Raw genomic sequence first — 1,153,433 nt, forward strand, 5'->3', positions numbered from 1 at the left:
GGGCTCAGCATTTGGCCCCTCCTTCCCTCCTTCATTCCACAGATGCCATGCACAAAAGTCCAGAAATGTGGGCCTCACGCTGGCCACCAACACCCAAAAGTAGGAGTTCCCATCCCTTTGTGGGGAGTCTCCAGAGTCCACCACACTTCCTCTGACGGGGCCAAGCCTTCACTATATTAAAAAACCACCCACTATTGATTAGGGTAGTAGCTCAAAAGTAAAGCCAACCTGGTGCTAGGTGCTTCACACACACGATCTCATTTAATCCTCACAGCAACCTTCTGGAGTAGGGAACACTACTTAGTATACCCATTTCACTGATGAGAAAATGGAGGTTCCAAGATGCTGTGCTATGAGCCAGGGACACAGAGCTAATAAGTACTCAGGTCTGTCTGACTAGAGCCCTCGGGCTCTTACATTAACCAGTACTTGTCTTTCTCTCTCTCTCTTTAAATTAAAGCTGGTCCTGGAATAGTGTCCTATTGGTCAAAGTCATTTTGTTACATTGATACTGTAGGAACTTAACCCTTGTTTATATCAATTAGCCTACTGGCAAAATTGGTTTCCTTATACATTGTTTCACATAAAGTCCTAGGACTGACTATACTCTGCAACTCCTGGACCTGAAATATTATAGGTGCTGATGAGTGCTTATCTCTGTTGATGCTTGCTTCATAATTTTTTTGGCTGAGAAGCAAAAGTTCTGGAATCAGTCTGTCTGGGTCCCAAAGCCACCCTATTTTTTAGCCCTTTGACCTTGAGTAACTTGCTCAGCTGAAGTCCCAGGCTGAGGTCTGTAAAGCAGCATGATACAGACCCAGTTGGCCTTGTTGAAAGAGCTGAAGGAGCAGAGAAATCGAGCTGAAAGCCATCACCTCAGGGCCCCTGGCAACAAGCGTACCCCGCTAAAATAGGAACCAATGCAGTGTTTTCTGTTCCACACACAAGGCCAGGTCCTTCCCCTTCCTGAAAATTGTGCATGGTTGCTCTGGCCGGTGTGGCTCATTGGCTGGGCAATGTCCCACAAAGTGAAAGTCCCCGGTTCGATTCCTGGTCAGGGTGCCCACAAGAGGCAACCGATCGATGTTTCTCTCCCTCTCTTTGCCCCCTCCCTTTCCCTTTCTCTACAAATAAAGAAATAAAATCTTTTTTAAAAAACTCTGCGTGGTTGTTAGGGACAGACCTCTTAATCACCAATTGTGTTTTTGTCTTGTTTTGCAACCAGGCCTTCTCACTGGCTGGCTCACGGGTAAAAGGAAAACACTTTCTACACTTAGATCCAACTTGCTCTTCAGCCCAGGTGCCCAAGCCCTGGCATTTTCCAAACGGCTCCTTCCTTTGGACTTTTAGACCTGGGCTGGGGAGCAGGAAAGAGAGACCAGAGCAGGAATTGGCTTCTGAAAGCCTTGGTCTGTTGTCTAGCCTTCTTCCCTCTATCCCTCGCCCCACCCCCCAACAAAAGAATGCCAGGTTATCTTTGCAGACGCCGCAGGGAGGGTGAGGTAATAAAACAGATGACTGCCCGCCCCTTGAGATGGCGGTGAATCATCCCCAGGCATTCTTCAAGACTGAGGACTAACGTGAAAGGGATTAAAGGTAAAACCGGCTGGGCCACAGGAGAGTGAACCGGACCTTATTCCACAGGTGACTGAGCCCCAGGAATCCGGACGGAGGCAAAGAAGCCCAACCTCTCCAGCCTTCCTCCCTGGGCCATGTCTGGCTGCGGGGACACAGCAGAAGTGACCACCGGCCAACCCTTTCTTCATTTGCTTTTACACCCAGGTGGCCCACAGGGAACACCTATGCCTGGGAAAGGTCATCTTGGTTTTTTAAAAAAGACGCCCACTGAAATCCTTTGGCCCATGGCAAGAGCGAAGAGGAAAGCCAGCTTCCACATGTGCATTTGGGGAATTTTGGAGGATCGGGGTAACATATTTCACAAAGGTGTTGAGGAGGAGAAATGAAGCTTAAAAAAAAAAGGAACAATATGTCAGTGGTAGTTTCCTGTGAGCTTCTGTTTTCTTCAAGGAAGTGGACCCCATGGAAACTTCGGCTGGGAATTTTCTTGATTCCATGGCTGTCCCTCCCACACACCCTGGACAACACACGCAGTTGCAGTTACGTTGCTATAACCATGCCCGTCACCTCCCCCTTTCTTTAGTCACGCATTCGTTGACATTCATAATTAAGCCCATGGGCTGTTTTTTCCAACGATGGGAAAACATGTCCTCAGCCAGGGAAAATGAGGGTGGAAGAAACTTTGGCAATAAAGATGGTTCCTTATTACCCCTAGGTCCTCTGCGCTTAATACAGTGCTCAAAAATAAATCGAAATAAGTCTAGCATTGCCTACTTATTTTACAGCCAGGGAGGTGGGGTTTCTACGACTCACGACGCATTGCTCTGGCTGTTAGTGGTCCCATTTTACAGATGCGTAAACTGACACTCAGAGAACTGACTCTCCCGTGGTCACAGCATACCTAACAGAGCCAAGGTTCCAACTCAGCTCCCAGGGGGGTTTATTTGCGGATCCCCAGCAGTGTGGGCTCCACCATGCCAACGAAGAAGGGACTTCAGGGCGCTAACCGTCTGGTTGGTAGGGGCTGGGGGAGCAGCAGTGAGCCTAGGCTTGAACTCCTTTCATTTGCACGGCATGTTTCTCTGGAGTGGCTGGAGGTGGGAAGGCGCAGGACGGGGCCTTTGTTGTGCTTACAGGGAGAGGGCAAGGGTTGAAGTGGGGGTTCTGAATCCTGAGGCAACAGTGGGTCATCCTGGTTTTTGACCTCCCCTGGTGCAGCCACAAGACTCACCTGGAGGTTCGCTATCAGGGGGTTCCATAGGCTGGGCTGTCTCCATGGGAGGAGGGGCAATTTTCTCTCTGGGCTGCCTGCCTCCCTGCCTCCCCTTCTTCCTTGCCGGTTCATTCATTCAAAGAACTGGATTTGTCCCGGACCCGAGAGAGAAATCCAGTCGATTGAGCGAGGGCTGGCAGGGACAGTTTCGACGCTCCCATCCAAGAGTCCTCTGGGTCCTGAGGGCTGGAAGCACCGTGCCTTTCACCAGCAAGGAAGTGAATGAGGAGGAGATGAAATCTCAGTTTCCAGAGCGGGGGTGGGAGAGGAGAAAGACAGTGTGAGCAGGGGGAGAGTTCCTGCCAAGCCGCCTCCACTCCAGCCCGGCCCGAGGAGCAGCCCTGGTGGGAACGGGGGTGGATGCGGTTACCAGCGGGCTGGCTGAAAGGAGCCTCTCCCGGGTATTTATAGAGCTTTCTAAAGCTTGCATCGCCATGGTACCCAGGCACTTCAATTCAGCTCTAGCCCAACTGCTTAGAAACCGGTGGAATGAAATGCTCTTTACCTGTCCACGGCCCTGGTTTGATGCCTCATGCTAAGAATCTCCTGCGAGAATTTTACCAGGTACTGCAGGGAAGGTTGGGGCTTAGGCCCGGATAACGTGCCTCGGCAGAGTGGGGCTGGGTGGAGCAGGGGGAAGTTTACGGGTAGAAGGAAAACTCCGCGTGTGAAACTGGGCTCGGCCTCTTGGTCGGTGTATGACTCTGGATATGAGGCTGCACCTCGCTGAGCCTCAGCCTGCTCCCCTGTCAAATGGAGCAACGATACCCGCGTCTCTGTCCACTCGACACAACTACACGAGATGATATAAACAAAGGGCTAGCGCGGCCCCTGACACAGTTCTTTTAGAAGTGAGCCCCTTCCCTTCTCAGCTCTTTAGTTGTTTATTCAACAAGACTCTGTTTCCCGGTCTGGTGTGGCTCAGTTGGTTGGGCATCGTCCCGCAAGGAGAGAGGTCGCCAGTTCGATTCCTGGTCAGGGCACACGCCTGGGGTGTGGGTTTGGTCCCCCATCGGGGCTTGTGCAAGAGACAGCCTTTCGATGTTTCTCTCACATCGATGTTTGTCTCCCTCTCTTTCTCCCTCCTTTCTTCTCTCTCTAAAAGTAAATTTAAAAAATGTAAAGAGAGAGTGAGAGCAAGTCGCCTCTTCCCCTCATGCTGAGCGCATGTGTGTGGTTTGCACGGGTTCGAGTCTCCTCACCCCAGGGCCTTCACGCAGGCTGCCTGTCCTGTTAAGAACACTCCCCGCTGCCGTCAGCTTGTGCATGCTCCTTCTTCAGCTTGCACCTTAGGTGTGACTTCTTCCCTCGCCGTCCAAGGCCTGGTTACGTGTTCCTCCATCCACTCGATCCTGTTACAATCTGGCCTCATTCTGTTATTTAATTTCTGTTTTCTCTCCCAACGAGACTGTAAACGCCACGAGGACAAGGTAGCTTTACTTTCTCCACATCGCTGGTGCCTACAACAGGCCCAGCGCAGGGTGACACCGGCGTGTATTAGAGGACAGGGCCAGAGGCTCCCTGACACCACCCTTAACCGTTTCCTCCCGGTAGGAGCAGATGGCGGTGATCTGTTGGAACAATTAGGAGCCCATGTGCCCCTCTCTGAAACGATTTGCCCATCTGTGGTGGGGAATGAGGGTTATGCAGCGTCCAAGTGTCCTGTATGGGAAGATTTTCCTTTTTAGAGTCTCAAGTGTCTTTCTCAAGGTCCTTTTTTATTTAAAAAAAAAATATATATATATATATATATACTTTTATTGATTTTAGAGAGAAAGGAAGAAGAAGAAGAAGAGGAAGAAGAAGGAGGAGGAGGAGAGAAACATCGATTTGTTGTTCCACGTATTTATGCATTCATTGGATGATTCTTGTACGCACCCTCACTGGGGATCAGACCTACGACCTGGGCATATCGGGATGATGCTCTAACCGACTGAGCTCCTCGGCCAGTGCTTTCTTCTCAAAGCCTTCATATGAGAACTCTATGTCTTCCTTTACAGAGCCAAATGCAGTGTGTGGTCTAGTGAATATACCCTGGATTACTTACAGAAGAAAAGCTACAAAGAGCGTTCCTGGGACAATTGGGCAAAGGTGACTAGGGCACGCGTTATAGGCTGTATCGTCACATCCGTGTTAAGCATCTTGCGAGTGACAGTGATGTTATGGTCACCTCGGAGATCAGCTCTGTGTCGGGAGAGACGAGCCGATGCATTTCAGGGGGAAGGGTCAGATATCTACAACTTCCTTTCAGATGGTTCAGTAACCATTTGTGCATTTCAGAGGCAGGGAGGGAGGGAACACAAATGTGGCATAACTGTGATCAACTGTACATGATAATAAAAAAGGGACTGTATATTATATTTCATCAACACTTATCCTCTCATTTAGCACGGTGTCTGTCATGGAACACATCTCGGTAAATGGTGGCTGAACTTCAGCAACTACCAGGTTGCCCGAAGCGGAGAACTGGATTGTTTGTGATGACCTATTGACTTCCTGTCTCTGATACTGGGCTTGGAGCAGCTCTATAACCAAGGAGCCCAGTAAACAGCTGTCTCTCCCTGGCCTGAGCTCCAAATATATTTCTTACAGCTTAGCATTTATAGACTGAAAGTATAGAAAACAAATGCACAAAAAGGAAAAAAGGGCTTTGACGTGACCTTGGGCCACACTTTCTGGCCTGACCCAGGATGGAGACATTCTCGGGGTCCTTTTCGAACTGCGCCCGGGGAGTCCCCGCCAGAGTGGAGCTGCGGGTGGCATGCCGTCCCTCTGAAGGAGCGAAGCTGTCTGGGAGGCTGTGGACTTGCGCCTGCTGGGGATGAACAGGGACTCGCAGGGACTTGCGGGCAAGCGGAATCCCTTCCCTGGCCTCAGCCTCCTGGTGTCTGAGGTGGCCACTTCCTGCCTCCAGGACTGATTTTGGGCTCAAAAATGTAAGCCATCCTGTGGATCCAGACCCAGACTTACCTGACGTTCAAACCCAGGCTGCAGAGTGGCTGGTACAACAGAGCTTCCCCCTAGAAATAGAGAAGGTTCCAACCACACACGAGGTCTTGCCTCTGAGTGCTTGGCAAAGTTCTAGATTCATCTAAGTGGAGATTGGTACTCTGAGGGTACCACACCAGCAAACCCTCCTCTCCGGAGCCCCCCCAACACACACACACACACACACACACACACACACACACACACACACAGGCTCATGCTCAGCTCCAGAGCTAAGAGAAGCTGATTCTCAGAAGAGAAACTAATGTTCACTCAGCAAGTTAACAAGTAACATGGTCGCCCCCAGCGGGGGCAAGGTTCACAGGTGCGCCTCTGGGAGAGCTAAACTGGGCCGGGGAATCCTCGGGGCAGGTGGGAGGCAAATTCCGCCTCCGCTCGCAGCTGGAGCTGCCGCGTGGACACAGCCCGCCGCCGGGGCTGCGCAGCAGAGCCAGGGGGTGGGAAGCCTTCCATCTGGACGGCTTCCCTGGGGAAGCGTGCACGGGGCTCCCGTCATTAATGGAGTGTGGGAGCCAGAAACATGGCAAACAGCAAGCCCAGCAAGGCCTGGAGGGATGCACGGATGTGCTTTGCGGACTCCAGAGGGTTAGACCCAGGGCTGGGGCGCGGGCAGGAGGCCTGACTCCTCGGCTTCCTCTCTTGCAGTCAACGTGAGCTAAGCCCTCACTGTCTCCCAGGAGCTCCCGGCTCCGGGACCTGGAATGCAGCCCTGTTTGGAATGGCATGTGTTTTGTCCTGGAGGTAGGGAGGGTGTGTGTTTTTGCACGCTCAGACCTCTGTGTGGCCAACAGAGCAGGTGGCTCTTGCCACACAAGCCCTGTGTGTTGCTATATCCAACAAGCAGGTGACATTCTTTTGTTTCCCTCCCCTTGCTCTGCCCTTCAGCAGGCCTGGAATACAAACATCAGCATGCGAACGCGCGCGTGCGCACACACACACACTCACTCCATCACACTTCTCCCCCTAGCCGCCCCCCGCCCCGCGCCCCACATCCATGGCTGCAAACTGCCCCCTGCAAACACACCGGGCTGCCCCTCTCCCTAGGACGTAGGGGCGCGGGTGCTCTGCAGGTCCCTGTGTCTCCCCAGCCCCACCCTAGAGAACCACACCGTGTTGGGGGGGTGGTTTTAGGCTCCGGGGCAGTGGGCTCTGCACCCTCCTCTCCGGCCTCCTCTGCTCCCCTGTGCACTTTCCTTCTTTTCCGGGAGCTGGGCAGGCAGCGTCGCAGGCTGAGCTCCCTAACAGGACTCTGGGTGTTCCTTACAGAGTGTGTCAGGGACGCCACCCGTGGGGAGGGAAGGAGGCAGGGGGGACGCTGGACCTCCCCACCAGCTCTGGAGCCGGGACAACTTCTGGTGTTGCTCACCAAGGCAAGCAGCCAGGCCCCCATGCCCGGGTGTCTATGGACCGGCGACTGGGGGTGGGCTCCCCGGGGGGCAGTGTGACCTGGCAGCAGGGCACCTCCGCTGCCTCCAGGGTCAGCGGTTGGTGAGGTGTCCGCAGGTAGCATGCCCGGTGGGGGCGGGGGGCACGGGGCCATCTGCAGCGACTGCCGGGGGCTGTCCACATGCTGGGCAGACACCCCGGGATCTGGGAGAATGTAGGAAATACTCTCTGGCGGCCTCTACCACGGTTTTTAAAAAGTATTATGAATGGTGCCAGGCTTGAGTTCTTAGCTCTCGGGTGTCATACTGCCCCTCTCCTTGAAGTGAGCAGAGAAAGCTGCTGAACCATGGGTATCCTCCGCTCCTCCTGGTGGCTCTCTGGCATTTTTACTCTCTTTCGTGTCCCCCACCCCACCCCAGACCTGCCCCAGCCTCTTGGATATTTGCCCATTTCCTCGGTGAAGACAGTCCCGCCATGGCTGATAGAGAGCTACGAGTGTGGAGTCACTGAACGCAGGTTCGGGAAGAGTCTTGTGAGCAGGTTCTAGTTTGTTCCAGAGTGCCAGCCCCAGGGGACATCAGGGAGGGCCTGGGGTGAGCCTGCGTCATCGGTAACCATTGGTAACAGAGGGCCGGTGTGACCTCTAGCAGAATGGCAGGACAGGAGAGAGGAAATGAAGCATCATCCTGTCATTTCAGGCCGGAGCATCGTCCCCCAAGCCCATGGGGAAGGCCCTCGGGAGGTCCCCAGAGGCCTCACCCCTTGTCACTTTCTCCTATGGATTGCTCTGACACTTGTCACAGTCACCGTCACACACTGTGGGCTGCCTCTTGACAGACAGAGCCCGCAGCCGCTTTGTCTTGGTGTCTCTGCCCCCGGGAGATCTGGGGGGCACAGGGAGGGTCTGGGAGGTGGGGGGGGCAGTGCTCGGACAGCCAATTCTCTCCCCTGCACTTGGCTCCTGAGCGCAGCCCCAGGGAGCACTAAGATGGGCGGGAGGGACAGGAGGAGATTCGGTTCTGTTCTGCTCAGGCCCAGGGACGCTGGGGCCCTACCCAGGGCTGTGGGTCTGGCCGAGGCGCCAGGCGCTCACCTCCTACCTCCATGAACCTCATAACGGAGGACCCAGGTGAGGACCCCAGCAAAGCACTCCCGCTTCACCGCTGGCAGGGCGACCCCTGGGCGGAGGGTCCCTCAGGGGGCGGCAGGCAATGCCCCTTCTGCAGCCCGGCCCCGGGGCCTGCTGCACGGACTGGGTGTTGGTCATAGCAGCTGTGAGGTGGCACAGCTGCACCCCTCGCTGGGGAGGGGCCGAGGCTGCAGAGTGCCAGTGAAGGCCCGGGCTTGGTCAGACAGGGGAGCGGTTGGGATTTAAAGCTGAGTTTTTGTTTGTTTGTTTGTTTTTTACTCCAAAGACCAAAGGCTGTAACTCAAAAATGAAAATGAAGAAGATGCAAATAAATACAAGCATAGACTGTGTTCAAGGACTGGAAGAGTGAACATCATTAAGATGTCCATACTACCCAAAGCAATCTATAAATTCAGCGCAATTCCTATTAAAATACCAATGCCATATTCCACAGATCCAGAACAAATATTGCAAAATGTATATGGAACCATACAAGACCCCAAATAGCCTCAGCAATTTTGAGAAAGAAGCATCAAGTGGGAGGGATCACAATCCCTGATATCAAACTATACTACAAGGACACTGTAATCAAAACAGTCTGGTACTGACGTAAGAACAGACACATAGATCAATGGAACAGAATAGAGAGCTATAATAGAAATAATCGAAATAAACCCATGTCTCTGTAGTCAATTCATATTTGACAAAGGAGGCATGGGCATATATCATGGAGCAAAGACAGTCTTTTCAATAAATGGTGTTGGGAGAACAGCTACAACAAATGAACAGCAAAAAGTGAAAGTAGGCCACCAAGTTACACCATACACAAGAATAAACTCAAAATATATATGACTTTAATTTCCTAGAGGAAATTAAATCCTAGAGGAAATCCTAGAGGAAAACATAGGCAGGAAAATTTCAGATCTCTCACCTGGCAATATTTTTGCCAATCTGTCTCCGAGGGCAGGGGAAACAAAGGAAAAAAAAAATAAACAAATGGGACTACATCAATTTAAAAAGCTGCACAGCTAAAGAAACCATCATTGAAATGAAAAGGGACCCCACTGAATGGGAGAACATATTTGCCAGTGATACAACAGAGAAAATGTATTAAGAACTTATACAACTCAATACCAGGAAGACAAACAATTCAATTAAAAAATGGGCAAAGAAACTGAATAGAGACTTCTCTAAGGAGGACATAGAGATGGCCCGAGACATATGAAAAGCACTCAACAGAGAGATGCAAATTAAAACCATGACGAGATATCACCTCACACCTGTCAGAATGGCTATCATCAATAAATCAACAAACAAGTGCTGGCAAGGATACAGAAGAAAGGGAACCCCAGTGCACTGTTTGTGGGAACGCAGACGGGTGCAGCCACTGTGGAAAACAGTATGGAATGCCCTCAAAAAGTTAAAAATGGAACTGCCTTTTGACCCAGCAATTCTACTGCTGGGAATACACCCTAAGAATCTGCAAACACCAATTCAAGAGAACCTATGCACCCCTATGTTCACAGCAGTGCAATTTACAATGGCCAAGTGCTGCAAACAGCCTAAGTGCCCATCAGCAGGTGAGTGGATCGAAAGGTTGGTACATTTACCCAATGGAATACTATGCAGCAGTGAAAAGGACAGAACTCTTACCTTTTGTGATAGCATGGATGGGACTGGGGACTATTATGCTACGTGAAATAAGCCAGTCGGTGAAAGAAAAATACTATATGATCTCACTTATAAGTGGAATCTAATGAACAAAACAAACTCATGAGCAAAACAGAACCAGAGACATGGAAACATGGAGTAGACTGAAAGCTGCCAGAGCGGGGAGGTGGGGACTGGTTGAAAGAAGGGGAAGGGCCTAGTCAAGGAGCATGTATGAATGACCCGTGGACATGGAAAGCAGTGTGGGAATGGACTGTTGGGGGGAGGGATGGGCTGAGGGGAGGGGGGCCAAGGGGGGAAAATTCAGGCATGTGTAATAGCATAAACAATAAAAGATTTAAATTAAAAATATGTTCCACTATTGTTGAACAGCAGCTTACCATTTAACAGTGCATTTTACAAAGTGCCGTGCACTGCCAAGCATTTTGCATATATTCCTTAGTCTTTTCAAATAATCCTATGAAGAAGATATTTTTATTCCTATTTTACAAGGGAAAAAAAGCGGGGCTCAGGAAGGTGAAGGGTATGTGGAAATCGACCATGGGAGTGAGGTGGAGCTGGGTTGAGAATCCAGTCTGGCCGTCCCAAGGCGGCTCTTTTGTTGGAATCTTGCCTCCCAGAACCAGTTCCAGGGGTCTCTTTCAGGAGCCCCTGCCCTGGGTCCTGGGCTCTTGCTTCTTAGTCCATCTCCCTGACTAACACGTTCCCTGCACCAGCCTGGGGAGCCCAGGCCATGACCAAGCAGATTTCATGGGAAAGGCTGCCACCTTGTGGCCAAGTTGCAAACCTACCATTTACCAGGAGGACGCGATGTCATGCGAGGAGGGCTCCGGGGTGGGCTTCGGGACACAGGTGAAGTCAGTGCCTGGGAAGAGACCCCCATCAGGAGCTAGCTTTTGAAGGGCTGCCTCACAGCCAGAGTTCCAGTTCTGAGCGTGGGAGGGAGGGTTCGGGCTCCCCACGTGCCTCAGAACAGAAGGCAGGGCTTGGGTGTGGACATTGTGGGTCAGAAGTTTCTTGGAGAGCCCTCTCTGGGGCCCAAGGGAGGAGCCCGGAGGGTAAGCCCCCACCGGCCTTCCCCCAGGCCTCCCCGCGGGCGCGGTGGGGGCGAAGCAGCGCCGGGGCTATGCGGTGTCTCCTGGGGAGCGGCCCCCAGACCCTGCCTTCGGTACAGACACTGTCCCCAGCTCCGAGGGACTGAGGCACAGAAGCTCCATCTCACTCACCCAATTGGCCCCCGTGTGAGGGCCTCCGTGTGGGCTCTGGGCTGTCACCTTCGGGCTTGGCAGTCTCCAGCCTCCGCTCTTCCTGCCCCCTTCTCTCTCCATTTTGCTGATGCACGGGTTTGCCAGTCAGATTGCTCCCCGGTTATAGGAACCCCCACTTTAGGCTCCTCGTGGCCTGCAGGGGAGTGTCCCGCTTCCGCGCCTGATTTCCATCCCTGCCTCCTGCTCTCCCCCAAGGCCCAGCTCAGGCCACGTGGCTCCTGGGGGCTGCAGTCCAGGGCGCCTCTGGCCTGGCTGCCCATTCGGATCCCCTTGGGGATCTGTGAACCCGCCGGCACCCCGGCTGCTCCCGAGGACATTCTGACCTAATTGGCCTGGGACCTGGAGGTCGTGGGGCGTTTAGGAAGCACCCCAGGTGATTCTCGTATGTAACCAGGGACCTAACGCACAGCCACTGCGCTGACCTTCTCCCCCGATGACCTGATGACCTGTGTATGTCTTCTCCCTCCAGCTGCACCTGCCCCCGCCCAGCCCGGAGGGCCCTGCCCCCCATTCCACAGGCACCCTCCTACCCCGGGGTCCCTAGCTGCTGTGCTCAGGAGGAGACCGCGGGTCCCCTTTTCTGGACTTCGCATTTCCGTGCCAGCCGAGAGCCCGCTGCGTACCCCGATGGACTGGCCAGTGAGTGTGTCTCATCCTTTAGACTGGGAGGTTTTCGACCGTGTTTTATTTCCCTGTGTCTTGCCCACATCCGACAGTGCCTGAGACAAAACTGTGCTTGGGGACAGTGCAGGTTGACGAGTGCCCCGAAGAGGGTCCTGTGCAGATAGCCAGCCTTTATGGTGCCGAGACCCTCAGCCCTCCAAAGCGCCCCCTTCTGGGGAGCTCTTGGGTCCATGAGCAACGGTATCACACGGAGGGTGTCTGTTTGCATTCCCAGGGCCGCTGGGGGTGGGTGGCAGCGTGGAACGAGGTTTCGGGGCAGGTCCTCCTCCACCCTACTCACATGCACCAGAATGTCTCCCCCGTGACAAACGGGTCGTGCCTCGATTTCTACTTTTAGAAAATCTGTGCTTGGAGCAAAGATTTAACAGTAATAAAATCTGGCATTCACAGAGGACTTACCATGTATCGGTGATACAGGCAATTTCTTGTTTAATCATCACAGCAGCCCTGTTCTCATCAGTTGAGACTGCTTGGGCGCACCGGTACCCAGCCTCCTCCTCGGCCTAGACTCCTCGTCTACGTTTCCTCGTCTCTTTGGTGGTGGTGGGGTCTACGCAATCCCCGCGGAATGGGACTGGGGGTGACGTGTCCCATTTCCGGGTGTGGCCCATGAGAAATAATTACACGTGATCTTGGATCTCTTTTTCTGTCCACCAGCTGAATGGAGAGGACATCAAAAGTCCCGAGGGCTCAGGCAAAAGCCAAGGCCTCTGGGGACCGAGAAGAAGGCAGAGTCACAGACGGAAGGAGCCGGGACCTTGCGTGACTGAGTGCAGGGGAGCCTGTCCCATCGCTGACCCACAATGGACTACCTCTGAGTGAGAGTTCAATTTTTTTTATTTTTTATTTTATTTTTTTTATTTTTTTTAATTAATTTATTTACTTTTTAAATACATTTGTCTCTGCCTTCCCCCCCTTCTTTCCCTTGCCCCCTCCCCAATTTTTTTTCTAATTTGTTAACTTATGGTTGGTTTATTTCACAAAGAAGCTAATGATATTGGGTTGGCCAAAACATGTTACGTTTTTTCCATAAAATAAAAGACACATTTTTTCTTTTCACCAATAACTTTATGGATTTGGAAATTTTGAGTATGTTGTCCGTCTCCCGCTATTGGCTTCTAGTGGGTAGAGGCCAGGGGTGCTGCTAAACATCTTCCAATGCATAAGACAGCCCCACAGCAAAGAATTATTTGGCCAAAATGTCAGTAGGAATAGAAACTTCACAAACCATTTTTGACACATTCGATCAGTCACAGCACCTTCTCCATACCCGGCACAAATCTTTTTTCTTTCTTTCTTTTGCATTTCAGTTGCATTTTTACCTTTCTTGAAATAATAAAGTATGATATGCCAAAAATGTTGCATATCTTCTTCCATCTTCAGTATGAAGATGGCTGCACAACCATTCCCCAATTTGGATGTTGAAAAAAAATAGAAAGGCACGCTGTTATGACAAGTGTCACAATACAATCTAACAAAATTTTTTCAAAGGAAGTTAAAGACAACTAAGCACTGCTAGAGCCATGGTACAGAAAAAAGGTAAGGGACTTCTTGGCCAACCCAATGCTTACCCTATGGAATACATTGTATCCTTCCCAGCTTCCTGTTCAGTGAGTGTCCAGTTAGGACGTGTTCCCAGGTGGGCTGACTTCAGAGGGCACAGTCTTGTCCCCTGTGCTGTCTGCCCTCCAGAATTCTGTGTCACTGCGCAAATGCTTCTGGAAGCGGTCGAACATTTAGCCTTGGTTGTTCTAGGACTGGCCTGAGATAAAGGCCGGCCAGGACTTTTGACCCACACCTGTCGCCTTGTCCCATGTTATGGTTTGGTGTGTGAGTGTGTGTGTTGTGAGGGGCCAGGCTGGCCTGGGTGTGGCCGTAATGTGACAGAACACTCACGGGGAATTCACAGATGGTTGGCATAACAGAGAGTTTCGGGTTCCGGTGAAATCCTGGTGACGAGTGATTCTGTGTGCCTTGCCATGTGTCCAGCCCTACGGGTCTTCCTGCCTGAGCTCTGATCTCTGCCGGCTCTCTGCTGCCTTCCTGCTTGGGATAAAGTCTTTGTCTTGCCTGGCCCCATGGGCTGCATCTCCCCCAGGGAGACACAGCATGGTGGTCTGTCCCTCTTGCAGCTTCTACCAAACCAGGATTCGAGCTGGAGGCTGTACTGTGGGTGCACATCCAAGTCGTCCGGACACCTGTTGGATTGTACAAGGCAGCAGCAGTAGGACTTGGGCCGCGGAAGGGGCCTCCTCTTCTTTTCCTGAAGGGAAATTGCCCCAACTGCCCCTGAGCTTGGGGAAACAGGGTCTGCATGTGCTTTTGAGCCGAGTGTTCTCGGGAGCACTTTCAGTCCCTGGTTGGTTTTACCAAATCATAGCCTGGGCTGCTGGTGACGCCGGCAGGGCCCAGGAGCCCCACACCTGGGGCAATCAGACTCTCCCTTCTCCCTCTTTCCTTCCACCCGGGGAACACCGGCCGGGCTAGGCGACTGGGAGGCCGCTGTGATTTAGAGACTCGAAGGGTCTCAGGCTTCCTGGAGAAGTTTTGAAGCCTCCTGAGTTGGGCTTGAATCCGATTCCACCACCTACCAGCGGGGGATGGCTGGCCTCCGTCCCCTCACCTGCGACATGAATGCTGCTCCGAGCGTCCTTGCCATGTGTCCACTAAATTTACCTCCATGTCTTCCTCTGTAGTCTGGAGTATGTACCTGCACCCCAGGGCAACGGCCGGCGGCCTCTTCCTTCACCTCACACAGGCGACCACGTCAGCTGCCTGCCCGTCCTCACTGCAACCAGAGCGCTGGTTTGTGAAGTTAGAATGACCTCCCTTGTGTGCTTAGTTGTAGAATTGCAGTCCTTAATCCTTGCATCGTCTGAACGTTGCCCACCTCTTCTGTGTTCTGGCCTGACCGAACGTCTCGCCACAGGCCCTTTGCACATGCTGCCCCCGGGCCTGCCACGCATTTCCCCCTCCTCACCTGGTTAACTCCCGCTTGCCTTTCAGACCTCAGCACTTCTCGGGACGTTCTCTGTCCAGGTGGCATCTGCCCCAGTTCCGTGCACCCACAGCTTTATAGATCTATCCTTTTGGGCGCTCACACCCTGGTTGTTCTCACTTCCTAGTGTTTATGTCTACTCACCTCTTTTATCCCCAGAGCTTAGCACAGACCCGGCATATGGCGAGCTCTCTGTATAATGCTGTCGGATGAATAAAAGGCGAGGATTCAGGGAGAGTATCGGGTGCGGGGCACTTAGCACTGTCCTTGGCATGTAGTGAACATCTATAAATACTAACTATTAATGATAACATTATTATTTTACCTGTAGCATTGGTGCAAAAAAATTCACCTCAATCATAATGCTCTTCTTACTTAGGTAGTCCTAAGGGTGCATGTTTTGGGGTAAATTGGCCTCGTCTGGAAGAAAATACAAACACACAGACTCACGCACAGAGCCATACATACTCAAGCACATCTCTCAACGTGGCAAGAGTGTTTGCCGTCAATTTCCTGCCAGCCCCTCCCAGCACGAGAGGGGGGCAGCAGGGAGAAGCCCGACTGTTCTGGGACGCTGTCCCAGGGACCCATCCACGCAGGGGTGGGCCTGAGGGTCCTCCCTGCCCACGGGCCGCAGGTCCAGACTCTCTTTACCTGTTCCGTGCAGAGAGGGGGCTGCAGGTGTCGGCAGAGATCAGTACGGAACCGAGAGCAGGTTGGGGCACTGAGATACCTCTAGCAATTGTTCCTCCAAATCTTTAAAATACCAACTCACCCCCTTTTTTCCCCAGCAACTTCTGCCACGTCCTCGCCTCAAAGCATTTCCACAGAAGACCAGTGTCCACAGGAGTTTTAGAGACTTTATTTATGTATAAACCATTTAAACACTTTGCCATAAATTATCTTTGCCTGTCCCTAGTCTTTGCTTAGCAGCAAATTAAAATTAATATAAAAACTCGATGAACAATTCATACATGTATATTACAAAAAAGTTCCTGTACCAAAGTTCTTATTAGACATTTTTTTGTTGTTTTTTTCAAAACTTTTTTTTTTGTTGTTTTTTGTGGGTTTTCTTTTTTTAATTTTTTTTTTTTAATTTTCTCTCCTCGTGGTGACTGTCATGTGATTGTCTCAGTTTCTGGACCAAACAAACACACTAATAATTTTAAATCTGAAACAGTGATTGTGCCTTGAGGCTCATGTATGTACAGGGTGATCTGAAGTGGTGCCCATTAGCAAAAGAGTGTCACGATGCCACATCTCTACTGCCACCGATACCCACGAACTACGGAATCTAAACAGACTACACCCTGTAACTGCGTATTACTGTCCACAATGGAATCTTCAAAGACAAAAGAGTATGAAATTTATCTGTAGTGAGTATAGCCACCATTTTGAATTAAGTTTTACACTCTGAGCTCAAATAAATTAGCTCAGGCCACACTAAGTTGGGACCAGAGCGTTAAGTGCTGAACGGTATTTTTTTTTTTTCACTTTGATGTTTGATATGAATTTCCTTTTTTTTTTTCCCCTCGTATTTTTATTTTTCTTTAAAAAGTATTTCCAGTGCTCACTCTTTCACTTGTATGCCCCCCCTCCCCAGTCGCTACACACAAATCACCCCCAAAGTCGTGTTTTAAATGCACCTGTAGTGAAACGAAAACGTCTGGAGTATTTGTCTAACAAGCAGTCTGAATGGGTTTCTCAGCCGGTCTGGTGACGCTGGTCCCCAGGGATGTCCGCGCCGCTCACGTGTGAATTAGTGAGGTAATAGAATATGAGGCCTTCTCGCCTTCATTTCTTTGTTTTTCGGTCGTGTGTTTGTTTTGCTTTACTATTTTTCTGTGTGTGTGTGTTTTCTCTTTTGTTCCTTTTGGACATTTTGCGTCTCTCTTTTTTCTGTTTAAGACCCAGAACAAGTGGGTCATATTTTAGGGGAACTTGGAGCATTTTTGTGTGTTCGTTCGTTCGTTCATCTGTTTCTTTTATTTTCCTCAGAAGTTTCGGCTGGGCTTTATCTACTTCGGGATGTGGGACGTCTCTCTCGGACAGTAGCATTGGAACTCAAAAAATGTGAGCTTGCTTGCCACTGGTCCCCGAAGCAGCCCGGCCTCAGTGCCCCTGTTAGGTCTTCGTCTCCTTAGGAGAGGAGAGAACAGTTACTCCCGCCGAGCCATCCAGACGAGGAATGGCAGCCGATGATTTTGTTACCTCTTTCCCATCTCATTCTGTCTTAAAAACTGGATGTTGCTGCTACAGTCTGCAAGCTCTGGGTATTGCTCTACAGGAAGCACGTAATAGCCCTCGTAACCTTGCACACGCCCTGTGCTCAGGAGCTGCTGCTTCTCGCCCTCAGTCCACAGGCGGCTCCCCTCTCGCCCGTCCCTGGCTTTCTGCTGCTCCTTGGCCCAGGCGCTGCCCAGGGCCCTCTGCCTGGCCTGGTCCAGGACGCGGGCCTTCTCTTCGTCCAGCGTGTCGGGGGTGAGGCCGTAGCGGATGCTGAGCAGCAGCGTGTTGTACTGGAATTCAATGTTGGTGAACCTTCGAGTCCTGCCGTTGACCAGCAGCGTGGGCTGCGACACGGTCACGTTCACCCCGCTCTCCAGCACCTTGCGGCCGATGGTGGTGCCCAGCGTGACCAGGTCGCCGTCGGCCGAGCCGATCTTCACAAAGTAGTGGGTGTCTTTGCCCTCGATGCTGTAGTGCATTTTGTCCAGGTAGTAGGCGTTGTTCAGCACGGAAGCCACCTTGCGGCTGTCCTCGCTGGCGATGCTGGACACGCCGGTGGTCACCCGCCCTTCTTTGATGGCAAACATGATGCCTTTGCCGATGATGGGCGTGGTGGTGGCAAACCAGTGGCCCGCCTTCTCTCGGATGCTGGCGTGGAGCTTTTTAGTAATGACTTGCCCTTCGAGGGCCATGAAGGCCTGATTGTGCCTCTCTGTCGTCTGCTGGACACCTGTAATGAGCTGTGGGCATAAGAACACACAGACAGCTGAGACGCTGGGCGGGGCGGCCGCTTGCGTCGGCCGGGAAGCTCATTACCAAAGCGTCCGAGAGGGAAAAGCCTGGGCTCCCCTGTGAGATGAGGCTTGTGTCTGCAGGGACTTGAGCTAACATAGGCCTCCCTTTAAAACTAGGACAGGCCGGCGCTTTCCCGGGCTCTGATTGCGTGGCCTGTCGCTTAAAACTGTGCCGCTCACTCAAAAGACGGGATGGACGTCTTTTGACGTCCATCCGGGTGGTCACCTGGGTGGCCCCTGCGTCCTGGCCCACCCACTTACCATGCCTCTCCCAGGAGAAAGAGAGGCACTCTGCCCCCTGGTGGTTTGACAGCTGTCTTACACAATACAGACCCAGGAATTTCCAGACCTGAAGGGCAAGGTGGGTCTTCGAGGAGCTGTGAACCAGCTGCTGTGTCCCAGATTTCTTTGAGGCCAATACCCTGGGTATTTATTAACTCTCTTGGGTTAAGAGCTTGCTACTCAAAGTATGGTTAGGAGCAGCGGGGCCCCGGGGGCCTGCCCTGGTAGGGCAGCAGGATCTCACAGCTCCCTCTGGGCCTATGGAGTCAGAAGCCGCATCCTAACAGGACACTCTGGGTGGCTTGTGTGCACGTTCACATCCGAGGTGCTCCAGGCCTGGACGGGCTGGCCTCAGGGGCCAGAGGGAGCGTCCCTGGGCTCGGAGCCATTTGCTTTGGATTGGAGCCCTGGTTCTGCAGGGGGAGGAAGGCACCATTATCGCCTTGGCCTTGAGCTCTGCACTCACAAATGACAACTTGTCTCAATTGGTGGATGGGGGACAGGCTGGGATAATGGAGGAGGCTGTGTTTGGGAGGTAATGGCACTTAGATAAATGAGAGGAATGATGGCTATTCATCCACTGAGTGGTCTCCGAGGGGCAGAACTGAGAGAGCGCTGTTCTCAATTACCCAGTAGCTCCTCCTCGTCTCTCGAGTTACACAGTTTGGACAATTATCCCCAGCGCTGAGGCCTTTCAGACGTTCACAGCGTTGAGCACTGGTTCTGTGGCGGGATTGTCTGAACTATGACGCCCACCCCGCCTGTCCTGTTGCGGCAGAGCTCCGAGCTGCACCCAAACGGAAAATGACCCCCCTTCGGTCATCATGGAGAGCCCCCAGCACTGATTACGTTCGGCAAACTCAGTCTGTATACATTTGGGCCGTAAAATCCTGATGTTTTATGTGGGGCATAAAAATGGTCTTGAATGGGACAGAAACGGCAAACCACCATTTTATGATGTCCCATAAAAGCCGAAAAGGTTATGATATTATAGGCGGTGCAGATGGTACGTTGCCGCTAGATTTCTCTGTGCTGTTGGTAATCCAGGAGTGACTCAAGGGTATATACTGAACAGATAATGATACCACAATTAAGGTCATAATCGAGGTTCGGAAGAAACATGTGCTGCGCCAGGCAGGGGGACAGCACTGGCTTCCCCGGGAACTCACCGCGCTTCATGCACCTTTTATACCCAGCTCCAGTGTTTCCCCCTCTGCCCACATGCCCTCGGCCCCCATGTGGCTCTGTTTGCTGAAGGGCACGGTGGCCATCATTGCACCCTCGGAGGGCCCCCTGCTTACCTGTCCACTCTCACTGGCTTGACTCTCTGACAGCTCGTAGGGAGGAGGCACAAAGTACATTTTGGCCCTTGGGAAGCCAGGAATTATGTTGCTAAGCTGAAATCCAAACATCACGAGCCAGCTTTTCACATCTATGGAGGAAACAAAAACACAGATTTCTGAAATCATCATGGGTGGAAAGCAATAGAGGATTTTGGAGAGAGAACAAAATAAAATGGATGGTTGGGTGCGAGTCCAACAGGAGAGGGAGGCAGAAGCTTGGGAAGGCCTCCCGGTCCAGACCCAGAGCTTCTTGACATGGGTTCTAGGAAGCGGCTGTCCTTCCAACCTCGGTCAGTTCCTAACCGCCCCCCACCCCGGCCCCAAGTGCACACTCATCTCGGGGAGGAGCGCACTTCCCGAGGCCTATCTTCTGGCTCTCTCACCTCTTTCAAGTCTTCTTGGGTGTTGCCTCTCCCATAGGACCAACCCCAACGGCCGTGGTTAGCGCTTGTCCCGCCCCCGCAATCCCCAGTCTCCTCGCTCCGCTCAGCCCCTCCCCCCATCCCATAACCACATTCTGATGTGCTGTAGCACTGGGATGTGGGTTATACCTATGGGTCACATCAGAGGGTAAGCTCCACAAGGGCAGGGCGTTAACAAATCTATTTTAGGTCACACATGTCCCCCAGGCCCTACGACAATGTCTGGCACAAAATAGGTGCTCAGAAAGTGTCCCTGGAATGGATGAATGGATGAATGGATGGACAAACGCCGCCGAACACAGGTGGCAAAGCCTTTCCGGGCTGGCGTAAGGGTGACAGAGGAGCTGTCAATACTTGCCGAGAACATGCTTCCGGAAGGACTGAGTAAAGGCCTAACGGCCGACCTCCTGCCCTGGGGCGGTCGTGCGGGAGTTAATGTTGACTTTGCTACTAAACACACAGGCAAGTAAGAACCCTCTAAGGAGCGGGGGAGGTTGCAGATCTGGGATCCACGGTGTATTCATTGGCCTTGGGCGCAGACTGGTCCTTTGAACAACTTGGCAACTACCCACATTAGCACTAGCCCATTTAAGGGTTCTTTAACAACACAGGTTTGAAATTGTGTGAAAAAGTGCGTTAGCATCCAGCAGAGAGAAGCCTGGTGTTAATCCAGCAACAATCACATACTGGCAAAGCAGCTCTTTTGTGCAAGGTAGGTGCTGGGGGCTGCAGAGCGTGGCTTTCCCAACTTTGGATATTCATGTTCATGGGGTACCATTGCTTTGCCATATCCAGGTAGCACCTGCGCTGGTATTGATTATATTTCCTGGTTTCTGAAAAATAAATTTGCTTTTTCCACTTAAGTCAGTACATTCTTAAAAAGAAACTTTGTCCCTACTGTAAGTGGGAAAGCAGACTTGCGTGGTGCGAACAGAAAATAACTGTAAAATTAAAACAACGAAAACAAAGCAATGCAATGAAACGGAGCATGATTTTGTTGCCAGCTGCCGAAGGGGTCTTGGGGTCCGCTCTCTCCGTAAAAGGGGAGATGAGGAGTGGTAATGAGGCGGTAAATACATACCAGTGTCCAGTGGAGAGTGTTTCCTCCTCGACTGATTTGGGAGAATAAAAAGAGGACTGAAGAGAGACTAACGTCTGCATGTGTGTTTCCATGTTCTCTAACCCCTCCTCTGCGTACCAGCACCACGTGAAATTGCCCCACCTTCCACCGTAGACGCAGCTATGTAGGGAGTTCCCAGAAGGGCCAGAGAGGTCTTCGGCCTCAGGAGACTCTGCGGCCCTGGCCCTTTCCCGCCCAGCAGGTGTCCTTCCCTGGCACTCAGGAGGGAATTCCTCCTTCCTGCCTCTGAGGCCAGGAAACTTAATAGCCACTCCCCTGAACAATTATCGCTGATCTGCCTTTCCAGTTTCTAACGTGGCTTGGCTTCTGAGTCTAACGCTACTGGAAGATGTTGGTTCAGGCTCCCCCTCCCTTCTGCAGGAGGCCCCATGAGCCCCCCTCACCTTGGGAAGTCACTGGTCTCATCCGGGGACAGGCTCCCTAACGATCTGCTGAGAGGGAGTCCTGGAGGTAGGGCTGGGGACGCGGCCCCTCCTAAGAGCTCATTCCTCCCTTCTTCTCAGATTCCCCAGGGCGTGGCCAACTGGAATGTTCTCTCTCCTAAAACACTGTCCGCCCAGCAGCTTGGGTGTTAAGTGTAGATAGGAGAAGGGGGTCAGGGAACGAGGGGGCTGTGCCTTCCTGCTGACATAGGAAAACGAACCCCCACAAAATCCGACTTTATGCCCACGTGTGCCTGCTCAGGGCAAGGGGTGGGGAGCAAATACAGGTCACTGTGGGTGACATCTAGGAGGTTCGCTCGATTTGGAAGTTGAGGTTTCAGGTTTGCCAAAGCTGAGCCACACAGGGCGGAGTCTGGATCTGTATCAGGGAGGCCCCGGAGACCCCTCCCCACGTCCCCCGGAAATTATGCAAAGGAGGCGCCCCTGCTCTTCACCTACAAAATTCCCCGTCCAAGCCCACTGCTGCGCAAGCATAACAAACGCATTCTGACCACTTATTAGTCTTTGTGCTGCGCTGGGGGCTTTAGGAACCACAGTTCATTTACTCTACACAATCCCACAGGTGAGGGCTATCATTATCACCATTTTGCCGATGAAGGAACTGAGGCTCAGAAGGGTTAAGGCATCCGTTCACGGCACCCAGCACGAGACGGGCAAGGCCAGAGCTGGGGATGGGCCTGAACGCTACAATCGAAGCAAAGAGCCCGGCTTTGTCTAGGATGGAGGGCCTCCCCTGACACTAACACCGAGCGGGGGATGGTCTGTCCCCCAGTCTGTCTGTTCACAAGTCACCTTATTGCAGGTGTATCAATCATCAATATAGCACCTTAAAAAATAACTGTTAGAAAGGCTGCCGCTTTGCAGCCCGAGAGGGAAAGAAATCCATCTTGCTCTCCGTCACCCCTTCCTGGCGGCTCCCCCTCTGCGCCCGCCCAGGTGTCTTGGGGCCCCTGACAGGAGCTGGCAGCATTCTGGGAGGGGACCACATCTCCTCTGGCCTCAGGGACAGCTGCTTGCACTCACAGAGCTGTTTCCAAAGACCAGAGATTCTCTTGAGCATCAGAGAGAAGGTTCTGTTCCTTACGTTCCTCTGACTACGGCTTAATTACTTCTGCTTAATTTGTGAAAGACAAGTTCAGCCACTTTGCTCCTCTCCTAAGCGGCGAAAGAGGACTCATTTCGGTGGGGTTCTCAAGTGGCCCAAGGGCGCATGGTGGAGAACGCGTTGGTGCTCTCTGCTGAGTCCCCTCTCCAGGGCTCATCGTGTCCGGACCAGCGGCAGGCGCGGGCCGCTGCCTGGCCCTCCTGCCTCCCCCCAGGACCCCTCAGTCCAGCTTGGACTGTAGACAGCAGCCCCGGTCACGTGGCTTCTCTGACAACCACCTTTTATGTCAGATTCTTCCTAATGGTTTCTGGATTCAATTTTGTTGGACTTAGCTCAACTTGATTTAATTCCCATGGATTGACTCTCTATGAAACACCGGAAGGGGGAAAGCCTTTTTGCCGCTCAGAAAACTCTCCGGCCGTTGCCGGTGGGCGAGGCGCTGGGCACGAGGATGTGGGGGGGCGGGGTGGGGGCGGCGGCCGGTGCTGGACCCCGCGGGAGGAGCGGTTGGTTCTGGAGCCCCGGGGGGTGGCAGAAGCGGAGGAGGCAACCGTGTCGCCAGTGGCCCGCCTCCCTGCCCTTCCGCGGGCCGGCCACGGCGGCCAGGGACCCCTGCGCCCTCGGCCCGAGTTGTTGGGTGGGCAAGCTGCTGCTGGCAGCCCAAGTCCTGGGCCCTGTCGTCCGGTTCAGCGTCCGGAATGGTGACGGGTCCATCAACAGGAATGACCCCAGGGGGCCTGCTTCGTTGGCCAGACAGCTGTTACAAGACCCCGGGGGAGCTTCGGCGCTGCGCTGGGGACGGGGAGGCTGTGGAGTTCGATGTCAGGGAAGGAGGAGGATGCAGGAGCTGCTAATGAAACTGCGCCCCCGGCGGCGGTGGTGGGGCATTGCCAGTGAAAGGCAGCCGCGACGTCCCCAGGGACAGGCTTTACTGACTCTCCCTGCCCCCGACGATTCGCGCCCCCAGCCCCGCCGCCCAGTGTGGCAGAGGCTCCAGCAGATGGGACAGAACTAGGCAGCGAAGACGAGTGAGCTGAAGCCCTTGGACAGATGGCCAGCCTACGGCGCCCACTGCCGACGCACGTCGCTTCGGGGGAGGCCCACAGCAGCACTGGAGGGGGCCAACAGCAGGGAGAGGAGCGGGTCCCCTGTCAGATTCCCGCCCAGACACCGAACGCCCTTCCGCACCGGGCCTGCCCAGCAGCCAGCCTACCGCAGAAGCCCAGCCGTGACAGATGGAGCCCAGCCAAGGCCCCAGTGATGGTTCCCGGCCTGAGCCCCCGCACCTGCGACTACCCCTACTTGCAGAGGTGACAGAAGCCCCCTGGACCCAGGCAGCCCGCAGTCCGGGAGACCTCAGCCCCCATCGACAGTGGGGACAACCCCTACCCCAGCCACCATACTGCAGCGATTCCAGCTCAAAGGACACCCAGAGCGACCGTCTGGTATCTGCCAGTTTTTCCAAAACAACCAGCGCCCTACCCAGCACCTCCCTACCTCCTTCCCTGTAATTCCTAACATCAAAATACTGGCTCTCCCCCATTTTCCGTGAGACTCAAGGAGGGCCAAAGCTTAGTTTCTTCTCTCTCCCCTACCAAGGGCTGAAGGAAGGGATTCATCCTTTGTGTCCAGAGGTACTGACGCCCTCCCCTAAACTAGGCTGAGAAGGAACCAGCCAGCGTACCTCCCTGTTGTGGGTATTCTTTCCCACAACAATTTATTTTTTTGTTCCCCTCTACCCCTCCCTCTGAAGCCATTTTAGGAGCTGTCAGGTGTCATCTCAGACTCCACTAAGAACAAAAACAGGTGGGGAAAAAAAAAACAAACACCAAACCTATAATTTTTTTTTTTTCCTTTTTAGGAGAACCAGGAAACTAGCCTAAGGGTCAGTGAGGTTGATTGTACTCGGGGAATGATTTTGTTTAGGCCTCCACAGCTGTAGGCGTCTGTTCAGCTTACTTTCAGAGCTTTTAAAAAGTAGCCCCTGGCCGATGCATCCCTAAGGTCTGCGGGGGGGGGGGGGAGGGGCCCAGCAGGGCTTTGGAAAGCACACTCTGGGTGGTGGGAGGTTCTTCTCCTATGGCCAAGATAGGCCTGGCCTGCCTCCCGCTCATGCTGTTTCCTCTGTTGGGAACACTGTTCCGCCCCCCCGCCCCCGCCACACATACACACAGACACACACACACGCCCCACACACACTTCAGGAACGTCTCTCCTCAAATGCTATCTTTTTAGAAGGCCTCTGTGAACACCCTAGGATAACTCTGACTATCGCTCTTTGTCTAACCCCTTGGCCTATTTTATTTATCTTCATAGCACTTACCGTTGTCTGAAATTACACCCATGTGTGTGTCTTCCTATAAGGCACTTTAATTTGAAACTGCAGTGAACTGGGGGACAAAAGTCGGGCTAAGCCACAGGGATGAGAGGAAGCCAGGCAGCGTAGCATGGAGTGGCTCCTGTACAGGAGGCGTGGTGGGGGAGAATGGGAGGGGACCGGCTTGGCCGCAGCTCCTAGGCTCACAGGTGCCAGCTGCTTCAGTTGGGGGATGCTAGGCTTAGCCTCAAAGGGTCTGGAACTTGTCAGTGAGGCAGAGCATGGCCCCACGTCTATCTTTCAGGTTGCCTATTTCTCTCTGTAGCACGGGACATTGAGGTTAGCACTGTGCTGCAGGGAGCTGCTGCTTCCTTTCCTCTCTTGGGGATGGATAAGTGACTCCTTGTTGCCTGAGGATAGGGGTCCCTAGGCTTGATGCCTCTCTGACTCATGGCCAAGAGCTGTCAGTTTTCTGGAACTTGGGATAGGGCCTTGGGCTTGGGGTCCCTATGTTGTTCCTGTACAATGCATGGCAGGTGAGATGGCGCTGGCTTCTTTGCTGGAAGATGGTCTTTGGAGCTCCATCCACCCATCCATCCATCCATTCACACAGGCATGCATCCATCCTGATCGCCTTATTTCCCTTGAGAACAGGGGCTTTATCTTGCTCTCCATTGCATCTCTAGTTCTAAGTATGTGTTAGGATGGATGAAAGTGGATGGATAGGGACTCTCATTTCACCAATTGCTCACTTATCATGAGGAAGTAGACCATCTGTCCTCTTTGATCTCTGTTTCCATACTCTCTCAAAGCTTCCTATGCCCTTCTGACTTTTGTTTATAGTTTTTCTTCAGCCTTGAGCCCATTTCTGCCAACCAAGGTCAGCTGCGTCAGGCCCAGCTTGACCCTTGGGGCCCTTCTGTAGTGCACTGATGTTTTCAAATCTTCATTCATTTACACACACACACACACACACACACACACACCCCTTTGAAAGAAGGGTGCTTGTCTTGTTCACCATTGTGTCCCCTAGCTGGGTGCCACTCTATAAATGCTTGTTGAATAAATAACAGGCACCAACAAGGTGGTGCAGACAATTCTGCTTTGTGTTATTAGTGGTTATTTGCTTGCGTCTCCTGCCATCCTGGGGGTGAGGTGGGGACCTGGGTCTTTGTCATCTTGGTACCTATGCTGTCTCATTGCTTCACTAGTAATGATGTTAGTAACACGAGCAGATACCCTTTTGTGAACATCCACTGTCAAAGGCCAGTAGACTTTGCCTATCTCAACTCACCTACAAGGCCACTCTATGGAATTGTTTTATTCATGTCCTTTCACAGAGGAGGCAACTACAGCTCAGAGGAATTGGCCCACTAGCCCATGCTCCACTGGCTTATAAACTGAGAAAGAGAATTTGACCCAAGTACTTCTGACACAAGAGTCCTATTCTTTTCCCCTTCATAAGGCTGTTTTCCTTTGTTGGGATAGGAAGGGCTCTTATAAACTGAATGGACTTGAAAAAGGGCAGGACATCTCCAAACAGACTTGGTGTCTGCTCTGCACTGCTGTCACTTGACTCTTCTAGACACTGTACTGCCCACGGTTCATAGCTCTCCAGGATGTAAGACCTTCTTTCTAAAGTTCCCGACAGTGTACCAGGACAACCACCCCAAATGGGAGCCACTGCCCAGCTAAGGCAGCAAAGCCCTCACCTGTCACATAGTTCTTCAAATCCAGCTCATTGCTGAGAGGATTGTTGCTCTTGAACATGTACAGGTTAAAGGGCGCTGGTTCCTTGCCCACGTTTTTCCACATCGTGTAGTCTGGAGAGGTCCATCGTCCTGCCAGCACATCATAGTCACGTTGAGTGAAGTGGACCAGCTTGGTCAGGGGATCGTAGAGCCCCCCGTGGAAGCCAATGACCATCTGGAAGTCAGGGTTGGAGTCATAATAAATCTCCCCATAGGCCGTGTACTGCAACTGTTTGATCATGAGGCCATTGATGCTGAACACAGCCAAGGGAGTCCCTGTGTTATCCGAGGCAACGTAGTACTCCTCCCCGCTGCTGCTCTCCATGGCAAAGAGGTGACCTTGGAGGTCATAGTAGAGCGAGGTTATCTCTGAGTTGGAGTGATTGTAGACGTGGGTGATGCGAGTCGGGTTGTGGAGGTCAGAGTAGAAATACTGCAGATGGTGGCCCAGGTTGGTCTTGTAGGAAGCCCGCCGCCCCACGCCGTCATAGCGGTACTGGACGCTCCACCCGCTGGCCTTGTTGTAGGCTCTCGTTAGGAGGCCCTTGGAGTTGTACTCGAAGATGTCCGCCCCTCGCTGGCACAGATAGCCATCATCGTCAATTTTGTACTGCACGTCGCCAAGTCTGGTTATCCGATCCCGGAGGTCGTAGCGCAAAGGCATAAGGCGCACGCTATTGCCCGGGTTCAGCAAGTGAAGGTTCCCATTGAGGTCATAGCTATAGCGCCAGGTGGGGCGGTCATTGACGGCCACACTCTGGAGCTGCCCATCCCCATCGTAGTCATAGGTGTACTTTGTGGTGTTGGCGTAGGGTCCCAGTTTTAGTTCCCTCTTAATCACTCTTCCCATGCTGTCGTACTGCACCGTCATCCAGTACATGAGGGACCTGAACATCTCGTACTGGACCTCCTTGATCCGCCCGTGGGTGTCAAAGTGTTTGCTGAGGGTCATCACAGCAGTGGTAATGATCTGGTTGATATCATAATAGATAACTCCAAACTTGCCAAAGTGCTCCACCTTGCCAGAAATCTCGTCATAGCGGTAGAGGTCAACAGGAAGCGGAGTTTCACTTATGACAGGCTTAATGCTTGCGATCCGGAAGCTGTTGTCATGATAGGTGTAGTCAAACCTGGCGTTGACCATGCCTTCCTCAGAAAACCTGTAGATCTGCTTGTCCACAAGCGGGCCAATCTTCCGGTACCGGATGGTGCAGGAGAAACCCCCGCTTTGGAGGTTGACCATCTTCAAAACACCAGTGGTCTCGTCGTACCCGAATGTGACGGCAGTACTATCGTAGACAATCTCTGATAACTTGGAGAGTTTCCCATACTTGTAGAATACCTGGCGCCCGGTGCCCAAAAAGGATGTCTTCAGAATGCGGCCATCATCAGTGTAGTCAAAGATGACCGAGGCGTTGCTTTCAGGCGGGTTGTAAATGTTGCGGATGTAGCCAATGGAGGTGTGCGTGGACATGCTGTGCCGGGCAACGCTGGGCATGGTGACGGCATGCAGACGGTTGGAGGCGTCGTACTCAAATATGTACTGACGCTGACTCTGAAGCAGGAGGACCATGGACTGCAGGAAGGAAAGGGGAAGGGAACCCATGAGTTGGCTTTTTAGGACCAGTCACTCAAACTGACAATTTATTCCATGTCCCCAAAAGTCCGTTCAAAAGGGATGAAGGGCCCTGGCTGGTGTGGCTGAGTGGATTGAGCATTGGCCTGACAACCAAAGGGCCACTGGTTTGATTCCCTGTCTAGGGCACATGCCTGAGTTGTGGACCAGGTCCCCAGAAGGGGACGCACAAGAGGCAACCACAGATTGATGTTTCTCTCCCTCTCTTCTCCCTCCCTTTGCCACTCTAAAAAGAAATAAAATCTTAAAAAAAAAAAAAAAAAAGGCAAGACGGATGGGGAGGTTTAGACCAGAGATTATGAGTAGGTTGATTTCATCGGGCATGCCAACACTGATGGATCCAGTGGCTGCCTGGAGCAGGGCTTCTCAAACTTTAATGTGCATGTGAAATACCCAGGGATCTTGTTAAAAGGCAGATTCTGATTCATTAGTTATGGGAGGGGGCGGGGCTTGAGACTCTGCTTTTGTAACAAGCTCCCAGGTGATGCCAATGTTGCTTGGACCATACTTTGAGTAGTGAGGGCTTAGAGGGCTGAGGTGAGCGGCATCGGTGGAGTTTTCCTACAGGCTCAATAACAAAGAACCCTGAAACTGTTTAGAAGTGGCTGCCACTGACCCAGCAGGGGACAGGTGTGACACACATACTATGTGTCTGCCACTCCTGATTAAATCTAAAGAGAAAGCACACGCTCCCTTTAGAAGCCACTGAAAAGATTAAAAAGCCCAGAATCATTGATTCTTTGGGAAAAGGATGGCCTCAAACTTGAGGTAATCGGGAGATTCCCGCCTCCTCTGGTCAGCCATCTCAGTGTTTTATGGCACAATGAGAGCAACAGTTCTGGGGACCACAGGGACAGTAGCCCCTCTCTCGCAGGGGAGGAAACAGCTCTGCCTGCAGTGACCACGAGTCCGGAGGCGAGAATGCGGGGGAGGGGGGGCGGGAATGGACCTGCGTCAGCGGTGAGGCCAAGGGAGAGGCCCGGGCCGAGCAAGGCCTCACCGAATGACAGGGTGACCAGGGCGACCTTCTAAAATCTTGACTTGTGCCTGGAAGGGACCTGTTTTTACCGCTGATCCAACCTGACCTTTTCCTGACGGAGACCCGAACCTGGCACTTCCTGACACAGAATTACATGGAGGGGATTGTTGGCTGGTTCAGCACCAGGCCAAGTGGGAGGGCGTTGCTCTGTGTGCTGGAGTTTTAGGCACAGTTCCCTGCTCTGAGGGCTTAATGTCAGGCCAGGCAGAAATGAATCGGTGCATTTCTGATTTAGAAGTAATGTTTAGCTGTGCCGCCAGTGATTCTGTCGGCTTCAACAGCACTTATTATTATTTTTGGGATAAAATAAGACAGTCTGTCCTTTTTGCCATTCTTGAGTGTCTAGATTTTTTTTTTTTCCTTTTAGTGGTGATAGTGCTGAGCTACGAATAACATTTCATTCAGATTGCTTTTCTCCCAGTGAAGGTGGTAGAGGGAGGGGAGCCTTTGTGGAGTCAAAGTAAAGATGTTCAGGTGTCTTATGGCAAAGTGTATCAGGTCAGCTTAAAAAGAGCAGTGTTAGTAGGAGAAAGCCTGGCCATCCAAGAGCGGCACGTCACCCACCTTGTCAAGATAGGAGTAGCTCCACACTTTCCCGTCGGCAAACATGCGGGACACAATACGGCCTTGCTTGTCGATGTCCGTCCTCTCGCTCATGGCCCCGCGCTGCAGGCCGGCCAAGCGCCCGTTGAAGAAGTAGGAGACGTTAACGGCCGCCAACCCGCTGCTGGGGAGCCAGAGGAAGGGGCGGCCCACCTGGTCGTAAATGATCCTCAGAGTGAACTTGCGGTGATCATCATAGATCTTTTCCGTTCGAATATTCCGGTCATAGTCAATGGACAAGAGATTCCTTCCATGGACCTAGAAGAACACAAAGGGCCTCATTTAAAAAGATATCACTTGAGCATGTAGGTTCAGGTCTCTACGGAGGGCATAGTGGGCGTGGCCAGGGCTCAATGTGTGTCGGAGGAAGAAATAACCCTGAAGTTCTTTAGAGCACTACTCTCTAAACTCTTTTACATCATTGTACACACAGCAAATGGTAATATTGGAGGGGCTGCTACAATACAGACATGAGGCTGCTTGAGGCCGGCGATGACTGGTCTGGGTGTGGCCGCCGTGAGCTGTTAGAGAGGTTGTGCTCTGCACAGTTACAAGGGGCGCCACCCCGCTGTAGAGAGTGTGAATGGCGAACATTGTGCAGTGCGTGGCCGCCTCGGGAGTGAGAGGATTTGTAAACTTGCACACTTATAACCCTTTTTGGCTATATCATCAGCTGAGTAGCTAATAGTCCATAACAGCAGGTGCCAGGATTTCTTCTGAAGCCTTAAGTAAAGGTATCTAGAAAGGTAGGAAGAAGATCTTTGAAATCCATATTTTATGGCGACCTGAGAAACTGCAGGCCCATTCTTATGTGAACTCCTTTATTTCTAAGGAGAGAAAAATCTTGTCACTGTCGAGGATGCAGGCCTCAGTGGGGAGACCTCAGCAAGGCTGGGGGAGTCCAACGACAGGAAGGACTGATTTACTGAGATTTGAAAGGAGTGGCGGAACACATCCAGACATGAGTTAATGCTCATTCAGAGCTCGATCTGATCCGACAGAGAAGAAAGCCTGTCCCAGAAGGCAGAGTCGGGAGACTAGACTCTGCTTAGGGGTAAAGGAGATGACTCTTGAGATTTAGCTAGGCCTGAGTGGGTGGCTGGAAGTGGATAAAACAAGGCCGTCAGACTCTTTCACCATAATTGACTGCAAATCCAAATGTCTCTGGGGTGACCACTGAAGGCAACGGAAGATATAAATAGGCAGGAGGAAGAGACTGAGAGCTGTCTTGTCCCTCCTCACCTTATCCTAATGACTCAAGAGCACTTAATGATAATAATGATGATGGTGATGACAATGGGTAATAATAACTTTATCATGAGCTGAGGGCTAGTATATTCAGGCATTGCGTTAGGCAACTTGTATCTATTGTCTGAGTTGACGCTCACATAGACCACTTCACAAATGAGGAAATAAAATATAAATAATATCTTAAAAAAAGGAAGAAGTAGGCATCCTTTCGTTTTTCTTGCTTTCCTTCTCTTTGGGGGTGGAATGTGGATGTGATCGCTGGAACTCTAGCATTCACATTGGGAATATGGGGGCACTTTGAGGATGGGAACCTCAAGGATGATGGCTCCCCTTGTGATATACTAATCATATACTAATATAGTTAGGGTGCTGAACTTGCAGTACTGAATAGTGTACGAGCACCGAGGAGGGGTCCCCAACATCTGATGGCCAACATTTGGGTTTGTTGCTACTACATGCAGCTGATGAGGCCTCTGAGCCCTTGTCTGAGTGCACCAACCACAAGGAAGTAATAGGGGCCAACAGGAGCCACTGGTCATTGAAAGTGGGATTTTTATTCCCAAATTCACTATGTCCCTGGGAATTGGATTTTGTTGTAGCACTGGTTGAAATTAACGTTTTATTTTCTTGTTTGATTAATGTATAACCGGCATACATTAATATATAAGTTCAAGGTGCACAGCATCATGATTTGACTTACACACATCATGAAACGATTACTGCAGTAAGTTTGATTAACATCCATCACTTCATATAGAAAAAAGAAAAACATTTTTCTCCTTGTAATGAGAATTCTTAGGATTCACTCTTAACAGCTTTCTAATATATCATGCAGTAGTGTTCGCTATGGTCATTAAGTTGTATATTATGCTCCTAGTACTTAGTTATTTTAGGACTGGAAATTTCTACCTTCAGATCACCTTCCTCCAGTTCTCCCCACTGTGTCCGGCAACCACAAATAACCTGATCTCTTTTTCTATGACTTAGCCTTTTTTTTTTTTTAAAGGTTCTACATATAAGTGAAATCATACAGCATTTGTCTTCCTCTAACTTATTTTACTTAGCATAATGCCTTCCAAAACCGTTCATGTTGTTGCAAATGGCAGTTTCATTTTATATGGCTGAATAATATTCCACTGGGTGTGTATGCATGCAGGTATGTATATATCTAGCTTACATCTTTATCCACTCGTCCATTGATGGACACTTAGGTTGTTTCCATGTCTTGGCTATTGTAAATAATTCTGCTCTGTGTATGGGATGTAGATACCTCTTGGGCGTAGTGTTTTCATTTCCTTTGACTATATTCTCAGAAGTGGAATTGCTGGATTATAGGGCAGTTCTGTTTTTAATTTTTCGAGGAACCTCCATCCTGTTTTCCACGGTGGCTGCACTGACTTACGTCCCCACCAACAGTGCATGGAGCCGCCTTTTCTCTGTCTCCTCCCGGGCACTTGTCTTTTATCTTATTAACAATGGCCATTCTGGCAGGCACGGAGGTGGCTTCTCATTGTGGTTTTGATTTGCATTTCCCTGATGTCTAGTGATGTTGAACATCTTCTCATGTGCCTGTTGGCTGTTCGTGTATCTTCTTTGGAAAATGTCTGTTCAGGTCCTTTGCCCATTTTTAAATTGGAGTATTTGTGGCTGCCCTCTGGCCAGTGAGGTTGGGGAGCCACACTCAGAGGGGGGCAGGGTAGGCCACCACTGCCGTGAGGCTGTCCCACCAACTTGGTTCTGCAGCCGCGCAGAGCCGCTGGTGGGGACTGCGACTGAGGCTTTGTGGATGGGAATGGCGTCCGCCAGGATCTGAGTGCGGGTTGTTGGAAGCCCCTCTTTCCTTCTTCATCACAATCCGATTCCCCTGCAGTCTCTGTGGGGTGAGACCAGAACAGAGCTCTCACGAAGCGACCCCCAGCGTCAGGGCCGCTGGTTGTGGCCTGTGGCCTCTCTTTTCCCACTGAGGTGCCGCAGGCTCGGGGCGACCTGTCTGCGACGTGCCGTGCCTGCTCGGGGAGGCGGGGCCTGCGGTCAGCCCGGAGCTGCTCTGCGCTCCCTTCTAACTCGCCGGCTGCCTTGGGCTCCGCGGAGCAGGCAGATGCCTCCGCGTCCTCCGTGTCCCGGGCTGCTCTCAGCGGCGCCTCATCTATGGACAGTTGGTGACTGATCCTCTTGGGGGCGGGGAGCGAAGTCAGGAACCCCCTATGTCGTCATCTTGGTGATGTTGTTCCAAGTCAGCTTTTGAAGTGTGCAATTTTTATAAAAATGCCCAATCCTTCTAGTAATTAAATATGATAAATTCACTGGAAACTGAGCCAAGCAGTTCAGGCCGGTTGAGTGATTTGGTTGGAATGGAGTATCTTTAATTCTGAGGGTTCCATTGGTGAGGAGGAGGTACCGCAGCTGTGGGGTGGGAGATGCGGGAGGGGAGGGTTTTGCGGGCCTGTTCAACCCTTTGTGGGCAGCTGCCTCCTCCCCCCCCCCCCCCCCAGTTTAGAGTGTACAGAAGCTTTAATTTAGCCATACTGTTCTCTTATTCTGAATTAAATTACCCATCTAACAATATTTAAATTAACCTTGAGGCTTCCTGGAGAACATAAAAGTTATTTTGAATTATTTTCACTGCCAGGATCAGCACAATTCCCTTCCCAGCTGGCTCGGTAGGTATTCAGCAATTGAGAAACCAATTTTTAAATTAATACAATTTTGTGTTCGTAAGGAAACCATTATTTTTAATTATCGAGCATTTTTCCTCAGCCTGGCTTCCCCAGTTAATAAAACTCAGCTATTTAGCATCGTTTTTATTTTTGCGGAGGGCAGACTTTGGGAAGCAGTTTCCCCTGTGGAGCCTCCCCCCAGAATATTTTGATCTCAGCAAGCACCCGCCTGTCACAAGGAGGCTCATAAAGAACCCCGAGAAAAGGAACCGCTGTCATGATAACGGCCCTGCTGGGGCCATCACAGTGACGTTAACTGAGCTCAGGGGCAGTAACAGCGAGGAAGTGAACGCTGGGCAGGGTCCCCTCCAGGAAGGGGCGCTGGAGCTCAGCAGGAGGGCTTTCAGTTAGACTTAAGGAAGAACCGCTCGCCTGTCCCGCTTTGAGCATGGGAAACCGAGAAACGACTAGTGAGGAGGAGCATGGGATTCTCCATGTCTGGCGATGTTTAAGAGCAGAAATCCTGTCTTAGAGAATTTCGTTCTTCACCTGCCGAGAGGGAAAGCCTGGCTTAGGGGGCGCACTGCCGACCCCTTTCTAGGTCAGTCCTCTGGGGCTGAGAAGGCAGCTCTCCCCAGCTCCCCCTCACAAGGCTCCATGCTACCCTGGGCTTGGGGCTTGCGCCAACAGGACAACGTGCTACGCTTAAATAATGTGTGGTTAGAAGGGCAAGCCTCTGCAAACGCATTAAATAATACATTCCCCAAGCAAACATTGTTGGATGGCTTCCTATTTTGGATGGTGGCAAGGTACAAAGGTGAGAAGACCTGAATTTGAGGTGCAGTTTTGACACTAATTAGCTTTGTCATCGCAAAGCAGCACCTTGGCCCTTCCTGCCTCTGTTTCCTTATCTGAAGTCCGCCTGTGAGCTTCTGGTAGGGAGGGACTTTGTCTTTTTTTTTTTTTTTTTTTTTAAGATTATTGATTTATTTATTAGAGAAAGGGAGCGAGAAAGAGAGGGAAAGAAACATCAATGTGTGGTTGCCTCTCACACGCCCCCTACTGGGGACTTAGCCCACAACCCAGGCCTGTGCCCTGACTGGGAATCAAACCGTTGACCCTTTGGTTCGCAGGCTGGTGCTCAATCCACTGAGCCACACCAGCCAGGGCTACCTTAATTTTCTTAATTGCCCTCTTATTTTGGACAGTGCTTGGGGCTTAATCAACATTTTACAAGAAGGGGCTTGAATTATGTTGAGTTCAAGAATCCTGGCAAGGTTCTAACATGGCAAACCGAGAACAGGAAATGTGACCAGGACCCCTGTGTTCTTCAAATATCTGAAGGGCTTCATTCCAAGAGCAGTTAGAGTGACTCTGGAAGGACCCCCCTACCAAGACCTACAATTACCAGAGGTCTGAGGGAGCAGGTTTTCATGATGTCACTGTAAAATCCCATTCATTCATTCATTCATTCATTCAATATTTACTGAGCACCTACTGTGTGCTTGTAATTGTGATCAACACTGAAGATAGAGCAAGACAGTTCTGCCCCCTCACCCTCCTAGAGCTTCCCAGTTCAGGAGGATAAAGACACCTGAACCAACAATGAAAACCATTACTGTGTAATGAGAATAAACATGCGGAAGACATAATGGGACCAGAGTGGGGACACTTAGGCAGATCTGAGCTGACAAGGACAGTTTCCCCAAGGCCATGTCACCTCAGTGGGGGCTTGAAGTGTAAGACTTCCCAGGTGAGGCTGGGAGAAGAGTGAGACATTCCAGGGGGAGAGGTGAGCAAGTGGGAGCTTGGGAGGTAAGCAAGGGCCCTGGACAGGCAGAGAGCTCTGTTCTAGATGCTGTGGGAATATTCTATGGAGGTGGGTGGGCCACTGGCAGGGATATGGCCGAGAAGAGTGGCATCTGCTATGGAGGCTCAGCCCGGATGTCCAGAACAAGCTCAGGCTTGTCACCCTTCAACTTGAACTTCTGGAAGCCAAGTGCGTCACGTGTCTCCTAGCGTCTAAGAAGGCAGGCATTGTAGGCAGTCCAGCCTGCGGATGAATGCTCCTGTGCATTCGCTGGACGGTCTCTCTGGGGAGGACTTCTGTACCAGGGCCGGTAAGGCTCCGCCCTCTTGATCTCACGCCCAGCTGGTCTGCCCCAGCCACACTGCCTCTCCTTCTGCTCAGGTCACCAGCAGCAGTCTCTCATGTCTCAGGGCCTTTGCACATGCTGGTACCCCGGAGGCTTTCCTCCCATCCCATTCCTGCGGTTCAGTGCTCAGCCCAGATGTTGTTTTCTTAGAGTGGTCTTAACTTAAATCAGTTATTTTCTGCTATCCTCACCTGATACACTTTTTTTTATAGCACCCATCACAGTTTCTTTGATTAAGCTCCATGAAGGCCCTCCCACTTTTCTGTCACACCCTACAAAACAGCAAGTCATCCACAAGTAACGCTTGCTTGGGGGATGCACTGTTTACCTTACCTGGGGAATCCATTAAGTTTGCCCTTCTAATGATGTGTTGTTTAAGCTACTATTAGATTTATTACAAGTTGTTCTTTCCGCACAAGCACACAATTTAGAGTCTTGTCTGTTTTGTTCACCAACACGCACTCAGTAGCGCCAGGAACAAAATAGGTATTTGAAAAGTCAGACAATAGCTGGAGCAGAAGGAGCGCTCCGTGGCGGGAAGGCGCTGATGAAATTCAGGCTTTCACGAGGACAGTGCGTGTTAACAGACCTACTTGAGCGGGCTCCGTGCAGAAGTGAGTTCATGTGCGCGCGTTCCCATGCACAATGCATGTCTGCCTCACACCTCACTCCTCTGTCACTGTCATTTGCCACAAGAGGAAAAGTATCACCAGCCAACGTGTAATTGCAATGTCATATTAATTACACGGAAACCAAAACAAAATTACTGACTCCCACTTCTTTTTGGAATACTAGTAACACTAATACCAATATCACATGGAAGATTACCTTGGAAGCAATTTTTCTTTTGTTCTGCCACCCACGCATGTAGCTGTTTCTTGCTTTTGCAATCTTTATGTAAATCATAAGCAGGAGGAGCTATCCTGGAGGGTGGTTACATGCTTTCCTTGCTGGAGAGAATCATACACTAAGTCAAAGAGCAGAAGTTTTAAATCTTAATAGAGGGGGCCAGTTTCCGTTCTGTCTTCCAAAAGACTCAACAAAAAAAGCCTCACTGGGGCGAAGGGGAGGCATGAATGCATTTACGGGTCCTCAGGGCCAGCATTCCGCCTTACGATTGGCTTTGGAGGATGGAGAATGTATCTGCCGTGTATGTGCGTGCACATGCACGATTTAACCTATGTTCTTTCCCTCCCTTCTTTGGTTATAGCACCTCCTTTCTCTAAGGTTTCTCCTGGCTAGGCAGTTACACTGAGATGTCCTTCATAAGATCCATGTGACCTAGGCCTGGCCCAATCATAGATCCCCATTTTACTAAGCAGTAATTGGCCCAGGGGTGGGAACTCCATCTGTGCCAGGCCAATCACAGTTCCTTTGTGGGATTTTTTTTTCTTTAGTAGATGCTGGGGGAGATCCTTTCCTCTTTTCTCTGGGTTCACTAAGCTGGGCTGAGTTCAGCCTGGAGTCAGCTTGGACCAAATCTGCCTGATGCCCCTATGGGAAGAGGTCACCATTCTAACGTAGGAGAAAATTAGGCCAACTGTCCAGAGAAACACGGCTGGGAGATGGAAGGGGGCTGTGAGAAAGGGAGGGAAGGAGAGAGGAAGAGGGACAGATAGACATGGACAGACAGACAGACAGACACACACACACACACACACACACACACGTGCGCGCACGCGCACGACTAATGACGTCATTTGAGCTTGTGGAATCACTGAGCTGGCCCGTCGCTTGTGGGGGCCGTCAGGTAAGACAGCCTATGCCCTTTTCTATGAAGCTAGTTTGGATGTGCCTCCTGTCTTTGGCAGTGGAAAGATTCCTGGCAGGCGTAGGGGCAGCATGTTTGTGACACGCTGGGTTGTGACAAGTAGGGCTGGCTATCACTAGTAATGCTGCAATAAATACAGGGGTGCATGTATCTTTTCAAATTAGTGCTTTTGTTTTCCTCAGATAAATGCCCAGAGTGGAACTGCTTTTTCATATGGCAGCTCTTATTTTTTAATTTTCTGAGGAATCGCCATACTGTGTTCCACAGTGGCTACACCAATTTACAATCCCACTAATAGTGCACAAGACTTCCCTTTTCTCCACATTCTCTCCAGCACTTGTTGTTTGCTGATTTATTGATGATGGCCATTCTGACAGGTGTGAGGTGGTATCTCATTGCGGTTTTGATGTGCATTTCCCTGATGATTAGTGATGTTAAGCATCTTTACATGTGTCTATGGGCTATCTGTATATCCTCTTGGGAGAAATATCTGTTCAGGTTCTCTGCCCATTTTTTAATTGGAATGTGTGTGTGTGTGTGTGTGTGTGTGTGTGTATTAAGTTCTATGAATTGTTTAAATATTTTAGAGATTAACCTTTTATCAGATATATCATTTGCAAATATCTTCTCCCAGTCAGTAGGTTGTCTTTTTGTTTCATTGGTGGTTTCCTTCACTGTGAAAAACTTTTTAATGTTCCATTTGTTTATTTTTTTCTTTTGCTTCTCTTGCTTGAGGCGATGTAGCCAAAAGGATATTGCTAAGACCAATGTCAAAGGGTTTCCTGCCTATTCTCTTCTAGGAGTTTTATGATTTCAGGCTTACATGTAAGTCTTTGATCCATTTTGAGTTTATTTATTTTTTTAAGGATTTTATTTTTAGAGGGGAAAGTGAAGGAGAAAGAGAGGGAGAGAAACATCAATGTGTGGTAGCATCTTGTACACCCCCTACCGGGACCAGGCCTGTAACCCAGGCCTGTGCCCTGACTGGGAATCAAACTGGCGTCCCTTTGGTTCGCAGGCCAGCACTCAATCCACTGAGCCACAACAGCCAAGGCTTGAATGTATTTTTGTATCTGGTGTAAGAAAGCGGTCTGATTTCATTTTCTTGCATGTGTCTGTCCTGTTTTGCCAGCACTACTTATTGAAGAGGCTGTCTTTACCCCACTGTATATTCTTGTCTCCTTTGTCTTATATTAATTGACCATCTAAGCAAGGATTTATTTAGGGGCTCTGAGAGGTCATTCTAATGCTACACATCCTAACACATCACTCTGCTAATGAACCCTGGACCAGCTCCCCACTGTCCTCAGGCTAAATGCCAGCCCAGCAAAATATTCCTATGAGTGGCCCCAGCCAGCTCGCTCTTTTCTGTTTTTTTTTTTTTTTAATTTTATCTGCACCCAGTATAGCACATTCCCTTCTCTCTGGCCGTGCTGCGTTACAGTTTTCTGAAATGCCATTCCCTTTTCTGATCTCTTTGCTGTGTCACAGGCAGCCCTCTGTCATCTGGTCACGCTTCCTTAGCTCTCTGCCTTGCCAACTCCTAATGCTCTTCAGAACTGAGTCCAACTCTTCGGGGAAGCTCTTTCCGCCCTCTTGTCCAACCTCAGCCCTGGCTGGGGTGGCTGGGCCCCAGCTCATTCAGCCTCCTTCAACTGTCCGAGCCCCTCTCCGCTGCCACAGCAGCCTTAGAGGTCATGTGCTTAAAAGGGCAGGATCACAAGGCAGAGAAATTACAGTGAGTCATCACTAAGGGGCGCTGCCTGGCTCGTCTGGGTGGCGACGTGCTGAATCTCAGATTTTGGGGCTTGTTACCTGGCCACAGCCTAGCCTCTCCTAGAGGACACATGCAGTGTCCCTGTCCTGGTGATAGTAGCCTCTGTTATAGCTTACGCCACTCTCTTTACATGGCGTTCTCCCCTAGGCCGTCCGCTTCTTGGTGGCAATGTTTCCGTTTTCTTTCTCTTCTCTAGTCTACTCACGCCATTGTCCTTGACATAGCTGGCACTTAGTAAACACCTGTCCTAAAAATTTGAAACATGGTTTTCCTTTTCAGCCTCAATACAGAAGAGACTGAAACCTAGAACAAAACGAAACTAGACACACCTCAGAAAACAATAATAATATATAATGTTCTCCTCAGAGTCCATTCTGTAAACATCTTTTGAATGAAGGAAAGATTCCAGGGCCCCACGTGACGGTGGCGTCAAAGTGGAGTGAAAAGGAAGGTCAGGAGCCAAGGTAAGGAGAGAAGGGCCTGCATTGTCGTGGGCCAGCGGATCCCTTTGGCTGAGTGGCTGCACACTTCCCTGCCCTGAGCCCAGGAAGCATTCGACGAAAGGGACACTCTTCACCCACGTCCCACCCCACCTTCCCTTTCCACGCGCTCCCCTGCCATTTCCGGGAGCTGCTTTTATTTCATTCACGAAACAATTTATGAATTGCATTACGATAAATGAGATGCAAATAAATTCCAGGCTTTCTCCCTCATTTTCAAATTACATTTTCAGTCCACTCGACCTGTTATAATCTCATAGTGATTTTCATTTAAGAGAGTTAAATGGATATGTGATTATTGTTACAGGAACTAACACTAGACAATTAAGTGTTGAGGTGTTGATAGATAAAACTGTGCTCTGATTTGCATAAACATGATGCCAGCAAATCTAACCCTGGCAGAAATGCAGTTATAAGACTTGCGTGCCTAACTTCTGCTAATTACCACAAGTCCCATTATTAAGATTTTTAATATTCAGAGTTGGGATTATAGCCATTTTATTTTAGGGCCACATTTTATATTTACTTTGAAAACTTAGTCAAAATGCATCACTGATTTATGAGGGAAGAGGCGCGATTACTACTTATAATCAACTTCTATATTGCAGAGTATCAGAAATCAATCATACAGCCTTGAAATCCAGTTATTAAGGGTTTAGCTACTAATCTCATTTCATTTTTGTCTTTAGGAAGATACGGCATGCAGCTTGCAACTCTGCAGGTACCAGCAAAGGATGACAAACAGGAGCCAGCTGATAACCTAATGTGGAGAATTAAACTCCAACTAGACAAAGGCAGAATCTTAACACGGAATGGCTTGGCTCTGCAGGGAGCTCACCTGGGCTGGCTGGATTTCAATCCAATAACCCGGCAAAACTTATGACCCAAGTTCTCTTGATGGTAAGTAAGCCTTCTCCTCTTAGGGGTTCCAAAGCATTTGCTAAACCCCGCCATGCTCCACTGTTTACTGCCTTCCTAGTGCTCACCTCAATCTGCAATTATTTCAGTTATTAGTTCACCTGCTATCTTGGCCCAAGTAAGCTGCAGGAGGGTTGGTGTGCCATGTATCATCGGTGCATAGCACAGTGCCTGGCTCCTAGTAGGTGTTCAGTAAACATGTGCCGAATTAGGTGGAGCCTGGGCTTCTAGGATGGTGCCCTGGGGGTAAGAAACAGTCCCGAGTGTCGGATAAATGACCAGAGCAGGACCCAGATTATGCGGCTGCCAGTGGATCTGAACAGGCAGCTGTGTGGCCTGGTGGTTAGGGACGCTGGTCGGGGAACCACACAGAAAGACAGAACTGGGGCTGAACCCTGGCTTTGCCATGTTCTACCCACAGGTTGGGTGATCGGTCCTCCACTCAGTTCTCACTTAACACATCGAATGATCCTGCATCTGGATAGTCTATCAGACTGTCTGCTCCTGGAGGGTCAGGGACACGTTATCAATGGTTTTTCCTCCAGTGTGTAGCCAATTACCCAGCATGCAGGAGGCACTGGTACCAACTCATCTGCTGACCTGGCCAAGCTGGCAGTGGAGGGAGCAGATGGCAAGTGTGCAAAGAAGACAGCAGCCACCTCTAGCTGCAGCATATGGTCGATCGACCCTCTTTCAGTCCTCGAGAATGGAGAACGTTTTGCCTAAGGTATCAGCTTCAGATGTATGTGCGACTCCTACCTTCTGAGGGAACGACTTGTCTTTTCCAGAACAGAAAAGAGGACTAGAGGCTTGGAACCTGGGAAATTTCCTCGGCTCCTGAGGAAAAAGTGTCTCCCCTACTGCTTTGTGGTGACAAGTTGGGTAGAACCACTTACCCGGAGCTTCCTCCCAAAGATGGTGACTTTGCCTTTAATCTGTTCCTTTCTTAGGCGCCACTCAATGGAGTTTAGGCCATTCTCCATGGGCAGGGAGATGTTGCAGCGCCCAATGGTGGGGGTGATGGTGCCCGCTAGGACATGCGGCTCACTGTGGAAGCTGACACCCATCCCGTTGGCGTACATCACCCTCAGGGTACCGTTATTACAGAGCTGGTAGCTGTTCCGCACTTGATCTGGAGAAATGTAAGTTGGGGTGGGGACAGGGAAAGAAATTATCCACTCAGTCATCAGAGAACAGAACCCCTATTTTTACAGGTTTCCATGGTATTTGCAGTTGTCAGTTTAAGGCTGCTTTCAATTAGCGCACACACAATGTTAAGGTGAGCAGGGGAGATGCTACTGATCCGTGGAGAGAAAAACATTATTAATATGTGGTACTCCAGAAATAATTATGCTGTGATATTTTTCTTTTACTCACTGAGGACTATTAACAGTACATTTAAAGATGTCTGTTGCCTACACAATTTGTGTCAATCAAACCCCCGATCTTTAACATACACTTTAGCTTAAATGGATAAAAATAAACAAAAAAAACCCCTACTTAAATGTATATATATGTACATTTTCCCTTTTGCCTACCATCTAACCTGAGGTTGATGGTTTAGCCACAGGTCAGAGCTACTGCAAATCAAGTCTAGGGTTCTTAAAAAAAAAAAAAAAAAGAAGAAGAGATAAATTAACCGTCCTGCCCCTTGTGACTTGGCTGCTGACTGCACCATGATGCTACCGCAGCTCAGGAGACCTCCAAAGGGACCCAACTGGCATGACGTAGACGGCCCGTGGGTGCCGATTTGTGCTTATCTGCCTAAATGGGATCTACTACACTCATCAACCAGACTTCTGACCTTTTCCTTTATCAAAAAGTTCCAGGAAGGAAATGGGAGCCAGAGACTCCTTTTACAGATAAGTTGCTTCCTGATTATTTGGCCGAAGGCGTCCAGCTGGGCTGGCCCCGGGGACGCTGGCTTTTGGGGTAGAGAGAAGTGTGGACCTGTCACTCTGGCGACTAGAGCCATCACGTGGAAGATGGAATCTACATCATTAATCATTTGGCAGAGCAGAAACAGAGCCATTGAAACAGACTCTGCTGAAGAATAATAGTCCAGAAATGTCACCATTTATCTACTGAGAGGACACTTTTATCCTCTGACAATGGGCTGACCCACTGACATTATATCTTAATTAAAGGAAAAAATTAATGTGCACAATTCCTTTTCTTGCTGGCCTCTGTGCTTGTCCTGGACTGCATGTCATGTCCAATGGCAACAGTAACCATGGGGTGGTCAGAAACCGTTGAGATCCCAGGCTTGACAAGAGCGTATGAAAGAGCTCTGATCGCAGGACAACCAACTCAACAAACAAATGCCTGGGAGGGAGAATCAGAATGCTCCCATCCCCCCCCCAAAAAAAGTGGGCCCCAGAGAATAAAGGGCCTTTGTGAAGGTAACCGCGTGCACTGGGGCGGTGGGGAATGGTGGAGAGCTAGGAGGTGGGGAGAGAGCACGTGGGGAGGACACTGACTGATGTTTCCAGATAAACCTGTGGCCATTGCCAAACGTCTAGATGGCCTGGCATAGACGACATTCTCCTGAATCTGATTAGGTTATTTTCTACAAGGCCGAGCTCTTGTAGAGTTCGTTTGCTGCAACTCTTTCACTAAAACAGCAAGCTGAGGGGCGCTTTAGGTCTCTGGAAGTCCAGCAAGGCTTGGTGACTTGCACCTCTGGGGGTGAGTTCAAGGGTGGGGCGGCGGTGGGTGGGGGGCTTACCTTGTACCACTGTGTAGGAGGCTTCCACTGAAGACAGGTTGGTGATGACAGTGACGTCGTCATCGCGGTTGGAGTTCTCAATGTCGATGGTGATGGATTTCTCCATTTCCCGGTGCAGACTGGTCACCACCCCCGTGGGGCGTGTCACGTTGGTCAGGCGGCCCTCATGGTCATAGCTGGAGGGCAGACACACTGGTTGAAACACAGTTATTGGGGCTGGAGTCTTTCCCAACACTCAGAACCACGCAATGGACAGGTTCATGGGGCCAGAGGCAGAGATTGGAAGGTGGCGTGACCAGGTGGTACATCAGTCGGAGGCCCCTTGTCACAACCCTCAAAACCTCAACCTGCTCTGAGGCATGGTGGTGACACTTTCTACTATCCACTGATATACCTGACTCAACGCAGTGAAAACCTCTTACCTCCGGCAGGCGGTACTTAATTGTGCTTTCTCAGGTTAGTGGGAACACCTGCTTCTGAGCATCTCTTGCTCTTTAGGTGTCCCACAAAGCCACCAAATGAACCTTCCTAAAAAAAATGATCAGTTTCCTTATGTCACTTCTCTGCTGAACTAACTATACTCTTTTCCCATTGGTTTCTCAATCAAATCAAAGCCTAGCATTTGAGACCATCCTTGCCCTTGGTCTTCCACACTCATACAGCCTCGTCCCACTTGTCACTCAGTCCTCTCGGTTGTCACCCTGGGCCCAATGCCACCTCCATGCCTTGGCTCAAACATAGCGAGCCTGGCTGCCTATAACCTTTTCTCCGGTCCTATGGCCCCAAACCAACCACGGCTCAGCCTTTTCAGACAGTTTTCCCAGTGACTCACTTGACCTCAGTTGTCTTTAGCGCCCAAGCCTAGGTACACGAATGTTATCAATCTCTGCTACCAGAAAGTTACCTGAAATGGAACACCGCCCCCCCCCCCCCTTTACGTATGTGTCATCTTTAAGTGCAGAGTTCTTTTTCCACTTCTGTTAGCAGGAGCTTTGCTCTTCCATTGGTGGGGGGAGGGCAGGGCATTTCCCTACTCCGGAAGATCCACTGCATTCAGAAAGCCTGGGCCCTCCTTAAGCCCCAGGAAAGGGAAGAAAACTCTTTTCAAGGTCTAAATGTAGAAGCCTTTGTTTGATGTCACCCACATTAGATTTGTTACTGGAAGAGGGATGGGGAAGAAGATGGGACGCAGATCATTTTGCTTCGAGGGTTAAAAAGAAGGAAAAACTACCAGCCTCCAGGTGTTACTCCCTCTGGACTGGAGTCAGGGACAATGTTAGCAGGTTGGAGTGATGGAGACGGTGGGCAGACCTTGGAGGAGGATTCTTGTGCACAGAACCACTGTGGCCTAGCGGGCTTAATCACTAGGGCCTAGGACTACAAAAGCAAGTATGGAGGGTGCTTGGTCAGTGTTTCTGGAATAAAGGAATGCAGAGCTGGCTCTCAACTTTCAGTGGTGGGAGAAATTTTGCTTCTGGGTGAACTAGGAAGAACCAAGCTCTGTGGATGTTTGAAGGCTGAGACCAAGTGGGATTTTTTTCCAGGGAATGAAAAGAGAGTTCAACACCCACAAATCAATCAATATGATATATCACATTAACAAAAGGGAGGATACAAATCACGATCATCTCAATAGACTCAGAAAAGCATTAGACAAAATTCAACATCCATTTACGATAAAAATGCAACAAAGTAGGTATAGAGAAAATGTGCCTCGGCATAATAAAGGCCACCTATTACAGGCCCATAGTTAGCATCATGCTCCATAGTAGAAAGCCGAAAGCTTTTCTTCTAAGATCAGGGAACAAGACAAAGATGCCACTTTAGTCAGCATAATATTGGAAGTCCCAGGCAGAGAAAGTAGGCATGAAAAGAAATAAAAGCATCCGAATTGGAAAGAAAGACGTTAAACTGTCACTATTTGCATATGACATGATATGGATGGAAAACCCTAAAGACTTCACCAAAACACCGTTAAAGCTAATAAACAAATTCCATTCAGTTGCAGGAAACAAAATCAACATATAAAAATCTGTTGCATTTCTATACAGCAATAACAAACTAGCAGGGAGAAAAAAAGTTAAAAAACAATCATATTTTCAATTGCATCAAAAAGAACAAAAATATCCAGAAACAAATTTAACCAAGGAAGTAAAAGACTTGTTGCTGAAAACTGTAAGATGTTGATGAAAAAATTTGAAGATACAAATACATGGAAAGATATTCTGTACTCGTGGAGTGAAAGAACTAATGTTTTAAAAATGTCTGTACTACCCAAAGCAACTGACTCAATTACCACTCAATTGACTCATACTACTTAATGCAATCCCTATCAAAATTCCATTTTTTTTTAATCCTCACCCAAGGACACGCTCATTGATTTTAGAGAGAGGGGAAGGGAGGGAGAGAAATAGGGAGAGAAACATTGATCAATTGCCTCTTGTACACACCCGGACCAGGGACTGAATCCTCGACCTAGGCTTGGGTGCTTGACAAGAATCAAACCTGTGATCTTTCAGTGTATAGGATGATGCTCCAACCACTGAACCATACTGGCAAGGGCAAAATTCCAGTTTTTTTCCTATCGAACAATCAACAAGTGGGACTACATCAAACTAAAAAACTTCCACACAGCAAAACCCTACCAATAAATTAAAAAGATATCCACTGAATGGGGAAAATATTTGCAAGTCATATATCTGATAAGGTTTTAATATCCAAAACATATAAAGAACTTACACAACTCAATGGCAAAAACCAGATTATCTGATTAAAATGAATAGGCATTTTTCACAGAAATATAACAAACAATTGTAAAATTTGTTATGGACCCACAAGAGACTCGGAATAGCCAGAGCAAACTTGAGAAAGAACAAAGCTGGAGGCATTATATATCCTGATTTCAAACTATATTATAAAGTTACAGTAATCAAACAGTGTGATATTGACATAAAAGCAGCCATATAATGAATGGAACAAAATAGAGAGCTCAGAAATAAAGCCATACATATACGATCAATTAATTAATGACAAAGCAGCCAAGACTATACTATTGACAGCCTTGTCAATAAATGGTGTTAACTGGACAGCCACATGCAAAAAAAAAAAAAAAAGAAAAAGAAAAAAAAGGAAAAAGAAACTTGTCCACTATTATATACTGCTCACAAAAATTAAATGATTAAGGACTTGAAAGTCAGATCTGAAACCATAAACTACCTAGAGGAAAAGATAAGTGGTAAGTCCTTGGAGTTGGTCTTTTTGGTACTGTTTTTGGATTTGACACCAAAAGCTAAGACAACAAAGGAAAAAATCAACAAGTGGGACTATATCAAACTAATAAACTGCACAGCAAAGTAAACTATCAACACAATGAGAAGATACCTACTGAATGAAAGCAAATGTTTGCAAATCATATATCTCACAAGGTGTTTATAACTAAAATATATACAATATATTTTTGTATACAACTCAATCTCAATAGCCAAAAAAACCTCCAGCCACCCCAAAAGACCCAAAACCAAACAAACCCAAACTCTCTGATTAAAGAATGCGAAGAATATCTGAATAAATATTTTTCCAAAGACAACATACAGATGGCCAACAGATACATAAAAAGGTGCTCAGTATCACTAATCATTAGGGAAAGGCAAATCAAAACAGCGAGCTATCACCCCGCATCTGTTAGAATGGCAATTATCAAAAGGAAAATTGTGGCGAGGATGCGGAGGAATCCTGTGCACTCGTTTTGGAAATGTAAATTGACATGTAAACTGGTGCAGCCATTATGGAAGACAGTATAGAGGTTCCTCCAAAAATTAAAAAGAACTACGTATGAGCCTGCAATTCTACTTCTGGTATTTATTTGGGGGGGGGGGGGAAAGAAAAGAAAACGCTGACTTGAGAAGATATAAGTACCACATGTTCATTCCAGCATTATTTGCAATAGCCAAGTTATGGCACCAACCTGAGTCCACTGATGTATGAATGGATGTAGACAATGCGGTGTATATAATGCAATGAAATAGTATTCAGCCATAAACAGAATAAAATCTTGTGAGAACATGGATGGATTTTGAGAGCATTATGCAAAGTGACATAGGTCAGGCAAAGAAAGACACAAAAGACCCCTAAACAAGCTCGTAGATACAGAGATCAGATTGGTGTTGGCCAGAGGCAGGGATGAGGGCTGGTGGGTGGGGGTAACAGGTGAAGGGGGTCAAATGGGGAAAACTTCCAGTTATAAAATAAATCAGTCATGGGATGGAATGTACAGCACAGAGACCATAGGTAACAATACTGTATTGCAAATCTGAAAGTTACTAGGAGGTTAGATCTTGAAAATTCTCATTATAAGAAAAAAATTATAATTGTATGGTGATAGATGTTAACTAGACTTACTGTCGCTATTGTTTTGCAATATATATAAATGCCGAATCATTATATTGTACACCTACAACTAATATAACCCCATATGTCAAATTTCCCTCAATGAAAATTAAAATACCAGTTCTAAGTGTCTGGGTAGGGCGTGCCCAGTGAAGGACGCAGTAACTGACACGGGCCCCAACTCTTGCACAGGAGGGACTGTGCGAGGTGCTAGTTCTGTGGGAGTTAGGCCAGGGCTGAATGCCAATCCCCTTGTGTTATCTGGACACTTACGATGCGCAGGCTGCCTTGCTCCTTATGACGGGTAGCAACAGGAGGTTCTGCTTTCAGGGTACAGAGGATTGGGGTTAAGACCAGGATTTCAGACGCAACAGGGTGAAATGCACATTCTCTTTAACTTTCAAAGAAGAGTCAGTTGCCTGCAGCTGTGATTACCTCCTGCATGCAGCGAGAATCTGCACATTCAGGTCTTTTGGCAAAGGCGCCTACACATAATTGCGAGTTGCTTTGTATTCTTGTAAAGGCCACCCAATGGAACCAGTTCAGCCTTGGTCTGTGTGGCGCTGGAGGCTGCCTTGGACTCACTTATTCGGCAAGTATTCACTGTGTACCTACTATGTGCTTGGCACTGTTCAAGGCAATGGGGACATTGCTAAGAACAAAACGGATGAAAATCCCTGCCCTCATGAGTGTATAAGCTGGATAGAAGGCAAACATGAACTAAAAGTTAAAATATGGAGTATGTTAGGTGGTGAGTTTTAAAATAAAGGAGGGAGGGAGGCAGTGAAGGAAGGAAGGGAGGTGGAGGGAAGGAGGGAGGGGGCGGGGGGGAGAGAGAGAGAGAGAGAGAGAGAGAGAGAGAGAGAGAGAGAGAGAGAGAAGCTGGTTGTAATTTTAAGTCCAGATACCAGCCATTCTTCTTCCCCAGCCTGAGAAATTAGCAGATGCAATGGGACCTCCCATGCCTGCTCCACTCTCTGAGTCAGGCCTCGTTCAGACTGGCCTTCTGGGAGTGATGTGGTTTCTTCCCCAGCCTGGCGAGCCACCAGATGATCACATAGATGATCTCTGAAATGCGTTGGGCCTTTAGAAGAGGAAGACCTAGGAGGTGTCTGGGTCACCGTACAGCTGTAACCTAACTTGTGAGAGAGCTAAAGATGGCACTCAGATGGTGCCTTCAGGGACAGAGTAATTGGACCGTGAAGTTGGATCAAGTTTCTGTGCCCTGAAGGCTGTTAGATGCTTCAGGAGTCTCGGGAAAGATAGCTTTGCCCACTGAAAAGAAGACAGAGCCAGGGAGAGCAACTCTGCAATACAGTAAATTTCCAGCAGGTGGCAACAGCTTCCTGTCCATTCTCCTAAACCCATTGTCAATACAATCAGCAAGTGAACCTTCGGGGATTCAGGAGCGATCAGCAATGTTTCTCTCTTGTCCTCTTTTCCCCCTGTGACAAACCCCTCCCTAACTTACTAAATTCCTGGCTAGCAGCAACACCTAGATAGAAAGCAAGCAAGGACTCCAAATAGGCAGAGGTTAACTAGATCCTTCACCGTCCAGCAGAGCCAGATACTCGAAAATTCCATCCCTGTCTCAGCCAGCAACTGGCAGAACGATGCCTTAGCAAGTTCCTCCAACCAGCATCCCACTGGTTAATACCTGCAGCAGCCGGCTGGCCGTTTGACCAAGAGCTGCCTGCAGCAGCGAGGGGAAACAGCTTTCTGGCAGAACAAACGGCGGGACTATTAAGTATGAGATAATTGTTAGGGGAAATATGACCAGCTCTCGCATCTTTTAATATACCTAGCACTTTATCTGTATTGATCTGCTTCTGCTGAAGAGGAAATTCAGAGTTTATCTACCTGTCTGTGCAATCAAGTGGGTTGCTGGGCCTATTGGCAAATTACAGGGGCCCCACCAGGATCTTGCTTTTTAGGTTCTAATTTCCGTTCACAGGGCAAACATGAATAATCAGCAGGGTTAATCAACACTTGATCTCCCGGGGGGGTGCTGTGCCGTGTCCCATATCTGACACCGGCACGGCAAGCAGCCAATAGGAATTCCCAACTCTTTAGGGAGACCGTTCCATATCAGAGACCCAATCGCGCAAATTGTTTAGGTGTCAGGGAGAGCAGACACGAATGTCTCGGGGCCATAAGCAGACATTAAGGTTAGGAAGACAACATGATTAAGCAGTTCCAAAAGCTACATGGTGGCCATTTTTAATGCAAGCGAGGGTAGGACAAGTGCTCTCAGGAAATGCGTTAAAGATCGACTTACTCATAGAACGTCGTCCACCCGGTTTCATCGCTCTTGGTGGCAAGGAGGCCAGTGTTCCCATCGTAGGTCATGAGGCCCAGCTCCAGGTTCTGCGTGGACACGACTTTGAGACCTCCGCTGGCGCCCACCGTGAGGGTGATGATCTGGTTGTCGGGCATGAGCAGGTGACGAGCTACGCCATTGCTGTCCCGACGGACCTTCAGTGAATTTCCACTGTTGTCAATCAATTCAGTGACATCGTTGTCCGCACTGTATGTGAAATTGTACAGGTACTCCCCCGTGACCAGGCTCACAGTGTACTGGTGGATGCCGTCGGCGTTGAAGACGTACAACTCCTGTTCCCCGGGGGATGCAGCCTCGTACTGGTTGAAAGCATTAAGGACAGGCTTGTTCTTGCTGACCGCCCTGATCCGAATGTTCCCAAGGTCTGCGATGTAGATGGTGCCATCGGGAGCTACGGCTAAGGAGGATGGGGCATTCAAGATGGCATCCGTCGCGTAGGCATCATCTCCTGAGTAGCAGTTGCAATTGACGTCGTTTTTGCAGTCACAGTCTGAGGCTGCTCCAGCTAAGAGGCAGATCTCCCCATTGGTTGTTACCTGGCGTAGACGGTTAATCTTCTTCTCATCCGTCTCCGTGATGTAGAGGACACCGGTGTGAGAAATGGCGATGGCACTGGCCGACTCCAGAGCAGAGTGGATGGCTAGTTTGCTGAGCGAGTAGTCGATGCCCGGGACCTGGCAGTGCATGGGGCGCCCTGCAATGATGCTCACCTGGTGGTTCTCAGTGATGCGAAGGATGACGTTGTTTTCTAGGACATAGAGGGAGTTGTCCATGGGGTTGACAGCCAGGTCTGTTGGCCATTCCAGGCGAACCTGTGGGTGACAGAGCATCTGATTAAAGAATAGCTTCTAACATGCCCGATGTTTCACTGTGTAGGACACGTACAGGGTTTCATGCAGCTGGGGAAAAGGACTCTCTTACTAACATGCTGTATGGAGACGTGCCCCTCATCAAACCACTTGCCCACTGCCCATGCTGACTGTGTGCCATGGAGAAGGAGAGACTACGGAACCAACATTTCCTGCTGTATCTCCTGCTGTAGCCATCAGCTGTGGCTACAGTAGGTCACCAGCTCTCCCATGACGCTCTTCTCAGCCCCAGGCGAGTGGACCAGGGTCAGAGTCATCATATATAGCTGTATGGGTCGTCCACCGCACGACGGGCTAATGTGCCATTTCCCTCTCACCAAGGCACGGGCCTGAGGAGGCTCTGTTCATTGTAAGAAGACCCCTGTATCTCATCCACAGAAAGAAGCCATACAGTTCGGAACGTGGCCCTGACTCAATGGCAGCGCATGCCCGGGCTGGCCAGCAGATTACAACTCGAGTGTTTGCTTGAAAGAATGAACTGGGCAAGGACACACTCCTTCTCTGCAGAATTTGAAATGAAAACCTCAGTTGAGAGTTGTCAGCGTGCTGTAGAATTTAAGCCGAACTTAATGAGGTTGACTGAGGGTTGAAAGGGTCCTTATAGGAAGGGTAAACATACAGTCCAGCTTGTTTGGAATCCATATAGTCAAGTCCTGTTTCTCATGCTGTACAATGGAGCGAGCCTGTGTTCTCTGCTACTGTAAGAGCCCAAACTAAAGGAATATCACTTGGGGGAATATTGCAGAGGGCTCTGCTCCAGTTATTGCCACACAAAATAAAGGTTTATATACTAAGGATGCAATCATTTCAGATTAACAGGGAAGTTCCGATCGACATAAAACATTGTACAGCACCTTCTCAAACCTGCAATAATGATGGAGAAGAGAGGTAATTACACAGAGACTCCTACCCTGTAATCGGCCACAGCTGGAGAGTGCCACCAGCTCCAGTTTTCTGAGCAGGATCTCCTCTTCTCCCTCACATTCCTACCTGACATTCCCCAGTCCATCCTGCCATGGAGTTCATCTCAAGCCTTCAGCAAACCCACTTGTGATCTCTATCTTTAGCTCCCCCTTCCCACTCCACTCAAACAGGTTGCTGGTGAGAACTTCAGGGCAGGAACCAGGTGTGGCTTAATGACAAGAAATGAGAGAGAGAGAGAGAGAAAGAGAGAGTCAGTCCTACCTGGGCCACGTCCATGCTGGAGTCACAGCTCAGTGGCCTGACGGCAGTGAGGTCATTGGAGCCCAGCAGGGTGGAGATGATTCCATTCTGGTCAACCTTCCGAATCATGGTGGCATCGACAAAGTACATGAGGCCGTTCTTGTCTACGGCAATACCTGAGCAAGACAAACAGTGGGAGCGGGTCTTTTGACAAGAAGCAGGGCTTATGGCGGTGGGGATGCCTTCCTGGGCATCATCTTCTCGGACCTTACTGAGTGGATTATCACCCTCAGAGCAGCAGTTCTCAGGCTTCTAAGGTGACACCCTTTCTCACGAGCACCCTTTCTCATGAGCTGAGATCTGCATAATTACTGGGTGCTAGCTGTATTACCACCCAACTGAAGGACAAACCTTGGGCTGCAAATTAATGAATGGGGAAATAGTTTTGCACCTGCTCTTTTTATTAAAAAAGATTTTATTTGTTTTTAGAGAGATGGGAAGGGAGGGAGAAAGAGAGAAACATTGATGTGATTGAGATACATCGATCGGTTGCCTCTCACATGCCCCCAACTGGGGACTTGGCCCGCAACCCAGGCCTGTGCCCTGGCCAGGAATCAAACTGGTGACCTTTTGGTTCACAGGCTGGCGCTCAGTCCACTGAGCCATAGGAGGCAGGGCTGTGTCTCTCGTTTTTAGGGAAGAAGTTATTTCCCAAGTTCATTGCTTGATAAATTATGGGTCGTAATAACTTGACTACCCTTCACAACTGATTGCAACAATGAGGTTGAGAAATAATGATTCTTGCAGTCACATACTCCCAGTGCAGAATGTCTTCCAGGAAGCATTCCCAGTTAAGCCTTGACTCCACTTAGCTAGCACATCAATGCCCTGGGGGAACACAGGTCCTAGCACTCCCCTGGTAAGGTGTAGACAGAAGCTCCTATTTCTTTTCCATCTTCCTTCCAATGCCCAAGCCCAAGACTCCTTACTGGCTGCTTTCATGGTCCCTAAAAATTCTAACAAGAATTGGACCTTCAAATGATTGGTCCTTTTACCTTAACTATCTCTATGCCTTTTCAAATAGAGATCCATTGGTTCCAAGAACCTCTCCCACCAGTCCCAGGCCCATGGAAATTATACCCATTCTTATTGGGCATTTACTAAATGTCTGGCACTGTGCTTTAGACCTATGCACACTACTGTCTAACGTGGACATCTGGGAGTGGTTGGAGGCCACCATCTGGCTCTGTCCCATCGCCAGCCCACACAGCTGGCCCTCTGGCTCCTGGAGCCAACATTTCCTTCTGACTCTGTGACTGGCTGCGGCCAGAAATCTCCAGGAGCAATCCATCCCACTTTCTGTGTATAGCATATGTGGGCGATGAAAGTTGACGTCAAATAAATAAATAAGTTTTTTTTATAAAACACCCCCACACCAAAGCCATCTATCGGCATTGGATCATTTGGGGGAAAGCTGTGTTTCGGAATGCCTGGGCTCAGTTGGCTTCCAATGAGAAGGAGAAAGCCCCGCTCCCGGCCAGCTCTCTCTGGGGCTGGGCTTTCTCCCTTTGCAGGCTTTACCTCGAGGGCTCATGAGCGTCGCATCCACAGCCTTCCCTCCGTCCCCGCAGCGGGCTTCATCAAAGGGCAGGCACTGCTCGCCAGTCCCTGCCATGACTTCTGAGTTCCCTGCCAGGTCTTTAGCTCCGCTCAGAGACTTGACTCGGTAGATTCGCCGACTGTTGGTGTCAGACACGTAGAGAGAGCCAGACACGGGGTCTACGGCCAAGTAGTACTTGTGTGCTGGGTTGTTGCTTTAGTAGAAGAACAGAGAGAAATGGGAAGGGGGTTATGCAGCAGGCCGACCGGATCAAAGTGATGACAAAAATCCTAGCAAGACGCTAACCCTCTTTAATGCCTTTCCACTTTAGTGAACTGGAAAGATCCTACCAGAATAACTCAGTGTTCTCACATATCATGTATTTTTAGCTACTTCTAATTGGACTTAAACTCTTTATGGGATCAGAGGATTCATAGGTAGTATACCATTGCTTCATGTAGCCAGTGTGCAAGACCCCACTCCGGTCCTGCTTCTGTGTTTGCATTCTGCATGTCGGCCTTCTTTACTCCCCTCGTGGGTTACATATTCTCTAGGAGATGGAGGGGCACTGCCATGGGACAACGTTCTCTTTCTAATCTGTTTCCTCAGTGCTTCCATACTTCTAGATTATTAACCCTGGGGCCCCCTGGGGTTTTCCTGACTTTGTCGTGGGAGGCTCCCCAGGGCCATCCCCAGTCCTCAGCCTCAGCTCTTCTCCGTTCCTCAGTGTAGAGTTGAGTAAAGTGGGCCTTTCATGTGAAGAAATACGATGTCTTGCTGATATCAGGTCCAGAATCTCAATTATTGGCATTAGATACAGTTTTTAAATCTCGGGTAATAGTGAGGTCACAGCATGGCCATCTTGGAGGGCCAAGATGGACCAGGGCCCTCCTCCACGGCAGGAGAGAAATACCTCAGGGTGCGAAATGTATTAGGAAGGCGCTAAGCCTCAGAGACCTGTGCCTCTTTCTGTGCCATGTGTCCATGTGTCCTGTGTGTTACTCACCAGGACAGAGTAAGATTGGTAGACCTGGCTCAGGAGTAAGACACAGAAAACTCTAAACTCAGCTCTGACCCAGCTGGCAACCTTAGGTATGTGTTCTGGCTCTGTTGGGTTCTAGATTCCTTGGGATAAAGAAATCGAATCAGACCATTTTTGCATGTCCCTTTCGGCTCAAACCCTACAGTTTCTTCCCTTTGCATTGTCTGCCTCTGGTTGGAGGAAGAGACCAGAGTGGGAGCTCATGCTCTTCACACACAGATTATTAAAATCGCTGCCTCTAGGATGCACGCAATGAGCGCTTCTCTGCCCTAGTGTGGTAGGTAGATTTTGGTGCCTTGTGCCTAAAATGAACACAGGCTTTTCTTTTTTAATTGTAGTTTGGAATTATGGGAAGAGAGGAGCTGGGAGAGGTGAAGGGTAGGTGAGGGCGTGATGGTGTTGGATGCATTTGTCCTGTAGACATTAGTGGGTAAATTACTAATTAAAACACCACCATTTGGGTTCTTCCCCGATTTAAAGAAGAAAAGAACTAGGAAGCTATTTTTGGGAACAATTTGTGAATCGAGACCATCTTTAATTCCAGCTTCTCCTCAGGTTGCTATTAAGACACATAATTGAACTAGAAGTCAAGGTCTTTCTAAAATTCCAGCCTAGATAACTAGTTTGAAAGAGAAGTCTCTCTGGATTCCTTATCTTTCTTTTCCTTCTTTCTGCTTCTTATTTTGGCACTAAGCTTTCAGCGAATATCTACATACACAAAACAAATTAGGGCAGAAAGGGAAAAAGTCATGCCATTTCAAAGTAGACACTGTACTTTGTTACTGAATGAACAGTAGCTGGCATGATCGGCAGAAGAATCAGGGCATTGCACATCTGTGCCTACCTATGAGCAAGATAATTAATTCTGGACTTTCTAGAGAGTCTGACCCCAGGAGGCTTTTCAGAATCTCCGGCAGAGAGCAGATAGTTGAGGGTGTGGGGTGAGTTCGTGCTGGGCTCCCATTCTTCCCCATGGCCTCTTCCTTATTCCAACCAAGGTTCTCGTAGAGAGGCTCAGAGAGCTGGGCAGCCGCGCCTCCACTTCTGTGGTGAAGGGCAAATGGGGTGAGTCTGAAGGGGGCTGTCCCTCCAGGGCATTGCTACTTCCTTTCTTTTTAATTGGACCCAACTGGGGTGCCTACAACCAGCCAGTCTGGCGGTACCTGAGAAGAAGGAGGCAAAGGACTCCTCTGAGGCATGACTTTCCCACTGACTCGGATGATCTTGTACAGCTCAACGCCACCCTTTGTCTAATTTTGAGCTAACATCCTGAAGCCCCTTCCATGTTTCATTTCAAGGCATGAGGAGAGGCATTCCTTGGGGTATTAAAATATAGTGCTTGTTTTTTTCTCTTCTTCCAAGTAAAAGTAAGGCCACTTTTTTCCCAGAGAGCCCATGTTACATCCATTTCAGTGCACCCTGGGGCAACCTAGAGTTGTCCTAGCTTTGTAAGGGAAGGCTCCCCAGGGCCCGGGGCACATGCATATGTGTTATACACTGTGCGTGTGAATGGTACCACTATGGTTTTAAATGATAACCTTGGAGCAATTGAATGACAAAGACTATTTAGACAAAAAGTATTTGGTCTACACCCTTCATACTAAAGAGTGATTGAACTCCATGAAAATCCCCATTGCATCTGACTTTTGGATTCATTCTGACCAGCAGACTGGCAATTAACTTGCCTTTTTTTTTTTTTAAATGACCACATATCCAGGGGAAAAATTATTAATGAGTTGACAATGAGTTTTTGACCAGTTTCCAGTTCATTAAAGCTTTTGTGAACCCAGTCCAGAATTTACAGAAGCCAGAAGTTTGCCTCAACTGTTAGCCCAATTACAGACCACACTGAGCAGTTGGGATAAAAGTTCGCTGAGGGTTCATTATCTTGCTTTTGCATCTCCCGGAAATTCTAATTACTGTCAGCTTATTTGGTTGCTTTTTGACTGCATTTCATAATTGCTAAAGCTTATCATATCCACAACACACAATCAGCACATAAAAAAGTTACTATATTTGCTACATAAAAATACACAACATTACACAAGAAGCATGAAACAAAAAGCAAACACAAGGAAGCAAACGAACCATATCAAATTATACGGGAAAGAGTTTTCGTCTTACCTATGTTTAAACTCTTTATTTCTTTATAGAAAGAAAACAGAAGGAAAAAGAACAAACAGTTAGCTGAAGAACTGATGATAAAGCAAACATCGTATTTTCGTTTCTTATATGAAGGGGCCCCTTCTTTCCCCGTCCAGCTGACAGCGTCTGGCTCCGTTTCCTGGGAAGCACCCTTGACTTGGGATGTCTCCTGGCCATTGGCAAATCTAGACAAAAATGCTTGAATTCTTGGACCAGGAATGCAGCTAGCACACAGGTGGTAACAGGTGCAACAGGTCTCCTGGCTAATGAAGGGATGGCAGGGAGGTTACCTGTTGAATGCCAGCACTTACTGGTGGTGGCGGCTGCTGGGAGGATGGAGTAGAAGGATTCTAAAGCCGAATTCAAGTGCAGCTGTACAGGGCACTGTGACTCATTTGTAACATCTGCCCTGGGTTTGCGGGGAGAGCCTGGTGCCACCTGTGCCACCTACTCGCCATCGGTGCGTTACAGGGTAGAGTCAGTAGCACCCAGGAGAGAGCCCCTGCCCACACCCAATTGTAGTTTGGCAAACACTCTGTTAATCCCCGAGACTCTCAACCATTTCCTATGCCTGCTCTATGCCACCTCCCCTCTCGCCATCCACGTGTGTGCAGGACCCTGAACGTGCATTCTTTTTAAATAAAATGCACGGGCAATAACATCCTATTGTCATTGGAGCCAAAGACCACTCCTCTTGGAAAAGAGTAGTAAAAGTTTTGCTCTCTTTTTCTCTTAAGAACAAATGTACATGGCCATTTTGACAGGAAAGTGGCTGCAAAGTTAACCACATAGGAGAGTTACGCTCGGCCCCGAAGTAAAGACGACTGCTCCCCATTCCTGAGGCTTCTAGGCCAAGGAGGAGGGAGCCCTGACCCATCCCCTGCTTCTGGCTGAGGGAGGAGACTTCAGGGAAAGAACAAAGAGGGTTTAATGCCCTGATTCCTGCTTAGGTGCAGCTCAGGCCTCTGCTGGGGGCCAATCATTAGTGGTGGGTTTGCACAGGGATTACATTTTTATATTTTATTCCAACATGTTAGTTTTTGCAAAAAAAAAAAAAAGTTAATTAAATGATGCTGATAACTCCTGAGCTCTGACTGACACGGTGCAATTTAAGATTCATTCTGCAAAGCCTGGTGTGTCAGGGTGGCAGCTGGGAATTCGCGTGTCTATTTTATATTGCTTAATGAAAGTGAAATGTTATCTGCTACCAGTGGTAGTCATATTTGGCTCTTAATTATTGCAATATCTATCCCACTTTTTTTTAAGTCAAGATTTTGTAAAAAGGCTGGATGGAATTTGGGTCTGCAGACCTGACCTACTTCTTGCCTAAGAACATCTGCTTTAAGTTGATTAATATAATATCTACGTTGGGAGAAGAAGAGCAGGGGTGGGGGACCAAGGCTGAGAGTGCGGAGTCTGAGCGATCACAGGGACATAAGCTTTGGAGGAAGGCTGAGGTCGCTGCCATTGCAGCCCTGGGCCATTAGCAGGGAGGGTGCTTAGCAGGCAGCAAACCAAAATAACATCATCGTTGAGTCAGTCTTTGAAGGCAAGCCCAGGTGCCCTGCTTACATGGGAAGGGCCTCGGTTGTGTGTCCATGGCCTTAATAACGCTAACCCTTTAGGCATACGTGTGAGGAAAAAGTGGTGTCTCAGATTCAAGAGTTGAGATGGATCAACTCTGTACACCATGGAGTCTCAATGGCTCCTCTGCAAAGCCTTCAGGGCCCCTCCAAGCACTATCAGCGTGCCTTGCAGAGCACTCATTAGGCTGTCTTGTGATTTACATGTGTGTGCTTGTCTTTGTTGTAAACACAAGTAAGGAAATGTGGACATGACTTGACTTCCATACTGCTGATTTTCAGTAGTGAGCCCCGGAGAGGGGAAGACGGGGCAAATGGGCCCTTGAAGGATGAAAGGCAGGAGAGGGTCCGGGCAGACCTCGCCTTGGACTGGTTCCAGTCCCTCAGGTTTCACTCAGAATCACAGAGGCTGCAATTGGCTGTTGTCTCTTTCTAGTCCAACTCCTTTTGTGCCACAGAAGAGGGTGGAGTTGGAATGGCCACTTTTTTTTCGTATTTGTTTTGATTTTAACTAAACAAAAGTGAGTTGGGGTCCACTTAGTTTAGGTTCGGGGGGAAGTGTTTGTGGGACTCTTAGATACCCCTTGCACCGTCTTGTTACATTATTGCTGGACATTCCGGGTAGGAATGACTTTCAGGAGTGGTCCTGCCCTACTGTGCTGGTTCACCTTGCTGTGTTACGGAAAGTGCAGTGCCCTATGTAGAAGTCGTATGTCACTATTACCAGGACATCTGTGACAAACTGGTTAATGAGTGTTGGCTCAAAAAATATGGAGATTATTCACTGCACAAGAAAACCTGAAATGCCCAGAAATACTATGAAAGAAGCTGGAGGAAGTTTTCCCAACATTTACAATTCTAACCATTTTTATCACAGCACCAATGACCAACTATGAACACAAGAGAAAAATTTCAAATTCATCAATAACCTGAAGCAAATTTTGACTGGCTATACCAAAGGAAAAACTGAATCTCTATTCTATTTATAGGTAGTGGCATTACAAAACTATTGTCATATTAAGAGAAGATCAAAGAGGAGGCAGCCAAAAAGGTACAGGAAAACAAGCATCATGGAAGAGGAATAGTTGTTAACTAATAAAAAAAATGTAGGACATTTGTCTGGATTTTGTGACATTGTCAGCTTTTCAAAATTTGCCGTTGTTTTGGTTTCTTTTCTCATCCTAAATAATTTCAGTTTCATTCTGAAACTGCATACGATTCAGGCCCCTTGAAACCTAGATCTGTCTTTGGTAAAAGAGCTTTGGAAGCAGTGCCAAGAGCTGTCCAGCATTTTACAGGGCTATTGTTGTTACTCCGGGTGCTGTGTTATATTTGGTTTCCTGGCCTCCATGTCTATCCTCCGGCTAGTTAGGGGAGGTGTTTGCTCTCTAACTAGAACCGTAGTTCTAACATTCTATGTTGGCATCCAGCAAGGCCTGTCCAGGTTGAAACTCTCGGGCAAAGCTTATCTTTGCCTGGCAGAGCTTAATCCCAATTTCTGCTTCCCCTACCCTCCTTCCGCGGGTCCCACTTTCTTATGTCTGGTCCACTCCAGCGCTAGCGCGCCTGGGCTGGGCGGCTCCCTCCCCTGAAGGGCTTCCCCCGAGCAACGATGCCGCAGACCCGCCCCAACAGCACCATCAGAATCTCAGTACATGGAAGTTTTCAGTTGGAAAAGAAATATTAAATATCATAACTTTATATTTGGAAAATAAAGTTGGCATTTCAAACATTAGGTAAAGTGTGAGATTCTTGAGTTTACTAAAGGGGTCCCATTAAGAAAAGGCAGAGAGACTCTGTCCCATCTCTTACCAGTTACTGCCTTATATTGGGGTCCAGTTCCTAAGAGAGTCTCAAATTGGGGAGGATGGAAAGATTCTTCTAGGTAGAAATTCACCCTAGGTTGTTGAGGACTAACACGTTTATTCTTCTCCACGGGACTTACGTTTTCCGAGGGTCCCCCGGGGAGGGCAATGGTTATAAGGAGGGAAATGGGCTAAGGAAGGTGATGCCAGGCTTTTGGGGGGAAATGAGTGCCGAAAGGGTCTTCAATGCTGGTGGCACTGGACCATACAGGTGACAACCCTTTTGCCTAAGAAGGCTTTTTCTAGCATTAGAAGTTTTTCAAGTGTGCAGAGCTCGGTGCCTGCACGTTTTGGGTGGGCCAAGGAAGGGAGAAGAACAGGGAGGGGATGATGGGAGCGTCTAAATGAAATTCTTCTGAGAGGCCCTGGGTTGGGTAAGTGAGATAGGGATGGGCACCCACTCCCGAAATGGAAGCATTCAGCTGCCAACTCACAATGGAGGAAAGACATAAGCAAGACAGGCCTCTTCCTCCCCCCTCCCTCCTCCCTCCTTTGGCTGGTTACTGTTTTGAAGAGCGCGGATTGACAGCCCTTTGTTTTCAGGTATGTAGTGGGAGGAAAGGAAGAATCAAACCGGTGTTCTTATAAAAGCTTAACTTCTAATAGTCTCTGGATACCTGGCTGATGAAAGCAAGAACAAGTCCAAAGGCAGTTAAAAAGGAAAAAAGAATCCTCCCCCTCCACCACACACACATAGCTGTGGAGGGAAATTGGTAGTTCCAGGCCCTCCAGCTGGGTCAAGGCCACCACGTGGGTGTGGCATGGCTCTCTCTGAGTGTCACTGCTACTGTTGATATGGTGGCCTCTACAACTTGAGAGTCATGGAACCAGGGGCAAATTCCAGCAAGGAGGACCCTGGTCCATGTCTCCTTTAGCTCAAGCAACATGTCTTGAGCTGGTGGTGCGGATTGGATCCTGTGGAAAGACTTACACAGAAAAACACTAAAAAACAAGGCAGTCACGACTGTCAACTTTTGGGGAAACTGAGAGTGAAGCGACCTAGACGAGGGTTCCTTTTGCTAAGGAGGTCAGGCGTCAAAGAAGGGGCCTTCCAGTTGAGCCTGAGAGATGGTCATGATGATGTAGGTGAGGTAGAGAAGGCATTCCAAGTAGATGGAGTGCACGATTCGAGGTTTGGAGGTAGGAATGCAGCTGGCCAGGGCTGACTCAGCTCCGAGCAGGAAAAGCCATGACCCGGGGGATGGAAAGGGTTCCAGGGTCCGATTAAAAGGTGGACCCTCAGGGAAAAGCACAATGCTGCCTTCACCCCCTTCCTGCCTCCTCCCACGCCTCTCCACTGTCCGCAGGATGCCTGAGAAGATGACGACTCTCCTGGGCCAGAAAAAGAAAAACAATCCTTGGGAAGGGGACCTACTTGGGGCGGGGGGGCTCTAGGAAATGGGGTTTTTCTGGGAGTCAGTTTGGCAGCTTGGGGATTATCTAGCCTCTTCCATTTTGCCTCCTTCTTCCTGTCTTTCATTTTTTGGTTATTACACCCTCCTACTCACGTGGCCTCCCCTTTGTCTTTCTGTGATGGTTGCTCTTGGCTCTTTTAGAACGCAGCTTGAACCATCTTTATTTGCCTGGTTGCACATCTCACCCTCAAATGGATGCTCTTGGAGGCTGGGTTTCATCCCCATCCGGACCCTCCGATCCCAGCACAGGGATGGCTCACCATCATGCTCAGTAAATGTCCCCTGGTCCCTGAGGTTGCAACCTTCTTGGGGTGGAGCTGCGGTTCCTCCTTTGTTTTTACCTCCCCCAGGGCCTGGCACAGCCTCAGCTCCCAAGAATATCCAGCAGCACTTGCTGGGGGTCAGATCACTGATCTCTCTCGCAGAAGGGGCCTCGCTGAGGTCCCGCACCTGGTAGCTGGGGCTGCTCCAGAAGGGACCACCACCCCCTCAGTTGCTCAGGTCAAAATCCTAGGCAGCGTCACCCTTGATTCTTCTCTGTCTGTCCTCACTTCTTAACCGAATCAATCAACAATTCCTATCAGATATATCTCAGAAACATGCCTCCCTCAGAACACTCCCCTATCTCCATTGCTACAACACTAGTCCCCATCGCTGCCACCCAGCTCCCGGGAAATGGCCACAGCCTCCAGTCTTGCACCCCGACAGTCCCTTCTGCAACACAGCGCCAGAATCATCTTTAAAAAACTGCCAATCGGATCACGTCAACTCCACCCCACTTCCTACTTCAACCGCCAATGCCTATCCTTTGCAACAAGAATACGATTCACACTCGTCAGCTTCATCAGTACCCTACCTACCTCTCGGCCCTCCTCGGAGACACTCTCCCCTGAGCTCACTCCCCTCCTGCCGTATTGGACTTCTATCAACCACTTAAATAAACCAGGTTAGCTGCCGCTAACCGGGCTTTTGCACAACTTCTCTCTGCCTGGAATAGTTTTCCCCAGATCTTCCCATGGTTGACTCCGTCATTCAGGTCCCGCCTCAAACGTCACTTGGTGTGAGGGGTTTTTCTACCACTTTATCCTATGTAGCCTCCTCACCCCTCCTGTTAGAGTTTCCTTCAAGTATTTAATGCTACTCGAGATTATTTTTTATTTGTTCACATGATTAGGAGTTCCTTATGAGACCACAAACACAACTACTAGGACCTTGTTCTCACTCCCCGGCCCCAAGCCAGAGTCCCTGGAACAGTACATATTCACCAAGTATTTGTTGAATACATTTTCTCCCTTATTTATAGATTTCATCTTCTTCTCTCTACTTACAGATCCCTCTCTAGATTTGATGGCCTGGAATCAACTTTCCTGGGACAAGAATTTCCAAGAAACTTTGTCCAGCACAGAGGAGACTGAACTTCAGACTTACTACCAAGCAGCAAATCTCCCAATGGTGGGCAGAAGTCACCCAGCATGGCCTGTTCTCAGTAGTTCTACATCACACCCTAGCGAAAGCGCCAAGAGCCAGAGAATTTACAGAGTGCTAGCACATAGAAGTACTCAATATAAAGGTGTGAATTAGTAAATCAATATTAGTGGGTTCCAAACTTTGACATGCTTCAGAATCCTCTACAGAGCTTGTCAAGGACCATGGATGCCTGGCCTTTCTCTAGACATACTGAGCCAGTACCTCTGGGGACAGGTTCCAGGAACCCGTATTTTTAAAGAAGCGCCACTTGAGAAACCACAGACATGGACCAACAACGTCAGGTAATGTTCTTTCCCAGTTTGGCATGTATTAGATTCACATCTGGAGGCTTTCTAACACACAGCCACCCGGGGCCCACCCCAAGCATTATGTCGGAAATCGCTTACCCTTGTGTGTCGGTCAGGCGGTGACAACAGTATCAGATACGTATGTGGTGTTTCATAGCCACACAAAGCATCTCCCCAAACCCTAATTCCATTCTGGCCCCCAGTTTCAAACCTCAGCCCATCACAGGGAAGCTGTATTCTCTGGAGACGCCTGGACATGACCGCCCTTTACCCGGCGATGGCGTGCGGCAGCGGGCGCAATAGCGCTGCAGACAGTTGTCCGTGTGGCTGCTTACCGTAACTCCAGGATGCTGGTCACGTTTCGAGAGGGGTAGATGCGGCGGATGTAATTGAAGTCACCAACGAAGAGGCTCCCATCGATTCCAACAGCCAGAGCCACGGGGGCCAGCAGCTTGTTGCCCTCGGCGAGGCCGTTGCAGCTGGGGCAGGAGATGCTGCGGCGGCGGCCGTTGCCCATGATGCTGGTGATGATGGCAGGTTGCTGGGTCAGGAACTGGTTCTCCCCGGTGCCCTTGTGCAGGATGCCTGCGGGGCAGCAAATGGGGGTGGTCACTGTAGCCCTATAGGCAGAGGCGTCTTTCTAAAAATTTTTAAAAAATTATTTATTGATTTTTAGAGAGAGAGCAATTTGTTGTTCCACCCCTTAATGCGTTCGTTGGTGGATTCTTGTGCGTGCCCTGACCGGGGACTGAATCCACAACCTTGGTGTATCAGGATGATGTTGTAACCACGTGAGCTACCCCACCAGGGTGGGAGACCCTGAGGGTGAGGGTAAGTGACATGGAGAAGAGAAATTGTAGGAAACGTCAATGTTGGGGCGCTCCCTGATTTCCTCCCGATGCTGGGAGAGCTGTAACGGGATGTGCAAACCCCGAGGCTAGGCACTGGGTAGGATAACATTTGAGGAGATAATGGAAGGAGGACTGTGAGGACACAAAGGCGGGCAGTCTGGGAAAGCCAGCCCAAAGTTCTTTGACGTTTAAAAAGGTAAGGTGGGGAAACCTATGAGTATTGGGGCATTTTGATGAGGGAAGGGGAGAGGCTATTGATTGAATGTCAAGGCTGGAGAGAAGGTTCCAGAAGAGACACTAGACTGTATCTGAGACGTGAAACGAGCTCACATACCGCTTTTAACGTTGAGGATGTGATGTTTGTCCAGGGACCAGCCACCGAGGTTGGACGGCTCCAGCTCAAACCCCTGAAGGAGGGCTGTCCTTTTCTCCCACAGGATGAGACTGGGGCAGGTCTCGTATTCAAACCCCACAGACACTGAAAGATGAGAGGAGAGAGGGGGTGAGGCAGGGTGGGAGACCAGACAGGTGACCTGAGGACTCCGGGAGCTCCTGGAGCCAGGAGACACGCGTGCGCCGCCATACCGATTCCGTTCCCAAGTCCCCCTCAAGGAGGTGGGCTGATGGCTTTCCTCCTCGTAACCCCACACGATATTAAATTCCATTTCAGGCTGAACTCAACCTTGAAACTTTACACAGTAGCACTGTGTAGGGATGGAGAGACCTTTCCAGAGAACAGCCGGCTTTCAAAGGTGACCCCAGTGACGTGGAGGCACGAGGGGAATCATCTAAAAACCAATACGATGCTCCTTCAGAGATGGACAGGAGACTGTTCTCTCAGCCTTCTGTTCGTGGCATGGTGTTTATTAGAGTTTGTGTTACTTATTTTCACTCACTGGGTGAAAGGCCTAGAGAAGCTTCGTGGCTCATTTATGAGGAGGAGGCTGTGCAGGCAACAGCTCATGTAAGTTAGGAGCACTTTGTTCACTCTGGATTCCAGAGAGTGCTGGGCGGCGTAGGCGCGGGACACAGGATGCAATTCCACGGCAAGTCAGTGGGGCACAGAATCTAGAAACTGTAAAAATCTGGTGTTTGCCCCACGGACAAACAGGAGAGAGAAGCAGGGGAGGAAGGACTTAGTCCCAACCCTGCTCCGGCTCACACCTGCTCGTGGCTTCATTTTCCCATGGGTAAAACAGAGTGAGTGAGTGAAACCTTAATTTCTTGGAGAGGTGAGGTATGGACAGATGAGACAGGACACTGAGAGCCCATACATTTTAATTGGAATGCTGCTTTAGAAATATGAGGCATTGTTATTATTGCTGTCCCTACTGCATTAAATTCTTAACTATGTGTGTCACATTTGGGGATTCTTTGCAGCTCCTTTTAAATCCTGAAATATGGAAGTGTCGATATGAATGGAAGATATGTTTTATCTTTTTTAGAAAAACCATGTATTTCCTAGCTTGTCCTCTGAAAATGCCAAGAAACAATGACTGACCCAGTAGCAAAGAGCATCGCTAGAGCCTGGCTTGTGGTCTTGAAATATTATTTCTCATTAAAAGGAATCAAGGCTCCTTGAAGAAATGGCCAGAGCAAGAAGTGAACAAGATGAGACCAGGCCATTTTATCATACCAGATAGAAAGCAAGGAGTAAAAATCTACCGGGCGCATACTGAAAGAATCAGGGAGTCAGCCTGAAGAGGCTTCCACTGACCAAAGATGGCACAATTTTACTGTTAGTAAGGATGATAACTTCAATGGGTTGAAACATAGTAGAGACATTTCACTCTGTGAGTTCAAAATGGTGTTTAAAAAAGCATGAATTTGCCACCCTTAGAATATGTTAACCCCCTCCCCTGACTTATTCTATTGAAAACTAGTAAATAGAGGGAAAGAATCAAGCATATATCCTTTCTTTCTTATTTAAAGTGATCTCAAATAACCAATCAATTAAAGAGAAAGTATCCTTATAAAAAAATCCTAGCTAATAAAGAAGCAATGATAGAATTAAAATATCATTTTGCAATTCCTAATGACCTAATGGATCCAGGCAAGTGAGCATCAATGGCTGCTAAAATCACTGAGGGACATACCAGCTGACATTAGGTGTCTCCTGGTGGAGAAGAGAGCACCATCCAGCAAGTTGTCCTGCTTAAAATAATCAAAGAATAAAATGCCTAGGAATAAATTTAAACAAGGAGGTGAAAGACCTATACACTGAAAACTATAAGACATTGATGGGGACAAGGAATTGAAGATGACACAAATAAATGGAAAGATATCCCATGTCCATGGATTGAAAGAACTAATATTGTTAAAATGTCCATACTGCCCCAAAGCAATCAACAGATTCAATGCAATCCCTATCAAAACATCAAAGGCATTTTTTTTTTCCCACAGAAAGAGAAAAAACAATCCTAAAACTTGTATGGAACCATGAAAGACTATGAATAGCCAAAGGAATCTTGAGAAAGAAGAACAATGCTAGAGGCCTCATGCGCCCTGATTTCAAACTCTATTACAAAGTTATAGTAATCAAAACAGTAGAGTATTGGCATAAAACCCAACACATAGATCAATGCGACAAAATAGACAGCTCAGAAACAAATCCATGCATATATGGTCAATTAATTAATGACAAAGCAGCCAAGACTATACAATGGTATAGGACAATCTCTTTTATAAATGATGTTGGGAACACTGAACAGTTATATGCAAAAGAAAGAAACTGGACAACTTTGTTACACTGTTACATAGAAAAATTAACTCAAGATGGACTAAATACTTCAATGTAAACCTGAAGTCATAAAACTCCTAGAGCAAACCATTGGTGGTAAGCTCCATGACATTGATTTTGGCAATGATTTTTTGGGAGGGGGTTGGCCAAAAGCAAAGGCAACAAAAGGAAAAGAAATCAACAAGTAGAACTACATCTAACTAAAAAGCCATTGCCCAGTAAAGAAAACCATTAACACAACAAAAAGGCAACCTACTGAATGGGAGAGAATATTTACAACTATATATGATAAGGGGTTAATATTAAAAAATATATAAAGAACTCATACAACTCAATAGCAAAAAACAAAACAAAACAAAAAACCCAAAAACACCCCCCAAAACATCCAATTAAAAAATGGTCTGAGGATCTGACATTTTCCCAAAGAAAATATATAAAAGGCAGCAGGAACATGAAAAGGTGCTCCATATCACCAATCATCAGGAACGTGCACATCGAAACCATAATGAACTATCACTTCACACCTGTTAAAATCACTATTCTCAAAAAGATAGGAAATAAGTTTTGTACCACCATTTGCGACATTGGATGGATCTTGAGAATATCATCTGGGTGATGTAAGTCATTCAGAAAAAGCTGAGAACCATACAACTTTACCCATATGAGGGATATAAAATGGAAGCCCATGGATGCAGACAACAGCACAGTGGTTACCAGAGGGAAGGAGGTGAAGGGGTAATGGGGCCAAACACGTGGTGACAGCAGATGATCTGACTTTGGCTGGGGACACAGAATGCAATATACAGACCATGCGTCATACAGATCTACATTCGAAACCTATTTCATCTTATTAATGTTGCTCTAGTAAATTTAATAATAACTAAAATAGAAATAACAGGCTTTGGAGAGGATGTAGAGAAGAGGGAACCCTTGTGCTGTTGCTGGGAATGTAAATTGGTATAGCCATTATGAAAACCAGTATGGTGTTTCTTCAAAAAACTAAAAATAGAACTACCATATGACCCAGCAACTGTACTTTTGGGTCTCTACCCAAAGAAAGCAAAAACACTAACTGAAGAAGATTTATACACCTCCATAGTCATTGCAGCCTTGTAAGAGCCAAGGTATGGAAACAACCTAAGTGTAAATTGATGGATGAATGAATGAAGAAGATAGGGCACATATATACAATGGACTAGTATTCAGCCATAAAAGCACGTAATATTACCACCTGCAACGACATGGATGGACCTTCAGGGCATTATGTGAATTGAAACGACAGACACAAAAATAAATACCGTATGATCTCACTTATATGTGGAATCTTAACAAACAAAACAAAACAAAACAAAACCCAAGATAATAGAAACAGAGAATAGATTGGTGGTTGCCAGAGGTGGGGGTTGGGGGTGGACAAAAATGGGTGAAGAGCTTCAAAAGGTATAAACTTCCAGTTGCAAAATAAGTCAGCTCTGAGATTGTAATGCACAGCAGGATCACTATAGTTAACAACACTGTATTGCATACTTGAAACTAGCGAAGAGAGTACTTCTTAAAAGTTCTCATCACACAAAATGATTTTGTAACTACCTTGTATGGTGACGGATATTTTGTCTAGACTTCCTGTGTTGACCATTTCACAATATGTACAGACATCACATTATTATGCTGTACACTGAGACTCAGATAATGTTGTATGTCAATTTTACATCAATTTAAAAAGGTTTGAGTAGGTGAAAAAGTCCGAATCAAAATCAAACCCGAACCTGAGGAAGCAACCCCCAGGCCCAGCTGTAACTTCCAGGAGGATCAGTGCAGAGAAGCCCAGCTCCAGGTGTCCAGTCAGAGGCAACCCAGGCTGCATGGGACTCTGCAGGCGAGGGCCGCAGTTTCTCCCACACAGTTTCTCCATAACCCATAAACAAGAGCTAGAGATCAAAGGGGAAACCGTAGACGAAACAATTTTATGAGAAATTAACCCATTGCAAAAGGTGGCTCTCATTGGGCTTCTGATTCAAACAAAGCACTAATATTTTATGATAGCTATAAGAGGAATGCATGATTGAACAGTGATGGACAATCTGATGACATGAAGAAATTACTGGTTTTTTTCGTAAAACAACGGTATTGTTGCTATGCTTGTAAAATGATTTTTGGAGATACAGACTGCAATAGTGTGGATGAGGTGATGCACTATCCGAGACTTGCTTCAGAAAAGTAGGGGAGGCAGGGGAGCAATGAAGGTGTGGAATAAACAAGATTCCTCATGAGGTGATAATGGTAGAAGTTGGAGTTATGGGGAGCATTATAATATTCAGCCTCCTTGTTGATGCTGGCTATCATTTTGGTAATGGCTTAAGCTTGATATAATATTTTTTTGATCAGCCACTGTTTGTATTAAATGCGCTAGTTATGCCAACAACTTACTCCTATCTTTGTTATGTTATTAACTCCACCTGCTGAGGAAGCGGACCTCCAAGGCTGCATCCTGAGCATGTCTAACCTGCTAGGTCCCTGACTAGAGGTACATCACCTGCCCTGTTCCTCCTTTCCCGTCTGAACACGGGCATCGTGAGAGTGCTTACTTGATAGGGTTAGTGAGAGGTCACCCAAGACAAAGGATGTCTCACGATGCTCTGAACAAAGGGTGTGTCTGATAGACACTGGCTGCCTTAAGGTAGAAACATCTGAGTTTGCTGGTTTCTTCTTTTGGTAACTTACTACGGTTCTTACACATCACAAGCCTGTTAGTAAAAAACCAAACCAAAAACAACACCACAGGACTCTGGATTTCAATGAACCCAGACGACTTTCTACAAGGAGGAAGCTCTACTGGGTAGGTTGATGTTAATCCACAGCTCCCAGCGCTTCAGAGTCTGATAACCGTAGGACCCTTCTCCTCTCTTAGGGTGGTCGTTCCTAAGTAGGGGATCAGAGGGTCATGTGATTCCCTCAAAGACAAAGCCTGAAGCACAGCGTGTGGTTTTTGGCTCCCCCAGCTCCAGCTTCTGATTCTCACGGTGCAACCTGTGCCATTTGCAAGTGCTCTCCCTGAAATGTGATCACCTCTCTGCCCTATCTCGAAGGTCCTCCCTCACTGGCCTTCTTTTTGTCCTCCAAAACACACACCTCACTCTCCTCTGTTTTTCTGCCTGGAAAAGATTATTCTTTTCCTGATTTTCACATGGCTCCTTCTTGTCATTCAAGTCTGCTTACACGTTGCCCCCCTGAGGAGCCTTCCATGAACACCTTTCATAAAAGGCCGCCCCAGCATCTATCGCTTCCTTTTATTTTCCTATTAGTATTTATTACTTGATATACTTGCTGTTTTCCTGTTCAGTCTGTGTTTATCTTGAACTCCCTCCTGAACAGAAGGCCCATGGAAGAGGACTCTTGTTTCTCTTATTGACCACTACATTTCTAGCTATTGGGTTGGCCAAAAAGTTTGTTTAGTTTTTTTCCATAAAACAAAGGATACACTTTTCATTTTCACCAATAACTATTATTGATTTGGATATTTTGAGCATGTTGGCCATCTCCCGCTGTTGGCTTCTAGTGGGTAGAGGCCAGAGGTGCTGCTAAACATCATTCAATGCATAAGACAGCCCCACAGCAAAGAATTATTTGGCCACAATGTCAACAGTACCAAGAAACTTCACAAACCACTTTCGACACATTCAATCAGTCACAGCACCTTCTCCATACATGGCACAAATCATTTTTTTGCGTTTCAGTTGCGTTTTTATCGTTCTTGAAATAATAAGGCAAAATACACTGAAAATGTTGCATATTTTCTTCCATCTTCAACCTTAAAAGGGCTGCACAAAAAGTCATCAATTTTGATAAGGTTTTTAAAAAAAAAATGCACACTGATATGACAGCTGTCACAATACAATCTAAAACAATTGTTTTGAATGAAGTTAAAGACAACTAAGTACTACGAGAGCCATTGCACGGAAAAAGAAAAACCAAACTATCTTTTTGGCCAACCCAATGCTTGGATAGTACTTGCCGCCTTTTAGGAACTCCATAAATGTCGGTCGAATTGATGAGTGATTAAATACAAGAATCAGTAGGGGTTTGAAGCCAAAACATACCGACCGCGTCAGAGAGTCCATACACCCTTTGCCCGTATGCATCTGTCTTGTCCCAGATGAAGGTGTAGGCCAAGTTGGAAGAGGCCTGGAAGGACTTCTGGAAGAGGTGGCCCTCCACAGCGACCATCAGGTGAACCTTGATGAGGTTCAGGGGCACCGTGGACTGGGTCATGGTGATCTTCAGCAGTGACTTGTAGCCCGCGGTCCTGGAGCTCAGGTAGCGAAGCTTCACGTTGGAGCCAGGGAGCTCGATTTCTTCGTGGAGAACCTGGAGATTCACGGCACTCACATTGTCATGGACACCCCGTGGCCGCCCTCCCCGCAGCCTCACGCCCTGTGTGGGGTGTAAGACCTCTTCCCAAAGCTGAGGCAAACCAAACCAAAACCAAACCAAAACCAAAGCCAAAACCAAACTGTATCCTACTCCATGGAGTGAAGGGGCTGAGGTTATGATTTTTGGATTAATAATTATTCTTGGTCACTGTTGTGTTTCTTTTTAAAAACCACATGGTTGGCAAAAGATGTAAATAAGAACAGCAGGCTTTATTGCTAGCTGCACGCAAGGAGGCCACAAGAGGCTGTAATTATATGAACCTGCAACTTCCAGTGACAATTGGTATAAAGCAACAGGGAGGCAAGAATGCAATCTGCCCTCTGTTGCAGCACCGATGTAGATCATTAAAGCGCCTCTTATCAAGTATCTCTGTGACTAACGGGAATAAAGAGCAATTTGCAGGTGGGTTGCACATATGTATGTTGTTTTTATCTTATTAAAAGCGCTGGTGATGGCCACAGGCTTGAACGGCTATCTGGAAACAGTGAAAATGTCCAGGAGAGAATCGGTTTTCTCTTCAGCGACTACACATTCTATTTGTCCTGCTTCTTGTTTCTCCCTCTAATACTGGTTTCTGGGCCGCCCAGGGAGAAAGGGGGTGGGAGGCGGTAGGCCAGCCAGGTTTGGTCCAGGCAGTACTGAGGGTCCCACCCTGGTTCCTGCCATTCCTACCTGGGTCTCAGGCACAATGGGATTCTGCCCAGGGGCAGCGCTGAAGAAGGTGGACAGCGGGGAGGAGATGATGATTGGATCTGGCCGGACAAAGCCACTGAGATCACAGCTGGGGATGGAGTTCTCCTCCGTCTTCATCACCAGGGTGTCCATGGCATAAAAGCTATTCCACGGCAGCCACACGGTGCGCTCCTGGCTCATGAATGGGGCTCGCTCAAAGTGCAGGGTCAAGGAGGCGCCCCCATTGGCGATCAGGTCAAACCTGGAGAGGAGAGGAGTGGGCTCCCTGAGAGGGTGAACTCACCTCAGACAAGGCAGGTACTCTCTCTGACCTCCGCACCTGAGGGCGGGGCAGGGGGCAGAGCACGCAGGAGAAGCAGCGGGGCTGGCTGGCACCCGAGCTCTTCCACTTCGCGCGCGTGCGTGCGTGCGTGTGTGTGTGTGTCCTAGTTACTGACCTTCTCTGAGCCCAACTTTCTCCATCTGTGAAGTGGGAATAATTATAGCGACTTCACAGAGCGGCTGAGAGAATGAAATATAATGAGAGCAGAGCAGGGGTTAGCAAACTAGGCCCATGAGCTAAATCTGGCCTCTCACCTGGTTTCCTATAACAAGTTTCATTGGCATACAGCCACGCCCATTCATTTACTTATCTTCTCGAGATGTTTTTGTGCTCTGGGGCAGAGCTGAATAGTTCTAACAGAATTTGTATGTCATGCAAAGCCTGAAGTATTTACTATCTGGCTCTTTGCAGAAAATGTTTCCTTGTGCCTGATATACAGCATTTAGTTTCGTGCTACGCTAGCAAGTAGTGGAGTTATAATGATACGACGCTAGAACGCAGAGAGGGGCCCATTAAAGCGCTCTTCTCATCCACCTGTGCTGTTTGTTTTTTATTTGTTTCATAGCACCTTAATTTTCTGAGATACAGTTGACATGTATCATTATATATTGGTTTCAGGGGTAGAATGTGATTTGATATTGGTACATTTTGTGAAATAGTCACCACAGTAAGTCTAGTTATTGTCCCCACACGCAATTACAAAAGTTTTTTCTTGTGATGAACATTTTAAAGATTTCTTAGCAATGTCTTTTTAGGAACGATTCTCTTAGCAACTTTAAACTATACAATACAGTATTATTAACTATTATTGTCACCATTCTATACATTCCATCCTCGGAATGTTTTTATTTTATAACTGAAAGTTTGTACCTTTTGACCCCCTTCACCTATTTTGCTGTGTTTCTGATATTTTTGACAATTATTCTTAAACTATATTCCTGTTTGTTCCTCAAGAGCTGGACAGAGGTGTGTTACTAGTGAAGTAAAATAAACGTAGTTCTTTCCCAATTAACAGAAAAGAAGGCGGTAAATGGAGAGGAGTTTCAGGTTCAAGCTTTTCTCCTCCACCAGGGTCTCAGCACTTTGAGGCCAGGGCTGCTACGTTGTTCATTTCAGAATCCCCAGCAGCTAAGAGAGTGCCTGACTCACAGTCAAAACTCAATGAAAATGTACGGACCCATGGGCTTTACCCAATTTTGCTAACACTCTTGGTGTTTTTTTAGACGTGGAATAAATGAATGCAGTGCACATGAATATTGAGGTAAACAACAGAGTATGCACTGCATAAAAATTTATTTATTACATTAATTTGTGTATATACAGAGATGGGAAAAAGGAGGTTAATAATAATAAAGAATACAACAATTAATAGCTAAATAATAATAAACGAATAAACCCTGTGTTTCACATACTCACAACTGTAAACCTACCTTTGCCTACCCATGTATTTATTTTTGGGCGTGCATGCTGCTGGGGACAGTTTTGTAGAGGACGCAGAGAGATGCAAATGTCTTGAAGGGAAGCTGTTCCTAGTCACACCTAGTTGGTATGCTTGACTCCAATCATTTGTGTTAGTGGCGCACACCCACTGCTGTATGACACACCCACTGCTGTATGACACAACCTGGTCCTTCCAGGCTCTGCAGCCTGAATAAGCCACGGAGCCGCTGATCCAGAGCTCGGATAGGTGGTCTGGGAAGTGGATTTGGGCCCTAACTAGTTAGGAAGCAGCTGAGAGGAATGCGGCAGCGCAAGGGGGAGACAGACAGCAGGCCAAGGACTCCGAAGGGTCCTCTTGCGTTGTCACAGGACTTGGCAAGGCAAGGCAAGGGCACTGGATTCTAAGAATGAACAAGGGACCAAGGAACTCCGCGGAGCACACAGTCCTTGCGCTTTCAAATAATTAGATGTGGCCGCAGGCATGTGTGAGTGAGAGATCAGAAAGTCAGCGACTATTGAGAAGTTGATGCGAATCATCAGATGTCGTCCTTGGGTTTCACAGGTGGCAGGAGGAGGACAGGGCTACTGTGGGCTGCTGACTTTTGAAACTACCTGCAAGGCTGTCTTAGCACATTAAAGAATAAGACCAGGCTCGCCATCAGAGAAAGGCAAGACTCACAGTTTTTATCTACATGACACATCTATGATTTTCCTGACTCAGTTTTATAGAAAAAGTGTTGCATCCAATTTATAGCAACAGTCTTTTCTTCCATTTGGAATAGAATGTAATAGCGTGTGTGTGTATTTTTAATCTCAGGGTGGGTATGTTTTCCCCTTCCCATAGATTTCTTTTATTCCTATCTTTCTCTTTAAATTGCAACTCCATGCCCAATGGATTAAGAAAACGACAGGGCTTTCATCTTGGTGGGGGCTGCATGGGGTGCGAGTTTCTAATCAGAAGATAATAGGGAAAGGTTGTCTCCTTCACACAGCAGGGTGGTGGCTAAATGCATTTAATTAGATTTCTCTGATTACATCCTACCTCCTCAAAACAGGAGCAAAAACAACGCAACTCCTAAAGCCACAGATGAAAGCAGAAGGGGTTCACCACAGGACACTATGTCATGTGGATCCCTGTCACCCTGCACTGCCTTTGATTTAAAATAGGACTGAGTTTCCAAGTAGAGTTGCTTTCCCTTCTTCTTCCTAGAATCCAGCCCCACCCCACACCCAACACACACACACACACACACACACACACACACACACACACGAACATTTACCTGACATGGGAGAAGGAGGAGGTTGACCATTGGCAGCCCTGAATAGCTTGGCTATTCTATTTATTTTTATTTTTGATACCACACCAAGAAGCAAAAGAATAGCTCTGGGGGGATCGTCACCGGAGGTCTGGCCGGGGGGCACGCCAGGCGCCGCGGCGGCCCCGTGGTTCCAGGCCAACAGCACTGCTAGTCTCCTTGCCTGCACCCCGAGCCCTGAGTGGGCAGAGCCCCACAAGCTACTTACGTGCCATCTTGGCGGGTGATGGTGTAGCCGTATTTTGGGTACTTTACAAAAGACACATTCACACCAACCAGGGGAGTGCCATCCGTAGTTACCACTTGGCCGCGGATGAGAGAAACCAAGCTGAGAGGAAAAGAAACACATGTTTGAGCCACACATAGGAGAACAAAGAGGCAGGGGGTTGAGTTCTCTTCCCTTCCCCATTGCCGCCGCCTCCCTCCAACCCCACGCACCCAGTTCTCGTCTGGTCCCTAAGGCAAGGAGGAGGCTTTCAACTTTAACTTCGGGCTCACTCAATCACACCTCACAGAGAAGAGTGGGTAAGAGCTGTCTCAACGCTTGCTTTCCCTGACAAGCAGAAGGAGTGACACGTTGGGACAAATCCCAACAACTAGAGTAACAGTCTAGTTTTGGGGAAATCCAGGGGGAGCATCTCCACTCATTCGGCTGGGCAATGGGGTCCCCTGCACATAGGATCTCCCCTCGCGTGACTTTGGCGCAGCCCGAGCTTCAGGCTGCCCTCCTCACGCACGTGCCTTGGCTGGCACAGAGAGAATTTATTATGGCTGGGACAGAGTTTCTCCAGCTGGCTGCTTCTGTCCTTTCTTGTCTTTGGAGGAAGGCAGTGCCCCTTTCTGTGGGCTGGGATGTCCTTTAAGAGCAAAATTCTTCACAATCCATAACCGCCTGAGGAAAACAGAATATGGGAGATACTTGCCCCCAACCGCCAGAACTGTCTTGGGTTCTGGATTCCACATAGCTACAGATTTGCCTCTCATATCAACTTCCTGCTATCCAGACAGCAGGGGAGGTGGCTGAAATGCCACTCAACTTTTTTCCGCTGTCAGAGAATGCATCCTTCTCTCCAGATGACAGTAACTGGAGCTTTCCCCAGAATGCCCGTATCTGACCAGCTACTTCTGGGACCAGAGCCATAGAGACGCCACAGTATTCTATTCAGAATCCATGGAGGGAGAATGCATATGCCTCCTCTCACCTTGACTGCGTGGAGAAATGGGCTCCCGAGAAGCTTCGCTTCTGCATTGAGCCCCCAGCCTACCAGGTAGGTCTGCAGCTGCATCGTTGGCCTTCAAGCCCCCGGTCAATCAGACTGAGGCAGAGGTTTTCCAGGTTCCTGGACACACTCCCAGTTTCTGGACTAGGTAATCAAGCTGACCCATTCTTTGCCAGGATCTTGTCCAAATGTGCTCAATTTTTGGAATGCATTTAATTCGGCAATCCCGGGTGACCCCCAAATTGGAAGGAGGCTTTCTCCAAGCACCTCTCTTTTTATTAGCAATACCCCCAACTCTTCAACTCCAACTCCTGGATGATCTCAGGGGGGTTCAGACTGTTCCACTGGCAGCTCTAATTGTCTGCTCCTGGCTGCCTAACAAATGAATCCCATTTTTAGCCAGTTCCAACCACAATGCTAGAGTCTTTTGAATGTGGAAAACTAATTTATGCAAATAATTCCTTTGTTCAATTTCTTTCCCTTATCTTAGACTAAGGTTTCTCTCAGGTCTTCTCAGACACAATTTTAAAATCAATGATGTGTGTTGATGACCACAAGGTACAAAGTGCTGGTGCTGAGAAAACAGAATTAGGAGTCCCCCCTCCTTTTTTTTAATATAACGGTTAGTTCTTTTACATCGTCCTTGTAGCATGAGACTTTGCAGAGAGTGATAGGAAGAAAAGGGGCTGGGTTGCCTATGATTTCTACCCCCTATTTTTCTAATTCTCCATTGCTCCTGGCTTCCTATCATTTCTAGGCAGTCGATTTGCAGAAAGGCTTCAGTTAAGACATGCTATCAATACATTCCCATTTATGATTACTGATGTGTAACAATTATCACATTATCTAGATAGCGAGATCTGCTGTACAAATGATAGTGGTGGAGTCAAGGCATTTTAGTTATTTTTGTATGCCATTATCTAGGGAAATGCCTTCTGAGACGTCTTGGAGTAATTTTTGTTACTCTAGTTTTGTTCTTCATTCTTTGTCAGACAATAACGTGGTGAAATTCACATGCTTGGTAAACTTCAACCTGTGTCTTGAAGTAATGTTTCGTGTTTCTGAATTGTACATCCATGCTGACGTGTTGAAGCGTGGGCTCCTTTGGGTGGGGAGCTTTCTTGAAAGCAGGTTTCTTTTGCCCAGATTCTGGGGCTGGCCCACCAAGTATTCTGGAGTTCCTGCCTGCTCTCCCGCATCTTGGCTCCAGGTGTCCTTTGGAAGGGGTGACTTTTGGTGAGGAAGGTAAGATAAATTTGTATGGAACAGGTGAAGAAAGAGTATGAAAAGGAGACTATCAGGAAATGACTAGGTTTAGGGTAGAAATAATGGTATGTTAACAGGAAGCTGATTGAAGCAGAGCACAGGTCTTCCCAAGGTGCATTTACAACATAAGCAAATGAGACGCAAACTGCACCGAAATGCTTATGGCCTCGTGCGAGGACCAACTGGGCCCATAGGAAGACCAGGAGCACTCTGTCCTGCTCTCACGGGAAGGGAACCAGAGCCCTCAGCAGCCTGCAAGGACAGAGCGTACCCACCTGCTGTTGAAGGGGTTGTCCCCAGGGATGATGTGGGTGCTGTCTTTGCCTGCCAAGAGCTTGATGCGGTCGTAGAAGGACTTCACTGCGGGCGAGTCCGTCTGGCCCTGCTGAATGATGTCCAGGGGGTCCCGAGACCCCCGGCAGAGCAGGCTGTTCTGACAGGCCGACTGCAGGCAGCAGTCCGGGTCCAGGCAGTCCACCAGGCCATCTGGAAGGGCAGAAGAAGAGCTGGGGTCAGTGGACTTGTGGCGCAAAGCCGCTCAGAGGTGTTACCGCTCTGTCCGGAGCACCCGCAACCCTTCCTGGAGGCCTGACTCGGCAGGTTCCACACACTCCAAAATGAAGCTCAGTGAGTTCGCCTAGTTGCTTCTGGGCTACCTTACCACATACCTGCTGGACTCTCTCACTTAGACACCCACCCCTCCCTCTCCTTCCTGGGCTCAATCCTGTTTGCTCATCCACCACTTAACAAATGTTGGAGGACCATCCATGTTCTGGAAATAAAACAGGGAACAAAGAACAAAGAAGGACAGTGTCTTGTCCTTAAGGAGCTGACGATATAGTAGGGAAACAGATATAACTCAGACTTTAAGACCCAACCCAGGTGTGGCCTCCTCCTCAAGGAAGCCTTCCAGATGATGGCCCTGGCCAGGTTAGGTATTCCCATTCTGGGTATCCCTGAATCAGAGAGTCTCAAGAATGGTTCCGCGTCAGACTTCTGTGAGAGTCAAGGGCCTGCCCCAGGCCTCCCCAGTGACAGCCTCCAGGAGCAGGTCCCACAACCTGCCTTTTAAACAGGATTCTCAGGTGACTCTGATACACAATATATTTAGAAACAGCTGTTGATGCCGACTTCCTTGGGCTAGGATTAATTATCTCTGTATACTTATCTTCCTGCCTGGAATACGAACTCTTTGAAGAGAAGAACAGTGTCTTATTTCTCTATTCATGCCTGGCTTAGTGCCAACCACAGAATGGTACTCACGCCATGTTTGTTGAATGAGTACATGACTGTTTCCCATTCCCCACTCTGTCTGGTAATGCCTGAGGATGGGGGATATTTAGGGCAGTGGATGCTCCTTGGAATTCCCAATTAGAGCGGATTGGTTGGCCAACCACTCTTCTGGGAATTGGCTGAACCCAGTGGAGGAGCTTGGAGAATGACTTGCTTGCACCTCCTGGATCTGATAACCAGGCAATTTCGGGCCATGATTAGCATCTTAGAAACACACACTCACACCCTGGGCTGTGACTTGACAAACATTTGTCCTGGAACACTGAATCAGAGGCCTGGCTGTGTGTTTTAAATTTACTGCAGTGCAATTTTTTGGCACTACCCTTCTCGTTTGGTTCCGCTAACAAAATCGAAATATGTAATTTCACCCGAGTGCCACTATAATTTAGCAATTAATGTACAATGACTTTAATGCATTACTTTCTTTTTAACAAACAAACAAACAAACAAACAAACAAACAAATTAGGAGGTTGTGTGTTTTGCCCGGCTTTAGATGACCAAAACTAGCCTCTCATTTTCCACGTGGGCAAATGTTGCTGGTGTGCCTCACGATGCAAATAAGATTTACAAAATTTCCTAGAAATGCAGGTGCAGGAGGGTGAGCACACACACGCGCTTTAAATTTAGAGACTTCCAGAGTTGAGGCTCCGAATGCCTCAGCTCGATGTGCTGGCTGAACTGGGTGCTGTCCAGAGCCCCGAAAATCTCACACCCACAAACCCGACTGCAGCACTGGATCGGCAGCGGCAGGATGATGCCGGGCCCTATTTCAGATCCACTGGTCAGCGGACCCCAAAGCCCTCAGCAGAATCAGAAAAGGAAAAGAAAGCCTGGTGTTCTGCCTTTAACACTGCCCTCCACGGACCACCTTCACGAGACAGAAGCGATCTACCACGGAATGCCGGCTTTGGGTTTAAAAATATCCCGCTGAGACATGTTGGCAGTGCTTCATTCGGCAGCTGCAGAAACATCTCAGGTGGGAAGAAACGCACCGGTATTAGAACTTCAGATTTCTTGAGGGTCGCTGGCCTCTTCCCATTAGGAGTTCCATCCATCTCTGGTGGCCTTTCCCTCCTGAAGCGGGGAAAGCGCCCCCCTCCCACCCCCAGCCCATTTACTCACCCACTCCACACAACCAGCTTGAGGACCGCGGCGGGCTCAGATAATAACGTAAGGCAGTTTTCCTATTAAGCACTGAACATTCTCCTCCCCCCGCCCCCTCTAGTCTGCCACGCGGTCTGGCCTTGTGAGCAGTTCAAAAGTGTGGACTGCAAATCCCCCCACTGTTTTGTCAATTTGTATTCTGGACTTTTTATTCAAGGGCCTGCCTGGCAGGAGATGTCCTACAAACACATCAGCAACAGCAAATGGCAAATGCTAAAAAAAGAGAGAGAAACAACACATAAAGGGTTGCCTCCTATGTATTTACGCCTGCCTGCTCCAGAGATGGCGTGTTCGGGGTTCTATCCGTTATTAGGCGTGAGCATAGGCGATGCTGGAAAGACCTCATCCTGTTGCATGATTATGGGCTGCCGCCGCCCAACACTTTCAAGACGACACTGTGAACTTTAAATTGGCACTCCAATCTCCCAGTGGCCTGTCAGTCATGAGAATCGCATCCTTATGCCAGCAAGCCCCTCGCATGGCGTCTGACACGGCAATCTTCCGTAAATTACCCTGTCACTGACAATCGCGCAGTTATCTCGCAAACAATCAAGCAGGCAATCAAACTGTTCGGAATTGCCAGTTCAGGACCCGCGAGGCTGCCAAAGTCTCCATTCAACAGGAGCGCGAAAGCGGCACAGCACTGCTATGACACTGGATGATTTTTCTTTCTTTCTTTATATACCTACTTAGGTGTTTGTCTGGGTGGCTTCCTCTATGGCGAGGGTGGCAACAGAGGTTTGCAGAGCCCTCAAAAGGGGCCTGATTCTGACTCAGAAGTTGTGGGAAAGTGACCCAGGCCCTCCTGGCCGGCCCCCAGCAGAGTCCTGGGTCTGTGTAACAGGTCCTCGTTTACTTCGCCCTGCGTGATGTGGCTGTGGGGAATTATCTAGGTGCTTCCTGTCTGAACGCGTGCTAAATCACAGCTCTGGCTGCATGCCACATGTAGACGCCACGTGCTAATTGCAATGGCCATTTCAGAGAAATACGGGTGTGGAGGAACTTTCTGGGAACAGTGGAGAAGGCATTCTTTTTATTGCTTTTGATCAAGAAAATCAGAATCTTCCACAAGAGTTCTGGCACATGAAGCAGAAATCAGGTTTGTGTTAAACTGAATCCTTCGAATTAGAATTCCCAAGATAAAAAGGAAAAAAAAATCTACACGGCATCTGAGGTAAGAGCCTGGCCTGTGGAATCTGATGTATTTGGGTCTGAAGCTCAACCCTCTCTGGTCTCTGGTTGTGTGAGCTTAGGGTTATGTGATGGGGAAATAAATGAATTGATATATGTGTAAATGAATTGATGTATGTGTATATAATATCAGTCTGGCCAGTAGCATATGTTCAATGAACTGGAGGTATTACTATAACCAGAAACTCTCTGAGATCTCCCACTTTCCAATTTTTAAAAACTGGACATAAAATAAATAAAATTAATATCTCCTTGTTAGAGTCATTTACTGGTATGTTGATTCTTGGCCAGATGGCTATGTTTCCAGGTAGTGATAAGTTAATAATAATTGACAGTAATAATCAGTGCTGTACATTGAACAGGATTTATACTCTTGATTTAAATCCTCATGGCGACCTTACAAAGCAGAACATTATCACCCTGAATCTGCAGACTGCGGACCAGGTTATCTGGGTTTGAATCTCAGATCACCTGACCTTGGATAATAAATTATTCTGTGCCTCAGTTTCCTTATGTATTCAGTTGGTCAAAAAGTCTGTTATGTTTTTTTCCATACAATGGCTGCTGTAGCGCATAGTTGCCTTTAACTTCATTTGAAACAATTTTGTTAGACTGTATTGAGACAGCTGTGATATCAGTGAACATTTAAAAAAGTAACTTATCAAAGTTGGTACATTTTTGTGCAACCATTTTAATATTGAAGAAAATATGCAATATTTTTGGCCCATTATGTTTTAGTATTTCAAGAAAGGATAAAAAAAACCCCAGCTGAAATGCAAAAAAAAAAAAAAAAAAAAAAAAAAATTTGGGCCATGTGTGGAGTAGGTACTGTGACCGATTGAACGTGTAAAAAGTGGTTTGCGCAGTTTCTTGGTACTACTGATATTTTGGCCAAATAATTCTTTGCTGTGGGGCTGTCTTATGCATTGGAAGATGTTTAGCAGCAGCCTGGCCCTCACCCACTAGAAGCCAATAGCAGGAGATGACCAACATACTCAAAAATATCCAAATCAATCAAGTTCTTGGTGAAAGTGAAAAATGTGTCTTTTACTTTATGAAAAAACCATACAGACTTTTTGGCCAAAGCAATACAACATGAAGAAGATGATGGTGTTATAAAACACTGTTGGGAGGGTTAAAGTAGTTACTACATATACAGTAGAAGGAAGGGTACCTGTCACAGGAGTACACAGTCAGTTGTGTATTATCTCTGTTATCACAATATTAACCAACCCACAGAGCAGAAAACTGAGACTCGAAGCTGAGTGAGTTATCCAAGTGGCTTAGAAGCAGCTTTGGGTAAAAAGTAGGAAAAAACAACCAATGTGATCACTACCCTTTGTCTTCTTTATCAACAGGAGGCGATGTTTGCTTCCCAAAGAGTCGGAAGACGAGACAGTGGCCACCCGTCAATCATTTGTGGTGGGCGGCCATGAGATTTTAATCACTTTTGAAGACCTGTCTACTCCTACAGCTGGGAAGGGATTTGGCTGCTTGAAATGAGCATCTGAAGAGGAATCAACATGAGAAATGAGACGGCTGGGAATTCATTTCCTGCCATGCAGGCTGCTGAGGACCACACTATTTACCTGGATGCTTCAGGGGTTTTCTGTTGGCACAAGGTGGCGCCGACCTTCTGGGATGGCTACAGGTAGTGTGTCAGCTGTTTGTTTTCAGCCCCTGCCTCCTTTGCTCTGCTAGAATTTTAAAGGTGGACCAAAGTCGTCACGAGATTCAACCTCAAAGCTTAAATGAACGCTTACTAGTAAAGTTACGCTCAGGGGACAGGAGACCACCAGTAAATGGAGAGGCTGCAGAAAAGCCACAGCGAATATCTGGCGGCTTCCGAGTTGGCAGAAACATGTGCATCGTTCCTGTCTGGGAAGGCTGCCTGAGTCCTTACATCATTCTTGTGTAGGGAAGGAAGGGCACTAGGAATGAGAGGATGTTTATGTCATTTATTTCCTTCTTTGATCTTTGTGAACTGTGCGGCTTATGGAGAATCTTGATGGAAGGATTTGGTTCAATTTTTCCTGCCTTTTGTTCCCCGTAGCTTGGTATGCAAGTCACTCCCTCTTCAACCTGCATGAACTCTCTGGCTTTCTTGGGTATTAAAGGCTTCAGAGAAACATCTAAATTTACTTTTCTCAGTTTCACTTTGTGACAAGGTGGCACAAATCGATGCCAACAATTCACTTCAGGTGCCATAGATGGCTCTGCTAGGGTCTGCAAGCAGCACCAGCTGGGAGCTGGCCAGCAGCTCAGGCTTAGAAATGAGCCCTGCTATTTCCAGATCATGGTTTGATGAGAGGCACTGTCAACCATCAAATCTACCCTTCCTACTCATTGTGCAAGGCGGCCATCGAGTGGACTGGTTAAAATGTGGGCTTTAAAGAGTACATACTGCTCCATTTATAGGATGTTCAAGACCAGGCAAAGTTAATCAATAATGGTAGAAAGTTATAAATTGTAGCTACCTTTATGGGGTGGTATTGGATGGGAAACAACATGGAGGGACTTTGTGGGTGGTAGGAATATTCTAAATCTTCATCTTATTCACCTGACTATACAGGTAAATCTTTATGAGGGGGGATTACCCCCCCCCCCCCAAACCTCCTGGAATTATCTTCTGGAGGGCAGGCCGCTTGTAGTACAGGTTTCCTCCACTAGGTGAGTGTGCTAGGAACCCATCAGTAGCAGTGTACCCGCTGGCGCTGTTGTGAGAGGTTGCATTTGGCTTCAGTGAATTGTTTTTGAAGACTCTTTCAATGTGTTTGCCCATTTCAGGACGGGTGATTGACGAGTGCACCTGCCCACACTGCGCCGAGTGTTCAGCATTTGTCGACCAAAAACAGCATGACCCTCATGCCCCATCTTCCCTAGTCAACTGATCTTGCCCTGAGTGACTTTTTCTTTTGTTTCCCCAGATGAAAACAGGTCTTCAACAGGAAATGTTTTGCTGATATAGAAGAGGTGAAACAAAAAAAATGGCAGAAGCACTAAAAGGCATAAAGATCGATGAGTTCAAAAACTGTTTTGAGCAGTAAAAAAAAGTCTCACTAGGTGTATCACATCAAATGGAGCATACTTTGAAGATGACTGAAGTTTAAACAAGTAAGAATACATACACAACTTTTTATAAATAAATTCCTGTATTTTGGGGTCCCTCCTCATATATAAAAATTTACCAAGGTGTGTACTGAAGATTATGCACTTTATGTATGTGCCAAAAGACTGACTTTAGGCAAGACAGCAACCTCTTTGCACTGCGTCTTCCTCATTTACAAAGTGGTCATGATGACGATGGTGGTGGCGATGATGGGGGTTATAGTCCCTCACAGGAGCCCTGGGAGGATTAACTAAATATTCCATATAATGTGCCTCTGAATGGTTTCTATGTCTTTCCTTCTTTTTGAGCCTTTTGGCATCATAATTGGTTTAGCACACAGAGCGAAATACTTGCCAAGTTTTCATTTCTCCCCAAAAGATACAGGGAACCCAGGCGATGTACCCAGTAAGTCCTAGGGCCAGGTTTGGGATCAGTTAATGATGGGGAGGCACTGGACGATTCGCGAAGTGGTGGAGAGAAGGGAGGAGGCAATAAGCTGGGGCAGGAAGGATGAAACCTGGTGCTGTTTGCTCTTTGTGATGGAAATGAAGAAGGGGCAGGGGGTGCTGCGGGCACTCTTCACTCTGCCTGGCAAAGGGCAGAGGCTCCCGAAAGTTAGCCAGAGACATAAGGGGGCTTTTGGGTAGAACGAAATATGGCAACTGTAGGATTCATTTTGCCTTGGGAATTATTTTATTTTATGGTGAGCTCTTGAAAGACCATGCCTCACGTGTGTAGGGCCACTGACTAATGTTGCTTTGCCAGGCCCCTCCCTTTAGAAACAATTTGAGTTGCCCAAATCAGTGTATAAGTATCATTTTGGCAGTCTGATCTCACAAGATCTGTGCAAAAGAATGACTCCTCCAGCCAGCAGGAGCAATCGCCTCGCTCATCTGTCCTCTAGAATTGAGAGTGGGCATAGGGCCTTTAGTTATCTCATAGATGGAATCCCTAAACATCTCAGGGCATCTGGTCAACCCCACATGCATGGTGGTGGGGGTGAGGGATGGCAGAGGGTCAGAGAACACCCTGAAAGGGGACCAGGGTTCTTGTGGGTCTTACTTTAGGCTGAAGTGCTCCTCTCAGACAGCACTGCTGACCCTGACCCGTCCCTGACATTGGAGAAGCACTTAGGAAATTTCAAGGAGGCACAGCAAAGCTCAGGCCCACTTGTTCAGGGTAGCACTGGGCTCTTGGCCCAGTTAGACGAATAACAAAAGAATATGAGTCAGAATGGTCTGGTTTTAAAATCTGTTCTATCATTCATTAGCTATGCAACCTTGGCAAGTGACTGACCTCCTGTGACTCCTGTAGTTTTCCCAGCTACAGAATGGACTTAATTGAACCTACTTCACCAACGATCACAGGGATGCTAAAGATGGTGCATGTGAAATAAGATGATGAAGCTATTGCACTAATACAGAGGAAGAGCTCAATAAATGGAGGTGATTCTTAATAATATTTCCTGCTCACTGCCAGGGAAGGGCACTGTTCCATTTGCATTTTACCCAATGCCTGCTGACGAGTTGGAAGTGAGGGATAATTGAAAGTATTCTGGCTTGATGTAACTAAGAAGTGAAAGGAATGTGCAAGGCTGACTTGATTTAACTTGGCAATATGAGATTAGTTCTTCATTGCCTCTGTTGGGTCTCCTGCATTGCCAACTTTTTAAAGCAATAGATTGGCTGACAGGGTGCTCATTTGGAAGGTTTCACCTGCCATTAATACGCTGGCTGCCTGATGGACCGTTGTTCTGCAGGCGGACCCCCCCGCCCCCTGCTGCCCACAGAGCAACCACCATTTTTAAATATCACAAGCAGTAAAATTGTATTTGTGTTCTTTCAGGAAGGCCTGTTGGAAGTTTTCCTCTTGCTTCTTGCCAACTCTTTTTGTCAGCTTATGAATTCCAAGGCCAGAGATCCTTGCCCCAAAGCACCTTCTGGCTTTTCTGATGACTTAGCCATGGAAGATCAATCATGTCCTACCAGAGATCTGGCAGACTGGAGGCCCCACTGAGAGCTGCTTTGCTGGCTTTCCTACTTTTTGGGATGGATGTGGGAAAGAAAGCGAAGACTGCTTAGGCAAACCCAGCCACTGTTACAAGAGGCAGGGTAAAGATCTAGGTAAGACCTCCCTTTAATTTGACTCTAGAAGCTATTGGGGCATCTGGTCAACTCCATCCACATGCATGGGGAAGAAACTATATGACAAGGTGTTTGCAGAGTGTGTCCAGTTTTGTTTTTGAATGACTTCTCCCCCCCTCCCCCAAAATGAAGAGCAAATCACAAACAAACACCATCAGCAAAAATCTTTTAAAATGATGCTTTTCAAATTCTAACCAGCACCTGAGTCTCTGGGGACTTTGTTAAAACATAGGTTCTAATTCTGTGGTCCCAGGGTGGAGCTTGAGAGCCTGAATTTCTTCCAAGCTCCCAGGTGATGACGACCCTGCTGTTCTGAGTGCTATTTTTCCACAAGTCAGGCATTAACCTGCTATTGGTCAAAATGTGCTTCCGGACCTCATGTGCTGGAATCAACTCAGGGTGCTAAAGTGCTGATTCCTGCTGTCACAAAGACCTACTGAGTTCCCCGGAGTAGGAACTGGGGATCTGCATTTTCAAGAAGACTCTCAGATCATTCTTGTGCTCAACAGAGCTTGGGACCCCTCTGTCTGATTTCTTTAAAATACTCCTCAAATATCCATGGTAGTATATCTGACCTTGGTGGACTAAAGCAGCTTTTCCAAACCATGTCTCCTGGTGAGGGGGGGGATAGATCTTAATAGGGACTCCCAGAAACATAGAAGTGGACGTGAGACAGGAGGACCTGTAGTCAAATACAATTTGGGAGCTGTTGGCGAAGCAAAGTTATCCTGGTTTCTCTGCAGCACGGCTTCTCAGAGCCTTTGGTGTGTGTGTATGTATTCTGAATCTAATGTTGCAATGGGGAGCATGCAGCATTTCTGGACCATGGACCCCTTTTAGCTTAGGGCCTCTCCTTCCAACAGTCTAGTGCAGCACAGGCTGGAAAGCACTTCATGAAAGCAGAGCGCTCTAGGTTTGAGGGCTCTATCCTTGAAAGGACCAGCCAAACCGTTATCTACTCCCTAGTTACAAGCAGCAGCCCCATGCTTGAGTGAGTGACCTTTCTCTTAAATGCAGGCTTTTGGGTAATCAGGCCCAGTGTAAACCACATCATCATCATGAGCACATCAGCTCAGAGACCTTGTCCTTCGGCTCCCACTACTTCCCCAAGCCAATGCATCTCAGCAGAGGGACCCTGTAGTAGGTGACGGCATCCTGGGGGTCAGCAGGATGATGAAGCATTGATGGCAACCATGTCTAATGAGAGCTAATGGTTGGCACATATGCAAAGCTTACTCGGTGCCAGGCCCCATGCTAAGTGCTTTGCATGCCTCTGCTCATTAATTCGCCACAGAGTTCCAGACATCGTTAGCACCTTTGTTTACAGATGAAAAATGGGACATTTAGAAAGAGATTAAATAACTCGCCTAAGACCACACAGCTTCTACATGGTGGAGCTGGGTCTTGCACTCTGAAGCCAAGTTCTACATGAATCTGCCATGTCTGTCACTGTTAAATGTTCTGAATGGCCAACACACAGGAGCCATCGTGCCTGAAACAACGACATGCTTAGTGCCTGAGCTAAGCTCTTTTATCCAAGGCAGTACTATGCCAAACAGGAGGGGAACAGTTTAAATACATGTTGAAGGGCACCTTTAGTTGGCCCTCTGCTCCAGTCCTAACTTCACCCAGCTCAGACGTCTGACTTAGGTGGGTCACCGCAGGGCTGTACCTCTGTGATCCTGCAGCCGGTGCCTGTACCCTTACCGGGCCATCATCTGGTAGTGCACACGCGAACCCTTTCAGATGGGTTCCATGGTTTCCATTTTGCAGATGAAGAAACTGAGGCCCAGAGAGGTTAAGGGCCTTCCCTACAGTCACACAGCTAGTAAATGATGGAGGAGTGCTTCATCCCCAGGCTGTCTACCTCCGAAGCCTCCATGCTTGGCTTCTGCCCTCAGTTCTTCATGGGAAGCTGCAAATCATCAGAGCCATATAAAGGTGCCCTGTCAGTGTTGGACAATATTGAGGGACAAATGCTTAGGCACCAGAAAACAGCTTCACTTTCAGGTGGTGGTTCTCTTTGTCTGTCTTTCGTCTCTCCCCCCACTCCTATCTTTCTGCCACCCAGACAGAGCCTCTAGGAATAATGATTTCTCCCGCGCTGCCTTTCCCACCTTGGGCATTCCCTGACAGGCCTCTTTGGCACTGGCTTACCCTTGTTAGCCTAGGGCCATGTTTTCTGTACCTGGGGGATTTCTGTCTTGGCCGCTGCTGTCTCCCCCTTTTCTGTTACAAAAACTGGTGACAACAGAGAGCAGGGGCCTCTGATCTCAGCCACAGATTTTCCCAAATGCTTGCCCTCTGCCCGCAGTGTCTGGCCTCTGGCAGCCCTGGTCTACTCCCCCCGCCCCCAACCCCCATCAACCTCCATCTCAAAGAGCCCACTGACAGGCCAGACAGAAGCCAGCGTGGCCAGTGAAGTCCAGCCTGGCAGGCGGTGGCAGCCTGGTGGGGTGCCAGACAGTGACCTGCTGGGCCCTTCAGAAAGAAAAGAGACTGTCACTACCTTGAGCAACAAGCCAGAACAGATATGTTCTGCCTGAGGAGAGACCCTGTCTCTTGGGGCGGCAGGGGCAGTCGAGGGGAGAGGTGGGAGGCTGGCCCCAGCGCCCAGAGAATCAGCAGGAGGCTCGCCACCTCTCTTCCTGCTGCATAAGGGGGTACCCCGACTGCCTGCTGGGGGAAGGCCCAGGCCCAGACCCAGCTCTCGCGCCAGCCTCCTGCCCATGCAGCAGGCGCTGTGCTTAGCACTCCCTGGAGATTTGCTCATTTAATCTTCACACGTGGGTAGTAGGCGCCAGTATTGTACTGCCAGCTATGATCCCAGGATCTGGAGGTCTGCAGCTCATGAGCTGTGTGGCCTTCGGCTAGCTATTGTACCCAAGCCTCTGTTTCCTCATCAGCAAAATGGCAATAATCATACCAGCTTAATAGGGCTGTTACTAAAGATTAAAGAAAGCTTATGCAGAAGCATCTAGCATATGGGAACGATCTGCTTACTCTGGCTTTACAGATGGAGACACAAAGTCCTAGAGAGGTTAAGTTATGTGACAAGGTCTGGCGGTGCTAGCGAGTGGCAGGGACTGGCCCTGGACTTGCTGATCTTCCCCACTACTCCATGCCTCGCCAAGCAAGCCACGGTTTGGGAGCTCGGGGTTCGCTGAGCAGTAACCCTCAGTGGCCCTGCCTAGCCTCTTGTCTTGGAGGATGGTCGTGAAGCCTGCATGCGTACAGCCATGAGCCCGCAGGAAATGGTCCCACAGGGTGAGCTATGTGGACAGCGGAGGAGAAGGGTGGCGTAACTGGGTGTTCGCGTCTTACTGAAAAGAAGTCATGTATCTGGTGTTCGGACTTCCTCTGCATGTATAACGTTAATGGTATATAGTGACTTGGGTGTCATTGTCTGCATGCGTGCATTTAAAAAAATTTAAAATGAAATTTATTCATCCTCAAGTAATCTATTGAATAAAAGACAACTGCTTCCTATTCCAGATACTTCTCGTTAGAGCTTTCATTCATTCAATCCATCTACTAATGAGTTGACCAAGAACAGAGAGGGGCCTTGTGGCTATGGAGCTGGACAGTAGAAGGGAAATAGGCGGTTAAAAAATAAATGTATAAAAGACTTCGAGAGAGTGATAGCGTTTTGAAAGAAAGTAAACCCGGGCAGAGGGATGGAGGAGATTTGCCGCATTAGATGGGGGAGCCAGGGGCAGCATCTCTGAAGAAGTGATGTTTAGGTAGAAACCTAAATGAAATGAGGGAACACGTCACGGAACCATCTGGAGGAAGAGCATTCTGGGCGGAGGGAACAGCAGGGGAAAGCACCCAGAGGGAGAGTGTATTGCATGAGTTATGGGAACAGTAAGATGGTGGCTGCAGGGCTGGGCGAGGGAGAGGAATGCGGTGAAGAAATAAGATCAGAGTGGAAGCAGGGACCCTTTTACGCAGAGCATAGGAGACCATTTGGCAACCTGGATGCCATTCTGTGGGAGGAGAGATGCTCTGGGAAGGTTTGAACGGGGGCGCGGCATGATCTGACGTTCAAAAGGATCCCTCCGGCTGCCCTGTGTGCAGTAGAAGCTGGGGGCTCACACTGCAGCCCAGCAAAGCTGGTGGAGATGGAAAGACATGAAGAAACCATGTCCTGCATGGTTAGGAATAGAGAAAGGAGGGGCCAGACAGGGGTGCACTTGCAGATCTTTGCAGCAACGTGCATAGACAGAGGCCCCACATGAAAGACCCCAGGAACGACGGCTCAGGCGATAGTGGGAAAGGGATGGCTTTGGCGTGGCACGTCAGAGCACCAGGCTTGGGGGGATGCGTCCTAGGTGGGCTGGGATGCTCTCCCTGGACCTGCTCCCCCATGCCAGGTGCTCTGTGAGTGAGCACCGCAGAGATAGGAGCAGGAGACGTTTGTTCCCGTGACTGCAGGGTCCCTTTTCATCATCTTTCTTCTCCAAAGATTCCCCCTTTTCCTTCCGGACTCTCTGGACTTCCCTTTGGATTCCCTGGCAAACCGCACACACGACTCCATTCAGAAAACCAGTCTGGGAGGAGAATGAGTAGGACATTCACACAGAATTAGGAGGATGGAGCTTCCAACCCAGGGCGTCCCTGCTGACCTGGGGCAAGCTCCTCGCTGGCTCCTCGTTTCTGTGTGACGACTCTGAAATGGAATCCTTTACTGTCAAAGGTCAGTGACAAATTCAAAGATTTCTGCAAGCCCGTGCAGGCCGCACAGAATGTGTTAGTGAGCCACCCAGCTTGGGGGCCACTGGGTTGTGATCTGAGGGAAAACTGCACTCAGCCCTGACTGGTGTGGCTCAGTGGGTTGGGCATTGCCCCACGTGCCTGGGTCGTGGGCCAGGTGTCCAGCCGGGGGTGTGTGAGAGCAACTGATCGATATTCCTCTCCCTCTCTGTGTCCCTCCCTTCCTCTCACTCTAAAAATAGATAAATAAAATCTTTAAAAAAATAAAATAAAACTTTAGCCAAGAGAGGGAAATGACATGCCGTTGTTGGTTTATTAAAAACCAACAAAAGCTGCATTCAAGCCAGAGCCAGTGGGTGTGGGGTTGAAGGGGTAGAGTAGAGCAGGGATAGAGGGGGGATTTCTCATTCTGGACTATTAAGAGGAGATGATGTTAATTGGATATGATGAGCTTCTGATTGGGGGCAGTGTGTTTATAGAGTCTCTGAGTCACATTATAGTGGGAGATACTAATACTTAGAGCTGTCATTTAAATCGAGTGGCATTAAGGCACTTGCTACAAGCGTTCTAGTCAAACCCCACAACCGGCCTCTGAGGCTGGTGTTCCTGTCCCCAGTTTGCTGATGAGGGGACAGGGACTGGGTGTGTTAGGTTCTTTGTTCAAGGAAGCAAAGCGAGGGAGAACCAGGGCCAGAATTTATACAAGCTGCCCTGAGCCCAAAGCCCGAGGAGCCCAGCAGGAAGGACACAGCAGTCTTAAGGAGCAGTGGGAGAAACTGAGTATCACCAAGAACAAGAGCCCAGGGACAGCCACCCACCCCCGCAGCTGCTCTTCCACAGCTGCCCTTTGCTCCTGCAGCCCTGGAAAGAGAAGGGTGGGTTGCGGGAAGTTGGAGCCCTGAGCCCCCCTCCACAGCCTCGTCTCTGTAGCAGGGGCTTCAGTGAGCCCAGCGATGTTCTCAAGGTCCACAGGTCAATCCGACTGCTGCTGCCTCAGGACGCAGAGCTTATGGCCTGTCTGCCCCCCTCAGGCAGCCCACATTTGGAGAAATCCCTTGAGCTCCCTTTGAAATGGCGTGTATGGTGCCAAATCAGCGGTTCGCACAGTGTCAGCATCATCTGGGCACTTGTTAGAAATGCACATTCTCGGGCCCCACACCAGAGCCACCGGCATCAGAACCTCGGGGAGTGGGGTCCCACGTGCTGTGCATTACGCCTTCCCAGTGGTTCTGGTGTCCACGGACCTGTGCGAACCATGTGTGTTGCATCATCTAAGCCTCATGGCATCCTATTCTGAGCCCCACTTTACAGAGGATGAAACTGAGGCTCAGAGAGAGAGTGAGTGAGAGCGAGTGACCTGCTTATCAGTGGAGGAGACTGGCCATGAACCTGGAGCTCCCTGACTCCAAAGCCTCTCTCCCACACTGCCAGGCTGTCTCCCCACCCATGGTGAGAGAATGCCCTCGCGCATTGGAGGAAACACAAAGGAAGACTACTCTTTCCTTCCTGCTGTGAGCATGCGTGTTAAGGACTAACTCAAGCAGATACACCAGTCTTCTGTCTGAGGGAAGAGGTGTGGGTGCAATTTTAGAGCCCAAGATGCTATCGGAGAAGGGCAACGCAAATCCCTGGGGCAAACTGCATCCTGCCCAGCATGGCAGTGTGGCCTGTCTGCCTACACCTGCTTCCGCAGCCTCAGCCTCCTCCACACTGCACGCAGTGTAATGGCATCCACCTCATCCGAGGTCTCCAAATACGCACTGCTGTCTCTTGCCTCCGCCTTTTTTTTTTTTTTTTTTTTTTTTGCCCACAGTGCCCTTCTTTCTTTTCCTTCTCTAATGTCTCTGTGCCTTTCAAAACTCCACCTCGACCTTCCTGGGAGCCTGACACCCATCCTCTGGGCTGCCACAGTCTTTGCCTTACTTCTTCCACGGACCTGTAGAGCGTGGCGTGTCACGGCTGGTTTCACCCACCACCAGACCCCGGAGTCTTTGTGGGCACAGTCTGAATCCCATTCATTCATCAGAATAGAGGCGAGGCTGCAGATTAGCTAGATGCACAAATGACCTGGGAAGGGTTATGTCCAAGAGTGTGGCTGGTTTGGGCCATCCTCGCTGTCACTGACAAGAGGTCTGAGCAGGGCTGGGACTAGGGTGAGGTGACCGAGGCTCATCGGGCGCGCTCTCTCTCGGGGTACAGGTACCTCAACGCACCGTCGTCTAGGTCCCGGGTCAGAGACAGACCTCGGGTCACACCAGGAATGCCCGGCACCCATCGATGGGAAGGTGACCGGGTCCCCTGGGGACCATGGCCTGGAGAAAAGTGGATGGGATTCAGAGCCAGGAAACCAGGCCCAGCCCAGATCTGCCCTGAGCTGCTATTTGGCCTTGAAGAAGTCACTTTCCCTCTCTGGGCTGGGTAGTTGCTGGGGACTCCACATTTTGGCCTTTCTGCATCTGACGCTCAGACTTCATGGTCCCATACGTGGGAAGAGGTAGTGTCCCTCAGTGCATGTGGCCACTGAGCTCCCAAAAATGGGGCCGGGAAGATCAATGTCGATATATCTTGAGGACTGGAAAAAGGAGGGAGATCCCTGGGAAAAGTCTGGACTCTGTTGTGAGTGGGGAGAGAGGCAAGCACAGGGCACCGAGCTTTAGAGGATACCCGGTGGTTTTCTTTGGATTCGCATTTGGCCACACCGTGCTGGCCCCTCTCCAATCCCCCAGAGCTCTTGGCTGAGAAGACGGAAAGTCCAAGGAAAGAGCAGGGGCCTTGGGCAGCTGCTCCCGCTGTGCTGCGGAGAACGCCTGGCCATTTAAAGTCCAACTGCTCCTGCAAGCCCCCGGCATTCCGGCGCATAAGCACTTTGTGGCAAAAACTCATCCCCCAGAACTGAGGGAAAACGCTAACGCCAATGCTATTTTACAGAATGCTGCAGAATCCGTGTTTCCGAGGGGCTGATGGTGTTGAGCACTCTGGTTGGCCTTGCTCTGAACCTGGGCTCGACTCCTGGGTGCTGCGAAGTACCACCAAGGGGGCTCTTGACCTGGGTTCTGACTGCTGGCATGGCTATGTTTTAGCTGTGGGACCTGGATAAGCCAGTTCAACCCTCTGGACCTTAGTTTCTGCTCATGTGTAAAGGATGAAAGAGGCTCTTAGGGCTCCTGTGGGCTGTTGTCGTGATTTATCTGAGCAACGTGGGTAGAGTCTCTCTGCACAGGCCTGGCCCCTAATAAGTGCTCCATGTGCACCAGGCCTTTGACCCCACGCACTTTGACCTCAAGCAGAGGACATTCCCTGTTCTAGGACCATCCAAACCCCTCCTAAGTGTTCCTGGAAGACGTTAGTGACTGCCTCTGATTTCTCAACCTTGGCGTTCCTAAGATTTTGGGCTGGATCATTCTTTGTTGTAGGGGCAGCCCTGTGCATGTAAGGTGTTTAGCAGCCCCCCTGGGCCTCTGCTGACGAGATGCCAGTAGCATCTCCTCCAGACCTTTCTATAGTGACTCATAAAATATCTCCAGTCATTGTTGATGTTGCCTGGAGATCAAAATTGCCCTTGGTAGAGAACCCCTGAGCTCAGGGGAGGATTGTGGGATCAACAGAATTAATCATGGCACCAGGGACCCTGAACCTTGATTCAGGTGCTGGGCACAGAAACCAAGAGGGCACTTGTCGCCATCTAGGTCGTTTCTCTGGCCAAGGTGAAACACAATCCTGGTGTAAACGTCACCTCTTGGTCACCAGCTAAGTCTGTGTGTTGATCCTTTAATTCCCCACAATAAGTCCACAGTGATTTACGTTATTAATACTTTTTGCAGATCATGCATTTTAATCATAATTTTATGATGAATAGTTGATTTGTCATTGAATCAGGAAAAAAATATAATCTCTTAAGAGACACTTAATAACCATTTAAATTACTAAAGACTTGATTAGAAAAATACTGAAGTTGCTATGTTAGGTAAACTCATAAAATTTAAACACTTTTTACTTTTTTAAAAACAAATTCCATGGTCAAATAAATTTACTGGGAAAGTCATATCCTTGAGGTGATCTTTCCCGAGGTCTCTTTGTAATAATGCTGATTCCGAACGTGTTTGAACGTTCTTCAGACCCAGCTCCCAAATTCTGTTAGCATTTTAGAAGGAATGAGAAGTTGGCTTTGATGTCAACACACAGCATATCCTAGTGATGAGCTGAGAGGCCTGTTTTGAAAATTACCTTCTTGAGCCTCTGTATCCTTATCTGTGCAATGGAAAGCCTGTGGTATGACAGACTCCCAGAACTTGTGTCTGGTGTGAAGAAACAGACAACATACAAGAAAGACAGAGGGCCTCCGCCAGGAGTGTGACGTTGCTGTGACAGGAGAGAGACAGAGATGGAATTAAGGGGCCAAGACAGGCCTCTTTGGGGAGTGGGTGTTTGAGCTCAGAACTGAGAATGATCAGAAGGAGCCATACAAAATGCCAAGGTCAAAGCATTTATGGCTTTAGGATAAGCTTAACACGGGCAGGAGCAGGAAGCGGGCCAGACTGATGAGCAGGGCTTCTGTCGAGGGCAGTGGGGACAGGTGAGAGAGAAGGCAGAGGATGCGCCCCCTCTAGGCCGAGGGGAAACACTTGATTTTGACTCTCACTACACGGGAAACCCTTTGAGGGCATGGCATGATCTGATTTACGATTGAAAACTCTCCCTCTGGCTGCCGTGGGGAGGAAGAGAGGGCGCGGGTGGAGCACAGCAGAGAGACCCACCGGCCTCCTGGTCCCATTATCCAGGTGCGTAGTAAGCTCAGCACAGTGCTTGGTCAAAATTCTTACTGGTTATAGTTTTCATATGCAAAGAAAAATGGATTCTATCTTCTCAAACCTCCATAGAATAAAAGAAAACTGGACTTCAGCCCTTAGTTTCCTAAACAGAAGGTTCCCCAGTCAAATACATCCAGAAAGTCAAAGATCTCCTTTCAACTGAAAGATCCAGAAAACTTTCCATGCCCTATTACCATGTGGTCCACTAGGATTTCAGGTGGGGCTCATTCTGCTTCCCTCTCAAAGAAGAGAGACCAGTGCCTGGCCAGCTGGTAGTGGCCTCAAGGCCAAGTTCTCTTCCGAAGCATTAGATAAATTGCTTTCCTCTCTGGGAGCTAATCGGGGACTCTGTTTTTGACTCCAGCTACATTTGCCACAAGGTCTTTGGACTGCAAGGGGAATCTTCAATCCAACCCAATTAATAGAGCAATGTTGCTCTTTTAAGCTGTCCTCCACCCAACCAATTCATCAACATGATTTGCACATATTAGTCAAGGCATTTACAATGGGTCCACCAAGCTTTATCTCTCATTGGAGGAAGAAACGAGATTATTTGGACCCGAGAACCATAACTCTTTCAGAGTCCCTGAAGTCCCGAGCTTGGCTCTGCTCAATGCACAGACAAGGTGAGTTATTAATTAACCATTGAGATGAATGCCGGAATAGCATCCCTGAATCATGTCAGACCAATTTGGATGGTTATGGAATGGGGTGGGGGAGAAGGGAGGAGGCAGTGGGCGAGGGGAGGGTTTTGTCTGTTCCAAGGGCTTTGGACAGACTCCAGTGTTATTTCTCCTCGTTTAGACCTGGCTGGAGCGCCCGGAGCTCAGGCCAGCATCCACATCGCTGAACCCAAGGCAGCTTCCTTTGGAGCAAAACAAGGAGGTAAGCCTCGCAGATGGAGGTGGGCTGGGAAATGCTGTGCTGGAGAGCAGTCTGAGTGGAGTCCTTAATTTAGGGAGAGAAATGTAGAAGCTTCTGGTGCACAGAAGCGTCCTCACCAGGGATTCCTGATCACATAGATCTGTGGTTTTGAGGGCCCTCCAGGGAGACAGGCTGAAGACTCTGGGCTCAACATCATGATGGGCTTTCTCTCATGTCTTGCGGCCAACACGCCTCTCCATGACACTCGCTTCTTTACCCTCCTGCTGAACTAAGGGGTTTCACTCCCACCACGTCTCACACGCAGGATTCTAGTAATAGCAATAACATGTTTACACATCTTATCTTTTCAGATGGACGTGAGCTCTTTGCGGACACATGTCCTATTTGTCTTAGTACTTCCAAAGGCCTATTTCCAATGTCTAACATTTAGTAAACTCTCAACAAATGTTTGCTAACCCATGAATGAAGAGCTACTGCATGGATGGATGAATGGATGGATGGATGAATGGATGCATAGATGGATGGATGGATTCCCACCTAATGACAGAGAGTTAAAGGCTTTTTAAGTATGGAGACAAACATCAGTCACCTCTCCAATAGGAACACCGAGCACTTTTAAAATATACTAGAGTTAATTATTCAGGAAGTAAACATGAAAATAGATTCATAGATTTTTCAATTACTCACTTCCACTTGAAATAAAATTCCTCTCTTCTCACTTCACTCCTGTGTTGTGGAAACTCGAGGGGTAGGCATTTGGGGCTAGACCTATGATACTGGGCTGGGTTGGCCCATTCAGGGGAAACCAATGTTTTTCTGTTTTGTTTTGCTTTTTTTATCCTCACCTGAGGACACGCTTATTGATTTTTTAAAAAATATTTTATTTATGTAGTTTTGGAGAGGGGAAGGGAGGGAGAAAGAGAGGAAGAGAAACATTTATGTGGGAGAGAAACATTGATCGGTTGCCTCTCGCATGGCCCCAACCAGGGACTTGGCCTGCAACCCAGGCACGTGCCCTGACCAGGAATCGAACCTGCAGCCTTTCAGTTTACAGGATGATGTTCCAACCAAGTGAGCCACACCACTGTTTAAACAAGTTTTTCTCAAAACCTGGTCTGCAGACCCACTTGCATTAGAATTCTCTGAGGTGCTTGGTCAATGTGCAGATCCCTGGATCCCATTCTGACTAATAAGTTAGAACCTGAGAGGTGAGGGCCTGGAAATCGAAATGTGAAATGAGCTCCTCAGTGTGGCTATGCAACACTGAAGTCTGATGAGTGCTAGTTGGAAAGAACCTCAGTGGTTCCTCAGAACCACTGCGGGAAAGCTATTTGTTGGGCCCCCTCTATGTGGAGTCAGCGTTTGTTCTAGAAAATAACATGAATACTGTTAAAGCTAGCAGCAGCCAACATGCGACAGCATCCTGTGAGCCAGGCACCTTCTACAGGGTACTGAGCGCAATTTCTCACTGGGACGTCACACCCATCCAACGGAGGTGGCATCGTCAAGCCTATTTTACAGACAAGAAAACGGAGTCTGTGAGGGATGAAGAGACTTGCAGAAGTGGGACACAAAGATGGACTCCTGGTCGCAGGCTCTTAGCCATATGACATGGCAGTGCCAGAGATTGAGAAACCGAGGAAGTCACGGGAGAAGGAGGAAAGGTCTAACTTCAACGCTGTGTGGCAGCGAGACACGGGGGAACAAAGGCAGCTCCTAGTGTGGTAAGGAGGGATGGATGCAATGGTGACTTGTGGACAAGCTCAGCTTAGGAAGGGCTCTCTCCATGCACTTTGACCTCCAGGCCTCTACCCACAGACTGGCAAGGGCATCTGAGAGGATTTCATGGGAGCATCAGACAGACGCCTAGGCCGGCTGGAGAAAACAGCAACTGGGCTCTGTGCAGAGAGAGAGCCGGGGCTCCTGACTCCAAGTTCAGGGTGATAAAGGGGTGTAGGGAAGGAGTAAGGACTGTCTTTCCAGGCCAGACGGTCTAACAACACCTCCCCACCTCACAGCTCCCGCTTTTAGAGGAAATCTGCACCCTTTCTGCCGCCCATGGCCGTGATGAACTAAATCTCACACCTCTGTCTTGGTGGTGATAATTAAATATTATTCGCCTGTCACTTGACGCACATGTTGTGTGTGTTTTCAGACTTTAATGAGCTGGTATTTGTCTTCTGTAAGCAAAAATATTTCTTTGAGTTTCTTCTTTTTCAAATTGGGGTGAGCAGTTCACGTGAAGATCTCTCACTATTAAAAAAGACAGTCTGCTTGCTGGTCTGTCTGAACTGTTTCTCCTTCTTTTTTTTAGGGGCCATGGCAGGTAAATCTTGTCCCTTCCGAAGCAGCCACAGCTTCCTGAGGTTAAGTTAGAGGGCACGTGGCTGCGGCTGTTGAGAGACTTTGGGAGTGACGGGAGAAAGAAGGCAGGGAGGTGACATAAATTGGGACGTAAACTCTGTGGGATATTCCAAGGTAGCTTTTTCCAACGGGACCCCTCATCTTAGCACCTCAGACTACGGAAAATATGTGAATGAAAACTTCCTCGAGTTGTCCTAGGAAAGGACCTAGCTAGCACCGTTCTAGATGCATATGGAAGAAATTAATTCATCCCATGTAGCGGACATCTTACGACAGTGGGTCTCAGAAAGAACTTGCATGGGCATCGCTTGGAAATATACTAGGCATTCCAATTCTTGCATCCTATCCCAGGTCTATGGAATAAGAAACTTTGGGGGAAGGGGTTTAGCAATCTGTGTTTAATTGAACTCTCTAGGTGGCTTTGTTGTCAGCTCAAGTTTCAGAACTACTGGGACTCAATTCTCTCTTGGAGGAACCCAGGTTGACAAAGGCCATGCTGGGCCTCAAGATCTAGATTTGTATTTGTACCTATATCTGTATCTGTCCCTTCAAACAGATTTTTAAAAAAAAAAAATAAATGTAGAGTATGTTTAGACGGAGAAATGATGGGTCTGTCCCAGCTTACTTTGGAGGAGAGCTTTACTGTTTTCCATGTTCATGAGGTTTATAAGACTCACGTTCCTTGCAGCCGCCTGGTGCTGCTCTGACCCAACGCCAGGTTTGAAACACCTGCAGCGCCCTTCCTGAGAACCCAAAGCAGGACAGAGCCCGGGGCAGAACTCCCGCCCCCACCCCGAACAAACCAACGGAACACGTGACGTAATTAGTGTGCTGCAGGATTGGATCTGGAGTAGATGAGGAGTAACTTTAATATTTATCAATAAACAGCAAAGTGCTTAGCACACCTCCTAGGGAAGTAATTAGCCATAAAAAGGATACTCTGCACAGAGGAATCTCCTCCAAAAAAAGAACCCAGTTAATTGTGAATTGCTTATGCCAGGTGAGAGAGAATCCGTGTCTACATCTCACCTGACATGAGCAACTCTGAATTAACTGGGAGTTTCTTTTAATAAACATGGTGCAGTCTTTTTTTTTTTTTTTCTTTCCTGGTGGTTAATTACTTCCTTGGGAGGTTCACTTTAATAGTTCCCATAACAAGGCCATTATTGTCTTTAGCATAATCACTGCCTCATTTGCTTTTGCGCCCTGCCTTTCTGACGCTCTGCCTCTGCCCGCCAGGAGGGACCCTGCCCTGTGCCCGCTGGGTGGTCTGGGAGCACCCGCTGCACCCCCTCATGCTGTACCGCTGCTTTGGGAATCGGTTTTCTCCCGGTGGGAGCCTGGATCTCCCTCCTGCAAGGGCAGCATTCCAGCTATTTGCTAGGCCCTCAGCTGCTGACTCCCTGTAACAGGGAAGGGAGCCAGGACAGCGTTTCTTTCTGGATGAGGAAAGAGCTGATCGATTAGCAAGTGTTGTGCTCAGGGAAACCACCAGGGACCGGCGCGGATGCAGTGAACCTTACCAGGAAAGGCAGGGCCATTTTGACTCTCACCCTTGAAAAAGAATGAATGTAAGTGCCTTCTGTGTTGGCTGTGTGGCCGGAAGGTGAATGAATGAATGGGAGCTCTGTGAGCTGCACCAGGCCTCTAAGTCTTTTCTGATTGGTGCCCTCCTATCCATGCATGTGTGCATTGTTTGTTTCTAAGTTACATGCATGGACAACGGCAATAGCACACTATGGAAACCGCACAGTGTCTATTCAGAGGACGAGGGTATGTAAAAATAGAACGTCTCATACTTCTAGCCATCTACCACGTGGATGGGCTGCGCCCCACGCTGGATGCCCCTGAGGCTGACCCCGGGGCCCTGAGGGCGGGGCTGACACCCCCAGTGCACAGCGATCAGCGCGTAGCAGGAGTAGACACACTTTTGTTAAATCACATAATCGACGCATGGGTCCTCTTACACCCTGAAACAATTTCGGTGGGTGTGGATCCCACCCCTGTACTAATGCTTGGGGAACGTGGCATGGTATTCTTAGGAAATCAGGCGGCCCAGATGCTTCCACAGTCGCATTTACTGCCAGAATCTTAGCGCTGCATCAGGGAATAACAGGAAAATTCAGCCCAGAGGTTCAATAAAACAGAGGCCGGCACACTTTCCCTGTCAGTGGTCAGAGGGAAAAATATCCCAGGCTTCGTTGGCCATGTGGGCTCAGTCCAGCTGTTGAATGCTGCCTTCCAGGATGAAAGGAGCCATGTAGCATTCATGTATCATAAAATTTTATTCTTTAGATTCCCCCATCCCAACCATTAAATATGTAAAAACCCTTTTTAGCCACAGGCCCGTACAAAGGCAGGCCGTGGGCCAGGTTTGGCCTGCAGGCCGAAGTTTGCCAACCACTGGTGAGGACACTGATTCCGGACTCAGAGCTGGGTTTGGTCCCAATTTTACTCTTGGTGACTGAGTTATCTTCCAAAAGATACTTAACCGCTCTCTAGACCTTGGTTTCCTCATCTGCAAAGTAACATCCTCAACTGCCGTATAAAGGGATGCACTCACTGCTCAATGGCATCTCAACACAGTGGGAGGCACATATGGTTACTCCCAGCCCCGAAGGGTCTGGCAGGAGCAGCCACCCAAACGCAGAGCCAGGGCCCAGCCCCCTTTCTGTGCGACGTGCACTTGAGAATCCAAAGCTGCATCAAACCCCGGTGCCTCCAGCCCACGTCTCCGGGAGCCCCCGTTGGGCCCAAGGACGCTGCTTTTGCCTCAAAGGAAATGTTACGACAACATTTGACAATAGAATAGGGGAGATCTTTCAGAAAAAACGACTCATGACGGCCGTCTATATGCAAGGCTCTGTTCTTGAGGGGCTGGGAATTAGAAGACGCTTGCTCACCTCCCTCATTATCCTTGTTGTCAGCGCAGGAGGTTTCCATGGCAACGTTGCATCCGGGCCCTCTCCAGCCGGTCTGGCAGACACACTGCCAGCTGTTCTGACCCAGTGTGCATCTCCCATTGCCGTTGCACAGATCGGGGCAGCCATCTGGTTGGAGAAATGGAGAGGATGAGAAGGAGGGACGCGTGGCCGCGCTGGGGCAGCAGGGGAGCCATGCGCAGGGGGGCGAGGCCACAGGCCGCCGCTGGGCCGGCCTCAGAGTGGGGCCTGTGCCTGCCCTGGAGAGTCGCGGACACGGGCAATGCATGCAGTTGCAAGACGCAACGGGGTCCCAGATGCAGGGGCTCCCCAGTGACACGGAACTGTGTGTTAGGGGTCTGAGGCAACCTTCCCAATGTGGGGAACATTCCAGAAAACTAAACTAGCTCAGAGCCTACAACAGGACTAGCGAGGCTGTTATTTCTAGCCACTGGCTTAGGACTGGTGCTGCCTCAAAAAGATACCAAAAAAATGTATCTTTTTCTTTCTTTCTTTCTTTCTTTTTTTTTTTTAAAGAAGTATCTTCTGCAGAAGAGAGGATTCCCTGTCAACCCAGGATGGAGCCATAGTGCCCTCCATCTTTGAGGATTTCAAAGATGAATTTATATATGATTACCACGGTTTCTTATGGCCAAGAACACGATGCTTCTGCTGGGCTATTTTCATTTTTTGGTAATATTTAGTTTTAAGAGGCACTTTAAAATGTTGGCTGCTTATCACTCAACCTATTTATGGCATGATTTAAAAATGCTGCCGGATCTGAAGGCTGTGGAGGAGGAGGGGCCGAGGGCCGTGAGTCGGAAAGAGACAGAGGCTCTCGCTGTGCCTGGGGGAAGGCAGTGGGGTCCCACTCATTCCTACTCGGTGGTTTTCTTTTCTTATGGGGGCTGTGTGTGAGATCAGCAGCCTCCCCCAGCAATTTGCAACCTTCCTCAGCTCAGGGCACACGTAAACTAATTACTAATATTCTGTGGCACACCAAAAACTAGATTTTTTTGCTGATCTGACAAAAAATAGGCATAATTTTGATTCACTCACACTGGACGGCAATGATTGTGTTGGCTGTTGTCATTTTTTATGTTTGACATTCTAAGGGAAAAAGAGGTCAGTGTCCCTGACTAAATATTCAGGTAGTGCATGTTTTAAAAATTCTGGCGACACACCAGTTGAAAATCACCGGCCTACCTAATTCCCTAATCACTTCGGCACCCAGAACAAGCGCCGCTGCCGCTCTCCTGACCTGAGCCTCCGTGGACAGAGCCTGAGTGAGAAGAGAAGAAGGGTGGGGGGCACTAGACAGAGAAGGGAAGTCTCCCCTGCAGAGCCACCTCAGCCCTTTATAGGATGGAAAGAGACACGCAGAATTGGTAGGATGTGGCCACTCCCGCAGAACTTACTTGCTGGCAAGAACACATATATATATATTATATATATACATATATATATATATATATACACATATACACACACACACACACACGCACACACACATACACATATATATATTTAATTTTTCTTTCTTTTAGCAGCTTTATTGAGGCATAATATTTACATACCATAAAGTTTACCTGCTTTAAGTGTACAATGCAATGACTTGTAGTAAATTTGCAGAGTCGTGCAATCGAGGTATATTTCCTTATTTCATTTATATACCCCAAATGACTATTAATTTCACTGTCGCTGGAAAATGGCTTTCCTGAATCTCTCTCTCTGTCTTTCTAATTCTAGCTCTCTACAGGCTGCCATCACTGTCTCCATCTCGCCCTCTCTCTCTTTCTAAAATCTCTTTTTAAACCACAAAGTGCAGGGTGCAATGGGCCATGAGCAGAGGGTTGAAGAGCTTTCTAATGATGGTGGTAATTGATTTGAAGACTTTCTGGCCCAAAGCTTCGGAATCAGAAGCATTCCAGAGGCCTTCCCTTGGCATTTTGTTTGCTCTCCCTTCAGCACCCTACGTGAGAATGCCAATAAACCGAAAGTGTGCACTGGGCAGTGGTGGGAATTTAAAGGACTCCTCCTAAGATGAAAGGTCTGGAGGCTCTCAAGTTAAGTGGAAATTGACTTCTTTAAAGAAGTTTCACTTGCCCGGGCTTCTTCCCTCCCATCCCGTCCCAATGTAGCCTGGGTCAGGTCTGGAAGGAGCTGGGTGAGGAACAGAGAGCTCCGTGTGGGGATGTCCCTGTGAGAGAAACAAGGTCTCAGGGAGTCTTGTCTCTTGCGGCACCACCTGCACGAAACCCAGGATGCAGACAAAGCACCTGTGTTTGCATGACCCTCACAAAGCCCAGAGTCATGCTGCTATTCCTTTCCATACCAAGGAGGAGGCTGTGGCCCTGCCTGGCAAAACCAGTGGCAAACTTCCGTTCACACTGTGACAGTGCTGGGAGGGAGAGCCACCCCCAGTTTCAGAGAGACGACAGACAAACGTTCCTGCAGGAGCAAAATGGAGCTCCTCAGGAAAAGCCCACGGGACATTTCACAGGTTCTCGAGGAAAAGAGAATATTCCCAACCTCCAGCCACCTCCAGCTTTACAATTTCACCCGTCGAGTTCTGGGGGGTGGATCACAGAGAATACACTAAATGACAGACCTACCTACATTTGCTCAGCATGCCATCTATTCTATGTGCTTTGTTATTGAGCTACTTTGAGGTCTCATGCCCTAAGTCTCGAGAGAAGCCTTATTGTGTAGGAAACCCACGTCCACTACATAACATTTAAATTTGCAAAGAACACTAGCATGCCAGTCAGAGAGAGGCACTCAAAATATGTAGGCTCCCAGATTGAATGAGGCTTTTCTCTCCTTTCTCTTTTTCTCTTGATTTTTTTCCTTCCCGACCAACTGAAGTGAGATAAACAGACCACAGTAGCGGGTTTTCTCCACATCATATGAGGAAGATGAAAACATGAACAGTGGGAAGCTGGCAAATCTCTGAGAAGTTTCGGGGCAGCTGGGAATTAATGGACAGGACTTTGCTTTTAGCTTGAAGAGGAAGAAAGCAGCCTTGGTAGGTGCCTGGCGTTGCTAGGCAACGCCAAGCTACCCCCAGCACAAGTTCATTGTGCTGGTGGCCTTCCGAGGAGGAGGTGATGCGTTGTGTTTTTAAAGTGCAAAGGCAGCTTCTGCTTAAGGAAAAACAAAACGAAGGAAGTAATTAGTCTGGAGGGCAAATGGGTGTCAGGTGGCGGCTTTTCTCCGGAGAGGATCCTGCAACTGGAGTTGGATTGGGCTTATGGGCTGGTACTTGGGGATCCAAGAGGGCTACTGTACGGAGATATGTGGATTTCAGGCCAGCACTGCTCACTGTCTTGAGTGCCTCTCTCTGAGACCATCATACAGAACGCCTCAGGGCACAGGTGCTCAGTTCTTTGCGCAGCTCTCAGTGCTGAGCGAAGTCTCTCTGGAGACTTCGGGTTCTCTCAGGACCCTAGATCAGTCATTCTCCACTGAGGCAACTTGGTCTCCTGCCCCTGCCACCCCACCGGAAAGGGGAACCTCTAGGGGGCCTTTGGCAATGTCTGGAGCTATTTTTGGTTATCGCAGTTTGGGGAGGATGCTGATGCTCAGGAGAGTTTCTCTAACAAAGAGCAATGCAGTCCTGGAGGTCACGTGCTGAGGCTGGGAAGCCCTGGCCTGGACCAAATGCTCCTGGAGGCCTGAGGCTTCATTGTTCGCTGTTAGGTCCAGGGCCGGGCCTCATGTCAGGCACTCAGCAGGGGCTTGATGAATGGAGAGCACCCAGTAGTGCTAGATTATTTCAGCCTGGCCCTTACCTACAGACTCTCCTGAGAGTCCTGAGACCGTAGTGTGGCCTTCTTCTCAAAGTCAAAGTCTGCCTCTCAGGGAGAGCTTTCGAGTGCATTGGTGGTGGCTTGGGCGGGTTCAGCCACATTTCCGATGCCCTTGGCAGAGTGGAAACGGAGCTGTTTCCAACCCTTTCTACACACAAGTTTCCAACCATTAGGAAAGAAAACCCATTGGCACAGTGGCCAGGTAGGCAGGCTGTTCCCCTTAACAAAAATTAGAGTTACTGCAGAAATTTGGGATTTAAAAAAACAAAGAAATCCAAACACACCCTTACATTCAGATGGCTCCTGAATTTTCAACTCCAGGCCCGGACTCCCAACTTGCATCTCAACACCTGCATCTGTGCACTCAAACTCAACAGAATTCAACCTCTTTGCCTTCCTCCCCCCACACTCTGATCCCTTGATCAATGAAGGACAACTCCATGTACTTCCCTGTCCAAGACTGAAGCTTTGGAGTCATTCTTGGTTACCGCCCCTCCTCCTACCGCCCCTCTCATCTCATGCATCTAGTCAACAACCAAGTCCAGAGTCATTTTCTTCTTAGCTATAAGAAGTCCTGCCTGTCCTTCCTCCTAAACGGCTCTGGAACCTGCCCTCCACCCCCGCCCCTATGCCACCACATTAACCCAAGCCATCCTCATCACTGCTCTGGGCTCTTGCCAAACCTCCTACTTCGTCTGCCTGCCTCCAGTCTTGCCCCATGACCCATTTCTCTTACTTCTTGACATGGCTGAAAACAGTCCACAGCTTTCTGCTGACCCCAGGGTGACGTCGGAAGTCCTCTGCCTGCCTTACAGATCTTATATGACCCGGTTCTCACCGTGTCAGCCTATCTCAATATCAGCTTAGGCTTTGGTCCAATGGAGGCCATTGGGCCTTTCCTTCCTTCCTTGTCTGCCTAACTTCAATCCATCCTTCAGATTCCCACTCAGAATTCACCTCCAGGAAGTCTTTCCAAAGTTCCCAAATCTGGGCAAGTCATACTTGTTATGGCACCTTTACCCTGATCTACTGGATTGTATCACAATGGTCGGGCGCCTCCTTGATCTACTTGCTAGCCCGCGTAGCTGCCCTTCCTTAAGACATTTTACTGTTAGCTGCTGGAAAACCGTTGTAATAAATGTTCACATCACCATTAACTACAATTGGAATGGTGCCCCTAGAACCGCGCACTGTGCTACTGAACGGCTGCCCTGGGCACCCCTGTTAGGATGTTGTCCCGTCGGGGCAAGGACCCTGTCTGTCTTGTTTACTCTTGGATGGCTGGTACTCAATAACTATCGTGTGGATGGATGAATGAATGAGTGACTTCTGACTGAAATCAGCATCTCCAATGGATCTGGCAGAGTGGGAATGGAATAGTTTCCCAGACTCTTCTACATACAAAATTTCAAACACTGCCTCCCCCTATCCCTGCTCCCTCAACATAGTTACTAGGTAGGCAGGCTTTTACCCTAACAAAAATTAGGCGTGAGCAAAATAATGTCTACAGCACAGTAATAAGGGGAGCACAAATGCACTTGAAGAAAGCTATAATTACCATAAAAGGCTTTTCTAAAAAAGCATCAAGAAATGTTCCGCCATGTGCAGCAATTTAAAGGTAGAAATAAGTGGCTAATGTTGTACGAGGGGTATGGAAAGAGTAGCAGCATTTTAACATTCAACATCAAGCACACCTTCGAAAAGCGGAGACGCCAACACCCTACCCATATGGAAAAGCAAGTGAAAACAGGCGGCGTGTAAATGAAGATAGATGAGGAGGAAAGCTAGAGGAGCCAGCTGCTCCTGCTTCGTTCCCCAAGCCACAGGGACAGCCACTGCCTCTTGGATTAGACCCCCATGGAAAGCCTTTTCTGGGTCAAGGGAAGACTTTAACCTTGTGTGGGGTCAGAGGGATTTCTGGGATTGAAACCTAGATCTGTTCCTTGCTTTCTGTGTGACCTTGAGCTGGTCGACTCACCCCTTACTCCTGTTTGTAAAATTGTACATCTTGCTAATTCATCTTATTTATTGTCCCTCCCAACAGAATCCGACCCGCACTAAGGCTGGAATTTTTGTTTCTTTTGCTCATTGAGAAGTCCTCGGTGTCTAGAAAAATAGTTGTCACTAGCAGACAATAGATGTTTGTTGAGTAAGTAATTTAGCAGGGATGATGAAATATACTTCATCAGATGCTAGAAGGGTTAAATGAAATGACAAAGGCAAAAGTTTTAGCATGGAGCTTGGAACATTGCTAATGGTTAATAGATAGTAGCACTTGTTTGTGTTGATGTGATTGTTGCTATTACAGATGTTATAATGCGTGGTAGGCTTTTTCTTCCATGCATAGTTTGAACACAGGCCATTTCCCTTTGTCTCACCTCCAGATTAGGGAAAGAACAAGAGCCTACCCTATTTCAAACATAAAAAAAAATGGAGGTTTCTTGGGTGTCCTTAGTGTGTGATTACATCACATCCTGGGAACTCCTCACTCCCACTACCAAGGTAGAATAAATGGCGGCCTTTTCTCTTGGGCAGAATTGTACTTTTGCATGTTAATTAGGGAACTCCCTCTCCCTCAGCTGTTTTCTGAGAGCTGTGCGTTGCTGGAACCGAGGAGTGGCAGCACACGCTGGAAATATGTAACAGACTCTGCCACTGCATTCAGAGCTCTTTCGAGTTGAAAACAGCTCAGGTGTTGGGGACCGGGGATCATCAGGGGTTCAGTGGCCATTTATAGGAAGCAGCAGTGGCAAATGCTCGGAAAATTAATCTGGTGCTTCGAGTCACTCTGGGGAAAACTCCAACTAATTTAAGAAGACTGGCCGCCAAAGAGCCATTCTGGCCCCTGGGAAACGGCAAGGCCGCTTCTCTCGCTCCCCTACGCAGGGCCTCTGTTTCTGGCCACACGTTCGCACGGACACTCAGCCATGAACTTGAGCTTGAACAGCTGTCCCCGCTTTGGTAGAAAAGACACCGAAAATCCAGAGGCAGATGTGTCTGTCTGTTCCAACAACGCCTGACGTCTTTAAGGGATGGCATAGAAGCGGGTGTGAGGGAGGCTGGGCAGGCCAGCGAGCCTTTCCACGGTCTCCTGCTTGGCCTTCTGCTCAGCAAGCAGGAATCCTGCGCTGCCGCCCCAGCAGCAGCAGAAACGGCAGGGCCTCCGCAGGTGATACAAATTTGGACCCAGCTGTCTACTCTGCACATTTCCTGCGTGCACCTGGATTCTCACTGATCAGCAGCATTTCTGTCTGCCTGGGAGAAGGAAGGCGGCTGGCTTAGCCTTGGCCTCAGAAAAAAAAATCAACTTAAAAAAATAATAAAAGCAACCCTTCCACATTTGAGGAAAAGGGGGAAAGAAGGACATGCCTTAATATTTTACTGTTTTGATGTTTCAAGCTCTTATTAATACTTTTTTTTTTTTTTTTTTTTTTTGAGTAGAAGATCATGAAGGAGGAAACAGAGTTGAGGCAATAGTCACGGACACTAGCTCGTCTGGGAAGGAAAGCCCACGACAATTCCTCCGGGAAATCAGACCGAGTCATGATCACCCTGTAGCGCTGGGTCCGCCACAAACCGGGGCGGGAGCCTGCCTCTCCCCGCCCGGAACATCCCCTCTTTATTCCACACAGTGGACTAGTGATGGGAGAATATCACCGCAGGCCTAAAGCACACGCACGGCGTCTATGCTCACCCCTCCTGAGAACACACCAGGGGTTCCACCTGCTTCCTCATTATTTATTTATTACAATTTTTAACACAGATTTTATTAAAAAAATATGCCTCTTGTATGAACCCCAACCAGGGACCCGCCTGTTACCCAGGCATGTCCCCTGACCAGGAACTGAACCAACGACCTTTCGCTTTGTGGGACAACACCCGACCCACTGAGCTACCCTGGGCAGGGCCCTACCCCCCCACCTTCAGATCAGAGCAGCGCTCCTCAAAGTGTCAGCCTGGGTTTAGCTTCAGCAACATCACCTGGGAACTTGCCACAAATGCACATTCGTGGGCTCCATTTCAGATGCACTGAGTCAGCACTCCCAGGCGTGGGGCCTGGAGACCTGCATTTCAACAAGCCATGGCTGGGAAGGGATTTGGGTGTCAGCTCCCTGTGAGAACCACGGCTTTAGGATTAGGTCCTAAATTTTTTTCCAGAAAGATTTTATCTATTTTTAGAGAGAAGGGAAGGGAGGGAGAAAGAGAGGGAGAGAAACATCAATGTGTGGTTGCCTCTCGTACACCCCTAATGGGGGACCTGGCCTGCAACTCAGGCATATGGCCTGACTGGGAATCAAACCCACGACCCTTTGGTTCATAGGCCAGTGCTCAGTCCACTGAGCCACACCAGCCACAGTCCTGAATTTTTAAAGTATCCTCAAAGACCCTGCATTATCTGGCCTTGTCCAGTTCTCCCCTTCTCAGCTCATGTCACTTTCAGGCTCTGCGCTCCGACCTTCAGCCTCCCTGCCCTCCGACCTTCAGCCTCCCTGCCCTGCTGTGTGCTAGAACATTGCCAGCATCTGGTTTGGTTTTTTGCCCCCTTCCTCCTCACCTCTGCTCCATGCACTCCTGTTGGCTGAAGCCAGGTGCCCTGGGCTCAGCCAGCACTCGCTCAGGGAAGGCTCCCCGACCACCGGCTGACGCTCCCTGCCCACCGTGTGGCTCCATGGCGCCCTCTGCGCCTGCTGCAGCACTTGCCAAAACTCTAGTCTTTTGTTTAAAGCCATGGCCTTCAACTTGGCCGCACAGTAGATTCACCTGGGAGCCTTGAACAATCCCGGTGCTAGGCTGCACCCTAATTAAATTGAAATCTCTGAGGATGAGACCCAAGCTTCAGTATCTATTTTTTTCCCAGAGGATTCCTATGTGAAGCTGAGGTTGCGAACCAGCGGTTTAGCGTCTATCTTCCCAGGGCTCCTAAGCCCCCCGTGGGCAGAAACTCCGACTCTGCTGTATGTGGCTGCTTTCCCAGTGCCCACCCTGGGCTTGGCGTTAGAGACGTTTGTTGAATGAACATATAAATAAACTGCGTGGCGTTTCTGCTGCTTCTCTGTGCCCTTGATTTGGCAGCCAGGGGAATGAAAAAGTTTCCTGTTGGCCACTCCCCAAGTTCCTGGCTGGATGACATGCCCCCAAGCAAAGGAACAGCTGGTTGTGGCACAGGGTCCAAAACCAAGCTGATGACAACACTGGGGACGAGAGCTGGAGTACATCTGTGCCTTTCAACCTGTAAGAAGCTGATACCTTCTGACTGAAAGAGACAGAATTGAGGGCCCAGCAAGATAGGAGAACAGTGCGCTGGTGGTTTAAGAGGGTGACAAGTGTTACACAAAGGCACGGGTGACTATAATAAGAAAGCCCAATGGTTTAATTTGGTTTTTGGAGGATAATCAAGTTGTACCTGGTGCTGCTATTCCCACAGCTGTCCAACAAATAATGAATGTGGTACCTACCGGGTATGGAAATAGGGACAAAGGCACGGCTTTGATTTCTTATTTGTTATTTTTAACCATCCAATTTCTACACCCATTGAGCATCCTTATAGCCACAGGAGGGTCATAAGAATACAAATAACACCTAGGAGGCCTGTGGGCACGGACTCGTTACTTACCGCAGGGCTGACAGCTCTCTTCTACCTAGCGTGAAATCAGGCCAACGATAAATTGCCGTATATTTTTTGTTGTTGCTCTTTGAAGCACAACTTTAGGAAATGTAAGGAAATCACTAAAATGTTTGTTTCTTATAGATGTTTTTAAAAAAAGGGCAAAGAATCTGCCCCAGGACTGTAATTATGGATTTGAGGAAGCTTTTACTATAATGACAACAATAACAGCAAAGCCTCCTGTAGACATTTCTCTGTGCCTGCCACTCTTTGACGAGCCTTTCCTGCATTAGCTCATTTAATCATCACAAACGACTCTATAATGTAGTTCCTAGAATTATTCTCATTTTACAGGAGAGGAAATGGAGGCACAGGGAAGTTAAGTAATTCGGCCAAAGTTGCAGAGGCAGTTAGTGGTCAAGCCAGGATTGGACCCCAGGCGCATGGGCTCCACAGTCTCTGCTCTGCACCAGGGTGACCAACAGTCCTCGCTGGCCTCTCACTGAAAGGCCCGAGTCCCAGAAAGCCCCTGCATCCCAGGCCACCTGGGATAATCTCATCACTGAGGCCATGAGTGAGGACGGGGCTTTTTTCACTGGTGGCCACAGTGGGGCATAGTGGGAATAGAGGCAAGTGTGCCCAAGGAAATGGGAGAGGACGCAGACCTTTTTACTGGGTGCCACTTGGAGTATGCTGGTCTCTCGAACTGATTCAGCTACCTCCTCAGACCACAGTACGAGGTCAGCCCCACAACCACATGGTGGCATTTAGGAAGCTGCCTGGGTTTCAATCTTGGCTCCGCTGGCTGCATGATCTTGGGCAAAAAATTATTTTGCTTATTATTGCTTATGCCTCAGTTTCTTCATCTGTAACTCCAAGGCAATAAAAGTCCCTGGTTGTTGGGGTTTCAAAGAGAGAACACATGTTACATGCTAAGCATGAGTGTAAATATATGTAAATGCACATACTACACATGATGTGTGGAATATGTGTAAATGTACGCAGTATATGTTCCAGAATGGACAGCTGTTGTTGTTCTTAAAGGTGACCTGAAATGGTAGCAGAAGGTCGGTGTGGCTTGGGGAAGCCACTGGTTTGCACATGCGCTGGCCATAAGGAGGGACTGTATGCTATTATTTAAAACAGGATCACTGTAGTCAGTATAGTTATTGTTACTGTATGTCAAATTCTGGGGTAGGACCGTGAGTTAATTCTTTCATTCACTCAGGAAATATTTACTGAGTATCGACCAAATGCTAGGTGCTTTCTAGACATAGGGTCCCCAGTCAGTGGAGTAAAGACCCCAGGAAGATGACCTCCAAAGACCAAAGTGGAAAGGAGACAGATGAAGTAATTTCCTGAGAATTACATGAGTGAGATGAGCACCTAATGGAGGTGACACATTACCTACAGAATTTCCCTTCAAGTGCAAGAGGTACGTGACGTGAGGCTGTGAGGGTCCCCAGGGCTTAGAAGCCTCAACCAGGCCCAGAGAAGTAGGATAATGGAAAGCGGCCCTCCACCTGGAGTGTGGGGAGGGGCTGCAGAGCCAGAGCGGGGCCAGGTCAGTTCCGGAGTGAGTGCGTTCTGCTCGACTGAGGAAAAGAGATGTCCCCTGCCTTTGTCGAGGAGGTGTCATGGACTTGGCACGTCACATCCTTGTTAATTCACTGAGCCCTTTCAAGGACCATATGAAGTATGAATTATGATGTCAACTGTGGTTGTAAAATCTGAAGCTCAGAGAGGTTAATTAACTTGCCCAGGATCATAATCACTGAAAATGGCAGCCTGAGGGTTTGAACCCAGGCCTGGCCAACTCTGAGCCCACCCACTCTGCTCCCCTCCAGCCAGGTAGGATTCTACAGGGAGGGGTGGCCTCAGAACGCCATACTCCTCACTTTGACTCCTTGCTCTCCAAGCAATCTTCTGATTTTGACCTCATTTCCCATATAGAGCTCCTTTCAGGGAGAGACTACACTGAGAAGGGGGAGTGGGATTTCTTCATTGTGGATTAATGAATGGGTGAGTGTGGGTTCAAGGGAGGCAGTCGGTCTTGAACTTGACCCACTCTGTTAACACAACCAAGATGGAGTTTCTGAAGGTGAGAACCAGACAGTGCCCTGTGATGACCTGCCAGGGGAAGCCACCTCCCCATGTCCTGCCTGAATGGTTTGGTGGTCCCCAGTCAAGAGTGCTGTCCTCAGTCTCCTTGTCCTTGATGAGCCTGGTGTGTGGAAATCAAGGGAGAAAGGACTACTAAGAGAAAACTACTAATCCAAGAGCAAACACTTACTGAGTTATTATATGCTGAATTCTGGGGTAGGACCGTGAGGTGATTCTTTCATTCATTCAGGAAATATTTACTGAGTATCGACCAAATGCTAGGTGCTTTCTAGACACAGGGTCTTACATTCTATTGGGAGAGATCCACAATAAAAAAAAAATAAGTTAATATAGTATGTCAGATGGCGATAATTGCTATAGGGAAAGGAAACAGGGAGGGGGGCTGGGATGGAGCGATGGTGTGGGGGTGCTGTTGTGCGTGGGGTGGTGAGGGAAGTGCTTGCTGACAAGGTGGCCTTTGAGTGGAAAACCTAAAGGAGGGGAGGACGCGAGTCACGCCAATATCTGGGGGACAGCAGTCCAAGCAGAGGACACTGCAGGTACAAAGGCCCTGGGGCAAAGCACCCTTGGGGTGGGGGAGGGAGGGCAGGTTGCTAGCGTGGCTGGAGTGGCGGGTGCAGGGAGGACAGGAGCACAGCGTGATGGGGTAGGGCCAGACCATGCGGGGCCTCGTGGTCCACTGGAAGGTTGTGGGCTTTATTCTAAATGAAGTAAGAACACTGGGGGGTTTTGAGCAGAGCAGTGGCCTGATCTGACTTGAATTTTTAGGGGTGCCTTTGTGCTGGGAGAACAGAAGGGGAGGTTGGCCAGGAGGAAGCCCATGGACAATCTTAGTGAGCCGTGGTGGTGGCTTGGGCATCGTCCCATGCCCTGCTACAATGACTGTGTGGCCCGGCTAATTCCATATGTGTGTAGGGTTCCCTACATGCCCCCTAAATGAAAGACTTTAGGGACACAAATGCAGAGGATGAAATACACTGTCCGTAAAATAGCACTCAGGGAGATGCAAACAAACTGAACTCCTTAGCTGGGGATCGGCAAACAAATGAGGTTGAAGAGGTTGGGTTTTGTGGTGATTCTGCCTGCCTCTCCGAGTTGCTTTACTATTGAAAACAACATCTGGAGGTGAAGGAAACGGTGGCATGGGAGGGGGAGAGCTGGGAACTGCGGGTCCCCCAGGCTCTGTCTTTGATAATGCCCAACAGCTCTAGCAAGCAAACATCCTAACTTTCCAGACTTCAGACTTTCCAGACTTTCTACCAGACTTCAGACCATTCAGTTGCATTCATTCCACCAGCTTCATCCAGTTCTAGGCAATAGGGCCTCCTGAACCACCCAAACTCCCTCCCAGGTAATTACACCTGGACTTTTCATCCCTTTGCATGCTATTTATTCCTATTGGTTGACTTGAACCACCTGAATCGTGGCACTCAACACACTCAAAAACAACCCCTCTCCATCCATCCATCCATCCATCCATCCAACTATCCATCTTCCCTCTATCATCTATCCATTATCTAGCTTTCTATCCATCTGTTTATTTACCTACCTACCTACCTATATTTATTAATCTATCAAGCCTTCCTTACCAACCAATCTCTCCAAATTATCTGTTTTTTTTAAAAAAAATATTGTATTTATTTATTTTTAGAGAGAAGGGAAGGGAGGGAGAAGGAGAGAAATATTGATTGGTTACCTGTCACACCCCCTCAGTTGGGGACCTGGCCCACAATCCAGGCATGTGCCCTGACTGAGAATTGAACCAGGGACCTTTCAGTTTGCAGGAAAACACCCAATCCACAGAGTCACACCAGTCAGCGTACGTCTCTGAAGATCTGTTCTCAAAACACTATGTGTCCAATGACCTCATACAGTAACCATATTTTATCTTGTTTTATGTTACTTCCTGCCTGGTATAGAAACAACAAAAGCAGTTCAATCTGTCTTCTGCTTTTTCACCCTCTTTTCTTTCCTCTGGCTGGCATGGCATCTCCCACCCCTTACACACGAATCCAGCGCCTTCTATCATTCACCCCTTCCCGACCTTGTGACCTAGATCACCCTGAGCCATCAAGAACTTACATTGTTCTTTGAAACGCTATTTGCATATAGAGTTCTAGTCCTTTTCTTCACAACTTTTTGCTGATCAAGGACTTGGGGGAGGCCACTGGTCATTAAAGGGTCTTCATCTACAAATTTAGCAAGTCTTGGTCAGCAGGTGCATTTATATGTGGCGCAGCAGGAGAAGAAGGAAACTTGTTTTCTGAGCGAGTACAGAAGGGGAGTCAGAATCCCCACAGTCTGGCCTGTGCTATGTTAGGTGCTATTCTTCCGTTTTGCATAATGAGTTTGCCCTTAGCAAGGTGAGAGCTTCCTCTTCGAAGTCTCTCATTGACAGAGAAACAAAAACCGCTCCTTTCAAATAAGTTTTAAACATGCAAAACAGCAGTATGTTTCTGCTAAGTCACATTTTAGCTAAATGGATAATTAAATGCTGATTGGGGACTGCTTCTCAGCTGCTAACCTGCAGAGTTCCCCCCCAACCCCGAACAACAGCAGAGCAATCCCCAGGAGGCAGAAAGCATGACTGATTTTTCCAATAAAGCTACAAAAATCGATAATCCTTGTAGACGGAATGCTCACCTCTCTAACCGTCTCTGAGTTTCGTCTCCCTCTGCTATTCCTCCCAAACCAACCTCTGTCTTCACCAGGGCGCCTGTTATGGATTCCAGACCACCAGAATCCAGCCTGAGTTCTGCCCCAGTTCTGCTGAATGTGCCTTTTAGAGAGGCCCCGCAATGCATCTTGATTTAGAGATGATTGGGTTTTATGTGGCTCTGGAAAATGTTGTTTAGCTTTTCCGGAGCTCCAATAAGTTCTGATGTATGGCCGTGCATGCCTGCATGATTAACGGCACAGGCAAGGATGTGGAGCCTTCAGAGGTCACCCCCCATATACTGAATAATACAGCACGAATCCAAAAAATACCCTTGGATAAGAACCCTGGCTCTCCACAAAGGCAATGGCATCGCCTGCTGTCCTTGACATTGCCCGAGACTTGTGGCTTCTCACTGACTATGCTAAGGAGAGTCAACTTCTCATAACAGACATTTCTGAGATAAAATGGGAATCATTTTGTTACTTAGGCTATTTCTCTGTAAAGTATCATAGGTACTAAGGTAAGAAAGAAGGCTTGGTAAACCAGAAGGCTTTTACGCTAGACTCTGACAGGTCCCCCAAGTTCAGGGTAGCCAGGCCGCGGCGTGAAGCAAATTAAGCATCCATGCAAAATATGCTACAATGTGCAATGCTGAGGTTGAAAATTTAAATGCACCAAAAGTCAAGAGATTCGAAATGATGGTTCCCACAGCAACTATAACTCAGTTCTCTGGTGAATATAAAATTAAGTCTATTGCAAAACATGCTGTTCAATTTACGCCTTAATATAGTCACGGCAGAGTTACAGTGGCTGTGAGAATGCTAACTCTGAATTGTTTTGAATAATTAATTTAATGAAAAGTTGGTGGATATGTGAACCCTTGATAGAAAGTCAGCTTAAATTTAGGGAAGCTGGCCAGCGATGTCTGTGCTGAAGAGCAGTGAGTCATTTTCGGAATCTGAGATGACTTAGTGCGTTTTTTGGCCTCCGCGAGGAGCGAGGGGAGGCGCAGGGAAAGCAGGGAACTCCAACGGGGATTGTCCTCCGGCTCCGAAAAAGACCGCTCCTGCAGGTGGTGCCTTTACTACCAGGTGAGGCTGCCTCTGTGGTGCCCGTGCACCTCGATTTCATTGCTGGCCCCCCAAGCAATCCTTCCGCTGCAGCTACCTGGGGTCAAAGCAGGTGAACGGAACAGTGTAATGGTTACACCTGGTCTCTGTCAAGTCAACCTGGATTTAGAACTCGCCTCCCCCGTCCCTGACGGCAAAGGCTTCCACCGACTGCTTAACTGCTCTGAGCCAGGTTTCTCACCTGGGCAATGGCGGCGGCAATCATTTTTACCTCACAAGATTGATATGAGGATTAGATGAGAGAAGGGATGTTAAGAATGTAGCGTGGGGGCTGGCAAATTTCAGGGTCGGAACTTGGTTAGCTGTTTTCATCTGGAAAGGGAATTCAGTCAATTGGTAAATTCAAAAACACATAAAAAGTTCAATTATTTGGCCTTTCTCATTACTTCAGTCCAGACTGATGTGGTATAAGCTTGGGCCCGAAGGCCAGGGGGAATAAAGACAGAAATATGAGTTGCAAACATGTCCTAAACAATAATGTATCTTTAGTAAAGACACTTGAGGCCACTTCTGCTGAAGTTCTAGAAATGTACCAACCTATCATTTCTTCTGCCAGATGAATATTTTTCAGCTTTCTTTGGGTCATTATCTTCTTCCCCAGGGACCTTTCAGACCTTTCTCTCCTGATGCCTCTCCCAATCATGAAATTTTAATGTCACTGATATATTCTTTATCTGTTTATTTATTGAATATGTGTGTGTGTGTTTTACACATAAAATATAAGAATTTTTTTCACCTTCTCAAAGAACCATTTTTCACTTCCTGGGAGGTGATACTGTCCCCATTTCGAATGTCAGCCTTAAGCCAGCACATGCCTTTTTGAAGCCCTCATCCTCCAAAGCTCAGGAGAAACCCTTTGGTTACTTTATTATTCCCTTTTCCTTCTTTGAATCCAGCTCTCGAGTTCTAAAAAGATGGACCATTTTGGCAGCTAAGAAACAGTGTTGTTGACGCTAACTCACGACAGCTTCTCCACTCTCTACGCTCCCAGCTACAACATGGCTGCTGCTTTTCCGTCTCTTAAATATCCTGACAGGGTCATGCCCAGGGAATTGCAAGCTGGCCAGCCCTTAGTGAGCCGTACCCCATGCTCCAAGGCAGGGGATAATTTAGGTTTTTTGGAGAGTATGTCTTGCTACTGGGTGCCACAGGAATCGACTCTTCTAGAGACCATCTTCCTTGGGAGGCACCATAAGGGTGTCAAGAGAAAGAGTGAAGTCACAGCCTGGGAGGAAAACAAATGAAAAGGAAACCCCCCTCAGCGACTCGCATTTCTAGCCTCTAAAGCCATTCCCAGCTGGGCTTTAACTGCTGTCTTTATGTATCGGTCTCAAGCTGTTTCCAGGCCTCCACCTCCTTCCCCTCAAAAGTCTTGGCTTGCGGCTTTTTTATTTTGCTGTGATCGGTATCAGTAACATTTTAATGTCTTCTGAAAGACATGATTTTATAACACGGGCAATCACTTGCTTTCACTGCTCAGAAATATTTTAAAGTTGCATTTTCTAGTGTAACCCAATCTTACTGGTGATGGAAGCAGGAATTTAAATGTCAAGGTAAAGCCGGCTCAGTGTGCTCAGATTGGTGAGGCACAGCTTCAAAGTGGCCTGCTGGTCCCGCCAGATACATAGCTCAACCTGGAATTCCACTTCAGCTTCTTCTGAAGCCTGAGCAGGGCAGAGGGTGGAAACCCCAGCAGCTGAACTCCCTGCTGACCAGGGCGCCTACCCACGGGAACCTCCCTGAGTTTCACTATTTCCCTATAGGTGTCAATTTCACCCAAAGGCCAGTTCTGCTGGGTGGGCCTAAATCTGCTGGCAGGCCTATTGTGTGGGGTCACCTGGGGTGGCATTCCATTCATGGTATAGCAGGACACTGGGGGCCTCACCGGACTAAGGATACAGGCGGCTTCCCCGACGCATTTGAATTCTAGAACGTCATCCTGAGGCTGTTAGAACAAAGGTGTCCTCAACGTGGCAACCCTTTAACTCCCAAGAATACGTGTTTGTGTGTGTGAATAAGAAATACCAATGTGATTTGTTGGCTTGATACCTTGAGAGGCGTGATGAAGGAAGCTGAAGAGAAACCTTGTCTGACCTTTGAAAGCTTCTATTCTGAACAGCTGAGCAGAAAGCAAAGTCAGTTTCTCCCAACGCAGCACAAAAGCCATCTCTTTATATACCTAAGTATATAAAGGGATAGCTCTTGAAATCTCCATATGTTAAAAATATTCAGTATTGATTTTGTCCTGCTGGGATGAGGTAAAACAGCACGATTGATTCTGGCCGCTCAATCCGCTGCACCTCTGACCAGATCGAGCGATTTCTGATGTTTTTCTATGGGATCTTTCAAGTTTTCATCCCTGGAAAAGGCAGTTTCCTTTGACCCTAGAGTTCCCCGATTTGTGGACCCTGATGGGAAGCTGGTGGGGAGGACAGCCTTCGCAGGTCCGAGGCCAGCGAGTCCATTACCTCCCCAACGCACGCCTTTGGATTGGCCAGCCGCTCCTCTGGCCTGCGTGTGCCTCCGGAGCGCACTCGAGGCATGCTCGTACGGGGACAGAGGGAGAGCTGCGGGACACTGTCATGCCGGGCACTGTCCCCAGGGATCAGAGCCTGGTCTGAGGTCATCCGGGAGGAAGAACAAGGCAATCGAGAAAATGCAAGACACGCGTGCTCTGCTCCCCCGGGAAACAGATCAACAGGTTACCCTCCTCTCCTGGAATCTTCTCTCTGTGTCAAGCTTGAAAGCCCAAGGAAATCCCCCCGAGGAGGGCAGGCCAGACAGTGATATGTCCCTCAAGTGAGGGGCCGGGGTCGGGCAGGGGGATTTTGTAGCAAAGCCCTTGCACCCAGAGCGGGAAAAATGATGTCAGAGGCGGAACGCTGACCACTACTGGTCGGTGTGACTTTCTCGGCTGCTCTGCCCAACGCGGCTCAGAGAAGACCCTGTTCCTGGCCCTGCTCAGCACTGCTCTGGCCCTCCCCCCTGCTTTCCCAGCTCTTCCTGTTAACCCCTGTGCCAAAGAGCGGGCACGTATGCCAGCTCCGCAAGGAAGCGAAGCTGAAATTCTACCAGTCTAAGGCAGAGGAAGGGCACAGGGGCCTTTAGCAGCATGGACTACTAGGCACATGTCCAGAATCCAAAAGACACCTATTTGGAATTTCTAGGGGTTGATCGTTTGCAAAAGCAGCATTTCAGAGCATGGCGTGAGACCGATGACCAATGCAGAGATGTGATGTGAAGGGTGTGGATGTACCATGCTGGGCCTGCCAAGAAGTCAGGTGGGTGCACACACATGCATGCACACACAGACGGGCACACACTCACACGCACGACAAGAATTAGTCACTGGCTCACTTGGCCTGTACATATTGCTGAGCTCTGGGGCTTTGCTGTCACCTGGAGCAGATGGAAGGAAGAGAAGCCAAAGAGGGCAGCGGAGCGGGTGGTGATGGGAAGTCCTGCCCATGCTTCCTGGAGGCTGTTTGCCAAATATGTAGGCCATGGGTTTAGACCCATGAGCCAACCTAGCTGTATCGTGTAACATACTTTCTGTCGCTGCTCATTGTGCATCTGGGGGCAGCTGCTACCTGCCTGCTTCACAGGGTTACTGTGAGGTGGAGTGAGGCAACACAAAGTCTTTTGAGCTCCTTGGAGAAACTTCACTGTATAAGTACAAAGCATCACTGTGGTACCATGGTAATGAGACTCCCACTGGCTTAAACCAGTCACCAGGAGAGTTGGGCCATCAAAGAAAAGAAGCCAAAGCTGGCCCAGTCTCAGTCCAGGCACGTGATGTTCCCTAATTCAGCACTAACCCTGCAGTGGAGGCAGGGGTCAGCGGCCACGGATGGGTGCTCCCCTTGGCTCCCCCTCTGGCTTGCCTGTCCCATGCAGTATTCTCACAAAGTTCAAATTGCTTGCTAGCATTGGAAGATTGGGAGATGGTACCTACCAATCCCGATTTCTGGCTGCTGTTGAGAAATGGAAAATCTGGTGAGACTAGGCAACGTGGCAACACTCCGCTGGATGTGGGTCGTGTCTGCCCTTCCAGGGGGGCTCTACCTTCCAGTTTGTGACCCTCTCTACCGTCTTACATCCTGTAGTGCACTCGCGTTGTTCCTGCCTCATTAGCACGGGGGTATCTGAGTCTACGACCCCTCCTGCCCTTCCGCCCCTTCTCGTCGTCAGTAAGGATGCCGAACTGATAGCACCCTCATTACCCGAATATAGGCCAGCAGCCTTAACAGAGGAAAGGCCTGCCCAGCCTCCTCCTGCCACGAGGAACAAGAGGAAAATTCGCTTCCTGCCACTTCCTCCCCTGGCCAGTAATTCCACCCTTAAACCTCAAGGTTTTCTCACTGAGAGATGCCTGAGCAGTAATCCAGCTAAATTAAATTATAAGCATTTGAAGCCAGGTTTTCATAATAAATAAAAATATAGCTATAGCTAAGAGAAGACGAGACTTAATTAATGGGTGTTATTTAACAAGAACAAGTAGCGCCATACATGGAGGATTAAAAGATAAATAAGGATAAGAAGGAAAATAAAAATTTAATGAGTTGCCATCTTCATTTGATTTAACTAAATTTCTTGTGTTGTTGAAAATATTAACAGTTATGAGGGAGTCATTTGTGTGTAGCCACACAGTTTGATACCTGACTGCTTTCTTTTATTTAATTACATTGCGTTACAAATGAACTTAAACTACCATTGAAGTTTAAGGCTTCCTTCCTTACACTGATTGCTTTGGGGAAGCTGTGAGCAAGGAAGAAAGTTGAGAAATCCACCAAAAGTTATTGGCAGAAACACCAGGAAGGGGGTCTTAAGTTAGAAAACAGCAACGTCTCATGAGGGCTAACCAGTGGGGGACGAAAGTCCCTCAGACTGTCACCTGCCCCTCTGCAAGCCTCGTTTCTCTGGCTCCTGCTGCCGAGGGGCTCACCCAGAGGAAGCACGTGCTGCACCCAGCACCCAGTAGGCGCTCCACCAACACTCCCTGGATGAATGAATATAGCTGCCATTGCTCAGCCGAAAGCAGACAGAGAAGGTATGGGCGCTGACAGGCATGCAAGGACAAACGTGTGGCATTCTTGTTTTTGTTTCTAATACCCATATTGTTGCAACAGGCAGGCGGACCCTCGCTGGGCCATTTCTACATCCCTCCCTGCTTTTCTCTCGTCCCCCGTGCTCTCCTTTACTTTGGTCCCATAATCCACCTGTCCCAACAAGTTCCTCCCGAAAGGGTGAATGAGACAGGAGGGGCCCAGGCACCCAGGTTAGCATGTGAGGGTTAGCATCCTGCCCTTCTTTCTGAGGTTTTGGGCCCCCTTCCCTCTATGGTTGTATGCCCCCTCTAATGCCTCCCTAAAGACCCACTCCGGGAAGACACCTTGGGGAAACTACGGTAAAGGCATGAAGGTGTGGCATTAACGATTTTTAAGTGAACATTTACGGAATATCACTGCTGTGTTAAGTGAAGTCCTCACAACAGTTGCACAGAGGTATTACTGTCCCCAATTTACAGATGGAAAAAAATCAGATAATGAAGATACATAACTTGCCAAAGGTCACCCCACTTGCAGTGGAGAGAGGCTGGATTTGAACCCAGGCTTGTGAGATTCCAGAGTTCATGCACTGAATTCCTTTGCTGTACCTTTCCCCACGCCAGCCCTACCCTCCTACCGCACAAAAATGACAATAGCAAAGTATCGACAATGAGTGTCAATAGTTAGCAGAGAGGAAGATGTTACATTCTGCAAACACTGTGTGGGAGATTTTGAGAGCGTGGAGTGGGTGTTGATGTGAATTGTGTTTCAAGCTGTTTAATTCTGGGTAGATGGTTTTCTGCACCAGGCAACTCTATGATATGATAACATTTCCTGTATCAGACCCCCGGAGAGCAGGTCTGTAAGTGAATGGATACAGATCTTTCTTGGCCCCATTAAATGGAAATAAGAAGTTAAATCAGTTCACATTCAAAGTACGGTGAGAAATTGATAGCAACATGCTTAAGGGACCCACCTTGACTGGCCCGCATTTCCTGGATTAACAGGCCGGAGCTGGTTTCTCTTACTGCCTCCAGTATCTCCAGTCGCTCTCCCTATCATGGGAATTGCAATGATCAATGACATTTGGGCTTCCTGGGCTCACACACACATAACGTAAAGAAACAATCTCTCTGCCTGCTGCCAGGGCGCTCTCTGCAAAGCACAGGACAACTAGGAGCTTTGAGTTTCCTGTCCTCGGAGAGAGTGCGGGTGGGACACAGCCACATGACCTGTGCCTGCCAGCCTGCTAACTTGCTGGAATAAAGTCAGGTACCAACGTTCCCTCTCGGCTTCTGAGGCGGTTATTTTATAATCATTGGGGCCCCCACCCCGCGACTATATTTCTAGCCAACTAGCCAGGGCTGCCTGGCCGTTCCTCTTGAAGTTAAATCGTCATCTAAAAAATAAAGCAGAAATGCAATTCACACTTTTCCGAGCCCATGACTCTGCTTACAGCTTTAGACAGATGACCCTTCTGGGCCAAGTTCTAACCAACTTCATTGCTAATTTGACCAGGTGCTGCTGCAGCTACACTTGAAATGTGTGGCCCAGGAGTCTCATCAATTTTAATTTTTTATGAACAGCCGTGATGTGGGGCTTTCTGTCTCTGGAATGCTAGTTAACCCTTCCTTTCTCTGAGGTCTGGCAGGCTGGAGTTTTTGTGATGTATGGTTCGGTCTGCGTGGTGCCAGGTGATGAGAGCAATTGGCCCCAAGGAGCCGAGCCAGGAACGGCCGGAGACCCAGCGTCTAGAGGACGTGGGAGCAGTTCTACCTCCATTCCTCCCGTGCACCGTTGTGGTAAGGGTGGGAGGTCACAGGGTCTCTTATGGGCAGTTGAGCCGGTGGGAATTGGAAGGAACCCCTAACGTAAATGAGGAGGGACGAGGAGGCTTTCACAAAGAGCTGGTGGAGAAGAGGACAGGGGTCCTAAGGGAGTCCAAACTGGGGTTCAGAGACTGGCTGTGTGGGGAGAACAGTGAGCATCCTCCTCCAGCCCTGCGTGTATGCACGGCGTCTGAAGGTGAGGGGAGGGGAGGAGGTGCAAAGGACCCCGTGGGGCCTGTCCTGCGGCCCAGACCTGGGACAAGCCCTGGGAGTGTATGAGGGGAGCTATAGACCGAGAACAAAAGGCTGTTTTCTCCAACACGGGACCAGCTGCTAAAGCGCCCTTGTGTGGGGGAATGTGGCATTCTCTCCTCCACTGTGTACATACGGCAGGCCTTCAGCAGAGGGGGGGCGAGGGTGTTGGCTACCACACGCCTGGCATGGACCCTGAAGTGAATTCTGTAGGCGGCACGCTTTCTGAGGACACCAAGCTTGAGGCATCTGCATAGGCTAAATATGAGCATATAAGGCACCACTGGAAACTTCTAGAAATATTTGGGAGCAGGGAGTGAGCTTTGCAGTTGAGCTGTGGCTCATGTCACCTACTGGCCTCCTTCTGACTAATTTCCCTGATCACATGGAAAAGTATATACAGGGTCCAGCATAAGTAACACCTGCTTGAGTGTGGTTGGTAGGGTAATAATGTGGGTATAACAATTTTTAGTTTTAATTTGACCATTTCACCTAAACTGTCACATGGTGTGTTTGAGTGTGATACTGTTATGTTACAGAATTACATGTTTATGATTTTGTAATAAAAGATTTTGTAGCCCTGGCTGGTGTGGCTCAGTGGATGGAGCGCTGGCCTGCGAACCAAAGAGTCGCTGGTTCGATTCCCAGTCAGGGCACATGCCTGGGTGGCGGGCCAGGACCCCAGTAGGGGGTGCTTGAGAGGCAACCACACATTGATGTTTCTCTTCCTCTCTTTCTCTCTCCCTTCTCCCTCTCTAAAAATAAATAAATAACTAAATAAAAGAGTTACAAGCTCTAATTCTATTAAAAAAAGATTTTGAAATAAAAAGGGGGTGTTATTTGTGCCAGACCCTGTATACCTCTGCTGAATTAACCACTTCATTTGACACTTGTTGACCAAGGGGAGTCAAGCACATCTTCAGTGATCTGGGACCAGAAAGAGAGTAATGCCACCACAAACCATGGAATGAGGTCGCCTGTGGAGAGCTCCGTGGCAAAAGCTGCCACAAAGGGCTCAGCAGGCTCCTCAAGGAGCTTAATAATAATCATAAAGCCCACTGGCTGGTAGCTTTTAATTACTTTGCAGATGTTGCTTCTACCATTGAGGACCAAAAAGGGCTCCCCCTTAGTGATTACGATGAAAATATGTTTTTAAAAACAAACACTTTATTTAAAACTAGGGATATTTTTTTAATTAGAAGAAAGATTAACTCAATGCATTTTCTCTTGTAATTTAATCCATTCTAATTATCCTGAGAATGTCGATGATGAAATACTTAGCTTTCTCCTAGCTGCTATTTGGTGAGGTTTCCTTCTTCCCCATGGAGGGGAAGCTTAGAGACGGTCAACGGTTTGGTGAACTGCTGTGGGTCTGATGCTGCTGCTGCACAGAAATACGTGGCCAAAGGAACGAGAGGAGAGCAACAAACCCCGACTTTGACCGGTGGGTTCTCACAGTGAGGACACCCTATTTTCCAAAGACCATCAAAGCAAGCCTCTTAAAAAGAGCCTGTGAAATAGGGTGCTATAAAATACATGGCTTGGTCTGAGATTGAACGCCGTTAGGCAGGCAACTTGGGAGGAAAGGCAAAATCTGTTTCTTAACATGAACATCTGGGATTCTCTGTGTGGCTCCTGATAACCCAGGAGATGAGCCAAGGAATTGCGAAGACTCCCCAGATGTTACCCACGGGTCTTGCTCCAAGGAGTCAGCAATTGCAGTATGGGGGAATGAGGGTAATTGTGAGGTTTAGTGGGCTGAACAGGGACAATCAACGAGAGTTGGGTCTCCAAAGAGCATGTGTGCTGCTAAGCAGAGTCTCTTGGGTTATTCCTTGTGCACAGCACCACTGCAAATGTAATTTTGGCACCCGGATCCCTGAGGAATGAGGTGGGGGGAGAAAAGGAGAGAGCAGGACCAGGTGTTCGAAGAGACCCCGGCCTGGCAGCATCCTCAAAAGTGAGAGACGCCAGGTTCCTTCTCAAAGGAGAACAGTATCCTTTTTACTTCTCAAGAACACATCTGTGGTCCTTACTTTGTGAAACACTGGCTTAAAAAATTTGAAATTTTATCCTATTCAATAATAACAGAATTCTCAGACTACTAGGTCCAAAAAAAAGTTTTAAAAACTGTACTTTTCATAAATATCAGCCCCCAGAATTCAAAACAAGCCTTCAGAGGCCTCTTGGCTCCCCCAGAGCATGTCCAAGAGGACTATTTAGAGAAATTTTGGTTGAAAGTAGAAAACTCTGATTTCATAATAAGCCTCTATTAACATAAGGATATTCAGCTATTTGATTTGATGTACAATTGGGGTGCTTGGTAAAATAAGCAGGTTTGATTCCAGGTGAGGGAGGCAGATTATGTTTCCCCGTAAGAACTTGTGTAGGAAATGAAAAATGGGCAAGTATTATTTTTGACATGCTGCAGACTGCCTGATGGATCAGAAGCAGCTACAGGAGAGGGAGCTAAAGGTAGCAGAACTGTCTTCATGAGAAGTTTCCTTTGATCGCCCTCCCTTGCCCTTTCATTTCTATAGTGGTACTAGACAATGACGGCGATGATGCGGGTGATGAGGATCATGATGCTGATGATGATACGAGCTCACATTTATTTGGCTCTTACTGTATGCGAGGCTCTGTGCCAAGGACTCGACATATACCCCATGAGCCAGGTACTTTTAGCATTCCCATTTTACAGACAAAGACACTGAGGCACACAGACATTAGGAAACCAGCTAGGATTTGATCTCTAGAAGACTGACACAGAAGCCTCTGTCTAAAGCACATCGTTATCACGCTGGTATCGTCCTGAGCCCAGGAGAAGTGGACACAGACTGATCAACTCCTGCTTTAACACCATCTCCTTCTATTAAGTCCACAACACCTTACCAGCTGAGCCTGCACTCAGCCGAATCTACCCCTTTAGTGTAAAGTGCATGTGATAGGGTCTGGCTAGAAACTCTCCCTGCCCCTCTCAGAAGAAAGGCTGGCGCGTGCTAGAACAGCCTGGCCATGATTTAGCAATAAAATTCTGGACATGGAACATGTTAGAGATCATCTCATCCACGTGTGTTCTAACTTCGGTCAGTTGCGTATTGCATCTATAATATTTGCAATATCCGTATTTTTACTTACTTAATATTTTTCTTTACATTTACTCAGGCCTAACATCACTCCCTACTTGTGCCACACCCCCAGCAGCACCCCCAGTATAATCATACTCACACATGAGTGTGAGGAACCAGTTACAGCTTTTCTTAATATTTATTTTTAAAAGCCCTACATCAGTATTCAGTCACATATACTGGTACATTCACAAAAAGCATCTCATGTTTGTAGACCACACTCAGGAAGACAATTATGTTTCCAACCCCCTCATGGGCCCCAGAGGCCAGGAAGGTCTGGTCACTTCCCCAAGGGCAGCCAGAATGTTTGTGGCAGAGTGAAGCCTAGAACACAGGTATCCTCCTCCTCCATGAACCTATTCTTCATGACACCACAATGACCAAAGAGCAAGTGATGAGAAAATGCCCACTGAGCGTGTCTGAGGGAGCTCAGGTCTCTAGGGCCTGCTGGGCTTTCCTTTCCCTGACATGTCAAGTGTTGAGTGCATGTTGTGGGATCTAGAGCCATGGACTTGGAAGTGATGGCTTGCTGTACCCACTAGGACAATGCATCCCATCTTTTCAACAGCTCTTACTTTTACAGGTGTTCCTTTCTTTTGAGTCTGGAGTCTTCCTCACGCTAACTCTGTCCCATGGATTTTATGTTTTTAGTTCTTTGTCGTGGCAAAGTCAGTAACATCTCCTATCAAGCTTTCTACTCTTCGGCTCTGTCACTGGGGGCTCCAAGGTAGTGGGTGCATCCACGGGATCCTCTGAAACATTCAGGGGGTGGTACAACGAATGCGCCAAGTCATTGTCATCCCACAGGACTCAGCCACTGGATCTTCCTTCCCTATGTTCTTTTATGGGAGCTCATTGCATGTGGAGGTGTTACAAAATCACACAGGAAACATTACAGAAATGTTCCCATTTAGACTCCAGGATGGCTGAGCCCTAAAGTTGGGGCAAGTTTTGTGTCTATCTAGTTAGCCTATGTTCCAGTTGATGCTGAACGTCCCTTTTCCACATCCACGCCAAGAAAGTAAATACTTTCAGTGATGAGAATCTTACTACTTGAGAGGCAGGGTTCCCCCCCCCGCCCCTTTCACTGCCTTTTACTTTTTTGCAGTAAGGTGAAAATGTGTTCCTGTAACTTCTACCTCTTGGTCCTGTTCTGGGTTGCGTAGGGCACCTGTACAGACCGCCTGACCCAGATTCAAAGAGAACTTCTGGGTACATGACGATCATCAACCTTCCATATGAAGGCTTCCATTTGGCCAAACTGTAGGGGGTGGTAAGCAACAGTGGAACATCTTTTGTACTTTGCTAAGAGTTTGTCCATAATTTTTAACATGAAAGTCCCTCCCGTTAGGTTTTCACTTCACAGAAGAGAAAGCTCCTGGGACAGGCTCCCAGTAAGAAGAGCGCCAAAGGAAGGGGTCTAATGAACCAATCGGAGAGTTAGCTGCATCCCTGGATCGAGTGGTAAGGACGGCTCCACAGTGGCTAATTTCATCTCCACTTGATCTCACTGTAGAGTCGTGAAAGCTCAAACATTCAAGGATAATCGCTACAAGAAAAAAGTTTCTGTAGCATGGAATGAAGGGGGAATGAGAGGCAGGAGCAGCTGCATTCATTCTGAAGTAGGTTAATTTTGACAGCTGCCTTCTTCCCAGCGTCCCCTGTGGTTCTGAAGCTCTCTCCCTCTCGGACTGTGACCTGTCTACTTTTGATGACAATCACTTAATCAGCATGTCAAGTTGTCGCACGGCTGGTTTTACCTTGGGTAAAGATTCGTTTTCCTTATTAACATCACAAGAACATATTCCTTTCCCCCGGCCAATTAAAGGGGAAAAATAGAAGGGCCCCAGTGTGTCAGAGGAAAAAGAAAACTTTTCTGACTTGTGGCACATGGGCAGGTCACCCAGCCCCGCATGGTCCTAGGAACAGAGTCCTCCTGATTCTGAGAAACAACTGGAGGTCACGACCACACAGATGAAATAAGTTGGAACAACCATGACAGATGTTGCTCCCCACCCAGAAGTCCAACAGTTCACACAGGGTCAGTGCCTGGTGTTGGCGGACTTATTCAAAGGATGTGTTAGGTTGTATTATTCAGAATGGATGTCTGGAGAGTCCACAGGAAGGAGATAATAGCAACAATCCTCAATTAGCATTTAGCTTCCCTCCTGGCATTTGCCGGCAACGTGAATGGTAGCTTCTCCCTGTAATTGCCCAGCTATTCTGCTCACAAAACACACTAACATCTACTCTATTTCCTTATAATATAAGAGACACTTATCTGAGTTTACTATAGTTGGTAGTGATTTTTCACCTGTTCTGTGGTTCCTTTATGCCCTGGTGTTATAGCCTTGGATGGCCTTCTGAAGTTAATCAGGGCTGGTGGTGGTGGTGGCAGATTATAGGAAAAAACAACCCTATTGAGAATCATGTTTAAAGAACAAAACTATTCTAACCAACAATGTGCCTTCTGATTTATTCATGAGAAAATGCAGCCCATCCAAATAATGCTGATACAATATATTACAAAGCTATACATGAATCGTGCTTGATTTGGATTCAGAGCGTATTTCTTATCTATGCAATTCTGTAAATTTTAGCCATACCTTGTACTTAACTTGTTAGAAAGAGGTACTATAAGAATCATGGCTTGGTAGAATCCAGGCTACCAATAAGTTAACCCTAATAGTCAACCTTGAAATGGTATACCTTATATTTACATTTTTAGCCATATATACTAAATTTTCAAATATAAAATATATAATTTGGCTGAAAAGGCCAAAAGTGCATTTGGGTACTCTCCCAAATTCCAGAAGTGCATCCTGGTGACTCTTCCCAATTGTTTTAGAAGTCTGTGTTTTATCCTCACCCCTCACCGCACCCCCTCCCCCACGTCTGTCATCTTGTTTCCTTCAGCAAAATAAATGTGATCCACAAGTGCTGATATGAATTATTCAGTTGACTATTTGCGATGACCCTACTCAAACTGCCTCCCATGACCTTCTGAAAACAGGCCACAGACAACCCAAGAACCCCAACACTAGCCGCCAACGCTCGGCCTTACCCCAAATCCCATAATACGTTGTTTGCGGACTAGGTGCCATTTCATTCTTATTTATTTTCTATTTTCAAAATACAGCATTTGAGGCTCTGCTTGGAAAGGATCAAAGAGCCTCTCTTGCCTGTCTGACTGTCAGTATCCCTGAGGAGGAGGCTGACTCTGGGCTTGTAAATTGTGGCATTTACTTAAAATGAATTGACAGGAGTGTCTGCTCAAAATAAAAGATGAAGTCTCCATGAAACAGCTCTGGAGCCAGAGGTGGAGAAGCAAGCTATTATGCACGTACGGACATCTCTAGATTCTGCATTGCAAACCTCACCAACACATGTCTGTTGCTTTCTTTCTTTTTTTTTTTTAAGCAAACCTCAGGAAACATAACGATGGGGAGACAGCATCTATCCTACCAATGAAACCAGGGGGCTCTAATTTCTCACAAGAAAAGACATTGGTGATAAAGATCTTTATAAGTCACGCAGCACAAAGTCATGAGAGAGTGTTGTTCTGAACAGGAGACTTGCCCGGATCACTGCTCTCCTTATTTTGGGAGCTTGACTTGGCAGATAGATGTGCATCTTCTCTGTGTCTCCCAAGAACTCGTAACTTAGTGCACAGAGATATGAAACTTGAACCAGACACTTCAAGTAGCAGAAACACCTCCGATTCATCTCACCCAAAGGGCTCGCTAGAGGGAAACACGTCCTCTGTTCTCCTGCTGGCTATTTTCTCATCCTTTTCTACTGAGACTCAAGTTGTTGTCTTCCCATCTCATTCCCAAAGGCCCCAGAAACACTTTAGCTCAACTGTAGTTTTCTCTCCATTCCACGTGATGATGCGCAAAGTGTCTCCCTTCCTCTTGGCCCCTAACGCCATTCGAGGTCCAGCTGGGCCCTTCTCCTAATGCCAATGCTGACCCATTTTCTCCCTTTTCTCCATCAAGAATTGTGCAACTCTCTAACTCGGGGCTGGCCATTTTTTTCCCCCTGTAAATGGCCAGACCACAATGGCTTTGTGGACCATGAGGTCTCCCGATTATTCAACGCCCTGACACGAAGTGGAAGCCTATGGTACATCGGCAGATGGGTGTGGCTCTCTGCTAATGATGATTATTTATGGACACTGACATCTGAAGTCTATACAATTGTCAAATGCAAGGAGATATTTAAAATTTTTTTCCACCTCTTAATAAATGCAAAAACTATTCTTAGCTCCTAAGCCACAGAACAACAGGCAGCAGGCCAGATTTGGCCCCGGAGCCCGAGGTTTTCCAAACTCCACTCTGATCCATCTGGGCTGCCCTCCTGTGAGCTATTCCCAGGCTAGGGATGGGCGGTAGGGAGGAGACAGCCAGCAGGCATCGCTGCGGGGCACTAAGCCCTCAGCAGATGTGGGAAGGGGAGAGCCAAGGGGACGTGGAGCTGGATTGCGTGGAGAGAGGGCAAGCAGCATTTTCTACTTAAAGGTTATTGGCAGGCAAGAGCTCTTTTGTGGGGTGAGACTGGAGGCAATGGAGGTGTGGGGAAGGGGGAAGTGCTTAAATCACAGTGGGCATGCAAAAACACATCAAGAGAAACGTCCCTGCCAGTGGCAGCTATTAGTGAGAATTTTAAACTGTCTTGGTAGTGGGCTGTGTGCATCCCTCCCTTGAAATTCTTCTGAATTCTCCCCCAGACTCTGCAGGGAACTGGAGATGAAAGTGGCTGCAGGGGGAGCAGGATCTGGAGCATCATTGAGAGATTGCAAAAACAATTCACTGCCAACCGGCTGTCCCGGCAGGGTCCCAGTGCTACGGTTGCGGCCCGGATTGGCATGCTGCCCCTTGGATGTCCAATTAGATGGAACCGGGGGGAGTCTAGTGCAGAGTGCACTTTATCTCTGCATAAGCGCCCAAATGAACAGCATGGGAAACTGAGTCTGATCTCCCGAGTCCGTCCTGGGTAAGCTCCTCCGCGCCCTCCCTCTCCCGTCTCCCATTCCGGGTGGCTGGTCTGTGACTAGCGTTTTGGGGCTAGGACAGAGGGGAGGGCCCCCAACTTGACGGCTAGCCGGGGGCACGTCAGTGGTTTGCAGGCATCTCTGAGTGTTTCATGCAAGCACGTGAATTAGCCAGCTTGGCATGAAATGAATCCCAGACCTGCCTTAGTTAAACAGCAAATCTGAGAACCGGAGGTAAAGTGGAGGTCATCTCAACTCTCTGAGAGATGTGGCTTCCATCGCCTCAATTAAAGGGAAAATTGGGACATTCAATCCAGTATTGTCTCATCCCAAACCACAATAATGACAATATACAAACAAACAACAGCAAAAAAAAACCTGAACAAACTTGGGAGCTATTGCTTTTCAACAAAGAAAGGGCCCTTTAAAAAACATTCTCAGTCAAGAAGCTTATAGAGCCGTGGCTGCGTGAGAATGAAATGGGACCAGAGGAGGGGACATCCGATGACGGTGGCGGAGATGGGGAGGGCCAGGAGCCCACACAGGAAGCCTTGTCTTGCGACCGCAAGAGGATGCTCAAACCTATTACAGTGGTACTTGGCTTTGCAGGAAACCTGGGGGTCCTGCCGGCATCCAGCCTTGTCTAAAATAAGTGAGTTTCACTGTTGCCAGCAAGCAGGGACCCAGTGACCCAGCGAGCAGGGAGGACCCTGAAAAAGGGGCGACCTGCAGACCACAGCCCTTCGGGAGCTTGAGTCCTCCAGGCTCTGACCATTTCCCATGCATGTACATTTCTCCCTCCCTAAGATCAGTAATTTGGACGGATTTTCTTATTCGGTCCCTTCCCTCCCAATCTGGAATTCTGGAAAGAAGGGAAAGACTTTTCCAATGGGGGACCTTGCTTTTCCCTTCGTCATCCCCTGGGAGGTTGGAGAGGCAGCAAGAATGTTGGAGGGCACATGTGTCCCTGAAGGAACAGCCAGTTGCAATGCACGACCATCACTATCGATCTACGATTTATGAAAATAAAGCAATATGTGCCTGTTTCGGTGCCTGCCGTTTGCCTACCAATGGTGCAGTGTTCACCATTCCAGCCCTCTCGGCATTCACATTTGCCATCTTTACAGGTCCCGTGCTCAATGCAGCGGGGGTGGCACACGCGCTGGTCGCAAGCTGCGCCTGTCCAGCCCTCTTCACAGCGGCAGACTCCCCCGATGCAGACGCCGTGAGTGCCACAGTCTACTGAGCACACTTCTGGAAGAAAAACAATGATTACAGCTCAATACCGCAGCTGGCGAAACCCTCCGCTGGAGGCCAGGCCTCGCACGCGGCCCGGGTCCCGAGGGTGGGCCCCAAGGCCCAGCACTATGTCATCTTGGGAGCCCTCTCTCCCCACAGGCTGGGGACTAATTCACTGCTACGTCTTTTCTGGAGCTGGGGTTCTTTGGACCCGTAGCATCACTGTCACCTGGGAACTTGTCAGAAATGCCAATTCTTGTGCCTCGGCTGGAGCTCTGGAGCCAGCAACTCTGGGAGCGGGGCTCAGAAGTTTGTTGTGACAAGTCGTCCAGGTGGCTTTGATGTGCACTGGAGTGCGAGGAGCGCTGTTTTAGAGACTGAGGCCGCCATGGCGGCGGCAGCTCAGACAGGGGCTACCCTGTCTGGCAAAGTCCCCTGGGAGGTGCCCCGGTGAAAAGACACCTGTGAAGCCTAACTCCCCAGCCAGCTGGGGTGTCCCCTGCCCTTTGAGAGACTGGACTGGCCAAAGGCCAGCTGGGGACCCCACAGCTCCAACCCCATGATGGCGACAGACCAGCACCCTGGTGGCAATGATGACCGCTGGGACTGTGCTGTATTTACACAGCCTCTTTCTCAAAGGAGCTCAAAGTCTTTTGTGGCTGGGGAGGAGACAGACAGACAGATATGCACTCTCTGGCGTTCCAGACCTCTCACGCGAGGACAAGCACATGCCGGACATTCATCCTTACGACAGACCACTGAGCATGGCTCTCCAGGCCTGGGGTGGGGGCGACCAGAGCAGGAGGGAGGGCCAGTGACTCAGTCAAAGTCACACAGCACATCATGAGCACAGTGGGGCCCTGGTCTAGGGCTCACCTCCCCCCAGTTCTCTGCAGATTTCAGCCTGGACCACCAGCCTCAGAGTTGAAGCCAGAGTCAAGTGGCTTCCAGAACAGCCCATTTTAATTGACTCTTCTTTTTTTTCCTTTTTGCACTGACATACTCATTTCTTTCCCACTGTAGGCAAAGCCTCACCTATAGTCCCTTCCTGAGGGCCGTGGCAATCTGACAGCTGTCCCGCTGCCCAGAGGAAGGGTGGAATGACGGTCCCCTGCTTGATAGGCACCTGTCAGCGCGAGAGGAACCGTTCTCGGCAAGGCCGGGGCTGCCTTGAACTGCTGAACCATTCCCTGCTGAGGTCGCTTGGGAAGTAAGCCACACGCTCTTAATTTTAGGAAAATAAAGTGTACAGCACAACTTCATTATTTGCCTGTCACTGGAGGACTGCGGGGCTTTGTAACAGGTTCACACGCACCTCGAGGGAGCCCCTTTTCTGTTTTATGGGATGTTTCATTCAGCTTGCCTGGGCCTGAATTGTTCTGTTTTATTTTCTGGTGCCTTTGGGGAGCACACATGGGAAAATCCGTAATGCAAATGGAAGCGTCCCTCCCAGGCCCCTCATCCATTTGCAGCGACGGCCCCCATGGGGCACGAGAACCTATGCAGGGGTCTGCTGTTTCTCAAGGACCACAGGCTTCCTGATGGAGGACAAGAGAGTGAGGAGTCCAGAGTCCAACGGACCACAGGCCCTATGTCCCCAGCTGAGGGTGAAGAGTAGGTGCCAATGCACCGAGGCTCGCGGAGGACACAGGGCACGAGTGTTGGGGAAAGTGAGAAGGAAACCTCTCGGCTTACCCACGGAGCAGTCGGGACCCATCCAGTTGGGGTCGCAGCTGCAGAGGCCCGTGTCGGGGAGGTAAGTGCCGTGCCCGCTGCACTGGTCCGGGCACTGGACCCTCGCCAGCTCACAGTTCAGACCGCCCCAGCCAGGGCTGCAAAGGCATTCTCCATTTACACAGACCCCGTGGCTGGAGCAGGTGGGATCCAGGCAATCAACTGAAAAAGACGAAGAGGAAAATAGGGTCACGCATGGGGGACGGCCCACCAGATGCCAGAAAATAGCTGAATGGACCGGAGAGGTCCACCACATCCTATCCCTTCGCCAGCAGATGCAGCAGCCAGATAAGACTGACGTGGTCCCCTTCAAGAATTCAAGGCTTGTTATTTGTCAAAACACCAAATCTCAAACTTGAAGAGAATGTAAGAGAAAAAAGGGAATTTCTCAAGCAGAAACGGGAGGTGTCAGATAGAGAAGTTTGCCATTCAACCTTCAGAACCTTGCATTTGTAAACACCAGTGCCTTAACTGAACCACATCAGAGCTTCTCAGCATGGACCATGGATGCTGGTGCTCTGTGTCTGTGTGGTATCGTCCAGCCTGATTACCCCTCATTATCGGAGAGAAAAGTAGGGAGGCTCATTCTAACTTCACTCATTCTTAACTTTAGGAGGTCACAAAAAACTGAAAAGAAAACCAAGAAAATTCAGAAATGATTGACTTTCTTAATTGCTTCACTTAGGCTAAGCCTAAAATGAGGTTTCATTGTCTGAGTACACGCCTACAGAAGGAGTTAGTACAGTAAATGTGTAGAAGAGGGGAGGTTGGGTGTGGAAATAATCCAGTGGGGGTAACCTTCCTACAGAGAATCACGAGGGGACTGGAGGGGTGAATCTCTGTGGCTGGGCACCGACCTTCCATGGACAGTCAATTGGGCTACTTAATGGTCAGGTTCTGGGCGCTGTTGCTCTTGCCAATTTCACGGTCTGATTATTTGCCCATATCAATGATCAGAGTAGATATCTAGGCAGTGGGCAACTTGAAGATTGTTATTCTGAAATCAACTCAAAGTGAGAAGAATGAGCCACAAGGCCAGTTCTGGAGGTCAGGACTTCTTGCATGAGAATGTGACCCTACACTTTAGATATCCATCCAGCCAAGGGTGGATTAACAGGGCTTTTTATAGAACCAGCTTTGTTATACTCCTAGGAGTCTGGAGAAGAGAGCTCTGCACACCATAAAGTTTGAATGGCAAATGGTGGCCCGATGTTACCTTGTAGATGAGAAAAATGGGGAGGTCTCATCATTTTATTGGACTAAGATGTTCATTGCCTCTATTTTAACAGTTTAGAAATCAGCCCCGTTGGCCTAGATAAAAGTATTTGCTTCTGCCATCACCTGGGGGCACGGCCAGCCTGAGACCTCTTCCAGTTTTTCTCTCGATGTGTTTTGGACCGCACGGAGAGTGTAGTGCACTCCCTCCTGTGTGTGTGTGCCATCGTGTGGTTCTCAGAGCAGGTTTTCATTTAGCTCCCTGTCCAAGGCCAAGATTAAAACCTGCGAGATTTTTGGCCTGTAAATAGTTCATCATGGCATTGAGGTGGTCATGCCTTGGGGTCTCAGCTTTTTGTAGGACAGTGTTCTTTTTCTTATTCCCTTTCTTATGGTATATACTATAATGGTACTTTTTACAACTGATACATTGGCTATGACTATGACATTATTTAGATTATCCATGCTACAAACGAACTCATCCTGGGGGACATCAGGCTCAAGGAATTTGGATTGATTAAAATCATAATATTCCATGAAGTTTCCACAGAGCACACCTCCCTTAAGGCAAAAACAAGAATTGTCAGTGTTAAGAGATGTTTCTCAGGATTCCATTACGATATCTTCAGGAAGATAGTATGAAAATAAGTTCAAAACGATTTGAGCCATGGGGAAATAGAAGCTACCATTTTTTTTTAAAAAGTCAGGTATATATTCTCAGAAAGGTGAATTTGAGAGATTTATTATTAGTTGAAATTGTTATGATAATAGTACTTGCTCTGGTTATAGTCACTTTAATGTTGACTTCATTGTCTTGGTCCTGATGATATGAAGCCTTTCTGATACTTTGAATGTGCTCCATTCAGGATGGGAGAGCACATCTCTATGTAAATGAGTGAAAGATTCAACCTGGTAGGAGTCGTTTACAAAGAAGCTGTGTAATGTCTTTGATGTCTCATGCCTACCACATGTTAAGGGAATATAGTAGGTGTTCAATGCACAATTACTGTGAGAATGAATGACAGACACTGCTATAAGAATTTGTCATTAATGGGACACATTTCCAGTGTGAAGGACTGACAAGAAAAATGGTGTTGATGACTTCTTGCTTTGGGGAAGAATGATGTGCATTTTGGGATCTGCAAAATATGAACTAATTCATTCAGAGTCAATCTTTTCCATGTCCTTCTAATAAAAGAAAATCCCTGACTTCTGGTTTTTATTCTGTCCCCATTTCTAACACAGCAGAATCTAAATATACACAAAAATATCTCATGTGTTATGTGCTTCTGAAATTACCCTTCATTTATAATTACCCATTTAAAAGGTTTGGTGAGGTGTCAACAGCTAGGTGCTGTCAAAAGACTCAAAAACTATATTATAATCTTTTTCTTAAAAGGATGAAATCAAAAGTAATATACCCCCCAAAATATAAACTGGCATTTTTCTTCCAGATAAATGATCTCATTCTTCTTTATTCTGAATTACAGCATGAAGGAAGGAGGAAAATCCACTGCGATTTATTAGCCCAGGACTGGGATGTCACTGAAAGAACCATTTATTTTATCTAGAAATAGGAGCTGCCTCTTTCCCTGGCCAGTGATACAGTCAATATGCCTTTGTGTGATACAATTACAGCAGCCAATGGAATAAGTTCAGACTATAAGGGGAGCAGTTTCACTGTGAATTTTAAATTTGGTTCCAATTTCATGAGATGGTCTTATGGCCCCGTCCTTAGAGTCTTTAGCAGGCAGGAGGGACGATGACATTGGACGAGGCTTTATAAATAGAAACAGTGTTATATTTAAAAGGGGGACAGTGGCCTTTACCAGGTAAGTACCATGTGCCTTTCGACACCAGCCCCCCGGCAGCTGAGATCATTAGAACTCATTTAGTCTCAGGCCCTCGAAAGGTTTGACAAAAAACGGGTTGTGAATGCAATTTCCATCCCTAAGGATAAAAAAGGAGGTCAAGGAGTTTTACAAACAACAGGTACTATAAACCCCTGAAGAACCGTGAATTACATTTATGAAGTTAAATGTCACTGAAAAATGACTCAGCCGTGAAGCTGACATGAAAACATGGCCGACTTAAACGAATGTGTCAATTCCTCTCCCGTCACCTCCCCATCCCCCGGACACTGTAGAATGGAGCCTCACAAATGCGTCCTTTCATTTTCTCGAGCAAATTTGTTAATAGCAAAACAATGTTTATGCAGCAAAAATGGAGGATGGCAACTATTGATTTCATTGCCACGGCCATTTTCAGGTAAATTGTTTGAACGTTATGACTATGATGAATATCAGAAATAAAAAAAAGCCAAGTGGAAGAAAAAGTGCTGATCCAGACTTTCTGATTCCATTTCCTATTTTGAAAACGGCAGATGAATCACTGGGTTCATTCTTTTTGGGGAGCAGAAATCAATAGATGGGATTTCATCCTTTCATAATGATCTGCGTGGCTTCCTTGTTTTGTTGGATGGTTAATTCATTCTGAACATTTAAGTAAGACTTTTGGGAGAGTGGAAAAGCTGAGAAACCACTTGAAATTCCACCCATACAGATAGACACAGTCTTTACTGGAGGGAAAAAATTCTAAGATGGGCGTTGTCCTTGCTCTAGCACTTTCCTCTCGCCCAACGATGTATGCAAAAGGTCGTTTTAACCTTTCTTGTCACGTGATTGGCCTCTGCCCTGTTTTCGGTGAGGGAGGCTTTGCCTCCTGCAATCCATTTATCTTTAAGAACTTTAACCTTTCAAGCAGGGTTATTAAATCAGTACTTCCTCCATCCCAACTCCCAATTTGGTTTTATGATGCAGACAGAGGGAGTCTACCTTTCATAATAGAGGAAAAAATATCTATAGAGTTGAACAAGTGGAGATCGGGGGGTCAGACTTCTGGGTCCCATTAAGGGCATTATCACTGACATATTAGAAAATCTTAGAGGAACAATGTCATGGAACGTGACTCTGTAGTGATAGATCTAAAAACGATAAAAGAGGAGATTTCACACAAAGGGAGCTTTTGTGTGTGTCTCTTAGGATAAGTCACCGTCATTACTTTGTGGTGAGGGTTATTTCATATGGAACCCCAGAGATTCATACATTAATGGGGTGGGACCATGGATTCACTTGCACCTGAGAACTTCATAGCACCTGAGGTCCCTCCTCACTGCCTTGGCAATCAGAAGCTGAGCAAGGACACGGCCATAGGGGGTCCAATAGGCTCTTTTCTGTGGGGACATCCTGGCTGGTCACCTCAAGCTGTTTCATATGAAGTAGGCAGTGGGTTCACTTTGGGGGAGCTGACACTTCTTTTTCCACTGGGAACATGGGAGGGGAAAAGGTTCTTTGAGATGCTTCACCAGGTGATGGACTTAGAGAACATGCACCTGGCTGGAAGACAACCACTGAACCAACCGAAAGGTGGAAGAGCAGGTAAGGGGCTGAGAGGACCTAGGTTCTTTCCTTCCCGGCCACTGCGGTTGCTTCTTTCTACGGGAGAAGCAACAGAGGACAACTGGGGATCATCTTCTGGAAGGGCACACCCAGGGCAGGAAGGCTGAAGGCAGCGAGGCTGCATTCCCTGGCCTCCCAGGTACCATAGGTGCTCCCAATGCCTGGGTACCCAAGAACTCTTCTGAAAGAACTAACCAGAACACTTTGGAGCTGGCTTCTGAGAGGTGCCCTTTTCCCTGATCTCCGCCTGGGCCTGGTCTCTGGTTGGGCTGTGTCAGACCGGAGTCAGTGTGTGACCCCCCGATTTTCATCCACGTGTGCTACAGGCCCCTTCGGTGCGCGCTAGTGGGCCCTTCAGGGTCGGTAGCTCCCAGTGCCTGCAGCAGACCCACCCACCCGCTCTCCTGAACTCTGCAATCGCAGGCAACCAGGATGACATCCCCTACAGGGTGTCTCTAAGTGACTTAGACACCTATGATCTTTCAAGCCTGTCTGCTTTCTAGGCGTATTCATTTTTGCAGAAATATTTACGCAGACATGAATGGGTCTTAGGTTACCAGGGATGGATGGTAAAACAACAACAAAACAAAAAACAAAATACCCCAGCTTTGGGGAAGTGTGGGAGGGGGAATCAAGGATTCTTGTTTCTTCTTTTCTGGAGAGCTTTAGTAAGTCCCTTTTCAGAGGACTTGAAATAAAAGAAAAGAGGAAGGAAAACAGAGGTAGGGGAAGGAAGGAAGGAAGGAAGGAAGGAAGAGAAGCAGGAAGGGGAGGAGGAAGAACAGAGGGAAAGGCAAGACAGAAAGACAAAGTCGAGGAAGCAATTTAGAGGGGAAAAGAAAGGAGAAAGAGAAAAGGAACTAATTACCATAAACAGAAATAAAACATTCCTTCCAGAACCATCCCACAAGCCTTCTGTTTTCTACAACTTAAGAAGTTCAGCAAACTATGCTGTACACCTGAAACTAATACAAGATAATATTGAGTGTAAACTGTAATTGAAAAATAAAATGGGAAGTTCTTTAAATAAAAAGTCCATCAAGCCACGGGGTTTGACGTTTTTTGGGCAAAATGTTGACGTTTCCCTGGCAGGGTACAGAGCCTGGAACTGGGCTTGGGAGCCAAGGTCCCGGCCTGCACACACGCCCCACCCCTGCCCGCGGGGCTTACCTTCCTCACAGTGCTCGCCTTTGTAGCCCGCAGAGCAGACGCAGTTCCCGTCAATGCAGGAGCCATGGCCCCCGCAGGAAGGATCGATGCACTGATTCATGGGCACGTCGCACTCGGCGCCTTTCCAGCCGCTGTAGCACTGGCATGTCCCTTTAGAGTATTGTCCGTTTCCACTGCACAGGACAGGGCAGGCAGCTGCAAAACCAGAGACACAGCCCCGGGTCAGGGGGACAGAACGTGGAGGGCCAGGTCAGCCTCAAAAGGCAGAGCCCGCCTGGCGTTTCAGCTGAGCTTGCGATGCTCCTCGTCAGGATTCTGGCCATGGGGGTGCAGAGCCATCGTCAGATCATCGGTAACCATCGTCACCACCACAATGAAGATGCTGCTGATAACAGCAGTCACTACCCTTATTATGTGGCCAGGCTGGGCACAGCATGCGTTAGCGTGATGTGCAATTTATCACTTAATCATCACAGTTGTTCTACGAGGTGGAGGCGAGAATCATGGTCCTATTGGACAGGTGAAGCTCGGAGTTAGGTGGCCAGAGTCACAGAGCTCACAAGGCCGGGGGGTGGGGGGTGTGGTGGGAAGCCAGGGTGGCCTGACTTTAAGTTGTGCCCTTAACTAGGCCATGTGGACTCGGGCACTGCTGTTGTTGGTTGGGGGGATCAGAGCCCACTGGGCTGATTATTTTACCCTCAGATTAGTTGACTCCTACTCCTAATAAGTTTATGGTCACTAAAAAGGAAGGGAGATGGGCCACAGCTGTGACACAATCTCTCTACACCTCTGTTTCTTGTCTAGGCCATGAAAAAATTGCATCTAGCTCAAAGTGTCACATGTGTAATCAAGTGTAAGGACTACATGTGCCTGGCCTATTAAAACAACAGGCTGGAGACATGACGTCTGGAGACGTTCATGTTTCAGCTGGGACCTTCTGGCATCTGGCAATAGGAAGGAGGCTGAAAATAAGTAGGGGTTGTTTGGTATGAGATTACCAACAGTTTTCGCCAGTTTGGCTGCGGTTGTGCCAATTCTGCCATTTTAGAGATCATCAAGAGTGGGATTTTAGTGGTTGCCTTCACTTCCTACCTCCAGATCAATTGTTTTTTAATTTATTGATTTGAGAGAGAGAGAAAGAGAGAGAGAAAGAGAAAGGAACATCAATTTTTTTGTTGTTCTACTTATTCATTATTTCATTGGCTGAGTTTTGTATGTGTCCTGACTGGGGATTGAACCCACAATCTTGGTGTATTGGGATGATGCTCTAACCAACTGAGCTACCTACCCATCCAGGGCCCAGATCAGTTTTTAAAGGGCCTCAATTTTCAACCTGGCTTCTAATGTGAGCCTAAAATGAGGACATGGCTCCAGGCTATGAAACTGAGACCTTCAAAAATGAACAGCAGAGATGTTTCACTGAGTCCTGGTTTACCCGGGATTTGGAACGTACAGGTTCCAAGAGTTCTACACGTAAGCACATGGGTACAACCTGAATAGTCTCCTCATCCCATGAAGCAATTATACATTGAATCAGATCACTCTCTAGTCAATGGCCCCACCCCATCTTATCAACCCCCTCTTATTGTCATGTTTCTATTTAGGTTTTCTAGTAATTAACTTTCCTTCCGTGAGTGTCTAATTCCTCAACAGTATCGTGAACTACTTGAGGACATGACCAGGTTTACCATTGTTGATTTCCTCCTGGTGCTGCATTCATTAATGTTGACTTGATTAAGGAAATATTGCTCCTATGTTCTGATAATCAGGGATTTGCAAGTGGCAAGGTTATGGGCAAGCCCTGAACGGCCACTAATAAAACATGTGGGCAGACCAAGGTCTGGAGTGGACCCCTTTCCTTTTTCTGGTGAAGTGCATGTTTTACCTAATGGTAAACTAACTAAATCAAAATATCTTAACAGTTGACATGTAACTGAAGGGCTATTTCTCCCCAAAATGCTTTATCAAATGATAGTTGTGAAAACTCTTGGGGGTCCACACATAGCTCCCAGTAGAATTCTTATCCTTATGAATCTACCAGAAGAGAATGACTTCCAAGGTCAGAATATCAAAGCCATTTATTGACTTTAGATGAACTCTGTCTAAGTGCAGGGAGCATGCTTTCCATTTCGAGGGCTCTGAAGCAGACGTCTGGAGAGTAGCTACCCATGCTGATGTCTACGAGAAGACAGAGCTCTGAACCCTGGGTGCCCAAGGTTCAAATTAGGGGCTGAGCAAACATGAACAAGTGGGGGAAATTAGGGGCTTTCTCAACATTTGGAGAGGGCTTTGAAGACCAAGTAAATTTGTCTGTGTCAGTTTCTCAGGAGACTCATGTGAAGCTCTAGGTCAGGATGGCCTAGGTCAGGTGTGTGCACATGAGTTTCTTGTCTCCCTTCCTGCACCTCTGCAGAGACCATCGATTGATCATGGCACCTGTGTCCCTGACTGAGAGAGGGGCTCAAAACCTTAGAGGCCGTGCCCTGGCTGAGTGACTTGCTAGCAGGTGGGCTTGGCATTCAAGAGAAAACTCACTTGCCATTTCTGATCTAGGTAACACCGAAGATCTCTCCTGGTAGAAGGTTAGAATAAGCATCCTTTCTTACCTACTTTTACCCACACACACCAAAATAGAAAAGCAGTGAGAAGTGTGTCTACACATGTCTAGTGAAATGAAAGTCCAAGGGCTGTTTCCCATCCGAGGGTAATACATTGGATCGGCTGTCATGGGTGGCAGAAGGGTTATATCAAATTACCACCACTGGCCTCTCATTGCACATCTTCCCTCCCAAGAGGCGGAAGAGGATAGAAAGTAAGGAGCAAATAATTGTTGTCTTTGTTAATTGATAAAATACAGCTAGGATTGTTTTCTTTAATCATATTAAAATGGTTTCTCTTCTGCATACACTCCAAGTGGTGAAAAAAATAGGATTGTCGAGAAGGTAAGAATGGATTTTATTTAAAACCAGATGCCTGGGAAATCAAATTTAAAACGTGACCTATTTAAATTACTCAGGGAAAAACAAAAGGGAGATCAGAAAGTTATCCGCATTCTAAATGCATTTTTCCTCCAATATGTTTGCTGCATGCTCACCAGGAGTGTGGTGAAAATGCCAAACACTGTGATGATCTCTGGAAAGTGGGGCACTCGATGGCTCTGCTGATGGCACATTAAAAAACAGAAGGCCGGTTAAAGAGGAGCGAAGCTCTCTAGTAATCCATTTGCCTTCAAGGCAGAGAGTGCAAATGCCTGATGAGCGCCCTGCAGTGGTTGCCCAGCTGGCCTGCATGGACTCATTCTCAGACATAACTCAACCCAGAGTGTTACAGTCTGGAAGGCTCAGCCTAGACCTCATTGAAGACGCGGGGTGTGAATCAGTCTTCATATTTTTACTATTATTAAGTCTATATGATTTTATAAAATATCAGGTTACAGGACAAACAATTCTGACTTCACACCTTAGCCAGTAATAATGTGAAATAAAAATGGGAAGAGCAGGGATTTGGGAGCCAGAAACAACTGGATACAAAACCTAGCTCATCCTTACCAGCTGTGGGACTTGGGCAAGATTACTGCACTACTCTGAGACCCAAGCTTCCCTTCAAAAAATCATCTCTCAGAGTTGGTGACCTAGTAAGTGGGATCATGTGTTCAAGGACTCAAAACAGCAGCTAACACTAGGTTTGCAAGGAATGGATGTGCTCTCATGAATTCAAACTCAATCTCCAAACTGACTTCAAGGGTTAATAACATTAAAAATATCGTTGTCCTCAAATGTGCACATGTGCGCGCGTGCGCACGTGCACACACACACACACACACACACACACACACATGTATACATATACCCTGTTCCCCCCGCCCCCCTGGCCACTGAAGAGCATTAGGTGATCGTAATGGAGACATTTCCCCCCCGCCCACTGTCTTCTCTGGCTGTGGGCGATAGGTGGTTCTGGAGTCACATGCAGAGTGTTTTACATCCCCTCTCTCTCCTCTTCCGAAGGCTTACAGGACCAGAACATTGTGCATTCAAGCTTCTACTTAAAATTAATTAAAATGTTTGCACAAAGTGACTATTCCTGTTTTACTAAATCTAGTAAATGGAGGCTCTAAGACTCCTGCAGAAGAAAAATAAATTACCGTTGTCACTAACGACTGACAAGTTAACAGGCTGATGACAAAAAAAAAAAAAAAAAAAGAGACACAATTTAGATTCAACTAAATGGGGTAAAGCCCATTTTAATGATCAAGCCAGAGGTTTTTTTTCTTCCACCAAAGTTCTCGGTAAGGGATGAGATGAATTATTGGTGTTATTTACGTGGTGGGAAGTTAACAGGACAAGCCATGCGTATCTGCTGTTTTAAGCAAGACAAGTCCTATCTACCAGGAGGTTGCAGTAGGGAGAACACCTGAAGGAATGGCAGAGATGGTTGAAGGGGCTTCATCATACAGGTGGGGTGGGGATGCCTGCCTCTTGACAGGTCATTTGTGGGCTGGGTGAAATGAAGAGAGGGAATTTTAAATAACGTATCTTTTAAAAATGATTTGAAATCTGATGAGAAACCCCTTTGGAAAATAGACTGGAGAATTCGAACCTAGTACTCCAGGTAAGTTGTCAAAATAGCAGCGTTAACAATCTGTTGCTTTGCATCCCGTTTAGTTAATAAATATTAGTGAATAACCTAATAGGTGTTAGTATTGGATTGGCCAAAAAGTCCATTATGTTTTTTCTGTAAAATAGAAGACAGATTTTTTTCATTTTCACCGATAACTTTATTGATTTGGATATTTTGAGTATGTTGGCTATCTCTCGCTATTGGCTTCTAGTGGTAGAGGCCAGGGGTGCTGCTAAACATCTTCCAATGCATAAAACAGCCCCATAGCAAAGAATTATTTGGCCAAAATGTCAACAGTACCAAAAAACTTTGCAAAAACACTTCTGACACATTCGATCAGTCACAGCACCATCTCCATACACTGCACAAATCTTTCTTTTGCATTTCAGTTGCATTTTTACCTTTTTTGAAATAATAAAGCATCATACGCTGAAAATATTGCATATCTTCTTCCATCTTCAATATTAAAATGGCTGCACAAAAAATTCACCAATTTTGATTTTTTAAAAATGCATGCTGATATGACAGCTGTCATAATATAATCTAACAAAATTGTTTCAAATGATGTTAAAGACAATTAAGCACTTACTAGAGCTGTCATACAGGAAAAAAAAAATAACGGACTTTTTGGCCAACACAATAGCTGGGGTAGGTGGTAGGAAAAAATGATGGAGAAATGAAGATGCCTTGATTCTCCTGAAGCGATCGAGAATGCAATGTTTGGGCCATGAAGGTGATGGAAATTAAATTCAGTGTCCTTGAGACCAAAACTGGCGTGCCATTGTCTGTCTAGAGTGGACTTCACTTGGTGCTGAGCAAACACAGTGTTAATGAAGTGAGTTTCACTTCTTGGTAGGTCCCTGCCCATTGGCAACCCATTTGGCAGACACTAAAGTTTGACCTCTACTGCACGTTGTACTAAAAAATAAATTCCATACACATTAAAAATACCCTACAAAACTATTAGAAAAAAAATATTGAAGACTAATCTTATTTTCTTGGGAAGGGGGATATGCAAGGAACATATAAATTCTAGAAACCAAGAAGGAAAAGAAGATCAGCTCTGATTACATGGAATTTAGATCTTCTATACAATGAAGAACATTCTGCACAAAATTGAGGGATGAACAACACTGAGAAGAAATGTTTTTGAATGCATTTTATAGAATAAAGCTTGATATGTGAAATACACAGAATACTTACTAATCAATAAAGAGAGACAAATGAATGGAAACCTGGGTAGAGGACCTACAAATATAAATATAAAAAGCCAATAAAAGTATGGAAAGATACTCAGTTTCATTAGGAATTAAGTATAGATAAAAATAATAATGAAAGAGAATCCTTGGCTTTTCAGATTGGAGGGAAAAACACAACCCATCTGAAAGACAGAGAAACGCCATGCTGCCCTGGCTGAAGGACACGCACTCTGTCAAACACAGCTGGTAGGGGCACAATTTGCCACCATCTGGATAGCCCCCTGGCTCACTGTGCCCAAGCGACAAGCCTGTTGACCTCAACATCTCAGTTTTCCCTCCCTGTTAAATGGGCAGAGCAACAAAGGACTTCTTGTGTAGGCAGAGTGAAGAAGTTGGGAAGCAGAACCAAGGAATGCTGATAAAAATACGACTGCAGCCGTGGCTGGTGTGGCTCAGAGGATGGAGCACTGGCCTGTGAACCACAGGGTCACCGGTCCAATCCCCAGTCAGGGGACACGCCTGGGTTGTAGGCCAGGGAGCCAGGTCCCTAGGTGGAAGCATGTGAGAGGCAAACGCTCAATGTATCTCCCACACACTGATGTTTCTCTCCCTTTCTTTCTCCCTCCTTCCCCCTCACTCTAAAAATCTCAGAAAAATAAAAATATGAACGCAAAGATCACCAGCCATTCTGATCACCATGGTTGCCTCCAACCAGAACAGGCTCCCCCTCGCCCCCCACTTTCCTACCTAGGACACTCAGACACTCCAGCAGGACCCCTGTGAAGAGAGGAGGCCAAAGGGCACTCCTGACAGACAGGGCAGAGTCCCTGGCTCAGCGGGCCAAAGTTCAGGTGTGCCCGCTTCCTCACTCCCATTCTGTCAAACGGCACTTTAATAAGCAAGAGAGCGATTCAGGGAAGAATTTCCAGAAGGACAAAAAACTCATCAGGTGTGTCAGATCTCTGACATTCAGGAGCCGTGTGGGGAAAGAAGCACATGCTGACTTAGGCATGAAAGTATAGATGCTTTAATTAATCCGGGGTGAATTTAATTGCTTTAGTTAAGTGGAAATCGGGTTAAAAATGATGCAGAGCATGCTGGGGTGTGTTAAAAACATGACATATGAGTTGGATGAATCGATAAATTAAAAGTGCACAGATGTTTTAATTAAACCCAGGGAAGTTAACGAAGATCGCAAGAGACTTTTAAGCCTATGATTAATTCAAGTCATTTAAAATACCTGTAGAGATATGGGGATGTCTCCATTTTGAGAGTTATAAAAGTTCTCAATCGATAAGTGCTTATGCTGTTTTTAAAAAAGTCTTGAGTTTTTTTGTGCACGTGACTGAACAGCATTAATTACATAATGAATATTTAAATTCTTCAGAGTATACAGTAAGCTTTTTTTGCAGCTCCAGTCCAGACTGAAGTAGCTTTTCATTCTTATCGCGATTCAAACATTGAGGTGAGTTTGCAAATCATCGGTGTCCACAAGCGCAGACGCTTTCTGAACACATTCGCTGCCGTTACACCAAATTTCCCTTTGCTTTTTACCCGCTGTGTGACTCAACACACTTGACGCTCAGCCTTGATTTCTTTATCTTTCCGATGGGATGAGAGTCCCGGGGCACCAACCCCATAGTGTTTTCATGAGGATGAAATGAGATCATGTCTGTATGGCACTACCCAGAGTTCCTGGCACGCAGTAAGAAATCTATAGATAAGAGTCTATAGGAAAGATTTTTTTTAATCAGCATTGCGATTAGGAGAAAATTGTTCCAACTCATCACGTTATAAAGAGACAAGAGCGCCCTCTTTCGCGTCGACCACTGGTTTACTTCCTGATGCAGAGGTTTCTCTTTGGCGCCCAGTTCTGTGTGCCTCCCGCCTACAGCAACCTGCCCTGGGTGACGTACTCGGCTTTCGAAGGCTGCTCTGCAACTTGCCTAGTAGTTTAAAAAGGAAAATATAGCTTCTATTCACAGAAGCGATTTAACTTGGGGGAAGGCTGTCTGATTTATGTCCTGAGAAGTGATTTCTGCTTGGTAATGCAAGAAACATGAGAAACACTGTGAGCAGCCAGGTGCCAGAGGTTGCAGGCCTGGACCCCCGTGAGGGCAGCAAACAAAAGGCCCTGTGACATTGGGAGGGGGTATGGGGGATGGGGAAGGTGGGGCAAGTCTCCTCCGCCTGCTCCACCGGTTAGAGGCAGGGGGAATGAAAGCTAAAAGTGAGGCTGCCGCTCCCGTGCCTGTCCTCCCTGGGTCATCTTAGCAGAGTTCAAGGGCAGCGTCATTGAGACTCAGCCTTGAATGTGCACACGAGTCCTCTGGGATTGTATTAGAGTGTGGATTTGGCTCCAGAAGGTCTGGCGTGGGGCCTGAGGGTTTGGATATTTAACAAGCTCCCCAGGCTGATGCTAGGACCCCACCACCACTGAATGAGGAACTCCGGGGGAGCCCAGCAAGCTGTGTGACTGATGAGGGTTGTTCTACATCCGTAAGCGGTCACGTGCCTTCACTCCTCTGAGCCTCAGCCTCCTTAGCAGGGAAATGGGGACAATCCCGATGTACCAGTATGTTGTCAAGGTGAACTAGGATCATTCATGAAAAACTCTATGCACAGTGCTTGGCATGTACTTCGTCCTCAGTATGGGGCACGTGACTGTGCCACATGTGGCTGCTGAGTCACTTTCTGCAAAGCGTGTACCAAGTGCAGCTGCTTCAAGCCTCTTGCCCTGGGCCCTGCTGCCAAGAGCATCCTGCAGGTTTTCTCAGGTCCGGGCTGGGAGGAAGGACAGGTGGATGTAGCCTCCCACTGCAGTGGACTGTGGAGCAGCTCCTGTGGGCAGCGGCTGTGGCGCTGGCCGTCACATGGGCGGGGCTTGTGGGGGAGGAGGGTGGCAGAAGGAGACAGTGTTGAAGGATGGAGGGTCTGAAGGAGCAATTAGGGTGTATCCCTCGGTGTCTTTCACTGAGAGAGGTGAGGCCAGCTGGAAGGGGGCGTGGCTTCTGGGCTCTGGAGTGGTGGGAGGACCCCTCCCTCATCCCTGTCCTGAGGGCACAGGTCCCCTAAGGGGATTGACTGATGAGATGGGAAAGCGAGCTCTAGGCAGAGCTGGCCCCAGGAGCCAGACACTGAGCTGTCTGTGGGGGCTCTCAGAGCGGTCCCTGCCCTCCACTCAGGGGTCATCCTGCCAAGTCTCTCCTGTGTGGCTGTTAGGGCCACAGACTTCAGCGTCAGCCAGACACAGCCTCAAAATCTAGCCTTGCAATGTGACCCTTAGGCAAGCAGCTTACTTGCCCAAGAGAAAAAAGTTTCTCTTTTTCCTGTAAAATAGGGATAAGAAGACTCCGTTGGAAAAGATTCATACTAGCTAATATTTGCAGAGCGTTTAATACACTCCAGGCACAGCTCTACACACTTCACATGTGTTTACGTTTTAGTCCTCACAGCAATGCAACAGGTAGTAGAGCTGTTGTCCCCGCTTTGGGGATGAGGAAACGGAGGCTCAGAGAAGTTCACTCATTTTCTGGAGTGCGTACAGTTAGCTAGAGGAGTGAGGATTCTACCGCTACAGCTTTCGCTCAGTGTCACTCGGTGCTGCTGCGATAGTGCAGGTGAACTGCAGAATGAATGGCGTTTCTTTTCTGCAGGGGTGCCCGGCCTGTGGCCCACGGGATGAATGCGGCCCGACACAAAATCATAAAGTCACTTAAAACCTTTTTTTTTGCTCATCAGTTTTCGTTAGTGTTTGGTATTTAATGTGTGGCCCAAGACAACTCTTCCTCTTCCAGTGTGGCCCAGAGATGCCAAAAGGTTGGACACCCCTGCAACTCTTTTTTTTCATTTTTCTTTCCCCGTCTCTCTCTCATTTACTCCCTTTGTTTAAATCTGTGCCTCAGAACTGATGGATTTATCACTGATTCATCTGACAAAGGAGAACCTTGTGCTCCAGCACTCCCTTTTGTTTTTGTGTATTTTACGATGATGTTTTCATTTCTATGATTCTTTTCTCCTAAGTTCAAGTCAGCAGGCACTTAGAGAGCACATACTACATCCTGGAACCAGACTAGATGCAGGGAGGCACAAAGAGGATGCTAGAAGCGTGTGGGCCAGCAGGAGAATCCAACGTAACCGCCCAGCTAGCAGACGGCATAGCCAAGACATTGTCAAGCCCTGTGTGACGGCAGGGTCCTATCTTTGGTGCTTCAGGGAGGTGTGACCTGGGAGTTTGGCCTTCAAGGATGAGCAGCCGTTCGGTAGGAAAGCTTGGGATGGGCGAGAACATTCCAACCAAGAAGGCAACGTGAGCAAAGAGGAGGGCGCAGAGCCATCGTGCTGTATGGAGGACACACATCTGGAACCTATGGTGTATGGGCCTTAGTGGGAGATGAAAGTGCAAAAATAGCTTAGGTCAAGGAAGAGCTTGACTCTTATTCTGAGAAATATGTTCTTTATTCTCAGAATGTGGCCCCTGACCACCTGCACCAGAGTCCCCTGCGGGGCTTAATAAAATCGCACATGCCTGAGCCACACACTAGTCCTATGGATTCGTAACTGACTGGCATGTGGGGAGAGCCTGGGAAATACGCATTTGTAAGAATTTCCTCGGATAAATGTCTTTAAACCAAAGTTTGACAACCACGGTGGGAAACAACTGGGAGCCCTGGAAGGCGCTGGAAGGGAACAGCGGCAGGTTCCCGAGAGCCGCAAGAATGCTGGAGCCGGGAGCAGGGGGATGGTGGCCGAGGGATAGGCTGTGCAGACAGCGAACGTCTGAGGTCCCTGAGGCAGGAGGTGGGAGACACGCGAGGGGGGAAGTGACGCAATATCCCTGGTGGCTGGGAGGAGAGTGCTCCGAGCAGCAGGCTCTGAGGTCAGACTGACTTTGTTTCAAATGCTGGTTCTCCCACTTTCCACCTGTTAAACCCTTGTTTCCTCTCCAGGGAAGGCTGTTGTGGGCTCAAACCTGAATCCTCATATGCAACCACTACAACAACTGCCTGCAGAGCATATCTTCCTTATGCCTCACATCTTTCGAGGTTTACCTCATGGGCAGTCTGGCATTAAGAGTCCTGGCCAGGATGCCTGGTTTGAACCTTAGCAAGACCACTTACTAGCTGAGGGATCTTGAGCAAGTCGCTTAACCTCTCTGTGCTTCATTTTCCTCATCTATGAAAGGGGATAATTGTCCTTCATAAAATAGGGCTATGGGTGATTAACTAAGATGAGCATGCAGTTGGTTAGGGCAGTGTTCGGCACGCAGCAAGAACTCGATAGATGTCCGCAGTGATGAGGGTGCTTATACTTTGACTTTAGAGTTGGGACCCTAAGTAAGACCGGGTAGTGGGTACATTGGACAGTTTAAAGGAGAAAAATGGCAAGATGTCCAGCTCCACAGAAGCTCGGTAGGAGCTGAAAGCAACCCCTAGAGAGAAAGAGAGAAGACTTTATGTTCCTGAGGTTGCAGCATTTCTGGGCCCCTCCCCGACAGCTGTTCAGCTACAGGAGTTGTCATTTCTAATTGTTAACGCAGCCCCTAACACGTACGGCTCTGGCGGGTCAAGTTCCTGCAGCCGGTTGGGGTCTTGAGCTCAGAACTAAATAAGCCATCAGAGGAGCCAGTGTTAAAACAGAGTCATCAGAAGCCCTGGGGCTCTGGGGAAAGGCAAGCCTGCTTTACATACAACCCAAGGAAGAGCGGAAGTCAACGCAAGACCTTCAAATGCTAGTAAATAAAAGAAAAAGGAATTGTAATTAAAAGGCATTTACCCCAAAACAAATAGCATTAAAGTAATGAGAAAGCCATGCAAGGGGAATAGTAATAATCAGAAACTGTAGTCGAAACAATAACATGAATAATAGGCATAATTATAGCAGGACAGGAGAGGTACCTGATGGAAAACGGTACAAATTACCAGGGAAGAAATGCCATTTTCCCTTCAGCTCGGAATCTGAACAGACTGCTGACTGCATTGCACAACCAATGCAAGTCTACACTGAAAGACACGAGTCGGTGTAGTTCCTTTACTAGACGCTTTCTCCATGGAATTTTCTGCGCGTTCCCTGATGCTCATTGAATATTTTCATAGATCTGTACTTCAGGGCTCTACAAAATTCCTCATCTTCTGCTTTATAATGCCACAGTATTTTGGACTGAACTTGCATTCCCCGGGTGCTTATCACAGGCATCCACTGGGCTGGAGGTTCTCATGGACGGGGCCCTGGCACGTCTGCACATGAGGGTGTCTCTGGCACTCAGTGCAGCACTGAGGCTCACAGCAGGCACACGTTAAGCATTTGTTGGATGCACAAATAACTTCTGCCCCCTCCCTGACTTGGAACAATGTGTTAGAACCCTTATGCATTTTTTCGGTGTGAGGGTCAGGTCCACTTCTGGCTTCTGAGCCCCTCAGGAGCCCCGGCTCGGCGGGGGCTGCAGAAGAAAGGCTTTGCAAATGCATGCTGTCGGATTCCTCCGTTCACTGTTAGAATGTCTGCAGGAGCCTGGTGCAGAATGGCAGGTTTAGAAGGAGACCAGGAGCTGCTGTCCACACTGCACATCGAAGGGCATGGGAGGCGCAGCCTGAGGCCAAGGCCATAAAGCTGTATTTCTGTCACTAGGACACATACTGTGTCACTGGGATGTGATGGGAATCTCACTTGTTAACATGGCAAATTCTCCCCCTGGCAGGAGGGTGTGAGTCTGCTGCTGCCTGTAGCAGAAACTGGCAGAGCTCAGGGCAGCCTGGGAACAGCTGTCAGCGAAGGAACAAAGGTGAAGGCGAATTTGTGATGAGGGAGGACCTCGGGCTCGGCCCTCCTAAGGGCTTTTATCAAGAAGGAAAAGAAATGATCATCGGCCACAGTCAGGAGATGGCCCGCACCCTCCTCCTGGGCTGTGGGAGGGTGGGGACCAGCTGTCTTTCCTCCCTGCACCTGCTGGCATGCTCACCTCGTCCTGCCTGCTCCAGGTTACTTCCTGTTAACACTCAGGAGCTTCTTGGGCTCCAAAGTTGTTTGAGAGGGGCGATGTGTGATAGCCACTGGTAATTGTGCAGGACCAATGGCATAGGGCCTCCCAGTGTCTCTGCCTTATGTGTAAGGGGGAGGGGAGGGGGCGGATGCAGGGAAGGTGCATACGTGCACACACACTCAGGCACAACCACATTCTACCTTTTTTATTATTAAAAAGTATAAGTGCATCTTTTCTTTTTTGCTAATTTTAGGTTTATTTATTTATTTATTTTTAGAGAAGGGGAAGAGAGGGGGAAAGAGGAGAGAAACATCAATGTGTGGTTGCCTCTCATGTGCCCCCTACCAGGGACCTGGCCCACAACACAGGCACGTGCCCTGACTGGGAATCAAGCCAGTGACCCTCTGGTTCACAGGCTGGTACTCAATCCACTGAGTCACACCAGCCAGGGCTATAAGTGCATCTTTGATATGTTTCACTGAGGAGCGCGTGACATCTTGCTAAAAATGCAAGACCTCAGTCAAGTCAAGAGAAACCATCAGATAAATCCACACTGAGGGACATACTACAAAGTACTGACAGTACTCTTCAACACGGTCAAGGTCTGGGAAGTCACAAGAGACGAGGACAAGACTGAGGACCGTCACAGAGTGGAGGGGACTCAGGAGACAAGACAACTAAGTGCAGCGTAGGGTCTGGATCAGAATAAAAGAGCAAAATTAGAAAAAAAAAAAGCCTGTAAATTAGTCAATGGAATCGCACTGAGGTTAGTTTTCTGGTTTCAGTAATTGAACAATGATAGTTGAAACGTTGACGTTAAAGGCGAACACTACGTGGGGACTCTATGCACTATCTTTGTAATTTGTCAGCAAGTCTAAAATCACTTCAATATAAAAAGCTGTAAACATTGGGAAGGTTGGTTAAAATATTATTTCTTTTATGTTGATATGGAGACAGATAAGAGTCTGTATTAAGTACTCTATACAATCGCTGGTACATATTTAGTACTTAATAACTATTAATTGTTATTTAGAAATAATCTCAAGTGGAGGCTTAACATACCACAAGTAAGCCTGGCACTAATCATTGCATTTACCCACTTGAAGCTGGCACAGTTAAGTCTAGGGGTCTATTTTTACTGGGTTCTCACACTATCATATGGATATAGTTAGAGGATTCTGTTACTTTTCAAGAGCCAGTAACAGGAGATGAGATGTTCAAGGCCTGCGTCTCTGCAGGTGCCAGGCTAGCTTCCCTGTGTGCGGACCCTTGATGGAAAATAAGCGTGTGTGAAGCGAACGTGGCTTGAGGTCTCTTGATAGTGAAAACATTACTCTCTTGGTGGGGTTATAGGGGGTGTTAACATTTCCTATTTATTGCATCATTCCAGTTTTCCTTCTTTAATTTTTGATTTTGACATTGTTCCTTTTAAGATAAATTTAGCTATGCCAATATGATGAGCTGACTTACAGAAATATGTTAAGTAAATAATACTACTGTAGGCCCAGGAATTTGGCAAAAATGACAAAGGTGGTACATGAAAGAGCATAGTTTGGGAAAGAAGGGCTTAGAATAAGAAGAAAGTATTGATGAAGTAGCTTAAACTGTGTCCATTTCAGAAATACAAAAGAAGAAACAGCTTTGGGCCAAAGAGGTAGAAGCTTCCTCCGAACACCATTAAGCCACCTTTGCCAAGAATAAAGGGGGAGACAAGGAGAAAGCAATTTTATTCTTTAAATGCTTCAATTTCGTCAACTGTATGCATCAACAGCTAAATTAAAATGTACCAGTTCAAAGGCCGATTTCGGGAACAGCTCCTGGGCGTGCAGGAGTAACTACTCTTAACAGCCACTCAATATTTGTCTCGCAAAGATCAATTATACACCATGGCTAATGCACACTTGGAGTGTGCGCCCAGCCACAGCACAGGTGGTGAATGCAAAACACACCGAGAGTCCTTTTAAGCAGCTAAATGCACACCCCATTACAGATCCATAATGCAGAGTGGCCGCTCGTCTGCAAATGGATTTAGAGCGAAGAGTTCTTAAATGGCCGGGGTACTTAGGGCTGAAAGGCCAGTAACTGGATGTGCAGCCGGAACACACATGGTTTTTAGGATTAACAATGCATCGATGTGTGTCAGTGTTAATATACATTTACAGCTCACAGCCCGTGCAGCTGAGTGTTCAGCCCACTTGCAGGCGCAGAGAAAAGGACTGCTCTGCCCTCCCTCTCATCAATGCCTTCACTCCTAGGAAAATTAGACGATGCAGGAACAGCCATGCAAATGATATTGAGGTTTCCTCTCCTTTAAAGCCTTTGCCAGGAAAAGCACTCAGCATGGCAACGCGTCGTGCCATCCACCTTCCTCCATCAGGGCCCCTCGGGCACGTCGACTTGGCGATGTGTCCCCAGGCCATCGGGCAGAGCATGCTAAGGCACAGATCAGCCAAGAGAACTGTCTGGGGGCTTCATGTTCTCATTTCTTTTTGTAACTGACAAGTTAACCCCACCTTTCACATTATTGTGTGTCATTTAGGAATGAGTCTTATGCACAGGCAACCAAATTTAGAACTTCAAGTACAGAAAAGTCCCATTCACTTATCAGCCCGCCCTCAGAAGGAAGGGAATTTCAAGTCCTTGAAATATAGTGACTATACGGAGTACGATTTTCCCCAGCGACAGTGGTGAGCAAGGGAGAAAGGCGTGAGACCATTTAGCGTGGCTGGGGCAGCTGCATCAATAACGGCCTCTCTCTCAGAAACTCAAGGAAAGGTGGTCTTTACATGACAAGCCCATACAACAATGAAAAGGTTATGTAAATACATAAATAACTACGATATGCATAAATAAAAAATGATACAAAATAAATCCTTTGAGGGCTCACACTGTGTTCTGCCGAGGGCTTTGGGGGTGTTATACCACATTCACCACAAACTTAGGAAAGAACTCCCCACTTTTCCAGAGGAGGAAATCATGATTCGGAACTGTTCAATCACTTGCTCGAGGTCACAAGAGATACTCAATGGCAGAGCTGGGACAGGAACCCAGGAATGCCTGACTGAGCCAGGCCTCGGAATCGCTCCACCACTGTGTTTCAGACTGGGATATGACCTATTGGTGGGTGGGGAGTCATTGTAGTTAGTCTTAAGCAGTAGCTTTCAAAGAATGAAATAGGGTAGGATAGAAAAGAAACAGAGTAAAGATAAGTGTTGCTCGGTGAAAGTTTCTTGCAATTTTTTTAGGTGTATTTATCAAGCATATGCATGCATGCATGCGCTGAGTCTAAAAAGTGTGAGCAGCTCTATTCTCCACTAGACTTGGGTCTGACAGAGCCACTTGAAGGTCACGTTCAAGGTCTCTTGTAAGCTAGGTATGCAGCCCCTGAGTCCCCTGTTCTTAAGAGTCATTTTCTTATATTACCTTTTCCCCAAGAATCCCAGGGCCCCAGCCGTTCTGTGCAAAGCAGTGTAGATAAATTAATAATACAATGTAAAACTGATTCCACCAAGATAAATAGCGCTTCCTGGATTAAGAGCATAGCTGGCCAGAATGAATGAAATTTACTAACCCTGAGATGCTTAATCTTCCATTACGTAGAAGTTAATGATTATAAGAATGGAGTGATGGTAATTCACTTCTGCTTTTACAGGAAATCCAACCATCTCATTTTTAGCAAATCTTTCTTCTCAGCACACCTTGGTGCCAAGGATAACTGTCCTGCTCCTATAGGTATATTGGCCAATTGTCATATATCAAAGCCTACTCTTTGCCAAAGGCATAGGCCTTCTAGCATGTGTGGGCTTACAAGATGCCCCAGTGAGATTTGCTGGGGAGGCCGCTTGGGTGTCCCTGCTCTCATCCCCTCTGAGAAGCCTACGTTCGGTTTTCCAACCACAGCAGGGAAGTGGAGGCACATACCTTTAGCACAGTCTGCTCCTAGAAACCCCGGGAAGCAGTGGCACAGCCCGGACACACATTCGCCATTCCCGTGGCAGTTGCGTGGACAGTCCTGCACTGAATCTGAAAAAGAGGGAAATTTAGCAGTTACCTCTTCCTCTGCCTGCTGCTGAAGCAGTTTAATAACCAGCTGTCCACCGCTGTAAAGGCTGGTTGCAGCACCCTCAGGCCTCCAGTGGGGAGGGGCGTGAGTGAGTGAAGGAGGAGACTATGGGGCAGTGGGGGGCAGGGCAACTTGCATGGGAGTAACCACTGCTGTCCGCCTGGTTAACCCAGGAAGGGAGGCAGGGCTAGTTTTGCTGCGGCTTTTGCCTTTTCAAGAGAGGCCACCCAGCTGGATATAAAACCTGAAATTACCCACGTTGGAATGCTGACAAGTTTTAAACATTGTGAGCCCACCCCGCCGATGACAATTGGCCAATCTGAGAGCTGGACGGACAGTGGGGCCTCGGCTGGTGGCCTCAGGAATAGACAGTGAGTCTCCAAATGACAGTGGTTGTTCCTGATCTCGGGTTTGCAGAGTAAAAACACTCCCCGCTGTAAGGGATGGTGACAAGAGAAAAACCCACCTATGTGAGACTGGCCAGTTGAGGCGTGATGGTGGGGACCGTTAAGAAGTGGGTTTTAGGTTATCCCAAAGTCCTTTCAATGCCTAGCTTTGGCGGATCTTATTTTTCATGAAAATCAATCAGCTCACTTTTGTTCTAACCTGCCCGGCTGACCGGTCTCATGATTGATATTTCTATCTGTACTCTCAGGCAGCATCTCTGAAGGGGTCATTTGGGAACTTTTTCATGTTGGTTTAGATCTGTACAGGAACATACATATTCTAAAACGATCACTATCCCTATTTTACCGTAAATTAAAATAAACACATTTGGATTTTTAGGTTCTAAATTACTAAGAGGACACAAAACATACAGGCCACCACGCCCCAAATTTGACACGACACAGCCTTTGGGGCGTTGGGGACATTGATCTGGTGACGTGGCATGAAAGATTCCACAGTCTCATTGTTCCTAATGGAGTCACCGAGAATGGCAATGGAGGTTTTTCCTTTAAACTGAATTGTCCGTTCGTGGCCCCTCTGGACTGAGAAGCCAAACCATGCCGTGGGGTTTTCTACAGTGTTTCATTCCTCAGCTCTTGCAGGACACACAGATAACTTGGATTTTGGTCTGAGACCAATAGGAAGAAACGGAACACTTAAATGGAGGGACGGCCTCCCCCGGCTTGGATCCGAAGAAGTCACTCCGACGGTGGGGTCGGCATCGGGTCTCACAGAGTGTCTGCATCCGGGGAGGAGTTGGTGGGAACTGACGTCCCTGAGGCCACAGGCCCCTTTTCCGGAACCGACAGCCTCCGAGATAAAGCAGGGCAGGCCCAGGGAGCTCTTTGCCACGCCAGTCGCAGCCAAAGGAGCGAGGTCTTTGCACTGGCTCTCGCTGGGCTGCAAGGCCTGCCTTGCCCTCTACCCGAGGCATTTGTCCTCCGGTCTCAGTCAAGAAAGCATTTAGCTCCTGAGCGTCTTCTTTCCTCACCCTCCCAGGATCTGGGTTTTGTTCCCATCGGTGTTCCTGTAATTCCTATCATTGCTTTTTTTCTTAAGAAGATTTTAAAGATTTTTATTTTATTTTTAGGCAGAGGGGAAGGGATCGAGGAAGACGGGGCGGGGGGCGGGGCATGTCATTGTGGGGTTGCCTCTTGAGCGCCCCCTACTGGGGACCTGGCCCGCAACCCAGGCATGTGCTCTGACTGGGAATCAAACTGGTGACCCTTTGATTTGCAGGCTGGCACCAATCCACTGAGCCACACCAGCCAGGGCATAATTGCCTTTTTACGTGCCCAAGCTCCCTGAGGCAGATACCAGATCAGAATTGCTCACTCAGGTATTCTCCTTGCTTGGTACACAGTGGGTCCTCGGTAAACAGCTATTGAAATGGGCATGTGTGTGCACGTATATGCATGTATACATAGAAGGTAGAAGAATCCAAAATAAACGAAAATGGTAATAAAGAGGATTTTTCATTTAATTTTCCCAAGGTCTTCTATTTGAAGCATTTCTAGTTTTCGAGGGAAAAAATAATTATGGGGTGTGGCTCACATATAAAAGGAGCTCACCCTCTTCAGTCCCCTTTTTCCAATACCGAGTTAGATACCGTCGAGATCTGTCAGTTCTCCTTTTTGTCGACCTGGTGCAAGTGTTCTGAGGAAGCAGCGGCAGGCAATGGGAGGAAGCCCAGGACGTGAGATTTTTGCACACGTGGAGGTTGGCCTCCCCTAAATCCACACTGCGCCTCCAGGGCGATTCTCTGTTGTCCCCTGAGATGAGACTCATTTCTGAAAGCAGGCTGCTTCTCTCCAAAACACATCCCAGGACTTCCCTGAGTCAAAGGTATATTTAGTGTGATCGCTGGTTGATACCCATCTAACATTTTTCCTTCTGTTTTCTATCACAGAGGCTTTTGGCGCTCGCTGGAGAACACTCTCATAATAGATACGTGCGGGAGAACCTCTGAACCACATAAAACACTGTTCTTTTCCCTGTTTTTTGGGCCAATCACTATCATTGCTCTATCAAGATGTCTACCCAACTATTAGGCCGATTACCTTTGACTTTCTCTCTGAGCTACAGTCCAGACGGGAGGATTCCTTTGGGGAGAATTGCTCTTCCAGCCCGGACAGGCAGGTGGATACGGGCAGTGGGCTGGGGCAAGGGCATCTCAATACTGCAACGTTGGGTCTCTGTGGATAAGGGAGTTGGGGACAGGGGCCATCATTATTTAATCTGGCCCCCAGGAAACTTTCTCTTCAGGGGGAAAGGGATTTGTTTGGCTGGAGTTCAAAGCCAGCCAGTGGTTAAGAGCCCAGGCCCTGCAGAGTTTGAATCTTGACTCCACCGCTTGCGTAAGACCTCCAGTGAGCTGGTTAACTTCTCTTGATCTTGGCTTCGTCAACTGGAAAACAGAATATTGGCAGGACTTGGTGTATGGCTACCTCACAGGCCGATGGAGCTGGTCCCCGCAGAGGGCCCCATCCAGGCCTGGTGTGCAGTTGGTGCTCTGCAAGTGTGTAGCTGCTGTTGTTTCTGTTATTAACCGTGCCACTGAGTCCTTGTAGACGCCAACCAGCCAGCTGCGGTGTATGGTCTGTGCTGTTACGTGTGAGTTCAGACACAAGGTGACAAAAAGGATATCATTTCTTACCATGTTCTTAAGCTAAAGATTGCTTTTTTTTAAAAAAAACCCTTAGCATCTCAAACTAGTTTGGCATGTTGTCAGGGTTTTCCTTTTTGAGCTGGTTTTCTTTCTTTCTTTTTCTTTTTTTTCTCTTTTTTTGCATTTCCCCCCATGGCTACCAAACCTGACCCTGGAAATCTTTGCTGACTGTGGACGACTTTCCCAGTGACTTGGGTTATACAAAGTTTATGACGTTACTCTAGGGTATGGGGTGGCATAGTTTTTCTTCAAAGGGATAGATAATAAATATTTGGGCTTGTGGGGTAAACTGGCTCCATTGCAACTCTCATAGAAAGTATATAAACAGATGAGCTCCAATAAAATTTTATTTATAAAAACAGGCAGTGGGCCAGATTCACCCTGGGGGCTCTGGCGTGCCAACCTTGCTTCGGAGCATTTGGCTGCCCTGGCAGGGCCAGTCTGTCCTCGGCAGAGGGAATAAGAATGGATTTCCATCCTAGCTGGTTTCGCGTCACTCTGAGGCTGTGGCCCCTGATGAAGAAGCCACCTGATTTTCAGATTGGCTTATACAGATCTTACAAAAATGAGGGATGCCCTCAGAAAAATCATGAGGCCAACAGAGAAGTTCTTCAAATGCAGTCAATAGAAACACAGCTGCATAAGACATACTACCACTCATCAGCTCTCATTTAGGGACAACCAGCTCCACCCTAGGCATGTTCCGTACGTGACGTCACATCATCTGCCCTTCAGGGACTCGCTCCCTAGCTTTCCACAGGTGAACCTGAGGCTGAGGAGGCAAGGAGCTTTTCTAGGGAGGATGTGGGAAAGACAAGCTGGGGCTTCATCCTGGATTGACCAGGCCTTTCCTCATGAAACCACCTCATCTAGGCTTCTCCAGCGACTCTTGAGATTCACAAGCAGACACTGTTGGGACGACATGATGCTGTAGAAAGGCAACGGGCAAAGGCCAGAAGCCCACGCCGTTTTCACCATTTTTACACCCCGAGACCTTGAGGGACTCAGTTGTCTGAACTTCAGTTTATTCCTCTGTGAAAGGGGTCTGCAATCTGTTCTGATTCAGCAACGTTCTACCCGGGACCAGTTCTTACCATTAGTAAGAAGATGAAAACCCAATGACACAATAAATTTCATGAAAACATCTATCGTTTATTTCATTGTTAAAATTCTTAGGGTTTGCTTTAGAAAACTTCAAGAAATCTTCTCTAACTAATGGCCCTCTTAGGGGTTTGTATGTAAGAAGAAAATTTGGATAAAAATCTTAGCTTTTTCTTTGATCGCTAATAAAAACCCCCAAAGTGACAACTGCTTAATTAAAGCATTTTGATATTTACCTACTTGGGAATAAAGTTATGAGTTTTTTTCTTATGTCTATATCTTTTTTTATGATTTATTTAAAGCTTTTTAAAAGCTTTTTATTTTGAGCTTTCCTTGATTTTTAAGAGAAATTGAGCTGATGTGAATAGTCAATATTCATAATTTCTACTACATGTTTTGAGATTTATATGTTTTATCTTATTTAATCCTCACAAAAGCCCTGTGAAGGGGGCTCTAGTTAGTTCTGTTTTGGCCTGAGGAAACTGAGGCTTCCGAAGTCCAGTGATTGGCCTGCGTCGTGTGGCTGGGACCTGGGCCAGGCGGTCCGACCCAAGGTCTTCACCACACCTGAATCCTTGGGACTCACGGTGAATTTCACAATTTAAGCAGTATTCATATTTTAATCAGGGCTCATTCTACGTGGGCGGCACTATGTGAGGCCTGAATCACAGATTCTGCTTTCGTCTTCCACATAGTAGGAACCACTTGGGAAGAAAATATGCCTTCTAGAGAGATGCCCAGAATGTTTCCCTCCTTCCGTTGGTGGCTTATCACCTCAGAGACCCCTTACCTACCTAAGACGACAGTGTTGAAGGAAACCATCTCTTTGTCTTTGCCATCATTGTAGAAGGCCAGGTGCCACAGGCCTGCATCCAGGTACTGTACAAACACGGCCTCGTTTTGCACCAAGGTCTGTATGCTCCGGCGTTCCCTGGGCGACTCGACCACACTCCACTTCTCTTTCCCGTCCAGGCGCTCCATGAAGTCATACTAGAAAAGGAAGAGAGCGACGTGTGTGAAGCTTGGTGCGGGCCTGGTCCCACGACCTGCCCCTTCCCCTCCAACCCCATTCGTTACCTGAGGAATGCTTCTCAGGGCATTTTACTATGAGGTCATCCCGTAAAACGAGAGTCACAAATGTCATATTAATAATAATAACAGTTGCCATTTATTAGGCTTATAATTACTACTAATAGTTTCACTAATAGAGGTCACAATTTCTTTTTCACAGTTACGCAATCCAAAAAGCTTTAAAACCCAAGGTTTTGATTTCTTCTTCATTGCCATCTTCTTCCTCCACCCCTCCCCACCCTCCACCTCTTTCTCCATCTGCAAAACTCTGAAAATAATAGTTCCGAAATTATAGACTAGGATAATTCTTAGAACAGTGCCCGGCACAGAACAAATACAAAATACATGTTGGATTGTATCATCATCATCATTATCATCATCTCATTCGATTCTTGCATACACCCTATAAGATAGATGTTATTTGTATTTTCTTTTACGGACAATAAAACTGAGGTTCAGAGAAGTCATGCAACTTATTAAAAGACCCACGGCAGCTAGGCAGCCAAGCAAGAATTTGGACCTAGATCTGTTCAGGTGCAGTGTCCATGCACTCAGAGTGCCTGGCTTCAGCAACACGAGCAATTAAACACCGAACTCTCGGTGGGAGCCAGGTTCAGAACTGGAAGTCATCACCGAGGGATGGAGGGGTCAGCAAAGGCCCCTGGGATGGGGGGATGGGGAGGGCAAGTATGACTCAAGCGAGTCCTGTTGCAGAAAACAGTGAAACCCTGTGGTGGGTAAATGGGAGCCATGGAAGACCCTTGAGCAGTGACTGATAAAATAAAAGGAATGTTTTGAGGCATTCGTTTGTAGTCAGGGTATGAGATGTTCTAGAGGGAGAATGAAACGAAGCAGGAAGACAAGTTAGGAAGGAATCGCAGGAGCCCAAGCGTGAGGTGACATGGGTCTTGATTAGGACAGTGAATGGTAGGAGGGGACAACTTTGGAGGCACATTTCTAAGGAAGAGAGGACAGCGCTTGGCCATGGGCTGGACGGACAGGATGAAGAAAAAGGCAAAGAGAACACCAGTGTTTCTTTGCTGTTGACAAGAAAATCGATAAGATCCAGGGAGAAATGGACTAATCTTGTGAACTCTTTCAAAATCACTGCAACAGAAAAGTCATTTGCACTGTGACTTTCAGCAGACATTCAAAGTGTAGATCTTCAGCAGATAAAAACCACAGCAGATGGAGCCGTGGGATTAAGCTCCATCTCACCACTTCCCCTCCATAAAAGGGGTTTTGTGGGTTACAGACATCAACTCTAACCCCTTTCACAAACTTCACAGAATGAAACTCCAGGAATCTGCTAATGTGACTTCCCCATCATCAGAACGGCCAGTTTTTCCCATCTGCAATGTGATAATTGAAAATAAAAGAGCCTATAATCTTAAGCACAGAGGCGTTGCCATCAGACAGACCTGGGTTTGAATTCTGACCCTGCCAGCTGCTTCTGTTTGAAGTTGGGCAGGTCTACGACTCCTACCTTCTCCCTGGTTTGCTCACGAGGGAGCGTAACACCTTTCTGGGCTGCTATAAGGATGACATGAGATAATGCTTAGGGCAGTACCCAGAAGATAATAACCATTTAATTAAGAACCTCATGATGATGAGTCACTTCCTTGCAAATCATAATAATCGTAGAAGAGAAGCTCATGACTTTAGTTTTTACATCGGGGGGTGGGGGCGGCTGGAGACAGTCTCTGCTTAGAAAGTGGCACTTTCCCCCATTTATCAGGAAACGAGTGTTTATATTTTGCTTCCCTCCAGCCCATATCCCATGGGTCACAGCTGTCTTTATGGGACAAAATAAATGATTTGAAGTGATATGACAAAGTGATGCTGCTTTCGGAGGCCTTTGTAACCAAAACATTTGTTCCTTAGCAACCTCGTAAATGTCCAATGACCAAGACCATGTCTACAAATTGCTGTCAGTCAGAGAAATGAGTGTAGCTTCCTTGGTGCCAAGGTGAGAAGAATATACTTCATTTGGGGCCCTGGATATCACCCCCATGAGGAAAAGTCCAGGGAAGGTGATTACTCGTGTGGGTCATTGCTCACTATTAATTTGGGCATCAGTCATCTCTGGCTGGACTGGCCAACCGGCCAAGGGGCACAGAGATGGTTCAGGGCTCATGGCGGTGCTCTCTGTCCAACCAATCCAATTACTCTGGGAAGAGGCATTTGTCAGAGGACAGAGAGGACATTTATTTTGGCTGGCACCTTAGAGTCCTGCCACAGAATCATGGAGGGCGGTTCTCACTGAAGGAAGAGCCCGTGAGCTGGGGGCTCTCACACGCAGCTCCGGGGCACGTGGGTTGATGATACAGTGCTGGATGCGTCTCCAGCTGTGTCCTTGTGCAGTGCTTAATTTTTTCCGAAGCACTTATCACCCTCTGAAATGATGTCATTTGTTTTTATGTCAATTGTCGTCTACTCAGAAGCACGTGACTTCCAGGCGGACGGGGGCCGTGTCTGTGTGGTGCCGTGGTGAGGAGCGGGGGCTTCGGAGCCAGGCTGCCCGGGTTGGAGTCCAAGCTCTGCCAATTACTCCTGGGACACCTGGACGGGCCCCTTAAATTCTTTGCGCTTCAGTCTCCTTACTTTTAAAGTGGGGATAATCATAGCGTCTGCATGAAACCGCTGCTGTAAGGATTAAAGGAGTCGAATCACATAAAGGGTTCACACCACTAAGTACTTTGTAAATGGTAAATCAACGTGCCTTGAGGGTTCCTGCCATCATGCTCCTATTTCACTGCGGTATCTAATTGATCTCGAGCAGAGTCTGATCCATAAATATTTGTTAAATATCAATCAAATACAATACTGAATTTGTAAATGAATCCCACAGAAAAGAAACAGAGTTGGAATGTATTCAAGGTTCTGTCTCTCATAATAATGACTTGTTTTCTAATTTTCTCCTGTATCATGGGCTTTCTTGAATGGGAGAGAAAGGGTGGAGTCACAGTCAGCAAGCCGGGATCACGCACCACCCAGTGCAGAACATGCCTATGGCGGGAGAGCGTGGCCCAAGGTATTTGTTCACTCACAAATGTCATCAAGAGTTGAGAGATGACTTGATAAGGCCATTAGGACATCGCTTTCCCAGTTCTCAGGGGGATGATGGACAATGCAGTCTTTCTTCCCTTGGACTCTCTTGGCTTTTTCCCTTGCCTTCCTTCCCTTCCTCCTTTGACACTGTTCCTTAGCAACCACTGTGGTAGTGATGGCTGGTCATTGTCCATACCAGGTCTCGCCTCTTTCCAGCCTCCTTGCCGCCAGAAGGGAGCATGAGATGGTGCTCAGCTTAATGGAACACAAGCTGGGGGATGCACTGCATTTGTAGACTGTGCCATTAGCATCCTGCGCAAACTCCCGTGGGATACTCTTACAGCCCAAGATGTTGGGGCCCCAAGACAGGAGTGGCCTGGACCCTAGAATGAACAGTTTGAGGAGAGCCTGAAACTGCAACATGAGCAAGCAATGAACACTTACTAAATGAAGCCACGGAAATGTTGAGGCTTATCTGGTATTTCAGCATAGCCTTCCCAGATACCGACCTCATGCTGTTCTTCTTTCCCAGTTCACTCCCCAAGATTGTAGTACGTTCCAGCATCTTGCCCATGTCTTACAAGGTGGAAGAGAATCCCCCGGGAAAGAAGGGCAGTGTTTTCCATTGGTCAAGTTTCAACCTATCACATGTGGGGCGTCTATTTAGCCCAGTTTGCTCAGGAGTGTCCTGCTTACTATACCTCTTGTCTTTCCTTTTAGTCAGGAAGTGCTCTAGTTTGGAATCTATAGTTACTCTACTCATAGGTTAACCTGTACCAAGCAGCACCACGGAGCATCATTCACGATGCTGTAGCTTGGGGAAGGGCGAGGGGCGCAAGCCCAGTGAGAAGCTGGTCTGCATGGAGGCCATCTGGTCCAGGAGGGCCTCAGCTCACGAGGACTCCTCGATGGCAGCCTGGCCCGCTTGCTCGGCAGTCTGGCTGACACTCAGAGGAGGCTATTTTCCAAAAGCTCAGGCCCTGGCCAGAGTTTCTTCTTTATGCCCCAGCACTAGGGATTGACAGCTCAGGCTTAGTACCGGGGACATCTGTCTCTTCTGTTCCAGAAGCCCATCATGCTCAATCCTGGATAGGGGATGCTCGGGGGACCGTGCTGTGCTTGGTTGACTAAGAAGGTTGCTCCACAGCACATTGTAATAGATGTGCAGAAGCCCTGGAAGAGATTAGGAGGCACGTGATCAAATCCCAGCAGGGGGATGTATGTGTGCAGGGGCTGGCTGCGGGAGGGTGTCTGTCTCCCGAGGCGGCTTGTCTCTCTTGACTTGGCAACAGAGCCACCCAGAGGGTGATTGCACAGTAACCCAAAATAAACACCCCCCTTCCCCACAAAATTTTCTCTTTTTCCTTGGCCTTTGAAAAAGAACCCATGTTGGCGTGCAATGTGAGGGCTGTGCCTCTGAGTCATCAGTCATACCCAAAAGTGGCATGAAAATGCAACTTTTATGAGCACTCGAGAGACAGAGATATAAACCACAGCAAATATTTGACTGATCCAATTATAAATCTGCCCCACTTCTTGGCAGAGACTGAGGAGAGATGGTAATGAAGATGACTTCGTGGGTTTCCAGAGGAGCTGGAGGAGAGAGCAGAGAAGCCTGGGCTGTTGAGCAGGGCCTGTCACCTTCCCAGACGGAAAAGTGCCCACAGGCAGGGAGTGTGCAGCAGAGATGCTTCTGGAAGCGATTCTGATACACACCTGCCAAAGAGGGCAAGGTTAAAGACAAACTCATTGCCCTTCAGGAAGATGTTATTCCTGGATTCAGGACCCTGGGAGAGGGGGAAAAAATAACTTTACTGCTCTTTGGAGCACCTGCTGGTTAAGGGTCGATGTGGACAAGAAAAGCGATAAATGCTGATGTTTCCTACAGATGTCAGATATGGGTTCTACCTTGGAGGGCAGCGCATGCACAGCTGTTGGAGGTTTGCAGGAAAGCAGTGCGTGTGAGCCAGAGATGCTTGAAGCCACATAGCCACGGTGTAGCATCCGTTGACATCGGGCAGCGGGGGGTCTCTTACGGGGGGGGACCTGTGCATCTCTTTCTGCCTCCAGCCAGGCCCATGGCAAAGCGCGCCCAACTGATTCCTCATCAAAGCTCAGCGCAAATTGTTGCTTCTCCTTCAAAGAGGCTTGAGTGTTAAGGGAAGTGTGTAAGGATGACAGAGGCAGGGACGTGGTGCGGGGGTCGGTGGCTTCTATTAGCCAGGCCCCGCCTGTCTTTTTCTGGATTCCGAACTCGGTTCTACCTACGGGGCCACTTAACTGGATGCCGACAGGTGTAGCTGTAGGCGCTGCGGGGGCCACTGGTCTCCGGGCCGTGAGGACGAGCCCCTAAGCTTCCCAACGGGAAAAAGTACCTGTATTTGTATTTCGTCACAACTCACTCTGTCAGGCTTCACAGATAAGGATCAAGCAGACGGAAGACAGAGATGGAGGACCCAAACACGGTTCCTTGAAATAAGGAGCAAAGGAGAAGACATCTACACGGTGGGATTCCCGATGATTTGGTCACATGTCCTCTTGTAGCAGTGGAAGAGGTAATCACCAAAAATAAGAAACCGTTATTTATTTATTTTTTCGGGGCACTTGCTATGTGCCAGGCATAACGGCAAGTGCTGACATGTGTTATCTCACGTCCTCCTCCCGGGAACGCTGTTCTTACCCCATTTCTCTGGAGAGAGCAGGGGTGGTTAGAGATGTTAGTTACCATAGCCGGAGCCATTGACCACGGTAGGCGGTCAAGTGAGGACTTGAACTTGGATTTGCATGCGTCTTAACAACTGTGCGAGGCTTCCTCAAGTTTTCCAAGAACCTGTCTGTAGCCGCCGGTGTATCGGGCGGCTAGCCTGCTTCGTACGTGTCCTCAGATGCCTCTGAGCGGAGGAGGGGGAGAAAAGAAGGGCTCAGAAGTGCCAGTGTCAGACTTGAGCAGAGGCAAGTGGGGCACCAGGGGACAGGGAGACATCCCAGTGAAGGAGACAAAAAAGGTGCTAGAAAAGGTCTGGATGGCTTTGCTGGGTGTTGGCCATGCCTGGTCTGAAAGCTGCCTTTCTCAATCTCCAAATTCCTCTTTGAGTTTCAGTCACACTGCTCTTCCCTCTCTTCCTGGAACGTGCAAAGCCCACCCCAGCCCCGGGGCCTTTGCACAAGCTATTCCCCTGCCTGGCCCATTCTTCCTCCTGCTCCTCTTACAGCTGCCCACTTCTTGTCAACCCTGACCTGCCTAAACATCACGGCCTCAGAAAAGACACCCCTGACCACCCATTCTAAAACGCCTCTATCACGTCTGTTTTCCATCCTCAGGAAAAACTCATCACTCTCTGAAAAAAAACAAAAACAAAAAACAACTCCTACATGTCTCCTAATTTATAGTCCACATCCCTCCTCTTGGATACAGACTTCTTATGAGTGGGAGGCTTGTCTGTTTTACTCAACCCGGTATCCACACTGTCTACAGCGGTTCCTGGCACAGAGTGGGCACTCAGTCAACAGTGCGACTAAATGAATGAAAAACATTTAGGCCCAAAGGAGGTAACACCTGGAGAGAAGCCTCTGCCAGCACAGAGGAGTTTTGGTGACACAACTACTGAGAGGACATAACCTGTTTAGGAAACATGTTTAGGAGATTTTAGTAAGTGCTGTGTGTGCGGTTTTCCTGTGTTTTTATTGGCTAACTGCTCCGATGACACAAGGAGGTTAACAGTAACAGCAGGGCGCTGTCTCAAGCGGTCCGCACGTCCTAGCTTCTTTAATGCTTGCCACAGCCCTGCTGCATACGAATCATCACCCCCGCTTTGCACACGAGGAGACTGAGGCAGGAAGAGGTTATGCAACTTGCGCAAGCATTGGTAAGTGGCGGAGCTGGCCCCAGCAGCCAGCGCCAGAGAGCACGGCCTGAGTCCACTGTATCACAGGCTACTCAACACGCTGAAGGCACAGGCAGGCCCGCGCGCGGTTGGCCGGCCTTGCTCATCGGCGGGGAGATCCAGGCTGTGTTCTCCTGTCCCTGGGAAGGAGAAAGCACCCTATGGGTCCAGGGTGGGAGGGCCTTTGATGACAAAATGGGGTTCCTGGTTTAGCTGGCAGAGGTTCTAGCAGGAGAAGGGGGACTCTAAACAGAACCAATTTGTTTCAATTTTTGGATCCCATTTCTTTGGTCAGAAGGTCTCTTTCTTCTTGTGAGGCTGTGCCAGGGATACAAAGACTGGGTGGGGCGCCTGCGATTCAGGGGGTGCCCTGCCCGGGTGTAAGGAGATGGATCAATTTCACTAATCTCACTGGGGAAAAAGCAGACCTTCAGCAAAATTCTCACTTAGATGACAAAGAAAGAAACCAAGGAACTTGGGTGTGGGTGGGACTTGCCTCGAGGAGACAAAGGAAGTATTTGCTTTGTTACTGGAAACAGAAGGGAGCCAGAGAAAAATAAAGAGGGGAGGGCAGGGGACAGCAGGATGTTGGGGAACACGCAGGCCACGTAGTGACCCCCTCTGGGACTCTCTCCCCACACTCCCAAACACAGAGAAGGGGGAAGAAAAGAAAACACTAAGGGCAATTGTGAAGATGCTCAATGTGGCCCGATTGCTCACGGAAACCAGCAAAGACAGGAAGCACCGTCCCTGGGCGTCATGGGGCGGGGCAGGGGGAGGGCATGGGGAATAAGCTGCAGGAACACGGAAGTCACGGGTGGGATTGCAGACACAAGCCCGGCCTTGGCGGGGCAGGGACCCCGGCTACCGTCTGGCTTCCCCTGGGAGGCTTACCAGTCTCTAGACTGGGGCTCACAGAACAGAAAGATACCTGAAGCGCAGCTTGCAAGCCCGTGTCTTGCCCCGTACGGAGCAGGAATGTAAAACTATTGGGCCATTCAACACATATGGAGCACCTGCTATGTGCCTGGCGCTGCTCTGAGCACTGGGGACGCAGCAGTAAATCAAATGACAAGGCTCCTGTCCTCCCGGGGTTGACATCACCCTGGAGAAGTAGAAAGTCAGGGAGTGATGTGGGCTACGAATAAAATGGAAAGCTAACCTGAGACGACCCCCGTGGCCATCGATAAGGGACTGGATAAAGACACTGTTGTCCAGGAGACAAGTGGAAACCTCTGCCATGAAGGGAATGAGATCAACACACACGATTCCATCGTGAATCTCACCGGTACTGTGCAGGATCAAAGAGGCTGGACACGGGAGGGCACAGGGTCCCCTGTCCATGGAACCCTGGGCAGGACCCCTGTATTCTGGTGGCAGAGAGCAGATTGGGGGTTGCCTGGGGTGGGGGGAGGCTGGCGTGGGGCACAGTGGAGCTTTTGGGAGTGGCAGTACTCTATATCATGACGTGGGGTGCTTGCTCTCACGGGTAGTTTCCCAATTTTAGGAATTGAACTGTATGCTTCAAGTGTGTGCGTTGGGCGGTTTGTAAATTACATCTAAATTAAATTAAGTTTAAGACAAATGAAGTAGAGTACAGAGATGAAGTGTAAAGGAATATCTAGTTCTAGATTTCTTGGTCAGGAGAGGGCTCACCACGGGCCTGGTGTTTGGATAGAAGTCTGACAGAGTAAGGGAACCATGTAAATATCTGGGGAAGGAACACTCTGGAAGGAGGAAACAGCCAGTGCAAAAGCTCCGGGACAGAATGAGCTTGGCATGACTGGGGGCCCAATGTGGTAGCATCCAGGGAGTTGGGGGGAGACCGGCTGGTGGGTCAGCCTCCAGAGGGACCCCGCAGGCCACTGTGACTGCAGGTCCAGCAGTTGTGTACTGCGCACCAACTGTGGACACGCACGGCGGAGAGCCCTGGAGACGCAGCCAGGAACCCAACCATCTTCACTCTCATGGAGCTGACCTTCCAGAACAACCTCAGATTCCCCTGGAGTGGGATGGGAGGCCGGGGAGGGCTTGCGGGGCCAAATGCTCCCAGAAAGGGTTATGAAAGGTGAGACCAGAGCCTGTTCTGCAATGAAGGGGGCCGTGTGCCTGGTCTATTCACTGAGCCTGGGTCCTGGGAGGGCCCCGTGGGCTTGGCAGTGGCTTTGCTGGTTTGCTGATTGAAAATCAGCAGATTACAGATTCTGCCAAGTCTCCCCGCCACAGCCACCCCAATGTATCAAGGCTAAAATTGTGGTTTTAAAATTTCAAAGGAGTATGTTTTGAATGCCTCTGGTATGGGGTTGGGGGAGGAGTGATGTAGGGGGAATGGAAAAGGAATAAAAAAGGATGAAAGGATCCTTCGTGGAGGATAAGCTGGCACCGTCATCTTGACTGTGGGGTGCGTCCCAGTACCCTTCCTTCTCAGAGCGGCTCACAGTGGGATTTCCCCAAGAAACAGGAATAAATGTTAAGTTGTGAGGCCAGGCCAGGGCCAGGCAGGGACAATGCATTCCACGGTAGGTGACGCTTCCTGAAATTCTTGAAGTGGCCTCAGCACCTGGGCCCCCTAGCCACACAAGGGCAGGGCCAGATCGGCCTTGTCCACTGCTACTGCCCCTTGACAAATGGCACATAGTAGGTGTTCAGTAATGGTTGGCAGCATCCAATGTTATAAACCGTCTTTACAGAAAGAGGTACATTTCTGAAGACGGGGTCTCCTTGGCGGAGGTGGGAGGGAATGTCAAACCCTCCCATGCGACATTTTTGAGAACAGGGAGAAACAGTTGAAAACCTTAAGTCCTGATTTTCAAGACTTTCTCTCAGTCCGTAAAAGCACATGTTCCCCGTTACAACAGTAACTCATAGCTTTGTAGGGTTTGGCCACTTTTTTCCTTTTCATTTAACATGTGTTCCTAGCTGGGGCTCTGCACACGGCTGTAAATCTGCAACCACTGGATGCAGGGTCACAGCCGCTGGAGCTCAGAGGGGCTGCCCTCCTTGGTCACTCCTGACCTTGTAAGCACCGGTTCTGAACGTCAAAGCTATGTCCTCGTTGATGAGCGATAGCTAAAGAGAAGCCCGGTTTCTAAAAGAGGACAGTCATTATGTGAAGCTTTGGCACAGCCCACACAGCGAGAGGGACCGTCACTGTCCTCCGCGTGGAAAGATCTGTCCCTCTCTGTCCTTTCTCTTTGTCTGTAACAGCCCTCCCAAAAGTCAGCGTGGGTCACACCTGCCTCGGGAAGCTGTCCTACAATCCCATGCCCATTAGATCTGGTGACCTATTTTTGTGCTCTGAACCCTCCTGAACTCAACCCGTTGGTAACAATATAGCGAATATTTGAGGAGTTAATTGTGCACTGGCCAGGAACAATCTCTGCAGATGATACCTGGCTTTGGCGCCAAGAACCGTCCAACAGCACAGCTCTAACAGCACAGCTCTAGCAGGATGCACGCTGTCCACCCCTCTGCTGTCCCACGGAGAGCTGTGCGTGGGCTGGACACAGCTGGATGCACTGTGCAATGTGTCCTGGGAGACGCCCCCAGTCCCCTGCCACCTCACATACTTATAAAAGGATTGAGAGGAGACAGGAATCACTTGACTGAATTGGAAGTCCCCGATCTTTGCAATCTGGATTAAAGTCTTCAGGAAGGCCAGTTAAAACTCAGTCTTCCTCCCGGCGCTGACTTCAGCCAGAGGCCTTGCCATTCTCCCGGCGGAGACTGCGGGTTGCTAGGTTACCTGTGAGTGAGCTGTAAGGGCCGTGAGCCAGTCAGATTGATTGACTGATCTCCATAGGGCGCTTTCTATTTGCTACGCATTATCTCATTTATTCTCACAACAACCTGATGAGCTATAGTCCTCATTTTACGCATGGGAAACTGAATGCAGAGAGACTCATCACAAATACCTGCTACTACATGGCAGAGATAAGATTCAAACTCGGACCAGGCTTATTCTAGAGTGAGTTCTTATCTGCCTCCCAGTACCGCATCTCGCAGCCCAACGATGATGCTGCCATCGTTACTTAACTCATCGGATCCCCGTCGCCTGAAAGGCAGGGCCGATGCCTTTCATCTCCGCATCCCCAGATGTTCAGTGAACATTGGCGGGGTGCAGAATGGACTGATTTTATATTTCGTCCTCCCACAAGGCCATGCCCTCATCATGCTGGCTTTTGATCCAACCCAGGAGAAGGGTAGAAGATATCGCTCTGAAGAGCGAGTGAGCCACAGTGTAAGGGTCAAGTTCAAAGACATTGATGAACATCTCAAGGCTATTCCAAGATGCACCAAAGCTCTAACATGAGGCCAGGGGAATGGAGGTTTTTACCTCTCAGTGCCTTGCTGCTGGGGTTTCTTTTTAACTGCATATTCCCATCTAACTGTCTTTAGCCAATTGTTTATCAAAAAGGTCACGTTTGGCTCCTTGCCCTCCCAAGATCAATAGGAGGGTCTTATTGTGGGCTGGTTGTGAACATAAATCAAATATATCACCAAGGAGAGGGAGCAAACTGGGAATGTGTCCAGTCAATGAATGATTTTCCAAGTACTACAGAGGGACAGATCCCAGGCGGTGGTTGGCTTCTCTCAAAGCCTGGCCTGAACCTTTCACCTGACAGCTGAGCGACCCTGGGCAAGTTGTTTCTATTCCTGAGTCTTCTCTCTTTGTCCCAAGATGAGGCTAATGCACGTACTCGCCTCTGACGGTCACCCCTGTAAGTCCGATCGTGCTCAGAGCAAGCACTCAATCCCTGTTAGCTATTCTTATGGTTACTATTACTGTTATAAAAGCTTGACACATTGTAAATCCTTTGAACAATTCCACTCTTAAGAATTCATCATAAGGAAATTATTTAAAAATACATGAATATATACCGGCGAGGATGTTTACTGTAAATTGATTATAGTGTTGAAAAAAAGTTGGTTAAAAAAAGTTAATCTATACAAGAAAGGTTTTTTTTTTTGTTTTTTTTTTTTTTTTTTTTTTTAGGCATTTAAACTTAGTTCATGGAAGAATACTCAGATTTAGATAGATGTGCCTACCTTTTATTAAACAAAGAATCAGGGTGAAAACAGTACACATGGCATGATCCTATATTTGTAAAAATGATTACAATACATGAATGGAAATGTAAATGTTTTCTATTTTTCATATCATCATCATATATTGCTTTTATAATGAAAGAAACACAAATAAAATTCACCTTTAAAAAGCAATTGAAATTTGTTTTGTTTTGTTTCTTTGGCAGCTTATGGGGTTTGCATTATGGACGCTTTGAAAAAACAAGCTAATAATTGCTTATGCTATTTCTATAAGCCAGTATGCTTCTGAGCGCTCTGTCAAGATTTCCTCATTTATGTCTCATGACGATGCTGTGAATGTATACCAGCATTATCCCCACTCTACAGCTGAGGTAACTGAGGCACAGACAAACTGAGTGACTTATCCAAGGTTACCCCGTTTGGAGGTAATGGAGCTTGAAATTCAAGCCCAGACAGTCTGAACTGGTCCAAACTTTCATGCCCACGCTCATCTGTGTTGGAACAGCTGTATGGGCACTGTGTTCCACACAATGTTTTTTTAAACTTTACCTTTAGTTGTATATTTCTATATTTTAAAAATATATTTAAGTCTCCACACTGACTTGGCATATACAGTAAGATCCAGTTATCTGAGGATATTTGGAATTAATAAAAGGCCACTTAAATGGAATGTTTTTAACAAATGAGAAAATGATTGATTAGGACTTTATCTTGAAAAATAAAACTAATTATGAGAGTTTTTTTTAAAAAAAATCTCATATTTAGGAACATTTAGGTTATATCTACAACTCTGCTCTAGTTATTAGAACAAACACTGAGTTTTCGTACATATACAAAAATGTGACACCAAACATTTCATTGCCTCTCCCTCCATCGACTGCAGAAACACATCCTGTTTTCAGAGATGTCAGAAGACCAGCCCTACCCGCATCTTCGAATCGATGAACTGCTCGAGAACAGTGCGGCACCGCTCCAGTTGGGCGGGCACAATGCAATGAGAAGGGCCGTGTCTGTAAACACAGCGGGTGTCTTCCTCAGGCTTCCCGGGACCTCTCTTTACAGAATGATCCTCTCCCGTTTGGAAGTGCCCCCTGTCACCTTGGCTCCTTCCCTCTGCCGTGGTATTAACGGAGCTTTCTCAGCCAGGCCCACGTGTGCCCAGGTCCCCTGGCCCCTTTAATGCGGACCTCCGGGGTCCCTGTCACTGCCTTAACCTAATTCCTGTTTGGGGCTTGGGCGCCCATTTTACTTTGTCAACTTGCCATTGATTGTGTTTACATGGTATGCAGGATGCTCCAGGCAATACCACCCGCAGAGAGGAGACAAAGGACGCATCCGACTGCTCTGTCCAGGGTATGTCCAGCTTTGTGATCCTACACTCTGTCTCAGTTCTTTCATGTGTAAAATGGGGCTACCTACCTCCTACGGTTGTTGTGAGCATAAAATAAGATTACTTGCCCAGCTGGTGTGGCTCAGTGGACTGAGCGCTGGCCTGTGAACCAAAGTGTTGCTGGTTCGATTCCCAGTCAGGGCACGTGTCTGGGTTGCAGGCCAGGTCCCCAGTAGGGGGTGCACAAGAGGCAACCGCTCATTGATATTTCTCTCCCTCTCTTTTTCCCCTCCTTTACCTCTCTCTAAAAGTAAATAAAATATTTAAAAAAAAAAATAAGGTTGTTCATGTGAAACAGCCTTGAGGGCACATTGCAGCCCTCAAGTCATAACTATTATAATCATGACTAGTGTTAAATGTGGAGGGACCTCTGAGTGGAGAACATTTATTATGAGTGATCAGATGATTAACTTTTGGCTTAGGACAACTGTTCATGCCTTCAAAACATCCTTACTAAAAGGGGCTGCAATTAACATTTAAAAGCCATTCGTTTGTAAGATCTTGGAATACACCTTCTCTTAACATCTCTAAGTGTAGATTTGAACTTCCTTAACTCCATTGTTTATTAGGAAGCTTAAAGGTCTGCAATGGGATTTCTCTGAATGCACGCTGGTGTGTACTTGCTCAGATAAAGTTGTATACGCAACTGCCCTGCTGAATCCTGTTCAGCCAAGTGCCAGGCAGAGCGGGAGCAGGGCTGTGTGTTCCTGCCAGCATGCTAGACCAGGAATGCAATGTCAAATGAACATGTAACATGTCCCATGATAATTAAAAAAAAAAATAAAGACAGTTTCAAAGCTTAGGTTTGGGGTGAAACTTTTCTACTGGTGCATCTAAGGCAAGGGATGTGAGTGGTTGTTAGATACCTCAAGTGATCTAACCTTAAGTTACTTCCTATCCCCCTCTTTCAAGCCTGTGGATAAATTTAATTGAAGAGTAGCCAGAGCCTGTGAGAAAAACGATGAAAGAAAATACTGTTGCTATTTGCAACTACTTGTGTACATTCATTGTGATTTTTCTCAAAACTGTGCACACAAAACAAAGTCCATAAATGAAATGAATATAAAGACCACAGCATCATCTATAGTCTCTCGGCGCTTGTTTTACTCAAAACAGACTCCAGGTTTTCACAGATTCACTTTCCGTAAAGAGACAGCGATGACTAAAATGAAGAAAAGTACGAAGAAAATGGTGGCAAACACCCATGTTTCAACCGCTCAAACGAATAAACCTTAACATTTTATCACATTTATTCCTAGTCTTTGTGAGCACATGCCGTGGATATGGGAGGAGCTTGCCTTCCCTTTAATGTTCTGTTATGGATAAAACGAATTCTTTTTAAACCTAATCCTCAGTCCTGTTCTCCTCACCTATTCCTAGAAGAGACCACCCTGGGGGTTTAGGGTCTCTCTCCATATATAATATACACACGCATAATAAACATACGTATACAAAGATTAGCACTGTAATAATAAATATGGATTTGGACTATATACTTTATGCTAATACAACCGTCACTTAATCCGCTTATATACAGGGTTCTGTGTAATATTTCATTGGAAGATGAAGGTCTTTGTCCAGAAAGTTTGCAAACCGCTGGACTGTGGCACCTCTGAGACCCCACTCAGTGACTGGGCGCGCCCCCTCTAGTCAGTCCTGTTCTCTCAGTTTCTGTCTTTCTCCCCAAGTTCCATGTACTCAAGCATTACCCTCCTGGAAAAACACGCCCAGTGTCCTTCACGCACCCTGTCAGAGCGGTTCTCTTGTACCTCCCAAGCCTCCCCTGAGGTTTCTCCTTAGCTCCGCTTGGTGGCCGCCCAGGAGGGCGCCCATCCATGGGAGTGGCGGCTTCGGCTCCTGGGAGGGTGCCACCAGGCAATCACAAGGGGTCTCTTAAGAAAGACCTTTCCAAAAGCACTTTTAATCCAACACAGAAAACAAACAAACACCCCCCCACCCCGCCCCAAAACAAGACTCTTGGTTTCACAAAATCTTTGTCCACACTGCAAGCTCTTTTGGAAAGGAAGAGTCTGAAAAACATGCCTGTAAAAGTAGGCCTCCCTTCAAAGTGAGATGACATTGCTGTGCAAGGGGGTGTACAAAGGGGTATGCAAGCTGGCAGTCAAGCCCCGGTAGTTCCTACCCGGGAAGCGCACAGACCGCAGCTTCACGGGAACGGTGCAGCCCAGCAACAGACCATCTGACTGGTTAACAGGCACCAGAGATGGTGGCATAGAGACAGGACCAGGGGGCCTGGAACACTCAGGCGACTCAGTGTCCCAGGAACCCAGTTAGCGCTACCTCTGATTGACGCTGTGTGCAGTTTACTTACTCGGGCGAGGTGGGGAGAAGGAAAAAGAGAGCTCATTTTCAGATAAGGCTCCAAACGGGAAAGGGATAAACCAGGCTGGCAAAGGCTAACACCACTAGTCTCCATCTATAAATTTACTTAAAAAAAAGTCATTTAGGGGAATTCTGCTGATGAAGACAAACAGGAATGTTTGCTCAGCTCATTTTATCTTGGTCCACACATGCCTGATCCACCCTATTTGCATTTATTTGGAATGATCTTGGGGCAATTTGCAGTCTCTTAAAATAGTTCCCGTCTGTCTTTCACTGTATGGCTAGTTTTGCTTCCCATCCTACAGACGCATCTGTGAGTGTAAACACCCCAGCGTAAAGCGCTAGGGTCGACAAGCGTGGGTGTCCGTGTTAGCATGTGCAATCCCTAGTACTTCCCTCCGATCAAACCCCTGGAGCTGTAAGCCCATCCCATGCTTCCAAGTTGCCTCTGGAAGTCACCGGGCTCCTGGCTCCGTCAGTCTGAGAGATGAAATAGGCATTTTTAATATTTGCTAAACAGGATTGTGGAGAAGGTGAGGTCTCGGCAGGGCTCCCAAGCGGTAACAGCATCTTGTCGTCTCAGGTTAATCATGTACCTAATTTGCCAATTATTGACTTGTTCTCACAAAGGATTTCACTTGGCCTGACCTATCAGCAGCAATCAGTGACGAACTGTCAAACAAACCCGCTCCCTGCCTTAACCACCCAAGATCCTGACTCGCAGCCACTGCCTCTGAGGTTTCCTCCGGGGCCTCACACAGTAGCCAGGTCGGGTTATTATTCCTTTTTAAAGTCTGATCTGTTTCCTCTCTAGACCGGGGGCTGAGCAAAGCTGACACTGTTTGTAGGATTTCCAATACCTGGCAAGATGCACTAGGCCTCTTTACACACACTGCTCCCCTAAGAGTTCAAGCTGGAAGGTGTATGACTGGCTTAGATCAACTCTTTACTTTTTTGGTCTAGGTCTTAAAAAACGCAATGCAAGGTATCAAAATGCTGCAGCTAAGAGACAATATAATATCTGCCTTTCAAACTGACAAAGATTAAACAATGATAACATCCTGTTTATGCAAAGGATCAAGTAAATAAAATGGGAACTTACGCACTGCTGGTGGTAGGGACTTTCAGAAGGACAATTTGGCAATTCATATATGGTCCTTAAGGGTTACTTTTAGGAGAAGAATTAAGGGTATACGCTAAGACTAGCCACCGGAAACGATATCCCAACATTGTACTGTTAGCAATCAGGGCTTTTCATTGATATATCTGGTGCTCCTCCGACCAGGGATATCATAGGATTGTACGTCCTGCCTGACTGAAGTTAGGATATGACTTCTTTAGTCCACATGAGAGGGGCTTAAATGACATGTGCCACTCCCAGGCAGAATTCTTAGGGATTGGTGCATAATTCATCACCTTCTCCTTTATTTGCTGAGGAGAACCGGCCATGTTCCCGGTAGCGGAGTGAGGTCGACATTGAGTGAGGTCCAGTGCTCCCGCAGGCGAGTGTGTGAAGTGGGGTTTCTTAACCTCAGCGCTTTCGACACTTTGGGGTGCAGAGTTCTTTGCTGTGGAGAACCGTGCTGTGTGCGTGTCGCAGCAGCCCCAGTCTCCGTCCACCCCGCTTCCGTAGCAACGTCTTCGCAGGGCGACATCAAGCCTGTTCCCAAATGCCTCCAGGGTGGGCCAAATTGGCCCCTAGGTTGAGAACTGATGTTCTGAATAGGCAAGAAATAGCCTCTGTCGTTTTAAGCCACTCACGTTCTGAGGCTGTATTTTTCCTTGCAACGGATGTGTTTTATTATATCAAAAATATTATCTAACCATTTAGCAAAAGCGGACTGCTTCAAATACTGGGTGTCTTTTACTCTATTCTTTTTGTTTCTCTGTGGTTTAAAACAATTTTTCATCAGTGAAAATGAAAATAATAAAAAGAAAAGAAACTAGAAAATTCATTTTATTTTAAATAGCTATGTTTACATAATTACCTAATTCTATCCAGTTTTTGCTAGGGCCACACAGAATTTCTTGGTACCGTGGTGTCTTGCATATGGTATCTTTATATAGCGCTTTAGTTTACAAAATGTTTTCAATCCTACCTTTACTGTCATTGTGTAATTACAATGGTGTGAAGCAGGTAATAGAGACAGACAAGAAATCTGAGGCTACAAGAAGTGAAGGGACATGCCCCAGGCCACCGGGTTAATAGGTAGCTGGGCCTCCATTCTCGGTTCTCCCTTCACTTCAGGACTTTCTCTCCTAGGCCACATTGCCTGCCTCTCCATCACCGCGTCTCGCCACTTTCAAAAAAGTCAACCAGGACAGGCTCTGATTCTTGGGAAATTTAAGCACAAAAGAAAGGATTCTCTCTGTACTCAATATCCTTGGACGTGGATACTAAACCTTGTAGGCTCTTGGGCAGAGCACGATACTCAATAAAATTTAAGCATAGCCATTACATGCAACACAGCGAATAGAATTTCATATTCTCTCCCCTCCCCACCTCTTTCTCTTTCTCTCTTTCCAGCTCAAATGAGTCACCTTGGCTAGACTGCCAATCCCCACAGAACTTATGTTCCTTGATAGGATATGCCAATAGAAGTGAGAAATTCTATAATGAGTTAGTCACCTATCCCTGCAAGGAGCTAAGCACCGTCTCCTCGAGGAAATGTAGTCCATCAAATGGACATGAATGCATGTAACGACGGTAAATGGATGTGAGAGTGTGTTGGGAGTCGTTTTTCTCCCCTTTCTTTCCTTTTTTTTTTTTCAGAAGCGCCCCTGTATTGTACCTGTCTTGTTCATTTCTAAGCATCTGCACTGTGTGTCGCTTACTCGACCCTTCAGCACACACTCCACTTCCAAACTGGCAGCTGGACTGAAGCCCTTCAAGCACATCAGCCCGTGCCTATTCATTTCTCCTCCCTTGGCACGTGATGGGACTGTCCCTGGAGAGGAGCTATTTTGAGAGGACGATCCCTGGAACAATCACTGGCTTGGCAGGAGATGGACAGTGTGGTGTAGCCACAAAAGCAGAAAAGACATTGTCACTGAGGGTTTGCGTCCTGTGTGTCGGGATGGCAGGGCACCCGGGTCGAGTATGCTTGCCTGCTGTCCACTATCACACAGTCACAGAGAGAGACCTACTCGACTTGCTGTGACCACGGGCTTTTCCATAGTAGCTGCTCAGAGCACGCGAGGGCAGGGGAATAAGAGTTCTTTGAAATAATGTTGGGAAGAAGCGCTCCCCACCCCAGCAAGCTCCTTGCATCCAGCTGGCTGAGAGGAAAGTTACATCCAGCGGTACCCAGAGGCATGGTCCTACTTGCTTGAATAATGCCAAAAAAGCAGATTTCACTTCTGCAAACCCTTAATTATGCTACCATAGGAGCAATGGCACCTAAAGATCAAGGAGACCACCTCACAATTAGCATTAACTTCTCAGAGCGGCACTCTACTGTTTGGCCAGACGTTACAGATACGGGACCCCTCTCAGCTGAACTCCTCTCTTTCTGTTGATGAGAAAATCAGTTGTGCTTTTGGTATCAGGAGTTCTGCTTGGTCAGGGCTATGTTCGCTCATCTCTGGATAATCAGTGCCCACACCAATAAATATTTTTCTGGATGAATGGCTGGAGGTCATACTGATGACCTTTTTTCATAGTGGTCCCTATAGCAAGGCTGTGTATGGTAATAAAACCCTCAAAAAAGAAATGGTCCTTTTAAATCCCTTAGATCAATCATATCAGGCTGTGAAGACAGGACTACAAATGTTTTATCTTGGGAGTCAACACGTTTGTGGCTACCTTGGGTTCTGCTGGAGGCATCTCTGCACTGGTTCAGGAGGGAAAAGTGCAGCCATCGATTAGCAATGTCTGCCATGAACAAAAGACAAATAGTGGCCTTCTTGCTTTATTTTTGCTAATGGAATTAAAGCTTTAAATTCTTCCCATTGAATTCTCCAGATGACTACATTTCTGATACATTTTAAAGTCAGCTTTGAATGGATATAATGGGCAGTTAAGGATGGTTTTCCTTTACTGGAATATATTCCTAATATACTTCTTCATGTATTTGCTGGGTTTGAAAGCAAATGAGGAGGGAAAATCTGACTTGGGTTTCTTTTGGATACACAATTCTTATTGGGAAAGAAACTCAAGCTAGTTGGGTGTTAATTTATCCCAAGAGGTAGTTATAATAAAAATCTCTACTGGGACAAATTAGAGGAGGGATGAGAAAAAAAACAATAACATCCATCATGTAATCTAATCTCTTCATTCCCCACATAGGGAATAATCTCTCTGTCATGGTGCCCAAGACTCCCCAAGGAACTCAGCTCGGGGAAGAGCAGGGAAGTCAGAGAGATAGCTGCTGAATTTTGTTTAATGTGACATCACTCTTTTCCTAGACAGTGGGATGTCTCCTAGTGGTATTTTAACAAATTAATCCAATAACCAGAATGCCTGAACATAAAGTATCCAAGAATTCACCTCTAGGTCTAGCAAAGCTGACTTCATCAGGTGGGGATGTTACTTTTTTTGAGATATAATTCATATAACATTAATTTCCTCATTTTACAATCCAGTAGCTTTCAGTATATTTGTCATGTTGTGCAACCATCACAATCTAATTTCAGGGCATTTACATTGCTCCCCAAAGAGACCCCGTATTTATTAGCAGTCAGTCCCAATTCCATCCTCTCCTGCCTCTAGCAGTCACTAATCTCCTTTCTGTCTCTGTGGATTTACCTATTCTGGACGGTATAAATGGAATCATATAATATGCGACCTTGTGTATGTGGCTCCTTTCACTTAGCATACTGCTTTCAAGATTCATCCATGTTGTGGCATGTAACAATACTTAATTCCTTTTTATGTTTCAATAATAGTTCACTGTACAGATATTTTGCTTTTTGTTTATCCATTTGTCAATTCATGGACATCTGGGATGTTTCTACTTTTTGGTGATAATGAATAATGTTGCTATAACGTTCACGTGTATGTTTTTACGCTAAATGATGTTTTCACTTCTCTGTGTGCATCCCTAGAAGTGGAATTGCTGTGTCATATGGTAATTCTATGATTAACTTTTAGAAGGACTGTCGAGCTCTTTTCTACAGTGGCTGTACCATTTTCCATTCTCACCAGCAATGTACCAATTTACTAAGGCACCGATGTTCCAACTTCCCCACAATCCTGCCAACGCTTGTCACTAGCCGTCCTTTAATTATAGCCATTCTAGTTGGTGGGAAGTGTTTTTTTTTTTTTTTAAGTCATGATTATATCAAGCATGGTCATACCTGGGCATGAGATGGTGGAAGTCCCCTTCTTATGTAAACACCAAAGAGAGCGTCCTTCCCGAGGGAGATGTTGAACTTTAGGAACTGGGGTTGACTGATGTGAATCTGTGATCTCCAAAACACGCCTGGTGGGACTTCCTGGGTCACGCGTCGACCAACCTCGGCTTCCCCGCTGTCTATGCTGCTGTTCTTCAGTGACCAGGACACTGGAAAACAGGGATCAACATCAAGTTAGTGACATCTGTATAAACGAGTTGGCTCTATGTCTCTGTTTATATGCTGGGGTTTCTCTTTAAGTCATAGCTTCAAATATTTAGGTATTAAATAACCAAGCATCAGAAATATTGGTGTAATATTTTCCCAAACTTCCATGGCTGCCCTGTGCTAGTCAAATAGAGGAAGCGCTGGAGTCTGCTAAGTACACGCAAAGCTTCTGACAATAAACATCTTCAGCAGGGGAGGGGACAGTGCTATTAATTTGGCCATGTTGAATTCTTGCAGCTTTTAATTATTCTTTCCAGTCACAAACAAGTTCAGTATACTATGACATTTTATACATTTTAGAAAAGGAGTGACAGTAAACAAAAATCAGTCCAAAGGAGATAAAATGACTCAGTAAAGAATGGGGACTGGATCTCAGGCAGACCTAACATTGGGAGTGACCCCTTCCCTGGGTGAGAGGGAGGGATCTGAGAGCCACGTAGAAGCCACACCACTCTGCCAGTGACAGCGATGCATGCCTGCTGCATTATTTGAAGTTGCTTAAAGGGAAAATACCAGTTTCCGACACTCAGCATCCTTTATAACTTTAATAACAGGAGTTTCAATACCTATTTTGACAGAGGATTTTTAAATAGCAATAAACCAGCCAGTGGCTCCTACATTTCCGAGGAGCCTCGTTTTATAAAGGTCATGTGTGGTTCCTTCCAATGGATTGTGAACTTGGTAAAAAATAAAGAAGGATCAACCTCCTATCTTTTTGAGAACTTCTTGAGAACTTCTAAAGGAATGGAAACCAGATACTAAAAGAAAGACATTTTTGTTTTGAGGGTATTTTTGCTTTTTAATGGTCTGTTTGATGATCTTCTTGATTTAAGTGCTTTTTCAGCCCGATGGGCAAAGGACTTTAGGAAGTAAACTCCCCGCCACATTGTGCGCTGGATGGACTCTTCTGAAAATATTTATCTACATGTGGCCACTACACATTGCGAAAGGCCTGGATGGTCAGGCGAGGCTGTGAGATTGCTGGAGGCCAGCAGGGGAGGTTAGTGAGGCTGTCTCACTTCAGAGACCTGGCTTTGTCCCTATCTAAGCACCCTATCAAGACAAGATTAGTCAATGACCTTGGGGCTAGATTCTCCATCTGTAAAATAAAGAGGTCATGTTTCTGGATCTCTGAAGGTTTACCATATCTAAATTAGTAAGAGAAAAGTAGAGTGACTTAAGAGTCTGAAGTTATTTTTTTCCCTCCTTTCTTTAGCAAGAGAGGTGATGATTCATTTATATATAGCTCAATAGTGGATGAAATAAAAAGTCAACAGGGGCTTAATATAAAGTAGGAGGAACACTGGTTTGGACCTTAAGAAGAAACTCCTGACCTCTAGAATAATAAAACTAGCGAATGGGCTCCTCTGGGATGTTTGGAAGCTTCCATCATATAACATTGTTAAGAAGAAAAGAACTCATGTAGCCCATGTGGCTCAGGTGGTTAGAGCATCATCCCATATACTGAAAGGTCACAGGTTCAGTTCCCGGTCAGGGCACGTACCTGGATTGCAGGTTTGAAACCTGGTTAGGGCATGAATGAGAAGTCAACCAATCGATCTCTCCCTCTCCCCCCCCCCCGCCCCGCCCTTCCTTGAGAACAATGAAAAAGATGTCCTTGGGTGATAAAAAGAAGAAGAAAAGAAACAACTAGAAGTCCTAAGTGGTTTAGATGTTTAAATGGGGACTAGATGGCTTGTTCCTCATGCATTTTTATATTGGCTGATAGACATGAACCCTTCCCTGTAGAGGGAAGAGTCGCGCATAATACAAAAGAGCAGACACCGGGGGTTGACACTGTCTTGCCTCAAGTCCCAGCTCTGCTCCTTTCTCAATGTATCAATTCTCTCTGTCTCAGTGTCCTCATCTGTATAGTTGGAACACTATTATTATTTATTTCTCACGATTGCTTTGAGGATTTAGTGAGGTAAACCATGGAAAGCTTTTAGAATAATTTTTGGCACAAAATAAATACTAAATAAAAATTAGCTCTCATCATCATCATCATCATTATCTGTAAGGCTCTAAGCCTAAATTGCATTCTTTATTTTGTTAAAATAATGACAAGTCCAGGGGGAAACACTTATCCCCAGTTGATCAGAAGCTCTGATTGTTTTAAATTAGAAACTAATTTGTAGTTAAAAATGCCGCTTTAGACAGTCTCCCCCGCCCCCCAAATTAAGGCCTTTTGGGGGAAGGGATATAATAAAAAGACCCAGTAAGGAAAAAATGTAGTAAAAAAGACCCCTGGGGAAGAATTGCTGAGGGGCCTTGGAGAGTGGCCAAAAGCAACCCCGGCAGTCTCAGTGTGGCAATAAGTTAGAGAAATGGGTAAACAGGGGATCCACACACGGTGATGGAAGGAGACTTCACATGGCAGGGGGAACACACAATACAGGACGCAGGTGATGTGTTATAGAACTGTATGTCTGCAACCTATTAGGTTTTATTAACCAATGTCACCCCAATAAATTCAATAAAAATTAAAAAAATGAAAAGGGATATAAAAGAACTCAGTGATCTTCACGTTTAACAGGACAGGCTTTCCTTTGCGTCTGTCAGGTTGCTGGGTTAATGACAGGATATGGAGAAGAAGCAGGAAATCAGTCCCCAAGAGCCGCTAATCTGCTGCTGAAACCTAAATGGATTTTGATAATGTCAAGTCAAATGAGGCTGCGGAGGCGCGCAGGCAGCCTGCCTCCGCAGGGCGCGGCCCCGGGGACGTCAGACAAGGAGATGCAGGGGTCTGGGTCTCACACCGGTGGGACCCCCTTCTTTCACTAGACGCCCAACTTCAAGACCTGGACTTTAGCAAACACGTTGCTACCATCAGTGACCACAGGCTGCCCTCCCAGGTGTCGCAGGTGCCCCTGGGGTTTCAGACGCTCCCCTTCTCCATGTCCCACCCAAATGGGAGGCAGGGCACTCGGCTGATGATTGAGCACAGGCTTTGCAACCTGACAGCACTGGGTTCGAATTGTGACTCTGGCTCTTCCCTGCTGGGTGACGTCCAGCAGTTGGCTTCACCTCTCTGGGCCTCCGTTCTTCCTGGTTTGTAAAATGGGCATGACGAGAACGGCTCTCTCCCAGGGCGGGAAGAACAAAGGCCAGTACACACAGCGGTCAAAAGAGTGCTAGCTAGTTCCACGGAATTAAATACAAGAAGGAAAAGCTATGTGGGAAAGCTATGTGAGTAAAGGATTTTCTATAAGAAAGACACTCTGTGTGTGAGTGATATATAGGTAGGTATACATGTATATATGTATACATTTTTGTCTGTCTGTCTGCCTGATCTGCCTGTTTACCGAGAGAGAGAGGAGAGTATGACGATTCTTTGGGAACAAGCTTAAAATTGGGACTCGGCATCTGTTCCCATTACTAATTTTTGGTGGGACCATCTAGAAGCGATTGCTTTATTGATTAGCTTCCTTTATGGACAAACCTGCTTTACTGAGTAACACTGAAGTGAAGGTCCAGGTCACCTTCCACACCGAAGCTCGCTTCTCCTTTACACCCCCACCCCCATCAGAAAAAATATATATACATACAGGGTCCAGCACAAATTATATAGATATAAAATACATGTGTATTCTTCCAGAGACACTGAGAGTAAGTTGCAGACAAGACGCCCCTTTACTTTTAAATACTCCTGTGTTTTTTCCTAAAAGCAAGGACATTATTTTTTCAGAACCACCATATAGATCAAAAACAGAAAATCAGCATTGATATAACGCTACCTCTAACTTACAGACCTTACTCAAATTTCCCAATTGTTCCACTAATATTCTTTATAGAAAAAGAAAAGAAGCTTTTTCTATATACTTCTCAAAAATCTTTAAAATGAGTGTGTATAACTTCTATAATTTTAAAAACACTGTTGTGTGAATATCACCTCAAAGGACATTAGGAAAGATGGTTTTGCCAGTTGCTGCAGCCAGTGTGGGGAACCGCCTTGGTGACTCTGTCTCTGAAGGTCAAGTCCCTGGGCTGGTGTCCAGGAGTGGAGGTCTGTGCTGCTCTCTAAGGTCAAGGGCGGCAGCACAGGCCAGGCCCCCTGTCCCGCAGACTGACCTGACCCGGAGCCGTGCCGGCTCTTCTAGGACCACAAACACCGGCTAGTCCCTAACAGGCAGCCATTGAGAGACAGGCGACAGGAAGCAAAGTGACTGAGGTTTCGGTCTTTACTGTCGGGAGGGTAGCCTCATACTGAGAATTTCTGAGACCTCTGAAGGCAATGTGGCCCAGCCACGGTCAGTCCTGGGTGTGCATCCCAGCTCTGACAGCTGTGAGCTGCGTGCCTTCAGGCGGATCACGCCCCTTCTCTGAGTTTACCTACTCATTTGGGTAATGGGGCTCCTTCGGAGGATTAACCAGGGTAAATATGCAGTATCTGACTTACAGGAGCTTCTACATCTTTCTATTCTGCTATTGTGCTGCCTAAAAACAGCTGTACGACCCCAGATTTGGAGGATCAGTTTGTGGTGGGCTAGTTTAAAATACAGGCTTCCTGGCACAGGCATAATTCACAACAGAGGGCCAGGGGCTGGGCGGGGCTGGGGGTGGTGCTGAATGGAACAGGCTGTTATTTTTCAGAGCAGCTAAAATCAACACACAATGAGCGGTAAGCATGTCTGCAGACAGGAAGGGACCTGTCACATGAATTAAGGTGCTATGACCAGAGGAAACAAAGTCACAAGTTCATTTGCTTCAAATTGCAAATTGTATTCTAGCTGCTTCTTGGTAGGTATCACCTCTGTTCAGCCTGTTAGTGAAATGTGGCCCGGTTTTATTTACTTAACGATGATTCATGAATGTCCAAAGCAATGTTGGGAGGATCATTCATTCATTCTTTCATGCAACAAATATTTATCAAGCATCTACTATAGTGCTCGGTAATCTTTGGTCAATATAAAAATTGGGGTGTATGTTGCCTTCCCATCATCCCACATCCAGGCAACCCGCAGCCCAGGGTCCTGTGGCAACCTCAGGAGACGAAGAACTCAGCATCCTTGTGAAAGTCTGTGAATGTCTGGCCACCATCCTCAGTCTAGGCAATGGTCCAGTCCAGCCCACACCTCCCAGAGCTGCGGCTTCCGTGTCAGACTTTTCTATCTATCTATGAGCTCAACGTGAAAAGTGAAGATGATCGTTTTGCCCTAAGAAGCAGATGCTTAACACACGATCGTTCTGGCTGGTTCGTCTGCAGCTTGAAGATGAGAATTCTGGGTTTTTAGAAGCAACACTCTAATGATCAATTTTACAGGATGGCCCACCTCTACAGCTCCACGGAAGATTGCCTGTGTAAATGGGAAGCTATTGCCTATTTCAGAAACATGTACCTACAGTCCCAACCAGTTAAGTAAGACTGATGTCGAGCAAATCGACAGCCTTCCATAGCCACATTAGGAGCTAATCATTTCAGAAAACGTTGCCATAATTCATTTATGGAAACAGCGAGATGATTTCCCAAACAAGAGATAAAGGGAATGAACTCATAGTCATCCTGGGGAAATGAAACCTCACATTCATACTGCCCAAACTTAACCAAACTCTGGAGGCACCTTGGCGTAAATCTGCCTTGCAGATTATTCTGCCTCACATATTTTTATCTATTGCAAATAAAGTTGAATTCAGAAGATTGCTTCAGTCATTACACCTCATTTCCATTTATTGGGGAATCAGGACAACCATCTGAGGGTTCTGTTTAACCAAGAGGTGGGCGAAAAGATTCTCCTAAGGACATTAGATTCACTGCCTTGGATTATAGCTCTTCTGAGTCCTCAGCAGCCCATCAGCCATCACCCTGTTGCTGGCTGGCTACCCTTCAGGAACAGATTTCTACCCTGAGCGTCACTGCTTCTGAGATGGTTGTCACAGTATCACACGGCAATAATGATTTTATAAAATCCTGCGCTTGGGACAATGGGCACTGAAGGACGTTATAAAACGACGTAGCCTTTGTTTAGATCATTTGAAAACTCAGTTTGTCCCTTTAGATAAAAAAGGTCAACTCTTTGTCACCAGACATTTATAATCTGACTGTTCAGGTGGTGTTCTGTATTAATCTGTAGTTCAGTTTATTAGTATTCTTTATGGCAGCTAAAGTTTATTGAGGGGTTACTATTTGGCACGCCATTTCCTGATACCTTTGTGAATTTTCCCCCTAATTTTTCAGGTGAGATGACCACAAAAATAAAGTGACTTGCTTAAATTTACCCAGTTCTTAAGTAGGGGAGCTGGGACTTAGAGCCATGTCTGGCCAATACTGAATCTCACCCATCTAACCCTTATGCTGACTGCATTCCAGATGCTGTGTGTGCTCAGTACAGGAGATTCAAAACAGCATGTGTCCCGGCGGACAGAGCAGGCCAGTCTCTGGATGTGCAAGGCCACTCGGAAAGACGAGAGCCAAGGTGAGCAAGGGCAAGTGCAGTGGGGAGGGAACTGGATTTATTAATAGCCATGTCAAGCCACGATGACGCCGGGGACATCAAAAACTCTGCAACTTAGGATGGGGTTGAGGGTGACAATCAGAAGCTGCAACCTAGCAATGTTATGCACTTAGGTGGTACCTGTCCGTAACAATGGTAGAATATGGCCTCCAAAGCGAGGGAGGTTGTTGTGTTGGTGCGTAGGCTATTGGTCTATTTTCCGCTAGACATGCACCATTGTAATGACTGGCTCCAATGTAATGACCCCTTGCCCTTCTGGGGACTTCACTGACTATCAAAAAGCCTCATGCAGGGAAACGATCATTTTGAAACCCCGGGCTCTGTTCACTGAGAGGCTGACAAGAGCCAGAGGAAGAATTACCAACCTTCCTGCTAATCTGGCTCCTCGTACCATGCATTAAGCCAACTAGTAAAAATCATTATGAAGTTTCTGCTGAAAGGGCAAGTGTAGAAAAACATGTTTCTAAACAGAATAACAGTCTTTGCCATTTTTCTTCCAACTTGCATACCATCTGGAAATTCTGATTTTTTTTTCCAAAGGGTAGGAAAGAAATGTGCTCCAGGCACAAATAAATGTTTACAGCTGAGTTATAAACTGAGAACGGTGGGGCTTCAAACAGGCTGGCGGTAGCGGAACTCAGGCTGCACTGAGACAAGCGACACCGTGGTAGACCGGCCAGCACGTTGGCCCTGCTGACTGCGAAGTCCAGCTTCCCATGGACCTCATCAAGCAAGTGTTTGGGAAGAAGTCTTCATTTGCGTTTGTTCTAATGCTGAGAATTAAAAAAAAGAAAAAAAAAAAGAAAAAAAAAAAAGATGAGGCGGCGTGATTGTCCATCTTGACATTCTGAAGGCAGCCTTCACCACTGGAAATTAGAGCGCCTTGTAGGAAGTGGCAGCCTACAGCAGCCTGTTCAGTGCGCCAGCTGAAAGATGTCACGATGATGTCAGTGACGATAACTAATATTCGTGTGCCTCTTACTAAGTGCCAGATCCCACACACTGCGTTATACAAGGCTTGTCTCATGTATGCTGGACAGCATGCATGCTTACGCAGGGGATGGGCTTACAGATGAGGAATTGGAGGCCGAGGGAAGATGCCTGGCCTACGTAAGTTCACGCGGCTGGTCAGTGAGGAAGCTGGTGTTTGCATCCAGCTGGACCAAGTCAGAGTCCTGTGTTATAGAGAACCTGTTAATGCGCAGTTACTAAGATTACATTATATGCAACGTATAGTCAAGAAAGGAAAAAAAAACCCCCGATATATTAGTACTTTGGTCTCTTCTCCCTAGACTCCTGTAATTTGTGTACTTACTGGAAAGGCCAAGGAAAGTAGGAATGTAGTTCATTCTATATCTAGGGTTTGTGAATGACATAGAGCAGTCAGCAAACTTTTTCTGTAAAAGGCCAGATAGTAAGAGCCTTTTAAGGCTTTGTGGGCCTGAGTCTAGTCTCTGTTGCAACTACTTAACTGCATTGTTGTGGTGCAGAAGAAGCCACAGACAACAAATGCACAAGGTGGTACTCCAATAAAACTTTATTTGCAAAAACAGACAGCTAGCCAGATTTGGTCCACCAGTTGTCGTCTGCTGACCTCTGATACAAAGGACACTTTACATTACAAATGAATGATAGGTTTTGAGAACGATCCACGAAATTCTACTTGGGAGCTTATTCTTCCTTAAGATCAGAGAGCAAATTGGCTACTGATGATGTGCCCTTTAAAAGCGCCTGTATGCTGTGCCTCTGGGCTCAGCCAATCAAACTGGATTCCCTTATATTATCTGACCAGGTCAGAACACTGTATTGAATCTTTGTTCTCAAGGCTTATCTAATCCAAGATCTATAGAAAAAGTGCTCTGTGCTCTCATAATGAAGATGTATGAGTTCATTCCTTTTAACATAGAAATACACAGAGATGGTGAGGGATTCTGGCAGTCCATGGGCTCCCCTTTCTTGATCTGAAACCCAACAACCAACCATGTTAAGGTTTAATTGAAAGAGAGAATGGAGAAAAAAACAATAAGCCGTGAACAACAACAAATGGAAAAGGGAAGATAAAGGCCAGAGAACATACCCTCCTAACTAATTAATCAAGTGCTTTGTTTCCACTAACACATCAGAATGTGTAGGCTGCCCTGTCTATTAGATTTCTTTCCAAATCTGAGAAATGTAAACACTCCTAAAGACCAGGTAATGAAATCTCTATCGATGTGCCATCCTAGATGGGACTCACATGTCCGTGTTTTGCTTACATTTTAATTTGCTTCTGCTGGATACTTACCCAGTAATTGCTTAATGAGATTAACCTCGTGGCCATGTGTGGTGTATCTTGATTAAAACATTATCAGAGTGAAGGATTATTGTACACCACCCAAAAATGGAGGGGGTGTTATTTAATTAACTTATTGCCAATATTTCTTGATTGTCTCTTTGAAACACTAGAAAAGTAGTCAATTGGAATCGATTCAGGTTATCCAAATGTACAGAATTGGGGAGTGGGAGGCAGGGAGGGAGGTCACTGAGTAAAGAAATTCAAACCTAAGGTCACTTTCTCTAAAAGAGTTAGTCATGTGTGAGAAAACAAAGACCTTTCTAGTTGTTTTTTAAACACCAAACTTTACAGCAAGTTAATGAAGAGATCTTTTATCTTCAGTCATCAGAGGAGTCCTGTTTTGGTGTTCAGAAAGGAGATGTTCAGAGTTTTACTTCAACTGTAAGCGATTTTAAATTCTCACCCCTTTTCATAAGAGTCCTATTGACAAAATTCATTGGACAATGATTCAGCCACCTTTTTTGTCTGTCTCATGACTCATTTGGAAAACAGCGAACCGGTGATGTTACACGGCTTACACAACATTTTCAAAGGCATATTGCACCCGAGGGGGAAAATTCTAGTCTTTCCAAAGACACCGTAGAAAGTGTTTCTTCACTGGTGACTTAGAGACACTGTCCTCTCCGTTAGGGCTTATTCTCCGCAGGGAACCACCCTCCCATGCGCTGTCCGAGCCACTGTAGGATGCTCAAGCTTAACCACGAATGGGAGGAGTGGCTGGTCCTAATTTAGAGACGCTAATGCCTATCAGCGGCCCCCTTTTGTGAAGGACCGTAAGTAAGAAGTGTGCATGTAACTTTAGAATGTGTACACACTTCACAGGCATTTCTGTGCCTGAGGATAGAATATGTATATTCACTTTCAAATGTGCATTCTGCATTCTTCTCAAAGGACAGGGTGCTGACCTGCAGATTCAAGGACATTCGTGGGTAAAGTATAAGAGGGACCCCCTGAAGCAGGGGCTCTCAAAGAGCATCGCTGTGACATTTTGGATGGGACAGTTCTTCACCGCAGGGTCTGTCCTGTGTCTTGTAGGACGTTCAACTGCGTCTTGGCCTCTACCCACTAGATGTCAGTTGTGACGATCAAAAACTGTCTCCAGATGTTTGCCAAAGGTCCCCTGGCAGGCAAAAATGCCCCTGCTGAAAACCACGGTCATAAAAGAAACCAAGTCCTAGAGGGGAAGAGGTTAAAATCCGGGGCTGACACCTTGAGCTTGGGGCCTTTTTGTCAGCTAAGGCAGGACCTGATCAGTTAAGAGAAAGTCTCCTTTTCATTTTAAGGTGTAGTTTTAGCGACCTGATCATGGAAAGTGTATAATTTCATCCACAGGTGAAACTTTTTCATGTTTGCTTCACGGTAATTTAGTGTTATGATTAGAATAGATGAGGAGAGCAATTAGGGAAGGCTGAATGAAAAGACAGAAAGTCATACTTGAAGCATTAGGACAGCAACATTAGCATCTCAGGATGACGAAGGTACACCTGTAGGGGAAGATGAATTCTGGAATCTTCTCTGGGGAAAATGACTGATCTAAGGAAACTCCAACAGGCTTGCCCAAAGATGCACAGGGCACAGGCCGGAGTCCTGGTTTGTGCCTGGCTCCTTATTTTATTTGGGGGTGAGTTTCTCGAACTCTTCAGGCCTCAGTTTCTCTGAGGTGACTTCCCTCCCTCTAGAGCTGTTGACATCACACAACGTTACGCCTGGCCTGCAATAGGTGCGCAATAAATGGTAGTGCCTTTCCCATCTTTGAAATATCCTGGAGAGGTGTTTTAAGAAACGTGGGAGTGAAAAATTCTGTGTTTGGAGAAACCCACCTGTCTGTGACTTCCTCGCGAGCCTAAGTGCCACTGGCTGCTGCTGTCTTTTTTTTTCTTTTTAAAGGTGGAAGCTTTCTAATAAATTGCATTTGTAAGTGATCTGTATTAGAATACAATAAACCTCCCGTTAGAGCCCATTTCTACCCATGTAGCACAGCAGATACCTTCTATTTTAGTTGCTAATGAAGGGCTACACAGCTCAAAAAAACAAAAAAGATGGTGTAAGAATAATGATTTTAGTTCATCCCGTATATGTCCCTACCTCCCCATGGTTCTGTTTTCTCTCCTCCTCCTTAGCACCTTGTTAGCACCTTTTTTTCCCCCTTGCAAGAATTCAGTTGCCTGATTGCTTCCATAAATACTCCTATTGTCCCCTTCCCTGTTCTTCGAAGAGAAGCTTTGTTCCCTAGTTGTCAAAACTCCTTTCTATTCTCTCCCAAAGCCCAACCACTCTGAGCCTGAGTCCTTATCTCTCAGGCCGAACCTGGCGGGGCTTCCTCCCTGGGGAGGCCGCCTCTCTCCCCAGGAGAGGGCTCTCTCTCTCGGCCAGGAAGGACTTTCTCCAGTTGCTGCTGGTGCTGCGGCTTCTGCCCAGGCCTTGGATGCTTTCAAGCAGCTCCAGAGCCTGCCAGGTGCTGCAGATAGCATAGGTATGCACATCGTTCCGAGCAGGCACCGCGCCAGCTCCGGCTGCAGCCAAACAGAACTAACAGACAGGAACAGCAAACAGATTCTAACAGGGAGGGGTGTACTTTGGAAAGGTGATGTATCCCCCACCATCCTTTTCTCCCTTTTTGCCTACCTTCCAAGATTTGGATTAGAAAACCTGAACCAGCTGGCGAGAGCTCTGCATTTTCCAGGGACCTCAAGGGGGCAGGCAGCAGCTGTAACCTCACCTTTGCCTCCAGATGGCATCGTTGCCACATCATCGTTTCCTGGTAAGCCGGTCCTAATGCCGTTGTTGAAGGTGTGTCCATCTGCCGGCTGGAGCTGCCAATTGAGTCCGAGCAGATGCATGGCTGCGGGAGAGACAAAGTAATGAAAATATGAATAGATAATTCAGCAATGCAAATGTCAAGGGGGAGGGCCAGGTGTCTTTTCCAAGCCATTGGCTTTTAAGGAAGCTGCTGTTCAAAAGTGGCCGGCCCCAGGCCACCGGGAATAACAGCTAAATACAGAAAACAGGTAGTTCTGGGAGGTTAGGTCTCCTTTCCTGCTGCTGTTCACAGCCTCAGGGAGTGAGGGTCCCTGCGGTGGCCGGGGGGCAGGGGGGCGGCGGGCAACAGCCCAGACCGTCCAAGTGGCGCCCTCACAGACAGGAAAGTGCCCCTTTGGAACCACTGGACGGGGTTCTGCACACCGGGCCCAGGCTCCCCTGCACTGAGGTGCGGTTGTCCTTAGACCGGTAGTCCAGGGCCACTGACGAGGACTTCTCAACGCATCCATCAGTTTTAAGACGAGGCTTCTGACATGGGACCAGCCCGCTTTGCGCGACTTACGCAGAAACACCACGCAGCTGGCCCACGCCCCAACTATTTCAAACTTTAAAAATGTTTTCCTCTCCTACCCCTCTTCATGGCGAGGGAATACTTTACAGCCAGTATAGAAACAGCCTGGGCGTGCTGGCGGAATGGGGAATGGGGTCCTTTTCTGAAAATATCCCAGTTCCTCCCCTCTCTTTACTGCCCCCCCCAAAAAAAAACATACACTTGACCACGGTGCAGAAGGAGACAGTTCTGAGGCACAGCCTCTTCTCTTTGCTCAGGAGACAAACACAACTGCATGCAGCTGCTCTGGTGCGTTGTGCACCCCAAACCCCCAAATGCAAACTTCCTCCTGGTCTTCCCTGTCCCTCTGTGTGGCCCAGCTCCCCACTTCCGAGTTAGATGAGCAAACTCAGTACCCCCGCCACCCCCTGCCCCCCATCTCTGTCACTTCCTGGTGCCTTGTTTGACCACATGCAACAGACGGCGAGACCCAAACAACCTGCATGCTCACCAAGCCCCCATCTAAGAAATGCTTCATTTGCAAATCAGTGAGGAGTTCATTTCCCTTCACATTTTCCCTTCAAACACTAATCGCGCCAAGTCTGTCTGGCATTTCCATCGGACACAGGCTGACGCTGTCACTCTGTGTCCAGCGCCGCTGCGGGAGAGAAAGGGCCGGTGACAGGGATGATGCGGGGATGGGAGAAACAATTAACCACAGGAAACACAATGAACAATGCTTAGGAAATTGTTCACACAGCAATTAATTCTGCATGCTTGCCACCACTTCAAGTCGGCCGCATTCCATTAAGGTTAAAAACCTATCCTCCAACAGTACAGCTCAGATTGATGGCTGCGCATGCAGGTGGCAAGGTGTCCCCACGCGGATGGAGGCTTTTTTCCTTCCAGACGCTCCCGGCTCAGAACCATGTGTTGTTTCCGGACGTTACTCGGATGCACAAAGCCCATCGTGGCCACCCTTTGAGTTCATAAATACTAATAAGAGAGAGTGACATTCACTGTATACTTTCTGACAAAGGACCGCCTAATTTTCCTCTGCAGTTTATCCGTTATATGTAGGTCACTTACTGGAAGAGACTACAGGCTACCGCCTCAAATAATGGCATATTTTCACTGCACAGAGGTCAGGAAATGAGAACTAATGACGGTTGCTTCAAGGTGATGATAGCTTCTGATTTGCACTTACCAGGGGAAAGGAGCCAAAGAATTAGCTATTTTAAAATGATTAAAAAAAAAAAAATGTGACGATGGGGTCATCAGGGCTTGCCCTGAGATGAGGTTCTTTGGAAGGGGTTTCCGTGTTTTAAGACAGACTCGGACAGGTAGGTAGTGCCGGTGTAGCTGGGGCCGAGGCCTAGCAAAGCTTTGCTTTCCTCACTGGGAACAGGGAGCAGCAGGTCCGTCAGGTGTGGAAGACAACCTCCGCGGTGTCCCGTGGGCATGAAAACCCTGGTCAAAGCCGCTCCCTTGTATGGGTCTCCATCGGGCCATCCCATGCAGAGCACAATGCCGCCCTCGGCCCTGGGAGCACGGCCAGCAAAGGACCCCTGGGCCGTCCTGCACGTGACCGGGGCATGCGCAGGTACATGTGCACACGCTGTTCTCGCTGCTCTCGGATGTGCTGGCCCTCCCTCCCTTTTTGTTTTGGAGTCCATAGCATCTCTCTCTCTCTCTCTCTCTCTCTCTTTTTAAAGTGTTGTGAAAACAAGAAAACTATAGGCAGGGGGGAGACGGGTTAGGGTGAGAGGATGCAAGTAACTTCTCAGACAACTCCCAGACGTGAAAAGGAAAAGAGGAGGAAGTGAGATGGAGCTGGGAGAAGCGGAGAAGCCACGTCTGCCCAGCACCAGCTCCATCCTCCCAGCGGAAGCAGCGCAACAAAAATGAAACTCAAGTTTGGGCATATTTTCTGTTGTTTGACTGAATGTTAATAAGTGAGAATCATAGTAGGGGAATAACCATCTTCTCTTGTTTTTTTTTGTTTTTTTGTTTTTTTTTGCTGGGGAAGAGCAGAGTCTAAAACAGGCTTTTGTTTATACTTTTCTCCCCCCTTGATCAGAAATTCCTTCTCTGTTTCTTGAGTAAGAAAATGAGAGTGTCTTTCCGGCCTGTGGGGATGGGCTGAAGGGTCCTCAGCATAGAGACCCGGGGTCAGGGGATGACGTGAATGAGTTTCTGGACCAACGAGACCTCTGTTTCTCATTCTGCTCCTGATCTGCCCAACGGCTGCCGCTGAGAAATCAGTCAGCCAGTCAAACTCCCCTTTTGCCTTCTGCAAAGGTTTCCCTTCGCAGGGACGATAACGGCTGCTCAGGGACGGAGGCGGGTGAAGCCGCTCAATGCCCCCCAGCAGACTTCGCAGGGCGCCTCGAATAGAGAAGGCGCCCTGTCCGTGTTTAGAGGATAGGCAATGCCACATGGGGGAAGATGGAGGGGTGGGATCGGAAGGCGTTATGTTCTTATAAATAAAAATAGGCATAACACAGAAGCGCAAAGGACGGGATGATACCCACCGGCAGCAATGTGGACGAGCCTGCAGAGAGACGCTGCTCTGCTTATTGGATATCAATCCGTGCGGCCAGTCCCTGAAGCCCTGCTATGGTCAGCACTGGGGGACTCTCTGTAGGCCTTATCCTAACCTAGGCTCACGGCTCACATGGGAGCTGGGAACTGTCATAATCCTCTTCTTACCAGTGAGGAAACGGCAGACTGTGAAGTGTGGTCACAGTCCCCGGGGAGTTTGGAACTGAAGGAGGACTATGACAGTGGCAGGTGGCTGACTGTTTCTTATGTCCTAGAGACCAGGTTACAAATTCTGGTTTGCCATAGGATCCTAGCAATCCCGGTCTCTTTCTTGCAACTTGTGGTTGATGAATGACTGTTTTCTATATTCAGCACCCCTTCCTGAAGGGGGCGCTATTTCTTCATCTTGGTGCATTCGGATGTGGGCCTGTGATCAGGCAGCACATATTTTGCACACCTCGTTTCCCCTTCCACACCATCAGCCCGGGTCTTGAGTGAAGGTATCAGGCTAGGAGCCACGGCTGACCAGTGAAACAGTAACAGAATGAGTGAAGGAATAAACTGGTACTGTTGCAAGCTGCTGGGAGTTTGGGGTTGTTTGTTACAGCAGCATGCCTGAGACTATCTAGACTGATACATTCACTCCTAGGGAAAGTGAGCAAATTCCATTTTTTCTACACCAGGTCACTGTGCATCCCTTGAAGCTACTTATTTATAGGGTGAGAATCCTTTCCAAAACCCAGCCAGGAAGAGTTAGGACACATCGAGGGCCACTACATTTGGTTCTGTGAACAACAACAAAAAACAGCTTTAAACATTATGTCATGGTATTTCCAGTTGTGATTCACTCTCAGAATCAGATTTAGAAAACTGAGGAGCCTCGGAGGAGCCAGAGCTATTGCTTCTTTATCTCAAGATTTCGGGTGGACGCTGGCCTCATCAATGTACAAGTTATGTAGTAAGACACCCTGGATGCAGCGGGCACTCCCCGCTCCCGCTCCCACAAATGCGCCAGCAGCTTGTCCCGAAAGGTGCTGTTCAGACCGTCTTAGGGTCAGAAGTGAAATGAGTTTGGGAGGCCCTCTCCCTGATGCTTCTCACCCCCCGCCGGCAGCCAAAATGCACAATTTATCATGATTTGACAGGCTCCGCTCCAGAGGGACCCTCGGACAGAACAGTGGGGCTCCATGGGTCAGCGAGGATGGAACAGGGAAAGGCTCCAAGTGGAAGCTTGTGTAATCCAGGTGGCAGCTGGGAAATCAGCCACTGAAAACACAGGAGGCAGCCAAACTCCAAAAGTTTCCCTCTGGCTAATTGGAGAAAATGTGCGTGGAGTGCTGCAAGCGAACCGAGGCAGGACGGACAGACCACACACAGAACCCGGGCTGCGGCGAGAGTCAGAAACAGGCCGACCCGGAGGTGGGGTGATCGTTTCTAATGGAAACTGCCTGGTTTTTTGGGGCCAGACGGACTCTAAAAGAAGTACTCAGAAGGAACCCAAGCAGAAGAAAGGGAGAAGGTTTGGGTGCAGGTAACAAAATTCTCCAGCTCCTCAAGGACAGGAGATTACAGGCCTTGAAAAGTGGCAACTTGGGACAGGGGCTGCCTGAAACAGAAATTTAGGGTACGCGCGAGCCCTGCCGAGTGCCACTTAGAAGCTCCCACCTTCATTGGCTGGCACAGAATCAACCTGACAAGGGAGTCGATCAATATGTCAGCCACGTTTCCCACAGAGCTGCTCAGCCCGTTTATCTAAGATGGTGAAGTCGGGGCCATGGAGGCTCTGGGTTTGCTGAGAAGGACCCCCCGCCCCTGGAGCAGGGGGTATCTTCAAATATCAGGCTCGTTGACACATAGTCCAAGGAAGACACTGGGCTGTCCCTTTGAAAATGGGAGGCTTTGGGCAAGCAGAGGTTAGGGACTGGGAGTGGGGGAGCCATGCCTGCTGGGTCTGCATGGCTCAGCGTGGTCAGGCTCATCGGGGCCTTAGGGGTGGTGGCAAAGCCCCTTCAGAGAGCAGGTGGGATGATGGGAAAGGTCAGGGCTGGGTGTCCCTGCTTCTGCATCAGCCAGTTTTATCAACAATGTCTGGCTTCCCTGGGACATGTAGCCAATTCTGAAAGCGCTGCTACGTGGAGACAAGGACCCCAGTGGAATAACCAGGGTCCAAATACACAAGCGCTCACCCCGACCTGCACAGGCTACCTGCAAAGGCATTTTTGCAAACAGGAGTGAAAATGAACACATGCCAGTGAGCCTACCCAATGACATGGGGACAATTAACATTTATTCTGGCAACATGTCAGGTATTGGGCTAATTAGGTCAATTTATTTGTGTTTTTTTAAATTATTTTTTAAAGATTTTATTTATTTTTAGAGAGAGGGGAAGGGAGGGCGAAAGAGAAGGAGAGAAACATCAATGTGTGGTTGACTCTCACACGCCCCCTCCTGGAGACCTGGCCCACAACCCAGGCCTGTGCCCTGACTGGGAATCCAACCAGCGACCCTTTGGTTTGCAGGCTGGCGCTCAATCCACAGAGCCACACCAGCTAGGGCTTATTTGTGTGTTTTTTAAAAATTGATCAGCAAATACTGAACACCGACTATGTGTTAGCTGTGTCCTAGGCTCCCAGAATATAGCTGTTAACAAGTTCCTTGCTCTCGTGGAATATACATTTGACTGGGAGACCTAGAAACTAAGCAGGTCAGTGAAGAGCAGAGAGAGTACAGGGTGAGGGCATACCAGGGCGTGCGGGGGGGGGGGGGGGCGGGATGAGAAGTTCTTTTGTTTAAGTGAAGACTGTCTTCAAGGATGCCATCTGCGATCAAGGCCTAACGGAAGCGAGAAAGCAATTCACCCTGACATCTGGGGAAGGGTGTTCGGGGCCGGCGCAGAGTCAGCGGGTCCTCCTGGAGTCGGAGGGGACGGCCCTGGACGGCCCTCAAGAGGATGAAAGCTCATTTGTTTCCATTCCCGCCCTGCATCTTCTATGCAAGGAAACCGAGGCTCGGGGGGCTTAGGTGACTTGCCCACGATCACAGGGCCTGGAGGTGGGAAATCTGAGGTTTGGATCCGGACAGGTCACAACAGAGGCACAGCCGCCAAGCCCACACTCTCCTGTGGCGACTCATTTGGGGTCCTCACTGTCAACCACGCCTGAGCAACGCTGCCCCGGGCCGGGGGCGGGGGGTGCCACAGAATCACTTATTAACCGCTGCCAAGACTCGCTCAGGAAGACACCCCTCTTGGGGAGTGGTCACAGTCCCCTGTGAATACGCCCAGTCTGCAGCTCAACGGAAAGGAATCGCCCCGTCCATGGGAAATAGATCTGGAGGGTGACTTCGGGTCACAGTCAGGCTGTCTGACATCACTCGGGGTTTCTCCTTCCTCAGAGAGGAGGGGCCGCTGCCACATGTTAGCAGCATCCTTTTGAGGGGTGCTGCCCGTGCCAAAGTGCCCTGCTCAAACAAAGAGACACAAATAAAACCGTGAGGGATGTCATTCTTGGAAAGGCCTTAAGTCTCAAAGGTGTTTAAAAAATTAAAATCTTAAAGGAGTTTAAGAAAAAGAAAAAAAACCCTTTCAACCTGCCTTGGTGAAGTGATTTCTCTTATTTCTCCCCCACTGTGTTATCCTACACTAAATGGAATGGATTTTCCAAGCACTGCAGGGAAGTTATGCCCACAAGTCCCTTTGCTAGCAATGGGGCATGTGGACCCATCTCCCAAGAATGCCCTGCACACTGACTTGCCCAATGTCCTGCTTGCAGCTCCCAGAATGGCTGCAAAACTTACGGTGCAGGAATTACACAGGAGAGGAAGGAGGGGTCATAGATGGTTCTAGAATCCTGGCAGGAACACTAGAGAAATGTACCTGCATCCACACCTCTACCTGTGCTCCCTTACCCTCCAGCCATGGGGCTAGAATGGTCATCTGTGGGCATGTTGTCTGTGCCGCCCACATCCAGTCCCTTGCAAACGCAGGGAGGGCTTTCTGTCTCCCACCCTCCGCGTGTGTGCCATGGGAACAAGGTGGCAATTGCATGAGGCAGCTCTGGGTCCAAGGAGCAGCGTGTTCTCAAGACAAGAAGAATCCACACTGAGGGGCCAGAGCATTAATCTATTGCTGTGACAGGCTCAGGATGGTACAGCAAGTGGGAAGTGGTACGAAATTAATCAATTTCTGTGTTTGGAGGGAAAAAAATGGGGCTCCGTGCAGATTCAGGATTTATGGGGCCCCAAGCTGGTGTCATCCCTGCCCCTACTGTCCCTGCAGATGCATTGCAGGTAGCAACTGTTGATGCCGGATGCGTGGTGTCTGGTGAGCTCAGGTGACCTCTGACAAGGCCCCCTTGCTCTCAGCATCACCAGGCAGATCAATACGCAAGACAGACATGTGTTCACAGCCACTTTCTGTTCCTGTGCCGAGCCTCCTGGACTGTAGCTGGGAGGGCTGGCCATGCTGGTCCCGTGTTCCCTGGTCCAGTGAGCCGGCCCATCCTCACGCGCATGAACACAAGCCTGGAGCCGCTCGCCACGCAGGGTATCAGTCACCACCAAAACTACCCTGCTCCTGTTGCCACTTTTCCCAGGAAAGAAATAAAATAAAAGCCTTTCTTTCTCCAAGAAAGGACCCATGTGATCAAAACACCTTTAGAGAATGATAATATCGGTAGGCTTTATTCAGCAAATAAATCATGGTCAGGTATTTTAAGAGCTTTTGTGATAGCAAAACACACTCCCACAGTCCACACACAGACGCCTAAATGCATCTTTCTCCAGCTCCACCCCTGAAGCTTGTCATTCAGCATTGACAACCCAAACGATGTTTTTCTTAAAGAACTGCAACCCACAGCCCTGTTAAAGAGGGGGCCGATCCACAAGACCCCCAGCTGCAAAGGAAGGACTACGCAGGCTGCATGCGGCAGGGGGCCCCGCAATCCTGGGAAGCAGACACTGTGGATGTTTGTGAGGATAAGATGTCACATCGATCAGTAGAGGTGCCATGTGTGCGGGAACAAAGAGGGAGAACTCTCCCGTGGAAAACAGCCTTCTGCAGGAGAGAGGGGTGAGCAGGGCAGGGAGGTGGCAATGAGGGCGTGAGCCACGCTCCGTTCCCAGGGCACTGTCTTCCTTCCTGAGGCTGCAGCCAACACAGGAGGAGGGTCTAGACTCATTTCCCTTCCTGAGTCCCGGCAGCCCCCAGCAAGCAGTCCCCAGCGAGTCTTCTCACGGGACCCTGGAGCCACAGACAGGCAACCTGAGCCTGGCAGCCAAGGTGGGGGCCCTTGGGATAGGGCAAAGGAGGAGCTACCTACCTATCTGGGGCACCTGACATAGGTCAGGTCCATTCCCATCAGGGTTCGAATCCTCCTACGACTATGCAGATGACCCTGTGCAAACTTATTTACCCCTCAGAGTGCCATTTTCCTTAGCTAGATAAAAGCTAACGTGTGCAAAATGCTGACTCGGTGTCATGCAGTGCCCCGCACTTTACAGACAGCGGCTCAGTTACCCTTTACCATAAACCTAGAGGCAGCTACTGTTGCCATTCCCATGTCATAGACGAGAGAACAGAGGTGGAAAGGTGGTGGGGAGTTTGCTCACACGGGTGGGGCTGGTGGGTGGCGCAGCTGGTTACAGAACCCAGCACATGCTTCCGTCATGTGTCCTCACTCTGTAATTGTCTCCCTAGGGGGAGACGGGTGCTCACACCAACCCCACAGACAACAGAGCGTTGCCTGTGTAAGGAGGCAGGGACCTGGGAGTACTGGACACACAGGAGGCACTGAAGACACGTGTCTCATTTCCTGCTGGATCTTGGGTCATTGTGTCATGACAACAATGGTGACCACAGCTGGCTTTTACTGAGTCCTTAGTGTGTGCCAGGCACCCATGTTATGATATGTGTGTATTACTTTTGCATTTTACAGGTGAAGAAATTGTGGCTCAGGGAGCTGAACTAACATGCAGCTGGGAAGTAGTAGAGGTGGAATTTGAATCAGAGCCATGCGACACCTGACATCTGAGTACTGCACCTTCCAAGTTCAGAGCAGGACAACTGTCAGCTCAGCTCCAACACCAGTGAAGACTGGGGATGTATTCTTGCCCCATTTGGAATGGCAGAACCACAGTCAAAGTGGGCTCACAGCCCATGTAGTCCAGGCCTTCGCTGGACGGGGGAAGACCTTGAGCCCTACTTGGGTGACATGACTCGCCCAAGGTAAACGACCGAAGACTGGGTGGGCCAGGATTGAACCGTGGTCTCGTGACTGTGTGGTTTTCTTTCTACTGTCCTGTTCCACCTCCTTAAAGACAGAGAATTCTAAAGCCTGTGGTCAACGTAATGTCACAATGTTGTTGTGTTAAAGAGAAAAGAAGGGATCACAAAGAAGGCTTCGTCTCTCACCCACTTAAGATTTTTATTACTACTATTTGCAAGGTAGGGCATGAGCAGAAATAACCTGTTAATAAATTAGTCAACAAAAGAGGCATTATGATCCTTTCTGATCCCAAATTCATTAGATTGGGTTTTTAGGACAAATTGCTTCTACTGCAGACGTTCATTCACAACGAGAATCTAAAATCACCCTTTCTCTATTTCTGCCTGGACCGATGAGACCATGGCCGAAGTAGACATGTTCTCTCCTGCATGTGAACTCGGTAATTTTTTAGGAGTGAGAAATGAGTTGAAGAAATAAGGATGTTGAGCAAATCCTGTATATAATTCTCACTTCAATTTGGTCATTTGTTCAGCGGATCTAAATTAGGCACATAGGGAGGGAGGCTGCCAGTGTTCTTTTCAATTTTTAATTTTTGACATGGTTCGCCCAAGGATTTTTTTTTTAGACTCACAAGTCAAAAATCTTGTATTAGCAAATTGAGCTTGATCTTTCTCTTAAATGGTTTTTAGTTAAGTGGATTGCACATGCCTAACCTGAAACACTTTAAATTTGATTCTGATGGAAAGAAACAGCGTGTTAAAAAAAAAAATTAGTTCTATCTCTCAAGGCCTTATCAGGTAGTGGGAAATGAAATTCCCAGAAATACAGTAATCCTGGTTCTCTGATATGCTAATATCAGCGTGGTCCACTTTTACTGGGAGAAAGAGAATCTGGAACAAAACAAAAGGATATGTTCTTTTTGAAATGCAGGCCACCTGTAGCCATAAAAAAAGAACCACATTTTCATCTGCAATTAAATAAATGACACAATTAGTCTTATTTTGAGTTTGTGACAATTTACTTAATAGAGCTAATTTCAGGGGTTTTATGTGATACTCAAGTCCCACACATTTCTTTCCTGCTAAAAGTACATATTTTTCTCAACAGGTAGCAACACTGTAACTGCTGTGGCATTTTGGCTTATACAAAGCATTCAATGACAGCAGAAAGACATATGACGTGGTTCATAATTAACCTCCCTCTTCTCTTCTCCTCATGCTCCCCACCCCCCCATAATTCCGTGGAAGATGGCAACCCAGTGCACCCCAATTCCCCTGCAGCTGGGAGTCACCGTCTCCTCTAATACCTGCCTGGGAGAGACATTCCCTCCCGCTTGCGCGTTCTGAGCTCCAGAATGACAAACACATTTGTAAACTTCCCCAACTTGTTTTTATTACTTAAGTCTTTTAGGCTTAAATTTCTAAATATATTCCCTCCTGGACTTCTCTGATTTCATTTAATCTCTAATGTAATATAAGACACTCCTGAGGTAGGTATTTTATTATCCCGATTTTACGAACGAAGAGAACGAGGCTTAGTGCACTTCTACAACCTGCCTCACGTCAAGGGTTTCCAGATTTATTATTTTCTTAATTTGTTAAATCGGCGGAGTTCCTGTAGTGAGGACTAAATCTCAGAGCTCGGGAGCAGCCCTCTGAGGAAGCAGTGCCCGCAGACCCTCCACACTTTGCTCCACATCTGTTAGAAGGAATGGTCCCAGGGAACCAGACTTTAGGTCTCTCCTCTGAACTCTGTACCTTTTACCTCGCAATGTGATTTGCATTCTGCTTCTGGTCCAACAGAAACTATAACATGAGCCTCTGATGGGACTTAAAATTTTCTAGTAACCACATTAAGTAAGTAAAAATGAACTTAACAGCACGTCCAAAATATTATCAGTTCAATATGCAATCAACATAAAAATCATTAATGAGGTATTTTCCTTTTTTTCTTTTTTGCACAAAGTCTTCCAAATTTGGTTCGTATCTGATGTTTAACGTATCTCTCACTAAATTTTCAGTGGTTAAGGTGAAATATGGTCTTGCTAAAACAATAAATGTGTGTTAAACAGAAATATTTTGTATTGCTTTAGTTAAAATTTACATTAATTACAGTGAAATAAAGTGGGAAATTAAGTTCTTCAGTCACACTCACCATGACTCAAGTGCTCAGTGGCTACATGTGGCAATTGGACGAAGCTGTTTCTAGACCCTGCGGCTTCGTGAGGTCCCTCCAGGCCGATTTCCTCCGCGGTGCTCGGATATTTCGTACCCACACCTCTGACAGCATTTATGGCTTTACCTGATAATTATTCACTGCTTATCCTTGCTCCCCTTCTCCCAAACTCTGAGCCACGAGCACCTCGACGGGTGAGATTGAGTCTTCATCGTCCCTTTTTGAATTTGTCCCAGTAACCACGTATCAGCTTTAGAACACGCTAGTGTCCAAGGAATATTTATTGAATGAAAGATTGGCTTGGCAATTTGTGTTCTAAAAAATGCAGTTAATCGAGGTCTTCAGGGTACCGGGCCAAGGACAATAATGGTAATAGAAATACACAATATCTATTGAATTCTGACTTTGTGCCAGGCTCTCAGCGACTACCTGCTTTTAAGGCATTTTTCATTTAATCGTCTCCCCCATCACCTTTGAGGCAGGAATCATTATTCCCACTTTAAAGATGAGAAAACCGAGGCTTAGAGTGATTAAATAATTTGCCCACTCTCACACCGTTACCAAGGGCCAGAGCCAGGGACATGAAGACGTATCTCACACATCCTACCAGCCATCATCGACCGTGGCCACGATTTTCACTAAACCGAACGTGTCCCCTCATGCTATTTTCTTACCACATTTTAAAATCAACTCCCCCGCCCCTTCGAAAAACTTCCATTGCGCCTCATCCCTAAATAATGTCTGTGAAATGAAAGGCTCGATGGATTAGTGATAAGGTTTGGGGATACACTAAGGTAAACATCACAATTGAAATAAAGTTGGCCCCCACACCACACAAAGCCACAGTGCGCGGGCCACCAGCGGAGTGCCCGCTGTCTGTCCTTGGGCAAACCCTGCCCCTTGCTATCGCACCTGACCAACACTCGCCGTCTGTTCCCAAAGGCCCACTGCTATCCCTGTGTTTTCCCAGCCCTCTGCGGAGGCCTAAGAAAGGGAAACACCAGCAGCAAAGGAGGAGCGGGTGCCGCGGGTGGCTCCCTGCGCCTGTCGTGTCTCATTATTCTTAACTCTATAAAAGCAACACGCAAGCAAACCACAAGACCCGGCCTCCCACCCCCTCTACTTTGAGAGTTTTCCTTCCTTTCTTCAAGGCCAGTGGACAAAGACAGCTTCAGAAGGGCTGCCTCCTTGGGGGTCATCCTACTGAGGGGTCTCCTGCCTTCCCCCGGGGTGATGCCCGGAGAGGCTGGGGTCTGTCAGAATCCGAGCCCTTGTGCTCCCTGCCTGTCCTCTGCTCAGCCCTGAAGGGGGCGGGGTCTCCATAGCCCAGAGCACCCCACATATGTTCCCGGCATCCTTGTTTTTACTTAGTTCCTAGATTGGCTGGCACTTACTGAGCACCTGCTATACAGAGATGCTGCAAACCCTCGGTCCAATTTTCAATAAGAATGACAGCGAACGCCAGTGCTTACTGCGCGCTAGATGCTGTTCTAAGAATTTTAAGTGTTTAGACAAAAATTGTTATGTTTTTTTGTAGGTCAAATATGGTAGAATATCAGCAATTTTACATGTCCAACTTACATATATTAATCACTAAATACAATATTTCTAGAACAGATACTTTTATTACACCTAGTTTTAGCTGAAGAAACTAGGAGAAAGAGAGATGAAGTAACTTGCCCAAAGTTATTGTGCCAGTAGTGGTAGAGCTGGGCTTTGAACTTGGGGACTCTGGCTCAGAGTTCTTAAGTGCCCTACTTTGTGCCTCTTACAGTAAAGGGGCCAAAAAGAAAAAAAGGATGCTGTCTTCTGTCTAAAGGCGAGACTGCATTTCAGGTGTGCTGTGGGTCAATCATACACTTTTGTGGAAATAATGGAAATAAGGCAGACCTGTCTTCAAATCCAGCGTGTGGTCCAGGTCCTTCGTGTCTCTGAGGCTCTGGGAAAATTTTGTCTTTGTTTTTTGATCTCTCAGACCCTCAGTTTCCTGATCTGTAGCACGGGAATATGAAAGCTCCCTAGCTCACAGTGAGGCTGTCACAGTCAATAAAGTAAAGTACGCGAGTCTCAGCTTGGGACTGAGCTCAGGACTCCACACACAACAGCGATTGTGGGCGCTGGCCAGAAATAACATTGTCTGTCTGCAGAAAAATCGCTTTCAGGTTCCAAACAGCCAAGTTACAAGCAGATAGCTCGTTCCTAAAGTAGGGAGAGCCTTCCCCCTCAGTGAAAACCACCGAATCCTTTCAGGGAAACACTTAGGGCTCCAGTCCTCCAGAACCATTGGACAGAGGAGGCTGCGGAGACCTGGAAGGGCCGCACACCTCGGCGGGGAAGCCTCGCCCTGCCGCCAAGGAGCACGGTGGGCGGTCTCCTTCCCTCCTGCCTCCCTGGGCTGACTCCTGACACCGCCCCAGTGGAGTGACGTGTTAAAGCGCAGTGCAGACCTTCTGACTGGTCACGTGTTCCATGCGCGCAAAGTGTCGGTGGCTCTGCTAAGCCGTTGTTGGGTGGCGCAGTGCGGGAGGGACCGGAAGGTGAGTGTGTGCGTGTGGGAGGCACTCTAAATGATTTCCGTCAACCTTCTCCAAAGTGGCCACAGATAGACAGTCTAAGTAAAAACAGCCAGTTTCCTGTGCCAATGTAGCTTCAAGACAAGCCCAGCCCCAACTCCCTCTTCCCACCCAGACTGCCCCTTTTAATCACCTCTGTTAATATTCTGGAGGATGCCTTTGTGCCAAAAGCACATTGAATAGCCTCGCTCACAGACACGTGGCGCTGGAGGGAGCAGGGAACAGGCATTCTCAGCTTCCACTGCAAGCCTGGTGCTGAGTCAGGCTCTGGGGCGCAATGGTAACCAAGATACTGCGGCCACCCAGAAGCTCACAGTCGACACCAGCGGTTTCAGCTGTGCTTCCCAGACCAGCAGCATCAGCACCCTGAGCACTTGTTAGAAATGCAAATTGCTGCACCGCCTTCCAGACCTGCAGATCAGAAGCTTAGGCAGGGGCGGGGCCCCGGGACCTGTGGACTGACAGCCCTCTGGCAGATTCTGAGGAGCGTTGAGGTCTGAGAACTGCTGGTGTTGAACCTAGCCGGGCTGACAGTAATTTGTGGAAGAGAACCTGAAGGAAGGAACCGGCTCCACTCCTCCGTTTCCAAGACGGTGGAGGAGGCGAGAGATTCTCCGACACCTCCTTCCAGGTGCACTAGGCCTCTGCCTGTACAGGGAGGGTATCAGAGCAGCTGGGAGGACGCAACGTGGAAACGGGAGGTTACTGCCAGGCGGGAAGGGTGGAGAAAACAGACCCAGACTTGGGCCACAGTGAAATGGTGAGGCAGGTGACGTTCCTTCGAGCAGGTCCCTTCTCCTTCCAGCCTCTGCGTCCCGTCCCTCCTGCCTGTCCAGATGACCACTTACCAGAAAGACTCGCTCTACATCCAAACTTAGTAGGACCACATCTGTGAATGCTTCCCCACCACAACGGGTGTTTCCTGGACTTCCAGCCAAACTACCGACCGCTTCAATAGAATTTTAAAAAATCTACCAGAACTTTCCCTTGCCCCCTCCCTCCTTCCCTCCCTCAGCTCTTCCCCTTTGGTTTTGTCCACGAGTCCTTGCTATACAGTGGGGGGTAGGCAGAGACAAATGTATTTGAAAAAATAAATTAAAAAAAAAAATCTACCAGAACTTACATAAGAATTCATCCATAGTCCTCCCCACACAGCATCACATTTTCTACCATTGAGAGATATGCAGAGATAGAGGAGAGCCACGAGCGAAGCCGGACATACAGGCTCTAAGAACGAACATTTCAGGCACTGTGTCAGTGAGCAGGGGGAGGGCGGATTTTGAGAGAGACGATCTTTTAGACAGCGGCCCCCAGATGGCATGCAGGGAAGGCTCCCGCCTCCACTCTCTGGGCAGCGCTGACCGGAGGCAGGTGGGCCATGGGGGGTGTCCCTGCTCTGTTTGGCGGGATGACTGCATCCCCAGCCCGGCTGTCAGGCACAGAGCTGCCCAGAGCCAGACGATGCACTGGGAGTTGTGCAGGGCATCTGATCGTGAGCAGCTGTCTGTCAGCACTCCCAGGGCAAATTCCTTTTTTTCTATTGCCCCTGAGAATGGACTTGCAGTTTGGGCTGAGCCAACGAGCGCTTGTGCCTTAGTATAGGACCGTTAGGGCTCAGTTCCACCCAGCTCAAGCAAAAGGGGGGATGTTTGCAAGGCTGTTAGCTGGCTCATGGGAGAACAGCTAGCCCATCAGCCCTGTCTTCATGCTCTGCCAAAGGGCTGTCTCCACGAGGGGTGGACCATGGCCACAAAGGATGCCACACTCATGTTCCCAACCCCTGGCGCCACTGAGAAATGAAAGCTTCATTTTTCCAGCCTCACTCCCAGACATCCTTGCCTAGGATGTCCGGTTGTCTCAGCTGGGGCCTCTGGCCGCCCTTGGGTCAATCACCGTGGCCAGGAAGAGAAGAGACGACTATTGACCCCATCTGGGTTCAGACTCTGACCTACGGGACATGGCCAAGAGGGTGTTGAATACAGACATGGCCACCAAGTAAAACTTCCAGATTAAGAACTAAATGTCAGGGTGTCAGTTATATTTGAACTTCCCGTGCAATATTAGGGACCTACTTATACTGAAAGCATTATTCCTTCTTTGTCTGAAACTCAAATTCAGCACGGAGTCCTAACATTGCTCTTGGCACCGCTGTCGCCGAGGCAATTGGTGTGGGTCAGCCAGGACCCCCGTCATGTCTACTGCAACTTGCTAAGAACCTTGACGAGGCACAGAGTTCTCCGTGGAAGAGAGCACAGTCCACGCCCAGCATTAGGATGGCGCTCTGCCCAGATGAGGATCTGTATCAGGCATCCACACATTCCACAAAGTGTCAAAACTGCCTGCCTGTCTGGTATGCAAAGCATATGGGTGACTCTCTTTATCAGCCACATTGAGTCCTGGCTGGGACCTGAGGCGTTTACTAGAAAATCCAGCTAGTATGAAATGATGATCCCACTCTTGGCCAGCTCCCTGGAGACATCGCATATTGAAGGAGTCCTCGCGAGGCTCACCAGCTGGTCCGAGCCCATCTCCTAGGCTGGACGTCAGTTCCCTCCTCCCAGAAGGCTCCTTTCTACTCTCGGCTGAAAGTCTGGGACCTGAGCTCTCTGCCAGTTCCATTTGTGCCAACAGTGTTGATTCCTGTAAATATTTACTAAACTTGCTCTGCAGGAAAGGCAGAGGCATTTTTTCTCTTCCACCTGAAAGGAAGTTTATTACACAAAGTAATAGGTGAGGTCTTCTTACTGCCCCATAAATCTGCTACAGCACCCGTGTGCCGAACTTCTTAGACAGTGAGAACAAACAGTTGTTACCGACACATTCCACACAGAGGAAAACAATAAAACCAGAAACAAAAGCAACCCAACAAACAAAACTTACGTAGAGATTTATTCTCTGTTAGAATATTTAACACCAAGATGGAGCCACCCAGAGCTGAAGTTCAATTATATTTCCTAAAGTAGGAAAGCCAACCAATTTGATAGCATTTTTCTTTACCCAACACCTTCTTATTCTGGTGACGGGGGCTGACCGGAGGCAGGTGGGCCATAGAGGGGTGTCCCTGCTCTGTTTGGCGGGATGACTGCATTCCCAGCCCGGCTGTCAGGCACAGAGCTGCCCAGAGTATCCAAGAAAGAACCTGCGCTATGGGGTGAAGAATGGAGCTCGGATTTAAATGCACAAAGCCAGTCCAGGGTCAAGGTCAGTTCTAGGCAAGATTTTGAGCTGAACAACTTTTCCTCTGTGTTCTCCACTCTGGTCACAGAGGCCACGGTGCCTGAAAAACTTGGGGCGAACAATCAGATACCTTTAGTTAAACAAAAAACCAGCTGAGGGGCCTCTGGGTAGCATGTTTGGATGTTAGGGGAAGGCGGTACTTCTTCTTCTGGGAATGTCCCATGCACTCAGAAAAGGCTCCTTAGTGAAGTGGCGACGATCTCAGAGTTGACCTTCAATGTCCTTCCCACAAAGCCCTGTGCTTTGCACCCTGATCAGGAGCCAACTCTCATCGAGTGAGGGGGACTTAGGGCTCTACAGTTTTTCTGGGAAATGTGATTCAGGGTCACCTCGTGTGTGTGCGCGCGCGTGTGTATTGCTAATTTCCTGGCAGGTACACTTGTGACCACTTTGTCCATGGGAAGGATTATTTTAATAAGTGGCTTTAGCTAATTAGTTTATTTTGGCTGAGATGGTCCCATTCCACAGTCCTAATTCCATACCCTGATTTCACATAGAAATTGGAAAGCTGATTGATTCTTGAATGGTTGGTGAGCGATTGGTTTGCGTTGGTTCTCCCTGGAGAGGCTGCTGTGTATTTGGGAAGGGCAATGACTAAGCATGTCTGGTTCACTATTGTACACCCTGAACTGAGCACAGAAAAAAAAAATCTTTATCTCCTTCTTTTGTCAAGCACTGTGCTAAGGGCTATTTGAAAACTATCTCATTTAATCTTCACAAAACCCCTATGAGACAGGTACTATTATTGTGTCCTTTTATGGGGTGGAGATTGAGTCTTAGGTAGGAGAGCAATTTACCTGTGCTCGTGGAGCTAGTAAGTAGAAAAAACTGGGAGTGGATCCTGGGAAGTCTGGATTGGGGAGTCTGTTCTTCAACCTTGGACTAGAAAATATTTGTTTAATCAATTCATAAGGGGATGGCTGGTAAGAGTAAGATTAAAGTGCTTTGTGACAAAACCATGGCTTCCAGCCTTAGTTACGAGGCCCAGAAAATCCCCTAAAAGTACTGCCATTTCAGCATTTCTCTGTATGACTCAAGTCCTGACCTTTCACACCCTTTACCGCTCATTCTGACTTCACCCTCCAGGGTGTGCACTTCTCACTTCTGTTCCGCGAACTTCTCGTCACAGAGCTGCTCACTGCTAATCCCGTGTCAGTAGACACTGCTTCTGCCTGCCCTTTGCCTTCCGAGAGGGGGCCTCAACACTCAAAGGGACTGTGGGTCAAACGTCCTCACATGAAGACACGTTTCTTGTGACTGAGCTACTTGTGCCAGCGACTCTGAGGAAGCCCACTTGAGATCACACCTTGAGAAGAACAAAGAAATACAAAAGCTCCAAACTACAATCCTCCCTGGACGAGTGAACAGACCACTCTGAATTAGAAGTTGTGTTTTTCTCCATTCACAAATTCATTCCCCATCACCGGCGGGTCCTGCTCACAGCGTTAGACAGGAGTGCCACGGCTTAGGTGGAAGCTGTCCCAAACAGGGAGAGCAAAGCCCACCCTCAACACTCGGTGCCTAATGAAGCCTTCCTTGCTGCTCCGTGAGGCAGCTATTTCAGTGAAACAACTTTTGGATGGTCTCTTCATGCTTCCACCTTTTCATGGATGGTTTATACAAACAAATCTCGAACGGTAGGATTTCTGCCAACCCACAGGACACATGCTTCTCTAATTCCACACCAGAGAGGTGGTCTGCATGACCTACAGATTTGGGCCTGCTCTTTGGAACTCATGTCTAGTCAGTAGACAGGAGGACATGCACGCATACTTGACTGTTTTCTACTCTGCTCTCTCATCACGCTACACAGACCCGATACTTGAGGCTTTGTTTTGCTACTTGAATTCCAATTTTCAGTTCCTGTTGGAGAGATCCAGTGTTTTCAAGACTGTGTCATCTGTGTTTTTATTTATTTTATTTTATTCTTTAAGATTGGGTCATCTTTTAATGTCCATTATCAATGGGGAATAGGTACCCAATACTAAAACACATGGGGGGTGAGGTGGGAAGGATTCTACTTTCTAACCAAACAAACCTCCAAGAATTGCTACTAAAGAGAAGTGTCAAACACATTTCCACCTCAATCATTGTAGAAACTTTTAATGGATCTTCTTTTAAACAAATAATGCCATTAGCATGGATGCTATGCAAATTATATGCAGGCCTGCGTTTGTTTGGCTTCCGTGAATTGTTTCAGAAACCTGATCACATCAAATATTTTTCAGTTTATGCAAAACACAACCTCTCAATGCAATTTTTTTTGAAGAGTATGTAGTTTTTCATTTGCATGTGAGTCCCAAGTGGTACATTTACACTGTGAAGGTAGGATTAACAAATTTCCATGTGTGTATTGTGTTTTGAAACTTCACCATAAAGAAGTTACTTTCATATGCCAAGGGCCTTATGCATCCAAAATTGAATGACCTTTTAGGGACACCTGGGTGCAGGGGCTTAGGACACCGATGGCACCGAGGAAACCTGTTTTCCCATAAAAGATATTATTTTTGTCATTATCTATTTCGTACAGTATGTTTCATAAACCGCTCTCGGGTCATTGTGACGGGTTCAGGGATGAGAGTCCACTCTCTGCAGTCAGGGCCTAGGACCCACCGGTCCGCACCTAAAGCCCCTTCCCAGGCTGCTGTGCCCCAGTCCAGTGAGCAGGCCCCCAGCACCACCTTCGCACCGTCGGTGAGCGGTGTGGCCTGAGAGAGCCGCGCACAACCACGCTAACTGTAGCTTCAATTCTTTTTTCCCCCCTTAATTGTCCTGAGATCCTAGAAAGGAAACAAGCGTCTGTGCTGACAGAGGAGCTCAGCGTGAACTCTCATTTTTCACATGGAGCTAATTAAAAACTGAAATTAGTTAAATATGGAAATGACACTTGCAAGCACTTTAGTAGAATTCTGGCAAAATCCCTCTGGAGTGCTGTGACTTTACCTGCTGCTTCGGAGCTCCCCAACTGAATTTCACAGTTAAAAGGCTGAGCAAAGGGAAAGTTATTATTGAGATTTCGGATTCAGAATGTGTCTGTAAGACTCCAAATTAAATTTCACGGCTGGCCCTTGAGTGGCCGGCGATATGTAAAGCAGGCCAATGGAGTGGGCCGTGAACATTGTCCCTGCCAGCGGAAGCCCCGATCACCCCTCTTTAGGCACAGAGCTGTGGGTGGCATGGACGCGACAGTCGGAAGGTTAACGTGCATATTTCTTCTGAATGGGACTCAAGGCGGTTCACACAAACCTGTTCCAGCAAAGAGCCTAGACTCATGCCTGGGGCGTGTTGAGGCCAAACACAGCCCCTTTGGGATAACCAGACACACTTCTCACATATAGATTATTTTTATGGTTTTCTTTCTCTCTTTCTCCACCTATAAATGTTTTTATGTGCATAAATGTACATAAACATAAATATACACATGCGTGTGTGAGTATATGTGTGTGTGTGTGTGTGTGTGTGTGTGTGTGTGTATCCCTCCATACCTGTGTATGTCTTTTGGCATTTCGCAGCTTTTATTCATCATTGTGATATGAAGCTGGGAGTCACACAGCTTGGGTCTTACAGGGAAGTGAGGATGGTCCTGCCTTAAAGTTTCTAATTGAATAAATCACCTTCGCAAGTGCACAGCAATAAAAGGGGGACCTTCCAGCGTTGGTGGAAATGGACCACTATCTAGGATGCCATGGTCCCCCTTTACAGGCAAAAGAAGAAGTGTTTGCTCAAGGGCAAATTATGGTGTTTCTCTACATCTGTGTACAATTTAATTAAACCTGCCTACGTGTCTGATGGCTCTGGATCTGGGGCCGAGTGTTTGGGAAGTCCAGCTGCTCTCCAAACAACTGGAGTGTTGTGATTTTATTGTTTTTCTGACACCCCATCCATTTGCCCTTGAGGCGTTCCCACCCGCTGGACCCTGGCCATGAATGAAGCAGGCACTCGGTCCCTGCCCGGGCAGGGCAGCTAGAGATGCCACCAGCGCCAAGGCCGGCCCTGCTCCGAAGCCGTTGGCAGGCAGTGTGGCGGGGCTGGGCTGCCAGACAGGGCTCTCTGGCAGCTCCACGGCTCGTCTTCCCATCTCACGCGGCTCCGCTAGTCCGAGGCCTGGAACCCACGGTGACTTACCCAGCTGGATGGGGGGTTGCTGCAGCTGCACCATCAGGCTGGCTTACTTTTATTGAATTTTGAATATCCAATTTCAGAGCAATTCAAATGAATTTGCCCAAGGCCGCGGATCAGCGTGGCTGCCGACACTCTCTGCAGTAGGGTTTCGAAGTTCATATTTCTAAACAAAGGCAAGATTACAGAAGCTTTCCTTGTCAAGACTACCGCCTCTAAAGAACCCTCTCTAACCAACTCTATTTGGTCACATGCCGACAGCGAAGGAAGCTGTTGTGCTAATCCCTGTCCCTCACGCTCCAGGCTGTGGTGGGCAAGCAAACTCTTCCCACTGATTCAAGACAGAGAGGGGAGTGGAGTGGGGGTTGTTTCACGGGATGCGAAAGGACCCAGGACATGGAGGTTGGCGCATCCGACGTTGCTTATGGACAAGGTGCACAGAAGTGTGGCACCGAACGGACAGAGTAGGCAGGGGCGCCGCCAAGCCCCTGACCTTGGAAGGGGAAAACAAGCAAACATTCAGAAAACCAGGAACAATTCCAAACTTGTTCTGGAACAACTGTGTCCCCCACACCTCATCAGAATGGAAAATAAACACAAAGAAACACTGTGCACGCTACAGTGTTGGTATGGCTGAACTGACGACAGGAGCCCTTCGTAGCAGGGAGCCTTTCTTCCAGCTCCAGAAACTGTCTGCTTTCGCTCCCGTGGCTTTTCTCTCACCTTGCTCCACCCATGCCCGGGAGGCCTGTATTTCAAATGCACAAATCGAGACTTAACCCACTGGTTAAGGTGGGAGGTGGGAGGTGGCTGCACAAGACGCGTGGAGACAAAGGGGCCTCCAGAGAAAAAGCCGCCAACACAGCCCTTCAGGGCCAATGGTGGCCGGACGGTCACAACAGAACCTGCTCTGACTGTATTTGGTAGGACTCGGGACACACTTAAGGCTTGGAATGCACAGAACACTGTTTTTAAAAAGGCTTGGGACAAAACCAATTCGATAACTATTGACGTTCACAATCTGTCAACTCCTTCCCTCAGGTGTTTAAAAAAAAGGGGACAAGAGCACACTGGGAGTGTTGGCTTGCCAAGTGACACCGGACAGTCTGCTCCCCGTGAGGGCACGGAGCCACCAGCTCCCAGCCCCGCCCCGGTCATTGGTAGGTACTTAACGGGTATTTGTGGAATAAATGCAGCAATGAATAAAGGTTGTCTTCATGTCTCCTGGGTTGCAATGTGGATTTTAGAGAGTCAGAAAAGACTCCTCATATGGCCATTTAATTGTTACATAGAACAGGATAAATAATCTCTAGGCCTCGTTTTCCCGTCTATAAAATGTGTTTGGTAGTGGCACCTGCTATATGGGATTGTTTTGAAGAGCGGATGCTACCATTTACAAGGGGTAGATCTGAAGTCTTTCTCTTCCTTCTGTCAGGTGGGCAAGTCCCCGCTCTTTGTACCTAATCATTTACGTGCCCTGGCATTGTTCTGTGGAGGTGCCTTCAAAAAGAAAAGAAGTATTTCAAATATATAGGAGAGTCTTTGTTTTTTGAGAAATCTTAAAGTTCTTCAAAAGTGACTGCTTTGCTTGCTCAGTGCAGTCAGTGTTCGAGTGTCTCTGGTGAACCTCAAATGTACACCATATTAAGGACTAGTTGCCTGGATTCAGATACAGGGTAAAGACATAGAAACCAAAACGCCAAATCAACAGCACCAGCATAGAGCAAAAATACCAAAGACAGAAGTAAAGGAAGGCTGTCGATGTCAAGAACCCGAAGGCTCTAGGAGCCTGGGGGAGCTGGGGAAACGTTTCTAGGAACCAGAGGTAAGAAGAGCTACTCACAGGCCACTCCCCCTTGGTGCGCTACCCCATCAGTTTTAAATCATTTGCTCCTCTGAGCAAACAGTGCCGCTGGTTAGTTATCCAGAAGATGTTTTTAATTACAAGCTGAAAAAGCCACTCAGTAGCCCCGAAACCAGTGCCCTTGTACCCAAGAAGTGCTTTTTAATATTTATACATCTAAAGAGGGTTTGCCCTTCCAGACACAGAAAATCATTAGGAAGCCTTCTCAGGAGGATATAACTTTGGTCAAGGTCATGCACAAATCTACACTTCAAAATTTCCACCTAGGATCACCAGTAGGTGCCACTTTTGTGCCATGAACCATCCCTGGCCCTCTCTCGACGTGATTTCTAGGTTATCAATTTTTAAACAGAGAAAAGGAACAAAAATATGCTGGTGAGACAATTCTGAGCCTATAAAAGTTGAAGAAACTTTTTTCCCCCCTTGTTACTTGGCACATCTATTTAATAGAGAGCTTTTTCTTTTTCTTGATTTTACTTTTTTTCTTCCAGCACAGCAGATGAATGGGCAAACCAAGGAAACTGCTCTCAAAGAAATGTCTTGTAACAGTTCTAGCTCTAACTTTGGTTTGGCATGTCATCTATGTAACGATACCGGGGACAGGAAATATTCCATCAAAGCTGTGAGCGTGGAAGGAACAGCCTGGACGGTGTCCAAAGACACACAGTAGCTTAGCAACTTTTGAAGTTCAGAAGAGCCCACATTTCAGTCTGGGAAGCGAGCTGGTTGGAAGTTCCAGCCTCTCTGACCACGAATCACTGAACGGCATGCCCCAAGGTGGAAGTGGCGGCCATTTTCAGGACCTGCTACCTGGGCGGCTGAAAATCAAGTGGCTGTCAGAGGGCAGGCAACACTCTGATCCAGAAAACAAGACAAAATGACAATCCTCCCCCACCCCTACCAACACATGGAGAACAGAGGTAACCAGGTGGCGTCGAACATAACGTGATCGAGAAGTGCCTTGCAGGAGCATATTAGTCTCCCGCTCCCCCCATAAAAAGCATAGAGTGAACTGCCATAGGAAGAAAAGAAAAGCAGAAATCAGGCACTATCTATTCCAAGGCTGTCTCTCTAAGAATCGGGGTTTGTGCCTCTGCCTTGGGGAGAGAGGGCTCTTTGAGAATCCTCCTTTCTCCGTTATCTCTGGAGAATGGGAGACTCCAAGCCCCCATGAAAGATGTTTTGAGGGTCATCTTATAGCCCCTAGTCCTGTCTTCTGTAGTTAAGTGGTGAATGTGTATTTGGTGGGATGAGGCTGCTATGAACATGACCAATAAGCCTGCCTATATTAACATTATTTCCCAAGTTTGATGCTGATTGTGAAGCCTAACAATTTAATCCCTGGCCACCGGGAACCTGGCCCTGAAGCCCAGTGAGGACTGTAACCTTCAGAGGACCCAGTGCGCAGGGGTCACATGAGGAGAAACCCATGCCCCTCTAAAGCCCAGCCCACGTTGTCTGTACTTTGGCTGTTCCTAACTCTTCGGCAATTAAATCACCAGGAAGGTGAAACATGTCATCTCAAGGGCAGTGAAGAAGTGTGTGCTTTTTAAGGCTTTTGTCTCCTCCAGCAGCTATTGTCCTTAAAACATCATTCAGTGACAAAATTGGGACAATTTGTTAAATCTGATTCTACTGTCTTCTATCTTTCTCATTCTAAGTGAAAATTAGGCAGTACACTATCTGTCCCAGAACCCTTAGCATCCCCCAGCCCAGCCGGCACACACCGAGGTAATGGACGTAAGGGAGTTACAGGGACAGGGAAATTTCCTGGAGCTGCCCCACCCCCAGAGGCCGGCCCAGGTTCGCTCTGTCCTGGACAGAGCAACAGTCTCATCGATCTGATGGAGCCCTGCCCGGTGTCTCCGCCTTCTCCAGCAGCGACAGTCAGTGACCAAACCTGAGCAGTCAACCTCCACAATGTCTCTCCCATCTGCTCTCCTCTGGCCTGCCCTGCTTTTGTCCTTGTTTGATTCACTCTCTGCTTTCTGGGCTTTGAAACAAGCCCCTTGACTCTTATTACCTCCCAAGGACAAAGTCCGTCCTTGGGAGGTAGGTACCCTAGAATCAACTCAGATTTGAGGATAAGCCTTACAATTAAAATATCGATGTGGGGATTCTCTCACCGAAAAAGTCCTCAGCTGCCAGACTGGTTCTATTTTCAGAGCCCAGTTGCTTCCTCCCCTCTCTTCTCACCTATCCTATTCTTTTCTGGGACTTCTGATGCAGGGGTCTGACTAGAATTGCCCTCCTCCTGCCTCAGGGGTGCTGCAAGTCCTATTTTCAGTGACTTCAGCAATCAGGGGCCCAGGCTGTCATCCATAAAAGACCCAAGAACGGGGGGCAATATGGTCCTTTTTTCCTCCAGGCTCTATGTCCCTAGAAACACTTATTTTCTTATGAAAAACAGAAAGAGGAAGAAGAAAAAAAAACCCTCACAAGACCATGTTGAAGCAAATGCTCAGAAAATATTTTTGAAACATTTGGAAGTAATTTCTATTCACAAATTATCTTCATTCACAAAAATGAAAAGGCAAATTATGTGAGCTGGGTAAATTGAGAGAGAGGAGAAATTAGATTTAATGCTGGGAGCAGAGAGGAATAGAGAGAAAGGAAAAGAGAAAGACGAGTAATTCTACATTCCATAGCAAGTAGAATCTTTCAAACATTGAGCATGTATTACTCCTATGAATGCCACAACCCACTCCAAGATGCTGGTAGGTAGTTAATGTCTCCAAATGGCAGAAGAGAAGGTTTAAGCTGAACAAAGACGTGTTTTCCATCACCCAGTGGGAGGAGAGTTGGGGCTGGGAAAAAGTGTGGGAGAAGAGGGAGAGAGGACAAGATGAGAAGAGGGAGAAGGAATGGAAGAAAGCGAGTATGTGAAGGAGAAAGTGGTAGGAGGGGCCTGAAGATTCACCCAACATCAACCATGAATGGCAAAGACGGCCCGAAGGACTTGGAAGCCATTCTCTGCTTTCTGCTCCTGACACACGGAGCCCCTTTCTCCAATAGCCACAACCAATAAAACAATCAGAATAATTATCCAGCCAATGGAGCCCCTTGCTTCTTCAGAGGGTGAACCCACAGAGGGCTCAGAGGCTCCACCTCTGGGATGAAGGCAAGTAGACAGACTTCTAAACATCTTGATGGGGCATCCTGCTTTCCTGGAGTATGTCTTTCTGTACGCAATAAAAATTAAACAGCCGCATATGTTATTCAGAAGAGATTTGCTAGTCACGTGCTGTAAGAGGCCCACCAGCCACAGCTGGAGTGGAGAAAGTTTAGAATACAAACAATGCCAAATAAAATGAGCGGAAAACATTTGTAGAACTCAGATAACTTCTCAATGGCCCAGCACAAACTAAACTGCCCAAGGCAAATGAGTTAGCCGATCTAAAAATAACAGTCATTTTCCTGTTACATGCCAGGGCACTTCATAACTATTCTCTTTAGTCTTTATAATAATTCTGCAAGAATGGATATTATTATCATCATTTTAGAATGGTAATTGAAGCTCAGGGAGGTTTAAATGATATCCAAATTTGAACCCAGGTATAGGAAGATCTAAGCCTACATTCTTTCCACCTTAGTCTCTGGCTTCTAAAACTGATGATAAAGTATCTCTATTTCCTTTTCCTTTACTGAAAGGACAAGAGAACCTTCCATCTGGGTCAGGATGAAGGGATGAAGAAATCCCAAGGGGCAAAAGAAGAAGGTGCTAAATGCTGAATGTAGGTAGAACTAGCGTAAGTATGGTGCCTGCTAGGAGAAGCCCTGTGTAAAGTTTGGTACTGTCCTGGGCTGTCTCAGCCTCGTGACACTATGAAGTCCACTCTGTCCCCTCTTAACAGATTCCAGAGGGTCTGCTGTTAGTCACCAAACGAACTGCCTTCTCCAACACCCATTGAGAAGATGCTCAGGGACTGTGACTTCATTGCTCTATGAGGTCAAGGTCAAGAGGCAATAAACATGGTTTCTGAGTGTCAGCTCCACAGAATCCAGGCTAATGCGGGCACTGGAATTCTGTAGGCCTGACTTGCAAGACACTCTCGGCCTTCACTAATTGTGTTATTTTAAGAAAGCTTCTGCATCTGTGAAGTGGGATTAAAATGAAGATAATGCATGTTCCTTGAAATGTTGCAGGAACTCACTGTAGAGCTGCTATATTTGGGAAGAAAAATATACACAAGTTTAATTAGCCAGATAAAATAATGGAATGATAGAGTTGAAGGGCCTTAGGGAACACTTCTGAGAGGCATAGAATGTTATGATTAAAGGGCATGAATGGTTTGCTTACGCAGCTCCTGGCTCTGTGACCCGGGAGAAGTTACTAAAAATCTCTAAGCCTTAGCTTCTTCACCTGTGAAATGGAGATAAAAACAGTACAACCCCACAGAGCTGTTATGATGATTCCAGAGCAGACCCTCTGGAATCAGACAGGCCTGGGCTGAATCTGCACTCTTCCACTTAGCAGCTGTATGACTTGGTGTAAGTTAACCTCGGTGAGATGGTTTTGGCATCTATTAAAGGGTAATGATAAATGCACCCACCTCCAAAGATTGCTGCAAAGGTTAAATTACATGTTGCATGCACAGCTTTTGACACAGTGGTTGGTAGAAAGTGTTCAATGATTGTTAAGAGGGGACAGAGTGGACTTCATAGTGTCACCAGACTGAGTCAGCCTAGGACAGTACCAAACTTTGCACGGGGCACCCTCCTTACGCTAGTTCTACCTACATTCATGGGGGCAAAGTCCCATGACCTACACGGAGTAAATATTGCATAAAGGCTCTGGTTGTTACAAAGGGGAAACTGAGGCCCTAGGAAGGTACACACTTGTCCACAGGGCCAGGCAAGTGAACAGTAGAGAAAGGGGTAGAAGACAAGCCTCCCAATTTCCAGTGCACACTGCTTCTCCTCAGCTGTGCAGCCTTGGCCAAGTTACATAGAATTTCTAAGCCTTGGTTTCCCCATCTGTTCAATGGGGACAATTCTTATTTCTATTAACAAGGACATGAAAGGGATTAAACACGTGACTCAAGTGATGCCCTCACCCTGAAGCCTCATTAGCACTGGCTCCTTGTGAGCTGCTGTAATTATTCCTTCCCTTCTGACTTAAAAGAGAAGCGATTTTATCATCGGGAATAAGAAGGAGAAAAATGGGAGGGAACTTTTCTTCCAGGTTGTTTGGCTATTGGCTGACTCAGAGAATGAGGGGCGGGGGTGGGTGCTCAGCACAGAAGAGGAACAACTGGGAAGGAGACAAATCCCGAACTGAAGCAAGCCAGCCAGGAGGAGTCACTTGAAGTACTTCCATCTTCCAGACTAAACAGACTTCTCCGGGAGGCATGGCACCTGGAGTAAGGGCCTTAGTCCTCTGTGTGGAATCCTTTCCCTTTGTGATTCTAGAAGCTTCTACCGGCTCAGATCAGAAGCCCTGTATTCTCATTCTCTGCGGCAGTGCTGGATGTTATTGTGGCAAGAGCGGTGTCTGGAGTTTGTCTACCTGGGTGCCGGCGCCAGATCTGCTGTGTACTAGCTGTGTGCCTTGGACCAGGCCTCTCCCCACCTGAGCCTGTCTCTGCGGTTGCAAACAGTGGATTGTCCGCCTGCCGTCTCCACACAGAGGCACACGGCGCTACAGAAACACAAAGCACCACTTGCTTTCACCATCATTTCCTTATTGTCGGCCCCCCATCAGGAGGAAATGAGAAACCTGTGCAATTGCCTTTACAAATGCCAAATTTCCCTCTCAGCCTCCAGTCCTTTATTTAAGAGGAAGCGGCCTTCTTTTCCCCTGCTGCCTGCGGAGGACCGTAGCGAACCGCTGGATGCATGTAAGTGGCTACCAAGGCTGTTTTATGGGCAGAGGGGTTCCTTACGGGGCTGTTTAGCCAAAGCAATGCGGGTCCAGCAGGGGAGGCTCTATCGGTTACACAGATCACTGCCAGGCCCCCGACGGCTTTGAGGGGCCAGAAGACACAGTGGCCATGGGCTGCTTGGCCACCAACAGCACCATTTTATCATGCTCCCTAAGAGCCACTCTTCCCCTTGGGGTCACTAGAGCAGAACCACTATTACCCATAAGACTGGGCAGGAGCGGTGGGCAGGACCAGAGACGGCCCCCCGTCCCCGCTCCCTGCCTTTGCCTCAGAGAAGGCACGTTTGAGTTTCTACACAAATCATTTGCCTTAAATTGGGGAATCCTTCCACTTCATCATCCCATTAAGGGTGATTTCGTCTTTTAAGTGAACTTCAACAAATGATGAAATACCTTGCCCAGATGGCTTGGCATCTGAATAAGAGGAAAGCATCGTGCCCGGTGCAGAATGGAGTGTTTTATATGTGTTTCTAAGGCAGCAAAGAAAGATTGTGAGAAAAAAGACATTTTATAAGCTTTAAGAAAACCGTTGGCATTTATGAGCAGGAAACTTACAATATCAAAGATGAAGGCAGCTCGGGTGAAGACAGTCATGGGGCTAATTAACGCAAGGACTCAGAGGTCAGACTGCATGGAATTGGGGCCTGGCCTTATTATTTACTAGTTATGTGATCTGGGGAAAGCCATCTAATCTTACTGTGCCTCAGTTTCCTCTTCTATAAGGGAGAAATTAGAGCACTGAACTCTCGTGGTGTTAGTATGAATTAAATTAAAAAAAAATCCACATGAACTGTTCAACCTATAGTAAATGCTCAAAAATATTAACTATCGTTGCCACTACTAAGATACTATGAAGGATCAGGAAAATCCCATGTTATAGGTTAAGGTGTGTTGCCTCTCTCCCCTAAGATGTTGAAGTCCTTACATCCAGTATCTGTGAAAGTGACCTTATTTATAAATAGGTTTCTTTGCAGGTGATGAAATTACGATGAGCTCAGTAGCGTGAACCTTCATCCAGCATGACTGGTGTCCTCATACTAAGGACCAGTCTGGCCACAGAGACAGACAGGCACATAGGGAGAAGGCCAGGTCACGACCGGAGCTGCAGTGCCACAAGCCGGGGAAGATCAGAAGCTAACAGAGGCCTGGAATAGGCCCTTCGCAGGGCCCTCAGCAGGAGCCTGGCCTTCCGGCCTCCAGACTGTGAGACAACAAACGTCTGTGCAAGCCATTCATTTTGTGGTACTTCGCTTATGACAGCCCTGGCAAACGAGCGCATCCTCCTTCAGAGGCCCACCCTGGACAAGGAGAGAAAAGCAATGTCTAAGAAACAGCTGTTGTATCTAGCTCCAGAAAAAGCAGAAACTAAGCTTTTGAGTGCAGCAATCACTCTGAGATGACACTGTTGGTTTTGAATTTATCTGGCAATTCCAACCTTCTTCTCCCTTGTTGCTTCCAAGCACAGGGCCTAGAAGAGCTTTCCTAGCCTCCGGTGCAGCGAGGAACAGCCCTGGGGAACGGTTCTAATTAATAAGATGGAAGTAAAATAGAGAGAGAGAGCAAGTGAGAGAGTGAGCGCACATGCGTGTGTGTATGGGGGTGTATGCTCTTCCTAACAGAAGGGACAAAAAAGCTTGAATGTTTCTCTTCCTCTTTCTTCCCCCTTGAAGGTGGATATGATGTCTGGAGCTGCATTAGCCATCTTGTGACAATGAGGCAGCAAAACCAAGAAGGGAAAAAATAGCTAAAGTGCTGGGAATGGCACAGTGGAGAGAAAGAAAGAGCTCAGGTCCTGGACGGTATCCCTGAGCAGCATAAAAAATGTCAGCTTCTGCCAACCTCAGATGTCTAGGTAGCTGTGTGAGAAAACTAGAGTCTTGTATTTTTAAAGTCACTGTTAGGAACTCTACAGTGGTTGTTTCTGATAAGTTGAACGCATTTCTAATTGAAACACTGTCTGAACTGCCCGTCCTGACCAGGACTTTGGGCTCCCCTCCTCACTCTTGGTTTCCAAGCATAATCATTTAATCTCCCAATTCTTTCTGCCTGTTTCCTGTCTTCCCACATGCCCTGAGGTGGAGGCCTGGCAAGGAAGGTGTCATTTCCAGCTCTCAGGACAAGGCTAAGGTGTATGCACCGTCAGAGGTTTTCTATTTTCTTTTTTTGTGGAAGTGCTGTCATTATGGTGGTTGCAAGGACTCCTGGGAACACGCAACATCAATGTCACCAAGCACATATTTATAAGTTGATGGCAGGACACATATTGGTGGAAAGTGGACTTTGGAGTTAAATAGGCCCTTGTTTTGAATTTCAAATCCCAACCACTGACTAGTGTGTGTCCGTGGACAGGTTACTTAACCACTCTGAATATCATTCCTTAGTCGTAAGTAGGGAAGGTGAGTCATCGGGAAGGTCAGAGTAGATATGGAAAGTGAAGTTTCTGCACATAAAAGGGCCTTAATAAGTGGCAAATTTCATTGTCTTTTTTATGGAGGAGAAAAATGGTGGTGATCCTGTGGGAAAGATGTACTTTCAGGGGTACTTGTCATTACACCCCTTCCTTCCGTTGAACTCTCCTTTCCCAGCAAAAAGATGACCAGTTCAGTCAAATATCTTCTCAGAACTTAGCACCGCAGTTGGCTTTCATGAAGGCGGCTGAATACTTTGAGTATGAAAAATGAACACCCAATAGAGGAATAAGCAACAGAGAACCAAAGGTGACCCACACAAGATAAGACATACGCCTGAACGCTTATTTTAATTCTGGGGGTGAAGGTGAAAAAAATACACCTGAAGACATGATTATAAATCAGTTAGGCCTTTTGGGTCGGAACATTCTTTGGTGTGTGGGGCTGTCCTGTGCAGTGTAGGATGTTTAACAGCATCTCTGGTGACTACCCACGAGGTGCCAGTAGCATCCTCCAGATGCACAAAAAGTGTCACTAGGTGTTGCACTGGGGCCGATCTGCAAGCGGTCCCCCACCACGCCAACACCCTGCACAATGTACAAAATAAAAAGAAGATAACTTCACGCATCTTTGGGCTCTGACCACCTTCTGCATGAGCAGAGGTTGAGGTGACTGGACTCCGTCCAGACTACAGAACAAGAAGCGATAATATTTGGACTGTTCCATCCATCTGTGCCAAGGACCCTTCAAATCAAGTCAGCCTAATGGGTAAAATATTTGATATTCTGCAAAAAAGACCCAGCGGGTTCCCATCCATCCTTTTCACACAAATCACTGTTATGGCCAAACGCATCGATGGAAGAGCAGTTATAAAAAAAAGTGGAGCCCGAGAAGGAGCCTTAGCTGCTTTCCCAGTATTTGAATACGGGAGGGCACTCCCTGCCAAGCCCCGCGCTCACCTCACACAGGCACTAGAGCGTCTGCTATCAGTACGGCTGTGGACTCAGCCTCTGCAATTCACTCGCGCTCTCTACCGCTCCCAATAATGTCTAAAGTGTCCTTTCCCATGCGCACCCCACTGCATCCTTCATCATTATCATTTGCTTACAAAAAAACAGCCTTAGAGTTGTTACTCATGTATATTTCTCTCAGGATCTTCTTGGGAGCCCGTGGTCTTGAGATTATAAAACACTGCTCTAAAAGACTCCGTTGTATATACCACAAAGCACTGGAGAGGGTAAAACTTGAGGAAAAGGCTGCTCTGCATGAAAATATTCATACGCATTAATTCATTATGCACTTGAGAAATGACAAGTTGGTTTGCAAGAACAGTGTAAGATGTTCTCCTACAATTTTACCCATGGCTAAGAGCCTGTTCACTCTGTTCCAAACTCCACTCTAAACTTCTCCTGGATGTCGTACAACTCTCAGCCAATCTTTGAGTCCCAAGAGCAGATTCCTTTATATTTTAAAGAGGCTTTGAGAGTTGTCATCGGCTACGGAAATGCTATTAGACAATAATGCCATATTGTCCTGCCAGTCCCTGGAACATCTCTCTCGTAGCGGCTTGGGGAGGCTGCAGGCAGACTCTACAGGCTCAAGGGTGGGGGTATCAGAGTATCGTAGCGCTGCCTCTATTGTGGGGTGAAGGGAGGAGGTGAGGGTCTGATGTTGGTCTTAACCCAGCTGAGCTTGGGAAAGGTTACTGCTTTTGGATTCCCTAAAGACCAGCACTGAGGCATAGGATCAAAAACTGGACAGAGGTGAGATGCCTGGCTTCATGGCCAAGCTCCCTTCCAGTAGAAAAGACACTAGAAGAACTGAGAAGAAGGGTAAAGATAAGAAAAGAGAACGCAAAGACATAATTATCTACTAAATTTAGGATCATCCACACAGACGATCCATATAATGCAAAGTAAAGTGCCTTTGGGGCCTAAATTATCTTGGTTAGTTTGGAAGCTGATTCTAAAATTCCCCAGGTGAGCACGCTGTTTTATGCTTTACTTTGGGCACCTAGCCTCAGAGAGGGTATTTCATGCACTTCAGTCACATGTTAAGGCATAGAAAAGAAATCGAGACTTCAGCGTGGTGCAGAGAGAGGGCGCGGGCAAAGGCCCATCCCCGATGTCTGGCTCTCTCAGCGCAGATCCAGAAACCCATAGCCCACTTCATCCACCTTGCCCTTCCGCCCGGGTACAGAGAGTCAGCCTCATTTTGCAGAGATGCAAGCGGCTGCATTAGAGTTTAAAGCTGCTCATACAGTGACTATGTAGCAGATTTATCATAATTTCCAACCTGCCCCTAACCAGCTGATCAAAAGGCAAGTTTTTTCTTTGAAGATTTTCATTTGTAAGCTTCACTGCCCCAAATCAAAAAGGCGATGGTCCCGACTCCCAGAACCACAGCCTGCACTTGTTAGGCGAGCATCTTCAGATCCTAGAGCGCGCTTCTCTACTAATATCAGGTCCGAGGAGTTTCAATGTATATCCTGATCCCGCTTGTTGGTTAACAAAATTTGCACTACAAATAAGCACAATGGGATGGAGGAGTTCTGTTAGCCTTTTGGAGTTTAGTTTTAACCCAATTCTGCTCCTCTCTTTCTCCAGACTTTTATACCAAATCTGAAGTGAATGCTTCAGAAGGGGTCGTGGTGCGTTTTCCTGGATCAAAGGGCTCCCTCATAATAAATAAACCGCACACAGAGATGTACTGAGTGCGCTAAAAAAGAACGGCTTCTTGCCAGCCCTGATAGAATTACCCACCAATGAAAGTGTTTTAGCCCAACATGCTTTTAGAAAAGTGCGTGCTGATTTAAGATGGTGGGCTAATTCTTAGTTTTTCAGTTTCTCCATTCTTAACAACATTCCTCTAGTGATGCAGGTTAGAAACCTGTAGGGCATATTAGATATTTCAGTCGTCTTCATCTCCATAGTCAGCACAAGACAGATTCAATCACGAATCTGTCTTTTCGTCTTTGGAAGAAAGCTCTCACAGATTCACTCTGCTTTTCTAAACGGGGTCCTCGCCAGCTCGCACAGCCGCTGTCTGTTACCAGAGTCTTCGGAGAACTCTCCCTGTCCCCTGTCCCATTTACCAATCTATCCCGCACATTCAATCCATTAGCGAATAAACATGTATAGAGCATCTACTGGGTAACTGACATGACATCATGCCACGATCTTGTCCTATTACACTCCCGTTTATGAACTTAAAGCACCTCCCTGTTGCTAAATTAATCAAACTAAACCTCCTGCCGCAAAACTAGGCCACCTATCACCTGCTCCTGCTCTCTCTCACCCAGGACTTCCCCCCACCCTTCGGCAGGCGTTCTTCTCCACCCCACAGGCTAAGTCCCTCATTTCCTCCTCAACGCAGCCTATTAATTCTGGCCTCTCGCCTTCCCTGCTGTGCCTTCCTCTGCCTGGAATGCTTCTCAGCCTATTTCCAGTTCAATTTCTATCCACCCTCCCGGGGCTGGGTCAGCCTGACACTTCCCCCACCTAGTGGTCTTTAGCTCCTCCAGCTCTGGGCAGTTTCTACCATCTCTGAACTTCAACAGGCCAGCTCCTATGTTGCGGCTTAGCATGTGTGAGTGTATGGTCTGAAAGGGAGGCACAAGGAGCGACGATAACAAGTACTAGCAATACCTGCTTTCAAGTTTACGTCGAAGGATGATGAATAGGCATCATCGTGAGGACGGTCATCATTCATTGCTGATAGTTGTGAAGAATGAGCCTCAGCGCATGGAACTGCCTTTCCCCCAAACACTCCGTTAGCAGGGGTTGAGATCTGAGCCTCGCTTTCTAAACCAAATCCAGGGCTTCCTTTGGTGGCCTCCTCCCATGCCCAGATGACCCTTAAAACAAGGAGCCATCACAACTACAGATCAGATTTCCTGATCTAGATGAAATAATCCTAGAAGTATCAAGTGGCAATGGTCATCGTTGGGGTCAAGAAGGAACAGAAGCAGGAAATTCTCTGTTGACAATGTACGGAAAAGAAAACCTATCTCAAAATTGATCATCAACTCCCTTCATCACGGGTGCTCTGCTATACCCTAAGCCCCCAACTTTTCTCAAACCCCTGCTGAGGCTCATCTCTGAAGACCTCACAGTGTCCTTGGTGACCGAGAGGCAGGGTGGGCTCAGATAGTTTCTCCACGACACATCTTGAGAGAGAGAAAGGTCTGCAGTGAGAGTGTGCTGATTTTGGAGCTCCTGTATGAGGACAATCTCAAATGCACAGTCGCGTTAGCTTGAAATGAAAGGATAAAACTTGGTAGGATGTTCAAAAGGAAATACAGGTAGAGGCGTTGAAGAGCCTATGTGGGTAAAAATAAAACAGCCACCAGCGCCCCACACCACGCCCATTTCTTTATCCGTGGCTCCTCAGATTTCAGCAGGCGCCCAGGTGGAGCCCAACCCAAATTGCAGCTCATTAGCACCGATGAAGAGAAGTTTAAGGGCAAGTGTGTAGTAAACAATGATAATCCTGACTTAAGCGGGAGAAAGAGACCTTTCTCCCTTCCCTGAACCAAATCACTGTTGCAGGCTGCGCAGCCCGTTTTACTATTACCGGCTAATTCGACCGCGGGAGCAAATGCAGCTGTGGCCCCGGGAACAGGCTCCACCATCAGGCCGAACATAATCCCTCATATAATGAAAAACCTATTTCTATTTCTGAGGCCTCACTACTCTTCATACTGAAGAGCCTTGTGCCTGTCACACATTTATTGAAGCTTATTACTCATCTAGGCAGCTGGGCCCAGTTAGTATTTGGAATTATATTTTAAATCGCAATTTTTCTATTATTTATTTTAGGATTCCAGGGCTACGGTGAGAGCATGTCAGTGTTACTCTTGATGCGTTTGCAAAGGCCTCAAAAGCCCCAAATCGAAACTCTTTTCCATGCAGAGGACCTTTATGCATATGCAGAAAACCGTTAGTTGTGACACCACGTAACCCACGCGCGCCGCATCCTCCGGCCTCTCCCATGATCCTGGTTCGGGGCAGCAATGTTAAGTCTTCCCAAGTCTTCCCAACGGAGCAGTACAGAACCCTCTCCTGGGCCGCTGGCTTCACTCTCCCCTCTCACACCATGCTCTTTCCTTTGGCTTTGGAAGATAAATGGGTGGCCTCTTAGGATGCGGGGAACCGGGCTGTGAACAGATGGGCTAAAACTGTGGTCACATCATCTAGTGGAAAGATGAGAACTAGCTTAAGCTAAGTCAGAGGATTATCTGAACTCACCATAAAGCATGAGCTTCCATTTATTCTCTAGGCCAATGGTACGCAAGCGGGTCTTTCTTATATGGAAGCCAGTGGAAGCTTTAATTCTCTTTGGCTATTTATCTGGTCTCCTTCTCCCTTTATATTCCCAGAAATACACACACACACACACACACACACACACACACACACCCCCCACACCCCCACACCCACACACCCCATATATACTACAGTTACTCAGAGGAATGCCTTCCCATATTTTCTCTCTTATGCACGCTTGCTTTTTCTTGCAGCACTTTCCCCTCTCCCCTCTATATAAAAGTATTCCTTGCCATTAGGGTCTGCCTGCCACTTGGCCTATGTTTTGAATGCAAATCAGCCAAATTAGGTAGCTTTCGCACAATATAAAGAATCCTTCTGTTTTTCTGCAATTCACAGCCAGCCTGTGTTCATGTCTGGAGTCTTTCTCTACATTTCCACCAAGAGAGGTTCCAGACCAGCCCTTCAAGAACCCCTGTGCTGTGTGTATCCATTCTGCTAAGTGAGTTTTGAACAGCGAGACGACAAGCCTAGTGCCAACTCAGTCTGATCCTTTAGCCAGGGTTCGGGTCCTCTTGTTTTGTTTTGCAATCCTGTGGGAGACATAGGCCCAAGAGAGTTTTTGGGAAGCGGGTGAGGCAGCAGTGGCAGGTGAGGAAGAAAGACTTACAAAGGGCGTGGGCAAAAGTAGCAAGGGCACTCGGCAATTATGAGAAGAGTTCAGGCTTGGCTGTGGTGTGATCTCTGCCTTTTTCTCCCCCTCTCCTTCTTCATGTTTTGACAGCCTTCTCCCTGGGTGGGGTACCTAGTGTGGTTAATAAATCCCTTAGTCATACAAACATGACAGACAATTCTTTTTCTTCCTTCAAGATAAATTTAGTCACAGATATTTCAGTTGGGTCCACTCTCCAATTTGCCTCTGACATTAAAACAAGCCATCAGTATTTCACTGTGATACAGAGAGAACTGCTGGGTCAGCTGACCTTTCCAGAAGGCTTAATTCCTGTCAGTTTTGAAGAGAAGCATAAAATGCCATGCAATCAGCGTTCACATACTTATGAAAGAAATAGAGATGTTTCCACCCAGACAGGACCAGGCCAGGCATGGTCCTCAGCAGCACGTTCACCCCAATGGTCTTTACCCACAGCACTGAGGGCGGGGGCATGGAAAAACATGGATGGGCAGATGAGTAAATTTTTTAAAAGCCTGAGATGAACTGTAATGTATATATTTTCCTCTAGAAAATTAAACTTGACAGAGCGAGATAAACCTGGACTTGCTCCCAAGATACTTTAAGGTAGAATGTACAGAGGAGAGGAGGGGGAAAAACTTCCGTATCTAAGCAAATGCAAACAAACACTGTTTCCTGAAAGTCAGGTCAAATTTACCAGTCAAGACATTTCACGAAAATGTGCACATATGAAGAAATGTTCCTGCCCACACCAGGTGGGACGGGTTCTATGAGGGTAGAGCTGCGTGTAGGCGCTGTTTACATACGTGCTGAAGAGAGGGGCCGACCGCCCTTCCCTTTGGTGGCCTCACCCCACCAGCCAGGACTGGGGTAGGATGGCCTCCCATCAGCCTGAGAATATCCACATTCTGTCTTAGACCCAGACTTGCCTGAACAGGAAGTAGGAAACTCTTGTAAAATATGCAAGTTCATAAATCCACTGAATTTGATTGGGAGCTAAAATTGTAGAGTAATCACAACTGTCCCCGCTCGATCTTCCTTTACACCATGAAGCTAGGCAAAATGAGGCAAAGAAGTATCTGGTATAAAATAATTCTCTTTCCTCATGTCCATTTTTGACCAAGATGGAAAAGACTTCCAAGAATGCCCTCGCTTGATTAAAAAGACAAATATACTTGCTCCCTGGCTTCCAGGGTCATTCCAAAGACAACACATCTGAAGACAAAAACTAATCTCTAATCCCCAACTTTCAGCCCTCTCCTGGGAACCAACCTGCACATCCATTCTTTCCATCTCTTACATCATTTTCAGTAGCAATGATTGTAGCGGAATTACACGGATTTCAATTAGGCACAACAGAAGATAAACCAACCTGAGAAATGATTTTGTAGGAGGTATTTTTAGAGGCCCCCCCCCTTCATACACTTTATTTGAAATATAGATTGATGTTCAACATTAGATGCATTACTCTCATCTATTAGGCAAGAGCCTGCCGTGTCTATAAATTCAATTTCCTTTATCATGGTGGCTTTCTGGTTTATTTGGATAAATGTTGAGCTGTCCACTGTTATTTATCTAAGTAGCTCATGAGGGAACCAAAGGTTTAATGATGTAGGATGAGGTGGTGAAACAGCACCTCCAAGCAATTCTCAAGGATCGCTTTTCATCTCATTACTTTGTCTGGACTTATTGGTTCAGGAAATTGCGTGGAAGATTTCATGTACTTTGGTATGCTGGGGGTCATTTTTTAACTATACTTGTGTCTTCTAATTGTTGCATGTTTTATCCTGCTTGATATATGGCATGTCATAGTTTGTGTAGCTGGTTAATATTTCTAATTGTTCTTTTTACAGTTTCTTATGCCCTTTTCTTCTCATCTTAATTTTATTTAATTCTTAGTATTTATTCTTCTTTCTTAGACTCTTCACTCTTCATTACTGTAGTACCAAGAAGTATAAGCTAATTGCAAGACAACTTCTTCTTTTTTTCCTGTTTTTAGAAGTTTATAGTTTTTAAAGTAAATTCAGGAGGAGAGAATGCTTTCATTTCACAAAATAGAGATTGTAGAAAAATAGGCCCACATCTCCTTAATTTCTTATTGTGTAATGGTTAGCCCACTCCACATTTGTAGGGGAAGAAAAATGGATGGCTGACCTTTGATTCATACCAATGAGTTAATAAAAAGCTTTCTAACAGGAAAGGTTCTGTTCCCTGATGGATCTGGGGAAAATGAAACGCAGATGCCTTCTATCACTGTTGTGTGTACCTGATTAGCATCATAGCATGAGTCGTTTGTGCAAAACATAACTTAGGCAGGTCCTCTAAGCTTTCCCATTAACTGTACTATTTTATGAGGTTGCTTGTTAGACTGTAGGTCTAGGAAGACATCTCAAGTAAAAATGTCCTAGATTCTGAGACTAGTCAGTGGATTTCAGACTACGATGTGACCTGCTAATCGCTTGCCTAAAGAAAATTTCTTGCCCAATGGAAAAACATAAACTTAATATAATACATTTAATAAATATTAAATTAATATAAAATAATTAACATGTAAAATTACCATACAAAGTCACAGGAATTTTTTTTTTCATGGGGAAAAGTGTCTTTAACCCACAATTCTCTCAAGATTCAGGAAGTCTACAAATCTTATTAAAAGAAAGTTTAAACACATGTACTCCAACTTAGCTAATGCCCCAGAAGTCTACGTTTGTAAAATCTGGGGCATAAGGCAGCCTTAAAACTAGTTTCAAAAAGGCATCTAATTCAAAGGCACACCGAACTTCCTTGAAAGATGTCCTCTTGTTTATGGTGGCCTGACAAACAGAAAGCATTTGACACACTGCTACTTACTTTACCCTGTGAGGTAGACGCAAGAGAAGCAAGTCCAATCTACGCTTCATTAACATGCCTCTAAACGCTCATGGTGTAATGTAAGTAGGCAAACAGACAGAACTGCATCATGACTGCGAAGGCAAAAGCAAGCGGACGTGCCCTTCTGTTCTAAAGACTGGCATCCCTACAGGGGTGCCGTACGTGTCTGCACAAATCATCCTGCAAATGACCTAATGCCACTGAAAACCCATCCCAAGGGAAGGGCCTTCCCTAAAAGCTGCAAAGAAAGTCATGATGAAAGAAATGCAAAGACTGGAGGCAAAGCTCGTCCTACCTTCCCATCCGTGGCTATGGCTTTTAGGAAATAAAAGCTTTTGAAAGATGATACATATTGTGCATCTTATCAATTTCTTTCTCTTTCCAAGAATGGAAGACAGTACTTTCTTCAGCAAAACTCTTTTCTTATCAACATGTAGCTTAGTACTGCTATATTCTCTGAAGCATTCCAATATTTAGGTATTTATTTAAGGCTAGAAGTTGATAGTATTAAAAAAGTAAAATTAGTAGAACATTCAGTGCACTGTCTTTTTTTTATGGTAATGTTAAATATGCTAATACGGTTGATGGATCATTTGTTCTCCTAATATTGAGGATCTTACTATGAGGAGTCAATTTAATAAATGATTTATTTGATGAGAAAAGGGCTCAGGCAAAAGTTCTGGGTGTCTATTCTTAACCAAAAATATGAATTTTCTATAAAGGGATTTTCAATAAAGGACACAGGAAGTCTGGTTTCAGGTGACCTTAAGAGAAATCCGAATATTATAGAAGTTCGTTTTTGGGTCAGGTTTCTGTTGTATGAGGCTACAGAGCTAAGCAGGGCATTGCAGAGCACAAAAGCTTCTGTATGACTTGCGTACACAGACCTAATTCACCATATAATAGTTCCTTTCTCTACTTGGTGCCTTATAGCAATTGCTTTCATTTCTTAGCACATCCTCATTTACAGAGAAGCAGCCAACAGTCTTCCAGATTTATGCCATTATTTGCTTCTTCACCTTGAACTCCAACTAAATCCTGCCACACTTTTGTAATGTGAGTGCCAAACGGTGGCCGTATGCCAGACACAAACACTCCCCAGTTCCGCTCAGCTAGCTTTCTCCATTTCAGGGAATCACAGATTCCTGCTAGAGGGCTTAACGGTGGTGCTCACAGAGCCCCCCTAACTGCTCCTTTGCCTAAATGCTTTCTAACTTGGAAAAGCAATTTGGAAACAGAGCAATTAGAACATCAGGGAAACAGCAACTTCCGCTTATGTGGAGGGGACAAGTAAAACTAGGGATCAGGGATTCTGGGTGTTTCATAATGCCTTCCACAGATGGTCCACCTCAGCCTTGACCCTAAACAGCGTCCATTAGTTCAGCAAGTATTTTTTGATTGCTCACAAGGTGCCAGGCACTGTTCAGGGGATACAATGACCCACGGACCTGGTTTATACTTCTCATTGGACCTGGCCTAGGTGGTAGCCAATACAATAGTAACAATAACTCCATTTAGTTGGGTTTCTATTGTGTGCGAAAAATAATATAAACAAAGCCACTCTAAATTGGAGCCAGGACAGCCATCCCAGAGGGGCTGCCTTGCACATCTTACACCTCAAAGCTTTGGATGTTAGGATAGGATAAAACGATCTTGGGACTGGGCCTAAAGCCACACTGTGCCTCGAAGAACTACTTCTAAGGATGACAAGAAAGCAGATGTTATGACTATTGGACGGATGACTAGTGGGCTGAAAATTAAAACATTGTCTAGGGTTAGTGTCATTATGTTAGCTTATCTGCACCAACAAAAAGTCTTCTTTTATTGATGCAGTCGTTCCCCTTCCCTTTCTCACAAATACACCTTGCCTGTCTCTCCCAATCAGAACACTCTTTGTGTTTCTGTCTGAATCAGTGCTCTGTAAATAGCATTTTTGGGGGGGATCTCAAATAAATGCTTGCTGCCTTTCACTTTGGCCTTCTATTTTTAGGTTTTTGTGTGCTGGGTACTTCCTCATGCACCTCACTGATTCTAAGACTCTGCATCTTTTCACATTCTCTGAAATCTGAACACATCTCTTCCTTGGTGCTTTCTTACAGTTCTCCAGGCAGCCACCGGTCAGGTGACTGTGGATCCACCTATTCACGTGGCTGTTTATCAACCCAGGTGGTCTGTGTCTACCTCTTTCTACAAACATAAAACAAAAATTCTACACACTGAGAAACCATGTCATATTTAATTAATAACCTATTCTCCCCTAGAGAATATACACAATGATGATACTTCCCATGTCTGATGACAGTGGATTTGAAGAAAAGTTGTATGCATGTACCATTTCAATGACTACTTGAAACATCTTTATAAGGTAGGAATTGGCTCCATTTTTCTGGACGGGAAACTTAGGCGCAGGGAAATTAAACAGCAAGCCCCAGTCACGTGGCTTTTAAGTATGTGTATCCGAGTTTGAACCCAGGTCTCTGAGACAGCAAAGTATGCTCTCCATTAATTACATCAAGCCATTTCTTTTCTAGTTACGATGGTGAGGCAAGAACCTCTGCAATTCTGTTATAGGTAAAACGCAGAAGGAAGGAACACCTATTTACACTACATTTGAAGTTGTGTCCAGGATCCTAACTTATCAAACAAGTACAAGTAAATGGACAGATGAGACTTGGTGAGCACCTAGGTAATCCAGTTAGACAAATAGCGTGGGTAGAGAGGGAGAGAGGGTGTCACAGCACCCTGTGACTGCTGCTGGACTCAGAAGCTGCTGGAGAGGTAACTGTTCTAGAGGAAGGCCAGACAGAGGCCTGAAGGGTGAGTCCAGGGACAGACAGGTAGGTAGGCGCTACACACCCCACTTACCTAACGCACGCTTTGTGGAGACACAAAGTTCTGGGTCTGTGGATGGTATCAGTCCCCCACTGCCTTGTTATGGTTCTTAAGGGACATGGCGTTGTCGCAACTACTCACTCCTTCCTCCCTGGTTTTGCATAAGATGCTCTACGAAGTCAGGACAAGAGGCTCTTTCCTTGTTCTCATCCGCTGAGTTTGCCCAGGAAGCTGGGACAGCCCCGTTGGGCCGACGACCTTGATTTCTGTCAGGTGTCTTCGCGGGAAAAATAAAGGCACCTCCCCTCCGTAGGGGAGCTCATTTTTTCTGAATGTCACACACGAGACACAAACGCTGCCGCATGGCTGCTGGGTGATGGAGACCCCCCTCGTGACTTGATTTACTTCCTGTACACTGATAAGCCCTTTGAAATCAGGTGTACACAGATGAAATGACAGTCCCACCGTCTGAGACTCACCAGTGTGTGGGCATGGATGGGACTTTATTATCTGGTTAAGAGCACATTAGCATATCTATTCGCAAAAAGGCTGCTACTAACATCTGAACAAATAACAGGCCCACTGCCTGACCTACCTGTGGGCAGTTCTCTTTATCTTTGTGTGGCTAATGATGAGGTTGGGCCATTTGGGGCCGGGGAGTCGGGTGGAAATGTTATTTGTGGGATTGTTCAGATTTAATCATTAGAATTTTGCCCTTTAGATAATAGGAGGTAAATATATGATTTGGAATCCACACAGGAGGGAGAGGCTTTGCATCTCTTGGGATAGTCAAAGAGCAGTGAGTTTGAATGAGAGGACTGATTTTTTTTTTAGGCTGGGTCCTCACGAAGCCTGCCAGGTAAGCATGCTGTTCTCATCATTTTCTGTCATTTTCTTTGTTTTCCCCAAACCTTCTCGGTTCCGTGAGATGGGAATACACACAAAACAGCAGCTGAGAATGCAGGATTCATCAGTATGAGTCTCAACATATCAATTTTCAAGTGTAACAACTTTGAACACATTGTAAGCTTTTAGTTTCCATAGAAAATAATCTCTCATTGTTTGCAAAAAAAAAAAAAACCCCCACAAAACTGAAAGCACCCCAAATTACCACACTTTTAACATCCTGACATGTTGATGGCCCACGTTCTTCCCAGATCAAAGCGAGAGTGTCAGAAGACAGTGCTGCACTTCTGACTTAAAACATAGTATTTCGTATGTGGCAGGAATTAGCGTGGTGAAAAAAGACAAGGTGACTTTCATATATGAATTTTAGTTTGGCAGAGATCTGAAGAGCTAACAACTAATTTAAGATGACACAAATGCTCTTATCTTTCTGCCCTCTTCCTACTTCCCAGCCAGGCGAGGGCTTTTGGACAGAAGCTCTGTGCATATATATGTTGTGCATTGTTTTTAACTCAGGGTTGATAGGCTGAAGCCTGTGTCTTATTGAACCATGGTGTCGACTCTCGTCTTAGAATTTCTAGGATAATCTGGATTTAAAGAGTAAAGTTGTACGTCGCATGCTTCTTTCTTCCTCGTTGTGGGCTCGCTCTTGCTTGGTGCTTTTTAAGAAAGCTAGATCTAATGAACGTCAACCTAGGACAAGAAAGCGATGGTGTCATTCAACGACCCAGCACTGTGACAACCTGTGGGAAACCCTGAACAAGAAGGCAACAGTCCCTGCGTGATCTTAAACAGGCGCGGGTTCTGCACAGGAAGCCGGCGTAACCGAAGGTTGAGGAAGATGAAGATGTGGCAAAATTGTCAGACAATCCCCCTCCACTTGACCATTTCAGCCTTCTGTTAGGATGGAAACTCTTAACCTAGAGGACTTTGTTAGCTCCAGGGAAAAGCAGCTTGCTTTCTCTAGTTTGGGGTGGGCAGTCAGAAAGGCAGATATGATTATTCATGGCGAAATGGGATTGCAATGTCAGAAAACGTCAATCACCTGTCCCACCTACAGTGGACATATGGTCCGACTCTTAGCCAGTTTGAAAACAATTTTTTTTTTAATGAAGGTAAAGGCATTTTGAAGAGGTAATCTTTGGAAAAGAACAGTAATGTAATCAGACAGGGGCTGGTAAACCGTGGCCTGTGGGCCAACCCCGTCTGCCACCTGTTTTTTGGGTTTGTATGTGTTTAACAGCACCTGGGCTAATAGGGTATAGTTTTACACTTGAAATGGTTGGAAAAAAAATCAAAAGAATAGTATTGGATGACACATGAACAGTATGTAAAATTCCAATTTCAGTGTCCGCAACTAAAGTCTCTTGGAACACGATCATGACCATATATTTACGAATTTGTTTGCTTTTGCTTTGCTACGATTAGTTGTGACGGAGGCTGCGTGGCCCACAAAACCGAGACTGTTTACGACCTGGCTCTTGACAGAAAACACCTGCTGCTCTCTGTCATGGAAGGGATCTGGGGATGCAGGTTAGGAGACTAAGGAGGGGGTCCAGTTTCTGTCCACTGCGGTAGAAGGTGATTCAGGGCGAGAAACCTGGTACTCTCTCTTGCTAATGAGGATGGAATTATAAAAAGTGACTTGGTGCTACAAAAAAAGGGCTGTGCGGCTTTCATACAGTATTTGGAGGCTGTGGCTAACCGTAAACTCTAGGAGAGGGCAGTCGGGGCAAAGATGCTGGGCTGGATATCAGGAAACCATGGGCCTACTCTCAGACCTGCAACTAACCAGCCACGTGACTACAGAGGCCCTGGGCCTCAGCGTCACTCTTGTCAAATGACTGTTGTATGACAATTTTGTTTTTTGCTAGGGTGTATGTTGGGGGTGGGGGTATGGTTCAAATTTCACAGTTACATAAACAAACTTCAAATGGAAAAGCTATAAATGGAAAAATTTCTAACCATTCTTGTTATGCACACTGTAAGGATGAAAACACAGTTCAGCTGGCATAGCACCGCTGCGGAGCTCTATGTTGCTCACACGATTCAGAAGCATAGGGATCTAGGGGGATTTCTGGTGTTGCAGGCAATGCAAGTCGTTGAGCTGCCCAAGGATGTAAGTCAGCTTCTTAAGAGGGAAGCCCTCTTGCATTCCAGATTCCCCTCACCTAGTATTCCTTGGGAACCATTTGGGTGGGGGCACTTAATGATGCTTCACATGGTTCCTGAGTGGCTCAAGCAGCTCCTCGCAGCAATTTGTTCCAGGTGTTTTATACACTGGGTGAACTTGGCATGGAAGAATCAAATGGAAGAGCATATCATAAAAGATTGCTGACCCCAGCTGTGAGATCAGGAACGGGGGTCTTCCCTGGGTTGGTAAAGGCTCCACCTCTTCCCACTGATGGGAGGGTTGATCTTACTCTGTTTGGCTCCTGCCCACATGCTGGATCTATGGATGAACTCGTCATGGGGCGGAACCCACCAGATTACTCATTTCTGGATAGCCTTTTCTTCATGGGTTTGAACATGCAAGGAAGATCCCTGTTCCTGGCAGGCTGGAACCCAGCACCTGTCCATACACATCCTTGGGCTGATGCTTTAATGTCAGGACCTGTCATGTTCTAGTGGAACACAGAGTCACCTATGAACCCGTGTGGGCTCGGGTCTCAGCACGCTGGTCTCCCTAACAGGAAGGCTCCAGTGTTTAGGCTGCCTTTCTCTCCTCCCCCGATGGCTTATTCCTGGGCAGGCATGACCCCTGGCTGCTCCCGACAGCACTTTTCTCTGTGTTTGCAATGCAGTGTTTACGCCCCTGAAGCTCTGTAATTAATAATATACTGCTTTTCATCTTCAAAGTGATTTATACACATTAATTAATCCTCGCCATGCTTCAGAGTTTCTGCACGTAAATAACCATCATGTTCCCACGTTTTATTTAGAAAACCAAGAGCCAGAAAGAAAGCAACTCTGTCCAAACTAAGGAGACTGGGATCTCTGGGCTCAAGATCAGAACCCAAGATCTTGACCCCCTACCACACTTGCAGACCTAGCGTCACCTTTGGAGAGTAGCCAAGAGTAACTCTACGGCTCCATGCTCAGCGCCATGACTGCTGGGTAAACTGGCCTGTTACATCACTCATTTTGAGTCATCAACTATTCTTCAATTCTCCATGGTCGAATAATCTTACCTAAAAGCATACATAATAGAAAATGATGGATTATAATCTAATAAGCCATCCTAAAATGCTCAGGTCCAGCTTCCAGTAGCCTCAAGACGGAGGATAAATATGTTTCCTAATTCATCATTTACAAGTTACACACCCGATTAAAACATTAAACTCTCACTATACGGTTTCCCATTTACGTGACCGCCCTACAGAAAGCGATTCTATTTTAACTATCAAGCGCAATAAAGCACAATAGCTTGGGCAGTAGCCATCCATCTCTCCCCCGCAGGTGGAAAAGGAGGCGCAGTGAGGACGGCATCAGACAGAAGCAGGCAGTGCCCACCAGCCCAGGAGGACCTCAAGCCTGAGAAGGGAGCGCGCAGACCCTTCTGGAAGTTTCTGACACAAAGCCGAATCATGCAAAGACCCCGAAAGCAATTCAGTTTACTTTCACTGAGTGCCCTTCAGCCGCTCTCTGGGGAAGTCCAGAAAACTACCTTTAACAACACAGAAGCTTCTACACAAGTCACTGACGGTGCAACAGGTGCCCCTCCCCCTCCCTCCAGTGAACCCATTACTCCATCCTTCAAGAGGCAGGTGAGAAGCAGACATGACTTCACATCAGGGGTGCACGGGTGCCAGTCCTCAGTCCCCACAGAGAGCTGGGGTATAGAGCACAAAGGTTTGTGCAAAGCTCCAGAAAAGCGCAATGCCTCTCCCCGGAATGCCAATTTTCCACTTTTGGGGGTATTCCGGAGAGACACCATGTGTGAGGAACGTAAAATTTATTCATTTATTTTTCCATATTCAGATGAGCACCAGGATATTGTGGGAGAGGGTGAAAACTTCACATCAGTTTTTGGCTAGTAATGGTCAGGGCTCAAGGTCCCTGGGGGTGCGTGGTCGCCCTCCCTTGCCACCGGGCAAGCTCGGGTCGAGCGGCCTGGGATGCCTGGACCAGCCCCTGCGAGGCAGGCACCGTGCTGGCTGCCTGAGGAGCAGGAAGGGTGTGAGCTCCACTCCTGAGGGAGAAGGGGCAGAGCCTGCAGGGCGGGGTTGCTCTTTTCCCCTCTGACTCGGAGGGGTTTCTGCACAAATGGTGAGAGCTGTTTGGAGCTGGCCTCTTTTGCTGGTGTTTTCTAGGTTTGCTTCGCAACATGGCACAGACAAATTGGGGAGGCCTATCATCGCTGCCCTGAAACCAAGCCAGAACCACCAAGCGTTTCAAATAAACTTTAACAAACGTCGCTGTGGCCTCTGCCGGGGCCAGGAGATCTGCCATTGGCAGGCTCAGCTGACAGAGCAGCGGCAGGGACTCTTCGCTGGGGCCAGGAGCTGCGAGCAGGCTTCGTGTCCAGCCCCGGACGCTCACAGGCACGCGGCGCCCTACCCTAAGCTCTCGGAGTGCGCTGCTTTCCATAGATACACGGCCTACACGCCAAGGGTGCACACCAACGTCCTTGGCATGGGAAGAAAGATACCCCAGCAACTTTGCCAATCTGCTACCCTAAGTCATACCCTGAGTTCCCAGAAGCACAGCGGGCATGGCAGGAGGACCTGATTCAGATTCAGCAGCACGTAGTGAGAGTCGAGTTAAGGCTAACGGGGCAGGGGCAAAGGAGGGGATGTGGGCAACTCCATTGTGTCACGGTGACTTGATTCTGCGCACAGGCCTGGCTGGATGCGCAGGCCTCTCGATTCCATTTCTGTTCCACAGCTCGGCGAATAAGCTAGCTACTTTAGCTTTCCTACAAATTGGGATGTTCCCAGGCATGCTCATCACTATTCTTCTATTTGGTTTTTGGCAAGTAAACCAACACTCCTGAGTTTCAGAGCACAGACCTGGGTTAAGATCCAGTGACGGAGAAGACTAGAAGGCTACTTTGGGAGCGAGGGATGGGTTGGCAGGAACGACAATTCTCAGGTTATCTCCAAGAAAGGAAACAGCAAGGATGCTTAATTTCACAACTGAGAAATGTCATTTAGGATCACAAAGATGAAACTCATCAGACGGAAATGGATTTCGCGAGGGGAGGAAAACCACTCCTGTCCACCCCTCATTTTCACGTCTCCCAGGAGTGAACAAGCCAGTTGCGCAGACAGCAGAGGACCTCTCCCTGACCCCGTCTCCCCGACCTTGTCCCGGCCAGGGCGGCGGGCCGGCTGCCCAGACTCACCTATGAAATACGCCAGCAGAATGGCCAGGAGGAGGGCGGCGGCGATGGCGGACAGGGCGGCGCATTTCCAGCTGCAGTATTTGGACGGCTTCTTCAGCTTGAAGGCCTTCCTGGAGAAGGTATTCCGGGGCAGCAGACGGGGCGGCGGCGTGTAAACGGTTCCTGAGGTCAAAGGGTATCCCGGAGAAGAGCTGCTGAACAGGGGCGTGCTTCCAGAGGAGGTCTTAAAGAGAAAGTGCCTGCCGGGAGAAGGGAGACAGTCAGGAGCCCTGTGAGTGGCCGAGGAGGGACAGCCAGCCGCGTTCCCTCGCATGCTGCCTCGTATATTCTAGGACGTTCCCGGCTAACGACCCTACCCTGCCCGGCGCGGATGAAGGGGCGAAATGGTACGCTTGAGGGTGACATACATTAATTCCATAAATGCATATCATTACAGACTCTCACATATGCATCTAGATTTTATCTTCCACAACAGTCCTGCAAAGTGGCCAAAGCAAATATGAAAATTGAGTTGCGGTTCGCTCCTCAGGGATGACGACTATGATGATGGATCAGAAGCTACTGTCTGAAGGCGCTTGAGATATAGTGTCATGTTTGCTTATAAATTAATATTATGATATTCCCATTTAAGAGGAGAAATCAGGCTTGGAGAAGTTAAGCAACTGTCCCAGGATTTAAACCCCAAGCTCTGTCTAAGCCAGGTCATTAAGGCTCAAACTCCCCTCTGCCTGCCTCTAAAAGCTTGAATTGGACCTACTACCCCACACGGCCCCTACACACTGGAGTTCGCAGGCCTTCCCAACAGGTCTCTGAGGCAAGATTATTATCATCCCACATATTTGTATCTTGGCTGCTTCTAGACAAAACCTTGAAAGTATTTTAATCCTTGACAAAGATCAAACAGGCCTGATATGACTAACGATCATGTCAGAAAATGAGTATCTGATTAGTGAATTATTTAACACAGCTAACATTAAAATAAACAACTGATATTTATACTTTATTTGTACTATAAGTATGGTTGATGACCGGAATAAAGCCAAGAGGTTTGATTCCATAAATAAGGCATTGCATTTCTTGCTCAATAGCTCCCTTGGAATGCTCCCAGTTAAAAAGCGTCTTTTGGGAGAGGAGGCTGTAGGCATGGGATTTAAAGGCAGAATTCTGGAGCAAGACACACCTGGACTGGAGTCCTGGCGGGGCGTTCCTGGGCACGGAACCCAGGGAAGCTCCCTAATGGTGCTCCTGTGCACCTCTATCTCCTCATCTCTAAATGGAGACACGAATAGCACAGGCGCCTCATACCCCAGCACCGGCAGTGGGGAGGGTTCCCTAACGTCATGCAGGAACAGCATTTAACGAGGGTGAGCCTCAGGGTAAGTGCTCCGTGCGTGAGGAGCAACATTTATTATCAGCTCCTCAGAATGACAGAAGGAGCCCGAGAAGTGAGTTTTAATTTAAAACTTGACAAATGTCAAACACACATCTGAAGAGTTCTCCGAATCACTAATAGTCCACTGCCGTGTAATTAAGTCAGAACATATGCACACCTGAAAGCCAGGTGATAGGGTAGATCTGGGATTTGATTTAGAACTACGTCATATTTTCTTGGACAGTTCTCCAAGAGTGGGTAGTGACAATAGGAAATTATACCAAATCGAAGGAACATGAAGACATTGTAAGTCGTCGTTAATGAGCGTTTAAAAAATATATGAACACTCGTCACTCGCAGAGATCTCAGCCAGCCCATGGCTTCAGCCATCGCCCAGGTGACTGAAGTCTGCAGATCTCCATTTTTAGCCCACCTCTTCCCTGAGGTCCGGCCCACATTCCCGGGGTCACTGGGGCATCTGTGAGGCGTCTGTGAGGACAGTCCGTGGCTGTACTGAACAAGCTACGGCCACGCCCAGACTTTCCCCTTCCCGCCCTCACACACACTCCCTCTGAACGTGTGTCAGTCTCAGCTGCCTGATAAACTCTAGCTATTTCCACTTCCCCCTGCCCCTCACCTTCCCTCCCTATAATGGGTTAAAGGATCCCACCCACTTCGTTTCTAAAAACCTCTCCCAGCCACCCTCCCTTTCAGCTGTCCCGCTGCTTTCCTTCCCAAGAGGCGTCCTCGAGCCTGGGCGGGGGAATCCCTGACGGTCCTCCAACGCGTGAAGGAGGAAACCCAGACCTCCAACGGCGACCAGACTCCGCACCGCTACCACCCAACTTTTTTATCCTCCTCTCTCATCTTGTGCTCCCAGCTCCCATGAACTCAGCACTTCAGCCACATCAAAAGGTGCATCTTTCCTTAACCAGCCGGTTCCTGTTGCCACACCTTTGGGAATGACATGATGCCTGATGTTCCCGGGAATGGCCCTTCCCGTGCCAGCCCACCTCCCAACCGCACCCCAGCCAATGCCTGCTCACCTTCCAACCACCTGTCCGGGGAACCTATTCCAACATTGCCCCACCCCACCACTGTGTACTCAAGAATCTATTTATACACTTAGTACAACATATCTACATAAATATGTATATGTAAATATATTAATAATCTTAATATTAATAATTAAAGTATCTGCCCCAAGTCAAACTGTGAAACCCTTGACACTCGATACTGGTAGCTATTAACTCTTAGTATCTCCAGAGCCTAAACATTAGTGCTCGAACATTACTCACATTCGTGGACAGAATCAGTAAATTAGCAAGAGGAACGTTTTAGCAACATGAGAGAAGTCAAGATGAAGCTTAGGAAATTTAAAGTGGCATTAATGGTATTTTTAATGCAGTCATCTATAAGAACAAGAGGAAATGGCTGTTATTTCTTTTGTATGGGACTGCTTCATGAGATCCTAAAATTGTCCCCTTGACAATATAGTCTATTTTCCATACTTCCAAAATGGAAGTCAGATTATCATGCTTCACCACCTCCCTTCCCCCTTCCTCAGTCAAACAAACAAACAAAGAAATGCAGAAAGCCTTCCAATAACTCTCAGAATACACTCAGAAACCCTTCTCGTGGCCTACGTGGCCTTGCGTGACCTGGCCTCTGGCCGTGTCTCCAACTGCATCTTCTACCATTTTAACCTCCCATCAGTCACACCGTGCTTTTCCTAGCCTTCAGCATAGCGTGTCCAACACATTCCTGCCTCAGGGCCTTTGCACGTGCTGTTCCTCTGGTGGAAATACCTGTGTGACTTATTTCTCCGCCTCATTTGACCGCTGCTCCAGTGGCACATTTTGAGAGACACCTTCCCCCACCCCCACTCCTTCCTCTGTCACTGTCCTTGTTAGAGCTGCTTTATTTTCTTCATCACATATGTATTTGTGCATTATTTATCGTCTGCCTCTGTCACTTAGAATTGAATTTCTATGAAGTTAAAAATCATTGGGCATTTTGTCTGATTTGTTCAATGCTGTATCTTAACACCTAGGATAGGGCCTGGTACATAGTGGACGCTCAACAAATCTTTGTTAAATGAATGACGTACAACCGTTCCAAGGCCAAAGTAGTAAATACTAACAGGACAAGATGGTGATCATTTTTTATTTTAAAATTGGGATTCCTTCTGCCACACTGATTCTTGCTTTCCAAACAGATTTACAGGTTTGTGTAGGGGCGTACAGGCAAGTGTCTATATTTACAAAGACAAGGCCAGATCCCACCACAGAAAAAGCACCCGCGTGCTTTTCCTCACTGTATGACCCTTGCAGGCATTCTCTCTCTCTCTCTCAGGCTGCTCACTGCTACCACAGACTCTGCGGTAATCACTGCTAAATGGAGCTCGTTTAGTTATCACATCGCTTCTTTCTAGTTTCTGGTGCTTCAAATTATTAAACTGCAGTACCAAAGATAGGTAGGCTCCCATTTCTACCACAAGCTAGTTATACCCCAGTGTTACAAATCTTGAGAAGATTAAATTCAGCAAACAAATTTAAAAAAAAAAAAGAGAAAAAAGAAAGGTTCCAAAGAAACGATCTTCAGATTGTGTCCCCTAAATACTTGTTTTAGGATTATTTGAGTGCTTGGTTAGGAAAGTACAAATTCCACCCTGGATGGCATGGCTCAGTTGTTTGGGCGTAGGCCCACAGACCAAATGGTTGTGGGTTCGATTCCTGGTCAGGGCACATGCCTGGGATGTGGGTTTGGTCCCTGGTTGGGGTGTATGCAAGAGGCAACCAACCAATATTTCTGCCCCTCTCTTCCCGACTTCCTCCCTCTTCTCTTCCTTCTCTCTAAAATCAATTAAAAAAGAAAGAAAAGAAAAGAAATTAAAAAAAAAGAAAATTACAAATCCTGGCTCTATCCACAGCCAGGCATGGGAGCTGGGCCTGTTTCCATTAAGAAGCTCCCCAGGAGAACTGTATGTATATTGGAGTTTAGGAAACTCTGTCCTAACCATTTTTGCACCTTTCAAATGTGTCTAACACAGAGAAAGCACACTAGGGGGTTAGTGGCTATATTTTTTGAATGACGATGTTTTTAGGAGTCTGAAGTGTCATAAAGTCAATGACTTCCTTTCAAATGATTCAGCAAAAAGATCTTTATGTCTATGCATAGCTAGATGAGGCAAATGCGGCAAAATGGCAGCAACTGTTGAGACTAGGTGCTTATTCTTAAGTTGTACTAGTCTCCCAACTTTTCTGAATGTTTGAAAATTTCATAATTACAAGTTGGAAAAAAATGCAAGTCCTGATTCATCCAAGGATTGCCCTCACATACTGCAGGAGAAATGATAAATATAATGAAGCAAGACCCACAGGCAACAGCCTGGCCAGACGAGCACTGGTGGGACCGAGACGGGTAGAGGACTTGGATTTTGCCCTGAGCTGGCTGCGAAGACAGCGTTTCCCCACAGGGGCCTGCTCAGCGCGCCCCAATGAAGATGCACGACGCCCAGGCTGAACCTCTCCCCAGCGGCTGGTCATGGAAGTAGCTCAGCTCGGGACTCCGGGCGTCAGCAGAAATGTGTAGCTTCCAAATGCACTTGACATTTTTCAAGCACAACTCAATTGCTCTCAGAATTGGCCACTTGTGTCTCGGAAAGGAAAGGCAAATGAGGGGCCCCCAAAGTGGTGTCCTTGGAGTTTGCTAACACTCAAAGGGATAGAGAAAACCAGCCCTTGATGGCTTACAAAAGATAACAGAAGAGCTCGCGCACTTCTTTCCTAGCCACGCGGGTTATTGGGCTCCAACCTTGGCCCGCAGCATCCTTCCTGCTACAGGTCAGGGACTGAGAATGGCCGTTGAATCGAGTGGTCAGACTAAAGAAGGACGGTCCCTCTATGTGCTCAGCTCTGTTCCCTGGATCCCAGTGAGTTCTTAAGAATACAGTGATCATCACTTCACCTTAAACTGTCAATCTTTTGGGTAAATGTCACACCTTTTCTCACGCGAAAACAAACCATTTAATACAAACCGAGGGAGAGCGTACCTAGTAGCCATTCTCTCAGGCATTTTACAAGACAGCAAAGATGTGCAGGTGAGGCAGAGTTTTGGCAAACCAGCCTTTTGCTTTCAAATTGGCTTAGAAAATTAAGGGCATGCATGTTCTCTGATTAAACAACCACGGGAGATTTGAAGAAGTCCAGCAAAGAAGAAACTCATGCTGTAGCATCCACGCAAGCAGGACTCCATCGGTGCAAAGGGCTGTGGACCTTTATTTGGTTCTGAGCATACAGGGGAGCCCGGCTAACCTCCGGTGAAAGCTTTCAGGAGCGGTGGTTGGTTAAACGACTTGACGTCCCAACAAAAGGTTTCTCCATTTCTTTTAAGAGTCAATCACAAGGAAACTCACTCATTAACCTCAAAACCTACCAAAGAAAGAAACAAATACCTCCAATCCCTTAACATCAACTACTATTTTCAGCTTGCAACCGGAGGGATCCTAATGGGAAATCCTAGCAAGGCCTCGAAAGAGAAATGTGCTACCCAAATAATTGTACTGCCTCAGCGGCAAAGGCCAAGTTTTGGCTTTTTCCTCTCTGTCTTGCTGTCTCTCTCTCAATCTGCACTCCGCTATCTCATCCTAGCACTTAGCTAGCCAGGACAACCAGTGACCGGCAGTGTCTGGAGAGTTCCCTTTCACTCACGACGTCAGCCGCAGCAAATGTTCTTCTTGAACCCAAGCAGAAGTCATGTGTGGTCGCGACGCAGCGCCAGGTGCAGAAGGGCTGCTCTGGTTACGGGGGAACCTGGTGCTGGCAGCGATTCTCCCAGAGAAGTGAGCTCCCCAGGAAGTAAACTCACGGTAAAGCAACTCAAAGCCATGGATGAAAACACTCATGGACAGCCTATTAACCCCTAAAAGATTTTTTAATGTTGTACATGCCATTGCTGAAATTTGAAAACCAGAGAAGGGATAGAGGCCGAAATCCTCCAGGTGTGGAGGCGGGGCGACCAGGGAGGGAGACCAGGTGTGCACTCGAAAACACACGATTTCTCGTCCCATTTCACTGGCCGGGCCCTTTGAAGCATCAGATTTATTGTCTCTAAAGGAGTAAGTTTAATACAGAGGCAGCCTATAAAAGGTGCTGTGGCGTGTAAAGTGACTGTAATTAGGTTTTCAGGAGTTATAATAAAACATTTAGCTGGAGAGAGGTTAAATAACCAGCACCCTTTCTGGCATCTTTATTATGCTCGTCAACACGAGAAGGAAGGGTGTTGACAGAGGGGGAACTCGAGGGGTGGGCTCCCGAGAGGGGGCCAGGCACGGAGGGGGACCTGGGATGGGGAGAGGGAGAGGGAGGCGGGGACACAGACAGGAGGAGACGGGAAAAGCACGAGAGGCCACGAGGGCGGCGGCCTTGGGCGCTGAGCTGCTCAGCCACGGCTTGACTAGCAAACTGAGTAATCAGTTAAGGGTTCTGCCTTTCCCTTCCTGTTTGCAAATGTGAAAGGCACACATCATTTAAGAAAACCAAGTAGGTAAGTTGAAAAACAACAACAACAACAACAAACCAGAAAGCAAAAGTCTTCTATACTTTTGAGACATAGACTAGTAAACATTTAATATTTAGAGGAAGACCTTTCTCCACATAGAGGATGAGGCACAAATAATGCCCCTTTTTTAGTACAAACTCATAAGCATGCAATTCTGTAACATAACCATGTCACACTTAAGCACACCCGATGACATTTTGGCTGAAATGTTCAAATTAAAGCTAGAAATCATTACACCCATATTATTAGCCTACCCACCACACTCAAGCAGGCCTTACTTCTGCTGGACCATGTGCAAACATCCCTTTATTATTGTTCTTCTTCTTAACTTAATTATCTTTGAAACCAATGACATCATACCAAAGAGGCGGTATGAAGCCTGCAGTTTCTGGACTTGGACAACCCGGGTTTGGATCTTGGCTCCTCTGCGTACCACTGTGCGGCATTAGGTAAGTGACTTAACCTCGCTGGGTCCTGGAGGCGTGGTCTGTAACGTGAGAGAATGCTAGTATCTGCTCCATGGGCTCATTAGGGGGATTGGTGAGTTTATTTACAAGAAGTGCTGCACATTCAGCTGGACAGCCAGCGAACGGTCAATAAATGCCGCTATGAATCAGTTGAAGGCGGGAACCTGTGCATGTCGCTCTTTGCTGGGTCTCCTTGACCTAGCACGGTGCCTGCTCATTTAAACTCTTTGTGGAGTGAATGAGTTCTTCTAATTAGCACGGCGACTGGGGCCTTGCAGGCACCCCTACCCCGCAAAAGTAATTTTATTAGGAAGGGAAAGGACTGAAGATATTACTAATGTGCTTGTTCTCGTCTCCCAGCTGGGAATTTATGCTTGGGTTGAGACGTGAACTGTTGCTTTTAAAATAAAACTTTAAAAACTGTTTTTTTTTTTAAAAATTGCTACTTCCCAACTTTGAAAAAGCCAATAACCCAATTAGTATAATTAAAAGCCCATTTCATATCATGAGTCCCTAAGCTTACCCAAACGAATTTTGATTCAGGGAAAAATAGGCTTTCAAGGTTTCTGGTCCCTGAACCTTTTGGGTCACAGGGGACATCACTGCATTTGCATATGTCGTGAACAACAGGAAAATCCTCTCTTTTGCCCTCTTCGAAATTTGCAGTCATACTGAAAATACTCACAGCTGGAATAATTAGCGACTCCGTTTATTGCCTTCCGTTTTTCTAAATAGAAGCTTCAACTCTTGATATTTAAATAGTGTCACACTGTGATATAACATAGCATTTTTCATGGTAAAACTCCCCCCTGCCCAAGACATGATATAGCGCTCAGTGTGACAGGCAAGGCCTCTCGAGGTCACTACAGAACTCTGGAGAGGCGCGTGAATCCTTTTCAGAGTCTTTGGGATGAAACGAGGAGCCTTTTTTCCACCCCCTCTGCCAACGCCATCCCCCCCACCCCCAGGGTTGTTCACTTGTTGACTTTTTTCAAGTTAATTGGGGAGAGTCTTGACACAGTAGAGAGGGGAAAAAACCACAAAGACTTCTGACTTCGACTTCAGACTTGACCTTGGCTTTACCATACACTCTAATATGGGAGTGTAGAGACAGCCCGCTGAAATGGGCTTGCAGCGGTGTGCGCCGGCGGCCAGAGATGAAGAGGGAACGCGCACCATCAGATACAATCAACAAGCAGGACAATTCTCCCATTGCGTTCACTGCCTGTATCATTCAGAGGCAAAGAATTTTAGAGCTGCAAAGAACCTTAGGGTATGTCCCTTAATCATACTCTGCTTCATGCCATTACATTTGTCCGGTGTGTTTGCCTTGTCTCTCCAAACTACAAGCTTCTCAGAGGCGGGTTCTGTATCTTTTGCTTCCTAGTATTTTAGTCTGCTCTTAGAGGTGCTCACAAATGTCTGCCTGAGGGACACACTGATGATGGTATAGTGGAGAATGGACAGGCTTTGGGGTGAGGCACATCTGGATTCAAATCTCAGCTTCCCCGGGAACGGTGTGATGCTGTCAAAGACAATCTCCCTGAGCCTCGGACGCTGCCTCAAAACCGGGTGAGCAACAACGTTGGCATTACAGCACTGTTGGAAGGAAGGGCTGAGCAAGATGATGAATATGATTTGTGAGCACAGAAGCTGGCCCACAGGAGATGTCTAACACATGTGTGCGGCATATTCTCCCATGTCCTTGGAAAGAGCACAGCATTCAAAATATGAAGTTATGTCAACTGATATTTACTGAGCACATGGATATAATGGTGAGAAAGTCCTCGTCTTCATCTGGAATTTATACTTGGAGAAACAGACCAAAATGACAAAACTCAAGTCCAGGCAAAGCAACATATACATAAATTATAGATTGTGAGAAGTGCCCTGCAGGAAACCAGGAACTGAGACAGAACATGTGGGGCTACGTTAGCAAGGTCACGCCTCTCTTCGGAGACGATCAAAAAAAAGGGAGGTGGGGCGAGGTCTGAGGGTAAGAAACAGCTGATCGTGCAAGGAGTCCTGATAGGAACATCGCAGGTGGAGAAGAAAACAGCATGTGCAAAGCATGAGGTGGGAAAAGTCTGATTTTTTTTTAAGACGTTATTTATTTATTTTTAGAGAGAGGGGAAGGGAGAGAGAGAGAGAGGAAGAGAACCATCAATGTGTCGTTGCCTCTCATGCGCTCCCTACTCGGGACCTGGCCTGCCACCCAGGCATGTGCCCTGACTGGGAATCGAACTGGCAACCCTCTGGTTCTCAGGCCAGCACTCAATCCACTGAGCCATACCAGCCAGGGCTTAAGGTCTAATTTTTGAGGCTGTGAAAGAACACTTGCCGGAACACAGTGATGCAGAGGCCAGGGAGAGTGGCAGGAAGAAGAGGTAGGGATGATGGAAGACAACTTTATGTATACTTTTGAGGACATGGAATCTAGATTTTAGCTCATATATAAGGGTTTTAAACTGTGTCTTTTCTTTCAGCGGAGGAAGCAGATATAGAAGCATCTGATCTCAAAAAAAATTATGATAGAAAAGACTTGGGGAATTCAGTCCAGTCCTCTGAAATGACCTGGCTGTCTCCTTTGCCCTCTGCCTTGGGGGTTTTGGTTTTTGTCCAGAATATCCTAGCCACCCTCAATCTGGCACCTATTAGTCTATTTATATTTCAGTATCGTTAGACATCACAAGGTCAACATGAGCAAAAACAACTCTGATTTTCACTCCGAACAACCCTTCTCCATCAGGCTTTACCTGTGCTGGTTAAGGAAGTCATCGCTCTCGGTGGTACGGGTGCCATCCCCAGGCAGGCTCTAGGGATGAGAGATGTGCATGCAGGACATGTATTAGCAAGCGCTCTCGGAAACACTGACTGTGAGGGAGTGCAGGCAGCAGGCTGGGCAGAGGGAGACACTGAGCTCGGATGCAGTGGCAAAGGGCCCTTGCTCCATCTCGTGGGCAGCCCTGGAGCGGGGATGGCTCTGCAGAGTTGCTCTAATATGGGCTGAGGGGGTGGGGCTTTCATAACGTCACTTGGATCAGCCACTAGATATGGGCTGTCCCCAAGGGTGTAGCCTTAGGATAGGTGGCTCTCTTCAGCTGAAGTTCAGTCTCAGAGAAGACCCTGGCTGAGATCTGTTGGCTGCCAACATTCACAGCAACTGGGGCAAAATGCATCCTTGTGTCCTGGCAGGTGGCATGTCATCGACCTCACTAGGCTTCACTCTGGCCCCTGGCTTTCTCTCGCGCACGCCTGATCCAACGTCAGATGATTTCCTCTTTGCCTCAGACATATAGCTGTCCTCTTCTTATCCCTTATACTCCTACCTCTCCTTGCACCTGGTCTACTGCACACAGCAGCCTCTACATGCGTTTCCACTTTGGCCGTTTACATCCATTTTCTACGCAGGAGCCTGTCATTGTCTTTAGACACATATCAAATCATATTGCAGGCTTAAAATCTTCCAGTTCCATTGTATTTAGAAGTAGCCCAGCTCCTTGGAGTGGTGGGTCTCATGTCTTCCTAGTCTCCACCCGGCTTCTCTCTGTCCCTCAACAAGAGCAAGCTTCTCCCCTTCTCTCAGGGCATTCATGTTCTGTTTCCCTCTGTCTGGGAAGTTCTGAATCAGATCTTTGCATGGCTCCTCCTTTGCAGGTCTCTCCAGTCTCCCCTTCAAGCTCACATTCTCAGAAAGGTGTCCTTGCTCAGCTCTTCTGACCCCATCATTTTAGAACCTGACCTTGTCCAGTGACTGGTTGCTGGGGTGTTGGGATAAAGCTCCTGTCCTCCCATTCATTCGCCACTAACCCCTGGAGTAGCTGGCTCATTCATGTCCCTGCTTTTTGTCCGCCTCCCCCAGTGGCATGTGCATTCCTGGAGGGCCTGGACTTGGTCCTCCTCCACGCTGTACCCCCGGCTCCTGAAAGTGTGCACACTTGGTGTTCTATCAATTTCTAGGAGATGAATAAAACATGAACCAATCTAGATCTTGAAAAGCTCATTTTATACAGCCTTTAGGATCCGATGAATTTAGTGTCTTCTGTCAGCTCTCAGATGTAACACTTCGATTTATTTATCTTGTAGTGTTCTCTTTGAGGGATGCCCTGTCACAAGGTTTTCAAAATTTTGGTAAATAAAGACTATGTTCTCATGATGCCTACACATAGTTATTTCAAATCCTTTGAGGAGCCTTTGTCTTTCTATTCTGAGGCTTTTGGCATGTTTCCCAAGGGCCTCCCCACTTTCTTGATCTTGTAAGGTGGAATTTTCCTTGACATTTCTGTTACGCTTTTTTTATTGAGTTTATCGGGGTGACATTGGTTAACAAAATTGTACAGGTTTCAAGTGTACAGCTCAACAAAACATCATCCACATCCTGCACCCATCACCCAAAGTCAAGTGTCTGTCCCACACCCTTTATCCCCTCTTTGACCTCTTCCACCCCGACCCCGTTCCCCTCTGGTCATTGCCACACTGTTGTCTGTGTCTTTTATATACATATTTGCTTAATCCCTTCACCTTTTTTCCACCCAACTCCCCAAACCCCTTCCCCTCCAACAGCTGTCAGCCCATTTTATGTACCTATGAGTCTGTTTCTATTTTGTTCAGTTTATTTTGTTCATTAGAGTCCGCATAAGTGAGATCATATAGTATTTGTCTTTCTCTGACTGGTTTATTTCACTTAGCGTAATGTTCTCCAGGTCCATCCATGCTGTTGCATAGGGTAAGATTTCCTTCTTCCTTTCTTTTTAATGGCTGAGTAGTATTCCATTACGTAAATGTACCACAGCCTGTTTATCCACGATGGGCACCTGGGTTGCTTGAACATCTTGGCGATCGTAAATAATGCTGCAATGAACATAGGGCTGCATACATTCTTTTAAACTAGTGTTTCAGGTTTCTTCAGCTATATCCCAGAAGAGGAATCGCTGCCATCCTTGAGGCAGGTTAGCTATAATCACATTGATTATTTCCACTGAAAACACAAAACAGCTTAGGAAAACAGTGGGATAATGCAATTTTGATTGATTTTGAAGATGCTGTGTATTTTGCAAACCCCCTTTCCCCTCTTTCCTCAGCAGCCCCATGGACGAGAACATTCAGACATCAGCCGGCACATTGGGGGCCGCTTCCTGGTATGTCAACAGGAGCTCAGAGATAATCTTTCTATAAGCCCAGAAGAGTTTTGGGTGCATGTACTTGCTCTGTATCAGTCACTTCTCCACCCAACTACAGAGGGTTTATCTTCCTGGTCTTCACACCCCTGCAAACCTGAAGATTTCATGGTGCATCTTCTCTTCCGAATCACTTTCAAAAGAATGTGGTGAGAATGGCTTTCAGCTCTGAGAAACCTTGTTTACCCTCATCCAGCCAGGGAGGGGTTCTCTTCTCTTTCTCTTTCTCCCCGACCTCGGTAACACAGCAGCCCCACCTGGCGAGCCTTGCTTTATTTCCTCATTATTGGTGCTTCTCGACTTCAGCCAAGCCTGAGGAGTCGCATTTCCCTTGAGGTAGAAAGGGGATTCTGTTCATCGTCATCCAGATGTTAACCTATTACATACTTGGATGCATTTACCAGTATTAATCAAATGCCATGTACTGGTATTTTTTTTTTTTCTGTAGTGTCTTTAAAGTTAACCGTTTCAAAGCATGTTTTGGGAATAGACATTTCCCTATCCCATCCCCCCGCCCCCACCACCTGCCAGCATTTTTCTCGGAAAAGGCTGGATGGAGTCAGAGGTAAATTCTCCAGCCCAGCAATCTTGTCTCCCCTTTGAGGAGACCTTTCCTACTGAGGAGGGCATGCTGTTTGGGGAGCTGTTTTCTTTTAATTAACAAGTTAAAAAATGTTATTTAGGTGAGATTCCTATAACATAAAACAATCGAGTTTAAAGTATACAACTTTGTGGCATCTTGTGCCCTCACCATATTGTATACTTCTAATAGAAGTGACACTTCTATTTTGTCCCCAGACATTTTTATCACTGCAAAAGAAAACTCTGGGTCCACGAAGCAGGGACCCGCCTTCCCTGTCTCCTCCCCCCAGCGCCTGGTAACTACAAATCTAATTTCTGCCTCTACGGACTTCTCTATTCTGAGTATTTCTTTTTTTTCTTTTTTCTTTTTTTATTGTTGTTTAATTATAGTTGTCCCCATTTCCCCCCATTACTTCCTTTATTCTGACTATTTCATATAAAAGGAAACATACAATTGGTGACTTTTGCATTTGGCTTCTTTCACTTAGCACCATGTTGTCGTTTATCTCTGTTGTGGCTTTATTAGTACTTATACCTTTTTATGGCCAAATACCATTCCATTGTATACATATACACGTTATGCATATCCATTTGTTCATTGATGGGCATTTGGGTTGTTTTTACTTTTTAGCTATTGTGATAGCACTGCTCGGGACATTTGTGTACAAGTATTTGTTTGAGCACCTATTTTTTAAATTCTTTTGGGGATATACCAAGGAGAAGAATTTCTTGATTATATGCTAAGTCTGTGTTAAACTTTTTGAGGAACCTTTAGCTATTTTTCATATGTAGAAAACAATGACCGACATTGAACTTGACCTCAGAGAGGTCAGATTCTGGTTGGCCCCATACATTTCGTCAGTCTCCTTGCACCCTACCCATGTCATGAGCTTGCTTTTGAAAACTGTTACTGAATTACAAGAAGGACCATCACCAAGGAGCCAGGTAGCAGCAGCTACAGAAAGAGTAATAACACTTCCTATCTTACAAAATGTTTTCACACACCCAAGTCAACAGGCTCGCATTTCAGCAGAGAGGCTTTAGTGAGAGCCTACCAGGGTTTATATTCTAGGAAAGCTATCCATCGTGACATTTTTACAAAAAGGTTTATTGTTAGTGCATATTCTGAGCACTAACTCACCAGGCCCAAATATTGCAGAAGCTGATAAATCAGTCTGGGGGTGGATGAATTTCAGCATTTTAGGTTGAGAGAGAAACTATGTTTTTATCTTAGAAAGCAAAATCACATAGTCCTTTCTTAGCAAGGGGTTGTAGAAATTCTGAGCTTCCTACTTCCGTCATGAGATCAGAGAGGATCTGAAATATAAGATCTCAAAGAATATTCTTTGGATCACCAAGTGTATTTGCATATTACTAGTTTTCAGTAAAGAAAGTGATCCACACTACTTGGGAAAAATTAGAGTAAATGAAAATCAAGGATATTCCTACATATCTTCATAAGCCTTTAGCATCTTAAATACTATAAATATCATTCTGCTAGCTTATCTGACCACATACATTTTAACTTACCCACCTTCCCGGTCTTAAAACGGCTGTTGCATGGGGTCTGCCTTTGAGAAGTTCTAAATTAGTTCGCACTACTTCTGAATGAGTACACCAAGATCCAGAAAGAAGGAAAAAAACAAACAAAACCCCCAATAATGGTTATTTCCTGGATTTATGAAGGTTTTCAGAACCTGGTCACTGGATGGAGGGTGGGAGGAAGGAAGGAAAAAAGGAAAGAAATAAAAAGAGAAGAAAGAATGCATATCAGTGTTATAAAAATGAAAAGGGACAGCTTAAGTATTTTATGGGATTTCTTTAAGAACTATAAGAGGAAAACAAAACTGGTTTATCCGAATTGATGCATCGCTAACAACAATTTTTAAGTCATCAAACCAACCCTAGATGTAGGGACTGGCAGAAGAGGAAGAAGAACAAAAAGGAGGAGGATAGAAAATGGCTATTCTTTTTTGTCTATTAGATTTCCTTCTCTCAAATCAGCTGTGTGTAGAGATTTCTGGCATTAAAGTCTGGGGCTCTGTTCTTTTCTTTCTAAACCTCAAATAAAAGATGGTTATCTTTAATTTAATTTATTTTCCCATTGGAATTTACATCAGACACTTTAAGGCATAACCAAATATAAGACGACCTCTCGCTGTATTTACCCACATTTCTGTATATGCATAATATCCATAGGCACAATATTTTCTTACTTAGCACTCTTCATGAAATGATATAAGAGCTCTTCAGGGATATTAATTAAGCTTTATAGCGGCCCCAGTGACATGTCTGCCTGCCTACATATATCTGTTGGACACTCAGAAATTAATGCTTCACAGAAGTGTGCCATTTAAGTGTGTTTGTAGGCCAGCCACATATCCACTGACGATGCACAGAACAGATTCATACATTGCAGTCATCAGAAAATGCCATTAAAACAGGCAACCATCATTTAGCATCGCCCCGTAAATATTGCCATGGCTCTTCACAGACTCTCAGGCGGGTCCCGCGGTAGCCCCCTCATCACAGAACAAGGCGCAGGGAAGTGGACTCAAAGCGTGGCTTCCTTGAAAGGCGCTTGGTTTCTTAAATGCTGGGTTTCCTAGGGCCCCAGGCAAGGCTTTTAAAAATTGCAGGTGTCAAGGAAAACTGTCATGCATGCTTGCCTTAAGTACCGGGAAAGCTTGTCACTGCCATCTTGGAAGTCTTGACGAAGATGCAGTTGGACACGCCGAGGCATGGCGAATTGAAAGCTGTCCGACAGGGAGGTGGCATGTTAGACTGAAAGGCGGGGGCTCGCCTTCAGGCATTTTCTTTGTGAGTGGCAGAATTCAACAACACCGAAAGGGGAGGTGGTCCGGGGAGGCGGCCCATGCAGGCCTCTCTGAGGCTTGGGTTTGGACTGGCGGCACCTCGTCCTGGCTCTACAGTTTTTCTTGACAAGAGGTTAAGTGGTTACGTGGAATCAAAGCAAGGTCTGCATTTCTGCGGGGGCGGTGGGGAGGAGGGAGAGGAGAGTGGACAGAAAGGGCAGGGGCCAGGAACAAGGAGGGAGGTCAGGGCCAGGCTGGGATAGCACCTGGTCATTCTAGGAGTCTGGGCAAGGCAGAGGTTACTGGGCAAACTGGTAGCTGCAGGTGGGGTTCAGGGCCTGGTTGCCCCACCTGTAATCTGTGCAGCCTTGGGCGGAGGACTTGATGTTGTTGAATCTGTTTCCTTGTATGGGAAGAGGTGAAAACAACTGAGAATATTTTATGGGGATATTGTGGAGGTTCAGTGAGGGATCTGGCATGGCCTTGACACTGAGCAAGTCCTCAATGACTGTTGGCTTTTACTGTTATGGCGACAGCTGTCACTGAATTCCCTAGACTGCCTGCTTGAAGTATTTATCGTTTTCCCTTTAGTTTCCCTGCCTCCTCCTTCTCTCCCTCCCTTCCTTGCCCCTTCCACTTTCTTCAATATGGGATCCTGTGGTGAACTGCACTGGACTCTTCATTCTTGCCTTTCTAGTATGTCACCCAAGGTCTTTCCTCCTCCTGCCTGCCAACGGGGCCCCGATACCCCTTTGCATAAACCCCTTCCCAGACTCCCCATCCCACACAAAACAAACTACAGGGTGCCGGACAGGGCCTGGAAGGTGTCATCCGTGAGGGCCATGAGACCTCTCTAGCACCGTCCCCTGAGTCCCCAGCTCAGGTGACTTAGCGTGCTTGTACACCATTGCTTTTCGGGCCTTTTCTTATTCTCTTGCCTCCTGCCCAAAATGCCTCTTAAATTCACTTTTTTCACAAAATAGGACTCAGACACCATTCCTACTAGCCAGACTTCTCCGACCAGGTAAGTGTGGGTATCTCTGCCACCATCCCGCGTTCCCGTTCATGTAGTCCCCTGAGCTTACCAGCATCTGGGGCCATCACGGCATTCTATATTAGTATCAGTGATCTGTTTGGCCATCTCTCTCGCACTAGACTGTAGGTCCCAGATGACAAGGGCCCTCTCTTTTTTAACCTTTGCCCTCAGGCTTTACAGGACCTCTGTAAACAGTGGCTGAATTAAGCTAAAGTCCTATGAACAAAGCTGGTAATGGGACTGATTACCAAGGGAAGGTGGGAAATATAAAAATCCTTATTTAGCATAAAATTGGAGTTTTAGATAAAGACACGATCTAAATGTGGCCTGAGGGCCCTTATTGACAGAGCCCTCGTATATTCATTTCACAAAAGAGGCTGTGTATCCCTCTCTGGGTATTCTAGCCTTTGGTCATCACGCTCTCCTGTAATAGTTAGAATAGTAGCACTGCTGTACTCAGCGTTTCCCTTGGGGCCTCGGAAACTTGACTCGGTTGCCTTAGACATTCTTATAATATCCCCATTAGGTAGACTGGGGAGGAGAGGCGAATTTAAACATTGTCGAGTTATCAATGAGGAAACAAAGGCTGCAAAGGTGAGGTGTCTTGAAACACGCAGGCCCCATGACAGCATGGTTGAGAAACAAAGGGACAGAGCCCTACAGCTGGAGCCAAGGGAAGTGACCGAGTCACATTTCCCCAACAGCTCTACCTCTTTCTCACGCCATGCCTGTCATGTAAGAAGAGGAGGAGAGTTTCTAGAGTATTTGAGTATTACTTCGTACATTAATCCTTGAAGAAAAAATTCTTTCAATTCTATTAAAATCCAACACCATAAACTTCAGGACTCTTCTTTTTTTTTTAAAAACCCATTAAAGAAATTCAGGCCATTAAAGAAGGAGGAATAGAGAGAGATCGTGACATCTGAATTGAGATGGACGTAATTTGGCACAATCCATCAAAATTCAAAATGCACGTTACACATATCCTTTGATCTAGCAATTTCACTTCCAGGAATTTAACTTTTAAATAAAATCATGGTAGTATGCAAAGGAAGATATATACATGAGACTCTTCATTACAGTTTTGTTTTGTAATAGCAAAAACCTGAAAGCAATCTAAATGTCCATTGAGAAGAGATTGGCTGAAGAAATGATGGCATTAGGGAATATTACACAGACTTTAAAAAAAGAATGAGGTAGGTCTACATGAAATTACCTGAAATGACTGCCACAGTGTCTCATGAAATTAAAAAAGGAAGTTGCCAAATGGTATGTATAATGTGATTCCATTTATTTTTTAAACTTAAAAAAAATATGCTCAGACATTCATAAACATTTCTGGAAACCTAAAATAATAAGCCTTCAAGCAAGATTTTCCTGAACATAGGAATGGAGGGGCAGAGACTATCACTTTGCACTTTTTATCTTGTGAACTGGTCAATATTTTTACCAAGACCATGTATACTTTTGTAATAAAATAACTGGAAAGATCAAATCTGTTACAACATGTGTTGTAATTCTTTGTCTTTAAATTCTTGACCATTCCTTTGCAGAAGGAAGCGGAGCTGAAGATTCTGTGTTGGATAAACGGGCACCACAGTCCGTTGACCATGCAGGAAACACGAGGCGCAGCGAGGAACACTGGAGCTAGAAGCCTGCCTGCTTCTCCCCCCAGGGCATTCGGAGACTGGGCCTTAATGAGTCACATGGCCTTGACTCTCCTCAACCTAAATCATGTTGACCATGGTTCCTTCTCATGACATGCTTGCTGATGTAGTAGTCAGAATCAAGGACCAGCTTCCCCAGAGACCGTAGGTACTGTTGCTGTGTCCTCACCACAAGAGATCTTTCCCTCCTTCTCCCCACCTCTCTCCCTCCCTCTGTGACATAGTCCCTCAGGCTCTAGCTCTGTAGAGAATTCTACACTTCTTGCTTTTCTCCAAAGTGAATGGTATTGGGCATTCGAAGATACACGTAACAGGTAGGACATGAGCGGTCTCATCTTAACAATGCTTTCATACGTCCAGACAAGGCCAACAGTGGTGGAACTTAGACAACAAGGCATCCCAGAAACACATTGAAGATGTCCTTCCTGCCTGGTTCTTAGACCCATGCCCCTGCCACACAGTTAGGCTGAAATTTTAGGTAGGCTTAAATGCATGTGTGATTCCTTTCCCCCTCCGACATGGAGCCTTCCTGCTTCTAAATATCAAATTAATTCACAGGGATGTAAATACAATAGGCATACTTATTGACATGAGGATATTAATTTGTCTAATGAAATGTAGACTTATTCTGATGTTATCTGTATTGTGGTCCAATAGGGAGCTGACCGTCCCCTGCAAGATGTCCTACCTACCTAAGATTTTCACCACACAGATGATAAAATGCATTGCTGAGACCAGGAGCATGGAACATGGCGTTAAATACTTCCCATTCATGGTTTTTGTTAAAAAAAAAAAAAAGCAAAACCAAAAATTCTCTAAGTACTTCAGCTTCATGAAGGTAAAACTGCTTCTCTAGCCATTTCCAGGAGATGGGAAACGCGTCGCATTTGTTTTGAGTTAACTTTCTCATCATGAGTCCTCGTAAAGAGCACTGGTTAGTAAGACAATAAATGAGCATGTTTTAATTAGAAAATGTGGAATCCCAGCACTTTTGCAGGAAAGAAGATGATAGCTTAAAAGAGACATCGGGAGACTAATAAAAGTTAAACTGCATTAAGTGGCCACAGCGAACTCAAAGGTAAAGGCGCGGGATGTTTGAGAAGTGAACCGGAGAGCACGATGAATCAGAAGGGACTGGGGATGAGTCTCTGGAAGTTATTTGTCTACTTTATATTGGAATCAGCTGTAAATTCCCTTCTGTGCCCAGGCAAGTGAGAGAACCCAATGGCCTGAAATTCCTCCACCTCTTCCCCCGACATTGTGTGCACCCAGAGGAGAAAAATCACTATAATCAGGCAATCAGAGAAGGCAGCTGGGCTGGGAGGAAACTAGCATTGAACTTCACTTTTGTTTTTTAATGGTCTCCTAATGGCATGGTATTTGGTTATGGCCACACCCTTCTTTGCCCCCTTCAAGCTCTCTGTGGGAACATGATCCCTTCTAGCCAATCAATATGGTTTGTTGCCCAGGCCTGGGGAATTGGGTCTGAGGTGGTCACGTGCCTCTAGTTGAACCCAATGTAATTCAATCAAGGGAGTGTTGCTGAAGTACCAGGAGGAAGAAATCCTTTTTCTGTTAGGTATCTTAGTTATGAGAATATAGCCTGTAGATCCCACAAAGACCCCACCGAAGGAGGCCTGCGTAAGAGTAAAGACAGGAAACAGAGAGAGCAAGGCGGCGAGATGGCCTCCTAATGCCTAATGCCTAATGCCTTGACTCTACTTCTGCCAGCATCTTGATTCTGTCCCAGACCCTTCATCTCTCCAAGTTTCATCTTGCTGACACGCCCAAGGGGACAATGGTGTCTGTCCCCCAGGGCTGCAGATGGATAACACGATGCCAAGTGCCTAATACAACACTTGGTACAAAGCAGGCCTTGAGGAGACGATGATGTCTGAAAACAGGACTGAAGAGTGTTCCCTTGTTTTCAGGAAATGAAAAGATTTTTATACAGCACTAAGTGCTCAAGTGGATTCTAGGGTTTAGAACGCTCTGGTATGGGAGGGGGTGTCAGGAGACTACCAGCTCACTGAGAGAGCAGACACATGACGCCCACAAAGTCCACATGTACGCAGCACTTTCATTGCCAGAGGGTTTTGTTTTTCATTTATTCTCTTATTTTACAGAATTGGCCTGGGCAGGGTTGGGGTGGGGCCCCACCCATTGCTTACAACAGCCTAATATCACCTTACACCTTCTCATGCCATGTGCTCAAGGGCAGTAAAAGGATCTGATGGACAAGAGATGAAAAAGTCACTAAGATGAAGCTTTCTATTTCCAATTCTTATCTAAGCACACCCATGAAAGAAGAACAACATCTTCCCTTCTCTCAGTGTGGGTTTTTAAATCTATTTCTTGAAACAATTTTTATTCAAGTATGCTTTTTTATCATCATATGGTTGGTGTACAATATCTTTACAGACTAATTGAAAAATGGACCTATGATGCTCATAGCCTAAGGAGGCTGGAACAAACTGAGATACAATTTCAATATAAGCTAACAAGTGAAAAAGAAGTGTTACTCATTCTCTTTTGAAGTATAAGGCGTGAGCAGTTAAAACACTGATAACAATTTGGGGGCATTTGCTGATTCCTCAAACACTTAGTCTGAGCAAGAAATGTAAGGATTTAAAAACACAATTTTTAGAGTAATCCTCTGTGGTTAGCAATGTCATGAGGTCTAAAGGTGGATATTTACAAACAAGACTCACGGAATAGCCTGAAATTGTTTGGTGGGTTTGGGAGGGGGAAAAACAACCAGCTATCTGACAAGAAGTTTCTTGAACACTCCCGTATCCTCTGCAAGATGCAGCCCCAGCGAAGCGAACCTGCCCAGTGCCTTGTGACAGATTGTAATTCTGGGGACAGAGGATCCAAACTCACAAAGGCAGGCGAGGCTGAGACTAATAAATCAAAGGAAACTTCAGAAAAGTTTCAGAGGCTGCTTCCCCTGCCTGCGAGAACTACGACTGCCTTATCTGGCTTCTGTGAAAGGGAAAGAATCATTGGAGAGCCAGAATTAGAAAAGGACTTGCTTTTCATCAAGTCTCTCCCTGTCTCAGCCAGATAAAATGGCCTCTGGGGAGCCTTCAGGAAATGCCCCAAGGGAATGACAGCTGATATTAGCCGAATGGGTGAAAAGAGCTTGACAGAGAGGGACATATTTGGCTTTTTTTTCATCTGGGAATTTAACCCAAGCATCTTCGACATTGATCCTCAGGGCAGTCTTGCACTTACAAGGCATGACCACGAGGTGGCCTCATTCCACAATCGGGTCCCCACGATCCAGGCTGTGGAGGGATGGCTTTTGTAAACAAGTTCTTTCTACCCACAGGCTTAGCTGGGGTAACTTGCAAATAAGAAGTTCAAGTCCCCAAAGCTTTAATAAACTTAACAGGGCTTTAATTTTACCGCGGGAGCCACACTTGAAAAGGACATCCTCTCCTTGGCTACCTCTGCTGTTAAGGATGCCTCCGGGTTTGCAGACCAAGCCAGGAGCACAGGCTGCACTCGTCCTGAATGAGATGCAACGCTTGTTTCTTTCCTAACGCGCCTTGTAATTTGCACATGTGTCACAACGCCTTATTTTTTCTTATTAATGGGTTTGAGTGTGCTTAACACCACAAGCCACACATTGCAGAGCCAAGGATTAGACCAGGTTCTCTTTATTTTCCTGCCAATTGTCAGATAGCGATGTGGCGTACAAGGGGCTCCCCCCACCCCAACTGGCTTTTTCTCTACCACCCCACTCCTTGCATCTACCCAACAACCAACTCCTTGTCTCCGTCTGCCAAGGGGGGGGGGAAAAAAGACATAGCCTGGTTTCTCATTGGAGAGCTTGCCTATCGAGCAGCTCAGTTATTGAGATTAATAAGCTGCCAGTTTCCAAGGAAGACTAAGAAAACTACAAAATTAAAGTGCACTGCAACGTGAAATGCTGCTGGTGGCCAGGCGGGATCATGGTGTCAAAAAGGCAAGGTAAAGCTATAAAGTAAGGCTGAGCTTGAAAGGCTAACCTAAAGGTCTCATTAATTTCCATGTTGCCTCTGATGAGAATTTAGAGGGGGCATAATGTTTTGCAGTATGGAAAAATCAGGCTGCCTATTGATTTGAAAAGTGCTAGAATGCATTTGGTTTCCTCAGAAGGAATTCTAGTTTTAAACCTCACTCAGAAACATAAAATAAAAAATAAAAAGATAAACAGGTTCCCTTGGTTTAGTATTCTCAAGCTCAGCTTGCCGGTGATTTTGTCAGGAAATTAACCCTTCGGTAGAAAAATAAATCTGAGAACAAGTTTGGAATAGTCTTCAGGTTCAGCCTGGTGATGACGTTTCAACAAATGTCGTTGCTTCTCCATGAAAACCTTATTTACTAAAGGTCTTGCCTCTAGATTCCCAAATAAGGCATCCAGATTAGGCTAACCTTACTTCATCTTGAAGACAAAAAGTATGGTTTCTGGAACCCTGACCCCAAAATCAGCTTCCTTGGATGCCACTCATCAAGTCCAATGTGCTCCCCCGCCCCCCAATACAGTTTCCATTCAACAGTATTTTGTATTAGTTTCAGGCGGACACTTTATAAAGTACATGATTGTCAATTTTTTATCAGAGCACTTTTCGCAACTTCCCTCTACGGGACCAATGGTGACACTCTAAATGTGACCCAATAGTCAACCACCCTATGTGTGGCCACTTGGCGTCCTCGTACCAGTCTGGTAAGGCCCTGTTTGGAAGCTAAAAATTCTATCCATCCTGGAGCTGAACAGGCAGCCATGCTTCTTATTCTGGACTATCAGTTTGCTCTCACGTTTTACCATCTGCAGAGCATTAAAGCTCTGTAAATCAGCTCATGCATATCCAATACTGCCATGGCCACGGAGCCGCAGGGCCTCACGTTCCCCGTCCTGGTTGCCACCAAACCTGCACAGCTGCAGAGAAGGGTCCCTTCCATCTTGACTGGCTTATGATTTTGTCAATAACTAAGTCTAGGTCCGGCAACAGACTGGAATTCATCCCGTAGGCAAGTGGGTGCCTTATGGCACAATGTATCAACGTCACCCTGTCCATGGCCTGGGCAAATTAATTTGTTTGCCATCAGGGTAAGCATAGTTTTGTTTTGTTTTCTAGACCCAACAGCACTATCACATGGTCGTTAAGAACACTTGGCATCTGGTAGACCCAGGTTTAAATCCCAGCTCTGCCATGGACTTACTTGGAGACCTGTAGGTAACAGCCTTCCTGAGCCTCAGTTTATATTTTTTAAACACAGGGATAGTAACATACACCTAAGAGAAGGGCAAGAGGCATTAAATGGGGCCATGTATGTAAAAGGAAGTGTCAACAAAAAATACTTGATAAGGAAAGTTGTGATTCACAGTTCTGTAGGATCATGTAGAATAACCATTAAGTTGAAGCAAATTTTTGGAGAGTTTTTTTTTTTAAGAGACAATTCAATTGCTGAGAGCTTTGGATGCAGTAAATATGCTATTACCTGTAAAGGCAGGAATTTCCGTGTTAGAATTATTACTTTTGAAACAAAACAGGCCTGGCCAATAACAGCTGTACTTCATCCACTTGTGGCTTGGTAGACTTTCCATGTCTAAAACTGAACTTTTGTTTCCAACTCTCTGCCCAGCCTCCTAAGTCAAAAAAATTGGTCTTTGCATTCACGCCTACCTAACCTACACCTCCCGTTCTGGCAACCACTAATCCCTCCTGATCCTACTTTCAAATCAGACCCCCACTTAGGGGGGTTCACCTTCTTGCCACATTGGTGGGAGGAAGCCAGCAGCCATGGGCAGCTGCGCGGCTCCTAATGGAAGCCAGGACACATTACCTTTCACCTCTCCCATCCCCCCGTTCTCCAAATTGGACCTTTGAAGTCTTGCTCTACCTCTTGCTTCACGCTCCATCTGTTTACTACCTGGCAGCTACCACAATTAAATACAAAACAAAACAATGAATTATTTTATTCTCCTGTTTAAAATGCTTCAATGACGTCTCACTCTTCTTGGGGTAGAGTCCAAAATTTTTAACCCAAGCCTTGCACCGGCCTGCCCTTGCCGGTTCTTTAGGTCTGAAAGGCTCTTAAAGCCTAATTAACACCTACTCATCCTGAGGGCTTCGCTGAAATGCCAGTATTTCATGGGTCTGGTTTCTCCGGACCTCACAGAGCACTCTCCGCATTTGGGGCTCTTGTCTACTCATTTGTTTGCATTCTGGCGGTAGCCGGCCTTAAATCTCTGTCAAGGTTACAGCTCTGCTTTTCTTTTCTTCAGGCTGAGACTTCCTTGCCTGGCACATGAATGTTCTCATACATATTTCTTTCTCTTTTTTTAAAAAACTAAATTCTATTTATTTATTTACTTATTTATTTACTTATTTATTTATAGAGGGGGGAGGGAGAGAAACATCAACGTGTGGTTGCCTCTTGGGTGCCCCCCAGTGGGGACCTGGCCCATAACCCAGGCACGTGCCCTGACTGGGAATCAAACTGGCAGCCTCTTGGTTCATAGGCTGGCACTCGATCCACTGAGCCATACCAGCCAGGGCCATAGATGTTTCTAGATCACCCTAGTTGGGTGGCTGAGTTGGTAGAGTGTTGTTTCTTACACCACGAGGTTCGATCACCAGTCGGGGCTTACATAGGAACGAACCAGTTGATGTTTCTCTCTCTCTCTCTCTCTTTTCCTTTCTAAAACCAATGAACATATCCTCGCCAAATGAAAAAAATATTAACCAAATGGAGGACCATTTTAAAAAGCAACCTGCACACGTATTTGTAGCTAGAGGATCTTGGTGGTTAAAATGAAGGCTTCGGGTACGTCAGGGCAGCAGCAAACTCAGGGACGTTTTGTCCTGCTTAGGAATTCTCTTTACTGACCTGCGGCTGAGATAGATTCTGCGAGAGAAGCTTGCTTCAGCAAAATGCACAAAAGAAGAAAAGGAAGGTTCTGTCACTGAGCTACTTTCTACTGTTTAGGCAAGAGGTGCTAACTTCAGAAACCCCCCAAGAAGCAGCTGGCCAGGGAGGTTCCTGACCCTGTCACTCTCAGGAGAGGGAGGAGGTAGGTAGGCGATACTGACCAAGAACCCCATGTGGCCTGTGTTCTGAGACCTTCTGTGAGTTGGCTGGAGGGAAGATGAGAGGCACAGTGACTTTGTTACACACCACGTTACAAAAGACAGAAGAGACGTGCAAGTAGTTCCTTTACCCTATGTTTGGTTTTTCTTGGACAATGTTACGGTTTAATACAGGAATTGACTGCTTCTGGGAGTAGAAATGTATACGCATTATTTATATGATAAACAGTGATGTCGAATTTTTCCTTACATGCTTTGTGGTGTGTAAAACTCCTAATTCGTGCAGTCCTAGTTTCCTGGCCATGCCTCCTCAATCAGCGCCTCTCATCCCACTTGCCATAGAAAAAAGAACGGAAAAAGCACAGTCCGCAGAAGATCTCGTGCGCTTCATTAAGACTGATGGGGACATGAAGAATCAATGCAGAGAGGCAGGGGCTTGCTCCTCGCTGGCCTGAAGAAACACAGCGGACTTGGCTCTGACTTTCTGGGGGTGGCAGAACGTCTGTCATCATGTCCCGGTTATGAAATCCTTCCATCACACCCAGAAGTTGTATGAAGGAGGCTGTCTGTAAATTTCCATTGCATTTTCAGTACAGAGGACGCCAGCGCAGTCAGCCTCTGAAATGTCCTGCCAGCAACAGTTTTTCTCTCCTGGATGTGGTTAACTCAGTCCTTATTCCAGTGGGAATCCTGGTGCGGCATGATGGCCCTAAAAGAAGAGCTCCCAAACCTACGCTTCCTTTTGTGGGTAAGAAAATGACGCTATTAACCTCACAATGTTTCGGCATTTGAATGAGTGACTTTACTCAGTTCTAGTTTCCAAAAATGCAGGAAAAGCCTGTGGGGAATGGGAACAAATAACATGCTACAGGGTGGAATTTTTTCCCCTACTTATTTACGAGACAAACTCTTACTCATCCTTCAAAACCCAGCTCAAACAGCCCCTCAGCTGAGGAACATCTCCTGATGGTCCTGGGAGAGTTGATCGCTTCTTATCCTCCCATTAATGTATATCCCACATTATCCCTTGTTTATACACCTCTCTCCTCCTGTAGCTTGTGTGACCTTGAAGGGCAGGATACACGTTTTAATCATTATCTCCCCAGTACCTAACATAGGCCTTGGTAGACACAAGGGACTCACTACAGAGCTGCTAATAAGAGCCCAAATGAATAGTACTTAAAAGAGAAACATAAAGCTCAACAGTTGTATTAATTACTGCTGAAGTTTTCACACACGAGACCAGTTGCACACCCAAGTTATATATATTCAGTTCCATGAATGGCGTTTCAAATATCTGCTGACTTCTGTTCCCTGTGTTTGATTTCTGGTAATAGCTCCATCCTGAGGGTCTGGTGTTCTCTCATCCTGGGACCTTGAATGTCCTGATCATTGAACATCCATATGCTGTCCTCATTTGTTTTTCCTTTCTTATAGGCTTCAAGATTTTGACAATCCTATTTCCTCCCCAGGCTTTGTCTCTAACTTCCTCCTCCAGAAGCATCATTGAGAAGCCCTCCTCCTTGGAGAAATGCCACATATTCAGACAATCTGCAGAAGGACTCGACAGGCCGGATCACAAGGTCCCAGGGAGCTTCCTTTGGGAACCCAGAAAGGTGATATGCTTGGCTTTGCTGGTCCTCTCTATTAGATCCTTGTCAAGACAACACTTTATTACAGATGGCTCAAAATAAATCACCTGGAAAACCACTTGATTCCATCAAAAGCTGGGCGATGGGACATATTATGCGGTGTACACTTTCTTATCACCAAGGGGAGAAATCTTAGAGCAGAGCAACCACGCTGGTGGAGCTTTCCCCGGACATGTAACAACTACAGTGACACACAGAGGTTTGGGGTTATTCATCCATCAGAAATCTCGCTAGCTTATTTTATGTGGAGCCACCAGAGGCCCATCTCACGTGGCTAACCGTTTACCATTTCCCTGACCCCCAAGTCCTCTTACAAGTCAGTTTGCTTGGTGACATCTGGGTTCTGCATATTTAAAAGGGTGATAATAACGCTTCCTTCTGCCCTCCCTGGAGGGCGTCAGTCTTGACTGAGACAGGGCGGGTACAATAAAACCTGGTTGTTCATGGTCATGATGCCCTCCCCTCTCTGCCTTGCTTTTCTACCACAGCTGCTACATTTCTCCTTGCCTTTCTCCCTCTCTCCCTCCTTCTTCACCTAGTCCACTCTCTGTAGCCTTTATGTCCAAAACCTATTTTTTCAAACAATAGTCTGTTAATATAAAAATAGGCTGACTAGTGCCCAATAAATTCTATGGAAGTTCCTAAACACAAAGAGGAAAAGACAGAAAGTCTTATCCAGCCTTGAAGGCCACCATCGCAGATGGAAATATCCTGAGTCAAGCCTGGTAGACCAGTCGGCTTTCAGCCTGGAAACCTTCCAGCAGAGCTGTTTGTTAGCGGGTTACTAAATCTGTGCAGATGTTTAAATATTCCGATTACATATGATATATGCGGAGAGTTTCTATTGCCTTTACACCTTTTAGGCCTTAGAGATAAGATTGTAGGCATGGTTAAAAATAACCTGTAATCATCAGAAAATAGAGTGACTACAGTGACAATGGTGTACAACATAGAAATGTTCATGATCTCGTTAAAACAAAAAATATTATAGATAAGAAACAACATGCTATTCAGCCATAAAGAAAGAATAAAATCTTGCTATTTGTGATAATGTGGATGGATCTTGAGGGCATTGTGCTAAGAAAAATAAGTCAGAGAGAGAAAGGTAAATACTGTATGATCTCACTTATATGTGAACTCTTAAAAAACAAAAACAAACACAAAATCATAGATACAGAGAACAGATTGGTGGTCACCAGAGATGGAGCATGTAGGGGGTGCAAAATGAGTGAAGAGAGTCAAAGGTACAGGCTTCCAGTATTCCATACTTGAAAGTTGCGAAGAAAGTAGAACTTCAAAGTTCTCATTGCAAGAAAAAATCTTTTATAACTATGTTATGGTGATGGATGTTAACCAGATTTAGTGTGGCGATAATTTCACAATATATACCAGCATCAAATCATTACATTGTACACCTGAAACCAACATACTGTTATCTGTCAATTCTATACCTCAATTACAAAAAGGACCTTTCCTATTAAAGGCAAAAATGCCCTGGAAAAGAAAAAGACAGAGAAACAACAAGAAAATCTATGGCTTGCAAAAGTGTTTTCAGCTCAGTGCAGAAAATTCATTGGCCATTACCTCAAAAGTTATAGATTACATCTGTCTTACCTCACACCTAAGTACTTACAAGGAGAAGAGCTAGTATTCTTCTGTCTGGCCTTTAGAAATGCACAGTTCTATTCTCAGTGAGTTCTTTTTTTTTTCTAAATGTGGCTAACATATTTTTGCAATTAAAACAAGACTGGCCACAAGACTAGTAATACATAGGCCCTCATTAAACCTAATGTAAACCCCTCCCCCACCCAAGAAAGAAAAAGTTTACACAATATGTGAGAACTTTTGGAAAGTTCCACAGGAATTAGCCCCTTTCTCGATTCAGTGTCCATGCTTCTTCCAGACGAGGAAACCTTAGCAGATTGGAGCACAGAAACCAAGACAGTGTCTGGGGACACCGGGATGGAAATGCATGCAGGGCCCACTACATCCCCGCCGCCACGCTGTGACCACACGCCCTCCTTCGGGCTGTTCGGGGGGGCTTGGTTTGGGAAGGCCAGAAGCGATGGTAAGAAAAGGACAGAAACAAGGACAAAACCAAACAAAGCCAGACCTGAAGATCACTTTGAAACTCTTCCCTCCCCACATACATGCCGCCCCTCTTCCTCTTGTTTGTTTTTATACATTACTGTCTGCCCCTCGGGCATCAGACTGTTAGTGTGTACGGGAGGGATTAAAGCGAGACGGCTTGTTGGATGAAATATAAATTAAAATGATACTTCTGTCAGTCTGGAATCAGGGATTGTTTCTCAAGGTCTCCCCAAACACTTAATTTCAAATGAGTCTTCATTTATTACTTCAAGAAAGGCCAAATGCATAATTTATCAGCAGCTTTCAGTCAATATACCCTTATAAGCATGTTTCCCATGAGCCTCTGAGTAAAAGTATGTTATGCTAATTCTATTAGTTGGGTACACAGAGCTGTCTAAGAGAGTAAACAAGCATTAAAAGGAGACACGTGTGAACAAAGAAATACCTATCAACCCATCACCCGGGGTCAAATTACCCAGGGAATGAAAAGAAGGATGTAGTCTTTGTCCCATTATTTATGCCAAGATGTTCTCCCCCTCGGCCTCTCTGAGACGCCCATGTGGCTCCATGTGGGTGACTCAGGTAGGGATACCAGCATGATCGTCACTGGGGACTTACCGGGTCTCCAGGGGCACGTTGCTGTTTAGCACCCAGCTGTCCTGAAGCTGAACAGACTCCGGCGTGGTGGCCAGGTCATTGGGCGCAGGGGCCGGGGCGTGGATCTGACTCCGCCGATTGGTCAGCGAGTTTCTGTTGAGGGAGTTGGCGGAGGAGTGGTGATGTGACAGCGTGTGGTTGTGAGGGGGTGGCAGAGGGGGCCTCAGAGTCGACTGGCTGTGGTTCGGAGGGCCTGGAAAATGAGGAAGGAGAAACGACCATCAGTCAGTGACTCAGATGACAGCGGCAGACTCCCTGCAAAACGGGGGAGGAGACCATTGCGGAACGTTGGCAACGAGAGAGACACAAGACCGCACAGAGCATCCCGGTGTTAGTTGTTAATAATAATATGCTTTCGTTTGCCTTTACCCATAGACATCAGATGAAGAATGAGAAACCAGGTTAGCCAGAGCAGGCTGGTCAAGGCTGGCCCGTGGGATTATTCGAGCCATAGTCATCCTGCGGTGAAAGTAACGGGACATTTAAGGCTGATCATCCCTGTAGCAAGTCCCTGTTCCATTTCCTGGTAAACCAGTAAACCGCACACACTCTATAAAACTATTCCTTTTTTCTAAAGGTATTAAGAATAGGGTATCCTCAAAGCCACGGAGAAGCAACTTGAAGCACCTGCAGGGGTCAGCTGGGAAAGGAGGTGGGCCAGGTGTCGGACCAAGGTGAACTGCAGAGGGGAGGGCAGCCCTCCCGCAGGCCTGTGCCCACGTGCCCACAGCGGGATTAGGGCTCAAGGCCACAGATCTAGTTTTTGTAAGAAAGCTCAAGGCCTGCACTTTTAGATAAAAGATCCCATTTTTTAAAATGTTGACAATTAACTAAAAAAATGTGTATGTATTTCTGTGTGTGTTATATATATACACAGAGAGGCACGTATGCATTTTTTGTGTTTCATGAGTCAACATAAACACACCTGTGAGCACACTCGAATCAGGGGCGTGGTACCATCTCTCTGCTGAGAGACAGACCCCAAGGACCCTGTCTCTGCGGAAGGTCAGGGTCATGGCCTTCAAGCCAGGGCCCCGCCCCCACACTGCATCCTGTTTTCCAATCTCGAAACCCTCCAACCTTGCAGGAAAGACGCAGAACTCTGCCTCTGTACGGATTTCCCTGGACCTGTGACCACATGCGACAACCACCCATGGGACGTCCCCAGCAACCCGTTCTCCAGCCACGCGATGAAACACTTTAAGCGTAATGAACACGAAAGTAGTTCACCGTGCAGTGGAAGCCTGTAACATGGTCTTCATGGCTGCCGAAATGAACGCGGCTTTCGATTTGTATCCTTTAAGAAAGATTATTTTTGGAAGCCTCCAGTCAAGGTTGGCCGCTCACCAGGGGAGTGCCGAGCCTTGTCATTTTTGGCCCCTGCCAAATTTTAGAATCCGCAGCCCCTGCTGTCCTGGCGTTACGAAGTTGGCTCAAGTCATTGAAATGAGCAATTTGAAACAAATTTCAACTCCCTACGACCTTATGTGGCTGGGCTACATCTCTGCAAAGTGTAACGGACATTCTGTGGCCCCCGTGACGCCTGCAGACACACATTCGGAGGAAAAGACAACACGTCAAGGAGCTACGGGGTTTGGAGAGCAGCGTGACCGATGACAACGAGGAAGAGACATATGGAGGAAAGTGGCCCATCGAAGTGTGAGTCTCTGGGCTGAAATTACTTGCGGGAATTTTTTTTTTTTTTTTTTTTTTGGTGTTCAGAAAAAGACAGCTAAAACTAAAACCCAAGGGGAAATGCCACTGTACGGTGGTGTAGATTTTAAATCGCGTCCTCCAAATGAACCTGTAATTCGCATTTTACATTATGCACCAGTGACATTTTAAATATATCTTTGAGGGAGTTTCATAGCCGGAGCAGGCTATTATATTTCCTGGCATTGTTGTCTGTCTAGTAATGTATTATTATATAGTTATTTAGCATTTGTCTCGTGTTAGTGGAAAGAGGTGAGAAAAGGGGGTGAAATGATGTAATAATGATCCTTCAGAGATGCTGTCCAAGCCCCCACACACGGTTAATGAATCCTCATGCCTCTCCTTCCCCCTCTCTCGATTCCCATCCAAGTGGCGTCATTATTCTCCATTAGGTAGATAATTAGGAGACTTGCCTCAGGAAGACGAGATGAATCAGTGTAGAAGTGAGAACCCCCTCCCCGGCCCCAAGCCCTAACTTTCCATCCCCCACTCCTGCCCCTGGCTTCCGCTCCCCAGCCCTCCAGACCACACACTCTCCCCAAGGACTAAGTACAAAGAGGCTGTGTGAAGGGTTTAATTCACTAAACGAGACACCGGAACCCGCCCCCTTCCTGTTTATTCACCCCGAGCTAAGGTGTCTCTGCCCACGCCAGCTTGTGTGGCCCTTCTTGGTCCATCTGTGTGTGTGGTTGCCTTTCTGCTGATGCTACATCCAGGGGTGGCGCTGAGCCGGGTGGCACAGCATGGGGGTTACGTCGTGTGTTCCAATAAGTCTCCTGGAGGGTGCGCTGTCCAGCTAACTGGAAGAGACAGCAAGCTCTCTTTCCATCTCTCCTAATGAGAAGGCCAAGAGCTTCATGGGGAAGTTGGAGAAAGAAGAATGTGGGAGGAAGAGGAAAGAACACATAGTTCTCCACTCACCCTGCCTTCCTCCCCACCCCATGAAGCAACAGGCTGTTTCACTGTAAGTGAATCAAATTATTGATAGCGGCAACAAAAATTATCCAGCATCCTCAGTATTGGACGATGTTCTCCTCATTACCGCTGTTCATTTCCACTGTGACATTGATTATATTTGCTCATTTATCTATCTATCCAAAAGTCATATTTTTCAATTAAGTACAGGAGATAGAAGGAAAAGACATTACAATACAGAGTATTAACTGCAACCACTGGGGTCTATGTAAAGTGATGTGGGAGCATCGTGGCGGGGGAGGTGGGGGGCATCCAGCCAGCGGTTAGGAGATAAAACCTGGAGAACTGCATTCAAGGGCTGGGCCTGCCACTTTCAGGATGTGTGAACCAGAACCCGTGACCTCACTTCTTTAATTCTCAGTGTACACATCTACCAAACGGCGAAACACAGCAGTAACTACCGCTAATATTGCTCTAAAAGTTAGAGGGGACCCTGGCCAGGCAGCTCAGTTGGTGAGAGCGGCGTCCTGATTCCCCAAGCGTGTGGGATCTACCTCCAGTCAGGGCACATACAGGAAGCAACCAACAAATGCACAGAGAAGGAGAACAAATCTCCCCCCCCCCCCCACTCTCTCTCTCTCTCTCAAATAAAAAAAAGTTAGAAGGGAAGGAGGCTGGAAGTTGGGGAACATGCTACGTGATGGCTGGCAAGTTCCCCCAAACCAGGGGCACGGGACATTTCTTAGCTCTTTTGGGAATAAAAGGATGGATCAGCGGCCACTGCAGCCCTCAAGGCGCCCAGATTTTGGAAGGGGAAGTAAACGCCGCCCGCCTCGCGCAGCAGGCACAAGGCTGCCGCGAAGGGGAGTATTGTCAAAAATTCAAAGTGAAGATTTCGTGTCGTGTTCCAGATTTCCGACTTCTTTTGAAAACAAAACCGTAACAGAAGTACGGACCCTGCGCTCGCCCACGGCAGCGATCGGCTCGAGCGGAGTGCCCTTGGGCGCTTTTTCTGGTTTGCCACCCGCCTGAACGACCCCTGTCATCCTAGTCTGGTCAGACGTGTGTGGTTCTGCTACCCGCTGGTAGGCATTTAGGGTTCTGGCCGCTGGTTTAACCTGGGGTACCTTGGTATTCCGTGTGGGTAACACACCCCCAACTTCTGCTACAAGCGCTCATCTCAAGCACTTCCTGCGTTTCTCGGTTTTCATGACAGCCATCCCATGTGCTTGGGGGACAGGGCGGTTTTCCATTTCAGAAACGCAAACAGTGGCGGCAACATGCCTTTCCAATAAGCCCAGCTACGTGAAAAAGCCCTTCTCTCCGAGGCAACGGCCGTCTTCAAGCTGGGGTGAAACCGAAATGAGTAACTCAGTCTGCTCTGCGGTTCACAAACTTATGGGGCTTCATTAGTGTGCACATTATTAATGGGTTTGCTATCACATAAATATGAAATCACATAGTAATGCAATTGAGTCACAAATAACTATGTAATATAAATGCTTACACAGTATCAACCTAATAAATATGCTATTAGCAGGCAAAAGACAACTATCATTACAATTGTGTTGCTAACCCAATGCATTGCACCTGATAAACCTGGACCTGAGACCCTGGAATTTATTTTTAGGTACTGTGTGGCCTTTAGAACTAGGAAGTAGGAGCAACAGATTGGTTCTTTGTTAAAAGCGAGGATGAGACAGGTGATATACCTAACAAAGGTAAGTGAATGTACAGACAAGGTACTTCCTATATATTGAAAACTTAAGCACTTGACTATGCACTTAATTTGTTTGCTTGTTTGGTTTTATTTGCTTGAATGGTCTCTGCTTTTGTGATTTTAGATTCCTTTGGGGGAGAGTTTCCAGAAATTTGGATCTTGACGGAGATGCTATTCACATATTGTCTTTCCTAAATGCCAATTGGTTGACGGCGAAGTCTTGAGAAACATAAAGCCGTGCTTCTTTGTTGGGTGACAATGTGAATTCCACCAACGTTAGATGTGGGGACTGCAAAAGCCTGGAGTAGCTACTCTTGCGCTAACCAGACTAGTGGGGCTCAAAGGCTCTGCAGAAACAACCAACACCCATGCTGTAAATAACGTGTAAAGAAAGAATTTCCTTTGGAGCAAAGGGAGTAAATTCTTCATAACTGGCTGCTGTTGTTGCATCTCCCTGAACAAACAGCCGAGGGAAGTATTTAGGCTGTGTCTGCCGCTGCCTGCACGCGGCGGGCTTGGGTGTGAGTGGGAGGGCAGGGATAAACCTCGATGCCCTAGTCTTCCTCTTCAGTCCACACTGATTTTCCCTGGAGACTAAAAAATGATCACAAAAGGTACGAAGGAAATAAAAGCAGAGGCCTGCCCGGCTGCTAATAATTCCCTCATTCTCGAAGAAGGCACGCCAGTTGTTGGTCTTTAACATTTTCAACCCCTCCGACCCTGAGCTGATGCGTTAACCACAAACTCCCTGCCTTCTATCAAATCTCGTCCATGGGGCAAGTTATATCTTGACAGCAATCTGAAGAGGCCTGGGGTGGGGATGCTGCTGGCAGAGGCTCCGCAGTCTCCGGTTGATGCAAGCTGGCACCAGGGTGCCCTGTTCAAATCTGACCTGGTCCGGGAGCCAGAGGAAATCAGAGGTGAGGGTTTTCAAGAATAACAGCCTCTGGTTAGAACTAAGAAGAGTTGGTTGCAGGCAGCCAGGCTGGTGGCTGGCTCTGAACCCCAGCTTGGCCACTTACCAGCGGTGCAGCCCCTGGAAAGCTACATACGTGTTTTTTCCTGAGCCTGTTTCTTCATCTGGAAAATGGGTTTAGTAATTTTACTTCTCTCATATGGCTGTTGGGGGAATCAAATGAGACTATCTATTAGGAGCTTCACACAATTCTTGGCATGTAGTAAGCTATTAATAAATATTATCATTATATGTCATTGGGTTATATTTAATAATACTGGTAATAGTAATTATAGCAACAACAACTATGGCTCTTGGGGCACATTAGTTTTTGTAGCTCTTTGGCAGCTTTCAAAGGGCAAGATCAAATCAACAAATGAAGGCAAAGTCTGCCAACCTCCGACCGCACGCCCACCTTCAAATTGTCTGCAGAAGGACACAGTGACTAAGAGACGTGGCCCAGGCTGTCTCAAGAGCCCCTCTCTCAGAGCCTGCAGAAATGAAACTTGCGATTCAGAACTGTTTCATTTCCACAAACATAGCCATCGATGTTAATCACTACAAAACAATCGTGTTGGCAACAGCTGCTATGAATTGCGCGTTCCCCGGGCGTCTGGTCCTGTGCTGTACGTCAATTATTTCATGGTTTCCCCCAGGCACCCCTGTGGGGCAGGTTCAATTATCATCCCCATTTACAGATCCACCAGGTGAGGCTCCTGAAGGCCAAGTAAGGAGCACGTACGTGACAGAGCTGCTGTTCCATCCCAGGGTCTCTTTCCCCCTCTGCCACAAGCAAAGGACCACGAGGCTGCAGGGTGCACATGCACAGACAAGGAACGAGGACCCTGCCCTGGGTCACACACCCATGAGCAAATGCAGAGGAAAACTGGCTTCACCCATTTGCTGAAATGGCAGAACCGAACCGTGGGAGAAACTGGAGGGAACGGCCTGCCCCCAAGCTCTGCACCCGACATGCTGCTGGAGTCAAGAGAAATAGTGCAGAACCACCACACGGCAGCGCAGTCCTTCCCGTGCCTTCCCAGAAGGCCACTCCCCCCTGCAGGCTGCAGGCCTGCCTCGCAGACGAGGGGCGGCCCCATCCCAGCTCGTCCTGCCTGCTCCCGCTGGAGGCGCTTTGCCAAAAACCCAGGGGTGCAGGCGTGGGTCCAGATCCACCCTCCCCCTGTGTGTGCTAAGAGAAGGAAGGAGATTTCTTTATTTGTCTCTAAGTCCTGGCACTTTGGACATTCAGCTTGCTTCCTCCTTCCCTGTCTTGATATCTACTGAATAATTTGTCCCATGAGGTAGGGGTCCGCAACCCCTGGGCCATGGACTGGTACCAGTCTGTGCCTGTTAGGAACCAGGCCGCACAGCAGGAGGTGAGCGGCGGATGGGCGAGTCTGGGGAGCTTCCTCTGCACTTACAGCCGCTCCCCATCGCTTGCATTACCACCTGAGCCGTGGTGCCAAAAAGGTTGGGGACCACAGCCTTAAGGCACGAATTTGCTTTTTGATTACCGACCGACGTATGGTATTGCTGGCTTTGCAGGGCAGCCGACTCGCCTGCAGTATTACTTGGATCTGGCTGCTGTTGTCACAAGCTGCAGCCTTTCTCCGTGTTTCAGAAGGGAGGAGGAAAAGGAAGCAAGGATGAAGAAGGGGGCCAAGCTAGGCTTCCTTTCTCAGCCCCGGGCCCAAGGCTCCAGCTCTGGCTGGTGCACCTTGCCTGGCTTGCGTGGTCCTGGGTCAGGGAGCTGCTCTTGATGGAGAAGCCCCCTTCCGCCTGAACAGCGCGCACTGCAGAAGGAAATGCTGTGCTCCCTCATAAGCCATGATTTGTCGTTCTCTTGCTTACATGAAATATATGACCTCAGAGGAAAAACATTCCAAGTGCGTTCACAAGGACACACAGATCAGCACTGCAAGGGGGAGGCAAGGGGTTCGCAGGCAAAAGGAGCGATCATTCGCAGGCTTAGAAACCGAGCTTTGGTCCTCTCTACCTGCGTTCGTAGGGAGCTCGGGTCTAGAGGGACATCTGAGGTCATCTGAGAATGACAGCTCTCACTTAATAAGTACCCGCTGTGTGTTAAGCGCTGGACGGATCTCACCTTCTTGAAAACTTGTAATAGCCTTCAAAGAAAATACTGTTCTCCATTTTAAAGATGAGGAAATTGAGGTACAGGAAGGTTAAATGATATCTTTTCCTCCTTAGATTTTGCATTTAACTGTAATACATCTGTGCGTTTCTCGAGCGCACACTGGGCGCATCTCTTTTGTAAGCCTTGACACATGGTTTTATGTGATGTGTGAACTCTCCTGTGTGCCTGCTACCTTGTGGGCTCCTCCCGTGCCAGGAGCCTGTCTCATTTTTATTTCCCCAGAGCACGGCTGTGGTGCCTGGGGCAGAGCCAGCGCCCAACGAACGAACGAACGTATGGACACATAGCTGGATGGCTGAACGAACGAACGAACGAACAAATGATCGAACCAACGAGTGAGCGCCTTGTGCTCCCGGGGGGTGTCTGGAGAGCCTCGGGGGAGAAGGGCCCCAGCAGAGCTCTGCCCCTGTTCGCTGAGCATTCCAACTCTTGGCTGAACGCTGATGGGTTTTCCTTTCATTTAGTTCCATGAATTCTTATTGCCCTTACAGGGCCCTGTTACAGGGAAACAGCTGGACACTGGGAAAGGGACTCTGATTCCTTCTGTTTTTATCTGTTTGTTTGCTTTTTCCTGGTTCTGCCTGACCATATAGTCTATTTCTTTTTATAACGCCTTTATGAGATACGATAAAGTTCAGCTTTTTAAAGTCTACATTTCTGTGTGTTTTTTTTTTTAGCATATTCACCAAGATGTGCCACTATCATCAGTACTTAATTTTAGAGTATTTTGTCACCCCTCAAGGCAACCCCACACCCATGAACGGTCCCTCTCCAGTCTCTCCTTCCCCTAATCCCAAAAAATGTTAATCTACCTTTTGTTTCTATGGATTTGCCTGTTCTTGACATTGCACAGAGATGGCATTCCCTGGCTTTTATGAGCAAGATGTCTGTTGCAGAGCCGCAGCCGAGCCAAAGTTGGATCGCAGGTTGGGAAGCCTTCATACCACACTTACAGGTGTCTTTCCCTGGCAACCCGAAGCCGATCCTTCACAGGAACCCTTGGCTGGGCCCCTGCTGCTGTTGATATTTTTCAGCCCAAGTCTCTTAGGTGACTGATGGCCATTTGAGAGCCCGTTGTACACTGGAGGGTCCGAGGGGCAGCCTGGAACTTGTGCCAGGGTTCCAGGCCTGGCTGCAATCCCAGTAGAGAGCCACGCTGCTAAAACCCAGCCCCTCACATGGGGAGGGGGAAGGAGGAGGGAGCTCTTGACTGGGGTGTAGAACCAGCGACTGATTGCAGGTCTGGGACCATCCTCCCCAAATAGGGCAAGTTCTCACATCGGATGGGTCAGAAAGGGATTTTAATCGTAGGTACCACATCATTTTACTGTCCTGCTACACTCCTGCTTTCTGAAATCATCGGGAAAGTATCACTTGAGATCAACGTCAACTCCATTTAGCTACTTTCTCCAAATGACAAAACCAAGAAAATAAAAGACCACTTGAAATACTTGAGAGGAGCCCTTCTAAGGAGAAGATTTTATTGCAGAGTTACATCTGAGCAGTGCCTATCTGTGCATTTCAATAAATCTACATTACCCTTGGTATTGGGGCATCCTCTGGGAGAGGAAAGCCTATCAGTAGAAAGTAATGATTTTGGGTTTTTCAATTGCCCTAAGGATCTTGACAATGCTATTAAGACCCATGCTCTCCCTATCGAGGAGTTTAGGAGTGAAATTATTAATACGCCCAGACATTATGTTGATTGTTACGCTGTGGCAGAAAATACTGTGTTATTTGAGCTGCATTATCACTTTCCCAAGCAGAGAATTGCATCAAAAATTTAAACTCCTCTCATTCCAGCTCATTGCATAGCTTTTCAAGGTCTTATTGTAATATAGGCTGGGCAAAATGTGGATATTTCCCTACCTGTGAAAAGTAATATGTTTTTCAAAGACCAGACTCTCTCTCTCTATTTTTTTTTTTTTGAAAAATAAAACTGAAAGAGGGATTTTATTCCATCAAGATGTCATTCTTCAGCTCTTTAGGGTTTCTTTGGGGTCTATTTCATACTTTCTCCTTCTTCCTCTGAGACGGTCACCATGCTTTTCCCTGAGCACAGGAAGATCATCAAAACAAAGATAAAATATGATCTTGATTTTCGATTGAGCTTCTGACGAGCTGGGTGACGGGCACGAGCTCCGACGTCCACCCTTCATTAGTGCCAAGCTCACCAGTTCAACAGCAAGTGCAGAATAAAAGTTGCTGGGGCATCCTCACTTCAAAGCTCAGCGGAATTATTCACTGTCCGGGTACCCTTTTCCCCAAATCTCTCATGGTCCAGGCCTCGAAGGGCCAAGGAACAAAAGTTTTCTCCATATTATAGAAACAGAAATTGGCTCAATGTCAGATCTTAAACTGCACCTGGTTTCATGTCAGGGGACCGCGGATGCAATGGGAGGGAGGGGGTACTGCCAGGACATATTTTCAGAATAGCCTTTCTGCCCTCAAAACACGTGCTCTCACGCAGGTACACATGCATGCGTGCAGTCAGGTAATTGCCCAAGAAACAAATATCTGAGAGCTTCCTAAAGAAGCAGTGCCCGCCCGGGGTTATGCAGTGCATGTACTGTCAGAGCTCGCCCATTGGATTTATTCCTAATTGCTTAGTGGCGTCTTTCAAAGCTGTGTTAGAGTTGCTTTGCATCTCCCAGATAAAGCAGATCAGACATTGCTCCTGGCCATTCTATCATGCAGCATGGACCTAGGGGTACCTGGCGCTAAGCAGAGGAAGATGAGAAAATCACCCCCCCCCCGCCCCCCAATCCACAGGGAGTTAATAACCACTCCTACTTGGTAAAGAGAGCTAAATGAGATAGTATACTTAAAGCAACAGTGCTTAGAAAATGCATTACAAATAGGCAGTACTTGGGAAATGTCATTTATTTGTGCCTAAATAAGCTAATTCTTTCTTGTGGTGGTAAAGAGAGGAATAAAAAGACCCTGTGATTTAAAGATTATTAATTTAATGACTTGGAAAACTTCCTGTTGCCAGATATGTTAAAGGTAATAAATAGCACCATTAAGAATAAGGGCCCCTTTGTTCTACTAATGAGTTCTAGGAGCTCTAGGTCTTGCAGACTATCAAAATAATCAGTGTTCTTTATTTTCACCTTTTGCAACATAAATGCATTGAAATAAAACCATTGATTGTGGCAATTTAAAGGGCCTTACAGTAGCTTTTTTATCTTTTATACATTTTCTTATTCCCTATGAAAATCAGCAGGCAGAAGACCTGGGTTTTCCGGAATCCCGGTGTTCCTGTTTAACATCAGCCCCCATTTTGCACAAAAAACCAATGGTAAAATCGAGACTTTTTTAAGTCCCTTTTGCTTGCACTCATCTACGAGCCATGCGGGTGGTTCTGCCACCGCGACTCGCCATTTGACAACTCATGGAGGTCCTGAGTTATTCATCCCGTTTTTCTGGCTCAAGTCATGAATTAGCAATTCGTTTCTCAGGGCTTCTTGGTTTACTGAAATTTCCTAGTATTTATCATCTCAAATGGGATCATTCTTAATCCCATAACAGAGAAAGTGAGTCATTTCTCTCCTGAAATAATCAGATTTGGCGGAGAAAATAATTTCTATCTCTAACACTGTTTATCTGACACTTTAATAGTGTGGTCTGGGAAGGCTTCTCAATAAGATGATATTTGATCAGAGACCTGAAGGAAATACAGAGCCATTCCAATGTCTGGGGGAACAAGGTTTCAGGCAGAGGGAAAAGCAAGAACAAAAACATTTTAAATCAGGGAGGTGCACAGGGATTGGCCAGAATATCAGCCTAGGTTTGTTTCTTCCATTGTTTCAAGCCTAGTTCTCAGCGAGAACATTGAAATCCACAGGAAAGACCTGGATCCTCACGTGCCTTCGCTGGATCTGGGACTGAGCTAAGCTGGCTTCTGTCCCAGGACCTTTGCACTCGCCACACCCTCGGCCTGGGGATACAGATGAGCGAGTGGCTCACTCTTTCAACAGGTGCAGGTCTCAGTTCAAACGTCACCTTTTAAGCCATCTCTGCCCAGATGACCTCAGCAATCTCGTCCTCATGACGATGTTTCTTCTTCCCTCTAAAGCATACGTCATCACATTGTTAAAAATTATCTCTCTGCTCTAGAAAGTAAGCACCTTGAAGTCAAGGATGCTGTTTTATTCTCTGCTGAATCCTTGGCTCCAGGAACACTTAGCAAACACGATGAGGGCTTACCGAATTAATTAATGAGAAGTATGGCACGTACGAAGGAGTGGAACAAAAGTTCAAATTCCAACAGAAATGGACATCTTTCAAAGGGACTGGTGCATGATATTACTTGAGACAAATCTCAAAAGCGTGAACTTGACCAACATACAAGAAAAATAATTGTGGGCCTCCTTGCCAACTCACAGTTCCATCTCATGCAAACTGTAGCAATTTCTTCTCTTCCTGCAGCAACCGAAAAACGACAACAAATGCTTTACAAGCAGAAATCCCCACAGAACTAAGGACGGTGGAGGCCTCTGACATGTCCCACGTGGGAGTAGACACATTTTATTTCCAAACTCTAACAGGATCTCTGGTGGCTCTCCGTGCCACTTGAAAATGTTTGCTTTCCCTCACGAATCTGTTGTATTGGAGAATCTTTGCCACAGGCCGCTGACTTACCTGAGCAGGGTGAAACCTGGTTCACCCTCGTGTAGTCGGTGATACAAAAAGCAACTGGCTGTGGCAAAGAAGGGTAGTTCTGCAGAGGGTTTGCAAATCAAAAGCAAGATGCATGGAGTCCCTCCTCCTTCAGGAGACTTTTTAGATCAGATCAGATGGAATTCAAGGGCTTCCTAACTCTATGCTGACACGTATGAGACACTCTACGGGGGCTCTGTTCTAGGACTGACATTTGAGTTAACAGTGGCACTTTATACATTGAAGAACTCCACTTGACCATAGTTAGCCCACAAAATCTTCATAAACCTCTTATATTACACATGGCATGCGACTGGGAAGGGTTTTCATTCGTGGGTTTCTCTTTGTAGAGTGCCTAGCAGTGCCATAGGCAAGCAGCCGCTCGATAAAGCCTTTCCTATTTTCTCGGAGACATCCAAAGAAGTGGCACCCCTTTCTACACAATTCCTTTTGCCTCTTCTCCAATTAAATTTCTGTACAAGCATAGTGCCCTACAAACTCAGCTCACTATGGCCAACACTTCGCAAGCATTTGTTGGTTCATTCCTTCATGCGTATTTTCATTTGTTCATGTGCTCATTCATTTGACAATTAATTATTGGGCATCTTTGGCGGGTCTCCTGGATTTTTGAGGTTAGAGAGTTTCTGGCCTCTAGGAAGGTAAAGAAAGAATCACATCTTATGTTAACCTTTTTGTTGAGCTACAAAGATTCCACTCTTTTTTCCCTCGGGGTCGTTAGCTATCAAAACGCCTGACGTGCCCTGGCCAGGTGGCTCAGCTGTTGGGAGTGTTGTTCCATGCACCAAAATGCTGTGGGTTTGATTCCAGGTCAGGGCAGATACTTAGGTTGTGGGTCTGATCCCTGGCTGGAGCATGTATGGGAGGCAGCTGATCGATGTTTCCCTCTCACATCTGTTTCTCTGTCTCTCCTTCAGTCTCTCCCCTTTCCTCTCTCTCTCAAATCAATAAATATATCCTTGGATGCGGATTTAAAAAATGCTTGACTTTTCCATGTATGTTTTCATTTGAGTTTCAGCTCGTGTATAAAAATTTTGTAAGGGCCAGTATAATGTATTGCTTTGAAAGATTTTCATAGGTGCCTATTACTAAGCTAAATGTGAACGTTTGTCTCACTCTCTCCACCTCAGTCTTATCTCTCCAGGCTAACGCACTATTCTGCTGGGTCTGTATCCATGCATGTCCCAATGAACAAGGTCTTTTGCTAACATACCATTTAACGGATGCTGCATGGCACACAGAAGAATCCATGCAAATGTTAATTGTTACCTGGGGAGAGAAACCGTAACATTTTGGTTCATTTGTGTTTTCAGTTGAATGTGGTTTTTATCAACTGTCTGTTATGCTTAATTCTAGGCAATAGAGCAGGCAAATTGGAGTCCTCAGTTAGGTACGTGGAATGCATGTACCATGTAGTTTTTCTCACAAGGTTCAGACCTGGAATTCCTGCTCTGGGTTCTGAAGCAGCAGTAGAACCCACGTGGCCCTGGGCTACTCTTTGGGCACATAAAGGAGATGAGATAGTGGGTTCATAAAGTGAAAGCGGACGTGGAAGATAGGAAGAAGCTTCGCCGCTGTGGTTTACTCTGATCGTCTGATCCACCTGCACATCTACAAGTCCCCTGCGCATCGTCACCCTGACTCCACGAACGACGGAAAGACCCCTTGTTCATGTTCTTTCTCATTAAGACATGTCGTCTGCACCAAAGAAGAAACCACAGAAAGAAAGAGCTGTGAAATTAACCAGAAGCAGTGCATGACAAAAGCGAGTATTATGCTAGAACGTACTTTTGACAGACATGAACTCTAATCAAAATATCATGATAGTAACACTCACACACTGGGGTGGGAATACAAAATGGCACAACCACGCTGGAAAACAGTTTGCCAGCCTCCCATGATGTTACACTAGCCCTGCTGTCGGATACCCCAATCGTGGGCATTTGCCCCCAGACAAAACAGGAACTTAGGTTCACCCAAAAGCTACATGTGAAAATTTATAGCAGTTTGGCTCATACTCAGCAAATACCAGAGACAACCCAGATGTTCTACAGCGAGTGAATGGAAAAACACAGTGGGGTAACCTACGGTGGAATACCACGCAGCCACAGAAACATCAACTACAGATGTGCGCAACAATGTGAACACATCTCAGAGACACCAGCTGCGTGAGGAAGCAAGTTTCAAAGGGCTACACACGGTATGACTGCGTTCATAGGACATTCTCAAAAGACAAGACTAGAGTGGCTGAGGACTGAGTGGTGACTGCCAGGCAGTGGGACAAGGACGGGGTGTAACTACCCAAGGGGAGCATAAGGGAGGCTTTTGAGGTCACAGAGCTTGCTGTTCCGTGTCATGCCGGTGGCGGTGGCTAGACCATCCATACATGCGTTAAGATTCATAGAGCTGTACCCAATAAAGGCAGTTTTCCTGCAGGATAAATTAAACAACAAATAGGAGAACAGAATCTGACCACCTCGATGAACGGGAAGAGCAGGACAGAATTATTTGGTGTTGATGGGGGGAGGGGCGGGAGCCACTTCAGGTCGAGAGGTGAGACCGTTCTCTCAAACACAAGGCGCAGACCAACCCCCAAACTTGAAAATCTGTTCTCAACAGATCTATTGTGACCTTAAAAATAAAAAAGAAGCAAACTGGAAGAAAGCAAAAATGGAATCAACATCTGTGTAAAAATCCCATCAGCACATTGCTAATAGTTTCTGTATATCAATTCATTTGCATATCGTTTGCTAAAGCTCACATATGTGTTGCAAGGTGCTTAAGAAACCGCACTGTGTGAAAAAGGGAGAGAATAGCTCTGCCACACAATGCTCTCTGCTTCTCTCCCGACACTCAGCGCAATCCATAACCTTGTAGAAACATTAACAGCGCTACATTATTCATCACAATAAGATTATTAGTTGATGGGAAACAAATTACGGGGCTTCACAACCTGCTGTACTTCCTGACTGCACACGAGGCAATTTTTCATGAATGGAAATTGCTACCCAGGAAGAGAAACTTCTGTTTGTCTTGTAAAATTTCCAGTGGGCAGAAGGGGTCGACTCTGGGAGGGAAAAACGGGCAATGTAACACAAGAAGAAACAAAGTTTAAAGAGGGTATAGCAAGAGCAGGCTAAGGGCGCCCACAGTTCAGCGTGTCAGGTAGAAATGGAGGACGGGAGCTGGAGAAATGGAGGAAATCTTCCTGTTTTGTCTAATGTGACAGCACAGCTCTGCACGAGGTGCTGCGCATTTATTGGAAAAGCACTTTTAGGGATGTAGGGAAAGCCAACAGTGCTAAGCACAGGCCTGGCGATTTATGGGGCCGTCCAGAACGACTTGGCTTGTTCCGATCCCTGTGCCCAGAATGTCAGCAAGGAGCAGACGCCTTCTCATCTTTTATTATTTAGATTTGGTGAATATTACTTCATTCTATTATTTATTCATATTGTTAGTTTTTTTGCCCTGTCATCTTTTACATCTCACATCCTCCAGAAATACCTGCCGGACCCCCGTCTTCCCTGCAGGGGGTACTGACTCTTCTCTCTTTCAAACCTCCAGGTACCACGTACAGATGTTGTTTTCCCACACGCTGCTCCTTGCTGTCCTTGTCCCCTTGCATGAGGGACTGAGCCCCAGGTCCAGGGTCTGTTACATGAAGGCAGGGGAGGGGGTTGGGGGGGGAGCAGCAATAACTGCTTATTGGTAAACGGATGAATGAAAAGGGATGTCAAGATTTCCAATAGCAACAGCCTAACCTGGGGAAACAGGTGTGGCGTAATTAGCACAGCTGACTGTGCGGCTCTGGCGCCTGTGACCGCGGCCATCCTGCCCTGCAGGGCCCAGGAGGCTCCGGCCTTGACGGGGCTGGGATCTAGCAGAAGGGAGCAGGAAGGACAGAAACACAACACTGTCTGGGTGTGCAACAGGGCTTGTGGCTTACAAGGGCTCATCCCAGGAAGGGTGAGGGCAAAGCATGAGAAGTGAGAAGTCTAACTGGGGACCACAGGCACCGGCATATACCTCAGGATGTCCTGTTGCGCCCGCTGCTCCTCCTGGGCTTCCTTCTCAGTGTGTAGAGCAGCACACGCCTTATGACTTCTTCCCTGCCCGGGCACACTCTTTCCCTGGTGCTGTCTTTGGGCCTTAGGTGTTCTGACCTTCCCCGCCACCACTCACGAAGACACAGCCCAAATGCCATCTATTGCTTTGACATTTCCCACCCCTTCTCTTTGCTTCTAGTCTCAGGCAAAGTCAATAAACCACCATCCTTCTGCCTACCTGGGTGATTCAAGGGCGGCGCCCTCTGCCCAGCTGTGCAGTTGAACGTGAGGGAAGCCAAGCCTCCCAGGTCAGCTGCTGCAATAGGTGACCGTAGACCTAAGGACACAAATACTCGGCCCTGGGGGGCCTCCGCCACACAGGCCGGAGCTGATGTGGGGACTGTGTCCTGAGCGAGGACAGTCTTGTGGGAGGGCAGGGCGGGGCAGCCAGGCGGGCGCGCCCCGAGTCAGGCAGGCGGCAGCTGCCCCTGCCTTTCCTCGCAGGGATGGTGCTGCCAGTCTGGTGAATACCCAAAGGCTCTCGACGTTTCTTGTTGCTCCAGCCAAATTCCCTCGCCCCGGCATCTCCCTTGGAAGGAGGTCTTTCTCTGTGTTACATCAGTGGTGAGACTTGTTTTCCACAAGGAAGCAGCCCTGTCCTTGCTTGTCAAGGTCAAAGCGTGGCCTCCCTGCACGCTCCCTGGGGTACATTCTGGTAAGGAAATGGAGTGTTGTTGGAAGCCAAGCAGTCTGAAAAGAAATTTCAGGCGGGAAAATTGGGATCTTTCCCCTTCCTTGAGAATGGGGTCTGGTTTTCTGAGTTGAGTAAAACACAGTCTTTGTCCTCCACTTCCACGCTCCCCCTTCCTCCTACTGTTTAAGAATCAAACAATGCGGCAGCACCCTGGAAAATCAAAGCATTTGGGAGTTTATATTGCAATCCGGTGTAATAGTACGTGGGCAGATTTTTACCAGAAAACAGCCTTTCCCAGCTGAACCTAAGGAAGTATTTCAGGGGTTGTATGTGTTCAAGAGGAAGTAGTGCCAACTTAGCCTGGTTTCTAGAACTGATTTGATAATCCCAGGTCAAGTAGCACTTTTTATAAGGTGCGATCTCAGATGTGTTTGCCATATTTGTTCTGTATGTAGTCTCCTTTAGTGCTCTGTGTGTGTTGGATCATTTTCATACTTAATCATAAACAATACTGGTAAGAATGATAATACTAGTGCCTGACTTATGTGAGCACGCATTTTGTGCCAGGTTCTGTGTTAAGAGCCTTGCTTAACACAGAATAATATGTAATACTAAGATGTTTACTTACTTAACACAGAATAATAAGACTATCTAAGGAAGATAATCTTAGCCCTCCCGATGACCCTGAGGGAAGGTGCCCATTACACAGATTGGGAGACTGAGGTTCAGAGACGTTAAGTACCTTGCCTCAGTTCATGTAGCCGGAAGGGGAGAGCCTGTCCGGGCCATCTGCGGCCACAGCCCTCGCTCTTCCTGCTCGGTGCGTCACCGAGCGTCTTCCGTCCCACGTTATTCACACCAGAGGAGGTCCAAATGAGTGTACTTTCCAGATAAGCAAAAACTTACTGTCTGCAAGTGCTTGGATATTTTAATTTTAACCATGATGTGTGGATCTAATAATTTGAAATTGGAAGCTAAATTTGGCTGCATTTTTAAAGAGAGCATAATGAGCATAATTCAACATTTAATTGATGACTGAAAACCTATTAAGAGCAAACATAATTGTGCTCTGCCGTCACACCGCCTGCGTCTCCCGTTCAGTTGCCGTCTCCCTCCTGAGGCCAGGCTGTCAGGTGTCAATCTTGGGGCTGCTTTGGGCCTCCTGCTCTGCAAACTGCCCCCCGCTTCTTTGTTGCTGTCCATCTCTTAAGTTCGGAGTTTTAAGACCTTATTCTCTTTATTCAAAATCGCATGTTAAGGGAGAACAAATACGATTCCAGCTAAAGGGTCCATGAACTAGGCAGCAGGGTCTTTCTTAAAGCTGTGCTGAGAACTTACACAGGCATTGTCAACACTTATTCCTCAACTCGGGTTGTGTTCCAGAAAGCCGAAGTTGCCAAGGGCCTGTCAAGAACACGCACCGGGTTCCGAATTGTTACTTAACCAGTTTCCGTGCAGGATCTTGTTTTTCCAGCTAGAATGTAAAACTGGAGGGTGGAGGGTGCTGTGTGTTTGGAAAATGTACACTTGCTAGGGCTTAGGCCAGGCCTGCAAAGGTAAGGACCTCCTCTCCAAGAATTCACGGTTTAGCTCTTTTCAATACCATATGGAGGCTGCTCTGGGCGATGAAACAGGGGCCATGTGCCTCGGCCGCGACGTTGGCAAACTATAGCCCACAAATCCTATTCTGCCTCTGAGATAAGGAAGTTTTGCACACTTTTTGAAGGGTTGTAAAAGCAAAAAAGAACAGGTGATAGAGACCCTATGTGGCTCACAAAGTGAAGCCAAACATTTACTATCTGGACCTTTACAGAAAAAATTTGCTAATCTCTGGCTGAGGGGATGATGGAAGGCTTCCTGGAGGAAGAGGTACATGGGCTGTCTCATTTTAAACTTATTAGGGTCTACTTCCGTCTTACACGCATTGGTATATTTGTTTATTGCACGTGTATGCCATTCGTTTGAATGAATGAATGATGAAATAAACCGGCATAATTGGTAGGTTCAATTAGTTTTGATCACAGACTATAGTTCCCAATTCATTCCACCGGGCTCATACCGCAAGCAAACACAGACTCTCTCTAAATGAGACACATTCACATCAGCGGCTTGGAGAAACAACTGCGGGGGCGGCGGGGAACATAAAGCAAAGAAACAATCAAATTCCCTTTCTCAAGTTCTACATTACATCCAATCAATCTGTATACGACTGAGACATTCAAATATGAAATTAGAGGAAGGGACAAGCTGCGAGCCGTCTAAGAAATTATACCTCACAGACGTTAACGCTCTCTTTCCGCTTGCCCGTCTGCAATCAGCCTCCCTACCTGGAACTGTTCACCTAGGATGCTCAGCACGGATTGATGGTAAAATCAGCAAACATTTTTCTTCTCGGGTGTTTTCTATCTCACCTACTATTTTGGCTTCATTGAAACAGAAATGTCATGCTGCTATTTTAGAATACTCCTCAAGTTTGAACCAAAACCCCCCCCACTGTAGCTGATGCCCTAGACAACACGTGAGCGGCTGCAGATTTCACCTCTGGAACAAAGCAGACATGGCCTCCAAACACCTCTTAATCTCTGGTGGGGAAAAGGCGGAAGGGCTCAAGATCTTCCTTCCAACCGCAGTCGAACCCGAGTTAAATAATCCAGCTCTTTGTGAAGCAATTAGCAGTATGTATTATTTCCCAACACTCACGAACAGAATCATTTTGAAAACCAGGGCTCTTGACACGTTTCACTATAAAATCAATTACTTTTAAAAGCAAGCAGCTCATTCTCCACCACAGGAACATATGATCCACCACCTGCCTATTCCAAGAGATGCTTGGCGTTTTGTTTTATTTTTTTAAATGGGGTTTTTATGGGACTGGGGCGCTCTCCCTTCTGGTGTCATGGGTGCATTCTGCAAGAACTAAATTCCAACTCATCCTTGCACTTCTATGACCATTGAGTGGCCCGAGCCACAAGCTTCTGCGTCTGCACCATCAGGAAACTTTCATCTCCTGGTAGGAATTAAGCTTTCCAACACTGATATGATCTTAATTATTAGAAGTGCATCCTCGCCCACGTTTACTCTCTGACATCATAATAAACTATAGTAACTCCATTTCAGATGGGAAAAAGCTGATTCAGGGAGATACTGTATATATCTGTTTGCATGGTAGGAATCAGGCCTGACTTTATTTTCTTAGAGATGCTTCATGGATAACACGTTCATTTTCATCAAAGGCAAGCAATTGAAAGGTTTCCCTCACTGGAGATGGTCTGGCTAGCAGGGGACCAGGGCTTATTACAAATGGCAATGTTTTTCAGGGGTCAAAAGGGGCTATTTTATTTCCAGAGCAGGCGGTGTGAGGCACAGTCAGAATGGTGGTGTATTACTGTGGAATCTTTTGCTTTTTGCAGAAAACAAAGGGAAATAATGCCTCCCAGCTTTGGCTAAGTGAGAAGGGTTAGCAAAAGATAAGATATGATGCACATCTGTCTCAGTGTTTTAAACGGACCATTTTCTAAGAAAGTAAAAGCTGTAACTTTTTCCAGCCATTCTAAATGTCCCTTAATGAATTCCCGTTTTGGGTCAATGAATGCCACCTTAAGAAGAAATTGTGCTTTCTCTCTAAGACAATTGTTTTGTGCTCTGGGGCTGACCCACTCACTGTCAAAAGTGAAGCATGTTTTTAAAAAAGAGAAAAAGGAAAGCTGAAATCATTCAAATTAAGCCATAAGTCAATTGTCAACAAACATCAAAAATCAGGATTTTTGGAGCAAGCCTAGAGTCCATGCCAAAAAACCCAAAAAGCTTCCTTAAAAAGAAACCCAAACATTTCATTAATACTTCACGCAGTGTTGCTAACTTACTCGTTCCTCTGAAAAGTGGAAAATTGGGTGTGTGAACACTTATCAGCACCCCAATAAAGATTAATTGTTAAGAAATCTGCACCTGTGTGTCTCAGGTCATGTCCAGCCTGTCACGTAAGTTACTTCTGAGAAAGCCCCCTTTATCTGAGACCGGCCAAGCCCAATTGATCCATTTGTGTCTCTGGTCTTCTCTGGAAGAAAGTAAGAATTGCTATTTCCCCAGAGCACAGTAAAGAGATCTGCGCACGTCTCTTCTTTAAGCAATAACCATTAATATGGGTTCCGCTCGTCCCAGACATCTGTAATGCTTTGGGCTGTATTTCCTGGCACGAGAAGAGTGTTGTTTTAAGAACTGGTGCATGAAGATGGCAGAAGGCAGAGAGGCAGAGCCGCACTGCTCGCTGGTGCTCCTATCTGAGGACAACGCTCTGATCCCGCAGGAGAGCAGACCCCTGGGCCACGAAGGAAATTTTCATTAATCTTCCCCCACCCATGTGGCCAGTCTCTATTCTAGCTTGTGGCCCATGGTGGGCCTTGCTTGGAACCCGCTCTCCCAGGTGAGGATTCTAAGGGATTGGAAATAAGATCCAAAAAGAACATCCCTCAGCCCCTTTAGGCATGGACCCCAGCTTCCGTGACAACCCATTCCATGGGCAACCCTTCCTGACAGTGAACCAGAAGTCACACTTAAGAAGTTCAACAGACACTTACTGGACATCTCTTTGTGCCTGGGCCTGAGCTTCATGCTAAGACCAGAACGGCGTCTAAGGTTTAGTTCCCATCTTTGAGGAGCCTGATGCCCAGTTGGTGGTTACAGTATCTTTTTAACAGACCTGGAAAAGTGGCTGAAAGGAGAATGTGCAGGATGTTACCATGATAAAAAGGTATAAGTTTCTGCGTGGACTCAGAATTTTCCAGCGTAGGGCATTTTCACAGACCATTAAGGCAGGCCCTTAGAAAAGTCCAGAAATTACGCTGCCCTTCTTCACACATTCTTCCAACACACACTTGGAGTCTCCTCTGTGCCCTGGGAAGACACAGGCATAGCACCCCATCCTCCCACGTAGAGTTATCACCAAATAATTACAAGTGCTGCTCCTCCCATTATCAAATGGATCAAATGTGGTAGAGCTCTAGCTGTTTGTCTAAAAATCTCTCTCCCACCACTCCACTGTGGTTCCTGGGATAACATTCAGAATTTGCTCTATGGACCAACAGGAGACAAATGCCTTCCTAACAGGTTAAAGCTGTGTGCTATCTGATTAATCTAATAATCACCCAGTGCCTTATCAAGGCTCGGGGGTCCGGAGGGGCTGAAACACAGAGCCGGTGAGTTCTGATGCTGGAGGGAGAATAAAATGGAAGCCACAGGCATTTTTTGGGCAGTGGGGAGTTCTTAGAGAAAGTAAGAAAGTGCTCAAAAGAACAAATGAAAAAGACAAAGACAAGTTTCCGTGCTTGTCTTAGATTCTTACCATGCTTCTTCCCCTGGAAGGAGGAGGAGGAGGAGCGGGAGGAGGAAAGAGAGGAGGAGGAGGAGGAGGGACAGATGGAAGACAGGCGAAGACAACCAGGGGAGAAAGAAGAAAACAAAAAAAGGAGAAAGAAGAGGGTAAAGAAAGAAGAAAAAGAAGGAGGAGGTTGTTTAGCTTGATTGAATTTCCTTTCTTCGAAATAGAATAAACCATATCAACCCACCTCCTGGACATCGTTGGGCATTTTGGGAAAATGTTGCTGATATCCTTGCCAAAAGAAGCTGTTAGCTTTCCTAAAGCACATTTTGATAATCACTGGCATTTGGAATTGAGAACATTAGTTGTACTGTAGCAGTGATTTGGCTAAGGCAGAAGCCAGGACTCTAGGTACAGGCAGGCGCCAGGAGACAGGCCAGCAGTGTGAAGACAAGGAAGGTGTCCCGCAGCCCAGGCACGCCAAGGCACGCAGCGGCAACCTCACTCTGTCCAAGCCGGAGCAGCCTTCCCAGGGTGTTTCAATAAAGAAATAAAACACCCTAAAACTAGGTTCCGATACTGCACACATCCCTTGCTTTTCTCAAATGCAAACTATTTGCTTAAGGAGGCACTCAGCCCTCCCTATGTGCAGCACACACGAGGAAGTCCTCTGTATGGATTGGAAAAAAAAAAAAGGATTGATTCATGTACTTAAGGCCCCCAAGGGAGTGACACAAACCCAGTTGGTGTCCCTGCATCCAGGAGACTACATTAGCACTACGGCCTCTCCCGGGAGACGTGCAGAATTGCACGGGGCTGACATCTCCCCCCACAGAGCGGCATGGATGTTCCCAGGCACTCTCTGTTCTGCCATGCTAGTGGTAATGGGAGGGGCAAGAAAGGGGTTCCCTGTCTTGCGTGCAACTGTGGGATTATAAAACATCGGGAAGAAGTTGTGAGTGACATAGAGATCGTTGTCCTTCGTCCGACGAGGTCAGTCGCATTGAAGAAGTGGATGTTTAACGATGAGCGCGCAAAACAAAAATCAAACAGAGAAATCCAAATAATTTTAAAGAACACGTAAGCCCCCCTTCTCTCTCTCTTTCTCATAAAACAAGCACACATATATACACACACAGGCACAGTGGGTTCCTAACAAGAAGACAGAATTCAAACCCTAAGCTTTTAACACCAAATGTTCACTGTTTTGTTTTCGCTGAAGCTTTGAAGTTTGAGATCATTGCGGATTTGCCTGCGGTTGTAAGGATGATGCACAGAGGAGCCAGGTATCCATCCAGGGACCCCCCAGTGGGGACTAATATCTTGTAAAACAATTAGCACAGTATCACAGGTGACAGGATGACCCGGACGTGGTCAAGATACAGAACGTTTCCACCACCAAGAGCATTGTTCATATTTTTCTTTCACAGCAGCAGCCACTTCTTCCTACCCGCCCCTTTTCAAAACCGAGGTGAACTTCTCACACACAGATCTGAAGCACACAGTGTGGAAAGTTCTCATACATACGTCCATCCATGCAACCAGCAGCCCTCTCAGGGTAGAGTACTCCCATCGCGCCAGGAAGTCCCCCCGTACCCTTTCCCAGGCACTCTCCCGCCCCTCTGGTCGCCACCATCTTATCTGTCAATCACCATCAATTAGTTTTACACGTTTTGAACTTATATAAAGGGAGTGATCAGGATGCACTGTGTTGAACCCGACTTCCTTTACTCTGCGCCATGTTTTTGAGACTCATGCGCATTGTGCGGCGTCTCAGTAGCTCATCCCTTCGCATCGCGGGATGATAGCCCGTGGTCATGCTGTCGCCATGTGCTCGGCCATTCACTTGTGGGTGAATCTTTGCTTTATTTTCAGTTTGTCGTTGCTGAGAACCAAAGCTGCTATTCACATGCATGCACAGGTCTACCTTTGGACATATATCTTTATTTCCTTTGAGTTCACACTTAGGATTGGGATCTCTGGGTATATTTTAAGTATAGGAGAAAATGCCAAACTGTTTCCCAAAGGGATTAGACCAACACCAGCAACCCCCCACCACATTGTATATGAGCTACTCTATGTCATGCCAGTTTGATGGTGTGAGTCTTTTAAATTTTACCCATTCTGATGGGTGGAAAGTAGTACCTAGGTTTTACTGCTTTCTACTCAAAGAAAGACATGGCAGGAGGAGGGTCTAGAGATACATTGGAGATCCAGTGTGTGGAGCAGACTTCTAGTCCGAGCTCAGAGAAAGCCCCAGGTTTAGCATCTAGCTGGCAACCTCAGACGAGACGTGCAACCTCCAACTCTCCAGGTGCTTCTAAGGCGGGCGGTTCCCCTGCCGCACGCTGACAAACAGTGCTGGGGATCAGCCCCCTGTGTTTCTGACGCAGGCGCTCAGTGCGGCCCCTTTGGAGCTGTGATGGACACTTGATCTGTGCTTTGGTTACCCGAAGTTGAAAGAAGGGTTAACCTATGTCATGAACAAAAAATATTTTACCATTTTTATGCTATTTGCCAGGAGAGAGAAAAACTGGCTGACAGGGGAGACCAGCCAGTTGGACAGTCTCACCTCCTCTGCATGCTCCTGTCGAGAAAAACAATGTTTGGCCCATCAATGGGCACCCCACTGACTCGCCTGCACGGTTCCTGGCAAGTGCCCATGGACAGAAACGGATCAGAGCTGGTCGCCACGACACTGACACGGAGTCAGCAAGAGCACCGCACCTGTCATCTGCGTTCAGGTGGCTGGGCCTACGAGCCAAGAACTGCACCTGACTCTCCGCTCCTGTAAAGAATATGTATCAAGACAAATCTACGACTGAAGTTTTGATGTGGAGAGATGCTGCTGTGAGATCCTTGAGCTAAAATGAAGCATCTTTTCCTCTACGGGGTGCATCCGGGAGATTAGAAAACAGAAACAAGGAGACCTAGGACTTGGACCATCTGTCTGTACACTCAACTGGTCATGTGTGTAAACACGGGTATCTTCACACAACAGGCATGATCACAGAGCTTTACGATACTTTGCCAGTCACACCGCATGTCTCCCTGTATGTACCTATACCCTGAGAAAGTCTAATAGGAAGATAATGACCGGTAGAGAGCGAGCCGTGGGTGAGCCAGCGTGGGACAGAAGGAAACACAGAATGTCCTGCCTGAGCATTAACTCCCAGCCTCCCACTTACAAGCCATGGGTGGCAGCCGTGTGGGAAAATATCGACCATGTCCAGAGCGCCGACGTTCTCATTTGTAAAGTGGAAGTCATAACACTAATTTTACACAGCTTCCAGGAGAAATAAACAAGGCAATACTTGTGGAAGTTATTTATTATGCAGCCTGAAACATTACCAGGACTTAAAAGTAGACCGAATTTAACAACAGCCTCTGGGGGGACACACTTCTGGTTTGGATTCACCCAAGCTGTCTTTCTACCTCACTGGCGGAGGTGTGGAGATTATATAGGTAATTTAAATTCTTTATGCATCAATTAATCCTATTTCTATTCAGATGCAAACAAGACTGTTGGGGAAAATGGGGCTGGGAGGCCAGGTGGTGTCCTCAGAGCAGGGATTAAAGCTGGAAAACATTCCACGCCCTCTTCATACAGATTTGGTTAGCGTGTCGGAGACGGACACTGAGGGGAGTCCATCGAATGTGCCCCAAACCCCTCAACAGGTTTTAATCTCCAGTTTTTTGGACCTGGGAGCCATCCTACTGCCTCCTTGTTTTTAATTTGTTCTGGGGACATGGCAGGAATACAAATCCCGATCTAAAGGAGTGACACAGAAGCAAGCGGAATGCTAGCTGGTCTGAGAGTGGAGAAGTGAAGGCAGAGTGTGCTTCTGCTTGGGGGAGGCAAAGGGAGCAACCTCCCGGCTGCACTGGCTTTGGGAGGATGGGCTGGAGCTTACCAGAGAGCAGAGAGGAAGAGTGTGGTTGGCGAGGAGCGGAGGGTGGCTGGGATGTTGTGTGTGGGCGTGAAGAGGGGAAAGCGAGGTGAAACAGGTGGACCAGCTACAGTGTGAGGCCTTCTGTGGACTCGTCACTCCCCTGAGGGCAGAATATACGTTTAATTTGCTCTTGTATGTCAGCAGCTGGCATAGAGGCAAGCAGAGAAATAATACGGTTGGGCTGGAGTTGGGGATGATAATAGTGATTAACAGCATAGGGTGGCTGGGCTGGGGAAGGAGGGCCGGAGTCAGGAGGCAAGTTTGGAGAGCATTTGTCTAGGCCTGTTATGGACGAGGAGGCCTGAACCAGGGCTGCAGCGTGGGCTTCAGGAGCCAGGGAAACAGGTAAGAGATGCTAAGGGAGCAAAGTGACAGAAATGAGGGTCGACTGGACATGCGTCCTGAGGGGAAAGACGAATCGAGGATAGCTGCAGGTCCCTAGCTGGGAGGCCCACAGGGCACGTATTTTAATAAAACCTAAAACACCATTTGCTGGTCTTCTTTTTCTCCTTCGCCATAAAGACAGTCCTCATCCTGACTGATTTCTTTCTCAATATTCCAAACTCTCCCCGCAACACGGCTGCCTGTCTACCAGCAATGCCAACTAGTGGGACTTTTCTGAAGTGATTTGAAGTCAGACCGTCGTGGGTGTCCATCCGGGCACTGGGACTTACGAGCATGGAGATGGGGGACAGCTCTGCAACGCCCTCAGTCTCCGTTTCCTCGTTTGGGAAGTTGAGACACCGCTATTCTCACACGGTCGTCTTCCTGAAGCTTGTATGGGGCCAAGCGTGTTACAGCCTTTGCACAATGTCTTGCCATAGTATGTTTGATGGAGGTTAACCACTGCTTTTATTATTTTGCTATTTTGGTTTATTATTATTTTGTTCGTGTCTCACATTTATGAAGCACACTTTCTGGGCATTAAGAACTTCCCTCCTCCTCTCAGGCTTCCTGTCTTTGAGAGCAAGATGTGGCTCTAGACCCAGCCTTCTTGAACTGTCACACACATGTGACCCATCGGGAGGCCCTGTCTAATTCGGGGAGCCTGGGGAGGGGCCCGAGAGGCCGTTGTAAGCTCCCAGGGACAGCCAATGGGCTGGGCCACAGAAAACACTTTCAGGAGCAAGGATGTAGATTCTCTAGAAAGTTCTGGAGAGGAGAAGAAATGCAGATTGTAACTAATTTTGGCCTTGTAGTGCATGCCCAGAAAACACTCTCTTTTAGAGCAAAGAGTTTCGCTGTAATCACACCCTTTGTTTCCCCATCTATGCATTTCGCTCCTGCGAATGGGGCCGACTCAAGATCGCCTAGTCTTTTGAGACTCTAAAATACATGAAACTGAAGTGGGCATGAAAAAAATAAATTCTTTATTCTGTACACAGCAAGCGAAATCCCTGCACATCCAAATATAATAAATATATTTCTTAATGTATGTTCCATAATTTATCACACACTCTCCCTCTCTGCTTACTGTGGCTTATCACCAGGATAACGCCAATCAGATAAGATGAAGGCGCTGTCAGTAATTGTTAATGTTATGGCAAAATCATATATTTTCCTAGATGGTTGATTTGATACAAAACCTAAGCCCCGGCCCATCAGTCTTTGGGTGCTTGAGATTTGTAGTAATTCCATATTTAATCTATAGCCTATTGATACATGATCAGCACCTGAGAAGTGATCAAGAAGGACTTGCAAGATAAGCATGGATGATAGAGGATAATAACCTAATTTCAAATATATTTATAGACAGACGACCCTGGAATGGGCACGGTAAGTCAGGTGGTCTTTTCCCTTATGTTGTTGTTGATTTTTATTTCACTCCTAACTCGCACGCCAGGCTCCTTTGGGGTGTTTTCCTGGGCATCAGGGACACAGTCATGTCGATGGCGCAAAATGCAAAGAAAACTGCTCCTTTTCTGGGAATTTTATTTACTAAAGGCCTGGTGTCCGAGTTTCAAGATGTCCCTCAATTCTTCCTCTCCTTAGAGTTTCAAATTTGCCGAGGGCTGGGTGTGAGAATACACATGCCCTAAATGCTGTTACTTTGCTTTATTCACTATTGTCCCTCCAGCTCCTAGAATGATACTGACCCATTGCAAATATTTTTGACTGATTCAGTTTTGGTGCTTAATCCTTATTCATTCATTGGGAGCCACCAAGAGGGTCTCTTCTAAAACAGCTTTTTTGCTTTTTGTTTAGTCTAGGTCTGAACTTGCATTGCTGATACCCTCCTCCCAGCCCCTTTCCTGTCTGGTGGCCCCATCGCGGGACAGTCCTTGGACCCTCTGAGATGCAGATGCCCCAATGTGACTCTTCTTACTCCTCCATGCTGCAGATGGAGAAAGCGCTCTCGTCTTTCAGCTCAGCAGTAAGCCGGGACCCAGGTACTCAGACAGGAGAGCAATAATACTTCCTCTTTGCCTCCTCTCATCGGACAAAAAGAGTGCCTTCATTTACTCTGTTTTGAGTCGCCATGATCTTAGGAGAATTTTTGGAAATGCAAATAAACTGGAAATAGAAATGGTTGTGATGCTGACACCCACAAAGAGCCTCTGCTGGACCCACAGCCAAGGCACGCTCACAGGCACTCTGACCTTTTCAGTTTGCTTCTCCCAAGCTCATCACCACTTCTGCGTACTTTCTGCGAGGGGATTTCCGAATGTCAGACAGAGAAACATGGCTTCTTTCTAAACAAAATGCACCTCCCTGAGTTTCAGACCAAGGCTGCTCTCGGAAAGCATTTTCCTCCCAGACCACGGGGTCACCTGCTGCCTGCCGCTCTGTGAATCCAGGGAAACTTGGGCTCTTGTCCCTAACTTAGAACACAAGCCAAGGAATAATGTGTCCTTAAACTATAATTTGCTTGCATTCGGTGGCTTCCTATCCACCACCACAATAGTCCTCTAGGTAAATCAGATTGATTTATTCATAGGCACTAGCATTTCATTACTTTCATCAAAACCAGTCAGCTGCACTCATCGGTTTCTGCATTCTTATAAACTAACTGGAAAAGCAATTAACATTCGCCAGCACTTTAGAGAGTGGGGGAGAGGGTGAGGGACCCCACCACACTCTTGGTAACACAACCTCTGTGGGCGGATGGGGGCGCAAAATGACTGCTCCTCTGTGTCGAGGGAGATAAGAGAAGTGACACAGATTAAAACAAATTGTTGATCCATACCAGGGAGAAGCTAGGGAAACAATAGAAGTAAAAGCATAAATGTCAATTTGGGATGATAAAGGATACAATCTAAATGTAATATGAGAGGCCCCCAGACAAAAGCAAGAAATAGAGATTGCACATTAGTGAAGTATCAAAGTACTGGAGCGTTGTAACACGCACACACGGCGTCATCTGCTCCCAGCATATGAAAATACAAGCAACGCATTGCTGATTGCTCAGCAAACCCAATTATGAATTAACCTGCTATTGCAGAAATTCTCCAAAATTATGCTCATTTCAAGCTGCTTGGAAGAACATTTTGTCCCCGTGGTAACTTTGCTTCTCTTATTGGCTTTATTCTTCTGCTCCTTTTTCTTCTAAGTGCCTACAGGCTACACACGTGCGCCAGCGCACACACGCACACACACACAAATTTGCTCCAGTTGTCAGCCTAACAGTGGGTTCTGGCCAAATGCTGACTGATCTCTTTGATAGAAAGATTAAGAGGGAGGTCAACCTGCAAGGCCACTGCCTCAGCTTCCAAAACACTGCCACCCAGCCCCCATTTTTCTCCCTGGCAAGTGTGCTGGATGAGTTGAGATCTGAGAATTCATTCCTAATTACTCTAGTGTCATTTCGAGTCTTGCCTTTACGGTGACAAAAATCCAACTGCGGGCTCAGCTGTGGCTCTGTCTCCTGTAATTGCTGCAGCTTTCTCGTGTGGCAGACGGATCCTACGGGGAGGTGTGCAGGTGAGAGTGTGACCCACCATCCTCCCAGACTAGGGCGGCATCTCACTCCTGACGGGCGGCACGTGTCCGGGTGGTTGTTAGTTACCAGAACGGTCCACATGGCGAAGCGGGGACTGAGCAGTCGGTCACATCTCGGACATGATCTGAGCCTGCTTCACCTACATCGCAGCACTTCTTGTGAAGGACTAGTGGTGACTGTTTTTACTCCGTCAACCTAACTATTATGCTTACATAATGAAGAGAAATAGAAACAAACCCTTCTTTAGCTCATGGCTACAATGCGAGTAATGTATGTGGAAACCAACATTCTGAAACTATTATTTAAACTCCATGGAGAGCTCCCTTTGTGTGAAATACGTTCCTAAATACTATAGATCAGTAGGCAGTAGCTGTTATTGTTGTCTTCTACAGCTGATAATACTAATAATGTTAATCACAGTAGTTAAAACAATAGAATAGTATTGGGGTGGGTCCCTGAATTTCTTCATTTTACAAAATAATTTGTCACAGCAATTCCCTTATACAGAATTTCCTGAACATGTTGAAAAAAATGTTTTGTATCTTTCAAGTCAACTCAATATAATCAATATATTTTGAGTCCCGATGCAATACCAGGCAATGTACAAGGAGCAGGGAGACAGACAAGAGTGAGCGGCTATGCAGGGAAGCGTCTCGGTCCCTGCCACCCTTCTGGGCATGGACTTGGGAACACCCAGTGTGTCGGGTGCTGGTTGAAGCACTTTACTTGGATTTTTATCATTCACTCTCAGCACAGATTCCCTACCTCATGGGTGAGGAACCTATTCAGACCTGTGAGATGAGTCTTTAAGGCCACGGGCAAACAGGTGGCAAGGCTTCCCCCATCGTCAGTGAGTCAGAGTCAGATGCTACATCCTGCTCCCTATGGACTTATCAAACATGGTGACAATTATGAGAAAACTCCCTGCCTTGGACACCCTGACATTCCCAATTCACAAAGGACGGCAACGCTCCACGTCGACTTGGTTCGCGGCATTTGATCCCGGGAGCCAAGAGACTCCAAAACCTCATCCATGAGAGAAGTGTGTTCACAGAGTTGCCCCTCTCCCTCGGCTTGGCTTCTCAGGGAAGGGCTGTCTGGGGCTATAGCTGGGATTTGCACGTCATCCTGGGGTCCACAGGAGACTTGATTCATAGGCACATGCCTCAGTCTTTCTCAGCTTCCATGTAATAATTTAGGATTGAGGGAAGGGGAAGGGGGCAGCAGGGGGACAAGAAATCTCCTTTGAGAAAATGCTTCCTTTCTAAGAACAGTCAGGTGACCTGTTGCTGGCAGCATCAAAGACGGGCCTTCCTGGGTTTGAAGGGCCATGGCGCACACATCTCCTCGTAGGAACAGCATTTCCTCCTTATACCCCTTAACTGCTTCCCTGTGCACCTCCACGAATGGGCTCCGAGTGAGACACCCAGCGCAGCTCCTTCTTAAAGTCACAACAGCAGGCGAGGCCCACGAGGCTGACACCAGAGCCGCAGCCCTGCCGCTCTGGGGACGGGGGAAGTGTGGCCGTCCGCTTCTTCGCTCACCCTGAGGAGGAGCTGAGCTGCGAGTCGAGGCCAGGGGACCACTGAGAACAAGTGAGGCCTCCCACCGATTTTCTCTCTCTTTCTTCTTTCTTTCTTTTTTGAGGTTCCAGGCCTCCTTCTCTGTCAGGAAGAGCCAGCTTTGCACGCTGGCATCTCAGCCTTTCAAGGTGAACCCTCTACTCCTGGAGATGTGCTTCCGGCTGAGGCTGGGGGAGAAGGGAGGGAAGGGGTCCAGATCAAAGCCGCCTTTGAAGTGAGTATAATTTTTGGAATGTTGCTAAGAGTGTAACACACACAGTTCAGCAGGAAATTGGCTCTGGAAACAGCTTTGTAGTTGCTCCCCGGGACTACTGATTTCCCCGACCCCGTGGCAAAGGTGTGGAGCCCAGCGGTGGGGGAGACAAGACTGCTGACTCGCACCGATCTGATTTAAATTTTTCACCAGCTGGGTCCTCTGGCTCCGACTCATGGAGCAGAAATGTAGTATAATAAAGTCTGCAACAAACCCCGAGAGGAACGGGGGCTCTTTCAGTGGATTCTGAGCAGACTCCAGGACTGCACAGAAAAGAGCAGGAAGAATATTTTGCTTTCTGTGGCAGATGGGAAGAGCCACGTAGGGACAAAGACAGGACATTATCACCTGTCAGATTCTCAGGTGGCATGCAGCATCATGCGGTGGTCTGTGCAAGGCGCCGAGTATGGTGCCTGGCACCCAGCAAGGGCTTCGTATTTGTCATTAGCGTCTTTAATCCTCATTAAAAAAAACCCCAGTAAACAAGGCGCTTCTGAATCCTCATTTTATAGATAACATAGGAGACCAAGGTCAGTCAGATAAAACGACAGCACAGATAGACACACATCTATCAGAATCAGAGTCCATCTTTTTTATGTATATACAGAGTGACTCGTATCCAGGACAACAAGGGTTAAGAGTCAAGTCCATTTTGGAACGATGAATGTCTGCCAAATTAAGGAAATGCCATCTTTTCATAAAACAAAGTCCCGAGTGTGTTTTACTATGGAAAAAGGAATACAGAACAGCTAGTCTTTCTTGTTAAGTGCCTGGGTCGTCTCTCCCAGGGATGCCTGGAGAGCTGAAGGGGTTCTGTTCTTTTGGTTTATGCCTTTAATTTCTGTTGTTGTTGCTGTTGTAAGGGGAGGGACTGGAGAGTGGGGATTAGATGGATAATTGGTGAATCGATCCAGGGGAAGGAAAGATTTTGCTGGGAAAGTGCAACCTGGCCCCACGCTCCGCGTAGCAGCGAGTGGCAGAGGCCAAGGCCGCAGGAGAGCTCTGGCGGTTGGTGGGGTGGCGGGGAGAAAAGGAACTCCACGTGGAACAAAGGTCACCAAACAGGAGGGGGAAAGCCACTTCCAAGAATGGACTCAACCCCTTAAATGAAAGCCCAGTTGGGATGAGATTTGACCATATATTGTCAGAGACATAATTTCCTGTCTCCTGCCTCTCTGACTCCCTTCTCTACTGCTGTGGACTGAACTCCCTCTTGACCACACTGTGTCTAGCTATCCTTCATGTGCAACTTGGGGTCAGCCTCTTTGCGCATGAGTGGACGTTGGGAAGGTAGCATCTTGAGGCCGGGGAACACTCGTCTCTCTTTCCCTCTCACTCTGTGCTGTTGTCTTCTCATCCTGATCAGCAACGAGGGTGACTTGAAGGGAAGGGGTGGTAGGTGGAATAACAACCCCCTAAAGGTGTCCTCATCCTCATCCCCAGAACCTGGGACTATATTAACTTACATGGTGTTATGGGTTGAATTATGTTCTCCCTCAAAAAAATATGTTGAAGTCCTAACTCCTAGCATCTCAGATGTGACTATAGTGGGTAATAGGGTCACTGCACATGGAACTAGTTAGGATGAGGTCATACTGGAGCAGGGTGGGTTCCTAATCCAATGATGGGTGTCCTTCTATGAAAACAGCCATGTGAAGGCACACATAGAGACACACAGAAAGAATGCCATATGGTGATGAGATCAGGAACAGTAGTCATACAGTTGCAAACCAAGGAGCTATGAAGGTTGCCAATGAACCACCAGGAGCTAGGAAGGGTCAAGGAAAGAACACTCTACAGGTTTTAGAAAGAGAGCATGGTCCTATCAACCTCTCGCTTTTGAACTTCTAGGCTCCAGAACTATGAGACAATATACTTCTGTCATTTTAAGCCACATAGTTCGTCGTACCCTCTTATGACAGATCAAAGGCCAAGCTAATACAGATGGCAAGGGGGGCACGAAGGTTACAGATGAAATTACAGTGGCTAATCAGGTGACTCTGAGGCAAGGAGATTACCGTGAACTATCTAGGTGGGCTTGATGTGATTATAAGAGTCCTCCGAAGTAGAAGAGAGACGCAGGAGTGAGAGAACCGGAAAGAAGGCAAACCTGTAAGGACTCAGTTCCTCGTTGCTGGTTTTGAAGACAGAGGAAGGGGCCATGAGCCAAACAATGCAAGCATCCTCTAGAAGCTGGAAAAGGCAAAGAGAGAGATGCTCCCCTAGAACCTCCACAAAGAATGCAGCTCAACTGACACCTTGATTTCAGCCTAAATCAATCTGTTTTGGACTTCTGACTTACAGAGTTATAAAATAATACATTTGTGTTGTGTTAAGCCACTCAATAGTGGTAATTCACTACAGCAGCCACAGAAAAACCGATACAGGGGGTAACACTGAAACTGCACAAATGAAACGCAGGGAGTCAGGTGTCCCCCAGGCCAAGTACAATGTAGGATGAAAAGGGATTAAATCAACCTTGACTGAGCTCCCCGTTCTCTCCCCTTCCCACCTTTCTGGCCCTTCAATTTAAGGCACACTAATGATTGGCTCTTCTACATAGATGTAACAATAAGAGCAGCAATAATAACAATAGCCTCTAACATTTGCTGACTGCTCACCAGATGCAAGGCACCATTCTTAGCCCTTAGCATACATGATCTCTTTTAATTCTTTCAACAACCTTAGGTATTAAGTTCTGCTTGTATTTCTATTTTACTGATGAGGAAACAGAGGTAATAGAAATGATCACCTTGACCTAAGTTGCACAGCTGGTCAGTGGTGGAGCCTTGACTGCAATGGATAGAAATGGTAGCTGGGTGAGCATCAGAGGTGCCTGGAGTGAACAGCCTCCTGGAGATGGGACCGCCAGACTGAGATGGAGAAGGGGCTGTAACCCCTCTGTCCTTTCTGCCCGTAAATACGTCCAGAGGAGACACGCACATTGCAATGCACTGTCTATCTCCCTTTCGGACTTCTGTTACTGTCATCTCTCCACCACCGACTAGCAATAGCTCAATGCTGAAAATATTCAAAATCTTCAAGTTGGTCTCAACTCAACGCTGGCAATTAGGGGGCTGAGAAATGGGGACATTTCATGGTGGTGCCAATATCCTGTCGAGAAAAGGATAAAAGGGCATCTGTATAAATAAACACGCTTCGTAACACCACTTATACTTATTCTTCCTGCTTGCTATGCATATTCAGTGGGTGATAGTATGAGACTGCTGCTTCCACTGCTGTATCAAAGTTTATCAAAGCCCCTGATCTTTGGCAAGGAGTCAACACATTGAGATCCCGTGCAAAGAGGATGGATTCCACCATGAGAACACAGCCAGGTCTCCAGGTGGTACAAAGAAAAGAGACAGGAGGGGGCAGAGTTAAAGTGCTTGGCCAGCCGGCCAGCCGGCCAGTGAACTTGTGTTTCTCAACACCATGGCCCGGCTACTCCATCTTGCTGAGGTTGCTGTGTGTTTTTGCTGGAATCCAAGGATGCAAAGGAATGAAAAAGCCTCTGGGCCTTCAAAGAGATATCCCTCCCCCCACCCAACCTTCACTTCGTGCCTGCCTGAACATCTGTGCTTCTTGTTACATCTGTGCTTCTTGACCAGTGCTCCCCAGCCTGGGACTGCCCTCTCCTTTCCTTGCCTTTGCCCAAGGCATACCAGCAGCTGGTACAAGGAATAATGATAAACAGAATGTGTACACACCAAGTAGATCACCTCCACTCTGCACTTGCTCTTGAGAGAAGGCAGAGGTATCTGGAATTCCTATTTTTAAAATTAAAGTGGTCTAAAATTATCTTATGCTCTAGTCCTTCCCTTTGCTTCACATCTTAACCGCTAACTTACCTCTACCTCCTTCTTTGGATACGTCTGAAATTGTTCTGCCTCATTTTTTATTTTTTCGCCTGCCCATGAGAACAAAGAGATAGCAGACTTGTGCTCGCTCTTAGGGAGCTTGCTGTCAGCAAAAGGAGTGCAATATCACACTCCCTCACGCACTGCCTCTTTCCCTCCCTTTGTATAATTTATTCAATGTGTGTTTATTGAGTTCCTGCTAGGTGCCAGCACTTCGCTAGTTGCTGGGGATCCAACAATGAACTAGACCCGCATGGCATGCTCGCTGCCCCCGCAAAGAACGTCATTCAGGAGAAACTTAAAATGTATCGTTCGTGGGTTGGAAGCCACCATCCCTGGTTGTACATATTTCTACGGTCTGATGGTGACCCTGGTGGGCAGGGAAACTGCCTGGCACAAGGAAAACATTGATTCAGATTCACCACACAAGTGGCTGTTGGAGTCAACTACCCACTGGTTCCTGCGTCCTGTCACGCAGACTCCTGTTACAGCTCCCAGGACTGACCACAGCCACCTCAGCTGCAGTGCTGATGCCGGACACAGAGTAGGTGCTCAACGGATACTTCTTGATCTCATTAGAGTCCCTCCCTCACGCCCGACTTTATAGTGCCCATCGCCCTTTCTGCAACCCAGGTCTGTCGTCCAGCGCGACTCAAACCGCAGGCAGTTACAGTCATTGAGAAAACATGACGCGATTGTCCCTTATCATAAAAGGAGATATAAAATCACTCCTAATTCTAGAGATTGTTGCAGTTGGGAAAAGAACTGAAATCTTCTAATAAGAGTTTATATTTCTGAGCTCTTAATAACAGGTTTTTGATGCATAAACATGCTTTTTTTTCCCCCTGCGGCTTGTTTAACCAAAAAAAAATATGTATTCATAAATTACATAGTCTTCAATTTAGCAGAGATCCAAAAAGATTCTGAGAGTAATGATAGGTTCTTACTCTTATGAATTTAACTGTGCTGCCATGGATTTACTTATTTTAATGTAACTTAGGATAAATTATTCCTCCATAAATATAACTCCTTCAAATTCAGAATATTTCGTTCTGTGGAAGGACACGATTTAGTATCAGTATTCAAGACAAAGGATACAGCATTCAGAACTATCTGCCCACAGAAGAGTGATTTAAAAATAGTGAAATTGTACTATAAAGATTGCTTTTTCCTTTTTTGGAGGAAATGAATATAAATGGAGCTATAAGTTAGTGGATTTCAATGATGGCTTTTTTCGTGCAAGAACAGTTTGGATCTTGGAGCCCCAAGAAATGCAAATATGTTAGAAGTTTTTCTCCCAAAGAGAACCTACTCAGTGCGCCTTTACTCTTTTATTTGTAGCGGGGGAGGGGGCGTAAGAATATTAAATACACATTTTGAAGAGGCAATTATAATAGGTTTTGGCATCCTGACTACCCCAGAGAATCACATCTGTGAAATTGCTATTTTATGTCGTTATTGCCCTGAATGGCAAGTGCGTTTCATCATGCGTGCCAATCTGATTGATTAGTAGTGGCTGCTTAGAGAACTGTTGAGAAGTATTGGCAGGGTACATCTGTTCCCAGCAGGGAGGAGGACGGTGATCGATTAGTGATGTCTGCTTTGGGTGCAAGAATGAGATATGGTACCGCCGAGATGGATATAATTCCAAAACCAGAAGAGAAAATTTATGTTGTGTTGGTATTTTGGGCAGATAAATGAAGCTACACATTTAAATGAGCCAGACTGTTGTAGAAGTCAAAATTGAGACCTGTGGAAGTCCTAGAGTATGTCAGTGGTCAGTAATTGTATACTAATGAGCCCAATCTGTTCTTCAAAACTAAAAACAAAATATATACAATGAGGCCTGTCCAGGAAAAGTCCAGCCATCATTAGTGTAATGAGAACAGTTTGCATGGCATTGATGTAAACTGGCAGCCCAGGAGAGTGGACTGGGATGCACATGTGTGAACAATGACTACTTCACTCGACTAGTCAGTGGGGTGGTAGATGCCGTTGAGCGAGCATGTGTACTGTGTGGCCTTGTACTTAAAATGACTGAGTGAGCAGAGCAATGAGTCTGCATCAAATGTTGCGGTAAGCTTGAGCTTCTGCGGACACTATTCGGATGATTCAGAAGATGGCAGCTAAGGGCAACTGGTGATTGGCAGCTTCATCACAACAGTGCAAAACGATGCTCATGAATCACATCTCGTGCAGCCTTTTTTTGGTGAAACATTGTATCACCCAGCTGACTCAGCCTCCCTACAGCCCAAATTTGGTGCCCTGTGACTTCTGGTTTTCCCCAAAACTAAAACCACCTTTGAAAGGGAAGAGATTTCAGACCATCAATGAGATTCAGGAAAATATGACAGGGCAGCTGATGGCAACGGGGAGAACTGTGAGAGGTCCCAAGGTGCCTACTTGGAAGGGGACTGAGGCGTTATTGCCCTTTGTTTCTTGTAGCTTGTATCTTGTTCAATAAATGTCTCTATTTTTCATAGTACATGGCTGGATACCTTCTGGACAGACCTCTTACGTTGACATGAACTTCTACATTTTGTGCAAATCTAGTTAATGCTAGAAGAAAAGACTTACTCACAATTACAAAGCCTTAATTAGAAACTTAGGAAGGCCTGACTTTCCCTAACGATGTGAGCTCAACACTTGTCTTTTATTCTACCTATGATGCTACTAGTGCTATCCTAAACGTAGTTATTTTTTTTCTCAAAATATTTGCTCAAAATTCTGTTTCTCATTTGTACGATAAAGTCTAGACATTTGGGTGGTAATGTAACACCCTAATCTTTGTGTTTAAATCCCAATTATTTATGTTTTTCTAAAAAAAATCATCTTTGCACGTACATATTTGATGACTGATTGTTAAATGAAGGCTAATCCTTAAGGCTCTAGGAGAACTTTTATCCTGAAGAGTACAGGTAAGAATTAATGACCACGCACTTTTAAATGAAGGGGGATAGCTGAGTATTGACAAAGTAGATCTTTAAGAGCAATTTTATGGTGACATTGCAACAATGCTTTTGATAATCCTTCATTCTCTAAAGCAGGGAGATTACACACAAGTGATTACATTATGCAGCGGAACAAAGGGAATGTAGATAATATTTTGAATATAAGGCAATGATTAGACATTCCAACCATTAACCCTTTCAAAAATCCAACTGTGAACTCTGACACAGGATAAGGTAAAAAAAGAAAAAATTCTACGCGGTATCAGAGATTTAAAAAATTATGCTATGAGTTTCAAGTTTGTTTTCTCTTCCCTCTTTAGAAAAGGGAACTCCTTCCCTTGGAAGAGAATAAAACTGGCTCAATTTTTGCTTGAAAAAAAGAGAAAAGGAAACGAAAATATAAAATTCAGCAGAAATGTCACGCTGAGGAATCATAATAAGCATTACACATTATTTAAGCCATGCATAACCACTGAAATGTATGACCCCTTTCCATAAATTGAAAGGCACTGCATTCAGCAGATTATGGGCCTCAAATGCTGAACTAAGGGAAGCTCCTGAGGTGGCCTGGCTCTGCAGACCAGAGATGAACTCAGGCCTGCGGCCGCTTTTTCCACAACAAGCAACGCACTCTGCCTGCAGACCTGCCAAGAACTTTCTTCTCTCTTTTGTTAGGGGGTATTTGTTGAGAACCCGTATGCTGAGGACTGTGTTGGGGAATGAGGAAGAGAGGGAGGGGGAGAATGAGAAGGAGAGGAGGAAGAGGAAGAGAAGGAAAGGGAAGAGGGGGAGACCGAATACAAATTTGCTCTCTAAGGATTTACAGCCTGCTGAGGTCCTACCAGTTGTCTCCAGACAACCCTTTTAAGCTCATCTGTTGCTACCAGAACGTCTGGTTCTAACAATAGAAAGCCTAGAACAGGGTGATTCTGAAAACCAAGAATGGGCCGGAAATATTAACCGCGCAATGAGAGGAAACGCTTCCATTTAAAACTTACTTTAACTGAGAGACATAGAATTTCAGCTCTAGGAGGACTGGGGGATCATCAGGTTGAATATTCTCCTTTTACAAATGAGGAAACTGAGGCTTATAGACAAATGATTGCTCTCTTGTGTCTTTCTGTAGGATGTGGTGTCTGTATGCAAACAAGAAATTCACGGTTTCCCAAGAAATCCAATATCATCAGGTCTGTCAGATTTATTTATGTTAAGGCAGTATCATACTTAAGAATTGGTTGAATGGCTATTAATACAACATTGCGATGTTCCCCCCAGCACAGTGCGGCTGTAAGGGAGAAGAAATGGAAAAATACCCCTTCCTGAATTCTTAGGTCTATATGTATACTACAATAATTTACAAAAATAAATATTTCAATTTCCAGGGTGATTTAAATGAACTAGAGTTTGCAGGACCACCTAGACCAGAAAAAAAAATGTTTGGCCTACTTTTCTTTATACTCCTTTTTATAACTGAGTTGGTGTCATTAGCGACAACATCTAAAGTGACAATGTTCAACTTTTGATGCAGTATTTTGCAAACTAGGGTCTGCGAGCTTCTAAAATAGAGATAAAGATATGGAATATAAAAGTCCAGGTTCATGGTCTCTTACATTGATAAGCCTCCTTCATTTTTCCTTTCAACTGATGGGCCATTGAAGAGAGAGGACCCATTTAATTAAATTCTGCATCAACTCTCAAAACTATCCACTCCGAATCTCTCTCCTTCCTTTTTCTGGCTTTCTGTTCTCTTTCTCAATTAAAGAAATGCAATGTAGCCAAGCAGCAGAGAGCCTAAAAAACAGAAAGAAGAAGCAGCAGGGGACACCATCCATATGGCCTACCGCCAATGCACAACTTTCCATAGAAAATGACGTAAAAGGCGCTCCCTGACGTCGTGCGCCCCAAGTGCTGAGTATACTCGTGGCTGAATCAGATGGTCCATGTGGAGTCAAGATCTTGTCTCTTAAGCCCCATTACAATGGACTGAGGCCAGAGTGGGCAGGAGCTGCGGTTGACTGCGTCAATGTGCTGACCTTGAGTAGTTTTGTCAACGGAGAAATCAAGGGGTCTGACTATGGCCACTGAGTGCCACGTTGGTGGGTAGCGGTGCCTTGCTCAGAAAACAAGGGGCTGCACTTGGGCAAACAGGTGCGCAGGCTCCGTGCCGGCTCCTGGGCGTAGCCTGCGAGCCGCCAGAGAGGGAGCCTGCACCCTTGGAGCTCTTTGGAACGTTCACTGATTTGATTGTGGAGCACCACCCACAAGAGGCTCTTAATTGCTTTCCTAGAGCCCTGGCTTTCTGCAGAAATTACTGAAAACACAGCTTAAGTGTTAAATCCAAACTGCGTCATGTGCAATTGAGGGTTTTCATTTTATTTTATTTTATTTTATTTTATTTTATTTTATTTTATTTTATTTTATTTTATTTTATTTTATTTTATTTTATTTAAAAAAAAAATAACCTCACTCCCAGTTGCCTCCTCGTACGAAGCACTGACAGGTTCGGGGGAAATCGCGCGGCTGGCGCACGTTGTTAGTTATCTCCTGCAGGGTTGGCAGGTGTGAGCTCTGTCAAATAAACTTATTACAGTCTGTGCTAATAATGAAAATCATAGAAAACTGGATGAAAGTGCTCTGCAGCCAGCTAATGCGAAACCACCTTACTAGACAATAACAAGCTCCTAACAGTTTTTCCTTTTTTTTTTTTAAAAAAAAAAAAACACTAATTATGCTTAATGTTCCCTGTCGCATTAGCTTTCATGGTAATTATATTTCAAAACTTTTGCAATTAGGGTGCAGTTAATATTGTGGAATATTGCAATTATTTTTCATTGTGACACCTCTATTGAAAACTGGTGGCATAATGATCACATTGTTCAACTAAATCAGAACTGTAGAAATATGGCAAATGAACCAATTACACATTATTATTTCTAATTACAGATAATGTCATTTTCTCCACTTTTGTCCAAAAGAATTTCTCAAAACACAGATATCCCGAGTTCTATTTGTAAAGACTTCCTCGTTTTCTCAGCCACACTCTGGTAGAGTCTTATATTAGTACCTTGAATGTTAAATTTAAAAAGGTCTCACAGGGATTTCTTGAATTTTTTTCCTCAACCCCCACCTCCCTCCTGCGGAGTTTTTAAACCACCTGCTCGCTCTCATTGAAAAATCTCAGCCTTGGCCCAGCGACAGACAGCATGCCACCACTACAGGCTGGTGCGAATTTAGCTCCTTGTAATCATCACTCATGATGGCTCATTTTCATTCATTCAACAGGTCTAACCTCTCATCTCAATGAAGATTCATTCTCAGTAACTTGCTGTGTCCCAAGCGAGTGCTAAGCCGCACCTCTTCCCCATTATCCATCATAAATCCATGAGGTTGGAAAGTTGAATTTTTTGACGTCTGTGTTTCTAACTGGCCAAAAAAAATAGAGACTGACAGGAGGTGTCTAGCAAACAGTTATGTTTGGATGTGGGAGTTTGTTTTTTTGGTCTGTTATCTTTAATATTCTTATAGATTGCTGCCCTACTATAATGCTTGTGACCAGGAGATCATTCTGGGCTCAATGTCCTTCATTGTATATGGTATACAGAAGTGCCATCTGATTTCCTTCTACAACTGTGTCCTGAGAAAGTACAGGCCAGACATTGATACCCAGTTTCACAGTTAAAGAAACGGAAGCTTGAAATGTTGCTTAAGACCTTCTATCTACTCAGTGACCAGCTAACTGAGAAAAGCTCTCCTGACTCTTGATGGTCATCATGGTGACCATCAAGGTGACTAACGATCCAGGTTTGCCCAGCGCTGAGGGGCTTCTGGGATACCACTGCTAACACAAGGACAGTCCCTCGCAAACTGGGACAGTTGTTCACTCTACTTACAAATAAAATTAACTTGCCTGCGAACCGGCAAACACACAGGTAAGATGCTCTCAACACTGGGCTCCCTTTAAGTTCTGAGTTTTCAGTATAGGACACAGAAATACAAATGGAGAATGGGGAAAAGTAAGTAAAAATGGCCCCCAATATGGATTTCATCACCTGTATCTATTTCCCCAAGTAGCCTGAGATCTCTGTGTGGGGGTAGGCTGGGCCTTGCCCCCCGCTTTAGGCTCCAGTGCCTCCCTCTGTATCCAGCCATGGCAGGTGCTCAAAACATATTTCTGAAATACCATTACTAATATTAAGAGCCCGTGTTTACAGAGCCCTTATTCAATTACTTGGCTAAGTAACTTAAATGCATTTTCTCAATTCATACACGAACCAATGTACTAAGAAACGTGTTGCACTACTTTACTCCTTCTCTACCAATGAGGAAGCCGAGACAGAAAGTGTAGGTGACATGGTCCTGGTAAGGTGTGGCCCAGGTAGGAGTGGGGGAGGCGGAAGGGGACACATTCATGCTCTATGGTGGCACTTGAGAAAGAGGGACCGCCGTGGCTTATCCCCCCCACCCCTGTTGGTGGTGTTGCCTGGCTGACATTCCTAAGACAAAGCATCTAATTTAAGGGAAACAAAATGTACTCTTTTCCTGTCTGGGGGACATAGATGGACATATTTTTCTCTGTGTGAGCATCTTATGGGACAGCAGGAAAGCTTCCCAGCTACATAGTGATGCTTGGAATTTCTTTGTGCTCTAGTCTTGGTTATGTTCACCTCTCAGAAGACATACTATGACGGCCTCCTGACTAGTCCACCTGCTGTCTTCTTACCCCCTTGCAATCCTTCCCTGTTCAACCAGAGGCATCTTTAAAGATTTCCTCAGGGCATGCCACACCCAGCTTGAGATCTATCTCATGTCTCCACTGCAGTTGAAACAAAACCCGGGCCTCTTCCCATTGCCTGTGGCAGCACTTCTCACGCTTAAAAGAGCAGGCGCCCCAGACACCTGAGGATCCAGTTGAGTGAAATGCCTGTTCTGGCCTGGGGCCTGGATGCTGCATTTTTCACAAACTCCCAGATGCCGCTGGTCTGACCGCCACCTCCTTGTCCATCTCATCCCAGGCGTCTCTCCCCTGGGCTGGTAACATTCTAGCCACGTGCGTTTTCGTCCAGTGCCTCAACATAACCAAGAACCTTCCTTTGTTTGAAGCCTTTTCCTTGCGGTGCCCTTTGTCTGGAAAGAGCCTTCCTACTGCTCCGGCCCCAGCCCCTCAAACCTTCTTAGATGATGACCTCAATTTTACTTTTCAAGGTTCAGCTAAAAAGTCACTTCATCAAGAGCCTTCCTTTCGCGTTCTATCTAAGTAGGCATCTTGCTGTATTTTTTTTTTTCTGTCTCAGCAGCTAGCTGGTAGGCTTCTCTCAAAGCCCTCACATGGGTAGTCATTCTATTTTTATTCTCATAAGAGTTCAAATTCTCCCTTTGAATAGAAGCTTCAAGAAGTCAGGGGGCACATCTCCCTTGGGTACTGCAAGGCCCATAGTATTTAGGGAAGGACTGGTTGGAGTAGGTGTGTGACGATTATTAGTTGAATGAATGTGCTATCCAGTCAAATGGTACGTTTACTTCATATCGAAACGTCCGAGGGAATCGCTGTAGTTTGAACTGCACTTCCCCTAGGCTGCCAAAGTGCTTTTTCCCCAGAGTACAGAATAATATGTAAAAATGCCAGATTTGTTTTCCTGTTCAGAACAAATACGGCAAACCTAAGTGCCTCGCTCCTTTCATATGAACTGGGAGAGTACAAAAGCAAACTGTCACACACGATCACTTTCAAGGCGGAGTTGAAGTGCTGCAATATGAAAACAGGTTCCCCTTCATAAGATACAGAGAGCTTTAAACATTTAAGTGACATCGGGTCTCATTCGCGATGAGTCGGCTGCCATAACATTTTATTTATACAACTCATTCCATTTCTCCAAGGAATTTTACAACCATCTTATCAGTTTTCCTCTTGAGGAGGTAACTCCAGAGGAGGGATTAACCCTCTTATGCTGGGGCAGCCTCAGGGAGCGAGCTCTGTGGTCCGCGTCACACAGGAAAAGGGGAGGGGCAAGGAGGTTGGAGTGGCCTTGAATCTTGAGAAGGGCAAGGTGACTAAAATGACAAGGCGACCAAGTGCCCCAAAGATAGAAGCCGAGTTCTCTCCTCCAGCTGCGGGGATTCAAGACCCAGGCTGCACCCTGCGCAGAGCACTTTCTGTGCTTGGCTTTGAGCACTTCAGATTTATGGAAGGTGACAGTCTGGTTTGTCTCTGATACTCACACAGCTTCTTGGGCCACAGAGTCCACAGCGGTGTATCCCCACCCGCCTGCTCGCCACTGCTGCGAGCGTGCACCGACACCCAGAACCTGCTCCTGAAAACCAGCTCCAGCTTGTTGGCAGAGCAACCCCTTGGCCTAGCTCAAGGTGGCCCGAAGAAACAAAAGGGGATGTGTCATTCAAAATGAACCTGCAGAAAAGCGAACGGGCTCACACACACATGCCGTTGGTGGTTTCTAGGTGGCTGCCGCATTTCACGGCTGATGCGTTACATAAAGCTCTAAAACGACCCGTGGCCTGTGATCTTACATTTGCACTTCTATAATTTTATTCTAAAGAAATAACTGCAGCTATGCAAAGCAACTTTTATTACATAAGGGTGATCTTTGCCGTGATAATTTTCAACAACAAAAGCCGGGAAGAGCAATAATGCCTGGAAAACGGAGTAGGTTTCAATAGGTTGCAACACCTCAGCGTGGTAAAGTAGTATTAATATGGTACTCGGGAGGACTATTTAATAACATACAATGGTATAAATAACTAGTATTTATGAGCAATTATGAGCATACCAATCATGGTGCTGGGCAGATTACACGTGGTACTAATGTATCTGTTCTCACAGGGAGACTGAGATAGGCCCTATTACTGCCCTGCTTTACAGGTTAAGTAACTGAGGCTGAGGGAGATTAAGTAACTGCCGAAGGCTACGCTGTTAGTAAGTGTTGGACTCTAGATTCCAGCTCAGGCTGTCTGACTAGAACCCGAACTCCCAACCGTAGCCTTCTGGTGTGCTCGTTCATCGTAGTGTATCTTGCCATGGAAAACAGGGTACATGTAGAGTAGGATCTCAGGTTGGTATTTAAGAATTGTGTGAATATGGACTTACACATTATTATGTGTATAATATATTATACAATTATATATAATAAATATAATGTAGTTTCCCTTTCATCCTTACTTCAAATATTTATTGAGCATCTACTACTATGTGCCCAATAAGTGTTATAGGTGTGAGCAATTCAGTTGTAAACAATGAAGGTAAAGTCCCTGCTGTTATGAGTGAGAGAGAAGCGGAAAGTTAGAGAGAGAGAGAGAGAGAGAGAGAGAGAGAGAGAGAGAGAGAGAGAGAGAAGCTATATATCAGAAGGTTAGTCTACGGCCATACCACCCTGAATGCGCCCGATCTCGTCAGATTTCCGAAGCTAAGCAGGGTCGGGCCTGGTTAGTACTTGGATGGGAGAAGGGTAACTCTGGCTGGGCAATTTGAGTTGTTTTAACTGTCCTCTTAAATCCTTAAATCTATGTATCTCATTGGTTCTCCTATGTTCATAGAACATAGAAAACAGAGCATCTTCGACGCAGCCCATTAATGAAAAAAAATTCCAAGGAATGGACAGGCACATACATTTCAAAAAAGACATGTCAGGCCATTATGACCCTCCTGTCCCCCTGGGGGCTCTCCGTGAGTATGTCCTGGACGGTCAGTCTCCAACAGAAAAGTCCCCTGGGCTGCCACTGCTGTTCTCCCCTCCCTGGTAGCACTGCTCAAGGTGCTGCCCATTGCATGTCACCTCCCCTTCCCATCGCTCCAGTACCCGTGCTTCCCAAGCGTCCCATCAAGACAGGACGTGCCATCTCAGCCGGCCCCAGCCACAACCAGGCAGCTATTAACCACCCCCGCGACGAACAAGGAATTCCCCAGTTAGAGGACAGGGCCGCTCCTCCCGTCCTTGCACTTCAGACACTAATCCGTGCCAGCCCCAGCTATCTAGGCTCACTTTGAATTAATTGGCACAGCCATGTTGCACTTCCAAACACGGGAAACGATTGCTAAAAACCTCGCGTTTATAAATCATTATCCCAAGTCCCACATTGGACGCTGGAGCCTCAGAGCGGACCTAATTAGAAAACAAACACAAATACAGAGGTCCCCGTGGCAGGCCTGGGGACAGTTCTTCTCTCGCCTGCTGGGGAGATCATTTAACCTCTCTGTCCCATGGCTTCCACTTCCCTGACACACAGATAATAATTCCCCGCCTGCGTCAGTGCCGGTGGTTTCGTGTGTATAAAGCGCTTTGATGATTTTGTAAAAATTGCCAGGGAAGTACCTACGCTCTCTGCCTGCTCACATCTGATGGTTTTCTGATTGCGCCCAAGGGCAGCCTCCGAGTAATGTTCCCAGAGGTAGATACCACTCCTTTTTCCCCTTCCCCCTTCCTTTTTTAGTGGGTGGAGGGCACAGATGGAAAGATCCTGTAAGGCACAGTGTGAGGTCGAACAACGGCAGGTGTGAGACGCACTTCCCTCTGCGCCAGCGCGCACCTGCGCTGAGCCACTGCGCTAACTGCGTCCTGCCAGGCGAGCCTAGGGCAGCGCAAAGGCCCTGCCTGAGGACGCCTTCACGGGAGGGGAGCGCAACGAGACCTTTCAGATTGATTTCACATACTCCCTTGCATTTAATTCCCTTTGTTCAAATGTCAACTTTTGGTCAGAATCGAGTGCGGGGCTTTTCCATCCATCCTGACGGGGCCTTGCCCCTTGGCCAGGTCACATCCTATCAGTGAAGACAGTCCGCTTTCCCTGGAGGAAGGACTCTGTCTGGAGCAGCTGGGGGCTGTTTTCATCTACCTGGACAGGGCCCTGCAGCCCTTGCTGAGTTTTCCACCGACATGAAGGGCTGTCTTCTACGCGGGTCGTGCTGCTTTCCCCAGAGAGGCCAGGGGCCTGGGGTCCGGCTGCTTGGACTTCTCACCCAGCCCCCCACTTTTTCTCTGTGCCATCTTTGCAAGGTGCTGAACATCGCTATGCCTCCATTCCTCTAGCTGCAAAACACGGACACGCGCTCCCTCAAGGGCTGCTGTTGAGTTCACAGAAAGCACCTGGCCGAGAGCCTGGCCCATGATAATGGGGTATAAACACTAGCTGCTGTTATTATCTTTATGGCTGCTTACCTGCAGGGCTCCCTCCTCTTGCCTGTCTTTACCATTTGATCCTGTTGGCAACGATGTTTCCAGCCCCCACTCCCACCCCATTCTTTCTTTAGCTTTGGCGATGCTAAGGTTCTGTGATTTCTCTCAACTCTTGCCCCTCCTTCCCTTTTTCCTCCCTCCTCTTCCTCCTCCTCCTCCTCCATATCTTCTTCTTCTTCTTTCTCTTCCTCCCCTTCTTCCTCTCTTCTGCACCTGCAGGAATTGCAGGAGGCTCTGTACTCAGGCCTTTTTCCTATCAGCGCGCCCTCTTTCTCAGCAATGACATTGTCTCCACTGGCTTCAAACATCACCTCTGAGCAGATAACCGCAAAATCCCTCTTTCTCAGCAGCCCAGGGTCTCCATTTCCCATTGTTTCTTTCCCCTTCATTCCACTCTTCTCTTCCTTTCCAGCCTTCCTTTCATTCCATGCCTCCTTCCTGAACTCCAGACCCAAACATTCAGCAGCCTGCTGGGCATTGCCATCCGGCCAATCCACAACTTAGAGTCAAATTTACTTTCTACCTCCCAGCAAAGATCTGCTTTCCTGCCAAACCCTGATTTTTGTTTTCCTGAAAAGGGTCTTTTCTTGCTAGTCATGCTCAAGAACATAGAGCTACCTTTGATTTTGCCTTTTCTTTTATTCCTCCACATTCACCCAATACGCAGATTCTGTCGCTTCTTTCTCAGCAAAATCTCTAGCATCTCCCATTCCCCCCAGTGGCACAGCCTCAGGTAAGTTCTCCTTACCTCTGAGAGCCTGGTCTATGTCTTACAATAACCAACCAACTGTTTGTCCACCTCTAGTCTCTCCCTTCCACTTGTCTTACACCTACTTATACATGAACCTTCCTCAAGAGTGTCTGGGAGCTTTCAAACATCCTGCTGCTCAGGCTGCTCCGCTGTCCTATGACATCAGAACCTCTGAGATGGCACCAGGAATCCACATTATTTCAGACTCTCAAAGTGATGCCCATCATGAGTGACCCAGGCTGCCAGCGACAGCTCAGAGGGTAGCTGAGTGAGGCCAAGCGACTAGATCAGGGGTTCTCAAACATTCGTGTATGTCTGGTTCACTGGAGCACTTGGCAAACCACAGAGGGCTGGGCTGCACCCCCAGAGTCTCTGATTCTGTAGGTGTAGGGGAGTGGGGAAGGGGTGCTGAGGACCTACATTTCCAGCAAGTTCCCAGGAGCTGACGGGGCTGCTGCTCTGGGGGGGCCAAACTTTGAGAACCATGGCACTCAGTCACTCTCTTTATGGAGGCATCCGAAAGGGGGTTGTTTGAGAGAAAAGCCACCCTCATTAAGGCTGGGGAGACTAAGGAGTCAGAAGCGATGCCACAGCAAAGGGCCCTTGGGAGAGGACCCAGACTGGCAGGGATGGGGGGAGTCACGCCTTTTGCTTAGAATTCTGACTCTCCAACCTCTGTGTCTGTTGTGACAGGACCCAAATTAGTACCCTGACCTCCCTGCCCACCTTGCAACATTTAAGGTGTTGTCAGGTGACTGGCATGTGTAATAAACAAGCAAACAAATCAAATCAAAAAGCAAAAACCACAATGGCCTGTTCCTGTGTGATTTTCCAATTCAAATTCCTAAGGAATTTCCTAGGCTCATGAGTTCACTCTCTCTCTCTCTCTCTCTCTCTCTCTCTCTCTTCTCATCATTCTACCTACACCTGTCTACCTGCCCACCTATCAGTATTGATCTGTCTGTATATCTTCTAAAATGAGGACCTGTGGACCAGCCCTAGGCAGGTCTCACAAATGCAGCAAAAAACGCAGATGTCAACAGGCTATCCTGAAATATCTCATTACCGGGAAGAATGCGGTTTCTCCTTTTTCATTTCATTTAGGTTTTAAAGGTAATTCTGACCTGGCAGGAAGATAAATCTGTATTCAACACCCTCTGACAGGAATCAGTGTAAACACCATTCCTACCTGAATTCTTGAGAGTTTATCTTAAGAAAGGAAAATGATGAACATAATCTGGAATGGGGTTTACACATTTTTTTAGACCTGTTTATTCCCTTCTTTTCTAAGCATCAGTATTACAACCAGTTCTTTAGCTAATATTGTTCTTGTGCTGGAAAACAAAGTTTGCCAGCGCTGTCTTCACTGTGAGCCCTTTTATAATTATAAAAGCAGGAAGAGCCTTTGGATTCTGAACAGGAAAGGAAAAAAAAAAAAAAAAGAAGAAGAAGAAGAAGAAGAAGGAGAACTACAAGCTGTACCAGTTCAGCTAATGGCACAAATGAGACTTAAGAGCCAAATGAAAGAGCAGAAATAGCGCGGGTCCTCATTGCTTGCTAAATTAGGGGAAAAAATCCTACAAAGCTAAACGAAACCAGCTCATCAGTCAGTCCTTCCTCATATTCTAAAAGTGGGGATTAATCAGGAAGCCAGGGAAGGATGGAGCAGGGCCTCTGCCTCCCATTCTTTGAAGCGTGATAGAATGATGAGCCGAACATTAGAAGCCTTTCTGCCGCCGCAGACCAACCGAGTTAAGCTCATTTTGCGTAGTTAGAAAGATCTGCACCGCAATTATTTAGAGGCCTGCACATCCACCCTTTAATCAGGCTGGGGACATGCACATGAGAGCTATTTGCTGGGTGTTTAGCAAGGAGGAAAAAGTGGGTGTGATTCTAAAGGCAATTCCCCTCCCACAGCCTTTGGAGTGGACGCATGTCCGCATCTCCCGCGACACTCTTTGAGGTGAACCAGAGAGCTGGCTGCAGAAGTATCCGTAGAGGCCTTGAGAGGCTGATAATGGGGACCCGCTCTGCCTGCAAGCCCTGACTCCCCTCCGAGAGCTCCCACAAGTGCAGTGTCTGGGATTCTTTCCAGGAGCAGCCTCTTGTCCTCTATGCTGCTCCCGAACCTTCGTTCTGTGTCTTGATGCCTTTGCACAAGGGCCCATTGTGACCACAGCGTTGGATTTGAGACTGTAAGTGTTCTCTTGCTTTCCCCAGAGGACAGATTCATAGTTGAGTCTTTTTTGTACAGTCCCTATCGTCTAGCACAGGATCGAAAACATTTGCAGAACGCCAACGCATGTCTGACCAAACGGCAGATAGCACGTGCTTTGGGTGGGAGCCTTGTACCGCAACCATGAGTTCTCTTAATTCCCTCACTTCCCTCATCATCCAAGAGATTCAGACAAGGCTCTTCGCAACCAGATTCCACACTCAGGCCCAGTCATTTCCCCTCCTCGCCTGGTTTGAATCGCCTGGATGCTCCTCATCGCATCAGCGTTTCAAGCTTCCCCCGAAGCACTGTGTTCCTTCCCATATCCATGCCTTTGCACTTGCTGTTGGCATTTCCCGAATCCCCACCTGCTCCTACTAGTCATGATTTAAGGTATCGGTGAGGTGCCATCTCTGTAGGAAGAGCCCAGGTGGGGAGAGTGTCATTGTGCCATCCTGCCAGTGTCCACCTTGATAAGACCGTTCGACCTGCTTCTTATCCCCACCTGCATCCGACCAAGTTGTCTGCCTGCTTCTGTTCTCCTTAATGTCTCTCATTCCGCGCTGCCGCCAAATAGGGTAGGGTCTCGCTGAGGGCATGTTCCTGGTCTCAGTCACCTCTGACTCTCTGTCTATTCTACATGTCAGTAGAGGCCCAATAAATATTTGGGGAATTGGGAGAAATGAGTTGCATCATTTGAAGACAGTAAAGACAGCCCGAATCTTCAGTTTCTCCAGCCTCTGATAAATATCATTACCAACAATATTAAGCAGTGATAGTTAAGCTTTAAGCCAGTGCTCTCAAAATGTGGGCACCAGACCAGCAGTATCAGACATCACCTGGGAATGTGGTAGAAATGCAACTTTTCAGGTTGCATCCTAGATCTACTGAATCAAAAATTGTGATGTAGGGCCCCCAAATCTGTGTCTTACAAGCTCTCAAGGGGGTTCTAATGCTCACTTCTGAGCACCTCTCCTTTGAGTAATTAAAAGGAATCTTTTGGGAAGTAGTGCACAGCAGTGGGAGGATCCAAGACTCTGGATTCAAGGAGCAATGGCTCAAATCCTAATCGGGGTGTCTAAGCTGCGGGCCATGGGCCACGGGAGGCTCAGAGTGGCTATGAATAGGGCTCAACACAAAATTGCAAATTTGCTTAAACATTATGAGCTTTTTTTTGTGTGTGTGATGACGTGTCATAATGTATTTAATGCATGGCCCATGACAATTCTTCTTCCAGTGTGGCCCAGAGACGCCAAAAGGATAGACACCCTAACTGCTATGCTTGAATGGATGGGTAGTATGTGGATTTGGTCAAGCTACCTAAATACTGTGAGGCTCATTTTCTGTACCAATAAAAGGCACAAGGATCAAAGCAAGTGACAAACTTAAAATGCTCAGTACAGTGCCTGGGGCACAGTGAATGTTTGACAGAGGTTGGCTTCCCCAAAGGTATGCCAATGAAGATTAGTCCTAGAAATATTTGGGGGAGAGAGGGGGAGGATGAAAAGGAGCAACCTGCCTGGCCAATAACTTTGAGAAACAAGGAATTTATTCTTCTCTTGGAGAATATCCATTCATATAAGCTCATCAAAGGCTCTGATAAGTCTAACAAGTTTTCTTTCCAAACTTTGTTTGATTCAGTCTTTTCCAAAGCTTCCTTTTTTCTTTCCTTCTTTTCCTTCCTTCCAGGGTTAAGGTAGGGAAGTGGTAAAAATGAGACAACCCTTCAGCTTCTGGTTATCTAGGAGGAAACCCAAATGACCATTTTTCATCTTACACTTGAGTTTTAGATTGTTTACTTTTTAATTGGAGTTTGGGAAGAAGAATGCCCTCAAGAATTTTCTTATAGTAACATACAGAATATCTGGAAGATACGAATAATTATTTGGCAGTTTCCCAACAGTTACTTATTGAGCACCTACTAAGTGTGAAATGATCTCTGGGTGGTGAGGATATGGAAAGAAAAGAGGAGAGCTAAAATTAGATTGGGGAGGCCTGCCTGAGGAAACGATATTTGGCCAAGTGAATGAACAGTTTAGCCATGGGGAGGTGTGGGGAAAGATGTGGGCAGATGCACTAGAAAGAGCAAGGTTATCAACAGAGAGAGCCTCGTGTTTTTGAAGAATGCAAAAAAAAGTCTACAGTTGGTACAGAGTGAGGAGAGGAAATAGGAGTGAAAAGAGATGAAGTTGTAAGTGTTAGGTTCTGGCCAAACCACATCATGTTAGCCACAATAAATGCTCTGGATTTTATTCTAAATGCAGTGAAATTTCATTTCACTGAACGTGCTGCTTTGGCCTGATTTTTAGGCATGAGAATCTTGCCCTGTATTCTATATCTTCGTTGGTGAACACTGAAACTTCAAAGACCAAGAAAACCAAGTATTTATCTCCCATCTATTCATCCATCCATTCACTCACTCATTCATCTGTCATCCATCCATCCGTCCATCCGTCCATCCATCCATCCATACAAGAGTCACCTCTGACATGCCAAGCACTGTGCTTAACAGGTAACAAAGATAGAAAGAAAAATAAGACAAAGCCTCTGCTTTCCAGAAATTTATCATATAATAAAGTACTTGCAATGTGCAAGAGACCTGGTAGAAGTAGAAATAATATGCTTGTTTCCTTGTGCTACCTTGTCATATTTCTCAAAGAGTTGATGTGCATTTTGGGACTAAATCTTTGGATTTAGTCCCAAACACCCCAGAACTTTGATTACATACATAAAATGTATTATTTTACCACATTCAGAAGCATGTTAATTGTACTTGTTTGGATCCTGAATTTGTGTGTCACTCAGAAACTAGAGTAATAAGAATTCAAAGCTGACAAATCCAACTCAGTTCCTCACGCTGCTCAGGGGTTGGTTCTGTACTTGAATGATTGTCCTACTACATAGTTTTAAAAGCCCTTGGAAATTATTTTCTTCGTCACTTCATTAACCAACATTTTTTTCCCCCCTAACACTTTCTTGAAATGTCTCTTATAAAAAACTTTTTCTGTTTCCTGTGGCAAAGGAAGGGAAGAAAAATACTAGCAACGAAGCATATGCTAAGGTAATTTAAGAGTTGTGATAAGCCAAAAGGAAAAGATAAATAGCCCCCAGAAACCCACAAAGTTAAAGAGCTTGTTCCTTTTTAAAGAAGCCTAATTGGACACGGCAGGGGTCTTGATCAGTGTGCCTAGTTGTTTTATGAGCAGAATTTTCTACTACGTTGTAGGAAGTTCAAGGGTGTGTTCGGCTTCTCTGCAATAGATCTTCTCACATCTATCTTCTAACCTTGAACTGATATGACCACTTTTGGAGAGAGTCGGGCCATGGAAATACAGGTATCAATCCTGAACCTGAGGTAGGTGAACAGTTTCTATAATCCGTCAACTCTCGGGCCTGTACAGCCAGTGAGTTAAAGGCCCATTTTGAATTCCTCTTGTGTTTATCACAGTCAGTGAGAGTTCTGAGTAGCCTAACCCTAACCCTTTACGGGAGGTAGTAATGGAGAGTAAAAAGGCAGCAAAAGCCGTGATCCAGGGAAGAGGCGGAGCTCTGCCTCTGAAGAGCCTGGAGCGAAATCCCTGAGTTAATGCTCCGGTCAACGAGGGAACCAGGACGAGGATTCTGAGTTCTGTGGGAGAGAGCGCTCGATGCCCATGCCATGTGGAGCGTCATTACTGTCAATAAACAAACAATGATAACTTGCATGCGCACTTCTGACTGTGCAAAGGACAGGCATTCCCCCTCCTCCACACACATTATCTTGAAGTATAATTATCCCTGTGTTATAAATGGGGAAACTAAAACACAGGGAAGTTAATTAAAGAACTTGCCCAAGGAAACAATAGTCCAAATGGAAAAGGGAATAAGGCAGACTTTGGAGCTCTGAGGAGAGGGTTTTTTTTGTTTTTTTTGTTTTTTGGGTTTTTTTCTTCCAGAATTGTGAGGAAGGCAAACCAAGGGCATAGGTTCCCTTCCCCAAGCAGCTGCACAGCAGATTCCGGACAGCACAGGCTGTCCCACGTGAACTCTCTGCATGTGATATCTGCTTTGGTTGTGCCCCTGACAACAGGCTCTGCTTTGCCTCGGGAGGGGAAACCGCAACAGCACAGAGCCCCCTTCAATGCCTGGCTCCTTAGCAATAGGAATGTTTCTTAGGAGCTCAGGCTAATTTGATCCAGTTATTCAACATGTGCAGCCCTGGGCCTGGATGCGAGCAGGGCATATATCCTCCATACATTGAGTAACAAATGCATCTGGCTGATAGGAAGGTATGTGCTATTTTCCCTCTATTTTGGGAAATAGTTTTTCACTTTCAATGTTCCTGAAATTAGGACTTTATGATTAATGTGCATGTTCAATATAGCATTCCTTCTTTCCCTCCCATGAAATGTTGTAATTATGTCCATAGCGTTCTTACTATCAATGTCATTTTACAGTCAATATATCAAATTCATCTATTTGCATCACAAGGGACTTGAGACGTCCTACAGCAAAATAGAATGAAATATAAACAGAATTTACTCAGCATAGGACGTTTTACTTGGTAAAAGTTTGAATCTTTTCCAAGTAGACTAGAATAAAATCAAACTCTAAAAGCCTCTGGGTTATTTTGAAAAAGGAATCTCATACTGATCTTGTGCTGTTCCGAGGACAAGTTAGGGCCAGCAGAGTCTCAGAGGTGCAGAACTCATCACGGCAGAACGCCGGGAGGAAGCCGAGGGAGGTGATCTGGTGTGACGATGGCCCTTCAAACCCAGGCAATGCCCAGAACCTGGGACACGATGGATGCACGGTGGGCATTTAATCAGAATGTGCCGACAGCACATGCCTTCTGAGCAGTAATAGCAGAACCAGACGCGAGGCAATCGTCCATGCTGTATACTCCCATATCGAAAATAACAACAACAAAATTCTTGAGTTTGAATTCTTCTCTTTGTAACTGACCTTAGCAGATACTTGGTCCAGGCTCCTGAAAACTCAGTCTTTCAAGGCCCATGCCAGCTTCCCTTCCTTTTAACTATATGGGCTTCTTGACAAATTCACCGAGGAAAGCACGGAAATCCAGAGTAGTTGTGCAAAGAAACCAAAGAATTTGCCCATTAGCACTTGTAATCTTACTTGGTAAAAATAATTTAAGTCATCATGGAGAGTAGGGGTTAGATAATAATTGAAATGTCATTAAAACAGCTATTGGAAGCTTAGGGGAAATCAAAGGAAATCAGTCAAGAAGGTAAAAACATATTTTGGGGTAGTATAATCCTAAGGGGTTAAGAATTCTATTAATTCAGTGTGTTAAAATAAAGCAATAGTTTAAAACATATAAATGTGTTTTCATGTAACATAAAATGAAAAAAAAAAAGAACAATGACTTGAATACATGTGAACCAGTAGACAAAGTCCTACAACACATTGGGCACATGGGAGACAATAATAAAAGGAAACCTTGGTGGTGGAAATGTTGAGAACATTAGGAATTAAATACTTCCCCTTGATAACTCACTGGAGTTTTCTGACCCTCATGTGTCTTATTTTTTTTAAGTGGGGGTAATAATACTCTTTCTACCTCACCACATGGTAGTAAGGGGAGTTTTAAATAAATAACACACATTATACTGCTTTCTAAAGGCAAAGATGGTATTCCAGCAGAGAGATTATTACTTATGACAATGGAGACTATCACCAACACCGTGGTCATCAATGATATGACAAGCAAGATAACTGGGTCAGTAAGTTCAATGACCTCTAGAGACCAGGGAACTCTCAGAAAGAGATGAAGATGGAAAAGACCTGCCCCATGTAAGACAGGCAGCCTCTACTTGCCATGATGCACTGTAGGCAGGTAATGCTAAATTTGTTATTTCAAGAAAGACAGAGTGATGAAAATCTCCTGATTTTAAAAATGTTGTCACCTAATTAAAAACATTTAAAAAATACGAGCGGGGACAAATAAAACAGTTTGGCAAGCTCACTTGTCCAACCAATGGCCAGATTTTGCAACCTCTGAGACACTGGACATGAGCTTGTTCCTTGAAAGAGAAAATGCTATACAAACGTAAGTGATGATGTCACGTTCACGACCACCACCACCACCAGTTAAGGAGGGGCAACGATCTTAGTTTCCTATCTTCAGATGAAAAAAAGGTGTTTCTGTACTTCTAAAAAGAGGTGACAGATCCAAGACTTCTTTGGAAGTGGAATAATGTATTGTGCCTAATTCTTGTTCTTTTCCTGGAATTTTGACATTTGAAAGTTGGAAGAGACCTTTCTAAACATCTGGCCCAATTCTCTCAACACTATATAAGACAAAAATGGAGAGCCTAGGAAGAGAACTCACGGCCCAGGGACATGGCAAGTTCCCAGTAGAGTTAGGGCTTAGAGCCTGACTCTCTGCCCCCACTGTCGCCACGGCTCTTCCTTTCTTTGCTTCACAGGTCTTTTATCGTGAGCCCTTTCAGCACTTTGAGATCACTAAAGAGAGGCAGTCACTCTAGCCAAGTCTGCCTAGAGGAATACGACTTTTTCCTTCCCTGTAAATCATCTTCACAACCAATCCTCGGTCTCTTACATTCTAACCAGTTTTCTGTCTTCAAAAGAAGGTGCACAGGTTAGCAAAAGAAATCAGAAAGCCAGCATCCTAATATTTAAATATGTGGTATCTATTCCCTTCTCTTCCCATTTTTAAAAGCAAATTGCTTGACCTGAGTGAGAAGAACTTGAGAAGCACCCAGTAGAAGTAGGGTAGGATCACAAGCTGGTAAAGAGCACTGTTTATGATTCACCTCTTCTTTATGACAGCCATGAAATCACTGATAGAAATGTATCACAGACAACCATTACTGCAGAAAGAATAACACATAAGGCAATTTCTTATGCAGGAAAGTAAAAGGGGTACATAATGGTGAGGTGCCCCAGGGAGATGGAAAAGGTCACTGAGATGAAAGTAGCCTTGGGAACGTGGAAAGAGGCCTTTGTTACCACAGACGGGAGGAAAACACAGTAGTCAATCAGATGGAACAGACTGAATGCGATTCCAGTCAAGTGTGAATGCCATCGCATACCCTGGGACTATCTGGGGAGCTGGCATAAAGGAATGTGAGTCCTGTCCCCACCCTTCAGTCCATGGTTGGACATCAACACAATTCAAAAGCGGTAATTTGTAAGGTCATAACTTCTACAAGTGCATCTTTGTAAATCCTAAGTGAGGGCTGGGGGTGAGAAAGGTGATAAAGATAAACTAGGGATCTTTCTGCACAGGGCCACTGACTGTTCTGCTGAGGTGTTACAAAGATGCTACACCATCAGCTTCATTTCTTTTAAAGCCAAGGGAAGCAAAGTCTGACTTGGAGGAGAAGAAGGGCGGGAAAAAGAAAGATTGATCACTGCCTTTATTGCTAGCTTTCCATGGCTGAGTGTTTGCTGATAGAATTGGTTCAACTCCAAGATGCTGTCTTACAAACAACTATTGTTTTCTACCAAAATACAACTCTTGCAGAAAACATTAATTTAAGGGATAACTGCCTAAATGCTTCAGTATTAAGAATGTGTGTGTTCCCTCATCTTTAAATTTACAAGCACCAGGAAGGAAAAAGGATAATAAGATGACAGAAATCATAAAAGATTTGACAGAAAATGACAAAAGAGAAGGCTGGGATTGGCCCAAAGGGTGTCAGGGGAAAGGCTGGTATAGTTGTCCCCTCTTATTGGTGACAGATATATTCCAAGACCCCCAGTGGATGCCTCAAACCTCAGATAGTACCAAATCCTATATATACTACATTTTTTTCCTATACCTACCTATGATAAAGTTTAATTCATAAATTGGGCACAGTAAGAGATGAACAATAACTAATAATAAAATGGAACGATGATAACAATATACTGTAATAAAATTTATATGAATGTGGAAATCTCAAAATATCCCGTACTCACCCTTTTGTGATGATGTGAGATGGTAAAATGCCTGCGCGATGTGATGGAGGGAGACGAATGACATAGGCATTGTGACGTAGCGTGAGGTTATACATAAGGGGGAATTGAATACAAGCACTGAGATGTCCACCAAGAGACTGATGGACAAGGAGCATACACAGGATGAATATGATGGACACAGGGAGCACTCACCTCCTGCGGCAGGAAGGCACAAAATTTCATCATGCTACTCAGAACAGCACACAATTTAAAACTCAGGAATTGCTTATTTCTGGAATTTTCCATTTAGTACTTTTGTACAATGGCTGACCATGGGAAACTAAAACGAGACTGTGGAGAAAGGGGGTCTACTGGACTCGAATTTTTAAGTGTCCCAAAAAGGAGGTTTTCTACACTTTGTAAGTTTATTTACCGTCTAGAGTTTAAAGATGAACTGTATTAGGTTTCTTTGCTGGTTTTGGTTTTCTTGGCCATCCACACTGCACTATTCCATTGCCAGAAATGCCTGTTTAGTTCGGGTAAAACAAACAAACAAACAAACCAAGGATAGTTTTGTAAAAATGCTGAGACATGGCTATAAAAATGCCGAATAATGGCTAAATAAAAATACTGAGTCATCATTTCCCAAAATCGTCAAGTCATTGTTTCTGAAAAAACGCCAAGCCATGTTTTCTGAAAACGCCGAATCATCGTATACAAGATCGCCAAGTCATTGTTTTCAAAAACCCTTGAGTCATCATTGTTGAAAAATGCTGAGTTGTGGTTTCCAAAGAGTGCCAAGTCATGGTTTCTGAAAAACGCGGAGTCATCATTTAGAAAAATACCGAGTCATCGTTGCTGAAAATGCTAAGTTGTGGTTTCTGAAAACAGCCAAGTTATGGTTTCTGAAAATGCCGAGTCACCATTTACCAAAATCACCAAGTCACTGTTTTCAAAAACGCCGAGTCATGGTTATAAAAATGCAAAGTAATCGTTTCCAAAAAATGCCACCATGGTTTCCCAAAAATGTTAAGTCAGGGTTACGAAAAATGCCCATTCATAGGTGTCTAAAAATGCTGATTCATGGCTATGAAAAAGGCTGGACCATGGTACTGAGAGATGCTGAGTCACGGTATTGTAAAAATGCTACTTTATGGTTACGGAAAAATGTCACGTCATCATTACGAAAAACACTGAGTCATGGTAATGCAATAACGCCATGGTTACCATTTTCGGGTTCCAGTATTGTATCAAGTGTTCTCTGGGCCCAATCTCTTTTATTTTTGCTTTTTCTTTTCATCAAAAGATAAAGTACACTTAGTTTAAAGAATCAAATAGTTACACAATGTTTGGTTCAAAAATAGCAATCTTTTTCTGTTCCCACAAATTTCTTCCTTCCCAGAGGCAAGCATGTTTACCTTTTTTGAGCTGATTACTTTGGTTTTAATTTCCAGGTCTATAAATAATAGGCTTTGCTGCTATTTCTTGCATTTTCAATCTTAGGGACTATTTAGTAACTTCTCACTTATGGGAGATGCATACCAAGGCTTTTTCATGTGCCTGCGAGGTCCACGTTTGTACCTGTTGCATTTCCCCATTGTCCTGCTATAGTCCTTAGGCCGTTATTCAAGATTTACACATTATTACGGAAATGAAAGTGTCATTCAGAGCTGAACGATGTAGGAATAATGACTATTTTTTAATTCCTTGAGTATGTATACATATTTCTGGTGTTGTCTTTTAAAATGTTATTTAAATGTCTATCTACCTATCACACTGGAGACTGATTTTTTTGGGTCAAGTTCCTGTTATACTGTCAGTCACTATGTATCCTCAGGCAAGTTACTTTCCCTCTCTGCTCCCCTGTGTTCCCATCTGTGAAACAGGGATGATATTAATCCCAACGCACAGTGCCATGGTGTCAATGTCCTCCAGCCACGACAGCACCAGCAGCACTCTGTGGCCAGACAACGTTGGGTTTATTAGCCCAGTGCAAGGAGGTAGAAGACACAGAGTGGAGAGCCATGGGAGCTTCAGTGGAAGGGAGTAGAGAAGGCTGTGTTAGGTCGCCTTTAGGGAAACCTCACGGAAACTGGTTCGCTCTGCATTTGGCGCTGCCAGGGAGTGGAGCGAATTCTATGATCGGATGTCTCAATGTGTTAAAACTAAAACTGTAGCTGGTAAAGAAAGACTAGTTATGAATTTTAGCCTGGAGAGGGGGATGTTTTGGAATTTTGTGTCTGGGACAGTGAACTTGCTTCTGTTTGTGTTTAGGCAAGACAATGACCTGGTGTCATTTTCATGGTGTGTCACCCAGGCTTGCGGAGTGTTGGGGTTCGCTCTGCCAGACTCTTTATGCGCAGGAGCAGAGCAGCGTGGCGTACCCGGGAACGCCAGGCCAGCTCCTAACAGCCCCTACGCCAAGATGGGAGGGCCAGGCCGCTTCCCGGCCTCAAGGATTGCTTTTGAGGATTAAATGAGTTACCATTTGTAAAAACCATTAGAATGGCCTCCAAAGAATAAGCCCTTGAAAATGTTTAAAAAAAAAAATGACACTAAAAGCATTTGAGACAAAAATAAAAATAGGTAAGTTGGACAACATCAAAATTAAAACTTTTGCACATTAAAGGACACTCAATAGAGTCAAAAAGCAACTCCCAGATTGGGAGAAAATATTTGCAAATCATATTTCTAATAGGTGATTGACATAAAGCATGTATACGAACTCCTACAACTCAACAACAACAATCTAATTAAAACGTGGTCAAAAGACCTAAATAGACAGTTCTCCAAAGAAGATATACAAATTACCAATAAATTCATGAAAAGATGTTCAACATCACTAATTGTTTGGGAAACACAAATCAAAATGACGATGAGATACCGCCTCACATGCAATAAAGTGGCCATTATATATTAAAAAAAAAAGAAAATACATGTCAGGAAGGATGTAGAGAAACTGGAACCCTTGTGCATAGCTGGTAGGAATGTAAAATGGTACAAATGCCATGAAAAATGGTATGGCAGGTCCTTAAAAAATTAAACATAAAATTGCTATGCGATTCAGTGATTCCACTTCTGGGTATGTCCCCAAAAGAAGTTGAAGCAGGCACTTGAACAGATATTTGTATACCAATGTGTTTAGAGCAACATTATTCACAATAGGCAAAAAGTGAGAATGACCCAAGTGTCCATTGATGGATGAATAAACAAACAAAAAAAATGGTATACAGACACAAGAGAATATTGTTTAGCCTTAAAAGGAAGGGACTTGTGATATACACTACAACATGGACCAATCTTGAAGACATTATACTAAGTGCAGTAAGACAGCCACAAAAGAACACGGGTTATATGATCCCTCTTACACAAGGCACATAAAATGGTCAAATTCATAGAAACAGAAAATTAAATGATAGGTGCCAGGGGCTGGGGAGAAGGGGGCTGCGTACAGAGTTGCCGGAAGATGAAAATGTTCTGGAACAGACGGTGGTAAGGGTTGCACAACAATATGAATATATTGCGCTTAATGCAATATGACTTAGACACTTAAAAATACTAAAAATAAATCTCCCTTTATATTTTACCATGTTGAATGTTAAATTTAAAAAGTAAATAATATCAAACCTGACTTCTGTTCTATCTAAATTACCTTTCAGGATCGTTAATAGCATCGGAAAATCATGTAATATTCCTAACAACTTGAGGACCTACAGAAGTTTAGTCTTGTTTTATAGAGAAGAAAACTGAGACACAGATTAAGTAGGCTGTTCAATTTCATAGTGTTAGAAAGTGACTGAGCTATTATTTGAATTCAAGTAGTACGGGCTTTAGAGTCCACACTTTTAAGATTATAATTATTTTTAATTATTATTTTTGGGAGGGATCTAAGAGGTTTACAGGGCTGAGTCTGTAATGTCTGTAACTACCCAGTGGTAAAAGAAACCTATCTTTTTATTCAACAGAGAATTGAGACGTCTCTAACAAGGCACTGGGGTCACATTTTCAAATAGCTATCGAATATTATGCAAAATCTAGTTGAATTAATTGTAGTCTTTAAAGGAATTCTGGAAAAGCTCAAGTGCTAGGTAAGAATTGTTAGGGCAGGAAACTGTTAAGATGTCCCACATAGCTCCGGGGCCATCTTGGCATCTTTTCTGCAGGTACCAAGAAGCCAAGGACAGAGACCGAGAGCCAGAACGTACACAATGCTTATTGCCCTCGGGGATTTTGTCAACAGTAAGACTATTTGCTGAGTAGGAGTGGTTCTGTGCCGCAAGTCACTCCCATGCTGCCCTCCTCCCAAGGAATTACCTGTTCGTCTTGCTTGTGTGCTCATGTGGCCTGTAGTACAGAGGAGCAGCCCCACCGTCTCTGGGCTGGAAATGGCTAGACCTACAAACTGCGTATGTGTGTGTCAGGGAAGGGGGAGGAAAGAAGGCATAAATGAAAAGAAGAAAAGGTCTGAGTCCTAAGAACTATCAGTTCCCAATTCTAATTTAGGAGGCTGAGGTGATGCTCTCTAGGGGCCTGGGTCAGTGTTAGGGGAGCTATGCTTCTTCCGTGTGCTGCTGGGACAACATTTTTAGCAGGTATTACAGGATCCTAAACCATGCTTCTCGGCTTCTGCAGGGGAACTGCTGGAAGCAGCTTTGCAGGACGCCATAGGCTTCAGTTTAGTCCATGGCGTAGAGGATGGAGTGAAAACCATATTGTCTGGGGCTGGGGGCCTGGAAACACCGGGGCAGCCTGCTCCAGTTGGATGCAAGGAACTTAGAGTGTTAGAGCAAGAAGGGAACCTTCGAGACCATTTTGGCCAACGCCCTACCTTCACAGGTAGGGACTCTGAGGCATGGGATGTTTGAATGACTTGCCAAAGATCATGCTGTGGTTCGGAGACAGAGTACAGAAAACTCGTTTCACATACGAGTTATATTCATGCTTCCCAAACCTACCAGGCCATAAAAACTCATCTGAAGGGAAGGGTGAAAACACAATTCCTCTGCTCCTCCAGGATTTACTGAACCAGAGTCTTCAGGGGGAGAGTATGAAGACATGTGTGCTTTCCAAGGAGTGGAGGTGAAGAGTATTTTGTGATACTATGTTAGTGTTTTTCAACCTTTGAAAAATTATAACCCATGCACCTTGATAGTGTTTGCCTTTTCTATATCTCAATGAGCCATGCAAATATTTCAGAGGTTCATATTTAACAGAGGGGTGAACAGAAAAGTCTCTGGAATTAGGCAGGTTGGGTTTAAAACCCAGGTCCTTCATTCCCCAGCTCTGTGACTTTGTGCCAGTTACTTAACTTCTTTGTGCTGCAGTTTTCTCATCCATCAAACGGGCACGATGGCCAATCTGCTGCGTGGGATGTGGTGGGGGTTAAATAAAAGCCAGTGAGGTAAGGTATACGGGGGGCTTAGCCTAATAGGTGGCATGGCTGGAGAAGAGAGAGCCAAACTCCGCACGGCTCTGCACTGCAGACAAGATGGGGGGCTGCCTCTGGCCCCTCCACAGCCCAGAGACAGCTCCCAGGACTCGGCTGCTCTGCCTGGCGGGCGGCGAACCACTTTAGAGGGACAGGCAGCCAGGGCTGAACCAGGGTCCGGGTACCTGGACAGGTTACACATCTCTGCACACCTGACCGGGTATCCAAGCTGACCGGGGAAGAACTGGGAACCAAGTGCCACACGCGCAAAACACGTTCACCTCGGGAAAGGCGATGAGGTGGGGATGGGAATCCCCGGGCCCCGAGCGGAGAGCGAGCGCAGGGTCCCGCCCACACGGGTGCAGCGGCGGTGAGCGGAGGCCCCTCCCCGGGGCCCTCCCCGGTTCTCCCCGCCTTGGCTCTTCCACTATCCTTCACGATGTGTATAAACAATGTTCTCGAAACCTTCCTATTTATAGATGAACTACAAAGTTCTAATGTATCTAAAAACAGACACAAGCCCAACATATGCAAATTGAATATGTTCTCTGAAGTAAGTATATTCCCCCAAGCTGGGACGTGATCTACCCTCCTCCCACCTGTCATTATCCGTTTTTTTTTTCATCATACGTGATAGAATCCGGAAATTAATGAAATAAAGACAGCTATGAAAGACATTAGTTAATTCATTCACTTACTAAATATTCAGTGAGCACCTACTATGGGTCTGACACCAGGAACCCTGCCAGGGAGGTGTCTGAGTGATGGAGTAAAGCCTAGAGGAGAAAGAAAAGTCTAGAAAGAGTAGACTGTGAAGTCAAGTGCCCTACCTGAGGAGGGTGGAATGAGCAGCCTCACAATGCACGATGACTTAAAAAAAAACAAGGAGTTGGTGTTCTCAGCACAGTACAATCATTGATGTGCATAACAATTGCTGTGAGCTATTTAGGAAATTTTAAATTAAATTACAGTGGGCACCATTTGCTTAAGAAGGCAGGAACACTTAGGACATATTAGAAAAAAACAATCTTCCCCAAGCCTCAAAAATGTAAGGGGAAGAAGTTTCATTAATAAAACAATTGTGCGGACCCTCTTCTTTCAGCTTCACATCCAGCCCGTAGCGGGCGGGGGCGGGGGCGGGGCCGGGAGGGTGAGGCGGTCCCAGAGCCACGCTTCAATTTCACGCAGGTTACACGGTCCTTTGGAGAACCAAGGTTCACCTGTGGCTCAAGCTGCGTCCCTGGGCTGTGCAATTTTTTGATATTTGCAGAATTTAAAAAAACTGAAATGCTTTCTAGGGCTTATGTGGAGGAAGGTTACGAGGAGCGTGACAGGGGTTTCTTCAGCCTGTGCGTGACAGCACGTGACTGGGGATGCGGACGTGGGGAGCGGACGTGGGGAGCGTCCGCGTCCTTTCCTTTCGGAGAAATTTCCTTCTGGCCTCACTAGGAGGATTTACAGAGTTTCCCTCAAGCGGCTGATTGGTTTTTATCTCAGGGACGTTGTGCATCTTGTTATTCTTGTATTTCCCTTTTTGTTTCGGTTCCTAGGAAGCTTCGAATCAAGTATTTTGTCAGTTTTAAATAATGGACCAAGACTTCACATCCATGAGCTTGTGGTTTGCTTTCTACTCTAGATTTTTCCTGTACCCATACTGTGTCATCTAATTACAGTTTTCCAACTTAAAAAATTGTCATAAACTTTAACAAATTCTGGAGGAGGTGTAAGAAAAGGGCCAGGTGAATGGGTAGGTGGATGGGTGGATGGAAGGGTGGGTGGATGGGTGGATGGATGGATGAGTGAGTGAATGGGTGAGTGAGTGAGTGAGTGAGTGAATGAATGAATGAAGCTCTTTTGCTATATGACGCCAGATAAATAAGACCATCATTAAGTTACCCAGGCAATTGAATCCTTGGACCATCCCAGGCAACCCCAAACTTGCTGGATTTGATGTACTATTTTCACTTAGAATTAACCAAGACATTGCTTTTCTAAAAAGGGCCAGGGCACCTTTAACGCGCTCGGTGACAAACAGGGGCTCTCCAGCTGGGAGAGCTCCCTAGCCACATGGGACCTACTGACAGCGTCCTGACTGACAAGTATCCTGATTACAATTCTTCTGTATGTTCGACGTGACTAATGCATGTTCCAAACCCTTTTATTTAGGCTTTTAAGAAAACTAAAACTCAACCTTTTATGAGTGGGGAGGTAAGCCAATGCTTTTGATTACAATGTGGCTGCCCGTATATTTTCTGCCTTGCACACTGATAGCAAAGTGCAAGCCCTGCTCCTGTTTGAAAAGTAGTCTTATCATTCTTGCATCTGCAGGAGCCTCCATTATATTGCCACTCGGATTCAGGGTTTGTTTTTTTTTCCCCAGATGAGTTATTTCATAGGGTTTGAAATTATGCTGCTTTTAATATAAGAAACATCCCTGGAGCTAACCTGGTTTGGCAGAAGGCAGAACACGGGACGAGTTACTTGCCAGAGTTCAGTTATCTGGGAGAAAATGCTTGAGGGGAAGGGAAACACCCCTCTTCTGAGCATCTCACTAGGGTCCCAGGGTATCTGCTCGATTGGCATAAAGTGAAGGTTAGAGCAATTCGGTTCCAAAGGTGCCGCGGTTTTAGTACCATCCACTAAAGAATGCGCTACGCTCGTAGAAAATAATGACAGCAAAGCCATAAAGGTAAAGCTTTGTGGTTGTTTCGAGGAGCTTTTCATGTTGTCAAAAACATTTTAGTTGGGTAGTTTATGTCTGGTTTGTCTCTTTAGAACAAAACCTCTTTGAGCAGGAAATGTGTGCACCGACTCTGCTACTGATGGGCTCCACTAATGTCAAGTAATAACAGCAACAATAACAGGAGAGCAGGAAATAATTCTTTACTGTCATGCATGGGCTGAATGTGCTGGGAGGAGTTTTATCTCACCTAAGAAAGCGGTAAAGACCAAACTGATACCAGATCGTCAGAACACAAGGTCATTGCCAAGAGACCCACTTAAACAATTCTGTGTATTCAACCAGCTAAACAGAACGCGAGCGATCACATGGCTGTGTGTGCCATGACACCCACCGAGAAATCCAGCCCCTGTGTCATCAGACTCAATTCGGAACACCCAGACACAGCTCTGCACTGCGCATCGTCTGTGTCAAACTCTATTTTCAATCCTTTATGTCACATTTAAGTTCATGGAAACCATTCAGGTCTTGAGAGAACCCTCAATGTGCCCCAGACCCCAAATCCATTCCCTTCAGACATGCACATGCACATGTGTGTGCACACAGACGCCCTCACGCACACCGGTGTGAGCACACACATATTTGAACTTGGTCTGCCCTCACTTTAGCTAAACCAGAGTCTAGAATTTTGAATGAATGACTGCCTGTTGGCCAGAGCTTTAATATGTTCTCAGATAAGTATCCACTGGAAAGAAGGATATTGCACTGTTGGGTCTTCACCTCTTACAGGGGTGTCCAACCCTCGGCCTGCGGGCTGCGTGCGGCCCAGGATGGCTGTGAATGTGGCCCAGCACAAAATCGTAAATTTACTGAAAACATTATGAGATTTTTTGTTTTCATTAGTGTTTGCGTATTTCATGGGGGGGCCCAAGACAACTTTTTTCTTCCAGTGTGGCCCAGAGATGCCAAAGGTTGGACACCCCAGAAAGAAATCCATGTTTGGGGTGAAAATGGACCCTCAAATTTTCTGTGGTATTTCCCCCTGTTACTGAAGCTGACATTGCTGTCAAGCTTACGTGGGCTGAACAAATGAGTGTGAGTGATGAAAAATGGATGATAAACTTGACTCTGAACACACAGATCTGTTGTGTCCACCCAAATGAGGTTTGGATTAGGCATGAAGGCAACAAAAAGACCCCATCAGCAACTTATATCCTGATACAACATCCAAGAAAAAAGAAATCACTCACAGCATTATCGTTAAGAAAACATTCTAGACAGCTCTGAGATAGGAACCGACCTCTCTTCTGGAAATCATCTTTGCTTGTGTATCCATATATGCATAAAAGGGTATAGTTTTTAAAAGCTCATTTTCTCCCTAATAATTGTCTGTTTTTAAAAAGCTATCAGCAGGTGCACCTCATCTCAAAAGCCTCTTGTCCTTCATAATACAATATTCATCACAATCACATAGTATGAAATAAAAAGCAGCAAAACATAAGTGAGGATAGTTCAATTAAATGCAACATAATCTCTGCAGCAAAAAAAAAAAATTGTTCTGTAGCTAAAATCAGTTTCTGATGAAAGAAAAAAGGGAATATATTTCCGCATATTTTTAATTACATAGAATTTCCTCAAACATGATTTTTCATAATATATTCCATTAAGTTAACATCATATTTGAAGAAAGAGCATTTTCCGATTTCATTTTAAGCCTGATTTTGAGCAATTACAGTGTCATTGTTCTGCGGTAGAAAGGTTGAATTCATTTACTGTGTGGTTATGCTAGTTATGATTGATGTCTCTTCTGCAAATGATAAACCAATCACCCCAATGATGTAATGTCATTTTAAGAGTGCCATAATCACATTTCTCTCAAACTAGAAGCTCTGATAAGTTCTAATAAAGATTTATGGTAGATTAAAGGCCTTCATAATATCAACAATGGATTGCTCATTTGATGAGAGATTTGATTAGGTAATTTTTTGGGAAAAATAATACGAGTTTGCTAAACATATCAGGCCTGGCTTTGTAGAAGGGCATGGGCGATCCTAAGTGGCAGTCTGTCATCCCATCTCCAGAATGAATCATCTTAAATGCATTTAGGAGGTCCTCTCTAATTGTAGAGGTGGAGGCCATTGGTAGCACATAATCATGGATGGAGCCAAAACATAATCTCATCAACGAACATTCTTGGCATGGAAAGCTCTGTCCTGCTTTTGACAGGATATGTTCATGAACACCACGAGTGGCCAATTCAGAAGATAACTCCAAAGCCTTTGAGCCAGGAGCAACTAATTTCTGTAACTGTCTTCCCTCGGGCCATGGGGACTTAACCCTAGATGCTGTCCCCATGCTGATGTGTTGTGAACACATACCCACTAGCAGAAATCGAAATGAGGGGCCTTTATTGCTGGGCCCAGTGCGACTATACCTAAGATTCAGAGGTTGGGAGCTGAAGTAGTAGCCACTAAATCATCAAAAGTGGGACAGAACCCTGGGACCAATCCCTTGGCTCTGTGATGTGAAAACCACAGCAAGAATGAGGGATTTAGAAGCAATGTTTATCATGGTATCACATGGTCAGCTTGCTAAATTCAAGTAAAGTGGCACAGGAGAGGGTTATAGGAGAGGTCACCCCCAAAACACATCAGACTTGAAAAGATGTTCAACAGTCACATCAAGAAAACACATTTTAATAGCAAAATCCCCTAAACGATCATGGGGAAAAAAAATCAGAAGCCAACCATCAAAAACAAGAGATCTGAGATGCACACAAATTGGGCACGCGAGGGTGCCCAGGGTCACTTGGTTGTGACCAGAATCATGTAATACAAAATCCGACATTCTGCTGCCACTCTGCATGTCCCCTTTGAGACCTGCCTGCCCCTCCATGCAGCAGTGGACACAAGCTTTTCACTGGGGGAGGCCCAAACCCTGTAGAGATACGCAAAGCACAAAGCCTTATCGTGAACTTCAACAAATGTATCCTGGAACCGCGATGTCACAAAATGACGAATGTATTTCACCTTGATGCTTCCCACACCACCTTCTCCCCAGCCCTTGTTTCAAAGTTGCCATTTTTGCTGGAGACGCAACACTGTCACACACACAACCCCGCACATTCAGACACCCCCGTTTCCTTACCACCGCTGGAGGCTTGCTGGGGCCCTGAGCATGCTCTGAGCAGGTATGAATTGGGGGAGAATTCCTCATCAGGGTTGGTGTCCATGATTTGATGGGAGGTGTTGCTGTCTAGCAATGGCATCTGGCAGCTAACTGGTGGAGGATTATGGGAGCTAGGCAGCTGAGCAGATGGGAGGAGGCTAGACGAAGATGTAGGTGGAATGGGACGACCTGGGAAAAAGGACAAGGGGTCAAAGGTCAGCAATGAGTGTCATGAGAGCATCCAGAGAAAGTTACATTGAAACCACCTCGCAATAAATATATCTAAAGAAAGAAAAGAAAATTAAAAAGAAAGAAAACCCTCCAGATGTATTTTTTTTCCAAGTGGTTTAATGTTTCTCCAAATGTATAAATTCATACTACAAGTAGCTGCATGTTTCAGGAAGCCTGGTGTGAGCAGAAATATCCATCTCCACAGCTGACATGGAATCAGCCTGGGAAACACCCAGTTCTTCCATCTCCGCTGCTGCAGCCCTAACCTAAGACCACATCGTCTCTGCTGGCCTGTGTGCTTGCTCGTCTACCTGCTTCAAGTCGTGCCACATACCCATCTACTCTTCATGGTCCCCCCACCACCGCCTCCACAGAAGCCGGAACATTTTATTTTATTTTTTAAAGTTTATGTTTATTTATTTTTAGACAGAGGGGAAGGCAAGGAGAAAGAGAGGGAGAGAAACATCAATGTTTGGTTGCCTCTCGAGTGCCCCCTACTGGGGGCCTGGCCAGCAACCCAGGAATGTGCCCTGACTGGGAATTGAACCAGCGACCCTTTGGTTCGTAGGCCGGCGCTCAATCCACTGAGCCACACCAGCCAGGACAATATATTAAAGATAGAAATCAGGTCTTATCACTCCCTGCTGGGCGCTCTCCAGTGGCTTCCCATTGCGTGGAGAGAGAAGTCTGAACTCTTGATGACAATATCTGTGTCTTGCCTATTCTGGCACTTGCGGCCACTAACTCACCTTGGACAGTGGCCCTACCGCTCTCCATGTGGGCCCTCATTCTCAAGCCAAAGCGGCTGTCTTTCTGCTGCTTGAACATGCCGCATCATCCCATCCTTACGGTCTGCACACTTCCCTTTCCCAGGATGTCAAACATTCTCCCCGATGCGCCTCCTTCTGTTCACAATCCTGCTCCTTCTCTCCATTCAAGCCTTCCCTGTTTGTCTGCTTGAAAACTGCCCATCTATCTGTCCTACACTCTCCGCCTGTTTACATATTTTCATAGCCCTTATTACTATCTGAGGGTGGACTCCGGTGCATTTTATTTACTGTTGCATCCTCCTCAGCGGCTTCCCAGTGAATTGCACCTCTTGAAGGAGCAAATAAATCAGGTACAGTAAAATCAAATAAATTAGATTGGGTTAGAAGTGGAGGAGAGGTGGAAAGGGGAACCCATTTGCATCCCAAAGAGCTGGCCAAGGACCACTCTCTCCACCAAGAGGCTGGGTGTTGTTTCATTTTGTTGTTGTGAGCGCAGGGGGGATTCCTGCAAAGAGCACAGCCCCTCCAGGCCCTGAGGGGGAGCAGCCGCCCAGCAGGGGGTGGGCAGTGACTTAGCGCTGCCCTGGGGCCAAGAACTTCTCCCACAGAGCACATTCTGGCCACCTCTCTCGTCACCTGGCAAGGAGCTCCCGGTGCCCGGACGCTGAGTGAGGTTACCTGCCCTGTGTACTTTCACCTGAGTCACCCTTACATCTTGGGGTCCCTGTGCTCGCCTGCTGGTTTGTCCTTTTGGGAAAAGCTCAGAACAAGGAGCCAGGAGTAGCACGGGACCTGCCCGAAAGCCTGGAGTCTGGAGGAAAGGGTAAGGTGTCGAGAAAGGAAGCTCAAGAGTCAGGTCTGAATTTCAGCATAGGTAGCAAGAGCCTGAGTCAGAAGAAATAGGTTCTCCTGCTTTTTAGATGAACTACATACGTGGGGACATTTTCTAGCACCTGAAGTGGATGTCAACCTTTGAAATGTATTTCCTGATCTATTCCTGAGGGCGTCCAATGTTATTGATAAATCAGTGCGTTTCCATGAATCGCGTGCATGCCCTTTAGGTGCTCTTGAGATACTGAGGATACAAAAATTAGCAAGGCGTTATCCCTGGGAGAGGCAGATGGGCCACTGTGTCATTTCAGTACATGAAAAAGAGCAGGCTGTAAGGGCATGGCACTGTGGGGGCAAGAAAAGGGACAGTCAGTCCAGGCTGGCCAGGCAGAGGTGGGGGTGGAGATTACAGCAAGGATTGCTGGGAAAGTTGAGGCCTGCGCATCTTCAGTAGAGGAGGAGAGAGACTCCCGATGAGAGGAAAGCAGTGACCAGCAGTGCGGAGGCATCGCACTACCCTCTTGAGGGTGGGAGTAGAGGAGACAGACAGGAGAGGAGATGCTCCTAAGGTTAAACATTGGGGGCTCCTGCCCAGTAGCTTGACCGGAGAAGAATCGTCCCTGAAATAGATCAGCGGATAAATGGAGTTTCATTTGAAGAACTCATTTATTCATTACTGTTGGGGAGCAGCGTAGGCTCGCTATTCTCGCCCGATGATCTGGCAAAGACAGACTGAGCACATCAGCGCTTCATCAGAAGCAGTACTCACATTTCATCAGTATTTTCTCCTATAGGCTTCCCTCTACTAATTATCATTATTATGACTATTGGAACGCCTAACGTTTTTACACTGGTTATCTGCCACTCACGGTGCTAGCCCCTGTCTGTAGGTTATCTCGTTTAATTCCCAAGGCAATTCTATGAAGTTACGGTGATTACAATCCCCATTTTATTGATGAGGAAACTGAGGTCCAGAGAGGTAAGACTGCATGGCTAGTAAGTGATAGGGGCCAGGAGTCCCACTCCGGTTTGTCTATTCCCAAATGTGCTCTCTAACCACTCGGCCGAGTGTCTGACCTAACAGCATGGGGACAGAAAGGGAAGGTGACATATCAGGAGGGGGGTGATTCCTGGGAAACCATTTGTCCAGGTTTCCACCTCCCAATCCCACGGCACCTTCAGGATTTCATAGAAGACACATTTCTTTGAATAAACCCTTTATAGCAGCTATCAGCTGGCGGTTCAAAGCCTTTCTTGTAATTTTGTTATGAAGTTCAGAGTGGCCTCCTCATAGCAATGTTCCTGTCCCCCTCCTGTCAAGGCTCCTGAATGCAGATGTGTCCTGAGCAGGACACTCTGAAGGTAGTGCTGACATCCACTTAGCGGTGAGGCTCTGGTACGAACAGATTTTAGCTCACAGTCAATAGGCATTCAAGTTTGTATGGAGGCATAGCTGAGGCTGCGCGCTGAAGAACAAGGATGGCTGAAAGCCAACTTTTAAATTCCTTTGAGTGACTGAGGTGGAACTGAAGTTCAAGTGCAATTTTCCAGAAGTCTGATATGATAGTTGCTATGAAATCATTCTTTACGTGAACTTTTTGAAATTTTGTTCAGCATGAATTCATTTCATATACTACAGACAGAACCGCTTTTTAATTTATACAAATACAGAGAGTGGCAGCGCAGTCCCAACACAATGGAAGTACTGGGGCTGCTTGGGTGTATTGAAATACACATCACAGCACTGTCTGATTCCTGTTACTCTCAATTCACACTTTGGTAGCTCCTTAAACTCTGCTGGCTGCTACCTACCATTACTTGAGAAGTGTCTCAGCCCCTAGATCTGTCCCCAAAGTGTATGCTGTTCTCTATTTGCTCTGTCATTTGCTAATTTTGTTCACTTATGCTACATTTTTCCTCCTGACTATTCCAACTGACAGAGACCATCTGTACAGACAAAATAGGTTCCAAAGTACAGGGGAGAACGCTGGAACTTACACGGGCTCCCTTTACGGACCATGATTTCTTACTAAAATACCTAGTGTGTGATGGGCATGTAATCAGGGCTTATGCATTTACCTGGCTCCTATTTTACACACTACAGATACCCTCTGACCCCCAAACTATTTTTGAAGTTCCATTTTTAAGGAGTATAAAGTCCCTCACAAATATATAGAAAACAGAGCTTAACTGATCTATTGAAAAAGCACGGAGAAAGCATGCAAAGGCAACAATATGTCATTCATTAAACTCATATGGTCTTGTGTACGTGTGGGTGTCTATGTGTGTGTTTTCTAAGATCCCTGTGTAAATCATAGTCTAATTATCCATATGACTGAATTCCTTGTGGCCTTAAAAATGAAAAATAATTCATTGCCCCCCCAATATATGTTTCCAAATGAATACGATTTTGTGGGAGCTTCAACTCATGAAAATTTTCTGATTCCAACACTTCTAGCCACACAAAGCAGTCCCATGCTAACTGGTGGCTTGGTGGTGGCTGTGTGGATTGCTGGCTTGAGAAGGATACCGAAGACGCCCAGGGTTCGGTGGGAAACAGTGCCATCGTCAGTTAGGACAGACGGGGACCAGGAGTGGGGGAATGGTGGCAGGTGCCCGCCGCTCCTCTGCCAGCCCCCGTTCATCAGCCGCCACGGCCACACCTGAGCACTTCATCCAGCGCCATCTGTGGTTGATGGCACATCGCTCTAACCCCCAGTGTCTCAATTACAGCACCATTTTTCTCCTTAAACTGATTTGGATCTAGGTTTAGTTCTTCCACCCAAGATTAAAGGGCTACAGTCTCTTCTCCATCCCCAGAGCAGTAGATATCACCCATGAAATTGATGCTCTGCCCAAGTGGTGTTAATGTATCCTAATTAATACTAGAGGCCATGTTGCAAATCCAGCCCCCAACTTCGCTTAAATCTACTGGTTCCGTTTCATTCCAAAGATTAATGGCAAGCTGACATTAAAATGTTCTGTGTAGACGATGCATAGACGATCTATGTAGTGACAGGGTGTCAGGATATTTGGTGACAGAGAGACAGTTTTTTAAAAAAGAACCAAAGTAACTAAAAAGCAACAACAAAAGTACAGTACCAGGAATAATTAAACCCAAAATAATAAGTTCAGTGGCCTCATTACCATTTACATGTGATCTTGCTTTGTGCTGAGAACTCAGCTAAGATTTGACGTGTATTTTTCTCTTTTAACACTCACAACCTTTCTCTGAACCAAGGATTATCATCATCCCCATTTACAGGTGAGGACACTGAGGTGCAAGTGGATTTGGCTCTGCTTGCAAGCAGAACGGGCAGTGATTTGCATCTAGGTCATGTGACCTCAAAATCCAGGCCTTGGGTGGTTTGTTCTGCTCTTTCCCTCATTAGAGAAGAGTGATTGCTAAAAAAAAATGAGTGAGATGTGAACCCCAGACTCACTGAGCCTCTTCTGGAATGTACCATAGAGACCATCCCAGGGGAGGTAATTAACCATGGGCAGAAGCAAGGCTTCTCCTAGAAACAGCCACAGTGACTGCTCCCACGGAATAGATACTTTGTAAAGAGAGAAAGCAATTCTTGAGTCAAAATCTGGAAATCCTTTGTGGCTCTGTAACTTTAGAGACTTAATAAATAATTTCAATACCCACGATAGTGCCCTCCTTTTGTTTGTAATCAATACATTTATTTTTGGGAATATGGTCTGCTCGCTCTCACTCTCCATGAGAACATTCTTCAGGAAAGTGTAGCAGATTCTTCGAGTTCAGCCTAGTTCTGCACACGGAGCTTGTGGGGGTCTGTGGGATGGGACACCCTTCGCCGAGGTGCACGGCAGGCTCCGGTAAGGCGCTGGGCGCGGCTGCCGTGGCCGCCACCAGGAAAGGCACAGGTGCCCTGACGACAGCTCCCACGGAACTCCCTGCTTCCAGGTGCAGAGGACGGGGATGAAGCCATGACACACCTGTTCAACCTCTTTTAAGTGCTGAGTGTCAGGCTCAGGGATTTTACACGTGCCCCTTCCACCGTGGGCACCACACCCTGCGCAGAGACTCGGGGATGCTGACAGAACACCCGAGGGGTGGAGCTGAGACCTGAGACCTGAGCCCGGGTTTGCGCGTTGCCCAAAGTACGCTGGGCTGTTTCTAAACCTGGCCCTGCCTTCCACTCCCACTCGCCCGTTAATGGGCTTCATCCTCCAATCCCACCCATTCTCAGTTTCTGCTCTGCCCCAAATAAAACTCGGGTCTCCGATGGATGTGATCGCCCGACGGTCTTCTGTGAATGTTTATGCCCGTCTTCCCTGAGCTCTGCCACTTCCTGTGTGAGGCAGAGCAACTTTCTTCCCCTCGCTGGGCCTCTCTGATGATAACAACACTGACTTCGGTGGTGTTGTGAAGATGAGATAATATATGTGAGGTCACCAGAACTGTCTGACACACGGGGGGTACAAGAGACCCAGAGGGAGCCCATCGGACTCGCAGCTCATAGGCTCCGGGTGGTTCATGAGCACCAACCTTTCGATGGATGAACCGATTTATTCTCCACCCTACCCTCATTTGTCCTTCCTTCAAGTTGGCTTGAATCAGTTTTTGTCACTTAGAACCAAGAGCATCCCTGCCTAAGACTGGTGACCAAGCCCAAGGGAGACATGACTTGGCCGATGCCATGCAGTTACTGAGTAGGAAAAATGGAGCTAGACCCCAGGCCTTCTGCCTGGGGAGAGACTCAGATGACCCTCTGGATGGCGTTGGGCCCTATTGTCCCACACTGACCTCGGGGAAGGGAGAGAGGGACTCAATTTCTTATCTACATCATAAAAAAAAAAAAAAAGAACAGAGGCACTAGTTTCAACTATAATTGTAGAATACAAAATGATCTCAATGAACAGGGCCTCTTCAATTAAAATACAGACCTATGTTATATATGTTTAGAGTTTATGTTGATGTCATATACAATGTATGCAGACTTATATTCCCTGTGGCAAGATGCTTATATTTACTGCTAACTCTAGGCTAGCTCAGTCATCCTTCACAAGGGGCAATTTTGTTCCTGAGGGGGTCACTGGCAATATCTGGAGACAACTTGGTTGTCACATTTGTGTGTGGGGAGTGGATACTACTGGCCCCTGGTGGGTAGAGGCCAGAGATGCTGCTAAACATCCCACAATGCACCAAACAGTCTCTGACAGCAAAGAATTTCCAGGCCCAATGCCAACCGTGTGGAGGTTGGGAAACCCTAGTTTTCACGGGTTTAGATCAGCATAGTTGATGTTACATGATCAATATTTAAGTAGCTCCTTTTTTTCCAGTTGATAAGAACTGGGCTGCTGTTGGAAGAGAAAAATCTGATTCAGTCAGCTCTTTCCCCTCACCCAGGAAAACTTCAAGCAAATGAGCTTAAATCGCCACTGGAGAACTTAGCGGCAGGAGAAGATCCTGAAACCAAGTCTAATTTATCAATGAGGGAAGTGGCAGCCTAACTTTCTTGGGGGCCGGGAAAGACTTGTCAAGAGAGTTGGGCTGCCTTGATAGAGGCAAGAGGTTCAGGCGAGAGCGCGCCGCCTCAGGTCCGGGGGCTGAGTCTCCCCTATGGACTTCTCCTCATGCTCTCTCATGTCCCCTCCGTGAGGCCCTATCAGCCTGACTGGGTTCACTCACTTCCCTTCCACCCCACTTAGAGTCTGTATTTTCACAGCCGAAGACCTAATTGCCCTCTTCACTCACACTCCACTGAACCCACTAAAGCCCAGTTAAGCATTTTCTTGAAAACAAATTGTTTTCAGATGGCCCTGGCAAAACTGTCCCGATTTCACACAAGCTATTATCTATAATTTATTGGAAGAACGGCAGGCTGTTGGGCTTGCCCCAGTTAAAGGGCCTCCTGCAGGAGCTCAGGCTTGAACTGCCTCCCGCTTGGGACTCCACGCATGTGCGTGTCCTCCCGAGACCCAATGACGCACATATTTGTTTATACGTCACAACTTCCCGGCCCCACTGTGCGTCGGAAGGCGTCAAACATGGATCTGGCTATAGACAGAGGGTGGGCTTGTTTCTGAAATAATACGATTTCTGTAATTGTCCAATGCCAAATCTTTTGTATTCCTAAGGAAAAATGCTGTAAACTTTGTGGCTTCCCCTTTTGAGGACATACCTTCACTTCACCTTCAGCGACACACCAGTTTGCCAGAAGGTAATGGACCCTCAAACACCTTCTGAATAGAGACGCCGCAGCTGCTTCGCTGCGCGCCTTCCCACTTCCCACTTCCCACTTCCCAGCTCCTTGCAGATGAGATGGCATTGTTATTCTGGCGATGCGGCGAGTGCCACTGAGGAACTGAATTCTTAATTAACTTAAGTTTATATAGCTACATGCGGCAAGTGGCTCCCCCGTTGGACCATACAGTCTAGATTACGGTTCTAGCTTCCTACTCACTGGCATCACACGGCCTTGTTTCTCCCCTCCCATAAGGGCGAACATGTTTCCTGACACGCCGATTCGCTCATGTCACGGCTCTTCTCTCAACTCTTCCAAGCCGCCCCACTGTCGACATAACACGGCCCAGTCACTTGCATGGCAATTAGCTTTTGCCAGATCGCTCCCTACTCCCTATACTCTACGCCATCCAAGTGACTGTACAATCGCACACTTATCTTTCCCTTCTCACGTCCTTCCTGTGCACGCAAAGCCTTCCTATCTCATTGGTAGCCTCAACCTCTTCCTAAAAATCTCCTTCAAGACTCAGCTCGAACACCACCTTCTTTGTCAGTCTCTTCTGGATGCCCATCCACCGGTACTCAGGGCAGACTTCTATCATTGTCCTTGTCATATATTAGGATATGTGTTTATCTAAATGTCCGGCTCATTCATGAAACCGTGAGTAACTAGGCAGAGACTGTGGATTATACACCTTCATGGCCTAGCACCCAGTCAGAGCCCGTACACAATAATTGGCATGATTGGTGGGTTTTAACGTTTACTCCATAAACATTTATCATATATATATATATGTGTGTGTGTATATATATATATATATATATATATATATAAAATAAATGCACATGGCATCAGCCTCACTGCTAGGTTCTGTGGCTGCTGGCCTTAGGTTTTTGGTACTTCTCAGCATGTGGGCATCTTGCTGAGAAGTGATTCTGGTTTTAAATGCCTTTGTTTTTCTTTTACTCCAATGGCTACAGTGTTAAGTCACTACCTCTTCTGGCTGGCGCTCAAGTGAAGACAGAGCTGTCTGTGACAACCTTGGAGAAAAAACTAAGCCATTAGATTTATTGAGAGACAATATTTCAGTTTCCAAGGTGGACTTTTTCTAAGGACTCTCCAGGGTGGTGATGTGAGCACCTTTCTGGCCTCAGCCGCTGACCTTAGGACCTAACCCCTGTGTGAGATGTGCTTCCGATCTAATTATGAAAGCTTCCAGCCCTGGGGAACCGCTTAGGAGATGTGACCCAACGCGAGCCAGGAACACGAGATGAAAACACTAACTTCTGTGGGCAGTCCAGCCCCTTACGGGGTTGCCTCTCTGAGCCGAATGACATGGGGAAGATATATTGGGCTGTTTCCTTGTTCTCCTGGAACCTACATCACACTCTCAAAAGAACGCAGTGGGAGTAAAACAGCTAAAGAAAGATTTAAAGAAATGTGTGGCTAGGCCAAAACTTAATTTTCAAAGGGCTTCCTTGGAAAACATCTTCCATGATACATGGAACTCTACCTTTCTTACTTTCATCTCCACTTTTTTGGGTTTGCGATACATAGAAATGACAATATTGCCAATCACAAGGATTTGTTGATCTCTTATGATGTGCTAGTCATTATTTCCAATCCTTTTACACAGATTCATTTACTGAATCTTACAGCAACCCTTTGGGGTAGGTAATATTATCCTCATTTCAAAGAAGATAAGACTGAACTGAGGTGGAAGAGGTTGGTTGGGGAAGGAATTCGAGCCCAGCCATTCTGGCTCCGGGGCTCATACCGCCTTGCTCAGGGAGTGACAATGGAATTTAATTAACCTTTATACTGACAAAGAGCCCATCACTGATGTGACAGGATTGGTGTTGGAACCAGACTGAAGTTCAAATCTTGGCTCTGCCACTGATTTGCTGGGTGACTGCTTTGTGCTCAACTGTTTGATACACAAAATGTGTATAAACATACTTCACAGATTATTGTAAGTATTCAATGAGGCATTTACATAAATGTTCTGAAGTAAGAGTTAAGTCTTATTATCAAGCATAAGAAGGGTATGAGACAGTTGTCCTAGTGCCCTTACAGGATGCTTTTGAGAATTAAATAATACCAAACTCAAGTACATTGCAAATGATACAGTGCTTTATGAATAGTAATTGTTTTCATTCTCATTATTGGAAGCTTTCCTTTTCAACATCTTTGTCTGCAGAGAGCGAACCCTCCTCAACTGTAAATCTGTGTTTTGCTCTGTGCTTCTGGCACAATGGAGGTGGAACATGGGCTCTGGGTGGCAGGTGCCTGAACTATTTCATCTCCCTGCTGCCCACGCTCACAGTCCTGCCCATTCATCACTAAATGGGCCTTAATACGGTGCTAAAAATTTAGCTATCTTGGGAGTCTAACCATCACCAACCAATCAAAAGGCTGGAAAGCACCACTCAAAGATGAAGAAGTATTATCCTGTTAAGACTAGAATAAAAAATGTAAACTAGACAGGTGCTGGGTCTAGTCTGTTAGGAAGCCATCAGTGTCACGTGCATTAGTTCATTCCTTCCCTGAACAGTTGTTTGAAAGTCATTGTTTTGCATCTAACAAATGCTCACTTGCGGGACAGCCAGAAAGTGTCCTGAGGCTGCCTAGAGGCTGGTCCCTTGGATGACTTAGAGCAAACAGCTCACCCTCCCCAGGCCTCAGGTAACACATGTGATGTTACTGTACTAAAACGGAGCAGCACCCAGTGCTTCAAGGAAACGTGATGACACAGTCTCGGCCACAATGGGACCCACATTCTAGTGAGAGAGACGCATACCCACAAACCTCATAATGTTCTAGGCAGTCAGCTTAGCACGTTCTGTGGTTGGTGATGCATGTAATCCTTCCAACAATATGATCTGGAAGGTACTCGTATCGCCCCCATTTTACAGATGAGGAAACTGAGGCTTGTAGAAATCAAGAGACTTGGCTAAGGTTACACGGTAAGTGGTGGGCAAAATCAAGATACTAATTCAGATTTTGATGATTTAGGATTGTATAGCTACATAGAGTTAGGACCACGGTAGAGATGTAAACAGAGAAGAGCAGTTCCAGCCAGGATAAGCCAGGAAGGCCGATTAGAAGGGGTAGCAGTGTGGGGGCGACGACACTATCTGTGGGGGGCTCTCCTTCGGCTCCAGCATTCCATAATTTTGAAATATCATCCTGCCCATGTACCAAACCTGGCGGTCAACCACTGGGTCCTGATCACAGGTGAGGCTGTGTCCTAGCAGAAATTCATAGCCCGACTTGTCCCTGCCTCACCTCCGCCAAGCCTGGCTTCTGCCTTCCACAAAGGTCAGACTGGTCTCACAGTTTCTCTCTTAGGCCCTGCAGCCGCGGGCGCTTAGGGGACTGTCCTCTGAAGGCCCACGTGGAATGCCCTCCAGGACAACTATGCGTCAAAGCAGATCGCTGGAGACGTCAAAAGACGGCCTGAGAGGGGCAAGAGGAAGCATTGAGGGAGAGGAGGAGCACTGACTCCACAGCGTGACAATCATGCGGACAAAATACACCGGCCACCCGGCCACTGAGTCTCAGGACTGCGCGCGGAGTGTGGACTGCCGCCTGAAATCGCGCGGTGCCATGATGTGGCTCCAAAGATGTGGAAGGAGAGTGCTTTGAAGAGTTTCCATGACACCCAGGCAGCCTAGTGGCCTCTAAATGATGAAGGTGTCTTAGTCCAGCGCACGAGAAGTTGTCTCGTGTGCGTGCGTGAGCGCGCGCACACACATTCTTAAACTGACTGGAGTCAGCAAAATTAATACGCACCCCCAGGGGGCTGTTGGCCAAGTCTCTATTTTCATAAGTAATGCCTTTCTCACCCTTTACAAGCCTGTTTGAAGACCTGCAGTGCATCCTGGCTACAATTCAAAGCCCGTCTAATGAAAACACCTCCACTGTCAGCAACGTTAATGTCGCTTTAAAGAGTGTGAAGTGTTGCTAAATGTGTCAGGAAACAATTAGATAACATAAGAGCCATGCTTTCTCAGTGCACAGAGAAATATATTATGCAGGCAGGAGATAAACGCAAAGTTTTCTCGGATCCAGCATACTCGGCATTCTCCCCACCTCTCTCTTTTTTAATCCGACAGAGAAATTGTTTGGCAAGAGTAAGCCCTGTTTCAAATACTTGGAGAAGGGAGAAAAGCCTGCTTTGCCTCTGACTGCTGTCGCTTGAGCCTCGTGCTATCAGGCTCAGCGAGATACAAACAGTCTTCCACTCAAATTAAATGTGTGCCCTCCTAATTAGCATTATAAATATAGGTTTCTCTGAGCCAGAGTTGATAAAATTACAGTGTTGGGCTGGAAGGAAACCGGCAGCTCTCCCGTGCCCACACAATGGCTGCAGCGTTTGCTGGGTTAGAACAATGCTCCCGAGAGCCTGCCCCCATCTTCGGGGGTCAGCCTGGGGAGGGGAGGTAAGTGCCGGGCGGCCCCACAGCGGGGCAGCAGCCGGGCCCAGATGCAATCTGTTCTTTGTGTGTGATGGCCGCAGGTTTGGCCCCTAAACTCTGGGGAGAACCGTTCTGACTGCAAAGCTTCTTTGCAGAGTTTTGTCGTCTCTACCACCTGTGGGTTCTTAAATGGGGCCTCAAAACCACAGACAAGAGCTGAAGGAAAGGGATCCCCCCAACCCCACCCCGCATCACTCTCCATGGTTCTGAAACATCACCGCGCACTAGGAAATGCTTGTTTCTTTCCCCCTCCAATCTGCCCACCATCTTGGGGGATTTTGAATTAGGTGAAAGAATTGATGGTGGAAAGAGAAAAAGGAGGGAGGGATGAATAAAAAGAGATGAGGGCAGAGGCTCTGGAACAGGCATAGCCCCTGAGTGATTGTCAGGGGATGAAAAAAGATGGTGATTTGTTTTGACGTTATTTTCAAATAATCACAGTTGCTAAGAAAGATACCACTGCCAGCCAGGGCTGACACGCTGGATGACCTCGGGCTGAGCGAGAAGTGTGCGTGGCAGGTGATGCAATGATGTACAATTTGGGACATGAACAAACAGGTTGTGTGAGCAACCAGCAAACCCCATCATGGGGGAAGGGATGAGACTGAAGTTAACACAGGCAAAAGTTCTCAGGTTTGTTCTTACGACAGTTTGCCATATCACGCAGAAGAAGAGCAAAGACAATCGGGGGTCATAGTTCATGGCTGGTTCACAATTTATGTAGTTCTTTGCTAAACCTTAGAAGCTGGGGGGAGGGTTGGCCTGCTGTTCATCTTCTTGTTATGCTTCTATCTAGCTCTTGCTCTTTTTCTGAGGTTAGTAAAATTCATAGAGTGAGCTGGATAAAGAAAGCTATAGCTAAAGACCAGTGAACACTAGTTCTGGAAGGAAGCTTGGAGAGTATTTGCACCAACCATTTCCCTTTGCTGATGACAAAATTGTGGGAGAGGGTGAGGAAGAGGGTGGATGAGAGGAAAGGAGAGGAGAGAGAGTGGGGTGGGGAGGGAGAGGTTTTACCCAGACCACACAGTGAATCAGTGACCTGAGTCCAAGGCTCTGTCCAATAAATTCCACTATTCTTAGTGTTCAAGTTGAAGGACAAATAGAAAAACCAAAGTTTAAATTTGAAGAAAATCTGGTTTCACAGCAAACCATATTAATGGGCTACAATTCTAATACAAGATGTATAAAGGTACCTCTCCCCTCTCCAAAAGCCCAGCATATAAGTCATACTCTTCCATTCTCTGTTCTTTGGAACACTGGGTTTTCTCAGGATATAAACAATATCAGGAAAGAAGGTTTCCATGATCAAATAATGACAAAGTATGAGAGCACAGGAAAAAGAACCCCGTTGTACTCTCTGCTGGTGCGATCACATCTGGATCAGTTGGTTTATTCCATTCTAGGCTGACATCCTCTTAAAAGCCTTCTTGAGAAACTGGGTTTGCCCAGGGGAGGAAATTCAGACTGATGGGCGCATTAACATCATTCAGTAGGTAACAGGCCCTGAAGCTCTTGAGCCTGGGAAAGAGGTAAGGAAAGATGTAGCAATCTTCAAATCGTTGAGCCATGACCCACGGAAGAAAAAATGGACTTTTATGAGTCAGTTCAGATGTCAGTTCTAGGAATGATGAAAGTTGAAGGAGGCACATTCGGCTTGATATCTACTGCATTTTTTTATGTCTCTCCTTTACATACGTTCTAGCTAGTATGATGGTTTCTTAAGCATGTGCTTTATCATTCTCCCTCGAGCATTATCTGCTCTTTCACTTACTCACCATGTGTTTATTGAATAACTGCTACATTTCAGGTTGTCTTCAAGGCTGGGGCACTGCTGCAGGTGGTGGTGGAATCTGCACTATCGGTGTTTTAATCCTTCCATCTCCCAGAGCACCCAACAAAGGTAGCTCATGGGAAACGTTTAATAAATATTTGACCAAATGGATAAATGTGCAAAAGGCTTTTTAACAACAGTTGCTGAGTAACATCAGAATCGGCATCCTTGTAAGTAATAAGCTCCCCATCACAGAGATTATTCAAGTGTTCCCGAGTGGAGCCCTCAGTTTTGGTTTTCAGGAAGAGATGGGACTGTAGGTCCTATAAATTCAGCTCCAGCTCTAAATCCCACAATTTGTGAGTGATCTTGTCACCGTCCCGTGGGATAAAAGGGACAGGGAATCATTTTGATGTCTCTTAAGTGAGTGGTCCGCCCAGAGAGTCTCCCCACTACCCCGCCCCACCCCGAAGTCAGAGGCCCATTCATCTCTCTACCCTCCTTCATATCTGAAAACCCTTAGTTCCCAGCTGGAAACTGAGACCCGCACAGATTCATGCATCCTTAGAGGACTTAACTTTATTTAAAGGGAACATGTCACTATGCTGAAGCTTAAGCTCAAATTAATTATAACAAGTGTAATATTTGGCCAACCTTAGTCTCATGATTCAACAGTCCCACTTGATCAGTTTCCAGAGCTAAATGAGAGCCTATAACCATTTGCGATGTAATAATACTTTTTGCTTTTATGACTGCTTTCATCTGTGGATCTCAAAGCATGGTGCAAACAGTAATTAATGCTCACCTGGGAGGTAAGGATGCATTTGCTCGGCTTATTTGGCCAAGAGGGTATGTGTGTTGGTTGGCGGGGGGGCGGGTGGCGACTGGTCAATGTCCAGGCAGAAACTGGAATGCTGGTCTCCCTCGTCCCACCAATTTTTTTAATGATCCCAGTAAACCAGTCATATTGTTTGTTTAAGCAAAGAGTTGGCATACGTGTACTTAAACTAAAATAGTTTCTATCCAGCGTAGGAGAAATGAGCGGCTATGTGGAAGATAAAAGGACTGGTAGGGACTTTCCACCAGAATTCCTAGACTAGCCTTCATAAAGAGAAATTCTGGAACTCTTCCTCCTCCCTTTCTCTCATCCCCCCTTCCTTTCTTTCCTCTTCCTTCCTTCCATTTACTCAACATACATTCTTTGAGTATCTAATACTGTCAGGTGCTCTGTGGGGTGGGGCTATGAAGTGAAAACCTGAAATCTGTCCTGGTGCTGGTGAGGAAAGAGAAAAAAACAAAAAAACACCCAAAACAAAAATAACAAAAACCCAACCAAAACATGTTTACATGCACATGTACAGAGATGCGTACATATATGTCTATGTGTATATATGGACTGTAGGGAAATATAGACAAAAGGAAAGGGAACAGGGAGTGGCAGGATGGGGTTCCAAAGGTGGGTGCCACTTAATCGAAGGTCATCAGGGAAGACCTGCCTGGTAAGATGACCATGGAATCGGAACCTGAAGGAAGTGAGAAGGAGCTTTGCTGATACCTGGGGGAAGCACGTTACGAACACAAGCAATTACATGAACACAGGCTCTGGGCTGGCAGCACTCTTGGCGTATTTCAGAGACAGCAAGCAGGTCCCTGGGCCTGGAACGCAGTGCGAGGTGGGGACGACAGAGACCTGGCAACCACTGTGAGGTCTTTGGATTTCGCTCTGGGATGGAAAGCTCCAGGGAAGGAGTGACATGCCTGGCGCACCGTTTCTCAGGGTCACGCTGGCTGCTGTGTTGAGCAGACACCTCAGGCAGGCAAGGGCAGAAGCAGCCAGACCCATCAGAAGGCGGTGGCCATAGTCCAGGGCACAGGTTGCCGGGGCTTTGCCCGGAGAGACAAAGATCGGGACCTGGGTGCATTCTGATGGCACAGCTGACGTGCTTTGCTGATGGGTTCATGTGTGTGTGAGAGAAAGAGGGGAGTGACTAATACCGGAGTTTTGGGCCTAAATGAACATGGTGACAGAGGTGCTCATCCTACCACATTTACATATTTATGTCATGCGCTGCTTGGGAACAGGGTGAAAGCTGTACCGACTCAAAAACCATTCTACATGTTTGCAACTTACGCTAATTGTCACCTAGAAAACCATTCTCGGACAGATAGGTCAATCATGATTTTATTCACAATTTTACCAAAAAAAATCTCCCAGAAAGAGAGGGGTACCAGAGGGCTTCTAGATGGTCTGGCGTGAGAGGGAAGTGACGAGGCAGACACCAACCTGACACCCATCTTAAGGACGCCTAATAAAATCTCAGCCGAGCAGCTGCACTTGTATTTCTCTCTGGGCCACGGGAGCAATGCGTGTCTCAGAGTTCAAATTTCTCTACAGATACAGGGATAGGAACGGTCCCCCATAAGGCATTTCTTTCCCCTGCAAACTCGTATTCGCATGTGGTACAGAGTAGTAAATTAATTTGGCCCTGTTCTCTGATTTCTCCTTTAGCGTGACCTGATTTTCCTGCAAGCCCCAGGCACGGTTAATTTGTAGGGAGGGGTGCGTGTATATATTAGCGAATATGTATTTGTGCGTCTGTGCCCCGGTAGATGGGAATCTTTGCTGAAATATTAATACAGCGCCTTTTTATTATTATTTATAGGAGAACTATATCTTCAGGGCTTTTAAAATAAGAAGAAATGGAAGATAGGTGATGTGAAATTATTTTTTAGTGTTCATACCCTTTGGTTGATATATAAATAATACAAATGAAATGGTAAACAGCATAAGGGTACAATTACTGAATAAGCAGAACTGTAGACTTACAACAGTACAAAGTTCCCAGTTGTTATCATGATAGGGAAGCGGCTATTTATGTAAAGTTCCATAAGATTCCTTTTTTTTAAAAGTCTTATTTGAATTTTGCTGTAGTCGAATTATTTTATCACAAAACTGGAAGATAAATTTCTATCTATAATAAGCTGGGAATCTAAAGCTTGGTTATACATGGGCCACAAACATACAACTTCAGTCTGCATAGAATAAATGAAAAGCGAATATGATAGTGTGAGGAATAAAACAGCTGCTTAATTGGTTCTGAGTGACCCGTTGTTCTGGAAACACATGCAATATTAAGGATGGAGAAGCTGCTTCAGCCTTTCCAGAAAAATATGCCAAGTCCTATCAGGAAAGGCAAACATTTTCCTTAAAACAGCAACAAAGGACCAATCGCCATAGAATTACATTGGGACCATCTACTTAAGTGTTTGTTATGAGTGGAATTTCTTCTTCTCGAACAGGGCCTCGATTAAAAGGAATGTGTCACCCCTGTAATCTCCCATAGGGTTACAGAACCTTATTTATTTAAATTGGTGCGTTGTCCCCCGAGAGTTCTACCAGTGGAGTGGCGTGAACTCATTAGTGCCATTTTGTCTTTAAATTCCCCAGAACAGTCTCAAACAGAGCATGATCGCTCTCTGAGGCTCCCGCTGTGGAGCATCATTTGCAAAGGATGTGCTCCCGTAAATCGTAAAGCCCATCACTCACACAGAGGTTCCCACTGTCTGACTTTGCTGTAGCACATGTGGGTAACGAGTCCAGTTCATAAGGACATCTGCTAGCAGAATTTGAGTTATGGCCAGCGGCATGATCCTTTAGGTCTAATCCTCCAGTTTCTCCTGTTAGAAGAGGAGTACAGGCCATTTCAAATGCCATGAGAAGGAGAAATGGAAAAGAGCCGATCAGGCCGACGGGCTTTCCCTGAGACTGGTCCCTGGCTTGCATAGCAGAGGCGTGGAAGCCAAAAACACCAACTACCATTAACTCCAGATACAGAGCGATCAACGCCCGGGCTAACAATTGGGTGCTGTCAAATGTTAAAACCACTAAATTTTCGTCTTGTTAAATCATCTGGTGGCTGTTTCTTCTTTACTTAAATAGGGATAAATAATAAAAAACAATTTATAATGAAAAGATGCTCGTGTTTTGCAGCTGCTGAATGTCTTTTGGGGAGATTAGATTCTATAATGAGGAGATATAACCATCATTTTATAAGAGCTGTTGCTGTCTTGGGGAAAACACCACTGAATACAATTAGAAAAAGCCTTTTTTTTTTCATGAACCTATTAGAGTCATTTGCGAATTGCTTGGCATATGCTTAATGATATCTCCATAGCTAAAAATCATAATTTGTTACTGTAAATCTTGACATCATGTAATAATTTCAAATGTGCTTTTATTAGCTCTACTTTTCACTCGAGTGGCATAAACTTGCAGAACCCTCCAAAAGTTGAAAAGTGATTCAACTACCTATACTTTAATAGAGATATATGCATATATTTCCCAACAGTTTGGTTAGAAGTTTTTCTCAAATAACTTAAATATCACTTAAAGCATATCTGGTTGCTGGTTCTCCATTTAAGGTATCAAAGACAGGGTAATGGGAAGAGAATTACGGGGTGGGAAAAATTCTGCGTGTAGTACACACAATTAATATTAGGCAATAAACAGATAACATTACTATTTTCTTTATTTTTTCCTAATTACAGGGTTAATTAAGACAGCATCAACTGATGCAACTCTAACAGTCGGAGACATTTCTAAAAGAGGCAAATTTCTTGGCTTCTATTTCTTTCACGGGAGAAACGAAGAGAGGAGGAAGGAGCAGGCATTGTTATTTCCTTCTCTTCCAATTCACTCCTTGCAAGACAAGGGCTGAGGGATCGGACCTGCTGCTACCCTCAGCAGAAAGACCCACGAAAGCCTTGATCACAAGACTCCTTTCCCTGCTGCTGCTTCCCGCACAAAGCCAGAAGCGTTCTCAAAGTTTAAGCCCTAGAACTTTTTTAGTCTTCAGTCAAAAGTCTACATTCAACTTGATTAAGGAGTGCAAATTGCCAGTTATAAAAATAATCATGGAGACATGAAGTATAGCCCAGGGAATATAGTCAATAATATTGTAATAACTCTGTATGGTATCGGATAGGTACTAGACTTATCAGAGCGATCACTTTGTAAGGTACGTAACTGTCTCATCCCTCTGTCATACATCTGAAACCAATGTACTATTGTATGTCAGTTGCGATTAAAAATAAATTAAAAAAAAAAGTTGACGCTCAAGCTCTGGTATGGCTATATCCAAGGCCAACATCGAAAGCCTTTCAGGCAAACTTTTTATACCCTAAAACAAGAAGATGAATAATACCTAGAAGGAAAATAGATAATAGTTGTTCTCAGCTTAGCAAGTACTTCCGTAGTGTTTGGTACTATAAAAATCCTTGTTCAAAATCTTTGGCGACTAGAATAAATCAGTACATATATGTATGCATATACATATACATACATACATACATATGACATATAGACATATAATTCTTTACATATCAATGACTGTGCATACAAGCATGAAGCAAATATCTTCTCATCAAACATAGAGAACATCATACTAGGACGGAGCTTTTCAAGTCATCGGAGAAGCGAAGATAAACTGGCTCTTCCTCAGACTTCATCCCCCACCCCCACAGCAGACTGTCCCACAGATCAACAACGTCCCCTCCCGTTAAGCTTCCACTTACTCCAATCAACATAATTTCCAAGCTGGGAAATGGAAATCTCCAGGAAGCCCGACACATTTCTTCATAAGTAGGTTTCAAGGCTTTGCTCTTTGCTGCTGGGTTCCGTGCAGAAACATAACCTCCTGGGATTTGGGGAACAATTAGTGATTCATTCACTCTAAGAGTGATAGTACTAGGTGAGAAAGATCACACCTTTGTGAATGAACATGAGAAAATTCAGAGTTGTAATTATTTAGCATTTTTAATGCTAAACCTCATCACACAAATCCCTGAACCCAGCACTGCAGAGCTACTGTTAACTCCTTGCGAGCTAATTGGGAAAAGAGGTGGGGGATGCTTTAGGGCCCAGATGCTTTGGAGAGGAGTGTCCCTCACAGGACCACAAGGAGTTTACCTGTGTGGCTCCCGTCCTCTGGCAGAGCCCCCACAGAGTTATTTCCCAGGCTTTTCCTGGACTGCACCGTCAGCTGTGCTTACTTGCAGATGCTAAGCTACGACATCTCTGGGTCAAAGGTGGGAGGAGGAAAGTATTGTTTTAGATTTTGAGCTCAGGAAAGAGGCTCCATCTTCTCTCCATCTTATCTTCTAGCATAGTGCAGAGCCTGGGACCGTCACCCAAGTCCTCACTGAGTCAGTCTCCCTCTTCAGGGCACCCCTCCCCCTACAGCCTGAAACAACTGAGCAGGACGAAGGGTACCGAGCAGAGGGCCTCTTCCCTCTAGCTGGCCTCGTGGGCACAGTACCAGGCCCCCAACTCCTCCATGTCCCAGTCCTGGACACTGTTGAACACGTTGGCTTGCCCGGTGGATGAGAGCCAGGTGGGACTAAGTTAAGGACCTTGTGTTGGGGTGACAGGGGGAGATAAGAGGAAGGCAGGAGGGTCAGAGGTTAAGGAGGAGGCAAGATCACGGGGGCAAAGGCTGCGGTGATGTGAGAAAGGGGCCATGAGCCCAGGAATGCAGGCAGCCTGTTAACCAGGAAAAGGCAGGATACGGATTCCCCCCAGAGCCTCCAGGATGGCCGCTGGCCTGCCCAGAGTTTGATTTTAATCCACGGAGACTGCTTTAGGACTCGTCATCTGCACAACTATGAGAGGATACATTTGTGTTGTTTTAAGCTAATAATTGTGTGCTAATTTGCTAGAGTAGTAATAGGAAACTAACACAATGCACTACATGGCTTTAAGGAAGACCTGCTCAAGCAGCCTGTCCTGTCTACTGTCAGAACCGCCTGCAGCAGGGAGCTGGGGGTGGGGTAGATGTGGGAAAGATTTCTAGCTGTCCCCCAGTTCTTCGGCCAGGAAATTAGCTTTCTGAGCGCCATCAAATCAACAGTAAACAGAAATAATGCTGACACTGTCTGCTCTGGCAAAAGTCGCCAAGTTACTGAATGAACACATAGCGTCACAACTATCCAAGGAGGGAAAGTGCTTAAGCGGTAGGAGCCTAGGAAGCCTGTCAGGGCTGGGGACTGCTGTCCATGGGGGTGAAATGCATGAGGCCAGGCCTTGCTTCCAAAGCTGCTCTCTGGAGCAGTCTCCCCAGGGGCAGCCCACGGGCCTCACTTGGCATGCGCGCGCGCGCACACACACACACACACACACATTTTTTGACCAAAACAGTGTTTTTTTCTCTTTCAATTAAATTGTAATGCCTTTGACTGAAATACACACTCTCCACTTTACCACAGGCCTTGCCACTCCCTCTTACCTACCCCAGGTTATTTCATTCATTCATATGGCCTGACTGGTCCTTATAGGCACTTGGGTTTTCCACCCAAGGGTAAGATCTATGTGATGGTGGCTCTATTATTATGCATTTATTATTTGACACTTTGAAGTAACTCTCACAACCTGTGCAGACCTATTCACTGTCTGCTGTGACCTGGCAAAGTCTACCACTCTGCATGTTCCCAGTGCCATGCCCTGGGGCTGTTGTTGGGCATGCTCAGAATGTTCACTGCAAAACTGAATAAGGATACAAGTAGTGGTCTTATTTGCAGAGAACGTAGGGCTAGAACTAAAAGCCTATATTTGGACAGGAGAATGAAGTTTCGAAAAGATCCAAATCGCCCAAACTGAAAGCTAAGAGGGTAAATATAAAGTTCTGCATTTAGAATAAAAGAGAAAAAATAAAAAAGAAACCTATGTAAGTACTAGCTGGGAAAATACAATTCCACAGAAGCACATATGAAAAAGGCCTTGCAGTTTTATATCATAGAAGCTCTGGTATGAGACTCTGGTATGCTTGGTGCAAACAAACCACTGAATACAAGTCAAGGCTCTGATCAAGAAAAACTGTACTCCTTCCTAAGATAGTCAGAACATACTCATAGGTGCAGTAACATTTCAAGGTGTCCGTCTGTAAGCTGGATGTGTTCGTAAGAAAATGGGAAGGATGGTGTTGGGAGTATATCTGAGTCAGGTGAAGGTCAACAGCCAATGAGATGCTGAGCTAGCAGAACTAGCAAGCAAGGTCTGGTGGGCCCATGTGCTCATGTCTAGCCCATCCAGTCCAGTCCTGGAAAAGGAGGCTGGCATTTATTTTGTTTGAAAAGGCAAAAATGAAAGAAGGCAGAAAAGGGGCCGAGAAACAGAGGAGATGAGAAAGAGTCTGCCTACATAGAAGATGTTCCAATGACCTGGCGGATGCACACATGGGACAGGCTTTCTTGTGTGGGAGTGAGTTCACCTTGGGGGGAGGCAATCAAGCAAAAGTTCAATGACCTTTAGAGGGGATGCTAGAGAGGAAATCCATGCGTGGATAAAATGGGATGACTTCTGCGGCCCAGTCCAAAGACAAGATGCTTTGATACTGTACCCCCACTGTCCTCAGGATGAGCAACAGTTTGGAATGTGATCTTGTGAAGGAGAAAGAGGAGAAATCAAGTTTATTTATGTGGAGCAATAGATACCACTTAGGGGCAACGCAAAGAGGCTCTCGCCTCCAATAAGTTGGTCCCTGGTGAACCTCAGTCTTGGGAATGTGGTTCATAAGCATGTCCTGAGCTATTACTTTGTTAATCAGAGAGACACAAAATATCCTAGCACTTAACGTTTTCCATGTGATTGGCAGTATTTTTCTCTGTGGCTTCACCTGTTCTCAACTTTTTAAAAGATTCTCAGCATCGCATAAACGACACCCGAGCATTCTAAAAAAGATGCCCCAGCGCTGTCTGACTTCAGGGGCGAACATTTTCTCGCAGCCTGAACGCTGCTCACAGGCCCGACTTTCCCTTTCCCTCCTTTTCTGACTCAGCACAATTTCTAGATCCAATGAGTGGCCAACTGGCGCCGCAGATACATGCAGGCGAGGGGGGTGGTGGGGGAGTCGAGGGTGACGATGCTAAACCTAACACTTTTCTAAGTTGCTGGGCTGTCAAGAGCACGTACCAACATCTCAGATTCATTCAGCTGGTGTTCACTGATGGCCCACCACGGGCGGGGGCCGCAGGAGATGGGGGAACAGAACATGGAACCAGATGTGGCCTCGTCCTTGACGTCACACGGATACGTCAATAGACGGCTCCGTTTTCGCTGTGGTAACTGCTCTCTCAGGGGCCTGCTTACGGGGGCACAGGGACCCAGAGGAGGAGCAGGGAACCCTTCCCGGGGAGGAAGGGGTGGATGGCCGCTGAAGAGGGAAGATGATTTTAGCATTAGACACTGCGAAGCGCAGGGGATGAGAGGAGGAGGTTGGAAGGACGTCTTGTGCGACTTGACACCGACTGGGGGCAAACCAGCCAGGGACATGGCCACAGGAGGCACAGCCAGGACTAGCTGTCTGGGTCCTCCCTTTCCTGGCCTCCATCCAACAAGCGAGGCTGAATTGCTGCTGCTTCTGCTTCCACTTCCAGCAGGAAGTGGGGAAAGTGGAATCCCAAGGACCTATGCTCTAGGGCTGTTTTGTAGACAAAAGTGAGTATCAGGGAAGAGCGCTTTGGAAACAGTTCAAGGTGATAAGTTTAGGTTGGAAATCACAGATGCTGTGGCCTTCCAGCCTGCAGAACGCCGTGTCTGCCTGTCCGCCTATCTGTCTGTCTGTAGCATCACAGCGGAACGCATTCAGCGCTACCCAGTCTTCTCTCATTCACTACAGGCCTCATGCTCCCTTATTCCACTTCACATGTGAGGCTGCTGCAAACAGCCGCGTGACCTGCCTAAAACCGGAAAGGCTAACATTAAAGGGCCTGCCCCAAAGTCACATGGGAACCATGAACAGTTTTGAGTCTGGGTCTTTCTCTCAGGTGCTGGGAAAGTGATACATCGTTGTGAGCTGCACCATCAATGAGGGTGATTATGAACAGGTCTTTGAAGTTCGAGTTATTTTCCACAAAGCCCTTTTAAATGAAAATAAATATCATTTCTGCCCAATCAAGAACAGACGAATGGTTGGAAAAATTCAGGGAGAGAGAAAGTAATAACAGGGAGGCTTTCTACTTGGAAAAAAAGAAAGCAAAAAAAAAAAAAAAAAAAAAAAAAAAGAAAAAAAAGACCTTCTCCAACAATAGTTTAATTTAAATTAAACGCTTAAAGTAAAAATGAATTTTTACCTAATTTGGAAAAAACGGCAAACAAGAGTGAAATGTGACTTCCAGATGGATTTCTGGCAGCCTGCCCACTATTTGGGGCAAAATATAGTTCATTTCACAGAAGGAGTTGTAAGAAGGTAGCTGAGAAATGACAGATACTCAATAAGTCAGCGAAGGAGTGAGAGAGGACACCAGGGTGCTAGAGAAACAACGGGAGAAGACAGTGCAAAAGGTAGAAATACCAAAGTGGGGAAGACAAGAAAAGTCCATAAATGATTCTGGCCACTCCCAAATGTCTACAACAAAATTTACATACCTGAAAATTGCAAATGCAACCCTGAGGTGAGATAAAGCCCATTCGATCCATTACGGCAGAAGAGAATCGGGAAATGTGGATGGAAGGCAAGCTGATGCACACGCGCTTGTCGGAAACCTCTTGTTAAATGGAAAAAAGTCTGCCAAATAATTTCCTGTATTTCAGCTGAAAATGCCAGCTTCAAGCAGGTGCACTGCTTCCCCTTTCCTCCCTCAATTCGAAAGCCATGTATAAATGCATCCCGGTGATTCAGACCCAAAAAATTACCAAACCCGATAACAGAGCGGAGCTGCGTAGGAATCTGAACTTTGTTTACACAATTAGGAGCTACTCACGTGCACATTCCGTAAATGACAAGGTTCCTGCAGCAAATTAACAAGAACAATTTTCCCATCTCAGGAGCTGTCAAGATGGGCCCTGTTGGCCAATTTATCTTACTCTAGCACATCTCTGGTGCTTGTCAATCAATATGGGAAACATTTGGTGCTGATTGCCATTTTTCTCTCCACTTCCTTTCGCCTCTTGTACCAGGCAATTTCCTGCAAGTCAATCAAGGTCGAAGCCGACCTTGTTTAAATAAAACGCCGCTGAGCTCTTTTCACACCAACAATTTCAAAGACAGAATGAGCTGTATCTTTTACATTTACATTTATACTACCTCCCCCCTCAACCAGTCCTCCTAAAATGCCACCCTTCAGTGATAAGTCATAACTAAAGCCACCTAGAGACAGAGAATGCTAAGTTGGGAAGTGATGAGGAAATGCATATTTCAGGTACGTAGTTTCACTATCAAAGGCTCACTCAGACAACAGAGAATAGATGTCTTTCCCTGAAAAAATACTCCTGAACGTCTTATCTACGACTCCTTAGCCCGAGGCAGGACCACCCAGCACAAGCAATATTCCCCAAATCAACAGAATTTGATAGCTCAAAGTAAGCAATTTTAAGTGTTGGCCCTAGAGACCAGCTCCTGTAGCGGAGAGTTTTAGGACATTTTGGTGATAGTTTCTGTTGTTATTGACTGAAGCATAAACATTTGTCATTACCGTACTCACGGAAGGAAAATGTGCAGGAGAGGAGGCAGCCAAGCCTACGGAAATTCTTGAAAACAATCCCTACACAGGTTTGTTTTCAAGAGCTTTTCTTCCCTGCACACCATCTATAATCTTTATTTTTCTGAATAAATCCAGCTCTGGTGGTTTATAACTCTGCAACCCCGCCCCTGCAAATGTTAAGACTATGCATTGAAATGAGGCCTGGCAAAATGTGACTCTCAAAGAAATAAAGAAAGATAGTTGGGCAAATATAGAATTTCCCTAAAATAGTAACATGCGGCTTCACTGCTAAAGAAGTGCTACACTCTCAAAACGATTAGTAAGAAACGACTGCTTTTAAGGGACTACGATGGACCCTTAAGAGGGAGTTGGGTATTTTTAAAGGTATGATATCCCCCATTTCAACCTAAAACAAAGAAACAATCAGAACATCCTCAAATTCTCAGAGCAAGAATGACCTCTATCCTTTACGCCACACGCAATTTCACTGGGCTTAACTGTATCTTGGGTGAGCCCACGGTCTCATTTTGTTTCGTCATTTGTCAGAGGTCTCCTGACGTAGTCGCTTGTCTGGCAGTTGTCCATGGAGTGTCTATTTTGCATCAGGCGCCACCAGGGACACAATGGTGGGCAAACCCGAAGGAGTCTCTGTGTCATGGCCCAGAGACTTCAGGGCATTGGACACTAATGAAATCACCTCAGAAATGAAAGTATTATGACAACCTGAGAGTAGCGCTGCACAGAGCGCCTGCACGGGTGGCCTAAAACAGGCTGGGGAATTAGAAATGCTCCATGAGGATGGAAACCTGCTGGATCCTGATTGATCCAGTGCTCCTCCAAGTGTGTGGGCCGCGGGTCCCGCCCAGTCTGTGCCCAATGAGAGAAATACACCAGTGGCGAGCCAATGGATACGACCTTCTAGAGCAGCCTGACATGGCCACGATGAAGCTCGCAGTCAGCAGGAATGGGGCATCTGGAGCACAGACCCGTTTGGGGGAGGTCAACATCACACAGTGATTCCCATGTGGTAGAAAATGCACACACACAAGTTATAGGCAGAAGGACCATATTTAAAGGGTCCCTGAAGGAGGGTTAAAGTCTTTCACTCAGAGACAGTTTGAGAAGTTCTGACATGAGGATGTGAATGATGTCCTCCCGCTGTCTAATGAGCACTAAGGGCAACGCTTGCTTCATTTAGACCACAGCAGATGACAACACCCTCCCCTTCTGAGTCTAAGATGTCCCGGCTGCCCTTGGAGCCGTACGACCTCAAGCCGTACTCATGAGATACTGTAGGATGAAAAGAGGAATTTGGTCAAAATGAATTCATGCTGCTTTTGCTTACACACCATGAACAATACGCATTAACTACCAAGGGGGGCCTTGAGGTCTGTGTTTAGGGTCCGTTTCTTCTTCTGGAGCTGGGGCCATGGGTGTGTTCCATCTGTGGAACATTCACTGGACTGTATGCTTATAATAGGGAGACCTGTATATATATCCTGGATATAAAGGCACCTCCACAAAAAGTTTTCCAAAAAATGTCATAATCAAAAAAGGCAAAGGAAGGCAAAGAAACTTTCAGATTAAAAGAGACTGAAAAGACATGAAAACCAAATGCAATGTGTGAAGTAACCAGTGGACTAGGAACAAAGAGCTAGAAAGGGCATTATTGGGGCAACTGATATTTAAAGATGGACTAGGGATTAGATAATATCAATGCTAAATTTGTGATCTTGGTAATTGTACTGTGGTTATGCAAGAGGAATGTCTCCGTGCTTAAGAAACACACACTACAGCATTTGTGACCTGATGTGGGGGCTCTTAGTCTTAACCGGTTCAGAATGAACTGTGTGTGTATTGGGCGGGGAGAGCTATAAAGCAAATGACAAATGGGGAAAATATGCATAATTGATGGATCTGGTAATGAGTGAAGGGTTCTTTTTTCCACTATTTCTGTAATTTTAAAATTGCACCAAATATAAAAGTTATAAAAACGAAGGTCACAGTTATAAAGTTAACTGTTGTTCAAATGAATGATCGGCCTTACTAGGTGGTCCATGGCCACTCCAGCAAACTCAGCGTTTGACACTAAGAAAAGCGATGCTGCAGGTTCTCTCTCAGCATTCAGAGTTCCCTGGCACCATCACCCGTGAAGATGGAGGCTGGGAACACTTGACAGCTCGCTGGGCAGATGTGAGCTTCAACCCAGTCTGACACAGTGTGAAAGACCACACATTCTCTCTCTCTCTCTCTCTTTTTGACATTAATTCATTTGTGATCTTTACTATGGCACTGAATGTCTTATCTCAAGGTGGTCCTTAATGGTGTACAGTATATTTTATTGATGTTTCTTTCTTTTATTCTGGGGTTTTTCTTCCTCGTGATTATATCTGCGGTTACTCTCTGTCTCCTTCAAAATGCTGTTCTCCTGAGAGACCAGGTGCTGCTCAGAGGCTTAATGAGGCTGCTCGATTGTTTCCTGATTTATCAGGTTCTTGGTTAACATGGGGTGGGGTGGGGAGAGGACAGAGGGGAGAAGATGCCCCGGGATGAAATGAACAAACATTAGTTTCGTATCAAGTTAATTTTTATGTGTGTAGAACTTGTCAAAGAGCAACACTCAGTTTGAGCAGAAAGTGCACACCTCCTTCTTCAATTCCTCCCATCATTTCTTGTAATCTTTTTAGAAGTGTCATTATTAGATCCATGTGTCATCTTAGGCAATTGAATTCCAAAGCTGTTTGTTAGTTTGTCATACAAGTCAGAGTCCAAACTGTACTTTTCCTGCTCCAAACTCTCTGCAGAAGTTACACTTTTCTGTCTCTGCCATCAGCCTCTAAGATTCACATGCTTACCTATTATTGTCCCTTTTAGCACTTCCTTGTGGGCAAGGCACCTGTTGGACTTGCTTTCAATAAGGACGTCTTGTAAGCTAACCAATTCAATTTTTTCCAACCTTAGAAAAATTTCCTGCCATTTTTTGTAAAGCATTCTTTCTATAAAAGAAACTACAAACCATGCCTGGGTTCATAGCTAATATAGGGAATATTTTTAAAATCAAGGAAAATGAGGCCATCATTAGGACATGACATTTTCTTTGTATTTTTGTTCTCAACAGTTTAAACATACAAGTGCTCACATGCATGTGCCCACACTGTTTCTCATTTCTGAAATAAAAGTCTAGTTTAAAAAAATATCTATACCTCAGGTTCTATCTAACCTCATCATTTTTCTTTCCTAAAAGCTACAGTGCCTTGGTTTTCAATGCTAACAAATGGTATATGACAGGTTCACCGATTTACTGTTCTGCACCCTTTTTAATTATGGATGTATGAAGGAAAATTTCACTGAGGAAAACAATAAATCACCAGTGAAATTATTTGTTAGTTGAATGAGCTGAATAAACAGTTGGCTTCGGGGCAAAGATTCGTCTGACATCTTTTAAGTCGTCGCATATTTTTCCTTTCTATTCCCACACAAAAGCAGGACTGGGCCTGTTGGAATCAGCTGGGACTGCAGATGTGGCTGAGAACTGGGGGAAACCGATAAGCAGGGGACCCACAGATGTCCCGAGTGTAGAATAAATAATGTTTGTCAGGCTTCACTAATAGTCATCAAAATATTTATAACACATATTATCAGTGTTAGAAATAATAATGACGATACTCAGAAACATTTACTGAGTATGTATTGTATACACACCTCATTTCATTTCATTCTAACAGCAACCCCATGTTCCTACACTCACAACACAAACAACAGTATCTTTAAGCTACAGAGCGGCAAACCCAGAATTCAAACCAGTTTCTGATACCACATTTTGAGCTCTCAGCCATCAAGTGTCCATAAATTTCCTCCAAGGAAACCACACTTCTTCAAGGAAGTCCTCATGCATTATTGAAGCTTTGAAAAGAAAGAGCCTAAGTTGGTGGCTATAAATCCAGTTCAGAATGTTACCTTAAACCTATACAATCTCTCTCTCTGTCTAGGTGACGAAGAAAGCAGACTTTTGCCCTGACTGGTATGCCTCAGTGGGTTGGGCATTGTCCCTCAAACCCAAAGGTTGCAGGTTCGATTCCTGGTCAGGGCACATGCTTAGGTTGTGGGTTTACTCCCCAGTCAGGACGTGTACGACAGGCAACTGATCCATGTTTCTCTCTTGCACTGATGTGCCTCTCCCTTTCTCTTGCCCTCCCTTCCCCCTCTCTAAAATCAATAAGCATGCCCTTGGGTGAGGATGAAAATAAAAGGAAGAAAGAAAAAGAAGGAAAGCAGACTTTCCAGTGTCTCCCCTGAGAAAAACAAGTTTAAAACAAAGTATGCCAAGAACAGGCTGAGATGGGAATCTCAGAAAGAAGTGCTATCACTGGAGTTTCCTGGGAGAGGTGAGAGAAATAAGATTGTTAGTTTCATCTTGAAAGCATTGGATGTGTCAGGAATGATAACTAACTGTTGCTATATTTATAATAAATGTCTCCCAGAGAATCGCAAGCAGACATTGAATGCGGGGAGCTTCCATGTAGGAATTAGTTTAGTGCCCTTCCTTGATGTCCCCGTTGAACTTGTCCGAAAAGTTATGAAGAATCATGGCCACTTTGAACACATTCATACAAATCCTACTGATCATTTTCAAGCTGGGACAAATGTCTCAGCTTTGGACTGCCTCCCACAACAGCAAATTGGCTGCCTGTGGTGAATCCCATAAGTATCTCAGCTGGAAACTTTGTCTGAGGGTACTTAAGTGGGCCCTGGAGCTCCCAACTTCGGAAACAGATTTAAAGTCCAATAATCAGATGTTCACATTGGAATTGCTGACCATTGCTGTGGATCCTCTTGTATCATTCTACTTCAGATCGCTCATCAACATATTGATCGGGCATTGCTTTATGTCAGACACTGCAAACTTGCACTAAGAGAATTGCTTGTGATTTAGTATTTCAAACTAGCAACTCAAGTCCGTACTTCTTATGGGCATTTCCCATTTACCTGGGTCCACAAATCAGGTGCAGGTGCCCAAAGGGTTTCACGGGGACTTTTCGAGGGGAACCATGGGATCAAGGAGGCCTAGGAGGCAGAAGACAGCCACAAAAGCTCCCGGAGCAGGTCTGTTTATGGTGTCACAGGCTGCTCCCAGAGATGCCCTCCCACCCTCCGCAGCTGTGCAAGAGCACGACGGGATGAGGGCAGAAAGCGCCACGCCCTCCCTCAGGTAGCGCCGGAACTAGGTGTGTGTTCGTTTCCATAGTCTGTGGCTTTTGGCACCAGCTAGCTCGTGGCTTGGAGTCAGAGTTATCTCTAGAGATTTTCTTTAAAAAAAAAAAGCATAAAGAATTAAAAATCTTGACTGTGTCAGTAAGAAAAATGGCCAGGGTTGGCGTAAACACGGAATTTACAAATACACATCCACACACATTAATAATTAGATGAAAAAAATGATTTCACTATTGATCGAAGAAGTTCAACTTTAAAGAATGACAGAATGCTATTTTTTTGAAGTTAGCTACTGGACCAATATTTTAATAAATGTTAATGTTGAATGCTGGGAAAATATGAAAAATTCAGCACTCTCATATGCTGGTGAGAAGTGTATATTGAAATACAACATTTTCTGGAGGGTGATTCCACAGTACGTTCATACCCTTGAATAACGCAACCTCTGGGACATTTTCTTGAGGTAGTTACCACAGATGCACACAAATATACAAGGTAGCTCACTCTATCACAGTAATCACTGAGAAACTAAATGTCCAACAGGTGTGGACTCCCCCATGGTGAGCCCATATTTTGAACCATTTGTGGTCTTTACAAATAATGTTTAGAAGAATATTAAATCATGTGAGAAAATGTAAACACTATTACACACATAAATGCATGCATAAAAATATACTACGTGCTATTAGTAGGATTATAGTTAATTTTCTTTATATTTTTCTCTTCGTACTTTCCTGAATTTAAAAAATAAAAATAAAATGCTTTTGTAAATGATATGTCTTATTATACATACATGAAGATACATATGTATCTTTACTAAGGATCCTGCGCTTTCTGATGCTACTGAGTTAACTCTACTACAGATCCTACAGGAAGGGGTCACAGGAAGACATGCTCTTCTCTTCTTCCAGAATATTCCCCCTCATCACAGATGAGGCAATGTGATGCGAGTCCTGGTTAAAATTGGGAAAAGTGTGACATTCTTCTTATTTATTTATTTCTGGTGAGGTAGCTTCAAAGCCAAGTGGGCAACTCAATGAACGCAAAAGCCTGAAGATGTAACATCCCATGGCTCGGTGGGTCCTGAAAAAGGTGCCACACTTGTTGCAGCGGCTGCCACTTCAGCGTAACCATCCGCAAAGTCCTGTTAGCGTCCTCAGTGACCAGGTTTTTGGTGGGACTTGGCTGGGGGTGGGGTCTGGCTTGAAACCCTTCAGTGAATAGGACTGTTTGTTAACTCCAATAGACAATTATGAAGGGCAATTAAAAATTCAAATTATGTTAATAGGCCAGAGAAAAATGACTGTTTGCAGAAATCAGTGGCAATTACCAGACATAATGGTTCTCAATTAGGCTGGAGGGGATTTTCAGTCATTCATAATTCACTATCTTAAATGTATCATAAAAAAGTAATTGTCACTTGTTAATAAAAGTTACTTAAAAGCAATATAACTATCTTGTGTAGAAAGTCACTCTCCTCTCTCCCCCATCAGTTTTCTGAAAGGTATATTCTTAATTGAAAAATGTAGTGCACACGTGCTGTTTCGAAATAAAATCAAACAACATGAATTTTCTTAAAATAAAAAATAAAGCTCTCTTCAGCCCTCTACCTTGCACCTCCCAGGGGTAACCACTGGTTTATCAATTTAGTGGGTGTCCTCCCTCCCAACCACCTCCCTGCTTCCGTGCAAAAGAGGGGAGGGGTTTGGGGAGGCTGTACAAGGAATATGTTGTATTGATAACTTTAGTCAATTAAAGGTGAAAACATACAAACATTATCTTGCTGCTTCTGTCATGTTTATTTTTCTCCCAAGGTTTTGATTTGTTTATATTCATATGCAGCTACTATTACCCTTAGGAATATAGTCAGTATTCAGGCACGTTCTTGCAATTCTATTCTCAGGCAATGCAGTTTGCTCTATCAATTGCATTACACATGGGATGTGATTCGAGGACTCTGACCAGTTGGTTCTAAGCTCTATTTATTTTTTTTTAGGGAGAACCAAAAAGGACTAAAAGAAGCAGGAAGGAAGAAGGGAATAGGGGAAGGACACAAGGTATCTCTTAAATAAGTAAAAGATGAAGAAATGGGTTTTTCTCTTGCTGAGTCCCCAAACAATAAAGCCTTTTGTCTTCTGTTATAGACTCTGCTAAAAGAATGGCAGCTGCATTCTCAATTTTCTTATTCAATCAGGCAGACTTTACTACAACGTAAAGCCCCAAATTGCCCCTCTGCACACAACAGGAAGACTGAGGCAGGAACAGGAAAGAGTGCTCCCTGACCCTACGCAACAGTAGGCTCATGCAGGTGAGTCACCATTCAGCAGTATTTTCAGAAACTTCTCTAAAAGGAATCTCCGGGTTACTCTGAGCCAAGCACTTTACAGACAACACATGGCCATCTTCAATGTTCACCGTCACCCTAGGAAGTGGGCATCAATGGACTCTCCAGTTTCAGCTAAAGGAACCCAGATATTTTCCCATCTGAAGTCCACATACATCTTCTCCTCCAGTGCGAAGTCTCTTTGTGAAAATTGTACAGATGCTCACAAATGTGAGATGCCATCTCACATTTTATGACATCTCAACTTTTGACTGCCTGTTTTTTTTTCTTTCACAGAAATGAGGCTATCTGCTACACTGACCAGTAAACATCGACCAGTAAGCCATCTCAGGAGCAGTTAAGGACACGAAATCGGCTCTGCGTACACAAACGATCCCAATTTTGACCATCTTTTCCAAGTACTTGGAGAAGTAAAGCAAGCACCTCCAGTCTGCCCTTTACTGAACTCTTGTCTTAAATGTGGGTGCACCTCTAATGGGAGCAGAAAAATTTCCATTTAAAGAGAGCATTTAGGACGTGCATTTTATACTAAGATCTACACAGTGCTGGCTTCTTCCTGTCATTCACATCTCAGTTCAAAGTTCACCTTCTCAGCAATGTTGTTATTTCCAGTACCTCTAAAGCAGAGGATATGGGGGGGTGGGTGGGGCAGGGGAGAGCAACAGGGGAAAGCTGGGACAGCCATAATAGAACAACAAAAATAAATAAATAATAAAATAAGTAAGTAAGTAGAGGATATAAAGTATCAATACCTGTTACTCTCTGCCACACCCCCCCCAACATCATTTCACGTTTTTCAAGTGTTACTTTTACTCTCTCTTTTTTATTGGTTTACCTATTTCTGTCTGTCCCTGCCTACTGAAATTTCAACTCCATGAAAACAAGACCTTCTCTGATACGTTTGCCGCTGTGCCTCCTTGCTGAACCCAGAGCCTGACACGTAGAAATATCTGCGGATAATTGAATATATGTTTGTAAACTCAGGCATCTTTTTTCATGAACAATCAGGTAAGGGCTTCTAGGAAGGGGACTTTCATTTGGGAGAGTCCTAGGAAATAATAGCAATTAGGTCATATGGAGGGTATCCCCTGGAGGTTGTTGTCATGGAGATAGAACACTTGAGAAAACTGACAAGGCTCTGGAAAGGAGGAGGAAACAATGAGCCTTCTTTACGCTGCCCCTTTTCTAGGCTGGCGAGAGATCTCAGCATCTCCAAGTGGCAAAACGGAAGGGTCGGTATTTCTGTTGGGGACAGAGAGGCCGGCTCACGTGGATGGTACATTTTCCATGGGACTACAGCTCTATTATCTGGAGTGGAGTGTTTTTCTTTTCATTAGTAATGTTTCACACTGCCAACTCAAGGCTGCTGATTAGGTACAGACTGTGATAAGGTTTGGGTCAATTAAAGAAGATGAGATGAGCTTTGGAAGATACCATGTGACTTTCTCCACTAGAATGTGTTGTGGGATGGAGTTGAACCACAAACGTTCCACGCTCTAGACTGAGCTATGTTAACACTTGGTGAGTGTTTTCCTTCTGATTTGGAAGACTTGAGGAAGTTCTGGCCACCAAAGGACACTATTTCTGGCTGGTTTTAAGTCGTTTGAACATTCGATGCTATCATTTATCTGAACTGTTTTTCCTTTCCTTGTATAAATGTTTTACACCTGACTTACAAGGTAAAAGTGATTCATTCTGTTTTTATATTTTAAAAAGTTTCAATAATGCTTGCAGGCCAATTTTAAAGTTAATAATTATTAACATTAGTAATACTAGTAATGATAGTATAAAATAATAACTGCCTAGTGAAAAATTCAGGTAGTAGAGAAATCAGTAACACAAAGAGGAAAAATGCCATGTTTCTCATTACCAACCCTCTTGCTCCTCCACCCTCCTTCCCCGGTAAACCCCCTTTCTTGGCATGTCCACTCAGAATGATTTGCTGGGTGTCCAGTGGTGTGTGGAGAAAAGCCTAATGTTGGGCTCTCTGGGAAAAAGGAGCTCAGATTTGTAGTGTTTTCTGATGTCTGTGGAGTAAACACCCTCACCATCTACAATTTTAAGCTAAGAATATGATGGGATTGGGAAGGGTGTTACATAATCAGTTTATGTAACAGTGCAAAGTGGCTCTAGCATACCGCGTGTGCTGCTCCCAAATTATCTGTATTTCTTTTTCCTTCTTCCTTCCCCTCTTTCCCTTCCTTCCCCTCCTTCCCTTCCTCCTTCCTCTCCTTCCCCTCCTTCCCCTCCTTCCCCTCCTTCCCTTCCTTCCCCTCTTTCCCTCCCTCCCTCCCTCCCTCCCTCCCTTCCTTCCCTTCTGTATTCACTCATACATAAACACACACACAAGTCAGAATCTTACATAAACACTGAGCATTTGGGTCTGCAACTTTGTTTTTCATATGGCATACTGCAACTCTATATCTTGCAAATTTCTTGACACTCTTTGGAACTGGAAACACCCTGTGGAGGCTCAGCAGCCACGCCAAGAACCACTTGGTCCCCAAGAACCACTTGGTCCTCACAGGCACGCGAGTGGCCACCGCACACCCCCCACCCCCGCTCCTCACCCAGCCCCCGGCTGCTGTCTAGCTGTTGGAAGGGGAGTAATTCATCCCTGGGCAGCGAGTTCTGCTCAGGTGGTTTATTGTCCTGACCTCATTAAAGGCATGTAATCCAGGCCATGCTGTAAATCTATGCCTCTAAATACTTTCCTCTTTAATTTTTTAACACTACACACATGAAGGGAAAGGTTAAAGCCAATTAAAAGAGATACAAATACCATTATTACTGCCCTGACAAACAGTTAGTTATCGGATTTGGTTGTTTCAGTTTAGGAAGCCATTATTTTTGTTTCTGAATGAATTAAGAATCAAGCTGTTTATTGACTTGTCTCATCTCTGAGATTTTATATACACATACAAAAATAAATATTATAAATAAATGTATTTATTTAAATATTTATATAAAATACATATTTATATATAAATATATATTTATCTATTACTATATATGTAAATATATAGTGTATTCGGTCCATTCTCTCCCTTAATGGGCATCATTCCTACACACATAAAAATTATGGACAACTTAAGGCCTAAGCGCCAACAATAACGCCACAGCTGCGTGTGGAAATCCACATATGGACAGCACCATCGTTTTTGCGGCGGTCCAGAAAGGGGAGAGCCGCTCCATTCATTCTTATGCAGCAAACGGTTGTTATTGTTGCTGTTGTTGTTTTCGCCTCCCATTAGGGCTATTATAGGATACTGGCAGATGCTTAAAAGCATTTAGAGCTGAAAGAACTGTTGGGAAAATCACTGCAGAAGGATTGACAAATGATGATTTCTGTCCACGAGGTTCTTATTTCCCATGCGAAATGGACCACGTGAATAAAGGAAAAGAGAGAGAATCATTAACGAAAGGACTTGGTATTGTTTATGACACAAGTTCACATTTTCTGTTGCCTTTGGTCAGAAACGTGACTCTGTTTACCAAAAGGCCGCAGCGCTGCGCTCTTTGCGGCTTGCATGGGTGGCCGGTGCTCTCCGGACCCTTCTCCAGGAGTGCGGCGTTGGCCCCGTAGGACCTGCCATGACCTGAGTGGATGGAGGCGGGTGGTCTGAAATGTGATGGCCTTGTTCATGTCACTATCCACTGGCAGGTGCAGACTGTTTGTGGGAAACAATGCTAACCTCAGTAACTTCAGAGTAAACTCATACCCGCCGGCTCACATCCATAAGAATTTACACAACCCATAGTTCACATTCATGGCCTGTCACTTTTATTTGTACCCTGCCGTTCTTACCTACGAAAGCTCAAAGGCAGGTACATTAAAAAAAAAAAAAGCTTACAGAACACTACAGAGCTACACTTTCAAAGGCGAGAACAGAAGCTCATGTATTATACCATAAGGAAACCCATACCACAGGGCAAGGCAGAGAGAGGATGAAATGAAGTATTTTAAAAATGAAGGCCATGAAAACCCAGAAGCAATAAGCATTTTCTCTATTCTCTTGCCTCTGGAAAGGCTACAACAGTGGTTCTCAAAGTGTATTTCCTGAACCAGCAACATCACCATTGTCTGAGAACCTGTGTGACAAGCGAGCTTGGGGACCCACTCCAAATATACGGAATTAGAACTTGGGTTGCAGCCTATCAATCTGTCTTAAAAATCCCTCTGGGGGATTCCAGTGTCTGCTCAAATATAGGACTCCTTGTTTTAGGGAATAGAGTTTTCAAAGCTGCTTTTTGAAGTGCATCCTTGAGCCCATCCCAAACTTTTGAATGTGAGCTGACCACGTGCTCCTTGGTTTGCTCACTGCACCACGCACCATGACACGACCTGCTCTCCTCTCAGGCTGGAAGCTTCTGGAAGCCAGAGGCTGCATCTGACTCACTTTTGCCTTCTCAGTGCCCAGAGCCAGGCACCTAGACCAAAGCAGGTACTTAGGAAATTAGTTACATGATAAAATGGCTAAATAAAGCCCAATGAATAAAAAAGAAACATTTAGAAGTATACAGAGCTGTTCATTAGTTCTAAGTTGATAAAAATAATTATGCATAAGTAAAAATAACTTTTGCTTCCTTTAGAAATGGAAGAAGAAAAAATGGTCAAAGGGACATTCTCAAACCACTTCTAATAGGTACACTTTATTTTCTGGAGGAAAGCAAAGAAAGCAAACAATCATTGAACACACCTCACACTAATAGCCTTTTATAAAGCGTGCTGGCAATCCAGTCGGTTCCGAATATTCCCAGAGGGTTCACATTCAGCCAGGGTTCATCTGCCCATTTGACAACAGACCTCCTCCCACTGAAAGTGGTCTGAATAGGGCTATTGTAAAACCGCAAGGGCTGAGAGCTCCAGCCCCCAAACCCTCCTGTGCTGGAGGGCCACTCCTGGAGAGAGGGCATGTCCTGAAGCCATGCCTGTTGTCTCTCCATGGGGACCGGACACACCTGGGGTAGGGGGCCCCTCGTCCTCTGTGGTCCTCTCCCACACCTGGGAGGAGTTCTGCTTAGTCTTTGTTTTCTACCAAGGCATTGCATAAGCTGGGGAAGACGCACTTTATGCAAACTCCCTCTCTTTGTCTCTGTGTGGCTGTGGCATTAGATCACCTGGGTTCTGATCCAGCCTCCAATACTTTCTGGTTTCTTTAGCTTTTCTAAGCCTCAATTTCCTTATCTGTAAAATGGGATCAATTCTGATACTTGATGATTAAGCCAAAACACACACACGCGCGCGCGCGCGCACACACACACACACACACACACACACACACACACACAGTTGACCCTTGAACAACATGGGGGATAGGGTTGCAGAGCCCCATACATTTGAAAATTGGTGTATACCTTTTGACTCCCCAAACACAATTAAGTGATTAAACTATTAGCCTACTGTTGACCGGAAGCCTCACCAACAACATAAATAGTTGATTAACACACATTTTGTAAGTTACATATACTGTATGCTGTATTGCTACAATAAAATAAGCTAGAGGAAGAAAAAGGAAGGGAAAATACATTTATCACACTTATTTTTAAAAACCTGCATATAAGTGGACCCAAGCTGTTCAAACCCATGTTGTTCAAGAGCCCACTGCACACGTGTGTGTGTGTATCGTATATATGTAAAATTAGCCAGGTGTCTAACACATAATAGGAGCTTAATAAATATTAGCTATTATAATTACTATTACTATTGGCTATGCACGACTGGGGTTTCTTAAACTGGATTCCATGGGCCCTAGAAATCCCAAAGGGGTCCAAAGAGTTGTCCGTAAGGCCCCTGAATAATCTGAAAAAATGTTTCACATTTGAACCTATTCCCTTCCTCTGCGCACACAGCCCCTCATTTTAATGTGGTCCCTGGCTCCTAAATTGTAAAGGGCTGTGGTCCTGGCGCTTCGAACAGTCAGACTGTGTCCTCAGGAAGCTGGAGCCAACCAGGAAGCCAGGCGGTTCCTTTGAGGCTGGTGTCTCCCCCTAGGCCAGAGGCGGACCTCCACGATCGCTGCTTTTAATTCCACACCATGTGTGTTTATTTTTCTTCTTCCACCTCCTAACAGGAAATAACATTTCAAATGCATGCCACCAGGAGGATAGGCAGACAGTTAATTTTCACCTCGAACACTCCCAAGATTTAAGAAAATGAGAGCGTCAAGCTACCGCGCCCAAGCACAGTGTTCTTTGGAGCAGTGATGTTCTTGGACGAGCTCTGCCGCTTCTGACGGGTTCCTCCTGAGGCCACCAGCCTAGGTGACTGGCCTCAACGATACAAGGCCACTAGCCAAGAGCGCAGGGCTTGCTCTTGAACTCTGTCCTGACCGACTCCCTGCCTTGAGCAAGTGCCTGTCCTCTTCCTCTCACAGGTTCTCTGACTCCTTACCTGTCAGACAAGAGTTATACCCTCATGATCCCCAACCTTCTATGTACAAGGACCCAGATTTAACATAGAACTGATTATACTAGGCTGTCATTTTTACATCGCTCAACTAAGAAAAATATTTAATCACAAAAAGAAAGTTACCCTCGCTTTCTGAAAATTTGAAAAAGATGTAGCATATATGCATACATTTTTTTTTCATCTACCGAAAAGACAGAGGAAAGATATCATTTTATTCTGGCTACAGACAGCAAAATGATGAACATGAGTTCAAGAATCCATTAAACAAATATTCATTCAGCATTTATGAAATGTCAGTTACTTTAATAGGGCTCGGGATACAGCATCACATAAAAATAGTTGCCACCTTCATGGATGTGATAGTGGCAGGGAAGGGAAATGTCAACTAAAAACACACATATTAATACATACAGTCCTTTTAAATTGTGCTCATGTGTCCTGCAAGGGACAAGCTGGATCCTGAGAGAGAAATGGAGGTAAGGGGGTGACTAGATAAGGGGGCAGGGGCGTATCTGATTGGAGATCTGGGGGATGGCTTTAGCCGACGCTACAGGGGGCACCAGGGCCCTGTGAACAGACGACCTCAAGGCAGCTGGGCCGAGGGACGCGCACTTCACCTCCCTCTGACCCACTTCTCTGCCTGTAAAATGGGGACGATGACCGACCCAGGATTCAATGAGCTAATAGTTAAAATTTGTTAGGACAAAGCCCATCAATGGGCTAAAGAACTGTTGCAAAATCAATGTCATGCAGGGGAAAAGCATGGGCTGAGGCCCTGTGGTGGAAACAGCGGGGCGTGTTTGAGAAACGGGAAGGAGCGTGTGGCTCGAGAGTGAAGCGTGCGTGGGAAGGTAGAGGGAAAGGCAGCTCCAGAAGTGGCAGGTGGAGCGGCAGAGGCTGGGGGAGGGGAGCGGAATCCCATGCTGAGTTCAAAGCGGGGAGGGTGGTCAGTTTTACTGAAGTTCACTGCCCAGAAGTTAGAAAACTATTGTCTCTGATTTACTTCTTGTATAGTTTTCTTATTCAACGATCCTATGAAGTAGCTCCTCAAAGGGAACAGTTTCTTTGGGTAAGAAGTTTTAAATAAAGAACCACTGTTTCATTCATGCTCATTAAACTGTTTTTTCCTCCATCTAGACCTCTGCAATAATAAATATAATTATATCTATCTTTAATGACTCTGGTTCCTTATTCTTCAGGTGCTGGAATACTGTATTTATTAACATATTTTAAGCCCTTTAAAAAGATTGCATTAATTCCTATGGTAATTTAGTACCCATAATACATTCTCTGTTCTGAATAGATGTTAATCACCACAGAATGACTGATTTGCCTGTTATGAGCTAAGCCATGATCTAACTAGTAGCTAGTCACTTTTTAATTCAATATTGTTGCTAAAATTGTTGATTACGATTTAGTTGTAATAATTGTCCCTTGTGCCCCAACGAGCCCCACCTCCGGAGGACTCAAACCAAGAGGGAACAGTTGTGTTCTCTGCCACTGAGGGTGAATGGGATGTTTCTGAGTGTGTCTGTTCCCAGTACCATTCTGCTTGGAAGAAAAGTCATGCTAAAGCCGGGTGTTGTGAACCACTTCGGGTGGGTCAGCCGAAAGAGCCATAGGGAGGAGGGCCACTGGAGAGAGACATGTGTACTAACCCCCAGCCCGTTGGTGGAAGGCGACAGGGCTGCCCCCTTCTGTCTTAAAGGCGGAGGAGGGTGCGCAACCCTGTGCCAATTTCCACACAGTGGCGCGAGGTCTGTGCCAGGATCCCAGCGCCCTATTGACTTAAATAGAAATTATTTTGGAATAGAAAGGGAATGGGCTTTCATGAAATCTAGATCAAAATAAAAGGATGAAACTGAGTAGAGACAAAGAAACTAACTGCATGAGCCGGGTTCTGAGACACGTGCCTTCCTCCACAGGCACTGCCTCAATCACATGGCGATCGGGGACGTGCCAGGATGGCCCCTCGTTCACCTGGGGTGCACAGAACTCAGAGATGGTAGTCGCTTGTCCGCGGTTCTGTTTTCCACAGTTTCAGTTACCCCTGGCCAACCGCCGTCCTAAATAGCGAACGGAAAGTCCCAGGAACAGACCTTTCCGAAGTTCTAAACTGCGTGCCGTTCTGAGTGCCACGACGAAATCTTGTGCCCCCTTGGGCTGTGAATCCTCCCTTTGTTCATCACAGCCACACTCTATACACGCTCCCTGTCCGTGCGTCGCTCACTCGCCATCTATCAGATGAACTCTGCTGGTGTCCCAGTCCCCCTTATATGGCCTGACACTGTGTCACAGTGTGGACGTCACTCACCTCCCTCCATCGCGCCATCTCCCAGCACCCCAAGAAGGGCGAGTGCAGTACACGGAGGGAGTGCGGGAGAGCGAGACCGCATTGACAGGACCCATCGCAATGCGTTGTTGTAACTGTCCTGCTTTACTACTGGTTATTACTGTTAACCTCTTACCATGCCTCATTTATAAATTAAGCTTTATCACAGTAAAAAACATCATGTATATTGGGTCAATGCAATGCACGGTTTCAGGCATCCCCTGGGGGTCTCGGAGCATGACACCCCCAGATAAGGAGCGTCCACTGTACCTTACTCAGAGGGACACAGCTAGCAACTGGCGAAGCACTGGCATCTGTGCTCTTACGGTTTGACAATACAGTCTCTATAATCAATCAATAATCAATCAATCAGTCATCCACGTGCGAAGGACATTGAAAAGCATCATGAGGTACATAATACAATATTACATGTCAGAAAACCTTTTAAAACAAAATCATAACTTTTCTCGGGGGTTTGGAGTTTGGTGATGGGAAATGTTATTACTCATATCTGCAGGGGAAATAAATCTCTAAAGCACTGTCTTTTCCTGGCAGAGTCTGTCTGGTAAGAGAGAAAGGCTGAGCCCTGAGCAGGCAGGCTAGCTTCTGTTCACCAGGGTACTGATAAGGCTGTGGGGTCAGAAGTGGAGGATGTTGAGCTGCTGTGCATATATACAGACGGGAGAAACACTTGAGTTTCTGGTAGAGAGAGAGAGAGAGAGAGAGAGAGAGAGAGAGAGAGAGAGAGAAAGAGGGTACCCCACGGGGACAAATCTTTAGTGACTTTGCTTCCATGAGTCACAAGGACTGTTTAAGAAGATGGATGTCAAATACTCATCTAAAATTCTTTATTGCTGGCATCTAAAACTTTTCCTTTCCCCAAACTTTCAGCAAAGTACGCTCCCCACAGAGGGCTTGGGTGGATGATTTTGTTTGTCTGTGCGATTTGTTGAGTGCACACACCAAGGAAAAGGGCTGGGTGGCACAGGGAGATCGGCGTGGAGAGAGAGAACAGGCAGAGGGCTCGGCGGTTGGACCATTAGCCCTCGGGGCTGCGGGAGCGGCACTGGGAAGTAAATGGGAGTGTGAGCTAGGAGCCCCGCGCGCTACGGGTGTCCTGGCTGGTTTGTGGACCTGGGATCTGAGCTTGTATCTTGGCCAGTATGTATATTTATCATTCTTATCGTTATTCCCACAGAGCTGGTAAGTATCACCATCCACTCTCCAGACAGATACATAAGGGCACAGAAAGCTCAGTCACTTCCCCAGATGTGAAGTGCCCAACACTCGGATCCATCCCAGCTTTCCCATTGCCAGCCAGGCACATCACCCCCAAGACAGCCCTGACAATTCGGGACGGCAGAGCCTGTGGGAAGATGGGTGGGATCCTTCCCACCCATCTCTCCATGGAGGCGCTGCCCACAGACTGCCCCGCCCCCCGCCCTCCACAACCATCTGAAATGGACACATGGCCCTGGAACGTGCTAGGGCTTTCCAACCCAAGGGGAAGCGCCTCTGCCATTGCCATTGGGCAAAAAGCTAAATTACTGGTGAGATGAAAGGTTTTAAAAACAAAGACCCCCCCCCCCGCCCCCTCCGCAAGGCATGTACTCCCTGGGCTAAGCAGAAAGACACCGGTTAACTGTGACGGGCTGGTGTTAGTGCCTCTATCTTCAGGGTCAGCGTCTGAACCTGCATTTCTGACTCCACCTCCAAAAGCTCTGACTACAGGAAGGATCTGGATGCGCCCAGCATTACACACACACACACACACACACACACACACACACACATGCGCGCGCGCGCGCGCCTCCAAAGTGCGCACATATTCAATCCAAGATGTCAACATAAACATATGTATTTGTCTCCCTCTCCATCCGAATTTTCAAGTGGGGGCACTTGAAATTGCAGGATTTTGGAGTAAATGTGTCTCCAGCCACACTGCTGATGTAACCAGAAAAGCTCCCCTCTCGAACCTTCTCAGACATAAAATGAGTTGGCCAGTGCATGGAGTCACCTCTTGGGGGCCCTGCTGTCCCTTTGCAGAGGTTGTGAGGTGGCTGCCCCCAGCTTCCGTCGGGGACCTTCAATCCACATTTCACTGTCTGGGCCACACAGTGGTGGCTGGCAAATTTTTTTTTTAAGTTGAACTGGATGTGGACATTGTAATGCTCAGAAGCTGTCCCAGATCCCCACGTCGCGATTTCCATATGCCCAGCCTGCCTGGCTTGCTGTGGCGAGCTGCCTGGTGGCGTGGACAGGGCAGGACGGAGAGCCGCTCACTGGGGGACCGTGCCCACATTCCCAGCACACTCCTTGGCCTTCCTCATGTCTTGTGTGCTGGCCTTCTCAGACTCAGCACCTGAGGACCCTGGTCTGCCCAGTGTCTGCCGTATCCTGGGCCTGGAAGGCCCTGCCCATGTCTTCCAGCGAAGCCCTCTAGGCTTCTTGTCTTGACCAATGGCCTGTATGGAGAAGCCGGTGGTCCTGACCTTCTCCCTTCTCTAAAGACGGGCTGCCCTCCCCTCTGCACCCGCCTGGTGCCCATGGCCATGCCAGGCCATCGTCCTTCTGCAGCCCCCAAAGCTTGTGCCTTACACATACATATTAGCAGGTCTTTCCCATGGGGCAGGAGCTCCTTCAAGGTGGGGACCACGTCCCCTTGGCTGGCTCTTCCAGGGCCTGTCAGAGTACCAGGCACACAGGCAGGACTCAGAAGAGGCCTTTTGTAGTGATGAGACCTGCCATCCACCGCTGCCACCTCTGAGCCCCCTGTGGGGCAGGACAGTGGCCAGAGAGGGGCTCCGAAGGCTGCAGGCCATGAGACGGGGCAGCCAGGATCACCTCTGAGCGCAGGGGCCGCATGCTGTGGGGAGCTTGTCGGGACCTCCTCAGCTGAGGGGGGAAGCCGGACCCCACTGTGCTGGATCTCAGACCTCAGACCCAGAGGCCAAGAGCACGGGTCTGGACATGGGCAGGGGACCACGCATCCAGCCTTCCTCCCTGCCACGGCGGGGCTGGGGGATGTGGCTCCGCACCCTTCTCCTCCAGCCGAAGGAAACAGGGCTCCCTATTTCCTGCTACTCTTGGTTCAGGCTACTCTTTTGCACCCCAATTCCACAATGCAACCTAAAGGTGACTTAAAAAAATTATTCGACTAAATAAAGTATCTGCTGCTACTTAGGATGGGGTTAAAACAATTTTTAAAAAAGGTTAAGAAAGCTACTTGCTCTACGGGTAACTGTCATAATGATTTTCTCTTGCCATATGCTCCTCTGAATTGCATTAATGTGACATCTCTCTCTCTGAAGCATCTGGTTTCAGCCACTCCAAGGCGCACGTGGAAGTCATGCATCCAGGCTGAGTATATAACAGAGAGGTATTCGCACTCCAGCCTTCGCAGGATACTGCACTTGCATAATTCTACGTTGTGTGTTACACAGCATTCCGAAACGGTGCAGGAGAAAATTCAGGTAAATGGGAGCAGAGTTTGTGCATGAGCGTGTGGGGGGATGGGTTGTATGCCCATATATTATGTGTGTATAAATACATGCATGTACACATACACCTGCACATTTTATAAAGTGGTAATTGCCTTCATTGCTCAAACGTTAATTGTTTACCATCGAAAAAAGCTAAACACTTCAGGCATCAGGTGAAAATAGAGCCCCACCGATCAGCAATGTGGACAGAGAGGCAGGGCAGACCCACAGTTCAGCACTTTGAAATACAAAAAGGGAAAATTTCCACCACAAGCCAAAGGCAGAATAGCACTATCAACCTCTAAACACATTTTCCAGACGAGGAAAAAAAAAAATCTGGCAAACCAAGCAGGACAAGGGGTCTCCTCCCTCTTACCGGTGATCATCTTTACCAAACGGATACATTTACTTCCTTTTTTCTCAATATCTCACCCCACCTTCTGAAAGAATTCATTAAAAAATCCAAATGGGTTTAATAAAAGTTTACCACCTAACAAATGGTTCCAACCTTTGTTCTTTTCTCACCCTGAAGATCCCTGTGCTTATTTTCTCAGAAAGTAGAATGCGATTGCTTTTGTGCTGATGCTAAATGTTAATAGATTTGCCTAAATGCCTGCTAATAGCCCCCCTAAAATTCACTAGACTAGTAGTGCATGCCTAATGTGTTGTTGTTGTTGTCGTACTTGCTTTTTTTTGCTGCTGCTTTTTTCAGGATAAAAAGAGATCCCTAGAGAAAAGTACAGGCCTTGGATGTGAGTCATATCCAGTGTCATATGTGAATTCTGCAGAAAGGACATATATTCTGAGACTACCCCATAGTTCTGACATTCTGTCATGAAGGTGACAAATCCTAGTGCTCTAATGTTTCATTAAATTAAACATGAAATGTTTAATGTTTTGTTAAATTAAACATGAAGCCGTGACTTTGCACCCGAGAACCACAGCCTTCTATCAATTCCTCACATTCCTTCAGGTCACTTCGTAGGTTATAAAAACTGAGTTGTGTTTGTTAGAACTATTCTATTTCTTTCTGCAGTTAAAACGTACCTTCTTCTAATGCTCTTATAAATAAAAACCAACAAGCAGCACAGTTTTGGGGTGTCAAAAAGATTTCTGAACTCAGGCCTACAGAGAACAGAGAAAAGTAAAACAGAGAACAGCTTATGGACAACCCATTAGCTAATTCTCTATTACAATTTTATTTCTGCATTCGAGCATTCATAGCCTTGAACCCAAAGCTTCCAAAGGCAGAGGCATTACATTGTTAATTAGACCTCCAAACCATTTCACAGAGGGGCATGCTGTTGTCCAATGAATGGGAGGTTTGCCAGAAAACTGTTGAAACAGATCTTGCAGACTAAAGCAATCTCCGTCAAGCCCCCTCTGTGTGCCTATCCATGATGATAGAAATTGACAGAAAAAACAAAACAAGACAAATCAACTCTGAGCTGGGAAAGCGTTTGCGTAAGTAGAGAGGGTTTTGCAGACCCTTATGACTACTGAATTGAAGTTTTGATGGATCCATTTCAAGCAGCAGGAAAACAAGGCACAGGCACTGTTGGGAGAGAAGCAAATGAGGCCGCCCACCCCCCGCCAAAAGTGCCCCTCCTCAATCAGTCTGATCAGATGGCTAAAAGCGACTTCTAGGGTTCTTAATGATATATTCAGGGGCTCAGACTACAGATGAAATTTCTAGATACTATTTTACAACACAAGACCTTTTTTAAATGAAGAAGGAAAAAAACCCCCTCAAATGCTTACATAACAACGTAAAAGAGTATAAGTACCCATGTCCCATGATAAAAGTAAAACATGAAGTAACTTAACATTTTTCTTGTGATTTGCAGTGAATGGCAGCTGGTTTCCAAGTGAGGTCCTGTAATTAATGATCAAACCAGCAACAAAATCACACAGACCCTTCCAGTTCCACCAAATTTCATATCTACTCTTTTTCAGTGCCAACCCACCAGCTCCGATCACTGGCCAAAAACTGTAAAAACAGCCTGGACCTGGCACCGGATCCTTGCTCAGAACTCCTGCTCAAGAACCTTTTTCCCAGCTAGTTACCCCAAAGAGGAGGAATATAATGGACACTTACCATTCTGAAGATTCATGTCTGTGAGGCAAACTAAATAAATTAAACGGATCCTGCTTTAATCTTCTTTTCTAGACCCCAAATGCCTTAATCAAAAGGGGGGAAAACAAACAAATATTCCCTGAGGTTCTTCTTTAAGCCACCAGAGTACAAGCAAGGAATAGCTGTCTTTTTAACTGAATGCCCAGAACCTGTCCCTTCACATTAACCATGACAGTTATTTCTACTATCCCTCTACTCTATCCCCCTCACCTCCCCATCTTTTCCTTCACTCATATAGTCCGTGGCCAAGACAAAGTTACGCTTTAAATCAAAATCTGGAAGACACTTCCATGGGATATTTGGCTCGGCAGACCTCCTGTAAGAGTCCTACGTAGCAATACATTTGTTTCCTTCCTGCAAATGAACTGTGGCGGTTGTGGTCCCTCTCACTCTCCCTGGTGCACACTTCGCCTTTAAATGAGCTTAAACTGCAGGACTTCATTTGGGGTTAGCTGTCCCGCAAAGCTCATTTGGCTCTTACCATTAAGGCAAGAGGCTCTAAAAGGCTAGCAAGATGCTTTTAACTATGTTGGAGGGGCCGGTCCTATCTTGTTAGCAACAGCTGCTCACTTACCAGGCTCTCAGGGCCTCGACAGAACTGTCCTATTCCTTCTGGGATTAGGAACACAAAATGAAATTACCCAGTCGTTAGCTGGAGCCATCCGGGCTTCACCAAATCCGCAACCTCCAAACACCCCGCGAGCCGGCTTCTCCCCAAGTCCCTCCTCTGTCGGCTTCTCCTGGCATCTACAGCCCGCCACTGCCCCGGTGCCGTTTCAACACTACTACTCAATAAAAGGATTTTAAAGGCCGTGCCGGGAGCCGGGAGCTTCAGATCCCAGTTTGGCTCTCTCCATCAGCATTCCTCAGCAAGCCTGCACAAAGCGAGTTACGCTACATTATTTATGTCTGCTCTAGGCTCTGGAAAACACACTGGCATCCTGATTACTAAGAATCCTCATGGAGACAATTAAACTGTTCCCACATATATTTTTCCCCCCACTCTTCCCAGATTCAACCTTTTTTGGAGGCAACAAAAGCACTTTGAGGCGTGTCCTGACTCATTCCTTAGGAGCCAGGAGAGCATTGCAGCGTGGCCCCCGTGGCGAAGGAAGCCAAGGGAAAAGGACGACTTCTCTGCAGTGGACAGAGGACACGCCAGGGAGGAAAGTTCAGATGACGGTTTGGAAAATGCCCTGTCGGTGGCCTCCCTGGGTTGGGGACACTGATAGGGAAGCAGCCAAGTGGAGGCACTACAAAAACCATTTCCATGAATTCATGGAAGATTGATTTAGAATGGGCTGCTAAGGGAAGGAACAAGCATTTGGCTACATGACTACCCTTCCGAGCTGGATGAAGAACACTCACGCTCACCCAACAAATGCTCCTCGGTGCCCCATCCAAGTCACAGCTCTAGATGGGAAGACCACTGATTGAGCCAAGGAGAGCAGTGATGCTGTCCCCAAGTCTCCTCTTCAGCAGAACGAACACGCCTCCAAGTTGCGGCCCACCATTTCCCTGCCTGTCGACAGCTCAACGGCACAGGATGGGCTGGGCAGATTAGCTACAGGCAGAGGGAACCGTAGGCCTGTGCAGTGGAGGAAGGACAATGACTGAAACTTCCTCCTCTGCAGGAGCAGTGAGGCCATCAAGTCCCCCAGGCCGAGGTGACTTCACTCTGTGAAAATCCCAGGCATCGCTTAGTGAGACAACCATTAGAAGGATCTCACAGTGAAGTCAGTGTATCTAGGCAGGAGTCAGCTTGGGGACAGCTGTCTCATCCAAGGACACGAGCAGCTCTCTGGGCTTCCTGTGAATGTGCCTACCTGTGTTTTGCCAGTTTTTTTTTTTTTTCTTTGAGTGACCGTCACTTCTAATGACTTAGTCCCTCCCAACTCAGACACCTTGGATGGAAAATCAGTGCCTGGCACAGACACAATGGTAGAGAACACAAGGTAGCGCTGTGGAGCAGAGCCCAAAAGGGACAAACCTTCCCTGAGATACGCACCATAGCAAACTGGTGGGGGATTAGCAGCAGGACAGAATGAATACACACGCGTGTGTGAGCACACACGCACACACACACACCCACACCCACACCCACACTATGATACAACAACCAGGCGCACAAAGATGTGAAGAATGGAAAAGGAGATACAAGTTGCCCTTTGGGATGATTTCAAGCTTGAATATTGGCTTCCTAGACCCAGGACACTGGGTCATGCAGCCCGCTGACCTTGAAGGAGACCTTGACTGCACGTGGGCACAACTGTGCTCCAGCTAGAGGCAGTATTTCCCATCCTCTCCACCAAAGAATTTAACTCACATTATAATTCCCCTTGGAAAGGACTTAGAAGCAACAAACTAGAGTGATGAGAACAGAGGAAGCTTTGGGAGGAAGCTTATTCAAGAAAATAACTTATTCCTCTAATACCTGAGCAATAACCAGCTTAGAGGCGGACCTCGGGCTAAAAGTCTTGGCCAGGACCCCTGGGGACCCTCCTGCTGTTCTCCAGGGCTGCAGTGTGGGGAAGGCCCAGGGGACTGCCGGTCATTTGCTAACGTGTGTGGCATTGGATGTGTTGTTCAATCAACCTCCCAACGGCTTGGTTTTCTCGTCTGTAAACTATGGATAATGAGACACACTTTACAGGTTGTTGAAGATGCAGTGAGAAATATAAAGTACTTAACACAGTACCTTGTGAGCTCGTAATAAACCTGGGCTATTGTGAATTTTCCGAAGGTCGTTAGTTAAATGGCACAAAACGTACACTGGCTGGTTCCCAGGGGTCTGGGCCCCCTCTCCTAAGTGCTGCCTGAACAATCAGCTTGTTATTGGCAACCTGTACGCAAAGCACTGTAGTCATCGCCATTGTTGGCCTTCGACAAGCGTGTTCAGATGCGTTGCCTCATGATAGAGGTGTCAATAAAAATTAAAAAGGGTATAAAAACAAGAGAGTAGTCAAGGGAAGCTCATGAAACATTTTTTTAAAAAGGTGATTCCAACATTTTAAAAATCAACTGAACACTTTTCTCGTGACTGAACTGCACACGAAAAGATTTCAAAATCTGAATGTGTAAAGCAGAGCCTCTGTACGTGAGAGGAGAAAATGGCCTGAAGTCCCATGCTCTAGACCTCTCCACCCTCTTAATTACACCCTTCCTGCCCTGAGCGACAAGGAGCACAGGTTCAGAGACTCTAATCTAATAGAAAACTGGTATTTTATGAAAAAGGACAGGAGGGTTGGAGAGATGAAAGGACTCACTCGATTTTATGTCACCCTTCAGGGAGGCGTGGGGACCCACCGTTCTGACTTCCTTTCCGATGCTCCTCCCTGCCCTCCCCTCCCACAAAGCTAAAAGGAGAAGCAGCGGAACTCACACTCAGACTTTGACTTCACTGTCCAAGAACAGGTTTTGATGCCACGCCATCCCTCCACTTTAATGCTGTGAGTACAGCACCAGTACCCCAGGAAGAAGGCAACTGTTTTCAGAAAGTGATTGTTTTACAGTTTGACTTAAAATTCTCTGTCAATGAGATTCCAACTGGTTTTGCTTGCCATTTTTATTATCTAAGGGTTTTGATAGAAGTTTCTAAGCCTTTTGAATGAGAACAGCAATCATTCAGACTCTTCATGTATTATAAAGGCTGCATTTTCATCGAATGGTAATGTACATTTGTTATCACTAATATCTTTGAAAAATATACAAGCTTGACCATATGTCTCTTCCCTAATGATACAGGTTAGAGAGAATTACATCCGCCTCTGCATAAAAACAGGAGGCCTTGAACGTGTAGTTTTTTTGAAGTACCAAAACCACACTCCTCGTTTCCATAAACAAGGACTATCAAAATTATAAATCTTTGAAACAAGTAGGTCCTACAACATTTCACCGTTAAAAAATGCCCACACACACTGTGACCACATCTCCGTGAATAGCTGGGCTGTGTGGAAATCTTTGAGATCATTTTCTCACTTAAGAGTTTCACACAGCTCTTTTTTTCTGCTTCTTGTCGAACCACCTGAACAAAAATGCGGTATGTCGCATCATGTGCTAAAGCTATTTCTCCAGTTGAAACATGAATTACGAGTCCTTTTGAAACACATCAGCCAAATCAAGTTGTAACATGGCCCCGCTGTACTCACTGCCCAGATCCTAGCTAATCACTTTCTAATACAAGTCATGCTTTTGCTTCATTAAGTTCACATTTCCCTTATTCTTCCCTCCACGGTACATGCTAAATGAGCCAGCATTGTGTTGAATATCTCTCCCCTTAGCAGGTACACTCGGTCTGAGGGAAACTCTGACTTTGCAGGGCCATTTGTGCTTTTACAACCTATGGGGTTAGAGAGTTAGTCTTTCACTGTGTCTGTAAATAATAGGGAGGCACTCTTCGTGGCCTTTTAATTTTACGTTTTTTCCCCCCTCCACGTGGAAGCTCAAATTTAATTCCTAATGATGAATATCCTTAAATATACCCTGCTGAGACTGCTCACAAGGCATAGGTGTGTCTCCTTGGCATCAGAGTTGAGAAAGTGTCATTGCTTCCAGAACAACACAAGAAACCGCCTGCAGCACCTACTTCCTGTTTTCATTGAAGTGAATGATGTTTAAGGCTATCTTTACCTTGGTGGTGTGCTATGTTAAAGTGGTAGAGATGCACTCACTGTATAAAGTAGTCGCCTCTGATCCGTGGGCACATGTTCCCAGACCCCCACAGTGGCTGCCCAAATCTGTGGATAGTGCTGGACCCTACATATATGATGTTATCTCCTGTATCTCCAAACACACACACTGAATGTTCCATACCGGGCATGCCCTGAAACCTCAGGAGCGAGCCCCTATTACCACCATCTTTTCATCTGGGCTTAGCTCTGTCCTAGGGAGTTGGGAATCCTCCCCTCGTGCTTGAGAATTCAGAGCAGAGCCCCCGCGTTTGAAGGACGCCCTCTTTGAAAGGCGTGTCTGCTGAGCGGCTGGCAACGCCCTGTCTTACAGCATTGCATTGTGAGGAGGGTTGATAGGACAGGTGGGATCGGGGCACCACGGATGCGCAGTTCTCTGCACAAAGAAAACAGGCCTTTGGACAACAGGGGATTATGGGTCAAATCCCGCTGAGTCACAGGAAGTCGGTAGTGGTCTGTGGTTCCTGGGCGATGCAGGCTCATAGATTCATGGGTACAGCCGCTGGCCAGGGAAGGGCAGAGCTGGCCCTGGCTCTCCTAGCGAAACAGGTGGGGGCATCTCCCTAGGTCAGCCTTTCCCCAGTGTTAGTCATTTCCCCACCACCTTCTGCGTGTTGGCTCTGTCCTGTCCTTCTCTGCACCTGACATTCTCCCCAGTCTTTGGCTCATTCATTATAATGGTTTTCTTTTTGTTTTTTTTCAAAATTGACATATTGTTTCCAACTTTAGGTGCATCCCGGCCAATAACACCCATGAAATCACAGCTCAGCAGTGTTAGTGATACACAAGAACACATGGGGTGGGGGCACAAGTATGTTTACAGTTGTTTGTATGGAAAATACAATCATTCATAGGTAATAATACATGAATAAATTCTGTGTTTTGATAACGGGGGGAAGAAGGGGAAGGGTTGTCAAGGAACATGTATAAAGGACCCAGGGACAGAGACATGGGGTGGGGGGGGAGGATGGAAAGTGGGAGGTGGAGGTGATTAGGGTGGGGGCGTAATGGGGGAAAATGGGGACAATTGTAATTGAACAATAAAAAAAGAAACAAATTCTGTGTTCTGCATATCATAAATAATAAGACAAAAATAAACTCCGTGTTTTGTGAACTCATAACTGTAAATCTCCTTTTACCCACTCCATGTATACATATCTATGTGTGTATACATATGCGCATATTTCTAATATACATTAAAAGAAACATTACAATTAAAAAAATTCAACTCTGTGCCTTTTAAACACACCTTGCCTATTTTTCCCATACATACTGGTACCCAGCTAGCACTCAAATACGTGTTTGGAAACACTGTCCTAGGTGAAACTTTAAAATTTTATCCTTTCCTTTTTTTTTTCCTTTGAACCAGCAGAATCTCTGCTTTGTGCCTTTTCGTTTCATAATGCAGTACCTCAGAGTGAAATGTCACCAAGAAAAGAAATGCTTTGAAAATGAAGTTTTGATTATGTCCTATGGTCCAGATAGAAAACTCAGAGAAGAGCCCACACGCTACTTTTCATCCCAGGGACCGAAACCTGAATGTGTTAAAATGCTATTTATTTTCCGGCAGGCTACTTGGGCTTGGCACCATGTAAATCCAAACTGTTTGTAGAGGTTCCCTTGGGGACAAAGGAAAAATCATCTGTGTAGATCAAATGTATATTAGCCGCAGCAGCAATTGGTCCCTGGGGACTGATAAAGACATTTTTAGACAGATTTCACTGCACTGCTGTTTAAGAGCTTTCCCTGAACTAGCCTTGGGTGTCATGGGTTTGGGGCTTTCTTCATGTTCTAAGCGTCAGAAGAGAAAGACGGAAAATGAGAGGCTGGGGTGAGAGCCGCTACCTTCATCTTACGCGAACCTCAATGCCACGACCACACTCCCTTCCCCCATCAATATTTCATGTTCCCCGAGTCCTAAGAAAACACATCTGTTGCCTTCCTGCATCGTAATGTGTAGGGCGGCGGAAAGATGATTGCGGAACAGGTTCAAGAATTTAAAAATTCATCACCTCTATTTAGAAAGCGGGTGCGTGGTCAGGACTTGGGGAAGGCTCGACGAGCCTGCGGTGACCGGGGAGGCTCCTGCGAGCTCTGTGCGTGGGGGAGGTGGGGAGAGGCGCGTGCGGGCCTCCGTTCCCCAGCTTCTCGTCCACGGCAGGTTTGCGGTGTGTCGCGGCACTGCGCGGGGGAACAGAGAGCGAGTGCTGCCCGGCTGTGAGCTCAGAAGCCAAATTTCAAGTTTTCGGCAGGCGTGAGTTCTCCCTGCTCCTCCAAAACTCCAATGCTCTTTCCACGGTCGCACAATGGAAATGAGCTTTGGAGTTCTGCAGGGGCAGAGCTTAGCCCAGTCCGCGCGCGCGCGTGCGTGAACGCGGGTATGTGTACAGACTCCGTAAGCTCTCCAGCAAAGGGACCCTCTTTCAGACCCTGGGCCGTCATGTTGCATTCCTCCTTCCTCTGAAGGCCTTCCGATTCATCCATCTCGGTCGGATGGACTCTTTTCCTTCCCCTATTGGACACATTTCAGAAGCTTTGACAATCTCACGACACCATGCCCTGTCCCGGGAACTGGGAGGCTTACGGCCTTCCTCTGAGTGGAGGGCCCAGCCCCTGCTCACGAGGACAAGGGAGCCGCGGAGCACGGCCCGGGTCTTCCGAAACGCTGACACGTTCTAGTGGTGGACGCAAACCTTCGTGTTTCCAGGAGCTGCCTCGCAGACGCCCAAAGGAGAGTGGACTCTGCAGCCAAACGGCTGAGAAAGAAATGAGTGTGGCTTCTCATTACCTCATCCCCTGTGCCCAACTTTTCCACAGTGGCCAGTCTTGGGGCTCACCATCACCAGGCTGAGGGCGTCCCGGGCGCCTCATTATGGCTCTCAAGCACACGGCTGCGTCTTTTCTGTCCCCCTCCATTGCGCTGCCTTTCTCATTTGCCTTGTCCCTTAGTTGTGTCTCTGGGTCGTCAAAGACAGACACGGCTTAGAAAAAGGGTTTGCCCATCACCCCTACTTAAAATTTCTTCCGTGGCTTCATCACCTGTAGGACAACGCTTTCATTCCTTCCTATTCTCTTCAGCTTCTCCTCCACCACCTGACTCTCGCTTTACGCTGTAGGAATACCACAGTTCTTGGCTGATCTCATCTTATGCTGTACTTTGAGTCATTATATATATAGTTTTTCTCTATTTAGCATGGTTTTACTTCCATTCCTCTATTCATTAGATACAGAAAATAATCCCTTATATTCTTCCAGACCCATTGAAACACCTCCTTTCAGGGTACTCTCCATATTCTTCATGTTCCAGGCATGACAGTCTAACATTTACATTAAAAGACTTATTTCCTGTAAAGCACTTGGAGCAATGAACAGCACAGAGCAGGTAATCAACAACTTTAAAGAAGTTACTATTTTCCTGCCATTGCATTCACCAACCATTACTGACAGTATTTGCTCACCTGCCTTAAGCACCATTAGACACGAAGCTCCTCCTGCCTGTGACTTTGTTGAACCACTAAGGTCATGCCCAGTGTTTGGCACATAGCAGATTTCAGATAGGACTTGCTGAACCCAAATGGACTGAGCATATTGACTGTCTAGGACTTCTACATGGTGCCTGGCTCCTTAGAGCGGGGACCCATCATACAAGTTTAGAGTCAGGCTCTTCTCAGTTCCATTCCCAGTAGAAGTCACGTACTTCTCTTTAATTCTATTTGGACACTACTGTCTAGTTGCATTACACGCCAGGCTGGTACACGGAAGTCACACATCTTTGGAGCAAAGGCAGCAAATGAAGACAAGAGCTTGCTCTCTTTCCATTGCTCTAATCATGCTATGTGTTACAGCGCCTTGCTTTAATCTGGTTCAAGAGGGGCCCTAATAGCAGAATAGAAGCAAAGAATGGAGCCAGTTCTTAAGGAGCTGCTCACTTTACTGGCAATTTTTTTGTTGTCCATTTGCGACAAGTGCGGCCCCTGACTGGGGCCGATTGTTGCACTTGGACACCAGCACGGGGCTCTCCCTCAAGTCGCAAACGTGCTTTATGGTCCAAGTCAGCCTTTTCTGACTTAATTAGAGTTTTTTTTTCTCTCGTTCTCTCTTGACCTTCTGCTTGATTATGTTGTGAAGTATTCCTGGAGAGCAGTAATCCTGGAAGCTTGACATCCCCCTCACAGCTAGGAAAATGACAAAGCTGTCAAAATTTCAGCCTTACAACTTCTAGACAGGGTCAGCGGAGGCATGGCATGGCAGAAAAACTGAAGGACCAGGATCCGTTCAGAGAAAAAGACCAAGAGTTAAATAAATAAAAGGACCCACACGATGACAACGGGAAGCTTTAAATTTCAGGTTATGCAGGAAACTTGTGCCTTTCTGTGTGTGTCATTAACACAGTGATTTGGGAATTTCTGTGGGAGCTGCCAGCCCCTTGGAACGCTGTTAGTGTCAGAGTCTGGGAAAATGACGAAGTCTTTTTTTTCTTCTGGAGTATGCAAACAGAAGCTTAGGAACGTGTTTGCATTTGGACTGGATGATCTAAACCAACAAAGTTCATCCTTTTCTCTAGGTGCTGGATGCTGTTTGACAAGACCTGCTTTTGATCAGGCAGGTTCAGAGCCTACATATGGCAGAAGCTTCCTTAATAAGATGGACCAATGAGATTCTTTCCTTAAAGATCTAACTCGGACAGCCCTACTCCAACCAAATAGCAGAGCAGATTCATTCTCTAAATTGCTTACCTTCTAAGGAAACGCTCTGTTATTGGAGCGGAGCCAGCATGGCACAGCTAGCTGCTATTAGTGAGATTCTCGCTCAGATTTGAAGTGGCTATTATTTTTTGTCTGTCTCTCTTTCATTTTGGTCAGGGGTCCCCAGCCTCTGGACCATGGACCAGCACTGGCCAGGGCCTGCTAGGAACCGGGCCGCACAGCAGGGGGTGAGCTTGAATGTAATATGCTCGCATCATCCCGAAGCCATCCCTCCACAAGCCTGGTCTGCGGAAGAATCGTCTTCCACAAAATTGGTTCCTGATGCCCAAAATGTTGGAGATTGCTACTTTTGGATTTGTTTTCTGTCACTAAAACATTAATTTCCCAAACTAAACACAAAGGTTGCGTTGTAAAGGTATCGGTCTGAATCACTTATGTTTTTCCTTGCTGCTACATGGGAACGTATTTAGTCAACTACATACAAATAAATTAGTAAATGTAGGCGCATTTGCGGGCAAGCAGACTTTAATGTAAAAAGAGAGAAATGAGGGCATATCTATATTAGTATATAAAGAATAATGCTAAGGGCTCTATTCAGAAAATGTTTTCCAAGCTTATATTTTGACTCATTTGGAATCACAATACAAAATCTTCAGTTGAACGGGAAGGTTTGAGGAAGGAAGATCATGTGACTGTCAAATCGGATTCCTTCTACCTCTGCACCTCTTTCTGAATCGTGGCCTCTGTAATCTGCGGAGATGTCTACCACGAGCCATTTTTGCTCTCCCATCTTTGGGTGGGTTGACACTCAACCATTTAAAACTGGCCCTGTTTGAAGAAGAGTGATTTAAAAATGAGGACCATTTAAACTGGTCACTGTGTTCTCAAAAGTGAGCCCGTGATGAGTGGGTAGCATTTAATCACCTAAAAGAGGCATAAAAAAGCATTTTCTCCTGATGACATTGAGGTCAACTCTCTTCTCAGGAGGGAGAGGCTTACGGCCCTGTGTGGGCCTTCATCCTTTGCTGCCTTGAATGACTGTATTGGTGTCCTGGGCAGCTCTGTATTCTAATGCCTAGCATCCTGGATGACATCACATTCCACTGACTCTGTGACATATATTTCATTGCTCATTTTAACATTTAAGAAACAGGAATTCTTCTTGCAACTGATGGCATGTCATGTGTTAACTGGCAAAGGTTTTCCCTCTTTATTCATACCTAAAATAACAGTGAGTTATTTTGTAAGTCAGTGCATTTTAGGATTGATGAGACATTGTCATGGATCCTTATTAATTTTGCTTGGACAAATGACTGATGGAATGAGCCACCTCCTCACAGGACTCCCAACACTTAAGGGAACAAATATATTTAAGGACAAAGAAAACTTTACACCTTTGCATCCTTGACTGAGATACTTTTTCTTCATCCTACAGAGACATGTGAAAAACAACACAACACAGCAAATTCTGAAAGTCAGGGAAGAAAAAGACAAGGAGATTCTGTCTCTTTCACAGTAAATGTAGTAATGTAAGGAGGGGAATTGACATTTGCTGTGCCACACACTTTCTCCATATTTTCTTTCAGAAGCTCCGTGTGGTAGAAGTTACTAGTTGGTTCACTGAGAGAACTGAACCTTCCAGAAGCTAAGACACTACTAAGTAGCTCAGGATCCATCACCAAGTAAATGTCAAAGCCGGGTTTCAGCCCAGGTATCTCTCACTCGGATTTCCCACTCCATCCCGATGGTTCTCAGGAGCAGTGCGGACTGATGGTTGGCAATATTCGCGTTATCAAGTGCACTTTGGAAACCAGTGGTCAAAGCAGTGGTACCTGTGTTGTTTTAAAATCCCTTGACGGTGGTTTCCAAACTGGTACACATGGAACTCTCCTAGGGATCTTTAAAAAAATGCAGGCACCGGGACCCCTCCCCGAGCTACTCTGATTCGCCGGTTTGGGGTGTGACCTGGGCATTCAGGTTGTAAAAGCTCCCTGCGTGATTCTAATGCACCGCAAGCTTGGGAACCACGGCTGCAGGCGGTTTACATGCTGCTCCATGGAAACGAGACAGACGACTCATTTCTGGTGGGAAATGGGCATGAGCAATCACACGTAGAGCTTCTTCACCAACTCTCTATAATTCTGCCTTTCTTAAGTCATACATGTCCTATTTTAAGAGGCTCCATCTCTTTTTGTAAAAACTACCGTATTTTGTCGTGTATAATGTGCTCCCATTGTACACTGTGCAATCATGTTTTTGGCCCAGACTTTCAGGGAAAAAAATATATCTTTCATTTTAATTTTTTAATTCAATTTCTTATTTATATATAAAAATGATTATCATATTCCAGGGTATTCTTTTGCATACGGATATCATTATTGCTTTCTAGAGTTATACTTTTAATGCCTAAGCATAAATAACAGAATTAAAAACACTTATATAAATAAGGAATTAGTACTACCATATATAATGTGCATCCTTATTTTTCCCTTAAAAATTGGGCAAAAACAGCATGCATCATACACGGCAAAATATGGTACATTTATTAAGTTGCCCTTATATCATTTTCGCATGGACTTGCTAATGACATCCCAAGGAATCCAAATAAAAGGTGTTTGGTGTTTTACTTACTCCGTGTAGTCTTTTTATACGTTGACACAGACTTTGGTCCTCTTACTTTGTTTACGACTGTAAAGAGCTCACTTGATCAGTGCCCAGTTGTCTTGGAGTACCAGCCCTCCTTGGTCTTGGTCTAGGTGGTGGGCAAGCTGAGTGGCCTCATCCCTAGGCCTTGCCAGCTAGCAAATTCCATGTCCATGCCAGGACCACAGTCGAGGCTATGGCTGTTACTGGAACAGTGTGGAATTGTGTGATAAAGAATTAACCTTTCCCAAGAAGAGGTCTGGCCTTTGTCCTTGCCTCCTGAGAGATGACCTCAAAGCCCTTGGAATGTCTGATGGGCAAGAGTCTTTGTTTACCTGAAGGCCATGGGCCACATTGTATAGTCTAACGATGTCATTTATGGTGGGGGTTTTGGACCACATGGTATTAACTTGACCTTGGGAGGAACTAGAGACCAAAGGTCTGCTATGTGACTGGTCAACAATCTCTCTGTGACTGAGCCCCAATAAAAACACCAGACATCAAGGCTCGGGAGAGCTTCCCTGGTCGGCAATAGTGTGTGGGTGTTGTCACGCACTGTCCCCGGTGGTGCTGGGGGAGCACAGTTGGCAGCTTTGCTTGTGCAGCTTTTCTGGATGCTGTTCCCTGAGCCTCTTGCCTTGACTTAATTTAGTCTGTGTCCTTTCCCTATAGAAAACCATACATATGAATATAATGAGTTCTGTGAGTTCTTCTAGCAAATTATCAAACCTGAAGTTGCTCTTGGGGACTCCCAAACTTTGCAGTCAATGTCAGTCGTGAGGATCACAGTGGGAACTTCCCTGATTCTGCATTAAAAGAGGCTTCCTTACCATGGGAACTAATTTTTACAGGATGGAAGCTGGAGTTGCTCGTAGCCATCTTTATCACCATAGAAAAGACCAAGAGGGGCCTATGATACTGGTGGGTCCCTGACATCTAACCTGCCTGGAGGTTCCCTTGGACTTTTTCTCAGTTTTATGAGCAAAGACCTTTCTCTGAGCCCTGTCTTACTTGAGATGCTCTCGCTTGTAACACACTATGCTACTTCATCGGGTTCCTGCAAAGAATCAATTAAATACCATGATACATGAAAGAGTAAAATGCTTGGAACACAGTTAGGGGCTTGATAAATGCTAGCCCATTAATTATTATTATGACTGTCACTTTGATTTTTAACATTTTCCTATTGAAAAGAATTTTAAAGCTCAATGAGCCTAAAATTAGACAACGAGGTGCCGGCTGTGCTGACTCCAGGTGACTCGGTCCCCTACCTCCCGTCCTCTCTCAGCCAGTGTGGCATTCCCTGGCCTCCTCAATTGCCCGCACCTGCCCCTCTTAACTCCTGAGCTTCAGAGACATTTGGGAGCACACTTAGGGCTGCCGGTGATAAAATATGCATATTTCCTGAAACCCAAAGTATTCTCACTGAATGTAATAAGTGGTAAGTTATTTTACAGGAAATGAAAATCTAAGATTAATATTCTCCAATGCCATCCAGTCCCCCCAGGACAATTATTCACTGCGCTACAGCAAAATAAACTTGCAAAATGTGGGACTTGCTTTTCTCGCGGGGTTTCTGGGATAGAGCAAACTCCGGTAACCGCTCCCGATCAGCTCCTGGAAGCCGCATCCGCCCCCACACCTCCCCAGGGGGGCATCAGGTGTTTCAGAGCACAAGACTGGAAACAAAGTCATGGCCATTTGCCCAGAGCTGAGCAAAGGTGGAGGTAAAAATAAGAGATAGATTTAAAACTAATTAATCAGTCAGTGATTATTGATCACTCTTTACTAGCATGGTGGGAGGTTTGTTACATCATCACTGTCCCCAAAGAAGGGACAGCTCTCATTCATTCCCTCCTTCAGTTTGTGACTATCTACTGAACTTTCCCCTGTGCCAAGCCCTCTGCTAGATTCCAGGGAACAAAATGCCCTCACGGACTTACAGTTTTAAAGAGCAGCAGATCCCAAACAGGGTTTATGCCAAGAGTCACAGAAAGTCCTTATAAAAATACAGGTGTCTAAGCCTTTACCCAAGACAAATGTCCCCCAAATTTCTCTGGGGGCCAGAAACGTACTCTTTTAATAAGCGGCTCCCACGACGGTTTTGCTTAACCAAGTTTGAGAACCATGGGGCTTAGATGATAAAACAAACAGGAAAACAATCTCATACAAGGCGGCGTTTACATGCTGAGTGGCGAATGAGTAGTACAGTGAGCGGGGAGCTAAGGGAGCGATCACGGCAGACAATGCCCCTCTTACACCCTCAGCATGGCTCTGTAATAATGACTTATTCTGAGTTTGTTCGAGCCACCGGATCGTGATGCTTCCCCCAGCATTACCACAGGTCTGTGAAGTTCGTTCCCAGGCAGAGAGTCACTCAAGATGAGTCAAGCAGATGCTTGTCCGTACACGGTCTCACCCTGTCACTCAGCCTCAAACACTGCGCAGTTCAAAGGACAAACTCTCAGAACTTCCACAGCCACGAGTGTTCTCCCCTTAAATTATTCTTTTATTCCTAACATGTTTTGGGTGGCTGTTAAGTGTAATGTTGGCTTACCTTTTTCCCTGGGGCCCCATGTTTTCAATTTTTCTCTCCTAGGCATTGAAGCAGACCTCTGACAATTGCACCGTCTCTCCATTGCTGTGCCTTGATTCGTTTGTTCAGAGATGGGATGAAATGCAATCTTTAAAGTAGGGGCGGGGCAGTGATACAGACTTGGGTTTGATTCCTGGCACCATGGAGTGACTCTGAGAAATGTGTTCCATCTCTGTGAACCTCAGTTTCCTTATCTTTATAAAGGGAGAGAGCCCAGGGTGAGGCTTAATGTGATAATGAATGTGAAGAGAATAAAACAGAATATATGGTCAACAAGTAGCAGAGATTATTACTTATGGTTCCAACTGACCGGTAACTGAAGGCTTAATAATGTCTGTTGAAGACATATTACCCAAGAAGTGGGTTCATCTCCCTCCTGCCGCCCACAAGTTCTATTTCTCCAAACCTCAGCATGGAGTGTCAACGTTTGGTGAAGCAGGGTGGGGGCCCTGCACACTGGGCTTCAAAGCTGCAGCAGACCCCCTTTTCCCCTCTCTCTGCTGCTTCTTATGCCACGGCAATTATATTATGATAGCGTAAGAGAAGCTGGAGAAATACATTTAAACACATTTTTAGAACACAGTATTATAAAACATGCTTCCTTGGTCTTCAAATAAAAATGACTACCTATCAGCCCATTTTGGAGGGGGTTTATAGGCTCACTGAGAATAAATGGGGCAGGCATGAAGGGACTTTCTGACATGATGGCAGTGTCTTCAAACAGGATTTGGGAGATGCTCGCACAGCTGTATGCATCGACTAAAAGTCACTGAACTATACACTCACAGGGGGTGAATGTGGAGGGTATGTAAGTTATATCTCCATAAAGAGACATAGCAACTGAAAATAAAAAAAAATTAATAAACAAAGAAAGAGAGGAAGGAAGGAAAGAAGGAAGATTACTTCCACAAACCCTAAACGATCAGATGTGTGTCCTGGCATTGGAAAACCTGGCAATCCACAGAATCCGCCTCTGGGTCTAGTGCCTCCTAACTCATGATCTAATACCAACACAGAAAGCAGAGCTGTTTCTTGAAATAAAAGAGGAGAGTGGCAAACCAGCCCCTGGCTCATTTCTGTCTGCAAGGTGTCTCAACATTCCCTTTAAAATGTCCATTGATCAAGGTCTACTCTCAAATCCTTATGTGTTCCAAGGAGGAGAGAAAGCCAGTAAGGTAAAGGTACACAGAACTGAGTATGCTTAGATGCCACACCTTGTTGAAGGACCCTTGCTTGGTGGGGTTTTAAGTGCTAGAACGCATGTTCCGGGAGCACTGGCGCATCTCTAGTCCTTTCTTCCCATATGGATGACCACATAAGAGAAATCTGGCCCAGGCAGGCAGATCTGGCCATCATTGTGTAAGAGGTAAAGAATTTGATGAAATCAAAGTGGTGATTTTTTAGCAATTATTGATTTGCCACTTTCTTGTCCATGCCGGAGGCTCTCCCTAACATCTCCTACATCAGGTATTTAGCTTTGCCTGCACTCAGGTCTCCGCTGGTACATGCCTGCAGTTGGCAACCGTTTCTGCAAGCACTCATTTGATTTTCTTTGAATATACAGGGTCAACATGCCATCATTTTGAGGACTCATGCAAGTTAATATTTGCATCCTTGGAAATAACTGTTAGTCTCATAGCGAAAGAATGAAGGTTGACAGGTATGAACCTTGCTCAGACATCATTAGTTACACTACAAGGCATCTACGCTAATTCAAAACAACATGAGTGCTTGATCGCTCTGATGGGGACCAGGAAGTCCCCATTTAAATAACCAGAAGATGCAATACAGAAACCCACTATTAGAGGCATCGAACAATGTGAACACTGCCTGGCATGTTATTGGTTCAATTATCTTAAGGTGTAAAGAACATCTTGGGTATCCCTCAACATACATCCTGATATATGTAAAGAAGGGAGATATACCTTTTAAGTCTGAAGCTCAACTCATTCCTATCAAATAAGACTACACATTTTAAGCAACTGGGGTGTGGGGGGATCAATGAACATGGTCAAAACAAATTGTTTCCCATCCCAGGTTCTCAGGTGGTTATTCCACATCACCATCTCATATAATACTCTTAGTAGTCCGCAGGGAAAGGTGTTATCATGGATGAGTCATGGAAGGGTCAATACATGTATTGGAAGAAATGTTAAGTGTGAAGCTATCACCCAACACTCCTCCTTGATGTCTCAAAGGTTGTAAACAATGAACGGTCCTACACTCACTGGGGGTTTTCCTCTCCAACTTAATTAGCCCCACTCTTTCCCTACCTGTTAGCCCCACCCAGCTCTCTAAGCAAGGTCCATGAACCCTAGCATCATGCCCCACCTATCCATGGGCCAGATCCATAAACACCTCTCAAGAGACAATCCTGCCAACATTTGATTCCTTCCTGGCTAACTTCAGTCCTGCTTCTCTGGATCTCTGGTTCTCTGTCCCTCAGTTTCAGTCTTGACTCTTCTTGGGTCTCTCCCAACACAGGATCTCATTTATCTGTCAAGTCTTTGTTTTCATTCCCTTCTCTCCCTCCCGTTGATTTCTGTTCATAGCTCAATTAGTGCCACTCATCTTGCTCCATTGTATTTATCTGCTTACAAGATTGCCGTGGTTCACTATTAGTTCCATTAAAAATGAAACAGGTATTATCTACTGGTGTCCTTTCAAGGCCTAACGAACACCCTGCCAGGCACATTCCAGGAACGAACTTACTGACTAAAATAGGAATGAACACTCTCTTTTGTAACCAGCCACCAGTAAGTTTAAAAAAATAATAAAAATCAATTATTCCTTCCGCAGCCAAAATCATTGCTTTAAAAACTATGAAATTGCCAGAATATTCTCAGGCACTTTGACCTTGGAGACAGAAACTATTTTCTCACAAATGCAGGGCTTCCAAAATACAGGGAACTCCACCCCCCACAAAGCACTGTATATAATTGGTCAAAGGCCTATATTCGAAAATATTTGAAAACATCTCCTTTGGAATTAGAGCACTGTTTTCTAAGACCGTGACTTTGACGCACACAGAAGTAAGGTCTAGAACAAAGGAAGATCTAATAAACTCAAGAAATCAGCCTATTCAACCCCTGGGATTACTGGGTATAACTTTCACAGTGTCTTTTAAAATTAATTTGGTTCCTGGAGGAATCTGTTCACCAGGGAATCAAGAAAGACTGTGTAAATGATGGAAGGGACCCTGTCTCCCCCTCTCCCCCCACCCCTCGCATCCCTCTCCCGCCCCAGACAAAGAGTGGCTGGAGATGCAAATAGGGTAGGTGTGTTATTTTACATAGGCACGGTCTCCTGGAAAACACACAGAAAGACAGCTGCCCTTGGCAAGACCCCTGGGGCTGCCCGCCTTCCTCTGCAGATGCCCCACAGAGCTGAACTTCGGTGGAAATCAAGGAGCAGATTATGTGTGCTGCAAGACTTGAAAACTAACATGCGGCCTAACGAGCATATTATAACTGCAGGCTCTGCTTGTTAACTGTTGAAAATATTTTCACAAGGCTTTGGGCATGGCAGAAGAGTGCTGGTTATGAAACGTCGGTGCTGAAAGGGAACTCTGTCTCAGCCAGGCTCGAGCAAGTCACCTGGATAATGTCAGTGATTAGAAATGAATCACAGCGCATTCTGGACTTGGGTGTTCCATGACATACCCCACTGGGTTTCCCGGAGACCAGAAGGTAAACAGCTTTGTCAGGCTCGGGGAAGAGAAGAGCTGTCAAGCTCCTACCAGAGGAAAGCAAGGTGCTCCTCTGATCTATGAAATGAAACCAGACTCACAACTTGCCTCGAACTGAGCACGTTTTTACATGACAGCAGTGGCACTCTCTACGGGCAAGTTTTTAAGGAGTCACTTGGGGCACAGAAACACACACACATCATGCAGATCAGAGGGACCTTCATGGATTGTCTGGCCAGATATGTTAGCCTTGTGCAGGGCAATATCAGCATCCCGATTTTCCAGAAGAGGTGCCTGAGATCAAGAGAGGCCAACGGGATCGACAAGCCACTTGGCTGTTTGGGGAACATGGGGCTGCATGAGCTGAAAACTTATGTTTGAGATTTATTTTTGCAGGAGATAGAACTGTCACTTCCCTTGCATTGGGATGCACCCTTCACGCTGGCAGGCTCTGTCTGCACAGGGCAGTCACATTCATTTCCTCATTTTGGTCTGCATGCCACAGTGGGCGCTAAAACTGACCGAATTCTATCAGTGGAGATTCTGTTCATTTCACCTGGGATAGTTATTAAAGAAAGGGCACATACCTCGGCCCCACACCAGACCCACTGGAACAGAGTCTCTGAGGGTGAGGCTGTGGTATCTGAATTATGGTGAAGAAAAACAAAGCCAAAATCTCCCATGCGTCTGATACCTGTCACATCGCTGTTACCATGGGTCATGATAACCTATGGGCTGGGGATGGAGACGCCCACCCCAAAATATCTTCCTTGTGATCCCGCCTCCAGGAGCCTGAAATTGCCGTTAGATCTACTCATCGCTCAGTGTTGATGATCTGTTGCAATTTTTACGACTCCCTGAAAAGAGGCCTGAGAAGGGATTCCCATGAGCAGCACATACCGGATCTCAAGCTGAGTCAGAGTGTACATGACGCAGGGCCACTTGCTGGAAGCCTTCGTCAGAAAATCTCCAGTCCTCTGTGTGGCCCTCCCAGTCTTTGCTCCATGGCGTGCTACTACTTGCTTAACAATGTTTCTTTGAGTGAATCTACATTTTTTTCTATTGAAATGGATTCAATGGAAAAGAAAACTTTCCATCACCTCAAGACATGTAAAATGAGCCTCGTGTGCCATGAATGGAAGATAAAGGTAAAAACAGGGACAATGAAAAGAAAGTAAGTTTATAAAAACATCAAACCAAAGGTGTTCTCCTTGGCTTGGTCTGCAGGGTTGAAAGAGAATTGAATAAGGGACCAACTTCCTTATTGTGTGAACTCAAGTTGTTTAACGCACATTGCTGTGCATTGAAAATCTCAAGTGACCTCCCAATGTTACCTGAGTATTCCCAGAGGGACTCTCCCCACTCTTACCCTGACAGGAGGGTGCTGTTAGCCTGGGCCGTGAGCACTGTAGAGGGAGTCCAGAGGGCAGATGCATGAGGGCTTGGCGTCTGCAAGTCACACACAGGGGTTGGACACAAGAGGCCCACACAGCCCTTGTGGGTTCACAGCTTTGTCCAGGGCCACCCAGGCTCTGCCTACTCCTAACACGGCCAGAGCCTCCTCATTAGGTGTTCATGTCTGGCAGCACAGAGGTGGGGACGGCTGGGAAGGAGAGAGAGAAATGTCCTTTTGTTCCAGGGTTGAAGCTCATCAAGGGTAGGGTTCAGCATACTAAGTCCTTTCCTGACTGTAAAGATGAAAAGATAAAATAGCTCCCTCAACCGCAGAGGAGTTTAGAGTGTCTTTGACAAGCAGCATAATTAAGATCTAGCATAAACACAGAGCCTCTGAGGACAGCAAAAGCTGACTAAATGGAAATTTGTTCTGTTTGGCTTTTCTTTCCTTTATTTAGTTTTCCTGTGGAAGTTTCACTTTGAAGCAGGGCCGGCCCTAGGCAAAAGTGTGGCGTCTGCGATCTACTGAAATACTACTATACCCACCGCCCCACCAACTCCTTGCAGGCTCGGTTCCCCCGTCACTGTATGGCACCTGGAGTTAAGCCTCGCCTGGGGCCAAATCCTAGCTTTTCGCACTTTTTTGCTGAATAAATGTAAGCGTTTAACTGAATCTTTCTGAACATCAATTTTCTCATTAGTAAACAGGGCTGTCAGGATGAATAAATGGATTAAAATATGGAAAGCACTTTGCATAGCCCCTGGAATTTAATAACCACTCACTAACACTTATTGTCAATATTGTAATATTATCAAATATTATCCATGTTACCAAAATGGTGCCAGAATCATCCATTGGTCAGAATGACTCAATTCAAACACACGCAACTCGGATGGGGTCAGAAACATACTGCGTTGCATTCATTTTCCCCCCTTAAACTAATACAGAGATTTCTTTTCCCTGAAGCTGTCACTCAGCAACAAGTTCCCGCTCCTACCCTCTTCTGACACAGAATTCATTTTGACGCATAGGATCACTTCTCATTTCCCAGGCAGTGGCCAAAAGGCGGGGATCTCTAAGGCAACGAGAGAATTAAGTATGGCATGCGAAACACACTCAACCTTCAGATCTGAAACGACAGGTGAACGGCACAACCTGAAGGGAACGTCACCCCCTTCCTCACAAAATGCTCAGGGGCGAGAGGGGTTTCTGTTTCCCCACCATTCTCTCATGCAACGACTCACAGCAATGCTGCTATCAGCTCCACCGGCACAAATGCTTGCAGGTGCTACCCCAGGAAAGATGAGCATCTATCTTCCAGTTTCAGATGAGTCCATCATGGGTAATTTGATGCAGACATTATTTCTAAACAAGACATTCCCTAAATGCTAATTGCTTCTAAGAGCTCTTCAGTTAAAGGGGACAGATATTTTCTGCTCATTAAAGGGAATATCACTGAGCATGGGTCCTAGAGAACGCAAGGATGCTTTCACTGGGAGGCGATAAGAAAAAGGGGGTCAAGATTCCAGGGCTCAGGTGACACCTCCCACACACCAAGTTGTCAGGCTGCCTCTGCTGACTTTGGCTCAAGTATCAGTATATCTGACAACAACGAATACCTATTTCTGCATGTCAACAACTGCTATGTCCCCGCCGCTGTCAACGTCAGAGTGAGATTAACAAGTAGATATTCGTTATTACCTCTAATAACTTCCCTGTGTGGCATTTAATAGGGGATTGGGACAAATGGGAGAGTGGCCCCCGATCTGGCCCGTGTAGAGAATAGAGTTTATGTCTCTTGTTGGCAAACACTGTAGCTGAGGGTATGAATGAGATACAACATTTATTCTTGGGGATGGCATGGCTGATCAAGCTGCACGGGGACCTCGGAAGATGGCTAGAAAGGGGTGTTTCTGAGGTGCCCCAGACACACTTGAACATGGACAGCTCATCTTAGTAGCAACTTCTGGTACATGGGCAACTTCCGTGTTTTGGTTGCTGTTCCCACATTGTGGAAATTGTGTGGAAAACGTATGACATTCCTTTAGCCTTGAGTTACTTCCAGCCCTATGGGGGAGACAAATGTTTATCAAATAATCCTGCTTGCATGTGCACACACAGAGGCCAAATAAACTATGACAAATGCTTTTAACGAAAAGGAGGTGCTGTTAAGAGTGTGTAAACAGGAGAATTAACTTAGGGAAGTTGTGGAAGGCCTTATTTAAGTATTGGCAACAGAGCTAAGGGCTGTAGGACAAGCAAGAAGACAGAAGAGAAGGACAAGAGAGAGTAGGCGGAGGAGAGTGGGTACCACACAATGAGATTCTAATTGAATTGTGGAGAACACCCAGAGGCTCCGGAGTGGTGTGAACACACAGGTTGGGAGTCTGTCGGGGCTCCAGGTGAGAAAAGGTGGTGGTCTTGGCTGAGACAAAGCCAGGCCCTCTATAGATGCCACTGTTTCTATGTTTTTCTCTCTCCTATATGGCACTGTGTCCTTTCCGTTCCCTTTTCCAACCGTCTCTCCTACTCCTTTCTCCTCTCCTTCACAATAAAATTTTATTTTGGGACAATTCTTGATTTACAGAAAAAATTGTAAAGATAATCCAGTGAGAGTTCTCACATACCTCCACCCTATCCCCCAATGTCAAAATCTTCCATCGCCGTGGTGCGTTTGTGACGGTGAAGACATGACCATTGTTACATTGCTTCGCCTGTTTTTTCTGGCCCAGGATACCACAGTGCATGTACCACCTTTGCTTTTTAAGTTCCCATCACCATAGCTTTGCCTTAATGTCTCCTCCCCCCTTCAATTTTCTCCCTAAGTACCTCCCAGCTTCTTTCTTGCCCATGGTGATACCAGCATTCTACCGTGCATCTCCGTAAGTCTGCATTCATCTTCCATGTGAAAACTTTCTGTGGGATATTTGCCTACTTTGTCCTCCTTTGTTCAACTCTTTCGGAGCATACTCTTTATTCCACTGATGCGACCCTTGTTGTATATACCTGTATCAACCTCAGCACCCAGAGCACACAGAAGGAATGAGCAAGTACTGACTGATGCCTTTCTAACCAAGAACGTAGCACATTCACGTTGTACAGGGTTCACTTCAAGTGCAGCTTCCCAGTAAAGGAATTACTAAGAGCCAACCTTTTCCTCCCTGAGTGGCCAAGACAGAAACAACTCATTTCCCTTTGAGATTCATCAGCAGAAGCAGCAGTTTTAAAATGAACACATGCAATTTGCCATGCCCAAAGAAAATGTTTGTTTTCCTCAAACAAGTGTTTTATTTGGCAAACATGTGCCACTTGTAGCATTTTATGAGGGGTGTTTGTAGCAGCAGCTTTAGATTTTATCTGGGTTCTGAGTGGACTGGTGGGTAACATCTACTGTGATATATTCTTCAATTAAATAGGTGGATAGAAATAGAATTTAAATATTCAGGAATGATAATTATTGGGGAGAGGAGCCCTAAGCGATATTTCTCACTGTCTATCATTTTCTATTCTTACTTCTCAAATTTAGGGCTTATTAACATTTTTCTAATATTTCTCTCCAAGCAAGCAGGAAGTTGAATATAGAAGTGAAACTGAAGAGTAATAGAAAGTTTTATCACACTGTAGTATTATAATATTTTGTGCCCTAGTGGGCCACATTTGCTCACTTCCTGATGTTTCTTAAGAAGAAACTACAACTTGAAAGAGAAAACATTATTTACACATGCTTTTACCAGAGAGAAGAGAGAGAAAAAGAAGAAAGAATGGCTAAGAAGAGGTAGAAGTTAAAAAGCATTACAATTTATTAAGCATTTAACAAAGCTTATTACCTATGGTTATTTAGTGATTGTAGTCATTTGGTCTTTTAATCCTTAAAACCATTCCATGAAGCAGTTATGATTACAACCCCCATTTTACAGATGAAAAAACAGTGTCTTGGAGACTTCAAATCATTTACCCAAGATCACCCAGCAGGAAGTGGTGGAACCTAGCATTCTCTTGATTTCCAAGCCCAGGTTGTCCACCCCACTTGAGAAGGGATGGTGATGCTATTGCATTTCAGACCACAACTGAATTCTGCCTTCGAACAGCAAAGCTCCACAGAGGATTCAATGGCAAAGAGGTTCGTTTGCACCCAGATTATTCCTAAAAGCCGGTAGGAACATATATTTGCTGCTCATCCGGGAGAACCCAGGAAGGGTGAGCATTCAAAAATTAAAGATTTCCTTCCCCGCACACTGTCCGAGCAGGAGGAAGGAGGAGACAAATTGGAAAATGCAATTATTAGGAACAGAAACCTCAGAGGAGAAGGCTTCTGCAGAGACTGTGAACGTGCTACCTGATGTACCGCTAAACTCAAAAAACACTGCACATATTGACAGCAATATTACCATGTAAATGCCTGTTAACAAAATGATACCTCGTGGGGGTCAAAGTGAGTCACCTTAAAAGGAAAAAAAAGCAGCGCGGACCTCCATGCAGATGTATGTGACCTCCGGCAACTGTTCCCAGGAAGCTGTTCTGTTCTGCCGAGTGAAACACTAGCTCTGGAGGAAGCCCTTAAACGCCGGTGTAGACAACTGCTCTTTGTGGCTCCCGAGGAACTATTATAGTCAGTGAGGTAGACAGAACAGGATGTCTCCAAGTCACCAGCAACCCTCTGGAGCCACATGGGAACCAACTCATCTTCTGACACGTGCTTCTGGTTGGGATGCGTTCCAAACATCTCCCTGTCGCAAACAACGCCGGGGAAGTTGGTGGGGCAGACGGAACATCCTTCCAACCTGTGCCCCGTGTCCTGCCTTCACCCCCAGGTTGCCCCCAGATACACCTAAGGCCCGCTAAGCCAGAGGTCAACGGCTGACCCTTGATTCACAGGAACGCTCTGTGTGGGTTCTAAGGCCGTCGTTCTTGACGGTTCCCCTATTTTAGTCTCAAAGGAGAGCTGTGTGAGGTGAGAGGACTTCAGTGAAGGCTCAGGGTTGTTATGATTTGCTTAAGACAGCATTAGCCAATTTCTATGTCTGGAGGGCCTTGGAAGAGGCTATAAATAAGAAAAGCTAGCTCTGTGAATTGCAACCTCTGCCATTTGATAGAGGCACTCTCCTCTTTGCCATGAAAAAAACAGTATTTCAGGCTTGATGATAAGGGCACAACATAGTCATCCCCACTCTTGGGGAGACAATATGGAGAGCTGAACACTACAGCTCCCAGGAAAGTATTTGTTCCTTCTGAAGGGTCAGCTCCCCTTGCACACCACGTGACTGCTCTCCCCTGGGGGTGCGGCTCAGAGGCCAGAGTGTCTGATAGTTCAAAAACAATCGAAAACCTACATGGTTATTTTTAATCCTAGCTCATTAATTCCACATTTTCTTGGGTACCCCGTAGGTGACATAAAACAGGTCCGTTCCACTGAGCAATGAAAGAGGGATGAAATCAAGACTAGAACTCGCTTCCTGATTCTAACTGCTGAGTTTGGGAATTATCCATGATACCCAGGGTTTCTATTGTTTTCCTTGCGAGCTATGCAACCATGATCCTCATCCATTTATTCAATACATATTTACATGAGAATTCACTATATGTAAAGCATTCCACTGTATTCTGTGGAATAGTTATGTATTTTCACATGTAGGATGTATATGTATTACATTATATATAAACACAGCAATGCACGAAAATACGTGCATGCTCATATGTACAGATATAGTCCATAGTCCACGTTTTTAGGAATAGACAGTGTACTAAAGAGAAATAAAAAGTATGCAGAAAATGAGATGTGATTTTGAAAACATCACTAGAGAGATTTTATGAAAGACGCACTTTGCTAGATAAAAATCTAAGAATATTACAGAGACGCTACGCTTACACACTTGGGGTTTATAATCCAAGTGAAACACACCCTAGTGGGCAGTTATTGATAAGATATAGACATAGAAATAAAAACCTTTAACAGGGATGTGACTGGCCATGAAATTTTCAGTCTTATTCTAGGGGTTTCCATGAAAAACGACAAGCAAAGGTGTACTTTCCTAATTTTCACTGGATTTCAAAAAAGAGGTGAATCAATGTGGTTGCTGCCTGTCTGCCCCTCCCATGGTAGAGAAGCATGTTCAATATGGAAAGCATGTGACAGAGAAGCTGTGTTTTCAGACAAAGTTTGCCTAATAAACGGATTACCACCTGGGAGCTTTGAGGGGGAAGGTCCTTGCAGGGAGCTGACAAGGACAAGGAGAGAGAAAGAAGCGCTGAGAAGTGTCTTGGAAACCACGTACTGCCTCTTCACAACCATCTTGTCTCTCTGGAATAGGTCTTGCTAATACAGATCCCCACAGGGATGGGAAAAGGGCAGAGGCGGCATTTTTGGGACAGCGGGGTTCCAGGAACCCCTCTTTTATGCTCTGATGGGTCCAGGCACCTCAGCATTTGTTTCTAGGTCTGCTTTTAGGCCTAGACTATCTGCCAGCCCATTATTTCTCTCTCTATTTTGGTGTCTCTGTGTTAAAAAAAAGGATGCTCTGGCACTTGGAGAAGGCAAGCGTGTGCATTTTCTAACTAGGAATCATGCAGAGGCGAACGCTGCTTTACCCAAATAAAACTTTTGGCTCTCAGACTTGCAGTGGGCACGTTCCTTTTTTTAGCTGAAAAATTTTCTGGTCTGTATCAACGGCTTCTTTCACTGGCTTAGCCTCTCCCATTTTGCCAGCTGTGGACCCTGCCAGTGTGATTTCTTTTGTGCCTTGCTTTAAACAGTCTTAGAAACAGACCGTATTCTGCCATCAATCCATGCGAGAAATTGCCCTGACAAGAATGGAGGCTCTGTGAGGGAATCAAAGCCGGGGCATGGCTTCATCATATCTTGAAAAAAAAAAAGTCTGCTTTTTATTTTGTCTGTTAATAACAAAAAAATACACTCAAAGAGCTGAGACAGAGGTTAAATCAAGAAACCAGGCAATGAGAAATTCAGCTTCCATGATGCCATTTCTTTCATCTGTAAACTATAATGGGATCTAGTCCCTTAAAATTTTTTTCCAACTATAAATACTATAAATATAGCTGAAAATTTTTTTCAACGATATTATGGATAATTATAACACATACAATGCTGATTAGCATTTATTAAGCACATATTATGTCTCAGGCACTATGCTAAGTACATTAAAAATAAATAGCCTTGGCCAGATGGCTCCATTGGCGGGAGTGTCGTCCTGTACACCAGAGTGTTGGGGGATCGATCCCCAGTCAGGGCACATACCTGGATCGCAGGTTTGATCTCTGGCCGGGCTGGTGGGGGCATGTACGGGAGGCAAGTGATCAATGTTTCTCTCTCTCTCTCCCCCTCCTCTCTCTCTAAAATCAATAAGTATATCCTCAAATAAGGATTAAATAAAAGATTAAAAAAAATAACAACCTTCCAGGGCAGGAAGTACTAGTGAAGTTCCATTTCATCCTCCTGAGAGTAGCAGGGCTAAGATTTGAACTGAGGCAGTCTGGTTGCAGATACAGCATATTCCTAACCACTCCTCTAAACTGCCTTGGAGGAAGAAGTAACAAAGGATATTGTTGACCCTGAAAACAAGTAAATGAAAGCACACACTAAGCTGGATTATTAAGGTCACTGGTTGGGATCTAAACACAATCGAGGTGGACCAAAGACAACCCAAATTAGTTTATGTCAATGCTAAAATAATCATTAATAACAGGACTTTGAAAATGTCCAAGCAACCTGAAGGACGGTGGACCCATGGCCCGCAGGCAGCCAGAGGAGAGACGCGAATGGCTCCTTGGGCTCCTCTTCCAAATCAAGGAGTGAGGGTGGCTTAACTCTGTGGAGGGGCTGAGGTTCGGGGAGAGGGTGAAACAGCCTTTGACCTACAACTGTCCCTGCGTCCTGCACCGGTAGCTCTTGCTTAGGAGCCCTCCAGTCAGGTGCTGTTAAGGTTATAGGTATCTTCCTTTTAAATCCAACATTCAAGTAGGACAGAGACTAGGAAAGGGAAAAAAAGAGATTTCAAATGGTTGCAAATATTTGCCTAGGAATTATTTTCGAGGCCTATCTTGGTAATTTACCAGTTTGTTTGATTAATTCCTGTATTCCTGAGGAAATGTTTACGTGCCAGGTCGTGCTGGGCAAGGAGGATTACTCAAGGCTACGTGAGACACAGCTCTCGCCTGGAGGTGCTCAAACGATCATGTATCAAGAGAAGGTGTAGCAGGATGGAGGGTGGAAGAGCAGTTTTGCCTCCTTGTTTTACTGTGCAAGTTGTTGCTAGCACTACATTTCCCGGCTTCAGTGCACGGAGGTGGGGCCAGGTAACCATGTATGGAAAGGGAAAGGAAGTGATGGGCCAGTGATTAAGAACCAGCAGCGCTTTCCCAATTGGCTGAGTAAAGAGGAGGCTGATGATCAAAGGGAAGGCTGAGCAACACATTGGAAAAGGTCTGGGATTCTGAATATTCATGGTGAAGGCTGGACCTCGGACCGTTGGACTATGATGGGAGCAAGGTATACATTTTTCTTCTATGTTAAGCTACTAGGGGATATCCAGGCTTTGCTATGGCCCCAGCTAGCATTACCGTAACTAATACATGATCTATAAGCAGACTGTTGAAGATCCATCCTGTAATGAACCATTTTGACTTTCAAAGACTGGAATACTTCCCTTATTTTCAAGATCTTGTTCAGCATTTCACTGTTGCTTGATTATGCTACCCACAATTGCTAGTAACACTTTCATCATATTAATGAGTTGTAAATCAGGTGTCTTTCTCTTGATGAAACAGATTTAATTTAGAAAATATTTTTACAGATTCCTTTACTGTAAATTAATCTATGGTTCACATGTTGTAAGGAATTCCTAATTTAAAAGATCCTTGGGAGTCAATCACTTGAAAAAGAGAAAAGGGCTACTTCCCATGAGAACGTACTATACTAAGACATTTTCACATGTATTATTTCAATGCAACCTCACAAAAACCCAGAGGAGGAGGAACCTGCAGCAAAGCATTGGGTCAAGGTCGCACAAGAATACTCAACAGTGGCCAGGATCAGAATCCATGACCTGATGTCTACCACACCTGTGTCTTCTCAACCAGTAAAGTAAAGAAGAACACTACCACTCACTTTTGGAAAAACAGAAGTTTCCATGGACCATCATCCGCCATCAATTATTTATATTCCTGTGCAAGTATAATCTGTACCTAGCAGATCTACTATGACTGAATAACAGGGCATTTCTTAGAACTATTGGAAAGGAAAGCTGTTCTCTGCTGAGAAGGGCAGAAGATAAGAATGAATGCCTGGAGCTGCCTGGGGGAGAGGCAGGCTATAAACAAAGGGAAAAAGGGAATTGCCATGGGAACATAAGAACTGATCAAAAAGTTACTACATGAACTACTATTTTTAAAGGTATATCAAAGACAAAAGAAAGGCAATATGTTACATTGAAAAGAGTTTTCATTTACAATGAAAGGTCTGCGCTCTGACCCCGCTCAGTCACAGGGCTGGTGAAGAGTCTCACCTGCCACCCGCACCTTCTACCGGCAACGCTCTGGCTGCCCTTCAGGAGGCCATCGCCCCCACACTCCCCACCCCTGTGGTTTGCAAGGGTCTTCTCTAATCCCAGGCGCACAGCTGTGTACCTGGCTCCATCACTGCCGAAGCAGCACGGCATTCTCCGGCCACAGAGGTCAGGGACGGGCGTGCGAGGCAATCTGTGCCTAGCCCATGCACTGTGACTGACTAACGGGGCGTTTCTTAGAACTACTGGAGAAGCAAAGCTGTCCTCGCTGAGATGAGGGGGAGAGACAGACTCTAAACAAAGGGAGAAAGGAAAACGATAGACGCTGGTCCTGCTTCTCCGTGGAGTCAAAGGACGGACTGATTGAGAACAGAAGGGAGTCCAAGGTGGGAACCCTGGGAGTCAGCAATTCTCGGGCTTTTCTAACTTTTCAGTCAATACACTTCTCTTTTTTTTTTTTGAGGTTAAATTAGAGTTCTGTCATTTGTAACTGTATGACTACTGAACAGTAAAATCACTTAATTACTTGCTAAGTGATTTTCAGGGGAAAAAAATGTTAAGTACCAACGTCTTTTTAAAAAAAAAATTAGTATGTAAAATTTAAGAATGTAAGACTGACAAAAGAACTAGTCTGGCTGAGACAGAGCTTGGCCTGGCAGTCCACCCATTCTGTTCCCCAGGCCCCCGCTCCTGCATGTGGCATCTCACCTCACCGCTCCCTAGGACGCAATTTAGATAGAGCCTTGCCTGGTAGATGTGCCTATATGCCCCCTGGGGATTATCACTTCTGCTTTGTGAGAGTGTTGTATGGATAAAATGAAGCAACACATGAGAAAATACCTAACAGAGTACCCGATGCTTAGTAAGTGCTTAATCATGTGTATTAGAAGAAAGAGCGGAGAAAATAGAGCGAAGGAAGAGGCTAAGCTTTTGCACTAGAGTCATTGGAAATCGCTCTGCTCCCTAGTATGTGCCTTCTGATAGGTTCAGGGGACCCTAAGGCGTTGGTCCTACACATTCCCACCCCCTAAGCCCCATGCTAAGGCTCCTGGATGGGAGAGACAGCTCTGAACAGGGTAAGAAGGGGGAATGTGACTGCAACCTATCATTTTTGCTTGCTTCGCTCCCATCACCTTCTTTGAGAAAAGTATCTGAATCTTTCCTCCTCATCCTCAGGCCCAGAAGTTCACTAAGGAGATGGGTTCTGGCCCATCTGTGTATCACTTGCTCGTGGCCATAGAGGTTGGTCCAGGGAGAGGCACGGGACCCAAAGTATTCCAATGAGACCCGATCTTAGAATTTTGTTGTTTATATCGGTTAGGAATGAGAAGCTCTACTATAATGTGGCTAGGTTGTTATACAGACAGATATGGAAGCTTAGACCTGCTGAAGTTTACCTTGTCATTTCAAAGGGGAGTTTTCCTGAAAATGGCACCAACGGGGGAAAAAAAGAGTGAAGAGATAGTGTCTTGCTGAGATGATCTGAACATCTGGACCCAGTCATGCCTTTAGCTAGAATTTCTCTGTTCTTGTGCAAGGCAATGAATCCCCTTTAAGTTTTCAAAGCAGGATGAAGTTCAGTCAAAGGGAGAATCCTGTCTAGCACTGTGAGCAATGGCATCCCACAGAACATGGTACCTGAGGCATTAGTGGTTGATATTCCAAACTAGAAACTGAACTTCAAGCATGAATCACATGACATCATGTGACATCAGGGACCAAAAAAAAAAAAAAAAAAAGAAAGAACAAAGCGAGACGTTTGGGAAATTCTGAGGGTGGCACATTGGGTAAGGGGTTTCACGTCTCACGCTCTAAGTTTTCTCTTCTGTAAAACGAGGAGTGAGAATACTTCCGGGGTCATAAGAGGCACACTGTAGGACAAAGGTGACCCATGGGTACTTTTCCTTTGGTTACTTTATTTCGTTAACCCTTTACATGCTTTATAACACAACACAATTAGGTAGGTGTTATGCTTAGGTAAGTATAAAAGTAATTTAACACTTACTTATACCTGGTACCTGTAGACTTTTGAGTCTGCAATTCCTTAGGGTGCTTCAGCGTTATCCCTCAATATTTCTGCTTTGGATTTGCTGGGTCCCAGAGTCTGAGTTTGTAAATTTGGCAGTTTATTACTGCAGGGCAGACCTGGAAGGGGATGAAGGTGGGCTAGCGCACCTGCCTCCTTAAACTTCCATCTAGACCCTAAGAAGTTTCTGTCCTGGGGCTTTTCCTATTGATGGGAGGGTTGTTCATACATTCAAGATGTGGATGATATTGAAGCATCCCACAGGGTCTGCACTGCAGCAATCAATGCAGCTGACCTCTCTCCTGCTTCCCTTTTCCTGCAGGGTTGGAAATCAATTGTGTGTTAGCTACTCTCTAGGTCTGAGCCCGGGGAACCTGGAAATTGAAATGCACATTGTTTCTTTAGCACGGGGGGTGGGGGGGAAGGAAAGAAAGAAACTGCCATAAATGACTTCCCCAAATGAAGTGCATATTAATAAACAGTTGATTTATCTTCCCATGGCATTGCGGAAAAACGCAGGAGAAATAAAGGAAATTCAAAGGAAATCCACATTATATCATACGGTATCCAGAAATGAGGGAGGTCTGGGATAGGAGATCAGGAGAGAAAAACTCTATATGTACATAAAATCTCTAGGCACACATGCCTTGGCAGAGCATATAGAAAAAAAAGAAGAAGAAGAAATCCTGTCTATTTTAGGAATTAGACATGTGAAAAAATTTCCTGTTAGTTCAGATTGGCTCAAAATACCATGCAGGGCTGCATTAATGAAGATTAAGTATATTTAGAGAGAATAATTCAAAAGACTTTATCAATTTGGCACGATTTCCTTCAAAATGGAGAAACCTTAATTTAACAGGATATAGATGAATTCCGAGATTTATTGAAATAGTTTGGAGTTGAATAAATCGAGTAGGAGTCACAAATCATTTGCCGCCGGTATTTTAGATTCTCTACCTTGAATTAAAACCCAAATAACACAAACTCTCACTGTTGTATGATGTTCGGGAGAGAGACCGGTACACATTTTGATATTTCCTTCCAATGCCTGACATCCCTTTTAACCTTCCTTTCACCCCTTTTTGGAACAAAAGAATTACCACAACGAATGCAAATGTGTGAAATCTTAGATTCACGGGCTGGCTGAGAGGAAGACACGGTTTTCCACGTCTTTGGCATCCACAAGTCACGTAACTCCTGGCGAGCTGGAGGGGGCTCCAGGCATGCGAGCAGAGAGTGCCAGGAATGTAAACTCCCAGAAGGCAGGAACTAGCCTATCTTTGGGCCGAGGACTGTATGTGCGATCACAATTTAAGTTCACGTTACTTTAGTACATAACTTAGCCTAAAATGGAAGGTAAATAACTTCTGTAGAAGGCACCCTTTTTGCCTCCCGTGCCCTCCGTGCCCTCAGAGAAAGAGGCAGCGGCAGTGGAGTGGCGGCAGGAGCTCCGGGCTCTTGCTGCACAGTCGCACACCATGTTCTCTTTATTTCTTAACAAAACTCAGAAAACCCCAAATCAGACCTTTCTGGCCATCACCATTTCCCACCATTTTACAGAAGAGGAAACTGCGGCGTTAAGAGAGTAAGCCGTTTTGTCTGAAGTCTGTAGTAAGTTAATAAATGATGGAGCCAGACTTTGAGTTAGACAGTGACTCCAGCAATCTTAGAACTATTGTCTCAACTTGGACACTGTTGGGGTCCTGGTCCACTGTTCTCTGTTGGAATTAACTCTGAATTTGGAGGCAAAAAAACTCCACAGGGTTATCAATCCACGGGCCGTTTAGCTTTGTTGCGGAGTTTACTCAGTTACCTGCAGAGTCCCCCCTCCCTCTCATTCAGTCACAAACGCTGATACTCCTTTTACAGGGCTGGGAAAAAGGAGGCTCACAATTATGAGTGCGCGAAGTCCAGAGTTTACTCTTGTATTCTTGTTTATTAATTACTGTGTTATTTTCCACACAAGCAACTGCAAACCTACGCTTGCCTCGCCCTGGAAGCTTGACCAAGGCCTTGCTCAGTCTGTGTGATTTCCCACCAGGACCAAGTGATTTGTTGGTCGGCAATGAACCCTGCATGCATTGGCTGACATTTCTGTAACATTACAAACAATGCGATGATGTGGAATCGTGCCTGGGCTAACTCTCAGAAGGTCGGAAGCAGCTCCGGGAGGTCAGGCTGGAAGAAGAGGCTGGGCTAATGACTGGAGACGCTGCTTGGCATCCGTGGAACTGAAGAGTGGCTCTGTTTCCCTTCTGTCTTAAGAGTGCACTGCCCCGGCATCTAACTGCATTAATGAGTTTCCTGGGGATTGGAACAGCAGCAGCGGAGGGCTTGTTAAACTGGGGTTCAGAAACCCTTCCTTCTGCAACGCTGTGCTCTGGTTCCCGGCGGTGAAAGCTACTGCCAGGGGCTGCGTGGGTCCACCCCGCGGCATCCACTGATCAGCCACAGATACGCCGCACTCTTGCCCTGCACGGCCCCAGGCCTGGCCCTCACCACTTCCCACAACAGCCTGACCCTTCCTCTTCCTCCTGGTACTGCCTGGGCGAGCTGGCCCAGGTTGGTGCTGATGAACAACACTGTCCTGGGGGAACGAGGAAAACACAAATAAAGAAATGCCTGTTTTTAGTCCGAGCCGATCAATGTCTCGTCTTCCGTGGTGAGAACGGAACCTGAGCTTCCACCCAATTTGGAAAGCATTGTCCTCTCTCTTAGCTTTAGAATTAAGCCGTCACCCTCCCCTTTTTAAGCGGCAGAAGCTGCAAGTTGGTGAGATGAGTCTACATAAAATGTCAAGCCGAGTGGAGACATGAGTCTGATGATTCGAAATATGGCAAATATAAGCCACTGCTTATACACGGGGGCCTTTGTTGTCCAGAGGAAACCTGACCACTTCACTAAACGAGCAGGCCTTGTGTTCACCGAATCCGACGGCTCCTTGACTGATTCACCTAACATTTGCTTTTTAATCCAAGGCGGTGTTCCCATAATGTTCATTTCTTTTCTGCCAGCAGTATTTTAAGCTACTGATTCCTTGGTGAAAAGATCAAAAAAGTACCCAAAAGGCAGCTAAGGGGACTTTTTGTCTCTTTAATTGCTTTCATTTCAGTTTGACTGCTCCCTTGTACTTTTTTGTTTTTAACATCTTTTGCTCCAAGTGCCAAATACCTTCCTTCTCTTTATCTTCGCGATAAAGCAGGTTGAAGAAAGGTGTGTCGCAGAGAGCTGAACTTGGAAAAGATCTCAATTCCTTACTGAGGTGTGGTGTGAGCGCCTTCCCTCCCCAGGGCTGGCAGGTAGTGTGGCCTGTCTTTATCAGACGAGGCGGAACCAGCTTGCTCAGGCTATTGGCCAGCTCGTGTTTTAAAGGTCAAGTCTGGCGACCTATTAGGACAGTGTTAACAGTCATTCAGAAGCCTGCTATTAATTATAAGGAAACTTAAATCCACCATAGAAAAGTCCGAATTTACACTCTTCATAAATTGTGTCTGGATTACCAAGCCCTCAACTTGATTTTAGAATGGCTGAGCACTTATTCACTTCCATTTAATCTTTGCATTCCCAGGGAACTAAGTTGCAGTACCTCTGTTACATTTCCTGTCAGCTACAGAATCAGACTCTAAGAAAGCAGTCTGTAAGGAAGATGGAGAATAAATCCTTTCTCCAATTGTAGGGTTCCATAAACTTATTTTATGCCTACTTCCTTCACTTATTATCATGTGTGCATATATTTACTGCCGTATTTCCTAGCACATAATATCTTTTATTTAATATTTTTTCTTTAAGTCAGTTATTTTACTTAAATCAACACGTGAGGAAAAAAATCCTTTGTATCACCACTCTATAACACAAGGAAACTTTATAATACTATCTATGCCGTAAATAGCAGGTAATGGCAAAAATATTAACATAAATATAAAAGATGCAAAATATGTATGTGGAAGCAAAATGTTTACAAATTCTTACAAAATGCTGTTGCGAGCCCATTCTAAGTACGATTCTCATCATTTGTAGTAGTTATGTTCTACAAAGTTGTGAATGCTCAATTAGGCCATGCTGAACCATTGCTCCTAGGGGAAATTCAGGGTTAGGTTCCTATGAGTCTCTGGTTAAACATTTTATCAACTGATCAATATATACCTATGTTTTAGGTGTGTTTCTGTTTAAATACATCTTATTTTATAGACATTGTTGATTCCTTAACATTGAATTCATGGCCAACAGCACTATAACTCATCTCTGAACACAACTTTCTAACACATGTTTTTAAATGTTTTCTCCTTAAGGCCCATCACAACCTTGCTGAGCTTAGAATCACCAGACAGCATCATGCTCAGGGGCCATTTTAAACAGCAGAATTACCAACAAAAAGCACAGAAGTGCGAAAAACATGGCACTAAATAGACTCTGAAAGGACACTTTCTAACATTATGAGAGTTGAGAAAAGAAGGCAGAGCATCTCCCTATTTGGCCTCAGCTGACACCAGGTACCTTGGACGACTCATATTTTTCCCTACTCTGCCCACAGATGATTGTGAAAGTGCCCCAGCATTGATTTTGGGGGTGGTGAAGAAACACTAGTGGGCAGGCAAGTTCACAAATACAGAATCCCCATATATTGAAGACCGGGTATGTTATAAAGTAAGACATGCTAATATCAAATGGAGACTTTCTCCTTGACATAATGAAAAGACTTAGAGTAAAAAGAGCAAATGCAATCCATACTATGTGATTTGGTGTACTTAGTGGCAGGTGAGGGAATCAGCTAGACTCTCCTACAATATGGGCATTGCAACGCTCTGAGAAATTCTCCTACATCTCTGCAAGTGTGGGATAGTCGAGATTTGTCATGGAGCTTCCTGGAACTTGGCCCTAGCCTCTCTGGAACATTGAAGGATGGCTCATGACCCTTCATGGCAAAGTCTAAGCATGGCTATGTTTTCTTTCTCCCTTCCCTGCCACCCCAGCTCCCGCTGGAAGTGGTCTTCTAACGGGTTGTTCTGGGAACAGAATTTGCGAGCAGCAATCGTAGGATATCTCTGTAATTCCAGGGTTTATCAAGCATTTCTGAATGCCTGTCTCTCTCAGTCACATTTGTTCTATTGTGTTTCCTGTCTCCAACCTCAAATGAAAGGCTATTGACTAACACATTTCTTAAAACAGTTATTTAAATAGTTTTGCCCCAGTTTATGGTGTTTTAAGGTGACAAGATTACAAAGAGAGAGTGGGACCTAGTAAAGATGCTCTATACAGGACAACAGGAAGTAATAGCTTCTACTGTTTTTTTTCAAAAGAGTCCCAAAGATAAGTGCCCACCCATCCTGGTTAATTTGGGGCACAGTGAAAGCGCATTTTGGGATCTCACAACCTAGGGTGTAGGCTACTGAGAATCATGTCCACTTCCCACCTCGTCCCTCCATTGAATTTTAGAGAGGTTCTTGGTTGCTAGGGCAGTGACTAGTTCCTCTAACAGCATGTCTGTTGTTGGGGTGCTTCTTGGTTTTGAGTTGTTGAACACCTCTTGCAGTAGAGGCTTTAAAAATTGACAGAGGACCTTGAAGATGTGGTACAAAAACCCCTCCAGCCGGCAGGCGCTGTTACTGCCTACCGCCGCTGGTCTACATGGTGTGCCGAATGCTGTATGCAGCACGTTTTTCTTTTCACGTCACAGTTAGGATGGAAACCCTCTTCCTTCCACCTCATTACCACCATGATGTTCTGTACTACAATAGAGGGCTCTAAAAATACCCTAAGCTTTGGGCGGAAGCTTGATATACGGTAACCCTTTTGACGCCATTAGCCAAGGGCTACGTTGAGTGCCAGACAGATCAGACATTGATAACTGGCAGGTAAGCCCCCACCCAGGCCTTGCCACTGCGAAAGGAATTCCGATGGAATAAACGGTTTCAATGCTGTTTCCCCTACATGTCAGCTTACACGTTTGTGGATACACGACTGTTAAAGAAAGGCATTGTGAGCTTAATTGGGGTTTTATCCAGATTAAGTAACCCATTTTAAAATTATTTCAATTCCTTTTGCAGAAAAGACTGCTATTCTGCTAATGTTGATAAACTCTGCTGTTGATGATGTACTACTGAGCTTTTTTCCAGGGGGAAAAAACCCATGGTGTTCTCTTTGTCAGAACCCAGGAAACAGTCCTTTTAAAGATTAAAGGACTATGTGAAACTTAATTTTCTATCCCCTCCCAACCACTGTTGTTGCTGAGACCCTCTTTCCTCATCACCGCATCACTCTATTTACTCTCCAGCTACAGGTTTACTGCCTGCAATCCTGCGCACTGCCCACTGCCAGGAAATCTCCTTTAAGCCACATCGGGCCTGTGTTTGTCCTGCCCAACAGCCTGTAATGGCTCCCTGTTGCCCTGCACACTAGACCTGACCACCTTTGTTGCTGTGGACAAAGAACTTCACAATGGTCTCATCTTTTTTTTTTTTTTTTTTTTTTGAACACTCTTCTTGCACCTGAGCACTTCTTATTGGTTTCAGCAGATTCCTTGCACATATGAGTATCTGCTTTCAGCTGCCTCTTTCTAGCCCACAAACCCTTCTTTTTACTCCAGGCTACATGGGTCGTATCTCAATGGATTCCCTACAGCAGGGGTGGGCAAACTTCTTTTATAAAAAGCAAGATAGTAAATATTTTAGCTTTCTCAGTCCACGCAGTCTCTGCTGCAGCTGCTCCGCTCTGTCTGCTGCAGCATGGAAGCAGCCACATAATCAATAAATGAGTGGCATGGCTGTGTTTCGAGAAAACTTTATTTACAAAAATAGGCACTGGGTCAGATTTGGCCAATAGACCGTAGTTCGCCAATCCCTATGCTACAGCATCAGGGCAAATACAAACACACATGGCTCTCACTTAATCTGTACTTCCTTGCATTTTTCTGTGAATGGCATGGAAAGCTCAGCTGTGACTCACAATTTAGAAATTAAGCCCATTGATGACATAAGAGAAATAATAGCAAAACAAGAACCTAGCTAATATTTACGTGCTTACTCTGCACCCAGCAGTCTTCTAACATCTCTATATGCCAGACCTGATCTTCATAAAAACTTGGCTGTTGGATGCTAATACCATAAAGTGAACTTTCCCAAAGTTTCACATGCAAAAAGTGTCTCATCTGAGGTTTAGAGCCAGGGAGCCCACGTGCAAAGACAGTGCTGCTGCTAATGAATTTGCCACAGCGCCCCTCAAGCACTGGCTGTATTGTACAGCACCATGCGAGCCACATGCTGGCCAGACTGCATTTTTTTTTTTTAGAATGTATTTAAAATTGAATTAATAAGTAGTCTGCCTGCTTATAAAATTATCCCTAATCACTGTAAAGAGTTTGAATAAAACAGAAAAGGAGAAAAAGAATGCCCATCTCTAATAATTTCTTTTTTTCAGAGATAAGCACTATTCACACACAGTATCTGTTCCTTCAGTCACTTTCTGGCAGTGTACACCTTGCTTGAGTACACATCCAAAGCTCCTCTAATTGTCCTCCACTTGACTGATGGGCTGGATTAGCCGCTACTCCTTGTCCCTTCTGTAAAAGACACACACATACCCATGGCATACAGCTTGTAGGTGACTCTTTAATAACCTTCTCCTTTCTGCTCCGGGAAATTGTGTTTGTTCCCAAACCTATTTAGGCCACTTGTATTTTAATCTAATTTCACAATTCAGTTAAATATAGCATGAACCAATAAAATAGTGTAAACACAAACCATTTTCTTAAGTTCAGTGCTTTGAAAAAAACCTCAATGCATGCAAATTGCTACAAACAATACTGTCAAATTAGGTATGGATACAACAGGAAAAAAATTCATGGGCAACATGTAAACATCTAGCAGGATTCAGGCTTCAGACTTCTTTGCAAACCTTTAAATTTCTTGCCTCATTTCTGTGAAGAATGGAAGGAAGAAATCATACAGGCTGCGTAATGGGAGTAGTTTCTGCAAGAAAGAAACAATTTCACTGGCAAAGAAAAGGCTTGGCCTTGCCCCTTAAGATCAATGCAGTTCAAGATCAGTGAAAAAAAAAAATAGTTTTCTATGTTTTAAGTAGAACTGAAATACTTATATATATTTGGATTGATTTTTATGACTCTTTGCTTTACTGTTTGGTTAACCCATCAATCCTTGGTTTGGTCACACAGGATATGAATGCTTTTCCTCTGTGTGCATATATGATGTCTGTCGTAAAAAGTCCAGCCATTGTTACTATAACAGGAATGGTTTGTGAGATATCGATGTAACCTGGCAGCCAAAGAGAGTGGACTGCAATGCTCATGCGTGAACAATGACAACCACATGGTACAAGTCAGTGGGGGCGGTAGACGCCGTTGAGTGAGCACGTGTACTGTGTGGCCATCGCATTCAAAATGACTGTGTCAGTAGAGCAAAGAATCGGCATCAAACTTTGTGTTAAGCTTGAACATTCCTCTGCAAAACTATTCAGATGATTCAGAAGGCCTCAGCTACGGGCAACGGGTGATGGTCAGTTTCATCACAACAATGTGCCTGCTCAGGCATCACGTCTCTTGCCGAGATTTTTGGCGAAATATCAAATCACCCAGCTGACTCAGGCCCCCCTATGGCCCAGATACAGTACACCCTGCAACTTCTGGCTTTTCCCAAAACTAAAATCACCCTTGAAAGGGAAGAGATTTCAGACTGTCAATGAGATTCAGGAAAATACAATGGGGCAGTTGATGGCAATTGGGAGAACTGTGTGAGGTTCCCAGGTGCCTACTTTGAAGGGGACTGAGATGTAATTGTCCTATGTACGATGTTTCTTGTATCTTGTATCTTCTTTAATAAATGTCTCTAGTTTTCATAATACATGGCTGGATACTTTCTGGGCAGACTTGGTATATATTTTTCTTTTCACAAAATCAAGATCATACTACACATTTTTTTGTAAGCTGCTTTCATTTAAATATTTAGATAATTTTTCCTCACTAAATATTCTCACATTTTAAACTGCTTCAAAATCTTTTAATTTGTAGATATTATATTTAACTAGTCTTTTTTTTTTGCATATTTACAATTTCCCACTTCTGCTTTTATAAATAGCTCCTAATAATATTTATTTATTCAAGAAATAGTCCCTGAGCATCTACTTAGCTGTCAGTCACCACGATACAACTGATATCCACTTAAACATAATTTCGTACTTTGGATAAATTTCTAGAAATAAACATGCTGGGTCAAAAGGTAAGAGAATTTTAAACTCTTACTGCTTTATACTTACTTGAATATGCCTGCTTTCCCCTCCACCCATCCCTTAGAACAGGGACCCTGTCTTGTCTTTTTTCCCAGAGCACTGAACATAGAATGTGCCCAGAGTATGTACTCAAAAAATGTTTATTGAATCTTGAATAATGAATAGTCCTTGACTGAAGTATTTATTTACTAGAATTGCAGATTTCCCCCCCCTAAACACTCCTAGTAAAGTCAATTAAAAACCACCACTTGCATTTGTAACAGAAAGCAGAATAAGAGAAAATATCCCAAAGTGAGTACGACTTTTGTCAATGGAGCGTCTGCGGACCTCAGTTACACCTAGTTTTGAGCTACCAGCAGTTTCGAGATTTACCGACGTGTCCAAAATCTCGGGGGGTCTTCAAGAGCTGGGAATTCTCAGGAGAGCAGCTGCATCTGCCCAGGGACCACACAGCTTTCTCCTGGGGAGGTCGTCTTGTGAGATCTTACATCCTGCGAAGCCTGAGGATATCCTCTGGACCACTCGCTAATTGTGCAACATTCATTTTCTCAACAGACACACTGGGGAGACTGTATCCCAGACAAACGAGTGTTAAGAATGGGTTTTACAGATAACTTCAGAGAAAGTCATGAGTATATAGATGCACAGACTTGTCAACTGTGGTCAACGGTCCTCTACATAATTTTCTCACCAGCCATCCTGTGCAGAATACATTGGTATGACATTCCTCAGACTTTGTGAGCTGATGACTGGATATGACCTACATTCTCATTAACTTGGAATCCCCCAATTCATGTTAATAAACTATATCAGGCAACTGCAAGTGTGTCTATGTGCTAATTAAATGAATGCCCATCTATCAGATATGTTTGTATCCTTTCTACAACTGCCTACAGCTAAGAAAGACTCTCCCTAACATAGCTGTTGAGAAGATAAATGACAAGATAAATAATATAGCTAAATTAGCACCTGGTTTGGTATTTCCTGTCGAGATCTAAAAAAGGTTTTTGGGTAAGACTAGGTTCATCCAGAACTTTGGGTGAATTTGGTGATCCAAGTTATCTTCAGGGTGTGCTAACTATGCTGAGCATTGTCAGACAGGTAGGTATACATCGTGCTTTTCTCTAAAGAAGCTGCCCTCAGCATATTTTATCCACCTGAGAACCTCCCTCCCTCCCTTGCTTCTTTCTCTCCCTCCTTGCCTCCCTCCTTCTCTCCCTGAATAAAGATGGCAATTGTTTCTGATTGGCAACCAGGCAGCCCTTTCTCACAGCTATGTAAGACCCCAGCCTTTCCTGTCGGCATGGGGGTCACCTGCTTCTTCTAGGCATGCCCTCGTATTAGTTAATTTGTTAGCTTGCTTGAATCACAGTCGAGAAACCTTCAGCTTTGGTTTGCGGCAATAAATTCAACTGACAGCTGAAATTTGGAACGCTCACTTAATATTGATTCTGAATGTAATAACACGCGACGTGACCTTTTGGATGGTGTAAAATATGGCTGCCACAACATCTGTGCCACATTTCTTGCTGTTTAGTAATATGCTGTAACAGCATGGAGCTGGCATTAAAGCTAAGCTTTATTATCAAGCAGATCACTCCATCTCTCTGGCTTCATGTAAAAAAAAAAAAGTGCTCTCAGTTTCTGGAGCTGTTATTGTGGCTAGTACGCATTTTGAATATTGGTTTTGAAACCTAATTTAGCCTGCGGCAAGAAAGAGGAAGATGTCCGATGGCCAGGTGAGAAGGCAGGGGAGAACGAATACTGAGAGTGGGGGAGGTCACCTGACACCTCAAATTCCAATGCACCAGAGACTGACGCAATTCTCCAAGACAGTTGTAGGGCCACTAAGAATTCTCAACTGTATCCTTAAAAGGTATCTATGAAGTTGATGCCATTTAGTGATTACCACAAGATGTGAGAATATCTTTTCTTCTCTTACCCGTCCCACCTCCCCACCAAAAATGATTACCACTGGTACTTGTCCTGATGCCTGAGCATCATTCTAATTTAGCATTGCCTTAGGAAATCCTAAAACTAATTTTGCTAGGATGGATACAGGGATGTTTGCATCTGATTTATTCGTACTGTTTCTCTTTGAAGTCTTGGTATCTTGAAAACATTCTCCAAGTAGGCAGAACATCAATTTGTGCACTTTAAAAAATCCAATTTAAGCAGGTTAAACATTGTCAAAGTAATCTGACCATATTTTTCCAACAGAATTCCCAACCATGAAGCACACAAAAAACGCTCAACTTGAAAGCTTTCCATCATTTCAGCATATCCCATGGCTCGGATTAGCTCCCACTCAGTTTATAGTGAGGATTTAAATCTCTTTTATCACGGACAGATCTGGACTCCGAAACAACACAGCACCTTTTTTTTTTCACTGCTTGATATGATATTTTGACTCTGTTTGGTTGAGCCATTCCTGGAGGGTGCAAGCACAAAGTTTTAAATCCTATTTCTCTGGAGGGGAAAAATAAAGAATGAAATCATATTTAGGAAGTCTTCTTCCCTGTAAAATATACTTCCCAAATAAAAGACCTGTCAGTAGTTTCAAAGAGGTTAAGCATATAGAGAACAGAGAATAGCATTAGTCATTCTTCTGGTTAATAGGATACTGATTCTATTTAACATGCAAGCCTGGTGCTTAAACTAGGTGCTTAAACTTGGTGTGGTGGCACTCTATATGAAGCAAAATTATTAATAGAGCACTTTTGCAGAAAAGTAGGTCTGATACTTAGAGTTTTATTTTAAAAAATGCCATGTCTGGTAGGTAATAGAAAATGTCACATTTCAAAGTTCCAACACAAAATGATAGAAGTTGGCCTGTACCCTTTCCCCAGGGAAACCAAAAGAGCAGCCAATGGGGTAAGTTCCAAAATACTGGACAGCTGAGCTGTGCTGCTTTAAAAAAAAACAACAGCAGCCAATCAAGCCCTACGTGAGAGGTGACATTGGTCAGCAGAAGATCTCACATGGCTGACATGCCTTCAGGTAGATTTCCAAGACTGACAGGCAGCCATCACAGAGATCCACGTTAGCTCCCCCATTAGATTCCAGCAATTATTAGGATTTTAAAAATATTATTTGTTCATGTAGCATTCATTTCAGGAAAGATCAGAAACACTGCAGACCACTCCTACATTCCAGGGAGCACATATTTATCATGGGCTCATTATTCATGCAGAATAACATGGGTCTATATGCGATTGGCTTCATTTATTGACAGGGGTCCATGCCAGATGGTGGAAATGCCAGCTTTCGTTTCAGAGAGAAAGGAAGCCTTCATGGAGAAGAGGAAGCCTGGGACTGCAAGATAAGATCATTCTTAATGATTAGTCCCAGGGAAGCTATGGCCCTCACTACAGTTATATGTTCATGGTTACCAAGTGAATTTCAAACTAAGGCATTCAGATACAAAGTCTACCATTAGGAGCAATTAGGCATTGGGTTAGAAGGTCTGTAAAGGGGAGCTGGACCCAGATAATGAAAAACATTTCTGCATGAAGTTGTTTGCTCTGGGCTTCGAATGAATCAATTCTCAAACTTGGCAAGCAATAATTAATTCCAGGAGTGTATCACTCATCTGTGTGGGAGCTGCTCCCTCAAATAGAGATTTTTATAAAACTCTCCCTGGCGAAATCAGTGAAGCCATCAGACGCAGCCATATGTTCAAAGCTGAGAGAGGATGGGTCGGTCACGAGACAGCTGTCTATGAATTGAGATGTTAACTGCCCCCCAAAATTTTAGGAGCATAGGTTGGGAGCCTCGGAATAATTTCAACTGTTACCGATGAAATATCAAGCAAAAGCAAAAACAAAAACCCACCCCTCTTCAAACACTTAAATCTGTCCCTTGCCCATTTCTTTCTCACACAGTAATTGACTTGTCCTCAGGGGTGCTGAGGAAGCTTTGCTGCTAGCACCCACTGGGGCCAACAGAAAGGATGAAATGATCGGGAGGAAGGAGTGCTCACATGGACAAGGTAAACAGGCACGAATTGGATTACTCCAACCTCTTCCGCTGAGGTAGGCTTCACAACTAATCTGATTATACGAATATTATGAGCAAGTAAGTATCTTTCTGCAGCAATTACCAAGCTTTCGCACATAAAAGAGGGCATTTTCTTTAGTGCTGGGCTAATCTTTCAAGTTCTTAGCTTCAAAGCCAAAACATTTGAGAGGGGAGAGGGGAAAGGAAGCGAAGGAGAGGAAAGAATGACTGATATGGGCTTATGGTATAGTAATATTTCTCTTCTCCCCTTCACTTCCCTCCCCTTTCCTTTCCCTTCCTTCTACGCGTAGGGAACCGCAGAGGATCACCTTCATTCCTTAAATACATCGTAATCATGTTAAAATATAATGCTAGTTTTTTCTCTTTAAACTCATTTTTGGACTTCACAATTTGGTACCAGCTCAGAAAGCTATATGAATCTCAGCCATGGTGCTGCCCAGTACGACTGACAGCATTCGAACCCTGGTTTCTAAGCCCTCTTGGGGCCTTGGAGACCTAAGATTTGGTGTGAAGATGACAACGGCTGTGTAAAAGTTCACCTGTTTAGTCTGCTAGCAGTTAATGTGGTTCCCTTTTGCTGTAAAATCAAACCGACGATTGACTTAAGTAACAGGCTCTACAGAAAGACCACAGAGACACTGGATGATGATACTGTGAGTCAAAATTCCGTGAAACTGTTTGAGAGGCATCTTACAGAGGAAGTACAATGTGATGGTTATACTTAGGCCATGGTTTAAATTCTACATCTGCCTCTTCTTAGCTGAGGAATGAGGTGATGTCACACTTTAAGCTTCAATTTGTCGAAGCATTGGAAGATAATATCAGCAGTACCTACTATTGACTAAAGTTGGTCTAAGAAGTCAAGACAAAAATTCTCATATGGCCTAGGAGGACTGGCCTTTATAACTTTTCCAGAATCACATTGGACTTTGCCAGCTCTGGCTGTAGCCACTCAGAACTTCTCTCTGTTCCTTACCTGCCATGGCCCCACTTGCCACAAAGTCATCCCTGGCTTTTTGTGTCCACGGCACTCATTCCTAGTGACTAAGCCTTCAGTGTTCTGCTCAGGTGGCACCTCCTCAGGGAAACCTTGTCTGACCTTTATGGCCACATCACCTTCTCCCAAATCCCCAGAATGGAAGCTCCAAGAGGCAGAGAATGTGCCCGCCTTCGGTCATCACTCCCTCCCCAGCGAGCGGTGGAGGGCTTGACACACAGTAGAAACTCCACAGATGTCCTTTGCAATCAGGACACTACATGTTAGGCCTTCAGAGCAGAGGTCGGGACTAAAACTGGCCTCTGTCCCATGGGATTGCTAGTCACTGGGAAGACAGTACATGGCATCGTTTTGGTGGCTTTGAATTGTCTCTCTGGACATGATCGCAATCAAATTGTGATTGTAGTGAGCAACACCCATGTAGGCTGGAAAACTCAACAAAATCCAGCTGTATACGTGTGGCGAGGTGTCACCACCACCACGCTTGCTGGGCTCACTGGCCATTGCCTTGAGAGTCATCCCTCAACATGTACCATCCTTGTATTCATAGGCAACAAGTCAGGTATTAGTATTCAAGTTTGGTCTTCTCCCTGCAAATCCACTGGCTAAATACATATTTTAATTGAGCCCAGGAGTGTTGACTTGCAGACACAGTGTAGGAAAAAAAATCACTAGAAAAATAGCAAGTGGAAGCAGCCTTTTACCTTTGAATGGAATATGATACAAAACATCAATAACAATTTTCTATTGGGGAAAAGCCTGCGGCAAGAATAACCTGCTTAGGTTTTTAAGATGAAGCTCAACAACAACAAAAAATTAGTGTTTCTTTTTCTTTAGAAAACAAAACTGCCATAGTTAAGTCAGAGGAGGTAACTTTAGATGAAATACAATTCAAATAATTTTCTATGATGTTAAGATATGGAAATTATCATTAGCCAATGAAAAGACTCCAATGTCCAAAATGATGTTAAGGGCGGGTCGGGGGTCACAGTGATGCAAATAGGAAACAAAATTATCAAGAAACAGAATGACCGGAGTGGGTGAGGATGCACCTTTGAAACAACAGTAAACCAGTTAACGACTCAAGATTTCCAATCTCTGTTGCACAGGGTAAAATACTGCCAGATCTTTGTCATGGATACTAAGAATTTCACAAACTATAAAGCACTCTCCACATTAATTTCACTGCCATACATATATGGGCACACAAAAAAAATCACCGTGATCTATATATTTCTCTTTAACCTTCTACATTACGTCTTTACCTATATTTATTTTCATATATAACATCCTCCTCATGAAAATATTTTTGTAGCTTACTGATAATAACAACAGTTAATATTTATTGAGCACTTATTCTAAGAGACTTACATTTATTATCTTAATTGTCACCAGGACCTCAAGAAATAAGTATAACTATTGCTCCCATTTTATAGAAGAGGACACTGAGGGTCAGGGAGTTTAAGTAAATCATGTAAGGTCAGGCCCCAGGCAGTGGCTCTGTTGGGCTGTAATGCAGGTATTCCCATGGGGGAGCCCCAGACCCAGCACGACCCTACCACGTTGTAACCTCGTGGCTCAGGCCATTCTGGAAACATCCCAAACAAACAAAACAAGACTCCCAAGGGCACTGGAGGCTCGAAGGGAAGCCAAAATGTGGCCCTTTCATAGCTCATTAAATCTTACCTGGAGTGTTTGCTCATACCAAATATGCTCTTAATAATCTAATTATATATTTTTTCAAATTCCAAAGCACTAATGCAAGATGCAAGTGAAATTGGGTGGGGGGGTTTCTTTCCTTTTTTTTTTTTTTTTTAAATAAAACTTACTGACATCCTTAACCTTTCCAGTGGGTTTTCCAGTTGCTTGTTTCTGTACCATGCAATTATCACATAAAGGACTATCTACTTATACAGAAGCAAGAAAGAGAAAACAAAACAAATGAAAAACACAAACATAGGCATGTTTGTTGTTTCATATTGAGGGTTATTTAGCGGGGATAATAAATCATTACAATGAATGTCAACACTGCACAGGGGAAGGGGAGCCGTTAGTTGCATATGCTAATGGAAGACATGCATTACTAATAAGGAAGAGAGTGAGCGACTCCAGCCACATGCTAGTTATCACCGCAAATCACGAGACAAGCCATATCCACACAGAGCATCGGACTGCTGCCTGCCAGCGCAGGCAAGCATTCACATGGCAACAGCAACAGCTTCCATACTCTACCCAAGACTACCAAAGAGTTCAAAAATAAAGCCCGCCTTGTCATGCACCAAGATGGCAAGCTGAAACATGTCTGCCAATCAGAGGCACTTGGCCAGTCTTTACCACCCCCTCCATAAGTGTGGTCTGAAGGCTTCAAGTGTGAGTACAAACTAGGAAGAACTATGTTATCCATCTACAATAAGTCCTGCTGCTTTTGTCCTTGAATATGTATGTCTCAGAGTCACAGATTCTCTGTGTCCTATGGCCCTGGACAGCCACTGCCTTAATACTGGACCTGGAACAATGACTTCTTATCTGTCTTTCCAACTGCTCCCTCACCTCCTTTCTGTGTGGTGTAAAACATAGTGTTTCTTCTCTTAGCTTTTTAAAATTCTGGTGAAATAGACAAAACATAAAATGTACCATCTTAACCTTTTTAGTGTCCAGTTCAGTGACATGAATGAAGTACGTTCACATCGTTGTGTGGCCATTGCCGCCATCCACCTCCAGGATTTTCTCATCTTTCCAAATGGACAACCACATACTGGTTAAATAATAACTCCCCAGTGCCCCTACCGCCAGCCCCTGGCAACCGCCATTCTACTTTCTGTCTCTATGGTTCTGACGACTCCAGGTCCCTTATGTAAATGGAATCATACAATATTTGTTTCTTGTGACTGGCTTATTTCACTTAGCATAATGTCTTCAAGGTTCGTCATGTTGAGGCATGTGCCAGAATCCTTTCTTTCTGAGACTGAATAATGTTCCTTTGTGTGTGTCTATCACATATGGCTTATCCAGTCATCTGTCAATGAATGATTGGTTTACTTCTACTTTTGGGTTATTGTGGATAATGCTGCTATTGTGGATAATGCTGCTATGAACATGGGTCTACAAACAGGCGTTGGAGTCCCTGCTTTCAATTATTTCAGAAATATACTCAGAAGTGACTCAATGGATCATGCGTGAGTTCTAGGTTTAATTTTATGAGGAACCGCCATACTGTTTTCGTCAGCAGCTGCACCACTTCACGTTCTCGTCAGCAAGGCACAACGATTATTTTTCCCCATCTTTGCCAGCGCTTTTTATTATCTGCTTTTAAAAAAAATATATAATAGCCATCTTAATAGACATAAAAATATAGTTTTTAAAGATATAACCTGAACTCAGAAACATCCTTCCATGCCTTCTCACCAAACAGGATGAAATAAAAAGCTCCTTACTATGGCTGTAAGGTCCCGTGTGACCTGTTCTTTGTAGAAGCCTCTTTAATTCCATCTCATTCTACTCTGCCTCCTTGCTTTGTGCTAGACACGCTCATCTCCATTTACCTCTTCAAACATGACTCCTTGCCAGTTTAGGATCTTTGCCTTGAAAGCTCCTTCTCCCTCTGTTTTCAAGCAAGGTTGCCCTTATCCTTTTTGTCTCTGCCCAAGTATTGCTTCATCACCAAGAGATGCAAGGCTGCCCTCTCCACTATTCCCTGGCTTCTCCTCTAGCTCTCTTCCCACATAGCACTCATATCAATGGGCAATTATATTTCTTTTGCTTAGGTGTTTATTGTTTTTCTTCATATCTAGGCAGGAGTCTTATGGGAGAAGAGTCCAGATCTTGCTGTTCCCTGTTACATCCCCAGAGCCAACAAAGTACCTGGTACACAGTAGGTACTCAGGATGTGCTGATTAATTTTGTGAGGGAATTACAGTGAAATGCAGACCTACACCCAGAACGTGGTAGCAGGCACCAAGGATAACCTCACTCAGTTATGAAAAAAGGTTGGAAGGAACATATCCCATGCAGATATTCATCAGCCCTGGCAACAGCACCGTGTGACTTGGTCCTGAAAAAACCACACATCTCAATAACAATGGGATCAATTTTGACATTAACACGAATATTACCAAAGCCCAAGAGATACATTTAAATTCACCAAGCTCCACGGCAGATAATATAAAAGCTCTAACCTGCTCTCTAGAAACAAGAAACTTTCATTTATGGCTTCCCAGCTCTTGCTAATCCTGCCCATTAGGCCAAAACATTACATTTCACACAGGATGCAAGATCATACAGGAGACTGATGTAATACTTAGGCACAAAACCAGCTGGCAGATTTAACACTGAAATCCCCTCTGTTCAGCAGGCACGAAACGGGCCCATGGTGCCTTTTTTGACAGCTTCCTGCATGTTCCTCATTATGGAGAGATGAAAGAAGACAACTCCACATTCTGGGGCGCAACTCTGACCCCCTGCATTTGCATACTCAGTCATTTGTAAACGGAGAGAAACACATCCCTGCATTTGCCCAGAGGTGACTGTTTACTGAGAAAGGTGACTTCTGACATTGACAATAATGTCAGTTTCCCATCTGCATATTTTAAGGTAATGCATCCTTCCTTTAAGTGCTTTCGGTTCAGCGTCTTGGTTTCTCTCTTTCAATGAGCACAGTGACACCCAGACCTCTGGGTCCCCATTTGAATAACTTTCTGGGAGGAGTGAAAAAATGCAGTAAGGCTTCTCACCAGCCCAAGGACAGGCACTGGGGTTGCTGAAAAGCGAACACCGATACTGCAGTCCTTTCATCTGCCTTATGCCCCGTCATCCTCGACTGGCTAAGGGCTAAAAGGCTCACCCCAGGCTGTGGATGAGTCCTGCTCTAAAATGTGGTTTATCCCTGGCAGTCTCTCAGGAACATGTGCGCAGGTAGCGGAGCCATTCATCAGCATAGCAATTTGTCCGGTCAGCTCCATCCGTCAGAGCGGAGCCCTGGGGCTGGAGGAGGAGAGGAGCCTCACGGGAGAGCCCCCATGGGCAGGTGGGAAAGGCACAGGCACCCAGGGATCATAAATAAGCATCTTGGCCCGGATCTGCCTTCTCTGCATGAGGGTGAGAGACTGGAGCCTGCGAAGAGGCAATCCTCACGGCCCCCAGTCTCCAAATGCCTCCGTTCCGCCTAACAGAGTGCTCTATTGAGGTCTAAAGAGGCAGGCGAATTTGCCACATGTGCGACTCAATGGACTGTCTGAAAAACAAAGGCAAGTGAGAAAGCTCTCTCCAGCTTCCAGACCACAGAGCTTACCAACCATATTCAACAGAGAAGCCACTCTTTGCCAGGTGGGATCTGACAATGAGTAAGACGGCATCTCACTCCTTAGAGAGCTGACAATCTAGACCATTTAAATTAAATTGCTAAATTAATTTAAATAGGATATAAGAAGCACTATGATGGGAAAAACAGATGGTACCATGAGAGCAGGGAAGAGGAGCCTTACTTGACGGTGGGTGGTGTGGGGAGGGGGAGGGTCACTTAAAATTTCCCAGGAGAAGTAGAATCTGGATGGAGACATAAAAAAAAAAAACCAACTTATAGCAGCTTGTAGCTTAAAATCAGGATATCAGAAGTGGAAGGAAAACTCGGCAGTCTCTCAACTTTATTCCCCAAAATACATTTTTTCTTTTTGCCATAGCAGGACTGTTAAGTTGAGAATTTTCCGGCAGCTCCATGTCGACCAGACCCTGTCTAAAGATGCCCATGGTAAGAGGCCAAAATAGAGACACAACATAGACCCTCAGCAGGAGGGATCTTGCAATTCTGACTTCCATTGATTAAGACATCTCTCCCCAGGGAGGCCCAGGTGACTGTCCGTTGTTCATTGGCTTCAGCGCCAGGCAAGGGTAAGAGGGCTGAAGAGAAAAATAAATAAATAGAAAGAAAGAAAGGAAAAGAAAAGAAAGAAAAAGAAAAGAACAGGAAAAAATGCTCTCTGTAAATTAATGCTTGTTGAGTCCAAGTTGAAGCATTGTGGAAGGCTTGATTAAAGTAAACAGACAATTTAAAGTGAGGGGAAGTTCAGCCTACATGGGAGGAACATTCTAGGTATTAAAACAAATCCATGAAAAGCTAGAAGTACCCCCTGCCGTCGATCACTTATTCAAGGCATGGTGGCAATGGAGTTAGCAAACTGCCCCCAAATTTGCTGTTAGCATGACTTTGGTTACTCAAAAATGCTGAGCAATTGAAGACAATGTGTTTGTGTCTGTGTAGGGCATCTTTCTTCTTTATTTTTCTTTTGCTTTTCTTTGACTCCGCATCCCACCCAAAGCATAATAATAATAATAATAATAATAATAATAATAATAATACCGTCCCCATTCAGCATGCAGTGCCTCAGTATCACAGCTGGTTGTGGTGCGTGGGGACACTTGACATTTGCTGATCACTTGGGAGCGGGAGGCTGCAATTTCCAACTCTCAGCATAAAGAATATGATGTGAAGAACAAAGCGGCCTAGATGTGTGAGCTGGGAAAAGCTTGTTGGTAAAAGCTGTGCTTTTTATGAACCATGCAGGTCAGAACAAGACTACACCGGACAGGGTAGAACATGAACCAATCTACCTCAAGGAGGACTTTTTAAAAGATCTTTTGGAGCGTTCACTGGCTGGGAGCATGGTATTCTCTAAGCAAGGAGCCTCGCACGGGCTGTCTTCATGAGAGAGTTGGACCACGCTCTTCGGCGATTTCGAGTGCCAATATTTAGTAGGCTGCAGTCCCGGTGTCTGGAATTGCTTGGCGGGGAGGAGGCAGGCCAAAGAGAAAGTGTGAATGTGGGTTTATAAGCTAGATAATCAGGGATCATGGAAAAGGAATACAGGGAGGAAGAAAAAAACCTTTGATCAACTGGATTTTGGTCCAGTGCTTCGTGCATGGCTGACATTCTTTGGACTGAAGACAGCAGTTTTGGGGTGGGGGTGGCGTTGGGGACCTTAGACTAATTCTTCAGGTAACGGCAGGAGGAATTCTGATTGCCTTGCAACCTCTGTGTAAGCTTCATGAAACATCTTTCGTTGGATGTTTTTAGAACTGGGTCAGAGAAAGGGGAACAACACGGGGAAACGCTGATGCTACTTTCTAATGGACTGAGGATGCTGTGGCAATGAACCTGCAAATGCCTCAGCCCTGAAGTGAACCAGCACAGCAAAGCCTTTCTGATAAACAGAGATCAATGCCAGGAGAATATCTAAAAGTGGCTTTTCATCCCTAACCTCCCCACGGCCCCCTGAAAAGCGTGACTCCGCATCAGGACATCCCATCCACTGAGGTCCCACAGGCTCTCACACAGTCAAAATAAATGTATGAAGATGAGAGGCAAGGGAGGCAAGCAGCTCTCTGGGAAAATGATTACCCATCACCAATTTTGATCTTTAATGTACATTCTGCCTGATAGAGACGCCTAATGCTTTAGGCAGATGAATAGACGTAGCTCAGTTCTCCGAACAGTAGAATATGGTGTTTTTCCTCCCAGAGAGCTGGTCCGATTCTTAGCTCATTGGCAGAATACCTTAGATCGGCACATGCAGGCAAGTGCACGTGTGTGTGAGAGAGACTGGAAACTGGTCACTTTGTTTCCCTTCCAAACAGCCATCTGAGACTCAGGAACAACGTCTCCCGCGGGCTAGCCCCAAATCGGGAGGTACATTGCTGCATGCTTTGCAGCTGAGGAACGGTTTCTAAGGAACTCACAGCTCAATGGTGCAAAGATACTGATGATTCTCAGTTGATGAAACTTTGCCAATCAGCAATACTGCTGAATGTGGCCCTTCTGGCTCTATGTCTGTGTTTCTATCTCTGTGTTTCTATCTCTGGCCCAGTACATATATGATAATTGTTGGATTCCTCTGATGCGGGAGGGGGAATGTCAAGGTCAGGAGCTCTGAACAGCTGTTGGGAAGCTAAATAGGAAACTCCAGTTTCTGCAGAGGGCCCTGCAATGGATTCTGGTTCTTCGTGTTAGCTCGTTGGTCCTCTGTGTTCTGCAGAGGAATTTGTGGGGTCTTGTGCTACTTAATTTTAATCTTGTGTTATTGATTTGTTAATAATCCAAAGCTAAAACATTTATCACTTATGAAGACAAACGTTTCTTTTGCACTGATGCTGATAGTTTCATAGACTGTGATATTTTGAATGATCTTTCTTAACAGCAGCCCACAACTCTCAGGCTGGGGAAACACAGCATTGAGCTTTTTCCTGGAGTTAAGGAATTTCTCAGAGTGGTCTCTTTGGGATGGTTGTTTATTCATTCACTCTGCAAAATATTGGACCGAGAGCCAACCATGCACCAGGCCCTGTTCTGGGTCTATGGGATATATTTTTGAACGAAGCACAGCAAGTTTGGCACCCTGGTGGGCTTAAGTATTAGTGGGAAGAAGCAAAGAAAACAACGACATAATAATGACACAGAACACTTGAAACTTTTAAACAGCATGTTCAGGGCAGGGCTCATTAAGATGATTCATTTTAAACGTGACTGAAAGAGGTAAAGCAATGAGTTTAGGAGGGAGAATGGATTCACTCCCTGTCTCGGTCATAGAGAGCCCTGCATGTATGAGCCACGGAGGCATTCAGCAGGTCACTGGCCGGGAGGGAGTGTGTCCAGCAACGAGCAGCCGCTGCAGGTGCGGTGCTTCCCTGGTACTGACCCTCATTCACCCACCAGTGGCTTCCACCGATGGCACTTAGGGCAACCTAAACTCAAGCTGATTGTTGGCTGGCAGGTAATGAGCTTCTAGTCGAGAAATCAAAATTCCAGTTTGAAAGCAAAAGGGCAAACGGGGAGAAAGGGAACACTTGGGAGGAGCCCCCGCTGCCTGAGCGCAGATGTTGGGACCGAAGTCTAACTCGCAGAGACTTTGCAGCCCCATGGACTTCCTCCTAAGTTCCCACAGCTTCCGACAGTGTGTTTAATCCTGTCCTTGTCAGACATAAAGTAATAACAGAGGGTTCTTGCTGTCTGAACAACAAAACATGGGATGACTTTATTTCTTCTTCTTTTAGAGAAATGCCACAGTCTCCTATTTAATGGAGGGAGAGAAGCCACTGAACCCGGGGAAGGACAGGCATAATTGACCGCAATCTTGGGGCGACGAGTAGTAAAGCCAACGAGGGTAAATTGCATCACGCAGGCTTGTAACCAGCCCAGAGTCGGGCATCACATTTTATTGTCCCCAGATAAATGGTTCAAGATGGTCCAGCGCCCCGCCCCAAACACCCACAGCTATTCCCTAGAACAAGCACCCTCCAGCATAACAGACTTCACATTTCTAAATATTCACCCAAAATTCAAAAGGAGAAATAAATACCTGAAAACCAAAATCTGTTTTAAAAACACCACGATGCTTTATTTCACACTAAAGAAATCCTGTCACCAGGTCGGGGCTCCCCCAGACCTTTGGAAACTAGCCCTATGTCATTGCCGTTACAGGGACATCGGCCTCATGACTGTTTCTCTAAGCAAAAGGTTCCATGGTCTCCTTTCAGGTCAGCCAGCGAGGACCTGGCCACCCATCCTGCCTGCAGGGGAATGACTCATGTCCTTCCCAAGGAGAGCACAGCTTCCAGGCACAGCCGGGCTCGTGCGTCATAGTGCCGTCTGCGATCCCGCTCCCTCTGTCCTCGCATCCCTGTGACGCACCCCCACGTGCCCTCGCTGCCCCACTTCCCCATCACGCTCCGGTGCTCCTCGGAGCTGAGGACTTTATCTTCATGAAGTTTTACGGCACTGTGCAAGACTCAGGACAATGTGTTAACTTTCCTGCTTACAGAACCAGGATCCAAAGAAATGTTTTCCTGCATGTGTAAGTGCTGACAAATAGCAAACGCCAAGAGGAGTTAACGTTTAAGTACGGCGCACTTACAGTGCGCTGGATACTTATGGACATTTAATATTGAACGCTTAAATGGACCAACATCTATGAGTGCAATGATATCATTTAATCTTCACCATAGCATTTTAGTGACAAAAGAGGAAACTGAGACACAGAGAGGTTAAGCAACTTGTTAGTTAAGTACCAGCTAGTAAGAGGCAGAACCAGAATTTGGACTTGAGACTTCGAACCCTTATTTTAACCACTACGTGCTTTTGCTTCCCATGATGAAGAGTATTATATATTTACAGCACATTATGTATTTATGCAAAGTATGAAGATACCCCAAGAGGAAGCAGTATGGTAAAAAGACGAACAGAGGAGGGATCGGAAGACAGAGAACTAGCAGGGCTGCAGTGTTGGCTCCAGCTGGTCCTGTATCAGTCAAGGTCACAGCATGAAAGCAGATGGCACTCACCTGGGTCCTGTGAGCAGTGTTTACTAAGGCCACTATTTAGAAACTTGTGGTCGGGGTTTAGGGAAACCGGAAGGGATGGTGAGACATTCTAGGGCAAGTAAAAAGGGACATTGTTCCCACAGCCAACTATCAAGGGGCAAGGACAGGGCGTGATCAGCGGAACCCAGACAGAAAAAACTACTGTATGTTGAGAGCCACCTGAAAGGGGCCGTGTCTCAGGTACAGGGAAACAGCCGCCAGGACACCGTGACAAGGAGGAAGCTGGCCTTCGGTACCCTGCCTTCCTTTCCCCACCCTCTGACCTCCTCCCATTGATTAAACCCGGCTGGAAGCTAGAGGGCAAGGGCACCCACTGCTCCAGCCTCTATGGGCAGCTTACAGGACAGAAAGCAAGGCCATGAAAGGTGGAGGGGCATGTGAACAACAAATAGAAAGCATGCAGCATGGTCAGGATCGTGACAAACTGGGGCAAATTGCAGCCTCCCTGGGTCTCAGTTTTTTCATTGTTACAACGAGACAATTGTACCACGTGTACTTTATACCACCTTCCAGCCCTGACATTCTAAGGTTTTACGAATTTACCCTCCACCTACTTCTCAAGAGATTTTCAGAATCACTTCAAAAAACGAAGCACAGAAGCTGGCCCTCACAATGCCAGCTGTAGAGCTCTTCTGTATCTCTTCCGCACGGCGTGTCGATGAAAGCACAGAGCAGGCCTGGCTGAGGTGGGAGGGCATTTTCTGCTCTAGAAAGTAACCAGGGCACTGTTAAAGGATCCAAGAAGAACGCTTGAAAATATAAAAATTGTCCCAACAAAGAAATGTGTGTAACACAAAATCCCTTGCTCTCTCCGTGAAGCAGAAGGAAAGGTATACGAGAACGTAGTACCAAGCATTGTTGGTAAACCTGCTCAGAGAGGTGTCACACGCTTTCATGGGAATCTGTGTCATGACCGTTCAAGCCCCCCGCTGTGCTCTCAAAGAATCAGTGGCCACTTGCTGCTGGAGGCGTGGCCTTGTGGGAGGAGAGGAGGCGCTGGGATTGGGAGAAGGCAATTGTGTCTCCCTACGCTGTGTAAGGTGTATCTGAACAGCCTTTACAATGTGCTTCTCGGTCCTTGAACAGTTCTTAGTTCTCAGGGTGGATTACCGAGAGACACTAAGCTTGTCTGAGCAGACAGAAGAAAACACAGGCTCTCGATGAGGGCGCTGCCCTTCCTAGCTTCTGGGGACACGTGTGCTTGTTCTCAGTGGCTGAGGCAACTCGAGTGTGATGATTCAAAGGATGTTGGAATTTTTCCTCTCACCTCCCCCATCCCTTCTGCTCAAATACATGGAAATGAAGTTGCACCATTAGAGAAGCATCCCTTCGTTTTCTCTAGACTCATGAGAGAGAATATTAACACTATCAGGTTTGTTCATGGTTTCTTTCTTAAACGAGGGGGCGCTCACAGCACATCAGAGCTCCTAATCCTAGGGAACAAAGTGTGCATATGTATGTGTACCTGTGTGAGAACATGCATATGTGCGCACATGTGTGAGTTCACACACATATGTGCATACTCGAGAGCTTGCATACAGGTGTGCATGTGTAAAATGTGCACACACATGTGTATGCATGTGCGACAGGACACACATAGGCATGTGTGCGGGAGCATGTGTGTGAGCGAGTGCGCGCACATGTGTGTATGTATGCGTGCATGTATGCAGGTGAGTATGTGCATGCATATACATGTGAGTGCATGGGCGTGTGAGAATATGCATACAAATGTGCATGTGCGAGTGTGTACACATGCATGTGTGAGCATGTGCATGTGGGTGCATGTGCGTATATGTATGAGATTACGTGTGAGTGTGCACACATGGGGAGTGTGCCTGTGTGAGAGCATGTGTACATGTAGGCATGCATGAGTGCATATGTACATATAGGAATATGTGAGAACATGTGCATGTGTTTGTACACAGGTAGGTGTGAGATCATGTGCAAGTGAGAGCATGTGTGTGTGCATGCGAGAGCGTGTGTACCTGTGTAGGAGGGTGGAGTAGAAAGAGGAAGGTGTGCTCATGCTGAACTTGTTCTGCTTCACAACTGTGTCTACTGTGGTCTGAAGAGCAAGAAATCAGGCATAAAAGAAGGAAAAAAACTCAGCATGTATATATATGCAAACATGTATGTGCACATATACATATATCGCAGACAATACAGAAGTAGGAACCTAAACTCGGGTGGTGTCTGTCCCAATTACAGGTGATACATGAGGAAAGCAAAGCCTGAGATATGAGGTGGGTTCAAATACCACCATGTTTACCTGCCAGCTGTATGGCCATGGATGAGTCCTTTGCCCTTAGTTTCCTCATTTACAAAATGGAGCGAATAAAAATAGTGATAACTACTACACAGGATTGATGCAATAATAGAATGAGATCAACTTGGTCCTATCAGTAAAACTACTTTGCAAAATGTAAGTGGCCCTAAAATGCAAGGGGCCATTATGACTCCATTTAAATTGAAGTGACAACGGTGTGCCCTTTGGAGGCAAACGCTACCCCTGAAGGCTGCTCAACAAGCCCAGGCCCCTGCCGCAGAAGACTCCAGGAGCTTGTTAAAAGTCTGTTCAGCACAGTAACTACCAGATACAGAGTGCAACAACAATGCACATTTAGAAGAAAATTTCTGTTAATAGAATGGATCATTTCCCTTCTCTCCCCTTATGCCTATTTTTTTTTTTTTTTAAATGTCTTCACACAGAAACTACAATCCAGGTTAAGGCCATCGGTGCAGAGAGAGCGACCTCTGACAGGTCTCTGGAGGGCGAAAAGAATGTGACATGTGGCGAGAGTAACTTGAAAGAGTATTTTGGCAACAGACGCAAGACGCTTGACGTAACATATGTTTACAGTTCACAAATCCCATTTTATATCTACTTTCATGGAATATTTTTCTGGAGGTATACCTGGCAGCCATCAAGGGGGTGGCAGAAGCAATTTCTGATTGGCAGCTTGATAGGAATCAGAAATTACACCAAGGGATAAGAACTCACGGTACACTGCCAAATCCCCAGCTTCCCCTAGATGCCCACCGAAGGGTAAAAGCACATGCTCCAACTACTCGGTCAGTCAGGCGGATCCTTGCAAAGCCCTTGCCCAGAGACACCGTCACCTCCCCAGGGGGGAGACCTCACGAGGCACAGCCAAGGCCCCCTACGAGGTGACGTGGCTTGCCTTCAATCGTGCCAGCCACCCTGATGCTTGGGAGAGGCTGGCTCCCCATGGGCAAACGCCAGGAAGGGACGCTCCTCTTTCTGTGGCTCCCTAACCACCGAACACCATCAGCCGCCCCAGCCCGGCACAGCCGAGGCCTTCTCCAGCTGCGGAGCAAAAACTTAACAGGCAATATCTGCTCTCCCCTCCCCCTTCTTTTCTCCCCTCCCTGCAGACAGACTCAGCGTGAGGTTCCTGAGGAATTGGTTGTGGGAGGGCGCCTCCCCCGCTGGCAGCCAAATGCCAGCTGCGCGTCCTGCCCATGTAATGCGTCTGACATTTCTGCGTCTCTCTGGGTTAACACTGTGTGACACAGACTTTTAGAAATATCTCTTTAAAAGGTTTGTGTGTGTGTGTGTGTGGGTGGGTGTGCACAATTTCTGTTGGGTCACAGCATCACTGTGTGTATTTATTATTATTTTAAAAAAGTATTATCTTAGTTGCTGACCTATCTCTGCGTGGCATTTCCACTTAGGAAGAAGTAATTGGTTTCAGAAGGCTGAAGCTCTTATATGAAGCCATACTCACATTGCTGCTGATGGGCACCATAAAGCGTTCCCGACCGTCTTCCCTCCTAGCCAGACTAGCGTTACAGTCCGGAAGGACGCAGTGTGATTGACGGCCTGTCGTACTTACATTGCAATGACCTGTTGTCAAATTATTTTAAAGCACCTGCCTATGAAATGGGGTCAGTTCCCCTTCTTGGGCAGCTGCCTTGACAGAGATCCTGGCAAGTCTGAAGGGGCTTCTCTCTGCCTCCCTGGACTAGAAAGCGCCCCTGCTTCCTCACGGGCAAAGGGCAGGTTGAGCCCAGATGGCCCTCACTCACACGAGGTACAGTCTCTGGCAGAGAAGAGGACAGTTATCCATCACGTCTGGAAGAAAGGTCTAGTCGTAGCCCACCCCCAGAAAACAGGGCATTGTTTTTTATTTCTTGCAATGTTTTTGGATATTTTTGTGACTTTGCTTTAAAGGAATGTCATGGCATGGCCGAAGGGGATGAACAGACAAAGAAAACTCTACTGAGAAACAAGGATCCCAACTCCAGATGGCGTGGCCAAGGACACTGGGTGGCTGTGCAGAGCGGCAGCAGGGCGACTGACTGGCCGCACGTGTGGGAAGGCGCCACGGCGGGGGCTATGTTTGCACCAGTACAGTATGTGCACGTGTTAGGCACCACTGAATGCATGACCACTGGTGAACTCTTCCAAGGCTACCTTAGAAACTCAGAGCGGTGGCCCCACCCACAGGTTCTCTAAGTGACGCCCACGTAGACTCAAGAGAGCGACACAGTTAAGCCTGTGGACGCTACCATCAGACTACAGGAGTTCGAATCCTAGCTTTGTTGCCAACTAGTTGTGTGAGCTCAGGCAAGTGGCTGAACCATACTGCGCCTCAGCCTCTCTATCATTACCATGGGAATGAACACAGGAGCTGCCCCAAGAGTGGTTAAGAGCACTGCCTTTTATAATCAGTATTATTAATACCAGGTCTCTTCCTTATTACTCTGCACACAAACAAAACTAGGTCTTATTCCATTCTTGGTTAGATACTGTTGTCAGAAATGTCTTCTCCACACCGAGTGCAAATTAAGCTCCCTGCAATTTCAATTGATTTTACTCCGGGTCCATTAGGAAAGGCAGCGCAGGGTAAGTCTCACTGCTCTTCCCCTGACAAATCTTCGCAGTACGAACATTTGATACAGTTGTGATGTATCCTTCAGTCTTCTCAAGACCAAGCCTTCCAAGTTTTTAACAACTTTTCCTTACAGGGCAATTTTCCCAGATTTCCCCTCATCTTTATCTTCTTTGATTCATATTTGTCAGCATCCTTACATTTTATCAAATAAGACAGAATTTTCTGGGTGGTGGCCTGAGAAGGCAAACTATGGGAGGCTATTATCTTTCTTTGCTCAGATATGCCCTTGCGTCAATCTTAGAAACCACCAGGAATGGCCAAAATTCATATTCCGATGGCTAGCCATCCTCGTGATTATTCTGCGGAGAAAGAACCTCCTGAAAAAAAATCAGTTCACAGCTCTCCTGGATAAAAATCTATATCTGGAACAAAGTTTGCAAAACATCTGGTTGATCAGTCAGCCTAGCCACCTTTTCCAAAGAAACTCGGGGAGCTTAAATGACTTACCCAAAGCTCCCATGTGCATGGAGCCAAGAACTGAGCCAATATGAAGTCATGGGCTAGAACTTTCCCCATAGCCCACTACATGACCAATTAACATTTTTCTTTCTCGTGATCTCAGTGTAACCCAGCCTATTTCTTTTCAGTGGAGCTTGGTCGCTTTTCCATCACAGCAAATCCGTGCACCTGATTGGCTACTCCCACTGAAAGAGCTGTATGTAGGTGTGGGAAGTGATAAATAATAAGTGGAGCGGTGCTTCAGAAGGGTGTTTTCAAGAAGGGGCACCAAGAGCTATAGAGAGCTCTGTGTAGGTCTTTCTAATTGCAGTCCATTCCAGATTTCTCAGGGTAAAGAAAATGGCTTGGGAAGGTGTTCTTATCCTCCTTCGTGTGTAGTCATGTGTGTGCCTGTGTGTCTGAGCTGTTCACACAGCAGCAGCGTGTCCTCCAAGGAGAGATTTAGCTCCATCCCCTTCCTGACTGTACTGACAATGACCGGGAGCAAGGAATGGGGAACCACTACTCCTCTCTAAAAGAAAGTGATTGGAAACCTGCTTTCTACGTGCCTGACGAAGATGATAAGAAACTGAATATGAGATGTGTGTGTGTACGCTTGTTGCTTAAAAAATACATATATAGTGAGAATGCTACTTCTAAAGTGATTTCTTATCCTGGAAGCAGTTGTAACCAAAATCAAAATAACAATAAAAAAGCAAAAATCCAAGCAAACAAATCTCAGGGCACTGGGTTTCTTGGATCCTGCTCAACATGTAAGAAGATATTTCCCTGATTTTCTCTGCTAAAAGCGATCTTTCCCTTTTCACACCTGATCTTGCTTGATTCCTTCAGCACGTGACATAGTCCGCTAATAACTCTGTGTACGTAGGTCCAGTTCTTCACTAGATTGTAAACGTCCTAGGGACAAGGACGAACTGTCATGCTATTCTCTGCCATCACAGTACCTTGCACAGTGTGATAACCTCCTATTGGTTCTCTTAATATCACTCCTGAATCTTCTTTCTAATCCTTTATCCATAAGGCAGACAAAATAGTCTTTTGAAAACAAATCTGACTTGTTACATCTCTTTCTTAAACATCCTTTGATGCCTTCCTATTTTTCTGGAAATAGAGTCCATACCACTCTGAAGATGCCCCAGGGACCCTGTGAGAGCTGATCCTTGCCCACTTCCTACCATCAGTTTCACCCCTGTCTCCTGCTCCCTCCCTCTGCCCCAGCAACTAGCGCAGTTCCTGGAAGGCACTATTTCCCCTCCCAGTCCACACGTGATCCTTCTCTCTCCATTCTCTAACCCACCCCCGCCCCGTTCCCTCCTATTAATCAGTTCACTTCTTTAGGGAAGTCTTTCCTAAAATCATATTCAAATCAGGTCGCCCTGATGTTGATGCCGTATGATATCAACACGTATGATATACGTGTTGCGTATGATATAATCACATCAGAAAGTGTTGTCTTAAGTCCTCATAAACCTTCTAAAGAGGAATTCTATGTCCCTCCTGGAAATAAACGATCAGTCCAGACATATTTTGGCGGGGTGGCAGGTAGCTAAAATATACCATAATGCTGAATCAGACACCCACATCACTTTTACTTCAAAAAAGCGTCCCAGGTTGGTTAATGAGTTTATTGTTCAAAAAGGGTTCCTAGAAGTCTAGAGAGAGGATCAAAGTGTAGGTGTATGATTGCAATAGAGTGTTTTCAAAGTCCCAGTTGGCCATCCTTGGATAATTGCCTCTATGGTATATCCATCATCCCAGCAAAAAATGTTAGGTCACCACAAATGTACTGCACCTGAACTCATGCCCTTTATTATCAGGCTCACAAGGCCAGAAAATTCTGGAGTCCAAAGAAGAGGACCAGTGCAGGATGGCAAGGGCAATGGTCTTATCAAGAATTCCTCAAGTGCATCAGGAGTTGGGGAGAAAGATGTCAACTCTGAGAGCCGGTGCCCCTAAGCCACGGGCCACTGGAGCTCTCTCTAAACATTTACATGAACATCAGCTGAAACTCATGAGGGCATTGGACTAAATCATCCTGGAGTTGGGGCAGAAGACGACGGATGGAGAAATGCTGTTCACCGAGCACCCGTCCTGGGCAGCTGCTCTGCCTGAGGCTTTTACCGCAAGTGCATCATTTAATTCCACTCATCGACTGGCCCATTCTTCCCTTTGCGAGGGTTCTCCAAGCAGGCTGGTCACTTCCCCTTTCTCAGCAATGATCCAATCCTGCAATCAACCCGCTTGCAATTAACCCCCTTGTGCCTTTTCACCTTCAAAAATGATCTCCGTTACTTTTGACAAAATCTAATACAACCGATCAAAAGAAATGGCAAATTATTATGACGATGCTAATTTTACCAGCAAGCACAACAGAGCCAGAGATCAAGCCAGCTCCAGATCCCATATTCCTCCCCAAATTCCCCCCTTAAAACAGGGGGCCCACCTTACTGATGTAATATACACGGATTGAGGTGTGTGGGGTCAAAAACAAAGATACTCACACTGACCTGGAAGATGTGGGTCAAAGGGCTCAATATTGAATGCACAGAAATACTTCAACTTGCCCTTACACTTTTATTTCCTCCAGCTATTCTAAGAGCTATGTAATGAAGTCAGCATCATATTTTATTCCTTAAAAAATCAAGACACATATGCAAACAACTGAATTATTCTTATTTTCATGAAAAACCAGCAGCTTTGACAGTGTGAAATTCCTTTACATGTTAACACCTTTAATATGGGTCAGTAAAACTTAGGGGAATTATAAAAGCTTTGCAATACATACCATAAAATAATTTAACCTCAGTGTGAAATTAGGGGAATTTCATTTTATTTATTTTTTTTATCCTCACCCAAGGATCTGCTTAGAGGAAGGGAGGGAAGGAGGAGGGGATGAGGTGGGGGGGCAGGGAGAGAGACTGAAACATCGATTAGTTGTTTTGCATATGTGCCCTGACTGGGGATCTAACCCACAACCTTTTGGTTTACAGGATGATGCTCCAACCAACTGAGCCATCAGGCCGGGATGAGGGGAATTTTATATACTCTTCTTACCAGTGGAGAGAACTAAAGAAAAATGTGAGATAAAACTAACGGGAAACATTGTTAATGGTGACAAGCAATTGAAAGAAAATGGACAACTAATTCTTCAGCAGGAAGTAATACAGGATAGTACATTTTCAAAAAGCAAATTTGATGGGATGTGGATGGAGATTACAAAAGGTAAGACTAGACTTTTACCCTAGATTTCTTTAAGGAAAAATGATCACGTAACTAAAGGTTTCTGACAACTAGAAAGTAACAAGGATGAGCCAGAGAAGTTTAATAAGGAACTGTGCAAAATCGGGACTGCAGAGAGGGAAGGAGATAAGACACAGCACGTCATTTAATATTACACAAAAGAGACAAGAACAGGAAAAATCCACTTATCCATTAAAGGAATTTCAGAACAAGGATTACCTGTTGTTTTGCTAATTCATGAAACACTTGAAAAAAAAAATCAGTTGACAACGAAGACCAAATCTGTGGTAAGAAACCAAAAAGCAAACTCAATTTTTAGTCTCTTCCAATGGAAGGGCATGCCCACATCCCCCATAATCGAGCGACTCAGAAAAGGTGCCATCAATGTTACTGAAATTTGGCAAAAGCTTGAGGTATTACAGCCCAGAGGCATAGCTTTAAGAAAGTTATAGGGGAACATAAATAGATTCTTAGCACAGAAATGGCTCTTTCCGCATAGGTTAATGGAAGACCTGTTATCACTAACGTGGGCAGGAAAGAGAATTGATACATGAGGTTATCCAGGCTTGATAGAGAAATTGCCAGCCTTTATGGAAGATTTGTAGAATATTCTTAAAAGACACCGGGGGAAGGGCTTTATGTTTTCAAATGTGCCTGTTCCTCTCCTTTGCCTGCCAGGCCCGTTTTCTAAGCCACTGGGGTTCGTCACTTGTCCCTGCTAATTCTTCCTCCATGCATTTGGTTTAAGAAGTTGTGGTTTGAGGTTTGTTCTGTTTTGTTTTGCTTGGTTATTTTTGTTTTGTTTTGATACATCTGAGCATAAGCCCACTACTTCCGGCCCCTGGTGGACATGTAAATGTCCTTTTGACAGACTCTTGTTCTTCATCGCTCTTTACACAATTTCAATGACTCATCTGTGCTTATCTGTTGTCTCAGTCAGCTTGGATGGCTGTAGCAAATACCAGAGGCTGGGTGGCTCACGTGACAAATACATTTCTCACAATTCTGGCGGATGGAAGTCTGAGATCAGGGTGACAGCTTGGTTGGGTGCTGGTTAAGTCTCTCTTCTGCTTTGTGGACCTCCCACTTTTCCCTGTGTCCTCAGGTGGTAGAGAGATGACTAGCCCTGGCCTCTTCATCCCTTTATAAGGGCACGAGTCCCATCCTGGGGGCTCCACGCTCTGCCCTCATGATCTCATCCAAACCTAATTACCTCCCAGAGGCCCCACCCCCAATTACCATCCAGCTGGGGATTAGGGATTCAACATACGGATGCCGGGGGGGGGGGCCCACAAAGATTCAGTCCATAGCCCTCATCTGCCCTGTCAGATTGCAAGCTCTGGGTGGACAGGGGACTCTCAGCTGAAGCCTGTGTTCCTTGCTCAGTGCCTGCCACACTGCAGGCATTTCATAAAGATGTATGAGATGTGTAAATCAAAAACAAATACATAATCCTCTCTCTTGTCATATATATTTTCTAGAGAATATATGTATATATGTATATTTTAGAAAAAAATTTTTTTTCTCTAGAAGAGGTTGTAGATTATGCAATTACTACTACCTGGGAGACATAAGAAAATAAACTGCCATAAATGATGTTCTCACGTCCACGTTCCCACAGAATACCTTCCAAGTAGCTAATTGTGTCAAGTCTAGCTCTATCTATTTGTAGTTTGGCTCCCCAGTGTCCATAACTCAGGAAGGAAACAGGCGCCATAGGAGTTGTAAGTGGCCTCGGTATTAACACAGGTTTTTAAATCATCCAAGTTCTTGTACATGTGTAGTTGCTTCTGTGCCATTTAGTCGTGTGTGTGTCTTGTCCTCCTATCCTACTGCCTAAGGGGGTCACGGTAGCTGTCACTCAGTGCTCACCTGGTGTTAAGGACAAAGCAGAAAACGGGTACACCTGCACCAATCTATGTATCAATGCTAAAATTGGGCTGGAAGTGACCTTTGGGGCCTGCTGTAGTTTAGAAGAGAATATTTCTAGGTGAAAGAATCCTGGGACAGATTTTGCAAACCTCAAGTCCATTGAGAGAGGCCACCCCAGGGAATTCTGACACGGCTGGAGGGTGGGCACGGGGCTTGCTGTGGAAGCTCGGGGCACACTCTGCTCTTCTGATGGCGGGGGCTAGACAGGCTGTCTGGCATAGCAGAAAGGGCACGGGTTTGACTCAGTTTCAGCCCCAGAACATGTCAGGTGAGTTGCTTGTTTATAAGTCTTCGTCTCCTGATTCAAATTCCCGCCTCCCCAGGCATTGTGAAGTCTGGAAGTAGTTCATTGCCAGTGATTAGGGTAGTTTAGGGCCCATGAGCATCTAACAAGTGGCAGTGAAGAGGTTTATTAGAAGACATATGTCCATGTGAAGAAATGTCAATGAATGTTCATAGAAGCAGAATCACCTCAAACCGGAAACAACCCAAATGTCCATTGACTGGAGGGATGAAGAAAATGTGGTAAAGCGTAGCAGTGAACTACTGCTCAGCAATAAAAAAAAAAGACTGGACTCGGGGCACATGCTACACCGCGGACGAAGCTCAGAAACATCGCAGTACAACAGGACAGAATCCCATTGCTAATAAGCTCTCAGAAAAGGCACGCTCAGGGGGCCCTGAGTAGAGCAGTGGTGGCTCAGGACTGGGAGGGGAGATTAATAGCAAAGGCACCCCAGGAAATTGTGGAATGATGGGGGGTTTTTAAAGAGAAGGGGACGTCGCTGGTTGTACAACTCTTTGAATTTGACTTTAAAAATCACAGAGTCGTACACTTACCGTGAGTGGTTTTTACGGCATGGGAGGGTTACCTGAGCAGTCGGGGAACCAAGGCTTAGGGAAACGGAGGCCGCGAGAAATCTCTCTGGGCTTCACGTTAGGAGCAGGGGGGCCTCGGCTGGCACAGAGGCAAGGGCTCTTCCAGGCGGAGCTGGAGGGCACCCGTGGAGACGCTTGGGAAACACCCTGCCGGCTGCCCGGTGCTGGCTATCAGCCCCCACCCTATGGCTCCCAGGCCCTCCCCGGCCCCCGGGATTGCTGCCTCCCTCTGGGGCGGCCACACAGCTGCCCGGGACGGTTCTGCAGTGAGACACGCTGGTTCCTCACATTCCCCTGTTCCAGCCTCACGCTCCCACTTCGTCCTGTTGTAACTGTGGACGCATGGCAGGCGGCTCATCGGACGCGTGTCCGCACGGCTCGCCGTTCTGCTGAGAACCCGTGCAGCGGCTCGGGGCCGTTTCCTGCCTGGAGAGGTTATTCAGAGAAGACGGTGATGCTCACAGCGTCGCGCGGTGACGCAGGGAGACAAAAAGGCACCTGGAAGACCGTCCATCAGCCACAAACGTGCGCGTCCCAATAAAAGGGGGGCATAATCGACATATTAAAATCTATAGGTCCTAGGAGGATACTAAACCCATCGCATTTTTAAAGAGAGAGAGAGAGAAAGCGCAGTGCCCATGATACATCAATTAAAACCCGCCTTCTCCCCGAAGCTGTCGGCCGCGCCGCAGCTCCCGCAAGTCCCCCTGCTCTCGGGGCGCCTTGAAAATGAGCACCTGGGGCGGCCAGAGCTATTCATAGGTGGAGGGGATGATAGAAAATGTCACCGTACACCTTTCCAAATAAAAACGTGTCCAGGCTTCTCTGAGAAGGAAGCAAGAGAGGAAAATGGCCCAAAGTACTTAAGAAATTATTGCATTTTTCCTTTTTCTGAACTCCTACTATATATTACGAGGGAGAGCTTGTCACTTCCAAGGTGTCTGGCCTCTCTCACTGGAGAGCCCCATAACTCACTCCTGGCTCGCGGGGTCTTCTGGCTTCAGTCTTTTCACAGCAGGGGGGCCAAGAGGTATTGCTCCTGTCCTAACAAGGGGAGCGGGAGAGGGAAGGGTGCTGTCACCAGGGTGCAGGGCCGAGGACAGATGGGGCTCTCCTGACACTTAGTCTTCTGATGGAAGCCCAGCGCAGTTAGGGAAGGGGCCCTTGGGACACTTGATTTGTGAGAACTTATCGGATAAACTCAGCATCCCCTAACAGGCCTCTGGATTGATTCCAGAATAATCACCATGAATTTCCTTCTAGTGTGATGTCTTCCTGATCCGAACGGAATATACAGGTTTTGTACCCGGAGAACAGCAACTTCAGTTCCTGCTGATCTGTAGAATTTAACCTTGACATTCAAAAGCTGGGTGAGCATTGGCAAGTCACTTAACGGCTTTAGACATCAGTCCCTCCAATTACAAAGGAAGCTACTCCCTCGTAATGGTTATTCAAGCTCCTTTGCAGTTTTAACATTCCTGGATTGTACCAAGGAGGAAAGAATTTCGCCACTGGAATGGACTCAAGAAGGCTTTCGACGAGGGGTAAGGTCAGTCAATAGCGCTCCAGGAGAGGTTGCTGAAAAGAGCAACTCTTTTTTTTCTTTCTTTAAATCGCAAAGGTTGTTCTGTTTCCCTCCAACCAAACTGTCAACTTCCAGTTGCTCTAATTGAAGTTTATTACTCTTCTGTCTTGTCGATAAGAACCTAATAGTGTCCTTAAAGAAAATGACAGCTTTTTTTCTTTCTCTTTGAGGTTTATTTCAAACAACTTTCTTTTCTCCGAATAAGGCTGATCCATTATTATATTCTCTTAATGGGAAGGTTTTCAAATAGAAAGAATAAAAGCCTGCTTTCTTTCACTTATTTATTTAGTTTTTTGCTACCCTTTTGTCAGTCTAAATAGTTTCCTTACACGTCATTTGAGAGTCACTGGCTCTTCGCAGTGCAGTGCATTTTGAGGAGGGCGCCTCTTTTTCTCTCTCTTCACAAATGCGGTCTCGCCCAGCCCGTCAACGGTCGATGTGGCCACATGGCCCCACCTTCCGAGGCTCTGGGTCCCCACGCTTCCCTCTGCAAACCGTAGGCAGCTTTCAGGCTGTTCGGTCAAGTTTCAGGCAGGGAGACATTAGGCACTGACTGGACTCCTGGAAAGACCATGGAGGCTCCGTTAGGCAGCGGTTACTGCACTTTTAAACTCTGGCCTCAGCAACACCCCAGTGCACCCGCAGATCTTACACTCAAGGAGAAAAAGCGACAAGTGGGCATGCGCACGACTTCTCCTTCGGTGTCGAGGTCGGTTCAAAGACTTGGATTGATGAAGATATAGGGGATCAGAATTGATGTCTTGTAGTCTAACGATGCAGATGACAAATCTGACGAGCAGCGGAACACAGTTGCTCCTATGTGCAAACACGGTTCCCTTTGGACCACTTCCTCCTCCTCTTTCCCTTACCTGGTCTTCTTCCCCAGTTTGTACAAGAAAACCCCACTCTTAATTCTCCACTTGATAGGAGAACTTTAATGGGACTCTGAGAGTAGCCATGTGGAGAGAGACCTAGCAAGGACAAGAGGAAGAACGGGATAAAGAGCCTTCCAAGTCAGGGCATGATAGTTTTAGGACTTGCTTTCTGACTTTACGCCTATGAACTTCAGTTTTCTTTATGCTCTCATGACAGGGTTGGGCTGAATAACTGTTAAGGTTCCACTCAGTCTATATTCTACGCTAGGTCCTACAGGGATAAAAGTGGAGGTAAAGGGACAGCGAAGCAAATGACCTGGCTGAGAAGAGAATTGCTGGAGAAACATGGGAATAAATGAGAGGGATGGTCCGATCATAAAAAGTTAGAAAAGCTCAGCATAAGAAAACTCAAGTCCCCAAACGGAGTTAGTGTAGGTTCTCGAAAAACCTGAAAAAGTCACAGAATGCTCGTTGCTGCTTAGGGTGTCTAGTTGGGGAACAATGTGGTTAGGAGGTTGTTGTTAAAGAAAGTGGGGCTTGATGAGGTGAGGGTCTGGCCCCTGCAAGCGGCACTTGTTCACTGTTCTGTCATCCAGCTGAAACAGGAAACGGTGACTCTAAGTTCCAGGGGTGCCCGGACCTATTTGTTTATGGACTTAACTCAGTTTCTAGGAATAACAACAGGTGATGAATGGATGCATGATTATTTAATTTTATAGAAGGTAACAAAACTCCTTTTTGATATATTGAGAACAAGGGACTATAAAGACAGTGATGAATCAGTGAGGGCTGTTTTTTTGTTTTGTTGTTATTATTTTTGTTGTTTCTCTTAAGAGGTGAGAAGACAGGCAGTGATTTGACAGCACAGATGAGAAAGTAGACTGAGCTGCTGAGCCAGGACTTATAACAATATTTTCAATATGTTAAATCTGAGGTGATAGGATAAACTGGAAAAGAGAGAAGAGGCTACGATCAGTGGCATACAGCCCTGAGCGCAATTTTTTTTTTTTATTGTTATCCTCACCCAAGGACATGCTTATTGATTTTAGACAGGGAAAGGAGGCAGGGGGGAGAGAGAGAGAGAAACATCAATGTGAGAGAGGAACGTTGAAAGGTTGCCCCGACTGGGGACCTCATCCACAACCTAGGCATGTGCCCTGACTGGGAACTGAACCTGCGACCTTTTGGTTTACAGGACAATGCGCCAACTGACTGAGCCTCTCTAGCCAGGGCCCTGCAAGCAATTTTTGTAGAGGTGAAAGCTGACGCAGGTTGGCTGCAACACCGCCACTTCTCAGAGATGGCCCACGATTAGAAACTCCTAAAGAACTACAAAACCTAAATGCTAAAACTCGAACAAGCAAGGCAACTTCTCCCTCGATTTCCCTTTTGGAGATCACAAATTATATTTCCCTCTCTAATCCATCCTTTCTTATCCTCATTCTTCTAAATCCATTCATTCAACAAATAGTGTTGAGTATCTAATCTGTGCCAAACACAGTGAAAACTGTTGGTGAGAACAGGGAACACGGCACCAAGTCCCGGCCCTCACGAAGCTTCTTTCGAGAGTAATGAGGGTCAGCGGAAGTGTACTATCACAGAGCGTCTGGGTGGAGACGGTGAAGTTACTTTACTAGGATGGTCAGGGAAGGCTTCTGCCAGGAAGGAACCTCTGAGCTCGTGCCGAGCTTCTCCGATTGATAAGAAGGATGACATGAGGCTGTGGGGAAGGAGGGAGCCAGGAAGAGAACACAAGGGCCCAGGACTCAGGAGGGAGCAAAGTTGGCAGAGCTGCAAGGGCTAAAGGAGGTGTGTGTGTGGCTGGAACCCCACAGGTACGCGGGCCGCGGATGCTGATGAGGTCAAAGAGTGCGGGTGGATGTAGGGATCACCGCCAGGGAATTAAGGAGCAGGTTAAGGATGCTTTTTCTCAATAAGAGAAAATCAAGATTGTCCCGATCCTTAATCTTAAGGAATAAAGCACAGAGAACCAAGCTCTGGTTGAACTCTGTCAGGTACCTTTCATGGGTACCTTGGCCCAGAAACTGAGGCTAAAGGGTGACTGTTATCCTGGCAACATCCCAATTGTATTTGCCCAGGTAAGCTGGGGATTAAGTAGGACGTGAGATAGAGGAGAAATAAGAGAGATGGATGGCATTGTTTCTCAAAGGCCAGCTGAGCTGAGGTATAAAGCCGCCGGGACTAGAAATAGGAAATCTAAGCAGGAGGAGAATGGAAGTTATATAGAAAGGGAGATTGAAGGGAAGGAGAGTCAACAAAACATCAATCGAAAGAAAGCACAAGTTGGGGGCAGGCAGGAGACGCGTTCTCCCAGGCGTGGGCGCGCAAGGTTCCCCGAGTCCCACTCAGAGGATTTCAGAAGCTGCTGTTGTAGGCTGAAATGCCAATGGCCCCGAGTTTCTGAGATCACGATTATTTGGCTTTGTTTCTGCATTCCTGTTTCTGAGCACGCCATGTGACTGAGCAAATGAAGAGAAGGCAGGCACTAACTGGAAAGGCCAAGAGAGAGATGAGATGTGCGGAGTCGCTGTTGACTCAGAAAGGCGATTGCCTGGGCAATGGGTTGGCAAATGAGAATGGGAGGAACAGAAGCAAATGGCAACAATGGCGGCGACAATCCTGCTTTTTGGAGTCCAGTGAGCAGGTGGGCGCACCCCTAGCCCGGCGCAACTCACCAACGAAACATTTCAGGAAACCCTGCACCTGTGAATCATCCTTGGGGCTTCCTTCTAGCAGGCTCTCGGCAAGTTCCTACCTGGAGGAGCAACTGTTTCCAGGAGAAAACAAGGGTAGGAGAGTGCAAGAAAACATTACTTATTGCACTTTGCTGGAGGACTGCATGGGAGGTAGGAGAAAATGCCACGTTTCTGCCCTGTCATTTCACTGCCCTGGAAAATGTCTCCATTAGCACTGGGAAGAGGAAAGAAGAGGAAACAGCAGTGAAGGAAGGGCGGAGAGTGGCCCTTGGTGGCAATTCACTGGTCATTTCTTCTGAGCTGTGGGGAAGTGCTGGGAAGGCGAACTAAGGTTTGACAACTATGTGTGTGGAAATACAGTCTTTCCCGCTCCCTCAACCCCCGTGTTCCCCCAAGTCAATCACCTCTAAGGTGGTCGATGGATGGAAGGCAGCAAAGGGTTGCTCCCAATTAACAAGATGGAAATCTGAAGACTTTTGCCAGCTTTTTCCTATTTAGGAAGTTGCTGAAAAGTTGGAATTCAGGAAGCATCTGGGGTAGAGGCTTGTTTCCCCAGGCTGCTGACTTGTCTGTGCCTGGAACCCCACTAAGGAAAAGAGAGTTGACTTGGGTCCCCACATGCTCTCCCCAAGCCTCTGGGAAGGAGAATTACTGGAGGTTATTGCCCTTAGAATCAAGCAGAACAGCCAGAAAGGATAGTTCCATTCTATCCTGCTCTGCATAGAATCACAGAGTGACTCAATGACTCCAACACCTTCATTTCATAGGTTAAAGAACGAAGGTACAGAAATAGACTAGCCCCAAATGACAGAGCTAACCTATGACCTCGTCCTAGCTGGAGCACCATTCTGGGCCTGCTGGCTGTAACCATTTCTTTCCTATTCAAGGGAACACACTGGGGGGTGATATTAGAACTCATTTTAATGGAATATTTATATACACTATTCTCAACTCTCTCTACTTTAACATGAATGGATTTTCTATGACAGACTTCATTCTGTCTGTGGCATTCATCTCTGTTATCTGAACTGTGTCCTCCCCAAATTCACATGTTGACGTTTGGACCTCCAGTCCCGCAGAATGCGACTGTAATTGGGAACAGGGCCCCTAAAGCAGCGACTAAATTGAGTCCATTCTTGTGGGCCCTAATCCAATCTTAGGGGTGTCCTTATAAGAAGAGGACCTTTGCATTCACAGAAAGACACCAGGGGTACAGGGGTGCACCCCCCAGAGGAAAAGGCCACGTGAGGACCCAGAGAGAAGGCGGCCATCAGCATGCCAAAGAGAGGCCTCAGGAGAAACCCAACCTGCTGATACCTTGATTTTGGACTTCTAGCCTCTAGAACTGCGAGGACAAGAAAATTAAATTTCTGTTGTTTACGCCACCGAGCCTGAGTTCTTTGTTACGGCAACCCTACCGAACTAATGCAATGCCTTTAATAGATATTTATTGAGCACTGACTTCATGCCAAATGTGTTGAAGGCGCTGACTGCTGAGATGAAGAATCCACATGTTGTCATTGCCTTCGTGGGAATTACAGCCTTGCAAGGGGGGACGACAGCCAATTACTTATAATTACTTCATTAGAGCTGTAATAAGTCTTCTAAATCACCCTGGCTCAAGAAGTCACTCTTCCAGGAGATGAGAGGGCATCAAAAGCGTGAAAAAGCGGGACTGACACAATGTAAACTGAGCTCGACATATCACTTTGTGTCCTACCAGCCCACAGTGCCACTGTCATCGTACAGGGTGGGGCAGAGGTAGGTTTACAGGTGTGAGTATGCGAAACACAGAGGCTATTCTTGTATTATTATTTACTAGTTATGGTATTATTTTCCAGATGGACAACTGTGAACCTCCTTTTGCCGCACCCTGTGTAAATGATCAGAATTTCACACAGGCCCAAACGTCCACCCTGCTGGTTATTGCCTCTTCCAACTCAGAGCGGTCACACACAGCAACTGTCCTCTGCGTTCTGACTCCACTGCCACCCGAGCGCTGGCTGGAGAGCCCGAGCCCCAGGGAGCAAACTCTGAAAAACGAGGACATAATCATGCACGTACAGGATAAACAAGAGGAGGCCAGGCCAACCGGAGGCGGCCGTTGAGAAGTGGGGCCAGCGGCCGTGGCTGCTGGGGCCGAGCCCGCCTCTGCTTTGGCCCCCAAGGGATTCGGGTCAGCATCGTGCCCCCGTGGGGCTGCGTGGAGAAGAGACCCAGGGGCCACAGGCAACCGCCTTCCTTCTTACGGGGTCTTATAAATCGAAGTTTAATGTGGTCTTATTGTTTGCTAGTGCCCTAAAGGAACGGAAAGAACCGGCGCAGAGTACGGACGAGTTCTTTGGGTCTCTGTGCAAAGCTGGCGCGGTCCTTTTGCAGGCACGGAGGTGCACGGAGAGCTCCCTGGTTCCTGCAGCCCTGACTGCCCTGCTCTTCATTGTGAGGTGCCTCCCTTGCCAGCCGGCTGCCTCCTGCGGTGTGTCTGGGCTCCCTGGCATGATGGCAGACCCCCAGAGGCCTGCCTGTCTGCCCTGCAGGACGGGACCCCCAGCAGAAGAGCGTGGACTACTGGCTGAGCTGAAACAAAGGAGAAGATTGCCGGCACCTGGCAGTTCCCCAGCTGGGCCCCCCCCCGGGGGAGGCACCAGCGTGGACCGTCCGAAACAGCAGCCGAGCAGTTATGCCTGTACCGGAGACAGGTTCACGACTCCTGGGCAGGGGAAGCGGCGTTTTTCCAACAGGCACCACTCGGTCGCCTCTGGCGCTCTGTGACAGGCGTGCCCTGATCAGAGGAGAAATGCTTCCCCCCTCCTAGGCAGACGTGTTGGGGAGCAGCCTGCCTCTGTAGGAGCCACAGAAATGTTGCAGAGGCTCAGGCGGGCAACCAGAGAACAATCACTCTCGACTCATCCATTTAAAAGGCTTTGATGTGCTGGCTCTTGAAACTGGCTAAGCACCCAGAGGTTAACTAATGAACTTAAAAATAGGACATGATGCCCAGTGACAGCCATTATCTTTCTGGAGGACAGAAAGATCTGAATCTTAATCCCAGGTGTGACCGGGCTGCTTCCATGGCCTTGGGCGAATCTCAGAACCTGGCTTCCTTTTGCAAGCCTGCGGCCCGAGGACCAGCACAGGGGCCGCAAGGTCTGAGGGGGTGGGGATGGGGGTGTTTAAACAGCCCAGCTCCCGGGGGCGCGGAGGGCAGGCTCCTTCATTCCCTCATTGGAATTCTGTGCTGGGCCACTGCAGCCCCAAAGCCTCCAGACTTCAACATGCCCCCTTGAGTTCCCTCTGGGGCAGCCTCACTGGGGGCAGGCATTTCAGGGGACCCCCCCCCCCCCCCGCCCCATACCCACCAGCTTAGGTCCTGCTTCTACAGGCATCCCAGTGACTGGCTGCCATTCCCACACGCTTATTAATAAGCACGGAATTTTTAAGCGTTCATAACGGCTTTATATTTTCTGTGAGCTGATAGCACCTTAAATACCTTAATTGAAAGGAATGAGTGAGATAGCTTTTGTAAAATAGATATTTCTGAGTATGTTGCCTTTTTGGCCCCTATAAAATCAAGGGCTATCTGGGTTCAAATGTCTTTTGGCGAAAAGCAGAAATGCACATTTCTAAATCCCTTCGGTAGCATTCATCAAATTTGTAAAGTCGTTATTTTTTTTCTCTTCTCCCTCACGAGATTATGAGTGCCATGAGCAGTCCAGGTCTTAGCCCCGCGTGACACCCAAATAATTAGCCACTCAGTGAACAGCGGATGAATTGACAGGGACTGCTGATGGCACCTCCTCGATTAGGAGTTTTCACACGAAGCCTGACCCTGCTTTTAAAGAATCTAAGTATTCCTAGTTCTAAAAAGTTTTGTTTACCAAATTGTATTTGTTTAGCACCAATTCTCTAACCAAAAGAAACTCAACATTTTAGTTAGCCCGTACCAAGAAGGGTGCCACTTCCATCTGGCTTTTTGAAATTCTGAAATGACCTTGGGTACCTCAACGTAGTTTTGTTCGTCTGCAAATTGGAGAATGTGACATGGGAATCAGTGGGTAAAATTTATTATTATAAATATTGTAGCAATTTGGGCCGCAATTCTCAGACACATCAGACGTGGCTGCCTGACATCCATGGAATGATTGCAATGGAACTTCAAAGCAATTGTTTGCTTGTTATTTTTTTCCTTCTACGTGGACATTTGTGACTCTACCGGACTCCAAAAAGAGCCAGCTGCACAAGGGATGTACCTGCTTAATCTGTCTACATCACGGTAAACATCCAGAGGCTTGGGTACTTGGAGATGCTGTCCGACTGGCATTTTCGATTTTCTTTGAGATCGCCAACGCCACTTGGAGAGAAACAAAGTCAGTCACTTTCCCACCAGTTTTGAAGGATAAAGGCTGGGTGTGTGTGGCGTGGAGAAAGGGAGGTGAGCGGAGGGAGGGAGGGAGGAGGAGGACAGAACTGATTTTTGCAATCACCTATGCTGGGTGGATCCCCTCTGCCCCACAAAACAGGGCAGGAGGTCAAACTCAGTGTTTAATTGCCCCCATATTCTTAAGGGTGCAGTACAGATTATGCTAATCATCCTACTTAAATAATTCAGACCACATTACCGAATGCTGCAGAGTCACTCCGAGTAACACACTGAAAACTGTGGAAGTCCTGTGATCGTTATCTGTTTGGCGCAAGAAAGACGAAACGATAGAACAGAGCATTTGTTTTCTTTAACCAGCCTAGTTTTTATTAACTACAACTACTGATATATATTTAAAATATGTGACCCTTTTGCTTGCTTTCTAAATTTTAACAACCGATGGTTCACATTCCTTCCTGGAAGGGGATGTTCCTCAGGCCCTTTCCCAAAAGGACCTTTAGGATCAGACACGTGTCTTTCGTGTGAATCATCGCAGGTTGGCTCTACCAAATCTCAAAGATGCTATGACGGATTAGGGGAGAGGAAAAATAAGAGCGAGGGCCAGAGCCCCAAAGGAGCATGAATCCTGTCCCTGTCCTGTTCTGCAAAACCTGCTCTCGTCACAAACGCTGCTCACCGGAACCTCCTCATGCCCCCAGAACCTGCTGTTGACCATTGCCCAGCACAGCATTGATCAGAGAGTCCACCCAAACTAACCACATGAAGTTAGTCTTTGATCTGATACTACATTTGTACGGCTTCCAGTTTCATAGCGGTACCGGGCTGATGAGAAAAATGGCAGACTGAGGAACTTCACGAGTTAGTGTCTTCGGATTGCAAAGCATGGAAAACTCAACTCAGTGATCTGGGAAAATGAGGGGAAAGTATTGGGTGATAATACTGGAAAGCCTCGAAATAGGGCAGGCTTCAGGGATGGTTTAATTCAAAGGTTCAGAACTCTGCTTCCATTTCTGCGAGATTCTTTTAGCTCTGCCCTTCTTTGAGGGCCCATTTCATCTCAGCCTGGCTTCCCTTGGCAGCTAACACTGGCAATTTCTGTCCACATCTTTCTGCCCCACTGACTCACATTCTGAGCTGCTTCATCTCCGAGTTCCAAAGCAGAGTCCTGAGGGGCTTTCTGGTTGGTCCAGGTTAGGTCACATGACCACGTGGCTAGAAGGATAGAATAAATGGGTAGGCTTAGACGGAATCTGGTCTCCTCTCTGGTATTCCCAAGCGGAAGCGGGGCACCCTTGGCAAGGCAGTGATGAGGTCTGACTGGCTGCAAGTGAGAGAAGTGACCAAGACATGCCCACTGTTGCATAGGGATATGCTTTTCTTTTTGACACCAGCAAGCCAATTTGAGGAAATAAATTGAAGATTGCTGGGGTTAAAGAAAGTGGAGAAAATTATTTTGACCTTTCCGCTCCAGAAATCTATTTCCTGATGGGGAAAATAAGAATCCAGTGTCAAAAAACTCAAACTAATGGAGAATTTTCACTATGGACCAAACACCCTTCACGTCACTCCTTAATGAAAAGTGAAAACATGACATTGTCAACGTGTTTTGTTATTTGTGACCTTATACATCCAAAAATGAACAAGGAAGCCTCTCCAATTTCAAGGCGCTGCGCTTCAGCACAGCTTTGTCACATCTGGCAGACCTACGCACTGTTTGTAAATCGGGAGGATTGGTTCAGAGCTTCCCCATTCAGTGATGGAATAACAGTTTCTTGGAAACGCGAACCGTGTCATCTGTCTCTGTCAGAAAATCGTCCGTGTACAAGGAAGTGGAGTGTCACTGCATGTCACTAATGAGAGATTTTCTCTTCCTTCTCACACTTCAAGCCAGGACACAAGAAGAGAGTCAGATGTGAATCTGACCAACAAACTCTAAAAGCTCACTGAAACGCAAAAAAGCAAACTTTCGACCACTTGGCAGGGAGGGAAAAAAAAGATCCTTCCTTATCATCTTTTAAGTTTTCTTGAAAACAATAATGTATTCCGTTCTTTTTTCTTTCTCCCCCCTAATTGATCTTAAATCTCATCGCGCTGACTAAACAGAGCCCTAAGTGTAAATTTTACACTTTCCAAAGCCTCGGATGCACTTAAGTTTTACATAATGGACGTTTCAGTCACAAGGGACACGTTTCTCCCTGGACAGCTTAAAAAAAAATCTAAAAGAAATCTAATTAAACTAAGCGCGCAGTAATGGCCCTGTGGTTTTTATAGATCCTGCTTCTGGCAGTCCTCTTAGGTGCTCGTAATGACCACATGAAGGAAAACCGACTACAAAACTCCCTCATCTGCCTGGGCCTCAACTGTCTCACAAGTTTGTGGATTCAGAGCTTTGTTGAAAAGCAGGAAGCAAGTTTTCAAAGCCACTTCTTAGCAGTCAAAATAAACGTCACAAAATCCAAGCCCTTTGCTGGGGCATTTTATTCCTCACTCACATACTGTTTAACCTTGATTTGCACATAGTTTTATCGTTCCCAAACTCTGAACAAATTAGAAGTAGGAGATTAGAAGAGGAAATGCTGTAACCAGATACGATCCAATAGAAGTGAAAAGTGATGATCACTTATTCACTTAACAAACATTTAATGAGCATCTACTATTTGCCAGGCACTGTGACAAGGTTACAGTATGAAAACCAACAAATGACAAAACAACATTATACGAGAAAGACATGAAAACTCATGACACACAGTAGTTGGGAACCATTTTTGAGACAGGCAAAAAGCTTTAAGTATCTCAAAAAAACTCTCAGAAATCAATGCTTTCAAAACTACATGCAGTCCATGAAGAGAAATTCAATTATGCCGAACACATTTTAGGAAGGCAAAAGGAAAAGGATGTTTTCAAATGATAAAATAATGTCTTTGTGATGAAGAAAAACAAGCAACGAGCAGTACGACTTTCTTCCTGGAGGTCTGCAGAGCAGAGATTTACCCTATTTTGACCTGGTTCGACCATTAAGGTGTTCAGAGTAAGATAAAGATCAAAGAATAACCTGCTTTTGGTATCAAAAAGCTGGATACATGATCCTGCACTTGACAAAGGATGTTCTCAGAGCACAGAGCAGAAAACATCTCGCTCAGCGGGTGTGTGCAAATTTCAGCTCCATGGAGTGCATAAAACTCTAACAGAGGCAAGTGTCTTCCATCTTGCACAGACTCCATTGATACAGCTAAAAATTGACCTCTTTCCCCTTGGAACTGGTAGAAAAAAATTGGCCAGAGGAAAAAAAACCTCACTTTAGTCAACTGGAATGGGGTTTTTATCTGGTGTGTTGATATCAAAAGTGAAAGATGATTTGCATCTTGCAGGGATGAAAACAGTTCTCTGCATATCGCCCTTGTGCCTGGGAACTAAGGATGCGGCTATCAAAGGGTCCCTGAGCCCATACAGAAGGCAGAGTGCAAGGGATGGGCTACCGGCCCATATTTCAGCAGGGCATGGAGTATCTCCTAAGTAAGCAGACCATTTTACAGTGATAAATATCATGTTGGAACTGTAAGACGTTTAAGTGTATTGGTTTGCTTATTATTCTACAGTTCACGTTGCAGGAATTTAGTAGAGAAGAAGATAAAGGTAATAGCCAGTTTGGCAAATTCCTTTGTGGGAAAATGTGAGTTCAGTCACAATGTTAAGATAGAGTTCATTTTGCTAATTTTTAGTTCCAGCAGTGTGAAAAACAACAACACCACCACCACCACAAAAAAGTCAGCTTTGGTTCAAACAGCGCTTGGACTAATAAAATGGACACTCTTAGCATTAGTCATAGAAGTCTGTGGAACACATCCAAAACATCTTCAATTGTGAACAAAGAAAGTTTAAATAGATCAAACTCTCAGATGGTTTGGTTCCAGGATGTTGGGGTGGGAGGGGACGTGGAGAGCTGTATTATATCATATAATAAAGGAACACTTTATTATCTCGTCATCACAAAAAGCCCTAGGAATTATACATGATCCACCACCCACAACGATTACTTTCAAATGTTGGATGACACTCAGAGCAGCTGTTTACAGAGAAACTCGGAAATGTGAGGCTCCCTTCTGCTTTTCGAAGCCAATGACTCACAAACAATATGCGACAAGAAATGAGCTTAGAGATCTAGAGTATTACTCATACCTTTGCCTTCACAGCCCAAGTCAGAACTATCCCAACACCCTCAGTTGACCTCAATTCTGTAAATTGCATAAGTGACCAAAAATTCCCTTTCCTACAACTATTTGGAAACCACAAGATATTTTCATAAATAGCTTTCTGCACTACGCTCCGATGAGAACATTGGCTCCGTGCGCAGCAGAGACACCAGCGTTCGCAGTGAAGGCTATTGAGAAGGCAATGGGTTTTAAGGTGGTTTCGCGGTGAGCGTTATTTCCGATGGTAGAAAAGCTAAGAAATAAAGACCTGTAATAAGAATACTCAATATCTTCCAAATGGAAGGCAAAGCTTCTTGCTTCAGGAGCACAGAGATGTCTTTGTAATCTCAGAATCATTTTCTTAAAAAAAAAAAAATGGAAAAAAGAAAAGCTATCTCAAAAAGAAAGGAATAGAATATCTCCAAGTATTTCAACAAGTACCTATAGCGTGGCGGCAGGTGAGCCAGCTACCCCCAGCCTGGAAGTGACCTGCACCAAAGAGAAATATTCCAAGTATCATTTCCTATAAACTGCTAAATTTAAACTTCTACTATGAAACAAAACCTAGTTTGACAAACTGGAAAAAAAAATCCACCAGATTAAAAAACAAGGCAGAACCCAAATACTCCTAAATCTCGCCCCAGGCCTGACGCAGCCACGCCAACCAGGACCGCTTTCCAAACTGCAAGAGAAAACTGATGGTTTAAACAATATTATTTAACAATCTCCCATTAATTGACATTTCCCACTTGTTGGGTTCACCCAATTACATTAGCCTTTAAACAGCCAGCACACTTCCATAATTTTTAATAAAAATGGCCATTTTGCAAGGTTTAACTTGCTAAATAAGGGTATTAATTTCAATAAAGCAATTAGCACATTTACATAATTTGATATTGTTATTTTAATAGAACACAAGAGCTTTAAAAAGCAGTTTCTAATAAAGGAAGAACAGTGGCCTATTCACATGCAAAACCTAAACTTTAGCTCCCTGATAAGGAGTTAATAAAGATAGCCCTTTGTATTTTAGAAATAAGTGAAATGAGGGAGTAAAGGGCGTGGGGATCGGCATTCAATGTGCTTCAGTGTGAACAGTTAACATCCGGACAAGGAGCTGGCGTGGGAGAGGAGGGAGAGAGGCCCTCTGAGGAGCCCCAGGAGGCTTCTGAGAGGTAGAAAAGGGTGACTAACGTTTTCGAGGATGCTTTTGTGTTGAGCAGTCTAGTGAAGGCAGCGTATTGAGAAGGATGTTCAGCTGGAGCACAAGGAAAAGGTAACAGAAGTCAATAAAACCAAGCGGGATTAGCGCTGAAAAGATGTGCCAAATGAATGAACTCACCACCGGTGCTGCAAGCCTGACTTCGGGCAGAGTTGGAAGCTTCGTTTCGGTAACCATTTACAACTTAAGACATACCCCTGTTTTGCATTTGCACTGCTGGGATTTTTTTTCAATAGAGCACATTTATTAACCTAGCACGACGATTTATTCTTTCGATTAATTACTAACAGCAGAAATTCAAAGCAATCAGCTCCATAGGATAAAAGCGAAAGCCAGGGGCGCTCAGGATGGTCTGAGGTGGCCCGAGGTCATGGGCATGCCCACGGAAAGCACCAAAGGCAGGATGTTGGCGGAGAATTCCGGAGTTTGGAGTGGTTCTATTAAAAAAGGAAGTAGAAAGGAAAGGAAAGAAAAGAAGAGGAAGAAAACAAATTCCTCTGCTGTTCTTTATGATTCCTGGGATGATCAAACCCGATTTTTTTTGATTGTAGACCGTAACTCTGAAGTTCAGGTAGTACGGAGTTTACCGCTTTGTCAGAGGCATTTGATTGGAAGGAAGCTTTACAATTCAAGCAATGCTTTCCGAGCACTTGCTCCATGCCATGCAGGATGCCTGGCACTGGGGAGCTAAACAGGAACCTCACAGTCACAATGCCTGTCCCCGTCAGCTAATGAGCCAGGCTGGGTGACCAGGCAGGCAGCCACAGTAGGGTGTGATCACCTGGTTCAAAAAGAGGTGGCTGGGCGCCTCAGGGGGCCCATGGCTAGACATAGTGACGGAGTGGACACAGAGTGCAGTCCGTGGGAGGTGACACATGCTGGGACTTACAGGATGAGTTAAAAGCAGCCTGATGAAAGCAGAGAGGATGAAGCTGGGCAGAGGACGGTCATTTCTGGCAAAAGCAGTAACGAGAGAAAGCAAGCAAGGCTTCTCTGAGTAAAGGAAAGGACTTCAGGGTGATGGTAAGGAGTCGCAAGGGAAACACTTAGAAAGGTAATAAGTAAAGAGGCCCCTGGACAGCTCAGGGCACGGGGAAGCCCAGCGGAAGACTTGAAGGTAGAAAGCAGGGGGTCAGATTTGCAACTGAGAAGACCCCACTGAGCAGCTGCTGCAGAAATACATTGAGGGAGGAAGGGATTCTGACTCACAACAGTACTTGTGGGGATACAAACAAGTATTCGTATATGAGAGGTATTTAGCCTGTAAAACACACAAAATTTGGTGCCTAATTAATCAGCATTTGGCATGAAGTATAACACATCGCCACCAGCACTCAGTAAGGTTTCATTGGGAGAACAAACAAATATGCCTGATTGATGCAAACAGACTTATTATTTAAGGATTTCCGCGGAAGACCTTCTGATTCTTTTTTTATTCACAGAGGCTTTCAGGAAATATGCATGTTTTTCTTTGAGACCAAACCAAAATCTCTCTTAAAATCGCAGGATTTATTTTATGCCACATCACAGGAACTATGTGTGCATTAATTCAAGGGAAAACACGAAACCATATTTTGGATTAAAAAAAATTATCAAAGTTTAGAACAAATTTTCTGGGCCTTTCATTAAAACAGTGATTGATGATGATAAATGTAAGTTAGCGTGAACACAACAGACCACTTGACTGTACCTTTGTTCACGCCCTTTTTCTTCCTGGAGGATAAATACAGTCCTTCGACTTGGAAAATTGAAATTTACTGGACAATTACGAGGTGGCAGGAATGGTGGTAAGAGGGAGCCTCCAGGAGCTTTTTGCCATGAGTGCCCCTCAGATGACCTTGGCTTACAGCCTGTGAGCTCTCTCAGGACCACGCTCACGGCTACTTCAGCCACAACTGCCTCCTCTCTGTTCCCTGAACCACCCACCCTGGCCATCGCGGGGGCTTTGAACTTGCAGTCCGCCCTGCCTGGAACATCATTCCCAAGCATTTTGTGTGTTTGATTTTTCTCAGCATTTAGATCTCAGCACAAAGAAAAGTCTCTTCTGACAACTTCACCTTCAGAGGTGTCCCTTTTTTCTGCCAAATGTACTCTCCTCTCTCTATTCCATCACGCTGAACTTACTTCACTGGACACACGTATCACTCGCGGATATTATCTCATTAAATTTATCTCCTTCCTACTGTATGTTACCCTATAATAGACTGAATGCTATATGAAGACAGGTGCTATGTCTAGTTTATTGCTCCTGCCTTATCACCTAGATATGCTTGGACCATAGCAAGTTTTTTTTTTTTTTGTTTTGTTTTTCATTTTTTGTTTAAATCCTGTTTTATATGGGAGGAGATTCAGAGAGGCTAAGTAACTTGCCCAAAGTCACACAGCAAGTGCATGGAAAAGCTAGTATTTGGCCCACAGAGTGTCCTTTCCAAAGCCATTGACAAGGCTGCCGGTGAAGAGAAAGGCCGGTCATGCTGACGCCTAATAAGTGTGCTACATACAATATTGGGTATTTGTTCTGCCATTTATTGACATAGAAGGCAGCGAGATAGACAAAGCCAGAACGGGCAAAAGAAAAGGCACCGCTTTCTCGTCTCATGGCAGTTGTCTTGGGTACATTACGAAGGACTCGGGAAACTCGCTTCTGTGTCTAGTGGGTCCTGCCCACCAGAGTCAGCAGGGAGGTGGGGTTCACATGTTGGTACCTCAGCGGGTGTGCACGCTGGTCTGCCTGGGACCACCTTCACATGACACTCGAGTCTCTGCCTGGTGGGCTGTACATCCGAGCTGAGTAAATGAAGCCTTGTTTTCTCTTAGACTTACTCGTCGGAAGTTTACTGAGCCCCAATTATGGGGCAGTATAGCTCCAAGCGCTAGGGACACCGCAGTGAAGCATTTGGTCATGGTCCCTGCTTCTCGGAGGTAACTTCTTAGGAAGGGTGACAGAAAACCAGAAGAAAAATATGTAGAATACGTGCTGTGAAGAAAATAAACTGGGTGACGCCTGGCAGATCCAGGGGGTACTGTAAAGAGAGCTGTCACAAAGGGCACCATGAACAAGTAACGCTTGCTTTGTTTGTTCATTCTTTCAAGGGGTATTTATTGAGCAGCTACTAAAGGCTTGTTCTAGAACCCACAGTACAGTAGCAATGGGGGGGGCAGTGAGGGAGGGAGCCTTGTATACGTCTGGGGGAGACATTAAGACGGGGGACAGCAAAGACAGAGGCCTAGAGCTGGGAGGATGTCCAGCATATCTGACGGACATGGAGCATTGCAGTGTGACCAAGGGAGAGCGGGCAGAAGGAGACTAAGAGAAATAACAGAGGTCAGATTGTGCGGGGCCGTGGAGGTCGCGGTAAGGGCCCTGGCTTGTCTCCCTCCTGGCCTGGGAGGCCACTGGAAGGCTGTGAGCAGAGCCACTGCGGATCAGACTGTGAATCGGCGCCCTCTGGCGGCTGTGCTGAGAACACAAAAAAACCCAGCAGGCGAAGCCAAAGGAAGAGAACCGCAGACAGGAGTAGGAGCCAAGCTCTGGAGACAGGCGAGTTTGGCGCTTCTCAGAAACAGAAAGGAGCCCAGCGTGGCCATAAAATAGTGATCAAAGGACAATGGCACGAGATGAGACCGCAGGGGCCACACCAGGCCTGACACCTGGATTTCATTCGGAATCTAAAGAAAGCCACAGATACGAGAATCTTTTTATGAAACAAGCCATCTGCCTTAGGCAAAGGCCCAGCTTCAAAAGCTTTCCTCTGCTTAGTTGGCCTTAGCCAACAGTGGGACAGAAAAGTGCAATCTCTAAGCAGTAACAGCAACAACAACAAAAAAATGCCCTGATTTTTAAAAAGCGTGCTGATGGAGTTATAATTACTGAACACAACCTCACGTGTATTTAATGCCAGAGGCAGTGATCACACTGTTCAGTCCGCTGGGCATGAAGAAACCTGATACACGCCCATCACGCTCTCACGACCAGTAACTCCTCCTTTACCGACCACCAGTCCCCTTGGAAATGTGCCTCTTCTGAAATTTAGGACAAAGGGACTTACGGTCAAAGTGAAAACAGTATTTAAAATTTAGATACAATGTTGAGGATTTTTCAGCTCGTCCACACAAGCCCCTTCCTCCTCCTCTTAAATCTACAACAAGGACCCAGGAAGGAACAAGTGTCTATTTTCCATAGGTTTCCCGGAAAAAGGAGCAGCCCTTTATTCTGGCCACGGCCCCCTTCACATTGGAGAGCCCGGTTTGATGTGCTCAGAGAGCAGTTTATCTCCGACGGGTACACCAAGGGAGTTCAAACGATTCCTTTTACCAAATATTAGCAGCTAATCAAGCAGCCAGCCAGAGCCACACGCTTGCTGACACCAGTAATTGTCTGCCTGTGGGAATCAGAGCCGGAGGGGACGCACAAGTGACACGGCTGGGCTTCCCTGACTGAGACACGCAGGCTGGCGGGACCCCGGGGTGTTCAGTTGCCAGAGGAGACACCCCACCAACGTCCACACTTATTGCTAGCCCCTGGGAAAATCCACTCGGCATCTTCGGGAGCAGTATTTCTACAGCATTCGGTGAAATCAGGGAGTCTGGGTTAATTCAACCTTCAAGCTGAAGAAGTGCCAGCTCGTGGTTTGAGAACACTTTCAAATATGCTTTCCTGATTTGGGGGAGTCCTTCGGCATTTCTCTCCAGTCACACTGGACAGCAGGACATAAGGCACAGTAGGCAGACTTAAGATGTCTATCTTAATCCCTAGAATTTACAAATGTGTTTCCTTACGTGGCAAAAGGCATTCTGCAGATGTGGTTAAGACTGAGACCTTGAGATGGGAGATGATCCCGGATTAGCTAGGTGGGCTCTATCTAGTCCATGAATCCCTGTAAGTGGAGATGCTTTCCTGGCCGTGGTAAGAGGGAAATGACAAGCAGGGTCACAGAGATGCTGCAGAGCTAGCTTTGAGGACGGAGGGCGGGGCCATGAACCCAGGCATGCGGCGGCCTCCAGAAGGTGCCAAGACAAGCAACAGGTTTCCCCCTAGAGCCTCCAGAAGGGAGCTTCTGCTGGCACTTTGGATTTTAGCCCAGTGAACCGCAGGTCAGACCTCTGACCTACAGAACTGTACGAGAACAAATCTGTGTTGTTTTAGGTCCCTATTTGTGGTCATCTGTTATGGCAGCAATAGCGAAGTTAAACATAAGGCTTTTAGTTGCATTTAATACAAAATTAAATCACTCAACATTTTTTTCATGATTCTTTTCAAGTGATGTATTACAATTTTTAAAACCCACTAAATAATGATAGCTGATTATATTAACTGACTTCTCTGCAAATGGAAGTGGGGATTTGGTATAATATGAAGCTAATGAGTGACTGAAGGACAACAGGTCCCAAGGCTTTTAATCCCTTAATACCATAGTAAGTAGGATCAAAAAAGAGATGAGCTATAAGTTTTCTCTTAGAAAATTAAGTAATTGGGCTACTAAAATGCAGGGATTTATTATGCTAAGGACACATGCCTATTTCCTAATAAATCACCATTTGTCAGATTGCTGACTATTGCAGCCCAGTGCACACCCAGCTCCCTCTCCTGCACAGAACTCATTCGAGGTCCTTTTCTGCATGATGCATATTACATGCAAGTAACTCAGGGAACTTAAAGTTTCAGTGGAACATGTAAACAATAATAAATTGTCCCCTTCCTTCCCCTGGGCTTCCGTTTTCACTCAAAAGCTCTGATGTCAGCCCAGCACCTCTGTTTAAATGATGGCCCTGCATTCCAACAGGAGTATACATTATTCTCTCTCTCTGTGGAATATATCTTTTAAGAAGCACTGAAATAAATAAATGCAGAATTTCACAGGAAGCAATGCACAGGGAGAGAATCCTTTCACACACAAAGCAATCAGACGGCGAGCATCTGCGATTACTACTCACTCATAAACGGGGGTGGGCAGAATCACTTAAGGATCCACAATAAATTCAGTTCAACAAGCGTCTTGAGTGCGTACCGGGGACAAAGCAGTATTAGCATCCTGGCATATTGATGAGACATTAGGCTTTTGTCACCCCTGCTGCTAGAGATAGTAGGAAGGGACCGCGGACTGGGACGTCCCGTTGTCTCCCCAGTTCCCCGGCCCCGGAGGCGAAATGCTGTCAGGATGCAATATTGTTTGGGCCTCCGCATTTAAAAAATATGCCTGGCTAGATTTTGCTTGATTCTGTGTGCACGTGTGTGTGTGTGTTTTAAACAAACAATTTAATGTCAACTAAAGTCTCCTTTTTTTTTTTCCCAAGTAGATACCATAGCGTATTCCACCAAAAAGTAATTAATATGAAACACTAGATTACTGTTTCCCATACTATGTTATGTGGAACATTTCTAATTTACAAAGTTATTTCTTGGAAAATTGGCTTTGGCAGTGCTTTCCTTTTTATATTAAATACCCCAAAACATTGTGTGGTAAAGAAACCAATTTACGTTAGTGAGTCCCAGAACTCTGCAAATTTATTGGGACACAGAACCTCCCTTCCCCAAGTATTGTGTGTCCCCGCCCCCACGTCCCCACCCCGCCGCCCTTGTGTTATCATCGTGTGGCTTGCCAGTGGAGTGCAGTTTGAAGCAAACCGTTCTGGAGCAGGGTTTCTCAGCCTGGGTGCTCCTGATGTCACGGGCCAGGTAACTCTTTGCTGGGGGCAGCGGCTGTCCTGTGCATCATGGGATATCAGCGGCAGCCCTGGGTTCTATCCACCAGGTGCCATGGCCCCCTCCCGGTTACACGGAACAAAAAGGTCTGCAGACGTTGCAAAGTCCTTTGTGGGTGCAAAATCGCCCCTGGCTGAGAATCACCCTTGTTCAGGAGGGTTTGCTAGGTGGCCAGAAAGGTTACTTCTTGCGTGTATTTTGTTGCAAATATTCTAGTATTTGGTTTTGCTTCCTTTTTGCCCAAACATCATCCACAACGTAGGCTATTTATTATCTGTCATTCTGCATTTATTTTCAGTTCATCAACATTCATTTTACCTTTCACCTGCTCAGAAACACATTCTTCCCCGCGGAAACTGAGTTAAGCTGCCCAAGGCATCCCCCTGCGCCGAAGGGCCCTCTCAGCGCAGCCCCTAGGGCTTCCTCTCGTCTCAGGGTCGTTCTGAAGTCTCAGCCCCTGTCACTAAAGAGCCTGTCTTCCCCAGCCAGTCCTTCGTGACAAGTCATTGAGACCACGAAGGTATTGACCCAGAAAGAGAACTGGGCGCAGTGGGAACTTCCAAGCATGGAGGACAATCCACTTCAAAATGTATTTCCATCCTAAATTTACCTTGAAAGGCGATGCATGTTCTATGAGGAATGGCATCTCCTAGCTTGCACATAATTTCTTGGGTGTCTTCTGTTTTAACCACATTCCCAACCTCTTCTTGCTGTTTTTGGCAGAATTCTTTTCATCCTTATTTCATTTTTGTATCCTTAAATATCTAAAAAAAGCATTTATAATAACACATAAATGAGTTCAACATCTTGTTGAGTCCTATACTTGGTGCACGCAAAAGCTAGAAATAATAACCAATAAGTCTTTGGGGCATGCATGTGTCTAGGATTGTGCTTGGTGCGTTACATACTTTGTCTCTAATTCACACAAAAAAGCCAAAAAAGCCGGTATTACTATCACCATGAGTAGCACCAGAGGAAAAGACTGAAGCTGGGAGAGGTTTAAGTCACAAAACTGTAAATTTTGAAGGAAAGAAGAAGAAAATCAAACTATTGATTCAAACTAGACTTTCTTAACTGGAGCCCTCTTTGCTGTGCTTGGAAATTATTATTATTATTATTATTATTTTTTTTTTTTGCTCATTTGTACGAATCCTGATCTATGATATGACCTCAAAACCCATTTTCTTTCCACCATAAAATGAATAAAATAATGCAGATATCAAACCTCACTGAACCTGTCTTTGAATTACATATTTGACTTTGCCCCCTTTTAGTCCCAGAGGGTTACACAGGCTCTGTGCTCTTCACTGTGACCAATGGCTCATCCCAGGAGGTTTTTCAAAGCACTTGCACATAATAGTGTCTGGAAAGGCAGAGAGGACAGGGGTGATTATGCTGTTATAGACATGCAGACCCCGAGCCACAGAGCAGCTGTGACTTGTCCTGGTCACCGGCTCGTCAGCGAGTGGCCCAGGAACGGGACCCAATTTGCCAGACAAGAAGCCCAGCAATGCTCTGTGCACGACACGGAGCTTTGGCTGAGGTCCTCGGAGAGGGGCTGGCTCCACGGTAGCAGGGACAGGGACGGAGGCAGCCATGAGGACATAAAAAACTATAGCCACTAAAACCAGCAAACCGGAGGAGGGCTTCCCTGAGCTTGACTCTGCAAAGAGAGTTCAAGTTCCCCAAATTGTGTTGAAGGGAGCTGTGTCCCTTTGATTCAGAAAATAACTGTTACAGTTGTGACATTTAAAATCTATTCTCATAGAAGGAAAATAGATTTGCAGAATCGCAGAGCAACCAAACGTTTAGAAATCACCTACTGAAACTTAAAACTTCTTTGCAAACTAGCGGGGCTAAAAGTCTCTGAAAAGGAGAAGTCTGGGTATTTGACCAATGTAGAAAACTCACACTAACTCCAACCCGAAAGACGCGGGTCTTTTATTTTATTTTTTTAATCCTCACCTGAGGATATGTTTACTGATTTTAGAGAGAGAGAGGAGAGGAGAGAGAAAGAAACATCAATGTGAGAATGAAACATCGATCGGTTGCCGTGCACGCCCGGACTGGGAAGAGACACTGGTCTCTTAAAGCCGAGTTCTGTTTTGTCCAAAAGTCTCCTTTGGGGCAGGACCTATGAGCACACAGATATAATTTCTGCCCCATGGAGAAAAGAAAGTCCTTGTTTATTTTAATCCCCATTGTACGGATTTAGAATCTGAGGATCAGAGAGGTGAACCCAAGGTCACAAGTCTGTCAATGATACAGTTTTCATTATAACAGAGTGCTGATTTCAAAGACCTTCTCCTTTGCTCTCTAAGCCCTTCCAACAGAAAAAAAAAATTACTGCTTCCTTGAGAAGGCAGAAAAAAATCTTTATATTTTAAGCATTAATAAAATCTCAGAAGAAAAGGATGGTATGAAACTGTTTATAGTATGGGACTGACAATTAAACAGCATTCGAAGAGGCAATAATTTAGAGTATGGAGGGTATGCCAACGAGATCATTCAAATACAGCTCCTGGGTTCCTTCAGGACACCTGAGAATACGCTCAACCTCTCTTGAAGCCTTCTAGCTTTGAGACTTCAATACCGGGAGCTGAAACAGGTCAGTTTATAGCTAAGGGGAAACAAGCACTCCAAATACTGAGTTGAAGGTCAAGTTAAAGGAAGCTGGTTGGTGTGGTTTTGGTAGTGCTAGCAAGTGTACAAAAGCTGAATAAAGATGGCTCTATGTAAATTTTTACATACCTGAAAATAAAGGTAACAAAAAAAGACTTAAAATTGATTTTTTTTTCCCCTCCAGATTTTTCTATTATAGACACATGGTAATGGCTTGCTCAGAAAATCGAGCTTATGCCCAGCTCCAAATACTGCTGTTTAGTATCCATTAGAGAGTCTAAGACTTGCATAAAGCAAGCCTTATATTTTATTTTCGAAGTTTTACTGGAAGCCATGCAACTCTTTTCATTTATTAAAAACATAAATAAAATACAAACTATTCCTTTTTTTTTTTTCCTTTTTCTTCTCTTTTTTTAGAAGCAGCAGCAACTTCTGAGCTTCTGGACCTTGGCTCATTGTGCATTCCAACGCTCTCCCTCCCCAACGGCCGCAATCTGGAAGTTATGTAAATATTAACACTGAAAGCCAATGAGTGAAACTGCTCTTAATTCCAGCTGACATGAACCCATTGCCGACGAGCACTTGCATCTTGGTAATAAACCCGCAGATGAAAGGCTCGGGAGGGACGTGCATTTCGCAGACAGGCTGGAGCAGCGGAACCGGGTGGCATTCCCAGAGATGAAAGCCGAAGTTGACAGACTAGCAGATTGCTGGAGAAGGCCTGAATGCTAAAGAGACACCTTGGGATCCTTCAAAACACACTTTCCCAGCCATCACCAACCCTCAAGTGGCTTGTTTCCAAGCCTTCGTGACAGGAGTCACTGCTTCTACTACCTGGGACCTCTCCGTGCCCCTGTGTTCTGGGCTGATGCGGGACGAATAGGGGACCATGTTCCTCGGTGGCCTTGAAATGCTGGGGGCTCCAGCACGTGCTGGCGGCTGCCACAGGGGTGGGCAGTGCTGGAGAGATGACACTTTCCCTTCAAGCTCCTCGTCTTTGGGCGTGGCAAGGCGAGCCAAGGGTGCGACTTGCTAGACTTCCGGTCCCTCTTCCGAAAAGTCCCACTTGAAACAGCTGCTTTCGAGAGTATTATACAATTTTAAAAATCCCCCAAGAATAGAAGCATTCTAAAACAACGGAAGCCCCAAACAGAAGTGAACCTCTCACGTGGCACGAAAGCTGAAATGTGGCAGAACATTTCATTCAGCGGTTTTCATGACCTGTATAAATCAAGAACCCAGAGAGGGAAATTTTGAACCCGCCACTGCTTTTCTTTTGCTACTTTGAATTTCTTCCTCTGTCATTTTGACTCCAAAGAAGATCTAACCCCATCCCTTTCGCTGGATAAATGGGTATTACGGGGCAGGGTCTATGACATGGACTGAGAAGTTGAATTGGTTTTTATCTTACTGTTTCTAGCAAATATGTTCTCAACACAAATTCATCTATCTTGATACCAATCTGTTGAAAATATCTGGGGTCCAAACCATAAAGTCGTAACATCGCTGGGGTCAGCATATGGCAGTGATATTTTAACCCGGCCGCTTTAAATCCTGCAGTGGCTCCCTTTGGATTCGGTGGGTTATCAAGGCCTCCTGGCGCTTCTCCACCTGAGCTGCTACTTGCTACCTACCCCCAGGGGCAGGCTTCTTGTAAAGCCTCCAGTGAAACAGGTGATCATGTACATTTTTTGTTTGTTTTTTCCCCTGTGCTTGGACCTGTTATCCTGGCTAAATGAATCTGACTAACCCTATTCTTTCTCCTAAGAGATAGTTTAAAAAGTATCTCCTTGGGCGCATCCTGCCAAGCCAGCATCCTTCCTGCATCCCTTCTCTAGCCTCCCCCATCACTTGTCCTGTAATAATAACGGTCCTGTCTCACTTCCCAGGCTGTGAGATCTTGAAGGTCAAGGGATATGTCCTGTTCTCCTTGTCACGTTTAGAGGTGAGGACCAAAATTAGTATGAAGTGGGTACTCAAAGTTCTATGAGCAATAACGAGTGAGTATGCTGTTTAGAGATCATGGAGCAGGGGAGAAAGTTTTAAGTCATTACATCAGTAAATACATCAGTGCTTCACGCCTTCTTGAGCTAACATTCAGAAGCCTGACCTATGCTATGCTTCCAGGCCGCGTTGATCTTGAGAGCAAAAGTCACAGCAAGGGCTGTGGAGCTAACCCCAGTGACATGAATTTTGCGACAGTGCCTGGGTTGGGGGTGGTAGGGAAGAGACTGGGAACATACCCCAAGAATCTCATAAGATTAGAGCGGGTAGAACTTCCCCTCCTTTGGCTAGTAAACCCTCCTACTAAGTATATTCACTTTGTCTGATTTTGTGACAACAGCCATTTCCTCCCCCTTGTCTACTGCTCAGAGGCGACCACGACAGCCGTTTGTTGGGCTACGTGCTGTCCGGTCACGGAGTCCTGAGCTCAGAGGCCCGCGGAGCCCACCTCGACCCGAACCAAGAAATGGAGGCCTCAAAGGACAGGGGTGATTCAACTGAGAGACCCGAGACACCCCCCATTCTTGGCCCCAATCTTCTCCGTGGAGACTCTGCAGAGATCAGACCCAGCAATGCCCTTTCTCAACGTGAGAAACCAAAGCAGAAGGACAGAGCTGGGTGTGGCCTACAGAGTGTGACAACGCCAGCCCCCAATCCTTGCGACTTCTGGCCCCAGCGGAAGAAACCACCTCAAAATTCTCTTTCCTCCTTTTCACGCAGAGGACACTGGAGTGCTGGGGATGTGCTGGGCCAAGAAAACCAAGGTGCCTCACAATGCAGCGACAGGAGACGGTTAGAACACACATGGGAATCCCGACATGCAACCGCACCCCAGTTACTGGGGAGCAGGCGGTGAGAAGCTCTCAGTCCCGTGTTTCTTACCTATTACGACATGCGCAGCCTAACAAAGGCAATACTATTTTTACAGAAAGTGTAAGAATTTAAAAATAAGTTTAACTGAATTAGCACTCATGCACAATTTTAAAGAATATATTAACAATAACTCGCAAGCCATGGGTAGAGGAAAGGTTCAGCTGGTGGCAAGGCGGGGGGTGAGGCCAAGGTGACCTCCACTGCTTTAGGGTTAAGCTTCAGGGATTTGATGGGTCTTCTCCTCCGGCAGGTAATGAAAACTCCCTTACCTGGTGCAGCGGGCTGTTCAATGAGCTTGTAAAAAGACAAATCCGGGGCTTGCCGGTAGAAATACTATATTCTTAACAATGATGAACTAACTGTACAATAACCTTAAAAGAGTCTCAATATTCGGAGTATGGGAAATGGAAACATGGAGCAAAAAAAGAAAGTTGGGGTAGAAAAGGTAAGAGGAAAAGAGCATGAGCTCTATGTGTGCATGTGTGTGTAGGCAGGCACACACACACAGGCAGGTGCCTGCTTGTCTGTGTGCATGCATAGGTATAGGTATGTGTGCACAAGCACCCATGCATTTGCATGTGGGAGTGCATGAAGGTGTGTGCATGCATATATATGTGTGTGCCTATATATGCATGTTTCTAGGTGGGGATGGTGCAGGTATGTGTGCCTGTGTTTGTGCAGGAGTGTGTTGTAGAACATGAGATCAGTACCTACGCCCAGACAAGGAAGAGGATTCACCGGGGAGACAGTACAAACAAAATTAAACAGGAAACAAACCACAGCTCTTTCAGCCAGCTTTGGCACAGAAGCCCAAAGGGAGCGCACCACGCATGGGAGTAAAAAGTATTTTCCTGACTTCTAGGCTGTTGATTTGGCACCTCTCACTAGTGTTACATTGTAGCAGAGGAAAAACAGAATCTTCACGGGAGGCTAGAAAACATGGCAGAGGCTCAGAGGATTCAGTACCTTCTAATAAACATAGGTTAGGAGCAGGCGCATTCATTGAAAGATACAAGCACTGTTATATTCTTTTCAAAATGCCCTTAAAATATAGACACATATACACACATACATCCAAACGACAACACAAAATGCGAGCTGATGAGGCAGGGGAAGACCTGTCCAGACTGCGTGGGGCCTGATTCCTGCCATCAGACCCTGAAACCCAGAGCCAGGGCGATTTTGTCATTTAATAAGGAAAACGTGCCCACACGAACACATACGGGTGTTTGCTGAAAGAAAGCTTCTGTCATTTTCGAGCACGCAAATTGTTTTCTCCATGAAACTCCTACTGGGCAGGATGCTGAAGAATGTGTTTGAATTTGCTTGTGTGCAGGCTCATGTTTTATTCCATATTCCAAAAGCCTCTTCGTGATGGGTTTTTCTCTCCTTATGGGGTTTCCATTTTACTGAGGCTGTTTATGTTTGTAAGTAAGACCATTCAGCAAAGGCATCTGAAAACCAGTTTCTAGCCTAAGAGAGAGGCAAGCATCGCGGGCCAAAGGTACTTCTTCCCTCTGACAAAAAATGAGGCAAAAATTTTAATGGAGGGCACTGTGGCCTGAGGAGGAATTTCATAAACTGACCAAATTAGACTTAGGTATACGTTCTAGATAAAGAGAAGCATAATTCTAGGAAGAAGACTCACTGTGTTGGCATATATATAAGATTCAATTTGTTTCCTTCATGTGTTCCTACTCATATCTCTGAATATGGAATTTGATTTGCATTTATGCATTTGATTTCCCCCAAACTTTTTTAATTAAGAAAATCTCTTACAATTGGTGGTACCTTAAAACTTGTTAACATAATATATAGTAAAAGACCTAGTTTTTGAGGTAGTCATGACTTTTGCCTTTCTTTACTCATTAAACATATATTTTTTTTAAATCCAGTAATTCACCGAATGAGGCTTCGGAATGGAAATGAAGTATCATTTGGGGGCTAATTAAAACTTAGTAGATTGGAGCTTAACCTACTTCCCCCTGACCTGAGGTGAGGAGGGGCAAAGCCCGCCAGCCTCCTCATCGTTTACTGCGGGATGACTAACAAAGGCAATACTATTTTTTTTTTACAGAAAGTGTAAGAATTTAAAAATAACTTTAACTGATTAGCACTCATGCACAATTTTAAAGAATATATTAACAATAACTCGCAAGCCATGGGTAGAGGAAAGGTTCAGCTGGTGGCAAGAAAAGGAGCACCCTTTGTTTTCGACATCTGAGTGGAGGGAGGGTAAGGATAGGCAGGCATGTGGAAGGGGGAGCTGCTAGGTTAAGAGACCTCAACTTGCATGACCTTGATACCCAAAGCCAGTGGCAAAGTCGCCCTGCAAAGAGCAGGTGGCCGGCTTGGGTCTAAGGAGATGAGCGCAGCGCAGAAAGGGATGGGGAGGTTGAAGGGAAAAGAGAGAAAAATCAAGGGTACGTGAAAGCACCAAGGACAGCTGACTGTATACAGGTATCAGGGCCTGGCTTCCTGGGGGATGGCACAGAGTAAATGGACAGCTGGGTCCAAGGAATGAAATTGGCAAGGCAGGTACGGTGAAAAGTCAGGGGACCAAAGCACCAAAGGAACTGTACAGCAGAGAGCTGGAAATATTGGCCGACGGACCCAGGCCACACGGACGAGAGACTGACTAGCCATGGACTAGGGAAGGGCCAAAGGTCTCGAGAGACAGATGTCACCAAAAGATTGGTTTCCGGGTGATGTATTTACTTTGGAATGAATGTCAAAGACCCTTTTCAAGTGTGGGTAAAACTCAGTTCTTCTCCATCCACCACCCGGGGCGTCTGGGCTTAAATCATGGTCCTTATCCTTGCGCTGTATTCCTCTTCCTTGTCCCCTGAACTCAGCTCATCACCTAAATTGGATAATTCTGCCTCCTAAGTATTTCAGACATGCCTCCCTCCTTTTCACCGCTATTCCCATTGGGCTACAGTGCCACATTACCATCCTACATGTAAGTTTCCCATTCCCTCTTCCTGTCCTGTTGCAAGAACGAGGAAGCATCATCCGCTGGGCTAGCCTCAGGGACAGCGACCATGTCTCCTGACTTGCTCTCCCTTTGGTCTTCCTGCTCTTCTCACAAGTGTGTGGACACTGGATTTAAGTCTATACCCGTACTCTGCAGTGAGCACCCTGCAGTCAGGGAAGAGGCAACACATTTAGGACCCGAGATGGCCTGGATGTACTGGAGGGATTACATGAAATTAAATTCAAATTAAAATAAATGCAAAAAATTACACTTAGGAAGGGAAAAAATAAATCCTACAAAACCCAAATAGGAAAGTGCTGGTGAGACCACGGGAGGAGAAGATCACATCACCTGGGAATTAGAGAAGACCACACTGTGAACCCAGGTTGGAAGAGACCGAACCATGGAGCAGGAAAGTGACTTAGTCAGGGATGCACATGACCGGGGTGACGTGTCCCTTTTCTGCTCGCCCCTGAGATTCCCCCAGAGCTCTGGGGCAGTCCTGGGGGTTGCGCTTGGATTCCAGAGTTGACAGTGTCATCCTCAGGGAGGACTGTACCGGATCGGCAGTTCGAAGTCCCAGCCAGAACAGCCAACAGGCAGGAAAAAGAAATAAAATAGTCACGCCCAGGTTTTCACCAAGTGTTCTACATGTTTGAGAATTACAGTTATAAAAAGTCAAGATCTTATTAGTTATTCCGTTTCTCACTGAAATATTTATTTGTCTATTTGCTTTATCTGGCATTAAACAACCACCGAGTGTGTGCTCAGCAGGGGTCCACTCCTGCGCAACAGGAACAGGACCGCCAGACCTGCTAAAAGGGTTAGTGCTAGGACAGAGCTGTCCCTTTAAATATTTACTATTCAAAAATTAAGTTCAAATCTTCTATCCCTTTTCACATTCAAATGCACAAAGAGCATAGGGACAGTCAGCACAGCAAGGGGTGGTTCCCCTCAGGTGTGGCTGCAAATGCAAAGGGACACAGGGCTTCAGAACATGACTGTTACAACTTTCAACTCCACCGTCAATAATTCATGCCACAGAACGGACTCTAAGTAACACTCAATACACCCCAGTTCCATCTACCTTCATTCCACTCTACCAGGCCTAACACGTGCCCTGTCTCACACCTGAGGTGCCACTTCTTGGCATCCTAGGGAAAAGCTTAGAAGACGTTATCTAGAGGGTCTGGCACAAATAATGCCCCTTTTTTATTACAAAACTATAAGCTTATAATTCGGTAACATAACAATGTCACACTCAAGCATACCATATGGCATTTTACGTGACATGTTAAAATTAAAACTATAGATTATTACACCCATATTATTAGCCTACCAACCCCACTCAAGCAGGAGTTACTTCTGCAGGACCCTGTATTTTTCAACATCAAGAAACATAGCCCAGAGATAACACACAAAAATTCAATCTACTCAAGTAAAAAGGGCTGATTCTTTCAACTCTAATGACAAGACCAAGAAGCAAAACCAGTTAACTCACAGAAAGTTACTGTAATTCAAAGTCACTCAATGCAATTTTTATCCAAAGCTTTTTTTGTCCTTGACTTTGGTGGCCTCCCCTGCCCTCTGTCTTCCTGTCATTCAATCATCCATCACATCATATTGGAATCCAACTCTTCCATTTGAATATATTCAAATATCTTCCTAATTGCAGTGAGGTGGAACATTCTTTTATCAGAAGCATTTATGTCTCCCCTCCCCCTTCCCAGGAATGACTTCCCCTCCAGTATCATTTTTGTATTATGGGCTTTGTATGAAACAAATTATTTGGTAGGGATGGCTCCTATTGGGTAAGGTATGCATAGGACATAGCTCTCAGAAAACTAAAATGGTTCAAGTTCAAGTTGAAGTTGGAGCTACAATTGTTTCTAGAGAAATGATCTGTAGTAACAAATGTTATTTGTCAAGGATGGGGCACAGAGTGCAGAAGAGACAGAGAGGGACACCCCGTAGGCAAGCAGGAAAGGTGTACCCTCCCTCTAGCCAGCTCCCGACACGCCACGCCATGGACACACTCAACCGAGGGAAGAAAGCGTCAAGCCAAGTCACTGAGGCAGGCTGGTCCACAGCCATTTCCCACAGCTTAGTTCTCTGAGGGCACCAAGTTCAGGATTGCCTGGAAGTAATTTGTCACCAGCAAGGAATCCCTTCTCTTACTCTGCCAAACAGTTCATTCCTTCCTTTTCTCCCTCTATTCCTTTCACCTGTGGCTCTGGCTCAGCGAAGGGGCTGGAGAGAGGGAATAAACAGGAATAAAAATAGCAAAATGCTAATGACAAACTTTTTTCTTGGAGAGGAACCAATCCTCACCTCTTTTTACTCTCTCATATTAGCCCAGGAGAAAACTACTGGTTATGTCACACACAGAGATCTAAACTGTTGACACAGTTTCCTAAAATGAATTCGTCGACACTGTGAACTTCTTGAGGACAGGTAGCGATTTAGTGTAATACTTGGGTTCTACTCTATGTTCCTGGGGGGGAGAAATGGAAACTATCTTTTTTTTCTAGAAGCTATAAAGTAATCCTGTGGTGACCCCTCTTTGCTAAACAAGTAAGGATCACACCCGATTGATTTGTTGCTTAAATTAGGATTTAGTGAGTCCCTTTTGAGGCTGCGTATGACCTCCTGTGGGTATCACGCAGCATAGGATACAAGTGGCTTTGGACTGGAAGTTTCTGGACTCATGGCAGCCCAGGTGATGCAGGGGCACGGGATGAGAGAGGAGAGGCTGAAAGGTCTGTGTGGACACGGGGGCAGTGTGTTTTGCCTGTGTGCACGAGAGCCAGCAAGGACAGGAGAGAGAGAGGACAGAATGAGCACAAATAAAGGCTTCCGGAGAAAGTGCGGGCAGGAGGTCTTGGAGAAACATTTGCAATATAAAGGATCCGCAATGGGGTGAGCCCAGCCTTTTCTTCATGGAAACAAAATGAAATTCAGTGAGGGACGCGGCCCCATGGAGAGAAGCAAGACCCAGACCAGAACATCAATGCATGAGCAAGGCACCTGCAACGTGGAGGTGGACTCAGAGGCTCAGGAGACAACATGGGCGGTTGGGGGGCCGACTGAGAGGCAGCACATTCCCAAGGAAGGACACGGTCCTGAAACCCACATGGTGCGGCGCCTTCCTCCTCACCTTGCATCGGGGATTCGGCCACCCAGGCATGGAGGGCAGACGTTTTTTCATTTGTGCAGCTGAATGATGGGCGGGCAGAGTTAGCGGGATCTGCTCACTTAATGGTTAAATCTGCATGTCCTATCAGTTCTTGTAGGTGTATTAAACCATCTGTGGGGCTTCCAGGGTGCTTCCTCCTCTGCCTAAAAAGATGTCAGTGATCCTTCCCCAGATCTCTTCAGACGCAGGGAACAACACTCTTAGTTTTCTGTAATTAGTGAGATGTTCAAAATGATGTGGAAACTCCTTAAACTGAATGAGCCCGGTGGTCTGATGAAAGCAGGACAGACCTCTAACGTGACCAAGCAAATGCTGTCTGAAGGGAACTGATAGGCAGTAACATTTAAAGGGACACATGCACTTTTAGTAAAGTTCAATGACAACATATATATTAATAATAGTGAGGGAAGGTCAAATGAAAAGATTGTGGTGATTGCGAAGGGTAGAAGGGGACTAAACAGTAATGAAAAAAATACAATAAAAATTATTAAATTAAAAAAAAAGTTAGCAACTACTATCACAATAAGAAAACACACAGTGCGGAAGGCAGATTCTTTCCCAGTGCAAAGCAGAGAATAACACAATACAATAACAATAAAAGCTACAATTTAGTGCCCTGCTAACTAGGAAACAGGCGCTTTGCCAAACGCTTCATACATGTATCGATTCGGTAAACGCTCATAACAATCAATGAGGCGGAGATGCTGTTCATTCCCGTTCTCCAAAGGAGGACGCGGAGCTGGGGCCTCTGTGACTCGTGCGAGGTCTCAGAGGCGGTGAGAGGGACCCCCAGCCCAGGCTGGCCTGGCTCCAACGCCCACGGTCTCCAACGGCCCAGTCAGGATCTCTGTGATTTTCCCTCCTTCTCACTGAAACTTCAGAAGCTACCCAGAGAATGAATGATTGCTACCATATGCTAATTTCATGCAGACTGATTTAAAACTGATAAAAAAAATCATCATGAAAATGTTGATATTTCACGGTTCTACCTTTCAAACCAGTTTGGAGGATCCATCATGTCATGTTTTAAACATGACAGCGTTAGCCGAGCCAAAAAACGGTGCCTCCTTTAAACCTGAATTTACAACTTATGCAAAAAACCCCCCATGTCATGCAAGAGTGGGAGAAAATATAAGGATTGGGGGAAAAAACATAATAGCTAGAGCACAAAAATTACATTTTCCATAGAATGGCCTCATTTTTGGTGTGTACATTTTTCTAGCAGCTGTTGTTTAGGATGTGCTACTGGTCATGCTGATAAAATGTGGCAGTTCCAACATATTCACATCAATATTTTTACCTGAATAATTCCTGCTGCTCATTTGAAACTGAAATTAATTCACACATTGTTTTCCCCGAAGTTCCCCCAAAACTTACTTGTTCTTTTTTTGTAAGGGAGAGAACAACTGTGTGCACTGGGGCTGAACCAAGTATTCCTTCTAAACAGCGACTTTGTTTTTCCAGTGCACACTACACTAAGAAGCAGGGTAATGGTCCTGAATGTAGAATCAATACATATTCAAATGGAATCTGTTTATTTTGCTTTTAAAACTTATTCCCTCAAGATGGGCTGAATTGTGATATCTCCAATTGACTGCTAATAGCATCACGTCCTTAATGGCTGGCTTGAGCTTCCTATGAAGACTGATTTCCTATAACCCCGGCAAGCACGGCCTTGCTGATTTAATCAGTCTGCTCCTCGGCCCCGAGAGAGGAGGCTTACAGAGTACTGGTGCACCGAGAACAGTGAGGAGCAAAGGCTCTGAGGCAGGACGCTCTGGGTTCAAATCCCAGCTCAGCCCCTTCCTGGCTGCATGAAGCCTGCACTTAACCGACAAGCCTCTGCATACTCAGCAACACGTGGGGTTATATTAACAATTCCGCAGGTAGAGTTTACACCCAAAGCCACTGTGTGCATCGCAGCTTATACGAACGGTGCCCTTTGGGGTCGCCAGTGTGCAAGCCGGACGTGCAGAGTCGGCTCCGCGGTCGTTGGGCCCCTTGCATGGATGACGTCCCCAGGGAATGCTGGCGTTCTTTGCATTCTTTTTATTCTAACCTGCATCCTCTGTGGCTTTTGCTTTCACATTCCAATTTTTAAATGGCTTAAGAAAGTAGGGTACTCCAGGTTCCACTCGATTTCCAAGGGAGCAATGGGACTTTGTAAGTTTGCTGACTCGAGTACCTATCGTTTCAGAGAAACTGTCTTTGCATGTTTCATTCTGTCCCATTTCTGATCGTGTCTGTGAAGAGGTCTGAAGAACTCAAGATTTCCTCCAAGTGCTATTAAAAATGTCCCCCCAACTCCAATATATATTAATGCATTTACAGAAGTGGGATTGATGCCAGACTGGGCCGGATTCTAGCCGCCTCCATTTCCAGCTGTGTGATATTTCCCCAAGTGTGTTCATCTTTCAGGCCTCTGTCTCCTCATTTGTGTGTTGGGGATGATGATTTGCACCACACGGCACTGCTGGAGGCGGCGCAGCAATGTGTTCAGCAAAGAGTCTGGCTCATAGCTGGGACCAAACAAATCCCTGCTACACTAGCGCCGGCTGCTAGTTTGCATCTCCCAGCCACAGGCAGAGGGATATGGGATCCAGGGGCCTCTTAAACGGCAAGTCATGCCACAGCGATGTTGCCCCATGAACTCAGCAGGGTGCGGAATTCCTAGAAAGAGAATCAGCAGGGCATCGCTCTAGTTCTCTCTCTGCTGTTGTGGGGACTTGCTCAGCATACTGATTCTGCAGGCTGTCGCGGCTTCATCCGTAAATTAAGGCGATTATATTCCGGGGTGTCTAAAGAAGCTTCTTCAAGCACTGGCTCCTCATTTAAAGATGATGTAAAATAAATAGGCAGAATTTTTGTTCAGATTTTCCTTAGACCTGATAGTTACCTCTTTAACTTTGGATGTGACATCAGCGGCCATCCCTGCTTGATGTTCATAGCACATTTTGTGGGTGAATCAAATAGCTCTTTTTATTGAGCTTGGATGAGACCTCAGAATCCTATGTAACACAGTATTCAAGGACGTTGAACCTCCATCGATCAGTATTCTAAGTTTTGATTTGAAGGACTTGGCCTAATTGACATCTCTATTTTGAAACATCTTAAGTATGTAGGACTGTCTTCTGTAACAGCCAGGTGTGTTTCCTTTCCCCACCGCCACCCAAAGATGGACGTTCATAACTAGCTAACAATAGCACTGATTTTCAGTTTCAGCGAGTTTACATTTTAAAGGTACTTACTTCCGTTAAAATTAACTTACAGAAGCCCTTCTCTGCTCTTCCCACTCTGCATTTCCAAGCAACGGGGGGAGGGGGCAGGCAAATGAACAGGCAAGTGCAGTCTAGTTCATTAACTGCCCCGGCAAGGGGAAGTTCAGGGGCCTGGGCAGGAGGGTGGGAGAGGCGCCCATCGACCTCGGAAAATAAGGTGTAATTTCTAGGATAAGGCGATGAGTGAGAATGCTCGAACCTGGGGAATAGTGTGGACAAAGTCTGGTGGAGAGACACATTCAATGGCCTGGTGGGAAAATGTCAAGTCACTCAGAACAGTAAAGCATCATGTCTGGTGGGTGGGGCTCGTGGGCGAAATAATAATGACAAACAACCAAAACAACACCAACTCCCCGCCCCCAAACTTGGAGGGGGATAACAGTAAACAGAATACTAAGGAGAAGAGGGCCTTTCTATGTTGCTGAAATTACTGCCCAGAGAGGCTGCCTGTCCAAGTTAATCAGATCTGGACGTAAGATCAGCTCCTATAATGAGAAAAGAGGAGGAGGAGAAATTTCCCTCTATGACATTTAGAGTTAGGTTTCTTTTCTTGTCAACAATAAAGGCAAATACCAGAGCACTTGTTTGTATCCCAAATATGACAGCAATTTAATCACTCAGAGGGATAATTTGTTGGGCTATTGTATTTAGAGCTTCTGGAGATTTATTTTTGTGTGTTATGTAACCCAAATCATAGCAGCGAGAGACGGTGCTTCCGTAAACACAACATGAGGCACAGAGGGTTATGGAGTGAAAATCTGACATTGTTTATCAAAACACATTCACTGATACACTGCTATGTGCCAAGCACTGTGACAGATGCTGGGAAGGAGGCTATAGCCTAGAGAAAAAACAGGCATTAAAGTAATATGCTGATAAATGCAAGATTCCGAATCAAGGCTGCCCTTGTAAGGAAGGATGTAGAACGAAAAGTTCAAACCAGAGGCGCCATGTTTAAAAGTGGGTGGAGGGGGCTGTAGAAGTGAAATACCTACTGAGCTATAAAAGGTGAAATGAGAAAAGAAGGGGGCAGTGTCCCTGGCGGGGCAGTGTCCCTCAGGGGGTGGCACACGTGGCAGCGCCTGGAAGCACTGCTGTACTGCTGTAACTCGATCGGGCGGCGGTGCCCCTGGCACTTAAGCAGGCAGAGCCCACTAAATGCCCTGCAGTGCAGAGCGCGGCCTCCCACACCCGAGGACTGTCTGACCCAACATCAATTTTCAGATCTTGGCTGGTTCTAACGTGAATAGCTGCACGGGGGGACTTGTGTCGTTAATTGGGGGAGGATTTTTAAAAAAATATCACATGCTATCTGAAACTGTAAGCTCCCCCCGGCCTCGCCAAAACAATGACAAAACCACCCCCCCAAAAAACCCAAAAAACCACCACCAAAAAACCAAAACCAAAACACAAGACCACAGGTATTCCTCCCAAGAAGAAAAGTCACAGGTTATCAAAACCTAGATAGCAATTTCCCAAATACAAGTTCCATGGTCATTTACCAATCCGTGTATCACCTGGCCTTCTCTTAATATTTTTCTGTTAATCAACTCATTTTTTTTAAATCGATGTTCTAAACAGAAATTCCATTTAACTACAATAAACAGAAGGTAGTTTTAAAAATACAATTGTAGAGATTCAACACCGTGTGGGTCAATTCTAGCTAAACATTGTTATCTAATAGAGAGACAAGCTTGAAGCCTCTAACTCTGCTCATAAGTGAAATTCATAGGTTTTAGAGAAGCATTAACATCTTTTATCACACTGAGGCCTCCCTCACAGCAGGAGTCAGCAGACAGGCCCAGGAATTATTTTTGTATAAACAGCGAGCTAAGAATAACTTTACATTTTTAAATGGCTGGAAAAAATAAGAAGAAAAATAACATTTCATGACGCATAAAAATTATATGAAACTCACATCTCATTGCTCGTACAAAAAGGGTTATTTGGAGCCATGTCTATTGCTTGTTTATTATCCACAGCTGGTTTCTTGCTAAACTGGCTGAGTTGAGTAGTAGCAACAGAGAATGGATGGCCTGCAAAGCCTAAGATATTTCCTCTTTACAAATTTTTTTTTTTAAATAGAAAAAGCTTGTCCACCTCTCCTAGGTGATCCAAAACTATCTGATACTGCATCAGGTGCTGGGCCTGCATTCACCTGTGCGGGTACACCTGTGGAGTATGTGACTCCTCAACGGGATGGTTCTGCTCTGTGAATGAGCACAGCTGAAGACTGGGGTTTGGGTTCCACAAAAACACAATAAAACTTCAAAGAAGTGGGTACCCCCTTGGGACCTGACAATGTCAGAAGCAAGAATAGATGAATACTGTACAGTAATTTATAGGATATTTCCAAATATCTGGCTCTTCGATGGAGCCTAACTGGTAGGTTAACAGAAGTCAGTTTGGGAGGCTGTTTGCTGCTCCTTGTGTAAGAACAGGCTATTCGTCTAAAAGGATGATGGGTTTTTTCACCTCCGCATCAACACTGAAATCCATTCTGATGAACAATGTGATTACATGTTCCAGTTTCAGTGAGTTCCTCTGTTTAGTTTTGCTTACCTCCCTTACCACAACTAATGACAGCTATTCATGCACACTCAGAGATTAAGAAGGAACCCAATTCTCAAAAGTATGGGGAAGGAAAGAAGTAATTAGAGAGCTCCGTCAGCACCAACAAGACTTGAACCACTAAACTCATTTAAAGCACAACATACTAAGAAAGCAAAACAAGGACAGAATGAGTAGGCTCATCATAAAGGCATCTTGCATGAAAATAAGACTGCGTTGTTAGGTAAAGGCAGAAACAGGCTGGATCTGCCACTAACCTGTCAAAGGTAGGCACAAAAATATAGCTCTGTACCTCTTGTCCTGTGTAAAGGGGCATGCCTTTCTCCAGCACTGGTTCCATTCTGGACTGTGTGTGAAATCACCTGGTGACCTTTACAATCCTGGGTCCAAGGCCACGCCCCCCACCACTTAGCCAGCCACAGAGTTATATAAAAGACGCCTACGTGATTCCAATGTGCAGCCGCAGCTGAGCGCTAGTGCTCTCTAACTATCACGGACCCGAAAGGCCATAGGTGGGCTCATCGAGGGTGAGAACTTGAGCTTGGCAAGCGCAGAGGAGGAGTGAATAGCGGGAAGTGTAAGGGAATGTCCATTTAGAAGGCTGAGAATTTTTGAACACCTCTGATAATATTACACTTCAACCTGAGGTTTTTGTTGCCTGTCAAAATATCTTAAATAAATGAAATTGTAAAAAAGTTCATTCAACCAATTGGTCCGTTACACTCCGAGGCATTAAGTTATTCTAAAAGTTAAAAGGAATGATCATGCTGGGTTCCCTGAATTCCGTCCTTATGCTAAATCTTTGAGGAACTGGGGTGCCGTGAGGGGATAGTCCTATAGGTAACTGGTCTGCATACCTGGTGACGATAGCAACGCTACAGAATCTTGGACATACTAGTCCATGCACTTTGGGATAGAAATCAAACTCAGCACTAAACCTATCTGCATATTAGCTTTGTGGCTATAGAGTCAGCTGAGCTTTATTTTTTCAAGCATCAACCCCAGGCCCCTTCACTCTGACTTGTGCTTCGTAACTCCTGCATTAGTCAATTTTCCCCTAGACATTTCTTAAAAAGTAGATGATGGGGAGGGGGAGGGGCATCAGTCATTGGCATATGACAGCTACCCAGACCGCCAGCAGTGATTCCTCAGTTCACCCAATGAGGCTGCTCCTTAGGAGATTAATTTCTGCATTGTTTGAATCAAACGAAACTTTTTCCAGGGAGCCCAGTTCATCTTTCAGAAAAATCATGTAACTATTTAAAAAATCATTGACTAAAATCCTAACGTCACAAAGCAAATGTCAAATGAAATTCGGAGGGGGAATTTTTTTTATCCTCCCCTGATGCTTATTGATTTTAGAGAGAGGGGAAGGAGGGAAGAGAGAGGAACATTGATTGGCTGTCTTCTGTATGTGCCCCAACCAGGGACCAAACCCGCAACCCAGGCATGTACCCTGAAGAGGAATGGAACCAGTGACCTTTCAGTCTTTGGGACAGTGCTCCAACCAAGTGAGCCACACTGGCCAGAGTGAATTTTTTTCTAAACACAGTTCCATTATTCTCACTTTTCCCACACCCAACCACGCACCTTTGGCTGGTCCCTCTCCTGGCCAATAGGGACAAGAGTTATTAGATTTTGAAGACTTGGTTGGGCAATTTCTGGCAACGAACTGGTATGAGCTAATCTTCCCAGAAGTTATGACATTTGCATTTGTTGAGCACCATATATGCAAATGCCAGATACACTGCACTGACAGCTCATCAGACATCCATGTGTGAGACCATCTTACCCCTAATTGCACATGAAAAATCTGAGGGCCAGAGAGGCAGTGTAAAAAGCTGAACATCACAGTTGAATCAGTGGTGACTCTGTAATTCAGGCCCAGGGCTGTCTGACTCAGAAGCTTGGGCTCTCCATTTCAACTTCAGTCTGCCAACCGGGTGCACGCAAGCCAACAAGGCAGCCCTTCAGGGGACCAATGCAAGAACTCGCAATGGCCTCGTTTCCAGCACTGTAGTCCATCTGCCACAATGCTACAGTGTATTGATGACATTCAAGAAGAAAGCCCGGAGCCCATTTGGACAACCTCTCAGCAGTTCACCATTTCATTTGTTAACCTAATCAATCCGTCTTTCTCTTGGGGGGCGGGGGGAGAGGCACCTGACCGGACAGCTGATGTCGCTACCTAATTGCAAACAGGGTATGAATCAATATACCTGTTTCTGCTGGAAGCACACACACAGACTGGATAGACCTTTGAGGTATATATTTTTAAAGTCACGAATACATACTTAATTAATTGCTTGCAATATATGAAATGTGGTGGAGGAGATGCTGACAATGACGTCTGTCTTCAGGAACATCCCCCACGGGAGTGATTCCCACCTATCAGTCCGAGCACCGGTTGTGTCAGTCACCTGAGCTGCTAATTAAACACGGGCTCCTACGCTTCATCCAAGACAAACTGAATCAGCCTATCCAGGGGTGATGATCTGGAAACTGTGTTTACAACGAAGCCCCAGGTGACAGCCAGAATTAGGAACTAATTCACTAAGTTAGAGTGAATGGGGGCAATTGCTTTGGGCCAATTCATTCGACTCTTCGATAAATATTTATTGACCTAATACTATGTGCCAAGCACCGTAGTAGACTCTCAGAACAAGCTGTGAACAGGGCAGATAAGGTCCGTCAGATGGCACTTACAGTTCAGTGAGGGGCGAACAGCCATACCAAGTAGCCATATGCACCCATGAGATAATTACAGGTCGCGGCATTAGAGAGAGGAAGTGGGAAGGGAGAGGGAGAGTCCCACTTAGCGCTGAATCGGGAAGCAGATGGCGGGGTAGGAAGGCAGAGGGTGAGGAACGAGCTATCCCTCGCTCCCCAATGGTGCTAGAAAAACAGCGGAGACATTAACCACACGGTTGCAGACTTCAGATCTGTAGCAGTTAGGAGTGAGGACAGGCAGGTCATTGCTTGTCACATACCTGCCGCAGGTCACTCTCCGAGACGACTGCTTGAACACCAGGGCTGGGATGTCCCCAGTCTCTCTTCCCCTGACCTCTCTTGCCTGGGCCTGTGGCGCCCCTCTGCCCTGCCCCTCCCCAAAGACCCCCCTGGACAGCTCTGAGTGCTCCCTCCTCCCACCCACCGACCAGGAGCCTCTGCGTCTCTGCCCTGACGTGGAGGACAGGCAGGATGTGCACCAAGTTCTATCAGTTGAATGCCTGTGCTCTTTCTAAAATACCACAGGATAAAATGGAGCAAAGGATTAATTTTGGGCGGGGGTTGTTGGGGACCGGGGCAGCAAGTGGGACTGGTGATACGGGATATCACAGGAAACTCCTGGTCCGTACACTCAGCTCCACGTCCTGCACACACTCTTCCCTTTAACCTTCACTCGCTGAGTGAAACCCTGTGGGCGGAAGACACACGTGGCTCACCTTAGGCCTTCACTTGCTTATCTGCTTCTGTCTATTTCCGTCCCTTGAAGTCTCTCAGGAGAACAAGAAGGAACTGTTCTTGCAATGCTTGCTTCAGCTCTTAGTCTTTCTGCATGAGAGCCAAGATGCAGAGAGAGTACTTATGTAGCCAGAAGACTAAGAGTTCTTGTAAATCTGGCGATTGAGAAGATGCAGGGGAAATGGGGCCAAGGGTGCTGAAGATCGGGGAGAATGGACACTGGACCCCAAGGGCACGAGACCTCATGGAGATGACAAACCATCATCTAGTGTATCCTGAAGTGTCAGCCACCCACACAATGATAATGCCCCTCAAAATGTGTTTTGGGTTTTGAAAGCCTAGAAAGCCTGTGTTCTTTCCAAAATTCCACCTCTCCCACTCCCAGATGATTTTTTCTATTCAGATAGGAGGTGGGGCTCTCAGACTCACGAGCCAAGAATTACGGCACACCTAAACAGCACTTGGCACCCTGAGTTAAATTAGTAGCAGCAGTAGAGCCACTGAGGTTTGTTTGCTTTCTGTTTGTTTAATTGTTTTTAGAGAGAAAGCTTATTTAGAAAATCAAAGAGGTTAGAAGAAGTGAGCTGTGGAAGAAAGGGGCTCAGGGAACAAGTTACAGAGGCAGAAGGCTGCTTGGAACTTAGGGGAAGGAGAGAGGCAAGGAAAACGTGCCGGGGGGAAGGGGGTGGGGAAAGGCTTGGACATGCTCAGAGAGAGAGAGAGAGAGAGAGAATGCATCTGTGAGAGGCTTTTTTTAAGAGCAGATGAAGAGGTCAGGACTGAGTTCAGTACTCTTTCCTTTCCCTGGGCTTGATAGGATTTAACCAAAACAGGACCCATGTCTTCAACCATGCAACCCTTTGCAGGAGACCAGTGGAAAAGCTGGGGGAGGGGGGAGCGTTTAAAACGTAGCCTTTTCTTTTTTAAAATGACACACAGAGATAAATGCATGCAGTGGTCATCGCATCTCTCTTTGCTGTTGGCTGTGTGCCTGTTTGGGGTGACCGTGAACACGCACCCCTCAGCTCTCCTGCAGTGGGGACAGAGGTGGCGGAGCCCCCGTGGCTGTGTCTCCTGTGGATCCACCCCCCGGATGGAACTGTGGTGGGGCCGGGCTTCCCGGCTACTCTCAGGGCAGTGGACGAACTCAGTCATGCCCATTTCTGTGGGGTGTCGGAAGACCCCCACGGGCAGCTTGGGCTCCTCGCCGTTTCACTGGCTGACGTTTTTAAAGGCTGCGCTGCCGTCTGCGATTATTTTACCCAATCCTCCTTCTTCCCACTCTCCTGTCACTCTGGTGTCATATTCGGAGTGTCACGTGAAGGCTCTCCCCACCTCCTGCACTTCTGCTTTTTTGTTCACAGGTGTTTCCACCCCCAACCCCCGAAATCTCTTGCATTGGTAATCCTGTCTTGCTTGCTGGTTCTCAGAGGACCGCAAATAACACAACATTGTCCCTAAAGTTCAACTACTACCAAAGATAATTGTGCAAAAGGGTTAAGAGGAGTCGCTAACTGGGAACTCAGACATGTCCCGTTGGTTATCATAAAAAGGAAAAAAAAGTTCTGTTAGCATTTTGTGTAAACTGATGACCACATTTAATCGCCCAAAGTGTACCTTCAACTGACTACCAGATGTGTCATTAACCATTTCTGAAATAAGTGAAATAAAATCACCCAGCATGAGAAGGCTGCAGAATAAGTCAGTACCAACAGATGGTGTTTATTTTGTCACTGCTTGTGTTAAAAAATTACCACCTAGCACCATCAAATCCACTCCTTTAAGGTGGAAGCTTTATGTAAAAACAGCTATAGAAAATGCAATATTTTATCAGCTATCACCGAGTTCCTTAAAATCTGAGCGCTTGTTTTCATGGTTTTCGGTTTTCTAGGACATGCTGCAATACACAGGAGATGGGTTTGTATAAATCTGACACGATGGAGTATTTTGCCAGCAGCTCTGTCTTGCAAGATGCAATCTGTTTTGTTTTTCAAACAAAGTTGGTACATGAATTAGCCGGAGTGCTAGTGTTTTGAGGACCAAGGCGGAAATTCCTCAATTAAACAACGCTCTGCAACGTGATACAGTCTACATGCCCAACCGCAGGGAAGCATTTCAATGCCTAATCACGTGCCCGTTACAACACAGAGAATCATGAAGAAATGATTCCATTGAAGAATACATAGCAACCTTGGGAAAAGTTCACAATACATTAAGTCAAACAATTATAAAACCGTAAGCGAAAGACGATGCCATTTTTCCTTTAAAGCACACACACACCGAGAGGCTGAGGAGCGGAGTGCTTAGGAGCAGGGAATCGTGGGCCCGGCTATCTGAGAGCAAGTCCTGGCTCTGATACTCAAACCCTCCAGACCTTGCTCTCTGTCCCAGCTTCTCCAACCATCAGGGATGACAAGACCAGTGTACTTCATTCGGGGGGCTCTTTGAAGGGTTAAATGTAGAGCATTTTAAAAAGTGCCTGGCACAGAGCAAGTGTTCCATAAATGTTATTTTTACTGTTTTAATTTTTTATATTACATACAGTTGTAGAGAAAGCCCTGGAAGCCTGTTTTTCACAATGCTAATCGTGATTCTTGCTAACTGGTAAGACTGTAAAAGATTTTCAAGCTTTTTTTTTTTTCCCTCCCCCTTGGCTTATTTGTTTATTCCCATGTTTTCTCACACATGCAAAAAGTACCATTTGGAAAGAAGAAAGAGAGTGAATGGAAGAGGAAGGAGGAAAATTGTCACATGTTTTTGTGTACCGAATTCTGCTACTATAAGTAGTGTGTAGTTGGATGGATAAAGAGGCTTAACTTTTTTTATCTTAAACTCAAAGGACCTCGATCATTTTGAATTTTTCTTAAAATGACTTCACTAAATCATCTGTGAACTCTTGACCTAAATGCTAGCAGGGTAAGCGAACAAAATCACCTATCAATCAACATGAGGATGGAACAAAGCGAAAACTCTAAGGACAGGAAGAGCGAGTTTTTCCGTGGTAAATAAGTTGGGAATAAATGGACTCCCTTCACTATCCTTCCATTTCACCCTCCCCTACTTTAGGATAAAAATTAAGCCATTTTTTTTCTTTAGAAAACAGTGTTCCCTTCAATGTTCTGGAACATGCATAAATTTTAAAAAATGTGCTGACAATTATACTGAATAAAACTGAATAAAAATACAGGTTATATGTGTATATATACTCTAATTATGTAAATAAGTCAAATGTTACACGAGTGCCATTTTATTCCAACTTTGTTTCTTGTCACCCGATGGGACAGCCTGAGTCAATTTCCTGAGGTTCCCAGAGAACACATCCCTAAGGTTCAGAGGTCAAGTGCCAAATGATAAAACTAAAGCAGAGATCTAACCGCCCCATGTTCTAGATATCCTTTTTGTTCACTATACATGTCCAGAAATTGTTTTAAGAAATTTGACAACAGATTTTTCAAGAAGGAATCAGGTTGAAGAGACTGGAACCGGTTCCACCTCCCCAGGATTTCAGCAAGACCGGGCCAATGAGAGGTGGGGCTCTTACGCTGAGGGATCTCCCATGTAACAAGAAGTCACAACCTCCACTTTTTGAGGGTCTATATTCTTTAATGCCTGAGGCATCCGTGCCGTTAATGGCTCCACTATCCCAGCAAAGCCACAGTGGCACAGCGGTACACTAGTCCCACGTTTGTTCTTAATCCCCACAGTCAGGCTGACCGCCAAGAAAATTCCAGAACACATCTCTGAACATCACCTCTTTCCATGAGAATGGCCCGTGTGGTGCTGAATGAGGTTGCCATAGAAACTCATCAGGTCCCACTTCTGCGGAGACCTACCTGCTTTCCTGCTCTGTAAACATGTTTCCATTTTTAAAGCCCTCACTCAATCAAAGTGACGCTGTGCAGCCACTACCTGGAGGAAACAGGCCCTCTGTGTGATACTCAGCAGCCTCCGGGCAGCGGAATATGCGGAATAGATGCCTCAGAGGAAATAAATCTTAACAAATGTGCCACAGCTCCTTTCAACTCTTAAGTCATAAAGACATGCATCATCATTCACTCAGGATAGCGACTTCCCCATCTCTAATCTAAAGCACTCAGGATAAGAAAAGTCATAGACTCTACATAAAACTGTCCTCCTGGTCATGAAAGCATAAATTTGCATTGCTTAAGCATTAAAAAGGAGTTGGCCTACCCTTCTCCCACGCAGGTACTCAATGCGTCCTTACAAAGCTGTCCATTGCCACGGATGGATAAGTGATCTCAGGAAATAATAGTACGCGATCAACGAAGTTCAGTCTTACTCTGTGTCAGGCACTGTTCTAAGAGCTTAAATTCATTGCTTTATTTAATCCTCGCGTTGATCGTTTGAGAACATACACTCATTATTCCCATTTTACAGGAGAGGAAATTGAAGCTAAAAGATGGTAAGTGACTTGCTCAAGGTAACAGCTGCTGCTGGCGGCCATGCTAGATTTGAACTCAAGTTACCTCCTCCCACAAACTGGTATCCGATTCTATCAGCTGGTAACTCACTGCTACACTGGACTGACAAGCCTCGTGGGTGTTCTTACCCAGCCTCTGTGCTCCATCACCTCTGTGGCCTTCAATCACTTTTGGAAAGGTAAACGTATCCCGTAGTTAGTAACAGGGACAAGCTGATTTCTACACATTGCCTATCACTGAGCCCTGTGTCTCATCATGGAATACCTCTCTCTCAGGAATTGCCTTGACTGCAAAGCTCTCTTAATGATGCTTAGAATTAAACTGTTGAGAAGACCTTGGCTCAAAAATGTGTTCATGTTTTCAGAGTACTTTTGCAAATTCTGGGGCCAGGTAGGAGCTTATAAGTATGAAGTAGAAGTGAAAATTCTCTGAAAAAGAATTACTTATAGAGCGATGAACCGGCCATACCAACCACTGAGATACTGAAAATGCGTCCCCTCCCAACGGTATTTAAAGATCATCTCAGGGATTCCCCAGGAAAAAGTAAATCAAAGAGAGATGGGGGAAAGGAGTGAGAGGGAGGGCGAGAGAGGGAGGGTGAGGGAATATTGCTTGATAGATTTCAGTTGGAATATAAGACTCCGAACTCCATGTACTTGGGTTACAAAAACAGGAGGACAGGGTTTCTTTTGGCATGTTGGATAAGGGGTATGTAGAAACAAAAAGAAGAGATAAATTTTAATCTTCAAAGACAGTTTCATTTTTTTTTTAATGAAACTACATTTGAGTCACTTTTCAAAAATATAATTTATACTCAACAGTACAAACATTTGACAATTCTCTTTTCAGGTTGGTTTCTGAAGCTGCAAATTTTGACAGTAATGAGAAGGAAGGTTTAACTATTGATGACTAACAATTCCACATGAGGTGAGAGAATCTGTTTCTAAAATGTGAACCTAGGATGGGAACCACCAAGAAAGATAGCACTGGGTACACACTGAGAGCTGATGGGCTAGGCTTCCAAAGATCTCATTTGGGTTTCAGTGTGTCCTCTCCACTTAAAACCCATGTTATCCTCGGGCTCATGGCTTTAGGTCTACATGTCAGTTTTTCGCGTCTATAATATGGCGATATTAACAGAACCTGTATATTCATGAAGAGGAGTTTTGTGAATTAACCGAGATAATGTGTGAGAAGATAGCTCAGTACAGTAGGTGCTCAATAAAGAAGGGTGATCGTGCTGTAACAGCTACAACAACTACTCTTAATCTTATTATTGAAAGGGAAAGGATTGTTGGTGATGGAAGAAGATAATTTATTGTCCCTACAATAGTGTAGGGCAGTGACTCTCAACGGGTGTGCTGCAGGAATTTTTAAAACATGCAATACCTAACTATTCAGTCAGGGGAACTGACTGCTTTCCCTTTGAGTATCAAATTAAAAAAATGACAACAGCCAATATAACAATAGCCATCAGGTGTGAATGTTCTGTCTTGAACCACAAGTATATATATGCCATATAATAGAGTTACATCTTATTGGTCACGTCTGTCTCATAAAATTGCATCCGATGGGTTAATTCTTGGTACTAGAGATCCTTATATACAAGTACAGGCACATGATTTTCTAAAAAGTCACTTTGGAACAAAAAGGGTAGGGAACTACTCTTATTATTACTTTCTTGTAAATCAATCAGAATCATACCTATTTTTTGTTGTGCTGCAGAATTTTAATAATTAGTTTATGTGGGTCATGAGATGAAAAAAGGCTGAAAATCACTGGTGTAGAGCATGTTTTATTCTTACAGAAAACTATTTTACTAAACTCTTTCATCATTTGTCATCTTGCAAGTGCAGAACAATGGCCAATGTATGGAGGAATCTTTCCTTAAATATTCCCAAGCTCTGTCTGAGGGTGTGAGATTTCTTCATTTGCTGCAGTGTCATTCTCTGGGTTTGTAAGTCATTTGTACCATAAATGAAATGTCAGGGTGTGACCTCATTCCTGATCAGGCAGATACAGAGTGGTCCATTTTTAATGCTGAAGGCACAGTGAATGAACTGGGGGCAAAAGCCTTCTGCTCGGTGTCAGTGTGTGGAGAAAGGCTAGTCTGGCGTTCACCCACAAGATAACTGAGAGCCAGGAAACATCATTCAGAAAGACCATGAACCAGGTGGGACAGGTAGCCAAGACTGAGGCCATCTGTGTCAAGGAGAAGAATCCAGCGGATGTTAAAGACTTATCTGACGCGTTTGGGTGTGCACTTTATTTTCCTCATCAAAATAAATCTGAGTGTCCGTCAGGATCCTATTACTGAATTGGGACGGTGGAAGAGGAGCTGGAACAGGCGGTCCTTTTGCCAGCTGCAGGGCCGGACCTTCTGGCTTGTCCCACTACCACATCCACACAGAATGTGTGATTTGTTATCTGCATAAGCTGGAGAAGCCACAGGCAAGCAGTATGGCCGCTGGGCCACCCAAGAGGCATTTTTTAATCCAAGTAGTACATGCATTTTTAATTTAAAAATACTTCCAAATACATTAGAATCATCATAAATAAGAGTGCAATGTGGTAGAGAGTGAAGCTGGCAGGCCATTCACAGACTGATTGTTATTAAAACCAACATTACTATGATTCCATCAATTATTTCTATACTTGGAAACGTTTTGTTTTCTTCCAAACCTCTTTACATGCTTTTGTGAGTTTCATTACAATGTCAGGTGTCCCTTTCATAGGCACATAAATTTCATGTCTGACAAATACGGTTTTCACTGTCTCAGGAAACCATTCTATTTGGTGCATGGAGAAAATGACAATGTTTTTCCTAATGCTGCCCGTGTTTATTCCTGCACATAAACCCAATTTTCAGCAGCTTTTGGGACTGCATTACAGGCAGCCAGATGTTTACATAACAACAACAGCACACTCTAGTTTTTAATGATGAACATAATGGACGTTATTCTATTTCACATGAACAATGATCCTCTCTTAAGAGGTTAATGGTATTTGTGCAATCAGAAAGTTAGATGACATCGTGGGACCATCTTTTCCTTGAGCAACTAGAACCAAGTAACATGAAAATGGCAGCTGAGGCCACTTCTATTTTCTTGACTTTCCTACCATGGATGTGCAGCGAGCAAGAGACATACAGTCCTGCCTGTCACAAAGCTACTAGGGAAGACCAGTGATAAATATTCAGCCAAACGAATACACATAATTAATACAGATTATGACAACTGTCTTGAAAAAAAAAATAAGTGTAGTTGCTGTTATTATTATTCATTAGTACAGGAAAATATGCTAACAAGCATCCAACACATTAAAAAGATGTCATGTGTTTCAATAGCAGTAGAGTCCTGATAGACATACCAGAGTCCAACAAGAACAATTTTTCAAAATTGTTTGTAACTGTTAACCACAGAGCAGTGGAAGAGAATATTGCTTCCATAAGAATGTGTTTCTGTGAAAAAGCACTCTTTCTTTTTGCGCTCTTGGTCTCACAGCACGAATGGCATGTGTACACCAAACACACACATAGCCCTAAGTGATGGTGTGAATTCCAGAATGGCAGTAAGGGTTTAGCTAAACAGTGAATAAGTGATATGGAATTAAAGTCTAGGAAATTGATTACCTGGATATAGGGCAAAACTGAAAGAGCTGAAAATGCTTCTCTTTCATCTAGGCCATTTTTGACAAAGATATGGGCAACTGGGTTCTCTCACACCACTGGAGGCAGAATAAATTGTCACAACTTTGCCCTGACTGGCGTGGCTCTGTGGGTTTGGTGTTGTCCTGCAAAATGAAAGGTTGCTGGTTCGAGTCCCTGTCAGGGTACATGCTCTGGCCAGGTCCCCCACTGGGGGAGTGCGAGAGGAAACCTATCGATGTTTCTCTTTCTCCCTCCCTACACCTCTCTCTAAAAAGGGCTATCATCAATAAATCAACAAACAACAAGTTTTGGCAAAGATGTTGAGAAAGGGGAACCTTTTTGCACTGTTTGTGGGAATGCAGACTGGTACAGCCACTGTGGAGAGCAATATGGACATACCTCAAGAAGTTAAAAATGGAGCTGCCTTTTGACCTAGTGATCCCACTTCTGGAAATAGATCCAAAGGAACCCAAAACACGAATTCAAAAGAACATAAGCACCGTATGTTCATTGCGGTGTTATTTACAATAGCCAAGTCATGGAAGCTGCCTAAGTGTCCATCAATAGGTGAGTAGATAAAACAACTGTGGGATATTTACACAATGGGATACTACTCAGCCATAAAAAAGAAGAAAATTGTACCTTTTGCAACAGTATGGATGGACCTGGAGAATATTATGCTAAGTGAAATAAGCCCGTCAGAGAAAGACAAATATCATATGATTTCACTCATGTGTGGAATCTGATGAACAAATTGAACCAGCGAGGAAAGTGGGGACAGACTCACAGGTGGAGAGCACGATGACAGCTAGTGGAGGGGTTGGGGGTGGAGGGGTTGAATGAAAAAGCAAAAGGACTCGTGGACAGGGACAGCAGTGTGGTGATTGCTGGGGGGAGGGAGGTATAAGGGGACTCACAGGTAAAGTAAAAAATACAATGACGATAAAAAAATAAAAATAAATAAACAGAATCTTTAAAAAAATTGGCATAACATTTTTGTAGGGAAAGCGTGTATGTCTATATATATTTATATGCCTTATATATGGGTGTATGCATATACATACAGGTATGTGTGTATATATGTATACAAATTATTATATATGAATGTATGTATATAACACAGACTATGAATATATATCCTTGATCTGGTAAGTCTGTTCTTATGTGTATGTCCTATAGAAATTAAGTGTATGTACAGAGATATCCATTTCAGCATTGTTTGTTACAATGAATTAGATATAACATTCTTTAGTAGAAGAGTGATAATATTATTGTGCTTTCATCTCTGGAAAGAGCTGCAGCTGTTAAAGTAAGCGAGCTAGGATATATTTCCTAAATGGAAAGCTACCCATAACATGCTGTTAGAAAAAAGAAAGCTGCAGAACTATATGTAGTGCATAATTGCCTTTTTATTTAAAAAGAAGAAAAAGAAGCTGTGTGTGTATGCATGTAAATGCTAGAAAAATTCTAAAATAATTCAAACAATAGAATTGGAAATGTGATTTGGACTACTGGTTTAGGGAGTTTACCCAACAATTCATAAGTATATCTAATTATAGAGTAAAAACTCTCATTCTGAAGTTTAACTTCATTACTGCTTCAAAATGCAAAAAAGATAAATTAAGAAAAAAAACACATTATATAGCTAGAAACTTAAATCACAACTTCTTTTGTTACTTTAATAAAACTGTTTTCTAGAGACACAAATAAAAACATCATTTAAAGACAGTTTATAACAGAGAATCAATTGAGGTTTATTTCTTACCATGTACTACACACTTAAAATATGTCAAGCAGTGAGTTAAGTTCTACATTTATTGAAAAAAAAATTCCAGTAAAGGGCTCATAGTTTTATGAGAGATAAAATGATCATTGTCATCCAGGGTGACAAAGGTCTATGTTAGATACCGGCTTTGATCTCAGTGTCTTGCTATTTCTGTCGCCTAAGCCTGATTGGCACCTTTCCAGTCCTTTGTGTCTCCTCATGCTCGTCTGGGCCACCAGCTAGTCTGGGCCACCATCCTCATGGTGTTATAGGCACCTCTAGCGTCTTAACCAATTCCTACCGTCTGTCCTCTTGGGCTTTCTAAACTGTGGCTCTCCCCAGGTGACTATGTACAAATATATGCTGATATACTTAACTGTCCTTCACATAACATCCTAACGGGAACTTAGAGACCGTTCTGATTTCTCTCCCACTTGGTCCCTGAACTTCATGCCTATCCTTCTCTCTCCGGCTCATGACTTTTAGTTCTTTAATCTACCACTTCCTCATTTGCCCCAAATCTGATTATAATTTATCTCTGCCTGAAAAATTCTCCCCTGCCCCACTCTTTTGCTGAATTCTTGCTTATCCTTCAGCTTTACCCTTATTATTATTTTCTCACTGAGTTTTTTAAAACTTTCAGGATTCTCCCATATATATTTTTTCTTATAGCCTCTATTCGCGTGTGCTTTCTCTATAAATCTATAAGCAGTATAAAGGCAGGGATCATTTCTTCCTTTATCACCATCCCCAGTGCCAAAGTACTGTACCCAGCATAAAATAGGTTCAACATTGTTTGAAAGGAATGGAGTGATTAATTAAATAATTAGGCTGCAAAGCCTGTGGGGATCATGAAAAAGAAAGTCTGCCACAGCCTGAGGATACATCCTCCAAAGTCTGTACCTTGAAGAACGACAAGGAAAAGACAAAGGCGACACAGAGACAGACCACGATATTTAGCCAGGTGATTATATTCAATAAAATCGATGTTCACTTAAAAATAAAGAATATCTTGGTCAATGGAAAGAGCTGAGTTTAAAAGGGCTGCTCCCACAGTGAAGCCTGGGCCACACTTGCTATTCATTCTAGAAAAGATGCCACCCTATCCCAGGTGACTGCTGTGAGAGGGCTGGCTTTCTTTTCTTTCTACATGTGGAGACAGAAACTACACTTTGGATTCTTCACTGGCATGAGCAAACTCCTTCTGCAGAATATTGATCCAGAATACAAATCTAAACTGCTTATAATGTCAGAAGAGTAGCAATTTCTAGTAACACATTTCAGGAAAACAGCCTAAGAAATGAGTCTTTAAGATTTCCCTATCAAATTATCCTTTCTAAAAGAAAAACCTGCATTCAGCACCAATAGAGAAAACTGGTTAAGTGTTGAATTATGAATATAATACATTGAAATTCATCATGATCACATACCCCCTTACCTTTAAAAAAGTCTAATTACTCCTAATCTAAACTGAATAAAAGAAGTACATCTATAGCGCTTGCTGATAACATGAATTCGTGCCAGGATTCCTGAATTGAAAAAATGCTTCAATTTTAACAGCCAGAGCGTTGAAATCTGATAAATTATCTATTTTATTCTTATCACATGTGAATGTGGAGGAATAAGTATCTTATAGCAATGCAGTTTAACATATTATTAATACTATTTTTCCCCCTAGGTAGATTCTGAAGACTGTGTAGGTAGATGGTAACAGGGTAAATCACATTTGAAAGTTAGAGAGAAATCAGAAAGGCTACAGGAAATAGTCCTGTGGCAGCTGATATGAAATTATAGGTACTTCATCAAAACCCAGACAGCCACAGCTACCTCATAACTCATGCTTAGAGCTTCGTAATGTGATTAGGTTTTCAAGAGGGTGCATTTGTGTTTTGGTTTTCTTTTAATCACTTTATGTTCAGCTAGACTTCCAACTGACTGCGGACTGACTACAGTCATCATGGCGACAATAAAGAGATCGTCAACTTTGCCGAAGAAAAGTTATTAAATTTAGTCTTCCTAAAGGAAAACAGTCCCTGCGATGGTAATTGAAAAAAAAAATCTTTATTGACATTCTTTGAGGGAAAATACAATATTGAACATTTAGGCTGAAGCTAGATAGGTAAAGGAAATACAGATTTGAAGCAATTATACAAAGTCAGCCCTGGAAATTGGCTGTAAGAGAAGGTGTCTCGTCTGTTCTTCTTCTGGTCTGATTGGCAGCCAGGCTGTCTTCTTTTTGATTTTTACTCTTTTACTCACTCACACACTCACTCACTCTGAAAACACTGACTGAGTGCCTAAAACTATGACGCACCTTTTCCCTCAGATGAGGTCCAGGCTAATGGGGTGTCGGGGTGGAACCAAGACTTAATAAACAAATAAGTGGACATCAGGGCTGTGAACACTATAACAAACACAGATGACAGAAGAGAAAAAGAATCACTCTGCTTGTATAATCTGCCTGTTAGCTATTTTTACCAATATGCAGCTGCCATCGAGGTGAAAAAGGTCCTGCATTAGGTATATAGCGATCCCTTTTTATGATTTATTTTGAGAGGCAGAACTTAATCGACTAGATGTGATAATAATAAATGTTTAATATCTAGCTTTTTAAAATAAATACTTTTCCCTGATTAGAAATACAGTATATATTCATTGTAGAAAATTTAGAAAATACAGGAAAAAATTACAAAAATGAAAGAAACAGAAGACTCATCTGTCATGTAAATTTTGGAGATAGTCATAATTTTACTTCAGATATTTTTAATCCTTTGTGTGTGCGTGCGTATGCATTAAAATCTATTTTTGTATATAACAAGAACAGTGTTAGACTACTTTGTACCCGTCATTGCAAATTTTATAATATATTATAAATACTATGCCGTATTTTAAAATATTGTTCTACATACCTCATGATTTTAAGTCACATATTTTTTATTGCATTAATGCATCAATTTATTTAACCAATTGCTTATTGAAAAACATTTAGGCTATTTTCAATTCTTTTACATCATAAACAATGTACTAACTTTGATTTTTTAATTTGAGGAGATTAAAATTGTATCATATTCAAATTTATCTTAAAATCTCTATCTCTGATATCATCAATAAATAGATGTACAGTATTTTCTTTGTTATATTTTAAACCATTTTTGTTACTACTGCATATGATAAAAATAACATTTGAACCTTCCTGTAGAGCTTTATGTTAAAATGCAAAATTTAAAAAATAATGATACGTTGGGGGTGGTAAGAGTTGGAAAAACATGAGATAAGGTTAGTACACAAAATACATAGCATAAATATATATAGATTTTGGTGAAGGGGAGTAAAAGATTAGCTGTGATTTGCCCGTCAACCAATAGGAACAGAAAAATACTATCAGCCACACAAGATATTATTACTTGTAGTAATATCTGAAAAAGAAAAGAAAAAGCAGTTGCTCTTTAATCCTCTATTTCACTGCTAAGTCATGAGACATGTTTGCTTGCAGATCTTTATAAAGAGCTGTGTGATGTAATGAGTGATATCCTCAAATAACATAGTCAAAGTAAATACAATTATTAACTTTATATAATTATTTTATAAAATTTTACTTATCATTAAGAACAACAAGAATAAATTGATGTTTAAGGAATCATTTCAGGTTATGTAGTACTCTTGAGATAATCGGAAACACTTTGGTATATATTGTGAAACAGGTGTTGAGCATTCTTATTCTAGGAGCTGAGTAAGGGATTTGATGACATTCCTCTGTCCTCCACGTGTTGAAAGGCAGGTGGAAGAGTGTGAGTAGGGCACAGAGGGAAAGGCCACTGAACTCCTAGTGCCCTGATTGTACAACATGCATATATTTAGTTGAGAGAATTAACTACGGACACCAGCTGACTCTAAGAGGTCACTTTCAGGTGTGCTGTTCTTACATAGTTTAATTAGTTTGACTTTTTCTTCATGACAAAAAGCATTTGATTTACAAAAAAAGACCGAGTATAATCTCAACTTTTCCAAGGGCATTTCAGGCATGAAGAAAACATGTTTAATCCCATGAAGCATTCATTGTTCCAGCAAAGAACAAGGTGGATTATTGGGAACAAGTTATTTATGGGTTATGAGTGCAGAATAAAGCTGCAGGTAGTAGTTAATTTGCACAAAATTTGATGCCTCAAATTCCCTTTTTAGCTTCTGAAATGGAATCATTTGCCATTTTTCCAAAGGAGCCTTCCCTGAATAATACCCTGGAACTATAATCAGTCTCTTTCTGTGCAGAAATGAATGTGCATACTCCACGTGTAACAGAATAGTTTTATACTTGTCATATTGCTTTGTATACATTCTCAAATTCACTTATTAATCTGTCAAAGTACTAGTAAGAACCAGGCATTTGAAACAAGTATAAAATGCTGGTGTGCTGAGTTTTCTTTTTTTACCTAGACTTCATATTCCTAAATAAACCAGGAATCATGTCTGCTCTTTGTGGTTTTGTTTGTTTGCTTTTGAGTGCTGATTTACAGGGTAATTGCTCAGGACTAGGCAGAGAGGAATAAATAAAGAAGGGCGTTAGTAAGACAAAGACGTTTAATTTCAAAAAATATCTGGATTAAAAAGAAAACAGCTTAACTTTGAACCGAACGTAGCAGAAGTAGAAAAAAATATGATCAAAGATTCATAGCATGGATCTGCCACTAAAAAAGGTGATTCTTGTAACATCCATATTCTGGAAAAATTGACTGTATAGAATAAAGGTGGCATGTAAGTAGATTTAGTGAAGTGTTGCAGTGATACAGGACTTAAATGATAGGACTTTTTCCCCCCTTTTTATCAAAATGGGCTCCTTGTGTTTGCTTGGGATTTCACATTGCCTATTCTAGGTTGTTGTCAAGTATCAGAGGGTCAGAAAATACTCCAAAGGTCTTGAAAGTCAGACTGATCTCTGACATTTCTCTATTACACAGGTTACCTAAGACATATGCAATGACTGAAAGGATGGGAAAATATAGAGGGAAGACAAGTTTTCAGTTCATGGATTATCTGGATATAACAATATTTGTCCTGTCCTCTATCAGAATGTGACTCTCTGACTTACAGCCATTTTTACTATTTATTGATTACTGAACATGTGCTAAATCTCATTTATCCCCTTTGAGCTAGGTACTATTATATTTTTCCCATTATATGGATTGAAATATAGAGTCTCTGAAACAAAATCACCAAATTCTAAGTAGCAGAGATGGGATTCTTATCCTCTTAACAAATGTATAAGGGAGGCTAGGCTGGTGTGTCACATAAAGACCTTAAACTGCATGGTCAATTAAACATGCTGATTTTGTAAACGTGAGTCATCTTCAAATGACCCCAGGGATGCCACGATGCAAGTTGGCCAGTGCTGGTGACACTTAGATATAGCAATGGCATGCAGTTGAACATTTAGGCCTGACCTTCTGAGGTGCATTTCAAGCACATGGTGGAAAGATGTTCTGTGGACTATATATGATTTTAGAAAGGCAACTATTGTTAATGAGAAGACAGGACCACTGTCGTTTGAACATAGATTCCTTTCACTCTTATTGCAAGCCTTATGTGGCAAACCACTGTCGAATTCCACATCCTCAGGTTTGTTAAAACATCAGCAGGCACACAAAGCCTTTGTGTGTTACACCAAGCGACTGGAAACAAGTTGCTTTATCTTCCCAAGTCAAAGAAGCGCAGGCCATTAATAAACTATCCCAATCTTGTTAGACTACAGCATCACTTAAAAAAAATCTCATTATATCATATTGGCGTTGGGCTTACTTAATATTTTCAGAGTGCTTACACATCACTGGGTTTCCTTTCTGCCCACCGTGCACTGGATGGCACATCAGTTTGACAGGAGGGGTGTTCTAAGTTGACAATTTCCTTTCTTGCATTTGTTTTGTGAGACAGAAGAACGCAGATGCGGAGAATGCATATTTGGAGCTGCCTGGGGCTAGAGCTTTGCTGTATTTTGATAGAGACACTGACGAAAGCTCCGGTGCTGACAATGTGACTGGCTAGTACCTAAATATGATCTAAATTCCGGGTTAGGAATATTACATTTTTGTCGACTGATGCCCCTCTGATGGAAGCCCAGATACGGTTACTCCTGCCACTGGATCCATCAATGCTCCTACCATTCCTGAGCACTTATTGTTTTACAGAGTTACCTCACTGACCCGCCCCCAGGACTGAGGCCTTATTAGTGCCCCCCTGCCCTTTTATAGGCAAGGAAGAAATGGAGACCTATGGGGGTGACATACCTTGCCACTGGTCACATAGCTAATGAGCTGCAAGAGGCTTGGTCTCAAATTTTTAATGTCTTTTCTTATAATTTTTTCCTTCTACAATTAATTGTGCCTTTTAAATACACATTTTACACTGTCTGCTTTGGGTTTCTGCCTCCTTGGGAGAGGTTTTGAACGTGTAATAGGCATCAGTTGCGGATCTCTGTATTTGAGTTGCATATGTTTTTCACAGGTAAAAGCGTTCTGGGACACCAACTCAAAGGTGAGGACCTACAGAGTAAACGTTCGAAGATGTCAAAGTGGGACAAAGGTGGTGGCCTGACTGAATAATCAGTGTTTGACCCCAGGTGAGCTGACCTGCATAATCCTGGAGATGCATTTGTCTCCGTCGAAAGGGCAGCTGAGTTGACTAAACGGCATGCGGTAAGGTCAGGTGGCTTCGGCAGAGTGACTGGAGGCACAGATATTCAATGTCAATACCCACACACAGCCACACACCCTGGAGTTTATTCCTCTTTTAAAGAGAATGTGATAGAGAAATTCTAGCCCGCAATAAGTTAGCCTTCTCAGGAGTCTAATGACATCATTATAGAACATTCTAACTTTGCTCTGTGGATACAATGTCGTTAGAGCCCCCGGGGTTTAGACCGCGCTATCTCAGCTATTCTACACGGCCTCTCCCCATGCTGTATCCTCTCCCATATGTCGGGGAAAAAATGAGAGCTTTTATAGACACAAAAGGGTTTGCAATAGCCCCAAGAGCACACGATATTATTTTATTCATCAGTTGTCAAGTGCCTGCAGGGTTCAAAGAGATAGGTCAGTAGAAGGGTGTATATAATATGAATTGTTCTACACTCAAAAAAAAAAAAAAAAGGTGTTTGCAGGAATGTGTCTCTAGGGATCAAATTTAATAGAAGCTGCAGATTCACTTGGGGTTTCTTAACCTTACCCCTTTTCTGAGATCACCAACCTGGAAGTCAGCACTGGAACTAAGATTTGGTTTTTCTTTTCAGTGATTGAATAGTATCTTTTAATGCCTCACAAACATTCTTTATGCTAAACATTGAATCTGGTTGGTCACAATCTTGCCAGAAATTTCACGTACTTGAAATTCAGTGTACATAGTAGGAGCTCCATTCCCCCTAGGCGAAGGAACAGATGTCAGGGCTCGGTCCAGACAATCTCTGTTTCTTGGAGCTTCCCCAGTGGGTGACCAGGAGGACCAACATCCCTCTCAGCCAGTAGTGAGCAAACTTGTTCTTGGCATGAGGGCTGAATCAAAGTGTTAATGGGGACCATATTTTATTCTAAAATTAGAATGACTTCATTTCTTTTCTCATTTTTAAAGCCATATACCCACATTGCAAAAATGGAAACAATACTGGAAAATAAGAAGTAGACATTTTCCATCACCCAAAGTATGTAAGGTATTAAGGAATAAAGTATAATTTAAATTATTTTATTGAATCCTACCTAGAGGTATAGAAATGGCCAGATGATAAATGGTATCTACACATTGGAAACCCTGCTATAAGTCCTAACAGGCATGATGGTAAAATAATAGTGAGTGACTCATTCCTAACCAGTTCCATGACTGTGTTAACATGATGGACTGTCAAATGCTTTCCAATTATTTCAAGGCTATTATGAAATAATAAAAGTCTTAATATAAATATCTTTTAAATTCCCATTATCTTTACAAAGCAAATGTCTACCTCTACAGAGTTGTGGGGTAGGATATATGTGTGTGAGACCAAATCATGCCTTGTATCTATACTCTTTACTCTTGGCTAACTAGGAGGCCAAAGGCTTAATTGAAAAAGAAGATTAAAAAGACTGGTACAAGGTTTCACATTTATGGTCATATTGGGATGAGTGTGGACAGACAATGAAAGAGTCCCATTACTTAATTTGGTGACAGGGGACTTCATAACTTATATGCTCGAGACAGCACTCGGTTTCACAGTCTCTCCTATGCAAACAGGGGTGAAGTTTCTGAGTGAAAGAAATGGTTCGGGAGCCCAAAATAAGCAGTGATGAACGGAAAAGGAAACTTGCCAAAGAAGGATGGTAAGATGGACCATGAAAGGGCTTCTCTGGAACCTGACAGAGTTGCCCAGCAGGCTGTTGAAAATAGCATGTGTACCCTAGAGGTGACTGACAAAGGACCATGTGAAATTACATAGCTTTCAAGGCAGAAGCGGAAGGGTGGAGGTGGAAACTGGGAGGCAGCACGTCATAGGAGGAAAGAAAGGATATCCGTACTGATGGTATCATCCTGTCTGAAGAACCTACCTGCGTAGTAACTGCCGTCATAATTTGAATGGTCAGGTCTACTAATGAGTTTTCCCTGAGTGCCATACAGGTCTTTTACTACACGGAAAAAAATTGGGGTAGGAAGGATGAGAGAAATAGAAGGAAAGAGAGAGAGACTATGAATGAGTATGGAGTGTATCTGGCCAAAGGGAATGAACTTGACAAAGTGAAACAAAGCGAGGACGCGCTCCAGCCTCATTGACATTGGATCACATTGCCCTTTATAATGTGTATATGTTTAGTAAAATCGCACCGCTCCCTTCGTCCTTATCTCTGCCCACCTTGGGAGTTTTGATCTTTAAAATTACAAAGAGGACAGAGGAGGATCACAGAGCACTCCCCCCGGATGCACGGCCATCCATCTTTTTGATGTGAGACATCTGAAACCAGATTCTCAAAAATAATTTTCCACTGAGCATTTATTCAGAGCTCTGATCCTCTGGTGACTCTTCACAAAGGTTTTGTTGCTGGTGCCCAGAGGAAAGACTAATTTAAATGTAGAAAGAGACACTTAAAAAAATAATGTCATCTGTTGGCAAAATCTCTGAGGGTATTACCTTCCTTTCACACAGGCAGGGAGCTAAACCTGATTGCATTTAGGGTTATCTTTAGCAGCTATACTCAGAATCAAAACATCCTCATGAGGACTATTGTTCTAACTAATCTACTTATTAAGCTTTTATTCAGTTTTAATAGTCTTTTATTAAAAAAAACTCAAAGGGGACAGCAATAGATTTTGCAATTATTAGCAAGGAAAGCACAGCCTATGACCTACAACCGCTGGTTTGTCTGCGAATGTTCGTCTTTTTGAAAGCTAGATTTTAAATCATTGTGCTTAATTACAGGCACTTACTCCCCCATCTGCCCTGCTGCCTTCTATCCCCAACAAAGTGCAACCAGTACGAAGATGCCCTTCCTCCAACTGGGAGCCGGGGTGACAAACGCGGCAGGTGTGATGCGTGACTACAGTTTCAAAAAGTGACATGCAGCCGTTGAGGGTGGCATGTTGGGGAAAAAAAACAGCACACCATAGAATATTTGTAAGTAGGATGCTCCAAGCTTTGTCTGAAGCAATTCGTTGAGCCGTCTACTGTGAACTGGTGTCTTTCGCGTCCTGAATGCTCCCTCTGCATTGCCGTCTGCAGGGAATGGATCAAATGAACCTGATGTGTTTCTCCTTCCTGTGTTCTTCTTGGGCAAGAGATGTCCCTCATCTTTCTTTCGACTGAAAGCTATATTCACCAAACCGATTAAAGGAAGATTTTCTAACTTGTTATTAAGGACATTCTCCACAATCTGCAGACAGTATAATTTTAAACTAGAGAACTCATTTTCCCATATCTAAACAAATTACTCACTATGCATCTGAACAGATAGAAACCATCAAGAAGTATAGAAATAGAGAGCAAAACACACCATAATATTCATGAAAACATTGAGAACCATGGCAGGTAGAATCTCACCCAAATCATCCTGGTTTCCTTGGAAATACTCCCACAATTTCTTAATTTATTTCTTACATTCAGTTTGGAAATTCCAAATGGAGAGAACAGCCTATGGCTATGTTAAATGCATGCTCATTGAAAATGCAGGACCATATGACTGCTAATTTATTCTTTAACTCCTGATCAAATATTTTAATACATTAGGCCTTTATTATCACAAGTCACTGTTTTTCAGACTGTTCTCACTGAAGGTCTCTCAAAAAGGTTTTAAGAATCATCTAAAAGCAAAAAAGAAAAATTAAACCCCACTCTTCAGGGGCATCTTTTTCTTTCTAAGAAGCCAGCAAATGCTCAAGGGACCTACCCCCTATTAGCGTGCAGAGAGCATGGTAGAAGTCGAATTAATGCAAATGAAGAGTGACCCAATGAATAATAGCACTTAACATGTGTGGAACATTCCTAAATGTATTAAACAGCATAATCATTAGCTAATGAAACCTTATAACACCCTCATAAAAGGGATAAGGGATATAAAATGAGACAACGAACTCAATAGCACAAAGCAAGTCTCTAATAAACAAGGGTTTGATCCTTTACACAAGAGCTAGCATTCTCTATCTTCACCAGAAGGTCCTTGTGGAGCTCAGAAAGATTTCCTTCAATGATCTTGAATTCTCATCCTTAAATAAACAAAGCAGCTCCAGGACAGAGAAAGGAGTGCAAACATTCAGAGAGTAGCTTGGGAAGTTGGAAGAAGATTTTCAGAGGTAAGACAACCAGATCATAATTTCTTTGTTGGGGACTTTGTTATGAGAATTGGGGCATTTGAGGTTCCAATGAGAGACTTTCTCCTGAGTTGAAAGATCAATATCTAATTTGATTTGAAGGCAAAAAATAGACTTCAGAATGGAGAGCTACTTACTGTGTTTTCCTTATACTTCTCTTTTACTTTAGAAGGCTGCTGGCCATGTCTTAACTGACAGAGAAACAGAGCTATGCAGAAGTTTCATATGAATTCCTTGAGCCTTATGGTCTACACACCAACCAATAGATGGCTGTGCATCTGCCATATTTCTATTGTAGTCAGGTATCTGGGAAACCAAGGGCAAGAAGCACTCATATCAGTGGGATAAATGTCTGACAAAAGAAAAAAAGTAAACACAAGAGAGAGAAAGACTGGCCCCTCTTCCTTGCTGAGGGTAAACACTGTTGTTGGCCTACTCAATAGCCATCAGTTGTTTCTCCAGTATCCCTCTTTCTTTCTAAACAAATCCCATTTGTGTTCAGCTAGAAGAAGGTTGTCCCCTCCCTTCGCCCAGGGGATGGATCTATGTTCTACCTGATTGTCTAGTGATTCCTTGAACTCGTTTGATTGATTGATGGATGGACAGAGGTATCCAAGGAAACATAAGGGAAAACAGGCTGGGTAGGAGTTGAAAATGATTTTACTCTCTAATGAAAAAAGAGATGCTTGAGGTGGGCCCTTTCCTGTGCATGCCCTTCACGATGCAGTCATAAGAGAGGTGAGATGCTCCAGGTGAAGCTGCATGTGATCCAAGGGGGACCGCAGCCAAGACCAATGCAAAGATCCCTAGTCCTCAAACACACTCTTGAACTGCTGAACCAATCCAGAAACCAGCTACCTCCAGACTGGAAGGTCTTTTACTTTAACCCACTTTTAGTGTGGTAGTGAGTTATTTTTGAAGCTGAAGGCAGTTGTTAGGATAGATCTCCCCTCCCTCCTGCCCTCCCTCAACACTTTCTTCTCTGAAGGGTTTTTAAAATTTACACAAGACCTATGTATAGCTTTGAGGTGCATCAGATTTGAAGCACACCAGATTTGAGTGCTTTGAGTATTTATTAGAAGCTATACATATGAGGTGGCTAACTCGTCCGGTTTGTTGGGACTCTCCTGGTTTCTACACTGGAAATGCTCCGTATCAGAAACTCCTTCAGTCTCAGGCAAGCCTGGGTGGTTGGTTACCCTAAATGTACCAACAAATGGATTTTGTTCTGCCCCCAGATGGAGAAATTATCCAGATAATTCTCTCTCTCTTTTTTTTTTTTGCCCTTTAAATATCTGGATATATCAAGCACAACTAAAATTTGGACTGCATTTAAAGTCATGTCTTCAATTGCCTGCTCTGCTTTCCAGATATAAGTTAGGGGATGGAGGTCTCAGACTACTTGTGAAAAATACCTAGTATAGGTTAACTTGGGGGTTAATATTATGAATATTATAAATATATACACGACTACATACACATGTATATATAAAATGTGCCAGGCACTCTAAACACTATGCTTGAACTATCTCATTTAACTTTCGAATAATTCTAAAATAATTTTCACATTTATTCCCATTTTACAGATGAGACAACTGAGGCTTAGAGAGCGGAAACAACTTGCCAAAGGTCATTCACGTGGTAAGTGTTTGAAGAACAAATCCTGATACTTGTTGGCAAACCTAAGGAGATTAAGTTTGGCGCTGAAAGTGTCACAAAACTTATATGAAGCGAGTTGGAACATCGTAAATGCTCACCACCATTTCTTAGAAGTTTCACTTCAATTCCTTCCAACCTACAGATTTCAGCACACGCCCCTGTGGCAAATGAAAAACATGGGCTTGGGAAGGTCCCCAGCAATGCAGGCCCCAGTCGGTACATGGCACCCTCAGGGACCTACCAATTCACAGTCTCCGCACCCATCAGGAGGAAAGTCCGGTTAAAGGCAGGTGCCGCCTCTTGCACCTTTGCAGATGGGATTCGCCTGTTTTACAGGAGGCCCTCTGACTCTGGTCCAATAGAAAGCCACACAGAGCATTCTGAGTAGTGGAGTCAGAGGTTGCTGAGGCGGAAGTTATCAGCTAGGCCCTGTCTGGTAGTACCTGCACGCAGGAGGGCAAGGAGAAGGATGTTCGCGATTTTTGATCTGATTGTATTTAGAAGATAATGTCAATGAAAATTGAGTGTTGTTACCAGTGCAAAGTAAATGTCGGGGCAGACTGAGACATTTAAGAGAGAGAAGAGAGGTCACCTTCCAGGGAAAACCATTCAGTTTTATTAACAATAGAGCTACTCCATGGCACACGTGTTGTTTTCTTTTTTTAAATAAAATAATTGGAAAAAAAACCCCAATGACCAAATGTGAGTCAATTTATGCAAGGGTGAAATCCAGGATGGAACCCCAAGGGAACCTATTTACTTAGTCAATTTATCTCTCTCTTTTCTGGAATGCAGGACTCCCACAACTGCATACGCAAAGACAGTTTAGTGGTTGTTTTCTGAAGGGCTGGTGATTGATTCGGTCACTCTGGTACCACAAAAATCTAAATCGTTTAAAGGTGTTAAATGTTAACTTTATCCCTCTTATATCCTATTCAGCCCCTCACCACCCAGATGTTTTAAAAACTATAACACGGGCCCTGGCCGGTGTGGCTCAGTTGGTTAGAGCGTCGTCCTGTAACACGAAGGGCTATGGTTCGCTTCCTGGTCAGGGAACATGCCTGAGTTGTGGGTTTGGTCCTGCGTGGAGTGCATAGGATAAGGTAACCAATTAATGTTTCTCCCTCGCGTTGATGTATCTCTCCCCCTCTCTCTCTCCATCCCTTCCCCTCTGTCTAAAAATCAAAGGGCATGTCCTCGGGTGGAGGTTAAAAAAAACAAACAAACTATGGCACAGAGTATAAGCACTTTTTTGTGATGTTTGTGACCATGATGAAGATTTTCACCCATGACAATAATAAAAATATCAATAATGGTAATATGAAGAATAGTTGAATAGTTTGCCTGTTTACTGTAAGTCTTGTGCTGTGGTTTTATATACATTGTTTTATTCATTTTTCACAGTAACCCTACGTATGATAACTTTGAAAATCATTGTCCATTTCCAGGAGAGAAAACAGAGGTTCAGAAGCGTAAAAGACTTTGCCCAAGGTCACACAGGTGTATTTGAACACAGCCTGTTCTATTTCAGAGTCCATGCTTTACATGACTCTACCATATGCCTTCCACTTGCAGAGTCTACTTATTCAGTAAGATTTGTGATACTTAAAATCAGATTTTAAAAGGACCTCAGGGTTATTTAGCCTACGTCCTGACTAGTGTAAGCTCAGTTCCACATAAAGCCGTGCCTTAAGGTTGTACAAACCAAAAATATAATGAGAGTTCAAGAAGGGTTTAGAGAAATGCTTGGATGATAGATCTGTCCCAGTCAGGGATGCCCCCTTTGAGGACAACATCACGAAGGGCAGCTGTCCTCATGTCACACCATTGTCCCTTGGTGCTACGATAAAAGACAAAATACTGAATAGTGTGGACTATAAGTCTTATTCCACATTTCTTTTTTATGTTCTTATGTTTCTTATAATACAACTAAGTAACCTATTTCTACAATTCATCAAACTTAACCATGAGAAATAACTGAATCTTGCTGTTACTTGTCCAACTGAAGGCAAAGGTGAAGCCATTCTTATTAGAAGAAAGCATTACTATTTTTGTAGCTTGTTTTGTTGAAGTGGAAATAATTGGTCTATGAGAAGATCTGGGTCCTTTTTTCATCTCTGCCTCCCAGGTGCTGTGTGACCCTGAGAAGGTCAAACTTTGAGCCTCACTTTACTCATTAACAGCATGAACGACCTGAAGCTGGGGCACTTCCCCTGAGGGAAAGCACGGAATTAAAACATAAAAAAAAAAAATCACCAGTCAGCAGAGAGACAGCCAAGGCGATTTGTTTATCTAATGCTGAAATTCTAGATGGAAAAAAAGTGCCTTCTTAAAAATTCATCACCATAGGCCTGCCCTCAGGCAAATTTGGGATTCAAAATTTACATAACCAGCACATATTAGGAAACTCCAAGACAAGAAATCAAAGTGATCTTGACTTGGTTATATTTTGTAGAACCTGGCAGAAGCCAATGCAAATTTCTCTGCAAGGATGGAACGCACCCTCAATTCAGGCTTCACAAAATATTCACAGATTAATTTCACATATCACAAGCTTGGTCTCAAAAATTGCAAAGCAGACAAGAAAGCAAGTATCTGTGAGCACTAATCAGCAGAAACAACAGGAAAAAGCTTTAGATAATAAAATTACAAGATTTAGATAGCAACAGGACTATGTTTAAATATATGTTTCTTAGAAATTGAAATAATGAGCAAGGAGTAATATACTATTGAAGAAAGGCTGGTCATATTTATAAAAAGAAACTATAGAAATGAATTATTCTAAAAAGAAATTCAGAAAGTGAAAAATAAAATCATGGAGATAAAAACTCAGTGCACAGATTCAATAGAATATTAGAATTAGAAGATAGAATTTATCCAGACTGCTGATGAGACAGAAAGGAAGATTAAAATATGAGAGAATAAGAGACATAGAGGAAGATAAAATAAAAATGCCTTGCATAAGTCTAACTTACTTTCCAAGAAAAAAAATGAATAGAATGTAGGAAAATAATATAGTTAAGTCTTCAAAGGTGATAAAGAATCTGATCTTTAAATTAAGAAAATACAACAAATCCTAAATGTAATAATAAGTAAGAAATATATACCTAGCCACAATGGGGTGAAACCTCCCAAACTGAAAACAATGAAAAGATCCTAATAGCAACCAGCAATCAAAAATTCACATTATCTACAAAGGAAAAAAATCATTCTCAACAGATTTCCAAGCCACAATGATTAAAGACAGAAAAAACTAAAAATCTTTTAAATCTTTAAATGGCTGAGGGAAAAATAAATATCAACCTAGAATTTTATAACTGGCTAAACTATTATTCAATAACAAATATTTTTTAAACAAACAAGAGCGTACGTATTGTCACCAATTGATCTTAATTAAAGGAACTCTTAGATTAGCAGTCCCATGCCCAGAGATTCTAATTTAGTTGGTCTGAGGAAGGACCCTGTTTATAATCTATAAATCTATAGATTTATTTTAAAATATACATATATTCTTAGTGCACCCCAGATCCTGCATTTCTAATAAGCTCTCAGGTCATGCTGATAATATTGGCCCGTGGACTGACCACACTTATTTTTTATTTTTTAAAGAGTTTATTTATTGATTTATTTTTAGAGAGAGGGGAAGGGAAGGAGAGAGGGAAACATCAATGTGTGGTTGCCTCTCACGCGCCACCTTCTGGGGACCTGGCCTGCAACCCAAGCATGTGCCCTGACTGGGAGTCGAACCAGTGACCCCTTGATTCAATCCACTGAGCCACGCCAGCCATTTCTTAAATGTGGATAACTCTACACAAATATTAATTGTATAATATAATAATAATAAAATTTAATATTGTGTGGGAAACAAGTAAAAATAAGAGAGGATGTTTAAACTATTCCAAGATCTTTCATTTTATTCAGGTGAAACAGAGATATTTATCAAAATGAATGCTTTGATGGAGATAAAGAGTTTCACAATTGCTTCTGAAGCACAACAACATCTCAGAAGTTTCTCAAAAACTTCATCAAGCAAATCAGAATGCTTTTGAGAGTAAAAGGGTTGCTATTAATAATTATCCTGGACAACAGACAGACGCCAGGATCATCCCAGGAAAATCAGGACTGATGGTCAGCTTCCCTCAAGAATTGAGTGGTAACTGAACGAGTTGCTCTCTGGGCCCTTCCCCTCCTACCATCCCTAGACCCATCTAATGAGAAACTTTCTCTTTTTGTTTACTTACTACCTCACAGTTCTATGAAAATGTTCACTTGAAAAAAATATAATGGGCACCTGTTGATTCTGCCTGCCTCCTTTTTTTGGTAGCTGTGCCTCAATTTCCTTTTGGGAAAACCATACCTCCCACACACCCTCAGTCTATACCAACTCCAGGAATGGAAACATCTCCCAAGCCGGGCTAATAAGGTCATTCTATTCTCTTGACCACTGGGATTGGCTGCAGCATAATTACGTAAATCAGGACAGCCAATGGGAATCAAGCTAGAGAATCCTTAAGAAAGAAATCACTCCTCTGGTTGGATCTTCTAGCTGTAAGCTGGCGGGTGCTGGGAAGCAGCCTGGAGGGGCGTCTCTGAGATCCCTGCCAAACCAGAGGGAGAGAGAGGCACACACTAGGACCCAGGGTCCTAATGACACGGTCTGCAGCGCTGAGTCTAGTCTAAAGCAGATTATACACACGAAGCGAGGCAACATCTCTTAAACCATTCTTTGGTACTCACTTTTAAATTTCATTATTGTTGTTACTCTGATTTACTTAAGCCACTTTGAACTGGGTTTCCCTACCAGCAGAAACAATGAATAAAATGTATAGTTTGTGAAAACCAATTGACCAGATTAACTTGGCAGACCCTTTCATCTTTGGTGACATCACTGTGCTGGCACCAGCTACCTAAGAATGAGAATTAAAATTGCTGCTCCCCCCACCTCCATAGACTATTATTCAAATCTATGGCTCAAAACTGCAGTGAACTTTTTAAATGCTTACTGTTTCTAAAAGTAGACTTTGTAACCCAAAACACTTCAGAATTAGAAAAATGAGCCAGGTGTGTACAATTCTAAGTTTACACTCGGCTTATAAAATTTTGTTCACGATCTGATTTTCAAAACAATTGAAGGGACTGGTTTAGATAACAGATATTCAGCCAAAGCAAGCAGATAGAATTAATGTTTTGAATGCCTTTGCCTCTGACTGAAAGCCTCATAACGATAGTTATTTAAATGCATCATTGTCAGTATTCCAGGGAAAGTCAAAACAATAAATAAGGTGCCAGCTCAGTTCCAGGTGCCCAAATAACATGTAATGAAAAATATCTATTATTTTGCATTTTTCTAAACACTTTACTTAACATTGTAAAATAGTCTGCATTTGATGCATTTAAATACTTTGACTTTGAAATACAATTTGTTATTTACATTAGCAACTAAGTTATGTATTTTGAAAACATAATTAAAACATATGTTTGAACTAATATGTCCCAGCACCCGATAGTCCCTGGCACAGAGAAGATCCTCAAATATTTGCTGAATGACTGACAAATGAATAAATATGCCTAAAAATATAGTAAAAACATGTATTTATTAGGAGATATAAAAAGTATAATAAAAACAGGAGAATGTACTTGCTGCTAGTTACTCATTACTACCTTAGATCAGTGCTTTGGAACACCAGGCATTAGATTTAAATTTGAAAAGGCGTTTCTTTGAGCAAAAAGGTTCATGCATGTCTTTACTGCAGGACTTCTCAGAGAATTTAAAATGCCAGCATGCCTTTAAATATCCAAGGAGGGAGATAAGCAAATCCCTTAGACATAATTGTTCTAATGTCTAATTTAAATCAAACTTAATTTTTGTGGAATATTCTTAAGAGTATTCTTCAGACCCCACTTTTGAGGAATGCTCCCAGATTCTTACTGCCTACATCCAGAAAAAAGCTTACCTAATTTTGTTTCCTTTCAAAAATGCGCCGTAAAGCATAGTGAAGTCAGAGAAAATGTTATGAGTTTAGGTACGTCATGTAATTAACTGCTGTTACTGAATTATTGATTTTTAATCTTATTTCAGGTATACAGAAATGAGTGTCATGTTTAAAATAATGGTTTAAATAGTTAGTGCATTGCTATGCCACTCAGTAACTTGGAAGAGAGAGGAGGCGTTTTCTTATTCTTCCGGGTTTCATTGCGGCAAACATATCACATGGGGAGTAGGTGTGTTTCTTATGTAGACAGAGGAATCCAACATCAGCTTACTAGGATGTACAACTGCATTCTACCAAAAGAATATTTCCTTGGATCCCAACAGAATAGAGAGTTTAGAGGAGCAGAAAGAATTACCTAGGATGTAGAGCTGATCTGCATAAATTCATCAAAGGATCATGCTGTGGATGCACGGATTATTTGAAAGAAGAAATGTGACTATCAAGTGATGCTTTAAAAAATGTCTGAAATTAAAAAAAGATAGTGTTTCAAACCTCAAACGCTGTTCTACATTTCTTAGGTATCAATAAAATGTGGATAAATGTGTCAAAGAGAGTATTGAGTATTTCATTTGCTCCTTGTATTCTACCACATTTCAGGTTATTCCTTATTGATTTATGATTTTATTAAGGCCCTAGGGATATGTTTCTCTGCATATTTCTGGTTGATGATTGAATGTGTATTTGATGTTTTCTAAAGAACACGTGGAATGCTTCCTTGTAAAGCTTCACCCTCTTTTAAAGAGATACTTATAATAGGAGTTCAATACAAAAACAAATAAGCATCATTTGTTTCCCTCTTTATCTTATCTTTGTTCCACAGGAATTGAAATGCAAATGTGAACTAGAATGAACACCAACAAATGCATCAACTGCTCCCGCAATATAATCATTGCAATCTATAAAGCGTAACAGGCTCCCTTGTGCTGTCTGCTTACTGTCACAGTATTTTGTGGTTGGAAATACATTCTGTGGGTGTTATTTTGCAACCAAATTTGAAAAGGAACACTCTGAGGAATCATCCCAGTGTTTATGTGAAAAGAGTGTAATGTTTGCCTGTGCATGTATGGAACAGATTTATTCTTTATTTAACTTATTTTCACAAAACAATTAAGAGAAATGTATTTTTAGCATCAATAATTAAAACCAGGGAACTGAAAGGGAGGGCTGAACTCAGCCTCATCTGAGCCGAGCTTTCTCCCTTGCTACCACAATCCATTCCAGCTTATTGGCCAGCTCTGATGACCTGCCCCTTGCTCATACCTGCATACAGACTGTCCCAAAGTCCTTCCACTTTGAGAAACCACCCCATGTGCTACCCTACGCCAGTCAGCTACATTTTTCAGTATTTTAGAAATGATCCAAGAGGAATAGACTGGGTTTCTAGACCAGTGGTTCTTGCCTTAATCACACAAAAAAGTCTCCAGGGCAAGTTGTCCAACAGACTCTCAGACATAAAACTCAGAGATTTCTGTTCAGAGTAGAGGCACAAGAATCTGCATTTTTAATACATGTCTCATGATACGTGATGCACATGATCCCACGTTCCACAGGATCAGGGCTTGGCAAACTAAGGCTGACAGGCCACGTCTGGTTGGCTCGCTTGTTTTCTACACAAAGATTCCTTGGAATACAGCGACATCTATTTAAGATTTGTCTTATGGCTACTTTTGTACTACAGTGAGAGGGGCATGTAGTTGTGACAGCGACCACAGAGTCTACAAATCTGCTAATATTTATTACCTGGCCCTTTACAAAAATGATTGCTCACCTCTGTGCCAAATGGCATTGTATTAAGTTTTTATGCTTCTGACTTAAAATAATGTAGCAAAATATTATGGTGAGATAATATGGACATCATTTTTAGTGTGTCCCTGAACAACTTAAAACCCCCCAGTGGTTTTCTAAGACTTAATGTCTTCTCCTGGCTTACAAGGCCTTTCCTTGACGGCTCCTGGGCCCTCCCCACCCCCCCCACCCCCATAAATCTCATCTCTTCCTTCTGTCTCTTGAACTTTTGCTCACTGGGTCATAGGCATATTGATGTGGCATGCATTTTTTTTTTTTTTTTTGCCACTTCAAGGTCTTTGCATTTGAGGCCACTTTGAAAATATACATGCTCATGCTTCTTTATTTTTTAATTCAATGTATATTTGTGGCACATTTACTGCACGTTTAGGAACCACAGGGAGTGCTCAGAGTATGCCGGAGAGTAAGAGAAACTTGGTTCTTCTCTTGAGACACTTCCAATCTAATACAGGAGAGAAACATCAAATAAATAAGTACATAAAATCTATTACAAAAAATCACAAAAAAATGCGATAGCGTTAAACAGAAGATTTGGTTTGGAAAGACAAGGAAGGCCCCTCTTAGCAAGTGACAGTTATACCAAGACCTGAATACAAGTAGGAGTCATACAGAAATTTTGTTTTATTTTTATTTAACTTTCTCTAATGGCAATCTGTTAAAGGATTTTAAGCAGACAAATAGTTCTAGTTACCTGGCTTTGACAGAGCACCAGTTTACTATAAGATCCAGCATTGTGTTTTTATCTGTATTCCAGCACTACCTTCAATGACTGATTTTTTTTCTTGAGCCTAGCAAAGTGCTCTGCAGGCTTCATGTCACAAATGATTGAATAAATTACGAATGAAGCTTATTTAATAAAAAACAGGAAAGTCAATTGCTTCAAGGAGTTAATTAATACTCACCAATTTCAAATATATTTTATGTTTCTGAAAAATGATCTGTCTCGGGTAAGTCAACACATCTGAGTTCTAGACATAAAGACTGTGGGGCGAGTGCCAAATTCTGGTGGTGGGAATGTTGTGGTGTTTTCCATCATTTTTGCCCATCGCCCACCTTTCTAAGAAGAAAGTGCATTGAATGTGGCTTGTACAAAGTCTAAGATGGCATTTGTTTAAAGAGTAAAAGTTGTGGCACCTTGTGGCCTAAGTGGTCCCACTTGCAAACTGTTCTGGTTTCCTTTTCTTTCCTTACGTTCTCAGGATTGGCTACATGATGTGCAAGGCTCAGTCCAAAAAAAACACACAAAACCAAAAACCCAAAAAACAAAAAACAAAAAAACAGAAGGGCCTTTGTTGAAGTTATTAACAACTTCAAGAAAGGGCAGCGGTAGGTTAATCTAAGTGTGAGGTCCTTCTGAGCACAGGGCAACTGCACAGGTCACAAACCATGAAGCTGGCCCTGGTTCCTCTCTTTACAGGTGGGTCTTTAAGAGGGGCTGAGGCACAGCTCTCTTGGAACAGCTCTGTGTCACTTGCAAAGGCCTGAATGAGGCAGCTAAACTCTAGGCAATGAGGCCAAATTTCACGGATTTTTGCTTTGCCTTTGTTATCCTCTGATGGGGAAGAATAGAATCTGCATTTGACTTAACCTTCAGTTTTAGAGTAAGATCAGGTTTATAATTGCAGGAAAGTAGGACAACAGGCTTTGAGCGTGCATTTGTTTCAGGCTACATGGCCCTAATAAACCCAGACAAAACAGTCTTATGTATGTCCCAGCCTACCCTGCTGGAAGTCTACATTAGTAACTGGGGTCAATGCCCGAGTTAATAATAAAATGTCCCTGAGTCTAGCTTATCTACACGGTGCACATGTTTCCAAGGGTCCTCAAGGGTGAAAGGGGCTAGTCTAGGATAGGATTTGGCTTTAAAATGTGTGCCTTAGACATCCTCACTTCCCACATCTATTGGTGAAACCATTTCAACACAACTTACAGATAGATTAGTCTGATTCCTAATAGATGGCACCATATGCTTCAAGTAGCCAAATAGTTAAACTAAAATACAGCAATATCCAATCTTTTTTTCCTCCCAAATTCATCCACATGCCAAGAGACCCAGATTTGTGCTTCCAAAATTTGAGGAAATGAGATGTGACTGCTACAGCAAAGCATCATGATAGAGTGATTTTGCTCATGTTCAACCCAAATTGGCAATTGGCCCAGAATATGTGTAAAGTAGGACAGGGAAGGCTTTCAGATTCTAACTGCACCACAGCAATGGACATCTGTTGTTTGTGTGCAGTGTTGGTGGAACTTCTCAAGAGAATGCCTTGCTTTCTCTTGGTCAAGGGGCAGACAGACGATCACAACAAGGAAGTGAATGTACTGTCCTAGGAATTAGTTTTAAGCAGAATAATGCAAAGACCAAACTTGGGTGGAACACTGTGAGGGAAACCGTTGGTACAAGTTTATGTTATTTGTCCTTTTCTAAGACAATAGATACACGTTCTCATTGTCCAGTTCTGCGGAGCTGCCTTGCTCCCAGCCTGTTGCAGTGCTTTTCTTTTGAATCTGCCCATTTGCTCTGATATTCCTTTCTAAAACGTATCATTTGGATTTAGTTTCTTACATATTGCTTACAATGAGTGGACCAACACCATCACAAACACCAAGTGGCTACTGATCTCCCATAATTTTAAATGACTAACAAAATTTCATATAAAATGAAGAGACAGGGTATATAGCCCATTGTGCTTATTGTGTAGGTTTTGATGATTTAATTGTTTCTCTAAGTTATTTACTTAACATTTTTATTAATAATAGGTGCCAGCTTGGAAGCGATGTTACCACTGAGAATTTGAGTGCAAAAGCAGCACATCTGTGCTGACAAGGTGGCTCACTAGACTGACCTAGATAATGAGATGCATAATTCTGGCTCCACCACGGATACTGAACCATGAAAATATAAGTAAATGAGTAAAAATTCAATCCTCTAGTCCCTATTTTATATTATTTCTGAGCACAGTGCTTAGCAGGGTTATCACATTACCTCCTTGCTAGGAAATGTGAGTTAGAGGTATTTACAGTCATGTCATCAGCAAAACGTCCTTGTAAACATTGTATATTGACAGACAACTTCAAGAGGAAGAAGTAAAATTAAAAGAAAAAAAATAGTAGATGATGCATGTAGGATGACTACAATGCTAAAGAACATGCAGTGCTGGATAATTCCCCCTCCCGTGCAAAGTGTGGAATTCTCTTGAATGTACCCAAAACTTATTGAGTAGTTACTTTGCAGCAGAATCAGGGGTGAGCGAGCTGCATAGAGAGCAATATTTGAGGAGGCCCTAACTCTTCAGCTCCTGTGAGTACAGAGCTGGCACCTGAGAATGAAGGCTTTCTTAAATGTTGCACCCTAGACACGCCCTCACTTGCTGCGCCTTACTCCAGGTCTATTTGCCAAGCCAATCAAGAGCTCTAAAGAGGAGTACTCATCCAATCTCATCTGGTAGGGGATAAGACAAGTTCACAAAGAACTCTCAAATAAGGCTGAGGAACCTATGTATCATAACATACAAAATGGTTGATGGTAGAAAGAAACTGCATTGAATTTGGTAACAGCAATAAAGGTGTAGTGAAAGCAGCAACATTTGAAATTAGTTGACTATTCGTTTTCTCTTTTAGAAAGCCTGACTTCGACTGACTCAAGCAAGAAGAAAAACTATTGGATTATATAACTGAAAATCCCAGGGACGTGGTGCGACTTGATGTGGGGATCTCACATAACCTCACCGAGAACTGGTTTCTTTTCCTCTCTCTTTCTGGGTAGACTCTCTTCTCCAGCAGGTAAGGTGGCTGGGGTGAGTCCAGACCTTCCATTCTCTCAAATTCCACAGGGACAAATAAAGACTGCTTTGCAGTGGTTTCTTCCAAAGCCCTCAGACTAGCTGGTTTAGTATGTCACATGATATTCCAGAACCAACCCTTGTGAGCAGGGAAATGTAGAGGGCTCGTTGGCTTAGCCCAAGGTCACATGACCCACCCAGGTACACGGGTAGGATTGGGAGAGTGAAAGAGGGAGAGCCAGGGAAAGTGGATACTGAGAAGGCAAAAAATAAAGGTTTTTAAAGAATACGCCTTTAAATGTGAATTAGATAGATACTGACTAATAGAGACAAGGGCATTCTGAGAAGAGGAAATATAAAGCAAAAAAAAAAAAAAAGGCAGAAAGCATTAGGCAGCATTCTGAATTAGTAAGTTATCCAACTTAGGTTAAATTGAAGATATATTTATATGTTATTTAAATACACAGAGTTGCTTCCCTGTTATTCTATTTTCCATCATATTCTTAGTTTCTATTACTCCATGTGTGTGTCCTTTCTCCTCCCTTAGGCTGAAGGTTTCACATTTGTGTCATCCATGCTACATCTCTGGGGACTTGCATATTGCTGGCCCTCAATCAGAACTTGCTGGAAAAAAAAAAAAAAAATCAAGGGATGACTACTGAATAGAATGACAAATGAAAAGTAGAAAACTAGCCTAGACAAGTAGTCAGGGTCCTATTGTACAGGCCTTCGAAAGCCAGGCTAAGGAGCTTAGACTTTATTATGTAGTTAATACATGTTTGGGAGCATGAACATTGAATGATCAGAGCTGTGCTCCAGAAAATAAATCCATCTTACAATGACAGAGAGAGAAATGAGGGAGAAGTTGGATGACCATTGGGAGGCCATTTTACTATTTCAAGTCCTGAGGACTTGATTTGAGTGAAAATAACGGCAATAGGACAGAGAAAGTACATATAAAGGTAAAATAGAAAGTTTGGTAAGCATTTAAAGGGAGAAAGGAATGAGGAGGAGTCGAAAGGAATGAGATTGTGAATCTGCTTGCCTGTAACAATGGAGATGACGTTAACAGAAGTCAGAAGCCACAGTGTTCGGTGGACTTCCATTTGCAGAAACTCCATTTCTTTAACACAACCCTTTCAGTCTGTCCATTCCCTTCCTTAATCATTAAGCCCTTAGGACATCAGATCCTGGTCAGCATCAAACTGTCTTAAGAACAAAGTCTCAGATCTGATGACCACAGAAGCAGGGTTTTGGTCAAGCTAAAGATAACATCTTGACTTCAGTTGTGTTTCAGCCCCAGGCCCATGAAAGCAAACTGTTCCTATGGACAATGTTCTCACAAAGCCAGACAGAACAATGATGTGGCTGACATCAGGACCTGATGCAATGATCAATGGCTCCCTACTCTGGCCCCAACCAATCAGTAGAGTCCACAGCCCAAACTCCTTTAGCCACCACGATTAATGATTTTTCCCCTATATAACCCATCCCCTGGAAGCCACTGGGGAGCCAAGTCTTCAAGCACTTGCTTAACTGTGACTCTGGGCTTGGCACCATTTCCTCAAGTAATAAACTTACTTTCTTGGCTGCAAACTCCTGTTCATTTTTTACTGTGCTTTGATGCATGCAAACATATGGACCCCTTTAGTCCGGTATCAGTGATTTAAGGAAAGGTATGATAAATTACAACTTGGACAGGCTGACTGGAATTCAAGAGGAATACATTCCACTAGGTGTTAGAAATGCAAGTATGGACTGAGAACAGATTTGGGGCTAGAGACCTATCCTCCTGAAGGAGGGAGATGAGGAGGAGGAGAAGGAGGCTGAAGTTGTGGAAGAGGATACCAATGGTGAGGAGGAAGAAAGCAGAAGGAGCCCTCAGTCAAAAGCTGATGTTAAATATGCTGAAGAGTTTGAATTTTATTTTAAATATAGTACAGTGAGAAACCATGGATAGTTCTTAAACAAAGGAATGGTATGATATTTAAGTTTTAAAAAGATGACTATGGATGCTATATAGTGAAATTAAAGTCAAGTGATTGCCATTCGCAGAGATAGATCCGTACTCCTTGATTTCTCACTCTAAACCTAGGCGAGTTGATCCAAGTCCTCCCCCCAAACCTTTCCACAAGAAAAACAAAACAAAACTCTATCATTAAGAACTGACAGGAGGAGGAGACAGCAGGGGAAGAGAAAAGGATTCGTGAAATAGGCTCTTCAGTCCAGGTTACAGCTGCAGAATCGAGGCTGAGATAATGAAGTAGCTGGGGAGAAAGCAATGATGACACCCAAATGCAATGCCCACGTCCCCTGCTCCTAACGACTACGTTACACTTGCTTCTAGTGGGCTCAGGCTAGTATTTCAGGATAGGGCCGACCAGAATTTCTTTGGGTAATGTATGTAGCAGATAGAAATTTGGAAGCTAAGGGCATTGAGAACAGAAAGATCCCTGTGACCGATGTGGGATCAAAGAGCTCAGACAATTTGTCCAACATCACATAGGCACTTAGAGTTAGAGGTGTACACAGAGATCAGACCTCCTTTCTGAGTCCTGTGGGGTAGACTGATTTTCCCTTCCTATCGTGTGGCCTCTTTCTCTGCTAATATGTAACTGGATCTTCAAAATTAAAGGTTGTAGCTATAAATTGGGGGCTATTTTTACGGTAGGAGGTCATGGGTTCAGGAGCTACAGTGACCGAGAAGGTAACTTAATGATAAAGAGTAAAACAAGTCAGGGTAAGAAAAATATTTTTTCTGAGGCTGAGTATGATTTACCAATAATCATCATGTATCCAGCCTTACACTTTGTTTTTACAGTTTTTGCCTCACTCTGACATATATGTGAACGTGCAAACTCAAATGAAGATATTGAGGTGCAAAGGAAATTACTGTGAGAGGTTGTTCTTATCGAAAGTCTGCCTGCGTGCATTTTTTAAAGCCAAATTTCGAAAAGGGTTAATGACATTGATTTCCTATGATATAAAGGATACTTTTTTTGTCAATGTACAATGTCGATAGCCCTTGTCCTCAAATACTATTTTGTACCCATAATAATAGTTAACATGGCCCTCACTATATGAAAAAATTGTGATACTAAGATGTAGTCTTATTTCCAAGTCTAATTATTAGCAACAAAAAACCTACTTAGATGCTTTTGTTTATAATTGCTTGCTTTCATGGGTTAGAGAGTGGTTGAACCATGACACTGTCCATTTTGCTACCTGTAGAATCACCGTGGCCAGTCACAGAGAACCTAGTTGACAGACCGTTACCTGATCAAGTTCCAAGTCTTATTACACATGCACAGTACAAATATTAGCCATTAATCTTCCGTGTCACCTCTGTTTCTTAAGTGTCAATTCCATGGGATTTTGCCTCCCAGCACCATCTGGTTTTACTTTCTGCAATTGTTGTTGTTCTTGTTTTTCTAAGTGCCCTTCATGTTACAAAAGAAATGGTTTCATTTTGTTTGAGCAACTATTATAAATAAAACCAAGTGCATTGTAATAAGTCTTAAAGCCTTAGTTAGTACGCCCCTAACAACCTTTCAAAGATAGATCAGCATTAAAGATGTATTACCGGGGCCACGTGAAAGTTAAATATATTTCCTAGGATCCTTAGCTGAATTAGGGGCAAAGCCAGAAAAAAGAATTATTACCTCTACTTTAGCCTTTAGGGCATGTTATAAGAACAGACACCCCATCAAACAACTTCATAAATGTGAAGAACCTAATTAGAAAATTAATTTCCAATTATGCATATAGAATGAAGTCTGCTAAATGAGGAAGGGACCACAGCAGGGGAAAGTCAAAGCAATGTGGAAATTCTTTCAGTTGGGAAACTTGCTTCCTACAGAAGGGTAAAGATACTGAGACCAAGGGGACAGAATTTACTTTATGGAGAAAGACCCCATGGCTTCACTTCTCTGGCCCTGGGGACTTTCATTATTACTTACAGAAGGTCAGAAAGTCCTAAAACACTTTGAAGGATATGCTATCTCCCACGGTGGGGATGAGAATAAAGAAACAAACCAACCAACCAAAAAAAATCCCTATCAGCCATTCTTTTAAAAGAGTAATTCCAGGATGCTTTATCTATGGCTTAATTTCCATTGGAAAACCTAGAAAATGCCCATGCACAGGAATGCGTGCTTTATTTTTACGATTAACTAACACTACTCTGTTGCCTGTCTTACTTTGATATGACTCTACCGGATGCATAAGGACAAGGGATTCATAGACAAGAAGATCAAATATATTCCATTTGCTCCGATCCTTAACACGGTGTTAGCGCCCTTAAGGTGCCATGGGGACAGCCGGGTAAGGAGCGGCCCCTCTGAACCGCACCCCCAGCGCTCCTGCCTGTGTTTTCTAAGGGAACAGTCACATTCCGCCACCTCTTTAAATGGGTTTCACATGCAATTAAAATGGAAATGCCATAATGGAGCAGGACATGAGAACAAAACGCGCTCTCAGAAGGTTTCCTCATGTGTTTTTTTCCCTGAGCACTGAAAATTATCTCTTTGTCATCCCTGTGGCATGGGCACAATGCAAGTGCCTCAGACGAGGGAAACGTGTTCATTAGGAGAGTTGGATGACTCGGCAAGGTGCCAGGTGGTGTTGCCTCGTCTGGAGGAGAAAGGAGAGCGGAGTTCTCCTGCACCACCTGCCTGTCAAACCCCTGAGCATCTCTCAGGCTTTCAGGTCAACTTCGAGGATGTTAGCTTGCAGCAACAAGGCAAAGGGCAGGAAATTTGACTCCGAAGCCATTCATTTAATATACTGTCTTACAAATTGAGATTGTGTTACAGGAGATATTCGGGGTAGTGGTAACCAGGAGCTACACACAAAAGAGGGATGGGACTTTCAAATTAAGATCTACAGAGGGAAGCGATCAAGCTGTTGGCTCTCTGCAGTGTGAAAGCTACTGAACGATCTGATCCAAAAAGTCGTCATTTTACTATTGATGAAACTGCAAAGGCTTTGAAGGAGGAGAAGCATGCTGAATCGGTGCGGTAGCCATGATTAGAACCAGAGGATCAAAATCAGGGCCACTGCTGGGGAGGGGCCATAGCCTAAGCCCTTCTCCTGCACCTGAGATGCCCAGTAAAGTTGTCCTGAAGTTCCTCAGATCAAAGTACAGGCAGTCTGAGAACAGAGCCTTCAAACTATTGCCTAGTCCCCTCCAACCCATTTTGACTAATAATTAACTGATTCCCAACATCAAAAGGTGAGATATTCCAAGAGGAGTCAAGGCAGATCAAAGAATGTGGGGAGGGGTCCCCCTGCACCCCTTGCATCCCCCGCCCCCCTTCCCAGACAGACATCCATCAGATTGCAGCTAGTGAACCGGCACATAGCTTCTCACCAGAGACCGACATCAAACAGACTTCCAAATAACCTGCTGGAGTTCTCGAGCTTGGTTGGAAGAAAATGAGGAAGGTACAGATATGTGACCATATGGTCCATATTTCCTAGGATGGTCTAGGATTATTAGTCATATCTGTTGTCCCCTTCGCTGGGGCAAATCCCCAAAACAGGCTCACCATGGCAAAGAAGCACTGGGCGGAGCCTGGCACACTGGATACAGTAAGCCAATGTTAATCCCTTCCTTTTGTATATCACCAAATAGTAGAGGTCCTATTGATGGCATTATTCAGCTATTTGGTGTTTGTGCATATGTGTGTGTACGCTAATAATATAAAAGGAAAGAGTGCTGCTGGCTTTCGGTTGCCTGCCTAAGCCAGGTGCTGAACATAAGCCTGGCACAAGTCTGTGCAGAGACGGCCTTTTCCACTAACAAGGCACTTACTGAGGCATTTTTACAGGCCACTCTGAAATGTACTTGACTGGCCTGGTTCCTTTGCTTTCACTCACAGCGCTGAATAGTTTCTGTGGCTTTTCACAAAGGTACACACATGTACAGATGCACCCAAGCAGAGCCTGGGGATTGCCTTTTGCTCAGAGAAAATCTGTAGCCAAAGCCCTTACAGAATTCCTTGAAACAAAACTTCAGGGTGACTTGTCAAAATGTGCATAGGGGTTGAAAACAGGAGGAAGATGAGAGGGAAAGTCAGGATAGGGCTCAAGGTTTTAAAGTGGGGGCGGGGGAGGTCTGCAGTGTGTTGAGCTAAACATCTGAAACTGAACCTACAAGTGCCTTCTACACGCGGGGCTCAGACCATGGGGCACCTCCAGGGCAGATGTTCTTCCTCGTTTCCCTGGTCCTGACCTTGGGAATGTCTGCCCACGTGGAATAATTCATTATCCACTAAATGAACTCGGCGTCTTCCCTTGGAAACATGCTCCTTTTCTTATAGCCCAGTGTCGTCAGCGGAGCTAATATCTTTCTTGGGTATCTCTGCCAGTACTACCTTCTTGGGTCTTCACCCCCTTCCTGAACCCGTGCACTCCACTAGCTTCCCATCTATCTGGTAGTTTCCATTGCTACTTTGCTAATTCTTCTGTAGACTGTAATGCCTCAGGACTGCTTTTCTTTGAAATCACTGGACATAGCACTGACCGGTTCATTCGCAAATGTTGGATTTTTCTGTCATCAACCTCAACCCTTGGAATTCTTTAACAGTTCCATCTGGCCTGCAAGAGATAAATATAGACAATGTCCGATCGCTCCAAATCCTATCCATGTATCGACAGGCTTCCCAATTGCTGAATTCACTCCCTTCAGCTACATGCAACCTTTACCTTCCTCTGGATTTTGACTGAGATTTTCAAAGAGATGGAAGGAGCGATTGGCTTGAGTTGAAATACAGCTGTGTCCTTTTCATAAGCCATCTGGCTTGCCATAGTCTTTCTACTCCCAATTATACGTCTGACACTGGGGTGGAACGCCTGTTACTTTTTCTCTTTGCACTTGTGCTATTATTTTTCATCCCACAGGGTGAGGGGGAATGTGGAATGTGCTTATTGCTCCCGTGTCTCTATGACCAGTCAGGCTGGTTCACCCATTTATATCACCTGCTTAGCTTTGGCACACACCTGAGTTTGTGTCGCCTGCCCTGTAGCCTTTGCGCAGTGGAACAGCTACCTCCACTGAAGCGGGGCAGGCTAGCCTCTAAAAAGAAGTTAGCCACAACTCAAAGTTTTAGCACCAAACTGTTTCATTTTCCACGGTTCAGCTTGGCTTCCTCAGAACTACCTCTTTCATTTTCACATTGCTACTATTTTTTTTTTTTTGGCATTTTAATGGAAATAACCATACCTCCACAACATTTAATAACACCTTCTAGAAACAAGCCAGCTCTTCGATAATGACCCGCTATGCTGATAGCATCAGAAAATAATACCCCAGGATAATAGCACAAACCTTTTGCAGAAAAGAATGATGACAAGGTGAAACCCATTACTTGGAATGAATACAGGAAAAGAGTTTGTTGTGGTTGTAATACGTATTCTTTTTTTTTTTTTTGGTTTTTGTTTTTCTTTTTACATATAGCCCCTTCACGGATAACCTTTGTGAAAAGATAAAGATATCAAAGTTTAACTTTTTGACCTTTCTTTCTCTAAACTAACATTGATACCACACTGTGAAACCTTATTTACTGGAGAACATCCACCGAAGGGGTGATGCAGGCATTCTTTAAAAGCTCCATTGTCTATTTCCTTTTCATCCTGCATGTTTGCATTAAAAACAAAACAAAACAAAACAAAAAACCCCAACAACTTTGCTTCCTAAATTACATATCCCCAACAAAAGGAAAAGAATACACAAGTTTTTTTCTTGGGTGTGGCATCAAGAAAGCCTCAGAGATGGGGAGGAGGGGAAATGTCTGGTTGATTGCCAGGCTTGATCTGCTTGGTGCTTGTTTTGACCCCGGTGACTGCGCGGCACCGGGCCGGCCCTGGCTGTCGGCATTCACACCGCCACCCCCCTTCTCCCTGCGCACCCCCTCCATGCTCTCACGCTGCTTGCTCCTCACTGCTGGTACTTCCCTCCATCCCAGCGGACACTGCGCATTGATGCTCCCATCCTCCCAGCTGGGAGTTGGTTGTTATAAGAGGTTATGGAAGTGAAAAAGAGATTCTGCTCAAGAAAAGGCGCCAGGTGTACAATGAACTGCTCATCCTTCAGATTAGGAAACTGAGACCTGAGAGGTCATTTGCTGATGCAGCCAGCCCTGCAGCCAGCAGGGGGGTGTGGGGGCCAGATCTCCTGCCTGCTGTTTTGAGAGATGATCTAGTATGATTGCTAAGAACATGGGCTTTAAGATTAGACAGAGTGTAGAGTCAATTTCTGGCTCTGCTACTTATTAGCTTAGTGATTTTGGAGAAGTTCCTTGCTTTTTTTGAGTCTAGTTTCTTTATTTGCCTAATGAAACAGCGATAGAAGCTACATCTCACTGAATTCTCTCAACAGCTACAGCACTGTGTCTGATGCGTACCAACAGCTTCCATTCGTTGAGTGCACCATTCTACCATGACTATTATCACTGTTCACCACAGACACACCTACTGACCCTGTTCACGATCCTCGGCTATTGCTGGAGCCTTGAAATCCACACCACACTTGGTAGATCCTCTTCTACCCCAAGGAAAACAAAACAGTGTTTGCCCCACTCAGAAGAGAAATGGGAAAACAGAAAAAGGCAAATGCTATATGAAAAACATGACCTTGAACCTCGTGTTGCAAAGGACATTTATGCTGCTCCAGGAATTTCATGTGAAACCCCTATTACCAAGCTGGTTTAATTTGTTTAGTTAATAAACTTTATATGGCCTGTTTTTACTTAGCATGTGTACTGGAAACTCTTTCATATAATTTCTGAGTCCGCAGTGGCAAGCTTTCCCTGAACATTTATGATGTTCCACAACTCAAATTCCAAAGAAACCCATTATGAAATTAAATAGATCCAGGTGGGTAATTTGAGAGGGTAAGTATATTGCATGCAGCAAAGACAATATGTAAATATTGCAGCAATCTCTCTGACATGATATTAGAATTGAAAGAAAATGAAATCAACAAAACTATGAGATACTGAATTAATTTACTTTCAAATATTAAAAGTAATGAATCTTCTACTTACTTTTAGATTCCTATGACTCATGTTAATACTGTGATAATTTTTAACTCCATTACATTACTTAACATGTATTTGCATCACGACACTCTCTAAACGAATGCCTAGCACTTTTTCTCAAGTGCAGTTTTGCCAGAAATTGCTTTGATATTTTCACCACTCTGGGTTTGAATAGTCTATTGTGAAATCACTTTTTAAAAGTACACCAGGATAGCCAACACTCAACATAGTGTTTTCTTTACCGGAGGAACAAATAAGAAAGCATAATTAGCTTTGTTACCTGAGATCCAGAGGATAAAACTGTTCTGAATGGATCTGTCTCGCTCTTCCTTGGAGATGTGGTTTTGTATACATATGAGTAAATAAATAAAGGTCCTTAAAAATTTTTAAAAGAAGCTGTTGGGCTATCTCGTTTGGCAATAAGAAGGAATAAGTGGCTGACACAGGCTACGTCGTGGGTGAACCTCGATGAATATTCCAAGCAACACTAGAGACCATGTATTGTATCATTGCATTGACAGGAAATGTCCAGAAAAGACAAATTTATGAGGATAGAAAGTAGATTCAGGGTCACCTGGGTGTGGGGATGGGGAGTCACTGTCGATGAGCATAAGGGATCTTATTTGGGGGACAAAGATGTTCTGAAACTTATTTGTGGTGACGGCATTTCCATAAAGCTAAAAATCATTGAATTATACACTCATAAGAGACAATTTTATGATATGTAAAACATACCTCAACTGAGGTATTAGAGGAACCAACCCGGACACTGTCATTAATGCATAGATGGCACAATTGCGGGTCAGGCTGTTCGAGAGAGGAACTTCGTACCCTGATGTCATCCCAAAGCCACATCCCACTTTGCAGGGTTGCGTGGGGGTATCCCCTGGGAAACCTTGATGGCCTACGCTTACCCTTTGGGAAGTGCAGCCTGGCCGAGGCACGTACAAAGCCACGTGACTTACTCCTAGAGCAGTTTCCAGACTCTCCACGGGAGACACGGCCCCTCCCACCGCACGCTTTCTCACATGCTCCGCCCCAACGAGGCCTCCTGAGGTGGGCTTAGCATTCACAAACTCTCCGGGCAAACAAGTGACATCAAGGCTGCCCGCAGCCTCTCCTCCATTCAACAATGCCGCACGTCCAACCCTTTCACGGTTCCTGCATCCTTTCTCCTTTGCGTCTTAAATCTTTTGATTTTAAACCCCACTGTGACACTCATACTGTGCAATTCATGGCCATGATAATAAACAGTATCTTTATATCACAGAGGTAATACAAGCTTACAATAGACACAATTTGGTGTGTGAGTGTGTGGGTATAGAACCACATATTTAAACAGCTGTGCGCGGACAACAGGAGAAGTGGGAGTAAAAAGAGAATCTACTTGCATGTCTACTACATCTTTGGGCGAGCTACTCGAGTCTTTCTGTAAACGGTGTGCACTCAGCTCAACCAAAAGACCTCATTTCATAAATATCAATGCTGACAATCTGCTGTATTTTGAGATCATGTCTCTCTTCTCATGTTTATGGTCTCCTCATTTCCTCAATACCTGATATTTCAGAAACCTGGAGGTGTGCCAAAGAGGAAAAGGTGTAGACCCTCTAAAAGACTGTTGTATGGCTTTTCACCTAAGGGTCCAGGGAAAGGGGACGCCACCAGGGAAGCAGTGTCATTTGGATGCCAGGCAAAATGCAGGTGGGTCCTTGCTCTGTAGTATTTTATTTAGTCCTCACAACAATGCTCTGAAGCAGGTTTTATCAGACCCTTTTCACTGTTGTGGAAGCTTAGAGGAAGCTAACTAACTAGTCTAGGTGCACCAAGCTTGTAAGTGAAGCAGACAGATTTGACTCTACAACCTATTTGTTTCATGATTAAAACTGATATTGATGCCCAGTAATGTAAGCTTTAGCAAACCGTTACAACGGTGTGCTCTGCAACCTTGTCAACTTCAAAAGGATTGTTTGAGAATTGAAACGGCAGGAATTCTGCAAGGAAAAGAGGGTAACCAACCATCTTCCCCCAAAAACCAGATGCTTGCTTGTTTGTTTGTTGTCTGAACCATTCTGATAAATCTCTTACTTCTTCAATGAGCTGCGTAATTGGAAGGGGTGTCTTGGCAATTAAAATGGCCTCCTGCAATCAGCCATGATATTTAAGTGATAAATTACCAGTCTCCTATGTCACTGTGGGTGACTCCTCTCCAAGGTTTGTGTCATTCTGTGAGCCTGCTGTCATGGAAATAAGTGACGACCTTTAATGCAAATATGATTTGTAGATTTTACCATGAACTTCTGTGAGCCTAAGTCCTAACACAATAAGGCCTCGTAGTTCAGAGAGTTATCGTGTTTACCTTATTAAATCATTCAATGCAAAAGTTCTCAAACTTGAGTGTGCACCAGAATGTCCTGGAGGGCTTGATGACACATTGTTTAGCTGACCCCCCTGGTTTTCCCTGCAGAAGGTCTGAGGTCTACCAAAGACTTTGCCTTTCGAATAAGTTTTCAAATAATGCTGATCCACTGATTCATGGACCCAGTTTTTGAGAACCACTAACTTAAAAGATGAAACATGTACCTAGATAGTCTATATAATATACATAGAATATATGTATGTGTGTGTGTATATATTTCTTCTATAGGTAAGAATATATTTTACCATTTCTATGAAATTTCATTATCTGAACCCATTTAAAAGTAGACATACTAAGAATTTGATTTTGCTTTAAACTACCATTACTAAGGGACACTAGATCTTCATTATTATTATTTCAAACTATATTTTTCCTGTTTACCAAGTAATTTTGCAAATTTTTTGTTACCAATTTGCACAACCATTTGAAGGATTACCCATAGCTAGTTTATCACAGCCATCCCTTTGTTACAGAGGAGAGAGCCACAGTTCAAAGCCAATAAGGGACTTGTCCACAAAGCTAGAAAGTATTGAAACTGGTGTGATTCTGACTCAAAACCTCAAAGCTTTAATTTTACCAGTGTGCACATCATTTGTGTAAATATAGGTTTCAACAGGAACAGCCAGATAGATGAAAATGAAGGCAAATACCAGAAAGACAGTGCACTGGGCCAGAAATTAGGAAACTGAGGACCTAATTTCCTCCATCTGCTCTAACAGGCTCTATCCTTCGGTGACAAATAACGGATGTAAACAGACTTCAGTTCAGTCATCTGTAAAATGAGGCATACACCACAGAGCCGATACGCCTTCATGCTCCAGTGTATTCATTCATCTAATTGTTCACAGAAAAACTACTCATTAAGGGTTTACTGGGCACCGGGCTCTGTTTTAGGCCCTATGAAAATAAAGAGATAGAGAGACACCCAGCATGACATTCTTACGCGTCATGAAGCTTACGTTCAGGTGCAAGATAAAATATTAAATTAATAAACTAATGCACTTAAAATAGTGATGATGTTTAAAAATAGAATAGAATTGGGTAAGATGATAATGACTGGCTCAAGCCCTCCTGTAGCGGAGTCCAGGTTCTCCCTGAAGAGGTGACACCTTCCAGGTCCCTTGGATGACAAAAGGGAGAAGCCACATAAGCGATGGGAAAGCATATACAAGGCAAGCTGTACTAAATGCAAAGATCCTGAGATGCAAACCAGCTCCACTTTTGTGGGAAATTGGAAGAAAGTCCGTATTCTGGAGCCGGGTGAGTAAGCAAATGACGAGACAAAGTTTAGAAAGGTAGGCAGAGCCAGATGATTGGAGTCTTAAAGGGCATGTTAAGAACGGGAGGTCTTGCCCTGAGGGGTGTGGTTCAGTCCGTTGGGCATCGTCCCCCAAAGCTAAAACTCACCGGTTGGATTCCCAGTTAATTGTGAGTTCAGCCCCCAGTTGGGGTGCAAATGGGAGGCAACTGATCAATGTTTTTCTCCTTTTCTTTCTCCCTCCCTTCCCCTTTCCCTAAAAGTAAATTAAAAAATTTTTTTTAAATGAGAAAGAATAGAACTAGAGATCTTCAAACAGAGAAAGGCATGACCTGATTCTGGCTAAAATCGCTCACTGGTTCCATGGGTGTTTAATGAGTACATAAAAGTGAGCATATACACACGTAAAAGCCAATTTCAAAATTTTTGACTGTTAAATAAATGTTTTCCCCTAGTTTATTTAGCATATGAATAAGAACATACAAATTAATTCACCAGCCAAAATTGTGCCTTCACCATTGATACTTTAAAGATATTACTAAGTATTATAAACATGGGCAACTCAAATAATAATTAGGGAGAAATCATATGGAAATTGCTAACAAACTCATTAGAGTGTGCTTAATTATTGCAGTGAAGGGTTAGCAAGAGGATTGGAGCTTACGGAAAAATCTGTTTGCACATGGATTGATATGCTTGTATCATAATTACTCACAGCTGTTGGACTTTCGAAGTTTATTAGGAACTTAATTCCAAAACTTTCATGCTGAAAAGGCTTTTTAAGAGGGGACTGTTAGCCCAGTGCCAGTAATGTAAGCAGGGAGAATTTTTCTAGTAATTCTTTTCAGCGATTACTTACAGAGTAACTACAGATCTCCTCATTATACATAATGAAGTGGACCTGCTCATTTTTGATTTTCACACACTCTGCAGAGAGAGTAAAGCCTCCTGATTGGAACTGCTTGAGCCTTGTGATGAGAAGTTGCATGTAATATGTATTCCAATTACAAAACGATCTCAGAAAACAGGCTTGATGCCTGATGTATTCATTTGAAAGCAATTCTTGGCTAAATTGATCTTTAAATAATCTATCTATACGCTTGTTAATTTAATAGATCAACTGACATCAGGGGAAGACAGGAGTGCTTTATCCTTCACACTCTGTCTTAACAGCTGACAACTAATCCCTCTTTCCTGGCGATTCATTTATTATGTTTTATAAATTAGAAGAAATGTACGGGGTCCCTGAAATACAGCCGAGGCTATGCCCTATAGCTTCTTCTTCCTCATCATCAATCAGAAAATTAATGCTCTGCCTGGGCTAGCAATTTTTATCTCAGTCTAATTTTTGGTCTATTTTACTGATGGCTGCTATCCTGACTTATAGTGCTATTGAGCGTAAATGAAGTGATCATTTGTACCTAAGTGATTTCCTTTGTTTCTAAGGCTCCTTTTCAGATCAGCGTTTGATGAGTACTAAGATTATCTAATGAGGTCAATTTAAAAAGAAAACAATAACTTGAGAGCCAAGTATTATCTCAGTCAATGAATGTTACAATGTGCACATGCGCACACACACATGCACGCTTACACACTCTGCCTATCTATACCAAATCATAGCAACAAAGATCTTTCATGATCTGGCCTTTTTATTCCTGTTGCTATATACCTTGCATTTCAGAATATCAAGTTACTAATTTTTCTTTGGATCTATATTGAACTATCATACACCCATGCCTACAGCCATTTCATTCCTTTTTCCTGGAATTCCCTTCCGTACTTGAGTTGAAATCCCACCCACCTTCAAGGACCAATTCAACATCTCTTCTGATGAAAAGGCTTGCCTCACTCCACCCTCAGTAAAACTGATATGTAAATAATCACTGTTTTTAATACTAGTATTTCATTTCTCATCAATTAAAAAGCAAGTAGCAACAACAACAGAGTGATGATAGTGAACAAGTATTGTAAATTCTTTGTTCTAAGTTTATGATTCAAAGTTCTAGGTATATTATCATCTCATTGAATCCTTACAATAGCTTTATGACATAGGTGATTTCATTTTTCTCCTTTTGCGCATGAGCAACAGAGGCAATGAGAGAGCAAAAGGGCAAATTGTTCCTTCCAGTGCACGCAGATGTTGAGAAGGGTGAGCCAGTTTTCGGACTCAACGTGGCTTCTGAGTCCAGTCTCTTAATCCCTATGTTATACTACAATTCCAACTTTGCAGAGGAGTTGAAAGCATTAGGAGAAATCTAAAGTGCCTGGCATAATGTCTTAAACATAATTTCAGAGTTTATGGTTATCTTATATGAAATAAAATAATTATGAAAATAAATTATAAGTAACATTAAATCTGATAAGCTTTTTGTTCATTTTTATGACAAATGTCAGTCTATCATTTTATATCATTTATAAGACGATGCTTTATAAATCAGCAATTACAACTTATGCCTGAGCCCACAACTCACATGCATGGCTGGGTGCAGAGATTTATTCAATAAGCACTGAGAAAGAGAATGAATGAATGAAGTTAAAGAACAAACTAATCCAAGAAGCTTCTGGATGGACTTGCCCTCTCTTCCATGTTCTCCTTAGGCATGGTGTGAAGCCCCTCAAAAATCAACAAATATTAAGACATTGAAGCATGGATGAAGTCAACAGTCTTCTTCTATTTCAATGAGTTATTATTTAAAATAAAACCCACAAGCAATATTTTTAAAAGTCTACATCCCAAAGTAAAACATGGAAATTACCTGATTAATGCAGATAGCCACTCACCAATTTATATTCTTGAACTCAAGAGAATCATTTAGCTAATTGTATAGGTGATTATTATGCTTTTCACAGAAGGGTGTATCATGCATTTAGAATTTTTAAATTGCATCTCCAAGAGAATCCTCTCAAATCTAATTATTGTATACTTAGAATTTTCCACATTCAACTAAAAGATTTATTTCTTTCTTTAAAGAAAAAAATCTTTTAAATATGTGGAAATTCTCCTGTAAGAAGATGAATTAAACATTTAAAATAATTAATTAGGTTTTTTAAAAAGAAGTAGGCTGAAACATACTTTGAAATAACTGGTTAATTTAAAAACAAAACAAAAACAAAACAAGACAAAACTTTTCCACATATATTTCCTGCCAAATATTTAAAGTTGAGTGCGTGATTACCAAAAAATCAAAATAAAATAAAATAAACTGTATCAATAATAGTCAGAATTCTTATATTACAAAAATTCTCTGATGTTTTAGAGAGTATTTTGAGATAAAGTGTTGATAGAACAATCAAGTTTGGAGAATGGCTAAAATTCTTTGCATTTTCATGTACTGGTGATCAGTTCAGCTTCCAAAGTGCTGCTTCTTTAAATTTGGTCTAATGAGAACACAGATAAACATTTAAAGAAGATTCTTGGAAAAAAAATAAAAGGAAGGAAGGGAGAAACAAAAGAAGGAAGAAAGAGGGAGGGAGGGAAGAAAATATGGTTGCTTGTTTCTCTCAATGTCCTTGGAAAGAAACAACGAAAGAACTAATTTTCACAACACTTGTCAGTGGTCTAAAACTTATTCTTACTCATGTGTTTTTATCAGTTTTTTAAAAAGACACAAATCCACAGTATATGGTACTTATTTATGAATTCTATACTGCTGTATTACATCTGCTACATTACGTTATTAATGGTACACAATATTAACAACCATGTGATTAAGTAAGTGAAAGGAAGTTCAATAGCTCATTCCTGTATCACATTGGAGAAACATTGCTCTAGACAATGGCAACGTCAATACTTTATTTTTTTTTAAGATTTCATTTATTTATTTTTAGAGAGAGGGGAAGGGAGGGAGACAGAGAGGGAAAGAAACATCAATGTGTGGCTGCCTCTCGCATGCCTCCAAATGAGGACCTGGCCCACAACCCAGGCATGTGCCCTGACAGGGAATCGAACCAGTTCACAGGTGGGTGCTCTATCCACTGAGCCACACCAACCAGGGCTCAATGCTTTAAAATATGGGATTTTCCACTTGGGACTTCAACATGTCAGTATCCTATAACATTTAGGTTTGCCAAAAATGGACCCATCAACTAAAATTGATGCCTAAATCTCTTAGTTTATTTCATGAAAAAAATCTCTTTTTGACGCTCGTCTCTCTGTAGTAAAAAAAAAAAAAAAATTTTTTTTCAAGGACAAATGAATGCTTTAGGGAGGCTTTTGAATGCATTGAAGATTAGTTTAATAGTTCCTCCCTGGCTGAGTAAGTTGGAGAATTTAGGGGATTCAGGAGGGATTGCTTAAAGTTAAGTACATGGTAAAAGAACTTTATTTACAGAGCCATCAATTTTCTTTATGAAGCTAGGGCTACAGAGAGAACATTGGACAATGAATCAAAAGATGTGGGTGCTAGCATAAGAGGTGATTCTGCAACTAAGTAGTTGGATGACCTTGATCAGGTCATTTAAGTTTTCGGTGTCTCCTTTTTAAGAAAATAAACTCAGCCAAACTCCCGTACATTTGTAGAGCCTTTTCTACGTGCTTGGTATAATAAGAAACAATGACATTAACCCTAATACTTTTAAGCACCTATAAAACTCCAAAAAGAAAATTTCTCACTTTCTAGAGTTTCCCCAACTCTGTGGGATTTTAACCTTTAAGGTATCTGCAAAGTCTTGCCATACCAGCAGAGTGCCTTGCTTGTGGCAGTACACTCTGGATGTGCTTTCGTGGGCTGGAAGGGAATGCAGTCATTGGAGAAACAGCCATTATAAACTCCAAGTGTCTTACAAACAGAAACCAAAGCCAGCATTTCAAAATTCTTGGATCATCAGAATCACTTGTTGAGTTCTTTTGAATCCTATGTCACAACCTTGGTATTTATGACTCAGTACATCTGAGCCACAAATTTGTTTTTAAAGCCCAAGTTTTCTAGCAACCAACTGGAAGAGGAAGTCCAGGCAGTTACAACACGAGGGTGTTCCCAATACGGAAACAGGCCAGTTGGTTAGGAAAAGCCCAACCGTTCCTTACACAACAGGAGGAAGTTTCTCTGTCCGGATTGGATCAATGAACCAAAGCAAAATCACTGTTGGTAATAAAAAATACTGCCTTTTACATCAGGACTACAAAATGATCTGTTCTGTTTCCTGAGATATATTTTCAGGGAAGAACTTCTATTGATGCATCAAGTCTCTCTTTTGGAGGGTTGAACTTAAAGGAGGGTATAGTACCTAAACCATACAAGGTTATTAATTAATACTTGTGTAGGGACAGAGAGAGGGAGGAATGGATGGAAGGATATAGGTAATTTGCTAAAATCACATTTCCAGGAGCCAGGCTAAACCACCCTAATGGTTACGTTAACCGGCACCATCAGTTCATTTCTGCTGTAGAAATATCCCATAAGCTTATGCTCAGAGAGCTTCAAACAAAACTCTATCTGACATTATGAAGATAATTTGCTTGGATTAAACCCAGCATTTGCCACATGTTTGCAAGAATATTTTGACTAATTTGTGCCACTTATCCATGAATGTCTTCTAAAAGTTTCCTCTCCAAATTCCACTCATTTTTCAAGGGCCAATTCAAGTCTTAATTTTTTTTTTTTTAATGAAACCTTTTACCAACAGTTCTAGCCTTAAATATTTCTTCTCAAAACTTTTGTTTTAAGTGTTGATAAGTATGTCCTGTGAACCTGACAAGAATGTAAATGCTTTGAGTGCAGAGGCCACGTCTAATAAATCTGTGCCCCCAGATTACCTCTAGGGCCTACTCAGGTTCCACATCCTCACCTTTTGTATTTCTCTGAGTATTTACTAACTGCTGCTGGACCCCAAATATTTAGCTCCAGCCTGAACTTCTACCTTGAGCTATCACCTTTCAGATGTCTTCACATGTTTTATCACCAACACCTCAAACTCAAAATACCCAAAGCTAAATTTCTACTTCCTCCTTGACTTGCTCTTTCACTGATTTCTTTATTATACAACCTAGAAATCTTGCAAGAATCCTCAATTTCTCCCTCTACTAACTCCCTACTTGCCATGTTTAAACTCTGTCAATTTTACCTCAGAAAATGACACAGGATAATGGCTGAGAAATCACACTTCAAAGCAATAAAATGTTTGTCAAGCCGTATCAACTCCTGTTTGTTCTTCTGTCAATATGATCAAGAGCAGAGCATCTTCCTTCAGGGAGTATTTTAAAAATATTTGTTGAATAAAAACAGCTAGATTTTTATAGTGCCTATTTTGTGCTCAGTACTGTACCTTACATGCATACCTGTGTGGGTATCTGTGTATATGTGTGCACACATGTACTAGTCACTTCTATGGGTCCAAACAAAATAAAGGGGGAAGGTTCGATCACTTCGGGACCCATAATTGATTTCTTTCTCTCCACTGTGTAGATTTAAATATGGCTCTGGTGGGTGGCTGTGTGACAAATATGCGTTAAAAAGCTGATTCAACATGCAGTGCTGAGTAGATTTATTGATTCTCTCCCCCAGTGTCACTTCGGCATTTTATTACGTTTATATGTGTTCACATATTTTGTAACAGGCCAATTTATTCAGCAAGGATGTGGAACAATTTCTCTAAGAGCTTCCTCTTTCCTGTGGGGCTACCTGGTATATTTGGGTCCAGCATGCTCTGCCCCTCAGATGCTCTCAGGATCAGTAGGTCTACTATTGCATGTTGGGCAAAACTTTCCACTTCACGCTCCTCAGCAGGGAGTTTCGAGAGTTCTTTCAAGGGGGCTGAAGGGCTGGGGAAAACAATACCCACAGGTGCTGCTTAAAACCCTCGCTTCATCATTGCAGATGGGACATGGCAGAACTGGACCCATTCACAGTCATTTCTCTGGCAGCGAACACACTACCAGGATCAGGAGTTACTTGTTGAACATGTTCTATATAGCGGGCATCATGGTAGGCGCCGAGGGTCCAGTGTGGTCCAAACTGACCCATTTCTTGACTCACAGTGCCCATAATTAAGAGAAAGGAGCAGGGAACCAACCAGATAAATATATAACACTAACACAAAATCTGGGTTATGAAAAAGAGGGCCAAAGTGTTCATGAGAGTGTGTGGGAGGCATCCTGACCTCGTCTGGGGCGGTGGAGAAAGGAGGGGTCAAGGAAGGTTTTTTGAGGAAGTGGAGTTTGAAGCCAAATCTATGGGAGGAGAAGGGAATGGGCAAAGGCGAAGGGGTGGGGGTCGGGGGGAGAGTTCTTCGGAAGGTGACCTGAGCCTAGAGTGGGAAGAAGCTATGGGAATCAGGAGACGAGAAAGAAGGTCCTTAGGTAGGCACTCAGAGACAAAGGTGAGTCTTATGAGAAGTGAGGGGCCAGACCTTCTAGACCGTGTTAAGCAATTTGGTCTCTATTGTGATGACAAAGGAAGCCCCTCCTGAGTGACTTAGAAGGGCACAGCACAGGTACAAGGATCCAATTTCCACTTTAGAGTGACTGGCCTGGTTGCATGTTAGCGAAGTGACTGGCAGGGCGATGCAGGGAGGGGAGCTGATGGAGACTTGGATGGCACTGCAGTTGTGAACAGAGAGAGCGGAAGGGAGAGGTATTCAGAGGTAAACGGACATAACCAGACGGTGGGTGGGATATAGGAATGACAGAGAGGAAGATCAAAGACATGCCCGGAGAGCCACTTTGCTGTTTGTAGAATAATTTTTTTAAAAGTTCTCCTCATCTTCATTTTAAACTTTGCTGTGAGTTATTTATCTCTTTGTTCTCAACAATGGCTTCTTCTATTTTAAAGTGTGAATACTCACATGACTTTGTAACCTAGGTGGTATCCACTCCTTTAGGATGAACATACGTAGCATTGATTCAGCATTTAGCGAGGTCTGCGAGGTGAACATAAATGGACTAGGGAGTTAGGCAGAGTTGGGTTCAATTTCTAAGTCTTAATTACTAGCCATGGGCAATCATTTCACCTCTGAATTGTACTGGTCCCATCTGTAATATGGGCATTATAATATATGCTTCACAGGTTAGTGGTTAGAGTTAAATAAATGGTAGAAAGTGTTTGGAACAGTGGTAGAAATACGGTAAATGCTCAATAAAAGTTAGCTCATTTCTGTCTTCAAAGACTCTCCATTGGAGGGACCAAAATAAATTCTCTCATGCTCCACGCTGGGGCCTGGAAGACCACCTATAATTTGGCTGCTCACTACATCACCAACTATCCCCTCCTCTTTATTCCCTACCTTTCAGCCATGTCTGACTTTTTTCAATCTCTGGACACACCCAGATGCGTCCCATTTTAGGACCTTTGCTATAGTTATTTCCTCCTCCTGCAACACTCCAGGTATTTCCATAGGAGGCACCTTCTGATTGTTCAGGACTCAGCTCAAATGTCACACTCTCAGTGAAGCCTGTCCTGACCATCCTCTGGGAAATGGCCCCTTTTCTTGTCATCTTTCGTTCCATTATTTCGTTGCATTTCTTCACAGCCCAAGTCACTGGCTGAAGTTACTATGGTTATTTCCTTCCAAACTTACTGTCTTTCGCAATTACGGTGCAGGCATCGAGACGGTAGGGATCTCATTTATTTAATATCCTGGACAGCAACAGTAGTATATAGCACAGAGTAGGCACTCAGTGAGCAACTGTTGGATGAGTAAATGAATGAATGACAACCACAAATATGACTATGAAAGAGGAGATACCTCTGGTTGGGTTACATTAGGACACGGGGGTCAGAGGGACCACATGCCCAGGTGGATTGCAAAAAATCCATCTTCTTTATAATTTTGCCTGCGGAGGTGATTTCCCACTCTAGGATTTTCCCACTCTGAACAGCTACTCCTGGCCATAGGTCCGTGTGTTTCTGGCTTGCTCATTTCCCCCCAGTAGTGATGCTCTTTGTGCATTCCTAGAATACTTTTTCAGTTTGCCTTTAAATGTGTTATAAAGGGTGATTATACTTTAAATAATCAATATTTGGGGAAGCATGAGGGTTTAATCTGAGTTTTTTGGGTTTGTTTTGTTTTTTTTTTTTTTAGAACAATGGGCACTGAAATCACCAGATATTGCCTGGACTTTCTAAGTCACCCAAAGGAGTAAACTTGAATTTCCCACATTATTGTCCCACTCCTTTTTTAAAATTTTTATTTTATTTTTACATGGAGACTGAATCACAACAAGATATAACAAGCAGTGCATTTCCGGGTGATTATAACACACTCTGGGTGGTATCGTAAGGCACAAGAAATGCAATAATTTCCCCAAATCCCAGAGAGTTTTATTGTCTTAATGTAGTTGACTTTCTATATGATAAGGAGAAAACTAGACATGTGTATTCATTGGACGCTGCAAAGGTGAGCATGGAATGATATTATCACCCCATCAGTAGGCCTTGGAAGTGTTCAGAGCCTGGAAAACACCACCCTGGTTTATGTTCTAATATAAAGCCAAATCATGCACCTGTTCAGTCTTGGATTTTCTATGACTTATTTTATCTGTTTTGGTTCACAGAGTCTGTGATGTGATACAAACCAATCAAAAAATGAGTATAAGATTTAAGTGCCCAGATTGTATGGGCAAAATGATTAAATATTAATAGTTAACATTTATAGAGCTTTTAGTACTTGCCAGGTACTTTAAAGTGGGTTATCTCATTTAATTCTCACAAGAACCCTACAAGGTCAATATTATTCATATCCTCATTTATAGATGAAGAGACTGAGGCATATGGATATTAGGAAATTCACCCAAGGGTACTCATCTAGAAAGTGGTCAACCAGGATTTATACCTAGGTCTCTCTTTCCTTCTCTCTTTTTTTCATCTTCTAGAAGCACAAATTTTAACACTAAACCACTTAGCCTTGTTCCACCTCTTGTTCTACCATTTTTATGCTCTATGGCCTTGGGACTCGGAGACCACCTTTTGTAACTAGTAGAAAATAGTAATTAGAATAGTAGAAAATAGTAATGAATATAGGATTTACTTCCTAGATTGTTTTGAGGGTTCATATAGCAGAGTACTTGACTTACGGTAAGTGCTTAATAAATTGTGACATTTATCTATTTATGGAAAACTCTGTGCCAGATTCCACCATAAAGATTCAATGGCACAAGCTTCCTTTAGATGGTTGCCAATATATCTGAAACACAACACAAGCAATTCGTAGCTCAAAAGTCAGTAAGTCAAGCATATGAGAGTAGACAATCAACTGCAGAATATTAGCAACAATCACACTATCCTTTCTTAACTCTCACCATGTTCCTAAAAGGTAGGTATTATCGCCTTCTGTTGACAAATGAATATCAGGCCAGAGAGGCTGTTTGCTTAAGGTCATGTAATTGGCAAGTGGTAGAGGCAGAATTTAAGTGTAGACCAGCTTACTCTGAAGTCTCCATTCTCTCTAACACTTTACACTATGCAAGACTGCATCCCACTGCCATGAAACATTAAAAGATAGAGCAGAAGCCATGTGTATGAGCGGAGAAGAATATTTTAGAAAGGAGAAGATGTTGACTGGGACTATAGTATATTTTCAGGAGGTAGAACATCATCATAGTAGGAGAGAGTCCAGATCGTGAGCAAAGAAGAAAGAACATACAAAGCATAAGACCAGGAAGAAAGAGGACAGAATCTAATGTGGGAGATACAAGGAGAATGAGACAAGAAGGGTGTCACATGTTAAACTGTCGCCTTTGGATCACACCATAAGTAATGGAAACAACAGAGTTTTTTGAGTAGGGCAGTAAGAAGATGATAACAATGTCTTTGGAAACAATCCCTATGGCAGGAACATACAAGATGGAGAAGGAGAAATCGGGAGCTTTCTGAAGGAAAGAAAAATGAGGGATGAAGACCTGAATACAGTGGTAGGAGTAAGAATTAAAAGGTAAATACAGATGAACTACTAAAAATCAGGTTCTAAATTGTACCGGGCAACCTTTGGGTGCTTGGGCTATGTATTAAACAACTTCTCGTGCCTGGGCATAGAAATCTGGTATGTAGACAGTGGTCTGTATAACACTGCTCTGACTGCAAAGTTCTTTAGAAAAACAAGGCATTCTTGTGTTCATCCTCATTTTGTGTAACACCCATAAGCACTTTCGCTTTAGCAGTTCATTCAATGGAACAAGAGTAATTTAAGGTGATAGGTAAGCGGTGGTGATGAAGGAAGGATGAACTTCCTGTCTTGAGGAATCAAGCCACATATTTATAAATATTTACTGGGACATATCAAATATACATCCTGGGAATCTTGAGGGGGCTGGGAAAATGGCTGTTAGAATTTTCCACAGTGTAATATCAACAGGTGAACTCCAGCATTTGGTCTCTACATTAGCAATGAGACCCCACAATCAAAGAAGACTTATATACTAAATTATCAGAGCCCAGGTAAAACTCATCTAATAGCTGAAATAGCTGTTTTCTTTAATGTGTTGCCTTATCTCTTTTTAACAAGCCTTGTTTACTAGGATAATTGCACCGAATTCAATCCATTATTTATGGATTAATTCATTAGAGTGGTTAAAACTTTGGGAAAAATGGACAGGCTTTCACCATCCTCCCCTCGATTCCACAAATCGACACCATTAAACAAGCCTGTGCCATTTGTATGGAGGCTTCAATGCACGAAGTAAAAGTCAATGAAGACATTTCCTTTCCAGGACCGCTCGTCATTGTCATGCTCCCTTGGTTGCATGGAAGCCTTTGGGTAAAAGGAGGACAACTCTAATCAGAAAGAGAGTCATTGTCTTCGGGAAGCACGAACAATGAATGCGTTTCTGGGCCAGTGCCCTTACCGCTGCGATGGTACCTCGTGTTCCTGCCTTAGGGGACGCGGCTACGGAGCCTGCAGTCATTGTCAGTCAGGGCCTGTTTTGGGGGAAGTGCCTAGAAACCCAGACTGAGACTTTTCTGAAAGCAAAATGAGGTTGGTTATCACAAGAGTGTCAATGATTTTCCTTTCTCTTTGCACGGGGTCTGAGTTGGTGAATAGATTTGGTTAGGTAGGGCCACGGTTCCCAAACGCTGTTCTACTATCAGAATCACCCAGAGCTTTAAAAGTTATAACAATACTCAGCGCTCTCTTCCCTAGAACTTATAAGTTAGTAGATCTGGGCTGCTGGCCAGGAATCTTTATTTTTAAGAACCTTCAGGTGAGTCACATGTCAAACCTGTGGTTTATAAACCACTGGCCTAGTCATGTTTCTGTTTCCCATTAAAGAACAGCCACTTGGCCAAATGAGTAGAGAAGACTGGAATTATTCTACACACAGCATCAATGAATGGTTTTAATTTTATTCAACAGATCAGCCGAGCTGGGAAGCTGTGACAGAAACACACAGCATGAAAACCACGTAACACCGTCCAACCTGAGGCCGTTCTGTGTGCCTGCGAGGGCCCTGCCTCCCACGGTGGCCTTCTGGTCATGTTCTGAGATGGACAAAGAAAAAAAAATACGGATGATCTCTCCCAGTCTGGGGCACACACGGGTATTATAAAAGTCACAAGGTATAGGAATCTGATGTGGTAGTTTTAAAATGTTTATAAATTCTTTGATGCTTCCAAAGGCAGAGCCCAAACCCTCTCCCCTTGAATGTGGGCTGAACTCAGTGACTCCCTTCTAACGAACAGCCTGTGGCAGAAATAACGGGGGATCCCAAGGCTGAGTCACAAGAGAGATTTCCCCTTCCTCTCTTTTGAATCTCCTGCTTTGGGGGACGCCAGCTGCCATGATGACATTCAAGTAACCTGTGAAGGAAACTCGTCAGGGAAGAACGTGAGCCTACCGCTGGCAGCCAGCCCCAGCTTGCCCGCCATGTGAGTCAGTGACCTGGGAGACCGAACCTGGGGCCCCAGGAAAGTCTTCAGATGCCAAAGGGGAGACACGCATGTTGCCTGCAACCTCATGGGAGGTCTTCATCCAGAAAGGCCCAATCAATCCATTCTCAAACTTATGACCCACAAAAACTGTGAGCGTTATCGAATGTTTATTATCATTTCACACCACTAAATTGGGGGGTAATTTGTTACACAGCAATAGATAACTGATACACCTGAGAAAACTTTCCTTATCTAATTCACATTTGTCTTACTTCTATTTTTATTTATTCCTTCTCTGAGATACACAGAGACACAAAAATTATTACCCACCCACACATCAGTAAATGTTTCATAACTCATAAACATTGTTGTAAGTATGGCCCCTAAACACACTAAATAAGTAATGGCTAAACCATAAAATTTTGGATGGCTTCAGTGAGGTGGTAAATGATAATAGAACGGCTAAGGTAAACAAGGACTGAAAGATAAATCTAAATGGTGTGGGAGATGTTAATCAGGAAACAGTTCTTGTGTGTTACAAAGCCACATCGCAGCACAAGGAATTGGACCTATTGGTTATAACAGGCGGCTGCAATAGACAGTGTGCAAACGATTTTAGTCCTAGTTTTGCAAAGAGTTTTCAAAGAGTAAATTAGGAAGAGTAAGGGGTAGGACCAGAACATGGGTGGTGGAAATGAGAGCTGACCATCTGAACCCGAGCTATACAAGGAGGTAATGTGAGAGCTCGCCATTTGTGGGAAAACGGCCATGATTCATGGGGTGATTTGCTAAATGATGCTGCAAGGAACGGAACTCTGAAAAATCAGCAAATAGTTAAGAGGGCCTACAGATCCTTAGTGGAATAGAACGGGTGTTAATGCGAGAAGAACCTTGTTTATAGCTCTCTAGCACTATGTTATGTATCTGCAGAGAAGCACTTCAGCTAAGTGCCTGGTAACGAGGTTGTAAAATATATTTTGTCATTCCCAACATATTTTCTTGTTATGAAGTCCTACGTTAAAAAAAGTACCATCATCTGTTGTTGAGGAGAAGTTCTTGAACACTTAAGTCTTAACTGACAGAGTTGAACACGTGCGGCCCAGAACACTCTTTTAGACTGGACGAGTAACTTGCTCGATCAGGAGTTTTGTCTTGGGGGAGGATAAGAAGTAATATGGTAAATATTGGCAGATAAGACATGAAAAACACCTAAAAGTTTAAATTATTATTGAACTCTCCCAAAGGAGATAGACTTTACCTGGCTATAAGGGGAAGAAAAAAAGAAAAAAAGAACCACCAAGACAACAGCTGTTTCCCTAACATCCCCACTCCCCAACAAGGGAAACGACGCGCAGACATGCACACACAACTAACACATACAACTAAAGCACGCCCGGCTGACTTACAGCTCCTCAACCTAACTCACGCACCTACAACCAACACACAAACACTCCCCTACCCCAAAACTTATCAGCTGCACAAGCAGGGAAAAGGAGGGTTGGTGTCGCCAGGATTCCTTCGGAGGCCAGTGCCCGAGGCAGGCAGGTGTGAGGTGACGGTGGCTAGCGGGGAGGGGACTCGCATAAAGGCATTCAAATTCGGTTTTCAAAAACCACTGTGCGGGCTGAACAAAGTCCGGTTGGCCACGAGGCAGCCTGCAGGCTGCCAGGTTACATAAATGTCAAGTTTGCTGGCAAAGACAGGGTTAAGGAGGAAATTAAAACTGCACTGGCTAAATGAACTAGGGGTGCTGGAAGTGAAGCTGAAGAAAGGTAAAAAAAAATAAAACTCTCATGTGTTTTTTGAAATGATACAGGGAAACCAGGTACGTTGGGAAAAGCAGGTTCCATCACGCCTGGTAATTTTCTGCAGAAATCATGTCATTGAATAAAACAGAACAACAAAAATAGTAATAGGTAGAACTGGGTGAGAGCAAGTGAAGCAAATACAGTCCTTTTTTTAACCGGGGAAGGTTTGGGGACTTGATTAAATGACCTATGTTCAAAACAGCTGGCTCCGAAACAAGCAATAGCAGCCCTATTTCTTAGGCGAGGAGACGCAAACCGAATCTCACTCTTCTGTCACTTTATACAGCGTCTAAGAGTGTCACTTTATGGAATATCATTTTCTTATTGGACAGTATGTTAAGAGAATTTTCTTTTGAAAAGGTCTGGCTGTCTTGTTTTCCCTGCCACAAGTACAAACAATTCTATATCTCGTTAGGAAACAGAGCTGCAGATGAAGCGGACGGTAACACAGGCAGCTTTGACAAGCCAGGGAGAGAGCGGGATGGCATGAAAGGAGCGAACCAAACAAAATCCCTAAAAGATGAAACGAAGGGATTGCCATCCTCCTGACCTCCTCCCTGGCTTTTGGATCGAAATACACAAGCAGCAAAAATAGCTGGAAGCCACAGCCCTCCTCTGGACTGAGGGGTCTGTCATTATCATCCCTGGCAACTCCACTTTAAGTAACTGCCACGTCTATGGCATTTGAGGGATTTCCAAAGACACACTGTACTGGGAGCAGGAACAATACTCGCACTTGAACTGTATGGTGGTGGCCTCATCTCAACGCTCAGTCTTTCTCTCCCACATCGTCCCAGCAACTGAAACGGGGAGAGTGAAGAAAACCTCAGCCTTCTCCAACATTTGGGTAGAACCTGCCAAAGGTAGAAATTGATGCTGAACCCCAACTCACTGTTTCATCCAAATCTTTGTCTTTTAAACATTAGTTCATTAAGGCCACCTATACTGTTCATGCGTGGCAACTTTGCGCCACGCTGCTTTCATGCGGTTTTCAGTGCCGTGCTCTTGGATGACAAGGTTTTCTGGGCGCAGGCCACACAAAGACAGCGTTCCTTGTCATGTCTTCCTCAGCCAAGCACCAGCTTACTTTTTGATCATAAAATCAAGTGAATGCAATAGAACAAAAATAGAAATAGAATGGATTTTCCAATTTCATTCATTTTGCTTGCATTAATAAAGATACATTGTAAATCTGTTAAAAATTGACACCCTTTGTCGTCTTATTAAGATCCGGTACAGAAAAGAGCATATACACATGCAGCTGTCAGCAGGAATCTCTCATGAATATACAGCGTATTAGCCTAAATGTTTTTGCCTTTGAGATTTTTATAATATAGTAGGAACTTCTTGGGAGAAATGAAAAGGAGGTCAGTTCTCCAATTTCCTATGCATAAGAATTGCTCGAGGAGCTGGTTGGAAATGCAGAATGAAAGTTCCACTCCCGGAAAGTCTGAATTCATTAGCCTGGGGGTAGGTCTTGGAATTCTCATTTTAAGTAAGCCTCCCCCAGATGACTTGGATGCAGGTGGGACACGACCGCACTTTGACGACACTCCAGCTCAGTTTATCAAACATAGTTGCTAATTACACGCCAGGTCCTTTTTGCATCCAGGGATGCAAAAAAAATGAAGGAGGCGGGGCCTTCACCCCATAACTCACAAGGTAGTGGTGCCCATGGCATGAGCCTACTTGCGTTTGCATGAGCTTGTTCCAATTCTACTCCCAGTCAGAAGTAAGGGTGCTGGGGAGGTTCTGATCCCCTTAGACACATCGCAGGCAATGAAACAAGGGTTCTGAATTAGCATCCCTACCATGGCATGGAAGGTCCACGATGACCTGACCCCTGCTTACCTTTCCCCACGTCTCCTGCCATTCTCCCCACTCCCCTGGTCTTCCCCAGACCTCACCCTGCTTTCTTTGTCATTTAGGTCTGAGCTCAGATGTCACTCTCCCCACATAACTTTCTCTGACAGCCCAATCAAAAGGATGATCCTGTTTTATTTTCTTCACAGCAAATATCACTATCAGAAATGATCCCATTCATTGATTTATGCAATTAGTGCCTGGTCCTCCCAATAAAATGCATTGAGACCTTGTCTTTCTTTTTTACGTTGTAGACCTTGCTCCCTGAACAATAGCTTGCACACAACATCTTCCATTTAACTTATTAAATATTTGTCAAAAGGATGAGTAAATGAAAGAATAAGTGAATGTTCCCAGTCTTTTCCATCCTCTTCTTACTTTTTAGTGTTGATATGAGAATCAGGAAAAAAAATGAAAGCAGTCATAGATGTAAAACATTCTCACACCATTATTGTTATTATTTATTCAGAGTCAGTTGTGAACCAAGACTTTTTTTTTTTTTTTTTTAATGGAGAGAAGCCAAGGAACTCTCTTCTGTCATCTTAAGGGTCATAGAAAGTAGGGGCAGGAAGAACAAAAAGAAAATAACCTGGGACATTGAGGTAGACTAGAGCTCCAGATTTCTTTCAAAGTCAATGAGGAGTAAAAACATTTCTTCTCTCAAGATTCTTTAAGAAATGAAAGAAGAGGATTGAAGCCTAGACGGGTAGCTCTCTCATTTACAACTACCAGGCCTTCCAATGTAGCAAAAAAGAATTGACGTACGTTCTCAAAAGACATAGCTTTGTGACAGCACTAGTTGAGCTCGGTTCTTGTGAGAAAAAAATAATAATAAAAGCCAAACCACTAACTTTGTTCAAATACGGTTTGAGAAAGAGATTTAAGTCCACAATAGCATTATTAATTAAAAAGATGTGTAATCCCAACCTATTAACAAAGAGTTGGGGGGGAGGAAAGGACTGTGAACAATCTTTGGCCCCAAAGTCCTGCACTTATTTTAAAAATATTTTTCAGCGAATTATGATCAAGAGGGAATTGAAAGCTGCCACAGATGTACTAAAAAGGGATAGTTTGAAGCTTTCTTCTCAGGAACCTATGAATTTGTTCTGACTTCTCTTGCCAAGTGCTCCCCACAGCGGCACCCTGTCCTCCTGCTCTGATTCGAAGACGGTTTTTACAGATTCTTCTCCCTAACTGCACGTGCCACCATCAGATCTGAGAGCAGGTCTGAAACAGGCTCCGCTGCCCAGGCCAACCTGCACAGCCAGCTGCCCGGCTGACCGGTGACCGCTGAGAAGGTTAACGGGCATTTATCGACTCTTCACATTTAATACAACCCTTCTCTTAAATTACAGACATATATCCATTATTAATCATGCTTGGCTCCTAATCATCCCAAAGAGAGTCCTTCCGGTTCTCCAAGTGTGACTCCTAGTACGGTCCCCATGAGAGGGGGTGGCAAAGAGTTGCATGACTTGGATTTCTGTCCGTCACCATGAAGCTGGAGCACCCCCTCATTTTTCAAAAATAAGAATAAGAGGGAAAAACTCTGAATTGTCAATGGAAGGTACAGCAGAGGAGGAGCAAGCAGGTTTGCTCAAGGCTTTGAGGCCAACGAGACAATGAGACCAAGTCCTGGCAACAGTTTGGCTGATTTTAGTCTATTAAAAACACGAGACTCATTAAGTATATCTTTTGTTATTACCAGTGCTTTACTGCTAAGCACATTATATAATTTAATTTAACCCCCAGGATAACCGTGCAAGTCAATATCTTATGTATCCATTTTTCAGAGAGAAAACATAGGCTCTGAATGCTAAATAACTCATGTAAAGTCACGGAGCTGGTAAGTAACAGCAAGAGGGTCCCGCCTGCAACAGCCTTGCTCCAGTCCTGTGATTCCCTTCTCTGGGTTCGAGTTCACACAGATGAGGAAACAAGGTCCACAAAACTTCGCATCTTGTCTAAAGACAGAATGCCAATTTCTGGCAAAGATTAGAAATCAGTGCCCTTGGTAGTTAGGGAAGAAAGATACATTATTTACTTTTACAATGCAAAAAGTAATCTGGATAAGGCCGCTCCTTGTTTTGAGCTCCACGTGAGTTCTTTGGCGTTGTTACTGGTGACGCAATACTGATGTGTGCAGTGTTGGAGAAAAATAAGTGGACCTAGATGCCAAGTAATTTCACAACAGAAAAACAAAATAAACCAAAAATCAGATTTCTGGAGTCTCCTGAAAATCTGGACGATCCAGAAGGAGTGGGCAGGATTTCCGTGTGTTTATTTGTGAGATCAGAGGAGGGGGGATCTCTTGAAATGGGGCATATACTCCCAGTTTGCTCCACTGACCCTCACTGTTGTCTTTTAAAGAGAGAACACTCGCTACTCAAAGACTTGTCTTCTTCATTCATTCACCTGATTTGCCTAACTCCTTTGAAGAGGTGCATTTTTAGATTTCATGCTATTGAACCTTTTTTTGGACCAATAGACACCTTTATAGATGCAAAATGCAATTTCAAAAGATTTTATTTATTTCCTTCTATCGAGAGGGGAGGGGAGGGAGAAAGAGAGGTAGAGAAACATCAATGTGTGGTTGCTTCTGCCAAGGCCCACAACCCAGGCATGTGCCCTGACCAGAAATCAAACCGGCGACCTTTTGGTTCGCAGGCCAAGGCTCAATCCACGGAGCCACACCGGCCTGGGCTAAAATGCTATTAAAATGAAAGTCCATGACAGACGGTGGGGGCGGAGGTGGGAAGTCACTAGTTAAGAATATGAAAAGCAGGTTGCAAACAAAAGTTGGGGAATTCATTGGAATGAAGGTAGGCTCCCACCTTCATTTCTCCAAAGGTAGGTGGGAGGGACACCTACTCCGCTTTGCTGCGGTTATGCCCAGACATAGTGAACTTATAAGTAGAAGAAGGAGCTTCCACTCTTCACAGTGAGTGAGTTCTGACATGCAGCTAAGACGCTCACCGTGGCACTCATGTGGGAACCCCTTTGAAAGTTCAACAAAATGCCCACCCAGATAAATGAAATAAGTGTATCTGGGAGTGGGTCCAGGGAGAGGTCCTCAGGTGATTCTAATGACTCTCCAGGGTTGATGACCACTCACCATCTAAGGGCATAGGGCATAAGTATGAAAGGGAGACCACATAAGGTCCTCAGAAGTCAGGCTTCCTAGGTTCAAGTCCCAGCTCTGCCACTTACAAGCCAATTATGGGTGACCCTGAACACATTATTTTACTAAACTCTAAGCTAGTAATAGAGTAAAATTAAAGTGAGAGAATACATGTAAGGTGCTTAGAATATTAATCACTCGATAAATGACAACATTATCACCATCGTATGTTGCTGATGGCATTGATTCCATTTGAGGGACAGGTAATTAGTGATACATTTTGTCACAGTCTTCCTAAATTAGGTATCACTCCAAGACCTCCAGCCCCACAAACAGCACCTCACTGAAGCAGTGACAGTTAATGAGCGATCTCAGACTCCAAGTCCATCACGAAGTGCTCGAAAGAACAGATGGCTCAGCGGGAACCTGAGTCCTGTCTCACTCAGATACAAAATTCACATGTGAGCAAAATTAATGAATTAACTAATTCCTCCATTCAGGATATATGCAGAGTGTTCACTGTGTGACCAGCATTGTGCTGGCTTACCAGCTCTTTATTCACTGACCCATCCTATTTTATCTTCAATTCTCACTGCAATATTTAACAATCAAACACCCTAGGAACATGATATCCAGAGCAGTGTTAGGCTCTGGGGCTAAAGGGACCACTCAGAGATGAACCCTTTGCTAAGAGATACTAAAATTGAATGAATGGACAATGTGTGCAAGGTGCTCACAGGTAGAAGAGAATTCTCAGTGTTCAAAAGGGGATAGCTGAGTGTTGGTTATTAAAGCAAAATTAATTTAATACAGATCAAGTAAGGATCAATATTTGCTAGCAGCAGTCTAGGAGTTAATGGACTAAAATTATACATAAAATTTTAAAGCATATTAATTTGAAATAATTTAAAACCCAAAGAGTTGCAAAAGTGGTATAGAGGGTTCTAATGCAAGCTTCACCCAGCTTTCTCCAATGATCTTATATAACCATAGTATCCCATCAAAACCAGGAATCTAATATTATTAAGCAAACCACAGACCTTATTCAACTTTCATTAATTTTCACATGTGTTTGTGTGTGTGCACGTGTGTTACTATGAAATTGTATTATGAGTATACAGGAATTTTAAGATGCAGAGAAAATATGTAAGAGATAGCATCTCACAGCAATACAGTTTAGAGGGTAGAGAACCCAGCAATAAATGAAAACTAGGGCACCTATAGAAAAAAAAACAAAACACTATCGTTTCCAACACAGTAGCTCGGCTCCAACTGAAATTCAAAGCCATACTTGCGTAACATTTATAGCTGACGGTATAACAAAGTTTTAAACTGAAAGTTGCATTTGTGCAGACACAGGAAGAGAGGCAGATATGCAAATGGGAAGCCAGATAATCATCCAGGATGGTTTCCCACAGAACAAAAGTTGGACCTAAGTTTGAGGGATGAGAAACCTACATTCTCAAATATTTCAGGTGTGAAACTAAAAAAAAAAAAAAAAAAAAAAAAAAAAATCAAATGTACCTGGAGAAATTAGCAGCTCCTAAGAGCCTGCATGGGCCTTTTTATGTCTTAGTAAACCAAAAGGAGAGGAAAACAATTACAGCGTTTCCACCTTTTTTTTTCCCAATAGCCTGTGTCCCCTCTGCCCCTCCATTTCTTCCTTCCTTCCTTTGCTTATTTCTTCAGGAATAATTTGGAAAAAAATCCAAGTTCTGATTTTCCTGTACTTGTATAGCATTTTAAATGAAAGCATACATGTTCATAATTACAAGTAAGGCATTTGCTATTGTGCATCGGTGGAATTTAAATTAAAAACCAAAAGGGGGTTTTCAGGAACACAGCAGAATTGCTTTTTTCATAATAGATTTGGCTCCTCTAAATCCATTCTTAATCTAATGAAGACAATGAAAAACACAGGGCTGCCATCGCAGAAAGGGGCAAGGACGCTATAAACAGAGCGTAATAAAGCGATCAGTTCACACCCCATCAAATTTACTCACAGTCTGAATAACTGTTCTTATTTTGTATCATTTTTACAAGTTAACAAATGTTTTCATTCGATTTCCAAGGCTTCATCTTCAGATCAAGCGCAGGCGGTGGGACTTCCAGTTCTGGAAAGCGTGTCGTTTCTAGTGAGGCAACATCCCGTGTGTGATCATGGGACCCTACAAACTGATGCTAACATCTCCAGTGAGCAAATATAATAATTAAGTGGTAAACCTTTGGCAGTGCAAATAGTAACAGTGTTATTAATACCCAGACGGGCACCAAAACCAACAGCACTGATGTAATTTAATTAAATGATTTTATGATTGTGCATCCTTTGCAAGCTCAGCTGAGTACACTGGTTTTCCTTAGATGAGCATTTCAATCTGGAAGTTAAGATCCTACCTAATAATGGTCTTTCGTTCACTTATTTCCTAGCGATAAAAAAGTGTACTTTTTTAAAAAAATCAAAAATCAAAGTAGAAGTGGAATAATGCAGAAAAAGGAAAGAACTGGTTTTGGACTCTATTCCTACCACTGGTGTAAGAAATAGTAACGGGATGAAAGTTCAGTCTAATTGGAGTGTTTTGCTTGCTTTTCTTTTTGTTCTTAAGGGATGAGCAACTCTGGGGGAAAATGGGCTGTTTGCTGTTTTCCTTAATTATCATTAAGACTGTCTGACTGTTTATCCAACGATAACAGGAAACCTCGCAAAAACCTGCCCTGTCACAAGTTTGAGCCACCCCTCCCGCCACTGCCGGAATGCAGGCAGTGCCAACTGGGAGATCTGTCATATTCTGAAATTATGACACAACCAAAACACTGTCACTGGCTATGTGTTTCTGCAGAGGCAAAATTACAGCGAATCAGGGCTGACCGCAGAGACCACGTGAGTCGCGGGGCCTCCATCTTAGGACCAAGGACCTACACCTTGTTCATTACTGTGTTAAAAACAAAATAAAAACCACCAACCAAGAATCACACCTGGATTCCAAAAGATACCAGCAGTCAATTTCGCAATCAATAAGGCGATGAGGGTATGATAATATTTGCTGTCCACTAATCCTCAAGAAAGAACCATCGACATAAACATATTTCTAAACATACAGGACAAAAAAAATCACCCCACCCCTTATTATTCACAGTAACAGGGCAGACCAAAATAGAAATATTGTTATAATAAAAATCCTTATTAGGAGGCAAAATGTATGTTTTGTTCTGAAACAAGATAAAATCATTTAGAATGTTTATGAGTATTGTCAGGCGCTCCATGCATCTCTCATAAATTATAATTTCACCCTTAGATTCCTCATTTACATAAAATAACGAATATGAAGGATGCTGAACCCCCACAGTGAGATAAAGGCGGCTTTTGCTTCCAGTAGGAGCCATCAATGATGATCAAGTGCACAGATAAACGAGAGAGATCGCCCTCTCCCGTGCTGGATGAGGCCTTTGTGCTTCTTCTGTGAGAAAATGAAAGGAGAGCGGGGTGGGGAGGAAGGGTGACAGATAAGCTTTAAGAAACTGAGCGCTACAGGTCTGGGTTGCACGAACCTGGGCCTGCCTTCCTCAATTCGCCCAGCAGGCCTGTGCTTCTTGTTCATTCACACAGATCTCAGCCCTTAGGGTGGACTTCATATCCTTGTTGATTTGAGTGTGTTTTGTCCCTCAACCAGAAAACTATAGGTTCGGATTCCCCCCCCCACCCCCCGCCCACAATCCTTACATCCAATCCTACGGTTCCAACCTGAAAGTGTTTCCCATTTTCCAAATATAAATGCTAAATAACATTTTCTTTCTTATGAGCATGAACAAGCCCACCACTTTACCCTTGTCTTATAACAAGTACAAGTGACAGAAAAATGTAGAGAAACTCACCAAGACACAGAACTATGGGGGCTCGGGCTCCGGTCCTCTATCACTACCACCTGGCTGCGTGATCTTGAGGGACTTAAACAGTGACCCTAACCTTCTGCCTGGGTGAAGGTTTGCACCTATACAAAATGTGCGGATCAGATTACATTCAAAGTAACCAAGCAGCCCGCTGGGGGCCAAAAAATGGCCTGCACATTGGTATTGTTCATCTCGTAACAGTGTTTATACATTTTTAAAAGTAGTTAATGATATTGAAACACTATGACCTTTCTCATAAAAGTCAGATGTTATGTTCTTGGTGGTGGTGCCTACTTTTTTTAAGAGAGAGAGGGGAAGGGAGGGAGAAAGAGAGGGAGAGAAACACCAACGTGAGAGAGGAACATCAAACAGCTTCCTTGACCTGGGACCAAACCAGCAACCCAGGCATGTGCTCTGACTGGGAATTGAACCAGAGAACTGGCAACCTTCTGCTTTGTGGGATGACACCCAACCAGCTGGGCCACACCGGACAGGGCGTTTTTTTTCCCTTTTCTAAGCTGGCATAGCCTTAGTCCTATGAGCTGGACGTGAGCTGCATCTACATGCCTCCCAGCCCGCTCTGGTCATGCCATTTACAGGTCCGGACAAGATCCAGTACATTCCAGTGAACTGGGGATCTGAAAACACGAAACTCAATAGTCTCTGAAGTTTCCTCTAAGTTTAAAAAATCTAATTTAATATTGATTGATTTTTCAATTTTTTGTGCTAAAGCCAAGATAAAGAAGAAAAAACAAACAATAAAAATTAACAATTTTCTTTACTCGGAGTAGTAATTTCTAGATAAAATTCCTTCCACAGTTGTGTTTTTAAACACACTTAGGTTATTTACTTATCGACATTTTCTTTAAAGCTGTGTTAAAAATAGGACATTAACTCTCATATACACACATGAAGCCTGGCTTATTTTCTCTTTAAGAGAGAAAAGGGAACCAAAGTGAGGATGTATATGTTTTAAAAACCAAATGCCCGGTCCTGGCAGGGCATAAACCTGGCTTCTATGCCCTGATGCTTGGGTTCACATAGTTTGTTTTTGTCAGTGCGCTGGCTTTGGTGTCATTGTATGCAATAGTGGTTGATGTAGGTGGGACCTCCAAGTTCAATGACCACCTTCTACAGATGAACATGCTGGCCTAAAAGTTGTTGTCCATTACCTGACGCCCTGTCTCTGCTCGTTCTGACATAGACAACTCCAGATGAAGTAAACATCCTTTAAAGTTTCCATTTTTTAAACTTGTAAGTTAGCAATATTAGTAACATCCAACTCACAGGTCATTGGAGAGTTAAGGGACTGTGTACAAAGCACCTTGCAGAGTTCTGCTATAATAATAATAGTAGTAGTAGTAGTAGTAGTAGCTAATGTTCATGGAACTTACATTATTCTCATAGTAACTCTGAGGTAAGTAGTACCACTAGCCTGACTTTACAAATTACAAAATTGAGGTACCTAGATGTCCAGTGACTTGCCAAAAGTCACAGAGCAAGCGATGGAGCCAGCATTTGAACTTCCACAGTCTGACATGAGAGCCCGGGGTTTTAAACATTAAGCTCTCTGGATCATGGTCTTTGTATAGCACTTAAAAGTTGAGAGTTGCTATTAGTTTTAAGAATGAAATCATTTCTATAAGCAGACCTGGCTCTTCCATGCATGTTTCTACCTGCTCCTACCTGCCAAAAGAAAATTTTTACTCATGACCCCTTTGCCTTAACTGGAGTCCAAATTTTGCAACTTTGTACCGAGTACAAATGTATCCAGTAGGCATTTCCATTTCTGAATAAGCCTCTTGAAGATTTTCCAAATGCCAGCACGTAGAAAACCTTAGCGTTGAATGCTGCCACACTTGTCATTTCAGGGTCTCATGTCATCTACGAGGTCAAAGAGGAGTCACATATTAAAGTTCCCCTCAAAACATTCCGCACATCAGGGATGTGCTACATAAATGTAGCATGCTTGTAGTCATTGTATGATAACAGTTTGTCAAATACAATTCACTGAGTCCAATTGAAATTAATGAACGGTGTAAAAATGACAGCTATCTGACATATTTCAAATCTCAATTTGACATTTACAACCTTTTAAAGTTATTTTTAAAAGTAGCAGTGTTTAAAATGTATTGCACAGATCATATGCCACCAAGGCACTGGTGGATGATTGGATGGGTAGCCATGGAAATTAACACAGGGCCACATTCTCTAGCTTTCAAAGAAAATCATGCAGTATGTCTGGATGTTAAGTTAATAAGGCAAGATATCGTATGAAAATTAAATACATGCCACCTTCTACTGATCTTTTTTTTTGAAAGTATGTGTTCATTTCTATGGAAATGTGTGCCTCAGAGGAAACTGACGCAGGCAGATGTGGCCTGTGTCAGCTTCGTGACGGAGGGAGAAGGAGCAGGGGGCCACCGGGGCAGAGGTGGCTCTGGCTGGAAGGTGTCACGTGGGAGGGATGCAAGAGACGGGATCAGTGCTCCTCTAGGAGAACTGGGGTTTCAGCCCTGGTTCTAACAACAACTCCCTAATTCTGACTCTGGACAGGACGTCGTGACTTCATTTTTTTCCTTGTAAAAGAAAATAAACACTGGGACAAACTCATGGCGGGGGGCGGGGGCGAGGAATATCGCTCAAGTGAGACAAATGTGTATGGAATCACTTCTGAGTATCTGGAACATGGTACAAAATGTAAGTTGTTATCATCCAATCTACATGTCAAATATCCTCAAACTGCCCCCTCACCTAGACTTTCTTGACACGGCTCTTCCTTCCCCCTGGCACGGGCATCCCAATGCAATGGCGTTGCTGATGTAGGAATGTGCAAGAAAAGAGGGCGAGGGTCTCCGGGGTTCAGGGAACCTTCTTCTCCGGTGCCACCTGGATGCAACCCTGGCCCAGGGCGTTCTCTCCCCATCTTCTCCCAGCAGGACTGGGTGCTACGGGGACGTATCCTGGGAGCCGGACCACGTACGGATCCCACACCCCTATTTCAACCATGAATGCTCCTCTTTGATTTCTTTTATATATTCCAGTGTGGAAGGAAATCTACTACTAGAGATAGAAAAAGTAGAAATGCTAATGTTGATGTGTTCCATGCCTATACAATCTAAAAAGAAAGAGTTACTGAGAATAAGAACGAGAGAGTGAATGGGGTCCTGTAATGCCAAGTCCCAGGGAACAGTCAGAGGCTATTGCGAAGGTAGGTGTTTGGGGAAGGCCTTCAGTTACTGGTGGGCATGTCCAAAGCAGATGACCTTTTATTTTTCTTATAAAATAATCTACATTAAACCTACAGGAGGCCCAGATTCCCCTTGGAGTTTCTAAGGCTTAGTCCAGGTCTGGGCATATAGTAAGTGAACAATACAGTCTGAGGAATGGATGGATTTATAAAGGGGATTCCTTCTTATAAATTCGAGAGGGTTTAATACATTGAGGTTTACTAGTTCAGGGATCTGAGTAGGTTGCCATGAAGAGCTAACTATACATCACCTATTTTCCCATGGAAAGGACACTGATAGTAACTAAACGATCCAAAAGAAATGAACCAACATTAATCTAAGACTTTTGGAGTAAAATAAGAAAGAAACCAAACTCTTAACAAATGCTGCTTTATTTCACTGAGCCCACCTCAATCTTATGACTCCAGACTGTTACATCAGTTAGAGGAGTGAATTCGCTAGAAGCCACAGGGCGCCCCTGAGGGGCCCGTGACAGACAGAGTAGCAGAGCACAGCAAGGTGCTCGGGTTCAACACAGCAATCCCACTTCTTTGTCGCGCCAGAAGTTCTCTCTCTCAAATCGTTAGTTAGAGTAGTTGATTCTACCTTATAAAGTACAGTCAGGTCAACGTTTCCTACCTGTCTGCTCCTTTTGTTTTGTTTCCCCAATTCAAAACAAACAAAACAAAACAAAGTGAAGTGTTTTGTTTTGTTTTGTTTTTATTGCATCTGTCAACAAAGATGAAAGGGTGAAATCAAATTCAAACTGACTAGTGGAAGAAGACCTGGGAGAAGGGACAAATGACTTGGAAATAAAGTCATGAAGCAGCCGTGTGCAGCCCACAAAGAGCCAGCTCAGCAAGCAGCATACACTTCATTAGGATACCCCAATAGTAATGATACTGTGGACTTGATCAACAAGCATGGAGTCGAAATATGACTCTACTGTATCATCCTGGGCAATGACCTTTCTGTTTCTCAGTTTTGTCATCTCTAAAATGGAAGTGATAGTGCATGGTCAGCCCACCTCAAAAAGGATTGTTCTGGTTGGGCTATGAAACAAAGTGTGTGAATAACATGAGACTTTATGCAAAGCAGGGCACCTGTGAAGGGCAAGATGCTGGAAAGAAATATTCGTATTCCACTTCCTTCAAATGATTTCCTTATGCACCTCTATGTTCACTGCAAAATTATTTGCAGTAACCAAGATTTGGAAGCAGCCCAAGTACCAATCAGTAGATGAGTAGATTAAAAAGCTGTGGTACATTTACACAATGCAATACTAGTCAGCTCTGAAAGAGAAGGAAATCTCACCTTTTGTGACAGCATGGATGGACCTGGAAGGTATTATGTTAAGTGCAATAAGCCAGTCAGAAAGACAAGTCCCATATGATTTCACTTATCTGTGGAACATAATGAATAGAATAAACTAACAAACAAAGTAGAAACAGACTCATAGATACAGCTAACAGACTGACAGCTGTCAGAGGGGAGGAGGGAGGGAGGGCTCGGTGAGAAAGATGAAGGGATCGAGGAAAAAAAAAAACCCTCCTAGACCCAGACAACAGTATGATGATTACCAGAGGGCAGGAAGAAGAGGGAGAAGGGGGGGCACATGGTGGTGGAAGGAGACTTGCGCTGGGGTGGTTCACGCACAATACCATGTACAGATGATGTGCTATAGAACTGTACACCTGAAACCTATTTAATTGTATGGACCAATGTGACCCCAACAAATTCAATAAAAAAGGAAAAAGAAATAAAGTCAAGGGTAGGATGTTCTCTCATGAGTAACAAAGAATTGTCTACTCATTTTTTTTTTTTTTTAAGTTTATAGGGTATGGATTAGCTCACCTGAAAAACTTTCTATTGCCTCTTTGACCACAAAGCCATGACAGCAGTCACTGAACAAATCCAAATCTGTTCCTCCTTCCAAGAGAAGACACTCGGGCATCCCATCTGACAAGCTTTCAATACTTGTCTTTACCAAAGCACAAAAGCATTTTCAAAAAACACTGGACAACCCTCCAAAAAAATAGTGTTTTGTTTTTTTGCAAATCTGCTGGCTCCTGAGAGACACAAAGCAACAAGCGCCAGTCCATTAGTATGACAGGTAGCGCTCTTACTAACAACTGCTTTTTACTCCCTCTGACAAATGTGCTTGGTGCCGCGGCTGACGTTTGTGTGGTAATCAGGAGTGATGGAGAGGGGACGTCGGCGCTGCCGAAAGTGCCCCCCGATTTAATGTGAACGATTTGTCAAACGTGCTGTGATAGCAATGCTGTCAGGCCTGGGCAGGGAAGCACTCTGTCATCTTTGCGCCAACCAAGGTCACTTTGGCAGGGAGAGGAGGGCTCTCGCCAGTGAAATTTTCATGTTTATCGGTGATGCACATGGCCTACTTTCACAACTTGTTTTTCCTTCTATGAACAGATAACCATCTCAGCGTTCGGGAGACACTCCCCTGGAGAGAAGCCTTTGACAAGGAGAAGCCCCCAGGGCAAGACACTTGGCATCACTGAGCCCTAAAAACGTGGGTGACAAAAAGAAAAGCCAGGAGCCTGTGTGAACAAAATTCATCTGGTGTCTTTGTTCCAACTGAACACAGCGCTCCCATTTTCCTTTCAAATAAAATGTTGAAAGCATTGGGGTATTTGTTATTAACACTGCATTGGGAGGTATGACTTCCAGTTTCATATCATGACCTGCTGAGCATCAAAGAGCTCCTAAGCATCAAAAGAACCAGCTTAGATGTGGTCTTCACACAATGCCTTGCCCAATTGTTTAAAAAAATAGGGGGGTAGGCCGAAGAAAAGGGAGGGCATTTTCTGTTATTAATAAAAAGAACCAGAAGCGACAGACTTTCTAGAGGAGGTTGAGTTACATGTCTTTGTTTCCTTTCCAGTCATATTCCTTCTGGCCTTTGTCTCTGCAATGGGCATATCTCCTCGTCTAGACCAGAAGCAACACAGAGCAGGGACTATGACTTATTGAATTTTGAATCATTATCATCTAGCGCAGTATCTGCTCTGTAAATATTGATAGCATGAATGACTATAATCCATAGGAACAAATGCCAGAAATCCTGAGTGAAACAAGGACCTGTGCCAGGGATTGCCGACTGGGTGCCAGCACAGCAATGCATTTTGTTTGCGGATAAACACAAAGCAATGGCCTCGTGGACGGGGGAGACGGAGTGTAAGGCCCAAAGGGATGGTCATCGACAGGCAGTGTGCAGGCCAAATGGGGCCTCCAGGTGACATTCAGACTGCAAATATGTGCTGTTTATACCGGGCAGTGTTAGCCTGCGAAATGCTCCATCTCTGTGTGTATGTGTGTTTAAATTAGTTACTAACATTTAAACATTGGGAGCTTTTAGCTAAAAGCATGCATTTTGGACCCTCCGTGGATGATCTGACAACCCTGGACTGAGTGCAAACAGCTGCCCCCTTTAGATGACATTCACTCTCTAGCTCTGCAAGTCCTGAGAGTCAAATGCCACCTGCCATTTGTCACCATGTTGGCCCTATTACTTTTCTAATAGTAGGAAGGCTTTTCTCTCTACTGTGTCTCTGTCCAAAGCGGCTCAGAGCACTGAGTGATTTTCCTCACAGCTGCTCACTCCCTCTTCCCTGATTACCATGATGTGTCCTGGCCCAGTGGGTACAGGAACCCGCGACACCAGAGCTATGGCTTCTGGGGGCCTTGCCTTCCTGCCGCAGCCAGAGCTCCAGCGGTTCCAAACCAGGGCCAGCAGAAAACCGATTCTTGAAAGATCTGACCTACAGCACTTAAGATACCAATTTTATCTGAGGCAGCTCCTCAAAGAAAGGCAGTTAAGCAAGACTGTAAATTTTATTTTATAACATTTTAGAAATAACCAAGGCTTTGATGGCTATAATCTCATGTAATCTTCAGCACAGTTAATAATATCATCACTATTTTTTCAGATGAGAACACCAAAACTTTGAGTTGCAACACCAAGAAGCCTGGCAAAAAATTCTAAATCTCCCAGGCTGAGACCTTTCTTAAAGGTCCCTAGGTTATTCTAATGTGCAGCCAGGGTTGAGACCCAGCCTCTCAGAGTTATGGACTGAATGCTGTGTTTGTCCAAAATTCATACGCCGAAGCCATAACTCAAGAGGAGATGTGGCTTCTGAGAGGTAGACAGGGTGAGATGAGGTAATGAAAGTACGGTCCTCATGAGAAGATTAGTGCCCTCACACCACGAGAGCAGAGGGTTTTCTCTTCCTCTCTCTCCCCTCCCCCCCCTTATCACCATGTGAGGACAAAGCCAGAAGGTAGCAGTCTGTAAGCCAAGGAAGAAGGCCCTCACCACGAATCCACCGTGCTGACCCCCTGATATCAGACTTCCAGCCTCTAGAACTGTGAGGAATAAATGTCTATTGCTTAAACCACCTGCTCTGTGGTGTTTTGTTATAGCAGCACTAGCTGACACATACACTTAGGCTGCAAATTCTTCCTGCTATCCCCTCTCAGATTCGAGCCATGCAAACACAGATGTGCTGGCTCCAGGCCCAGGGCAGGCTGGGTGGACCCAGGAATTGCCCTGGGCTAGGCCTCAGGGGTCTGGTCCTGGGTCTAGCAATCTAGGTCTCGGTTGTGTTTTCGGGGATATTTGATTAGGACAAGTGGTTTTTCAAGTGGACAAATATATGAAAATCCCCTGGGAGAGCTTTCAACACTACATATTTCCCTTGGGGGTACCCCTAATCTGGGATTACAGATTTTGACCTCTTGGGTGACACCCAAATAGACACATTTTTAAAAAGTTCCTCCCACGATCCTGATCCACACTCCCAGTTGAGAACCAATTGCATGAGATGATAAAGACCCTCCAGGGCTCACAATCTGTTAGAAACCATGAGGAAAAGATGCCCAATGTACCCCACGCACAAACAGGTGCCCATTACAGTAGGAGGGCGTGGTTATACCCAAGATATATACACCTGAAGTTCTAAATGAGCTCCCATTAAAGAGTTACCTTGGATTCGATGTACAAATTGATCACCATGTGATATCTATTCCCCTCATAGAAGAAAAGGACTTAACACACAAGCCTCAAGGGCATGTGCAGGTGGCCTAATTATGCTCAATGTCAGTAACTCCAGGGGAACGCTCCTCAGTGGGGACAGAAGGCAATATTTAAAGGGAGCACTTTGGGATGAATAGTTATTCACTGGCCCTTTTTGGATAGTGTGACTTACTTTAACCATGGCCCCTGAGAGCCACAGTGTGCCCTACATTGAAATTTATCTGGTGTTCCTATCTGTGTATGCAGTGTACAGACAAAAGCTGATTCTTAACAGGTTCTTATTATGGAGTGATAAATGAATAGTTTTAAAAAAAGCCCTGGCCGGTGTCGCTCAGTGGATTGAGTGCCAGCCTACAGCCTGAAAGGTTGGCGGTTTACATGCCTGGGTTGCGGACCAGGTCCCCAGTTGGGGGCATGCGAGGGGCCACCCCCTGATGTTTCTCTCACACATTAATGCTTCTCTCTCTCTCTCCTTCCTTTCCCTTCTCTCTAAAAATAAATAAGTAAAATCTTTTTAAACATTTTTAAAAAGGAATTGAAAAATGGACTACTGCTGCTTCCACACTGCAGTTTACCAAAGTGGTCTTTGAAAAATAAAAATGGACAGAATCATTCATTACACTCTCCCGTTGGAGGGTCCTTCGGTTCGCTGTGACCTGCAGCATAAAGCGGAAAGCACTCAGTGCACCTGAGGAGCGTATGTATGACCTGGCCTGGACGGCATCTTTGATTTCATCTCTCACAGTACTGACAAGGGGTGACCCAGTCATTAATGGCAGTTCAAGGAACACACCATATTGCATGTCTCCAAGTCTTTGAGCAAACTGCCTTCCTCTGCCTGGTGTGTTATCTTCCTGTTCACTTCCCTAATACCTTTCAAGGTTCAGCTCCATGAAATCTTCCTCCAGCTGTGTAAGTAGATTGATCCATTCCTTTTCCTTTGCATCATCCACAAATTTCACCCATGGTACCTTCATCACTTTATGCCACTTAAGAATTGTACATCTTGCTTCCACAATAGTCTACAAACCACTAGAAGCTTGGTCTTAGGCTTGCTCATAGCCCTGGTATTGGTTAAAAGACCTGGTTGATGGCAAGTGCCTACCAAAAACAGTTTGATTGAACACACTGATACATTTCATTTCCATCCTGATGCCCCAGGTATTGGGAACACATTCAAGAGGACTTATTTTTCACAGATAGAGGAAACAGTAGGGGATTTTTGAAGGAGAAGCCTTATAGAAAGTCAAATCCAACATAGCAATTTATTTATAGACATGGAGACCTACTGGAGAGAGAGTTAGCTCACAATAAAGCTACCCTCCAAAATTAATAATGACTAAACCACTTAAAAAAAAAAGCCTCCTAATGACAATCCAAAAACAATATTGATCTTCATTATCAATTTGTAATACCAAGGACGGGATTGAAAAAAGATGCCCTGCTGCCCCATTTTGTCAGTGACATGATAATTCACTAATTACTAACTATTCAATTTGAGCTTCAAGGCTCAAAGTTAGGGTTCATTATTAACTTATTTTGCCTGTAGTTTTAATCGCAGAGTGTGAACTCATTCCACCTTCCACCATTTTTGACAAATGTGTCTTGAGCTCCTATGATGTGCGAGAAATTCTTCTAGCAGCAAACAGGAATGGCAGGTCCTACTCTTATGTTTGATGTTTGTCTTTTGCTTTTACTATCATTGTACCATTTTTTGTCTTTTCAAATCCTGTGCTTTAAGACAATTGCAAACCAGCATAGCATTATTTTTATTTCACCCTAATCCAGCCTCTGAGTTATGAAAATGGGGGAATTCATATATCTACCCAGAGACACACTTCAAAAACACGTCTAATGTTACATGAAACTCCAGCTCAGTTAAAGGAGGTACGTAATGAAGAATAAAGCACTTCTATATAATTTATCTTTCATTTCACACTGTGATGTTCCCAACCCCTCTGCTAGCTCTTACTTGCAAGGGCTCTGTCTTTAGCAAGGTTTGGGATACCACTCCTTCCTGCTTCCCCATCATCACCACTGATGTGGAGGAGACAATAGTATAAGTTCATCTTCCTCATCCCCATGTCCCGAGCTGATTCTACAGTCTTGGAGAATACTTGAAGTATCCTGCGACTTTCTTAACCTAAACTTTTTGACTTTTTACTGCCCAGAAATGAGCTGTGACATCTGAAAGCCAACATGAGGTTCCTCCCTGATACAGATGATATGAAACCATTCAAGGAAACACCACTGGTCTACGTTTCACTGATAAAACCTGAAATCACATTATCACCTCGCAGTATCTAAAGTAATTGGAAAAACCATATGGTCTATTAATTCATTACTAATCATGGGGAAAATGACATGCTAGATGTTTGTGCTGCTAGTGATACTTAAGCTTCTACAACCTTCTCTCATACCATGCTTCCTCTTCTTCATGTCAATTGAGCCTCATGGGTCTCTTTGTGACCTTCTACAGCCAAGGACCTGAAATATCAGAAATATCATCTCCTCCTCCGTATTTAAAAAAAAGTCCTACCATATTTATTCCCATGCCAGCCTCCCTCGGTCACCCAAGTCCCTGTTTTTAAGAGGCCTTTCTTCCATGACTATCATCTTTAAGGGAACAGTTACTATCATATCACTCTGTATTTGTTTATTTTATAACCTTTATTTCTGTGAAATTTTCTTTTGTCCCTTGTTTATGAATTTATTTTCTGTCTCCTTTCAGTCCTCGATGCCTGACAGAATATAAGTTCCATGTATTGGAGTTTCTTTGTCTGTCTTGTTCTCTAGCTTTCTTTTTTGTATCATCAGAATCTAGGAAAGCGTGCACTCAATTCATATCAGCTGAAAAAACATGAATTCATATGAGTTTAAATGCATTCATGAGGAGGCACTTTCCTCTTCAATGGACTTGAGCAAATAGTCTCTACAATATATACAGTCCCCTCCCCTCCCCCAAGCTTATGTGACTCAAACCATGACCCAGGACACTTAATCTTCAGGAGAAATTGATAGAGAAATATTTTTTCTTTGCTCCGCTTTCAACGATAACAAAAAAAATACAGATGGTGAGACAACATGAAGGCATGAACCTCAAGTGGAGAGGTGGCGCATGTGTGCCTTATATGTGGCCAGCCCTTGGTTTTGTCTGAAGCAGTGAGTTAAAAGGTCCTGGATGTCAACTGGAAAGGAGAAGGAGCAGAGAACTGTATGACTCGTTGTTCCTCCTTTAGCAAGAAATAAAACGAGAAACAAAGAAGAAGCTGCTGAGGAATGTAGACTCCAAAAAGCACTTGATTATTCTTGATAGCACAAAACTGCAGGGACAGGAGTCTAGAGACCAACAAAAACACTGGAGGAAACAGGGCTGAGGGCAACGTTAATGCTATAGCTGTATTCATGGCCAAAGCATTTCCACATTTCCGGGAGACAAAGGCTTCCTTCTCTGGGTTGTTTTGATTTTGTAAGGGCCCCCATTTTCCTCCCCCTTCCTCCTCTCTCCCCTTCCTTGCCTTTCCCTTCTTCTTCCTCTTTGTATTCTTTTCCAACCCCAGCTCCCTTTCTCTCTTTCAATTCCCATCCTTAATACATACACACTAGGAAAGGAGAATGAGAAATTGGTTAGGGTGGAATGATATTGAGTATATCCCTGGATGAAAATAGGTTTTCAGTTCTTACTAAGTAGCAGCAAAGCAAAAGAAAAACATTTATGGTAATAAATCATGTTAATTAACTAAATTAACATACAATCTCAGCGACTCGCAGAACAATGATAACAAATAAAGCATTGGACTTAAGAAAGTATCGTCACCAGATATGGGATTCAAGACATAAATAAAGATAAATTTGTAATCTACTCAGACACTAAGGTCAAGGACATCAGTTCATCATTTCTGATCTATTACGCAAAAGCAGTTACTCTCTTACGGATTCTCTTGGTCTTTGAAAATGATTCCTGTAGCCCATGGAGTAAATGACAAATTAAACTGATATATACCTTGTCCTGTTTTTATGTCATAATGAGTGCCATTTTCAAGTGTTAAAATAGATACAAATAATAGTATTATATACTTTAGACCAGCATTGTCCAATATGGAAGTCAGTAGCCGTGGGTAAATTCACTAAAATTTAAGAAAATTGAAAGTTCAATTCCTTAGTCACACTAACCACATTTCAAGTTTTTGAGACTTACATGTGGCTAGTGCATATAGACTGGAAACTGCAAATATAAAACACTTCTCTTGTTATGGAGAGTTCTATTGAATACTCCCCCAAGGCAAACATTTATAATATGAGGGGTTAAGAACAAGTCAGAAGTGCCATGCGGATGATCTAGATGTTTTTTGCATTTTTTCTTGTTAATTAGATATATTGGGGCAATTATTTAACAATGCCTTTCTCCCCAAACAGACTGCCAGCTTCACAAGGGCTTTCAGGCTTTGCTTTCCCTGCCACCTCAGAGCCCAGCACAGGCGTTGCACACAGCTGGCACTTGATAGATTTTTGTTGAGTGACTGAATGATGGAATGAATGTCAAATGGCAATGCCAAATGCTCACAGCACATGTCTATCTACAGATGCACAAAAAAAGAGAGAAAATGCCACTTAGTCCCATACAAATTTAAATAACTGTCCATTTTCCTCATCATTCCTCTGCCTATACAGAACCCAGAAATCAATTCCACCCTTAACATATGGGGATCTTCTTGCCTAAATAAGCAAATGAACCCTGACCGTATCAGTTGAGGACACTGTGAAATTAATTGTGTTGACATCTACTTGGGCAGAAAACAGTTAACCCAGCGTGACAGGGTTATGATAGTGACTGAAAACTCCTCCGAGGCCCTCGAGAAAGAGTTGTTTTCATCTCATTATGTCTGCCTCGATAATTATAACCAACTCATCAGCCTTGAGTTGAACACCACATATAATCACTTTCCTGCATATTTTTGAAGGAGGGAGCATAATAAGATAAAATCTGCAGACTAATTTATGACATTTGTAGATCTATTTTCAGGAAAAGAAAAGCTCCTACACAGTGGGGAGTATTGAAATTTACTTTAAAATGGGGTAGATTTATTTTAGAACTGTGCTTAAAATTTTAAAAAAGAAAATCTTCCCTATATCAAAACCAGTAAACACAACACTAGATACTTGTTTATATTAACAAGAAACTTTCTAACTTGCTGCCCAAACAACCTTCTTCTTTAATTTCAAAAACATATTAATAGAAAAAAGTAAAAAAAAATCCATTATCTGGTTAAATGTATAGATTAAAACACTAAATATAGGAACCCACCGTTAGTGAGAAGATGTAACGTAAAATTATTACCGTAGACTGAACATTAACATACTTATGCATTAAAATAACCTTGGGATGGCTTCTTCTGGGTTCCATGTACAGTAGTCCCCCTTTATGTGCAAGGGAGACATTCTGAGACCCCCAGTGGAAGCCTAAAATCACGGACAGCACTAGACCCTCTATGTATATGTGTCTTTCCAATACATACATATTGTATTTTCCAATACAATACAAACCTATGATCAAGTTTAATTTACACATCAGGTACAGTAAGAGATCAGCACCAATAACTAATAACAAAACAGAACAAGGATAACAATACCCTGTGATAAAATTTATGTGCATGTTCTTTCTCCCTCTGTCTTATTGTGCTAAGTGTGCAGCATCAATGCGCCGGGCGAAGGGGCGATTCGCATCTCAGGTGGGACAGAGTGGGTCGCTGTGAAATTGCATCACACTACTCAGAATGACACCCAGTTCAAAACGGAAAGATGGCTTATTTCTGGAATTTTCCATTTAACATCGTCCGAACAGGGTTGACCGTGGGTAACTGAAACCAGGGACCGGGGGGATTGAGCTTCTACACCCAGCGAGTCACGTGCCAACTGTCCTAAAGACATTTCACTAATCCAAGGAGCGAACAACTTTTTAAAATCTCCAAATCTCTGTGCTAAACACAAAACAAAATCAATCAAACAAATAAAATAAACTCCAGTAAAACCATCTATTTCTATTTCAGGTCATAACAGTGAAAAATGGCCCGAAAGAAGATTGGGAACAAGAAAACAGCCCCTAGGTTTTGCCTGGGGACCACCAAGCTATTCCTGCTGGGGGAGGTAGTATTGGAGAGTTATACGGTTTATTTTTAATTGTGAAACATTAGGTGTAGGTGGTTTCATAAAAAATCCACTGAAATCGCCCAACTGCCAATGAGGAACCTGCATTTGTGTAAAGTTCCTAATTAAAGAGCATTGTTCCACCTTTCTCTTTCTTTCCCTTGACAACTCGCTGCCCTAATAGGACACAGACTCACACAAAATACAAGTCCTACCTTTAACTGCGTATCACTTCCAACTCTAAACACTGATCACCAATTTATGCACAAAGATACAGGCGGTCACTCCCTTTAGCTAGCCCTGGTTTCTCTCTGAGTTCGTTTATTCCAAGCCTTATTCCATAGCTCAAAAGAAATGCCTAAAAAAATGTCAACTGTCTTCTGAAGTGAAACAAAACCATTTAATTTTTTGAGGCTTTTCTGGGAGAGCACAGTTCCTGAAATGAAGTGCAAGAGAACTCTCAACGTAAGAACTTTTCCTGATGGGGAGACAGAGTGATTAACCTAGAGTCTGAATTACGCTTGTCTAACTTAATTTCCAGTTGAAGAGAATCATGTTTTTTCCCCCTTTAATAACTGCCAACATTCACATATAGTACACAGTGCTTCTAACATTAAAAATACTCTGACAATCACACCCTCAACTCTAAGTGACATAAATGCTAGTGATTCAGGAAAGAGAATAGTGTTTGTAGGAAGGTTGTGATTAGATATACTTTAAGATTCGCAGCGGGGTTCCAAATTGCCATAAATACTCCAGATGTAACTTTCACGATGCCTTTCATCCTCCACCATGGGATTACCACCTCACAAAGCACAACGATATCCTTCCTTTCTAGACATCATTTGCTCTCCATATTTACCCAGGCTGGCAAACTGTGGAAAGATTATTCCTTCCAGCCTTTTTAATTACCAAAATTCAAGTTGCTTTTAAAATACCCCGGTCTCCCTTGGGATTTCAGGAGAGCTGGCCATCACCATGGCAATAAGAAAATGGTGCCAGCCTCTTCTTGGCACCTACTCATTACACATCTCAGGAGACTTTCACACGGGAGAAAATCGGACTTGTGTAAAAATCAGGCACTCTCCCTCCAGTCCTTTATTTGGGGAATAAAATGACAAATTTTATGTTACAGAAAGTAAATAAGAAAACGTTGTAACCATATGCCTTCCTCTAATATACATGATTAAAATGCCATATCAGCATACTCTCTTGGTATGTAAAGTGCAAATGAAAGTTAACAGACAATAGCCCACGTACAAGGTCCAGGTGCCAGTTTTAATTCACTCCCCTTCCTGCACTGATCTCTCCTGAAACAACCTCTCCAACCGCAGGAGGGTTATGCATCTAAACCAGTGGAATGTGGGGGCCGTCTTGTTGCACCCTGTCATTCAAAGATTGGTTCATTCATTCTTTCAGTCAACACTTCCCGCGTCCTTGGACTCTGCTATGGAGAAGTGAATAGCACAGAGTAGGAAGTGCACAGCACACCGGGAACGGTATGTACGTGTGTGCGCTTGTGCATAATTATGAAAGGGTCTGGTAGATGTGCCGGCAGAGATTTGTGCAGAATATTATAAAGATATGGAAACATAGTACATGTATCATCTTAAAAATAATACTAGTTTTATAATATCAAGTAAACATAAAAAATTATACTATAATAACATACTAGTATATAGATATTAGTAATAATACTATTGTTACTATTCCCACTGTCTGCTTATGTATCGTGTTAAGTGCCTGTTTTATCTGTTCTAAGTGAATCAATCCTAGGACATTTCAGGGGACATTTTATTTTATTTTTTTCTTTTTATTAAATGTATCGGAGTGACATTGGTTAATAAGATTATATAGGATTCAGGTGCAATTTGTATGATATACGATCTCTATATTACACTGTGTACCCGCTCCTCAAAGTCAAATCATCTTCCGTCACCATACCTTTGACTCCCTTTACCTTTTACTACCCCCAACCCTCTGAAGTGGGCACCCGTCTCCCTACGTCGGCCAGAAGAAACTCCAAGAGGATAAACGCTGCAGGATAGAGAACTGGAAGGCCAAGTCCAGGGAATGTTCCCTTAAAAAGCTGCATTTGGAAAAGCAAGGCTCTGAGCGGGCCTCCCCATGGGTTCTGAGAGTTCTGGTTCCAGAGCTGTTTTGCATCCTATGAAAATAAACTTATTGCTAGAGAAAACCTTGGGCCCTGTCCTCCAAATCCAACACAGAAATCCTGATGAAAGAAAAGCTCCTTTCCAGTGCCTCCAAATACATTTTTTTTCTAACATTAACACAGAATATTCACTGATGGGACAGTAGGGAGCAGATCATTAAAATCAATGGGAATGGACCCAGGAGATTCTTGGAACAGAACGCCTGGAGGGGCTTCCCTGGAAGGGGTGGTGCCGTAGGAGAATGGGGAAAACAGGGATGTAGCAGAGTCACCGGCAGGCTTCCTGTTTCCTGGCAACAGGGCACCACAGAATCTACTGAGGCTCCTGGGCCTCAGTTTCCATATCCGGAAAACAGGAATGACCTTTTCCTTTGTTGTTTAGGTTCATTTGAGATAATGACAGTAAGCTGTCTGGCACATAATTAGCACTAAATTAGTGTTGTTATTCCTCCGTCACCCCCAACAGTTGCTGAGTCATCTGGTCTAAAACTTGCCATCACCAGAAGAGAACGAGAGGACTCTGGGTAAGGCAGCATTGAAGGGACACTTCAGACCAAAAGGAGAAACCTGAACAAGGGCAGGGAGCTGTGTCTTCTGCTAACACTATCCTTAGGAAAATGAACGTTGGCGCAATGCAACTTCATTTCAGGCAGTCGTTCTGATTTTCCAGTAATTTTCAAGCTTTGTGACTGCAAAGGAGTTTTTCTTTTTCTCTTTTAGTGGGGAGGGTGGTGAGGAGAGAAATGGAGGAAAAGGATTGACACAAGGCTGTGTTCTTGCTAAGGATTTAAACAAGGATCCATTTGTACATTATAAACATTAAGTGCAAACACTCCTACCGACTCTAGATCTGAAGTTCAATGTCAAAACCGGCAGCTAGTTGATACGTCATGTTGCCATATAAGAGGCTTTCTTCCTCCGAAATTGCTAGAGGAATATTAAACAATGGAAGAAATCCAAATGGCTCTCTATTTATTCTCCTTAATGAGAACAGAAATATAAGAAATATTTCAGAAATGCTTGAGGGCGAGTATTTTTTGAGACAGCGATTGGTTTGAGAATTAACCTTTTGTTTCAGAATGGGTCTATTTACTGTGAATGCTGGTGATGGTAGGTTTCCTGATAGAAATCTTGATCAGAGACCAAAAGAACAGTTAGTTCTCATCAATCTGACAATATCTAGTCCCAATTTGCTGCCTACGTAATTTCCATTCTCTGGGCCTCAGTTTCCCCATATTTAAAAGTCAGCTATGGGCTAGATATTTAGGGGTTCTTTAGAGTTTCTGTGATTCTACGTGACTAATAAAAATGTAATTTTATTGCGTATAGCCTTTTGATTCAGTTTTACTAATTTCTCTGTTGCTCACTTAGTCTCCTGGTAACTTGTCTTTTCCTTCCCTTTTCTAACAAATGAGGAGCTATCTTGAAAGGAGCTGCCATATGCAGGAAGATTTATCCGAAAAGAAGGTAAGATGATTATCTTGAATCCTTGAAATTAATGTTCTCCAAATGAAGGACTCAAAAAGAGCCCCTCAGTTTTGCACCGATGGGTCGTGGCAATTTCAAGTGAGCCATCTGGGTTTCGGGACCATGCAGGGTGTGGATGCACTTTCTTTTTATTTGACCCGCACTTTCTTTTTATTTGACCCGGGGTCAGAACAAACTTAATGCATTTCACACCTGCAGGGCCAATCAGCCTTTCTCCTATTCTGCATTTGAAAGTAAAATGCAAGAGCTTCGGTGTATCAAAAATTTTGTGCACAAGTGAGCTGGTGAGATTTTCTTCTTGGTCACCCAGGCTAAGGTACCGAAGGCAGTCACTCCTTGACGTTAGTTTTTTCCACGTCAAAAGAGGCTGACGTACCCAGTTCCCTCTCTGCACCATCTGAGTCTTTGACTCTAATAAAGTGAATGCTGAAGCGTACCACAAAAATCACATTTAACTTAAGAGCATTCAATTCTGATTCTAGGCTTTAAAATATCCTTTTTAATTAATGAAAATACTACCTTTTATACTAAACAAAACATATGGGAATTACATGTCTGTATAGAAGGATAGCTGAGGCAGAGATTATTTCTAAACTGATTATTATCTCGATAGAACCTGGTTTGTAACACCTAGAAGAGAGAGACTTGTCCTGACAAGTTTCTAGAACTATATCCAGTTACTATTGAATATGCTCCATGTGGGTCAGACTAAACATTGTATTTTTATAGATTATATATTTTAAACATTAAGATAAAATACCATGTGCTTCCTCAAATTTGCATGTCACATATTGCATTTGGGTGGAGAGTCTCATGTTATCAGTGAGAAAAACAACTTCCATACCGGCTGGCCAAAGAAAGAGGGAAACAGAAAATTGGCACCTGGTGTGAGATGATCTTAATACAGTTCAATGTTAGCAGGCAGCACATCAAGCCAGATTTTTAATCTACTAGCATATATAAAGAATTTAAGTTCTTTTAAAATACTGCATATTTTTTAATTGCTTCAATTTTACACAATAGTCCTTTCTATCCGGCAGGGAATGTGTGATGGAAAGAATGTACACGGAGTCCAGATACGCATGAAAAAAGTCACATGTCAGCACAGAAAGGTGCCCCAGTCTTCCCTAAATTTACATGTGGTTGTCATCCAATGGCATATGCATGGGGCGATTAACATTGTGTGTCAAAAACATGAGTGTTTTGCTGAGGCGAGAGAGAAGAGAGTTGCAAGCATTCTTGATATACAAGCATCCATTCCTGAAATGCTTGTGAAAAGTAAGGCAAAAACCTACAATGCTGGTTTATCTCAAAGCCCTGAAAGAAATAGCTGAGGCCAGGGGCATTCTTTCCTAGTTCAGCAGTGATCCTATGAACAGGGTGGACGGACCCAAACAATGTGGTATATATGTTACCATCTAAAGGCAAACCCATAAATCTCGGCATGAAGATAAAGCTGTAATTTACCTCTTAATCCTTAACTTCTCTTCCCAGGTAGAGCAGTGGACACCAACCAGAGCCCCATGGACATGGGCTGGGCTCATGGCTCAGTGGGTTTTAGCAAAGAGCATAGGCCTTAGAGCCCCCAAACACAGGTCAAACCCAGTCTTATTTCATAGGGTCCAAACAGAGAGGCAGAAAGATGGTCAAGTTAGGAGTGTGTGACTAAATGAATTTTTTGCAAAAAAAAAAAAAATGGCAGAATGCTTGTATTCTTAGCATGTCAGAGAGGGCCAGGTCAAATATTCCTGAATGATCCAATTAAGACCAAAAATTGTCTTTTTAGTAAATGCTCCAAAATGAAAGGGGGTCCAGTCTCTAGCAGTAGGGGGTTAATTCCACAAGGACACAGGGAAATGTATATGTCATCTGTTGCTGTATCTTCAGAAACTAGGACAAACCATGTAAACAGTGAGCACTTGATAAATATTGTGGTAAGGAATAATGCTAAATGAAGTACATCACACATTTCATAGGATGAAAAATCATGTAATTGTTAAAATAAAGTTTTTAAAGTGTAGAAAAGGCCACAAAAGCCAGTTTAAAAAGTAGGTTACTAATTAATAGTGTGATGTAAATCTCATTTTATTAAACAATATATAGTATATGCATAGAAAAATATCTGAGCTCATATTTTCTTCATAATATTAGATATTACGATTAAGACAGGAAAAAAATAAAAAAGAAAACCCATGATTTCCCCATCTATAAACAACATGTTTTGTTGGTATAATAAAGAATTTATCTTTTGAAATATAATAAAAGCTAAAACTTGCCAATGTAACTCATAACATATTTACCCCAAACTTATGGGATATATCAAAAGCTTTCAAATTCAAGTCTTAGAAGAGACCCGGGTTTGGTGAAAGAAAGAATCTGTACAACAGGCAGAATGAAACCACATCTCTGAGGCACAATTTGTGTGAGTAAAACAACACAGTCCATGCAAAACTGCATGTGTATAACCTATACAAGGATCAAATTGATGGTTTTAAATAGGCTGAAGTGACTCAATGCCAGGAACGGCACGGGTCATCTTATTCCCTCAAGTTGCATCCCATAAATAACACAGCTTAGGAGACCAGCAAGTGGAGAATCGCAGTAGCCTAGACTTAACATAATAAAAAAGTTTACCAACATTTCCACATTGTTCTTGCTGAGCCGGTGCTTCACTTCCAGGAGGATAAAACGATGCTCCAGTTACAACCGCAGGATGTTGACTCATTGATGTCAACAGGGCACAAAGGCACTTACAACTTCGGGATGCTTTTAAAATCCCATCCCATCAAAGGGCTGCCAGAGAAGAAGCCAAACTCAGCCAGCACTTGGAGCTGAAGGACTGAACTTTGATGCCGTTTTGATTTAGTTCCATCCAGCTATGTGACGCAGCCTTCGATGTACAACCTGGGGAAAACCCCTACGGAGAAGGGATGGGCGCTTCTCCTCGTTTGGGATTGGCACGTACTGTTGCTTGGAGCAATCGCTCCCTGAGAACCGCTGTCTCAGGTCATTTCAGCTCCCTTACTTCATTTTCCTGTTCTTCCAGTGTGCTTATCTGAAGGCTTACCCTCGCTACCGTGCACATTAAGATATACTTAAATTGCAAAACATTATGAAATTGTTACTCCTTATTGCACCACAGTTAGGGTGCTTGAGAGCAGGGAATATGTCCTCTTCATTTTTCTTGTAAATGATTAAATGGAATGCCAACTCTAGGTCTGTGAGTGACGACTCTGTATAGAAGTTGTGTTAAGGGCATCGTATGCATCCTTGTTGTTGCTTCCCATAACTTTTTGCAAGATGCTGCCTCCATTGGAGAGACAAAACTAGTCCTCAAAGTTTTTTGCAAAGTATCATAGAGCTGCTACGGATGATGATGGTATAATACTGCCTTCTGCAGCCACAACTACTATAAATCATTAAATAAATGATCAGTGAGTGACATGCTTTGAGAACTGCTTCTGAAGATATGAGCAGAACTATCTTTCATTCTCTACCAAAAATAAGAAAAGACTCACTGGGAACTGAAATTAATTGTAATAATGCCTGGATGATTTAAAGACTCAACATGAGCTCATTGGTTGAGTGGTAGGCATTACATTTACCTCCTCCCCAACAAAACACAAACCATCTAACCAAATGATCTCCCCCCTCCTCCACAAAAAAAGGCTTTTATATGAATAGTTTCCCAAACTTATTCTGCAAAGGAACATTTTGTTTGCAGAGTTTTGCTCTGGACTGACTTTATATGGATTATATTTTAGAAAATTCTACCCTGGGGAAGCCAGAGCCACCTGAGCTCTCCGGGCTGCTTGGTGCATTTGCTGCTGACACACAAACGTGTTAGGACCAGCTCTGTGAGATCAGCACTTTGCTCTGTGCAGCTGTGGTTCAGCAAATGTCATGTGGCCCCTGGAAGACTAATATAACGAGCACTTTTTAACAGACATACGTTATTCCTCAAGAAGAAAAGAAAGTAATGTAGGAGAAATTTCCTGCATTATTCTATGCAAATGCGTAAGGAATTTTTATAAAATGGTAGAAGAAATTGCCTGATTAAGAGAAATGGGCCAAAACACAAAACCAACGTATTCCAAAGGGAAGAAATGTTTTATTAGAGAAAAAGGCTTACAAATTATGGATCCTCAAGTTAAAGAGAAAAATATTGCTAAAGATGGGAGCATTTCTTCACTTTCTATAAGCATATACAGTGGAATAATCAAAATGAAAATTTAATAACATTGAATGTTTTTAAATGAATGTTTAAAGTATTTACTATGATTCTATGATGTATTTGGAAAGATAAGCAAAAATAAAGTTCTAAAGAGAAGAAAACAAAGAGGGGAGTCTTCCTCTATTACATTAAACTCACTATAAATTTAGTATACTGAAACGGTGGCATTAACATGAAGATTACACATATACATATATACATACACACACAAACATACCATATAGAGCAGAATGCGCTGAAATAGACTACTGCACAAGAGATTTAATATAAAATTAAAAATGTACTAATAGATTAACTTTTGGGGAAAATCCTCATCTGATACATATATTTTTAAATAGATGAAACAGTTTATTGTTATTATAACATTTTTTAAATCTAGGAGAGAATAGTACATATATTGGATTTTGTAATAGGGATTTATTTAAAGTTGAGAACGGATTTAAGCTATCTAAAATTTTAGAAGGCCTTATTACATAAAAAGTTTAAATATCTTCATGTGAAGACAACAAAATAAAAAAAAATTACTGGGTTAAAATATTAACAATGAATATGGCCAACATTAGTTTACCATATCTCAAAAACATTAAGGATACTTATAAATAAAGAAAAAACTCACACAGTATTTTAGAAAATAAAACAAAATTTAGTGGAAAGTGAACAGATCAGGAGATCAAGTGTTTAACCTCAATAGAAATAATATATAACTTAAAAAATAATCACTGTTATTAGTTATTACATAGGCAAAGTGCTAAAAATGACACTAAAAGATAATATTAGCAGTATTATCTTTTATAGTGGCATTTCAAAATGATTTTACTTTTACATTTTTCCAATATACAAGTAAATTTATTTATTTTATTTATTTATTATTTTTTTATTTATTATATTTATTATTTATTATTTTATAATAAAACATAATTAGATTTTTATAATTATAAAATTAATAGAAGTTACTTTTTTAAAAGTCATGATCTATTTTAAGGCCCAGACTTTGGTAGAACATTAATATGATGTTTTCGGCTGTTATTTAATGCATGAGAGAATTCCAACAGTAAAATGATAAATGAATAAAACAAAATCCCAATTTTTAAAATATTCATTTGTTTAAAAGGGTTAAACAAACGGATTTGGGTGAGATCATGGGTGATATGTTTAATTGTTTTCTGAATTTTCCAGATTTCCCGTAAGGACCATATTACTTTTATAGTTAGAAAATGTATATTTAAATAAAGTCTGTTGATTTCTATTGCTACCTTAAGCTTAACCAGAAATTGTGTTTCCCAAGAGAAAGCAAGAGATGGAAGATGGTATAAAATGTGGCATTCAGCATTCCTGTGTCTCCTATTCAAGAATACACATTCATTTCTGAATTCTTATACTGTTTTTTAATATACCTAAGTCTCACACAGTCAAACTTCATTGCAGATTTGCTGATATTCAATAAATATTAAGTAATGTATATATTGCGCATTAAAGGAACACTGAGAGATACAGATGACACAAGTTGGTGGCTTTATAACAATAGTGAAGGTGACACATCATTCTCTCATTGAGAGAAGCATTAGTGTCATCGGATTTTCATGTTTCTTGGCAGAACTGAAGGAAAGTTTCAAGAGACAAGATGAATTAAATGGGACCCAAACATAAGTGAAAACCAGAAGCCTACACTTAACCTGTTGAACAATCAGGCACAATAATCTATATTGTCCTTTACAAAACAGAAAGAAATTCTACATGGGTACTACACGTTTCCTCTGTAAGTTCAGTAATTCTCTGCAAATGGTCTCATATATATATTTATATATATAAAATATATATATGTCTTATAAAAAATTAAAGAGCAACGATTATATCGGTAGGTACCTATAGTAGATCTTAATTTTTTTTGTTTGTTTGAGCATCCCAAGTGATTGTGGAAAAAAACAGTTTAAAAAGGTAATCCATGACAAGGCTTATTCATATCAGTTCACTGGAATGAAAACTAATTGTATCTGTAGCTACATAATTATCTTCTAAAATGAATTTCACTCAGACACACCCAATTGATGGAAAGAAATAATACTATCACAGTCTGTCTAGAAATATGATAAGTGATCTCTCAAATTAAGGAGGAACTCAATGCACGAATATTCAAGGCAAATACACAAACCGTTCTATACCAACGCGCCCTACGTAAACCCTGCCACCAGGCTTAGACCATTAGCTGTAACCGGGTGGGCAATCAAGAGAGGACATAAAGACAAGAAGAAATTTCCCCCCAAACGCCAGTTTCCCACTATGTCATCCAGCACACATTTTCATGTTGCAATTATGTTGCACAGTTATTCCATTTATGATGAAACACATGGAAACTTCATTCTCGGAGAAGGTGAACAATAAGCTTTGGGAATATCACTCACTTTCAACAGATTGAAGTGGTCTGACCACCTCCCGCCATCCCCTGCCTTTCTCTGAGCGCATGTGCCTCTTTGCATCTCAGCATGTGACTCTCATTAATGGAGCCAGGGGGGTGCTGGGGCTCCGGGGGACCCTGCCTGTGCATTAAACCAGACTTCTGCCAACCGCCGAGCTCTCAGGCAAAGGGGCGAAAGCGGGAACTCCCCAGACCCAGTCACGCTTTCTGACATATAAAAAGGGAAAATAGTTACACCTTTCACTGCATCACTGTGAGAAACTAATTTGTTTTGACATACTGAGAAGTAATCTGATGTTCATATTTATTCTGAAAAAAAAGAAAAGGCTGTATTAGCTAAAAACAAATTTCATGAATAAAACAAGGGATACGTCATCAGACATGTACATCTACTGAGCATGTCTGATAAGGAGGGAATTAACTGTTGCTCATAAAGTTCTCTTTAAGGAAATCTAATTCCCATCACTTTGAAATCTTTCCCGGTGCCTCTCTCCAGCACTACCAGAACCCAGGACACAGCTGTCTCCACGAACACATGGAAACATTATACCCAGAACACTAGCGGGCATTGATCCGACCCGCTTGTCTCATGCTTCTCCTTCCAAAGGCCTTATAAATGATGTTGATTGAAGAGCTATTTCAATACCATTCTTGGCACGATGACCGTCACTGGAAACCTCTCTGAGCTACAGCCTGTTTCACAACAAGCTGACACATCACCTTATTTGTTTATCTTCAGTTTATGAAAAGCTAGTCGCTAAAATTCTATTTAAACCTGAGAATCACCAAATCACTCCCCTCTCCAAACTCTCCGGGTTAGGAAAGGCATCTAGAAATATATCGGGCTATAAAGATAACAGAAAGAAGGGGGAGGAACCCCAACGAAACCATAGAGAGTGATAAGGGACTCAGAGTTACAAGTATTAAAAGAGATGAATTGCATTAACCCCTGCCCTTCCCCATTATATTCACTGCCCACTGGAAACAACAACAGAATTACTAAAATCCCACACTCTCTAATGGGATGGTAATAGGATTCAGAGGCCATCAGGGTAAAAGCGATCCATATTTTACACTGTAATAAGCTCCGGCTGAGGATGCTGCACCCCTCCCCCGTGAGATCAACAGTTACCAATTTCACATTAACAAATCCACAAGCACTTTCAAAATGGTGAAATAAACCCAACTTAAAAGTCAAAGGTCTATTTTTTATAACTGTATATATTTGTGGAAGTAAAATCATCTCACCAAATGGAAATACACTGTTTTACTCTGATATTGATTTTTTTTCTCTCATTCCAGAACACTTTGGAAATGAGGAACACTGTGACTGTTAGGAGGTGGGGATAATTTTTTACAAAGGGAATCTATTTTCTCATGGCAAGCACGTTCCATTCTTCAAAGAATTACTTTCTTTATAAAAACGTCTTCTTATTCAAGAAGGAATATGAACTATGGTATTAAGAGTTCCTACAAAAGATATAGGGAAGGATGTAATGGGACGCTCTTTGGGGAGGAAAGGGGCAGGGAGGCAGAAGTAGACACCTTAACATCAGCCTTGTGGAAGCACAAATTGTGGCAAAGGGCACATGTAAAAAAAAATTAAAACAGGTAGAAATTACCGTTGTGAACTCAAATCATTTATATGCATATTGTCAGGAGAACAGTAAAGTGATCAGCTTTTAATGTTTATTAATACAACTTAAAATAACTTTATTATTTGATTAACATTTGTATGAAGTCGTGATCTAAAGAACTTCTAGAACGGCTGTAACATGGCTTCTGGTGTTGTGTAATACAAAAAGACAAGGAATTTTAAAAAGTTTTTTGATTGGTGAGCTCTTAAAATTTCACCAGAGATGAAGAAAAGACTTTGTTTATTATTTGTCTTCACATGCTCCTCTTTTGAACTTCCCGGACACAATATTAAAAAATAAAATCCCTACTAATGCGTACCAAATACACCAAACTATAAAGGAACAGCCAGTTCCCCTCGCCCTCCATGCTGGATCAGGTATGCTTTTGTTTTTTCTGCAACCTCTGTTATTCTTTCGGAATAATAATAAAATTCCAGGGCTGCTTGAATCATATAAACATGGAGTAATTCCACCTTAAACTTTTTATATGAGGGGGGACTTCCCCAAAATGCAATTATCTTCTGGAGAGTAGGCTTCCCCCACTAGGCGTCGTGAGAGGTTGCATTTGGCTTCAGGGAATGTTTTTTGAAGACTCTTTCGATGCATTTGCCCCTTTCAGGACGGGTGGTTTACGAGCGCACCTGCCCACACTGAGCTGAGTGTTCGGCAGTTCCGACCAAAAATGGCATGACCACCACGCCCCACTCTCCCTATTCGCCTGATCTCTCCCTGAGTGACTTTTTTCCCCACCAGCATGAAAAAAGTCCTCAAAGGGAAACATTTTGCCAACGTGGAAGAGGTGAAACAAAAAATGACATAAACACTAAAAGGCATCAAAATCCCCAAGTTCAAAAACTGTTTTGAGCGGTGGAAAAAAAGTCTTGATAGATGTATTGCATCACATGGAGAGTATTTTGAAGGTGACTGAGGTTTAAACATGTAAGAATGAGTACACGATTTTTTAATAAATAAATACCATTATTTTGGGGTCCCCCCCTCATAAAATATCCACTCCCTCCTTTTAACAACTGCAGACACCAATGACAGTGAGCACAGGATTAGATGATAAAAGAAGAAGGTAATTAAAGCAATAATAAGAGGAAGATACCACATCCAAATGCTCTTTCCACTGTATTCCTCGTATGTCTCGCCAAACTCATCATACATTTGCGAAATAAAAGGCAGTAATGTCTGGAATGCAGCTGTGTCAAAATCATAAAAGATTAAAGTTGCCCACTCCTTAATTTCAAATCCACAATTAATGATATCTCAGGGAACTCTGAGATAACTCCCTGCTTTGAGAGGATGGCTTCATTAAGACAGCCAACTGCAAACAAATAGAGGTGAAATGTGCGCTCTGACAACTTCCTGTCCCAGAAGTTACCCAGTCATCTAATGCGTCCCTCTACAGAGAATTATGGTGTGTGAATCTCAGAAATCAGGCGTTAGAAATGCAAACGTAATAAGTCTTGGGGGCGTTTAAAATGCAGACTGGTGCCTATTAATGTCTTTCGATTACAAGCAACCAGGAGCTCCATCCTATCAAAGCAGAGACCTCAAAGACCTTATTGGAATGGTTAAGAAGAAAAGCCGGAAAAGACAGCAGAAAAGTATGATTTGCAGAGAGAAGATCCTCATGGAAAATGACCTTGGTCCCCTTGACCCAACTAAAAATAAATCAATATCTATTTTTCTGCATCATTATTTTTGGATCTCCTGTTCCTAGCAAAGGGCCTCTTATTCGGTAACTGCTCAATTTACATTCATGGTGGTAACACTCAGAATCCATGGTCTTGGTAAGCGGTCCTCAGAGCTAAGGTTCCATATCTTAAAACCAATCACAGGAGAGGAGAGTGGGAGATGCCACGTCCAGGCCTCCGCTAAGAAAACAAGTCTATCATCCATAATAAATAACATGACCAGAGACTGCGGAGAAATCTGCAACTAGAAAGTATACAACGCCTTCTAAATGAGAGAATGGTTCTGTTCCACTGCTTAGAGACCTGGATCTATTTCAAGGTCAATAAGGGATAAGGGGTGGTAGAGAAAGGTAACCCTGTGGCTACTTTGAACGTCACCTTGAATTAAAACTTGAGTCCACACAAGATTTTAATCCTTCCCAGTTTCTTCGAGGTGTGATATCTCCTTTTTAATTTATCAGTGCACTGGGATTATTTATGTATTTCAACATTCATTCAAGAGTTACCAAAAAAGAGTTACCATACTGGTTACATAAACTTCATGCTGTCAGATACATTACTAGGCATCATGATGCCTAGGCGGTACCTGCCTGAACTTACAAGCTTAAGTGGAAGTGGACAATTAAACTGGCAGTGATATATGTATTGAGAACAATGTTATAATAAAGTAAGTACTTGGTTATAGGGTCACACGGAGCTTCTAATTGAGACTGAAGAAGGGGTAGCATAGGAAACTTCTGGGAGGGAGAGACATTTAAACTGAGATTTAAAGGATAAACAGGAGGTAGCCAAAGGCCAACAGGCGTGTTGGAAGAAGACAAGAAAAGTGAGCATTTGAGCCCTGGTTGGGTGGCTCAGTTGGTTGGAGCGGCGTCCCATAAACTAAAAGGATGAGGGTTCAATTCTCGGTCCTGGCATGTACGGGAGGCAACTGATCCATGTTTCTCTTCCATCGACATTTCTCTCACATTGATGCTTCACTCTCTCCTCCCCACTCCTTTCCTCTCTCTTAAAATCAATAAACATATCCTCAGGTGAGGATTTTGGGGGAAAAAAGAATGAGCATTTTCAAAGGCACAGTTACCGAGTTGTAAGAGCTGGGAAGAATTACGGAGGATGGAACCCAGAATGAAGAAACGAGAGAACAGATGTGGGTGCAGAGGCAGGGAGATGACACAGGGCCGCCACTCACACCATGGACTCTCTGAGGACAGAAGATATATTGGATCTTCCTCATTTAATCATTTGGCAGCAAAGTAAGTAGATCGTTCATTAGAAGGGCTCCATCAATATTTATTAAATATCTATTGGGTATCTCCTGGTGCTCTTGGTGGTGACTGAAGCCACTCTGAGCCTGAAGTTTTTTTTAAAAAAAATACTCCATGTGCTCAATCTCTAAAAATGCTTAGTAGGTATCTGTTTGTTTGTTTGTTTGTTTGTTTAGGCAGCACAGAGTGTGTGTGTGTTTAAAACTGTAATGCCTTCTTCGCCGCCCCGCATCACCTCCTAGAGTCTTGTTTATGACTAATCCCCTAGACATTTGTGTTTGCGACCCCTGGATTAGGACTTACCATGGAGGAAAGTGAGCTAAAAATGTAACCCACTCTGGTGTGATGAGACATATATGGGAACAGGTTATTGACAGATGAGTTCCCAGTGTGAGTGATATTAACACGGGCCAGACATTTTAACTTCTAAGCCACGGCATGGAACCTCAGTTTAAGTGATCACCATTCCTTCTCAGCTTCTGGTGAAACCCGAAGTCCTGCTCTCTTGCAACGGACGGTGTGGAAGAGGCCCCAGCAATACTGTGATCAAAGAGTTCATAACTACATGCCTTCATTGTCTACATTTTTTTGTACCTGATTTTTCTAGAGAAAAACTTGATAAACATGCTCAACTGTGAGGCAATTTGCTAAACTGTCAACAGTTCTAGCTTTATATAAAAAATACATCACAATTGTCTAATACATTTCCCAACACCAGACACTTGGTTCATAAGAACAAATAGAAGTGCAACATATAAATCATGAAATCATGCATTTCTAAGAGTTGGGAAGACCAAATTGACAGCTAAAATAGAAACAGCGTTTTGGATGTAACAGTCAAGTGTTTAATAACGATTTACTGTTTTGCTCTAGTAACATTAAAAATATCTTCAGAAAAGGTTCTGGAAATCACAGTCTCATAATAAACCATAATAAAGTAATTATAGCTTGGGTTTCTGTCAAGGTTCTTGCCATGCAAATGTTCATTCATCTGAAGTTTGCTTAAAACAAATAGATTAGATTCATTTCAGGAACAAGAATGACATGACTTTTGTTGATAACACTGATTAGTAATTTTAGTTCCCAGCGTGACTAGTTGACTATCATCATTTTACCGTTTGAAAAATGGTCTCCAGAATACCTAGGTCCCATCGAGATGTGAATGCCCATTTCTTATATTCTACTGACCTCTAGAGACTATATGTGTGTGTGTATATAAATCACCTAAGACGTGTGCTTGTAAGCACATAAAACATACAGGTTGCAAATGACACACAGATTAAGAAAAAAAGGATCTTAACCACATAAGCCCATTTCATTTCAGAAAAACATGCACAAATTGTTTACATACATTTTCAAAGAATACCTGATGTGCACACCTTTAATATTAATCACGCTGATAGCATCTACCATGTGTTCTCACTTGTGTAGAACCCTAGAAAATATCAAACTGATTCTGTCTTTGCCCTGTGACTTGCCAGCCATACAGGGGAATAGAGAATTCAGACACACTGACCTGGTTTTCCCATAAAACCAGGCTTATTTTTGGTTGGGATGACATCTCTTTACTGGATGATCTTTTCCCCCAAAACTGAAATTTATCTATCTTTTTTTTTTAATCCTCCTCCTGACCCAGCAAAGCATGTCAAGTGTAGAGGTCCCTAGTAAGGGCTCAGAGGGCTTTGTAATCCTTGCATTTTTTTTCTTTCAATGTGTTCAACTGTTATATATATCCATGAGTAAAATATTCAACATCTAATTCAGGACTAGCTCATGAACTCATTAAGAATTATGTGTAGTTTATCTTTGCATTCCTAGTACCTAGCACCCTGCATGTCAGGTTGTACAAAGGTAATGTCAGCTGGGGAAAAAAAACAATATTTTCCCAGGGACATAGCCATCCTATATCTTCCTGGGAACATGCCCATTCTCTCCTTCTCCCCCTCTAGATATAGACATAGGTACAGAGAGTGATTTATAGACAGAGGTATAGGTAGAAATATACACATACATATTTAGAGTAACCACATATGTATATATGTATGTGTATATACATATGTGCATATAAATGTGCACACACATATAACTACAAAGAGGCATTTTCTACATATACAGAACTCATGACTAGATTTGTCAATGATTCTTCTAATAGTTGCCAAAGTATTCTATTTTCAGTTCTGTGTTCTATATTATTGCTTATATTCCCATTTAAAATATGGATTTAAAACTACTTGTCATTACTACATCTTCAACTACATCTCAACACTTAAAAACTTCAAGTAAATTTCTTTCTAATGAACTCAATTTTAATCTAGCCATAAAAGAATAGTTTTGGTATCAAAAGAGTGATAATATTTTTCTGTCCTTTAGTGTATTTTGGTCAACTCTATTACATAGTATATATTTTATCACTTACATTACGTAACAGATTTAGAAATAGACACATCCTGTCAAGTTTGATGCGGTACCTCAAAGTGCAACCAGTCATTTATAGAAATGCTTGTCACATAAAGATAGTATAAGAGAACAGTACATTATTTGATAAAACATTGTCACAAAATGGCAGATGTAACCACAAGATTTTGAAAATGTCCAAGCCACAACCGATGTATAAGAAAAAGAGAGGAAATAAAATTCTGATTCTGTTGCGATAGCTAGTCGATGGCATTCAGCGCCCTGCTCCGCACACTTCGAAGGTGACTGGGGGTGTCCGAACCTGTTCTGTGATCATAGCCCCCCGGCCCAGCCAGCCCCACAATCCCACATGCCATTCATCACTAGATTAAAACCGAGCTTATGAGAAAAAAATGGTCTTGAGGTTTTTAAATGTTGGGATGAGTTGATGGTGTGGTATAATGACCAGCAGTTTTTAACCCATACTTTAAATGAGAATCTAAACAGTACTATAGTATATAAAACAGAAATAGCATCTATGAAATCCTTTCACCATCTCAGCTGAATTCTGGTGTCGAAGAGGCTTTAATGTCTTTGAAGTCCTCTGGGCCCCTGAAGATCTCTAGGGGGTCAAGTCCTACAGACGAATCATCTCCCAAGGTTTGACTGGGTGATGGAAATGGGATTGCACTGCTGTTGGAGATGAACCAAGTAGGGTTTGGGCACCAAAAACCCACTTTTGTACTTAATGCTAGAACGCTGATAACCTGCACAAGGTACGCTGGCTTGATTCTAAGCGGCCTTATACAACTCCAGCAAGGCTCTCTGTCCAACCAATTAATCCAAAATGGTAGACAGTCTCGGTGTAGAAGAGGCAAACAATATAGTGTAGAACAATGGCACCAGTTACTTAGCCTCATTCACACTGGTTGATTTACTTTTTGGGGCATGGTTTTGGCATATTAACAGTTGCAATAAACCATCATTTATAAGTAGAAAGAGACCGCCCTACCCCAAACAGAAATTCAGTCAGTTAATTTTAGTGAACAGTCTCAAAAACCTAGCCACACAGACTTTTCACATAATTAGCTCTTCTAAAGAATGATAGTTTACTGGTTGGATTTTGCTGCTCAGATACGCCCTTCCCGACCATTAGCCGAGGTGCCAATGATTAGGGAAATGATTCACGTCAGGTAGTTAGAGAGAAGACAGGGCATCAGAGGAGAAATCTGGATAATCCCCACGCTGGAAATTCAAACCCTGGATAATCAGGACTGTACTATATATGCAATTATGATTCTGCCCACTTAAGAGAAATTTGTAATCCATTCAGTTTCAAGCCTATAAAGTCACATTTCTCAAAAACTTGTATTTCAGCCTCCAATGGCTTAAGAAGTTCTTCTTGCTAGATTGTCTCCAATTACAGAAATCCTTCCCAAGTACAAGGCTGCAGAAGTATATTAAACCTGTAGGATAGCATGTAGCTGGCTGTTTTACAGAGCTTTACAGCACACGTGGTCTCGATGCATGATGTAATACTCCTGAAGCAATTCACCACAATCTGATAACACTATTTGTTCAGCTCACAAATGTTGTCTTACATATGGCGGGGGGTGGTGGGGGTAAGTTGACTTTGAACAGAAGGCTCAGAATAGTAAGCAAAGGGAGGTACACATAGATTTATATTAACTTTAAGAGTCTCGCACCCCAACACCACACACACACACAGATTTCACGGGTAAACAAATGCAGGAGTGACAGGACCGCTATGAATTCAGACTCATAGATTTCTGGTCTACCCAGCACTAATGGAGTTCCTGCAATGACCACAGTTGTATGAGTCAGGAAAAGGTTTGGCCATTGCTGTCTGATGGTCATGAGAACTGGAGTCAGTGGTGGAAAGACAGCCCCAGTGCAAGGCTCAACACCGATGCTGCACCCAATGGGGTTCATGCCTAGCAAGTAACTGATACTAACAGAGTTGTAAATTTCTAATGTATTTACATGCACACTTCCAGCGAACAGAAGGATGTGTATATGTTATGGATTTGTGAGCGCTGATTTTTCCAGGGTTTTCAGAACCCGCTGCAAGCACACAGATGCAAATCAGTCAAATAAGGCAAGCTGGGGGAAACAGGAAAAAAAAATATCCACCTACGTTCAAGGTACGAAACAATAATTTCTATGCCTTTGGGATCTATTTTTTTTCCCTTGCATTGTAATGCAGTCAAGTGTATGAGTGATGCCTTTTGTGTTTGATAATGTCAAGTGTGAATGTCATGGGCAGCCCCCCATCTCTGATGGTATTAAAATGGTGGGAAGATGAAAAGCTTGGAAAAGGTAAATGGAAAAAAATTAGATTAAAGTGGTTGGAGGACAAGGCAAGACACACATTTATAGCCTGGCTTCCCGGTGCTGTTGGTAACTCTGTCCACATGAATAAGGCAGTTAAATCAAATTCCGAGGGGAAGAGTGGCACTCCACTTCCTTAATTGTGTGAACAGTTTCGCTACTTCTCATTAGGAAGTCCACTGAATGCAAGAAAATATTTTACATGTTAACATAAACTTCCATCACATAGCTAGGGACGTCTCCACAGCTGAGCTCATCAGTCAAACACACCAGGCACCTAAGAGTTCAAGGTAAGCTAGTGAAGGTTTTTGAACGTGACTGACACACGTGCACTTCAGGGAGGCAACTAACTCCAATAAATAAAATATATAGCTTTGCAAAGACATGGAAACCCTATAGGATCATAAAAACCCATCCCAATCCATGTCAGACAATGGGAGATGACCGTAACACTAAATGATTACATCCAAATAGTGGAAAGAAATACCACATCTCCTAAACTACAAGTCTCATCTCTGATGAATGGCAAAGGTTTTTCTTATGAAAACAAATGCATGTACACAAAATCCTTGCCTAATGAGGCCATGACATCTACAGTACATACAAGAAATTGCAATAATTATAATAGGAAGGTGTTTCTCACAGCCACGCTCCCTCCCCTCTACAGTGTTTCTCAACCTTACCATCCATGCTTAGGCTAAGCCAATGGACAATTCGCTGGCTCCCAGCCTCTATGTTAGGGTTTCTCCCATTTTTTTTTTAACAACATCCCTAAAAGGTAAAGCAATATCCCATTACCAACATCAACACCAGCTCCCTAAGGCCACAATTTAATAAGAGAGCAGATGGCCCCTACGCAGCATCTCTTGGGGCGGGGGGTGGATGGTACAAAAAAGACCCAGCATTCCACTCCTTCCCTAGTCCCATACCAAGGGAACTCCTCTAGAAGCTGCCAGGTCGCATCCTTCCAGTGGCTATTAACCATCCTGACCTGACATTCAAGGTCTTCCATCACACTGACATTGGTCAGTAACTTCCCTATGATCCCTCTGATTTTGCTCATCAGGATTAAATTGTGTTTTCACATTTAACTCCTAATTCAAAGGCTGCTACCCTCAGGATCCCCTCGACCTGCAGTGACCTTTCCTCTTAAGCTCTCCTAAGAAAGGATTTAGGACCCGGCATATTTTTCACCTCCTAACAATTCTCTGAGTATGGTTCATATCTTCAGTCTTCCTAAGGGTCTCAGTGAGAGGCAGACATTTTTGTTGTTGTTCTTGTTAGAGGTGCGATTTGTCCCATTTAACTCAGAGTGCTTTGGATAGAGTGAGTGCTTGACAGCTATAATGAAAAAAGAGAACCCCCAAAGCAAGCAGTGAACAAACCAGAAAAAGAAACCAAACCTCTCCCCAAATTATAAAGCTCTTCTTATTTAAAGACAAAAAGAAAAAAGAATAACCACTATGGGTCAAGCACAAAAATATATTTGAATCAAAGCAAAAAAAAAAAAAAAAAAAAGGAACATCCTCTCCTCAGTGGATTCCTAGTGCTAATTACAAAATAGGAATAGTTGACACTCGTGCCTTCTAAATATAAGCTTTTTTTTTTTCTGCCAGAAAAGAGAAATGAATGGGTGTTAAATCAAAACATCCTCTGGAGCATTTCACACCTCAGGAATAAAAACCGACAAAGAAGGGCTTCCATGCAAAAGAAAAAAATCCATCAGAAAAGAGCTTGGACTGTTCATGGTAACACTGAAAGCTCTGCCTCATGGGTTGTACCCCTATCCTACCTCTAAGTGCTTTTGCCACACCCAGGGCCCCCTTGCATTGGAAAAACATATATACACTTCTCTTTCACAACTGAAATTGGTTAACTGATCATTTCCAAAAATAAATATTCTCATAGATAGAGGTCATTGGTTGCCTGGAATTGCATCAGTTCGTGTCTGGGTACCAGCATCCCGGGCTCCTCTGGGACGTCTTTGTCATTTTATCAGAGTGATTACCAGCAGGGCAGTTTCAGCGTGGTCCCCTCAGCTTCTAGCACTGATGCTCTCTGAATTCCTCTTTTCTCCAGCAAGCCTGGTGGCTTTTGCTTTGGAAATCTGGCACTTAATATCCAATGTTAATTACATTTCCTAGACTGAGGAAAATCCTATTGGGCTAATTTTTCAAAATCATATAATGAAAGAACTTCACTGACAAACCATGTAGGGTTTTGATTGTTTTTTTACGGATAGACCTATTAAGCACTTAATATTCAGTGGGAAAACAGTCTCAGAGCAATGAAATTCTATTACTTTAGAGGTTGCATGCTTTTAATTTCTTAATATTTCATTACATGTTGGCAACTGGTGCATATTTTTATAATGCGTTTGATCATTACTCTTCTCAGGGTATTCTATTTCAATTCTTCCTCTGACATCATATTTGCATGTTAAAGGGTTTTAGCATTCAGGGATGAAATGTTCTGAATAGCAATGTGCAGTTAACTTGAATTTTTTTTTAAGTGGAAAACAGCAAACAGACATTTTATACAGGGACTAAAGAGAACAATTTCATAATTTAAAAAAAATCTAACTCAAGTTTTAATAGCTTTCTTGTATAGAACATCATAAAAGGTAATGATTCAATATAATTCATTAATTAGCAAATTATGCAAAATGCTACTAGCAGAGTTTGGGGAGGAGGATCTTTTTCATTGGTTTGTATAAGTCTACTGCATTTCTTTATTTCCTGTAAAAAATAATCTTTTCTTTGCTCTCCAGCAACATCTACTGGAAAAGTCAGAAAAATGCTATTTATAAGAATCAGATAGTTTGAGTATGGATCATTTTGGATACCATCTGCTTAAAAAGTGCATGCTACACTACCACCCCGGCATCAGCTGAATGATTTCTGCCTGCTCCAGTTCCAGTTAGATCTGAAAGAGGTCAGTGATTCACTGATACCAAGAGCCAAGCTGCAACTTCAAATCTATCATCTCCTCACCTTGAAGGAGTCACTTGCATAAACAAAACACATACGTAGTGCAGCCGACATATTTCTCCTGGCCCATCTTCTCAGCACTGGTCACTGGTTTAAGAAATCATCATCACTATTGGTGGCAACATAACAACACTCAAGGGTCTGGCACAGCGAAAGTCAAAGAAAAGATTTTACGCAAGAAAGGTATGTACCAACACGGACCGAACCGGAGAATTGCTTCTTCAAGATCTGCAAAGTTTCATAAGTTGATAAAAAAAAAAACAAAAAACCCTGCATGCTGGGATTTTTTAAACTCACTATCCCTCAGAAGCGTGGCTACCACCACGGTCTATAGCAGTTTCGCGTCCCTGTCCACATCTTCTGTTCTTTTAACCATGTTGAAAAAATTGTGTCCCCACGGAACTTCCACTGGAGATTACCTCTCAATGAAGATGTGTGATGAGACCCATATTCTGCTTGGTCTCCACTCCCCGCAAATTCAGCAGCCCCTGATGCCCTTATAAAACTGGATTCCCGGGCTGCACCCACAACATGCCTTTAGATGCGAGGTCTGGCTACCACGAGGCAAGCCAGAGTGTGGTAGGTATGCAGGCGCAAGTCCAGCTTGGAAACTCGGGGGAAAATCAAACCTTATCACCAAATGCATGTATAAAACATCCTCTCATTCGTGGTTGCTGAGCTCAACAATGCCACAGTATAGCAGTTCTCCCTGGGACCAAACCTTGTGGAGGCATGAAAGACACCTTTCTGTCTCTCATTCTGGAGAAGCAATCTTTTCACAGAATTGTGTACTTTTAATATTCAGATTTCCACAGCCAAAAAAGAATCATCTAAAAATTAATTCAAGCATTTCAGGTGACATCCTTGATAAAAATCTGGATATAATTTGGATTTCTGTTGTCCTTAAGTAAAAACTCTGGCCAATTAGATTTTTTTTTTTTTTTTTTTTTGCATTCTCAAATCTCAGTTCATTCATGTCAGCAATAAATTTTAGCAGCGGAGGAAATGAACACAAAATCAGCAAAGACTCAGGCTAAAAGCAAATTTATGAAAACTTTAAAAAAACAGCAGCAGCCACAAGAATCAGGTGCTAGGAGACTACAGTATATTGCATTTGGTGTTTGTTCAACGTTAAAATAGATGTGAGCCTTTTAAGCTTCATCCCAACGCTCTTTAAAGGAGAAATGCCATCAAATATAATCCACAACTCTCATTCATAGCACACAAAAGGGACAGATTCCTAAAAGCCACCTACAGTGCAAGTCCACCCGTATTCTGTGGTTAGGGTCCTCGTGCAAACTTCCGACCTGAGATTGATAATTATTCCCCCTCATTTAAAATCCAAAAAAGCTCATAAGACAGCACCTCCAGAGTTAACTCCCATTTCAAACTGTCATAATTTAGCTGTTCTAATTGTTTACCGGATCCTTTTCTGAAACATGCCCCGACCTGATGTTTTAACTTTATATTTCATTTGGGACAACACTCAATCTCCATCTATGAAACATCAACCTGACACAGGTTAAGGAGATATAAGCAGTGCTCTGCTCACCCAGAAGATCCAAACCAAACACACCCCAGCAGCTAGACTTAAATAAACTCTACCCTTGCTTAAACCTCCAGTGAAAAATTATTACAACGCATCAGAAGTTGGGTTGGAAGAAAAATTTCAAATGCCAGCTCTCTCCCTGGGTTTCAGTCCCGGAGTTCAAAAACAGGATCAATTGGATTATTTTATTTTCCCGTTAGCTGTTTAGAATTTAACGTAATGCAAAGTGCTATTCTGATCAAAAAGCATCTTTCTCATCCCTCTCCTTAAATAAAACGGAGGTGAAATCATTCAGTATAAATGCATTTACTATACAAATCTATTTTCAATTGAATTTGCTGCATGCTCTAATTCGTCAAAATTAATACAGGTACTTTCTATGTTAAACAAAAGGAAGCCGACTGAAAAATCGGCTTCTGCTGCGGATGCCTTTCTCAATTACAAAACGGGTGAAAACAGAGATTTAACTAAGCCACTCGGTCAAACCTTTCGATGGGCGCTCTTACCTGTCTCAGCTGAAGGCTTCCTTCCCTTGTTAGCAGCGTGCAGCATCTCTACCTCGCCCCAATCCTCACCACGGTCTCAAATTACACCACTAAATCCACCCCCACCCCCCGCCTTTTTTTTTTTTTTATCCCTTTTTTTTCTTTTCCCCAGCAAGAAAATGCTTACTGAAAGTGATTAGTTTTTGTTGTCCCTTTTAAGTCCCTCCTGCGGGAAGGAACAGGGGAGCAACGTGACGCCACCTTTTAATCTTTTGTAAGAGTGAAAAGGCAGAAAAGGAACGCTCGATCAAACTGAGCTGCACACATGACTAAAACTCGCAGGAGAGCCTGCCGCTGCCTGGCGAAAGCACCGCTAGGCTTGAGTGTAAGAACAGAGAAGAGGGGAGAGTCAATGGAATGTGACAACGTGTGTGCATCAAAAAGCAGGAGCAGAGAGAGAACAATGAGCGAGGGAAAGACAAGGAGGAAAGAGGGAGAGAGGGAGAGAAGGGGGGAGAGAGGGGAAGAGAGAGAGAGGGAGAGAGAGAGGGGGAGAGAGAGAGAGAGAGGAAGAGAGAGAGAGAGCAACATGGGCAAAAGACAGAGCGGGTTTCAGGCAAAGGATTCTGAGAATAAAGCCACAGAGCAGTGTCTGGCAGCTTCTGTTTTTATCTCGGCGAGCATGATACACGGCCTCTCTCATTTAGAAACACGTTCGTGTATCTTCCAGGTTTGAAAACTGAGATAATCGCAGTGTGTCCCTGGTTTTGTCTGATTGGCATTGAACTGTGTGGTGTACCTGTGATTTTTCGGGGATGTGTTTAAGTGCAATTTATTCTGCATATTTATTTATGTAGGCAAAAATGAAAGCTGCTAATTTCTACAGCAATTTGCGACGTAGTTTAACTGGCAGATGGAACTCTACTTATCATAACTGCTGACAAACTGCCACGGGTAAACAAAAGAAGAAACAAGTGCTTTGCCTCGATAATGGTCTTTAAAAGAAAAAGCCTACACCAAAATATTAGCACTTGCAAAACCCGTGTTTCCCGGTTAAAGTTTGAAAGGTGCTTTCTCTCCATTAGTTTTATTAACAAAGGCAAAATAAAAGGGAGGGCAAGGTGTTTGCGGGAAAGGTGCTGGATAAGAGGCTACTAGGAAACGCAAACCTAAATTCTTCCTGGTTTCCCTCCAAATGTGACAACAGGCTTGCTTTCTTGGGTCCCGGAACAGAGTTTTTGAGTCACTATTTCTGCAGACTTTTCTGCATCCTTCTGCCTTCCCGTACCATTTTATAGTAGGTTCCATTTTTAAAACAGAGTCAAAAAGAACTGATTTCCTAACTCGAATGGTTTCAAATGGTGTTTCACCAGCCATGTTCCATTTCTGCTCATCTCCTGCCTCATGGCGGCAAGGATTTCACAGCTAAAGTCCCCGAGTGACCTCTCTTGTAAGGATGTAAATCGCTGATTCCCAGGTTAAGTATCTGGTATAAGCAAAGACACTGGTGAAAATAACTGTGCTTTCCCCAGGAACCCGGGCTAACGCAGGAGTGGGCTGGTGGGAAGGGGAGACACCCCGGCTTTTCGCGGACCATTTTTTCAAAATGAAGCAATTTTGAAAACTAAAGGTACATCTATGTGTCCTCCTCATAACAGGTATTATTTTGAACAAACTAAAAAAAAAAAAAAAAATTCCCAAACCAAACACCCACTTATTTCCCTTCAAATACGGCATGTCTCCACAATATACCATGGACCCTGGGCATCTGGCATTTCGGAGTTCCTATGTGAGCCGCTAGATATAGAATGCGAAGCGGTCCAGGAATAAGACTTCCCTCCTCCACCCAGGCCGCACTGCTGTATCCCAAGAGGGATTGCTTATTCCTGTTAAATTCGACGTGTCATAATTTTTGCAGTTTGGCAATAGGAGCTTGTGTTTTTAGCTTGTACCCAAATAAAGAGGTAGCCACTCCCCTTCCTCCCCCCACCCCCGGCCCTGTGTGATCAAGATGAAACCCTACTTATCATGAAGGCAGAGCAGAGAGTGGAGAACACACAAGGGCTGAACAGCAAGGGCTGAGCAGCAGGCACAGGGAGGGCACGGAGAGCGCTCAGAGGCCGAGGGGAAGAGGCTGCCGAGGCTGCGGAGGCCCGCGAGGGGGGAGGAAAGGGGTGCTCCGGGATACCTGCAGTTCTCTGCAGGCATGTCTCAGGGGCTGTTGGAAGCTGCTTCCTTTAAATGATATTACTGATATAGGTTCTAGAGTTAAAATTAACTCCATACAAGGGAGTACGTAGACTGAGAATTTTCTGCCAATACAAAGAGAGACACCCGGTTTCAAGAATACGACTATTTCAGTGCAATACAAGCGGGCAAGGGGCCTGGGGCTTACTGAGCAGGAGCAGCAAAACATCATCAGGGCAAGATAAAAGAGATCAAGGCAACAAAAAGAGATGTTTAAAAGCTATAAATGGCTATCAGTGTTGTTGCTTATTTTTATCACCGTTAGTGAAGAGGTAGGTACCCTGGGTGGGCATCATTTATAGGTTGATATATATGATTTCTTTTTAAGATATCTTACGGGGCAGCTATCTGATTATGCTGGGGTGCCAAGGTGGCCCACATGACGTTAATATTTCTTACTAGAATATAACTTTTACAAGACTTATTTCTCTGCGGGAGAGCTTTATGTTTGTGTGCTGATACTGTGGCGTATATAGCAGTCGATGGCTGTTTTGGGGACCAGGCTGCTTGGGATGGAATTCTAGCTCCACTGCCAGCGTGCTGTGTCCCCGTGGCCAAGTTATTTTGCTTCTCTGTGGCTGTTTCATCTTAAAGTGGCTGTAACAATATTACCTGTCTCATGGGCGGGGGGGTGGGGGGGACCATTAGGTAAATATAATGTATGTGCTATTGGGAATTCCTTTCTTAGCACACAGCAAGTGCTTTATAAATGCCAACTCCTATTATGAAATCTTCCCACCAGATTTTTGTTTTCATGGCTCAGATAAACAATATTTATCACCTTCAAAGAGAGCCTTTCCTCCCAGTTCCCTCACCTGTGTGAAGTGTATACACCTTGAGTCGTTCAGGGCTCCTTTCTTTCCTTTCCCTCTCATCCCATTACCAGTAACTATCAAATACCACTCCCCCAAGACTCTTAAAGTTATTGTTCCATTTCTGGACTCCTAATACCTTCTTGATCAGGGCACATTTGCCTGGACTATGGCAATGATCCTTTAATGTAGTGCTTCTCCCCGCTTTTCTTTTCTGTCCTGAAACAGATGCAGAGTGACGAAATGAGGCACCCAGTTCTCTGGGGACATCGCTAGCGTCCTGCCAAAGACCGAACCAGAGTGTAACACCGCTACCTTCCCACCCGCGAGAAAGCACTTGGAATTCAAGTGAAGGAGAGTGGCGTTATTCTAGGCATGACCTTGAATCTGTTCTAATGGATAAAGCAGCTAGTCTTTGGCAAACCAATACTTTACTATTAGTGTCTTGTTAGTTGTGACACTTCTCCCAACTGTCATGACACAGCGATTGAAAACAGCCATTTTAAGAGGTTTTCTTTTCTTCTCCAATTCCTCCTTCACAAGCCAGAACAACCTTCTTAAAATGCCACTCTGAATGACACCTATTCCCAATAGCTATTGATCGGTCCATTGAAAGTCTATTCTATTTCATTATCTTATAAATCAGCTTAAAAATCTTCGAAGGTTCAAAAGTGATAAACATTATTATCATCTGAAGAAACAAAGAGCATGCAGAAAAAAATGTAAGAAAAAGAATTATAAAGCTATGTCAGGCTGATAAAAAAGACCATGTTGCTCTTCTGGCAATTATATTTGTGGTTATTGTTAGCCTTTTAAAATCTGTAATTAGTGATTCCTTATTCTAAATAAATATTAGTTTTTACAAGGAAAAAAATCCTCAAAGTTCACAGTTCTTTAGAGAACAAAATGCAGATTTCTTTGCATCACATTTAATTGCTTCTGTGCTTTGACACCAACCTACCCATGCAAACATTTATTCTATCTCCTCCCCCAGCCTGATGCATACACATCCCTTCCAAAGCTGCACACACTTTCCTTGTTCTCTCTAGAATGTTCTCTTCTCCTGTATCACATCAAAGTTGTGATACAGGAGAAGAGAACTCATGTCCCTTTATCTAAGACCAGGACAAGTTATATGTCCTCCATAATGACTTTTGTGACCTTCCTACATTAACAGCAATGGAATTATTTTAATCACAGTAGCTACTCAAGTGTTTAGCTTTCTTCCTGGGTCTAAATTCTGACCCTGACATTTGCTTCCTAATTTGGGACATTGGTCAAATCCCATTCCTCTTTCAGCGTCATTTCCCTCATCTGTAAAGTATTGTCATAACAATGTAATTAGCTAATAGATGTAAAGTAATTAGCACAATAGCATGGCTACAGCTAGCATCTACACAACAAAGAGTAGTTAGTAAAAATATAAGTGCTTATTATATGACAGGGATTGATCATTGCCCCTAATTTCTAAACCTCTCAACAACCCACTAAATGGCTGTTAATAGAACCATTTTACAGAAGATGAAACTGATATTTACCAAAATTAATTTACCTGATGTCAAGGAGCAAATATCAAGGCCAGGATATGAACTCTTACCTTTCTACCTTCTAGGCATTTTTATCCACACTGATCATATACAACTTAGCCTACACCGTATTTGGTTTTCAGGTTGGTGCCCAATTCTTCCAATTCCCTTGCTGACTAAAATGAGAGCTATATTCATGTTTAAACATCTCTGCATCTTTAGTATCTTCTATAAATCTTTAAACAAAGTGGCTTGCCAACTCAGTAAATATTTGTTGACTCCTTGCTCATGGGGATTAAAGTTTTTAACCATATTTAAATTCAGTGACATTGTTCTTTAAGGAAATGCTTTCATCATCCTTTCTATGAAAGCCACCATAATTATACAAAATAATATAAAAGACAAACATTCCATATGAATGAGGCATACGGATATAAACGAATGACATTCTCTGCAAAAAAAAAAAAAAAAAAAAAGACTGTACAAAAGTGATACTCATCAATTTGACTTGGCTCCTGGTAGTTGGCAATTGTATTCTGCTTAAGATGGGCCCCTTAGGCTACCCACTGCATGCGTGGGGAAGTGGAGGTCATTATCTGAAAGTTACCCATTTGAGGTTGCAGAGAAAGGCAGAAATAACCAAATACCCACAGTGTCCATCACCTGTACATCTTTCTTTGAACACAAATGAAATAATTATATTGTTTTTTTTATTTTCTTTCTGGCTAAGTCTGTACAATCCTAAGCCAACCTGGAATACCATAAAATATTCAGTCAGCCAATGACATGTTTTTTGGAATACATAGTGATGATGTTACTGGATTCTCAACAAATTGATTTGTCGTAGATATAGAACAAATCAATTCAATATATTTATATCTATATCTATCTGCCTGTCTGCGCACAAGTGAAGGCAACACAACTAACAAAAGACATGCCCTGTGCACCCAGTGCAGGGTTATCAATGGTATCAAACACTTAACAGTCTTTTCATATTTGCATAAACTTCATGATGTCAGGATACGTTGTTGTTCACTGCCATATATTCCTTGCATGTGGAAGTAGTGTCTAACATACAGTAGATGTTCAATATATGTGTTTGATAGAAGAACCAGGGGATGAAGTCCCCAATTTTGCCTCAACCCATCTATTTCTACCAATTTTTAAAATTCCCATCCAAATGGTATAAAAACATCCATAAACATTTTGTACTCTGCTACCTCCACATGTTATTTCCTATGTTTGTTAAATGTAAGCTACCCCTTATTTGATATAATATTTTCTCATCCTCAAAGAACCCTTTCTAGGTTATATGAGCTCATGGTAAATGCTATTTCTCCAATTTCAAAGCACCCATCACCCGAAATATTTTATCACATATACTTTTTCAAATTAATCTTGTCCTGCCTTTGGGTATCTCATACTGTTAGTGACCCATTATTCTAATATCTCTAGGTCACTCTTATTTTATCACATAGATTTTAAGTTTTCTGAAGTTTATAGGAACTAAGCATCTTTACTTTTTTGTGTATTTCATATATGTGTGTGTTGATTTGGTCTTTAGTCTGAAAGTACTGACAAATATAAATTCTATCCAGAAATTATGTGGAAGAGTTTATAATACAGTCCCTGACCTTTAGAAAACTTTTAGAATAAGGTCTTAGGTGGCATGATATACCATTCATTTATTTACTGCTATACACACACACACACACACACACACACGCATATGCACATACTCAAAGTCAACCGGTGTGCAAGTCAGTGTCAAAATTAACTCATTCCAACAAATTGAGATCCTCACAGTAGGAAGAATTAACAAGTGTCCTCTGGAAGAATACCATTTTCCCCTAATCATTCACACATTAGTTGAAAGTCAGCTTATACTGACCTGTGGGCAACTAACCCTTAGAGAGAGGCTTTCTCGATTCTGTGGGGTCTCAATTCTGACCCTAGGGGGTCAGTCATTGCAGGCCCAATTATGCGCTCACCTATTCTGGGAGGTTTGCTTCTCCTTCAGGGACGTGATGGGAGAGCACACTGGGAAAGACACCTCGTCCTCCATAGGTCTTACTCCTTGGACAAGAGGAGCTTTCCTAGGAAAGATTTTTCTCACTCACAGTGGTTCTGTCTGGATTCACTGCAGAGTCAAGCTGTTCAAATTGTCTATAAATCGCTGGTTTTCAAAAGAAAGAAAACTTCTCTAAAATTAAAGAAAGGACATAACCTCTGAAGTTTCAATAAAACCCTCAATGTAGCCTTCTTACTTGTAAAGATGAGATAATTCGGGTCCATTTTCCTATCTGTTTCCAAAATTGCAATGAACATATAATATGATTAAAGGTTGGGGACATAAATAGTTTTCTGTAATTAGTTTATTGAATATTTTAATTATATCAGATCTTGTTTAGCCAATTAAAACAAATTATTTTGCATATAAAATTACTTACATTGATTACCATGTTCTGGCATTTTGGTTTTGCCTGCTGAACAGAAGTCGGTCTGGTCTGGTCTGCGTTTCTGTTTTGCATAGTGATTTGAACGCCCCCTTACGTGAAAACCAAATTAACAGCCACCTAACCGTAATGTAGCAACTGAAAGCAAACCAAGAGAGAGCCGTACAACTCTGCTTTCCATGGTGGACCAAACAGGGTTGGCCTCAATGAAACTCTACGAATTGAAATTTCTCTCCACTGAGTTGAATACAGGCTTTGGTGGACTGTTTGGTTCTTGTTACTGATGTTTTTCAATACGGAGCATTTGAAATCATCCAACCAGAAGTTGCACAACGATCACAGCCTTGAATGTATTCATCAGAAAAATGCAATCATGGCTACAGGTTTTATTTTTATGGTAACCAGTGTACTGCACTGTTCGTCAATTTCTTCAGTACTCTTGCCCATGACAATCCCCAAAGCAATTCGTGAGCTTCCTTATCAGATAGTCCTGTTTTACAATAATCTGGTTGCTATTTGTAAAATCCAGGATAAAACAGTGCAATTTCTGATGCTGAATATCTGAAAAGCTCTGGAAGCTGCTAGGAAGAGATATGCACTAAAATATGTAATGTGATGGAATTACAACAAACAGACATTCTGGAGGGTGTACACTCAAGTGCATCTCAGCGTACATGACATTTAATGGTGCTACTTTCAAGGTTTACAAATAAATTCTGCATTTAAACTGCCCCCACCACTCACAGTCTTTCTTAGCTCCAAATTTAACTCTTTCATTAGAAGAAGAAAAAAAGGAGAACTCTCTCAAAAAGAATGATCAGTCAAAACAATTGCCATGGAATAATTGTTTCCAGAAGGAAGTGAAAGTAGGGATCCCAATTCGAGGGTTTATTTCACATGCTGGCTTCCAGGTCTCGAGATGCACTCTGAAAGCAGCAACCTCTTTCCGATGAGAATTTAACACACAAAAGTGGTGATTTCAATAGCTGACAAATCCCCTGTAATAAGGGACTTAAAATCAACCCAACACAAACAAACCACTTCTCCAGTGATTAGGCTGTGCAGATATCAAAGAACTGTGTCATAGACTCCCTTCAAGAGCATAGGTGCCAGCTAAATCTTTTCTGATGGAGTTTTCGTGACTGTATGTGAGCGTGAGGGAGAGATGGGAATAGCATGTACCACTGAGAGGCAGTGTGGTGCAGTAGAAAAAGCTACTGTATTTCAATCCCAGATCTGCCACCACCTCAATGCGGGCCAAGGACCTAACCACTTACCCACTATCTGCCTTTACTCCTCTATCCACTAAACAGGACTAGTACCTCCCAGGTTCTGATACTAAGTGTAATAAGAGAGCATTAGCATACTCATAAACACAGAGAACTGTATCCTTGCCCTATGTAGTCAGAGTCTACCAAACCTAACTCCAGGGGAATAGGGATTGTATTCTGGAAGCTGAATGCTTTTCTTGAGGCTGTTGGGGCACAAATTAATAGAGTGAGGTGATAAACCACTCAATAATCCTGCATTGGTTGGAAGAATTAATGCAGCTCACCTCTGTTGCTGTGAGTGCAATGCCAGGTACTCAGAGGATGCTCAATAAATATTAGCTGATGATGATATTGACAGGGTGCTGTGTACAGTCACATCACTAAGTGAATTACGAAGTTTTCAATTGTTCAGAAAACTCATTGGGTAATTATTGGCAATAAAGGAAACCTATCCCTGACCTCATTTACTTCTTTTGTGATATCATCTCATGCATAATAAGAACATCACCAGTTCCTGGAAACTTAATAGCCTGATCCTCGTGACTTAGGAGAATAAATATAAGACCATCCTTCAAACTATATTCACAATATAGGCACTTCTGAGAACTTCTGTTGTCATTGCTCTGCTGCAATTCATCGTCGATTCTTTTCTGGGCTATGGTAGAACCTCCTCGTTGCTCTCCATGATGTCCACTCTTGGCCCCCATGGCTAATTGCTAACCCTAAGGACTTCCAACGCACCCTACCTCCGTGTGACTATATTCTTATGGAGTCCTCTCCCACAGTGACCCTGGGATTGCTCTTGTGACTTGCTCTGGCCAAAGGGACATAAGCAAACATTATACAAGTAAAGGCACGATAAGCGCTTGGAAACTGGGGCTTGCCCTGTTGGAAGGGTGCCACCTCCATAAAAGGAAGCCTTGTCTGGCCTCCTGGAGAATGAAAGACCACATGGAGTGAGAGACAGTCCCAACCATTTCCAGGTTTCCAGCCCCCACTGACCCAGGAGTTGGGTGCAACTCTACAAGCAAGTGCAGGTAAGCCACACAGAACTGCCCAGCATACGCACTGAAATTTGAGAAAGAGCCCATTACTCTTGTTTCAAGACATTGAGTTTGGGTACAGTTTGTTACTGAGCCATAGATAACTGATACCTTCCCCCTACCCACACACACACTGATTATTCTCAATTCTGCAATCAGAGCAATTCTTCTTATAATATAAGCCAGATCATCTCCTTTTTTTTTGGCTCAAAACCCTCCAAGAACTCCTCCTCTTACCCAGAGTTAAAGCTGAATTCTTTCTAATGTTCTAAAGATTTGACATGCTTTGTCCTGTCCCCAGTTTATCAGATCTCAAATCCTACTAATTTCTCCTTGATTCCCTTCCCTTCTGCTACACGGGCCTCTGTCTCCAATGATCTTCCTTGTGAATGTGGGTTATTCTCTTGCCTCATTTGAGCGTTTTCCTCCAACATCATCTTTTTCATCGATACCGACTCCGACCCCCTATTTAAAACCGTGTCAGCCCCTCATCCTACACTCCCCATCCCTCTTTCTGTTCTTTCTCCAGTGTACATAACACTAATAAATCACTACCTAGTTTGCTACTTGCAGCATCTCTGATCCCCTCACCAGAATGTAAGCTCCAAGGGGTCTTTGTGGTTTACACTTGGATTCCCAGCACCTAGAACCATGCTTTGCAACCATGCCTGGGGAACAGAGTAGACTTAATAAGGATTTGCTCAGTTACAAAATGAGCCCTGCTGGGTTGAGGTGACAGAGCTACAGATTGTTTTCCACATTTTGAGATAACACCGAGAATGAGGAAAGTCTGTAAGGGCACACTGTTGATGCAATTTACAAAGATTTATGGGACATCACTTGACAGAGCACAGGAGTAGCCTTGTGGTCAAGGAAAAGAGAAGGTCAAGAAGGTTCTTTGGAAAGTATTTCACCAGGAGTCTCTTCAGCACGTAGTAAGAAATGCAATCAAAAGCAAAGATAGGTGACTCCGCATCAGAACTGCCTCCCCGGAAAGGCTGAGGAGGAGCCCGGAGGGAGAGAAGGAGACTCTCCAAGCCTGCTTGCATTGAAAAGGCAAGTGGTGCAAGGAGGAAGATGCAGGCAAAGGGTACAGCTGGCCCTTTTGGGGAAGAGAAAGTTTATGATGTGCTTGTGACTTTTCCCAGAAAAGCCTAAATATATAGAAGACAATATCTGAGGCTCTGTCTTCCCACGTCAACATCAGGGTTGAGGATACACATGGAAGAACACTGTTAAGGGACCCAGGCGTGCACCCAGGCATGTGATGCATTTGCATTTACACACCATAAATGAGTATATTCCAAGGCTTGCCACCATGTTTTAAAAAGCCAGCACCTGATTGGACTGATGACAAAGTTGGCCAAGTACCAGTCACAGGTTTCCATGTGAATACTTCCCTTTGTGACAAAGTCCGTCTCACAAAGGCATGGCCTCCAGCATGCAGCACAGGTGTGCGGCCAATAGGTGACCTTAGTGCCCAGCAGATGTGACCTGGGATGACAACTGCACCTCGCTGACCTAATCATTGTGTGAACCTCATCCCAAACCATCATTTTCCTCCTTGCCCACACCTCCTTTTCCCTGCTGTTCCGCAATTATTTATTATCCGGCTTGGTAATTCCATTGTTTATAGCGGCCATGCAAACTCTGTTGTTGAGGGGAATAATGCCTCTTTGCCAAACTAGATTCTCCTGAGTGGGGAGTAAAAGATGTTCATTTCTTATAGCTCTTAATATACAGCTCTCCATGTTCAATTTTCCTAAAAATGAAAATTGCCAAAAAGCAGAGTATGCAGGAGAGAGATGGTTGGGCACTACTGCACAGCGGCACGTTCCTGCTGATGAGTGATGCATGCCCCCCGCCCCACCCCGCCCCCAGAATATCTGGGAGCTCTCCTAGTTCACTGCCGTGGCTCCTGCTTCCAGAGTTGCTGGCAACGTGCAGCCCTTCCCAAAGCAAGTCCAACACCTACCATCTCTTTAACTGCTCCAGTTCCTGGCCTTCTCCCAAACGAACACATTACCAGGCAGAACTATTATCGCAGCCCAGCAGATTCTGAGGCTGACGGCGGTCTTGGTGGATTGGGCAATATTTTGTTGTGGTTCTTATGCATAATATGTATATCAGCATTTGAACCCTCTTAACATAAAATATTTATTTCATGATCTGTGGTGGGGAGGATGTTATATATATATATATATTTTTTTATTCCTTTAGCTTACTTACAGAAGCTATAGATGTGGTCTCACTCCTGGAAAAAACTTACTCTTAACAATGAGCTGTAGATTGGTGTTTGTGTAATCTGTTCATGGTAGGAATAAAGCCTACTACTCACCTCCTCACCTTCATGTTTGCAGCCATACCTGGAAAATGAATACCTTCTTTTGAAGCACCTCACATTTCTCAAGGAAACAAGAGACAGGAGTTTCATGCCTGATCTTCTACCAGCTAGAATGACACTTATTTTGCCCCATTTCCAGCATTTCCTTGAACTATGGACCAGAGTCCCAGGCAGACCTCAGACCCGGGCAGACCTCAGTCCCAGGCAGCCAAAGTCCAGTCTTATTGGTCTCTTCACTCTCCCCAGATGCACGGCCTCCTGCACACATATCCTGAAATGGAGTAAAATGAATAGGGGGACCAATGTTATTTATACAATGACCTTGTGCTCCTGGGGGAACTGCAGGCATTATTCTCTCACTTCGGATGTTTTACATTTCAAAGAACGCAGCTCTCCTTGATATTAAAGAATGAAATATGAGATGTAATTGTTATTGCTTTATGACCTTTAATGGGTTAATCAGGCGGCATCAGGTTTGCCAGAGTATGGCTCTGTCCCTAAGGAAACGACCCGACTCCTCATTGGTGAGTTCTGACAAGGGGGCTCAACGCTGATATGTGAGAGGGTACACATACTGAGGTTCCTAAATCCTCAAGGAAAATGGGTTCCTTTGGTGACCTCAGTGCCTCTGTGTGTTAACAGAGGGTTTCCTAATCTTGGCACGATTGACATTTGGGGCCCAATTATGCTTAGTTGGTGGGGGGCTGCCCTGTCCTTTGTAGGACGTGGAACAGCATCCTTTCTGAGCTAGATACCAATGGCACTTTTCCCCAATGCGTGACAATCAAATGTCTCCAGATGTTACCAAACCCCTGCCCTCCCCACTCCCGGAGCAGAATCAGCTCTGGTTGGGAACCACAAAGTTAACCGACAAAGTGGTGGTGGGGAGATTCTTTCAGGGATTCTGATATATATAGAGTTTGCTGGTTTAAATGGTAATATAATAGGAGGCAACTTGTATTGAGAACTCATCATGAACCAATTAGCACTGTGTTATTTGCTTTATATGTTTGATCACATTTGATTCTTAAAATGAACCTATGAGGTAGTTTTTATGATCTGCATTTTTACAGTTAAGGAAACTGAGGCTTACGGGAGTTAAATAGTTTGTGGAACAAGTAAGTATACCTAAATCCAGAGCTTCCCTGAATTAGCCCCTTATCTCTTTCTGGCCTACCTACTCCCCTGGTAGTTATAATCTGAGTATCTAGATTCAATTTGGAAGTTGACTAAGTACCACTATGTTTAGGCAATTCACCTGCAAGCTAGATAGGTCCAAAAAAAAGACAATTCCTACCCTCAAAAATCACATGCCACAGTATGACACAGAAATAAGTAAGAAAAGTGTGATAAGCATCATAAAGAGATCAGATCTCAGAGTCTCTGGATGAATGTCCGCACACCTCAATGTGCACAAGAATCACCTATGGTTTTACTAAAGTGCAGGTTCGGATCCAGGAGGCGTGGATGGGGGTGTCAGGGTCGGTACCTAACCATCTCCTGGGTGGCGAGGCTGCTGGCCCGAGGAGCACCCGCTTAGCAGGGAGGCTCTTTTGTGTTAGGAACTGCAGCTTTGATGCCTTGAAGAAGTGAGGCCCAGCAGTGTGTATCTGAGATGCCAAGAAATCATCAACACAGACTGGAAGGGGTAGGCGGAGGGGGTGGGCTTGCCTTGGCCGTGAAAACCTCACTGTCTTTCAGCCCCTCGCTTGGAACGTCAACCGTGTGCCTACTCACATTGACTGCCCACGTATGCAGCTAAACATCTGCTATTTTAAAGGACAAATATTAATTTGAAGCACGAGAACACCTACCCATTGAACATAACTTGTTTCTGCAAACAGATTACATTCTCATAACTGATTTTGTACTTTTGGAAGATAATACTGCTCTCTCTTCAACAGCCAATATGCTGTTGGCGACATAAAAAAAAATATTTTTACCCTCCCCCTCCTTTCAGATATTGTGACTTGAATGACTATTGAACTACAAGTGGCCAAGAATTTAAGAGAAAAATACATGCTGGAGGTCAAAACCAAATATATTTCTTAATCTAGTAAAAATCACAATTAATATTATGGTTAAGAGGACTGTAAACTAGATTGCCATTTATTTAACTGTTCAGAGAGATGGAATTCGATCCTGTAATAAATGTTACAAGGAAATGGTTTAGGAACCAATCCACACTAGTGCCGTGGCCCCTTCCCCCAGATCCCCATGATGGCGGCCAATCACAGATGGGTGACATCTGAATTTAACCATAGGTCATGATAAAGGGGATGATTCATGAGTCACTTGACTCTGACCACATTCAGCTAATTCTCCTACAGGGGGACACAGTGGGTGAATGACTCACTGGTGTGGAGGACCATTTAAAGCAAAGGCTGAGAGACTGAGCCCTGGAACCACCCCATTACTGCTACTATGCCACTCATATATAAATGGGACAGGACTGTGTATATTTGGGGTTACAGGTCTCGCTGCCCTTCAAACTGCACTGCCCTGATCAGTAAGATTGAGGGCTTAGCTTCGTTCATTGGGCACAGATTTCCTCAGCCCTGGCTGTGAGCCAGATCCCAGGGCGTACAGAGGAGCTCCCTCTGTCACCCTCGTCCTCAAGGGCCATCTGGGACAAAGCGTGTCCCATTCACGAGTCATTTGTGTCACACCTTTATGCTTTTTGCCACATCTACTATTGACCGTAGTGATATTTACTCAATATTTTTCCTTTTGAAAATCTCACTACTCACAGTTTTAATTTGGCCACAACGTAAGCAACGATAGCTGTGAAATGATATATTTGACGAGCTCCTCAGGGCTGGCCCGATCAGTTGTTAAAATATGAAACTGTACTGCTGTGACTTTGGGCAGACGAAGCCTGCCCAAGCTTTGGGGGTGGCCGCCACGCCTTCAGCCCCCCTGGCATAGCCCCCTGGACCTTCCCATGATTCAGCAACATCAGAGGGGCAGGGCCTGGCTCAAGAGGAAGTTTCCAGAACTCTGAGACTGTCCTCTGGACAGCGTCTGCCTGCTCTGAGAGGCCCAAGGCCATTCCTTAACGGTCCCGCTGCCCCGAGGTGCCCCAGAATTTCTGATTTGGGCATTTGTAAAGTGCCTGTAGGAATTCCTTTTAAAAACAAAATAAACCCTCCTGCTCCAAAAGGTTGCTGCAATGGTTGCACAGTGGTCAGGCATGCTGAATCTGCAGCAAGGGAAGTTCTGTTTTCTCGAAGCTTCAGATGCTCTAAGCTTTGTCTCTTCTATGAAATGACTATAATATTAAGAATTCTTACTTCATGGACTAAACCAGAGATTTTCAACCTCAGCTCTATTAGCATCTTGGGTGACATCATTCTTTGTTGTGGGCCACTGTACTCTGTGTCACGGGATGTTGGGCAGCACCCCTGGCCTCTACCCACTAGATGACAGTAGCATCCCCTCACCAAGTCTTGGCAACCAAAAATGTCTCTAGTCATTGCCTCATGTCCGCTGGGGGACAAAGCCACCCCAGCTGCGTATGACTCAAGTGAGTAAATATACCATGTAAACTTAGTGGCCTAGTACCTGGCTCATACTATGACTTCAGGAGAAGTCATAGCGCTTATTAAATGCTTACTATATGTTTGGCACATTTCTAGGCATTTTAAAACTATTGCCTCATTGAATCCACATATTACCTTGTGAGTTAGACCCCATTATTATCCCCCTTTTCAGGCAAATAAAACAAATGTCAGAGAGGAAAAGTAACTTGCCGAAAGTTCTACAATCAGCGAGCAGCAGATCCCAGATTCTAACACTGTTACCTCTTTCCGAAGCCCCTGCTCTTAGTGCTTTTCCTTCCCTACCTACAGAGAGGAGGAAGTGTCCACAAAAACAGGCATCGTGACGACAATCATGCTAATGATGACAATGAAAAACTCAGACAGCACACAACAGATTCAGAGTTTCATATGAAAAATTATATTCCAAAGAAAGAGACTGACGAAGGCATAAGTTACCTGATAGGAAATTCAAATATGATCAATTAAATGTTCACATGAATTAACTTTTCCCAAACTTAAAGGGAGTTAAAAAAATAAAGATGTGTTCAATGAAGAAATAGGCATTCTGCCGGAATTGTTATCATTGTTATCATAAGAGGTCCAGGGGAATCAGGAAGTGTTGAAAGAGGCAGCGTTGGTCCAGGACTACGATCAACCAGCACTTGGATGACCAGGCGCTGATTACTATGGTGGCGGAAAATGCAGACGGTAACCGAGAAATGGGGGCATGGGATGATGTACTTTTACTGGCATTGAGCCTGTGGGCTTTAACAGGATTCTTCCCACCCCAGCATCCTAGGCAGCCAGTATACATTGCAGGCATTGACACAGACTAGAATCCATTTGTCAGGGTTGGTCCAAGAGAGCTCAGAAAGGCCCATTGACCTACTGTGGCAGCTTGAAAACTTGCTAACACTCTTGACTGTCCTGTATACCAGCCACAAAAAGAAATATCTTGTGGCACTAAATGCCCCTGAAACCACGTACAGGTGTACACAGGCACACATATATTTGTTCCCCCTGACAAACAAAAATTCATACACAAAGGTCAAAATCAATACAAAGAGAAGAAGCCAATGTAAACGCAGGGTTTTGCTATGAAATATGTATACGGGAGAGAGAAGCTGCAATATAGACAAAGAATAACAATTCAGAAAGATGCCAGTATTTCCTTCCTCTAAAGTTTTAGAGTCCAGGCTAACATTGAATTATTAAGTTTGTCATTGCTGAACAGAGAAAAATGGGAGCTTGTCTACACTCGACTGAAAAATCTTTTCATTTCTATAGAAACTTGCAATTAAATCAATTAAGCAATGAAAATCAAATATTCCATTAAAATCTAATTTTCCTCATATCTGATTGGTTGTAACTCAACTGAGTTGGAAACAGATGAGAGAGGCAAAATGACTCGACGTCTGAGACATGGCGACAGGAGAAAGGGAAGATTTCAAACATGTTCATAGAAAATTGAATAAGAGCATCTTATTTTCCTTCTGCTTGTGTAAGTTTAGCCATTAGGGGTTCCCCAAACATAGGATTTCAGAACTCATTCTGCAGATTGAAATGCGAATAGCAAGATTCCTTTCTCCTCTGTCTTCTTTCTGCAAACATGTCCTTGAAATTTCTTTTTCCCCTTCAGGGATGTGAAAAGTCTAGTCCACACGCCTATTCAGAAGGTGCTGTGTCTTTGTGTGCTACAGCAGGCCTGAGATTTAGTTGCTACGGCCGACTGTCAGACTGGAACGGGCTGTGTTTGCTGCTTTGAGGAGTTACTAAGACCCACCATGTCAAGGAGGGATTTAATTCCTCTTAGTAGCAAACCGGAGGAGTTGTCTCTTGCAGATGTTGGGAAGAACATGCCAACTGACCTAAACATGCTCTTTCCTTCTGTCCCTAGAGACGACATAAGCTAGCTGATTCCGCCCCAGCGGCTGTCCTGCAGAAGGAAGGCTGAGTCTCCAAGAACGAAGTGGAAAATGACTCCACATGTTATCCAAAAAGCAAGTCAGTGAAAACAAGACAATAATTTCTAAGAAAGACGCCTTCCCAAGGTTTGACAAATGCCAGGATGCCCGACTGTGTCTGGATTAAATTGACTGAATTTTAAAAATATGTAAACAGATGAAAAGACAAGAGAAAGATAACAGGCAGGGGCCATAGTGGGCTTCCAATTTTAAACACAAAGGTGCTCTTGGTCCGTATTTCTGAGATGGCTTTTAAAACATTTGATTGTCCAAACTCTTTGTAAGGCCTGAACAGCTGGGAAACTTGAAGAGAGCTGCTCGTCTGTTTCATTGTCACAGGGAGCCCCGGATGATGTGAGTCTCAACGTGGAGCCAGCCGCCGAACCTTTGCCTGGTGCCAGCGGAAGCGTCTATGGGCTGAGGGACGAAGGGAAGTGTTGAATGCAATGGCTACTCGTTTCCAGAAAGACGAGTACGGGGAAATTGGTGTTTTTAACCTTTACATTTAAAACAATGAATTTATAAGGATTTGCTTTGCTTTGTTACTCACACTCCCCCCTAAGCATCTGTCTTCTCTGAACAGTTGGAACAGGTTGGAGGAGGAGGAGGAGGCGATGGAACAAAGAAAGATAGAAGTGCCTTTGAAAATAAACAACTGCTCCTGGAATCCTTATCTCTGCCACTCACCCAGCCACATCCAGCGCTTGGTGATACAGAGAGCAGTCAGGACTACAGGCTCCGGAACCAGCCCGCCTGAGCCTGAATCCTAGCGCCTCGGCTCACCAGCCTAGCGCTGCCCAGCAAATTACCTTTCTGTGCCTTGGTTTCCTTATCTGTAAAGTGGAAAAAAATAACCGTATCCATGTCCTAGGGTCGTTGCAAGAATTAGTTAAGTATAAAAGGCACTTAGAATGGTGACCGCTCTAAGTGCTTTCTATCCACGGCTGGGTAGCCACGGCGCTGAATGCACTCGTCACTGCTGCAACCGCCGCGGAGAGAGCACTGCGCCCCACAGTCTCCTTCGCCATCCATTCAGTTAAACAGTGGAAACTGTAGCATGAGGTCATTGAATCCAAGCACCTGATCCGAACAAGGTTCAGAAAACCAATGGAAAATAACCATCACTTCCTTGAAAAACAAATGGACTTCAGTCTTTCCAAGAGGTTGGGCTCGGTTAACATCTTTGATATTTATTTTATTCTATGTCCATCTTTTGAGTCAAGGAATGGTAACATTCCTTACTCGATTTAACCATTTCCAAGGCAGGTTTGGAGCAATGTCACTCCTGTCTTAGAATCAAGGAAAATAACCATTTACTGTCTAAAAAGTTGGGGGGCCTTACCGCAGAGGTGAGTGATGAAGTGGCTAGTGCTCTGGTGGTAATTCTGGGTGAAAATTAAATCGTGTCAGGGAAAGCCCACACGTCCCGTGGAAAGGTCCCCAGGAACAGTTCCAGGGGAATTAAGCCCTGTTTGAGGAACTCATCCCCCGTGGCCTGTGCTGCCGCCAGACCCAAAGAGGGACCCCCATTCTGAGAGGAGACCCATCTAGCCCTCCCCCTCCGCCTCTGAGGGAGACACTTGGACCCTGTCCAGCCTGCCCTGCCCACCTGGAATCTTCCAGGCCTTTCTGTCACAATACTGCTTTAGAAAAGTCTGTGTGGAGGGGGGTACTCTGGTATTTAACTCCATCCATCAATGTCAACCCCTCTTTCCCTGCTACCCCAACAGCTTGGTACATTTACCTAAAAGCTGAATAGCCTAAATGGCTGGATTTTGTGCTGGTCTCATTAGAAAGGGAAATTAGCCAGGCCCTGTTCAGCTGTGCAGAAGGCACACAGATCCTGAAAGCCTATTCTAACCCCACCCCCAATCTTTCCTGTATCACATACGATGTCTGCGATTCCTCTAACGTTTCTTAAAGGTTTTATTATCTACCACGTGAGTTCTCAAGAACACAGAGCTCCTAGTTCCTGTCTCTTTCTCCCATTGCCCAGCTCCAGTCTTTGGGTTCCCACGTGTCCCTCCAGCCCAGGTTATATCACGCGCCCCTTCCCGCTGCTTTCTGGCCACACCAGCCCGCTGCCCGCTCCTGGGGCCCCTTTGCTCCCTGCCACCCCTCGGCCAGTGCTCATGCTGCTTTTTGAGTCTAAAACAGTCTTCCCTCTCCTTTACATAGATCACTCTCCATCCTTGAGTCTTTAGCTCGTGAGTACGTCCTCAGAAAAATCTCTGCTCCCATCAAGTTTGGCCAACTTCCTTTGATACGCATTCTCTAAAAGCATCGTTCTGTCTTCCAAAGTATTGTTCTTCAGCTTGTGATTATTTTTATCGGTTGCTTATTTGATGAAGGCCTTGTTCCTCTACTAGACTGTAATCCTGTTCCACAGAGGGGGGACCGTATCTCATTCATCCATCCATTCACTCATTCTTACTAACTTACCAGTGTGCACTGGTACCCCTCACAGTGCTGAGTACTTTGCAGGTGGCTACTAAGCATTTGTCAAGTGAATGAATATCATGACGCCAGAAGGGGCTAAGTTGTTAGAATGTTTGAGAATGTAATTCTCCCAGTTATCTACCTCTGTTCATCTCCCTAAAGAGAGCAAATGAAGGACTCTCACTCTTATGTACAACAAATATTTATGGAGTGTGCCACTTGCCTTGCATGTCCAAAGCAGCAAACGCCTCCAAGGATAACGGGCATTACAAGGCTACAAGGGGCTCCACACAATGCACAACGATAGCGTGGCCCCTTATTTTATGGCGGGGGGGAGGTCAAGGATAAGAATCCATCTTTGGTTCTTAATCTCAGTGGCACTTGGCTTTAGCTAAATATGACAGCTTCCGAACCAGTGCATCAAAAACTGGAGACCAATTTTCAGAGTCTCTAGAGAATCAAAATAAAAATCACGTGAGAGAATTATCATTCTTAAAAAGAATGCTAAATGAAAACTCCTGATAGACTAAAAAGAAATACTGCATCCTCTCAACTCTGCCTAAATTATACTTCAGTATATATGCCTTCTCTCTGACTGTTAAAATTTTACTGAGTTCTGATTAATAACACAGCTACCCCAAGCTGTTTGGCACAAGCGGACCAAGGATTTTGCCTAGCACGTTCGTTTATGATAGCCTTGCGGTGACAGTGGCTTAGAGACATGTTCCAGGGCACTTGAGAATTCGATTAATAAGTAATAGACTAAAGTGATTTATTGCAGGTATTATATCATGTTTTTCTCCCCAGAAAACCCCCAACATAGCTGTTCAGTGAATGAGCAATCAGAGCACAGTCAGCAGGAAGCCAGTGCCTTGCTGGAAGGACCCCCCACATCCTCCTGCTCCTTCACTATCCGCCCAGAGATCAGTCCCCACGTGAGAGCCCCCACTTTCACACCAGCTCCTGTCCCAGAGGTTGCTAATAGCAGTCCCAATAAGAAACAAGCTGGGGACTTTTCAGATTTCCTAGAAATTACATCTCTCTCCTTATAGGAGGTGCACAATAGAGTAGGTTTGGTTCGTACAACCATTTCGATGATAGATAGATAGATAGATGGAAAGAATAATCTCAGAACTTATATTTTTATGTTTATTTAGGTATTGTTTATATCGGTATCTCCACACAGAGATATTTCATGGTTATAGCTGGTAAACTCATCTGTAAACTTATATTCTGCTTACTGATTCATTAGTTTACTGTGACTGATATGTATTCATACAGATATTTGTTTCTGGCTGATAGGTAGATAAAATAATCCATAATTATGTTTTGCTTATAGATTGCTTATTGCTTATGCACTGACTAGGTTTTTCTCATGGCAATGCGAGCACAGCGAGAGCAAAACTCATGTGTTTCTTGCTCACCACCTCCTTCCCAGGGCCCGGAAAAGTGCCTGGCACATAGTAAACACTATTTGCTGACTTAATAAGCACTTCACACTTTACCATACGTAAAGACTACGCATTACTTTAGAAGGTGCCCACACAACATCACACCGTGCTTCATGGATGGCTCAGGGGATTTTCACAGGCCGTTCTGATCATGCTTAATCTTTGATCGCCACGGTGACATTGACTTTGGAATCTTCTCCCCTAACAATGGGGCAGCTCCACCATATCAGGAGGTTATTTGTTGTGTAGAAATTACTCAGACCGCCAGGAATGCACTGGTTCGGTGTGGGGTCCTGAGTGTTATCACTGTGTCAAAGCTCAGCCCGTCCAGAGCCAACTGCTGGACCACAGATCAGCTCAGTGCTATTAACAAGTACTTGGCCACAACAGGGGTGTGCAAAGCTTTGTGCATAATGAAGTTACTCTTTCTCCCGCACGGAAACTGTGAGAGCCATAAATTGACCACCGTTCACTGAAATAGAAAGTGATCTCTGACTCTTTGGTGGAACAAGAATATTTATACTAATATTTTGATCCTAAAAGACAAGGGCTGTGAGAGACCCTGGCAAGGACATAAATCAAAGCCGAGGGAAGAGCATGCCACACTAAAAGCTCTGCTGGGCACAATGTGCTTCAGGGGAGAAGCCAGCCAGTGGTCTATCCTGTTGCCTGAGCTTGTAGCTAGGTGCTTTCACGGAACCATATGCTGGTTTCTTTAAGTAACCCATTACACAGAAATTAAATATCTTGTGACAGATTGTTTTGACAGTGGAAAAAAAAAAAGAAAGTAGGAGAGAGTGGGAGAGACTTAATTTTTTTTTTAAATGCATTTGACTGAAGGCAAAACGTTAGGTAGATGTTAATTTAACAGATGTCTAGCTTTGCATCATCAGCCTGAAACGGGCAATTTCTGGCAAGCCTTCCGACCACATCGCAGCACAAGATCCTCTCAATTCCACATGGATGTGCCTTTCACAACCTTCCAAGTGAGCCATTTTCATTCAAAGGAAAATGCCTGAAATTACTCAGGGAAGATGCTAACACCTGGCAATGGTTTGGAAGGAGGAGTCCATGAATGCACTGAGGTATAATGGAACACAGGCGGCTCACGGCAACTTTTCTGTTGAGGGAGAAAGCAGGAGGAAATGTATTCACACTGCAAAAACAGCTAACGCGTCACAAACTTACTGTGTTTGATAAAAGAACCCCCACCGCAATAATGTGAATTCTTTTTGTAACTGCATCATACAAATACATTGAATCTAAAATGGCATTATTGTGAAGATGTCTGAACGTCACCTGGAGAGGGACACTTAAGGACTCCATTGTTCCTAGACAGATCCTTGCAAAAAGATCCAATAGTAGACCTACATATAAATCTAATAGTTAAAGTTCTAGAAATATCTAATTTATATATAACAGAGAAAAGCTGACTTGGGTAGCATTTTACCACTTGACACATAGTTAGGTTCAATCTTCGGTGGACATTTAATTAAACTAATTAATTGGGCTTTTGTAATTTTATGCTCATTTTGGAGACAATACACTTTATTTTTAGGCCACAGATATTTACATAAGCCTTAGAAAGTTCAAGTGTACTAGATACGATGCTTATATGACTCATATAGGAAATCTCTTACTGAAGTTAAAACAAAGTTTATAGATTTGGATTAAGATTATCCTCAAAGATGCGTTGCCATTCATTTCTTGGTAGAGCCCAAAAGATTACGATTGGCTGAAATGAAGTACCACCACTAAAGCAAACCCCAGCACAGCTCCTAATGTGATATACATTTTCTGGAAAGGAGAAAAGAAGGGCCGTGGCCAGGGGGCTCAATTGGTGGGAGCAGGGCCCCATATACCAGAAGGCTGTGGGTTCAATTCCCAGTCAGGGCACATACACAGGTTGCAGATTTGATCCCTGATGGGGGTACATGTGGGAGGCAACTGACAGATATTTCTCTTGCATACTGATGTTTCTCTCTCTCTCTCTCTCTTTCTGTCTCTAAGAAAACAAGAAGAAAGGAAGGCAGGAAAGGAGGGAGAAGCAGAGGATTGAAAAGGAAAATTCTACCACAAAGTATTAAAAATCCACTCTTGTAGTTTAAAGGCTGCTCTTTAATTCTGCAGAATTATTAATTAGCACTATTTATTTTAAGAGCAAAAACATTTTACAACTAATGTAATAAAACATTTCACTCTCAAGAAACTGCAGCTCCTATTGTTCCTCCCACCCAATACACAGAGATTTCCGACAATTGCAAAATACAGTAGACAGCTTATGTGTATGTATGTGAGTGTGTGTGCAGCCATTTGATTCAGCATTTTTATTTTTAGGTATTTAAAGTAAATGGTCTATATCTTGTTTTCTGACAGAATATGGCAAAAGGCCATCTTCAAGGGCTGAGAGAGATTAATGATATGATGGCAACCTTTGGAGAATGAAACAAAATTGGTCTGGTTTCCAAACAATTCAATACAGGGGTATGTGAATGTGAGTGTGTGCGTGTGCACACTTCTGTGACATGTAATAAATATCAAGTTACAGAACACTGTCCCAGGTGATTTCATTTTACTATAAACATTACAACCGTGGGGAATGAGTAAAATTAGCCCTGTGAATTCACAGAGGCTAAAAGGCATATTTGAGAATAAAATCTAAAAGGGAGCTAGATAGTTTACACCAACACGCGTTCCTTCTCTTGAGAACTGTACCAAGTCAAGGACATGATCTGAAATTGAAGAAACTGGTAAGGAAAAAAAATATATTAAAACCCACTACAGGACTGCAAAAAGAATAAGAAGAAAACGTGTCAACACAAAAGATTCCTTTCCCACTCTCTGAAATTCTAATTCCGTAATCATGCCTGCCTTCTAGAGCAACTTTCATCTGACTCCCTCGGAGCCCTCGAAGGTACTAAACACTCACTGATTCCCTGAGGTGGGTAAAATTATTCTAGTCATTTTACAAATGAATCTATTCTCTAAACCTCTCATCCTGGGGAGTGATATGTCTGGGGAATAAAAACCAGGAATCGATGAATGACCAGAGTCCTTCTTTCTTTAACTTGTTTGATAATTACTTGGGGAAAAATTCTGTGATTTGCTCTTGGCAAGTGCCCTGAAGAATTGAATGTATGTTTCTTATTCGATATGAATTATCTTAATCTATTCCAATGTATTCTTGCTCCTATCCTTGTTCCCACCTTTTTCTTCGTTCATGTAATTGGAAGGGTTGAAGAACATTTTGTATATAGAGCTACTGAAGTAATTAAAAGCACAAAGAATAAATGAGTTTGGCGAATATTTCCACATTTTAGGTCTTAGGATATTTTAAGTGACTAAAATGAGTTAGACATGTGACCTTGGACTAAGCATATGACCTCTCCAAGCCTCAGCTTCCTCATCTGTATAGAGAAGTTTAAAATATATAAACTCTAAAGCCCCTGACAGCTCTATTATTTATTGTATAGTTCCCATTTATAGCCAACATAGCTTCTGTATTTTAGCATGAGAACAAGGGAAAAAACGAAGGTAAATATTTATAAAAACTAAATGTGGTTGAGAAGCTCTTATAATGTCAAAACCCTTCCTTGTCCTTGGTATGCCACCATTTCTAAAGGATGCTAAAGAGCAAACACCTCTCTTTGGCGTCCACAGCCAGGTAGACTCTAGTTGACCAAAATAAGTGACCCCAAGTTTAAGTCCATTAGAATGACTCTGCTTTGGACTGACATGTCACGGCTATATGACGGGCAGGCAAGGTGACTGTCCCTTCGAGTATGAGAGAGTGGAGACTGTGTACCCAGGTTACCAGGGAGCAGAGGCCAGAGTAATGACTGGGGTGTCAATTATGGGGGAGAGCGGAGAAATATGGCCTGAGGGTGGTAAATTGTCAATTAGGACAGTGAATTTGACAGAGAGATTAGTTCGTTCTCTGAGTGTGGAAGAAAGCCAAGGGCCCATGGAGTATCTGATGCTTACTTGTCATTATTTCTGCCTTGAAGAGCATCCCCGCCCTTTTGTAACTGGAGTCCCTGCCAACATCTCTCCGTAGGACGCGTAAATCAGGAGACGATCAAACGTAGGCACCCATTCACGATCGATCCCACCCAATCCTGCCTAATTTAGGCTTACGTCTCAAAGAATATTTACCTTCTGTGCAACCTTCTGTCACTGAAATGTTCAGTTCAGCAGTTAGCGAAGACTTGGCGTTAGTCATCTGGGGAGGTCTGAGCTTAAGAGAAGTGTGAGGCTCCATTTCTGGAATTAAAATTTCCTTTTAGGTCAGAGATTGAAACCTCAGCAGTATAAAGTTCACATTATAAGGTTCCTGGGCAGATCATGCCATTTAGAGATGATAATTCCAGAAGACAAAGATTCACTAATACAGGAATATTTTAAAAGCCATGTACTAATTTCTGACATTAAAATTTAAAAGAAAGTAAGAGGACATTCCATGTCCAGCTCTACGGCAATGACACAAATCGCTTCATTCACGCGCTCTCCATCAGGTGAACTGTACAGCATAGGGACACTGCATAGAGCATTGGGGGAAGAATAATGGGGTTCACATCTCTATTTCCCCGCTTTCCAGCCTATATATTTATACACTATTTAATTTCTTTGGGTCTCATATCCTCATCCTCCAAATGCTGATCGTATTTCCTAATTCATAGGGTTGTTCTGAACACTGAAAGAGCTGTTTCATATATGGTTAAGTATCCAATAACTTTTTTATAGCAATGTCATCATTTGTAAATAATTATTATTGCGCTTGGAGGTGCATCCGACAGGACAGTACCAAGTTTTTTCCTTACCAATATCACTGCTGTCATTGGGATGCATGACCTGCCAAGTCTCTAAGCATGGTCAAAATTTACTCATGGAGGGGGCAGAAAGGAGCCTTGTCCAGCAGTCTGCACAGCAGATATAACTGGGACTATTATGCCCAAATTAGCGAAGATAAAATGCAGCCCTAATGCAGGATATTCAAAGAGGGCTTTTTAAAGATCCACAAACTTTGGATGTACCTATAAAAATAGAAAACTATAAATGTTATGTGAAAACATGAATCAGAGTTTAGTGTAAGTGGTTTTTATTAATGCCCTTTTATTGTATTTGATATATAAAGCACCATGAAAAACTCATACATTCTCGAAGATGTAAAATTAACTATGGTTGTTTTCTTTATCTGGGAAGAGTAACAGTGCAATTTTTTTGAGGATGTGTTTATCCAGCGAATCCACACTCTGAACGGTGGACTGCCATTGTGCACAGGTGAGTGAGTGATGTCATTTTCGAGAAGAGGACCTTTGACTGATCAGTTACCATAAGACTACTTTTGAAGTGGCCATTTAAAAAAAAATCAGAAAAGCCAAAGTGCTTCAAACAAGTTATAGAATAAAATGAATATGTAAAAATACCTATTAAGCACTTCTTTGCCAAACATCATGATTGGCAGCATCACACACATCATCTTATGTATGTGATGCTTCAGGACATCCTGGGAAGGAAGCAATATTATCTTAACTTCATGAGAGTGTTTACTAAACTCAGAGAGAGCAAATAATTGTATTGCCAAGCCTTAGTTCAAACCTGGCTTTCTCAGAATCCAAAATCCATGAGTTTTACAAAGCTTAACAACAGTCACAACAGGCTCTACTGAAATCAATCAGTGCCAATTAGAAAATATTTCCAATAATTTGAAAATGGGCACTGAACAATGGCTATGTTATTATTGGTGGTGATGGACTAGATACCTCAATGTTACTATAAGAAAAAAACAAACTTTGTAAAATACACTTTCAGATGAGATCTACAGCTATTTGAACAAATATTAATTTTATCCCCTCACATGTATATTCTTTCTTAGCACATATTACTGCCTGAAATTGCATTTTTTGCTGTGTGTTATTATTTTAAAATTTTATGTTTTCCTCTTGTGTATCATCTTTGTGAGGTCAGCAAATTATTTCATTATTATTTCATTATTTCTGATTCCTTACTCTCCCAGTGGGCACTCAGTCCACACTTGTTAAATGAAAAAAAGAACAAATGAATACATACATACAGCTAGATATAAACACACGCATAGATAGGTCTACGTATTCTAAAACCCAGAGCATTGTTGCATAGAACATTTAACAGAATAAAAGTACCCCTGATACGTTCCAGGGCAGATGATGTAAAGTCATCTCCACACCATTGAAACTACACATATCCTATTGCAGATATCAATATTTTCAAACTTTAACATATTTTAAATGTGCCCCTGGTATTGTTATGCTAAGCGGTATCATCGATTTCCATGCTATGTAATAGGATACTTTAAAATGCACAGTTCAGGAAGATACCATCTTCTGTGGCTTCTCCATCATAACATATATAAGTATCACATTCTCTGCTGACATTGTCTCCTGGGCTCCACATCCAGAAGATCGCTAAACCATAAAACATTTATGTATCTACTCACACTAGAAGGTCAAGCGCACACAACCATGAGGTGAATGAATTAGGAAGTCAATTAAGCTCTCTGGAAGCCACCCCTCCTCCCAGGATAGAGTTACTCCTTGCTTCTAAATATTGTAAATAAAATTAACCATCAAATTGAAACCTAGGTTGGGGTTATGGATTGAATTGTGTTCCTGCAAAATATATGTTGAAGTCCTAACCCCAGTACCTCAGAATGTGATTGTATTTGAAAATAGGGTCATTGCAGGTGTAATTTGTTTAAAATAAGGTATACTAGATTAGGGCAGACCTTTAACCTAATATGACTGCTGTCCAAATGAGATAATGGGAAGACAGCGACAACCCAGAGGCAGAAACTAGAGGGGTAACTGCAAGCCAATCAGCTCCAAGAAATGTCAGCAAACCACAACCCAGGAAGAAGCAAGGAAAGCTTCTCCCCTACAGGGCCCAGAGGGAGCTGGTCCAACTGACAACTTGATTTTGGACTTCTAAGCCCCGGGGTGCCGGACAAGGTTTGTACATCTCCATAGAGTTCAAGTACAGAGAGGCTCTTGAAAAATGTGTTAAACCACCTGCCTGCAGGGGACATCTCTTCAGTATGAACATTCTTTGGGACAAATGTTCTCTGTTTGCAGTTATAATCATTTTCCTTCTGTCTCCTCTATTCTGCTTTTAAAATATGGCAGAGAAAAAATGTCCTGGTGAGAGAGTTCAAGGACTTCTGGCTCACCTCATGCATTGGCAGCATATCCTTGTGTGTGCTGCTAGGCTGTCCCTGCTGACACCCCTCCGTGCCACCCCAGCTAAATACAACCTGCCTGGGTCCAGAGTGCTTCCAGGCTGAGGGCTGAGGGGGCACACTGATACTCAGAGTGACCAGAGAGCAAAGTGGGCTACTCTAAGACACTCGCTTTTTCTGTTCTTCTCCAACTGTAGCAACTACCAAAAGCGATTCCTATTTAAATTTCACGGCATGTGATCGTGTGCTACATGTGACTGTGATCCCATTCCTCAAATTATTGACTTCTATATCAGTCAGCCAAAATAAATATAATGTCAACATATTTTGCTAATGCATATTGTTCTAGAGAAAATGCATTCATGTTGCTCGTAACCTTCAGAGAGGAGAAATCAAGTCCATTATATTATAACCTCAGTTTAAAGCTTACTTTAAACACCTTTATTAGTTTGTCATCTTATTTACCAAGAACATATAAAATGATATGAATTATGGCCAAACTTCAATGTAGGTCTATTGATTTTAGAAGCCAATCTTATATTCTATAATCAATGAACTTTGATGGCTTTGTGTGTTTGCGTGCGTGCTGATTAAAATCTTGCTGTTGTCAAACACAGAGATCTTTCAGCTTAGAGAATAATTTTTAAAGTTTTTAGTTACCCCATATCCTTCTCTCAAAAAACACCTCACCCTCTGAAAAAAAAATACAGTTAACTTATAAAAGATGGTTTCCCTGTGGCATTTAATGAGTTATCCATCATTAACTCTGCGGGACAGTCAATAAATTTAATATGTGTTCTTAAATGAAAGCTGTGACAGGTATGAATTGTAAATAGGAATTTGATACAAACATAGATTTTTATGTGTAAAAAATAAGAACAATGTCCTTGGAACTTATATCAACAATAAATTCTTCCTGGCTACTTAAAGGTTTAATTAGAGGAAGGAATTGACACGTAAGGGCATTTGGGGACAAGATGGGGACCAAGTACCCTAATACTAAAAGGAGAAAATCTCCAGCAAGATCATTTAGTTTAGCATCTACCCCCTTTTCCATCTTATTTATGGAGCATGATAGCCCTTCTAGTTCTGATCCATTCACCCTTCGTAGAAATCTTTGGGGAGGGTGAGGGAGAGAGAACTAATGAAGAAACCTCACTTTACTTTGTATCTAGTTGGGGTTGGGGGTAACTGCTATAGAGTCTACTGTGGGTCAGGTACCAGTTGGGGTATTTTTGCTAAGTAATCCTATTTAATTCCTCAAAGCCTCAGCTTTCATATACCAATGAAGACACATAATTCCTATACTATACATGGAGGTTCAGAAATGTTAAATCGCCTCCCCAATGTCATACCGCTAACAAATTACAAAGCTGACACTGGTCTACTTGATGCCTTACATTGATCTAATATATGAAAATATTCAGCTTTTAATTTAGAGGTGAGCAATTTTTTTTTTCCCCAGCAAAGGGGCAGAATGTAAATATTTTAGGCTTTGAGCAGTATGGTCTCAGTTGGAACTACTCAGCTTTGCCATTGTTGGCAGAAGCACCCATAGACAGCACATAAATGAGTAAGTACACCTGTGTTCCAATAAAACTTTCTAAAAAATGAACACTAAGGTTTGAATTTTTAATTTAAAATTTAATTTTCATGTGTCATGAGATATGCTTTGTTCTTTTTTTTTCCTCAACATTTCAAAATGTAAAAACTCAAAGTTATGCTGTAAAGCAGGGGTCCCCAACCCTTCTTAGTTTGCAGCCATCCAAAATCACAAGGCTAGCCAAATTTGGTCCAGAGACCTTAGTTTGCAAACCCCTCCTTCCCTTTTCTCTGAGCATCTGGACCGTACTTAATGATTCTCTGACTTTTCAGATCGCCTCCCACACTACCTAGAACTGGACGGCCTCCTTCCTAACATTTGTGATGGATTGAATATGTGGTTCTCAATAGTGTCATTATTATCTTTTCAATTCTGTATTTTTTGCTCTCTTTTTACTTGAGCCTAATTTTACCCTATTGCTGCAACTTAAAATCCTTTTTCCAAAAAAAGTTGTATCATTTAAAGTTACTGTACCTTAACAAATGCACCTAAGTGGCACTGTTTTTGCATGCATGAAAGCTCAAAGCCTCAACAACTCCCATGAGCGATTAATCTTCTAACACTAATTAGATATTTGCTAATTAGCGTCTGATGTGTGAAATGAAAAAACATTTTGAAGCTGAAATGAATAGGGTCTAGAAAGATAGGGCTGTATTCCAGTTCCCCCTTTTCCATATTATTATCATAGTTCATAAATATTAATAAGATCACATGATACCAGCGGCTCTATAAAATTATCTCTCTGAAGGAAGGCTTTTGTTTGATATAATAGTGATGTGTCAATATTTTGCATATGGAAGAAAGCACTCCAGGAAGGAAAGCACTCTCTCCCTCAATGTTAAAGGGATGTCATATTTCGTGAATCACTTTTATGCTCGATCAACCAGTTCCACAGTTTAACCTAGACTTCTCCTGCTCACCAGGGAAGGTAGAAAACCCCTTTTCAAAGCATCGCTTTCCTTCCTCTCTTATACCTTAATTTTTTCTTGGTTTAACAGAAAACTTAAGAGAATGACACCTTAAACCTATGATTCTGTGCAATTAAATAATATAAATCATTATAGAACGGTCAATTTTGATAAGGAACTTGACTAGCAAAGGAAACATATTTGAATTTCATTAATTACGTGCATGAGGAAAATCCTAAAAATCCTCCACATGCGATCTTGGTAAAAAGCGAAAAGCTCTAAAGAATGGGACACAGGTTTGTTTTGAGTTCTGGGGCTTCAAAACCACACACACACAGGCTGTAATATTCAAGTCATAAATATTAAGTCAAGTGTATTCATAAAATGTAACATTTTAATTTGGAATATTTCTCAAGTGAAAGCCCATATAAAACATATTTGGTTCTGAAAGGAAAGACCTATAATAATAAAGTATTTCAGTTGGTGTGGGATTTTTTTTTTTTTCAATCACTCACCTATGAATGCTGGTCATATCACAAATTATATCTAATTACAGCATTGATACAGTAATTTGAAATGATAGCTAAGCGCAAGTTGACAAAGGTGACATTGGAAAATAATGACGATGAGATTATCGTTTTCTTGAGCTGACATTTTCTGATTATAATAAAGCTGATCGAGATGATTAAAACGGTAATGAAGGGAAAGTTGCGAGAGCCAGAACAAAACACACCATGACTAGAAAGAGGCTAACGATCATTGCGTCTCCTGCTTCCTCAGTACGATTTCTTCTTCCAGTCCGGACTTAGGAACCTGCACCAGCGTGGCACACCTGTGAGGGCTGCAGTGGGGAGATGGCGTTTTCTACCTCCCTGCAAAAGTTTCTGCTTTTCAAAGCTGGTATGAGAGGATACGGTCATCTCTGCCAATTTATCCATTTATCCTGAGGATTGTTTTCCAACTGGCTTGGAGATTACTAGCTCGCAGATTAAAAAACACCAATACACTATCTGTACTGACACTTGGTTACCAGGATCTTCAGTGTAAAATTCATGGTGATCTCAAGACTCTGCCCTGTTGCAAACGCCAAGCGAATGGGAAGAGTCTGGCAGACATTACCCTTTCACTTATCATTAAGTGAGAATAAAACCAGACAGCTTTTAATTATCAGAAACAGGGAAATGAGTCAAGGGGAATCATACCCAATCAAGACATCACCAGTCAATCCAGCAGGCAGGCTGGCTGAACCTGGGAAATGAACGACGTTCTGTACTTGCTCAAATGAGCCTATTTAAGTTGTATCAAGTTCAAAGTATTTGATGTGACTGGTAATTCCAGCTGAATTCTGAACCTCATTTCAAAAATGGAGGATAAATGTGTCTCAATTATTTAAAATCACCTTCCCAAATATACATGTGTTCTCAAATTTGGTTTTCATTTACCTATGGTATTTGGTGCCTTAAAGGATCATCATAGATTCATGGATATTCACCTGAAAGCAATTTGCAAAAAACTTCTGCCATCAGCTAGATTAGGCCCAATTGTCCCATTTTGCTGATGAGGCAACTGACAGGTAGACTGATAGGTTTGGACTATGCGTATTGCCTCTTCATGGGACGCTGTCCATTATGCTACAGTATCCTACATTCTGCTGCACTTGTAAAGTTTCCTTCCTCCTAAAGTGCCAGCTGACTACTTGTTTTATAGCTCAGATACCATGGCTTGGTTACCACCGCCGATTCTCCTGCAAGCCCAACAAAGGAGTTGTCACAGCCTGAATCGCCTGATGTCCTAATGTATCCCATTCCTTAGGAACGTCTCCATGTCATTTTTGGTGTTCATCCTTATACATTCTATGCTAATGACAGCCCCCTGCATTGTAATAGAACTTTTACCCAAAGACGACTTGCCATTTTAATCTTTGGAACATGCCTAGGAGGATGGACGAGGACAAAGGCCACGAGAGCTAATAAAGACTTACATGTGTCCACACTCAGCATCCGAAGTGGAAAGTGCCGTCCTTCTCCTAGGCCTCGTTTTGTTTTTCAAAAAGAAGAAACTATCATCATTCTGAGAAAACTACACTCTTCCTGGCAGACGAGGTGAGAGTTTCTCTGCTTGTAGTCAGCCTATCCTTAGAACTTTCCATTTTTTAATTTCATCTCAAATCTGACTCCTGATACGATCCTTTGAAATGACAGCAAAACACATGTTGACAAAGGTGACCCTGGAACATGATGATCAGATGATTGTCAGGATGGGGCTGGCATTACACGGCCAAAAGATTTTTGTTCGGGGCAACAGAGTGCCAGGGGAGCGTGACCACGTGGTTTGAGAGGAGGCGGGAGGAAGGGGAAATCTCATCAGCTCTTCCCTGTATTACCCCTAGACCATCCCCCTCATCCTCCGACTCTCTTCCTCTACCCTGCGCACCAAACTTGCCATCCTAAAAGCTGTTTCATCACGTCACTCCATTGCTTTCATACCTTCTAAATGGTTCTCACTGAAAATTAAGTCCAACCACCTTCCAATGGCATTCAACATAGGCCTGCCGGATAAAATATGGAATACCGAATTAAATTGAATTTCACATAAACAATACTTTTATTTGGATCACACTGTGCTAAAGAATGATTTGTTTACGTGAAATTCAAATTTAACTGGACAGCCTGTATTTTTATTTGCTGAATCTGCAGATTCAAAGGCATTTCTAATCTGGCCGCAACCTCCCTTTGGAGCTTTATCTTCTTGGGTTTCATTAAAGTTGTTCTCTTGCTCTTTGACGTGCAAGAGGAATGTTCTTGTCTCCAAGCTTTGCTCACACCAGCACCCGCCCCTGGAATGCCTATTTTACCTCCTCTCTCCCGCGAAGTACTACACCTTAGTTCCCCTTGAGTATTCTTACATAGCACCTGAGAAGTTACATCTATGTGGTAACCATGGAACCTTCATTTAACACTTGGCAAATAAATATATTTTTTCTCACCATTTTGACATTGTTGGCATAGTCTGACTATTTTGTCATGTTCCAGGTATGTCCTTCCTTCTGGACATACCCAGAGACTCACCATGGCTTAAACCTCAACCCAGCTGCTCCTTCGAACCTCTGAGAGATTCAGTAGCTTGTACTCGACCACAGGTCTGGCAAGCGACAGAGCAAGTTTTGAACCTAGTTAAGAACCAGAGTGTGCGACTCCTAAACCACTGTCAGTTTCTGCTGATTTCAGCCCATGTGTTTCACACATCTGGATCTTCCTTCCCCGCTCTGTGCGCCTCACCCCATGTAGTCTTACCTACGTGCTCTACAGGAGAGAGGCCTGCCTGCCTAGCTTCTCTGCCTGTAGTATCTCTCCCAAACTCCCATCGTAACTCACTGTGCTCAAACCTGTCAAAATCCTTCCTAAAGCCACTATGAACATGACCCTTGGAGTTCGGGAACCTTCATTCCCACCCAGCGTATTGGCTTCTTTTTCCACATTGTCCATTTCCTGACCTTAAGCTCCTGTTTTGCTTTACTCAAACTAATTCCTTTCATGGACATTTTTTACCCAATATCTTCTCGGTATATTTCTATTTTTCTGCTTCCCTGTTCTGTCTCCTAGAAGCTTCTATGTTCCCATGTTCAACAATCAAGGTCCTTCAAGTTTCTACTAATTTTCCACTTCCTTCAGGAAGCTTTCCTTGATCATCCCTAATAAGAACTTATAGAACATTAGGTTTAGGAGGAAGACCTCAGAGTTCATCTCGTCTCATATTCTAGTTTGCATATTCATTTCTTAGGTACCTATTTTATCTTCCTACTGGGTATATATTTTGTGAAAGTTGGGTACCATGGTCCCCATGTCTTACCTTCATTGCATCATTTAGACCAGATTATCTACCATATTTTATAGGATATATGTATGCATGTATATGTATGTATATACATACACACATGTATTTCAGTTGCACTTAATTGCAATTACCATATTTTGCCATGTATAATGCACATGTTTTTGCTCAAATTTTTGAGGGAAAATTAAGGATGCAAATTGTACATGGGCAGTACTAATTTCATATCTATATGTTTTTAATTCTTTTATTCAAGCTTATGCATTAAAGTGTAACTCTAGAAAGCAATAACAATATCCATATGCAAAATAGTACCCTGGAGTACAATAATCAGGTCTGTTTCTAAATATAAATAAATATATAATTGAATGAAAGAATTAAAACAAAAATTTTTTTTCCCTGAGAATTTGGGCCAAAAACATGGGTACGCATTATACACAGGCGCATGTTATACTCAGCAAAATAGGATAAACTTCTCACATGTCTTATCAAACTAAAAAAATGTCAATGCCTTACAAGACACAGAACAACTTTTGTGTTTTTTAGATCTTAGGCAAGTCCCCTGATTGTTAAAATATTCCTTTTCCTCACCTGCAAAAGGGGGAGATGTGAGGTCCCCCCGCATGATGCGGCCATGAGATTGAATGAGACCCCACATAGCTCTTAAGGTAGCTTCTTAGCTATGTTTAAATCGAACCCTAAGTACAGATGTGCTGAATAAATGAACGATGTTGGGAGAGAGGTACTCTGTTTCCCACCGTACCGAGGAAAGGCACTCTAACTCAGCATGGATGAGGCTGTGGGAAGACAAAGTGCTGGGTACTAAGGTTTACTGGAGTTCAAGTATAAAGACAGACGTGCTAGGTTCTAATGCTCATTTCAGGATAACTTGTTGGGCCACTGTTTATTATAATAAAATGAACAAAACCCGTTGACTTTAAACCTTAGTTTATTTTCTAAGGAAAAAAAATTGTAGACTGTAGTCTTTGAAAACAACATAAAGGAAGCCCATAGTTCCTCCCCAGTGCTTCGAAGTCACCACTAGAAATACACACAGGGTTTTCCGGGACATAAAGCAGCCGACATCCATAGCTCTCCATGGTGGGAGTGGGGAACAAAACATAAGAAATGTCTCAAAAACAAGGGAAGCCACTGTTGCAGCTCCTTCTAACGTTTAACAAGGTCTGTAAACAGAGTATTAGATGCCCTGTGATCTCCGGTGTCATTTATTTGAAGGCAGTAAGTGAAACCTCTTCAGGCTCGGCGCTCCTTGCGGTCATGGACTTGTGTGTCGCTGCTCTGTTTTCTTCACTTGAGCTCAGCTGAGCCAGGCACCCTCTCCAGCCTCCCTCACTCAGACGGAGGAGTTAATGCGGTTAGATTGCTCCTGGGCTTCTAGTGGGACTACTTCAAATGATATTACTTCCATTTGCGACGTGCATCGCCAGCAGTGCTCACATTTGAGGGAGACAGCAAACAGGCATCTAAGTCTGCTCGCTGTGAGGGAAGCCACGCGTCCCCACTGAAAAGGAGGCAGCGACAGGGCTGTACATTTGTCAATTTCCTCAGCAGCACACAGCGCCCTGGTCTCCACCTGCAGGGGACTCTGGCGCGAGGCTACGGATGGCTTCATGCTCACGGGATTTGGAGGGAGCTTGGCTCACGGACTGCAAGCCCACTGAGACAACAGCAGATCAATGCCACGAGAGTGAAAACTTAAATCAGGGCTTTCTTCTGGTAATTGCCATTCTGGGAGAAAATGCACACTGCACCAAGAGAGAAGGGGCTAAAAAGCGCCCACCACACTGAGTTCCTCGAGGATTAAACAATGTAACGGAAGCAAAAAAACGGGTTAAGGGTAGGGTCTGCCACAGAGTCGAAACTCAGCAAAGGGCAACTGGGTGGTCTGCACACATACACTCACATACGCAGATGTCCATCCATCTTTGGACCCACCGGCAGCCCGTTCCTGTGTTACTCCTTCGTCTCTTATTCTTTATTTCTAATTTGATTCCTTGCAGAACAGTGTTTCTCAAATTATCTGCGTGAACAACTGACTTTCAAAAAGATTTCCAATCTGTCACAGAAATAAAATATAATAAAAATGAGTGGCTAGAGAACGGAATATCCTGGGAATGGCAGATTGCTCTAGAAGTTTCCAATCATCTCAGTTTCTCTCTGTGTTTTCTGTGAACTGGCCGCAGTTTTGTTCGGCCGATCACACATTGAGCAATGCTGCTTTCATGAACATTCTGTAGTGCTTAATACAAAGAACTAGTTTTACAGAAAAGATCAAGAAACATAACTTTTTTTGGTGATGGACAAAGTATATAACAAACTGCACCCAATTAATCTCTTTTTGGAAGAGTAGCCATTCCTTCCTGCTCCTGCCTGTTCATCAGCTTCAGACATGGTGGAATGAGGTCTCTGGAAGACCCGCCCACTGATGCCGTAGCCTCTGCCACGGTGTTTCCTACCACCACAACAGAAGTGATCCCGAAGCGCAAACAAGCCACAAGAAGAAAACTGTAAACCGCACTTCCAAAGCACTCGATAGTTGTTCTTGTTTCTGATTATGTAAGTAGTAATATGGACTTGTTATAGAACATTTTAAAAATACGGAAGCATGGATTCCCACTCCCCCACTTTTAGCAAACCGTACAGAGCAACATGTCCTTCTGTGTGTGTGTGTGTGTGTGTGTGTGTGTGTGTGTGTGTGTGATTTTTTTCCTTATATAGGCAGGGAGCAGTGCATAGTTTTTTACAGTGGCTGCTGACCGGATGCATTCACATCTTGAGTGACTCTTCAGAAGTAAGTGCCTGTTACTCCACTGTTCCACATTTACTTACGTACCTACCTATCTGGAAGTCTCTTTTTGTTGTTCATGAAGGCCCAAGAAGCTGCTATGCAAATACTGAATACTATCTATGTTTTCCTCTTGTTTTTAAGGTCATGAACAAATTTCTCCCTTCCTAGGGCAGGTCTTTCTTCCTTTGTTAGGTGTGTTGGTCATTTACGAATAAATGAATTTCTGAATACGCAGAAAGACCGGTTCAGTCCCCAATTCCATTCCCTGGTAACTAGGAGATAATATATAGGCACATCTAGAAATGTACAATGATAATAGTAGGTTCTAGTAATAAAAATAACATGAATTATACTCTTCTAATAGTGGCAACCAAGTCATGTAACTATTGAAAATAGTCACAAGGAACTTAAGCAGGTGTCACTTTTGCTTCTCTATTTTCCTCTCACATGTCTCCAAGAGGACACCACCTGCCACAAATCTCAAGTCTAGGTTGATTTCTACAAAAGTGTTCCCACCCCAAGAATATAGAAGGATCTCAGTCTAAAAAGAGACACCCATTGAAAAATCGCCACGTGTGCACACAGAAATGGAAGGAGGGTTAGACTCGGTCCTCTAGGTCCCATGTTGATGGAACTTAGGTAACACCCAGGGTCTCTTTGACATAGAGGAGTCAACCCTATGGAAATGTCCAAGTTCTTGAAGTCTTATTTTACGTGCTCTTTTGCCAAGGAATTGCCAGCACACTCATGCATTCTTTTCAATAATAAACCCCAGTAGAGCTAAGCCATATGCTACTCCTTGGTTCTCGGAATAGAGTGCTTAGGTCAGTACTTTGGAGGCTCGAGACCTATAAATAAGACCTCAAGGAAACACCCTTATATAAGGAGATTCTAACCTAAGAAAAGACTGACATTTGGATATTGGTCAAAATATTACTCCTCGATGCTAACGTATGTCATCACAGTGTCATAATATTGTGACACATTATGGTGTCACATCAGAGCAACCCCCACACAGTACCAGTCTCAGCAATCTACTTCCACAGATTTGCACATTCAAGGGAAATCCTTTCTGATGCTCTAAAGCGTGGTGAGCAGCTTGAAGAGAGGGCAGTGTGTAATTTATGCACTTGATTTGGAAACTGGCCAGAACAGTTTGGGAAGATCAACACAGAAACTGCTCATCAAGCTGATTACAAACACAAACAAGGGATGATTCTTGTTAATAGCACCAGGTTGGGAAATAGTAAAATATTGAGTTTCCAATAAGATACTTGCAAGCCTAGCCATGGGCACAATTTCAGATGTGTTCTTGTTTATGTGACTAGCTTCCTCCCAGTGGGGTGAGGGTTAATTGATAATTGGGAGACCTGGCGTTTCTTTTTACCCCATTATTTGGGAGGATGTGAAAAGGTTTTTATAGCGAGAAAGTGGTTTTTAAATCTGGTTGCACTTTAGATTCTCTAGGAGTTATAAACGCAAAGTTCATTTCCCTTCCTAAATTCATGTATTAAATCCCTCATCTTAATAGGATGATATTTGGAGGTGGGGATTTGGGAGGTAATTGGCAATGAGGGGGGAGCATTTACTGATGAGATTAGTGCCCTTATAAGACAAAGCCAGAGAGCCAGCTCACTCTCCTTCCCCATCTAAGGAGATAAGAAGTCAGCATTCCGCAACCTAGTAGAAGGTCCCACCGGAACCCAAGCATGCTGGCAACCTGTTCTTGGACATGCAGCTTCCAGAACTGAAGAAATAAATTTCTGTTGTTTATAAGCCACCCTGTATTTTTTTATATCAGCTTGAACTGACTAAGACACTTGGGAGCTGTTACGAAAATGTCTATGGTCTGGGGTCCCACTACCAGTGATTTTGGCTTACTTAGCCAGTGACTGGGGAAGGCACTGTGCATTGGTAATTTTGGGAACGCTTTCCAGATGATCATAATGTGCAACCAGTTTTACAGGCTCCTTCAAGTGCAGCCTTCAGGGAGGCAGCACCAGACTCGCGTGGGACCTTGTTAAAAAGAATTAGGACCGCCCGGACCCAATGAATCAGAATCTGCATTTTGAAATGATCCCTAGGCTAAGCAAACACACATTATATTTTGAGAAGTACTGCCATAGGGAAAGGAGATTAATAAAGGTATTTACCAATATTTGGTAATAATTAAGAGAACGCTGATTAAAATAGTAGTCATAACATGCTTATTAGGTGTTCATGTGCCAGAAAATCCTCTCAACATTTCACGTGCATTAACCCATTTCATCCCTAAGCAGCCCAGGGAGAAAGATTTTTTTTCATTTCGGGTCCTTCTTCCCCCTAGTTTTATTGAGAGATAGCTGATGTATAGCATCATGCAAGTTTAAGGTGTACCACATTATTCGATATGTGTATATATTGTGAAATGATTACCATAGTAAATGTAGTTAGCATCTATCACCTCACATAGTTTTATTTTGTTTGTTTGTTTGTTTGTTTTTTCTTGTAAAGAGAACTTTCAAGATCTACTCTATCTCTGTGTTCTAAATGAGAAAGCAGAGGTAAATGAACTTCAGCAAGGTCTCCCAGCTACTGAGGACAGACTGGGCACCTGAGAGAACTCTGTCCTTTGTATTAAGGACATGCACAGTTAAATAGCCAATGATGAATGCATTGAAGGGCTTCGCATTCTAATGCGCCGGCCTAACTCAGCGAGGCTGACTCAGTGTGGAGGAGGAATATGAAACGTGAATGGCTCCGCCATCATCAAGATGTAACACATTCTACTCAGGACAGGCAAGATGGAATGTAAGACATTAGGCGACCTAGGGGCACCACTGCCACCGAGGGACTCAAGGGGCACAGCAGACTTAAGATTCGGAATTTGAATCTCAGCTTCCTTCCGGGATCATGAAGCCTGGTGGATCGCAGTGAAGGACACGGAATCATAAGTAATGTCTCCAGAAAGGAAATGCTGGGCTGTTTTTTTTTTCTTTTTTCTTTTCTTAAGAAGAACCATGAGAGTTGCATTTTGGGAGTTATTTTCTCAAAGCAGCAAAGTCTACCCTGGTCAATCTAAAATAAATATTATTCTATTAGGTGCTAAAGAAATATTTGTCAAGTTAATGAGTTTGCATACAAAGTGCTCTCATAAAGAAAATATTATTCTGTTTTTCTGAGATTGGATACCGGTAGCCCTTGCAGTGAATGGGGCCCATACGTGGGGTTTATTTCATGCACACACACTTTCTTTTTCCAACGAGCCCATATCAAATATCAGGAAATTTCACTCACAAACACACAGACACACAGCTTTTTCATTTTTTCAATCAGAAACTCTGGCAACGCTTAGCCTGTGCTCCCTGTGTGCGTGACAATTTGCCAACGCTGCCGCGTGGGTGTTCTCGCAGGAGAGAGACTCACACTCGCTTGTTACCTGTTGTTGCTTCTGTAGTGTGCTAAACGCTGGCCCCCAGACATATGTGTGTACTAGTTCCCAGAACTGGTAAATACTACCTTATGCGGCAACCGTTGTGTGATCTTGTGAGGAGGCACTTATCCCGGATTATCTGCATGGGCCCTGGGTGCTCCCTGTTAACCCGTATATGATATACAAAGAGAGAGACAAAGACCGAGAAGGTGATGGGAGATGAAGCACAGGGAGAAGCAGCTGCAAACCAAGGAAGCCAACACTCTCCTGGACCCGGAAGAGGCAAGGAACGTCTTCTCCTTTCAAGCCTCTAGAGGATGTGCAGCCCAGGGAAGTGGACACCTTGACTTTGTATGTCTGGCCTCCATCACTGTGAGAGAACACATTTCTGTAGTTTAAAGCTTAACCTACCACCCAGTTTGTGGTATTTCGTTATGGGAGCTTTAGGAAAGTAATATCCTGCAACTTGCACACCGGTGCCTGCACATTTGCACAGGTGGGCACAGTTCTGTCCAAATCCAGTCATATTATCCCTTATAATGAATCTAGTGAAGATTCCCTTATTTTTGTTCTCTGCCAGGACACATGTTATTTTAATATAAAAGTTATAGCTTTGTAGAGAGATTTATATCTTTATATTCTAACTATAAAATGCCAGGAGGAATGTATTTCCCATCAGGTATGATATAAATAATGTGAGAAAATGATCACTAGAAACTGAGTACTTCATAGCCCTCATTTTACAAATGGGAAAACTAGACCCTGAGAGGAAACGAGGGGCCCAAGGTCATACAGATAATCAGGGAAGAGTTCGGCAGAGAGCTTCTCACTCTTGGTTCATTGCCCCGCCCCCTTTCATGATCATCTGAGTCCTAGCTCTTACCTTTTGATCATTGAAATAAGGTTGACTGTGAAATTTATTTAATTTCACAGTAAGTATAGACATACCAAAGGAAATGTTTTGAGTCTAGCTTCAAATGGGATTTTTTTCTAAGCAAATTAATTTATCCAAAATATGTAAGCCACTTCATGTTTAACTATAGAAGGGTCTTAGCATGATATAAGTAGTGTTTAATACACTAAAGAGGAGGGATATTAAAAAAGAAATTGGACAGGGCCAACTCAATAGGTAACTTTCTAAAGGGAAGGGAGAAACGCAAGAGAATATATCCTAACCCACTTAGTACAAAGATTTGAAAGATCCTAAGAAAACATGATTGAGCTGCACAAATTGAGGATTAACACAGAGAGTTCAGCACCCAAAGATACTGTAAATTAATATTGAGCACCAATGTTCTTCTCAGTACATATATACAACTTCTAATTAATTTTTTCCTAAAGATAATTTTTGGGGCAATCATAGATACTTCAGTAAGGCAGGGGCTGACCGATGTAGTGTCGCAGTAACTAACTTGTACATCTTCCTAAGGCTCAGGGTGCCAAGTCACATTTGGACTCTATTCTGCATAAATTCCACACCCCAATAAAACCGCTGATCCCAGAACTTCCAAAAAATATATGGAGTCTGCATTGCTGGAACTAATTCATGAAATAATAAGAGTTTCTGCAAGATATGGAAGCAGCCCAAGTGTCCATCAGGAGATGAGTGGATAAAATAACTATGAGACATTTACACAATGGAATACCACTCGGCTGTAAAAAAGAAGAAAATTTTACCCTTTGTGACAGTGTGGATGGACCTGGAGGACATTATGCTAAGTGAAATAAGCCAGTCAGAGAAAGGTAAATGCCATATGATTTCACTCATACGTGGACTCTAATGAACTGAACTAACAAGGAAAATGGCGTCAGACACATGGATGGAGAGCAGGATGACAGCGCGGCTGGGAGAGGGGGAGGTTAGGAGGTGGAGGGATTGAGCGAAAAGGCAAAGGGACTCATGGACCTGGACAGCAATGTGGTGATTGCTGGGGCTAGGGGGGTATTAAGAGGACTAAATGGTGATGGAAAAAAATACAATTAAATTAAAGAATTTAAATTTAAATTAAAAGATTAAATTAAAAACAAAACAATTTCTGAAACCACTCAGAAGGCATATTAAAATGCCATGTCAATATGAGGCTGTGCCAAGAACTCACTGCACACAGAGATAAGCTTGGTACGCTAATGCCCAACAAAAACCTACACATGTTAAATGCTTCTTTAGAGTCCATGGCTAGATTCATGGCTTCACCGTGTCTAGCTCTGGTCATGCCATACACAGCCTGTTTCCTCAGTCAGTGGGTATTCGCATTTGGAGTCTCATGGATCTCTCTTTTAGTAAGTGTAAGTGCTAGGAATAAAACCAACTGACTCTCAAACTTAAAAATTCAAATATTGGAGAAATGATTCGCTTTTTACTGGTTCAAGCAATGGGTTTGAATGAATTCACTTAATCTGAGATTATGAAAGTTAAGTTTGACACCATTGTCTCTGGCTGTGGATAGCCTGGATGTTGTTTATTTTTGAGACCTGTCCATCCTGGCATGTGATTGCCTGCATCACCCTCTGCAGTAACAGGCACAATGATCGCTCTGCCAGAATGGTCAGCTCTGTAGGATCCTGCTGTTGGTCATTTGACCCTCATATCAATACCATCTCCTCAAATCTTGGCTAACTAACTAGAGGTGAGTTCTGACTTATAGAATGTTTGTGGCAAACATGATCTGGCAACAAAAACACAAAGTAAAATTTGAACTAAATTACTATTTCAGGAACTTGAGTTACTACCAGAGAAGAATTAAGTAGTAAAGAATTGATTCTGAAGAAGACAGGCCAAAATGAGAGGCGAGGCAGACAGGCCATAAAATAGGCCACGTGGAAGCCGAGTTACGAGGAAGCCAGAACAGTGAGGAAGAAATGCTATGAAGTAGAGAAATGATAGACAGCGGATCATGGAAAGAACAAAGAGAAAAATACACACGTAGAGAAGCCAAGCCACCTACATCATGGTCAGAGCGCTAGACTGATGAACCATAACTCTGTTCTGCAGACGTCACTGGGACCTTTTGTACCTGGAGCGCTCTGTCTCTGGAAGAGTCTCCCTGTGCCTAGAGCAGGCTTTCTTTCTTTATCTTTCTTTTTAAAAATATTTTATTTATTTATTTTTAGAGAGCGGGAAAGGGAGGGAGAAAGAGAGAGAAACATCAGTGTGTGGTTGCCTCTTACACACCTCTATTGGGGACCTGGCCCGCAATCCAGGCAAGTGCCCTGACTGGGAATAGAACCAGCAACCCTTTGGTTCACAGGCCAGCACTCAATCCACTGAGCCACACCAGCCAGGGCTCTTTATTTACCTTTATTAGACATTATGGTCCAACTTTCCTTACTATTATGCTTCTTCAAAATCCCACTTGCCCACCCCTTACTGAAAGAAAGTGAATGAGTCTGTTTCCGGCAAGCAAGAGAGAGATTAACTAAAAATGTTACATAAACCTAACCATTCATCTGATGATGTTACACCATTTCCAGGTTTGATTATGCACGATTTGAGATATCTCTTTGCTTCCTGCAGAGATCCTGCTGTTTCATAACCACTTTGTTTGATGTTATATGGGCAGCTAAAGTGTAGGCATCTTGATATGTGTTGCTCAATAAGATCTAATCTAACACAGACACACAATGGCTATGGAGAACACCAAAATACTTTCAAGCTCAAATGTGCACTTCCCCAACTGCTTCTTGCTGGGTCTTTTAAGCATTGGTTGATTAAATATTTGGTATCATTAACTCTAATTTTAACTTCAATTAAATGTTTAGGCTCCATTTAGTCTCTGCTCACAAAATGGTGACTCAAGGTTCTAATTTCCTACATTTTATAACATGATTCTTCAGTTTTCGAATGTTTTCTATGTTGTTTTAGACATTTAAATGTACTCATTTACTATATCTTAAATAATCCATTTTGTAAATATCACATTAAACTTAAAACTAACATTAATTTAAAATTTAATTAGACATGTTTCTTGGAGTGCCTATCTAAATCCAAACTGATTATGTTTGTATAGATGTGTGTGTTTCAAGAAACAATCATCATTTGATTAAGAATTATAGATAAAAAATAATTCCTAAGAAATAATTAATTCAAACAATTTTGACATTTAAATGAATTGGTTATAGTCTTTAGAATCTCCATTGTCTTAGTGAACTATAATTCCATGTTTATTTTGAGGTTTATGAGAAGTGATATTTGGACATCTTGAATTTTTCCCTTCTTTTGAAAGTAATATACTAATTTTACTTGTCGAGCTATTGGCTCCAACATGTCATAAGTGTGCATCACACATACAGAATCCTTATTCAAGGAAATATATTACTTTGGCATAGAAAACAGTATTTCTGGTTGAATAATTTGGTGTCTTAGAAAGAACTTCTGATGTTAACATTTAGTGCCCCTGATATTCCTAGTATACAAAGGGATTAATGGTAGACCTAGCGGTAAAATTTAGAATCAAAGACCTTAATTGATCAATCAGTCAACATGTATTTTGTGACCTGTTATGTGCCCAGTAACAGGACAAACCCTGTAGAAAATGCAAAATGAAGATAAGACATTGTCCATGACTTGATAGAGATTCTAGCTTGGATGAAGAGATTGTATTTAAGCGCAATAAACCATGAAAGAAACACGTAGGACAAAATATAGTTAAATGCATGATTGTTTGGTACAAACAGGTAGATGTCAGAGCAAGGAAACTGCTGGGTCCATCAGTGGAGGGAAGGCGTCCTGGATTGGAACTCCGCACTGCTGCATACAATTTACAAGAAAAAAGCCACCACGGTGTGTCATATGACTTTCTTCTCTAAAGCTGACTCTAAACCCAAGTGGCCTGAGTGCTGCTTACGTGCATGATCCTCAAGGGCCCAAGCCCTGCCTCTCTCCCTCCATCTTCTCAATGGTTCCCACCATGGACTCCATCAAATTTAGGCTCACCACTGCATCATCTGGACCATTTGGGAACCAGCATAAAATGAACACGGTCTTTCAAGCCACAAAAATTTTAGCCTAATTCTGACCCGGTTTCTCTACTGTCACCGTGTGACCCTGGGTTGACTACTCAATCTCAGTTTTCATGCTGGTAAATTAGATCACCAGAGGATTGAATGGCAGAATACACGAACAGTGCCTGCCACATACATGCAGTATTGAGGACTAATTTTATGCACCAGCACTCACATGATCATCAGATATTCTTTACCTTGTCTTTCTTATGAAAACCCCATTAGCCTATACATATTATTGCGAAATTTCAGATGGAGTTATATGAAATTATAAACACTCAAATGTTTTGTCCTACCAAAATGACTCAGATGATTCATATGATTCAACCTACTAACATGAGCACATTAATCTATTTTCCATTATTAATGTATTTCCTCTAATCTTATAATCAAATTGAATAGAGTCTGATCTCTTGGGATCCTGAGGGAAAGAGAGAAGAGGCAAGTTTTGATTCTGACTGAGGGAGACAAAAATCCAAGTTTGGGAGTTCGCTTTATTGGCACCTATGACAGGGTCATTAGAAAGAAAGAGAATGTCATTTCTGACTGTGTAGATCTGAACAAGAGATAGAAAGAGACGGGAAATTGGTTTAGACTATGAAATATTTCTGCACACCCAAGTCTCTCTCTCAACCCTTCCTCTCTTCAACACCACCTGCACACAATACTCTCTTGAGAGGGCACAACAGAAATCAGTCGACTACAAAATTGGATGGTATCAGCCTTTCCAGAGCAGCACAAATCCAGGAAAGGACCCAAGCCAGGCAAGAAACCATAGGTTTGTTTACTGTATATGCTTTGAAATGTTCCCAGATAAAACCTCCATTTGTCAATGACCCAGCAGGGAGTAAATGAAAACGCTTTTTCAGACCCCTTAGCAGAGAGAGCTCCCTTAATCCGCTCACTGATGAGATAACGCTGTAGGATTACAATAATCAACTTGCAATATGTCCTCCATTAGTGCTTAGAACTATAGCAGTTCATAAGCACAAGACATTTCTTCATTTACATAATATAGTGACAGAATTCTACCCTTCTGAGACCATCCATTATCTCCCTCTCTCTCCCTTGACATATTTCAAATAGATACAATTATATGGAGGACCATTTAACAATCACTTTCTAAAAGTCTGAACTTAAAACCATATATATGGCTATATTTATATATATACATATATTTCTTTTTATATATAATTTTTTCCTTTGTGTGCATATCTACAAAAATGATATATTTGTGATGTAGAGATCCCATCACTTATTTAACTCATCAAATTATTAACATATCTAACTATTAACAGTGCCATTAAGCTTCTGAGCTTCCTCTCCGAGCAAGAATTACAACAAAATGTCTGTGAGACGGGTATGTAAATAGCTAAAGTAATAATGCACAGACTCTTTTTAAAATACCTTCTATATCACTATTAGTTTATGCAGTGACATTTTAAAGTTATTTCCGTCTACATCCTTTCCTAGTTAGCCAACGTAAGGCCCACTGACAAAGAGAGAAGGCACTTTCTGATACACATTTTTTTAAAAAGTTAGTTAAAATTCATGTTATGAAATTGCAAAAGTTTAGATAATTCATTCAAACTTGGCTTTTTTCCATGCACTTTTCTAAAGAAAATTTAAAGTGTCAAAAATACATATCTTGTGCTCATTATTAAATGTTAAATACCACAGTGTTTTGAGCTGCCTCGTGGCCATTGTAAAGAAAACAGGTGTTCTGATAGATTATAAAGTGTGAGTCAGATGATGTGTAGGACAGAATTTTAATGAAGCTGCAAGCACAGAACTCTGACTGGCCTCTTGAATATGATGCTGAAACCCTGAAAGCAGTTTTAAAGACAAAATAGCAGGAATGCAACGTAGGAAGCACTCATTAATAATCAACAAATAAATGAGATGTGCAAAATCATTATTTTGAGTTGTCGTAGCATTTCAATGAAATTTAATATAGCATTAGCCTAAGGAGAAGGTGGGTATAATTTGAAAAGACATCAATGTCTTTGTATATATGCAAATATATGAAGAATGTGTCTTAATCGCCACATGAAGTTACTAGTCAAGACTAGAAGCAAAAAACATGACTTCTAGATGCAGAGATGCCATCAGAGATTGGAAAAGTCTGGCGAACATGGCACCAAGGAATAATTATCAATTTCTTTAATTAGGATTCTATTTAGAGATCTGCAGAACCTAACTTTCCTACGTTTTTTCTTCATTAAAATTTCTAGTGTACATGAAAATGGAGTTTCAGATGTGTAATGAAATTTCAAAAGAAGATCTAGGCTACAAATCTGCAGACTCTTACAAGGTGCAGAAGTAAAGACTATGCATTGAGTGAAGTAATACCTTTCATTAACAACTATGAATTTAGTTTCTCTTAGAGAAATCTAGATCATACCATGCTTTCTTGAAATTATTCCCTCTACATATATTTTCTGCCACTTTTACAGATGGTTATATATAATTATATAAATAGTTTACATGCAAATATTAGCATTTTGATATGTTCTCTGGTACTTATGTACAATTACTAGCAAAAGAAATTTCTGGAAAAAAAATCTGTGTCCTCAGGCTAATATTTCAGTTACTTCAGAGCATAGATTACCACAGAGTTCATCAGAAGGTCAGAACACTCACATGAATGAAATTTCCTTTGGCCAAATAAACACAATTAGTAGGGACACTGGGAATGAACTTGTCCCACATATTTATAGGGTAAGTAAATATTATCCCATGATTTGCTTATCTATCATCTTCAATTGACTTTAGGCTCTTTGAGGGTAGGCTCTGAAGACATCTACCTTGTTACAACCAGCACTTAGCATTGTGCCTGGCTCTCCAGCCTTTGAAAATACTCTCTCCAGATTTATTGGCATGGATAGAAGAGCTAAACATCTATGTATGACAAGGCAATCTACAAAATGGTTTCTAAACTGTATATCTCCTGATTTAAAAATCATATAAAATCTGAATAAAACAACACTGTACTTAGGCTATAAGATCTGCTGTGATAAAAATAACGCTACTTTCCTATTATTTATGTTACAGAGATGCTTACACATATACTTTACTTGCAGCTACATTTTTGTAGACAGTCACAAAATTGTAACTTTGCCAACTGTGCTTATGTACACATAGTCTGAACTGAATATGGCTGTTGTTTAAGCATTCAAGTTTTATGCTTAAATGCACTTTGCCAACGACATATTATGCATCAGATTAAAAAGGAACTATGCACCATGTGAAAAAGAGCCAAAATAACTTTACAACCCTCATTCTCAATATTCACCTCCAAGAACTGGCCGGCCCAGACAGTGCTCTTACCGTCCACACGAGCTGGCTGCATGTCCACCTCTGTGGGTCTTGCCGCTTTTGCAGGCAGCGCCCCTCCCCAGACTTGCTACCTATAGAAGCACCTGTTGGTCACTCAGGCCCCGCGGCTCTCCTAAGAGGCTGTCCCCCAAATCCCAGTGGGGTTTCAAATTCCTCTGATATCTTTAAAAGCACTTATTTTCTAATCATCGCTTGTCACTTCTTATTGAGTGACTATTGTCATTATTTATATTTCTATGGGAACTCTGGCATATCTAACCAAATTTCAAACCCTTAAGACATTTTCGTCTTCCTCTGAGATGAATTTGGTTCCTGGGCAGAGCCGCTTCCAGAAGTTCATATGACAGTGGAGAACTTAACACGCACCAGCCACATGAACGCTGCTGCCTGGTACAGAGGAAAGTTGGTAAGGGAGTAGATCCTAAGAGATTTCATCACAGGAAATGACTTTGTTTTCTTTTTATTGTATCTGTACGAGATGAATGCTAACTAAACCTACTGTGGCAATCGTTCCATAATATACATAAATCAAACCATCATGCTGTATACCTTAACACTGGCGCGTGTTAATTATTGCTCAATAAAACTGGAAAAACAAAAATGAAATACTGACCCACGTGTTGTTTTATCTGCCTGACAATTCCTTTAGGAAGTTCCTAAATGATCCTAACTGGCTGTGTGCTTGCCTGTCTTCTCTACAAGAAGGATAGTGTGTTTGTATCTCTAATACTTTGAATAATACCAACTAAACATGAACTGACACTTAATGAAAGCTTTTAGAATGAATAAAAGGAGATGTTGAGATTCCGTAAGCTACAATGTCCCAGGCAAGGTCCTGGGGCCAGAGAATTGAAGAGAGCAGCCTAAAGAACAGGTCACCCAGGCATTTAGAGACACAGCTAAGAAAACGGATGACTCGGGAAGAGACAACACTCAGGCACCTTATCCTCCTTCCTTCTCAGAGAACGACGGCATTGATTTGACCACGATGGGGCCCGGGAGAACAGAGCCTTAGCCAGCAGGACGGACGGGGACTGCGGCCAAGTCCACAGGAAAGCTAACAGCAGGGTGCCAGTGAAGGCTGAGTTCCTCTTCTGCCCATAGGAGTGGCTCCTGAATGTCTAGGGTGAGATATTTTGAGAAGCAGGAAAGCTTCTACCGAACGGCTATGGAAGAATCACAGAACATCACTGACTACCCCAGGCCAAGAGGGTCTGCACTTCATCAGAGCAGATGAAACAATGGGTGTTCCGTCCACCCGCCAAGCACCCCTGCTCGTCAGTGGCCATCCTGGTACATTGCACAAATGACGTGGTGCCGGAAGGAGCACAGCATGCCAAAATGAAAGTGTAGACACATAAACCACGAGGCCTCATGGAGGATGGACACAGTGAAGGGTTTCCTACCCAACAGCCTCCTTCACTCTGGGAACCAGCTGTCCCTTTCCTTACCCCGGTTTTCAGCTGGCATTTGCTGTTTACTTCCCCTTTGCTGAATTTTGATCTATTATTAAAATGATATTCTGTATTTTACTGCCCTTGAACATCTCACAGTACAACACATTTTCTTCACTTTTTTATTGTTGTTCTATTACCATTGTCCCCATTTCCCCCGTTGCGCTCCCTGCCCCGCCCCCCACAGTCGATCCGCACCCTGTTGTCCACGTCCATAGGCCACCCATACCCTCTCCTTGCCTAGACCTTTCCTGTTCTTCCCCCCGCCCCCACCCCCCACTCTGGTCACTGCCAGTCTATTTTAGTGCCCAAATAAGTGCAGACATACTTGAAAGAGGTATTTTTGAAAACCCTCACACAGTCTGCGGGTCATGTAGGTGACACATTACTAAGGAAGACAAAGGAGAGCTCAAAGTAAACCATTATTCCTTGCTTTCTATCCAATTAAATTAAGGCCAGCAAATGGCCTGCACCCCAGTGGAATGAGAGTTACAGATTTTATCTCATGTCTATGAAAAATGAGACTTTGGGGAAACCTTTGTATTTCAACTCTTCCACAATAAAATCATATCTTCAAACCAGTTACACCCAGTCCCATTTTCTTTCACAATCCAATCCTCTGTCACTTCTTTATTCGTGTACCAATCAATTATAATTTAAGGGCACTGACAACTAGAACTGCTCTGTGACCACGCGTATCATTCTTGCTTCAACATAAGGCACAAACACTGCGACTTATCCACTTAAAAATTATAAAAGGGGACAAAACATAAGAAAACTATTTCATAAAAACAGACACCACAAAGGCTCAGACACAGGAAGAATTAAATTGCTTTTCCCGGAGTTCCATGGGTAATTCTGACACTTGTGTTACTAGAGGGCAATGGATAAACTATATTTTAAAAATAATTTTGTAGTAAATCTCAGCCCTCTTCTAAACCTAAGAGGTATAGTTAGGAGGCTAAATATACTGCCAAAGAAACATCAGTAAAAGGAAAACAAACATACAAAAGATGCTATTCCTTTCTGTTCACTTGGAGAAACTGCTAGTGTTCCTGCTATAAATCCTTTACAGCCGATGATTCAAACGTGTCCCTGGAAGTGTAGGGGTTGTAATCTGTACGAGATAAAATAAAGATTATGCTTACGAAGCACCATGGTGCACCTTGGCAACCAGTGTTAGGGAATTCCCTTTAAATGAACTATTTTGAAATAGTGCTGATGAAACTCATAATTTAAAATGAGCCAGGCTGAGAGCTGCCATGCCAAGCTCTATTAGCAACCACCACACACGCCTCAAGTTTCTACTACAGATCTATTAGATACACCCAACCATCCAAACACACTAGTGTGAACACTCCACAGTGCTTTCTATGGTGTCTTATATGACATTCCTGTGATACCAAGGTAAGCCAATGATCAATTCAAGATATCTTTTACATTTATTTATAACCAAATCCAACTAATATTCAAGGACTTTCAGATCGAGAGCTTTCTAATCTGATTCTGAGATTGCCTGTCTCCTTAAACTCTCTCTGAAATAAAATATCACAAGACTCAAATGCTCAGTATTTCAGCTTTGCTTTAAGATCCAGGCGTGGTGCCTATACAGGCTGATAATGACTTTCTGAGATTGCCTCTACAAACGGCTTAAACTGAGAAATTTTACCTCAAAGCCCCTTCTCGTGGAGAAAGTTGGTAATAAAAGTTTTCCTTGGTATTTCATGACCCAAAATGTGGAATCTCACCTTAGTCCAACTGATTAAATGTGTGGTTGGGAATACATGCCACTGACAGCCATGATCAATAGCTCACGGATCTCTTCCTACTTAGTTTAGGTTTGGCTTTCTAACGTTAAATGAACATCGCAGCCTACCAGGCATAATAAGCAGTCACAGCAAACAGATTGGAGGTGGGGCTGGCAATCCAATTTCCTGTCCATTTCCCTTATTCATAGAGGAGAGGATCGAGATTCACCAAGAAAAATGAGTCCTCTCTGCCACAAACCTAGTTAATGGCAGAATCCTTAAGATTGTTTTTTTTAATGTGGGCAAGTCCTTTCCCACAATGCCATGCAAATTCCATGCCTACTGCAGAGATGCATTAAGGTTGACCAGCGCTCAGCGGTGGTTAGAAAGGAGCTGGTTCCATTCCCCAGCAGAGAAGCGGGAAAGAGACAGAGTACAACCGCTCCTGGAAGGTCTGCCTGGAGAAGGACTGGGAGTAGCTGAAGCCTACGCTTCCCTCCAGGGCCCAACTCACATTCCATTGTCTCCGTGGAGTCACTCTTACCCTAGGGGTCTCTCTGAAATCAAAGGTGATCTCTTTAGTTCTAAATTTCCTCTTCCTTCGACCTCTCCTCCCTGGAAGACAATTAACATTGCCTTTGGGTATGTTTTATCTCCTCCCTACTAGATTGTGGATTAGTTTTGGTTATGGGGCTATTCCTATCTACCTTGGAAGTTATGCCTATCCCTTATCACAGTGCCTTATTCATGCAATACATTCAAATGCAGAAGAAAGCAGAGAGAGCAGCTAGGGTGAGGTGCTGCCCTGTTCCAACGTGATCTCCTCCCTCGACTCCACTTCTGTCTCTCTCTTTCCCCACATCCTGCAGAACACTCGGCATCCATTTTATCTTACAGTGAGACATCAAGGAAGGCCACAATTTATTATTTGTATGTGGTAACATAATGGGACTGAAGAGCATAAATGTATGTGACAATATATCGGACATATTGCAATTACAGTTTAAGAGATGTCGGTATAATTATAGGTGGGGTCCCCCAGTCCAAAAGCAAAACACTAACAACAACAATAAAAAACCTAAACTACATTAAATTGTTAACATCTTTTCTTTTCTTTTGATGAGCATTAACTTTTTAAATATAATAACAGTTTGGGAAAATAATTATTGAGAAATATTTACGATGTAAAACATAAAATGTCGATCCTCTATCTCTATTTTCCTTTATATTCAAGGTGCCCTTCTAGGAGCAATGGCGTTTTCCAAGGGAATCAGGTGAGCCTGTTTCAATGTAATTTGGAAACTCACTAGTTGCGTCACGAGGTGTCCTGGGCCCAGTCATGGACATTATTTCATGGAAATCCCTATCAGTAGGCACAGGGGCAAACTGCTTTAGGAAAGATGTGAGCAAGCATACTGTTGCATTTAGAAGACACAGGAAAAAGAAAGTCACTATTCACTTGAAAACTTTGGAGGCCAAATTGCTCATACATTAATATAGCCAAATTTCAAACTGAGCAAATACATTTTGTGTTTTAGGACATTTAAAAAATAAACATCAATTAAATTAAACTGAACAAATATTTATGGAGAGCCTATGTGTGCCAAGTGCTGTGCTAGATTCTGGCTGCAAATTCACGTGACATACTGACCTGCTTTTGAATGGATAAAGAAGATGTGACAGAGATATATAGATAGACAGATAGACTCAATGAAATATTATTCTACCACAAGGAAGGGCATCTTGCCATTTGCGACAACTTGGATGGAGCTCGAGGTCATTAAGCTAAGTGAAATCAGTCAGACAGAGAAGGAAAACGACTGTATGATATTACTCATACGTGAAATCTGTAAAAAGCTGAATTCATAGAAACAGAATAGAACAGTGGTTGCCAGGGGCTGGCGGGGGACAATGGGACAAGGGGATCTAACGCATAGCATGGCATTATAGTTAACGATACTGTCCTATATATTTGAAAGTTGCTCAGAGAGTAGATATTAAATGTTCTCAACACAAAAAGAAATGGTAACTAGGTGACATGATGCAGGTGTTAGCTAAGGCTATGGTGGTAATCTTTCTGCAATCTATAAGTGTATTAATTCAATACACCACATGCCTTAAACTTGTACATTATATGTCAATTGTAGCTCAATGAAGCAAAAAAAGAAAATTTAAAAGAAAAAGAATTTAGCAAAAAATATGTTGATAGTGGAAAGGCAGCCAGATAAGATGATAAACATTCTTTAGTTACCCTCAATTGCATTTTAGGTCCAACTGTGATACATTATTCTGTCATTCTATTTATCCCCATTATATAGGCTTGGGAGCCAGATATGGTCCAAATCCCTGCTCTGCCTCTTAATAGCTTTTAAACTGCATTAGGTTACTCAGCATCCGTAGGCCTAGAATGGGATAATAAATAACAAAAACATCTTTATTTAATAGTGTCATTGTTAAAATTATGTGAGACAATGTCTGTGAAGTGCTTAGCATGGTTTCTGGCACATAGTAAGTGCTTAATAAACATTCATTCTTATTGCGATTATCGCTAATAGTAATGACCTATGCTAGAAAAATAGAATAGCTTTAATTATCCACTAAATTCCAAACTATCACATTCTTATGAAACTGGGATAAGAAATAAAGTTTCAAGAAAGAATTGACCAAAAGTAAATGTGTTAATTGTCATTTATAGGCAGCTACCTTAAAGATTGTACTTGAAATAAATCTGCGGAGTAGATACTACTTTTCAAGTTAATCCAATAACTTTGGCATTTTGAACATCCTCAATTATTTTAAGTGAAGTAAAACTATCTCTAAATAAATCTCCCATGTGAGGAAACTGATTCAACAATGACTTAAGGGGAAGTAGAGCATTGCTTCTCATCGCAATTAGAAATTTTAATATATTTAATTTAAGGACAATTAGTCTACAGTCCAAGGAGCTTACACAGTCTGACAGTTACGAATAATACCCTGAGGTAGCAAAAACATAGACAAGAAGAATGACCTTTATTTGTCACAATGAGAAAGATTATACCCTAAAATGTTAAAAGGTATGTCAGATACTAAGCGGAAAAAATGAGCTTGAGGTTCTAATTTATACATAATTTTGAAAGGGTTATGAGACCACTATTTGTTCAGTAAAACTGACAAAAGAAAAGGGAGTGTCTACCATAACTTTTTTTTTTAATTTGTAATAAATAGCTCCTACCATTGGCATATTTCTATACTACAGTGACAGGTTACAAAACAAGGACTATAAACTGCCCTTCCCGGCTGTGCTTTATGGTGGTGTTTTTGGTCTTATAACACAAAAGTCAGCTGAACTACTCTTTTGTCCTTCCTGTATTTTTTTCCCCTTCAAATTCCATAAATACGTAGGGCCATCAGGAGATCTGGTTTATAATGTAATTGAGCTTGAGGTTTACACTCATAACTAAACAATAAAGTTAAAGTAATGAGTTTCAATCACAGGACTGAAGCACAAAGTTTAATTTACACAGATAATTAAAATCACCACCCCTACTGTCCTTTCTTTGTACTTGGAGCTGCACTAGCAAGAGTCAGATGTTACCAGGAACCCTGTTCCACTGGAGGGGGACGCAGGAGAGAAAAGGGGTGGGGAAAGCCACGATAATGTAATTTGCCCACCCCTTTCAAAGCTGAAATGCCTGAAGTGATATATGTTTGGGCCAATTGGTTTTAAGTTCCAAGGGAAAACTATTCTGATCATTAAGGGAAGTTGAATAAGCTGGCATGAGTGCATCAAAAAGCAGAAAGCATTACTTCTGCTTTAGTTCCCTGCATTTTCAGTGCGGTTTCCTTGGTAAACTTGAGTTGCGTGTCTTTATCTGCTGAGTCACAGAGCTCTTTCTATGGGCAGTGATTTCTCATCCCACTCATTGTTTGCAAACTGTTATTTAACTGTCAGGTACCCACGGTGGAGTGACATGTTCTAATTTTACAGTAGAAGGAAAAATAAAACCTGCAGAGAAAGAACCTTTATAAGTTTCATTAGAAAAAAGGAAATTCCAATTCTGTAATCACTCCTATCGCAATTGTTATTTATTGTCGAATAGCTGTACTAACCCGATCACAGCAACCTGGTCTGGTCCCTGTTTATTTTTTCTTTTGGTTTACACTGAGCTCTGCAACAGAAATTAAAGCTTAGCAACCTGATATTGTTTGACAGAGTTGAAGGCGAAGCTGTTATTACTCGTGACACTAATGCCACCATTTGCATGATGTCACTTGGCTCGGGCCAGGGATGGGATGCTTCTATTCATCCTGAATTGAAAGTATGTGGAGGTGACAGGTATTTTGGAGGCACTGCAGCAATCTATGTCATAGTTTCTGCAGAGACAGGGAACTTTATACAAAAGAGGTATATTCTGCAATATATTCCTTAGATATTGTTCCTGGATTACACTGCATTTTTAATATTTTATTTAACACACTATAACTTCATATTGATAAAGTACTATTAAAAACAAAGAGAAATCTGTGTTTAATGAGGAGTGACAGGGAGAGTTAATACTATATCCCATGCCAATAAGATACCTACTCTTAAAAAAGTAAATAACTAAAATTTCTTGAGAGTAATACAGTTTAAAAAGAAGACTGAATTAATTGTTTTCTTTTGATTTCTTGAAAAGTAGATGCTATCCTATTTATCTGAAAGCATGGCATATTTAACAAAATTCAAGTTAGTTTATCATTAAGAAAGTTGATAGTTGGTTTCTTATACTTAAGGACAACATACAGAAATCCAATTAAAAATTCAAAAGATGCTTCCGGCAACTTGTTTTGCTTTAATAATATGTATTAATAATTAACTGACATTTTACACTAGAAAAGTTAAGTCTGATGGCTAATTATGTAAGTGAAGATATAACATTTACAAACAAATTAATTTGGATTTAGATATGTTTAAAAAGTAGACTCAAGGTGATAGATAATTTTCAAGCCCAGGAACTCATGTCTAGAAATATCTTCAAATAATATACAGCAAATACCGCCATGTGCCATTTATGAGTGATCCTAAAAACAGTCACTCATGTTGTGTGACTAGATATTAAGCAAAGAGTCAATGAAGTGAAACTACTACGCTGACAGTTTTAAACAGTTATGCTTTTTATTTTTACACTCCCTTACCTTAATAATGGAACTGGGCTTCAAAAAATGGACTAGAAGTAAAGCAACCCTTAGGCTTCATTAGACCAAATGAACTCAGATGCCAGCAAATCTGACTGGATTGCTGAGTCTTATTTTCTAAAAACAGCTTGAAATATAACTTCAGACATCAGCATATTTGTGACCGTAAGATACCACAATATTTTCCTTTTCTGAGAAGTATTGATGTGTGGTTTCTGATCTTCCACTCCAGCCTGGACTGAACACCAGCTTTCACAGTGTTGGCTGTAGGTAAAGCGGTTCTCCCTGCCTCACTCACAGCAAAATCATCAAGGTGTTCACGTACGGGCAGAAAGCCGTGCACTCAGATGAAACTCCTGGCACCTATTGCATTGTTTTTACTATATAGTAGTCAGTGCCGTATAATGTGGGTTCTAAAACACTTTAGACAGGCCCCGTGAAAGAGTATATACTTCTCTAAAACCATAGTGAAGCATCTAATACATAAAAAGTAAGCACACTTTTAAGGTACTTACATCACAGCAAATCATTGCCATGCTGATATTTCTGTCTGGGACCCCTTTCATTGGTCTCTTGGTCAGTTCATAACCATGTTGTAAGCCCGAGCTTCAGTATCAGTTCCTCAAAAACAGATTTCCCTTGTCCGAGGTCAAGGGTAGCCTTCTCCCTTTAATACCTCTCATCACCCTCTTAATTTCCATTCATAGAACCGATCACAAGTAGTGACTATACATCTTCCATTGTTTTTCAATTCACGTCTGCCCCTCCTAACTCCAGAAGAAAATGCTGTTTCTATGTTGTACATTACTATATTCTCTTAGAAAATGAGCATTTTTTTTTCAAGGAATGAATGAATGGATACCCAGTTTTTACCACTTCTATTTCCTCAATACTTTATAAAATATCTAAACTCCATACAAATTGATGTTTTGTAACGAATTTGTTTACTGGCATTTTTCAACTCCCCTCCTACTTCCATTAGCTTTTGTGTAATAACAACTGTTCGGCTGACAAATTAATCTTTTTCCTTTTATCTATATACATCCTTTGTTTTTCTAGGTTCTCTGCTATATATATGTAAACTCTACATAACCAATTAACAGCTAAGGCCATCGTACATTCTTCTGCTCTGTGTGAAGTCTCAAAAGCAACTCTAATGGTAGAATAATAACCATGAATTTTATAAACATATTTTGCATTTGACTAATTTGCATATGTTAAAGTTTGATGTAACTAATAATGCATCGGTCTTTTTTCCATGCAAACCAAGGAAATGATAACATCAGTTTGAATATCAAACATAATGATACTGAGGCAGCTTTCAATCATCACTAAGAAAATAATAGCATCAGTTTGAATATCAAACGCAATGATACTGAAGCAGTGTTCAATCATCCATGTCAATAGAATAGATACAATCCATTTCCACCAATAAATGCAAAACCTCACTTCATCCTTGGTTTGTTTTTCCCTTTAACCCATTATAAGATCGGCAAAGAGATGGAAAGACGGAAACCACCGCTTCTTGGTAAGTAGAAGTAATATAATGTCCTTTAACTAAAAGTCGCATATTATCCTGTAGGAAATAAGAGAAGGTGGGGAGGGAAGGAATGAAGAAGAGGGAAGAAGAAGCATGGTAACCCACAAAAAGAAGAATCGGTCTCTAGATATTCTGGAATTATATTCTGGAAGAAAGCCTGAGCTATGTATCAGGGGCTTGTCCATAAGAGGAAGGGTAACACAATGGTGTTAGGCATTGATTTTGGATCAAAACCCAACAACTAAAGGCAAGTCTAATCTCAGTACTGTGGAAAGGCGTAACCAAGTTCAGTGAAGTTATCAGACTTTCATGAACACGGCCTTGTCTACAGAATCACATGGCTCTTCCTGGTCTCCCACCTCCAAGTGGTTAAAGCAATATTACTTCTAGGGAGATGCATGTAATTTTTCATTATATGGTTTCAAATCAAGCTCTAGCCTTAGAAAATAGAAACAGAAAATCAACATTGTGAAGTATTATAGATTTTGCATGTCTAAACAGCTGTGATGAATTAGTCACAGTTGCAATGAACTGTAGGAAAAATCTACAGGCAATATATTGCTTTTGCAAGTTTTATAATAAAGTAAAAAAAAAAACCCCTCAAGTAATATTATATAATAAATTATTGCAACAGTGGTTGGCAGTAGGAGTAATTTAAATAAGATTAATTTAACAACCTTTAAATATCAATAAGTAATAAATATCTTCATGCATGGGGGTCCACCCTTCACTTTATTTAGAAATAATGAATAATACTAGTTGCCTGATTTAACCCTAATAACAGAATAGTGATACTCTTCACTGTTAACAGTTTTTATTACAAGAGCTCAAGTATTGCTTCCATTTGACAGAAATTGCATCTGTTCTGTATTAGGCATGCAAAAGATAAGTTCTGAGACGAAATCCCCAGGTTAACTTTGCAAAGGAAAAGCAAAATAAACCCAAACACTAAACCGAAGCAAGTGCCCAACTTCCCCGGCCTTCCTCTTCCAATGATCTGTCCTGAACTCTGAGGTGAAGTAGTTGTCCGAGCTCAGAGATACCTGGCTTTTGACAGCGAGAGCCTCAAATTATCTGGTGCCTCAGATAATTTTGTGTGGAATTTTTCAAGCTACTTCTTCATTTCTGAACACCCCCCCCCAAAAAAAAAGAAGAGAGAGAGAGAGAGAGAGAGGAAGGAAGGTCGGTCTTAGTCTATCGGTACACACACGTACACATTTGGATTGACTTTCAATTGTCCTCATCCACCCCAAGTTCTCCTCTTCCCTCTCTTCCTCTGTGCTCGCATCACTCCTTACCCTCTTGCCTAAACACTGCACTACCACAACAGCTCTGTCTAGGTCAAGTATTAAATTTGATGAGTGACAAAAAAGGAGGGTGCAAAACTAGAGAGACAGTGTGTTCTTAATAGGTTTTCATGAAGTGCTTTCAAGTTTTTTAAATTATAAGAGGTACAGATTTTTCATAGTGCGGTATTGAGTTAAACTCTTAAATTTGTTACTGTAGTTCCAAATATGCCACTATAAAATATTTTGATTGGTAAATAATAACAATAAATAAATCCCCAAATGTTATGTTTTTAAAAAAGATTTTATCCATTTATTTTCAGAGAGTGGAAGGGAGGGAGAGAAACATCAGTTTCTCACAGATCCCACACTGGGGACCTGGCTGACAACCCAGGCATGTGCCCTGATCGGGAATCAAACCTGTGACCCTTTGGTTCACAGGCCAGCACTTAATCCACTGAGCCATATCAGCCAGGGTTATTTTTAAGCTTAAATTAGCTATGGTTCCTGTCTGGGAAAATTTATGATGATCAGACCTTAAATGGCTTACATAAAAATGTATGTAATAGAGTAATGTGTACCATTCGCGGATTGGAAATGATGAATGTTGAGAAGGTGGGCTGATCACTGCTCAGCACTAATCAGACAGTAGATGTTTGATCAGAAAGGGAAAGAGAAGACACAGAAAAGCTTTGAAGAGCAAAACAGTGCAGCATAGAAGGAGAGTAAATAGGTTTAGGGACCAGCTCCGTAGAGCTGGGGTTGACTGTGAGTCTAAACGGAGCCTCTAAAATTGATGAAAGCTTGCATTCTTTTATTATAATTAAAAAATGGAAAGTTTAACTTGCAGAGCAGTACAATTAACTAAAAATGTATAATGTAATTTATTTAGAAAAATCAGGAAAGTTTGAAGTTATATTGGTTATTTTGAAAACCCGCTTCTAACTTAGGTAAATTACAGCTAATATTCCTCAAGGGGCTATTGTTTAAAATCCAGATTTTAGTCCTCTAGCAGACATTTTTGATGCATTTGGTCTTCGAAGTGACACAGGAACAGGCATTTTTACCATGAATCCGCACCTGAACTAATACTTATTAAAACAGTAGATCCCAACCAGGATTCCATGATTTTTGACTAAAATCAACTCTTTAACCAGCGTGTTTTTCTAGGGTGATATTCTTAAACATCTTGAAAAGAAAGGAAATAACTTAACCATGCAAAATGCAATGTCCCAATTGTAACTAAATATTCCATTATAGACACAAAATATAAAAATATGATAAAATGAACTCAAAAAAGGTTTTAAAATAACTAGCTTTTCTGTATTGTTTGTCCAATGAATATTAAAAGTTGTAGTTGAGTGAAATAGCAGTTAAAGAAATTGAAGCAAATAAATAGATTGTAAAAACTGTAATCTGAAAGTGGCCTTTTATTTGTGTCTTGAGCATATAATACATTTTTCTTTCATTAAATTGTTACATGCTCTTTTCTTGCATCTATTTATCCCATTAACTCTTGATTCATAGTTGACTGCTTATGGTCCTGATTCTTAAACCAAAAAGAAGAAATGGGTCACTCAAATTCCTTTACCAGCAGCTTGCATATGCATTTGGCTCAAATAAGTCAGTTGAACCCTTAGTATGGCCATGGCGCATCACAATATTTTTATCACAAACCCAACCCTGTCTTGGGTAAATACATGCATCCTGGCCATTTACAAGTGAAGAGTGGTCAGAGTTCATGTCAAAAATGAAATATTCCTAGCACATATTAGCCATGCCAAAAATATCTAGAGCAAGCTACATGACCCAGTACTTTTTTTATTTTTCATTTTTGCCTCCAAGTTCTTTACTATCTTTGTCCAATGTCAAGTTTGAAAAATAGTTCCTTTTCAGGGGTGTGACAGCTATATAAGTAATAGCAAACATGAAGCTTTCTCTTGACATATTTCAATTTCACCTTTTTTCCCCTAGTGCTTCTCCTAAAATAATTAATCGTTTGATTCAATCAATATTTAGAAGATCTGCCACCCCAAACCAAAATAAGGTGTGGGGTGTGGCAAAGTCCAGCTACCCCATCCTCAAATCTTACTAACAAAGGAGGAAGGAAGCTATTGAGTTAACACTTTGTCTCAACCCAGTGTAAGGAAAACCAAAGAGCTCCCGCTACCAGTCCCAACTGTACAGTGGGTAAGGTGAAAACAGGCAGAGGGTTGAGAGGAACAAGGAGGTAGCAGCACTTGAGGAACGGAAATGGAGAGGAATAAGTTAATATAGAGCATAAGGTGAAATATGAGAATGTTCAAAACTTACGCCTTTGACCACTAATATAAAGATTAAGACAACTTTATGAATAAAATCTATACAAAGCCCACAATTAGCATGGACAGGTAGTCATAGCATGAAATGCTTATTGCAAATATGGGTGCAAATGGGTGTCCACGGTGAGGCACACCGTGTATGGTGCAGGCGGCCACAGTGGAGAAGATAGGCGGAGGTGAAGGATGTGGTCCCTGCTCTCAAGGAGCTCACTCTCTAGCCTGAAGAAAGCAGGATACCCACATGGGGCCATGACACTGTGTGAAAAGGCCAACCCACAGATCCCACCCAGTGCAGTAGACCCCAGGTCATACAATTGGATCGACAGAGATGAGTCAGGATTAGTGAGGCCAAGAAGAAAAAGAAGGCAGTTCAGCTAGAAAGGACAGCTTGATACGAGTTGTCTGGACAGGATAGCAGGCAGCGTGTTTAGAAATAAATCTTTGGGGTGACGCATATCCACAGCCTGCGTGTGGACTAAAACGGCCAGAGGGAAAAAAAGATAGAGAGAATGGAGCTGTTTATGAAAGCTTATGTTTGCATATCATACTAAGGAAATATGGAATTAATTCTATAGAAATAGAAACTACTAAAGATAAAGATGAAAGATCCAATGATCTTTCCAATGATCTTGATTGGATCCAAAGATGCAGTGAGCAGTTGGGAGTCGTGGAGAAAAACCGAAGAGGATGTTTAGTGTTAGGGGCTACCCGGCTTGGATCTTCCTGTTAAAGAATTGCTGGTCTTCCCTGGACCGAGTGTTGTTGGTTGGTGCTGGTTATGCAAATATCCACCGCATCTCACCATACCCTTGGAAAATCCCATTTTCTCCCAGAATCTTCCATTCATCTTCTACATACAGTTAAAGACCAAGGCATGAAAACCAAGCCCATGCTATTAGACACCACCCGCCTGGGATTGGGCCATGAGCCCAGGGAATAAGGCACGTGCCCGTTTTACCTGCAGTCCCCTTACCGGGAAGTTCTTGAGCTGCGCACCGTAGACTCCATTTCCCACTTTTCAGCCATCAGGGTCACCTTGGTGCCTCTCCATTTCTTTTTATTTAAAAACATTTTTGAGACATACTATGGAAAATATATTGACACCAGGCAACACTACAGATGAGTTTTTTTTTACATTATACTACACCGATTGAGAGCATACAAATTGTGCCTTCACAATAATAAAACATATTTAATTGGGAAAAAAGGATATTCATATTTCGGGTTTACTATTCACTGGATACAAACCTCAGAGGCTGAAGTAATTATCAAACAGGACGGATGCCAACTAAATATGGGACAGGGCTGCTGTGAAGGACAAAAGCGCTTCCACTCTGTCATCTCAGTTCTCAGGCCTGACCCACTGCCAGGCCTGTCACACACACGCACCCGCATACACGCGAGTATCTCATAAAATACACACACGCATAGGTCCTGCTCCCCCCCATACACACTTTGTAGAATACAGACACGTCTGTATCTACAGACACATGCTCATATACCTACACACACACCCATTTCACAGAACACACATTCAGGTACACGCATACACATGCACCTTCAAACACACACTTGTTGGCTGGGCCAAGGCAGAGCAAGTCCCTATGAGCTAAGTTATGCCCTCCTTCTAGTGCATCGGAGATCAAGTGAATAGTCACAACACTCATCTCTAATTCAAAGTAGTTGGGAAGCTCCCCAGAGCAGCAGCCCTGAGTAGATCTTTTTATTTTGACTTTTGTTAAATGGACATTTCAAATATACCCCAAGGTAGAGAGAGCAGTAAATGAATTCTCATACCTCCATCATCCAGCTACAAAATTCATCAATTCATGATGATTCTTGTTTCCTTTACAGTTCCATCCACCCTCACCCCTTGATGGAAAATTTTGAAGCTGTTCCTAGAAAGAGCATCAGATTACCCATAAATATTTTAGCATGTTACCTCTAACACAGAAATTTAGGGACAAGCTTCTCAAGCCACTAGTTCCCCAGTCTGCCTGGCAATTCTCCAAGCTCCAACCCCTTCCCCTAGAGTCCTGTGTTGCTCAGTTCCCAGAGTTGTCTATCTTATTCCTGATGCAGTGGCTGTGGTAGAGGTCATCTTATGGTGGGGCAGTGAAGGGCACCGTCTAGGAAAATATTAATGATACAGGGACATGTCTTAGCAACAGAAAGAGGTTCCAGGAGACAGAGGAAGGGACTGAAGAGGGCTCTCGGGACCAAGACGGGCAGGACGGGGGCCGTCTGGCTGAGGGAGGAAGCGCCTAGAGGGAAGTCACTGAATTCCAGCAGCTATGGTACATTTTGGATACGTCAGGGATTATTTTTACATTAGACCCAGTTTTACTTCTTAAAAGCTAAAACGTCATTACCCCCACAGGAGATGAAGCTCTCCACTCTGGGACACAATATAAACAGCTGTGTATTTTTCGTAAGAGAACATTTTCATCAGGGACACTGCCACACAGATCATCGTCTCTTAAAATCAAAGACAGAGTTGGGGGAGGTCCTTTAAAATGTGAATCAAACTTAAAAATAAAACACAAAAGTATAAAACACAGAAGTGTAGCATTTCTTAATTCATGTGTCGCTGTCGTCCTTGAGAACAGCCAGTGGCTCTCTGCGATGCTCTCTGTGGAGGGTGGTCTGCTTGGTGCTGGAGGGTGAGCCCACGGACAGCACCTGCTGGGCTGACTCCCCACACCGCCCAGCACCTGGGTCAGAAGGCACACGCGGGCAGCTGTGCAGGATGAAACATCTAGACCAGAAGGTCAATGTCTGCAGCAGAAGAACGAACCGTTTTTGGTTGAAAATGATAATCACTGAAATTCTTCTCACAGCAAGGTCACATCCCACAGAAGTTATGCTATAAAACTTGAAACTGCAAAAATGTGAGGCCAAGTGTTCAAATAAAGCAAAAAGTAACTATGGTCGCCGAAGTATGTGGTCATTCAACAGAGAGACCTAAAATCAGGCTACAAATCAAGACAGCGTCTGGAGAAAGAGGAAGGAGGCTCTAAACCCGGTTCTTCCTAAGCATCGCAAGTGCCTCTGCATCCCGTGAACAGAGCTAGACAGCAGAAGAGAACAGCAGATGGCAGAGTCAACAGCATAATCCTAGAACCCAGAGGTCACGTTTCAATGTTAAAAGCATGCTGCTCATCAGGACAACAAACTCATCCATCCCCTTCACCCCCTCCACTATAAGACCAGAGATTTGTAATCTATAATTGGTCCTAACTGAAAGGCCAGCTCACACTCTCTGGTCAGCCGCCACCAAGGGCTTCTGAACCCGATTCTGAGGCTATTAGGATGCAATGATCTGGAAAAAAAAATATGTTTGACAAAAGTTGGACCAGATGGACAGGTATCAGCAAAGGGCAAGGTGGTGCCATACCACAAAGATAGACACTATTTCTGTGGTCATGAATGGACTGTTCAAAATGGAGTCCTTCACATTCATTCTCAGAGGGACAACTAGCACTCTGGAGCTTTTAATTATAAAGTCATCCCGTCCCAAGACACTCACCCTGTGGGTACCCAATAAATATTAATTACAGATGATGGTGAAGAGAGCACTTCATTCTGGGGCGAGACAAGTTTGCTGTTCAGCAATGCAGCACCTACCATGATACTACTCCACAGGCAGAAGGGTGAGGCAAAACGATTTTTCTAATTGAAACTACAGGAGGTCTTTAGGTAACAGAATGTAATTACCCAACCTGGAATTGGCCAGAGCAATGGGGTGTATGCCTCATGTTTTCAAAGAGGAGACCATAATTGTGCAAAAGCAGGAGGTCTTCAATCCACATTGACAGGAAGTGCCAAAATCGACCATGGTGAATGTGTGGTTGTCAAAAATAAGTGATGGGCCTGCTAAGACAATGCATTATTGAGGCACCTGCACAAGGATCTATTCTGTAGAACATCTACTTGGAATGATTCATGAGAAGTCTGAGGAATTAGACACAGCTGCAAGCTAGGTATCATTCCCATTCTGCCTTTCACTACAAAAAGTCACTCTAAGCTGGCAAGTATCAATACTCCATCAGGTGCCAGGAGAGAAGGAAGCGAGGGCAGGTTCTTTCTCTCCTCGTTTGCCTCTCACGTGTCTTTCGGTCTCTCTTCATCCAGAGAAGTCATATCTCCTTTGAATTCCTCTTCCTAGGTTGTCACTCTGACCTCCTAACATTTGTGGAAGAGCATTCTCCATTTTACCAGAGAATAATGTTTGACATGAGAAACCAGCACAGACTCCTCTTCTGCTGTTCAGTGCCCACCTAGAATGATTAAAATGCCCTCTGATTCTAATTATGCAAATACTTTTGATAGAGCCTTTCAGATTTAAATTTTATACTGCCCTTGTTTTTAAATTTGCAACTGCTGCACTTATGGGCTTGTCTTATTTTGTACGGCTCTCTAGGAGTACTGATTTAAATTGCTCCATTTCTGAGGACTACGAGGGAAAAAAAATCAAATCTACAGATGGCTAGCATCTGTGGTTCTGCAGTGTTAACATGTACAATAACACACAGTGTCTAATTGAATACAAGAATGTAACTCAATTGAGGGTCTGTGCTAACATCATAAACCATGAGAGTGCAGCCCAAGCAATTAATAATAGTAATAGCATCTCTCCATTGAATTCCGTCAGGAAGAGGCATTGCAATGCACATTTCTGCTGTATACTGTTCTTGAATTACACCTGCTAACAAAAGGAAAGTGGATACTCCTCTAAAATCAAGTCACAGCCATTAATTTTTAATATGTAACATTAAAAAAGAACAATATCTGCAACAAAAAGGAAGACGTACGATGGGTAAAGAGCAAGTAATTAAAAACTGATTGCTGTTGTTTGGGAAGAGTTTTGGTCTCTGACATTAAGTTTCAGCTTTCCAAAGTCCACCTGAACCTACATATCCCCTCAATGTCATTTTAAAAAATCGAAGTAAACATCAGAGTCGAAAGAAGTAATAGGAAGAGACAGGGCAATCTTCTAAAGCTGCCAGGCATTTCTTCCTACTGCTGATAAACATATCCTTGAACAGTTCAGAGCACTAAATGAGGAAGGAGAATTTTGTGAATATTTGGGGCAATAGGCCTCAATGAACAACATCAAGATCACAAGGCGACCCTGGAAGTACCATTTTCTGCCCTCACTTCATTTCTAAAAGGACTTGCCCTCGTTCTGTTTTCAAATCCATTCCAATTGATTTGGAGTTCAAGAGCATCTATATTTGAGGCATGGCTGCATTTCCTTTGTCTGCACTAGGAACTCCCTTTTCCCTGGGTTAGTACATGATAGAGGGAAGTACGAGAGGACCTATATAATATTCTGCAAAATCTTAAAATTGCTGAAAAATGAAACTTGGCTTTGAGGATACCTGAATTAATTTTCAGCCAACCAATGACTTACTATTTCTTGAGATGAAAAAGACTGTATACTGACTATTGAATGTTAGGCTACTTTAAAAAATTCAAACTGTTATTGAAAGCAGTTATCACGTTCTTCTTGTTTGGTTTTGTTTTTAGGTTGCAAACAAAGAAACGAATTAAGGTTATCCTAAATCAGAAAAGAATTTTATTGTAAGGAATCTAGTCACCTGAAAGGATTCACACAAACGAGGAATGATCAGGACCTCAGGAAGGGCAGAAACCAAGGTACCTCCACGGCATTTTGTCAGAGTTATTCTGGAAACTTCCTTACCATGCATCACTTCCTAACTCCCATTATCCAAATAGACAGAATATCTGCTGGAATCCAGTGGGTCATAAAAGATATGTGGCTACTCTTGTCCCTCCCTTGTGATCCTGTGATGGGAAACTTAAAGATGGAGTTGTTGTAGGCTGAGGAAACACCTCCCCCCACCCGCCCCGCCCCAGAAATTTTCAAGCACAGCTCTCGTTTTGCTACTGCTGACTCTGTCTCCATATCTGTGCCAACTCTGGCTGTTTATACTCTCAATTACGCAAACATTTAACTTCAAAGAGGAAACTTTACACTTCTTTGTGGCCTCGCAAGGAAAGCAGCATGATGACTTCCCAGTCTTTTTTAACTGAGTTTGCATTAGCTTATGACACCGACGGTGGCATTTGAACACATTGATCTTGAGGGCTTTGCAACAAATGTGTGTGGTGTTCATTGTAAATTATTAAAATCAAAGCTTTATATTAAAAAGTTCCACCATTACAAAGATTATATATCATCTAAATAAATTCATTTGCCTTTTGTGGACTGAAAATGTCATCTAACTACTTTCATAAATTTTAGAGACTGTATATTAAAATTATTCATAATAGTCTAAATGAAATCTTAAAAATATGAATTATTGCATTTGGTTGAATATATTAGGTTTTTCTTATCCTAGTGTTTTTTATCTAGGGTCATCTGTTCAGTCCAACTTTAAGCCTTGCTCATAACAGACTATGGTAGACAGTAAAATGGCATAATTGGATTTTTTTAAAAAATCTATTTTTCTAACAAAGAATAAAGAAAACACATTTATAGTTATTTCTTTAAACTTTCACTTCACTTGAAACCATAGTCCTCTTCATGTATTGGCTTCAAATATGTCTGTTTCATGCCTGTTTGTATTTGTAACTCTCCTTTTTAGTAGGAAAACTCCCTGCCGGCCCTCTTGCTCTAGACTGGACACATACGGTCCGCGCTTGCTGAATGAATAAATGTGTGAATGAATGAATGAATGAATGGGCAGGAAATCACACATAACGGCACACAGAAGGATTGAAAGGGTAACCTCACGTGGCCTATGCTCAATCCCTATCCTGGAAATGCATCTCTTCTGTGATTTCCTGGCAAAGGTTCTGCTCAGCCTCTACCTGGCAATCTCAGGAGAGAAGGAGCTGACCGTCTTCCCTGGTAGACCTCTGCACTGTGGGATAGTTTTGAGTTTACAGTGAGATAAATTCAGTTTACAATGAACCAAAATATGGTTCCCTGAACATTCCATTCGCACATCTTCTATCTCTAGTCCCTGCAACCACATAGGAGAAGTGCTCCCTCCTTCCCTGGACAGCCAGCACCGTGTGTCCACTGAGCCTTCCTACCCAGAGGCCAAACGCACCCAGGTTTTTTGTTTGTTTGCTTGTTTTTACTGTTTTTTTACCTTTGGATAACATCAGGGATAGCTTATTGGAAAATATGCTATGCAAGTTATTTAAAATAGCTATATACATTTTATAAAATTACAAAGGCCTAAATATAAAATAAAATTAATTACTTGCTTACAACCTCCTTAATAAGATAATGTGTTATTTGATGGGAGCTAACATATGTTGATTCTTTCCTTGCACAAAGGCTGTTAGCCCATTATAGGCATTATCTCATTGTCTTCTTACAAGGTGCTATGAGGTAGGTGTTAGTAGTAGTAATTTTAGTAATTTCATTTTTTATATCATGAAACAGAATCCTAAATAGGGTTATGAACTCTTCAAGGACATTCAAGTATTAAGTAGGAATGACAATAATAATAGTAATAGTAATAATAATAATAGGCTTTTGGCATTGAGAATGAGAGTATACAGATATTGAATGATAAAATTACATATCTAAAGTTTATGTAACATTATTAACTAATGTTACTTCAATAAAAAACAAAGTAATTAGAAAGATCTCTCTCTGATTCCAAAAACTGTGCTCTTAACAACTATAGTATACTGCCTCATAAATTGAAAATTAACTATATAAAAATTGACAGTTACTAAATATATAATATAATTTGAATTTCATGGATTTCTATGATTTTATAATTGTATAAGGCTTCTCTGCTATGTCAACTTCTCTTTTGTTCTAAAGCAATAAATTTTACATTGAAAACAGCCTTTTAGCCTTTAAAATACCAATAATGCAATAGCCATAAAACTGAAAAATTTTTCCATCGCCCCCTTGCTCTCTCATTCTTTTTATTTACATCTTTTCAATCTGGTTTTATTCTGCTTTGTTAGAGCAGCAATTACGTGCGAGAACATTGCCGTAGCTATTATGTGATGCCCAAAGATCTCCCGTACTTTGCTCATTCTCTTGATGACTTCTGACCTCTTGGTATTTTTCAGATCAGGTAGCTGGTTGAGTGTGGGTGGGAAAGAGACTAAAGACATAAATGCACAGGTGAATGGCTGTACACATTAAATTGGGGCTTTTAATAGAACGTCTTGTGGACTGTTCAGACAAGAGAGGAGAGAGCTGGGTATCCTTGACGACAGTGTAAGTGTACAGCTAAACAAACAAACAAAAAGACCAGAGGATTCACAGTAGATCAGTGGGGTACAGCTTACAGCCTTCTGGTAAAAGCCCCCAAAATTTCAAATGCATTTGTGAAATGTACCTTGGATAGTGGGTCATTAGAACTTGATCAAATAGCACTAATAATTAGCACAGTGGCTGATGGATCACTGCAAAAACTGATGTTGAGTGTTAAATTTTCTGTGTGGTCACAAGTAATGGTTATACCTAATGCAGTTATAAAAGGAAAAAATGATCAGTGAATAAGGAATAAGGACTGGCTTTTAGCGCCGGTTTACTGTGTGCCACTGAGCTAAGTCCCCCTATAGTTAAAATGGGGTAAAAAAAAAGTGTGTCTTACTTATCTCACAGGTAGCTGAAAACAATGCTCATGACAGTCTTGGGGTATTGTATGGTCTCATCTGATTTAAAGCAGATTTCTTCATGATCAATTGTGTGAGAAATCCAACAATAGTAGTCATTTATTGTTTAAGTCCATGGCTTTCATACCCACTCCAGTAATCAGTCCACAATTTTAATGTAGAGAGATACTTTTTCCCAGTCTTAGTACATGAGATTCTAACTATCTCTAGGAGTAGACACTTGCCCCTGGAAAAGACCATTCACCTAGCTATTGCTTGTATAGTGTGAGAGGTTCAGAAACAAGTAAGTGATACACGAGACTTTGGCTGGAAGTCTTCTTTTCAGCCTTCATACAGTCAGTGTGCAGACTTGAGAAGTACAGAGATGCCAAGTGCTGATGACAACACTAGATTCCTGAGTCTAGGGACCATCTTGCCAGACTTCTCATTACATCATACCATTCATCCACTGCCTTCTGTGTGTAAGCAAGTAGAGTCAGATTTTCTGTCACTTGTCACAGGGAGATTTAACTAATAAATTACTCAATAAACAAAGGAATAACTTGAATCTAAGTAGTTTTAGTTTAAAAGCTATGTTTATACTATATTATGTACTAATGTTTCCCAAATACTTATGATGCAACAACCCTTTTGTCTCAAAACCTCTATCAGTTTTGGAGGAATTACTGATAATATTATAGACACTTTGAGGCATGCGGGTATGAATTGTTACTGCTTACAACGGTAGAACTTAGTCTACCATTTTTAAAGCAGACAACATTAGTTCATAAAAATGCATTATACAATTAAAAAACTGGCACATGAGATACAATTACACTTTATGAGTAAAAAACAAAAATGGCACAGGGAAAGTGGGATCGAATCTGGAAAAAAGTAAATCAACATTCTTAGATGGAGTTAGTTATGAATATTACACTGATGCTAATGTCTTAGTTTTGACAAATGTGTAGAGGTTGGGGTCCATGCATACAAATGGTATACTACTCAGCCACAAGTACAGATGAAATGCTGCCATTCGTGGAAATATGAATGGATCTTGAGAAAACCATGCCAAGTGAAATAAGTCAAACAGAAAAAGTCAAGAACCATATGATTTCACTCATATGTAGGATATAAAACTGAAAGCAACAAATGAACCAACAAGGCAAATAGATAAAAACTCCTAGACACAGACAAGTTATCGGAGAAAAGGGGGTTGAGGGGCTAATAAAGCGAAAGGGGGCTCAGATAATGTGGTGACAAAAGATTTGACTTTGGGTGGTGGGCCTACAATGCACTATTCTGATGATGTTTCAGAGAACGGCACACTTGAATTCTGTATAATTTTATGAACCGAAAATGTTGCCCTAAAAAATTTGATAAAGTTGAAAAAGAAAAGCTATACTAGTTTTACAACCTTTATAAAAATAAAATTATTTCTAAATAAAAAGTTAACTAAAAATTTATTATATATATATTTTGTGTGTCAAGTTGGCAATATTTTTAAACAGCAATAAAAAATGTGACTCAGACTGCTGGGAAAACATATCTTTATATCTTGTAATAATAGAGTAAATTAATGCCAACGTTCTGGAAGTTAATTTTGTTATATTTTATATATATATATATATATATATATATATATATATATATGTAAAATTAAATCCATAAAGTCAGCATATGCTCTGGTCCAAAATTACCTCTTTCAGAAGAATAATTCCCAGGAAATGAGAAGGATGTACAAATATTTATGTAGATGGATAATTTATTTGGTAGTATTCTTCACACTAGTTAAAAAATTAAGCTATGCACATATCTAGGAATGGGGATCTAATACATGATGCAACATTAATAAATAGAATACTATTCTACCAGAAAAAAGAAAATCATACTATAGTAGGCAAAAATGCCAAGAACATTCCGATCATATTATTATTCATTTCTGAAAAGAACGGTGTATCGAGTACCTACTGTGTTTGGCACTGGGGATGTAGACAGCAGTGAAGAACAGGAACAAGATCCCAGACTTAAGTTCAGAGTGCGATAGAGCACTAAACAAGCATGTTGTACAGTATGATAGAAGGTGGTAAATTTTATAGAGAAACAAAGCAGGGTGGGAGATAGAGAGTGTGGGAATGCTGGAGGGCAGAGGGGCAATTTTAAACTGGCTGCTCTGAGAAAGTGATATTGGAGCAAAGGCCTGATGATAGTGAGGGTCTGAATTTTGTGGCTTCCTAGGGGATGAGTGATCTACAAGATAGACCAGAAAGTGCCCAGGCTTGGAGGTAAGGGCATACCTGGAGAGTTCTAGAACCTGCACAAAGGCCAGAGTACCAGAATATAGAGGGGTAGGGAAGAGTAGTACAAGTGGAGCAGAGGGCAGACATCATTGTCAGAACTTGGCCTTTACTTTCAGTGAAATGAAGAGCCATAGAAGGAATTTGAAATGAAGGGCATATGGTTTGATTTATCTTTTAAAAGTGTCATTCCGGCTGCCGTTTTTGAGAACAGAGATCGAAGGAGACAAGCATGAAAGCAGGAAGACCTGTTAAGGCCAATCCAATGACCCAGGGAGCAATGATGGGGGCTCAGACCAGAGCAAGAGCCATGGGAGTGGTGAGCAGTGGCAAGAGTCTGGAAATATTTCTAAATTATTACAATAACTGACAGAATTGGATATGGAATGAGAGGTGGCATAAATCAAAGACTACTTTAAAGATTTTGACCTGAGAAAGTAGGATGGAGTTACCATTAACTGAGAAGAGGAAGGTTATTGCTAGGGTTAGTTGGGAGATAAGACTAGGAATTCGGCTTTGATCATGTCAAGCTTGGAATATTTGTTAGACTTCTAAGTGCAAATATTAACTAAACAGTTGAGTATTTAAGTATAGGGTTGAAGGGAAATCTTATGTAAAGTTGGATCTCATAAAAATAGAGACACAGACAGGTAAAATCGGGGAGATATTAAATAGTGAGAAGAAGGTATCAGTGAGTTAGCCCTAGTAAATTCTTAACTCTAAGGTCAGAAAGAAGACAAGAATATAGCAAAGGAGAATTAGAAAGAGTAGCTAAGGAATGACAAGCAAAGCCACCCTGGAAGCCAAGGATGGAATATTTCATGGGGGAGGGAGTGATCAGCTGGGCAAATGCTACTTACAGGTCCAGTACGATGAGACAGAGAATGGACCATTGGATTTACACACGTGGAAGTCACTAATGACTTTTATAAGGTCAGCTTTAGTGAAATAGAGTGTGTTTTAAGAAAGTGAGAGAGAAGACAGGGAGTGTCAAGAGTGATTTCAACACATTTTCCTATTAAGAGAAGGGAAGATTTAGAGCCATTGCTAGCAGGGAAGTGGGATCAAGAATAGATTCTTTGAAGATAATATGCAATATAACAGCATATTTTATGCTTATAAAATTTATGATAAAAAAGAGCAAGAGGAAAATTCCTGGAATGAGGTCTTAGAGCAGGAGAAAGATGATACTATTTACCTACTAAAATATAATCTGTGGATTCTGTGGGGTTTCACATAATCTGCATTTTCTCTATTTTGCAAAATATTTTCACAAAGGTTTATAAATTATACATTTATGACCCAGTAAATATTATGGCAAAATTTGTAAGAAAGCACTGTTTCCTTCAATTTTACATTATATATTGTTGCAATAGACAGAGGAAAATGGTTGAACACACAACAGGCAACGCAGACTTGGGTGCTGTATTCCACCAGAAATTTTCTTTCTAAACATAGGATCACATAAGTTTTTAATTGAATTTATTGGGGTGACATTGGTTTGCAAAATCATACAGACTTGAGGTGTGCAACTCAATAAAACCTCATCTGCACACGGCATTGCGCACCCATCGCCCCAAGCAAAAATCTCTTTCCATCCCCATCCTTGCCTCCTTTGCCCACCTCCACCCACCACCCACCCTCCTTTCCCTCTGGCTATGACTGCACTGTTTTCAAGAATAACACAACTAAAGAGCCATCCTACACCACTGTCTACTATTTTATAGATAAGATAGTTCTTCATTCAGTACTTAAGTAGCCAAAAGATTGAACAGATTTGGGTTTTGAAAGTAGAAATTGGTATTATGCTATGTTAATGTGATGGACTGAATGTTTATACTGACTCCTCCCCAAATGCCTATGTTAAAATCCTAACCCTTGAAGGCGCTGGTAGTTGTAGGTGAGATTTTTGAGAGGTGAGGAAGTCATGAGGGTGGAATTCTCAGGAACAGAATTAGCACCTAGGAAAAGTGGCTCCAGAGAGACCACTCGCCTCTCTCACCATCTGAGGATTCGAGGAGAAGCATGCAACCTGGAAGAGGGCCCTCGCTTGATGATGCTGGCGTCCTGGTCTCATCTTCCAGGCTCCAGATCTGCTAGCAGCAAATTTCTGCTGTTTGTAAACCACTCAGTCTATGGGAAGTTTTTATAGCAGCGCAAAAAGACTACGACAGTTAATTAAAAGAAAAGACAAACAACAACAACAATAACAAAAAACTTTCAGAGAGTTGAAAAGGCATCAAACCATACTCATACACACAAAGTTCACAAACATAATCATATACCCATACCACACATAAAAATAAATGCATAAACACACAGCTACACACATACAAACAATGCATGCCGACATATAGACCCAAACTTACAAGCACACAAACATATATGTACATATACTCACTGATAAACTCAGACACATACAAGTCTGTGTAGTTCTGGTTTAGGTTGAAGGTTTTGGTTTTCCCTGGTGCCTTCCTTTCTCACAGATAATTCCCCACATGTTTGTGCAAATTCAGATATTATCCTGAATACCTAACACTCTTAGAGAATTTCCTACAGCGACATAAATACCCAGGTCCCTACTCAAACATAACAGAAATTAGACTAAACTGTGGTCTGCATCTTATTCTTAAAGACAGTACCTCCGCAAACCACTACGCTGTGCCACAATCTAGAAGGAGACAATGGCTTCAGGTCACTCAGTCAGAAGCCCAACCTGATTTTGCCCCCACTGAGATCATGCAGCAATCTCTTGCTATTTATGCATGTATATATGTATATTAATCTGAACTTTTATGTAAAACTTTTCACTAATTTATTCATAGATGTGAGGCATAATTGCTCTTTTGATGTTTTTTCGCCCTATCCATTTTAAGTCGTGGAAAATATTTAAAAAGTGCACATCAGCACGGATGTGGTCCTTCGATTGATGCTCATCTTGCTTGGGCAGAGCAGGTATGTGATGGGGCTGCCACCTCTAATTTGTACAGGCACCTCAACCAAACGCCATCCACTAGTTAAGTGATGGGGAAAAGATGCATCAAATTATATTCTTTCTTCTAGTGATATATTCTTTTGGCACATATCCATGCACTGGTAAATTATATTATATATATATGGTTTAAGGAATGGTACAAAAATGAAAATATCAGACTGCAAGCTCCGTGAGGGCAGGAGCAAAGTCCTAAGAATTTTTTTTTTTTATCCCCACTCAAGCCAAGCTCTGAAATATAGTAGATACTCTAACATTTATGAAATTAGCTTAGAATCAACTCATTACACAGAGGTCCTCTCAAGAGCCAAACCATCAGTAACATCCACTGGAAAGTCTTCAGGCTCGCACAATGCTTAAAAAGAGGAAATAGGAAGAAGGCGTTGCCTTAAATGGACTAATTTTTCTTTAAGAAAAACTGTTACTGTATGCTCATGTTTCTTCAACCTTCGAGCAGCATCGTTACTTTTTCACTTATTGCGATACTCTACCAGGCTCTCTATAGAAATCATTCTGAACAAACGACATGACTTCATTTTCTTTCTCAGAAACTTGAGGGAGACTTTACAGATAATGATAGTGCGAGGCATTTTAAGAAGATGTGGGGAAAAGTTTTAATGTGAGTGTGGGTTACAAACGATTGTTGTGTGTAAAATTTGTTTGTGTACATACACAAAGGGAAGGGACTCTATCAAGCTTCTCATACAGGCGTCTATGCATATTGAATACATAGGTACGTATCATTACTAAGGTACCTATCCCTTATGTCAAAAGCAAAGCAGAATCTTGACTCAACAGCATTGTGCAGCCAATTGGCGCCAAGATACCAGAGGTGCACCCCCCGCCCCCACCCCTCCCTGCCACCCTCAATCTGCTCTTCCTTTCCCCAGGTAGCTTGTTAGAGTATTTAGGTGTTAGGTGTCATAGTGACACCTTCTTCACAGGCATTGCTGTTTTGTTCTTCAATCCACTGCACGTTGGAAGTGACAAAAGCCACTTCCCAGGGAGCTGCAAGACAGCCTCTCAGTAACCAAGGTCTATTTCCCTGCCCCCCCACTCCTGCCCCACATTCCACACTCATGACACAGAAGCGCAGTTAGAGATGAAAAATATGGTTCATTATCTGGGTAGCGCAGAGAAAAATGTTATGGCTTTATTTAGAAGTTGCTTTTATGCTTTTAAAAACATGTTAATTTCATTTTTTTTATGTAATTGTGCATTAAATCATCTCAGACAATTGTGTGATTTGGAAATAAAAGTCCAACAAAATAAGTAAAAGCTGTAATGCGGTTTTCTCCTTACCGTTTTTTGTAGTCTGTTTTTATGTTCCTCAAGCATTAGTGTCTCCGCTCCTTCCTGGGAAGATTAATCTGGAGGCTCATAGAGACTCTCGCCTTCCTGTCTTGAGTTCTCCCGGAGCTCTGAGCTTTTCCCTGTGGTTTCTGCATCTCCTCCTCATGAATTAGCAGCCCCAACAACATTAGGACTTACTTAGAAAGCCTCATAATCCTTTAGTCTACTCGCTAATACGGCCACCAGCTGGATGACGGCCTTTACCCTTGGGGAGAAATTTTAAAGAGGCCCACGCTGCCTAAAGGAAAATTTTGAATCCCAGCCTATAGAAAATCGCTGTCCTCACACAGGATGCTGGCAATAGATGAACTCTTTTCTTTTTTCTTTTTTTTTACTAGAATATAGGCAACGGAATGTATGCAATGCAATTTAGCATGTTTGAGAGACGTTTTTCTTTTAAGAAAAGTTGGTCCATTTAATACAACGTTATGGTTCATGTCTCCCATTTGAAGCACTGTGCAGGAGTGAGACTTTTAAATGGATGTTAATGATGGACGGGGACTCTGTGTTATGAGTTGATTCAAAACTCATTTCATACATGCTAAATTTTTTTTCAAATGACCCTCAATACATATAAACCATTAAATCCTTACTTTTGTCTTACTTTTTTTAAAAGTATGTTTTAAGATAGATTATTGCCGTAAGGCCTTCTACTCTTTTTGAGGGAATGTGTACTAGTTGGCTAGGGCTGTTGTAACAAAGTGCTGTGTACACCAACAACAGAAATTCGGTGTTTATACACAGGTTAGAAGTCCGAGACTCAGGTGTGCTAGGATGGTTTGTTCTGAGGGCTGGGAAGGAAGGATCTGTTCCAGGCCTCTCCTCCTGGCTTGCAGTTTGTCATCTTCTTGTAGCTCTTCACTTTGTCTTCCCTTAGCATGCTTCTGTGCCCAAGATTCCCGTGTTTATAAGGACACCACTCATATTTGGATGAGGGCCGATCTGAATGACCCTTTTTTAACTTGGTTACTTCTTAAGAACGCTTTCTCCAAATAAGGCCACATTTTGAGAGGATGAGGATGAGGACTTCAACATAGGAATTTGGAGGGCACACAATTCACACTATAACCCTGCGTAAACCTTTGTTCTGTTTTGTAGTGATGTTCTTTCAAGCTAAACACAGCTTTCCAAAGACTAGCATTCTGAAAACCACTACAGATTAACTTCTTTTACCATTCTAAAATGAATTTTTATATGATACAGGCAGAAGTACACATAAAATAGACAAACAAAATCGCGCTTAATTTACTTGTAGTATAACCCTCAAGACAGATATATGTATATGTATGTACATGTGCACCAACCTATACGACAACAGACGCTGTATATATAACCAGTGTTGAAATTAACTTCCGCCTGAGGCTACTCTGAAATGTCAATTAAACTGACAAACTTTCGGAGCTCGGTACTCTATCTTCCTGCCTTGGGGAGCTTTTGTATTCAATTTATTGTTAAATAAAACAGCCAACTTGGCAGCAGAGTTAGATTAACAAATTATAATGAACTTTTTTTTTTTTTTGCTTAAAAATAAGGTGAGCTAATATTCCTGATGAATAAATTTTAGCAAGATTAAAGATTTTGAGAGAGGTTATTCTTTTGCAAACATTTCAAGCTGAGCAAGAAAAAAGCACGTGCCCACTAGCTTGTTTGAATTAAACAGAGTATAAAAGGAAGTTGACTAAAAACTAATAGTGGCTGTGTTTAACATTTCTTTTATTAACGTTTAATATTTAATTAGGAAGAACTGATGTCAGAGGCCGAGAGGCGCCACAGAACAGCTGTGGGCCTCAAATGTAAATGTCTTTCATTTGACCCATTTATATTCCTTTTTCACTTTCTTACACACAAACAGATAATTTAATCAGCTCGTCTGCAAAGCCCACTCATCTAACTATGCAGTTAGGGCCTCTATCCACCAGGAAGATGAGGGAAGTTTCCAGAAGACCACCAGGAACAAGGAGGCACCTTCTGTTTAACACAGACTTTAAAAATGGGTGTTGTTACCGGCATGCAACAAGATGTTGGTGGGCTACCTCCTTACAGGGGCCGCGCTGTGTTCTACGTGTATCATCTAAATCAATCCTCACGCCAGCTCAGCAAAGGTGCGGCCAAGGAGAATCCCATTGAGATTATGCGACCGAGTCACAGGCATAACTATCCTACGTGGCATCGCTGCAGCTTTTGAAAATTTGACAGTGTGAAAAAGGGAAGAAACTGAATTTAATGTAGTGAGAAAAAGACTACCTTTCCAAAGTCAGAGAGGTACTTCCTAATGAATATGTACTCTTAAATTTAAGGGAGAGAAGGGACTGCCTATTTCTATTTTATTATACAGCAGCTAACGTTTATTGAGCTCCTACTGATTGCCAGACTCTGATCTAAGCACTTTATGTATATTACTTCACTGAGTTAACTGTGAAGACAGTTACCTACATGATAGATTCTACTGCTACTTTCAATTTCCAGAGCTTAATAACTTTACTTTGGTCACACTGTTGGGATTTAAAGGCTCCTGCTTTGCTCTCAGGCCTGTGTCTTAACTACCATTTTATGATTAGGCTATTGTGCGATAAGGCAATCTTAGTTTTAGCAGCAACTAATGGTTAACTTGATGTACACATAGGGTGTGCTTATAAAAATTATGGTGTTTTATCCAAACATGTCAATAAATTATATGTTAAATAAATAAAAGTAGTATATTATTTAAAGAATTCTGAGAAAATAATCTGAAGTTTAAACAAAATTATTCATGGTGAGATTATCTTAGTATTAAAAAAGGACAAAAAAGTTAAAACCAAAAAATCGTAATGATTCTGCTTCTCTCCTCCATATGAATGAATAATATGAAATCATAAAAATAGCATTTACAAAGATTTGCAGATAGCATGGGAAACTACTCCTTATAAAGTTTTAAGTGACACAGAATAATTTTATACCAAGTTCTCAAATATATAAAAGTATCTGAACAAAGATCTACAGGGAAATATATATTAGCCATGTTTACTTATATTCAAATGGTAAAAATCAAGGGGGTGTTCATTTATACCTTATAGCCTTTTTCAAATATTGTATCAGTAGCACATCTTGATTACATAATAATGGAAAAGTATATTTTTGAAAAATAATTCTCTCACAATGAAATATTTTCCATAACTGAAATTACCATATGATCATTTATGTATATTTGGTACTCACTAACAGGGATCAGTAAACTTTTTCTGGAGACCACGACAGAAATATTTCAGACTTGCAGACCAAGCAGCAAAATTGAGGATATTAGGTACATACACAACAAGAAAACAAACATCCTCTCATACTTGGACAAAACTCAAAATAAAATACTAATGATAGAGCATAATTTTCTGGTAACATATGCTTAATGAAAAGGCTGAAATCCTTTCTGTATGTGTCTGCTAACATTTTGCTTAATTGGGGTTCAAAGTTAGTGTTCCTTGTCATCAAAATGTATTGCAAGTGTTCATCTGTTAATGCTGATCCATAATGAGTTTTTATGTATTTTGTCCTTGAAAATGGCTTTTCACATAAATAGGTGACATGTGTGTCCCTTGAAATGCTGTTGAGTTGCAACTGCTTCACTGCAGTTTATAGTGTACAAGGCAGTGAGCCCACATGAAGCTCTATTGTAACTACAGAGCTGTGTCTTTTGTCATATGAAAGCCACCAGAGACCATACGACCATACGATTGAGTGTGGCTGTGTGCCAGCAACACTGTATAGGGTGGGGCAAAAGGCACAAGTAGGTTTACAGTAGTGAGCATGTGAAACACAGGGTTTATCTTTGTTATTATTATTTATTAATTACTATACTATTTTTCATATGAGCAACTGTAAACCTACCCTTTGCCCCACGCTATATTTCGAAGATGCTAATGTTTGAATATCCAGTAACTTTCAGATGTTACAATAAATTATTGTTTTTTAATGTTAAACCATTTAAAAGGTAAAATCGTAACATTTTTCAGAATAAAATGTTCTAAGAGAAAAGGTAACTCCATCTTTAGCCGACACAGGCCATATGTGGTCTGTGGGCTGACGTTTGCCGGCCGCCGCCCTAGAAGCAGGCGCACCTCTCTGGCGGCTTCACCCAACACCGGTCTCTGAAAGCACTGAATATATTAGTAATACATTTTTTAAAAAAATTAAAGTACCTTTATGTAAAATGAAGTCTCTAGTTTCTCTGTGAGTTAATTCTCTTCTGGGCAAAGAAACTGCACAATCAGAGTGAAAAACATTGAAGAGACATTCTGAAGGAAACACAGAATGAGAAATAACATCAAGGGTCTAAGATCTAAACTCAATGTTATAATCTGCAGACCTCTGGGTGTTTTTACTGGGAATTCTAGGTTGTTGGGAATTATGCTAAACAGGTCCACTATATTCCCTTTTTAAAAAATAACATCACATATTTAGAATCTTAAAAATAAAGCTGCCAAGCCTATTCAAATTCTACCTCCCCACCCCATCTTATATTTTTATGTTATTTCTCCCTTGACTGGCCACTTGAGGCCTTAGCAGAACACAAAATGCATGCTAAAGGGTTAGTCAACATTGTACGCAGGAAACTATCTGACCAAAACTGAAAGAAACAGAAAAGTTTATTAAAATACATCAGCTACCTGCTTTGACCATGTCTTCAGTGCGAAGTGCCACAAAAGTGAGGTATGAACCACCTGCATCAGAATCACCTGGTTCTTTGTTAAAATGCAGATTCCTGAGTCCCAGAGTTCCTAAAAGTACTAACTTTGGGGAATTAGAAGTCGTTTCGGACAAACATTGTAGGGTTTCCATTTACAAAGCAGAATATTCTAGATTTTCCCCTTTAGCAATTCACATAATCTGCCTTGCCTATTCACCCCCTTGTCAAGTATAATTTTCTCAATGAAAGGACAATACATTGAATAGTAATTTTGTATCTGGTAAAAGGTGCACTTTCTCATATAAAAATATTATAAAGGCAGTCCATGCATATTCCAGGCAGCTACTGTATTTGTATAACTCACATCATAGAAATGTTTTATAATCAGTGATGGAGAGAGAGGGGATATGAGCTGTTGCTTAAAGCAGGGGTCCCCACCTGCAGTGTTAGGAACCAGGCCACAGAGCCAGACGTGAGCTCGAATGTAATGCACTTGCACAGGCTGCCACAAAGTACAGGATAAATATTGTGGCATCAATCAACCAAAGGTGCTCAGGAAGTACTGAAAAACTAAAACAACAAAAAAAAATGTGTTCCTTTGGGATACTATAATTTGTTTCTTTTAAGATGGTTTTTCTAGGTAATAATAATATTAATCCTAGATTATTTATTCATGATTGAAATCTACCTACTTTTTACCATGATGCTATTTCTAAAAAGTGAACTATGAATTACACATATCAAAATTATCTGGATGCTAAATGGGTCTGTCCTTTGACTTAGTTGGAAGGCTTAATCTATTCTAGGCTGTTCCTCATGAAATTTTGTTATTAGTTTGGGATAGGAGAACCCTAACTCTTCTACTTCTATATTTAATTATGTTTAGAACAATAACATAGGAAGAAATTTCCTACATTTTGTATACAACTTAATTAAAGGGTTTGGGGGTTGAGCAAAGAAAACATAGCAAAAGTCCTTTTATTTCTGAATATTCTATCCCAAGAAAGAAGCCATGATAGCTCAAGGGGTTATATAAACCTGGTTTTGGTCTAAGGTCTAATTTACCAGCTTTGTCCTAGGAAAACTTATTCAACCTCATCAGGCGTGTCTCTGCTTGTATCTACCACATCAGACTTCATAACATATAGGTACTGTCAATAGCATGCATAACTGATACCCAAATATATAACATACATTAAAAAGTAGTCATACCTAATCATGCTTATATTGTGAAGATTGAATAAAATGATGCATGCAGACTGATTAGCCCGGCACCGAACTCATAGCAGGTGCTCAATAAACACTGGTGGTAGAAATGAGAGAAAGAGAACAAGAGCAAGAGAGTGAGGCAGTTGAGGTTAGAGTGAAACAAGAAATAAATATGAGAATCCATATCATAAATGAGAGGAAGTTAAAAATGTAAAAAAAAAAGGGGGGTTTTACTCCTAATATCTTGATTAGCTTTGCTTTTTTTGTAATTAGACACAAGATTGCTTCTGTGCTATTAAATGTGGTAGCCACACCATCGTCTCATTGATCGAATGGACATCATTAGAATAAGCACAAAACAAAGTAACCACAGAAAGGTTATTAGTATTTCATCTGAACTCTGGAAATGTCACGTCACGCAGGGCTGGCGGATGGTGACAGGAAACCCATCTCCAGTTATCTCATGTTAATGAAGGGAAACAAGGGCAATCCACCAGGACTGGGAAAAACCCAAAATGAGCAGAGTGCAGAGTCTATGCAGTTTCCTACATTTCCAGCCTCATTAAAATATGCAGATCGTATCATTAGGAGCCAGTCGCCTGGCAGAGCCTTCTCCTAGAGCCGTTGCAGGCGCACATGGGCAGTTGTTAGTTAGTACAATGAGTCGAACCACAGCTATATTCATATTCTTCTACATGAAAACAAACAAAAAGGAAGACAAAGCAGCAGAAGCAGCTTTTGCAAGCCATGTTTTCATTTAGGTTGTTTTCTCCCCCCCCCAAAGTATGAGTCTGTATTTTGAAAAATTGCCATCGATACTTGCTTGTTTTGTTTTTCTAACAGCTTCCAGGAAACTTGTATTGCAACTTCATATTTTCCCAAAGTTTTGGTTTTGCAATTTTGGGTGCTCGCAATGCTGTATGTAATAAAATAACACACATTAGACCTAGATTTAATTTAGCAAAATGATTGAGAGTTGCTACCACATGAAACAAACGATGATTTCAAAGACCTTCCTCACCAAACTTCAGTTTCAACCAGACACAAAGAATTCTAGTGTTCATCCCAATTTCTTACCTCACCCGCAACTTCCTTCTTTATTTTTCTTCATTACTGCCCCGGTCCTTTCCTCCCTCCCTCCACTCCTTCCTAATTGCCTCTTTCTTCCAACTTTCTTAATTTCCTTTCTTTCTTTCTATCTGAGGTGGTATTAAAATCAATTGACAAACAAGCTTAATAAAGCCTCACAGATGAAAACTTTTGATGTGAAGGCCCAGTGCTGATTATCACCTTGAGAAAATGGGTTACTGAAAAATAAATAAGTAAAGATAATAATGAGCTGACAAGGTGATCAAAATTATTTTGTGGGTATCAACATGTAATAACATGCAAATGCATGTCAACAATGGATGGCAGCTATTAATATTATTACATAGAACTGCCATCTCTTTTGTTTCCTCTGTCAGTGATTTGCCAAATGTTGCCTGAGAACTCTGGGGTCCCTGAGGTCAAAACTGTTTTCCTAATCAATGTTTACACATTATTCGTCTTTTTCACTGGTGGTACAAAAGCAAGGGAGGATGAAACCGCTGGGGCCTCAGCGTCAATCAAGACGGTGTTTACTTGCAGAATAAAATAAAAAAGAGGGTAGTTTTGCTCAAGAATGCCCTTGACGAAGTTCTAAAAAGTATTAATTTTATTAAATCTTGACTCTTGAGTACATGTTTAAATAATTCATATGAGGAAATGGCAAGTAGACATGAAGCATTTTTTTGCTGCAAACTGATACACAACAGTTGTCTTGAGAAAAAGCATTTTTGTGATTGAGTCATGAGCTGAACTATTCACTTTGTTAAGGGACATTTTTTTTTTCGCTTCAGATAACTACCAAAAGACAACCTGTAGTTATTTAGACTTAAATACAGGGTGGGGCAAAAGTAAGTTTACAGTTGTTCATATGGAGAGTAATATAGTAATTAATAAAAAGTAATACAAGAATAAATTCTGCATTTCATGTACTCACAGCTGTAAATCTACCTTTGAACCATCCTGCATTTAATGGATGTTCTCTGGAAAATAAATAAAGTGACTAAATCACTTTAAGGAAATGAATTATAATAGTATTTGTTGCCAATGATAAAATTCAAGCTTTCAAGAAAAAAAGTTAGTATAGGACAAAATGGTACTTATTTAGATATTTAGGAAGCACAAAATAATGTCATTTTTCTTACTAAATTTTTTTGGATATGTATTTGTTTTTCATAGACTATGTTCTTCATGTTAACATGCAATGAGTTTATTATTGCTATTTTAAAACTAATTAGCAAATAAATAAATATATTTAAAATATTTCTTAGTTTTAATTTTTATAAGTAAATATTAACAGGTATAATATACATAAACAAAATCTCTTTGGTTAAAAATGGTTAAGAGTATAAAGGGATCTTGCAATTAAAACTTTGAAAAATGCTATTCTAGTTATAAGCAATATTCTCTTATTTAATTCTTTAGCAGTCTAGATATTACTTAATAATTTTAAGTGTAAGTTATATTATCTGCATTACACATATTTCTATAGATATATACACCTAAGTGTAAGGTAAGTCCCCTTCTGAAAAAACATCCCTTAGAAAATAGGTGTTGCGTATATCTGTGTTCACAATTTTCATGGTGTGCTCAATTATATTATTTTCACAACAGAACATGCTTGGGGAAGATACATTAGCCTGAAACACCTCGAACAATGCTAGGTGTGCCAACTTTTGGAGTTTCAGAGATTACTGAAATCATTAAAGAAAAGGAAAGAAAGTTTCAGTACATAGATTACAAATAAGCATGCAAGTTAATCTTTTAAATATCACTTTTATAAAATAATATGATAACCATTTATCATGGAGATAAATATTTGCCTAGCGAATGAATGAAAAACTGCTGTAACCCAGAACCCTCATCTTGATGTGGAAAGAAAGCTCCAAAAATGTGCATTAGTTAACAAACACAGTGATTTTGAATACATATGCAAAGTTAAGCAGAAGTATCTCAAAAATAGTGTGTTAAGTTAGAACAAAGATAGTTAAAATTTTGCATATCTAAATTAATAAATTAGAGACTACAAGGGAACACAACTATTTCATCTACATCTCTAAAAGTTTTCATAATGAACTGGGCCAAAAGCGTTTTTTTATTTTTAATTTTTCATCATTTGAAAAATGGTGTAGCCTCTTCTTGACATCCCTTTGTATTTAGTATAGACAAGATTTCTAATCTTTTATAAATCCTGCTTTTAGAAAATAATTTTGCTGACAGGAATCCGAGAATCAGAGGGTACAAGAATCTGCTGACACTTCACAGTTAGTCTGTGTGAGAATGGGGATGAGAACCCAGGTTCACTGCAAAGCCCATGTTGTTTCCATATACTTGCGTTCGTGAAGTATTTCCTAGAATCCAGACGCTATGTGAACTACAGGACATGCACTCTTCTCCACATACATAACTAGCAAATGTCTATAGCCTCACATGTCCTTTTTATTCTCTACTTAGTTACACAGGTGAAGACGAGGGACCCTTAATCCAAGAGATTCTATAGATTCTATACATGCTATAAATTGTCTTTCTTTTCTTCTCTCTCTCTTTTCCTTTCTTTCTTTCCTTCTTTCCCTCCCTCCCTCCTTTCCTCCCTCCCAGCCTTCCTGTCTACCTCTCTATTTCATTAACAACAATAAAACAAGAAGAATGATTATATGTACTTGACAAACAATTTGGGCACGTTGGACAGCCATATCTTCATAATATGCAAAACCTAAAAAGCATTTATTGCTCACAGTGATAAATCTATGCAGGGATGTAGCTCAACATTAATCATAAAAATAGTAAGAGCTTCTTTTTTTATTTTTAAAGTGCTATACAGAGTTGAAAAATGGCAATTACAAACACACGATAGTATTATCATCCAAGAGCTGAGTTTTTTATTAGTGTGTTTGTTTTTAGCCTTCCATTTCCCATCCCCAATTTATTTATTGTTCAGATAGGACACAGTGAAGTCATGAAATTCCTCAAGGTTACAGGGAAGTCATGACTGTCCTCGAGAAAGGGGCTTGTAAATTCCTGAATCCCAGCTAGATCCTACAGCTTCCTGTGGTGGGTGGGTCCATGTGGAATGATAGAAGGCTCTTCAGCAAATTCCAATTATGGTTTATTAACTTCACACATAGCATTTATCTTCCAGTTTCCAAAAATAGAACCAATTAAACTGTCTGTTTAGCACTAAGTTTTTCTTAACTTTTAATTTTTCTTCAGATAAAGCCCTTGTAGAAAGCTAAACGGAACAGTACAGCTATGAGGGGAAGGGAGAAGCCCCCCCCCCCCATTCCTACAACAGATCACCTCCTTTAACCGTCACAATAAGACAAGCCAGGCAAGACCTATTCTCTTCTTAAGCTGATAGTGTGACATCACTGCTCCGGCAAACCGGGCCACTTTGGGCAAAATACATAGTAGTGGAAAATTTTTATTCAAGACAGTTGGTAACTTGAAAGAAAAGCCCAACAAGGTTTAGTGTTTTTCCCACTGTCAAAACAAGATTAAACAATTGCAGCAAGAAAGATGGCAGGCTTGTAAAAGGAGACCTCAGAACAGTATTTTCCTTCACAGTGAAAACACTGCTTAGAACTTCCAATCAGAGGTACAAAAGGGAGACTCTACAGGGATCTACGACTTTTGAGATGTCTCCTTCACGTCTCTCTTTTACAGCTATTCCATGAAAAGCAACATGCCCAATGACCACCACAGAGAGCTGGAACTGGAATTTCTACATTGTCGGTGAAAAAGGAAATAAATGCACGAAGCACTTTCGCTGAAAGGTAAAGGGAGAATAGTGAAAAAGGGGAGCGCAGCTCTCAATTTGCCTGACTTACCATCAACTTCCAGAAACCACAAAATGTCCGAAGAGCAGAAGATTGGTGAGCCATCGGCGTCTCCAGCCAGCGTTGCTGGCGAATGGAGCGGCAAATGAAGGAAGAGATTCTCAGAAACTGAGGCTCAGGGAAAGAAAAGAGTTTTCTTTGTAGCACACGGCTGGGACTCCACCCACAGCCTCCTGCAACTCAGTCTGGTTCTTTTTCCACGATGTGGCAATGCCATGAATTGAAGATTACTTTTTTTCCCTCCTCTAGATCTTCCACATACAGTCTCCCTTGACTGTTTCACTGTTACCGGCGCCCTATTCGTCTGTCTGTCACCACGCACCTACCTACCTGTCTAACAAGAGCTGTGGGGATGTCACAGGACGTAGTCATGCTATACGCTCTGCCACGCATTTCTGTTGAATGTGTATGGTAATGCTTTGACACTTAAAAGAGATGACAGTCATCCTGAAATTATGAAATTACAATTATCGTATCAAATTTAATATTCTGTGTACTTCAGAACTGAATTTTTTTTTTATTGGAGATTGCTACCTCCGTGTAGCTGATTGAACTAATTTTTTTACAGTAATGTTCCTTTTGTTGCTTTTATTCTTAGAATTTTGTTACTACATTAACTCTTTCTTTCCCGTGAACATGCTTGTATTTACTTAATTTTTCCCCTTTAGGAAAGCGCAAAAAGATCTCTTCCTTCTTTACAAACATTCAGAAAACCCTACTTAATGGGAAAGGATGCAATCTTATCTCCAAATGGACAAGAAACTATGATTGTACTTGTAAGTGTAACTCACAGATACCGCAGTCACCTTTAACCTGTACAACATAGCAAGGAACTATCACCAATGTGCAGAGTTAGGAAAAAGCGATGCCATTCAACAGCAGTATCTTCATAATATGCACTGTACGCTTTCTGAGGTGGGAAATTTTCACCAGAGAAGCCAAGGTCCTTGTAGATTCAGTCAATCGAGAATCACTCAACTTTCTAATGATGGCACAAACAGAAAAAGACCAGAGTATCCTTGACAATCAATTGGTTGCTCTCTCATCAAATTTCCACAACCAAACCTCCAAACCCTTTCCAGGAGACAGACCTCCTTCCATGGATAGCTATAAATAATTTTAAAAGAATTCATCGTTTCTGAATTTTACCACAGGATCTCTTTCTTCTCGATTAGAAATGGTTAACACCTGGTGTTGCTTTCCTGTGCCTCTCTTACAGCCGTGTGATATTCATGACAGCACACAGAGGCATCTATTGGGATCCTTTAAATGCTGAGCAAAGGCAACTTCTCTAAGCACCCCCCGCCCTCCCCCCCGCCCCCCGCCACCAGGGAACCACCGTCATTCTTAGGGACGTGTCCTCTTGGGGGTAACTAGGAAATACCACATTACGTGCTTTTGTTCTACGATTTGGGAATAAAGAATATTTTTCTCTAAATGGAAACACAAAAATTAAAACCAAACCAAATTAATTGCAAATAGACTTCGAGGAAAAGAACCCTCCCTGCTAGGGAAAAAAAGCAACAATAATAACAGAAAAACACTGTGAATACTGCTCTTAAGTTGTGAATGCACCATAACATAGTATTTCAGAATCATTCAGGAATTTCAAAGGCCCCAACTGACATATTTGGAAAGACAATGTTGATCTATAATTGCCTTGCAGCCACATCAAAGAAGCAATTATATTTGTCAATACATATAAATATAATTTCTGTGCTTAAGATCTGCTAACTTGATTTATGTGTCGGTCATCATCTATTACTGCAAAACTTTCTATCACTGGCTTATTAAAGCTTCATTATGGTAGGAAATTTGAATGCCTATTTGGTTCCAGTTCACGCAAAAAGTTTTGTATTCACAGATGACTGACACAAATAATCACTGATCATTGGAACAGTTTATTGTGGATAAACATGACTTTAACTCTTGTTAAGATCATTTATTTAAGCTTTGTCATTTTTGAAAAATACTGCCTGTGCATAGAGAGAAGTATAAAGGAAAACAGCAAACACCATAAATAAATTTATAAGATGATGCTGAATCAAAACACATTTGCAGTTTTTCTGAAATAGAAGTAAGGAATTTCTTGTTCGGGAGAACAAGCACGAAGTTCCAGTTGTGACTGCTTCCATACCAGACTGTTCAGCAGTTTCTTTTGATAATAAACATACACAGCAAAATAATCCTGATGTCATATTTTTGCTAAACTAGTTTAGGTTTTCAATTGCCAATAAAAAGGGATTATAACTAAAAATCTAAAGAGCAAAGAATTAAATAAAAACATAACTTGCAGACAAAAATAATCTCAGAAATAATTTGTTAATGAGTCATTAGCAAATGACTCATTAAACTCAACATATGCATCATAAAACCTGTAAGCACTTTTAAAAAACTGTGGCCCCAATGAAAAAGTTACACAAAATAATAAATATTCTATAACAAAGTCAGAAAAGCCATACTTTACTATAACAGACGAGAGTTGCTTCTAACATGTTTCATTTAAGCCTCCAATTTATGAAATTGATTTATAACGTTAATCTTTACTTAGGAAAATAAATGCTTATCATAATCAGACTGTAATTAAAAAAACAAATAGTCTTGCAAGAGTCTCTTTCTACTTTAGTTTACAAGATGTCATTTCTGTATTGAAAAATATGTTTTTTAAGTAACCATCAAACATATTTATTAAAACCTAATTACACAAACATAAAATGTGCATTTTGATGCAGTGTTAGTACTAATCCCTAGTTTGACGATCTCCCTATCATCCTACCTTTAGATTAAACACACACATACACAAACAAACATTTACTTTTTATCTGTGTCATGATTAAACACTCCTGATAGAGTGTCTGACAAAATAATTTGATTAGGTAAGTGTTTAAAGTTTCTATGCAAATCTAAAGGCACTTCTCATTTTTAACACAGGAAAACAGGAAGTCGGAATTAAAGTATATTTAATTATGCATCCCATAGGAGGAAAGAGAGGTTCACAAGAGGCGTCATTTGAACATGGCAGGGGTAGACCATTCAACTGAGTATAACAGAAATATTTTCTATCACGCACACGTCGCCATTCCTAAAAACTATCTGCTAGTTCTTCCTGTGCATATTAAATGTTAAAACTGCAGAATTATTTGATACTACAGAGAAAAAGTCAAAATGCATACAGCACACATTTTGTTCAAGAAGCAATGATTCAATGTGCAGGTTCCTAGAAGTTGCCTAAGTGAGAAAGTGGTATCAGCACACGTCTGTGTTTGACAGTTGGTCCATCACAGAGAGAATTGTTACAAATGTTAGAAGAGTAAGGTTAATTACCACTTTGCCTGATTGATTTATTTTATGAAAAGAATTATGAAAAAATAATAATACCCCTGTAGGCAAACTACTCTAGCTATCAAACAAATGTATAAATGTATTAGAGAGAGCCTTATTATTTTACTCAGATTTTCAATATGAAGTGGACAGCTTCTGAACACATGGAATTTTCTTTTGCTCCCTTGCCCCCTCGTTCCTAATGTGTTAGAGTTCATCTTAGGCTTCATTGCTGAGGATAGCATGTACAGACATCCTTCTAGTGCTGCTAGGCAGAATATTATTATTTCTGAAAATTCAAGAACCCCTAGAAGCCCTGTTCTCACTCATAGCGGGCATTCCTTCCAGAAAAATTCCTGTAATGAAACGTGAAAGGAATAGGTGTCAGTTTATGGGTTTATATTTCTGATCAGGGTTCCAGTGAACTTTATTACCCCAGAAACACCCATAAATTTAAGACTTGACCAAATATGTGATCAACTGCAAAGCAGACACCTGAATGCTATATTGCGTGAAAACTTCCACCATACAGATAAATCAGACAGGGCCAGTGGAGTAACCTCCCACATAAAATTTTATATCAGCTGATTCAGGATCAGGGCGCTCTATAAAATGTTCTTATCTTCATCGCAATTCCAGCTTTACTTTTGCTGTTACAAATAAAAAAAGGAAACAACTGCCTTGCCCAGGTTTGTGATGCTCGGAAGTGTTTCCACAGAGGACAATTTTAAAGGGCATCTTTGAAAACTTCTCTGAATAAGGTACAGGGTCACTTTTATGTCGCCTTCAGGAGATTCAGAATGATCTATTTTGCTGGGAAAAGCTGTGCCTGGTTTCAGGGACTGCAGCCTCGCCGACTGGCGAGAGGACCCCAAGGCTGGAGCTCATCAAAGAGGCCTCGGGAAAACAGGCCACTGAGGAGACCAAACCTGTGTATGTCTGGCAGAGGCACAGCCCCTGCCTCCCTCACATCACCCTGCTTGGTCCTGGGATGGTTGGTTGTTGATAACTGGTAAGTTCTCTCACGAGGAGAGACAATCTAAGGCAGACATCAGCCTGTATGGGCAGCAGACAAGGACTTGGGGGACATGGAAGAAGGGCAAAAGGCCCGCACGCCTCGGAGGCTCAGCTTGGCCGTGGCCTGAGTCCTCGCTCCATCAGAAAGCAGTCTCCTTACCTCTTGGTGCCTCTGCCCCGCCCGCCTGGCTCAGGCTTGAAACAGCACCAAAGGCAGGCACAGCCCTACACTGGATCAGGAGGTTCCCGGGGACAATCAGGCCTAGAAGGAAGCTCCTCTAAGCCCGCTTTGTTCTTCCTCAAAAGCCTTGATAACTGGCTCTTACCACCAGGAAGGAGATTTACATTATTCACAGACCCTGACCTGAGGCACATCCTTTTGTTCCTCCAATTGTTATCTATGATCTCTATTTGTTTTTTGTAAACATAGCCTTTTGACATTGATTGATGAGCTTTGCTCCATACCCCTGTGCACAAGGTTCTCAATAAAAGCCTTTGGACACGGGGGTTCAGGGCCTTCTCTCCCCCAGAGGGAAGAGCCACGTCCCCTCTCTGGGCAAACAGAGAAGTGTCTGGGATGACTCACGTTTACTCCCCATCCGTGACAATCCCGGGACAGGCTCTGCGGGATTTAGAGCCCCGCTCCCTCCTCAGCCGGCTCTGGACAGCACCCCTCAGATCCAGGGGCCCCGCAATGCACCGCAGAGCTCCCCGCAGCGTGTCGTCCCCTGAGACACTATTTTACCTTTGTTTCTTTCTTTTTTTTTTTTTTGTCAATTTTACTTTATATCTGATGAGCTTAAGTTTGAAGGATCTGGTTATTGAAATTACTGTTGCATCTGAAATTAGGATACATTTCCTCCAAACTGGTTGTGTGGCTTCTATGCCAATGCGTGCTGCCTGCCTTCATTCCAGTATAAACCATGTGGATAAAACCAGCAGAGCCTCGTCCCAGACACTTGACATGAATCCCTTCGCAGCGGAGGCCCCTCTACACTGTCAAGGGGGTTGGGGAGAGACGGGGCTCGAGTGACAAAAGCATTAGTGACAATTTACAAACCCACTTAGAATTCTGCCAAAACAGAAATATGTAATTTTTCATGATCCTGCAAGGGAAGCTTAAAGATACACTTTCAAAAAATCCTCTTCTGTTAAAAACAGTATTTTTGGAAGACTGAAATTTGACACACTGAGAAATGAGAACTTTCGTATGTGTTTATTTTTACTTAGCAGGAAGAGTAAAAATACTGTTTGTTATCATTTGTAAATGTAATTCCATGAAGATGTCACTGCCAGGCAAACTGTCAATGATTATTATAATTCCAAAAAAAAAACACCCCCAAAACCCAAGAAACCCTGGAAACAATAGCATATGAAAAATGTGTCACATTGCGTGTGTTGAGACACAATGTAGGTTTCTGCTCTCCATTCCTTCCCTGCACCCTTCCCTGCTATGGGGGTCAGACACTGCGGAACTCTGAGACGGGGTGGGAGTGTGCTGAGGAGCTTTGCTGCGTCTCTCCAAAAGCAGCGGACAGGAGGTGGGGAGGAGGGTCCCCAGGCCCTGACACAGAGACCCCCCGCAGGGGAGGTAGGAGCGGAGGAGGACAGCTGTGGAGCTGTCTCTGAACGCTGGAATAGCAAACTACCCTTAGGGACATTTGAGAGTGCTGGGTGCTCTGAAAAGGGAACTATATTGGTAAGTTTCAGCTTTCTCTCCTCTACAAGGATGTTTGATGATTTTGTCTTCATGACAAATATTCTTCATGAATATTTAGTACAGCTGACCCTTGAACAAGATGGGTTTAAGCTGTGCAGGTCCACTTACGTGCAGATATTTTTCAAGAAACTCTGTAAATCAAGTTTCTCTCCCTTATGATTTTCTTAACATTTTCTATTCTCTAGCTTAATACCCTGTATGTTGTAAGAATACAGTATACAACACATGTAACATACATGTGTCAATTGACTCTTTATGCTATGGGGAAAGCTATTAGTAAGTTTTGAGAGTGAAACCTTATACATGAATTTTTGACTAAATGGGAACAGCAGGGTCAATGGCACTCTTAAAGAGTAGAAAATATAGTCAAATTGGGGGTCTAGATGTGAAAAGTCACCATTAGATTTTTCCTTCCTTAAGTTAGATCATATTTAGATCAATATCATTGAGAACCAGAATCTTTATTTAGTCAAGCGCCAAGGCCATTTGGAGACTTTTGATTGAGGCACATACTGATAAACTCCAGCTTTGTCATTCAGTAGCTCAGTGACCTTGAGCATGTTCCTTACCCATGCTGACCCTCACGTGTCAATCAGAATAATAACATGTTTGCAGGGTGGTTGTGAAGACCGAGCAAAATCACGCAGATTGCAAAACATGTGCTTGGTGCAAAGTAGGAGCTCAGCTCACGCTTCTCCCTTCCACCATCTTCTCTCCTCAGTTGAAGAGAACATGGGAGCTGTTTTTTATTAAATTGAACAAAACTAGACACTTTCACCTTCAATAACTTCTCACGCAATTTCTGTAACTGAACTACAGGAAAAGAGTCATATGAAAATGCTTAAATAAGCCCACGTGTAAATATCAAGCAAATCAGAGTGCTGGCTATGTGTTAGCACCTACCATGAAAAGCACAGAAAATGTCTGCTTACAACTGATATCAGATTGAAATTGTCCTTGACATCACCTGCCATTTAAGCACATCTAATAATGTGTGATTATTCTAACTAGAGAGATGTGGGAATATTGGGGAGGAATCTGGGTTTTAAAATATTTCCCATGATAATCACATCACTGTCATATGGCAAGTTTGCGACACTTTATTGGGAAAGTTATGGATCATAAGTTAGATTCAACTGTACATACGATGGATGCTAATTATCTAAATTAAATTTAAATAGTTCATCATAGTTCCGGTAAGTGCATAGTTATGTGCTTTTTTTTCCTTAAGAGAATTTCCTTGGAGAGAAATGTGTCTCTTGCTAATACCAATAAAAGGGATTTGAAAGCTGAAACGGTATCCAATCTTTCTCTACAAGGGTGATTGACCATAATCTCCTGTAAATTAATATAGTCAGTCATGTTCTGAAGGGCCAGGGTCTGTCTGCAATTTTGGCAGAACAGCTTTGCCAATGATTTGCTCTCCTACAATGAGGTGAGCACATTTATGGCTCCGTACCCTGGTGTTATAAAAACAATGGGTTCCATTCAAAGTCTTCTATCAGTAATTCTGGGTAACAGGAGACATAAAATAAAAAATGCCTAAGTGGTATTCATGATACAGGCTCACATCAGCAACTCATCATTAAAAACTTTTACTTTATTTCTCCCTCTAACTATTATAAAAACTGTGTATCCGGATAGATGATTAAATTGCAACAGATGTTAGCTTTTTTTATTACCTGTTCATAAAAAGAGGATGCATGCTTGTCAAAGAGATGCTCTTCAGGAGTCTGAGGTTGTATGTAGCATTAAGGTTTACCTGCTTAGTTGTTCTCTTAATGGGAGGGAAGAGGGGAGAGGAGAGGCGAGGGAGAGAAGAGAAAGCAGGAGAAAGGAAAAGAAAAGATAAGAAAAAAGAAAAAAAAAGAGATACAAATTATTTAAGGCAGTTTGTCAGATGACTTGCACTTTTTCCTCGTGGCTTGAGCTCCTCACTTACTCCTGATAAGCAGTGTGATTCTCAAGGGGGAACAAATTCTACTCTGAGTCAGCAATGAAATTACAGACAACGAAGATGAAAAATTGGCATTAAGTCCCCTGGAGCAGTCCTAGCCCCAATTTATTCAACAGTGGCTTGGGCCATCTCCCTGGGCCTCTGTGCACAGCCACCTTCCTCCTTCCTCCTTGAAATGTCAGTGAGATCCTAGCCCAGAGCTCCCATGCATCTGCCTGCTTCCTTACCACTGCACTCAACATTCTAGATGCACATGGTAAAGGGCTCTCTCCTATGAAATGCAAGCTCTCCAACCTTCTAATAATTAAGAGACCAAACAATCTACGCTCTTCAGAAGTTAAAATGAAATTCACATACCATGTATAAAATTAAATGCCTTTTAAGGTTCAAAAATACTCATATCCACCTATATTATTAAAAAGATATACACTTGAGTTCTAAACAACTACTGTAGAGTAAACACTGTCTTCCCGGCAATAAGCAGCTAGTTAACAATGGGCAAAGTCGGTCCACATTGAAATAATGGCGTTGGGTTGAAATTCTCATTCTGCCATTTGCCGTCTTTACGACATTGGGTTAGTTTCTCTTCATCTCTGAGCCAGGTTTTGTTTATGTATAAAGTGAGAACAACAACAACAAAAAAACAGAAGCATCTTACATAACCGGTGTGATGTTTAAATAAGATTATCCACGTGAAGGGCTTATCAAGGTGCCTCATGTGCAGTGCAAGATCAATCAGTGTTAGCTACCGTTATTATCAGCAGGCGTACATGCATGGTTATGTTGGCAGTAGGTGATGGTACTATTAAGAAAGAGATAATTATCATTCATTGTTTTGAGCTGCAATATCCACGATTTGCAGGTAGTGAACTAGAAAATACAATTTGCTCGTATACCTTTACTCTTGTCCTATTCTGGATTTCCGTGAGAGAGTAGTACCTTCTTGTTTATATTTTAGGCTCTGTAGGGACTACAGAGTTCAGTGCATTCATTATCTACTTTAATACTCTATGGGCTGTGTTAACCTGAAGAGATCCAAGGAAAGGTTGCATGTGTGTGTCACTGTGTATGTGAAATTGATCAACCAATTGGCTTTGAAACTTGATTGTCATATCTGTCTCTTGAGGATCCACCGCTCTTGGGTTGTGTAGCTTATTTCAATCTCTAACTTGCAACTAGTATGCTTTTCAGGGGCCATTAATCATGCAAATCTGTTAAGTTTAAATTCATCTCAAGCCTACTGTAAAACACTATAGGATCAACAGCTACAAGTATCTGAAATTAGCAAGAATATTAACTTCTAGGTGAAACAAAAACTCAAATTAGAATCAGACTACCAGAAATAAATAATTTGTACCTTATAAAACTAATACATTTGCTTGTGTTTTGTACTATGTGCATATTTCCCTATCATAAAAACTTCGCTGCTTGAACCTTGGTATACTGTAGCTGATATATAGGTAAGGTTTGTGCAATGCAAGTGCCAATTTTTAAAACAAATATTTATCAAGTGGCACTCTATACAGATATGGTGTTGAATAACTAGAGTTCAAGGCAGTATACGATCTCTTGTAAACATTAAAGTATCTAGGAAAAACTGAGTTTGCTATAAAGGAACTAACGTATTGGCATCACCATATCACACTATGCTCTAATGATAGTGCACTTCAGTAGGTATTTCTGTGAGTCTTCAAAGTCTGCTGAAAGTGCACAGTTAAGAGTCTGAAGAACCTCCTAGAAGCAGGCTTTTCTTGAGGACCTATAGAATATGGGTGTCAAGGAAAAGATTATAATGGCCTCTGTAAAGAAAACAGTCTGTGAATTTCTCTTCTCCTTTCCCAAATCTATGAAAAGAACAACAGTATCCTATAAAAGAAATTTAAAAAGAAGAAAAGTCTTTCTGGAATTCTGCAAAAATTTTTTTTTTAAAGCACAGTAACATATCCAGATATGAACTAAAACAATGTATACCTCCCCCACCCAAAATAAAACAACAAAAAGCCAGTAGTGACACAGAGCATTTAAAATAGTACCATGGGCCTGCATCATTTTCAGGTTATAGCACCAAAACATCACACTTAGACTCGGCTTCCTCCCACTGACAGGTGCGCTGTGCTAACTTATTTGTTGCTTATTTGTGGGTTGAAAAGACAGTGGAGTTTACAATTTTATTTGCACATGGCTAAGCAACGGCAGCGTATTTCAATAGTGTGAGATACACACATCGCACAATCCTGAAGTGATGAATTTAAAAAAAAGGTATTAAAATTCGAGATATGAAAAGCCCCACACTTTTTTTTTTTTTTTTTTTTGGTGTTTAAAGAAAACCAACATTATCATTGTTAGTGTTTTACGAAGTTGTTTATTTTTAGGTATACAGCTGAAAAGCTCCAGCCCAATGAGCTGTGGCTGTCTGTGGTGTGTTTGGCAGAAGGGAAAAAAGACAGACACTCTGCCATCAGTTCTAAAAATATCGATGACATGCCAGGGTCATCATCTCTATGCTAAAAACTATGGCGAATTAGATAGAGATGAACTTATGTCTTTCACACCCAGCATCTTCAATGCAAATGAAATTTTAAAAGGACCTTTCACAGTTTTCAAGCAGAATTATGCATTTCAATTCAAACTCTAAAAACAAGCACACCTATAAGACACAGGATAGCTGGACACACGCTGGGAGATGGCTCCATATAGGGGAGAGGGTGGGAATGATTTTAAACTGACATCTTGTTAGTAGTTATAATCTACTATATAATGCTATATATTATAAATAGTATTTTGAGATATTATCCGACATCTGTAAGATATTATACGTAACATCTTATAGAGGTTGGATAGGTGCTGGACTTCAGAGAGCTTCAAGGTAGGAATTCCAGGCTGAATCAGGCTCTACTTGAATTTGCAACTTGGGACCAATCATTTAACCCGTCTGGACTTCAGTTTCCTCATCTTTAACATAAAGGGGTGTTTCCCTATGGCTCTTTCCAAATCAAAAATTCCATACTTCAGAAACGAGAAAGAAGTTATATGCTTAAATAAATTTGTCCTTTTTCTCCATAAGAGACCAAAGCCTAATATTAATGTTTAATATTATATATTTATATATATAATATTATATAATATATATTATATATAATAAAATATATATTTTAATATATATTTATATATTATATAAAATATATATAATATATATTATATAATATATAATATATATTATAAAATACAAATATTATATATTTGTATTTTAAAAAGTCATATAGATGTATAAAATGTTTTCACATAGACATGTTTGTTGCTACGTACAGACTAGGACCAATCTAGTTTGCAAACTGCAGACAAGAGGTTAAGAAAATACTTAAGAAATTAACTTTTGATTAACACTGGCTATGTTCTCCATGTACGTGTGTACCAGTTTGCATGGCTGATAAAAAAAGGTTTGCCACACCATACCCATTAGGATGCCTACGATAAAGCAACAGCAACAACAACAACAACAGAAAATAACAATTGTTGACAATGATGTGAATAAATTGAAACACTTACACATTGTTGGTGGGAATGTAAAAATAGTGCAACCACTATGGAAAATGGTATAGTGGTTCCTCACAAAATTAAAAATTGACTTTTCACAGGGTCGAGCAATTCCAGAAATATTTGTATATTCATGTTCACAGAAGCATTATTCACAATAGTCAAAACGAAGCAATCCAAGCATCTACAAAGGATGCAGGGATAAACAAAATGTGGTATATTCATATGATAGAACATGATTCAGACTTAAAAATAAGGAAAATCTGACACTTGCTACAACATAATGAACCTTGAGGTCAGTGTGCTAAGTAAAATAAGTCATTCACAAAAGGACAGATTTTACATGATCCCACTTACATAAGGAGCCTAGAAAAGTCAAAGTCATAGAGACAGAAATCACAACAATAGTTGCCAGGGGCTATGGGAAGATCGGGATTAGGCGTTAGTGTTTACTGGGTACAGTTTCCGTGGGTGCAGATGAAGAATTTCTGAAGACAGACAGTTGCACAAAGTACGGATGTGCTGATGCTACTGAACTGTACACAGAGAAACAGTTAAGATGGTAAATTTCGTTGTAGATACCTTACCACAAGTAAAATAAATCTTAAGAAGAGAACATCTGACTTAAATCTAACTGCATTCATTGTTTCTAATACTTGGAGAAACAGCATTTCACACTGGTAAGAGGAAAGATTCTGGAACTAGATCACCCCACTTTGAAGTTTGGCTCTACTTTCCCCCACAGTGTGCCAACCGGGGTCACTTTCGTAAATTCTTTGTGACTCCTTTTTCTCATCTGTAAATTGTACATAATGATAGTATCCTCTTCATAGCACTGTTGTGAGATTAACATGTGTTGATATAGTATGGTATTTAGAAAGATATCTGGTAAATATTAAGAATGATGTTGTGTTGCCTCTTATTATTATTACTGTTATACTAATAAAGTTCTGCTGTGATGTTTTCTTTTATACATGATGTCAGCTTTATCTTCTTAGCAATGAAATCCTTTGAACTTCTTTGACATCTTGAAATTGTTCATAATTATAATCAAAAAGGTTAATGGCTCTTGAATAAGAAAATTAAAACATTTTCATATTTATTATTGTAATAAACTATTTAAACATTTATAATTATTTTACATTTTTTATTAAGTATATTGATTTTTAAAATATTAGAAATGATTTAAAAAGTTGGGAAGTAAAGGGTCATTGTAGATGACTAATCCTTTTACCTCTGTGGTGGGAAGAACCAGCCATATCAGCATCTTAGAGAATCAGCAAAGTGACATCATAAAAACAACTCATTTACGTTGCCTTAGCTCTCTGTCTTTTTTCAATGATGGCACTTGAAAATCTTGCCACTGTTGGCTTATGTGTGTTTAGTAAGTATTTTGCCTGAAAGCTGCTTGGAAAACAGGAGACTTTGCCTTGAGTTAAGGAGGGGGTGTCAGAGTAACTCAAGGAAAAGCCTCTATAGCAGATACTCATTTGTTTCCAGTATAAAATAGGCTCCTTTCAAACTAGATGAAGAGTAAGTTTTTTCCATAAGAAACTAACTATTCTGCGTAACGCTCAGGATGGCAGAGAACAGCCTTTAAAAGCAGAAGGCAAATGAACTTGAATTATCTTGTAAGCTTTCACCTCTGCAACAGGATTCCATATTTTTTAAAAAAGTGATCGGTGTGCTCCTAACTGAATCACTTGCTAACGTAACTGAGCCCTTCCACTTCTCCACCCAATAGAGATATCAAAGAAGAGAGCAGGAAGCCTTCCAAGCTGGCTCCGAGGCTAAGGAGAAAAGAAGCTCTCAGAATAATTTCTACCTTTTTGCCTAAGGCAGCTGTTTTCAACCCTTTTCATCTCGTGGCACACATAAACTACTTACTGAAATTCTGTGGCTCACCAAACAATACATTTTTTGCCGATCTGACCAAAAAAAAAAAAAAGAAAAAGAAAAATGGAATAATTTTGATTCATTCACACCGGACAGCTCTTGTGTTGGCCGTTGTCATTTTTATTTGGTATTTGACAGTCGAAGGAAAAAGAGGTCAGTGCCCCTGACTAAACAAATAGTCAGGTATTACAGGTTTTAAAATTCTTGCGGCACACTGGTTGAAAAATCGCTGGCCTAAGTGAAGAAAGGCCCTGGAGAGGGAACCACAGGCTTCAAAACAGCAGAGAGGCCTGAGGAGCGCCCACGCTTATATTTAGCTCTGGTAACACGGTTCTCCCAGGGAGCGGCCTAGGAGGGAACCGCAGGCTTTTTTGAGAGGCAGCATGACTTATGAATGTGGATATTCAGATATTGGAAAATACATACCTTTAATATGATCTGCCTGAACCTTGTGAACAGATGGCACGAGCTAAAGCCAACTTACCACAAATAATTACACAAAATGAAAATTAGATGGATGAAACCTAAAATTTGATGCTTTTTATATTAAGTCAAAATTAGAAATAGATAAGCCCATTTATGTAACTAATAAATTGAAAGCAGAACATTCATCTTGTGTAAAAAGGTATGCTCCAAAATGGAAATTCATATCTCAGTGCACAAACCCTTCAAAGCCCAGTTACATAGATCTCATCTAAATTTTGTCTGAAAAATAATGTTTTATTAAAACTACATAGTAAAACCTCTGGAACAAAGGCATAGCACATAAGTAAACACAGATGTGTATGTGTTTGTACATGTGTTTCCATTAAAGCTAGAAATGTACTTAGTAAAAAGAATAGAGTCGGAAGAGAATAACAGGTTGGATTTAGTTCAACTTGATTCATCAATACTTATTAGGTGCCTACTATGTGTAAATACCTGCCATAGAGTAAACCATAAAAGTCATTATTTACCTGTGGGATCTGGTTAGGGAATTTAAAGAATTAAGGCTTCCTCTTTTCCCCCAATGGGGTACCCGAAGTGTTTGGTGGCCCCCATGTGACTAGAGTGTAAATAAACAACCAGATGCGGTGGAGCTTCTCTTCCAAGGACACACCCTACTCCATGCTGCCCACTCTGTGATTTCAAGGTTGTCACCCAAAGAATAAACATCTCTGCTCCAGTCCGCCTGGGGATCAGTGTGGTACATGCAAGAGATGTTGTCTTCACAATTGAGAGCACGATGGTCTCACTTAAGGGTAACCAATACTAAAAAAAAAATAGACTACTCAAAATTCACTCCAAATTCATGATCCCGTTGTTCTTTCTAACCTCTTAAGGACAATAAATTGGTACCCTCCCATCATTTGGCTACCAGAGATGCTCTACATTATTTTACAGTGAATCTATGAAATTGATTTGTAATAAATGTCTGTTGGAGGTCAAGGTGCAGCTCAGAGCAGCTGGGTGTCTTTAGAAAAAAGGTCATGGCTGTTGCATACAAACAAGCTTGAAGACTATAATCACCCTTGAATGATCTCTTGGGTCAATGACAACTTAAAAGCTATGTAAACCCAAGGAGATCTGGGAGACACAGACAGCCTTTAAAAGCACAAGCCAAATGAACTTGAATTATCAAAGATAACTGGGACAGAAGATTCAGTTAACTTCTTTATCAACTAAAATTAATGTACTGACAAATTAAAAGCAACAGTGAATTACATGCATTCCATATCTGGCAGAGACATCACTTGGAAAAAATAAAAAGATAGATAATGAAATGTTTTATTTTAATGTTCCCAGGAGATACATTTTAAAAATACACACATAAATCAGCAACAAGGGGATAAGCCATGGCTATGGCACTTAGAAATGAATTATTTCAACATATAGCCCTTTTCAAATAATTTGGTATTTTGGAAGGTTTGAGACAAGATGCCTATTTCACAGAAGAGCTATATTTTCATTTCAAAGGTCAGAAGGGAACCCAAAGAATGAACCATATATTATGAGGTTGACAATTTAGTAATTTCCTCGTTCTAGTATTTACTCAGGGAACAAGAAACTCTGTATAACAGGGAAAGTCTTTGTCTTCTCAAAAGAAAAATTCAACATTAATGGGTCCATGTAACCCTTAGGAGGGTGCCATGAATATAGGAAGAATTGATATATTTGAGAGTTAGAAAGAGCAGAAAGGGATCTGGATGAATTTATGACCATGCATTGCTTTGCTTCACACTTCTGTGGGCCAAAAAACACAGATTCTGTTTTATGGAAGGATACTAGGGCAGTTGACATACACACACTCCCCCTAGCCCTTCTCTTCTCTCTAGTGATGACAGCCCCGTTCTCTGGGAAGAGACCTTCTCCAACCTCAGGGAAGAGACAGCTCCATCTCAGGCTCCCGCCATGGACATGGGAGCCAGGCCTGGGTAATCATAACCGCAGTGATTCAGGGCGAAAAAGTGCCTAAAACCAGGCCAACCAGAGTGCTGGGGCTTTCGCTGGAACTATAGCAGAATATAGATCCGATGTTACCGTTAGCCAAAATTTCAAAGTAAACCATTCTAAGAGCAAAGGTAACAGAGAGGAACGAGGTGAGAAGAGAGGAGAGAGAGAAATCCATAGTGTCCTTGTTCTTTGAACCCTGGTGTCCAGCTGTGCCTGATCCCACCTATGTCCCCTCCTTGATCTTCCTAATGACACGAGCCAGCAAAGTCCCTTTCGTATTTATGGTGGTTGGAACTGCAGTTCCTCTCATTTGAAAAAGTAAACATTTTTACTAGTGCAGCTGTTCAGGTTGGAGAGTGAGTCCTACGCTGACCGTTGAAAAGAAGACAGAGCGCCTCCACCTCCATCGCCTTCCCAAGAACAAGTCTGCTCCTGCACTACCAAGGGATGACTCAAGGGCGCTGCATTTGCTCCTCGGCCATTCCTTTAATATACCGTTCTCGGTGATCCCCTGTGTCCCTGTAATGTGATTGTAGACGCTGATGATTTACAAGGAGTGAAAATTCAATTGGAATGATTCAAAGTGATTTTGATAAACCACAATCTGGGGGACATGCATATTCTTGACATACACACTTTCATTGATTACCTATGTCCCTAAGCAGTGAAGAGATGGAAAATTATGAAGTTGAAAACCATTACAGACAGGGATGGAGGAAGGCTTTAATAAATGCTAGTAATTGGTTGGAGCATGATTCACCTAGTGAATATTCGACATGAATCAGAGTTCCTACATACCAAAAGATCCATCTCCCCTTTGAAATTCATACAGAAGAAAATTGAATGCTTAGATGATTTCTTGGCTGAACTGAGTTTGATGTTTTTGCATTGGCTTAATTTATAGTTCATGACTCTAGTCCCTAAATATCCAGTCTTTTGATCCTGAATTAAGGGCAAATTTGGACTCTAGGGCTTGTTCTCTCCCTGGCCTATGAACTACATGAGATAAAAGAGATTAAAGGAACCTTGGCGAGCCTATAATTTAATGACTTCCCTTAGAAATGAAGAAACTGAGGTACAGAAAGTTCAATGTGATTTGTCCAAAGTCACACAAGCAGTTAATGAGAGGTTCATCCAGAAGCTTCCTTTTATTTTTATAATGAGATTCAGAGATGTTCAGAATGCTGTTTCATTATCAAGAGAAAAGAATAGACATGTCTTTTTTTTTTCTTGAACAATAGTGACCGGGCCTGCTTAACCTTTTTTTTTTTTTTTTTTTTCCTTTCCTTCACTTAGAGGAGATGAGAGAGGTAGGAGATGGGTTTTCTGAGACCAGGAAAACAAGTGCATTATTAGAAAGAGGAGTTTTCAGTCTCTACATGAACTGGAAAGCTTTTAAAACTCTATTTAAAAAGTCATTTAACCTGTTGTCCCCAGCTTCCATTTTATTCAGTTATATAAGGAACAGAAGCTTCCAAGAGCAGTTGTCAAAAATCCTCTCTCTGGGTTGTTTTCCACGTCTCGCCCCACTTTTCCTGTGCTCTCTCTGTCTCTCCCTCCATCCATGGAAATCGGACGTGCTATCAGAAAGCTCATCCTCTCGTTCTGCCGCCATCCAGCTGCGGAAATTCACTTACATTTGCACAGGTGCCATACTGGCCTCTGGCCTCATTCTTCGTGAATCTGATGGAATAGCAGTACAGATGTATTAAGCTTCAGAGATCCATAAATCGGTGTTCAAAGTAACCTGAGGAGGCCATTTTGAATAAGGTGTGTGCCTAACTAGCTCTCCTTTCCAACTCCCAAAACAGTACACATTCACCACACATCAGTTGTTACTGATACAATGGAAAACCACAGTTTCCCTGGGTTCCAACATGGCTAACTGGGTTCTGCTCTCATTTTTGCCACAAACTGGCTCTGTCACCCTGGGCTAGTCACATCATTCTTCTGGGTTTCTGTCCCCAAGCAGAGAAGAAGTTTAATTGGGCATTTACTTACTCACACATCTGCCAAGTACTTAGTGAATTCCTACTACATCCTGGGCACCGGAAAGAGAAGACGCGAGAGTCATAGAACACACCCACTCCTCATGGAACTTTCCAGACTAGGATCATGTTCATCATTCACTTTCAATGCATGTGTATTTACTCATAAAGAATCAACTCCTCAGGAAATTTTGAAAAAACAAAACTGTCCATCACCCTACTCAGGAGCCAGAGCAAGCACTTAACTGACTCGAGCTAATGGTTTCAATTCTATTAGATAGTTTATTAAATCCCAGCTTTTGTTTTTTCATAAGTCGCTATTAGACCTCTTCAAAGCACTATGGAGGTAATGCTTTATGCTCCGATTTAATTCTTTTTAAAGCAGAGAAAAAGCCATCACCTCCCCTCCCCCAGTTCTGAGGAGCCCTCCACTGACCACAGCCTGCGGAACACACTTGCTCTCCGCCGCCTGCTCCCAAAGCCCCTGAGTGGGGCTGTGTCCTCCCGCGGCCTCAGGCAGGTGGGGACAGCCAAGGGGAAAATCTAGGGCAGGAGCGGGGTCGTGACCTGGGCTGTTCTTTTCACTGTCTTTTATTTCAACCCAGAATCTCAAAGTTCACCCTGAGAAACCAAATATTAGTAATCATGAGCATCAGCCGATCCTGAGAGCAGAGGCCCAGGTTCCTGAGCCAGGAGGACAAAGACCTTTTGCATCGCTTCCACGCGCTCCTTTCTGGCACCCCATTTTGTCGTTGTATGAAGCTGTGAGTGAAACCATGTGGCGCGTAGGCAGGGTTCCTTACAGCCTCCTCCAGCGCAAGCTCGTGGCGCAGTCCCGCGGGGAGGCTGCGACGATCCTGGGGTCAAGGTAGTGTTGCTGAAATACGAAAGATCGCACGTGAACTTGCCTTCTCGGGCACAGCTAAACTGCTCTGGATTTCGTGTGTGCAGATGAATACTTCTGTTCTCAAGAACATGTTTATGATTCTATTGACATCCTCCACAGAAGAGGCAACATGTTTTATAAAATCGTTTAGTGATTCATTTTTTAATATAAAAGGCAGCCGTTCTAATAATTTCAAAAAGTGATTTTCAAGATAAAAAAACAGGAAACCATATATTCTTGCAAAACACTACGTTAACAACGGTTATCCACACATTAAAGAGTCAGAATAGTGATATATGGTGGGATATTAATAGTAATATCCCACAGAGAAACATCCTTAGTTTTTGACTAATAAGTCATACCCCCCATTAAGGTATCTAATTTAGCACTGAGTGGAAGTCGTGCAAACTAAACTGAGCTAATGCCAGCTGAGAGGGAGGGGAACGTGGAGAAGAGAGACATCCTGATTTGAACCTGAACCCCCTGTGAGCTGAGATCATCCATGCCCCAGAGCCGCTTCCTTTCTACTGCACCCCCCCCCCCCCCCCCACAATCCGTTCGCTCTTTCTTAAGAATCACCAATTTAGGAGAACCCACAGGCCTCAGAATATACATACACACGTATGAAAAAGTCAGAGAACAGTTTGTGGTTCTGAAAGTCTCCCTTCCTCCCTCCGTTCCTCATAATTTCAAGAAATACACACGGCACACCAAATAAAAGACACAGTTCTTGGCGCAAGGGACATAACAAGAAGTTAAATAAGTCCTTGCTCTTGTGGGAATTATTTTTTAGCAGGTAAAAAGTCATTAACGGGAAAACAAGCACGATACATTTTGAAAATAATGAGCTATAAGGAGAGTGAAGTAGGACAGTATGACTACGTGTGTTAGGGATGAAGAAGCTGAGAGACATTTGGGGCGTCTGCTCAATGGCCATCAAAACAAGCCTTATGAATGCCCTGACTGGTGCGGCTCAGTTGGTCGGGTGTGGTCCCACAAAGTGAAAGGTCGCCAGTTCGATTCCAGGTCAGGACACGTGTCTGGGATGTGGGTTTGGTCCCCGGTCAGGGTGGGTACAGGAGGCAACTGATCAGTGTTTGTCTCTAGCATCAATGTTGCTCTCCCTCTTTTTCTCCCTCCCTTCCCTTCTCTCTAAAAATAAATAAATAAGATCTTTTAAAAAAGCAAGCCTAGTGAAAAGTGAGGACAAAGGACCCAAGCTAAAAATGAGCCGTGTGTGTGTGTGTGTGTGTGTGTGTGTTTACTTTTTAGAGAATGAGCAAAAGGAAGAGGTATAGTATTTGAAGTTGGGGAAATAAGTAGGGGCCATACTCTGAAGATATTAGAAAGCTCCCTGAACTGCTTTTCCTGTCCATCCATCCACCTATTCAACTCTCTGCCGATACTAGTCTAAGGAATACTTTGTTTCTTGTCTTCATGAAAATACAGTACAACCCAGTGGACATCGGAAATAACGAAGAACCAAAATACACAAAAGTACAACTATACAGACAGAACCCCCCCCCGCCCCCACATTCCTGTGTCTTCGGTGTGTGTGTCTCAGTCATGAACGAGTCAACCCCGGCCGACGTTACAGTCCAGAAGGCAGCCTTCGCTCCCGCGGAGGCACCGTGCGGGAGGCCGGAGAGCCCCACACAGGGGAGCGGCCGCCCACCTCCACCTCCTGCTCACCATAAATCCTCATTATCACGTTGTCAGCACCAGAGTCTGTTAACCTCTTCTGTGCCCAGCTGGCAGGTAGGATCTGCTGATGAATTTGCCAATGATCCATCTCACTGTTGTCGGAAACACCAAACTCCTTTTTCTCCTCATCTCAAGGACTGGTGCGAAGCAGCCCAGGAAGAGCGGCGAACAAACACTGTAACATCGCCTACAGTCCTCGGCTTTTACATCTACACTGGCCTCATTACAATTTTAGTTGAGAAATTAATTTAAAAATTTTTATCTTCCCATACCTAATATTTTATAGTACATCTTTAAAAAAACATACAAATACCTCAGGAGCTAAGAACGTGCCAACTCCTTTACGGGTTAAAGACAACGAGGATACATTGGAAAGTAGAGCATTGTTATAAGTGGTGGGCTCTTGTTTTTTTCTGTTTCTTTTTTGCATTGTTCTGCTGCTGCTTAGAATAAGCTCAGGGACACAAGAACTTGGTTAGTAAATCTTCTAATCATCCTTCAGCTGCCATGGGAACTCACATGTAAGTTTACCACTCCACATTATAAAGTAATATTCCTGAAATCAAGGAATTGTAGTTCCTATTTATTTGAGCCTGTGAACTTTCTTGGTATGTTTCTGCAAAAGCAGTGTCTTTGATAATAAATGCATTTAATTTTCATTCTAACATGGTATGTATTGCTCCCTGGTGCTATGTGTTGGCTGACAGCGTCAGCTTTTGCACATCCCTAATCAAATTTTGTCTAACAAAAAGCTGAACTAAGCATATTTGTTTTCCTATTTATAGCAGCATGAGCTTACATAACATACGAGATAGCAAGATTTAAAAAAAACAAAACAAAACTGATCCAGATCTTTAAATGCATCCGTTATGTTTAGTTTAAATAAAAGCTATGTTCTCCCATTAAACAAGAATATTAAAAACAATTGGAGACAGACAGAAGCTTATTGCTTATTTTCCAACCAGTATAATCACTGTGTTCATCCACAATAAGGCAGAACAGCGGGCGGATATTTATTGCTTCTTGGGAAAATGTTCTTCCCCACCCTCCCTATTTGCACAATGGCCCTGGAACTAACTAGTCCCCTCTCACAGGCATGGTGTCGTTGGTGGCACTAGTACTGTGATGAATTATTACAATGCAGCCAGGGGGTGGGGGGGTGGGCATGCCATTGTCCTCCATATAAGCAGTGATTTCACCAAATCAATAATTCCGACTGCCACTGGGAACCACCGTGGCTGAAACAGATGTTTCATGTTGATAAGTAGGGCCTGGGAAAGGAATTTTCATCCTCCTGTTCATTTTTCTCTATTTCCACTCCCCATACCTGGCAGAGACTCCTTCAGTACAGCTGTCTCTTGCAAGCCAATCTGCTCATCCCCGGCTCCTAGGTCTCATTTCATCAATCAAACGCAGCCCTGGACAGACCAGAATCTCAGGGCACCCTTGCCACTTTCCTTGGTGGAGACGCCTCTGTCACAATGAGAGACGCTGGGCCAATTGTGCTGAAATTAGTGCATTGTCACAATTCATGAAGGGAGGCAGCATGGGCGGGAGATCTTTTCCGTATCCTACATTAACTGTTTAGGAGAGAGAGTCACATACGTGGCACTTTGCACAAGGTAGTCACCTTCAGATGGGGCATTTGGGAGAAAGCCCAGAATTTCCCCAGGAAACAGTTCTGCGCGGGCCCCGTGGGGTCAGGTGCTACCGCTCATGTTTGCAAAGCATTCCTCGTCTACTTGACTGGAAATAAAACTTGACTGACTGAGCCTCAGGTCAGAGCTGCTTGCTTGACTCGGGGCTGTAACACCTCAGTAGCTCAGTGAGAACCAAGGGAAATGCTTGTTAAATTAACTAGAAAAAGAAAACTCACACACACAAAAAAGACCCCACCAAAAATGACTCAGGCCCAACTTATTTTAACACACTTTAGTGTAGAATAATTTAAGTGCAATTTTTTTCCTACTTATAAAAGTACATGTCATGTAGTAATAATTTAAAGAAGCTACCATTTATTAAGTACTTATGTGGGCTAGGGACGTGCCAAAGTCTGAACGCGTGCCATCTTGGTTAATCTGCAGAACAATCTTTGTAGTGGGGTTTGCTCTCCCCATTTCATAGGGTAGGAAATTAGGGAGGTTCTGGGGCTTTACTGGGGGCCGCACCAGGGACGCTTGACACCCAGGTCTCCTAGGTTTTACAATACTCTTGTCCATTTGTTCATTCTTATCTCCTTCTGTGTGTGTGTGTGAGAGAGAGAAAACTGAGGTGAGATAAGGAAAAAGAAATAGGGTAATTCCCGTGTTACCACAGTTACACATGAAATGGGTACCAACTCTCTAAAAAGTATAGGTATTCACTGCATAGTTTTTACAAGATTATTATGTCTGAAGACAGTCACCGCAGAAGCGAAGAGACAGACAGGGATAATAGTTCAGGCAAAACACGATTAGAGGAAGGGAAGGGAGGTTTCCAAACTTCAGGAAAGGCTGCTGGTGGACAGTGGGGTACCAGGTCCAAGCCACGTCTCTAGAATGGTGTCAGAAATTCACACACATGGCCCAGGAGATGGGTGGATAGAGTTTTAAATGATAGTTTCTAAAATGGAAGGTGGAGTAGGTTCGTCGATGCCAAACAGAAAATGGAGCAAAGCACCACTATTTAATATCTTTATAACTGTCTTCCAGGCTTTGTTATTAGAAAGTGCATTTTCTCAATCTGGTCTGCATGGATCCAATCCGTAGATGAGAATGTTTATCCCTTTTTTCATTCCAACTCAAATCACTTATATTTAAATATCTGTCATTAATGAATATTGTCAACAAGTGGTTACATGGGAAGAAGCAGCAGCGGCAGCAGCCATACTCCCACTGCTCAGCTTATCACTAGACCAGCAGCCGACGGTGTCCACCAAGCCTCCGGGAAGACGGAACATTTCACCAGGCATTATTATTTACAATGACACCATTTAGCCACGGCAATTAGCATGCACATAAGCCCAGAGAAGAAACCAGGCCAGACCGAACAGACTGCAGACGAGCGCCCTAAAATGAAATGGCTCCTCTCCACATTTCTTTATGCTCCATTTGTGGTGTCCAGGCGAGGGAATGTTTGGGCAGCCCTGCCGTGGAGCAAGCGATGTCCTGGCCAACGCTCTCAGTCTCCTGAATCAGGCAAGTCACAGCCAAGCGGTTGGTCGGAAAACCCTGGACTCGCGTCTCTGAAGAACTAGGTTCAATTCTGCCTTTGCACAATTATGGGTTAGCGATTCTACCCCGCTGATATTTTCATGTGTAAGATAGGAGTGGTAAGGCTCACCTTGCTGGGCTGCTGGGAGGATAAAATGTATGTATAAAGTCTCCTCTATGATAGTTTTTAGTTATTTGCTAGCAAGTTATTTATAGTCCTTATATTTGCCTTAAATAGAATTGCTTTGAAAGTACTTGCTTATACTTTGTTTCCCTTTTGGGACATACACTCTCCAGAGCAGAAACAACTTTGCTCCCCTCCAACATGTCTGCCCAGGACTAGGACAAAGCCTGCTTAGTGTTTCTAGAATGAACTAGTGAATGGTTTTCATTTCCCTTATGAGGTGAACTCTAGTCAATGGGTTTGCTATTGTTGGCATTATTTATTTACCCTCTAAGTGAAGAAATTTGGAGACTTCTAAAGATGCTTTTGACTACCATTACTTGTTTATTACTATCACTACTACCATCACTACTACTACTATAACTGCTGCTAGTACTATGAGCAGGTTGTACTGATGGAGCACAATACATCAGGACTTTCTAAGCATCTTTCATATAATGGCTCTTAATTTTCAACCCAACCCTGTCAGGTAGCTGTCATTCATTATTATATGCATTTTTTCCAAATAGGGAAAATAAGGCACAGATGGTTGAGCCTGTGAACGCAAAAATCAAAAGGAAGAATGTATACAATTAAATGTTCACATTAATTTTTGTGGTATTTTTCTAGGAACGCATTTTCAGAACAATGATTTGTTTTAATATTTGCCTACATGCTTATGGATTGCAAAACTTTACTCAACTTTTATAGAGTGCCAGGCTTTTAGCTATAGATTCAAAAAGACAGACTTCCCCTCCTATTTCCTGGTCAGCATAAACTCGTACCACCATGTTCTCTGAATACAATCACTACCAACTATATGAGAGGAATGAGTAAAAAGTTGGAGAACAACAACTCCTGGAAGGGAAATCTAGTTTTCTTTATTATAGTGCCAGTAACCGCTTCTGGGCGAGTTCCTTCTCTACACGAGGTATAAGCTGGGGGGGCTTCCTTTAACTGGCATTTATTTCAGATGTGATTATTTCTATTTTTATTTTAGTTATTTGCTAATAGTGGTTTCTGATTTGTCTCCAGGCATTTCATTGGCATTATATTAAAATTTGATTGTCCCCAAATGTCTGATTTTTCTTGCCTGAGAACTTGCTCATTTGTTTTATATGAAAGTCACCAAAGTAATTTTTTCTATCCAGCATTACAGCATTACGGACCGTGTGTGTGTGCGCCTGCGCATGTGTGTGTGTACGTGTGTGGCTTTGTGACAAGCCTGCTGGACACTGGATATGTGGAAATATAAAACAAAATTAACTTCATAATATGTTTCTTGAGATTTGATTATGGTTCCTTTTAATGACTAAGACATGCTGCTAAAATGAGGCTGACAGTATCTTCCTGAATTAGTAAAATCTCTTGAGACTATTTTACTTATCTACCACCATACTACCAGTTGAGGAAATATAAAATATAATTATTAAACATTTACTTGCCAATGAATATGCTAATATTTTAATGCTATTTTAAGTAAGTCTTTTTTGAACTTAATAAATTAACTTACCGGGATAAAAAGACATATTTTGAGTAACCATAAAACAGATTTTTTTAACATTAAACACTACAAAAATACATAACTAACTCTTTTTTTCACTTTTAAAAGTTAAAGAGTTACTATGTATAATAAGCTCCTTTTTTTCAAGATAGATTATTTCAGGAATATACTAGAAGATATAGCAAACAAAAGACACTGTATTTTCCACCAATTAAGGTCTTTTTCAGACATACTTGTACTATAGTCCTCACCTCTCTTAGGACAAACCAATATATTTTCTAAAAAAAGTTCATTATAAGTTTCAACCATTATAACCCATCTGCCAAGAGAAATATTAAAGTTTCTTTAAATGTGTCAAAATAAGAAAAACCAAAGATCCATGTACCTATTCACACACCAGTTAGCACACTTTCAGAACATAGTCTGCTTTAGGCTATGCGTACAGTCGACTGGGCTCAGCAAACCCCTTCCATAAAAGGTCAGGCCGCAAATACGTTGGGCTCTGCATCACACGGCCTCACAGTTACGAGTTCTCAACTCTGCCTTTGTAGGGCGAGCTGCCATACACAAAACGTAAATTAAGTGGGCTTTCCTTAGTTGTTCCCATAAAACTGTATTTACCAAACAAACTTCGGACTGGATTCAGCACCCAGGCAGGGTGCCCTGAGCACTGCCAGGCCAGCACCACCAAACCCAAGGGAAGCTGGCTATTGCTACCTCCACGCCCAATGCCTAGGTTTCATGACCCACCATTTCAAAGCGTAGAACAGACAGAGAAAACATTGTGCTGTTGAACTCTCCTGATTACTTGGAAGACGTTCACAGAATAACAAACCTTATCATCATCTCCTGCTTCACCTAAATAGCCAATTTTCAAAGGTTATCAAACAGTATGATATTTTTTGTGTGCATTTGCAAACTTCTGTATACATAGCAATTTCATTTTTATCCCATAAAGGACGTTGAACACCCTGTTTCTGTATATAAGCAATTTTAACAACTCCAAGTCAAGATACCTGAAAATTGGGGCAAGACTCGTTTGCCTTTAGAACTAACCTATGGTTAAGTTCTACGGGCATGCTTGCAAATATAACAGGCCTTTTACTCTAGGTGGATGAGAGGTGAGCGCTCTCCCTGAAAATGTGACCGCATTATGCAGCTTACCTTTGTACTCACCTAATAATTCCAAGACATGGGGAAATAATACTAATTTTGAAAAAATGCTTCAGAGCTGTCTTGAATCTCAAATACATTTCAAGCTCTTTTTAAAATTAATTTTTATTATTTTTATTAAGGTTAACTTGATCATTTTATAAACAAATAAAAAAAGAAGCAAAAATGTTAATAAAATGATATAAATTTTTTTTTGATAAAATGGGCAAAATAGTTCAGATTTTCCTAAGATCGATGATACAGGTGTTGGTAAGATTTTAGGAAAAAGGACATCTCATGAAATTGGTGGAACCTCTAGCAACATAGCCACTTTGATGGCAACTAGGCAATATTTATTCAAATTTAAAGCCTGCCATTCCTATAATCTAGCAAATCCATTTGTCGTTATCAGCCTTAGAGAGTCACTCACATGTGTGTGCAGAGATGTTCATCACAACATTTCATGTAATAAAAAATGCAAATAATATAAATATTCATCACTAGTAAACGGTTAAATAAAACATGATTCATTCATCTAATGCAATGCTATAAACAATAAAAAGAATATAAACATAGTTATGTGTCAACATGTCATCTCAGAGAACATTATTAGATGAAAAAAACAAGTCAAAGAATGATAGGAATTTATTAAAAAGATTACGTACAGGGAAATGAAGAAAGGGCATGGGTTTACATGTGTACAGTTTTCAGAATGGAAGAAATTGTTTGGTCATCCATTTTTTAAAGAAAAATGAGTTTTCTCCTTTGGTGTAACTAAATTTTTAAAATAAAATCACGAGGCCCAGAAGCCTTAAGAGGTTGACCCAAGGACGCGTGCCAAGTAAGTGGCAGAGAGGGCATCAGATTCCAGGCAGAGTCATCAAGTGACACTCCCGGGCAACTCTCCTCTGCGACTGCAGCGTCCTCCCAAGAGAAAACAGACTCCCTCTCCTCCACTGCCTCACCCCTCTCGGCCAGAGAAGCACTGGAACTCATTTTCAGAAGGGGACAAGACAATTATTATAAAGTAGAGCAAAAGTTCCTTGGCAAAAGGCTTCTCGCACCCTTTACCAACAAAGCATGCAAAAGGTCCAGACAATTTTCCTCCCCGGCCCCGTTCCTAGAAACCTAACAGGAACAGTTGAGACCAAACTATAAGACTCCTTGCCAATAAACGCAACTTGTCTGCTGATGAAATAGGGAACAAAATGACCGTACAATTGATTTCCCTCATTAGAATACAGTAAAAGAGGATACGTAGGATTCAGTTGGTAGGAAAGTAGAAAAAGAGCTGAAGAAACCCAAATTACACTTAAGGAAGCACATACTGATAAAGGGTACAAAATGTGCCATAAAATATTTTACACTTATTTTGATGAGTTCCCAAAACATCCAGAGAGAGTTTTATAGTAATTTTACTTGAAAAACATAGTGTTAAAAGAATGCGAAGACTAGAAAATTATTATTAGCTTCCTCTAATGGGGAGACGAGATAGCGTCCAGTGGCTGATGCTCCATTTGCTTAGAATATTACTTTGACCCCCTTTCCCCACAAACAAACCAATAACCTCTGCTATAAACGTTACTTCTTAGCATATGGTCAGCGTAATGGCAAAAAGTACCTTTAGGCTGGGCTTGGAAAAGAGTTAGTATTTAGGTAACTGGTAGATTAATACCTAGGAAACCCAAAGAGCAATTAAGTCCCCAGGAAGGAGAGCAGCGCTGGACACGCCGCTCGCAAGGGCGAGCGTGCAGGCATTTCCGGAGCAGCCAGCGCTCCATTACCTTTAGAAGAGGTGTGGGAAAAGGACGCCCCCCGGGCCGTTAGCTCGCTGGGCAGGTGAGCGGGGGCTTAGCACACAGCAGTTGGGAACATCCAGACCCTGGTCAGGGAGAGCCAGCTGGAGTCCTCTGTGTGATCGGGACTAATTACAAACGACCAATTAGATACAGCCTAATGACGCTCCCATTCTAATTTGGCGCAGGCTGTTGATTTACTTGGGCACCTGGCTTAATAGGTAAGCATGCCGTGGATGCACAAGAAGTTTGAAGAAGAAAGAAACGTGAAAAAGAAAAGAAAGTTAAGGGAATCTAAAAGCAGAGTAGGAGAAGGGGAAAAGAGGAGTGGGAGAGACCATGACAGGAGCTATAAGAAGAGAAGTTAGAAGAAGGAAACCGGTCTGCCCTTGATGAATACCTGTGCCTTCAAGGCCTTGGGCAGTCACTACAACAGTGAAGGGAAAATAGTCTAGGTATTTCATTTTTTTTCACGTTCCTCCAGTAATTGGATATTACAGGTCTCGCCTGGACAAGAATAAGGAACATGTGTTTGAGATCCACCGTATCCTGCATGTAAACTCAGAACCTCCACGGCGCGCTGTTCCTAAGCCTGAATGAAGCTTGACGAGCCCTCCCAAAGCAGGGACCCCGGAAGCCACTTCCAGTGAGCGGCAGTCGGCACACAGGATGAACCCTATTTCGATCTTTCCATTAGGATCACTGTCCTAGTTCTGCATTTCACTCAGCATTGAAGCTTTTATCTCAGGAAACTCATTGGGTTATGGAAATTCTATTCAATAACAAAAAACCCCATTTATTTTCATTAAATTGGTATAAGGAGAATGATCTCAATATGTTATTGAAGAGACATGAAAATATGACCATGGTATGTATAGTTATCTCATTAAAACAGGATCTTGTTATAACATATAAAGAGCTGGGTAGACATTTTTAAAAATTAAATCTATTTACTGAAAATAAGTCATGTCTGAAACCATCAGACAACAGTAATTGGGAAAGGGTTAACGTTGCCATGTAAAACAGAACGTTTCTCTAGTCACAAGAGATGGTCAAAGGTATAAATTAAATTAGACAATGCCTTCATGCTGTAACTGAATTTGAATTGGCAACAACGCATCATAGATAAAATGCTCTTTTAAAACATACAGGCCTTGGTAATGATTTAGAATTTTATTCTTTTCAAAAAAAGATATAGGTAGTTAAGTATGCTTCATGACTCTCAACGTGGTGAATATCCATGAAACGCTACTGAAGTCTTTGTGACTTAGTCTGAAGGAAAGGCTAGTGAAAGAATAAAGAGGGGTAATATTATTTATATTTCCACATAGAGAGAAGTTACTACATGCCAATCTTTTGTGTATTTATATATACTTTATTATTCATTCATTCATGGACTCTAGGATATTGCTATTATTATTCTTGTTGTCAGAAGTAGAAACAGGCCTAGAAAGGTTAAGTAAGTTTCCTATATCATAATAAGCAGGGACAGATTTAACTCAAAGTATTTTCATCGTGGATTTGGTGCCCTGAAACAACTGCTTAATTATCAAATCACAGCTCAGAAAGCAACCCATAGACATTTATATTTGCTAGCCACAAAAGCAATTAGAGCATCTCTACATAGCTCCTATCTCCTTTCCAAGTCTTCCCACTTGCTGCAGACAGGTGTCATATGACTTAGAGCTTCTCATCACATTTACCTTATTCTCTCAAGACAAGAGCTTATGTTTGCACCCCCCTCCCCATAAAAGCTACCTTGATCATCTTTGCCTCCTATAAAAAATTCAGTGCTGACTCTCTCATGTGGGACATGTGCAAAATCTTAGCTGTTCTCTTCCTAATAATGCCTCACATCATATACTTTGCTCAGAAACCATTAAAAATGTTTGTTAAAGCCTCATTTGATACACCCATTGCATAGATGCACACTTAGAACCTCACACCAGCAAATCGTTCATGTGTGCGTATGTGGGAAGCACCTACTATGCACTTAGTTTTGAACATGCTGAAATGAGGAGGGAGAAGCCATAGACATTCCACGTGGAGAAAAGAACACTAGCCAAGGCGCAGAAGAGGAAATTCTAGGGGATCCATGGAAGCAACAGTACAAATTTCCTGAAAAAACTAAAGTTGGGAAGAGAGATTGAAGACAGATTATAAATAGCCTTTATTATCAGCTAGTTGGTAGCAGGGTGTATTTTATATGGAGGAATTTCAGACACTAAATTCTCCTGCAGAATATTCCTAAGTAAAGATTGGTAGATGGTATTTTGGTAGACACTGTTTAAAGAGATGTCTTGTCTGTTAGAACAATGAGAATGTCAGTGTCTTGAAGGTATAAAACGTGCAGCATTCCCTAAATCTCTCTGATCACACTATCTGCTTTTTCTCTCCCGATAAAATCACTCACTCATTGGCATACTGCTCTGCCTAATGAACAACTGGTTGAAATAATAGGTGATACGGTGAGTGGGAAGCATGTAAGATTCATCTAGACTGGAACACCTACGTGTATGGACACCATGTGGGCATTCGACTACCAGGTAAGCTCTCTTTAGCCAAGAGGTTCCATCTGCTATTTTGCTAATTTTTAGACAAGTTGGGACATTTTTGGTAGTTGGGTCATGTAGCAGATTCAATGCAACCTTCGAATTCATCTAAATCATATCTATGATTTTCTATATATTTTTTCCCCATAAAAGAAACTCAGAGAACTTGACCTAATAACACCCTCTATATGTGTGAGCAAGTATTTCCAGTACATAATATATTCTAAATTGTAGCTACTTTATTAATATGGAATTATAAATTCAAGGCCCTGTCAGTACTTCTCGAGTCTCCATTATATTCGACCTAGTTAAAATTCTGGTAAAAATTCAGGGCTAAGACATTTTGTGTTGCAGATTTCTTAATCATTATTAATGACTGCTTTATAATTGTTGAATAACATTCAGATATTTAATAATTGAACAAAAATTTATTTTTTAATATTATATCTGAACTACTAAGTAATTACTTATTTAGAAGCAATGTGGCTTGGGTATTTTAAGAATAAAATATTAATTAAAAACTATACCTTATAGTTTAAAATTTTCATGTATTACTAAGTCATTTGATTATCTTAATGCATTACTATAATTTCAAATGTTTTTACTTAATAATAGTTTATATTAAGATATTTTAGAATACCTGAAAGGTACCTTGTTCATCATGCTATTTAAAACTCATAGGCATTTTAAATTTTTTTCTTGGTAAAGAGATAAAGGGATTCCAAGGCAAAGTAACTTAAAGGCATGCTATCACTTTGATATTTTTTGTAGTTACATAGGTATCTTTAATTTTAAAGAAAACATATTTGATTTCCTTTTGGATGGTTTTAAGATTGGAACTATACTGTACTTTTTGCAAGTACATTGATTTAAAATTAGGAGTTCTTTCGATCAAAAGGCAGTATCATAATATGTATTATGATATTTTACACCAAAATGTTTCTTAGACTTTATCTTAAGTCTATGATGAATTAGATTGATATTCATATTATACTTTCACTTTGAAAGCTAAAGATAAATGTGGAAATAAATATAAAGACTACATATTTTCTGCAAAGATACTAGTAATACAAATGTTACATTGCTCTATGTTCAGGTATTTACTATGTTCAGGTTCAGGTATTTACTATGTTCAGGCTTTAGCTCAAGAAAAAATTATGTTTAGTAAAAAGCATTCCCTAAATTACTTCAACTTACCTTCTAATTAGAAGTTCAAAAAATATAAAAACAGTAAAAGCATTAAAGGAGAAAAATTCCTCAAAGGAGCAACAGCATAAACAGAAAGCACCTACACATTAGTCAGAACCTCAGTCTGCCACTGCCGCCCTTCCTCAGTCTGAGTTCTGAAATTAATTTTAAAGCCTCATTTGGCTGTTCTCCCTATAATAGTGCCTAACAGAGTACACTGCGCAGTAGCCAGTTAAAAATGTTGGTTCAGGTTCTAAACCAAATAGAGAAGTCTCAGTTCTGGAATGTGGCCATAACATCTGATCTGCAGAAGAACTGACTTGAAACCAACCGATGTCTTACCAATTCACTTTAGAAGCACAGAATATGAGCGGCCTGCTGTTAATAAATTTCACTAAAGAGGGGAGGGAATACAGAAATGCATAAGCCTGTTATTCAAAATTCACTCAGTGTTTATTACCAAAATTCAACTAATCCTCTGGGAAGTGAAAAAGCAATGTATTTTTATTTCTCTTGGTATTACAAAAGAAAGAGAAATAATGTAATTGTATTTTAAAACTGCCTAATAAATTCTCGGATTTCCCTTAAAATATCAAGGTATAAATTTGTATTTATTTCATTCACTGGCAGTCTCGCACGAGGTTCAATCCTTTGCCCGAGGCTCATAATGTAAGAGTTTAAATTTCAGGGTGGGGTAATGGTTGTCAAAGATTATGCTCTATTTATCCACCTTGACATTTGCTGAATATAAAGTTTCATTTTTTCCCTTCCTTTCCAAGTAATTCTCAGAAGTGTTGAGGAAATGAGGGGGAAAGGTAGCATTTAAAAGTTAACCGGAATAGAAAGGAAAAATGTTTTTCACTTATGAAAAGCAGCACCAATAATTATTCAATGAATTTGGAAATCAACTCCAGCAGAGAAGTATATGAGATTCCTGCTGATATTGGTCATCTGAGAAATAATGATTTATTGCTGCTTGGTATATGCTTACTTATGTGAATGCAATTTTCCACTGTGGAGTCCAAATAAAAGAAGGGTTCCAACTGCTCGCACGGCTTCTTCAAAGAGACGAAGAGAAACAAATCGGGCACTAATGAGTACATTTAGCAAAGCTGATTCACTCAGTGACTGTGAAGTGTACAACAAGCAGGAGAAAAATATGCAGTGGTGTTACATTAACCGCTTTTTATTTTTTAAGCATAGAGAAGAAATGATAAAGGCTATACTAGGGAAATGATTATTTACAGTGATATTAGAAACCAGTGCTTTTCAATCTTTTGTTGTTTCATGCGGCAAAACGCAAATGTCTGTAATTCAGATTTAAATATGGGGAGATTGTCTGCGTGATGAGCTGTTTTGTGGATATAAATCATTCGCTGAGCTTTTCCAAACTGGGAATGTCTCATAAGCAATCGATGGTGGAAAGCGGGTAATTGAACAGGGGTAAAGGTTTATTTCCAGGAGGGGTTTTATTGCATTAGAATTTAACTTGTGTATATTTTCTTTTATCTGGGCCATTATTTTCCTCAAGTGTAGACATAAACTTAGCTCCACTGTACAGAAAGCCCTGAAACATAATGAAAGGATACGTTAGAATCAAAACGTAAGTGTAAGGTGGGGATGATTCTCACTCTAAACACACAAGCGATTAAAACGCTTATTTTATTTTTGTAATGTAGCAGTGAAACTATTATTTGCAGGCATTCTAAATGAGAATAGCCTTTGAGAGATAGTAGCTGGTAGGAAAAACAAGTTTATTTTACACTTTGTAAGTTATAATAAATATGTACATAAATATATATATCAATGTTCGGCTGTGTACAAGAATAAAAGTGTATAGGTAAGTACGCATACACACTTCAAGATCAAATACAATCTATTTTATAGAAAACAGCAGCTAGGCAGGAAAGTAGCAGAGATATAATAATGCAATGCAAACCAAACAGTTTGTATTTCCTCTCTTTTAAACTTCTTCTAAGTCTTGGTTTTGTAAAGGTATGATCGCATTTTTTTTAAGTAGCTTTTTTCACCTTACCTCAAAGACACTTAATGATTTTTCCCATTTTTTCCCAATAGCTGGAACACAATTTTGTCCCAGGCCTAACATTCCACAGAGATTTTCCTGCCTTCTTTGACATCAAGTTAAATATAGGGGTTTACCTGTTTTATAATACTTTTCTAAAAATATCCTTCTTTTTCCACATGCTAATATTAACCAAGAAATGAAATAAGGTATATCATTTGCCTCTGTATGTAATGGTTCAGATAAAAAGAGATTAGTAATTGTCTTAATGACCTACAATCTAAATATTATGCCCTCGCTATGAAAATTTCATAGCGATATTATGGCTAGTCTAACAATATAGATTCGTAGTTCATTTGTTTTATGTATGCTTAAATGTTCAATTTCTTTCTTTAGGGAAGGCTTTAGGTTTGGGATTCCTCAAATAAAACAGAAGACAAAATACATCTCTTAAGGATTTGAATACTGTTTCCAGAGAAGCCATTCAACTCAAATTTTTACATCATTAAAAACTCTTGAACTGCTCAGCCTTCATGAAGTGGTTAGCTTGTACAGAAACACGGGAAATATGCAATAGCGGCAGATGACTTACTTTTATCTGCCCCTACCTGTACCCTTGAAAACCGTAAACTGAATTATCTGCTTGGTGTTGTCTGGCTCTGACATTTGTAGGCAAAAAGAGCAATTTTGGATTTGAAATGACTTTGTTATCAAGAAAATTTTTGAGAGCTATCACGTTAGAGTTTAACTGATACGCTATTAATGAGGAAAATACTCATTTTTAAACCCCCTAAGGCTCAAACCTGTGTGGATGCTTTTTTTTTTTTTTTTTTAAATTTTTGTCACTAGGGCCGCCCTGTGGGCCCACGTACTGGGCTGCACCCCGTCCCATTCCCTCTGATGATCTCATGGTGATGCGCTTCCCATGGAGAACAGCTAAAATTACCAGTCAGCCAGATCCCCTGCCATCTCCAGAGGGCAAATGCCAGGAATCTGAGAGAAAATTGTCCCAATTTTGTGACAGTAAGGGAGGTGGAGGAGAGAACAAAATGAATTAATGAACGGCCCAGGCTAGAGAACCAAGGGGGTCTTAAGAGAGAGACCCAAGTGTTTTCTTGAATACCTCTGTCTGCTGAACGCCTAACTGCGGACAGTAGATGACCTTGACTGTCTTATTTCACCTTTGCCACAGGGGTTACGAGGATCATGATGAGGCCCACTTTACAGACAACACCACCGTGACTTAGGGTGGTAAGTGGCAGGTCGGGATACAGCCTTGGTCGATTTTTACATTGAGTAGTATCATTTTTAAATGTAAATCCTACCATGCCACGCCCACCCCAAAAGCTCTCCAATGGTTTTGGTTTCATTTAAAAATCCAATCTAAACTCCTTATAACTTCACGGCCCTTTGTGACTGTGCCCGTCCGCTCATTAGCCTCATCTCTTACGTCCTCCGGCTCTGTCATCTAAGGATTTATAGAGCCTCCCTTTCCTCGCACCAACACGCCCCATCCATTCTTCTCGGACACGTGGGCTGCTGTTTTCTCCCATGTGTGCCTGTCCTCTTGGCTCAAATGATCGATCTTCAGAGAAGCTTTCCCAGCCCCTCCTGAAGACCATCTCCTCGGTACCCCTCACGCGTTATTGTACGGAAGTTCCTATTCCGCGGTGCTCGCTTGCGATTTCCGTGGGGTTCCTTTTCAGACATCCCCCTCTAGAATTAAATTCCACGAACACAGGGGCTGTCTTGTTTACACCTGTGTCGGCAGCGCCAGGCGGGGGGCCTGGCACCGGGTCAGCATGCAGTAAGTAATTTGGAATGGGTTAATTTAGTACTCACAACCACCTTTTGATTAACACAGGAGGCAGGCGTACAAATGAATTCTCTACTATTCAAACCACAAAGCTTGCTGCATGGAGAAGGAACAATTAAAACAAACCCGGAGGCAAAATCATGACCACTTTTCTACAAACTGATGCTAGCCACTCATCCCTGCCAGGAGTAGTCTTAATGAGAAGCATTGATTTTTTTGAAGGAGAAAATGGCTGATTGCAAAGCAGGTAAAACTATGAAAAAGCTCTCAAAGATATTTATATCATAGGATTTCCATTCAAAATTCCATTTATAGATTTGCCAGGAGGGAGAAAAATATGTATGTGTCTATAAATACTTTGTGGAAATGTGGAAAGTGATGGGCGCAGCGCCTAGAGGACATTACTGACAAAGAAGAGCTTCTCTTTTTTTATTAGCCATGGAAGATGCTCTCAGTGGGCTGCTGGGAACACTGGGGGCTCCCCAAGAACAAAACATGAAACGCCCCTGTGTGGGGCCCCGGCCACTAGTAAGAAAGGGGGAAAGAGATTCTTCTTTACGTAGGGAGCCCAGCTTCGACTGCACAATTATTCAAGGAGAATATCATTTATAAGGGCAGCCAGGGATAAAGAAAATGTGTGTGTGTGTTTCACTGTTCGGGGTTTTTTACTAAAACAAGGCTACTCAATTTTGAGGTAAAATCAAATAGATCATCCAAGTCTGCAATATGACAGCACTTTAAAGCCTCCCAGGCAAATTAATCATGTTTTACTTTTGCAAAAGCATATGTACCTTTCTATTTTTTCCCTCAACTTCGAAACTTCTTTAAGGAAGCTTAATTGCTACCCTGGCTCCCAGTTAGTTCTACTAGCACATTTTAGGTATTCAACAAATGATCGCTACTGATAATGAACATATCTAAAGAGCAAAATGTTATTTATTTAAATAGAGGTGATAAGATTTTTAAAGGAATTTAGTAACCTGTAAAAGATTGCAAATAAAAACATTTACTGAACTGAAATATCGTTGCACCTGTCCAAAGCTCCCGACTGAAGCACTTGGGCCTTATTGCTTTAGATGCGGTTGGGATCTGTTTCCTACACATCATTTCAATGTAACAGCAAGAGTAATTGCTTTTCTCGATTTTTCTCAAAAAAGCCCCCAACCTTTGGGGAGATAGCACTGTCTCTCATTCTATAGCATCTTGCCTTCTGCAAGAAGAGAGTAGTTACTCAAAATTGAAATATTCAAATACTTACAAAAATTAATAATAGACAAAAACAAAAGACCACAGAGAAAACCCTGAATTAGTGAGTATAGATAGAAAAACGCAGGACACCAGATGCTAAAACCAGAAATTGTTATTAACTCCTCCTCTCTCTCACCTCCCTCTCTCTTTTCTTCCTTCAATTTTCTTTCTCTGAAGTTAAAATTGAGCACATGAACCTGCCCCGCCTGGGTGATGTCTCCTCACCGCTCTCACGCTTCCCCTGCGCTCGAGCTGGGAACCGACAACCAGCACACGCCTGTCCTTGTGGTTTTATTCTAAGAGCTTGAAAGGACAAGCTATTTATGTAACTGGGAAGCTTTTTGTAGTGAAAATTGTCTTTGAGATAATCGTTGATGTATCAAAATAGATCCACAGCCTATTTTTTTTTTTTCCCCTAGAATTTGACTTGCTGCTAGGTCTCCAAATTCTCAAGGAGCATTCGCCGACAAACGCCGAGAGCGAACGCTTGTCGGGATGAGGAACAAACGAGCAGCCCCAGCTGTGCAGACAACGGCCTGTGCTGTGACACAGTTCACAAATCAGTTCAGTTAAACGCCAAATTAATAAAATGCCAAGTGGATCTCAATTGTACCGAAGCAGTTAAAACAGTAGCTGTGCTATGAAAACATCAGCAAAATGCTTAAATCTAGATCTATAATGAAACATTAGCAACATCATTTTAAAATAGCATTTTGAAGAGAAAGGTACACGTTTGAAGTGCTATCATCGTACTGCTTTTTTTGTGGGGGAATGGCTAATATTAAGATTCTAGGAAAATATATTTTGCTGGGGACTTGAGCATTTAATACTCACAGCAACTAGCCATATATGCCTCAGAGGTACCCAAAGATCTTTATAATTCTTGGAAAATACCATGTTAAAACATTAACGACAGCAATAATAAGAAGTACATTTTTTAAATAACTTCCCCAAGAGTCTATGTCAAGTTAGAGAGCAGCATGGATTTGCAACCAGGTCATCCTGATTCTAGAGACAGGTACGATTTGGCTGGAATGTAAATCAAAAGCCTCATGGATGATATTTTTATTTTTACGCACTATATTCTTCTTCAGACAAAGTTACTGTGTAGCCACAAAGCTCTGCTGGCCAGATAGGTGAGGAGTATATAAAGTGGAAGGGAGTTGGGAGGGATACGCTCTCCTCCCCGTGAGAGGACAGAGGCTCACTCCCATCTGTGAGGACTGAGGACAGCAACGTGAGCACCAGTGTGAGGGTGGCCCAGAAGAAAGGCAGTGGGTTACTCTAGTGCCGAGGGAGACCTTAAACCTGGTCGGCCGAGCAGCCACACACCCTGGCCCAAGCAGAGAAGGACGTGTCGGACCGGGGGCACACAGGAGGCACAGGAAGAAGCGCCATTTGTTTTATACACATTTTCCCATTGTGAGCATTCGCATTATTTCCCCCATGAGACGGTTATGTCTGTTGTATCATGGTCATTCTGTAAACTTGGCAAAACCTTTAGTAATGTGTAAAGGAAGTCCTAGAACTGTGCTGACTTTGGGCTCCTCTCCCCATCACAGTGAAAGACATAAAATCTCACAGCGACCACAAACAACCATCAGAACAGTAAGTTGTCCGATACATGTGTGCGTACAAGAATCAGAGGGGAAAGCAGGAAATGACTCTGGTTGGACTTGAGGGGAGAGCCCACAAGAAGACAGAGCCGTGCTGCTGGCAGCAGGGAAGGATGTGTTTCGGGGTCCTTGAGACTTGGGGAGGATTTGGGAATCGGGGCCACAGTTACAAGGTGTGACAGGCACGTGGTTGGAAATACGACATCATGAAAATCTGAAGCATGTGGACTGAATAACGCTCTTAAAAATGTAGATTAATGAGAGTTTCAAAGATAGATTGATAGCACTGTACTTCTCTGGAACTTGGTGTTTAGGGTCAGAACAAAGGTTTGTTTCAAAGTGCCTTCTATTCCTAAGAGCAATGGTGAGGGTGGAGGAAGCAAAGACAAAGCCACTATTCCCCCAGATAAAATAAGGCTTTGAAAGGTTTTTACATAGTGGGACAAGGGCAGACAGGATGGCTGAGCTCCGCCATTCAGGCCTTTTGTGCCTTCTGCATTGTAGAAGTAAGAGAGCTAATATTAGGAGTCTGATAATAAGAAATAGAAGAGAAACTCGATACTCACATATACAATTAGTCACAAAACACTTCCAGACAGCAGGCGTTCTACAGATCACACTTTCCTTAATGAGAATAATAATGCTGAGGACTGTGGGGCTAACGAGGGAAAGTGGAAAACTGAGCGCTTGCCCCGCGTAAGGCAGGGTGCAGAGGGTGGGGATGACATCCCCAAACCTCCCCTCGGCCCTTGAAAGCGGGCGTCACCACTAGCAGCAGCGCCACATTTTACAGCTGAGCAAACTGAGACGTCGATGAAGTAACATTCCTGAGTTCATACAGACTGTAGAATTAAGGACTAGACGGGTATAGTACGTTGTACTTTACTTATTTCTTCATAAAATGCACAAAGTCTCGGGCAGGTAATCTAAAAGTACCTAAGAGGAAAATGAAAACCAAGGCCACGTATCAAACACCGCGAGCTATGTGTAGGTTAGATAGAGATGAGAATTCACAAAAGGAAGCCGGCATTAGACTCTCGCCTGGAGCATGGTGAGCACTCAGTGTGTGTTACATGCTTAGGGTTACTGACCGGTTCAATTTGCCGGGACATTCTCAGGGCCGGGCATCATCCCCGCCACTTAGAGACGAAGGAGCAAACACCGGACGAGGTCAGGACACCTGTTGACCCCAGGGCCCAGCTCTGTGTCATGCCCTCCTGCTGCTCCCAAAGGCTGGTTCCTCTTTCAGTTTATTGGATGATTCCCTTTGATGGTCCAGCTTGCTTGCCTATTCAGTCACCAGAATTCGTTTTATGCTGCCCTCATCTGTCCTGGGAGGAGTTAAGTGGTGTTTAGGGATAACTCATAGATACTTGGAACCCTCGAATTTACATTTTCAACACTTACAAATAGATTTCCCAAACCGCAGAGCAGGTACTGTAACCAAACATATGAAGCCATCTATATTTCTCTTGGACATTAACATGAAATTGCACTGTGCAAAACCTTATGATAACTACATTTTATTGGCAAATATTTATTGCATTTTTGATATACTTATAATAAAACAGCTTAATCCATCATTTCAACTAGATAGGAATGCATGATTTTTCTGTAGATTATGATACTTCCTTTATGAAACATTTTATCTCCCAGAGCTGAGAGGATGAGGTTAAAAAAAACCCTGCAAGAATAATATTTTCAATAATTTCAGAATAAATAATATGCTAACAAGCACACATCTCCATGCTCAGAGCTGAAGAGGAAAAAAAAATTTTTTTTACATAAAATACCAATTTCATATAATCAAAACATGACTTTCACAAAACAAAACAAGATGTAATTTCACATTTCCGGGGGGAATATTAAGAGCCTTTAAAAGGCGTCTACTTTAATTGTACTGTGAGGTGAAGCATTCTTCAAGGATTGCTCTCTCATCGTAACTATGTGGATGGAATTCTGATCGTAACAATTAAAAATAAAAGTGATGAGACTGCACCAAAATTATTATACTTATAAATACTGGAAACCACTTAATAACCTTAGTTTTATTATCAAGCATAAGTCTGAGCAGAGTTTCTACAAAAGTGTCACGAGGTGGCTATTTTCTAACACTGAGCAATGTGACTCGTGAAGATCAACAGCAGAAAGGCGGGACTCGGAAGGAGCTCAGGTCCGGGGGCGGGAGGCAGAGATGGTGGTAGACGCTTCAGTTGTTTCAAGTTCTTTGGAGACACTGCGAAGAAGGGGGATTCATTATGCCTGGGGAAGAGGGCAGGAAGGACTATAGAGGAAACGGTCCTAGAGGCTCTTGGAAGGTGCCTGGGAGTATATTAGGTCAACGAATTCAAGAACAGAAGAATGAAAAAAGTCAAGCAAGACAGAAGATTAGTGGGTGTAGTGGCCCCTGGCCAAAAACAGGGTATTTTTTCCAGGGCAGGCACAGAAGCAGAATTTTGAAAGACGTATTTCCGGTTTGACAATGCATAACCATGAAGACGGTTTATACTAAAGACATCATCTTGAGTTCTACAGAGAGACAGACATGGAATTTGGGACTGCGGCCATCAGTTTGGGACATTAAGGACCGGGGGTGGGGAAGGCAAAGTTTTCACCACAGTAGACAGTCTCCAGTGGGGAGAAGCGGAAGGTGCAAGCCCCACATGACAATGCTAGTTACCCGTGAATCTCAGAACCTCTAAACTGAGCTTCACGTACGACCACGGCTGAGTGGAAATGATGCCAGAATGGCTAACCTGCAGCAAAACCCTGCCTGACGACGCACAGGTCGCATTCTCCCTGCATGTGGCTCAAGAAAGCGTGGGAGGTCCTTTTCCACCGCAAACATCATGGGAAGGGTCAGCGGTAAAGGAGGGCATGTGTTTCAGAACAGGTAGTAAAAGGGGAATGATTAACCTTGTAATATCTCAAGGAGGCATTTTTAACTCCAGGCACATCAATCTTTCAATGTCTTTCTCTAATTTGCATAAACACCATAATTGACAGCTTGTTAACAGTTCATTAAGAACACTAAAACCTTGTGATAAACAACAGCCTGCCAACCGCATGGTGGAAAGAGTACCTACCCATGCATTTTATCCACCTCAGAAATCAACCCAGTTTACCAATAAGAAGTCCAAAAGGTGGCTTGGCTAATCAATATGTTCATACAGACAAGCGCTCAAACATCAGGCCATAAAGCTCTCATTAAGTCGTCATTAGAAGATGATTTATGTCTTTCAAGCTAGCTAACTTTGTGGAGTAAATATATCCATGACCCCTACAAATGCTAAAATAATTTTATTTAAATAAATGCCGCTGATGGGAACGTCACTCAAATGATAAGAAACTAAAAATGTAAAAGTGAAACGAACAGTTTTTGCTTCACTTTGTGGCTAAAAAAAAAAATCTAGTTTCATGTGCGCGTTTTCTTCTTCGTGTTCTAAAATGGACATTTTCATGACTGCTGTTTTCAGTGTGCTTCCCAGGACTCAGGACTCAGCACTGCACTACACAGAGAAATCTATTTGTGTTTTCCTGGTAAGAGCGCTTCATAAAACTATTGGGTGTTCTTCCTCATCTTTGGAGGAAAGCCAGGTTATAAACTCATTTCAGTTAAACAGGTCTCTCTGGACTGCCTGCTGAGCAGGGCATTTAAACTTTAAAGCCCAGGGGGCTCTATTTTCTGTACCCTGCCCCGTGCTCCCGCAGCGCTGGGCTGAGAGCAGGATTCCCGTAGATGCATTAAGATTCATGGGGGCGACTCACAGTTAGGCCCTCGGCCTCTCCCCCTTACATCTTTCTTCTGAAAAGGGACATCAATAGACTATTGCTATCAGCAGCACTCATCCTAGTAACTCCCTATTCTCCTCGTCTTGAGCTATCTTCTCACAGGGAGGGGATACGGGAAAGAAGCATAGAGCCATTCTAGAGAACATCCAGCAGGGACAGAGGCCGCCTGACAGCTACAGCTTCCAAGCCCTTCTACAATGTAAGATATTAGCAGAGAGTCGAAAATCCCTTAAAGGGTAGGTACATACCTTTCCACCTATTAGCTTCGGGACACCGAAGTTCCTCAAGACGCATAACTTGAGTTATGGTTATGTTGATGTGTTTGGAACAATACATGTCCTGGGACACTGATGAGAAATTATTGTGTTGACTACATGTTGTGGCCTTTAAAGTATTTTGAATATTGTGAAACAGATAGCCTTTTTTTTTTCTTTTTTTTTTTGACTAGCATATTAGGCTCCCTCCAACCAGAACACAATACTAAATGTGATAGCTATAAACTATCCAAACAAATAGGATGATTACTTATTAAAGCCACGAGGATACCCTACCCATGAAGAAGATAACCATAACAGTCCTAGGGATACTCCCTCCCCAAAGTACAGTGTGGCACTCTGGAACCGTGTGCTAAAATTTTTATATGCATTAGCTTGTAATAGTAACACTAATCTCCTGTGGGAGATTTCCTGAGGATCCCTAGGAAAACCTCGCATGAGCTGCCCAGGGGTTCACAGAGCTGGTGAAAAGTGGAACAAGAACCACCTGGGCCCAGGCTATTGGTCTCCAAGGTCTGTGCTCAGAATCAGTACATTAAACTGACTCTCTCTACATATATTCACTGAAGCTCTCTCGAGAGGGTGAGTGGTAAGTGGACTTGACTGACTCCCTTTAAATACCTCAAGGATGGCACCCTAGAAGATGCCACAAGGAGACTCTTCTGATCGCTAGTTAAATAGGGCTGTTCTAGGCACTTGGATTAGTTGATTGACCAAGAGCAAGGTTAATGTGCACACAGTGGAAATGTTAATTTTGGCATATGTGACTACTCTGTCAGAAAAATGTTTTGCAGAACAACCGTTAGCAGTCAGCGAAATTATCTTCATTGCTATTGTCAGAAAAAACAACACTGGCTTAAATGAGACTGCTTCTTCTAAGAGATCAACCATACTTTTTTAAAATATGAGTTTAGCTGATTAGGGAATACTCTAAGTCTTAACATCAATTTTATTACAGTTTAACTGTGATCTCAAAATATTTTTACAATTTCATAAGCCTATTCCAATTCTTACTAGTATGACCCCTCCAATCCTAAATTTAAAGGTCCTCTCTGCTCCAGTTAATTAACCATAGTCTTGTACTTCACGAATGTCTACCCATCTTTTCCCTTGACAGTACTGAAACCATAGTGAATGCCTTTACTTATTCACTCATTTCTTCTTGCAACAAATATTTTGAGTCTGTATAACCTATCATCCAGCTCTAGGTACATCAGCAAACAAAACAAATATTCCTGCCATTGCAGAACATGGCAGTGAGGAGATATATAATCAGTAAAAGTAGTAATAAATATGTAAATTATATACATCAGAGGGAAATAGTACTATGGGGAAATGGCAAGGCATATCATGGTCAAGCAGAGGTGGAGAGGCAGTTATAATTGTACATAACAGCCTCACTGAGAAGGTGGTATTCAAACTTGAAGGAGACCGTCTTGGACATGGAGATATCGGGGGGAAGACCACTGCAGGCAACGGGAACAGGTGGGGCAAAAGTTCTTACGTTGGAGCGAGTCTGGCTTGGGCATGGAAAGGAAGGAGGCGGGAGGGCTGCAGGGTTGGGGGTTCGGGGCCCATAGAACTTCTAAGTTTCCCAAGAGGAAAAGGGTGGAAAGACAGCTGCACCCCACTTGCATCCCACTTATTAAAGGTCGATGTGGTCCCCACAGTACAGCACAGATAAGCATCTAGTCATCCACACGATTCCATGACTTGGTCCCAAAATGCTGTAATAATTTAATTAATAGTATTAAAAACTCAGAGGATTTTTCAAAAACTGGATTTTAGGACTGTCTAGAAGAATCAGAGGATTCTGATATCCCACGATTGTGTTCACGCAGGACAACAATCAGTGGTCCACTTTTTCCGGGCATATGCTTTTCAGATTGGAAAATACTTCTGCTTCTGATATCCCTACTAGGTGACTGGCCACACTGTGTTGAGTGTAATACTCTGTACCTGCTTGCACCCTTAACTTTTATTTTCCTTTCCTCTATCATTTTAACTACTATTTGTTCTTCAAAGTACAACTTAATTCTAACTCTGTTTATGAAAAAAAAAAAAGTCATTGAAATGTCCCAACCATGTCCTCTGTTGCTGCAAAGCCCCAGAATGTTTAGTGCTGGTAGAACTTGGAGTGGGTTTCCTCTCGTTACTTGAAACATGTCTTTGAACCTGAATTTAGTTCCAGTGACAGCTGGGTTTTCCCTATTAGGAGCTTCTTAGCCTTATAACATGAGTGTTATTATTCATAGTTTACTGAAGAGAAGTTGTATAACTCACCCCAAAAAACAGAGCGAATGCAGGATTGTAACTTAGACCTGTCTGGCTTTCGAATGGATGCACTTTCCATAATGTTGTAACTAAAAAAAAGAGGCAATCTCTCTGTTTTAGGCATTCTGAATAAGTAGGGCTTTTCAGACCATTAAATGAAATAGAAAATGTTGCTGATGAAATCTTACGGTTGTAGATACATAGCCATCAACATATTGAAAATATTATCTTTACATTTATGTATATATATAATTTTATATCTACATCTATTTATAATATATATAATCTTTCGTATTCTAGATGAAATATTTCATATTTTATTATGTATGTCATTTTAAGTTTGGATTGTTTAACATGGTTATCTACATTATTCAAATTATTTAATTTCCCCAAAATGTTTTGTTTTATTTAATGATAAAGTTTAAACTATCCTGAAGCAGTTATGACTTTCAGTCACATGCATTTATTCATATATATATATATATATATATATATTATATATATAATGATTTGTATTCGACAGGATGTGATCTATTCCTCGCCCTCATCACCAATCGTTTTCACCAATTTTGATTTCTCCTTTGTGAACTTTCAACACAAAACCATAGAATAATTAACATTTTCCTCCTTACAGAAAACCCAGTCCTAACTTTTATGAAAACTATAATATATATAAATATATATTTTATATAGTGTGTGCGTGTATAAACATTCAGTTAGATATGTCAGGGCTTCGTTCACAAAACTTTGCCTTTTTCAACTTTCATAATGGAAGAAAATAGGATTAGTTTGTGGCTTACCAAATGGAAACATTAAAATAAAATATAGCAACAAAGCTATCCATACAAAGTGACACAAATAGTGAGCTGAATGCTCACCTTCATCAGGGACTAGAGTACAAAGTGTTGCATTAAAGAATAAAACTATTTTGATTCCATGTTTCTACAAAGCAGTTTAATTTGGCAGGGGTGGGGGTTAGGGTCATATGGACAAGTACACATATTGAGTGAGATATTAGCCGATGCAAACTGGGCATCCAACGTAAAAGGAAGTTCACGGCAGACGGCCACTCCAGCAAGGGTGGCCGAGCGGCAGGGCGGCTGACTGCATCACTGAGCAATCAGACAGACCTGCTTTGGACCCCGGCCTTCCCCCTTAAAGCTGCATATTGATGGCCGCGTGGTCCATGTCTCTGACCCCCAGTTTCCTTGACTGTAACAGGGGAATCAACCCCACCTGTCCTGTAGGAATGCTGTGAGGCTTAAACTAGGTAACATATGAAAAGCTCTTAGAATAATGCCTGGCATGAAAAATTATAAATGGCAAATATAATTAGCCAATTATGTGTGCAAAGAAAAGGGGAAGAGAAAGGGGAAGAAAAAAATGCCTACGTTCCATAGGCTTAAAGAAGAATACGCAAAAGGCCCAGTGGCAAGGGGAGGCCATATGAACGGATATAATCAGCCTTTATGGATGCTGTCTGGTTGTGTGGTGTATACAGGTCCTGCTGGCATGGGGGGAGAGGTGGCAGGGAGGTGGCCTGGGAAAGCGGCATGGGCATGGTACTCTCAGCACCAAAGGATGAAAGGGGACAAGGATGGTGGCTATAGAAATGGAAAAGAAGGAGCGACTACAGAGTCTGCTGGGAGGCGGCAGGTGGGTGCTGGTGATAAATTGGACAGGGAAGGTGAAGAAGAGTTGAAAATACTCCTAGACAAGAGCTTTAGGGAGGTAGGTGAAACAGGTGACAGATACCAAAGACACCAAAGAGGACTGACAGGTGCTCTCCTATTGCCTCCAGTGTGAGATGGCCAACTGGTCAGAGTTTTCAAGCTCTTCTAAATTTCTAATTCCAGGTCATTAAGACCAGGGGCAAGGGGAAGGGGCTAAGGCATAAAATAAGATACTAAGACAATAGAGTCTTACAGATTTGCTTTGAAATTTTGCAGTCCATGTAGCAATTGATGAAAGTGGTGACTATAATAAGAAGCAAATAAAAACTCTCTGTATTTTGCTTTGTGATCAAATGACCACCCTGATTGGGAAATGAAAATGATCAATTATATAGGTCAAATTTCAATAACACGGTAAAAGAAAAAGACAGTAGGTTTCTGCATGTATCTGGGTTGGACTAAGGATGTCGGTACTGATTTTTATTGCATTACTGAATATGATCTTAATCATCTTTAAAACACCAACACAAATAAAACCAAAACAAACACAGCAAGGAAATACTGCTCATACAACAGCAGCCTCAAGGTGGCTTCACAGTTGTCCAAGCTACCTTGCACTAAATTTTGCTTACCGTGGTGTTACGCCAGTGTTTGTATTGCCAGCCACTATCACCATAAGCCCATGAGAGGCATCTGACCATCCATTTAGCTTACAAATAGTTGGAAAGCAAATAAAAATAATAATAATTAGGTTGCTTTAAAACTACTTGCAATTAGGAGCCTCAAATGTATCTAAATCAAAAGAACCCCCCAAACACTTTCAAGATTGTTGTTGCAAATGCAATCCATAGATGAGAACTTACAGTGTTCCATAACCAGGAAAATTGTGATACTAGATTGCATTTACTTTCATCTTACCCAAAGTAACACTATCTTCTGCAACCAGAAAGAAACTGCACTATCGTATAAATCTCTTGAAAGGAACTGGCCCCATTACAACAAAGGCATCCCTACATGGTGGTTTATTTTCTGAAAATCGCCCAGATGTCAATGTCTAAGAACAGAGACTTTGATTTCCTCCTGAGCTGCCACTAAGCATCCCTGCCCCGACCATCTCCACACTTACATGCATATTCCTCAAACTATGTTTTGGGTTGGCCAAAAAGTCCAAGTCCATTACGGTTTTTTTGGGGACAATGGATCTACTAGTGCTTTGCTGTCTTGAACGTCACTGGAAACAATTTTGTTAGATTATATTGTGACAGCTGTCATATCAGCATGCATTAAAAAAAGTCAAAACTGGTGAATTTTTGTGCAGCCATTTTAATATTAAAGGTGGAAGAAGATACACAACATTTTCAGTGTGTTATGTTTTATTACTTCAAGAAAGGTAAAAATGCAACTGAAATGCAAAAAAAAGAAGAGAGAGAGAGATTTGTGCAGTGTTTGGAGAAGGTGCTGTGACTGATCGAACATGTCAAAAGCGGTCTGTGAAGTTTCTTGTACAATTGACAGTTTGGCCAAATAATTCTTTGTTGTGGGGCTGTCTTATGTATTGGAAGATGTTTAGCAGCACCCCTGGCCTCTGCCCACTAGAAGTGAACCGCGGGAGACGGCCGACATACTCCAAATATCCAAATCAATAAAGTTATTGGTGAAAATGAAAAATGTGTCTTTCAGTTTACAGAGAAAAACGTAACAGACTTTTTGGCCAGCCCAATAAAAGCAGGAACAAATTTCCTAACCCAAACTAAAAAGTCCTTGGTTCTCCAAATGGCTATAAATTGCCTGGCTAAGTGCATATGGCCACCGGCTGTCACAGTTACTTCTGCTGACGATTCATCATAGCATGCTAATTCTATAATGTCATTACAGCGTCTCTTCTCACTGTACTGATCCAGCCAGTTAATTCAATCAACTAATAATAGATTCAGAAGTGGATGCAAGGGGCCGTAGCACTTCAAATTATATTACTCGAGAGGTATCTTGGTGAGGAGGGTGCAGGAATCGCCACCCAACACAACCTCCAGAAGGCAGTTTGGCCTAATAAGGTAGGTGAGGTTACCTTTGCATGTTTTAGTTGAAAAATTAGAACCACAGAATTTTATTTCAAAACCAATATATCCTTAAAATATATCAACCACATCAAAGGACAAAAACTCACTCTTTCTAAGTGCGGGGTTCATTTTGGGTATTAGCAAAACATGTGAAACTCAGAAGTTTTCGTACAAGTAGGAAAAACCAGAGTTCCATGATTAACTGCAAAGTGAGCCATTCATGGATGGACAATTAATTTTATTAAATTTTAATCTTCTCTAAAAATGTCCATGATAATTAGAAAACATTATTCTTGAACATCACAGTCCATCCTGCATGTCATGAAGAGTAATGAGTTAATTTATTATGAAGAAAAAATAGCCCGAAATGCTAGAAAATATACACAGGTAAAAACATGTCACACATATGCACGTGCAACTTATCCAAATGTACATAGTCAAAGCTGCACTATTTTTGTAGGAGTCATTTGCTTGATAGAATAATATGATTTCCTACTAATACCTTTCTATGAAAAAGGAGTGCCCTCGATCCTATCAGTGGAGCAGTAATAGAATAGTTCAAGCGCTGTAGGTCTGTCAGCCAACTCTGCGTCTCGATTTGCTGTGCAATTAACACATGTGTTAATAAAATGCTGCTCACCTGCCTTGTCAACATTCTTTACCTGTCCTGACTCGTGTGGGAAAAGAGCCGGCTTGCAAAGGGGCTTTGCTCATCAGAGACTGGACGCCACCACCCATCTGGTGGAAACTCACGATAGCACGAGGTCCCTTTAGTAAAATATTAACTGATGTTTTATCCAGGTGAGATCATCCACGCGAGGTATGACCACTGGAATGTATGTGCCCCTTACATTGATATTTCTACCTGAGGAAAAGGTAGCTTCTCCTCCTCCGAACGGAGCTGTGTTCCCTGAGGTGAACCATCATGATCCGGCACAGGACGTGCGTGAATTCATCTGGGATAGTTTCAAAATTGTCCGTACCCTTTATTTTGCATTTAGACTTATTTTTAATAAATGAAAAATCAAGAGACTTCATATATATTCTGTACTGATGACTGTTACGACATATCCCAACGTCTGATATTGTCATCCCTGCAGAGGCAACAGTTGAATGAAGCTGAGAAGTGAGGCACTCAACTTCCCAGTTGACCAGGGTCCCTGTCCCTTCTGAAGAGCTCCCCAAATCACAGGCTGAGAGTTAGCTTGCTTTTTTTTTTACCTCACATAGAACCAGCTTTATCCATTTCTGTTACCTACATTACCTGGACACCTGCAGCTTTTAGAATTCCCAAATTCTCCTCAAGCCAATTGAACATGTTTAAGCTTAAAGATCCTTCTAATGCCAAGATTTCTGTAGAACCTGTGTTTATCACAATTATTTTTCTTTTGAAATATGCTTTGAGAGTTTCTAAATGTGGTGATATTTTTATAAGATAGACTCGTGCACTTACAGATAGCAACCTTCAAAGTCCATGTAGAATCGCTTTTATCAGTATCTGAAAATTTATAGCAAAATATATTTCTACCAAAAGTCAGTACCTGTTTTGTGTGAATCTTTCCTCTTTGTTAAACAAAAAAAAAAGTGAGAAAGCTGTCATCAGGATAATGCTTCTGTATAGCTACTTGGAGAAACAAGTGTAAATTCAGTAAAATGTCCATCCAATGTCACCCTTTGCTAAATGTGATTCAAATCATGTTTGCCTTGCCCAAATGCAACATATCTCCAAGAGCACTGTAATATAACAAAACAAATAATTTTCCTTTCATCAATATACAACAGCTTTGTTCATTATTGAGAAACGTTAGGTGGTAAAGTATTGAGTGCTATGCATTTTATGCTTAAATCAATGTACTGTCTTGCAGTTATGCCACCTAATGTGTTTTTAAGTCATCCGCTACAGAGATCAATGTGATTCTTATTTGATATTCAGTGTTAAGTTCAGCCTCATAAATTTAGAATTGCACTCTGTTATTTTGATGGTTATATATTAACCACGTACTGAAAGTTTTATGATTTTATACTCAGCCTGGCCGTAAATCATACTGGTTCCATATGTAAGGCATAGGGTCTGGCTGGGTTTTGTTGTTTTTTTTTTAATTTTTTTTTTTTATTTTTATTGCTCTGCTCAGAAGGTAACGGATGGCTGGCTGAATATCTGAGGGAGGTAAACCTACAATGTGTTTGGATAAATACCTGAGGTATGTGAGCATCCAAGGCATGGTTCAGAAAATTCAAATTAGACAACTCATTGCAACCAGACACATGGGCATGGATAATAATGCAATAGCAAGGTGTTACAAATTGGCAATCTTTTATATCAGTACCGTCACTGGCATGGGCTTTGACCTCGTAGGAGTTCACAGTGCTCACTCTGCCGTGAGTGACACAGACAAACGTGACTCCACCCGGGTGAAATGTAAAAAGAGCGACCTCCGTGAGAGAGACACAGGGAGTTGTATAACCTGGTTACTCGATCTGAGACCTATGTATTATTTCAGGGATGAAAAATAATAAGGATAGATAACATCACCTCCTTAAAACAATAAACTGGGTTGTAACACTGGGATAGATTAATGCCCTACTCGAACAACTTATTTACGTAGAAAACAGACAGAAATGAAATAATAATGAGAGACAGTAAAATTTTTTAAAAGCCAGTGTAGAGCCTTTTTTAAAAGACGATGCCAAAAATAACACAAAATTAGGGGACAGTCACAAAGATTTCTCTGGCATAAGTGGTATCCCTCAGTTAAGTTACAGATATCAGTCCAGCGTAGATTTTTTTTTCCCTTAGTTCTATTCCGAGTGGTGAACACTTGGCAGGAGATCACATACTCATATTCTTGAAGATGACTACTTAGTCCCTTTACTATATTTTTTGTCATAAATTGAAGTCACTTTTTTTCTTTTGATGACATATTTTCAGACTCTGCACTCATCTCCCTAAGTTAAATGTGCAGCATCTTAAGCTATGACTAACTAAATGACAGACGTGACAAAACATTTCAAAGGGAATTATACCAGGCTGGGCCAAAGGTTTGATCAGTTTGCATTTACCAGCACTTAGCAGGGATGTAACAGGCGCTGCCTTTTTCAGACCACTGGGCAGTACAAATCGCCTGACTTTTCTATTTTGCCTGGTATAGTATTTCCTTGATTTCTGATTCAAGACAAACATAGTCAAAAGGTATTCCATTCTCCACTTAGTCAAGCCCACTCACAGCAGCCTGTTTTGATAGAATGTTCTTTACAACACCAAATCTGAAGCACTGAGGTGTTCCTTAAAATACATAAAATTACATGTGAAATGAACTCTCTTGTTTGAGGATCCAGCAACAGGGTAAATTCCTTCTGAGTCCATGGCCAACCTCTAACTTCAACAAATAAGAATGACAGGGGAGTTGCTTTCCTCTCGGGGCTCCTTCTGGAATAGTTTTAAACCTGCCTTGCGTATATCAAGGCAGCTGTCAGTTTATCTGATCTTCAAACACACTGTGAACTCCACGGGGAGAATGTCTGGCAAGTCCGAAGCTGTTCACTTAATTCCCACCCTCCTCTCCCTACTTTCAATATAAAAGTTGCATTCCCTGTGACAATTTACTTCTTATTGGGAAGCTATGCTAATTTTTATAATTGAGTTGCAGGGAACGTATATACGATAAAGACATTGCAAAGAAGAGTTTTATGTCTATACCACAGAACGGAATAAATCAATTCATTGAACATATGGCTTATTAGGCTTCAATAGCTCTTTTCCAAGATGATTCCGAGTGCCATATTTTGAAAGATAAGGTAGTGGGTTGTTGTTTTGGGATATTTGCCTTCATAAAGATGGGCCATCTGTCCCAACAAGTGAAGAGTTGAGGGCTTTGATTGCTATTTTCCTAATCAAGACTAATTCTAATATATTTTACAGTACTGATTAACCAGATCTAACATTATATCTTAGAGACGTTTGCTGGTATCATAAATGAAATAATTCCATGCTGTCCATAAATATTTCTATACGCTCCAGGCTGAAAATGTAGGACTTTTATTTTTTGATGGTAGAGAGAAGTCATGCAAAAGCAATATAGTTATATTATAATGAAATTATAGACCTTATACTGTGTTTAGCTGGTATATGAAATTTATATTAATTACAAGTTTCCACCTCTTCAAATGATCTGGTGATTTTGATATTTTCCTGTAACTGAACAAAAGAAGAGCAATTTCAAAAGTACAAGAAAATTCCACTATGAAAAACCATCATCAGTGTTAGAGAGTCCATCAGGGATCACTCACGCAACTAGTATTGCTCTTATTATCCACATGCTTAAAAAAAAATCAACTTGAATAAAAATGACATAAGAATATTTAATACCAACACTATACATACAGTTTTACTTAAATATGTTTTCTCTGTATAAAAGAATTATATTCTCATTATGTAACAAATTAGAAAAATAGAACACATACAGAATCATGAATAATCCTATAATATAAGCGTGCACTGTTAATATTTTGAGCACATGCATCTAGTCTGCTTTCTATGTGAGTAGCTTAATTGGTTCTACAATGTGCATGCCAATTTTTAGACTGCTTATTAACTTCACAATAGATGGGTGAGCACTTCCCTATGTTATTAAAATTTCACAATTACCTTTACAATTGCCCCTTCAGGATATGGAAATCTTTTTTGTACTGTTTTTGCAACTTTTCTATAAGTTTGTCCACTTTGTTCTGCCTAAATATTCTCATCTCATTTTCTTGACACTAAAAGCCTAGAGAAAATAAATTCCTCTCTTTAGGCAATATACATCTCTTTTCACCACACACAATTGTTAGTTACTCCTTGTAATAAGAATAAGTAATTAAAAATAGAATTGGCTTAGTTACTTATTTTTACTACCCATTTCCTTCCAAATGACAGCTCTCAAGTGTTTCCTAAGTAGGTAGACTTGAGTTCATTTTTGCAAATAGCCTGACCAAACGACCTCTGAGTAAAGGTGTCTTTCAAGTTCTATTCAATGAACTTGAATATTCTATTCATTCCATTACTTTATTACATTAAGTGATAGCACACCTTATACAATAATTGCACATATGTTTGTTTTTAAAATTATGTATACATTAGAATTTTGGAAGAATATACCAAAAGCATGTAGATCTAAACTACCCTTCCTTGGCTGATACCTGGCCCAAAAGTAAGTACCGTGGCACCTCTCTAACACACTCAATAAGCTTGCTATTATGAACTAAAGACTGCATTTCAAGTACATTATGGCATCACTTGAAGTAATAGCAACTGAAATGTACCTACTTAATGGAATCGATCTTTCATAAAGACTGCAATAAAGTATTATCAGAAGTCACTTATTGAACTTTATTCTCAATGATACAATAAAAAGTAGCATGTCAGGAATAAAAATGTCATTTGTCACCTGAATCTTTGGCACCTGAGAAATTTTATCGAGAAGTGGGGGCATTCCTTGAGAAACACAATGAAAGTAAGGATTACGTGTCTACTAAAGCTTCTCGCCAAAAGCCCTGAGTTCATTCAATTCTCAGAATCAAACACTGAAGTATGTCACACATAGAGAGAGAGAGATGTTCTTGAGAAAGAGCAATATTTATTGCATTTCTTTTTCCAAGTGAACTCCTTAACACCTCCAGTTTCAAGATGCCCCGTGACTCTGAGATGAAACGATTTGAGAGGTTACACTTTGGTGAAGACTAATTTATTTTCTCTATCTTGTTTCCCCAGTTATTCTGCTGTATGTTTGGATTCCATAGGAGACACGTTCGATTCAATGTCTCTAAGTGTAACAGGAAATCCCAAGGGACCACAGAGAACTTGAGGGGATGCAATGGAGTTTCAGTGCCCCCCCCAGAAAGAGTGGGAGGGTTTGGTAAAGTCTCTTTCTGTGTATGGATTTTCAAACACTGAAGTGACCCAAAAGGAAACACAGCTCTTTTCACGTGGGGTACCTCAGTATTAAATAGGGATAAGTTTTTCTTCTGGCAGAAAGGTCCCTTTAAGTGCAAGCTGAAAATAAATAGCCTTCAGGCCAATTCCTGCCAGCTTGTGCTTTTCTGTTTGTCCTACAAAGCATTTTCTTTCATTACATTTAATTAAGTCAAATATTAAGAGACTTCATAACTTTTAAAATATGTATTGATTTTTGTTCTAATTTGAAAACCAGGAGATCTAGAAAAATCAGATGATAATGTGGAGGGGGCAGCAACCAACCAGAACGAGGCACCTCTCCTTTAACTAGTACCCAAGCTGCAAGCCTCTCCAGTGGCCACTGCTGGCAGAACACGCACAAGTGTATCTATGAACACCATAAACCCAGTCGCTGCATGACCCGTCTGGCTCCTACAGGTGTTTGGATTTGAGACCACTGTCCCCAAGTGCCCCGTGTATCTCTGCAAACCACTAACCACCAACCATCACTCCCACAGTAATCCTCCAACATAATGACACGCTCCCAGGAAAGAAGATGAACTTGAATGTCCCAGAAGCAAGGGAAAGCAGGTGGCATTTTTCAAATGTCTATAGAATTAACCTATCCGCGTTTCTTTTGTTTGCTTATTTGCATTCACTATTTTCTCAAATGAATTGCTGTTGTGTACTCCTTGGATGTTTAATTACTATTGTAAACACACATATTATTTTTTTATTAATTATTAATCAAGAATTGCATTTACCCCGTCATCAGGGAACGCTGCATTCTGTCCACTACCAAGTGTCCATGTGGTTCAATGGTACGGCAATTAAACCGAGAATACTATGGCATATACACAAGCTAAACTAAAACCCTGAAGTTGGTAGTTTCAAACCGACAGGGACAAGTCATTCCCTAGGAAGGCAACAGGATACAGAAAGGTAATAAAGAACAAAGCCAGAAGTGTCTAGAGTCTAATTTTGCTTCAGTACTTACTACTTGTGTGATCTTAGGATGTCTTCCTTGTGTGAGTTTCCTCATCTGTAAAATACATTTTGCTCATAAAGTTTTGTGAAGAAAAATACTGTGCTCATTAAAGTCTAATATATTGTGTGAACTATAATCAAAAGATAATATTGATAACTGTTCTAAAAACCCAACTGATGAAGCAAGGATGGTGGTTTCCTGCTGATAGATTCATTCATTTGTTATTTTTCAAGGATTTTACCAAACCCTGAAATATTCAATCTGCTCTACTTCCACGTATGCAACTAAGCACGCAATTGCAAACAATAATTGAGCTCTTTAAGTCCATTGATAATACTTAATTCTATGAATACTCATGTGGAGAATCTTGTAATTTCCACAGGCTGTCTAATATCAGCCTGTAGAGAGGGAGGAGCTGATTTTGATTTGGAAACTACTGCAAACCCATCATTAAATATCCTGGATGAGAACTGACAAGGTGAATTACTATATACTCTAAGCAAACTTTACCAGTAAGTTTAATTAAACAAAAGTCTATTCGTTTTCTAAAAGCTGATTTAGAAGCATTTATTTAGGTACATTTCTACCTAGAGTCTTGGCAAGCCACTCTCTCACTTAATTACTGAAGACACTCTCAGCGTGTGCCCAAGGCTTGTTTAAAGGGTCCCCTTTGTATCTGGTGTGTTCTTTTCTGGTTGAAATTAAAATGAGAAAGTTTTTACAGCACGTGGTGAACATAGCCTTAGGTCAAAGATGTAAAAAGGCTTAGTTCTTGGGTTTTAGAAATCCTGGATTAGCAATGAATCCATTCCTTTATTTTGCCTCAATATATATTACTATAAAATGGGAAGATCCGTGCTAGTTCCCTTTTGGGGGTCGCTGCCATTGTTTTATTTATTTGTTTGTTTATTTATTTATTTATTTATTTTTACTTTTTGAATTGCGCTGCATCTGAGTCAGGGTTTGTAGGGTTTACTTCCTGGGATTACAGGGTAAAGCTGAGCTAGGAAAAGATGAACAGAAACAATTCTCACTGAGATTTGCTGAGTCTCTTAAAGAGCACACTGTCAATACCAGGATATGTCTCTGAAGTCTTCATTTGCTTGATTTAAAATAGAGTGTAATAGCCTGGCATTATCCAGATTACTTTTATATAAAATATACAAGGTCTCCACGGGAAGACTCATATTATGCGACTACCTATTCAAGAAATGGAAAATTGCTCAACGGTTATCTCACTTAATCCTCACATCAAGCCAAAGGGGCGGCGTAGGATGTTTATTTGTAAGAAACAAGGAAATAAAGGATCACAAAGACTGTAACTTCCCCAGGGTCCCGTAGCTAATCCACAGCAAAGCTGGGGTTTGTGCCCAAACGCAGGTAAGCCCTAAGCCTGTAGTCTTTACACCAAGCTATCCAGATTTCACACCCGATGCCAGGGATCGAACAACACAGGTGCAGAAAAAAGGGGGGAACACCCCAAATGGCAACAAACTGAGGAGTGAGTAAATAAATGTGGTATATCTGTGCAATGGACTATTATCTGCAAATGACAAGGAGTGAAATCGGATGCATATGTAACATAAAATTCAGGAAGGTCACGCTAAGTGAAAGAAGCTGGTCACAAAGAACATATATGGCACAGTTCCATTCACATGCAACGTCCAGAAATCAGAAGTCGGCTGGTTGCATAGTGCTGGGGGGTTCGTGTTCAGTGGAGAAGAAGGAGAAGTGACTGCCACCGGGACTGGGTTTCTTTGGGAAGTGATTAAAGACATTCTAAAATTGATTGTGCTGATGATTGTACAACTCTGTGAATCTACTGGAAACCACTGAATTTTAGACTTTAAGGGGGTGAGTTGTATGCTCTATGCACCACTTCTCAATACTGCTGTTACAAAAAATGCCCCAGGAGCAGCTTGAAGATGCACGAGCAATCGCTGAAGAGCACTAAGGAGAGTATGGGGACCCCCGGCGCCCCTGGTCATCACAGATTTCAATGGTCAGCAGTGCGGGGTTTACCTTCGCTGGAGGGTGTGGGGAAAAATACAGTGTCATGCAAGAGCAGTTGTGACAAACTTCTGAGGGACTCTCCAGTGGCCTTGCAGACAAATGTGGTTAAAAGGGCTTCCTTCAAAGGTTTCTCTCTCTTGAAGGGGCTCCACCAGAGCTTTATCCTTTTCGCGAGCTTGAACTCACCTCACTTGAGGCCCAAGTGATAGTCAATCATAATATTTGCCTGCAGGAATCCGGCGCTCACAGTAATGACAGGATCTTCTGATCTTGCCCTATGCTGATGGATAGACAGCCAGTCATTTTTTTCTAACCCCAAATCACCATCATTAGTTCTTTCTGAGGGAAATGCACCAGGCAATTCTCCAATTTCAGAGGCCTTTCATCTCCCCTCATGCCTCTCAGACACTACAGTCCTCTCTCTGCGACTCCGCTCTTCACCCATCTTCAAGTTTAATGACTTTCTTTTGGCCTAGAGACGAGAGGAGAGGCACAGATGGTACATTTTGAGAGTTAAATTGGTTTAAAATTTAGGTGTCATTTTCCTCATCAAAGGTGAGTAAAGGATGGAAATACTTCACAGTTTTCCATGAAACCATTATTTTTAAATAGAGGGAAGCTGTGGGTAAGGGCATCGTGGTTTAAAACATGCAGCTCTTCTCAGGCACTTCCCTTCAAAATAAAAAGGGGAATCATTTGATGATAAGAAAATGACCTTAAGAAAACGAAACAGTAGCGGTGTCATTCTCTAAACAACCTCAGCCAAGGACAGAAGGAGGTTAATATTACATCTGTACTAATTTCAAAGTCACCACCAACTTTCTGTGTTATGCCCTAGCGTCAGTTTGTACATTTTTATAATGTCTTCAGAATAATTTATCACGCAGTAAAGATTTTAAAAAATCATTATCCTTTGATCTAAAAATCCTTATACTTCAACTTTAATATGTCCTTTCTGAAGAAGGTGCCACACAGGTTTTCCTCCTTGGCGAAATAAAGAGCAGAGCACCAGGCAAGATTTTGGGATCTTCCAAATCGATGTTTAAAAATTTTATGAGGTGCTTGCTGTTGTGTCTGTCTACCATGATACATACTTGCGGGTACAAAATGTGAAGATCTGTGAAACATTAACATGAGACCAGGGCTGGAATCATTAGAAAGAAATATCCGAACATTTAAACTAATGGTCTAAATTAGTTTAATATTCAGCAGTGTTTCTTGACTCTGGCAAATGTGTTAACGCAGCATAAGGGAGCTGTGAACTACCTTGATGTGTGTGTCTGTGTTTAGGTGACTTCAAACTTTTTTACAACCAAAGGTCAAAGATCAACTGTCCATTTCAGCTTGGTCCAGCAAACCAAAAGCAGCTTTGTGAAGGAGTCGCGAACCACCCACACGTTGCAGTATCATCCTCTCTATATCGGAAACACACTATTCTAAGGCAATTTTGTTAATCAGCCTGAACTAAACCCTGCCATGCACGCATACCCGAGCACATGTGCACACCCTCACAGCAACTAAACAAATGAATCTCTTTTGAAGAAAGGAACCAGAACCATAACCAAATCCATTCTCCCTGCTTCTTTGTAAAGCATTTAAATCAAATCCACCGAAAGCTGCACAATTTGGAGTTTTTAGGCCTTCCGATGTATTAGCTTTAAGGAAATGTTCCTTTTATGAGGTTCTTAGAAGACTACAGAGAGAGTCCAAAATTAAGTCAAACATCACTATCTGTTTGCACTGCATCACTGCATCGGTTGAGCTGGGTCACCCAAGGGCGGATTAGGAAACAAGGCTGTGTGTCGCAAAGCCCCGGTACAAGGGGCTCTGGTGAAGTCTCTGTGGGTGTGGCTAAGATATATAGAAGATCTGTCTGGAAATCTCTCCTATTATGAGAACAAAAAGCATTAAAAATAACAATGGCTCCTTACGGAGTGTTTATTACATACTGGTAACTGTGGTATGCCTTTAGCTCATGGTGGCATCCCTTTCTGTGCATCGGAGAATGTCCTTAGGGTGGGGGGTGGAGGAAGGAGAGAGCGCCTCTACACTTTGGTGAGTTTATGGATGGGACACATGACCTGCTCATGTAGGTCACGACCACATGACCAGCCATGTCATTTCCCCTTATGCTCACCATGTGTCTCAATACACTAAATGTATTCATGCTTGATACATGTTCACATTACATTCTGTGTGTTACTGTACGTGTTAAACTTGTATACATCCTTACCACTACATAGGGTGACACACACAAAATCCTGCATTTGCTATTTTAGGGCCAGTTTGAGAGGCTTTTCAGGGCTGAGTGTTTCTATATATGATTATTATCCTCCTGCATTGAGTAGAGAACGAAGGAAGAGCCAGTGCTCTATATAAGGCACTCGTTCGTATAATCCCCACCGTGACCTTTTAGAATGGGTATTTATATTCTCTTTTGTTATTTCACCAATGGCGAAGGAGAACTTCAGGAACTTTAAGAAACTGGCTGGCCACCAGCTTTCAAATGGAAGAGGTGGGATTCAAATCCAGGTCTGCCTGAGTCCAAAGCCTCAGCTTTAACTGCCTCTCTTCTTAAAAAAACAGTGGTACTGCCCATCTTCTCATATTTTAAAGGGATGGCTAAGAAGCTGTAGAAACCCATGACATGTTCTGTAAGAGACAAGAGGAGAGGGGGGAGGCCATTCACGTTGCACGTGCTGGCCGGGGAGGAGAGCGGGCCCCCTCCAGAGTTGGGGTCCCCTCTTTGTTTCTCTTCTACTGATAGCAAGATGGCAAAGATAAGCTGAAGTCAGACCTGAAAACAGTCAAATCTCACTAACTAACGACAATAAAAACCAATTTGTTAGCTTTATGCCATTTATCAAGATTTGGAATCCCAGCATTCTGAAAGAAAAAATTTACTCCCACACCTAAACCTGGGAAGCCGGGGTGTTCTAATAAACGTGATTTGGTTCTAAATGGACCCCTGAAGCCTATCTGTTATCCAAAACCTGGTGTGACTTCTGAGCAACCGCACAACGACACAAGGGAGGGCAGAGGCTTTGATTAAAATTCACTGTTTAAACCAGCAGAGGAGCTACATTTGTAAGTCAAGCACTGCAGCCTTTTATTCGAAACATTTCATACTCTGTCCTAAAAAAAAAAAAAAAAAAAAAAAAAAAAAGCTTCTTGTTTTATAATAATGCCCCAAATGCTGTATAAATTATGAGACTCTTAGTGACCGTCCATGATTCTCAAAAATGTCCTCTTAAGAGTTCTAATTTTAGTCATTCCAAGCACCTACCCTTCTCCTTAAGGACCCTTGCTCTAGATCAAGGTCCTCTTGGACTGACTATAATGACATTGCCATTTAGTGTCCCTCCTTTAGGTTGAAAACTGAAAAATACACACAAAAACAGCACCTACGGATGCGAAGCATTGGTCTAGAAAATGCAAGGTCTTTACCCATGGACGGAGCGTGGCGCCCGCTCTCTGCTCTCATTTCTTCACAGCTTCCCCTCCATTACCATTCTCACCTGGCCCGTGCAGCTGCCTCCCTCCAGAACGTCCCATCCGATACCGCCACCGTCAAACGCGAAGGCCTCTCCTCGTCCTTCATGCTTACGCTGCCCTTTGCAGCTTAGGCCCAGCGGGCCTTGCTTTTCTTCCTCGCTCTCCCACCTGCCGTCCCCAGGTGGGCCCGTTTCCTCCTGCTCCGAGGCGCGTTACTTAAGGGCAGGGATTCTGTGACATTTTCCACCACCTGATAGATACTTAGTAACTGCGATGGCCTGTATTCCGAATGCGTGACCCTGAGATGCTCTGCTGCTCTTCAGGGGGTGGGCACAGGGGGGTCGGAAGGGACCGCTGGCGTGTTTTGCTCTCACCCCACGCTTCTCGCTTGGCTCCCCACTCTGCTCATCCTCACTCATTATTGGCTTTGATCCTTTCCGCTGCTCCTTTTATCATAAATGCTGAGAGTCTGGGAGGGTTGCATCACCCTATTTCCTGGATTAGATTTCTTATTTAATATTTAACTCCCTTTCCTTGAAGAACAAAATGAAAGCGCAAATGAAATCACCTTTGCGAATCCCTTTTTGATATACAAGGCAGCACTCCTACTTCGGAGGGGTTCCCAGAAAAAGAGGACGACCAATCTCAGTTGAAAATGATATAATCCCCATCACTTTTACCGCAGGATCAATGCAAGAACAGGGATTTACGTTTGTGCCCAAGGACCTGATGGCCAGGGGTTATGAAGGAGACACCAGAAATTATGTCGAATAACTTGTATGTGAAAAATCTATAAACTCTAAAAGCAGTCTAAATTGATTAAATGTGGCAACAAAGAAAACTATTATGAAAACAGTGATACAAAAATAATCAGTACTATGTCTGAAGTGTTTACTATGTGCCAGCCACTTGGCTCACAACTTGATAAACCTCACCTCATTTCATAATCACAAGAATAAGGGAGAGGTGCAACTGTTACCCCTATTTCACAGAAGCAGAAACAAGGGTTTTAAGAGGTGAGTGGTAATTTCGCCTGATCATGGAGCTGGCAACGAGCAGAACTGGGACTCAAGTCCTTTTCTACCTGAATCTAAGGTTCCTGTACGTAACAGCTGTGCTACCTGCCCCCAAAGTGTTCCTGTCACAAATAATGGTATTGACATCAGTAAGATTAGTTCTGCTGTCCCCAGCCACACACTTAGTTAGTGGTAGAGCTAGGAAAAAACTTAGGTCTCTAGAGTTTTTCTCCTAAGCCTTCCAACCTCTCCCATTCATATGTTACACCATCATAGCATATGGATTGCAGTATATTTTCTTAATGATTCCTGTTTTTGTTTCATTTTTACAGGTCAAAAGAACCTATATCCATGTCCTTAGATATAGGCATAGTTTTCCTAAGAGGGATAGTGATAGAAATTTTTGATATTTTTTTAAGCATTCAGCCCACTGAATGGATTCTAGAGAAAATGACCCTGAGTCATGTTTTGGAGTCGACTTTTTTTGGATACATATTTCAGAAAAGCAATATTTCAGGTGTATCAGATCAAACTGTCATTTCGTATCTTCAATGGGCACTCATCCCTCTTTCTTACCTAGTGTTTCAGCAGGAATATTATCTACATACCATGTACACTATGTATTTCTTTAGGAGGTATGGAATTACCTTTCTGTCATTCCCCATGCTCCTAGTTCATTGGTTTTTTATCTTACCAGGTTAAAAAGCTGCTCACAGCAAAGGAACTATCAACAGAATGAAAAGGCCACCTACAAAGTGGGAGAGAATATTTGCAAATCATATATCTGATAATGGGTAATGCCCAAAATAGAAAAAGAAATCCTACAACTTAATAACCAAAAAGACAAAACAAAACAGACGACCCCATTAAAAAATAGCCAAGGAAGTTGGAAATCATCTTTGATGTCTCTTTTTCACCTACTTCTCAGTTAATACATCTGGAAATACTACTACCTCCACCTTCAGAATAGATTAAGCATCAGACCATTTATTGCCACCTCATCTCTTGTCTTGGTTACTATGCCTGCCTCTCAACTGGTCTTTCTATTCTTGCCTATTTACTCCCTCCTAAACACAATAGCCAGAGTGATATTTTCAAGCGGAAAGTCAGAATATGTCACCTAAAATATCCACATGGTTATCCGTTTCCCTCGGACTGAAGACTATGGTCTTGAATTATCTATGATACCCTATCAGGGGTGCCCACCCTTTTGGCGTCTCTGTGCCACATTGGAAGAGAAGAGTTGTCTTGGGACACACATTAAATGCATTGCAACATGAAATAAGAAAAGTCTCATAATTTTAAGTAAATTTGTAATTTTAAGTAAATTTACAATTTTGTGTTGGGCCGCATTCACAGACATCCTGGGCTGCATGTGGCCCGCTGGCCACCAGCTGGACACCCCTGGGCCTCCATGATCTGGCCCCCGTTTACTTCTCTGACGTTACATCCTCTTATTCCTCCCAAGTTCCCCTTTGCTACAATCACAATGGCTTCCTTAAATAAACCAACAATAACCCAACATTAAAGTCTTTGCACTAACTCTTCCATCTGCCTGGGACAGCATCTCCCCAGAAACATGCACAGTGAATTTTATTTCACAACTTATTTCCTTGCTTCCTGTAAGTGTGTGCTTTGTTCAAATGTTAGTTTTTTAATAAAGCTTTTGCTAACACCCCCATTCCATAAAATTGCAAAACTATAGCCACATACCCCCAACTATCTTTATCCTACTTTTTGTTTTCCCATGGCATTTATCACTTTCTAGCGTAGTTTTTTTTCACCCCCATCTTCCTCCCTCTGCCCCTTCCTCCCTCCCTTCCTTTTCTCTCTCTCTTTCATTCTTTCTTTCTCTATGTCTTTATCTCTTTTTCTTTCTTTTTTTTCTGTGTTCATTTTTTACTGTCTCTCTCTCCAACTAGAATCTGAGTTCTAAGAGGGTAAGGATATTTTTCTAATTCGTTCACAGAGATAGATATCCTAAGCATAATACATAGTAGGTGCTCAATAAATACTCTGAATGCAGTAAAATTTTCTAGTTGAACGTTTTTGTCACTCAGTACTCAATACATTTTGAAACTGCCGTTGGGACCAGTTGACCAGTCATCTGAGAAAGTCTGTTTCATTTATTTAGGTTCCTAGACCACCCAGCTTTGGCCTCTTGGATTGAGGCAGCAGAGTTATGAATGGAAAAGAAACAGAAAAGCTTTGAGTTGAGAGATTACGCAGCCACGCCAAGGCTGGATTTTCATTTGGAGCCCCAGTGAAAATCCCGTAAGAATGAATGCAGAACTACTACGTACAAGCTGAGAATGTGTTTCCAGTCTGTTTTGTGTGTCCCTTCTCCTCTCCCCAGCATTTAAGGCAGGCCTGTTCAGAGTTTGCTCCTGTTCTGTCCTCTTTTCTTTCTACCGGTCTCCTTGTATGAGCCCATCTATGCTTCAGGGTATATACAGGCCACTGTGATGCTGTGACTCTGAAGTGGACGTCTCCAGTTCAGATCTCACCTCTGGACTCCATGCTTAATAATTACACAACTATCCACATTACTTTCTATTGGACGTCTTCCGCCACTCAACAGTGAGCAAGACGGAACCCTTGGTTCAACCCTGCCCTTTCTAAGTATTCCTCATCTTGGCAATGAACGATTTTTTCCACTGCAGGAGTCAGAAATCCTTGATTGCTATTTTTTATTAAATCCTACATTCAAGCCATTATCAAGTCCTGTATGTTCTAACTCCAGAACACACCCGAATTCACTTCTCTCTCCACCTCGGTGAAGGTTACACCATTTCCCCTAAGTTCCAGTAGAAATGCACACATAAAGTGCTATAGAATCTAGGGAATAGGCGTTCACAGATAGTTAAAAGGATCGGAATGGTGCCAAGAAGGCCCTGGCATCTCAGACGATTCCTTGACAATGGATGGGAACGTGATGGAAGTGTGGTTTGGGAGACAACAATCAAAGCGAAGGGAATACAATGAACAAAGATGGAGAGGAGGAAAGAATATGCTGCGGAAAAAGTAAGGAGCTTAGTTGGGCTGGAGCTGAAAATATATTTAGAGGAGAAGTGGGAGCAAGGGCTAAAAACATAAAATTGGACTATATTGTGGAGGGCCTGAAATACCACAGAGGGACAGATTAAGATGATTTGTGCACTTCCTGCCTTCCCAATGTGCCTTGCTGTTCGTAGCCATAAATGTCTATCCGCGGAAGTGGAAGACAGCCTGTATTCTCTTAATTGTTCTGCATTTCACTAGGGTCTGTTCCATTCTGAATGTACAAGGGGATGCCCAGAATATGGAAGTTTTTCCCCTCTTTTTTTCTATAACATCAATTATTAAGCGACAGTCTATATTAGTAGAACCATATGCTTATTATAATAGAAATTGCTTCCACATAATTATTTTCAGAGTATTTCTTTACATACTGAGATATTTATCTTGCATGCAGAACTACTTATTTTGTAAGAATATCAATAGCTGGGATACCACTGTGTTTATTATTACTATCCTCATTGAATCAAAGGCACCATAGATGGAGGAAGTTTTAAGAATATTTAATACATCATTTACAAGATTTTTATCTCCTCAAGGTGCCTTGCAGATTGTCTTAGCAGATGTGAATTTTCTTTCATCATGTGGAATGCAGTTCTATCCTTGGTTTGTTATAAATTAACAATCTGAAATAAAGTACTGCATTCTGAACAACAGCTGAAATATTTAATATGGAAAAAATTCCCTACTCTCCTCAGTTATTCTTTAGGTAATACAAGCATTTTAAATGCTCTTCCAGCTTTTGAGGCTGGTGGATTAAATGGATTTCTGAGAGGTCCAGGACAGCACACACTCTTCCTCTCTCTCTCTCTCCCCCCTCCCCCACCATACACACACACACACACGTATATACTTATAAACACACTGTATTTTGCAGTGTATAATGCATATTTTTTTGCCCAAATTTTTAAGGGAAAAATAAGGATGTGCATTATACATGGGTAGTATCTGAACTACCTTGTATCTGTTCTTGTGCTTTGGAATTATTTGTTACATAAAATTTCTTGTACTATAATACATTAAAAAATAAATGCTAAAATTCCTTTAAAATACAAAAAAACAAGTTCCTAATTGTAAATGAATACAAAATGAATTAAAAAGTTAAAAAGATTTTTTCCCCCCGAAAGTTTGGGCCAAAAATGTGGGTATGCATTATGCATGGAAAAATACAGTATATCTATAGATATGTATAGATATGTGTAACCATATTTATATATATTCTATATATATGATATTGTATCCCACAAAAAATAAGGCACATGATTTTGAGAATACAGCCAGGGGATTTCTCACACCTGCAAATGAACATTTAAGCCATCTGTGCAGATAAAGTATAGCAGGACTTACTCTGGGATCATGTAGGCACTGTAAAAAGTAAACACAAATTCAAAACTGAGAAGAATCATTCCGATATCTTTTAAAATAAGAAATGCAAATAGGCGACAGACGCGTGGAGAGTCGCCAGCCTCGCTCGTGTTCAGATAAATGGGAACGCTTTCACCAAAGAATAGGACGAGGCTAACACGGTTTCAGTGTCCCCCGAACACGTACCAGCGTGGGAGCCAGTCCATCTTCACACAGGGCAGGGCAACGTTCCCACTGGGACCCAGCTGAAGAGAATTACAATTTTGTATAATTGTATATGTTCTCAATCTTCTCAGAATTTATCTTCAGAAAAAAAGTAGAGGTAAGCACAGGAATTTAGGTACAAAGATTTTATATATCACACTATTCTTTAATGCTTCCAAAATAAGGTAAATGCCCGATGAAAGGAAACTGAGGAAATGGTAAATTGTAAATTTGTAAATTGTAAATTGTAAATGCATGGTACAGGAATACCATGAATCCTTTAACTATTGTAGAAAATATTTAATGCCATGTGGAATGTTTATATTTACTGAAAAATGTAAAGCTTCATAGGAATTGTACACCATGATGCCAACTCTGTAAAGATATTTATATCATGCATACATCTATATATATAAGCACACAGGCTGAAAAATGATGCACTAAAATATTAACCGTGGTTGTTTCTGATGTCATATTACAGGTGATTTCTATTCTTCTTCAAGCTTGTCTCTGTGTATATTTGTGTGTAGTACACACACATTCATATTTTCACATATTTTAGACATACTTTCTACCCTTACATAGTCTATACCTATGTATATTTTCATATACATATATTTATATATTTTAATATTATATATCATATATATCTTATTTTGACACCATAATGAATTAACAATTGTTAGCACTACAGTGAAAACTTCAGAGCATTAAAATTCTGTTTTACTTTGAGAGTCCACGTAGCTAAGACTCTTTAGAAAGCAATTAAATCCTATGGGAAATGGTAAATACATTTACTCTCATTAAATAAGGAAGACTGGAAGTACCAAAACCTAATACTGATCTTAAAATGTTAGAAAAATATAATGGAATATACTGTAAAAGTCTAAATGAGAGGATTATCAAGGTGAACATAATAAGATTGAAAAAATAGAGCAAAAAAAAGTTGAAAAACAAATAAATATATCTCTTTGAAGTCTGATTTTAAGAAACCGCAAGGGGTAAAAATATAAAAGAGGAGGGATCAGAAGAGAGACATGACTATAGTTACAGGAGAGATTAAACGAATTGCATGAGAATAGGACTCCAAGGCAGCAAGAAGGCTATAGAAACAGAAATAATCTTCAAAAAACTGTTAATCAACCTGTAACAGTTCTAGCCAACATTTATTCACCTGTAACACACATTTTTACAAATAATATTATGGCCTGTGTTTTCTTTCTTTTTTAAAAAAGATTTTATTTATTTATTTTGGAAAGAGGGGAAGGGAAAAAGAGAGGGAGAGAAACATCAACATGTGGTTGCCTCTCAAATGACCCCCACTGGGGACCTGGCCTGCAACCTAGGCAGGTGCCCTGACTGGGAATTGAACCAGCAACCCCTTGGTTCACAGGGCGGTGCTCAATCCACTGAGCCACACCAGCCAGGGCTGACCTGTGTTTTCTTATACATAGCAATATTTGATGCTGTTTTATTACCTGATCATGGGATTAGTATAAACACTTGAGTCCAGCTGCTGTAATACTGTGTTGTATGTGTAGGCATAATAGATTACCCTATAAGGAACATTCCTTGTACTCTGTGAGCTTCACATGAGATGCATTTCAAATGTTAATGTCTTAATTACACATACACAGCATTTGTATGCCAGTCAGTGGTTATTTCTCCCCCTGAAAACTCAAGAAGCAGAACCCTCTGGAGTCCAGAGGTTTCTTGGGGCCTCTGACCTGGGTTACTGCTTCCCTCCCTGATATCTCAGCTTCTCATTTTATTACCTTCCTGTCCGAACACGTGGGCCTGTGCACGTGCGCACTTTATGGCAGACGCTTCCTAACACACAACAGTTCCTGTTCAAATAAACCTTTAGGAGTACTCCTCATCTTCCCGGTCAGAACAGAGCTCCTTAGCAGACAGCTCAAAGCTCCTACACCTCTCTTGTTATATTATCTACTGCTGTTTGAGGAAATCACTATGTTCCCACTCATCTGACTACACTTGAATTTTTCGGAAGAGAATGTTCCTAAAAGATCATCGTCACCTTTGCACTCCCTTCTCACGCTCCTACCACCATACCCATTGGTTTTTCTTCATTTGGAATCTCTGTCATCTCAGTTCCACTCCTATAAACTCTAACCCTCATTTACAATCTAATTAAAACTCTATCTCTTCAAAGCTGCCCTTACTATTGCAGTGTGCTGACATATACAATGCTATTTCCTTATTTCTCTTTTGAGAATAGACAGGAAATTTTCTGTAAACGTATAGGGGTGCTTGCTTTCTCAACAGACACCAGAGTAACTACTTTCATCTATTCATATAAGAGGTAAAAGCTGGCACAGGGAATTGAGAGAAGAAAATAGTCATTTCATCAAAAAAATAGTAAGGTATAATCAGTACAGGTATCCATGAACAATAAGATAAACTAATAGGTTGCCACAAGAGAATGGATTATCCAAATGTTCTGAAGAGAGACTGGTTGCTTAGACTTGAGCTCTCTCCCGCTCAATGACCTCCCAATAGCCACCCCCCCCCCGCATATACATATAACACAGACACACATACAAAGAAACATACAATGGCTTTGTATAATGCTGAACAGCCAGCAGCCACTCCTTAAATCTTTTCAGAAATAAAATAAGAATCCTCCAAATTAAAGTATCTCTTCATCTGAGATGACTTAGCTACTCTTTGTCAAAGCTAAGTAAAACAGAGAACATAGTTTTATCAGCATCACATATGTATGTATTAACATGTGCATATTTAATCAATGTGCATTAGTGTCCAAATACTAATTTTATGATTTTAATTCATTTCAAAGATTCTTTTCAACCACTGAATGTAGAATAGTGTATTTCTTGCATAAAATACACTACAGAGAAACCCTTCCCACATGTCCTCATGTGCCTGGCTCTCTCCACGTAAATCCACGGCCCCTGTTACGTTTACCACAAGCAGAAATACCACTGTAGCGTCGCTCTTTTCTGTTCCCCTCAGGCCAGTATAAACCTCCATGAATGGAGAGAATCCAAAGAATGCTAACTCAAATATTTCACTTCCTTCCACTAGTAAGCAGGCTTGCATTTCAATGATCTTTTCTCCTTCACAAGTATCCTTGGGATGCTAAGAGAACTGAGAATATATTGCACAGTGAGTAAGAGTCATTCCTGAACAATACTTGGGTACCCTGCTTATCCACTTGTAGAGGGACATTTCTTAGTTTGCGCAGCACTGTTTCCAACTCCTCTACCGCTCCTACTCCTTCCTCTTGGGGCGCTGGAGGTCTTCGGGGTGGGGGAGGGGCCGCGTTTTGCTTTCCTGTCTTCCTTGTCACTGTAACAGATTCCACAAATCTCTTGCCCAATCAAAACTGAACACAATTAGCACAAAGTCATTTCCCTCCTCTGTAAGTGGCTTCCTCCTTAAAAGCCCTGGGGTTCTCCTCAATTGGCTCAAGGAGCTCAAGTGTTTAAAGTATGTTTTTCTTCCACCTATTCCCTAAAAGTTCACCTACACACTTTTACATTAAAATAGTTTTAAGTGTATGGGTTAAAAATCAAAGACTCTCACTTTATTTTTTCAGAGCTTCAGGCCACCCACTTAGAAGATGCAGAGGGCACATCACCCACTCACCCCCCACCCCCCGACACATATACAATGACTCTATTTTCAAAGTAAATTGATTTTCATATGATTTCACTTTGGTTTACATGTAACTTTTAGCTTATCTTTAAAACTGTTTAAGAAATTTGTTCAAGAAAAATTAAACCCATTTTATAGATGAGTCGAATTTCCAAAGAAAAAGACTTACTATAACTATTTTAAGCACATGTTAAACTAAGCTAAAATCGCTGATTTGTAGCTTTCTTTCTACCACTTTTAGTATCTCTGATTTCCCCCAAAGTTTGTATACAGTTTAGGCTGGTATTTCTAGTGCCTCCGAAGGCCGTGGCGACCCTTAAAGGCCGGGGGTCGCCCGCAGGGAACTCAGGTGAACCAAGCGGCCCGGCCCGTCTACACCTGCCATGGTTGCTGCTTCTAACCCGGTTTGTTTCCACGCGGAACCTAAATGAATGCTGCTGGGACTTACGTATTTTGAGAGAAGCCAAAAATATAAATTTCTAATATGAAATATCCCACTTTTAAAATGTTGCTTAGCAACGCACCATTTTTAGACACTGCCAAATAACTAAGCACGCAACACGACCCATGGACTATAGTTCGTGGCCTCTGTTGTTAATGACTGTTCCAGGAATCTCTCACCTCCACCTTTGATTGCTTTAATAGTCCTAACACTGAGTTCAGGGAGAGCGGGAAGGATAATTTTCCAGGCATTTCTTTCAGCTAACACTAAATAAAACTCAACATTAAAGAACAAGTAACATTTCTGCCCTTATGTTGACGCATGCATACATAACACTGGCATATCTGCAATTTCTATCCTATTTACAAATCTGTCACTTAAAATTTTCTCCTTCGACTCCCCATGCACCAGTTCCAGAATGGGCCACTGAAATGTCTCATTACTTCTCCTGAGCACCTCAAACCCTTTTTGGTTTGCTCTTATTTTCTGCACAAATGCATCCTGATTCAGTTATCTTTAGAGAATATATACTATCAATTACCTTAGCTTTAGCTCATTTATTCATGGCCTTCATCACTGATTCCACCCCTCCCCAAACTTAACATTTAATTTGATCCGTGGCCAACAACAACTAAATGAAAAAGTGACTGAACAATAAGCAACAAAGTCCAGATTTTCCCAAGTGAGAGGCCTCCAGGTGTGAGCTGACGAAAACAGGTTGACTCTCCCCCTCTCCCCTGTTTACTGCCTTTGCTACATAACTGAAGCGAAAGTACGGACATAGCAGGAACTCAGCAGCTTAAAACCAAATGATTATCCAGTAAACCCAATGTCTCCCCAAAGGCCTGGAGATTACATGTGTAATAATCAACCCGGCCCTGCCAAAAGCAAGGCTTAGTGCTTCATTTTATTTATTGCATTTATTGAAAGGCGCCATTGCTTGATAGCCCCTGGGAGTATTAACAAACAGGAAAGAAGCCACCAAAGGAAAGAAAGAAATACATAAGTAACCAAGAACTGTGCAACTGAAGTTTATAATCTGGAACATGCAGCACTGGACTCAGACACATACTTGCACGCTCCTTCAAGTTCACTACTTTAAAGGAATGTGAGTATGGCTTAATTAGCTGAAAACCTAAATCGCTGAAGTCTCATTTAAGTTCATTTGCAAAACATCAAGTCTTTCATTTCTCGCTCATGCACCAAGCCATGTGACATTCCTAAATACTGTCTCTCGTTCTCTATTATCATCAGCTGTATTTTAACACAGCGGTAATTCTATACATATGACTCCTACTGATTTTACAAGAACTGGTGAACTTTTTATAAAATATGGTACCTCTATAGCCTCTAATATCTGCACTTTTAGGGAATCAAATCAAAGTTATCAAAATCAAGTTATCCTTTTATTTAGGAATAGACAAGACTGAGAGTCTATGCCATTTTGTTCTTATGTCTTTGTTCATTCCACAATAACTCATTTTACATTCCTCTTTATAAATGTTATACTCCTTCAAATTTTCAAGTATCAAAAATATAGTTTACAAACAGAATTTGAAATAACTGTCATTAAAATGGACTTAACGCTCGTTTTTTTTTCTTTCATTTTTTTGTTTTGTATTCAAGGAATTAAGACAGTATTTTCTTTAGGTTCCATGTACATTTTTTTCCATAAAGTGTGGCTGGAAAAGAAATCACCTGTATACCAACATCAAAAGTACAGCCAAATATTCCTCTATGATTTTTGTAACCACCTCTTTTACTATTCTTACTCCCAACTTTAAGGGCAACATTATGAGCCCTAAGTTATAATTATCGGGTGCTTATAGTAAGTTTTTACATCTGTTCTAGGCATTCTCTGGAGCTTATACATGTAGAATGGGGGAGAGGAAACGAGTAGAGCAGTTCATAAAACACAACAAAAGCTTAAGGGTGTGTAAGAGTAACAGAGCGGGGCAGAAACAGGAACCCACGGCAGGCCTTGGATGTGTGTGCTTCAAGTGCACTTGATTGTGAAATGTATTGAGAAGCCACAATGTATTGAGGAGAGGAAGAAATTCAGCTCATATGACAAATGGATGCAATGTCGTTAGTGATTAACAACCTAAAGACATTGTCCCTGGTACTAAGGAAAATCCTTCTTCCCCTCAGAGTTCATGCCTCACGTCTCAATTAACACGCAGTTGGCGCCGGCTGCGCTCCGGCCCTTCGAGGGGACGGCAGTCCCGCAGGCCCGCCAAGAGGACGCCCGACCTCAGAGGGTCTGTGTGCCACAAGGACACGCACACTGACCCGGGATGTGCCCAGGGCCAGCGTGGTTTATAAATGCATTCTGGGAAATGCAATGGAATTAACCCAACATTTGAAGTTTCAACCTCAAAGTTCATTATGAGAATTATAAATTTCCCCGTTGACAAGAGATGAAAATGAATATTGCCCTTATTTACTTTGGGTAAAAACGGAGAGGAGAGAGGAAGGATAATTTTTTTAGAGCTTTAACCAAGGCCAGATTTAGTTTCCTGCAATGTCTGGCTCCCTATCCCATAGCCAAGCTTATTTTGTTTGTCTTTTTTTTTTCTTTCTGGACTTCCAATAAAGTAATGAAAACTAGAATTTTGGTGGGAAAACAAAAAAAAAACCTCAAGGATATTTTTAAGTCCCCAAGGTGAAGAAACTGCCTAAGGGAGTCAAGAGTACAAAGACCAGGACTTTTACAGTATGTGCTTCTCCGCATTTTTTAGAAGGCAATTAGTTTATTCATGTGTAGTAGACACTGCCCCATTTTCTCCATAATTCGGGTGACACCATGGGCCTAGGAGAGGATACATTTTAAGTGGGAAATTTATTACCCAAAAAAGGAATGTTTCTAATTTAAAGTCACTGAGAAAGCCCTTTCTCTAGATGCAGTCAAATTTCACAGCTGCAGGAACTTGGTGGAGCTGTTCTCAACGCTCACTGCCATTTCTAAGCAGGCCACTGTTAAGTTCAAGACGCAGTTAAAGGATCTGATAAAATAACCTGAACCTCAGAGTTGAATCTATTTAAAGGAACCCAAGCCAGCACAATGTTGATTTGGTGGTTATACAGTGAACATACGATACAGAGCTGTGAGTGGTGGAAATTTTGAAATGCCGATGCCAGACAAAAAGAAAGACAAATTCATCTGTGTGCTCACGGCACAGGACTTTCAAGTTACTCGTAGGTCATTTTTGTCACAGCAGCATTCAGGGAGAGCTGTTGGCAGTGGGGAATTTTATTACACGAGTTTGAAGGTTGGATACATATTTTATATTATAGAAAGAGAAGTTGGTTTTTGAGATCGGTCTTCACTCTCTACCTATGCTTCATAAAACCACAATAGGAATTTTTAAGGGCAATTTTAAATAAGCACTGTGAAGGCCTATGGACCCCAAGAGTCCACCTTAAAAATGAAATAAAAATGTATGGGATCCAGAGAAAAGATTCATGTTATGAGCACATATCCTTAAAATCTGAAATGGAATCGGAGAGCTTCTTTTTCAAAATATAGATTCTGTTACTTCCTGTTCAAGACAGGCATACCTAAAAGGTTATTGATTTGGCTCTGAAGGACAGAGTGTTCATTACAGAGGAAGCCATTGCGGGTACAAGTGTGAGGAAATTAATGGTGGCTTTGTAAGTGTCCATGCGGTGGCGTGGAACCGGCGGGGCAACTGTCAATCTATATGATAATACATTCTCAAACTTCATAAAATCAGTGATGTGAGAACTCATTGATTTCTCTGTGAGCTAAACAGAATTTGTCAACGAGAAAGAGCAAGTTTACTGAAGTTAACACCTCAGTCTACAGAGTAGCTTATACCTCACTTTTATTTGCTTAATGAGTTGCAAATATGATGTGCACAATTTCTTATTTTTATTTCTGGCCCCAAAGGAGAATAGAACATGCATTATGTACATCTTCTGAATATGTGACATACTGAAAAATTAAAGACAAAGCACAGTCTATCTGTACATTTTAAAATACCCCTCAACCACCTAAGCGTGAACTCTGGCTGCAGCCCCCTTCGTATTCTGCCTGATGCAGGCACAGAAGCATTGCTTAGGACTTCTAAGAGCATTCTTCTTTAGGCAATTCTGACTGCATTGTACCTAGCATTACAGAAAAAAAAAAAAAAATGAGACTGTGTAAACAGGGATTTATAGAGACTCTCCTCAGGTTAAAGTTGTTCATATAGGATGTTACAAACAATGTTGGAAAAAAGAGACCACTCGTAGTCTACCAACTACAGCATTAATTATAAAGTTCTCCCTTCCATAACAGTGGTGGAGAAATTCAAGGCAAGCATTTTTTTTTTTTTTTGACTCCCTTTGTTTCATAGAAGCTTCTCTTTATTAGTTGAGTTTTTAAAGATATATATAGCTTAAAAAGGGAGGGTGAAGACTCTAAAAATATATATAAATAATTCTGTGTAGATGGTTTCCATGAGACCAGAGAGAATACTAACCATGGAAGATTTGCTAAAATACCTTCCTTCAAGTGTTCCTTAAATTCTTGGATTACAAGTGATTTTATTTATTAGGCAATCAAACCACCTCTATTTAAATTGTCTCTGACACACAGTTGAAAAAGTATATCAGTAAATGAATTCAATGTATGCCTTTCTGAAAACTTCGAAAGGTAATTTCCTATCAACTAAGCACCTTGGAGTGTTGAATGTGCCAAGTCTCAGAATTTTGTTAAAATTCAAAAGGAGTCAAGTGCAAATTTTTCCTTGAGAGTACACCTTGATTAGCTACATGAACGAAGGCATAATTAAGACACAACCCCTTGTCCCCACCATAGAATAAATTATTTCAGAATTAAACATAAATTTAAATGCAACAAAGTGACATCTTTTTGAATATATGCAACCTACCCAGGAAATGATGTATTTTCAACAGTTTTGAGATTAAGTAAAATTTAGCTGTGCTTTTGCATTCACAACAAGCTGTCTGCCTGCAAATTTCTTTTTCTTTTTTTAAATGCAAGAGAATACTTAAAGCTGCTTTACTAGAAGTTTATAATATTTTATATAAACACCCTTAACTGATCTACTTGTAAACATTTTAATGGTAATTCTTTTAGCAAACGCACAATATATTCATAACAACCCACATAGCATTTGATGTTTTCTTCATAAATCAACTGTACCTAATGCAATTTCTCTTTTTAAAAAAATGTTTTTGACTAAACACAGTTGTGAGTCACTGAGAAATCCACACACAAGCACCTTATCTCTTTAATGACTTTTTTAGGCTTCCCTATATTTACTGCTTAATGATCGGAAGCATTTAATTTTCAAAGTTTCATTAAAACCCATCTACAAAGCTGATGGATAAGCAATAGTGATTTGTGGTAGGAGATGGGGGAAGCCATTAACCTACATAGGTACCAAGGAGAACAGTAAACATAGGAGAAAACACTTTTTTGAAGACAAGCCCCTTCCCATTTGTCATTATTAAACTCCAGAGCGCCTCTTCCAAGTTTGATCTTTAATACAGATATAAGGCCTTGCCATCTGGAAATGAAAGTCTAAGATAAGGCAGTATTCTTAAGAGATCTCACTGAAAAATAAATAAACAAACAACCCAGGTCACCATTTGCTGGGAAGGGGAAATCAATACAAAGACCCAGAAACTCCTGGAGAAGAGGACACTTTCTAGGTATAGGCCATAGTTTATCCACTTTCCTCTTTTGCAACATAATTTACTTGCTAATAAGACCAAGTGACTCTACCTGGCGACTCTGCTAATATCAAAAAGCAATTTTAAAACTCACTCTTCATTTCTTGTGTGCTTGAGGTCAGCTGGTTTATTTTCCCCCAGCTCAGAGTGGGTAGACAAAGTCAATTTAAAAGAAAATGAGTGGTTTTAGATGCCTCTTTATTAAAATAAATTTAAAAAGCATCCCAAGCCCCACAATGCGCAGTACCACGAACATGAAAAGGTAGTTAAGCAGCAGGCCTACCGTTCTCATCATCTGACTTATTTTCGTTGTCAGAATCAGTCAAGGTGAGGGCCGAGTTCTCACGGCTGGACAGGCCGGAGCTGCGCCTGGACTTTATCCCGCGCCCCCACAGTCTGATGGCGTGCTCGGGGGACATCCCGCCCTCGGTGTCCGAGTCGGCGTCGGATCCTGTGCTCAGAGAGTAGCCCTGGTGAAGGATCCCCATGTCGGAACAGTAGCCGCTTCGGTGCGGGGAGGGCTCGCAGATCCCCAGTTCTGCCAGCGTGAAGTTGGTTCCTGTGGCGACAGCAAAGGACAGCCCGTTACAATTCGTGAAACGCTCTACGAAGTTAAAGTTTGTTCTTACAAAAAGCAGACAGACACTTTCCCCATCCGAAAAAGTAGACGAGGTTTGCCACGGGACACGGGACTAGGTCTTGGGCAAGTGTATTTAGGATACTGGGGCCAATTTAAGAACAAAAAATGTAAACATCTAAGATTAATTTTAAGTCTAGGACAGAATGCTCAGGTCTTATTTCCAAAATTTCTAAGCATTAAATGTTGTCTGGGAGCACCGTGAAGCTAAAAATAACACACAATTCACATTAACAGCTAATATACGCCGAGCGCTTACTTTGCTCCAGGTATCTTTTATTTTGCAACTTTTATTTTACATTTTAAAATTTTATAACTTTATATTGATGGTAATATTATAATTATTCTATAAATAAGAAAACCGAGGAACAGAGGAACAGAGAATTTAAGTGACTTACCAAGGTCATACATCTAGATTGTAGCACAACCTGGATCTGATCTTGAGCAGCCTGTCTTCATGTCAAAGAACCTTAATCCTCCAATAAATGTGAGTAGTGGCCAGGAGGCCTGGGCACCAGAGTCCTAGCGTCCCACTGGTAGGTCTCATTGTGGCAAGTCTCTTACTCCTTGAGCCTCAATGTTCTTATCTGTAAAATCTGTGTATTAATCTCTTCAATTCCTCTCAGGATAACTGTCTTATATATGATAATCAATACCAAACTGGTTGGGTTTTTTTTTTTTTTTTAGTGACTTATATAATTTCTTAATTAAATCAGCAGCCTAGGGATGAAGGGTCGGTCCTTTTATTTTTAAGTGGTAGCAGACAATTTCTCTTGGCTAACACAACTTAAAACCACAAGCAGGTTTCGCCTATGGAAAGTGCATATGTACACATGTGGGGTGTGCAACGGTGGGTAGAGGGTTTTATGGGAAGCACAAAAGAATAAGCATTAATTGAGCACTTACATGTTACCATGTGTCAGGCATGGGGCCAGGCAATTTACGGCGTTATCTCATTGAAATCTCATTGTAACCCAGCAGTTTGGGGGTTGGGCACTTTACAGAGAAGTTAAATACTGAGCCCAAGGTCACGCATGGGCAAGTGGCAGGTCCAGGATTCACCTCTCACCTGCAGATCCCGAGCCTGTGCTCCTTCGACAATGCCAACTGGTCTCAGTCAAAAGCAGCTTGGCAACATTTTTGCATAGTGAACGCTCTACTCATCGGCTTTAATATTCAGCTTCTTCCCAGACATTTTAAGCTTTCTGTGCAAATTGGATGGAATCCTGTGGTACACTCCATTTATTGACATATAAACCTGATTTTTACAAATATTTAACCAGCATATGGACAATGAAAATAAATACAGTGAAGAAATGCACTTCCATGCGACAAGTGAGGGAAACCTCATAGACAGCCCTGGAGCCCTGAAGCCCTGGGTCTCCTCTCTCTCCGCGCTGCATTCCTGAGAGCCAATCCCTCTCACCCACGTCTGCAAACTCACGGTCAGCGTCACACTCCCGGACAGTCCACCTCCATGCGACCATTTCTCAGCTTGTACTTTTAAAAAGCACCAAGCTGTAACAGACACGTATATTTATTCCGAGGTTTTACTTTTCTTTATTCACTGCATATTGAACTTCCACAACCTTACTTGGCTGTGTCAGTGGAATCAAACCCAATTCTGCGTGCGTGATTGTCTTCGCAAGGCGAACCTACTCATTGGGGAGCTAACCCGAGCAAAAATCCCTGAGGGCGCGGGGTGACTGCCAACCCCCTGTGCAGGGAGAAGGGCAGCCCTCGCCCAGCAGCACAGCTCCGATCACTGGGTGCTCCCCGGGCCCACTGGGTCCTGCCGTCGGAAACTCTCTGTCCGCGCACATGGTTCCAATGTGCATCTTTGCTGATTACGCACTGCCTCCTAATTGTACACTAACATGTATATTTCAGTTTCGGTAGCCTATAAAACTGAAGTTATGGAGTTAATATATATCTGATACCACAATACTCTTCTCTTTATTGTTGCTTTTCTCATTCTTAACTAAATGAAAAAACACGTCGTTGAACATTAGCATTTTCCCATCTTGTCTTTAGAGCTCATGTTTTGTTTTTTTTTCCTGCACAGCCATGAAATGTATTGCTTCCTTTCCCTACAATAAATGAAAACAAGCCAAATTAAACATACATGTTTTTATTTCACATGTGGGAATTTTTAGCTATAGGATTCCATTTGAAATGGAGTGTATACACAGGGTCCGGCAGAAGTAACGCTTGCGTGAGTGGGGTCGGTAGGGCAATAATATGGGTGTAGTAATTTATAGCTTTAATTTGGAAATTTCACCTAAAATGTCCTATGGTGTGCTTGAGTGTGATATTGTCATGTTACAGAATGACATGCTTATGATTCTGTAGGAAAAGATTTTGCAATGAAAGAGGGGCGTTATTTGTGTCAGCCCCGGCGTGTTAAGGCAACTTTCCCGACGGTTTTCCCGCAACGCGTTCGTTGGAACTAGCTTCAGAGACCTCCTCGGGAGAACAGAAGCATCCACGTGAGGAAGGCGGCCGCTGCCTTCGGAGCCTCCCAGGAGCTTTTCAGTCCGGGGACGCGGAGGAGCGGGCTAAGCCCAGGGTGCGGGAAGCCGTGGCACAGACACAGGGTCCTTTCTCTGGTCATCAAGTGTACTTGGTGACAAGAAATTAAACTATTATTTTTCTGTTAAAACTCACTTGGGATCATCATGAATCAGTGGAAATTTGCATAAATTTAAAAAGCAACCACAAATGTTAGAAAACAAAAAGGTATATGCCATGAGTTTCAACTTCAAGCTCAGAGCCCTGAAGCCACAAACAGGCAACGTGGGAAAGGAAATCTGAGGTCCTGCACTGCATCCACCAGCAAAAGGTAAATAAGTCCACGTTGGCTTAGAGAAAGGCAGGTTTTCCTCTAGAAACAGAATTGTTTCCTCAAAAATTTTATCTTCTAAACTCATCTTCACCCTCCAATAGGATCACACCTTCCCAGTGCCACCCATTCCCCACAATTCCTACTTCACTACCTTTTTGTCCTTAACTAACGGAAGGACTAGAACTCTCATTCTAAATACCTGGGGCAGATTCTGGACCAAACCTTTGCCAAGTTTGCTGGCTTTACATATGAAACAGGTGAGTCGCATACACAATAGAAAGAAAAGAACTGGTCTATTGTTTATTAAATCATTCAACAAATATTTATTGTTCCTGGTGCTATGCTAGGCATTGGAGATACAGCAGTGAGCATTATAAAAATACAATCCATGATATTTACAGCATAATCGGAAAAGAGACATTATTCAAAAAATCACAGAAGCAAAGTACAGTCTATGCGGTAGTAAATACTATATCGGAAGGGCCGGGGAGCCATGCGAGGTCACTTGTGGTCCAGCCCTCCCCCATTCACCAGCGTGTCCAGCTGATGTTTATCCCGCAGTAGGCTCGCTGCCCTCAGGGACTGGATGTCTTCTCCATGGAGGAGTTATCACGTCCCCTTCGGTTTGCTCTTTCCACACACACTTTCCTGAGCGTTCCTCCATGTGAATTTATTTCAGACAAATATTTTTCATGTAGTCTGCTTTACGCATGAAACGCCATGCTCAGCATGTATATAGTATGGGAGGGGGGTAATACTATGTCAACTTATTGTTTGCACTTACTTTGCTCATTGATGGAAGACTGATTTTGCTTTAATTCATCTCATATAATTATGTCTTTATTAAGCTCCGTGGCAGCTTTGAATGAACAAAAGATACTAGTCTTTCTTTCAAAGACCAGTGTAATTCTCCAAGCTAAGATTTCTAGTGGAAAGTAGTCAATGTTTCATTCCTTTTTTTTTTTTTTACTATCTTGCAGAACAATAAAAAGAGGCACAATATTTTATCATTCATGAAACACAAGTTTACCCTCTGTCTGCTTCCCATCTCCTTGACATCACTAAAGTAGACGTGGACTGTGTCAAACTCATTTCACCTCAGGTATGTGTTTTATGGCTATTGCCAATAAACTGCCCAGTATGGTCCCATATTATGTTATCGAGGTGAGTCAATATTTATATCAATTAATGATCACACAAAATCTATGATATTGAAATCATGGAATTTTAGTATAATTTCAGGTGATGGGAGAGAATGTTAATGGCTAAAATCTATTAGGTGATCAGGTAGCGGAACACAATCTTTAAAAATAACTCTTGACAAATGACGCTTGCTTCAAGTTGTCTTTTTCTTGACCATAACCTGTATATAGCCGAAAAAAAAATTTCAGAAAGAAATTCTGTAGTGGGTATCAAGTGCCCTGCTTTGGCCAACTAATTGTGATATTTGGGGATGCAGTTCTAAGGAAGGATATGTCAGCACATTGTGATCTTGGCTCTATTTGCTAAGTTTTTACCAACTTCTCACACTTTCAAATAACCTTTAACTAGGAGAAGCACATATGTTGCTAAGTCACAATTATCATGTCCTGGTAATACCAGGGAATACAAATAGCACTGGAAATGTCAGCATTGGAGCAGATTTTGTACTACGAGGACAGGAAGATGAAGTTGACTGTAGTAATGGTGGAGTACAATACAGGATACTTTTATTATCTAAATGTTCACTATGTAAGTCCTCTGAATTTAGGAAAAGAAATTTGCCACAGGGAAGCAAAAGTTGGTATAACATGAAAATAGTTGCTAACAGTCACTTACAAAATCCATCCCCACCCATCCCTACCCACTTACTACAAATATTTGTCTTCCTATCAACCGCATATCAATGTCCATACCATCAATTACTTGTTGAGAATAGCAAGTAAGACAGTGCTCATGTGAGATTAAAATACAAAGCTTGTGAAGATGCAGATTTCCAGGAAGTCAATAAAAATGCTGCTAAAATATTAGCATCATAAGCAAGGCCACAGCATAACCAAAATCTAACAGAATAAAAATGGATGTTGGCACGATGATGAATCCTTCAAAAGATAATTTGATGGATTTCTGGCTCTAAACCAGGAAGGAATTTTCCACTTCTCTCTGCCCCTCCCACTAAGTGCAGCTAAAAATCCTTGACAGTGAACATAAAAACCACCTAAAAGAGTCTAAAAGGAATTGAGAAGAAGTCAGACCTATTAGGGTCCTGGGACCTGAGGAAGAACACAGTGGTGGGTTCCTTGGATTTTATTTTTTCCTCTTTTGTCCCAGACCTAGTGCTGGAGAAATATGCAAACTGGAAATGCCAATGGGACAGACAAAATAAGCCCAAAGTCAAGTCTTCTGGAGTAACAGCTCCACCCTCCTCGCTCCACAAACACACCTGGGTGGGATCAGCAAAGACTGCTGTGAGCCAGAGCCTTATCCTCACCCAGTGGCAAGTAGCCTTCCCCGCCCAACTCCCAGACAAAGGTGTCACTGGAGGCCCTGGGGGGGGATCCTGGACTTCCATCCCCACCTGGCATTGAAGGAGGCTGCCTGTTTAATTTACCAGCAAAGAACGACGGGCTGGGAAACAATAAGGTGTCTCTTCTCTCTCTCAACTGGGTTGTTCTGTGCAGATTCCTACCAGGAAGTTTGAAAATACAACTCGCCAGCAGCAAGAAAGGCCCCGCCCCCACCTCCTGCCTTGGCAGCAGGCCAGGGAGGAACCTGCACCGCCCCAGCCCCCTGCAGTCAGGCCTGGGGCCAGGGGAGGCCTGCTGAGGCGGAAGGCTTAAGTAAGATCCAGAGCTTCAAATCATACTTCATATAGCCCGAGGACAATAAAAACCCACTCATACCAAGGACCAGAAACACCTCAACATGAATGAGGAACAGGAATTATTTAAATAAAGGTTAATAAAAGTCCTTAGGAAAATTATGAATTTTTCCCCCAAAAAAGACCCTCTGTGGTCATGTTTCAAAATGTAAATCTGAAATAAAGGATGGAATAATGCAGTCATACAATTTTGCTATAAAATGTATATTACAGCCCCAGAAAATGAGATTTTTCCTTTTAAATAATTATAGTGTAATTAGAATAAATTGTATTACACATAAAAAAATTACACTTTTGATAATACATTTTATTTTTTTAATAAAATTGCAATAAATTATTTTTACTATTTAATATAAAGTATTGGTTCTTTTTGAACATTGGTTCCTTTTTTTTTAAGTGGCCTTTTTCTAGGATCATTTATCCTAAGAAAAATAATCTCTTGTAAATAAACATGGGTCACTTTTCTTTAGCAAATGTTACAGTCTACATTTTAAAGTCAGAAATGAATATCAAATATCCAAATTTCTCTAACAAGCATTTAAGAAAAGGACATAAACTATAATGTTATAGTTCTTATCACAGTAAGTAATTTGACCAGTTGTCTTAAAATTTTGCAAAACAGAAAGTTATCAAGAAATATGTTGTAATTATAAGTGATAAACATAACTTTTATTTTTTGTTTGATTAAACAAAGCATATCACCAATTATTTTCTTATATTTAATATCAATACCTTATATTTAAATTTTGAGCAATTATAAATATGTATGAGCTACACAAAATAATCAGTCCAAAGCAATCATATTATCTAAAATATTATTTTCATACAAGTCTAAAAATCTACATATTTGTATATGCAATAATAATAATTTTAAAAGCCAAAAGGAACTATTTATGAATTCTAATGTTTTATGCTGTGTATACTAAAATTATTCACATAAATTCTCTCTTAATGCCCTTCTAAAGTTCATCTGCTTTTACATATTCAGATATTTTTCCAAATGTTGACAAGACTGTTCACAAAAAAAACCCGGTGGCTTAAAACTACAGAGTAGGTGCACATGCATTATCATTAATAAAAATTTAAGTCAAATATTGATATTTCAAAAAGGCACTTAAGAATCACAATGTTCTTTTCTGTGTAGCACCTAAAATGTTAATATTTTGGTACTTCTAAACTTTTAGATTATTTTAATCTCTATCTGGATGTCAGATATGTCACAACTTTTTACAATTTGTAACTAAAATCATTCCAATGCAAATAAACACATTTCCAAAACAAGAAACACCCAAGTCGCGAGTGTAGATAGGAGAGTTTCCAATGCCCTGGGTTTCTCTGTAAGCTTTACAACTTCAAAGGTGAACGTGGGCTTCCCCTCTGATACGGTGGCCTTTTCAAGTTCCAACCTGAACAAAGCCCAATTTGGAAAACTGCAAAGCAGGAACAACAGAAGGTTCTGCTGAACAGCTGCCAGATCATAAAAAGTGATGAAGTGTCCAGGCACCTGGCTCGCTGGGATCTCTTTTCTGCTGATGAAAGTTCCAACAATATTTAAGCTCAATTCCAGTATTGAAAACTACACTAATCATTTATCCTATGTAAGAGTACGACAGTGGTGTATATCTGATCACGTGAGGCTGCCTCTCCAAACAATATTTTTAATCAGAAAAAAAGGGACAAGAGTAAGTTAGCTGCAATAGTCCAGCTGTCCTATGTTTGAGAACGGCTACTAGATTAGCTTACTGAGGACTTCATAGCGTGGCAGGCATTTGAGCATGTTGTGCTTTGATTACTATTCAGTTCCACACACTCTCTAATTTCTCTCCTACTTCTCTGACGCATGAATTACTCAGAAGTGTGTAATTTTATTTCCATGTCTGGAGCTCGTGTAGATTTCTTATTGTTATTGATTTCTTACTCAAGTACTGGTGGACAAAGAAGAAACTCTTCAGGATTTCCTCTTGAAATTTACGGACACTTTGTACTTTAGAATGTAGTATATGTTGATGAATGTTACATTGAAAAATACAGTACATTCTAAAGTTGTATGTAGTGCTCTGTAATGTCTATTAGTCAAGATGTATAACTGTGTTTTCCTCTATATCCTTACTGATCTCTTGGATCTAGATCTTTTAGTTACTGAAGAAACAGTTAAATTTGTAACTAATTACCTTTTTTCTCTTTCTTTATCTGCATCAATTTTTCTCCTCCTCCTCTGTCTCCTTTTTTGTATCATAGGCTTTTTGTCTCCTTTTCTGATACATAGGCTTTTATATCTCCAGGACAAATTGACCTCTTATCAATTTCAAATATGCATCTTTTCCTCTGATAATACTCCTGGTCTTGAAGTCTATTTTGCCTGTATAAAACTATCGAGTCAGTTTTCTTGAGTTTACTGTAAACATTAAACATTTTATACATCTTTTTCTTTCCTTTAAACATTTCTGTGTATTTGTATTAAAAATACGTCTCTTGATGTCATGCTTGATATACACTGTGCCTCCAATTTCTGTGAATTCATATTTTATTTTAAACATTTCTCAGCCATTGCCTTTTAAATATTTTATACTTTTTTTCTCACTAATTAAACTAATTCTATCCTTTTTTCCCCCTAAATGTTTCTATTTTATTTTAAGTCTCTGTTTTCTCTATATTGTCTCTTGCTAATTTCTTTTGGTTATTTTTTCAGTTGACAAATTCTCTCTTTAATTGTGCCTGATCTTATATTTACTGTATGTTCTAAACTTTAAAAAATTTTAACAATTACATATTTCCTTTATAAAACTATTAGAGCCTTTTTCAGTGTTGCTGTTCATTGTTTCTATTATAGTCTTACTTGCTAATTTGTATATTATTCATAGCTGAAAGTCTGTATCTGACAAAATCTAATGTTTTAGGACTTTTAAAGATCAAAATCGGTTGTTTGTTGATTTGCTTGTGCTTAATTATAGGGCGTTTTCTTATGTACTTAATTAGATTTAATTTTAGTTGAGATTGGTTTAATTTTCAAAAATCACAGGGGCTTAAATCGAGGGTTCCAGTCTCCGGAAAGTTCTGTATTTGCATCTGTGTAGGCCCCAGGGTAACGTTAACCACTTAACCTCTTTTCATGTTTCTTGCTTTATACAGGAATATAAGTATTATGTCCTCTTTCTTGTTCAAAGACTAAGGTCCAATCACCCAATTGTATCTCTGATAGCAGCCCTAGCTCTCAATGAAGACCTACTGTGATCTTGCAAGTCAATCTTTAGATTTTGTCTTTAGCTCATTTTTAGTTCTCGTTTTGTCTTAACTGCTTGGAGACTTACTGTGAGAACTACTTGCCTCATACGGTAGTTGTTTTTACATATTTAGAACATTCCAGAACAAAGTAGGGAGACAATAAATATCAGCTATTATTATTAATACTATTATTACGTTACAAGTAAGTGCAAAACTACAAGATGATGGGCCTGATTCCATTTTCAATTTTTTTCCTACCACTACGCAAATGAAATACTTTTGTTCAGTTAAGCTGCATATATTTAGATATATTTACTGTTTATTTTATTAAGTGATGTAATATCCTACTTTCTCTAAGTACTACAATGAATACTTGAATGTCCGTAGAGAAGTCACCAAAATTAACTGGTATCGCGGCAGAGCCACATGCCGTTTGCCGTCCCAGCTCTCAGGGAAGACCGCCTCCATCATGTGCTCGATGTTTTGAAAACATCTTGACTTTTCCATCACGGAAGGATCAGTCTAGATCTCAGCAGTTAATTAGCTCACCTACAGCCTGACAACTAGTGAGATGGATAGATCGCAGTTTATCACCAGGTAAATGTATGTATAGCAGATGTTTTGTTTCAGTACCCAATCAGAGTCTACACTGTAACCAGATATATTTAGGGACAAATAGTAATGATATACTCTTGTTCATAAATCAATTCCTTAAATCAACTGCTTCATCACTAATTACTGTTAGGGTTCACGTACTTGTGTAAAATCATGTTAAGCATCCCGCCATTGAGTTTGCAGAAAATGGCAAGACAATAGTTTCCTAGTGCCTGTTAGCATCCGTTAAATAGGGAGAGAGTCACTGAAACTGAGTCAAAAGTTTGTCTTCTCTCCCTCTCCCACCTTGCTTCCTGCGTTCTAAACACATGTCGTAGGTTACAGAAACATGTAAAACCTTAATTACACTTAGCATCTGGCAGCTGTTGACTTACAGAGAGTTGTTGAGTCACATAAACTCAATGTCAAAAAGAAATTCAGGAATAGAATACAGACGCTTGCTCAGTGGGGCAAAAGAATCCTATGTCATCACAGCTGAAATAATACGCCACCGTCAGCACTATTATGTTCACGGTGTGAGTGATGCTGCAACCGATCAGTTTCGGGAACACCAGAAACTAGCTCATCACTAAAATACATCGCTCCCAATGTGGTTACAGACATCGGCCAAGGGCCTTACAAGCATTACTTTCAATGTGATGGACATGTTCACCTGTAATGGAGATAACAGTTTTACAAGGATTTCAGCATGTCCAGAGGCATCACCTGCTGACTTTTAAAAACCAAGTCTTCCTACAATCCACTCAAAACAGTCACCAAAGTCATATGAGTGTGTTAAAGAATGTAATTCATATACTGCCTATTGTGAAAGAAATAAGTCTCCTGAGAAACCAACATGATCTGCAAACCTTTAACAGCGACCACATTTTGGCACGAAAAGGACAATTTTATGAGTAGAGAATTATCAGAAATAAATCTTAGTCTTAATAGAGATCTCAAAATTCAAATGTAAAGTTACAAAAGCACAATAAGAAAAACATAATGAGTGCTGTATGTTGTTTATAGAAACACGGATATTAATGGGATAAATCTGAACCAGAAAGATCTATACCAAATTCTAATAGTGATTGATTCTGCAGATATACACACAGAGAAGAATGCAATGGAGGGGAGGAGGGGTCTGAAATAAATGTAACAAAATAGTAGCATGTTAACTACAAGTGATGAGCATTATGTAGTTTATGCTCTGTACTTTTCTGTGGCAAAGCTTTTTTCTAAAATTTAAAATACTTAAAAAATTGAAGCCTTGGACCGGACTATCTCTATTTCATACCTTAACGTAGTGACAGTATCACAAGTTTTCTATTAAGTCATGATACTCAACATTTTCATGTTTATACAATTAGACTACAGATAAATGCCTTTAATTGCATGTCTCTTTAAGTCCACTCAATCAGGAGTAAAGTTATGAAGCAAAAGTAAATGCAACCAATGAATAAGTAAACTGTGGTTCATCTAGACAATGGAATATTATTTAGCATTAAAAAGACATGAGCTATGAAACCATGAAAAGATGCAGAGGGACCTTAAATACATATTACTAAGTGAAAGAAGCCAACCTGAAAAGGCTATATACCGTACAATTCAAAGTGTATGACATTCTGGAAAAGACAAAACTGTGGAGCTGTGAGAAAGGTCCGTGGTTGACCAGGGTTGGGCGGGGAAGAAGACCAGGCGGAGCCCAGAGGATTTTTAGGGCAGTGAAAACCCTTCATCTGATGTTGTAATGATGGATATATGTCATTATACATTTCTCCAAACCCACAGGGCGTGCAGCACCAAGAAGCAACCCGCATGTCCATTATGGACTTTGGGTGATTATAATGTGCCAAGGTAGGTGCATCAGTTTTAACAAATATTTGACACTGCAGTGGGGAATGCTGACAATGGGGGCGGCTGTGCCTAGGAGAGGAAGGGGGTGCACAGGAAATCTCTGCACCTTCCGCTCAATTTGGCCATGAACCTAAACCTGCTCCAAAAAAAAAAAAAAAAATAGTCTTGGCTTTTTTTTTTTTTTAAAGTAAATGCAACCAAATCACGATATGATGGATATACTTACGGCTAAGAAGCCCATGCACTTCTCTTGCTAGGAGAAAGACTCTATCCCTGCGGTTAGGAATGCTTCAGGAGCAAGTAACCCAGAGTTTGAGTCCCTGCTCTACCCCATATGCTTTGATCTCATGCACGTTAATGGACTCCCTCCCTCGTTCCCAGTCTTCAGTCTCCTCATCTATAAAATAATGACCCATTTGTTCATAAGGCTGTAGAGATAAAGTTATCCATGCCCATAACAGGCAGGACAGAAAACAGTGGGTACAGACAGTGGGAGTTGATTAGCAATTTCTCCTTCAATTGAGGAAGGGAGGAGGTGCCACGCTGGTTTAGGGGAGAGCAGAGGGACTGAAGCTGACACCTAGAAGAGTGAGACAGGGGCCAGGCACTTAGTGCAACAGGAAGCAGAATGAAGGAACCCCTTGAGATTTAATAAACTTCTAAAACTTCTGGGAACAAATTTATTACAATGCACACATTAACACCCAGCTCATTCATCATTCACTGGGGCTGCCTTCAGTCACACGGGAAAAAAATTAAATTATGGTGACTAGATTCAGTTTTCAAAAACGAGACAATATTAAATGCAATGTAAAAACACTGTCCTTAAAAAGAACAATTCTTACATCAGGTGTGGAATAGGGCAATTGCGGCGATGTGTAATACGTGGACCGAAGTACTCCTTATGGGTAAACTGTAACTGTAACTATGAATTCTGAATCCACAGAAATTAAGTAGCATGTCACAGACTTCTACTTTTCATCAGATAAAGGTATCATCTTTAAGTCAGAAGGTCTTTATCTGAAAACACTGAAATTCAAATTTTTAGATTCTTGAGTGAGGGCAACAACAAAAAAAGATGCCAGCTTCTGTGGGACCAGAGCCACCATACCCAGTCGGCATACAGAGATACACACGCTCGTAGACAGTAGGGCCCATAATATTTTCAGGGCCTCGCCAAAATGGTTTAATTTCTTTTAACATAAGAAAAGTAAACTTTTAGTTTGTAGAAAACGTTTAAGCTACAATAGTAATATATCTGTCTCTATACAAGACGATGTAACTTTAATATTTTGGGGGGAGGGGACAGGCGTAGGCAAAAGTGCCACAGGGGCCATGAAGGTCAAGGTGCAGGGTTGCTTCCTCCAGGAATTCTGACCTGGATCGAAGGCCCCAGTCCCAGGGAACGAACCCCCTGGCCTTCTCCAAGGATTTTTAATGAGAGACGCGGATTGTGTTCTGACAGAGTCATTACACTGGAATGAAGAAAGGACATCTTCCCCCAAACACTCCACCAAGGCTCAGGCCGCCTGGTTGCTTCAGAGGCTCAGGGACAGTGCCTGGTTTCTGTTTTCGGGTGTTCTGGCAAAGGTAGCCCTGGGCTAATATCATCCTGTCTCATCTAATTAGCAGAACGACTGCATAGACATCACAAACAAAGTCCTTGGCCCTTCCTCATTCTCCCAGAATATCTCTTGGAATCCAATGACTCTATTTTTTCTTTCTCATCATTACTTATAGAAGAGCACGCTTACAGAAGATTTTCAAAGCAAAGTGCCTTAGGACACAACATGATCCTTGGAAACGGCAAGAATTACTTCCTCTAAATAGCACAGAAACAGGGAGGTCCTTGGGCCTTCCAAAGTCACAAAGTATCCCTCTGATGGAGCTGAGAAGTGAAATCCATGCCTCTGCCTTTTTTTTTTTTTTTAAACCAGGGGTCATTCCCGGTCGACTGCTTCCTTCTTAAAAAGCCAACGTCCCCCAGCAAACCTGCTAATTCTCTGGAATGACAGGCAACGGAATCCAACGTGACACTTAATTGCCCTCTGTTGAGACACTTCTTGCTGAGATTTTTCCAGGTGCTGTATGAAAAGCACTTGTGCTACCTGGCACCTGTTGAGCCTTCCTCTGAGAGACAACCTTTCCCTTATTCAGGGAGTTTTGCTTTCGAGGCGGGGGGTGGGGGGACACTTTGATTCCGTTTGCTCCCTCCGAGCCCCCGAGCCTGTGAAGGGACCACCAGGGACATGGCTGCTTCTCTGCCTTAAATCCCGTGTGCCCATGACACAGTGGTTGGAGCCTCGTTAATTCAAGTTGTTTAGAGATCAGCAACCGATTATTATTTCAAACACTTATTTCTTGCTTCAATTTCCTCTCTCTTGGAATTGGCTCCAAATCACTTTCTCTTGTGTGCTGTGTGCTCAATCTCCATTCGGATAAGAAAATCAAAATAGTCCTTTCAGAAAACCTATCCATCAGCATTATCAGGAACACATGCCACAAAGGCTTTGGTTGACGTTTCCAGCATATCTGGCAGGTTTTGTGCTTTGTATCTACGTCTCCCCAAGAATCGTTGCCATTATATGGCTCACACAGACCCAAGGCGCTCGCCATTCATGTCTCAAACAGATTAATTCAATTCTGTTCTACAAAAAGACAAAAAGGTGTGCTAAGAACCAAAAACGGAAAAGCTGTCTCTGCTATTGGGGAGTGCCAGTGAGCTAAACATATAAATATATGATTACAATATCCTATCTTATTTCTTATAAATTTATTTTCCACTGCACTTACATTGCTGCGGACGAGAAGGCAGATGCAGGAGGAAGGTAATCATATTTCTTTGTTCTCTAGAAAATGCGATTATGTGTGGTAAACATGATCTTGGGTAAGCCCCTACTTCCCTGGGTCCTCAGTTTCTTTTTAAAATTAAAACGCAGGATCCAGAAGAGTTGGCATCTGCCATTCATTCATTTAGCAAACATTCATGGCTTACTGTTTATTGTTTGTATAGTATGTGTCAAGACTAGGTTACAAACACTCTACATACGAAATCTTAGATAATCCTCAGAAAGAACAAACTAAGAAGAAGGCATTAGGGTCAAAAGGAAGAAATAACAGCCCTAAGGTCACAAGAAGGGTAGTTAGAGTGGCCTTGACTCACACATTTCTCTTTTTGGCTCCAAAGCCTGTGTGGTCTCCCACACGCCATGGTTTCCAGTCGAGTCTAAAGACTTTCAGTTAAACCACGGCATCAGAGCCCCTTTCCTCAACGAGGAGACTGGCATGGGGGTTGAGTGGTGGGAGGCTCTTTGAAAATCTGTTTAAAAAAGGGGGGAGGGGTAAAACAGGAAAGTAACCCTTTAATAGAGGATGGCTTATGAACTGCTGGATTTTACTTTCTCCCAACTTTCCAAATGAATGAAGTAATTTGTAGACTGTCAAAGTGAATTAGGCTTATTTCTTTAAAAGCCCTTTTGCTATAAATAAATGAGCACAAACAATAGGATCCAACATAAAGAAGTAGAGAATTAAGCGTCCCTCGGTCAAGCAAATAACAATAGGCGAACTTGACCTGTTGACTTGTCAGCCTCCCCCAACACACTAGACCCTTGACAACGACTCTGGCTGATCGGTACCCTTGTAAAGCCAGGACCTAGTATAGTAGCTGCTCAACCGACATTTGCTGAATTAATTAAACAGAGATCCATAGGGAGATTAAAAATGAAAAAATATATCAGTTTCATCTATAAAGAATGAATATTTTATTTTATATATTCCCCTTCCTCATCTGCCCTGACTTTTCCTTCTACCTGCTTTTAATATATCTAAAACTCCAGATAAAAAATGCACAACAGCTTTTTATGTAATGGTTTCAACCTCTCCCAAATCATTCTTCAAATTGCATTTTCAAAATAAGTAATAAAATAAAACACACACACACACACACACACACACCCCTCGACTACTACTACCTGCCATTGTGAATGGTCACCCAGACCCAAAGACTTAGACCATATGCAAAGTATATGTAAATATATATATTTGTGTATTTTTATTTCTCTGCATTTTACACGGCTTTATTTCGAGTAAAAAATTTCCTGCCCCTCCCTTACTTTTGCACAGTACAGAACCAGGTGTCCTGTGTTACAGTGATTTCTAAATGTTCAGCACCATTTATTCTTTTTTTATACTTCATATAAAGACATGGCTCCAAGACGTCAAATAACAAAAAGTTTATTTATGTATTTACTTTTGCCTGGCATGCGCCGATGAGCTAGTCTGCTCAGCCGGCATTCAGATTAGACGCATGAGTATGGTTTCAGGCAAGGCTCCCTCATGTTTCTGCGCATTGGCTGATAAACACTTCAAAGTAAACCGACTCATAAATATGAAATGAAAAGCTGAGGAGTTGTTATGCGCAGCTTTGAGATACAAATCTCTTTATTCCCTTCTGCAGTGGGGTTTGATTGACATAATGAGCCATAGATCCTGTCCAGGGACAGGCCGCCTTTTCCCCCTTTTCTCTGGAGACAGGGAGACTTTAAAGGAATCCACTTCAGAACTCGGTGATAGACAGCTTACTTGAAAAAATAATAAAGTCGAATCCCATATTAAATAACTTATTATTTTGTGTTAATGCTGACTTTGACAACCGTGACATATGTCAAAGTTTCACTACACATCCTCAGAAATACATTATTAGCTACAACTCTAAGAAAAAGATTGCCATTTTTTAAAAAAGTGCCATTATATCTTTTGTCATATATATTGTTGCTATGCAGACCCTTTGTCTGGCAAGAGAAAATCGCTACTTAAATTAATTCAGAACAGAAGCCTACAATCCTATAAGCCAAAAGGCTATAGGGAGTAACGCAGGCAGTGGGGAATAATTATTATGGAAAATTCATTTAATAAATAAATGTCTTCCATAAAAGGAGGACCACGCAGCAGAACCTTCTATCAAAAAAATAGGTTGAAGAACAATTGAACATGGAGATTCAATTTATTCTAGCTCATAAGTTTTTTAATAATTATCTGCTGGCCTGACAAAGATAAAAGTTTCAAAGAGGTCACACAGTTTTCCACGAGATCGTATTTCGTAAATTGAAATGACTTACAGAAGCTAAGCAGTCAACACAAAAGAGCTAAGCCAGCCAGTGTCGGGGGCATTGAGGAGGAGTGGGGACCTGCCGGGGGTGGGGAGGAGCGGCTGATCCGGCAGCTGGTGTTCAGAGCCAGTCAATTTCTGCCACTCAAGGAGGTGGAACTAACGGTGCCAGACCTTGCAATTTTTCTAGAGAAACTTGAAATCTAGATTTCTTTCTTTTTCTTTTCTTTTTCTTTTTTTTCTTTTTTACTGATTTGTAAATCGTGGCCAAAACAGTGTAATTCAAAAAAAAAAAAAAAAAACCACGGCAGTTCAAATAAAAAAAAGTCTTTGGGCTGTGAGTCTTTAGTCTCAGCTCTAGACTTTCTACAGTGATCATTTAAATAAGCATTCATTAACTTAAAAACACAGGGAGGGGAGAAAGATTGAAGACCTTAAAGCACAAAATGTTGACAGAGGACGGAATCCTGAGTTACGGTCCAGGGCCCATCCTTGCTCGTTGGGCATTCTGAGAGGGCCCACAGGGAGTGAGAAGGACCAGCCAGAGCCGTCCCTTCCCAAAGCTCTCCTGCTTCTTACTTAAATAATGATTGCGGGCCAGGCAACTTTTGAAAACAGATCATTAAGACCACACTTTAAACTGAAGAAACCAAGTTGTTCACCACCACCTCTCCCAATAACTACCTGACCCGAGGGTTCGAGGCTCCACTAGGTTTCAGGGTCAGATTCTTGTCGAATCTTCTGCCCAGAGACTTAGCTTCAGAGAGAATCTACCATCCGCCAAAATCAATGTTTCTCTTTCCTGGTACAGAACTGCTCCTGGAAAGTGGCTGCCCACCAGGAACTACTGTTCCCTGGTCCCAATGCATCTAGATCAGGTCTTGTGTCTAGTTCTGGTCCACCAAGGGCAGCAAAAGTGATGTGCGCCGCTGAACACCAGAGAACCTACAAAACAGATGATCCTGCTCTGTGTTCCTTCCCTGGCGACGCGGGAGGTGCCGGCAATGACAGGTTCAAGGTGGTGGTGCCAGCAGGTGAGAGAAACCATATTCCCGAGTCCCCACCTGGATGGTATAGACCTAGTCATCAGCATTACTGATTTCTGACTTCCCAGGAACGAGATTAATTTTGGCTGTGGTTGATCCTTTATGTGCATTTGGATTTCCTCATCCTCTCTGTCATATTAACCCAAAATAATGCAGTCAATATTGAATTTTTGGAAGCTGTGTTTTATAGGAAACGTACACAACTACGGGATCCAAAAGATAAAATTGGCTTCCTATTGAGAATCTACCTAAGCCAGTAGCTGCTATTTAGTCAGACCTACTGTGTATTAAAAGACCCAGAGGAAGGGGAGATGATCAGACCCCCTGAAAGACATCGAAATGGTCCCTAGGAAAGGCCGAACTTGGTCTTCTCCGGAGCACAGGCACGTGGGTGGGCGACGGTTGCCGGTTGGAGGGCTCAGGTCAGGGGGCCTTCCCGGACGCAGGCATCCGAGGCCTGGCAGGACGGCGGGAGGGAGGCCCGCAAGGCAGCTGCAGCCAGTACTGAGCCGGCACTTAGTGCAAGTCGTCTGCTGGTGTGGGTGGAAATTTGGTGAAAGCAAAGGACAAGTGACGAATAACAATTATGACAGCAGCTTGGAGAATATATCTCAGGAATGGATTCTCTGGACCACCTCACAACATCTGATTCTGCTATGGACTCTGAGAACCAAAGGGATAACTCTTACTCTGGGAGCAGCTTACTGAAAACTCTACGTGTTCCTTTCTCATCTTAACGAAGGCCAAAGGAATCCTATTAGGGAATTTGTTCGTTCACTTGAAAGTGATGAAGCAAGAGATTCATCCAGTGGCTCATCTTTAGAACCAAGACCACTGACTTTAAAAGCCATTTGTGAAAGATTCAAGGAAAAGAAACATAAAAAGAGGAAATATAAGCCTCTAGGAAGACCAAGAAGACCAGCAGGAAGGAAAAATACAAGGTTACAAATAAATAAGAAACAATTTAAAGATAAAAGACCTCAGTTCCCATTTTTAGAATCAGAGAATGAAAGAAAACCATTACCTTGGGGAAATTTTTAATCTCTGAGCAAGCAGTGGCAAGAGAATTTTTCAACTACCTTAAAAAAACTGAAAGTATGAATACCACCTCAAGGAATCCTTGAAACATGAACGCTGGTGAAGATTGAGAAAAAGAAGACCTTGCTATTCGCAGATATAAATACTTGGATGATGACGGATCTATCTCTCCTACGGAAGAGTCAGCGGTAGAAGAAGAGGCTGTAACAAATCTTGAACCTGATGAATGTGATATCAAATTGGTGGAGAATGATTATTTCATAGTAAGTTCTGAATTACCAGAGAAGATGAATGCATATTTAGAACACGAATATATTGAAGCTGCTTTAACTAAAAAGAGGGTATCAAAGTCCAAAAACGTTGGGCAGAAGACAGAATGGCCTGAAAAAGAGATAGGAATATGAATACAAGGGTTTTTTCTTGAGAACAGAATGTTTGGACTTAAAGGTATCCAAGGGGGTACAACCTGCGGCCCGTGGGCTGCATGCAGCTCAGGATGGTTTTGAATGTGGTCCAACACAAAACTGTCAATTTGCTTAAAACATTATGAGTACGTGCGTGCGTGCATGCATGCGTCTGTGTGAGATTATGTGTTGCAATGTATTCAATGTGTGGCCCAAGACAACTCTTCTTCTTCCTATGTGGCTCAGAGATGATTTATTCCAAAGATCTGGGCTATTCTAGGGAGTGATAGCTTGGCAGTGAATATGATTTGAACTTACCCATGTTTGGAAGGTGTCTGAACTTGAGAAGCCAGGCAGGCCCATCTACTCTGATCCTAACCATGGCCCTAAAGTGAATTGTTTGAAGAAATTGGGTCCCAACGACAATAGGACTGACTGACATGATAACTGGATTGAGCAAAAATTATTTTTAATAGGGATTAAGACTCAAACTCAGGAGGAAAGAAGACTGTTGGAAGGATCAGAACACGTGAAATTCCTTAAATAAAAATGTATTAACTTTAAATAATTATGCCTGTCACACATAATAAAAATAAATTCTTTACACTTTTTGCAGAAAGTCAGAAAGACGAAGAAGAAAAAAAAAAAAGCAGAAAAATCAAACTCAGATTTTGGCAGCTCCAAAGAAGTTCTCACCATCAAACACTAATTTCTGCTGCAATGTCATGAGGGGGAGTCTGAGATTTTATTAAAATCCTTGCCTCTCTAAACTGATGAAATTTAGCACCATTCTGATATGTCAGCTGTTAGAGCTCTGATTACTGGTACTATGAGTTTAAAAAAAAATGAATAACACAAGTGACGCCAAATAAAAATTTTAACAAAGAATTAACTGGCCAATATGCAATATTATAATATTGTATTTCAATATCACCGATTTTATCTTTCAGTAATAAAATATTTTTGAGACATCTTTGTACATATGAGAAAAGAGAGGATAACAAATTTTTTAATATGAAAGAAAATAACTATTACATGAGTTGCCATCAGTAAACAATCAGCCATCTAACCTTAACGCAACCCAAAATACAAAGAGACATGCCATGTGTATATGTATACATAAATATACAGGGGTGGGCAAAAGCAGGTTTATAGTAAATACAATAGAATATTTATATAATAATATAATAATTAATAAGTGAATAATATGATAAACTTTTTTGCATATTCAGAACTATAAACTTACTTTTGCCCACCCTGTAATGGGCCCATATTATGTACATGGTGGTAATAGGAGAATTGGGAAATTAGAAAAGTGAAATGCTATATACACACATAAAAATAACAAGATTAATCTTTGATCAATCTCCTACTAAGATCCAGCTCAAATTCAAACTAGGAGTAACTGTGCAACACAGCGCAAAGGGACTTTGGAATTGGACAAAACAAAGTTCAAATCCTCTAGCTTCTTAGCTCTGGGACTTGGGTAAATTTCCTGGCTTCTCAAAATTTCAATTTCCTCGCTTATAAAATAAGGATAATAATAACTACCATATTCAAAATACAGACTAAAGTCCACATCCCAGGAAACTAAATCTAAGTCCTTTTAAGAGATGGGTATAAACCATTATAATGTTAATTACAACCATTAACCAGTTGTTGTCTGGGACAGGAGCTGAGAGCAAATGCGCAGAAGTTCTTCTGGGGTGACAGAAATGTCCTAAAATTATACTGTGGCGATAAGTGTACCATTCTGCTAACTTCCTGAAATTCATGCAGCTGTATACTTTGAATTGGAGAATTTTATAATTTGTAAATTATACCTCAATAAAGCTGTTCAAAAATTAAGCTGGTTATATGCAAGCCTTTCTCTGTAAATAGGTAAAAACTACATCTACACCAGAAAAAAAACAACAGCGTTAACTGTTAAGATTTATACATTGTGGAATAGACTATTTAAAGCTAATCTATTCTTGAATCATAAATTGCAAGGAGAATTATTGTAACATTGTTACTTTTACTTTGATGCCTTCACAAATTTAATGGCTAAAACACGCCTAGAATAATAGGTATTCATTAACTTTTGTCTGCAAATCATGAAGGCACAAGTGCTCTGGGATTAAAACATTCCACGCTAACCATCAGGGTAAAACGAATAGCCTTTCTAAGGATAAATCTGTATCAGAATACTTTTCCGTCTTGAGGTGTTTTAATCCTCTCGACTGCAAACAGTTTGATTAAACCGGCAGCGCGGGATCTTGCATCCTGTCTCCGTCCGGGGAGAAACAGCTGTCAGTCATATCCCGGCCCCCGCCCACAGTCCCAGGAGGGCGAGGTAAGCAAGCTGTCTCCAGGATAAGCACTCCTCTGAGAATTGCTGGCTCTTCACGGCCTGCAGCTGAAAAGCAGGCATTCTGCTCACTCGGTCTATTAGCCCTTTGACTTCCTTCCTTTGCACTGAAATATAAATATAACGCTTAAGTGAATGAGTACTACCGTCCCCAAAGAAATTTCAATTAAACACTTGGAATCCTTAGGAACGGTACCCAGGGAGATTCCCAAACAGCGCTGCAATTTGTTATGTATTATTAAGTCTGGCTTTGGATTGTAAATCTCCTGGTTTGTTTTTTTTTTTTCTTTTCATGTTAGCTGGGGCTTTCAAAGAACCACCTCCCATATGATTTGAACAGTTCCTTCCTGGATTCTAAGCAGGACAAAATAATGGAGTTATTCCTGAATAAAGAGCCCCTCGTCCAGTTTAAAAGGCAGACGGGAAAACCCCTTTGCCTGCTACCGGAGTTTGCAATGAAAGAAACTTTCCCCTCTTCTGAAAGGGAGTGGAGGACATTAGCAAGTGTTGAGGGGTACTGAGGTAGAGTCTTTTAGTGCTTCTACTGCCAGAATGCTGCAGCATCGCATGTGTGAGCGCTGGGTGCCAGAATTTAAGCTCCATGAGGGAGGATTTTGTCTATTTACCTGTGTCTTTTCAGCACCTGTAACAGTGCTGGGTACATTAATAGGTTTTGCACAAATAAATGCAAATGGCCGAATGGAAAGAAGGAAGGAAGGGTAGACATGGACAGAACTCCTTGACAACTAGGCCAGATCCTTCTGTTCCACTTCTGCCAAAATTTCATAAAACATGTCCTGGGGCTACATTTATTATTGCATTATTTTGGAATAATGTACTTAAGAATCAGACATTTGCTCAAATTTATGTTACGCTTTTCTTTTACTGATTATTTGGTTTTTGCTATGAGTTATTCAGCTGAATAAAATGATTAGAGATGATAAGATTATAATCAGAAATGAAGGAAAAAATTTCTTCTCAAAAAAAAAAACCAACAAACCTCTATAGGGTCAATGGGTTGCCAAATAACATTTCCTCCTATGTCGAGATTCTATGACTCATCTTCTTCTGGTGTGCCCAAATACAGTTTTTAAAGAAATCAGGAATATTAGCTCCTTCCCAGTACTGGGGTTTATGTCAATTACTTAAAATAATATTAATAAAAAATTAAAGGGCGCTAAAAAACCTTATTTCTACCAACGGCAACTATAAATTCTCCTACTTAAAGAAGCAGTTTCAATATTCAGCAAATAAAAGAAACAATTGATAGAAAATGTAAATAAATCCTCTTCCTATAATACCACTTTCCTTTCTGTCTGCTGCATGTGTTCATGGTCCCAAACACAATGAAAGCATAAAGGATAAGTGATTGAAGATGAGATTTTTTACATTTTTGATGATACTTTTGTCCCTTAAAAATAAAGCTACGGGCTGGCCGGCGCTCAGACGTGGCCTGATGCGCCCACGGCACCGTGCCTCGGACCCTCCGCTCACCTCCTGGAGCTCTCAGCGATTCCTGCGTTTGAGTCGCTGAGGCCACAGCCAAGAGAAATAGCTCTTAGAAACTGGGTTTCTACGCCTTCTGTAAAATGCTGATCCACAACACAGCAGGAAGAAGCCAAAGGAGGCTGAAATTCTCTTTACACTCAAAGGAGGCTGCGCTTCCTGTCCGCCTCTTAGGGCCTGGGAGACCAGGAAGACAAAGGAGACTTGGGCTGGGCTGACTTTGGAAGCTCCATATGGGCCAGTGTACCCACCGCTGATCTTTACATAAAGGCTGTAATGCTTCTCTCTTGGGTAGCCCGGGGGTCTCAGAAAAATTAAAAAGCAGATATGACACCTCAATTCCCTTCACATCTGGTGGGCCCTGTCTTCCATGATGTCTCTCCTTGTCACCAATCCCAAGAATCAGAAAGAGAAAAGAGGGAATAATGAGAAATGGAGTTACAAGACACAAAGTTCCTGGCTGACTGCTAGAAAGGGTAGAGACGACGCAGTCACGTTAATGGCTTTCTTTACAAACATTTATTTTGATTTTTAGTATCATTCAGAGGGGTATATTCTTAGTGGACATAAAAAGAAACCTAGTTAGCTGTGCATTTTATTTTTCTTTAAATAAGTTAATGCCTTCTTGTACATGCCAAGCAGAGATGGATCTCTTTTCAAAATGTCTCAGTTCTATTTACAATGAGTTTTAGGTAAAAATAGAACATGAAATTCAGATGGCCATGCCCTCAGCCACCAAAATGCTCTGCTGAATCAAAGTTTCATCTCTCTGCAATTATATGTATAATATATGTACATATTTATAAGTTGTTGAAGTAGTTAAACTTTATTTTTTTCTGGATGGAATCTGCATCCCGCGCTTGAATTCCAGTTGTAGTTAGGAAGCTACATAAATAAATCAGTTTAGGTAAGTCATTTTACTCAATATTAAGATGATTCAGTTCAATGATAGTTTTTTAAGATTCCTTCCAGGTCTAAAATGAGTATTTTTTATGATGAAAGTAATGTTATAACACAATAAATATTGTCTGCTTCACTGATATGGCTATCCTATGCCTGGTGACTTCCACTGCAATAGGACATTTCTCAGACATCTGCCAAAGGTAGCAACATTGTACCACAGGGTTTAAGAAAAATGAAACCAAAATATAGTCTTAAGCAATTAATTAGCGATGATTTTTTGTTAAGGAGCAAACTCCTTTTATTAATTTATTTTTAAAGATTCTGTAGATGCACTGTCTAGTCGGTTTTCTGACATTTTGCTCACACCTGAGTAGACTGAAGAAAGCTATGTTCTTCTCCCAAATGAAAACAAAAAAAAATAGCCTTTTTTTTAGGTAGTCAAATCAATCTGATTTTAGAGGTCCTAGTAGATAAAGCAAACCATCTGGCAGCAAAATATAAAGTTCATATACTACATAAATGGGAATGAAACAAGAGATGAGATGAAGTGCTTCATGACAGATCACGTACCGCTCCTCACTGCGTGGGAGACCCAGCAAGTTCTCAATGGTCAACAGGTGTTAAAGCTAAACCAAATCAGAGAAAAGGAGACAGCAAATCATACCTGATTTTCATTTCTATATACTATTTTCCAAAAAAAGAAGGCAAGAGAGAAATGAAGGGAGGGTGGAAGGGAGGGAGGAAAACAAGGGGGAGCAAACAGGCCCCATGGAGAAATGACTGATTTTAGGGCTGAGGCTGGGGCAGAAAACACAGTCAGTCTTCTGTATCCATGGGTTTCACATCCACAGATTCAACACACTGGAGATGGACAATATTTGAAAAAACATCACAGAAAGTTCCAAAAAACAAAACTAGAATTTGCCACACGCCCAGCACTATGCTCAATCCGTGACAATGAAATGATGTGTGGGCTGAAGCCTACGTGCAAATGTGGGTTACAGGCCCCTAGAACCAGTCCCCTGGGTACTGAGAGATGATTGCAAATGAGAGCCTGGAACATCTTGCACGCCAGAAAGCAAAGAAGTACTCAAAAGAAAACAAAAGCTCGCAGTCACGGTGCCCATCCAAAGAAACCATAGCCAACTGAAAGAACTCCTTGTGGCCACACTGGAAAAATCTGAGCAACGACATAAATAAAGTTGTACTGGCATATAACCCAAAGAATAAAATAAATATCCATGAGTCCCCACTAGTAGAAAATTAATAACTGAGTAGTAAATAAATGCAGAGCATGACAAATCTCACATGCAGAAGAATTCCCAATCATTTATATAAACAATCTAAACTCAGTGAGGTGAGACATAACTCCGCGCTCCTTGAGTATGAGCAACTTTCTTCTAAAAACTTCAAAAGAAATTTGTGTATAATTACCTTCTTTTAAGAAATACATTATGGAAAGGAGACAAAAAAGAATTAACTTTACAGCGGAGAAACTGGAGAAACACTCCCTTATTTGGATGAAGATTAGGGTTCATATTAACATGTAAGTCACGTTGCCAGAATACACCCTTGATATAACATGAAAACAGGAGAAAAACACTTTTACATCTATAACCCTTCTCCTAAAAACACATGACCCCACCCTAACCAGGAGAAAAAAATATCAGACAAATCCCAACTGAGACCATTCTACAAAATACCTGACCAGAACTCTCCAGAACTGCCAAGGTCATCAAAAACAGAAAAAGTCTGAATAACTGTCACAGCCAAGAAACGTCTAAGGAGATATGACTACTAACTCTAATGGGGTATTCTGGACAGAATCCTGGAAGAGAAAAAGGACATTGGGAAAAAAAACTGAGGGAGATGAAATAAAGTATGAACTTCAGTTAATAATAACATATCAATATGGATTCCTCAGCTGCCACAGCGGTACCGCACGCTTGGAAAGTGTTACTAATAGGGAAGGCCGGCGCTGGGGTACACGGGTGCTCTCTGTAGTATCTTTGCAATGATTCCGTAAATCTAAAACTTTTTAAACTTTCACCCTGTTCTTTAAAATTAAGTCTTTATTTTAAAAATGCAGTCCAGATGTTTTCTGTAACCTAATTCCGTCCGGAATTAAAAAGAAAGAAAAATGATAGAAAGAATGATAGAATTATCAGAATTTAGGGCAATGATTTAGGGAAACTATTTGGCCAAATGTGAATGTTGCTGTTTTCTTTTTTGTAAACCACAGCTCAATGAACCAAGTCATGCCCCAGCCGTTCCTTTGCCCCTGGGCGCAGGGGCCTTTCTTAGGCTGAGAGCAAAGAATCCACAGCCTCCTCTTCAGGAAGACACACAGACTCATGGACAGCCCTCCATGGAATTCAAGGCGAAAGGTTTCTTCAATGTTCACAGATGCAAAGGACTTCATAAAACGTCATGCTCTGCCTCCACATCAACTGCTGACTGTCGCAGGATGAACCAGAAGACTGAAATGCCTTCAGAAAAACCAAGGAACAAACATAATATATATATATATAAAAAAAAGAAGCAGTCGAATTTGTTTTTTGTTAAAAATAGGTAGATGATTCAGTTGAAACATAACAAATAAATAAATCTTGTGATTAACCTTAATGGACTGTCTCACCAAACACTCCGGCATTTTGGAGGAAAAAAAACAAACCCTAAAACATCATGCGGCAGCAGAAGGAAGAGAAAGATAATATCTCCTTAGGAAAAACCCATGACTAATAGGTTATTTGAGCTCAAAAAGGATTTTACAATTCCCTTTTCTGGCTTTATAACATTAAGGGGAAAGAAAAAATAAACTGCGCACCTGAACTAGAACAACTCAGAGGTGCGCTTGCCACGACCTGTTCGCGGGGAAAGAGCTGCACGCCTATCGCTTATCTACAGTTAGGCTCAAACAGGAAGAGCAGGGACCCGACAGGCACACGGCAGTGTCTTCAGGGATGGCCTCCCCTCTAATGAGAATCGGTGGAGTGTCAGCAGAACCACCTCCACGCAGCACAGGGAGCAGGGAGGGGAGCGATGGGACATGACAGGAGACAAGCTCCCATTTCTACCCCCTTCTGACTTGCCTTTTTTAGACTACTGTTTAAATAAGTGAAAAAAAAAAGAAAGTTAAAAGCCTGCGCAAGAAAATTTTAGGGTCTGAATCTTGAGGACAATTACTCACAATTTTCAGAGCACAGAGTTTTAATGATTTGCCAATATAAATATGGTTTACGCTATTGTAGTATCAATCCAAAGTTGTCTATGCACCAAAGAATTTTGAGAGTGTCATTCCCAGTATTTACATTAAATCAAATTTTTTAAAAACCTGTATTGTGTGCTATGGACTGAAGTGTGTCCTCCTCAAATGCACATGTTGAAGCCTTAACCCTCCATGTGATTATATTGGAGGCGGGCCTTTAATGAGATGATGAAGATTAAATGAGGTCAGAAAGGCGTTGACCTGACCGGTACTTTTTAAAGGAGAGGATGAGACACCAGAGCTCTTGCTCTGCCATGTGAAGACACAGAGGGAAGGTGGGTGTCTGAAAACCAGGAAAAATGTCTTATCCAGAACCCAGCCATGCTGACATCATGATCTCAGGTTTCCAGCTGCCAGTTTTCAAGAAAATCTATTTCTATTGCTTAAGCCACTCAGTGTATGGTTTTTGGCGATGGCAGCCCAAGCTAATAGATTATGCAGGCAACTTAGCGTGGCCACCAAATAACTGGGGTTCTCTTCCTTCGAGGCATTTTCTTAACCTCCTTTAAAAGTAGAGAAAGCCACATGGTACATTTTGGCCAATAAAATGTCAGCAAGGATGACATTTGTCACTTTCACCGAGTTTTGGGTAAGCCAGAGGGCTTGAGGCTCCATGTGCTTTGCTTCTCCTTTCTCTGTAAGCTGCCCAGCCTCACAGGACACCGTCCTCATCAGCTGCTTGTCCAAGCGGGGGGCGGGGTCCCTGCTCAACCCCCACGCACATGCAGCGGGAGCAAGAAATAAACGTACGTTAAGTCACTGGGACTTTCTCTTGTGACAGCTGACACAGCCACTTCAGTCCAACGGGGGAGAAAAAGTAAAGCAAGCAAGCAAATTAAAAAACAAAATAAAATTTAAAAAAACCCTTAGTCCTTACAGGAGGAAAAAGCAGAAGCAGACAACAAGAAGGACAATCTTGGCAATGGTCTGCTAAAGCCCACTGAATAACCATGGTGGGCAAATATTACAGGTACAATAGTAAGGGAAAATGTGTTAACTTTTCAAACAATGTGATCACAAGATTGCCCAACTGATTCGGTAGTCTGCTGAGAAAGCACAAAGTTTAATTATATGCTTTAAAATTTTATTAGAAATATCTGTTCAGATCCAAGATAATTTTGGAACAACATTTAGGTTTCACCGAACACTGTTTAACATCATCTGCAAAGTCTTCATTTGATTTACGTTAAAACATCCCAACACATATTTAGATTGGCATTTGAAATTGGTCATATTTTGGTGTGAACCTTTTATAATCTCAGCTATACTCCCTAGACTAGCATTAGTCTCCTTCCTCATTGCCACGCCCTGACGTCACCCCATCACTTTGAACCATCCGACCTTCTCACGATGGTCACATCGAGTGTCCGCGTGTCTCCACCCAGCGGGCCTGGGAGTCCCCACCCCCTCCATTCACCGTCTGGATGACGACTGCTCGTTCCACGGCAGCCACCTCACCTGTCAACTGCCGTGCGAAACCGTGGCCAAAATCTCCAGGAACAGTTACTTCTTCCTGTAGATTCCCAAATCACTTTATGGAGATCTTTATTGTAGCACTTATTCCCCTGAACTACAATTTAACTGTTAATGTGTCTGTTCATTGTATTATGAATTCTAACTGGGCTAAAAATATCTCACTTATTGTATTATGCAACTACAATATACTTGCTGAATGATTGGGTGGAAGTGTGAAACTCTTTCCGCCTAAAAATGTTGAATACTTTAAAAAGGTGAATATTTATGTTTACAACGTTTGATTGTTTTCTTAATCACCAAAGGGAAATAGATTATAAACTTTTTTGCCTTTGATTTCCCTATTTCTGCTCCATGGTTATATATATATGCTACTGTTACAGGAAGCTGAGGTATAGTAGCATTCAAGTTTGCTGAACTATGCTTGGTAAGAGCTGATTAGAAAGAATATGGGGAGCCTCAGAAGTCTCTACAGTTCTGTCTAAATTTCTCTTTGCAAACTCTGACATCTGATTTATATTCCTGAGGTAATAAAGGAGCTTTCTTCAACTTTCTTCACAGTCAGCCTACCAGACATCTTCTTCAGTCTCTATCACTACTACTCCTGTGAGCAAGAACAAAAGCAAAAAAAAAAAAAAAAAAAAAAAAAAAAAAAAAAGAAAGAAATAAAGAAAAGAAAAGAAAAAAAAGAAAGAAAAAAGGCCAGGGCCTAGAATGCCTTTTCAAGCTCTGCATCAAAGGCCGTGGCTGCCTGAGGTTGGGGCACACACTGCACACAGCAATCCCAAGCAGAGATGGTCCAATTCTGCTGGCTACAGCATGAGGTCAGCGGACACAGAGAAACTACAAATTACTGTACCCACCTCCTATGCGGGACCCCCACTCTGACAGAGAAAGGAGAAACCAAAAAGACCGACATCTGTGGAGAGGCTGTTGTGGGTGTGAGTACGTGTTTGCGCATCTTAGAGTTCGGGAGAGGGAAGAAAGGACTGGAAGCCCTTCAGGAGGCAGCACAACACAGAGGTTGGCCTCAGGAAGATGGCGGTTCAGACCAAACTCTGTCCCTTCCTGGCTGTGCATTTCAAGAAGTTTCTTAATCTGATGAGCCTTCGTTTCTTCATTTTTAAGTGTGGGCGGACTCTCATTAGATCCGCAACACGACTGCTGAGGTAATTTAGTGAGAAATGTTGAACATAGCAAGTGGCCCATGGTTCACAGCTCACTCCCATCAGAGCTTCTGTGTTATTAGGCTCCTGGGAGTAACACACAGGCTCAGAGTCTTTGTTATTAATAACCATTGGCATTAAACTAACTTCTTATCATAGTTTGATTTGTTGTGATCGTACGGGATTGGATTTTAGAGAGCAGAATGTGAGGCATGGCTGAACCTCTCAGTAGTTGAATTATCTTTCACGATTCAAACGTTCAGCTTTGGTTTCCACATCTTTAAAATAAAGGGGCTAAAACAACCGGTTTCCTCTGTAGCACTAATGTTTGAATCTCTAGGATGAACCAGGCTTGATTACGCTGCATGCAAACTGAAGTGAGGATAGTGATGGGCGTGGAAGTGAAGGGGTGTGTTCATAAACAAGTGTCCTAAGCTAATCACAGAGCAGTAGGTGGCCCGCCAACCCAGTTAACACAGTCAAGCCCTGTGCACAAGAACCCCAGAGGCGTCAATTTGGCAACACACATGAGTTTTTTTTACAATGAAATTTGAATTGAATTTCCTTTCAACAATGGATTTGTCAATTTCCCTTCCTGTTAGATTTTAAACCTCCAAACCATTCACAAATCCTGATTTCAAAAGACAAATATGGCCTTGGTGACAACTGTACAATGCTTGCATATCAGAATCTCAATTTAGTAGTCTTTTAATATATTAGGAGAGCTTGCTACTTCAAATAATATGACCTGCAAAACCAGAGAATATGTCATAATGGGGCTGTTACTGCCAAAATGCAAGGCGCTTACAGCATGCTCACACCAAGCTGACAGGTTTGAGTGAAACTCTAAGAATAAAAGAAAGGAAGAAAAAAGGAAGGGAGGAAGAAAAGGGAAAGGAGGGAAGCAAAAGAAAGAAGAGCGCATTACTAAACGGGAATTCCTAGAATAGCAAATGCATACTGTCTGCTGGGGCAAGTCTAAAAGGTACCACTTAACTCTAATTTTCAGAGAAAGAGGTGGGCTCAGGCAGATATTACTTAATAATTTAATACCATTAAGTCAAAAAATGAATCCCTTAATTTTCAAAAGAGAAACTGTTTTAATATTAACTTTGAAAGCATATTTTAAAGTTTATCTGGTACCATCAAGGAATGTTAAGCAAGTTTCATTGCCCCAGGTATCCAGATGGCAACCACTGGTCTATTCAAGGTCAGCTTTTGTTCTGAGCTTGGTTACGACGCTGGGGCCTGAATCAGACTTCCAGGGCTAGGACCCAACTCCACTGTTTCCTGTGAACGTCAGCAAGCTGCATACCGTTTCTTCATCTCAGTTTTCCCATTGCCAAAATGGGGTAATAAAAGAATTCTACAACATAAGGTTTTGATGGGGTAATCAATGAAACGATTTATAAGTCTCTTAAGTTACTACTCTTAACACAGTACTCATACATCGTAAATACTCAATATAAACTATAAATATTAGTAGCGATCTTATTTTAATACATTTTAAATGCTATTATTTTGTTAGAAAATATGTACATACATCAACTCATAATCAGATGTAGACAAGGTAAGCTATTCAATATATCATTGACTTAATGAGTTTATTGCAACTGCACTGAACTAATCTCTAACGCGACTGTCACACAGCGTGGAGCCAAGGCAGCCACTGGTCTTGTGAGCCTGGAAGGTATACCTTGAGGGCCTGACATAGATTTTCTTAACCTCTTTGATTTCCTAAGAGGCCCAATTTGTTCCAGATGCGCTGTTTAGAGACCTGCTTTCAAAGACGTGCCTTCCTCTCCATGAAGCTGGATTCACATAGCTCACCTTGGAGTAAAGGGGCGAGAACACCAAACATATTCACACCAACCACAAACTCGAAAGCACCAACTCTCACCTCTCTCCTTTCCCACTAGAAGTCTTAAACCCAACTCCAATGCCACCATTTTCCTAGACCCAAAAGAATATGTCCTATATTGGGTTGCCCAAGCACATAGGAAATAGTAAAACTTCCATCGTTCTTTGAAATTATTTTTGGGTTGCAAGACTCGAAAAAGTTAGGAGGGAGGCTTTCTGATTAAGTTGTCTAGAGTAGTTATTTTTCTAATAATAATAAAGAAAATATCAACAGTAATCATACCAGCTATTATTTAATAATGACAAAAATATTTACAGTGATAATGGGAGCAACTACTCTAATATATACTAGGCATTGCTTTAAGAAATACTTGTAACTGCTATCTCATTAAACAACTGTACAAGGTAATATGATCATTAGTCCCACTTTACACATGAGAAAGGTGACGCTAAGGACTAAGTAGTTCTTGGGGTTCATAATAATAGGAATTCAGTCTAGTCCTCCTCTCCCTCAGGAAAGTCCTCCTCCAATTACTTTTCCTCTCTTCATCTATTTTAGCTACTGATACAGTATTTCTTTGATCTCTGGTAATGACTTACAGATACTTGTTGGAATTTCTGTTACATGTCCCATTGTTTCTGGGGCTTAAATTCACATCTATTTTCTCCTTTATCTCCCACTACCTTTAAAACAGTTTCCTTACCTGGTTTTGTGCTTGTATTTGCATATAATTCGTAAGATCAGTTAGCCTCCTCAATTTGGGACTCAGCCATAATGCCTACGTGCAGTAACTTCTTTTCCATGCAGTGTGTCTCTATAGAACACTATTATTTTACTGTAATATGAAGGGCATGAAATATACAAGATAACTGACTGAATCGACAATCCTCAAAGACTATTCCTAAGTACTCAGATGTTCAGTGCTTCCATCTTCAGTGTTGAGCTAATTAGTTTTGGTTTGTTTGTCTTTTTGTGATTCAAGTTTATGAACTCAACCCAGAGCAAGCAAATAAAATACTGCACAGGATATTCCTGAAGAGGTAGGTCACATTAAGAACCCCAAGGAATGAATGCATGCTCCTCGTGGGACTGAAACTGGGGCAAAGCGAGGTGTCCAGGGCCAGATACAATGAATTCCCATCCCTGGCCCCTCCCCCGTGACATGGCTGCTTCCGGCTCAGCTGTCACAAAGCTGCTCTCTGGGGAACAAAGCCTGTTTCTGCCTGGGCAGGTGCAGCTCCCAGCTAAGAAACGCTCCCCGGGATTCAACCACAGTTCAGACGCACATATGGCAAAGGGAACGATTTGGACAAAGAATAGCAAGAGCTATCCATACAAATGTAGAACAAAAACATAAAGAAGCATAAAAGGTATTGATAATTTAAAGTGCTGTAAGGAGACCGGAGCTAAATCGAGGGGAAATAGAGTCTCAATAAAGACGGACGGCACTGCCGAGGCCATGAAAGGGAAGGCCCCAACGCCGTGGACGATAGCAATTGCAACGTCCCGGGTCTTTTCCTGTAATTATGGTTCTACTTATCCCATCTCAGATGCACAGAACAACTCGAGTGGATAGGGGATGATTTCATGCTGGGAATATAGAAGTTAGTTTGAACAAATTGCCCATTTGTGATTATTTAAATAAAACATCATAATTGTAATATGTTGGTCGATAAAGGCAATTTTTTTCCTTCTTTCTCTTTTGTAAAAGAACAATACACTAAATGCTATCTTGATTTTTTTTTTTAGTGCATTTCTGTAAATACAGTATTTAATGCCAGGTGCCCCCTCAATTTTACATTGTGATGGGCGACATAAAAGGAGGAGGAAATGCGCGGTGCGTTGTTTCCCACTCTGCTCAGGCTCTGACAAATCGTTAACAACATTCTCTGCCTGGGTATTGTCTTCTGCGATAATTATATGCAGCTTGACTCAGTGGCTCACATTTAACAGGCCTCACTTTTATCACATTTATTTCAACAGTGGCTCCCTAATATAGTCACATTGGCCATCATTGTTTTATTTTAAAATACAGGGTCCGATAGAAGTAACGTCTGCTTGAGTGTGGTGGGTAGGTCATAATATGGGTGTACTGATTTTTAGTTTTAATTTGAACATTTCACCTAAAACATCATATGGTGTGCTTGAGTGTGATATTGTTATGTTTCAGAATTACAGGCTTATGGTTTCATAATAAAAAGGGGGTATTATGTGTGCCAGACCCTGTCTATCTTTTATATTTATACATAAATTTTAAAATATATTCTATATTTAAAAAGACATTTTTTAAATCGATGAGGTTCTCCTTCTCATTTACTCCCAAGAAAATATGTTCTCCCTTGCTCCCAACAAGAAAAAGATGGTTTTTGACTGTCTTAGGATGACAGAGCTTCCTGCTTTGAAAACAAGCCTTTCTCCGGTGTGGCTAAGGAGGCTGCGCCTCCTGCCTCATCACTTCCGTAGGTCCGCACGTGCCTTGAGAACGGTGCGGGGGCCTGGTCTTGCTTCCCAAGGCACCCTCTATCTACCTTTCGATCTTCAAAGGGCTTTGAGTTGATTCGACTTTTCAGCTTTGGGGCATACATTTTTTAAAATGAGTTCTTATTTTAAATGGCATTTAAGTAGAATCAAACAAGCTATTTTTCATAATAGATAAAGTTAATAGATAATAAGTACAATGTATGGCTTAAGTGCCTCCTGCAAATAACATTACAGAAGACTTGAAGAATGAACTATAGTCCCTGCCCTCAAAATTGAGGGGAAGACCCAAGATATAAACAGATGAATGCTAAATTTAAAAGCTTTCTGTTCCCTCACATGCTTCAGAATGAAGAGGGAACAGAAACCCTGGGGGGTCCCAGAAATGGCGCTCCGCGGCAAACTCCTGGGCTCCGAGGCTGACCCACACACTGGGAGGAATTCAGGGCCATCTCATCCAGCCACTCTTTTAGGTCTTGGGTCTTCTTCGAAAATACCTGCTGAGTGGAAGCACCAGACATCCATGGACACTCAGACTCCGTTTGGAGCTCTCTCAGGACAGGCAGATGGCCTCCTGTTAAAAGAGCTCGTCCTCCCTGCATTTTGCAGGTGGTTCCTGCATTGAATTGGAATTGAGTAAATATCCTGCCTCCTCCGCAGGGATCATGCAGTTTATGATCACGTGGTTAAGAGCATCGCACCTGGAATCGGTCGGGGTCCGAATCTGGACTTCGAAGACCACTTTCTGCTGTCTTCTTCCCATGATGTTCTTTTGAACCATAAGATAACTGTGTTGAGAAAGGTTAAGTGACATGATCAAGGTCACAGGTCTGGCAGGTAACTGACAGTAGCATAAAAACTGAGAGAGCCTATAAAGTTCAAGGACTTAGAGATTGGGAGACATTTCAGAAAAGTTTCAAAAGTTTTCTCTAGGACAATAACACAGTTTCTTTTAGAATGAATAATACTAAATAAATAGATCTTGATATTTCAAACTATGAATTGGCTGAAAGGCTTTGTGAGAGATTAAGGGTATGAAAAACTAAATAAATAATCTTTAAGAGAAAGAAGCATGTTGACGCTAACAGTGGTCACTGCTATAAGAGCCCATGATTTCTATTCGCCATATCTTCTTCTCTTTTTTTCCATTTCCATTTTCAAAACCGACGTTTGGACATGTAACATACACCTTATAGCGAGAGAGACTCAGTAATTTCCTGACAGATTTTTTTTTCCTCATTTCACAGTCCACCAACTCATTCCGCCTCGTTCACAGCTTTCCCAAATTTTTTAACATAAAAACTTTCTAATGAACCCCAAGTATCTATAGAATCATGTCCAAACACATTGGCAAGCTTTCAAGATTCTCCTGATTAGCCCCAACTCCACCCGCTCCCACCTCGCCTCATCACACACTGAGGGGGTTGTCCTTGTGAGGAGTCAATGAACTCAATGCTCGATATATTCCAAATGGTCGATAAACTTTAGCTACCATATAATAGCACTTACCCTGGAGGGCACTGCCTCCTTCTGCAACTATTGTCATTTATTTATCCATTCAACCAATGTGTATTAGGACATTATTCTAGGCACAAAGGATATGGTGATTTAAAAAAAAAAAAAACGTTTTCTCAATCAGTTTATATTTTGGTAGGGAGACAAGAAAAAGTAAAAAAAGAAAATATATTTTATTACATATTGATAAATATTCAGGAGAAACATGAAGCAGAGAGAGAGGATAAAGTGTAGTGCAAAAGAGGGCTTGGACATTTAGACAGGTGACCAGAGAAGACCTCTCTGTGAAGGAGACACCTGAGCCAAGAATTACATAGAGTGAAGGACCGCTTCACAGATAGGAAATTCTGTCTAGAAGGAACAACAGAGACAAATGCAGGAGGTAGAGTGTGACTGTTGTGTCTGAATTCTGTGAGAAGGCTGGGAGCTAATGGACCAAGTAAGGAAGATGCTATCGGAAAACGACTCAGAGATTTAACTTGGCCACACAGCATTCGGAGGCTGATAGGTCATAGGGAAGACTCCACCTTTTCTTTCAATCATATGGGGGAAACATGGGAGGGTTCTGAGCAGAGGCATGAGGCTGATTTCCTTAACAGGCTCACACCTGATGCTATGTCAGGGATAAGTCCAAGCTTTTTGCGTGAACAACTGGAAGAGGAAAAAAAATCATCCCACTACATCCAGTGACTGTACCTACAAAGCTTTTAAATCCATCCACTTTTTGTCCATCTGCACTTTCACTGCCTTAGCTCAAACCACCATCATTTTTAATCTAATTTAACACTATATCATCAGCACTGCTTTTCCGTCATCAGCTCTGGTCTCTCCTCAGCCAATCTGTTTTGCAGAAATTAGGATGATCGTTTAATCACAGGAAGCCCTACAGTGACTGGCTTGACTCCTTATGACCTGTGATGTCTTCTTCTATTTTGCCACTTTCTCTCTAATATCATCTTTCTGGTGTTCTGACACCTTCTAGAACTCTCCTCATCTCTGGATCTTCACACACATTTCCCTCTACCTAGAAGCCACCCTTTCCCTTGGTCTTTTGAAATGATAATGCCTTCGCTTCCTTCTGATCACAGTTTAAATACCTTGGGAAGGCTTTTTCTGACAAATCTGTATGAAGTATGTCACTCCCTGATATTCTATTACTCACTATTCATTCATTCATTCACTCATTCATTCATTCAACTGATATTTACTAAGTGCCCATGTGCTAGATACTGTCTTTAAGTGACATTTTTGTCCTCATTGCATTTGTTCCAATTTGTGACTATATTCATATTTAATCCCTGCCCTCTCAACAAGATCCCAAACTCCATATAAGCAAGAGCCATATGTGTTTTGTTCAGTACTATATTCTCTCCGATATGTGGCAGGTAATCAAAACTATCTGTATAATAAATGAATAATGTTATCCAGAATTTGCTGGGTTTTCCTTTAGGTTTCCACTATAGAATCTATTTCATTAAACTTTTATATCATAGGTGATTATAAATAGCCCCTTTCTCAATAGCATGCAGCTTCTTTGAGACAGAAACTATATCTTTATCATTGTTGTATCTTTCAGAAGGCCTAGCTAGGAGTTTCATAACTATAATTATTTCTGAATTGATGACTGGGTAGAAATTTGGAGTTTTCCAGAGTATCTCACACAAATGAGCCTTAGGAGACTTGACTTTATTTCATTTTAAAGGGTATGCAACAAATTACTAAGATTCTTGGTCAGTTTAATAACCAGGTGGGGGCACTGTCCATCCTCAGATCTAATGCCCTCATTAGCCTATCAAAAAATACCAAACTACAGTACCCAGAAGCCCACAGAATCGGAGCTGCTTCCCTCACTGTACTTCTAGAACATTCCCTTCTTTATCCAGGCTGGCAGTTCTCTAATCCTGAACTACACTGAGCATGCCCCGCCTCAGGCCTGTGTACTGACCGTCCCTCTACCCAGAATGCTTGCCACCTGATCCCCACAGGCTTCTGCTCCTCCTTCAGTTTCCAATTCAAATGTCACCTTTGCAGAGATGTCTTTGCAAAAAGCTCTGTGCAGAGTCCTTGCCCCACTCACCTTTGGAGTACTCTGTTAGTGCTCCATATATCTTTTTTACTTTACACTTATCACCCATGGAAATGATCACATTTACGTATTTACAAATTCACGGTTGATCCCCTCACTATAAAATATAAGTTCAGTGCAGCACAAATCTCGGTTGGTTACTGCTACTTTCTACACCTAGATCAGTGTCTGGCACATAGTTGAACGTGCCTAATAAATACTTAGAGAATGAATGAACTAGTAATGCTTACCCAATTAAAATACTCCACCGGCATTGATTAGAAACAGTTGCCCTGTGCATAGCTCTTGAACTGTGTGTAAGCCAAAATCTACGAGATGTAATTAAGAACAAAAGCATAACAACTCTGTTCTAACCTGGAAGCCACGTCAGTCCCATGTATTGGATTTCATTCAACGAAGAAAGGGAAGTGTCTGGTGTTATAGGTGATGGACTCTAATCTGGACAATTACTCCCCACATTTCTAGAATTGGGCTTCGGAACTAATACACTCCCTGACTCATAGGAAATCTACGATAGACGTCTGTTGAACCGAACTGAAATGAGAACAAAAACCTGCACTAGGACATTTACTGCCATAAACTCAGCATCGCTCAAACTATTTTTAAACCATATTTACTTATTTATAAGTATCATTTAAACAGATGAATATAAATTCTTGTCGGCTAATTTCCAGTGATTTACTGAAATGCTCTATTTAAAAATGTCAAGTGGCCATTAGCAGTAAACCTCCAAGAATTTATCTGCCATAATATTCCTACTTCAATATTGTCATTGCGTTATTTAATTTTATTGGTTTATTTTTTAAAAATCTTTCTGAAATCATTGAAAGTTTTTAGCGATTTGTCTTCAATTTAAGGTGATTAAAATATATGATGCAGAAATGGAAAAGAAAAATGCTCCGTATACTTTCTAAAAAGCACCTAGTTGCCAGGAGGGTCTGCTGGACCCGAGCTTGCACTTGGATGAGACTGACAGGCACAATTTGTGATATTTGTCACTTTAGACCAGGTTAGGCCAAATTCAGTCCACCTGGACCTTTCTGTAGAGTTAGAGGGAAGTTGCTTGGCACCTTATTAAGTTCATTCTGTTTTCTCTATTTTAGTCGTCTTAAGATCAACTTACTGGGTCATAGAATGCCCATATGATGAATATCTTAAGGCATTACAAATAAAACTAAAAACACATATAGTCACATTTATTTCTGTAGCCTTTTCTTTGGTTGTACCTCCATGTATTGTGGCCCAAGTACTAATCTTTCTAGGAAGAGGGATCTAACCACCTGGTACTGTTTAGGTCTCTCTGCATGTGGCAAGAGAAAGATGGGACCCCGTACACTCTCACATTTGCAGTCCAGAATTTGATGATCAAATGAGCCTCTCCTTGGGGAAAGCTCATGTCCAGAATTATTAGCTCAAACTATATAGAACAGTATTTTCAAAAAAATTAGCCACCCTCTTTTAAAAGGAGACTTAATCATCCAAGAAGAATCACATGCTGTTTCTGAGGAGTACACATTCTAAAGTAGACAGTGACCACAGTTCTCTGGCTGCAATGCTATTTGCAAATTTTAAGTATTAACAATAGTGTGTTTTTCCCCTGGAGTGCATAATACAGTCTCTCTCAGAAATGCGTTGTATAGCTGAATTGCTGATGAAAGTTCTGATGGCCTTGCTCGTATAATGACTGTCATTGATTGAGATCCTACCATGGGCTAGTCCCTGTATTCAGTACTTCGTGTACTCTATCTCTAATCTCCACAACAGCACTTCAAGGTAAATATTACCTTCACTATGAGGAACCCAGGTTCACTGCTGGGTGCCTAACTTGTTCAAGGTCACAATGTAATGCGGGTCACACTGAAGATGACTTCGAGCTCAGATCTTTCACTCCAGTCCACCAAAGGTTCTCTAAGTCGATCTTGCACCAGAATAGTCATGTGGGCTTTTTAAGACCCAGATCACTGAGTTTCTGATTCAGTAGGTCTTGGGTGGGGCCTAATTTACATTTCTTTTAAGTTCACAGGTGATAACCTGGCTGGGTCCCAGACTACACATTGAGCACTACTATCCTACATCCTGCTCTTGGTTAGAATGTAAGTGCTGGTAGTAAAACCGACTGAATATTAGTCTTACTCCAGAAGGTTTATGTATACTTTTATGAAATTTAATATGCACCAACATAACATGTACCACAATATTTATAGATGTTATTTCTGGATATCAGGCAATTAAAACTTTCTTTAGGCTCTTCTGAATTGTTTGACTTTTAAAAGATGAACACATAGTTTTATTTTTAGTGAATCAAATGCTGATTGCATTGAGGAAAAAAATAAAAGCACAGATATCTCTCAGAAATGTGACATTTACAGAGGTCTCAGCATCTCAACATTTTTTCTAAGAAGGAGAAGACTCAAATATTATATACATATACACTGATCGCACAAACACACATATCCTTATGCATGACGCAAAAGTAAAAGCTGGCCCTGACTGGTGTAGTCCAGTGGTTTGAGCTTCGTCCTGCAAACCAAACAGTCACTGGTTCTATTCCTAGACAGAGCACATGCCTGAGTTGCTGGCCAGGTCCCTGGTTGGGGGCCTGCAAGAGGCAACCAATCGATGTTTCTCTTCCTTTCTTCCTCTCTTTCTAACAACAAATAAATAAAATCTTTAAAAATATTTAAAAAAATAGAAGCTTCAATTCTTAGCCTAGCCTGAGTTGGAAAGACCTGAGCTCCAATCCTGAACCAGCGGCTTACATCACTCAGCCACGACCAGTCGTTTTACTGCTTCCCATCTTGGCTGCTCTGAGCATTCAGAATCCTGGGCTGGAACCGTACATCTCAGAGTTAAAAGACTTTTAAAAGACTAGACAGTCTCAAAAGTTCAGTCTGGAGGTGTACGCTGCACTAATGTAAATCGCCCTTGCAGGGTTTGAAGGAGAGAAAGAGTACATATCAGGCACCTTATGATGTGAGGGTCACTTAGATGAGACCAGAACAACTGAAGGATGTTCAGCGAGGTGGTGAAGGATGTAGGGCCACTCGGCCAAAATGCCTCTGCTGCACTTTTACATTTTTAAATGATATCACATTACATAATGATAGCACATGACCATTTGTATTCTGAAAATTATGCCTGCTCAAGGAAACACCCTGGTATTTATGAAATGCTTAGTGCATCTGTCACCATGGCCTATGGCCCAAATCAAAGTGATCGGAGCTATTAAGATGATTTCCCTGTTTAGCTGAGTTTTACAGACTATAGTTTTGAAGTCAGTGGAAGATGACCTACTAATGGTGTTTAATGGTTCTCTCAACAAATTGTGAAGTACCTTGCATGACCCACTGGTTAAGTACATAAAAGGAAAATTCCAGCTTTAACCATTTAATCCTTCATTCGCTCTTGTGCTTCTTTTGGACAATGGTGTTTTATTTTCAACCTTCAAGGAGGAATGGGGAGAGTCAAAAAAGGGAGGAAAAAGGGAATTAAGCTTTTCTGAGGATTGGACTCAGCATTTGATATTAACCATAATATTTGATCTTCACAACACTACAGAAGAAGGGGATCTTATCTCCATTTTGAAAATGAGGAAAGGGTCCACAGAAGCTGCCTAACTAAGGTCACAGAGCCAGGGAGCCACATAGTGAGATTTGGATGTGATCTATCTGAATCTAGAGCCTCTTTTCTTGATGTTTCCCAGAGAGAGAAATTCTAAGATTATCTCTTCATCATGTAGGTGGCTAAAGGGCCAAGATGAGACCCCAAGGCCACCGAGGCTGAAACATGACACGCAGTGGTCCCTTCAAAGATGATCTTTGGATTTTGTTTTCTACAAATATTTTTTGGCACTTAAATAAACGATCACCATAAACAAGCAAATCAAAGGGGGTCAAGAAAACATAAAAACTAATGCAAGAAACTCAAAGTGCAGGCAGACATTAAGGGGAAACAAAGAAAGAAAAATCTGAGCAGGCGAGGCTACCTACAGCTAAAACACAGGGAAGCATAACACAAAGCCAGAGTGAATAACAGAGTTATTTGGCCAGCCTGGTTTTAGCTGTCTTTATTCCCTTCCGCCTTAGCAAACAACCTAATCACTGGCCTAGAAGCAAGCTGGCCCAGGAACCAAAGTCAAGGAAAGTTAGAGCAGACCAATTCCTTGCAGAGAAGTTGCCCACCCTGGGCGCTGGTGATAAATTCTGTAGAAGGGGAGGAGTCTCCACTATACATAAAATTAGCTTCAATATCACTTCTGGGGACTCTCTGCCTATCAGCCTTCAGATAGAAAACGGGAAAAGCAGGCTTCAGAGAGAGAAACATCAAGAATGATGCCCGTGCCCTTCCGCACCCTGGCCTAAATGCCCCCAAACGCCCGCCTGCTTTTTTCCTTTGTCTGTTTTGATCCACTGGCCAAATGAATGAGTTTGCCTCTGACTCTTGAATGAAAAGTTATTAATTTTGTGAATGTGGATCATAGCTAGAACTGTAATATAACCTCCACTGAGGATGGTCAATTGTTCAAAATAAAAAACTTTCTGACTGGCCTGGCAATGTTTTAGTCTGTTCATGCTTACAAGAGAGTTCCTATGAAAGTGGATGTTTCAGGGGCCCTAAATACTCAGAGAGCTCTTTATCCTAAGTGAGTTAAAAGTGCAAATCAGGGCACTAGCATTGCACGTGTGTTCCAGATGTGTGTTGATCACTATAGGAAGTAGTCCCTTCTAACTGTAAAACATATGCTCAAAAATGAAGCTCTGAGCATCGCTATGATAGACATTGTTTGCACATGGCTAGGCCCTGAATGATCTGTTTCTGCATCTACCAGGAAGGAAGGCAAGAATCTAAGGTGGGCTTTAAGACAGGATTCTTCTGTATGCTTCAGAAGACATAAACGTATCTACTCAGGTTTTTCCTCAATGAAGTCTCTTCTTCTTTTGAGCCCCAACTGCACTGTGGTACGTGGGTGACTGTCCTCCCCATAGTAGTTTCAGTGCATTTTTTGTCATACATATCTCATCCCCGCTAGACTATAATCCTGTTCATTCAGCAAATATTGTATTGAGCATCAACCATGTGCCAGAAGAACAAACACTGTAAGGTAGACTGGGGACTTGCATCATATTTGATTTTGATTTTCCTTCATATCATAAAATGGGAATAATAGTGGTATTTATTTCTTAGGGCTTCTGTTTCAATCAGATTAGGTTACACAAGCAAAGTTCTTAGTCTATGGCCAGAAGTGTCAAAAGTCTTCAACACATATTAACTATCATTATTGTTAGCAGAGTGCCTGGCATACACCAGGGATTTAATAAGCATTTGCGGAATGAATGGTCAAAGATTGGTTGCATATAGTGTTTAAAATGGTGGTGACCTTGCTCATTAAATACAATTAGTTATGTCATTGGTACTAACTGGTCCCTTGGTTCCAGCCATTTAATAGGTTTTAGATAGGTTTTCATATAAAATGAGGTTGACACTGAACTTCTTTTATTTTCAAAGACTTAAAAAGTCCAGATAATTTTTTAGTTGATATATACGAGAGCCACATTTCAAATACAAAATGAGGAGGGTTAGACTAAATCTTGGTGTTTCCTTCTAGCATGAACTGTCTGTAATTCTAAGTCATTCTCTTACTAAGATTCTGAAAGGCATTCTTTTAAAACAGCAGATGTATAAATTTGCCTCTGGTTTTCCCTCCCTGACTTTCCTAGGTTGTATGCTAAATGGAATTCACAGAATAATGATCATTTCTAACACTGTATGAGGACTTCTAAATGCCAGGCAACATGTTAAGTGCCTTTACATGGATGTTCTCATTTAACACTCACAATGAGCCAAAATAAAGTATCACTATACCTCTATAAAAACAAAACCAAACTCAAACTTAGAGAAATTTACTCACTAGCCTATGGTCATAGAGATAAAACAGCAGAATTGGGACATTTGGCCTCATGGTAGATATACCTTAATTGCAATATAGTCTACAACAGTGAAACAAATACAATTCTGCCTATCCCCACAAAAATATACTTCTTAAACATCTTCCCTGATGGGTCCTTAGAGAAGTAGATAGTCTCGTTCTCTACCAATAACTCCACTCTGTAGAGATAGATGGCTGATTTTAGATCTCTAAGTGCATACAGGCATGGCACATTTGTATGTGAGCATGCCTGTGGTTCCCACACACGTGGTGCAGTGGGCGCACTGACCTTCCATTCTTCCCACACAAGGACACCTCAAATGACAAATGACTTTGCAAGACACAGCTAACCATTCTACCGAGCGAATACCATCCATCCATTCTCTTGCTGCTCTTCTCCCCTTCAATTCGGTGATGGACAACCCTAAGCTGACAGTCTCAAAAATGCAACTTACAAAACTTGCTAAATAAGTCTCACACATACAGATCCAACTTGTTGGATCTGTCACAGAGCAGTTAGGTTGGGAAAACCCAGAAGAATGTGGAAATCACAAAGGGTCAGGCACCTAATTCTCTCAAGTGGCCAGTGAGGCTGAGGGGGGAACGAAGTGAGGAGTCCACACATGACTTCTATGTGAAAAGAAATTTTTTTTTTTTTTTTTGCTTAGCTGCCATTACAAAAGTAGTTAGGCCCTAATCTTGCACTGCAGTGGCAGGGCCTTCACATTAATTCAGCCTTCTATTTACTCTGACTCTATTATCTGATATTTACAGATGAGAAGAGGATGGTCTAATCACCAGGGTGGCTTAAAGGTGTACTTACTTTATTCATCCTGCTGAAAACGCTCACATATTTGTATTTTTTAAAACAGCAGAAAGAACAAATGATGTCCTCTACTCTTCAATACCGTAACATACATTAAGTTATGGTATTAAGAATCCAAGTTATTGTAGGCACGTAATACGCTCGTACATTGTAGAGCATTTTTCATTTCTCTTAACATAAAACCTATTTCAAAGACTCCTCACTTCTGAAATGGTTAATTTCAAAATATCCCTAGGTGCTCTCTCCTCTGAGCCCCGTTACCAACACATGATTGTCACTGCAACATGGCTTTACTGACACATTGGTGTTAAAAGGCAGTGACAGAGCCAGCAGGAGTGAACCGAAGCCATTTATATATACTGTAGAACCACACTGACAATCCAAAGGAACACGCCATCTGCATTCTGTGTGGCTGCAACCTACTGAACTGTGGGTTTGCAATTTCAGAATTCAGAATGTCATGCCTAGCTCCACTTTAGGGAGCTCCCACGGCTGCTACTTTTGCTTCTCTGCCTTCAGAATTCTGATGCTGAAGTTAATACAAGAGGACATCCTTGTGTAGTGATGGAGACGTGGCAGTAGGGCATGCTACAGCACCATATATTTTTATATATTCGTTTATTCAAGCTGTGTGGCCTTCCTCCCCACCCTTGCCCTTCGTTGCTGATCAACCTGAGCCCTTAGACACTCCTGCCCACACAACGATCTCAGCAGACAAGGATGAGAAGCAAAAGCAAATGCACTTTAGAAAAAGAACAGGAAACTAACATTGAAATGGCCATTACTGGGCATTTCATTTTTACCTGTGGTTTCAGCTTCTACTTCAAGTGCATGTAGTGAATGTGGTCTGATTTCCTTAATTTGGCAATATTGGCAATAATCACAATGACAGGCAGCGCCTAAAAGATTAGCCTTGACAGCAGAGTCACAGAACTGGGGATATGAGAAATTTTCATTGAATATAACACCCCAAAGGAAGAACAGGGAGACGGTCAGGGACCCAGGTCCCGGGAGAAGAAGGGACAGTGAAAGGGCTGAAGTCGCTGGGTTAACTGTAGGGTTGACGAGTTGGTTTTTTACTGGACCCTTCTAGTGTTCTTCTCAATTCTAGGATAAAAGAAGAGCTCAGCTATATAACCACCATAGAGACACAGTGATGATTCGACTTACGTATCATCAGTATAAAGAAAAGAAAATTTAAAAACATAAATGAAAACCAAATACAAAAATAAAATCGGTTGGTTTCCAAGGCAAGATACCCAGAGCCATTCTCTGACTAAACAGAATCATGAACCTACTGAAAGAGTCCTTCCTGACTGCTGAGAATAAGGAGATTTTCTGACTTGGATGACCATGGCCATTCTACTAGGTTAGAGGAATTATAGATGAAATGACAGTCAAGGTTTCATGGAATTGTAAGTCCTCAACTCACTGAAAAACGCAGGCTGGAAAGTGACCGAAGGGTGACGAGGAGCCTGAGACCCAAGAAGACGTTGGTGATGGGGGTGCAGAGGAAGGCTGTTGCATCACCACAGGGCCCTCTCCCTCTCAGCACTCTTAGAAAATTACCAGTAGCCGTAATAAAGCATAACTCGTTATAGGAAGCGTTACCTCTGACCTACATAGGATGAGCACCTGAACTTGAACTGCAATTACCAAATAAATTCTTAAAAGACATTTAAGAGACGGGAAAATATTTATTGAGATTAAGTGACTCTACTAAATGGGATATCCCCTATAGGGTTTACTAAAATTACCTTAGACGGTACACTCATGGAAACATATATGTGTAGGTATGTAGGTGGATATATGAATTATAGCTATGTATGTTCATAGATATACACACATGCATATGTGAGTATGTATGTATATCCGGACCTGACTGAAAATAGTACACAGTGAGCTTCAGGAATCTACCTCCAAAGCATCCACAGGAAGCAATGAAAAAATACTTAGACTGATGTGGCTACAGGAAAGGTTTTGTCCCAAATCCAATCTTATCTTCCATTTCAATGATTGTCTTCAGTTGCTGCATGGTTTCCTGGTTCCAATACTGCGTCTCCTCATATACAGCTTTACTCTAAAATGGTCATTTATTTGTGTAAGGGTTGATACATCAACTAGAGTTTGGGCAAATTTTCCATCTGTGATTTTCTACAATTCATGCATTCCTTCCTTCACTCAGATGATATTTATGAAGTATCTATTATGTGCTAGGCATTGATCTGTCAGGCCCTAAGGATACGGTAGTGATGAAAGAGGCCAAAAAAAATAAACAAAACCCAACCCAAAACCAAAACCAAACCAAACCTGTATCGCTATGGAACATATATCCTTATGGTATAAAAACAAGTAAATAAGCAAGAGTTAGATTCTAAAGCATGAAGCCAGATAAGAGGGAACAGGGAGTGACTGGCAAGGGGGGTGTGCAGAGATTTTAGATTTTATAGAGAGTGGACAGGAATGTACCAGACACGGTCCATGCACTCCAGCTGTGCACTTTGTACGAGCTCTCTGCCTTGTTTCTCCCTCGTCTCTGCTCAGAAATAAGAGGGATTTTATAGCTCCTGAAATACTGATAGGAAGGGTCAATTTTTAAGTTCAGTACCACTTGAAATAATTATCCTTACTACTATTGTTATTGATTTCACACTTCCCTGAGAGCTTCCTGTCTTACTCTAGTATCACTCTTGGCAAAAGAAGCTTATCCATTCCATGCTTGTCTTCATCTGCATCAAGCTTAACTTCTATGAATATCTCAAAAGTCTGCTAAAGGAAAATTACAGAACCATATAGGGCCCCCCTTATATATTGCCACCTGTCAAAGGGTAAGATGCAGAAAGCCAAATTAACAGAGAAAAGTGGTCATTTTATCTAATTACCTGTGAAATGGGGTGGGGGCAGATTAGTTACAGAAAATAAATTAAGCCATATGGTACCATCTTACCTATTAATTTTGCAAAAATGATAAAATAACGATGCAATCTAATGCTGTTCCACTCGTAGTAAAATTAAAAACATAGTTAAATTACTGGTGGCAGTATAAATGATGGAAGTTGTGTGATAAGAAGCCTGATGTCTGAAGAGCCACCAAAACATTCATTGTTCTTCACTCATTAATCCTTTTTCTATCAACTTACTCTAAGTGTATATATAATCATATAATTGTTTATTTATTTCAGTAACTACACAATTTATATAATTATTTCAGTAAATAAACAATTTATCTCATTTATAAATTTTATTTATTACAGTAAAAAAAGGAAGGGGAGTGGCTAAGTAGCATGTAGTATATATCAATCCAATATGTTGGGATTCAGTGATCTCAAAGGAAATCATAGATGGTACTTAAGTCTGAAGTATAATTGGACAAAAAGCACACGAAAGCATAATCAGTCTATGTAAAAGTATATGTAAAATGCAAATGGGAAAAGTAAAACTCTTGTTTTGTTAGAAAGGGAAGATATATAAATGTATATATTATTAGTCATATTAGTATTACCCATATAATATGCATACAATTTCTATATTAAAATATTAATACTGCTCTAATATTATCTCTACAATTAAAATATAATTCTAATGTCTGAGGCAAGCAAATGATTGACCAAGTCTGTGCAGCTGCATTAGATGGTGATGTCCCTATTTTTGTTAAATGTGTCATGTCATCTTTAAGATGACATCTATCTCATCTTATGCAAAGATTTCAGGGCTCCTCACTTTATTAAATCACATATTAAACATATTTGCTCATTTCTCCAAATTCAAGATTTTAATACTCCTTAATGCCCTATTTTAATTGGAATGTTGCTAAATCCATTGACAGTCTTACCAACCATTTTAACAGCCTTTTAATTTGCCGTCTAGAAAATTATAACTCTTCATTAACTTTGGAAGACACAGCATTGCAGTTGTGATATATCATTCCTCATTTTATTAACAATCTACTTAATGAAATCCAGGCTTCGAGCAGATGATGGTGATAATGTAAGCACTTGCCCTGGATTTTTTTTTTAAAACAAAATCAAGAATTTACAGATAAGCATAATAGGAGAAGAAACATTCAATTTCTCAGGAGTGCAAGAAGTAAAAACCTAAAGAAAGATATTTCTCAGTCTGTAGAGGTACAATTAATATCCAAATGAATTTTCCCAAATAGCCCAACCTCTTCACAACACCGTCTCTCACTGTATGGCAATGCAGTGAGGCTGCCAGTCACGCGATGGTTGTAAACATGACCCACTTAGTGGAAGGAGGGGGGTGACGTAGCCGCACAGGGGACCCTGGTGAGCATGGAAAGGCCACTAAGGGCGGGAAGCAGGTGGAATAGAACAGACATTCCTTTCGGGGGGAATCTGGAGGTTCTTCACTTCAAATGGCATTCACCTGCATTTGTGCATATAAATCTAGTGGCGGTTCTCACTCAGTGGGTTTCACAGACTGTGGGTGTTAATAATGGGAAATTAGATCCAGTCAAAGATCTAGCAAGTCAGCTGAAGAGGTGGGTTGAGTCTACATGGAAGCAGAGCTAGAGGGGTCCTAATGACCATTATGCCTTCCTTGGCCTCACCTTAGGGAAGGGAACTTGGGCGTGAGGAGTACATAACTTGCCAAGGTAGTGAAGCACATCAGTGTCAGACCCAGCACAGGGCCGAGGCTTTGTGAGGACAGCGTCCGCTCTTGCCAGAGGCCTGTCTGCAGGTATGTGCTGGCTGCTCAGCTGCTGAAGCCCCCAGTAACCTCGTGCTTGATGCCACACCGCCTTAGCAGCGTCACACAGTACTCAGGAGAGGGTCACGACAGCTTCAGAGGGAGACAGCATCTTCTCACAAGTGTTTTCTTTTTTTTCTTTTGTTCAGGTTTATGTAGCAAATGTTGTAACACACTGAGATTAATTTTCACATAAGACCCATTTTTCCCATGGGAGTCAGACATCGCTCCATTTTTCGTTCCTCTTTCATATCATGACACTGTCCTCTCCAGGGATGATTTGCTGTATAGGTGGAAAGCTTCCCACAGACACATACAAAGCGAGGCAGAAAAATTCAGCAAGCCCTGCCTTTGTCTCTTGACTCCGTCTTTTCTGTGTGTTTCAGGCCACGATACATGAGTTCTTTTTGAAACACACTCTAAGCAATACTTCACAGTTAGGGCAAATGGAGGCTGATAGTAGACCAGATTTCTATAGGGCTTAGAGTATTTATTATTAACTATTCTAATGGTTATCTGATTTAAACACATTACAACCAAACCCGCTCTATGCACAAACTCTTTAAATAACAACATATATTTAATATATATGATTTTATGTATGAATATAAATACATTGCTCATGTGTTTAATATAGGTGTAATATGTTCTCTGTGGTATATCTAACATACATATTTACTATGTATACATTTATGCACATAGGTATGTAACTATATATGTCTAAGGTCAAGTGAATAATTAAAACTATATTCATGCTCCAGTTACAAATTTCATAGCACTTAACAATGAAAATGACATTGCCAAAAACACGAGGTTTGAGGGGTAGTCATCCGATGCTACATAACCTCCACCCTTTCAACCACACTCTAGAGAGACTACAACACAGAAGCCATACATTCACATAATTTTAAATTGAGTTAACAAAGTATCATTACAATAGAATGCCAACATGATAAAAGTAAAATATAATGATGGAATACGATGCTGGGATATAATTTGTAAGTACAGTTTTAATTTTGTTTTTAATGGTATTTTCAGTTTAGATCTGTGTCCTAAACATGTAGACCTACATTAAGGCACAGGTAACTCTTTGCCTCCTCCACAGTAACATGATTTTAAATACTCAAAAATGTATTCTCAGGAAAGCAGCGAGTTGCACAAAGATTTATGTAGAGTTATGTCCACTGGATTATTATAACAAAAACTGTACAAAACTAACATTCTATTGGAAAAACAGATGAAACAGAAGGGACACTGTGGGTATATCCATGCGACGGCACCACGAAGCTGTCAGCGAAATCTTATTTGAGGAGATGGTTTTAAGAAGAGGAAAATATTCACGATCTAATAAGTAAAAATAGCAGAGTACTCCGTAGCATAAGTCCAATTTGGAAAATGCATTACAAATATACACAAACAGCTAACAGGCTATAAAATAAATATACCAAAATGATAATAGCCAATTGCTGTTGGGAGGTAAAATAATAGGTTGTTTTAATTTTCTTCTTTATGTATTTGTTATTTTCAAATACATTATAGTGGATATAAACTGCCTTATAACCAGGGAAAAAAATCCAATGCAGTAATTTTATAAACCTTTACAGTCTGATCTCTTAAATTACCTGAAGCCCCACGTGGCTGTCTGTGCTTTATTCTCCCTGACAGGGAAGCCTGGCTATACAGTGGTCACATCAAACGTCCAGGATCCCCCGAATCTGCGCCAAGCCGAGCACTAATGAGCATGCTATTTCTCCCAAATAAATAGCAAAACAAAGAGACACTCTGAGTACCGAGCACTGTATGTTAAATATTTATTGTAATTATTAATAACACAATTGATGCGATTAAAAGGATACTTCATAAAATAAGAGTAAGCAGGGTTTAAATTAAGTCCCTAGTTGTCTAAGGTTCATTCAGGTCCCAGCTTAACAATTATTTACATTTAGTATAAACTAATTTACTGTTATTATCATTTTTATTAACGTCATCAATTTCTCTGGTTCACTGTCACATATTCAAGGGGAATCAACAACAGTAATTTTGCAACCTAAAATCTGTGTGTAACAACCAAGCCTGATGTACATCTCTCATGTAAAATTAATTCTTTCTTATTTTAGTTGTTTTGGGTTCAATCCTGATCAAATAAAATTTAAAACGCTATTTATTGTTTTCCTAAAACACAAAACCTCCCACTTAGGAGTTGCTGCCACTGCTTAAAACAAGAGGCTAATTCATGTGTTTATTAAGTTTTCTCTGAAATAAACACATATAAACACATATACGCAAGAGTGAAAATGCTTCTTTTTCTTTTTCTTTTTTTTTAAGCAAGAGCCAGGTGATAGCATCCATAAACACAAACACTGCATCCTCAGAGGAGGACTTTCTACAAATATTTTTAAAGGCTCCTTTTGGCCCGGAGTAGAGCAGTATGCTGGGGGTGCCAGAGGAGCAGGAATGGGGCAGGGAGAAGCCATAATCTGAATATGCTAAGAAAATGTAAGCAAAAAATTGCAAATAAAACTGCCTATATTCATGCAACTTGTTTGGCGACAGCCATACAGCATAAGGAAAGCTGCTATAACTCATAACAGCATCTTGTAATAAAACAGCTCTATGCATCCCTCTCAAACTGTTCAGTGCTCAAATCTCATCAGATGGCTGAGTAAGCATTACACTTTGGGACAGTAAATCTGTTTCCAATATGGCGCACATTCACAGATATGCGCTTCGGCATTCATCCTAAGACACTTCCAGCTCAGTACTTACCAAGGAAGGGTAATCACATATTTAAATATCGGGATGCTACTTTCTCTGTCTACTTTAGTAATCTTGTTCACACTGAAGCAGACCTAAATGGATCTTGGGAAAGGTTCCTTTACCACCACCCTGACTCCCAGCACAGAACCTTTACCTACAAGGGCTTCTGGGAAGTCTTTCCTTCTGCTCCCACAATACACTGTGCTTCTGTCTGCCGGGGTGGTTTCTGGACAGCATCAGCACTGCGTGGCTCTCTGACCTCCTCTGCCCTAGAGCGTTTCCCAAGAGCCAGGGCTCCGCCTCTTTCATGTCTGCATCCCCAGCTCTACAACAAAACCAGGGACAAAGCCGGCCGTGGGTGAGTGAGTGTTGATCTCCTGTGGTTTAAAGTCAGTAGGCTGGATTTGGAGTTCTGAATCCTTTCTACAGCCCTAAGGTTTGAATGGCGCGGAGGATAAAGCAAACAGTGGGTGAGGCTTTGAAGCTGTTTACAGACGTTCATTTTTCTGAGGGATCCATCCTGGTCTGAGCTTTGGAAGAGATTGCTTCTATTCTGGTACCAGCCTACTGGGATCAGAGAGATGGGGAACAGAGCTCTTTGTTCTTCCCGTGATTCTTTGTGGCACGACATCCATAGCAAGCTTACCTGCCTCAGCAAAGGCACATAAATTAGGAGACTTATTAGAGGAGATGGGAACGTTCTCTTAGAAAAGTGATTTTTTTAATTTAAAATCACCTCCCAGACAGATAACGTTTTAAGCCCCTACAAAACGAGATCATTTGGAACTCTAGCCAATTCTAAAGTCAGGTTTGGTAAGTGGTGAGATTGGTCTTAGACAGGCCTGAGCCCTGACCAAGCTGGAACACCCCCGCCTCCCCGCCCCCCACAATGTCTCCCTTGGTCTGTCTTCCACGTGGTGCCTCTGAGCGTATGTATCTGTTTCAGGCCGAGAGGTATGGGAAGTGAACACCAATGTCTCAATGTCAAGGCTGCCCCACGGCAGACGAATCTATTGGCGAGCGGGGGTTCCAGGTGGAGCCTGACGGCACATTCCCATGAGAAACTTGGTGAGATTTGTGCCAGAGAGATGACCCTATCACTACCACCAAGCGATAGGTGAAGGTCCCAGGTGGGAGGACATTGGCCCTGTCCCTGGGTGAACACAGAGCGGCTCTTGCGGGCAGGGAGGCGAGAGGAAGGCAAAGCACTCTGACCCCTGAGAGCTCTAGTGGCTCCGGGGGCTCCTGAGCTCAGTCTCCTTGGCTGGGATGGACCAGCCCACATGTGGTCTGTGTCAACACGTGAATGTGTTTGAACACGTGGGGATTTTCAAACGGAGTTGTGGCGTTTACAGTAATTTTGGGGGTCATTAAACATAAACACTGCTTACGAAGTATTTCATCATCAGTAAACTTCACTCCCAAAATAACACTTCGGAGCAGGTGCTAGACACCAGTAGTGCAGAGGACCACGGCCCCCGAGAGGAGACTTATCTAAGGCTTACCCAACATCGCATGGCTCGCCGTGGTCTGGCTTAGGCTTATAGCCATGTCTTCCTGCTTCAGATTCTGTGTCCTTTTACTGATTTCAAGGAGTTCAGAATATCTGAGGAGCTAGGAAACCTCTGCAGGGGAACGAGTGAGGGGGCGGCAGGTGGTGGAGTGATGGGAGCCTCGGATTCTCAGCAGGTTGGAACTCTCGCTTGCTCTGATCCACCCTCTCTATTCACACAGGAAACCGCAGGAGAGAGACAGAAGATGAAGCAGTTGAGGCAAGGCTGGGTGAGGACACAGCAAGAAGCAGGCAGAGAATGGCCCAGCCCCTCACTTAACGAGGGTGAAGAGGTGAGAAGGGCCTCCTTTGGCTCAGACAAGGGAGAGGAGCTTGCCAAAAACTCTAACAACAGTGTGGAGAGCTCAGGACCACAGTTCTGAGATTAAAATTGCACCTGCATGGACACTGAAGGGTAAATGGAATCAGTTCCAGCTCATGCTTCTTACTTTTCTTTGCTCTTTATAAATGTATAGGCAGATTCTTTACTTTGTGTAAAACTCAACTCTGAATTTAGGGGAAGGAACAATAAACTTGACCAACAGGCGATACAGCTGGATGAATACTGAACTGAGAAGGGGGAACTGAGGTTCTAGCTCCACTCTCAGGAGCTGTGTGACCTGGACCACCCCCGAAGCTCTCGGAGTGTAAGTTCCCTTATCTGTCAAATGAATGGTTTGACATAGATGGGCCCCTAAGGAATGTCTGGTTCTGACACTCTGTGGCCATGGCATCTATGGTTTCCAGAGAAACAGCATCTGTCACATCAATGACACAGCATTTGTGTTCCTCCCTTTATTTTTCCCCAGCTAAGGTGTTTGAATCCTGACAGTATAATAGAATAAATCACAGCCATCAGAGATGCGGGTGACACTGGCCACGCACATTAGAGATAAACAGTCAAAAATCACTCACCCATGCCTTCCCCTTTGCCCACAGCCTCTGCTGTCTGACAACACTAAGCTTGAACTACGATTTCCGTCTGGCTGCACAGATCAGTGCACCAAAATAACCCTCTGCATTGTCTTAATAGCTGTAACGATGCTCGGCCTTCCAGCAGCCCGCCTGCCTGGACCATCTCGACACTGGAATTGCATTTCTTCCCTCCGGTGAATGTTGAGGGAAGTACGGTTGTTCCATGGTCAGTCAACAGACATTTCCTTACACTGACAACAGCAGCCACTGAAGTTGGATTGCGTAGGTTTGATTCTCTTTCCACTTCAGACACGCAAGTTGCCTGCCCTGGGTAGGGTAACTAAACCCTCTAAACCTTGGCTGACTTTAAGCACAGTGATGACTGTCACGTATTAACCTCAGAGGCATAATAATGGGGCACATGGTCATTGCTCAGCAAGTGTAAGCTATTAACATTAGTGTTCCAACTCTTTTGTCTCTTGGTTAGACAAGACAAGGAGAGCGCTTAAGGTGTTGCGGAATTGGGGAAACTGATAATGGCGGCAGAAAGCTGCAAAAAGCCAGAGATCTCCCTGCTGACACACACTCTGCCTGCGGTAGGATGTGCCTCCTGCTGAGAAGCCAGGGACTCCTTTATAATCCAAATGATACGTGGCCCTCGAGCTGAAAATCCTCCAGTGAATTACCACTGTCTCCTCGGCTCTGACTGTCTATGATCTTGGTACCTCAGTTTTTCTATTTTTAAAATGGGGCGATATTAAATTGATACATTTAAGATGCATTGCAGGATACCAGGTACTTCCTAAGTTCTCATTAGACATTATTTCTTTTGTAATTAGAAACAAAACTGTAAAAGAAAATGCCTTTTGTTCATTTCATCACTGACCCAGTCCGTTTATAAATGTGCTGAGTTCTTCTAATGCTGTGAAAGACTGAAAGCAAGTAGCTTACAGTATTAAGCTAGTACATAACGTACCATTCTATGACTAATCGTTCCTCTGAGATGTAAACTGAGGTTGAAGGAAAGTAAAGTGTTCACACAGATATTAATTCCACCTTTTATAGCTTTATGATCAAGCCATTGGAGTTTCCTGAAAAGGGTTAATAAAAACACCTTGTAAAGGTGATCAGAAATCTGAGGATGAAATTTCAACATGTTATTGTTACTGTTTTGGTTAGCTATCCCGTAAACCAGCAAGATACATGCTTAGAGGATCCAGAAAATAAACAAAATGCACGTTGGCTTTCACTCAGGGTTTGGCTAAAAATGCATCATGACGCGCATGCCCCAGAAAGCTCTCGTGGTACCGGGTGTGACCCAGCCACGGTTCTGTTTTTGTTCGGCAACAACACTCATTTGATCATGCGAGAGCGCGAGGGAGTCCGGCTAAGCCAGCCCTGGGTAAAACATCCTGCTCTCCAAGGCTCCTTCCCAACCTCCTGTGGCCAAACCGAAATGACACAGTGGGAAGCGCTGCCCTTCAGGAAGGCGGATGGGAGGGAGAGGCTTGGGACTGGATGTGACCCCTTCAGGTTCTCACGGGGGACGGAATCCCCACGTTCAGGAAAGATTTATTAAATGTCCCTGCGCACGGCAGGGGCTCACGGGGATGGAAAGAGGAGCGAGGCACTGTCTTCACCCTCAGGAAACTCGCAGGGCATGCCTGCAGCTTGCTCGCTGCCCTTTCTGAGGCCTGGCACCCTAGCTTCTAAGAGAACACACTATCAGGCTACTAGGCGTGGAGCTGGAAATCTTACGTGTATCAGAAGCGACAGCCAAGACAACCAACTGGGCGACTTCATCTTTTAGCAACATTTATGTAAATCTAAAACTATTCTAAAATTGAAAGCTTATTACTTTTTAAAAAAATATTACCCAAATACACAGAAAGAAATCATAGTATTTCTTATGTAAAACAAAACCAAAAACAAATTCCGAACCTCCTGCAATTGAGTACTTGCCAAGCCCTACCTGTAACGCAAGCTCCGTGAGTTCTTCTCCAATCAACCATTTCCCAGGGAAGGAACCCCACCCACCCTGATGGCTTCAGAAGCCACCTGGGCCCTACAGATGGTCTTCTTTTGGCCTCCACAGTGTATCTTAACATGAGTCAGCGGCCAAAGGTATTAGCCCAGTTTGCCCTGAAAGAAGAGAATGAGACAAATGCTTGTGAATGAGTATGTTATTCGGGAAGTGATGCAAAAGAGCAGCAGCGAGGGGCAGGGCAAACACAGGACGGGGGAAGGCCAGTCAGGACGAGTTATGGACTTGAACACTGCTGTGGGTGGCCAACGAGGGTACTGCTGGACCAGGGGTCCCCAACACCCGGGCTGCAAACCGGTACCGGTCCAGTCCGCGGCCTGTTAGGAACCGGGCCACAAGCAAAGCTTGCCTGAGATCTGCCTCCTGCCTCCCCCATCTTCCATGAAACCGGTGCCTGGTGCCCAAAACGCTGGGGATGGCTGTGCTAGACCCTTCCAAGCAGCCTGAGACTGTGCTTCTCAGGAGGAGGAGAGGAGCATTTACGGTCAGTTTCCTACCCTTTGGCTCCCGAACCCACTGGTGAGACGGGCCCCGCGGCCGCTGACTCTGGGATGGCTGGTGCCTGCCGGCTCTTTTCCTCAAGGGCACTCAGCTCCTTGCCATCAGCAAATTCTAGGGCATGAAATGAGGCCAGGATCTGGTTGTGCAGAGCCTTCCTGCACTGCGCAACCGTGTGGTTGTTACAGCAACGTTTAAAGTCTGAGAATTTATGAAAAAGAAGTCAAGCTTTTAAAATTTTCTTGAGAAGTTGGGAGATTTAGCCACGCCATACCTGAATTCCCTCACGGCCCCCAACCGCCTGAGCTGAGAGGCACTGCCTGGACATACGGGATCCAAATCAAGACAGTCTCCACCAGGATGCACGTTGGAAACGCAGCCTGCTTCATTCCCCTGTTTTACCCTCCCTCCCCTGTGTGTGCTGAACTGTGTATCCTGACTTAAAACCATTCCTACGCTTAATAAATATGCACAATTTTTGTGAATAGTGAAGCAGGTAGGGGCCCGCTTCACTACTAACACTAACTTTCCTCACTGACTTCACCTTTCAACATAAACAAGCTTGATGGTGCTTCTTCCAATGCTGGGTTTAAATTCATTGCACCTTTGATGTTGAAAATGTTGGATCTATTGATATAATTAATTGACAATGTTCTATATTACTAGTCAGGTTCTCAAATTAAACACATACTTCTAACTTCTAACGAAATGTAATATGAGAGGCAAGGGAGATAAAGGATTCTGTCTTCTTGCTGCTTCTGACTCAGAACCAGAAAAGGTGGACCCCGGCGACCAAGGACCTGCGATACCCTACACACAGGCAAACAGCTGCTCATTATTGGCTTGGAAACACTGTGTAATGAGCTCCCCGCCACATGGCATTTATGAAGCAAAACCCGCTAAGAATTAGGAAGCTCTATTAAAACTAGAATTATGGGCTTCTGGGTGAAAAGCAAGACTTGGAGTCACTAAGCTAAACATAAGACTCTGTAAGCTTGAAGTACCACCAGTTACCAAAGAAATGGTTACCGGTACGTTCTGTAGAGGGTGTCCTATTACACTTGCTCCTTTGAGATGTTTTATTTCTATGAAAGTACAGCTTTAAAAATACTGATGCCTGGGTCCGACTCCCCAGAGATTCTCATTTAATCAGACTGTGGCAAGGCTTTGGCATGAGGACTTTTTCAAAACTCCACCGAAGAGGCTAATGTGTGGCCCCTGGTCCGGAGACAGACGTGCCGTGTGGCCACACTCACTGTCCCGTCACTGCTCAGCTCGGAAAACTCAGCGCCTTGCCACGGCCTCCCCGCTGTTTAGCCCCTGGGTGTGTGAAGCAGAGAGTGTTAAGTGGGTCCTCTCCAGGCAGCATTTAAGGAACACAGGGTCTTAGTACGCGCATATCACTGTGAGCTAAGGAGAATTTGAACCTAAGGCTACCAGGCGTCTTTTTTAAGCTGATGGGGTGGGGGTCCCTGAATTTGCAGTCATTTTCAGAGGAATTTGTTTGGACTATGGATATTCATCCTGCAGTTGACTGATTCTTTTTGTTTGTTTGTTTGAGGACATTAAAGTAATATTCCTCCCTTCTATCAATGTTCCAGCTGCAGCAAATAGATCCACAGAAACAAATTTAATCCACTGGAATTACTCTCTGAATAAATTCAACATTTTGGTTCAAACTGCTACAAATAAATTCAGTGCTTTAATTCTCCATACATAGAGCAAAGCTTCAGTGTCCAAGGACAGCCTGGAAAGCATGTATTATACAGCCAAGGTGGCAGTGGACGTGAGGGAATTTAAAAGGAAGTGCTTCAAACTATTTTTAAAATAAAATGCGTCCCAGTGGGACAGCGACTGCCCAATGCCTACTCTTCATAAATCAAGGGGAACAAAGAGAGGCTTCACATTTTGCGGCTCTGGCCAAAGAGAAAGACCTGGAAAAGGAAGGGGAATACCAGGCTCAGCTGAGAAGATGAGGAAGCCCCTCTGACTTTTCTGTTTTGTTTCTTCAAAAAGATCTTTCCATCTTGGAGAAAATGCATTAAACATAATGCTCAAAGTGACTTCAGTAAAATATTCCAAATATTATGAAAGGCTGTTGGACATTATTAAATAAGTCTATGTTGCACTTATTTTTAATACCTTTGCGCACACTCAGTATTTGTTCTGATAGCTCCCAGCAGAGATTTATTACCAAAGGAGATCTGACTTGAGGTTGAGTGGGAAGGAAAGCAGCCGGTGCAGAAGGAATACTGAGTAACTTGCTGGTGCAATGGGGTTTGGCTGCAGCGCAGGGAGAGGCTGCTGAGATATGCATGTCAATTAAGGTGCTCAAGAAATGAACATGAATTCACTTAGGGTGCACACCAGCCCCCTCCTCTGCACGTGTCCCTAAGGATGCTTCTGGAGCTGCCAGAGCTGAAAATTAAACTACAAACCTAAAACATGACACTGAAAATGTAACGTCTCCTTTGATAAGATCAATGTGATGACTCATCAGTAGACAGGGCAATAACCCTCCTGGACTCAGACCCTCAGCCATGGTGAGACAGAAATTGGCAATTTTTGTCATCTCTCACAGTGCAGTTTTTTTTTAAGTCTCCATTCAGAATTGTATCCTATCATCCAACACATTGCACCCATATGACAAGACATAGTAGGTCCCGACAGAGGCACAATTACAATATGTAGCACCAGCCTAGGACCACCAATACACAGAAAAAGCAAATGTTAGTGCAATCCAATATGTGAGTGTCAGAGTCTATTGAAAAAAAAAAACCCCAAAAGAACAAAAATACAAAACTCTTACAAGTTGGCATTTCACAATGTGGGATTTGATACTGTCATGCTGGACACATAACCCACACATTCCAGGTGGAGTGCTGTTCTGAGCTGTGCTTTAAATTCTTCTCATTAAAACTGGATACAAGCCACTACTATGAAAGCATTCTCTTGTAGCTGCACCCGTGAGTCAGTGCACAAAACTGCTGAGTGCTTTGTTTATGTCCCTATTCACAGGAGTCATGGAATCGTGCGCTGTGTACGCTGAGTCACTCACAAAGAGGATAATCACAACGATAACACTATGTTAAGGGCCACTGGAATTCCGAGGGCAGAGATTTCACCAAAAAAGTGGTCTGCAGGTTAAGCCTGTGGGATAAATGGATTTGGAATAGGTAGATAGGTATTTTACAAGGAAGGATTGAACACAGGCAGGTCTGTGCTATTTTTGTAGTTGCAATAGCCTTCAGGGGCCTGACATATACAATAAATGACTGAACAGGAGGACTGGTATCAGACCAAAGGCAGACATGGAGTCTAAGGCAAACTGAAATGTGAACAGACTGGCTACAGGCACTCTACTCACATTTTCCAAAGCAATCTGTAAGCCAAACAAAACATACTTCGAAGCCAAGTATCATCTGTGTGCATTAACTTTGTGACCACTGATTTAGGAATAAAAAGGAAGCCAATTCTGAGTACTGAATTTGACAATAAAACTAATGTTTTATTTATTTATGCTTTGAATGCTAAGTCAAGTCGGGGCTGACTGAGTGGGCCATGTAAAGGAAGTAAGGTTTCTTTCTATCCACTCTCATTGAACTATCTTCTTCCTTTCCCTCTTCATTGATTACCCATATTCTCATGTGAGCTCCTTATTTCTTTTCCTTACACACTTTTCCTGGATGATCACACTAATTCTTACGAACGCATTAGCTGTCAATTCCTATATCTCTGCTCGGCTCATGCCTCTCTCTAGAATTTCAGAACTGCACGTTCACTGCCTAATAGATATCGATACATGCATGGCATAAAGGCACCTCAAATTCAGAAGGTCTATAGTTTCACATACTATCTTAACTCACAAAGCAGCTCGACCTTCATTTCAAACCCTGATGGTTATCACTAACATTTACTCAGTTTTCATAACCACAAATTTCAGCAGTATCCTTGACTCCTATCCTCTCCCTCACTTTGCTTGTCCCATCAATTGCCAAAAAGTATGAATTCTACCTTCTAAACATCCTTAGCTTTACAAGTCAAAATATCACTTGCCGGGAATACAGTACCTCCTCACTTGTGTGCTCACTCTCTCTGTCTCTGTCTCTGTCTCTCTCTCTCACACACACACACATGCACACACACACTTCATACCTACTATAAGTCCCTAGTTTATTTAGCCACTGATATAAAATGAACTAGGTATTGTGGTTACATAGAGAAGTGGTGGATGAAACACAATTTTTTCCTATATTTTCCTTGCCCTGGATCCATATGAGGTGTTCACTTGCTGGTGCTACTCTTAACATAGGTCGGGACCTAATGAGGTTGAGGGGAAAAAATGCAAATTCTTGTAACAACACATTTTTATATTCAGGCTTATATCACCATGCCAGGAGGATGTGACCTAATAATCTGTGCAATTCCACTTATGGGGTTATTTACAAGCACTGACTTCTCCTGGCTTTTTAAGGAAATTCAGCATCAGAAAGGCAATGGTCTTTTCACAGGAAACGAAAGAAGTCGATGCAGAAAAATCCCAGAACGATCTATCTACTTTCACTTTTACAGGGTCCTAAAAAGTCAACAATCTCTGGTGTTCAACCCGTCTCAGACCACCTCCACGAGCCCGCTCAGGCCACTGCGCTCTCTTGCCTGGATGAAATACAACCTCCCAGCTCATCTCACTGACCGTCTTATCTGCCCGGAGCATACTCCGTAGACCAAAGGCAACATCAGCTCCCAGAAATGCTTTTGTGACCCAGTTTTGCCTCCTACCACTTTAGCTCATCTGTCTCCACTCTGCATCCAGCTAACCTGAACTTCTAGATCCTTGGAACAACCAAGCTGTGCCATCTCTGTACCTTTGCATATGGGTGTGGGCAAAAGTAGGCACAGAGTAGTTCAAATGGAAAATAATACAATAATCAATAAAAAATAATGCAAGAATAAGGTCTGTTTCTTTTTTATTCAGAACTGTAAACCTACTTTGCCCACCTCCGCATACTCTATCTTTTGCTTGAATACTCTTTCTTGCCTGTTTGATCTCCCAGCTCCTCCTCATTCCTCACATGTACGAAAGGATGTCACAATTTCTGACATCTTTAATGTGCAATTCTAGGTTTGATGTCTCTCCAAAACTATCCAATATTTTCCCTTTCTTGGTATTTCTCACATTGTACCTAGTTACATGTTTATTATATCTGTCCTCTCTAGGATTACCAAACTTTGTGAGGCTACAGACCACTTCTGCCTTATTTCCTGTTGTATCCCATAACACAGTTTTCCCACAAGTACTCCCCAAATATTTTTTAATTAATTTGAGTAGAGAGGCAAGAACAGGGCAGTGCTTAAAAAACCCAAGACTTCATTGTATGAAAAATATGCTAAGAAAGACTGAGGAAAGGAGACAATTTAAATGGTAAAAAATGTTGGCAGCTTCTCATGGAACATGAAAAAGAAATAAGATAAATTAAGAGAGAATAATGATTGTGCTTTGGTGAACAACAATGTAAAGAATCAAGAAGAAAAAAAAAAAGAGTCTGGCAGAGTCTACCTAAAAAGCAAAAGCTGTTACATTATTCCCAAAAGCTGGGAAATAATACATGGAAATTTATTTTGAGGAAAAGAAAATTAAGTTGGCTACTTGGTTATCTAAGAAGAAATATTCTAAGAGCAGTTAGGAAAGTAGAAATGGAGTGTGGAAGGACCACACTTGTCTTAGATTTCCATATCACTTGGGATGGGAGCATCTGTTAGTAAACCTACTTCTAATATAAGAACCTTTCTTCCCTATATAGAATCCATTCCACTAGGGGCTGACCAAAAGCTATCTCCATGCACAGGGTAAGCCTAACTAAGTCCAAGACATGGCCAACTAAAGTCAGAGTGATAGGCAGAGATATTGTCATATGTCCATGCCAGGCCCATGTGAATCCTCCTTGGGAATGTTTGGCGTAAGATTGGGAAAACAAAGAAACAAACAAAAGTCTTCACAATGATGTGACCAAAGGAAAAGAATATGAGAGTGAGTTGTCACAAGATATCTTCAAATAGATCTTTTTCAAGACTAAAGCCAAGTAAAGAGAACGAGAAATAAGACGTTGAGTGTGAGGCCAGATGTGTTGTTAGATTTCCCAGTGATGTGACAGAGCCTCTTACTGTTGCATTAGCCAGCCTCATTTGGGATATTATTATCTTACTTTCACTTGTCACTGAAACAATCTTGAGAAGTAGAAACAGTGAATGCTGAAGTTATAAGGACAAAATCATTTCAAAGAAAATGCAATGATGAAGAAAGAGTAGAGGGCTATGGGTAACATTGGAGAATTACTACCAGAGAAGAGCAGGAAAGGGAAAATGATTCAAGGAAACTTAAACCCACAGTTGAATGCAGAATGCACAGTATGTGAAGGCTAAGGACAGGGCAAATGGAAAGACTGTTACCCAATGTCCACAGTTACTGAAAACTATAGAGGTAAATCCTAGAATGGCAGTGAATATCAACAATGAAAATCCAGATAAAACTAAGTAACACAGTCTTCAACTTATTATGTGTAAAGTGATAAGAATGGATTAATTTTCATTCAGAGATTATATGGATAGTCTTCTCTTAATTAAACCCATTCCTAAAAACTCACATTTAATTATGTGCTATAAAATGCACATCTCTTTAAAAAAGTGTATCTAGTGGCACTACCTTAGAGCATTTTTCCAATCTTTTCTTTTTACCTTGTAAAATTGTCTGACTAGCAACTCCGTTACAGTGGGTCGGCACAAGCTGACAGCTGCGAGATGGCATCTTTCATTCCTTTCTAAAAATAGGGAAATAATGTGTGAGTTATGTTCATCTTGGGAGCAAAAGGTATGGTGCGTGGGGAGCCAACACACTCTATCAACAACTGGAGGAGAAATTCAGGGTTTAAAGATGTCAGAATTTTGCAAGTCATAGGAAACAAATCCAAAGGGGAAAAAAATTCTGTTGCACACAATACGATGAGGATGGGAGAACTGATGATTCCCAGTTTTGCTGGCAATAGAATTAAAACAACGATAATTATAACCATGAGCATTTACTCAGTACCTGTTAAAAGAAAGACAATGCCCATAGAGTGACAAATGCCTAATCATTAGAAATTATCCCAAAGACTATATTGGTGGGTAGTTTTACAGATGAAGAAAATGAGTCTTAGAGAGCCTACGCTCCAGAATTTGATCAAGGTCCCAGCACAATTTACTTTTGGGTCTGCTTCTTAGCTACTCTCCCGCATGCCTCTCATATGAAGCAACATAGATTTAAGTTAGCCAGCAAGAAGACAACAAACCATATTACGCTGAAAGATTGTAGAGTCTCTTTTCCTAAAGATTTTTTTTTAAAGCAACAACACAAGCAAAGACTAAGGAACACCATGTATTCTCAGTTGAGTTATGAACAAAAATCCTGCCTAGAGGCAGGAGAATAATTCGAAAGCAATCTTCTCTGGGCACCTTTCAGCTTTCCAAGTATTGACCAAACCGACTCTTGAACCTTACTAAAATCTAAAAGTTGTTCTTTGTAGGTAAATTAAAGGATTGGCATTTTTCAAAATAAAGGCTTTCTAACTGTTGCTTTGGGTGCTGTAAAACAACAACAACAATTTTACAACAATGGTATAGACAGGAATGCTCACAAGTTTTCAAAGTATGTCCACAATTAGATATATTAATTGAATCAATACAGGTAATACTGTAGCTTACTAGTTGTGCATCAGTTTGCAGTTAATTTACACAGGTTAAATGTGTGCTTTGGCAAATTACACAGAGCAGAAAATATTGCTCCAATTCTTTTGAAGATCACAAGAATGAGAAATAGTTTATGAAATACCAAAGTCAAACCTAGCCTAGTATGTATACATGTATAGGTATTTTTAAAGCACATGAAAGGGCTGGTGAAAATGATTTCTCTGCAAGAACTGATTGAGAGAACTGATGGAGGTATACGTTCAAAAATCCAATCTTCTCCCAGTTCTTTCTTCAACCTTGACCCAAACAGCCAGCCCGACACGAGGTGCGGAGAAAGAATTCAATCTTGCCCCCCACCCTCAAGAGACCTGCACTACTAACTGGGAAGAAGGGTTTTTTGCAGAGTGAGAAGCCTGGCTGAGCTCTCTGGCCCACTGGGCCCCAGCTAACACAGAAACCAGCCAGTTCTGCTTACCTGAGCAATATCATTTAGATAGCAACACCTTTCTTGGTTAGCGTTCCGGGTTGAGAGGTTGTGTAAAAAGGTGGCAGCTGCCAGGGAGGGCAGAGAATCTCCGCTGACAGCCAGGCAGGATCTGGACAGCAGGAGCTTTCTCCTGCACTTGGGGTTTAGCGTAGCAGGACCGCAGCTAGTAACACTTTCTGGGTGTCTGGGTAGTGCTGGGAATGGAGGAAGTGGGGTGAGAACAGGGATATAGATCAGGGGGCTGGTGGTAGCCCTCATCATGTGTTCAATCGATAGGAATGACTACAGTTCCTATGTTACTAAGAAAGGTTTAAAGGGGTTGGTCCTTAATAAGTTTATAAATTGAACTTCATAGGCCCTCCTTAGCCTTTGACGGAGGATTTAATGACTTGCTTTCATTTCTTTACGCATGCATTGGGAAGGTGAGGAAACACTGCTGAAAACACAGCCCTTGAATTCAACTCCCTGGTACCTGAGTCCGCCTCTTCCTAAGTTTGTGACCTTGGATGATTTATTTAATTTCTCCATGCCTCGGTTTCCTACTCCATAAAAATGGGAGTAATAAAATATCCATCTCACAACAATGCTGTGAACATTAACAGAACTGACACAGGTGAAATGCTTAGATTGGCATCTGATATGCAGAAAGCGTATCCCAGTATTAGCCATCCTTCTTTTGTTATTGTTACTGTTGTTCAATTCATCTGAATGCTGTGTACTAATCCTGGTGATCCACATAATACACCCAAATATGCAAAAACAGAGTTCAAGTCTAACTTTAGGCTCCTAAGACACGGCAGTCTGTCTTGCATATCCCACTGCTCTACACCCTAACTTCAGAGTCCAAAAGAACAGGTGTGTACAACTTGCCCAGGAATTTGGCTGACCTATGTGATCCAACTTCATAGGCTGAGTTGGGTCCAGGTCTGATCACATCTCAGACCGCTGGTCACTTTTGTCAGGTGCATTAACACTCCGACCACTAGCATGCCATTTATTGCAGGGTTAGTCATTAACTAATGACTAATTACTCCAATGGCCGCAGACGTTAAGGTCAGCGATTTTCTGCCTTCGCACCAGGAGGATCCAGCATAATAGAGGTCAGACAGGTAATTTGCATTGTCTCTGCTTAAGTGGCCCACAAGAGAAGGTGGCAGAGGAGGATTCTATGTGGAAAGCAAGCAAAGAAGGCCTAATTTTGATGGGAGCTTCTAGAAGCTTCTCATCTCTCCCGCTGGGACCTGGCAGCCTTTCACATTTGAAAATTTGCAGCTGGCCAGCTGGGGAAACTGGACAAGGTCTGACCCTCACCCCATATCACTTCATTGGCTGGTGATTCTCCTCTACTCCGAGCATCTGGAGAGTCATCCAACTGTTTGCCAAACTTGCTTGTGTGTGAGAAGCGTGTTTGTTTTATAATCAGTGTCTTGGGTTTTAAATAAGAATACCACAGGAGACGATCACGCTATGATCTTTGCTAATGTACCTCTAGGCTAATAAGTACTGAGATGATCCTGCTCTTTGATTTCATGAATAAGAAAACAAAATGGGAAATGCATGACATTTAAAAAAATTATTGTTATTACTGAGTGTAAATTTTATTTTAACCCTCTCTGTAGTGGCTAAGTTTCACGGTGAATGCATTGCTTGCCAGATTGTATCTCCTGTTCCCCCTCTCTTTAAATATGTGCTTATTTACTTCCTGCAGAGTTCAATTTTAGAACCCATCAAAGTAGATCCACTCAGACTCTGACTACATTTTCATGCATAAATTCATAGATGTCTTCAGAAGGAGTTGCACTTGCATATGCAAATACTTTCCAATGCCTTTTCATTTTTACTTCTGGCCTGCACAGTTTTTAATTCATGCAAACACATTACACAAACAAATATGGGCTCAATAACAACACACGGCATGTGTGAATTGTTAATTGCAAAGCTATGAGTTTGATATGGCCAAGCAACTTCCATTATTATCAATGGAGAGGAACAAGATTAAACAGGAGGAATAAAGGTATACTTGAAAATAAAATCCCAAACACTTGGTTTCATTTTATGTACATATTAATAAGGGAAAAGGTGGCAGGCCAATTCACAATTTGACAATAATCTGGGGTCTACAGTTCAGTGCACAATGATCCAGAAGCCAGCATGCACCTTTAGTGAGACTTAGGAAGAGGAGCCTGCATTTCAGCACTGGCCACAAGAAACAAAACATATGCAGCATCACCATCAACGAAACCCAAAACACAGCAGAAAATGAGAGGCTTTCTACCACAGTGAATGTGCATCACCTTTCAAAATATCTGAGTCTGGTGCTAGTGATGCTCTTGGAAATAAGAGAAAGGTGTCATAATTTTTCATATTGGAAATTTAAACACCCCCTTAATTAATTAAGCAGTAATTCTTCATGTATTTCTTTCCAATTCCCACTACATGCACTTTGGCATAGAGTGAGAACATGAAGTAAAACACGTGTTGAAGTCACTCACAGATCAAAGACATTTTGAAGCAACCCTCCCCCTGTTTGAAATGTGTTTCATTTATGTGAAAATAACTCCAAAAATAAGAGTGAAGATTAAATAAAAACTGTATCTTGCAAGGGTCTACAATTGGAATGGAAACACAATTTTAACTGTTTCTTGGCTGATTTGGGGGAATATTTTGCTAAATATAAAAGACGGAGCTAGGCTAAACTGGGAGCATATGAAAATACATTTTTTAGAAAAACTGTTAACTTACAGATTTTATATATATAGTGTTTTCTAAGAAATAAAGAAAAGTAAAGTAACTTAAGGAAGCTAAGGAGCCAGGAATGGAATTCCAAGCTGCTACAGACTGAATGTTTGTGACCATCCAAATTCTTACACTCAAACCTGATCCCTTTAGTATTTAGAGGCAGGGCCTTCGGGAGGTGATGAGGACATGAATGGGCTTAGTGACTTAATAAGGAGGCTCCATAGAGCTCTCTCCCCTCTTCAGCTCTGTGAGGACCCAGGAACCAGAAAGAGAGAGCCTTCATCAGACACTAGATTTGTCCACACCTTCACCTTAAACTTCCCAACCTCTAAGAAGGTACAAAATACATTTCTGTTGTTTATAAGCCACCACTATATGGTATCTTGTTATAACAGTCCAGATGGACTAGGACACAAGTTAAAGTATCTCATGAGGAATAAAATTACTTGCAACACTTGCTGGAACAAGAAACAGAGCATCAGTAACGCGATAACCAGACAGGCAGGACCTTGACCTTTGGCACTGGCAGAGTGACCCTTCCCAGAGTGTCAACTTTGTTCTGTGCATTCACCTGAAACTTTGCTGAGCCGTTCACGTAAAGCACACACACAGCAAGGCTGGAACACAAAATGCAGGATGTCGAGCTAGGGAATCAACTCAACTCTAATGCCTTCATCTACATGTCCACACATTGACAGCGACCCTTGACCGGTGATAGCAAATTCCCTATGGATATTGAACATGAAGAGAATGTCAGCTGTTAGTATTTGGGAGAAAAATATTTTCTTCCCCAATGAAATCAAAATACTATGATTCAAGAGAAATCTACCCCCTATGGAGCCACGGGTCTGCTGTTATGTTACATCTGTCAAAAACCACCACGGTGTGTCTCCAAAACCAACTGTCAAATTGTCAAAGAATGTAGCACCCAGGACCAAAGAGGCACTTCTGGGATACCCACAGGAGCTGGCCATGGGGAGATAAAAGGGACCGTTCTCTTCAACTAAACTCTGATGGAACCCTCGACGGCGCCATACTTTGCTCCCAGTTCTCACCAACCTTGGTCATCAACAACAGGCAACAGCGCAAGTCAAACACGTCAGCCAGCACGTCCGCAGGGTCGCTCCACATACCTTGTCTGGGGAACTCATCTGACTCCCGGTGAACGAGGTCTGTGACCCGGTTTCCGTAGTGCATTCTGCTGTCGTGGTCATAGGCCTTCAGCGTCTCGCTGGAGCTGTAGGACTTCTGCGTGGGCACGCGGCAGTCTTCGCTATCCAGGGAGGAGCTGGTGTAGCGGCATTCTTTGCCACACCGTCCCCGGGTCAGAGAGCGGTGTCGCCGGTCCTTGACATCCATTACTCCTGATCAGGCAGAGCGCTGATGACTTCAGAAAAGACAGGCCTCAGTGTTGGCACGTGTCACGTCGCCACCTGAAAACATCAGAGGAAACAACCGACACCGTGATTATTAAGGAAATGCTGCCTTCAGTTCTGACTCACGTTCTGACTCAGATAACAACATAAAAAGGCAAATTTGGTCAGTGCCACGTAATTTCTTTTGCAGATGTTTTATGTATACTTAAACAATTGGCCTAAATAGAAGAACTCGAGACAGTAAATTAATTTCCTTGCTGTTTAATTTAATAGGTTTAGGGGGAAAAGTAATAGCAAAATAAGTCATCTTTTGATTTTCTATATGTGCACAGATGACAGGATAAGTCTGTCACTCTAATGCAAGATCTTACTAGGAAGCAGTTGAAAGCAAAACTGATTTTATCCTTCCTTAATTATACTCTCTCTTTGCTGTAGAAGAGTTGGGGAAAACAAATATAAAAAATAAATAAAAATAAAAGTAAATGAGGCATAAATTTATGCCATGGATGCTTTGCAATGATACCAAGTCCATCTGACTAACATCAAATTGTCTCGCTGGGTATGGAGGATGATACGTGAGGCGTTCTTGACATGCCAACAATCTTCCTCCAATTTCTTTAATGAGCCTTCAGCAAACTCCTAGTCGGTTTTCTCTCCTTTGCGAATCTGTGTCTTGGACACACCTGGCCACTTCTTCTTCCTCGTCAGCTACCACCTGGAGAGCGTGCTGACAAGAGGTCTAACTGGCACATCAACTTCCTCACCAACATGTCCTGGTCACAGCCGGACATCCACCGCAGGAAAGGAAAACGGGGATGCGCACTGACTAAAACAGGAAAGCTGATGACAGGAGCCTCTCTGACGCAAAAACGGGCAACCAGGGACCCCACAGTCTGTCGCCTGACACCCTGGGCCTGGCTGTGTGTGCCCAACATCTGCCAGGCAAATACGACGGAAATGCTTAGATGCCTCCACATTCCAAGTGATAGGCCTGCATTGATTTCAAAGGCCGTGCAAAACTGCATGGACTATGGGGCCAGGGATTGGACAGAAAGGACAAATAAGGGTTTTAATTAAAATGGAAAATACAACCCAGAGGCTGGGTGCTGCTTATTCTCTAGGCTACCGTTGCTCTCCGACTCCCCAGTGTGACGGGACCTACTTGGGGGGCAGAGCTGTGGTCCTGAGCCCCTCTGCTCTTCTTTGGTCGTTTACCACACCATACGGGGCACCTCTGCATACCAAAGAGCCAGCCTGTGTGCACACAAGGTGCGTGGCATCTGTCCCGAGACGGCAGAAGCCAAGTGAATCCCTCCCTGCCTTGTCACACTGAGAGGTCCTTCTGGACCTCAGGAAGCCTCCTCATTGACGCTGTTTGTGCACCTTCACGAATACCACCTGTGCCCGTGGCAATTTTGTTTGGCCATGAAAACACCACCGAGCACGGCCATGCTGCTGCCTCAGTCACAGATGTGAAAAAGCTCATCGCATCCTTGAGGCTGCACTTCCTGACGCAGGGAGCTGGAAACCCCTTTGAGTGTCACCAGTCAAGATTCCAGAACCTGCTTAGAGGACACCAAGAGCGAATGACGGCACGGCAGCCTCCTCAGGGCAGAGTCCATTCAAGTGTCTTACCGTTCATGCCATTTCTGAGTGCCCACACCGTCTCCCTAAACTTCCAGCACAGGATCGCCGCCCTCTGGAATCCGCATGATAGGCTGGCCCAGAGCATGACCTCAGGGCGGCCGTGCCTGGACGCCGGTCGTAGCATGGCCGCCAGCCAGCCGGCGCCCTTGCACAGCCCCTCCTGCCCTTTCTGACTCAGCGTCCCGGTCGGTGAAAATGCAAAATCATAGTATCTGCTTCACGGACTTTTAGTGAAAAGTAAAACTTACTGGGATAAAGTTCCGCACATGCTAGCACATGGTAGTGGCCTACGGGAGGTAGTTCTTTGTTTTCTTCTCTGAAAGATTAATTTTTTTTTTCTCTTAGCTAAGTAGTTTACAGACTTCCTTTAGGCACAGGGGAAGTGGGTTACATAAGTCCCTGAAACTCAGGGTTCTAGTTATTAACCTTAACACTTGAACTGCACACCAACAAACTAAGATCTGCAGCACCTACTGAAGCTATATAAGACTGTGCACCAACAGGAAGAGCTGCAAGTAGTTTCGGGGGAGAGTGGGTGTTTTGAGGGGATTTGATAATTTTTCTCTCTCCTGTTCCACAGTAAGATTTTACTTTGTAATGTTTTCGGTGTCCCCAACTCATGAAATACTATCACCCCTAATTCGCATCATGCTTTGGAAAGCAGGCTGACTGTCTATATGTGGGTATGTGATTTTATTTTATTTTTTACATCATGCTCTGGTTTATAGGTTTATTTAAAAAGCTTGAAGGCTTTTTACCTTGTTATAAAGTAGGATAACTTTTGTGTTTGGACATTCTGATGTCTAATTTGGTTGCCCAGCGATCTTTGCCTGCTCAATTCCCCTTTCTTGGCTCTGCCCTTGACAGTTAACTTTGTCAGTAATGTCGCCACCAGACGAACAATAGAAACGTTTATATAATGAGGTAAAAATGACAAATCTTAATCAAGAAAAGCTAATATCCTGGGAAACTGAGCCGAATACACAGACTGTTAGCCTACAGACATTTTGTATTAAGCCTGCCTGTTGTATAAACTTTTCAATGTTAAAAAGAGACAAACCAGGAAATATTAAAATCTGGATCTATCTCTGATCATTAAAAATTGGGCTGTGTGGAAACTTCTGCTCCCAGAAAGATGGAATAAATATACTTTTACTTATTTCTCCCAATAAGTTCAGCTGAAAACCCTGGGCATTATACGTAAAACAAACATAAGAAGAGTCTGAAAGGTGGAAAGAGGAGGCAGAAAAACTAGTGCCCTTGGGCCCCAAGGGACGATACTGTGGTGAGTGCCTGGGATTTCTTTGGCCCTGCATCTCCCAGGTTTGTCCCCAATGACACTGGCCACCCAGAAACACCAACTGACACAGGCAACAAAAGCTCCAACAAACGCTGACTCCCGCTAGTCAAAAGACAGCAGCAAAAGTCAGCCTAACAAAAGAGAAACATTTAGATAGTAACCACCTCATTCCTGACAACATGGGAAAAACTGTAGCCCCATTTCCACCTTTAACCTTAAAAGCCAGGTGGGGACCCTAAATTTCCACGCTGCTGAGGAAGCAGTGAGCACCCAGGCCCCCACCAAGGCGATTTCAGAGAAGGCTAAGAAGGAAGCCACGGCTTTCATCCCTTCCCTGAGTTGGGAGGCCATCCCTCCCTGCCAGAAGGAGCCTGGCCTCCACCCCACTGGGCAGAAACGAGGAACCCCTCTCCTCTGTGGGGCTGGCATAGGAGGAGACCCAGCAGAGTCAAGACTTCCACTCTCTCACCGCAATAATGAGTCCTTCTGCTCCTCGTTAGTGGTTGTTGGTGTAGGTAGATACCACGTGGGGAGGGATATGAAGGTGCTCCTAGCTCTTCCACCCAGGGAGGTATCCGTGGAGGCCTACTAGTAAGGAGGCAGAACTCCCACATCCACCCTTCCCAGCTTCCACCAAAGAGCACACTGCACTTTGAGCATTGACAAAGACCAAGTGGGGACCCTGGACTTCTCTCCCAGCCTAGCAACAGTGAAATGGGATGTCTCTTCTCCTGACAGAGCAATGTCAGGAGAAACCAGCTCAGGAGAATTCAAATAAGATTCAGAATCTCATAATCTCTAAATGTCTAGTTTTCAACAACAAAAACATCACCTGGCATACCAACAACTACAAAGATCTCAAACTGAATGAGAAGATACAATTAACAGACGCCAATGCTGAGATGACAAATATGTTAAAATTATTAGAAACAGATTTAAAAGCAGCTACATAAATACTTCAATGAGCAATTATGGATGATATTGAAACAAATGAAACAATAGAAAATGTCATCAAAAAAGGAAAGTTTCAGCAAACAAATAGAAGATAAAAAGAAGACTCCAATGTATATTTTAGAACTAAAAAAACCAAATAACCAAAAAAGAAACTTAATAGATGGGCTCAAGAACAGAATGGAAGGATAAAAGAGGGAACTTGCAAAATTGAACAATGGAAATTGCCCCATCTATATAATACATTAAGAAACAGACTAAAGAGAAAAAGTGAGCAGAGCCTTTGGGATTTGCCAAATAATAACAAAAGACCTAATGTTTACATCATCAGAGTCCCCGAAGGAAAGTAGAAAGAATGAGGGGCTGAGAAAGTGCTAAATGACCAGCTAAATGCATCCAAATTTGCAAGAGACATAAAGCAACATATGTAAGAAGGTAAGTAAACCACATACATCCATATCAAGACGTACCATAGTCAAACTTCTGAAAACGTAAAGGGAATCTTGAAGGCAGGGAGAGAAATGACACTTCATCTATAAGGGAGGGCAATATATTAGGAAAGTCGGTACCTCATCAGAAACCATGGAGACCAGAAAGAAATGGCAAAATATTTTTCAATTGCTGAAAGAAAAGATCTTTCAACCCGGAATCCTATATTCAGCAAAAATGTCCTTCTAGAATAAAGGAAAAAAACAAGAAATTCTCAGATGAAGGAAGAGGTGTTCAAAAATTAGCTGTCTAAAGGAATGGTTCAAAAAGTAGCTTTCTGAAACAGAAAGGAAGCAATAAAAGAACAAATCTTCGAACACCAGGAAGGCAAAAGAAAAACATGGCAAGCAAAAAAAAAAAAAGAAAAAGAAAGAAAGTTAACACAAGAGATTTTCTCCTTTATGTTTTCCAAATTATTTTTGATCGTTGAAGTAAAAATTATAACACTGTCTGTCCAATGAGGTTCTAAATGTATGTAGAGGACATATTTGAGAAATTGTACTATAAATGAGGAAAGGTAAAGGGACATAGAGGAGAAAGTTTCTACACATCATTTGAGCTGGTAAAATGATGAAACCCGTAAACCATGATAAGATGTGTACGTACAATGTAATAACTAAAAAGGCTATCCAAAGAAATGTACTTAACAACACTACAGGACAACTCAAAATGCAGTTCAAAAAATGTTCAATAACTGACAAGAAAGTAGAAGGACGAAAATAATGAAGTGAAACACAGAAAGAACAAGAGAACAAACAGAAAACAAAAAGTAAAATGTCAGGCTTATGCCCTAAAATGGCAGTAGTGACATTAAATGTAAGTGGTCTAAGTCATACACAAACTAAAAAAAGAGATCTCAACTCTATGCTGTCAATAAGAAAGTCACTTTAAATATAATAAGGTAAGCATGTTGGTAGTAAAACTGATAAAAAAGGTATATAATCAGACACTAATCAAAAGAAAGCAGGAGTGACTACATTAACATTAGACAAAGTGGATTCAAGGGAAAGAAAACTACCAGAAGCAGGGAGGCATTGTATGACAATGAAAGGCTCCGTCCACCAAGGAGAAATAGAGATTTTAAATATGTACTTACGAAAAAGTCAGAGCTACAACATATGTGAAGCAAAAAATAATACATTGAGATGGAAAATAAACAAATCCATAATTATACTCAATATTTGGGGGTTTCAAAATAAAAGTACCACAAATTAATAACAAACTAGACAGAAAATCAAGAAGGATATAGAAGAGCCCTCAAATGCTATCAACCAACAGGGTCGACTTGACATTTATAGACTATTCCTCCCAACCGCAGCCTATTGGCCAGGGAGTATATATCAAGATATACTGTAGCCTGGAACATAAAACAAGCATGAACGATTTTAAAAGAACTGATATCATACAGAATATGTTCTTTTACCACAGTGGAATCGAACCTGAATCAATAGCAGAAAGAGAAGAAAGTCTTAAACACTTGAATACTAAACAATACTTTCCTAAATAAGTCATTGGTAAAAGCAGGTCTAAGTGACCTCGAAATACACATTGAAGTGAAGGAAAGTGAAAATATAACATAAAAATGTGTGAGGAAGTGCTCTGCAAAAGATCCTGCTAAGAGGATAAATAGACACTCTACAGACTATGAGAATCTATTTGGAAACCATACATTGGGTAAAAGACAAATACTAAGAATAAAGAAATATTTTCAAAACTCAACTGTGGGAAAAAAGCACACAATACAATTTAAAGAGAGGCAAAAGACATGCAGTGGCATGTCACCAAATAGAACACACAAATGTCAAAAAACACATAAAAAGATATTCAACATCATTAGCCGTTAGATGAATGCAAATTAAAACCACAATGAGATATTACTACGGACTTGTCAGAATGGTTAAAATAATAATGATGATGATGATGATGATGATAATAATAATAATAAAAGCAACACTTAAGTACTGGCAAGAACGTGGTAAAAGTAGATGACTCATACACTGCCGGCCGAGATGTAAAATAGCACAGCCACTTTGGAAAACAGTTTAGCAGATTAAAAAAAATAAAAATAAAAGCTAAAAGTGCAACTGCCTTACAATTCAATAATTGCCCTCCTGGGCATTTATCCCAGAGAATAAAAACAAAAAATCTGCTCACAAATGTTTGTAGCGGAATGTTTATTCGTAATAACCCCAAACTGGAAACAACCCAGGTATCTTTCAATGGGAGACCGGTTCAACAATACTCTGGTACACCCATGACATGGAATACTGCTCTGCAATAAAAAGGAGTTGACTGCTGATATCCATAACAATCAGTACGAACAGCAGAGAAGAATGCTCAGTGGAAAGCCAGCCCCAGAGCTTACACGCTGTGTACTCCTTTTCTGAGACATCCATGAAATGAGAACAGTAGAGAAATAACAATAGGTTAATGGCTGCCCGCGCATGAGGACGAGAAGGAAGCGAGTGGCTATAAATGGCCAACACCGGAAATCCTGTGGTGATGGAAATTTCCTGTATCTTGGCTCCATCGGCGTGGAACCGTGGTTGTGATATTTATTGTACTATAGTCTGCAAGAGGCTGCCGCTGGTAGAAGTTGACCAAAGGGTACCATGGGACAATGCCTGACCTGGGAAGCCACTTGTCATTTTTAGCTGGGCACATGTGCTCTAACATTATTATTAATTATTATTATTATTATCATTACTATTATTATTATTTTACTCCTCCTTTTGATTTTATAGCCAGTCTGCTTCACTTCTTTGAGCCTCCTACTTGGCCAGTATAGATCAGTATCTTAGTGACTTCTCGTGTAAAGAAAAAAAAATACAGTATATCCCCTGGAAAAGATCACAGGAGGCCAGTTACAATATCAGAAGCAGCACTTGCCAACATATTTTTCTTAAGACAATTCTAAAACAATAAGATGTTGATCTTAATCCTGATATGGTTAAATATTCATAATTTATCTAATAAAATGCATTTATTACCTACTATGGACGAAGCCCTCTGCATAGCCATCCTTGAAAGTGAAGAGCAACGATTCATGTGGGGAAAAAGGCTAGTTTAGAGACTGATTTTACAAAGTAATTAAAATTGCCTTGAAGCAGTGGGGAAGATGGTAACCAAAATTATAAATCTTCTCCCCAAGCCTCTGCCGTTTGCAGCGCTGACCAGTGGCAACGGGACAATGAAGCCTCTGCACCCCCCGCCACCACGATGCCGAGGCTTCACTCTGTTACATCCACAGTTCCTCTTGAAGAAGAGGGTCCCCACCGCTTTCCTCATCAGTTGCCTGAGTGGGTTCCATCGCGTGAGCAAAACAGTTACAGAGATCTTGTCTGCAAGCCTTTGTCTAATGAACTAATCCTATGAGCTGTAACAGTGGTCACTATTAACTTTTCAGATATCCCACTAGTTAAGGGGGCTGACTTGTTAATCACCGACAGCCCATTGGAGCTGTGTGTGTGCGAGTGTGTTATTGTCTATGTGAGCGGACGTATTTGTGTGTGTCTATATGTGCATGTATGCTGCACGGATAAATTGTGGGCACATCCAAATGCACCGCTGTTGCCGTTACCACTAATACTGCTGCCAGTTAGTTGTCCAAACTTGCCTGACTGTCCTCATTGATCTTTGATCCCTCCCTGCGCATTGTTTCATTGTATATATAGGGTCCAGCAGAAGTAAGGCCTGCTTGAATGTGCTTGGCAGTAATAATTAGTAGTGTTCATTTGAACATTTTACCTAACGTGTCATATAGTGTGCTTGAGTGTGTTATTGGTATGTTACAGAATTATATGCTTATTTTGTAATAGCATGTAGATTTTGTAATTAAAAAAAAAGGGGGGCGTTATTTGGGTTGGACTCTGTATGTATCGTACAAACTGCCTGTAGCCTTCGGGAGGTTTGGTATCAGGAAAGCCAGCCATTTCCAGATCGGCACATGAATTGGGATTCTGTCAATTCTGGATACAGATCCATGTGACCACCTCTCTTCCCCATTTCAAATGATGAGAAGTCATTGAAAAAGTTTGTCTAGAAGGCAGTGGGGAAAGTCAGCCACGTGAATCAAATGTTCTAGTTTCCTAATTTGAGCTGATGTCACATATTTTAGAAATCCAATAAAGAGTATCATTATATGAGCATGTTTATAGTTAGCAAGTATATTTCTGAAAAGATCAATCAGAAAGCTCCTGTAGAATATCTTTCTTCCTTCTGACAGCATGTTGATTGGATTGCCTACTTGTTTCTTCAATATCGCAGGTGTCATGTTTCCATGTTGAAAAAGATGTAGTGGATAATACAGGGCCCCTTAACCCGCCACTCCTCCGCTAACTCGGCCTGTAACCCAAAACAGAAGTGCTGAGTCAACCTAAAAACAGCGCATCAGATTCCATGTATTAGAACTCTTGTATAAAAATGGTTTATTTTACAATCTTTAAGCACCCAATTAAACGTACTACAGAACCCCACACGTTAAAAAAAGAGAGAAGCGGAGAAGGGCGGGGGGCGTCTCACTTGCCCCCCCCCCCGCCCACCCTCAAGTCAGGCTCTGGTGCACACACGATGAAAACCAGAGGGTGTACTCGAAGATGTCCAGCTTGTTCTCTTAGAAACATTTAAGGACAAGTATGAACAAGGTGCACTCCAAAATATCTACAGACAAACTATCCTTGCGGCGTCTGGGTGGAGCAAGGCAAATCTGGTTTACAATCTGCAAAAGTGGAAGGTAGTGCCCCAGTAATTTCATGCACTAGTAAATAAGAGGTGAAAGGCGGTTTGCTTTCTGCTCCCCTGTGCTGTTATATTGATATGTCTGGGGATAAAAAGCCAACTCTGGTTAATGTCCAGAGCAGAAAGAATAAGCAAACTCACAATTGTATTTTGTTCTCTAGCTTCAGAGCCTTTTAGACTTTGTGAGGGTCCCCTGGAGCCATTTGCACAGGAAGCGATGAGAGTGGAACCAGGATGTGCTGTCTGTGAATTTATGAATTGTGAAATGTGAAGACGTGTCTGCGCACTGGCAGTCCCAAGGAAGGAAAGCCACGGAGGGACAAAATGCACCCCACAAGTCTAGACATTTGCCATCTTAGTGCGGGCTTGTGTATTTGTGTATATTCTGATTTGAATAGCGATGAAAAGTCCAAAGTCTGCATCAGCTCGGTATTTAGTCTACTGCCATGCCTTTTCCCCCCTTTCCAGTCTAAACTGTTTAGCATTCGAGGAAGCCGGCATAGTTACACCTCCCGTTAAAATTTCCATATGACGGGTGGAAGTTTGCTGAAGCCTTTGCTCCTCAGCTCTACCTTCCCCACGCGCAGGCCCCTCTGCTCACCTCCCATTTTCCTATGTGCCTCCTGAGACCAGGAGGTAAACAGATGGCTGTACCTTAGGCCCTGGCTAAGTTACCATAACCAGAAAGACAGTCCCTCCCCTCCCCTCCTCCTGCCATGCAGAGCTCAGAGGGGCAGTGGAGCAGACACAGGAGCCTGCAGCCTCAGAACCTAGTGAAGGAAAAAACTGAACACCTTCCCAGCTCGTTGAGTGTGGCCTTCAGGTACCTCACATAGAAAGAGCACCAGGGCATCAGAGGGAGCAGAGGGTGCTGGACCACAGGTTTCTGGGCAAAACATCAAAGTCAACATCCTGTCAAGTCAAGCTCCCGTGAATGAATGCCTATAGCATGGCATACCTTCCGTGAGGCTCCCTCGAGTACATTCTCTCTAACTGCACAGCCCTGCAACACAGGTATCCGTGTGTGTGATTTCGAGATGGGGAAATGGAGACTCCAGGGGGGTACGCAGAGACTCCCCACACTCAACAAGTATTTACACCGAGATTACGACTGAGAGATGTCTGACTCCGAGGCCTGCTTTCACTACAAAAATAGCAACTCCGAGAAAAAGTCTCAGAACGTTTTGCCATGTCCCTTTCGGTCACTGATTTTGTAATTTTTGAGGACCGGGTCCACCAGTGCAGTGCAGTTGCCTCACGAATGTCACTAACCACACTTCTGACATAGTCAAGAGAGGAAACTTCCAATCCATTGACCAGTATATGCAAATGCCTCTTATAGATTACGGGCAATGGAAACAAAGGAGAGAGACATTATGAGACACCCTACGAAGGTCAAGAGGGATCAGCCTCAGTCGCCACATCTGGAAGATGAGAAGAAGATGCGTATTTTGAAGGGTTTATGTGGTGAGAATGTCAAAATGGGGCATGTGCATCTCCTAATACTAGATAACGCTCAAACTATGACAGCCTTCAGCACCAGCATTGCCAGCCTCATCACTACCATCAAATTGTGAATAATGTCTTGCCACTTAAAATCGCTGTAGCTGTTACTTAAGTGGTCCCCCAAGTACAAGTTAAGTACCACTGTTCCAAATAATAGCTGCTAGGGTGCTCTAGAGGGTTAGCATGGAAGCACTTCCTGAGGATGGACACACAGACACTAATATCCCCATTCAGCATTCCACCTTTGCTGCAGGAAACCGCTTCAGTAACACTGAACATCCGAAACTGAGGCGCCCTAATATCCTCCAGCCTTTTACCATTCCGATGCATTTTGCTCTGTGATTTAAATAGAAAATAGTAAATACATCATAGAAATAACACATGTGATAAGGAGAAAATGCCGTGTAAAGGATTAGTTTGTTTTTTTTATAATTAACTATCTATCCAGAGAGGCGGATGCTGGTAAATGAATATTCTGCTGTTTGCAAGAACTAAGAGTTGGATGTGAAAACATAGTATTTGAGGAATCGGGATGGGTTTAAATTACTCTGCACAGCAGAGAGAGAGATGTAGAAGTGCCTTGAGAGAGTAGGTAAGCGCAGGGAGTGGCACCCAAGAAACTGGGGCACACATGGGGAGGGTGTAAAGGAGGCATATTCAGAGAGCGAGACCGAGAATGAGGGGGCGTCCACTGGAGACTCTCTGAGTAGAATGCTAGCCTGGTGATGTCAACAATATGCGTCCCATGCCCTCAGCTAAAAAAGATAGCGCGAGCTCCACTCATCACTTGAGTTACGAATTTTCTTGAGTGTGTATATGAAGATGGACTCAATGTTTTCTATCTATTATTTTCCTATTATGAGAAGGCAGGTAGTACTCATTGAAGACTCACTTCAGTGATGAAATGGTGCAGGAACTCAGGTGCAAAATTCTGAAAGGGATGATAAAAATAGAAAGGAGCATTTTGCTCTGTATGTGAGATGCTCCTTGAAGGCAGGAACCTTGTCTCCTGCCAGCAATCTATTTCCAGGGGCTGGAAAAGAACCTGCCTTAAAGGGCACCCAATAAAGCTTTGTTAAAAATAGCTAGGTATTTACACAGATGCATTTGAAGGCAAAGAGAGAGAGAGAGAGAGAGAGAGAGAGAGAGAGAGAAATGTTTTAAAAGCCTTAAGCCATTTTTGTCTTTCTTAGTGTTTAACTGTCCTGAACATATTTTCCATGTCTATTGTTAATTTCCAGTATTTACATAAGAATTTTCACACAAATTTTGTAACATATCTGCTCCTTATTTGTCAAACAAATACAATCTAAGTGTTCTCTTTCAAGATAGCTTCTGCCTCCTTAACTCGGAAATAAAATATAAATATTGCTCACTGTGTGGAAAATTATTTTAAAGGAGTACTTAAAGAACAGGAGCAGGCCACAGAGAGGGCATGGAGTCAGAATCAATGATCTACTTTTAAAGCATCTCTCTGTTTAGGAAAGTATGTGCTGAGACCAAGCATGGCAGTATGTCAAGGGTCAACAAACCAGCCTATAATACTCAATAATAGTCTAATAACTACGTACAGTGTCAGATTTGTGGGGATGATCACTTATTAAGTTATGTAATGTCTAATCACTGGGGTTTACACATGAAACTAATAAAATAATGTATGTCAACTGTAATTAGAAAAAAATGATAAACTAAATAGTACAAAAATAATATATTTTTTTAAAGAGTCACCAAACATGTCTGTAAAGGTCTAGAAAGTAGCCCTAGTCAGGTGGCTCCATTGGTTGGACTGTCACCTGTGCAGCAGAAGGTTGAATTCCTGGTTAGGGCACATACCTAGTTGGCTGACTCTGTCCCTGGTCAGGGCATGCGAAGGAGGCAACTAATCGATGTTGCTCCCTTATATCAGTGTTTCTCTCTTTTTCTTCCTTCCTTCCTCTCTCTCTCTCTCTCTCTCTCTCTCTCCCCCTCCCTCCCTCAAATCAGTAAACATCCTTGGGTGAGGATTTTTTAAAAAGATCCAGGGAATACATTTTTTCCACATTATAGGGTCTGCTGCAACCATTCAACTCTGCCGCTGCAGCACAAAAGCAGCCAGATAAAATACTTACATGAACAGGCATGCCTGTGTTCCAATAGAACTTTATTTACAAAAGACAGACTACAGCTTGACTGAACCCTCTGGCCACGTACGCCAACTCTCGGTAGATGTAGACAGGGAGCAGTCAAAAGTAAAAAACCTTTGAAACTCTGGCTAATTATCGGTTTCAAAATAACCACGCCTCACCAGGGATCTCCCAGAAGAGGAGGACAACCCTACCACGAGTTCTGGGACAACGTTCAATTAACATAAACAAGCCATTCGTGGTGGACTAGCATGGAGGCCACAGGACATTGCTTGTATTTAGGAGGCTGTTAATATGAAATTGATACATTTTCTAGGGCTGCAAGTCAAAGGTGTGCTTCTCTTGGGAAGACCGATTCGGAAGTTAACTGCTCTTGTGACAACAGTATGAAATTTGACCTTTTCACACCATGTGTTTTTAGTTTTGCCTGGGTGTCCCTGCTCTGACGAACTAGGGAATAGCCCCGGCCACGTGGCTCCGTCGGTTGGAGTGTTGTTCTGTGCACCCAAAGGTTGCTTATTACTTTCTGGAACTGGGGCTTGTCTGTGAATATGAGAAGCACCGATGGTGACGTCAGATTATTTTCTTTTATATCACTTCTTGTTTTGCTCCATCTTATTTTGCATGTATGAGAGAGAAGAAAATAATTCATTTACCAAATGACAAAAAATATCAATAGTCTTTAAGTTTCAATATCCAGAGAACACAGACCTCCAGAGAGCAGCTCATATTAATTCTGGCTAAAGAAAGTGTTTAGAAGGATGCATTAATTAAGTGAAGAAGTCCTTTCACAATATATACATAGATCCAATTCACCATGATGTACACTTTGAATAGGTTATAATTGCGTGGTGAATTATACCTCAATAAGTCTAAAAAGAAAAGTTTTTAAAAATTAACAAGAAAAACAACCAAGGAGCAGGAATTTGGGCAACACCTTACGAGTTCATTTATAGGAACCTTTATACAAAGGACCCTTCGTAGCCTGTGCTTGCTACTATTGTATTTCGGTGGTAGATCAATAGGTGATATGAAGGAGGAGATTAGAACACGCAAGAGCCTGATACAACATTTTCATGTGAATTTAAAAATAACTCAATAACATCAATCTCAAAATTATGTACTTGCATTCCTGCATTTCCTAATGATCCCTCAAGGTATATGATTATATTTTTACAGCCATTAGCACTGCCATTCACCAGAAACATAATGCTGTAATCACTCAGAGGTTCAAGGAAATGAAAGTCTCTCCCATTTGCCTACTACCCTCTGTTGTCTAATATAGCATCAAATGTGACGACAGTGTAAACTCTTCTGTACACGCAGAAACCAGCCTCTGCAGGAGACAGCTGTGATGAACTGCCTAAAACATAGGGGTGGCTTCTGATTTTTGAGAGGGGAATGCTCCCTCCCAAAGCAATTATCAACATCCCTCCTGCTAGGAAATGTTCATGGACGAGTACAACCGCCTAGAAAGCAAATCTGGCTTCTGCCTTGTCTTTGATTATAAAAATGGAGGGTCATTCTTGTGGGGAAAAGAATAAAGGCTTGCAGACGTCATCAAAGCCCTGCTTTCAAAAGACACACACTCTTTAAATCCCGAAATGGAAAAAGAAACCCAGACATGATAAGTTCATGTTGGCCCTCAAAAGAGGTGCCTAGATGCTCGGAGGAGTCAGGATTGTCGGGAATGATGGCCAACCACCCAAAGCGCGGAGGGACATGCCAACGAAAGAAGGACACACACAGTAACCCACTGCCGGTCAGAGTCCACCCGCTGCCTTCCCAGGTTCGCTGGCAGGATAACGGCCATGTCCTAGGGAGGGTGCCTGCAGGACTACATAACGTTTTATGGAAACAGCAGGGTTTTGAAAAGAAACAGGTTAATTTGACTGGCAGGACTGGCTGATAATGCAGAGCAGAGATGACACTCAAGGTACATTGAGGGATAAACAAATAAAGGAGCATGTTTCTTATAAACTACAATTGGAGAGATTGCGGATGGGATTAGATGGTGCCTACTTAGAAAAGGCCATTCATGTACCACCCACCAAGACATTCCCACTTTCTGACTTGGCATGAGTATTATCCCAAAACATCAATCACATACATACCTGGATATCTGAAACCTTTTATTTAATAAATGAAAATGAGCCAATTACTGCAGCCTGTTAATGACTTCATATTTACTATCCCTAAACACAACCACCATTTAATTTAGGTACCCTATCCGCATTTTACAAATGACTAATAACATAGAGAAACATAGCTTAAAATTATAAAAAAGCAGGAAAAATTGGTTGTGAGTGTAGATATCTGGCTCTAAATTCAGATTTCACCAAAAAATGCCATATCCTTGTTTCTCTTCCACGTATTCAAATGCTAAAAGATAACCTCAAATTTTGAGAACTTACCAAGTACTTTACATTCAACTACCTTTCGTTATTAACTAAATTTTCAAAAATTAAAATTTACCTCCAGTAAGAAGTCACTGCAAAAATAAAGGAATGATTTTCCAACCCTTAATCAAGGTAAATCCCGTGACCTCTCTTTCTGTGTTAACCTGCTTTCCCTTGTACCCAAGTGTTTTTAAGTGATTTGATAAAAATAAAATAAATTTGAATTAAAATTCATTGCAGGGGAATTTTTCACCTCTCCTTGAGATGATTAGTGGCAGTTTGCAATTTCACCATCATGATAAATTACTGTAATGAGCTGCTGAAAGGAGAGTCTCCATCAGCTTGAGTAGGAAGAGAGTCAGACATCCCTTAGTGGGACCTGACTTCATTCAGTCGCTCAGCAGGCACCGAGTGTGCACCTCCAGAGAGGCAGAAGCTACGTGACGTGTGATGGACAGAAAGTGAGCAAGCTCTGAACTCTGCCCCAAGGATCGCACCCCCACCTCAGAAGCGAAGCCCACGCACAGATTAAGTTCATTGCAGTATCAGTACCACGACTGAGATCACATAGAAGCTACACTGGAAAGGTATAACCCTAGACATGAGAAAACGAACTTATCTCGGAGGGATGAATGCGGCCAGTGACAGGCCCCTAAACCAGATGGCCCAGGGGGAGGAGCAGGGGGCTCTCATACGGAGCATAAATATGGGGATGGTTGTTGGGGGGCAGAGGACGCTATGATCGGGGCAGCTACTCAGGCCAAACTGGGGACCATGGAGGCTTCCAAGGGGGCCGGGGTGGTGGGGACCCAGGCGGCTTTGGCTCTGGCAAAGCGGACCCCATGGGTGACCACAGACACGCTGGCAGGGAGAGGCCTATTAGCCTGCCTCCTGAGGTTCCGGAATGGCTTTTCTTCTTTACCCACGGTTGCCTTCATTATTTTGTAACCTTCCAACTGCTGATCGCCCGTGGGTTTCTGTTGTCGGACAATGTCATCGTAACCATGTCTCTGGTTCCCATTATAAACCATCATTTTCGTTAAAAACAGCCTTCTCTGGGAATACAGAAATATGTGGAGATGAAGAAGAGACTAACTGAAACACATGGTCCTCCACCAGGCGTATCTGTAAGGGATTGGACATGGTGGGAAAGCGTGAGGTCCAGAGCCCCTGCTCATAGACGGGCAAGCAGATGCAGGAGCCAGTCTGCAGAGTGAGGGAAGGATGAAGCAGTGGGGCAGAGATGACAGAGGGAGCGTTTGTGCAATTTTCCAACCCCCACTTCTAGTGCCTTCCAGGCCTGGGTGTAATTCTGCAGCTGGATTCACAGTCAGTCCTATACCCTTAGAATAAATTTTCCATTTCAGCTTAAACCAACTTGAGTTAGTTTTACATACTTGGAACCCAGAAAGCTCCACTTAAGGAGCTACCCCCTGAACGTACATAAAGTAAAATTATTTCATAATACTATAACCCGCACTGCGGCCTCCGTGTTCAAGCACCTGCCAGCAAAAACCCTCCAACGTGGGACCCTGTCCACCTTCCTTCTGTTTATCCACACGGTGACTTTAGCTTCTCAGGAAAGTCTTCGTTATTTTCCTTTGTTCTTGGCTTGCATAACAGTTAGCTATTTCAGATAACAAAATTTTAGGCTGAAAAAGCTATTTAACGCATTTTCTGTCTGACCTTGCCCATATCCTGAGCATCCGGGTCCTTAGGTACGGTTTGATGATGCTAACAAGTCCACCAGTTTGACCGGGTAAGCAAACGTCAGCCACATGAAATGCCCAGGATATACAGACGACTGAAGAAATGATATTGTTCAGATGGAAAAGGATACACGGTCTGGTGACAGGAGTGTGGCTCTCACTGTGAGCAGGTAAGACGTCCAGGTAGAAACATCCGGACTCAGTGCTCGCTCGGGTCAATTAGGGGGAAGGTTCTGCAGAGCAGTGATTCCATCTCAGGCCCCAGGGAGGGTGTGTGTTCCTTTGCAGCTGCCAGCGGGGACGGGAGGATGTGACACACGCTCCACGGGAAGACAGCCCAGAGTTAGGGAACAAAATACACACTACTCAACTGTCACGTTTCCTAAATCACTCATGAATATATTTCCATATGCAGTAACAGCCGCATTATTCCAAGTGTGTCCCATATCATCTACCGCATCAGCATTTACAAAACCAGGGAAGCTGAGCGGGTCGGAGCAGGTGGGAGAGGACGTGTCCCCCGGGGCCACTAGCATGCGTTCACAAAGTCATCATTTCCATGCGAGCCCTATAGTCAAACACCAACCTCTCTATTCCTTCTGCAAAATAAACAACATCTAAAATATAAAAACACAGACTCTTCTTTTCCAAACCAATCCTTCATCAAAATCAACCTTTGGGAGAACATGAGACTTCCGATTTCACATCCAAAATAAGCTCCCTGGCTACTAGGAATCCTGTGTTTGACCTAGTCCTGGCCACTGGAGATGCAGCACAAACTAAGCAAATATGCTTTTACTCTTCATCAGAGTGAGCAGAAACGCCTAGCATTCCGAAATGTTTTCTAAATCAAGAGAGCCAACACCAGAATGGTGAAGGCTGGCATGTAAAAAGGGCATTGTAAAAATATTTTCAAATTAGAAAGGTAAGATTGTGAAAAAAATCATTATTTTGGCACATGGGGAACTGTTAGAAAGCAGATTAAAATCCAGGTAGGATATGTAAAAATCCACGGGTGGGTCAAATCCATAGACTTCTAGTCTGAGGCTAAGACACTCTGAATTCTCTGCTTCCATCGGCCTCGGTCCTCCTTGGGTAATATTCAGGAGTCCAGTCTCCGAGTCCACACGTGTGGTTTTGAACTCCAGCTTGAACTCCTTTTGACATCCATTTACCCCTGAGCAAAATTCTTAGCCTGCCTTAGTCTTTCTTTACTCCTCTGCACAATGAGAATACTAATCTTTACTGGGCTTGACTTGTGAGGAATTAGGACTGTTCATATGAAATACGATATTAACACAGTGCCTGACACACAGAAAGCACGCACATACGCTAGCAAGTCTGCGCTCACTCATTCAGTCATTCATTTACTTAACCAAATGGAAGAGGGACATGAACACGATTTGCCCAAACTAATAGAACTGGATGGTAACAGAAGCGTGTTTAGACGTTTTAGTACTCGGAGAACATACAGCCTTGCATTGTACTTGAAAAATTCCCGGAATTATCTTCCAAGGTGGGTATTTGAGACCAGAAAATGCATCTTCTTTAATCCTCTTACTTCCCCAAGGTTTGCCAAGTGGCTGTTGGGTCTGCAGCAATCGTGTCCCCTGCCCCCCTCCCTTATCATCTCCCTCCTGTGACCCATGCCCGCACCCACCCAGCACCAGGGCACCCAGACTTTATCATCTAGGAAAAGCAATGGAAAGAACTGGCAATTATACACTGGTGCCTTCTTGCCCTGTTCTGCCAAGTCACACCATGTTGGAATTTCACAAAGCTATGAGTGATGGCCTTCTTCCATTCACTGGGCACCAAAAGAGTTGCAGGGGGTGGGGGGGAGAAAGAGAGAAGGGGAGAAGGAAAAGAAAAAAATGAGAAAGAACAAAAAAGAAAAGAGAAAGAAGAAAGCAATTGCTAGTGAGAACTTCTTATCTTTCAGGCAGTGAAATTACAGCTTTCCTTGCATTATTTCTTCCAATTCTCACCCAAAGGTAACAATATTTTAAATTTTAAAATTAAATTAAACATCTCAATAAGCCTGTTTATTTTTTTTATTTTTTTATTTTTTTTTATGGAACGCTTCACGAATTTGCGTGTCATCCTTGCGCAGGGGCCATGCTAATCTTCTCTGTATCGTTCCAATTTTAGTATATGTGCTGCCCAAGCGAGCACATCAATAAGCCTGTTTAAAAAAAAACACTTCACGTTAATATCACCCCCATTTTATATATGAGAAACTTTGGGCCACTGACCTGAAGTCAAAAGCTCATGGGTGACCCCGGGACAGGAACAAGTTGACTCTCCCTGGGGACTTGGCTGTCTATTCCAGGGAGAGGCAGCGTGTGTGTTTCCAATTAGAACAATTACAGGGTAACAGAGAGAGAGAGAGAGAGAGAATTTATTTAAGATAGGGTGTACCCGTGAATGTTCCAGGAAAGTGTGTGTGTGTGTGTGTGTGTGCGCGCGTGTGTGCATGCGTGCGCGCGCGCGCACACACACACACATCTCTGTGGGGAAAAATTAATCAAAAAGTGTCTTGAAGGATATAAATACTGAGTCCTTAGTCTTTCAACTCATTATTTGTGACTTGCATTTGCCACTATAGAAAGAAATGGCCCCCTTAATCTTGTGTTAGGAAAGCCATCTACTCCCTCTTCCTTGCCTCAATTCATGCTCCTCTCTTCACCTGGATGATGACAAGGATGACGATGATGACGGTGACAGTGATGACATCACTATACTAAAAGCTACATTTATTGAAAGATTACATTGTATCAGGACCTGTGTGGAAGGATTTTATGTGCATGATCTCACTGAATCCTCAAAACAGCGATAAGGGGTACCTACAAATGTTCTCCCCATTTTACAGATGATAAAGATGTAAACCCATTTTTCTTTCAGGTCGCTGGAGTAAACTTTTACTTTTTATTTTCCTCCAGAAACATGTTCCTGGTTATCAGCTTTCCGCAACTGTTAAAGAAACTTGCTTAAAGTCAAACAACAATTTAACCAACATATACAGAAGACCTACATATTATAAAAATGTTCTGGACCATTTGGAATTACAGCAATGGATACTCCATTAGGAGATTAAATAATTAAGCTGCATTATTGTGTTTACATCTTTAAAGATGTTAATAACATATTCAAGGTCACACATGAATTAAGCAGCAAAGATGGGACCACTGGCCAAGAATCACAGGCTCTATGTCCTACGTCACGCTTTTTGCCACCTTTATTCTCTTTACCTAAGGCTGTGTGATTCCTGAACTTCAGTGAACAACAAAATCACCTGGGTAGATTGTCAGAACACAGACTGTTGTCCTACTTTCAGAATGTTTTACTCAGTAAGTCTGGGACAGGGAGGGTACAGAGTTCCCACTCTAAGGCTTCGGGGGCTGGGACCATACTTTAGGGAGCCCCGGCCTGATAGAATCTTCCTTGCTTCTGCACCTGTGAAATGGGACAATACCAGGGCCGAAGTCAGAGAGGTCTTGTGAGCATTTAAAGGCCCAGGGCATGGAGAGCCCTGACAGCCAGCATCCCAGGCGGAGCACCTGTTCTGCACATGGTGGCGCTGGTCATTATTGTTGCTTTTATTGTTTGAGGCCAGGCTCAAACTTCACCAAACAACCTAGCCAGAATCATTTTCCTTTCTAGGTCCTAAAATGCCTTTGCACTGCCCCACATCAAGGATTACATTACACTCTCTCTGTTGATTATATAGGTGCCTAACTGTCATGTTAAACTGTCACCCCTGCAAGGCAGGGCGTGTGCGCGAATCTGGGTTGCCTTCCTGCCTTCCACAGCGCCTTCCACAGTGCTCCGTAAACATTTACTGACTTGTTTGTTGCTTCATAATGAAATGATTCAAAAGCAGAGAGTGAAACGAGAAGAAATTTAAATTATATTATTAGATTCAATTTAGCAGAAGATTTAGTGGGATCCCTTAGGTGCCCCGATTCAGAGCCCGACGCGAGCCCTCAGTGTGCTGCACAGCGCTACGTACAGCCACGGAAAGGGAGATAAACAGCCGCTGTAATTACAGCGGCAGAATGGTTAAACTTTTATAGCTGAGGGGAGCAGCAAATAGGATTTTAAAAATCAAATTAAAACTGTCATTCCACAACATTAAGTTTCCAGAATTTTCATTTTTTAATATTAATATTTTTTTCTTCAAAGAGGAACAAACAATGCTAATTCTCCTGCTACAATACTGTTAACAAAGAAGTAAAGAATAATTTATCATTGCATAATTAACACAGTACAGTTAAGCATGTTTTAATGATTTTGTATAATGCCCTCTCATAACTAGATGATACTTGTTAGTCATAGCAAAAAAAAAAAAAAAAACTATATTAGGAATCATTAATGAATATGAATGAACTGACCAGAAATTCATTTTATTCTCTTACGTACAGTATTTAAAATATTTAACGGTGTATTTTGGCACTGGTTTACTCCTGAATCTGTAAGTGACCAGACAGTAACATATTTTAACTGTTTTATAGCTAAGAAATAAAAGGCTAAGAATGCAACGTGACCTCCCCCAATCTCACACCACAGAGCAATTACTCCACGTTCTTTTTTCTTTCGTCCAAAGTCCTCCAAAACATCTTTCCCTATTTCTAGTTTCTCTCTTTTCTTATTTCCCCTTCCCTTCCTTGTTGATTTTCACTAAGTGAATCATTCTGAATCTACTCTCCTCTTTCTCTGCACTTACACTGCCACGGAGGTACGTGGGTGCAGAAGCAGACAAGCAGAAGACCCTCCTTCACAGCAGGGCAGGAAGGAGGCAGAAGGAATATGGATAAATTGCATGAATTCTTCAATGTTTACTTTACCACCGATCATTACATGACACTGTATTTTGAGGTTAATACAATACTTTAATTTTAGTACCAATTACACCTTCAATAAACACCTACTACCTTAATCATCAGTAAAACCCAAAAGGTGAACGCCAGCAGAAATTCCCTCATAGTTTTTGCTATTTCCAATGCATTATTAGGAGAGGTGCCCATCACTGCAACCTCTGCTTCTTCATTTTGGATCAACTCTTCACGATGAAACATGGATTGACTGATAAATTTTATTTCTCATGCGGGTTACAACGGGAGAGTTTCCTTTACCATCAACATTTGACGGTCCCCCTTCATCAAGAGTTTCTAACCTTGCCCGCTCGCTTTTGTTTGCAGCCAGGGCCGATGGGGATTCCCAACCAGAGAGACAATCTCTCCCTCATCCGCGTGCATCTCAGGCAACGCAAGCAGGCATGCCCAGGAATCATCACCAAAGGCACTTGATCACTTACAGGGTGGGCACCCCTTAGCATAGGATCACATCCAAAAGCTGAAGAGCCACGCCGGAGCGAAAGCCCACGGAACACATCATGCATGGGGAAAAGGAGCATTGAGCACGGCAGCCATCACAGCCTCATCGGGCTCCCCAAGACCTTTTACCAAACACCATCAAAAACTCATTGTTTCAAAACATCTCTTGAATAATCCTGAGTTCCAAACAATTCTGGGGAGAGAAGAAATTGTGGCAACACGCGTCCCAACAGCATCGCTGTATACCTAATGAAGAACAGAGCACAAAGTAAAAATAAAACTGATATCACACCAAATCTCGACTTTTGAACAAATGTACCTCAGAGCTACTGTTTCATTTAAATCACCACAGACATGTTTTGTTTTGTTTTTAAATTTTCTGGTTGGAGGTTTTATGCCTCAACTGAAATAGTCTAACATCTCTTGTTCTTTCGAAACTTCTCCTAAATAGACAAACATCAAACAAATGTAGCTATAAAAATCAAAGCAACACATAATTGAAATCTATGTTTTGAAAAACAATAAAGAATTTATAAATACCAACAGTGTGCATAAAACCGATAGAAAACATACCAAGAAGTAAGAGGAAACAGGAGTGTATAATGAGCTTGTCATTCCTAATTAGCACCAATTCTCTTAACCATTTCATTCCTTCTTGCACAGATAAGTGTTTTTAAATGAGAAACATGCCTTAAAGAAAGAACATGGCTTTAGCAACCACCCTTTAGAGATAGGAACTTCATTATGGGGTAATTTCTGATACATTAAATAAAAGTCCTCATTACAGTCATCTAGAACAAAAAAAAAAAAAAAAAAAAGAAAAGATTTTACTCCTTACTCTATCCTAAATGCAAAGGACATTACAAAGAAATAAAGTTTGCCATTCAAGAGCTTGCAATTTGCAAGTGTCAATAAATCTTATTAAAATTCTTTTTATGATTCTCCATTCCTCCTGCAATTTGACAGACTTCGGGACTAAGGGTGTGACTGCAGGGCCCGAGACACGAGAAAAAGAACTCTCAGTGGTACAGAGTATTTAACCACATGGAACAGAAGTAACTGACTTCTTAAGTGGGTACCAAGAGTTAGTTTCTCAGCGCACTTCGGATAACATCTACACTAGTTCCTGTGACCTACGGGGACCTAAGTGATCTGACATCTGCTCTCACAACTTCAGCCACATTCACTCCCCTCTTGACACAAGGGTCTGCTTTGTCTTCCTTGAACTAGTCAGAACCACGCCTGCACAGGGCCTTGGCCTGTACTGCTCTCCCTTCTCACAAAGGTCTGCCCGCAAAGCCATGGGTGGCCACCTCCTTCCCTCCTGGCCACCGTGCAGGGCTGAGCTCCCACGCCCTCCACCTCCACCCAAGGAACTTCCTGGATCCTCTTTCCTGCATTCAACACTCACTCCTTACCTTCTACCAGGTTTTCTTTTTTATTACTTCACCATCAACAGTCATTATTCTTGTGAATAATTTAGGGTTTGTTTGTTTTTTTTCCTATTCATTGCTGGGCTTCCTCCTCTTTAGTTTCTTGTTTTGTTTTGTTGTTGTAATGTAACCTTTGTAAGAGGAAGAGTCTTATATTTCCCAAGTCCAGCAAGTCCTTGCAGCTGCATAAGAGCAAATGGAGAGGTTTATAACCAGGGCCGATGAGCCGGCTGACCCAGATACAATCTACTCTACCTGGGGACCAGGTCCGCTGGATGAAGAAACGACTTGGGGCACAAATACCTCAGAGAGCGAGTTCCCATTTCATCTCCACACAACAGGGAGGAGAGACTTGCTCTACGCATTCAGCCCTCCACATGGGTCTGACACAAAGGGCTTTCTTCCTGAGTTTTGTTTGAAGACTTTGAATGAGGCAACTCTTAGGTGGAAAAGGTCTGAAGGAGGAAGCTATTCCTGAAACCGCCTTTTCTCTCTTTTCCGCCTTTCTCTCCGTGCGTCTGCACACTTGCTGAGATCCTTGGGAGCTCAGAAGTCCATGGTCACCGTGCCAGCTGATCGCTAGATGTGTAAACCACTTACTGCTTTATGCTCATTGTGGAAAATGCCTTTTCTTTTTCTCATATCCATCAAGCAACTTGGACTATCTCAGAGGAAGCAACACCAAGACATGAAAGAATCTACCAACTTTATTTTGAACTGATTCGGCAGGCAAGCTTTGAATGTGTCTTACCAAGTTCTTTTCCCTTGTATTCAATCCCATCTGAGGTACAGAAAGTAGATGTCACTGTTATAGCAGAATCTTCAGAGTTTTAGCTTGTAACAAATTTTGTTTGTCATCAGTTCTAGGGTACTGATTCAAGGGCAGTCAGGCATTTAGTAAGTGTTTATAGAACACCAACTACATATTAAACATGGCCCTAGGTACTGCATAATGACCAGAATTTGGGGATATATCTCATTATTAATATATTAATACTTCTGATGACTAAAGGAGAAAATATCACTGTCTTCATTGATGCTATCACATCATTTAAGAAAACTCAACCTCCACTCTTGGCTTTTGAAACTAAATTATTTGAGCAATAGATATTGACAGCTATTTGAACATGGAAAAATTAAGACTTGGTGCTAAGATTTTAATTTTTAAAAATTATTTATACATTTTAAAAATCATTTAATTCGCCGGACAACTTTGGAAGGTGTTTTGTTTTGGTTTTTTGTCATTAAAATGCAAAATCTAAGACACAAAGATGTTAAGACATTTACCCAAACGCACAAAGCCATGAAGTCAAAAACAAAAACCCAAACCCAGTTCTGTGTGACTCCAAAAACATAGTCTTCTGATTCATCACAGTATCTGCATGATCATTATAGGAACAAGATGATACAATATATTTACTTGAACTTCTACCAAGTGAGCTCTGACATGTGAGGTCAGAGTCCAACATCCAGCTGAACGTATGGAAGATACTCTAAAAGAACTGAAATGTTACAAGTATTGACTTGACATGGGGTATTGCATTACCTCTGCTCAAAAGTTATCTGAAGACAAAAATCACTGTGTTTACAGTGCACGGGTTCAGGGCTCAGTGGAACCAACCTAGTGGTGAGTACCAGCTGCCAACCTAACTGCTGGTGGACATCTGGACGTATCATCCACAGCCTCTGTTGCAGTGATCTGTGGCTGTATAACAGATCTACCTACCAGTGGAAAAAGAGAAATTATGCAAACCATTTCCAGGCACAACCCATAAAAATCTTTTAGGTGTTTCTCCATGCCCCTATCCCCACACAGCTGGCCAGAATGGAGAGGACTAGAAGATATATGTTGAAGACAGCACAGTCTTTATCAGCCTGGGTCCCCTCCTTCCCCAAATGACAGTGTGCAAGAGAACTGCCCACTGCTTTTCACCTGCTTACTAGTGTTATTGAGAAGTAAATACCTTCTTAGAGCTAGTTTGCAGCAGTGGTTGGCCTACATTAACAAACACAGCTGGATTACATCGTACTTGTTGAACTAGATTGAAGGCTAATATTTCCTCAGGCTTTGGGTTCAGCATCTCCTCCTCCTCAACATCTTTCTTTATTACCTTTGGCACTTCTACTGTGTAGTTTTCTTAGTTTTGGAAAAGTTTTCCTTAACCTCAAAGAGAATATTTCATAGCCCTCTAAAATTTTCTCTTTTGGGTTTCCAAAACAGAGAGAAAATTAACCTTGTGAGCTCTTAATTGAGCAGTTGCCAGGAGAACTCCATCTCACAGGATGCCCCCAAAAGCCCTGAACTTGGCCCTGCATCCTCTTTTCTATTTTGCTTAGTTTTCCTGAGCACTATTTGCTAAAGATCTTTCTATGTTTCAAGTGTGGATGATGCTTCCTCTTTTAAAGATGTTAAACAGAGATTTGCCTTGGCACACAGTAGGCATTCAATAAATATTTTTCAAATATTATTTGTCCCTTATGAGGACTGAGCTAAAATTCCAAAGCCATAATTTTGTGTATCAAAACAACATCATACCCAAAGTAAAGCTAACACACAAAATCTCAAAAATTTACACAAAGGGCGAAGAAGTACCACTGCCTTACTCAAATGTAGTCCAAAGTAAACGTGATTCTCTTAAACTAAAAAACAAAACAAAACAAAACAAACTCCTAGGTGGAATACTTAGATGACATGGGCCCAGACACTTGGCAGTTTTTGGCACCTGTGTGGAAGACAGACTGAATATCATAAACTTGCCCAACCTGGTTTATCTTGGCTTGTCCACTCTTCATCAAGAAAGTTAAATGAACTATTACTTCTTGGCCCCTTCTAATTTCAAGTGAACAAAGAACAGAATGAGATAATAAAAATGTCATCTAAAGGTATAGTGGATAGGTAACATTAGACCTTGGCATGCATTTTAACTGTTTTGACCCTACGTTCTTAATCTTAATGTTTAGGTTTATAGATTTCCCTGTGGGAGAATATTGTTTTGTTGTTTGTTTTTATAGCTTTGTGTGCTATCACTCTACTCCAATTTAGTTATTTATTTGAACCAAAGAGCTCCCCTTGCCCTCCCTTGAAACCAGTTGCAAATATGTAGCCAGTCCCCTGCTTCTATTGCTTAATATGCACACAGAGCTGAACTTCAGAATCAACTTTTACAACACGTCCCCGTTCTTTCCAGACACCACCATCCCTCTGAATGCATTCAGAATACAAAGGCTCTGATCATTAGCACTATTTCCTATTCAGGAATTTTAAACACCCACTAGCTGAAATTGTATCTATAGAGAATGGTCCCACACTACGTCCATTTCTTATAGTTTATTTTCTCAAAAAGAGAGAACCAATTTGCCTCCATATATCACCACTGGGCCAAATAACACCAAAACCATCAAATCAACATAACCCCTCAAGCAAACAAACAAGGAATGGGGCTCATGAAAAAAATATGTTTGGCATTTATATCCATCACCACACTTCTTAGAAGCTGCTCACTAAATCTATTCACTCAGCAGCATTCTTAGATTCTAACGTTTCTGTACTGAGATGTACAACACGACCATCAAATAATAGGTCAAAACAGTAAGCTTTTACAACACCGCCGCCTTCCAGCACGAAGCATGTTTCTCTCTCTCTGGGACTTGCCACCGTGTAGGGACAAATGATGGAATGGTTCACGTTTCAGAGCAGAGAGCACAAGTTTGCAATACGTGTCCATATACATAATCAGTGTCGTGCAAGAGAAATATAATGGGAGCCACATATGCAATGCAGCCCTGTGATGTTATATTTTCTGGCAGCCACATTAACATTTTAAAAGAAACATAAAATTAATAATACATTTGATTTAATCCAATGTATCCGAAATACAGTAATTTCAACATGTAATTAGTATTTTAAAATTTATTGTTGGGCAATTTTACATCCTTTTTTACACTAAATCTTCCCAACCTGTTGTGTATTTAACACTTACAGTACATGTCGATTTGGACAAGCCATATTCCAAGTGCTTAACAGCCACATGTGGCCAGTGGGTACCATATTGGACAGCTAATTTCCATACACTTTATGTTTAGGCCCAGTATTACCTGCCACCCTCCTGAAATACTCTCCATTCCCACTCGAGCCCTCACTTAGCTAGCCCTGTTCGTGCCTGGAGCTCGGAGCTATTCATTTGACGCCTATTTACTGAGTACGCACTTTGTTCCAGGCAGCGTTCTAAGAGCAGGGGATATGAAACAGACAAGGCCTTTCAAAGCAGAGCCAATCCAAACATCGATTACCCAGAGAAACCTGTTCTGATTCCTTGACAGAACCTGTCCCACTGCCATATGCTTTCACAGAGTACAATCCTCCTTCATTGTATGTTTTCTAGTCTAAATTATTTCCTCAATATCTATTTTCTTTAATAGACTGCAGAGATCCATGAACGTAAAAGACAACATCTGTCTTGTTCATTGTTACCCAATATAGTCAGTGCCTGGTACAGAGCAGATGGATGAAAATACTTGTTGAATATAAGGAGGGAGGGAGGGGGGAGGGAGGGGGGAGGGAGGGGGGAGGGAGGGGAGGGAGGGGGAGGGAAGGGGGAGGGAAGGGAGGGAGGGAGGGAGGGAGGGGGAGGGAGAGAGATCTTAGTGGAAGGTGAGACAACTTTCTCTAAACACCAGCAATGTTCATTAGCTAAATGGCACAGGCAGCTGCCATAATTTACCACCCTCTACCTCATTCATATGCAGCCCTTTCTGACTTCTTCCAAGCTCCATAGAATTGGGACTTCACACATTGTATTTCATTTGCTTTTTTCCTGGATTTATTTCAACAATGTTTCAATTCTGGATATGACCTACAGATAGGGATGAAGGGCTATATATTTTACAGTCACTGCAGTAAGTTTTGAAAATTTTCTACCCCATTTATATTGTATCACATGCACACGTAAGGAAATGGTTGGGTTCGCCACTCTCATTCGCCAAGATCAACAGGGCAGCTATCAGCTGTCCGCACCAAGCTCTAATTAGACAGGTATACAGGTATTTCCCTTCCAGTTGCCTATTCACTCTTTCTGATTTAATTAGTGGATCGCCCGCCAGGATAGCTTTTTTGAGCTAACACTTTTGTTTTTGTTTTATTCCTGCTAGTACATACATACGCGTATCAGGCATTTTCAAATGTATGACTCAGTTCAGAACTTTGAAATGCTTCATGACATATGTTGGGTTTTAGAATCTCTTTTCTCCAAATTCATACTGTACTCATTTCCCCCTTTATTTCATCAGTCTATAGATTCGGCCAAGTCTGCCGATGTCACGCTGGAAGGGACTGCGGCCCTCCTTCCCCACCCCGCCACCAGCGCGCACCCTGCGTCCCTCCAGGTGTGGCTGACACTCAAACTCACGACAGGGCGTGGGAGCGACAGGTGCTGCTGCTTCTTCCTCCAGGAAGGGCAAGCATTTTCCAAGTGTGGTCCAGATACCAGAAGCAGGGACATCGCCAGGGGACTTGGTAGAAAGGCGCATCTTCAGGCATCTCCCCGTATCTGCTAAATCGGAGACAACGGGCATGGGGCCCAGGAGACTGTTTTGGGGGCCTTGCAGGGGATGCTGATGCACAGGGTGCAATTCACTGCTCTCGGCCAACCTCTGGCCCTGTGTTCGTGTGGGATATTACCCACGGGGCGAAAGTGAATTAGCCCATTGTGTGCTTACTTTCCGAAGCCCAGCGTGCTACCATGACAGAGAAACTTACTTACAGAACACATTTACATCTCAGTAGGATTGAAAATATTAAAAAAAAAACAACCACCACCAAATAAAATTTACAAGGAATGCCTCAAAAAAACAAAAACAAGAAACAAAGTGAAAACCATCCAACTTCATTGTAAAGGGGAAAAGAAGTCAGCAGTGCTATTCTGAAGTCTACAACATTGCGGGAGTGAAATTCCAAGTTGGCTTTCAGTTTTTGTTTACAGTATTTTTAGATGTCCTTCTGCATGCTATGTTTTCTTTTAGACAGACCGCCAACTTTTTGTATCTGTCATCTGGTTTTGAAAATGAGGTTTCTCATCATTTTTTAAGCGTTTCGCCATTTCAATTGTCACATTAATGCTTGCTACATCTGGAAGTTCCTATGATAGAATGGATTTAGAATCTGCATTTAAAAGGATAGCAAATAATTACCAATATTTAATTTCATGTTCCTTCAGAAAAAAAAAAAATCCATTAGAGGTTCTACAGCTCTTCTTCCATGCCATCCCCTAAATTAAATTTCCTATTAAAAAGATTATATTCTAGGGTTTCTCAGGCTTCACATTTTCAAATTTAAATTCAAAAAAGTAGAAAGGAATGATATGAAATGAAGTGATTTATCCTAGGGGTTTGTTCTTTTTAACTGTAAGATAAACTGAGTATCACAAGGGGAGGGCAGGGTGGGATCACGTGAGTGAGGCTGGCCTCCTCGTCTTATTTTCTTCTGTGATTACACGTTGCTTTGGGGCTTCTATTTCAAGTATCAGTCATTTATTTTTTTCCTCCAATACCAAATGTGTTCTAGATGGCTCGGTTATCATTTTAATGATTTTTAATACAAATCACTTGGTACCTTTAACTACGATAGCGTTTCCCCCAAAAGGTTCAATATATTAAACCAAAGTATCCTTTCATCCTGCAATCGCCATATGACTTGAGAACGTTAAGGGCACACGGGGAAGGATCAGCCTGTGCAGGCTGCCTGGGATGCTAGCAAAGTGCACAAACCCGGAAGCCAAATCACACAGGAACAAATTTAGCTCTGTCACCTACTTTCTGACTGACCTTGAGCAATTCCTTAACCTCTGTGTCGGAGCTTTCGCATCTATAAAAAGTGTATAATGTATTTATCCCTTGAATTGTTGTTAGGGAGGATTGAATAAGTCAGGGTGTGATTCCTAATACATAATAGGAAGTATTTACTGATATTATTTACTCATAGTATTTCAATAACTGGTTCACCTCTGGAACGATGCCTTGATAAGGATTTCTTTCAGTGCAGGAGTTCCGGAATACATGCTGTACACAGGACGGGACAAACAGTGGGCGGGTCCAAGGAGACTCTGGCAGGAAGTTTTCTCAGGACATTGGAGATAGGAGTCAGTACATTCCTGGCTCTCATTCCTTCCTCCCTACAGATGCCTCCACCTCCATCCACACCCCGTGCCACAACACGGGGCGGCCCCTCCACCCCTCGTGTATCTGAGAGGGAGCAGAAGGGTTCCTGCTGTTCACGTATCTGCAGACGGCACACAGTCCTGTCCTGACCCCTTTCCCCGCCTCATGGTGAAAGGGTGCCTTACGACACCCTAGGGAATGCTTGCCTTTTCTTGATTTAAAGAACCCAACTAGAGTTTTAGGACACGAGAGACATCAGCTTAACTTAGTCATTACACCTTTTCTTTTTCTTTGTAAATGCAGAGACATTTAGATATATATTTAATACCATAATAAAAAATATAATATATAAATTTATAGTAGAATATATTTATATATACTTTTATACTGTATTTTTTTATATATAATAAATGTATATTTAAATATATTTTTTTCTATATGAATGTGTGTATAAAATTCATAAAAGCAGTGAATGTCATTGTACAAAATATTTTGCATGGATATGAATACTTCTAGTGTTACATTTATAGTAATACACTAATACAAAAATTGAGTATCTATAGACCACTATACATATTTATTAAGGTTTTTTAAACAGTTTTGTATTATAGTTTTTTAAACAGTTTTGTATTATAGTTTTGTTTTTTTTTTTAACACATACATTTTTAAATTTATTAATTTTTAGAAAAAGGGGAAGGGAGGGTGGAGAGGGAGAGAAACAGCAATGTGTGGTTGCCTCTCGCGTGCCCCCTACTGGGGACCTGCCCTGCAACCCAGACCGGTGCCCTGATGGGGAATTGAACCTGCAACCCTTTGCTTCGCAGGCTGGCACTCAAGCCACTGAGCCATACCAGCCAGGGCTTTATTAGGGTTTATAGAGGTAGCAATAATAACAATCTGCTCTTCTCCACTTAAGTCCTAAACCAATTCAGAAGCAGTCAAAGCTGCCAAGTATTAAATGGGAAAGCCTATGTGGCTATTCCTCTCTTGCCAGAAAAAGAAGCTTGTATACCGCGGATGGAAAGGCACCTTCCCAACCCCTTTCAATGCCTTGCTTACTTGTTCCAAGAGAAGTAATCACCTGCTTAGTGGAGCTGAGGAAAGGACCCGAACACAGAGAGGTCCCTCTCCAGCCACGCCAGGGAGGCCTGGCATCCTTGGGGTTGACCTGTGATTGAGAGCCCCGTTTCACTGGAGGAGGGGGTACATTCAAGAAGTGACAGTGTATTAGGAAGCTGCTGTTTTGATCTCCATTATCTGAGCTCCCTCTGCTGGTTTCTACCTCGGGTTGGGGTTATTTGTTGGTCCTTTATATGTCCCCTGTAAGACCCAAAGTCCTATTCTATAACTTGCTTGTTGACCCTTAAGATATGGGGAATATTTTTCTTTGTCATTAATTATTCCTTCTTCTAAAACATCACTTTTAATGGCTATGCAGCATTTCCACTGTATGATGCTCTTTATCTCTTGAATCAGTCTCCTATTGTTTTTTTAAAAAATAAGTTACTGTAAATAATATAAAGATACAGTGTTCTTCCTATATCATTCTGTTCAATTTCTAAAGGTGAATTCCTGAAAGAAGCCTGGCTGGGTCAATATATATCACCATATGAAATACTTTTTTAAATTCGTTTTCTATACATATATATATACATGCACACCCCCCCTCCCCCAACAAAGCTGTCATCCAGAAAGACTGGCTCATTCTATGCTTTCCCAGGAATGCATGAGAACACCTGTTGCCTCGCACCCTTGCTAGAATTAAGGAATGGGATTAAAACGATAGGTCCTGGTTCACTTCCTGCGGTCTGACAAGCCTCGGGTTGTGGCAAAGCGCCAGGGTGCATCCTTAATCTAGTAGGTACTGTTTCGCTGTGGTTTGCCCGAGTGTGAGATGCCGTACTTCCTTAAATCAAGTTACCTAATCTCTTGACATTACAAATATCAGCATTTAAACACCTGTTTTGAAATCCAGGCAACAGTCTGCATCATTGCTCATGTACCTTTGAGGGAGGAGGGGCACAGAAACCAGGGAAACCAGCAGAGGAATGAAAATGGCAACTGGGAATCGACCCCAGCGTGGAACCAGCAATGGTAGAGACAAGGACTGTAAGCGGACCCCTTTGACTAGCATATATAAGGTGTTCCACTGCAGTTTCCAATTTTTTTCCCTCTTGGTCAGACTTTTAGGGACCCTTGATAAAGTTTACTTCCACTGTATGTTTGCTTCTCATAAAACTCCTTAAAATCACCACAGGCAGTTCCGACGCCACACAAACACAGCTCAGTTTAGGCCACAGGATGGCACTCTGGGTGCATATAAGAAGAAGTGCCACACTCCCCCTGGAAAAGGCTCTCTGTCCCTCGGAGGCTCTGAGAGACACTCCTCACAGCTCCAGCTAGGAGTCTACCTAAAAGCCCAGCGCCTGCCCACAGGAGCAGGTTACAGGGAGGAGCACATGGCTGGTGCTTTCCCCACTCAGAGCTCCGGTGGCTTCCCTCAGTGTGCTGTCTTCAAGGCCACAGGCTGACGAGGGGCTCCCTGGAACACCTGACCTCTTAGCCTTCTTCTCACCTCCTTGAAGGTTATACTGTGGAGAGCTAAGCTAGTCTCACCGCTTCACAGGAAGCAGATCCATCCCTGAGCTGAACACACCGGGAAATGTAAACACGTAAATGCTTGTGGATCACATGGTGAAAATGCATTTCTCTATCATTAATAGTTTCAAGTACCCGGAATAGCAGTGTTGTTTTTCTTTAAATATAATTAATATTCCATTGTGTAGGAGTGAGGTTATGTACTAAAGCAGTTGCAGGTAAACCACATAGAAAGTTTTCCCCATATTTAGACAACTGAAATTGTCTTCATTATTACAGTGATTACCATTATTATTGCTAATCATTAAAAGGTAGTATAGAAAGAATAGTATCTTTAAGCTTTATTTATTTATTTATTTATTTATGTATTTATTTCACCCTCACCTGAGGGTGCTTTTAGAGAGAGAGGAAGAGAACTGGGGAGCGGTGGGGTGGGAGGAGAGAGAGGGAGAGGGAGAGAAAGACATCCAGCGGCTGCCTTCTCATAGGAGCCCCGACCAGGAACGAACCCACAACCCAGGCACGTTCCCTGACTGGGAATCGTACCTGCGATCCCTTGGTCTTTGGGATGACACTCCAACCAACTGAGCCACACTGGCCAGAGCTTTCAGCTTCAAATGTTACGTCCACTGCTGCCATCACCAACACATTAAAAGATGACATACACCCTTGGCAGGCCATGGGAGCTTCCCTTCCGATGAATCTTTAGTAAACAATAAGTAAGAGTAAAAAGACTTAGATTAAAATCACAACAATGATTTTTCACTGAAGGAAACGAAGAGGACGGCCTCCCCAGGCAAAGGCATGGGGGTGGATGATAAGAAGAAAGCACAGGCACAAAGTGAACGCCTGTCAAGGAATTACCAGAAAATAATTCAACACGTAAAGTGTGACAAAATAATAGAAAGCTTTGAATGCTAAGCTATGGACTTCTTTAGATGGGCCCCAGACATAGAAGGAAGGCTCTGGACAGGGATGCTGTGTGATGGGGACGTGTTTTGAGATCAATAGGGTATCAGTGCAGAAAGATGGGTTAGGAACAAAGTTAGAGGCAGGGAGGAGACCAAAGGCCGGGGGATGTGTGAGGAGGCTCCCGCAGCTGATTAATGTCACAAGGGCTCAGATGAGAGTGGAAATGGAGAAAAATCTGCAGGTTAGAGCGATACTGGGAGAAATATGGACTGTCCGGACCAGGTGACTAAGTGAAACGACCAATTCAGCCTTCAAACTCACAGCTTCAGATATCCCAGCATCTGAACACAATCTCCGATCCTTTCGGCTCTCTACAATAACTCTTGGAGCTGATTGCCAAGGACTCATTTTTCTTCTTCTGTAGTCACCTACAGTCTTCATTCCTTTTCCTGCTCCACCAGAAAAATATCCTCAGAAATAGCTTCAGGTCTCTTCCCCTCAATTTATTTGGCAAAACCCTGGATGAACCCCAACCGGTCATCAGTTTTTCCCACCCCTACTGGATCCAGGCAGATTGATAATGATGGGGATCATCCAACCAGACAGAAGGTATAAATCCGTAAGATACGGCCTGAAGTTGCCCCAAAATTTTACTCCATGTCTTTGCTATGTTTCATCTCAGCAACTGTGGCAATCATTTTCCCAGGCCTCTCCTTCCTCTCATCTGATAATTTTGCCTCATTCTCTCTCAGAATCTCTAGAAACTGATATGAGAACTTCACCCCAAATCTAGAAACCCACTATATCTGCATTCATCTTTTTCCTGTTCTCTTATATTAGGTCAAGTTTTCTTCCTGCCATTAAATACCAAAAATTTTATATGTGTGCTGGATCTGAGCCCTGCCCCTTCTTAAAATGTTCTCTTTTGCATTTTTGGCCTCATGTATTTCCCATCCACACAGAAAAACATGATCTAGAATCTGATTTAATCATCAAAGGTTTAATGAATATCTACTTTGTATCAGGTATTCTATGACTTCGGGATACATCAATTACAAACACAAAAAACAGACAAAAATACAAAAAATAACATGGACTTTTAGACTCTGCTAATAGAAAATCCAGTCTCATCTGAAAATAAACAAAAAATAAAAATAAAACCATCCACTTCCATTATCAAACAATCTTCTTCAGTTATCAGCCATTACTGTCCTACTTCATAGAAGAACTTCTTCAAGGAGTTGTGTGCACATAATGTTACCACTTTATCATCCTGCAATCATTTTTCAAACCATTCTCACCTTGCTCCTGTTCTCCACACTGTACTGAGAATGCTCCAGCTGAAGTCTCAAAAGATATTCCTGTTGCTAAATCCAACAGTTGCTATTCAGTCCTCAGCTCAGTTGACCCTTCAGCAGCATTTAATGGTGCCATCAATTCTGTCCTCTTGAAGCACTCTTCTCTTGACTACTTTTTTAAAAGATTTTATTTATTTATTTTTATAAAGAGGGGAAGAGAGGGAGAAAAACATCAATGTGTGGGAAGTACCTAGAATATTGCCTCTTGTGTGCCCCCAACTGGGAATCTGGGCCACAACCCAGGGATGTGCCCAGACTGGGAACCGAACCAGCAACACTTTGGTTCACAGGCAGGCACTCAATCCACTGAGCCACATGAACCAGGGTTCTTCTCTTGACTTTTATACCACACTTGTGCTGGAATTCTTTCAGTGCCTTAGTCATGCGAATGTCTGTGATTTTTCTCTGTGTGCAATGTTCATGTTTCTTTTTGTCTGCCTGCTTTCCTACCTTCTTCTATCTTCAGGACCCAAGAATTCTTTTGTGTCTACATGCAACGCAACCTCCAATTTTTCTTTTGTGGTACCCTATTCTTTGCCTCCAAGACCTCTCTTGCAAATTTGTATATATGCAAATTTATTTAATGTTTGCAAGAAACAAGACTTTTTTCTACCATTAAATACCATTTTTATATTATTAATCTGCCTATTAGTGGCATTATATTCACTTATATATCTAGTGGCTGCTATATATAGTAAATAGTAGTTGAATGAACAAAGTAGGTATTTTGCTCTCATTGTATTGTATCATGTTTGAGGTTGATGAGACAGACTGAAACGTAACACCTTGCCTTTTGGGGTGGAAAATAAGGAAAATTTCAATTAAATTCATAGCACAAGAACATTTGAAAGTGGACTTGCTCTAGAAGGAAAGGTTGTGATCCATTTGGGGACATGTGTGATTTGAGCTGTCACCAGGAAATTTGAAGGAAAGATATAGCACGCTGATGTAGACATGTTTTAGGAGACACTGTGGCTTCTTATTGTTATCGACTTGACCCATTTCCCATGGTAAGGAAACCATATTACTTAATGGCTTGACCTCCTCTCAAGTGGCAACCTGCTTATATTACTCTCATTCTCCCTTGTCAGGAATTTGCTTGTGAACCGAAGGCTATGCCAATTGGTACACAACATTTGGTAATTATAGGGATTGTCTCAGGATGAGCAGGACGTCCAGTCCGATGCTGGAGACGTGAGGAGATTTCTTAAGATATATGAGAAATGTTGTCTTGTTGTAAGAACGGTAAAAGGAGATGTACACTCTTTTCTGCTAATTGTGAAGGAAGAAGCACATAGTCCTAATTGCTCGGGTTGATTTTCCCATGCATGGCCAAAAGAAAGCCATGGTTGGTATAAAGCCAATGTGCAGACAGCAAAACCAAAAGACAGAAAGGGTATGTCATGAACGGCCAAGTCAACAATCCCTGATGCCACCTAACTGCTTTTCCCTGTAAGTACCTAATAATAGAATATTTAGGCTTGGACTGTTTTCTTTTTCCTTCTTTCTTTTTTTCTTTTCTTTTTTTTATCTTTCTGAGCTGATACACATGGGCAAGACCTTGATAGAATGAGTTAAAATAAAACGAAGAAAACAGACAAGTTCATTGAAGGAGTAACATGCTTCCCCAAGCAATGGGAGGAATCAAGCTATAACAACAGATGGCCAAGTATTATTTCTAAATGAATGGTTAACAGAAAGCATAAGTATAAACATGGACAAATATGGCAGAGAGACCCACCAAAATATCTTAGTTACCTATTCTGTTGTTTAGAGGATTGATATTATTCAATCATATCACTACAACAGTATGTAAGAAAAGAACATGTGAAATAGTACTTTTAGGGATAAACTTCAATTAAATTCCAATAAAGAATATCAAGGACAAGTCCATTAATTTGTTCATAATTAAATATGATAAAGCTTCACCTACATTTTAAAATTGTTCCACTATTTACTGACACATGTCTTTTATTCTAGGCACTGTCCTAGTACTGGGTCCAGACAACATTGTCCATGAGCTCCTGGTAATTGGTGTAATCATCCAGGAAAAATGTATATGGAAAAGAAATAAAAAGCTCACATGAGAACACAGGCAATCGGTGAACAAGAAAAAGAAGAACATCCTTCAAAGAGAGTGGAAAGAAAGCTCATTTTTCTTTGCATGATCTACACAGTCCGAAGTTGACTGAGCACTGAAAGCATAAATAAATAAAGCACTAGTTTTATTTTCCAATCCACTACTCAGATGTTGATCTTAGATAATATTTACTTAGGCAACAGCAGAGAAAGAACAGAGCAGGCACAAACTAAGTGGACCAAGGCATTCCTGCATTTGGATCGAGAAACAGAGTGCACACAGAGAGGCGGGTGAGTGGGAGAGACATACTACCAGCCAGCACCTGACAGAGAAGGGAGTGAGGGCAAGAAGCTGCTCTTAGAAAATCTTTACTTCCTGTTGACACCTGTAGATCCACCTAGTAGATGTTTGTGTAACTCCCGTGCGCTTTCTGAACTCTAGAACTTGCCTGCTTAAATGTAGGCTCTAGATCCCTTAATTCTTAGCCTACACACATTCCTGGACTCTGCCCTCCTGCCTGCCTCCCGCTGCATCACACCTTTCCACTCAGAATAATCAAACGAAACTCTTCAAAGGATCTCGGAAGACGTCTAAAATCTATTCCAAATCTCAGATTGTTTTAGAAAGAGAGAAACAGGAGTCTACAGACAGAATGCAAATTGCCCAAGAACACTCAGCTTCCCTCCTGTCATATATTCTTCTCTAACAATGGTGCCATGTGATTATAATACCTTCGGTGTCTTCCAGCCGCTTATTCAATATATTTCCCTCTTGGATACTCCCAGGAAGGTTTTTGTTGTTAATACCAGGAATGACAGTAGCTTCCCATGGAAGAAATAACTTCCACAATTTGTGGTTCATTGAGCTGAGCAGCTTAAAATACACACATGTACACACACACACACACACACACACAGGCAGAGACACATACGTGACTCCTGTACATCAAGCATGGTCTCGGCATTAGGTGCGAGAAAACTAAAAGGATGATTCTCGTCCTCTGAGACACCCCATGGCCCAGGCAGGAAGGAAGACATGCCACAAGTTCATGTAATAATTAAGAAGTGGACAAGTAGCACGTGGTGCTTCCTCTGCTGAAGAGATTCAAAGGTGCCCTCAGCGGGCAGGAGACGGCTGAGTAGAGATATGGGAGAGAACTGGAAGTTCTGGAAGGTGGGGTTGGAGGAGGCACCGTCTATTTAGAGCCTTTCCTCCTGTCTCTGATAAAGGCAACTTCAATTTCTGCAGGAACTGCACCCCTCTCTGCCTTTGATTCCATGTCTTGCCCTCCCCATGACTAAGGGCTGCATATGTGATCCAGCTCTCACCCATCAGAGCACTCCACTGACCTGACCACAGGGTTGGTTCAGTGCTGTATAAAAGACTGCAGCCAGACCAGTGAGACCTGAGTCTGGGACTTCCATTAACATTTCTGCTGGAGCTGCCAATAGGCTAGATTGTAATTTGAAGCACCTTGTAGCCACCCTGTAAGCAGGAAGGAGAAGCAGAACTGACCAATAGGGAGCGAGATCAATACCTGATGAAAAACCATTAGAATATCGGGATCCAGCTGTGCCTGAAGCTGTGACACATCTACCTTAAACATTCCAGCCGTGTGAGTCAAGAGACTTCCTCTTTTACTGAAGCCAGACTGAGAGGTAGTCTGTTTTCTGCATTTAAAGGACTCCTAATGGGGAAAATGTCGGGGTGGTGGGAGGGGGTCAAAAGAGATGAATTGGGGGAGGGTCAGCAAGTAGAGTGTTATAGACCTTTTCACAAGAGGCCCGCAGTTGTGATGCTCCAGCATATTGGATAGAAGTCTGGTATGTATGCACAACAGAATACGACACAGCTATAAAAAAACATGAAATACTGCCATTTGTGACAACATAGACAAATCTCGAGAATATCGTGCTAAGTGAAATACGTCAGACAGAAAAAAGTCAAGAACCATATCATTTCCCTTATGTGGGGCATAAAACTGAAAGCAGCAAATGAACAAACAACAAAAGCAAACAAACTCCTAGACACAGACAACAGTACGGTGGTTACCGAAAGGGCAGGGGGATGAGGGGAAGGAGTAAAAAACATAGAGGGTCCAACTCATGGCGATGGAAGATTGGGTTTTGGGTGGTAAATACACAGTGCAATGTGCAGATAATGTAGCAGGGAATTATACACTTGAAACCTATGTAATTTTATTAACCAGTGTCATCCCAATAAATCTAATTTTAAAAAACTTGGCATTTTCAGGTTGGTCTTATCAAGTAGCCTGGCTTCCAAGAAATGGGTTATTATTGATTTCTGCTTCAAAACGGTATGTGGCTCTATTCTGGCTGTACACAGCAGAGTTTTGATGAACCAAAGTATAGCCTGGCCTTTAAACAATGATGACAAAAAAAGCCTCAGTTGTTGAACCTTCAAAAACTTCCCAGCCTCAAGGACATGTTCCTCGCTGTTACCATCATGAAGTCCCTTAGCTCTGGGAGTTAAAGAAGAAGAAAAATGATGGATGATTCAGAAGCTAGAGGAAGAGAAAGAAGAAACTTCTGTTTGCACAAAGAATTTTAAAAGTTGCATTTGTTTGCTGGTAGCCTGGGTATGAAGACTCATTAGGAGCTAAATTCTTCCCGTTTCGTCTGGATACACAAAGACAGGGCTCGCGTTTGTAACTCAGGGAGGCCGTCTCCTGTGCTATTTCTAACTCTCCACTCATTAAAATGAGACCTGTGCTCTTTCCTCTGTCCCGGGTTCTAGTAGAGGCATTTTAAAGTGCTCCTTACTCGCTCGGTAGAACGTACCTGGGCATTTTGAATGTTGTCATGGATTTTCTACCCTTGTTCATATAAAAACCAGTCAGGTCCTTTTTAAAAAAAAAAAATAAAAAATAAAAAGCACCGTTTCACTTCCTGATATAGTTGTTTATTAATTCCCAGATCACTCTCTAAAGCATGTCTTCCCTATCAGACTCCTGTGCACGGCCATTGAGTGTTCTGTGGCATAAAATACTTTTTTTTTTTTTTTTTTTTTAAATCATGCCTCCTCATATTCACGGATGCTAGCTTCCAATTTTGGCTGAGATATTTTCCGTTGAGTCACTCTGAAATCAACTCCTTCTAAATGCTTTTTATACTTCGGAAAAAAATGAAATCAAATGGTTTCTTATCATATTAAGTGACTACCTTATACGTTAACAAGCATTTTCTTATTTTTATAATGGAAACAACTGTTAAGCACAATTTTGGTCTCAGCTAATTGTAATAAAGCAGATTTGCTTTCAGACTGAATGATAAATAAAATCTCTGACAAACAGCAGTCAGCCCACGGCAGGGTCCAATCCCCGTGAAAATGCTGACCCTCTTCATGAATGGAAGTAATTTTATAGATAGGTCAGGGTTTTATGGCCTTCCAAAAATATATACACATCTCCAGCTGGTTTCCTGCGTGATAGTTTCAGACACTGCTATAAATAAATTTTAAAAAAGAGAAGAGGGGGATATTATTTTGCTAAGGCCCAGAGTTACACATGCAATTATATGGCCCCTTCTATTTTAAAATAACACTTGAGTAAATCTGCTCAAGCAGGCAGCTAACTGCAGTTATATTGACTTTTAGAAAAATATTTATCTAATTCCCACACAAACAGCAAGGTCAGGCTTTTACGTCCCACCTTCTCTATCAGGCGTCCAACCTCCCAGCCCGCGCTGCTGTTCTCCCTCCCCGAATTCACAGAGTATTTATTGTTGCCGCCACTGATTTGGCACTTAGCATATGCTACCTGGCATTGTTAATTATCTTTTTTATGTGCATGTCCTGCCTGTCCAAGTAGCTGACTCTCCTTGACTGTGAGGACAATATCTTGGAGTACTTTACATCTCCTGCACATAGTAAAGCACTCTTTGTTAGAGTAGGCTTTCAACATATGTTTTTGGATGAGCGTGGTAGTAACGTAATAAAGGAGAGGCATTGCACTATTTGCCCGTGACACAAGGCGACTTAAACATTTTCTGTTATAGCCACCACAGAGCTTTGTATGTTGTAGGAACTTAGCATGTTTGGTTAAAATTTGACCAATCTTCTTTCAGTCTAAGTAAGCTAGCATTCAGTTCCTGAAGTCACTGACATTGCATTTCTGTATACATTTTATTCTAACAGGTTCTTACTCATTAAATACTTTTGTCAGTTGTTTGCCATCCTGGCTTTTTGTTTTTTCCAAATTTCCAGAAGAGCTTTATAAAATGAACATGCCAGGGTCCCATCCCAAATCTAAACTATCAGAATACTTGGAGACAGCATCCAATAATTTGCAATTTTATGATGTGGATAATTTGATGTACAACCTGCTTTGAAAACCACTGAAAATCCTACTCAAAGACTGTCTTCTTGCTAATGCCTAGCCTTATTTGTCCCTCTTCTGAACTCTTCTCAAACTTTATATATTACGTAAAGCACACATGAAATGACAGTACATGCAAACAAAGGAGAAATCAAATGTCTATGACTTATGTGTGTCTATGTATCCACATAACTCATTTCCCACATTGTTTTACAAAAGATTTGAGGCAGCTTCCAAAAATAATTTTAAAATAAAATAAATACCAAGGGAATTAATACTAAACAAATAGAAGGGTAGAAAATAAATAACAGACAGGCATGAGGATAATGTTTGCAAACAGGGATGCACAGTGTCCTGTTTAAAGGCTCAAGGTAGCCTGTGGATTTATTTAAGTCTACATTCCCCAGCAGCCAATGCAAGGGCAGATACGTAGTCTTCATAAGGAAAAAGCAGTTCATTTTCCCAGGCATCGATGGATCCTTATAAAGAGGAAAACTTTCAGCTATGATAGACAACATCTCCCACTGAGTCACTCACTGTTACCTACAACAATGCATTCTCTCCCACTCTTTCTTAAAGTTTCCATCAGTGTAGTCTGCTAGCATCATGACAAAACACAAATTTGCAAAAGGAATTCTTCAAAGAGCCTAAATTGTACAATTATTCAGAAAGCAAATTTTAGAGAATAAATGCCCTTCAGATAGTCTTCCTTAAATATTTTTTTTTCTTGTGACTATTTTTTGATAACAATTTGTAGAAGTTTAAGCTTATCTGCAAACAGGCGAGCCTGGTGCATCAATATTTGCAATGGAGGGCAGAATCATTTGTTTGACCATCGTCTGTATAGAGGGATAGTTCTGGCCTTTTTATTAAAAATAAAACTCAAAATTAAGACACATGCTAGAGATGCTAAAACCCCATCTTGGAGGGCAATTGGGAAAAGAAGGTTTCTTTACACTGGGCCAAATTTTTCCTCAGAATACAGTTCTTAGACTTCACATTGAAATAAATAGTGCTTACGGTGTAACCCAAAACACTGTAGAGTTGAGTCATGCACCAAATTTTCCTTAAATATGAATTTCAATAAATCTCCCACTGTGTTTATGGTCCTTACTGGCAGGCTTTTCAAACAGAAGTCTAGTGGCGATGGTCACCCTGAACTTACCTATTACTGCATAGGCTTTTCTTCAATGAGCACATATAATCAGAGAGATTAAACCTGAAGTACAGAACTTGGATGTAGACAAGAAACAAGCTGCAGGGCACAGGATTCCTGGAGACCTGCCTTTCTGCCTCCCACTACTCACTGGCGCCCTGGCCTTGGGCAAACCCATCTCTCCATACACGCAAAATTAATGCTTTACTCTGTTTCACTGTGTGGCTTAGTGTTGTTGCTAAAATTAAATGTGAGAACGTCAGTGAACATTTTTTATAATGTTTAAAATGCTTACTAATTCCGAGTATTTGTTTTTCCTTGGATTCCTTAGGAGCACTAGCCCAAAGACTGAAGAGGAAAACGTGATCTCTTATAAATCAATAGAAAGCAGCCACCCACAGGTTCACACTTCCACTTCCATCTTGTCTCCTCTTCTCTCTTCACTTCTGCATATGAATGGATACACTGGTGGCTCTGTTTTCAGTCCCCACCTTACTAGCTCAGCCTTAGGTGTAAGTACAAAATATATCACTTCAGCAGCCTAACTCCAAACACACTTCTCCTCGCTTTTCTTTGCATTTTCTGGCTCTGGCCATCAACATGTGTGTATTAGTTAACTCAGTACTTATTATAGGCACTACTAGCCTTCACCTGTCCTTCCAGCTCTTTCCCACAACTGTACTGTAAGCCCGTGAATCATGCCATCTGGATAGCGGCTGTGTCCTCAAGCCCGTATACAGTGTGTCCCATGCAGCAGGTGATCAGTAAAGAGCTGTGGCAGAGTTTCCCAGTCATCTGTTCATACGAGGACTATCATGCCCCTCTTTTCAGGTGAAGAAATTGAGGCGAGGTGACGAGGCTAACAAGTGGCAAGGCTGAGGTTTGAACCCAGGCCAGTGGAGCTCTCTGGACCCCATTGTGTATCACTTGCTCCACAGATGAGGCCAAAACTCTCTAGGAACACAGGTACTGTCCAAGCAGCTCAGGGTTTTGCGCGTCGCATGTTGGTTCTTACTTGTGATGCAATACTCTACTTGGCTTTAAATGTACGTTGGTAAAGTGAGCTATGTCCTTGGCTTGGCTTTAACAATGTAGTCTTTTCAATGTTTTAAAATTGTATACTTCCTACTATATTCCTGCACACAGAAGCTGAAATGTCCACAAATTTGGCTCTTAGCTGCCTTGTGATTAAAAGAGAGTCTAACACTATGGGTTATAAGAATCGCAGCATGTTGAAACGACAAAAAAAAAAAAAAAAAAAAAAAAAAAAAGACGTGGGTTTTTAAGAGAAGCCTTTCTTTTTCTCAAGCTGAGAGTCTTTTCTTTCCTCCATGAGCCTTAGTAAAGAAATGCCACGCAGGGCCTCTCTTGCAGCACCCAGTTTTGGGGGAGCACACACCGCAGTCAGAGCCAGCACCAGTCAGAAGCCTCAGCAAACATCTCTCTGACCCAAACCCTTGCTCTTCCAGGTTCTGGACTTATTTCAAGATATAGTTCTCCTAGTCTACACTCAAATCATAGCTCCTTTGTGTGGAAAAAGAAGATTTCATGCACAATCAAGTTTATCTACCCCCAAATCAATAAAGGCATTAAAACAGATATAAAAGAAATACAGTTAACTAATTTAAATATTATTGAAAGTCTTGTAGAACTACAGAGATGCTGAATGTGAAATTTCCTAGGTAAAAGGTGTGTTGAAAGCGTTTCAGGCAACACTAGAACGCTTTCAAACTATGCGCAGCCACTTATGAAAACTATTCAGGCGCTTTCCCTAATCTGAAAGGGAGTGCTTTTTCATAGCATTAGTTTTATAATGAGGCTTTTCAGGCAAATTTCAAAGGGTGCATGGTTCACATACTTTAAACTAAATTCACTCATGATTTAGAATCCAACAAAAGCTAATGCTTAATTGTCTCTAAAGAGGCTATAGAAGGAAAACGTTTTCCTTATTCACAAACACAGAGCTAAACAGTGGGGCACCCTCCCATTACCACCCCCCCTCCCCCAATTTGTACAGGTACAGTGGCTCCACAAAGAGTTGGCCACGAGGAGACTGGAAACACAGATGCCAGGGTGACGCCTGCCACCACTGGTCTGAACACCCTCAGGAATCAAGACTTCAACCTGGAGGCTTGAAGGGATCCCGATTTGCCATCTGTGTCAACGTAGGGTATCCACCACTTTACTCGTGGTTGACGCCTTGAGCTAAGACATTTAAATTTGCTGAGCTCCACCCAACTCTCTCGACAGCAAAATGACAAGCCTGTGCTTGACAGATGGTCTCCGCCACGGCAGTGGCTAGCTAACGGCATAGGCAGACAGGAGGGCCAGAGGCGTGGCTGCATGACCCTTGCCTGGCCGTTTCGTATGTGACTTTGGACAAGTAAATTAAACTCTCCATGCTTCAACTGCCTCATCTGTAAAACATGGGCAATAACAGGACATGCCTCCTAGGGCTGTAGTAACTATTAAATGAGTTCACGTACATAAAGAACTTCGAACAATGTCCAGTTTGTGTAAGAAAATTCTGTACACATCTTGAGTGCTACTATGCTTATTATTGCATTCTTTCCAGCTCTCATATTTTTGAGACTTTTGGAAAAGCAACAACCTTGTTCTCTTGCTTTTCTTCATTTATTGTTCTTCTTGGGTGCCGTTCCATGAGTGGTCCACTTTGGTGAAACCTTCACATGCTTTATTTTTCCATTCATTCCAGAACCTTTGCCAAGTTCAAGGCACGAATGCCTTATGGAATGGGGGGTGCTGAGGAAAGGAAATCCTTTTAAATAAACAGCTTCCTTGGAAGGTGGCAGGTTAAAAAACAAGGATATGAGAAATCCCTTTTGGGAACTAAACTTTTGAACCCATCCAATCCTGAGAAAACTGTAGAAATAAGCAAATGGGGAAAAAATGTCCAAGACAGAAAAAAATCTTGTTCTTGAGCCTTTTAAAATCGCAAGTACTTTTCATAATCGTGACACCAAGCACTATTTGATACTATCTTATATTGATTCCCAGGTTTTAAGACAATAATCATTACATTATTATCTGCAGCCTAAGCAGTGTAGCACATCCTCCTAATTAGGATAAAAAAACAGAGCCAGGAGCGGCCCCAGCAAGTCACAACAAGTCAATATTTTTAATAAAGATTAATTTAAAAAAAACTCTACAAGGTTGTATTAGAGACAGTTCTGGCATGTCTATTGATGAACAGTTGGCATTACATCTCATAAAGGGCTCATTATGTAAAGCATCAATCTAAGTGTGACCCCCTCCCCCGCCCTTTTAACTACTATTGATTTGTTTTGATGTGTTTTTTAAGCACAGTTGGGGAACAGAGAAGATTGAGGACAGGGTCCCGCAATCACATTGTCCGTCACGTTGCAGCACACACAACAGAAATGGCAGAGAAGACTAACGCCTATTTCTCTCCAAAACCGGCTTCTGCGACTTTCCAGTCGGGCGAGGAAATCTGCTCACCCACGGTCAACCAAAGGGACTCAGATTCTTAACAGACATCCACAGCCCCAGGGCGGGGCGGGCTGGAGCCGGCACCCTCCTAAGGGAGGATGCAGTTGTCTCCTCCCTTAAATAACTCTGCAGGCTTGCGTTCACCCCCGCGCCCCACGGTTCCCTTTATATATTTATTTATATGCAAATACACACCACGCAGCTTGGAAAGCACCTCCAGTGCCCTCCGGAAGACTGCAGCAGGAGGAAGCTGCAGGAAGACAGCTCGGCCACAGGTGCCTGCAGCTCATGAATATGCAGCTCTGACATTTGAAACTCCTCAGCAGATTTCACAGCCCCTTTCTTCATCGACACCCATTCACTCCCAATCACAAGGGTTTTCAAGTAAACAGCAGTGGTTAGACGCTGCAGCAGATACTTCCTGAAGGAATCTCGGTCTGTGCTTCTTAAAAAATTGCAGACAGATCCCCTTAATAATATTTTGAATACGGAGAAACCTCAATTCTTTTTTTTTTCTAATTAAAAAAATAAAAGAAGCAGCCTGTGCCACGGATGCTAGGTGGCAGTGCTGCGTAATTAAAACTCCAAAGGACTCCACTAGAATTTGTGACTTCAGGCCACCTACTTTTCTAAACACAATCATAAGGTATAATTATGAGTAAAACACATTAGGAACTCATGGCTCTTCCTTAGAAACTCATTGTTTTTCAGAAGCCTCTTAAGTGATTTCCATGCAAAATGAGGGTTGGAACTGCTGCTGAGTAAGTCCCGAGCAAGTCCTGAGCAAGGGAAAATCATGCAAACCTAGAGTGATTAGGAAGGAGGAGGTACTATTTGAACGGTGTCCTGAAGGGCGCCAAGAGATGCAGGAGGAGATTGAATGGGGGAAAAAAAAAAAGAAAGAAAAGAAAGAAAGAAAGGAATTTCTGTGCACAACAGCACCTTTCTCTGCTCCATCTTATTCCAGAAGAGGAAGCATTCCTAGTAAGAAGGGTATAAATAATCAAAAAAAGGAGCAGAAAGAAATTTATTCCGAAGGGGTGGTAGGCAATCAGAAGCTAGGCCAGGAGACTGGCAAGAGAAGGGACTTTGAGCTAAAGAAAGAGAGAACAAGACAATGCAGGGCTGTGGTTATAGGACAGGGCAACGTGGAGAAAGCCCCTGGCTAAGATCCACGACTGCAGGGTAAGCTAAATCTGTCCGCTGCTAAGTCGACTTCAGTGAATCTATCTTACGCAATCAATGGGCCCCTTAGTCTCCCTTCTTCTGCTGCACCTAATGCCAATCTCCAGTCCAACCCCAGGGTCCATCACTGCTAATCAAATCAGTATGTCAAGTCTACTTAATTGGAAGCCCTGTGCACATTTTTCTTCTGCTCTTAGAGGAATAAAGAGAGTTGGAGAATAATGGTTACATATCCAAATAGAATACTGTGACAGTGATATTGAAGTATAGACAAGGAGTAAAAAAGAAAAAGGAGAGTCATGCATTTTGTGCCTCTTAAATATATGAAATGGGGAAAGGTTCTGAATTATGACAGCGATTTTAACTCAAATTACCATTTTGATTTTAATTTTATAATTTTGATTACAGTTATAACTTGATTCTAATTTTAAATTACAACTGGAGTATGCTTTTTAATTTCAAACTATAAAATACAATATTCAACAGCACGCAAGAAGGTAAATCCCTCTGGATAATTAAGGACTGACAGTATACTTTCCTCACGCCAATACACCCCTTCAGGCAGTGGGTGTGTTGCAGCCAGCTAGCTCCAGCACAGATATACTGACTGTCAACTTTTGGGGGAGGGGGTTGGCTGATTGACATCACATCGGTAGTTTGAAGCTGGTCATGGTGGGAGTATGTGCACCATAAAAACTGGCTAATACTACAAATCAAGGCTCCCTCAATTCCAGAGTCAGTTGTTAAACATTCATGCGCACACGATGGCTTCAGGGTCATTGGGAGACCCAGCTATAAGACATGCCATCCACACAGGCGTGACTGCTCCCCGCCCCCGAGGTACCATGTGAATTGACCTCCTTGCTTCATCAACGTTAGGGTCCGTCTCCCGTTAGTCTCAAGTTGATTGTCTAGAATAGTAAGACTATTATTCCACTTCTGTCCAAATATTCCTTGTTGAAAATGGCTTACAGTGGTCACCAGTTTTACGGTGGTTTTGCAACTTGAATCTAATCCACCAGTAGGTCATTTTTATGCAAACTGCAGTTCTTGAAGACCCCATGTAATTCAAAACTCATACAATTCAAGGTAAAATTTCCTTTAGGAATATAAGTCTGTACCCATTAGTAGCCTCTTTCTTTTATTTCCTCTTTTAATTTTCTTGATATCATTTCTAATATTTTATAGAGGCCACTGTTTCAAATTAACAATATAGGGTACATTGGTGGTTGTTACATCTTTACAAAATTATCATCACGTGTAACTTCTTTTCAGTATTATTGATTTTAAGAAGTATTTTTCAACATGAGGGACAGTGTTACTCTTTTACGAATACTTACATGTCATGGTTATAATCTACAAAATGCATAGCAACAGTGAGCACAGCAATGAATAACAATAATTACAAAGATTATTTGTAAGTAAAAAAAAAATAATGTGGGTTAATGACACTAAAAAACAGGTATTTGAAATTACCAACTAAATTAACACTGTTGAAAGTAAAGTTTATAATTCATCTGGTCTGCCAGCTTTAAAACTACAAATCTCAACTGTCATGTTTGTATGTTGAAGGAATCACATTGGTTCAAATTTTGCAATACTCTATTTTGTTTCATTATATTTAAATTGTACTATTTCAGATTCATGTAATACGTGGTGTACTAGTCACAAGGATAATCCGGGATACTTGTTAAAGTGAAGATTCCTGGTTTCTACTCCCGTGTGCACACGAGGTGAGAGGCATTATTGACAAGCAACCCGAATCACATCAAAAACTTCTGGTGTGGGTGGTATAAGTGGTCCAAAGAAATATTGATCTAATTCCTCTATTGTGTGAAAATCCAAGCTAAAAAAAAATCCTTAAAGGCTTCAGTGAAAGGCTTCAGCTGACATACAATGAAGCAGATGTTTTTGATACAACTCTTCAAGTTTGAATCAGTATCAAGCAGACGCACTTCTTCATGGGGGAATGAATGGTTCAATAAGCCACGGCACAGCCATGAGTCCAGGCCAGCTACCACTGTGCGCGGTATCCGTCTTAGCAAAGCTCTAGAGGGAAAGTGTTGCATCTGAAAGGCTCATGCCACACCTCATTTTAATCATCGACTCAATAACCCCCATCCCTTCAAAGTCATTTAACTGTGAATTTTCAAGAATGCATCAAGTAGATTTTCTATGGGCCCATCTGTGATGCACATTTATTTTCTGAGACTGTTTTGCTGAGCACAATGAAAACCTTGATTATTAAGGAATGGGAACCAGGGAATGGCAAGGCTGCGGCTGGGCTGCTCTTAGTGAGAGAGGCGTCTTTTCACCTAAGGCCACGGCGGCAGGTTTGTTGATCTGTGGAAGTTTCTCACGACAGCCTTTGAGTTGAGCTGTTTCTCTTCTCTCTCACGCATACCACTTGAAGAGTAATTTCTATTTTCTTCCAGGCTATAAAGCCAAAGAGCTAAAAGCAATCTTCTCTCCCATGTTGAAGCCTCAGAACAAGGGGTTCCGATGAGACATAAATATCGGGAACTATTAGAAAGAAGGGCCCTGGTGTGGAGGCCCTAAAAATTTAGAGACTCAGAACTTAGGCTTCGGAGATATCGCTTCCGTAACTCTCAGTTTTATCTTCTGTAAAATGGGATTCATAATAAAATTGTCCTCAAGGGTTTGTTAAGGGGAACATAAGATAAAGCACATAAAGTTCTAAGCAAAGAGCAGGCAAATGGTAAGCATACGATCAGTCAACATAACATATGACATTATTTATAACATAACACAATCGATCTAACATCAGTTCTCATTGGTACTACTAAGACAAAGGAAAAAACCCTATAGTCTCATAATCATCCTGACGAGTCAAGCTATGCACAGGGCTGCCAATAACAAATTATCTTCTTGCAAGGCACGAAATATAGAGAAACACACATTGTCCCCTGGGATGATAATCGTTGTGATATGAGCAACATATTAACATAGCACTGGATGCAAAAAATAGTTCTTGCTATTTTATCATCCTGGTGAAAGGGTGAGGAAAACACATTCCTGAGCCAAGTACACTTCAACACAGCGCTGTGAATGACAAATATATTCTACGGAAACTCATATTATATTATGGGCTACGGCATCTGTTATGCCCAAATGCATTATAAATAATTATTCTAATCCACATGGATATCTCAATGATAGATGATGATCAAACCATCTAATTTTATCAACTCTTATAAAAATGTTTATAGTATGTTATAGAATCGTATCCTCCAAGTTAATTCAATGTAGAATTTACAATCACATATTTTATCCCATTGGTTGAAATGGTATAAGCTTGTAATATTCCTAGAACTTTAGTAGGTTGATCGCAGTTTCAAGTTAGACTGAACAGTCACTGTGATTTTTTTCTTTTTTTTTTCCCAGAAAGGCCTATGATACTGGTTTAATGAAAGCAGAATTGTGAGAAATTAGACTTTTTTGAAGAGGAAATAAATTAGGTGGGAAGAGAGTATTTCAAAAGAAAAACCAGAAGTAGAACCTGCAAGTGCAGACGGCACCCTGGGGCCTCCCCCAAGTCTCTGCCAAGTCGTGAGAGGCGTCTGTGTGTCCATCCCTTACGCCCGCCCACTTTGTTTTATCATGAGTTACTTATCTGGGTGTCTTAAATGTCAATCGCCTAAAGGGAAAGTAATGCTTTCTCATTTACATTTTTCTCCCATAGTGCCTAGCATACAATTATGTTCATGGTATTTATTTGTTCAATATGCTGTTGGAAAATTTAATTGAAGTGTGAACAATATTGCTTAAATGTCATAGAAAAAGTGTGCAGAGGCAGGCATTTAAAAAGGTAACAATAGTGTAAATAGATTTGTCAGTTCAAGGATGGGTATTAATTTAAGAGAGAGGAATGCATTCCTTTCCAGGTAGGACCAATATGCTGACACCTAGCACTGCTCTGCAGAATATGATCACGTTCTTTTGTGTGTGCATGCACTCACTTCATCCGGCAGGAAAGAGTGCAGCAGCGTGCTTAGAAATGGCCTCTGGTCTAGGCTGCTTCAGTCCCAGATCTGTACCAACCACTATTAGCTAAACAATCTCTAATTAAGTTACATCTCTGAACCCCAGTTTCCCTAAGGCATAAAATAGGAAAAACAGTAACAATAATACCTACTTTATGGAGTTGTCATGTAAGACAAATGAAATAATCCATGCATTGTGCTAAATAAATTTAGCTACCAATTTTGTTTGAGTTCACTATATTTATAGTACTGCATTACTCGCTGCATGGAGTTTAAGAAATTAAGGTTCGGTTTCCTACTCCTGGAAGTTTACGATACACCAGGTAAGCAAGACACAAACACAAAGTTTAAATGCATAGGACTAAATGTCCTATTAATTCAGTGGCAACTGCGAGTCCATACAGTTGTATGAGAAGAGTATTTTTAGTAAGCCTTATTATTATCAGACATTACCCAGAAAAACCAGACCTCTCTCTCTTTCTCTCTCTCTCTTTCTCTCTCTCTCTCACACACACACTTTTTTGTAAAGTGACCTCTCTCTCTCTCTCTTTTTCTCTCTCTCTCTCAGGATTGATTACCCCAGGACCCTGAGGAATGTGAGGTTTCGAGTTCTGGCACTTCAACAGAATTGGGTAAATTATGTGAGAGAAATAAGCGGTTTTTACAAAGAGTAAGAAACAGCAGAACAATAAATCATTAGCTGCCTTAAATTAGAAACTTTAATCACTCTGTCAATATAAGTTGAGGAATAGCAACCTTATTGAGGCTAGCTAGCATTTCTTGAGTGCTGTCCATGTACCCGGAAAGCTACGTGCTTTTCACATGTGTTCTCTCATTTATTCCTCATAACAGTGCTATGTAGTAGGTACTTTTATTGTTCTCATTTTATGCACAAGGAAAAGGAAACTTGAAGAACTACAGCACTGCGCCCAAGGTGCCAAGGCAGCACTGCTGCCTACTAAGAACCAAGCAAGAAGAAGTCTGGAAAGCACTGAAGAAAGTCGTGTGGAAGGGGCACTGCGGCCTCGTTCTTCCAGACGAGCCATTCAGAAAAGCAGAAGCTATTATGCAGGGGCGGGCAAAACTAGGTCTACAGTTGTGAGTCCACGAACCAGAGTTCATTCTTGTGTTAGTGTTTATTAATTACTGTATTCTTTTTTAGTATTATTAACCTACTTTTGCCCATCCCTTTGTAGCCACGGTTCCCTCCCACCCAAGGGTGAAAGAAATCTCCACAGAGCGACTTTGTTCTCATTCTGACCACTGTCTTGAGTAGCACCAACAAACAAAGTGAAATGGCTTCCAAAATATAAGGAAGAGGCAACGTGCCCCACTAAATGTTGACGTGATTTGATGCGCCCTGGACTATCAGGAGCAACACTTCAGGACCAAGAGCGCTCTCGGGAACACAGAGAAGCCCAGCTGTGGTAAGACATAAAAGTCTCCATTAACTTGGCTGACACTACCCTGGTATTGTTAAGAGGAGGAGCAGTTGAGGTTAAGCAAAATCCCTATAACTTCACATCTTCTTAAATGAAAACCATTAAGAGATCTCTAATTCATGCCACTATAACAAAATAAGCTGACCTGTAATTTAAATACTAAGGTAATATCTGCACTCTCTATGCCTTAAGAAAACATTAACTATGTCCATGCAGTTCTAGTGTTCTCTGGTGCGTGTCTGACTTATTTTATAGCTTTTCTCACATCTAAGTTAGCAGTTCAGATTTATGAGATCATTCAATTGCTTTCTCCCCAGGATGTGGTACCAGAGTGCTTTACTCTCAGCCTCCAACGGCTCAGCCACCCACTCCTAGGTTGGAATGATTAAAGCAGACATTATGCTATGTCAGTTTATGTTAGACAATCATATCATTGCAACGAATAAATGTCTACTTGTTATGACTATCAGAGACAATATAAAATGACCAGCAAAAACTAACTGAGAATTCGTAGTTCAGATCTCTTCTTTTCTTTGTCTCTGTGCCTCTCCCCGCCCCTCCCCCACCACACACACCTTTCCTAGAATGTGCATCTCTCTTGTAAGCAGATTTCAAATTTAAAAATGACATTACTTCCTTCTTAAATGCAAAGAGAGCCTTAAGGTTATGCCCTCATAGGTACTCACGCAGCCCTCCATGTGTTACAACGCATTTTCATGCATGCGCTTATTCTACTGTAAGGACACTAAAGCACAAGGAAGCTGTGTGGCCCATGCCAGCAGTGAACACCTGGCACAGAGGAAACTCTAAATAACTGCCTGCCCAGCCTCTCTGTGCCACCGAACTGTCCAGTCCCACATCTGGCTGCAAACTGGCAGCCCACGGGCCTCATTTGGCTTGCAGATGAGTTTCACATGGTCTACACAAGACTTTCTAAAAAATGAATTCCTTGCCAAAATTTAAACAACAATTCATTTGTAACACGGATAAAATCTAGATTTCCAGCTCACTTTCATATCAGAAGATCTGGTACCACCGGGCCTGGATCTCTCAAGAGGGCAACTGGCGGAAGCTCAGGGGCTGGGCGTGCGCACGTGCTCTCTGGGCCGCTTTGGCTTTGCCCCTGTTCCCCTGTGCCGCTTCCCAGAAGCATCTGAATTTAGACTCTGCTCCACTCCTGTGCAGCCCAGCGAGGATCCCCCTCCTGGAGAAGTCCCACCCATGATCCTGCAGGGCTCTAATCTGCAGCAGAGGGAGCTGTCCCTGAGTTCTGTTCTCCCTGAACGAATGTCCTCAAACAAGGACCCCAGCCTCCCTTGGACCTGCATCAGAGTAAACTGTACCACCACAGCGCCCGGTGCCTGATGCTGGATAGGCGGCCTCTCCGAGCCCCAGAATTAAGACCGGTGATCCTGAACAGAGTTCCACTGGGGTCATCTATGCATGTCTAGTTCCCGCGGGGGGTGGGGGGAGGGCAGGGCGGGAATCTTCCCACATCTCCTACAGGAAACAGGTACCCGCATTTCCTCTGGAGAGTATAACAAAATGTCTCACCTCTGGTGCATCTCGCTCCAGGGAGGTCTGCCCACATGTTTGCCCACATTAATCTTCCCACTGATTTATCTCTTCTCATCCCCAACCGCTTAAATGCTATTGCTTCAATTATTGTACTTTCTTCGGGAAATGATACTGTTGTCTAATTGACCCTACTATTAACTTTATTTTCTAATATCTAATTTACTTCACTCTTTTCTTCTTTTCCCTTCCCAGTTCCAGGCCATTCCTTCTTATGCCTCTCTGTTCCAGTCAATCACCTTTCTTTTCTGTCTCAGGCCTTAGGATAATCCCTAACAGGAGCAAATATTTACAGAACACACATCCCCCCAGCGAAGACACTCAGATGCAAAAGCTTTATATGACCCACTCACCCCTCCCTTTGCAGATTAACCTCTCCCCATTACTATTAAGAATGACAGATTCCCCTTTTCTGGATTTCATAACCCTTCACATTTTTATAATTCAGCCATATTTCTTTCTCCCTTTCTTGTCCATACTTCCTCCCTCCTTTTAAACTTTCCTTTATTCTTTTTCTCCCTTCTCTCTTTTTTCTTTTTTTGTCTTCCTTTCTTTCCCTCTTTATGTAAGATTTACTGTTTTCATTGGCATACAGAAGCAATGCTTTTCATTCATATATTTTAGAAAACATGAGAAAATATAAAAACGAAAATTTGAAAAAATCCATAATCACAAAAACCACCAAGCCACCAATAATATTTTGCTGGAATCTCTTAACATAACTTAGTCTAACCCACTGGGGGCTCTATCAAAATCAACGGGCTCTAACAGTTTTTCATGGGAACCTCTCCTGTCCACTTTTGTCAAGCACAGAGGATTTTGCCTCCTTCCTGTCCCAGCTGATATGAATGAAAGTTATGAAATTCTACACTAGTTCAAGGGAGAAAACGATTGATTCGTTCTGCGGAGATGAGGACCCGATACGTGAAAGCGCCAGAAGCTAAGCTCCTCTGTCAAGAGGGAGTGTGGAATCTTTTCTTTCTTTCTTCTTCTTTTTTTTTTTTTTTAATTCTCAGCTAAGGACATTTTTTTCCATGGCTTTTTAAAGAGAAAAGAAGGGAGAGAGGGTTTAGAGACAGGGGAAAGGAGAGAGAAATATTGATCAGCTGCTTGTTCACATGTGCTGAAACACAACCTGACCAGGGGCCAAACACACAACCCAAGCATGTGCCCTGACTGGGAATTGAACCGGCAACTTTCAGTTTGTGGGACAACACCCAAGCAACTAAGCTTCACCAGCCAGGGCTGGAGTCTCTTCTTGAGGTGCCCAGGATGGTGGGGGGGGGGCGTGCGGGGAAGAAGGGTATCTCAGAGAGAACCTGCGTTGTGAGAGAGGCACAAGTTTTATCAGCGGGGGCTGATCTGAAGAACACTCCTCATGAACCTGGAAGGAAAGGGTATCAGGAGCGATGTGACGGGGGTTATGTTAGTTCTGTGGATTGTGAGGGTGCTGAATGGCAAGGCTAGAAATGTAGGGAACAGGGGGCCCCTCAAGATGTCAAGCAAAGAACTGACACGTCGCGACTGCACTTGGGAAAATGACTCAAGCAGCCCTGGATCTTGGGTGGCGGAAAAGAATACGAGTGTTGAATTGGGAAGGCACAGGAGCGAATTCCAAATTCTCCCTTTACAAGATGGGTGTGTTATTTAGCCATCACCTGTCATCCCTATACACCTCACCCAGAAGACACAAAAACATAACCCTGGGAGCAGAGGCTGAAGGGGGAACTCACAGGCGGGCCACTTAAGAAGAGAGCCCTGCTGTCCGGACGCAGGGGACGGGGAAAGGGAGCCGCTTGAGGGAGAGCACCAAGTCCACAGAGGTCAGCGCCAGCCTCATCCTCCCAGGGGATTCTGAAGTGCAAGGTGCACCCCAGAGAGATCCTGATCCTGAGCGAGGGGGCGGGCGTTCCCGTGCCCCTAGGACCGTGCACGGGTGCCCGGGAGGATGGCGGGGCGGGGGGGGTCACTCATGGAAATCGCCGGATGAAGGGTAGGATTTTGAGGAGGGGAGCCGGAGGATGGGCTCCACCGTGGACATGATCACCCGAACCAGCGGGTAAAGAAGGGGCAGCGCTTTCCACCGTAGGACACTAAACGCAAATGCAAGGGGATTTCAGGGTATGAAAAGTATAATTAGCCATGATTAGTCTTTGACATCCCTTCACTTCCCCAATTCTGGGGAAGGCAGGTTCTTTGCCGGGCAAGATGAAGGGGTGGGGCTGCACACTGGGTACATCCAGAAAGAGGTCAGAGGTCAGGGGACGGGGTGAGAAAGGGACGTTCAGAGGGCGACAGCAGGGATGGGTCTATGAGACGCTGCAGGGGATGCTGGAGAGAGACCTAGGGGGTGCACTCAAGAGGATCTGGGAGAGTTTAAGGAGGCCACAAGTGCTGTAAGAGAGGCAGAACTTGGGGGACGCAAGCCCTTTTTACCAGTGTTGTTCAGGGAGCTCTGCTATGTGATATTTCTTCCCACAAAAAGTCCATGAGAGCTATGGACTTTAACTGCGTTCTTCAGGAGCGAGCATCGGTGTGTGTGTTGGAGGGAGACCGGGGGCTCCTCTCTGTACTTCCAACCACTGCCTGCCTCGAAGTCAATGCTCTTCGGGTTGTGCAAAAAAAAAAAAAAAAAAAAAAAAAAAAAAAATTAACTGTCAGGAAATGCTAAGCAGCAGCTCCGAAAGCCTGGTCCCCAGGCAGTGAGAAACAGCCCAGAACTGCGCGTGGACTAGCAGCAGTGGGGAGAGAAGGAGACTGCATCTGAACTCAATTACGGCAGCCAGCCAATCAGTTCTCCAAGGCGCTGCGTATTATTCAGAGTAAAAGTTAAAACAAAAAAGAAAATGGGGACTAATCATAAAAAAAGCCTAATCATGAAAATAGAGCACTCGCATCTAAACAAAGAATGCTTAGAGCCAATCACAAGCTGCAAGTGAACAGATATACAGTACAGTTGTAAACGGGCTGAGGCGTCAGGAAAAAACCCCCAGTTAATCAGAAGGCATTCTCTCTATACAGTAAGCGCGCACCCATTACCAGCCTTTGTGCTAATGACCATTACTCAAAATGACATCGAAACTAAAATCACCATTTGTTCAAGTTAATTTCTTAAAAATCTGTGATTTTCCTCTACGACATTTAATATTTATGAATCTTAGCTCACTGGAACGTCTCTATTTTCTGGCCGTTACCATCCATTTTCAGGCTGTAAAATGAAGGTCATTAGAGTTGGACTTTTCCTTCTCTTTTTTCATTTACCTGGCATTACATCATTAAAAGGCAATATCATTCCAATCAAATGTTTGACATACAGTAACAGTGTTACCTTTACTTGACTGTTATGTTATTGGAAACAAAATTCAGGTCTCATTAACTTGACCTGCCGCATACAAGAATTTCTCACTTTGAACAGTACTTTCATTCTAACCTGGCTTAGAGAAGGAATACTCTTGTTATGGAAATCCTGATTTCACTCTGACTTCTGTCATACGAAAGGGAAAAAACACTCAAAAGAAATTGAAAACCGCTGGCAAAGAAAGAAATGAGGTTGGCAGGCGGGTCTATGGCATGCCGGGCCCTGTGTTCTGCGTTCCCTTTCCTCCTTCCTCCCTCTTCCTCTGGAATTTACCTTTTGTCTCAGGAATCCCTTGGGATAAAACGTTCCTGGTTCTTGGAACCAGTGCCTTCCTACTTTTTCTGGGGACTTAGAGTGTGCGAATGAAATGGGTTTGGTTTTCCAACGGGTTCTGTAATCCAACAGATGAGATATTCTTTAATTTTACAAATCTCTGGATCCTTAAGAGGAAATATATGCCCTGTGACCAAATTTGCTTAATGGGAAAATCTCTAAATTTGAGGCTGTGCTCAGTAGTGGCCGCTACCCTTCAGTTGCCCCACGCACACTTTCCCACGCTGCTTGCCGTTGCTTGGCATCGCTGGAGATGCACATTTTAATTAAATACGTGAAGCAAAAAAGGAGATTTAAATCTCCACTATCTCCTATATTTTGATGGCAGAGTTATTCTCAGAGCTTGGTTTTGTATAATGCTCCCCCTCTCCCACTCCTTAGCCAAACTCAGGAAATACTTTCAGACAGTTGCTCTGTCATTGCCTTTGGACCCCTTGTGCACCTAGAAGGAGAAAGGGGTGCAGAAAGGGAGAAAAAGGGAGATAGAGACAGAGAAGTTGAACTTAGTGCCATAATAGGCTGACAAAAAGAAGTGTTATCTGCAAAGTGAAAGGCTTCATTCAGGCTGAAATAATATGGAATGGTCTCTCATGCTGAAAAAATGAGTTGAAAAAAGCTCATACTGGGAATCAACTCCCACCATTGCTGTAAAAAAATAAATATGAAAGAAAACCCGCAACTAAACTTAATGCCAGTTTTCAGTTTCAAATTAAATAATTTGCCTTTAGAGATTTCACACAAAAGAATAAAAGGGAGGAGGGTGCGAATGCATTTCTGCTTTATTCTCTTAGATTTTAAATGTTTTAGAAATTAATGAGGGGGGATGTGGCGGGGGTGGGGGGAGAGCTTTGCTGTACCACTTATTTATGCATTCACTGGCTGATTCTTGCACGTGCCCAGACCGGGGATCAACCACAACTTCAGCTTATGGGGCACATACTCTGACCAACTGAGTGACTCAGCCAGGGTCTGCTTTACTCTCTTTGAATTAGTGAAAAAACTCAACCTTTTCCTTTGGTTGGCTCATCATCACAGGACACAGTGGGAGGTGAAGAAAACGGAGCTTGATATAACCAGCCCTGCAAAGAAGCGCCTCAACGCTCCAGCCCCAACCAGCCAGGTGGCTCTCCCACTTTCTACTTGGTGGCGGTGCACAGGAAAGAAATGTGTACATCAACCAAAGGACAACTTGCACACCATGAACAAAGTACAGATGGGGCTAATTTTAGGGTTGCCTAATAATAATAAAAACAGTTTGCATTTAAAGCAATTCATAGCCAAGAGAAAACGCAGTCCCAGTTTTCTAGGAACTCATATTCTAATTTAAGGACTTACTGAGAGCCAGTTGGGGAATGTGTAAAAGGAAGTAAGGAACTCCTCACCACTCTCAACGAGCTTATTTCGAAAAAGAGCGAGAAGGTAAAAAAGAGGAGTGAAGTAAAGGAGACGGCACAGCTTGGAAGAGTCAGGCAGGCCAACAGAAATAACAGCAGATGCCGAGAAAGATTACACCGAGCAGGAGAGAGCTCATCGCTCTCCTGGCAGTCGAAGACAGTGTCCATCCAGTTATTGTCATGTAAGTGGAAGGCAGATTCGGGGCACAACAGGAGGCTGAGAAATATGGAATTAAAAACCTATGAAGGCACTGGCTCTGGGAAACTCAGTGGACAGAGGTAACTCAGACAAGAAGTTGATCATGAATTTGATCCTTCCTCCAGGGAAAAGAAGAGAAAGCCAGCTACAAGGAGGTATAAATTGAACCACCAGATAGCAGGCCGATTAGAGCAGAAACATATTACTCTCCGTGCAACTGAAAGTATTCACACGTCTTTATGTTCACAGTTCTTTAAACACAGAGCAACTCAATAAATTCTTATTTATGTGATGCCATCAGCAGCAGCGGTGCCTGGATAGCCTCCTTCTTTTGTTTATAGGCAGGAGAGGATACAATGCACTTGATTTTTCTTTCATATCAGCCAGTGACTGCCCTTCAAGTCGCAGTGCTAAGATGGGAATTGAAAGGATTTTGACAGTTTTACCATATGCCTTTTTATTCACAAAGACTTCTAATCTTAAAACGGGTCCTTTGTTTTAAATCAGGCATCTATTGATTAACCGTGAGACCCAGCGCAGCTCACCGGGGGCTGAGGCGGGGTATACACTGTGGAATTAGGACAGTTAAACACTGAAATCGATCCTCCCTTTCCCCTGCCGCTGTTGCTGTAGCAAGCAGTTTCTCTAAGCTATTAATTTTATTATTAGCACACCTGGAGGCAGTGCCTCCCTCGGGGAAAAGCAATTCAGCTGTGCACGCTACAAGGCTGGTGGCGGGTGATCGATGACACAGCTGGGCCTGGGCGATGGGACCGGGATGCACCCCCCAGCCCCACCTGCTGGAAACGTGCGGGTGATCCTTCTTGCAAAATGAAGGAGCCGGGGTTCCCGACCTCCTCTCTGCACTCTTTTAGCAAACTTTGGCTACCAAATATTTGCTTGCTTGTTTGTATTTTTTTTTTTTTTAAGAAAATGTGGAAAGAGAAGTCCTCGAGGTTCTAGTCCTCACTCTGCTACTTCACTTTGTGGCACTAGATTGGAACTTAAATGGGCTGCTCGCCGGCTAACCCCTCCTTTCCAAGGCACTTCCTCTGGCCAGTGAGTGCAGTGCCGGCCCCATCAACTGCATACCTGGTTAGGTACTTTTTGAAAACATCGATTTTTCTGGCCGACTTTCAGAAAGCAGGGCATTCCACATAAACACGGGGATATCTATTTCCTCATTGAAAAAAATGAGACACACGCACAACCCTGGACCTCGGCGGCGTTTGTGAGACTGGCTGGAGCTGAGGAGTCACTGTGTTTTTTGGAGGATGCGTAGGCTTTGCAGGTCCGCACATCCACACTCAGCGCACAACCCCGCTACCGCGGCCTGCATGCCCCTGCGCGCTATCTCTGGTGGAGATTATTTCCACAGTCATACCATATTTTAAAGCATCTGAGAACATTCTAATACAAGAAACTCTCTCCTCAGACTAATTCAAGTCTCCGTCTTCCCTCAGCCTTTCCTCCCCTCCCTTCTCCTTTTCTTCTTCTTGCTTCTCTATCATCTCGATCTGTATCTCGCTCTCTCTCATACTCTAGGAAGAAACAAGTGCTTAACAAAAGTCCACTTTATAACAGAGGATAGAAAAGGAGTATGTCCAAGCTAATGTCTCTGTTTTAAAGGTGTCCAGGGGATGGGGGTGAGGTTGCCGGGTTCACAACTGATATTCCTCTGTTCTTAGAATGCGCACGGTACTGAACTGGTTTGTTCCTTGTTCTCCTCTATTTTCTGATGTTTTGTACCAGCTGGATGCTGCAGGGAAAGTGCCTTTTATAATGAGGAGCAGGTTTTGCTCACAAATAATCAATATACTGCGGTCTGCCAGCACCAGGCAAAATTTTAAGAAGGTCAGCGATCCCTGTAATTCAGTTTCTGTACCCTCCAAAGGCTGGTCCCTTCCCCCATTCTCTGAACAGATGTTAATTGAACAAATATTACGTGTTAGGTTCTGTTCCAAAGACAAGTGATACGGACTAGGTGAGTTCCCTCACCTGGCCTACCCCCATCGGAGGTGATGGGAATCCACCTATGACTTCCAGCAAATAGCGCTAAAGCAGCAGCCCATGCTTTGGAATGAGATATGCATGGGTATGAGACCTGGCTTTGCCACCTAGTAACAACTGTGTGTCCCTGTCAGGTTGCTTCATCTCTCTGAGTTTAAATAAAATGGCCACTGTAATGTCCATGTCAAGTAGAACAGTAGACAAAGCTACTGCCCTATTCCTCAGGGACTCCGGGTGCGATCTCACGGAATTCACCGGTCATGCTGGCCTTCTGCATCCAGAATCAATGACCAACTGGACGAAGTACATAGCAAGACGTGCTTATAGACAAGAGAGGGGTGGGCGTTACACAGTCAGTGATATATCAACGCATTAGCTGGGGTTTCACAGTAACATCCGTACATTTACCTATTACATATACATAAAAGATTAAAACTGTGAATAAATTATAATTGTGCGGGAGGAATGGCAAGTGAGTGGAGCTGCAGATGATATGAGAGGATGTTAATTGCTGAGGATAGGTACTGTATAATGTGGAGGTTCACTACACTATTCAGTTTATTTTATATTTAAAGTTTTTACAATAACAAAGACATTGTCAATGATTAGAAGAATTTGGTATCCAAATACAAGTATGCAGATTAAGCTGTAGAAATCAAAGAAAAATAAGAAAATAGAGACAGTGTTTTATGAAGTGCTTCTATTCTTTATGCAATTTAAAGGATCATCTTTCCTATCTCAGGTAGTCTTATACTTTAGTATTAAAGTACCCATTCTTTTGTAAAAGAATAATAACGCATTGCTCTGAACACTTAACATTTATCAAAAAACAGGCCCGAGACCTAATTTTGTAGCTAAAGGGTTGTGAGAACATATTATTCCTTTACGTATTGTCTACAGCCGCTGTCATGCTCCAAACGCTGAGATAAATAGTTGTGACGGTTATGGCTATGCCCACAAATCCTAAGGTATTTGAGCCTTTCCCAAAATTATTTGCAGATCCCTGATCTACCTTATTCCTGCTTCATTATATATGCTCAATAAACACTGCCACCTTTTCCGTCTGAAAGACCGGTTCCCTCAGGTCCCATGTAGGTGACTGAAAACTAACTGGACACATTAATTTAAGCTATTAACAGCTGATAATGGCTTAATATGTTACCCCTCCCAGAGAAGACGCTAAAAGCCCCCCTTAAAATGCAAATGTTAGCGCAAGGACACAGCTCATAAATCAACTCCCGGACCTGAGACTACGGAGCTCTCCTGAGGTGGGGAAGACATTTTCCCTCTGAGATCGTTGGACAGACGTCCTCCATACATCCCACCAGCTGCTCTTGGCATTTCTTCTATTTTTGTAATTTCAGGATCAGCATAAATGTATCATAAGCTCACACAAGCGAGCTGGCATTCTCTACAACAGTTAACCCCTTTTTGGAAATAAGCCATGGGAGTATGGAATAGTAGTTAAGAGCCTGGTGTTTAGCAAGGAACAGGCCTCGTTTCTTGCTCTAGTAGTAAACATGTGCATACTCTAAAACCAAAGACTTAAGCTCAGTGTTCCCCTTCACATCATGGAGATAGGAACAATATTCATCTTCGGGGGTTTTGAATGGATTCATGAGAAATTGCAAAGGAAGTGCTTATCACAGCTAACATTTATGGAGCAATACTATTTTTACACCTTGTGTTGCAAATGTCAGTACCTCCCAGGGAAGACAATCTCTGCTAAACTGGGTTTGTCCAGGGACCCAAAGTTAGAGTGTGACCTTCAAGAGCTGCTCCCTGTCCCATCCCCCTGTTCCTTCTCACCTTCACTAATCCTTGACTCAAAACCCAATTTCAGAAGAAGGGGAACAGCCTTCATAAAGTCACAGGTGCCTCACATGGAAATCTCTTCCAAATTCATAATTTGGTAACTCTGCATGCTACCTTAATAGTCTACAGTTCTAGTAATAAAGATAGGTTAATTTTGCATTAGATGAGCTTTAACGTACATTTAGAAATCAGAAAGCAGCTTATGTGTTCATTAGTGGAAATCTTGCCTAAAGTGGGTCATGTCGAACTAGAGGAAATTCAGAGGCTTTGGGAAGAAAGAGGTATTTTGCTTCATGTGTCATTTATTATTTATGATGAGTTGAATGGTTGCAAATCAAACGAGTCTGATGTGTTTTCTAATGCATCGCTGGTACACGGTGGTTTGAGAAATCACCAGGGAAATGGCTTACTCCACGATGCTGGCATCCTGTGCCCACCTTTGGCAAAGACTGTAGGGGGCTGTGATAGCTTCATCACCGCTGAGGTGACAGACACCTGGGACAGTCACGGCCAGGCAGCCTCAGGAGGGATTTGCTCTTACCCAGAGATGTCATGCAAAGAACTTGGATAAAACGAGATAGAACTGTGGCTGGCTTCTGGCTTCACCAGCAAACTTGGGCGGAGTGCCTCACCTTTGAGAAACTTGGTTTCCTCACCTGCTTCCCCACTGCCCCCACAAAAAAAGAAACAATGACTCCTAGGTAAGGAACGGTGCCTGTAAAGCACACTGCACAACTTCCGTTACAGACGCTCTAAATTAACATATTATTTATGAGGCTCCTAAAAGGGCACTTGCATACCGTGAGCACTCAGTAAACTGAAGTTACCATCATCATCGTCACCGCCTTCATTGTCACCACAGCCATCGAAGGTGGCTAGGAAGATCAAAATTATTTTTATAGCCCTTGTAGTCTATAATACCTCAAATTGAAACAGTAGTAGGTTCAAATGTCAGTATGAACTTCAAAGGTTAAACCCACCCCCACAGGTAGCGATACATCTCCCGGGCCTCTGAGTCTGACTATTGTTAGAGGAATTTGTATGTGAAAACAAAGAGACACACCCACGTGTGGGAAGAATGTTTTTGGTTCCCCCCTCACTTTCCATCTAATACAAACTGTGGGGTAGAGAGATTTTCCGGGCTGCATACGAAGGAAAGAATTCACAGGCTCCGCTTAAAGGGAGCTGAAATGCCTAAGAAAACAAAGATAATCTTCTGCCTGGGTTTCCCGGGTGTACGTGGGCAATCAGATTCACACTTCTACTTAACAGTCCCAGGAATTGCACACCTACAATGATTTCCCAGGGGCACCATGCTGCAAATGTACCCCAAGGTGCCAGGAGCGAATGTGCATCATGAGCCTGTCTTTCCTGACCACAGCTGCGGTGTACGAGTCTTAAAGGATTTAAAAGCAATAGGCACCGACGCTCAGGTGACACTTTTTGTGAACAAGATGTATTAGATGTTTTCCACACCCCTGCCATCATCAACAGAACTATCCCCTTTGAGAGCAAAGTGCTCAGGCTCTGCTTCTATATTGTGGTGGCAGCACAGGATCCAATGTAGGTGCTTTGCCCAAAAGGGGAACTAGATCCCAAGTGCACCTAAGGCTCCTCAGCTACCTTCCCCTTTACATCCATGCAGGTATTTATCGCCTGTTATATATTAGCCTCCCCCAAGGGCATGTTTATTGACCTCAGAGAAAGGGGAAGGGAGGGGGAGAGAGAGGGAGAGAAACGTTGATTGGTTCCCTCTCATATGCACCCTGGCCGGGGATTGAACCTGCAACCCAGGCACGTACCCTGACCCAGAATTGAACCCGCGACCTTTTGGTTTAGGAGACAGCACTCTGACCAACAGAACCACATAGGCTAGGGCTCCTATAATATTTTTCTTTTCTTTCTTCAACCTCCCAAATGCCAGACAGGTACAAAGAGCATCATCATCTGACACCTCATGAAAAAAACAAAACCAAAAAAATACCTCCATATTCACATAACCTAGACAGTCACAGGTAATCTGTCTCCATTACATCTCAGCAAAGGATTAATAAGACAGAGATTTCCCTGTCATCATGGAAACGGTCACAACAAGAGAGAATTAGCTCCTTCTTCATTACCCTATCTCAGTGCTATGAAGGAAGACCATACCTTCCATATTGTTGGTTCTGCTAAGTGTACGCTGTGGTAGAAGCGTGAAGAATCGGTTTCTCCCCCTTGCTCTGCCCCTGGTTAGCTGGGTGGGGGGGTGGGGGGTGGTTATCTTATCTAGACCTCAGTTTGTTCACACAGAGGAAAAGAAGGTTTTCCTGTCCTCTGCCGACACCAGTCCCAGGCAGTAGCTCTGTGGGTCACTGTGCTGACTGGGCTCCCGCGGGCCCATCTGGGCTCCGCAGAAGGGCCTGCATGGTGGGTGGGCGCGGGCTGCGCTAAGGTGAGAGGAAGGTGGGGGGGCCGGGAGCGCCCGCTTTGCTGTGTGTAGGCTGGGCCCGAATGAGGCACACAGAAACATACTATCCTGCTTCACCATGCAGACTTGCTCAGGAATTTTTCTTGAGAATAAAATTATTCCTGGGAGGCCACATAGGGAGGGACATTGCGAATGGATCTGGTGACACCCAGTGCACCAGCAAGGTCACCTTCGCTGTCCGTGCTACATTGTCATGTTATACCTGTGTGAAAAAGTAAGAATTCAAGTATTAAGAGGTAGAAGAATTTTTCACACGTGTTGAGTCTCACTTCTCCCTATAGACGCACCTCAACCGGTTGCTCTTCCGACCCCACCGAGAGTGCATTTTCAGGCCCCTCCTCTACACAGATACGGCTCTTGCAGTCACGCACAAATGTGCCAAATCTCATTCTTCGTCTCCTTGCCTAACCTGTGTTGACTTCAGCCAAACTATCTCCCCATCACCAAAATGATCGTTTTCTTCGGTTACTAATACGCATGCTTTTGTTTGAAGGAAAGATGACAATAACATTAACATAAGGGTGCCCAAAAAGCTTAACAAAACTCATCCTGAAATATTAGCTGATTTAAAAAAAAAATACTGACACAAGAATTCTATTTGAATAAAAGTTTCCTTCCACTGACCTTCCACCTTCCTGAGGTTGTTCTTTGATTCTTCTGTCTCTAAGCACAGGCACACACACAAAACCCACTAAACTTAGCAAGGAACTCTAAAAAATAAAAATAGACAACTCACTGACACACACACAACAGTATGGTGATTACCAGAGGGGAAGGGGGTGGTGGGGAGAGATAGAAGAGAGAAAAAAGATTTAGCAAGGAACTATTATGAGTTAGTTTCAGGTATTTGGATTTAGTTTTTTACTAAGGGATTGCTGAAGGGAGAATTGCGGGTGAAGACAAGCATGTTAGTTTTCCACAACTACGCAACAAGTCACCACAGACTCAGCAGCTTAAAACAAAACATTCACTATTTCAGTTTTTATGGATCAAGAGTCTGGACATTGCTCAGCTGGGTTCTCTGCTTGGGGTCTCACAAGGTGAGCACAAAGGTGGTGTTTGGGCCTGAAATCTCATCTGAGGATCGGGGTCCTCTCCCAGTTCGCTGATTCTTGGCAGGATTCAGTTGTTTGCAGGCACGGTGCTGAGGCCCTCAGCTGCCGGAGGGCCAACACACAGTTTCCTGCCGCGGGTCTCTCTCCACTACGGGGCACTCTGTGGCTTCAAGGCCACCGAGAACTGCTCCGCTCGCCAGATCTTCTTTTAAATGTTGCACCTGATTAGATCACACACAGCAGGATAATCTCCCTTACATTAATTTAAAGTCAATATACTAGGGACTTCAATGACAGATCTCTCACATTTGTCACAGAAGGTAACTTCAACATGGGGATGAAATAGTATGTTCACAGGTCCCACCCACACTCAAGGGCAGGGGATTACACAGGATGCGTACAAGGGGGTGGGAGTCTCGGAGACCTAGAAATCTACCAACTTCAAGTATATGTGGAGGTACATGCGTGGCTGTCCACATGAAGAAATGGAAAACTAAACAAAGCATTCTAGGAATAATCAGAAAGAAAAGTTTTCACTCAATGAATCCATCTTATTCCAAAATTATATATATGAATGTAAGTGTGTGTGTGTATGTGTGTGTGTGTGTGTGTGTGTGTATTTATACAAATAGTCCTAGCACCATTTATTAATGTACAAGTATGGCCAAAATGCAAAATAAAAACAGAAAAATATTTGCCAGTGACAAAATCAAAGAGAAGTACTTTTAAAAAATTGAAGTAAAATAGAAGTTAATGAGTCCATACAAAAATATTCAACTTCAAATAATAACACAAAAGGGATCGTTTTGCCTACCTGCTTAATTAGCAACTGCAGAGAAGAAACATGCCCGGTTGGCATGAGCTGGTAAAAGGGGGCTCTTCGACACGGATGCTGAGTGCGGAAAAGAGAAAACCAGTAGGCCTTAAAAATAATAATATATTTTGACCTAAGGAGCTACTGGCTTGTTCTTCCCCTGATGCCATAATTCTTAGAAACCCGGGATAAAGCCCTAAAGGGAAGCAAATTAACTAGATCAATCCTTACAGATTTTATTGGTCACATGGCTTCCATCACACCTTGAGAATCAAGCAAAAATACAGACTCTGACCTGGCTCAATGATAAAGACTTTCACAAAGAAAAATAAAACAGCTCCAAACATGCAATAACTTAACACTTTCCCCTCTAGAAATCTCATACCTCGCTTTGCTGCACCTGCGCCCTCACCCACAGCCAAATGGGCACAGGCAGGGGGCATGGAGAGTTTTGATGAAAGGTGGAGAGCACTTTAAACAACCAGAGCGACAGCTTTCAGGAGCCTCTCTGGTTCTGTGCTCAGAAGTATTCTCTCAGCCCTGATACCTGTACGCCACACCTGAAAAATCCCAAATTAGAGAATCTGTACCTCCGACTGGGGAAACCATCCTTGTCCTCATTTGCCACTTACGCTTTTGTCGGTGGAGGGCTGTGAGCATCCACGGTCACCCTCCAAGCCTGCATGCAGTCTCCCAACCCCAAGATCTGGGGCGTGATTATTTAATAGAGACATTCCAGTTCGATTAGCCAAAAAAGAATAAAACAAAGGCATGCCAATGTAAAATTGCTACAATTATGCAAATGGAAGATATTCAAAGCCAGCCTGCCTTGAAGAATTGGAATAAAGTGGGATCTAAGCATGCTTTTTGCAAGTTTTCTCGTTCATTCCCAATACTCTTTTAATTTTAGACTTTTGTAGGCTATTGTATCTCACCTGCTTCTAATTTTAAAAATGTATGCTAAGCAAATAACCTAAAACATGAATGAACAGTTACATCCCAAATTACCTAGCAAGGTATTATTTTTAAGAGTAAAGGAAAAAAAAAGAAATATATTCATGTCTCCAAATAGGGGAACTGGGTATTTAAATTTGGGTACTTCCATGTGGTAGAAAATTATGTACACATTAATAATCCTGCTCTAATGTTGCTGTGACTTGGGAGTGTAAAGATTAGAGCATGAAGTTTAAAAGAAATTCTACAAACTCTGGAAGCACATATTGAACCCTTCATGGTATCCTGTGGCTTTAGGAACCAAAATTCACACACTTGCAACTGCAGAAACTTTCCTCCCTCACTTTGCAGTAAATATAAATGGGTAACCTAAAGTCTCCTTCACACCATGAGTGATCCTAGAACTACAGTAATTTATAAAGCAGTTTTCTGGCAAAAGACCACTGCTTATTTATTTCTTTGCTTATTTTCTTATCTATTTTTAGACTGCTGGGATGTATCACCATACAAGTGGCTTTCTGGCAGGGAAGGTCACCCGGGAGGCTTGGCTGCTGGTTGGACCTGCGAGCTGGACCTGGGCTTCCGCCTCTCTCTGCTTCCTTCCCTGCACCGGAAGCGCCCAAGATCACAGCTTGGAGAAAGGGAGGCGCTGAAGAGGTCCTCTGGCTGATTACGTGACTGACAGAAAGCTTTTAAGACTTGGTGCGTGGGTGTGGAACACTGGTTGTCCTGCAGCTTCTTAGGATAAGCCTCCCGAGTGTGTTCCTTGGCTTAGTCAACCTGCCGCCTACCAACCGACGAATGGCCACCTTTTTGGTTGGTGCCCGCCCACCCGCCTGCCCTCTGAGGTGGGTCTGGTTTTGAGTCACTCCCTGAAAGCTCCCGAGGAGGCCGCAGGGCAGCACTTCCTTCTTGTGGTCGTTTTCCCAGGGGGCAAACGATGACTCACACACCAACTTTTTATGGATGTGAATTACTTCATGGATGGAGATGAGGGGAGAGTAACACAAATAAGTGTTGACATGACAAAGCGAATACATAAACCTCAGCAGAATGAAGACATCACAGGTCTTTGGGTCACTTGCAATTGATCCGAGCCACAAATCCTAAGTGTTTGTTTCACGTACAAAAGGACCAGAAGAAAACATGCCAAATAATTTCTCCCTGCAGAGTGAGATACCATGAATTTTTATCGTCTGCCACTAATTCCAAATATCCAAAATTATATTGTTTCTAAGATTTTTAAAACCTCACAGACATCAGAATGTTCAGAGCGAGGACAGATTTGCCTTTCTCAACCTGAAGACCCCTTCTGGCTGTGCTAAATTATTTTCATCAGAAACGATTGCTTCAAGGCACATAGTACTGGACACATTACTTGTCAAAAATTACAAACCTTGTCAAACTCTTCCCTTTGTGGATTTACAGTTCGTTGTCAAAAGTGAGCTGTTTGCAAATCAGCATAAAAAGGGGGAAAATGGTCTATTTCCCTTTTACACTAAGAGAAGGGTTTCCTATAATTTTAGCAATCATTAAGGTTTACTAATGAAGACTTGAGATGGCATCTAAAAAAGGGTGTAGAAAGTTAAGTGGCTCATTTTGGGCTTTGGGAGGTGAGATATTCAGCAGAAAAATAAGTCCCGTTCGCTCAGTCACAAACCACGTAAAAGCCGGGAACGCGACGCAGCCCCTCCAGCAGCCGCCTCCCCTGAAGAACACGGTGGGCCTAGCGAGCCGGCCTTCTAACAGGTGAGAGGCTACTTCAGTCTCCATCCCCATTTAATCACAGGGCTGTTTGAGTCCTGACTGCCAATTACCCTGAATTAGGTGTCATAAGAGTAGGTTTGTGATCCGGGCTATAGTGCATTAGGGACCCAGCAGAGACCACCATGTTGATTCGACAAGGTTCTTAGAGCTGGCATGAATAAATTAACGCAACAGAATGCTTCTGATGAAGAGAAGATTGGAGCCAAGCTCCCAGAGATGGAAGATTAGTGACTAATCAGCTTTAACACCTGGTTTCCATAACATTCTAATAACAACTCCGTGCACCGCTCTGACAAAGCACAACAGCCTCTGCCAGGGGCGGGGGAACGGAACAGAGCCTCCGAAGTCAAGGCTCGGGGTGTTGCATTCAAAGCAGGATGTATTGTCCCGGTTCACGGGAAGTGAAGGGCAGCGGCAATGCCCACCCCTCCACCCTTCTATAACTGGATGGAGAACGGGCAGAGGGGCGGGGACGGTGAGTTCCAAACAGCCAGGTTCCTGGGAGGGCAGACTCAATGGGAAACCTGCTGCTGCTGACCTCAGTGCAAACTCCCTCAGCTAAAGGGGAGAAGTGGAGGGAGAGGGTTGGGGAGGAGTCCCAGCAGCTAATGCCGATGGGACTGTGGAGTCACTTCCTGAGGTGGAGAGAGGCAGACTCTGGGTACCACTCAGGTCTGGCCTCTTACCTCCAGGTTCAGGCTAAACAAATGCAAAAGCTCCCAGCCCAGTACTTTGGTTAATCTGGAGAAAATGCCAGGCTGCTAACATCTGTCACGGAAAGCTAAGGTTCAAGATACAGCTAAATGGTTCACCCCAAAACAAGCTAAGATCTCTAAATATACCTAATGTCTCTGCCCCTCACGGGACCCTTGAGGGAACGCCAGCCATCCGGGCAGTGCTGTTAATCCACATGAGAGGAGGCAGTCCTCGGAAAGCCAGCATGATCCACTGTCCCTGTCCCTTTGGCCGTTCACTTTTTGAAAGGCAAGTCACTAATTATGACATGTTTTGTTAAATCAGGAAGCCCTTAAGAGAGAACAGCTAATTCTCACAGAACCTCTGAGACAGATGCAGGAATAGCGTTTTGACATCTAGCAGAACTGAGGTATCAAAGCACTAGAATGGTTTTCTCATGTCTGCTTAATTTTGCCCAATTTTTTTTTTTTTTTTTTTTTTTTTTTAGTGCATCCCTGTGTTAACCTTGCTGACAAATCTAAGAAACTAAGAAAACCCAATTTAATGATAACTAAGTGTTTGAAGCCATGGTGGGTGGTGAGGGGTTATTCACATTACAGAAAATAAAAAGGGTTTGTTTGGCAGAAGACACATGGTTATGTCTCCTGTGATTTTTCAAACAGGACTTGATGCACGAGAATGAGTTTGACACTCAACCTCAGGAAGAAACAATACCTTTTTTGTAAGGCAGGTTGGCCTGTCTTTGCAGCTTCTATTTACAACTGTAATTTCTATTCACACAACCGAACTTTCCAGTCACAATCTGTTTAATTCTGTCCCTTACTCTCCAGCCAGGGGTCACATCATCAATTTAGACTTCCCATTCCTTTTTTTATTCAGGTTGTTTCCCCACATAGGACACATCACCATGTCCCACATTCGGTGCGTCAGCCTGTGAAGACCCACGCTTTCTGCAGTGACTGACAGAGAAGCCAACTACACAGCATCCCAAGGGCTGCTTCCAAATTTGGTCTCCCAAAGGAAACCCGCTAAACTCCTCCAGGCATGCTTTCATGCCGACCCATTTTCACAGCTTCGTTTGTTCTAACACCTGACTCCTCCTTTGCCTCAGCGAGCCTCAGGAAGGAAGGAAGGCGGCCTGAAGAGCAGCTCTTATCCATTTTACACTAGAAATCATTTCCTTCACCCTTTTTCCAGTTTTTCCCCCTCAAACTCAAATGGAAGCCTAAGTGTCAAAGGTGAGAGACAGCTCTTTCAAACGCAGCGTATGACACACAATAAACCTATATATGAGTTCAGAGCTAATATTCTCTTTTCATTGTTTTGTTTTTCCCCCACTGAAATATTTTAGTAACTATTGTTAAAGGAAGTAAAGATTCCTCTTGAAATAAACTTTCAAAGGGAAGTTCAGGGAGGGAAAAAGCCAATCTTTGAAAGGGTTGACTGAACTTGTAATCATAAAAGCCACACTCTAGGACATTTGCTGCATTCCACTCTGTTAAATGTTTTATCGTTTTACCCCAAATTATAAATGCCCTAAACGATACAGGACAAAAGAGCCAGACATCATCTGTGCTGAAAAATTACCCCTGGCACCTCCACAGGGGCCTGCAGGTATTCACTGTGGCCCACGCAGCTTCCGTGGGAACAGAGGGGAGCAGTTCTGTGTGCACAAAGCATAGCTGGGAACATATGTGTTCTCATAACAAACCTTCCAATCTGGAGGGAGATAGGCTTTGCCTCCTGCCCCTCAAAGACACTCTGAAGGTTTCTGAGGGGCATGAAAGCAGCATGGAGGTCGATGGTTAATCTGAAAACATGTCATTTTCTAAACAACAGCCGCCAACAAACAATCTCCCAGAAATGAAGCCAAATGATACTGTCGTCTACCCCATGCCCTCCATGGGGTCTCGCATCACAAAGCAGATACAGCACTGAGCTGAGAGGAATCACGTGGACGAGCTCAAAGCCAAAGACAGTGACCCTTGTGGGTCACAGAGCTGCCGACAATCCGAGGAATCCAGAAAAGCGCAAGCATTCACATAGACATAACAATGCACATTACCTCAGGGTTTAGTTAAGGGTGAGAATCACTGAAGACGACATAAATATAAAAAGATATAAATATGACATTGCACTATCATACCAGCACACTAAAATCCCCAAATCAACTAGGTTCATGATGCAGAAGAGAAACTGGTATGTTAAATGGGTGATAGTGAGCAAGAAAAGGTGAAAAGGAATCTAATGATCATTCTTCTCTCCCCAAAGCTTTGTTCATGTAACACAAAGAAGCAGAGGGAGGGAGCAGAGGAAGTCACCAAGGGTAATGAACTGCTAAATGAAATTTGCTACCATAGTAAGAAAACCACAGGAATACTTTCTGATTATGATTCTTATATCTGAAAGTTTCAACAATCAATGAGAGTGAAAAGTTAAGACTGTAGGATGCCATAGTCGGTACCTTTTCCATGGGAGCTGGAGTCAGATATTATTCCAAAAAATGAGGAAGATTCAGTTCCTTATGCATCAGATTAGTATGCTGAATATACCTAACTTAGAAGCAGACAGAGAGCATTAAATGAGGTAGTTATGTGTCATTTAGATTTGCAGAGATTTGTATGGTTACCATACAAATGTCACTTTTTAGTTTTACAAAAGGCTGCTTTCAATAATGTTCAGGTGGGATGAAGTCCCAGAAGGTCTTGGAGCCCCTTTTGCTTGTTCCTACATTAACCCAATGACCCAGCAGCAGAATATGTCCTCTGCACTCTGTTAAAAATGCTGAAGGGGACAATGCACATCCAGTTTTACCCAAACAGAATGAGTGAAGCAGCTGAAGTTTGGAATTCAGGCTGCAGCCATGCCAAACTAGTAATGACTATATAGGTTATACCTTGCATTTTCCAAATGATTTAAAATGGACTGTTTGTCTCAAGTTTGGAGGCTAGAATTTCACAGGAGTGGAGAAAATAAACTATGAGAACTATTCATTTTTCTTTATCTCATTTTTAAGAAAAGTGATCACTATTACTTAACAGTATCCGTGACATACTGGTACAGTTACATGGGTATTTAATTTATATATAAATATATATGTTACAGAGTGTGTTTAAATATTTTACAGCTAGGTGTGTATGTTAAAAAAAATGCTTAAATATATAGGCCATTTTATATGTACAGCATTATTGGGTGCTCCTAGCTATATTACCACATTATTCCCATTATAGAGTTAAAAAAACCAAGCCTGGGAAAAGTGATTTCTGCACGATCTTATCTAGCAGAACCAGACACAAAACTATGTTCATAGCTAAAAATTCATTTTCTTAGATATCTTCAAAGGACATGTTTTTAACAACAGGGATTAGTATAATTCTTGAAAACACCAAGTAATTTGAGTGAATTTTCTATACACAGGTTGAGTGGCCAGAAATAGGTCTAAAATTAACCTCTTTTCCTGAATACAGAAATTTCAAAGGCATGTGTGCTTCTGGGAAAAAAAAATAAATGTGAGAAAGCTTTGTCCTTTCATAAGTCAAAAAGAAAATTGTAAAATTACCTTCACTATGTAAAATGAGATGGGCATTTAACAATTAATGTACTAGGCTAGTTGTAGTAAATTAATTATATTAGTACATGTCCATTTCGAAAATCCATATCTGGTATGTATCTTAAAAACTCAGTAAGTGGCCATTTTTTTCTTTATGGTTCAGGTGGTTCATGTTGCTGATTTTGCAAGTTGGCTTGCTTGGCTATGAGCCACATACACATAAAATACATATGTTATAGAATCACAGAATCCGAGGGCTGGCAAAAATCTTTAGAATAAGGTAGTTGATACATTATTTTTGAGAGGAAGGCAGAGTGTTTCCAAAATGGAAAAACAAGCAGCTGGGCCTGTAAATAACGAGAAACCTAAAGCTGGTCTATGTATTTAACAAATATTTGCAGAGTGTGGAGCCCTGGCCTCATTCTGGGTACACAGTTGCAATAGTCAAAGGCAATGACAGAGCCACACAAATTATCTACGTGAAGGAAGATATTGGACATGTCATTTAAGTGACAAGGAACATGTTTAACATGTTATTAAGACTTCACAAGGTAAATATATTTGTTGCTAATAGGGCAACTTCAATTTAAACATCTGTTTTACTAATAAGTATTATACCGATCAGCTTTTCACACCAGGAAATTAATTGAGAGATGATTTCCTAAAAACTGTATACTGAGTAAGTGACAGAGTCAGGACCAATGTACACGTCGGTTCTACCAAACTGAACGCATCATCAAAACAGTATCGTTTTCCTGCTTGACCACATTACCATCACTTCCAATCATGTGAGATAGTAAATAGACTACAATGAGCAATGATTTACAGCAAATCATGGTTAAAAATAATATAGCGGGCCTTTAAATGCAACCTTGCCTAAGCTGTATAAATAATATTAGTTCCCCTTGCTTTAATTTGTGGTAGAAGCTGAAGGATAGAAGCGAAGATCTGAAGGGAGATAAATTTTTTTAAAAATGCAGGGACACTTCACTATCAGAATCTTTTCTTGAGTTTAAATACAATGTTAAATATTTTTATAGTAGGTGTAAATATTTTTAAATGTATTCCTGTGAATGGGAAATACACACATTTCATAAGCTCTCCCCAAATAATGCTGACATCAAAATAGCATAAGATTATAATTTTTTTAATTTGGGAAGGTTTTCTTGGAAAAGCAACGGAGGAGGAGTGAAATCGTGGATTACTGTAAGTCTAGATGTTATAAATATAGGAACTTGTACGAAAATTTCCTCTATTTCCATACCTTTCCTTAAAAAATAAGAAGTTACTTCTCTGACAATTTATGTAGGGATAGAATAAAAAGGCAAATGAAAAATTAGAAGTTATGAGTTCTTCTTTACAAATTTTCTTAAGCTGTAAAAACAATTAAGGACAAAAAATTTAGGAAATATTTTAGAATGATTTCTCATCATTTAAAAAATAATTTTTTCTATTTACCGTTAGTGAATAGGATACAAACTACATATCAGTATTAGAAAATGAAAGAAAAATATCATAATGAAACTCCAAATTAAAATCCAACAGAATTCAAAGAGTATTTTATAAAGCAACAAAAATCTTTCATGAATATAAGAAATGTTTATGTAATGTTTAATGGATGTGTGGAACTTCTATATCAAACTATTTAAAGAACTAAATTTAGAAAAAGTCATTATAAATATATAGATATTAGCAGAACTTTCCCACATGCAGGTTTTTTTTTTTAAATTTAAGTCAATATTATTAGCAATGTTGTTTTCCAACCAAGCATCCAAATAGCAAGCTAGCAAACTCTAAAATAATCTTTACTGAAATGCTTTGTTACTGTATTTAAATTGTGATAAGAAAACAAATTGCATCTACATACTGAATTTTATAGGGATTATTAATAATCAAAAACTATAAAATCTTCTTTAACTTGCATTATGGATGAAACCTCAGATAACATCTGCTACCTTCAAATGACTTTGCTTTTTTTTTTTTTTTTTTTGTAGAAATAAACAGGGACTACCCACACATAGTACCTGGATGTGAAAAGTAAAGAAAAGTATTTAATTCTAAATTCCTTCCAAAGAAATCTATTTCAGACAAAATGCAATATGCTGATTTCTTAAGTTCGTAACAAAACCGAAATGTAAGAGCTGCATATTGTTGTTAGTCCTTTTTAAAATAAAAATTACTGTAACATGTTTGACCATCACTCGAATGAACTCAACATACCTCACGATTTTATTGTGTATAGAATTGACTATATAGAATTTAAATATGTCCTTTAATATAATTATAGGCAAAGGTAAGAATTTATTTAAATATTCTCCATTTTTTTAAAAGATTTTGTTTATTTTTTATTTTTAGAGAGACGGGAAGGAAGGGAGAAAAAGAGGGAGAGAAACATCAATGTGCCAATGAAACAGAGATCGGTTGCCTCTCACGTGTCCCCCAACAGGGGACTGGCGCACAACCCAGGCATGTGTCCTGACAGGGAATGGAACTGGCAGCCTTTTGGTTCACAGGCTGGAGCTCAATCTACTGACCCACACCAGCCAGGGCTAAATACTTTTCATTTTATGCAATAATATTTCTTTTATCCATGTTGAGCCAAAGGCTCATTTAGATCCTTTCTGGTTTGCACAACACTATTTCTGTTCCCCACGCTGGCCTAAAGGTAGGCTATATGAACAACACGCACAAGCACACACACAGGCTGCTTCCTAGGAAGTAAAACCCAAAACAAAGAAAACACATTTTAAAATGCAAATGCTTGTATTGTGTTAAAAAAAAAAAAGAAGGAAGAAAAGAGGGAGAAAGAAGTTGGGAAGAAGGAAGGAAAATCAGTTACGATAAGGAAGACAGGGGCAAAGGTCTATCAGTGGATTTGTTGCTATAACAACATTAATGGTTTCCTTTCAGAGAAAACCAGGCTGACCAGTTCAGCACTTTCACTGCCATGGCTCTAAAATACCATGGCCGCTGTACCCAGACTTCCTACCAGACCTTTTAGGGAAGCCCTTGCTCCCATATAGGCCGTGGTTATTTGTAGCGGGCCTCTGAGCCAACCTGAATAAAGACTCTCCATAGGCAACCAGGAAGCCCGAGGGCTGAGGAGCGAAAACACCCTGCTGACAGCAAACCTCAGCCTGCCTACAGCGAAGAGGGATGTCCAGTGTCGGCGATTTCTTTCTCCAGAGAGAATGAAGAATGGTCAAAGAAAGGAAGGAGTAGAGAAGGGTTTACATGGAAGCACTTGATCTGAAAAAAGCCAGGGAAGAGGGACAGGTGAGGAGGGGACAGTAAGGAACATAGTCAGTGGTCCCAAGACCACTCAGCCCCGGCCTGTGTCAGCCCCGTCCAGCTCGCCCAAGTCCTGTCTCACACGAACGCCCTTCCCGTCTGCTCTGCCGTCTCATTCCTCACTCCTGTTCTCCCATCGGGGAAAAAAACTTCATCTTGATTATTTTAAAACTTTCCACGGGAAGCTGCTCCCAGGACATTCCAGCTCCAACACTGTGCCCAAGACCAGCTGTCCTGGTTTGCCCAGGAGGCTTTCGGTGCTGAAGCTGGAAATGTCATGGACAAGCTGGGGTGAGCTTAACCAGGAATTTCTGGTCTTGCCCACTTGTCGCACCCATGACATGGCCATTCTTAACTAAGTCAGGGCAAGAGACAAAATAAGTCCAAACTAAAGTTATAAGCATAAAACCGGAAGCTGAGGGAGGCCTCAGGAAGCCTCTGCCATCAATGAGCCTTATTTACTAAAGGAAAAAAAAAAAAATGCCCGCAGTGTATAAATCCTATAGCAACGGTTAATCCCCTCCAGAAAAAAATAAAATAAAATAAAAAGAAAGCAGCTGATAAATTACTTACTGAAAATGTAATGCTCAAAGCAGTAACCGCAATGCAATAATTATTGGACTTGATTAAACATAAATATAAATCTGTCTTTTACTTCTTTCTCATCCCATTAGTATGCACAATAAAAGCTGTTTTAAAAGGTACCTCATGGTCAATTCTTTTCCCCTTAATTCTGCATTGTAACAAACAAAGGTAAAATCAAAAATCATGCAAGCGAAGTATAAGCTTTTTCCCATTATCCTTAGAACGACGGTGCCAATTAAAAACACATTCCAGGCAGCTCTCAGCAAATGCTTTTTTTCTTTAACTCCTTGTTCAAAGGAAAAGAATCGCAAAGTACAATGGCCCATGAATCATCAATATTTCTGGGAGACATCAATCTATTGGTCTCAATTTAAATGTATGGAACCTCTCGTAAATAATATTCCATCTTCTAAAGTCAGAGACTAAAATGAACATCTAATCTCTAAAAATGAATGCTAAGAACATTGTCTTTCTTTTTTTAAAGTAACAAGAAACAGTTGGATTATTCAATAAAACATGGTCACGCTAAGTTATTTCTGTTCTAAATGGAAGACTGTGCACACATTTTAAATGCTTGTGTACAAGTCTCAATGTGACTTTTTCCCTCTGTTGAGATACTTGACTTTGATTTTATTTTTATCACTTACGCTCTGAAATGCCAACACCATACCATTCCTACAAAACACGCTTTTATCCGTTTCTTTTTTTTTTTTTTTTTCAAGTCCACATTCAAGTTAGAAAGCAAGTCGTATCTCCAGATCTCGTTTTGTAAAGGTTGTACTCGCCACAGGCTTACCACAACGGCGGGAGACGGTGTGGAAGGGATCGATAAAATAGTATTACACTTTTTGATGATGAGTCTCTGCGGGACCTTCTGGCTACACTCCGCCGTCTGTGGAACACTCCCTGCTTGCCTGCTGGGACAGGACACTACAGCACAGTTAGGGACCGAGGGCCTGGGCAAAGATGAGAAGCTCACTTCCTTCCCCTCGCCCTGGAGCTGCCTTCATGAACTGGAGGCAATCTGGATGCCGCGAGATGGGGTTTCGATTTTGAAAGACAAGTGTGCACCCGGCCTGAAGTCTGGGGGCGTAGGCCCGGACATCCACACAGGTGTATGCATCATTCAGGGAGTTTCTCGTTGGCAGGAAGCCTACAAAAGCCAACTATGCCTCACCGCAACCTGTCACCGGTGATTTTAAAAAGCCACCTATAGTGGTTGCAGGGAAGTGACACAGCGGGGCAATGAACTTGTATTAGCTGCCTCCTTCACTTGCCAAGTGGCCTTTGGGAATCATACGTTCAGTTTGCCTCCAAATGAAATGTTTGTCATTTTCCATTTGTCACTGTAAGGGCAGAATTACAACCCTGGGGTTATGAGTGCTCTTGGGCGTTAAGGACAAGATCGCCGTTCCCATTTCCCACTCACGTTCACAGGGAGGAGCTGGTGCGATTCAGGCCTGATACTGCGCTTTGCCCGCTTTACAATGGGGACAACAGGGACCTGCTGCGGTCCTTTTTTTCTAATAAGCGTACTGAGACTTTCATTTAATTAAATAGGCCTCCCTTTGCTATTCACGCAAAGTGAATGAGAAGTAACACAAAATCATTTGTAGGGTTTTATGACGCTACAACTAACTTTGGTCCTTTTCTGTGTCCCTATTATCTTTCTGGCCACATTTCAGCGACTTCCCCTGGCACAAAACTGGTAGCCGCCTGTTCCTCATCCTCTGTCGCATCAAATACCCCTCTCAGCAGACTTGAACTTTCCCTAGAGCCTTGACACCTCTCCTAGCCCCTAGAGTAAGAAAACCTCACTTCTCCTTAATCTATTGTACCTTCCCATACCTGTTCGAACATCTGTCACCAGTTGCCAAACATTGACAGAGGCTCTACCATGGAATACACACAAATAGATAAGGAAAGTTCTGCAAAGAACTGTATTTCCTGCCTCTAAGCAAATCAACTGCCAGGAAAGAAATCCAGCTGGACTATGACATTTTCAGATTCAAGCAACTGGGGAGAACCCCTTCTCCATTCAAGGAGGAAAGACTTAATGAGGCAGGTGTTGGATTTTGGTGTGATTAGCTATTTACCTTACTAGTAGTGACTCTCTTGTATTTTAATATTTTAGGACTTATATTTATACTCATATCTCAAATGCTACTATAGTATATAATTACTATCCACTCAACTCTAACACCATCCATTAAATCTTATAGGCGGCTAGGTAAAAAACCATAGAAAAGAGCCCTCTCAGTCTATTATGTGGAACATTTTCCTTTTTGTCTCCACTTCCCCTGGCGGGAGTATACCTAGTTGTTACTTTTATAACTAAAAGCATCATTAATGTGATTAACTGAAGAGCCAGCTGCCCTGGGTCAATGCCCTCAGCAACACTAAGAACTTGAAAAAGCTTTGACATTGCAGTTTCTCTCTGCTATGTCCCAGATAAAATTCTTAGGTAGGGTGACCTACAGCCTGCAAAAGTGGGAGGGGACGTTATTAAAAATATACCTCTATCCAGGTTCCCCGTGTGGATCAACCCATAGGAATCACACAGCGTGAGCTTTCTTTTCCGACCTGGTAGAGTTCTGTTTCTCTTATTTATTAAATCGACATATTTTTAATAGTTTTCAGAAAATATAAAACTAACGTGTAAGGCACCTTACATAGAAGATGCAATTGTGAGAGTAAGGTCTGGCCTCAGGGGACATAAAATCTGACAGGGAAGAGAAGTCGCCTGTACCAGCGGGTGTAAGTGAGGCCACTTCAAAATACTAAGGCTCGGAAGTTAGACAAGCACAGCCTGCAACAGGGCACTTCAGCCACTTTGGAAGCAGAGGGCTAACTTCGATCCTGCAGCTAGATTTGTACCAACCTTTCAAAACTGATAGACGAGTAAACGAGACTGTTGTTGTGAACCCTCCAGTCTAGTGGTCCCACATATGCCACACCCAATAAATGGTATCAATTTCAATAATTACAGTTGTTGTACTGTACAGCCTAGTCAGGTAGAATAACAGAATGACAGAGAAAGCTCAGTGAGTTTGGAGGAGGGAGAAGGGGTGACCCCACGTGGCCCGTGGCTCAAGAACGACCCCAGAAACGCTAAACAGCTACGGTTAGTCACAAAGAATGAACTGGTTACAGAGAATGGGGTGGGGAAGTCTCAGTGCAAAAAGGGGGAGCTCCAGGAAACAAGGGCCCTTTTATCAGAATAATAACAGTCAGAATGCAAAAAAACCCAAATAAACAAACAAAAAAAATCCCCACAAAAAATTGGCTGTGGGGTAGAGCAAGAAAGGGAACAAATACAAAAGACACATTTCAAGTCTAGATGTCTAAGAATGTGATCACATAGCAATGTTAAACAGGAAAGAATAATCAGAGTTGGGGATGATATTAGCTTTTGAGTCACATAAGTTATCTTGGTTCAAGTTAAATTTGTTGTTCCATTTACAACTTGAGGTACAAACTGTCCTACCACCAGCCATCCAAAAATGAAACCACTGATGCTTAACATGTTTCAGGGCATATTCAGTAATGGAGGGTAAAGGGCTTTTATTTCTTAAAAAATGTACAAAAGTTTTTTTTTTTTTAAATTTTTAAAGGACACAAATATTTCAGTACAGCATCTTAAAACTCAGTAACACGGCATCTATAATGCGTATTTACACTTGTTACAAATGAGACTTTGTCAAGTGTTAATTTCATTTACTAACCATTGTTCTGTAGTATTTCCTGAAATGAGGTCTGTAATTAATAGGACTCATAATATGTCAAAACAGCAGTGTGAGAAGCGAGGACATTAGGGAGAACCCCAAACAAATTCGCTCATCCAGAGGAGGCACTGGCTCCATGTGACAGGGGAAAATTAAATCTTCGTGCCTCCATAGGTGCATAAGAACAAGCCCGAGTTGAAGGTGGCATTAAGCTCAATCACTGTTTATTTGTGGGTGTATAGGCCTATTACATGCAGGGTATGTTTCCATTATTGCTGTTTTGAATGAAACACACAACCTTTCATTGTAAGGAAACCAGGGAAACAATTTTCACAGTTGCAGAACTCTAGTAATAAAGAAAAAAACCCTGCAACAGTACATTTCACGCTACAGCACGCATGCTCGGGCCTATCTTTATTTCAAGGGGGTGGAGAATGGAAATCAAGGACAAACTATTCCCTCAAATGTTATTAATAACAACCTTTCTACCTTATTATACATTTTCTGTTTAAAAAAAAAAATCACCTGTGGATCATTCAAAAAGATTAAGATATGTCTGAAAAGAATTTCAGCAAGAAAGTGGTTAACATTCATCAGAGCCTTTCAACATAAAACTGAATTCTGCTTCACCTAAAAACTTTTCAATGCAGTATTATTTTTCTTACATATACAACCTGCAACTCACTTAGGGGACTATGTATCATTTGGACAAGTTAAGTTCCCCGCCCCCCCTCCCCCAAATCATCACCTTGAAACAAGAAATTCTCTCTTGGGAAACTCAAAACTGTATTAAAATGATAAGTAGAAAGTCTTTACTCTTCCTTCATTAACTGAAGCAGACAAGTGTGATGTACACACCCCCCCCAAAAAAATCACGGTTCCAATATGTTCCTGGTTATAATAATCATCTTTGCTTCCTCCATTCCACAAAGTTTGTTCATTTTTTATGAGGACATTATAAGCTGTGATAGAAAAACCAGTACCCAGAGGCCCTTCCAATTATCCACACAGATAGCCTTGCTCATCTGGGACCACCAACAGGTATGGGTCAGGATTTAAGGATGCAAAATAATTATTGCAAAGAAAGCGCTTCAACGAGTAATTTCTCTTTGGTATTCTACTCACTGATGTGGGAAAGCAAGAGAGAGGAAATAAATTTGGGGTTTAAACAGGTATCAACAACGTGATGAGAAATAAAATTCGGGTTTGTTGATTGGCTTGTGTAAGTGGCACACAGATCCTAAAAGAGGACTTTCCATGGTAAACTCCAGCAATCACGCTTCGCAGGCACCTCTGCCGAAGCAGGGTCATGTGGCCCCTGCTATAAATATTCACAGCTCAGAGCTCCGCGGCCCACACTGCAGACAATAATCCAGAAGGTAATCTGTCTCAATCGTCAGTGCGTATACCTGGGTGCCTTTTGTATACAGAGACTGGGGGAAAGGATGCAGTCGGGAGGAGAAACAAGTATGTTTTGATCCTGCTCTAGATTTTGGTCAAATCCAGGAAAGAATCGAAGTTACTTTTTGAGAGATAAAATCATGCAAGAAATAGAGTATTGCCTAGGGATTTCTCTTACAAATATCAACCATCAAAAATGAAAGCTCAAAATATCAACAGTTTCTGCTGTGAAAACACCACTATTGCATCAGGGAGGCCATCCTCATGGTAAGACTAGGCAAGAGCTAGTCTTGTCTAGGCGGGCAAGACTAGGCGGGCCTGCATGGATTCCAGCGCCGCCACAGCCAGACGAGTGGTCTTAGGTAAACCTACCCTTCACTGAGCCGCAAGATCTGCACCCCAAAATGGAGAAAATGACAAGAATCCAGTGAGTACAGTTGTCAGTGGCTTAAATGAGGTACTCTTTCCGTAAAGCTTCGAAATGCCTGTGTTACATAGATCACATGAGTGCCTGGATATAAGGCAAGCTTTTCCCAAACGCCCTTAGAAAGATCTTCCCTTTCAACAGTTATATTCTAGTATCTATTGGAAATGCTCTGTATTGACCATTGCCCTGTATATTCCAGGACGGTACATTATCCTCATTTGTTGGACTGCTATTCTCATTTTCGAGGTCCAGCTTTACGCTGTTGTTCCGTATTTTGAATATCACCCTGCTGTGTGGAGAAGACACATACATGGGCTTGGTGCGACTTCAGTCAATGTTAGTTCGGATGCTATAGAGAGGTTAACTTACCAACAAGGAGGTGACGGCATTTAATGCTGATTTGGTAACGATCCCTGTGGTTATAACATCCCGAGTCCAAGAGCCCAGTGAAAATAAGTCATTTTAAAGATCCTTTGCTAGTTTGCCTTTGTTCACTCCCCTGGGTCCATTCTCTACTCTTCTCTGCCCGGCCAGTTGCTACCCAACTGACCTTCAGAGCTGGCTCACCTGCCCTGGGGAGTCTCATTGGATTCAACCAAACAAAGGGGTGGGGCGCGACAGCATGAGTTCAGGGGCAAAAGAAGGGGGAGCGCAGGGTTCTCCTTCCCTTTCTACCTTCCCGCACTCCCTGGGCATCCCCGGAGCGGAACAAGTCCTGAAGTGCCTGCTCTTCTCCCTGTGCCCGTCTGCTGGGCGGCCACCCCCTCGCAGCTCCAGCTTACGAACAGGCACTGTCCCTTCAAGTCACAAGCAGCAATGGCGATGACTGTCCCCCAGCTGCATCGCTTACTGATTCCCTGAATGCTGCCTAAACCTTCACGCACAGTTCCTTTATTAACCTCTCCAGTGAAACTGTTTGGAAGGTGCCCCCGGTGTCTGCCGGGCCCCTGCCTGATAGAACGACTTTAAAAAGCATTAGAGGGAGGGGTTGGGTTGCAGAGGTCACCCACAGAGGCAGCTCGGGGGAGGTTTTGCTGAGCCAGTGACAATTAAGGCTTGTAGAAACTGATAAGAGTGAGCCACGCGGCTACTAGGGAGGATCATTTCTTAGTTATATAGAATAGCCAGTTCAAAATTAGAGGCCTATTTGAAATTTACAAGGCAGGAAAAGAGGCTAGTGTTGCTAGAACAGAGTCAAACGGGCGAAAGCCCTTGGTCCTGAGAGGGCGTGGAGCCGTGGGCCCGGGGACCTCACCAGACAGCGCCCGCCCCAGCGGGAAGGTCGGAGGGCCCGGGAGAGTCGTGCAGGGCGGGAGGGGGGGCCCATGACCAGCAAAGGGCTTGGAGAAGGAGAAACGAGGGCAGCACGGGCACAGGGAAGAATGGAATCTAAAAAGTCAACTGAAGGAAGAGTTTTAAGGAGCACAACAGTAAGTCAGTAAAATAAAAATACACCCCTGGCTCTAGCCATTCGGGTCACTGTTGACCATTCCAAAGGCTGCTGTGGCAAAGGGGTTAGAAGCAAAGTCTAAATGAAGTGGGTTCGACAGAAAACAAAGGAGAGATTATAGGTCGATGCATTTGAGGATAAATAAAACAAGAACAAGAACCAAAACCAAAAATCTGACCTAATATAATGCCAATGGATTTTTGTGTCTTGGTATAAAATTCCTAATGAGAGTATCATATAAAATCTTAAACACTCTGTGTCTCAAACAACCAAGTTGGCAAGCAATGTACCACAAAAAGCTGTTAGAAACGAACAGTGATTTTAGTCAATAGATTAAATATTATAAGAGACATCTCATTATCCCTGAAAGTATATATATATTCAATTTGGCCTAAACAATTTGTCTTCTTATAAGAAACGTCACACATACATACCCACCCACCAGACAGCATCTACGCAGGAGGTTGCCACACTGCATGTGAGATTCAAACCAAATCTTATGTTGAGACTGATCTGCAAACCAATAAGGCTTTACTAGGTTGGAATAGTAGCAACAAATTGATGGCACATTTTTCCCCTGAGAAGGAACTGAAAAGAATCATATTTGCTAATCCTCCTACAAGGACTTCGAGGGTGTCTTTATCCCGTCTTAGAAAGAGTACAGGCTATTCTCCAGGTAGAGAAAATCAGATTCCATGCAAACCCTTGGTCCAGTAGGTGTGCTCCCTTGATTGGAGCAAGTATGTGTGTGAGCCCTGCAGCAGGTGGGTGGCACGCACGCGGGAGGAGGCATCGGGGCTGGCCGCTCCTGATGAGCGCGGGCCGGCAGTGTCCTGCTGCGTGGCCACGTACTTTCCAGGGTAATAGATGCTCTTAGCTGCCAAGAGCTGTGCTAGCATCAGACAGATATACCAATCGCATAGGCTAGGCTACTCTTTTACAGAGAGCTCATCCCTACAAAAGCACAAACGCCCAAAACAAACATGACGCATCAAACGCTTTTCATATTAACTTGGACTCTGGGCTCAGTCACCTTATATTCCTTGACACCAAGAGGAAGGGCCAAAGAGGGGAGGCATGTGGACCCTAATGGGACTTTCTTTTCACAAGGATAATTTTTTGCTGTGGAAAAGGACATTTCCTCCATGACAATGTCAGCATGGGCAAGTGAAATTTTCCATCAGCATAGTGCGACTGTGAAACACAGCTGATATTGATGGAGTGCTTAATACGGCCTGTGTACTGTGCTCAGAGTGTCCCATGCGGTCTCATTTATTTCTCTAAGTGACACTGTGAGGAGAGGGCGACTACCCTTTTCACTTTGCGGGGAGGGAAGTGAAGGCTCAAGGAGTGAAGGTGACTCTCCCAGGGTAAGAGATCACACCCAAGTGGCAGGGCTGGGACAGGAACACAGGAGGTCTGGCCCTGCTCTTTACACAATACATCACGATAATACCACTTCGCACTGATTGGATACTTATGATGAAGCATAGCCTTGAGGTGGATTTTATTTTCATGTTTTCCATCCCCAAACTACCATTATCCCATTTTACAGATGAGAAAGCGGCGGCATGAAGGGCTGATGCAGACTGCAGTGGCTCACACTGCCGCAAGGGGGCAGAACGGCACTCAGACCCGAGCCGCTGACTACTCTGTGCCCCTCTGCACACCCTTCCACTCCAAAGTCTAACTTTAACGTTATTACTAAACACAGGCATCATTTTCAAATGCCACAAAGGTTTATAGCACGTTTACTATGGTCAAGGCCTTGTGCCAGCTGCTACAATTGAATGCAAAGACATGACGTTCCTTCTACCAGTAATCTTAAAGTAAAGCTGCTAAAACAAAGCTCAAAAGCTCATGAAAAATTTAAGGTTGGTTCTGTTAAACATAATTACAAAAACAAAAAAATACTCTGTGCATGTTAGAGTTAAGCATGTGATTATTTGAATGGAGAGAAAAGTTCATAGGAAGAAGATATCGCCGAGGACTTGTTGAACTCCACAAGTCTCAGGAATGAAGCTTCAATCAGTCTTAAAGAAAAGAGGTGAAATTAAAAAAAAAAAAAAAAGAAGAAGAAGAAGAAGGATATGAACAGAAGATGGGAAACAGCGTGTGGACAATTTTAGCAAAGACAGCTGGTGAACACGGAGAAGAGTTAGTGAAAAGAGGAAACGTATTCTGAACACGAAGAGATGTGTGACCTCAGGCACGACATGATATAAAACACTGCTCGAAGAAGATAAATTTTCTGTGGTAGATAAGTATAAACAAATCAAACTTACGTCCAGAAAGTAAATGAAGCCGCAGCTAACTCGAGGGCTGCTGTAGCTTTTCCAGGACACCTAGACGGCGTCCCCCGCCAGCCTGAGGCCGCTTGCATGGAAAAACCTGCAGACCGACGTTCCCCAGTTTCCGCTGCGTCAGTCTGTTCTGACAAATAAATACCTCCCAGCGGAGCAGCCCTTCCTCTGCAACGACTACCTGTCCCCCCCCCCCCAGCCACCCCGCCACTCTACTCCAGGTGTGGCTCTAAATTTGTAGCTCTTCATTTTGCAGAGTGGGCGCGCCTATCATTCACTTCGTCGTGCAATCCCCCTGCTCCCCGCCAAGAGGCGCGTTCATTCATTCATTCGTTTATTTGTTCGCTCAGCCAGTACGTGGTGTTGACCGAATACCCACGAAGTGCCAGGCCAGGAGCGGAGCTTTGCAGATGTGAAAATGAAATACCTCAGCCTTTAAAGGGCTCACACGCTGCCTGAGGGTGACAAAGGCGCGAGCAGTCACCATCTGTTGGCTGAGGTGCCGTGACTCTCCCACAGACCAGGGGCTTGGTGATCGCACATCGGGAAGTCTTAATTCTGCCTGGCGCGTGCTGGCATGTCTTCCAGAGAAAGACATTTTTAAACTGAGGCGGGAAGAAGAAGGAGCCATTCTCCAGGTGGGTGAGCAGGGAAAAGACAGTCCTGATGGGGTGAAGGATGTCCAAATGCTTGGGAGTGTGCGTAACTGTCGGGGAGAGTGGTCCAGAGCGGAGTTTACGACCGGGGAGGGGTCAAAGGGGCTACAGCACAGTGTCTTAAGTGGGTTCAGCTACTTCACTTCTACTTCAGAAACAACCGCAGAGGAAAACCCGAGGAGTGAACGGATAAGAGCTGACCAGAGTAAAATCCAAGTCCATCTTACAGTTATCATTAAAAAGGTAATCTAATGTTATCTTGTGAATTTCCCTACAGTCCTAAATAATTGAAGACACCACTGTTTGTCAGAATTTGGAGATGGAACTTGTTGATCCAAAAAAAAAAAAAAAAAGAAAGAAATTCGTCTTTGTATGTTTCCAGCTCTAAGTCAATAATATCAGCTAAAGAGTTGCTATTAACCTCCCTCGATGTTCACTCTTGACAACCTGTCGGCCAAGCATTTTTCTGAGAGAGTCATCAGGTGGCCACAGCTTGAAATTAAGGAAATGATGAGGAAGGTTTGGTCTTGCCAATTATAGGAATTTTAGGCCGCCTCCATGACCGGGCTTTGATTAACCGAGACCTTGGAACACATTCTTAAACTCTGTCTCCCTTGATCCTGGGCTCTGAGGACTAGCAGGAGGGTTGGAGGTTATGGAAGAACGTCCACTCACTGGTGCCACAGCCCTGTGCCCTGCCCCTCCAGCAGAATGTGACATTATCAAAGAGGAGCATTATAATATTATTACGGACAGGGAACTTTTTAAATGATCATTATTAAGAAGGTTAACAAAAATAACATACACTGAATACGAATGCCTCCTGTTTACTTGCTGCTTTACTGTGTTATTTAAAGCACATCCGATTTTGGCAAAATGTTTATATGAAGGTATGATTTAAATAATTTTTCTTACAGATGATCCAAATCAACTAGATTAATATTTGGAACTTAAAACAGTTAAACTAACAATAAACCTCCCTTCCATAAATGCATTTCCTTACGGCTTAAAGAATAAAACCACAAACTTAATTTCGCCCAAAGCTCTTAACAATATCACAAAGCAGGAAAGACAAAGATTTTCACGTACAGCCTATCTGAATGGACACAGATAACTGATGGTACTTTCCAAGGACAGGTTTTAAAGCTGTCACGTGCGTAAAAAGTATCAGTGGCCAGGACATCAAATATCTCGGCATTTCCTGTCAGCTTCATTCTGAAGACCAAAAACAATAGAGCATTGGGTTCTTTGCTCGGACCGGAAAGTTTGTATATATATGTGCTTTTGGTATCTGCACATGTGTGTATGTGTTTCCGGTGTGTGCACATGTGTGTATGTGTGGGTAGAACAATATTTTGTGATCATAACCCTGATTTGTGGGCATAGAATTTAAAAAGTAATAACAGTAACAGCAGCAGCTTTAATCTGACATTTGAATGACTGATTACAAAAAGTTTCCCCCTCACTACCTAATTTGAACTTCACCTTGAAATCATCAAACAGGCAGGCATTATGATATTCACTTTACAGATGAAAAAAGCTGAGGTTCAGACACTGCTTTCATAATTTTGTAGCAAGCGAATGGCAGAGACAGTCTGGAATTCTGGTGGTTGACTCTGTAGCCCGAGGTCAATACCATCACATCAAGAAAATCTCCGAATTCTCCCCAATTGTTAGGACTTCTCCCTCCCTCAAACAGTATTTATACAGGTCTCACCATACTGCATGACCATATTCCACGTTTTATTAACAATATGCTTATTTGCACATCTTATTATCTTCACTAACACCATGGGAAACATAACTATTGCTATGCCCAGCCTAAGGCTTCTGTGCTTTGGCTTCTCCAAACCTATCTTTAATTGATTTCAATTTGGTATCCAGGTCTTATGGAACAGCCAGCCATTATCTCTGTGCTCTCCCTCCTTTGCGGTCACTCAGCCAGACCGCAGGCTCTGCCTCCCCTGAAGTTCATGCCAGAGATGTGCCCAGCGGAGCCCGCGTGGAAATGAGGCCCACCACTTCCAAGCTGAGCAAATGAAGGAAAACCTTCCCCTTATAACCCTCTCCTTTTGCCAGCCACCCGCAGAATAAGGACCCCACGAAGCCAGAGAGGGTGGAAGCCAGAAACAGAAGGGGTGTGGGTTCCTGAGTAATTCAGGTGGGCAGAGCCCTTTCCCCTCGCATCCCCTCCCTTCACTCCCCGCTCCTGCCGATTTGCGTCGGACTGTGTGATATGAGCAAGACATAAACCCTTATAATGGTAAAGCCCTGAGATTTGGAGGTAATTTATTATCGCTGTTAGCCTACCCAGAGTAATACAAGTCTTCATTATAAGAAGCTAATATCTACAAAGAACTAATATTCAATAACAGACTCCAAAAGAGCATACATTATAAAGAGATTTTAATAAGCTATTTCATATTGCTGATTCGGAGAATACATCTTTGGTGGAATCACAATGCTACCCTTTCAAATAAAAACATAATCATGATTTTTATGATCAATCAAATTTTCCTATTATAGAAATATTTAGGTCATGATAGATAAATTCTATGAAGCACATGTTGTACTATAAGACTGGTATCAGATATTCAGACATGCTAATAATCAAAGCATGGATGGGCAAATCTAATTTAAGTGGGTCCTGCTGAGTCATTCGCGATATCTATCTGCCCCCAAAGACCATAACCATTAGCATCAAAATAACCAAGTCCCCCAAATGCAGGCGGGTTTAGTTCTGCTCGTGACTTGTAGCAGCATGACATGTGGCTAATAGTCATTTATCAAACAGTAAGGGCATTGTTTTGCACTCAAATAATTATCAGTTAATGAAGCTTTAAAAAAGAGTCTCTTACATCTAGATTGAATTATTCTTTCTATGGTGCTTACTTTCGTATTCCAAAATACTTAAAATGTTCCAATAGTAAATGAGGTCAGCTTATGTAAGCTCAAAAGCAATAGGATATTTTAGCCTCAGAGCACACGAGCCAGAATATTAGAGCACATCCATTCAATTCAAACACTGAGTCTAATATTCCATACTTGGCTACATGCCTTCCGCAGTTCCATCTCTAGTGAAGGTACACCACCGAAATACAGATAATCTCTAATGCCCCTTTTAAACAAAACTTGATGTCCCAACAATTCCATTTGATGGGAGAGGAAACTGAGGGTCTGAGAGGGAAAGCAGCTCACCTAAAGCCACACACGAATCCGCCCCTGGACTGAGGAGGACATCGTCTGCACCTCATGCTGGTGGCGGCTTCTCCCACTGCCTTTTTATCCCCACCCTGCTCCATTCACAGCTGAGATGAGAGAGGTCCTTCTTGTATTCTGGAACCTCGCCACACTAGGACACATCGTTTTTTGATTTGGAAAGGAAAATAATTTACTTTTCCTAGCACTCTGAATGCTGTTGCACTCACACGCTAAAACAAAGGGCATTCCACGCACAATTGCAAAGTGCCCAGGAAGTTCTCAGCAGGTGGAAGACTCAAGAAGGCGGTATATGATAGGAGCCTCAAGTTCACAGAGGATTTGGAGACTGAACCTTTGTCTCATCTTTCTTTCCCTCTAGGTAATCTAGAGGACTTGGCTTTAGAGGCTGTGTCTACTGAGACCTTCAAAATAGCTTTGTTCTGTCTTATTACAGATACAGTAAATTACTGCAGAAACAAGTGACTTGCTGGGAAGCAGCAGCTGGCTGGAATAAATGAAATGGCCAAATCTTCCCCGTAATGTAGCTGGGAGCATCCGCAACGTACCCGGTGGCTACCATCATCAGAAACCCCACGGAAGAGCCGACTGCAGGTAACTCACCCAGTCACTGGTATGAGTTGTCGAAACCCACTCTGTTAGAATATAACAGACAGAATAGAAACATCCAGGTAACTCACAAGCAGATTATCATTTATTATTCCTCCACTATTATGTTTCGCAAATATTCTCTTTCCAGAAGAATTTTTTTTTTTAAGTCATGCACACTTCCCGTATGATTTCAATGTATCTGAGGGGTGTGCATATTCCTATTTAGAAGGGCCACTCCAAAGTGACGACGTCTTTCCTTGGTGGTTCCGTTGATTAATGGGCTACTTTTTTCCAAAGTGAATGTGAGCACCTCTTCTCTTGAAACTCCCCCGAAATGTGTCTTCATAACTAGACAAAGGCTTCATTGCAGATCACATCCATTTACTTTGAAAGGCACACTCAGCCAGAATTAGCTGAAAATGCTTCACCTTAGCTATTATTCTTAAAAACCATGTTTGTCAACAGATTGTAATAGTGCTTTGGCAAGATATAGCTGAAACCTATTTTCTCCTCACATAGTTCCACCTTTTTCTGAAATGCACTCTGCTTTCTTTATGATGGAATTGGTCATGAGTGTCGGGCTTCTGGAAATAAACTTTTTTTCTTTCAGTTACAAAAAAAAAAAAATACTTGCTTTGTGGTTTCGCATGGGGTTCCCTCCCCCCGGTCCTAGGGAAATATTTCTCATGAAGAAGTAAGTGGGCTTTGGGGAGGTACAGAAGACCCTCTATTTAAAATCCCAAGTCGCGCTTGGGCTCCATCACCCCACTCTTGCGAGACTGACCATATGTGAAATCTGAATATAGATTACAGTGTTTCAATTTAACAAGATTAAGGTGCGATTACACTGGTTCTTCTGTAATTTCATACTTTCTCCATTAAAGGAAGTCAACATTTAAGACCACTCTAGTCGTTTTTCGTAGCATGCTGAAATAGGAAAATAATGCTCACCGCTGGAAGTTTCCAGCCACTTCCCTTTCTCTGGCTTGTATTTTCTTATCAGTTATTTCTTAAAATACATCTCTCCCATATTTTCTTCATAATACTCCAAAATTAACAGCCATTTTACTTTCTTTAATTTCTATTTTCTCATCTTGTTAAGATAAACCTCCTCAGTATTCATAGTGAGGGAGAGGGCAGAAAGCCTAACACTTAAAACAAGCAAGCAAGCAAACAAACAAAAAAACCCTGGGATATTTAGTCGAAATGTGCTGATAGAAATTTCTATTTACCCACTTTCGAAGAAGGAGCGGGGCATAATTATATCAGGGAACGATTCCCACCCTGGCTCTACTGAATGTTGCTGTCCCATAAGATATTAGTTTAATTGAAAGAAGTAAATCATGGCCAAACACCGGTGGGAAACGCTGCCTACCGCATCAGTTTCTTGGAGAGCCACATGCATATTTGCATATTAAAGTCTCTTGGATATCCTGCGGAAAAGAAATACGTTCAATTTTCTTTAAAGAATTGTATCACATCCACAATTTATTTGCGCACAGGTCCTTTTCTATTCTTGGAACACTTGTTAAGATTTATCGGACACTAGTGTTCAAGGAACACAGTTTAGAAAATCCAATTATAGTTGGAAGCACGTGGGTTTTAAGGTGTGTTTTCAAATCCCTAGCTTTGATACTTACAGACTGTGCAGCTTTGGGGAAGTTACTTCACTTCTCTGAGCCTCATTTCAATTTTGCATTTTAACTGATATTCACTGGGCATCTGTGGTGTTCCAGACCCTGGGCTGCCTAGGCTCAGAGAACACGGCAGTAAACAAAACCTACACAGCCCAACGCGGGGGTAATTCAGGGTCAGGGAGAAGAGATAAACGTCAAGTCAAACACGGACCTGTATCTTTCGAGCATTGATAAGAACCAGAAAGGAAAAAGAGTAAGTGGAGGAGATAATTACAGGGAAAAGTTAATCCAGACTGAGTGGGCAGGGAAGCTCTCTGCGGAAGTAACAATTCAGCCCACGCCTGAAAGAGATGTAAGACCCAGCTAAGCCAACTGTGGCAGTGACAGGAAGTGTTCGAGAGAGAGGAAAAAGCAAATGAAAAGGTCTCAAGTCCAGTCTTGCATGCTGACTTCCCTTAAGAGAGAAAATAGGAAACTTAGCAACTACAAAGCCACAGCCTCCCTGTCCCATTAAATGAGGTGGTCCCTGACGACCAGCAAAGGGGCCAGTGAGCCTTGAGCACAGTGACCCAGGAGGGAGCCGCGGGGACAGGAGAGAGCAATGAACCACGCAGGGGTCAGGCCTCTACCGTGTTGGCCCACACTCAGGTGAAAGAATCGGGGTTTAACTCTAAGTGCCAAAAAAATAAATACTAGGATTGTTTTTGTCTGATTTATGTTTTGTAAAGATTGTGCATGGAAACAAGGAGAGTAGTTAGAAGGCAATTTGTTGGTAAGAAGGAACTTCAGTGCGTTCGCCTGCAACCCTAGCGTATTAACTCACATCACTGTAGGAAAGGATTAAACCTGGATAAGGGCTTGGCGCAGAAAAGATGCTAAAATAGAACTTACTGCTCCTGGTTCTCTCCTGAGACATGGTACCCAACCTGTGTAGAAACTTCCACCCCCTGCACTGACCTCCCGCTCCCAACTAGCACATTCCACCCAGCTTTCTGACTTATGATCTCTTGGACCTGTGGGCACTTCAGATGCGCCACGGTGCATAACTGTGGAGAGGAAGCCCTTCCTACTCTCCCTGCCCTCTCCAGGGAGAGGCGGAGGAACGCGCCACCCACTGGTCCTTAGGAATTCAGAAGCCCATCACGGGGCTGTCACTGTGGCAAAGTCTGGGTTCAGATGTGCTTGCCTATCCAAGCAGACCTGAAAGGCAAGGCGGTGGTGAGGTGGACGCAGGACCAGAAACTAACTGAATAAAGATGGAGCGCCTCCTAGGAAAAAAACACCTAACCATTTGGACACTCTGCCTTTCTTTAAAGTCAAAATCATTGCTTTAAAAACAAACCAACCAACCAACCAACCAAAAAACCACCTAATTTCTTCAACAAATAAATTGTATGGGAAGTAAAAGATACGGGAGAAGTTGTGTGTTAAAGGAGAGACTTCAAAATAGCCCCCAAACAGACAAATCTCAATCATGGTCCCTAAAAATGCATCCCTGGGTGATAAAGAAAAGAAAGTAGTAAGGTGACATCAGGTTAGCGATTACTTTTCGAGGGTTGGCTCTGGGTCGTGACAGGTATAGGACTCCCGGGTAGGGGTGCTGAGGGTCAGCCGCATCCTGTTTCTAGACCTGAGTGGTCGTTACAGGGTGTTGCTTTACAGTAACTTATTAAAGCTATGTCTTTGTTTTATTCATTTTTTTGTATCTGTGTTTTGCAGATAAAATGATTAACAAGTGAAGAAGAATTTAAGAGCAAACATATAATCAATTTTATATGTCAGTTACTTCAGTCAAAGCCATGGCTGAGGGTTCACAAAACAACTTGATTTGTGCTGCTGTAGGAAGAAGATCACAAAAGGGAAGCGTCACATTTCCTGCTATTTTTCCTCCTTTCTGGTTGTACATCATAAATGACGAATTAAACTGTTATTTCATTATAGAATTGAATTAATTTATATGTCATTTAGCTGCCCCCATATCTTGATATTGTAGGACAAAGGTATAAATTAAAAGAGCAACGAGACAGCCCTATTGATAAAACTTTTAAGATAGATTATAAAAATTCTTATCTCTAAAATAAACTGGGCAATTAATTCTACAATTCCTTATTTCAATTCCAAAGCAGTAATTCTACAGTATAGTCAATGGGCTTTTACATAACAATAAACAATTACAGCTACAGGTTCTCACATTCATAGAGATATGATATAGTCCTTTCTCTACTGCATTTTTCCATTCCAGACATCAGAAGGGTACGTGCAAGTCTAAAAGTCTTTAGTGACTATAAAAGACCCTCCACTTGTGGAAAATTCCCAGGGTCTTTTATCTTGAAAAATGTAAATCAATACCTGGTAAGGTGAGCAGGAGAGGAGCTCATTCTAAAGGAGGGGCTTGTCCATAAACAAACCACCCTCATTTCACTTTGATTTACTCTTTCTCTGTGCCTTGTGGTATCTTTTTGTATTCAGCAAGGAGAGGCCTTTTGAAGTCTAAACACGGGAGAACAATGGCAGGATGGCAGGAATTCTTCGCACACAGTAAACGGGACTACTGGGGCTACTATATGAGATATTTTTCCTACTGTAACAGATTGCCACATTATCACAGCATCAACGCCTGAGCCTACAAAACTTCTTCATTAGCTCAGAATGCTGCGGTATTATGGATCACACCTGCATGAAAGCAAATGCTTAGTTGATTAAAAACTATGTGGCTTTTCAGAAATTGAAAATGCCACAGTATTTATCTACAGGCGACCATATTTTGCCAGTCCCTCTACCTTCTTTTCAGCTTTACCCTTCTTCCCTTAAAATATAACCATAAATGTACAACTTGAATATTCACAGACACCAAGAGGCACCAAGTCTAGCTGTTTGGACTCAAAATTTTCATATTCCAGGCAATTTTTAATGTGTCATTTTATTCTGGATAAAGGCTTGATGGGGCCAGGTATGTACCCCCCACCGCCGCCGCCGCAGCCCAAAAAAAGGGCACATTTTGCCCTTTTTGACTTTCTCAGCTTGTAAGAGCCACCTGGCTAGAATCGCTCATTTGCATGCCAGTACCCACAATGCTCTGCTAGCCCCCCACAACCCCCCAGTAGTCCGGGGGCCCAACCTGTTGCAACGTGGGGAAAGGCACCTGAAGAAGTGCTCTCTGATTTGAAGATCAAGAAAAGTTTGATGTTAGGAAGAGCCATGACAGATGAAAAACAAACGAAAAAACAGGTCCACAGCTTTCCCAGGGAGACCTCACGGGTTAATGTAACCACTGAGGGGCAAACACTGGGAAAAAAACAAGTTTTCCTCCTTTTCTTTTCTCCATCCTGTGTGGCGCAGGTGACAACAGTGGAACATTTTAAAATCTGATCGGCAGGTCAGTGTTTGTAAGGGCCAAAGGGCAAAGGGGAGGTGAACGGACCAGCCTTTTCAGGTGCCCTTTCTCCAACAGCCATCCAAGAGCCAAGCCTGAATCTTTCTTGAGTGTGGGAACAATACTCTCTGGGCTACCAAAGAAGCGAGGGCAGGGGCCGTGGATAAATTTTACTTGAAAAAGCTCAGGTATGTCCAAAACATGCATATTTTCATCCGCAGTCACCTCCTTCAGAAATTTATAAATAGATTGTCAGCCAAGTAATAAAGGCACTTGTTATTTTTATTCCTTAACAAGTAGACAAGACCTACTCGTCCCATCACTTCATTTGCCCACTAACAAGACACCTGAAAGTCATTAACTTAAAGTGCTTTGTTACAGCCGCCCCCAGACAACTCCAGAGTGACAACGGAGGCAGGCAGTGGACTGGAGGGCCCAGGGAACCGTGGCAGGGGCCTGAGACGCCCAGGGCGGCTCAGACAGCTGGGTCTTTTTCCCCACCTGCCACAGGGCCACACGCGTGCAGCCAAACCCAGGGCTTCTTGCGTGTCACGTGAGGAGGAAACGCACCGAAATGCAAGTGAATGACAGGCTCGGGGTTCCAGGGATCTCCTTGAGTTGGCTTGATTTGATTTTTTGTAAACCGTCCTCAAATTCCAGTACTTCATTGGGGAAACCTCACACTGTCCGGGCTCTGCAGAGTTCCTAGAGAAACTCCACACTATTGTGTTCCTGGTCGTGGTCAGGGATTTCTGAGTGACACTTCCCAAATCCTATTTTCACGGTGTGGACACCAGGATGTTCAAGTTCCTCTTCATGAAACGCTTCGTAAAAACTGCCACCACCCCTTCTTGCATTCCCCCCCGTTCAAGTGCACTTTAACGACAGCCGAGGTGCGGAGAAATCTTGACTCACAGAGGCTTGACTGTTTCATCGACTTTCTCAATGTTATTTGACTATGCAACTGGGAGGAGGACTTACTGTCTTTTGGGCACAGTACAGAACATAGTTTGGAAAATTTTGCTCCATAAAGTATAATGATCTTTTAACATGTCACAACAGGGCACGGCCCTGAATAAGCGAACACTTTGTCATCCCTCACGTTGGTTCTCTTGACAGCGCAAAATCTATGTACATTTTAACGAATTCTTAATCTTGGATCCACAAAATGGACCCCATTGTACGACCCATTACGTTTTAACCACCTCATAAGCAATATCGATGATATAACTAGGTTCATCCAATAAGAAACCATTAAAGACTACAAGGGAATATCCATGATTTTTATGTTTTTATAAGGCAAACGGGACTGGAATTCTTAATAAAAGTAGCTTGTATCTATTCAGCACTTTCTACGTGGCCAACAGTCTTCTAATTACACATAGTAATTCATTTGTATCTAAGAGCAAATACACAGATTAGGTTCTAATTTTTCCCCATTTTCCAAATAAAGCAATTCAGGGACTAAGAAGTTAAGTAACTTGCAAAAGATCACACAGTAAATGACACAAAGATAAAAGACAACAGTGGAGTAGTTTGAAAACGATTATAGAGCAAATGAAAATGATTAAAAATGCCGCCTCCTGACATACCGATGACAGAATCAGATGCTGTCTTCCGCAAAAAACATAAAAAATAAAAAATAAGGAATTTTCCTTAGGAGTAAAACACTACAGATTCAAATCTATAATGTTCTAACCAGCCTGTGCTTTACTTTAAATTTTTAAAAAAATGAGTGGTTTGGATTAAAGAGATATTGTGATTCTGTGTGCGTGTGAGTGTGTTTCCTTCATTCATTCGCCAGATTCCTGCCAAATGCGCACAACTTAGCAGGGCCAGGGAGAGGTACTGTCCATTCTGTAATTGCCTGTGTGGTTCATGACCTGTCCAAACACTATAAAAATATAAATATATTCAGCCCATGGAAAACGCCTCCAAGGTTTTATATATACATTCCAAGCTGAATCTATCATTGGTTCAATCACTTGAATAAGTGTAATTTTCACATACAAAACAAAGGCCCTATCCTTCAACGTTTACACACAAGAACAGATCCATTTGCCATTTTTATCATTTAGCTTTAGATCAATTGAGTATTGGCAGGCTATGTCTGGTCTGGACAATATAAACAGAAATATTAATCACTGGAAGAAAATCAGTGTTCAGCCTCATTCTGTGCATAAAGAGACCTTGGCCTTGTGTGTTGCAAAGCTGGAAGCAGCGTTTATTGATTTCACGTTGGATTGAATTTGTTACAGTTTCTATAGCTGAGGTATAAACGCTGTTTGGCAATATTAGTACCTTAAAGTTGAAAACATAGATTTAAAAACAGAAACATAACTATTAGAAAATGCCATAAATTTTGGGCATGTCCGATAATTGCATTAATTGTGACAAAGGCTTTTTTCTTTTTTTTTTAGAATTTTTGCAGATTGGGTAAGTGGAGTAAACATTTATTTAATTATCTAATAAACATCTAATAAGCACCAAAAACAAAAACTCTTTCACCTTCATTTTTAAAGTCAAACTAGTATAGGCTTTGACGACTTTCAAAAAACCTGTCACAACTAAAAGTTTTATAAATATGTTTATATATGTACGGTGATATCCTGATCATTAAAAATAATTACAATCCTAACGTATGCAAGTCACTAAACATTCCCAAAAGAAGGTAAACTAATCTCTAGTAACTGACAAAAAAAATTATTTTGATAGACAAAAATTATTTTAACTGACAAAACATCATTTTTGTCCGTACTTTTTCAGAAATGCCTAACACACATATCCACACTGTGGACTATGTTTGGGAGGTTTCCCTTCAGTTAAACACTATAAAGGAGCTGCAAAACTGTGGGTCTATATTAAAACTGCACCCCTGTTTTGGACCCATAAAAATGAATGTTAACTTAATTCCCAATTTGACAGGCAAAAAAGTCTCCCTCCTAATAGTTTCCACATTATGTTACATAAAATCTTTCATGCAACAAATCTCAGGGCAAATTCACCAGCACATCTGAACTGTGAGTGTGTGTGTGTGTACATAAAATTATTATTATAATGATAATCGAAGTTCAGTTACATGTCAGCCAAGCTTATACTCTTCGGTTTCTAAAAGTGAATAAACTTAGTAATAAAATTTCTGCTCCATTCCATGTAAGCTTCCTTGTGGAAAAAGAAATAGAAAAATAGGGTGCATGGCACATACATAAGTAGAAGAGACCACAGCAGCTTGAAGGCATGCATAGTGCCTTGCTTCTCCAATGTGATTATTTCCCCGACAAAAAGTAGCAAATGCTGAATACGAGTGCGTCTGCCAGTGGCTCAAAATTGAGCCCCACACACTACGCTGGCTTAACTATTAGGCATCTAAATGGAGCATGAGGCAAAGCTCTAGTGGATGCGATGCCTGGGTGGACATGGCTTCTTTCTCTTTTACTCGGAGCGGCTAAATGTAAAGAGAATCAGTAGGGATTGACCGACCTCTCACGGAGTGGAAAACCACACATTACCCCCGGGTTTTAGGTATATTTTTAAGGAAGAAAAAATCTGTTTTTCTTCTTTTTTTTCTTTCTTTCTTTTTTTTTTGTTGTTGTTTTTTAGCTGTAAACAAGTAGGGCTCCAGACTGCTGCTACTGGCACATGAGGACGGTCATGAGGTGGCAGGCGGAGTCCTCCTCCAGGTGCCCCCAAATGATCCTCAGATGTCACACATGCTAAAGGTTGGCGTGCTATTGTGATACAGTAAGAATATATATTTGGTCTTAGTCTTTGGTTCCTAGCACAGAGTTTCAAACCGTGGGATTCCCCAAATGATAAGGGTGAGAGGAGTATCTCTTGTCACACCTACCAAGCCCCTTCCATCTGCACCTGAGTTTCTGTTCAGGAGGTGACCTTTAGAAAGTCCTCACGGATGGGGGTGGGAGGGGCTGGTTGTCAGGGGAACCACCCCTAGAATCAGAGGGTTGGGACCTTCAGCCCCACTCCCTGGCCTCAGGTCAGGAGGGGGCTGGGAACTGAGTTCAAGCACCCATGGCCAGTGATCTGATCACTGTAATGGAATCTCCATAAAAACCTTAAACAACAGGACTGGAGAACTCTTGCTTTGGTGAACACATTGAAGGCCCCAAAGCTCTGCGCCCCTTCCCACATCTTGTTCTACAAATCTCTTGCTTTTGGGTGTTCTTGAGCTCTCTCCTCCATAATAAACCAGCAGGTAAACCATTGGCCTGGATCTGGGAGCCGTTCTAGCAAATTATCAGTCCCAAGGAGAAGGTATGCAGACTTCCCGACTGAGAGCTGCTCAGTCAGGTGTTCAGAGGGCCCAGGGGTCATCGTGGGCATCAGTCTTCTGTGACTGAGCTTCATCTTCATCTGTGGGGTCTGTGCTAAAGCCAGGTAACGTCAGGACTGAGTCATAAGCTGTAAGATACCCAGTCAGGGTCCACAGGGAAGGACGGCTTCATGCATGGAACCCACACATCCGGTGTCAGAAGTGCTGTGTCGGAAACAAACAGATCTCCAGAGGTGAAGAGCACTCCATGGTCAGCTAATTCTTTATCTAGCAGTAGCCCTCGATTTATTCCATGGGCAGCTGGTTGCAAATGGGCATGTTCATAAAACAACCCCAAATAAAAAATAAAACATTTCAGAAATTCCTTTCCTTTTCACTTTTAATTGATCTCCAGGTGGCAGAGATCTCTTTTATCGTTCTGTCTTCCCAGTCTGCTTTCTACGAGTAAAATTTTACCAATGTTTACTAACCCACTAGAGGAGAGGTTTACTGAAACCAACTGGAAACCCAGAGGCTCTGTAAAATAGGCATGAGGCGCTCCCAGGACCTCTGTGCTGCAGGCTGGCTCCACCGCCTGGCATCCCCTGCGCTTCTCTGGAGTGAGTGTGGGGCAAGATTATCACCATTTTTCTAAGACCGTTGCGATGATTCCATTACATGATAACCAAGCTCACCCCATCGCTTTCTGAAAAATGCCTTTTAATCATGCGATCCTGGCTTATTGTGTTAAACATAACTGGGCTTGGAGCCACTGTCATGGAGGGAGGACCTTCCTTCTGCAGGATCCAGAGCCAGGACACAATCCCCGGAGGTCTGACAGGATTAGCCTGGAATCCTAACTATCTGTGTTAGAACTTCAGCTAAACGTCCTATCAGAGGTAGGACCCTAGACAGGTTATTGAACTTCTCTACGCCTCAGTTTCCTCATCCACAAAAGACAGAAGCTATATATAACTGGGAGGCTGCGAGATTAAATGAGTTGATCATGTAGAGCACTTGCTGGCTTGGTTAGCGCTGCGTAAGTATTAGCTATTATTATGAGAGCTTGAAGAAGTTGGTTCATAAAAACTTTCCGTTCTAGTACCAGAACACTGTTCTGGTCCTTAAGAAGTGTTGTAAAAACAAGATGATAAGCTCATTAAATTTCATTGACCCCAAGCTAAAGTATTTAAGCTTGCTACACAGTAAGAATCCTTTTTTTTCCCTATCATGATGATTTTTTTCTTGAACTCTCAGAAGCATGATTATAACAATTTTAATAACAGGCAGAAACGAATATTTCACTGCTAGTTCATCGATACAGGTGCCCGTTAAAATGCAATGGCAGGCGCTGGTGATGGCTGCCCAGGGGCAGGGTGGCGGCCACGGTGGAGTGAGGGCGGGGGAGGGGGGAGGAAGAGAGAAGTAAGTGGATGGGTGTCTTCTAAATGGATAAACATTCATAATACCTATACTAATCCTTTTAAATCCTTTATTGTCCCCCTCCCTTTTCTAACTTAAGGCTGTTCTGCCTTGAAGGTGACTTCCTTTTAACAGTCACTAAGGAGATTTCTTTGAGCATTTTCCTATACTCTTTCATCCTTATTTCTTCCCTCTCTCTCTCTCCTCTCCTGCCTCACACACCCCCCTTTATGCCGGGCACTCCGTAAGGCGCTGGAGCAACGGCAGGGAATGACACAACCCCTGCCTTCAAGGGCCTCACAAGACTAGGGGAAGGGACACACAGGCTGATCATCATAGTCCACGCAGCGCGTCAGAGGGTTGCAGGTGGAGAAGAAAGTGTGGAAGGGCGGCCTGAAGAGTGGAAGAAGAGGTAAGGAAGCGTTTTGAAGGAGGATCTGACTGAGCAGAGTCTTCAAGAATTGTTGGCAATTAGCTTGCGGGACAGGAGGAAAGGAGCTGAGCGAGCAGGGCAGGTCAGCCCCACAGAGGGAGGGGAGGCCTGACAAGGGCAGGGAATGGAGAGGCCAATAAAGAGCAAATTCTAAGATGTCCTAACTTAAATTACAGCAAGCTGGAGAGAGGAAGGAAGAGGCAAGAGAGGTTAATTTGTCAACAGTTGCAGGTTTAAACCAACCAAAGATGGTTAACATTCCTGAACGCATGCTGAAACTTTGAATTAACTTCCAGGTGACTACTTGCAGGGATTTTCTAGAGAGAAGAGCCATAGAACCAACCATCAGTTCCACTGCATCTTGCTTATGCATGGCCTTTCCGGACTGCTGCCCAGAACCTTACAATCCAAAGGGGCAAACACTTCTTCCAAAATGACAACACAGCTATCTCAGAACTGGCCCCTCTTCATCTTCTCCCTCCCTCCTTATCCACAGCTAATGTAAATTCTTTTAAAACAACTTATTTCCTTCTTCCCTAAACTTAATTTATGAAAGAGCCCCACCAGCTCCAGCATGGAGCACGTGTTTGTCTTCCCTAAGGAGCCACGTGCTCACAGTTTAGGCTGCTTGCCCCAGGACCGGGTCCTTTCCCTGGCTAGCATGTGCCTCAGTGAACCCCGTCTTTCAGGAAAGCTTTCCGCTGTGAAGTTTACTGTTCAACAGCACTACCTACACTCTGTGTATGTGTTTAAGAGTTTAGGCATTCATTGTGCTCTAAAATATATCACCTAATATAATGTAAGAGCAGAATTGATATCATGTTTTTCATGTGCACATTTTTCAGAAATGCACAATGTCATTTTTCTGGCTGGAAAATTCACTAAATAAATAATACCTGAAGATCTAACTTGTGCCAGACTCTTCTGGACATTAGCTGCAGGAATAAGAGGACAGGCCTCGTAATGCTTATAATCTATTAGTGGACAGGGAAAATAAATAGATACAATTCAGCTGCCTAAAATAAAAACATTCATTTTTATATGAAAATAATGAACTAGTTCTAATTTAAATTACATAGGAAAATTAGTGAACTAACTTAATATTTGTCAGGGACTAAGTTCCTTCCTAAGCTTAGTAATAAATTTTATTGTTAAGCGATTTAGTTCATTTATTCATTCAATTCACATGTTTATTGAGTACTTACTATGGTATAGACTATTGAATTAACTGAGTTGCTTGGAATACAACCACAACCACAAAATGGACAAAGAAAACCTTTGATTTCCTTTGTTCCCCTTTCATTCTTCTGACTACTCACGTTAGAAAAAGAAAAAAAAAAAAAGACATCCTTAATTCCTTTCTCATTACAAAGATTTTTATGAATCTCTCTGAGAATGTGCTTGAATACCAGGACAATAATTGACTAGACAGCAAAAACTCCAGCAGTCTGGCCATATTCACAACTCTACCTTTAACTACAATCTACAGGTGTTTGCCTTTTTAAAACTATATAAATCATAATAAAAAATACATCAAGGTGTCTATGCAAATCTTGGTAGCCCGATAGCATTTTTACAGAAATACATAAACCCACAGTGGGATCCTTAAAACAGACACATGAAACCACAATAAGAAATGTAATGCCAACCACAAGTTATCTAATATTTCAAAGATAACAACATCCGGTAATGTTGAACAATAATTTGAAGGCAGATTGAATGGAGTCTTGCAATTTTCATAAGGAAAAGAAAAGTCTGCACATTTTCGTGATTTTTCTTTTTTGACACATTTAATTGCTCTTCCATACACAAGGAGAACAAAAGCAGCAGCATGCCATATTTATTCAATGAAGGGTGAGCCACAGGGGTTGTGGAACATTCTTTCTCCAACACCAGCCAAATTATCTCAGTGCCCAACTTGTAAGAGGCTGCAATAATACTCGATCATTTCAGAGTACTGGTAGGGATATGCATCATTTTAACAGCATGATGGCAGATTGCGATCATCTTCATGTTATAGGAATCTAGAGATAAGTGGCAGGCCTGGTGAGTCATTTTCATACATCCACATTCTGCACCGAAGCCTTAAAGAGATAGTCAGAAATTGTTTTCCTCTACCAGGGAATGCTCATTAACTCCCAGAGTAAGGAGGCTGGTGTGCACCTGGAGGGTCATCAGGGAAGGAATCATGGCTTTTGGTGTTCACTTTACAGAAAAACCAAAGGCAGGCACTGTAGAGTCATTGTCATTGATAATGCGTTATCTAGTAGGAAGACATCGCAAAACGAGGAAGCTTCAATAAAATGGACTGGAAGTACCACTAGGGCAGGAATAACGTCAGTTTGCATGTACTGATTTATGTACACAGTGTCTGGCATGGCACTAGGAATTTACAATGATTAATAAATATTGTTTCAGTGAATGATGCATCAATGAATGAATGAACAATGCATATATTATAAACAATCAATATGTGCATTAGGGTTAGCTTTGCTTATCTAAATAAATTATTTCCTGTCAATCTGGATATTTAGCCACTCAAATATTACATCTTAAACAAATACAAATTTTTTCTCGTCATCATAATGTATTTGTATGCACTGAACTAGTGCTTAGCTACTTGAATAAAAAAGGCATTCAGCGTGTTTATGCCAATTCAACCACCATCAACGACCGCATACCCACAGAAAATCATCATCAGAGATAATCAGTTCTTTTGGTAAAGCACAAAGCAGTTTGGAAAAACTTAATTGAAAACTGGACGCTACTGGATGATGATTGATGATGAATGCATTGATGATGAATTAATTCATTTCTTAATGACCAGGCTCAGATCCTTCATTTCCTCTAAGAGATTAGCATATTTAAATACAATATATTATGTTTCCCTATAAGATCTAATCTTTTTACTACAATGCCTAATTCAAAGACTATTTTAATAAAGGAGAAAGGGATAAAAAGAATTTGGTGTATAACTAAAGCTGGGTAAGCACAAGTTGTAGGAAAAAGTGAGTTGTACATCATGCTTTTGTATTTGAAATACCAAAGTTGTTAAACTTAGACCCTGTCAAACCAATACTAAGTCCAAAGATTCAATTTCAAATGATCCGTCACTGAAAATGGGTTGGTTCCTCCGGTCCTTAGGTTGCGACAAATGTACCATCTATGTCCTAAAAATATACCCTATATTTTATGTCAAATCATGACTGTTCCATTTTTTCTGTTTTTCTGTTCCTTGTGTTGGTCTTTTTTTTTTTTTTTTTTTAGAAAAGTTTAATTTCCTCAGGTTCAATGTGTTTCCTTTCTTTTCGGCACTCTTTTGAGATACCTTAAAAGCAGCAATGAGGGGGTTGATGTAAAATTTGTATGACTCAAGAGTTAGTGAAGGATATCAGAGAATAGAGAAGTTACTTCACTGGACTAGCATTTACAGGCTCCAGGCAGTCACGCTGGACTTGGTTCATATTTATTTCTCTCTCACCTGTGCTGGTAAATACAGATTTTACTTGGATCGTTCCCCTCATCCAATTATAAACACTTTACACAGAGAGCCCAAGCCTTTCAATTCCTTTCTACTACTCCCCTTGGAACACAGTAAACTACATCCACGTGGACTCAGGATGAAGGCTGGGCCCCAGCTGCGAAAAACCAGACCTGTGCTATGCAGAAACCAGAGAACTAAAGTTATCGACAGTTCTCCCAAGTCAGCACAGTAAGTGATATTGAAATAGAACTTTCTCCTTGGATTTCATCAACTCTTGTAGGGTATCCAGAGATCACCTGGGGCAACGTGAATTAACTCTTAGTCAATGAAATTTCTGACCAACCAGAACTCCTGTGGCCTTACCATCCAAGATAGCAAAGCTTTTATTGTAATAGTGTCATTCATAGCAAGGCAAGTTAGCCCAAATCGTCAGCTCCACAAATAACTGGGTCCCAGAAGGACTGGCAGAGAGAGCTTTGGTGATATACAGCCACCAAGTACACTGACAAATTGTGATCAGGCTGCCTTTGTTCGGAAGGCAGACCATCTCAATATAAACTCCGGAGGGCAGGGGGATCGTGCAGCTTCAAACAGTCCGATAAATGAAGCTCCCATCTGTCACAGGGAGTTCCACCCCAGGACAGAGGTTACCTGATAATAATAATAATGAGAGCAATAATGTGAATAATAACATCATCATCATAATAGGTGAACGAGCTGCAAAGAGCACAGGGGGTACCCACTGTCAGCTCAGCCACACTGAAGAGGCACTTGGACTGTCTTCCCAGAAGATGAGCAAATCAAATTCAAATGGCTATTGTTCTCAACGGGGGCAGAATCCGTCAGGATTTTCAGTCCCGTTGGCATCCTGTGACACACGGCAGCTGGGTGACAGAAAGAATCTGTCAAAAATCACTAGTGTACTTGACCCAATATTGGGAGTTGCAATAAGAAAACGCCCTGGTTCATAATAACACTAATAAAATGGGAATGTCTTAAACCCCCTTCGTGCTTAATATTTCTGTAACTATGAACTCCACTGTTGGAACAAAAAAATAAAAAGACTAGCCATTTCTAGTGACCAGTAACTTGCCTGGATCGAACCTTTAAAATGCCCCATTCCTTCTACATTTACTTCTTAGAGTTCAGGTAAGGACTGCATTTGTGGCACACCTACTACGTAATGCCTGTTGTTTTTCATACATTATCTGTAGAGTTGGCAGTGTGATCCCTGTTTACGGGTGAGAAACTGAGAGGGTTAATGGCTTTCCCAAAGGTCCATGCCCAGCAAGTGACAAAGTGAGGACTGACACCCAGACCCAGCTCCCGCCCGAGTCCCCACCCTGTGGTGGGCTGCGCGATGGCCTTCCACGGTGTCAAGCTGGACTGCGCACATGCCGCCTCACATGGGCGAAGAGACCTCATCGATGTGAGTGAGGATCTTGAGAGGGAAAGACTATCACGGGTTACGGAGGTGTGCTCACCAGCACAAGGGTCCTTACAAGAGAAAGGCGGGAGATTTTAGAGGCGGCCATGTGGCACTGTGTTCCCCATGTGGCAGAAACAGAGGCAGCAGAGGTGTAGCCAAGAGGCACAGTGCCTAGGAATCAAAGCAGCAAGGAACAGATCCTCCCCTGGAGCCTCCAGAAGGGACGCGCACTGCCGACGCTTGATTGGAGCCCCCATGTAACTCCATTTTGGACTTCCGACCTCTGGGATTCTAAGAGAAGAGATCTCTGTTGCTGAAACCCACTGCGCTTGGGGCCATTTATTATGGCGGCCCTAGGACACTTCGCCATTCCCTGAGTGGCAATGCTTTCCCTGACTAAGGACAGAGGCCAAAGTCACCTCTGCCATCGTTAGTTAATTTTAATCAACAGTAGAGAGCTGGCTGGTTGGGGACTAATAACGAAATTTCTTCACAAAGACAGAAGGAAAGAGACAAGGTCCTAATGGATCCCCATCAATCTCTCTGTCTACAGAATTCGAGTTACCCATCGTGGGAAAGCTAACTGCTTAGTAAAACAACGTAGCCAGCACGTAACACTACCCCATAAACTGAGGAGAAAAGCCAAAAAAAAAAAAAAATCTTACAGGAAAGAAACTTTCTATCCTTTTCACGTTTAGCTTATTGGAAATTTTAACACAAGAAACCGAAGACGGGCCAGAGCAATAGTTCACCTAGTCAAAAGGTATCAAACAGCTGGACGGGGCACCCCATGCTTCCCAATCTCTTGCCACCCATAGTGTGGAGCTTCACTCCTCAGACGTGTTGCTGCTGGGAAGTGTACTCTCATGCAGCGAAAGCGTGGAGACACGGGCCCCCCCACGCACGCACACACGCGAACCGCTGTAGTCACTGCCATTTAAATTTTTTCCCCCCAAATTAAAAATATTTAATGAGATGTTTACGTCACACCCATTTGGGGAAACTAAGCTTTTATTTTAAGTATGAATAATACAGCTGCGTGGGTTTTTTAAATCCCCTCATTTCAATGTGAATACAGCACAGCTGGCTTGATGCGTGATCGCAGAAGGGTGGCGGTACGATTGGTCCAAAGTTGGAACCTGTAATGACGTCCCATTGCCGATGGCTCTTGTACAAAAATAACGCCAGCTTGCCAGCTCTGCTTGCTCCACAAAGGTATCGGTCAACTGGGGCTCATATGTAAGCCAGGCAGAGCAAGGCATGTGCAAAATGTGAAGTGTTGCATATACATGCGGATATATTTAGTTCTTTTAAAAGTGCAGTGGTCATCCATCCTCACATGGCTTTGTGAGAATAGGCTTCGTTAGCATCAGCTGCACGAGTTACTCTTGCATGATGTAAAGCTCTCATCATCTGACATTTTGTTCTAAAAACTATTTTCAAAATGTCAGCAAGTCTCCAGACTTCAACTCAGTGGATAAGGCCTACTCAAAATCTGCTACTAGCAACCCCTAAGTGAATATTCATACAGGAAAGGCTTCACTGTTAAGACACCAAAAGAAGGGAACATTTTTTTTTCTTCCCTATAACCCCACCGTATATGAGACACTGATTTTCAGTTCCAGAAAACATCATTCACAAAGTAAAAATGAGACTGAAAGAAATTATAATAAAGGAGGTAAAATACAAGCATTTCAATAAATAGCAGTAATGCACAGAACGCCCATTCATGATCCCCTACTACTGCTAACTTTGAATTCCAGGTAAAGCAAACACAATTAAAAGAACCCATAAATTGCGTTTCTGTTTGCACATTGTTGCCAAGCAAACGATTTTATAGCTCTTGTCTCAATTACACATATCCATGGTCCTATCTGAGCCTTGCCATGCTCCTCAGTAAATAAAGGTTTGTTCCAATGCCCGGAAGCATCAGAGGATGGCACTAATTTGGATGGCCCTAGTTCACAATTCAAGGGTAGTTGATACAAATAATTACAGTTTACAATGACAGCGAGCAAACCAACAGTGTAGACAGTACTTAAGGGAACCAGTTCCTGGGCCTCTGCCACATGCCTGCTAAAGCTCACCCTTGACATCACACACTGCAGAGCCTAAAGCCAGCATCTGAGCCAGTGTGGGACCAGCTCTTCCACAGAACCTTCCGGGCTCCTAAACGTTCCTTCAGTCCTCCTCGACAGGACTCGAAGCAGCGTGGGTCACTCAGACTTGCCAGCTTAAAAATACGGAGAAACGACAAGAGCCGACCATTTAGAAAGTGGCAGGATATTCAATAAAGTAGAGCAACAGTCCTCGGGGAGGTGGACGACAAGTCGTAATGACGCAGAAAACACAAACGTGGAAAGGGAAGAAGAGCATCCTCTCAACGGAGCAACAAGGACAGACTGAGACAAGTCTCTAGCCCGAGGGGCGATGTGGCGAGCAAGGCACAAGAGTCCTTTCCCCGAAAAGGTTCTAACAAGCTTAGAACGCATGGAAAAATCCTGTTTAAACGCGTGTTCCTCCACATGCACAGAGCAACACCCTTACAGTGTTTTCCGCTTTTCAATGCTGACTCTATTCATGGGTCTCAGACGCTAGCATGTAGGCAATGCCATACTGTTCATTTTTCCCCTCCAGTTTGCCACTTCATGAAGATATTTCCACTGCTTGTCATTGATCATGACTGCTCCTCATTAAAAACTTGGCACTAATACACAAATAATTATTGACACAATTAGCTTTGACACGGTGCCCATCAAATTTCTTTTGTCCTCGCAATGTATCAGTCTCACATTATTCTTTTTTTAAAAAGAGGAAATTATCTGTTTTAATCAGAGCTAACGTCTCTCAAGTTTGTTCATAGTATAAATGTAAAGAAATGCTGAATTACTAAAAATAGCCAGTGCTCTATCCAGTACGTTATTAGCATTTGTAAAAAGGAAATGAAAAAGCAAGATTGAGACACTGAAGGACAGACATCTAATGCAATAAAAAAGAATAATTCAGCGTGAGAGTCTCTAAAAGAAGAGAAACCTGTCATTGCCAATGACTACAAATGCAGTGTGGTGATGGTTATTCAAACTGTCTGTCTGTCTGTCTGTCTGCACATATAACCTAATGCATTATCCCAAACCTGTTTAATTTCAATTTCCAAATTCTTAAAGTTGACAGAGTTACGTGTTTGATAATACAGCCAGTACATAATTACTTTGGTCAGTATGGATATTTAACAGATGTTGCAAACGAATGGCAGCCATTTTTCTTTCTAAAATAAAAAACGGTGAACAAAAAAATTTAAAGCCCTACGCAATCACTCCCATCAAGAAAGATAATACCATCTACTCTCTTCCAAATATAGTTTAGGCCACATCTGCTACAAGAGAGCTTGAAATATTATCATAGAAATGTTTGGATAATTAGCAATTAATTTCCATTGACTAATATACAATAAAAATAGAGCTGCATATGCATGAAGCGAATCTCAGTGTGTGGTCTCCCTTCCTTCCTGATCACATTTCCACATGGGTAAAATCTGGTTGATACAAATTCCAAAGGCAGTCTGAATCCACTGAACGGAAAAATCTACAAACGACACTGCATAGAAATTGGAGGAGGAAGAAGACAGGCAAAACACATGTCCCAAGGCAAGTACAAAAGGACACTGCTGCCCAGTTCCATATCCCAGGCCTGTCCCAGTGCCCGTCACAGTCCCATAACCTTCTTCTGTCTGGTGTCACTCTGCCTTCCAGCCACCTGATTCCTAAAGTATCAGCAAGCGGTGCCTGGGACCCGTGTTCTGAATGACAATAGCCTTACTGCTATTCTGTCACCATGCCAAGTACCAGCCCCCAACCCTACCTAAGAGTCTATAAAAAGTGTTCTTTTTTTTTTTTTTTTTTTTTAGTTGTAAGAATTATAAATATTCTCCACCTGCTGGGTTGGCCAAAAGGTTTGTTTGGCTTTTCCTTTAAGATGGCTCTAGTAGCAGTTAGTTGTCTTTAACTTCATTCGAAACAGTTTTGTTAGATTGTGTTGTGACAGCTGTCATATCAGCATGCATTTAAAAAAAACCTCATCAAAATTGGTGAATTTTTGTGCAGCCATTTTAATATTGAAGATAGAAGAAAATACACAAAACACCTTCGGCATATTATGCTTTGTTACTTCAAAAAAGGTAAAACTTTTAAAAGGTTACTTCAAAACGTTGCAACTGAAATGCCAAAAAAAAAAAAAAGAAAAAGGGATTTGTGCAGAGTGTGGAAAGGTTACTATGACTGATCACACATGTCAAAAGGAGTTTACAAAGTTTCATGCTAGAGATTTCTCGCTGGATGATGCTCCACGGTCAGGTAGACCAGTTGAAGTTTATAGTGATTAAATCAAGGCATTAATTGAGAACAACCAACATTATACTGTGCGAGAGATATCTGACATACTAAAAATATAGACATCAATAAAATTATAAGTGAAAAGAAAAAAGTGTCTTTTATTGTATGGAAGAAACCAAACAGCTTTTTGGCCAACCCAATAATACTACTGAGCATTATATATCTCAGGCAAAATCTAAGAATTTATTGATATGAAATATTTAGCCTCAGCTTCTAAAAACACGAAGTTACCTATATTTAAAGGGCAGTCATTAGCTGAGGAGTGAAGAAGGCAAATAATGAATCAGATAATAGTAATCAGATACGCCTTGGCTCAATGGGTTGGGCATCGTCCTGTGAACCGAAAGGTCCCCGGTTCAATATCTGGTTAGGGCACACGCTTGGGTTGCAGGTCAGGTCTCCGGTTGGGAAGCTGTGAGAAGCAACCAATCCTCTTGAAGTTTCTCTCAAAATCAATGCTTCCCTTCCTCTCTTTGTCCTTCCCTTCCCTTCTCTCTAAAAATAAATAAAATCTTTGGGGAAAAAAACAGATATTGTGTAGTGCTGTGTATGTCAAATCAGCATCAAAACCAGCATCATATTTGATTTAGAATTTTGCCACTTCTTTAGCTGAGAAACTTGAGACAAGTCTCTTGACCTCTATTTAAAAAAGTCCCATCACCACAGAAAAGAGTGAAATCCTTTCCATAATGCTAGTGTTAGAATAAAATGTAAAAATATATGTTAAAATGACTAGCATCTTTCTCAACCAATAATAGGAATATAGAACCAACTGTTACAAAAGCAAGAAATAGAGTATTTGAAGACTTTACAGTCCCTGGTTTTAACTTTTCAGTTTTATTTACATTTCCCTTGTCCTGAAACTTTTCCTATTTATAGCTTCTGTTTTCCATTTGTCAGTTGCATTAAATCTTTTGTGCATACATAAGGAATAGAAAAAGTATATGCTATATGTATGCCATACACACATATGAATTACATAAAGCACAGGAATAAAATTTTCTGTATAACAAAACTATACGCAACAGTTAGTTAGTGGTTGACTTTACTCAGGGAAAAGTGTTTCTTGTATAAGTCATAAATATGTGAAAGCCTCCTAGAATTTATTTTATCAAGACCATTACAGATAAACAAGAAACGTCTATGTCCAAAAGTTTGTGAATTTGTTTGAAGTTCAGAGTTTACACCCTAAATTCCTTTTGACATTTGGTTATATGCCCAACATGTGAACCTATGTATCATACAACTTGAGAGTCGATATATCACAAAACAACAGATTTTCACACACATAAAACCGATTCCGTAAACCATTCTTTCAAAATAACTATGATAAAGAAAAATTATCCATTTTAATTCTCATTGCCTTTCCCTGTACATCAGCTGAGAAAATGCTGACACTTCAAGGCAGACTGCATAAAGCAGAAGTGATAAAGCAAAACGTGCCTGCATCGCTGAAATTTGGCCACAAGCATACAACTCTTGGACTGAACCTGTTCATGGACTCCTGCTTCCCTGATAATACTTTCTTCGTTAAAGCTACAGTGGCCAAGAAAGCAGTACCTGGGTCTCTTCATTGGCTGAGTCTTGCCAGGTCACCACTCAGATCTCCCTCAGGGACAAGAACAAGAAAGGACTGAAAATAACCCGGCCTTCCGTGAGTATGTAAATGAGTAGCTTACAGTGTTCAAAATACACTCACACAATTTCTCATTTGACCTTCCCAGTACTCAGGTAAGATTGGTGAAACAAGTGTTACTATTGCACCCATTATTCAGATGGAAAAACTGAGGCTCAGCAAAGTTCAATGTCTTGCTCAAGATCAGAGTTTCTGAGGAGCAGACCAATTTATGACATTGATCTACTACTATTTCAAGGTTCGGGCAAGCCACCCCGTTGCCTTTTACACATTTCTACATCCAGTCATTTCAGGAAGTCACTGAATTCCCTGTCAATCACTCCAGTCCTGGGTCACTCCTGGGCTTCCTTAAGAAACTTGTTTTGAGTAGATTTTGTTTTAAAAATTCATGACTTTTTCATGATATTGCAGTGGTATATCAGGCTCTTAGAAACTCGAGATATTCCATTTCACCTACAGCTAGATGCCTCTTTGATTTCTTTTTAGCTAAACACATCTTTGATTCTTTTCTAAATCTCTGAAAGCAAACATTAGAGATCCGAACAGCCCGTAATGAGGCTGACTCTATGGCTCCTTCTCTGTGCCTAACTTTCAAGCAACATTGGCTAAATCACTTTATAATCTGACTCTGGAACTAGTTATGCCAGAATTGATTATATAAATACTTTAAGCTGTTAATATAGATAGATTTTTATTTTCTTGACTCTTAGCCTTGGAAAATGGATTAGATGAATTTTCTGGTCAGTTTGCTACCGTATCAGGAAAGCAATGGCGTCAAATTTTGAAATGTGAAAATGGCTGATTGGTCTTTAATGAAAGATTCTAATTTATACCAGTTTCTTTGAAAACACATGACTAGTTTCTGTTAATAGCCTAAATGATCACAGTTCCACCAATTAAAGTTAACAAGCCAGTAGCCAGTACAGCTCACATCAAGAAACAAATATATATTACTCACAATTCGAAATGTGGGCTCAGAAACGAGAAGTAATGGAATTAATATAAGCCACATTTTTTTCCTCATTTCCCTTACTCTAGATATGTTCTAAAACAGATTAAGGTCATTAGTATAGTTACACAGAAAACTGGTTTGAATCAACTCTCTGGCTGTATCAGTGACGGAACATCTGGGAAATGTGGGGAGATTCCTGGAGCTAGAAGGGGCATGGGTTTTATTTCGTCACTAGTGTTCCCCAAGCGTGGTTCCTGAGAGCCAGAAAAGGGCTCACATCTTCCCCCCCGCCCATATTTTTACATTTATAAATTCACCTTTTACTTATGGCAAATGATATCAGTCTTCTACTTACAGTGCTGGTATCAAACTTCCTTTTAGAAGTATTTTAAGTAAAAAAAAAAAAAAAAAAGAATGTGTCTCCACTTTTAGTAAACATACTAAGTAATTTTGAAAAAGTGGGAGTGGCGAGATCAAGGTTAGTTAACACACATGAAGAAAGACAGAGAATGTTAGCGTTGTGGAATACACTGTGCCCCCCGCCCCAAATTCATGTGTGAAAGTCCTAGCCCCAGTGAGATGTTACCTGAAGGGAGGCCTTTGGGAGGAAACTAGGATTACATGAGAGCATGAGGAGAGGGCCCTCCTGATGGCATTGGTGGCCTTATAAGAAGAGGAACAGAGGCTGGGTTTTGCCTGCTAAGTAAGGACCCAGAAGGCAGCCCTCCGCAAGCCAGGGAGAGAGCCCTCACCAGGAATCCCATCAGCTAGCGCCTCTAAAATGGTGAGAAATAAATGCCTGTTAGCTTAGTCTCTGACTTTTTTTTATAGCAGCCAAGAAGACTAACACAGAGAATTTAGAGAAACATAAAATATCCACCTCCCTAGGATGAAAGACACAATATGCAGAAGAGGATGTCTGCCCACCGTGAGACCAGCGTGAGCCAAGAATTCAGCTGGAACTTGATCCAAGGGAAGAAGAACCCGCTGAGGCCACACTGAGCACGGACCCTTCCTGGGCCAACTCGGTAGCAGGACCTCTTCCCCTTCGAATAACCTTACAACGGGGGGAAACGCAACATGGAAAGGAAGGAGAAATCAAGGTGGAACAACATGTGACCTAAGCAGCTCCATCCAAGCACAGGTCTGGAGAGAAATTTGGACAAAAATAAGCAAGAAAAGAACAAGTAAAAGGATCGAACAAGGCGACAGTCCTGAGAGTTTCTGAACGTTGTGCTGTTCCCTTGTTACTTTTTCCACTGGGTTATTCACAACCCGTACCCATAAACCAGCGTAGTAATACTTCCTTGACTTCTAATCCACTCTTTTGGTAACAGTGTCAGAAAGTGACCCGGGGCTGAGCACTGGCGGGACCGGGTGTTCTGAGGGCGAGGGCAGTGGGGGCAGCCACACGCTGACTAATTCGGCCAGTCAGAGCCGGACCTCCGAGCGGATGACGGCGACAGTAGCACGGGCCGAAAAGTAACAGCCCCACTGCGTTGAAAGGAAGGCGTGAGAATGTTTAAGGGATACCTAAAAGACTGAATTTAGAAAATATTGATTTAATGGCAAGCTTTTTAAACATAAACTGTAAGTAATAAAAGCACGCAAAGGTTAATCACCCTCTCTCGTTAAATAGAGAACTGAGAGGTAGAGAACTGAGAGGTCGTCCACACTTGTGTGCTGCACTAATGAGTGGGGTGGGATCTGGAGCTGGAAGCTACTTTGTTACCTGTCTCATTAAAAATGGAAAATCCTTACGTACTAATGCACTACTGGAAATAAAGTCTATTTCTTCACCTTGCTCTTTCCACTGCTCTCAATAAATCAGGATAAATAACCAAGTTCATTATATGCTTCTGCAAGAATTGTCAAAACAGACACCATTTGTTTCTTTATCTTTTAAGAACCAAAGACATGGAGCTTTATACAAAAGGAAAAAATAATGAGAGAGCTTTGAAAAATGAGATAGAACAAACTTTTCTATTTATTGGCGAACACTTGCTCTCAGCGGACCTGTAATTCTATGCCAAATTTAAGGAATTCCGCTCATAGCTTAGAAATGTATAAGGGTTCAGCTCACTTAGAGGTGAAGTACAGCGCTGAAATCATTTGATGAAAGGCAATTGTAAAGTGTTCCTGCTTTCCAAGTGTTAGCAAAACCAGGATCAATGGTGACAGTCGTAGAACGAGATTAATAAATAACAACAATAATAAAAACTGAGCTCTAAACCCCAGAAAACCCATTCTGAAACAATTACAGGCAACTATTAGGGGGTGCCTCTAAACAGATTTAGCTAAATTCCCTCAGCTCAGCTCTGATGGAGATAATGTGCACTGTGCATGCAATTCACCGCGCACACTTGAAAATGTACTCTGCTGTATTTTGTATTGATGAATAAGTCTACCGGCTTAATATACCATGGTTAACAACAGAAGTGCTCACAAGTGTGAGGGTACAACAATGTTTCCTCTGTGACCTCACATCCAGGAGAGAGGTAATTTTTTGTGTGGGTGTTGGAAAGTCATTACTGAAGCCGCTGTGGCTATTTGAGCTGTACCATTACGCTTTACTTCTATCCTCCACAAGCCTCGAAGCAGGAAAGGGACTGCGACCGAGAGGATAGTAATTTCCTTAGCCAAGATGGTGATGGTTCTGGCCAATGAAATCTGTGTTTGTCCAATAAAACGGTGGGGGAAGTGGGTCAGAGAAAGCTGAAGAATCGTAGGTCTCTAACTTTGAAATAAAGGAAAGATCTACAATCAGCCAGGCCAGGCTCAGAGTCTAATTCCACTTTGCCAGACGTTTTGTAAACTCTCTACTTGCTCGATGAAATGAACATTCATGATCGAGTTCTCATAAACATAAAACAAGAATGTAACAACAGTATGTTGTAAAAATCTGCTAAGAATGAATGGTATGAACGATCACCTCGTTACAGGACTCACATCCACTAATTTTTATCTTTTTCCCTTTCAATGTTTTATTGAGTTTTACAGACACACGACATGACAAAAAATCAAAATGCATTATATAAAGTGATGTCACCAAGATAATAGTTAGTGGGAAAGCTGTCCAATATCTGCTATTAATGAGTCTTTGACCACAGCAATGACAGTTTCTTTTTAAGTTTCATATTAAAATGTTTCTGCTGTTAAAGCAATTATTTTTTTCCAAATCAATAACCATTTGTTCCCTTGACTTTCAAGAGTCCCGGCTTTGCCGTTATTGTTTATTTTGAAACGTTATTTAAAGTAGCAAACTTGTCACTGTATTTTGTTAAATAGCACTATTATGTTGCATAATCACTCTATGGATAAATAGTCTGCAAACCACATCTCTGCATAGGACCATGGCTTTTTGCAGCTCTGTGGTCTGTACTGAATGTTCTTTCGAGATTCTAGAAGCTCTGAAGTGGACACCACAATAAACACCTTCTGAAATAATAAGAAAGACTGTTGGTTCAAATGTGGTCTTCATTTTTACCTGTAGCCTTAGGAAAACTACATAAACCCTGGGTCTTAATTTCTCTTCTTGGAAAATGTGAACAACATCATGTCTTCTATGGAAACATTATGGGGATTAAATGAGAATACATATGTTGAGGTCCCAGGGAGACAGGTCTCTTAGGGGTGACAGGGATAGGAAACTGAAGTCCTGCAAACTGAATTCAGCAGAAAAGCGGGGCTGGCTAGCCAGCCAATCTTTTTGTTTGTTTGTTATTTGTTTTCCGATTTGAGTGCCTTTAAACACGGCACCTACCCTCCAGCTACTCTAATCCCCCACATTTGCAATAATGAATACCTGACAGGAAGCCATCTTTTCTTACTTGCCTGGGGACCACATGTACTCAAGCTTCCACTTCTGGCCACAAGGCCTGCTTCCTAGGATGCTGATTCCATTCCACACCGCAGCACCCTATTCTACTCTCCTCCCCTGCTCCATTGCATGGAGTGCTCGGATGCGACTGGTCACAGACGGCCAGAGGCCTCCAGGGAGCACTACCTTCCGGGGAACAGAACCCCTCAGCAGACACACCTTACTCAGAAAGCGTCCCTGCCAGGGCCCGTCAGGGCCGTGAAGCCAGCGCCCCACGCCACAAAGGCAGGGGATGGGCAAGGATGCTCGCATCTGCCTCAGCCCCCACCTCCAGCCCTCCCCTTCCCCTGTCGTTCTAGCCACTGCCCCCTTTAGACTCTATGGTATCTCTCTTTCTCCCCCCTCCGTCCCCTTCTCCCGCCCTTTGGTTAGCCTATCCCTTGGGTGCCACGCTGTGTGTCCGCCTCTTCAGCCACGTGCCTCTCTGTTGACTCTCTCTCTAATTCGGATTCCCTCTCTTGCTCCAATGAAGGTTCCATGTGACACGCCCGGAATACTGGGGGAGCGGCCAGGCTTTTCCCACTGAAGTTACCCTAGGCAGAGAGGAGTGAACATACACCCCGGGGGAGCTGGGGGCTTAGCCTAGAGCAGCCCAAAGCAAGCCTTAAAAGAGCTTTAAGGTATTCTGCTTTGTTTGAAAAATTCATGTGAATTTCATATTCTGTTCCATAAATATCTCCATGTTTGTGTTACTAATAAAATAATAGTTCCTCCCAACTTATTCAGTAGAATTAATGCTCCTGAAAGACATGTCATGTTAATGCTAAGATATCTTGTGCATATTGTTACACCATCGTCTACCCCGAAGGGGTTCACATACCTACTTCAGGTTAGGGGAGGACTTCTCCACTCCTGATCTTGCCCCGCTTGCAAGAGGTGATCTGTTAGCACCGTGCACCTGGCCAACTGGGAGGCCTCTGTCATCTCTTCTCAGGGCAGCCTGCAGGGACTTGATCAGCGTGCTAAACTTCGAAGGCAAAAATTGCTCAATCATAGGCCAGGCCCGTCCCCTCTCTGTCTCTGTCTCTGTCTCTGTCTCAAGCTTCTTTCGAGATGCACAAATGTTACTCCATCCCTCAGGATCACAAGGTACAAAAGGGCCTGTTCAAACTCCGTGCACTGTGGCAGAGCTTGGAACAGGCGCTTCCTTCGGAGGGAGCTTCTGGAACGCTGGAGGCGTGCTAAGTCGAGGTGGCAGTTGCACAGGCATAGGTATATGCAGAGGTAACATCTTATCAAGCTGAACAAGAGTTCTTTTATAAGTTGTACATCTCTTAAAAAGTAAAGAAAAAAAGCCACAACAAATCACAAAACAAACAAAAAAAAAACTAAGCTAATTTTTTTTAAAAAGAGAGAGAGGTTTGACACTTCTCTTCCTTTTAGGTCACTGAGGGGTTCTGAAGTGTCTGCCCCGCGGAGCGTCTCCCGCCATTCCCTGTACTAACACCAGTTTCGGGTGATGCTACTTTTAGCAGTGGGATGGTACTTGATCTCATCTTTTTCACCCTCCTTTTATTTCTCCACCAATGCAGAACCCTAGACCGTCTGGGTAGCTAGGATGGGCCCCCTCAGGAAGCAGCTGGCTGGCCTGCAACGTTTCTCGACAGCGTAAGGTCGGCGAGGCGGTAGCCAGGACCCCAATGGCATCTGAGACAAATCCCCAAGCCCGAGCCGCATGCTCTGTCACCAGTGGTGGGACACAGGCCCTCAATCGGGAGTGTCAACAGTGGACAGGTGGGGCCCATGGCCCTGTGCTACAGTCAGGAGAACGGGCCGCAGCTGGACACAGAGCAGGCGTGTCAATAAATGCCACTGCCTTCATCATCTGCTCCTTGATTTGAGCTTCTGTGTCCCTAAGGAAAATACGTGATTGATGTATTATAAAGAAACTGTATTTTCAAGAAGAAATAAAAATGTTTATAACATGGTAAGGGAACTTGCGTGTTTCCAACCCGTCATAGAATGTATTAACCTAACCGTGATGAGCTATTGCTAAGCCAGGAAGCATTTCGTTGTATGCTATTTTCACAAACTGTTCAACAGAAATTTGGTGACAGGATACAAAACTACATGAAGACAGGGTCAGAGTTCGAGTTATGCTTAATTACGGGCTGTCAGTTACCAAGTGGGAAGTTCAAAATACAACAGTTAACCAACACACACGCTAACCTATTTCGCAAGAAGAAAAACATTTTTTAAACAGCATTTAACATTTGCTACAAAGCCCTGGAAAGAAGCCAGAGGAAAAGAAACAATCAAAAGATCGTTTCAAGTGACAAATCTACTTGTCTGAGCAAATAAGTGGATGGCACTAGCTTTTGGAATGTGTGGTTCCCCCGAGGAGGGTGGCAATAAAAACTTGCCACAGGGAAAATTTACTGAATCATTGTCACTACTCAGAGAGGTGGAGGGAGCCAGGATGCTGCTCCCGACAAACAGGGACTGGCTGGGGCCCCTCCTGGATGCGGCGAACCCTGGCCCGGCCGCCGTGCAGCAGCCAGCGCTTTTCAGATAGGACATTAAACAGGAATCACCAGTGGCATTCGGCTTGGGAGCATGGACGTGGGAACCATACTGTCCCGGTCTCACGTGGGACCTAATGATTGACCCAGCCTCTTGGTGCCTCAAAACCTCAGCCACAAATTACCGTAAGAACCATCACGGTGCTACCTCGCGCTGCTGTCCTAAGACTGCGTGGCTTACTGCACGTCAATGCACTTAGAACGAGGCCTCGCACACCATCAGCTCTGTACGTGTCGGCTGCTGCTATCACTTCTGTCCGTCCAGCTGAGTTGCTTAGGAAATCTCTTCATTAGCAGCGCCATCTGAATCTATGGAAGCACCCACGCACATACACACTGATCTGCATTTCTATGTCTATTTAAACCCATTAAAATTTCTGTGTCATTCTTTACATGGGGTTACTGTTTGTACATCGGGTTCAAATAACTCATTAGTTGAGCCCAAGCTGTCTAATTGAGTTTGTACTGTTATATTATTAATAGAGACACGCTGCTGGGAGTATGCAGTGATGCACATGGAACCTTACACACCAAAAAAGCCTGAGGCCCTGGAACTACCATTTTATTTCCCCTATTTCAATTAATTCTGAACTTCCAGCATCCTGACCACTCCGTGGTTATGGCGTATGAGGGCTGCGCAAGCACTCCACCCCCAGTCACCGCCTGTAGTGAACTCCAACCTCGTTAAAGCCAGCACCGACTGCTTCCTGGATGACACATGCCTGACAAAATAGAACCAAAGGCTTCCTCTGATGCGATCAGCCCTGCCTGCCTAGCCTGTAAATTCTTTGTGGATGAAGAACAAAATCACGTACCATGCGAGGACATGACGCAGATGGAGCCCAGGAAGCACGGACCGTTTATCACAGCTGCCCCATGGAGCTCGGTTTCGCGCCCTCTTTTTACGTGCCCAGCACCGTGCTAAGGATTTTTACATGCGCCATCCCATTTCATACCCACAAAGAATGTTCTGTTACCATTTTACAGACCAGGCAACCCAGGGTTAGAGGCCACAGTACAAGACGGGTAGAAGAGCTGGCATGTAAACATGGGCCACTTGCACCCCAGAGCCTAAGGCTCAGTGTTTGAGGCTGGTCAGTGTGGAAATGGCTTCCTCCATGACTCCTTTCCCCTCTGGCCTCTCCACCTCCCTCTCACGCCATTGCTTAGGTTAGGGCTTCCTCTTATCTTGTGTGAGCTATGGTGCTAGCTTTACAGCTGAACTGCCTGTCTCCCCTGTGGCTGGTGGGAGAGGCGGCAACTGGGACTCGGGAAGGGACTGGGGAGCTGGGGACACCGGGGTGAACTCGGCTAACTTCCAGACGGGGCTGCCCGGGGCGGGAGCCCGTTCTCTCAGCATTCCCTCATTCCACCCACATTTCCCACGAGTCTCCTAAGTACCAGCCGCTTTAGTCGGTTCTGGGGGCATTGAGATCAATAAAGCACCATTGCTGCTCTGAAAAAAACTCAGCTGAATGGACAGGGAAGAAACAAAACTTAGGAGCAATGAGTGCCTAGGGGAAGCAGTGCCGATTCAAGCAAGTTAGAGAAGGTTCTGTGACTTAAAAAATACTAGCACAGGGTCTGGAAAAACAGACCGGGATTCCGTGTCAGTAAATGGGAGCATTTCTGGAGGAGGAAACTACTCTGACAGGCGAGGGGAGAAGCTAAGCGCATGGGTGCATATGCGGCCGTTCACTCACGCAAGCAGAATTGATTCGGCAGCTCCCATGTGCCAGGAAGCACATAGGAACCTCACACGACGATGATGATGATGATGATGACTGTGGCATGGAAGAGTGCATGGTTCAGGTGGGCAGTTAAACATGTAACATGCAAAGTGAACAATTGCAATGCCTGGTGACTGGGGCTATAGAAGCAAATGGAAATTAATGGTTGTAGAAGCTCACAAGACACAATTGCCAATTCCGGCTGCAGGAATCGGCAAAGGCTCGGATGAGGTGCCTGTGAACGGAGCCTTGGTGACGACTTCCCAGGTGACAGAGGGAAGAGAGGCGTTTTTTAGAAATAGCAGACTTTGCTGGTGGTTCACAAAGCGTGGTCCATAGACCAGAAACACCAACATCTGCGGACTTGGAAAAATGTTAACTCTTCTGAGCCCATCTTCACTGCTACGGACTCAAAAACTCTGAGGGTGGGGCTCACCAGTGCGTGTTTTACAAGCCCCCTACCCAGGGTGTCTGTGAGGGACACTCAAGTTTCTGACTCCCCTGGCCCAGACCATCAAGGAAGAGACGAGAGGTAAGAGGTGAGAAGGAAATGGTAAGAAATAACCTTCCATACGAAACTGGGGCCAGTCCATGGTGGGCCTTGCAAACCACACTGAGAAATATCACTTTTAAACTAATAATAGTGATCTTTTCTTTTTATTAAGGATGGTACTATGCCCAGCATTTTTGCCTCCGTCATTTCATTCATCCTACAAAGCTACTCTTAGTAATAGCAATTTTTGCTCATTTCACATTTATGGTCTTGGAGAGACAGAAAGGCTCTATAATTTGTCCCAGATTCCAAAAATAATATTTGTACTCAGCATCACACACTGGACCTTCAGCATTAACTGCTTTGCTAAAATGTCATCTGCGGAGAGAGACGCCATGCAAGGGGGCCTCAGGTGAGGGAGCTCAGATGATAGAAGGTTTGAGGTCGAGTCGCGGTCCTATTAGTGTTTTGGGAAGCTCCAGACAATGGCTGGAGGGACAGCCTGGGCAGCTTAGTATTTTGATAACAAGGTCAATTGCCAATGAGGCACCTCATAAAAGAGATTGGGATATGCCATTGCTTTAACAAAAAAAGCACTAAAATGAATATTTTAATGTGTTCACACCTCCAGTATTTCACAGTAATACAAGTGAATGGGAGCAGCTCTGAGAACAGAGGTTCCTTAATTATTTATTAGCGACTTTTTTTTTTTTTTTTTTTTTTTTTTACCTGTACTCTAAAGGCAGGTCTCTCCTTTTCAAGATCATTACTCTTCAACCCATTTAATGTTTCCTTGTAGGGTCACAAGTTAATTTTAAGGTTATGTCTTAATGGCTTTCTAAATGACACTTTCATTGTAGTAAAATGAATGCATCGAGCTGTTCTTGCAGGGAGAGATGTACTATTGACTCACAGTTAGAATGGTATAAACATTTCCAAACTACTAATCTGAAAATGTATTAAAAACTTGCATGTTTAAAGAAAGAGAATAAAAGCACTGCTGTTTTCACTGAAGCTATTTGATGTTAGGAAAGGTGCATATAATTGCCTTTGCTCATTTTGGAGACCCCTAAATTGCATTGAGAACTTAGTTTTTAATTTTTTTTTAGTATTTTATTAATTTTAGAGAGCGAGAGGAAGGGAGAAAGGGAATGTAGAAGGGAGGGACGAAAAAAGAGAAACAGAAACATTGATTGCTGTTGCCCTTATTTATGCATTCTTTGGTTGCTTTCTGCACGCATCCTGACCAGAGATGGAACTCACAACCTTAACACACCGGGACGACTCTCTAACTAACTGAGCTACCTGACCAGGGCGAGAGTTTAGTTTTTAAGAACAACCATTTTTATAGAAGGTACAAACTTGAGAAATACTTCTGCTTCTGCTAAACCAACCAAATTCTTATTCTCAACCTAAATCAAAATTACTGATCCTTCTAGCCAAAGATGCTTTTCTGGTGGCTTCAAGAGACCCTGCTTGGGGCACTGTTCAGTAGGTGGAGAGGCAGGTGAAGGAAGTGTCTCTGTGAATTCACGTCTCTAATCTAGTGAATTTACGGTTCTGCTAAAATGCACTGATTTTAGAGACTGCCCAAATGACTATGCGTGAAAATATAAGCCAAATAAGAACACAACAGTCTGGAGCCATAACCACGCACAGGAGTTGATCCCGTACCCTTAACCTTAATAAACGTGAAGCCCCAGAGACACTTGGCTGCCTAAAATCCTCCTTAATGGCACAACTAAAATTTTAAGTGGTAATCTTTGAGGCTTTCCTTGATAGAGTTTTTTAAACATAAAGTTAAGCGAATGTGCTTAGTAATTAAACCAAAAAGTGTATAAAATTTTCAAAACATTCCCAGCGGCTCTATAAGGTGACATCATTACAGTTGTATTTGATTTTATTATTATTAATTCATCGGCATTCTTACTATTAGAAATGAATGCATGTCCCTTTGGTTACTTTCTAGTTTATAATTCTCCCATCTTACATGGACACCAAGGGATGAGCAGTTGGGGAAAGGGGTATAAGGTGTGTTTTTTCTGGTTTTATTTATGTCATTTAACATAAAAGTAAAGTTAACATCAAGGACATTTAAAGGGAGGGAAAAAGTCAAAGGGCAAACTGAGGGAACTATGTGAAAATAAAGAGAAATGGGTAAGAATCTGGAAGTTGAAGACGGAGGATGCAGGATGGGGTTCACCCAGCTGCTAGAGACGCCTCCTTCCTCCCCAGTGGCCGCTGCCTGAAACAGGCCGGGTCATCTGTCTCTACCACTCCCCTCCCCTCCCCCAACCCATGCTCATGTCCTCCTGTCTACGTTCTGGTTTGCCATATTTCAGGAGTGGCTCCAGTTGCTTATATGGATAGGGTAGACTCCCCAGCATCTCAGAATTTGTATATGACACTTTGGAGACTGCTTTGAACCCAAGGAACTAGGGCACCTGATAACTTTTCTCCAAGTCATGAGAAGTCTGGGGTCAGGTATAGCATAGGTTTAAGATGAAGTAACACATTCGTGAGGCAGAGTTACCCTCTTTCTGCACCTACTTATGAGAAACACATTCTATCCCAAGAACTCGTCATGTAGTGGTTGAAAGAGAGGAATCTAGAGCCCAACGGCCTGGCTGAATTCTGCTCTGTCACTTCCCAACTGGGTGATCTGGGGCAAGCGACTTAATCTCCCTGGGCCATCTTACTTACCATAAATAGAGGTAACAGTTCCTCCTTGAAAGGTTGTGAGAATCAACTTAGAATTGTGCTTCAAGAACCCAGGACAGTTGCCTAGGACAGAGTTGGTACCTAACCCATAATAACTGTCCCCTCAAAGCACAAAGCAAACTGCCACTTGAATATTACAGTCCCCAATGAGTATTTCTGTATATGTGTGTACATACACATATCTGTGTAGATCATTAAAGCACTGAGTCATCCTTAAAAAAATCATAGAGGATACGGACACTAACTCCAACAATAGTACAGGGAAAAGACTCCATAATGCTCTGTCTGACTCAGGAAGATTCTAGGGCTCATCCCGATATCCACACAGCATCAGAGGCAGAAACTCTGCTCACACTCACTCCTTAGTGGGCCTTGCCCAACTCTCCGGCTCCGCAGTTGTCACGGGGCAGCCCAGGATCACACGCGCGCCTCGCGTTGGCAGCATGCAGCGGAGTTTGTGACTGCGGACTTGTCTCGGCGATTACTTACTCCCTTACGCGGTTGTAAACTCTGCGCAAGCAGGGGTTGTAAAATTCCTCTTCTTTCAATGCATTTTGTCTTTGGCATCTCCCTGTCACACACTCCTCCCTGGGTACGTGCTCCAGGTCTCTATGGACACCCTGGAACAGTGGTTCTCATGCTGTAGGGTAAGGCAGACTCATCACCCAGGGGACCTGTTTAAATTCAGGTTGCCAGGCTCAGCTCCCAAACCTTCTGATTCAACCCAATGTGAACCTGCATTTCTACCAAGTTCCCTGGCTAGGACTGTTAGAGGAACCACAGCGTGCATTGTTCTAGAGGCAGCATAGATACCTAGTTCCACTGTGAGCAAACACTATATATTTTTCAAAGCCCCATTAACAGTTTTAACCAAATCCATATACCTAGGAAGAAGTCACATCATTTGAAATATTATCTAATCCCTATAGGATGTTCTTATTGTTTTTCACATTTGACTATCTTAGATTACAGAAATAATGAAAATAATAATAACACTAGAAATTCTATCTGAAACCGATGGTCCAGAACTCAGCATTTATGGAACTGGCTCTTGCCAGGCATTGCTGAGGTGCTGGATATTGACGACGCTCTCACTGGCTGTTGTTCATGGACCACCACTAGGTTAACAACTTCCTGGGACAAGAGATAGAATATTCACAACCCTCACAGCATCTAGCACAGCGCTCTGCTCAGAACGGATGTTCAGAAAAAGTTTACCCAAGAAAGGAAAGGGTGACATATCAGAAATGAAAAATAAAGCAATGACGCCCATTTCTGTAAGCCTCACGAGAACATCACATGAGAGGCAACCATTCAGTAGACGTGTGCGTTGAGTGCTTAGCATGGCAAAGCTTTATGGAAAATCGTATTTTATGTCAATTTGAACCTGAGACCTAGGAATGGAAGCACAGCAAGTATACAAATAATTGTATCCCGAGGTGGGCATAAGATAAAACAATAGAGACAAACTGCTCTGAGAGTTACAGCTTAATACAGGGCAGATAGATCCAGAATGGTACCTTGCAAAGTCTCCTTCTGTCCTTATAAAAACATTTATGATTTTTGTTTTTGTTTCTTGGAATCACAGAATTTTATAGATGAGAGTTACCCTCCAAATAAACTTTTACCTAACCTTTTGGTGTTTTAGATGGAAAATCTGAGGTCTTGCCAAGTGATGAGCCCAAGATTATGAAGTGGATGTTCTTAGAAAACATGCATCACTCACTTCCTAAACCGGTATTGTCCCTACCAGGTGGGAGTGATGGCACGTGAAGCTGCCGGCCCCAGAGACATCGCTGGTCTGGGAAGACACATTTACGCTGGTTGCAGTGAAAAGAAACAATAATTCAGGGCCCGGACCAGGCTGATTTAGAATGATCTGATCCACAAACCTACCTATTGTGAAGAATTAGAAAATACATTACCGATGTTTAAAGCTCTGGAAGGTGCTCTCACTCACTCTAGACATAAATATTATTTTCCATTTTCCATACTTTTGGAAGAATTGTTTCCTTTCTGCATATACCTTTACACAGAAAGCAGAGTACTTTTGGAAGAATCGTTTCTGAGGAGGAAAATACTGCACTAGGAGATTATGACAGGAAATATTTTTCGAGCTTTGTTAATTAAATCAATGCAGTTTTAAAGTGGACTGTGAGGAATCCCTTTACACTGGGTTGTTCTGTGCACACCCAGGTGTAACCAGGGTTACACGTACCCTGTGCTACACACCAGGGGATCCACTGAAAAAAGACAGCAGGGCCCATTTATTCTGGACTCTTCCCTATGGGTAACATCACCCACCGGCTTATTACAACTTGAAACAGACTTTAAGACCATGGATCAACCAAAGAGAAGAAAGAACAACCAGAACCTGGCCTGTTCATAGAAAATACATGATTGGGGACAAGAGACTCATAAAGACAAATATTTTCCACCAAGTAGTGGAAGAAATGATTCCACATGCTTACATTCTTCCTGCAGCTCACGTCTTTTCCAGGTATTACTTTGCCCATAAATGCACATTTTTGTTAATTTATTGAGAAACATTTTACGTGCAGCTCACACCACAATATGTCCATGTCAGAAACAGCACTTGAGCGCCATAAAATCCTGTATAATGAGACCTACCTTTTAGGATGAGGCCTGGCTCTGGGAGGAGGCCTATCTTGACGATGTGAGGGGCACACAGAGTCCTTGACCTTCCCCAAATGTATTGCTTTCCATTAGCCACAATGCTGACCTCCCAATCTACCTGGCTTCCGAATTCTGCTATTAGTCGTTCCTTTGAGATAGGTATTAACCATCAAGGGTCACCATTAGAGTGTATACTTGCTCTGCTGAAGGGGAGTGTGGACCATTAACATCCATTTATACATTTGCTTGGATTTATTAAACTCATAAGCTGTCACACAGAACAGGTACATCGGCCTGGGGAGGGCAAGGGTAGGGGAGAAGGCGAAGGAAAGAAAAGGACAAGGCAGTTAACGGAATATATGCAAATATCAAATGGGGCAGCTCGAAACTTGACCGTGACACACTCGAGCAGAAAATACCTAGGAACAAATTGCCAAATAAAACAAAATCCCGTAGGCTCAGCATCTTGTTCAAGCACATGAATCTTGAAAGGTTTATAGTATTTGTTGCTCATAATTAGCAAGATAAATACACAAATTGGGACCTTAGGACTCAAAAACCAAAGATTCTAATGATGCTTTACGCCAGTTTGGAGTCCAACCACAGGTTTATTTATAAATGAATGTGCGTGAACCCCCTTTATTAGGTTGAATGCAAGACTATGGGAAGAAAGCTGAAATCAAGTAATTTAATATCTCTGCCTCATTCTATTCATCTGCCAAAAAAAAAAAAAAGCTATAGCTATTTCCTACCAATTCTCACAGGGTTGGTACGAGATTTAAATGAGCTTCACAATCTTTTTTGAGATTCTCTAGAAGCTGCTTGCAATATATCAAGGTATTTAAACTGTGTTCCCCATTGTATAAATTCAAAGAACTTGTCAGCACCCCATGAATGTTTTACTAAGGTCACCTGAAGGAAACACACTTATTCCCGGTTTCTACTTCCCACTCTAATCTGTATAGAGCGGAGTGTTTGATCCTATCAGCGGTTTCATCTTGGCAGTTATAATCAAGGAGTTTCCTATAAAAAGAAAGAGAGGGCTATGTACTCACAGAGACTTTCAAAAGAACCGCACCAAGAAACCAGAGACCGCGGGTCTCACTTTTACAGCTGCCTGAGGCCCCTGAGCAGAACCCTGAGACTCGCTTCCCTGAGAGACACCAGTCCGCACGCAGCTCTTCCCTCTCCCCAAGAGCTGCTGTCCCACTCGCTCACGGTGCCCCGGCCCAGCTGGCTTGCTTCCCGATCCTCAAACACTCGAGCTTTTTTGCTTTAGTGTCTTTGCACGTGGTATTCCTACTGCCTGGTGTTTCCCTCTGGCAGATCTTGGCCTCACTGACTCTTCTCACCCGAGTCTCAGCCAAAAAGTTCTCTTTCCGGAAGCAACTCTCTTCACTGGCTGCCCACCGCCATGTTTTCTTTGTTTCACATCACTACACCTAAGCTTTTATTGTTTTCATAATCTCCAACTGCTATCTGAGAGCGTCTTACTGATTCACTTATTTATTACCTGCCTTTCTCTCAAAGATCCTTGCCATGAGAAGGGGGACCTTCTCTGCATTGTTAAGAGCTGAAAATCTAACACTAAAAACAAAAACATCAGGGAGCGTGATCTGGACATACCGTAACCCGGGGCAAATATTTATTGAAAGAAAATAATGAAGTGTCTCTGCACTGGGAGCCACATAATCTGGTTTTCTTCGCAGCCATGCTCCTAACTGAAGCTGTCACCTTTGTCAAATCCATTCAAACTAGGGGTTTAGATTCTTTGTCCTGGAGATGGATGCGTGCTTTCGCTCTGCCCTGCTGCACCAGGGAAGGCATCTTTAGTTGATCTTGTCACTTTCCCACCACACCATCTGGGCCTCATATTCTTTGTCAACACAGCTCTCCAAGCAGCCACTATAAAGACTGTGCTGGTGGCATTTGAGATAAAGTTTTTTGCTACCATTTCATTAGACAATCGCTAACAGTGGTCTTTTTGGGCTCTGCTCCAATATCTATGATTTATGAAAAGGGCCAAAGAAAACCATACATTAAAGTCCCTCTACTCCTCTATGCCAAAAGTAATATGTGAAGATTCTCTCATGTTGAATCAAAAAGTGCCAACAAACTAGGGCCACCCACCAGGACCTCGAAAGAGGGCAGCAAGAGGTGCCAGCAAGGAATCTAAGTGACCAAATGTTGCAAGATGGCATGAAGGTCTCTCAGAGACTGCTCCTGACAACTAATTACAAATTTCCCTCTGCTTCTGAAGGTCTGGAAAGGCCAGGTGACACTTTTCAACATGGAAAGAAACAGTGAACTTCACTTTTATGCTTTTTTTCCTCGATTCAAATCCCATTCCAGGATAATATTCAGTGTGACTTTGTCGGAGTCCTACTAGTAACTGTTTCCCTGTCCCTCTCCATTTTGTCACCTCTTATAAGGTGAGGAGGGTCAAGCCTCATCAATTCCCAGTGACGTTTTAGCAATTTGGACTTTCCAGCCTTTTCTCCTCTGGCCTTCGTCCACTTTTACCTCCACACAGCACGAGACTGCAACATATCCAATGAAATCCCTGCACCTCCGTCTGCACGACTCGGCCGCTGAAAATGTCTCACTGGCTTCCTTTCTCTTTCAAGGTAGAGGGTCTACGCAGGAGCCTTCCGCACCCTGCCGCGCCACGCGCTCCCTCCCTCCTCGCCGTGCTCCGCGGTGCCCTCCACCCCCTCTAACAAGGGGACCATCGCAGGCCAGACTCACATGTCACTTCCCCTGGGAGTTTTCTCCACCTCAAGCCCCTCTCCCGGATAGAGACGTGAGTCTCTCAGGGGAAACGTGTTACACTGTGCCTATGCTTATCACATCACTTGTCGCATTATCTGGTAATTATATTTACCTTCCCCTCCTCCATCAGGCAGAGTTCTTAGAAAACAGAAATGCAGACTGGGACGTCTGCCTCCTCCCTGGCTGGTTCCATGGCCCCCACCAAGCGAGTGTTTCATCATCACACACTGAAAAGTGACTTTTAAAAATGTGACCTCTTTCTTGCTCTGGGTATCTGCCCGTCTCTGAAGTGTTTCTTCTTCCTTGTAATAAATCAGCTTTAGACATTAACTTGTCTTATCTGTGTTTGTGTAAGAATCTAATATCCTCATTTTACAGACAAGAAAACGGAGGCAGAGAGAGGACACGTCATTTCCTCAGGGTGACATGGTTAGTAGGAGGCGGAGCGGGGATGGGACCCAGGTGTGCATGAACATGCACAGAAATAAACTGTGCTGAGGAATAAAAGTGGCTGAGTCCCCTGGTTATTGTGTTAGGTAGAACCAACAATTAGAACTGGGCGACTCCTTGTCAGCTCTTTCTACCTTCACAATCAAGAGTCTTTCTTTTCTTGTAACGCGATCTCCTTAAGTCTTTCTCCAGAATACAGAATGAAGAATGAGAACTGCTTGAGAGGGGCTGAAGGAAGACAAGCAAAATGCGCAGAACTTCACAATGCCCTTGCTAGGCAACATCTGCTCCCTCCCTGCCCCTTCACTCGTGATCCATTGGCACATAAGCGGCACTGATGCTCATGAGAAAAATTACAGTCATCAAGGTTGTATCTCCCCAAGAAGCAACTCTGTTTCTTTATTAATATGCTTCAGATTGTTGCAACACTACGAAGCCAAAAATAAGTTTTCTTTGATCAATAAATTGTAGGCTGGGAAAGAAAATACTAATTTTCCATTTCTTTGAGACCCAGCGCTAATTTCTAACAGTGCTTTCCAAAAGGGTTCTCAGAAACCTGATATAGAATTATCTGAAATTACACCCAACCATCCCTACAAGATCATTCTGTTCTCTGCCACTTCAGAGAGGTGTCTTCTGAACTTGGCAGGCATTTTTTTTTTTAAAGAAATCTTTGTGTACAGATACATTTTTCAATTCAAGGGTAAGCTGGGCAAAGAAAACATACCACAGTTCCAAGTCAGTTCCTAAGAGAAAGACTGTTGAACTCTCTCCCGTTGGTTTTGGGCTTCAGAACATGGCACTTTCATCTCTAAGAGGAACTTTATTTTTAATCCAATATATGAAGGAATATCAAGCCTTGCCTTCTATGCAATAAAATGCCTATAACATCAAACAGCCTATCAACTGGAAGAATGCTCAGAATAAATATAAACAGGCAAGATAAAACACCAGGAAGTATCCCTGAGACACACTTAATTGCATATTGACTCAGGAGATGCGGGGCCTCAGAAAGAGAACTGGGTAGATGCTTAGTCCTGGGATTAGCACTGCAGAGCTTGCTTGCTTCACTGAGGGTTTTGGTGATGTACTAAAACTCTTAAAGCCTCCTTGAGTAGCCCTCAGCTGGGGACGATGTTGTTGCCCTTGGGACATTCAGCAATTCTAGATACATTTTTATTGTCATAACTGTGATCTGTGGAGAGGGATGCTACTGGCATCGAATGCGTAGAGACCAAGGATGATGCCAAACATCCTACAAGATATGGGACAGTTCTTGACAACAAAAAATTTCTGGCCCATGTTGAGAAAACCTATTTTAAAATAAAGTAGAATTAAATAACCTCTAAAGGTTTGATCATCTTTGTGATTCTGAGAGGCATGGTCCAAATGCCAGACCCATTCCTTTCTAATTTCCACAAGCATCTGGGATTTGGGTTGGCATCCTCTTTTCTTCTATGTATTTATGTTCAGGTGCCCTGATCCCTATGAGAAAAGATCACAAAGACAAACCTGAAAATGGCAAGAAATTAACTGATTCAGTGACTTATTCAACAAATACGTATTAAAAATCTTTCATGTCCCCATCATTTTGCAAGGCCGTCAATATAGCCATGTTTAACAATGGATTCAGAAATTAGCAGTATTCTTGAGTTCCAGTCTACAGTACCTTTAAACCTAGATTTTGGCTTCAGTGAGTTAAATTCTCCAGGTTCCATATATTAAATAGTGGAATCTGATTCACTACTATGCCTACTTACAGTAGTTATTACATAAAATTTCTTGGTGGTAAATCTTAAATTCTTAGTAATTTCAAAGATAAGAGAGTTGATTGGTTTCTACTGATACATGTATTCATGTGAAATTAATTGTAATAAAGTCTTATAAAGTCAGGCGAATTGAAAAGCCTGACAAGTGGAAAGAAATTTTTGAATTATAAAATATCTAAAGACAATACTTTTGTGCATTTTTACATCTCCAAAGCATTTTTCATCCTTAAAAGAAAGAATGCTTGGACATATAATATCTCACACCTTTAAATCAGTTCTGAAATAAGTGTGTAATGCTTATTATTTTACCTTTTTCATAAGTGAGGAAATTGACGTTCTGAGACGGCATATCCTAAACCAAGCCACTAAGATGTAGGAGTGAAGGAATGCTTTTATAAATCAGTATTTGTGACTTACAGCTGTTGTACCAAATCACGAGTTCACACGATGGTCCCTGGCAGTCACTGAAATGCACTGTTCACCACTCCCATTGTGGGTCATGGCTCCCTGGCTGCGGTCTCTGGATCCACGACCACACTCATCCAGAGCCCTTGCTTCTCCTGGGACGTTCACACCTAGTGACTCCACAGCCCACTTCCTGTGGGACAGGAGGCTCCTCCAACAGATAACCAGCTCGAGGACTCTGCAGGAACCCACCCCAAACCTCCTCGGAACTGCGCTGCGGTCTGAGACTTCTACTTAATCTGCTTTCCTTCCTGGCTTCTTTCACAGACGCCAGGCCCACGTTGTGGTCTGAAGGCTTCCCCTGCTGCCCCTGCATCTTCCTCCCCTTCGTCCTTCTCAGGAGTCTCCCTCGATAAATCTCCCGCAGGTATAATCCCATTTCGGCTGCTCAAAGGGTCTGAGCTACCAGGGGCCCTTTCCGCCTCAGAAAGGAGCAAGTATCATCAGAGCACTCACCGTGTGCCAGGCCATGTGCTAAATGCTTTACAAGCACATCATTTAATCTTTAAAATAACCCTATTAGGCACACGTGTAATATTTTCCCCATTTTGTAACTGAAGAACGGCCCCAAGGTCTCTCAGCTATTTCCTGGCGACCACAGGCTCCAATCTAGGCAGTAGGACCCTGTACATGCAAGTTCTCTTGACCATAGTTCTAAACTCTCCTTAACAGTTTCATTTATTACAGGTAAACATTACTACTAAAGCATGCTTACTTCAATCCCTAATTAAAATTCTTTTTTTCATTATGTTTTTGCTATTTTTCTTACACTGTAATTTATTTTCTATTTTTAAACTTATTTTTAAGATTCCCAAATAATACTTGAGCTTGCTCCTATTCTAACAGAATCAAATAATACAGAGGCAGAAATACTATTTATAACCAACCAGCTATGGACCCTAGGCTTTTGAGGAGGTGAATTTCAATGAGTAGTTCGCTCTCTGAATTATTCTTTATTCCAAGTGAGTCCAGTGCTGTGATATTTGAAATCCTGGTGTTCAGATATAAATAAATGGTGGGGCCTTGAGGGATCATGGGTGTTTTAAATTTTAAGGAGAAAATCCAGGGGAAAAATGAAGTCTTTATTATTAAGAATAAATACATACAACTGCAGTAAGGAGTCCATTTTTTAAAGGAGAAAAAATGTCAATGTAGGTATCCTCAGCTTTTTTTTTCCTTTAAAAAAAAAAAAAAAAAAGGCCGACGTGGCTGTTGCTCACCTCCGGGGAATCGTTTCACAGACTCTGAGGCTAGCCCGGCCTCTCGAATTAGACTCCCAGAACCAGCCCAGGTTGCCTTCCTCCTTCACACTCTCCTTCCTGTGATCTCTCCTTTGTTGTGCAAATTCAACTGTGGTCACCTACACACTCCTCTTTAACAAAAGTTACTTATTTTTAAGCCTGTGATCTTGGCTCTCAGCTTCAAGGTCTTCCTGGAGTTTAGCCCAGATGACTTTGTTATTTGCAAATCCAGGTTGCCTCCTGTGCTCTCACTTGATGCTAATGCCCTTTACTTCTCATTCAAAGTTTCAGAATATCTCCTCTAAGCAAACAGAGAAGGCACGGATAAGGCAGCATTCCCTTCTCCGGTGCCACATTTCAACTTGATCTTTTCACTCTCTCTGTCAAATTCAAATGTCACTCCACTATTCATGTGTATGGAGAGGATTCTAATGTACACCTCTTCGGCTTCTTCAAAATTGCTTCAATTTCTCTGAAGTCAAAGGCCTTTTCAACCTTTGGAAATTATCTATGGAATCCATTAACATGACTTACTCAGTACACAATAAAGAGACTGTTGAGGGTTCATGAGGAAAGAGAGAAGGTAAAGTTTAAAAAAAAAAGAAAAGAAAAAAGAAAAAGCAAATAAAGGTTGAGCAAAAAAAGAAATTAAAGATTTAGATGTGGACTTTTTTCATAAAGCCTTCTCATGCTGACGATGAAAATACGGAAAGTATAAAATGAAGGAAAAGGCAGCATCCAATAAATTATCCAGTTCAGTTTTGTCAATATGGATGGATGGATGAATAATAGAATTAAAATGTTTGACAGAAACAGAAAAAACAGAATGGACTTTCTGTGCTGACGTGGCCCCTTTGGTGGTGGTTGGGGAGTGGGGAGTCATAATGTCAAAGATTTGGGATTATTTGTTTGGGGTTAACAAAGGCTACATACAAGCCTTTGTCCTTCCTCCGGTCACATCCCTGTGAGGGACAGAATGGGGACTATGCTTGTTCAGGTGTACCCTCTGTCTATACTGATTTTTCCCAGCCTTATTCATGCCTCACAAAGCTCGTGAGGAAGACTACTAGTTGTCTATGAGTTCTATTCCCGCCATCTTTGTAGTCATCTCCAGCTTTCTGGGGCCAAGGATATGCATTAGCTGCGGGCATCTTTGGGTGCAGAGAAAGAAAACATTCTCGTACAGTTTTATACATTTTCTACAAGGGGTAAGTATTGCTTTTACAATTAAAATGTCATAAGGTAAGGCAGAAGATTGCATGAATTTTACATAAGGGTCAAGGAGGTTGACACTTCCTCTGTATTTAACTTCTTAAAAGAGGGCGTACTCGAAGGCTTCAGGGCGAGTGTGGAGACAGACGGGGAGGCAATGGCCCCGGGCCCCGCCACCGCCTGCATGCTAAGCTCCTTCGCAACTCCCACGCCTTCTCTCCTCCAGAACATACCACTAAGTCCCCATCTTTGCAAAGTCTCCAACCTCAGTTAACTCTGAGAGTCCCTGGCCGACAACTTGTTCGCCACACGATGGCCTGTCTCCTTCCTTGCTGCCCACCCCGCCCCGGCATTTATGCGCCCTCACCTAAAACTGCATAGTTTGGTAACTCACCTGGTGCTGCTTCCAACTCCCCAACACACACATCTCATTCAGGACATGGTTTGGAAACCATCAAATTACAATTTTTTAAATTTATACTGTTTTCCAAAGAGCAGCCTCATTCTGTCCCACTTTTGTGACCATGTGCTAATTTGACTCAGATGCGTCTGGAAAGAGGCCGCTGTCAGGATGTGGTGTCTGTTCGGCTCATCTCTCTTGATGGATGCCACACCTCTGCTCTAATGGCTCCATTCACTCTGTGCCTTCCCCAGTCTTCCCGTTAGGAAAGCTCACTGGAATTTCAGAAGAGCAGCATGCTGCCAGATTGTATAGACTGGAACATTCTCAATTCATGAGATATAATTGGCAATATTAAAGAATTAATTATAATAAAAATGCAAAGAAACAGAATCCTTAGTGAAGCCCATCTGGGAGCGGTCTTTTCTTAGGCCTCATACAGTTTTTGAAGCAACTTAGCCTCCTAGTTTCTCTTCTCTTTATGTAACATAAGATACCAAATATTTTTACTGTGATATTAGACCTAAAATTGTGATAAAGGCTATCATCAAATGTCGATGTGTTCTCAAAACAATGTATTACCCCTAGAAAGGTGATTACATAAGCTACTCTACCTTCCAAAGGTACATGATATCTTCCCCCCAGGGCCTGACTTATATCTTAACTATTCTGAGATGTTATTACATACACATAAAAGCCACCAAAGAGGCACACACCTTTTATTGAGCTAAAACAGCTATTAATCTAGGTGGAAAGAATCTATTTCCATTTACCACAGTGAAGAGAGAAGGAGAAAGACTAAGGCATTCATGCCCTGCCAAACAAAATTCTTTGCTGTTTACCTGAATGATTTTTTAGGTACACTGGCTCATCTCTCATGTTTAGAAACAATGATGAAGTTGTTGCCAGGAAAACAGCTTCTGTGTGTCATATATGGATGAGCCTCCTCTTTGCCCTGCAAGTTCAGTGTCAATCATTTTAATGTCCCAGCCTAACATATATTTTGCAGTGTGTATTTTGGTGTCAACTCACACTATGGCAGGATAAGGAAAAAAGTGACAAGGGAACTGATATCCAGTTCATGTCAAGGCATCCGAATGTACGGCCAAGTGAAAAAATTAACAAACCTAGTGCAGAAATAAGGGAATACCTTACTTACATTATTAATTTGGGTACGGTATAATAAAATATAATTAAAAACAATAATGAAGGGCATTATACAGACAGGTTAACTCTTCTGTACTAGTGCATAAAAGCCTCAAAAATTATCACACGTCTTTGAGTGTAAATAGGTTATATTTGAGCATAACAGGTCACTCAAAATGCGTATGTTTTATGATTTCTGTCATTGAAGAACGGAAAGGAACTAAAATACCAAATTCTTCACTTGTTGTTTGAGGGCAGACTGGGCATATTTGTCCATACAAACAACAATAAAGGAGACACCAAGCACGGGACAGAAGTTGAACTTGACCCTGGAGAAGGGGCTTGGGTAACCTCTTCTCCACAGAAAATGGCTGTGAACTCCCACTGGTCTGCTTAGCTCTGTAAGACTACTGCATCGATCTCGGATTGAGCTGACACCATAGGATGTCACTTTGGTTTCCGTTTTCTCTTTGTAGTTTAATGAATACGCCAGGTTTTGCTAATAATAACAATAATGATAAATGTGTCAGTGAACAAAAGAGTTATACACTGGTATAAACTCAATTACGTAGATTAAATTAAGGCTCAATTACTTAGACACATCGATAGTTGAAACTGGCGTCACGGAGACTTTGCTCAAGGCACAGTCATAATATTTTGCCCTTCTGGGTTATCAAAGAACTACTACACACGACTTATTGATATTGCTCATAAATGAGAACAGCACGTATAGCAATACCTAAATAAACCAAAATATAATGGGGATGTTTATAAAAGGCATTCCTATAAAATTATGTACAATAATTGAATGCATTTTAAAACAGTCTATGAAAATATAAGTTCAGTACTTTTTTTTTTTTTTGCCAAAAATCTTTGTGTTCTTACATCTTTCCAAAAAAAGCCAATTCAAGGAGTTATTCTTCGTGGGGGGTTCACCCCCCCCCACACACTCCCACCCCCACCCCCTCTCTTGGGGTCATAATTAAATCAGCTTTAACTTTAATGAAGAATGAGCAGTGAATCAGAGGGAAGAGGGATGTTTTAAACTTTGTTTCTTTTTTGGTTTACTCCTATGGATTCTCTTAAGATGGGATGGCTTTGATTGGCTGCGCACCTACACTAGTCTCTCCTACATTGTTCCCTTCATTGCCAACCGATGGAAGCAGACCGTTTCTGTTAAAGGAACTTGCCTTCGGTTCTTTTACATTACCAGCCCCCGAGTAAACAAAGTTAAAGATATAAAAGGTAAAGAAAGACTTGTATCTGATATATCACAGCTAATGTTTAGAATTTTGAGATTTGTCACTGGCTTCGGTGGTGGACAGTAGGATATGTAAAAAGTTCAGCCACAAGACGAGCTGCCCCCGCTTTGGGGGACCTCAGCCTCCTCATCTGCCCCTGCCCTGCCACATGGCAAGTAGTTATCCGAGAAAGGCAGAGGAAATCGGTGGGAAATTATCATGCTTCCAGAGCTTATAAAATTATTAATTCAATGGTTCTGATAGGCAAGAAATAAGACTTTTCCTAACTCCATGGCATGAGGGTACACCATATGGTCAATAAAATTCTCAAATCATCTGTCAGCCAAAAGACTTCTGTCTTCATTTCCATTACTCTTAGGCCCTAAGGACCATGTACATGTGTGGTACGGCGTGGAGAATGTAACAGTTACTATCATTTCTGTGGCAACGTTTGGAAAATGGCTGGTACCCAAACTGAATATTGAAAAACCAAAGAGTGGATACTCTACTGACTTGAATTATTTGGGTCGAAGTGAGAAATGACCCATATTTAAAGGGTTTACAGGGCTTGGACTCAGGCAATCCAACATTCATAAGTAACGCCTGTGTTTTGTTCAGCACCCAGGACTGCTCCTTGCAGTTTCCTATGAAAGGTACACTTTCTGCTCTGTGCAACATTGGTCAACGTCTGTGAATATGAGGAAACAAATAATTGTTTTAAGAATCTTCTAAGCAGAGTCAAAATTACTGCTTCTCGGTGAGCATTTCATTACTGTGCATCCATTTTATCAAATAAGAACTATTCAGTTATAATTAGTTCTTGGGGCTTCTGTCCTCTTTATTTAAAAAAAAAAAAATTTAAAAGCCTTTCAAATTGTTCTATTTGCCCACAAGGTCTAGCTGTAATAAACAGATAGTGCCTCCCCATTTTCTAATATACAGTAAAAATACCATAAAGTTTTACAATTAGTTAAAAAGTCAAAAACTCAGCAAGAAGTCCAGTTTTTCCTCTGAACTCTCCATTAATGAAGGTTTCCACATTAATTGCCTTTTCATTAAAAATTCTTTAAAACCTTTTCTTAACATTCTGTACAAAATCAAATTAGCTCCCAAGCTTTGGAACAAGCCCTGCAATACGGTTGTGGACTCCCCGGCCTGGTATTTGGATCTGTAATGAGCGTGTGCCTTTCAGACGCTCCAGAAGGCTGACTTTAGAATTATTATGGAGCTCCTTTATGGAAGCCTTCTCTGAAATGAGTCGCATCAGGCAGAAAGCTATTAGCAGGAGTACTGATTTCAAAAAAGCCCAGTGTAACAGAACCATGCTCATTCCCCGAAAGCCCTGCCTATGGAAATAACGTTTCTGTTCACGCCTTCCTACTAGAATGTGAGCCTACTATGCACAAAGTACTAGTTACCCAGCCCTCTTCTTGCTCTAGACAAGGGTCCATATCTTCATCTACAACGCAACTCTTCACAAGTCTTGGGCAAGTTGTGGTTTGAGCTACATATTTCCCTTCTGAAAATGGAGATACTTGTAGTATGAACTCGTTGGATTATTAAAGAGTCAATGCCAGTAGAGCACTTAGCACAGTGTAAGGCTTCATGCTAACTATCGTGCGAAAGGCAAAGACAATGCTTCCATGCACTCAGAATGCTGGCCCCAAGACTAGAAGGAAAGAAGGTGTATCAATGTCTGCAATCAAAGTAGAGAGAACCAAGGGTCCTAAATGATATCCAGAAAGGGTGTTAGAGGGAGTAAGGGGTGGCGGGCGGGGGAGAGGAAGGGTGAAAAAAGGACAGAAATGAATATCCACTGGCTGTCTTCTGAAAGTCAAGTCCTCTGGTGGGTATTTGTGAATAATTTCACATCGAAGAAGAGCTTAATCTATCCATGAAAGCCCAACAAGAGCTGCAACCGAGACCTGGATTTCCTGAAGGTGACACAGACCTGAACGTTTCTATATATATGGTCAGTTTAGGAAAACAGACTTTGGAAACAAGGATTTGAATTCCTATTCTACACTGGGCAATTAATTTCACTCTCCAAGCTTCAGTTTTTCTCACTGGGAAATACAAATGTTACATTAATATCTATTCCTCCAAGTGTCTCCAATTTTTTTTTTTTAACTTACCTGAGACAATTCATGCACAATTACTGAGATAAGCCTGGCACAGTCTCCAAAATTGTTACTTAGTAAAAGTGAGAGGAACGCGAGAGAGTCAGGCCTTCATATTTGTTAAATTTTGTTTCAAGGTATTATTTTGAATATTAACTAAAATTCTTATAAAGGCATTTCCTTCATATGTCACAGCAATCACAAAAGCAAATATTAATAATAACCCTCCGAATTTCTATTCCTTCCCCAGTCTCTCCACTGGACTCAGGGTCCATATTTAAACACATTCATCTGTTGATCCTGTGGTCAGAGCCCTTATAAGCAAAACCAAATATATCTGCTTCACCAGCATCTACTTGCTGGGTTTTCTTTTCTTTTCTCTTTTTGCATTTTCTATCTATATCGGTGCCTTTTTTGTCTACATAGCTTTGTAGTTATTCCCACATTCACACCCCTGTCTACCACAAATGACCTCTTTACTGCTCAGCCCTCACAGATAACTTTTAAATTCTTCTCCCGCCTTCTTTATGCCTATTGTCGTGCCCCTAGCGGGGACTTTCGCTGTCTCCCACCCGGCATACAGCAGTGACACACCAACATGCTCCCTGCCACCCTGCCCGCTGTTCCCTTCCCGGCGCTAATGGTGGTAAGTGCTTCAAATGCACTTACCACCAAAGCTGGTTTTCTAAAATATAAATTGAATCATGTCAGCCAGCTGCTTAAACATTTTCAGTAACTTCCCAGTACCTCTAGAATTAAGTCAAAGTTCCTTAGTACACAAGGTACTTTATGACTCTAAATTGCTTTTCCAGCATCATTTTCCAACATATTAAGCCCTTGTCCCTGGCAATATCGGTTATTAACAATGTCCTCAACATGCCACCTATATTCATCACCTCCACGCAGTACCTGTCTTTTGTTTTCTTACTATCTAGGATGTACAGTTCAAATGCCACCTGTTCTTAGGCAATCCTGCTCACCCATAAACAGATATTGGTCTCTCCTTTGGGCCCACCATTATATGACTCTTTGAGTCTCAGTTAACTCTTCCATAAAATAGAAATAAATGATTCCTATTCAGAAAAGAGAACGGTTTGGTAATCAAATGGAACAATGTTTATTTAATACTGGAAAACTTAAATCAATACAGAAAGAGTGCCAGGCATGGAGCCAAGGGCTTTATAGACATTATCTCATTCAATCCTTAAATATTAAGCAGATACCGTGAGTGAGGAAGTCCGTTCTTATTAAAAAAGAGCAAGAGAAAAAGAAATAAACCCCCCCATGTACATCATCTTTTATTCGTGGTACGATACTTTACCTTCCTCAAAGCTGCTTTCGCACATATTACTCCTTTGATCACTTTCCTAAAAATTATATTTTATCCTAACTTAACAACACAATTCCTTGACTGTAACTTGTCCACTGTATAGCACTACCGGCTATTAACCTGAGATCTAAAATGATGTTAAACTACGTGGGCTATTAGAGTCACATTTGAAGGGTTAAACTGCATTAATTGATTAGGTAAGTTAAAATTCCTCAGGAGCCTGGGGGCAAAGGACCAATTCACAGAGCAGGAGGAGAATGAAACAAAGAGGAACCTAATTATGCATGCAATTAACTCTTTCAGTGACGTGATGCTAACAGAGTATAATAAAAGTGTTATAAAAATGCTCAAGGTTCATCAGGGTATCACTTGAATATTTTCAAGAATACAACCAACCCTGAAATGAAAACTTAGCCTTTTAAACTGAAAATTATACTCATTTAAAACACATTAATATGCTATAAACATTTAGTGACCCCCACAAATGACTCTATTTTTTCCAAATATATTTTATCTACATACCTTAAAATATAGTGTCTGACAGAACACATTTTCTCCATAGTTTTTGATAGACAGCAAATCTAAAATAATTCAAAGGAAAAATGCACTTTGTGGAAGTAGCTTATTTCATTCTGGAGACTAAATGCATTTGCAGAAAGGATTACATTTTGCTTGGCAATTTATTTTATTGACAAAACATATTTCATCACATATTCTATCACATTCAGTAGACAAATGCATGTTGTCAAATACCCTGTTTCCTGCTTTTGATGAAAAACACATATTTTTCAGATTCTGTATTTTATCTTTATCTTATGACGGAGTTCTACGGATAAGCCCCTTTTGCTCTAAACTGTCCAGAGGTGTCTAGATTTGGATTTTATCCAAGGTACATTACTTCTTCTTCCAATGTGATGTAAATTAACCTCATAGAAAATAGTTCTGTCCGTCTTCATCCTTAAAAATATCAAAATTCCATTTACCTTGTAATCATGATGATACGATCCCATTGTCTAAACATAAAACTCAAATGATTCCCACACACTCACTAGCTGCTCAAATGCAATTACCCTCTACAAGGTAACGTACATACAAAGTAAATATTTAATCTCACCCATTTGTATATCTGTTTAACGCCGGTAATTCAATTATTGTCTGCCCTTTCCATATTTGCCCTCATGCCTGATATATGTATTAAATTATAAATAAGTCCTTAGAGGTCAAGAGGCGGATTTGTGTCATTTGTCCCAGGGAACACTCAGCATACTGCTTCATGAAAATAGGTGCTTAGGAATTTCTGGTTGGGGTACAGTGGTAATGACCATTCACATCCCAAGCCGTTTACTGCCAAAACATTTTTCCTTTTTCTCACATCAACAATCATTGAATGAGCGCCCACCGTGGGGCAGGTCCTGAGAACATTTCAAGAGATGCAGAGGCTGAAAGCCCTGGTCCCTGCCCTCAAGGGGTTGGCCAGCGAGCAGGCAGAGGAGGCACAGAACTGCAGCAGAGGGCGAACAGGCAAGACGAGCGTGCCTGGGTCCACACGCAGTACGGAGGCCGGAGGGGTTAACTCTGTGGCCTGGAGGAATGCAGGATGAGCTCGATGAGTTGACATGAATAGGGTTTTAATAACAAATAGAAGTTTTTCAGGGCATACAGTGAAGAAAGTCATCCTGGAAAGACAGAAAATGTACGCTATGCTACAGAGGCGAGAAGTGTGTGTGTGTGTGTGTGTGTGTGTAAACCCGTAAGTCTATCAATATCGCCATAGTGTAAAGTACAGGAGATGACATCAAAGAGGTTGACAGGGCCTTGTGGGGACTTATCTGGCAAGCAGCTTAGAAAATCTAATGTAAGTCTTGGGAAAATCATGGATAATTTAAACATGGTCATATTTGCATGGATGAGATGAGTATGCAGAGGTAATAAAGCACAATAACTAATGAGAAGCCTGTTGAGTTACTCCAAGAAATATGTAGAGCGTGTAAACAAAGGTAGTAGAATTAGGTATAGAGAGTTCAAGAATCTAAAGATAATTAGGGTGTGAAATGAACACAGCTGTACATAAAGGGTTCAGATGGAAAAAAAAACTCCTGGACTTCTGCTCTGAGTGACCAGTAATTGAAAATTTTAAGTTTTCATACTTTTTAATAATTAACAGCCTTGTAAATCTGCAAACTCAACCTGTAGACAGAATGAGTTGAAGATACGTCAAAAAGCCTTATTCACACTTTCACCTACCCACTTACATAAAGGTCTACTTATATAATGAGCGGGCCTAAGGCCGGTTCTCTCTGAGTCAGAAACCACAGTGTATTGTAAATGTACAGGACACTGAGAAATGGTTGTGCTCCTCAGCTTATCGGAACAAAAAATTACATACCGAAGTCCAAAATCTATTCAAAAAGCAGTTTTATGAATAGAAATAAGGGGACTGTGAGTCAAAGAACCTGGTTCCAGGACAAGCTCTGATCTGCCATGGGACCCTGAACTAGGAATCCAACCTCTGTAATACTTAGTCACCTCCTCTGTCCATCGGGTGACCACCTGTCTTACATATCCAGCTCAGCCTTCTAGTGAGTACCAAATATGAGAGTTGCATGTCAACTATGGAAAACTGAAGCAATATAAAGCATTGCAATAATAAAGACTATTATTATTATTATTATCATTATTATTATTATTATTACTGCGTAAGATTTGTCAGCTCTTGCAGTACCTGCTTCTGAGTATTGCGATTTTAATCTAATGCTTCTACTGGCTTTGAGTGGCATTAATTATTTCTGGCAATATGTGAATGTAAGAGATATTTTATCAAACTTCAACATCATTTTTACTACTTCTATTCTCTTCATCTCATATTCAATTTTCTGTTAAGCTGTGCCATTTATTTCTCTGAATTCTCTACATTCACCACTAATCTTTATTGCCACTGCCACCTGCCTGTTGTTCTGTGGGGCTAATGACACAGCATCTCCGCTATGCTGTCCCTCTGACTGTCCCCACCGTAGATGTGCCCAGTGCCCATCGTGGTGCTACGGTAACCTTCTACTGAGCTGTTGTTCCGGACATGCTCCTCCCAGATTAACGCCCAGATGCTACATCTCTAACAGAGCCCTTCCAACCCCGCCTGCCATCTTCCTCCTCGGCTTCTCCTCTTTCAGGTTTGTCCCGCATCCACGCGCTTAGGAATTCTTTTCTCGCTTCTGTCATTGTTCCCATGGTTACCTCCACATGAAATGCCTGCCTCTCCTCTTCTACTCTGCTTATCTCAATCCTACACACCTGACCGGGCTCAGTATAAGCTTTATCTCCCCACAAAACCTCACAAAGTCTGACACAGCCCCACCTCAGTGTGATCCAGTCTCTGAACTTACATCCCAAAGCTAGACTCCACCACATTTAGCCCTTAGAGACATCGTCTACGCAAGCAGTTATGCACAACAGCTCCACACCCTCTTCCTTCACTTACTGTGTGGATGTATTATTTCGCCTCCCTGTGCCTCAGTTCTCTCATTGACAAAATGGGAGGTGCAATAACGCCAAACTAAGTGGTCTTGTGGGGATTATCTAAGCATGAGGTTACAAAATCTTGGACGCAGCAAGCAATAAATGGAAACTTTAATGAGCTGATTATTATAACCAGACATATCAGTAGTATTTTCTTTGCTGATCTGTTTTTGTTCAATACTCTATTAGATGTTTGCAAGAGTGAATCAACCCTACTGCTATAAAGCGACATCAGGTTTTTTGGGTCTGTTAAACAATGTCGGGACCTCCAATGGGAAGACTGGTAAGCCTGGGGTCTGCAATCGTTGTCACTTACGCCCAGTTCGTGGGTGAAGATTACCCAAAAAGTGGCATCAGAGCAGTTACACAGCATGCTCTCTGTGCCTTGGGATCTCACAGCATGGCAGCCAGATTCCAAGGGTGCCAAGCGGGTGTCCCCTGACTGGAGGCATCTGGAGAACAAGTTGTTCCAAAAGATGCAGGGGAAAGCTGCCTGACCTTGTCTGACCTTGCCTCAGAAGTCCACTGGCTGCCAGGGAGCCGCTAAGACAGCCCCGATCTAGGGGGTGGGAAATACACTTCACCTCCAGATGACAGAGAAGCACATGACATGGAAGATACTACTGCTGCCCTTATCTTCGGAAGATACAATCTCCCATCGAGTGGCACTGTATAAAATCCATGACTTCGTCACTGCTGAGTGTGGTCCTATATAAACAGTGGTAGATCCCTGCCTGGGTAGTTGCTTTTCCATAAGTAATGACTGAATGAACAGATAAACTATTTCACATTAGTGTCACATTAGTCTTCTTCCCTGAAATGGACTACAAGTTTGTTGAAGGTAGAAACCATACCATGTACTCTTTTTCTACACCAAACCAAGGACAAGAGTTACTGGAATGAAGGTAGATCAATTAAAAAACTGGCAATTATTGCAGGGAACATAAACATAAATCCTGAATTCATTAACTAAAAAACAAGGACATCCAAAACTTCAAGTAAGGAGATGGAAACTCTGTATTTTGGTTACAGCATCCATAAATTTTATAGATTCCTAGGACTATATATTTGAAAAATGATGCAAATGATACCTAAACATGTTATCTCCCCAACAGTAGCGCTACTTCTCTCAATATAAACTAATTAAAGATGAATAACTGCAATTACTGCCTTTTTAATCCTTTTCTACTCGTGTTAAATTTGTGTCACCTTGTAGTATTTAGATCGTGTTCTGTTTGCTATGATTCAGATTCTGAGTCATCAAAATGTTTGAAATAGGTCTGAAAATAGCCTGCATTAATTCTCTGGATTGCTGTTTAGAAGAGATATACAAGGGAAGCATTTTATAATTTTAAAGGAAAACTCACTGTGTTGCCAAAAGCATCCTGGGAAGTTGCTTCTCAGGCACAAAGTATGTTAAAATAATGTGGCAGGAGCAAAGGAGATGATAAGAAAGATGCTTTAGTTACATGGGGGGAAAAAAAAAGGGAAAATAGTTAGTTCTACAGCGAAAGGAGCAGTCTTCAATGCATTTATCAAGAGCAGCTTAGAGGACCTTCTTAGTCTTCCGCATCATGACCTCAAGAAAAATGAAAGTGGTCTACCAGCAAGGAGAACAACAAAGATGGAGAAAAAACAGCGTCTTTGGAGGCGGTCACAAAGGACTAGTGATCCCACGGTAAGAGACACAGCGGCCAGCGTGCTCTGGGCCGCAACAACAGGTGTCCTGGGACCAGAAGAGAAACAGCATCGCTGACTCACATTACTCAGGTGCCACTACCTGTGAAGAGCCGGAACCATTCACACACCATCTCTCCATCTGCCTTCCCCTTTCAAGCTTCTGCTAGATGACGGGAGGAAAAACACTGTCACTCACTCAGAGGGTCTGTCTGATAGCTGTAATTAAAGCCCTCTAATCGCCACAAACCCAGTGTGTGGGAACTTGGATGAAAATATACAAAATGAAAGCACAAGGCCTCCTTTACACAGGGAAAGGTGAAAGGCAGGCTTTCAATTGCAGGGACTGGGCAGCCTTCGGTCTGCAGGTGTGAGGAGTGAAAGGCGGCTCAGGGCTTCGGGCCCCAGCCCTTCACAAAGGCGAAGGCACCGGAGGGTGAAGCGGTGCCGGGAAATCGGCAACAGGGCTCGGCCCAGCACAATACAGCAGGGCGGTCATCTGGCCCTGAAAGCGGCTTTCCACAGGCCGCAGCCTGGAGCACCTTTCACGACCAAATGACACGTCCGGTGCAGAAAACCCATTCGCTTTCATTTTTTATTGTTTAAAGTTCCTTTGGAGAGAGACAGAGGTAGAAATTGCTATGCTTCAAAAATATATGAGGCTTCTGCTGTTAGTGTTATTCTACGAGTCTGTCACAGGTAAGCCTCGCTAGAATTTGATATTATGACTATTTTTAATAAAGCAGTAACAACTACAATGAACACTTAACAGCACATCTGATATTTGATATTTGCCAGGCACTGTGCAAACTGCTTCGCGGGGACCGTCTCACTAAAGTCCCAAGGCAGCCCTAAGTGATCTACTATTGTAGCTCCCATTTTACGGGTGAGAAACTGAGCGGTTAGGAAACCAGGCAAGGCCACAGTGAGTCGTAGAGCTGGCGGGACAAAGCCAGCTGGTCAGGTGCCACATCCCACCCTGTTAACAGTTTTATGTTAATAAAGTCAAAGCTGCCTATTTTTGGCGAAGAACTCTCTCACACAGGAATCTTAAAAACCGCCTGAAGCGGCCGAGTCCCAGGCCCTGGGCCTAGACTGCAGGGGTGTGAATTCCACAGGCTGGCGTTTGAGCCGAGACTCCTGTACTGTGACAAGCTCCCCAGGCCAGCTGATGCAGAAGGACTCCTGCAGACGTGTTTGAGAAATGTCATAATTAAGTTTACTTAGTCGATAAAAAATGAAAAAAAACCCTCATGCTTATCAACATAATGTTGTTCTCAATCAATTTGCGTCCCTTTGGTTCCTGTCTATCGATAGAATAACCTTCCCAAGCATGGAAACTGGATTTTAGAAACTGGTTTTAGAAACCGGCTTTAGACACAAATGTTTCTAAAACTGATCATTCCCTCCTGAAGGGGCTCCCTTTTTCTCAATGTGTTTTCAAGTTTTCTGTTTCCATCTCAACGTCTCTCTTGGGTTCTAAGATGCATTTAACAGCTGCTAATCTCTTCTTTACGAAGAAACCAGGAAGAAACAACAGGGATGACAAGCTCTGAGAGAGAGGACAGTGAGGCTGAGTGACTGCTGGCAGCAGCCGCCAGTTCACATGGTCAGGGCATGTGGCCCATTTAAAAGTGCCACCGCGAATCCCACGTTCCAGTGTTTTCTTGTAAATATGAAGTTTAAAGGGGCCTAATACTTACTGATCATTCAAAGCAGCTCTCCTTTATTATCAATGCAAAAGTAGAAAACCCAATTAGAAGCAAGAAACGAAGAAAGAAATGATTATATGATTATGCCATTCTCCTCTGCTAATGTGTCATTGGTGTGACTTGCACTTAAATGCCATAGGGCCCATCAGGTCAAATACTCCCACTTGCACTTGTTACTTGCCAGGATCTTATTAAGCATTTTAAAAATAATGCGCTGGAGCGGAAATAATAGCATAAGGTAACTCTGTATTCATTTCCCAGACAATGACCAAATAAAATATATTTCAGCATAATTAAGTTTCTTGGAATAGGATCCTATGACTCACAGAACTTTTAAGAAGAGGAAAAAATAAAAATTATATCATGCCAAATTTTTCTAAGTAACATCATTCAAACATTGTTGTCACTGAAACCGTAACACCAATGAAATGAGAAATAATTTGCAGAAAGGAAAATTCCCCATGAGAAAAAAAAAAAAGTACAAAATCACCCAGAAAAGCAAGAAAATAATAATCATGGGCTGTATTTGTCGAGCATTTATTATGTGCCAGGTCCTTGTCCAAGTGTATGGGAGACACATGAAAAATAAGAATACAAACCACGAAAACAAGACTTTTAGGAAGGGTCTTTCACCCCCTGCCACCCATGAGATGCCAAAGATAGGATTTGCATTAGAAATAAATTTCACTCCACTTTGGAATAAAAATATGTCTTTGGCACCGTCATCTTTCTGCCAAAAAGCACTATCTCATTCACTCATGTTGGATCTTCAACACAGGGAAATGCAAACAGCGGATTGTGACAAATGCATCAAAATCCACAAGCTGCCTCAGAGCAGCCACCATTTCTTGTGCATGCCATACGCAGGTGAATGCCAGAAGGTGATGCACTGCTTCCTCACCTGACTGTCCCTACACTGGTAATTACATTCCAGGAGCAAAGTGAGGCTGGAGGGACTGCACGCCTTCATTATCCATTAACAGCATGCTACATTAACCTTTGAATATTTACCTTGATGCCAATTAAATATTTGTGATGGTAGCATCAATAAGGAAGAAACTCTTGGCCAAGGTCTCATTTGCCCTTGGTTTCTCTGCAATTCTTTACAAGTAACATCCTGAATTTTTAACACATCAACCCACACAGAATGCACTAGATCAAACCATCTTTAAAACAAGCAAATGCTGCCGATCCATTACCTCAACAGGCCACAGGACTAGTTCAGGCAAACACCCACCACTGACAAGCCAATGCCTTGGGCATTTGACTTTCTTGAAAAAAGGCATTAGTTAGCATTTAGATGGATGATGAGGCAGCAGACAGTGAAGTCTGAACCTGGCAAAGGCATCCAGTAATCTCTGGAGTGTGTAAGCCTTCATGACTGGCTGACCAGATCGCAGACAAAAACGACTCACAACGCAAGATAAAGAAAAAAAAATCCAAACAGTTTCAGCAGTTTTACCAAACCAAGACTGCAAGGGGCTCGGGCCAGTGCTCACACATGCCGCATGTGACTTTCCCTTTAAAAATTACAAGGCTGCATCGAGGTAGAATTGACTTGCCTTTCCTCTCTCTGTTACTGTTTTTTCTAAGTCATTTAAAATATTCCTTCTCATTAGAGCCATACATTTCTCTGCACTCTTTTGCTAGACAGTGTAAATAAAAAGTCCGTGTGGGATAACTGAGGAATACTGTCGGTGTTCAGAGAACATAGATGGTTCTGGAATGGATTAATTATAGGCTTCAGGCTTTATGAAAAGGTAGAAATCGAGCCGTGGCTGGTAAGGCGTGTAGACTTTGGGTGGCTGGAATAAAGGCAGGAACAAAATCTCCCTGGGAAGTGACCTTAAAAGAAAGTACCCGGGAAAGTCTGAAGGAGAGCTATCAGATGAGAAGGTGTGTGGTAAGAAACTGATCGGGGACAGACATAAAGGGGTTGAGGACTCTTAAAAAGCATTATGACCAGGAAGGTGTGACTGAGCGTGCAAGTCCGGTAACTATACGGAGATGAGTCCCCTGCACATTTTCTCAATGTTGATCTTTTTTAAAAGCAAGTCAGAAAAGGCCACAGAGAACTCTGTTGGAATCGAAACGTCCCGTATCTTGTTTTGGATGGGGGGTTACATAGCTGAGTGCAACTGTCAAAACTCAGTCTGAACACTTAAGATCTGTCCATTTAACAGTATGAATTTGATTTCTGTTATTGTGTTAACTTGGTTTTGTTTTTAAAATAAAATGAAAACATAGAAGGCAAAGTCAGATATTCTCTCCTTTAAAGTCCTCTGGGATCTCCCTGCTGCAGTTAAACAGAATGTACACCCCGGCTCTTCAACGTGGCTGCTGAAGCCTTACAGGACCTTCCCGAACCTCCCACTGTGCCTTCCTCTGAAGTCAGTCTTCACGGGGCCACTCTTCCCAGCCCAATCTTCCTCCTCTGTGTGCCGTTCACCAGGAGAGCCCTGCCTACATCAGTCTTGGTGCCCAGAGTTCGCTGTGCCTCCTGGAATGCTGTCGGCCCACCACCCTGCTCCTCAGCAAAGAGGCCCATGCTTTCTTTCCATAAAATGGCATTCTTAAATTACCACCTCATCACTTTATTTCTACCCGAAAATTTCTCAATCTATATTAATCTTGCATATTCATGTTATTCCTTATTTATCATCTGTCTCTTCCACTAAAAAGTAAGCTCTATGATTGAAGAGAGGTAGACATTTCCACAGGGTGCAACGCAAGACCTGGCATACAATAGGTGCTCCATAAATAGTTGTTTGTGAATTAATGTACATAATGTACCTTTTCTAACTAGGTACCTCTATTGCACTACAAGTCCCTCCAGGGTAGGGACCACGTTTCTGCTACCAAACGCAGTAACTGACATATATTGAAAGCCCACAAAATATTTGTTGAATTTATAAATATGCTTAAATTTAAATATAACTTGCTTTTGTCAGTACACGCCCAAGACTATCTCCTTTGGCAAGGAAATGTCTCTGCTCCTAAGAAATACAGTGACTTCTATAATTTTAAGTCGCAGAAGCTGAGGTTTACAAGAACTTTCCTATGTCGATTAGATTTGGCTTCCTAACTCAAAGGGATAAGAAAATCAACTGGCAGTAAATCCACCCAGGTCACCTCCAGGTGACCCAACCACGCAGCAACAACGCTTGATCAAACCACGGCAAAAGTGATCAATCTTAGAGGAGGATTTTGTGATTCACTCTCAGTGGGCTATATAAAATATCAAAAAATCAGTGTTACATTTTAGATAGTGGCAAGTGATGCAGCTTCCTGTTTTGTTTCTGTCATAAGTACTGTGAAGACCAATATAAAAAAAATCTATTGATTCACATAACATGAGTAAATCTCCTTTTACTAAGTGCAAGAAACCAGATCCCACATCCCCCAAAATGGTATGTACTGAATGACTCCATTCACATACAATTCTTGAAAATCCAAACTTATCTACAGGGACAGTAAGCAAAACAGTGGTTTCCTGGGAATGGAGGTGCAGAGTCCGAAGGGGAACGGGGAAATTTTGAAAGTTTTAACGGAATTGATTCTGGTGATGGCTTCACAGAAATATACATATGTCAAACTCAGCAAACTGCATGCATGAAAGTGGTGTCGCTTATTGCACACCAATTATACCTCAGTGAAGCTGAAATGTATACAGATAAAATAGAAAGTCTCCACTTAGGATGACTTTTAAAACTTTAAATAGGCCAGCGAGTGAGCAGCATCATGTGCCACCAGCCTGCTGTGGTGCGTGACTCCCTCCCAGCCATGTGTTCACGCTCATTCACCCTCTGGAGCCCAGCTCAGGCATCCCTACCCCTACCGTTAGAAAGCTGTTGAGGGCATTTCTCATAATCCACCGGTCAGTGTGCAACCCTTTAGCTGTGCTCTCTGAGAACCACTGCTGAAAGACAGCACAGCACTCTGATGACTCCTAAAGGCAAGGATGACAAAAATCAAGTTTCATTCCAAGCCTTCACCAAATATCGCGAGCAATGGCAGTAAAAGGGAGGTACTCTCAGGAAGCTTTTGTGTGTGTGTGCATGTGGTATCGGTACCCTCTTCCCACACGCTAGAACATGAAGGAGTCCACCGGTCCTTCCTTCCTACATCTGGCCGCTAAGCCAAGGCGCAGAGTGGAGGAGCTGGGCACTGATTGGCACCAGGAAAGTCTTTTCTGTTTGTTTCTTCATCTATAAAAAGGGAACAACGGCACTCACTCAACAGAACTGCTGTGGGAATTCAGGGGGGACGATTCACAGAAAATGCTTAGCATAACCACCGGCACAACCAGGATCTCATAAACCTTAGTTGCATGTATATATTAGAATATGTGATATTAGTCACATTTTTAGAAAATGCACTGATAATATAATCCAAAACTAAAGTAGGTGTCAGAAAACTTTTTCTGGAAAGGGCCAGAGAGTAAATATCTTTGGCTTTGTGGTCCAGACCGACCCTGCTGTTGAAGTGTTAAAGCAGCCCCAGACCATATGTAAACCAGTGGTGTGCTATGTTCCAAAACAAAAAACAAAAAAAACAACAAAAAAAAAAACAACTCATTTTTGGACACTGAAATTTTAATTTTATACGATTTTCACATGTTGCCAAGTATCTTTCTGATTTTGATTTTTTTCTAGTCATTTAAAATTGTAAAAATAATTCTTAGCTCACAGACCATGAAACAAAAGGCAGTGGATCGATCAGTTTGGCCCACAAGCCATAGCTTCCCAACTCCTTACGCAGAGAAAGAGATCAGTCCTCGACGTGGCCCTCATTTGAGACAAATATTCATTTCAAGGCCTCCACCTGAGGTTAACAGTTTGCTGCTTGACAGTTTGGTAGATCTGATCAACAAAGCCATTCCTGTAACTATGAGATCCTCCAGAGTGTGTTATAAATGCCACATCAAGTGCCAAGATTTTCTTTACGCTGAATTTTTTAAACTTTCGATAAAAAGTCACTAACAGCAATACAAGTATATTTCTACTTGGTTGGTAGAAAAATTTTTTCTACTCTCATTTTATTAGAGGCATCGTGAAAGGAAATTAACAGGTTGTCACCTTAACAGCAAGAAATTATGCAGACAAAAGCTGTAATTTATAAAAGATAAGGTCTTTTATTCATTTACAGTCATAAGAATTTACTAGAAATATCTGTATTTATAGACTTTTTAAAAATACTCAAAAATTATAAAATATCGCTACACTAAAAATATTTGCTTAACTATGCCTATGTTTTTATTCCAAGATCTCATCCAATTTCTAGCCAACAATGCTTTATTTGTAGAATGTACCAAACTATGTATACCTACAGTTTGATGTAAAATAAATGTCATCGTGAGTTTAAACACATGTTTTAGTCCCTCTAGCTCTTATATATAAAAAAGAGCAAAATTCTTATTCAAATGCCTACTAAAATTGATAATTTAACATCCATTGTATTTTCCTTGATAGTTACTCATGCCTCTGTAAATTTTATAAACATCCCAATTCTGAAATTAGACTCAGCATTTTTTACACTTCCCATTTGTGATCATCCCCCCTTTAGGAACCTGAAATAGGTTTATGGGGCCAATAACAACAATGAATTATTCCACATCTGAGTCATATTTTCCGATTCAAAAAAAAAATCACAAAAACCTGTTTCTATGTGCTTGGTTTGTCCTTCTGTTATTACTCATTTAACAGTAGTTTCGCACATAGCCAGGCATGTGCCAAACACAGGGCCAATAATAAAAAATACTGACTTAATGCAATTTGCTTCCTTGGCTGCTGGGAAAGCAGAAAGCACTGAAAAACTGTTTTGTGTTTACTAGTGAAGCTATTGTAGAGGGCGATTCGGGTTTCATTATAAGGGGCCTGCAAACAGTTTTAGCACAAATGCCAATATACATTTTAAAATTGAGTGCAATTTTAAATATTTTTCACTCAAATGGTTTTGCCGAATCTACAACTCAAATAAGAGGTATATTGTGTTTTAACACTAGCAACAACCTTTATACTATTTGTTGCATTGATCTCCATTGTGAATGCTTCATACCATTCTACTTTCATGAAATGTAATGGGCAAATATATTCCCTGGAATTCCAAGGTATGATTAGTTACTAAGCAATCAGAAAAATCACAGCAAGGCATACTTCTGAAAGAAATTAGAAAGAGTAAAGATCAGTTCTCTATTTGTGTTACATAGCAAATCACACAATACCTCATCGATGGTACTGTATATATTAGCTAACCACCATGGGCTAGCTGGGAGCTCTTACATCAATGAAAAGATCTTTGTCAATTGCTGTATGCCTCATTATCTCACTAAGATTTCTTGGCAACAATTAACAGTCACCCAATTCATAGAAATTGCCTTTATTATTTTTGAAGCAGCTACTTTCTTTGGCTTTAATGACTAAGAGAATAGAGACAGATGTCTCTGTTGCTAGGGAGACTGAATTTTTAAAAAAAAGAGAAAACCTTTGAGACGAAGTAAATAAGCAACTACCATCTTTTTTTAAAAGGAGAATTCTGTTAGTTTTGAATTAACTATTTGTTTTAAGAACAAACCAGCAGTAGCTCCACTTTTTAAAGGAAATACACTAGAATGGCTTATTACTGTTCCTCTCTGACAGTAGTAAGTCATTAAAAAAAAAGAAAAGAAAAGAAAAATAAGCCCACCTGTGCACTCAGTATCAATTGAAGCTGATTATCAGGAACTGGTACTTTCTTTGTACTGGTACCTCCATTCAACGGCATTACCTTTTTCTAGAACCTGTCAATCCTCTATCACTACAGAGGGAGCAGCGCCTCCCCGGGGTCAGAGACACCCAGCCTTTGCGGACAAGCTTTGCCTGCTGACGTCGCGGAGCTCGTCCACTCTCCTCCCCTGGCTCCAGTGTTACCTGCAGCCTGTTGGCCAGCACTCTGGGCTCTGGAAACCAGTAAAGTGATCCAAGCCAAGAACAGGGTGGCAATGAACCTAAATCAAACAATCTTTTTCCTTTGAAATCTCTCCCTAGCTCATCCCTTTTCTTCTCTTTAATTCCGGATGCCCTGTACAATACACCCAATGCCCTTGCTTGGACATGCACACCCTGCTCACCCCTCCCACTCCTTATGGGGGTGTGCTATAAGGGGAAGGGTATTGTCAAATGAAAAGAAAAAACATCCGGTTTCCAATGAAATCACACATAATAAAAGCAACAGCAATCCACCTAAAGCCTTTGAAAGAGCCCCTAAGCTCCTCCGGCATCTACACAAAATCACCCAAACATCTTTCTTACCTGTTCTAGTTAAACCATTCCCGGGCCTCAGCATGGAATCTAAGTATAAACGAAACACTGAATAGGCGTTTTCTTTCTCGTTTGTTTGTTTTTTGCCTGTTTTGCCTCTGTGGCCTGAGACCTGAGCGTCCTTCCTTTGGGAAAGTATACTGCAAGGTCCCAATAATGGACTTAAAAAGTTTACAAAGTTATAACTTGAACACTTTGTGTACCTTTTATTGAAATCCTAATCGGGTGAGGTGCAGTGAGTATCATCAAGGCCGCGCCGGATGAGGCTGGGTCCAAATCAAGCACTTGGGCAAATCCGGCAGCTTCGGAACCCAGCCTCTGGGCTCAGCCCCCATTTCAGCCATTTCCTGGAGGTGGGACTTCAGTCAATTGCTTGACTTCTCTAATTCTCAGTTTTGCTGATGGTAAACTGTGCATATTAATCACCTCATAAGTTTTCTGTGAGAGTTAAAATGACATAATGTATATGAGTATTTGGTCCAATGCCCAGCGTTAAGTAGGCGCTCAGTATGATAGGCGTTATCGTCATTATTATTATTATTAGCCGCTGCTTAGTTTTCTGAGACTATTAATTGAAAATTAAGATATAGCTTTCAAAGTTTCTTCTGGAATTAGGGATGCTGTCGGCTCTCGCAGCAGTTCTGATCAAATAAGAGACATGTGCACTAGACACCAAGTGTGGTCTATTTCCAAGTACTGTTTTCAGTTTGGATGATTTCATTATATCATGAGACTGAATTAATTTTCATCATGGCTTCCTCATCCCAGTCAAACTACTCTCTACTCTCAGCATGACTTGCTCAAGCCCCCGGAGAGCGGTTGCTTCCTTTACAAACACCATCCTCCCGGCCTCTAATCAAAAGCCACCCTCTTGTCATTTGAAGTCTACTCGGCACTGTACCTTGGCTACTGAGATTTCCTAGAGATCTTCAGCTCCCTTACATTACTGCCTTGTAGCAGAGTTCTAAGCTCCATGTACCTCACACAGGACATTCCTGTTTTTTGGGCACCGATGGTAGAAATGCATGTTACTATTTTAGCTACCAGAAAAATACAACAATGAACAATTCAGAGAAAGCCTCTGCTCTCTTGGTCCCGACCTCTTAGAGGAAGGAGCTTAAAAAATGAAAGTATAAACCAGTAAACAAATTGGTTTCAATTAGTAAGATGGAAAGGAGAAAAAAAAAAAAGTTCATTTGAGAGGTACTGAAAGAGTGTAGATAGTCAGAAAGATGGTGCCTCGGTTACAGCCACCCTCGGGACACACTACACAACCCCGGAAGGCGCTGCTCTTGCAAAGTCCAAAGAGATGACACGTGAACTGGGAAGTAAACGGCACAGAAGGGATGGCCACGCAAAGATCTAGGTAGAAAGCACTTCTGTGAAAGAGACAGGATAGAGCAAAGATTCTAAACAAGGAAATGAACTTTGAAAGAACAGAACACAGAACAGCTGACTGCAGTACCTGTGCCTGCAGCAGACGCCTGGAGGTGGGGTAGGATGGGGAGGTGCTACAGTTCCAGGCCTGATGGTCTAATACCTACACAGCTTTTGCAAAATAGGGATATTTGCACCCCAGTCTAGACCAATTAAATCACAATCACTAAAGCTGGCATTCAGGCTCTGTGTGTGTTTAAAGTCTCCTAGATGGTATTAAAGTGCAGCCAGTATTAAAAGCCACGGATAAAGAGCTTCATAGTCCCTGATAAGGAGTTATGATCAGTCTGTTGTTTTTTTCATTAATGCTCCTGGTTACTTTTTAGTGTCTTATCTCCCTATTTAAAGTTTGTGTTACAAGCATGTCTGATAATTGTATCTTTGCAAAATGCCAACTAGAGCACTCTGCATGCAATAGATGTACAATGCGAGGCTGTGATTGTCTTCCATGTGCCTAAATCTGCTTAGAGTGCACTAGAGAAACAGGCTCATTCTTCCAGGCATATTCCCAATGACGTTCTAAAAAATAAACAAACAGGTGCGTGCAAACTCCAGCACTTCGCAGCTGGCTCGCTCGCATTTCCTTCAGGGAAAGGAAGTACTGGCAACGAATTCTCCAAGGCATTTGAGAAAAGGAGACAAAGGAAGGTGCTTTTGATTTTTGGTTACGAGAAGAGCAACACCAGGACTTTTGGGGCCATTTGGGAGAGGGGCAATACTCCCAAATCCTGTTGAACGTTTGCCAGGATAGTCATCTTGCCAGGATCCCAGTGACTTCTCTAAAGAGGAAATCATTGTTTCCCCAAATTTGAAAGTCAGAAATCAAAGGTGCAGAGAAAAAAACACTAGCTGATGAAGGTCACAGGAAAAGCAAGAGGGGGACAGATCGTGGGCAAACAAACTGTGGTGTTTAAAAATGACTGCTGGCACATGTTGAGTTCCAAAGAGTCATTCCAGGATCGTTTGAGGGGGGTCTCGCTGTGACATCTGTCACCACAATGGCATCCAGGGGTGGTTTTGATAAAGCTCTGCTTCTGAGGCTCAGTTTAAGAGAAGGCCCTTCCCAGCTGGAAGAGAATCACTCTTCAGTTGTGACTGACAGGAGTTGCCAGAAATGCAGAGACGCTTCTGGGGGACCAAGGGTGGGCACAGGGAAGTTTTCAGGTGTTCACATGGAAAAAGACACGCAGGTTATGATTGTTACAATAGCTTTATTAGCTCTGCGTTTCCTGCACTCACAACCATAAACCTACTTTCGTCCGCCCCTGCATTATACATGGCAACTCTCTAAATCTATAATCACTCAAGGAACGTATTGATCAGATCTTCTAAAAAAAAAAGAAAGTACCCCTTTTTTATTACATGAGACTCATCGACACACCATCACCTACAACTTTTTAAATGTTAAGGGCCCTTGTAAATAATTTGCCTGACTCAAATGTGATAGAATTATTTATTATCAAATTGATCAATTCTAGATGATGAACTTCAAATTGCTCTTTTGTGTCCTTAAAGGCGACCTTAAGTGATAAAGACATTTCCTTGACCTTGGAGTGACTCCAGGAGACAATTTGTAGGCAAGACACAGCAGCATTCAAGAAAAGCTCAACCTTAATTTGAATGTGCTCTGAAGAGGGGGCAGTTGTCACCATGGTGATTTTATTTTTTTTCCTACGCTGAGCTCAAAATGAAAGGCGAGGAATTTTCAAATCAAGGAGGCTGAACCAGGTGAATCAAAAGTCTGGATATAATTTTTAGCCATTATGAGAAATATGGAACTTAGTTCGAAGTTTGGAGCTGGAATTTGGGATCGTATACTCAATCAAGACAATGGTCACCAGAGAGCCCGAGAGAATGCCCCTCTTGTCAAAATATATGTCACATCAGCTTGGGTTCTGATACTGACGCAACAGATCAAAGAAACTTGGGTCTCTCATTTTATATTAAGCATAATGGTGCCTTGCAGTGAAATAATTGCTATTTCAGTGCTAGGTCCAGTTTAGTCAGGAGATGGAATCCGAGGGAAAAAATTCAGATAAGGCTGGCTGATTAACAGAGGTTGAGTCTGGAGTCTCCCATGGGGTGCTGTGGGAATTAAATGAGATAATGTATGTTGAGTCCTTAGCAGAGCTGGACCATGACAAAACGCAGTCTCCATGTGTTAGCTATTACTAAGTTGCAGAATTTATTATTATTGTTGTTGCTATTAAACATTTGGCCTCAAATATATCTACATTTTTGATGATTCTCAATCTGTTTTGTGTACACGAAGAACTAAAATGGCATTCTGAAGCGATGGCACTGCACAGCGCTCATGGGTAGAGGCAAAATCTTGGATATCGTGTAGGTACCCCTTCGAAACATCATTCAGCAGAGGCAGGGGAGTTTTGTCTGACAAAGTAGTCTGAACTTAAAACCACTGCTCAGTAACTCTGGGAAAGTGTGATGTGGCATCTTATTACAAAATAGTTTTTCTTATACCTTATAGGATAATTTTTCTTATACCCGTTTCTTATACCTGAATTAGAAAGCACACCAAAAGCAGAATTATCCTATAAATGGCTGATTTCGCATGTCCTCGCCTAAATCGATGACCTTCCACATGAGATTTATGGAAAGAGGAAGCTCGACAGGGATAGACTAGAACCTTCACCTAACTTTTCTGAAGGGATTTCCCTGGACAACCTCAAACTGAAACACGTGTGCACGTGCGCAGGGCCGAATTCTTTGCCTCGTGCATTGTTGTGCTGTGAGCCCTGTGGAGACAGCAGGGTCACTGTGCCAGCGCCTAATCTCCCTGCCCTCCCCACCTGACGGACATGCTTTTCTGGCCCCCTGCTGGCAACCATGGAGACTCCTGGCGATTAACGCTGATTTGTTCCCTTACGAAAACTCAGTGGTCAGTAACACTTCCTCCTCTGAAACCCCTAATAGTAGTCCTAATAGGAGTGACATCTACCTGCACTTCGGGCCTCTTGAATCGATTCATTATCTCAATTTCTGCTGCAGATGTTCCATGGGACATTGGCAGATCTCTAAAAACACTTTCATAGTGACAGTGCTGACATCAGTAAAGATCACAACTGTTACACCAATTCCATCAAAGTTCTATAAAATCACACAAGTATAAAAGGAACGCAGTGAAGAACCCTCAGTGGGCAGAATTGATTGATTGATTGATTCATTCATTCATTCATTCATTCATTCAGAAAATACTTATTGAGCAACTCTTATGCCCTAAGCAGTTGGTTAGACCCAGGGGACTTAGTAAGAAGGAAGGCGGACACACTGGCTGCCCTCCAGGAGCTTAGATTCACACGGAGGGAAGCCTGCATCAAACTGGCTTTTCCAACAACATTAGTGCCAGGTAGGGACTGGAAATTTTGGCGGGGGTGGGCAGGGGACACTTTGTAAAGTATAGTATGGTTATCTAACCGCTATGCTGTAACTTGAAACCAACACAAAATAATATTGAATGTAAACTGTAAATGAAAAATAAAGTTAAATAAATAAGATTTCCTTCTTTAATTTAAATCACAAAGAAAGCCCACCACTGAGAGCCTTCCCCTGAATGCTCTGGTTTAGAGAAGAGATTTCCCAACGAGAAGGGAGGAGAGGTTCCACAGAGCAGGGCCACCTCACGATGCCTTCCCATGGTTTCTCGGTTCTGCCAGGAAATGAGAAAAAGAAGAGCTTTACCAACCTTGTGTTCCACTAATTCTCTATGCACACGCTCCATTCTGGTCCCAGTGGCTCCTCTCTGGAGTTTGCTCACTCCATTTTCTTTCTTTTTTCCCAGCTTCCTCTAGTGCACTACTTCCTAACTGTATTTCAGTCGTTACCTTCCCAAAGGCCTCCATCTCGTACCATCAGCATCGCTTCTAAATATTTTTATTTATCTTGATAAATGCACGTTTCTTAAACACCCTTTTAGAGGCTAATTATAAAAGCAGTTACATGGTAAAAATGTTAATTATAAAAAGTATCGTTTGCTATGACTAGATGGAAGCTGCAAAAATAAGTTATATTTTTAAAACATTTTCTAATTTTAAACTAGATGGTGTTGGCCAGTGAAAGCTCTGAGTCCAAGCATGCCGTCTTTACTCTAATACAGAGAAATTGTCAAATTTAAGAGTGTTGTTAAAGTCATATTAGATTAAATTGAACACTCCTCTTGAGGTAATGAATGTATGAGAGAAATCTGAAATGAGAATAATTTCCTCACTGTTGCGTTTCACTGAGCTATTACTCACTTAAATGTCTTCCTGTTGCACTGGTGATAGTCAGTTTGCTTTTTTGGTAACAATGCTATAGTAACCATAAGGTGAACGATGCTGTTACTACTGCTGATGATAACAGTAATACTAATAATTAAAATAAAAACAATAAGAGAGTCTTACTACATGCCCAGACCTGTTTTCAGCACTCTTCTTAAGAGCCTATGAGAAAAGCACTTTTATACATGGAAACTTACAGCCCTAAAATGTCTGATAATGTGTTCAAGCTCATAGAGCTATCAAGTTCAAAAGCAGGCAGTAATCAAACCTCTGCTCTAAGTCAGACAGACGTTGTTTCCAGCTTTGTCATTCACCTTACAATGCTGGGCAAGCCACTTTTAACACCGCTTTGTGGAAGAAACCAAAAATTTGATAGGTGACAAATTAAATAAACAGTATATGCCTGCATAAGGACTCAGTGAGGAGGAAGAGGAGACACAGAGGGGGGAGGAAGGCGAAATGGTATTTGAACCCTTCTGCTGCCATCCATTAGCTATTTAACCCTGGGAAGGCTGGATAATATCTGAGTCCCACTTCCTTCATCTGTAACATGAGCATCGATTATTGCGTAACATTGTGGTAACTGGTTTGAAATGGTCGCAGTGAGATGACAGCACAGTGGTGGGTATGCAGTAGGGGCTCAATAAGCCATCGTGTTATTCATTATTCGGCGGGATGCTCATCAAATCCCTGGCCATCATTCATGGCGCGCCCTGTGCCATCCGGTCCCTGACACTGTCCCTCATGCCTTCTGCCCCCAGTGATCACAGCAATGATAACTCTTTCCTCTGGATTTCTATCACTTCGTTCATTTTTTTCTTTAAAGATCCAACTTGTTCTTCCAATGTAATTGAACCTTTTAGAAAAAACGACAAAATTCTTTCTACCACATATGATTTAACACACCGTAGTCTTTAAAAAGCACACAAAGAACATTTAGTGAATTCGCTTTTTAAATGAATAATTATACAAAATGAGAAAGGTTATGTCAGCGGGACCGAAGGTGGTGAATTCTGATCTAAGTAATAGTGGGGAAGATGTAGCATCTTTGGTTTTCTGAGAATAATTTTTCCTCTTTGTGGTGGCTGTCCACAGTACTCGGTGTGAACAGCACCCTCTTCCGCTGGAGGATATTAACTCCTCATCAAAAAAGGACATTCACACCTTTTGATAAAGAGATGGTTTAACATCCAAGACAAGCTTCTCAATTCACCCAAAAGAATGTTACATGCTAATACCTGCACACTTATCTTCTCCCTTCTTTTCTAACTTTAAAAGTTACATAAAATTATGTTAGAAAAATACAGAAAAAATTAAATAAAAAATACGAATGACCCATTATCTTCCCAGAAATAACCACTATTAACCTGGTATGTCTCTCTCCCCTTTTTCTTAATGATCTTTAGTACATTTTAAAAATAAATATATTAGGTTCAGCCTACATATGCATTTTTTAAAAATCAATATTTTCATCTTGTACATTCTTTAAGGAGATACCATTTTCAGGGCTATGTAGTATTTCAACATTTTGATGTCAGTATTTAATCAAACTCTTGCTGGTAGACAATTAGGTTGTTTTCAAAATGTCCTTATTTTAAATGGCTCATTAGCTAAAATCCTTCCTGATACATCTTTCTGCTCAACGATGATTCTGAGTATGAAAATGATAAATGAAACAGGTTCAAAAGTTATCAGCCTTTTAACATGTTAATGCTATTCACTCTCATAGACAGTGACTGTTGACCCTTCACACCATGCATTGACCAATACCAAGGACAATAATTTTTTACAAAAATCTTTGATAATTTGCCCAGAAGGCCAATGCTGGTAACTTACACTTGACAGGCTTTGAAAAACATGCTGCGAAACCTCAGCATAGAATACCAGCCCTCTGGACACTCTGTCTTCTGCTCAACTTATAAGAATGACTTCCAAGTGAAAGGCGCCGCATGTATGGAAAATAACCAGTGTCTAATTAATTAAACAAAGAGACCGGTAGACCTCTCTGGCGCCAATGCTGGCGCAGCTTGCCTAAGCAAACCAAATTCTAAGCCTGTAAGTGCCTCCAGGTTACAAATTCAAAAAGCTAAGGACTGTCCGTCACAGTCAACAAGGCTTTAAGCTATGGCCACTCAAATAATTTCCTGACTTTATCTGCTTCTGCCTTTTCTCACAAAAGCGCCTCCCAGAGCTGCTGAGGGTGGCGCGCTCCCAACCGCTTTGGGTCTGGTGCAGCCTCAGTAGGACTGACGTTTGCTCCAATGAGCTCTTAACACGTGTAAAGCGCCTCCGTGAATCTTCTGCCGGAGCTGACGGCAGAAGAGGAAGCCGAAGGAGCTCCGAGCAGCCAGACACAGGTACCTGTAGCGCCCCTCGGGCCGCGGCTATGGCAGGGCCACTGTGGGTCACAGCTCGCGTCCTCGCAGACCCTGGTCCTGGAGCCACAGCCTTTTCAGCAAGGAGCCGCTTTCCGACTTCACTTAAGCATTCGCTCCTCCGGGCTGAGCGGAGTCCAACGCAGTTCATCTGGGCCCCACGTAAATACCCGACCCATCCAGGGTCCAGCCAGGTCCGACCTAGAAACCGGACCCGGGGTTGAACTGAGTTCCACTTAGAAAATGAACCCTAGCCCAGGATTGAACTCGGTCCGGTTTATAAGCCAGACCGGTCCTGGACGGGACCGCGTTGCGCGTGAGGCCTCAGGTGAATGAAACTTTGTTTTAAGGCCGAACAAGCAGGTGAGGCTTCCCAAAGGTAATCAGGGGTTACCATGGCCCCCTGGAGAAGTTCGAACCGCCTTGGATAAGCTCAGCCAGTTCCGTGCCCTCCGCCAGCGTCTCACTGTAAAGGGTACAAGGGGAAATTACCGTCCCCACCCGCTACGGGCCCCTACACCCCGGCTCCCCCGCCATGAGCACCACGAGACCCGCTGGGGCACGCCCCCCGCCCCGCGCACTCCCTCCAACGCCCACAGATGTGTTCCTGGGGAAACGGGCAGAAGCTGGCAAAGGGTGAGAATTCCTACCCAAGTCAGGGCACCCAGACCTCTGTCTGTGGTGCCTGGTAGAGAGAGGAAGGTGAATTTTCAAGTTGTCCCTTCCTTTCCAAATTCAGAGCGGCAGGGAGAAAACCTTGACGATCAATCCTTTCTCTCGCAGGGATAGTTATCTGCTCCTTGTTTATCTCATTTTGTGTCCTGATGACGTGATTTGGCAACCATCAGTTTGAGGGCTCCCAAAATATTGCCGGATAGAAATGTGGGTGGCACCCCATTTGCAGCTGAGGGTCCTGCTAAGTGTTGCCAGCTTTCAGGGAAATTGTCTTTCTTCTTGTTATCTTTGGGGGTGGCTCTGGATCTTGGGAAGGTAGGGTCTTTTGCACCCTCGTTGGGAACCCGGCGTGTGCCAATGGGGTTGTTCAGTACTGCCGAAAATGTTTACTGTTTGTCCTGGTTGAAACCTGACAAGGTATTCAAAAGGGTGGTGTTGTTGTTTTGGTCATTTTTTTTTGTTGTTATTGTTGTTGTTTTTTGTTTTCTGTGTCAAATTTATGGTCAAAATTTGCCAAATCGGAAGGTGATATTCAGAGCCTGATAGGAACTATTTTTTTTATGCTTTCTCCTCACAGTTTAAATGATACTATGAACCCAGAGGCAAAGGAAAACATTATGAAGGCACCGTGGAAGGACTTAAACATTCTAAAGAAACATAGCTCTAAATCTAGAATATAAGAATCTTATGACTTCCATTTTAGATGAAGATCTCAATATAAAGGAGCAAATGGAGGAAAATGTAGCAGAATGGCTGGTTCAGCTTCTGGGTATCATTTAGGCTGCAACTCCATTGTTTGAAAAATTAAAGACAACTGCACTTGTCTTACAAATCCAGTCTTTACGAGAACAGGACTGGGGCGGGAGAAACGTGCACGGCCCACTGAATCTTTTTACCGCTCCCCAGGCTCCTCATCTCACGAGGCTCGCAGATATTGTAGAAGATCTGTGTTTGGGAAGCAAAGTCCCTTCTTGGAAAAACCTGCATTCCTGCCCTGTGCCCTCGAGATTTAAAAGTTCTAGCTGGTCTTCTGGAGGAATCCAGAGCCACCTCCTGAAATGCAAACCGTAGGGAGATCATCCTTATCAGAAAAAAAAGGGGTGGGAGGAAGCTACATAAATGAAAAACCTGAAAGGTCTTTTCCGCAAATATTAGTAAAAGTTTTAGCCATCTGAGCAGATGACTTTAAATTCTATCTGCCAGGAACACAATTTGGGTCCAACTGTTCTTTCATAAACTGCTGCGTTTACTAGACCATAATTTATCAGATCATGTTCCTCATAATAAAGCATGCCTTTCTCTAGAATAATCCCATATTTGTGCTTGTCCAGTAAAGTTCAATCAGTGGAGTAGTATCTGGACTAACAGATTGGAATAAAAAATGTGGTTCTTTCTCCTCCTTAGCTATGCAAATGTGAACATGACGTTTAACCTCCTGGGCTTGTGGTTTTCAGGATGAAAGAAGATTGTTTTTATGGTTAAAGGAGTAATTTATGTTTAAAAGAAAAAAATTAAATGTGGCACATGGTATAGAATGATAACTGTTCCCTTAAACTTTTTAGTCCCTTCATCGTTGTTGTAATTAAAACACCACATGCATCATCTATTAGTTCTGGTTACATTAAGTTCTATTTTATTCTTTGAATTTCCAGGAAATGTTTTGCAAAACATGTAATATTGCATGGCTTCATGTGTGAGAATGTGAAATATTTAAAGAAAACCTGTTGTAAATCTCACAATGTTAAGAGGCAACTCAGGCATGTAGTGTAAAGGAAAAAAGATCTCAAAATGCACTCATCTTAAAGGTTAGCTGTGGCGTATGAGAGGGTGTTTCTATGCTGGCAAAATGGGGAAAGGAAAAAAGATCTCAGTGTAATACTTTCAACATGGTGCTAATAATGCCAGTTCTTACATAGACATGGATTTTCAACCAGAGGGAGGGAAAAAAAGGTGTTCATCTTATTTTCAAAGACTCAGTTACTTATATATTCAGCACATACTAATTGTTATGAACTCTTTAAATGGAAAGGAATGTGAAAAGTATCAACTTGTATTCTACTGATAGGGAATTAAATCCACACATCGCTCACTGAGGCATGTGTTGCTGAAAACACAGCATTCATGTAGGTGTGTTGTTTTTCCCAAAAGGGCTACCTAAAATAAGGCTCCATTTTAATATCAAAAATCAAAAAAACACTACTTCTGTTTTAGCCTTTACCGAAGGCAACCTTAAAAAGTATGAGGGGGGTTTCTTTTGATTTTTATGGTTTTTTCTCCTCTTTCGTAGTCATTGTTTAAATAGTGAAAATAGCCAGAAAGCAGATTTTCAGTGAAGATGGAATCACACCTTGCATTTCATCCTCGTCTGGTTGAAAGCAGAATGACCGCCCAGACCAATGAGAATCGAGCACGGAGTAAAAACTATCGTATACGCCCACGGAAATGTTTATGGCAGACCCCTGGCCACAAAAGCTGTATTGGGATACTGACTCTTATGAGCAAAGAGAAACAGCTTTAAAACTTCCGGCATAAGCCTAAGTGAACAGGAACGATCCAGAGCAGGTCTGGGAGGAAACTAAAAACCTGGGCAAACACCGGCTTATGCTTCCAAAGCCTCCTATTGCTGGGTAAAGCCAGTCTCATCTATTCCATGGGGGTTGAAAAATGTCACCCTAAGTGAACAGCAGAGGGCAGAAACCTCGCAGAGTCCTTGCAGAGTGGGTAAGTATTTCTCGAAAACAGGTTCAGTAGAGAGTAAGATATAATGCCAGACACTTAGCACAAAGAACTTTTAAATGTTGATCATTTTCGGCAGGCCAGGCCCTGCCTACGTAACTGACTGGCTTGTTAGGTAGCCAAAATGTAAAACTCATTTGGTTGCAATAGTAAATCCTCAAAGTACGGCCCTAACGAAATGATGACAACACAATGGGAGTATTGAGAAAACCTAATAAATGTTCAGGCCGGCATGGTAGTAGGCGGATCTCTGCGATGTGCTTTTAGGGTCAAGCAAGTTCCCACCACCATACAGCCATGTCTTCCCACACTGACATGCTATTCCTCATGGTCCGCTGCCTGCTTCCCTGACCACCACGTCCCAAAGCCCCATCATCTGTGCCAGAACAGTGAGTCAGAAGATTACATGAGAGGCCAAGATGAGGATGATGAGCAAGAGAGAGGAAAAGCAGTGGATCACTGCTGGATTGTCAGGTCAGGAGAATCGCCTAGGAATCCAAAACCCGGGCCACATCCTCCATGGCAGTTTCATTTGTCCAGGTCCAACCCCACCAAGCTCACCTCCTCTCACTGTGCAGTTTTCTGATTTGTCACTTGCTACAGGAGAGAACAGATGGGCTAGCATAGGATATGCCAGAATCTTAGGTCTGTTCCACCATACGCCCTCCTATTTCTTCCAAAATTGACAACTCTACATTTATAATGGATTTCCTAAGCACGCGGTGATATTTCCTTAAGAACAAAAGCAATAATGGACCCAAGTTTCTGAGACAGAAAATGGTACCAGGGGATGTTCCTGGGAGAGAATGGCACCTTGAAGGCCAAGATGTGCTCTGGCAAAGTCAAGCTTTCCTGGCATAACCCAGTTTGGATCTGACCTCCAAGACACTAGGGACAACTCTGCTTTGGAGAAAGTTAAGGGGCACTGGGCATGATTAAACTGAATGCCTTTCTCAGATTCAGAGCATAATGACATAAGAAAAGAAATTGCTATTACTTGAATAGAAGCTTCTGCCCTCTCAGACCATGCAGACAAGAACACCTGGGGAGGGGGGGGCAAGAAAAATGAGGAAAACCACCTGCGATGAAGAGCTACATTTCAAACAAGCGGCCTGAACTTCAGTTTCTGCACCAGTAAAACGGAGCTAGGGCTGCTGCTAACATTCATTTATCCTTGACTATGTGTCCAAGTACCAGCATGATGAGTGCCTTATTGCATTGTCTACTTTAATTGTCACTACAGCCTCATGAGATTCCCATTCAGGCATTCCAGTATTGGTTCCCCAAGTACTTTCTAAAGAGACTGTTCCAAGCTGGCTGCCCATTTATTATTTTACGCCCGCCTCCTTCATGAGGGTGTCCACCTCATCCCCTGCCCTTTAAGTCATTCTCCCTCCCTCAGCCACCCAAGACCTACTCTCTACGCGTTGCCTCATTTTGACAGAAAAGCTTCTGCTAGCAATGATAAAGAGAAATTAATCCAGTAGCTTTTCCATTTATCCATGTAATCACTGATGAGTCTCTACTATATCTCCTCTCATACCTTATCCTTGGCCTCTGTACATATTCACATTACTAAAATTATGCTGTAACAGATGTTTCAGCAAAGGCGACGCCCCATTTCCAAATCAGAACTGCATAAAGCATCAGCTGTCCTCAAAGAACCCTTTCGTTGCCCCACCCAAACGTGAGCCATCTTGGTAGGATTTCGCCTGTAAAAGTACAAAAGCAAGCTCTAAAAAGCAAAAAACTAGTGAAAAGAAATGGGTATAGGAAGCCCAAGAAAGAGACTTAGGGAGACATTTGATACGTGGCACTAGAAGCTGTAGAATTATATTGAGGCTTCAGTGCAGAGGCAACAAAAGCAGAAGGGATTTTACCAGGCACAGAAGAAAGGCTCGCTGGCTTCTTTTTGGCTTTCTGCTTGCTCAGATCAACCACATTAAACAGACTAAGGGGGCCAAGCGTTTCCATCCAAAAGGTCTTTACACATGACATTGAGAAGCTACATGGTCCAGCTAATCATAACCATCCCTTCTACTTCCGTGTGTACATAGCAAATAAGAAAAGCGTTGTGGTCAAATTATTTGTAGAGGCCAGGGGTTGAGGGTGGGGGCCCTGGACGGGATTCATCCACCTGGAGAAGAGGCAGATCATGACTGAAGAATTGTAGTCATTCAATTGCTTTGGGAAGGGGAGAGCCAATAGCAGGTTTCAGAAAGAGAAAATCACAGTGCAAGTTACTTCTGTCCATAAGGAAAAAAGGAGCGGGGAAAACCAGCTTTCCAAGGCAGTGCTGGAAAAGCCCTGTTCTGTGTGCCATGTGAAAGCACTTTGGTCGACGATGCAAAGTCAACTTGAGGCAGAGCAAAATACAGAATTGGAGCTATGATTCCACTCACCCGAAGTGTGGGTCTTCGACGTACAATTCAGCGCGCTTCACTGACTTGCTCCACAGCAAAGCCAAGCGACGAAGCCAGCCCCAGACGGCTTAGGCAATAAAGAGCTGGATGTAACTGTTAAAAAGAAAACAGAGAATAGATAAGATTCAAATGAGCACATAAAACAATAGAATAAAAATGCAAATAAAAACCATATATCTTCAAAATGTAGGAAGGTTGAGATTAGAAGCTAAATGAGCTAAATAGCACACCTCACCCTTTAAAATTTCTTTCAATAGAAGAATGTGAAATATGGTATAAAACATACTAATTAGTTCAGTCATTTTAACTATGGCACGCCATTACCATTAAGATACAAAATTACCACAACAGTGTACCCATTTGTTATCCTTCAAATGTGATGTTGTTTATAACATAAACACTGAAATACATAGCAACATACAGATCTTAAGTTTGTTCTTCCCATTTACAAATGATTTACTTTACCTTAAAATTTAAAATTTGCTCATCCAATCTGAACGTTTATCTTGCCAACTTTTAAATTCAAATACTTGCCAGTTAGTACCATTGTCCATAGGACGTGGGAGTATAGTGTGTATCAGAAAAGTCCCACTGGCCCCAACACAACTTGCTTTGGACAAATAACTTAAGCTTTCACCACCTAAAAATGGGGATATAATGGTACCTATTCCATAGAAATATTGTGGAGATTAAACATAAAAATCCAACAGAAGCACATAATACAGCGCCTGACTCATAGTACTCCTTCAATACATGTCACCCGCCATTGTTGTCACTGTTACCACCATTCCAATGCTACACGTCTGAAATGTTATCAACAGATTTGGGGCTCCTCTCCTAATGATTAAGCCTTTAGAAAAATGCAAGCATCCCCTCTTTCTCCAGAAAGTCTGAATATTAAATGAATCCACAGTAGGGCATTTGCTATTCATTAGGTTCCCTTCTCCCCTGGCCAGTGGGCTAAGGCAGTGCTCTGGGCAAAAGGGGTTTTCTTAAGTTCGCAAAGGGATTGTGGTTAGCGGAAATAGAAACAACGCCAACAAAGAAGGAGTGACAAAAACTGAAAACAAACAGTTCTAGCTTTAATTTTCCGGATTTGCCCGTCATTCTCATCTTGGGCACTAAACATGTACCTCCACCTGTAAACAAGAACCTCTCCTCAATCAGCACTTCCTGGGGACATGGTATCCTCTGATGCCACGGTGCCAGCCTCACTAAAGCCATCTCTAGTCCCCATACCTGTCCTTACTGGCTACCACGCTCTTGGTCATACTCCTCGCAGCAGCAAGCAGTATTCTCAGACTGATGGCTCTATTCTACTTAACCAGGACTCTCTGAAAAGATTTTCTGCCCTCTGCAAAGATTCCTTGTTCTGTGGCATAAGTATTGGGCGCTAGTATCTTCCAGTCAAAGGGCTTGTTGCAATGCAGGGAAAAGCATGGAATTTAAATCACAGTAGACCTGAGTTTGAACTGTGTCTGTATCACTAATAAGTGACACTAATAAGTAAAACCCCATTCAAGGTTCCTAAGACTCTCTAAGCCTCCGTCTTTTTACCCAAAAAAATGAGAATGGGGCAAAACACCTATCACACAAAATCGAGTAATGAGGAAGGAAAATGCTTCCAGCACACAGTGGGCATACAACAAATGTTAATAGCAATTTCTCCTTTCTTTGCTCTGCTTTCTTGCTTATTATAGTAACCTAGTAATCTGATGATGAGAGAATTAAGATGTAGAATTGTTTTATCAAGACTATGTGTCTTTAAAAGACAAACTGATAAAAACTAGACAGAATTACAAGACCTCATGTAAACTTGTTTTGTTTTTCTTCTGTTTTATTTTTTTTTTCAAGTTTTCAGCTTGGAAATCAGAGCCAAGCAAAGCAATATGGTTCTTTGATTTCCACCTTAGAAATTCTTCATCCTTTATTGTCTTTATATTGTACAAGTTTAGCACTTAATTATACCCTACTTTGTAATAATTAGGTGTCCTTATAATCAAGCCTGTTTACTCGTACAATTCTGACCCTTTAATCTCTCATGGATATTAGTTTTAAATGCTATGAAGAGCCACAATTTAACAACCTTATTACTAAATAAAGTTGCAAGCATATTTTGAAGAAGATTTGCCCATGGATTACATCTAAAAATTACTTTTAAAATTAGGAAGAGTACAAACTCATAAAAGGAACCTTAACAGTAGAGGCCCGAGGGGTTTCTGCCCCGCGCCGACCACCTGTGCAGCCCTCAGTGAGCCGGCGGCCTTCATCCTGGCACCTGGGCGTGGCCTTGCATCTGAGTCAGGCGTTTGTTTTAGTGATGTCACAAATTTATTTGACAGATACGGTTTTTCTATAATAATATGACTACGATAAGAAAGCTGTAAATTTGAGGCAGCAGAAATGTGACTTGCTTTGTTATTTTTCTAGCATGTTAATTATAAACGTAAAAGCCTCCTGCTAGAATGTAAAGGAAACATGCATGATCGGTATACATAGTACCCTCAATATGATGTAATGATTAAATTCTGGGCTCCACAGTTAAACTGCTTGAGCTTAACACATGATAGAAGTAATTCTCAGTCATATGATCTAGAACAATTTATAAGCCTCTATGTTCTCTAGATTTTTCTTGGGTAAAGTAAGGATAAAACAATATCTAACTCATAGGACTATTGTAAAGACCACATAGCTAATTCACTTAACACAATGACTGGTACATAGGAAATGTTAACTATTATTATTTTCTATTTTTATCAATGAAATAGATTTAAAAATTCACTGATTTCTGAAGTATTAAACTCACCCCATATTCTGTTATATGCATTGTAAATATCTGTCAAGTGAATTAATGGAAATTTTTTAACCAGCATATTTTACTCATTAAGCATTCAGTAACAAACAATACATGCTTTAAGGCAATACACTTACCAAATGTTATTATTTATTAGATTTTCATCTATATTAAGATATATCAGATAAAGCTTATATGTTGATTGAAATTCAATACCATATTCATTAAATTATAATGAAACTAAACAAACTTTATATTTTTTCTGAAGTATAAATTACTGTTATACACATGGGATTTTATATAACTACAATGAGAATATTCTCATATTTATTTTTAAAAATTATAAGATAAAATGGTACAATTAAATAAAACCAAAGAAAGCAAAAGTCATTCAAGGGCACATCAGCCAGTAATGATGATTGCTTACATTTTGGTGACCATCCTTCTAGATATCTCTCTATAAATAAATTCACCTTGAGTAGATAAAATTGTATATAAATAGGACAATACCATCCATCTATTTTTTATTGCAAATGCTTTTCTATAATAGAAAGACACTTTCTCGATTATTGATGGCAGTTAATCTGGTCCCCTTTTGATACAATCAAATTATTTTAACTTTTCATTTAATGCTTATAGGAAATTTGAGAAACACAAGCATCCTATTTAAAAGCATTAATAAATGAGCAATTTAAATCAGTTAAATATTACTGGCACCCAGGGAATAATTTAGGGATGTCTTAATTTGCATCTTTTAGGTGGACTTTTCCACCATTAAACATAAAAATCAAAAAAATTAAGCAAATACAAGACTGCGTGTTTTACACAAATGCCACAAAATGAAGTGATATAGACAAACCTGTAAAAAGCCAGACAATAGGAATAAAACTTACAAAATGTTGTTATCGTCATTTAAGCTATCAGTTCCCTTAATGGAAATTAAGTTTATAGGCTTAAGAGAAATATTAACAATTTTCCCTTTAGATATAGAGAGAATGATATTATAGTGCAAGGAATGGGAGATTAGTAAATGCAAATTAATTGACTTCTTTCTAATGAATAAAAATAAGGATTTCAGAGACATGAAAATATGAGCCTTTGAGTTTCATTCCACACAGCAGAAGAAAATGAAATCACAAGTTCAACTGAATGAATTTCAGGATACTCAAGCCATTTTGCATTTTACTATTCCTTTAACTGTTTAGAAACTTCAGAACTTTTCTAAAAAGGAATATTCTAAGTCCAAATAAAAGATATGTATACTACTTAATAAGGAAATTTGATATGAGGCATTTGGACCTGCAACAAAGTAATTTTATAATGCAGATAGTTATTAATTGATCTAGATGTACTAAACCTAGGCAACCAGTATCATTCACTCATCTACTTGACAGATATTCAACTGAGTACTGACCATGCATCAAATGTTACTTCAAGCTCTAGGTCTATGCTGTCCAATAGAATAGCCACCAGCTACTTATGGCTATTAACTACTGAGCACTTAAAATGTGGCTAGTCCATACTGACATATGCTGTTAAGTGTGAAACACATACCCAACTTTACAGATGTAGTATAAAATACCTCAATATTTTATCTTGATCACATATTAAAAAAAAATGTTTGATATATTGAGTTAAATAAGACATTAATAAAATTAATTTCACCTACTTCCTTTTAGTCCTTGTAATGTGCCTATTAAAAAACGTAAAATGAGTCCTGGCTGGTGCGGCTCAGTGGAGTGAGTGCCGGCCTGCAAACCAAAGGGTCGCTGGTTTGGTTCCCAGTGTAGGGCACAGGCCTGGGTTGCAGGCCAGGTTCCCAGTGGGGGGTGTTGCGAGATACAGCCACGCATAGATGTTTCTCTCCCTCTCGTTCTTTCTCCCTTCCCTTCTCTAAAAATAAAATGAAACCTTTTTTTAAAAAAATGTAAAATGACAGATGTGGCTCACATTATACTTGTATGGAACAGCCCTTCCCCAAGGGATGGTGGAAGTTAAGGAAACGATTCTCTGTGTTCACGTTCACATGCTATGGTCAAGCTCTGACACTGTTTAAACGCTTGTGTGAGACGCTGAGGAGGGTGAATGGGAATGGAAGCTGCAAGTCAGCCGCTGAAATGTTGCCATCTAGTAATATGCATCAGAGAGACACACCACAAGTCTCCTAATAGCAAAGCAATCACATACACATACCCCACAATATAACTCTTGTCTGCAAAGAAATCTCTCCGATAAAGTCGTGGCTGTTCAACAGGGCTCGCTTTTTTTATCATGAGGGGAAAACTAGGCCAAGCTGCTGCATAGAACCTACTGCTGGGGTCACTGATCAGTTCCTTGGAATTCGGGGGCTGGGGGAGCTCACACTTTAGTTGCTTTGAACAGTAAATGTGAACAGTGGGGCAAGAGAACAGCCTCATCACAAATGCTATTTGAAATTCAACCATGTCCCCAACCTCGTAAAGTTGGGCGGTGGGAGGAGGGAGGGAGCCCGGAGAAAAAAATTCAAAATGTTCAGAGGTCCCAGGAGCCTCCCTAAGAATCTGAAAGCCCACTGTGGGCGTGACAAATAGATGAGAGAAGAGACTAGGTTAGAGATTAATTAGTAGACCATATCCTTTGGTGGCTCTGACCAACATCACAAAGAAATTATGGGCAGCCCAAGTCACAAGGCATACTTAGAATAAACGTAAAAATAGCAAATTTCTGTTTTTATAGTATGTTTTATTCTCTCCAAAGCCACTCATGCTGAAGAAGTCTCCTTCTCTCACTACATGGGATCTCTGAATTTTCATTCTTTAGGGTGAATGAACATTTGGATTAATTTAAGTCATCTCTCTCACACAGAGATTTCCACAATAATCTGACACATTCTGGCACAAGTTTGCTCAGAGTACAAGGATTCTATCATAAAGATGCACCACACCGATGAAAACACAACCAGGATTTTTTTTTAAATCCTTGCTTGAGGGCACATTTACTGATAAAAGAGAGAGAGAAAGAGATGAATTTGAGGGAGAAGCATCCATCAGTTGCCTCCCATATGTGCCCCGACCAGGGATCAAACCTGCAACCTAGACATGTACCCTGACTGGAAATGGAACCCACAAGTCTTCAGTGCACAGGACAATTCTCCAACCACTGGTGTGGACCTGCCTGGACCACAATCTCGTTTTCAGCACTCAAATGCCAGATCTGTGACACAGCCTACCCAGCCAGTTATGTAACAGAGTAATTATCATATTTGACTCTTGTCCCTGAGCAGACTACTAAGTCCTTTATCTGATCCCTTGAACTATTGCCTACCGTACCCCTCAAAGGAATACCCATTTGTGGATAGTATTTAGTCCTGGTATGGAGACAGCGAACTTCTTTCCTGCCCACTCATGGCTATGCATTCTCACCGCCCAGAGAGCATAATTCAGGTGAGCAGGTGAACAAGTGATGAAGGTAGCTTACCACCTATACTTGTACATCAACAAACTCATCCTCTCAGCCTTGGCTGGGTAGCCCAGTTGGTAAGAGCGACCTCCAGATAGGCCAAGGTTATTACAGGTTCCATCCCCAGTCAGGGCACATTCAAGAATCAACCAATAAATACGTAAATAAGTGAAACAACAAATTTCTCTCTCTCTCTCCCTCCTTCCCTCCCACTCTCTCTCTCTCTAAAAATCATGAGTGCAGACAACACTGTGGTAATAGAAAGAAGGAATGGGCGTTGGGGCTGGGGTGCGGGGCAGGGGAAGGGTGGGGGGAAATGGAGACATCTACAATAGTATCAACAATAAAAATAAGGAAAAAATAATAAAATAACTCTTAGGTTATACACATATAAATAAATAAATCAATAACAATAAATAAAAATTTAAAAAAATGAAGGAACTAGTCATCCTTGGCAAGGAGAACATAACCTAGAATACTGAGTAAAGGGAGAATACGGAACAACCGCAGTGTTCTATGTTGCTATACTGCAACACAGCAAGCCTGAGAGAGGAGCTCAGGGCGTTCCATTTATAAGGAATGTGGTTTCCAAGCACATGAGCTCTGGCCAGCATTGGTCTATGACAAATTTGCAAAGTAAGGACAGAGTAGGAAGTTTTTCACAAAAATAATAGAATCAATAAAGTTATCCAGGCTATGAAGCACCTTTGGATTTGCTTTATCCACACTCAGTTTGAAGTGATCAATTTACTAAAAATCATAATTGATTCCTAGGTGCATTAAGAATAACTCTCCATGGACTTATGTTTACTAACACATTATCAGCCATTGCTGCTTTTCTTGTAGTTGGATGAAAGTAATGAAATTGTGTTTCTTTAAAAATTAATCCACATTCCTCCCCTTCATGCACGCTACTCATACACAGATGCACGCACATACAGGCACGTATTTGCTCCCTCACACACACACGCACATGAGCTCAATACCGGCCCTTAAAATTTAAAGGGGTAGATCTATGTTGATGGAGCACTTCAGAATTTTTTTTTTAAAGTGGAAAAGGAGGTAGAGGAATGTGTAAATAACATGTGTTCACAAAATTCTGAAAATTAAAGATCCCATATTCCAAATGTCATGTAGATATAATTATACTCTTGGATATTCTAAAAGTATAATCATTAAACAGATGAAGCTATTAGAATATTAAAATAAAAGGTTATGTTTTAAATGTTTTAAATACAAATAATGCCTATTTGAATAGCACTGCTGTCAGATCTAATGACATCAATAAAAATTAAGAATACACATTCAAAATCAATTTCAGAGCTGAAATGAACTCGTTGTATAAGGTGCTAGTTAAAATAGTGCCACTCTTCCAAAACAAGAAATAAAAACGAACTGGCTTATTTACTGTGTTAGTCTCACCAACATGAACTGTGCCCTTTAAAATATAAATTCTCCATTAGGAGTAAATAGAACCACACTGTAAACAAGAAATCAGTGTGATTAATATATATTAAAAATATTCCCAGAAAACCATTATATTAAGCAGCAAACAAATGCTTTCATCCCTTTCGTTACCCTCTCCTAATTAATTCAAGATTGGCACAGTCTAAGAACTAAATTTATTTTCAATTAAAATAAGGAGCCCGTATGTCATGATAATTTTTTGTTACTATTTCTAATGTGCAAAACAAAGGTTTGCTGTTAGCATTGAACATAGTAATCAAAACAAATCCTTTAATTTTCCATAACAGTACGGATACTTGAAGAGTTGTTCTCCTAGCAAGGTACTACCTCAGTGGTTAATCCTATTAAGAACCGAGCCTCACACAGCCACTAAATCCTCTGGGGAATTTGAAGAATCAAAGGCTTACTGCACACTTAGAAGGTAACAACTTTTGTAAAGGGCTCTATTTTACGAGGAACAAAAGAATACCACTTGTGTACTTAAATATCATCTGCTTTTCCTTCCCAAATACTCCATTTTTAAGTAAAGATATGTGATTTAAATGTATTTAGAGTTTAGCTTTTGGCACCGCGCTCGTTTCTGAGCAGAGCCGCCATCTGCGGGCCCCATGGCTCAGGCATAATGATATGCTTACAAGCTGCTTCCCTTTTCTGCACAATGTACCCTTTTCACTTGAACATACATTTTCCATAAATTTTTGAATAACACATTGGACTCTGGACGTTTGTTGAAATGGGACAAGGGAAAGGCTGGTAGGCTAGAAAGTGGCAATTTTACTACAGAAATGGGTGCTGTGGAAATATCCCCTCCAGCTGCCCCCACCTCGCCTCCCACCGCCCCCCACCACCACTGTGTGCCTTTCTTGAGCTGTGATCCTTTAAAACTGCACAGAAAACTTCTCTCCTCCCTGTATTTATAAGGCTCGGTACATGAACTTGGGCAGAGAGCCCGCCTGCCCGCCATCCATTACACCTGCTGGGTGACAAACAGATGAGAGTCATCAAGCGGACTCCCAATGTTTGATCTCCTGATACTGCCAGATGTCCCCCATTTACATTCAAACACAACCACAGTCATTAATGCAACTCTGCCAGGCTGACATTTAATAGGGAGAAAAAGTTGAATTCTAATCTAAAAATCCTCATGACCCAAGCCTTTCAGTAAGTGAATGTATACACTATTAAATGTGCTTCAGTTTGCCTAAGTTTCTGGCCGGTGAGAGAACGGATTTCATTGTTCGGGTGGGAGCCGATCCAGACAGGCAGACTTTGCACATATTTGGAAAGGGAAGACCTGTATCTTGCCCTATTTATTTCCTGGAATTTGAATGTAAACAACAAAATTTACCTTCATTTTCTCTGCCATCGTCTTAAAGACAATAAGAATAATCTTGATTGTTGGCGCCAATCCAAATACAACCAGTTACTAAAAGTAAATTAGTAAGACAATAAAAGCCAAGGCAGTCATGAACAGAATAAATATTCTTAGTTTCTTCCCTGCTTTCTCCCTAGCCTAATAGTACTTATGAAACTGCTTACTGATGAGATTTAACTGGTAAACTTAAAAAAAAAAAAATCAAATGCACAAGTATCACTTCAGAGCCATGGAAAAAGAGAGTCCAAGAGTGAGATCCAGGAATTTTAAAACTTCCTCATTAATTCTTTTGCACTCTCTCCTCGACCTTGAGCGTGGTAACTCCTGGAAGGATACGCAGGAACTACTCATGAGAACATGACTAAACAGCTTGGCTTTTTGACTTTCTTTCCTGTTTTTTCTTTTACGCAGAAGCATTTACACTGTGTCTCCTCTGAGCCTGGCATGGGAACTTGGTACACACGAAATCTGTGAGACAAAAGGTTTCATCTCTGGAGAGGCAACACGTAGCTCTGGGGAGAGACATAAGCTGCCTAATATTATGAGGGCAAAGAGATTTTTATATAATAAGTAAAGGCAGTGATAAAGCCTTGAGGTACTTTCCAGAAAATTACCATGTTTCCATCAACTGGATGTTTCTAGATGATTTGGGAAGGAAGAAACCACACGACCTCCTACAACAGCTCCCAACATCAACGCCTGGGTGGGGCTCTGATTTGTTTAGGGAAGACGCTGACTTTGAACATTGAGGAGGAAGCTAGAAAAGACAGTAGTTTCTTTCTGCATCTTTCCCCTACTTACACTTAAATCCTTTTAGATTTTCTCCTTCTAGCTTCCTGTCCCTCTGGATTGAAAATACTTTCTCTTCAGAGACATGTCGCTGGGCAGCTGCCCTGGACCCCCAGTCCCTCCCCCACAATCTGCCCTGCCCTCCTCACCTCACGACTGCTACGGGGAATTACTGTTCAATTGTTTATTCCTCTTTTATCTGCCTCCCTACATCAGAGCAGAGGCCTTGCCTGTCGTTCACTTCTCCCCATGACCTAAGATAACACCTGACATGAAGTGAATATCCAATACATGACGAATCAATGGTCCAACATAGAGATACTTTCTTTCCTTGACCCCTTCTCTCTCAAGACATGGATTGTTTTCTTGCAATGTGTCTTCTTGGATACATTGTGGGAATGAATTTTTCATTCAAAATCCAACCTGATTCTTTTTTTATGATTCTTTTGGCCTATCTGCTCTGTCGCCTTTATACGTTGGGTACGCTTACACATGGGCCCCATTCAGTAGCAAACCCCATCTTTATGCAAACCCAGTACATCTGTGGTTCATCGCTCACTCTAACTTATATAATATCATACTGCCCCTGAGCAGGGACAGAATTACAAACCTTACTCAAACCGTACAGTCCATACTAGAGAAGAAGAACAACAACAAAAAAATCTCCTCAAAGGAAAAATACTTGAGGAATTTCTGTTTCAAGGTCAAGACAAGAGAAGATGAATTCAGACCATCAACTCATAGGAGGAATTAAGCACTGAAATCATCAGTTTAAGGCTTTTGGTAACACTGGTATAACATTAAATTAGGCTTAAAATTGCTAAGTACTACCAGGCTACTTTTATTTTAGTTTTTCTCCAGCTGCTCAGCACATCCCTGCAATTTCATGGCACCTACTAATGGAAAGGGAGCTCGGATTGCATTGACAATTTCATGACAAGTCATACTTCACCTTCCATTGTCCAGTCTTCTTAGCTGTTCATTATCTTGACTGCTGTGCCTACGAGATAATGATGCTTCTACCCCTGACTGTAACACATTTTTGCTCCAGGGTTCCTTTTAATTGAAACACGCTGTCTCTGTTACTGTTTTTTGGTGCAAAAGTAAACACATTTAACACAAGAATTCAGTTTGTATTTGCTTCACCTATAGGAAGTGTGTAAAAAGTCACCTCCCTCCAGAAGAGGGACTGAATGATCCTTTTGAGCCATTAATTTTTTGTACTCTTTTCGTTCACTTTCATTACCATTGGTCACTTCTGGGGATGTGATAATTATCTCTCTGAAAAAAAAATATTGGCCATCCTTACCATTTCTCTAAATGTTCCAACCCCATTTAGGAAGTATTGAGTAATGTTCCATTAACCCTTAAGCATAAAATTGACTGAAAATGCTTTAACTCTAAAAAAGGGGGTCAAATACATTGTGCCTGTTAAATTATCGGTGTCCATTGTAAATGCCATTACATGGCCACCAATTGACTAGAACAGAATTGCCCATGTTCAGGATTGGGGCAGCCACGCATGGCCCAAGAGCTGCTCTCGCCTAGCAGGCATTCTCAGAGTTGGAACTTGTTCAGTGGCAATCACTGAATTCCTTCTGCCGACAACTACATTTGAGAAAATGAATACATGTATAAGGAGCATTAGGGTTTATTTCCTCATTCACTGGCTGGCAAAAAAAAAAACAAAAAACTGATGTGCTATCATACCAGAATCATGCCACGTTAAGCACTGTACACATCTTTATTTTATCCCATTTAACTGTTGCAATCATACCCATGATGTTGGAAGTCTCACTATTACCGTTTTCTAGGTAAGAAGACCTAGGCAAAGAAATATCAATCATCATGTCCAAGGACAAACCATAGGGCAGGACACACCATAGACCAGGGGGTGGGACTGCAGGTCTGAGGGCCCACGAAGCTGAGAGCTCTGGTCTCTGACCCCTGTTCAGGGGCCTGAGGATACACAAGCTCCTCCTTCTGCAAGGACCTAGTGATCATTGGGACCTGGTTTCAGCCATTCAGCTGTGGCCTCACAAAGGGGCGAGGGGGAAGGGGGGGCCCCAAGGGACTTTGCTTTTTGGTGATGCCCCCGTACCCCTCCCTGCCTGGCCTCAACCTTGTATTTAATTAACTAAACAAGCTCTTCTTTAAAACCTAAAAAAAAGTAAAGCTAGACCTTGAACCTGATCTCTCTGACACCAGTCCCAGGTTCTCAACCACCAGGGGGCTATGACACTTACTCTCTCCTAAATTGAATTCTTTGTTTTTAAAGGATTAAATCAGTCCAATGAAATCATCTAATGACTGTCACATATTCTTATGTCAAAATCTGTATGGACTTACATTTTGAAAATATAAAACAGACTCACAAATCACTCAAAATGACCTAACAAAATTTTTTCGCATTCCTTTTATTCATAAATTGTCACATTCCTTGTCACTTCTAATCATTGTGGAAAACACGCATTTTTTTTTGTTCCACACTATGTCTTTGGGAAAGGAGGGATGGAAGAAAGTGAATTTTCTCTCTTCCAGGAAGACAGGAATCAACTAGGGTTAACAGTGTGTGTGTGTGTGTGTGTGTGTGTGTGTGTGTGTGTGTAACAGGAGGCGGAAGGGGATTATTTGTTACCCTTAGAAGTAAAATGGCTCTTAAATGTTAGCATGCAGGGGATCAGCTGGAAAAAAATTTTTAATTTTTAAATTTAATTTTTAAAAATTTTAACTTTCAGATCACTAGACCATTCCTCAAAAATTTCAATTTAATAAGTGTGGAGTAAGCTCCAGAAATGTGAATTTTTAATAAGCAACGACAGGTGATTCCTACTACAGACAGTCTACATCTGTACTGTTCAATATAGTAGCCATTATGCATTTAAAACTGGCTAGTGTGAATTGCAGTATACTGAAAATAAAACAACTCATACTGGAGTTCAAAGAGTCTGTACAAAAACATGAAAATAAAACATTAATAATTTTTACAATGATTATATGCTGAAATAATATTTTAGAGATATTAAGTTTAATAAAACATATTACTACAGTTAATTTCATGTATTTCTTTTTACTTTTTAATGTGTTTTTAAATAAATTATATTCTTTTATATTTTTATATATTACTACATTTTTATAAACTATAAAGTCTAAATTATATATGTAGCTCATAGTGGTTTTCTATTGGACATTATATTTCTCTGTGACCTTATTTTTCCTTTGGGCAATGTTGTTCTACATCCTCATTCCAAGGCAAAGATAGTAAAAGAATTCTAAATTTAAACCAGAACTGAGGCATGTATAACATAAGTTTTGGTATGTAAGATATTTTTGAATACTCTTAAAGATCAGGCAAATATATATGCATTGACTAAATTGCCACATGGATAAATCTCTATGTCAAATTAAGTTTTTAATTGGAAAATCTTGAAACAGTAACAAACTATCCTTAGCTCGCATTCAATTATTATCAAAACCCACATGCGTCTGGAGCTTACATTCAATTGTGAACCCTCGTGGGCAGGCCACATGTTTGTCTGCATGCCTGCATGTATGGACACTATCTAAACAATCCACTGAGTAGTATGCTCTTCCATTCAGTGCCTCACCTACAGACTAGTAGAAGCATTAGATAAGAAAACTTTTCAGAATAATCCAGTATGGTTATTTCTCTCTTCCCCCGCCCCTCTCTAAAATTAACAAGCATATCCTCAGGGGAAGATTAAAAAATTTGCAAAAAGAAACCTTCATGGGATCCAGCGCCCAGGTAGGAAGATCTGACCAATATATATTTAACAAATTGCTGAAGGCTCATTGTGCACAAGTCTGAGAGTTAAAAACTCCAGGGCTCCCCGTTGCAGGGAGTCCCTCACATCTTTTTGAGTTTTACCTCCAGGAGCTCTATCAGATTCTCACAGTGAACACATGAGAAAAATTCCCTTGATTTCTGGCAGGAAGAGGAAAATATTTTGAAATATTCCAGAGCATTCTGTACTTCTTAACAAGGCCTTATCTCAGGAGAAATTATTTTTACCAGAACTTAACCTGGCAGGACTTATCAGGGCCTAACTTATCTGTAGGCAGGAAAATACCGAATTTCAGTTCCTTCTTAGGCTTTCCTACGAGGGAAGTAAAACACACAATTTCAGTACCCTCCAGCCATCCTTTCAGACCTAATGGGAGAAAAAACTGAGAAATACTGGTGACAGTCACAGTCCAAGTAAACTGGGACCTAATTGTGAGACTATAGACTATTTCCCCTCCCCACACCTTACCATGACATTATTAAAGACCTATTTACCATAATTCCTTTTAGTCAGTGTATCATGGCTGCCTTTCAAAAAAATTACAAGACATACTAAAAGGCAAAAAGCATCATGAGAAGAGACCGAACAAGCATCAGAACCACAGGCAGACATGGCAGATATATTAGAATTATTAAAATTTTATTAAAATTTATTAGACCTTTCCTCAAAAATTATGATTAATATGCTAAGAATTTAAAAGTATACAAAACATTCAAAAATAACAATTCTAAGAAAAAAATCAGAAAGAAATGCTAGAAATCAAAACTACTAACATAACATCATTGATGAGTTCATTAGTAGGCTGGACATGACTGAGGAAAGAATCTCTATACTTGAGAACTTGACAATGGAAACTTCATAGAAACAAAACCATAGATCCAGGAAACTCAAAGAACACCAAGCAGAATAAATGCCTGAAAAGCTATATTTAAATATATCATGTTCAAACTTCAGAAAATCAAAGATAAAGAAAAAGTCTTTAAGGAAGTTAGAGGAGGATAAAAACCACTTTACCTAAAAAGAGCAAAATGAGAATTACATCCAGCTTCTCGGCAGAAGCCACGTAAGCATGGAGAGAATAGAATAAAATATTTAACAATTTGAGAGAAAAAGAAACTCCACCAATCTACAGTTCTATGCCCTGCAAAATTATCCTTCAACAGTGAGAGGGTAATAAAGACTCAAAAAAAACAAAAACTGAGAGAATATGTCCCCAGTATACCTGTTTAAAAAAAAAAAGCTCTTCAAAGTCAAGGAAAAAAGTATAGATTATAGATTAGAACCTTGAATTTACATAAAAATAAAAAGCATCAGAGAATGAATAAGTGAAGATAAAGTTTTATTTTTCTTATTCTTTTTAAAAATCCTCACCTGAGGACATCCATATTGATTTTAGAGAGAGGGGAAGGAAGGGAGAAAGGAAGAGAAATGTTCATCAGTTGCCTCTTGTATATGCCCAACTGGGACTGAACCAGCAACCAAGGTATGTGCCCTGATCAGGAATGAAACCCGTGACCTATTTATTGCTTTGCGGAACAACGCCCAGCCAACTGAGTCACACCGGTCAGAGCTGGATATGACCTTTTAGATACAATGCCAAAGGCACGATCTATGAATTAAATAATTGACAAGCTGGACTTCGCTAAAATTAAAAACTTCTGATCTATAGTAGACAATGACAAGAGAATTATAAGACATGTCACAAATGGGGAGAAAGTATTGCAAGAACACATCTAATAAAGACTATTATACAAAATATACAAAGAATTCTTAAAACTCAACAATACAGAAATAAAAAACCCAATTTTTAAAAACTGGGAAAGGACCTATTTAGACACTTTATGAAATAATATATCCAGATAGCAAGTAAGCATATGAAAAGATGTTCAACATCATACATCACTAAGGAACTGCAAATTAAAACAATGAGACACCACCACACACCTATTAGAATGGCCCAAATCCAAAACATTGACAGTATCAAAGGCTTGTGAGGATATGGAGTTAATAGGAGCTCTAATTCATTGCTGGTATGAATGCAAAATGGTACAGCCACCTTGGAAGACAGATGTCAGCTTCTTATAAAATTGAACATACATTCACCATGGGTATAATCCCAGCAGTGGAATTGCTGGGAACAAAAGGCAGTTCCATTTTTAGTTTTCTGAGGAAATTCCATACTGTTTTCCACAGTGGCTACACCAGTCTGCATTCCCACCAACAGTGTACTAGGGTTTCCTTTTCTCTACAACCTCCCCAGCACTTGTTATTTATTGATTTGTTTATGATGGCCATTGTGACTGGTGTGAAGTGATATCTCATTGTGGTTTTAATTTGCATCTTTCTGATGGCTAGTATGCTGAGCATACTTTGATATATCTCTGGGACCTGTGTATGTCCTCCTTGGAGAAGTGTCTGTTCAGGTCCTTTGCCCATTTTTAATTGCGTTGTTTGTCTTCCTGGAGTAAAGTCATGTGCCACCCTAAGAATCCCAAAACACCAATTCAAAAGAACCTATGCCCCCCCCAAAGTTCATAGCAGCACAATTTACAATAGCCAAGTGCTGGAAGCAACCTAAGTGCCCATCAGTAAATTAGTGGATCAAAAACTATGGTACATTTTCACAATGAAACACTATACAGCAGAGAGAAAGAAGGAGCTCCTACCTTTTGCAACAGCATGAATGGAACTGGAGCTCCTACCCTTTGCAACATCCCCTGGCAAAGCAAAATAAGCCAGGGGATGAAAGACAAATACCATATGATCTCACCTATAAGTGGAACCTAATCAACAACACAAACAAGCAAGAAAAATATAACCAGCAACATTGAAATAAAGACCAAACTGACAGCAATCAGAGGGGAGCGAGGAGGGAGATAACAGGAAGGGAAAGGGGAAGGTTCGTCAAGGAACATGTACAAAGGACACATGGACACAGCCAAAGGTGGGTGGTGGGATCTGACGTTCACTCTCGTTGGGATTGACTCCAAGGAACTGAAAACTCTGTCCACACAAAAACCTGCATGTGACTGTTTATATCAGCTTTATTCATAATTGCCCAAACTTGAAAGCCACCAAGATGCCCTTTAGCAGGTGAGTGGACAAACTGAGGTACATCCAGACAAGAGCATATTATTCAGCACTAAAAGGAAATGAGCCATCAAGCCTTTGAAAAGACACAGAGGAATCTCCAATGCACATGACTATGTGAAAGAAGCCCATTAGAGAAAGCTTCACACAGGATGGTTCCAAGTACACGACATTCTTCAAAAGGCATAACTACGGAGACAGTAAAAAGACTAATGGTTGCCAGGGGCTAGTGTGGAGGGGGTGATGGATCAGCAGAGCACAGAGGATTTTAGGGAACTGAAACCATTCTCTGCAGTACTATCAAGGTAGACAGATGTCATCATACATTTGTCGATGTTCATAGAATGTACAAGAGCAAGAGTGAGCCTTGATGAGGACTCTGGACTCTGGGTGGTGACAGTATGTCAGCAAAAGTTCACGTATCATGAAACATACGCTGCTCTGTTGTGGGAAGCTGATAGTAAAGGAGATTGCGTATGTGTGGGAACTCTCTCTGCTTCCCACTCGGCTGTGTTGTGAAACAAAACTTAGTCTTAAAAATAAATTCTATTAAAAAGTAAACCTTCACTCACACAATAAAGAGCTATGTCTGGGAATACCTGTTAGTCATGCAATGCTACAAAAGGATGACGTGGTCAAGAAAAAAGAGAAACGTCCTGTTGTGTAAAGTGGATGGCGAAACAGGAGCTTCGCGCCAATGAGGAATTCCTAATGTGGGCAGAGTTCATGGAGAGGCAGGGGAGATGCTTACAGCTAATATTTTTTGAGATTGTAACCAGTTTAAATGGAGACATTAAGAAAAACGTACGTAGAGGAAAGGGGCGTGACCACCAACGTGGTGACTTTCGGCACATTCTCAGATCTGCTCCAAGAGCCAATCTATCCTTTTGAGGAAGCGGCTACTAGGTAGGAGACATTGTATGCCATTGTGCTTTGGTAGATGTAGTTTTCTAACAAGGATCTTGCAAGTTAATAGAGCGATGTCCCTTGTATAAAAAAAATATTCTTCTGTAAGTCTCAGTGTAAAGGACTATAAGGAAGGTAGTAGCGGAAGCCGATGCTGGGCAAAGGCTTCTGTCTAGAGAAAGGTAGCAGCTGGGCCAAGTCTTGAAAGATGAGCTAAGTCACTGGGTGGAAATGGGAGGAGAGGGAGATGTCTACCAGAGGGAACAGCAGGAAGCAAGGGGAGTGACAAAAAGCTGTTGTTTGGAGGGCTGCAGGTTGTCTGGGGTAGAAGACAAACAAATGAAAGTGGGGAGAAGCCAGCCTGGAGAACTGTAAATGGCAACACGGGGAAGGAGGCCCTGAACAGCTCTGAGCAGAAGCAGCTTAATTCTCAATGAGCTTTGAAAAGATCTAATCAATAGGACTTTTGGTTAGATATGAGAAGGGAGATGATAAAAAAAACAAAACAAAACAACTATCTCCAAGGGTACCCAGGAGAATTCAATAATGTTTACATAGAAAACAAAATGTCAGAAAACTCATGTCTTGGTTACAGTGTGAAAGTTACAGACACAGTTTATGTAATAGTAACATCAACATAGCTGTAATTCTCAGAGGGATGAATGAGGAATGAATATTTCAAAGCCTGCTAATCCAGTAACCTAGTATATTAAATCACCTTAAGTGAATTATGAGAGTTTATTCTCTGTAACAGAAATGAAATACAATTTAAGCAATTCACTGTTTTCCAAAGTGTCTTTTAAAAGCAGCATACTTGGTGTATCAATGTATTGCATTGCTCATTCAAAGGACCTTTTCAAAATAAAGCACTACCAAGTCCTCTCAGTATGTGGAATAATGTTAAATTCCAGCTCTGCTTTGAGCATAATTAAGTACCCATAACACCATAAAACTTTTATTAAATTATGGTGTTGGGACTGAAATGTAAATGTGTCTTCCAATATGATGCTGGCATTTCAACTTTTTTTTTCAGCCTGAGTATCATTAACAGTAAAAGTTCAGGGAATAAGTAAAGCTGAAGTGTTGGATAGAATTCAAGGTGTCACATAATCATCAGTGTTATTGCGATTATAATCTTGAGGTATTCTCCATCCCTCCTACTCAATCTACTTTCTAAATAACCATCATTGATATAGTTGATTATAAAAGAAATAGTAAGATGGGGTTAAACTGCAAAACACCACCTATAAATGAGCTTTATCTTTTGTCATACTATATGGAAGACATAAATGGCCTCACCTGTCAATTGTTCATGCTACAAATTGCAAATCATATAAATAGCATAAGAAGAAGATACTCATTCAAATTTAAAAGCACAAAGAAAATATAAATTTCTCTTAAAACACAGAGAAAGTAGACAAGTCTATTTAAGCTTTAAATAAATTGGATATGGAGATCCATATCTATCTATCTATCTATCTATCTACAATATAGACAGGCAGGACAAGGGCTAAAAATCAGGGAATTCAGCTACTTGTAGGATATGGTTGAGTATTTTGAATCAAAATATTATTGAGAACTCTTTCCATTTTAGGAAAGGAAAAAGCTGCTTTTGTTTCAGAAAACCCACCTTGCCCCAGTAGAAAAGGCTGCCAATGCAAACACGGCCATGGACAACATCTGTCTAGAATATGTTGTGAGCAAGCAGAAGTTTTTCTCATTTTCCCCTGATCCCCTGGAGATGGGATCCAAAGAGAATGTGAATGGGGTTTTCCATTTTGTTTCACATTAGAGTTTCCTGAGAGGCAAAGAACTAGAAAACATGGCCACAGACATCCAAAGCGTGATTCAAGCTGATGTCCTCATACAGGAAATGCAGACTTTTTTTTTTCCCCCAACCCACCACTTGCTCCAAATGATAAAATCACAGTCTCCAGGAAAATCACACCTTAAAAAAATTGTTTGTGTTGGCTGTTCTCTAGAAGTTGAGTTTTCCTGGAAAGTTAACATTCCTTGTCAGAGAGGAAATAAAAATAAATGTGCCACAGGCAAAGATGACATTTGAATTCAAACAAAAGTTTGCCTTTTGCTTTTTTCCCCCTTCTCCTGATCATCCACTGAAGTGCTAAGAAAAACAGTCCCGATTTAGCTTTCCATAAGCCCTTCGGAGTGGTTCACATATATAGTCTCTCCTAGGGAGGCTCACTTGCACACCCTTGTCAGAAAGGGAACACACATACCATGTGAAAGTGTGCGCTGGTTCGAGAGAATGGATCAACAGACAGACCGCAGGGGAAAGAGCGCCAGTGGCTCCTTTATTGAATGACTCAAGGCCGTAGACGAGGGGAGACTGAAGTGTGTCTCGTGAGCTGAAACCACCTTCAGGCCCTCAAACGCATAAACCTACGCAACTTTATACATGTTGGTGTATGATACATTAAGTTCCGCGTCCAATTATGAGCATCTTTGCTAAAGCTCGGCCAATTCACTGTCCCCGCCTGCTTAATCCAGTGCCATCGGTCCACCCTCCTTGCATTTACACCGGGCCAGGACGAGTGTATAATATTCGTTAAGGACGATGACACTCAACACTCCCGAATGAAGAACCATGCGGACAGAGTACAAGAGGAGCCTGCAGTGTTCTGAGCTGACGTTGGAGCAGTGACGCCTTTCCCCCCATTCCTGCGCTGGCTCCCAAAACACGGCCCCCTGGTGGCAGTGTGGCCTCTCTTCCACTGTCCACAGGCTAACCTCCCACTCCCCTGTTTAAATCCTTTCACGATGCTCCACGGACTGCAGGGCAAAACCCAGCCTCTCCCCCGTACGGTGGCTCGAGGCTCGGTGACTGACCCCTGGAGCCTCTTCTCCACAATCGCAGGCCCTCAAGCTCCAGGTCCCAGGTGTGGAGGCTTCTGATTTCCCGTCATTTCTCCTTTGTCTCCAGATGTTTGCACTCGCTGTCCCCTCAGCCCGGCACTCTCTTGTCCTTCACCCCACCCCCAACGCCCAACTTTTGCCTTCGTGACTGGGTAACTTCTATTTGTTACATCCTACGCGGACACAACAGACTGAAGTAAATTGTTCAGTTTTCTTCCTTCCATTATTAAAACTGACAGTCTCTGAAGATGACCTAGCACAGTATCTGGCACAAGGGAGAGACTGGGGAAAAAAAAAATACTTTAATGAATAAATGACTAAAAAAAGAAGTCCTCTAGCTTCTTAGGTAAATAAAATTCTCACAAGCTCATGAGGTGTATTGAAACTTGACCTTGAGCAGCCATGGCAAATTTAGGAGCAATTATTATAGCATCCTTGGGCTTAATAAACATTCAATAAATGTTAGTAGCTACCATTACACTTTACATTGCAAAAGCACTTTGGTGTTAGAAAACACCACTATTTCCTTTCTACTCCAAACTCACGTAAATTATTGTTACTTTACAACTTGTTAACATTTAGTTTGATATATATGCACATTTCTGGCAAAAGCGGTTTTTGTTTAAAGTGACGAAAACCTGTAAAGGTTAGAGGACTATTAGTTAACAAATCACATGATTCCATGGTACTGTAAAAATAATGATTATCATTAAAAATAGCTCACCTATAACTCCATTATTGTAGCGACCAGGGAATTTGAAGACAAAAGGCAGCAATAAAGACTCCCAAACGCTGCACAAATAAAGAGTTGTGATTGTGTACATATATATGGGTTGTGTGTCGTGAATAGAAGTACCTGCAGGGCACCGGTTTCCCATGTTTCTATGGCTCCGTGTAGTAAGTACTGCACATATATGGGTGATACTTGTGGTAAGCACTATTTACTCCACAAATAAATTACTATGTAGCTTACATTGTTAGGGTTGCATGATAGCCCCATAGCTTAAAAGACTGAAATAACCATGTATTTATCTTGTCACTACAGGTACTTACAGTGTAATTACAAGGTCAACAGTTACTATGTAATTACGTTAGTTTCAACATTGTGGTTCTTAAAAAAAAAAAAAAAAAAAAAAGACACTTTTTCTCCCAGTACCTGCTGACAACCCCTCTCTGTACTGTACCATCCTCACTTGCAAATTTTAAATAGCTGCAAGTTTTTAAAGGAAACAAATCAAAGCATCATTATTGGGATAATAACTATCTTAGAATTATTATACAATTGTAGTGCTAAGACCGCAGACATCTATCTAGTCCTATGCTCTCATTTTCTTGAAAGGATTTTTTTCCTTTAATTCCTTATAGTACCTGATTTAGAGAGTAAGATAAAAAGTATCACGAATAGACATTTTGGTTTAGCAACAATTATTTTATGATAGTTGCTCGTTTATGTATGTAGTAATGAGATATGGCACTTTTTTTTAAAAGGATGGATTTCCAGCTTTAACTTAATCAAAATAAAATGGTACTAAACCGTTACTTACAATACAACACCCCTAGAATTTCAGTGTCTGCAGTTCAGATTTTAAGTTTATTTCTGTGGTCTGATTAACATTGGTATCACATTGTATATAATTTTGTGGTTGGCTATGTGTGTATGTGGTGTGACTAAACCTCTTACTTGCTTCTTTTCCAATGTATGATACTGAAATCATGAGTTTCATTAAAGCCTTATGAAACCCTTCAAATTCTTTCCCCCATTTATTCAGAGAAGCAGAAGGACATTGCTTTGATAGTCAATATTTGAACAACTCATTCCAAATTTATTATAGGCTACTATCATACAGAGAATAATAAAGATTTTTAAATTACTTTAGCACATAAGAATGGGCTGATAGATATTCTATCAATGTTATGATTCCCTTGGATGGAGAAATGCTAGATGCTAACCCAAACAGATTTTAAAACCATAATTACTTGGTAAACAAGGGAATCATAGCCAAATAATTATTCATGAATACAGATTAAGTTCATCTAGATTTTTAAAAAATTTCTTATTGAATGCTTGTATCTGTGGCAAAGCCACTGAGCACAGCACTGAGTGGCACTGTCTTTTCAATATGTTCTGCACGAAAAGAGCAAGCGAGGTTTTTGTTACAGGGTCTCCCTTCTCTCTCCTGGGATGTAGCACAGAGAAGCTGCCCAAGACTAGTGTATGAACATCATGTTGCAAGAGGAAGCCCGTTCCCATGTCGTAATTCATTAAACGGAAAAAAACAAACAGAGAGAGAACATCACCATTCAATTAGTTCTCACAACTGGAGACTTCGTAGGATGCTAGTCACCAGCAAGGAACCCACACTCTAACGGAAGAATGGGGAATGATCTTTTTCAAAGAGAACATCTGGAAAGATTGTGAAGTTCTCAGGAAAAAATACAAACTAGCCTCTCTCTTATCACGTAGTGAAACCAAGGAGCTCACTTAAATAGATACAGCATTTACCTTCTAATTCTTGCTGATAGTTCATTTAAGCATAAAGGGTTTCTTCTTTTCAATAGTTTTGAAGTTAATCTAAACATTTTTTTGTAAGTCACCCGTTATAAATTAAGAAAATAAAATAAGCCACCTCGAGGGCCCACGAGAGGCTGAAGACCATGAAGTACTGATGAATACCTATGCGTGATGATCTTATGCTAATGACAACATGCTTACATATGTACCAGGCTGAGTAGACATCTGGGAGGGGACCGGGATAGGCGGTGAAGGTCAAGGATGACTTCAGTCTGACCTGTGATGTTTCAATATTACTTACAGAAGTATGTTTAAATGTGAATATATCTTAAAAATTAAGAATATAAAAGAATAAAGTATCAGGAATATGAAGGAATAAAGTAAATGGTAATAAAGCATGCATAAAGAAAAAAAAAGAGTATTTCTCCATTAGCCTAGAGCACAGTTTTTCACTTTGGTGGCTAGAGGTCTACTGACCCAGTTCGTTGGAAATCAGAGGGCAGGAAGGGAGAGGGGGTATTCTTCAGCCTGCTGAGCAGAGAGACGCATGGAGAAAACTACAAACAAGAACGTTTATGCTGACCTTGGAGTTGCTGGAAGTGAGAAAAATGTATATTATTAGTAGTGTACTGACCCATAGGATCTAACCAAGGCATGATTCACACTGTATTTATTTCACACTTTAAGTAAGCATGCATTTCCCCAACCGCTCTCTTTCCAATTTTTGGTGGTAATTTTTAGTAAGGAGGAAGCACTGTACCTTTAAGTTTTAAATATAAAAAATGACACTGATTAACCTTTAAAATGATGCCATTTAATCAAAGCAAGTGGATCTTTAATGGGTTTTAAATGGACTAATAAATCACAAGATTTGTTTTCACCGTGGAAATAAACAAAATATTTGGGGGGAAAAAACCCCTTTACACCAGTCACAGTGTTTGCGTGTGTGAGGACGGGCATGGGGAGAGGTGACAGAGGCCACACATGGTTATTCTCCATGTGACGAGGATTTGAAAGGTGACAACTTTGCCTTTGTCCCCCTGAATTCTTTGTTACCTATGTGCTCGCAAGCAAATCTGGAAGCGACTGTGATGGCATGTTTAAGGGACTCTGACCAACTTGGAGACCGGGACGAAGAAATGCAGTTGAGCATCGTGTTGGAGAAGATTAATCTCTCCCTCTACAGGAAGATGATCAGAGGAGATGACTATGTTTGACTCCCTCCGCTCCTCCTCCGGCCACCCCTAATTCTCCTCAGGCACAAATGAAGCCCCAAGCAACCGGGATACCTCAGGAAGCGCAGGGCCGCCTTAGGAAGGGGCCAGCGTGGGGCTGCGAGTCCTAGGAGAGAGATGGGCAAGGGGAGAAGCTCCCCCGACAGAAGGGGGTGAAAACCGTCTGGCAGGACACAGAAAGGAACGTGCTCTGCAGGCAGCCGTGATGACAGCCACCGTTTGCAAGCATCTATAATGTGCCAGGTACTAAACTGAGAATTTTATAGGCATTATCTCACTTAATCCCTATGACTAAATAAGGATTAGATAATTAATGCTCCAATTGACAGAGGGGAAAAAACTAAAGAATAGGGAGACAATAAAATGTGCCCAAGGTCACACAACTAGTAAGTCAGGATTTATACTTAGAATAATGCTGTGGTGGAGTATTCCCTCGGCCAGTTCTTCCCCATCAAACAAGTCTAGATCCAAACTGCCCTTCTCTGCAGTCAGGAAAGGTGTGCTCTCCCTCCTCCTGGCCAAAGGCAGCCTTCCACCTGCACTGTTGATTCTGTGGCTCCCGGGACTGTTCCTTCATTTGCCCCTTCACCTCCAGGTCCGATCTTTCCCGTTGAAACACTTTCCCCAAGTTGCCTTCCCTATTAGTCTCTAAAACTGCTCAAACCCAACCCTTCCCGCCCCCTCCCACCCCGTTCCTTGACCTCTGTGCTTGCTCTGAGCATTGTCCCTTTGCGCTCGAATGCTTGTCTGTGTGTGGTTTCGCTCACCTCCTCTCTTGTCCCTGAGTAGGCCTCGCCTCTCTCCCTCCATGCCAGGAACCGCTCCTGCTAAAGTCACCAATATTCCACTAATGGACCAGGCAGATGGACACTTTTCAGTGTCATCTTACCATGACCTGAGGCTGGTGGCCCTAAAGGCCACTTGTTGAAACACTTGCTTCTAAATGACCAGCCGGCCTGCTCTCCATTCCTTAGCAGACACCAGGGGCTCTTCCTTTACATGTCTCAGAAACGTAGGCGGCACTGTTCCATCTTTGGTCTTTCTTTTCTGCTACCTCTGCATGCTCACAATCTCTTATAAGCGCAAACGGCATTGTGTACACTGTAGAGTCCTTCACCCACACTGCCCACCCATATTTCTCAACTGGAAGCCAGAGCGGCAGATCCCATTGGGTATTAGAAAGAATGACCTTGTGGGTGCCTGTCATAACCTTGAACTCTCCATGCTCACAACTGAGCTCAGTGTTCTGACTTCTCTTCCCCAAGTCACTTTTCCCCTGCATTCCATTCACAGAAGTCCAGTTCCTGGAAGTCCTACTTGACATCTCAGCCTCCATGACAGCCTTTATTCCTCCTAAACAGGTCCTCAATTTCTAAATCCTCTCCCATAAACCATCTCACTTTGTCATCATTCAGGCTCCTGCCACTCTTCCCCGGGCCGAGGAGACAGCCTGGGTCCTCTGTCTCCAGCCCCACTCCTGTCCCTTTTACTCACTGTCCTTAGAAGAGTATTTCTGAAACCCAAATCAGATCATGTCTTCCATCTGCAAAACGCCTTCCCAATTTCCTTAGCTGACCCGGGTCAGATGTGGCCACCGTCGTTCCCTTCGACCCCACCCCCTACCACATGCGTTGGCATCTCCGCGTCTCTAGCGCACCTGAGTGTTCTGAGCGCGCTTTCCTTTCTCGCATCTCTGGCTATTTGCATACTTACATGTATTTTTTCACCTTGAATGCCCTTTTCTTTGTCAGGAAAACGCATATTTTCTCTTCAATATCTCATACGGACAAGAACCACCTACTTCTTAGACGTGGTGCATATACACAGTGGAATATCACTCTGCCATAAAAAAATGAAATCTTACCCTTTGCAACAACATGGATGGACCCAGAGGTTATTATACTGAGTGAAATAAGACAAAGAAAGGCAAATGCCATATGATTTCATTCGTATGTAGAATCTAAAAAATAAAATAAATGAACAAACAACACAGAAACACATTCGATACAGAAAACAAACCAATGGTTGCCAGATGGGAGGGAGGATGGGTGAAAAAGGTGAAACAGATTCAGAAGTACAAATTGCTAGTTCTAAAAGTAGTCATGAGGCTGCAAAGTACTCATATGGAATATAGCCAATAATATTATAAGTATGTATAGTACCAGACTTATCGAGTGATCACTTGGTATGGTATATAAATGTCTAATCATTATACTGTACACCTAAAACTAATGAAATACTGTACTTCAGTTATAATTTAAAAAGTAATTTAAAAATAATTACATTATTCTTGAAACAGTTTTTGATCTTTCCCAGAAATAGGCACTCCCTCCCTTGGATGCACAGGCAAATTACATGAAGTGTGTAGCATTGCATTTTTTACCGTAATTTTGTTTTTGCTTAAGCCAGTCTACCTCACTAGACTCCGAAATCGAAAGCTACTCTTAAAATCATTGTGATATTTCCAGTACCTGGCAAAGGGTCTACCACACAATAGAGACTTAGTAAATAAATGATTGTTGAACTCAACCTGACAGGTGATGGACGAGGACCTTCAGGTTTAAGCTCAAGCAAAAATACAAGCAACCTCAGTTATTCTGAAACAGTATGTCTTAGAAGCAATTAAGCAATAGAACAATGAAATTTATTTTGGAGAACAAGAAATTGGAAGTCAGCCCTGGCCAGTGTGGCTCAGTTGATTGGGTGTTGTCCTGCAAACCAAAAAGTTACAGGCTCAATTCCCGGTTTGGGGGGGTAGTATACAAGAGGCAACTGATCAATGTTTCTCTTTCACATTGATGCTTCTCTCCCTCTCTTCCTCCCTCCATTCCCCTCACTCCAGAATCAATAAAAGAAAAAAAGCCCACCTTTTCCTCCCTACATCACAGTTCATTTAGAAAAAAACAAAAAACATGGGAAGTCAAAAATATGTAGTTCCAGAGCCTGCAGTGTTTCTGGGCAACTGTACGTCCTTGGACAAATCTTCATCTTTGCTATGTCTAGGCACTGCCCCTGTAAAGAGAGGTGAACAGTATAGTTTCCAAGATCCCTCTGGCTTTCAATATCTGTTCTGTGGCATGGAGTCACAGCCAACCACACAGGGCAGACATTCAAAGAAAAGGCTCTACCCTCACACCCCAGAACCCTATTTGTTGTAAATAACCAGAGATGTGTGTTGAGTAAGATGACAACAAATTACTTCCAGCCACCTTCCCAAAAGTACATATATAATTGACTCTTTCTGTACTTAGCGCTAAAAAATCTCCACAAAAACTGTCTTGAGAAACAGTCATTTGACTAGGAAATGTATGTCAGAGATGCATCAAAGGCATCTTTCGGTTCCCTCACATTCAAATCAAGTACACATTCCAATTATTATTCGCGGTTCTAAGTACCCCCCCCCCCCAAAATATCAAATTTGCCTTTGATTCCACAGATCCTGAATATTTATATGCCTTTCAAGTCAGTGTGGTTTACTGAGGAAAGAACATAGCTCAGTCACAACTATTAAATATTAAGTATTTTGCTGCAAAGGCAGATGCAGGTACATAGCAGTGTGATCGCAGCCTCCAGAGATACAAACATGTTGCTTTCCCCCCTGTTTGGTTGCAAATGAGGGAAAAAACTGTGGTAAAAAAAAAAAGTTGCCTAAGTAACATGGTGAGCTCTAACATGGTGTTAAAAGGAAATGCGTTTGAAGTTGCATATTACATCGAAAGGAACACCACTGTAATTCACAGTGATTAATGTTAATGTCAAAATATTAAAGAAAGTAATAATGATTTGTATCTTTATCTAATGGGCTACCCTTTCTTTGATCTTTTATTCCCTTTGATCAATGAAATTAACGGGCAATAAATTTCAAATCAATAAAAAGGAATTCATCTTCTCCCAGCATATGGGCCAGCCTGTGGGAGGAAGTGCCACACAAGGTCAGAGAGACAAATGCTAAAGCTGGTGCTAAAAGGGGATCAGATAATTTTATGACCGTTAATAATATTTGTCTTGCTGCAAGCTCACGGGCAGATAAGAATAATCCAGTCATCCTTCTGGGTTCAGACTCATTACCTTCTGGGTCACAAAGACAGCGCTGGACCAGCACCCAGCATGGGCCACTTACGCACTTTGGGGGACAGGTGGGGGTGGACTTTGCTTCCATTTCCATTTCTGTGGAGAACAAGGTCAGCTTATGACCTTTAAGAAGCTCTAAGATCTGAAAATATTATGGTACTTTCTCCTTTGTTTATAATTTTTAAAAGAGAAAAGGAAAAAATTAAACCATAAAATAAGTAATTTCATGCATAGGCTGAAACTGAAATCGATTTTTCCCACATTCCTGAGGTTGAAAAGGTTAAGGTGGCTTTTGTTTGTTTTTTGGGTTTTTTTGTTGTTTGTTTAAAATGATCCGGTGCCCCTGCTTTCCAAGGGCCCCTGAGCACATTCATAGTTTGCGTATTTGGTGAATGGACATTTGGCGGGCAGAGTGAAGATGAATTTTTGTTCGCAGACAAGAAAATCAGCATATGTGTAGTTCTTTCGCTCGAGTCCAAAGAAACAGAGTCCATTGCAGGAACTGCTCTCCCCTCTGTGCTGGTGGTGGTTATGGGTTTTTTAGACCTTAAGTTAGGCTGGTTCATAAATGAGGGCCCGTTGTGGGTATTTTTTCCAAGCAAAGGTATTCCTTAAAATATCCCCAGTGGGTTTTCCCTACACCTCTAACGGGATCCATATCTTCACTGATACAAGTGATTAGTGCCAGGCAAATGTTGAATACACCCAGAAAGTGCACTCAATAGAGGCTGTCTTATCACAACTTCGATGCCAGTCACTAAGGAGATGCAGAGCGTTTACAAGCTGCACTAGCTACATGCATGTGGCTATTTGTTTATTGTATTCTGGGGCCCTTTCACCAAATGCTTGACATGCCATGCAAGAGAAAATGCATCTTACTGGTGTGTAATAACCTGACGGTTACTGAACACTGACCACCACATTGCTAAATCATTCTCCCCACAGCTCTCAACAGCAGGAAATCATGATTCTCCTAATAGACTTGTAATATACAGACACAATTTATGTTCATAAAACTGCAGGGGCAGGGCTCTGGTTGGCTTTGGTGTGAGAAAATTCATGATCATCAATAATTTATTTCAAAGATTCATTAGAGTTAGATGTATTTATAGCCTTTTAACTACAGTAATGCCAGATTAGTAACCGCCAGTGGGGGAAATGTTATTCATATAATTTTTAGCATTTAATAAAATACATTGTGTAGAAATCCATTTTTCCTTTTGCATGGTAGCTCATTTAGTCCTCTACAAGGAAAAATAATTGTTGTAAAAACTGAATTTTCCAGAACCAGAATAAGACAGGAGGGCGATTAGGTCTAGATAGATATTTAAGGTCTCAAATACACTTAGGTGTCAATTAGTGTTTCTTCTCACAGAAACTCTGGCATCTCACCTTTATTCTATCAACTCTTTTATTGGCTTCTGTGTTCTGGACCCTAATATGACACGTTGATTGCTGCTTACTACTTCAGTTCAGTGTTTAGACTACGAAGCCATGCATCTGACAGGGGGACTTCATCTCTGGCCGTCGACCAGCCCACCCTTACATTATCGAATTTATTACCCTCAGCTTCAAAATTTATGTCAAGGCATATCTATCTCCTTTAGGAACCATTTATGCTCCCTGGTTTTGGCAGGAGAAAGGTCTGGTATGGTAACATAAATTAGGGATGATCGGCACTTAAAGCTGTGAGAACACTTTAGATTCCCAAAGTGGTGGGTTTAAGAAAGAGCGGTACAGGAGGAATTAAAGACCATGAGTATGGACACTCTTAAAAAGTTCAGCTGTAAAGCAGATAAATGAGATGAAAGATGAAGAGAACTGTGCACATGTCTATTTCTTTTTTTAATATAGTGTAAAATAACAGGATGCTTGCTGGTTTGAAAATACTTATGGATGAATCAATGGATCCTATAAGCCCCATTTCTGCTGCCAGAGAGAAGGTTTTTGTGCAGATGAACTCCTACTGTAAATAGCAGAAGCAGAAGATTATTAGAGTCTCAGTTTGGGAACTAAATCCCAAAAGAGATGCAGAATGTCGCCATGCCTTCAAATACGACTCCTTCCCAGGATGTCTGTTGGCAAAGCATGAGCTGAGGAGGGGACCGTGTGGGCCATTCTTCGTTCTTTCAGGGTAACAACAGATTAACTTCTATCCACAGCAGAGCCATCTCAGCCCTTTAGTCATTTTGATTACAGGTATGCTTAGAACTTTGGAGAGGCGAGTCTTTTCAGTGAAACCAATGGCCACTCTGATGTAAGGCTTCATGGGTCCTAGGTGCACAGGTGGCTTTGGTGGCCTCAACCTTCTCTTTTGTAATCAACACCGCATCTGCCTTCTGTTCTGTTTCCATTTGCTACCACAACCAGAAAGGAAAACAAAAATCTTTACACAGCTACAGAACTGTGTAAGGCAGTTTTCATATTGGTCTTGATTGAACAAACATGACTACTAGTGCTAGACCTGTGACCACAGGTGCCTAACCTACAAAGTATATCAATGACTGTAGAGCAATGATGATCTGAGGTTCCTAGACCTGCCTCTTTGAGGACACCCTTACAACACCTAGAATTTGAGCCCCGGCTTGGGTGTCCAAGGTATAATATCCAACGTTGTCCCCAGTGTGGTGGTACCTTCCAGCATTCCTTGCATTTTGCCAGTCTGTCTGGAGATAGCAGCTTACTCTCACAGAAGCACCAACATGTAGTATTTAAAAACAGCTCTGAATATTGTAAAGTTATAATTCAGGTTAGTATATAATTTCTCTCCCTGGAATGCTCCTCGTTTCAATCCATGAAAACATACAGACTTAGAGTCCTCCACCCACAGTATAGGGAGCTGGGTACCAAGTTCTCTCTATCTCTTTCGTGTCTACATGCTCAACGTGTCCGTTGCTCCTAAACCTGTTCTTCATGTGGCAAGGATGTCAGATGCTTTATCACCTGTCACCTCTTCATGTTTGCATTTTTAACTGAATTTCTTTGCAGCCAGATTTGGGCTTCAATCTCACAGACCAAAGAGACAAAAAGTTAATTTCCAATAAAGGCTGAGTATGTAAACTCCAAGGAGATCCCAAGCCTGAAAGTCTCATCACTTAATCTATATTCTCAGCCTGAAAATCTCATCACTTAATCTATATTCTCAGTGCTCTCTAAAAGCAAAATGGTAAACATTAGGTTGAAAGAGTAGAATTATCCAGGGTGTAGGTGAAAAATTAGCAGTGGCGACCACCATCCACACTCAAACCCAGTCCTGGGGGGATGGCTTTTCTTTCTCATTTAAGGACAAGCTAGCCCAACCCCATGACGTTTCTGATCCCTCTCAGATAACAAAAGTCTTTAAGCAACTTTTAGTTAACAAGGATGCCTTTCCTCAATAATTAAAATTCCCCATGCAAGATGCTAGTTAGAACCTTAAAGTTCATGTAAAGTTAAGACATTACCTCTCTTCAACCTCAGAGGACCTGGGTCAATCAGTCTCTTAAGGTCTGAGGAGAGGGGCCCCTCGGTCATCCCTTCTCAAGACGCTGTGACTCTCTCCAAGAGACCTCAACCTCCATTTCCAGGTCCCCATCAGCCCCTCCAGCCTCTTCAATAGGAAGGATTAAGGTGGGGGGGCGCCAAAAACAGTTCTCAGAAACCCCTTCTGCAGGATTTGCTTGGTTGGGCTACTATACTATGTTTAAAGTGGGAGTCATCGGGGCCTAAAATGGAGAGGGGAAAGGCAGAGAGAGTCCCATTGTACCTTCCTGTAACAGTTACAAACTGACAATATCCAGCCCTGAAACTATTTTAAAAATTTCTGATTTTTAAATATATTTGAACAAGTGTGGAAATGAAGACTGTAAAAACAAAAAGCTCCAAATCATAGAACCTAGAGAAAACAATAGTAATATGTACAAAGGATTTAGGGGACCCGAGATCGATCAAGAAAATTTTTCTCTTGAAATGATCACCGACGCGCCTCAAGAAATCAAATTATTGTAACACAAATTAACACTTGCAGAGCGACGGTATTGAAGTGTCGTTTTCTACAGAGAGGAAAGGAGCCAAGTCTGTGAAGAGATTCGCTAAAATCTTCTTCAATTTGCAATGCAAAATGTCTTCACAGGAACTGAAGAAACCAATAAATCTCTCTCTATATTTATTATATGCCTAATTTTTTTAAATAGAAACTAAGGATTCACAAAATTAGTATGGGAGGGTCTGCCAGTTCTCACTTAACATCTTCATTAATGGCCCAGACCAGAGAAATAAACAGCAAGTTAATTAAAACTACAGGTACTATTAAATTGGTATGAGGGGCCAAGACTGATGAGCAATAATAAGAAGGCTTTGGAGGGTTAACAACACAGGAGCAAATTAAAAAGAATTCGAGAAAGTGCGTCTATTTAACAGGGCAAGGTCCTTGGAAAATGGGACTGCTAAAAGCAAATTCAACTGATTATGCAGACAATTAAATAAATCCTAGATTCAGTGCCTCAGGAAAATATCACCAACATCATTTGCCCTTCCCACTCAGAAATATAAAATAGTAATAGGTAGGGGAAGAAAACTTCATGAAAAGATAGCTCAATTTCATGGAAAAATAGTTTATATATAAATGGAATATAAGAATTCAAAACAGGATGTCTTATTGATATAAATTGAGAATGCATGAAAGAGTTTTGAGAGGAAATTAGTACTACATATTGAAACGCGATCATGGTTTTATTGGTCTACACAACAGAAAAACTAAGATTTTACAGCGTGTAACCTGTTTATAAGTAACCTACCTCAGAAATGCTTAGCAATGACTCAAACAATGCAAGTGAGTCACAATGAAAAAGAAATATAGCCTGATAACAGCAGGATCCCCACATAACTGTTGAACCCCATCTCTTCCCAAGCTCACGGATGCGATCCTTAAAACAAACCTCCACGCTCAGTCCTGCCCACAGGCCCTTGCCCTCGGTCTTCCCTGGACCTTTGTCTCTCTTCCTCCCACATTTTCCCCTGGCTGGTGCCGAGTCAGAAGTCGCCTTCTCAGAGAGCCTTCTCAGATCATCAAATCTAAAGCTGACCTTCCTAAAAGTCATTAAGTATCTCCTTTTCACTCTGTTTAATTTTCTTTGCAGGACTTACCACCGTCTAAAACTCTGTTAGATGTGATTCACTATTTGTTTACTTGCTTACTTTCTGTCTCTCCTTTCTCTCTCCTTGAATATAAGCTCTGTGAAGGCAACCTCCTTACCTCCTTCACCACGCTGTTCTCAATTCAGTAATAGCTCTCGGCATTTGTCAACTTTCCACATACGCTCATTGAATAGATGAATATATATATATACACACCCTGGCTCATAGTTATAAGATTGTAAAAAAGAAAAAAAAAAGAGTAGAAGAAATTAGATGTAACACAGAAAATGTCTAACAGCAAGGAATCTGAATTTAGATTAAAGTTTTAAATAAGCAGGCGCGTTAGCACAAATTCTTCAGGATAGTTACACTTGCCAACTCTATAATTATACTTTTGGTCATATTAGGCCACAAATAATGACATTTCAAAGATCACTTATCTAATAGCATCAAACCAATGCTTATATTTACTCACGAAAACTCATATGAGGTTAACTACGATGTGGTTACTTCCCATTTTCTTTTTTCCCAAATAGAGTAGAATTAATATGTGCAATCTAATGAAATATGCTGCAATTAAAGAACTACTACATGCATAGTAGTATCTCTGGGTGTATATATTTCAAATAGAGTTAGTGGTGAAACTTCAGGAATGGAAAGAATGAAAAACAAAATTAAATTGCTGTTAGATTTCAAACTGCAGCTGGGTACCTAAATACAAAGTCAGTCTATGAAAAATTGATAGTTTAATATACTCCCAACCTTCCTAAAGCCTTGTAATATGTATGTAGGTTTGCTGTATATTCATAAGGAAATATAACTCAGCCTACAAACCAAGAAATATAAAAACACTTCCATTTATAACAGAAAATCACCAACACAGAGGTTTTTAACCTACTTCAGAAGATTATTTTTCTCTTTTGAGGAGAAATGTTTGGAGTCCGGGGAAAAAAAGTACTAATCCCTACTGCAGCTAAGCGTCCCTGTCACCATAAGATGTGACCAGAGTAGTCAACCTCAAATCACGTGAAGTCGAGCACACGGACAACCCGTGGCTTTCAATCTCAAAGAGACTCAGAACCTATCACCACCGTTAACGAGTCTTGGAGCAACTCCTGGAGGAAAATAATAATAATTCAAACTCGTTTTTTTTTTTCTAAAATACTACTTAAAAATTTATTACCTTTTCTCCTTTACTGTCAGAGGAAGGAATTCAGTGATGGGACATCAATTCAGGACAGTCTAATTAACCACTGTCACCCCCATAAATCCAATAAAAATTAATGATGATAAAAAATTCAGGACAATCTAGTGTGAAGTCAACTAAATCTCACATATCTAAGTGAACCTCTGAAAGGATGAACTAGTTTTCACTGCTGAATCTTCAAGGTTGCATTAGACAGGACGCTGCCCATAGATTTGGGGACATTATAGCTGTTTGGGGAGTAGGAAGCCAAAGAGAGTTACACAACATGATTTTCCTATTTCCTAATATATTCAAGAATTACCAGGTTTTTTCATGGAGTTCAGAGCAGGTTTCCCCAGCTTTCCCGCACCATTCATCCCCACTACCCACGACGAACCTAATTCAAAAATAACAATTTGTCAAGGGACTACTTTTAGACATAGGCAAACATCTGTTCTCGTGATCTTGGTAATTTAGGCAAGTTAAGGTATATTCAGAAAAACGTGTGCATTGATGTAATGAATACATATGAAAAATGGTTCATCCAAATGATCTTCCTTTTGTTTCTTTATATTTCTGTATCCTTTTTTAAGTGGGAAAAGTCATTTTAAAAGCCCTAAGTCTGACAACATGACATAAGAATTCAGTGTTGCAGTATCATTTATCATGTCTAAAGAATCTGAACTCCACACCCCGCCTCCCCTAAAATTTATTGAGGCACAAATGTTGAGTGACAGACAGGGGTTTGCAGTGTGACTACTTGTATTTGCGAAAAACAAAAATGCTTCCCCTGGTGAGTATTTAGGCTACCCAGAATGATATGGTTAAATGGCCTATGTTCGTATGCTCACCTTCCTTTAAATGATACGATTAAAGAGTTTCATTGTAATCTCTTTTCAGTATTAGGAGCAAAAAGTTTGTAATACAATTTCACATAAAAGACAGGAAGAGGAGCTATAAAATCACTGTAAAATAAATTAGAACTGACTAGCTGGCTTTCCCTTTTTAAACCGCATCTCTAACAAAAAAAACCAAGTCAAGCTGGAACCAAAGATTTCATAGGCAATCTTCAGTGTTAAAAACAATGAGCTTGTTGTCTTTCATTAATTAACTTCATAATTAATTTCATAACTAAGGAAAATGACCATAAGTGCCAACATGATATCCAAGTCTACAACTTGAGAGATGGAGTTCAAATGGATGAAAACTGAACTTGGGCCAAACTGCCTTATTCTATTTACCTCGCCCTATAAATCAAGCAGAGGAATATCTGTACATCAGCAATGTTGTATATTAGTTTCATTTTATTGTACTGAATGCATTATTTCATGAAGTGAAATTTCTCCACGAAAATAGCCAGAATAAAGAGATGTGAATTATATATGTGCTTCCCATCACGCTACACTATAAACTATTGCCTTAAAGTTTACTGCTGTTCTGGCAGATGTTACTAATCCTCATCCTGTTCCTTTGATCTAACACTCATCGGTCTAGCATAAGACATCGAGAAAATTATTCCAGCCGGCCTAGATACCTTCTGCCTTTAACTTCTGTCTCTCACTGAAGTTTCCCCATTGCTCTGCCTCTATAAACATAGTTGGTATTGCTTCCAATAATTATATATCAGTTTTTCAGCTGAAAAATAAAATAATCCAGGTGAGACTGTTATCTGTAGGAGCCTTGTATTCACCACAGAGAAACTTAAAAGAAAAATAAATACAGGATGGCTGGATATAAAGGTGACAAAATCCTTTAGCTGAGTTAGAAATAAAATATGTAAATAGCTCTGTAATACCCCGCAATTTGTACAAATATCAAATGCAAAAAAACACCCTAGAATATGGTAATCACAGGTTCAGTGCAGATGGAATTTGCTGCCCTGAGGTGAGGTTAGAAGAAGGTAGAGAGGGAGAGCAATCCAATTCAACTTTTCATTGCATGATTCATATACATACATATCGGAATAGTTCTTTTGGCCAAGTGTTTATTAAAAATCCTCACCCAGTATGCTTATAAACAATTTGAGAACTCATACACTACAATATTCATAGCTGTGTTCAAGAAGTGACCTTCCAAGCTGATTTTACTAAGAGCTACAAAAAGTGCTAGCCAATAAAATACAAGGGCATTTAGCTGATTTCCAAGATTTTACTTTCTAGGCTTCTCACTCCCTTCAAAGGAGCCCCCCCGCCCCCCGCCGCCCACCAATGATCGGAACTGTTTTGTGATCTATACCTGATGATACAGAAACACAAAATCGAAGCAGCAATAAATACATACTTATTCTACTGACTCCTAAGGCCAGTCTTAAAAATTATACCGCTAAGCATCTCTATTGTGGCATTTTTTTTTGTTCAGTTATATGCATAGAGTTTGTTGGAGGTTTTACCCTTGAGTATGTATTCTACAAAAGCTCATAAATTTCTTGAAATTTAGCTACACTTGAGTCTTACAATATTCCCAGAATGTGAATACAACTTTACTTATTCACTTAAAATTAATATCCTTTCCTCGATTCTCTGTGGAATTCTGACAAAACGTTGACTTGAATGTTCACGCACCTAGGTCTTGGAATCTAGCAATCGTGGCTCTCTGCCTTCTAACTAGGGCAAAGCCAGGTCAGAAGGTGCCCTACCCTGCTGCTCACAGTCTGAACTTGTGAAATGAACCTGCACAGAGGTCATAGGTCATTTCAGCAGGAGGAAAAGCTGAGCAATTAACAAGCCTTAAAGAATTCAAACTGTACAACAGAATAAAAGGAGGAAAACAACCTTTCCAATCCTAACAACCTAACAAGCCATTTATTTTATGCCTGATAAAAGTTATATATATGTATATACATACATATTTTTATTTATAGATGTATATACATATTTATATTTTTATATGCATATATACATGTATGTACATAAAGTTGTACTATTTAAGAATGAACTGTGGACTCAAGCACTCAAGATATGTGCAAGTTTACAAACCTGAGTAATGCTGGGTGGGAATCCAGCACTGTCCTTTCTCAAAAAAAGCCAAAGGAATCTAGATTTTTTTTAATGTGAAACTTCTAACATTAAAATTCCTTTTACCTTTGGCTTGAATGAAAGCTGGTGTAAATTGGGTAGTAAATGGAAAATTAAACACCCTGTTACCTCCAATGAATGTTTACATGAGGCAGATGTCTTGGGTCCTGGGCGTAATCCCCGTGCTGTGGGGACGGGCCTTTTGGAATAGTTTGCCCCTTGTCGGGGTCTCATGCTTGCTGCATTCAAAGGGAAGCTTTTATCACTGTTTTATCAATGTTTTTCTGTGGGCCAGCCCCTCAGAGGACCGGGATCACTTTTAAAGAGTACATGTTACCAGGTCGCGTTCCAGCTCTACGGACGCAAACTCGCGAGAGGCGAAAGGCGAAGCGAGGGAAGCTCCTTCGGCCCAGCCTGCACACGGTGAGGCACAGGACCAGACGACCTGGATCAAGGCCGGCGGCCGGGACACACAGTAACAATCCAACGGCCCCGCGCGGAGCCAGGTCCTGTGCCACAGGAACGAGGGGTGAGGCATGGGAAAGGGGCCTGGCTGGCACCGGCAGTGCTTCAAGTAGGGCAGTGTCGCCACTGCTTTGTACAAAGACCATGCCTCCCTTTCCCTCTCAGGGCTCTACCACCCCCTGCTGGTACTACCCAGAATTTCTCACTTCCCTGCCTTATTCCTGTTACTATAGACACTGAAGCCTGAAGCAGCAGCAAAGATACAGACACACACAGCTGGATCCTAAAAGTAGGGAAGAAGGCACAGAAGGCCCAAAGAAAGACAAGCAAATGAGAGTTAAGAGGGAAAAACACAACCCTTCAAAGGGCAGAGTCCACAAGCACACTGTCTATGGGGGCTGGGCCACAGAAATGAGACGAGGTGAACGCAGAGGACAGGGGTGCGTGCGACCCATGTCAGACCATCATCAGTCGATTGCAATTATGTGGGAATAATAAGAGCCAGGGCTGCGCTGTCAGCAGGTTTTTTTTTTTTTTCAAGAAAAGCCAGTAATCTAGATTTTATTTTATTTGCAGTTCCTAACATTTAAGTGTTTATAACTAATTAACATAAAAATGTAAAACCCCACTAATCAAACTGGCCTCCATCCTACATCTACCACCCCAGGAGCTGAGTGAATTGTGAGAAGATGACCATGAAGAAAGGAAGAAAAAAATGTATGAGAAATACATGAAAGAAAACGACCACTTGTTATATGTATTCACTATATATAACCATACATCTTATCTGATAGATCTATTACAATGAGTTCTTACACATTTTTAAGAAAAATGCAAACATCTGCCTATAAAAACTGGCAAAAAAATTAGAAAAAAATAGTAGTGAAAGATACTCAGATCGACAAATACATTTTTTCACTTAGACTGGCCAAGAATAAAATCATGATAAAACATATTTTTGGTGAAGATACACAGAAATCAACACAAAATATGCTATTCCTGTGGAGAGAATTTTTATGATATGCATCAAAATATATAATGTATATGCATACCATTACATTCATTAATTCTAATACTAGGAATTTATTTTGAGAAAACAATGAAATAATTGTCTAAAATACATGAATAAGAATGTTTATTTTAATGCACTAGTAAAGAATTAGCAAACAATTTAAATGTCATATTAGAAGAATAAATAGTATATTTAGCCTATGACATTCTTGTATCACCATAATAAATTATATTACTCTATATTCATGGCCATAATGGTAAGTTTTTAAAATCAAAAGGGCAAAAATCATTAAAATATAAACATATGATATCATTTTGGTAAAATTTTATATGCCATGAATAAAAAGCTGTCTGGGTCAAAACAACAAATTACTAGCATTGATAATTTTTGGATGTAAGATTTTGGATGATATTTACATTTTCCTTTATATGTTCTAAATCACTTAAATGAAATTTATATGACCATGCATTATAATCAGAGAAAAAACCCAATAAATATATTGTTAGCTTCATTTTTATTTTGAAAGTAAAAGTACTTTTTTCTTAGAAACAGGCGTAAGATTTTCTACACTAATAACATAGGTTTTCTAAATATTTTTTAATACTTACCACTTTTTTAAAAGCAAGCAGAATCACCTTTATGAACCAAACATAATTTCACATCTAATGTCAGTGCCAATAGACATAGCCCTCCAGGGCTTTACTGAGCAAGGGATCATATGATGTCAAACAGAGACGTTATCACCACCAGGCTGGATGAACTGGGCCCAGCCGGTGACGTTCCCCAGACATCATTTCCTTAAGCATCGAATGAGAACTTTGAACTTGATGATCCCTGAAGTATTTATACCTCAGAAAAGCACTCTCCAGACCTGATGACAGGAAATAATACCTTAGTAATTCACATCCCCTCAAAATGTCCCCCTCCCCCTGCCTGAAAACAACTCTAGATCATACAAGTAAAGGCATACTTCAAACTTTCTAAATGAAGTTATGGAAATGTGAAATTTTTCCAGAATCCCTTGAAGAGACCCTTCAGAACTCAACAGCATATAAACTCCTACTTTGGTGGTGTCGTTCCAGGGACAAAGGCTGGTAAGTGACAGCTGCTCTATTGCTTACTGAGGTCTTTGGTAGGATCTTAAATATAATCACACCATCACGAAAATGTGATTTTACCAAAATGATATCATATGTTTCTATTTTAATGATTTTTGCTCTTTTGATTTTAAAAACTTACCATTATGGCCATGAATATAGAGTAATATAATTTATTGTGGTGATATAAGAATGTCATAGGCTAAATATACTATTTATTTTTCTAATATGACATTTAAATTGTCTGCTAATTCTTTACTAGTGCATTAACCAGGAAAAACATCACAGTGGGTTCTGCTTCAAGTAGCTCATTTGCGATATTACTTCCGTTCTCCAGAAATCCTGGTTAAAATTGTTAAGACTAGGGCTTGTATATTAGGCTTGAAGACACTTTGTGTGGGGTTTTAACAAAAGTGGAAGCTTTTCACCTACACACCTCTATAGGTCAAAACACACGCATTTCAGGACACCTGCTTTTCTCATATCAAATACAGCATTTGAGTCATAGCTCCAAGAGTCTATAGCGAGCACGGGGAATCAGAAGAAAACAATAGGATGTCTGTGTAGGTAAAGACTCTAGCTGCTTTGAGAGGGATAGGGAGGGTGTAGAGTGGAGGAGGGCAGATTTAACATCAAAACAGACCAGAGGTCATAAATCCATGATCATACTTTGGCCAGGATAATAAAATTGCTAGTACAAGAGTGGTGATAAATAACAAATGACATTCAGCCTCAGCGTCAGAAAGACGAGGAGGAAGAGCGGATACCGTGCCTACCTCAAGAACACAGGCTGGCTGACAGAGAACACTTCAGCTCAGCTCAGCTGCCATCCTGACGTGGGGATGGACAGGGCAAGCCCCGTGTTGCCAACACTTGTTTTTATTTCTCTTTTCATCAGAGGCTGCAAATTTAAGTTCTATTCAGATCTACATGATTTTTTTTTTGTTTAAATTAAGACAGAACTGACCTGAAATATTATATTAGTTTCAGGTATATAACAACTGATCACAACGATGTCTAGTTAACATCAGTCACCTCTCATAGTTACATTTTGTGGCCTTGTGATGAGAACTTTCAAGGTCTACTCTCCTAGCAACTTTCAAAAACACAATACAGTGTTATTTCTACTTGATTCTCAAATGTTAGCAAACACTTTAAAAAAAAAACACTTGTATGTGCCAATATTGCATTGGGCAAAACAAAACAGGACTGTGGGCTAGTTTGGTCTGTAGACCACCTGTGCATAACCAGTGACTCAGAAAAAGAATATACAATCTGGTGGGAAAAGATACGCAAATCAGTGCCCAAAGTATTTTCAAATGTGCGTATCAGTTGGTTTGGTGGGGGTTTCATGGACAAAGAGACACTGGAAAGAAAGGGAGAAAAAGAATGATAGAGATGAAAGAAATTTAAAGAGAAGAATGATCATAACCAAAGGTGTACAGACATGAAAGCCTTTGCCTTTTCCTTTTTATTTTTTTAATATAGAGATTCAGCTGGGATGAAAGATTGGCTCTGAGACAGGTGGAGGAAGAAAAATCTAACCGAAAGCCTACTGTAAAGCAGGCACTGCAACAGGAACTTGACCTATGTTTTCATATTTAATTTTAATGACAATATGATACTATTCTCCTTTTATAGATGTGGAAACTAAGGCCGGCAGACATTAACCAATCTATAATTCCATATAAGCACATGGCTGGAATTGAAGTTTATTAATATTTGACTACAAAACCCGAGATGTGTGTGTATGTGTATTAATTTTGCTGGAAAGCAGGTTGGAATGACAGGCTAAAGCTTCACTGTCTAATACGGTAGGTACTAGCCACACTGGCCACTAAAATATGGCTAATATGACTATGGAACTTGGCTTTTGATTTTATTTAATTTTAATAAGTTTATAATTAAAAATTTTAAACAACATTCAGTTATCTGGAATTATTGAAACGTTATTAGAAAACTTTTAACTATATGATAAACAACTTAGGTATTGGGATGTACTTCTTTAATGATACATTGTTATAAACTCCAACTATAAATCACATATTTCTGATGAACATTTGCAGTCAGAAATGAAATGTGCTCTAAAGGTAGGATACACACTAGATTCTTAAGACTTAGTATGAAAAAAAGGAATTTAATGTATTTCTTAATTTTTTTACATTGATTACATACTAAAATGGTGATATTTTGGACATAACCAGTTAAACAACATATTTTAAAGTTAACTTTATCTGCTGCTTTCTACTCTTTTAACATGGCCTCTAGCACATATGTAGCTTGTATTACATTTCTTTCAGAATGCAAAAGTCTACGTCAGTGTTTCTCAACCTTGGCTGTACCTTGGCATCAATGTGAAGCTTTAAAAAAAAGCCAATGTTGATCGGTTTGGGGTGAAACCTGAGTATTCCTATTTGACTAAAAATGTCCCAGGAATTCTCACGTGCAGCCAGGACTGAGTGTCATGCTAAAGAGATTGAACTTCATTGTGTAGACAGCGGGAAGACGGAGAAGGGTTTTCAAGGAGCAAATAAGAGGACGCTGTCGGGTGCGGAAGAAAGGGAGTTCGGGGGTCCCAGGACGAACAAAGGCCTGTACGCGTGCATGTCCCTGCATGGCCAAGCCCGCTTACTTACCTCTCAGCCTCCTCTTCACCGTTCTCCCAGGGCTCCCCAGCATCCAGCCCCACTGGCTTTCTCTCAGCATCGTGAGGCAGCCGAGCTGTGCTCACCTTAGGACTTTCATACTTTCTGTTGCTTCTGCTAGCAAAGCTCATAGCACAGCTCCTTGTATGGATGGTTCCATTCTGCTACCCATGTCTCCTGCCCAGACCTGATCCCAGAATGCAGTCTCACCAGCACTGGCTCTCAGGGCCTCTCCCTCCCGTCTCCATTTTATTTTCTTGATGATCCCTGCTGCTACCTGACAACCTCGGGTCTATTGCTTACCTTAGTCTTTCCTAAGGCAGCTCCTGGAGCAGGCTTGTCTCTATTAGCCACTCTTCCATCCCCCGTGCCTAGAACAGTGACCAGCAAATAGGGGGACCTCAATCACTATTAAATGAATTTCGAAAATCACATATAACACCTAACAACAAATTATAACCATCATGCTTTCATTTCCAAATAGTTAACCAAAACTTTGAGATTTTTCTGAAGTCTTGGAGATAATGATTAAATCCAGAAGAAATAAAGTATCAGTGAAGAGTCATATCTAGTGCATCTCTGTTCTCAAGGCTAACTTGACTGCTCATTCATTTATTTGAATAGCTATTTCCTCAGGTTGAAATGTGGATATATTAAAGATTAAATTAAAAGTTCTTCTTCCTTGAGTGAAATGTCAGACTTGTGAATTTTTAATACTTTCAATATATAAATATGTATTTATTTGCTAATGGTATTTCCCATTAGCATGCCTTCTCGAATAATTTGCTTTTAGAAGAAAAGTCTTGACCAGAGGACAAGTCACCAAGGAATTTTGTTTTCTGTCCCATCAACAGAGAAGAAAAACACAGCTAGACCTTGACTTGTAGACTCACATTAATATGTGGCTCATTCGCTCCCTGATAATAACTTGGCTATTTTCCCTTTGCAATTTCTATTTGAGACATATAGATACGTTCTCGGTGAACATATTGGCCTGGGGGTGCATAAAACTGAAAAGATAACAGAGAGTGGTTTTGAAAAGAGACTCTTAATTCTTAGACTATCTGATTCTACTGCGGTTCTGGTCCACATTGTAAATATAAACAGTCACCCTTTGGGGATTTGGGGACAAAAAATAACATTTTTATTACATGCATTTTTACCTTTGAAAATTATCTACACTTCCACACTCATACAGTGAGTTTGCAGTACTAATACTGCATTTAATTCCTCTGAATCTCAACAGACTTTTAGATGACTCTCTGATGGTTTGGGTCCACACAGACCCAGAAGAGGATTACATTTATCTAGGTGTACGACTGTCTCATCTGTGACAGGTATGAGCAGTAGCCTTCACATAACAAGCCAAGCACAATTCAAGAAATTACCAGTGTAAGTTAATATCCTCCATTTCATTTTAACCACTTCAGAATTCCATGCATTGAATCACAGCAAGCTGGAAATTGCTAATGAAGTTTAGTTGCAAGGTTGTGCAAGAATTCCTGTTACTGTCCTTGGACCGGGCCCAGTAATGCAGAGCATTAGAATTATTATTTCTCGTCTGTCAGTTGCCAGAGACTTAGAAGCTCAAATTCTCGGAAGGGGGATGGAGCATTGCAAAGGGCCGGTGGGCAGCGAGTCCCAGCAGCCATGTACGGGCACTGCAGCTCTGAGGGGGAGGCTTCCGGTGAACGAGGCACTGCCTCGGCCAAGGAGCCACAAGGCTCAGAGGAAATAGATTCTGTGTTAGTCTTAACTCGCTGAGTGCATATTTGACACTTTATTAAAGACATTCGTGCTAAAAGGAGCAAACTATATCAAAATTACAAATTCCAGAGTAGGCATTAGAGTAAGGATCCCCAAACCAAAGGTCTCCAGGAGAAAGACAAATTAGAGAAGGACAAGGAGCAGCCGCAATGGGAGAAGAGAGTACACGCCCCAGGAGGAGGGAGGAGAGACTCCACATCCAGTTTGTCATTGCCACCTAGGTCCAGCTTTGCCAAATCTTTTAATTTTTAAAAAGAAGATGATTGATTATTTCTACATAAAATCTTCCAAATTTTAAAAGCAGACAGTTAATACCCACTTTTATAAAGGCATCATGTGAATTGAGCTGTCAGAACTAGAAAATAAAACTATAGGACTTCAGGTTTATTCTTTTATTTCAGAAAAACAATGACTAATGTTTTAGCATAAGAATGTCCTAAGTATTTCATAAGACATTCTTACGCTAAAAATGATTGGTGTTTACTTTGAAAATCAAACTTAACTGTGCATCTCTATTGTACCTGGCAATCAAATTGTAGGTGGGAACCACATTTGCAAACTAGATTCATCACTGGGGCTGTACCAACTTTACAAATATCCTGCCTTGATGAGTTTACACAGACCCTTCATTCCAATATTCGATTTGAACCACCACATTAGACTCTGTCTATTCAATTAGTGTGTCTCTATTTCATGGGCAGGGAGAGGTCTTGTTTTAACAAGTACATGTAAAGTCCCTTGAATGCAAGAGCCTTCTCTTTTCTTTCCTTCTTTTAAAATCAAAATTGTGAAAATTTTAATTTATGAGATGTGTATTTATATTTTCAGAAAAAAAATCTGAAGCAAAATTTACAGTAGAACTCTTTATAGTAGATCCACAGAGGTAAGTCCAAGAGCAGATGAAATGTGACCTGAAGACCTTGTATATAGGAGCTGAAGAACATAAACGATGTGAATTTCTATTGAAAAGATAATTTGGATCATTTAATCAAGGATAAAGTAACAATAATAACTAATATCCTCTAAGCATATACTATGTATTCAATCGTGTTCTGAGCGCTTTACATGTGTTGTTACTTAATCCTCATGTTTCTGTGAATTGTTGGTACTCTCATTTTTCCAGCTGAAGTAATGAGTCCCAGAGAAGTTAACTATCTTGACCAGTATCACACGGTGAATACGTGGCAGAATTAGAATTTTAATCCAAGTGTTCTGGATATACAGTCTTAAGTGTTTACTCTTTAAACATTTAAAAAAAAAAGAGCTAACTAACATCAGCCTTGAACAGGAGCCTCTCAAGTACAGGCAACACTAGGCAAAGTATCTGGCACTTTTACAAAAAGCCAAGACAGAAAAATTTGATTCAGGTTTGGAATCATGAACAAAACTTTGCCAGCTCCAAAAGAGCAGCATATGATATAACTTGTGCTGTCCTTTTTACATGTGGAGACAAAAAGAAAAAAAGGGGAAAAAAGTTCTTTTAAGATAATCTCTTTCAAAAAAAAAAAAAAAGTACAGCAACATGAAGGTGAGACTATAGCCTCACAGTCAGAATAGTAAAGTACAGCACTGGCTTTATGAGTCGTTCTGTGAATTTTATGTGCTGTGCATTCCACAAGGTAACGGGAAATTAAATTAACACAGTTCTTTATAGCATTTTAAATTTTTACCACAATTAATTTCCTGTACTACTGTATTTTGGTTCTGCTGCAATCATTGGGATACATTAACTCAGATCTATAACTCTTTCTCCAAATCAAAGAAATAGTCTACCCTGCTCCCATCCTCACTTCGTGACAGCTGAGCTCTCTGCCTTATTTTATGTGAAAGGTTCCGGGGCAAAGGCCACTTTCACATTTTAAAGTGAGACGGAGTTTAGGTCTCCTTTTAAGGGCGCTCTCTAGCCCTTTAATGCGCTTTTTCAAAAAAAGACCTCTTTAGTCAATGAATAAAACATACTGAGACACGGGATACATCTTTCAACTTTTTCCTGGGTGCTTCCCTAAGAATTCAGCATAAGCAAACCTTAGTAGAATAGACAGAGGGGGAAGGAATCCACCTCGCCTTCCCCTCAAACCCACAAACACTAGCATCTCCAAAGGGAGGACCTCAATCAGCCGATAAAGAGGACTTCTATAATTCCTCTGGTCCACACTCTCTTTTTAGTTTACAGGTGAGAAATTGAGGTCCAAACGGGTGAAATGACTAATGTCACCTTTTGCCCCACGTTGGAAAGGTTCTTTGAGATTTCCTTCGTTCCAGCAGGGAAGCCTGGGACAGGCAGTGCCTGTGCAGACCGCACCCGCCCGGCGACTGCAATCTGCGGACCTCTCTTTTCAGCTGTAAAATAAGAGAGGAGGAAAGGTATTTCTAAGTTCCTTCCTATTCTTAATACTCTGTAACTTCCAAAATGATTTCCGATAACCTAAATCATCAGGCATATAGAATGTTGAGTTTTAAGTGCCGCAGTTCACAGGGCTCAATTCTTCTTAAATTCAGCGCTCACTACCTGCTCACAGATATGTCCCCAAAGTGTCTCTGAGTACAATTTTACTTGGAACAATTTTCCCACAGAAAATGTCTTGTATGGGGTGATGTGACAGAATGGGCCAGAAGATAAAGACCTTAATGCTGGGTGAGTATTTCTCATTTCAGGGCACAGGGCTAGATATATGTAAAGTTTAGAAATGGGGTAGGTTTGTTTTTTCTTTTTTTGACACTCCCCTTGTATTTTATTGTTCTTCCTTCATTTCTCATCGTTTACTTTCCCCCCGATCGATGCCACCTAGCATCCCCAAAGGACTGGAATTTGGGAAATTACCTACATGCTCTTGGCAACAGAATTATTTTAACTATTTTTTTTTAGAAGAAAAGAAAGCTTGTTAAATTAATTTACTCTAATTCTGAGGGCTGGAGAACGCCCAAATCGTCATAGAAGTAATCTGAAGTTTTAGAATCTGTGCTCTTTATTCCTTCTGTGAAAAGTCCAATTTTCTCAGCAGGCTTTTCCAAAATCTCTCCATAGCCAGCCTTCCCAGCGCATTTTGATACCAATTCAGTGGTCTACCCACAGCAAATGGCTTGCCAGCCATGTTCTTTGTGACCTCACTTACATCAATTTCTCTGGCAGGCCCTCCAGAACCTGAAAACATCTATCAAAACTGTTGAATCACATGATACTTCTGTGTTATTTCTCACTGCTTTATCTCAAAATAAAAGTTTCTTTTTTTTTTTAATGAAAACCCAACTGTTGAATGACTGATCGTCTTTTGGAGATTTACCCAACCTCTCTATGTGGCAAAAATAAATGTTGAGTGAAAAAATAGATGGGTGGATGGATGGATGCATGTATGAATGAATAAAAAGAATACTCCCTAATCTAAATCTGTAATTTAGAGAATCTGGGCAAGGTAAGCCAAAATGAGGAGAAGAACCTGAAGCGTAGATAGCAAATATGGATGCCTCTCATCTAATCGTGGGTTTATTCCCTATAAACCCATTGTATACTGAAAATATCATAAGTCAAAAATGCACTTAATACACCATACATACTGAGCATCACCGCTTAGCCTAGCCTACTTTCAACTTGCTCAGAACTCTTTCTTACATTAGCCTCTCACTGGGACAATATCATCTAACACAATGAATGTATATAAAGTATCGGTTATTTTATCCTTAGGATGATGAGCTGACTGGGACCTGGGTTCATGGCAGCTACCGAGTTCTAGTAGCCCAGGAAAAGGTCACAATTCAAAACTAGAAGTTTTGTTTCTACTGAATGCATGTTGCTTTCTCACCACCATACGGTCAAAAAATTGTAAGTCAAACCATTGAAAGTCAGGCAACATCTGTAGTACGACAAAGTTTTCAGTTAAAAGACTCGGTGACCAGACCTCAGAAGGAACCTACTCTGGGCGAGATTTTTAAATCCTTCATTTCCTTACAACTCCATTAGATTACTAAGCATTTTCACATAAAATATCTCATTTGATTTTAACAAGTCTCTAAAGCACCCAGGAAGGGTGCTCTGTGACTCATTTTACAAATGTGGGTATTGAAGCTGCAAGGACAATATTGCTTGTTTCTTTTTTTCAACATCAACTAGACGGGTACAGACTCACAGACCTCTGTTACCTGGTTGCCCTCTTCAAATCATTCTTAAATTTTCTTTTGCTTTTGTTTGCCTTAGATGCTCTAGATATTTTCCCCCCAAATATTTGCATGGTAGTGAGAGTGAAAGGAGATGCAGAGATTAGATTGAAGCAGAAATCTCATATCCTCACACCCTATTTGCACCATTATACATGTGGGTACATGAATGAGTGGTTACTTCCATGCATTCCTATAATTAATTTTTTCTTGAGAGTTATTGTTCTTAGTGCAAGCAAAGGGAGTACACCATGATGAAAATAAATTTCATTAATTTCTTTATTCTATGACTCAAAGATAATGTCTGCTTTTATTTCATATTTTTTAGTAAGTGAAATAAATAAAATAAAACAGGTAAGATGGCTGTTCAGCTATCGAGCTCTCTGATAATTAGCTTTACTGTTGTCGAAGTGCAAGGCAGAGCACCTGCCTCCTTGTTGCGAGCGTAGCACTGGCCTACTGCAAAGAAACGCAGACTCGGACTTATCTTACTCATGGTGTAACAGGAGTTGTGATATATTATTCCAGGGGAAATGGACTGAACGAGTCTTCTTATATGCACTGTGGCTCATTTAATGTTAATGAAGGTGATTGAGTGGCTTTATATACCTTTAATCTACTTGCACATTTTATAATTAAGACAAGAATATATTATGAAGAAGATTAAGAATCTTAAAAGACTATTCAATGCCATTTCCTATGAGCAAATTTGTTTTTTATAAAAGATAAGCACCTGAGAATCATATGTTGCTAAACAGTTAAGCATCTCGCCTGTATTTTGTCTTTTCTTAGGCTCCTTATCCTGCCTTTATTGACCTTAACTTGGTATCATCTCCAACAGCATGCCAGTTAAGGCAGGATATTACTTTCATAAGTAAATGTCAACTTGATCGAGGGGAGAAGGTTTCTACAATGCTATGGCAACCCAAAATAAGACAAATTTCCTGAATGTATTCATATTACAGAGAATAAATTTTAAAACTTTATACCAGGAAATACCCATGGAAAAGTTTTAACAATTATGAATTTCATATCTCTTAAACCTATATCAAATACAGAAATTCAGCTAGTATAAAAGTTCCTGGTTCAAAATGTATATTTAAATTTCAACTAATGTGTAGAATCAGAGTAGGGTAGCATTAGAGATCACCAAGACAATAGAATCCGTGGGCTGCCGCCACCTGTTATTGTGAATAGTTTTATTGGAACACAGCTACTCCATTCATTACATTAGTGCCCATGGCTGCTTTCACACCATATTGGCAGAGTTGAGTAGTTAATCATGACAAAGATCTTATGGTCCACAAAGCTCACAATAATATTTCAGTTCATTCTTGCTTCATATACATAGGGAAACTGAGGCCAAGAGAGAATGACTTGTCTAAGATTGGACAGATTATTTTTTAAGTTTTTAAAAAATATATTCTTATAAATAAGCCCTGATAGTCATCCCAAGAGACAATATAGAAGCCTGGGTTTCTGAAAAAAACAGGCCTGGATTCAAGTTTTGGGACTATCCATACTAGTTACGAGGCCTTACAGGTTACCCAGTCCCCCTGTAGTGAACAATGATTTTTTTATCCAGAATCCATGCATACCTTCTTTTTACTTCATGGAATCTCTGCATCAGTGATCCCATCTTCCTCATTGTAATCAAAGAAAAGCGGGGAGGGAAGCTGACCCCTATCTCTACCTGCAAGCCTGAGCTCTGATTTATATAAACTTACAATAATCCCCTTCTCTCTTGCCAGTGATTGGCTCAAGAATAGGCATGAGATCAGGAATGGCCAATAGGATTCGAATAAAGGCTTGCTGCTGAGGCATCTTGGAGAATTCTGCCTTTCACCAGAGAGGAACAGCGAGCCAGTTTCTTTCACTACCACTAGACATGAGCAAGAAAGTACTTCACTCTGGTCAGTCTTGGAGGCTCTTTTTTAACCATTAGGGAAAAGAGTCTGAGGACAGCAACGCTAAAACAGAGATTAGAATATATTGAGTAGAATGACCAAAAAAAAAAAAAAAGAAAAAGAAAAAGAAAAGAAAAGAAAGTAAGCCAGAACTCTAACCAGGTCCTGCCTGAATCTGATATATCTCCAGATTTCCAATTACATAACATAATATAAAATTTCCTTACTGCTTTCATCAGTTTCAATCAGACTATTTCTAATAACTAAAAGTAACTGAATATTCAAAACAGTCCTCTAAATTTTAGAATAAGAATATACCTATCTCACAATGTTGTTCTGATGACTACATGAGCTAGTATTTCAAGTGTCCAGCACAGAGTAAATATTTAAATATTCAATAGAAGTTAATTTCACTGATATCAATGAACATCAGCTTGCACTAGACAAAATGTTTAGAAAATGGACAGACATTTACTAATATTGTATAAGATATTTTGGGCTCTGCATACAGCATTTATAGTAAAAATAATATAACCTTTCTGTTGCAATATCAATAATTATATTGGACTATTTCCAGATAAATAATTCAGAATTTCTCCTCGTCTTTAGCTATATGGCTAAAGAGGTGCAAGAACACTGGATTGGAAATTGGTCTGTTTATTTTGTCAAAATTAACATAGTTTAAATACATTGATTCATCTTAGTAGAGATGAAAAAGCCCACAAGAATAATATTCAAGATGAAAAATTTTTATTTGTAATATGACCAGAAAGAGAAAATGCCTACTACTCAATCAAATCTCTGAGGGAAATACTTATATATATATATATTCCGTCACCTCATAAAGGTATGACAGGGAGGTACAGAAGCTGAGAGACTTTAATTTGGGTATGAGTAGGTATCTGAGTCTGATGCATCACTGTTAGTGGCTGACAGACATCTCTAAACAATCTCCAGGACAAATAATCTCCTGGAAGCCAGGTATCGCCAAATCCCATTTTCTCACTTGGTGCTAATCAGGTGGGCTTTGACGTAAACAAAAGCACCTTGCTCTCACAGGGGTCCGCTTGACCTCATTAGGGTGAAGGTGACATTAGTAAGAATGGGAGGAAGCACTGTCTTTTATCCTTTCTTCCCAGTGCAGCTACAATAACCAGGAGAGAGTTCACAGCTGTCGTGAAAGGATCCACCCTCGTGGTTTCCAGTTTCATCAGGTGAGAACTAGCTCAGGTTTACCAACCTTTCATTCAGCCCAAACCAGAGAGAAAAACTATTCTTGCTAATATAAAGTCAACTCATGTACTCATTTTTCTTTTTTTTACTTTATCCACATAATCTGGAGTTATTTTGATTTTTTGGTCTTCTCTCCTTCCTAATATACCCAGAAACAGCCATGAAAGCGACTATTGTGAGAAACGGCATCAGTCAATACAGTAAGCAGTGTATTCTGATGATTCCTCAGTAGACTGAGGGCCTCCATCTCTGTTCCAAAACTGGAATTTCCCTCACTTATGGGCCTCTCAGGCTTATTCATGGGAGAAGATGGAAAAGTAAATTGGTACGAGAGAGACAGAAAAGAGCATGGCTTTGGTATGTTTCCTATCTTTATGAGGACTCAACATCACAGACTAGAGAAGCAACAACAGCCTACTCAAATCAAAGGGGGAAAAAAACCTTACGTTTTGTCCTTCTAGCATAATGACTTGATTTACCCACTTAGAACAGGTACACAATGGTACACAGTGGTATCCTTCCTGTGAAAACATGACACTGTGAAATGGCAAGGTGTCAAACAAACAAAAACAAACTACATGTAAATACTTTACAGAAATTACGTGTTATCTTATATAATAATAATAATAATTTTCTAAGTAATGGGTAAGCATTTTTTTTCAACTATCTAATTACCCTGGGAAATCTATGAATATATAGTAAACATATCACAAAATATATTCCTACACTATGATAATGACATTCCATATGCCCTTTGGAGAAACGTCTGTGTTTAAAAGGTGACTTCCAGGTTGAAATCTCAGTAAAACACCCATGTGCTATAATATCACGGTGCGAAGAATTTTTACTACCCCTACTTAAATCTAAAAATGATCGTAAATGTTGCTCTCTGCAAAGATGTAACTAAAAAAGAATTACTATGCTCCCTTTACTTTCATCACATTTTAGAAGAGTGTGGCATCCTGAATTTTTTAAAAAATGTGTTTTTTTTAATCACTGAAATAACCAGAAATAAATTTTTTAAAATATTCCAAAAAAACCCCAATAAGATAAATTAGTCCTTCGTTTTTACATTCACTAATTAAAGATATTTACTGAGAGCCTATTATGTACTAGAAAAACATTTAAACCTTTTACACACATTATATACCAATGATAAAATACACCCAAAAAAGTCTTGCATGAGAGCTAGGAAACAAGTTTGTATAAGGATGGTGTATATAAATTTTAGACCCTTGGAATAGACAGCTAAATCATAAAACAAAGCTACAACAGTTTTCATGTACCCTTTTAAAAAGGGATTAATTTAGGTAGAGCTAGCAGAAGCTTGCTACATTCACAAATGCATTTACTTAGGGGAAAAGGTGAAATGTCACATCTGGGATTGATAATGTTTGGTCTCACCCTGGTCTTCGAAGATAACTCTTAGACTCCAAGCATCATTGTATCTTGAAAGAAGAGCGGGTGTAAGGATGCTCAGCGTAATGAAACAGGGCCAGGTTTAATTCCCTTAATCGCTCGGTCAGGGCAGCTGAATTAACCAGCCGCATCTGTTCACTTTGGAGAACCCAGTCTGGGTTCTTTCTCTTTATGTAACAGGGCTCTGTAGGCTTATTGCACAGCTTAGTCTATTTGGCCTATTTGTCCCTTGTGGCTTCTCGCCCCGAGGGGGACGAGAGGGGCAGGAGGGCCATTAAAATTCAGAACACAGGCCTGCCACGCTAGCATCTTCCCTGTGTGACTGGGGAACTAATCCTTAAGCAGGTCTCCTTTGTGGGGCCAGATCTTTTACAATATAGCTAGGGAGAGAAGAAAGGAAAAAGACAATTAAAATGTAAGGAATTTAATGCTGTCCCCCCACTACGTCCTTCTCCCAAGCTAAGAGCAAATCATTAAAGACTTCTACTCTACTGTTAAACTTAAAATTCACCAAGCCTTGTTTTACCTTTCTCCAAAATGCTCATCAAGTTCAAGTTCTGTGCTACTCATGCCAAAAGTCAGGGGCGTCCTCTGATCAAGTTCAAGGTCATTTAAAGGAATATGTTTGGTTTCCTTAGATGGCATCAGACACCGGCAAATAATCCCTAAATCCTACAATCTAATACTTGCTTTTCCCAAAATACATTCATACCATGCATGTTCATCCTGATTCATTTAGAGGATGACCATGTATTTGTTCTACTTCAGATTTCTCTCCAGATCTCATGGTATCAGTGTTTTTCTAAGAGCAGGTATGCCAGTTTACCAACCTGCAGTGTTTTCCAAGGAGCTTGTCAATCATTCCCCTGTGAATATAATCATTTTGGAACACTTGATCCTACACTAGTCACAATAATATCATACATGATAGTCTTACAGTCTAGTACTACAGAGTTGGAAATAAACTTGCTTTCATTATGGTCGACTCTGCCTCCTTCCCTCAGTCTCTGCTGGAACTTTTTCATGGGGAATGACTTTCCCCAAAAAATAGCATCCATTTATTTCCTGTATTTCCATCAAATCAGAATACCACTGTCAAACAAGTGAGCCATGGACACAGGCTATAGACAGGAAAGGTGAAAAATACACACTCCCTGAATATAGAGTCCTTCTGTATTTATTCTTTGACATGGGGCCCTCCAGGACTCACATCTTGTTCCTTCTCATCAGTCAGATTTCAGGTCAAATGTCACCTCCTCAGAGGGCTCTCTCCTGCCTTCCAAAAAACCTTTCTCTGGCCCCATCGCTCACTATGCACACTCCACGTTTATTACCTCTGTAGCATTATTACCGTCTCAAATTATCGTGCACACTGGTTGTTGATGTTATCATCTGTCTTCTCCTCCCTCCCCAGCATGTGAGCTCTAAGGGACAGGGGGACCTTGTCCATACAGTCACTAGCACAGCTCCAGAACCACAGGCGTGCCTACCAAATTGTAAGCGCTTGATACATATGTGTTGAAATGATGGCTGGAGGCTGGGACTAAAGTTTAGGGTGGAAGGAAACTGAACCAACGGACATACAGAGGAGTTTAGTGATAATCTTGGTGAAAAGTGTTTAATCTGACCTCTCTAAAGAATTGCAAAAGGCCCAGAAATTCTATTATAGTACCGTAAGCCAAATTGTTTTTGGTGTCTGCATGAGGGTTTTTATGGTCCCAAGAGGCCAATTCCATGAGGATAAGAACACCCATAGCAAAAAAGTCAGAAGAAGAGACTAAGCTGACTGGTTCCAGGACCCTCAACTTCTGTGACATTCTGCCTTAGTAAACTGGCAACCAACAGAACAATCCATGTTTACGAGTCAATAACCTGGATCTCCACAACAAAGACAGAAATAATCTAATAACAAATCATACCCTGTGACATAAATCTATACTACTAGCATTAGTTTCTGGGATAGGAAATGAAATCCTAATATATGTAACCTGCTAAGTGAGTTCAGCAAAGAAATCAACGTAACTCTCAGTTCCTAATAGAGAAGGCAAATCCTCCAACTCCCTGTCTGGCCTCAAATTCTTCTGTTAACAGGCAGAAGGACGCCCAAACCTAGGCAGCCAGGCAGGTATATATAACAGATAAGAATATCCCCTTCTCACATGTGCCCCATCCAGGCTTAGGTGCTTGGGCTTGCCCCAAATGCAAGTACCCAAAGAGTATTGAGAATTACTATTACTTATATGTATAATTCCATTGTCAAATTCACAGTGTGTCCCTCTCCACAAATGCTGAAACTCTGTCCTTATCCTTGTTCCTGTAAATAAAACACACACATTTAAGCATTCCTATTGAGAATTATAAACATTATGACCCATAGCCTGGTCTAAGGTTGCCTTTCTCTGATGAAGACAGAGAAGGTTTGTTAAAGAGGAACAACAGTACAAAGAATTACAGAGGTTATGGATTTCACCATTTTCCTTTTCAGTTAAAAAGGCTCTTGCTCGAGATGAATGGTATTAACCATGCCCCTGTACAAGAAGAGCAGAAGATATAATAATGAGCAATTTAACTTTGGTTAAAAAAAAAAAAAGCATTAACTTAATCTTTCCAAAGAATTTATATTTCAAGATGTCCTAAACATCCCATAAGGAATTGTGAAATTTCACTTTATTAGTCTGGATAGATTATTAGACTGACCGGGTTACTTAGCCTTTGTTTTTCTTCACATCTATGAAACAGGGAGAACTATACTACCTAGTGCACCTGTGCGTTGCAAGGAATAAATGATGCGATTTTTATAAAATGCTGGGCAAAACATCAGGCCCGTCTTAATACCTCACGTTTCATCATTTGCTATTGTATCACTAATTCATTCATCCGAAAGCGGTGGCCTTAATTTTGTCACATTAAAATAATAGCCCTCGTTTCATAAAGCACTTCTTTTGGGAGGAAAATAAAATATCATGGTGAAATTTGTAAAGGGGGAACTATTAGCTGTAATGAAATAGTGGGTTTGCCCAAATAGCCATAAAGTGGCAGGATAGTCAACTCTATTAGGTATCCAAGTAGAAGAATTTTATTCACCTTTCATAATATGAATTATTTGCAAAAGTGTAACACTCCTATGTTCTCACATAGATCCTTGTTCACATATCTAGGAGGCTGTCCATTAAAATGCCAAATGGACAGTATCTCTGGGCAAAGGGTTTGACTTCCTAAAAGATCGGTCCCTTTATAAAATTTTACTGTGGTCTGACATCAACTCGGGCCCCATTCTTTACTTCCTATGGTTTGTATCTGAACTAAACAATGAAGAACTATATCCTAACACCAATAAAAAATTCAATTACACTTAGGGATAAATTCCAGCGATATCTTCAATACTAACTTACCAGTTAAGAAGTATAGTAGAAGTCTCTATGAAAAATGCCCTAATTCAGATACTCTTCTAGCTGATATTACCAGCAACCTAAAAATCAGTGTGATGGATGGAAAAAGTTAAAAATATTTCACTCTGTGGTTCTAACATTTCAGAAGTGCAATCGCTGGGAACTAGATTTAAGCTTTAATTAGGAAACTTATATATCACAGAGTTGCTCCTTTCCTGTGATCGGGGGAAAAACTTTTTTATGTGCATGAGTTGAAATGCAGAGATCAATAAAAAGCAAGTTTGACAACCCCAAGGCTGAGGAAGCTTTGAGGAATTTGGGAGATTTAAAAGATTAACTCTATAAACCTGGGACCATGCCACTTAATTATTCTCTCATTTGAGGCTACATACTAGATACAGACATCCTTTGCTTAAATATTATTAATTAGACACTTCTTTTAACATTTTCTTCCAAAGAGAAAAGTGTGCTTCCCAAAAATTCTGTTAATTATGTAGCCATTTATTTGTTTTGAACAATAAAAAAAAAATTATGGCTTCTAATTACTAAAAATAAGCAAAGAGGCACAGTAATATGGAAAAATTATTGAATGGGTTGGAGAGTAAATACAAGGTGAACAATGCAAAGGATTAAGAAGTGCAGGAGAGAATGTTTCTATTTTTTGCTCGGATTAATCACAGGAGAGAATGGAATAGAGTACGGTGAGCATGCAGGTGTGTGTACCTATACACTTGATCATTTAATCAATATAAACTATCACAACAGATCATTGAAGCCTAAAATGTAACTGTGGAGCACACATCTCTGTCGATGGGTGTAAATGAGTTGATATGAATGGCACAATGGAGTTGATCCTCTCACGTTTTCTGGTGGAAGCTCATTTTCTCCCAAGTGTTTTGCTAACCACACACTTGGACAGCCAGGCCTCTGATCGCGTTTTGTACTCTCAAGTCTCGATGTGAAGCACAAAGCTCACAGTGGAACAGCCTGCAGGACTGATGCTGAAAGCTTTGTCGTGAGAATTCCTAAAGCACAGTCCTATAAATAGGACGGTCTGCATTTACTCACGCTGTGCACACTGACCCAAGTAGGAATGATGTGTATGATTCATAGGCGTGTACATCAATACAGTGGGAATCAACAGCCAGCCATGGCTCCCAAACTGTGGATGTTTCCTTAGAACCATCCCCGGTATTTTTATCCGCTTCTCCTTCTAAATGACTTTTGAAACAAAGTCCAAACAAATGACAGCTGGAAGGAAAGTTTCAACATGTATGAGGTCAGAGAGTTAAGATAGTCCCATCCAAACATACCCTACAAATTAATAAGAAAAGCACAGCACACCCGATATGAAATGGACTGCCAATTCACAACAATAATGCAAATAGCAAGACTAAGCACCTACAAACTCACAAACCGCACATATGTGAGGAGGCCCAATTGTACTAACAATCAGGTAAATGGAAATTATAACAAAACCATTTCTGATGCATTAGATTAAAAAAAATTTAAATTGTTAATATCCCATGAGGTTGAGGGTGTAGGAAACCAGGGAGACATATTCCACCATGGTGGAAAGAGTATGCATTATTGCCAACTCTTCTGTAGATTTTCTTCTGGTGGTGTCTATTAAAATAGAAAAAGTACATCGACTCTTTTACTCAGCAATATTCTTGCTGGGAAGAATCTATCTTATGACAAAGAAAAACAGTGGCACATAAGGATGTTTGTAGAAGTTTGAAAACTGAAGGAAAGGTTGTAAGACCCAAGAGCATGAACTATTTAAATGTCCACTAATAGGGAAGAGAATCAGGATATACACACACTGTGTCTTAGACTGAATTCCCCAGAAACAGACCCTGGGGTGAGATTTGTGTAAAAACGATTTGCTGGGAAGTGCTCCAAGAAAAAACAGGTAGGGGCGGCAGATGGGGAGGGAAGGAGTCAGTGCGAATCACCAGCTGCGGCCTAGGGCCCCACAGCGGGCACCTGACACGGCCGCGCAGGGAATTTCTGCAGACGGCTGGGGCCGCGCTCAGTGTCCTCTCAGGCAGACCGCTGCACCTGTCATCATTGATTCCTGGCTGCCCCCAAGGGGATATTAAGCTGGAGCCGAACCCTTCAGAGAGAAACAGGTGCTGGCTGGTGGGAATGAAACCACATTGGAGCCAGTGGGCACAAAAATGGTGGAGAGGTCCAACCTCATTGGCTGCGCGATGGTTCATTATCCCCATAAAAAAGGATGAGTTTGATGCAGACATTTAACTATGGGGTTTATCATGATATACAAGTGAAGTGGAGGGAATGTGATAAGACCCTCGATTATTTTTAGTGGGAGTGGGGGGCCTTATTAAATTATTGATTTACCTATGCCTACAGTAAACTATAAAATAATAAGCAACAAAATATTAACATAAAAGTCACCACAGGATTGTGGCGCGGGGGGATGGATTGAGGAATGGCTAGCGGAGAGAACTAGCAACTTTTTATACATATTTGTATTCACTGCATTCATAACTTAACAGCTAAATAAGGTAAAAGATGAAATATGATGCATTAAAGTTAACTTCTTTAAGTTCTTTCCCTTAAATTGGAAAAACGAATTAAAATATTTTCTTAGTGTGAACAGGCTTGTCCTTTTCACGGCAGGCTCCAAAATGCTGTCGGGACTTACATCTATATGTACAACCCTGAAATTAACAGAGAAGCAGACACAGTCATTCTGGGCAATGGGGAAATAAGGCCAAAAAAAGAAAATATCTATGTTAAACATTGCACTAATGACATTTAAAATGTAAGCATGTCCATTATGTGTAAAACTGCAAGGAATCAATGGCAGGAAAATGGGTAAATGAATTAAAATCCATTAAATAGAACCACGTAGTGCACAGGCATTAAATTAAATCTTTGAAAACTTTTTATTCACTTCCAAAATAAGCATGCTATAATGTGAGGTTATAAAAAGAAGTATGTGGTAATGTATAAATAAATGATTCTCACTACATAAAGTTTAATATATCATATACCTGCACTCCTATATGTAGAGCTATACATACATGTAAATAGCAATGCATTTCTCTAGAAGAGTGCACGTCACCTACATGTTAACAGTGGTTAGTTTGGGTAATGGGAATGTGGCTGGTTTAAAAGTTCCTTCTTTTTACCTTTCTGCATTGCTTTACTTTCTGTCAATGCCATGCTTCACCATTTTCATCAAGTGAAACCAAATTAAATGATAACACAATTTGCCCAAAAAAACCCCAAAGAAATGCTTGAAAAGAAACAAGCTCCCATCTACTTAGCCATTTTGACAGATTAATGATGGAAAAGGCTTTTGTGTGTTCTTGTCTATTGAACTGACCAGAAATTCCCTAAAAATGTATTTGGCATTGGTTATTCTTATATTTTTGCAAAAATCACAGTAAGTATATTAACCTGGCCATAGAGAATCTGGGATCTGCACAAATTCAGGGCTTCTGGGTTGTTTTCAAGGACAAAAAGTTTGAGAGGGAACCCCCACACCATAGGTCCACGAGGACTGGGAAACTGAGTCGAGGCTCCAAGTCTGTGTTTGCATCCTCTCTGGTAGGTGCACCACGATTTGCTTTAACACTGCAGCAGTGAGAATAAGAACGAGCGCTCACTGCCAGCAAGGACATATAAACAGCAAAGGTTCAATTTTTTTAAAACTAAGTGAAAGAAGCCAGTTAGAGAAAAAGTGCCATATGATTTTGTGGAATCTAATGAACAAACTGAACTAGCAAACAAAATAGAGACAGATTCATAGATAGAGAGCAGGCTGACAGCTTGTGGAGGATGGTGGGGGGGGGGTGGAGGGATTGAGCAAAAATCAGAAAGAACTCATGGACAAGGACAAGAGTGTGGAGACTGCGCGGAGAAGGACAGTGGGTGGAGGCGGCAGAGGGCATAGGGGCGTGAATGGTGATGGAAACAATGAAATAACAACAAACGACGGAGCGCATCTGACCCATACCTCCGAGGTAAAAGTTTGGTATAGTAGATGTTATTCATGGCAACAGACTGTCTTCTCTTATGTACCTTATGTGTCTTCTCTCAAGTCAAGGAAGCCACCTTTTACAGGTCCAAGAAGGTGGAAAGAGAGCAACGATCTGTCCTTATTATTAAATATCAAGCATGCTCCTAAAGAAGGTTCTATAGGTTAGGTCAAAAAGTAGCATTCTTTTCACTGACAAACTAATGGAATGCATATACTTGATACCCTGGGAGGGGTACTGGATCTTCCTTACATGTTTTCCACGTTCCCTCCCCTCATTCCCCACTCCCAACATTCAAGAGAGCCTTCTATGAGTCTGCACACGCTGTGTGCAGAATGAGCAAAGACACTACAGGAACAGCCGGCCCTTGAATCCATACCGCATTGCCTCGGAAACAGCGAGGCAGCAAAGAGACTCGCAGAATCCCAGTGGAAAGGAAAACAGAAACAAAACCAATGTGTTAAGACATTTCCTGGTGGTTTTTTTTTTTTAATCTCTGTTTTATTTTTTCTTAACAACTTGCATTGCAGATGTTTTCTTAAGTTTTAAGTTTTTCTTTAATCAATTTATTTATTTTTCCTGACCCCATACTCTAATCATCTTAGGAAAACAGCTGCAAAGAAAGGTCAGTTCAAAAGTGAGATCTAAGCAAATAAAATGGTCAGACTGAATTCCTTCTACTTAATTTTCAAGTACGTCTGACAGGCTTCCTTTCCACACTCCCTTCCCACAAGCAGGCTGAGCAGTGGAAGGAAAGCTCTTGACATCGGGCAGTGTGAGGCCCTTCTGGGGCAGGGGAGCACACTGCTTAAAAGAAACGTGTGCAGCAGGCTGGCTACCTAGTAAAAACCTTTTCATGTATTGAGTTTGGTTTCCCTAATAACATACCTAATCATAGCAAAACAATAAGCCACATACTTGTTCAAAGAGTAATAACATTTCCCATTTTTGGTTTTAAATACAAAGATCTCCACAAAGTAAAGCCAATGGATCTAGTAAATACAATATGAATTTATAGAATACATTTTGTCTCATCTTCCTCTCAACTGTTTTTTTTTTTTCCTGCATGGAATAAAAATGTGCCAGATTACATAAGACTACCACAAATACATAAGTTTTATAAGTGATGATTTCTCCATATACCGTAAAATGATACTTTATTGCAGGGCAATGCATAGCTAGCTTTAAAGCAAATATGGTACAGTGTATATGAAACAATTTTTATAACAGATCAAAAACAGAAACTGTACATTTTTTGACAAGATTATAATGTAATTTCATATTTTTCAAATGAGTCACAAAGCTAACTATTTCCTTCCTCAGTAAAAACTAAAATTAAATGTTTTCTTGAAATCTATTTCAGTGACTAAGTTTTAAATCATCTTTCAATACATCAAACTCAATCTATTCTAATGGAGAAGTGCAGTGCTGTGAATTACCCATTATGTTGGAGGATCCAGACGTTGTTTTAATTGGTTTTGAATGAAAGCATTATTCTGCATTTCTAATCATGTTTCTACCCCTAAGGCTAATATTAAAAATGAATTATAATTCCTGAGCAAAGGAATTGACTCGGAATCACAGCTGGGATTAACATTTTGTTACAGATAATCCACAAACTAGAGAGTCCAAAAGCCTGTAACTGAGAGTTGAGTATATTTTCTAAGTAAAAGAAGCTAAAGCACTCATTACACACACTCTGTGTTAATAATGAGCCATCTGAAAAGAGAGCACGTGTTATGTAAAGCATCTTACCTTCTATTGTGCAATGCGAGTCACTCTTCCAAGATCATCAGTCTAAGTATTTGTGCACTGAATTTTATTGTATTTCTAGAAATGAGATACTGGAAGGATTGTTAACTGTCTTACTCTGAAATTATACATATCTTCAAAATGCCCTTGTTATTTTAATACATAGAAGAAATTCTACCTTACCAAGCAGACAACCAATGGTGGTTGGGGATCACAGACGCACATCACAGAGAGCTTCATCCTGACATCGTGGTCACGATAAATTAAATTATGGTACAAGACTGAAGCTTGTCATTTGTGCCATGAAGTGTTTTCTACTAAAACTTCAAATATTAATGAGGAAATATACACCGACCTATTCGCTGACAATTAAGCTCTGATTTGAGCATCAGGAATCATTTGCATAATGAAAATACTCTTCTCTCGATTATCCAAATTGCAATTTAAAAGGGAAACCCCCACTCAAGAAGAGATTTTTATTGGTAGGGACATTTTAATGAGGTGATAGGTATCTTAATAAGTGTTCTTGGGTGAAGACACCTGGACCATTAAACAGGAATTCTGCTGTATCTTATATTAATTCATAGAAAGATTTTATCACATCTTTTTAATTTATTAGAGACTTGAAGTACTAAGTATCACTTGCATGGTTGAAAGTAAACCAATTTAAACAAAAGATGAAATAAATGGTAAGTTTGGATGATTTGGATTTTTAAGATATTTTTCTTTTAGTTTAACAATAATTCACCACAAGTACAAACCAGGGAGCTCTGCATGAAATTAACTTCAAAGCAGCTTTGCAAACGAGAGCTAGAGGGTTTTTTAGAAAAAAATGTCACCAAGCAAAAGAATTATACGTACATCAGCTGTATTTAATTATTTTTATGTGAAGGAACTGTAAATTAAGGGGGAAAAAAATTGTATCATTGCAAAATGACCTCTCCAGTGTGTAATACTTCACAGGGGACACTCTTACCAGGAATAATTAAAAGAGTATTATCATTATCATTACTACTATTAATTGATTATTAATGAATTTTGAATGGTTATAATTTATTTTACCCCAGAAAGCTTTAACTCACAGTTACAGTTCTTTTTTCAGGATATGATTTTTAAATACAGTCTTAAAAATGGGGTTAAAATAAAATTTAATATCTTATGTTTTGTTCCATTTAGTCGATCCAACAGGTTTTATAGGTGATTTTGCAAGTTGTGTTATTGCTTTAGGTCCAAATTTCCCTTTAGGAGGTTAAACCAAATGCTCCCCTAAGTGATTTATAGTTCTGAAATAGCTATGCTACTCCAGTGATATTTTTCTGAAAAAAGACTGCTTTTTTCCCCTACTTCTTTTTCATACGAACTACCGAGTCTGTCCAAAAATATCCCTTGTCACTTTACTGTTACAAGAAGGGTAAAATATTGTTGTGAACAACAGAATCAATTTGCTATAAGTGCAAAAAGAATTTTTATATGATATGAATTAGATCAACTCAAGCAAGCAACTCTTTCCATAAGTAACTCACTGAATAAATAAAGGCAAGAGCAGCAGAAAGCAAAATAAAATCAGCATTTGGAGACTCCAAAGAGATTTGTCTGTTTAAAAAAAGAGAGAGAGAGAGAAAACTAAAAGGGTAGTCAAATCCCAGCTATCGACAAGCTTGTACGCTGTGCTTTGCTGAATAAAACAAGCACCACCCCTGATACAATATTATGTCTTTTGATCCAGTGGACTGTTCTCATGGATGACATGGAAAACATTTGCAATAAAACGAGACAGTGGGTATTTTGCAGCCTGCTTTTGAAAAGCCAAAATTTTGATTGAATCTACTCATCAAGGACTGCAAAAAAGTAAGAAGCATTTAACCTGTTTTGGTTATTATTGTTGCTGTGTGTATTTTTTTAAATTTTATTCCGGGTAGGTCTTGGACAATGTCGTAACTCCTCCAACTCCATAAATCAGGTGAGCACCAGTTGGTAGAGTAAAGAAATCAAGATTCCAGATCTAAGTTTACTGCCTACAATCTGGAGAATGAGAAATGTAAAATATGAATACCTTGAGAATGAGTTTCCCATAAGCTCAAAGAGAATGAGAGTAATTCATGATGCTGTTAGTGTTAGAAGGTAATTTCCTTTCCATTATCAAACTTCAGAACCCTGAACCGAGGCTTATACAATGAAGGCTATGAGGCCAAACTCTTTTTTCCCCATAAACTGAAAACTTCAGAGCCTTTCATCAAATCACACCAGTGTTTGAATTTAGAAATGTAGAACTTCTGAATGTCAGAACAACTTTAAAGTAGCTTTTGCACCAGCCGACATTTCCATCTCAAAACCTCCACACGACAACAGACTAATTAATCTATTTTCTCCATTTTATTAAATAAGTGGCTTCCAATTAAACAATCAGACCAGAATAAAAATATGATATACTCGAAGAGCACATCTACATCACGACCAAAACATCAATTATTTTTTGCACATTGTTTTCTTTATCCACTACATTTTTAGTGGGCTTTTCTTTAAGCAACAAATACACAAATGCAAGTAGTAGAGGTTACTTTTGAATTGTGAAGATCTGCCTGCAGATTTCTTTCAAATACGTTCCCAGTTATAACCTCATAAGCATGATTTATAACATAAAACCTTCGGATGAACAGTTCAATTCCATAAAGAAAGTTAAACCCTTGATTATGAATGGCCAGAGAGTTAACCTCTAACAATTCAAATAGGTTTTGGCATCTATCCCTTGATAGCTGATAGAAATTGTTTTCCTTCTTGATCTTCCTAATTTCTACTGTGTTTTCATTGACTCTTTGGCTGGGTTAGGTATCTTGGCGCCCGTTTTCTGAACTCCCATTAACTGCTTATCACGACGTCGCCCGCCTCCCACTGACTCATCTTGCTCAGGCAACTGTGGCTGCCTGACGGCCAAATCTGATTGGATACTTTCCAACCTAAACTTCGCAGACACCTCTGTAGCACCTGCCACTGCATATAGTGTCCTGCTTCTTAATACTCTTTTCTGCTTAGTTGTATAACATTATTCCCACAGGGTTCAGCTCTCTTGTCGCTTTTCCATCTTTCCCATCCTCCCTCTTCCTCAGCCTGTGCTGGGAATGTTGTGCTTCCCAACACTCCATTCCCAGTCCTCTTTTCTCTTCTTTCTTCTCTTCTCTCTTTTTCATATTAAATACCCTGGCAATTTTGCTCACATTGAAACTACCAAAGGGATCTTATCCATGTTTCTCCCCCTTATGCTTCAGACTCATCATATATCTAAGTATACAGGGCATCCCTGTTAAAGGCATCTCAAAATCAGGTCGTCAAAACCAGACTTCCCATCTTTTCCTCCACAACTGCTCACCATCTGCCGTGTACTCACCGTCAACCTGAAGGCATACAGGGTCTTCCTTCTCCCTTCCTTCCCACCTCCAATTAAGTCACGTTGATCCCTCTTGCTCAATATATTATAAATCCCCTGCCTTCTCTCTATTCTAACTTGCGTCACTTGAGTCAATGGGCTCAGCATCTCTCACCAGAATCACCACAACTGTCTTTCACCACAGAGCCCCTGACTCCAAGCTTCAGCTCCCTTATTCAATCTTGATCCTGACATCGGTCAATCGCTCCATCTGCCTCCATGGGATCCCCATTCATTTTAGGTGTGGTTTTGCTATTTCCCGCCAAGAAGATATTCTTTCTCAGTAGATGATGCCACTGTTCGCTCTAATGCTCAGACCGGAACCCAGAAGTCACCCCTGGTTCTTTTCTTACCCTCCCCTTTTGCACCCAGTACACTAGCTAGAGCTGCCAAGTGCACCTGGAAACCACATCCCACACCTATCTTCCCCTCACCCGCACTGCCACTCTGACCTGAGGTCATCAGCCCGACCTGAGGTCTGGAAAACTGCGAATATTGGGAGAACATTAGAATGGTGCTCCTCATATCCCTGCAGTGTTATTTACCCATATTCCTCTCTTCCTCTATTTTCTATAAATCAATCACTGGAGCTAGAAGTTTGATAGCTACTCTCTTTAAGTCAGATCCATTGAGGTATAATTTAGGTACAGTACCATTGAAGGGAGATGGATCCTTTTTTTTTTTATCCTCACCCAAGGACATGTTGATTTTTTGGAGAGAGGAGAAGGAGGGAGGGAGAAGGCGAGGGAGAGAAACATTGATATGAGAGAGAAACATTGATGGTTGCCTCTTGTACATGCCCCAACCCAGAACCAAACCCACAACCCAGACATGTACCCCGACTGGGAATAGGAACTGTGATCTTTAGGTTTGTGGGACGACACCCAACCACGTCACAATGGCCAGGGTAGGATAGTGATCATTTTTTAAAAAATATTACTATGATTGCAGCATTCCTCTATTGAAACGTCTCCAATAAATTCTTACTACCCTGAGAATAAAATGTAATATTTCTTTGCCGTGGCCTCAGAACCCCTCGCAGCCTGGGCACTGACCGCCTTCCCCATATCATCATGGGTCACGCTCTCCCGCCTTGGCCCCTTGTAACCACATCTGGTCCTCTCTCCATCCCGCCGACAGTTCACATTCATTCCCACCCCCAGGCCTTGGCATTTACTGCTCCTTTGGCCTGAAAATGTGCCACAGTCTCTCCACGTGGCTGATCCCATCTTGCTAGTGAGGTCTCAGCTCAAATACCAGGCCTCCAAAAGCTTTCTCTGTCCATCCCAAAAATCAGGCACTGAAATCCGCACTTGGTACTGAGCGTAATCTTAATAAAGGTTTGCTAAATAAATCACCTACTCCTGGGTGATGTGACCCACAGCTGCCAGCACCTTCCTTCACTGAAGCGCTACTTCCCAAGAAGTGAAGGAAGGCATCATTTTCCCCAAATGCACTGAGCTCTGTCTTTTCCCTGCACCTCTGAGTGTGGTACCTGCCGTGCCTCCCTCTCCTGCCTTGCTCATTCGGATTCATTCTTCATGCTGTAGTTAAACATAAAAAGCCATCCATTTACGCCACATCTGCAGGATACAGCACATAGGAAATACGCTCTGAGCACTCTGGGGAGAACCCTGTAGAATAATCGTCAAGAATTAGGTTCTGGAGTCAGTGGCCTGGACTCCAATCTCTGCTCTACCACTGAAGTATCCAGGTAAACTGCATAAAATCTCTGCCTCAGTTTGCTCCTTTTACAAAGAATGGGATTCATTTGAGGATCACATGGCAGGGTCCATGGAAAGCACTTAGAACTTTTGATCAATAAATATCACCTACTTTTATTCTTATGACCTATAATGTACTTTATTTACCATCTCACACTGAAATGATTTGGTTTTTATCTACTTCTTACTATGGGCAGGTCTTCGATGGCATGGGGAGGTGGACTTCTTTTGCTTCATTTTCCTAATTCCACTCCTGGGCAAAATTCCTGCCCACCAGAGCACTTCGTGCAACTTTCTTAAGTGTCTATAAATAAATCTGGCTTCCCTGGGCCAGAAATACTCTTGGGGTTGGGCGGTAGGTGTAAAGTTATGTGAATTAAAACTAGTAATGTATGCCCCTGATCATTTCGCTGGTTTAAAGAACAAATCTGTCAGGAATAACTTGTGTATGTGTTTGGGGATGGAAGAGAGGGGGACGGGAGGGGAGGACTCACCCAACTAGCCTAAAATGATCAGGGAAAAAATCCCCCAAAATGAATGTTTCAAATTCTAATCTGAAGCCCTATTCTTGGAACACATCTCTTTCTCCTCTCAGGGAAGAATTCAGTCTCTTCTGCTATAAAACCAAGACCTAACATTAGGAATAGCATCACCTTATTATGATACAAAATCTCCTTCTGGCCCACATATTCAATAATCAATAAGCTCAAAAATCCCAAAGCAGCTCAACCCTCGAAATATATGTGAACCCATTTTACATTTTAAAAAGCACCAGTTTTATTGCGTTGCCTCTGAACCCCTGCGCACCACACATCAGGAAAGGGTCAGCAGCCTTTTCCTGTGAAGGGACAAAGAGCAACCACCTTAGGCTCGTGGGCCCTGCCCACGGACCCGCTGTCTCAGGGCGGGCATGAAAACCATGTGACAGAATGGGTTCGGCTGCACTCCAGTGACACTCACTCAGAGACGCTGACCCTTTAATGTCACATAACATTCGGTGCCATGAAATTTTACCCTTCTTTGATTTTTACCATTTGAAAATGTAAGAACAATTTTTTGGCTTGTAGGCATAGAACAACGAATACTAGGTCGAATGTGGCTGACAGGTCATAGTTTACGGACCTCTACATTTTAGGAGCTGTTTCCCTAACTTCTGGGAAAACGAAATATAGCTGGTTTCTCTTCGTGAATGGAAAGAGATAATGATGTGTTTTCTCATACCAAAAAGGTTACTACTTTTATATTTCCTATACCATAACTACTATGGCATCTTCTAATTAATGTAAAAGACAAAAAGTAAAAGCAATAATTTAAAATACCGTCATATTAAGCATTTGACAGCAAATTCAGGATTCTATTAATCCTAATTTCACCATACAATTACTATGCAATACCTAACTCTGTCCTTCAGTCTTATTTATGACAATTTCCTGATTTATAAGGGAGTAAAAAGTGCAATGACAAAATTCATATACATGTGAGTACATGTACACACACACACACATATACATGTCCCTGAGACAAAGAAACAAAGAAAACTAATTCAGCAAGACATAGTTTTACAAAAAAAAATAACATGGTATAGCCTCCCTATGTCCCCAAAGGAAAAGAAATCCACGGTGCTGGTACTTGAAAGAAATAACACTCTTTCACCAACAGATACCAAGCACGTACTATGCACAGGTCAAGGTGAAGTAAGGCGATCTTTCCAGCATGCGCACAAGATTGTTCATCTTTTTCATGCATTCACAAACACGTGTCTAAAACAGTTAAAAGGAAAATATCATCATTATTTTGATTGATCTCAGAAGAAATTCAACCACCTTCACTCAAGGATCAATATGACCCAGAGTTTTTTAAGACCCCAAGTTCTCCAGACAGTGCTACAGATTGACAGGATCGTCCCTCAGAGCGCGATTGGACGTGAGATCCAGGGAAAGACACGTAGCCCTCGAGGTGAAGAGCCTCATCTCAGACCGTTCCATATTGGCCAGACCAGCGCAGTGGCTCAAGGAGGTTGCGACGTCTCCCACAAGTCAATTGTGAATTACTCTCTAAACTGGCTCCGCAGCTGCGATTTTCAGTGGCTAAAGTACCCTCCAAATAGCTGGTTGTGGGGAAAACATAAAAGCCTGCTTTTTCCACAAACACACAACTTTCTGGCTACCTGCCATCCCAACTCACAAAGGGCATGCAGATCTGAAAAGGGACACTTCTGGGGCTCTATCAGAAATGGGGTAGATCAAAAGTTTGGCATCGAGGCTGCTGTCAGGCACTCAAACACATAACTCATTCCAGTTTCAGAGACCTGTGGAGCAGACCTATGAAGTAAACTTGGCTCAGAGGAAGCCTGAAGTACTCAGCGCCCCCAACAAAAACGAGAAGCTGGGAAACTGTACCAAACTCTTCTTTTGTTTCTTTGCAAAAGAAATGAGCAATCTTGAAAATAAGAAAATAGAGGAAAGTTAGGTTATTACCCACGACATTAACCCCTTTCTGAAAACTTGAAGGAAACTCACCATGGAGCTACATGCATGAGTTATAAAAACTGATTTTCGCTATCCTTTCAGATTTTTATCTAATCATCTGTATCCACTGGAGAGCTTAGGCGATCTGGAAGTGAATGATAGATGCAGATGAAAGCTGGTATTTCAGAGGTAGCCGGGGCTTAATGTAGCACACCTATGTGGGTATGATATATACACACATACGCACACATACTTATCACATATGTGTGGAGAGAGGTAGAGGAAGAAAGATCAACAGAGGAAAGATTATTTTTTACATACCCACGTATTCAGATCAACATACACAGACACAGAACGAACAGAGAACGCATCTGGCCTCTCTCAGAGAAAGACGGCTCGCGCGTCCTTCCGATCCCTCAGAAGCATGCTCCCCCTGCGCCCGGATTATGAGATACTTCTGACATTACTCTTTTCTGCAGGTGGCCTTCCAGAGCTGTCAGTTACTTCGTCTGCAGGTGAAATCAGACGCCCTCACCGCCTGGCACGGCTTTCCGACCCCACGGCTGTCTTCACAGCCCTTCTGGTTTCATGGAAAGTTCAGCAGGTTGACATTTAGTTACATGACTGAATTCTAAACAGGGATTAATAAAATGATTAATTTACTCTTCCCTTCTCCTCTGTCTCTCCGGTGTCCCCCGCGAGCCGTGGTTGGCCATCTACAAGAACAAAATATCTAACTGAGGAAAACTGTCTTCCAACCGCAGCATCTGTCTCCCTGGCAAGCTCTGCTGACAGTTGGGCCGCGGCTCTGGAACTGCTCAAGAATCTCTTTCGGGCTGAGCTATTAGTGGGCTCTCACCCTCCTAGGTGCCGCTTCCCACTGATTCCACTCAATTGGAAAGACGGCTTTGTGTATATTTATCCTTCTGAGAATCTGCTATTGTGCAAATATCTCAAATTGAGACCCCCGTGGGAGGGCACGCATGACACTTGCATTTCTTTTCCTGCAAAATATCCCTAAGATAGCTCCGGCTGTTCCCAAGGGTCTGCTTCTGGGTATTACATTATATAAGCAGATTCTCCTTCAGAAAGGGAAAGAGTTGCTTCAAGACACAGAAATAAAAATGCCCACAGTTCTCTAAGGGAATTTCAAAATAGCAAGCTGCTTAAATACCAAGGAAAGCACCTGGTTTGTCTCCAAGCCTAAAGATAGCCTACGCTAGCTTAAGACGGTTAGGAAGAGGTGGGGTAGGGGAGAGGGGAAGCTGGGGAGGTTGTGAGGAAGCCCAGAACAATCTGATAAGGTACCACCGAGTAAATTCAGTCATTTTTGAAATTCTATAAAAAGCACTTACTTGAAAAGGTTTTATGTTTTGTTTTTGGAAAGTGGTTAAGGTGGATGCAGCGCGTGCCTTGTTCTAATTCAGAGCCTAAAATACTGCTGTCAGGCTCTCCTTTTCCTTCTTAAACATTTCTTCCCAAATCTACTTTATCCACATTTTTTTTTCCAAACAATTACTCAACCCCTAGACTCCCTGGAGGCTTCTCATTTTTAAAAGAATTAGAAAAGATCTCCGGTTATTATTAGATTCCACTTTAGATTGAGAAGAAAGAAGAAAGTGGGCAAGATAGGCACGTCTTTATGTTGCCTGAGTTACTTTTGAAATTTGCTTCATTCAAAGGCCAGAAAAGCAAGGAGCATCTTCAAACTATAAAGTAAAAAGTCAACTGAACCAATTACTTATAACCCTGTCATGGAAAGTAAAAATAATTTAACGTTCCCCCCCCCCCACCCGCCCCACAAAAGACCTAAAGGCATTTAAGAGATTCCGAGAAGCTCCACACATTTAATATTTTCTAAGACTAAGTACAGAGAAAAAGATTAAGCTTTCAAACATCTCACTTATGTAAGTCTGACAACAACAAAAAATTCACAGTAGAAAGGATTACTCTCAAACAAAACTCAGAAAAGAGGCTTTTGCAGAAAACTCTTCCTCTGGCTACATCGCTTTTGTTTACAATAAGAAGGAGAATTTGGCCCCGTTATATATTCCTTCTTATGGTCCCCCTTATGAATTGAAATTGGTAAAGTAACACTGTAATTATCTTTTATCTATAGCATGATTTATTTATAATATGAAATCCCTTTCTTATATTTTTAGAGTCTTAACAAGTGAATGCTCTCCTTAACAGTCAGGAAATATAAAACAAATATTTATTTCACTATTCTTTTCCCAGAAAACCATGAGTGTGACTCCAATAAAAACACAGCTACACATTTTGTTTTAAACATTTAAATTTTTTTTCAATTTCCAAGGTCAAATTTAGAGCTGAACAAACTAAGAATATAAATAAGTTGTAGGCCATGCCTAAAGCGCGTATCTTTTCAAGTAAAAGACAAGACTTACTAATAGTCCCATTTGTTTTCCATTAAAAATCTACTCATTGTATTCACAGCGATCCGCATGCCAGTATGCGAGCCTGCTTGGGCAAAGCCTTTGCTTTGTGTGTATCAGATGCAACATTTACTTAAATTCCAGATAATTGCAAGTGCATCTGCTAGGCTTTGTCACTGGTCTATATGAACATTTTCACAGTGTATACAAAGAGCAATTATCCAACAACCACAGAAAAAGAAACAGTCATTTCTGCAAATTACAGCCAGCTCCTTTATCAAGGAATAAGTTTGTGCTAAAAGAATGCTACCCCAAAACACTTTTTAAAATAAAATGTATTCACTCACACCATATACATAACTACTCAGAACAAAAAAGGAGCTTTTCAACTGTTAAATTACTAGGTCTGAAACAAGGATAACTGCAATTTCAAATAAAATCATCTGAGAAAAACACATCCTGCCCTGACCAATATGGTTCAGTTGGTTGGAGCGTTATCCTGTAGACCCGAGGGCTGCGGGTGTGATTCCTTCTCAGGGTACAGACCCAGGATGGGGGCTCAATCCCCCATAAGGGTGCATACGAGAAGGCAACGGATCAATGTTTCTCTCTCACACCGATGTCCCCCCCACCCCACCCCTCTCTGTGGGTCTCTCTCCCCCTTCCTCTCTCTCTGAAAGCAGTGAAAAAAATGCCCTTGGGATAGGATTTAAATAAGTAAATAAACACATAAATATAAAAATAAAACACATACTATTTAAACCAGTTTGAAGCACTGTATATGTTTTTATTCTGTATTCATGACAGAATATTTTAACAATAGGCACCCTATTTATCATCAATCTTTAGTCCTCTAATTTGAGATATAAAGAACAGAATCAAGAATATGAAGGAAAGCCAAAAGAGGGAATATACTAAAACAAAACAAAAAAATTAAAAAATAAGCTTTATTCATTAAATAGTTGATTCTAAGAAACTTGGGCTATTGGTTCAATGTTTCTCTTTCCCTTTCACTCCTTCCTTTTTCTTTTTTGTTCTCTCTATTTTCATGAATAATCCATTTTAACTGTGACACTCAACATGGCCCACCTTCTGGATTTAAAGCACAATCCAGTTTTTAGATTTTCATATCTCACACCAACTAAACATCAACAGCTCTCCTCTTTAAGGGCCTAACAGAGTAAATCTGTTCTCTTAACAAATTCTCAAAGCTACCCACAATGTTCACAGTGGAGTCATTAGAATATAAAGAAAACTAGGTAATACAAAGACGAAAAAAAGTGTGTGACTATTGTCCTGATTAAATCTATCGATTCAATGGCCACTTATTTCCTGCTTCACATTCATTTAAATATCTTCATTATCATTTTGAAAAACTATTATGTTACCAGCCAAAGCTATTAGTCAGAAAAAAAAAATCTCCCCATTCCCTAAACTGAAGAAGCATCATTATCATTAATATTTCATGGAACTGCATTAAATGAGACAACATTCAATATTTAACTATCTAATCCTACAGTAATTTATATTAGAAAATATCAACCATGTGAGACTTCAGCCAGTTGGATTATTTTATTGGATGAACCTTTGTCATTATTAATAACACTGCAGTATCTCATATTTTTTCACAACAGAATGTACCATCTAAGGATTGAAAGTGATTTGTTTCTAATTAATTCTCAAAATCCTTGGGAGACAGTGATGGAAGGATAAATATATTAATTTGGAAATGAAAAATAAAAGACTGAGCCTTGAGGTGCAATAGTTTTACTGCAGATGTGGATTACTGGCGTGGGTCCTAAATGTCAATAGGTTTACTAATGATTTTGGAAGATCCGTCTGAACCTCAGAGAGTCTAAACCATCAAAAAAAAAAAAAAATGCAGCTTTATTTCTTTCAAGTACCACAATTACTCTTATTACTGATTTCTAAGTAGAAAGTTGGTCTGATCTGTTATCTGGAATGTCTATTAATTTGCTTATAGGCAATTACTTAGCCAGCCAGATGTTCTTCATATGTACTTTAAACAACTCCCTTTTACCTTTTTTCAACTTTGCATATTTATTCAGAGGCAACTTCCAGCCCATCCTAGGTGAATTATCTTTAACTTCAGCATGAGCAGAATTCTAACAGGTAGCACTTTGAAATGACTGTGGGTGAGAAAAATAATTCTCTACATGAGAAACACATTTGAGGTTGGGGTGTGCCTACTACCTTTACAATCGGGAGAGAAGTTCGCTCTGCTGCCAGCCCGTCGAGTTCATACTAGGAGGCACTTGTTACACATCCCCTAAGATCCTACCGGTCACTCAAAGTAACAGTAAATATTTGCTGGGGGCCTTTTGTTTTTCTGTTTTATTAACTGCCACCTCCCCCCACAATCCCGCTCCCCCCCCCCCCCCACACACACTTATATTTTCAGAAAACTCCATCATTTATATCTTGCTGGAAGTTAACATCTCTTTGTCTCATTAAAGAATAGGAAGGGGCCAGACTATCGATTTCTCTCCTATGGACACCTCACGGCGACGCAGCCAATCCGATGGATGCGCCAGACCGGAACTTTGAATCGAGAATCCGGGGCCCCAGAAGGAAAGGAGGCGGGTTTTTCCCACGAGCTTGGGACACACAGCCACATAACCAGGGCGGCAGTGCTAGTTGATACTATGACGATGGCACAGCCCAGTGCCAGGGCTCCTGCCGGGCACCCAGTATTCAGTGGCAAAGGAAGACGTGCCCCGTTCCATGTTTCCCAGTGATTTCTGATTCCCGACCTCCTTCTAACACCTTCCCCTTCTGTTTGCAGTAGCCTGCGTTAGCCTCTTTAAGGTGTAAGTAAGAACGAAACTCCACCCCAAAATCGAAAATAATAATTCCAACTGTGTTTTTATTCTGTGTTGGTTAATTTTAAAAACTGTTGGGAAATAAATGAAAAAAAAATCCTGCAATAGTGGGAATTGTAAAGAACGTGCTATTATCACAAAGACGGGGGATTTCCCATCCAGAAGGATCCTGGCAGCAAATTTCTCATCAATCCTCAGCAAGTCACGTACCCAACAGGAAAAGAGCCAAGAGTTAAAGTTTAAATGAGGGATGCATCGGCGAAGAGCCTTCCTATTTATTCTCAGGCACTGCTTCTCCGATTCACATCAGCAAGGAACGGAACACGCGAAAGAAATTTTGGATGGTTTAGCTATGATTTGCTGGAAACGACATGCACTTCTTGTAAATCATAGTCAAAATAAGCGTTAAGCAGGAGCCTGACCTGGTGGTCTCAGAAACCAAGGCGACTGCCTGCAGCCCAGGTGGCTGTTACCTGCGGCCAGGAAATGGGCCGGCGCCTCTGTGCGCTCCCCCTTCCCCATCTCGCCTTCAGAGCTGTTCACCTGCACTTGTCAAGAACATTGCCCCTCCCACAAATGATTGGTAAAAGATGAATTTAAGAGAGTGAATATGAGTTTTCACAAGTAAATCCCTGAACCTACATACTTGACATATGCTTTCAAGTTCAACATGGAAAATATTCTTTTAAAGAACTTTTTTTTTAAAATTCCATGGCATTTTGGGAGTACTTGAAAAGTTTCTTTCCGTCCCAATTCCTACCATGTTTCAAACACCATTCGATTAAAAAAAAAAAAAAAAGTAAATCATAAATTGATTCATTGGTCATGAAAAATGTAAATTGACAGCTTTGGGGCACAGAGTTATTTATCCACTCACTGATTGAATTTGCACAGGTAACAGGCACGTCCTAAACATGACCAGCACCGGATTTTGTCCTTATTCCAAAACCTAGATTTTAACAATGATATGAATTCTTCTGGCAAGGGTCCATAGTTTAATACTTGTCCCCTGTCTTTACATAAATATGTGTGTTATTAGATGTCTGAATAGAAAGAAAGAAAGAGAGAGAGAGGGAGAGAAGAGGAGAGGAAGATGAAGAAGAAAGATGAGAAGTTAGGTCCCTAATCTCTCTTCAAGCTATATTTTTCTCATGCAATACATTTGGCGTTTCAGAGCAAAGCTATTCAAAACAAACAACAACAAAAATACCCCAACTAACTTCTGTAATTAAAAAACTATTTTATACACGTGCATACAACAGTACTTTTGCCTACAGGATGTTCGCTTCTAGACCAGCAACAAAGCACACACACACAGACCCAAACTGTGTGTGACTCTGTGTGCACCCCATGGGGGCTTAATAAGCACTTATGAATTGACTGACAAGACAAAAACCAAGAAATGACAACCTTCAGGGTAGCTGTAACACAATTTTAACTTGAAAATTGTCCAGGAATAGACTTTACAATCTATGGGAACATACACAAATCATATAAAAAGCACCAGTGCCCTTCATATACCTACAGTGGCCTTAGGGAATAGCTGAGTGCAAAATCATTGTCGTAGGAAGTAGAGCTCAGGCTCTCTATCTCGTTACTGTTTGGCTATCACAGTGAATCCTGCTGATGGCAACTTTTATTCTGTAATAAAATTATTATTCCATTAAGGTATTTCAGAAAAACTGTTGAAATATAGATTAGAATACATGCAAAACTGCTCATCTCTAACATTCTCCTGCTAAGTCAACAGGTATAAAAGCACCTCTCCCTCTTGAGTCTTAAGATTCATGTTGCCATTTTAATTTCTTTGCAGCCAAACACGACAAAGGCATCATCTACGGTGCCTAAATAATTTCTTCAGTAGTGGCACCTCCACATAAATGGCAGTGACCAATAAATCATAACTTAGCCATTGTCTCCTCGATGCACTTCATGTCTTAAAACACATTTCATTCAGTGTTTCCTTGATGACAATCTTCAAATGACTCAAGTCCAAAAGTGTGTGTTTTCCTCGCTAAAGTTCATAAAAATGCTTTACCTTCGGGATACGAATAGGACAGATTTATAAAAATTTAGTGACCCTTGGAATGGAGGAATCCCATAAATAAGAGGATGCGTCTGTGAACAATTCAGCTTTACCCCATTTACTTGAAATGGTGGTTATTTCAATTACCCATTTTGAGGAGCAACTTCCGCATTAATAAATTTCCCTAAATGTACAATGAGAGCAAGAGGGGCAAAAGTAAGACGTGACATGCTCAGGATCAATTCCCTGACACTGGCAGAGGCATCAAAACAAAGAGCAGGTAAACCATTTTGGGTTAAGGCAAGACGTTATTTTAGCAAAAATGCGTGAGACCAAAAATAGAATCTGTGTTTATCTTTACCATCGAAGACCAAACACAATATCTATTTTAATTCACTGCTTTAGCAGGGCTGTCTCAGCATTCGCTCATTAGGGCTACAGGTAACGGCCGATGACTGCCAACACCATCTTGCAGATCACCTTGCCCTTCACCTCCATCTGACCCCAGCCCACCCCAGCGCCACTCCAGCTTCCCACCGTCCAAGGCGGAGCCGAAGGATGCGTGATCATTGGCTTTACAGGATAATTTGAGTTAGTTTCCTAACACACACCTTTGAACACAGAAATCATTATTTGTTTCAAAGTATACAGAATTCCTTACATTTCTTCCTAACATTACATCAAGTAGTTGGTAAAAAGTCTGACAATGACAGCTTTCAATCTTTTCCAGATTTTCCTATGACAAGCCAAACACATTTTGGGGGCGATGCTTGCTGTTCAGTTGTTAGGTCCCCACATTGATAGCAATGAGAAAGGACTTTTTTTTTCTTGTTTTCTTGGCAGCCTCCTCTGGACTGTGAGAAGTGATGATTGATCATTTCTCCACACTCATCCGCCGCCCTCTCTGTGGCCACATGTAAATTTGCCAATGGATAATTAAGCAGCAGACACATCCAATAAATATAATAAATAAATTTGATTTTTTTCCCTTAGTAATTGGTTTCATCTGACTGAGTCTGATTATGTGTGAGGATATATAAACAGGATTAGAGAGGAGAAAAATTAGCTGCTGGATCACACAAATTGCAGAGCCCTAACCACTGTGAAATGTTTTTGTAATAATGATATTATTATTCCTAGGGTTAAATATAAAGAAGCAGTTTGTGTCTTCTCAACAGGTTTAGGTGAGGCTAAAAATAAAGCTACTGACATGGTAATTACCATAAGGAAGTGGTAGTCAACTACAAAATATACCCTCTGTTCTATATCCTGTTTCCAAACACTCAGCCTGCCCTTCCCTCGTACCTCCATTAAGTTCACACAGGTAGTGGCAAACTGGGACATAGGTTTCCAGTTCCAGGTGTCCTGTCACACCGGACTCCATGCCTGGAAATCAACTGGGTATTCCAGAAGGCAAAGAAGGAACAGATATGTGTATACAATTACTGCCTATGCAAATCCTAAATGAAAATGAAATTAAATCACCTAATATACTCTCAAGTGACACAAAGAACAAAGCTTTACATTGTATTTTTAAAGCAGCACCCACCCACCTAAGCTGGGTGGTTCAGTTGGTTGGAGCACCATCCTGTACACCGAAAGGTCACAGGTTTGACCCTAGGGGTGCCCTGGGGGGCAACCTATAGAGGTTTCTCTCACATCAGTGCTCTTCCCCCTCCCCCCAGCTCTCTGCGCCTCCCCTTCCACCTTCTCCTCTCTCTCAAATCTATGAACATATCCTCTGGTGAGGGTTAAAAAAAGAAAGTGCCCACCCATTCCAATTTACTTCTTAGACATCCTTCTGGTGTCAAATTAGTCTGGCCATGAGACTTAGCTCTTAGTTGAGCACGGTAGCTGGCCTGTCTTTGAAATCCAAAAACGTATTGAAGGAAGAAAAAAATAAAAGATAAAAATATACTTTCCTACAGCTTTAATTTGCCTATGTTCTTACTAAGCAGTATCCCCTGAGATGTGTATCTATACATATAGAAATGTGTATCTATAACCATATACTTTACATTTGAAATGGTTTACAAAAATTGTCACAGTTAAAATCTCAAAGTCTGTGGTAATGAATTCTCTAATAATAACTATGATTTTTGCTATGTAGATATTTACTGTTTGATTAGTCATCTGCATGGACATTGCTATCTTCTCTAATAGTTCAATTTCATTCTTTAGAAATAACCCAAGGACCTAACTTGACTATTTCTAACATTCAAAATTAAGTTTCGAGGTGGCATTTTGTCTTAACGTCTTACAAATATAGCAAGCACCTTATTCAATTTTGTGAAACGGTTATTTCACATTATGAGATTTTTTTTTAAAAACTTTATCAAAATATTTCATTTTAATGATGTATTTCTTTTTTCCATATATGTCCGTATTCCTTTAATTAAAGCATGATAAATGTCAAGATATTGAGTATCAGTTAAATCCTAAGCAAAAATAAAAATAACATTTAAACATGAGCCTTTTCCAAAAGAATCCTCTACAGAATTGTCCTGTCTAAATATTTTAAACCAGTTATGTTATTGTTAGTATCAAGTTTATCTTCATCACATAAATTATCTTCTCTGGCTTTAGCCTTTACTTCCCAATAGGTAAACTGAAGATTGGGGAACCTAAATAAATAAAAGAAATGACTTATGCTATTGAGCCAAATTCATCAATAAGTTTCTTATTCTCTAGGGTCTATATCTCCCTTTAACATAACTTAGAAAGACCTACTTTACCAAGGTCACAGTAACAGAAATGGATCATACAAAATTTCTAATATTTTTTAACAGGCTTGAGCCCACATAGCTAAATAATTGAGTCATTGGAACAACTAAATAGACTGTCGTTTGGAAAGCTGAGTTCCAAACTTTCAGAGATCTGCCTCACGTGCCAGAAATCACAAAGTACTGCAATGAGAAAAACGACTAAGGTAGGAAATCTAACCCCACCTGTGTCCTGCAGTAACCTGTGGCAGAACTACAGGAGGGACAACAATAGCCTGGGGACAGCATCCTAGGTCACCTAAGCAAATATCAAGGAGGGCAAGGCATCGTCTCAAAGAATTGCAGTCAAGGCCTGAGACGTCTGGACTATCGAAAGAAACCATGCCTCTCTTCCCAAACCAAGCACGCATATTTTCCCAAGACAGACACGGGATCTTCAGCGCCCAGCACCGAGATTCCGGCAAGAGTCACACAATAGTGACAAGATGAGAAACGCAGTCAATTATTCCACCCGCGTCAAAGATCCGTTCATATGGTCTGGGGCGGGGTGTAGGGGGGACTCTTTATTAGGGAAAATGGATTTTAGTTTAACATATTGCTATAGCATTTAGTCTTGATTTCTAGTCACTCAACTTAGATAAAAAGAGTTAAAACACATGCTCTCTTTACACATACTACTGCAAAAAGGCACACAGCTATACATTTTTCCTGGTAATTCTTCTTGCCTAAAAGGTTCTTAATTCTACACTTAGGAGAGGTGGACCAGTTAGAGTCTTTCAGCAATAATAAAGGAAGTTTATTTGCCAACTCTTTCTCAAGCTGCTTCCTTTCCTGCCATTAGGAATTCATAAAAAGGCTGCAAGATTTCAAGTTCAAAATCAGATTATAGTATGTAATATATTAAGAAGATTGGGGCAGGAGGTAACAAGAATTTTAGGGAAAAGGTTTATACCCCCTCAACTTCATAAAATCTTTAGGAAATAGGAGCAGGATACTCTTAGCACTGCTAAAATAATTACATTAAGTCATAGTTTATCTTTGTTAGGGAAGGAAAACAACCAAAAATAATTTTAAAAACTGTCACTGACAGCACAAAGTCCTGAACTATGCGAATAGTCCCTTTTGTAAAGCAATATAGAAACGAGGAGCACAGTGAAATACTTCGACAAAGCTACTGTTTGCTCTCACCATGCAAGACTCTTGCAAAATTACCACTGGTTTCACAAAATTTTAAATGGGGTATTCTCTGATTAGGAGCTCTAATACATGTACTGAAATATTGCTCTGTCCCTTTTCATGAAAGTATATCAAAAGATATCTACCGCCCACCCCCAGCCCAGAATTGTTCTTGGAATCTCCCTGAAGGCTGTGAATCTGCTGTGTGTACTGAGTGCAGAATGGAAGGTTTCTCTCTGTGAGTTTCCCAGGGCTCCGAGGAACCAGTAATTCAAAGAATAAAACTACTGCTCAACACACTGTACCGAGAGACAAAATCATAAGCTTTTGACATGGTCCCAATTAAAGTCATAGCTTGATACAAGTTTTGTGCCTTTACATCTGACTTTCAGTTTAAGTTTGAGTTCTCAAGTGGGGAGGAATAAAAAAGCCCTTGGCAATGACCTTGACCATATTTTACCAGAAATCACTTCTCAAAATTAGTCTACAAAGAATAGAAGACAATGGAAAAGCTCACTTATACAGGTTTTCCTTAAAAACATGCAAGAACCTCAAAGTTCCTTTCCATCACATGATGAAAAAAATAGTAATTAGTTCTAAGAAATATTCAGTAGCTCTAGCATATAAACATCTCCTCAATGCAGATAAACCTCCACTCTTACCAAAATGAAAACAGGAACCCTAACAACACAGGCAAATGTGATTAAGGTGTTTCATGAACCAACAATCTCTTACTATATGGAGTTCCGCATCCCCCCAAAAAGTTACCTTCTCTGCACATTGCCAGATGTTATGCCAATTAAAAATAAACTACCTAATTTACCAATGAGCGTAGTAAGAGGATGGTATTATTTTGACATGTCAACCTGAGATCAACACCAGGCATAGAATGTTAAAATGAGCTTTGTTAAGATTTAATGGAAAACAATATTAAAATAATAATAATAATAATAATTCAAAAATGACCAACAAGCCACAGACACCATTCCACACAGAACCATATAAGATTAATTACAAATCCAGCTGACTGAACTGTAATCAAACCAGGCATTACACCCAAAATGTAGATATCTTTAATATTTTAACACAAATTCTCGGAGCTTTTCAGAAGTTGCCTGGAAACTAGAAGTAGAAAGAGGAGTGGGTGGGTAAAAACCAACCTCAGCAGGAAGAATATGTTATTTAAATCAATGGACTCTTGGTCTTCATAGCTAGTGAAGGTGTTGGAACTAAAGCTAATAGTGAGGTTTCATAAATAAGTTCATACTCTGAATATCTTACATAACAATTAGAAATACTGCCCCGTGGGCCATGTGAAATGAGTCTCTAGCCTGGTCAGTTACCTGTTCGTGCCCATGTCTGTGGAATATTCCAGAGAAATAATGCAGCTACTCAGCATGGGGTATATTACTTTCCGGGTTTGGTCCTAGAGTGGGAAAACCATGATGCTTTAGAAGAGTCTGGTTCTTAGGATGGTAGTTTGCCCCAGAAGTCATTTTTCTTTAGTACTCATACAAACACTTCACTTAACTGCGATCCTAATGCATGGAATGAGCTTCCCCTCCACACCCCCAAGGCCACCGAAATGGTCAATGCAAGGGTCCGTGAAAATATTTTAAAATAGCAATATTGCCTTTTCAAGCAACCCGTGAGTAAGATGAGGTTTCATTCTAAATAAAAATGCCCATTACCATGAGCAGCCTACAAAAGGAGAAATAGGCTTTAGATCCCAGGGATCCGGTCCACAATGTCAAGAAAAGCTTTGGTCAACACAGGCAACCCAGCACAACAGGTGAATTGCACGGTCTCTCGGAGTAGGCTTCCTTCTCCATAAAGGAGGGTCTGGCTAGTTGAGTTCATCCACAGTTGGTTTGGCTCTCCAGACCTGAACATGCTATACTGTCTTATGCTATTCTTCCAGCAACAGCTAAGTTTACAGTTAAAACAAAAAAGTTCAACAGTATTATCGCAAACATATCCTTTGCACATGGAACATGCTATTCTATGGTGTGGCAACCACAGAGCAGAAGCAGGCTTCCTTAAGTGACAGCAGTGTCCCTTGCAAAATGGATGTGGCTCAGAGTATCCCTGAACTGGGTATCCTCATCTGGGTCTAGAGGTCGGAGCGCCTCAAAATAAAAATATACATGCTGAAACTGCCACCTGGTCCACCCCAGACTTCCCTCCCTGCATGTAAGCTGCCACTACTGCAGCTCATTTTCTCATGGCTTAGCAGAAATTTTACAACTATACGCTGATTTCTTTTGAAACTGCTGATTTGCCTTTACTTACTGACCCTTCAGTTTTTTCTACTGAACTGGAACTGAAAACTCAGGGGGCAAAGAGTACAGCAAATGAACATGACAACTGCTAAGAACCTTCCGAAGAACTTCAATGGTATGAATACATTAAAGAACTGTTGTATGTTAATTTTTAAATAATATTTAAAACAGATCCTGGAAGCAAGAGTTACAGAGTCAGTTCTATTTTTAAGAAAAGAGTTAGAGTTCAATTTGCATGCATTATGCCGGCTATTTTAAATAATTTTATTCCATCCGTAGAGTAGAAACTGCCCTCCCCCCTCCCCAAATGACAAGGTGCCCCTTCAAGTGAGATCTAAGAGAGGGCTGGTTTGGGGTTAGAAATTGCTGTACATGCCTCACGCTTTTGAATAAAACAATACCAGCAATCTCCCTCCTTCTCCATAGCCCTGAATTTATTTATTAAGTAAATTCAGCAATAGCCCAATCACTGGTCAACAGGACCGAATATGGTGCACTAAACCACTTCTATGTTTATTATCTTTGCAAGCAACACGAGTAGTGGTGTCTATTCTTGCCTCCCGAAAATCTGCAGCAATGTGATGCAAAACAGCATTTTAAAGAAATTCTCTTTTGGAATGCAAATGATTCTTCCACCAATTTTGAATATTTTAACCAGCATGTATCATACAGTAGTTCTGGAATCACTGGCATCTGTCACGCTGTCAAAACTGAATCAAAATGCATTGTAATCCTGGGGAATGATAACCTTAAATATCAATGCAACGTTAAAATGCATCCTAAAAAAAATCCCCTATAATTGCGATGAACATTAGAGAGAAACCGGCAATCCTTCTGCAGGGAAATAACAGTCTGCTCTACCAATTTCCCCTCCCCCCACCCCCCGAACTCATGCAACTAATGATGACCTCCCGAAGTGCCGAATTTACATGTTCCAGCATTCATCTGAGGATGAAGGAAGAAAAAAAAAAATACACAGAAAACCACGAAACAAGTTGCAAACTGCACAAACGCAAGGAGAGAGAGAGAGAGAGAAAGGGAACTGCAGCTGATTCAGGAGCGATTGCAGAATGAGGAGCAACGGAAAGGAAACAAGGAAGAAAGAAAAGGGGGGGAAGCCTTAAGCATTAAAGAGTAAGAAGTGAAAAACATTTACCAGCAGCTCGGTCAGTAGCTTCGCTTCCTGACACCATCTACATAGAGAGAGAACTTAGCCTAGAGTCTTCGGTCCCAGCTCGCTTTGGAGCAAAATTCCTTTACTTCGAGGGGGCAACACACCCTCAAGAAAGAGAGAGAGGGAAAGAAGGGGGAAAATAATCCCAAAGACCAAGACAGGCTTTCCCCCTCCTCCCTCTTACCCGCCCCCCGAACTCCCCAAACGGTGCTCGCTTCTGCACAGTCCTGCCGGCTGTGCTGCTGAGCTGCCTGCTGCCGCTGATGTAGCCGCGGCTGCTGGTGCTGCTGCTGGTGTTCCGCTGCTGCTACTTCGGAAAGGATTAGGAGGAGGATGCCCAAGCACGACCTGAGCCTGCGAGCCACCCAGGACCAATGTGCAACCTGCTCTGGAATCAAACCCATAACACACGCACGCACACCCAGTGGCTCCTGCATGCGAGCCCTTGCGCGCACACAGGCGCCCGCCCGCGCGCGGCACACACACACGCGCACACACACATGCACACACACGCACGAACGCGCACGCACACACACATGCACACACACAAGCACACACACAGAACGCTGCGCACCACCCGCCCGCCCGCCAGCCAGCGCAGTCCCATAACGGGGAGGGCGAGCCAATCCCCGAGTCCTGAGAGCGCGCGCACAGGCCACGGCTGACGGGGCTGGGTGGTGGCGCTGGGGCTGCAGCAGCTGTGGTTGCAGGGGATGGGGCCAGGGAGGGGTTCACGATTGCAAAAGAGGGGCGTTAGGGGGACGTGCGCCCCTTTGTCTGCAGCGAGAACCCTAACCGGGCGTTTCTAAGACCCGATACTGAACGTGCAAACCCCAGCGGAGCAGAGTTGAGTTCTGCTTGGGGCTGGGCAGGAGAGCCTGGGTTTCCTGCCTGCACGCCCCCAGGGCTGAGCTCTGAGAAGCCGCTGAACCCGCTGCTGCACCCAGGTCCCTGCACACAGGGGAGCACAGAAGCCAGCGCGTCCTGCGGGCGCCCTGAGCCTGCTTAGGTTTGCGAGCAAGACCAGCGCTCCGCTGGAACCCCAGATCGCGCCTTCCAGGGTTATGAACGCAGAAAGGGGCAAAGCCGAGCTCGGAGGCTTCCTGAGGGAAGGCAGAGGTTGGTTCCAGAGCCCTCAGCCCCTGCTGACCTGCCTCAGGGAAAGACTTCTCAGTGGCTCGCAACCTGCCCCTGAGGGCGCGGTGCTGGGGAAGCTAGGCTTGCAGACCTCACCGAAAAGCGGCTTTTCTTCCTTCTGTAAAGGGAATTCCAAAGGAAGCAATTCCTTGCCCAGGAAAGGCTGATTCAGTTACACAGCAATTGACAGAAAACCCAGCAGGGCCTGGCGGTTGTAAAAGTAACAGCTGACAGTTACTGCTTACTTACCCTGTTCAGGCTCTGTGCTACGGAATGCCCATGAATTACGGGATTTTATCTCGTCCAAACACTATATGATGAACGCTAGTAGGAAATTGAGGCCCCAGAATAGTTTGCCAACTGCCAGTCAATTATAATCAATGCATCCGGGAATCTAGACCTGGCAATCTGACTCTTAGGCACTGGAGGTAAAACACAGGGTACTGAAAGACAAGTGCCATATGATTTCACTTATATGTGGAGTCCAATGAACAAAATACACGAACGATCAAAATAGAAACAGGCTCACAGGTACAGAGAACAGACTGACAGCTGGGGTGGGGGGGTCAGGGTGCAGCTGGGTGAAAAAGGGCAAAGGATTAAGCAAAGCAAACAAACAAACAAACAAAACGACAAACACCTACAGACGCAGGCGGTGGCACGGTGATTACCAGAGGGAAAGTGGGGTCGGGGAGGAAGATGAGGGGAAAGGGGGCGTAAGCAGTGGTGGAAGGAGACCTGACTCGGGGTGGTGAACACACAATACAATATACCGATGATGTGTTATAGAAATGCACACCTGAGACCTATAAAGCTCTATTACCCAATGTCACCCCAATAAATTCAATTTAAAAAAACGCAGGGTGCTGATGAATTCCAGGCATTGCCCACCAGGTGAAGCTGCGGTGGGCATTTGGGTAATAACGCCCTCCGGACGTGACGCTGTACCTGGCTTGTCCTCAGCACCCTACAAATCTTTGAAAAACTGCATGCCTGAAATTTGCCAACGTCCGAGTACTAATAACATGGATAATAGTCATGTTTTCACTAGCACTGTGCCTCACCCTTTTATTAGGTGCTGCATATTTATCATTACAGTCTTCAAATAACCCTGGAAATACACTATCCTTATTTCCATTTCACACACGGGGAGACAGGTACAGAGATGTCTTGTTACTTCCCCAAGGGGACAGGGCCTGAATAAGAGGGACGTGGCGTGTTTGGCTCTGAAGTCTAAGTGGTTCTTACTAAACTATGTGTCTTTCCTAATTGCATCTCGAATAAAGCCATGAGATGACAGCATAGCAGTTATTCTTTACTTCCTTCAACAAACATGTATTGATTTCCTATTAACATGTACTCATTCAACAAATATTTACTAAGCATTTACTTAGTGCTTCCAGGTACTATCTCAGAAGTGACAAAGAAGATGACAAAGACATCAGCCTTGTACTCTTTGAGGTCACAGTCTAGCAAGATGCTGATCACATGCTACGATGCTGCCGGGGGTGCTTACTAGGAAAGCGTTTCCCTTCTTGATTCATCCAGCACGTTCCTGTTTGCCCTTCCACTGTCTATTCCAGCCCCTTCTTCTGGGAAACTACCCATGATCTCTCCCCCGAGTCAAATCCCCCTTATGATTGGCTTTCAAAGAATTATGTCACATTTCTTTTTAAAACTTGTTGGAGTTCCAATTTTCTATTTTTTGCCATGATTCAGCTAGTATGTTTCCCCAGTACACACCACTCTCTAAACTGTAATCTCCAAGGGGGCAGGAATGTGTCTATTTTTACTTTCCATTAATCTTACAGTACCCAGCAGATGTGAAACTCTCTCCCACCCCCTAACATACAAACACACACACACACACACACACACACACACACACACACACATGACTTGCCCGTCTTACAGCTCGTAAATCACAGAGACTTGAACTAGGTCTGCCAGACTCCCGAGTTTCAGGGGAGATTATGACTTGGGGGCAGTTGCAGCGGGGTTCATAGTTTAGCCACACTACAGTGTCTGAGGATATGACTGGGTCTATGAAGATGAAGAGCAGTTAAGGGGGCTTGTTTTAAATCATCAAATCTTAGAAGGTGTTGGAGATTGAGCTGAAAGTTACTTGCTCGAGGTCACACAGGGGGTCATATGCAGAGCTAGGTTTTAAGCCCAGCCCTCTCTCGCTGAAGATCTGTGGCTATGAACAGCAGGCAGAGAACCCAGGATTTCCAGAGGTTCCTGACTCAGGGGACCAGGCAGTCCTGGATCAGAGAGAAAACACTGCAGGGAGCCAAGCAAACTTTAGGTGCCACCCTTTCCACTTGTCACCACTCCTCCGAGTCCCACCTTTGCTCAAGCCCCTCTTCCTCTGCCTTCTCAGGCCTCACCTTGAATCTCTGCGTTCATTTCTAGCCAGAGCAGTAGGTGCAAAGCACAGGAAGTCAAAACAGCGTTTTGCACAGTTCTGCTTATAGCAGACTACTGCGCTTGGTCCACGACAAGGAGAGGCTTTGATTACAGATAGGAAGCTTTCATTAAACACCTTTCCATTTTGGGTTATTACCTCAAAATGAGATATTGCTGTGAAGTCCTCTGCAAAGATTCCTAGCCTGTAAGAAGTTCTACTAATCTCAGTAAGAATGAGATGCTTAGATGTGGAAACACACCTTGATCCCATCCACTCCCTACTCTGTCCCTATTACCTGTCTCCCCATTCTGTCCCCTCCGTAGGGGCATCCAGAAAAGCATCCACAGATTGTCCTCGTCTGTTTACACACCTCACGGCTCTAGGCATATTCATCAGCTCCAAATACACACCAGCCTTTGACAATGGATTTGTTTCCTACAAGTGTTTGGCTATTAACTTACTTGACACTGAATTATTATAAATAAAGTGGAGGAGGAGGAGGTGCTAAGAAAAAGTTAAGTATTAATCCTTCTTTCCTTCCCCCTAAGAATAAATGTATTCCCTGTTCCCTAGAGAATGTTTCGGAAAGCAGAAAGCTCTCCGGGATTCTGGAATACCCTTTCCTATGTACATGTAAGGTTGATTTGCGCCATGAGAGCTGCAGAATCATCTAACTAGTGATGAGAATAACCCATGGAGAAAATCGTAAAGGGCAACCCTCAAGAAAAACTGTGCTGAAAACTTGAAATGTTAGTGGACGTTCTGCTCTGGCACCCAGTACGTCCACGTTGAAGCTTTTTGAGAAGTCACTTCGTAATTCTAATGCGGACTCTTTTCTTATCAGTTTCCGCAGTTATTTCCCACAGCAACTCTCTGGGGGAGGTACGGTCATGATCCCCATTTTAAAGATAAAGAAACAGAGGCTCTGAAACAGCCAACCATTTATGCAAAGTCATATAACTATTGAATAATCAAGCTAAGCTGCAGTCCAGGTCTGTCTGATGCCAAAACCCATGTGGCGAACCAGGCAGTCCGCTGCCTTGAACTTCCGGTATCCCCTTGCCCCCTTGCAGAGCCAGGTGTGGGACAGGTTAGAGAGGTGGTGGTAGCTTATGCGCACTCGGGATGCATGTCCTGCTATACTCCGTGTATAGTAGTATTGCTGTCCGCCAAGAAAGCTAAACTGAGTTTAGATCATCTCTCTAAAATAGCACTGCTTACTTTATTTGACACATTAGAAACTGATGTATGTGGAGCTTGGTGGCAGGGACCAATCAAAATGAATGTCATCGGAGCAAAGACTTCAGAGTCTTCTTTAACGAATGTGGATTCCCTTTGCTTTTAACTAGCGCTGGAGTATAGCTGCCAACCATTTCCCCGGCTGTTCCCCCTCAACAGACCTTCTCCTTGATGTCCTAGAGTCCTCTGCAGGGTGTATGCTGAGAGACCTTTCATTTCCCAAGGATGGGAAATTCACAAGTGGAGACAAATGGAGCTTTTACAAATAACTACCGTTCTCAATGTTTGTTTCCAATGTCCGTAGACATCTTTTTGAAGACTCAGTGGATGTTATAATTTCCTACTTTTAAAAGAGGTCAGGAAAGATCTTCAGGATGTGAATGCTGAGGTGCCATGCAGTTCACCCACAGGCTGGTATTTGCATTTTGGTGTAGGACGCTTGTGGAGAAAAGGATAACTGAAAACAGTTTTGGTCCTATAACTTTATGGGAGAGACCGTATCTTGAATGGTGATCATCACCCTTCCAAATATCAGTCAAGGAAAGGAATGACGTCAGATCAGCTCACACAGGTGTAGTAGTATCTGAATTTAAATTCTCAAAACCACTCTATCGTTGCTCAGAGCCCACATGTTTTAATTTTATGCAGTGTTCTAATAGGTCTGAATTTACAAGCCCTTAGGGAATTGGAAAACAGGAGGTAAACTGCTATTGCTAGAAAATTAAGGAGAGCAAGAAATAGAAACTGACAACCAGAGAATAAAAGAGATAAAATTTAAATTTTACATCAAATATTTTAAAGGCTTAATTTAACACACGGGTAAGCCCACATTTTAAGAGAACCTCTGAGGTCTTCAGATGACGTTTTCTAGACCAGCAAGTGATGTTAATGATTTTGACCCTGAAGTCATGCTCCATTATTACCTGATACCAGGCAAAAAAAAAAAAAAAAAAAAAAAAAAAAAAAAAAAGCCTAAATTCCTCAGCCCCCCATTGAAGGAAGGGTCTCTATGATGTAGCTCAAGAGTGGCATGTACTTGACTTCTCCCTAACCGATATGTTTCAGTTCCTCTGATTATTAGTAACTGCCTGGAGAGGTGTCCAGAGAGGGACTTGGAAGTCAGATCCAGGTGCTCTACAGAGTTCTGAGGGCTGAGGTCGATCCGTGATGGCTCTTACAAGGGAGGACCCAATAGAGTGCTGCTTTTCCCAAATAGAAGGCCGATCCTCACGTCCTGGGTTATACCTTCTAACCTTCTTCCCAAATGTAGGCTCTAGTCCAAATCAATGATTCCCATACAATCAGACTTCCCTTTGTTCATGGTTTCCCCCCGTTATTTGTGCTCTGTCTGGAGCAACACTTCCGCCCACACCATTTCATAATGCAGTTCCTCTTGCAATACTCCATTCAGCTGTCATCTACTTCCAAAAGCCCTCCCAGAATGCTCCAGCCAGAAATTCTCCCCTTCTTCTGAAGGCACCTTATTATAGGTGTTCATCATGTCTCCCTTATATTAAAGTTATGGATGTGCTTTCCTTCTCTTTTCTGCTGGACAACAAACTTCTTGAATGCAATAACCCTGTCTGGATCATCTTTGAATCCATCACTGATTCACACAAAGACTTGCATTGAATAAAGTCTATGCTATAGGAATATATAAATAAATGAATGGCAGGTGCTCAATATTGGTTGAATTAATGAACATAAGAGTATTATTACTACTCCCCTGCTATGTCACAAAGAGATTAAGTTATATTTTGTAGGCTACAGAATGGGGCTAATGCTGTGGAAGGCCTGTGAGTGGCTAGGTTTTGAGGATACGGCAATAAAGTCTCAGCTCCCCAGGGGCTCCCAGTCCAGTAGAGACAGGAAATTAGATAAATATAACAGGTGACATTGATACTTGAGACTCACTAGGGATTCTTGTCCTCACTTTGCTGGCAAGTCAATAAAAACCTGATAAGCACAGTAGCTTAGATAATCTTACACAATATTTTAATGCATTTAACGTCAACTGGCCTCATCCTAAAAAAGCACTGTGTGTGTGTGCCTGTGTGTCTGTGTGTCCGTGTGCATTCATGTACCCACGCTGGCTGGGGTGCAAAGAGTGAGGAGGGGTGCAGAGATGCCACAAAATCCCCTGAAATGTCTCCAAAAAAAGAAACTGAAGATTTCCTTGAGATTCAAGGGAAAACATCACTGAATAAATAATACCTTTCAAGAGGCTTAATACATTGTAAAGAGCATTTTCACTGATTGGCAGAAATTCTTTCTGATTAATTAATTAGTTAATGTTTTCAAAGCACTTTCAAGATGAAAAACATTTGGTGAGGGCTACATAATTGTTAGTTTTACTACGTACCTCAGTTTTTTTACATTACTAGGTTTTGTTTTTTTCTCCCAGGTTGCTCACCAAGACCTGGCAACCCCACAGAGGCATGCTGTGACATCCTCGTAGAAAAAGGAGACAGAGAGATGCGTTGCCAGACACCAGGGTATCAGGGAAAACGACTTTCTTTCTCTCTCTCTACACACACACACACACACACACACGTATATATATTAAAATTTATATTTGAAATATAGCATACAGGAGGATGATGAGGAGCATTGTGCTGAAAACAAATGACAGACTCGACCAGGAAAATTCTAGTTGTTCCCTATCAAAGAACCCCAAGTGTCTTGTGTGATGCCGGATTAATACCTACTTGATTAAGGAATAGCAATGACTAAATTTTATTAAACGCTTACTATAATCTGGGTACTCCTCATGTGCTTTGCATATATTAATTTCTCCTTCAAATAACTGTTCGAGGTATTGTTGTTATAAACATATTACAGATGAAGAAACTGAGGCCTGGAAAAGCGAGGTTACTTACCCAAGGCCGTGAACAGCTCCGAAGGGGCATACCCCAGCGCCTGGCCTTGAGGTTGGGAGGAGGAACAGGAGGAAAGGGCAAAGAGGGGAAAATGAAAGAAAGTGAGAGAGAAAAATTCCAACTAAACTCTACCTTTGCAATCTGGTGACCCACTAATAGATGAATAAATAGAAAATAAATGAGCTAACATGTCCTATTGGGTGAAATAAATTCACGTGGCAAAGGTGATTTAGCTTCATTTCCAGAGTGGATATCTATATATAAAACTTACAGGATCATCTGACAACCTGTCCACAGACCCAGGCCCCTAAAATCCTCATCGCCATCAAATGACAGGGCACCGTGGTAAGAATAAAGTTCTGGGTCATGAACCTCCAATTTCCCTTTGGCTAAAAGCAACTGTCATGTTATTTCTTTAAAAGCATCTTGACAGAATGAAAGGGCAAGAGCTTCCAATGACCGCTTCAGATCATCCCTGCCGCTTACTAGCTGTGTGACCTGGGTCCTCATTACTTAACATCTCTGAACTTCAGCCATCACATTTATAAAATGGGGGCAAAAACCCTTCTCTCCTCGATTTGTTGTGAGAATTACTTGTAAGCGTATGTGGAAAATGACTAGTAGTGCCTAGAATATAGTAGGTGCTGCGTTTAAAAAAAATAGAAATTCTAACATCCTCTCTTTTTCCTTCACCTTTTCCTCTTCTTCCTCCTTCTCAGACTCACATGGCCTGGCCTGTTGTAAGACACGTTAACGAAGTCCCCAGCAGCGGGTTCCAAAGTGCCAAAGATAGTGAACAGAGCAAACTCATGCCATTGAAACCCACTGTGTGGTTCAGCTACCTGCCATGCCCCACCCCCAACCCCCCAGTAATTAAAATGTCAATGAGATGAACAAAGTATACAGTCTCTGAAATGCACAAGCTCATTCTGAGAACAGATACCTGGTCCAGGAACTAGAATCCAATAAGGCAGGTGTCTGCGGTCTATCGGTCTCACTGACTGCAGGGTCCTCACGAATGCCGGTATAATTAACAGAGCCCTTTGCAGATATGAGCGCTAAATACACTAAAGTCATAGAGACTTTATGGGGGGTGGGGAGGTAGAGGACCCCAAATGACTCTCTCTGCCCACAAGCTTGGTGACCCCAGGCAAGTGATGTGATCTCTTTAAGTCTCAGTTTTTCTTATCAAAGAAACAGCGACTAAAACTTAACCAGTGCTGCTGGGAACAGAAATGAGCTAACCCATGGACAGGGCACGGAACACCACCCAAGTGTTAGCCGTGGCATTGCATGGGGTATGAGGGTCAGCAGTCCCCAGGGGAAAAGATGGTGCTTAAAATAAGGAGTCCACGGTGGGGCTGGGAGGAGGGAGGAAGGGGCCGAAGGACGGCAACAATAACAGGAAAGACCTCTCTTACAGAGTGCAATTCTGCTAGGGAGCAGCAGGAAGGTTCAGGAGCTGCTCTCCTTTGTACGTGGCTTCAAGAGGGAGCTTGGATGCTGTGGTCCCGCACACACTCCACGTTCTGAGAGGCAGAGTATCCCGCGCACCTGCTCAAATAGGAGATGCCGAAGCGGGTGGAACTCAGAGTTCTATTTTTCTGTCCTTTTTTCTTCCTCAAAGTCTTTGAACAGTTCACAGCCATCAACAAACATGCTCGGAGAAGTAACAGGTTAAGTGAGGGGAGTTTAGTGCTCTGCCCAGAAACCTGTGAGGAGGCAACTTACAATCAGAACACTGTACTCCCTGCATCCTCCTGGCCTTATTTTTCTAGGAATGAGGCAGCCCCCACTGCCAGGCTCCCAAAAGCACTGGGAGCTGCCCTGTGATGATGTCATAGTGTGCCAGAGGGCACCATGCCTTCCATGGCGCAATGAAGTTTGAGAAATAGAAATGGGAAGAGTATTTTTGGTTCTGAGATTAGAAGACATTTCTTTTTTCTTCCTTTTTTTTTTTTTTGAGTGAGTTTGTTTGTTTTCTGGTTAGTCCAAATTCCACGCCACCCCCTCAATCCCAAAAGGAACATTTCAAAGTTATTCTAATCAGACAGGTTGCCAGCTAATTGTCAGAGAGGATTAGTATTATCAGTAACCAAACTGTGAGTCTTTGGTCTTCTGGCAAACCTAGGGGAGAGAGAAGCCAGCTCCCAGAAGCAGTTTCTATGGAAAACAGAGAAATAGCCTTTATCCCAGAGGGCCCAGATTTAGGCAGCATTTAGCACCCAGTATGAGCAGACCACCTATTCTTAGAACAGATCAGACAGGAGGCACATTGCCCTCATTTCTGTTTTATGAAAAAGGCCAAACACCCAAGGTAAAGGCGAGTGATAAACAAAGCAGCCATTAAAGGATTTAGATTAGGAAATGTAATGTTCCCATTCCCACCCCCGCAACCTCAGCCCCCATGGGTTCTAAACCTTTAGAGACAGCCTAACAGCCAAGGGCACAGCCGTGGTCACAAAAGGACAAAAGAGAAGAGTGAACTAAAGCCATTAATATATGGCAACGCACACTTCAGCAAGAGAGAAGGTAGCAGGAAAGAAGCAAGACAGTGGCTCTAACAAGAACCTGTTGAGTCACTTCTTTTCCTTAACATAAAGGCAAATGGTAAGGGACTGTAGCATCGGAACCAAGCGGGGGACAAAGCAGAAGCAGCAGGAGACTACTGCTGCTGCTATTTCCTCACCAAGGATCTCCAGGTTTCTTCTTGATAAGACAAAGGTGTATCCTTGCATTTCTTAAAATCTGTTTATATTACAGAGTTTATCATGCCATCTCTTTCCTAAAAACCTTCAATGGCTCCCTGTTGCCTTAGAAATGACATTTAAACCCAACAATGAGGCGCGCTTTGCCCTTGATCACCTGTTCTAAACCTACCATCAAGTACCCTCCTTCCCCACTTCCCAGCCCCGGGCCTCACACTTTGGTCAGACTGACTCACTGCATGCGTTTTTGTTTCGCATATCTTGTTTGTTCCCCTCTTACTATTCTCCTTCATTAGTCTACATATTCATCCTTCAGAGCTTTGCTTAATAGAAAAACAGGAGGGTTTTTTTTTAACTTCCTCTTATATTTAACAATTATTTTACTAGATAACTTCAGATATCATAGTAATTGTCTCACTTGTATACTATCATGCTAGACTTTCAAGATATTTGAGGGCTTGAGTTCATATCTTATTCTTATTTATATTGTGAATACCTGACCACAGAAAAGCAGCCCATTAGTTTTTGGGTTTTTTTTTTTTTTATTTCTCCACAAATTAAAAAAAAAAAAAAGGCAGGTATTCACAAGGTGAACAGCAGTTTCCCTCACCTAGTTTATATTGGTTACAGTGCCTGAGATCATGTGATCATGACTAAAGCAAATACCACCATCTGGTGGCAGCATATGCAAATTGCAGTATCAAGTTTTAAGACTGGTACATTCTGGAACATTCTGTACATTCTACCTGTAAGCTTGAATTTTAAAACCTGACTACACTTACAGTTACTACCTTATGACCATTTTGGTGATATATTTTTATGCTTCAAAGATACTTGTAATGCAATTCATTATTAAGTTTCTCTGTTGTTTTCAATTTTAAAAGTGTATTCATAAATTTTAATTGTATGCATTTTATTTCACATAAATTCTATCTCTATCAAGTTGATTATTAAAAAAAATTATTTCTAACACAGTATCTTTTCATATCGAGTTTTTACATTTGTTCTTTCAACAAATGAACTTACTGTATGCAAAGCAATATATTAGATACTGTATTATATAAAGTGTTCTCTTAGAGTAAAGCAAAATAATGTCAATGCATGTGCCCAGCACTTGGCCAACCAAAAATTTCTATAAATTTGGTCATTTCCATGCACAAAATGGCTCCTGCCCCTTTTAATGATGACCTTTAGTCACTGTACTTGCTATAGATCCTAAAAAATCTCATAATTATCAAATGAAAAATGACATTTCATATAGGTTCAGAATTAAATATATTCAGCTAGAGTAATATCTAAAGATATAATTCCCCAAGAATTTGTAGTAACCCTTCTTAGTCAGAACAGTTTATCAGACAGAATACCCTGTTCCATGATCACAGAGAAAAACAAAAGAAAGACTTTATTTATTTATTCTTAGGAAGAGGGCAAGAAGAGGAGAAAGAGAGGGAGAGAAACAGTGATGTGAGAGAGAAATATTGATCAGTTGCCTCTCTTACGTGGGCCGATCAGGGACCAAACACTCAACCCAAGCATATATGCCCCGATCGGGAATCAAACCAGTGACCTTTCACTTCATGGACGATGCCCAATTGAGCCACACCGGTCAGAGCAAAAAATTTATGGTACAATGTTATCGCACTGCTCCTGGACAAACATAAATGTCTTTCTTGTACCTTTAGAATTCTGTTCTTGCTCCCCTATAGAGTCGTCTGATATGGGGTGGGGGGTGGTTATGGATGAAATAACAAAGCAGTTCTATATACACTGGCTGCCACTCAGAGTAAGATGTAGCCTGTATCTCTATTCAGATACACAATGTAGCTCCAAAGTCAGGCTGCTGGAGATAAGAATTCCTTAAAGTAAAACACTGTATTTTGAAGATAAGAACTTGCCGACTGAATTGCACCCCAGTCTGAGTTTCATTCTTTGCATGTGTGTGAATTGAGAATTCATACGGAGGCCCCTCTGAGTATCTCCACCTCTCTCTCTGGCTTCTCCCCGTCTCTAATCTCTTCTGCAAATCGTCACCAGATTATTATCCTAAATCATCCCTTGCGCACGTCACTTTTATTTGGCAGTTTCTCACCCTCCGACAATCCACAGAAGAAAATGTTAACTGCTTATTGCAGCAAGCATCGCACCTGGCATCTTGGCCTCCACTTTACCACACCTCCCAACACATGTGCTACACCCTCTGTTCCACCAGGGGATTATCGGGACCATCTGCTAATCACCAAATATGCTCTGAGGCTTCCCCTCGTTTTTTACCCTAGGCCAGTGCTTCTCAAACTGTAATGCGTACACAAATCACATGGGTTCGCAGTTTCTGAATCTTGGGCTCTGGGACAACCTGAGATTCCACACCTCTAACAAATGTCAAGGCAATGGCACAGCTGCTGGTCCCAATTTGAGTGGTGAGGATCTATTCCAAATCACAACATGCTCATCTACTTCCATGTTACCCCTGACGTTCCTGACTTTTAAAATAGTTACATATTCTTGACAAATCACCTCTGACCTTCTCTCCTTCCTAAGATTTTCCCTACTCCCTTTGGCCCAGGGTTTCCAACTTCGCTGCACATTACGATCACTTAGGGAACTTGAAAACAAGGAAATCCAGCCACCCAAGTACATGCCAGGTCAATGGAGTTGGAGTCTCTGGGGTTGGAACCAATGCATCAGTATTTTTTTTTTTTTTTAAACTTCTCAGGTGCTTCCAACCGGCAGTCAAAATTGAGAACCACTTCTTTTGGATGGAAGTGGCTTTTTTCTTTCAATACCTAGAGCTCTTTGCTTTTACCTGCTTTTGTTCTTGAATTATCTATGAACTATTCTTGTCTGCAAAGATATCATATTTCCCCTATAACCACGCACTCTCCTTGTGGGCAGGATGTAGGCCACCTCTTGGCAGGGTGAATGACTTAGCACCGAAGCAAGAGGTTGTTGAAGCAGGGTCCCTGAGTTCGATCCCCAGATCTGTCACCTGCTATCTTGGGGCTACTTTGTAAGCTGTCCATGGCTCAGTTTTCTTCTCTGTTAATTGGAAGTAATAGTAATAGCTTCATCATCAGGTACTTTTAGTGAGATAAAGCATGTGAAGCACCTAGTGCTGGCTCACAGTATCTACTCCACAGATGCCAACCATTATTATTATTAATTAGTCTTTGTCTGTTTCGCAGTGTATATAACATAGCAGTAAGCAGTCAATAATCATTTGCTGGATGAAGAAGTCAATAAATGATGGAGAGTAAATCATATTTAATTGCTCTAAAAGAAACCCAGAGCACTAGCCTTCCACTGAAAAAAGTTCAAGTTAATGCCTGTTAACTATTCTTAAGTGCTTGTAGGTCTCTATGAGGCTACTGGCCTGGTAGTTAAAATCTAAGAAAAAGTAGATGACTTCACAATGGAAGAGGCTGGACAAATGATACCAACGACCATGTTTCAAAAATAGTTTTTTTTTTAATTTACTTTTCTTTTTTATTTTAAAGAGAAGGAAGGGAGGGAGAAGGAGAGAGAGAGAGAGAAACATCAATGCAAGAAACTGAACCCACAACCCTGGCATATGCCCTGACCGAGAATCAAACCAGTGACCTTTCGTTTAGGGGACATCACCCAACCAACTGAGCCATGTAGCACGTGCTCACTAAAATTCTGTAAGCTTATTAACATAAATTTCACAGTTGAATTGGAAAAAAACCCCCACAAAACTGTTTTCTGGAAAATACTTTTAAAACAAACCCAAATCTCAGCAAGCACTACATTTTATCATCTTTAAAATGTGTGCGCTATCTGTCCTGCCGTAATGAACTGTGCCTCACCCTCCATTGGAAGGACACTGTCTTGGCCACCAGAAGTGTAAACAGCCCAGCTTTATAATCATTCTTAGGCCAACGAAGCATTTTATCACCATTGAGCGCTAAAGTAGGTAGGTGACTGAAGACGCTAGACATAATAGCGAATGTGAAGGAACAGGTGAAGTCTGCCTATTACCGGAGTGAATAGAGCCCTTTTGTTGGAATCCATCCTGGTGGAATGAATAGCCTCTGTTATGTTTATTGATTACACCCTAAGTATTGAGGCAGAGGTGGTCAGAGCTGCCCAGAAAAATAATCAGGTGCCATTGTGTGCCTTTCATTTTGGCAAGGCCACATAATCAGTCAGAAATTCACTTTTAAATTCTAAACAAAATGTTCGATACTCCTACATCCTGCAAGAATAAAATCAAGCAGAAAAAGAAATGTCTTAAGTAAGTCGTAGCTGAGCACTTTTCACTGTCTCCGTGGCTGCCACCCTGGCCCACGGCACCGCTGACCTTTGCTGGAAGAGCCGTTACACGCCCCCCCGCCAAGCACTCCCACTGGTCCCCACTTCCTTCCCACACAGTTAATGTCATTTAAAAAGTCCTCTCTGATCCTGGCACTGTCCCTCTGAAAACGCTCCAATGACGTGCTACTGTACTTAGAAAAAACTCCAGACTCCTTGGTGGTCTTACTCCACCGCAGATGGTCTAGCCTTGCCTGCTCAACCCCCATTCTGTGTGACAAGAGAGCCACACGGCCTCTCTTCCATTCCTGGTGACATCAAGCTTACTCCTCTTGACCCGCCTGCCCTTTCCTTTTGCAACTGCTTGGAGCTCTCTTTCCTTGAACTTTGCCCATCTTTTCCCCGTAGTCCTCCGCAGAAGCTCTCTGTCCCGTGGGTCTCTTCCTCCCTAGCAGTTATTACCATGCGCCAGCACGGTATTAATGTGTTCACTTGTTTGGTGTCTGTTTCCACAGAAGTGTGTTCTCTGTTAAAGACCCTCGGCTTCAGGTCGCACCTGACATATTGCAGGGGTTCAATACACAGTTATGCTTATAAGTGAATGAACTTAGCAACATTCTTACCTTCGATTATTTTTGCACATAACCTTCAGTCATGTTAGTGGTTTGCCCTAAAAATGTGGACCTTCTACGAAAAAAATATCAGAGACATTCCTCCTAAATGGAAATGATTTTTCCTTTGGTAATGCCATTAAATATTATATGTGTTATCTTATGGGTATTGGAAAACACCAAAACTTGTTATCGACAAATAAAGATGTTCAAGAAAACAAATAGGCCTTATGTCTAATTATCTGTCATTATTATACATAATGACATATCTATAGGAATCATAGGACACATGGTCATTTGTAACTGGCTTTTTTCTTTGACCAGGTTTTATTTTCAAGGTTCACCTGTGCTGTATCATGCTTTACTTATTTTTTTATTGTTGAGTATTTCATTGAGTGGATATACCACTTTTATTTATACATTCATCAGATGGTGGGTGTTGGGTTCTTTATTCTTTTTGGCTACTGCGAATAACGCTGCTATGAACATGCATGCAAAAGCTTGCCCACATATGTGTAAGTTTTGTGTAGATGTATGTTTTCATTTCCCTTGGCCATATGATAACACTATGTTTAGTTTTCTGAGGAACTGGCAGACTGTTGTGTAAAGTGATTACACGTATTACACTCTGTGTGATACATTTATTTCTAATTATTTTATTCTTCTGATGCCAATAAATAAAACCTTCATAAAAGATTAGAGCAACCATCTCCAGATTTTTACTTTTAATTGGTAGCTTAGCTTTCATACTTTTGAAAGAGTCAAATGAAAAGGGAGCTTCACATAAGGCTTCTTAGCAGTGGTCTGTCCTTCCCGGTCACTGCTTTACACCCTTTTTTCCCCCTTAAATTATGGAAGGACAGCTAGGTGTGCTGGGCATCCACAGCCGTGTTGTTCCTTGAAACAGCTGGTGCTGACTTGTCAAAAGAAAGGCTCTCCTTTCCAAATACGGGCAAGCCTGTGTGAGCAGAGACAGCGTCAGCCACGTACCCACTGTCCCCAAGGCTGCCCGCTGTCAGCCCAGGTGCTGAATATGCCCACCCTCGCGGGAACGCCACTTTAAAGCTCTTGGAGGATTAGGAAGGCTGTTTGTCTCGAAGGCCGTCTTCCCAGAGCAAAGGCCAACTAGCCCTGCATTTGTGAGGGCTCTGACGGAAGCCTAAGTGAGGAAAATGAAGCAGAGAATGTTCTAACCTGCCACAAATAATGATCTTTAAAAAGCCCCAGAAGAATGTGCTTTGCTACTTTACATAATGCTATAATGCATTAACTCATGTAATATGACTGGCGAAAGTTTATTTATTCATTTAAGTCTGCCGCAGGCAAATACTGGATAAATGCTTACAATAGCAGGTTAGCAGGTGTTTCGGCTCCAGACATTAGTAGCTCCTTGATGTACAGTAACTGTTTGACTGCTTCCCCAGTGCCGGCCCACATGGAAATTGTCAAAGCCTTTAGTGATTTGCAGAAAATGAAAATACCAAGATATTATACCGTAGCATTTAGATCAATAGAGAATTTGGTACGTTCTTGCTTGGATAATTAGTTCACAATAGATTATGCCATATGCAGCATACACGCAGTCTATACATCAAGAGCTTCTTAATCATTTTCACTATCCACTCATCTTCTCACTTATTTACTTATCTGAAAAAAAATATTCTGAGATGATGTTCAAATGCCTCACTAACTGCACCCCGGGCTAATACGTTCTAGAGACTTCCTCAGTAGTTCACTTTTATTATTTTGTGCAATATACCTTCAGGCTACAGAGTGCATCTATAGGCTTCTTTCTCTCCAAGATCTGCGGTCCTGTGTACTTAGCAGCTCACTGAACTGAACTGATGTAAATGAGGCTTGAAATGTTAAACACAACTTGTAATATCAAAGGTTTTTGTATCAAATAATTTTGTTCCTAGAAAATCTGAGGGAGATTAAGGATGCGCATGGTGTCAAAAATGCCCACCAGTTACATGAAATATCCCGGCAGTAGATGGATAATTACCAGCTCACAGTAGGAATACAAAGAAAACAGAGAGTTTATTCTGTCCATGGAAACAGACTGGTGAGTTTTTCTGGGAATTAGGTTCATGTTAAAACTTACTGAATATAGAACCAAAAATAACTTCAGAAATCCGTCTGATACAAGCTTTTAGGATGGGGCCTTGAGGAAGCATTTTCCTTACAACTACAGTCACAACAATTTCCAAGCTCAGCTAAGAAGCAAAATGTATCAGTCTGAGTTTTCAAACTAGCCTCTGTCGACTTATCTTAAAACCCTGTGAAAGAAGTTTTTCATAACCTGTAATGCTAAACTGATTTTCAGCGTATGTTTATACTGCTGTTTTGTACTCGGTAGGGAAGAATTCGGACTCTGGGCTCTGGGGACAGTAGTGAGGGAACACGTCTTCCTCACCGCCTAAGGTTTCCTAAGCTGAGACACTGGGGTTTCCCTCATTAGAGAGGATCAAACTGAAATAATGCACTGCCAATTCACTGCCCAACGAGGTCCTGCTGGGACAAATGCGTAGTGTTGGGAAACAGAAAATGACGGCTGGTCACCAGCAAAGCACATGCCATTCGTTCTCAACTGGGGCCAACTTTGCTCTGTTGAGATCTGCTGGCAATGTCCGGAGACATTGTTACTTTCGACAAGTAGGGGGTGGGGTGGGAGGCTGTTACTGGCACCTGGTGGATAGAAGGCACGGAGACTGCTAAACATCCGATAATATACACGGGACAGCCCAAATGAAGAATGTTTCAGCCCAAAATGTCAGTACTGCTGAGTCTGAGAAACCCAGGTATAGAGTATTGAGGTCACTACCTCAATGACTCAGGATGCGTTTGAGATTTGGGATTAAACCTCCCTCCACTTGCCTGTCAATCAATGGAGGGCTGGTCTGAGGCCACACAGAAAGAAGCCTTCACTTGAGTTAATCAGTATAAACATCCAAAGGCGATGGAGGTGCCTTCAGAGTGCAGGCTGAGATCAGCCAATCAATTGTATGTGGCTTTCATCCATCATGAGGGGCAATCGTTCCCACAGGAACAGACGCTGCGAGGTGACATTTCAGAGGACTAACGTTACAGCAGGGGACCTGCTAATTCATTGGTGTTGTAACCTCCTTCCCGCAAGCAGCAGTGTTTAGTTAGGGTTTAGAAAGTGTTGTGAAGACAAGAGATGCTGTGTAAATTCTAAGTATGAACATTACCGCTATCAGCTTTCTGAAGAACTGCTTCTGCAAGTGATGTTCCAGGCCAAGCACACGCATGGACGTCCCTTCCTACCCACGTGTTGTTTCGAGGAGCGCTCACTATAATGAGTAATTCACATTGTGTTAGCTCCTTTGCACTCCCAGTTAAAACAAATTAAATAAAGCTTAATTAGAAAGTGTTTTATGCACTACCAAAATGCAGCTGATTGATATTCTGAGTCAAGGCAGGTTAGTTCCTGGGGACAGAATACTGAAAAGACTCCAGAATTAGAAACTCAAGACTGAGTTTCCATGATATTAAACATATGGATGAAGCAGATAAAATTCCTCAATATATTTTAATTTTTTTATTGTCTTTTTTTGGCATTACATTTAAAACACAAGAAAACTGAATATTTCCCCATTTTTAGCGAAGGTTTGCCACCCTACTATTTTCCCCTTACTAAAATTTCTTTTTAATTTTAGTTGCACAGAGAAGAGTCTCTTAACACACTGTGTGAAAAAAATAACAAAATAAAAATCCTCTTCACGAAGCCCACTAAAACACTAATTATAGAGTGATTGCTTACTATGTAACTGCTGCTGTATCTGTGAGTTATTTTAGATTTAATTTTGCCATGGCGGTTACTTTCTAAAATGGCAAGCTTGTCTTAGGATTTTGACTCAGGTGGAAACTGTCAAACTGCCCATGGATGTTGTAGTCACGTTCTGAATGTCACGCCCAAGGCAGTGTGGAAGATGTCAATACAATATGGCACACGGCTAACGATCCAATTGGTACAAGACACAGGCAGAGACGGCTTACGTTTGCATGTGTTTGCTGAGTCTGCTTTTCTATCGGCCTCTTTCATTTGTATTGAAATACACAGGAAAGCCAGGTTTCTCAATTTAAGAAACTCCTGCCCACATCAAATCAAATGTTTTGACCCACTCCCTCCTGATTACTTCAGATATCCTTGACAACAGAGACAGGGAGGTTTAAGTTGAGAATTTATAGCAGAAAGATACTAATTTCTAAAGGAAAAGAAAGAACATGTCTTCTGTGTAAATGCTAAAACCACAGCACAGTTACACCCTTGCTCTTCTCTATATGCTAATTTTTCTACTCAAAGCCAAAGTTAGATACATCCTGGTGCTCACCATCTGCCTGTTCCCACTTTGCATGCTAGGCCACCCAACAGGCAGACAAAGTATTACTGAGGGCATTATCAGCAGCAGAGAATACACCACCTGACAAAAAGGGAAAGAGGGCGGAGAAGGCAGTTCTCATGAACTTATCTAGAGTTTTGGAATTAAAAAAAAAAAAGTTGAAAAGCTATTTTTAATTCCCACCTACGTGTAAGTTTTGTGTCTAGGTTTCGTTTCCTCTTATTGTGAATGATGTGTAGCAGCACAGCCACCTCCTGATGTCAGCCTCCGAGGTCTTAGTCCGTTTCTGCCTCCGGGTTCTGACATTCACACATGGCCAAGGGAAGAGGGACCGAGGGACAAGCAGGTTGGGGTGAAGCCGATCGAGGCGCAAAGAGCTGGAAACGGAATAAACTAGAATTCATAGACATTCACAGTGGCCCATGACTTTATTCCACTTCCTAACCAAGCAATTTAACATCTTCCCTTTTTGGAGAGGGCCCCCATTTTCCCCAAGGGGGAAATGCGTGGGCCTCGTGGGAACATGCACACTTTTAAAGCTGTAGCTGAAATAATCAAATGTCTATTTATATTTCTTAATTTAGTTACACATGCCTATCCAACACCGGATGCTTTTACCCACTCTAGGTATAATTCATACACCATACCATTCACTTATTTAAAATGGACAATTCACTGGGCTTTGGTACGTTCAGAGTTTTAGTTAAGAAACTTGTGCCCTTCGGCCGTCACCTCCCTATCTTCCCATTATGTCCCCCATCCTGGGCAACCGCTAACAGGCCTTTTTTCACTGTATATTCCCCTCTTTGTGCCATTTTATATGTATGGAATCATGTAATATGCGGTCTATCGTGATTGCCTTATTTCACTTAGCATAATGTTCTTAAAGTTCATCTGTGTTGTAGCGCATGTCAGTGCTGCAGTCGTTTTCATGGCCAAATTATATTCCGTTGTGCGAACAAACCATTTCCGGTTATCATTGGTCAGTTATGGACACTGCAGCTGTTTCCACCTTCAGCTATTATGTGTAACGCTACTATAAATATTCAGGTAAAGTTTTGTTGTTGTTTTTTTTTTTTATCAGTGTGTATACCTAGGATTCGATATTTTAAAAGTATGAATTTAGGATTTTCTTTATATGTTCACATTTCCTGAAACAACTTTATTTAAACTCTTCATCGGCCCCTTCAATATCAAACTTCATCATCAATAAAGTTAACTTTTTGACTTAACGGTTTTCCAGATCATGTCATTTCATTTTATTCCAATTTCTAGGATATGAAGAACTTTTAAAATCTCACTAGATTTTATCCAAAGCCACAGGAGCTCTTTCATAGAACATTGGGATACTTTGCTCATTTTCCCATTCATGTGTCAAGTTCATGTATATTTTCTCCAAGATGTATCCACTTCTTCTCTTGCTGTGGAAAGGAGCTTTCTGAGGTTTTTGTTTACAATGACATTGGATGCAAATGTGAGGTCAGACCACTAAAATACTAATTTTGTGTTAAACTTATTTCCTTCATTTTTCCTGGTATAGTCAGTTGACTTCTGTAAGAATAAAAATCACTGTGACTGAGCCCATCCCTGGACAATGTGTTTTCCATTACATTTTGTACTTCCTACGTCTCTGGCCAAGAGGATTTTTCCCCGGCTACCCATGTGGCTGGGCTTCTCCCTCACTGAATTGTCACTTTATTTCACAGAGGTTATAAGGCTGGAAGTTGTAAAGTGACTTGAAATTTACTCAAAAAAAAATGTTTCTGCTTTATTTGTCTCCTTAGCATTTGTGATCCCTGACTACTGATATATTTTCTTATTTAGTTTTGGTGTATTATTTACCTCTTCCACTAGATTGTAAATTCCATGAGAAACAGGTGTCCCTAGATTGGGCTCTGGTCCGGAAGGCAGCATCTAGAACGTGCCTTGCACTCACCGGGCACTCAATATTTGCTAAATGAGTAAAATGGCTGTTGAATAAATTAGTCAACTGCTCAAAAATAAAATAACTGAGAGAGCTTTTCATGATGTGTAGTAATGAATCAAATATGTTGACTCCCTCTTTGATAAAACTTTAGGAGACTAATATTTCCCTTTATAAGTTGGCATATACATTTATTATTTTAAAATATTCACCTACAGAGATTAAAATAAAAATATAAAGCTCAGCGATCTATGACAGCGAACACGGATATAAGCACCTCCCCAGGGACGCAGTAGATCACTGCCCAGAAGCCGCCTCTGTGTGCTGGCTCAGTCACCCGCCCTCTTTCCCCGTTCAGGTACTCCTGGTAATCATTGCCTTGATTTTAGTTGTGGTTTTCCCACCTAGCAGGCTCTGAACATCATGAATTTTCCTGTTTTAATTTTGTATTAGTGAAATAGGGAACGGTTCCTTTTTGTACCTATCTTATTGTGTGTATCAGCTATGCACTTATTTCCATTACTATATTGTATCACATTGGACAAATTTACCAGAGATGGGCGGGGAGGGGTGTGGAGAAAGAGAAGAGAGAACTATCGATAGATTGCCTCCCATATTCACCTGCAACCTAGGTATGTGCCCTGACTGGGAATTGAACCTGCAACCCTTTCAGTCAGTGTACAGGATGATGTTCCAAAAAACTGTGCCACCCAGCCAGAGCTCTAGTTATATTTTTCTAATATTTTATAGGTAATTTTTTATGGCCAAAGAATATATTCTGCATTACTTTAGTCCTTTGTTGAGACATGCTTGATGATCCAGCAAATAGTTCAATTGTAAATGTTCAACATGCATTGAAAACAATATGCACTTTGGAGTTTTATTGGGAATAATACAGCATATATGCCCATTGGATCATGTTTGCGCATCGTATTATTCATTTTTTGTTCATTTTATTTTGCTCTAGTATTTGGGAAGTTACATTTTCTTTTACAATCCCTTTAATGGTTACCCTAGAACTTAGAATTTGTGTTTTTGGTTTATCAAAGTCTAATATTAATTGGCTGTTGCTTTGCTCTTTAACTCCCTTTACTATTTCACACCATTTTATTTTATGTGTATATGTTTGTTTAAACTCGATAAAGCGTGACATACTAATATTATTTTACTTTAAGTCTATAGCATCTTGCTATTCATTAGTAGTACCATTATTATACAGCCCATACCCATTATGTTGGCCCCAGTTTGCCATTTCATTGCTCTTATCCTTTTCTGTGTATATGATCTATCTGGCATTATTTTTAGTTAATTTGAAGAATACATGTTAAGATGTCCTTTAGCATGGGAATGTTACTAACAAATTTACTCAGTTTTTATTTGTCTGAAAATATCTATTGCTGTTCTACAACCTTGAAGGATATTCCATTTTGTTTTCATAGAACTCTAGTTGATAATTATTTTCTCTTGACACCCTTCAGTTTATCTTCCAGCTGTGTCATAGTGTTGAGGAGTCAGCTGTGAGGCTTATGTCTTCTTCTCTGAAGGCAATCTGTCTTTTTCATGGTGGGTGCTCTAAATTTTTTTCTCTTTGTCTATGGTTTGAAAGTATTATGTTATGTGCCTAAACCTGGATTACATTTTATACACTCAACATGAAGTTTATAGGGATTTTTAAATCTGACTTTTGATGTGTTTCATCAGTTTTGAAAAGTTCTCGGTCGTCTCTTTTAATTACTGCTTCTCTCCCGATTCTCTTTCCTTGTTGCGACTGAAATTGCATGCATGTAAGATCCTTTCATCATAAACTCTCTTATTCTATCCTTTTTAGTGATTTTCTATATTTTTGTCACTACAGTTTATACTGAGCATTTTATTTGTTTTCCAGTTCACTAAATCTCTCCTTGTCTGTATCTAATCTGATGAGAAATTTATCCACAGAACACTTAAATTTGGATATGACATTTTTTTCAGTTCTCAAATCTCTTACTTCTATTTTCTTCATAATTATTATTTTTTTTCCTTCTCTCAAGGATAGCAACCTTAGTTCCTTTAAATTCTATATCCCATAACTTTCATATCTGAAGTCTCAGTGAATCTGTGCTTATTGTCTATTTCTGTTGGTTTTCACTCATGTTGTAAGTTGTTTGTGCTTTTTTAAATTTATGTAGTCTTATAACTTTGTGTGATGTTTTCTAAATAACTAGTCTTGAAAGATGAAGGGAGACAATATTTTAAATATCCATAGTCCTATAAACACAATTTGTATTAAATATAAGTTAGAAAGTCATATCGTAAGTTAATGAATATCACTAAGTGAGAGTAAAGGACTTACAAATAAATTTTGAATCACACCTTGCTCAAAAATTGGGTACTCCCTCATAAATATAAATTTAAATTGATTTCCTTTTCATATTTAGTAACCTCCTTCTTGCCTAAATGAGTGTAGTTTGACTTCTCTCAAATACTCAATATATCTGTCACCTTTAATAGAGAAGGTAATTGACAAAAGTTTTCTGTCAAGGGTCAGATAGGAAATATGCTAACTTTACAAGCCATACGGTCTGCATTACAACTACTCAAGTCTAGTGCTGAAGCACAAAAGTGGCTAGAGGCCGTACGTAAACACATGGGCACTGCAGTATCACAATAATATTTTATTTACAAATTAGGCGGGTGACTGGAATCCAACTGTAAGCTATAGTTTGCCAACCCCTAAAAGGGAACCTAAGTTTGAAGCTTTTCCAGCACAGCCTAGAGACTTCTTTAGTTTTAATATTGCTCTGATTTACAACTATAACAAATAGACATTTATTTAATCTATATAAAGTGATGCCTGTATCTCCGTTCCTCCAATATAGGGGATGTATTCACTTCAGTTAACCATAGTTTGAGATCTTCATGCGGCTTTCTTTTATGGCTAGCACTATGCGATATTTATTATTTTTTTCAAGAATGAAATCTTGTGACAAAAGGATGTATGCATTATTCAAATTCCTATATATTTTTTTAAGTCTCTGGTATATATAAAGACACCTTGAGTGTAAGTGTATTTGAAAAGGCTTCTTTCTCTCACATTGTTATGCAGACATCCTTGAGCAGTAACAAATAGTTTGCACATCTGATTCTTTTCAGTATTTCCTCAACTACACTTTTATGAAAGATACTCTTGCTAAAGATAATTTGTAAACTATCATATTTCACATTATACGGACTACTGCTTGACATTATCAAGACTTTAAAGCTATTTTATCAATAAGGAGAGAGGGAAGTCACTACTCATTTTTTCTTTCTTTTCTTTTAATCTTGGTTTGTTTGTTTGTTTTGTAAAAAAAGGTACGCATAACTTTAAATTTTGGCATTGACTATCTATCTGGACTGGAAAAAAATTAGTTTTCCCTTTAATTTGTATTTACCTATCTTGTTACAGTATAATGAAAATTAATTAATCGGTGTTAGCAACACACTTGGAAGATGAGTATGCCTTATAAGTGCTAGATATCATTAAAGATGTCCCTGTTGGAATGAAGGATTCCTGTCATAATACTTTTAGAAAGATTATTGCCTTGCATTTAAAACCCTAATTTAATTTTTAGTAAAATGTTATTGCTTTTTTGTTAAATAGATGGAATAACTATAAAGCCTTTTATCAAATAAATGTTGCTGTGGATAGATTATTGTCACATTTTGGTTGGAACACACACTAGATATTGATCAGTGATGTTTTATTCATATTAGAAATTATATCAATATAAACCATTTGGACAGATGGAGAGTCATACACTTAACTACAAAATTTAACTACCTGTCTTGTTTCCTTAATTTCCCCAATTCATTAAAGCTCCATTTTTATTAGTAAGTCCAAGAATTAATGAGCTTGATGCTAGCTTACATCACTGGGCCTTCCAAGGACATTTTCTGTGTCACCTGCAGATTAACCTCTGGGCACACAAAGTCATTCTTTCTCTCCCTAGACTCTTTATGTGGAACCTGCTTTGACATTAGTACTTGATGACCAAAGTTTAATGATTTTCAAGTAAAATGGTACAGGTAAACAAAACAGCATAGATTGCCTCAACTTTGTGAATAGTGCTAAAACAAACAGAATTAGTACAATTAGCAGAGAGTTGTTTTACTGCCTTTCTTTCACATACATCCTGCCTCATATCAGTTTAAAATAAAAATATTTTATTGGTATGCTGTAACCAACTTTCACTTCTTTTAATATGTGAAGTGATAATACAAATTCTCTAGGACCTTAACTATTTTTAGTTTGGGTTTTGTGTTTGTCGTTTGTTCACTCTTCTAAAAATTAGAGGCTAAAATTGAGACTCCTCCTCCTCCCCACTAATAAAGCACAGAACATAAATATAAGTTGCTTCTTTGGGCCTGGTGCCATTCCTTTGTGGGAATATTGGTTTTTAAATCCTGTCCTGGTGGAGTTTTAAGGCCCTGGCTAGAAAATGGTCAATTTCTCTTCTCGATCAGCAAAATCCACATCCCACCCACCTCCCTTATGAGGTTCTCAGGCTTTTGGCCACTACACACCCACCCTCATCCCACGATCGTCCCGGGGCCAGGGAACAGATACCCAGGGAAATCCCCCTGCCCCAGAGCCCCTGAAGTGATTCACACTAGCGAATGCTAGGCCTGCTTTCCCTGAGCTGCCGTTCCTTCTCTTGGAAACCAAGACGGGGCTTGCCCACAGCTCCCCGCTTCCTCTGCCTTGCAAGAGACCCCAGTGACCAGCCGTGTGTCACCCATCCCCCGTCAGGTGTGACCCTTAGGCTCAACCTGGGAAGCCACGAGTAGAAGGAACTCTCTTGTCAAGGGCAGTCATTGACTGACCTGTGCCCCCTTTCCTAAAGCCCTTCTCTCCGGCTTACAGATATAGATAGGTCTCCCCGCTCCAGTAAAATTCTGTATCATCTGACCTCTTTTATCTCTTTTCTGCTTACTTGCCAAGAATATTAGTTTAATATTTTTAAATTTAAAATTCAAAATTATATCAAAGATAAAAATATAAAAGGCAGCCATAACTGAGATTGAGTGAATATGAATATTTACTTAAAAATATTTGATAGCAGAAAGTAATAAATTACAGCCCTAACAGACCTAATGCCCAAACCTTCCCTTATTTCCTCCCTAAACACTGTCATTCTCCTGAAATCAGCATTTTCCTTCCCATGTAATTTTTTATATTTTAAATTGTTTGCATTATATATATATAAAATTTGTTTTTATGCCTTTAAAAAGTCTAATCAAGTTACACACTGTATATATTCTTCAAATTGTTTTTATTCCACATTTGGTTTTAAAAATCAATTCATGTTAATACACGTATATAATTTTGGTTTATTAATTTAAACAACTGTATAAAGCTGCATTGTATGAATAAAGCAGAGTTTTTTTCCCATATTTATATGGTTTCCCATTTTTTTACTATTATAAGCAGTGTTGACTACGTTTCCTTGTCCGTGTGGGAGAGTTTATTTGGGGAATCCATTTCATAGTAAAGATGCTGGGTTGAAGAGTATGGATAATTATATTCAGTTATCCATACTTTAAAAGTTAGTTGAAATTTACATTCAAATCAGACATTGTAGCATTTCTTGTTTCCCTCACCAATTTGCTTTGCCTGGCAGATGAGAATGAAATACTATCTTGATTTAGTTTTTCACTTTATTAATTATTGTTATGTTGAGGAACTCTCCTGCATTTTTTGGTCATTTGAGTATTCTGCTCAATAAATTGTCTATGTCTCTTGTCAACTATCTATTTTTCTTTTTTATTATTGATTTTTACTCCTTCATTGACTCATTCATGTATTCAACAGAATAACTAAACATTGATTATGTGTTGTGGTGTTCTGGTAAACAAGCTCTCCATAAAATAAGAGCTCTGATAATTAGCATTTGCCAATTTCCATGGTGTAAATATTTCCACCATGGTCAATATCAAGGTTTTAATGTTTTAACAATCACCTAGCAAAATTCCCCCCAAAATTGTTAATTAGCTCTCATGAGCAAGAATTACTAAGTCAGAGTGTGTTAAGTGCTAGGAAGAAATATAAAGCAAGGGCATATGCGAGGGAATTCTGAGGTAAGTGGTGTTAGTTTATATAGAGTGGTGAAGTGACATTTGAACTGAGACCTGAAGGAACTGGGGGACCAAAATGTTTTAAAAGCACCTTACTGAGGATATGCTCATTCATTTTAGAGAGAGAGAGGAAGGGGGAGCGAGAGGGAGAGAGAGGGAGGGAGGGAGATGGAGGGAGGGAGGGTGGGTAGAAAGAGAGAGAGAAAGAAACATCGATGTGAGAGAGAAACATGGATTGGTTACCTCTCCTATATCCCCCAACCGGCGACTGAACCCAGAACCTTTTGATGTATGGGATGATGTTCCAACCAACTGAGCAACCCAGCCAGGGCTGGGGGACCAATCTTGTAAGTGACTGAAGAGCATTTGAGCAGAAGGAACAGTAAATGCAAAGGTGGGGGGGGGCAGGAGCAGGAAGTATGGTGTGACTGTGGCAAAGTGAGCAAGTAGAGAGGAAAGGTGGGGACAGGTGAGATGAGAGGCCCTACAGTCCACTTCCAGGACTTCCACTTTTACTCTAAATGCAATGGGACACCTTTGGATCGAGGCAGAGTAATCACAAGATTAACAATATATAGTCACATAAATTATTATTATTTTTAAAAGATTTTATCTACTTTTAGAGAGAGGGGAAAGCAGGGAGAAAGAGGGAGAAAACAGCAATGTGTGAGAAGTACATCGATCTACATTGATTGGTTGCTTCCCGCACGTCACCAGCCGAGGACCTGGCCTGTAAACGAGGCATGTGCCCTGCCTGGGAATCAAACCACCAACCTTTCAGTTCTCAGGCCAGCACTCAAGCCACTAAGCCACACCAGCCAAGGCATAATCACATAAATTATTTATAAAAACTATTGTTGTGTTCTGCCTCCAAAATAAATAATACGACCCCAAACACTGAAATCCTACTTAAGTCATTATCAACTCAATTGCATATGTAGCAAAATCTTTTCATAAACCTGCAGTGGTATTTTCCCTTTACGAATGTCAGTTACAGATGTGTGAGCAGCAAATCTATGTAGACAACTTGAAGTACTTGTTTGTAGTTCTAACCATGGCTTGTAAACAAGGTAAACACAAATGTATGCTTGGCAATTGTTGGCTTGTGTGGAGGGTAAACATCAATCCATTACGTTATACTGCAGATTTCCTTGGGAGATCTTCATGATAGTCATTTTGGTGTTTAGGGGGCTGGACGTCCCTGCACAGTCTTAGTAACAACATGAAGAATATTCACAGATTTTTGCAGAAAACGGATTTTTAATGTTAAGATGAGTTTTAATATGAGTGATTTTTGTGCTAATAGCTTTTTAAAGTGCCACTTAACAGAACATTATAGCTAAAGAAGAATGTGGGCAACACTGCAAGAAATAATTCTGCATTTTGTATCCATGAAACTCTGGTCTTGGCTTGTGAATTGCTCTAATGAGGTCTATGTATGAGATAGTTAATACCCACTTGGTCTTCTTACAAATGCATGCTCTGACAAGGAGAGGGCTCTCTAAGAGAGTGTGAATGGTTCTGCACAAACTCATGAGAAGCATCAGGAAAAAAAGAAGTGTAACAGTTGCCTCTCACTGGGCACTTACTTTTTGCCAGCCTGATGCTAAGCACTTTGCCTGCATTATCTCCATAACGTTTTTTTGGATCGAAGTACTATTTATAGATAAAGTTCAAAGAATTTGAGTCATACAAAGTCATGTAATTTGTTAAATGAGCCTACAGCTTGTGACTCTACCTGCCATGATTTGCTGCCTACAGTTTGTAGTATGAATTGGAAACATTATCCCAAGGATGTTTCCTCTTTAAAACCTTACAAATTGCCCAAGAAGTCACCAGGGCTTATGAAAGCTACATCTACATACCAGAACTTTATCTTCCTACCTGTCACGAGCCACTTAAAGTTTCTAAGCTGTCATTTCCCAAAGAATATATATTCCATGGATTTAATTCCATGGACTTTTTTTATGGTGTTGTGTGGCTAGATTAGTTTAGGATACATTGGGTAAACAAAGCTATACAGGTTTTTGTCATTTGTTTTTTAAGGACCTCTAATAACGGTCTTTTCAAATTCCTAAGATGTCCAATAATTCACTTTATTTCCTAAACATATTTGATCAAGGAATTCTTTCTCCCCTCACAGAGTTTTGCAAGAGCTTTTTTGTTTTTGTTTTTGTTTTTGTTTTTGTTTTTGGCAGGGAGAACCTTCTCTAACTTACCGTTAAGTTCAGGTTTATAATACAACTTGAAGCATCACCTCTTCAGGAGAGTGCCTATCTAAAAGTTGGTTATTATTTCTGAAAACGACGGTTCAGAGGCACACACTTGTTTGTTTCTGTCTTGAAGATTCTGGCACTCATTCAGCTTCTGACAGCGATGCGTAGATCTTGCAAAAATCGAAGAATGCAACTGTATTCCTTAAAGGGAACTCTTATCGCATTCCCCAAAGCCACAGGGGCATTTTCTCTGTAATGGGTATGACATTGAATAGCTCCCAAACAAGCTGGCTTAGCTGCAGACACTGACTGGAGGCAAAAGCTGGAGCCTTCTGTGTTCCACGTGGCAGTTTCCCATTCACAGTTAGGCATGTGTATATTTGTGTTTGTGTGTGCACATGTGTGTGTGAGCATGTGTTCCTGGCAAACACCTTGGAGAAAGTTTTGGTCTTATCAAAACAGCATAAATATCAGACCTTAGTCATGTAAGTAGCCTGATTTTCTCAAGAGATATCATCAACTGCTCTCCAGAAAAAGGAAAGGGTGAAGTCTCTAACTGACTGAACACTTTGACTCACTGGGCATATTTCTGCTTCCCCTTGAACAATCTTTCTTTGGAGTTGTGGATTAGAAAATCAAATCCATCATGTGCTGAATGGGGAAGACGTTATATATATATAGCACGGGCTTCAATGTGGTAAGAGTTCAGTTCAATCACAACTTTATCCACTAACTTCCAGGCTGAGTGGCCGTTTTTTTTTTTTTAACCAATCATGCATTTATCCAACAAATAGTTATCGATAGCTTTTTATGTTTCTAGATCTTGTTCTCATTCCAGATCTACATTATGGTATAAGGCATATAAGTCTTTGAGTCTCACTTTCTTCATCTATAAATTGGGAATTTATAGGATTGGTGGAATGAAATGAAATGATGTATATGAAGTATCTAACATAGTGCTTGGCACACAACAGGGGCTTAATAAATCGTAGTGATCATAAAAGCAAGGATGATAATAATTCTTACTGATTTACAGTCCACTGAACTGAAGATTTCACACAATCAAGAACATTGCTTTGTGTGGAGGGAGAAAAGCAGCTGTTTAAATTGTTTTATCCCCTAGTAAATAGCTATAATTTCCAAAGTATTTACCCTTTGAAGTCTAGATAATACAGGATGTTTTATAGAAAAGATGTTATCTTAGAGGGCTATCATTTTAAGCCACAATTACTATGAGTACTCTAATTCATATTGGTTTATCAAGATTAGTTTACAAATCACCTGGCAGGTACCTGAGAGAGTCAGAAGTTGAAAGGTGAATTTTATTAGAAGAGATCATAAAAGATATTAGGCAAAGGGGTTCTCCTGAGAGCTACAATAGCAGAAGAATAGTGGGAGATTCTCAAAAACAAGGGAATAGAAGCTATAAGAAAGAAGGAAGAAAAAAGACAGACACTAAAACTCTGTGAAGGGTTCCCATCAGATTTAAAATAGGATTTCTATTAAGCCTAGTAGGCCCTTACATGAGCACGAAGCTCCTGTCTGGCCCTATTGCCTTTTCTTAAACTGTTCTGTGTTTATTTTGCTTCAGTCACGCAGATGTTCTTCCAGACCATCAATCTCCATGGATGTCTGCGGTCTCAGTTTCATGACCTTGGGGTTTTTCGCATTGGCTAGAATCCTTCTAGTTCTAATGGTGCTCCCCAACATTTTCGCATTGGTGGCTCAAAGGTCTCAGCTTTTTAGAGAAGTCTTTCCTGACTACCAGATGAAAGGGAGCCCTAGGTAGTCTCTAGCATACCATCCTACTTTATTATTGTCATTGCATTCATTATTATCCAAATTTTCCTTTTTATTAACTTAGTTTTTATGATCTGACTCTGCCTTCGTTTCTGGCATGTAAGTTCCATACACACAGGGTGGCCGGCTGTCCTGTGCACTGCTCTGTCTCTGGCACTGAGAGCTGCACCTGCCATCTAGTAGGTTCTCAATCAAAAACAGTTGAATGCATAGGTGATTGAATACCAGCATAAGTAAAATCCTTCAAAAGGATCTTGAGAAATGACAAAGAATAACTTCACCAAATTGACAATTTTGCCTAGGGCCAAAGCTGAACACAACATTAATAATGTTCATTGAAATTTTCTGGACTAATTTTGATATCTCTAATAAAAGAATTGTTCCTTCATGCACGTGATTCTGGGAAATCATTTATTATTCTAATCAATGTCTGGCTATTTGAGCAATCTTTGGATATTTTATATCACCATAAAGGTGTGTTTGACCATGTAGCACAGGCAGAATTTTCTATCCTTTCGTTTGTAATTATTATAAGGGAGAGGTGACTTTTTAATTTATATATGGAGGATTAATAATTCTGAAGAAAGTTGTTTATTAAGTACTTTGAGGAAGAACAATATCAGCTTTCATTCAAAGAGATGCTCAGCAAAGTATCACTACCTTTATCTTCTTCCTCAAAAATAAGCAAGTAATTACTTATTTTGTTTCATTTTTTTAGTGACAGATTTCATTAATTTAAGACATTTTTTCCATTCCACATGTGTGATCGTATGATTTTTAAGAACGTCAACCCCCTGCTAAGCCACAAGTAAGATACTCAATGTCAGTATGTCAAACACAAGTTTTTACCCAGAGCTCAAAAGCATCTTGTGCTACTAACAGAACGGCGATTACTCATGCAAAAAACGTATAGCTCCCTCAAGGCTTTTCAGAAATCTTGATTATTTAATCAGCGTTCTTGATTTGTAAGGCTAGGTAGTTGATGGCTCCCAAAATGTGTCACGTTGGACATTATCCAGATGGAGTGCCAGTTTTCATTTGAGATTAAAGAGGTGAAACCCAACAAGAAAGGTTTCCTACCATCTTGGTCTATAGCTCAACTTATATCAGATGACAAATAAAACTTGGCAGCCTGCTTGGCCCATGATTTTAAAACAGAAACTGCACTGAGCAGTCAGTGACCAAATGAGGTGATTAACTCTGATGTTGATTAAAGGTTTTATACCATGTTTTTATTACTGACAAGTTCTTTTTTCTTCTCTCTTTTTTTGAGGGGGAGGGGATAGCTAGTTCTTTCAACAATATTCTCACCTTCATTCTAAGATTTTATTGTGTCATTTTGATTTTGCTATGTATACTTACCGGTGCTGTTTTCAAGGACTCTCTATTGTATGCTTACAAAATTAATGTACAATACATTTTATATGCAAGGAACCTCAATCATGCATAATCCTTCCATAGTTAATACACAGGAGCACCATAGCAACATTCATCTTAACTCTTCACAGATCTCTCTCTTTTTTAGTTCTTTATTTTATGTGAACGGTGTTTCATTTTTTAAAAAAATTGGACTCCTGATTTACTCCAACAGCATTCCCAAGACTGACAGCTGTATTAAAAAAATAGGCAATAACCACAACAAAAGTCAGATAGGGATTGGACAATAGCAGGTAGCCAGACTGCCAGGCCAAAAAAAAAAGTGTTTATTAGAATCAATACTAAGAAACTCACAAGGGGTTAAAGGCCAAGCTCCTAGGTTTGAGGTACATTGAATGACCAATGATCAGGTCAGGGGGCTAAGCCAGATCAAAGGATAGAATGAGATTGTGTTGAAAGTATCCTTTTATACATTTCCCTTTTCATCAGCTTCAGTTCTATGAAACTTCTTTTAATTTCCTTAAAGGCCCTGCTCACTTTCACTGTTAGCCATTGACAATAAGTTGTCTTTCTCCAGAACATTCTTTCTGTTTTTCTTTGTACTTGCTCCTGTATTTTCCTGGCTACCAGGCTGCCTCTTTCTCACTTTTCATTTAGATATCACTTCTAGCAGGAAAACTTCGCCAGCTGCTCGTGTGCACACTGTGTCCCCCCAGGGCCTTGTACCTCGTCCACCGCAGCGCTCGGGGCTGTCACAGGGCTGCTGGTTACCAGTCTGGGTCACTCACCAAATACTAAATACCTTGAAGGTAGGTACCACATTGATTTTTATACATCCTTGCATCTCCAGTACCCGGTACAGCACCTTCCAACTGCTCAATAAATATTTGTTAAAGGAACAGACATTGCTTATGGGTGAGGGTTGTTATGAGCACTTGGGTATAAGCAGGAAATTCATTGCTCCTTTTGAAGAGCAAGCATTTTAGCAGTAGAAAAACTGATATCCACAGAGGCCAGGCGAAAGGGACTGAGGTTCTTGACAATGATATAGGATGAAGGTATAACTCTGTGGTACTCCATTCCGCGGCCGGTGGCACGGGGGTTTGGATATTTAAAAAGCAGCTAATAGTAATAATGCTTCCCAGTCTCACTGCACTTCATGCCCATAGGATTTATTGAGTTTTATAAACATTGATTAATCATCCCTGCCCTAGTGAAGGGGATAAAAGTTATTATGCTGATATTACGGAGAGGAAAAGCAAGGCAGTGAGAGATTAAGTGGTTAACCCAAGGTCAGGCAGTGAGTCATGGAGAGCTGGCACTTAGACATGGAGTTTTAAACTTGAAGCTCTGTGCTTAGTCTATTAAGCACCGAACTGGATCCTTCCTGATCCCCCAGGAAGGATGACTAGCTCCCTTTTCTATGCTTTGCATAGCCACTTGAATCCCATTGCCATTGCCTTACTATATGCCGGGCATTATGTCTAGCACATTCCATAGATTAAGTCACAACCCTAAAAAATAAATAAATAAGTAAAAGACTTGACATAAACTTTCTTTGTATCACTTTCAACATAAGAAAACTGAGTATCAGCCATATTAGTTAACTTTACGTAGGAGACTTGGGATTCAAACCCCTGATCTTCAGAAGTGAAAGCTCGCACTGCTGTACAACATCCTGTAACTTAAGTGTCTGTGCACCTATTAGTGCACGGTGGGCCAGGCAGGAGGTATGGGTAGGGCGCATGATTCAAAAAGGACAGCAGAGTACTAGGATATAGTTGATTCTCAATGAATGTTTGTAGAATAAATAAAAGAAAAAAAGCTAAAAATCCTCCCAAGATCCTAAAAAGCTCAAGCTAGAGTCTAGCAGTTGAATGGCTCAGGGTCACAGGGAATGAGTGGAGGTCAAGCTTATTGCTGTGACTCCTACACAGAGACCCTATTAGGGGCCTCTGAGTGTCCGCCCATAAAAGGGAAGCAGAGGCACCTGAAAAGCCATCTCTACCACACGCTCACGTCCTCTCCATCCCGACAAGACCTAAGAACACACCTCATCTTTTCCCATTTAAATGTATATACAGAAAGTGTGTACAAAGGTTATCACAAAATTGCAGAAATTCATTACAATTCTACCTCAATTAAGGAAATATCTAGATGTCCAACAAATGAGTATTAATTCAATTTACCAATGACCAAGAATGACTTACCACTTTGTAGCCATTATACACAATGCTTTAGAAGTGAACTTTCAACATGTCAGTGGTAACAGTACATGGTAAAATAAAATTCAAAAATCAGGTTACAGAATAATAAATAGGTAAGGTCTTGTTTTATAAAATCAACTATGTGTATAAACACATAAAATTTTAGACGACTATACCCAGCTAGTAACAGTTTAGATTATCTGCAGAAAGTGGGACTATGAGCAACTTTCTTTTCTTACCTCTAATTTCTGAATCTTCTGAAATGATCGCATATTGTTCTTACAATGATACCAACACAAGTTCTTTTTAATTTTGAAAATAAGTTAAAACAGATGCCTCTTGGGAAAGAACGGATTTTGGACCGCCAGAGTCATAAACCAGGTAGCAGCTGCCACGTGACTTTCTCAGCTTTAGAATAAGCCACAGACCCCTGAACATACCTGGGCCTGGATTCCCCCCGCCCCATACATCCTGTTCTCTGATATAAGAGATCAAGTGATTCATCCTGTTCCCCTCCACCTTACCCTGCCGTAGCAAAGACGGAATGGGCACTATTTCCGAATCAAAACAGGCACGGTGCAGCAAGAGGCACTTCCAAATGATGAAATTAGATTAGAAGTTAAGACAAAATACGGTTAACTGGCTTTTAAAGAAATTTGATGGAACACATTACTATAAACAGTACATTTGGGCAGCCAAACAAACTTTGCCCAGAGAAAATCAATTTTGCTCCCCAGACAATGAGAAAAATTACTTTAGATTTGACATTAAATATTGTCGTAAGTATTTTTTAAGAAGCATTTCTATAACTGTGTAGAAATAGGAGTCAAAGGATGCCTTTGTTACCATGGTAACAGTCTCCTTCAGAAGAGCAAAGGATGAAGTAGCATACATTCGCCCTGCATATATTTGGCCAATCAATAAACAAAAGACTTAATTCCGCATGCATCACACAGGAAGGTGGCCAAGGTGGCCATGATTAGTAAAAGGGTAGGGGGTGTCTAGGTGTTCGGGGTCCAATCGTCCAGCCTAATTTTCAGCTGAGTGTTAACACTGTTTTCATTAGAACCCCATTATGAGATAAACCAGTGCTAAATGCCTGTAGATTCTTGAAACATGGAAGTCTTTATTAAAACATTTTAACATGTCAGTAATAACATGCGAGAGGGTCAACTATGACTGGGGGTATAGAGAAAACTGTGTGCTAAAGTGAGAAATGCAGGCACCCTGGAAAACCGGGAGTAATGCTAGTAATCAAACAGCTACTACTTCTCAACAGTGACTGCAGGCCAAACATCAACTAACTGCCACACATGAATTGTCCACTGATTCTTTCAGGCAACCTTAAGCGTTACTACTATGAGTTTTGGGGTTCTCTCCCATTTTACAAATGATGTGAAAACTATTACTATCCCTGATTTGCTGGTGAAGGAACTTAGAGATTCAAGTAAGTAGCCCCAGAGCTTTCATCCCAGGAGCCTTGGAACCTAGGGTTCCAGCCCAGGCAGTGAGTTGCAGGGGTGCGTTCTATCCACCATCCAGGGTGTCCAACCTGCGGCCTGTGGGCTGCATGCGGCTCACAGTGGTTTTGAATGTGGCCCAACACAAAAGCAGAAATTAACTTAAAACATGATGAGATTCTTTTTTTTTTTTAATGTGATTACATGTAGTGACGTATTTAATGTGTAGCCAGGAAAACTCTTCTTCCAGTGTGGCTCTGAGACACCAAAAGGTTGGACACCCCTGATACTGCCAACTCTGCCAGCTACAAACAGCATGGTTTTACGAATGTGACCGCACTTTTTGGAGTTCCAAAGTGAGGCTTCTGTGAGATTACAATTCAATAATACATGTCAAGAGAAAGCACAGAATAGGCCCTCAGTAAATGCTCCTTCCTTCCTCTTGAAAGCCTTCTGTTCCTCAGAATCAATATAGGTTACTGTGAATATTGACACCTGTTGACTTCTTCAGCATGACAGAGAGTTGAGAATTATTACAATACTACCATCTCACTTTAAATCCTGGCTGAGTAGCTCCATGGGTTAGAGTGTCACCCCATATGCCAAAGTTAAGGGTTCCATCCCTCGTCAGGGCACACACAAGAATCAACCAATGAATGCATAAATAAGTGGAACAATAAATTGATGACTCTCTCAGCCCCCCCACCTGTCCTCCCTTTCTCTCTAAAATCAATCAATAAAAAATAAATAAATAATGTGTCATTTTACTTCTTGGTGCTCCTTCCTCTTCCTAGATTATATGAACAGAACTACCAACAAATAGCACGCGCACATGCGCACCCAAGTGCACACACCAGTGGGCTTCCTCTCATACTTTCCTACCCCAGTCATATGAACTGGCCACAGGAAACACGGCAACAGGAACAGAGGCAGAGGGAAATATGGTGAACCAAATAGTCATCAAAAAACTGGCTCTGTGACTCCGGGGCTTCCGTAATATCAGCTTTCTGGGCCTCAGCTTCCGCTGCTGTGGCAGAAAGATCTGAAGGTGATGTCTTCCAAAGAAGCTTCCAGGAGTAACTGTTCATAGTATGACTATTGCTGTGAACTGCGGGGCCCTTGCTCATGTGAACACTCCCGCATTACACTTCTTTTGAGTTTTCATACCTGGGGAGTGGGAGTGAGTCGCTTGTAACCCCAACACTTGCTACCTACCTGCCAGGTAGTTTTCTGTCCCATCACGGGCTCACCTTCATCACGGGGCCTTCTACAGTTCAGTCTTATGTAGAACACTTGATGCTCTCCTTCTTCGGTGTTTTCATTGAAATCTTTGTCCTCAACCCTGTAACTATACAAATTTTGATCATGGGTTAAAGACCGTCAAATTGGGGCAGGAGACAAAAAAGAAAAATCCCTGCTTAAGTCATTTAAATGTCCCGCAGTATTCAAAACATTGACTGAGCTATTGATACATAGCAAATAAAAAGGTAGGCACTTTACGGGATCAATTATTTGGGAACAGAATTATGGAATCATTTCACTCTTCCAGACTTTAAGTAAAATGTCCCTGTCACCTTTAGCTGGGCTCATTTGAAATTGCTTCATGAGGCATCTGTATTAGTAACATCTCAGAAAATAATCTTTAGCATATTTTTCACCTGATGCATTTCCTTAGGTAATACAATAAATACAGCCCCAGGATTTCATACCTACCCTAGCATAGCATAAAGCTATGACTTAAGTGATCTATAGGAGATGTTTTCTTCAAACTCGACGTGTGAGTGCAAGGTTGGTCACGTGGACACAGGAGCTCTACGCCTAAAAAAGGCACAATCAAAAGTGTCAATTGTCTGGCTCTTTAAAAGGCTGGCCTGCTGTTGTCCCACCTAGCAGCAGCAGTTTGTATTCACCTGGAAAGGTGTTTCAGAGCAATCCCTTTAGGTGCTGGGGAGAGGAGGACTGTAGTCTGAGAAATGATTCCAGGTCGGACTGGAGAATCAAGACATCCCTCTCCTCATTCTTTATGCATCTAAAGCAGAATTTACCAACTGCTGGCCCATGGGTTATCCCCAGAAGGGATTATATAGGCTGCAGTGGGAGCTGAATAGTGTTTTACATTTGAATTAATTGCCAATGTTTAAAAATCATTAGATTTCACTGCTTCTCTTGAAAAAGTTGGCAGCTCCAGATCCGCGTTCCCACATGGCGACCATCTGCTGGAGCTGAGTAGGGGCTGTGCATACTACAGGCGCCTGTGCCGTCCAGTGCCCCGCAGTCCCCGCCACTGCTGCATCCTCACTCTTCAGTGAGGCTCAATGTCATCCTCCCTACAGCGTCTTGCACCTGGGCCATTTCACCTGGACTGGTCCATGCGGAACAGCAGGCGTGGCTTGAGCACCAACCGAACGGAATTATTAGAAGGCCCTGTTTTCGCACCTAGAGACAATGTCCTGGGTCTCCCTGCTCTGCTAAGAGGTCGCCCTTTTGTTGCGGGACTCCATACAGAGGGGTTAGCAGGGTCCTAGAAAATAACACAGGACAGCTGGGCTGCTTGGGGAGTTTGAAGCAACAGCTACCTATTTTGCTGTGTATAATGAACACCCACGTTTTTGGCCCAGACTTTCAGAACAAAACATCTTTCATTTTAACTTTTTAATTCAATTTTTTATTTTTATTTAGAAAGAAAATCAATTATTGTATTCCAGTGTATCATTTTGCATACACTGGAGTTACACTTTTAACACATAAGTATAAATAAAAGAATTAAAAACATTTATATAGACACGGAATTAGTACTACCCATGTATAATGTTCATCCTTGTTTTTCCTTCAAAAATTTGGGCAAAATTGCACATTATACATGACAAAATATGGTATTTTCCAGCCGATGTGGAAGTGACTGTACCTGATGTTGAATATCAGCCTTGCCCTAAGCATTTAAGGTTGTGACCCTCGCTCCAAGGCTAAGTTCACTTTCCTGAGCAGATAGATGTAAACAGACCATGCCAGAGGGTGTCACTCCCAAGAGGACTGCTATGCCAGTCCCTTCAGTGTTCCATTTTTCCTGCTGTTACAACTGTACCGTGGTTGTTTTTTTAAATCAGCTTCCCAGAGAAATTGCTAAATGGCATATGAATGACTTCGGTAGAATTGGTCTTATAAGCAGAGAAAACATGCTTGTTGACAGAGAGTAAGAAGTCACATAGACTTCATATTCCCATCTTTCATTTGCGTCTCAGAGAGCTTCATTCATGACTTGCCCCGCTTGATTACGTCTTAATTTAAAATATTAAACAACTCCCTAAAAGTGATGACAGCACCTTTTAGAGAATCCTAAGATGCTGCAAATGTGGTCTATACCAGAATGTCTCAACCTGAGCACTGCTGACATTTTAGAGCAGAACACTTTTTGTCGGTGGTGGGAGGGATTTCCCGTGCATCATAGCATTTTTATGGCGTTCCTGATGTCTAGCTACAAGGTACCAGCAACAATCTCCAGTTACGACAATAAACAATGGCCGAATCTCACCCGGATGGCAAATTACCCTCCGCTGAGAGCCACTGGTCTATATTTCCACAATACAAAAAGGTCATGTGGCCGAGAATTGGTTGTTTACAAGTCAAATTGAAATATCATGATGCATGGTTAGGAAAATAACGATAACTTACTTTTATATTACTACAAATAGAGATTTGACAATTTGCAATTTGGCTTAACTTGACCCTTTAATGACCTCTTAGGCAAGATTTTAAAAAGGATAGCTTTAAATAGCCATTTGGTGTCTCTCGTCATTTTGGGGGGGAAGGGAATGAGAAAAAACACATACAATTTTGTTTTATGTCCCTCAATCTCATTAAAATCCCAACTAACTTCTATATTTTCTGGAAGGTCTTTCCTCCAGAATACTTACTATGACTGATTTCTAAAACACACATGTGCTTAATTATTCATTTTCCTCCAAACTCCAGACTTTTAAAGAAGAATCAGACGTAGGGAAATTAAATGACTTCTTCGTCAAAGACTGTTTATAGGTTTGATCCTTACATGTGTCTTTGATCTCTTCAGAGTGGAGACTCTGTGTTATTTGCAGAGGCAGTATATTAAATAGTTTTTCTTACTCCCTATTCATAGTGTTTTCCACAACATTACCATAAACTACTTCTCAACAAATTGACAGGGAATATTACTGAATTCCAAAAGTGCCTTTGAAAGAAGCAAAAATGATTAAATTAAGTCCAGGCAAGTTTTAATATTTAATAATACCAGCATTCGCCCTGGTAGAGCTTCTGGAGCTATACTTGATGTCTTCCTTTCATCACCTACCTTTAACAAGCCCCGCAGCATCTGCCTTAGAACTGGTTTTGACATCCTTCCCCTCCTCACATCTAACCCCCCACGCCTCCTTGAACCCTCAGTTATTATAGTGGCCTTCAATTACGGTCTTCTTTATCTAATCATCCCCCATTTTGATACCACAATTATTGTGTGTAAAACCAAAATCTCATTTTATGTCTTTCCCTAAGAACCTTCGATCACTTCCCAGCGCTTACAAAAAAAATGCCACGTTCTATATGAGACACACCCACATGTATCTTTCCATTCTCAGATACATTCTCAGCTTCTGCCACTTCCTATTCTTCAGATTCTGCCACTTGCTAATTTTTAAGCTCACAAGTTGCTCGCAGAAGACCCTACTACATGCTCCCTCATTTCCATTTCTTTTAAATTCACCTGGAACACCACCTTCCCTGGGTTTTCTACTGTGTCCTGAACACATAATCTTCCTTGTTGTTCTGCATCTTCAGAACCACTTTATAATGTTGTACTGGAATCATTTGACATCTGTTTCATCAGTTAAACTCTGAGCTCCTATAGCATGAAGAACTGTGTTTATTTTTTAATATGTATACCTTTCACCTGGTAGAGTCCATCATCTAGAAAGGTGGCTTTTTACTTTTTAAATATTTATTTCAATCACTTTTAAAAAGTCTATCACATGGAAAGCACTTAGGAGACATTCCCAAATAACTGCCTTCCTTGAAAACTTACCATGCATTTAAATATTTATTGAACAAGTACTTATTGCATGCTTTCTGTGCTCTAGATCCTGTTTTAGGTAATTTAAATAAAAAATATGCATTCATTTATAAAGAAAATAAAGAAATGTATAAAGTTCCTAAGTGTTTTTAAAGGAGAGAGGTTTCTTAGAGACAGAATCTGAGGCCTTGCTAGTCAGTTTCATGATTCATACCATTCCAAGAAGAATCTATTATATAACATATATAACACTGTTAGCACAGTACCTGGCACTTAGTAGAAGCTAAATATAATTTGGTTAACATTATTATTACTGTTGTTACTATTATTTTTCTATTAGAGAAAATATCTTGAGTTGAAAAAATTCCTGATAGTGTGAGATGACAAAGAAGCTGCACAGATCAAAAACTATGATCTCTAAACAAAATATTTCTCTACAAGTTAATGTATTTTTTAATTTAACTATTTACTGAGTCCAGGTAGAACGAGAAAAGTGGGATCAGCTAAAGTAATATACGCTGACATGAGAAAGGATGGACATCATTATCTCTGCAATTTAAAGATTTCCACTTAACTCATAAAGAGGTAATGTAAATAATGAAATAAAAGACTAATTTTAAATGGTATAGCTCTTGTATACGGTATAGCTCTTGTATATGGCATAGAGAGTACTTTTCTATTGAATGAAATACCTGATCCACTAGATGGTCAGTATCACCAACTATTTCACTGGGGGTATTATGTGTACACATTATCACTTACAGCTGGGAAGTTAACGGGCACTATCTCTTTTCTGTCCTTGGGTCTTCTAATTTTATGACACATCATGGCAAATGGATTTGCTTAATGATGATTGTGCCCTTTATAAGATATCCTATTCATTCAGAAACATTCTATTGTCTATGGATGATCCAAGTTTTGTGATTAATTTAGTTCTTGGATAGTTTCTTGGCTTTCAAAATTGGTGAAAACTTAAACAGTGTGCAAATTTTTGTTTAAGTAATTTAGTCTAACTTAGAAATATATGAAATATACTTGCATTTCTTCTTATACTTGTGAACACTGAAATTGTACTGTCCAATACAATAGTCACCAGCCATGTGCATATTTTGAACTAGTCTGGACTGAGGCATGCTCTAAGATCACAAAGACTTAGTACAAAAAATAACACAAAATAGGTCATAAGTAAAATAGATCATGTAACCATGTGTGTGTCTATATGTATATAGTATATATGTATATGTGCATATATATAAATATACATATATATGGTTACATTTGAAATTATAATATTTCATATATGTTGGGTAAACTAAATTATTAAAATTAATTCCATTTTTCTTTTTTATGTGCTTATTAGAGAATTTTAAATTCCATACACAAATCACCTTATAATAATCTTGGACAGTGCTGATTTAGATACTCTGTTCTTAGAATGATTCATACCTTTGTTTTCCTTTTTATTGTGTTAAATATTATTGAAAGGGGATTTCAGGATCCATTGTTCCAGTAACCAAATTTTACAGATGAAGAAACAGAGGCTCAAAGACACCCTTTTAGGGTCCTAAGGCTGACCGGACACACCGCAGAGCCGAAACACCTGTCTCTGGACTTCAGTCCCAAGCTAAGTTACCAGCAAATCAGCAGACAACAACGAATAGCTGTTGGAATAACAAATACATAAATACTGTTTCCATGCTGTGTTGCATTCACCTATGAGATTCTGACATGAATATACTTTGTGTGCAATGGGGAAAAAGGCAAACCCATTGCATTTAATAATAATAATGATGATCAAGCTGGCTTCATTTAAAAAAACCCACTAAATTCTGATAGAGGGTATTTAAATAGTAAGATGTATGACATACAAAATAAGCCTGTTAAAATACCTCTGACCACCCCTATACTTTGATGATTTTGTTTACACGATAGGAAGAATGAGACTGTGTCAATGAATGAAAAATAAAACCCACGTTTCTTAGGAAGGAGGCATCTGTCTTTTTCTATTTGTAAATGCTGACGAGCAGAGTTTAAGGAGGGCTAATGCCACCCATTCATCTTAATTAAAGAGTTAATTGCTCGTGTATCCTGATTTAGTTAGCCCAGCCTGGTAGTGTGGGAAGTCCTTCCCTCTATGTATTTTATTGACCAATGTAATGACATCATCAGTAAGTCTCAGGATTTATTCATGCTTCAGCCTATCCTCATAATGTTAATAGCCTTGTACATGATAAAACTTTCAAGAGGAAAGGAGTCCTTGTGCCTCACACTGAATACAAAAAGGAAGGTGGCTGCTAAATGTCTCACTTCAGCTGTCACTGAAGCGTTCCTTCAAAGTCTGGAGTCATGAACATAGTAAAGAGTAATTTTAAGTGCTAGTTCCCAAAGAATGTGAAATCACGTGGCAGGTTTTTACAATTGCACATTAAATATTTGAAAGTTAGTAGTTTTCATTCAATATTACTAAATAGGAAGGGTAAGATTCTGCTGTTAGCATGTTTAAGACAATCGCATTAGAGCTGGTGAAGAATATCTTTGAAACACACATATTCACATGCATTCAGAAAAACCTCGAGACCAAATAATGACCCATGAATTGGATGAAAGATTTTCTAAACACAAGGTTTTTCAACCTTTAAAATGTAATTTTCCTCAAAATCTCTACTATTTCCCCAGAAATAATGTGTTGAGATGAACTAAAAGGCTACGGCAAATACATGACTAATTTTAGATTCACACCCTTTGCTAATACATTTTTTAAAATGGCAAAAGAGAGGCAAAAATCAAAGAACAGCAGGGGAAAAGTACCATCTTGAGGGCATACAGAGGCAAAAACACGGAAATGATGTTGAGAGTTAATGGGCCTTTTTGTATCTCTTCTCACATGGAGCCATAAGCAGTCCTAGTTAAAGTTAATTAAAGTTAGTGCCTTGCTTCCGCAAACATACTGTTTCAAGAATCATCCACCATTTTTGAGCTGCTGATTACATAGTAAATGCTAGGCTATGGCCAAGGTAAGTACACTGTGAATATTAGAAAAAAATGTACATAAGACACTAAAATATAGAAGATACACATAAATCTATATAGACACTCACATTTTTGTATTCAGTTATACATTACGACATAATACTTAAAATAATATTTTCTATAAATGGTGCGGTACTCTCTTGGAGGAGGAGGCACGCCCATTGTCACAGGTTGATTACGTTACTCATCTGCCCCTTAGTTTGCACATCTGTAAAATGGTCATTACACAGTAGTTCTGCCATGGCGTTACTGTGAGGGTGAAATGAGTCAATGGACAGAACACAGACACCGCTTGGTCTATGGTAATAAGCATCATACAGGTGTGGACCATAACTCTTATGAGTAACTCTGCCTTTTTCACATAATGATTCACTGGAACCTCTTAATATAGAATTTGACTTTTCATCTTAGAGATTTCACTTTTCTTTTTTTTTCTTAAAGATTTTGTTTTATTTTAATAAGGAAAAGTAATTTCTGTTGTGATTATATATAATGTGAGCTCACGTCCAGTTTCCACCTCTTTGTAGCTTTGCAACCCTGGGAAGTTGACCTAACATTTCTAAGCACGGGGTTCCTTTTCTATCACATAAGAGTAAAATAAGATAGTCCTTATAGTATTTGGGAAGGTTATAGAATACAGTATTTGTAAAGACTTAAAATAGTTTATGATTCATAATAAAGTAATGAGAGCATTTCTGTGTTTCTCTTTTGAGTTATGAGAAAGACAATGATGCATGGAGAAAGAAAAAACAATCAAGAAAGTCATATTATTGAATATTAATAGTTATTCTCTCTGGGGGTGAGATAATGAGTTATTTCTTTTCCCTTGGTTTTCTGCATTGCTCAGTTTTCCACAGGGAGCAGGGTGGAGATACATGATGAAAATGTGCTGGAAGTCATTACAGCTTAGAGGAAGACGACCCTATTTCCAGCTATGGGCGATTAACAGAAAGTTACTAGACAGGAGTTCTCTAGGTGGAAATGAAGGGAAATTATTGCAGGTAAAGGGGACTGGGCCAAGTTTCCAAAGCAGAAGCACAGTCTGCAAATGGGAAAAATGAGCAGGCCTGATGCAATGCATTTGAGGATGTGTGGAAGGACAAAACATGAGGCTGAAGAGTTGATCGGAGAGGAATTAGGTAAGAAATTGAAATTTATTTGGTAGTTAGTGAATGGCCACTTAAGCTGGTTAGAAATGGAACTCTGGAGTCCCAAATTAAGCAGTGCTTAGAGCACGTAAGGTAAAAACCAGAGATAAGCAAAATGAGCCATAAAAGTCATTTAAATCTCTCATAACCGACTGCATGGCATGGAGAAGATGCATCTTCTGTGATGGTCTATATACAACGCTAAAGAACAAATTCCTTAGTAGACAAAATTTTTAGAACTACAGAGATACACTAAGTAAGGGACAAAGGAAAGTCTGTGTGAAGATGTCTGTGGGCTTCCAAAACATTTTATCTTTAAGAAAATTGTTTAAGGATTCCCTAGTAGTTAATCAAGGGGGGATAATGTTATGTTTTTGTGTAATTGGTGGCTTTATGCCATTCTACACGAATATCAAACAGCTCTAGTTTTTAAGTGTTAATAGATTTGTTTGTGACTTCCAGCATTAGACCCGATACTTTATCTGAACACACTTACCAGAGTTTTATTGGTAGTAAAGCAAGTGGAATGGCAAATGCACTTGTAAGATTGTCAGTTCGGGATCTAAAGTCGAAGTCAAGAGGATTAGAATACGAAGTTGGAGTGACTGAATGATAGAATCAAGGATGACTTAAAGGACTTAGTCAGATAGATAATGGAGGCATTGGCACACAGTAGAAAATATATTAGGAGATTGCTTCAATAGGTCAGTGGCCAAAAAGGATGGAGATGTTTTGACTTGTTGGAGTTGAAGTGAGAGGATATATCAAATTTCAGTTATCCAGTAGTAAGCAGTATGACAACTCTCAAGAGGTCATGCCAGAGAATTAAGATGTTGACTGGGAAGACAAACACTTTCAGAGTCAGAATCGAATTCTTTCTTTCATAAAACCTTGGCTTACGAGAAAGGACCTCTTATTTGTGTCATATTCTTAACTAGCTAATTTTAACTGAAATTTTTGATGCCATCTGCAGAGGGCTCCTATAAGGACTAAGGAATTGTTTATCTCCACAGTTAAAAACTCCATGAGGCTGTATAATCTCCTGGTTCATGAGATCTCTTACGTCAGTTCTTAAGGCACATTTATTCTAAAGGGTTATTCAGACTTCCCTTAATTATGATTTCCCCTACTTTGTGACAATATAATCCAGACATATTTAACCATTTTTAAAATTTTTTTTGCAAAGCCAAAATCTACTTGACACTTATAGCTATCAAATCTTCTTCTCTATGCTATTTTTCCTATCAGGACAAGTATGTATTCAAATTATAATTATAAAATAATGAATTCTTAATGGGAAGAAGAGAAATGTTCTCGGACTGAAGATAAGTGAGAAAGTTCATGGCTACTTCTGGAAATAATTTCAAAATTTAAAAGAAGACTAGAAATATTGACATTTTATATAACATAATAATAGCAATGACTACAAGTTATTGAGCATCTCCAACATATTTACCCCTGAATGAAAACATTTATAGATGGGATCACATTT

At 43.0% G+C, this 1,153,433-nt stretch overlaps 1 protein-coding gene, 1 non-coding gene and 1 pseudogene across 3 annotated transcripts; 1 reads left to right on the forward strand and 2 right to left on the reverse strand.

The window, feature by feature from the left end:
- Positions 1-17,203: 17,203 nt before the first annotated feature.
- On the reverse strand, positions 17,204-849,014 carry TENM2 (teneurin transmembrane protein 2). 2 transcript variants are annotated; one of them, XM_054568075.1, is made up of 29 exons: positions 848,789-849,014; positions 779,547-779,822; positions 346,989-347,198; positions 276,904-277,135; positions 246,782-247,020; positions 197,249-197,371; positions 185,479-185,684; positions 164,187-164,382; positions 159,035-159,136; positions 142,319-142,513; positions 136,437-136,637; positions 134,571-134,756; positions 102,905-103,051; positions 78,602-78,812; positions 76,049-76,168; positions 72,739-73,000; positions 71,733-72,000; positions 65,230-65,373; positions 64,380-64,629; positions 57,386-57,406; positions 54,201-54,433; positions 52,641-52,795; positions 50,524-51,398; positions 43,860-44,035; positions 42,028-42,263; positions 30,063-30,359; positions 26,785-28,399; positions 19,603-19,733; positions 17,204-17,965 (listed from the first exon to the last, which is right to left on the reverse strand). In XM_054568075.1, exons 1-29 carry the CDS (start codon positions 849,012-849,014, stop codon positions 17,204-17,206), a joined length of 8,295 nt encoding a protein of 2,764 aa, XP_054424050.1. The 2 variants fall into 2 exon arrangements, with proteins under 2 accessions (XP_054424050.1, XP_054424049.1); XM_054568074.1 differs by having other exon boundaries at positions 134,544-134,756.
- On the forward strand, positions 797,305-798,873 carry LOC129066732 (TATA box-binding protein-associated factor RNA polymerase I subunit D-like; annotated as a pseudogene).
- An 18,946-nt stretch (positions 849,015-867,960) lies between the features above and the next one.
- On the reverse strand, positions 867,961-868,067 carry LOC129066779 (U6 spliceosomal RNA). Its single transcript, XR_008528719.1, has one exon. It is a non-coding gene; the product is annotated as a U6 spliceosomal RNA (small nuclear RNA).
- Positions 868,068-1,153,433: the final 285,366 nt, after the last annotated feature.

This window comes from Pteronotus mesoamericanus, unplaced genomic scaffold (assembly GCF_021234165.1).
Source record: "Pteronotus mesoamericanus isolate MK-2021 breed Mesoamerican mustached bat unplaced genomic scaffold, CSHL_Meso_final contig_2, whole genome shotgun sequence".
Classification (NCBI taxonomy): Eukaryota; Metazoa; Chordata; class Mammalia; order Chiroptera; family Mormoopidae; genus Pteronotus; species Pteronotus mesoamericanus.

Bases quoted from the DNA above. Each gene is read 5' to 3' on its own strand.
- TENM2 (XM_054568074.1), bottom strand. From the start codon at position 849,014: ATGGATGTCAAGGACCGGCGACACCGCTCTCTGACCCGGGGACGGTGT. The intron at 65,374-71,732 runs GTATGTTTTGGC...CTCATCTTTCAG, and splicing joins TGGACTCTCTGACGCGGTCG to TGTCTGTGGGGTTTGAATAC. The intron at 64,630-65,229 runs GTATGTGAGCTC...GCTGCCCCGCAG, and splicing joins CATCCTCAACGTTAAAAGCG to GCATCCTGCACAAGGGCACC.